General features: G+C 36.2%; 3 protein-coding genes and 1 pseudogene across 3 annotated transcripts; 1 reads left to right on the forward strand and 3 right to left on the reverse strand.

Moving 5' to 3' along the window:
* Window positions 1-60,292: 60,292 nt before the first annotated feature.
* On the reverse strand, window positions 60,293-97,720 carry LOC121441090 (rab proteins geranylgeranyltransferase component A 1-like). Its single transcript, XM_041642220.1, has 5 exons — window positions 97,715-97,720; window positions 96,340-96,436; window positions 75,223-75,321; window positions 67,401-67,561; window positions 60,293-63,505 (listed from the first exon to the last, which is right to left on the reverse strand). The coding sequence occupies exons 1-5, from the start codon at window positions 97,718-97,720 to the stop codon at window positions 63,314-63,316; spliced, it is 555 nt and encodes a 184-aa protein (XP_041498154.1). The 3' UTR covers window positions 60,293-63,313.
* A 24,393-nt stretch (window positions 97,721-122,113) lies between these two features.
* Window positions 122,114-294,255, reverse strand: LOC121441087 (rab proteins geranylgeranyltransferase component A 1). The gene is made up of 15 exons (XM_041642219.1): window positions 294,207-294,255; window positions 267,113-267,179; window positions 244,077-244,149; window positions 242,706-242,830; window positions 226,886-227,267; window positions 223,216-223,332; window positions 222,592-222,712; window positions 220,840-221,065; window positions 173,593-173,670; window positions 163,578-163,682; window positions 163,125-163,188; window positions 158,173-158,269; window positions 137,046-137,144; window positions 129,226-129,386; window positions 122,114-125,326 (listed from the first exon to the last, which is right to left on the reverse strand). The coding sequence occupies exons 1-15, from the start codon at window positions 294,253-294,255 to the stop codon at window positions 125,135-125,137; spliced, it is 1,956 nt and encodes a 651-aa protein (XP_041498153.1). The 3' UTR covers window positions 122,114-125,134.
* Window positions 294,256-379,921: 85,666 nt separating this feature from the next.
* LOC121441091 (dachshund homolog 2) lies at window positions 379,922-883,953 on the forward strand. Its single transcript, XM_041642221.1, has 13 exons — window positions 379,922-380,430; window positions 524,862-524,900; window positions 631,477-631,589; window positions 724,471-724,602; window positions 771,541-771,699; window positions 788,428-788,600; window positions 813,387-813,522; window positions 815,965-816,048; window positions 876,981-877,129; window positions 877,254-877,401; window positions 880,790-880,936; window positions 882,138-882,203; window positions 883,808-883,953. The coding sequence occupies exons 1-13, from the start codon at window positions 379,922-379,924 to the stop codon at window positions 883,951-883,953; spliced, it is 2,001 nt and encodes a 666-aa protein (XP_041498155.1).
* Window positions 883,954-1,001,397: 117,444 nt separating this feature from the next.
* On the reverse strand, window positions 1,001,398-1,010,183 carry LOC121441092 (annotated as a pseudogene).
* Window positions 1,010,184-1,153,433: the final 143,250 nt, after the last annotated feature.

Raw genomic sequence — 1,153,433 nt, forward strand, 5'->3', positions numbered from 1 at the left:
CCTGGAGAAAGCAGCCAAGTATGATGACATCAAGAAGGTGGTGAAGCAGGCATCCGAGGGCCCACTAAAGGGCATCCTGGGCTACACTGAGGACCAGGTCGTCTCCTGTGACTTTAACAGTGACTCCCACTCTTCCACCTTCGATGCTGGGGCTGGCATTGCTCTCAATGACAACTTTGTAAAGCTCATTTCCTGGTACAACAATGAATTTGGCTACAGCAACAGAGTGGTGGACCTCATGGCCTACATGGCCTACATGGCCTCCAAGGAGTAAGAAGTCCGCCCTGGACCACCCATCCCAGCAAGGAAACAGCAAGAGAGAGGTCCATGGCTGCTGAGGAGTCCCTGGCCTAACTAACCCTTAACACTGAGCATCTCCCTCACAGTTTCCATCCCAGACCCCCAGAATAGCAGGAGGGGGCTTAGGGAGCCCTACTCTCTTGAATACCATCAATAAAGTTCATTGCACCCCTCTTTAAAAAAAAAGACTGGAAATAATCAAACTGAGGGCGGAAATCAACAAAATAGAAACACAGAAAACAGTCCAAAGAATCAATGAAACAAAAAGTTGGTTCCTGGAGAAAATAAACAAGATCAACAAACCCCTATACAAACTAATTAAACGACAGAGAGAGAACACACAAATAAATAAGATCAGAAATGAAAAGGGGGACATAACCACAGACACAGAGGAAATTCAGAGACTCATTAGATCTTACTACAAAAGCCTGTATGCCACAAAACTAGAAACTGCAAAAGAAATGGACATTTTTTAAGATAAGTACCATAAAACAAAGCTAAACCTAGACCAGGTGAACGATGTAAATAGACCTGTTTGTCGCGAAAAACTAGAAACTGTTATCAAAAATCTCCCCTCCAAAAAGAGCCCAGGACCAGATGGTTTCAATGCAGAATTCTACCAGAACTTCCAAGAAGAGCTAATACCTATACTCCTTAATGAATTTCACAATATAGAAACAGAAGAGCCATTGCCTAATTCCTTTTAGGAAGCTACAGTTACCCTGATACCAAAACCACACAAAGACGCAACCAAGAAAGAGAATTACAGGCCTATCTCACTCATGAATATCGACGCAAAAATTCTCAATAAAATACTGGCAAACCGAATCCAAGAACACATTAGAAAAATTATCCATCATGATCAAGTAGGCTTCATCCCAGAGATGCAGGACTGGTTCAACATACGCAAATCTATTAATATAAGCCATCATATAAATAAACTGAAAGAAAAAAACCATATGATCATTTCATTAGATGCTGAAAAAGTATTTGACAGAATTCAACACACCTTTATGATAAAAGTCTTGGAGAGATTAGGGATACAAGGGTCATACCTAAACATAATAAAAGCTATATACAGCAAGCCGACAACTAACATTAAGTTAAATGGAGAAAAACTCAAAGCCATCCCACTAAAATCAGGAACACGAGAAGGATGTCCACTCTCTCCATACCTCTTCAATATAGTGGTTGAAGTTCTGGCAATAGCAATAAGACAACATAAGGGGATCAAGGGTATTCGTATCGGAAAAGAAGAAGTTAAGCTCTCGTTATTTGCAGATGATATGATAGTATACATAAGCGACCCCAAAAACTCTACCAAAGAACTCTTACAGCTGATAAACACCTTTAGTATTGTGGCAGGATACAAGATCAACTCCAAAAAATCAGTGGCCTGCCTATACACTAAGGATAAGGAAACAGAGAGGGAAGTTAGAGAACCATCACCTTTCACGATAGCCACAAATAGCATAAAATATCTTGGGGTAACTCTGACCAAGGATGTGAAAGATCTATTTGACAAGAACTTTAAGTCTTTGAAGAAAGAAATTGAAGAGGACACCAGAAAATGGAAGGATCTCCCTTGCTCCTGGATTGGGAGGATCAAGATAGTAAAAATGGCAATTTTACCAAAAGCAATCTATAGATTCAATGCAATCCCCCTCAAAATCCCATCAAAATTCTTCTCAGATCTGGAGAAGACAATAATCAACTTTATATGGAAAAACAAAAAACCCAGGATAGCCAAAACAATCTTATACAACAAAGGATCGTCTGGAGACATTACCATCCCTGACTTCAAACTCTACTACAGAGCTACAGTAAAGAAAACAGCTTGGTACTGGCATAAAAACAGAGAAGTCAACCAATGGAATCGAATAGAAGACCCTGACATTAACCCACAAACCTATGAACACCTGATTTTCGATAAAGGAGCTAAAAGTATACAATGGAAAAAAGAGAGCATCTTCAACAAATTGTGCTGGCAAAACTGGATGTCAACTTGTAGAAGAGGGAAAATAGATCCATATCTATTTTCCTGCACAAAACTCAAGTCCAAATGGATTAAAGACCTCAATATTAGTCCGAACACACTAAACCTGATAGAAGAGAAAGTGGGAAGTACCCTACAACAGATGGGCACAGGAGACCACTTCCTACGTATAACCCCAGTAGCACAGACATTAAGGACCTCATTGAATAAATGGGACCTCCTGAGACTGAGAAGCTTCTGTAGAGCAAAGGACACCTTCACTAAGACACAAAGGCAACCCACTGACTGGGATCACCAAGGTCTGATCTCCAAAATATATATAGATCTCAAGAAACTAGACCGTAAAAGGCTAATCAACACAATTATAAAATGGGGCACGCAGCTGAACAGAGAATTCTCAACAAAAGAAGTCCAAATGGCCAAAAGACACTTAAGGTCATGCTCAACTTCCTTAGGGATCAGGGAAATGCAAATCAAAACAACTTTGAGATACCATCTTACACCTGTCAGAATGGCTAAAATAAAAAACACCAAGGATAGCCTTTGCTGGAGAGGTTGTGGAGAAAGGGTACACTCATCCATTGCTGGTGGGAATGCAAACTAGTGCAACCAATTTAGAAAGCAGTGTGGCGGTTTCTCAGGAAATTCGGGATCAACCTACCCCTGGACCCAGCAATACCACTCTTGGGAATATACCAAAGAGAGGCCTTATCATACAGCAAAAATATATGCTCTACTATGTTCATAGCAGCATTGTTTGTAATAGCCAGAAACTGTAAACAACCTAGATGCCCTTCAATAGAAGAATGGATGAAGAAAGTATGGAATATATACATATTAGAGTACTACTCAGCAGAAAAAAACAAGGACTTCTTGAATTTTGCATGCAAATGGATGGAAATAGAAAACACTATCCTGAGTGAGGTAAGCCAGACCCAAAAAGAGGAGCGTGGGATGTACTCACTCATATTTGGTTTCTAGCCATAAACAAAGGACATTGAGCCTATAGTTAGTGATCCTAGAGAAGCTAAATAAGGAGAACCCAAAGAAAAACATACAGGCATCCTCCTGAATATTAACCTTCATCAGGCAATGAAAGGAGACAGAGACAGAGACCCACATTGGAGCACCAGACAGAAATCTCAAGGTCCAAATCAGGAGCAGAAGGAGAAAGAGCACGAGCAAGGAACTCAGGACCGCAATGGGTGCACCCACACACTGAAACACTGGGGATGTTCTATTGGGAACTCACCAAGGCCAGCTGGCCTGGGTCTGAAAAAGTCTGGGATAAAACCGGACTCGCTGAACATAGTGGACAATGAGGACTACTGAGAACTCAAGAACAATGGCAATGGGTTTCTGATCCTACTGCACGTACTGGCTTTATAGGAGCCTAGGCAGTTTGGATGCTCATCTTACTAGAACTGGATGGAGGTGGGGGTTCCTTGGACTTCCCACAGGGCACGGAACCCTGATTGCTCTTCGGGCTGAGGAGGGAGGGGGACTTGATTGGGGGAGGGGAGGGAAATGGGAGGCGGTGGCGGGGAAGAGACAGAAATCTTTAATAAATAAATAAATTAAAAAAAAATATGAGTGCCCTTGTTTTTGGGGCATAGATGTTTAAAATTGAAACTTGTTCTTGATGGATTTTTTCCTTTTATCAGTATGAAATGTCTTTCTCCATCTCTTTTGATTAATTTTAGCTTGAAGTATAGTTTTTTTTGCTAATTTTTTTATTTATTTATTTTTAATTATTTATTTATTAAGGATTTCTGCCTCCTCCCCGCAACCACAATCCAAAGACAAACACATAGGCATCCTCATGAATATTAACCTTCATCAGGCGATGAAAGGAGACAGAGACAGAGACCCACACTGGAGCACCGGACAGAAATCTCAAGGTCCAAATCAGGAGCAGAAGGAGACGGAGCACGAGCAAGGAACTCAAGACCACGAGGGGTGCACCCACACAATGAGACAATGGGGATGTTCTATTGGGAACTCACCAAGGCCATCTGGCCTAGGTCTGAAAAAGTATAGTATATTTTTATATATTAGTATAGCTACACTGACTTGCTTCTTAGGTCCATTTTTATTGGAAAATCTTTTCCCTACCCTTTACTCTGAGGTAATGTCTGTCTTTGAAGTTGATGTGTGTTTCTTGTATGCAGCAGAAGGATAGATACTGTTTTCCTACCCATTCTATTAGCCTACGTCTCTTTTATTGGTGAATTGTGTACATTGATAATAAGATATTAGTGACTAGTGATTTTCTTTTCCCTTTTTTATTTTTTCCTCTTTTTAAATTTTTATATACAATCTATTTTACATACCAATCTCAGTCTCTTTCTTTTTTTTTTAATTAAGAAAAGAAGAAAAAAAACATAAACAAAAAACAAGTTTCCACCTCCTCCCAGCCTCCCATTTCCCTCCCCCTCCTCCCACCCTTCTCCCCCTCCCCCCACTCCTCTCCCCCTCCTTCTCCAGTCCACAGAGCAGTCCGGGTTCCCTGCCCTGTGGTAAGTCCTAGGTCCTCCCCCCTCTGTCCATATCTAGGAAGGTGAACATCCAAACTGGCTAGGCTTCCACAAAGCCAGCACATTAAGTAGGATCAAAACCCCGTGCCATTGTCCTTGGCGTCTCATCAGCCCTCATTGTTCGCCATGTTCAGAGAGTCCGGTTTTATCCCATGCTTTTTCGGTCACAGTCCAGCTGGCCTTGGTGAGCTCCCAGTAGATCAGCTCCACTGTCTCAGGGGAGAGAAAAGGTAGAAGGGAAGGAGGGGGGACTTGGGGAATCAGGAGAATTGGGATAAAGGAAAGGTGGATAGGGGAGCACGGAACCACAATTCTTAGTTAAGGGAGCCACTTTAGGGTGGGCAAGAGATTTGACCCTAGAGGGGCTCCCAAGTGCCCAAGATGAGGTTCCCAGTTAGTTCCTTGGGCAGCTGAGGATTGGGAACCTGAAATGACCCTATCCTAGAGCAATACTGACGAATATCTTGCATATCATCATAGAACCTTCATCTGGTGATGGATAGAGATAGAGACAGAGACCCACACATGAGCACTGGACTGAACTCCCAAGGTCCCAATGAGGAGCAGAAGGAGGGAGAACATGAGCAAAGAAGTCGGGACCACGAGGAGTGCACCCAATCTCAGTTTCTTGTCCCTCCTTTCTTCCTGCTCCCCGACCTTCCCCCACCCTATCCCCATCCACTTCTCAAAAAGGGTAAGGCCTCACATGGGGACTCAACAAAGTCTGTCACATCAGTTGAGGCAAAACCAATGCCTTCCCCACTGTATCTAGGCTGAGAAATATATCCCTCTACAGGGAATGGGATCCAAAAAACCAGTTCATGCACTAGGGATAAATGCTGGTTCCAATGCTAGTGGCCCCACAAACTGCCCAAACCACACAACTGTCACCCACATTCAGAGGGCCTAGTTTGGTCATATGTAGGTTCCTACTTGCATGGGTCAGCTGTTTCTGTGGGTATCCCCATCATGATATTGGACACTTTGTTCATATTATTGCTCTTTCTTCTCTACACCTGGACTCCAGAAGCTTCGCCCAGTGCTTAACTATGGCTTTCTACATCTGTTTCCATCTGTTACCGGGTGTAGGTTCTATAATGACAATTAAGGTAGTTATCAATCTGATTACAGGGGAAGGGAAGATAAGGCACTCTCTCTACTCTTATTTAGATTCTCAGCTGGGGTCGTCCTTGTGGGTTCCTGGGAATTTCCCTAGTGCCAAGTTTCTTGCTAATCCCATAATGGCTCCCTCTATCAAAGTATCTCTTTTCTTCCTCTTCCTCTCTGTCCTTTCCTCAACTCACCTTTCCCTAACCCTCATGTTCTCCTCCCCCTTCTCTTCTACCCCCATATCTCTTCCCCCATCTCTCCTCCCTCCACACTCCCAATTCACTCAGTAGATTGACAAGTGATTTCAATAACTGTAATTTTTTGGCTTTGGTGGTGGTGGTGGTGGTGGTGTGTGTGTGTGTGTGTGTGTGTCCCTTCTTTGGGTTTTTCTAGTGTGTGATTATCGATTCCCTATGTTTTCATAGGTGTAGCTAACATCTTTGTGTTGCGGGAAGTCCTCCCCCTCCTCCAGCCTATAGCCGCTGAGATACCAGCCCATTGGGGCGTGGTCTCTTTCCCTTTAAAAAAGCGGCCACTTCCCTCTCCGCTCTCTCTTCACTTCCTGCTCCACTGGCAACTAGACTCCCTTCCTGGTTGCGCAGAGGGCTGTTGTCTGGGATGGTGATCTGTAAGTTTTTTCCCTTTTAAATAAATACCACCCTATTAATCATAATTTCAAACTGGTGTGGCATTGTTTGTGACTTACGCCTTCAGTTGGCGCCCAATGTGTGTGATTATCGATTCCCTATGTTTTCATAGGTGTATCTAATATCTTTGGGTTGGAGTATTGCTTCTAGTACATTCTGTAAGGTTGGATTTGTTGAAAGGTATTGTTTAAATCTCATTTTGTCATGGAATATCATGTTTTCTCTACCTACGGTCATTGAAAGCTTTGTTGGATATAGCAGTCTGGGCTGAAAACTATGGTTTCTTTGTATCTGCAAACCATCTGTCCAGGGCCTTCTCTGACTTTTAAAATCTCCAATGTGAAGTCAGGTGTAATACTGGTAGGTCTGCTTTTATATGTTTATTGGATTTTTTCCTTTGTGCTCTTAATATTCTTTCTTCATCCTGTATGTTTAAGTACTTTATTGTGTGGTAAGGGGCCTTTCTTTTCTGGTCCAATCTATTTGTTGTTCTGTAAGCTTCTTGTACCTTTATAGGCATTTTCTTCTTTAGGTTTTGATGTAAGGAGACTGCTCATTTGTTTCCCAACTGTTCAGACCCGAATAATCACACAGAAACTATTTCAATTACAACACTGCTCAGACTATTAGCTCAGGATTCTTATTAAGTAACTCTTATGCCTTAAATTAATCCATTTCTATTAATCTATGTATCAGCACCAGGCTGTGGCTTACTGGTAAGGATGCAGCATCTGTCTCCTTCAGCAGCTATGTGGCATCTCCCTGACTCTGATTACTCTCTGTATATATCTCTTCCAGTCTGAATTTACTCGCTAAGCCATTGGTCCAAACAGCTTTATTCATCAACCAATAAAAGCAACACATATACAGAAGGACATCCCACATCAAAGTTGGGAATGTTTTCTTCTATGATTTTGTTGAGTATATTTTCTGTGCCTTTGAGCTTGTGTTCTCTTCCTTCTTATATCCCTATTATTCTTTGGTTTGGTCTTTTCTTGGTGTCCCAAATTTTGTGGCTGCTTTGTGTTAGGGTTTTTTGAACTTAATATTTTCTTAAACACTCGATATTCTTTCTTCTATGTCCTGTATTCTCTTGGTGATGATTGCATCTGTAGTTTCCCCGATTTCAGAATTCACTTGGTTTGTGTTTTCCTTATTGCTTCTATTTGAATTATCAAGTCTTGAACTGTTTCCTTCACCTGTTCCATTGTTTTCTCTTTGTTTCATTAAGAGATTTATTTTTTTCTAATTTTTTAAAACTTTATTCTTAATTTCTTTATGGATTTTTTTTTATTTTCTCTTTAAGGGCCTCTATCATCTTCATAAAGCTGTTTTGGGGTATTTTCTTGTGCTTCAGCTGTATTAGAATGGTCATGTCTTGATGTTGTAGGATCAGTGGATTCTGGTGGTACCATATTACACTTTTAGTTGTTGAATATATCCTTACACTGGAATTTGTGCATCTGGGTTTGGTATGGTTTTATGTATTGGTGTTGATTCCTGTTTTATCTTTATTGGATGGGTGTTTTTTCCCCTTTATTATCTGTTTCCATTATTATCTTCTGACCTGAAGTGCTGAGGGAAGGTTGTCTCAGCTGAGGTTTATGGGGGTTTGAGTGCTGAGATCCAGTGTATCCTCTTGTTTTCAGATTGGTGTGGGCTATACCTGTGCTTATGAAGTCTGTTAGTCTGTTTTTCTAACTAGTGTGGGTTGTGCCTGTGCCTATGGAGCCTGCTGAAATTGTAGGGGAGGGCTGACCACAGGGAAGATGATGAAGTAGGTGAGGCTGGGCAACGAATTGGTTCTTGGGAGAACAGAATCCAGTGGGTGACAGAGATGGCAGTTCAGCCTGCAGTCAGATCTCTCACCTGCTGGCCGCCTGCTGGGGACTGCAACTTAGCAGTGGAGTTTCACCAGAGTTGGGGACAGGGCCCAGCTGCCTTGCTGATGGTAAGATGGGAATGGGAGAATTAAGGAATGTGAACTGGGGCATAGGGTCTGAAGGTTGGGGCAGTTTGGCTGAGATGCCAGTCACTCACCTGTTCTTCAATCTAGTAGGAAATTTGCCTGTGCCTACGGAGTTTGCTGGAGTTTCAGAGGAAGACAGGCCATAGGGATCAGGATTGGGGAACAGAATTCAGTGGGTGGTAGTGGTAATGCAGCCTGTAGGCAGGTCTCTCACCTGCTGCCTGGCTGTTGGGGACTGATCCCATACACTTTCAAATAATATAACCTACTATTTATTGGAATGAGAAATTCTTAAAATTTGTGCCAAATAAAAATAATTCAAGTTTATTTCAGTTTATTAGTTACATTTTTGTTACTGTGATAAAATATCCTGACCAAAAGCAAATTAGAAAAGAGAGGGTTTATTTTAGCTCACAGTTCCAATAGGATAGGGACCATCATGGCAGGGAAGGTCTGGTGACATTCAGGAAAAAAATAGTGTCAGGAACAGGAAACTGGCTTGTCACATATCCATCAAAACCGAATCCAAAGTAAATCACTGTGACATACATCCTCTAGCAGAGTTCCACCTCCCGAAGGTTTAATTACCTTTCCAACTGGAGTCAAGTGTGCAAATACATACACATATAAGGGACATTTCTTTTTGAAATCACCACAAGCAGTATAGGGAATTGGGCCTAATTTTTATTTAAATGTTTTCATGTAGGTTTTTAAAAAGCTAAAACTCACCAAAAGAATAGCTATTGTTATTACTAGTATTTAAGATCATGTGTCAATTATAATGTGTTTATTTAAAATTCATACTTTTCACACATGAAATCTCGGTCCTTAATAAAGAAATATTTAATGCCTACTCAGATGTAATGTAGTTAATATCAATAAACACTATTTCCCATAATAGAATCTTCAATTAAATTAAATCACAGGCCTTTAACTTTACATTACTTAGTATCTTCTAAACTTTCTCTAGAGGATTCTTTATCCATTAATTATGTGAAAAAATCAAAATGGGACAAATCAAAATTTTGAGAAAATTATTTCCAATGCCCTGTGCTTTTTATTTCATAATCTCCAGTTCTTTCACACTATTGAAATTCTTGTGTAAAAGAGAAGGCCTGACACAAGAATACTTGCAGCAGTTGAGGCCATAGCATTTCACTATGTAATCACTGATTCACACAGTGTCTTCAGATAGATCTTACTGCTGCAATATTGCAATTCAGAAGCTATGTTTTAGCAGATTAGAAGGGGTGAGGGGGTTAGATCGTAGGTGTATGCCTATGATTTGTGTACAATGTAGGCATGTATGTAAATGTCTGAATGTATTCAGTAGTGTGTGAATTAATATTTGTTAATATTTTTTAAAGTCAAGAAAGGAAAAAAGTATACCCATGGCACTACACAGATGTTAAGTAGAAGAGATATTATTAAAATTTATTTTTGTGAAGATAAAATCCCCATAAAGAACATAATTTTTCCTACTGTCCTTATTTGACAATCATGATCTAGTAAAAGCAAATATCACAAGAACTTCTAGTGTTTCCTCCAGAAAGTCATGCTGCCCTAGAACACCTAACCACTTAGAGTTGCCTTCATCTTCGTATACTTCATTAAAGAAACATGAAATGTAGATTCACAGGTGCCATCTCTTAACCAGTTATCTCATGGCTGAATCTTGCTAACCTCATTATCTCTGGCAACTTATCATCTATGATCATTATATATTTATTTTTAATTGAAATAAATTTTCCTTTGAAATTATTGTGGCAAAATTTACATAACACAAAATTTACCTTTTCAACAATTTATATTTCTGTTTATCTGAGAATTTTTCCTGATATCATGAAAGTAAGAATCGATTTACTTTCATTTTTTGTTTGTTTATTTTTTGTTCACATTCATTTCTAACAAAATGTGTTTCAGTAGATTCTTTTCACCCCTCTCATCTCTCTCACTTACATGCCTCCTGTCCCCACCCTTGTGACCTCTCTTGTGTCTCTTCTCCTCTGTCATGGCTCGTATTTTTTAGTTCCCCATCTACCTTTTCTTAGCATCTAATTTTTACCCTCTCCTGGTTTCCTTTATGGTTTACCCACTGATGTGGGAATGTCATATATCAATCTGTTGATTTCACTGTTTAAGCAATAAAGAAACTGCTTGGCCTCATAGCTTAGAACATAGGTAGGTGGAGTAAACAGAACAGAATGCTGGGAGGAAGAGGAAGTGACGTAAGACGCCTCAGACAGAGACACCATGCTTCCCTCTCGCAGGCACACGTGATGAAGCTCCGACCCAGGTTGGAGGTAGGCTAGAATCTCCCTGGTAAGCCACCCCAGGGGCTACACAGATTATTAGAAATGAGCTAGTCCAGGTGTGAGAGTTAGCCTGTGGTCTACACAGATGATTAGAAATGGGCTAAATTAATATGTGAGAATTGGCCTAGAAGAGGCTAGATAGAAATGGGCCAAGCAGTGTTTAAATGAATACAGTTTGTGTGTTGTTATTTTGGGCATAAGCTAGCAGGCGGCCGGGGTGCTGGGGACGCAGCCCCGTCGCTCCAGATACTACAGAATGGCGCCCAGATGTGTGGACAACTGAATCCACTGAGAGCCTGAGAAAGCTTGGGAAAGAGTAAAGCATGTTTTCTTGGTAGCAGCGATTTCTTGGGTCCGCTCTGCTTGCTAGAAGCAAGCAAGCACTCTCATCTAAGAGAGGCTTCCTGACTCAGCTTCAGGTGCAAAACCCTGCAGTTCTTAAGAGGTCCTGCCATGAAACATTTAAATGGTGTTGATAAAAGCCGACTGAATGCTTGTTTGTTTTCAGCAGTAGCAGGAAAAAACTTGTGTTGTTTTAAAATGCCAGCTTTCTGGGCCATCCTGCCAGGGCAAACTCTGACTGTTTGAGGCAGGAGGGCCAGCTACAGAGAGAGGACTTGAGTGTTGTCTGTTGCAGCTTGTTTGATGGCAAGGACCTTGAAACACTGTAGACTTGTGGCACTGAATGCAGCTCTGGCTGGTACCTCAGCCACAAGGTTGGAATGGCAGAAAGCTAAGGAATGGGCTACATCTAGCCAACAAAGCCATGGCTTTAGTCCTACTGAGATTGCTTGGTAAATTAAAGACTCATGTGGTCAGAAAAACTGAGAGAGATACAGTAAAGAGAGCATCAAAGACAAAGAAAATTTTTAAATGATTTACAGTGTTAAAAATATGCAGACTAAAAGTTAAAGTTCTTAAAGTAAAAAACAAAAATAAGGAAGAAAGAGAGTAGTTGGGTGTGGTAGTACACACCTTTAATCCCAACACTTGGGAGGCAGAGGGAGATTGACCTCTGTGACTTCAAGGTGTGGTAGCACACGCCTTTAATCCCGAATGCCTGGGAGGCAGAGATAGGTGGATCTCTGAGAGTTCAAGGACAGCCTGGTCTACAGAGTTATTCCAGGTCAAAGATATACAGAGAACCTGACTCAAAGCAAAAAGTTAAAAGTAAAAATAAACAAAATAGGTTAAAATAAAGCCGTACAAAGATGGAAAATAAACAGAGAATTTTGATACTGTATGCTATTATGCTCTCTTTGAATTGTTTGAATGCTGATGAAAGAGCAACAGCTGCTAAAAGATATTTGTTTATAAATGCTGCTGAACTAATCCAACATAGATATTTTGAAAATGCCTTGACTTTGAAATTTGGATCTAAGGACATGATGCTTTGGAAAGGAGTTTCTTATTTTGTTTTCACAGAGGGTGAGAGTCTGTGGATTGCTTCTATCCCAGTATGGTATGATAGACCACGTCCTCCTGAACGGTTGCTGTGAACACCCTCAGAAAATTGCTTCGCTCAACTGCTAACTGAGATGAAACTAGCACAAAAGTTATACCATGAAAGACCAAATTAACGACGCCCTCATTCAGCAGGAAGCAGTTTGGAGAGAAAAAACTGCGCCCATGTTCCAAAATATGGTTTATAAACATTCTTTTACATTTAAAGGGGGATATGATATAGGTATGAATAATTTGCATTGATATGGATTTTGCTTTAGTGATTTAAATTTAAGGTCAATTTTGTTATATGTATATGTATTTCTGATCTTGATTAATGTATTATGATTGTGTAGTTCATTAAAAATGTAATGTATATAGGTTGTTAATAGATAATCATCTATAATAGTCAAGTTTGTAGTCATGTTAGTTAGATTTTCTAGATGTGCATAGATATATTTCAGTTAGATAGACATTCTTCATATCTTTCAAAGGCTACACTTATGTCTTTGAATATGGCATTTTAAATGTTTTAATAACTTAGGGTTTTTCATGACAATGAGACACTCCGCTCCTGGCAGCACCAATCTACTTCAGGAAGAAGATGGGCATCGAAGAGGATCCTTATGGAGTTTGATAGCCATTTGGGCAAGAAACTGCTCTTGCCTGGACTATTGCATAAACTGGACACAGAGAACCCGCAGAGAGAGGACTACTGAACTTGCCTAAAGGTGAGATGATCTTTCGGGTTCCTGATTCATGAAGGAGTCTGCAAGACATTCTGCAGGACACAACAGATAGTGGCTGAACTGACTTTGAATTTTCCTGCTTCATGGAAATGTCTGCTGGATACCATGGGCCTGAAGGCTGAAGATGGATGCCCCAACGGTACAGAGGAACTTTGGGTGACTGTCCAGGCAGCGAGATGTCTCTGTCATTTCTAGAGTTTTGAAAGTTGCTTATTTCTTGTTTGCTTAGGTAATATTGTATCTTTCTGGAGTCTTTGGAGTTGAAGAATAGTTAGTTATAGTTATGGTTTTCCTTAGTTATGATAAAGATAAAATAGATATAAATATTTTAATTTTTACTTGATAACTGTTTTGTTATATGTAATTTTGCTATGTTAAAGTTAAAGCCTTTTTTGTTTAAACAGAAAAAGGGGAAGTGATGTGGGAGTGTCATATATTAATCTATTGATTTCATTGGTTAAGTAATAAACAAACTGCTTGGCCTCATAGCTTAGAACATAGGTGGGTGGAGTAAACAGAACAGAATGCTGTGAGGAAGAGGAAGTGAGGTAAGACACCTCAGACAGAGATGCCATGCTTCCCTCTCCCGGGCACACGCGATGAAGCTCCGACCCAGGATGGACATAGGCTAGAATCTCCCTAGTAAGCCACCTCGTGGGCTACACAGATTATTAGAAATGGGTTAGTCCAGGTGCGAGAGTTAGCCGAGAAGAGGCTAGATATAATGGGCCAAGCAGTATTTAAAAGAATACAGTTTGTGTGTTGTTATTTCGGGGCATAAGCTAGCCAGGTGGCCGGGATGCCGGGGATGCAGCCCCGCCGCTCCTATTACTACAATCCACATTCATGCTCATTCATGTGTGTGCACATACATACATACACACACACACACACACACACACAGAGTTTTCCCACATCTATACCCATTTACACACACAGTTTACCCCCATCTATGCCCATTTACACACACACGCATGCATACACACACACACGCGCGCTTTCTCTCTACAGTCTAGGATTTACATATGAAATAGAAAATGGCTTTTTGTCTTTCTAAATTTCGGTCATCTATTATTATATTTTCCAGTTCTATCCATTTTTTTTCTAAAAAAAATCATTTTATTTATAGCTAACTACAATTCCATTGTATGTAGGTATAACATTTTCTTTAGCTACTTTTCAGTTAGGCATTTGAGTTAATTACATTTTCTATTAACAACAATAAACATGAATTAACAACAATAAACAATAAATATGAATGTCCAAGTGTCTCTATGTGGGCTATGAAGCTCTGTGGTCATATGCCTAAGAAAATATTTGCCAGCCATATCTCTGACCACTAATGTGCAAAATTTATTAAGAACTTAAAAATAATCACCAATAAATTCTCTACCAATCAACAAGTGGGAGTAATAAATGAACAGACATCTTCCTAAAGAAACACAAATGGATTGTATTTTTTAAATGCTCAACTTCCGTTGTCATCAGAGACATGCAAATTCAAACTGACTTTACATACTACCTCACCCTTGTCAGAATGGCTATTATCGATAAATCTGGCAATAAATCTGGAGTGGGTGTTGAGATAAAGGGAACTTTATTCATTGCTGGTGGGAGTAAAAATGAATACATTCAGAAGGTTTTCATTAGTAACTAAAACTATGATTGTACTTGCATCTCTCTCAATAGGGAGAATTCATGCATGGTGCCATAAACCTATGAAACCACCCAAAGCTGAATATTTCAAAGACCCTGGAGGAGGATCTACTATTACCACTTTCCTAATCTAATATAATAAATATAATATCCAACTGTACTCTAAATACTGAGCCTATCCCCACAGGTAAGTACTTATCTCATCCCTCATCAAAGCAGCTTGTTTTGTAACAAATAGACTCCACCTCACTAAGGCCTGGAAAGTCGTAATTGTACTTTTGCCTCTGAGAATTTAATTTTCATAGACCTGTCATAAAACTGGAATCATATAATAGTATCTTTTTCAGGCATGGTTATTAAAATCTTTCCACGCCCTCTACCACTGTATTGCATGAGTCTTTGGGTGAAGTTATTGGATTGTACAAGTATCAGTTGGGTTTGGGCAGCCCATGGTCACCTCTTTCCTGCATTTTGGCAATTTGTGAATTTCTATAATAGTCTGTAATTGTTGCAAAAGATGTTTCTTTGAAGATAGGTGATATATATACTTACCTGTGGGGATAAGGCTATTTAGAGTACAGTTAGAGACTGTATTAGGAAAATGGTAGTATTAGATTCTCCTCCAGAGTCTGTGGCCTTTTCAACTATGGATGGGTGGCTAGGTTTATGGTACCAGACATGAATTCCCTCCTCATGAGTGAGGTGTATGTGCAATTAGATCTGTGATTATTCCCAACATAAAAGTGTGTTGTACCATTTGGGATATGTTTCCAGGTTGACTGTTGTTCTCAGGTTTTACAGTTGGGAAGGACTATCACTTATTTTTACCCATTGGAAGCTTATATAGCACCTTCATATATTGCAAGATCTGTCCTCAGGGAGGAGGCTTCCAAGTTAGTTTCAGCTGAATTATTCCAATTCTTGTGACTAGAGTGTATGCTGTTTTCAGCAACAGGGGCTTATGGCTCCCTTAAAGATGTCTTTCTCTCTTTTACCTTCTCCACTCACACATTAACATTCAGTAAATTACCTCCCAGAGCTTGAATTAAATCATACTACTTTAGTTTACTTTAATTTCATTTCCATTATTTAAGTGTTATATCATCAGTTTACTGGCCCCTAGTCAGTTTGTACATTTCCTACAAGGTAAATACCCCCTCTTTTACCGAATTGCATAATAAAAACAATCAGCCAAGTGTTTCTTTTCCACCACTCTCCTTGTATATTTCCCCAACTCAGATCCATTGAGACCTGTATAGTTTCTCCCTTGTAAATATTCTTAGGCTTCATGAAGCTCTGGAATAAAATTTAAAAAGTCTAATTTAGACTACCCATAAACTATATACCATGGTTGGTCATACTGTCAGTATCAAAGCAATCGGTTTTATATGAGATGAGTGATACTGACAGTCCTACATGAACTCATCTAAGATGCAGGATAACCAAGAATAAATGAAGAATGCACATAAATCATGAATTATTTTGGGGGTGAGGTGTAAACAGCCAGGCAATATAGCAAATTATTTCTAAAAATCTGTTCCAAAACAAAATCAACTGACATGAGAGTAGGAGAAGTATTTATTTGTTTGTCTTGTTTTTGTTTTTTTTAAACCCTGATCAGTTTTGATGTTACATTCTATAATCTGCAAATTCTGATGAATTTTAGCCTCTGTTTCTTTCTCTTGATTCTTTTGGTTATTATTGCCTCATTATACAGTCATTTGTACAATGTTTTGGCAGACATTTGTTGTTGCATAAATTAAAGTCATGAAATCTCGTTTTGCCTACAGGTCTTTATGAAAATACCAGCAACATTTTTATTGGAATGTCAAAGTTTGTCAACCATTAAACTGATTGATTTTTCATTATACAATTCAAGAGAAGAGGCAATCTTCGGTTTGTATGCAACATTACTCTGAGAAAAAGACTCATCATTGAAAAATCCTTACTGGTTATGCTTTAAAAATGATATTCCTTTCACAAGAGAGCTTCATGTTTTAAAGGTATCTTTACACATGAATTGCTCCTTTCATATTCCCGGTAAAGGTATTGCATGGTAATTCACCTCACGGCAGTTAAATAGCTTTTCTGGTTTGTAGTAGTAACACAAGCTCATTTTATATTACACTATATTCTATTAATTTTATTATTATTTTATTCTTTCTAAAAGGAGCTGCTGTTCATTCAGTATAGATTATGACTCTTAAAAAATGATCAAATTGACTGTTTTGAATAGAGAAGAGCCTTTTCCCAGGACTAGCAAGTCTCAGCAGCTGTGTTGTGTTTCCTATACAAATCCTCTCAAATGATCCGGAACTTCTTTTGTAGGCACACCTGTGATGGAAATAGTCTATGCTAAATTGTAGGTTCATTTACCCTTTGGCTATGCCTCTAAAAATGTCAGCAAGGATACCAGTTCGTGCCAACTACTGCTGGAACAGCTGTTGGTTGGTTAAGAATGAGAAAACAACCTTTATATTGGCTTATTTATTTGGAACAAACAAAGAAAGATGTAAATTTCCACAGTCACATCTCGATTCATTTAGGCAGATGTGTATCTGTTGACTGTATGCCATATAATCCCACAGCAGTACTAGGAATGAAAATTGTCCTTTGTTTTAAAACCCCATTACAAATGTCAAAAAGAAAAGAGAATTGTTCAGCAGTAGGAAACTTCATGATGTAGGAAATTCTTTCCTGAATATTCAAGAAATATAACGTCTAAAAACATAAAGCATGGTTGATGAAAAACATAAAATGTTTTTATTGAAATGACAACCCTGAAAGAAAAGGTAAAAGAGTTCAGTTTGCAAAGTCAATGTTATCAGGTGAGAAATCACAAGAGAAAAAAGTGAGAAATTGATGCTGATCCCTGGCTAGGTGTGTAGCCTTGAGCTTCTAAATCTGGTAGTGAAGAGAGTGCAAAGAAACCTTAAATTACTTATAAATCCTAAAAAAATCCATCAACCTAATAGACATGAAGCAATTTCAGATATTGCAGGTTGAAGTTCAATGACAAACTCTATGAGATTTTGACACATGCGCTGGAATGACTTTTCTGAAACGGCTGTCTTAAAAAGTGAAGTGAGTTGAAGATACTCTTGCATGCTTTCATAAAGCACCAAACCTGCTTACAACGAACAAAGACACACAGCTTGTCCCATAAAATAGAATCGACAATTATATAACTGAGACTATATACAGATTAATTAAAAAAATATTACAAATATCTCAGTGATCTTTCTGCACCATAAGCCTTACATCAAGTCACAAAATTGTTAGTAGCCTTTACTTAGACTTATGACCATCTCCCTGCTTCCCTGAATTTTCTGTACTGTGGGCTGCTCCCACAATCGGTGATTAGATGCTTATATGCTTTATCATATGCAAAGAAGAAATTATCAACTGTAAATTATATTAAGACTATGAAGTGCATATCTTTTCAGTTCAATATAATGAATGTCTGGTTACTTTGAAGAATTAGTGGGACAAATTACCCATTTAGTCATGATTTTATTTATATTTTTAGATTTAAAGCAGTAACAATTTCATTAACTTATGGCGATATGTAAGTTTTCATTATATGAAGAATTAGTGAATAATTTGTTGCTCATTAAGAGGCCAGATGTTGCCAGGTGGTGGTGGCACATACTTTTAACCCCAGTACTCAGGAGGCAGAGGCAGGTGGATCTCTGTGAGTTTGAGGCCAGTCTGGTCTATAGACTGAGTTCCAGGACTGCCAAGGCTACACAAAGAAACCCTGTCTAAACAACAACAACAACAACAATAATAATAATAATAATAAAAACTAAATGTCAAAAAAAAGAAAGAAAACTTGGGTTGGGCTAGAGAGATGGCTCAGCAGTTGAGAGCATTGACTGCTCTTCCAGAGGACCAGGGTTCAATTCCCATTACACACAGGGCAGCTCACAACTGTCTGTAACTCCAGTTCCAGGGTATCTGATACCTTCACACCAACGCACACAAAATAAAGTTAAATAAATTATTAAAAAAGAAAACTCATATTAAGACAGCATAGTAAATTATACAACAGGAGTTAAGACATCTATATAGTAGCATATAAAACATAAAAATAAATTGCAAAGACGTGTTTAATGAATTTCCATGTTCCTGGGTTTGATAATATTCTGACATGGCATTCTAAGTCACTTTATAGAAAGAAAAGATTTTTTTTTCTTTTTTTAAGAAATTTTAATTAAATATATATCTAAACAATATAAAATATTTTCAAAGCAATGTTTCTAATTATTTGAAAATGTGTACTGGGGGCTGTTAAGAGCACTAGCTCTTTTTTCAGAGGACTTGGATTCAATTCTCAACACCCACATGGTGGTTTACAACTGTCCGTAACTCCAGTTATAAAGACTGTCAGCACCCTCTTCTGGCAGCAGTAGGCACCAAGCACACAAGTGGAACACAGAGATACTTGTAGACAAAATACATATACACATAAGGTACAATAAAATTATATTTTAAAAATCTATGCTAAAACTATTATATTTACCATTTGCTAACCTGAAATTTGTGAAAATGACAGGTTAGACATTCCACAGTTCTAGTAAAATAAAACTGTTTATTGGGATTTCCAATACATTGTAGGATTATATAATATTGCATTATAAAATTACCACTACAATTGACAAATGATGAAAAATTGCAAGTATAATACAAAACTTATTCTTTAAAATATAGCTGGTAAAATCCAAACAAGATGGTTTGGAAAACCAAACTAGGTAAAAATATATAGTCACCCTCCTGGATATTAGTCTTCATCAGGCAATGAAAGGAGACAGAGACAGAGTTCCACATTGGAGCACCGAACTGAAACCCCATGGTCCAAATCAGGAGCAGAAGGAGAGAGAGCACGAGCAAGGAACTCAGGACCACGAGGGGTGCACCCACACACTGAGACAATGGGGATGTTCTATCGGGAACTCACCAAGGCCAGCTGGACTGGGTCAGAAAAAGCATGGGATAAAACTGGACTCGCTGAACGTAGCGGACAATGAGGACTGCTGAGAACTCAAGAATAATGGCACTGGGTTTTGATCCTACTGCACGTACTAGCTGTGTGGGAGCCTAGGCTTTTTGGATGTTCACCTTACTAGACCTGGAAGGAGGTGGGAGGTCCTTGGACTCCCCACAGGGCCGGGAACCCTGACTGCTCTTTGGGCTGATGAGGGAGGGGGAGTTGATTGGGGGAGGGAGAGGGAAATGGGAGGCGGTGAAGGGGAGGAGACAGAAATCCTTAATAAATAAATAAATAAATAAATAAATAAATAAATAAATAAATAATAAAAACTTAAGTAATAAGCAAACTATATTTAAGGTGGAAAACCAAATGTGTTATACATTTTTAGCTGAAATATGAAGCTGATTTCTTCTGTTATAGTCAATTGGTTGAAGATTTATGTTTTCAAAAAGTCTATGAAACCAAAGTTAATTGCATTCTGAATATTTAGAGATTTGTTCGTTTCTAAATGTGGCAAAATGGAATCTCATAAACTGTCCCCATCCCACAGGTGTATTTTGTCTCTCACACAGTGTTTTGCATTTTAAAATATTGAATTATATAATGATTATTTAAACTCAGGTGATTTCATAATGGAATGTGGGTAATTATCAATGCTTGCAAAGCTAGGGATCCTATCAACTACAGAACTTCATTCCTAAATGAGGAAGACCAAAAACCCCACCTTCCTTCAAGCGTTAACTGATGAAAAGGAATTGTTTAGCTAGAAAGAACCTGTGCTTTTCATTATTAGTATATACAAGATATTATTTATTGCCATCTATTTAGTATCCCCAAGATATATGACCTCTGATTAAGAAAGTCACATATTGTTCATATTCTTTCTTTCTTCTCTGACTATTATATTTGGCTTTAAAAATACTTTATTACATTTATTCGTGTGTGTGTGTGTGTGTGTGTGTGTGTGTGTGTGTGTGTTACAAAAGACACAACACACATGCAGAGGAAAGATGACAACTTGTGGGAACTGGTTGTCTCCTTTCACCATGTGGGTCCTGGTAAATGAACTCAGGTTGCCTGGCTAGGCAGAGAATGCCCTTACCCATCTTGTTGGCCTTAATTAGCATTTTGAATCACCTATATTTTGATGATTGAGTAACTAATCTTTTTCCACCCAAATAAGTGGAAGAGCATTATCACTATCCAAATGGCAGTATTGTGGTAAATATAAATTACACACTATCATTTTCATATTACTATGCAATCACATATCTGTTTTGGCAGTTTATCATTAGGAAAGTACACATGAAAACTGTGGTCTCTTCTAAAATAAAAGTAATCTGTAGTAATAAGGGCAGCGGGGCTGCGTCCCCAGCACCCCGGCCGCCTGCTTGGCTAGCTTATGCCCGAAATAACAACACACAAACTGTATTCATTTAATGACTGCTTGGCCCATTCTCTTCTAGGCTAATTCTCACATATTAATTTAGCCCATTTCTAATCATCTGTGTGTAGCACCCCAAGGTGCGCTTACCGAGAAGATTCTAGCCTATGTCCATCCTGGGTCGGAGCTTCATCCCGGGAGTGGGGCATGGCGTCTCTCTCAGGCGTCTGCTCCCGAGAGGAGAGCTGTCAAGTCTGACCTCACTTCCTCTTCCTCCCAGCGTTCTGTTCTGTTTCCACCTCCCACCTATCTTCTAACCAATAAAATGGGCCAAGGCAGTTCCTTTATTAGCCAATGACCTTCCTCCATCAGTAATCCAGTAAAGATGTGTCATAGACATATATACATATAATTAGATATATAGAGATAATTGGTAAAGAGATAATAGCAACAGTGTTTCCTGGTTATAGGAACTTTTTCTGGAAAGTCTAGTTTTCATTATAGCATCTCTCATACTATTATTTTGTTATTTAACTATGGTTTTAAACTATTTAAATTTTTATTTATATATTTATTTCTTTATTATTATATACATATTTTATTTGTATTCATTTGTATATTATTGTGTGTATTGTATTTGTTAATGCATGAGATATGTCTGGGGGCAGAGGCAAAGTTTTCAGGAGTTGAGTCTCTCCTTCAACCATGGTTTATAGGAATCAAACTCAGATCATAAGGTTTTTGAGACAAGTTATTTTGTTCAGAGATATCTCTCCAGTCATTATTAATTTTAATAAATTCATCTTTATATATTTTTAGTTAAAATAGAATTATTTTACTTTCTGCAGTTCCTCTCCTCTTTCCAGTCCTTCACAGGTACCCTCCCTCAATCCTTCCTCTACCCTCCCCACTCTCAAACTGATAATTTCTTTTTCTTTGAATATATGTATATATATTCATTACATATTTTACATATTATATTATACTATATTGTATTGTATTATATATATTGACAAATAACCATAGATACAAACTGCTGAGTTCATTTCTGCTGTTTGTGTGTAGATGATGTCAAGGCTATTCATTCTGCATTGGCCTACTCATAAAGGGGTTCATCCCTGGGAGAGGCTAATTATCCTTTATCCAGCAGTCAATAGTTACTTATAGTTCTTTGTCTATGGGAAAGACCCTGTAAAATTTCCCCACATGTCACCTAAACATGTCCATTAATATTGCTATTTCTCTGGTCGTATTTATGTACCCATTTCTTGGACAAAATTTCACAGGATACATTCTGATATTCTGGCTCTTTCTACCTTCTCTTCCATGATATTCCCTAAGCCATAGATGCAAGAGCTGTAATGCAGATGTATCCACTGGGGCTGGACATGACCTCTGTATTATGTCCAGTTATGGCTTTCTGCAATGGTCTCCATTAGCTGTAAAGAGAAGTTTCTTTGATGAGGGTTGGCAGTTACACTAATCTGTGGTTATCAGCAAAAGATTTAGAATGTAGTTAGGGATTATGCTGGTCTAGCAAAGTGGCAGTAGTACATTCTTTTCTAAGTAGTAAATGCATAAACTCACTTGCTCTTGAAAGTTGGCTAGGCTTCCAATACTAGGTGTCATTTTCCTACTGTTGAGTGGTGTTTGCATCCAATTAGGCAGCTGTTTGTTACTACCAACATGAGAAGCACTTATTGTGATACAAAAGTGCTGCAGCTGAGTAGGACAATTAATTGTTCCCCAACCCTGAGAGCTTGCATAGCACTTTCTGGCATCATGGAAGCTATGCTGCAGGATGGAGATTTCAGTTTAGGTCTAGCTTCACTCCCCTGAATCCTTTATATTAAGTGCATGGTGGCCAACGATAGGGGTAACCAGGGGCTACACTGATCGATCATCTACAGTGTTTTGGGAGTTCTGATCAACCATTTGAAAGGTTTTTCATGACTGTACTGGGTTATTATCAGTCTATGGTTCATGTGGGGAATGTGGCAAGTAAAACATCAGCTTTAATATTTATTTTACTGAAAATGATTATTATAAATATATTCATAATCATAAATTTTACTTGTGGAAATGATCAATATCTTATATATTTGGATAATTAGTAATAATAATATCTGGGATAAATAGAATACACCAAGAAGGCAATATTCTATAAATATAATTCCCTGTTAACTAAACGAAATAATCTTTTATGGAACCACTTGAATAGTATTTGGTAACTAATAGATAAGAAAAATATTGTAGAAATAAGCAAGATATTGCATAAATAAATGCAAAATTCGGTAAATTTGGTAAAAATCAGAAGTGTATATATAAGTAAATATGGCACTGTTAAGTAATTACTAAAGATTATGTTTAAGCAATATGCTGTTTATGTAATCACACGACATTTTCTTTTACTTATAAAATATGAAGTGACTTAAATAAGCTATAAAAGTCATTAAAACAACACAGGGGAAGATCTTCATTAAGTAGAATTTTTTTTTTTTTTGGTTTTTCTAGATAGGGTTTCTCTGTAGCTTTGGTGCCCGTCCAGGAACTAGCTCTTGTAGACCAGGCTGGCCTCGAACTCCCAGAGATCCACCTGCCTCTGCCTTCCAAGTGCTGGGATTAAAGGCATGTACCACCACAGCCCAGCATTCTTTTCTTTTTTTTTTTTTTTGACTAATCAAGTTGTGTTGCCCAAATATTCTCAGATGTGTGATTTTCCACTGGAGAATAATGAAATTACCTGGGCTACATTCTCAGAGAATACTGTCTACCCCTCTCCTAGCAGCTAGCAATTGCTTATGGCTACAAGGTTCGGAGTGGAGAAAAGTCCAGGGCATGGTTTTTGATGATATTTTCACAATATCATCATAAATACAATTTAATGCCACTGACTTAAGTACCTAAAATGATTTAAAAGGTAAATTTTATACTGTGCATATTTAAAATAATTTAAATAATATACAGAAAATATACAAAAGGTAAAATATTTAAAACAATTGTGTGTCTTCTTTTTTCTTAGGTGTCTTTTTTTTTTCTTTTAAACACCGCTTGACCCATTTCTATCTAGCCTCTTCTAGGCTAGCTCTCGCACCTGGACTAGCCCATTTCTAATAATCTGCTGTAGCCCACGAGCTGGCTTACCAGGAATGATCTTAACCTGCCTCTGTCTGGAGTGTGAGAATCATGGCGACTCACTGACTCAGCTTCTTTCTCCCAGCCTCTGTTCTGTTTACTCCACCCACCTAAGGGTGGGCCTATCAAATGGGCCTAGCAGTTTCTTTATTGCTTAACCAATGAAATCAACAGATTGATATATGACACTCCCACATCACTTCCCCTTTTTCTGTTTAAACAAAAAAGACAGGCTTTAACTTTAACATAGTAAAATTACATATAACAAAAAGTTATCAAGTCTCTTAGGTGTCTTAACAGTATGTTAAGGACATAAGAACATAGTGTTAATGCTTATTACCAAGAGAATTTATGTCATGGTACCTAGGAATTTGTTGATGTTGTCCCATTGCTGAACTGAAAATTAAAAGTGGAAGTAAATGGTAAAAATAAAAATAGGTAACAATTCTAAAAGTGCCGTACATGCCTACATGGATTGAACTAAATAAATAAATGGTTGTTGAAGTGGGAATCAAGTCAGATTTAACACCATTTAAGAAGTTACAATTAAGCAATGATAAAAGAATTGCATGCATCATATGGTACTGAATTTGACTCATTACCAACCCATACTAGGCTTAGTAAATACATACACAAATGAATACATACATAAGCATTTAGAGATGTATAGGTATACAGGGATTATTATTTGATAATCTATTTCTATTCTCTGCCATCTAAAAAGAGCCATGAACAATGAGATCTCTATATCAATGAGCATATCTAGTACCCAGAAGTAGGTTTCTTATAAAAATAATCAAATAATCAACTCTTCTTGAAGGGATAGCTGATTCCTGAACTGGAATAGAGAATATGCAAGATAATTAATTCAGAAAGTAAAGACATTAATCTCTCCCACCCCTCTCTCTCTCACATATACAATAAGTAAATAACCCAATGAGGCACATTAGAGGGATACAGAATCCAAATTTGCATTAGTAATGACTAAAGCAAGAACAATTGAAACATTAAAGTAATATAGGATTTTAACCAAAGTTTAAAATAATTATATATAAATCCTATTGATGTAGTAAATCCCTGAATAAAAGTAAACGGGAATTAGACAAATAATTCTTGAATAAGAATTTGAAATAATTTACATACTAATTATGAAAGAGATGAAATATACATCTTCATTCCATAACTCTGTTAGATTATGCTAAATAACTTCCTTCCAAGGTATAGAGTATGAAAGGGGAAAGGAAAAAATGACTTCACAGTAAGGAAGTATGACAAATGAATTGCAGGTGGACAATGGAATTTGACTGACATACTGATGGTAAGTCAAACTGATCGCATATATTTTTGATTTTTAAAAATGGCACTGAATGTCTTTAGTTACCCTCTCAAAAATCTAATTTCAATATCAATATGAAAAAGCTTTATAATTTTGGTTATTAGTTTAGGTAACACAGTACATTAATTTTAAATATGATACATATAAGTCAAGATTATATGTGTTTATTTTGAATATAATCAGTGATAGCTGATAAAAACCATCTTTTCCTTGTTTTAAGGGTTTATGTCTATACTGAATTGTGTCCAGCTGATCTAGATCGCCATCACTAGGCCTTCTATACACTGTCCTCACTACTACAAGTCTATGTACATTTTGAAGTTGAGTGTACAAATGAAACAAATCTGGTATTTTGGGCCTTGACCCTTTGCATTTCCACATAAATTTTAGGGTCAAATCATCAGTTTTGTTTAATATTTGTTCAATATTTAATTAATTTTTAAAAGTTTGTATATGTGCACTCTATTTATACCATCCCCTCTAATCTCCTCCAGAGCCCTACCAAGCCCCTCTCAAATCCATGCCCTCTTTAACACACACACACACACACACACACACACACACACACTTTAATGTATTAATACAATCTGCCGAGACCATTTCTTGTTGCTCTTATGTACATATTTTACAGCTTGCCACTTTAGTATTAGATAGTCAATTGTGGGAATTCCACTGGGGAAAACTAATCCTCTGTTTATCAGCAGTCATTGCCTGGTGCTCTTCATCTACAGGTGGGGCCCCATGAGATTTCTTGGCATGTAAATGGGCATTGTCACTGTTGTCTTGTTCAAGTAGTTATATTGTTGAGATTTTCTGGGTGCGGCTTCCACACCATATATAGAAGACACAATCTTTGTTGTAGACTTCCTGGTCCTCTGGGTCTTAGAATCTTTCTACCCCTTTTTATGCAATATTTCTTGACTCTGAGAAGTAGGGATTGTCTATTAGAAGTATCAGTTGAAGCTGGGCACCCTACAGTCAATTCTTTGCATTTTGATAAGTTGAAGATTTTTGAAATGGTCTCCATCTGCTACAAAAGAAGCTTTTTTGGTGAGGGGTGAAAGCTACATTTATCTGTTGGTATAAGGATAAAGATTTATAATGTAATTATGAATTATGCTGGTTTAATAAAATGGTGATAGTATTTTTTTCTCTAAATCCATGCTCTCATTGACTCTAGGGAGTTGGTTAGATGTCCAGTACCAGGAATGATTTCCCTCTTGTTGAATGGGCTATAAGTCAAAATAGACAACTATTGGTTACTGCTCAGATATGAGTGCCAGTGTTGCTTCTTTAGGGTATCTTTTTATCCTGGCCATTGTAGTACATAGGCTCAGAAAGATAGCTGCAATGGTGAAGTAGTTCTACTGTTATTTTGGAGGTAACCAACAGCTATTTAATTGGACTTACATAGTCATCTATCAGTAGCTAATGGGATCATGGGTCTTAGAGCAGAATCTTTCCTAAGTCAGTATAATTTCTTTTTAAAAGCCTACTGAGATCTTTATGGGAATTGTGCTTAATAATAGTGTAAGATCTTTACAATATTCATGTAATGATATTTTGTTTGTGTTTTAACAAATAAAGTTTTCCTGAAGATCAGAGTGCAAAACTAAGCACTAGAAGCAAGCCGGTGGTGGCTCACACCTTTTAATCCCAGTACTTGGAAGTCCCAGGCCTTTAATCCCAGTAGTAGGGAGCTGGAGCCAGGAAGTGATATGGCTTGAAAGAGAGAGGAATGTAAGGCAAGAGGAGACAGGAGCTCAGATGAAGCCTGAGGTGCAGTCTGAGCATGCAGTCTGAAGATTGGTAGAGACAGGATTGCCCTTTTAGTCTGAGGATTCGGTATAGGTAAAAGATCTTTCTAGTGGCTGACTGCTCTGCTTCTCTGATCTCTCAGTTTTCACACCCTAATATCTGACACTGGCTTTTTACTAAGGCCAATAAGAATTTGTGTTACATATTGAGTTTTCTAAGTCATGAACATTGATTGTTTGCTTATTTAAATCTTCAGTTTCCCTGCACCTACAATCTGTCCTCCCTACAAGATGCGCAGGGGCAATGGTGGCACAGAACTTGTGGGAGTGGCCAACAAATGTTTGGAGGCCCAAACTTGAGACCCATGCCATAAAAGAGTGACCATGATCTACACTGCCTGGATCGCTAGGAACCAGAGACTGAGTAGGTCAGAGACCTAGGGTAGAACCAAACATGTCTGTAAAAAAAAAAATTAATAAAATGTTTCCTAACAATATTCTGCTATACTCATAAATGGTTCTGTGTCTATTTGTCATCAGAAAGGCTTCCTCAGTAGTAAATTGGAGCAGGTGCAGAAACCCACAACTAAACACTATATGGTGAGAGATTACAAATTGGAAATCTCCACCTGGTCCTTCCTCTCGAAGATTGGGGAACTCTGAGGAAGAGGTGGGGAAAGATTGTAGGAGTCAGAGGGGATGGAGGACACTGGAACAACATGTAGAGGGAGGGGAAACTATGGTTGGGATATACTGTATGAGAGAAGAATCTGTTTTCAATAAAAAAAATTTAAAAAGATAAAAAATAATAAATAAATAAATCTTAAACTTTTTCGTAAAAGTGTTTTTGTTTTCCAAGAATAAATTTAATACTTTACATAATAGTACTAAGTACTTTATGTTTTGGATGTAGAATGAATCAAATAATAATATTAATTTCATTTTCTGATGATTAACATTAGTTGGTCATATATGGAAGTATAACTGGATCTTAATCTTGTATTCCAAGACTTTTCTGTATTTGCTTTAGTTTAATAAGCTTTTCTTGTAGACTACTTACAGAACATATCTACAGTTAAAATTGCTTAGTGCCAAATTTGGATGCTCCTTGCTTCTTTTGCCAGCCTTACTGTGCACTGTCAGGAGATAATAAATAGAAGGGGCAATACCTTCTATCAGTGTCTTTTGTCTTGATATTAAAGAGTGAAGATAAATTATTTCACAAGTAAGTATGATCAATAAGAGAATCATATTGGAGTTTTGCTATACTCAAAGTATATTTATATCTTGCTAATTTCAAGAATTTCCGGTTTTTCCTGTCTAAAGTTTGAGTGTGATGTGGCTAGATTTGGATCCTTTTGTATATATTGATCTATAGGTTGTTTTCCCCAATATTAGAAATATTTTATCCATTACTTTACAAATTATTTGTTCAGTCCTGTATTTTCTTTCTTCTACTTCTTGAGTATTTGTTAGAGAAATCTTGGTATGTTTGATCCTGTCCTATAGGTCACTGATGCTCTGATAATTGATATACAATCTTTTCTTCTTTAGATTAGATGATTTCAAACAATCTTCAAGTACACTGACCATTACACATTTTCAAATATAGTACTGGATAAATATAATGAAGTCTTCATTGTAGTTATTGTATCTTCAATTGTAAAGTATCATTTAAAGTACATTTAATAGTCATTCTTTGAGAAATTCATACATGGGCACAAAGTATTTTGATAATATTTACTCCCTATCTCTACCATCTAAATTTTTCTAGATCAGCTCCATGTTCACCTCCCAACTTCATGTCCTCTTTTAAAAAAATAACCCATTTTTATTTAATTATTAAAAAATAATTAAATTCAACTAGTGCTATCTACATATACAAAGGTGTGGGGACATATATTGGACCATAGTAAATTATTTTCTTCATTAAAATTCAATACTTACAGATCAATGTTTTCTTATTTTTCTTTAATTTCTTAAACAATACTATTTTCTATTTTAATATCTACTTCCACATTCTTAGTTTGGTAAAATCAAGAGCTAGGATCACTCAGAGGCAGTTTGCCTTGCTTTATTTTTTTCTTTTTTTCTTAACCGAGTTTGTATCACTCGTTCTTTTCATATCTTGAAGCTTTTAAAAATTGCATATTTTATGAAATATATTGTGGATTTTTAAAGTTTTTCTCCTGAAGGTGGCTGATGGTGGTATTTTTGCTTGTTTCATCTCTTAGTGACTTTCCTGGAATTAATCTGTAGATTGTATTCCCCATACTGGGTGGCCTCTGCTGGCTTGGCTCATTTCATTCAATTCTTAGTTTTGCTTTCTAGACTAGCATCGTAGGAGTCACTCTGTGTTTATACAGTTTAAAGATCAGTGAATGATCAAAGGTTGTGCTCAAACAACTTTAGTCAGTGAGGCATTTGTGCATAGTTTTGTGTATTTATACAAATTTAGGCTGTTCTTTCCCTCCAGACACTAGTCCCTTTAAGGAATCTAACTACATTTACATAGCCTTCAGGTCAGCCGTGAATATTTTTGTTATAGTTCTCTGTTATACCGGGTGTTCCTGTGAAATGTCAACTGCTGTTTTGCTTTTCTGTTGACTGTAGTCCTGTTCATATCCTACCATATTTTTTATTTTATCCATCTTCTACATCACATCTAGTAATCTTTCTCTGCCAGACATGGTATAATTTTCCTGCCTGTGGTAGTAGTCATTGTATGATTTTCTTCCCATGCTGGCATAACCAGCTAACTACTAATACAGTGTGAATCTTTGAGAAGCCAGAACATTATGCTATTTATTGCTCTTCCCTGAGAATCACCTTCTCATGCATAAATACTTTTATAGTTTTGCTTTACCTTTCCTCGCTGTCAGATCTCTGAAATGATGATTGGACTTATGAAAAACAATTGGATAGTTGTACAAGTTTTATGCCAGCCAGTTTGACATAGTGAGACCCTGTCTTAAAAACAAAAACAGAAGAATCCCCTAAATTCTCAATACTGTGCCATTTTAATAGTTGTAGAGTAAGGCAGAGAATGTCTGCTATCCTTTTGATTACAGTTTAAATTGGTTACTACATTTTAAAAATAAAAATAACTTGAATTTGGGATTTTTCCATTTTCTTTTTAGGGTTCTCACTTTACTACTCTGAACTAACAGAGTAGTAAACAGCACATATTATTTTAGCACCAACAGCAGATTTGACTGGATGTAAATACCTAATTACAAATTCAATCACAGTAAGTTCTCCAGCATTATCATTGAGGGTATCTAAATAACAAATGGCCAGGGATCAGTTCCATTAGTGTATTAAAGAATCAATTAGAGTCCTTAACAAAGCACAGACTCCTGACCAGCACCTCAGATTCTGATTCAATAAATTTGGAGTACAGGAAACTACATTTTAAACAAGCATCATCAAATAATTCTGATGCAAGTAATCCAAGAGAGAATTGGAAAAAAAAAAAAACAGAAGAATCAGAAGAGTCATTGCCAAACTCTTTTTGCGAAGCTACAGTCACCCTGATTCTAAAACCACACAAAAACCCAAAAAAGAGACTTACAGACCAATCTCCTTCATGAAGATCAATGCAAAAATTCTCAATAAAATTCTGGCAAACAGAATCCAAGAACACATTAAAAAATTTTCCATTATAATCAAGTAGGTTTCATCCCAGAGATACAGGGCTGGTTCAACATAGGAAAATCTATCAATGTAATCCATCATATAAATAAACTGAAAGAAAAAACCATATGATCGTTTCATTAAATACAGAAAAAGCATTTGACAAAATTCAACACCCCTTTATGATAAAGGTTTTGGAGAGGTTAGGGATACAAGGATCATACCTAAATACAATAAAAGCAATATATAGCAAGCCAACAGCTAGTATCAAATTAAATGAGAGAAACTCAAAGCCATTCCACTAAAATCAGGAACAAGAGAAGGCTGACCATTCTCACCATATCTTTTCAACATAGTTCTTGAAGTTCTAGCAATAGCAATAAAACAACATAAGGAAATCAAAGGGATTTGAATCGGAAAGGAAGAAGTCAAACTTTCATTATATGCAGATGATATGTTAGTGTACATTAGTGACCCCCATACCTCTACTAAAGAACTTCTACAGCTGATAAATAACTTCAGTGAAGTGGCAGGATATAAGATCAACTCAAAAAAGTCAGTAGCCCTCCTATACACAAAGGATAGAGAAGCAGAGAGGGAATCCAGAGAAACTTCACCTTGTACGATTGCCACAAATAGCATAAAGTATCTTGGGGTAACTCTAACCAAGGAAGTGAAAGATCTAATTGATTAGAAATTTAAGGCATTGAAGAAAGAAATTGAAGAGGACACCAGAAAATAGAAAGACCTCTCATGCTCTTGGATTGGTAGGATCAACATAGTAAAAATGGCAATTCTACCAAAGGCAATCTATAAATTCAGCGCAATCCCCATTAAAATCCCAGCAAAATTCTCCACAGACATTGAGAGAACAATAATTAAATTTATATGGAAAAACAAAAAACACAGGATAGCCAAAACAATCTTATACAATAAAGGAACTTCTGGAGGCATTACCATCCCTGACTTCAAACTTTATTACAGAGCTACAGTAATGAAAACAGCTTGGAATTGGCATAAAAACAGAGAAGTTGACCAATGGAATCAAATAGAAGACCTAGATATTAACCCACAAACCTATGAACACCTGATTTTCGACAAAGGAGCTAAAAGTATACATGGAAGAAAGAAAGCATCTTCAACAAATGGTGCTGGCAGAACTGGATGTCAACCTGTAGAAGAATGAAAATAGATCCATATCTATCACCATGCACAAAAACTCAAGTCCAAATGGATTAAAGACCTCAATATCAATCTGGACACACTGAGCCTGATAGAAGAGAAAGTGGGAAGTACCCTACAACAGATGGGCACAGGAGACCACTTTCTACGTATAACCCCAGCAGCACAGACATAAAGGGCAGCATTGAATAAATGGGACCTACTAAAACTGAGAAGCTTCTGTAAAGCAAAGGACACTGTCACTAAGACAAAAAGGCAACCTATTGACTGGGAGAAGATCTTCACCAATCCCGCAACAGACAAAGGTCTGATCTCCAAAATATGTAAAGAACTCAAGAAACTAGACTTTAAAATGCTAATTAACCCAATTAAAAAATGGGGCACTGAACTGAACAGAGAATTCTCAACAGAAGAAATTCAAATGGCCAAAAGACACTTAAGGTCATGCTCAACTTCCTTAGCAATCAGGGAAATGCAAATCAAAACAACTCTGAGATACCATCTTACACCTGTCAGAATGGCTAAAATCCAAAACACCAATGATAGCCTTTGCTGGAGAGGATATGGTGTAAGGGGAACACTCATCCATTGCTGGTGGGAATGCAAACTTGTGCAACCCCTTTGGAAATCAGTGTGGCAGTTTCTCAGGAAATTTGGGATCAACCTACCCCAGGATCCATCAATACCACTCCTGGGAATATACCCAAGAGATACCCAATCATACTACAAAAGCACTTGTTCAACTATGTTCATAGCAGCATTATTTGTAATAGCCAGAACCTGGAAACAACCTAGATGCCCCTCAGTGGAAAAATGGATAAAGAAAGTGTGGAATATATACGCATTAGAGTACTACTCAGCGGTAAAAAACAATGACATCTTGAATTTTGCATGCAGATGGATGGAAATAGAAAACACTATCCTGAGTGAGGTAACCCAGACCCAAAAAGATGAGCATGGTATTTACTCACTCATTAGTGGATTCGAGCCATAAATAAAGAACATTGAGCCTATAATTCATGATCCTAAAGAAGCTAAATAGGAAGGTGAACCCAAGGAAAAACATGTAGTTATCCTCCTTGATATTGGAAGTAGACACGATTGCCAGGCAAAAATTGAGAGCTTTTGGGTAGGGGTGGGGTGGGGGTAAGGGGAGATGGGGAAAGAATAGTGAGAAGGGGAGGATGGGGAGAGATCTTGGGGGAATGGGACGGTTGGAATGGAGGAAGAGTGGATATGGGAGCAGGAAGTATATATCTTAATTAAGGGAGCCATTTTAGGGTTGGCAAGAGACTTGACTCTAGCGGGGTTCCCAGGTGTCCAAGGAGATGTCCCCAGCTTGTTCCTTGAACAGCTGAGGAGAGGGCACCTGAACTGGCCCTATCCTATAGCCACACCGATGAATATCTTGCATATCACCATAGAACCTTCATCCGCCGATGGATGGAGATAGAGACAGAGACCCACACTGGAGCACTGGACTGAGTTCCCAAGGCCCAAATGAGGAGCAGAGGAGAGAGAACATGAGCAAGGAAGTAAGGGCCACGAGGGGTGCGCCCACCCACTGTGTCGGTGGTGCTGATCTAATGAAAACTCACCAAGGCCAGCTGGACTGGGACTGATGGAGCTTGTGATCAAACTGGACTCTCTGAATATGGCTGACAAGGAGGGCTGACTAAGAAGCCAAGGACAATGGCAATGGGTTTTGATCCTACTGCATGTACTGGCTTGGTGGGAACCTAGTCTGTTTGGATCCTCACCTTCCTAGTCCTGGATGGAGGGGGAAGGACCTTGGACTTTCTACAGGGCAGGGAACCCTGACTGCTCTTTGGATTGGAGAGGGAGGAGGAGGGGGAATGGGGGGAAGGGGGAGGGAAATGGGAGGAGGGGAGGAGGTGAAAATTTGTAATAATAATATAAAAATAAAAAAAACTTAAAAAAAGAATTAAACACACTATTTGGGGTTAAGGAGCTGGGTCAGCTGATAAATCCCTTGTGAATCAAGCCTGATGACTTAAGTTTGGAACCCTAGAATCCACCCATGTATGTTCCTGACAGCGTGATACATGTCTGTAATCTCAAAATTCCTTCAGTGAAATAAGAGATGGAAACAGCAGAATGGCCTTGAAGCTTATAAGTCAGGGAGTTTGGAGTATGCACCATAGAAACAAATCAGAAGGAAGATTCCCCTACTCCAATATGGTATAAGGCAAGCGTAACACCAGAGGTAGTACTTTGACTTCCACGTGCATGATATAGCAGGCACATGCTCTTACACATTGAGTGCATACACATGTATATTTTATACACACACATGCACACATACTATATATGTATATAATGAAAATGACTAAAAACCCTAGCCATGTTGTATCAAGGATATTTACATAATTGAGTGAAGTCATTTTTGGAGGGTTTTGTCATACATTTCTTTATGATGTTACAAATTTGGAAATGTTGTTACTCTATTGTTTCTGCCATAGTCCTGTCTGTCAAACATAGTTGTGTCTCTGGTATTTGAACCTCATACCGACAAAGTTCTATGTTTGACCACTGGCATGGTAAGATGATTTAGATTTTTACCCCTTTGCCAAAATGTGCAGTTTGGGAATAAACAAATGGCTCAAAAAGTAATTAAAGAAACGTCTAGGAATTTTACTGGAACTTGAGTAAAAAGTTCTTCTATTGATAAATATAAAAATAATATAAGCTTAGATTTAGAGTCAACAAGAGAAAAAATAGAAGTTTGAAGGTACTTAAGACTTTCTTACACATACATACACACACACACAAACACACACACAGAAAATGGTCTACCTATGAAGCCAGGGTAGCACTGAATTCACCACCCTCAGCCTGCTGAGTTCTAGAATAAGAGGCAGGCACCATCACATTCACTTTGCATTTCTCTGATTTCACTGAAGTCATGATTATTATTCCTCATCTAGAACCAACATAATAGTAACACATTGTGCCACTGAGGAAGCACTCTCTGCTGTATCAACACCAACACCTTGCTCCTGAATCACATGAGCCTATATGCAGTTCTCAGAATATCTTCCGTGTCAACAACCATACTGTATCTCATTTTCCTAGACCGCAATACAAATTTATGAAAAAGATAATAAAATTTAAACTATAACAAGTAATGTTTATAGATGATGATATATCAAAGTTAAAATTCTCCATTTTAATCGAAACCGTACTCTTTTTAAAATCGTACTTTATGTTAAGGAGCACGTTTGCTTTAGCTTCCCCATCATTGTGAACCACTGCTAGAGCTCCATTTCTCTCATGGTTCTTAAAGCTTTGCTGGTTTATGTAATCTCCTCTGGCTATTGCAGAGCTTCAGGATATCTTCCTGTGTCTTATTACAACTTCATCTATATTCTATAATATAATCTAGTTCCTCAGATTATTCCAAATACCCTGCTTAGAATATCCCAGGAGCAGAAACTGTCTATTTTTCTCATTGTATTGTTTCCTTTTCTAAAAGGCAAGACTTCGTTTCCCTACTCCAATAACCTGGAAAGGTCTTCTTCAGCTAGTGATCCAGAAAGGACCTTTTTTTTGGTGGTAAGTTAATGGTGATTGCATCAGTTTACTTAGTTCTCAACACTTACTCATTTATGTTTGCATGCTTCTCTTTACTTCCCTTCACTCCCCACCTTATAGTCACAACTGTCTAGAAAGACATTTAATTATGTCTGGGATAGGATCTGAAGGCGTAAATCACAAACAATGCCACACCAGTTTGGAATTACGATGAATAGGGTGGTATTTATTTAAAGGGGAAAAAACTTACAGATAACCATCTCAGACAACAGCCCTCTGCGCAATCAGGAAGGAGTCTAGTCGCCAGAAATGGAGCAGGAAGCGAAGAGAGCAAGAAAGGAAGTAGACGCTTTTTTAAAGGGAGAGAGACCACGCCCCAATAGGCTGGTATCTCAGCCGCTATAGGCTGGAGGAGCAGAAGAACCTCTCGCAACACCTCCCCCTTTTGTTTAAGTAAGAGAGTTCTAAATCTACTACGAAATTATATACAATAAGTACAAATATCCTATTCTAACTAGCTTAGGTCTTGTATAATAAATAACTTGGCCAAGTCATGAGAGAAAAGTAACTACATTTATATAGTCTTCAACACCATCAAAGATCTGAGAAGGGAATTACCTGGGTAATTAGGAAGTTCAGTAAAACATGTTCCAAAACATGCAACAAATCACAGAGACAACTAGCTACCTGGGCAATCACCCAAGGTCACGTTTGCAGCGTTGAAGCAACCAACTTTGGCTAAGGCCTAACATAACTGACATACCATTTTCAAAGGCAAGAAACTTGTCAAAACTATCTTACCCTGTCTTGGCAGGATATGACAGTCCAGTTTTTTCAATTCATGGATATTCTGTATCTATGTCAGTGGTTGAGGTATGGGCATTTCTTTCTTTCTTTTTTTCTTTCTTTTTTTTTGTTTTTAATTGAGAAAAGGAGAAAAAAAACAAGTTTCCACCTCCTCCCAGCCTCCCATTTCCCTCCCCCTCATCCCCCCTACGCCCCCTCCTCCCACCCTTCTCCCCCTCCCCCCACTCCTTTCCCCCTCCCTCTCCAGTCCAAAGAGCAGTCAGGGTTTTCTGCCCTGTGGTAAGACCTAGGACCTCCCACCTCCCTCCATATCTAGGAAGGTGAACATCCAAACTGGCTGGGCTCCCACAAAGCCATCACATTACGTAGGATCAAACCCCCTTGCCATTGTCCTTTGCGTCTCATCAGCCCTCATAGTTCGCCATGTTCAGAGAGTCCAGTTTTATCCCATGCTTTTTCAGTCACAGTCCAGCTGGTCTTGGTGAGCTCTCAATAGATCAGCTCCACTGTCTCAGTGGGTGGGTGCATCCCTCGTGGTCCCGACTTCTTTGTTCATGTTCTCCCTCCTTCTGCTCCTCATTGGGACTTTGGGAGCTCAGTCCAGTGCTCCAGTGTGGGTCTCTGTCTCTATCTCCATCCATCACCAGATGAAGGTTCTATGATGATATGCAAGATATTCGTCAGTATTGCTCAAGGATAGGGTCATTTCAGGTTCCCTATTCTCAACTGCCCAAGGAACTAACTGGGGACCTCAGCTTGGGCACCTGGGAGCCCCTCTAGGGTCAGGTCTCTTGCCAACCCTAAAGTGGTTCCCTTAACTAAGAATTGTGGTTCCGTGCTCCCCTGTCCAACCTTCCTTTATCCCAATCCTCCTGCTTTCCCAAGGCCCGACCTCCTTCCCTTCTAACATTTCTCTCCCAATCTCCCCTTACCCCCAACCCACCCCACCCCAAGATCCCAATTTTCTCCCCGGCAATTTTGTCTACTTCCCTTAGCCAAGAGGATAACTGTATGTTTTTCCTTGGGTTCCCCTTCTTACTTAGCTTCTTTAGATTCACCTATTGTAGACTCCGTGACCCTTATTTGTGGCTAGAAACCAATTATGAGTGAGTACATCCCATGTTCATCTTTTTGGGTCTGGGATACCTCACTCAGGATAGTGTTTTCTATTTCCATCCATTTGCATGCAAAATTCGAGAAGTCATTGTTTTTTACCGCTGAGTAGTACTCTAATGTGTAGATATTCCATACTTTCTTCATCCATTCTTCCATTGAAGGGCATCTAGGTTGTTTCCAGGTTCTGGCTATTACAAATAATACTGCTATGAACATAGTTGAACATATGCTTTTGTCATATGATAGGGCATTTCTTGGGTATATTCCCAAGAGTGGTATTGCTGGGTCCAGGGGTAGGTTGATCCCGAATTTCCTAAGAAACCGAAACACTGACTTCCATAGTGGTTGCACAAGATTGCATTCCCACCAGCAATGGATGAGGGTACCCCTTCCTCCACAACCTCTCCAGCAAAGGTTATCGTTGGTGTTTTTGAGTTTAGCCATTCTGACAGGTGTAAGATGATATCTCAAAGTTGTTTTGATTTGCATTTCCCTGATTGCTAAGGAAGTTGAGCATGACCTTAAGTGTCTTTTGGCCATTTGAACTTCTTCTGTTGAGAATTCTCTGTTCAGATCAGTGCCCCATTTTTTAATTGGGTTAATTAGCATTTTAAAGTCTAGTTTCTTGAGTTCTCTATATATTTTGGAGATCAGACCTTTGTCTGTTACGGGGTTGGTGAAGATCTTCTCCCAGTCAGTAGGTTGCCTTTGTGTCTTAGTGACAGTGTCCTTTGCTTTGCAGAAGCTTCTCAGTTTTAGTAGGTCCCATTTATTCAATGTTGCTCTTAATGTCTGTGCTTCTGGGGTTAGGTATGGGCATTTCTTTGCCCAAAGACCAGTTCAGCCAAAAAGGAAGGCTCCAGGTAGAGTGTCTTTGGTGTTCAACATTCTGTCGGGAAAAGATTGGTGCTGCCAGGAGCAATTGTGTCTCACTATCACAAAACTCTGAGTTAGATTAAAGGCCATTTTCTACAGCTCTTTGAAGAGGTTGAAGATTATCTATCTATACTGAGTATAATCTCTATATATCTAAAGAACCTGATTAGTCTAATTATAAATGACAAACTTAAATGACTATTGATCTATATAATTCTCAATATCTATCTAACTTAAAGACTAAGACAATAAACAACTGTGTAACAAATGAGGATAATGACCTCCAAATATAAACAATGTACAAATATACATTGCAATATGGTAACTATATATCAATACACAAACATTATATAAGTATCTTAATCAGAGGTAGAAATGTACACTGCAATATGGTAAATATATACAATATATATCAATACAATATATGTCAATACATAAAAAATGTTTTAAACAGAGGTAGAAACATGCATGCATACAATAGTCAATATAATTTCACATTGTATCAATATATAAGAATTGATACCAATATATTTGTCTCAAAACAATAACTCACGAGTACCAACAAGTACCAATCTATTATCCCATCATCCCATTATCCCTCTTTTTTTTTCAAATGATACCTGAGCTTATAAAATTCCTCCCCCAACCCTCAATTGTATATTAATTATAATCAACCCCTAAATGATGTCCCTAAACCCAAGGGCAAACTTTACTGGGAGAGGGGATGTCGTCCTCTAGAATTACTTCCAGCTGTCATGGGGGCAACGTTATTTCTGGGGGATCCTGTGAAAGTAAAAATGATGGATAAATTTCAAGATCAATGTCTTTTAAAGTTGCAAATAGTCTCTGAGTATTTTGTGCAGGTCTGGCCAAAATGTTGTATGTGCACCATTTCAGCTAACCAAGTTGGAACTGTCTTGTACAGCTGGTACCCAAAGCAGGTCTTGTAGTAGGGCTATCAGTATCATGATGTCATATCAACCAGGTGGAGTTGTTGTTATGGGGCCCCATCTTCTTCCTGGAAACTTCAAATGTCACTTCAGGAAAAATTCATTGTTCATTGTGAAAAACTTAAACATTAATCATATAGACATATATATATATATTCAATGAAAGGCATGATAGATATATTCAATGAAAAGTATGATAGATATGAAAAAAAGCAAAGTTGTTTTCTAAACTCATTTTTCTTTCTGTCCCATATCATGGCTCTTGACATGAGACAGAAACTCCAGAAACTCTGGGTTTTTCTCTTACTAACAGGCTTGGAATTGGAGAGGGACTGAGCCAGAGTCCAACTTCAAAACCAGCTCTATAAATTTAGAAATATGGTTTAATATATTTTACTTACACAAATATTCAGTTTTCTTGATATTTCCTATTGGGCAGGTATTTTTCCATCTGTCAGAATCCAAACATCCAGGGTCCCTTGAATTTTTCAAAGATGAGTGTTTTCCTGTGGAGATAAAAACAGAACCCTGCCCACATTCTATATGGTTTTCTTACTACCTGTATGAATATCATCATTGTGGATGAGTTGTCATTTCTCCTTTCCAGGAGGTTTCTCCTCTTCAAATCGAAACTTTATTAATTTTGATGGTATCCACAATTTTTCTTCTCCTGTGGAAACAAGAGCAAAACCCCTTCCCCAATGTAGCACATCTCATGGCTTCCATTGAGAGGTCTGCACATCTTTGAAATAAATCGGTTGATTTAGTTCAGTAGACTTTTCCATTATCCAATGTCTTTCTGCTGCTGTAGTTCCTTTCTCATTAGCGTTAAGAAAATTCAAGGTTAATAAAGCATTATGTAATCTATTTCTGGGGGTATTTTTTGTCCCTTTCTGTTTGTTCAGCATATCCTTTATAATACGATTTGATCTTTCTATAACTGCCTTACCTGTAGGATTATTAGGCACACCTGTAATGTGTTTTATATTATAATAAGCAAAAAAGCGTTTCATTTTCTTAGATACATATGCTGGACCATTATCTGTCTTTATTTGTGCAGGTATACCCATGATGGCCATAACTTCCAATAAATGTGTGATTACTGAATCAGCCTTTTCTGAGCTCAGGGCTGTAGCCATTGAAAACCTGAATACGTGTCTATGGTGTGGTGTACATATTTTAATTTACCAAATTCCATAAAGTGGAACACATCCATCTGCCAGATTTCATTTCTCTTAGTACCCTTTGGGTTACTCTTTGCAGGCAACGGTGTTTGATTATAGAAAGAACAAGTAGGACATCTCTTTATAATGTCCTTAGCTTGTTGCCAAGTAATGGAAAATTCTTTCTTTAGGCCTTTACTATTGACATGATGCTTCTTATGAAATTCTGAGGCCTGCAACACACTTCCAATCAATAATTGATCAATCTCAGCATTGCCTTGGGCTAGAGGACCAGGCAGACCTGTATGGGACCGGATGTGTGTTATGTACATCAGACAAAGCCTGTTCCTGATTATGTCTTGTACCTGGATAAACAATGAAGTCAACTCTGTGTCATCTTGTATAAATTCAGCGGTTTCAATATGCAAGATAACTCTTTCTGCATATTGTGAATCTGTAACTATATTAAGAAGTTCTTTGAAATCCCTTAGCACCATAAGAATGGCATATAATTCTGCCTTCTGGACAGAATTATAAGGGCTTTGTTCCACCTTACTCAATTCATCTGACTTATAACATGCTGTCCCTGATTTATTTGCATCAGTATAGAATGTACGGGCTCCAGTTATTGGAGCATCACGTATAATTCTAGGACGAATCCAGGAAGTTCTTTTTATGAGGTTAAGTCTACCACTTTTGGGATAGTTGCTATTAATTTCTCCCAAAAAATTAACACAAGCTCTTTGCCACAGTTCATTGTCTTCCCATAACTTTTTTTATTTCTTCAGTAGTAAAAGGCACTATAATTTCTCCTGGGTCTACAACCGCTAGTTGACGAAGTCTTGGCTTACCTTTTATAATTAATTCAGAGACTTTTTCCACATAGTTTTTAATTTTTTACTAGGTTTATTAGGTATAAATATCCACTCTAAAATAATATCTTCCCTCTGCATTAGAATCCTTGTAGGAGAAATTCTGGAAGGCAATATGACTAGGATGCAGCTAAGATTTAGGTTCACCCTATCCACATGTGCCTCATGTAATTTTTCCTCAATCATTGTCAGTTCCTTTTCTGCTTCAGCTGTCAGTTTTCTTGGACTATTCAAATCTTTATCACCATCTAAGGTTTGGTTTAAATGAACTATTAGATCAGGTGTTATCCCAACTGCTGGTCGTAGATTGGAAATGTCTCCTAACAATTTTTGGAAGTCATTAAGAGTCTATAACTGGTCTCTCCTAATCTGTGCGCTTTGCGTTTTAATTTTCTCTAACCCTATTCTATAACTTAGGTAATTAATAGAACTTCCTCTTTGAATCTTTTCAGGGGCAATTTGTAATCCTCACCTAGGCAAGACTTTCTTTACTTCTTCAAACATCCTTTCTAAAGTATCTTTATTTGAATCAGATAACAAGATGTCATCCATGTAATGATAAATTATGGACTTGGGGAATTGTTTATGAATTATTTCCAATGGTTTACTCACAAAATATTGGCACAATGTGGGACTATTGAGCATATCCTGTGGGAGGACAGTCCATTGATATCTCTTATTAGGCTGAGAATTATTATAAGTAGGCACTGTGAAGGCAAATTTTTCTCTATCCTTTTCTTGTAACGGTATAATGAAAAAACAATCTTTCAAATCAATAACTATAAGAGGCCATCCTTTTGGTAACAGAGAAAGCAAAGGAGTTCCAGATTGTAGTGGGCCCATAGGTTGAATTACCTTATTGACAGCTCTTAAATCTGTCACATTTCTCCATTTACCAGATTTCTTTTTTACAACAAACAGGAGAATTCCAAGGGCTGGTTGATTCTTCAATATGGTGAGCATCTAGTTGCTCTTGCACCAGCTGTTCCAATGCCTGTAATTTATCTTCAGCTAGAGGCCACTGTTTGATCCATATTGGCTTCTCAGTTAGCCATTTTAAAGGTAGGGCTGTTGGTACCTCTAAAGGTTTGGTATTTGCTGTACGTTCTTGTACAGCCAGAATGGCTTGTGACCTTTTTCCCTAATACCTCATCATATCCTTCCCAGAATTATGAGTTCCTGGAACTACAGGAATGTTAATCTGGGTATTCCATTGCAGTAGCAGGTATCAGCCCCATACATTTATTGCAATATTGGCTATATATGGCCTTAGTCTTCCTATTTGCCCTTCGGGCCCTGTGCATTCAACCCATCTTGTGCTTTGTTTTACACGAGATAGGGTTCCAATTCCCAGGAACTGAACATCTACCTCTTGAAGAGGCCAATTTGGATGCCAAGATTCTGGAGTCTGTGTCTAATTAGCCTTCAATAAAAGTGTCATTTATACAGACTCTTAGCTTTGGTCTTTGATCATTAATAGAAGTCTGCCAAAATATACGTTTACTCTGTCCTACTGGGTTTTTTTGACTCATCCTCCACACGTAAATCATCATTTAGACCATTATTACTTTTTACAGCAGACATTGGAGCTTTTAATTTTCTTGGTGAGGCATATTCTCCACTGTGACTGGGAATGACTGGGCCACTGTTGGCTTGGGGGCCTGCGAGAGGCCCCCCAAGGAGTTTCCTGATGATATTGGTTTGCACCATCTGTCTGTTGTTGACCTACATTCGTTGGACCAATGCCGGCCTTTACCACATCTCCTACATATACCTGAAGGCTGAGGTCTCCTATTTTTGTCATTCCCAGAGGAGATATTATTCCTAGAAATTCTGTGCCTGCAATCCCTTTTCAGATGTCCTAATTTACCACAATTAAAACACCTGGCAGTTTGATGTCTCCTCATTGCTGTGGAAATCGCTTCTCCTACCCATGATTCATCATTATAGCTAAATGTCTCAACATTCATCGTATGCTGAATCCATTCATCAATAGGTGCTGATCTAGACTTTAAAGGCCCAATTATCTTTTTGCATTCTATGTTTGCATTCTCAAAAGCTAGAGATTCAAGAAGTATTTGTCTAGCTTCTGGGTCTGTTACCCCTATGTCCAGAGCCTTAATTAATCTTTGCAAAAAGTCAATAAAGGGTTCTCTCTGTCCCTGCCTAATTCTGGTATATGATTCAACCCTTTTTTCTGGATCTTGTATCCTATTCCAAGCATTTAAAGCTGCTTGGTGACATAGACACAGTACTTCATCATCATAAAGAGCTTGGACCTGTGGATCAGCATATTCTCCTGCACCAAGAATTTGATCTTGGGAAACCTCAACACCTTTTGCTCTTCCTTGCTGTTCCATATGTTTGGATTCTTCTCTGAAATAAATTCCAAACATCAAGGAATGTCAATTATCTAAAACTGCAGACACTAACTGATGGAAATCATGGGGGGTAGCTCTAGCATTAGAAGCCTAAGTCATTATCATTTCCTTTACATATGCAGAGTGGAAGACAAAATTAACAACAGTTTGCTTAATTTCTTTTAGATCATTCATTGCTATTGGCGTCCATCTAGCTTCTCTGACTCCCTTTGAGCCTTTAGAAGTTGACGCTTTGTCAGAATTAAGTATAGGGTATGCCACTAAAACCTTGGGTAAGCCAGTTCTAATAGCTCATGTTGGCATTGTATCCTGTCCTTGTGCCTTCTTACTCTGTTCACCAGCTCCAATAATTTCTTCAATCATTTCATGTCTTTTTATTATTGTCTCTTTTGAATCCTGAATCTCCTGACCTGCATGAGTTTCTAGTAAAGATTGTATGGTTCTTAGGAGTGCCATATGCTTCCTAAAAGATAGAATATGCAAAAGAATACTGAAACCTAGTTACCAGTAAATTAACTTATCCCCATAGTCATATAATCTTTGCATGATATAACCCATTTTATTGGTAACCAAAACAGTAAAATTAGTGTTGGAAACGAAAACTGCCATATTACCTATTATCCAGCAGGTGGCACTTTTGCCAAGTCGCGACAAAAACGGGGTCCTGTTTCAGTGTCCGCATAGTATTTGTTAAAAATTGGGAAATGCAAGTTGCTCAACAAAGTAAATGTAATTAAATCAATTCCGTACATGGAATCATAAACCCAGAATCCAGGGGTAGAGAAGAGTAACCCAGAAGCCGTGTATGCCTCCAAGTGACAGAGTCACCCTGAGGGGTTGCAGCTTTCAGCAACCGGCAACCGTGTGCTCTGGTTCGCGCCACTTAAGAGCTGTGCTTGCAAGGGAGATTTAAAAACGACTCAGAAAAGAGAAAACCACGCAGGCAGAGACTATGCGGGCCTTTGGAGTTTAAATCCACGTGGGGAGGCAGACGATAGGGTGCGTGGGGACATGAAGTCAATCTGAGGTGTCTAAAGGGAAAATATAAAGAACGGAAGCAAGAAAATCCACTGTGTAATAATTTATATTAAACTGCTGGCTCCACGCACAAGGCACAGGCCATAAGGCACAGGCCGCGGCTGAGGAAGGGAGGGCTTGCGCCAAGCCAAACTCACGGCCGGCAGCCGAGGGGGGGAAGGAGAGGTCCTAAAACCAAACGTTGGGTGCCAGCTGAAGGCGTAAGTCACAAACAATGCCACACCAGTTTGGAATTATGATTAATAGGGTGGAATTTATTTAAAGGGGAAAAAACTTACAGATAACCGTCCCAGACAACAGCCCTCTGCACAATCAGGAAGGAGTCTAGTCGCCAGAAATGGAGCAGGAATCGAAGAGAGCGAGAAAGGAAGTAGCCGCTTTTTTAAAGGGAGAGAGACTACGCCCCAATGGGCTGGTATCTCAGCGGCTATAGGCTGGAGGAGCAGAAGGACCTCCCGCAACAAAGATTATTTTTGCATGTTTCCATTCATAAAAAAATGTAAGATTAACTAGAATTTATTGTAAGCATTTCTGTCCCATTCATAAGTTCACAAAATAATTTTTGACAAAGTTAAACCTGAATTTCATAGAATAATTTCATTGCTAAATCAAGATGGTATTTTTCATCACTTAGTAATTTAAAAAAAAATCTTACAGTGCCAAGTAAGAATACAATGGCATTATCATTTGGACCTAATTAAATAAGGTAGTAGTTTCCATTCTACTGCAAATCTTACACAGAAGTAAAACATATTTCAATAAAATGTCATTTTCTGTTATACTTTAATTACCTCTGCTTTTATTAAAAGTCAAACAAAGCAATGCTTCTGTGGGTCAATGAAAGTGGCATTTACAAAATCAGAAAAACGGTTGTGATGGAAGTGGTACTTAGTCTGGAAAACATTTGCTGTTCCATTACATATCATTAGAGTTATATTTGATTTCCATACATAACATTGTTTACATCTGTCCTCATCATTTTTCCAGCACATATTTATAGCATATTAACACTCACTCTTTCCTCTTTTATACAACATTTTTTTTTTGCAGTGCTGAATCAGTGCTGTTATATATGTCAGAAAAAGGCGAACATTTATCACTGTTCTGGCATTTAGGTACCTGATCTGAGGTATTCTCAGAAGATGTCAGAAGGGACTGTTTGTACTGAGTGTTATCAAACAGCTTAAATAATTAAATCAAGCAGGATAAATAATTTGGATTGCATATAGAGATTATATACTTTCAAGGATACAATGCTGCCATTGATTTTATCCTATTGTCACGCCGTATAGGATTACAGTTTATAGAGCCATTTGGAAAATATGATCTTCATGCGCTTGTTTTGATACCAGCAATTAGATTGAAGTAAAGCCACTTAGCTCAGATTTCATTATTTTGCTTACTTTCTTGTATCTTTCAAGACATGAATATGGCTATAACTCTTGCATTAAGCGAAGAAGAATGTGAGGCCTCTCCCTTCCTGGATATAATGCAGCCTCCTTAGCTAACAACTTGGGCCTGATAAATCCAGTTTTCCTGTTAAGGCTCGGTTTTCTTGGGTAAGACTATGTGCTAGGATGGGACTCGTTTGTGTTTGTTGAAATATTAGAGAAAGCATTCATTTATCTGATGGTGTCGCCTATTCATTTTTCTGTACTAGTGAAATTTTGGCCCATCAACTGCTCTTCCAAAAGCCTACATTATTAAATGGAAGTTTCTAAATCTGAAATATGTTACTTTCATTTAATGGAAGTCAAATAAGAAAACTCTGCCATGGAAAAATTATAGATGGTTTATCATGGCATTTCTACTTTAGAGTTGTTGAGCAAAACATTCTATGGAAATTGAGCTCATGAAAATTGTCCGGTATGCGGGGCTTCAAAGAAGTGAGGCAGATTTACATCAAAACTAAGCATTTCTATGCTGTTCTCCCTTTTAGTTTAAACCACTTAACTACTGAAAAATGGTGGAGACAATTCAAGGTGACAGGAGAAAGAATGAAAAGGTTCTCATCAATATGCCTTTAGATTTTTTTTAGATTGTTTCTAATTTTCCTGAATTTGAAGCAAGATTACCTCAGTTTAAAGTTTGTTTTAACATGTAAAGTAGAAAATTGTGCCTCAGTTTCCTTATCGCTGAAAACAGGATTATAATTGTCTGCATCCTTGACTATATAAAAATAGAAGGTGCCTCTACTGTGTGCAGTGTGTTAGCTTGTTAGCTATTAAATATTAGCCTTAATATGTCATAAAACTGCTTGTAAAAAGTTAAACCCAGATTTTTAAAACAATGCACAAACTTTCTACTCCGAAGACATTGCTTTGCTTGTGGGGCATTTCTTATTGGCCTCGTTTATTTTTGTTAGCTATTTCCTCTGACCTCTCCCCTGTTCTCAGATTGAGAATGTCCAGAAATCAAAACTCCCATTTCAGCAGGCATATCATATCTACTTCTCAGCATGTTAAAGCAGAACGAGGCCCATTTGTAATGTACTGCTCTTGACCCCTTAACCCAATTTAACTTACGTTCATGCTGAAAACCTTGGTTGGAATTCGGAAGCACTTTTGCCAAAGATCAATTTTAAGAGGCTGGCATCTGCTAAAAGCCTACCAGTCCAAAGTCCATGATAGATACAGGAAAGAGAACAAGTAGAAGTTTCCTAGCTGGAAATATATAGTATCCTGGATTTATTCTTTGCACATCTATTAAGTTTTCAAGTTATAGCATAGATTGAATGAACTGTGTTTACTAGTTTATTTATACTATCATTTTATTTAACAAAACATTCTTTATTATAATTACTTAATAAACAAACTGACTTCAAAATGCACAATATTTTGAAACACTACCAAATGTGCCTTGTAACTTAGAGAAAACAAGTTTTTTTTTCTACTTAGGCAATGAAAGGGTACTGAGCATATGAGAATACTCAAGGACTTTTCCAGCAGTACTTTATTTTCTTCAAGCAGAATCCTATTTCATTTTTTTAAAATTTATTGAAATTTTAATTGGACTTGATTTCATAGCTTGTACATATTTGTCTTTCTTATTCCAAGAAAGTAAACAAAGTTTTATATTCTTTTTTCATAGTAGTATTTTTCAGTGGATAAAAGTTTACTGATTTTCTGTTAATATAGAGGAACAAACTACAAGATACAGAGTGAATATGAAATTGAAGCTATTCTGACAAGAAGAGATATTTTATTCTAAACAACACCCAAACTCAATGTTTAAGAAAACACATGTCAAAAAGTATAGGGTAACCAATATGCCTGTAAAATGCCAGGTCACAGCATTATTGTCTTTATATATAGACCACAAAGTTAGTGGTATCATTGCTTACTTTTACAGGTCTGTGTCCAACAGATTGCCTAGCTCTTTGAAGACAAAGATTGTTTCTTATTTATCCTACCATTTCTGATTTTTAAAAGTGTTTGGTGTTGTCATTTGGGAACATTTTCAATTAAAACTTCTCTTACCTTCAGTAACAGCCTCATTTCAGTGATGATTTTAGTTCATTGCTTTATTTTGATAATTATTTGGGGATACCAAGTGGCATCAAATTTCCCAATGACAAGTTTGCTATGTGGAATTTAAAAGTTTAATAAGTCTATCTTAGTCAATTAAAGTCAATATATACTGGATTCCTACCAACTGACAGACAGTATGTTAGGAAATTTACTCTTTATGTCTGTCTTAGTTACTTTCCTGTTCCTGTGAAGAGACACCATGATCAAAGTAAATTATAAAGAAAAAGTTTTGGGGTTTTATAGCTTCAGACAGAAAGTTCATGGCTATCATGGCAGGGATCACAGCAGCAGTCAAGCAGGCATGGTGCCAGAGCAGTAGCTGAGAGTCCTGATCCACAACCACAAAGCAAAGAGAGTACTGGTTGGGAATGGCCTGGGCTTTTAAAACCCCAAAGCTCACTCCCAATGACACATTTTATTCAACAAGGCCACACCTTCTAAACAGTTCTTTCCTAAACAGTTCTACTAACTGGGGAATAAGTATTAAAACAAATGAGCTATGGGGCCATTCTCATTCAAACTACCACAAGTCACTCCTTGAGCTCCACAGGGTTGTAGCCATGTCACAATGCAAAATGCATTCAGTCCGCCTTCAAATATCCCTATAGTCTTTCACAGTCTCAAGACTATTTAAAAGTCTAAGGTCTCTTCTCTTCTGAGACTCAAGACAATCACTTAAGTGTAACTCCCCATTAAAAAAAAAATTCCAACATGGCACAGAATATATATTACCATTCCAAAAGAGAAGAATGGGGACATAGTGAAGAAATATTGGACCAAATCAAAATGGAAATCCAAAGGGCAAACTCCAAATCCTATAGTTTTGTGCTGGCTTTTACCTTCTAGCTTCGTGGACTAGAACACACTTATCTATCTTGACTCCTTCCACTCTCTTCGTGCCGCTCTCTCTCCATGGGAGATATCCCACAGCTCTGGCATCTCCAACATCTTTTGGTCTCCAACACAATCCAGGCTTCACTTGCACAGTTTCACACAATGACCACCAATCTTGGCCTTCGCAGATTTCTTTCACCTCAGAGAAAGATCCAAAAGCCCTTCACTCCTGTGATCTTCAGGAGTCTAAGGCCAGACTGCTCTTGGCATGCTACTGAGGCTGCCAAGGTCAGCTTCCTTCTTATTAGGGAGCCTGGTCCCCCTCCTTGAATTACATTTGCATCTGACTTGTTTGTTTTTGTTTTTCTGAACAGATAATCCCTTAGGCCTTTGTTTGTTTGTTTGGTTTTGACAAGTTGGAAGCTTTGTTTCTAGCACATTGCCCTGAGGGAACCATTCCCTCCTTATCATTTCCCCTATATCTTAGAGTTCAAACCAGGACTCCAACATTAAATTTCCTGGAGTTATTTTTTCCCTCAAACTGTATACATTGTATTTCCTTTTGTCCTGTTTGTTTCTTTTCACTGTTATCTACAGAAGAGTGAGCACTCCCAGGGGTGGTGATGGCATATGCCTGTAATTCTAGAATTTTGGAGGCAGAGGCTGGCAGATCTCTGAATCTGAGGCCAGACTGTTTTACAGTGAGAGTTCCAAAACAGATAGGTCTGTATAGAGAAACCCTGCCTCAAAACACTAAACTATTCCCAGTTCCACCCACTTTGCCCTTACTCTCTCCTAACTTTATGTCCTACTTTTTTCTCAATAATCTACCAGTTCTGATGTGTGTTGTCCATATACTCATGGGAATGGAGCCATCTACTTGCATCTGGTTGGCCTACCAAGACCCATACCATTAAAACAATGTCTTTCCCTCCTCAGAAGCCATCAGCTTTCAACAGCTCCTCAGTTAGTCCTCCTATACTAATTAGCTCATTCCCTGTGCATACTAGACTGGCTTGATCATGTGCAGGAATCCACAGTTGCTATGAGTTAATGAGTGCATGTTTTAGAATAGAAATTCAGACTTTATTATCTTTGGCCTTCTAATACAGGGTATTTGAGATAGAGTTTTGAACAATGGTTTTGCCATTTTTTTCTTTCAACATTTTATTTGTATATGTATCACCTTGCTCTTACTACTAGGGCTTAATACTACTACTGAAGACAACAAAGGCAACTCCTCACTCATTGCTTTATTTATCGCCCTCAATTATAACTGTAACTACATATTTAACATTCATATAGTATACATTTCCAGAGGATATTCCTTTCTTCATTTCTGATACAGGCTTACTCAGGCAGCTTTTCTAGACATTACTATATATATATATATATATATATATATATATATATATATATATATATATATATATAATGTTCCAGAATCTCTAAGACCCATACTACATCTTCAATTCTGTGGCTTTACAACATACACATATAGAACTTTCTGTAAGCTAGGGAAACCATCTATGAGAATTGGAAATGCTGGACTGATATGTTCTGACAGGTACCGATGAACTATTCCTCATATTAAAAGGTATAACCATTTTATATACTGATGTGTGAGTGGCTTTCCTCTACATACTCACCACTTTTGTCTTAAAACATCTGTTAAGTCTCCAACCCCCCCCCTCATCCTTCCAGCTAGTATAGCTTGCCTTGATATGAGTTTAAATTGTTCAACATTGGGGACAGGGAACTCAGATTTTCCTCATCCTCCCTATACTTCCTAGGCTTCTTGCTGGGCCTATACTCCCAGCATACTACCTCTCTCTTCCTATCCCACCCAGCTTGCATCCAGAACCCTCCCCCCTTCTGCCTTCCTTCCCTATTTGGGGCACTGGGGCCGAATCCCGAGGGCAACCTAGCAGGTGGGAGCTCCTTTGTTTCCTTTTTTTTTGTATTTTAATATTTTATTCAAAATTTGTTTTAAGTTTCTGTAAAACATTCTTCAATTCATCATTTTAACATTATAAATTCAACTTGAAGTAGTTGAAAAAACAAACAAACAAAACAGGCAAAAGGACGGACTATAAGCAAGCAGGAGAACAAAGCCCACCGTCACCAGGACAAACAAGCCTAACTTATCGGGCTTGTATGCACTATATTTTCCGTCCAGTAGTAATATTTGTTTCAATAGCCTGCCTGCAGCAAGCAAGGTAGGCGCTTTATTTACGAGCTACCCAACCAGCACGGAGATCTGATCTTGGCACCAGGAGAGACATCACTCTAGCACCAGGAGAGCCACCACTGGGGAGTGCCATCACTGGGAAGATACATCAGTAGGTAAGGAGACCTGATCCTGTAAAAGAAGATCCATAGGGAAGCATTCGGAGGAAGAGATGGGCAGGCACCAATGCAAGAATTCACTCAACAATCTGAAAAACAACATGAAACCCCCAGAACCCAGCGACCACACAACAGGAGGACAGGAACACCTTAATCAAGAAGAAGTAGAAGAAACTGACTTTATGAAAGTGATTGACACCCTTAAACAGCATGTAAAAAATGCACTTATAGAAATGGATAGGAAGTATAACAGAAAGTTTGAAGAATTGAATGAATCAGTGAATGATACCCTAGGAAAGCAAGGAAAAACAATCAAACAGATAATGGAAACAGCTCAAGACTTGAAAACTGAAATGGAGGCAAAAAAGAAAACACAAATGGAGGGCCGGCTGGACATGGAAAATCTAGGTAAACGAGTAGAGACTACAGAAACAAGCATAACCGGCAGAATACAAGAGATAGAAGAATCTCAGATTCTGAAGATAACATAGAGAAAATAAACACACTGATCAAAGAAAACAGCAAGTCCAACAAATTCTCATCATAAAACATTGAGGAAATATGGGACACAATAAAAAGACCAAACCTAAGAATAATTGGAGTAGAAGAAGGAGAAGAAGTGCAGCTCAACGGTCCAGAAAATATATTTAATAAAATTATAGAAGAAAACTTTCCCAACCTAAAGAAAGATGTACCTATGAAGGTTCAAGAAGCATACAGAACACCGAATAGGCTGGATCAAAAAAAAAAATCCCCTCGCCATATAATAATCAAAACACAAAACATGCAGAATAAAGAAAGAATATTAAAGCTTCTAAGGAAAAAGGCCAAGTTACTTATAAAGGTAAACCTATCAGACTTACACCTGACTTCTCTATGGAAACCATGAAAGCCAGAAGGTCCTGGATAGATGTACTGCAGAAATTAAGAGACCATGGATGCAAGCCCAGACTACTATACCCAGCCAAGCTTTCATTCACCATAAAAGGAGAAAACAAAATTTTCCAGGATAAAAACAAATTTAAACAATATGTAGCCACAAATCCAGCCTTACAAAAGTAATAGAATGAAAATCACTAACCAAGGAGTCCAACACTGACCACAATAACTAAGACATCTAGAGACTCTTCAACAGTGCAACTCAAAGAAGGGAAAACACAAAAACTCTACTACTAAAAAAGTGACCGGAGTTAACAACCACTGGGCTCAACTCACCTATAAACAGGCACAGGCTAAGAGATTGGATACGAAAACAGGATCCAACATTCTGCTGTTTATAAGAAACACACCTCAACCACAAAGACAGGCACCTACTCAGAGTAAGGGGCTGGGAAAAGGCTTATCAAGCAAATGGACCTAAGAAACAAGCAGGTGTAACCATACTAATTTCTAACAAAGTTGACTTCAAACTAAAATCAATCAGAAGAGATGGAGAGGGACATTTTATACTCATAACAGGAACAATTCATCAGGACAAAGTCTCAATCCTGAATATCTATGCCCTAATATAAACGCACCGACGGACGTAAAAGAAACATTACTAAAACCCAAGGCAGCCATCAAACCGCACACACTAATAGTAGGAGACTTCAACACTCCTCTCTCACCAATGGACAGGTCAATCAGACAGAATCCTAACAGAGAAATAAGAGAATTAATGGAGGTAATGAATCAAATGGACTTAAGAGACATCTATAGAACATTCCACCCAAATAGGAAAGAATATACCTTCTTCTCTGCAGCTCATGGAACCTTCTCAAAAATTGACCACATACTCGGTAACAAAGCAAACATCCACAGTTACAAAAAAATATTAGTAACCACCTGTGTCTTATCAGATCACCATGGATTGAAGTTAGAATTCAACAACAATGCTACCCCCTGAAAGCCTACAAACTCATGGAAACTGAACAGTCAACTACTGAACCATACCTGGATTAAGGAAGAAATTAAGAAAGAAATTAAAGTCTTCCTGGAATTTAATGAAAATAAAGAAACAACAAACTCAAACTTATGGGACACTATGAAAGCAGGCCTAAGAGGAAGTTCATAGCACTAAGTGCCCACTTAAAGATAACAGAGAAAGCACACATTGGAGACTTAACAGCCCACCTGAAAGCTCTAGAAAAAAAAGAAGCAGACTCACCTAGGAGGAGTAGAAGATTGGAAACAATCAAACTGAGGGCTGAAATCAACAAAATAGAAACACAGAAAACAATCCATAGAATCAATGAAACAAAAAGCTGGTTCCTGGAGAAAATCAACAAGATTAATAAACCCATATCCAAACTAATCAAACATCAGAGAGAGAATATGCAAATTAATAAGATCAGAAATGAAAAGGAGGACATAACCACGGACACAGAGGAAATTGAGAGAATCATTAGATCTCAATACAAAAGCCTGTATGCCACAAAATTGGAAAATGTAAAAGAAATGGACACTTTTTTAGATAAATACCATATACCAAAGTTAAACCAGGACCAGGTGAACAATCTAAATAGACCTGTTAGTCGCAAAGAATTAGAAGCGGTTATCAAAAACCTCCCTACCAAAAAAGCCCATGACCAGATGGTTTCAATGCGGAATTCTACCAGAACTTCCAAGAAGACCTGATACCTATACTCCTTAATGTATTTCACAATATAGAAACAGAAGAGTCATTATCAAATTCCTTTTATGAAGCTACAGTTACTCTGATACCAAAACCACACAAAGAGCCAACCAAGAAAGAGAATTACAGGCCAATCTCACTCATGAATATCGATGCAAAAATCCTCAATAAAATACTGGCAAACCAAATACAAGAACACATTAGAAAAATTATCCATCATGATCAAGTAGGCTTCATCCCAGAGATGCAGGGCTGGTTAAACATATGAAAATCTATCAATGTAATCCATCATATAAATAAACTGAAAGAAAAAAAACATATGATCATTTCATTAGATGCTGAAAAAGCATTTGACAAAATTCAACATCCCTTTATGATAAAGGTCTTGGAGAGATTAGGGATACAAGGGTCGTACCTAAATATAAAAAAAAAGCTATTTACAGCAAGCCAACAGCTAACATCAAATTAAACGGAGAGAAACTCAAAGCCATCCCGCTTAACTCAGGAACACGACATGGCTGTCCACTCTCGCCATACCTCCTCAATATAGTGCTTGAAGTTCTAGGAATAGCAATAAGACAACATAATGGGATCAAGGGTATTCGAATTGGAAAGGAAGAAGTGAAACTTTCGTTATTTGCAGATGATATGATAGTGTACATAAGCAACCCCCAAAACTCCACCAAAGAAATTTTACAGCTGATAAACACCTTTAAAATGTCGCAGGATACAAGATCAACTCCAAAAAAATCAGTCGCCCTCTTATACACAAAGGATATGGAAGCAGAGAGAGAAATCAGAGAAGCTTCACCTTTCACGATAGCCACAAACAGCATAAAATATCTTGGGGTAACTCTGACCAAGAAAGTGAAAGATCTATTTGACAAGAACTTTAAGGCATTGAAGAAAGAAATTGAAGAGGATACCAAAAAATGGATGGGCCTCCCTTGCTCTTGGATTGGGAGGATCAACATAGTAAAAATGGCAATTCTACCAAAGGCAATTTATAGATTCAATGCAATCCCCATCAAGATCCCATCAAAATTCTTCACAGATCTGGAGATGACAATAATCAACTTTATATGAAAAAAAAAAAACCCAGGATAGCCAAAGCAATCTTATACAATAAAGGATTGTCTGGAGGTATTACCATCTCTGACTTCAAACTCTATTATAGAGCTACAGTAATGAAAACAGTGTGTGGTACTGGCATAAAAAGAGAGAAGTCGACCAATGGAATCATATAGAAGACCCGGATTTTAACCCACAAACCTATGAACAGCTGATTTTCAACAAAGGAGCTAAAAGTATACAATGGAAGAAAGAAAGCATCTTCAACAAATGGTGCTGGCACAACTGGATGTCAACCTGTAGAAGAATGAAAATAGACCCATATCTATCACCATGCACAAAACTCAAGTCCAAAAATATCAAAGACCTCAATATCAGTCCGAACACACTGAACCTGATAGAAGAGAAAGTGGGAAGTACCCTACAACAGATGGGCACAGGCGATCGCTTCCTATATATAACCCCAGCAGCACAGACATTAAGGGCAACATTGAATAAATGGGACCTACTAAAACTGAGAAGCTTCTGTAAAGCAAAGGACACTGTCACTAAGACAAAAAGGCAACCTACTGACTGGGAGGAGATCTTCACCAACCCCGCAACAGACAAAGGTCTGATCTCCAAAATACATAGAGAACTCAAGAAACTCGACTTTAAAATGCTAATTAACCCAATTGAAAAAATGGGGCACTGAACTGAACAGAGAATTCTCAACAGAAGAAATTCAAATGGCCAAAAGATACTTAAGGTCATGCTCAACCTCCTTAGCGATCAGGGAAATGCAAATCAAAACAACTTTGAGATATCATCTTACACCTGTCAGAATGGCTAAAATTAAAAACACCAATGATAGCCTTTGCTGGAACGGTTGTGGAGGAAGGGGTACCCTCATCCATTGCTGGTGGGAATGCAAACTTGTGCAACCACTTTGGAAAGCAGTGTGGCGGTTTCTCAGGAAATTCGGGATCAACCTACCCCTGGACCCAGCAATACCACTCTTGGGAATATACCCAAGAGATGCCCTATCATATGACAAAAGCATTTGTTCAACTATGTTCATAGCAGCATTATTTGTAATAGCCAGAACCTGGAAACAACCTAGATGCCCTTCAATGGAAGAATGGATTAAGAACGTGTGGAATATATACACATTGGAGTACTATGCTGCGGTAAAAAACAATGACTTCTCGAAATTTGCATGCAAATGGATGGAAATAGAAAACACTATCCTGAGTGAGGTAACCCAGACCCAAAAAGATGAACATGGGATGTAGTCACTCATAATTGGTTTCTAGCCATAAATAAAGGTCAAGGAGTCTATAATTGGTGATCATAAAGAAGCTAAATAAGAAGGTGAACCCAAAGAAAAACAGTTATCCTCCTGGCTATGGGAAGTAGACAAAATTGCCTGGGAAAAAAATGGGATCTTGGGGGTGGTTGGGATGGGAGTAAGCGGAGATGGGGAGAGAAAAGTGAGAAGGGGAGAATGGGGGGAACTTGGGGAAACAGGATGATTGGGATAAAGGAAGGCTGGATAGAGGAGCAGGGAAGCACAATTCTTAGTTAAGGGAGCCACCTTAGGGTTGGCAAGAGACTTGAACATAGAGTGGCTCTCAGGAGCACTAGGCGATGTCCCCAGTTAGTTCCTTGGGCAGCTGAGGATAGGGAATCTGAAATGACCCTATCCTACAGCAATACTGACGAATATCTTGCACATCACCATAGAACCTTCATCTGGTGATGGATGGAGATAGAGACAGAGACCCACACTGGAGCACTGGACTGAATTCCCAAGGTCCCAATGAGGAGCAGGAGGGAGAACATGAGCAAGGAAGTCAGGACCATGAGGGGTGCACCCACCCACTGAGACAGTGCGGCTGATCTATTGGGAGCTCACCAAGGCCAGCTAGTGACTGAAAATGCATGGGATAAAACCGGTCTCTCTGAACATGGCAAACAATGAGGGCTGATGAGAAGCCAAGGACAATGGCAAGGGGTTTTGGTCCTACTTCATGTTCTGGCTTTGTGGGAGCCAACCAGTTTGGATGTTCACCTTCCTAGGAATGGACGGAGAGGGGAGGACCTAGGACTTACCACAGGGCTGGGAACCCTGACTGCTCTTTGGACTGGAGAGGGAGGGGGAGAGGAGTTGGGGGAGGGGGAGAAGGGTGGGAGGAGGGGGAGGGAAATGGGAGGCTGGGAAAAGGCGGAGACTTTTTTTTCCCCTCTTTTTCTCAATAAAAAATTAAAAAAAAATTGTTCAACGTTTCCAGAACAATTTTTAATTCTTTGAAAATTCCATAGATTTAAACAGTACATTTTGACCATATCTGTCTACCACTTGGTCCCTGTTGGAACATGGTTCAGGAATAGGGTCTTGTGAGAACACTATAAGGTCTTCAAAACATGGAATTGTTCTTAGACTGTTTTTTTGCTCCTTCCAGGTTAAGCGACCAGGAGTTTGTTATACTTCAGATTACTCATTATTACTTGCTGTTCTATTTAATGTTTAAACTACCCTTTATATGCGTCTCTAGGAAAACATGTTTTTGCCATGTGTTGCTTGCCCTTGCAACTGTACACAACTTGAACCCACGAGAACATTATTCATGAGTTTTCTCTTTATGCTCAGTGTATAAATTGTCTGATGCTCTGAATAAAATTGGTGCAGAAGACTGGCCCACCCCATTTATCAACTCCATTCTCTCCAGGTCCCACTTCTAGAGAGCAGTGACCCCTCCCTCCAACTTCCCCATGTGTCCGCACTCACTTTTGTGCCAATATTTATGTTGACATGCCAACACTGAATGTGTAAATTTCACAAGGTTCCACTCCTACATAGAGAGCTACAGGCTATCAATGAGTGATGAGAAGGCATTTATTGGTTTTCTGTGGGCATGAGCTTTCTGATAGGTTAGGCAGTCCCAAGTGGTCCAAGCTAGCACATATAAGCAACACTAAATGGGCTCTGTAGGTTGTGCAGTGTGTATATGTAACAATAATTAAAGATGTCCTGATTTTGAGAGTGGACAGAGACATAGCATTAGGAGGAATCAGAAGTGACATATAGTACTCATGTATGAACTTCTCAAAATATTAATTTGAGCGTTTACTCTTGCCAGATGTGGTAGTGCACACCTTTAATCCCAGCACTGAAGAGGCAGAGGCAGGTGATCTGTGAGTTTGAGGCCAATCTTGTGTAAATAGTAAGTTCTAGACCATCTAGAGATATGTTGTGAGATACTGCTTAAAACAACAAAAACAAACAAGCAATAACCAACCAACAAACAAAATCGAAAAAAGTTTTCTCTTGTATGAGAAAAACTTATATTGGTAGTTCTTAGAAGAGGAAGTTTCTATTATGTATTAAAACGGAAATAGAAAATCAAGAGCCTTTCAGGTTCTATCAACAATCTGCTGACACTGACGCTTTCCCACCACACAGGAAAATCTAGAGTAGAGCTACTCGGTGCTACTTCTTGATCCGTGACAGTGTATATCACTAGCTAATTTTCTTTTAGGGTTCGATTGTCCACTTTATAGAAAGAAGATCTACAGGAGCAAGTCCTATTAGCACTGATAGGAATTACCAGAATAAATCTTAGAGAGATCGGCAAAAAGACTCTACAGTCTCCTAGGATTCAAGTTCTAATGACTGATGGCCTATCAAATGAATCCTGAATCCTCATCACCAGATAGAGGAGACACAGTAACTCACAGAGGAGGAATTTCTCACTGGAGTCCATAGCAAAACTGCATTAATGGGAAGAACATGGCCTTCAAAATGTGACTCGGAAAGCCCACTGTTAAACTGTTTGGTGTCCTAAACAGCTATAATTAAAGAGAATTCGAACATATCACAGGATTTCTTAAAAGAGTCTTAATACTCTATGAGCAACAAGGTGATTGAAGGATACACAGCCACTTGTTTAAAAATTCAATCAACCTTAGCTTTCAAAGACTTGATTTATTAATAATCTCACAGATAAAATTGCTTGTTTTGCAAGAGTTCTGGTTAGATTAGCTTTTCTATATGTTCTGAGGAACTTCATGAACTACTTGGAATTGACAGAAAATATCAGTAATCTTTGATTATTTCGTTCAAGAAAAACCATAGCTTAATGAATTATTTCTGCATACAAAGAACAGAAGCAATAATTTTTCCTACTGCAAATAAGCTGTAAGAGAATCAAGTATTTCCAGTTTTCATCACCAAACATGAAAAACCATTTTGGATCTCCTAAGATGTGAAAGCAGGCTGTAGGTGATCAACGTACTGTAAAGCCATAGCTTATGTATGCCTCACAGCCTCCGTAACAGTGATCTCAGGATAAACTACTATCGACTTTTGCTTGATAGTGACATTAATATTGGTATCTAGAATATTTTGCTAAGTAAACCAAAGCCACTCAGTTTGGTAGTCTGTCATACTAATTTACCACTGTGGGTAGGTAGAAGCCTGCAAATTAAACAAAACACATAGCTGACAATTATTTAATAGCAGTAAAAGAGCAGAAAAGTAACCCAGATCCAAGACAACCTTTCAGTTATTGGCATACACACGCACACATGTTTTTTGAGACAGTGTTTCTCTGTGTAGCCCCAGCTGTCCTGGAACTCACTCTGTGGACCAGGCTGTCCTCAAACTCAGAGATCCACCTGCCTCTGCCTCCTGAGTGCTGGAATTAAAGTGGTGTGCAACCACCATCCAACACTTATATATTTTTAAAAGTTGTTTTTGGGATTAGTATTTTATACCAATCAATATACATTAAGTCAGTCTCCTATTAAAGAATCCTTATTAAGTTATAATCAAACACATGCAGAGTTGACTATAAGCTAAGGGAACCTTGGATGAGGAGTGGAAGTGCGATAGAACAGGCTATCTACTCCTAAAAGTTCTAGTAGGTAGACTTTGCTAAACAAAGTCTCTACCACTGAGGTGCATCTCTAACCCTATATACAAAATTCAAGCATGAAGAAATAGGCCATTACAGTGGAAAGGCATTGAAAGTCTTTATTTCCTCTGAAAACTCCCTGTTACAGTATGCAATTATATATTCATGCTTTTTCAAATACATATAAGAAAGTTTACTGAGCAAAAGACAAATTATTTAATACCAATAACAGTGTATAAGTAATTTGCAAGAAAATGGTTTAAATTTCTTTAAATGATTGCTACTATTTAGGAACTAGAAAACAAAATTGAAGACAGAAACAATCTAGAAACAATCTTGTCAGAAATTAATAATTGTCAACAATCAACTTTATAATTGATATTATTTTAGAAATTTTCACTATTCTATAAGTTACCCATGACGTGGTGGCCATTTTACTATAGAAAAATAGAAAGTGACATCTATTATTTATGTTTTCTTGGGCAGGCACACCAATTAGAAAAAATATACAAAAGCAACATAGGATTAGTTATTGGATCTGATATCAATCACTTAAATTAATGATAGGATTTTTGGTTACTAAGAAACAGGCATGCATATTTAAATATTTTGAACATACAAGTATAAATTCTTTGATTACAGCAACTTTCAAATTTGAAATTACTGAAACATCTGCATTATGTAAAACAACAATTTTCTTCATATGACTTTAGATTTACGGTTTTACAACACTATCTTAATGTTTGTTGTTGGTATTGTTTGGAACTTCAAACCGTAAAATCAAGTATTTCCTTGCAGTAATTAAGAAAACAAGAAAAAGCTCTTAAAATGTTTCGTATTGCATTCTGAGGTGACAGGAAATAGGCAGAATTGTCCACAATTTTAAAAAAGTTTCATGGTATTTAAGGAGCTTTAAGCATTTCAACAATATATTTAGTAAATGGCCAGGAAGAGCAATTGGTTTTGATGTCATCAAAGGAATGGAAAAAGATACAGTATGAGCTAGGCCATGAAAGCATAACACAGTTGCTCAACAATTTACATAGCTGCAGTGTCCAGAGGTTTCTATTTACTCTTAGCCTATCTAAGAGCCTGTCTCCTTAGATAAATGTGCATGCTGTATTTAGGAATCCTTAACTCTAGATATTATAACAAAGTAGAACATTTTTATTGGTGCAACTTTACTGTGATTGTATTCCAACTTAATACTCTCATCTAAGAGAAACTTTTCTATTGCTGGCATGGAGAGGCAGGACCAATACCTGGTGCAGTACAGGTATGTACTTGGCATTTAGTGCATGCCCTGGTTGGGCTTCAGGAAACAACAGCTGACTGAAGAGCTGAAGCTTTGTGACAAAGTAGGTCATAATGTGAATCTGTCCCTGATTTGTGTGGCATTACAAAAGGGAAGGGGTACTACAGAGGAGAGGGCTGTACAGCGGGAGTGCAGGCAGCCTGAGAAGAGCAGTCTGGGAGTCTGGGACGCTTTCCCTGTTGTTCTCAATCCAATTCAATCTGAAGGGGTCAGCAAGAGCAACAGTCCTTGGATTTTTCTGTTTATCAAGACTCTCTGCTGGGAGTTTCCTTTGAGATCTTCTCTGAAACCTGGCCAGGCCAGGAACCAGCTGCACATGAAGAACTCTGTGCTGTTCACTGGAGCCATGGCTCCCTGACAGGAAACTGGGTTTATTTATTGTTTATTTATTTACAGGCAGTTCTAGGTCCAAACTATTGCTCAAAGAAAGTAGACCATCAGAGCTCAGAGAAATTTAAATACAGGCATTGCAAATAAGTTTGCTGCCATTGTATAGCCCTCATGTTTTCATGTAAAGAGTGTATTACAGTATATTAACTGCCAGATTCTGTTTAGTTTTCCATGATCTTATATTTAGTTGCCAGAAGAGGAATATGAATTTATAAAATATTTCTAAGACTTTAAAAACTTTAAAGTCTTTAAAAACTACCAATCCACTTGCTACTAATGAGTTTAGGAAACAGACTTGCATTTAATTTTTTTTCTTTTCTTTTTTGGTTTTTTGAGACAGGGTTTCTCTGTGTAACAGTTCTAGCTGTCCTGGAACTAGCTTTTGTAGACCAGGCTGGGCTTGAACTCACAGAGATCCTCACAATCACTCTGCCTCACGAGTCCTGGGATTAAAGGTGTGTGCCACCACCACCAGGCTGCATTTTAAAAATTTAGCGCAATACATGTAACACTGTGATCGTGAGGTTGGTTTGATATTTACCCACAGGTCAACCAATGGGAAAGTTCCAAACAGTGTGTTTCCAGAGGAGCCACTCTAAGGATGGTGCTTCATAACTATTCTGACACACTAGGCACAGTAGTCCTCTTTAAATCTGCAGAAACTGAAGAAGTTAAACAAGCTGCCCAATATTTTAAGTTGCATAGCCATGACCAAATTAGTTCTGTGAACAAGGTTAGTGCTTCCGTTACTCTGACTTAGTAGAATCATGAAGGATCACTGATCTTATCCAAATGTATGCTTCTATTCTTACGTTTCATCTTTAAACTTTAGCCAGTGTGTATAATATTACACCAAAGTCACTACTTACTAACAAATCATGATTAGCAAATCATCTAAACACCTTAGTATTAACATTTTCAGTTTTTAACATATAAAATAAAACCAACTTTTACTCCAAATATAGGCTTCTGGCCAGATTATGATAGTTTAGCTTTACTCTATTGTATTTACATATGCTCTTATCTGTTATATCATACCCAGAATGAAAATATAATTCAAATAAACAAAATAAGTATGAGAGCTGATTCTCCAGATGTGGCAAATTTATGTGAATACCACATAATTACTTACAATGCATAGGATCCCTTTAACATCATAGCTACATTCCCAGGAATGCTAATCTCACAGGTTTGTTATCTTCAAATAGGCAAGTCAATGTGCTTTATAAGTGTTTTATTTTCCCAGAAATGCTTTCTTTGAAGAAAATTGCCCTTTAGATTTCTAGGACTCATTTCGTTTTGTAATTTTGCCTACTAGTTGTTGCTTTCTAAGTTTTCATATACTCCATCCATCAGGACTATGAAGCCAAGAATTCTCAAATTAGGATAGTAAGTCTAATGCATATCCACTACTTAGAGGGCTCCTCTGGGTATCCCAGGTCTGTATTTCCCTTGGGAGTCTCCGAGTTGGTCTCTGATATAACAGTGGATTCTGATGCTTCTTGTTGTGAACTGTCTCCATCAAAGACAATATCTTCAGGATTTGGTGGGGCTGGACAGAAGTCCTCATTTGGGCAGATTTGCTGGAAGAGTGTTTCTGCCTAGACAAGGATGAAAGGACAAATTAATTTTTGAACATCAGCTTCAAATGTATGTACATTTGTGACATTATATAAAAAAAAATCACATCTTTAAAAATTTATGTAATTACGTTTTAACCAGTACATGTGGTTGAGTTTAGTAGGACAAGGTAAGAGAATAAAATAGCAAACATGATACTAATAATAAATATAATAGATGTGGCAAGTTGCAATAATCCACCTTACTGTTAGTTAAAGCTTTGTATCATGATAGGGGGCTTTTATTTTTGGCAACTGGTGAGGAAGAGTCATTTTAAGGTGTTAAAGAACATACTGATTTCCTATACTGCTTCTCTCTTTTCTGTAATACATATGCAAGGTCATCTATTTGGCCAAAAGTTAATCACCTATGGCCGTAAGGTCCAACCCAGAATATCTCTTGCTTTATCTGTTTGGTCAAAACTTGACCATCTATGGCCCAAGGGACCAACCCAGACTACCTCTTGATTTTTTTTAAATAAAGATTTATTGGAACACAATTCTCATTAGTTTACCTATTATCTATATCTGCGTTTTCTCTTTAATGGCAGAGCTGAGAAGTTGCAATGAGGAGGACACAGGCTGAACAACCTAAATATTGACCTTCACTATTCTGGGAGTTTGGTGGAAGGGTAATGACAGAATCATAGAAACATTTAAAGTTGATTTGAACTATTTATTTTTAGTGTGTGTGTATGTGTGTGTGTGCGCGCGCGTGTGTGTATACATGTGCCACTGTACATATGTAGAGGCCAGAAGACAACTTCCCAGAATTGGTTTTCTCCATCTACCTTGGGTTATGGGATTTGAGCTCTGGTTGTCAGGCTTTTATGGCAAGCACCTTTACCCCACATAGCCATTTGTTTTAATTTAATATGGATTTGAAAGTAATTTGATTTTTAGGTAGGCTTCAAGTGTACACATATTTTGTAACAGAACATTTCCTATGTATATACTTAAAAAATTTAACCATTTAGTTGGATATGTGTGTGTGTGTGTGTGTGTGTGTGTGTGTGTGTGTGTGTATGTATATATAGTGACATCTTGGCATACATAGTACAATGGTTACCAAAATCAAATGAAATAAAACATGCTTTCACTTGAATTTGGAAAGTATATTAAGGAAAAAGGCTCAAACTCAGAGTGACAACAATTAAGTTTTGTTTGAAAATGCCATAATGATTCGAAATACTTTTTATGTTACTTAAAAATAAAACCAACCACAGATATCATTTTGGATATTTGTAGTTAGAACACTTAAGATCTACGCATACTGAACTGGAGGCTTCTAAAGTCAGATCCAGAAGTATTATTAGTAAGTCATCAGTGCATCTTAGAATCATAAGCTGTCACATATGCATACAAGAGAGTCAGATTCACATATTCAATCTCTTTGCAATATGAAGTAAAGAAAGGAACAAAATTTCCAAAAGCTAAAATGTAGAATTTTAGTTGAAAAAGAAATATATTACAACACTGCAGGAGCCTGTGTAATTTATATAGGCAAAGCCAAGATAATATTCTGAGAGCTTTCATGAATACTTTCCTTAATTAGAAAACAGAAGTTGGCAATAGGTAACTCATATAATCACATGATGATATACTGGAATTAGAGCTTAATTTATCCAAATAAATTGGCAATGTATAAATATTACTGATGCTCTTTAAAGAAAGCATACTTTTCCTCAAGTGGATATAAGATATAACATGTTAGTGAGTATTTAAACATTAATGCTGTTTTCTTCATTATATTTCATATAACCCATGAAAGTTACCTTTCTGTGAAGCAAACTACTGTGTTGAAAAATTGCCTTTTAACTGTAATCTTCTAGTATACAGTATATATATAAAAGCACTTGTATTATAAATCTTTACTTTAAAATTCTCCTATTTTGGTTTAAACAATGTTTTGTTTACTCAGAAAAAATACCAGCCTAACCAAAGTTAATTAGATAAAGGGTTTTTGAAAATTTTCTTCTTTCAAGAAAAATGGGTCACTAAGTAAAAACAACATTATTAGCTTAAGACATAAATGCAAATCTTAAGCTATGGGTACGAGATGTAATTCCCTGTTTGTGTGACATTGCTCAGGGTCTAGCATAATTTTCAAAGACCAATATTAGGCTCTAATGATGACTTATAAAATTATAGCAAAAGGCTGCATCACTATTCATACATTATTGCTGTGACGAAAGGGTATTTTAAGGATTCAATAAAACTACTTGGTACTAAAAGATCGCTGCTACTGGTGAGAATATAATTGAATTCATGTCTTCTGTGGTCTTAGAGTCACCCCCACCCACATACACACATTCCATAAAACTCAGGAAACTGCTGACAAGGGGGTGGAAAGAAGACATGAAATACCATCTTTTAAGTAAGAAAGATATAGCCATGGCAACCATGAATTCATAACAGCTGTGTTCACAGAAGCTAGACCCTCATAACTGCCAGGTACAGAGAAGGAGATGGGACTGAAGGTGATCTACACTTACTGCATATATTTTGGTAACCAATAGATTCTAGGACTGGGGAGGCAGAGTAACCCATTGCATACTAATTAGTTCAGGTCCTCAAGGTTAGTTTTGAAATTACGGTTACATACTTGGCCTTAATTAAACTGTATGGAGGCATTAAACAAAACCAAAGCTGGTAAACAGGGAAAGAGATTTGTAGGGTGTCTGTCAGTCTGTCTGTCAGTCAGTCTCTCTCTCTCTCTCTCTCTCTCTCTCTCTCTCTCTCTCTCTCTCTCTCTCTCTGTGTGTGTGTGTGTGTGTGTGTGTGTAGGGGGAGATTACTGATATGGTTGGCAAGGAAATAGGAATGGGTAAAAGAGTATTTAGAACACACAAAGTACATACATGGAATTGCGAAGAACAAAATTTACTAAAAATCATTAAATTATTGACTTGTTGATTAAATGATGAAAGTACCAAAAGGACCTGACAAAAGTTTCCACATTTGCCTAAAAGCATGCCTTCTCTTCTTTTCTTCCTATCAAGGTAAAAAGGGGGTTTTTAAAATATGTCCTAAGAATCTTCTGCTTACTGGAATCAGAGTGTACCTTTGGCATCTAAAATAAGTGTGCCCTTCTTCACCGTTCTACCTAGAATTGTCCACATGGATTTAACATACTTTTTGGCAACTATAACAGCAGCTTTGGAGGCACTGGCTTGAGTCAAAACATTAATGGTGTTATGTTCATTACGTAAAATTACATTACTCATTCTCTCCAAGATTAAGAAATGCATGAGACCATTGTAAAATTATCTTACATATGTCGGGCGTTGGTGGCGAACACCTTTAATCCCAAAACTCAGGAGGCAGAGGCAGGTGGATTTCTGTGAGTTTGAGGCCACCCTGTTCTACAGAGTGAGTTCCAGGACAGGTTGCAAAGCTACATAAAGAAACCCTGTCATGAAAAAGAAAAAAAAAAAAAAACAAAAAGAAAAAGAAAAAAAATCTTACATACTTTGCTTGTTCTAACCTTCCTGGAAATGGCTTAGGCTCCTGGAGAACAACATTTTTTTTTTAAATATGCACCAATAATCCAATAATTATTAGAAGCAATATTTAAGAATATTGGCATTTCAAATTCATTTTAGCAATATATATTTCTAAAATTTTCATTATTTATTCTCAAAGTAGTTCTCATAAATAAGCCTTTATAATTCCTTATACAATTTAAGGAGGTAAAACAGTTGATAGAGTATTTAAGGTAGCAATGTAGTTCACAGACAAAAAGCCAATGATTATTAAATGAAAAAGAAAGATGTTTTACTACTTTCTTTCCCCTCTACCCAGGAGGATAAAAACCACTCACTTATCCCAGTATATCAATTTTTTTAATACAAAACTAAGAAATGCCATGCCGTACCTGTTTGACTGCATTATCATTTCCTAGATCACAGTCTGGGCCAGAGCACACATAAACGTTGGATGGTAAATCATTATAACAATCTCTGCTGATATCTGATGAATCTCTCATATTGAAATACAGTGCCCATAGAATCCTTGGCTTTTCAATATGTTCATTTTCTGGAAGTAAAAATAAATTTTATCAAATTGAAAATCATAATTTATTATACTATATGGCCAAATACGAACAAAGTCATGATTAGACTTTATAGAAAATATTTTTATAAATAAGCAATTACTGCAAATAACGAAAGTTTCACATCTTCCTTTCCAATTCGAATCCCCTTGATCCCCTTATGTTGTCTTATTGCTATTGCTAGAACTTCAAGCACTATATTGAAGAGGTATGGTGAGAGTGGACAGCCTTGTCGTGTTCCTGAGTTTAGTGGGATGGCTTTGAGTTTCTCTCCATTTAATTTGATGTTAGCTGTCAGCTTGCTGTATATAGCTTTTATTATATTTCGGTATGACCCTTGTATCTCTAATCTTTCCAAGACTTTTATCATAAAGGGATGTTGAATTTTGTCAAATGCTTTTTCAGCATCTAATGAAATGATCATATGATTTTTTTCTTTCAGTTTATTTATATGATGGATTACATTGATAGATTTTCATATGTTTAACCAGCCCTGCATCCCTGGGATGAAGCCTACTTGATCATAATGGATAATTTTTCTGATGTGTTCTTGGATTCAGTTTGCCAGTATTTTGATGAGGCTTTTTGCATCGATGTTCATGAGTGAGATTGGTCTATAATTCTCTTTCTTGGTTGAGTCTTTGTGCGGTTTTGGTATCAGAGTAACTGTAGCTTCATAAAAGGAATTTGATAATGACTCTTCTGTTTCTATACTGTAAAATACATTAAGGAGTATAGGTATTAGCTCTTCTTGGAAGTTCTGATAGAATTCCACATTGAAACCATCTGATCCTGGGCTTTTTTTGGTAGGGAGGTTTTTGATAACCGCTTCTAATTCTTCGTGACTAACAGGTCTATTTAGATTGTTCACCTGGTCCTGGTTTAACTTTGGTATATGGTATTTATCTAAAAAAGTGTCCATTTCCTTTACATTTTCCAGTTTTGTGGCATATAGGCTTTTGTAGTAAGATCTAATGATTCTCTGAATTTCCTCTGTGTCTGTGGTTATGTCCCCCTTTTCATTTCTGATCTTATTAATTTGCAAATTCGCTCTCTGCCGTTTGATTAGTTTGGATAGGGGTTTGTCAATCTTGTTGATTTTCTCCAGGAACCAGCTTTTTGTTTCATTGATTCTATGGATTGTTTTCTGTGTTTCTATTTTGTTGATTTCAGCCCTCAGTTTGATTATTTCCAGTCTTCTACTCCTCCTAGGTGAGTCTGCTTCTTTTTTTTCTAGAGCTTTCAGGTGGGCTGTTAAGTCTCCAATGTGAGCTTTCTCTGTTTTCTTTAAGTGGGCACTTAGTGCTATGAACTTTCCTCTTAGGCCTGCTTTCATAGTGTCCCATAAGTTTGAGTATGTTGTTTCTTTATTTTCATTGAATTCCAGGAAGACTTTAATTTCTTTCTTTATTTCTTCCTTAATCCAGGTATGGTTCAGTAGTTGACTGTTCAGTTTCCCTGAGTTTGTAGGCTTTCTGCGGGTAGCATTGTTGTTGAATTCTAACTTTAATCCATGGTGATCTGATAAGACACAGGTGGTTACAAATATTTTTTTGTAACTGTGGATGTTTGCTTTGTTACCGACTATGTGGTCGATTTTTGAGAAAGTTCCATGAGCTGCAGAGAAGAAGGTATATTCTTTCCTATTTGGGTGGAATGTTCTATAGATGTCTGTTAAGTCCATTTGATTCATTACCTCCATTAATTCTCTTATTTCTCTGTTAGGTTTCTGTCTGATTGACCTGTCCATTGGTGAGAGAGGAGTGTTAAAGTCTCCTACTATTAGTGTGTGCGGTTTGATGGCTGCCTTGAGTTTTAGCAATGTTTCTTTTTTGTATGTGGGTGCTTTTATATTAGGGGCATAGATATTCAGGATTGAGACTTCATCCTGATGAACTGTTCCTGTTATGAGTATAAAATGCCCCTCTCTGAAAATGGTGAACAATGAGGGCTGATGAGAAGCCAAGAACAATGGCACGGGGTTTTGATTGTACGCAATGTGCTGGCTTTGTGGGAGCCTAGCCAGTTTGGATGTTCACCTTCCTAGATATGGACGGAGGGGGGAGGACCTAGGACTTACCACAGGGCAGGGAACCCTGACTGCTCTTTGGACTGGAGAGGGAGGGGGAGAGGAGTGGGAGGAGGGGGAGAAGGGTGGGAGGAGGGGGAGGGAAATGGGAGGCTGGGAGGAGGTGGAAACTTGTTTTTTTTTTCTTGCTTTTCTCAATACAAAAATAAATAAATAAGCAATTACTGAATGTGAAAACACAAACTCTAAGGTGAAATATGGCATTTCACACAATGAAATCTTTTCAGTCCAGAAGAAGGTAGATTTTAGAAATTATTCTCAAAGGTTAGCAAGATGGCTCAGCAGGTTAAGACCCTGGTTACTATGCCTGAAGACTGGTGTGCCATCATGTGTGGGACTCACATGATGGAAGGAGAGAAACAATTCCTGAATTGTTCTCTGACCAATGCCTACAGATGCACACAAAAATGAATGAATGGATGGATGCAACAAAATATTAAAGTTCTTACAATCCTAGCCACCCTTAATTTATCTCCCCTAAGTGAAAAGATAACATAAATCATGTTTCAGATAGAAAAACAACTTAATGCTATATAGTAACTTAATAGTATATACATATAAGATGACAATCATATAAACTGATATTATTCAGAATAAACAAAAGCATAGCAAATAGAGATAGGAATTAATGGGTACTTTAGAGGTCAGGGAAGGGGGTTGGGGACAAAGGTCAGGTGGCTATTTATGGATATGAAAATTTTTTGGCAGAGGGCAGAATCAGAAGTGTTTTACAGTTGTTTCTACAGCTGTTTAGACAGTTCTATGACTATAGCTTTTAAAACTTGGAGCTTCACCTGAAATGTGAAAATTTTATGGCATATGAATAATAGCTTTAAAAATACTACTTAAAATAACACATACAGAATTTAAAATGATATATACTAACTCTCACTCTAATGCTTTATGTTACTGGATCACAAAATTAATGGCAAACAACAAAAGGAATTTGCAAAAAAATGAGGCCACTAGGTCAAATGTCATTGTGAGTACAAGTTCTCTCTGAGCAGCAGGCATCCATTATGCATGTCAGGCAATGACATAAGATCTGGGGACATACAGATGGAGTAGACTTAGTTCTGATTCCCCTGTATTTAACATTTTCTTCTAATACCGGGCCTGGCACACAAAATACATTCACTAAATAATTTATGAATGCATTTTGGTAATATTCTCCATAATGAAAATATAAAGTGTTTATAGAAAGGTTCAATCTTGTTAATCTCAATTCCTACAGCTCATTTCTTATTATAGTAATGATCATTCCTCTGCCTCTTTTCTTTTAAAATGTTATAATTAAAATTTCTTTGGTTGAAGACAGAAAAAACTGCTGTTATCACATGTATCGATTATAGTTTTCTCTAGCCCAACTCTGCCAAAAAGTCAAAAGTCTGCATAATGGTAATAAGGAATGTTTATGACAGTAGTGAAACTCTGTGAGACACTGTGTGAATCATCAAGAAAATGTTAAAGTTGTAATTATTCAATTACTGTTCTTATTGAATTAGTAAACAATGTAGAACAATTTTAGCTAAATATATCATTCAATTAATAAGAATGCCCTAGGCCCCAGAATAAATAAATTTTATATAATTTTAAATACGTCTTCTGTAGGAAGAGCTATATGCCATATTTTCTTATTTGCCCTGAATAATTCATAATTATTAGGGTGAAAAGATAAGGAACTGAATGAAAGAAGTGCTCTTATAAGGAGTCTTCAATTTATCATAATTGTCTATTTTATGTGGGTAGGTAGTGGTTTGAATGGAGTTTGGCTGTGCACCACTTGCATGCAGAAGCTAGAATAGGGCATAAAAATCCCTCAGGAACTGGAGACAGTTGTGAGCTGCCATGTGGGTACTAGAAATTGAAGCCAGGTTCTTAGGAAGAGCAGAAATTCTTAACCACTGATTCTTTTCTCCAGCCCCAAGGAAATGAATCTCATACTGATGCTAAGATCTGAGTCTGAGGGACCACTAATTCATGCAGAGACACATTACACAGCAAAAACTACTTATTAACAAAAGCTGTAAAAAAACGGTATTTCATAGTTAATTTCATTTGAGTTTTATTAAACTGACTAGTGAGTTTAGCTTCACTAAACTGTGAGAATTTATTTAAAAACACAACCTCTGCATCATGTATCAAACACTGCGGGGAAATGCCATCTATGTGTAATGGCATCAAACACCACAGCAGGAAAATGAGCTAAGGTGTGGAAGGTCTTTAGTAGGACCCAGGTCATATCTAGGTAAATATTAGGTGAACCTATCTTCTAGTTCATAAGTGTTCTCTGCCTTTGAGGACAGCTTTCATTCAATACAAGACAGCTGAAATGAATAGTTCAACAGATTTTAGGAAAGAGATTTCACAAAGGTTAAGGCTTTAACAAGCAACTCTGTTGAAAGTGAAAATTGACATAGTCTGAAGATCAATGGTCTGGATACAAGGGAGCCATCAAGCTTTGACCTTAGAACCTTCAAAGAGACATGTAATTGCTTCATCTTTCTTGGAGGTCAGCTGGAGGTAGAGAGAGAGAGAGAGAGACAGACAGAGAGATAGAGATAGAAATAGAGAGAGAGAGAGAGAGAGAGAGAGAGAGAGAGAGAGAGAGAGAGAGAGAGAGAGAGCGAGCGCTGGAAAAACAATATACACTCTGAAGCAAATAATAGTTAAAACTACTAAAGCTACTAAATAATAGCTCATTTCAATCAGATCAATTAGATGACATGCTAGACTAAGGAGGTAAGAGGTGACAGAGAATAAGATTTTGTGGTAATTAAACAAGTGTATGTACTGAATAAAGAGGGAAAAGAAAATCAGTGAAGGCAAACCAAATAAAAGCAAGATATGTTTCTAGGTACATGCCATGGGCAGGAAACAAGTAAAATCATTTAGCTAAGCTGCATAAGCCCTGGAATATAAAAGTGAAATAAAAACCAGAAATTAAGATATGGCATTTGCTTTCCTGGTACAGTTAATATCCTTACAAGCCACCAAATTCACACTCATCTGTGAAGGGAATTTGTTTTTAGGAAGCATTGCTCTTAGAGATAGAAATGATTACAATAAATGAGGCAACTCGACAAACCAGGCAGATTGGAGGGTTAAAAAAATAAAAAGAAGATGATGCTATGATAATACTAGATTCTAGACATTTATACATACTGTACTAACAAAATTCCGGCTTTACCTTGTATTGAAAAATCTTCTATTTCTGGGTAAAATAAGAAATCAGTACAGTTCTGTCAGTGAGACCCGCATAGCACTCAGTTTATCACCTCTCAATGTTTACAAGGATAACCTAGACCCTACACAAGAAAATGAATTGTAAGAAATGACCTGATTTTTTAACCTATAGAATGAGGCTCATTAAGCATAAATCATCTGATATTTCTTTAGACTAAAACATAGACAAAGATTTAGAGATATTTGATGTGCTTAAAGGAGCCTGGTGGGTGGGTATGAGTACAATGATTTCTTTGGAGAGGACAGTCTGAATACTTCTGGCTGCTATTCATGAACCTGAAAGGTAAGAAAGATAAGGTACTGTCTTCAGAACCTTACCACAATCTGCCCGCCACCCCCAAACACACACTGTCAATCAGTCTTATAGTGGTAAAGAGAACACCATCCTTTGTAGGAAACGAACTTTCCTGTAAGGTGATGAGGCTAATTTTCATAAAGGTTCAGAATGCACAACACCATGGAGAATGTTGAACTCCATGGAGAAACAAACAAGGCCACACAGCATTCTTCTGCTGCTACATGTTTCAGCAAAATTATTGACAATGCTCTAAACCACAAAGTTTCAGATGATTGCCGAATAACCAAAAGACAATAAAAGCCTGTAGACATACAAGCTTCTGCAAGAGAAGAATGTGTTTTAATGTATGAAAAGTTCATATTGCTCGCAAAGTTGCTTCTCCCTCATTTAGGCAGGAAAATGAATTGAGTTCTCTTCTGCAGGTGACTTTGCCTCTTTGACCTGCCATGGCCCAGTGCTCACTTTATCTGGTGATTCATTTTCAATAACTCCAACAGTATTTGTTCTGACATTTTAATTAAAATATGACCACTACCTCATCCTGATGATCAAAAGGCCTATGTGTCAGTGCAAACTAGCTCTGCAGTGCCTCGGTGCACCTGAGGACCCCTCTGGCATAGTTCTTGCTAAAGAATTTCCCTGGGGTTCCAAACAATACATCATTTCAAACCGGGATCACTTGAACCATTAAGGTTAATCTTAAAAATCTAAAATGGCTAGTGGATGCTAGTTAGCCAACATGCAATTTCCGCCAGCTTGATTTTGTAAACCAGAAAATTAAATGTAGTTAAAAAGTGAGGAATAATGATATGTTAAGTGTATTGTGTGGCACAGTGATAAACTGCAATTATAACGGAGACACTATGAAAATGATAATCTTGGTTATGAGCAAGATACAGATGCAATTAAAGCCTGAAGACTCTACATTAGTTTGAGGAATATGGTTGTATATATTATAAGTTAGAAATCAAAATTTTAACAGTAACTCAAACATTCATACAATACATTCAAATGAAAAATATACATAAATAGACTAAATTTAAACTCAAATGAAGTTTTTCAGATTGAAAGAATTTATACAACTGGGGGTTTCAAAAAGAAATGACATTAGCAGGTATAAATAGAACACTGTGTCTTATATGTAAATGTTTATATCTCACTCTGTATCATCTCTGCATTAAGAAAGTAGTCAACACACAGGAGACCGAAATACATAAACACTAGGAATAAAAACAAATGGCTGGCTGAATAAATGTATCATTTAAAGAACACTGCAATGTAAGAAGGGAAGACAGTGAAAGGGATCTAGAGAACACAAAAATGCTTTAATGAAAATGACCTTTACTTCACACACATGAAGAAGAGTTATCACATTATATTTTTGATCACTCACATATTATATATGCAATATTTTTTTCCACTCAGAGCTACTAGGTGTACCGTACTATGGGTGAGGTGATTTTAAAAGTTCAAAGTGGAAATGTATTCTTTAACTATGAGTCAGAAACAGATACAATTTGTAAAGCTAAGTATTTGGCATATAGCACTTTAAAGATAATTATAGTCAGGACTTATATACTTGCCAATTAATATTTTAATCTTTTGAAAGTTAAATAAACATTTTATAAAGAACTATATATTTTTCATAAAAATCCTGCAAAAGAAATATAGCTATGAAAAAGTGCCTGTAATACTACCAAAATTAATTAATAAATTTCCCAACAGTACTTCCCCTTTCTCAGGCATGTGAGTATGTATGCATATAAATGTGCATTTGATAATTATGGGGTTTTTGTCTATACGTGTGAGTACTTTCCCTTAACAATAAAGACTGCACATCTTTTCTTTGTGCAATGACTATGTTCAAAATCCTTAGTAAATATGTGGGAGTAATTGCTGAATAAAAAAATTAAAATACTGAACTTTAATTCAGGCTCAGTTCAGTTCCTGAGATATCTAAGGGGAATATCATGTTACATTAACTGTCCACCACAACTGCCCTATTTTCTTACCTGCTTCCATTTCTGTATATGGAGTAAACAATTTCTGTACTACTGGTTCTAAATCTTCTCTTGCTGTTTTAGAAGACACACAAGTCAAATGCACCAAATCTGGAAAAAAAACCACAAAACCATCTTGACTACCTGCTTATCGTAACTGTTTTATTCATATTCAAAGTACTAAGTATCATGGGCAGTAGTGATTGAACAAATCAGGGATCCTCTGTTCAATGAATTTACAATCTAATAATGCGGGTACAGGTAAAACCAATATATCATGCCATACAAAAAATTAAATGTATATGAATGATAGTTAAAAGAAAAAAATCACACTAACACCCAAAGGTAAGTAACAGCTAAAGTTAATTTTGCAAAACATAAAGTAGTGAAGCTTACGAAATCATTTGTATATGCACGCACATGTCTCTCTCTCTTTCACACACACACACACACACACACACACACACACACACACGGGTGGTGAGAGCAAGCAAAGTATATTTATTAGCAAAAAGAAGAATCCATTATTCACACTTGGTTGATAAGTTAACAACAAATCATCTATCATTTCAGAAATTTCATAAAACCTTTTTGAGGAAACACTGCTGACTTAGTTTGAATCATAGAATACTTCAAAGTCCATAAAATGGGAGTCAAAAGTCTATATAATATTTTGAGGAATTCTAAATTACTCACACCACCTAGACCTGGATAATGTTTAGGTTTGAGAATATACTATCATGTGCAAGGACTGACAGAACTTCTTAAGGTATATGTCCAAAGAGAAAGTGTAGTTGGCATTTTCTTTGGGCCTCCTATCAGCTTCTCATGGGGACTTATTATTAATTATGAATGCTTGGCTTTAGCTTAGGCTTTGCCCCACTAGCTTTTTAATGTTAAGTTGTTTTTGTTCATCTACGGTTTGTCTCAGGGCTTTTTAACTTTCTTTATTCTGTAAGTCTGACTTTGCTGCATCTTCCATGTTTGTCTATCTGGCCAATCTACCCACTGTCTCCTTTTCTTTTCTCTTCTCCCTTGACACCACCTCATCCTAAATTCCTCCTCCTACTTATTCTCCCTGCCTAGAAGTTCCACCTATAGCTCTTCCCTTGCTATAGCTCTTCCCTTGCTATTGGCTGTTTAGCTTTTATTAGAACAATAAGGCGCCTTTTACAAATCAGGTAAAAAACAGCAACACATCTTTGCACAGTTAAACAAATTTTCCACAACGAGAAAGTCTTATGTACTGAAAGATAGACTGTGTGTATAGTGGGATAAAATATCAGCAAAAAACAATATAACAATATAACAGAGAAGAGAAAGTACCAAGACATTCTTTTCCAAATATACCACTAAAAAGGCATATACATCTCTCTTCTAAGAGTTTTACAATAGTAGAATTTTGAACAACCCTGTAAAGATATTTCAAATTTTATGAAAGCCCAAATCAAAATAGGACTCTTACATTTAAATTCATTCCATAGATATAGAAAGTGTAGCATATATCCACACCAGAGTTTTAACTAGCCATAAAGAAGAACCAAATCATGTGGTCTATATGAAACTAGATGGAATTTAATATTATTGTGCCAAACAAAATAAGTCAGACCCAAAAGACAAGTATCCCCCCCTTTTTATAAGTGTATAATTTTGGGAGAAGGTGTGTGGACACAGAAGTGGGAGTACTTAGGGTGTAAAAAGGGAAGGAGAGAGGAAACCTAGAAAGGTTACCAGGTGTATGTGACTATCATCAGAGCACATTTCATGAGTGTATGCAAACGTTATAATAAAATCTGTTCCTTTGTATAATTAATACATAATAAAATCAATCTCCTATTCAAATGATGGAAAATATTGGTGAATGAAATGGGGAACTGTGGGTATATGTGTGTGTGTGTGACAGAGATGTGTGATGTATATGTGTGTCAGGAGCAGGTGAGCTTTCCTGTGAGGGTGATGTGTTGAGGTCAGAGGCTGACATTGTGATGTACTCCTCAGTAGGATCTTATTTTCTGAGACAGTGTCTTTCACTGGTCCTGGGGGCTCTGGGTTTCAGCTAGAATGGCTTGCCAGTAGACCCCAGGGGTCCATCTGTCTCTGCTTCTTAGCACTGAGACTGCAGGAGTGAGGGGTTTTCAAATGGGTGCTGGGGATCATAATTCAAGTTCTCATCTTACACAAGCACTTTATGCAAAGAACCCTATCCTAAGCCCTGGGGAACTTTTATACATGTGATCAAAATATCAAACTTTGTAGCCCTCCTGGTCTACCAAAGAAAGTCATATTACAGTTTACTTTAATAATTTTAAATTTCTCTGATTCCACTTTGGAGTTCTTTGTATTAGAGATTATTAAGCGTTATTTTAAATTAGGATTATTTTTGAAATTGAACTATCAATCTTTATACCTCATGGATCCTTTGCGGGACCAAACTTTAAAAATCACTTTTCTCTATTTCTCAAACAAAACTTTTACTTAGTCAGTGTTTAATAAACACACTTGTTGCTAATGAAATGTCCTTGTCATGAGCTCGTATTAATTACTGCCATCGTTGAAGAGTCATGTACACACCAATCCCCCTCATACACACATATGAGTATGAGTACAATCTGACTGACTTCTTATGTGAAATGCAGGAAATTCATATACCATGACAAAAGCACAGAAAGTTCTAAGAGATCTCACCACCCTCAAATTAAATCTGGCCAAGAATTGCTCATAAAATTATAAGATGCATTAAAAAAATTCTTAAATAAATTTAAAAAATCCTAGAATTGTCTGTGCATGCATGTTATAAACACTATTTTATTTCGCACATACAACATTATCATTCTAATGGAGAAAAGAGGTGGAAGGTTAAGAGTGGAGCAGATATCTCAAAGCCGGTAAAAGGAAAAACTGGGACTCTGCTTGATGAGTACCACGTATGTGCCTGGGGAACATCTGTCCTCTCTACTGTCATGAGAAGATAGAGTGTGACTGTCGACCTCTGTAGAAAACACAGATAGTCATTACAGTCAGTAGTGCACATTATAATACAAAACATTTTCTAAGTAATGCTAAGTATATAGAAGTCACTACATAGAAGTTCGATCCTACTTTCCTCCACTTCACCATGTGATGCTTTTCAATCACTTTTACTTTTCTGTTTATCTCACAAAATCATCATGCATTGATGGTACCCCAATGTTCAAAGTTTACAGTTCTGTGAGATTTTCAAAAGTTCTATTCTAGGTTTTGTCTGCTAGCTCTCTGGCCAGCAAGGGGTCCTGATCCTGTACCAGAATATCCAACGGAGGGGTGAGTGTGTTCCGGACTGGTGGCAGAAGCCCCATTCTGCCCCAGAAATGGAGAGCCGACATTCCTCAACCCCCTAATCTTTCTGGTCATTCTGCAGGGGCTTCTCTCCCCAGCTACTGACTCTCTCTTCCTATCCCATCCCAGCTTCTGCACAGGCGCCCCGTACCTTCTCCGGGGACATAAGACCCCCCCACCCCCAGCTCAGCCTGTATTTGGGCCAGGACCTGGTGATGAGTACAACCGGGCAGGAGTTCCTTTGTTTCACTAAGCTTGCAGGCACCAAACTAGACCTTTTGTCTGCAAGGTCCCTGGACAGCAAGGGGCCCTGATCCTGTACCAGAAGATCCACCTGAGAGCATTTGAAGGAAGAGATGGGCACGCGTCAATGCAAGAATTCCTCCAACAATCTGAAAAACAACATGGTAACACCAGAACTTAGCGAACATACAACAGGAAGACCTGAACACCCTAATCCAGAAGATGTAGAAAAAATTGACATTATGAAAGTGATAGACTCCCTTAAACAGGATATGAAAAACTCCCTTAACAAAATGGATGAGAAGAATAACAAAAAGTTTGAAGATATGAGTAAATCCGGAAAAGATACCCTAGGAAACCAAGAAAAAACAATCAAAGAGATAATGGAAACAGTTCAAGACTTGAAAACTGAAATGGAGGTAATGAAGAAAACACAAACCGAGGGCCAGCTGGATATGAAAAATCTAGGTAAATGAACAGAGACTACAGAAACAAGCATAACCAGCAGAATACAAGAGATAGAAGAAAGCATCTCAGCTGCTGAAGACACCATAGAGAAAATAAATGCACTGATCAAAGAAAATAGCAAATCCAACAAATTCTCATCACAAAACATTCAGGAAATATGGGACACAATAAAAAGACCAAACCTAAGAATTATAGGGTTAGAAGAAGGAGAAGAATTACAGCTCAAAGGTCCAGAAAATATATTCAACAAAATAATAGAAGAAAACTTTCCCAACCTAAAGAAAGATATTCCTATGAAGGTTCAAGAAGCATACAGAACACCTAATAGACTAAATCAAAAAAAAAAATCCCCTCACCATATAATAATCAAAACACAAAACATACAGAATAAAGAAAGAATATTAAGAGCTGCAAAGGAAAAAGGTCAAGTAACTTATAATGGTAAACCAATCAGACTTACACCTGACTTCTCTATGGAAACCATGAAAGCCAGAAGATCTTGGATAGATGTGCTGCAGAAACTAAGAGACCATGGATGCAAGCCCAGACCACTATACTCAGCCAAGCTTTCATTCAACATCAATGGAGAAAACAAAATTTTCCAGGATAAAAACAAATTTAAACAATACGTAGCCACAAATCCAGCCTTACAGAAAGTAATAGAAGGAAAATCACAAACCAAGGAATCCAACAATGACCACAATAACTCAGAAACCTAGCAACCCTTCACCAGCACAACTCAAAGAAGGGAAACACATAAACTACCACCAAAAAAGGAAAAAAAAATAATAACCAGAGTGAACAACCACTGGTCATTAATATCACTTAATATCAATGGACTCAATTCACCTATACAAAGGCACAGGCTAAGAGATTGGATACGAAAACAGGATCCAACATTCTGCTGTTTATGAGAAACACACCTCAACCACAAAGACAGACATCTACTCAGAGTAAAGGGTTGGGAAAAGGTTTTTCAAGCAAACAGACCTAAGAAACAAGCGGGTGTAGCCATTCTAATTTCTAACAAAACTGCCTTCAAACTAAAACCAATCAGAAGAGATGGAGATGGACACTTTATACCCATAACAGGAACAATCCATCAGGATGAAGTCTCAATCCTGAATATCTATGCCCCTAATATAAAAGCACCCACTTATGTGAAAGACACATTACTAGAACTCAAGGCAGATATCAAACCCCACACACTAATAGTAGGAGACTTCAACACTCCTCTCTCACCAATGGACAGGTCAATCAGACAGAAACCTAATAGAGAAATAAGAGAATTAATGGAGGTAATGAATCAAATGGACTTAACAGACATCTAGAGAACAGAACATTCCACCCAAATAGGAAAGATATACCTTTTTCTCAGCATCTCATGGAACCTTCTTGAAAATTGACCATATACTTGGTAACTAAGCAAATTTCCACAGATAAAAAAAATATTAGTAACCACCTGTGTCTTATCGGATTACCATTGAACAAAGTTAGAATTTAACAATAATTCAACCCACAGAAAGCCTACAAATTCTTGGAAGTTGAATAGTCAACTACTGAACCACCCCTGGGTCAGGGAAGAAATAAAGAAAGAAATTAAAGTCTTCCTTGAATTCAACAAAAATAAAGACACAACATACCCAAACCTATGGGACACTATGAAAGCAGTCCTAAGAGGAAAGTTCATAGCTCTATGTATCCACATTAAAAAAACGGAGAAAGCCCACATTGGAGACTTAACAGCACAGCTGAAAGCTCTAAAAAAAAAAGAAGCACACTCACCCAGAAGGAGTGGAAGACTGGAAATAATCAAATTGAGGGCAGAAATCAACAAAATGGAAACACAGAAAACAAGCCAAAGAATCAATAGAACAAAGAGCTGGTTCTTTGAGAACGTCAACAAGATTGACAAACCTTTATCCAAACTAATCAAAAGGCAGAGAGAGAACATGCAAATTAACAAGATCAGAAATGAAAAAGGGGGACATAACAACAGACACTGAGGAAATTCAGAGAATCATTAGATCTTACTACAAAAGCTTATATGCCACAAAGTTGGAAAATGTAAGAAATGGACTTGTTTTTAGATAAGTACCATTTACCAAAATTAAATCAAGACCAGGTGAACAATTTGAATACTTGTGAGGAAATAGAAGTTGTTATAAAAAAAAAAAAAAAAAAAAAAAAAACCTCCCACTCAAAAGAAGCCCAGGACCTGATGAGAAGAGCTGATACCTATACTCCTAATGTGTTTCACATAACAGAATCAGAAGAGTCACTATCAAACTTTTTATGAAGCTAGTTACCCTGATTCCAAAACTACACAAAGACCCAATCAAGAAAGAGACTTACAGACCAATCTCATTCATGAACATTGATGCAAAAATTCTCAATAAAATTCTCGCAAACAGGATCCAAGAACACATTAAAAAAATTATCCATTATAATCAAGTAGGCTTCACCCCTGAGATGCAGAGTTAGTTCAATATACGAAAATCTTTCAATGTAATCTACCATATAAATAAACTGAAAGAAAAAAAACCTAATGATTGTTTCATTAGATGCTGAAAAAGCCACTAAAATCAGGAACAAGACAAGGTTGTCCACTTTCACCATATATCTTCAAGATAGTGCTTGAAGTTCTAACTATAGGAGATCAAGGGGATTTGAATTGGAAAGGAAGAAGTCAAACTTTCATTTTTGAAGATGATATGATAGTGTACATTAGTGACCCCCAAACATTTACCAAAAAACTTCTACAGCTGAAAAAAAACTTCAGTGATGTGGCAGGACACAAGATCAACTCAAAAAAAAATCAGTAGCCTTCCTATACACAAAGGATAGAGAAGCAAAGAGGAAATCCAAAGAAACTTCACCTTTTACAATAGCCACAAACAGCACAAAGTATCTTGGGGTAACTCTAACCAAGGAAGTGAAAGATCTATTTGACAAGAACTTTAAGGCATTGAAGAATGAAATTGAAGAGGACACCAGAAATTGGAAGGATTTCCCATGCTTTTGTATGGGTAGGATCAACATAGAGAAAATAGCAATTCTACCAAAGGCAATCTATAAATTCAACACAATTTCCATTAAAATCCCAACAAAATTTTTCACAGACCTTGAGAGAACAATAATCAACTTTTATGGAAAAACAAAAAACCAAGGATAGCCAAAACAATCGTATACAATAAAGGAACGTCTGGAGGCATTACCATCCCTGACTTCAAACTTTATTGCAGAGCTACAATATTGAAAACAGCTTGGTATTGGCATAAAAACAGAGAAGTCGACCAATGGAATCGAATAGAAGACCCAGATTTTAACCCACAAACCTATGAACATCTCATTTTCGATAAAGGAATTAAAAATATACAATGGAAGAAAGAAAGAATCTTCAACAAATGGCGCTGGCAGAACTGGTTGTCAACCTGTAGAAGAGTGAAAATTGATCCATATCTATCACCATGCACAAAACTCAAGTCCAAATGGATTAAAGACTTCAATATCAATCTGAACACACTGAACCTGATAGAAGAGAAAGTGGGAACTAGTCTACAACATATGGGCACAGGAGACCACTTCCTACGTATAACCCCAGTAGCACAGAAAAGAAGGGCAACATTGAATAAATGTGGTCTCCTAAAACTGAGAAGATTATGTAAAGCAAAGGACACTGTCATTAGGACCAAGACCAAAAGGCAACCTACTGACTGGGAGAAGATCTTCACCAACCCCGCAACAGACAAAGGTCTGATCTCCAAAATATATAAAGAACTCAAGAAATTAGACATTAAAATGCTAATTAACCCAATTAAAAATGGGGTACTGAACTGAACATTGAATTCTCAACAGAAGAAGTTCAAATGGCCAAAAGACACTTAAGGTCATGCTCAAATTCCTTAGCGATCAGGGAAATGCAAATCAAAACAACTTTGAGATATCATCTTACACCTGTCAGAATGGCTAAAATTAAAAACACCAATGATAGCCTTTGCTGGAGAGGATGTGGAGTAAGGGGAACACTCATCCATTGCTGGTGGGAATGCAAACTTGTACAACCACTTTGGAAATCAGTGTGGCGGTTTCTCAGGAAATTCGGGATCAACCTACCCCAGGATCCAGCAATACCACTCTTGGAAATATACCAAAGAGATACCCAATCATACTACAAAAGCATCTGTTCAACCATGTCATAGCAGCATTGTTTGTAATAGCCAGAACCTGGAAACAACCTAGATGTCCCTCAATGGAAGAATGGATAAAGAAATTGTGGCATATATACACACTAGAGTACTACTAAGGGGTAAAAACAATGACATCTTGAATTTTGCATGAAAATGGATAGAAATAGAAAACACTATCCTGAATGAGGTAACCCAGAACCAAAAAGATGAATATGGTATGTACTCACTTATAACTGGATTCTAGCCATAAATAAAGGACACTGAGCCTATAATTCGTAATCCTAGAGAAGCTAAATAAGAAGGTGAACCTGAAGAAATACATATAGTTATCGTCCTGGATAATGGAAGTAGATAAGATTGCCAGGCAAATATTGGGAGCTCGGGGGTGAGGTGAGGGTAAGGGGAGATGGGGAGAGAAAAGTGAGAAGGGGAGAGCTTGGGGGAATGGGATGATTGGGATGGAGGAATGGTGGATATGTTTGCCGCGAAGTATATATCTTAATTAAGGGAGCCATTTTAGGGTTGGCAAAAGACTTGACTCTAGAGGGGTTCCCAGGGGTCCAAGGAGATGTCCCCAGCCAGTTTCTTGGACAGCTGAGGAGAGGGAGCATGAACTGGCCCTTTCCTATAGCAATATTTTTTTTTTCGAGACAGGGTTTCTCTGTGGCTTTGGAGCCTGTCCTGGAACTAGCTCTGTAGACCAGGCTGGGCTCGAACTCACAGAGATCCGCCTGCCTCTGCCTCCCGAGTGCTGGGATTAAAGGCGTGCGCCACCATCGCCCGGCTTCCTATAGCAATATTGATGAATATCTTGCATATCACCATAAAACCTTCATCTGGCGGTGGATGGAGATAGAGACAGAGACCCACACTGCAGCACTGGACTGAGCATCCATGGTCCAAATGAGGAGCAGAAGGAGGGAGAACATGAGCAGGGAAATTAGGACCGCGAGGGGTGTGCCCACCCACTGAGACAGTGGGGCTGATCTATTGGGAGCTCATCAAGGACAGCTGGACTGGGACTGATGGAACATGTGATCAAACTGGACTCTCTGAACATGGCGGTCAATGAGGGATGACTGAGAAGCCAAGGACAATGGCACTGGGTTTTGATCCTACTGCATGTACTGGCTTTGTGGGAGCCTAGTCTTTTTGGATGCTCATCTTCCTAGACCTGGATGGAGGGGGGAGTACCTTGGATTCCCACAGGGCAGGGAACCCTGACTGCTCTTTGGACTGGAGAGGGATGGGGGGGGAAGGGGAGGGAAATGGGAGGAGGTGGAACTTTTAAACTTTTTAATAAATAAAAAAAGAAAAAGTAATTCAAAAAAAAAGAGAAAAGAAAAAAAGAAAAATATGTTTACAACATCATGCAATTATCAATTTTGTTCTTTGCGTGACAAGTGGAATGTTGGGTTTGAATCCCCATATTTTGTACATACATAGTACATTTATATGCATATAAATACACACACACATACACACACACACGTACACACACACATACATATATATATATATATATATATATATATATATATATATATATATATACACCTGAGAGTTTATGTCAAAACAAAGTTCTATTCTACAGGATTTCCTATTATAATATATGATTACTAGATTCCATTGAATATATTTACAAGGGATATTATAGTTTTGCTACTACAAATACTTGTTTGTAATGTTAGAAATAATAGTATATGCATTTATTTGAGCTTTCTTAGGAAAAACTGTGGTTGTCAACACAGCTGTGTTCAAAAGATACATGATCAAAAATATGTGATTGCCTTAAAAGTATAATACAAATTCAAAGCCAACCTGTACAGCATATTGTCATATTTCTCTTATTCGCTATAAGACATGTACTTTCATTCCAAAAGTTTATTTTTTCTTTATGGAATTATCTCACTCAATAAATGTGAACAAGTCTATAAATTAGATCAGGCAGAGAAAATAATTTCCTAAAAGTATTATATTTAATTAGCATCTACCGACAACTTTTATTTTGAAATATGCAACACTAGTTGCAACATTTCCCACAGGCATTATGAGAATTTCTTTTTCTTTTTAAAATTCATTTTACATACTAACCACATTTCCCCCTCCCTTGCCTCCCCTCTACCTCCCATGCACTCCTCAGAAAAGGTAAGTCCTCCCATGGCCAATCAACAAAGCCTGCACTATCAAGTTAAGGCAGGACCAAGCCTCTCACCCTACTCCCCATGTCAAGGTTGAGCACGGTAACTCACCATAGGAAATGGTTTTCAAACACCCAGCTAATGCACCAGGGATAAATCCCGGTTCCAATGCCAGGGTCCCCCAAAAGACCAAGCCACACACACAATTGTCCACCACATTCAGAGGGCCTAGTTCAGTCCCATGCAGGCTCCCCAGTCCAGAGTCCATGAGCTCCTACTAGCTCAGATCAGCTGTCTCTATGGGTTTCCCTATCATGATCTTGACCCCTGCTTGCTAGTATAATCCTTCCTCCCTCTCTTCAACTGGACTCTAAGAGATGGGCCCATGCTTGGCTGTGAATCTCTGCATCTGCTTCCATCAGTTACTGGATATAGGTTCTATAATGATAACTAGGAGTTAGTCACCAATCTGATTACAGGGAAGGCCCATTCAAGCACCTTCTCCGCTCTGCTATTGTTAGGAATCTTAGCTGGAGTCATCCTTGTGGATTCCTCCATGTTTCCCTAGCCCCTGGTTTCTCCCTACCCCATAATGGCTCCCTCTATTAAATTACCTCTTTAATTGCTCTCCCTCTCTGTCCATCCTCCAACTCTACCATCCTGTTCTCTCGTGTTCTTATCCCTCTTCCCCTCTCCTCTCCTCCCGCTAACCTTCAGTTTACCCAGGGGAATTCATATATTTCCCCTCCCTAGGGTAATCTGTGCTTGTCCACTCTTAGGGTCTTCTTTGTTACCTAGCTTCTCTGTGGCTGTGGATTGTAGCCTGGTTATCCTTTGCTTTACATCTAACATTCACTTATGAGTGAGTACATACTGTGCTGGATAACTGATTAAAATAAAATGCAAATCCTAACTGTAAAATTTACAAACTACATTCTCTTCACTTTATTGAGCAACTGCTTAAAGGCTTACTGGGCTAAAAAGATAACTCAATATATTGTTGATTACCATTCCTATGATATCAAAAGACTTATATTGGCATTAAGAAATCATATATAAAAGTAATATTTAATTACCAGTCTGTAATGATAACCCTTGCAAAACCAGTTACTAATCACAGTCATTATCATTGAAAATAGAAAGGAAAAAAAGAAACCTAGCATTTAGAAGTCTAAATTCTCTCAGCACAAAGTCAGAAATAACTGTTTAGAAAACTTGCTTTGGAACACTAATATCTCTCACAAGATACTGATTAGAAAGACAGAAGATTTCCACTCAGAAATACATTGAAATACATACAGGAGGACATACAAAAATGACAAGTTTAATATCTGGTAGCTGGGTGAGACAGTACAGCACGATAATACAGTCCTGTTTTTTCATGTTTCTTCTGCTTTCTCTATCTGTAATGCTAATGCAGTTTTTCTCTCAGGCCTTGGTGTCCTCATGATTAAGCAGAAAGTGTGGTATTAGGTCATCTGTACTATCACTGCTAAAGTCTTATAAAGCCAATTCTCTAAACTATAAAATTTTAGTGATAATAAAAGTGCAAACCAAAAATTTACAGCATTAAAATCTGAATATAAAATAAGAATAAGCAAATGGCTGTTAAAAAAGGTAAGAAGTCTGTTCCTCAATGTTCTGAAGTCAGACACACTAAAATTATTCACTGAATACAAAAACACAAATCTGTTCCAAAGGTTTTAAAGGAATTTTGAAATACAAGCTAGTCAACAAAGTATGTTTTGTTGTATCACCAAAAAAAAAATGTAATGTATATGTATAGGGGTTGATGTGGCTCATAACTTATCCTTCATATAGATTTATAAAAGTCAACTGTAATTTATGCAAAATAGCACAAATAAGAATGCCTGGATGTGCCCATAAAAGTGAAAGGGTCAGAAAAAACGTTTTCTTTATACTGCCAAATGGGGAAATGAGTTTGGCACATGTCACACAATTTGGTTTCATAAACCAACTTTGAAAAACTTGACTCAGTGTCATTGTTCTTGAGTTCTCAGTAGTCCTCATTGTCTGCTATGTTCAGCGAGTCCGGTTTTATCCCATGCTTTTTCAGACCCAGGCCAGCTGGCCGTGGTGAGTTCCCGATAGAAAATCCCCATTGTCTCAGTGTGTGGGTGCACCCCTCGCGGTCCTGAGTTCCTTGCTCGTGCTCTCTCTCCTTCTGCTCCTGATTTGGTTTTGATCCTATTGCACGTACTGGCTTTGTGGGGGCCTAGGCAGTTTGGATGCTCACCTTACTAGACCTGGATGGAGGTGGGTGGTCCTTGGACTTCCCACAGGGCAAGGAACCCTGATTGCTCTTCGGGCTGATGAGGGAAGGGGACTTGTTTGTGGGAGGGGGAGGGAAATGGGAGGCAGTGGCAGGGAGGAGGCAGAAATCTTTAATAAATAAATAAATAAATAAAACTTGACTCAACTTCCACTTTCACGGAAAAATTTAAGCTTAAAAAACACCGCTCCAGATTGTTAACCTGAGATCAAGAGGAAAAAATTTCAGCATACTTAGAAAATAAAATCTGTGCTTTGTAACAATACTAATAAGGACAATTGGAAATATCACATTTTCAAGCAACAAAACGGAAGAAGATACTGAAAATTGTTTAAAATTATCTAAACTTGTTTCATTAATGGTATGTAACCTTTTTCCTAGTAGGGCTGAAAACCAGAAAGAAATATATAAACAAGAACATTCATGAAACTTTATATTATTCATTATTATATATGATATTCACAAATCTATAGTCATCTCACAGATAAATAACTTCCTGTAACATAAAATCCCAGAATAAAACAGCTGTTACTGCCTGATTATTATGTATAGGAAAAGATTTCTAACTGCACAGCATATGAATAACTATAAAAAAACATGAACTTGAATGTCAAATGGAAAGGTTGCAGAGATGATGATTGCTCATTCATAAATAATTTTAGAAAAAAACCTTCATTTAGGAAATAATACGATTTGTTTGGCTTTACAAAACACAATAATGCCAAATTCTAAATAGTCCCAGTGGCACAAAACCAAATTAACCAAGAGAACACGACTTTGAGTTGATGTAAAGACTTTTAAATCTGTAACAAATTCTATAATAATTTACCTAATCCAGGGTTGCCAAGAAAAGGACTGTATTACTAGAAGAAATGAGCACCTTAAGAAGTACTGGTCTCCATCTTAATTGCAAGTACAGTAATGTTGCTTTTATCCAAAGGGGTGTTTCTCAACAGTCAAAAAACTGGGAGTGTACCTGTTTTATTTTCCTAATATTTTAAACAAAAAACTTACTACCCAATCCGTCACTAAGGACTTATTTATGCTAATATTACAGGTATTATAGGCAAGCTTACTTATCTTGGTTTCTGACCGTCGGTAGATTAAGTCTGGCTAATAAGGTATCGTGGGAGATAAATCAGTGATACAGAACAATTTTGGTGAACAGTTATTTCTGACTGTGTTGAGAGAATTTTGACTTCTAAATGTTAGGTTTTGGTTTTGTTTTCTTTTTCTTTCAGTACCTTGTGCTGCCAGAGAGCACATTCTGCCAGGCGCAGGAAAGCAGCCTGACAAGGAGAACAAAGGAAGACATATAAAATGTAGACACAAGAAGTGACAAAAGCATGACACAGGGTCATTTAGCATAGGAGCAAATAGGCCTCAACACCTCAGTAGCCTTCAAGGGCACTGCTGAATTACAATGGATAATAATAATGAATGATTCTGATATCTGTAAATTATAACAGCATAGCAAGTAAATGTGAGATATATGTTAAAAAGGTGAAGATCGGTAAAACAGTTTTGGCTCTACCCGAGGAGATCACTGCATAGTAGGGTGTGTTGAATAAATAATGAAGGATTGGAATAGTGTGTATCCACAAATGACATTTCTAAGCAGTAGTCAACCTTATCCTATGGGAGTTGCTTCTAATGTACTGAAAATTAATTTAAGAAGATATTGAAAACACTTTTATTTTGAAGGACCAGATCTCTAGTTTCCTTAGGCGACAAGTCTCTATAGGCTTGTTCTATAAAAGTTAAATTTTATGTATTATATGGAATAGTGTAATAACACAATAAAACATGTGTATAATGTGCAATGATCATAAGAAGATAGTTGGCATTTCCATCTCCTTCAGCATGGCTTGCATATGAGCATCTTGAGAAGCACTGGTCTCCATCTTCATTGCAAGTACATAATAATATTATTTAATTAATTAATTAAATAATTAATACATAATAATATTATACACTTAAGGGATACAATGCTATTCCAATACATGTAAAACAAGAATAAATTATGGTCAGTAACATATATGTCTGTGTATATATATATGTATATATATATGTATATATATGTATATATATGTATATATATGTATATATATATGTATATATATATATACATATATTCTCTCCCCAATTACACACACACACACACACACACACACTTTTAAAAGTCAATACTATAAAAACTAGAAAACTCATCACCAAGGGTAGGAAGAGAGGAAAAAAAGACAATGATCAAAGTGTGTGAAGTTTTGGTTGTACAAAAATGGTAAGTTTAGTAGTGATCAGGTTACATTAGGGTCACCACAGTTAACTGCCTGAACAACAGATTTTTCAATATTCTTACCACAGGGGGAACATATCAGGGGAGTGATAGACATGACAATCATTTCAGCTGTAATATTTGACAATGTATATAGATCATAATGTCACATTTTATTAACATATATAATTATTAGTTGACAAAATTTTAAAACAGTAAAGACTACCATGAAAGTACAAAAAGATACCTTTAGTAAATAATTCTCAGCTTCTTTCTGAAAAGTGTAAGTTTTTATCAAGCATATGCTACAAGGGGGCTGGAGAGATGGCTCAGTGGTTAAGAGCGTTGCCTGCTCTTCCAAGGGTCCTGAGTTCAATTCCCAGCAACCACATGGTGGCTCACAACCATCTGGAATGAGGTCTGGTGCCCTCTTCTGGCCTGCAGACATACACACAGACAGAACATTGTATACATAATAAATAAATAAATATTTAAAAAAAAAAGCATATGCTACAAGAACAAGCTAACGTGAAACACTTTTAACATCTCAGTATCTTTCAACCCTTAATTCTTTGCCTCTATTTATGATAAAATCATAATTATTTATAAAGTACATCTCAGAAAAAAAGTTAATTTGCTCTTGGGTAATATCTGAAATATTTAAAATGTATTTCTTTAACAACCTCACCTTAAACCACCAAAGTTCACATAATTTACTTTCTATAAATTTCATTTCATTTCCTCTGAGGAATGGATACAGTCAGCCCCACTGGAATATATTTGGACTACATTTGATTTACTCAGGTATAACTGCATTAGTTACAGTGCTTGCCAACATTTGTCAAGTGATTCCTCCAATAGAAAGAATGATGAATTTCACTTAGGATTGAAGCATTTCAGTCTGATTTTAGGACAAGTACATGTGTTCAGCTCCATATATTTGGCAAGGTGATTATAAAATATATAAAATGTGATCAGCTAGGATTTTTCTATTACTCTTAAGTAATTGTGCACAGGGAAAACAAGTCACTTCAAAATCCATTTATAGTTAAGTGCTTAAATACACATAAATCTGCAGATGGAGAATTATTCTTGAATGTTATTTTACTTGTTGATATCTATACAACACAAGCAACCTGAATTATCATTTGCAGTTCATCATAATTAGAACAAATACGAGAAATCCAGAGGAGAATCCAAAATGTGGGATCTTACCATACCACATAGTAGTTTACCATTTCTCTCTGCTTGACGAGAGAAAGGATTAAATTGTTTCTGAATAAGACTGTGAGGAGACAATTAAGCAGATTTTAAGAACATGTTCTATTGTGTCCACAATGTGCTTTATTCAAAGCTTCAGGAAAAAAAAATAAAGTCCTCAAAAGAGACAGAGCAGTAGTTTAAAAGCTAGTGTAACATTCTGAATAAAGTATTATGTTTATCATCAGGGAACATCAAATGAGAAAAATAAATGAAGTAGGAGCAGGTTTGGACACACAAAATAAAAACACGGCATATTTGCCTGTTTTTTTTTTCCTGACTTGAAATAGAAAAAGACAAAATGAAAATGAAGGCAACAGGAATAGGACATGGAAGTCTTCTGTGATATTATCAGACAATTCTATTTTAGAAGACAGATGAAGAACAGAACAATTTGAAACTAAATATGACATCAATGACTCTTAAATTAGGGAGCAACAGGAAAATGTGCTATTAAAAACTTTCAATGTCTGAGTTAAAATGGCTCCTGAAAGTCTGTGAAGAGGCTTAAAGCATAAGGAAAGGCAGAAGCAAAATTCTAATTAAGTCACAAAGTAAGGAAATAACAAATATGGTATCTTTCTTAAATTTTGCTACGTATTATAACAAACTTTAAGTCTCACTATTAACTTATAAAATAACACATACTGCATAATGAATGAAAAACAGATTGAAAAATAATCAAGAGCTTCCTTTTCTCTGTGATAAGGCAAAGTATCATTAATGAACTCAAGAGTACCTCTTTCAGGCTAGAAACAAGGGAAAACCAGCTAGTGTATTTGTACACATTGCTGCTATTATATTGATATGAAATGATTAAGTTACAGCGAAGACCAGAGAATTTTATCAAGGTAGAAACAAGTAAGAAAGGAAGGGCTTCTGAATCAAAAAGATCTTGGCCAGTTTGTTTAAAATGTTTTCATACATTATTGAAAATGTCTATGTGACTAGTTGCTTCTTCCCTACACGCAAATCCTGGAGGCTCCTGCCACTTGATTTCTTTCAAAATCATTTAAGATAATTTCTAAGGAAGACTTAGAATTTCCCAAGGTCTACAAGGTTAGATCAACTGTTTAGCATATGCATTCCTAGCACTACACACACACACACACACACACACACACACACACACATCTACAGATAAACTAAACACTTTAAATAAATAAAACTTTAGATAGCAGAAACTTCTAGTGAAGAGACAAGACATAACAGATTAAAAATCTAAACCATTGTCTACTCTATACCCCTTTGCACTGAGATTAATATGTCCCCTCTTGAGCCATTCATGTTTATGGCTTCTTTGGGTCTGTGGACTACATGGTTATCGTTTATGGCCAATACCTATCCACCTATGAGTGGATGTTTGTCTTTCTGGATCTGGGTTACCTCATACAGGATGACCTTTTCTAGTTCCACCCATTTGCCTGCAAACTCCATCATGTTATTGTTTTTAATAGCTGAGTAATACTCCACTGTGTAAATGTACCACATTTTCTTTATCCATTCTTCAGTTGATGGACATCTAGTTTATTTCTAGCTTCTGTTTATTATGAATAAAGCTGCTATGAACATAGCTGAGCATGTGTCCATGTGGTATGGTAGAACATTCTTTGGGTATATGCTCAGGAATAGTATAGCTGGGTCTTGAGGTAGACAGACTCAATTTTCTGAGAAGCCACCATACTGATTTCCAAAATGGCTGTACACGTTTGCACTCCCAACAGCAATTGTATTCCTCTTGCTCCATATCCTCTCCAGCATGAGCCGTCAATTTTGTTTTTGATCTTAGTCATTCCGACATATGTAAGATGGAATCTTAGAGTTGTTTTGATTTGCATTTCCCTGATAGCTAAGGATGTTGACAATTTCTTTAGGTGTTTCTTGACCATTTATGATTCTTCCATTGAAAATTCCCTGTTTAGATCTGTACCTAATTTTTGAATTGAATTTTGTTGATGTCTAGTTTCTTCATGCTAGAAGGTACTCCGTAGAATACCAGAAGAGAAAAATAATCACCCATCTACAAACCCTGTGCTCTACAAAAGAGAGCTGACTACAAGATGTACTAATGCTATAGTGGCACAAATGTTAGGAGAAAGAGCAACAACTTTTTGATTGGATTTGAGATCCACTTCATGAAATGGAAACCATACCAGACACTGTTAAAAAGAGACCAAGAATCTGAAACTAAATTGGTTATGGTGCTGGGGGAAAATCTATTACCATTATTCTCTGAAAGAAACATAACAATAAAATAACTCATAGTAGCATCCTGATATACCCATATATCGGCATATACTTCAACCCTTATCTGAGAATCTTCTTATTGAAGTAGATGGTTAGTAAGAGACCCACAACTAAAGCCGGGTGGTGGTGGCGCACGCCTTTAATCCCAGCACTTGGGAGGCAGAGGCAGGCGGATCTTTGTGAGTTCGAGACCAGCCTGGTCTACAAGAGCTAGTTCCAGGACAGGCTCCAAAACCACAGAGAAACCCTGTCTCGAAAAACCAAGAAAAAAAAAAAAAGAGACCCACAACTAGAAAATGGACAGAAAGTGAGGGACTTTGGAACACTCAGTCCTAAATGGGAGGTCTTCATCAAATCCTTCTCTGTAAGGCTAAGGGATCTATGTAGAAGAGAAGACAGGGTAGACATCAGAAGTGATGGATGACTCGTAGGAAACAGTGTCTTTCAGATATAATAGGAATGATGTACATATGAACTCACATAGACTTTGGGAGCACACAGAGACCTGCATATATTCAAGCTAGACAAAAATTCCAGCACTAAGAAGGGGAAGTGGATTCTAAGTTCCACCCCTAACTAAGAAGCTAATACCTTATAGGAAAGGGGAATAAGTTTTCTCCAATAGAGTCTAACTGGGTTTAGCAACCTCACTCAAGGGCAGGCACTATGCCCAAGAGTAGCTGGTCAATACAAAACGGACTTTTTCTTTTTATATTATTTGAGATTTTTTTGTCTTATTAGTCATTTTTATTATTATTATTTTTTTTTTGATTTACTGTGGGTTTTTTTGTGTTGTTGTTAAAAGGAGAGAAAGAGGCCAGGCGATGGTGGCGCACGCCTTTAATCCCAGCACTCGGGAGGCAGAGGCTGGAGGATCTCTGTGAGTTCGAGACCAGCCTGGTCTACAGAGCTAGTTCCAGGACAGGCTCCAAAGCCACAGAGAAACCCTGTCTCAAAAAACAAAAACAAAAACAAAAAAAAAACCAAAAAAAAAAAAATAAAAGGAGAGAAAGAATATGAAGTTGGATGGACAGGGATGTGGGATTTATTTGTAAGGAGCCAGGGAAGGGAAAAAACATATGATTTTTTAAAATTAAAATGTATAATGTTTCGTTACACATAGACTCCATAATCCAATGTATTTGTAACGTATCAACAGCATTTGACATTTACTATATACAACAATACTTTGTTATTCATAGACATACTATTACATGCTTTATAAACATTCTGGAGCTCACAAACTGGGAGAGAATCTTTGCCAACTCTTTATCTGGCAGACAATTAATATCCAGAATATAAAGAACTCAAATCCCAGAGTTGGGCTTTGCACCTAGACAGTGTTTTCAAAAGAAGAAAAAAATGACTAAGAAATATCTCAGAAAATGTTCACTGTCCATAGCAATTAGAAAGATGCAAATCAAAACAGCTTTGAGATTTTTGTCTCACCATGGTATGAATAGCAAAGATCAAGAGAGCAACTGAAAACATATGAAGAAGGGATGCAGGAAAAAGAAACTCTTGTTCACTGCTGGTGGGATGGGAAAGCAGTGCAGCCGCTGTGCAAATCAATATGTAGATGCCCCAAAAGGCTATAAATAAAATCACGTGATCCACCAATAACACTTCTTTACATATGTCTACAGGATGCTACATACTACGCTGGAGATACTTGCTTAACCAAGTTCATTGCTGTTTCTATTCTAGAAAATGCAAAAAAACCTAAATGTCCTTCAACTGAGAATAAAAGTGTGGTACATAAACACTATGAAATACTATTCAAATAAAAGAAAAATGAAAGCATGAACTTGCATATAAATGGATGGAACTAGGAAAGATTATATTGAGTGAGGTAACACAGAAAGACAAATGTCACATTTTCCCTCTTTGTATTTCTTGAAATACACAGGAAAAAAATACAAAGGAAAAAAGAGTCAAATGTGATGATTATGTAAAATGTTTCTACATCTCAGTGATCTAGAAATAAATATCCCAGAGGGTTAACTGAATTATGTATTGTTTTAGTTTGGACGTGAAGTGTTTGCCAAAGTTCTGTGTATTGAACACTTGCTTCCTAGGCGGTGGTGCTGCTTTTCTATGTTTCTAGAAACTTGAACTTGCACCTACCTAAAGGAAGTGAAACAGAGAAGGGAAACCCACTTCAACCTAGGGCACTGGGTAAACGTTAGCACCGAAAAAATATCACTATTAGGATTAATGGCAGGTCCTATTATTTCATGCTGTTATCACTCTTGATGTTCATTTTCTGCAAACAGGCAAAGAAATTGTCTGTGTTAAATTCAACAATGAACAATTAAAGGCTGAAGTTGTGCCTTAGTTCTAGATCACCTGAAATACATGAGGCTGTATGTTCATTTCCTAGTATGATAAAAGGGGGAGAGGCAAATTTTTAAAGAGATAGGTATATCCATATTCATTGCTTCTATTCATTCTATTGTAAGAAGTACCAACTAGAACAATCTAGACAAGGTAATAAAAGGTGTCCACATTGGAAAAATAGTGACTTCTTACAGATGACAGAACTTTCTGTAAAGACCTTTACCAACATTAAATAATACATTGTACAATGTATAAATTACCAAAACAGTATATTATCTAATATGCATTTCAGTCTTACAGATCAGTAAAAAGTATTAACAGGAGAATTTAGAGAGAGAGAAATAGTCCTGGGCTTACATGTGCCTTTCATGCATGTCATCGTTGAAGAGCATAACTCAATGACCCGAACAGCAAAACTTCCTGGTTCTTCTGCTGGCACTGTCATAATGGAGACCTGAAGACCAGAACAAGTAACAGAAAAAACTGTTAGGTCTTTTTATTTTTCTATCTTTAGAGTGCTAACTTCACAATTCCCAAATATTCTTTGAGATTTGAAAACATTTTGCTTATAATGATTTCATTTAGGAATAAAATGTAAATCATGCAACACAGGTCTCACTATCCAATTTCCTCATTATTATTCATGTTTATATTGTTCTCATCAACTGAATATTTCAAATCTTTAATACCAATTCCATTCATCACACATCACATACTAGTCAAAGGAATGCAATTATAATATTACTGTTAAAATATAAGCACTCTCTTCCTTGAAATCAGATTATAATAATAAGTGGTCTAGTATTGATATGTTATATGGGTCATATTTTAAAAGCTTTACATGACTATCGGATCAACGTTTCTCTACAGAGCTGAAGTTTCAGTGTTATTCTTCAGCCAAATCTAAAATGTGAAGAAACTATATCCTCTTAAAGGAAATGCTAGTGAAAGAGAAAGCTCCATTTTCCCTTTTCCCTGCATGTGCTGTGCTTGCATTCTGACAAGAAATGCAAAGAGGAAGCAACTAGAACACATTTTTTTTTTAAAAAAATAGGAATTTGATGGAGGAAGGTCATTGGTTAATAAAGAAACTGCCTTGGCCCATTTAATAGGCCAGCCCTTAGGTGGGTGGAGTAAACAGAACAGAATGCTTGAAGGAAGAGGAGGTGAGGTAAGACGCCTTAGACAGATGCTATTTCCTCTCCTCTCTGGGGCAGACGTGATGAAGCTCGGACCCAGGATGGACATAGGCTAGAATCTTCCTGGTAAGCGCACCTCGTGGTGATACACACATTAATAGAAATGGGCCAAGCAGTGTTTATATGAATACAGTTTGTATTTCATTATTTTGGGGCATAAGCTAGCCAGGCGGCCAGGAGCTGGGTGGCAGGAAGCGGGCCTGCCTGCAGCTCCTTCAACAGGAATTGGGCTTGATAGCAATGACTACCCTATTTGTCATCTATTTGGCGGCTTATGATGTTTCAAAAACAGTTCTCCATGTTCCTCTTAACTCCCTTTGCTGCTATTAAGGATAGAAAATATATTTTAGCATCAAAGAGAGCAAGAAACCAAAATACTGAACACCGTGAAATAATGAAATGATGACTAAAGATATGACCATAATTGAAAATGTTCCTTTAATGACTCTACTAACATGGAAAAATTTCTTTTGGTACTTGCAATTCTCATAATTTATTACTGAGATACAATCAGTATTGTCCTACTGGCGCACCTCCATCACCTGAACTCTGAGACGTTGACTCTTTAAGTATTTCATAGATTTTAAATTCCTTCTTTAACAAAAAGTTCCTAACTCTCTAACATCACCAGGGAATATGCGTGAACTGTCCACCTGTTTCTTTCCCTACCCTCTAATCTTCTTAGTTCTACTTGCAATTCAAAATGAAGATCTAAAGAGAGGTGGGAAGAGAGGCAGGGAAAGAACAAGGGAAGAAGTGGCTGAAGGAAAAATAAAGGACTGTAACTCTGTCTGCCATGTGAAGGAGGGATCTGAGAAGACAGATGTGAAACAGGGTGACAAGTTAGAAGGCAGAGACTGCAAAAAAGGAAGGAACGGAGACAACTTTTATGAAGAACAGGACAAGACCCAAAGGTTGAGAAATGTCAGAGAGAAGAACATCTGTGTAGCTAGAGAAATGTCAGTTCTGTTCTCGGAGGCAGTGAGCCCTTGAAGAAAACCAGAATGAGGGCAGAAGCTAGTGACTTCTGCTTTAAGTGCCTATCTCTTGATAGTCACAGTCGAACTTCAGCACAGGGACCTGGAACCCCATGCCTTCAAGAGGTGGCCTCTAGCATATACATGGAGTTGAGACTATGGACTTGCATACATGCCATGGTGGTTTGAGTATGCAGGGCGGATAATACAGTTGGATGAAGGGGAAAAGTTTGATATTTAAGAACAGGAGAAAAAGAAAAATGAGCTTCAAGGAGGCAGAGAACAACAGTCAGGATTTGGAAGTCAAAGGTCAAGAGATAGAGAGGAAAAAACTTGTCAAAAGCTACCAGGAAAGGCCTAGTGGAAAATAATAAAAAAAAAATGTCCTCTGACCCTAAATATCATGGTTTTTACTGCATTCAGTAACAGAAATTGTGGTAGACGTGTATGGACAGGAGCAAGGTTGCGCTTTAGAAATGACTAGGAGTTCAGGAACTGGAAGCAGTAAGTATAGTGTATAGAACACACTATTAAAAAGAAGGGAGAGGCTGGGTACTCAGGAGAGATAGAGACAGAGTCAGGAGACTGGGCTGTTTTATTTGTTTTTAATGTTAAACTTTCAGTTACTGTGTCTGTATGTGTGCATGCAAGATTGATTTTAGGTAATTATTCATGCATAGATCAAAGGCACCTGTGAGGGAGGTTGCCCATGAACAAGGAAGACATAGACCCCTTAATCATCCTTGAGATGGTGTACATATATTGTGAATGGTCGGGTAGAAATTCGAATTCTTTTGTGCAAAGCAGGTATTTTATTTTACCCAGAGAAACAAGAAGATGAACAGAGTGAGTTAGAAAGTGAAGACTGTTACTAGTCATTGGGGTGAATGAAGAAGCGATCAAAAGCAAGTGGAGGGATTTGTACATTAACAGCATCCAGCTGCATGAGGCTGATACCACAACTATGTGGTAAGGTCAATCTGCTTGGTTGTGTAGCTTTCTCAAGTGGCCCTTGGTGAGGAGAACCCTAAGAGAGACATACATAGATCCCCTGTGGAAGGGAAAACAGACAATATATCCTGAGAAGATTGGGAGTGGGTGGGAGAAGTAAAGTGGAGGGGGAGGGGATCAGAGGAGTGGGGCAGAACATGAGGGAACAGGATGTTCAAGAACGAGGAAGGACAGAGAGGGAGAAAAAGGAAAGAGCTATCTTGATTGAGGGAGCCATTAACGGGCTAGAGAGAAACATGGCACTAGGGAAATTCCTAGGATTCCATAAGGATGACCTGAGCTAAGACAGGAAGTAACATTGGAGAGGATGCCTAAACTGGTTTTTCCCTGTTATCAGACTGATCACTACCTTAATTGTTATCATAGAATCTTCATCCAGCAACTGATGGATACATTGCAATATGGTAACTATATATCAATACACAAACATTATATAAGTATCTTAATCAGAGGTAGAAATGTACACTGCAATATGGTAAATATATACAATATATATCAATACAATATATGTCAATACATAAAAAATGTTTTAAACAGAGGTAGAAACATGCATGCATACAATAGTCAATATAATTTCACATTGTATCAATATATAAGAATTGATACCAATATATTTGTCTCAAAACAATAACTCACGAGTACCAACAAGTACCAATCTATTATCCCATCATCCCATTATCCCTCTTTTTTTTTCAAATGATACCTGAGCTTATAAAATTCCTCCCCCAACCCTCAATTGTATATTAATTATAATCAACCCCTAAATGATGTCCCTAAACCCAAGGGCAAACTTTACTGGGAGAGGGGATGTCGTCCTCTAGAATTACTTCCATTTGAACTTATTCTGTTGAGAATTCTCTGTTCAGATCAGTGCCCCATTTTTTAATTGGGTTAATTAGCATTTTAAAGTCTAGTTTCTTGAGTTCTCTATATATTTTGGAGATCAGACCTTTGTCTGTTGCGGGGTTGGTGAAGATCTTCTCCCAGTCAGTAGGTTGCCTTTGTGTCTTAGTGACAGTGTCCTTTGCTTTGCAGAAGCTTCTCAGTTTTAGTAGGTCCCATTTATTCAATGTTGCTCTTAATGTCTGTGCTTCTGGGGTTAGGTATGGGCATTTCTTTGCCCAAAGACCAGTTCAGCCAAAAAGGAAGGCTCCAGGTAGAGTGTCTTTGGTGTTCAACATTCTGTCGGGAAAAGATTGGTGCTGCCAGGAGCAATTGTGTCTCACTATCACAAAACTCTGAGTTAGATTAAAGGCCATTTTCTACAGCTCTTTGAAGAGGTTGAAGATTATCTATCTATACTGAGTATAATCTCTATATATCTAAAGAACCTGATTAGTCTAATTATAAATGACAAACTTAAATGACTATTGATCTATATAATTCTCAATATCTATCTAACTTAAAGACTAAGACAATAAACAACTGTGTAACAAATGAGGATAATGACCTCCAAATATAAACAATGTACAAATATACATTGCAATATGGTAACTATATATCAATACACAAACATTATATAAGTATCTTAATCAGAGGTAGAAATGTACACTGCAATATGGTAAATATATACAATATATATCAATACAATATATGTCAATACATAAAAAATGTTTTAAACAGAGGTAGAAACATGCATGCATACAATAGTCAATATAATTTCACATTGTATCAATATATAAGAATTGATACCAATATATTTGTCTCAAAACAATAACTCACGAGTACCAACAAGTACCAATCTATTATCCCATCATCCCATTATCCCTCTTTTTTTTTCAAATGATACCTGAGCTTATAAAATTCCTCCCCCAACCCTCAATTGTATATTAATTATAATCAACCCCTAAATGATGTCCCTAAACCCAAGGGCAAACTTTACTGGGAGAGGGGATGTCGTCCTCTAGAATTACTTCCAGCTGTCATGGGGGCAACGTTATTTCTGGGGGATCCTGTGAAAGTAAAAATGATGGATAAATTTCAAGATCAATGTCTTTTAAAGTTGCAAATAGTCTCTGAGTATTTTGTGCAGGTCTGGCCAAAATGTTGTATGTGCACCATTTCAGCTAACCAAGTTGGAACTGTCTTGTACAGCTGGTACCCAAAGCAGGTCTTGTAGTAGGGCTATCAGTATCATGATGTCATATCAACCAGGTGGAGTTGTTGTTATGGGGCCCCATCTTCTTCCTGGAAACTTCAAATGTCACTTCAGGAAAAATTCATTGTTCATTGTGAAAAACTTAAACATTAATCATATAGACATATATATATATTCAATGAAAGGCATGATAGATATATTCAATGAAAAGTATGATAGATATGAAAAAAAGCAAAGTTGTTTTCTAAACTCATTTTTCTTTCTGTCCCATATCATGGCTCTTGACATGAGACAGAAACTCCAGAAACTCTGGGTTTTTCTCTTACTAACAGGCTTGGAATTGGAGAGGGACTGAGCCAGAGTCCAACTTCAAAACCAGCTCTATAAATTTAGAAATATGGTTTAATATATTTTACTTACACAAATATTCAGTTTTCTTGATATTTCCTATTGGGCAGGTATTTTTCCATCTGTCAGAATCCAAACATCCAGGGTCCCTTGAATTTTTCAAAGATGAGTGTTTTCCTGTGGAGATAAAAACAGAACCCTGCCCACATTCTATATGGTTTTCTTACTACCTGTATGAATATCATCATTGTGGATGAGTTGTCATTTCTCCTTTCCAGGAGGTTTCTCCTCTTCAAATCGAAACTTTATTAATTTTGATGGTATCCACAATTTTTCTTCTCCTGTGGAAACAAGAGCAAAACCCCTTCCCCAATGTAGCACATCTCATGGCTTCCATTGAGAGGTCTGCACATCTTTGAAATAAATCGGTTGATTTAGTTCAGTAGACTTTTCCATTATCCAATGTCTTTCTGCTGCTGTAGTTCCTTTCTCATTAGCGTTAAGAAAATTCAAGGTTAATAAAGCATTATGTAATCTATTTCTGGGGGTATTTTTTGTCCCTTTCTGTTTGTTCAGCATATCCTTTATAATACGATTTGATCTTTCTATAACTGCCTTACCTGTAGGATTATTAGGCACACCTGTAATGTGTTTTATATTATAATAAGCAAAAAAGCGTTTCATTTTCTTAGATACATATGCTGGACCATTATCTGTCTTTATTTGTGCAGGTATACCCATGATGGCCATAACTTCCAATAAATGTGTGATTACTGAATCAGCCTTTTCTGAGCTCAGGGCTGTAGCCATTGAAAACCTGAATACGTGTCTATGGTGTGGTGTACATATTTTAATTTACCAAATTCCATAAAGTGGAACACATCCATCTGCCAGATTTCATTTCTCTTAGTACCCTTTGGGTTACTCTTTGCAGGCAACGGTGTTTGATTATAGAAAGAACAAGTAGGACATCTCTTTATAATGTCCTTAGCTTGTTGCCAAGTAATGGAAAATTCTTTCTTTAGGCCTTTACTATTGACATGATGCTTCTTATGAAATTCTGAGGCCTGCAACACACTTCCAATCAATAATTGATCAATCTCAGCATTGCCTTGGGCTAGAGGACCAGGCAGACCTGTATGGGACCGGATGTGTGTTATGTACATCAGACAAAGCCTGTTCCTGATTATGTCTTGTACCTGGATAAACAATGAAGTCAACTCTGTGTCATCTTGTATAAATTCAGCGGTTTCAATATGCAAGATAACTCTTTCTGCATATTGTGAATCTGTAACTATATTAAGAAGTTCTTTGAAATCCCTTAGCACCATAAGAATGGCATATAATTCTGCCTTCTGGACAGAATTATAAGGGCTTTGTTCCACCTTACTCAATTCATCTGACTTATAACATGCTGTCCCTGATTTATTTGCATCAGTATAGAATGTACGGGCTCCAGTTATTGGAGCATCACGTATAATTCTAGGACGAATCCAGGAAGTTCTTTTTATGAGGTTAAGTCTACCACTTTTGGGATAGTTGCTATTAATTTCTCCCAAAAAATTAACACAAGCTCTTTGCCACAGTTCATTGTCTTCCCATAACTTTTTTTATTTCTTCAGTAGTAAAAGGCACTATAATTTCTCCTGGGTCTACAACCGCTAGTTGACGAAGTCTTGGCTTACCTTTTATAATTAATTCAGAGACTTTTTCCACATAGTTTTTAATTTTTTACTAGGTTTATTAGGTATAAATATCCACTCTAAAATAATATCTTCCCTCTGCATTAGAATCCTTGTAGGAGAAATTCTGGAAGGCAATATGACTAGGATGCAGCTAAGATTTAGGTTCACCCTATCCACATGTGCCTCATGTAATTTTTCCTCAATCATTGTCAGTTCCTTTTCTGCTTCAGCTGTCAGTTTTCTTGGACTATTCAAATCTTTATCACCATCTAAGGTTTGGTTTAAATGAACTATTAGATCAGGTGTTATCCCAACTGCTGGTCGTAGATTGGAAATGTCTCCTAACAATTTTTGGAAGTCATTAAGAGTCTATAACTGGTCTCTCCTAATCTGTGCGCTTTGCGTTTTAATTTTCTCTAACCCTATTCTATAACTTAGGTAATTAATAGAACTTCCTCTTTGAATCTTTTCAGGGGCAATTTGTAATCCTCACCTAGGCAAGACTTTCTTTACTTCTTCAAACATCCTTTCTAAAGTATCTTTATTTGAATCAGATAACAAGATGTCATCCATGTAATGATAAATTATGGACTTGGGGAATTGTTTATGAATTATTTCCAATGGTTTACTCACAAAATATTGGCACAATGTGGGACTATTGAGCATATCCTGTGGGAGGACAGTCCATTGATATCTCTTATTAGGCTGAGAATTATTATAAGTAGGCACTGTGAAGGCAAATTTTTCTCTATCCTTTTCTTGTAACGGTATAATGAAAAAACAATCTTTCAAATCAATAACTATAAGAGGCCATCCTTTTGGTAACAGAGAAAGCAAAGGAGTTCCAGATTGTAGTGGGCCCATAGGTTGAATTACCTTATTGACAGCTCTTAAATCTGTCACATTTCTCCATTTACCAGATTTCTTTTTTACAACAAACAGGAGAATTCCAAGGGCTGGTTGATTCTTCAATATGGTGAGCATCTAGTTGCTCTTGCACCAGCTGTTCCAATGCCTGTAATTTATCTTCAGCTAGAGGCCACTGTTTGATCCATATTGGCTTCTCAGTTAGCCATTTTAAAGGTAGGGCTGTTGGTACCTCTAAAGGTTTGGTATTTGCTGTACGTTCTTGTACAGCCAGAATGGCTTGTGACCTTTTTCCCTAATACCTCATCATATCCTTCCCAGAATTATGAGTTCCTGGAACTACAGGAATGTTAATCTGGGTATTCCATTGCAGTAGCAGGTATCAGCCCCATACATTTATTGCAATATTGGCTATATATGGCCTTAGTCTTCCTATTTGCCCTTCGGGCCCTGTGCATTCAACCCATCTTGTGCTTTGTTTTACACGAGATAGGGTTCCAATTCCCAGGAACTGAACATCTACCTCTTGAAGAGGCCAATTTGGATGCCAAGATTCTGGAGTCTGTGTCTAATTAGCCTTCAATAAAAGTGTCATTTATACAGACTCTTAGCTTTGGTCTTTGATCATTAATAGAAGTCTGCCAAAATATACGTTTACTCTGTCCTACTGGGTTTTTTTGACTCATCCTCCACACGTAAATCATCATTTAGACCATTATTACTTTTTACAGCAGACATTGGAGCTTTTAATTTTCTTGGTGAGGCATATTCTCCACTGTGACTGGGAATGACTGGGCCACTGTTGGCTTGGGGGCCTGCGAGAGGCCCCCCAAGGAGTTTCCTGATGATATTGGTTTGCACCATCTGTCTGTTGTTGACCTACATTCGTTGGACCAATGCCGGCCTTTACCACATCTCCTACATATACCTGAAGGCTGAGGTCTCCTATTTTTGTCATTCCCAGAGGAGATATTATTCCTAGAAATTCTGTGCCTGCAATCCCTTTTCAGATGTCCTAATTTACCACAATTAAAACACCTGGCAGTTTGATGTCTCCTCATTGCTGTGGAAATCGCTTCTCCTACCCATGATTCATCATTATAGCTAAATGTCTCAACATTCATCGTATGCTGAATCCATTCATCAATAGGTGCTGATCTAGACTTTAAAGGCCCAATTATCTTTTTGCATTCTATGTTTGCATTCTCAAAAGCTAGAGATTCAAGAAGTATTTGTCTAGCTTCTGGGTCTGTTACCCCTATGTCCAGAGCCTTAATTAATCTTTGCAAAAAGTCAATAAAGGGTTCTCTCTGTCCCTGCCTAATTCTGGTATATGATTCAACCCTTTTTTCTGGATCTTGTATCCTATTCCAAGCATTTAAAGCTGCTTGGTGACATAGACACAGTACTTCATCATCATAAAGAGCTTGGACCTGTGGATCAGCATATTCTCCTGCACCAAGAATTTGATCTTGGGAAACCTCAACACCTTTTGCTCTTCCTTGCTGTTCCATATGTTTGGATTCTTCTCTGAAATAAATTCCAAACATCAAGGAATGTCAATTATCTAAAACTGCAGACACTAACTGATGGAAATCATGGGGGGTAGCTCTAGCATTAGAAGCCTAAGTCATTATCATTTCCTTTACATATGCAGAGTGGAAGACAAAATTAACAACAGTTTGCTTAATTTCTTTTAGATCATTCATTGCTATTGGCGTCCATCTAGCTTCTCTGACTCCCTTTGAGCCTTTAGAAGTTGACGCTTTGTCAGAATTAAGTATAGGGTATGCCACTAAAACCTTGGGTAAGCCAGTTCTAATAGCTCATGTTGGCATTGTATCCTGTCCTTGTGCCTTCTTACTCTGTTCACCAGCTCCAATAATTTCTTCAATCATTTCATGTCTTTTTATTATTGTCTCTTTTGAATCCTGAATCTCCTGACCTGCATGAGTTTCTAGTAAAGATTGTATGGTTCTTAGGAGTGCCATATGCTTCCTAAAAGATAGAATATGCAAAAGAATACTGAAACCTAGTTACCAGTAAATTAACTTATCCCCATAGTCATATAATCTTTGCATGATATAACCCATTTTATTGGTAACCAAAACAGTAAAATTAGTGTTGGAAACGAAAACTGCCATATTACCTATTATCCAGCAGGTGGCACTTTTGCCAAGTCGCGACAAAAACGGGGTCCTGTTTCAGTGTCCGCATAGTATTTGTTAAAAATTGGGAAATGCAAGTTGCCCAACAAAGTAAATGTAATTAAATCAATTCCGTACATGGAATCATAAACCCAGAATCCAGGGGTAGAGAAGAGTAACCCAGAAGCCGTGTATGCCTCCAAGTGACAGAGTCACCCTGAGGGGTTGCAGCTTTCAGCAACCGGCAACCGTGTGCTCTGGTTCGCGCCACTTAAGAGCTGTGCTTGCAAGGGAGATTTAAAAACGACTCAGAAAAGAGAAAACCACGCAGGCAGAGACTATGCGGGCCTTTGGAGTTTAAATCCACGTGGGGAGGCAGACGATAGGGTGCGTGGGGACATGAAGTCAATCTGAGGTGTCTAAAGGGAAAATATAAAGAACGGAAGCAAGAAAATCCACTGTGTAATAATTTATATTAAACTGCTGGCTCCACGCACAAGGCACAGGCCATAAGGCACAGGCCGCGGCTGAGGAAGGGAGGGCTTGCGCCAAGCCAAACTCACGGCCGGCAGCCGAGGGGGGGAAGGAGAGGTCCTAAAACCAAACGTTGGGTGCCAGCTGAAGGCGTAAGTCACAAACAATGCCACACCAGTTTGGAATTATGATTAATAGGGTGGAATTTATTTAAAGGGGAAAAAACTTACAGATAACCGTCCCAGACAACAGCCCTCTGCACAATCAGGAAGGAGTCTAGTCGCCAGAAATGGAGCAGGAATCGAAGAGAGCGAGAAAGGAAGTAGCCGCTTTTTTAAAGGGAGAGAGACTACGCCCCAATGGGCTGGTATCTCAGCGGCTATAGGCTGGAGGAGCAGAAGGACCTCCCGCAACAAAGATTATTTTTGCATGTTTCCATTCATAAAAAAATGTAAGATTAACTAGAATTTATTGTAAGCATTTCTGTCCCATTCATAAGTTCACAAAATAATTTTTGACAAAGTTAAACCTGAATTTCATAGAATAATTTCATTGCTAAATCAAGATGGTATTTTTCATCACTTAGTAATTTAAAAAAAAATCTTACAGTGCCAAGTAAGAATACAATGGCATTATCATTTGGACCTAATTAAATAAGGTAGTAGTTTCCATTCTACTGCAAATCTTACACAGAAGTAAAACATATTTCAATAAAATGTCATTTTCTGTTATACTTTAATTACCTCTGCTTTTATTAAAAGTCAAACAAAGCAATGCTTCTGTGGGTCAATGAAAGTGGCATTTACAAAATCAGAAAAACGGTTGTGATGGAAGTGGTACTTAGTCTGGAAAACATTTGCTGTTCCATTACATATCATTAGAGTTATATTTGATTTCCATACATAACATTGTTTACATCTGTCCTCATCATTTTTCCAGCACATATTTATAGCATATTAACACTCACTCTTTCCTCTTTTATACAACATTTTTTTTTTGCAGTGCTGAATCAGTGCTGTTATATATGTCAGAAAAAGGCGAACATTTATCACTGTTCTGGCATTTAGGTACCTGATCTGAGGTATTCTCAGAAGATGTCAGAAGGGACTGTTTGTACTGAGTGTTATCAAACAGCTTAAATAATTAAATCAAGCAGGATAAATAATTTGGATTGCATATAGAGATTATATACTTTCAAGGATACAATGCTGCCATTGATTTTATCCTATTGTCACGCCGTATAGGATTACAGTTTATAGAGCCATTTGGAAAATATGATCTTCATGCGCTTGTTTTGATACCAGCAATTAGATTGAAGTAAAGCCACTTAGCTCAGATTTCATTATTTTGCTTACTTTCTTGTATCTTTCAAGACATGAATATGGCTATAACTCTTGCATTAAGCGAAGAAGAATGTGAGGCCTCTCCCTTCCTGGATATAATGCAGCCTCCTTAGCTAACAACTTGGGCCTGATAAATCCAGTTTTCCTGTTAAGGCTCGGTTTTCTTGGGTAAGACTATGTGCTAGGATGGGACTCGTTTGTGTTTGTTGAAATATTAGAGAAAGCATTCATTTATCTGATGGTGTCGCCTATTCATTTTTCTGTACTAGTGAAATTTTGGCCCATCAACTGCTCTTCCAAAAGCCTACATTATTAAATGGAAGTTTCTAAATCTGAAATATGTTACTTTCATTTAATGGAAGTCAAATAAGAAAACTCTGCCATGGAAAAATTATAGATGGTTTATCATGGCATTTCTACTTTAGAGTTGTTGAGCAAAACATTCTATGGAAATTGAGCTCATGAAAATTGTCCGGTATGCGGGGCTTCAAAGAAGTGAGGCAGATTTACATCAAAACTAAGCATTTCTATGCTGTTCTCCCTTTTAGTTTAAACCACTTAACTACTGAAAAATGGTGGAGACAATTCAAGGTGACAGGAGAAAGAATGAAAAGGTTCTCATCAATATGCCTTTAGATTTTTTTTAGATTGTTTCTAATTTTCCTGAATTTGAAGCAAGATTACCTCAGTTTAAAGTTTGTTTTAACATGTAAAGTAGAAAATTGTGCCTCAGTTTCCTTATCGCTGAAAACAGGATTATAATTGTCTGCATCCTTGACTATATAAAAATAGAAGGTGCCTCTACTGTGTGCAGTGTGTTAGCTTGTTAGCTATTAAATATTAGCCTTAATATGTCATAAAACTGCTTGTAAAAAGTTAAACCCAGATTTTTAAAACAATGCACAAACTTTCTACTCCGAAGACATTGCTTTGCTTGTGGGGCATTTCTTATTGGCCTCGTTTATTTTTGTTAGCTATTTCCTCTGACCTCTCCCCTGTTCTCAGATTGAGAATGTCCAGAAATCAAAACTCCCATTTCAGCAGGCATATCATATCTACTTCTCAGCATGTTAAAGCAGAACGAGGCCCATTTGTAATGTACTGCTCTTGACCCCTTAACCCAATTTAACTTACGTTCATGCTGAAAACCTTGGTTGGAATTCGGAAGCACTTTTGCCAAAGATCAATTTTAAGAGGCTGGCATCTGCTAAAAGCCTACCAGTCCAAAGTCCATGATAGATACAGGAAAGAGAACAAGTAGAAGTTTCCTAGCTGGAAATATATAGTATCCTGGATTTATTCTTTGCACATCTATTAAGTTTTCAAGTTATAGCATAGATTGAATGAACTGTGTTTACTAGTTTATTTATACTATCATTTTATTTAACAAAACATTCTTTATTATAATTACTTAATAAACAAACTGACTTCAAAATGCACAATATTTTGAAACACTACCAAATGTGCCTTGTAACTTAGAGAAAACAAGTTTTTTTTTCTACTTAGGCAATGAAAGGGTACTGAGCATATGAGAATACTCAAGGACTTTTCCAGCAGTACTTTATTTTCTTCAAGCAGAATCCTATTTCATTTTTTTAAAATTTATTGAAATTTTAATTGGACTTGATTTCATAGCTTGTACATATTTGTCTTTCTTATTCCAAGAAAGTAAACAAAGTTTTATATTCTTTTTTCATAGTAGTATTTTTCAGTGGATAAAAGTTTACTGATTTTCTGTTAATATAGAGGAACAAACTACAAGATACAGAGTGAATATGAAATTGAAGCTATTCTGACAAGAAGAGATATTTTATTCTAAACAACACCCAAACTCAATGTTTAAGAAAACACATGTCAAAAAGTATAGGGTAACCAATATGCCTGTAAAATGCCAGGTCACAGCATTATTGTCTTTATATATAGACCACAAAGTTAGTGGTATCATTGCTTACTTTTACAGGTCTGTGTCCAACAGATTGCCTAGCTCTTTGAAGACAAAGATTGTTTCTTATTTATCCTACCATTTCTGATTTTTAAAAGTGTTTGGTGTTGTCATTTGGGAACATTTTCAATTAAAACTTCTCTTACCTTCAGTAACAGCCTCATTTCAGTGATGATTTTAGTTCATTGCTTTATTTTGATAATTATTTGGGGATACCAAGTGGCATCAAATTTCCCAATGACAAGTTTGCTATGTGGAATTTAAAAGTTTAATAAGTCTATCTTAGTCAATTAAAGTCAATATATACTGGATTCCTACCAACTGACAGACAGTATGTTAGGAAATTTACTCTTTATGTCTGTCTTAGTTACTTTCCTGTTCCTGTGAAGAGACACCATGATCAAAGTAAATTATAAAGAAAAAGTTTTGGGGTTTTATAGCTTCAGACAGAAAGTTCATGGCTATCATGGCAGGGATCACAGCAGCAGTCAAGCAGGCATGGTGCCAGAGCAGTAGCTGAGAGTCCTGATCCACAACCACAAAGCAAAGAGAGTACTGGTTGGGAATGGCCTGGGCTTTTAAAACCCCAAAGCTCACTCCCAATGACACATTTTATTCAACAAGGCCACACCTTCTAAACAGTTCTTTCCTAAACAGTTCTACTAACTGGGGAATAAGTATTAAAACAAATGAGCTATGGGGCCATTCTCATTCAAACTACCACAAGTCACTCCTTGAGCTCCACAGGGTTGTAGCCATGTCACAATGCAAAATGCATTCAGTCCGCCTTCAAATATCCCTATAGTCTTTCACAGTCTCAAGACTATTTAAAAGTCTAAGGTCTCTTCTCTTCTGAGACTCAAGACAATCACTTAAGTGTAACTCCCCATTAAAAAAAAAATTCCAACATGGCACAGAATATATATTACCATTCCAAAAGAGAAGAATGGGGACATAGTGAAGAAATATTGGACCAAATCAAAATGGAAATCCAAAGGGCAAACTCCAAATCCTATAGTTTTGTGCTGGCTTTTACCTTCTAGCTTCGTGGACTAGAACACACTTATCTATCTTGACTCCTTCCACTCTCTTCGTGCCGCTCTCTCTCCATGGGAGATATCCCACAGCTCTGGCATCTCCAACATCTTTTGGTCTCCAACACAATCCAGGCTTCACTTGCACAGTTTCACACAATGACCACCAATCTTGGCCTTCGCAGATTTCTTTCACCTCAGAGAAAGATCCAAAAGCCCTTCACTCCTGTGATCTTCAGGAGTCTAAGGCCAGACTGCTCTTGGCATGCTACTGAGGCTGCCAAGGTCAGCTTCCTTCTTATTAGGGAGCCTGGTCCCCCTCCTTGAATTACATTTGCATCTGACTTGTTTGTTTTTGTTTTTCTGAACAGATAATCCCTTAGGCCTTTGTTTGTTTGTTTGGTTTTGACAAGTTGGAAGCTTTGTTTCTAGCACATTGCCCTGAGGGAACCATTCCCTCCTTATCATTTCCCCTATATCTTAGAGTTCAAACCAGGACTCCAACATTAAATTTCCTGGAGTTATTTTTTCCCTCAAACTGTATACATTGTATTTCCTTTTGTCCTGTTTGTTTCTTTTCACTGTTATCTACAGAAGAGTGAGCACTCCCAGGGGTGGTGATGGCATATGCCTGTAATTCTAGAATTTTGGAGGCAGAGGCTGGCAGATCTCTGAATCTGAGGCCAGACTGTTTTACAGTGAGAGTTCCAAAACAGATAGGTCTGTATAGAGAAACCCTGCCTCAAAACACTAAACTATTCCCAGTTCCACCCACTTTGCCCTTACTCTCTCCTAACTTTATGTCCTACTTTTTTCTCAATAATCTACCAGTTCTGATGTGTGTTGTCCATATACTCATGGGAATGGAGCCATCTACTTGCATCTGGTTGGCCTACCAAGACCCATACCATTAAAACAATGTCTTTCCCTCCTCAGAAGCCATCAGCTTTCAACAGCTCCTCAGTTAGTCCTCCTATACTAATTAGCTCATTCCCTGTGCATACTAGACTGGCTTGATCATGTGCAGGAATCCACAGTTGCTATGAGTTAATGAGTGCATGTTTTAGAATAGAAATTCAGACTTTATTATCTTTGGCCTTCTAATACAGGGTATTTGAGATAGAGTTTTGAACAATGGTTTTGCCATTTTTTTCTTTCAACATTTTATTTGTATATGTATCACCTTGCTCTTACTACTAGGGCTTAATACTACTACTGAAGACAACAAAGGCAACTCCTCACTCATTGCTTTATTTATCGCCCTCAATTATAACTGTAACTACATATTTAACATTCATATAGTATACATTTCCAGAGGATATTCCTTTCTTCATTTCTGATACAGGCTTACTCAGGCAGCTTTTCTAGACATTACTATATATATATATATATATATATATATATATATATATATATATAATGTTCCAGAATCTCTAAGACCCATACTACATCTTCAATTCTGTGGCTTTACAACATACACATATAGAACTTTCTGTAAGCTAGGGAAACCATCTATGAGAATTGGAAATGCTGGACTGATATGTTCTGACAGGTACCGATGAACTATTCCTCATATTAAAAGGTATAACCATTTTATATACTGATGTGTGAGTGGCTTTCCTCTACATACTCAACACTTTTGTCTTAAAACATCTGTTAAGTCTCCAACCCCCCCTCCATCCTTCCAGCTAGTATAGCTTGCCTTGATATGAGTTTAAATTGTTCAACATTGGGGACAGGGAACTCAGATTTTCCTCATCCTCCCTATACTTCCTAGGCTTCTTGCTGGGCCTATACTCCCAGCATACTACCTCTCTCTTCCTATCCCACCCAGCTTGCATCCAGAACCCTCCCCCCTTCTGCCTTCCTTCCCTATTTGGGGCACTGGGGCCGAATCCCGAGGGCAACCTAGCAGGTGGGAGCTCCTTTGTTTCCTTTTTTTTGTATTTTAATATTTTATTCAAAATTTGTTTTAAGTTTCTGTAAAACATTCTTCAATTCATCATTTTAACATTATAAATTCAACTTGAAGTAGTTGAAAAAACAAACAAACAAAACAGGCAAAAGGACGGACTATAAGCAAGCAGGAGAACAAAGCCCACCGTCACCAGGACAAACAAGCCTAACTTATCGGGCTTGTATGCACTATATTTTCCGTCCAGTAGTAATATTTGTTTCAATAGCCTGCCTGCAGCAAGCAAGGTAGGCGCTTTATTTACGAGCTACCCAACCAGCACGGAGATCTGATCTTGGCACCAGGAGAGACATCACTCTAGCACCAGGAGAGCCACCACTGGGGAGTGCCATCACTGGGAAGATACATCAGTAGGTAAGGAGACCTGATCCTGTAAAAGAAGATCCATAGGGAAGCATTCGGAGGAAGAGATGGGCAGGCACCAATGCAAGAATTCACTCAACAATCTGAAAAACAACATGAAACCCCCAGAACCCAGCGACCACACAACAGGAGGACAGGAACACCTTAATCAAGAAGAAGTAGAAGAAACTGACTTTATGAAAGTGATTGACACCCTTAAACAGCATGTAAAAAATGCACTTATAGAAATGGATAGGAAGTATAACAGAAAGTTTGAAGAATTGAATGAATCAGTGAATGATACCCTAGGAAAGCAAGGAAAAACAATCAAACAGATAATGGAAACAGCTCAAGACTTGAAAACTGAAATGGAGGCAAAAAAGAAAACACAAATGGAGGGCCGGCTGGACATGGAAAATCTAGGTAAACGAGTAGAGACTACAGAAACAAGCATAACCGGCAGAATACAAGAGATAGAAGAATCTCAGATTCTGAAGATAACATAGAGAAAATAAACACACTGATCAAAGAAAACAGCAAGTCCAACAAATTCTCATCATAAAACATTGAGGAAATATGGGACACAATAAAAAGACCAAACCTAAGAATAATTGGAGTAGAAGAAGGAGAAGAAGTGCAGCTCAACGGTCCAGAAAATATATTTAATAAAATTATAGAAGAAAACTTTCCCAACCTAAAGAAAGATGTACCTATGAAGGTTCAAGAAGCATACAGAACACCGAATAGGCTGGATCAAAAAAAAAAATCCCCTCGCCATATAATAATCAAAACACAAAACATGCAGAATAAAGAAAGAATATTAAAGCTTCTAAGGAAAAAGGCCAAGTTACTTATAAAGGTAAACCTATCAGACTTACACCTGACTTCTCTATGGAAACCATGAAAGCCAGAAGGTCCTGGATAGATGTACTGCAGAAATTAAGAGACCATGGATGCAAGCCCAGACTACTATACCCAGCCAAGCTTTCATTCACCATAAAAGGAGAAAACAAAATTTTCCAGGATAAAAACAAATTTAAACAATATGTAGCCACAAATCCAGCCTTACAAAAGTAATAGAATGAAAATCACTAACCAAGGAGTCCAACACTGACCACAATAACTAAGACATCTAGAGACTCTTCAACAGTGCAACTCAAAGAAGGGAAAACACAAAAACTCTACTACTAAAAAAGTGACCGGAGTTAACAACCACTGGGCTCAACTCACCTATAAACAGGCACAGGCTAAGAGATTGGATACGAAAACAGGATCCAACATTCTGCTGTTTATAAGAAACACACCTCAACCACAAAGACAGGCACCTACTCAGAGTAAGGGGCTGGGAAAAGGCTTATCAAGCAAATGGACCTAAGAAACAAGCAGGTGTAACCATACTAATTTCTAACAAAGTTGACTTCAAACTAAAATCAATCAGAAGAGATGGAGAGGGACATTTTATACTCATAACAGGAACAATTCATCAGGACAAAGTCTCAATCCTGAATATCTATGCCCTAATATAAACGCACCGACGGACGTAAAAGAAACATTACTAAAACCCAAGGCAGCCATCAAACCGCACACACTAATAGTAGGAGACTTCAACACTCCTCTCTCACCAATGGACAGGTCAATCAGACAGAATCCTAACAGAGAAATAAGAGAATTAATGGAGGTAATGAATCAAATGGACTTAAGAGACATCTATAGAACATTCCACCCAAATAGGAAAGAATATACCTTCTTCTCTGCAGCTCATGGAACCTTCTCAAAAATTGACCACATACTCGGTAACAAAGCAAACATCCACAGTTACAAAAAAATATTAGTAACCACCTGTGTCTTATCAGATCACCATGGATTGAAGCTAGAATTCAACAACAATGCTACCCCCTGAAAGCCTACAAACTCATGGAAACTGAACAGTCAACTACTGAACCATACCTGGATTAAGGAAGAAATTAAGAAAGAAATTAAAGTCTTCCTGGAATTTAATGAAAATAAAGAAACAACAAACTCAAACTTATGGGACACTATGAAAGCAGGCCTAAGAGGAAGTTCATAGCACTAAGTGCCCACTTAAAGATAACAGAGAAAGCACACATTGGAGACTTAACAGCCCACCTGAAAGCTCTAGAAAAAAAAGAAGCAGACTCACCTAGGAGGAGTAGAAGATTGGAAACAATCAAACTGAGGGCTGAAATCAACAAAATAGAAACACAGAAAACAATCCATAGAATCAATGAAACAAAAAGCTGGTTCCTGGAGAAAATCAACAAGATTAATAAACCCATATCCAAACTAATCAAACATCAGAGAGAGAATATGCAAATTAATAAGATCAGAAATGAAAAGGAGGACATAACCACGGACACAGAGGAAATTGAGAGAATCATTAGATCTCAATACAAAAGCCTGTATGCCACAAAATTGGAAAATGTAAAAGAAATGGACACTTTTTTAGATAAATACCATATACCAAAGTTAAACCAGGACCAGGTGAACAATCTAAATAGACCTGTTAGTCGCAAAGAATTAGAAGCGGTTATCAAAAACCTCCCTACCAAAAAAGCCCATGACCAGATGGTTTCAATGCGGAATTCTACCAGAACTTCCAAGAAGACCTGATACCTATACTCCTTAATGTATTTCACAATATAGAAACAGAAGAGTCATTATCAAATTCCTTTTATGAAGCTACAGTTACTCTGATACCAAAACCACACAAAGAGCCAACCAAGAAAGAGAATTACAGGCCAATCTCACTCATGAATATCGACGCAAAAATCCTCAATAAAATACTGGCAAACCAAATACAAGAACACATTAGAAAAATTATCCATCATGATCAAGTAGGCTTCATCCCAGAGATGCAGGGCTGGTTAAACATATGAAAATCTATCAATGTAATCCATCATATAAATAAACTGAAAGAAAAAAAACATATGATCATTTCATTAGATGCTGAAAAAGCATTTGACAAAATTCAACATCCCTTTATGATAAAGGTCTTGGAGAGATTAGGGATACAAGGGTCGTACCTAAATATAAAAAAAAGCTATTTACAGCAAGCCAACAGCTAACATCAAATTAAACGGAGAGAAACTCAAAGCCATCCCGCTTAACTCAGGAACACGACATGGCTGTCCACTCTCGCCATACCTCCTCAATATAGTGCTTGAAGTTCTAGGAATAGCAATAAGACAACATAATGGGATCAAGGGTATTCGAATTGGAAAGGAAGAAGTGAAACTTTCGTTATTTGCAGATGATATGATAGTGTACATAAGCAACCCCCAAAACTCCACCAAAGAAATTTTACAGCTGATAAACACCTTTAAAATGTCGCAGGATACAAGATCAACTCCAAAAAAATCAGTCGCCCTCTTATACACAAAGGATATGGAAGCAGAGAGAGAAATCAGAGAAGCTTCACCTTTCACGATAGCCACAAACAGCATAAAATATCTTGGGGTAACTCTGACCAAGAAAGTGAAAGATCTATTTGACAAGAACTTTAAGGCATTGAAGAAAGAAATTGAAGAGGATACCAAAAAATGGATGGGCCTCCCTTGCTCTTGGATTGGGAGGATCAACATAGTAAAAATGGCAATTCTACCAAAGGCAATTTATAGATTCAATGCAATCCCCATCAAGATCCCATCAAAATTCTTCACAGATCTGGAGATGACAATAATCAACTTTATATGGAAAAAAAAAACCCAGGATAGCCAAAGCAATCTTATACAATAAAGGATTGTCTGGAGGTATTACCATCTCTGACTTCAAACTCTATTATAGAGCTACAGTAATGAAAACAGTGTGTGGTACTGGCATAAAAAGAGAGAAGTCGACCAATGGAATCATATAGAAGACCCGGATTTTAACCCACAAACCTATGAACAGCTGATTTTCAACAAAGGAGCTAAAAGTATACAATGGAAGAAAGAAAGCATCTTCAACAAATGGTGCTGGCACAACTGGATGTCAACCTGTAGAAGAATGAAAATAGACCCATATCTATCACCATGCACAAAACTCAAGTCCAAAAATATCAAAGACCTCAATATCAGTCCGAACACACTTAACCTGATAGAAGAGAAAGTGGGAAGTACCCTACAACAGATGGGCACAGGCGATCGCTTCCTATATATAACCCCAGCAGCACAGACATTAAGGGCAACATTGAATAAATGGGACCTACTAAAACTGAGAAGCTTCTGTAAAGCAAAGGACACTGTCACTAAGACAAAAAGGCAACCTACTGACTGGGAGGAGATCTTCACCAACCCCGCAACAGACAAAGGTCTGATCTCCAAAATACATAGAGAACTCAAGAAACTCGACTTTAAAATGCTAATTAACCCAATTGAAAAAATGGGGCACTGAACTGAACAGAGAATTCTCAACAGAAGAAATTCAAATGGCCAAAAGATACTTAAGGTCATGCTCAACCTCCTTAGCGATCAGGGAAATGCAAATCAAAACAACTTTGAGATATCATCTTACACCTGTCAGAATGGCTAAAATTAAAAACACCAATGATAGCCTTTGCTGGAACGGTTGTGGAGGAAGGGGTACCCTCATCCATTGCTGGTGGGAATGCAAACTTGTGCAACCACTTTGGAAAGCAGTGTGGCGGTTTCTCAGGAAATTCGGGATCAACCTACCCCTGGACCCAGCAATACCACTCTTGGGAATATACCCAAGAGATGCCCTATCATATGACAAAAGCATTTGTTCAACTATGTTCATAGCAGCATTATTTGTAATAGCCAGAACCTGGAAACAACCTAGATGCCCTTCAATGGAAGAATGGATTAAGAACGTGTGGAATATATACACATTGGAGTACTATGCTGCGGTAAAAAACAATGACTTCTCGAAATTTGCATGCAAATGGATGGAAATAGAAAACACTATCCTGAGTGAGGTAACCCAGACCCAAAAAGATGAACATGGGATGTAGTCACTCATAATTGGTTTCTAGCCATAAATAAAGGTCAAGGAGTCTATAATTGGTGATCATAAAGAAGCTAAATAAGAAGGTGAACCCAAAGAAAAACAGTTATCCTCCTGGCTATGGGAAGTAGACAAAATTGCCTGGGAAAAAAATGGGATCTTGGGGGTGGTTGGGATGGGAGTAAGCGGAGATGGGGAGAGAAAAGTGAGAAGGGGAGAATGGGGGGAACTTGGGGAAACAGGATGATTGGGATAAAGGAAGGCTGGATAGAGGAGCAGGGAAGCACAATTCTTAGTTAAGGGAGCCACCTTAGGGTTGGCAAGAGACTTGAACATAGAGTGGCTCTCAGGAGCACTAGGCGATGTCCCCAGTTAGTTCCTTGGGCAGCTGAGGATAGGGAATCTGAAATGACCCTATCCTACAGCAATACTGACGAATATCTTGCACATCACCATAGAACCTTCATCTGGTGATGGATGGAGATAGAGACAGAGACCCACACTGGAGCACTGGACTGAATTCCCAAGGTCCCAATGAGGAGCAGGAGGGAGAACATGAGCAAGGAAGTCAGGACCATGAGGGGTGCACCCACCCACTGAGACAGTGCGGCTGATCTATTGGGAGCTCACCAAGGCCAGCTAGTGACTGAAAATGCATGGGATAAAACCGGTCTCTCTGAACATGGCAAACAATGAGGGCTGATGAGAAGCCAAGGACAATGGCAAGGGGTTTTGGTCCTACTTCATGTTCTGGCTTTGTGGGAGCCAACCAGTTTGGATGTTCACCTTCCTAGGAATGGACGGAGAGGGGAGGACCTAGGACTTACCACAGGGCTGGGAACCCTGACTGCTCTTTGGACTGGAGAGGGAGGGGGAGAGGAGTTGGGGGAGGGGGAGAAGGGTGGGAGGAGGGGGAGGGAAATGGGAGGCTGGGAAAAGGCGGAGACTTTTTTTTCCCCTCTTTTTCTCAATAAAAAATTAAAAAAAAATTGTTCAACGTTTCCAGAACAATTTTTAATTCTTTGAAAATTCCATAGATTTAAACAGTACATTTTGACCATATCTGTCTACCACTTGGTCCCTGTTGGAACATGGTTCAGGAATAGGGTCTTGTGAGAACACTATAAGGTCTTCAAAACATGGAATTGTTCTTAGACTGTTTTTTTGCTCCTTCCAGGTTAAGCGACCAGGAGTTTGTTATACTTCAGATTACTCATTATTACTTGCTGTTCTATTTAATGTTTAAACTACCCTTTATATGCGTCTCTAGGAAAACATGTTTTTGCCATGTGTTGCTTGCCCTTGCAACTGTACACAACTTGAACCCACGAGAACATTATTCATGAGTTTTCTCTTTATGCTCAGTGTATAAATTGTCTGATGCTCTGAATAAAATTGGTGCAGAAGACTGGCCCACCCCATTTATCAACTCCATTCTCTCCAGGTCCCACTTCTAGAGAGCAGTGACCCCTCCCTCCAACTTCCCCATGTGTCCGCACTCACTTTTGTGCCAATATTTATGTTGACATGCCAACACTGAATGTGTAAATTTCACAAGGTTCCACTCCTACATAGAGAGCTACAGGCTATCAATGAGTGATGAGAAGGCATTTATTGGTTTTCTGTGGGCATGAGCTTTCTGATAGGTTAGGCAGTCCCAAGTGGTCCAAGCTAGCACATATAAGCAACACTAAATGGGCTCTGTAGGTTGTGCAGTGTGTATATGTAACAATAATTAAAGATGTCCTGATTTTGAGAGTGGACAGAGACATAGCATTAGGAGGAATCAGAAGTGACATATAGTACTCATGTATGAACTTCTCAAAATATTAATTTGAGCGTTTACTCTTGCCAGATGTGGTAGTGCACACCTTTAATCCCAGCACTGAAGAGGCAGAGGCAGGTGATCTGTGAGTTTGAGGCCAATCTTGTGTAAATAGTAAGTTCTAGACCATCTAGAGATATGTTGTGAGATACTGCTTAAAACAACAAAAACAAACAAGCAATAACCAACCAACAAACAAAATCGAAAAAAGTTTTCTCTTGTATGAGAAAAACTTATATTGGTAGTTCTTAGAAGAGGAAGTTTCTATTATGTATTAAAACGGAAATAGAAAATCAAGAGCCTTTCAGGTTCTATCAACAATCTGCTGACACTGACGCTTTCCCACCACACAGGAAAATCTAGAGTAGAGCTACTCGGTGCTACTTCTTGATCCGTGACAGTGTATATCACTAGCTAATTTTCTTTTAGGGTTCGATTGTCCACTTTATAGAAAGAAGATCTACAGGAGCAAGTCCTATTAGCACTGATAGGAATTACCAGAATAAATCTTAGAGAGATCGGCAAAAAGACTCTACAGTCTCCTAGGATTCAAGTTCTAATGACTGATGGCCTATCAAATGAATCCTGAATCCTCATCACCAGATAGAGGAGACACAGTAACTCACAGAGGAGGAATTTCTCACTGGAGTCCATAGCAAAACTGCATTAATGGGAAGAACATGGCCTTCAAAATGTGACTCGGAAAGCCCACTGTTAAACTGTTTGGTGTCCTAAACAGCTATAATTAAAGAGAATTCGAACATATCACAGGATTTCTTAAAAGAGTCTTAATACTCTATGAGCAACAAGGTGATTGAAGGATACACAGCCACTTGTTTAAAAATTCAATCAACCTTAGCTTTCAAAGACTTGATTTATTAATAATCTCACAGATAAAATTGCTTGTTTTGCAAGAGTTCTGGTTAGATTAGCTTTTCTATATGTTCTGAGGAACTTCATGAACTACTTGGAATTGACAGAAAATATCAGTAATCTTTGATTATTTCGTTCAAGAAAAACCATAGCTTAATGAATTATTTCTGCATACAAAGAACAGAAGCAATAATTTTTCCTACTGCAAATAAGCTGTAAGAGAATCAAGTATTTCCAGTTTTCATCACCAAACATGAAAAACCATTTTGGATCTCCTAAGATGTGAAAGCAGGCTGTAGGTGATCAACGTACTGTAAAGCCATAGCTTATGTATGCCTCACAGCCTCCGTAACAGTGATCTCAGGATAAACTACTATCGACTTTTGCTTGATAGTGACATTAATATTGGTATCTAGAATATTTTGCTAAGTAAACCAAAGCCACTCAGTTTGGTAGTCTGTCATACTAATTTACCACTGTGGGTAGGTAGAAGCCTGCAAATTAAACAAAACACATAGCTGACAATTATTTAATAGCAGTAAAAGAGCAGAAAAGTAACCCAGATCCAAGACAACCTTTCAGTTATTGGCATACACACGCACACATGTTTTTTGAGACAGTGTTTCTCTGTGTAGCCCCAGCTGTCCTGGAACTCACTCTGTGGACCAGGCTGTCCTCAAACTCAGAGATCCACCTGCCTCTGCCTCCTGAGTGCTGGAATTAAAGTGGTGTGCAACCACCATCCAACACTTATATATTTTTAAAAGTTGTTTTTGGGATTAGTATTTTATACCAATCAATATACATTAAGTCAGTCTCCTATTAAAGAATCCTTATTAAGTTATAATCAAACACATGCAGAGTTGACTATAAGCTAAGGGAACCTTGGATGAGGAGTGGAAGTGCGATAGAACAGGCTATCTACTCCTAAAAGTTCTAGTAGGTAGACTTTGCTAAACAAAGTCTCTACCACTGAGGTGCATCTCTAACCCTATATACAAAATTCAAGCATGAAGAAATAGGCCATTACAGTGGAAAGGCATTGAAAGTCTTTATTTCCTCTGAAAACTCCCTGTTACAGTATGCAATTATATATTCATGCTTTTTCAAATACATATAAGAAAGTTTACTGAGCAAAAGACAAATTATTTAATACCAATAACAGTGTATAAGTAATTTGCAAGAAAATGGTTTAAATTTCTTTAAATGATTGCTACTATTTAGGAACTAGAAAACAAAATTGAAGACAGAAACAATCTAGAAACAATCTTGTCAGAAATTAATAATTGTCAACAATCAACTTTATAATTGATATTATTTTAGAAATTTTCACTATTCTATAAGTTACCCATGACGTGGTGGCCATTTTACTATAGAAAAATAGAAAGTGACATCTATTATTTATGTTTTCTTGGGCAGGCACACCAATTAGAAAAAATATACAAAAGCAACATAGGATTAGTTATTGGATCTGATATCAATCACTTAAATTAATGATAGGATTTTTGGTTACTAAGAAACAGGCATGCATATTTAAATATTTTGAACATACAAGTATAAATTCTTTGATTACAGCAACTTTCAAATTTGAAATTACTGAAACATCTGCATTATGTAAAACAACAATTTTCTTCATATGACTTTAGATTTACGGTTTTACAACACTATCTTAATGTTTGTTGTTGGTATTGTTTGGAACTTCAAACCGTAAAATCAAGTATTTCCTTGCAGTAATTAAGAAAACAAGAAAAAGCTCTTAAAATGTTTCGTATTGCATTCTGAGGTGACAGGAAATAGGCAGAATTGTCCACAATTTTAAAAAAGTTTCATGGTATTTAAGGAGCTTTAAGCATTTCAACAATATATTTAGTAAATGGCCAGGAAGAGCAATTGGTTTTGATGTCATCAAAGGAATGGAAAAAGATACAGTATGAGCTAGGCCATGAAAGCATAACACAGTTGCTCAACAATTTACATAGCTGCAGTGTCCAGAGGTTTCTATTTACTCTTAGCCTATCTAAGAGCCTGTCTCCTTAGATAAATGTGCATGCTGTATTTAGGAATCCTTAACTCTAGATATTATAACAAAGTAGAACATTTTTATTGGTGCAACTTTACTGTGATTGTATTCCAACTTAATACTCTCATCTAAGAGAAACTTTTCTATTGCTGGCATGGAGAGGCAGGACCAATACCTGGTGCAGTACAGGTATGTACTTGGCATTTAGTGCATGCCCTGGTTGGGCTTCAGGAAACAACAGCTGACTGAAGAGCTGAAGCTTTGTGACAAAGTAGGTCATAATGTGAATCTGTCCCTGATTTGTGTGGCATTACAAAAGGGAAGGGGTACTACAGAGGAGAGGGCTGTACAGCGGGAGTGCAGGCAGCCTGAGAAGAGCAGTCTGGGAGTCTGGGACGCTTTCCCTGTTGTTCTCAATCCAATTCAATCTGAAGGGGTCAGCAAGAGCAACAGTCCTTGGATTTTTCTGTTTATCAAGACTCTCTGCTGGGAGTTTCCTTTGAGATCTTCTCTGAAACCTGGCCAGGCCAGGAACCAGCTGCACATGAAGAACTCTGTGCTGTTCACTGGAGCCATGGCTCCCTGACAGGAAACTGGGTTTATTTATTGTTTATTTATTTACAGGCAGTTCTAGGTCCAAACTATTGCTCAAAGAAAGTAGACCATCAGAGCTCAGAGAAATTTAAATACAGGCATTGCAAATAAGTTTGCTGCCATTGTATAGCCCTCATGTTTTCATGTAAAGAGTGTATTACAGTATATTAACTGCCAGATTCTGTTTAGTTTTCCATGATCTTATATTTAGTTGCCAGAAGAGGAATATGAATTTATAAAATATTTCTAAGACTTTAAAAACTTTAAAGTCTTTAAAAACTACCAATCCACTTGCTACTAATGAGTTTAGGAAACAGACTTGCATTTAATTTTTTTTCTTTTCTTTTTTGGTTTTTTGAGACAGGGTTTCTCTGTGTAACAGTTCTAGCTGTCCTGGAACTAGCTTTTGTAGACCAGGCTGGGCTTGAACTCACAGAGATCCTCACAATCACTCTGCCTCACGAGTCCTGGGATTAAAGGTGTGTGCCACCACCACCAGGCTGCATTTTAAAAATTTAGCGCAATACATGTAACACTGTGATCGTGAGGTTGGTTTGATATTTACCCACAGGTCAACCAATGGGAAAGTTCCAAACAGTGTGTTTCCAGAGGAGCCACTCTAAGGATGGTGCTTCATAACTATTCTGACACACTAGGCACAGTAGTCCTCTTTAAATCTGCAGAAACTGAAGAAGTTAAACAAGCTGCCCAATATTTTAAGTTGCATAGCCATGACCAAATTAGTTCTGTGAACAAGGTTAGTGCTTCCGTTACTCTGACTTAGTAGAATCATGAAGGATCACTGATCTTATCCAAATGTATGCTTCTATTCTTACGTTTCATCTTTAAACTTTAGCCAGTGTGTATAATATTACACCAAAGTCACTACTTACTAACAAATCATGATTAGCAAATCATCTAAACACCTTAGTATTAACATTTTCAGTTTTTAACATATAAAATAAAACCAACTTTTACTCCAAATATAGGCTTCTGGCCAGATTATGATAGTTTAGCTTTACTCTATTGTATTTACATATGCTCTTATCTGTTATATCATACCCAGAATGAAAATATAATTCAAATAAACAAAATAAGTATGAGAGCTGATTCTCCAGATGTGGCAAATTTATGTGAATACCACATAATTACTTACAATGCATAGGATCCCTTTAACATCATAGCTACATTCCCAGGAATGCTAATCTCACAGGTTTGTTATCTTCAAATAGGCAAGTCAATGTGCTTTATAAGTGTTTTATTTTCCCAGAAATGCTTTCTTTGAAGAAAATTGCCCTTTAGATTTCTAGGACTCATTTCGTTTTGTAATTTTGCCTACTAGTTGTTGCTTTCTAAGTTTTCATATACTCCATCCATCAGGACTATGAAGCCAAGAATTCTCAAATTAGGATAGTAAGTCTAATGCATATCCACTACTTAGAGGGCTCCTCTGGGTATCCCAGGTCTGTATTTCCCTTGGGAGTCTCCGAGTTGGTCTCTGATATAACAGTGGATTCTGATGCTTCTTGTTGTGAACTGTCTCCATCAAAGACAATATCTTCAGGATTTGGTGGGGCTGGACAGAAGTCCTCATTTGGGCAGATTTGCTGGAAGAGTGTTTCTGCCTAGACAAGGATGAAAGGACAAATTAATTTTTGAACATCAGCTTCAAATGTATGTACATTTGTGACATTATATAAAAAAAAATCACATCTTTAAAAATTTATGTAATTACGTTTTAACCAGTACATGTGGTTGAGTTTAGTAGGACAAGGTAAGAGAATAAAATAGCAAACATGATACTAATAATAAATATAATAGATGTGGCAAGTTGCAATAATCCACCTTACTGTTAGTTAAAGCTTTGTATCATGATAGGGGGCTTTTATTTTTGGCAACTGGTGAGGAAGAGTCATTTTAAGGTGTTAAAGAACATACTGATTTCCTATACTGCTTCTCTCTTTTCTGTAATACATATGCAAGGTCATCTATTTGGCCAAAAGTTAATCACCTATGGCCGTAAGGTCCAACCCAGAATATCTCTTGCTTTATCTGTTTGGTCAAAACTTGACCATCTATGGCCCAAGGGACCAACCCAGACTACCTCTTGATTTTTTTTAAATAAAGATTTATTGGAACACAATTCTCATTAGTTTACCTATTATCTATATCTGCGTTTTCTCTTTAATGGCAGAGCTGAGAAGTTGCAATGAGGAGGACACAGGCTGAACAACCTAAATATTGACCTTCACTATTCTGGGAGTTTGGTGGAAGGGTAATGACAGAATCATAGAAACATTTAAAGTTGATTTGAACTATTTATTTTTAGTGTGTGTGTATGTGTGTGTGTGCGCGCGCGTGTGTGTATACATGTGCCACTGTACATATGTAGAGGCCAGAAGACAACTTCCCAGAATTGGTTTTCTCCATCTACCTTGGGTTATGGGATTTGAGCTCTGGTTGTCAGGCTTTTATGGCAAGCACCTTTACCCCACATAGCCATTTGTTTTAATTTAATATGGATTTGAAAGTAATTTGATTTTTAGGTAGGCTTCAAGTGTACACATATTTTGTAACAGAACATTTCCTATGTATATACTTAAAAAATTTAACCATTTAGTTGGATATGTGTGTGTGTGTGTGTGTGTGTGTGTGTGTGTGTGTGTGTGTGTGTATGTATATATAGTGACATCTTGGCATACATAGTACAATGGTTACCAAAATCAAATGAAATAAAACATGCTTTCACTTGAATTTGGAAAGTATATTAAGGAAAAAGGCTCAAACTCAGAGTGACAACAATTAAGTTTTGTTTGAAAATGCCATAATGATTCGAAATACTTTTTATGTTACTTAAAAATAAAACCAACCACAGATATCATTTTGGATATTTGTAGTTAGAACACTTAAGATCTACGCATACTGAACTGGAGGCTTCTAAAGTCAGATCCAGAAGTATTATTAGTAAGTCATCAGTGCATCTTAGAATCATAAGCTGTCACATATGCATACAAGAGAGTCAGATTCACATATTCAATCTCTTTGCAATATGAAGTAAAGAAAGGAACAAAATTTCCAAAAGCTAAAATGTAGAATTTTAGTTGAAAAAGAAATATATTACAACACTGCAGGAGCCTGTGTAATTTATATAGGCAAAGCCAAGATAATATTCTGAGAGCTTTCATGAATACTTTCCTTAATTAGAAAACAGAAGTTGGCAATAGGTAACTCATATAATCACATGATGATATACTGGAATTAGAGCTTAATTTATCCAAATAAATTGGCAATGTATAAATATTACTGATGCTCTTTAAAGAAAGCATACTTTTCCTCAAGTGGATATAAGATATAACATGTTAGTGAGTATTTAAACATTAATGCTGTTTTCTTCATTATATTTCATATAACCCATGAAAGTTACCTTTCTGTGAAGCAAACTACTGTGTTGAAAAATTGCCTTTTAACTGTAATCTTCTAGTATACAGTATATATATAAAAGCACTTGTATTATAAATCTTTACTTTAAAATTCTCCTATTTTGGTTTAAACAATGTTTTGTTTACTCAGAAAAAATACCAGCCTAACCAAAGTTAATTAGATAAAGGGTTTTTGAAAATTTTCTTCTTTCAAGAAAAATGGGTCACTAAGTAAAAACAACATTATTAGCTTAAGACATAAATGCAAATCTTAAGCTATGGGTACGAGATGTAATTCCCTGTTTGTGTGACATTGCTCAGGGTCTAGCATAATTTTCAAAGACCAATATTAGGCTCTAATGATGACTTATAAAATTATAGCAAAAGGCTGCATCACTATTCATACATTATTGCTGTGACGAAAGGGTATTTTAAGGATTCAATAAAACTACTTGGTACTAAAAGATCGCTGCTACTGGTGAGAATATAATTGAATTCATGTCTTCTGTGGTCTTAGAGTCACCCCCACCCACATACACACATTCCATAAAACTCAGGAAACTGCTGACAAGGGGGTGGAAAGAAGACATGAAATACCATCTTTTAAGTAAGAAAGATATAGCCATGGCAACCATGAATTCATAACAGCTGTGTTCACAGAAGCTAGACCCTCATAACTGCCAGGTACAGAGAAGGAGATGGGACTGAAGGTGATCTACACTTACTGCATATATTTTGGTAACCAATAGATTCTAGGACTGGGGAGGCAGAGTAACCCATTGCATACTAATTAGTTCAGGTCCTCAAGGTTAGTTTTGAAATTACGGTTACATACTTGGCCTTAATTAAACTGTATGGAGGCATTAAACAAAACCAAAGCTGGTAAACAGGGAAAGAGATTTGTAGGGTGTCTGTCAGTCTGTCTGTCAGTCAGTCTCTCTCTCTCTCTCTCTCTCTCTCTCTCTCTCTCTCTCTCTCTCTCTCTCTGTGTGTGTGTGTGTGTGTGTGTGTAGGGGGAGATTACTGATATGGTTGGCAAGGAAATAGGAATGGGTAAAAGAGTATTTAGAACACACAAAGTACATACATGGAATTGCGAAGAACAAAATTTACTAAAAATCATTAAATTATTGACTTGTTGATTAAATGATGAAAGTACCAAAAGGACCTGACAAAAGTTTCCACATTTGCCTAAAAGCATGCCTTCTCTTCTTTTCTTCCTATCAAGGTAAAAAGGGGGTTTTTAAAATATGTCCTAAGAATCTTCTGCTTACTGGAATCAGAGTGTACCTTTGGCATCTAAAATAAGTGTGCCCTTCTTCACCGTTCTACCTAGAATTGTCCACATGGATTTAACATACTTTTTGGCAACTATAACAGCAGCTTTGGAGGCACTGGCTTGAGTCAAAACATTAATGGTGTTATGTTCATTACGTAAAATTACATTACTCATTCTCTCCAAGATTAAGAAATGCATGAGACCATTGTAAAATTATCTTACATATGTCGGGCGTTGGTGGCGAACACCTTTAATCCCAAAACTCAGGAGGCAGAGGCAGGTGGATTTCTGTGAGTTTGAGGCCACCCTGTTCTACAGAGTGAGTTCCAGGACAGGTTGCAAAGCTACATAAAGAAACCCTGTCATGAAAAAGAAAAAAAAAAAAAAAAACAAAAAGAAAAAGAAAAAAAATCTTACATACTTTGCTTGTTCTAACCTTCCTGGAAATGGCTTAGGCTCCTGGAGAACAACATTTTTTTTTTAAATATGCACCAATAATCCAATAATTATTAGAAGCAATATTTAAGAATATTGGCATTTCAAATTCATTTTAGCAATATATATTTCTAAAATTTTCATTATTTATTCTCAAAGTAGTTCTCATAAATAAGCCTTTATAATTCCTTATACAATTTAAGGAGGTAAAACAGTTGATAGAGTATTTAAGGTAGCAATGTAGTTCACAGACAAAAAGCCAATGATTATTAAATGAAAAAGAAAGATGTTTTACTACTTTCTTTCCCCTCTACCCAGGAGGATAAAAACCACTCACTTATCCCAGTATATCAATTTTTTTAATACAAAACTAAGAAATGCCATGCCGTACCTGTTTGACTGCATTATCATTTCCTAGATCACAGTCTGGGCCAGAGCACACATAAACGTTGGATGGTAAATCATTATAACAATCTCTGCTGATATCTGATGAATCTCTCATATTGAAATACAGTGCCCATAGAATCCTTGGCTTTTCAATATGTTCATTTTCTGGAAGTAAAAATAAATTTTATCAAATTGAAAATCATAATTTATTATACTATATGGCCAAATACGAACAAAGTCATGATTAGACTTTATAGAAAATATTTTTATAAATAAGCAATTACTGCAAATAACGAAAGTTTCACATCTTCCTTTCCAATTCGAATCCCCTTGATCCCCTTATGTTGTCTTATTGCTATTGCTAGAACTTCAAGCACTATATTGAAGAGGTATGGTGAGAGTGGACAGCCTTGTCGTGTTCCTGAGTTTAGTGGGATGGCTTTGAGTTTCTCTCCATTTAATTTGATGTTAGCTGTCGGCTTGCTGTATATAGCTTTTATTATATTTCGGTATGACCCTTGTATCTCTAATCTTTCCAAGACTTTTATCATAAAGGGATGTTGAATTTTGTCAAATGCTTTTTCAGCATCTAATGAAATGATCATATGATTTTTTTCTTTCAGTTTATTTATATGATGGATTACATTGATAGATTTTCATATGTTTAACCAGCCCTGCATCCCTGGGATGAAGCCTACTTGATCATAATGGATAATTTTTCTGATGTGTTCTTGGATTCAGTTTGCCAGTATTTTGATGAGGCTTTTTGCATCGATGTTCATGAGTGAGATTGGTCTATAATTCTCTTTCTTGGTTGAGTCTTTGTGCGGTTTTGGTATCAGAGTAACTGTAGCTTCATAAAAGGAATTTGATAATGACTCTTCTGTTTCTATACTGTAAAATACATTAAGGAGTATAGGTATTAGCTCTTCTTGGAAGTTCTGATAGAATTCCACATTGAAACCATCTGATCCTGGGCTTTTTTTGGTAGGGAGGTTTTTGATAACCGCTTCTAATTCTTCGTGACTAACAGGTCTATTTAGATTGTTCACCTGGTCCTGGTTTAACTTTGGTATATGGTATTTATCTAAAAAAGTGTCCATTTCCTTTACATTTTCCAGTTTTGTGGCATATAGGCTTTTGTAGTAAGATCTAATGATTCTCTGAATTTCCTCTGTGTCTGTGGTTATGTCCCCCTTTTCATTTCTGATCTTATTAATTTGCAAATTCGCTCTCTGCCGTTTGATTAGTTTGGATAGGGGTTTGTCAATCTTGTTGATTTTCTCCAGGAACCAGCTTTTTGTTTCATTGATTCTATGGATTGTTTTCTGTGTTTCTATTTTGTTGATTTCAGCCCTCAGTTTGATTATTTCCAGTCTTCTACTCCTCCTAGGTGAGTCTGCTTCTTTTTTTTCTAGAGCTTTCAGGTGGGCTGTTAAGTCTCCAATGTGAGCTTTCTCTGTTTTCTTTAAGTGGGCACTTAGTGCTATGAACTTTCCTCTTAGGCCTGCTTTCATAGTGTCCCATAAGTTTGAGTATGTTGTTTCTTTATTTTCATTGAATTCCAGGAAGACTTTAATTTCTTTCTTTATTTCTTCCTTAATCCAGGTATGGTTCAGTAGTTGACTGTTCAGTTTCCCTGAGTTTGTAGGCTTTCTGCGGGTAGCATTGTTGTTGAATTCTAACTTTAATCCATGGTGATCTGATAAGACACAGGTGGTTACAAATATTTTTTTGTAACTGTGGATGTTTGCTTTGTTACCGACTATGTGGTCGATTTTTGAGAAAGTTCCATGAGCTGCAGAGAAGAAGGTATATTCTTTCCTATTTGGGTGGAATGTTCTATAGATGTCTGTTAAGTCCATTTGATTCATTACCTCCATTAATTCTCTTATTTCTCTGTTAGGTTTCTGTCTGATTGACCTGTCCATTGGTGAGAGAGGAGTGTTAAAGTCTCCTACTATTAGTGTGTGCGGTTTGATGGCTGCCTTGAGTTTTAGCAATGTTTCTTTTTTGTATGTGGGTGCTTTTATATTAGGGGCATAGATATTCAGGATTGAGACTTCATCCTGATGAACTGTTCCTGTTATGAGTATAAAATGCCCCTCTCTGAAAATGGTGAACAATGAGGGCTGATGAGAAGCCAAGAACAATGGCACGGGGTTTTGATTGTACGCAATGTGCTGGCTTTGTGGGAGCCTAGCCAGTTTGGATGTTCACCTTCCTAGATATGGACGGAGGGGGGAGGACCTAGGACTTACCACAGGGCAGGGAACCCTGACTGCTCTTTGGACTGGAGAGGGAGGGGGAGAGGAGTGGGAGGAGGGGGAGAAGGGTGGGAGGAGGGGGAGGGAAATGGGAGGCTGGGAGGAGGTGGAAACTTGTTTTTTTTTTCTTGCTTTTCTCAATACAAAAATAAATAAATAAGCAATTACTGAATGTGAAAACACAAACTCTAAGGTGAAATATGGCATTTCACACAATGAAATCTTTTCAGTCCAGAAGAAGGTAGATTTTAGAAATTATTCTCAAAGGTTAGCAAGATGGCTCAGCAGGTTAAGACCCTGGTTACTATGCCTGAAGACTGGTGTGCCATCATGTGTGGGACTCACATGATGGAAGGAGAGAAACAATTCCTGAATTGTTCTCTGACCAATGCCTACAGATGCACACAAAAATGAATGAATGGATGGATGCAACAAAATATTAAAGTTCTTACAATCCTAGCCACCCTTAATTTATCTCCCCTAAGTGAAAAGATAACATAAATCATGTTTCAGATAGAAAAACAACTTAATGCTATATAGTAACTTAATAGTATATACATATAAGATGACAATCATATAAACTGATATTATTCAGAATAAACAAAAGCATAGCAAATAGAGATAGGAATTAATGGGTACTTTAGAGGTCAGGGAAGGGGGTTGGGGACAAAGGTCAGGTGGCTATTTATGGATATGAAAATTTTTTGGCAGAGGGCAGAATCAGAAGTGTTTTACAGTTGTTTCTACAGCTGTTTAGACAGTTCTATGACTATAGCTTTTAAAACTTGGAGCTTCACCTGAAATGTGAAAATTTTATGGCATATGAATAATAGCTTTAAAAATACTACTTAAAATAACACATACAGAATTTAAAATGATATATACTAACTCTCACTCTAATGCTTTATGTTACTGGATCACAAAATTAATGGCAAACAACAAAAGGAATTTGCAAAAAAATGAGGCCACTAGGTCAAATGTCATTGTGAGTACAAGTTCTCTCTGAGCAGCAGGCATCCATTATGCATGTCAGGCAATGACATAAGATCTGGGGACATACAGATGGAGTAGACTTAGTTCTGATTCCCCTGTATTTAACATTTTCTTCTAATACCGGGCCTGGCACACAAAATACATTCACTAAATAATTTATGAATGCATTTTGGTAATATTCTCCATAATGAAAATATAAAGTGTTTATAGAAAGGTTCAATCTTGTTAATCTCAATTCCTACAGCTCATTTCTTATTATAGTAATGATCATTCCTCTGCCTCTTTTCTTTTAAAATGTTATAATTAAAATTTCTTTGGTTGAAGACAGAAAAAACTGCTGTTATCACATGTATCGATTATAGTTTTCTCTAGCCCAACTCTGCCAAAAAGTCAAAAGTCTGCATAATGGTAATAAGGAATGTTTATGACAGTAGTGAAACTCTGTGAGACACTGTGTGAATCATCAAGAAAATGTTAAAGTTGTAATTATTCAATTACTGTTCTTATTGAATTAGTAAACAATGTAGAACAATTTTAGCTAAATATATCATTCAATTAATAAGAATGCCCTAGGCCCCAGAATAAATAAATTTTATATAATTTTAAATACGTCTTCTGTAGGAAGAGCTATATGCCATATTTTCTTATTTGCCCTGAATAATTCATAATTATTAGGGTGAAAAGATAAGGAACTGAATGAAAGAAGTGCTCTTATAAGGAGTCTTCAATTTATCATAATTGTCTATTTTATGTGGGTAGGTAGTGGTTTGAATGGAGTTTGGCTGTGCACCACTTGCATGCAGAAGCTAGAATAGGGCATAAAAATCCCTCAGGAACTGGAGACAGTTGTGAGCTGCCATGTGGGTACTAGAAATTGAAGCCAGGTTCTTAGGAAGAGCAGAAATTCTTAACCACTGATTCTTTTCTCCAGCCCCAAGGAAATGAATCTCATACTGATGCTAAGATCTGAGTCTGAGGGACCACTAATTCATGCAGAGACACATTACACAGCAAAAACTACTTATTAACAAAAGCTGTAAAAAAACGGTATTTCATAGTTAATTTCATTTGAGTTTTATTAAACTGACTAGTGAGTTTAGCTTCACTAAACTGTGAGAATTTATTTAAAAACACAACCTCTGCATCATGTATCAAACACTGCGGGGAAATGCCATCTATGTGTAATGGCATCAAACACCACAGCAGGAAAATGAGCTAAGGTGTGGAAGGTCTTTAGTAGGACCCAGGTCATATCTAGGTAAATATTAGGTGAACCTATCTTCTAGTTCATAAGTGTTCTCTGCCTTTGAGGACAGCTTTCATTCAATACAAGACAGCTGAAATGAATAGTTCAACAGATTTTAGGAAAGAGATTTCACAAAGGTTAAGGCTTTAACAAGCAACTCTGTTGAAAGTGAAAATTGACATAGTCTGAAGATCAATGGTCTGGATACAAGGGAGCCATCAAGCTTTGACCTTAGAACCTTCAAAGAGACATGTAATTGCTTCATCTTTCTTGGAGGTCAGCTGGAGGTAGAGAGAGAGAGAGAGAGACAGACAGAGAGATAGAGATAGAAAGAGAGAGAGAGAGAGAGAGAGAGAGAGAGAGAGAGAGAGAGAGAGAGAGAGAGAGAGAGAGCGCTGGAAAAACAATATACACTCTGAAGCAAATAATAGTTAAAACTACTAAAGCTACTAAATAATAGCTCATTTCAATCAGATCAATTAGATGACATGCTAGACTAAGGAGGTAAGAGGTGACAGAGAATAAGATTTTGTGGTAATTAAACAAGTGTATGTACTGAATAAAGAGGGAAAAGAAAATCAGTGAAGGCAAACCAAATAAAAGCAAGATATGTTTCTAGGTACATGCCATGGGCAGGAAACAAGTAAAATCATTTAGCTAAGCTGCATAAGCCCTGGAATATAAAAGTGAAATAAAAACCAGAAATTAAGATATGGCATTTGCTTTCCTGGTACAGTTAATATCCTTACAAGCCACCAAATTCACACTCATCTGTGAAGGGAATTTGTTTTTAGGAAGCATTGCTCTTAGAGATAGAAATGATTACAATAAATGAGGCAACTCGACAAACCAGGCAGATTGGAGGGTTAAAAAAATAAAAAGAAGATGATGCTATGATAATACTAGATTCTAGACATTTATACATACTGTACTAACAAAATTCCGGCTTTACCTTGTATTGAAAAATCTTCTATTTCTGGGTAAAATAAGAAATCAGTACAGTTCTGTCAGTGAGACCCGCATAGCACTCAGTTTATCACCTCTCAATGTTTACAAGGATAACCTAGACCCTACACAAGAAAATGAATTGTAAGAAATGACCTGATTTTTTAACCTATAGAATGAGGCTCATTAAGCATAAATCATCTGATATTTCTTTAGACTAAAACATAGACAAAGATTTAGAGATATTTGATGTGCTTAAAGGAGCCTGGTGGGTGGGTATGAGTACAATGATTTCTTTGGAGAGGACAGTCTGAATACTTCTGGCTGCTATTCATGAACCTGAAAGGTAAGAAAGATAAGGTACTGTCTTCAGAACCTTACCACAATCTGCCCGCCACCCCCAAACACACACTGTCAATCAGTCTTATAGTGGTAAAGAGAACACCATCCTTTGTAGGAAACGAACTTTCCTGTAAGGTGATGAGGCTAATTTTCATAAAGGTTCAGAATGCACAACACCATGGAGAATGTTGAACTCCATGGAGAAACAAACAAGGCCACACAGCATTCTTCTGCTGCTACATGTTTCAGCAAAATTATTGACAATGCTCTAAACCACAAAGTTTCAGATGATTGCCGAATAACCAAAAGACAATAAAAGCCTGTAGACATACAAGCTTCTGCAAGAGAAGAATGTGTTTTAATGTATGAAAAGTTCATATTGCTCGCAAAGTTGCTTCTCCCTCATTTAGGCAGGAAAATGAATTGAGTTCTCTTCTGCAGGTGACTTTGCCTCTTTGACCTGCCATGGCCCAGTGCTCACTTTATCTGGTGATTCATTTTCAATAACTCCAACAGTATTTGTTCTGACATTTTAATTAAAATATGACCACTACCTCATCCTGATGATCAAAAGGCCTATGTGTCAGTGCAAACTAGCTCTGCAGTGCCTCGGTGCACCTGAGGACCCCTCTGGCATAGTTCTTGCTAAAGAATTTCCCTGGGGTTCCAAACAATACATCATTTCAAACCGGGATCACTTGAACCATTAAGGTTAATCTTAAAAATCTAAAATGGCTAGTGGATGCTAGTTAGCCAACATGCAATTTCCGCCAGCTTGATTTTGTAAACCAGAAAATTAAATGTAGTTAAAAAGTGAGGAATAATGATATGTTAAGTGTATTGTGTGGCACAGTGATAAACTGCAATTATAACGGAGACACTATGAAAATGATAATCTTGGTTATGAGCAAGATACAGATGCAATTAAAGCCTGAAGACTCTACATTAGTTTGAGGAATATGGTTGTATATATTATAAGTTAGAAATCAAAATTTTAACAGTAACTCAAACATTCATACAATACATTCAAATGAAAAATATACATAAATAGACTAAATTTAAACTCAAATGAAGTTTTTCAGATTGAAAGAATTTATACAACTGGGGGTTTCAAAAAGAAATGACATTAGCAGGTATAAATAGAACACTGTGTCTTATATGTAAATGTTTATATCTCACTCTGTATCATCTCTGCATTAAGAAAGTAGTCAACACACAGGAGACCGAAATACATAAACACTAGGAATAAAAACAAATGGCTGGCTGAATAAATGTATCATTTAAAGAACACTGCAATGTAAGAAGGGAAGACAGTGAAAGGGATCTAGAGAACACAAAAATGCTTTAATGAAAATGACCTTTACTTCACACACATGAAGAAGAGTTATCACATTATATTTTTGATCACTCACATATTATATATGCAATATTTTTTTCCACTCAGAGCTACTAGGTGTACCGTACTATGGGTGAGGTGATTTTAAAAGTTCAAAGTGGAAATGTATTCTTTAACTATGAGTCAGAAACAGATACAATTTGTAAAGCTAAGTATTTGGCATATAGCACTTTAAAGATAATTATAGTCAGGACTTATATACTTGCCAATTAATATTTTAATCTTTTGAAAGTTAAATAAACATTTTATAAAGAACTATATATTTTTCATAAAAATCCTGCAAAAGAAATATAGCTATGAAAAAGTGCCTGTAATACTACCAAAATTAATTAATAAATTTCCCAACAGTACTTCCCCTTTCTCAGGCATGTGAGTATGTATGCATATAAATGTGCATTTGATAATTATGGGGTTTTTGTCTATACGTGTGAGTACTTTCCCTTAACAATAAAGACTGCACATCTTTTCTTTGTGCAATGACTATGTTCAAAATCCTTAGTAAATATGTGGGAGTAATTGCTGAATAAAAAAATTAAAATACTGAACTTTAATTCAGGCTCAGTTCAGTTCCTGAGATATCTAAGGGGAATATCATGTTACATTAACTGTCCACCACAACTGCCCTATTTTCTTACCTGCTTCCATTTCTGTATATGGAGTAAACAATTTCTGTACTACTGGTTCTAAATCTTCTCTTGCTGTTTTAGAAGACACACAAGTCAAATGCACCAAATCTGGAAAAAAAACCACAAAACCATCTTGACTACCTGCTTATCGTAACTGTTTTATTTATATTCAAAGTACTAAGTATCATGGGCAGTAGTGATTGAACAAATCAGGGATCCTCTGTTCAATGAATTTACAATCTAATAATGCGGGTACAGGTAAAACCAATATATCATGCCATACAAAAAATTAAATGTATATGAATGATAGTTAAAAGAAAAAAATCACACTAACACCCAAAGGTAAGTAACAGCTAAAGTTAATTTTGCAAAACATAAAGTAGTGAAGCTTACGAAATCATTTGTATATGCACGCACATGTCTCTCTCTCTTTCACACACACACACACACACACACACACACACACACACACACACACACGGGTGGTGAGAGCAAGCAAAGTATATTTATTAGCAAAAAGAAGAATCCATTATTCACACTTGGTTGATAAGTTAACAACAAATCATCTATCATTTCAGAAATTTCATAAAACCTTTTTGAGGAAACACTGCTGACTTAGTTTGAATCATAGAATACTTCAAAGTCCATAAAATGGGAGTCAAAAGTCTATATAATATTTTGAGGAATTCTAAATTACTCACACCACCTAGACCTGGATAATGTTTAGGTTTGAGAATATACTATCATGTGCAAGGACTGACAGAACTTCTTAAGGTATATGTCCAAAGAGAAAGTGTAGTTGGCATTTTCTTTGGGCCTCCTATCAGCTTCTCATGGGGACTTATTATTAATTATGAATGCTTGGCTTTAGCTTAGGCTTTGCCCCACTAGCTTTTTAATGTTAAGTTGTTTTTGTTCATCTACGGTTTGTCTCAGGGCTTTTTAACTTTCTTTATTCTGTAAGTCTGACTTTGCTGCATCTTCCATGTTTGTCTATCTGGCCAATCTACCCACTGTCTCCTTTTCTTTTCTCTTCTCCCTTGACACCACCTCATCCTAAATTCCTCCTCCTACTTATTCTCCCTGCCTAGAAGTTCCACCTATAGCTCTTCCCTTGCTATAGCTCTTCCCTTGCTATTGGCTGTTTAGCTTTTATTAGAACAATAAGGCGCCTTTTACAAATCAGGTAAAAAACAGCAACACATCTTTGCACAGTTAAACAAATTTTCCACAACGAGAAAGTCTTATGTACTGAAAGATAGACTGTGTGTATAGTGGGATAAAATATCAGCAAAAAACAATATAACAATATAACAGAGAAGAGAAAGTACCAAGACATTCTTTTCCAAATATACCACTAAAAAGGCATATACATCTCTCTTCTAAGAGTTTTACAATAGTAGAATTTTGAACAACCCTGTAAAGATATTTCAAATTTTATGAAAGCCCAAATCAAAATAGGACTCTTACATTTAAATTCATTCCATAGATATAGAAAGTGTAGCATATATCCACACCAGAGTTTTAACTAGCCATAAAGAAGAACCAAATCATGTGGTCTATATGAAACTAGATGGAATTTAATATTATTGTGCCAAACAAAATAAGTCAGACCCAAAAGACAAGTATCCCCCCCTTTTTATAAGTGTATAATTTTGGGAGAAGGTGTGTGGACACAGAAGTGGGAGTACTTAGGGTGTAAAAAGGGAAGGAGAGAGGAAACCTAGAAAGGTTACCAGGTGTATGTGACTATCATCAGAGCACATTTCATGAGTGTATGCAAACGTTATAATAAAATCTGTTCCTTTGTATAATTAATACATAATAAAATCAATCTCCTATTCAAATGATGGAAAATATTGGTGAATGAAATGGGGAACTGTGGGTATATGTGTGTGTGTGTGACAGAGATGTGTGATGTATATGTGTGTCAGGAGCAGGTGAGCTTTCCTGTGAGGGTGATGTGTTGAGGTCAGAGGCTGACATTGTGATGTACTCCTCAGTAGGATCTTATTTTCTGAGACAGTGTCTTTCACTGGTCCTGGGGGCTCTGGGTTTCAGCTAGAATGGCTTGCCAGTAGACCCCAGGGGTCCATCTGTCTCTGCTTCTTAGCACTGAGACTGCAGGAGTGAGGGGTTTTCAAATGGGTGCTGGGGATCATAATTCAAGTTCTCATCTTACACAAGCACTTTATGCAAAGAACCCTATCCTAAGCCCTGGGGAACTTTTATACATGTGATCAAAATATCAAACTTTGTAGCCCTCCTGGTCTACCAAAGAAAGTCATATTACAGTTTACTTTAATAATTTTAAATTTCTCTGATTCCACTTTGGAGTTCTTTGTATTAGAGATTATTAAGCGTTATTTTAAATTAGGATTATTTTTGAAATTGAACTATCAATCTTTATACCTCATGGATCCTTTGCGGGACCAAACTTTAAAAATCACTTTTCTCTATTTCTCAAACAAAACTTTTACTTAGTCAGTGTTTAATAAACACACTTGTTGCTAATGAAATGTCCTTGTCATGAGCTCGTATTAATTACTGCCATCGTTGAAGAGTCATGTACACACCAATCCCCCTCATACACACATATGAGTATGAGTACAATCTGACTGACTTCTTATGTGAAATGCAGGAAATTCATATACCATGACAAAAGCACAGAAAGTTCTAAGAGATCTCACCACCCTCAAATTAAATCTGGCCAAGAATTGCTCATAAAATTATAAGATGCATTAAAAAAATTCTTAAATAAATTTAAAAAATCCTAGAATTGTCTGTGCATGCATGTTATAAACACTATTTTATTTCGCACATACAACATTATCATTCTAATGGAGAAAAGAGGTGGAAGGTTAAGAGTGGAGCAGATATCTCAAAGCCGGTAAAAGGAAAAACTGGGACTCTGCTTGATGAGTACCACGTATGTGCCTGGGGAACATCTGTCCTCTCTACTGTCATGAGAAGATAGAGTGTGACTGTCGACCTCTGTAGAAAACACAGATAGTCATTACAGTCAGTAGTGCACATTATAATACAAAACATTTTCTAAGTAATGCTAAGTATATAGAAGTCACTACATAGAAGTTCGATCCTACTTTCCTCCACTTCACCATGTGATGCTTTTCAATCACTTTTACTTTTCTGTTTATCTCACAAAATCATCATGCATTGATGGTACCCCAATGTTCAAAGTTTACAGTTCTGTGAGATTTTCAAAAGTTCTATTCTAGGTTTTGTCTGCTAGCTCTCTGGCCAGCAAGGGGTCCTGATCCTGTACCAGAATATCCAACGGAGGGGTGAGTGTGTTCCGGACTGGTGGCAGAAGCCCCATTCTGCCCCAGAAATGGAGAGCCGACATTCCTCAACCCCCTAATCTTTCTGGTCATTCTGCAGGGGCTTCTCTCCCCAGCTACTGACTCTCTCTTCCTATCCCATCCCAGCTTCTGCACAGGCGCCCCGTACCTTCTCCGGGGACATAAGACCCCCCCACCCCCAGCTCAGCCTGTATTTGGGCCAGGACCTGGTGATGAGTACAACCGGGCAGGAGTTCCTTTGTTTCACTAAGCTTGCAGGCACCAAACTAGACCTTTTGTCTGCAAGGTCCCTGGACAGCAAGGGGCCCTGATCCTGTACCAGAAGATCCACCTGAGAGCATTTGAAGGAAGAGATGGGCACGCGTCAATGCAAGAATTCCTCCAACAATCTGAAAAACAACATGGTAACACCAGAACTTAGCGAACATACAACAGGAAGACCTGAACACCCTAATCCAGAAGATGTAGAAAAAATTGACATTATGAAAGTGATAGACTCCCTTAAACAGGATATGAAAAACTCCCTTAACAAAATGGATGAGAAGAATAACAAAAAGTTTGAAGATATGAGTAAATCCGGAAAAGATACCCTAGGAAACCAAGAAAAAACAATCAAAGAGATAATGGAAACAGTTCAAGACTTGAAAACTGAAATGGAGGTAATGAAGAAAACACAAACCGAGGGCCAGCTGGATATGAAAAATCTAGGTAAATGAACAGAGACTACAGAAACAAGCATAACCAGCAGAATACAAGAAATAGAAGAAAGCATCTCAGCTGCTGAAGACACCATAGAGAAAATAAATGCACTGATCAAAGAAAATAGCAAATCCAACAAATTCTCATCACAAAACATTCAGGAAATATGGGACACAATAAAAAGACCAAACCTAAGAATTATAGGGTTAGAAGAAGGAGAAGAATTACAGCTCAAAGGTCCAGAAAATATATTCAACAAAATAATAGAAGAAAACTTTCCCAACCTAAAGAAAGATATTCCTATGAAGGTTCAAGAAGCATACAGAACACCTAATAGACTAAATCAAAAAAAAAAATCCCCTCACCATATAATAATCAAAACACAAAACATACAGAATAAAGAAAGAATATTAAGAGCTGCAAAGGAAAAAGGTCAAGTAACTTATAATGGTAAACCAATCAGACTTACACCTGACTTCTCTATGGAAACCATGAAAGCCAGAAGATCTTGGATAGATGTGCTGCAGAAACTAAGAGACCATGGATGCAAGCCCAGACCACTATACTCAGCCAAGCTTTCATTCAACATCAATGGAGAAAACAAAATTTTCCAGGATAAAAACAAATTTAAACAATACGTAGCCACAAATCCAGCCTTACAGAAAGTAATAGAAGGAAAATCACAAACCAAGGAATCCAACAATGACCACAATAACTCAGAAACCTAGCAACCCTTCACCAGCACAACTCAAAGAAGGGAAACACATAAACTACCACCAAAAAAGGAAAAAAAAATAATAACCAGAGTGAACAACCACTGGTCATTAATATCACTTAATATCAATGGACTCAATTCACCTATACAAAGGCACAGGCTAAGAGATTGGATACGAAAACAGGATCCAACATTCTGCTGTTTATGAGAAACACACCTCAACCACAAAGACAGACATCTACTCAGAGTAAAGGGTTGGGAAAAGGTTTTTCAAGCAAACAGACCTAAGAAACAAGCGGGTGTAGCCATTCTAATTTCTAACAAAACTGCCTTCAAACTAAAACCAATCAGAAGAGATGGAGATGGACACTTTATACCCATAACAGGAACAATCCATCAGGATGAAGTCTCAATCCTGAATATCTATGCCCCTAATATAAAAGCACCCACTTATGTGAAAGACACATTACTAGAACTCAAGGCAGATATCAAACCCCACACACTAATAGTAGGAGACTTCAACACTCCTCTCTCACCAATGGACAGGTCAATCAGACAGAAACCTAATAGAGAAATAAGAGAATTAATGGAGGTAATGAATCAAATGGACTTAACAGACATCTAGAGAACAGAACATTCCACCCAAATAGGAAAGATATACCTTTTTCTCAGCATCTCATGGAACCTTCTTGAAAATTGACCATATACTTGGTAACTAAGCAAATTTCCACAGATAAAAAAAATATTAGTAACCACCTGTGTCTTATCGGATTACCATTGAACAAAGTTAGAATTTAACAATAATTCAACCCACAGAAAGCCTACAAATTCTTGGAAGTTGAATAGTCAACTACTGAACCACCCCTGGGTCAGGGAAGAAATAAAGAAAGAAATTAAAGTCTTCCTTGAATTCAACAAAAATAAAGACACAACATACCCAAACCTATGGGACACTATGAAAGCAGTCCTAAGAGGAAAGTTCATAGCTCTATGTATCCACATTAAAAAAACGGAGAAAGCCCACATTGGAGACTTAACAGCACAGCTGAAAGCTCTAAAAAAAAAAGAAGCACACTCACCCAGAAGGAGTGGAAGACTGGAAATAATCAAATTGAGGGCAGAAATCAACAAAATGGAAACACAGAAAACAAGCCAAAGAATCAATAGAACAAAGAGCTGGTTCTTTGAGAACGTCAACAAGATTGACAAACCTTTATCCAAACTAATCAAAAGGCAGAGAGAGAACATGCAAATTAACAAGATCAGAAATGAAAAAGGGGGACATAACAACAGACACTGAGGAAATTCAGAGAATCATTAGATCTTACTACAAAAGCTTATATGCCACAAAGTTGGAAAATGTAAGAAATGGACTTGTTTTTAGATAAGTACCATTTACCAAAATTAAATCAAGACCAGGTGAACAATTTGAATACTTGTGAGGAAATAGAAGTTGTTATAAAAAAAAAAAAAAAAAAAAAAAAAACCTCCCACTCAAAAGAAGCCCAGGACCTGATGAGAAGAGCTGATACCTATACTCCTAATGTGTTTCACATAACAGAATCAGAAGAGTCACTATCAAACTTTTTATGAAGCTAGTTACCCTGATTCCAAAACTACACAAAGACCCAATCAAGAAAGAGACTTACAGACCAATCTCATTCATGAACATTGATGCAAAAATTCTCAATAAAATTCTCGCAAACAGGATCCAAGAACACATTAAAAAAATTATCCATTATAATCAAGTAGGCTTCACCCCTGAGATGCAGAGTTAGTTCAATATACGAAAATCTTTCAATGTAATCTACCATATAAATAAACTGAAAGAAAAAAAACCTAATGATTGTTTCATTAGATGCTGAAAAAGCCACTAAAATCAGGAACAAGACAAGGTTGTCCACTTTCACCATATATCTTCAAGATAGTGCTTGAAGTTCTAACTATAGGAGATCAAGGGGATTTGAATTGGAAAGGAAGAAGTCAAACTTTCATTTTTGAAGATGATATGATAGTGTACATTAGTGACCCCCAAACATTTACCAAAAAACTTCTACAGCTGAAAAAAAACTTCAGTGATGTGGCAGGACACAAGATCAACTCAAAAAAAAATCAGTAGCCTTCCTATACACAAAGGATAGAGAAGCAAAGAGGAAATCCAAAGAAACTTCACCTTTTACAATAGCCACAAACAGCACAAAGTATCTTGGGGTAACTCTAACCAAGGAAGTGAAAGATCTATTTGACAAGAACTTTAAGGCATTGAAGAATGAAATTGAAGAGGACACCAGAAATTGGAAGGATTTCCCATGCTTTTGTATGGGTAGGATCAACATAGAGAAAATAGCAATTCTACCAAAGGCAATCTATAAATTCAACACAATTTCCATTAAAATCCCAACAAAATTTTTCACAGACCTTGAGAGAACAATAATCAACTTTTATGGAAAAACAAAAAACCAAGGATAGCCAAAACAATCGTATACAATAAAGGAACGTCTGGAGGCATTACCATCCCTGACTTCAAACTTTATTGCAGAGCTACAATATTGAAAACAGCTTGGTATTGGCATAAAAACAGAGAAGTCGACCAATGGAATCGAATAGAAGACCCAGATTTTAACCCACAAACCTATGAACATCTCATTTTCGATAAAGGAATTAAAAATATACAATGGAAGAAAGAAAGAATCTTCAACAAATGGCGCTGGCAGAACTGGTTGTCAACCTGTAGAAGAGTGAAAATTGATCCATATCTATCACCATGCACAAAACTCAAGTCCAAATGGATTAAAGACTTCAATATCAATCTGAACACACTGAACCTGATAGAAGAGAAAGTGGGAACTAGTCTACAACATATGGGCACAGGAGACCACTTCCTACGTCTAACCCCAGTAGCACAGAAAAGAAGGGCAACATTGAATAAATGTGGTCTCCTAAAACTGAGAAGATTATGTAAAGCAAAGGACACTGTCATTAGGACCAAGACCAAAAGGCAACCTACTGACTGGGAGAAGATCTTCACCAACCCCGCAACAGACAAAGGTCTGATCTCCAAAATATATAAAGAACTCAAGAAATTAGACATTAAAATGCTAATTAACCCAATTAAAAATGGGGTACTGAACTGAACATTGAATTCTCAACAGAAGAAGTTCAAATGGCCAAAAGACACTTAAGGTCATGCTCAAATTCCTTAGCGATCAGGGAAATGCAAATCAAAACAACTTTGAGATATCATCTTACACCTGTCAGAATGGCTAAAATTAAAAACACCAATGATAGCCTTTGCTGGAGAGGATGTGGAGTAAGGGGAACACTCATCCATTGCTGGTGGGAATGCAAACTTGTACAACCACTTTGGAAATCAGTGTGGCGGTTTCTCAGGAAATTCGGGATCAACCTACCCCAGGATCCAGCAATACCACTCTTGGAAATATACCAAAGAGATACCCAATCATACTACAAAAGCATCTGTTCAACCATGTCATAGCAGCATTGTTTGTAATAGCCAGAACCTGGAAACAACCTAGATGTCCCTCAATGGAAGAATGGATAAAGAAATTGTGGCATATATACACACTAGAGTACTACTAAGGGGTAAAAACAATGACATCTTGAATTTTGCATGAAAATGGATAGAAATAGAAAACACTATCCTGAATGAGGTAACCCAGAACCAAAAAGATGAATATGGTATGTACTCACTTATAACTGGATTCTAGCCATAAATAAAGGACATTGAGCCTATAATTCGTAATCCTAGAGAAGCTAAATAAGAAGGTGAACCTGAAGAAAAACATATAGTTATCGTCCTGGATAATGGAAGTAGATAAGATTGCCAGGCAAATATTGGGAGCTCGGGGGTGAGGTGAGGGTAAGGGGAGATGGGGAGAGAAAAGTGAGAAGGGGAGAGCTTGGGGGAATGGGATGATTGGGATGGAGGAATGGTGGATATGTTTGCCGCGAAGTATATATCTTAATTAAGGGAGCCATTTTAGGGTTGGCAAAAGACTTGACTCTAGAGGGGTTCCCAGGGGTCCAAGGAGATGTCCCCAGCCAGTTTCTTGGACAGCTGAGGAGAGGGAGCATGAACTGGCCCTTTCCTATAGCAATATTTTTTTTTTTCGAGACAGGGTTTCTCTGTGGCTTTGGAGCCTGTCCTGGAACTAGCTCTGTAGACCAGGCTGGGCTCGAACTCACAGAGATCCGCCTGCCTCTGCCTCCCGAGTGCTGGGATTAAAGGCGTGCGCCACCATCGCCCGGCTTCCTATAGCAATATTGATGAATATCTTGCATATCACCATAAAACCTTCATCTGGCGGTGGATGGAGATAGAGACAGAGACCCACACTGCAGCACTGGACTGAGCATCCATGGTCCAAATGAGGAGCAGAAGGAGGGAGAACATGAGCAGGGAAATTAGGACCGCGAGGGGTGTGCCCACCCACTGAGACAGTGGGGCTGATCTATTGGGAGCTCATCAAGGACAGCTGGACTGGGACTGATGGAACATGTGATCAAACTGGACTCTCTGAACATGGCGGTCAATGAGGGATGACTGAGAAGCCAAGGACAATGGCACTGGGTTTTGATCCTACTGCATGTACTGGCTTTGTGGGAGCCTAGTCTTTTTGGATGCTCATCTTCCTAGACCTGGATGGAGGGGGGAGTACCTTGGATTCCCACAGGGCAGGGAACCCTGACTGCTCTTTGGACTGGAGAGGGATGGGGGGGGAAGGGGAGGGAAATGGGAGGAGGTGGAACTTTTAAACTTTTTAATAAATAAAAAAAGAAAAAGTAATTCAAAAAAAAAGAGAAAAGAAAAAAAGAAAAATATGTTTACAACATCATGCAATTATCAATTTTGTTCTTTGCGTGACAAGTGAAATGTTGGGTTTGAATCCCCATATTTTGTACATACATAGTACATTTATATGCATATAAATACACACACACATACACGTACACACACACACACACATACATATATATATATATATATATATATATATATATATATATATATATATATATATATATACACCTGAGAGTTTATGTCAAAACAAAGTTCTATTCTACAGGATTTCCTATTATAATATATGATTACTAGATTCCATTGAATATATTTACAAGGGATATTATAGTTTTGCTACTACAAATACTTGTTTGTAATGTTAGAAATAATAGTATATGCATTTATTTGAGCTTTCTTAGGAAAAACTGTGGTTGTCAACACAGCTGTGTTCAAAAGATACATGATCAAAAATATGTGATTGCCTTAAAAGTATAATACAAATTCAAAGCCAACCTGTACAGCATATTGTCATATTTCTCTTATTCGCTATAAGACATGTACTTTCATTCCAAAAGTTTATTTTTTCTTTATGGAATTATCTCACTCAATAAATGTGAACAAGTCTATAAATTAGATCAGGCAGAGAAAATAATTTCCTAAAAGTATTATATTTAATTAGCATCTACCGACAACTTTTATTTTGAAATATGCAACACTAGTTGCAACATTTCCCACAGGCATTATGAGAATTTCTTTTTCTTTTTAAAATTCATTTTACATACTAACCACATTTCCCCCTCCCTTGCCTCCCCTCTACCTCCCATGCACTCCTCAGAAAAGGTAAGTCCTCCCATGGCCAATCAACAAAGCCTGCACTATCAAGTTAAGGCAGGACCAAGCCTCTCACCCTACTCCCCATGTCAAGGTTGAGCACGGTAACTCACCATAGGAAATGGTTTTCAAACACCCAGCTAATGCACCAGGGATAAATCCCGGTTCCAATGCCAGGGTCCCCCAAAAGACCAAGCCACACACACAATTGTCCACCACATTCAGAGGGCCTAGTTCAGTCCCATGCAGGCTCCCCAGTCCAGAGTCCATGAGCTCCTACTAGCTCAGATCAGCTGTCTCTATGGGTTTCCCTATCATGATCTTGACCCCTGCTTGCTAGTATAATCCTTCCTCCCTCTCTTCAACTGGACTCTAAGAGATGGGCCCATGCTTGGCTGTGAATCTCTGCATCTGCTTCCATCAGTTACTGGATATAGGTTCTATAATGATAACTAGGAGTTAGTCACCAATCTGATTACAGGGAAGGCCCATTCAAGCACCTTCTCCGCTCTGCTATTGTTAGGAATCTTAGCTGGAGTCATCCTTGTGGATTCCTCCATGTTTCCCTAGCCCCTGGTTTCTCCCTACCCCATAATGGCTCCCTCTATTAAATTACCTCTTTAATTGCTCTCCCTCTCTGTCCATCCTCCAACTCTACCATCCTGTTCTCTCGTGTTCTTATCCCTCTTCCCCTCTCCTCTCCTCCCGCTAACCTTCAGTTTACCCAGGGGAATTCATATATTTCCCCTCCCTAGGGTAATCTGTGCTTGTCCACTCTTAGGGTCTTCTTTGTTACCTAGCTTCTCTGTGGCTGTGGATTGTAGCCTGGTTATCCTTTGCTTTACATCTAACATTCACTTATGAGTGAGTACATACTGTGCTGGATAACTGATTAAAATAAAATGCAAATCCTAACTGTAAAATTTACAAACTACATTCTCTTCACTTTATTGAGCAACTGCTTAAAGGCTTACTGGGCTAAAAAGATAACTCAATATATTGTTGATTACCATTCCTATGATATCAAAAGACTTATATTGGCATTAAGAAATCATATATAAAAGTAATATTTAATTACCAGTCTGTAATGATAACCCTTGCAAAACCAGTTACTAATCACAGTCATTATCATTGAAAATAGAAAGGAAAAAAAGAAACCTAGCATTTAGAAGTCTAAATTCTCTCAGCACAAAGTCAGAAATAACTGTTTAGAAAACTTGCTTTGGAACACTAATATCTCTCACAAGATACTGATTAGAAAGACAGAAGATTTCCACTCAGAAATACATTGAAATACATACAGGAGGACATACAAAAATGACAAGTTTAATATCTGGTAGCTGGGTGAGACAGTACAGCACGATAATACAGTCCTGTTTTTTCATGTTTCTTCTGCTTTCTCTATCTGTAATGCTAATGCAGTTTTTCTCTCAGGCCTTGGTGTCCTCATGATTAAGCAGAAAGTGTGGTATTAGGTCATCTGTACTATCACTGCTAAAGTCTTATAAAGCCAATTCTCTAAACTATAAAATTTTAGTGATAATAAAAGTGCAAACCAAAAATTTACAGCATTAAAATCTGAATATAAAATAAGAATAAGCAAATGGCTGTTAAAAAAGGTAAGAAGTCTGTTCCTCAATGTTCTGAAGTCAGACACACTAAAATTATTCACTGAATACAAAAACACAAATCTGTTCCAAAGGTTTTAAAGGAATTTTGAAATACAAGCTAGTCAACAAAGTATGTTTTGTTGTATCACCAAAAAAAAAATGTAATGTATATGTATAGGGGTTGATGTGGCTCATAACTTATCCTTCATATAGATTTATAAAAGTCAACTGTAATTTATGCAAAATAGCACAAATAAGAATGCCTGGATGTGCCCATAAAAGTGAAAGGGTCAGAAAAAACGTTTTCTTTATACTGCCAAATGGGGAAATGAGTTTGGCACATGTCACACAATTTGGTTTCATAAACCAACTTTGAAAAACTTGACTCAGTGTCATTGTTCTTGAGTTCTCAGTAGTCCTCATTGTCTGCTATGTTCAGCGAGTCCGGTTTTATCCCATGCTTTTTCAGACCCAGGCCAGCTGGCCGTGGTGAGTTCCCGATAGAAAATCCCCATTGTCTCAGTGTGTGGGTGCACCCCTCGCGGTCCTGAGTTCCTTGCTCGTGCTCTCTCTCCTTCTGCTCCTGATTTGGTTTTGATCCTATTGCACGTACTGGCTTTGTGGGGGCCTAGGCAGTTTGGATGCTCACCTTACTAGACCTGGATGGAGGTGGGTGGTCCTTGGACTTCCCACAGGGCAAGGAACCCTGATTGCTCTTCGGGCTGATGAGGGAAGGGGACTTGTTTGTGGGAGGGGGAGGGAAATGGGAGGCAGTGGCAGGGAGGAGGCAGAAATCTTTAATAAATAAATAAATAAATAAAACTTGACTCAACTTCCACTTTCACGGAAAAATTTAAGCTTAAAAAACACCGCTCCAGATTGTTAACCTGAGATCAAGAGGAAAAAATTTCAGCATACTTAGAAAATAAAATCTGTGCTTTGTAACAATACTAATAAGGACAATTGGAAATATCACATTTTCAAGCAACAAAACGGAAGAAGATACTGAAAATTGTTTAAAATTATCTAAACTTGTTTCATTAATGGTATGTAACCTTTTTCCTAGTAGGGCTGAAAACCAGAAAGAAATATATAAACAAGAACATTCATGAAACTTTATATTATTCATTATTATATATGATATTCACAAATCTATAGTCATCTCACAGATAAATAACTTCCTGTAACATAAAATCCCAGAATAAAACAGCTGTTACTGCCTGATTATTATGTATAGGAAAAGATTTCTAACTGCACAGCATATGAATAACTATAAAAAAACATGAACTTGAATGTCAAATGGAAAGGTTGCAGAGATGATGATTGCTCATTCATAAATAATTTTAGAAAAAAACCTTCATTTAGGAAATAATACGATTTGTTTGGCTTTACAAAACACAATAATGCCAAATTCTAAATAGTCCCAGTGGCACAAAACCAAATTAACCAAGAGAACACGACTTTGAGTTGATGTAAAGACTTTTAAATCTGTAACAAATTCTATAATAATTTACCTAATCCAGGGTTGCCAAGAAAAGGACTGTATTACTAGAAGAAATGAGCACCTTAAGAAGTACTGGTCTCCATCTTAATTGCAAGTACAGTAATGTTGCTTTTATCCAAAGGGGTGTTTCTCAACAGTCAAAAAACTGGGAGTGTACCTGTTTTATTTTCCTAATATTTTAAACAAAAAACTTACTACCCAATCCGTCACTAAGGACTTATTTATGCTAATATTACAGGTATTATAGGCAAGCTTACTTATCTTGGTTTCTGACCGTCGGTAGATTAAGTCTGGCTAATAAGGTATCGTGGGAGATAAATCAGTGATACAGAACAATTTTGGTGAACAGTTATTTCTGACTGTGTTGAGAGAATTTTGACTTCTAAATGTTAGGTTTTGGTTTTGTTTTCTTTTTCTTTCAGTACCTTGTGCTGCCAGAGAGCACATTCTGCCAGGCGCAGGAAAGCAGCCTGACAAGGAGAACAAAGGAAGACATATAAAATGTAGACACAAGAAGTGACAAAAGCATGACACAGGGTCATTTAGCATAGGAGCAAATAGGCCTCAACACCTCAGTAGCCTTCAAGGGCACTGCTGAATTACAATGGATAATAATAATGAATGATTCTGATATCTGTAAATTATAACAGCATAGCAAGTAAATGTGAGATATATGTTAAAAAGGTGAAGATCGGTAAAACAGTTTTGGCTCTACCCGAGGAGATCACTGCATAGTAGGGTGTGTTGAATAAATAATGAAGGATTGGAATAGTGTGTATCCACAAATGACATTTCTAAGCAGTAGTCAACCTTATCCTATGGGAGTTGCTTCTAATGTACTGAAAATTAATTTAAGAAGATATTGAAAACACTTTTATTTTGAAGGACCAGATCTCTAGTTTCCTTAGGCGACAAGTCTCTATAGGCTTGTTCTATAAAAGTTAAATTTTATGTATTATATGGAATAGTGTAATAACACAATAAAACATGTGTATAATGTGCAATGATCATAAGAAGATAGTTGGCATTTCCATCTCCTTCAGCATGGCTTGCATATGAGCATCTTGAGAAGCACTGGTCTCCATCTTCATTGCAAGTACATAATAATATTATTTAATTAATTAATTAAATAATTAATACATAATAATATTATACACTTAAGGGATACAATGCTATTCCAATACATGTAAAACAAGAATAAATTATGGTCAGTAACATATATGTCTGTGTATATATATATGTATATATATATGTATATATATGTATATATATGTATATATATGTATATATATATATGTATATATATATATACATATATTCTCTCCCCAATTACACACACACACACACACACACACACTTTTAAAAGTCAATACTATAAAAACTAGAAAACTCATCACCAAGGGTAGGAAGAGAGGAAAAAAAGACAATGATCAAAGTGTGTGAAGTTTTGGTTGTACAAAAATGGTAAGTTTAGTAGTGATCAGGTTACATTAGGGTCACCACAGTTAACTGCCTGAACAACAGATTTTTCAATATTCTTACCACAGGGGGAACATATCAGGGGAGTGATAGACATGACAATCATTTCAGCTGTAATATTTGACAATGTATATAGATCATAATGTCACATTTTATTAACATATATAATTATTAGTTGACAAAATTTTAAAACAGTAAAGACTACCATGAAAGTACAAAAAGATACCTTTAGTAAATAATTCTCAGCTTCTTTCTGAAAAGTGTAAGTTTTTATCAAGCATATGCTACAAGGGGGCTGGAGAGATGGCTCAGTGGTTAAGAGCGTTGCCTGCTCTTCCAAGGGTCCTGAGTTCAATTCCCAGCAACCACATGGTGGCTCACAACCATCTGGAATGAGGTCTGGTGCCCTCTTCTGGCCTGCAGACATACACACAGACAGAACATTGTATACATAATAAATAAATAAATATTTAAAAAAAAAAGCATATGCTACAAGAACAAGCTAACGTGAAACACTTTTAACATCTCAGTATCTTTCAACCCTTAATTCTTTGCCTCTATTTATGATAAAATCATAATTATTTATAAAGTACATCTCAGAAAAAAAGTTAATTTGCTCTTGGGTAATATCTGAAATATTTAAAATGTATTTCTTTAACAACCTCACCTTAAACCACCAAAGTTCACATAATTTACTTTCTATAAATTTCATTTCATTTCCTCTGAGGAATGGATACAGTCAGCCCCACTGGAATATATTTGGACTACATTTGATTTACTCAGGTATAACTGCATTAGTTACAGTGCTTGCCAACATTTGTCAAGTGATTCCTCCAAAAGAAAGAATGATGAATTTCACTTAGGATTGAAGCATTTCAGTCTGATTTTAGGACAAGTACATGTGTTCAGCTCCATATATTTGGCAAGGTGATTATAAAATATATAAAATGTGATCAGCTAGGATTTTTCTATTACTCTTAAGTAATTGTGCACAGGGAAAACAAGTCACTTCAAAATCCATTTATAGTTAAGTGCCTAAATACACATAAATCTGCAGATGGAGAATTATTCTTGAATGTTATTTTACTTGTTGATATCTATACAACACAAGCAACCTGAATTATCATTTGCAGTTCATCATAATTAGAACAAATACGAGAAATCCAGAGGAGAATCCAAAATGTGGGATCTTACCATACCACATAGTAGTTTACCATTTCTCTCTGCTTGACGAGAGAAAGGATTAAATTGTTTCTGAATAAGACTGTGAGGAGACAATTAAGCAGATTTTAAGAACATGTTCTATTGTGTCCACAATGTGCTTTATTCAAAGCTTCAGGAAAAAAAAATAAAGTCCTCAAAAGAGACAGAGCAGTAGTTTAAAAGCTAGTGTAACATTCTGAATAAAGTATTATGTTTATCATCAGGGAACATCAAATGAGAAAAATAAATGAAGTAGGAGCAGGTTTGGACACACAAAATAAAAACACGGCATATTTGCCTGTTTTTTTTTTCCTGACTTGAAATAGAAAAAGACAAAATGAAAATGAAGGCAACAGGAATAGGACATGGAAGTCTTCTGTGATATTATCAGACAATTCTATTTTAGAAGACAGATGAAGAACAGAACAATTTGAAACTAAATATGACATCAATGACTCTTAAATTAGGGAGCAACAGGAAAATGTGCTATTAAAAACTTTCAATGTCTGAGTTAAAATGGCTCCTGAAAGTCTGTGAAGAGGCTTAAAGCATAAGGAAAGGCAGAAGCAAAATTCTAATTAAGTCACAAAGTAAGGAAATAACAAATATGGTATCTTTCTTAAATTTTGCTACGTATTATAACAAACTTTAAGTCTCACTATTAACTTATAAAATAACACATACTGCATAATGAATGAAAAACAGATTGAAAAATAATCAAGAGCTTCCTTTTCTCTGTGATAAGGCAAAGTATCATTAATGAACTCAAGAGTACCTCTTTCAGGCTAGAAACAAGGGAAAACCAGCTAGTGTATTTGTACACATTGCTGCTATTATATTGATATGAAATGATTAAGTTACAGCGAAGACCAGAGAATTTTATCAAGGTAGAAACAAGTAAGAAAGGAAGGGCTTCTGAATCAAAAAGATCTTGGCCAGTTTGTTTAAAATGTTTTCATACATTATTGAAAATGTCTATGTGACTAGTTGCTTCTTCCCTACACGCAAATCCTGGAGGCTCCTGCCACTTGATTTCTTTCAAAATCATTTAAGATAATTTCTAAGGAAGACTTAGAATTTCCCAAGGTCTACAAGGTTAGATCAACTGTTTAGCATATGCATTCCTAGCACTACACACACACACACACACACACACACACACACACACATCTACAGATAAACTAAACACTTTAAATAAATAAAACTTTAGATAGCAGAAACTTCTAGTGAAGAGACAAGACATAACAGATTAAAAATCTAAACCATTGTCTACTCTATACCCCTTTGCACTGAGATTAATATGTCCCCTCTTGAGCCATTCATGTTTATGGCTTCTTTGGGTCTGTGGACTACATGGTTATCGTTTATGGCCAATACCTATCCACCTATGAGTGGATGTTTGTCTTTCTGGATCTGGGTTACCTCATACAGGATGACCTTTTCTAGTTCCACCCATTTGCCTGCAAACTCCATCATGTTATTGTTTTTAATAGCTGAGTAATACTCCACTGTGTAAATGTACCACATTTTCTTTATCCATTCTTCAGTTGATGGACATCTAGTTTATTTCTAGCTTCTGTTTATTATGAATAAAGCTGCTATGAACATAGCTGAGCATGTGTCCATGTGGTATGGTAGAACATTCTTTGGGTATATGCTCAGGAATAGTATAGCTGGGTCTTGAGGTAGACAGACTCAATTTTCTGAGAAGCCACCATACTGATTTCCAAAATGGCTGTACACGTTTGCACTCCCAACAGCAATTGCTCCATATCCTCTCCAGCATGAGCCGTCAATTTTGTTTTTGATCTTAGTCATTCCGACATATGTAAGATGGAATCTTAGAGTTGTTTTGATTTGCATTTCCCTGATAGCTAAGGATGTTGACAATTTCTTTAGGTGTTTCTTGACCATTTATGATTCTTCCATTGAAAATTCCCTGTTTAGATCTGTACCTAATTTTTGAATTGAATTTTGTTGATGTCTAGTTTCTTCATGCTAGAAGGTACTCCGTAGAATACCAGAAGAGAAAAATAATCACCCATCTACAAACCCTGTGCTCTACAAAAGAGAGCTGACTACAAGATGTACTAATGCTATAGTGGCACAAATGTTAGGAGAAAGAGCAACAACTTTTTGATTGGATTTGAGATCCACTTCATGAAATGGAAACCATACCAGACACTGTTAAAAAGAGACCAAGAATCTGAAACTAAATTGGTTATGGTGCTGGGGGAAAATCTATTACCATTATTCTCTGAAAGAAACATAACAATAAAATAACTCATAGTAGCATCCTGATATACCCATATATCGGCATATACTTCAACCCTTATCTGAGAATCTTCTTATTGAAGTAGATGGTTAGTAAGAGACCCACAACTAAAGCCGGGTGGTGGTGGCGCACGCCTTTAATCCCAGCACTTGGGAGGCAGAGGCAGGCGGATCTTTGTGAGTTCGAGACCAGCCTGGTCTACAAGAGCTAGTTCCAGGACAGGCTCCAAAACCACAGAGAAACCCTGTCTCGAAAAACCAAGAAAAAAAAAAAAAAGAGACCCACAACTAGAAAATGGACAGAAAGTGAGGGACTCTGGAACACTCAGTCCTAAATGGGAGGTCTTCATCAAATCCTTCTCTGTAAGGCTAAGGGATCTATGTAGAAGAGAAGACAGGGTAGACATCAGAAGTGATGGATGACTCGTAGGAAACAGTGTCTTTCAGATATAATAGGAATGATGTACATATGAACTCACATAGACTTTGGGAGCACACAGAGACCTGCATATATTCAAGCTAGACAAAAATTCCAGCACTAAGAAGGGGAAGTGGATTCTAAGTTCCACCCCTAACTAAGAAGCTAATACCTTATAGGAAAGGGGAATAAGTTTTCTCCAATAGAGTCTAACTGGGTTTAGCAACCTCACTCAAGGGCAGGCACTATGCCCAAGAGTAGCTGGTCAATACAAAACGGACTTTTTCTTTTTATATTATTTGAGATTTTTTTGTCTTATTAGTCATTTTTATTATTATTATTTTTTTTGATTTACTGTGGGTTTTTTTGTGTTGTTGTTAAAAGGAGAGAAAGAGGCCAGGCGATGGTGGCGCACGCCTTTAATCCCAGCACTCGGGAGGCAGAGGCTGGAGGATCTCTGTGAGTTCGAGACCAGCCTGGTCTACAGAGCTAGTTCCAGGACAGGCTCCAAAGCCACAGAGAAACCCTGTCTCAAAAAACAAAAACAAAAACAAAAAAAAAAAACCAAAAAAAAAAAAAATAAAAGGAGAGAAAGAATATGAAGTTGGATGGACAGGGATGTGGGATTTATTTGTAAGGAGCCAGGGAAGGGAAAAAACATATGATTTTTTAAAATTAAAATGTATAATGTTTCGTTACACATAGACTCCATAATCCAATGTATTTGTAACGTATCAACAGCATTTGACATTTACTATATACAACAATACTTTGTTATTCATAGACATACTATTACATGCTTTATAAACATTCTGGAGCTCACAAACTGGGAGAGAATCTTTGCCAACTCTTTATCTGGCAGACAATTAATATCCAGAATATAAAGAACTCAAATCCCAGAGTTGGGCTTTGCACCTAGACAGTGTTTTCAAAAGAAGAAAAAAATGACTAAGAAATATCTCAGAAAATGTTCACTGTCCATAGCAATTAGAAAGATGCAAATCAAAACAGCTTTGAGATTTTTGTCTCACCATGGTATGAATAGCAAAGATCAAGAGAGCAACTGAAAACATATGAAGAAGGGATGCAGGAAAAAGAAACTCTTGTTCACTGCTGGTGGGATGGGAAAGCAGTGCAGCCGCTGTGCAAATCAATATGTAGATGCCCCAAAAGGCTATAAATAAAATCACGTGATCCACCAATAACACTTCTTTACATATGTCTACAGGATGCTACATACTACGCTGGAGATACTTGCTTAACCAAGTTCATTGCTGTTTCTATTCTAGAAAATGCAAAAAAACCTAAATGTCCTTCAACTGAGAATAAAAGTGTGGTACATAAACACTATGAAATACTATTCAAATAAAAGAAAAATGAAAGCATGAACTTGCATATAAATGGATGGAACTAGGAAAGATTATATTGAGTGAGGTAACACAGAAAGACAAATGTCACATTTTCCCTCTTTGTATTTCTTGAAATACACAGGAAAAAAATACAAAGGAAAAAAGAGTCAAATGTGATGATTATGTAAAATGTTTCTACATCTCAGTGATCTAGAAATAAATATCCCAGAGGGTTAACTGAATTATGTATTGTTTTAGTTTGGACGTGAAGTGTTTGCCAAAGTTCTGTGTATTGAACACTTGCTTCCTAGGCGGTGGTGCTGCTTTTCTATGTTTCTAGAAACTTGAACTTGCACCTACCTAAAGGAAGTGAAACAGAGAAGGGAAACCCACTTCAACCTAGGGCACTGGGTAAACGTTAGCACCGAAAAAATATCACTATTAGGATTAATGGCAGGTCCTATTATTTCATGCTGTTATCACTCTTGATGTTCATTTTCTGCAAACAGGCAAAGAAATTGTCTGTGTTAAATTCAACAATGAACAATTAAAGGCTGAAGTTGTGCCTTAGTTCTAGATCACCTGAAATACATGAGGCTGTATGTTCATTTCCTAGTATGATAAAAGGGGGAGAGGCAAATTTTTAAAGAGATAGGTATATCCATATTCATTGCTTCTATTCATTCTATTGTAAGAAGTACCAACTAGAACAATCTAGACAAGGTAATAAAAGGTGTCCACATTGGAAAAATAGTGACTTCTTACAGATGACAGAACTTTCTGTAAAGACCTTTACCAACATTAAATAATACATTGTACAATGTATAAATTACCAAAACAGTATATTATCTAATATGCATTTCAGTCTTACAGATCAGTAAAAAGTATTAACAGGAGAATTTAGAGAGAGAGAAATAGTCCTGGGCTTACATGTGCCTTTCATGCATGTCATCGTTGAAGAGCATAACTCAATGACCCGAACAGCAAAACTTCCTGGTTCTTCTGCTGGCACTGTCATAATGGAGACCTGAAGACCAGAACAAGTAACAGAAAAAACTGTTAGGTCTTTTTATTTTTCTATCTTTAGAGTGCTAACTTCACAATTCCCAAATATTCTTTGAGATTTGAAAACATTTTGCTTATAATGATTTCATTTAGGAATAAAATGTAAATCATGCAACACAGGTCTCACTATCCAATTTCCTCATTATTATTCATGTTTATATTGTTCTCATCAACTGAATATTTCAAATCTTTAATACCAATTCCATTCATCACACATCACATACTAGTCAAAGGAATGCAATTATAATATTACTGTTAAAATATAAGCACTCTCTTCCTTGAAATCAGATTATAATAATAAGTGGTCTAGTATTGATATGTTATATGGGTCATATTTTAAAAGCTTTACATGACTATCGGATCAACGTTTCTCTACAGAGCTGAAGTTTCAGTGTTATTCTTCAGCCAAATCTAAAATGTGAAGAAACTATATCCTCTTAAAGGAAATGCTAGTGAAAGAGAAAGCTCCATTTTCCCTTTTCCCTGCATGTGCTGTGCTTGCATTCTGACAAGAAATGCAAAGAGGAAGCAACTAGAACACATTTTTTTTTTTAAAAAAATAGGAATTTGATGGAGGAAGGTCATTGGTTAATAAAGAAACTGCCTTGGCCCATTTAATAGGCCAGCCCTTAGGTGGGTGGAGTAAACAGAACAGAATGCTTGAAGGAAGAGGAAGTGAGGTAAGACGCCTTAGACAGATGCTATTTCCTCTCCTCTCTGGGGCAGACGTGATGAAGCTCGGACCCAGGATGGACATAGGCTAGAATCTTCCTGGTAAGCGCACCTCGTGGTGATACACACATTAATAGAAATGGGCCAAGCAGTGTTTATATGAATACAGTTTGTATTTCATTATTTTGGGGCATAAGCTAGCCAGGCGGCCAGGAGCTGGGTGGCAGGAAGCGGGCCTGCCTGCAGCTCCTTCAACAGGAATTGGGCTTGATAGCAATGACTACCCTATTTGTCATCTATTTGGCGGCTTATGATGTTTCAAAAACAGTTCTCCATGTTCCTCTTAACTCCCTTTGCTGCTATTAAGGATAGAAAATATATTTTAGCATCAAAGAGAGCAAGAAACCAAAATACTGAACACCGTGAAATAATGAAATGATGACTAAAAATATGACCATAATTGAAAATGTTCCTTTAATGACTCTACTAACATGGAAAAATTTCTTTTGGTACTTGCAATTCTCATAATTTATTACTGAGATACAATCAGTATTGTCCTACTGGCGCACCTCCATCACCTGAACTCTGAGACGTTGACTCTTTAAGTATTTCATAGATTTTAAATTCCCTCTTTAACAAAAAGTTCCTAACTCTCTAACATCACCAGGGAATATGCGTGAACTGTCCACCTGTTTCTTTCCCTACCCTCTAATCTTCTTAGTTCTACTTGCAATTCAAAATGAAGATCTAAAGAGAGGTGGGAAGAGAGGCAGGGAAAGAACAAGGGAAGAAGTGGCTGAAGGAAAAATAAAGGACTGTAACTCTGTCTGCCATGTGAAGGAGGGATCTGAGAAGACAGATGTGAAACAGGGTGACAAGTTAGAAGGCAGAGACTGCAAAAAAGGAAGGAACGGAGACAACTTTTATGAAGAACAGGACAAGACCCAAAGGTTGAGAAATGTCAGAGAGAAGAACATCTGTGTAGCTAGAGAAATGTCAGTTCTGTTCTCGGAGGCAGTGAGCCCTTGAAGAAAACCAGAATGAGGGCAGAAGCTAGTGACTTCTGCTTTAAGTGCCTATCTCTTGATAGTCACAGTCGAACTTCAGCACAGGGACCTGGAACCCCATGCCTTCAAGAGGTGGCCTCTAGCATATACATGGAGTTGAGACTATGGACTTGCATACATGCCATGGTGGTTTGAGTATGCAGGGCGGATAATACAGTTGGATGAAGGGGAAAAGTTTGATATTTAAGAACAGGAGAAAAAGAAAAATGAGCTTCAAGGAGGCAGAGAACAACAGTCAGGATTTGGAAGTCAAAGGTCAAGAGATAGAGAGGAAAAAACTTGTCAAAAGCTACCAGGAAAGGCCTAGTGGAAAATAATAAAAAAAAAATGTCCTCTGACCCTAAATATCATGGTTTTTACTGCATTCAGTAACAGAAATTGTGGTAGACGTGTATGGACAGGAGCAAGGTTGCGCTTTAGAAATGACTAGGAGTTCAGGAACTGGAAGCAGTAAGTATAGTGTATAGAACACACTATTAAAAAGAAGGGAGAGGCTGGGTACTCAGGAGAGATAGAGACAGAGTCAGGAGACTGGGCTGTTTTATTTGTTTTTAATGTTAAACTTTCAGTTACTGTGTCTGTATGTGTGCATGCAAGATTGATTTTAGGTAATTATTCATGCATAGATCAAAGGCACCTGTGAGGGAGGTTGCCCATGAACAAGGAAGACATAGACCCCTTAATCACCCTTGAGATGGTGTACATATATTGTGAATGGTCGGGTAGAAATTCGAATTCTTTTGTGCAAAGCAGGTATTTTATTTTACCCAGAGAAACAAGAAGATGAACAGAGTGAGTTAGAAAGTGAAGACTGTTACTAGTCATTGGGGTGAATGAAGAAGCGATCAAAAGCAAGTGGAGGGATTTGTACATTAACAGCATCCAGCTGCATGAGGCTGATACCACAACTATGTGGTAAGGTCAATCTGCTTGGTTGTGTAGCTTTCTCAAGTGGCCCTTGGTGAGGAGAACCCTAAGAGAGACATACATAGATCCCCTGTGGAAGGGAAAACAGACAATATATCCTGAGAAGATTGGGAGTGGGTGGGAGAAGTAAAGTGGAGGGGGAGGGGATCAGAGGAGTGGGGCAGAACATGAGGGAACAGGATGTTCAAGAACGAGGAAGGACAGAGAGGGAGAAAAAGGAAAGAGCTATCTTGATTGAGGGAGCCATTAACGGGCTAGAGAGAAACATGGCACTAGGGAAATTCCTAGGATTCCATAAGGATGACCTGAGCTAAGACAGGAAGTAACATTGGAGAGGATGCCTAAACTGGTTTTTCCCTGTTATCAGACTGATCACTACCTTAATTGTTATCATAGAATCTTCATCCAGCAACTGATGAAAACAGATACAAAGATCCGCAGCGAAGCACTGGGCCAAGCTACCTGAGACCAGTCCAATAGAGGGAGAGGTGACAGTATGAGCAAAAGGGTCAAGACCATAATGGGGATACCCACAGAAATAGCTGACCTGAGTTAGTGGGAGCTCACTGACTCAAGACTGATTGGGGGGAAACCTACATAGGACCAAAATAGGCCCACTGAATGTGGGGGACAGTTGTGAGGCTTGGGCAGTTTGTGGCACCAATGGCAGTGGGACCAGGATTTATCCGTAGTACTTAAACTGGCATCTAGGAAAACATTCTCTTTGGAGGGATGCCTTGCTCAGCCTAGATATAGCGGGGGAGGGCCTTGGTCCTGCCTCAAAGTGATTTGTCAGACTTTGTTGACTCCCTGTGGGAAGCCTTATCTTTTCTGAGGAGTGGATGGGGGGTGGGGGGTGGGGTAGGATGGAAGGAGGGGAGGAAGTGGGAATGGGGACAGCTATGTAGAATGAGAAAAGATTACATTAAAAAAAAGAGAGAGAAATGGATACAATTAATAGCCAGAAGCAGGAAAGAGATTTTCCTTTGTGGTCCTGTAGAAAGCCTTGGAGGAAGAGGGCAGAAGAGAAATGATAAAAGTCTGAAGAAATAGAGGGGCAACTCTATGGACTGACAGAATGAGAAGAAATGATTAAAAGAGATAGGAAGACTGACTGGGGCATATTCATGATCATGTAAGTCTATAATCTTCAGATTTGACTGGGCCATTGAATCTGCACAAGAAAATGCACACAGAACAAGGAATGTCATAAAGTGATTATCATACATCTTTCTTTCAGGTCTAACTTGTTTGTAAGTCTCATACTCGGGAGAAGACTTCGCTTTGTAATTTAAAGAAAGGAACATCAACTCCCAAACTTACAAAAAAAATAGTTCTATTTTCACCTTCTGATTTTAACATGCCTCACATTTCTAAGGGCAATGCTTAGTCTGGTTTCTCTCTGACTTTTGGATGGACTTCAACTTATCAGTTACATTCTTTCTTGCCTGGGTATCTCAACTCCTCTGCTGACTCCATTCAAATAGCTAAAATCCTTAAGAACCCTTGAAAAGAAAGCCCTCCTCTTCCATAACCCTCTTCAGAGGCCAATTCCCATCTTCTATTTTCCAGTTCAGCTTCTTCAAAGAACTGCCTCTATCTGCTCTCTTCATGGTTCTGCCTCTCTGCCACTCTCCAATGTATTCACTAAGCTTACAGTTGGTTTAATGGGAAATCCAGACACATCAGCCAACAATGCCAGACCAATGTGATGAGTGAAACATTAATTGCTATATAGTTTCCTTAAACTATACCATGCCAATCCTTGTTGCACTGAACTGCACTTCCTATTTGTCTGTTTCTGTGCCCCTAGGCTATGTGGTATTTGAAAGCAGACATGCTATCACAGTTATCAATCTCTCCTAGGAGGACACTACTCTCTGGCTGCTGAGGAAAAGGCACTTCTTTGGCAACTATTAAATGAAAGTTCAGTTTTAGAGATTTTAATATACAGTATAGGGGCTACTGTTACTAATACTATATTATAAACTGAAAACCTGGTAAGAATGGATTTTCACTATTCTTCCCATAAAAATTTTCTGTAAAGATAGACGTGTTAATTAGTTTATTGTAGTATCACCATGTACATATATTTCTCTTAAACAAACACATCTTTTATTCTAAAAAAGAAAAAAAAGAGGACTGAATCACCTGTTGATCTGACTCCGTTTTTAGTACAGATCCATCTGTTATCAGGACTGCCCTGGATATCTGCCTGCAATGCACAAAAGAGGAAAGCTGTGATTCGCATTCTATGGGTAAGTTTCATTTATTGTTATGTAACCAGCAGAAGGCATGCTTCAAAGATTTAAGTAAGAATAAAAGTGTCAAAACCCAGTCAAGTTCTGCTTTAATCTTTTCTTGGCTCAAGAAAGAAGGATGCATGACCTACAGACAAACTGCAGCTGACGCAAAGGAGAAGCAACTTTGCTAGGCTCCCCTCAAAACAGAACCCAGTAAGGAAGAAGGGTAAGAAATCAAGTTATACCTTCAGTTCGCTATACCTCTGCATGCTACTTGAAAACAGAATAATGAGAAGAGTCAACATAACTACACAGCCAGAAATGCTTCCGTCTTTCGTGTAGTGGGTGGAGGGCACCTTACCTGTACTGTACACGGGAACATGTGTTTTCAGAAAGGTAACTGTCTTCAATAACGAAATGTTTAGAAATTATTCTTTGACCAAATTGATCTATCATTGCTTTACATCTATAAAGAAGATAAGCATAGAAGAAAAGTTTATATTAATGATTAAGCAACTGACAGAATGAAATCATGAACTGATGATTTTGAATTTGAAACCTTGTGAACCTTTAAAAAATTGCCAACTACTTTGCATTTTCTGACAATGAACTAGAGATATATTCTGGCTGTTATTCTCACATCCTTTAAACTATAAATGCACGTAAACTGTTTCTTAAATATTTATTTTTATTGTCATTAGTCTGTAAGTGTGAGGCCAGCAAAGTATTATTGCAAAATTCCAAGCTTTCCTCACATTTAGAAACATAGAAGTCATTCCTTTGTTTAGAAAAAAAAAAATCAGTTTTCTTTTTTTCCACCTTTAACAGTCCTAAGAGGGAAAGGAAAGCTGATTAAATATCTTGTATCATTCACAGCCTGCAAAGGCCACTGAAGGCTTTTTTATTTTTCTGTTAAGTGTTGCTTTCTCTTTTGTTCAAGAATCGCTATCTGGTCACGCGTTTGATAATGTTTTAAACAGAAAAAAAGGATAGAGCCTCTTTTAATATCTGTTTCCACTTTACTTCAAAGGATAATCATGGAAAGATTTCTTTCAAGTGCTGTTTCCAAATAAGGAAAACACTTATGCACGGACATTATCAGGTCTCTGTCATCTGATATGTGTTGGGACAATGAATCATATAGAACCCTCCATTGACCTTCTTTCAATGTGTCTAGATAAAAGGATGAAAATTAGAATCCATCTCCTTGCAGTGCCACAAGTTATAAATGTACTTTATAGGGCTCATTATCCAAACTAATGGACTAAGAGCGACATCCTTGAAACGGACTTACCAGCACTGACAAAGCCACTATGCAATATTTCAGGAACTATATGCAAATGACTATATGTTTGCTATATCTTTTTATTATGGAAATATCAATTTGCTTTTGTCACAGCTTCTTTTGGTACAAGAATTTTTATTAGAAATACACTTATATGCTGATCCTCACACTTATATCATATTTAAAACATTCTGCTATAAATTAAAGCATCCTCCATTGCTCTAAACAAGTCAAATAAAGGATCGCTTATAGGTATATATTAAAATAAAATGACCAGCATCCAAGACCAATGCAAAAAGGAAATAAGTTTGTATTCTGCTGATATTGTTGAATAAATGCCATACCACTGCTGTCAAATTAGGATATTATATATAGTGATGTTATGTAATACTTATAAATAATTAAGCATATTTTAACATAAATCTGTTGTATGAATATTTAAATGACTTCCAAATCTTGCCTATACTTCAATTCTCTTTCATTTCCTTAAACTAAGAGCTCACATTATGTATATAAAGTATTTCATTAAATTAGTACAAAAGACTTACTTACACCAAATACTGGCCAAGGTAACTTTTAAAAAGTAGAAAGATAAGTTTGTTTTTTAAGCTCCTGCTTTGAAGCATTCATAAAAAATTTAAAGATCAAAGTACTTGAAGGAGTGGAGAAGAGACATCTGCTGAATTGTCATGATATAATGATTATAATTGTCCTACAACCACTGGCAAACATGCTGTACTTTTAACTAAGAAGCTACAGAAATTGAAGAAGGAATAATACAGGCAGGCAAATAAAAGGGAGTATAAAGTGCTATGTAAACTCAACTAAGGAGTGCTTAAGAATGGGGCATAACTGTAATTATATTTAAAAGGACGATGGGGAACATGATGTCCATACTGAAATGGCTAGGATGAATTTTACTGACATCTGCAATTTACTGTGGAATGCAGAAAAGACGAATCAATAGATGGCCCAAGAGGTGACTAACTGAAGATGCGTGAATAAACAATGTTCACTGCAGAAACTGAAAGCAAGACAGAAGAGGTGGTCACTTCAAATGCAATGTTGTTAAAGGGTTTGAAACCCTTTACCATAAAATGTTGGATCAAAACTGAGAAAAAAAGTGCTTTCCATATAAATCTGCAACGTCAGTGCCTTTTTTAAAGGACACTTATTATCAAACAACTGAACAAACAAACAAACAAACAAATGAGCAATCCCAAAAATAAACCTAGCCCTCAAGATTACAAAGTCTTTCCTCTTTTGTTGGCCTCCAAAGACTAATAAGGGATCCTTTGGTGACTGGCAGACACTGTTTTCAGGTGTTACAGTGTTAGAAAGAATTAATGCAGATAACCCAGAGAGGAAATAACGTGATACGGAAAAAAGTAAGCTCAACTCTGCAGGAAGGGTAAGATGCTAATTAATGTGCCTGTTTATGCAGAAGCTTCTGATGAAACAGTGATTTCCAAAGGAGGAGGAGGAGCAGGAGAAGGAAACAAATCAGAATCACACCTGGGGGACTTTTTCAAATAATAAGTACCCCTGGAGATTCTGATAAGCTTCCAAGTCCCAAGAAAGAATCAAAGCGAAGCCTCTGCTACTGCTGCATCTTTATGTTGCACGTAAGTGAGAAATGTCAAGCTCTACAGATAGAGAGAAATTACCCACATCCGCACAGAGTGAGGAGACTAGTAAATACGCCCAGTCTTAGTCTGGTAGATGGTAACAACATGACTCACCTGTTAGTCTCATTCTTACGCTCAAGTATTGAGGCAATAGCCCTAAGCAAAGCTGTGCAAACCAAGACGAGTTAAGCAAGTGCTAAGATTTGTTTTCCCTCAGATATTTGACTTATTGCCATATATGCAGCCTAATTGGGAGAACAATGAAGAGCAGATATTGATTTGGGACCTATTCTTAATCTTTGTATTATAAAGATTAATATAAAAATTAGATGACATTCGCTTAATGGAAAACAGCAAAATGAAACAGTGCTGCCAGACACATTAAAATACCCTCCTGCCTACTCCTCCCACACAAACCTAAGGAAGCCATTAAAGATTAACAGCATTTCGGACTTAGCAGAGGGCCTTGCTGAGCCTCATAAATAGTAAATTGAGAAGGAACATGATAGGAGTTCCTAGTTACAGGGACACAATGACCAAGCCGATCATAAGAATCACTGAAGCTAGACAGAACATTTCTTGGGCAAGGCTTTCTAAATCAACAAACCACAACTCTTATTCAGTTCTTGGTTCAATGATACAAGAGGAAAAGTAGCAAAATGACAATAAGGGAGAAAAAAACACAGCACGTTTAAAATGAAACATCTGGAACTCAATCAAGAAGAGAAAATAATAGTACTAATAGATATGCAACCCCTTTGATCTTCAGAATTAAAAGCCCAGGCAATAACACAGTATAGAAATCAGAAATGAAATAATGAAAAAGGAAAATATTAGTTAAGGAAATGATAAGACTCTTAATCATTGAAGGAAACAAATCTTCCTATGGGACAGATCTTGTGAGTTCTCTTAAAGGCCAATTCCAATTTTACATCCTTCAGAGAACTGCTCCAAAATGTTTCACAATGATATTTCCAGGGTAAACGTCTACTACAGTCATTTCAACTCATTAACAGGATTGGGTTTTCAGTTGGTGCTCTGACCTTTTCATAAGATGTGTATCGATCTTTCTAATTATGTACTAATTTCTTTTCTTGACAGAGGCTACTTATTCTCTTAAGAATATGTAATTGGCAAATAAAAACTAAATATATCTTAGGAATGCAATGTGACAATTTGACATATGCATACACTGTGTAATGAATAAAAGAATCAAATTAACACATCCAATTACCACCCACAATTGCCACTGGGGAGTAAAGATGCTTAAAATCTGCTCTTATCAAATTTCAAGTACACAATGAAGTTATTATTACCAACTTCCCTTTTACATCCAGCATGGCATGCTCCAAATTGGCTTTAACACAGATCCACATCTACTTTCCTTCCTTGTAATCTCTCTATCAAACAAGGCTATGACCTACACTTAGAACTTTCCCACCCAAATCTCTCTTCATATCTAATCTACTACTATATTATCTTCCACCTTAAAATATTTCTTATAATTAGCCTCTCCTTTCCCACATCACGAACACTGCCTTGGGCTCCTGTAGCATTTAACAAGGCAGTGGACTGCTATGAAGCTGATACCTCACTTATTCAACATAAAAATATGGCTGTGCCAGTACTGTTCCCGAAGGTAATAGTGAAGATGCAGACACAGGCAATTTTAAAATAATAGTTCTGCTCAGCCATAAAGGGTAAGGAATGAAGCTAGGAAGTGGTGGTACATGCCTTTAATCCCAGTACTGTGGAAGCAGAGGCAGGAAGATTTCTGTATGTTTGAGCCAGCCTGGTCTACAAAGTGAATTCCAGGACAGCCAGGAGTACACAGAAAAGTGCTGTCTGAAAACAAAACAAAACAACCCCCTCCCAAAAAAAAGGTGAGGAAAGGGCATTACAGAGTACTAAGGGAGGTATCTAACTCAACTTTGAATGGATAGGCAGAGTATCAGGGAATGTAGTTTAGGGAAACTGATTTACAATGTTTATACAGGAACAGAGTTAAGCTAACAAGTACAAGAAGGTCTCAGGCAAGAAACTTATAATCACGTCAGTGTTACCTGTCAAGAAGGTGGGAAACAAAGAAGGAAAAAGTAATGAGCCTTAGGCATTGGTCAGATATCTCCTATAAGGCTTTATGTTTATCCAGAGATGACCAAAACTCATAGAGGCTCTTTACATTTCCTCTTCAGAGAGCAGAGGGCAAGATCTGTACACCAAAAATGCTTAAGATACCTGGCTACATTAATTGTTTTATAACGTCTTCCAGTGGACTTAAAACTATGTAGAAACAAAAATCCTGACTGCATTGTTCTCGTCTGTATTCCCATTGCCCAGTACATCAAAAACAACTAATATTTTCATGAATGGAGGAATGGCTAGATGATGGAAGTATTCTGTGCTTATGAACATTAAAAGTAAGCAACTGTGATTCTGGAGACAAAGTATCTTTTCATTACATCCCTTCTTCCAAATCACTGCCAAAAGTTACTTACACTATTGAAAAGTATAGCTAATAAGCCACAGTTTTTTGGCAAAGGGTAGAATACATTAGGCCTTCTTTTTTAAGGGCATGACAAGGTTTCCAATTATGTATGTTACTAATGTATAATGAACTACTTGAATGTGTAATCAATGGTTTTATGAGGTTTATCTGCTCTGCCAATATTACAAGAACCCTACAAGATATGGTTTGTCGGCCACTCTATTTTTTTTTTTATAATAACACTAGGGCATAGAGGAGTTAAACATCCTGCTTAATTTCACACAGCTTGGAAATAGCAATGTCAGAACTCAAATACAGTTTATGTGACATTGAAGGCTGCACTGTTCCCTTAAGTTCCAATACACAGACACAGGGTCTATATTTTATTTCCTTTTTTATTGCATCACAACAGAGCAACTAGCATGGGGGTTGGTAAAGGGCAAGCATCTAGAATATAATTGTTACTATTTTACAAAAGGGACGCCCAACAATCAGAACTTCAGTAATAGTACAAATGATGGAATCTTATGTTCAGCCTAACAAACTATTATTAACATCCAAATCAGGGAAGTTAAACAGAAAAAATATTTCTAATATCCTAACAGCAATCTTAGTAAGCCGAACAGCTGAAGTATACATAGAAGATGAACACATAGACTATTTTATAGACCACTAGTCCAAAGTTTAATGTTTAATACGGTACCGCTAAGGAGCCAAACACAATTTATCTGAATTGTACCTAGTCAGCACAACTAGAAAGGAAAAGAAAGCTGCTCAAGAAAAACATTCAGTGTTTCAAAAGAAAAACAAACAAACAAAACAGAGGTTAGAGTGCTGTAGGAAGTCTTACAGCTTGTGGTTACCGCCTACTGGGGCTTGGCCTCTTAGACCATATATGTGGATGCAGAGCCTGCTTTTGCCCCTTTCTCCTTTTTGCTGGCTACTCTTTCAGATTGCTGGATTGTTGGATTTGATCTCTGTTCTCCGTTCAAGCAGAAGAATTCTGATTTGTGAGTTTACCCCTAAATAAATAACCATCTATTATTTCTCAATTCTGAGCTAGCGTGGGATTTCTTTTAAAGCGTCCTTGCCACAGTAGAGTGTTAGAATTTGGGGGGAAAAGACTTAATAAGCAGAACTACTGGGTGACATAGTATGCAGAGTCTAGGCAATGCATAACACAGGCACAACAAATGAAGCAAAAATAAAAAAAATCAAGCTCTAGGCAAAAATAGGAATGAAGTTGGTTACATATTTCATATATTATAATATCATGTGCCTCTCAAAGTTTACTTCCTACATTTATGTGTAAACATGATATCAGCCTCAATGCTGTGGTCATTTATATTCATGTTTCTGTCAACTTTTTTAAACAGAAGGTGAGAAACATAGCACACACACAAAGCTAAAGTCAGTTTAAGCCTCATTCATTAACTTATTAGATGGTTACTGAGGATAATGAGTGATAGACATGCCTTATATATAAAGATATTATAGTGAGATCTTGCATTTCCTACAGAGAATCTATCAAGTAACTGTAAAAGGTGACCAGACTCGCAGACTAGCATAGAGGTCTGACTTAGTGTCTGAGATTTCAGGACTCTGAGCCCAGGCAAGTTGTAATTATACTTAGTGGGAGAAGCAATGTCAAGTGTGCCGTCTAGTAAGAGAGGCAAACTATAAGAATACAAATGCAAATAAGTTTCTAAGTCACCATAGAGTCCTTAAAAAGAAATGATGATTGAATATACTCAACTATAAGATTAAGATTTTATCCTAATAAATTATCCTGTACTTTTAGATCTTCACAATGTATCTCCTACTACTGACCTTTCTCTAAAATAGTACAGCTTAAATGAGAACAGTGGTTGGGAAAGATACATTAGCCTAAAACCAACTTGAACTTAAATTAGCTTTTTATAATTACATAAACCTGGTCATTGTTATCAGATGTATAAATTTCCAATTTTAAAATACTACATGCTTTTGTTTTTATATGTTTCTTAAGAAAGAACTTTAAAGATCACTTAAATGACTCATATAGTAAGGTAACAGGAATCACAGCACTTCAAGCCAAGATTAAAAATTATACTATTATTATGGGATAAACTGTTAAAGCTTGGAAGAAATAAACAGTTCAGTAAGAGAATTACAGGTCGTATCTTTAAAAAAGTTAAAAAAACAAAACAAAAGAGGATAGAACAGGGCAGTGATGGCATGTCTTTAATCCCGTCACTTGGGAGGCAGAGACAGGCAGATCTTTGAGTTCAAGGCCAACCTGGTCTACAGAACAAATTCAAGGACAGCCAGGGCTACACAAAGAAACCTTGTCTCAAAAAACTAAAACCAAGGAAGCAACCAACACCCACAATAGATAAGAAAACTATGTTCATTGTTAAACTGGACCTTAAGCAATATTAACACAGCCCAAAACAGACACTGTACCATTGGTTTATAAATTAGATATAAATTGTGCAAATTGTTTATAATGTGACTACTGGCCCACATTAAAGCACATGGAACATTTTAAGATCATTTATTTCTAAATGTTAAGGAAGAGCCAGCTAAATACATTCCAATATCATTTAACATAATCAAAGCACAGGGTCAAATCTGGCAGAAGACTCAATGGTTATTGCTGAATCCTTCTAAACTATCTTACAGATAAAAGAATTGGCCCCAAACAGAACTAGCTGCCATTCACATTATTAACACAATTCAAAAGCAGAATTAACAGACCTTTGCATATCTTAGGTGTTGTTAATCAATATGGAGCTCCAGGATAGTATGATAATACAAAAGATTTTAAACTAGAAGTAAGCTGCCTACTACCTTAAGTTCATAGTGTCAGTATATCTGGCCAAATTCATCTATCACAGCCTTATAATAAATTAAGATCTAGGATCCACAAACTCAGCACAGAACACAGTACTCTTGCCTAAATCTTTAAATTTAGCTTACAGAAATGATCACTGTTTCTCAGTGTCATCTAAGAACAATTTATAATTAATTATATTAGGTGACAAACACCTGTCATCCTGAGGTACACAGGAAGAACCTGTCTCAAAACACCGAACAAACCAACACAACAGAAACTTTATTTTGACTGGACTCTACAAGAATATTTACTCAATTCAATTTTCTTTGTCACTTTATACTTTTAAAATTACCAGTATGGAGGTTCTTATGGTTTCTAAGACCTTTATTCTTCACCTATCTGTTCCAATTAGAAGCTGGATAAGTTCATAAAAATAGATCCTTTATTCAGAATATTTCATAAAAATGTAAATCATATGTAAGGTGAATGTAGCCTTTATTTCAACAAATGCTATTACTGTACTAGCATACCCTTTTCAAGAAAGAAAGAGAGAAACAAGGAAAGGAAGGAAGGAAGGAAGGAAGGAAGGAAGGAAGGAAGGAAGGAAGGAAGGAAGGAAGGAAGGAAGGAAGGAAGGAAGGAAGGAAGGGAAGGAAGGAAGGTCACCAAGAAATATGAAAGAAAGAAAGAAAGAAAGAAAGAAAGAAAGAAAGAAAGAAAGAAAGAAAGAAAGAGAAAGAAAGAAAGAAAAATCACCAAGAAATATGAGCCATGCAAAATTTTTATGTGACTGAGACCAACATGTGGTACTGGAATGGTACCCAAAAAGTATAAAAATGATCGAAGCAAATAAACACCAAACAAGCAATTTATTATCTGCTTTCTGTCACAGGAAAGCATTCTTGTTTCAAAATGACTGTAAAAGGAAAAACAAACTGGGAGACATACAGACAACCCCTCCTTTACGAACTTACAGGACAATCACTCATATGAACTTCATAAGCCAAAATCTGAGTATCCTAATCTTTTATATATTATCACTTCTTTCACTTACATAGTATGATTCTGTTCTGTTGCTAAAGATACTTTATAAGAATCTTAAATCACATGTCAATTTTTACACTACAGAACTGCAAATTTACTAGGTATTATTTATTTCTAGCATCAAATCTTAGCTAAAATAACTACTTATAACACTGTAACTCACCTATGAGAAATTAATGGCCAAAATTTATTCTATTTGGACTATACCCAATTACTGCACAAAGAAACAAACTGTTTGGGAATCTAGTTACAAATATTATGGCACTTGATAATTTCAACAACACTAATCTTAATACACTCCTAAAATAGTCATCTATGAAACACAGTCAATAGACACTTGGGAACATCTAAGAACGAAGAGAAACAGCAGTTTCAATAGCTCTTAAAACTTTATCCAGTTGACCTATTTCTGTTTCAAGGTAAAACTTATAAATTGTATGATTGTGTTTTACTGAACTTAATTCAGACAAAAGTATATACTAGTAATCAATAATAAACCCTAGAGAAAATAATTAAAATACAAAATAGAGGTAAATAGATGATACTCAGCTAGTGTAAAAAAGCAGGGAAATTCGTCCTTTAATCCTTTACCAGCTTGTAGGCCTGATTCTGTTGTAAAAGAATTTATCCTCAGATAACAGGGCAGCATAGTTTATGACAACAATCTACCTAAAAACTCATTAAAGTCTTTTCTCTTGAAGTGACATGCATTATCAGCAGAGATTAATCTGATGAGTCTTTAGGTGAGCTCCATTTTTAAAAATGCAATAACAGAGGGCTTTGTTGTCATCTGATGAAAATCAATTAGAGGAGGTAAGGCCACAAGGAAAACTAACATCACTCATCACCTACCCCAGGCAGCTGAAATGATTTGTCTTCCAAGCTTGAATGATCAGGAGCTACAGTCATATTGCAGGGAAATTAATTTAGTTTCTATATTCTGAACTCACTTTCCTTGTTCTGGAAGACCCAAACACAAATTACTTTTAATCAAGGTTGATATGTTATAAATACCAAGGAGGATCATTCAAGAATCACTTTTTAAAAAGCAACTTCTGTTTTTCACCCGTGTCTAATGTACACATATAGGAAGGTTATGCATGACATTCTTACTTTCTGGATTCTTTGTCCACTACAAGGCACTGTACAGAATGGCGAAGACAATAGATTCCACCAAACACAGCACACATTCTAGAAAGAGAATAGAAAAATGAGAATTAAGATAACTGAGTTGAAAATTAAGGGAACAACATTTAGTTATCTTAGCAACTGGGATTATAGAAAAGAAATCCAATAATATATAGTTTTCATTACTCATTTAAAAATTTCTCAGATGTAATATTAATAATTTCTTTATGCAACAAAGTGATCATGATTAATAATATAATATTGATCTAAAATTATGATCTGGCCAAAAGTGTCACTAAGCAAGAGTTAAATTTCCCCCTAAAGTCAGCTCCTGCAGTTTCTAAGGTACATATAAGCATAAATACCCTCCAGAGGTGATGTTAGATGAACCACAACTACAACAAACAACAACAGCAGAGAAGGATAATGAAAGATGGAACAAAGTGATTTCAGGGAACTTCTGAAGAAATCACTTACCATAGAGGTAAGCAAAATCTCCAGAAGCCAAGACAATAACTAGGCACTGAAAACATAGACCATGGCATGAGTTAACATGCAGCAGAAGCGGGAAGGAGTTTGCTGTGCCATCCAGCTATGCACTAGCGATTCAACACCCGCATAGGGAGAACAAGCCTGAAGACCTAAGCAGAAAAGGAAATCATCTTTCATGATATTTCATTATTTAAGGGATATACTTCAGTAAAATGATGTAGAAAAGAAACACACTCATTACTAGAGCTGCAGGAGTGAGTGGATGGGTGTGTAGGTAAGCAGAATGCTGATTTGTCTTGAAGCTTGAGCAGACGAAACATAGACTTCTCTACTCATAACCAAGGTTTCCTCCTCTCTAACATTGGAAATTTGAAAAGATTACACCATTAAATGATGCAAAACACCCCTTACCAAGGAAATATCAAGAAAAGTGGCTCTAGGTAAATGATAACCCTGGACTTCAACTAGGGCCATATGAGACTTCCATAGGTTAGAATCTCACAATGATGATTTTAAAACTTGAAATTATCCAGTACAAAAAGAAACACATCAAGCCACAAGTGAGAATTAGCAGACACAATTTAACAGCAGGCTTAAACCCATAACACCTTATTCACATAGAAATATTAGGTAGAGGTTATAGGTATGCATAAAAAGGATTAAACAAAACTGTGAAAGAGAACAATGGAATATCAGAAAGGTGACTACAGTAGGCTGATTTGTCTACCAGCAGATGTCCACACCCTAATCTCAGAGATATATAGACATGGTACACTGCCATCATGAAGGACTTTACAAGTACAATGCACTAAGGTTCCTGCTATCAGATTATCCTGGTGAGCACAACACAATTAGAGTGTTCTTCAAAGAAGCAGGAAGGTTAAAGTCAGATATAAAGATGTGCAGATGAGCACGGGGGTCAGAGGGAAGCTGTTTGTATGAGGTGGCCCCATGCCAAAGAATGCAGGTGGCCTTTTTAAACTAGAAAAGGAAAGGAACAGAGCCTTCCTTCGTGCCCTAAGAAGGAATGCAGCCCTGCTGGTCCCTTTCAGACTGCTGACCTTCAGGAATGCAAGATAATAAATTTGTGTTGTTTTATCCTACTGAGTCAGTTAGTGCAGAAATAGGAAATTAAGATACACACACACACACACACACACACACACACACACACACACACACACACACGCACAAATGTTTATAAAAAGAGCAGCAATATGAACCAAGGTAAAGAATGGGTCATGACCAAGAGATTTGAGGATAGCAAGTTACATTTATCAGAAGAATGATCTCTGATTCGTACTGTATTCAAAATCAGTTTCAGGAAGAGAACAGGCATAAGTTGGAAAAGCAAAGCTAAAAGAGAACACAGGAAGATATGGAGTCAGGAAAGAGAGTTCTCAACAAAACACAAAACTCATCATTAAACTGAGAAAATAGAATAAATTTAAACATTTAAACATGTTGACAAAGTTTTTTTTTCTTTTTTTAATTATTTTTATTGAGCTCTACATTTTTCTCTGCTCCCCTCCCTACCTCTCCCCTCCCCTTCAACCCTCCCTTGCAAATTCTTATATCTTAAATTAACCTATTATTATTAATCTGTGTATCGCTACGAGTCTGTGGTTTGCTAGGTAAGGTTCTGGCTTCTTCCTTCTTTGGAAAAAGTTTTTTTTTTTTTTTTTAAAGGCAAGCCACAGATACAAAAAGAGATGTACAAATACATTAGTAGTTACTAAGTCTTGAATAACACTTTGTTACAGTAATCTCAAAATGCATACATTTTTAGAGCAGCAAAACCTATTGCTATGTAGATATTTTAGGTAATCCCTGTTATATGTATGGAAGAAGATGTAGGCAACTTTTTCTTTCTTCCTGTACACATTTTAGGCATTGCGGTTAAGGAAGAATTTTGACTGCCTGAGTTCATATGCCAACTATGCCGCATACTAGCCGTGTGACCATGGAAACAGGATAATCAGCTCCACTATATTTAATTTCCCTCACCAGCTTTATTCACATAGGGTTCTTTTGAAGAAAAAACAATATCGTAAAAAAGTTATAAAATATACAATATACAGAATTACAAATATATCATATGTTCATTTTAAAATGGTCTTTTTATATACCAACATGAAATCAAAAATATCTAGAGCAGAATTAAAAAATAAATGGGCATTTATATACACAATAAAGAAGTTTCATTTAACCAAAGAAGATCTAAGATCTAGCCATTGTCCTGAGCTTCCGGGAGGTGATCTCTATGCCCTCTAATTGTCATGCCTGAAAGGAGTGTTGTTGTTTTCCCAGAGACACTGGTTCAACAGACAGCTTTAAGAAATCAATTTAGGGCAAAGGCGGGGTGAATCAGATAATTTTAGGATGGGGGTGGCCAGATCAACAGTTTGAGTAGGGACAAGTGCTTTGGCCATTTGACAAATAATCAACTAAACTCCAGGACTGAGCACTGACCTCAGCTTCTAGTGAAGTTACACTAAAGCAACAATTAGAAAAAGGCGAATACTGATGCCCAAGTGAGTTTTTGTGCCTGGTTATACAGGCAGGTCATATACTTGCATTGGAGAGGAATAAAGCTCTGATTCTTCAGTGAGGAAACATGCTAGAAACTATACATTTGGAATCCCTCAGTGTTCTGCCCTAAACACCTTGAATTTCTTTACTGCTCCTGCAGAGGGTTAGTTCTCCGAACCTATATCAGGAGGCTCACAAACATCTATAACTTCAGTATCAAGCGATCTGACAACCTCTTCTGGCCTCCCTGGGAACCTATATGCTCATGATGAACATAAATTCATGAAGGCATACATACATATGAATAAATAAAAATAAATGAGTAAATTCTTAAAAAGTAATTAAAATTTTTAAAAAGTAATTAAAGTAAATCTGCCTAAATTTTGAGGTTTGACAAGACCAAGTGAGTACACTGATGTCTTTATTTTAGTCTATATTGAGAATGTATTTCATAATCTATCAGATGTTAAGACATCGCAATCAACAGAGTCTAATGAGACTTAGAAAAAATAATTTCCTGATTGGACTCTGTAGTTGCATTTGCCATGTGGTATTCAGCCTTCTGCTTTTGGCAAGAGAGTAATGACATACAAGAAATCATGACTAAGGTGACTACCGTAATCTTCACTGTCAATTTCCTGCTGATAACGGAAGAGTTCGCATGAAACATCATTGGTCTACTTCACACAAATAAGCTAAATTAAATGTAAAGCCCCCAATAAATGCTCTCTTTTGTTTGGGGGATATATTTACATTGTGAGTGTGGTTGCAACAGTGTTTCTTAGCTACTCAGAAGTAGTGACAGGTGAACTGGCACCACGTGACCTATAGAAGTTTTCATCTCAGACTAGGCCACATTCTCATGTTCACTCCTCTCCTATCCCTGCATGCTCACAGCAATAGAGAAAAGGTAAAGTAGCATCAATTCTTCAAGAGGGTATGCGTCTTAATTTTTTTTTTTTTTTTTTTTTGCTTTTTCGAGACAGGGTTTCTCTGTGGCTTTGGAGCCTGTCCTGGTCTCGAACTCACAGAGATCTGCCTGCCTCTGCCTCCCGAGTGCTGGGATTAAAGGCATGCTCCACCATCGCCCGGCTGTGTCTTAATTTTGAAAAAAAAATTCTGACTAACTTAAAGTTGTATAAAGTAAAAATGTTATGAAACATGTCACAGATTACCACATTATCAAAAGATTCCTAAACGTACTTAATGAAACATGATTTTTACAAAGACCTCTTTTATATTTCTGTATGAAATATGATATTATTTTGCATATATTATCTAGTATCCTTCTGAAAAGAAACCTTTACAAAATCTGAGTTACATGAGACCTCTATAATTCATCAAAAATTACCTGATTTTGAACATGATATGATCTAACAACCATTGTTGTACACACTATAGGAAAAAAAAAACATGTAAAGAAGGTAAAGGCCCAGATGACCAAATTATGTGAGTGGCATGGAGCTTTACAAAGAAGTTTAATGGCTACACATGGTCATGACCATCCAACCAAAATCTCTCCGAATTTTAAATGAGAACGTAAGTATTTACTGGTCTTGCAAAGAATAACATCTACTACAAATATCTGAGACTACAAGGTTATACACTTTTCATGAAAGTTTACAATTTTCATACTGCTGCTCTTTGGGCTTGTCTGCTGGGAAGGGAAAACACATATAGTTTACAAGGGCGGTATGTATTCTCTCTCACCCATCTATTTTGTCTTCTGCATCTTTTGCTCCTATCATGAAACTCAGTAGTTTGTGTCGGACAAAATAAGGACATTCATCAACTACTCTTTGTGACTCATTTCCGTATTTTGCCTTCAGTGGTTTTTTGTTTGTTTGATTGCTGGGTGGTATGACAATTAGCAACAGAGGAAACTTGGTAAAGGTGGGTAGGAAGCTCAACAGTGTGTTCTTGAGAGGTATATTCAAAACTTAAATAGTAACTGTGATCGTTACATTCAGATTACTGGGGCACAAAAATAATGGCCATTACTGAATGCTTTCTACATGCCATATATACTACATGTATGAGCATGATACATGCTATAATCATCCCACGAGACAGAGTTTTACAAATTTGGAACTACACACACGCACACGCGCACACACACACACACACACAGAAAGAGAGAAAGAGAAACAGAGACAGAGAGACAGACATGTACACACAAAGAGATGTCAAGAGATTTGCTCAGGGTCATTTAATAAATGGAAACGCTGAGAAAGAGACTGAAATGAGATGATTCCAGAGATTTCTATGTTAGCCTATTGTTTCTGTCAGTATGGAGAAAAGCTGGAGTTAGACAGCCAAATTTACTCCTAAAGTTGTCCTACCCCTGTGTGCTTGCAAAGATTATTATAAAATGTAGTCCCAAGATGTATTCACTATTATTCCTCCTGAAAAGATGTTTTTATTTCAATACATGCTAAACTTATAGAATAGAACTTCAACTGTATATAGTACAATTATAATTACAGTAGAAATGCTTGACTTTAAACTTTCTAGAAAATAATGAATACTTCATAATTCATATTAAAACATTATAAAGTGCATTGGTCAAGCAGAAATTTAAAAAAAAATACTGTGAGTAAAAAGAGAATACTCCGAATGGGGTATATTTATAGGTAATATGGCTTAATAAGTTAGGCTTTAGTGCATGAAATGGTAACCTAGTGTTACAAGGGTTAATGTGTTAATGCTGAACAATTAAGTTACCCAAAGAAGACAATATCCAAGACTTCAGTTTTACAGCAGTGATATAGAAAGTCCTTCTGTATATGTGCTGCTTTTGTTGCATAAATAATAAAGAAACTGCCCTGGCCTGTTGATAGAGCAAAGTAGAACTAGGCGAGGAAACTATACTGAATGCTGGGAGAAAGGCAGAGTAAAGAGATGCCATGTTGCTGCCAGAGGAGAAAGATGCTAGCTCTCAGCTAGAACCTTGCCAGTAGGCCAAAAGCTTCGTGGTAAAATATAAGGCAATTCTACCAAAAGCAATCTATAGATTTAATGCAATCCCCACCAAAATCCCATCAAAATTCTTCACAGATCTGGAGAAGACAATAATCAACTTTATATGGAAAAACAAAAAACCCAGGATAGCCAAAACAATCTTATACAATAATGGAACTTCTGGAGGCATTACCATCCCTGACTTCAAACTCTATTACAGAGCTACATTATTGAAAACAGCTTGCTATTGGCATAAAAACAGAGAAGTCGACCAATGGAATCGAATAGAAGACCCTGACTTTAACCCACAAACCTAGGAACACCTGATTTTTGATAAAGGAGCTAAAAGTATACAATGGAAAAAAGAGAGCATCTTCAACAAATTGTGCTGGCAAAACTGGATGTCAATCTGTGGAAGAATGAAAATAGATCCATATCTATCACCATGCACAAAACTCAAGTCCAAGTGGATTAAAGACTTCAATATCAGTCCGAACACACTGAACCTGATAGAAGAGAAAGTGGGAAGTACACTACAACACATGGGCACAAGAGACCACTTCCTACGTATAACCCCAGCAGCACAGACATTAAGGGCCTCATTGAATAAATGGGACCTCCTGAGACTGAAAAGCTTCTGTAAAGCAAAAGACACTGTCACTAAGGCAGACAGGCAACCCACTGACTGGGAGAAGATCTTCACCAACCCCGCAACAGACAAAGGTCTGATCTCCAAAATATATAAAGAACTCAAGAAACTAGACCGTAAAAGGCTAATCAACCCAATTATAAAATGGGGCTGAACAGAGAACTCTCAACAGAAGAAGTTCAAATGGCCAAAGACACTTAAGGTCATGCTCAACTTCCTTAGTGATCAGGGAAATGCAAATCAAGACAACTTTAAGATACCATCTTACACCTGTCAGAATGGCTAAAATCAAAAACACCAATGGTAGCCTTTGCTGGAGAGGTTGTAGAGAAAGGGGTACCCTCATCCATTGCTGGTGGGAATGCAAACTTGTGCAACCAATTTAGAAAGCAGTGTGGCGGTTTCTCAGGAAATTCGGGATCAACCTACCCCTGGACCCAGCAATACCACTCTTGGGAATATACCCAAGAGATGCCCTATCATACAACAAAAGTATATGCTCAACTATGTTCATAGCAGCATTGTTTGTAATAGCCAGTACCTGGAAACAACCTAGATGCCCTTCAATGGAAGAATGGATGAAGAAAGTATGGAATATATACATATTAGAATGCTACTCAACAGTAAATAACAAGGACTTCTTGAATTTTGCATGCAAATGGATGGAAATAGAAAACACTATCCTGAGTGAGGTAAGCCAGACCCAAAAAGAGGAACATGGGATGTACTCACTCATATTTGTTTTTTAGCCATAAATAAAGGACATTGAGCCTATAATTCGTGATCCTAGAGAAGCTAAATAAGAAGGAGAACCCAAAGAAAAACATATAGGCATCCTCCTGAATATTAACCTTCATCAGGCGATGAAAGGAGACAGAGACAGAGACCCACATGGGAGCACCGGACAGAAATCTCAAGGTCCAAATCAGGAGCAGAAGGAGAGAGAGCATGAGCAAGGGAACTCAGGACCGCGAGGGGTGCACCCACACACTGAGAAAATGGGGATGGTCTATCGGGAACTCACCAAGGCCAGCTGGCCTGGGTCTGAAAAAGCATGGGATAAAACCGGACTCACTGAACATAGTGGACAATGAGGACTACTGAGAACTCAAGAACAATGGCAATGGGTTTTTGATCCTACTGCACGTACTGGCTTTGGGGGAGCCTAGGCAGTTTGGATGCTTACCTTACTAGACCTGGATGGAGGTGGATGGTCTTTGGACTTCCCCCAGGGCAGGGAACCCTGATTGCTCCTCGAGCTGACGAGGGAGGGGGACTTGATGGGGGAGGGGGAAGGAAATGGGAGGTGGTGGCGGGGAAGAGACAGAAATCTTTAATAAATAAATAAATTAAAAAAATACTACAAATGGGTTAATTTAATATGTAAGAGTTTGCTAGGAAGATTCTATCGTTATTGGCCAAGCAGTGATTTCATTAATACATTTTCTGTGTGCATATTTCGGGAGCCTGGGCGGCCACGAAATGAATAAGCAGCCTTCTGCAACTCAGCAGCATTGTGGGGCCTGAAGGAATGTGTGGCTCTGCTATACCTATTTTCTGTAGTACAGTAAGTATGATAAGAATTATAATAATAAGTAATTTGGTATTGAGGAACTACAGGAAAATCCACAGACATATTATAAATATCAGATATTTTTGCTCCTCTAAAAAGACTGAAATGTAGTTGAACAATTATGTCATTTTCAAAATAGTTAGAAGAGAAAAACCTAAACATTGATCACTTGTACTTTAGCTACACCCCAAATACACAGCAAAGTGATAAAACAACAGTTCCGCTAAATATGTCTGCTAAATATCATGATATATAATTTAGCTATTGCATCTGCAAAACTTGACAATATTTTTAGTAACTACATGCATAGATAAACATGTATCAGAGCACTATATTTAAAGCAGCACACTGAGCTTTCTATCATGTTCACCTCGTTCATGTGCTGTGAGAAATAAGTGTAGAGAGAACCATAAGGATGTGTGTTTATTTTATGTACTTAAGTACACACATGTGCTGGGGGGCAGCAGAAAGTCTCGGTGCTTCTTATATTCACACACCATAATTAAGTCTCACTATATATTATATATCACAAGGCATATTTATGAGTTCTAGACTTACAATAAATATTTATACTACTACAGTGAGTACTATATAGCCCATATACAGTGAGTACTATAACACTATGTTTATCAATAACACTGTGGTTCTTGTATTTCCCCCCTTTCCTAGCCTTTAGTATCCTGGCAGCTGGAAGAAGAGGGAAGGACATTAGGTGTCAAAAGTGAATGCTACATTTTTGGTTGCAGTGGGTCTACCTTCTGGGAAGGTAACACTGGGTATGATGTGAGTCACAGCAGCCTTTCTCCTAAGACTGCATCTAATATTCAAGCTACTTGCATCCAAACCAGCTTTAGACCTCTCACTGCCTCAGAATCAAATGTATCTTCAAGAAAAAAATTGTCTATAACAATACTAAGCCAGGCCCCATCTTTTATTGTCAATTCCTGATTCTATCAGTGGGATCAAAAATGATATAAAAATAAATAATGATGTGACCAATGACAAACATGCAAATGTGTGTTCTATCCACAGTGACCTATTATAGTGAAAATGACAGGCCACTCATAATACCGATTACAGTGACAGTACCTGAAAGCAGCTGGATTGACCAGCAATAATCAACATCAAAACTTTCAGCTCATTAGCAATCAAGTGTCCAACTGTAGTCATAATATGCTAATTGTAGAGATCAGTTTCTGAAGATGGTTATGGAGCCAATGTGTACATCAGCCTTGGGACTACTTCCTTTTTGTTTCCCTCACTAATAGTTCTATAACTATCTTCCAGTTCTTGAGATGATAAAATGGGGATAATACTTATCACAACTTATCACACAGAATTGTTTACTGAGATAAAGGAGTCAAAGCATGTGAGATGAAGTGTTCGCTATATTGCAACTTGTTAGCTACCATTTCCTGAAGAAGAGCCAAAGTTTACAGATTTCATTACTTATAAGTAATTGGTGGCCTAGACTGATGAAAGTGTATAGTAATCTGCCTGGGTGTTCATGATCTGTATTTTCTTCTACTAGAGTTTAAACAACATAGGTACCTGGTGAATGCAATCATCTTCCCCAAAGAAATATGTGCCAGGTCCATGAGAACTGTGTGTGCTAATCACAATGTGCACTGACATTTAGCCCTTCATTCCCAAATATTTATGGAATTAGGCCTACTGTCCAGTAGGTACAGTCCTAGTCTGTTAAGACACAACAATGAAGACAAAGGCTGTTGCTGATAGCATATAACTTTTCTAGTGTAACAATAGACAATGAAACATAAAGACTGTAATTTTCCCAAAAGCAATGGAACAGTTTAACGTTAATGTGATTTTCAAGCCAGAGTATAAGACAAACCGGACTGATATTTGAGCAAAGAACCAAGTAAACAGAAGAATGTGACCATGTAAAGATGTGGAGGAAGAATATTCCAAGCAGAATAAACGGCCAATTCCAGTACTTGACGTATAAAATGGCTCAGTGTATTTGAAGAAAGAAAAATGACTATAGCTCTACAAATATCAAATAAAGTGATATCACAAAGAAAGTAAGGGATCTGATAATGCAAAGTCGAAGCTGGGGAATTTTTTTTCTTCTTTGGTGGAGCCACCCGAAATTTATTCATGTTTCTACAGACTAACCATCATTGACGTTCATAGAAGTAACCCCAATAAAATATAAGGGTTTCATTATGGTGAGTGATGATGGGGACCTAAAGCACAGTAGTAACAATGCAGACAAAGAAGAAAAGATTGGGGCCAGATTTAAGACACAACTGCTGAAGAACTGTATATGGAATATAGATTCCCCAAGAACAATTCAAGAAAATTCATAAAGTTCTAAGTTTAGTGTTTCCCTTTGAAACATATAATAATCAAAGGTACCTTTTCAAGTCCAACTGTCTTCCTTCAAGAGCAATGCTTTGAAGAAGTATCCTGGATACTCTTATTCTCTCTCCCCGGGGGTGTGTGTTACTAGTTAGTTGCACACTATCTCTTAGCCTATCTCTTAGCTTTTCATCAACATCACTACTTAACACTATGCATATTCATTTCCAGATGGGGATACACAGATCAGTTTGTGTTCCTTGAAGAAGCTATAATGGACTAGGAAGGACACAGCACTCTTGGTAACCTAAGAAATTATCAGGCACATGTATCTGAATGCAGTGTTGGGCTTCTCATGCAGACTTTAGCCCCAAGGAAATCAGGCTAGGCACGGCTGTCACTCTTAGAAGGCATAACCATAATGCATAACTTAGGAAAAAGTTGCCCAAAAAGAATGCATAGCCTTCAGAAAGCTCACTCCCAGAAACTGCCTTTATTTTATACATCTTAGCCATATATCTTGCCTCTTCTGTTCTTGGTGCCACACTGTAGATGATATATTCACTTTTTCCCAAGCTTTTCCAGCTGTCCTTAAATTTAACCTTCTCTAGGAAAGTCACAATACAACTATGTACTGGATGACAGAAACAGATCTGTATTAATAACTGCACCAGGGGTTCAGAATAACTTAGCATAAATTATAGAACACTAGTCATCATTCAAGCCTTAAAAAATAAAGCCTTTCAAAACATTGGGGGTCAATTTGTATGCTTCCATCACAAGCTAGACTACAGATCTACAGTTCACATGTTTGCACAAGGGCTCTAACCATCAGGCCCAACCAAGCTCATAAATCCATCTTATCACAGTGATACCAAGAGTACTAGGAATGGAAAGCATCCAGGTTTCTGAACTAGTCTTAAAATCTAATTTCAAGAACGCTCTAAATAGTCAAAACACTATGACTATGGTGACAGATCTAATTAATAAAATTATTTTAATGATCTTTTAAAATCAATTATATAGAAACAATTCCATTGACTATCCAATTTCCTCTGATTCGTCTTCTCTCTCTGCCTCTTGCTCAGCAACGTAGATGACATACCCATTTCTGATTTCTGGTTTGAGTAACCCTTGTGTGAATCTTTTTTTTTCTTCCATTTTTCTACCTCACACTGAAGATCCAAATTTCACAATACATAGACAAAAAGAAACCTAGTCTAAACAATGACAAGAATATGCTTGTCTCTTTAATTGGTAATGTCCAGTATTATATAGGTATTTGTGAGTGCAGAAACAAGAATAATCTGAACTATACGAAAATTCCCTTGTGGATAAGCACCACATTTATTATCTGCTTATCTGTTGTTATCTAAGTCTATCCTATTTATTGCCTATTGTGGGTAGTGCAACAAAAGCATGAATATATAGTTATTTCTGTGATATTTTAGCATCAAGAGTCTTTCAAGTAATGCCCAAGAATGGTAGAGTTGTGTGATAGTTCTATTATCAGGTTGTAGATTGTCTTTTAAATTTTGTTGAGAATTTCATACATGAACACTGCATTAACATCAAATCCCGCCTCTGACTCCTCCCTTATCTTCCACCCTCCAAGCCCCTCCCAAATTTATTATCTCTTCTTTATTACTGTGATGTGTGTATTCTAATTTATGATAGTTTTCTCTATTGTTACATGCATGCATGAACACACACTGCCTACTGAGACTATTTAGTGTTAGTTGTATGCATAGGAGTTCACAGATGACTGCTTTGTATTGGTTAGCCAATGAGGGGGCTCATCCTATGGCAAACTGGTCATCTCTTTCTCAGAAGACATTAATTGCTATATGGTCTCTCTTATTTTCAGTTTCTAAGGAACCTCCATATTGACTTCCACAGTCCTTGAATGTTTACATTCCCACCAGCAATGCATATTGATACTTCTTTCCTACATCCTCCCAGGCATTGTTTGTTATTTGTTTTCTTAATGACAGCAGGAAAATGGGTAGTGCTTGAGATCATTTTGTTAAGTGAAGTTAGCCAGATGCAGAAAGACAAATATCACATATTTTTTTGGGGGGGGCAAAGAACATAAACTTAACATTGTGCATGCATGTGCAGGACATGAAAGTAAAAGGGGGCTCTGGGAGCAGAGGAAGAGCTATCACTGTTGGGAAGGAAAAGACAGGGCCGGGGAATCTATGTTACATGAAAGCAGAAGGGGAACTATGGGGGAGATGAAGTGGAGCAGCAACAGAGGGCAGGAAGGAAGGCAGTGGGAGAGAGAGGTAAATAACTGTACAACATACAATGTTATATTTTTCTTAAAATGCCATAACAAACCATTACTTTGTACGCTAACTTTAAATTCCCCATAAAAACAAATTCAATAAAAAATTAAAGTGAATGACTACAACCACCATCTTCTGACCTATATACACTGACTCCTAGGTCCCTTTCACTATTCTGAATATTGTGCAGCAAGATCGCTGTCTTATAAATTTCTAAATGTCAACTGTAAACTGAAAAGCAGATAGCTACTGAAGGGGGAAGTTACTATGCTGACTCCCCTATCATTTAGAAAAATATTTCATGATTAAAAAACAAAACAAGAAAACTAAACACTGTTTCTTGGTAAGCCTACTATAAAAATCTCACCATGCAAGTAAGAGCTCATTTAAACCACCCTCTTCCTTCCTTCCTGTGTTTAAACCAGATCTGTATGCATGACTAAACATTATCCCCAACCCCATGGTGAGAGAACATTTATTTTTTAAAGCAGTCTTTGATATAAAATGTTATCAAAGGCTTTTTGAAAACTCGAATGTTCACCAGCTCCCCCTTGTTCACACCATATTTACCCTTGTCAAAGAACTTTTAGAATGTTAAGGTATAATTCTCTCACAAAACCCACGTTCTTTCCTCCTGTGGATTCTATATTCAAGAACTTTAACTTTCTGCTATTTATTACAAAATTAACTCTCACGCTCAATTAATAGTTTGCCTTACTGCTTTGTCACTCCTGGGCTATTTCTTGAAACTATATACCCTGTACACCTTTTCCACTCCACATGTCAACTCATTTCCTCTTAACTGCCCCCACTCCAAACAGGAGATCAGGATAGTGTTACCATATTAAACTGTAATGGCTGAAAAAGCACATCAGGACCCAGTCGTCTGTGATCTCAGATACAGGGTTTCCACTTTGTATCCTGTGTTAGCATATATGAAGTTGTGTGGTCAAATAAAAACAAAGGGTGCCCAGCTGTGATAGGCAACTCCTGGCTACAACCTTCAGGCCTTCTTAGTACAGTCTAGAATGGGCCTAGTCAGGGACTGAAAGTACAATTCAGCTGCTGTTCACCTAGAGTTGGACATTTGGCTGAAATCAAGTCAATCAGATACTAACTGGCCACCGGTTTTGAACTGTGTTAGCTTAAGAATAAGAATGAAAGAGAAATTCATAGATTTAACCTTCTGATAAGCATGATAAAAATGCTGTGCATGTAACAATTAGAGGAATATTAAATATGAAACTATCCAGTCCAGACACAACAAGGAAGTAATCATGCATTCATTAGAGAAGTTACAGAGGTTTATTTTTTGTTGTTATTGCTGTTGTTCTTGTTTTGGTTTTTGGTTTTCTGAGATAGGGTTTCTCTTTGTAACAGTCCTGGCTGTCCTTGCTCCTTGCTTTGTAAATCAGACTGGCCTTGAGAAGTTACAGGGTTTAAGTATAAGCAAACCTTTCAAACACAAAAGATTAATTTGCTTACCTAACAAGCTGATGTTTTTTGTTTGCTTGCTTTTATTCATTTTACATACCAACCACAGTTTCCCCTCCCTCTCCTCCTCTGGCTCTCCTCTTCACCTCTCCCCAATTCAACCCCCATCCCAGCATTACCACTCTTGAGCACATACCCAAAGAATGCTCAATCATGCTACAAGGACGCTTGTTCAACTATGTTCATAGCAGCATTATTCATAATAGCCAGAACCTGCAAACAAACTAGATGCCCCTCAACAGAAGAATGGATAAAGAAAATATGATACATTTACACAATGGAGTACTATTCAGTTGGGGGGGGGGCAGTGGCATCATGAAATTTTCAGGCAAATGGATGGAACTAGAAAAATGCAGATGGTTTCTAATAATCAGAGATGGTTGAAGACCCAAGAAGATGGTTCAGTGGCTAAGAGTATTAGCTGCTCTCACCAAGGATCCTTGTTTTATTCTAAGCATCAACACAGTACTTCACAACAGTCTGTAACTCCAGTCCCTCTTCTGACCTACGCAGGCACTGGACACACATGAGGAGTACAAAGATATATTCAGGCACTCATGTACATGTAAAGAAATAAGTATTTAAAACTTACTCTATTGAAAGATACCATCTTCTTAAATACATAAGCAAAAACTGTTGCTTTCCTAGAGTGAGGAGTTGCCAAGTGGCAGACCGGAAGAACTACCCTGCCTGTAGTTCTGCATTACTTGTTATAACAGTTAAAAAAAAATGGATCTGTGGCTCCTTTAGACAAGAGGAACATCAAGCTGATCTGGGAGTGATGAAACTGCAATCAAGACCTATGATCACACATGCAGTAGCTGCTGAGTTATGAACACATGTTCTACAGTCCACCACAAACTTTTCCATTCCTCGAAATCTTCTTCTAGCCCATTTAATTTCTTTCTATGATCTACCAGATTGCATTTTCTTTGTTTCTGCTATCTGCTAAGTTTTCATTTTGATATTTTACTCATGGTGTCATGAATATTCCATACGAGATGATATTCAGGAGGCTGTTCATTAAAATCTAAAATATGAGTGCTAACAGAAGGCTTCAGGCACCAGAAACACACACACACACACACACACACACACACACACACACACGAGCAGAACTGGTAAAATTCTGAGTGTATATCCACTTAACTACCTTTAGAAGACTTAGGGGCTGGGAAGATGGTCCAGTGGGTAACATATTTTCTGTATAAGCACAAGGACCAAAGTCTAGATTCCCAGCAACTGCATAAAAGCCAGGCATAGTGGCATGCAGCTGTAACTTCAGAGCTGTGCAATATACAGGTCCTGATAGTTTTCTGGGTAGGAAACCTACTAGCTTCATGTTTGGGAAGAGATTTGTCTCAGCAAATAAGGTGAACAGTGATTCAGGAAGACATCAGATGTGGACTTCTTCCTCCACACAGCCCCCGACACACATGTGATAGATTAAAAAAAAAAACATAAAAGAAATAGAAAGAGAAAAATGTATTTTATGCTCTGAAATGCCAAAAACAATTAAAAATGCATCAATAGGTTTTTTTCCATTTCCATTCTGTTCTAGCAATAAAAGGCTTTAGGGAATGTCTACGATTCAGGGTTATATCATTCATTGATATATATTTTTTAAAAAATCAATGTATAAGATAGTGATTAATCAAAGTTTAAACTTCAATATGAATCCATCTTATTTAGAATGCTCACATATTTCAAAAACATTTTAAAGTGATTTTTTTTTAGTTATTTACCAGGTAATATGAAAATAATCCTTATATTTCATGGAAGTTTTATAGTTCTCAAATAAGCACAGAGAAATTAAAATACTGGAAGCAAAGCAATGATCACTTCTCTGACAGGAATATATGGATCTGACTAATGACAACAGAGCACAAATTTCCTCATTTGTGGGTATGGTTTTCTTTTGTAAAACTTTGCATTAAAAAGACAAAATGCCATTTTCAAGCATTTACAATAATCACATCACATATTAACTTAGAAATGACAATTTGTCTTCTAATTTCACAAGCCTTGGAATTTTTTTCAAAAGTAAATTCACTTTATTTTAATAGACTCTGATAGAATGTAAGGCCTGACTGCATGAAAATATTGCTAGGGCTAATTTTTCAGTATAATCAGCTGTATGACAAGGGTAGCCAACACCTACTGTTACTATATAGGAAAAATACACAGCTTAGGCTCAAGAGTTTCTCACGTCCTCCATTTTTATGAAAGTTAAGAACATGGAAATTGTCTCTGAAAAAGATGAAAAACTGAAACTATTGACAGAGATTGTTTGTTCCAGTTATTAAATTGCCTTTATAATTACAAGCTCAAAGAAAATCCACAAACCAACATAATATCCATAAAATATATTTTTCAGATAATTGTGTATATTTGTAGTATACCCGAACTCTTTGATGCTATTAACCCCAAAGAGCAGACAGTTAAGAAAATATAACTCTAATTAGTCGAGTACAGTTCCAACAGTGATTCCGATATTACTGAAACTGCATACCAACCATGGACTGAATTTCAACTTTGCCCTGGTGACATCAAATAGTATTATAGATCAATTAAGAGTCATGAAAAAAAAATTTGGCTGGTAGCCCTCATCATACATAGCCTTTAAAAAAGCAATTTTAATTCCTATCAAGGTAAGAATCAGGAGTTGTAATTTTTTAATACAGCCGCAAAACAATAGGACCCATTAATAGCTGAACTTTTGACAGCACTATTCAAGATGATTTATGAGTTTGTATATAATTTGATTATTCTATTAATTCTGCTGATTACTGCTTCAGCTAGTAAAGTGAAGGTCACTTCCAAAATAAATCTTCATTACATTTCACAGAAAGTAACTGCCTCCAACTAGTTGTTTTCTTTAATTAAAAACTAATGTAACAAGAAAGAAGATAGGCTTCAGGGTTACTCATCTGTTGTACTGTGTGGATATAACATACAGAAGGCAAATCCAATGCAATACAAAGTGTTCCTTCATCTAATACTTTAATTTCAAAACTGGAAATATTACATTTATTTATACTAATACTAAAATTACAAAACCCAACTCTACTAATGTTTTAAAAATTAAAAAGAATATTTTAATTTATAAAAGGATATTTAAAAAGTCCCTAAACACACATTATAAAATGTAAAAGAATGTTTTCACTTCTAAAATTATATATGTGGGGTTATGTCCATGAAAAAAGAACAGTAGACGACCATTGCCTTAACCAGATCTTTCCTAGACGCAGAAAGAAACTCTCTATGCTCCATAAGATAAATAATGGGCACAGGGCCCCGAGAGGTTGGAGAGAGATCAGAGGAAAAATGGTCAGAGCTCATATTAATACATTATTCTTATTTAATCTATTTTTACACACAGAACATTCTGTGTCCTAGATTTAATGCTTCATTTTATTATTTTTTAAAGTTCCTCAGCCCTTCAGCTTGAGGTCCTATCATCAAAGCTGATGAATCATATAACCGCATCAAACCAATAAAGCAAATTAAATGATGCATATTTTCCCACAGAAGTAAAAAGCAATCCTCAAACTCAGGAAATAACATTTCGAAAGACTGAAAGTTTGATTATAATAAATTATAGAGGTACAAAAATACCACAAAGAAGTAGGCAGCAATAACTTTCATGCATCCTCAATCAATTGGGCTTCTACCACACACTATATTTGTGTTTAACTGCTTTGCCCCACTATGATCGCCTTCCCTTTTATATATACGAAAAGATTCTGCATTCCAGCTAAATACCTAATGGTACTTGGCATTTAGAGCGCTCTTCCCATAACCTTTAAAACACATGTTGTTCCATCATACTCTGGCACCACACTCAAATGTTACCTACCTTCCTGAGTAGGCTTAGATACCCATTTCCCTCTACCACCTACCATATGTCCTCCCCAACAATCACTGCATGAAAAAAAAATCCCTCATTTTTCTCATAGAACATTCACTCCAATGATTTCACATCTCTCCCAACATTCTTCACCACCTCCAAAATCTATTTTCATCAGTTAGTTTATCATGAACATGAACATCTACCAAAACACTGGAGAATTTATTTGGCAAGTTAAAAATTTTATTCTAAACTTGCATGTGATAAAGCAAGGATCCTGTATTTATAGTCAGTTGCTCCTAATTGATTTGGTGGTGGTGGTGTTGCTGGGAATTCACAGGCCACAGAAATCATCTATGACTATTGCAAATGTAGTGGTGGTGGAAAACAATGAGCTAACTAACCACACTCTTACTAATAAAGTCCATATTTTCAACAGATTTAGAGTCAGTTTGTGGTCAAAGAAATGCCAGAAAGAAAGAGAAAGATGGTGGGAAGCCGAGAGGGAGAGAATACATTCACCATCTCTTTAAGGCAAGTTCTATGCTAGTTATTTTTCTGACAATTTGACACCAACTAGAGTTATCTAGTAAGAAGGAGTCTCAATTGAGAAAATGCCTCCATCAGATTGAATGCAAGCCTGTAGGGAATTTCCTTGATTAAAGACTGATGAGGCAGGGCCTAGCCTACTGTGGGCGATGGCACTGCTGGGCTGGTGGTCCGAGGTTGTATATAACAAAGCAGGCTGAGTAAGCCATGGAAAGCAAGCTACAGTATGAAGTGCTCCACAGTCTCTGCTTCAATTCCTGACTCTGGGTTCCTCCCTTGAATTCCTGCACTGACTCCCTTCAATGATGGACTGTGACATGGAAATGTAAGTCAAATAAACCCCTTCACCCCCAAGTTGCTTTTAGTCAAATGTTTTGTTGCAGCACAAATTAATTACCTATTTTAACGTTTTCCCTAATAGGACACTCAAATCTTTATAAAGTAACTTGAGAGCCTGTTTAGAAGTTGTAGGAAGGAAACAAAGCTACTCCTACACACTTGATTGAAGACTAGTCCTCCTCTGTAATGGAAGAAGGGTGGTCCTGTTCCACTGAATGCGCAGCTCGGGGAAGGATGGGGATGTAGTAGTAAGCCAGAAAGAGAACACACCTAACCAGCCAACCAGATCAGCAAAATCAATCCTGGTGATTGATGTCACAACTAGATTGTCCTCACATCGATTTTATCAAGTTATTTGTAGAACTATCAGCTTCCCCCTTTATTTCCTAACATAAGATCTAAAATTATGTTTTTATTTTTCATTGAAGTAGAAGGAAACATACATTTCAGTTGTTAAACAATACAATTTGTATCTAACAAGATCAATAGTAAATTATCACCTCTACCTGACTAATGGTTTAAAAACTTCAGGCTCGGTACTCCAAGAAGCAGTGAGAACCATGTTTCCTGTAGGCAAAATAAAGTGGAATAACAGTGGGACCTATGCAGAGCCCCCAGGTTTTCTTATCTGTGCTAAAAGCCATAAAAGCTCTCTGGGTACATGTCTGGGAATGAATGCATGAATCATAGAAATGTGTGTTGGGAGAGAGATGGGTTGAGAGCTACTCACTGTACAACACAGTCAAGAAGGAATTGTGCCAGAAAGATAACTTCACAGCTACTCAACCAGCTTTCATTCAGCTTCTGACTATCTTGTTTGCCTGATTTCTGAGAGATAAGTAAGGCGTCTTTTGACACACCAAAATGGCATTATGCAATTAGGTTCACATGCATGCAAACTTAGGCTCATATCCATAGATTAAAATTCTTTCATAAGTTTCACAGAGTGGGTATTCCTTAGAAGCTGAAATTTAACCTGTTGAGGCTGGTGGGTTATTACCTTTTAATCTTATCATCTAAGAGAACTTTTCAAATGCAATGGTCATAACGATTTTCTTAGCACACCTGTTTGTGAGTAAGAGCATTTGCATGAGAGAGCTGCAACTGAAAAGCACAAGCATTTGCTTTACTTCCACTGGCTCTGAATATCAGCCGGTTTCAGTGAATTAATTGATGCCAAAAAAGAAAACAATAGTTCCAAATTTACGTGCCCAAGAAAAATAACTTTCTACTCTAGTAAACATTTCAAAAATAAAACAAGATTTCTGTCTATTTTTGTTGTTATTAGACTTACTATAAAATAAAAACTATATCAGAGATAGTCAACATATTATCATTTGAAGTAAAAAATAAAAAAAGAGGTTACACTTGATTGGTCTGTATTATATAGGCTTTGCCATGGTTTGCTGGTTTCATACACCATGACAGTTATGTCCAAAAATACAGTAAATATGTCTTTACTTCTGCTTTTGGCAAATAAAACTAATATTTATTTTTACATATATTTACTAGGAAAATAAGTACAACATGACACATACACTACCACAGGGCAGGAAAGAATGAAGTCCCAGTTCACAAACGTGGCAAGCCAAGAGTTCCTTTTAGAGAGAGGAGAAGTACTATAAGAATATAGAAGACAACAGCAGCTCTGATCTGAGCATGTTTTAGGGCTACTGAAGTATGACTTGAAATGTCCATTTTGAAATATCATGAAGGACAGAAATACTGTAGTTAGAATGTTGGCCTTGTAGACATTAGGCACTTCCGGCCTTTCTATTACACCTAAACAAAATTCACACATTATCACCATAACATAACTTGGAGAGTATTTGAAGTAACAGTGGCTTGAATGTTGTTAATTTACATGTTAGGCACTAATATCTTTGCAAATATCTGTTTCCTTAATCCTTTTAACAGTTCTGTGAAGTATATAGTTTAAAACATAAAATCAAAGTCAGTCATTCACTAGACAAATGAGGTTATTTTTGAGTTAATTTCCTCTAAATGTACCTTAAGTATATGGGTATACGCATATAAGATTACTATTGCTGTAGGTTAAAGAAAGAATACTTTATAATTCTGTAAACTTAGTTTAAAACAGTCACACTGTTGTTTGAAACAACAGCAAAACTACCCTACAAATGACAGTGCAGAGGCTTGAACGGTATGGGTGTTTACAGCTGAATGTGCATCAGTAGATGAATTCTAATTTCCGTTAAATATTAGTGTAGATGAACATTACAAAATCCTCATGTGTCTTGTGTTACCCCACAGAACATAACTCAAGATACAGCAGTCACTTACAAGTAGTTCAAACTAGTCTGATTCCTTAAGGAAGTAAAATAGCATATGCTTCCCTCTATGTGTCATTCATTATTTTAGCAAACTGTTTACATACAGAGTACAAAGCAAAAATATTTAAACACTTGTGAACAAATGATAAATTGGCAAAATTCAAATCAGACAGATTTTGTGATATAAAAGTATTTTTGGATTTTGTGCATGTGTGGGACCACTTACACTTGCCTGGAAGTGGAGGCCAGAAGTCAACCTTGGGTGTTGTTACTCAGTTCTTGAGGTAGAGCCTCCCACTGACTCCCATTGGCCAGAATGAACTGCCAAGGAACTCTGGTGATCCACCTATTTCTGCCCCTCTATATTAGAGTTACATTCAAAGAGGCACTGAACTGAAAGGAACTGAACTTGGGTACTCATGTCTGCCTGACAGGTAGTTATAAACTAAGCTCTCTCCAACCCTACAAATAGCTTTTTCATGTGGGCTCTGTGAATAAAACACAGAGACTAGTGGCTGCATGGAAATCAGTCTACTACTGAACTATCTTCCTGGACCAGATCAAGTTTTTACTCTATTTCATCATTACCAGACTAGTGTGAACCTTCTGCCTAATTTGTGGTAAGTGAGATGGTTTTAAAAAATAAAGATGGGCCCAAATTTTACATCAACTATCTCAGTCTCAAGCCAGGTGTCATTTATCTATTTAGTCAAAAAAAAAAAATAGTTTCTGTAGTACAGTGCTTATTGTTTTTTACAATTCAAAATTAATTAAAATATTTAATTTACTATGTCCATACTATATACACATTGTGTAACAGTTTCCTCAGAGATGAAAACATTCCATTAGAAGCGGAAGTTCCTTAAGTAGGTAAACAATTCAAAATAGCTTCAGCAAGTCCCTGAAATGAACAAGACTTACTAGGTCCCTCCCTGCTAGAGTAAACAAAAGCTGAGATGTCCAGGCAGTCAGATGTCTCAGTCATTTTTAGAGTTTTTGGAAGATGTTTGAAATGTACATTTTTGTTTACTTAAATAATATTCTATCTTTCTGGGGTCTTGGATGGAGTTGAAGGCTAGATAGTTGTAGTTGCAGTTTTCCTTAGTTATGACAGAGAGAAAATTAGGTATAAAACTTTAGATTCATTAAGACAGGATAGATTACGGAGGATTTTCTTTGAATTTGCCAGACGCAGATGAAATGTAATTCAGTACACTGTGAATGTAATCTTTACTTGATAATGGTTCTTACTGTATACAGTCTTACTATGTTAAAGTTAAAACTTTTCAGTCTTGTTTAGAAAGGAAAATGGGAAAATGTTGGGTAATATTTTAAGGTGTGTTTTGTTGGGCAGAGTATAAATAGGAGAAGAAAGGAGGAACAATGAGAGAACGAGAGAAGGAGGACTCAGGGGCCAGCCACTTAGCTACACAGCAAGACATGGAGAAAGAAGTAAAGATAGGTATATAGTAATAGAGAAAGATAAAAGTCCAGATGCAAAAGATAGATGGGATAATTTAAGTTAGAAAAGCTGGCTAGAAAAAAAGCCTAGTTAAGGATAGGCATTCATAAGTAAGAGTAAAACAACCACAACAGCGAAACTCGGTCTCAGAGAAGTCAAGCTACAAAGAAGACTCAAATGAAAAAAAAATCTACAAAGACAACTCTAAGACCAAAACAACTGCCTAGAATAAATCAGAAACCAGCTGAGACGCCTGCGAGAGGTTTATGCCAGAGTAACTTGGAATGCACTCTCTCCAACCTGTTGAGCTTCATGCAGGCTGTGCAGTGTGCTCCAAGATCCCAGCTGTTACACATGCTGGGGTTTACCTTTGTGATGCAGCTGTTTTGGAGTCATTTCTGCTCCTATAACCCCACATTCATAAGTGACCTCAATAAAACTCATTGGTTCACCAAACTGAACTTATGTGGTGTCTGTACTTTGGTTTACTGTGGGATCGTAATCTGGGGTAAGGAAACGTGTGTTGTGTCCCTCAGGAAAAGTTTTGTCTAACAACAGTATCAAACAAAGTTCTATGTAATGATATATGAGCAAAATTAAAAAAATTAAAAACAATAAAAACTATAGGGCATAAATTTGTGGTAGGAAGTACAGAGAGACAAAGATGACTTAAGTTTTGCATAGTAAGCAACAGATATAAAAATTAGGTTAATTAAATTATTGAACTCTAATGCTAGATCCAATTTATATAACCTGAAAAAAAAAGTCTACAATATACAAACTAATTGTTCAGTACTCACCCAAACATTCACTTTAAGTACCAAGACTATAAAGTCATACAACTTTGGTATAATAATATTCTCTATCACTTTAGATAATAGAGAATATATGTTCTTTTATGTCATTACATTTGAGTCTTAAAGTATCCAAGGATGGGCTGAGGAGATAGTCCATTCATTAAGAACACTGGCTGCCTGCCCTTAAAAAGGACTAGAGTTCAATTCCCAATATTCACATGACAGGTCACAACTGTCTGTAACTCCAGTTCTAGCAGATTCAAGGCCCTCTCCATGGACTCCATGTGCAAACACATAATGCAGACATACATGCAGGTAAAACAACCATATACATTTTTACTTGCCTATAACATTGTAAAAATATCCAAGAGTAGGAGATAAGATAATATTATTACATTTTCCATAATATAAGTAGGACAACTAAGGTACTGGAAATTTAAAAGAAACGTTCAGCAATAACTAATTACAAATAACATGAAAAAAAGAGAACTCAATTTAGAGTCTGCCTTTGTTTGGCTTCTTGTTTTATTTATATTTTGTTTAATTCAGAATGACAACATTAAATTTATATTAAAAATTATCATACTTTGCGTACTATTTCTATCACCTTAGGAAGAGAAACAGTTATTCCAAAGAGATGGTATAAGTTGCCTTTGAATATTTCTTTAAAAATTTCCACATTAACACATTACAGTCTACTTCAATAACACTAAAATTTCAGGCTCAAACACCAACCTTCTTTAAAATATCAGCCTTATCTAATAAGGACCCAGTTATATTTCATCCTAATACACATTACTGAAAGTACTTTAAGATTTGTAATGTATGTATGTAACATAAGGAGAAAATGGTCTTGGGCAAGTTTTCATACCTACCTATTAGGATATCCTATTACCTGAATGAGAACTGAAGTAGGCTATTTCTAAATAGAAACTCAAACTGTGTTACTTAGTCAATAAAGTTCTAATAAACTCTATACAGTTACAATGAATCCTCCACACTATACACTTAAATATTAGCAAGAGGTTATTCACATTAATTCTTTCCCTGTCAAAACCTGAGGAGTAATGTAGGCAAGAATACAAAGCATTCCATTGCTTTATTAACGACAATGCTCACTGATCTGTGAATAACCTGGAAAAAGAATGAAGATTATTGAGTTACTTTACCAATCTATCCATCCATCACTACAGAACAGGTTTCAAAATGATGGATCACCTCACCACCCTGCTGTTTATCCCACACAACATTCTCTCCTCAAGAGGAGAAACACACAAACAATTATACAAACATGACCATGCTTATCCTACACAACTTCTATGGAAATACAAACTAAAAACTAGAAAGCTCCTTCAAATAATACAGAAATGATACTGAAAATTAGGTGTATCCCTGTGTTTATTGTATATACCAGAATTCTAGAGTCTATACTAATTCTTGAAATACAGCTCCTCAACTTTCCATTTTTTTTTATTTATCTATTCCACATCACTCTTGTAATTTAATGAGAATAATTCTCAACTAAGTGTATATCAGCAGTATATATCATTGGCACGTGGTGCACACTGGCTATCATAGAGACTTTTCAGGTACAAGGAGAACTGGTTAACTTCTTTTGGGGAACAAATGCAGTTACATATATTATTTGGATAAAATGAGGTATGCAATTCCAAAGTATCCCAAATTTCTGAAATCTAAGTGAAAGATGAAAGACGGGATTTGAAGTCACTGTTAAGGAATTTGGTAAATCCCTCTTCTATCCAAGTTTTCACTATTTTTATTTTAAACTGAGACTTGCTTTTTAAATGATAGATTTAAGTTGGTAATATAACTGTAAGTCAAATACAAAAGTGTATTAGAATTACAATCATATACATATTTTTTAGATTTATAGACTGAAGAGATACAGGAGAAAATATGCAAAAATATTCAAAGTAATATTGATAAGTAGTTACAAAATTCAGGCATTATAGTGCATGATTACGATCCCAGCCCTTGACAGACTCCAGTAGAAGAAGCACTATGAGTGTGAGGTCAACTTTGTCTACATAGTAAGTTCAAATCAAGTCTGAGCTACATAGCAAAAACTAATGTCATAAAAACCAAAAATGGAATGGATTTGATTCTTTCCTTTCCTGCTTATATATTGTTTTGTAGTGCTGGTAATAGAACCCCAAACCATGTATAAGAACTACCATGTAGCTACAACCAGAACCTTCAAATTCTTAGCAATAGGAAAAAGACAACATAAGGGGATCAAGGGGATTCGAATTGGAAAGGAAGAAGTGAAACTTTCGTTATTTGCAGATGATATGATAGTGTACATAAGTGACCCCAAAAACTCCAGCAAAGAACTCCTACAGCTGATAAACACCTTTAGTAATGTGGCAGGATACAAGATCGACTCCAAAAAATCAGTCGCCCTCTTATACACAAAGGATATGGAAGCAGAGAGGGAAATCAGAGAAGCATCACCTTTCACGATAGCCACAAACAGCATAAAATATCTTGGGGTAATTCTAACCAATGAAGTGAAAGATCTATTTGACAAGAACTTTAAAGCATTGAAGAAAGAAATTGAAGAGGATGCCAGAAAATGGAAGGATCTCCCTTGCTCTTGGATTGGGAGGATCAACATAATAAAAATGGCAATTCTACCAAAGGCAATTTAAAGATTCAATGCAATCCCCATTAAGGTACCATCAAAATTCTTCACAGATCTTGAGAGGACAATAATCAACTTTATATGGAAAAACAAAACCCAGGATAGCCAAAACAATCTTATACAATAAAGGAACTTCTGGAGGCATTACCATCCCTAACTTCAAACTTCCTTACAGAGCTACAGAAATAAAAACAGCTTGGTACTGGCATAAAAACAGAGAAGTCGACCAATGGAATCGAATAGAAGACCCGGTTTTTAACCCACAAACCTATGTACAGTTGATTTTTGACAAAGGAGCTAAAAGTATACAATGGAAGAAAGAAAGCATCTTCAACAAAAGGTGCTGACACAACTGGATGTCAACCTGTAGAAGAATGAAAATAGATCCATATCTATCACCATGCACAAAACTCAAGTCCAAATGGATCAAAGACCTCAATATCAGTCTGAACACACTGAACCTGATAGAAGAGAAAGTGGGAAGTACCCTACAACATATGGGCACAGGAGATCGCTTCCTAGGTATAACCCCAGCAGCACAGACATTAAGGGCAACATTGAATAAATGGGACCACCTGAGACTGAGAAGCTTCTGTAAAGCAAAGGACACTGTCACTAAGATAAAAAGGCAACCTACTGACTGGGAGAAGATCTTCACCAACCCCGCAACAGACAAAGGTCTGATCTCCAAAATATATAAAGAACTCAAGAAACTAGACTTTAAAATACTAATTAACCCAATTAAAAAATGGGGCACTGAACTGAACAGAGAATTCTCAACAGAAGAAGTTCAAATGGCCAAAAGACACTTAAGGTCATGCTCAACCTCCTTAGCGATCAGGGAAATGCAAATCAAAACAACTTTGAGATATCATCTTACACCTGTCAGAATGGCTAAAATCAAAAACACCAATGATAGCCTTTGCTGGAGAGGTTGTGGAGGAAGGGGTACCCTCATCCATTGCTGGTGGGAATGCAAACTTGTGCAACCACTTTGGAAAGCAGTGTGGCGATTTCTCAGGAAATTCGGGATCAACCTACCCCTGGACCCAGCAATACCACTCTTGGGAATATACCCAAGAGATGCCCTATCATATGACTAAAGCATTTCTTCAACTATGTTCATAGCAGCATTATTTGTAATAGCCAGAACCGGGAAAGAACCTAGATGTCCTTCAATGGAAGAATGGATGAAGAAAGTGTGGAATATATACACATTAGAGTACTACTCTGCGGTAAGAAACAATGACATCTTGAATTTTGCATGCAAATGGATGGAAATAGAAAACACTATCCTGAGTGAGGTGTCCCAGACCCAAAAAGATGAACATGGGATGTACTCACTCATAATTGGTTTCTAGCCATAAATAAAGGTCACAGAGTCTATAATTTGTGATCCTAAAGAAGCTAAATAAGAAGATGAACCCAAAGAAAAACATATAGTTATCCTCCTGGATATGGGAAGTAGACAAGATTGCCAGGCAAAAAGTTGGGATCTTGGGGGTGGGGTGGGATGGGGGTAAGGGGAGATGGGGAGAGAAAAGTGAGAAGGGGACAACTTGGGGAAACAGGATGATTGGGGATAAACGAAGGTTGGATAGGGGAGCAGGTAAGCATATATATATATATATATATATATATATATATATATATATATATATATATATATATATATATAGTTAAGGGAGCCACCTTATGGTTGGCAAGAGACTTAAACCTAGAGTGGCTCCCAGGTGCCCAGAGCAATGTCCCCAGTTACTTCCTTGGGTAGCTGAGGATAGGGAACCTAAAATGACCCTATCCTACAGCCATACTTATGAATATCTTGCATATCACCATAGAACCTTCATCTGGCGATAGATGGAGATAGAGACAGAGACCCACACTGGAGCACTGGACTGAGCTCCCAAGGTTCCAATGAAGAGCAGAAGGAGGGAGAACACGAGCAAGGAAGTCAGGACCACGAGGGGTGCACCCACCCACTGAGACAGTGAGGCTGATCTATTGGGAGGTCACCAAGGCCAGCTGGACTGTGACTGAAAAAGCATGGGATAAAACTGGACTCTCTGAACATGGCAGACAATGAGGGCTGCTGAGAAGCCAAGGACAATGGCATGGGGTTTTGATCCTACTTAATGTTCTGGCTTTGTGGGAGCCTAGCCAGTTTGGATGTTCACCTTCCTAGACCTGGATGGAGGGGGGAGGACCTTGGACTTTCCACAGGGCAGGGAACCCTGACTGCTCTTTGGACTGGAGAGGGAGGGGGAGACGAGTGGGGGGAGGAAGAGAGGGGCGGGAGGAGGGGGAGGGAAATGGGAGGTTGGGATGAGGCAGAAATTTCTTTTTCAATAAAAAATTAAAATAAAATAAAAAAATAATGTTTTTGCTCTTGGTTTTTTAAAGGTTTTACAAATGAAATTATGTCTCTTACATAAAGGTTTAGTATCAACATAAAGAGATGATTAAATTGTGATATGTACATCCATATACTAGCTTATTTTGTTATTTAAAAATTTAAAGTATATGTTTATAAAATAATATTTATATGTGTGCACCCATTTATACATGGTTGTCTATAAAATCATAGAATAGGTGAGAAAATATTCATTCAACTTAATAGTTTATAATATAAGTGGAATTCAAGGACAGAGAATGGAGCTTGTATTTCTTTATGAAATTATGGTTGTGTGTTACTTTGGCCCTCCAGGATTTCCCCCTAAATATGAAGATCTGGTATCGCTGAATAATTCTTAGTTTAATAGGTATTTAGAATCCCCTACATGTCAAAAAGAACACTGTCAAATATCCTACTTGAATTGTTCTATTGATTGAAATGCTAAGGTATGCAAGATTGTTCTATTCCTAAAAGAAACTTTACGTTGCTACACATTATAAAATCAAAACAGTACAAAAAGATTTGAAGAATGGATAGAAGCTTTTAGTCTCATGCTTTCATTATGTGACTAGTGTAGCGTTTGTTAAGCAGAGTGCTCACTTTGTTGTACTATTGTGATACTCACAAAATTTATTGCACCCTAAACTGGATGGACTTGCTGAAGTGCAACATCCAACAATGTCAAGAGTTTATTAATGGATTTTGTCTGCTACAAGTTAGTGGGGAAACATAGTGGTATTCAGTGGGTAGAGCTCAAGGATTCTGTTAAATCCTCTGCAATACAAAGGACAGCCCTTCTCCAAACAGAAAAGATCATACTGGCATCAATGTCTTTATCTGTGAAACTGAAAAACTGTTCTACGACACACGTTAAAAATATGTATCTGACTTAAATGCACATCACAAGCAGGTTCAGACCAATGAGAGGTCTCAGAGCAGTCTAATATTTTGGTTTCTTTTCTTTTTTTTTTTTTTAGATCTTTGTATCTGTTTTATTTTTTGTTTTTTTTTATTTTTTTTGGTTTCTTTTCTTAAAAATGGATAATGAGCAACAGTCTGAACGCTTATAACTTCATCAAGTGCAGCCAATCTACATGAAGTGCATGCCAGATCTTAAGTTTCTCCAAATCATTGCCTAGTACCGATGACTTTCACATCTACACTGAGCATTTTAGAACCTGGGTAAGTGTACTTAATCTCTAATTGGCTCATAGGTATGCTTATTCAATTAAATCATATACTTCTTGTATTGATATAAAGGTCTATGCTACATAATTTTTAACTACATATAGAATGCTCTAAAAATCCATTATTGAATCAAATAGACAGATATGAAGCCAAATGTTTCTTAATTTTTGTTCATTTTTATTTACCTTAATCTAATAATTTTTGTTCATTATAATTAATAATTATATAATTATAATCAGACAACAATTCCACTGATGGCAGTGTTTCCTGGGTCAGCAAGAACAGTAACACCCAAGAATTGGATAGAAATGCAAACTGTCATGACCAACACCAGTTCTACAAATCTAAAACTCAGGAGATGAGGTCAGTAATTTGTATGTTAATTTCTGAAAACTTGAGAAATACTACCATTAATATTTCATTTGCATACAGTTTCCAAAGGTTATATATAAAAATCAGCCTAGCTTCCACTTGTTCATAATTAGTGAATGGTTGATAAATACTAGGCATAATCTGGATTGAGAGGCATGCCTGTACTATTTTCTAGTACAGTTTCTGAAGGAGACCATACAGCCTACAAAACCCAAACTACTTACTAATATTTAACCTTTGGCGAAAAAATCTTTACTACTGATTTTTATAGCTAAATCTGACTTTCTAACTCTGCCTCATATTCACTGTGGCATTCTATAAATACAGCGACAGTGACCATTAATAATCACAATAACAACAATAGTAAGAGCAGCTAGTATTTCTATGAAGTATACAGTACTGTAAGAACTTTTTAGAAATTAACCATTGTAATACAAGCTGTAAAACAGATGGCATTATTATTTTCAAAAAGAAGAGAAACAGCAAGATACTAGGTACTTGCTCAAATATACAGAGCAAGAAAATAGCAGTGCCATCTTTTGATCTCATGAGTCTCTGTCAACCTTGTTCCCTATAGTTACTTCTTGAGCACATGACTAGGGCATAAGTAGCCATCTGTATCCAACTGGAAGAAGTACATTAGTGTCCTGACACACAGCATATATCTTATAGATCCCTGAAGCACCCTTACAATTCACTCCTTGGGACTCCTTGCTTTCATAATCTCTTAACAAATATTAAATAATGAAAATTCATAGCAATAGCTAAATTCCTTTAAATCTTAGCTGCCTGTAAAAATCTGAAGAAACTATGGCTCTGTTATATAAAAAAACCCACAGTATAATATTTCATATGTACAAATTTCAATGATTAATATACTGTAGATTAAGAAGCTTTGTCATATCTCCCTTTTTTCAGGAAAAGTTATTTGGCCTATTGCATATTTCAAGAGCCACAAAAAATGAATATTAGGAAATTTGTATTCTAGCCTCAGTATCCTTTTATTTTGATTATCCTCATTTGTAATATTAGACAGCCAGTCAAAACAACTTCTATGAACATTTCCCCAGGTCAGTTTTCCCAGAATTATATTCTGGTCTTTGTATGAAAAGAGATTAAGGGGATTGCTGTTAAAGGGCAAAAATAAAAAGCTTACTTGTGAGGCAGACACCAAAAACCCATATTTCATTCTTTCTGACTTCTTATGCAATTATATGTATTTGTGTATATGTGTATGTATGTGTGTATATATGTGTGTGTGTGTGTGTGTGTGTGTTTCAAAAAATGTCAATATCTGGTCATTTAAGACTTCCCACCATTTTCAGATATATTTATCCAAATTAACAAATGCCTTTTATGATTCTAAAAACTCCCTGTAGAAAAAAAAAGTCCTGATTATTAAAAAATGGAATAAGTGAATTTCTTTAGCCTGAAAGGAACTTTCTACTATGATATTTCCAAAAGCAACTCACAAAACATTAAAGAAAACATCTCCTGATCGCCTAATGCTGAATTCTTAACTAAAGGCTTTCAAAACCAAATGGCACACCAATACCAAATATTTTAGTCTATATTAAAAATCTAAACCACTGACTTTCTTTTGAGTGAGGTATCCCAGACCCAAAAACATGAACATGGGATGTACTCACTCATAATTGGTTTCTAGCCATAAATAAGGGTCACGGAGTCTACAATAGGTGAATCTAAAGAAGCTAAGTAAGAAGGGGAACCCAAGGAAAAACATATAGTTATCCTCTTGGCTAAGGGAAGTAGACCAAATTGCCGGGGAGAAAACTGGGATCTTGGGGGTGGGGTGGGATGGGGGTAAGGGGAGATGAGGAGAGATAAGTTAGAAGGGAAGGAGGTCGGGCCTTGGGAAAACAGGAGGATTGGGATAAAGGAAGGTTGGACAGGGGAGCACGGAACCACAATTCTTAGTTAAGGGAGCCACTTTAGGGTTGGCAAGAGACCTGACCCTAGAGGGGCTCCCAGGTGCCCAAGTTGAGGTCCCCAGTTAGTTCCTTGGGCAGTTGAGGATAGGGAACCTGAAATGACCCTATCCTTGAGCAATACTGACGAATATCTTGCATATCATCAAAGAACCTTCATCTGGTGATGGATGGAGATAGAGACAGAGACCCACACTGGAGCACTGGACTGAGCTCCCAAGGTCCCAATGAGGAGCAGAAGGAGGGAGAACATGAGCAAAGAAGTCGGGACCACGAGGGATGCACCCACCCACTGAGACAGTGGAGCTGATCTATTGAGAGCTCACCAAGACCAGCTGGACTGTGACTGAAAAAGCATGGGATAAAACTGGACTCTCTGAACATGGCGAACAATGAGGGCTGATGAGACGCAAAGGACAATGGCACGGGGGTTTGATCCTACGTAATGTGATGGCTTTGTGGGAGCCTAGCCAGTTTGGATGTTCACCTTCCTAGATATGGACGGAGGTGGGAGGTCCTAGGTCTTACCACAGGGCAGAAAACCCTGACTGCTCTTTGGACTGGAGAGGGAGGGCGAAAGGAATGGGGGGAGGGGGAGAAGGGTGGGAGGAGGGGGCGTAGGGTGGGAGGAGGGGGAGGGAAATGGGAGGCTGGGAGGAGGTGGAAACTTGTTTTTTTTTTTCTCTCCTTTTCTCAATAAAAAAAGAAAAAAAAATCTAAACCAGTGGTTACCATAAAATGAAAGCAGCATCTGCATGCCCCATTTGGGATAGAATTCTGAAATCACTAATTGAATGCATCCAATGGAGGATACTTCCTTTCCTTTCCATTCCTGTTGCTCCAATAATCTTGAATAAATGTTGTTAAAGATGCATACATACCTTTACATATTTTGTACATTTGGGTCTCGCTCATGCTCTGTTTTAAAATTTAATAATTTAGAGATAAGCTTGAGATCTACAATAATAAAGGTCTTTCCTTACATATTATATTGCAATTATCTGATTTTTCACAAATAACATGCAGGGAGACATTGAGTCTGAATACTCAGTTAAAAAAAGTTTGATGGTCATTATTTGAGTGTTCATGGTTATAAAAACACATATACACACATGTGTGTTTATACACGTATGCTAGAACTGAAACATTCTCATTGTTCATCTTAAATAGTTTTCCACACTGGAAGGATAAAATGAGATCAAATACAGGCCATTAAATCACAAAGGACTAAATTACTGAGCAAAGTGTGAAATACTCCCTTATTTCCATTTTTCCCTTACACAAAACTCTCTGGGCAGTCCCTTTCTACTTATAAAATATGCAAAATCTGTTTGCTCATTCTTGTGAGAGGGCTCAACAGGTAAAGCCACCTGCTGCCAAGCACAATGCACATGAATTTGATTGAACCCCGGAACTGCACAATGGAAGGAAAGACATAATACTTGCAAATTGGTCTTTACCATCTACATACACACCGTGCGATTTGTATAGTGTGCACATGCTTGAGCACACATCCACACACGTGCACAGTGGATGAATAAAGAAATTAAATTTGGTTTGCTCACACTGTGCTGCTCCATTTCTCAGATTATAAAAACATGCCACTATATAAAATCAATTCTGAACTAGAAAGTAGTTCTAAAATTTATTATGTCATCAACTACACAGATAGCAGCAATAAATTCCTAAAGTAAGGGGTAGAAAAGAACTTGTTTGAAAAATAAACTGTTTTAAAAACATCTATATACTGGACACATAGTCTGTACAATGTGCCAGAAAATAATATACTAACCAACTGAAACATAGTAAAGAAAATTGTAAGACTTGCTAGACTAGAAAAATACATAGGTTTCAATGACTTTCCTTCCAATATGGTCCCAATTATATGCCCTGACATATTAATGTCTACTAGGTAGCAAAATAAATAAGCTTCACTTTCTTTGCTAAAAAATCTACCTATATAAAATGATAAAAGCCTCAAAAGGCATTATTCATGGAAGTTATCTCTAGTAGTTAAAATGTTATACTGCTTACACAGAATTCATTTAGGATGCAAGGATATGACTTACAAATGTCTTTGAATCCTTCACATAAATATGCATGCACACCATTTATAACAGTAGCCTTGATGAGAACACACTGTAACTGGCTGTGAGAAATGCTTAAGAGACTTATATTAAAACAGAATACAGAATGGTGGTTAGAAATCACAGAACAGGTGACACCTTAGTCTGATAACCTGGTGATAAAAAGTGTAGGCTATGATGTATAGACAGTGGTAGTGTTAGTAGTTTAGGATATAAACAGATCAATATTTACATGAAATTACAGTGAATTATGCAGTAAATTCATTAAAAACTTAAAAAAAATCATATCCCTAAGCAAAGTAAAGCATTTTTTTTTTACTAATTCAGTACCAGTAAATAAAATACACCAAGAACTCAGAGTAGTGTTCATTACTAAAGAACTAGTTAAATGTATAATATAATATTTCAAGTATTACAGGGAATGGTTTGTTTGTTGTTTTTAGTATACATACATTCATTGTACCATTCCTTGAAAATATTCGAAATTGAAGATCAAGCACAATTTTTGTAACATCAAATTTGAACCACAGGCACAATACTGATGCAAGCTCAGTAAAAGAATAAAAAGGAAGTTTGATAGTAGTTTAGCCTTAAAATATCAATGAAATGATTCCTAACAAAAATCATAGATCTGTGCCTAGTCCAACTGTCATCAGAGAGGCTTCCTCCAGCAGCTGATTGGATCAGAAGCAGACACCCACAGATAAACATTAAATGGAGTTTGGGAAACTATAGTAAGTACTGTAGTAGCCTGAGGATCAAGGACACCAGGAGAACACAGCCCACAGAATCAACTAAGCAGGGTTCACAGGGGCTCAAAGAGACTGAAGCAGCAATCAGGGAGCCTGCATGGATCTGCACTAGTTTCTCTGCACATATGCTATGATGGTTTAACTCCAGGTATTTGTGGGACACTAATAGAGGGAGAGGTATTGTCTCTGACTCTTTTGCCTGCACTTGAGACCCTTTTCTTCCTCCTGGGTTGCCTCATTCAGCCTTACTATGAGGAGATGTGCCTAGTATCTTGTTATGCCATATTTGGTTGATATAACTGGAAAGCTTGCTCTTTTCTGAAGGCAAACAAAGGAGGGGTGGATCTGGGGGAGAGGGGGGGTAGAGCGGGACTGGGAGGAGCATAGTGGAGGGAGAGGATGCTGTAGTTACGATGTACTGTATGAGAGAATGATTAAAAAGAAAAAAAACAAGGAACAACAAACAAAAAGTGATTAACCACCAACTTAGGAGAAATTGTTCTTGTTTAAGAAATAATACACAAAAGTCTCATTCTGAAATATTTTCATATTTTGGAATATTTGAATATACAAAAGGTGACAACGTATCATAGTGATGAGACCCAAATTCAAATAGTAATTAATTTGTATTTAATATATACCTAATAAACAAAACATGAAGGTAAGTTAATACAATATGTTTGATGCATGGGTGTTTAGGCTATGAAGTACCAGGTAACGTGCTCTTCTCCACTTGTAGCATCATGTCTACACTCCCAAATTTCAGACTTGGGTATATTAAGAATTTCAATGTTTTTAGAAAAAGACTACTGCTTTTTATATGATTAGTTTTAGATAGGGCCTCACTGTATAGCACATGTTGGCCTCAAACTCATGGTGACAGGATTGCAACGGTGCAACATGATGCTTGGTTGCTGCATTCCGTCTGTATAACGCATTAATAAATGTCAATGTGCTGTAGATAACTTCACAAGGAATTTTTTATTCTTTCCCTGTTCTTTACCTAGTTTGGTAGGTATGAATGTGGCAATAGAGAAAAATACACCATAGTTTCTGAAAAAAAAAAACCCACAAGAAACAGCAATTATACATGAAGGAGTAACTAAGAAAAATAAGATAAAGCACCCTACTTAGGTTCTTTAAAACAATTTTTCTGTGTTTTTGAGATTATAGTTTAATTATATTTCTCCCTTCCCTTTCCTCCCTCCAAACTGTCCTATACACCCCTCCCCGATCTCCATCAAATTCATAGCCTCATTTTTTACTAACTGTTAGATGCACATGAATATGTTTGTATACATACATATTTATGTATTATTTATAGATTATATTTATACTTAGGTATACATGCACATGTATACCTAAATATAATCTGGGTGGTACACAACAGTAGGATATGATGCAGAGGCAGATGCAGGAGGATCAAAAGTCCCTACTTAATTTCAACTAATAGGATGAGCTATGGCTCTAAGGACCCAAAAGTCCTCCATTATCTTTACTTTGTTCCCTATTTAGGAGGAAGAAAGTGATCTATAATATTCAGAAATCGGTCACTTACATTCTTATAATCTTATTCTTATTAGGAAATAAAAAAATGTGAAAATACACATTTCCATTGATACTTTGTAATGTATACTATAATAATAGAACAATCAGTTCACACTGGAAAAAAATCAAATTTTACGCAAAACAATTCTTACTGCACTCCTAAGACTGAAGGAAAGCAAGTGCCCATGATAAATATCTCATCCCCTGAAACACCCACTAGAACACAATAAAAAACTAGGGCTGAAATTACAGCTTTGAGCAATAAACACTTCAAACAATTATGTGTACAAACGCTTTGTGCCAGTATCACTACAGTGGAGCTGTATACTGAGTTCCATAAATAAGTGAAGGTCCTGGAAAGTAACTATAAGACCTCAAGTTTGTAGTGACATGTTGATAAAAGCAAATAACTCCAGAAATATAAACTACATAAAATTCTGAGTGACCAGATCCAAGGAAAGCAATGCAAGAGGAAATAAGACACTGATGTGAATCAGCAGAATTAACACATGACACTAATAGACCATATGGAAGTACATATTAAACAGAACGAGAATGTAAAATTCTAACCTCTGAGAGTCTGCACACAAATTGGAGGATATACCTATACTAAAGCATACACAGACACTCATAACATGAAAAAAACCCAACAAATATTTTATAAGAAGACAGTGTAGTAAAAAATGTAGGACACTGAAAACACTATCTTAAAAAAAACACTTCAAAGAAAAGAGATGCAACTTACAAAGAAACCACAAATTAGACTGACTTCAAACTTTTTAAGAGCAAAAAATGAGATATAAGTAACAGAATAAACATTAAAAATAATGAAAGGAACTGTCAACCTAAATTCATTTGTGAGTTCCATTCAATCAAAAGGTTAAAGCAAGCCAACAGATATAGTTATTTTCTGATACAGAAATTCTAGGGGGAAAGGTTGCAAAGGAGAGGAAAGAAGCATACTGCAGCTAGTAGGACTCAGCTGAGCTCAGCACAAGTACTAATCACAAGCACAACTATGCTGATAGAGCCCAATCACAGACTCCAAAACACTGAACAGAAAAGGACACAAAGATATGGCACGTAAATAAGTACTCAAAACTTATTCAACTATCAGGCGGAACAGACGTTTGAAGAAAAAAATAAGGATAACAAAAATCAGCAGATAATTAAAATATTAAAGTTATTACGGGATGTTGACAAATTTCTATGGTTTTAATAAATGACACAACGAATGTAAAGTAAGCTTTGATGAAATTACAGGGAAAAATATAATATCAAAATGAAGATTTAAAAAATCTCAAATATTGGTAAACCAACAGGAAAAAATTCAATAAAAGAAAATTTTATTTGAAAATTAAATTACAATAAATTTGAAAATTACAACTTAAGTTTGATTTATTGAACTCTGAAAACAATTCTCGGATAATAATGTACCTTTCATTTGTATAAATATTTTTGAGAAAATAGAGAGAAATTATAAAATCTGATGATTATACTAAGTCACAAACCTTAAAACATCAGTATCCCCAAAATATTTGTCTTCATAATACAATTAAATTTAATACTGAGAGAAAAAATGTCTAAGTTAGTTATTCTTAAACACCTTAATAACTGTAAATTCAACGAATAAACCTTAATAGAAATGAAAAATTAGAATTGATAACAAAATACATAAAAACTAGTAACATAAAAAATAACTCCTGCATATGCACATAATTTAGAAGTTTTTATTAGATGAAACGATAAGCTGAGTGTGGTGTGACATACTTATGTAATCTGAGTGTGTCAGAAGCTAAAGCAGGAGAATGGTGAGTTTGAGGTTAGCCTGAGCTACATATTTTTCACACACACAAACAAGAAAACTAATAGAGTTGACTTTTCAAAACATAAAACACACAGATAATATTGTATTTTATCATTTACCATGATAAAATAATAGATGTACATTGTGGAGCTTTAAAAACTACAGTATCATGAAAAGTTAATATTAATCAAAGTTTTACACACTCAGACACAGAAACTATATATGGCACAATTCACTGTGGAGAGAAAAGTAAACAACACAAAAATAAATGTGGTCCATACCGTCTTACTGCAATTGCATTTTGTAGTCAGCAAACTCAGATGTTACACATGTCCACTTAAAATTCTAATGGTATAAAACATCACAAAAGCAGTTTGTCTCTCCAAGAAATTGTGTGTAGCAGTAATATTACAATAACTATCCATAAAATATGTGTTAATCAATAATGGTATTGGAATGGTTTCAAGTTAACCACACACACACAAGTTACCAAGATTTAGACTTTGGGGGTTAGAGATCTGATTTCAAGGAGGGATCAGTTCCACTAACTATTACATCAAACAAGTTTCAAGTTTCAGCCTAATAACTGGGAAATGAAAGGAAGAATACAAAAGAACTAAATTAAGTCGCCTACAAGGAAAGCCATAGAGACAGTAAAGAACAAAAATTAATAAACAAAGATTTAACTGAGACAACTCAAACAGCAAACTTAATTCGCAGAAATCTAATAGAGTTATAAAACTTCTCCAAGGTTACAATGGCAGTATATAGAGACACTTTGACTTAAACAGAAGCAGTATATCTACAAAACTCATATTCTTAACTACTATGTTATATTATGACTGGTAATATAACATAGCTTCCTGAATCTAACTATATTATCTTAACAATTTACTTGTGACACACAAACAGAAAAAACATAAAATTTTAGCTATGATCAATAATCAGAATACACTTAAAATCCTATAAATCATGAGGAAAAGGACAGCAACTAGTGAAATAATATTATGATAGTAAAATATAAAACACATATGCTATGCCTAAAAAATAACCCATTCATGGCTGGAGATGACTCACTGATTAAGAGCACTGGCTACTCTTGCAGAGGACCCATGTTTGATTCTCAGCTACCACATATCAGCACACAAGCATCTGTAACTTTAGTTACAGTGGATCCTACATTCTCTTCTGGCCTCTGTGGACACCAGGCACACATGTGATGCACATATATACTGTAGGCAAAGCATTCATACATAATAAATTATTAAAAAAATCATTCTTAGGTATGTATCCTAATGGCAGTTCTTATACATGCTTACCTGAGTATATGTGTGTGCCTGTGCATGCCTGAGTGTTCTGCTCCATCACATTTCACCTTATTCCAACAGGACATAGTGGTTTGAATGAGAACATCCCCAAATATCTGCTGGAGTTGTTTGGGGAGGTTTAGCTGGTACAGCCTTGCGGGGGGCAGTATAGTACTACAAATGGGATTTGAGTGTTTAGTCTCTTCACACATTAAGTTCACTTTGCTTCCTGCTTGCAAATGAAGGTGTGAGATGAGCTTCCTGTTCCAGCCACCATACTTGCTGCTATGGTTCCCCACCATGATATGACTCCCACCCCTCTGGAAATGTAGGCCCAAATAAATGCTTCTTTCCATAAAGTATCTTATTCATGCTGTTTTAGAAAAATTAAGCCAGGTTTTCTCACTAAACTTGAAGCTAGGATTGTGGCAGTGATCCTCTAGTCTCAGACTTCTTCCACAGAGCCCTAGAGTTACAGGCTTTTCATGTGGGTTCTGAGGATGCGACCTCAGATCCTCATGCTCGCATAGCAAGCATTCTTTATCTACAGCTCCATCTTTCTAACTCCTAAAGAAAGTCTTGACCACATAAAAGACATACTGTGCTGGCTATTCTTTTGTCAATTTGACATAAAAATTACAGAGTTTATCTGAAAGAAAGGAGCCTCAATTAAGAAAAGGCTGCTATAATATTCAGCTGTAACCATTTAATTAGTGAGCAATAGGGGAGGGCCCATCACTTTGTGGGTGGTGCCATTCCTGGGTTGGTGGTCCTGGGTTCTACAGGAAGCAGGCTGAGTAAGCCACTGAGGGCAAGCTTGTAAGCATCACCCCTCCATCAGCTCCTACTTCCAGGTTCCTGCTCGGTTTGAGCTCCTATCCTGACTTCCTTTGATGATGAACAATGATATGGAAGTGTAAGTCAAATATACCCCTTCCCTCCCCAAGTTGTTTTGGTCATGGTGTTTAATCATACCAACAGAAACCCTAACGAAGGCACATACATAGGATGTTAATAGAAAAACATCAAAAAGTAGTTTGAAAAGGTAGTTTATGGTACATTCACAACTGACCTATCTAATAATGAAAATTATATAAAATATAATAGAATAAATATGAATAAAATATAAATATAAAAAATAAAAATGTATATAGTGTAATGATTGTTTTGTTTCTTTAAGAGACAAGCCACACCCACTCCTTTCCCCATCCTGTGAGGCAGGCTGATCTTCAGCTTCCTGCCTTGGTCCTCTTTCTTCCCGTCCCTCTCTCGAAGAGGCAGCTTCTGCCTCTCTACTCACTTCTCCCCTTACCCCCTTCTCTGTCTCTCTTCTCTCTCCTCTCTCTCTTTCCTCTCCTCCCCTTTTCCCCTGCCCTCCATAACCCACCTAATAAATGTCTAACTTCACTCTGCATGGTATGCCCCTTGCCTGCCTGCCGCGTGGTCTCCCGCTCCAGCTCTGCCTGGGACTCGCTGCTCTAGGGACCTGCTGCCCCCTGCCTGCCGGGGATCCAGCAGCAAGTTACTCAGGGATCCGCAGCATGGCTCACATCGTAATATTGTTGAAACATAATGTTGGATGACAACAGCAATTTATAATATTTTATAAGGTTCAAAAACACGCCAAACTGAATATATCATTTAGATGCAACCAATAAACATGAAACTTCCTATAAAAATAGAATGAATTTATTTTGGCATAGGAACTTCTAACTATGCCTGGCCTCAATGTGCTATATAGTCAAGAGTGGCCTTAAGCACAGAAAATATATTCAACAAAATCATAGAAGAAAAGTTTCCCAAACTAAAGAAGGTTATCCCTATGCAGGTACAAGGAGCGTACAGAACACCAAATCGACTGGATCCGCTTGCCATAAAATAATCAAAATGCAAAACATACAGAACTAAGAAAATACTAAGAGGGGCAAAGGAAAAAGGTCAAGTAATATATAAAGGTAGACCTATTAGAATTACACCCAACTTTTCAATGGAAACCATGAAAGCCAGAAGGTCTGGACAGATGTGCTGTAGACAGTAAGAGACCACAGATGCAGGCCCAGATTACTATACCCAGCAAAGCTTTCAATCACTAATGATGGAAAAAGCAAGATATTCTATGACAAAACCAGATTTAAATAATATCTATCCATTAATCCAGCCTTACAGAAAGTATATAAGGAAAACTCCAACCCAAGGAAGCTAACTACACCCACAAAAATACAGGTAAAAGATAAACTCACACCACGAAAACCAAAAGAAGGGAAACACACACAGTATCATCACTCAACCCCTTCTAAAAAAGAACAAGGAATTAACAATCACTGGTCATTAATATCTCTTAATATCATAGGACTCATTTCACCTGTAAAGGACTCATTTCACCTATAAAAAGACACAGGCTAAGAGAATGGATACAAAAGCAGGATTCATCTGTCTGCTGTATACAAGAAACACATCTCAACCTCAAAGACAGACATTACCTCAGAGTAAAGGGTTAGGAAAAAAATTTCCAATCAAATGATCTAAGAAACAAGCGGGTGTAGCTCTCCTAATATCTAACAAAATTGACTCCAAACTAAAATCAATTAAAAGATGCGGAGGGCACTTTATAATCATAACAGGAAAAATACATCAAGATGAAGTCTCAGTCATGAACATCTATGTGCCAAATAAAAGATCACCCACATATGTAAAAGAAAAATTGCATATAAAGCTTAAATAATAATAATAAAAAGCATATAAAACCCCACACACTAATAGTAGGAAACTACAACACCCCACTCTCCACAACGGACAGGTCAACAAGAGAAATTTAACAGATCAATAAGAGAACTAACAGATGTCATGACTCAAATTGACTTAAAAGATATCCACAAAACATTCCACCCAAACACAAAAGAACATAACTTCTTTTCAGCACCTCATGGAACCTTCTCTAAAACTGACCCCATACTTGGTAACAAAGCAAACCTCCACAGATACAAAAAATTGGAGTAACCCCTTGTATCTTATTGGATCACCATGTTTTAAAATTAGGACTCAACAAAAACACTAATTTCACAAAGCCCACAAACACGTGGAAATTAAACCGAGCTCGATTGAACCACTCTGGGTCAAGGAAGAAATAAAGAAAGAAATTAAAGACATCCTAGAATTCAACAAAAATGAATGCACAACGTACCCAAACCTGTGGGACACTATGAAAGCATTGCTGAGAGAGAAGTTCATAGCAAAATGGAGAAAGCTCACATTAGTGACCTAACAGCATGCCTGAGAGCTCTAGAACAAAAAGAAGCAGACTCACCCAGAAGGAGTAGATGACAGGAAATAATCAAATTGAGGGCTGAAATCAATAAAACAGAAACAAAGAAAACAATACAAAGAATCAACGAGACAAAGAGATGGTTCTTGAGAAAATCAACAAGATAGACAAAGCCTTACCCAAACTAATCAAAAGGCAGAATGAAAAAAACCGAATTAATAAAATCGGAAATCAAAGGGAGACATAAAAACAGACACTGAGGATATCCAGAGAATCATTAGCTCATATTACAAAAACCTGTACTCCAAAAAATTGGAAAATGTAAAAAAAAAAAATGAACAATTTTCTGGATAGGTAACACACACCAAAATTAAATCAAGACCTGGTGGACAATATAAACATACCTATAACCTGCAAGGAAACAGAAGCACTCATCAAAAGCTTCCCAAGCAAAAAAGGCCCAGGGTCAGATGGTTTCAGCTCAGAATTCTACCAGAACTTCAAAGAAAAGCTACTACCTAAACTCCTCAAAGTGTTCCACATAATAGAAACGGAAGAAACATTGCCAAATTCTTTTCATGAAGCTTCAGTTACACTGATACTAAAACCACACAAAGACTCAACCAAGAGAGAATTACAGAACAATCTCACTCATGAACATAGAGGCAAAAATACTCAATAAAATACTTGTAAACCGAATCCAAGAACACATCAAAAAAATCATCCACTAGGATCAAGTCAGCTTCATCCCAGAGATGCAAGGATGGTTCAACATATGAAAACCTATCAAGGTAATCTACTATTATAAATAAACTGAAAAAAAACATATGATCATTTCATTAGATGCTGAAAAAGCATTTGACAAAATCCAACACCCCTTTATGATAAAGGTCTTAGAGAGAACAGGGGTACTAGCAACATATCTAAACATAATAAAAGCAATATACAACAATACAGCAAGCCGTCAGCCAACATCCAATTAAACTAAAAGAAACTGAAAGCGATCCCACTAAAAATCAGGACTAGGACAAAGCTGTCCACTCTGTCCATGTCTATTCAACATAGCTCTTGAGTTTTGACTATAAGCAATAAGACAACAAAAGGAGATAAAGGGGATTGAAACTGGAAAGGAATAAGTCAAACTTTCATTATTTGCAGATGATAAGACAATATACATAAGTGACCCCAAAAACTCTTGCTAGAAGACTTCTACAGCTGATAAATACCTTCAGTAATGTGGCAGGATACAAGATCAACTCAAAAAAAAAAAATCAGTAACCCTTCTAATATATAAATGATAAAGAAGTTGAGAAAGAAATCAGAAAAACAACACATTTCACAATAGCCACAAATAACAAAATTATTGGGGTAACACTAAACAAAGAAGTGAAAGTCCTCTTTGACAAGAACTTTAAGTCTTTGAAGAGAGAAATTGAAGAAGATACCAGAAAATGGAAAGATCTCCCATGCTCTTGTATAGGTAGGATCAACATAGGAAAAATGGAAATCCTGCTAAAGCAATCTATAGATTCAATGCAATCCCCATCAAAATCCCAACACAATTCTTCACAGACCTTGAAAAGAACAATATTCAACTTCATATGGGAAAAAAAAACTATCATAGCCAAAACAATACTGTAAAAACTTCCAGAGGCATCACCATTCCTGACATCAAGCTGTGTTATAGAGCTACAGTAATGAAAACAGCTTGGTATTGGCATAAAAATAGAGACATTGATCAATGGAATTGAATCAAAGACCCGAATATTAATCCATACACCTATGAACACCTGATTTTTGACAAAGAAGCTAAAAATATACAATGTAAAAAAAGCATCTTCAACAAATGGTGCTGGTAGAAGAATGAAAATAGATTCATATCTATCCCTATGCATAAAACTCAAGTCCAAATACATTAAGGATTTCAATATAAATCTGACCACACTGAATCTGACAGAAGAGAAAGTGAGAAGTAGCCTTCAATGCATGGGCACAGGGGACCACTTCCTAAATATAATACCAGTAGCACAGACACTGAGAGCAACAATAAATAAATGGGACCTCCTAAAACTGAGAAGCTTCTATAAAGCAAAGGACACAGTCAATAAGACAAAAAGGCAGTCTACTGCAGGAGAAAAGATTTTCACCAACCCCACATCAGACAGAAGTCTGATCTCCAAAATATATAAAGAAATGAAGAAATTAGACATCAAAATTCCAAATAACCCATTAAAAAATGTGGTACAGAACTAAACAGAGAATTCTCAACAGAAGAATCTCAAATGGCCAAAAGACACTTAAGGAAATGTTCAACATCCTTAGTCATCAGGGAAATGCAAATCAAAATGCTTCTGAGATACCATCTTATACCTGTCAGAATGGCTAAGATCAAAAACACCAATGATAGCCTATGCTGGAGGGGATGTAGTAAAGGGAACACTCATCCATTGCTTGTGGGAATACAAACTTGTACAAGCACTTTGGAAATCAGTATGGCAGCTTCTCAGAAAATTGGGAATCAACCTACCTCAGGACCCAGCAATACCACTCTTGGGCATATACGCAAAGATGCTCAATCATACTACAAACGCATTTGTTCAGCTATGTTCATAGCAGCATTATTTGTAATATCCAGAAGCTGAAAACAACATAGATACCCCTCAATGGAAGAATGGATAAAGAAAGTGTGGTACAGTTACACATTAGAGTACTACTCAGCAGTAAGAAAAAATGACATCTTGAAATTTGCATGCAAATGGATGGGATTAGAAAAAAACATCCTGAATGAGGTAACCCAGACCCAGAAAGATGAACATGGTATGTATTCACTCCTAAGTGGATACTAGCTATAAAGCAAAGGATATTGAGCCTATAGTTCATGATCATAGAGAAGTTAAGTAAAACGTGAACCCTAAGAAAAACATACATAGAGCTACCTGGAAAGGGGAAATAGACAAGATCACTTGACAAAATTGGGAACATAGGGGTGGGTAGAATAGGGAGGGCAGAAAGGGAAGACTAGGAGAGAAGGGAGGGGGTAGAACTTGAGGTAATGGGATAGTGGAAATGTAGGAAGGCCAGAGATGAGATCAAGGAAAGAGGTATTTTGAATAAGGGAGCCATTATGGGGCTAGCAAGAAACCTGGCACTAGAGAAATACCCAAGAATCCACAAGGATGACCCCAGCTAAGAACCTAAGCAATAGAAGAGAGGGGGCCCAAACTGGCCTTGCCCTGTAGTCAGACTGATGAATATCTTAAATATCACCATAGAACCTTCATCCAGCAACTGAGCTCCCAAAGTCCAGCTGAAGAGTGGGAGGACTGACAATATGAGCAACAAAGAGGTCAAGACCATGATGGGGACACCCACTGAAACAGTTTACCTGAGCTAATGGGAGCTTACCAACTCCAGCTGGACTGGGAAAGAACAAGCATAGGACCAAACTAGTTACTCTGAATGTAGTTGACAGTTGCATGGCTGGGGCAGATTGAGGGGCCAGTGGCACCAGGATTCATCCCTACTGCTTGTACTGGCTTTCTGGGATCCTATTCTCTTAGGATAGATACCTTGCTCAGCCTAGATATAGTAGGGTGGGCCTTGGACCTTTCTCAAAGCAATGTGCCTTACTGGCTCTGAGAAGGGGATGGGGGATAGAGTGAGGGGGTAGGTAGAAGAGAATGGGAGGAGGGGAGGAAGTGGGAACTGGATTGGTATGGAAAATGAAAAAAGATAGTTTATATTCTTTCTAAAAAAAATAAAAAAAGAGTGGCCTTTAATTCCTAACAGTCTTGCCGTTACACCCCACATGCTAAGAATACAGGGATGCACCACCAAGCTCAGCTTTAGTTAATTTTCATGTTATTCATACAATTCTTTTAAAAGACAGAAATCTTTTTTTTAATATTTATTTATTATGAATACAATATTCTGTTTGTGTGTATGCTAGCAGACCAGAAGAGGGCACCAGGCCCCATTACAGATGGTTGTGAGCCACCATGTGGTTGCTGGGAATTGAACTCAGGACCTTTGGAAGAGCAGGCAATGGCCTTAACCTCTGAGTCATCTCTCCAGCCCCAAAAGACAGAAATCTTAACTTACCTGCAAAAACACTGAGGGAGTTCTCCTTGGCCATATAAAGGAAACAGAAATGGAGTATTGCCGTACCGCCCAAGACAGTGAAGAAAGTTTTTGGTAGCTTTGAATTGAACTCAGGACCTTTGGAAGAGCAGGCAATGGCCTTAACCTCTGAGTCATCTCTCCAGCCCCAAAAGACAGAAATCTTAACTTACCTGCAAAAACACTGAGGGAGTTCTCCTTGGCCATATAAAGGAAACAGAAATGGAGTATTGCCGTACCGCCCAAGACAGTGAAGAAAGTTTTTGGTAGCTTTGAGACCATCTACAGTATGGCTTGTTGTCTCTGATGTCATAGCAATTGAATGCAGGACAAAATACTGCAGGTTGGGGGTTAATTTTTGAGTTTTTAAATATTCAGAAAATGTTGTTTCCTCATATGCTATGAAAAGAAAGATGAAATTTTATAAATTAAAACCAAATTTAATTTCTATTTAAAAACATCACACATTAATATAGCCAAATCTGTTAGAGACTTCAAACAGCATACAAGTGGTCATTATCACTACATTTTGGACTATTGGTCTTAAGAACAAAATATGGAAACAACCTCATATCCTAAATGATTTGATGGCACAGTTTTTAAAATTTAAATGATAAATCTTTATTTAGTATTTTATTGATATAAAAAACTAGGAAGACATTAAATAACTCAATGAATTATGGTGGGTGGCAATATCCTCAATTCATTAGCATTTAAACTATAGAATAATGTCAACACATGTGAAAATATTAAGCAAGATAAAATATAATGAACTGATAAAATGCATTAATAAAAATGTCATTTCTGCTACATTTTGCATTTTACTTTTCTTAAATATATATTTTGCATTCAAACCTAGAATAAAAACTTTTACTAAAAAATAATGAAACTAATTTCTTTCTGGCTCCTGGAACCCAAAATACTGACAATCACACTTCAAATAATACGGAACCCCTATAAACCTAATCCTTTCATTACATAACAGAAAACAAGTAAACGCTTTACTACTGGAAGGAAATAATCATGCAACAAAGGACATTACTTTAGGGAAATAATATAAGTCAATAAAAATAACAGAAATTAACTGACTGAGAGACTCTTAGTTTAAGCACTGGAAAGAACTACCTGGTATTTATTGAGGCTTTACTACCAAGAATTAGGTCTTCACAATTGTGTCAAAACAAATCAATGATGCAAATCTCAGTGTAATTTTATCAGTGAATTATCAACAAAATATTTTAATTTTGCACAATTTTCCAGCTCACATGTACTTGAAAAGCAGCTGACACTAAAACAATGAAATGAATTTTCAACGAACTAAAGTAACTGCCCTTAAGTTTGCAATAATACAATATTAATTGGAAACCATAGCTTCTCTAAATCTAGAGGTTTCCACTATACAATACATATCATTTATGTAAATCAAAATGAATGGCTCAATATGTCAAGTGAACGTAGTCTTAAAATATGACATCTACACAAATTTATTATTGATAATAATAACGATAAAATAACAAAAAAGAATGTGATATATCAACAATCAGTTAATAGGTCTTATCACATAAGCAATGTCCTATGCTCAATTCCTAGTGTCATACACACACAGATTAAATAATCAGCTAACCGGGGTATTTAATTTACAAAGACTAGAAATGGGAGTCTGGCATGACATTCTGGCAATGTTGAAAATATCTGCATTATACTTACTAGACACAAACTGAACTATGGCTAGCATAACTGAAGGAATGAACTTTTCAGCATTTTTTTTATTGAATTTAAATAGTACCATGTTGCTATGGCTAACTTACTGGATATAGTAGAGTTAGAGTACATTTGAGAATAATCAATTGTTTACCAAATTGAGGAAGCATATTAAAATTAAAATCACAAATAATTAGAAAACCCAAGTTAATGAAAAGCAATACCTTTGTATTCATCAGGATGTTCTTCATATTCCATACAAAATGTTAGAAATTTCATTAACATTCGTTTTTCTACCATAGTAAGTTGTTTGCTATTGAAGACATCTGCTCTAGAACAGGGAACCTGAAAAGATTTGAAAGTAAAGATGATTTGAAAATGCCTGCTAATCACACAAATATTCCACATTATACTTTGTATTCCTTTCCACATTACAAGGTTATCATTTCCATTCCATTCTGGCTGCTTCCTGTCACTTTTCATCAGCTCTAATAGCATCTCTGTTAACTACAGAGCTAATTAACTTGAGAGCTCTGTTACTTAATTCTGCCAAGTTGTTCTTCGTGCAATTAAAAGGCCAATGACATGTCACCCATAATAGGGAACATATGACAATTCAAATATAGTACTGCTGCCTGAAACTAGCATTCCTCAACATTCAATCAACCTGGGGAACAAATGTTCAAAAATATCACAGGAAACTTAATGAAGCAAATTTTGTATTTACCTTTATAAACAACCATGCAAAGATGGAAATAACTACCTTACTAGGAAAACAGATACAGTCCTTTGTTCTTTTTCTAAATGAGTAATAGTAACTTGGCTGACACAGTTGAGCGGTACAGTACCTGTTCCACAATTCCGTCTCGAAATGCAAGAATCCTCGTAATATTTTTAAACTCTGCATATCGACTAACATTTGATTTGATTAGAAGATCAATTAGTAATCCCCGAGAATAGAGAAGCTGCAGGTAGAAAGTGTTTGAGAGGATACCATCAAAGGCAAAATAATGGAAAACAGCAACTAACACACACAGACACACACACACACACACACACACACACACACACACACACACACACACCTGCTAGAATTGAAGTTACATGTTTTTTAAATGTAAAAGTATTATACAAATAATTTATTAAATGATCCCAGTTCATTATTGAAATTGAAACCAAAAAATTCTATAATATAAAGCTTTCTCTATAACTTGTTCTGGCAGTAAAGCCTGAACTCTTAAATGGTTCTTCTAGTCTTGTCTGGATATGAACATCCATGAATTTCATTACAGAAATGTTCATGTGTTTAGTTATGAAATCTCGGGTCTGCTAACAAGGTCACACTGCACACAGTACACCAACAGAACACTGTATTTCCTTCTGAAATATCTTTGTCATCTGAATGATATGGTACTTCAGAAAATAGAGCCAGTGGTTATAATAAGATGAGTACAGTGGAGCACCCCACGCTAACAATATAGACAAGTCAATAAAAACAAACAAAATGGCATCACATGGATTTGTGATAAATTTCCATAACAGAGTCAAATTCTAGGCCCCTCAAAATCTAAGTATATAATAGGACCATTTCAAGAAGTGAACAATTTTACTATTGACATGTGTGTGAAGCATTGACCTAATCTTTTGCCTTACCTCATAATTAATACCACGGAGTAAAACAATAAAACTTTATACAGTATTATCAGTCATGTTTGAAATTCAATCATGTATAAATATATATTTGTCTACTTCCTATGATCATTATATTTATATTCTATAACTCAAAAAATTAAAAAGATAAAGGATACTTCCATAATAACTAGAGAAAAATTAAATAAAATGTTTGACTATACAAAGAAATGTGACAGTTCAAAATTTTAATTTCAATAATTTGAGCACCTAGGAAGATAATCTGAAAATCAATATAAATTATGTACAATTTTGTAAACTATAAATATTAGGTAAGCATTATGCCAACCAAAGTTAGTGGCATTTTTAAGCATTAATCCAAATACTCTGACTAAATAAATATGCCATGTTATTTGATTAACTCATTCCTAACACACTACAAAACTGATACACTTTACATTATTTTTAAAATAACAAGTCTTAACTATAAAATAAAGTGGTATTTCAGTTCCTTAAAAAATAATTATTTCTAATGCAACACTATCACGAGATGCAAATTATATAAATTAATATTTATATAGACCAAAAACTCATTCTTATTAAATCAAATAAAACTTGAAACAAGTGAATTTCAGTTTCCACTGAAGAATAAAAACAAATTTCAACTAAAATTATCTTAGACATAAGTTTCTGAAACATGGAAAAAAATATATGTACCATATTTAATCATAAGTCTCTTTTTCTTTTTTTTGTATTTAATCTTTTTATTTTTAAGTATAAAAAGTGACAATAATGACAGCAGAAGAATTCGGAGAAATATAGAAGTCACTTCATCATTTATAAAGTCATTTATAAAGCAGTTTTGTCCCATGAGCTGAAATATTAAGTCACCATAGGAATTACACTTAGCTTCTTTACTTAGGATGTAATTTATATATGTTACAGCATATTTTAAATTCCTCACATCATCAGAGAAGTTGTAATCAACTGTTACCGTGGAGGACTCCCTTTTGAAACTTCTTTCCCCATTGTTTGGTTCAAAACAGTAGAATCTTCTATAGAAAACATTTTACATCCTTTGTTGGCTATTCTTTTCTCTCCTGAAAACTCTTGGAAGAACAAAAATCTTTTCGAAGTTCTACTCTTTTAAAGGGAGTAACTATCAGGCTATTTTCTCCATTAGAAGTTATATTTATTACAACATATTCCTCATGAACTTTGAGGATCAGGGAGGAGTCATTAGACCAGATTAATAGTTTGAGTCTTAAGAGATTGAAAGCTAAGAAAGAAGACACAAAGCCATTCGGAGAGATGAGGAAGGACACATATGTAGTATGACATGAATTATTGTTCACCCCAACAAAAGCTAAGAGTGATGATCACATCTTAATGATGACATAAGGAAGTCTAGGTTTTTAAAGATGTCAAAGGAACTTTGCTAATAGAAACCAGGGTCTACATTTGACTGCTTTGTAGAAGTGCACAGCACACTGTACAGGGGTATAGCCTCATATTTAAATGACCATGGTGATGCTCCAACAAATACCCAGATGCCAGCACCAGGCTTTTCGACAATACTCTCAACAGTCTGTGTAAATCAGCAGTGAACTATACATCAACACACCCTCCTAGCACACCCTATTTTTTTCATCTAAGCAGTGCGAGCAGTCCATGTCTGATGCCTAGAAGTCACTGGGAGACACTGAAGACATTTCTAAGGAAAATAAAACCAAAGCAAAGTCACAATGAGGACAGTTTGGAGTCGGACCTTCCTGAGTCACATCTTACAGCCCACAGTGGCTATTGATGGGCTGCCTTAATCCACGCCAGCATTTTCACATGGACATATACAGCATAAGTCTCTTTTTCAATGCCCCCTAAGTAATCTACCATGGCAATTTCACATTGATGAGATATGAAACAACGTTGTAATTACACTCAAATAATCAGAATTACTATTAAACACTTTTTCTCTATTTGGCACACTGGCTTCATAACTGAGATAAATAAGCTTACTTAGAATAGTTTTTAATTGGAAAAAAATTATGTAATGAAAATTTATTTATCTACTATTCTGAATAGTATAATATTTTATGTAGGGAAATATTCATATTTCCACACACTAAGTTCAAAGCAAACAGGCATACCAGATTTCCTCAGCAAAATGTGAGATGCATGAATTGCTCCTTCCTTTTCTCTTATCACACCCTTTATGGCAAGCTTGACTGGATATTTAATTATTAATTTGAACAAAATCAGCCTTGCTTCTTATGAACTCAATGCAGTATTGAAGTCTCCCATGATCCAGAAACCACATCAGAAATTACAAGAAGCTAACGTTAGAGCTAATTATGGAAACACCAGCAAAGACAAGAGCATTTGTCACATCCTTTGTCACCAGCAGAGAGGTATGCCCCAGTGTCTTCAAACCTGACCATATGGTTTTCAAAAATGCATTTGTTTATTCTGAATATTTATATTGAGGCTAAATTTTATAGGGGCTAGGGACATTTATATGAAATTTATTGCAAAGAACATGAGATTTTAACACAAACTAAATAGAATTTTTCTTCTGATGGAATTCATAGTGCCCATGAATTAGAATATTAGGATGAACTACCTGCCCCTATACAAAGCATTCTTCATGTTCAAAAATATTTAGTATAGTTTAAAAGTACAGTTAAGTATATTAATACTATCATTTTAATGTATTTTAACCTATTTTGTTACTAAATTATAAAATTTTGTTTACTATCTTTATATAAAGCAAACTCTTTATAATTCAGAAACTAAAATGAAGAAAAGTACACTTAAGAGTTCTAGATGTTATTTTCAATCAATTGAAAGTTATTATTGTTCTACGTTAAGATGTACAAAATAGGTACTTACTTTTGATACTAAATCAATATTAAATCTTCTGCCTTCTTTAATAATCTGTGAGTAAGTAATTCTATTTTTCTTTGGTGGCTCTGTGGTGTCTTGTACTTTAGGCACATTTTCACTTGACTCTTCTTCTGTAGCTTTATCATCACTATGATTTTCTTTTTCTCCTGCTGCTTCAGCATCATTTACTGCTAGTGAACTCTCTGGCTCACTGCTTTGAGTTTGTTCTGCTAGTGTTTCACAGCTCCTAGTATTTAATGATGCATCTGCAGTAGGCAGGCAAGCAGCCTCTGCATCCTTTGCAGCCTCTACGGAGTCCGCGGATGTCACAAAAGCGTGATTTTTCTGCAGTGCACCAGCTTCCTCAACATCTTTATGCAAATCCTGACTGATAAGAAATAATAATAATAATAATCAATATCATGCTTCTGACATTTCTAACCTGCTACATTTTTCTTATTGCTTTCAACTTTTCATAGCAAGTTTTACACCTCTATCCTTTTGTCTTAAGTTCTGGTACATACTGTTAAAGTTTCAATATGAAGCTTGAAATTTAAGATATTAGAGATCATGAACATGAGTATTTTTGAGAATTTAAGGCAGACAAAAGAATCATATTTTAAAAGCAAAAAAACACAGTAAAATCATCAACAACAGATAGAGCCATAAACCCAACTGATTAATATTCTGAATGTATGTATTTCTCTTCTCTAGTCCTACACTATACAGGAATAACAGGACCCACTATCAAATTTGGTCTGAAACTAAACTGACATATTGCATGCAATGAATCCAACATTGTACCTGGAGCAGAGCAACTGCTCACTAATGGCATCTATCAGAAGATTAACATTTAAGTTCTCTATGGACTTGGTAGTGTGACAGAGTACCTCAGTCAAGTGGTGGGAAGTATGCCACGTCAGTTTTCCTATTGTTTTGTGGTATCTACAACAAACTTTCAACATTGTTTCCTATTTACTATTAATATTTATTATTCCACTGAAAGCTTCATTTCCAAAATTATTACTAGAATAAGAATTTTTAGTCTACTGATACCTTGATAGTACAGACTTACATTGAGCTAGCCTACATTGTCAATTCCTATTCCAGAAAATTAACTCTTCTCTCTGAGCTGTCTTATTGTTCAATACCTGGTCCCAACTCCTTGTACTTAATGTCTGTTAAGTAAGTAACTGCTAACTGAATGTTTAAGACCTAACAGTAGACCTTCCACTATCAAGCCTAAATCCTACCTCCCTCAAAGTCTTTCTCTTTATAAAATAAATATCTTCCCTCTATACTAATTTAACTGCTTTCAAACATGGCATCTCTACCTCTCAATTAATCAACTTGAGTCTCCATATTTTGCCCCTTATCATGTTTTGTCCTATGGGCTATTTGTCCCATCCTCATAATATCAAAATTGCAGCAGTCCCAAATATAATCACATATTAATAATCTATGTAGTCTACAAAATTTTAAATTCCAAAAAACAACTATATTCATCAGTTTCTCCATGTACTATAATGCATAGATGCAGTTTATCATGCATGTATTTATCAATATCTTTCTAAATGCCCTTTGACTTTTCAGTACATTATCATGCCTAGGCTACATCCTCAAACAGTAAATGCTACTAAATGCAAAACCTTTTGAGAATCATGTTAGTAATCAAAAGATTTTAAACTTTGGAACAATTTGGACAAGGGATGTTCACTTAATAAAGTCTATGTCAATATTCTACTATTAACAAAAGAAAACAATCCTGAAGCACATCTATTTCAAAGTGTAGTGATTTGAATGAGAAATATTCCTCACAGACTCAGGTGTTTAAACACTTGGTCCACAATTGGTGGCAGAGTCTGGGAAGTTTGGGAGGAGCGGCCTTACTGGAAGAAGCATTTCACTGAGGGTGAGTTTCCAGAGTCCACTTCCAGTTTGTTTGCTCTGCTCCATGTGCATAGTTTACAAGATGGAGCTCTCAGCACTCTGCACCAACCACCATGTCACTGTTTGCTACCACTCTTCCTTGCCATAAGAGATTCTTATGTCTCTGGAACCATAAGCTCAGGTAAACTCTTTCTTCTGGAAATTGCCTTGGTCATGATATTTTATCACAATAGTAAAAAAAAAAAAAAAAAAAAAAAAAAAAAAGCAAGGAATCAAGAAGTTGGTACCAGAACCAGAGAGTGGACTATTGCTGTGAACAAGCCTGACCATGTCAATTTTGGAGGAATACGGTAGACTGTGGCACTTTGAACTAGTAAAACAGTTCAATGCTATAAGTAGAACTTAATGGACATCTTTGGAATTTGAATTTTTGACTGTTAATGAGCTAACTGCTGAGAGATATTTGATTGTGGGGGCTACAAATTAAAACAACCTATATATTGTAAAGGTATCTTGACTGCAAAATTTGGGTCTAAGGATATGTGGCTTTGGAAAAGAGGTTCTGTTTTTGTTTCTACAGAAGATGAGAAGCTATGGTTTCCTTCCAGGTTAATATGGCTTGATTAAAGAAGACCCTCCCTCCGATGTTAGATCGCCAAAGGAAATTGATAGTCCAGATGATCCAATGTTTCAGAGTGCCTCTGTGCAGTTTCCTCTGACTTCTACATTCAGAACAATGTCAAGGATGCTGCCACAAAATACTCCAGTCAGGACTTAACCATAATTCTAAATTTTTTCAGCGTTCCTCAAAGATTACTAGAACACACAATCAGCAGAAAGTAGTCTAGAGATCTAAGCCCAAATTCCCAAAACACTGTTTATAAATGTTTGTTTTTATATAAGGGATTGGTTATAAATTGTTATTGGTCATAGTCAATCTCTTTCTAAAGAACAAAGGGGGATATGGAATAAAAATGATGGAGAAAAGGATAAATTATTGAGTCTAATTTAACCACCCAAAACTGTTAATCTCAACATTTTACAATGGCATGGATTTTAGTTTATTTATATAAATTTAAGATTAAGTTTGTTATACTTTATGTATACTTCTTTTTAAGATATTGTATTTATATATCCCAATTAAATATGTAATATATAATTAAGAAATACAGATTTACAAAAATAAAATAAGTCATCTATAATAGTCAAGCTTATAGTCATGTTAGTTTTCGAGATATACAAAGATACATTTCAGATATTCTTCTAAATTTCAAAGACCTACAGAATGTGGCATTTAAAATGTTTTTTCTGATTTTTTAAAATTGTTTTTATTGAGCTATATAATTTTCTTCATTCCCCTCCCTTCCTCCCCGATCTTATACACCCTCCCATGATTTCCATGCTCCCAATGTACTCAAGAGATCTTGTCTTTTTCTACTTCCCATGTAGATTAAATCCATGTATGTCTCTCTTGGAGTCCTCTTTGTTGTCTAGGTTCTCTGGGGTTGTGAATTTTTTTCTTTGCTTTATGTCTGAAAGCCACTTATGAGAGAGTACATATTTGTCTTTCTGGGTCTGGGTTACCTCACTCAATATGATGTTTTCTAGATCTATCCATTTGTCCACAAATTTCAAAATGTCAGGATTTTTTTTAACCACTAAGTAGTACTCCCTTCTGTAAATGTACCACATTTTCTTTTATTCCATTCTTTTTTAAAAAAAAAATAGTACTATATAATTTAATTTTTTACTATGTTTGACTATACAATAAGAAAATTTGATTCCTGATGGATCTAACTTGTTAGCTCTTAATAATCATATTTAATAGTTTTTCACAAAAAGAACAAAATTTACAAAAAGAAGTAAATATATGATTATGCTTCTCTGGGAACAGACACCCATTGTAAGTCAATGTTTAAGTCTAATTCCCCATTAGGGTTTCATTGTTCATTATTTTCTGTTTAGATAAAAATGCTTAGTAGATTTTAATCCATTCTTTTTTATTATTATTATTAAAAATTTCCACCTCCTCCCCTCCTCACATGTCCCTTTCCCTCGCCCCACTCCCCTCCCCCTCCAGCCCAAAGAGTAGTCAGGGTTCCCTGCCCTGTGGGAAGTCCAAGGTCCTCCCCACTCCATCCAGGTCTAAGAAGGTGAACATGCAGACTAGGCTCCCACAAAGCCAGTACATGGAGTAGAATCAAAACCCAGTGCCATTGTCCTTGGCTCCATTGTCAGCCACGTTCAGAGAGTCCAGTTTGATCACATGCTCCATCAGTCCCAGTCCAGCTGGCCTTGGTGAGCTCCCATTAGATCAGCCCCACCATCTCAGTGGGTGGGATTTAGGTTGTTTCCAGGTTCTGGCTATGACAAATAATGCTGTTAATGAACATAGTTGAGCACATGACTTTATGGTATGATTGAGCATTCTTTGAGTATATACCCCAAAGTTTCCTATTTTAACTTCTGTTTTTATGATAAAACATTGGTCAACGATAATCTGGAAAGTCTCTATTTGCCTTAGACGTTACAGTCTATCATGGCTGGAAGCCAATACAAGAAATCAAAACAGGAATCTGGAGATAGGAGCTGAAGCAGAGACCTTGAAGGAACTGAATTTTGTTACTATAAGTTATTACGGGCTTTTTCCCTCTGGCCTCAGCTACCTTTCTTAACTAGTTCTGGACCACCTGAATAAGGACTGTACTGCCAACGGTGAGCTGGGTCCTTCATTCTACATCAATTTACAATTAAGAAAATGTTCCACAGGCATGACCATAAGCCAACCTACAGTCAATTCCCCAATGTTGCTCCCTTTCACTAGGTGACACTGGTTTTTCCATAGCTGGTGAAAACTAACCAGCACACTTCTATTGCAGAAAAACCAGGGCTTCAATGCCATGTTGAGGAACTTTAAACTGCCATAATTTTAGTTCCAGAGGACCCTCTTCCAAAAGAACCTATATGCATGTGGCATATACCCACATGTCCATATACATGAATAAGGCTTAAAATTAAGTCTTTTATAAATTAAAAGCTATGATATGAAATGTGACTCGTTTTTTCCACAGTAATGTTCATATGTATTTTCTTTTATTTTGAAAATTGATAAAACATAAGATGACAACTTTGAGCAGAAGTTCCATGCGTAAAGATTAAACTAAGTAGTGACAGGATAATTAATTACACTACAGAGATAAGATTGAATATGGCAACTTCTTTTATTACAAACTGAGATTCGAATAGCATGAAAATTGAGCATAGCAACTGATTTTTTCGGCAGCTATCTTGTATATTAAGTAAAATGAGGTTTTACGTAGTAATAAAATCCATTAGACAATGCTGGACAGCTGAAAAGCTGGAAGCTGAAAGTCAAAACACTTCATTATAAGTGTAATCAAAGGTTAATAAATCTGAGGTAGTGGGGAATGTGTAAGAGATTATTTTTTTAGAAATTTGTCTTACTTTGACAAATTAATAAATTTCAATGTTTTCAGCAGCACAAGTTGGTGAAGTTCCTAGCTCTCCAAGAAACAGAAGCATATGAACATACTATTATTCCCATTTTTCATTAAAAAAAAAAACCAAAGTATTTTTGGAGTTCTGCCAAGTGTTAGGCTCATATCTAAAAAAGTGATGAAGACGCTAGAAACTCCTAAATCTTCACATAATTATTCTGTAAGCAAATTCTTTTAACCAAAAGGATGATATTTCCATGAATTTAAAACCTTACATTATGGTTTGTATGTAAGCAGCCTTTTCATAAAAGTTATTCCTCTGCCAAAGAAGATTAAGAATAACAGTTCAATTTTAGTAACTCAAATGTATTTGAAAACCATGAAAATGCATCTGCAAGATATAAGATGTTGGTGAATTATAAGCCCTCAAAAGAAGCTCTTAACTGTAAAATTATTTACTATCAAATAGATTTCACAAATTAAGTCAATTATCACTTAAAATATGAATCTCAAAGGCAATTATACATGGATTGTACTTTTAAAATAATTTATCCAAACCAAAAATGTCTACTGCTTTGTATAAATGCACCTTTTTTAAAAAAAACTAATTGTAAATTAAAGAACTTGGATATCACTTATCAATTAGTGGTAACAACCAAAGAGCACTTCCAAATGAATTTGCCATATTAATAATTTGTACTCCTTTATATGGATAAAATAAAACCTGTCAATCAGCTGACTATTTTATTCAGCACAGGTATTCACAGTAGCAGAATATTTGTATGACTATGCAAGGATGTGTTTATTTTTGTTTATGTTGCAGAATATTTAATTGTTTAAAGATGTTTTGCATTTGTTTATGTTATATTTGACTATATAGACATGTTGCAATTGTTTAATTTTATAAAGATGTGTTGTTGTTTTACCTTGTCTGCCTAAGACATGTGATTGATCTAATAAGAGGCAAAATGGTCAATAGCAAGGGAGGAGGTATAAGAAGAACTTCTTGGCAGGAAGAACAAGTAGTAGTAGAAATTTAGGCTCTAGAGAAAAAAACAGAGGAAAGGGAGATGACAAGTCACAGACAGACAGACAGACAAGGAGGAAGCAAGAAAGTAGGACATACAGAATGAAAGGTAAAAAGCCCCCAAAGCAAAACATTGAGAATTAGAAACAGCTTAAATTAAAAGAGCTAGAGAGACAAGCCTAAACTAAGGACAAGCATTCATAATAATAAGTCTTTATGTTTATATTTGGGAAACTGGTTGGTGGCCCAAAGAAAATTCCAACTATAAATACCATCCAACATGGGGAACAAATTTCCTCCTAGGGCCCAAAAAAACTGAAAAAAATGAAATGGCTCATTTAAGAGACATTGCTATGCAGAGCACTTGAGAAGTCAACACATTAAGTGGAAACAGCAAGCTAAGTAAAATGCCTGAAACAGTGTGGGTCTCTGATGTGGAATTCCCCTCTGTATGCTATGAATGTTTCTATTAATATGCTTATATTAATATAAACGAGTTAATTTAAGAGGTAAGAGTTAGTTTATAAGAAGCCTAAGCTAATTGGCCAAGTGGTGCTGTAATTGATATAGTTTCTGTGTGATTATTTGGGTCTGGGTAGCCAGGAACGAAAGAGCAGTCTACACCTACAGGTATCAACTTCCTAGAGCTCAGTTCTCACAGAATCCACTCATTCAGGGAGGGAGTGGAGCCAAATGCCACAGCTGCAGAGGGCTTAGATGCTACTTAGCAGCTTAAGATTTAGCTAAGTCTGAGAGAGCTATAGATGGACAGTAAAACAGATCAAGAAGGGAATACCTTCAAACAGGTGACAGTGTACATAGGTGCTTTAAAAAGGGGGGAATAGACAGTCATAGGGAAAATAGTTGAAAAATACTTTTTTTTACAAAAGAGCAAAGTAATATTTAAAAAGTTAGTCATGTAATGATATACAGGGAAATATACAGGGAGTCTAGATTCTGTATGGTGCTTTGTTGACTTTGAATTTTTGAACGCTGATGAGGGAAAGACAGCTGCCCAAAGATGTGAGTTTGTAAAAGGAATTTCTGAATTAAACCAGCCTAGATACTTTAGTCATGTCTTAAGTTTAAAATAGAATTCAGAAAATGTGTTGGGTTGGGGGAAAAGTTATGCTTTTGTTTTCATAGGAAATGAAAGGCTGTGGATTCCTTCAAAATTAATACAGATCATATTTGATTGGGGGAAACTACCTGAAAATCTTTGCTACAGACATAAAGAAATAAACCTAGAAATACCACAAGACAAGTGGCACATATGCTGATCCCTTGACAAGGGGACACCTCTGAGACTGGTGATAAAAATCTTGTTGGATACAGAGTCCTCATGACTTTCATATGGCATGGACAGAAGTTTGGTTATACAGTCAAACTTATAAAGTTGACAGATATCTTTAACCTGCTCAAATATAAAACAAAAAAATCGTTGACTAGTTTGTGTACAATGCACAGTCCATACTTGTATTAATACAAATAAAAATATTACCTTTGAAAATCTGAGTGTTTTCAGAGCAAGGAGACCATACACCAATGAAAACGGGTGGCCCAGGAGATCACAGCCTTTCTGTGTGCCTCTGCTACAGTTTCTTTACAATTCTGTGTTCAGAACAACTTCAAGGCTACTAGTTGAGATGGTCTACCCTCACAGTCTATTCTATCCAGGACTTCAGATAAGCATTGTACTTTCTCATTACACAGAGACGAAACAACAAATGTTATAGCTAGTGTTTTTAGAACTTGACTATTATCTCAATTTTCTTAGGGTACCCTGGGGATGCAGTCATCCACAAACAACAGGAAGCAGTCTATAGAACAAAACACCCACATTCCCAAGAGGTGGAGTGGGTGGTTTTTGTTCATTTTGTGGGTTATGGATGCATGTCATCATTTAATGGGGATGTAGGAATACATGATTAAAGAAACAGCTTTATAACAATTTTTTACATTGGTCTGGATTTCTGTATTTTGAAATAAATTTAAGGTTATTTTTGTAATATGCTATATATGTTTCTACTCCTATGTAAGGTACTGTACTTAATGCAGCTCATTTAAAAATGTAATATAAAGGTATATTTCTTGAAAGCTATTATTACAACTGTTTAGGATAATTACAAATGCAGGTTAGTAGTTATCTATAACAATCAAACTTGTAGTCATGTTAGTTATGTTTCCAAGGTTAAACAGATACATTTTAGGTAAGTAATATTCCAATGTTTCAGAGACCTACATAATATGGCATTTAAGATGTTTAACCACCAAGGCTATTTATGATAGTGAGACATGTCTGCTCCTGGCAGCACCAATCTACTTCCTAAAAGGATGATGGGCATTAAAGAACCTTCATAAGACATATACTTCTTTGTGGCGATGCTAGAAATTTGAGCAAAAAAAAAAAAACTACCCACGCCTCAACTGCTGACAGTCTGCTGTCCAAACTGGACCAACAAGATACAAAACAAAAGGATTGTCTAACTGCCTGCTGAATTGGCCAAGACAAGGTGGGACAGTCCATCAAAATATCTGTTTCACAGAAAAGACTGTCAGATATTCTAGGCCTGTAGACCAAAGATGGATGCCCCAACCTTGCAGAGGAACCTTGTCCAGGCAGCCAGCTCTTTCTGTCATTTCTATTAGTTTTGAAAGATGCTTACTCTATAATTCCTGTTTACCCAGGTAATGTTAACTCATTATCAGTTCTCTGATGGGAGTTGAAGAAGAAATAGTTTTCCTTGTTATCAAATTCAGAAAAGAAATTTACATTAGAGATGTATAGTTTATGAGGCTGAGAAACATGAAAGTTTTAATTGTTTATATAAGAAAATGCTTTTGAGGTCTAAGACTATTTTGGGTTGGTAATACAAGTTAGAATAGAAAGTAAAATAGGCACACAACTTTGGACTCACAAAAATAGGATGGATAAATGGAGTATTTTCTCTGAATCTGCCAAATACAAATGGACTAGATATTGTAAATGTAATTCTTACTTAATAATTGCTCTTATCTTACTATGCTAAAGCTAAAACTTTTTTTTATTTAGAAAAAGGAGAAAAATTTTGATGTTTATTTTCTTTTGGTTCTTTAGTCTTTTAATTTTTTTGGGGGGAGGGGATGGCTGCAACCCAGGTCCCAAATACATGGAGGCTTATTATTACTTATAAATGCCCAGCCTTAGCTTGACTTCTTTTTAGCCAGCTTTTCTTTTCTTTTTTTTCCATTATTTAATACACTCCTTTCCCATTCCACAGTCATTCTTGTTCCCACTCCCTCCTCTCCTTCCGCCCCAACCTTTCCCCCACCTCATCCCCCCATTCAGTCCCCAGAAAGGGCAAGAACCCCATGGGGAGTAAATAAAGACTGACATATCACTTCAAGTTGGGCCCACAGACCTCCCCCCCCCCCATTATCTAGGCTGAGCAAGGTATCCATCCAAAGAGTACTTGCTCCAAAACATGCCAGGTCAAGCACTAGGGATAAATCCTGGTCCCATTGCCAGTGGCCCCACAGACCATACAAGCCTCACAATTGTTCCCCATATTCAATGGACCTAGCTTGGTCCCTTGCAGTTTCCCTGACTATCAGTCCAGAGTCAGTGAGTTCTCACTAGCTCAAATCAGCCATTTCTGTGGGTATCACTATAATGGTCCTGACCACCCCCTGCTCATATCATGGTTCCTCCCTCTCCTGGACTGGGCCCCCATAAGTTTGGCCCAGTGCTCCACTGCGGATCTTTGCATCTGCTTCCATCAGTTCCTGGATGAAGGTTCTATGATGACAATTACAGTAGTCATCAATCTGATTAGAGGAAGGTCAATTTAGGCATCCTCTCCACTGTTGCTTAGAGTCTTATCTGAGATCATCCTTATGAATTCCTGGTAATTTCCCTAGTGCCATGATTCTTACTAGCCACTTAATGGTTCCCTCAATCAAAATATCTCTTTCCTTTCTCTCCCTCTCTGTCTTTCCCCCTTCTTTAGCATCCTGTTCCCTCATGTTCTCCTCCTCCTGTCCCTTCTCCCTCTCTCTCCCCTCTAACCTTCCCTCCCCCTCCCAATTGTCTCAGGGAATCTTGTTTGTTTCCCCTTCCCAGGAGTATCCATGTATATCTCTCTTAGAGTTCTCTTTTATTAACTAGCTTCTCTGGGATCATGGATTATAGGCTGGTTATACTTTGCTTTATGTCTAATACCTACTTATGAGTGAGTACATATGTTTGTCTATCTGGGTCTGCGTTACCTCACTCAGGATAGTTTTTTTTTTCCAGTACCATTCATTTATATGCAATTTTCAAGATGTCATTGTTTTTTACCGCTGAGTAGTTCTCCATCGTGTAAACGTACTACATTTTCTTTACCCATTCTTCAGTTGAGGGGCACCTAGACTCTTTCCAGGTTCTGGCTATTACAAATAATGTTGCTATGAACACAGCTGAGCAAACGTCCTTGTAGTATGAGTGTGCATGATTTGCTGAAGGAGGGAAAGACAGGAGGATCACGAGTTCAAAGCCAGCCAGCTTTTCTTAACTTAAATTACTCTATCTACCCTTTTCCTTAGGTTTTTTTTTTCCTTTTCTTACTTCAGTATACCTTAATTTCACCCTTATTCTATTTCTGGCTGGGTGGCTGGCCCCTAGAACCATCTCTCCTTTTTCTCTTTCTTGCTTCTTCTTCTCCCAGATTTCTCATTCTATTTATTGATGTGGGAAGGTCATATGTCTATCTGTTGCTTTCATTATTTAATTAATAAAGAAACTGCTTGGCCTGATAGGTCAGAACATAAGCGGGTGGAGTAGACAGAATAGAATGCGGGGAAGAAGGGAAGTGAGGTCAGACATCATGGAGCCTGCCACCAGGTTAGACATGCTGAATCTTTCATGGTAAGACACCACCTTGTGGTGCTACACAGATTATTAGAAATGGGTTAAGCAAGATATGAGAGTTAGCCAAGAAGAGGCTAGATATAATGGGCCAGGCAGTGATTATATGAATACAGTTTGTGTGTTGTTATTTAGGGTGTAAAGCTAACCATGCGGGAGCCAGGCAGGACGAAAAACAGGCCTGACCGCAGCTCTCATCTACAATTTATCCTCTCTACCTGCCAGCCCCACCTATGCTTTCTCCTGCTTTGCTATTGGCTGTTCAGCTCTTTAGCAGACCATCAGATGTTTTAGACAGACAAGGAATCACAGCTTCACAGAGTTAAACAAATATAACATAAATAAAAACAACACATTTTACATCATTAAAACAAGTGTTCCACAGCATAATCTAAAGTAACAAACCTTAAAATATTATTATAAAACAGGGTACTACTGCAGATTATTTAAATATGTAAAAATGATTCACATTTAACTATGTAAAGACGTGGTACACTTGTACATGTTGCAGAATATTTAAGCATGTAAATATGTATTGCATATGTTTAAGGTTGTGAAATATTTAATTCTGAATAGATGTGTTGCATTTGCTTATGATATAAAGATGTGTTGCTGTTTAACTTGCCTAAGGCACTTGATTGGTCTAATAAAAAGCTGAATAGCCAATAGCAAGGTAGAACTTCCAGGCAGGGAGAGTAAACATTAGGAAGAGTTTTTAGCCTTTAGAGAAAGAAAAGGAGATGACAGGGAAGTGCCAGGGGCCAGACAGACAGACAAGGTGGAAGCAGGAAAGTGGGACATACAAAATGAAAGAAAGATAAAATGTCCCAAGGCAAAATAAAGATGAATAGGAACAGGATAAATTAAGTTAAAAGAGCTAGTCAAACAAGCCTAAGCTAAGGCTGAGAATTCATAATAAATAATAAGTCTCTGTATCTTTATTTAGGAAGGTTGTTCACACCCTAAATAAAAACATGACTACAGTTAACTGTATTTCTCCTTTTGCAAATTTTCTTCCTCAATATAGCATGCGGTAGAAATTTTGTTCTTTTATTTGATATGTACTTTGCTCTAAGGCCATTCACTTCTGATTTGCATAGTATATTATGTTTGCATAGTATATTGTGCTGCTTTTCAGATGTTTATTCCTAAAATAAATATTCAATGATTACTCAAAAAAATTACAGAAATCAGACAATTCAAACTCTTCCATAAACTTGTCTGGAATCATGACAACCATCTAGCTGGCAACAATCTAGAAACCCTGGATGTAAAGCTAGAAGTTCACCATTATCATTTCTTAGTACTCCAACATGCATAAGCTAAACAGGCTACAAATCCTCTGACAACTACCTGATACACTCCTATCTGCCTACTTGTTCCAACAACTTTTACCTGGCATGCCTTCACAGCCTAAAACACACTTATTATAAACAATAATAAACAACTTCCTCTAAACTGAAAAATGCAGCATATACTACATTGATTTTTCTATTTCATTCTTTTTTGCAGACTAATGCCATAGTTAATATTGTTCAAGAAGTATACTGTTTATGTTTGTGGCGTTTAAAATGAAGAAATGCAATTTCAGATTCCTGTCACAATAAAATCTTCTTTTTTGATATATCAATCCACTAAAAAGTTGCTTCATTTGAATTTAAGAAGCACATTTTCCTTCTGGTTTAACTTTATATCAAAATTGGGGAACTATTAGTCATTAATATTCAAAAATAGAGAAAAGGAACATAGGTAGTTGACTTACGTTTAGACCAATAAGATTTCTTCTTCCTAGGCTCAGTGAGCAAAGATATTTGTGCTCAATCAATTCTGACAACTTGAGTTTGATCCCAAGGTAATAAACACATGGTATAAAGAAGAGAACTGAATCCAGTAAGTGTTTCTGACTTCCACACACATGCATGTGAGCATACACTTATATAAACATACAAACCCAGAGACAAAATTAATTTAAAACATTATTTTCTTACTAAAGAAAAAAACATGAGTATGAAATTAACATGCAATAAATTTTCATCTAAGAACTATTTGCATTTGTGTGACCCATGTGGAAATAAATAATGCTGTCTGCTTTCTCCTAATCTGTATAAGAATTAAAGCTAGAAAAAATGGTTACTTTAGTTCCCCCATATAAACTAAGAAATATTCCCGAGTATATAGGCTACAATCACAACAAATTAAGGATACTGGAATACCGTATGGCAGCATGAATTCAAAGCTCAAGGCTGGGCAGTATAGCAAGTTCCTCTCTCACAAAAACAAAAACAAAATTGAAAAATAAAGGTATGTTGCACGAGTTCTAATTGGTCTTAATAATAAAAGCCCAGAGTCAGACAATGGGGAAAATGCTGAGAAATCAGAGACAAAGGAGCAAAACCACAGTCACCTTACCTATTCAACTTCTCAGGCCAAAAAGAGACTGAGTTCCTGTCTCCTCCTGCCTTATCACTTCCTCTCTATGCCCAGCGATATCATTTCCTGTCTTAACTGCCTCTCACTGAACTTCAGTTTATCCACTTCTAACAAATGTGCATGGCTTCAGCACAGAATAAAAAATCAAATGTAATACTATATATTAAGGAGAGCTATAGCAATGGCTACTAAAATAATTACCAACAACTGCAGGTACTTTTTTTTTCCCTTTCAATAATCAGTTGTTTAACTGCAGAAGATAACTTAAAGGTAAAACAACCTTTGAACAGCAAAAGCATTAATAGGTTCAAAGAGGCAGAACTCAGGATAAAACTCTGACAAAATAATCTTCATAATCCCTAGAGTCTGATGTTGAAGCAAATGATGTTTTGAGGTTGGGGAGTGGGGAGAGAATATATACCTAATCCTCATACCACATACCAAAAAATATTCAAAGTGGGTCATGAACTAAAATGTACAATATTTATCTATAGGAAACACTTTTCAATGAAATGAAAGCTTCTGGAAGTACATCCAAGTAAAGAGATCTCAGACTCAATGCCAAAAACAGAATATACAGAGAGAAAAATGAATACATGGCAGCTTGTTAAAATTTGCAAAACCTGCTCTACAAAATATCCTGTTTAGAAAGAATGAGAACACAAGTTACAATTCAGGGGAAAGTATTTTTAAACTAAACAGTTAACAAAGAACAAATACTTGAAAAAGAATTCTGCAACCAAAAAGAAAAAAAAGGAATTCTATTTAAAAACTTGTAAAAGACATCAATCACCAGACAGTTCACCCAAAAGACATATGAATGACAAATAAGTACAGGAAATGATATACAAAATCAGCCATCAGTGAAATTCACTCTAAAAATGAAAAAACAGGAATGGGGATGTTGCTCAATTGGTAGAATGCATAGCTTGAACAAAGCAGTGAGTTTGATCGCCAGCATTGCATAAACACAGGGAAGGGTACACAGCTGTAAGCTCATCACTCTGGGAGGATGAGACATGAGCAAAGACAGGAGCTAGAGGCTAGCCTAGCCTAAGCAACATAAAAAGATCCAGTACCAAACATTCAAAACAAATAAAAATAAAAGGGCTATTCCAACTGTTCCACCTCATACGCCAATAGGGTAAGAGACAGCAGACCCTCAGAAGGGTAATGGGAATGTACAAAGCTAAAAAGATTGTGTACATCAGAGGAAACTGTCAATCAAATGAAGAATCGGTCCACAGAAGAGAAGACAGCCTTTGCCAGCTCTATTTCTGACAGAGGGTTAGTGACTAGTACACACAACAAACTCAAACAATTTTGTACATCAAGAAAACAAACCTAAATTTACAATGAAAAATTTATTGCTAGTTTATTTGAAAAGTATCCATACTGACTTCCATAGTGGCTAGATCACACGTATATAGTAGTGTATAAAGAATGCCTTTTGTCTACAATCTTTGCTTTTCCTTAAAAACTTTTTTTTTTATGTGTTTGAGTATTTTGCCTACATGTATGCGTGTACACCACATGTGTGCCTGGTGTCCAAGGAGGTAAGAAGAAGGCATCTGAGCTCCTAGTCCTGGAGTTATGGGTCGTAGCATGCCGCCATGTGGTTGCTAGGAATACAACCTGGGTCTTCTGCAAGAGTAGCAAGTACTCTGAGACATGTCTTGAGCTGTCACCCTGCTTTCATACACTACCCAGGACCAAATGACAAAGAGTGGTATTCTTCACAGTGAGGTGGGTCCTCCTATATCAATCAATTACCAATATGCCCCTACAGACTGGCCTACAAATCTAGTGCCATTTTCTCATTGACATTATCCTTCCCCAGATGACCATTGCTTGTGTGAAGTTGACAAACTTACCAGCACAGTCCTACTGTAACATAGGATTTTTACAAAGATAAAATGAAATGTATGGCATTGTTAGGAGTTATTATTATTATTAGAATTATTATTATTATTATTAAAAATAGAGAACACTGAAAGTCACAGCTAAAAAAGAGGGTAAGCCAGTGTATCGATTTTACTATAGCAATCTCCTTGGTACTCAATTTTCCTGAAGAAGTATAAAAAGGGGGAAAGGCTATAATCTTACAAATTGCTACATAAATAATTTTCATACCTGGCATAACAAAATACTTCTACATGTTGAATTGTTTTGTCCTTGCTGCTAAGAAGGATAGCTTCCTCATTCTCAAGAATCTGTGCTTGCCAGCTGGAATTTTCAGTCACAACATCACTGTTTTCCTAAACAAAACACAGAAAAGGAGTTTTAACTAAGTTGAAAGATCTGAACTTAAAATTTCCAAAAAAAAGTATCTTGCCTTAAAATCATATTTTTATTTTTACCACAACAAAATTCAATGCTTTAGAGTAACTGAATTGACTCAGTGTGCCAACTTCAAAGGAGGCAGAGGAAAACTATTACATAAAATCTATTAAGAGCTAGCTTTGGTATACATGTGTCTATGAGGCCATGTTGTGCTTGGAAAATGCTGTTTCCTTGAAGTCATCTACCTCCTCTGGCTCTTAAAAGTCTTCTGTTCCATCTTCTGCATAGACAGATCCCTGAGTTTTGAGGGATGGGCTATGATATGGTATAAACATTCCTTTTAGGGCTGAGCATTTCAAAATCTCTCACTCTCTGTATGTTGTCCAGTGGGCCACACTCAATTTTGTGCAGTGGTATTTAAACTATAATATCACCGCAGTTTTATCACCCATGTTTTTATAATGAGCAGAGTTAATGCTGCTACAACAGTCCATTAAATAAATGAAAGTAAGTACCATGTGTAATAAAGTAATGGAATGTTTTAAGTATGAAATATTTTTTAGCTAACTGAATAGATTCCTGGAATATTATCGTACTCTATTCCTAACCGTCTCAGCTAATTTGAGAGACAGCAGGGTCTGATTTCATGTAAGATATACTTGGTATAAGTTACATCTCAAGCCACATATACCCATCTATATTAAATGTGTCTTACAAAAAATGTTAACCTACATAGCATGACTAAATCTCCACACCACACTACCAGTTACCTCTGAAATTCTTCTTTATGATGATGGGTACTCAACAGTTGTAGTAACATGAAGCTACCACAGAAAAAACTTTCTGAACCTCAATTTTTTTTCTCTTTCTTTTTCCTTTAAGTGCTTCTGTCATGTGACAGAAGTAAACACACAAGCCAGAAAAGATTCCAAATTAAGTTTTTTTCTTCAAATAAGTGAATGACATTGCTTTAGATTTTATATAGTAATACAAAGACCAACCAATATAGGTGAGAATTTACCATGTCTCGTAAAATGTCTGTGAATGCTTCTCAGAAAAATGTTCCCTTAAATATATAAAACATTAGCTAAATATGTAATTGTGTGTATTTTTGTCAAGCTATCTATCTCATATGACAGAGAAAACCATCTCCTCAATGTATGGACACCATATGACAGGAGACACCACCTAGTGACTTGCAATATCAGCTAAGAACTTTACCTGGTATTCCTTTAGCCAGGACAACAGTCCTGAAAAGCTGAAACTGGCCCAGTTTCCTCCATAGTAGCTTCGTCTGTAACAATGAAATACAAAGAACATAAAAATCAAGTCACTTATAACCTACACTATCCTTGACCTTTAAACTCATATCATTTTCCAATATATGAGTCCCAAGTGTTCCAAAGCACAAAGCATGGTTTGCTGACATAAGAGAAGATAGTAAATATAAGCAAATGGCTATTCTCTGATCTCAAAGGCAACTTTCTCTGATATAAGAGTTTTTCTTCAGTGATAATAGGGAAACTCAGTCTCAAATCACCAGGATGAGTTCTAGTATGGATCCATCAGAATAGTAAAGAGTCACCACACTAAGCACTGATGGAATGGTGTGCAAAAGTTAATAAACTTTCAATAATACATGGTAGCTTCCTAAAAAAACAAACAAAAGAAAAACACTACAATTACGCAATGACCAGCAATTATATTTCTAAGTGATCACAGAAGAAAAAAAAGGTGTTTTCCAAAAAGAAAAATTTTTCATCACATTAAATGGCCCAAAGCGATAATATCATTAACATGAAAATGTGTAAACAAGCTATACTATACCCACAGGATTATATACTTTTTAGTAATGTAAAAGAATAAAATACTGCCACAAACAACAACATAGATCAATCTCAAAATTTTTATTCTGAATGAAAGCCTTAGCCACAAAGAGTATACATTGTATAATTCTATTAATGTGACATTCAAGAACAAACTAATCAATGACTAAAAAATATCATAAGAGTGGTTGCCTCAGAGTGAAAGTGGTAAGTCCTTAATTATATAAGTATATGCAATTTTAACAACATATTTAAATGATATTCTTAAAATCTGTACATTTCACAATATATATTTGTCTTTGAAAAAAGCAAATATTAAGTGCTCACTAATAAAGTTTATGCTAAAAGCCTGAGTGACAGAAATTACTGAGGTGTACAAACCAGTAAGGCGGAAAGATTCATGGATCCACAGAATGAGTACATGATACACAGCAGCTACATCCAAATGACAACAATAGGACCTAGGCAGTTAAATCATGGCTGTTCACTGAATGGTGTCTTTTTTTTTTCAGGTTTTGTGTACACTTGAAAACTATCAACATAAAATGCAGGAAAAACAGAAGTCATCTAAGTTTTTTGAATACTGACCATAATATATCAAGTTCCAAGGTATTTTCACCTAATTTTGAAAAGCTTAAGAAAACCGTAAGAAGGACATTCTGGTGTTTCCATTATTAAGTGCCTTGAGGTCAGTTCCTGGTCAAAACCTACTTTTCTCCCCTGCACTTGGTCATATGGTTTTTGACAGAGCTAATTGGTCCTAGTATTTTTCCATGCAACTCCCATTTTCTACTTTTCCTGTTGATTTGTTCCTAACATCAGCATCTGGTGATCTCATCCAATTATGTATGTAAAAGGTGAAACATGGTTTTCATTACTGTGGTCTTTCTGACAAAAGATGGCAAGACAACTATTAGCAAACTCACTATGAAACTAGAAGATTCTAAATAAACTCATTCTGATAACTTTATGGCTTTCAATATGCTTTATGGCATCCCTTAAATAAAGATACTAGGTATCAATATCAAGAGAAATAGAAAAAAATCAATATGATTTTCCAGAATAATCCGTGGAATAAACTACAATAGATATGACAGAAATTAAAGCCACAGAATATTTTGTTCTACCTTTAAAGGTATTGCTTTAGAACTGTGACATTTAAATCTAATTTATAAAATGTTTTCTATTATGTTTAAAACTGATTCTACAGGGGAAAAGAAAACTAGGTTACTAGCTTTGATTTTTAAACCGTGGAAGCATGATTGAAAGACAGAGTGAGACTGTGAGAAAAGCAAGGGGGAGATGGCATGGCATGCTGCCCGCCAGTTTTGTGTCATCACTGCCTCTCGACAACAAGTTGAGGAGGAAGCATTTTATGATTTTAGCATGGAAAATGAAGTACATTTCTGCTGTCAGGAACAGTTCCCAGTGATGAAAAAGACTTCCTTGAAACTAGAGTCTCTGGGAAATCATAAAATAAATAGCTACAATAGAAAGCAGGAAACATAAAACTAGAATCTAAAGCCTCTAATGTCCCATGATAATTAAGTGTCTTAAAGTCTTTAGCAAAAAATAGACAAAAAAGTTTCTAATGAGGCATTTTTCTTTCATTTTAAGATGATCCCCACTTATTATACTATGTAAAATGTTGATCTTAAAACTTTACAAAATATGGCTTTAAGTTTTCTATAGTTTTATATAAGCTACTCCAAATGCCATCTAAGTTTTTCCAGATACAATAAGGAAATGACGTCAACAATTGTATCAATTAGCACAAATCAATAAATGACATGCTATTGACACATTGATTCTAAATTTCTTAGATTTTCCATAGTGTTTATATTACTTTCCTTAATTTTATCAAACAGAAAATATAGAACAAGTAGAGAGGAAGAGCATTAAATACGTTAGAGTCTATAATAAGCCTGCTTTCTTTTCTATTTGGCATCATAATTATAATTCTTTACTGACTATTCAGCAGCAGGGACAGATACAAGATGCTATATATATTATATACAATATTGTGAAATAGCTTATTTAAGCAAGTCACCAAACACTGACAAAAGACAGAGCTACTGACATGCAAGCACATTCATCTGGGAATCATTTTACTTATGAAACCCACAGTTGAAAATGCATCAAAAAGATAGGCAATAAGGTAAAAAAAAAACAAAAACTACTCAGTGAAAAAGAGAACCGACCCAGCTAAACTTTAATAATACTTCTCTATGTCCCAATATCTTACAATTCCTTTTCCTAGGGCAAGACTAATAGCATTTTCCATTGCCAGCATTTTATCTTTCCAAGTTTGTTCTCAGAAGTATTTTCTCTTTGATTTCCAGCATTTTCATGAGAAAGACACAAAGTGTGTCATGTTATAGGTGAGCCCAATGAGACTTGGTACTAGTCTAGGCAGCCCAGTTCCGAATGACAGAACCAATTCAAACTCGGTTCTCCAAAATGTTAATCCTGTTCATACCAGTACACAAACTTGCAATTTTTAGACTAGAAAGCATTAACTAGTCCTAATGGTAGCTGTGGTTCAATAAAGACACCTGCATACTGTGATGGACTTTGCCTCTGAGCCTAAATTCTCGTTCTCCAAAATGAAAACATGGATTGATGGTTAATAGTTGTCCCAAGGGGAGAAAGCATAATGGTAAAATAAAAAATGGGAAACATTAGGCTTCAGGCTTCAAAGAGTTAAGAAGAAATGGTTTTCTAGTGTCATGACTTCTCAAACCCATTAACTATTACAATGACTGCTGGAGCTTTTCAACAGAGAATACGGTACTATATGGCATTTTCACAACTTCAGCTGACCAATGAGCACATTTCTGAATGGGGATCTTGAAGGAAAGAGGTTTAACAGAACACATTTTGAGAAATATTAGCTGAATTCACATTAAGGGACAGGAAAACAATCTGCACTGAACTTGGCATTTTATAATCAATTTTTCATTTAAGCTTTATGTATCTTGTCTAATTTACTCAGCTAAGAAATAGTAAAGTTGGAACATGAGCCCAGGGCATAACAAACCCAATGCCTAACCCCTGCTTCCTAAATATTACCTACTATAACCTATGGGTTTCTCAAGTTTAAAATTACAAGCATAAGTAAATCCTAGAGTGACTTATAAGTAAAAGCAATGGCATCATTTTAAAATCTCCAGATGGTATAGTCTATTTTTGTTTCACTTTGCTTAATAAAAACAGTATAATAACCTCAACACTTTTGTCTATTCCAATGCCAGAACTGGAGGGACTGTTCATTTCTAGGACTTGAAATCTCACTGGATCTCTCAAATTCTGAAAGAATATGTAGAAAAGGAAAATAATTCTTGTCATATCTACTAGTATTGGTTTTACCATTTAGAAATGAGTACAATATGCCATTTAAATTAAACAATGGATCAAACCTGCTTCCTTAGTGCAGCAGGCAGTTTTCAAGCTCATCAAAATACAGTCAGTTCCACTTCATTCTGTTAGACTACTACAGTCATGACACACCACTATCATCTTGTGAACAAACAATAGGCCATAATTCTAGGACATAGAAAATATATTTGACTAATCCTTACAAAAGTTTTGTTTAGCAAGAAAGCTGTGGTCCTTCCATTATCCCCTACAATCTTAGACAATTCGATTGGGCTTCTATGACAGAATCTGAAGATATAATTCTAATACTAGAAAAGATGACCACACCCTTCCTTCATTGTAGCTTTTTAAGTAACAAAAATTGTAGGCATTTATCATGTATGACATGTTATAATGTTACTAAATGAGTCCTGTTATGTTACAGGGGGGTCCTTTAACTATCGGGTAAATCTTGTAGAAAGCAATAACCAGGTGATTTTTCCAGTCATTAGATTTAGTGAGAGATTTTCCTATGTTTGCAGTCATTAGTTATTCTATGTGAGTCCAAGGTAACAAGGCAGACCTATGAATCCATAACAAACTTATCTTCAACTTTTATTTTCCCATGTGACCTCATCTGTCCCCACAGATTAAGTCATTTATCACTCCTCTACTGATGACTCATCAATTGGTATTACAATGTGGGATCCTCAAAACTCAGATATGAAAATGCGGACCATGTGTCATCAGTTTATTAGACACCTATCAGCTTATTGGACATCTCCCATCATCAAACAGTAAAGATGAACTTCAGTTCTATATAACCAAAGGACAAAAACTATTATTAGTCATTTAGTCCCAACCAAGTCTTCTTTCTTTCCTCATCTCAAAAAGAAACAACCAAACAAAACAAAACAAAACAAACAAAAAAAAAACAGCAAAACCAATGGTACTATTATAGTTATCTTTGCTAAAAAAATCTTGAACTTCCCAAATATTTCAAGTGTCAACTGTAATTAGTTTGTCAGACCTCTTCTGTTCTGTCCAACCTCCCTCTGTTGTCTTACTTCAGGTATTCACTACCCATTAGTCTGTCTTATTGCATGAGTCTCACCGAAGGTTTTCCTATCTCCAGCTTCTTCCATTTTCAATACAACCTCAACATTAATAGCACCGTGATCTGGTTGAGAAACCACAGTATTATCTTTCTCAGGCTTAAAGCTGTCTGATGACTTATTAATACTTCCAGAACTAAGTACAAAATCATAATACCACATCAACTTTATAAACTTTTTGTCAATTAAATTTGTTTTATTTTACATCCTGATCACCTTCTCTCCTCCCATTCTCTTCCCAACCACCCCTCTGTATTCCCCTTCAATCCACTCTTCCTCCTTTTCTATTCAGAAAGGGGCAGGCTTCCCATGAGTATTAACAAAACATGGCACATCAAATTGCAGTAAGATTAAGCACCTCACATTGTATTCAGACTGGGCAGAAAACCCAGTATGAGCAAAAGGGTCCAAAAAGCCAGGCAAACTGTTAGGGACAGCCGCTGGCCCCACTGTTAGGAGTCCTGCAAGTAGACCAAGTTACACAATTATTACATTTATGTAAAGTGCCAAGGTCGACTTCATGCAGGCTCCCTGACTGTTGATTCAGAGTCTGTCAGCCCCTATGAGCCAGGTTAGTTGATTTTGTAGGTTTCCTTGTGATGTCCTAGATTCCTCTGGCTTCTACAATCCTTCCTCCCTCTCTTCAGCAGGATGCTCTGAGCTTGGCCTAGTGTTTGCCTGGATGTAGCCTCTAAGGACAAGTGGGGTAGGTACCAATCTGTGTTAACCCTATAATCTTATCCCTTCTCCATATACACCAGCCACGACCTCATATGCCTGACTGAACCAAATGCCTCCCTGTTTCTTTTACTTGTGATATTGATTGCCTATACAATGCCAAAATTGTAGTCCATCACAAAACTAATAATGGTACTGGCCAAATCATTCAGAATTCTCAAATCCATCACCACCTTTTCTGTGCAGCCTCCAGTTCTCTACCATAAAATCATCCAAAGAACTGTGTGTCACAGTGTCACAATGTCCTATAAATAGATTGCATGAATGCTTACTCCAATAAGACCAAGACAAACTTAAGAATATATACTATCTGCCACATAGTTATCATGATCACTACATTTTCCCATTTACAAAAAAAATGAACACAGAATGATACATAACAATCTCAAGAGCTCTTTTGCTATCAACTAACACAATTCAGTGTCAGTCAAACATTGGTGGATTTACAGATGACATGAAGAATAAAAACCAGAAAACTTAAAATGGCCGCAGCTGAGAACAGAAATTGCACTTCAAAAGATTGTGTGCTGACAAGTGGCAGCGGTGCCTGCCTTTGATCCCAGTACTCAGGGGGCAGAAGCAGGCAAATTTCTGAGTTCAAGGCCAGCCACGGTTACACAGAAAAGCCCTGTCTTCAAAAACCAAAACAAACAACAACAACAACAACAAAAATTATGTGTTTTCTTCCTCTCCTAGTTTTCCTATCCTCTACTTGATGATGCCTTACACTTCTTACCTTGGGCCCCTTCTTGCCCCTCCTTATCATAGTAAGGCAAATCAAATCTTTTTCATTATTGGAAGAAACTGGACTGTATTAAGTACCTTTCTGTTACAGTAATAAAAAACTATGAGCAAAAGCAACTCAAAAAAGAAAGGATTCATTTTGGATTACAGTTCCAGAAGTTGCAGAGGGATAAAATCTGTAACGGCAGGGGAGGCATGGCAACAAGAACAGAAGGAAAAAAGACAATGCTTCATTTGCATAGAGGAAGCAGAGAGCAGAGCAGAAGAGGAGGCAGTAGAGTGAATCTATAAGTCCTCAAAGCCTACTCCTGAGACAAACCACCTCCAACAAGGTTCCACCTCATTAAGGGTCTATAACCTTCCCCAAACAGCGCCACCAACTGGAGACCTGAGCCTATTGGGGGTGACTTCTCTTTAATCACAGCATGCTGCAACAGGAATGAGTTAAAAGATTTGCTGTTTACACTGTAGGTCAGTCACCTTTCGGTTGAGAAGCGAACAGTAGTCACTTCAAAGTAAAAGCAAATCAACAAAAACAAAAATAAAATGAAAACAAACAAACGCACATAGGAGAAAACAAACAAATGAACAGAGAAAAAAGTGAAGGAATGAGCACAGGAAAAACATACACACACACACACACACACACACACACACACATTCATATACACAGAAATCCCACAGACACAAAAATCAGAAAGCATAATGTATATGTATGACTTGTAAGGAGGGGGGAAAACGATTCTAAAAGTACCATTGAGTTCAATTGTGTTGACCATCGACAGCTGGGCATGAGATCTGTCCTTAGTGTGTTTGTATACCCAGTGAGACTCTGTTGAAGAAACTAATTTTTCCTTTGTCTGCAGTTATCAACAGAAGATAGTTTCCACGTTAGAGGTAGGAGCACAAAAACAGTCATCCTAAGCTTAATTTCCACTAAAAAGATACTAAAAAGGAACTTCACAGTAGGAGTAGTGGCTGAATCAATATTGGTTTCCTTTTATGAGTGAATAATCATTGAACACCTAGAGTATTTTTGAGCTTTCATTAGAGAAGGCATCATTTCACTTAACTCTGCTTATGGACAATTCATTTCCAGGGAAGAAAAATATATACAAAAGTGATTTGACAGACAATTATAAATGCAATTTCTGAGGTGATTCAATGAAGTGAAACTTTTTAAGCAACAAAACCTGCCTCTAGGGGGCCGGAGAGATGGCTCAGCGGTTAAGAACATTGCCTGCTCTTCCAAAGGTCCTGAGTTCAATTCCCAGCAACCACATGGTGGCTCACAACCATCTGTAATGAGGTCTGGTGCCCTCTTCTGGCCTATAGGAATACACGCAGACAGAATATTGTATACATAATAAATAAATAAATATTTTTAAAAAAAACCTGCCTCTACTAATAAATCCATAGCTTTCCATAAAAGGATTAAGGCAGAAAATGAAGCTAGCTCTCAAAGTTATCTATGGTGTCTTATATCCAAGATGAAAGTCAATAGGAATTACCACAACAACCTCCATTCAACTCCAATAGCCAAATCTAACTGATACTCCATTTTATTTTGTAGTAAAACTCTGATTTCTCGTTCATGGTGTAATTATAAATTTTAAGATGTTGCAAATCCATATCCCTTATTCAATGTTCAATGACAATAATGAAGGGTTCACCTCATGGTTTTCAAGGGCTAGAAAAATTACATGGATTCAGTTGGTCTTAAAGCTAGTTACATGCATTCATTTCTTGAAAAGTTACAATCCATGACAAAGCAGAGATGCTTTCTCACAGTGGTACAACACATATTAATAACTACATTGAGAAGAAAGGATGCTCATTCACCAGCAGAGGAAGAATGAATGTAAGTAGCTTCGCACTATGACTATTAACAATCTCTACTGGCCTTAGAAAGCTCTGGAAGAAAACATTAACTCTTTCTTAAAGGTGGAAAAGTTGTCAGAAGCCCTTTGTTCGCAAGCTAACCAAGCAGCGCGGAGTTTCGATCTGGGCAACAAGTGAAACATCATTGTGGTGAGTGAGTGCTGCGGCAGCTGGGAACATACCTCAGCCCGCCCACACTTCCTGGCCATCCTACAGGGGCTATACTGCCCATACCTCCTCTCTCTTCCTATCCCATTCAGCTTACATCCAGAACCCCCCCACCCCCTGTCTCCCTCCTTCCCTCCCTTCTCTGGCAGCATAGCGCCTCCATGCTCAGCCTGCTAGGGCAATGGGACCGAACCCGAACCTGGAGGACAAAGGGGTGGCCGGTAGCTCCTTTGTTCCCATAGCCTACCCACAGCGAGCAGGGTGGGCCCTTTGTTTGCAAGCTAACCAAGCAGCGCGGAGTTTCGATCTGGGCAACAAGTGAAACATCGTTGTGGTGAGTGAGTGCTGCGGCAGCTGGGAACATACCTCATCCCGCCCAAACTTCCTGGCCATCCTACAGGGGCTATACTGCCCATACCTAGTCTCTTCCTATCCCATTCAGATACATCCAGATCCCCCTACCCCGTCTCCCTCCCTCCCTCCCTTCCTCAGCGGCATAGCGCCTCCCTGCTCAGCCTGCTAGGGCGCTGGGACCGAACCCAAACCGGGAGGACAAAGGGGTGGCCAGTAGCTCCTTTGTTCCCATAGCCTGCCCTCAGCGAGCAGGGTGGGCCCTTTGTTCGCGAGCTAACCAAGCAGCGCCGAGTTTCGATCTGGGCCCCAAGTGAAACATCATTGTGGAGAAACATCTCTGGGGAGTGACATCACTGGGAAGGTACATCAGTGGGCAAGAAGACCTGATCCTGTAAAAGAAGATCCAAAGGGGAGTATTGGGAGGAAGAGATGGGCAGACGCCAATGCAGGAATTCTCCCAACAATCTGAAAAACAACACGAAACCACCAGAAGCCAGTGACCTCACAACAGGAGGACAGGAACACCTTAATCAAGAAGAAGTAGAAAAAACTGACTTCATGAAAGTGATTGACACCCTTAAACAGCATATAAAAAACGCCCTTATAGAAATGGATGAGAAGTATAACAGAAAGTTCGAGGAATTGAGTAAATCAGTGAATGATAACCTTGGAAACCAAGGAAAAACAATCAAGCAGATAATGGAAACAGTTCATGACTTGAAAACTAAAATGGAGGCAAAGAAGAAAACACAAACAGAGGGCCGGCTGGACATGGAAAATCTAGGTAAACGAATAGAGACTACAGAATCAAGCATAACCAGCAGAATACAAGAGATAGAAGAAAGAATCTCAGATTCTGAGGATAACATAGAGAAAATAAACGCTCTGATCAAAGAAAACAGCAAGTCCAACAAACTCTCATCACAAAACATTCAGGAAATATGGGACACAATAAAAAGACCAAACCTAAGAATAATTGGAGTAGAAGAAGGAGAAGAACTGCAGATCAAAGGTACAGAAAATGTACTTAATAAAATTATAGAAGAAAACTTTCCCAACCTGAAGACAGATGTACCTATGAAGGTTCAAGAAGCATACAGAACACCAAATAGGCTGGATCAAAAGAAAACATCCCCTCGCCATATAATAATCAAAACACAAAATATACAGAATAAAGAAAGAATGTTAAGAGACGCAAAGGAAAAAGGACAAGTTACTTATAAAGGTAAACCTATCAGACTCACACCTGACTTCTCTATGGAAACCATGAAAGCCAGAAGGTCCTGGATAGATGTACTCCAAAAACTAAGAGACCACGGATGCAAGCCCACACTACTATATCCAGCCAAACTTTCGTTCACTATAAATGGAGAAAACAAAATTTTCCAGGATAAAAACAAATTTAAACACTACGTAGCCACAAATCGAGCCTTACAGAAAATAACAGAAGGAAAATCACTAACGAAGGAGTCCAACACTGACCACAATAACTCAGACATCTAGAGACCCTTCACCAGCGCAAATCAAAGAAGGAAAACACACAAACCCTACTACTAAAAAAGTGACCGGAGTTAACAACCACTGGTCATTAATATCACTTAATATCAATGGGCTCAACTCACCTATAAAAAGGAACAGGCTAAGAGATTGGATAAGAAAACAGGATCCAACATTCTGCTGTCTACAAGAAACACACCTCAACCTCAAAGACAGGCACCTACTCAGAGTAAAGGGCTGGGAAAAGGCTTATCAAGCAAATGGACCTAAGAAACAAGCAGGTGTGGCCATAGTAATTTCTAACAAAGTTGACTTCAAACTTAAATCAATCAGAAGAGATGGAGAGGGACATTTTATAGTCATAACAGGAACAATTCATCAGGAAGAAGTCTCAATCATGAATATCTATGCCCCTAATATAAAAGCACCCCACGTACGTAAAAGAAACATTACTAAAACTCAAGGCAGCCATCAAACCGCACACACTAATAGTAGGAGACTTCAACACTCGTCTCTCACCAATGGACAGGTCAAACAGACAGAAACCTAACATAGAAATTAGAGAATTAATGGAGGTAATGAAGCAAATGGACTTAACAGACATCTATAGATTATTCCACCCAAAGAGGAAAGAATATACCTTCTTCTCTGCAGCTCATGGAACCTTCTCGAAAATTGACCACATACTCGGTAACAAAGCTAACTTACACAGTTACAAAAAAATATTAGTAACCACCTGCGTCTTATCAGATCACCATGGATTAAAGTTAGAATTCAACAACAATGCTACCCCCAGAAAGCCGACAAACTCATGGAAACTGAACAGTCAACTACTGAACCATACCTGGATTAAGGAAGAAATAAAGAAAGAAATTAAAGTCTTCCTTGAATTCAATGAAAATAAAGAAACAACATACTCGAACTTATGGGACACTATGAAAGCAGTCCTGAGAGGAAAGTTCATAGCACTAAGTGCCCACCTAAAGAAAACAGAGAAAGCACATATTGGAGACTTAACAGCCCACTTGAAAGCAGTAGAAAAAAAAGAAGCAGACTCACCTAGGAGGAGTAGAAGACTGGAAATAATCAAACTGAGGGCTGAAATCAACAAAATAGAAACACAGAAAACAATCCAAAGAATCAATGAAACAAAAAGCTGGTTCCTGGAGAAAATCAACAAGATTGATAAACCCCTATCCAAACTAATCAAACGACAGAGAGAGAACACGCAAATTAATAAGATCAGAAATGAAAAGGGGAACATAACCACAGACACAGAGGAAATTCAGAGAGTCATTAGATCTTACTACAAAAGCCTGTATGCCACAAAACTGGAAAATGTAAAAGAAATGGACACTATTTTAGATAAATACCATTTACCAAAACTAAACCAGGACCAGGTGAACAATCTAAACAGACCTGTCAGTCGCGAAGAATTAGAAGCTGTTGTCAAAAACCTCCCTACCAAAAAAAGCCCAGGACCAGATGGTTTCAATGCAGAATTCTACCAGAACTTAAAAGAAGACCTAATACCTATACTCCTTAATGTATTCCACAATATAGAAACAGAAGGGTCATTACCAAATTCCTTTTATGAAGCCACAATAACTCTGATACCAAAACCACTCAAAGACTCAACCAGGAAAGAGAACTACAGGCCAATCTCACTCATGAATATCGACGCAAAAATCCTCAACAAAATACTGGCAAATCGAATCCAAGAACACATCTGAAAAATTATCCATTATGATCAAGTAGGCTTCATTCCTGAGATGCAGGGCTGGTTCAACATACGAAAATCAATCAATGTAATCCAGCATATAAATAAACTGAAAGAAAAAACCATATGATCATTTCATTAGATGCTGAAAAAGCATTTGACAAAATTCAACATCCATTTATGTTAAAAGTCTTGGAAAGATTAGGGATACAAGGGTCATACCTAAATATAATAAAAGCTATATACAGCAAGCCGACAGCTAACATCAAATTAAACGGAGAGAAACTCAAAGCCATCCCACTTAACTCAGGAACACGACAAGGCTGTCCACTCTCGCCATACCTCTTCAATATAGTGCTTGAAGTTCTAGCAATAGCAATTAGACAACATAATGGGATCAAGGGGATTCGAATTGGAAAGGAAGAAGTTAAACTTTCGTTATTTGCAGATGATATGATAGTGTACATAAGCGACCCCCAAAACTCCACCAAAGAACTTATACAGCTGATAAACAGCTTTAGTATTGTGGCAGGATACAAGATCAACTCCAAAAAATCAGTCGCCCTCTTATACACAAAGGATATGGAAGCAGAAAGGGAAATCAAAGAAGCTTCACCATTCACGATAGCCACAAACAGCATAAAATATCTTGGGGTAAATCTAAGCAAGGAAGTGAAAGATCTATTTGACAAGAACTTTAAGGCATTGAAGAAAGAAATTGAAGAGGATACCAAGAAATGGATGGACCTCCCTTGCTCTTGGATTGGGAGGATCAACATAGTAAAAATGGCAATTCTACCTAAGGAAATTTATAGATTCAATGCAATCCCCATCAAGATCCCATCAAAATTCTTCACAGATCTGGAGAGGACAATAATCAACTTTATATGGAAAAACAAAAAACCCAGGATAGACAAAACAATCCTATACAATAAAGGATCTTCTGGAGACATTACCATCCCTGACTTCAAACTCTATTACAGAGCTACAGTAATGAAAACAGTGTGATACTGGCATAAAAACAGAGAAGTCGACCAATGGAATCGTATAGAAGACCCGGATTTTATCCCACAAACCTATGAACACCTCATTTTCGATAAAGGAGCTAAAAGTATACAATGGAAGAAAGAAAGCATCTTCAACAAATGGTGCTGGCACAACTGGATGTCAACCTGTAGAAGAATGAAAATAGACCCATATCTATCACCATGCACAAAAACTCAAGTCCAAATGGATTAAAGACCTCAATATCAGCCCGAACACACTGAACCTGATAGAAGAGAAAGTGGGAAATACCCTACAACAGATGGGCACAGGAGATCGCTTCCTAGGTATAACCCCAGAAGCACAGACATTAAGGGCAACATTGAATAAATGGGACCTACTTAAACTGAGAAGCTTCTGTAAAGCAAAGGACATTGTCACTAAGACACAAAGGCAACCAACCTACTGACTGGGAGAAGATCTTCACCAACCCCGCAACAGACAAAGGTCTGATCTCCAAAATATATAGAGAACTCAAGAAACTAGACTTTAAAATGCTAATTAACCCAATTAAAAAATGGGGCACTGAACTGAACAGAGAATTCTCAACAGAAGAAGTTCAAATGGCCAAAAGACACTTAAGGTCATGCTCAACTTCCTTAGCAATCAGGGAAATGCAAATCAAAACAACTTTGAGATATCATCTTACACCTGTCAGAATGGCTAAAGTCAAAAACACCAAGGATAACCTTTGCTGGAGAGGCTGTGGAGGAACAGGTACCCTCATCCATTGCTGGTGGGAATGCAATCTTGTGCAACCACTGTGGAAGTCAGTGTTTCGGTTTCTCAGGAAATTCGGGATCAACTTACCCCTGGGCCCAGCAATACCACTCTTGGGAATATACCCAAGAGATGCTCTATCATATGACAAAAGCATTTGTTCAACTATGTTCATAGCAGTATTATTTGTAATAGCCAGAACCTGGAAACAACCTAGATGCCCTTCAATGGAAGAATGGATGAAGAAAGTATGGAATATATACACGCTAGTGTACTACGCTGCGGTAAAAAAACAATGACTTCTCGAATTTTGCATGCAAATGGATGGAAATAGAAAACACTATCCTGAGTGAGGTGTCCCAGACCCAAAAAGATGAATATGGGATGTACTCACTCATAATTGGTTTCTAGCCATAAATAAGGACCACGGAGTCTACAATAGGTGAACCTAAAGAAGCTAAGTAAGAAGGTGATCCCAAGGAAAAACATATAGTTATCCTCTTGGCTAAGGGAAGTAGACCAAATTGCCGGGGAGAAAATGGGATCTTGGGGGTGGGGTGGGATGGGGGTAAGGGGAGATGGGGAGAGAAAAGGTAGAAGGGAAGGAGGGGGGACCTGGGGAAACAGGAGAATTGGGATAAAGGAAAGGTGGATAGGGGAGCACGGAACCACAATTCTTAGTTAAGGGAGCCACTTTAGGGTGGGCAAGAGACTTGACCCTAGAGGGGCTCCCAAGTGCCCAAGATGAGGTTCCCAGTTAGTTCCTTGGGCAGCTGAGGATTGTGAACCTGAAATGACCCTATCCTAGAGCAATACTGACGAATATCTTGCATATCATCATAGAATCTTCATCTGGTGATGGATAGAGATAGAGACAGAGACCCACACAGGAGCACTGGACTGAGCTCCCAAGGTCCCAATGAGGAGCAGAAGGAGGGAGAACATGAGCAAAGAAGTCGGGACCACGAGGCGTGCACCCACCCACTGAGACAGTGGAGCTGATCTACGGGGAGCTCACCAAGGCCAACTGGACTGTGACTGAAAAAGCATGGGATAAAACCGGACTCTCTGAACATGGGGAACAATGAGGGCTGATGAGAAACCAAGGACAATGGCACGGGGTTTTGATCCTACTTAATGTGCTGGCTTTGTGGGAGCCTAGCCAGTTTGGATGTTCACCTTCCTAGATATGGACGGAGGGGGGAGGACCTAGGACTTACCACAGGGCAGGGAACCGGGACTGCTCTGTGGACTGGAGAGGGAGGGGGAGAGGAGTGGGGGGGGAGGGGAGAAGGGTGGGAGGAGGGGGAGGGAAATGGGAGGCTGGGAGGAGGTGGAAACTTGTTTTTTGTTTATGTTTTTTTTTCTTCTTTCCGCAATTAAAAAAAAAAGAAAAGCAAAAAAAAAAAAGAGAGAGAGAGAAAAGGCAAACAGGCAAAGGAAGAACAAGTTTACTTATTCCATGTCCTTTACATGTGGCCTGGATTAAAGTTGTATCTTCTCAAAAGATTTGGATTAAAGCTGTACCTTTCCACTACAAAAAAAAAAAAGTTGTCAGAAATCCTGATAATCTCTATCATACAATGGAGATTGAAGCTCAACTCTGAAATGGCAAATAGACTTGAATTACTTCCAAGACATCAACCAGAATCAACTTTCCTTATATGTTCCCAAATGATCTCATTCAGTTGTGTAGTTTGGGTCAAATATTTATTTACCTATTTAAAAAGCTGCCTTTTTCATTGTTCTGTCACTATCAGTGTTCCATAGTAACATAATATCACTATATATATTTGGTTTTTGAGACAGGATTTCTCTGTGTAGCCCTGGAATTCTCTGTGTAGACCAAGTTGGCCTCAAACTCACAGAGATCTACCTGTCTCTGTGTCCCAAGTGCTGGGATTAAAGACATGTACCACCAACATCCAGCAGTCATTACATAGAAATGTAAAAAACAACTCACAGTCAATACATCGTAGGGATGGTACAACAGTGTTATGACGTTGACCCCACATCAACTCACTTTACTTGTGTTGTTCACTCATGCATTTGTTCTCCTATCATAAAACATAATGCTGTAAAGTCACTGGATAGAACACACTAAACAATGTATCATATTACAAAAACTAGCATATGGATATGGTGAAATGTATACTGGGCACACATATAATCATGCACAGAAAATATAATAAACACATTAATTCTTTAGCATTACCACAATTATAAACAATTCCTTTGAAGTCAATAAAACTAAATCCTATTAGGGAGACAAAGAAATCTAGAAACCGACAGATATGCAATAGTGGTATTATCAGTTCTTATCCTTAAAATAACATTATTTAGGTAAATACACTTCCTTAGTAAAATTAAAGCCTAGAAATATTTAAAAGCATAGGATTGAAAATAAAGTCGTTACGTAAAGCCAAATTATTTATGATAATATTTAGATATATGCTATAAATCCACTTAATATACAAATATTAATATACAACAAAGATTATAAACACTCAAGTTATCTTTTAAATACTTATTTTACTTTTTTAATTATATGTGCTTGGAGATGGGGTATGTGCACATGAAAACAGGTACTTGCAGAAGACAGAAGAGGGCCTTCTGACCCCCTGAAAATGGAGTTACAGGTGCCTGTGAATTACATGATGAAGGTGCTATGAACTGAACTCTGATCCTCTGCAAGCATAGTCAGGACATGCTCTTAAATACTAAGCCATCTTTATAGTTCCCAAAGCAATTTTTAAAATTGAGAGAAAATAAGGACATCAAGACAAGCTAAAGTATGACAACTAAGTCAGACTCATAAAAAAATACTCAAAGGAATAGTATGCACAAGGACAAAGAAACAGCTTGAGGAATACATTCACAAATGAGAATTAATAAGGAATCTATTATGTTTAACATAATAAACCATAAAAGCCCTAGTACTCAAAGGAGAACAAATAACACAGCCAACAACAAAAACAGGAACAAGCAAATACTGATCAATAATAATTGAAAGCGGGAGTAGTACTGCAGGAGGATAACCATGAGTTCAAGACCAGATTGGTTGATAAAAGTACTTGCTGCCAAGCTTTATGACTTGAATTCAATCCCCTAGACCCCTATGGAGGAAGGAGAAAAACCAACTTCCACAGTAACCATCTAACCTTTATGCGTAAATTATGGCACATACACACAAATAAACAAATGTAAAAGCTGTAAGAACACCCATTTTCCCAATATCTAAAATCATTTCAAACATTTACTTAATTAAAAATTAAAAATAACCTCAAATAGAAATATTCTCAATTCACCAACAGAACAAATTAAAATACAAGATCCAATTATTTGTTTTCTCCAATATGTAACGTATTTATAAAGATACATAAACTTAAAGGCTAAAAAATTCCATGAATAAAGCAAATGGAAGCTAAAAACAAGCTGGTGTAACTATACTGCTATCAGACAAAGTAGTCTTTAAACCCACATTAGTCAGATGAAAGGAAGGCTACTACAGTGTATTTTTAAATGTAGCCTTTCTTTTAAAATTGTATCTTTTAGGAATCATGCAAGAAGAAATCAGAGGGCCATGCTGAGCTGGCCTGGGGAAGCTGGACTTGCCTCTCACTGGACAGAGCTGGCCCCTGTACTCTAAAGAGATGTCCTCCATTCCTCACCACAGGAAGGCTGAACCAACCTTGAGGGCATGGGGGACTGCTCCACCCCCTTGTCAAAGGCCAGCTTAGCTACCACCCAGACCCACAGCCAGGCCTTCTGTCTACCACATCTAGGACCTGCTGGAGCTAGTAAAGGGACTGCTCCTGTGGAACTATAAGATCTCCAAGGTCTCCCAGAGGAGTTCCTGTGAGGATCCAGTACTGATGGTGTAGCAAAAACCAGAAACCTTGATCCAGACCAGTGACTCATTGCAATGAACGTTTGCCAGTAAAGCTGATGGGACAAAGGGGTATAATATATGACAAACTGAAGCCCCCAATATCATCAGAATAAATGAAGAGGTATTGGAGAGGCAGAAAGGAAGAAGCAAAGATATTTTTCTGTCGTTTTGGTTTGGTTTCATGGGGGGGGGGGGGTGTTTTTGCTTTTGTTTGCTTACTTTGTTTTGTTTCTATTATAGGGGGCACTGCAGGACATATGAAAGGGGCATATGGGGAAACCCCACGAGGTGAGCAAATTTGGGTACAGGATGTAACACTTCGAGAGTCACTAAAGAAGTTAAATTTTTTACAAAAAAAATGTAATTTTTAAAAAATTTGTATTTTTAAAATAATTGATAATGTTAAATATTTAAAATTTTTTAAATTTAAAATTGTATTTTAAAAAACACAATTCATTAAGAAGACATAATATTTTTAAATGTATATGCACAGAACATCGGAATTCTTGATTTCATACAACAAACATTAAGGAGAATAAATGGTCAGACAGGTCCTGAAATGTTAGTAATGGGTAACTTTATAAGCCCACTCTCATCTTTACAAAAATATCCAAAATAGACATCAACAAAAAATTTAAAGATAAATAAACAAAATGGTTCAAACATACTTTACAGATGCCTACGGAATATTCCATCCAATAAATATACAAGTCTCATCTTTTTCAGAGTCCGATGGTTCCTTCTCTAAAAGTGAACAAGTTTTAGGATACAAAGACAGCTTAAAGAATTACAACAGCACTGAAAGAATTTCTTCTATCTCATTAGTTAACAGAGTAAGAATAGATGTCTCCACAAAAAGAAACCATAAAAGCTACACAATTTCATATAGACTAAGCCAAAATACTCTGAATTAACAATAGGTTATTAAAAGTAAAAATCAGGGAGGAACTTATATATCTTAAAATTGAATTAAAATATGGCAGAAATTAATGAACAAAAAAATAATTTAATGAAGCATTTCTTTGAGAAGATAAACAACATTGATAAACCTCTAGCCAAACTAAAACAAAAAATATGACAAATGAGGAGATAGATTCCAAAGAAATCCACATCACTGGCAAATACTTTGAAAACGTATATTCTCTCCCCAAAAAACAGTGGAAAATTAAGAAGAAATGAAGTCCAATGCGTAGGACCTGCCAAAAGCACAATGACTTGAAGAAACCTGTAGTAAGCAATAAAAAATGGAAAGAAGCATGAAAACAGCCTCCCCATAAAAAAAGCCAAGACTAAATAGGTTCTTTAAGGAAGAATGTGAACAATAATCTTGATTGTCAGTTTGACTGCATCTGGAATTACCTAAACCACTAGGTGCTGGGTATTCCTGTGGGAGATTATTTGAAGCGGGGAACCCATCCTAAATCTGGGTGAAACCATCTGACGTCGGCCCAAATAACAAGACATAGAAAAAGGAAACTGCTTTTTGCCCATTTGTCATCACTCTAGCTGGCAGCTTGATTCACCCTGTTGATGTGACATTTCTTGACTACTTTTACACCCAATAATATTCTTTGGGATTCCAATGTGGAATATGTGAACTCTCCAAAAATCCTCTAGCGCTCCAGTTCCAGAAGGAAACTGCTGAGACATCCAGACTCATGGACTAAACAACTAGCAGATTCTGGAACTTGAGAGCGAGGCAACCACTGCTAAATTACATGGACTATATCCCATAAGCCAATCTAGTAAATCCCCTTTCAATATACATATATTCATCTTATCCATTCTGCTGGTTTAGGGAACATGGACTAATACAAAGAAGTTATGTTAATGCTCAACAAAGTTGAATGAAATAGAAGAGGGAATAGTATCAAAATTGTATTATAAAGAAAGAAACTATAGCCCAATTCCACTAATAAACTAAGATGTTTAGAAATCTCAATAAAATATATGTAAAGCAAAATTAAAACCAACAAATTAGAATTTATTATGCTATGATCAAGCTGTTTCATCCGAGGGATGCAAAATTGAATCAACATAGACAAATCAATAAATGCATATATAAAGCAGACTTAAGGCCAGAAACCACAGGAGAGCTATCAGTGAACTGAGAATAGAGCTTTGCCAAATGTAAACATCCCTTCATGATGAAAGCCTTTAGAAAACTATAACTACAGGGAACATATCTCAACATAAAAGAAACCTAAAATCAAGAGTATGTTAAGGGGAAACATGGCATTTACTCTAAAACCTGGAAGGAGAAAATGGTGCACCTCCTCTCTACTCTTATCAGTATAGATTTCAACAAGAGAATGAAATAAAATGGATGCAAAATAGGAAAATGCCAAATTACTCCCTACTTCATACAATATGACCCAATATTTAAAAGATCCAAAACCTTCAGCAAAAACTCTCAGAGCCAATGAATGCTTATAGTAAAATAGGATATAAAATCAACATAAGAAAGCCATCACCCATATCACAGTAACAGACTTGTAGCAAAAAACACTTCACTCACAATAGCTTCACAAAAGAATAAAATCCTTAAGAATATGACTTTTAAACAGAGGAAAAGGATTACCAAAATGGTAAACACTGAAACTAAAATTTAAAACTGGGTGCCAGATGGCTTATGTCTGCTAATCCCAGCTCTCAGGAAGTAGAATGAGGAGAACCAGAAGTTCAAGATCATCCTGGGTCAACTTTTGCTATGAGACCTTGTCTCAAAGAATTAAAATAAATACACATTTTTCACTTCTTATTGAGTCTTTGCAGATTTTGCATTATGCATCCTGATCCTACTCATCTCCCTGGTCCCTCACTTCCGCCCTCTGCCCATGCAACCTTCCCACAAAAAAAAAAAAAAAAGATTTAAAAGTAAAACCAAAACTACCAAAGACAACAACAACAAAAAAAAAAAAACTAATTAGAAAAAAATCTCAGCATGGAAGCTGTAGTGTGGCCCAGTGAGTCCCACAGTATAAATACCCTTTAGTCCATACACCTTTCCTTGTTAAGTCTTCACTACAATGTCATTGATCTGGCCTGCAGTCTCTGGCTTCTGCTACAGTATTGACACTGAGCCCTTTCTAGGATTCATCTTTGATGTCCTATTGTTGCCTTGACAAATATACATTTTTAAAAGAAAAAGAAAATTGAGGAAGATGAAAAGACCTCCCACGCACATAGAATGGCAAAATTTCATATTGTAAAATTAGCTATATCACTAAAAATGAAGCAAAAATTCAATACATTTCACATGGAAGTCTCAATTACATTCTGAAGAATGTATTTAAAAAATACAAAATTTCACATGAAAGCAGAAACAACCCAAAACAGACAAAGCAATTTGATTTAGTTTACTTTCTATAATCTTACAGTGTACTGGCCATGATGAAGGAAGTCAGTCAGGGCAGGAACCCAGCAGCAGGAGCTGAAGCAGAGACGATGGAGGAGAGCTGTTTACTGGCTTGTTCAGCATCCTTATTGTACAACTCAGGACCACCTGCTCAGGTGTGTCCCCACCCACCATGAGCTATCCCTTCAACTATTAATCAAGAGAATGCCTAGCAAACTTGCCTACACAAGACAATCTGATAAGGGCATTTTCTCAATTGATGCTCCTTCTTTCTCAATAATTGTCCTCTGTGGGGGTCAAGTTGACACAAACTAACCAGCACACAATTTTAGAAAAAAGATAGTTGTGGAGAAAGAGATACAGAGAAGACAGAACATCACAAAACTAAAAAGGAAATCCTAAGAGGAAAGGAAATGCTCTAGCAAGGAGCCTCAGAGAAGATAAAGAAAATAGCTGTGGTTCACGGGGGTTTGATCCTACGTAATGTGATGGCTTTGTGGGAGCCCAGCCAGTTTGGATGTTCACCTTCCTAGATATGGACGGAGGTGGGAGGTCCTAGGTCTTACCACAGGGCAGAAAACCCTGACTGCTCTTTGGACTGGAGAGGGAGGGGGAAAGGAGTGGGGGGAGGGGGAGAAGGGTGGAAGGAGGGGGCGTAGGGGGGGATGAGGGGGAGGGAAATGGGAGGCTGGGAGGAGGTGAAAACTTGTTTTTTTTTCTCCTTTTCTCAATTAAAAAAAAAAAGTCACAGAATCTAGTTAAAAGGAAATGATTATTGATAGTTATATGTAGAGGAAACAATAGGTTTGAGGATAAAATTATATATTTCTTCAAAATACAAAAAAAAAAAAAGAAAAGAAAATAGCTGTGATATGTGACATGAACACAGAAAGGGGTCACTGATGGGAAGTAAGACGAGCACGGGGGGGGGGGGCAAGGCAAGGAAGCGGTAAATGAATTATGATATAATGACATACATGCGTATATGAAAATGCAAAGATGAACCATAGTACTTCATGTGAGATTACCTAAAAATAACTCAGCTTATGAAGTGTTAAGTATACATTAATGAGCGCTACATTTTACACTATGAACAAAGGGACAAAGGCCGTACACTACAGACCTAGTGATACTTTGTTTAATAGCACTCTGGAACAATTATTATCTACAAGAAGACAGAAAGTCTACTTATTCTTTCTCTTCTGAGTGAAAATGAATAATCATATAGGTGGCAGGCACACTTAAGATCTGCTTTCAAGAAACATGGGAACTGAGATTTAAGGTAGTCACCAAGTAATTTTCCTTGTACTTCTTTTTTATTAATGCATTTAAGAGAAAATTATTCTAGACATTTTTCTTAAGAATTTTAAGTTTGATTTTCGATATCCTTTAATAAAAACATAAATTCAAACCTACTGGCTAAATTTTAGAATAAAACATGAAGACTAAAATACAATCCCAAATAAATGTGGCATATTCTTACAGACAAGAGACACACACAAATATTTATCCAAGAAAAAGCACACAAGGGGTTTTCAAGCCTGTAAAACAATTACTTAAGATCAAGCTCATGCATAAGAAAAATAATTTTTAAAAAGATGCATTTTGTTTACTCTTTAAGAACAACAATACTTATTTCAAAGACTATAATAAGAAATCTTATATAATAAAATATATAAAGGAAATAAAAATATAGTATTTAGTGTTTGACAAATTACTGGTTAAAAATTAAAATTTCAGTGCTTTTCTATGTTATGAAATTTCACATGATACATATATACAAGCATGTACATAAATATATAGACATATATGTGTGTTAAATGCTACCAGGGTTAAAACTTACGAATCAACATGCAGAACCCTCTGGCCACTTCTTGAACATGCAGCCGCAATGATGGATTCAGGCAAACCTATAAAAACACACACCTATATCATTTAGAATGTAGGTATATATGTATTTCATAGAAATTTCAATTCATACTATTGCTGCATAAAATATTTTAACGAAAAATATTTTCACTAAAGAAAATTTATAATTTTCAAAATTGTAAAGCTTATATGATAGATGTTTCTTGAACATACAAAACTAATACTGTGTTGTTTTAGGTAGAAGATATACATTTTAATAAGTCCTCAGCTTTTCATATGTAAATTATCATAAATAGTCAACTGTTTTTAAAAAATGGGTCTTTGTTCCTTAGGAAGCAGGTTAGCACACAAGCTTATCTGATCCTTGCAAAGGCACTGAGAGATAAGAATCTGCACCTGCAGACAACAAAGAAACTGCTGCTCAAGGATGGAAATTTACTGCTAATAAAAAGCTCCAGAGTTGAAATTTCAGCTCAGATCTAATTCCAAAGCCACAAAACCTCTAAGTGAGAATGGAATACATTATTTTATGTTTAAAAATTATGTAAGCTAAATATCCTGCTTACTGGTCACTGTAACAGATTGGAAAGAAAATATTAGTGCTTTGAAATCAAATGTCACAGCAAAGCTTATTATCATAAAAGGAAATATAAATTACTACTAACAATATGAATAAAAATTTTAACTACCAAGCTCAATTATGTTACAATAAAGACCAAATTTTCTACTACATTACTAAAATGTCTTATGTTATAAGTTCAAGACTCTTCCAAAATTTTTATAGTAAGAGCTACCATTTCAATAGAGGCCATTGTGTCCTATATTATCAGCCATACAGACAAACCATATTTTGAAAGTTTAGTACAAACCTATAGAACAAGCACCACCATGACCATGAAAAATCCTGGTTGTTTTGCATTGTTTGATGAAAATTTATTTAAAGTACTCACTAAGAATCAAGGGTTACCAAAAAAAGGGAAAGGTTAACTTTCCTGGATAAAGAATGTAATATGATGCTAGGGAGATGGCTCAGTGGGTAAATGTGCCTGCTGCCATGCCTGGCAACCTGAGTTTGACCTCCAGAGTACACACTGTGGAAAAAGAAAACCAATTCCACAAGGCTATCCTCTGACCACACACACACACACACACACACACACACACACACACACACAAATAAAATAAAATAAAATTAAAAAGTTGTTCTAAAGTAATCCACACAGAAGCAATTGACATAGTCAGTCTTCAGCTAAAAACCACATTAAACACAAAAGCCAGTCTTCATGAAGAATTATTTTCCGGTATTGAGCACTTTGTGGGTATATAATGTCTTTTAAAAAAAAAAAAAAGAAGTTGTATCCAAATATACAAAATGTAACCATCAAATATCAATTATTGGACCCAGGCCATCATAAAGTTTTGGCTATAACTGTAGAAGAAAGATAAGAGAGAAATGGGAGTCTCAAATAGCTTCACTACTATGTTCTTCAGTTCAAACTATTATTCTAATGTGCCTCATGAAGATCTGAACTTTTTGCTATACCTAAGTAACTTTCCTTGCTAAAGAAATCTAATCAATGTACTCTAAAAAGCTGATAAGCAAAGAAACATTAAAAATAGGATTTTGTTTAAAAGTTTTCTATAAAATAATGGCAGTAAAATGGCACATACAGGAGTTTTATGCTTTGTACCATGTTAACACATATAATTATGTTATCATCATGGGCAAAGCCATCTAAGTGAGGAAACAAGCCAAATATAAAGGAATGTTGTAACACCAGTAATTCATTAGCTTGACATAATTTGCAGGATAGGATTTAAGGACAATATAGGTAACTCAATAAAATGAGTACGTCTTAATCATTGAGAACTGGAGTTTAGACAAGTCAGACATTCTGTGCCTCCTTTTCCCTCTATCGATGGCAATATTCATCACCTACTTCATAGAATTTAGTTATTAGAAGACTATGGTGTGAATACTTTCCTAATTATTTATTTTTCAGATATTAAAAATTGAATCATTCCCCCTTCCCTTTCCGTCCTCCAAAGCCTTCTATATATCCCTTCATTGCACTCTTTAGAATTAGTAGCCTTTTTTTAAAGTAGTTGATATTTTATATGTATATGCATCTACATATATGTTCATAAATGTTCCTAAACACAAAGATACAACATAGAAGAGAAATATCTTAGCATTCCTGAAAAACAGAGTTTAGAAGTGCCAAACTTTCATTAAATACCACAACCATATATGTCTTTGTACCAAATGCCAACAGCAATTGCAGACAATATCACTCTCCTCTATTTTACCCAAATTAGCTATTCCTTCGGGTAGAAAGATATGTATGTGGTAATTTCTATGCCTGAAATCAACAGTCAGAAGTCAAGTCTCTGCTGACAACACAAAGCTAAAAATGGTTTTCAATGTGGAATATGATCTGAATCCAAACTACATAAAACCCAAATAACTATTATTTGCAATTTTCTATAATACTTCCATCCAGATATCACCACAAGTTTGTGAAATCAATAGGCAAGTTGTTCCAATGGTAAATGCCAAAGGTCCATTATCTTCATGCTTAGAATTATTAAAATAACAAGCTATGAATATAGTTAGTAATGTATTTGTGGCTAAGGTTAAATATTTTGTCCTACCCAGTCAATAAATAGTTTCTGAGGAAAGGACACAGCAAAGAAAAAAGTTAAGAGGGTAGTTATAATTTTAAATATTTTTACTACAATACAAGAAGTTTTTGAAAAACGAGTAGTTGGAGCCAGTTAAGAAGTCTGAATGTCATTCTTTGAGGGAGCAGGGAATTTGAAAAGGATTTCAGTGTTTCAGTGAGAATTAGTTTTTAAAAAGACTCCAGGGCTGAAGAGATAGCTCAGTGGTTAAGGGCACAGGCTCTTGCAGAGGACTCAGGTTCAGTTCCCGGCAGGCACATGGCAGCTCACCACTGCCGAACTCCAGTTCCAAGTGATCTGATGCTCTCTTCTGACCTTCTCAGGCACAGGGCATACAGGTGGTAGACAGCATGCACAGGCAAAATGTTCATATGAATTAAAGTAAATAAATAAATAAGCAAATAAATAAATAAGATGCCCCTAGTCACAGCAGAGAATAAATTTTCATTAAACGGGGGTTTTACATTAAAAAAAAAAAACTTATACAGGAAAAGTAACAAATTAAACCTTTGTTCTCAATCATTTAATAAAATGCCTACTTGTTTTAAAATAGGGAGTGGGGGGAAATGTGTCATGATGCATATGTGAAGGTCAGAGAACAACTTGCAGGAGGCAGTTCTCTCCTTCCAACTTTGTGGATCCTGAAAATCAAACTCAGTTTGCCAGGCTTAACAGCAAGCATCCTTACCCATGCAGCTACCTCACCAGCCCTTTTGGTATTCTCTCTCTCTTTTGTTTTTTTTAGAATATTGAACAATGTGTATATGTCTGTGTTCAACCCTAATACCACTTAAAAACTTTAATTTTGTAATAAAATCTCTTCTAACACTTAGAAAAATGGTACTGAATCATTACAGAAATTCACACATCCTTATGAGTTTTTATCTAGAACACATATAGGTTTTAATCATTTGTAAGATCTCCCTAGGGAAAAAAGTCAGATGTCTTAGAAGGAGACCTATGCTACAAACCAGATGACTCTCAGAAACATTATGCTAAGTGAAAGAGGTCACCCCAACTACTCAGGACCCACCTTTGTTGCTCTCCTCTCCTTTACTTTTTAAGGAGTAAGTTTAGGTTTGCTGTATCCTCAAAGACCTGGCTAACGTCTAATGTTGGACCAAGGACAAATCACACAATGTTCTACTGGAAGCTACAAGAAACGTGTGAGCACAAATCCACAAGTGCAGTGTGCTCACTGTTAAAATGGCCCAATAATGTACGTTACTGGGTCTGTGGAAGAACGGCAACAAAATGAGATGACACACCTTATACAGCAATCCTGCTATGTGGAAATATTCTCCTCTATTTCTTGAGTTAAGATTAGATCTCTGAGGGTTTAAAATAGCTATCACTAGCTTACCACTATTAATCTTCAAAAGCATTTTTAGGGTTCATTTTGAAGCAGTCTGCAGCCTGAGAATATAGTTCCAGAACACATTGCCTTTGCAGTTGAACAGGACCTAATACCATGGCAAAGGGGATGAACACTTCATCAGCATTGGAAGTATATGGAATAGTTGGGTCTACTTTTTTGTTCATTAGGCTTATTCCAAAATGAAGATTTAGACAGTGACTGTAGCTCTTATAAGAAGCCAGGTACTATAGTTTTGTGCCATAGGAAAACAAAATTCACACAGTTTTTTGAAAAAGTCTATGGTATTGTATTGTAGGTGCAGTATTCAGCACCTACCAGTATCACTTTGTTAGTTTACTATAAGACCTTTGAGTTAAAGCTATACACACCTACATTCTTGGAAAAGTAGTTTAACTATCTGGACAGCAGGCAGTCTGGCACACTGATGTGGTTAAGGTGCTGGTTGAGATTACAGATATGGACTTTTCAGCATTCAGGGCCATAATACTGCTTACAGAGCCCTATACCCAAGACTCAAGAATGAGAAGTGAACCTTCCTCTATGTGAAGGAGTTTCGCCCATTCAAAGAATGCCAGCTATGCCTGGAGCTGCTGGGTGGTTTTATGACCCAGAATGGTTTGTTTTCCAAGAGAGTGTTTATATGTCAGTAAGATAAAAATAAACTTTTGAACAGAGACTATAAATAAATGTAATTAATTCTGTCCTCAGACACATTAAATTATCTCAAAATGTAAACTTTTTGTCACTGTAATACTTAAAAATATTCAAAGATTAGGAGAATCCTTTTTTTCTTTTACTGACTGGATATAAAGAAGGCCCTTTTCCATGCCAGGCAAGTGTTCTATCATTGAGCCATACATTCATCTAAAGAGAATATTCTATTTAATTTTTTTTTAAAAAAAAGAACAAAGATGTGTTCAACATTCTTTTCAGGGTTATTTCAAACTCACAGGAGTTCAAACAGAAAGGACAAAAACATTCTGTTGATCCTTCTTCACGCCATTCTTCCAAATGTGAAGACAATATATATTGGCACTATAGTGTCAGGATGCAGACTTGGTGTGAGAAGTCCTTCTTTATGTGTTGCTTTTATTGGTTAATGAATAAAGAAGCTGTTTTGGCCTGTGATAGGGCAGAGTAGAGCTGGGCGAGGAAACTAAACTAAGTGCTGGGAGAAGGGCGACAGAGTAGGAAGACACCAGGCGAGAAAGACACAAGCCGCTGGAACCTTGCCAGTAGGCCACAAGCCTCATGGTAAAATATAAAATAATGGAAATGGGTTAATTCTAGATGTAAGGGCTAGCTAGCAATACGTTTGAGCTACTGGCCAAACGGTATTGCAAATAATATAGTTCCTGGCAGCTGGGAACGAACAAGTGACCTCCTACAACAAACTGGCACTCCAAATGTGTGCTAGCTAAATCCACATACAACCTGAGAAAGCTTGGAAAGGAATTCTAGACATGAAAAACAGAGTTAAACACGGCTTGATGTAGTGGCTCCTTTAAGAGACATTTTCCTGATTCAGTGTTAGAAAAAAAAAAAGCACGGTTTCAAAATGGCAGCTTCCTGGTTCGTGCTGACAGCACAAACTTTTTTCAGGAGGTCAAGCATTTAAATAGGGCTTGTGAGCAGTGTATTACAAACTGCTTAATGGTACAACATAGACACACTGTATACCTTAACTGGGGCAGTGTTCAAGGCTTGTAGAGGCAGTGAACAGAGCTCTGCCATGTGGATTGGATGGAGTCAAAGGGCAAAGCAGCCTTAGTCCTAGTAACACAATCTAGAATTGCTCCTGGACAGAAAAGGGTTTCAGATACACAATAAAACAGATTCAGACATAAAAGACCTCTAAACGAGACATAGTGTGTTTAAAAGAAGAACATAGGCTTCAGAGAGAGGAGAAAAAGCGTAAAGAGACAGTAAATATAATATAAAAGAGTACAGACACTCATAGATTATAAATATTAAAATTCTAGAAAAAGTAATAGAGTAAGACAAATAAACCACGTAAAGATGGAATATACAGAATGGATTCTGTATATTATTCTGTTTTTGTTAAATTTTTTGACTGTAAAGAAGCTAAGTACAAAGATACATTTCACTGTATGGGCTGCTAAACTAAACCAGTATAGGTATTTTAAAGGTATCATGTCTTCAGAATTTGTGTCTAAGGATTTGTTGCTTTAGAAAAGAGGTTCTTCCATGGAGGGTGAGAACCTGTAGAATTTTTCCAGACTAATGTGGTTTGATGGACACCAAGATACCCTGAAAGGTCTCCGTGAAATCCCCCCAAAAATTACTTTACCCAACAAAAAGCAAGAAGCAGTTTGAAGAGAACTGCACCCAAATTCCCTAAATGATTGTTTATAAATGTTTGTTTACATTTCAAGGGGGATACGCTATAGATATAAATACTTTGCATTGTTATGGATCTTGGTGTATTGATACAAACTGAAAGTCAATTTTGTCATATTTATATTTTTGCTCTTGATTAAAGTATTGTGTTGGTGCAGCTCATTTAAAAATGTAATGTATAATTAAATACATGCTAATAGATAATCATCTATAATAGTCAAATTTGTAGTCACGTTAGTTAGGTTTTCTAGATATAGAAAGATTTATTTCATTTAGATAGGTATTCTTCAAATCTTTCAGAGACCTTCAGAATATGGCATTTAAAATGTTTTAATAACTTAGGACTCATGACAATGAGACACATCTTCTCCTGGCAGCACCAATTACTTCAAGAGGAAGATGGGTATCAAAGAAGCTTCTTATGGAGTTTGCTAGGCATTCAGGCAAGAAACTGTTCTTGTGTGGACTGCGTGATGTTATGCAGGACCCACAGAGAAATGACTGCTGAACTTGCCTAAAGTCTTTTGGGGTTCCTCATTCATGAAAGAGTCTGCCAGACATTCTGCAGGACACAGAACAAAGTAACTAATAAACTGCAAATATAGGTGGAACTATCTTTGAAACTTCCTGCTTCATGGAAAAGTCTGCTGAACACTATGGGCCTGTAGGCTGAAGATGGATGCTCCAATGATACAGAAGAACTTTGGGTGACTGTCCAGGCAGCGAGATATCTCTGCCATTTCTAGAGTTCTGGAAGTTGCCTATGATGTACTTCCTGTTAACTTAGGTAATACTATATTCTTCTGGGGTCTTTGATAGAATTGAAGAATAGATAATTTTGTTATATGTAATTTTATTATGTTAATGTTAAAACTTTCCTTTTTATTTAAACAGAAAAAGGGAAATGGTGTGGGAAGTTCTTCTGTATATGTGTTGCTTTTATTGGTTAATGAATAAAGAAGCTGTATTGCTCTGTGATAGGGCAGAGTAGAGCTAGGCGAGGAAACTAAACTGAATGCTAGAAGAAAGAAGGCAGAGTAGCAAGACATCATGTAGCCCCACCGGAGACAGACATGCCAGAACCTTGCTGGTAAACCATGACCCTCGTGGTAAAGTATAAAATAATAGAAATGGGTTAATTTAAGATGTAATAGCTAGTCAATAAGAAGCTAGAGCTAATAGGCCAAGAAGTGATTTAATTAATACAGTTTCTATGTGATTATTTCCAGGCTGAGCAGCTGGGAACAAACAAGTAGTCTCTTACTACACAGACTGCTTGGAAAATGAATTTTAAAGATTTTTTTGAGTTGTTACCTCTTTAAAGATAAATCAATGGTAAATGGGTGTGGTATTCATTAATTTATTTTTATTTAAAAACTTTCATAAAAATATTATGATGATATTCATACACTTTCCACACCTCTTCCAAGATTTTTTCCCATCTTCCAATCCACCCAACTTCATGTTTTTCTCTCTTGAAACTGAAAAAAGAAAACCCAAACAAACTAAACAAATAAACAATGAATAATCAGTAAAACAAAAATTACTCAAGACATGGGATTCTTAGTTTTGTCTATATAGATTTAGAACTTGCTTTAAGTGGCTTGAAAGTTAACACTTCTGCTTGACATATCTGAACTTAAGGGAACAGAAAGGAAGAGAGGAGGAAAGATGTGGAAAGTTGTATAACATGATCTTTGCCATAAGTGATTGGCAATCTCAATTACCAACTTGACAACATACATATAGAATCAAGTAAAACTGAGCAGCGGGTCATGCCTGTGAGGTATTTTTCCCCCAGCTGGTTCACTTGAGATGGGAAGACCACCCTTAATCTAGAGCACACCGTCTGGTGGCAGCCTATATAAAATGGCACAGAACAAGGAAGCTTTTGCTTTTTGTCTGCTTGCCCTCACTCTGGCTGGCAAGTTCATCCATACTGTACTGAGGCATTCCTTCAGTGGTATTAGACCTACTGTTACAGGATTCTCAGCAGATGGATTGAAGATCGGCTTCTCTCCTGAAGCCCCGCAGGACTCTACCACCATACTGGGACTACTGAGACATCCAGTCTCACGAACTGAACAGCTACTGAATTTTTGGCCTTCCCATCATCAGTTGTGAGACAGCCGTGGTTAGACTACCTACCTGCAAATCATTCTAACAAATCTCATTCCAATAATTCTATTTCTCTAGAGAACACTAACTAGTACACAGTATGAGTAGTTAAAAATATATTTTTATCAGGCTACTTCCTAGAACTTTAGGGACTAATGCTCAAGTGTCTTCTGTGTCTTATTTCTACTTACACTAGTACAACCTTGTCCCTGCAATGATAAAGAAAATTCATAATACCTGAGTTAATGATATACATCTGAAACTACTTCAGGCAAATATTTTCCAAAATGGTAATGATACTCATACTTTTCTGGGCCTTCAGTATATTCATATACACTAAAGAAAGCTTTTTATCTAAAAAGGAATTTATATCATGAATCCTCTATGTAGAACTGTGAGCAACTTAAATGTCTTCAAACTGATGAGTGAATAATGAAAATGTGGTACAAACACACAATGGTGCAAAGAAAAATAAAATCATGAAATTTGCAGATAAATGAATGAATTAAGAAAAGCTATACTGAGTGAAATAACCTGCACTCAGAAAGACATATGATGACATGTTCTCTCATTTGTGGTTCCTAGTTCAGAATCTTAGCTTGGAGTAATACTGAAACCATGAAAATAAAAGGGGACTTAGGGATAAGGAAGAAAAGGAGCTCTTAAAAAAGAGAGGGAAAGAGTAGCACACAAGTACTACAGGGTGGGAAATGGAGAAAGTAGGGTAGACATTAGCTGGGAGGGGGGAAGGGGAAAGGATAACAGTACCAAACACAGTAAACCTCCTTTCAAGCTGTAAGTCAGAGGCATATAAGAGACCCCCCAAAAAACAATATACGTAATTGTCGTTACCACTGGTTGCCTCCTAAAAGTCCCTACTACTGTAGACAGCACACACTTTGGCCACAGGGCTTGGAAGGATCAAGCTAGATTTTACTTTGAAAGCCTTCTCCCTAAGGATCATCTCTCATAGTACTGTAAAGTACTATGCAACCTGCCAAAAATGAAAACCAATCAGTATTCCCTGTCAGCTGTGATACTTATGAACCAGAACAAAGATCAGCATAGCAAGTTATCCCTAAAGATACAATATTGGTACTTTTATTTTGTGCATAACCAATGGCTGTCTAATTAGAATTAAGTCATACTGAACACGAGGGACTTGATACCCAGTACTGTAAACCTAGCCAACTACCTATGACTAGGGAAGGCATGAAACTTAGAGGAGAACCTACTACTGTCACTTCCTAAGCCAGTATACTTTACAACCACATTCTAAATACTTATCTTTATAGCCACGTATAAGTGTAACTCTCACCCACCCATCCCACACAAAGAAGATTCTTTTAGCAGCAGATAGAGACAATTACAGAAAATCACAACTGCCCAAAATGCAGAAAACAAATTACTGGGATTTCCACCCTCAACTGATGCTTCTGCAGCAATCACTTATATCTAAAACTCAGGAAATACTGAAGAGGTGTCAGGACAATTCTTAGAGCCAGAGGACTGGGGCTGGGGTAAGATGTGTGCTGTAAGAAAACTATATAGGATATGAAAATTGTACCCCCAAAATTTCAACAATATGGTCCTTTACAGAATACTTGTACAATGAAACACTAATTGACAAGTTGACATCCTGAAGTAGATTTGGGGAATCTCTCAAGGGCCACTCCTAGATAAGAGCTACAGTTAGTGAATGACCACTGAAAAGGAGAAAATCAGTCTTCCCTAGGGATGAGTCCCTGACAGATTATATGATACCAAAAGGTCAGTCCTAAAAAATATATACATTAGAGCAACACTAAATTGTTTCAGCAAGTTGCATTTTTATCTTAATTTGCTTATACACACACACATAAACACATATCATATGTAGCAAGAATAATTAAAGTAAAAAAGTTCTGAGTTTAGAAAGAATGAAGGAAAACAGAATTATATAAATATGGTACATATATAAAATTTAAAAAATTAAATATGTATAATATATGGCACTTGTAGATTGGTTTTTAGTTATTGTGTAAGTTAGTTTTATTCAGAAAAGTAAATCTTTTTATGTATTCTACAGAAGCTTCTAAAGCATCTGATATAATTTAAATATTTAGCAAAGAATCTGCCATGCCATTCAGTTATAGGAAATATGTATAATTCTCATATAAGAACAATTTGACTGAACAATTACTAAACACAGATAAGTATAAGGTAAGAAAATGACTTTTCTTAAGTTATAATGGAGAATTTGGAGTATTGGCCATCAGACATTCTCAGTTGACATTCCACTACAAAATTGTCAGCTAAAAATATATAGGAGGAGCTTATGGATTGTAATATGATCACACACTATCATGAACAGTCCTATCTTTCTGCAATTTTTAAGACCTGTTAAGATAAAGATGTTTAATAATCAGATGAAGACATAATATTAACGCTAGGGCCACAAAATGATGAAATGAATATTTTAAAGAATATTATCTTAAATATCTTAAAAGAAAGAGAAAATTAATCGTTTGCTGTTAAAAATCATCTGTAATCCATATCATCGATGCTGAACTTCATCATTTATAACTATAATATTTAAGTTAGTTCTTCATGATATATTCTTTAAGGTATATTTTGTGAGTGACTGATTTTTCCTAACACTACACTTATATAAGATAAGCATAAATAAAGGACTTACACCACTCCTAGTGACTCAAACAATAAATAATAGATTCCCCTGACAGGACTTTGATGACTCGGCAAAGCCCGAGTGCTTTCAGCCCAAATCATATGAAACTATAAATCATTCTTTATTTTATGGAACATTTCAAAATGGATTCCTGCTTTCTACCTTGAAAGTCATTTCATGAAAGTCAGACCAGAATGGAAAGAAAATTACATTGAACTAGAAAATTTACTGTGACTGCTTTTATGAAGAACAAGTTCTTTTTTTTATTTTTTAAGAAAAGAAACAGAATGACTGGCAAGAAGAAACTTGTGACTACAACAAGCTTTTAGTGAGCCATGGCTTTTACTTTCCCACTTAAACAACACTATGTAGACACCTGCATGGTCATAAACAAAACAGAAGCAACATTAGGTACAGCAATGATTAGAAGGCAATGCAAAGGTAAGACTACATACTACAGAGGTTATAGACACTCAAAAGAGATGACATGAAATTAAGCAGAAACTCAGTTTCAACCAAGGCTCATGTCATTTTGTTTAGTCCTAATTTAAGTTTCAAATTCAGACTATTTTTAGTGGATACTTTAAATTAAAACAGTAGAGTGCCAGGGAAACAACCTAGAGAATCACAAAAACAGAGAAAATACGACTCACATTAATTACTTACATAATATCAAACAACATTTTTTGAAATGATGTTTAAAATCTAGTGGGTATCTTCTTTGTAAAATTTTGTATTTATATGTATAAATTTTTGGAAAAATCTGCCACCTATTAAAGTAGCAATGCAAGTTTCATATAATGTAAGGTCCTAGGAGAACATCGCCAGGACTCGGAGTGCTGAACCAAGCATCAGAACTATCTTGTTCTTTTCAGGTTTCTATTTAATAGCTTTGACATTGGTTAAGATAGTGCTATTTCCTCTCTGCAATCCAGCTTCCTTACCCATTAAGTATTCTTATTAGATAAAATGAAAGGCTTAGCATATAAATGATGCAAAGATTAATTTCAGTCTTAAAAAAACATGATTGGTAATGGTAAATTGCTCAACATTCTTAAACAAATGATTTGAAATGAAAAATAAAATTAGATTCTTGGAGATGCACAGGAGCAGAAGAGTTGGTGAATCTCCCTGAAGACCCTCAAACTATCAATTCCTAGGGGACAACATCTACAACAAAACCTGGCTGTACACTATCATAAATCTCAAAATAAGGGCTGGAGAGATGGCTCAGTGGTTAAGAGCATTGCATGCTCTTCCAAAGGTCCTGAGTTCAATTCCCAGCAACCACGTGATGGCTCACAACCATCTGTAATGAGGTCTGGTGCCCTCTTCTGGCCTGCAGGCATACACACAGACAGAACATTGTATACATAATAAATAAATAAATATTAAAAAAATCTCAAAATAAGAGTAGGTCAATTCAAACAGCCAACAGACAGACGAAAATGAGGGTAAAGCAAATGTATCATTACCTTGAGAGCTAGAACACCCCTAATTGTCTTATTACTGGCTAGAAGGTTGGCAGAATATTCTGAGAATGTGGGAAAAAAGCAGAAGATACTAGGTCTTAATGTGGATGAGTCAAAAGAAATGGTGTACAGGAGGGGGTTAGAATCCTGAGAAACTGGCAAATCAAATTCTTCTGCATTGTATGCTAGGGGGCAAGGTATAAGTGGAGAGTGAGATGAGAGGGGGTAAGGGAAAGTAAAACAAACACTAAGAAGTTTGAAAAGCCATGTGGAAAATGTTACTCCCAGAAGCCATACATTGTCAAATCAAGAGTCCAATATTAGGCATAGAATACCTCCTTCAAGTTGTTGGTCCTAGAGACCACCCCTCAAAGCCATGCAGGCTATTGTCAACTGCTCTTGATTTGCTAATAGAATTTGGTGTTAAGACCTTATTACTGAAGATACAAGACATTTTCATATAGGACTCAGAGAAATCACACTGACACTGTTCCTTGATGGCTATTTTTCATAGTACCAGAAGGTGCTATGCAGTCTGTTGGGAGAGAAAAGATGTCAACACTCTTACAAAGCTATGAACTCTATGAGCTACAATAATGACAGGTATGAGAAGGTTTGCAACAGGTGCCAACAGTGGTATGAATGTTACTGGAGATAGCCAACCACTACCTGATTTACTTTAAGGCCCACCTCATAGAAGAAAACTTATGCCTGGGCATTGTAAATTTGGCCTAGAATGGGGTGAGGGTGTGTGTGTGTATGTATGGAGTGAGGGTAACTAGAGAGGAATTGTAGAAAGATGTGGGGAATATGATAAAAAAAAATACACCGTGTATGTTTGTATGGGGAGGAGGTAACCAGAGAGGAATTGTAGAGAGACGTGGGGAGTATGATAAAAAATACATCGTGTGTGTGTGTGTGTGTGTGTGTGTGTGTGTGTGTGTGTGTGTGTGTGAATGGGGTGGAGGTAACCAGAGAGGAATTGTAGAGAGACATGGGGAGTATGATAAAAAATACACCGTGTGTGTGTGTGTGTGTGTGTGTGTGTGTGTGTGTGTGTGTGTGTGTATGGGGTGAAGGTAACCAGAGAGGAATTGTAGAGGGACATAGGGAGTATGATAAAATACACCATATGCATGTAGGAATTTCCCAGTGAATAAAAAACACTAGATTAAAAGAAAGAAGTGGCTAGTATGAACATCTTCCAAATTCATCAAAACTGATAAACATATGGGACAACGAACAGGAGAGAAAACCTGGCTGAGGAACAGTCACTAGATGTCAGATCCCAGTAAATGCTTGTTCACTTAATAAAAACAGAAGAGAAAGATCTGGAACAGTAATGTTCGAAAAGCTACACTGGCCTATTCTCCTTATTAAAAACACAAAAAAGGTCATTTCACCTAAATAAAATTAAAAAAAAATAAAAAACTTTGGATGAATTCCACTTAAGGCACATTAAGAAAAATAAATTACAGCAAAATAGCAGTCCAAACAGTCAAAAAACATGTCAAAAGCAACCTCACAAGTTCAATGGAAATTTTAACCTAGATGTGCTAAAATAAGCTAAGAGAATTTAAGAAAATCATCACAAATCTGTCATAAAAATCAAAATAAGAGAAGTTCAAATGCAAGTGAATTGAGAGTAGGAATATTTGAAGGCTTGTTTCCTGGGTGTTTTTTGTTTTTATCAACTTTACACAAACTAGACTCACCTGGGTAGAAGGAACTCAAATGAGAAAATGCTTCCATAGAGTGCCCTATAGGCAAGTCTGTGGGGCATTTTCTTGACAAATGACTGATGTGGAAAGGCCTACCCAGCACAGTATGGGTGATTCTTAGGCAGCTGGCCCAGTGTTGTTTAAGAATTTAGGCTGAACAAGGCAGGATGAGTAAGCCAGTAAGCAGCACTCTTCGAGGGTCTCTACATCAGTTCCTGCCTTGAGTTCTGATCCCGACTTGCCTCAGTGACGGACTGTGATCTGTGAGTTGTTATAAGTAGAAAGCAGTCCTTTCCCCACCAAGTTGCTTTGGTACTGGTGTTTTACCACAACAGAAATCCTAAAACAGACTGAAAGCACTTAAGAAGGAAGTTTTTCACAACTTATTTCAGAAATGAAAACTAAGCTAGAAATAGTACACAAGCAAAGAAAATGAATGAAAAAACCTGATGATGAAAGTGTATAGGATGACAGTACTGTGCTTGTAAGGAGAGCTTTCAAGGTTCAGATACACTTTGAAACTGTACTTATAGAGAAAACCTAATCTGGAGTTGGATGGTGAAATAAGAGAAAGTAGAGAATACAGAAGTGGCTATGAGTAATTAGTAATAGTAAGAGTAGAAATTTGATACCTGGGGATGTATTTTATACTGCATCATTTTCATAATTTTCCATAATAAAACTGAGTCTATGATAGATGATAAATGCATTTGAGTGCCCATTCAAAGATTGTTATAAAATCACATTCCCTTTTATCTGAAATTTTACCATGAAACCCATTTTGTTTTTTTGAAATTATAATTACAAAACTTCTTCCTTCCCTTTCCTCCCTCCAACCCCCCTGTATGTATATTTTCAAGGCTAACTGTTTGAGCACCCCTTATCCAAAGTGCTTAGAGAAAAGCAGTGTTTAAGTTCTGGGATGACTTTTTTTTTCCAGATTTGGGAACATAGCCATATATATATATATATATATATATATATATATATATATATATATATATATATATATATATAATAACTGAATTCAAAGGTCAAATCTAAACAAAAAACCCATGTTTTACATATACCACATATATGTAACCTAAAGGCAATTTCATTTTTTTTTCTAAGAAAAGGTCTCACCTTAGAGCCTATCATGGCACTGAACTCATGGTAATCCTCTTGCCTCAGCTAACCAAGCACTAGGATTAGAAGTTTAAACCACCACACCAACCTAACTACCGCCTATGCTTGTCTAGAAAATGTAAATTCCAGTTTTTATTGCTATCATTGCAAATAACTAATTATTTAAAACATAAAAAACATGAAATGATAAAATTTTGTATAATTAAAATTAGCTTTTCTGCATTAACAATTTTTATACTACATTTTTAAGAATAATAAATCGAAATATTATTTACCTACTGTTTGAAAGTAGGAAAGGTTTTCTTTGCATATTGGAAAAGGCCAGAAACCACATAAGAAGATTTGGTAAACTAGAAATGTAAGATTTATATATCTCCACATAGGACATCATCATAAAAATGAAAGGCAAACTTAGAAATCGAATATGACAATAAAATGCCAATATCCCTAAAGAACACAGATACAAAATTACTATGAAGCCAAATTCAGGGACATAGTAAGACTTAACTCTACAAGCAAAGACAGCTAAACATATGTAAATCACTAAACATGATTAACCACATTAATATGACAAACAACAAAAGGGCAATTATTTAAACAAATACAGAAAGCACATTGGAGAGAATTCAAAAACCCTTCATGAAGAAAACTACCAAGCAAATTAGTACATACAGAAGGAACATAACTTAGCACATTATAAGCTCTCCCAAGACTTAGAACTAGACCAGGATTCTTACTTTCACCAGTTTTGTTCAACAAAGGGCTGTACTGTAAGTGGTAACCAGGCAAAGGAGCAAGAAAAAGACAAAAGGCATCTAAGTTCAAAATGAAAGAAAATCAAACTGTCCTTGATGACAATTTCCTTTACATAGAAAACTATAAAGTCGTCGTCACTCACCAAGGAACAACTCAACAAAACTTGAGACACAGAAATAGCAAACAAGTATCACTTGGTATTTCTAGACACTAATAGTGAATTATCTGAAAAAGAACTTGGAACAATTCTAGTTACAATACCTATAAAAATAACACACCAAGGAATAAAGAAATGTAAAATTTATACATTTCCACATAAAACATCACCATAAAACTAGAAGGCCCACTTAGAAATGAATAGACAATAAGAACACACACAAACAAAATGTCAATCTCCCTAAAGAGCAAATGAAAAAGAGGTGAAAGAGCGCTATGAAAATCACAAAATAAACAGCAAAAGAAACTGCTGATGTTATCAAAAAGAGGGCACGGAAAGATGATGGGCGTTGGCAAACAACTTTAATTCTCACACTTGGGAGGCAGGAACAGAGACAGGCAGACCTCCCTGTGTTGAAGGCCCAGCCTGATCTACAAAGTGAGTTTTAGTCCAGTCAGAGTTACAGAGGGGGGGGAGAGAGAAAGCCAGCAGAAAAGATAGATATCACATGTTTATATTTATAGATTAGAAGAAATATAACCTTATTAAATACTACACAAAGCTCTCTACAGATTCACTGCAATCACTATCAAAATATCAGTATTTTTCACAGGATTTGAAACACAATCATGAAAGACCTCAAATATCCAAAACCTAATAAAGCAATAAATAAATAAATAAATAAATAAATAAATAAATAAAACAAAGTTCTACCTGACTTTAAAATTACAAACCATTCGATAACTAACAATAATTTGCTAAAAACAGCATGATGTTAGCAAAAACAAAACTAGAGAACCAAATGGAACAAAAGTGAAACTGCCTTCTACATTTAGAGCTAACTGATTTGTGTGACAAGTGCACCAAGAGCACACAGCAGGGAAAGGGCAGTCTTCTCAGTACGTTCTGCTGGGCAAACAGGATCAGTGTGCAAAAGAGTAAAATCAAACCCTTCATCTCTCACTACTTACTGCTATCAACCCAAGGCGAGTTAAAGACACCTGAAAGACTCAAATCTGTGAGTCTTGCAAAAGCAAGCATGGAAAACACTCACAAGAGTTGACTGGTTGGGTAAAGAATGTTTCGGAAATGACCCCAACTGTGCTAACAACAAAACCAGAAACTGAAAAACGGGATCCTATCAACTTATACACAACAAAAGACACAATCAAACTTTGAGAGTGTTTGCATAGCATATATGAAGGCATGGGATCAATGGTCATCACTGGGGAAAAAATTACTAAAGGCATACAAACACAACTAATAGGACAGGAGAAAATATTTGCAAACTATACACTTAACAGTTATGTTAATGTACAGCATACACAAGGAATTGAACTTAACAGCAAAAATAAATAAACCAATTTTAAAAGTGGCTAAAAACAGATTAGATATATCTTAAGACAAACAGGCAGCTCATACATGAGAATCTTCTCAATGAGGAAATGCAAATTAAAAAGAATGAGTTATAACTTTATTCCAATCACCAATAAGACAAAAAAACTGACAAGGAGAATATAGATAAAAATACTATACACTGTTAGTAAGAATTTAAATCTGTATAGTCATTGCAAAAAAAAAGTATAAAGGTTTTTCAAGACACTAAAATTAGAACGACTATATTTCTAGACTTCCCATTACTGGGTATATACCAAAAGGAAATCAATCACATGTCAAAGACACAAGTATACTTATTTATGTGTTTGTTTGTTTGTTTTGGTTTATCAGAACAGGGTTTCTCTGTGTAGCCCTGGCTGTCCTGGAATTCACTATAGAGACCTCATCCACCTGCCTCTGCCTCCCAAGTGCTGGGATTAAAGGTTTGCACCACCATCCACCTCAAGTACATCCAATTGCAGTACTATTGCTACCATCCACCTGACAAGAACATTCAACTGCAATACTATTCACAACACCCAAGAGATGGAAACTAGAATGTCTCGCTTGTGAAGAATGAAATCGGGGGCTGGAGAGATGGCTCAATGGTTAAGATCACTTGTTCTTCCACAGAACCCATATTAATTCCCAGCAATTACATGGCAATTCACAGCAGTCCATTACTCCAGTTCTAGAGGATTCAGTGCCCTCCCTGATCTCCTTGAGCATATGGTGCACATACATACAGATAAGCAAAATACTCACACATAAAATAAATTTACAAGAATAAAATATTGTCGTTTGCAATAACATGGTATGTGAATTGAAACAACACTGAAACACAAATATCATCTGATCTTTACGGAATCCACAAAACTTAATATTACAGAAGTTAAGAGAACTATGATATAACAGAAACTGGGGAAAGAAGTTAAAAAGAATAGACAGAGTTTGGTCATTAAAAAGAGTAAGCTCTATGGTACTTCATAATGAATATACCACATTAAGTATTTAGTAATAATTCAAAACGATTTCAAATATATGAATAATAAAGAGATAGTAAAAGTTTAAAGTGATAGGCATGCTAAAAAACATGAGTTATACAAGGATATGCTGATCAAAATAACAATAGTAATTTAATACATATGATAAAAGTTAAAATGTTAATGAATGAATTAGTACATATTTATAAGAAAAGTAATTACCTCATTAATATGTTATGGTAATTCAAAAAAAGGAAATGTAGGTGGCCAAATTACATAAATAATCAACCTTATTTATCATAAAATGCAAATTCTAACAAGTAATATTATTTGTGCATCAAGTTTGTTACTATACAGATGGCCTGCACAGCTTTCATCAAGGGCAAACCTAAATTCAAGGGCAATCACACAATCCTCCTTATGGGTATGCACAAGTCTCTGCAAACAACTATAGGACAATCTGATATCCAGAAGAAAAATGCCTTCAGGTGGGCCTTTTTGGAGAAATCTATTCACTAACTCTCAGCCCTTATGACCTCTAAAGTTCTAGATAAGCCCTGACACTCCTAGTAACCGAGTTCTGCCCTTTAAATATACCAAACTGTAAAATAAATTTGTTCTTTTTTTCTTAGTAAAAGAAACCCAGAGAGCCAGTGTCTCCCTGCATGCATCATTCATTGCTCTTCTCTTCCAAGAACACCAAGTTTTACCTTTTGCTGCAATGGTCGCAAAACCATTTGACAGTAATGAAAAATAAGACATGAATGCCAACGCTGAAAGAAGATGAATACTGAATCATTCTCATACTTACATCATAATTATGCAATTACATATCTTGGAATGAATGAAATTTAACTGAAACAAATTGATACTTAAAACATGACTAAAGTGTCTGATCCCACTGATTTAGTATCTAATTATTTCATTTGTCTTGCTTTGTTTTGATTTCAGGGACAAACCTAACTAGGTCATCCTGTTTGCCTTCATGTAAAGGTTTGCAAACTGACCCAATGTCATAGTGTTGTCAATAATTAAGGACCAGAAATGAAGCTACTGTTGGCATCAGAAAAAAAAAAAAAAAAAAACCTGCCACCCACACACCTAGAGCACAGCGATCTAATCTTCAGAGTATATGATGCTCTTTTTCACTTGGAAAAATTCAACAAGCTCAATTCAAGATCTTAACTTCAGTTGACAAAGACTTGTGTAACTTATCCAATCTGGGTCAAAGTTGGCTAAATCTATGGTTTTACACTTACTTGAAGTGAGATAATATTTACCCCAGAGAGAGTAACAGTAAGAAAGCAAACATTATATTAAATTGGTGTAGATAAGATAGTAATAAAAAACACTTGTGAGATGCAAAAGTAGATACTAGAAAATCAAACCAGCCTAAGCTCTTGGTACCATCCAGTATGAGATGAATCAATTAGGCACTGTGCTAGACAAGTTGCCTGTCTCCTCAACTATCTGTAACCTGTTTGAGGGGTTTGGTTTTTTGTTTGTTTGGGGATTTTTGTTGTCTTTTGTTTGTTTGTTTTCCCTATCTGCCTCAATATAAAAACATGCTAACTCATATAATCATGCTCCAGTAAATCACTATCTATGGCAAATTATTTTCTTTATATACTACCCTTTAAATTATTAGAAAAACAAAAAGCAAATCTTTAGAAAAGTATCCCAATTTTACTAGTCACAACTAAATCCCAAACTCCAAATCATTCTATACTATGGATTATACAGTGGGAACAGACAGCAACTTTTAGGATTTACACACATAACAGGCACGGCCTAACTTTTCAGTTCACACTGAAACTGAATGGCAGATGATTTAGTATGAGTAACAGGTCAATTATATGGAATTATAATTGTTTCTGTGCATTGGGATTTTATGTTAAACATGAGCATGCGAGGTTGAGCAACCACATTTGATTTTAATTGCTGTAGCCTGAGTTATTGCAAACATCATGAGAACACTGGAGAAAATGAGAGAATGACAAGCGGCCTGGGAGATGACAATGGAGCTGCCCAGGGAACTCTGGTAACAGATGCGGCTCTCTCTGAGGGACTGGTTCAACTTTATGATGCACAGAGAAGGAAGGCAGCTCAGAGAGGCCTCAGAATTAAATAACTCCCCCGTACTTTGTTAGGTATTAAGACATGATTTTCCTTAGAAAAGATAAAGCACAGAGAAGTACAAAATAGTTCACAAAACTGCTAGATCTATAGGCTTTCTTTACCTTCTACAGCATTTCTAAGCAGTGGAAAAGCACTTCACATTATGCTCCCAACTAAAATGAATTGATAGACCTCGTCAAAACAATGCAAACTGGTGAACCAAATTCAAGAAAAGAAGGAATATCTGTAAACTACCAGATAAGAAATCTGATTTTTTTAAAAAGCAGCAATATATAAATAATTATCTTTCCAACCAAGTAAATAGCCAATGGGAAGAGGAAGCTAATAAACTTTACAATAGCATCTATCCAGGACACTGTGAAATTCATGAGCTCTTCCTTGAACTCATTCAAGGCCAAACAGTAATGATAATAAAAGCACCACAGTATGGCTTTTTGAACCATAAATTAGTTACATTTTGTAAACATTTTATCAGAACTATTTCTTCAATACTTAACACGGCTTGGTGGAACTCACGCCATTTAGAAATATGGTTAAACTTAAGAAGGATTAAGGAATGTGCCTAAGGTGACACAAGAAGGACATTTGGGATTCCAATTAAATTTAGCTGATTCCACAGCCATTAGAGCCATTACCAATCCCCTCATTATACTGCACAAATGAGACATATGAATGTAAAAGTGAACAAAATATATAGACGGTCTAAAGGGTCTTTCTAAGACTACTTTCAATTTTATTTACTATTAAGCTGCTTAATGTTTTGTTTTGTGTGTATCTTGAACACATTGGCACAGGAGACCACTTCCTATATATAACCCCAGCAACACAGACACTGAGAGAAACAATTAGTAAATGGGACCTCCTGAAACTGAAAAGCTTCTTCTGTAAAGCAAAGGACACAGTCAACAAGACAAAACGATAGCCTGCAAAATGGGAAAAGATCTTCACCAACCTCATGTCAAATAGAGGTCTGATCTCCGAATACACAAAGAACTCAAGAAATTGTTCATCAAAAGAACAAATAATCCAATAAAAAAAATGGCATACAGACCTAAATAGAGAACTCTCAACAGAGGAATCTAAAATGGCTGAAAGACACTTAAGAAAATGTTCAACATCCTTAGTCACCAGAGAAATGCAAATTAAAATAACTCTGAGATTCCATCTTAAACCTATAAGAATGGCCAAGATCAAAAACATTGATGACAACTTACGCTGGAGAGGTTGTGGGGTAAAGGGAACACTCCTGCATTGCTGGGAGTGCAAGTTGGTACAGCCCCTTTGGATATCAGTATGGCAATTTCTCAGAAAATCAAGACACAGCAATACCACTTTTGGGTATATACCCAAAGGATGTTCAATTGTGTCACAAGGGCATGTGCTCAACTATGTTCATAGCAGCATTGTTTATTGTAGCCAGAACCTGGAAACAACCTAGATGCCCCTCGACCAAAGAATGGATAAGAAAAATGTGGTACATTTACACAATGGAGTACTACACAGCAGAAAAGAATGACGGCATCTTGAAATTTGCAGGCAAATGGATGGAGCTAGAAAACATCATATTGAGTGAGGTTATCATATGTACTCACTCATACATGGTTTTTAAACATAAAGCAAAGAAAACCAGGCCACAAATCACAATCCCAGAAAACCTAGAAAACAATGAGGACACTAAGAGAGACATACACGGATTTAGCCTACATGGGAAGTAGAAAAAGACAAGATCTCCTGAGTAAATTGGGAGCATATGGACCATGGGAGAGGGTTGAAGGGGAGGGGAGAAGCAGGGAGGGGAGCAGAGAAAAATGTAGAGCTCAATAAAATCAATAAAAAAAATGTGTGTATAAAGAGAATACATTTATCTTTTATTATATTATATACTCTTCTCATTTAAGGGCTAGCATCATTTCATGAACTACGGGAAAGTAGCAACAACTTGCAATTAAAAAAGCAAAGTCACTTTTGGTGCCTACCTCAATTGTCATCAAAGAGGCAACTGATAGAAACAGATGCAGAGAGACTAACAGCCAAACATCAGCCAGAGTTCAGGGAATCCTAAGGAAAACAGGGGTGGGGATTGTAGGAGTTACAGGGGTCAAGGATACCAAAAGAAAAACCACAGAATCAATTAACCTGGGCTCACAGAGAAAAAAACGACAACCAGTGAGCCTGCATAGGACTCATCTAGACCTCTGCATATATGTTACAGCTATAGCTTGGTCTTCTTGTGGAGCTCCTAACAGCAGAAGCAGAGGCTTTCACTCTTTTGCTGACATTTGGGACTGCATTCCTCACACTGGGTTGCCTTGCCCAACCTTAATACATGGGAAGGTCCTTAGTCTTACTGCAATTTGATATGCTATATTTGGCTGATAACCATGGCCTTTTCCTGAACAGAAACAGAAGAGGGGTGGATTAGGGGGTGTAGGGGGGAGGCAGGGGGAGAGACTGGGAGGAGATGAGGGAGGAAAAACTATAGTTGGGATGTAAAATAAATCACACAGACACATACAAAAACATTCTCAACGACAGGGATAAGGATGTTTGGAGAAATTAGGGAAGGAATATATGCACACTATGATAACAGAAGCACACACAGACATCCTAAGAAGAATATTAAATGGTATGTAAATGTGAGAAATCACTTGTGCTGAGCGTAAGTACTGTTTGACAAATATCATTTTTTACACCACTTCCTGCAGCATTATTATTCACTAAGGTTTAGAAATAGTACACTACTGCTATCAGAAACATTAAAATCCTTGAATGAGCTGCCAGTCAAAGTTAACTACCTCAATGATGCATTCTGAAACATCAAGAATAGGACTGTGCTATCTACATGAACATTCCTAAAAAAGCAGCTAAAATTCCTGAAAAAAAAAGCAACTTACCTTTAAAAAAATGTTTTCATCAGTACAATATATAGAACACAAATTCAACCTCTTTAAGAGGCTACAGAGAACACAGGGCCATGTACATACACACAATGGTAAATCTTCACCTTAGAGAAACTTTAGCTACACAGCTTTTAAAAACGGCCTTAAAAATGACCTGAGTGGGGCTGGGGCTCAGTAGAGTACTTCCAGTGCAAAAGCCCTGGCTAAAAGGGCAGCACAAGACTGCAGGGAAGGAGAGAGGGAAGGAGGGAGGAAAAGAGAAAAGTGCTTCAAAAAAACTAAGAAATTAAATAAGCTACGGAGTCTCTTAGAAGAGGTACTTTTGGCAAAGATAAGGCAGTGTACTTAAGAAGGAATAGCATGAAGACTGAATTCCTACATGGTGTTCTGAAAGCATAAAGAATCCCCGGTATGAAAATTTTCCATGATTATAGGAAAAACTGTAGAACTCTGAGGATGTCCAAAAAGTTTCTAAGAAATGGCAACGCAGTAAATAATACAAGCACCAAGGGAGTAGGTTCTTGATAGGAGTTGAGTCTCGTGAAAATTGAGTGGTTGATTGTGCATTTACAATAAAAAAGTCAAGCCATTATGCCACCCCTTTCTTATAGAGCTACGAATTTTCAGTCAGCTGTATACCTAATAGCACCAGCCAAACATATTTCTTAAGGGCGATAACAGTCTCTGCTTCCAAATGATGTGGTTATACTACATTCTAAGCATGCTAGAATTCCTTCTAAAATAAGGATATTTTCCAAGTGAGGAGCTAAAGTATGCTCCTATGGATGGCATATATCAACATTATCATGTAACCTTTATATCTTAGATTCCTTCCATACTTGTGACTTTTTGGCTTTGCTGGAGATCATACAAGTTACCAGAAAAGTCACTTCCAGTGACAATTTGTTACTGGGATAATGTTTAACCTGCACCCAATGATAACTTTTCCACACCCCACAAACTTACTGCTAAAATTACTATTAAATGCCAAACTATTCTGAAATGACAATAGTGTACCCCAAGCCAAGGATCACATTCTAATCATCTAGTTCTGTCCTTTTTTCCCTCCCCATTGAGATTCCAATTGATTTTCCTTCTTGGGTCTATTTTATCTTTCTCCTCATCTTAATTTTCTGTCTTTGGGTATTCTGGTATTATTTTCGCATATCTTGAAAATATGACCTTAAAGGAAAGCTTTAAACCACATCACGCAAAAAGTAAAAATACAAATTATTTAAGGTGGATGGATTTTGGATGATTCTTTTTGATGAAGCAATTGTCTTCTTGGTGCCATTTTACCTAGAAACTTCTAAAAGGGAGCTACAACTCAGTCTAGTTCTTTACTTGTTTCTGATAATGACATGCTTCATTCTGCTTTTGTTAAGAGAACTGAATTATTAAACACTGCCTTTCCTATAATTTATCTACATATTAATTTAATAAAGCCAACACATTTAAAGCCTACTTCAGCAAAATATTAGAGAGAGAAATCAAAACGCTTTAAAAATCAGTTCAATTAAAAGTAATGATTGAAAACGTCAAAATCTTTTTATTTGAAAAATGACCTTCACCAAATGTTTCCACTTTTAATGTATGTAAAAGAATTAAAACATTTAATAAAAGTTAACACACATCACCCAAATCAAATAGAATTCATTCAAGTATAATTTTAAAACACACCTTCCTCCAAAATGGATGTTTTAGAGGAGACTGCAAAAGTGAATGAATGGTCTACTGGGTCTTTCAAGCTCGCATCCAACATCTGTTCATTGCAGCTACCACCAGGTTAGCTACAGCAGTAGTTCTCTTCAGTTTGGGAATAAACACGGCCCCACTGTTCTGAGAATCTGTGCTCAGATAAGGCCTTTAAAGGCTATTTGATTTACTCTCCTTATATTCAACAGTGTGGAAACTGAAAGGCTGAGTGTCTGCCTCTCCCATTGCATGCTCTAGATTGTTTTCTCCGTTATTTCTGCTAACATAGTACAATTTTGAGAGTAAAAATCAAGTGATTCCATTTCTTGAATAGCACTGGCTTTGTGACTTTGCCAAGTTAGACTTAAAGGCTGCTTCTCCTCTTCTGTGTACTGAAGAGAATAACATTCTCGCAAAGTTACTTTTGGAATTTTTTGAAGTGCTTTGCCCATTGATTAGAAAATGATAAGCATTTGAAAAAGAGTTGCTTTTGTTTTTACTGTAAACCTGGAAATATGGCTATTTTTACTTTTGGGGAACAGAGCAAACTGAATTCATTAACACAATGGACAGAATCCCATTCTCCAAAGCTTCTGCTGCCTACCACAATCTACAGACGGTAGGAAAATCCACTCAACTATCTTTTATCCCATGCAAAGTATATCCCTTACAGTTAAGAAATGTTAATTTCTGCCAGGTGTTGTAGGATTAACTAGTTAACTAGAAGCTGAAGAGGATTTCTGGCTCCACCCAAAACCTGGAAAACTAATGATGGAAAAACAAGGAGAAGCAAAGGTCAGACACGGGATGGAGCACTGGCACTCATTCTGAGCACACCTAGTTGTGACGTGTAGATGGGTGAAGGAAAACAATATGCTTCCTTTCTGCAGCATAAACAAGGATGCTTTAAACCCCATAATACAAAAATAATGGCTACCTGCGGTGGGGAGCCCTTAGGCTACTCAACACAACAAAAAGAGTCCATTTCCTTTCCCTAGGTAAAAATGCACAGGGGTAACAACTGAGCATCCTTCTCACAAAACTGCAAATTAAGCTGCATCTGAGCTACAACGTGTCTTAGACTCATGTAAGTATATGGGTAAAGTCATATGAAATGGCGACAGAAAACGATGGGGAATATAACCTTCAAATGAACACGGAGGGTAGGAAGCAAATATGCTATGCCAATGGCATCTCCATAGATAAAACCTCAACCCTCCATTCTCATGACACTGCAAACCCACCCTCCTCTAAGGAAATTAACAGGAATCACCGCAGCAACCAACCTCAACAATCGCCATCGACCAGATCGACCCCTACTCAAATGGCACAAAACACCGCGGGTCCAAGCCCCTCCCTGGAGCTGCCAAGTCCCGCGCTGACTCCAGACTACCTCACTTCCTTTCCGACCTCTCTCCCAGGCTCGACCCCCGCTGTTTCTCGCCAACCAACACTCGCCGCTGACAGAGAAACTAAAAGGCAAGAATTATTTCCTAAATTTTGTCTAGGAAAAACCAGGGCCACACATACCCGTCCCTATTACGATCACATCAAAATCCGAAGGGAGATTATCCGCCATCTTGACAGGAAACGTCATGTGACTGTAGTTTGTGGCTCAACATCCTTAAGCAGTCTCTCCGTAGAGGCGGAAGGAAAAACAGTGCCTTCTGGGTAGTGTAGTTCTTTGGTGAAGAGTCCAAGTAGGCGACAAAGGCTTAGTATTTGAAATGTTAATGAGAATGATAAAAGCACTAATCATTTTACAGGCTTCAGCGAAATACCTTATTTATCATGGAGGTTTAATATGGAAAAGAAATGTAAATATTTGAGTCTTCAAACAAGAATGAATGAGGAAAGTCTTGTATACCCCTTAACAAGCAAAAATTGTTCAGAGACTCTCAGGGAAGAGTGAAATTCAAAGGGGCTCATTCTAAACATAGGAGATTTTCATTCACGCCAGGAAAGCTCGTTCCTCTGGCGTGTCTATATTTGTATTTTTGAAACCTGAGGCATCAACTTTCACTTCATAACAACAGTGTCCAACTATATTCTGTGCCCTTTTCGTCTCTGTGTCTTTCCAGTGAATAAAGAACCAAACAAACAAAAGTCCCGTTGCCTAGTTTCCGCAGAATGGAATTCCTCCTGTACTCTCTAGTCAGTCCAAACAGCCACCTAGCAACCAACAGTAATTTCAAAATGAGGCAGGAAAAGGTGAGAAAGAATAATAAAGAATAGTCAATACTGAATAAATCTTTTGTTTCAGAATCTGATTCCCAACCAAAATGAAAAGAACCCATATAACTTTCTTCTATGAAGCTGATTGAGAAATGATTAAAGTAAAATAAACTTTATATAGAAGTGGTCATATTTGAGAAACAAGATTAAGGTTGTCTATACTAAGTAGTTATCAGAGCTCTCCTGAGTATTTTCAAGGTCTGTCTCCTCCCACTCTACATAATTTAAAATGCTTGCCTGTCTGAAAATACTAAAAGAGAAGGGAGGGATGCATTGGATTAAGGAAAGTACGTTTTAATCTCAGGAATGCAAGATGCAGTCGTGTGACAATCCTTTATACTGTGTACTGTCTCAGGTGTGTACGGTCCTCTAGAGTTTGTTTTCTTAGTCTCTATGACCTACTCACATTAGCTTTTCCCTCCACAAGAAAAGATCTTTTCAATGTCCAGTTTACACTTACATTTATTATCTAGGAGGCTTAATATACTTAACCTTATTCAAACATTAACTAATGTTTCAAAACACCACCTGATTCCACATGAATATGCATAAGTTTGTGTACTGTTAAAAAATAATAAAATAAAAGGGAAGCTAGAGATATAGGCTTGATAGTTAAGAGTACTGGCTTAGTATTCTGCTGAAGGACCCAGTTCTAGTCCTGTTATCAACATGGCAACTCACATAACACCTGTAACTCCAGGTCCAAGGAATTCTGATGCCCTCTTCCGGCCTACCAGGTACACACAATGCACAGACATGCAGATAGGTAATGTACACAATACATGAACAAACTTTTTAAAGATAATCATAATAAAATAAAAGCAAAAACAACTTTGGAAGCAAAGCAATTAGAACCTTAAGTGATATATTTGAGACAAGGTCCCATTAATGCAGGATAGTTCAGACTAGTATGCTCAGCTATTCAAGTACTGATAATGCAAGTTTACAACCAGCAAGCTATTTTTACAAATACCTTTAAAAAAAACTTTTAGGTCAGCTTCTATTTTATCTTGCTTTTATTTCTTCTCAATTTTGTGCTACTTCCTTACAAGGTATTACCAATTTATCATATCCTGTTACATTGCACTAAAATTTCATGGATGTGGCCTCCTATAAGCTACTCATATCCCCACACATACAAACAAAATGCACACCCAGATATACAGTACATATATATATATATATATATATATATATATATATATATATATATATATATATAGCCTTGTATGACAGGGATTAAGTCATGTTCCTCAGGACACTGAACCAAAACTTGTTTCAACAGTAGGAATTCAACAACTATTTCCTGAATTTAATCCTGACCTGTTTAGCAGATACTGAGCACTCTAAGACAAAGACTGAGTCATTTTCACATTTATATCTCCCTGCAACAGGTAAGTACCTTTACTTTTTAAGACATATCATTCATCTCTTAATTTTAAAAGTTCCATGAGAACTGGTTTAAAGTGGATATTGCTAGATATTTTCTACATTTTGTTACATTTGGTACAACCATTATCAATATTATAGTTTTCTAAGTTTTATGCATGGATTATATCATTGTAGTATAGTGTTCTCTTGTGGTATAATCCACTGAGGAATATGTGTCTCTTGAAAAATAGATTCCTTAAATATAATGTATTATTCAGTGAATCACTACAACATTTGCCTTGCTATGACAAAAAATTTTTATTTACTATCAGAACTAAAATAAATGTTTTATGTGAGGTGCCTGATATGTCAAGGGAAATAAAAATTAAAACAGTCAAAGTAAATACAGGAAACTTCCTAAAACCACTAAAAGATAGAATACAAATAACACCATTGAATTTTCCTTGGGAGATATATGTGTATACGCTCATGTATGCGCATAGTATTTGTACATTATATAGAATTCCTCTAAATATGAGTAATTTTCCATTATTTCAGAAAATTTTCTAACAATCACAGTGTAGTTATAGATGTCATTTACATATTTATTACTTAAAACTGAATCTTCTGAGTTAATGTATTATAGTGTATACATTATAGTGTATGTATTATAAATGCTGAGATAAGAACAAACGATAAGCAAAAAACTCTTGTCTTCAGAAGGTCTGCTGACTTTCCATTCTGTCTTGCCCCATATCTAGTTGTTTTTTACCCTGAAGATAGAAAGTATGGTCTTCATGAAGATAATATTACCAACCAGTTTAGTTGCATTTTCCTAATCATATCATGTTTTCATGTATATATATACAATAAAGATAGCATACATGAAAAAAATCACTGTATTAAAAATATAAACCTTATTAAGAAATAAATGCTTTATTCTTAAAACATTGTTTACATTTTATTTAAATAAATATTACTGAAGTTGACAGGAAATGTCAGGAAATGGCATAGAACAAAACAAATAAATAACTGGCTATTGTTTCAAGGACATGTATTTTTGAGAGCTCAAATATTTTGATAAATCACAGCACAATGAATTACTATCTAAGAAATGAGTGCCTATTAAATCACCATGATTCAAATTTTATATATAAAGTTTTTCTGAGTTGAAAAACAATAATTCCTTACTCTTTTGTGTGTTTAAAAGTATATTCCACTATGAATAGACTATCTACAAATCAGTAATTGAATACCCTTTTCCCTAGGATCTTTCTTCTCAACTCTATTACCACATTTAACTCCTTACTTAGTATCTCTTCTAAGTATATCCAGTACTGAGCTCCAAAATATTCCAACGGCATTTGCAAACTGTCTCGTCATCCTATAATTCCTACTCACTTAAATCAAAACATCAAGAATCATCCTGAGCACATATTTTTCTTCTACTCCTAAACCATATTAAACACTCATGCCAGATTTCTATTTAAAAAATACTGCAAGAGTTAGAGGCATAGTTGACTATACCAGGCATGAGATCCATCTTGTGAACCAGCACGTAAATACAATCAGAAAGAGGTTGGTTACTCCCATAACATTCATGACACCATTGCACCAGTAGCCATATCTTGCCAGAACAGACATTATTGAAGTTAAGAGGTTCACAGCAGGCTTTTTCTGTTTTTTTTTTGTTATTGTTTATTTGTTTTACACAATGTTTTCCTCTGGTAGCAAAAATAGACCCCTTTTACACTGTGAAATTTACTCACTAGAAATAAAGCTATTAAATCAGTATAAGCTTCATTTCTTCATGTCCTATAAAAGAAGTATGTGGCATAGCCCTTAGGGGAGAACCCAATATCATTATTCTTCTAAATGTCGTAGTATTAAACTGCCCCTGAAATTCTAAATTGACACATTTCTCAACCGTCATCAGAGAAACTTCTTTTTGTAGTACATAGTGATTAATTCACAGACAAAATTTTTAAATATGGTTTATAAATGTTTGTTTACATTTAAAGGGGGATATGCTATAGAAATGAAAAACTTTCCATTCTTGGTGTATTGATACAACTGGAAGGTCAATTTTATTATATATATATATTTCTGCTCTTGTTTAAGGTATTGTGTTTGTGCAACTCATTTAAAAATGTAATGTATAATTAAGAAATATAAATTAAAAGATAGTCATCCATAATAGTTTAACTATAGTCATGTTACCTAGGTTTTCTAGATGTATAGAGATATATTTCACATGGATAGATATACTTCAAACATATCAAAGACTTACAGAATGTGGTATTTAAAATGTTTTAAAAACTTAGGACTTTACATGACAATGAGACACATCTGTGTGTTCCTCAAGGACACCCAAAGGGAGCGCCAGCACCTTCAGCTTGCACTGCAGGGTCTCCTGTGTTCTACTAGACCCCGCCCAACCCCGCAAGTTCTCCCTTTTGTCCGCGGGTCATTGGATAATCAGGCGTCCAGGTGCTGAGGAGTTTCATCTGGACTGGAACGGTTCCTGCTTCTACACTGAGGAGATACACCCAGAGAGTCAGTCACAGCAAAGACTGGACCAAGACACCAGGCCTCTCCTGGCCCCATTTGAAGGAAGAGATGTGAAGGCGCCAATGCAAGAATTCCTCCAACAACCTGAAAGGCAACATGACATCACCAGAATCCAGGGATCCCGAAATAAGAAGAATTGTACACCCTACTCCAGAAGAATTAGAAGAAATCTACTCAAAAGTGAATTATATGAAAATAATAGAGAACCTTAAACAAGAGGTGGAAAACTGCCATAAACAATTAGAGATTTCAAACAAAAAGGTAGAGGAAATGAATAAATCGCTCAAAGATACCCAAGAAAACCAAGAGAAACAAGAAAACACAATCAAACAAGTAAGGGAAGTGGTTCAAACTTGAAGAATGAAATGGAAGTATTGAAGAAAACACAAACCAAGGGAAGGATGGAGATGAAAAATCTGGGTAAACGAACAGGAACTACAGAGACAAGTACTACCAAGAGATTACAAGAGATAGAAGAAAGAATGTTAGACACTGATGATACCATAGAGAAAATAAACACACTGATCAAAGAAAACAGCAAATCCAACAAATTCTCGTCACAAAACATTCAGGAAATCTGGGACACAATAAAAAGACCAAACCTAAGGATTATAGGGTTACAAGAAGGAGAAGAAGTAGAGCTCAATGGTCCAGAAAATATATTTAATAAAATTAAGAAGAAAACTTTCCCAACCTGAAGAAAGATATTCCTTTGAAGGTTCAAGAAGCATACAGAACACCGAATAGACTGGACCATAAAAACCATCTCCTAGTCATTTAGTAACCAAAAGACAAAACATACAGAATAAAGAAAGAATATTAAGAGCTGCAAAGGAAAAAACCCAAGTTACATATAAAGGTAAACATATCAGATTTACACATGACTTCTCTATGGAAACCATGAAAGCCAGAAGGTCCTGGATAGATGTACTGCAGAAACTGAGACACCATGGATGCAAGTCCAGACTGTGATACCCAGCCAAGCTTTCGTTCACGATAAATGGAGAAAACAAAATTTTCCAGGATAAAAACAAATTTAAACAATACGTAGCCACAAATCCAACCTTACAGAAAATAATAGAAGGAAAATCGCAACCCAAGGAGTCTAACAATGCCGACAATAACTCAGACATCTAATGACCCTTCACCAGCACAACTCGAAGAAGGGAAACACACAAACACTACTACCAAAAAAAAGAAAAAGAAAAAGAAAAAAATGACCGGAGTTAACAATCCCTGGTCATTAATATCGCTTAATATCAATGGATTCAACTCAACTATAAGGAGGCACAGGCTAAGAGATTGGATACGAAAACAGGATCCAACATTCTGCTGTTTACAAGAAACACACCTCAACCACCAAGACAGGCATCTACTCAGAGTAAAGGGGTGGGAAAAGACTTATCAAGCAAATGGACCTAAGAAACAAGAAGGTGTGGCCATACTAATTTCTAACAAACTGGACTTCAAACTTAAATCAATCAGAAGAGATGGAGAGGGGCATTTTATACTCATAACAGGAGCAATTATTAAGGATGAAGTCTCAGTCCTGAATATCTGTGCCCCTAATATAAAAGCACCCACTTATGTAAAAGAAAGATTACTAAAATTCAAGGCAGTCATCAAACCACACACACTAATAGTAGGAGACTTCAACACTCCTCTATCACCAATGGACAGGTCAATCCGACAGAAACCTAACAGGGAAATAAGAAGATTAAGAAAGGTAATGAATCAAATTCACTTAACAGACATCAATAGATCATTCCACTCAAATAGGAAAGAATATACCATCTTCTCTGCAGCTCATGGAACCTTCTCGAAAATTGACCACATACTCGGTAACAAAGCAAACTTCCACAGTTACAAAAAAATATTCGTAACCTCGTGTGTCTTATCGGATCACCATGGATTAAAGTTAGAATTCAGGAACAATGCTAACCCTAGAAATCCTACGAACTCATGGAAACTGGACAGTCAACTACTGAACCACTCCTGGATCAAGGAAGAAATAAAGAAATAAATTAAAGTCTTTCTTGAATTCAATGAAAATAAAGACTCAACATACGCAAACTTATGGGACACTATGAAAGCAGTGCTAAGAAGAAAGTTCATAGCACAAAGTGCCCACTTAAAGTAAAAGGAGAAAGCACACATTCGAGACTTAACTGCACACCTGAAGGCTCTAGAAAAAAAGGAAGCAGACTCACCTAGGAGGAGTAGAAGGCTGGAAATAATCAAACTGAGGGCTGAAATCAACAAAATAGAAACACAGAAAACAATCCAAAGAATCAATGAAACAAAAAGCTTGTTCCTGGAGAAAATCAACATGATTGATAAACCCATATCCAAACTAATCAAACGGCAGAGAGAAAATATGCAAATTAATAAGATCAGAAATGAAAAGGGGGACATAACCACAGACACAGAGGAAATTCAGAGAATCATTAGATCTTACTACAAAAGCCTGTATGCCACAAAACTGGAAAATGTAAAAGAAATGGACACTTTTTTAGATAAATACCATATACCAAAGGTAAAGCAGGACCAGTTGAACAATCTAAATAGACCTGTGAGTCGCGAAGAATTAGAAGCTGTTATCAAAAACCTCCCTACGAAAATAAGCCCAGGACCAGATGGTTTCAATGCAGAATTCTACCAGAACTTCCAAGAAGACCTAATACCTATACTCCTTATTGTTTTTCACAATATAGAAACAGAAGAGTCATTGCCAAATTCCTTTTATGAAGCTACAGTTACTCTGATAGCAAAACCACACAAAGACTCAACCAAAAAAGAGAATTACAAGCCAATCTCACTCATGAACATCGACACAAATATCCTCAACAAAATACTGGCAAACCGAATCCAAGAACACATTAGAAAAATTATCCATTATGATCAAGTAGGCTTCATCCCAGAGATGCAAGGCTAGTTCAACATACGAAAATCTATCAATGTAATCCATCATATAAATAAACTGAAAGAAAAAAAAAACATATGATCATTTAATTAGATGCTGAAAAAGCATTTGACAAAATTCAACATCCCTTTGTGATAAAAGTCTTGGAGAGATTAGGGATACAAGGGTCATACCTAAATATAATAAAAGCTATTTACAGCAAGCCGACAGTTAACATCAAATTAAATAGAGAGAAACTCGAAGCCATCCCACTAAAATCAGGAACACGACAAGGCTGTCCACTCTCTCCATACCTCTTCAATATAGTACTTGAAGTTTTAGCAATAGCAATAAGACAACATAAGGGGATCAAGGGGATTTGAATTGGAAAGGAAGAAGTTAAACTTTCATTATTTGCAGATGATATGATAGTGTACATAAGGGACCCCAAAAACTCCATCAAAGAACTCCCACAGCTGATAAACACCTTTAGTAATGTGGCATGATACAAGATCTACTCCAAAAAAAAATCAGTTGCCCTCCTATACACAAAGGATATGGAAGCAGAGAGGGAAATCAGAGAAGCATCACCTTTCACAATAACCACAAACAGCATAAAATATCTTGGGGTAACTCTAACCATGGAAGTGAAAGATCTATTTGACAAGAACTTTAAGGCATTGAAGAAAAAAATTGAAGAGGATACCAGAAAACGGAAGGATCTCCCTTGCTCTTGGATTGGGAGGATCAACATAGTAAAAATGGCAATTCTACCAAAGGAAATTTATAGATTCAATGCAATCCCCATCAAGGTCCCATCAAAATTCTTCACAGATCTTGAGAGGACAATAATCAACTTTACATGGAAAAGCAAAAAACCCAGGATGGCCAAAACAATCCTATACAATAAAGGAACTTCTGGAGGCATTACCATTCCTGACTTCAAACTCTATTACAGAGCTTCAGTATTAACAACAGCCTGGTATTGGCATAAAAACAGAGAAGTCGATCAATGGAATAGACCCAGATTTTAACCCACAAACCTATGAACACCTGATTTTTGATAAAGGAGCTAAAAGTATACAATGGAAAAAGAGAGTATCTTCAACAAATTGTGCTGGCAAAACTGGATGTCAATCTGTGGAAGAATGAAAATAGATCCATATCTATCACCATGCACAAAACTCAAGTCCAAGTGGATTAAAGACCTCAATATCAGTCCGAACACACTGAACCTGATAGAAGAGAAAGTGGGAAGTACTCTACAACACGGGGGCACAGGAGACCAATTCCTATGTATAACCTCATCAGCACAGACATTAAGGACAACTTTGAATAAATGGGACCTCCTTAAACTGAGAAGCTTCTGTAATGCACAGGACACTGTCACTAAGACAAAAAGGCAACCTACTGACTGGAAGAAGATCTTCACCAACCCAGCAACAGACAAAGGTCTGATCTCCAAAATATATAAAGAACTCAAGAAACTAGACTTTAAAATGCTAATTAATCCAATTAAAAAATGGGGCACTGAACTGAGCAGATAATTCTCAACAGAAGAAGTTCAAATGGCCAAAAGACACTTAAGGTCATGCTCATCCTCCTTTGTGATCAGGGAAATGCAAATTAAAACAACTTTGAAATACCATCTTACACCTGTCAGAATGGCTAAAATCAAAAACACCAATGATAGCCTTTGCTGGAGAGGATATGGTGTAAGGGGCACACTCATCCATTGCTGGTGGGAATGCAAACTTGTGCAACTACTTTGGAAATCAGTGTGGCGATTTCTCAGGAAATTCGGTATCAACCTACCCCAAGATCCAGTAATACCACTCTTGAGAATATACCCAATAGATGCTCTATCATATGACAAAAGCATTTGTTCAACTATGTTCATAGCAGCATTATTTGTAATAGCCAGAACCTGGAAACAACCTAGATGCCCTTCAATGGAAGAGTGGATGAAGAAAGTGTGGAATATATACATATTAGAGTACTACTCAGCGGTAAAAAACAATGACTTCATGAATTTTGCATGCAAATGGATGGAAATAGAAAACACTATCCTGAGTGAGGTATCCCAGACCCAAAAAGATGAACATGGGATGCACTCACTCATATTTGGTTTCTAGCCATAAATAAAGGACATTGAGCATATAATTTGTGATCCTAAAGAAGCTAAATAAGAAGGTGAACCCAAAGAAAAACATATAGTCATCTACCTTGATATGGGAAGTAGACAAGATTGTCGAGCAAAACCTGGGACATTGGGAGTGAGTTGTCATGGAGCTAAGGGGGAATGGGGTGAGAAACGTGAAAAGGGGAGAATTGGGGGAGCTAGGGGAATGGGATGATTGGGTTAAAGGAAGGGTGGACACGGGAGCAGAGAAATATATATCCTAATTATTGAGCCATCTTTGGGTTGGTAAGAGACTTGACTCTAGAGGGGCTCACAGGTGTCCAGGGAGATGTCCCCAGCTAGTACCTTGAGCAACTGAGAAGAGGAAACCTGAAATGACCCTATCCTATAGCCATACTGATGAATATCTTTCATATCACCTTAGAACCTTCATCTGGCGATGGATCAAGATAGAGACAGATACCCAAATTGGAGCACTGGACTGAGCTCTTAAGATCCAAATGAGGAGCAGAAGGAGGGAGAACATGAGCAAGGAAGTCAGGACCACGAGGTGTACACCCACCTACTGTGACAGTGGAACTAATCTATTGGGAGCTCACCAAGGCCATCTGGACTGGGACTGAATAACCATGGGATGAAATCAGACTTTCTGAACGTGGTGGACAATGATGGCTGATGAGAAGCCAAGAATAATGGCACTAGCTTTCGATCCTAATACATGAACTGGCTTTGTGGGAGCCTAACCTGTTTGGATGCTCACCTTCCTGGTCCTGGATAGAAGAGGGAGGACCTTGGACTTCCCGCAGGGCAGGAAATCTGGACTGCTCTTCATTCTCGAGAGGGAGGAGGAATGGAGTGGGGGGGGGAGTGTGGGGAGGGGGCGATGTGTGCGAGGAGGGCAAGGGAAATGGGAAACGTGGAGGAGGCAGAATTTTTTTCAACAACTCAAAAAAAAACAAAATATAAATAAATATTAAAAAAAGAGGACAATGATCATTGAAGAGGCTCCATATGGAGTTAGTTAGGCATTTGGGCAAGAAATAGCTCTTGCCTGGATTGCTTCATGTTATGCTCTATGAATGGGATATGCGGGACTCACCGAAAAATGACTGCTACAGTTATCAAAAAAAAAAAAAAAAGGTGAGACTGTACTTCAAGGTTCCTGCTTTATGAGAGAACTGCCAGATATTTTCCATGGCACAGAAAAAAGCAACTGATAAACTTTGCCAGTACAAAGCATAAAAGATCTTCAAACTCCCTGCTTTATGGGAAAGTCTGTCAGATACTATGGGCCTGTAAGCTAAAGATGGTTACTGAAACAGTACAGAAGAACTTTGGGTGACTGTCCAGGTAGAGAGATGTCTCTGTCAATTCTAGAGTTTTGAAAGTTGTTTATAATGTACTTCCTGTTAACTCAGGTAATATTATATCCTGTGGTCTTTGGTGGAGTTAAAATCAAATAGCTATAATTATAATTTTTGTTATGAAAAAATAAAATATATATGAATATTGTAACTATTTTTTGTTTGATACTTGTTTTGTTATATGTAACTTTACTGTATTAAAGTTAAAACCTTCTGCCTGGCGGTGGTGGCCCACGCCTTTAATCCCAGCACTCAGGAGGCAGAGGTAGGAGCATCTCTGTGAGTTTGAGGCCAGCCTGATCTACAATAGCTAGTTCCAGGACAGGAATCAAAAAAGCTACGGAGAAACCCTGTCTCGAAAATCAAATAAAAAAAAAAGTTAAAACCTTCCTTTTTATTTAGACAGAAAAGGGAAGGTGATGTGGGGTTCAATTCTGTATGTGTGTTGCTTTTTTGGTTAATGAATAAAGAAGCTGCTTTTGCCTGTGTGGGGGCCGAATAGATCTAGGTGGGAAAACTAAACTGAATGCTCGCAGAAAAGAGGTGGAATCAGAGAGATGCCATGTAGCTGCTGGAGGAGACAGATGCTGGAACCTTGCCATAGGCCTCAATCTCATGGTGATGCACAAAATAATACAAATGGGTTAATTTAAGATAAAAAAGCTAGCATGAATACACTTAAACTATTGGTCAAACTGTATTGCAAATAATACAGTTTGTCTTTTTTCAGGTCTAGGCAGCCTGGAAAGAATGAGCAACCTCTGCCAACAGATCAGTGTACAGAAAATAAATCTATGGAACCTCAAACTCTAAAGAAAAGTTTGTGCAACAGTCCTGCACCCAAAGTTCAATCATTGCAGAAGAAAGGGATGGTTAGGGGCATAAGTAGTAGACATCAACAGTTAAACATTATTTGCTTAATATGATAGGCACTGCATGCTCATATGGCTACATGCACTAGATCAAACAAGCCAAAACACAAGCATGGACAAAGAAGTCCTGGTTGAGAATCTATTGACAACTGATGGCTTCTGAGGAAGGGGAATCAGATTTCTTTAGATATGTGCCCACTAAGAGGTTACCCATGCTCCAGTGGAAAGTACAACTCCCATGCACATAAATGTAGAATGAAGAGCATTCAGTAGGTTTATGAAAGAATCAGAGAGAGGGAGAGAGGAGAGAAAGAAATAGAGAACAGACAGTTGAGAATATGAGGATAGGGGAAAATTCGAAGTAAAGAACTGGGAGTGGATTCGATTGAAACATAGTGTATGCAATATAAAATTCTCAATTAAGAAAAAATGAAAGTCAAGTACAAATACATATATACTGCAAGCATGTTGTAAGAGGCTGCTTGGTTGTTCCTGGCTGCTCAGTCATGAAATAACCACCACCACACAGTATCTGTATTAATTAAATCACTGCTTGTCCCATTATCTCTAGCTTCTTATTGGCTGACTCTTACATCTTAATTTAACCCATTTCCATTAATCTGTGTATCGCCACGAGGCTGTGGCTTGCTAGGTAAAATTCCGACGTCTGCCTCCAGTGGGGCTACAGGGCTTCTTTCTGACTTTGCCTTCTTTGTCTCAGCATTCAGTTTAGTTTTCCCCACCTAGTTCTACTCTGCCCTATCTGGCCAAGCCAGTTTCTTTATTCATTAACCAATAAAAGCAACACATAGACAGAAGGACTTTCTATATCATCTTCCCTTTTCTGTTTAAATAAAAAGGAAGGCTTTAACTTTAACATAGTAACATTACATATACAAAATAGGTATCAAGAAAGAATTATAGTTACAATATTTATATCTACTTTATCTTTTATCATAACTAAGAAAAACTATAATTATAGCTATCTATTCTTCAACTCCATCAAAGACTCCAGAAGGGTATAGTATTACCTAAGTAAGCAGGAAGTGCATTGTAGGCCTGCTAAGGAAGGGCTCCCGCTGAGCCAGGCATACTCCGGGGAGCCAGCAATAGAGCCAGGGTTTCTAAAACCAAATGCTGGGCACCAGATAAAACCGCAAAACAATCCCACACTAGTTAAGGGTTATGGATAATAAAAAAGACTATTTATTTTGATGGGAAAAACTTTCAGATCACCATCCCAAACAACAGTCCTCTCATTGCAAACAGGAAACAGAGAGCCTAGCAGCTGGAATGGGAGCTGGAAGCACAGTTCTGGCTGCTTTTAAAAGTATAAGAGACCACACCCCAGTGGGCTGGTATCTTAAAAGCTATTGGCTAAAGGAGCAGAATGTGCTCCCACAGCAGCATACTTTTCACAGATAACAGCATTAGTAGAGTTTATGATCAAACAATCACATAGTTTTCCTAACATATGCACACATCTATTAAACCCACCACCACAGAAGCCCATTGTCACCATATTAAAACTGTGAAACTAACAAAACTCTTCTTTCCACATAAGCAAAATCATCAGTGTCAGATGAATCACTGTCACTTTGAGGTCTTTAAGTTTAAGAAAACTCGCTAAAAATAGTAGTATGTAGTAATGTGCATCTCATAATACTATAAAGAATAATCACTAGTGTTACAAAAAGAAGCTTACACAACACAGTATCGCAAGTTACATATTTAAAAAGGAAATTATAGTTAATGCAGAACTAATGTCCTGGCTTTCTTGAATTGAAATCTTTCTTCTGTGAAGTTACTGTTTGTGGTGGTGATAAAAATCTTCAAACACAAATGTGCTGAATAACAGAACATAGTTAAAACTAGAGAAAATACAGTCTACCAAAGAAGGATTTCAAAATTTATAAAGTTTGTGTAGTTTGAATCAGCTTCAATCTTTTCATTTCAAATATATAAAAATACTTAACAATTAGCTATTTTCTGTTTATGAACATCATTCTTCAAATGCATGTACCTTCCTGTTTTTATAAGGTAATCAATGTCACAGAAGCAATCATTACACCATACAAGAAATATGTTTTAATTGCCAGTTTTAGTAGCAAAATGGTAACTTGTACTATTGTATTTGTCATCTTGTTCAATACAGGAGTATTTGGAACACATTTGCATTTTCATGGTCCTCGCAAAGCAAACAAAACAGAAAACTATGAATAATTTTGTGGGAATTTCATGAACTTTTGCTAAAAAGCTTGCTGTTCTTATTTTAGCTATTTAATTATAATGTCATATTAACAGAAAGCAGCATACCCGATTCTGCATGGATGAATAAGCACATTTAATAAGGAATGTTTAACAGAGTACATCAAACACTAGATTAAATGTTTTCTGCATAACAGACCACAAAATAGGCATTCATTTTGCCAATAGATCCTTGGCATTAGAAGCAAAGAGAAATGCATACCAACATAATTAATCTGAATATTCAGTGATCCAAATGCAAAGTTCTTAATATTTTATCAAATTAACTTCCAATTAATCAGAATTCCCTAAATATAGTTAATACACATTGCAAAGATTAAATATAAACATTATTAATTTGCATTTCACTGTTCAATAAATTATTTCCTTACGTGTTATCCTCAAAGTATAAAACATGTAAGTTTTCTCTATTTGGTTTCAGGAAGTAAAAAATTTCAAAATTTGGAAGTACTCCATAATTTTGTGATATTCCATTATACTGGAAATCAAACCCGGGACCTCATACTTACTAAACATTTACTTTACAATTAAATTTTCTCCAGTCTCTCTAATTATTAATATTTGGTTTGGATTTTAAAATGATATATTTGCATCATACTAATATCACATTATATAATGGTTCAACTATAACAACTAAATATAATTTAATCTACCGTTCAAAACTCTACAAACAATGGTATCAAAATAATATTAGAGTATAAAGACAAATAAGCAGTTTCCTTGGTTTTTCAGAAAAAGAATAAAAATGCTACTGTAAAAAGTACTATAGAAGTATCCAGTGCATACAACATTATAAAGCCATGGAAATACATTAATGGAAACTTCAGTCACGATCCTTACTGCCCTTTTACAATATCTGAATTACAATTTTTTATCAACTAAACATGTAGATACAATGGCAGCCAGCTTCCAAGATGATTCCCTGGTCTGCATATCATGGGATTGATGCTCTTACATAGTCCACTATAACACATCAACCCGGAATGACTATTCTTCAAACAGGACTTTGTGGAAATGGCAGAATGTGACTGTAGAAAACAGGTCATCCATGGTATTACAGTTTTCACCACCTAATTCCTCTCAGGATCACTTACTCTTAGAAAAGCCAATTCTCAGTTACATGAGAATGCAAAAACAACTTTATGAAGATCTCCATGGGACCAGATTGTCTATCCAGGGGAAGCATAGATTTAAGACCTCTTGCCAATAGAGCTGCCTCTAGTGGAATTGTTAGCAATACAACTAAATTACTATACAGCTCCTCACAGAAATGTTCATATAATAAATGTGCATCATTTTATAGCACTAAGTTTTTAGATGATTTCTATTTAGCAACACATAAATTCCAAAAACCAAGCACTAGAACCCCTTTTAAAATGGTACTTGAATCATGCTACCTCATTGAGAGAATTATTTTATGCAAAAGAAATTAGGCCCTTCAATCCCTCTAAAGTATTTTAGTAAATTTTACTTTCAAATTTCCAGCTTTATCTAGTTTTGCTACTTCCCTACCTTTACAGTATGGTTCAGGAAAGGTGGTCTGTTTACTAGTTGCTGAATGCTTGCATGTCTCCATGTCTCCAGGTCTTTGTTCAAATTGTTTTCTCTGACAAAAAGCATCCTTTGTTTTTCATTTTTTTACCCTAACCTTGCTGTAGAAAATCACATGTGTGAGAACAGAGAAATGGTTCAAAAGGAAAAAAGCAAAAAGCAAAAGCCAAAACATTTGTCACACAAGCCTGAAAATCTTGGTTTGATTTTCAGACCCCAGCTCCAAAAGTTATTCCTGACTTCCACATGCACTCCAGGATGTGAACACACACATGACCACACACACACACACAGTTTAAAATCACATGCTCTCTTTTTTTAATCTCTGCAATTTGTTGGCAAGATTGAAGGAAAACAATGAAGAACTGTACAGTCATAATGAAGGAAAGAGGGGCAACATTATCATCCTGATGAAAGACAGAGTAAAATGTTTAAAAAATTATTTGCTCCCAGACAGGGAAGCCATATGGAGAAAATGGAGATGGCCACCTGACTCCAGAATTATGGAATAGCCAATTCATAGCAATTATGCACGGTAAGAACTATGGGAATAAATAAGCTTGCCTCTTTTTCTTCCTCTCCTTTATTCTTTATCCGTGGTTCCATAATTTAGGAATTTAGCAAAAAGACAAATGCATTATAGAATCAAAAGGATAGATAATGGACCTAATCATACAAATGAAAAAATATTCAGGACATTAACTTAGGCCAAGTATCCAAATATCGACCAATCTCTGTTGCCCAGGCATGATAGGATAGCTTAGGCCATTTCATCACTGAAGTAGTGGAGTTAAAATAGAAGCATTGTCCAACAATAATAGAGCCATCGTGAGTGGAAGTTGACACAGAGGTTGCACAACTGAAGGGGTGACACTATATACATGAATATGTCTAATGCAATTATAATGCTACACTAGATTCTTCTGGGGAGCACTGACTGAATTGGAACTGGAAATAGACTCCAGCTCCAAATACTCTATTTTTTACATTGAAAGCTCAAAGAAAACATACAGAATTACTCATTTAAATAAATAACTCAATGGTTTTTAATATATTAGTGACACCACTGACACCATTTTTAGAAAGTGTATTCTTTATCTATAACCCTTTCTTCTGTCAGTGTCCCTCAGCCTCAGATAATTACTAGTTTACTTTTTATCTGTATAGGCTTTCTCTCCTGGTCATTTTCTATTGGCTTCTTTTATGTTAGCATAATGAATTTAATGTTCAACCATTATGCCATTGTGTCGACACGCCACAGCTTGTTTATTCACCCATCAGTTAGCGGACTTTGAAGTGTTTCATATGTGGCTATTAAGAATAAAACAACTATAAAGTTTGTGAAAAAGTCTTTTCAATGGGCCTATTTTCATTATTGTTGTATAAAGTGAATAGTTATGTGTTGAATGTGTTTAATGGCTTGAAAAACTTTATTTTATTTAATTTATTTTTCCATTCAAAAATTTACAATTCCTCCCCTCCTCCCATTCCCCTCCTGCTCCCCCACTACCCCTCCTCCCTCCCCCTCCCTCATTAGGAGAGGGCAGGGAATCCTGCCCTGTGGGAAGTCCAACGCCCCCCCCACACACACACACACATCCAGGTCTATGAAGCTTTGCATCCAAATAGACTAGGGTCTCAAAAAGCCATTACGTGCAGTAGAAACAAGTCCCAGTGCCTTTATCAACAGCTTCTCAGTCAGCCCCCATTGTCAGCCACATTCAGAGAGTCTGGTTTGAATGCAAGCTCATTCAGTTCTGGTCCAGCTGGATTTGGTTGAGCTCCCATTAGAACAGGCACACTGTCTCAGTGGGTGGACCAACCCCTCGCAGTCCAGACTTCCTTGCTCATCTTCTCCCTCCTTCTGCTCTTCAACTGGACCTTGGGAGCTCAGTCCGTTGCTCTTATGAGGGTCTCCGTCCCGGACGAAGATTCTATGCTGCAGTGTGATAGTGGGGCAAGGCCAGTTCAGGCACCCTCTGCTCTGCTGCCCAAGGACCTAGCTGGGGACATCCCCATGGACACCTGGGATCCCCTCTAGAGCTAAGTCTCTTGCCAACCTCCTTAGCAATCAGAGAAATGCAAATCAAAATAACTTTGAGATACCGTTTTACACCTGTCAGAATGGCTAAAATCAAAAACACAAATGATAGCTTATGCTGGAGAGGTTGTGGAGTAAGGGGAACACTCATCCATTGCTGGTGGGAATGCAAACTTGTGCAACCACTTTGGAAATCAGTGTGGCGGTTTCTCAAGAAACTGGGAGTCAACCTACCTCAGGATCCAGCAATTCCACTCTTGGGAATATACCCAAGAGATGCCCAATTATACTACAAAAGCAATTGTTCAACTATGTTCATAGCAGCACTATTTGTAATAGCCAGAACCTGGAAACAACCTAGATGCCCTTCAATGGAAGAATGGATGAAGAAAGTGTGGAATATATACACATTAGAGTACTACTCAGTGGTAAAAAATAATGACATCTTATAATTTGTATACAAATGGATGGAAATAGAAAACACTATCCTGAGTGAGATAACCCAACCCAAAAAGATAAATATGGTATGTACTTACTCATAAGTGGACTCTAGCCATAAACAAAAGACATTAATCCTATAGTTCACAAGCCTAGAGAAGCCAAATATCAAGGTGAACCCAAAGAAAAACATATATATCCTCCTGGAAATTGGAAGCAAACAAGATTGCTGGGCAAAAGTTGGGAGCATGGGGGTGGGGGTAGGGGTGAGGATAGGGATGGGGGAAGGGGAGAGGGGCAGAGTGAAGGGAGAAAGGAAAAACTGGAGAAAGCTTGGGGGAGTGGGAGGGTGGGGATGGGGGAAGGGCTGATATAGGAGCAGGGAAGAAGATATCTTCATTAAGGGTTGGCAAGAAACTTCCAGAATTTTCTATTAAGTGATTTTTACCATTGATCTGTCTCACAAGAATTGTGTAAGGGTTCCAATTTCTCATACCTGATGTTTTAATTCTGGCGATCGTCGTGGTGTGAAACAACATCTCATTGTAATATAGATTTTCATTCTCTTAAAGACTAGTTTTTGAAACAAGTATTTAAACTAATATGCTAAGGTTTTGGTCAAAGAAAGTTTTGAGTTTTTCTTTGTTGTGGTTATAACCAAAGAAGCAAGATAGACACAACTTTTAAAGGATAACCTCAGGGATAAAACACTGCAGCAGCAACAAAGAAATACCTATAACAAAAGGATAGACAAGATGTCATAAACATACAAAGGATGAGGTTCATTCTTTTGCTTAAAGAACTGGGATAAATCTTCAAAAACAGTAAGTCGTTAAGATAGAGATATATTTGAAGAGTAGAAGAAAAGGCCTATGTGGCTGTGACTTAATGAGGACAAATCTAAACTTATTTCTTTGCATGAATGTTTTTATAATATAAAATATGAATTCTACGTATTCTGGATATCTAGTGCTTTTCTTGATATACTTAAAGCATTGGTTTTCTGTTTAGTTAAATGTTTACACTAAGAATGAGGTGATACCATGGGAAGAAAATATAAAGTAGTTCTCTTCTAACATAGAGGCTATAGGTAGTATTTTCAAACGGTACAATAGTGTCTAGTTTTAAAGGATAATTGTTTATAAAAGTAAGTGAAATAGTTGGTGCAACATTTTCTGTATTGGACTTCAATTTCAACCATATAAAGCATATCATTTTGATTTGTTTTCCTTGTAAGTTTTCCATTTATTAAACATTTATGAAAATATAAGAATAAGAACATTACTTATTTCACAGAATTTAATGACAAAAAAATTCAGTGTATATATGTCTCACTTTCCCTGTTTCCCTAGTTGTACCATCAGCATGTGTGCATATTCAGGAGAGAGGAAAATGACTATAGGAGAATACTCGACTTTTAAAGTATTTCTACCCCATTTCTATTATTCTGTATTTTACTATGAGACTTGTGGCTTGTTACCTCACCTCTTGCTTCTTCAGTGACTTCTGACATCTCTCAGATTCCACCTTCTTTCTCCTTGTATTCGGTTTGGCTTTCCAAACTAGCTATATTCTGTCCTGTTATAGGCCAAAACAGCTTCTTTCTTAATTAATGTGAATAAACCATATTTACATTATACAGAGGGAATCCCACATCACATAGGTGTGTAGAATTACTCCTAGGTCTTTGATTGAATTCCATTAATCAATCTTTGTTTTTATGGCAATACCAAGTGGGTTTTATTGCTACAGCTATCTAGTACAACTTGAAATCAGGGATGGTTCTACTTCCAAAAGTTGGAGAGCTTTTATTTTTGCTTGTTTGTTTGTTTTCTGGGTTGTTTTAGCCATCATGGATTTTTTTGCTGAAGTTTGTTGACATGAAGTTGAGAATTGTCATTTCAAGGTCTTCAAAGAATTTCATTGGAATTTTAATGGCGATTGACTTGACTCTGTATGTTGCTTTTGGTAGGATTGCCATTTTTATTATGTCAATTCTACCAATCCATGAGCATGGAATATCATTCCATCTTCTGATATTTTCTTCAATTTCTTTCTTCAAAGACTTAAAGTTTTATCATACAAGTCTTTCACTTGCTCCATTAGTTACCCCCAAGATATTTTATATTATTTGAGACTATTGTGAATGATGCTTCCCCAATTTCTTTCTAAGTCCATTTATCATTTGTATGTAAGAAGGCTACTAACTTAATATTTTTTATCAATTTTATTGAGCTCTACATTTTTCTCTGCTCCTCTCCCTTCCTAACTAATCTCGTATCCAGCCACTTCACTGCAAGTGTTTATAAGTTATAGAAGTCTTGGTAGAATTTTGGGGGTCACTTTTGTACACTATCACATGATCTATAAATAAAGATATTTGGCCTTCATCTTTTCTAATTTGTATCCCCTCAAAGCACCTGCCTTTCAAACATAAAAACCTGAATACAGATGCCAAGAGCCCAGACAAAGGACAAGCGTGGTAGTAGTAAGCACCTCTAATTACAGCAGTGGTGAGATGGGAAGCTGAATAGGGTGAATGGCCAGAACCTTGCTAACCTTGCTTAACTTTGTGGTTAAGTTCTAGGCTAAGAAGAGATCCTGTTTCAAACGAAAGGTAGAAGACACCTGGAGAATGACAAGTGAAGCTGTAATCTGATCTTCACGTGTACACAGGTACTTACAATCCTCTGCATTCTCATGCCCAAGTTCACACACTCATACAACAACATGCACATATATGCACATGCACACACGCAAATAAAAATAAAACACAAAATACAACTTCTAAGTATAATGATGGATTCCAAAAAGTAAACATAAGTTTCTTAGATAATTTTTTAAGTTCACGAAAATATTCTCCATTATTTACTAAGAGGATTTCTTAGCGAGTTTAAATTGTTTCAGATGATTTGCCTTTCAAAGAGGAGAACATGATGTACATTGTTTCCCACATTCCCCCAACACAGAGAAGTAGTTTTTAGTTGCCTCTAGTGTCGTTTATCTCCTAATTCTGTCAGCTGAGATGTTCGGCTTGTTCTGTGCAAGCATTCTACTTTGTTCTAAATATTTAGATGCCTTTGAAGTTTTCCAGGTTCCTTCTTTCAGAACACTACGGTGACTAGGGTAAGATACAAGTACACAAAGCTTGCAATTTATTAATCTTCACAAACTTAATGATAATTCATCTTCTCAGGGAGAAAATCAAACTCTTGGGCTGGAGAAATGATTCAGCCATGAAAAGCTAGGCTAACAACCAAAAATATAAGAAAATCAAACTCCTTAAAAGAGAATTTATTGCCTTCTGTAAATAAATGTTAAGGACTGTGACTCAAACAATGCTTGTAGAGTTTACATTATATATTTTTATATATTTAGCTCTGCCTTTATTATGTCACTCATTTTTTTTCAGAATGGGGCAGCCCTCAGTAGCTCTAGAATTTTTCTTTCTACTGGGAAGTTAAAAGCAGCGGCATAACTCTCTTGACTCAGGCAAATTACCTTCCAGTAAAGATCACTTGCTGTCGTGTGTGTGTGTGTGTGTGTGTGTGTGTGTGTGTGTGTGTGTGTGTGTTTTGTCAACTTGACACAAACCAGAGTTATTTAGGAAGAGGTACCTCAACTGAGAAAATGCCTTCATGAAATCTGAAGGCAAGTCTGTAGGGTACTTTCTAGACTAATGATTAATGTGTGTAGGCCGAGCTGGCTAAGCTCATGAGGGGCAGTGCTCCTCCTGGGCAGGATGTCCTGACAGTATGAAAAATCAAGGTGATCAAGGCACAAGAAACAAGCCAGTAAGAAGTATTCCTCCATAGCTTCTGCTTCAGTTTTTGCCTCCAGTTTCCTACCTTGCGTTCCTGCCCTGATTTTCCATCATGATGGACTGTGATTCAGATGAGTAAACAAGAGAAATGCCTTCTTCCCCACCTTGTTTTTGGTCATTGTTTTTATCACATCAATAGAAATCTAAACACTAAAACACTTGCCTTTTAAAATTTATCTCAGAAAAGTCTCAGTAGTTCAGTATAATCCAGGTACCCATCTTCTTCTGGTTCCATATTCATTGTGGAAAGGTGAAGTTCTTGATAGTAAGAATCAAGTGATCATGTATGACTCTGGAGCTTGTAAATTAAGAACAGAAGTTATAACAAAAATATTATAGTATATTTGGCCATAAAACTAGTGATGAATGATGCTTCATCAACAAAATAGATGGCCACCTCAGTATTTATTGGGGTATATTTTCTATTTTGTTGACATTTTAAAGTTACATGTAATTTATTTTCTTTAAAGTACTGATAACCTTGCATTTCTGAATTTATATACTGTGAAAATTTAACATTAATTTGGGGATTTTTAAAGCTTTATAATTTAACATTAACTTTTTCAGGACTCAATATTCATAATTTCTGCTTACATATATGCTATATTCTTCTGATATACTTGGCAGGATAAACTGAGTTTTTTTTTACATTGCACACAAAAATGAAATCATGCAGAGTGTTTCATTTTCTGCTGTGCTTACACCAGGTAACATAACACCTTCAATGTTTATCCATAAATGTTAACAGGAAATATTGCTCAAAGGTAGACTAAAAGTAAACTTGCCAACATGTGTTTGGCTATAGGTTCATTCTTAAGACTCAAAAAAGATTCAATGTATTTAATTGGCTAAACGTAATGTTTTGATACATATACACAGTATATATAACTTTGCTTTATATACCTGAATAAAACAAAAATATGATTAAAACATATGAAAACTCTCGGGTGTTTTATTTTTATTTTTCTAGTAATTAGTTTTATGTAGTTTAAAGCCTTTTACTTTGTGTGTATATGATTTCCAGGCTGACTACTTTGTATTGTTCACCCAGTTGAAGGTTCATCTCTGGCAGTTACTATCCCTCTTTGGTAGTCATCAGTTGACTACCATGCTTTCTTCAGGGTTGTGATTCCGCGAGATTCCCCGCTTCGGTGTTTGCATGTCTATAGATATTGCCATGATCCCAGTCTTGTTTACAGCAATTCTCTGAGACTGTTTCACAGCAGGCTTCCTGATGTTATGGCTCTTACAATCTTTATGCCCCCTCTTCTGTTATGTTCTCCAAGCCACAGATGCAGGAAGTGTGGTGGAGATGTATCCATTGGGTCTGCCCACCAAAATCTGTTAATCTCTGCATTTGTCCACTTGTTTTCTGGGATGGCCTCCATTTGTTGTAAAGACAGGCTTTTTTTTGATGAAGAGTGATTGCTACACATACCCAGGGGAAAATGGTTTACACATCATGTTTTCATTTTCATTTGGTTCCAGGACTTTTTATCAATTAATTTTTTAATTTATTTTACATTCAGATTGCAGTTACCCCTCCCTCCTCTCCTCCCCCTCCACAGTCACCTCCTGTCTATCCCCATGTCCATCCTCCTCTGTCTCCATGCAGAAAGGGACATGTTTCCCATGAGAGTCAACAAGCATGGTACATCAAGTTGAGGCAGGACCAAGTTCTTTCTCCTGCATCAAGGATGGAAAGGGTAACCCAGCATGGGGAAAAAAAATTCTCAAAAGCCAGATTAAGCAGCAGGGACAAATCCTAATCCCACTGTTGGGAACTCCACAACAGACCAAGTTAAACAACTGTCTTCCACATCGAGAAGGCCTAGGTCTGTGCAGGCTCACTAGCTGTTAGTCCAGAGTCTGTGAGCTCCAAGGAGCTCAAGTCAGCTGTCTTTGTAGGTTCCTCCTTTGTGACCTTGACACCCTTGGCTCTTACTCTCTTCAACAGGACTTCAAGAGCTCGGCCCAGTACTGGCTGTGGATCTCTGCATTGTCTTCCATCAGTCACAGGATAAATGCTCTCTGATGAAAATTGAGGTAGTCACCAATCTCATTACTAGAGATGGCCGGTTCAGGCAACCTCTCCACGATTACTAGAAGTCTTAATGGGGTCATCCATTGTGGATTTCCAACACATTTTATTTATTTATTTCTATTGCATTTTTTTCTTTTTTTTCTTTTTTTTATTATATTTTTTTTACTGAAAAATAAATTCCTGCCTCCTCCCAGCCTCCCATTTCCCTCCCCCTCCTCCCACTCCTCTCCCCCTCCCCCCACTCCTCTCCCCCTCCCTCTCCAGTCTGAAGAACAGTCAGGGTTCCCTGCCCTGTGGAAAGTCCAAAGTCCTACCCCCTCCATACTGGTCTAGGAAGGTGAACACCCAAACTGGCTAGGCTTCCACAAAGCCAGAACATGAAGTAGGATCAAGACCCAGTGCCATTGTCCATGGATCTCAGCAGCCCTCATTGTCTGCCATGTTCAGAGAGTCCGGTTTGATCCCATGCTTTTTCAGTCACAGACCAGCTGGCCTTAGTGAGCTCCCAATAGATCAGCCCCACTGTTTCCGTGGGTGGGTGCACCCATTGTGGTCCTGACTTCCGTGCTCATGTTCTCCCTCCTTCTGCTTTTCATTGGGACATTGGGAGCTCAGTCCAGTGCTCCAGTGTGGGTCTCTGTCTCTGTCTCCAATCATCGCCAGATGAAGGTTCTATGGTGATATGCAAGATATTCATCAGTATGGCTATAGAATAGGGTCATTTCAGGCTCCCTATATTCAACTGCTCCAGGAACTAACCGGGGACATCGCCCTGGGCACCTGGGAACCCCTCTAGGTCCAAGTCTCTTGCCAACTCTAAGATGGCTCCCTTAATTAAGATATGTGCTTCCCTGCTCCCCTATCCAACCTTCCTTTATCCCAATCATCCCGTTTCCCCAAGTTCCCCCCATCCTCCCCTTATCACTTTTCTCTCCCCATCTCCCCTTACCCTCCTCCCACTCCACCCCCAATATCCCAATTTTTTGCCCGGCAATCTTGCCTACTTCCCATAGCCAGGAGGATAACTATATGTTTTTCTTTGGGTTCACCTTCTTATTTAGCTTCTTTAGGATATCAAATTATAAACTCACTGACCTTTATTTATGGCTAGAACCCAATTATGAGTGAGTACATCCCATATTCATCTTTTTAGGTCTGGGACACCTCACTCAGGATAGTGTTTGATTAGTTTGATTAGTTTGGATAGCGGTTTATCAATCTTGTTGATTTTATCCAGGAACCAGCTTTTGTTTCATTGATTCTTTGGACTGTTTTCTGTGTTTCTATTTTGTTGATTTTAGCCCTCAGTTTGATTATTTCCAGTCTTCTACTCCTCCTAGGTGAGTCTGCTTCTTTTTTTTTTTTTTAGAGTTTTCAGGTGGGCTGTTAAGTCTCCAATGTGTGCTTTCTCTCATTTCTTTAAGTGGGCACTTAGTGCTATGAACTTTCCTCTTAGGACTGCTTTCATAGTGTCCCATAAGTTTGAGTATGTTGTTTCTTTATTTTCATTGAATTCAAGGAAGACTTTAATTTCTTTATTTATTTCTTCCTTCATCCAGGTGTGGTTCAGTAGTTGACTGTTCAGTTTCCATGAGTTTGTAGGCTTTCTGGGGGAACTTTAATCCATGGTGATCTGATAAGACACAGGAGGTTATGAATATTTTTTTGTAACTGTGTAAGTTTGCTTTGTTACCGAGTATGTGGTCAGTTTTAGAGAAGGTTCCATGAGCTGTCGAGAAGAAGGTATATTCTTTCCTATTTGGGTGGAATGTCTGTTAAGTTCTATAGATGTTAAGTTCTATATATATTAATGTTCTATAGATGTCTGTTAAGTCCATTTGATTCATTACTTCCATTAATTCTCTTATTTCTCTGTTAGGTTTCTGTCTGTTTGACCTGTCCATTGGTGAGAGAGGAGTGTTGAAGTCTCCTACTATTAGTGTGTGCGGTTTGATGGCTGCCTTGAGTTTTAGTAATGTTTCTTTTACGTAAGTGGGTGCTTTTATATTAGGGGCATAGATATTCAGGAATGAGACTTCATCCTGATGAATTGTTCCTGTTATGAGTATAAAATGTCCCTCTCCATTTCTTCTGATTGATTTTAGTTTGAAGTCAACTTTGTTAGAAATTAGTATGGCCACACCTGCTTGTTTCTTAGGTCCATTTGCTTGATAAGCTTTTTCCCAACCCTTTACTCTGAGTAGGTGCCTGTCTTTGTGGTTGAGGTGTGTTTCCTGTAAACAGCAGAATGTTGGATGCTGTTTTCGTATCCAATCTCTTAGCCTGTGCCTCCTTATAGGTGAGTTGAGTCCATTGACCTTAAGTGATAATGACCAGTGGTTGTTAACTCCGGTCACTTTTTTAGTAGTAGAGTTTGTATGTTTCCCTTCTTTGAGTTGTGCTGGTGAAGGGTCTCTAGATGTTTGAGTTATTGTGGTTATTGTTGGACTCCTTGGTTTGTGAATTTCCTTCTATTACTTTCCGTAAGGCTGGGTTTGTGTCTATGTATTGTTTAAATTTGTTTTTATCTTGGAAAATTTTGTTTTCTCCATTTATAGTGAATGAAAGCTTGGGTGGGTATAGTAGTCAGGGCTTGCATCCATGGTCTCTTAGTTTCTGCAGTACATCTATCCAGGACCTTCTGGCTTTCATTGTTTCCATAGAGAAGTCGGATGTAAGTCTGATAGGTTTACCTTTATAAGTAACTTGGCTTTTTGCCTTTGCAGCTCTTAATATTCTTTCTTTATTCTGTATGTTTTGTGTTTTGGTTACTATATGACTAGGAGATGTTTTTTATGGTCCAGTCTATTCGGTGTTCTGTATGCTTCTTGAACCTTCAAAGGAATATCTTTCTTCAGGTTGGGAAACTTTTCTTCTATAATTTTATTAAATATATTTTCTGGACCATTGAGCTCTACTTCTTCTCCTTCTTGTACCCCTATAATTCTTAGGTTTGGTCTTTTTATTGTGTCCCAGATTTCCTGAATATTTTGTGATGAGAATTTGTTGGTTTTGCTGTTTTCTTTGATCAGTGTGTTTATTTTCTCTATGGTATCATCAGTGTCTGACATTCTTTCTTCTATCTCTTGTAATCTCTTGGTAGTACTTGTCTCTGTAGTTCCTGTTCGTTTACCCAGATTTTTCATCTCTATCCTTCCCTCGGTTTGTGTTTTCTTCATTACTTCTATTTCATTCTTCAAGTCTTGAACCACTTCCCTTACCTGTTTGATTGTGTTTTCTTGTTTCTCTTGGTTTTCTTGGGTATCTTTGAGCGATTTATTCATTTCCTCTACCTTTTTGTTTGAAATCTCTAATTGTTTATGGCAGTCTTCCACCTCTTGTTTAAGGTTCTCTATTATTTTCATATAATTCACTTTTGAGTCAATTTCTTCTAATTCTTCTGGAGTAGGGTGTACAATTCTTCTTATTTCGGGATCCCTGGATTCTGGTGATGTCATGTTGCCTTTCAGGTTGTTGGAGGAATTCTTACATTGGCGCCTTCGCATCTCTTCCTTCAAATGGAGCCAGGAGAGGCCTGGTGTCTTGGTCCAGTCTTTGTTGTGACTGACTCTCTGGGTATATCGCTTCAGTGTAGAAGCAGGAACCGTCCCGTCAAGATGGATCTCCTCAGCACCAAAACATGGACGCCTGGTAGTACAATAACCTGTGCACAAAAGGGAGAACTTGGGGGTAGGGCGGGGACGAGTAGAACACAGGACACCCTGCTGCAAAAGCTGAAGGTGCGTGTGCTCCCTTTCAGGGGGTCCTTGAGGCCTGCCAGGTAGGCAGGCACTCACCGCTCTGGGTGGGTAGCCTTTGTGTAGGAGCAGAAAACTGTTCCTCAGTAAAGGACCTAGCAGAAAACGCAGGCTTGGAGGGGGGTCATGTGTAAGAAAGACAGCCCTGCAGAAGGAGCTGGGGGAGGGGGGTTTGTGCTCTCTTCCGGGACAATCTGCCCCTGGATAGCACACACTCACTGGTCCAGATGGAACTCCTTAGCACCTAAACAGGGCCGCCTGGTAGCCCAATGATCCGGGGACAAAAGGAAGAACAGAACGGGGTAGGTAGGGCAAGATCCAGGAGAGCACAGGCCACCCTGGAGCATAGGCTGAAGGTGCCCAGGCTCCCTTACAGGGGACCTTGAGGCCTGCCCAGTAGAAAGGCACTCACCGTTCTGGGTGGGTAGCCTTAGTGTAGGAACTTAAAACTGTTCTTGAGCACTGGTTCTAGCATACAGCAGGGCAGGGTTGGGGGAGTGTGCTGGGGGGCTGGGTCGTGCTTAAGAAAGACAGCCCTGCAGAAGGAGCTGGGCGAGGGGGGTTTGTGCTCTCTTCCAGGACAATCCGCCCCTGGATAGCACACACTCACCGGTCCAGATGGAACTCCTCAGCACCTAAACAGGGCCCTCTATTGCATTTTTTATAAAATAAATATTTAAGTATCTTTTTCTCCTCACTAACCTCCTTCCACATCCCACCTCCCTATCCTCTTTTTAAGGAAAAACAATTAAAACCAAACCAAACAAAAAACAAACAGACTAATAAAAAAAACTAGTCAAAATAAATCAAAATGTAACATGAGGTCAAGAGGGAGGGAGGGAGGGAGGGAGGGAGGAGAGAGAGAGAGAGAGAGAGAGAGAGAGAGAGAGAGAGAGAGAGAGAGAGAGAATAAATTGTTTTGTATTGGCCACGTATTCCTGGTCATGGGGGTCTGCCCTGGATTGTGACACTTCATTAGGGAAAATTAATTTTCCCTTTGCCATATAGTATCACTTGCAAATGACCTTCAGTGAAGGGATGCACTACATCCCTCAGTGAAGGGACCCCATCTGGCTTGACCATGCAGGTCTTGGGCATGATGTCACAGCCTCTGTGAATCTGTGTCCACAACTGGCCTGTTGTTTCTGGAAATACTGTTTCTTTGGAGTCATCCATAATCCCTAGGTCTTAAAATCCTTTTGGCTTTCTCTTCCACATAAATCTCTGAGACTTGGGAATAGGAGTTTGATAGAGATGTCCCATTTACAACCAAGTGCTCCAAAGTCTTTCACTCTCTGCACATTGTCCAGTGTGGGTCTCTGTGTTAATTGCAATCTACTGCAAGAAGAAGCTTCTCCAATGGGTGTTGAGTGATGGCCTAATTTATGGCTATAGCAGTATGTCATTAGGAGTTATTTCATAGATATGTTATTTTAACAGAATAGTAGTATTCAAATTTTTTCCTGGGCCCAGAATTATATAGTTTCAAGTTCTTGTTCACCTTACCAGTGTCAGGTACAAATTCCATTTCATGGACTAGGTCTTATTCCAAACCAAAAAGCGGTTAGCTACTCTTATAACATTTGTGCAACTATGATATCTCATTGTCCTAAAGCCCTAAGGACAAGTCATCTGGACAATATGTGTTTTTCATGTCTTTATACTTCTATATTCTTCTCTAAAAATCATATGTATTTATCAACATTATCAAAGTAAAGGTATTATATCTATACAAATGAGGTAGTATCTAATAACTCATAAAAATTCCTTATTCTTAAAAAAGTATATTTTGTGTCCAATTATGAGTGAATTCATACTGTGTTTATCTTTCTGAGTCAGAGTTATCTCACTCAGGATGATTTTTTTCTAGTTCCATCTATTTGCATGCAAATTTCATCTTGTCATGTTTTTTTACAGCTGAGTTTTGTTTATCCATTCTTTGGTTGAGGGGCATCTATGTTTTTTCCAGGTTCTGGCTATTATGAATAATGCTGCTATGAACATTATTGAGTAAGTATCCTTGTGGTATGATTGAGTATCCTTTCATTATATGCCCAGGAGTGGTATAGCTGGGGCTTGAGGTAAATGGATTCCCAATTTTCTGAGAAACTACCATACTGGTTTCCAAGTGGCTGTACAAGTTTGCACTCCCACCAGGATGGGGCAGAACTAGGCCCACCATATGTGGGAGACAGTGGTAAAGACTAGACTCCCTGAGAGATCCTGGCAGTAGGACAAGGATCTATCCCTGATGCATGACCCAGCTTGTGAGCCTATTCCCTGTGGTGGGATGCCATTCTCAACCTTAATGCGAGGAAAGGACTTGGTCCTGCCCAAACTTACTGTACCAGACTTTGTTGACTTCCCATAGTAGCCCACCAGTTAGGAGAGTGGATGGGAGTGGTCTGGGAGGGACCCAAGATAGGGTAGAAGAGGTGTGGATGGGAAAACTATGGTTGAAATGATGGAGGAAGGTCATTGGTTAAATAATAAAGAAACTGCTTGGCCTCATAGGTTAAAACATAGGTGGGAGGAGTAAACAGAACAGAATGCTGGGAGGAAGAGGAAGTGAGCTCAGAGGCCATGCTCCCCTCTCCCGGGCAGACACGATGAACCAAGCCACCAGGTCAGACATGCTGAATCTTTCCCAGAAAGACCGGTGCTACACAGTTTATTAGAGATGGGTTGATCCGGATATCAGAATTAGCCAGTAAGTGCTAGAGCTAGTGGGCCAAGCAGTGTTTAAATGAATACAGTTTGTATATTGTGCGGGAGCCGGGTGGGACGAAAAGCAGTCCTGCAGCTCCTACATCAGATTGAAATGTAAAATGAAATTAAAATACACAATCAAAAGAGAAAGATATTGCATGGATAGCAGAAGAGACTTTGAACTTTGGACTGTAAAACATTGTTAAGTCTGTGAAAAACTATGGAGACTTTTGAAATTAGACTAAAATAAGTTTGCATAATGATATTTTTTACAAGCTTATATGGACCAGGGAGTGGAATGTAGAAGTTTGAGTGTAATTGACCTCCACAATCTCATATGGAGGAACACTACAGGAGATGTGACTTTGATAGAGTAGATATGACCTTATTTGGAGAAAGGGTGTCACTGTGCCAGTGGGATTTGAGATCTCCTCTGATCAGGATACCATCCAGTGTCTCAGTTGTTTTCTGGTGCCTGTAAGATGCAGCACTCCTCAGCTCCAGCACCAGGTCTGCCTGCTAGCCACCAAAATCCCCATCATGATGATAATGGACTGAACATCTGAAACTATAATCAAGCCACCCTAATTAAACATTTTCTTTATAAAAAATACCTGACTTCAAACTCTATCATAGAACTACAGTAATGAAAACAGCTTGGTATTGGCATAAAAACAGAGATGTTGACCAATGGAATCGAATAGAAGACCTGGATATTAACCCACAAACTTATGAACACCTGATTTTCAACAAAGAAGCTAAAATAATACAATGGAAGAAAGAAAGCATCTTTAACAAATGGTGCTGGCATAACTGGATTTCAACGTTTAGAAGAATGAAAATAAATCTATATCTATCACCATGCACAAAACTCAAATCCAAATGGATTAAAGACCTCAATATAAATCTGAACACACTGAACCTGATAGAAGAGAAAATGGGAATTAGTCTGCAACACATGGGCACAGGAGACCACTTCCTACATATAACCCCAATAGCACAGACAATAAGAGCTACAATGAATAAATGGGACCTCCTGAAACTGAGAAGCTTCGGTAATGCAAAGGACACTGTCATTAAGACAAAAAGGCAACCTAGTGAATGAGAGATCTTCACCAACACCACATCAGACAAAGGTCTGATCTCCAAAATACATGAAGAACTCAAGAAACTAGATATTAAAACTTAATTAATCCAATTAAAAAATGGGGTACTAAACTGAGCAGATAATTCTCAACAGAAGTTCAAATGGCCAAAAGACTCTTAAGGTCATGCTCAACCTCCTTAGCGATCAGGGAAATGTAAATCAAAACAACTTTGAGATACCATCTTATCCCTGTCAGAATGGCTAAAATCAAAAACACCAATGATAGTCTATCCTGGAGAGGTTGTGGAGTAAGGGGAACACTCATCCATTGCTGGTGGGAATGCAAACTTGTGCAACCACTTTGGAAATCAGTGTGGCAGTTTCTCAGGAAACTGGGAGTCAACCTACCTCTGGATCCAGCAATACCACTCTTGGGAATATACCCAGAGATGCCCAATTATACTACAAAACATTTGTTCAACTATGTTCATAGCAGCACTATTTGTAATAGCCAGAACCTGGAAACAACCTAGTTGCCCCTCAATAGAAGAATTGATAAAGAAGGTGTGGCACATATATACTTTAGAGTTCTACTCAGCGGTAAAAAACAATAACATCTTGAACATTGCATTCAAATAGATGAAAATAGAAAACACTTTACTAAGTGAGATAACCCAGAACCAAAAATAGGAATATGGTATGTACTCACTCATAAGCAGATTCTAGCCATAAACAAAGGACATTGAGCCTATAGTTCGTGATCCTAGAGAAGCTAAATAAGAAGGTGAACCCAAAGAAAAACATATAGTTATCCTCCTGGATATTGGAAGTTGACAAGAACGCCGGGCAAAAGTTGAGAGCAGGGGAGTGGGGGTGGATTGGGGGAAGGGGAGATGGGGAGAGAAAAGGGAGAAAGGGAAGAATGGGGAGAGCTTGGCGGAATGGGATAATTGAGATGGAGGAAGGATGGATATGGGAGCAGGGAAGAAATTATCCTAACCAAGGGAGCCATTTCAGGGATGGCTAGAGCCTTGTCTCTAGAGGGGTTCCCAGGTGTCTCAGGGGACTTCCCCAACTAGTTCCATGGGCAGCAGAGGAGAGGGTGCCTGAACTGGCCTTATCCTATAACCACACTGATGAATATCTTGCATATCACCATAGAACCTTTGTCTGGCGATGGACGGAGATAGAGACAGAGACCCACACTGGAGCACTGGACTGAGCTCCCAAGGTCCAAATGAGGAGCAGAAGGAGGGAGAACATGAGCAAGGAAGTCAGGACTGCAACACTGAGACTGTGGTACTGATCTAATGGGAGCTCACCAAGGCCAGTTTGACAGTGTCCAAAATTTTGAAACTGGAAAAAATAGTTTAGGAATTTTACTATACGTTTCATCACAATACTAAAAGAGTTTAAGGGTTTGATGCCTCCCATATGCAATATTTTAACCTGGACATTTTAAAGGGAATCCATAAACAAATGACCATAAAGATATCACATGAAATGAGGTCTCAGATTTGTTGAGGAAGGCACTCCACATTCACAAGGGATAAAAAAACAATTATAAAACTTTAATACCTAGAATGATGAGAAACATAAGTTACAGGTTAAATTTCATGTTTTCAGAAACAATGTATTTATGTAGTGTCTAAATTGAGACAGAGGAAGTCATACAGAGAGGGGAATAATCAGAAGAACATGTCATAAGTATTCTCTCTGAGATTGTTTTCAAATGATTTTAAAACTGGGTGTGTAAGTTAAAGCTGCTTTTAGCACTTCCTTGAAAGCTCACCTTAGATTTTCCTAAACTTGGCAGCTTTATAAAGGTCATATTTTCATATGGATGTACTCTTCCTGAACATAATGCAGTTGACAGAAAAAGTTTTTCTTTTGTTCCAGGCATTTGTGTTTCTGCTTTCTATAACAAAAAGCAAGGCAAAGCTCACTATTCTGGATTCTCTCCTAATAATTCCCATTTAGCTAGGAAAACAAGTACTTTTTTCTCTTTTTTATAGTTTGGAGAAGAGCTTTTTAACTCTTTAATAGAATGCAACAATTTTCCCTATTTGAATTTTTGTCTCAATTTTTTTGCATATCAGGTCTATTTCCACATCATCAAGAGTGATGGTGTGGTGATGTTTTGTTTGTGTTTTAGCAAATAAACCTTGCCTCATTCAGAGTGCAGAGCTAGCTGCAGTAGTTAGCCATAGAGGACAGGCAGAGGTAGCACGTACTTTTAAGCCCTAGACTAGGGAGGCAGAGGGAGACAAATTTCAATGAGTTCAAGGCCCCCCTGGTTACACTAGATTGATCCAGTCTCAAAGATAAACTGAGTCAGGGGTGGTGGTGTCTCACACCTTTAATCCCAGCTCTAGGGATGTGAAGACAGGAAGTGATATGGCTGGACAGAGAGAGGACTATAAGGCAAGACGAGACAGGAATTAAAGATTCAGTCTAAGGTTTTGTAGAAATGGCATTAAGTCTGAGGACTTGTAGAGACAGAATACCCCATTCAGTCTGAGAACTTTATAGAGGTAAGAACTTTTCTGATCTTTCAACTATATCCCCCTAATATCTGACTCCTGGTTTTTATTATTAAGATCAGTTAAATTTGTGTGACACCATGGTCTGGTAACTAAATACATTTATATAATTTAATATTTTATTTTTATATTTCATACTTGCACTATTTTGTTTAATAGATTAAATCTGTCTTTCATAATCAGCTTGGTAGAAGACTTTATTTTGTTATTAAGCTGTAGACAAAATCTAGAAGGTAACAAGCATCAGAGTTTGTCTGAGAATCTTTCAAGAGTTAATCTGCTTTTATGCAATGATTAATGTGTCAAAACCCAAAGTCAGCCTATTGTAATATGTTAAAATATTAATAAAGTATGTCTTAGACTACAGTATAAGCTTTCTTCCAGTAGTTCGAAGGATAATACACCACACAGATATTATTCTAAGTATACCACAGATATCAAAGTGTCTACTGAAAATTTTGGCACAGAATGAATGACTATTACATTCTTCATTTTGACAAAGGCATTTAGAAGAAAGCCAGCAAGAATACCTGCTTTATAATGATCATTATTAGGAAGAGAAATGTGCTTTTTTTATTAGTAAAGAAAATAAATAAGTTAAATGGTATTTTAGCTTGATTATTGTCATCACAATAATAATTTTGGAAGTTTTACTGACTCATTTGTAATGTAGTGTAAATTAATTTAGTATTTCTTTAATTCTTTACTGTCATGCTTTTCTTTAAGAAATTGTTTAGCCTTGAACTATTCAAAGACTGTATTATCATCCTTTTCAATTAAAAGAAAAAAAAACCTACGCTAGGCCTGGAGAGATGGCTCAGAGGTTAAGAGCACTCACTGGCTGCTCTTCCAGAGGCCCTGAATTCAATTTCCAGCAAGCACATTATGGCTTACAATCATGTGCAATAAGATCTGGTGCCCTTTTCTGGCCTGGAGGCATAGAGGTAGGCAGAACACTGTATATAATAAATAAATAAATAAATAAATAAATAAATAAATAAATAAATGAATAAATAAACCAACCTACACTAGTTGCTATTTAAATATAATATAAAATCAGGGCAGCTATTTTGTGTCAAAAAAGGTTTCACCAGTAAAAAATATAGTTTTAGATTTATTTATTTTATTTCAAGTCTGTAAGTATTTTGACTACATGTATGTATATACAACATGCATTGCCTGCTACCTGCAAAGGTCAAAAGAGGATAACAGATCCACACTGTTTACTGCTCTAGTTAGCAATAGAACTTGGGAGAGTGTGGCCAATAAATGAGGCCCTTAACAACAGAGATATCTCTCCAGTTACATGTTTCATTATTTTTTCTAGGAAAAGTATCTGCTTACAGACATAAACGTAGTATATTGAGATTTGATTGATCCTAAAGTATATGGAAATGTTACTTCTGTAAACAGAGGCTCTGCTTTCGTTTGCCAGCTGCCCAGATCTAAATAATCACACAGAAACTGTATTAGTTACAGCACTGTTTCACCTATTAGCTTGGGCTCCTCATTAACTAACTCTTACATCTTTTTTTTTCCAGCATGTTAGCGGAAGCTAATATTTGTTTCATCGTTTTTATTTATTTATTTTTACTTAAAAATTTCCACCTCCTCCCTTTCTCCCATTTCCCTCCCTCTCCCCCCATACTCCTTCCCCTTCCTCTCCAGTCCAAAGAGTAGTCAGGGTTACCTGCCCTGTGGGAAGTCCAAGTTCCTCCCCCCTCCATCCAGGTCTAGGAAGCTGAGCATCCCACAAAGACTAGGCTCCCATAAAGCCAGTAAATGCAGTAGAATCAAAACCCAGTGCCACTATCCTTGGCTTCTCAGTCAGCCCTTCTTGTCCAATACATTCAGAGAGTCCGGTTTGATCACATGCTCCATCAGTCCCAGTCCAGCTTGCTTTGGTGAGCTCCCATTAGATCAGCCCCACCGTCTCAGTGGGTGGGCGCACCCTTCGTAGTCCTGACTTCAATTAATCCATTTCTATTAATATGTGTATCAACACAAGGCTGTGGTCCACCAGTAAGATTCCAGAGGCATCTTTCTACATAGCATCTCCTTGACTCTACTTACTCTCTCTATATATCTTTTCTAATCTGGCTGTATTCTGCCCTGCCATAGGCCAAAGTAGCTTCTTTATTAACCAATGATAATAAAACGTATTCACAGCATATGGAGGGTAATCCCACATCATACTTCTTCACAAAGTGACAGACTAGAAAGTATGAGTACATACAATGTATGATTTCAGACTGCTCTTGAAACTTATGAAAGAATATTTGCATAGTGATTCAAACTATAATAAATAAGTAAATCTCAATTGCTGAAACAGAGATGAAGAAAAACAAAATCATACATAGAGTTTTTAAAAACACAACAATATTACTAGAATATGAGTTAAAGCTTACTGTAGCCTTTTTGTAATACTTAAAATGCTTATACAGTAACTCATAAAGTAGGACATTGTAGCTTTAGATGTATGTTAGTGCACTTTAATTTCAGTTTGAATATATAATTGAACCTAACTGTGAATAAAAATCCTAAATTTTGTAGGCCATCCTGAGGAAGAATATCATACAAGCAGAAAAGATAAAAATGAAACATTTCTGACTTCTCCTATTAATACAATAGGATCTTTCTACCCAGTTCAGGGAGCTTGAGAAGGGAATGATAGCTCCTAAAAAGAAATACTCTGTAAACTTTCTTCTTTACACTGCCTGCCTTAGTCACATCCCAGAAATTCTGACAGGATGTGTTTTCATTATCATGTAACTCTGGGCATTTTTATATATTCTTTTTGATTTCTTGGTAATCAAATGTGCATTGAAATGTGTTGTTTAGTCTCCCATTATCTTTTAGTTTCTGTAGTCTCTCTTATTGTTGGTTTCTAGTTTTGTTTCATTGTTGTCTGATAGAGCATAACGAATTACTCCCCCTTTTTGTATTTATTGAAACTTGACTTGTGCTGTGTGATGTGATAAGTTTTGGAGATGGTTCCATGTACTGCTGAGAAAAATGTGTGTTTTCTGTCTGTTGGATGAAATAGTCTCTCTCTCTCTCTCTCTCTCTCTCTCTATATATATATATATATATATGTATGTATATATGTATATATATACATATATATATATGGCCAGTATATCACTAGTATATCTTATCTCTGAAGTTTCTTTATTATTATTTTTTGTTAGGAAGATATACATAAATTTGAGTGTAAAGTATTAAAGCCCCCCACTATTATTACATCAGGGCATATACGTATTCTTTTATGCCTTTTACATGTTGTTTTCATTTAGCCAATATTTTGTAGTGGCATTTGTATTTCCTTAATATAATGTAAAAAACTTTTTCAGGGACTAGAGAGATGGCTCAGAGGTTAAGAGCACTGGTTGCTCTTCCAGAGGTTCTAAGTTCAATTCCCAACACCCACATGATGGCTCACAACTATCTATAATGAGATCTGGTGCCTTCTTCTCATGTGCAGGCAGGCATACAATCAGGTAAAACACTGTACACATAATAAATAAATATTTTTAAAAACTTTTCAAATAAATAAAAACATGCATACTAAAATTAACCAGAACCAATGCCTATATAACTAAAACAACTTTTATACAGTAGAATAGGCATTTGAAACTGAACTTGTTTCACATTAAATTTACACAATACACTGCTAAAACAACAAGCAAAAAATCCACCAAAGAATTAGAACTGTAAAAAATTAGCTTTGTATTTTCTTTCATAACTCATGTCCATTTCTGTTTTCAGTCTTTTCTCATCCCATAGTATTTAGCCTTTCTTGTTGTAGTCTCTTAGTGTTATATAGTACCCATATGTACACTTGTTTACACCTATACAAATATTACTATCTAGATTTCATGTATGAGAGAATGTCCATATTTTTATTTTCTGAGATTGTGTGACCCTGTTTAATATTATGTGTTCTATTTTATTGAAAATTTTATTACTCCAAGAGACATGGCCATAGAAGACATTCTCCAAAGTATATTATGATTTGGATGTCAAAACTACAAAGTAAAAGAATAATCCTAAAAGCAGAATGAGAAAAATCACAATTCATATAAAAAGGCAGAAGTATCAGAATTACCACAAACTTTTCATCAGCAACTATAAAAGCCAGTAAATCATAGGTTGATCTATCTCAAACTGGATTCCCTGGCAACCTGCAGGCCATGATGGCCAGGGAATCAGGAAGGTCAACTTCAAATCTTTGGCTTTTTTTCCTCTTCATGAGTCCAGTTTGAAAGCAGCCTCACAGTCAGTTCTGCAACAGACCACTTGCTGCAGCCTCCCCTTCCTCTCTGCCTCTACTTCCAGTAGATCCTACAGAACTCTTGCTCTAAACTTCCTGGCACTCATTCCATATTCTCAACCCCTTACTCCAGCAGACATTGTGTATATACTCAAAGGATGTTATATCATACCACAGAGACATCTGCTTAGCTCAATCATGTTCATTGCTGCTTTATTCATAGTAGCCATAAACTGGAAAAAACCCCTAGAAGTCCCACAGTAGATGAATGGATAAAGAAAATTAGGTATATTTACACAATAGGCTATTATTCAACCATTAAAAAATAAAATCATGAAATTTGAAGGTAAGTAGATGGAACTAGAAAAAAATCATCATGATTAAGGTAACCCAGACCCAGAAAGACAAATATGGCATGTATTCACTTATATGTAGATACTAGCAGTTAAGTCAGTGATGAGAAAGCTACAATCCATATAACCACAGAGATTATTTACAGCATAAGGGACTAGGGGGAATTGGTTCATCTCCTTAGGAAAGGGAAATACAATACATAGCTATTGATGGATGAGGCAAGGAGCTAGAATGGTTGGATCAAATAGGGAAAGGGAGAAGAGGACATAGGAGGGTACATGGGATGAGGAAGCAAAACCGAATGTCCTTTTAGGGGGATAGTATGGAAACCTAATACAGTAGAAGCTTTCTAAAGCATAAACATGTATGAAGGTGATCTAAGTGAAATTGCCAAATGACTGGGGAATGGGTTATATTTAATTAAGTTGTTGGCCAAAGGGGTCCCATGGCACCTCAAAACAACCTAGGCTGTTGCCAAGCCTAGTTTTTCTCAAGCCTAGGTTGCTCTCTACAAATTGACAGCAAACCCCATTGCTAAAGACTATACCAACACAACTCATGAACATGAAGAAGTTGAGCTGGTGTCTATATAGAGCCTTCACCTTTATGTTTCAACATCTTTGGTATAGGAGGGTACTCTGTACTCTATTAAAAGAGAAACATAAACACCAACCCAGACACAAACCTTCTGACAATGGTGTCCTGCTAGTACAACAGCAGCACAAAGCTTATTGAAATAATCTGTCAATGTCAGATTTGACTTAAAGCCCACTGAACAAAATGGAGCCATAACCAGATGGTTTTTGGGTGACCAAGATCTGAGACTAGATAGCCCAGGGACCTAGGGTAAAACCAAATACTACAGTTATACAAAGGAAATGTAGCAATTAAATGACCCTAATGATATTCAGCTGTACTCGTAGACCAGTGCCTTGCTTCTCCCTGCAGCAGATGGGAACAAATACAGAAACCCACAGTCAGACATTATGCAGAGTGTGAGAGACCTTGGAACACTCAACCTTGGATGTGATGTCCTCATCACATTCCCGCCTCAGAGTTCAGGGAACAACACCATGGAACAGGAGGCCCAGAGAGCCAGAGGATTGGGGGACACCAAGAAAGCAAGTCTTCTATATTGAAGGGGGCAGATGAGCATATGAACTCACGGAGACTGAGGAAGCATACACAGGGCCCTGCATGGTCTGCACCAGATGGGTCCTAAAGCTAAAAGGAGAAGTGAACACATGTCCCCCATCCACTACCCATAAGCTATCTCCAATTGAAAACCTCTTACAAATGACTATTTAGTTTTCTCCAAGGGAGTCTTACTGGGGGACAAAGGCTCTTAAGGGTATGCTGCACGCCCAACTGTAGCTAGTCAATAGAAAACACACTCAATGGCATTCCAAATGGCTTATTTGGAGGTTTCTTTCTCCTAATGTTAAATCAGGGCCTTTAACAAATTTTATTTTTTATTTTTAAATTATTTTAATTCTTCTTCTCTTATCGTGCACATCCTTTGCGTGTTATTATGGGTTCTGGTTTTATGTTTCTATGGGTTCCAGAGTGTAAACACAAATGAGTATTTGTGTCTGTTACTTGTGCTTTCTCTTGGGCTCTATTCTTTCTGTTTGCTTGGATTCTTCTTTTCCTCTTCTGTTATGTTCATTTTTGTTTTTTCTTATTATGTTTTATCTTATTGTTATCCCTTAGATGACTGTTATCTAATTTTTCTTACTTTTATTTCACCCTTTCTTTCTTTTGTTTTTTGTTTTTGTTTTATTGTTTTTTGGTTTTTGGTTTTTCAAGACAGAGTTTCTTTGTAGCTTTGGGCCCTGTCCTGGAACTAGCTCTTTTAGACCAGGCTGGCCTCGAACTCACAGAGATCAGCCTGCCTCAGCCTTCCTAAGTGCTGGAATTAAAGGTATGTGCCATTACTGTCTGGCAACTGATTTCTAATGAGAGACAGAAAGGTGGTAGATCTGGGTGGTAGGTGAGGTGGTGAAGAACTGGGAAGAGCAGAGGGAGGGGAAAACCATAATCCGAATATATTATATGAAAAGTATACGTTTTCAATAGAAAAAAATAAAATACATCAACTTGTAAACAACTGTGAGTTTAAACACAGGTATTTAGAATGTAATTGAGAATCATCCTCATTTAAGAAGCAGGCAGTAATATGTCCTCCTGTAGGGTCCAATACCACACACAAATGTTAGGCTAGCTTTACAGTACCAGGCACAAATTCCCATGTTGGTAGCTTTTAGCCTTAAGATATAAGTGATAATATTGTACAGCTGAACATATCTGACCATTGTTGTTTTATTAACAACTCGCATAACCCTATTTATGTTGCATAGATACTTATGTGTGTGGAGCCACCCACTGAAGCATGATCAATCTACCTACCATGGTCAACATGTTATGTTCTTAACAAACTCTGTTTTTTTTTTAATTGGGGGCATTTTTTGACTCCACCCCCCATGTTGGAATGTTGATTCACTTGTACAGGTACTGTGCAAGCAACCACAGTTGTTGTGAGATCAGAAGTGCAATGATTCTGTCATGTCCTGAAGACACTGTCTTAGTTCATTCCTCCCCAACCTCTATCTCTAGGCCCTTCCATCTAAGTATATTTAGAGAATCCAACTTCGGTAGGAGTTTCAGAAAGGAATTCCAAATATACTATGAATGCTCCTTTCATTTTGAAAACTTGGGATTGGTAGAGAAAAACAAAAACTTGCAAATTATTTTCTTTTCTCAAAGGCTCTTTAACATGATTCAATGAACAGTTAGCAAACTTTTATAATAATTGTGAATTAAATAAACATGCTTTGTTTTCTTTAGCATTGTTGTCAAATTGGGATGCACTAAAGGCACCCAAACTCTTCCAATCAGATTACCAAAATTTCAGTGACTTTTATTGCTGTGATTTGATAGGGAAATTGCTTCTTATCTCAAGTCCTTTCTCTCTCTATGAAGTTTACTTGCTGCTCTTGTTGTGTCAGGAGGAATTTCACATCCCTTTGCAGAATGAAACTTCCTGAGCTTGTATTTCTTTTGCCAGATAGAATAGATAATTCTTTCACACGAGTAGGCTATTGCTTCTCCTCTACTGAGAGTCTGCATTGATAAACAGTTATTACTGATAAGAGTTCATCTGAAAGGAGTGCCAACTAGCAAGTTTGTACTTGGGCTATGTGGTTAATACATATGAGGCTATTCCAATAATTATTAAATTTGAAATAAGATGGCTATGTCTTATTTTACTCACCCCAATATGATTTTCCGTAACTTCGAAACATAGGTATGGGCAAATATTTGTAGGATTGTTTGCTGTGGCAAATGAAGATGTATAGCAATATTTTTGTAGTTAAACAAATCTCTTTGTTATTTATCTTATTCTTACTATTATCTATGCTTTTAAAGAATGTGTTATAACTAATTAAATATGCTAAAATATATTATTAGTCTTCAAATTCCTCCAATAAAAAGAAACTCACCAAATTTCCTTACATCCTTACAAGAAGATATAAAAGGCAAACATTTAAGTGGTGACAATTAATTGTATGCTTCAAAATAACTAGCAAAAAAGAATTTTTGAATATTTCTAATGCAAAGAAATGATGAACAATTGAAGTAAGTGTTACACTAATCACCCCAATATGATAATTACCTATTGTAGATTTACTACAATATCACCTTGTAACTTGTAATCCTGTACAACTACTGTGCAGAAGTTAAAATATAGTAACTGTGAAAGAATTGAGGGACAATATGCATTTAGAACCCAATAAAGGCTAAAAGAAAATTAAGAGGGCATATTCAAGTTGAAGTCAAAAAGAAATCATGTTTTGCAATTATAGAGAAAATTACAATAGCTAGCTTTATTACTTTTTTTTTTTAATTTTCGAGAGAGGGTTTCTCCGTAGCTTTTGGATCCTGTCCTGGAACTAGCTCTTGTAGACCAGGCTCGCCTCGAACTCACAGAGATCCGCTTGCCTCTGCCTCCCGAGTGCTGGGATTAAAGGCGTGCGCCACCACCGCCCGGCAATCTCCAGCTTTATATTGCAAAATATGAAACTAATAAGCACTATAGTGCTATTGTTTGGATGCAGTTTGCTTACCAAGGATTCATTTGTTGAAATTTTATTCTCCAATGTGTTGGGGTTAAGAGATGGTGGGGCCATTAAGAGGTGAAGCCTGGTTAAGTCATTCAATGTTTGCTGACTGTGGTGGTTTGAAAGAGAAATGTACTCTCTAGGCTCAGGCATTTGAATAATTTGTACCTAGTTGTTCGTGGTGTTTCAGGATGGTTAGGTAGTTCTGCCTTGCTAGAGGGCATAAGTCACTGGAGACCGGCTTTGATATGAAAAGCCTCTTGCCATTTCCAGTTTGCTCTTTCTGTTTTGTGCTTTCAGTTTCAAAGGTGAGTTCCCAGCTTCCTGTTGATACTGCCATGGTATCCACACCATTGTGTATTCAACTCCTCTGGAACCGTAAGCCAAGGTAAACCATTTTCTTCTTTAAGACTTCTTTGTCATGGTGTTTTACCACAGCAACAGAAGCTCAGCCGCCAAAAGCTATAAATAGATCAGCCACATAATTCTGTTTCACCTTTCTTCAGCAAATGCTCAAATGACTTTATATCTTACTATGGAGATACTTGCTCATCTGTGTCTATTGCTGCTCAATTCACTACAAGCATGAAATAAAAAACAGTTTGGATATTAATAAATTGATGAATAGATAATAAGATGTGATGAATAGAATATGAAAGGAAATCAATAGATAATGAAAATGTGGTACAACTTTAAAACAAGTAACACATTCTTGACACTAGTCTTTTAATTTCTTAGTGAGTAGTGTCTTCTCTGGTCATTTTCTCCCAATTACAGTGGAACACCTCTAACTATTTTATATGTGTATATATTTTAGGATGTCTCTATAGCACTAAAATTCCATATGACTTTTTGGAAAGGTATTTAGTGTTACCTGTTCCTCCCCATATTCCCTCTTCTACCTTGTGCTCCATCCCCTACTCACTTCAACATTTACTGTACTATTATTGTTCATTATCCCTTTAAAACACTGTGTTCTATTTCCTTTCTCTAGAAACACCCTTTTGTATGGCCCCTTAGTAATTTCCTGATCTCTATTCATATTTCAGTTGGGAATGCATTTACATAAATATTCAAAGAAAACACCAAAAAAATGAAAGAAAACATGCAACATTTGTCTTTCTGGTTCTTAATTACTTCATTCAGAACGAAAGTTTACAGTTTCATACATTTGTCTACAGATATCATATTTTCATTTTCCTTAACAGATGGATATTATTTCATTCAGGAAATGTTCTCCCACACACACATGGCAATAAATTCTGGTATGAATGTGAGAAATTGACACACTTGTGCTGGGAGTGCAAATTAATGCATTCACAATAGAAAATTGTGTGGAGGTGCCTTCAAAAGCTATAAAAAGATCAGCCACATAATTAAGAAACACCTCAGGGATCATTGTAGAAGAGAGGGTAGAATGATTATGAGAGCCAGAGTTAACGGATGACTATAAAAATGGTGTTTTGCATACACAACAGGGCTGTCACACATAGGAACTCATGAGGTCATGACAGCATGTATACAACCTGCATGAGTTCTACCCTGAGAAAATACCAGCATAGAGAGGGGAGGTAATCACAAACTCAAAGTAATAGGTAATGAGTTATTGGTATTTGACAACTATTGGGGTGGGGGATTCAAGTTTTTAAAGGTTTGATCCCTAGTAGGTTAACTGCACTCTAATGGATGGCTACAAATATATGAGTATGTTTGGTCCAAACTGTACTAGGTGTTTTTTTTTTAATTAATTAATTAATTAATTTTTTTATTGAAAAGAAAAAAAAATTTCCGACTCCTCCCAACCTCCCATTTCCCTCCCCCTCCACCCGACCCTCTCCCCATCAACCCACTTTTCTCCTCCTCCTTCTCCAGTCCAAAGAGCAGTCAGGGTTCCCTGCCCCGTGGAAAATCCAAGGTCCTCCCCCCTCCATCCAGGTCTAGGAAGGTGAACATCCAAACTGGTTAGGCTCCCACAAATCCAGAATATGAAGTAGGATCAAAATCCCATGCCATTGTCCGTGACTTCCCATCAGCCCTCATTGTCTGCCATGTTCAGAGAGTCCGTTTTTTTTTTTTTTTTTTTTTTTTTTGGTTTTTCGAGACAGGGTTTCTCTGTGGTTTTGGAGCCTGTCCTGGAACTAGCTCTTGTAGACCAGGCTGGTTCAGCTCCACTGTCTCAGTGGGTGGGTGGACCCCTCGTGGTCCTGATTCCTTGCTCATGTTCTCCCTCCTTCTGCTCCTCACTGGGACCTTGGGAGCTCAGTCCAGTGCTCCAGTGTGGGTCTCTGTCTCTATTTCCATCCATCGCCAGATGAAGGTTCTATGGTGATATGCAAGATATTCATCACCATGGCTATAGGATAAGGTCATTTCAGGTTCCCTATCCTCAGCTGCCCAAGGAACTAACTGGGGACATCGCCCGGGGCACCTGGGAGCCACTCTAGGTTCAAAACTCTTGCCAACACTAATATGGCTCCCTTAAGTAAGATTTGTGCTTCCCTGCTCCCCTATCCAACCCTCCTATATCCCAATCATCTCATTTCCCCAAATTTCCCCCATCCTCCCCTTATCACTTTTCTCTCCCCCTCTCCCCTTACCCCCATCCCGCCCCACCCCCAAGATTCCAGGTTTCTGCCCGGCAATCTTGTCTACTTCCCATAGCCAGGAGGATAACTATATGTTTCTCTTTGGGTTCACCTTCTTATTTAGCTTCTTTAGGATCACAAATGACAGATTCAGTGACCTTTATTTACGGCTAGAAAACAATTATGGGTGAGTACATCCCATGTTCATCTTTTTGGGTCTGGGTTACCTCACTCAGGATAGTGTTTTCTATTTCCATCCATTTGCATGCAAAATTCGAGAAGTCATTGTTTTTTACCGCAGCATAGTACTCTAATGTGTATATATTCCACACTTTGTTAATCCATTCTTCCGTTGAAGGACATCTAGGTTGTTTCCAGTTTCTGCTATTACAAATAATGCTGCTATGAACATAGCTGAACAAATGCTTTTGACATATGATAGGGCATCTCTTGGGTATATTCCCAGGAGTGGTATTGCTGAGTCCAGGGGTAGGTTGATCCCGAATTTCCTGAGAAATCGCCACACTGATTTCCAAAGTGCTTGCACAAGTTTGCATTCCCACCAGCAATGGATGAGGGTACCCCTTCCTCCACAACCTCTCCAACAAAGGCTATCATTGGTGTTTTTGATTTTAGCCATTCTGACAGGTGTAAGATGATATCTCAAAGTTGTTTTGATTTGCATTTTCCTGATCGCTAAGGAGGTTGTACATGACCTTAAGTGTCCATTGGCCATTTGAACTTCTTCTGTTGAGAATTATCTGCTCAGTTCAGTGCCCCATTTTGTAATTGGGTTGATTAGCATTTTAAAGTCTAGTTTCTTGAGTTCTTTATATATTTTGGAGATCAGATCTTTGTCTGTTGCTGGGTTGGTGAAGATCTTCTCCCAGTCAGTAGGTTGCCTTTTTGTCTTAGTGACAGTGTCCTTTGCTTTACAGAAGCTTCTCAGTTTCAGGAGGTCCCATTTATTCAATGTTGCTCTTAATGTCTGTGCCGCTAGGTTTATACATAGGAAGCGATAGCCTGTGCCCATATTTTGTAGGGTACTTCTCACTTTCTCTTCTATCAGGTTCAGTATGTTCAGATTGATATTGAGGTCATTGATCCATTTGGACTTGAGTTTTGTGCATGGTGATAGATATGGATCTATTTTCATTCTTCTACAGGTTGACATCCAGTTGTGCCAGCACCTTTTGTTGAAGATGCTTTCTTTCTTCCATTGCATACTTTTAGCTCCTTTATCGAAAATGAGGTGTTCATAGGTTTGTGGGTTAAAATCCGGGTCTTCTATATGATTCCATTGGTCAACTTCTCTGTTTTTATGCCAGTATCATGCTGTTTTCTTTACTGTAGCTCTGTAAGAGAGTTTGAACTCAGGGATGGTAATGCCTCCAGAAGTTCCATTATTGTATAGGATTGTTTTGGCTATCCTGGGTTTTTTGTTTTTCCATATAAAGTTGATTATTGTCCTCTCAAGATCTGTGAAGAATTTTGATGGGACCTTGATGGGGATTGCATTGAATCTATAAATTTCCTTTGGTAGAAATGCCATTTTTACTATGTTGATCCTCCCAATCCAAGAGCAAGGGAGGTCCTTCCATTTTCTGGTATCCTCTTCAATTTCTTTCTTCAATGCCTTAAAGTTCTTGTCAAATAGATCTTTCAGTTCCTTGGTTAGAGTTGCCCCAAGATATTTTATGCTGTTTGTGGCTATCGTGAAAGGTGATGATTCTCTGATTTCCTTCTCTGCATCCATATCCTTTGTGTATAAGTGGGCGAATGATTTTTTGGAGTTGATCTTGTATCCTGCCACATTTTAAAGGTGTTTATAAGCTGTGGGAGTTCTTTGATGGAGTTTTTGGGGTCGCTTATGTACACTATCGTATCATCTGCAAATAACGAAAGTTTAACTTCTTCCTTTCCAATTTGGATCCCCTTGATTCCCTTATGTTGTCTTATTGCTATTTCTAAAACTTCAAGCACTATATTGAAGAGGTATGGAGAGAGTGGACAGCCTTGTCGTGTTCCTGATTTTAGTGGGATGGCTTTGAGTTTCTCTCCGTTTAATTTGATGTTAGCTGTTGGCTTGCTGTAAATAGCTTTTATTATATTTTGGCATGACCCTTGTATCCCTAATCTCTCCAAGACTTTTATCATAAAGGGATGTTGAATTTTGTCAAATGCTTTTTCAGCACCTAATGAAATGATCATATGTTTTTTTTCTTTCAGTTTATTTATATGATGGATTACATTGATAGATTTTCATATGTTGAACTAGCCTTTTATCTCTGGGATGAAGCCTACTTGATCATAATGGATAATTTTTCTAATGTGTTCTTGAATTTGGTTTGCCAGTATTTTGTTGAGGATTTTTGCATCAATGTTCATGAGTGAGATTGGCCTGTAATTCTCTTTCTTAGTGGAGTCTTTGTGTGGTTTTGCTATCAGAGTGACTGTAGCTTCATAAAAGGAATTTGGTAATGACTCTTCTGTTTCTATATTTTGAAAAACAATAAGGAGTATAGGTATTAGGTCTTCTTGGAAGTTCTAATAGAATTCCGCATTGAAACCATCTGGTCCGGGGCTTTTTTGGTAGGGAGGTTTTTGATAACAACTTCTAATTCTTCGCGACTAACAGGTCTATTTAGATTTTTCACCTGGTCCTGGTTTAACTTTGGTATATGGTTTGTATCTAAAAAAGTGTCCATTTCCTTTACATTTTCCAGTTTTGTGGCATACAGGCTTTTGTAGTAAGATCTAATGATTCTCTGAATTTCCTCTGTGTCTGTGGTTATGTCCCCCTTTTCATTTCTGATCATATTAATTTGCATATTCTCTCTCTGCCGTTTGATTAGTTTGGATAGAGGTTTGTCAATCTTGTTGATTTTCTCCAGGAACCAGCTTTTGTTTCATTGATTCTTTGGATTCTTTTCTGTGTTTCTATTTTGTTGATTTCAGTCCTCAGTTTGATTATTTCCAGTCTTCTACTCGTCCTAAGTGAGTCTGCTTCTTTTTTTTTTCTAGAGCTTTCTGGTGGGCTGTTAAGTCTCCAATATATGCTTTCTCCTTTTTTTTTTTAAGTGGGCACTTAGTGCTATGAACTTTCCTCTTAGGACTGCTTTCATAGTGTTCCCTTAAGTTTGAGTATGTTGTTTGTTTATTTTCATTGAATTCAAGGAAGACTTCAATTTCTTTCTTTATTTCTTCCTTGATCCAGGTATGGTTCAGTAGTTGATTGTTCAATTTCCATGAATTTGTCGGATTTCTGGGGGTAGCAACTTTGTTGAATTCTAACTTTAATCCATGGTGATCTGATAAGACACAGGTGGTTACTAATATTTTTTTGTAATTGTGGAAGTTTGCTTTGTTACCGAGTATGTGTTCAATTTTAGAGAAGGTTCCATGAGCTGTCGAGAAGAAGGTATATTCTTTCCTATTTGGGTGGAATGTTCTATAGATGTCTGTTAAGTCCATTTGATTCATTACCTCCATTAATTCTCTTATTTCTCTGTTAGGTTTCTGTCTGATTGACCTGTTCATTGGTGAGAGAGGAGTGTTGAAATCTCCTACTATTAGTGTGTGCGGTTTGATGGCTGCCTTGAGTTTTAGTAATATCTCTTTTACGTAAGTGGGTGCTTTTATATTAGGGGCATAGATATTCAGGACTGAGACTTCATCCTGATGAATTGTTCCTGTTATGAGTATGAAATGTCCCTCTCCATCTCTTCTGATTGATTTAAGTTTGAAGTCAACTTTGTTAGAGTGTAGTATGTCCACACCTTCTTGTTTCTTAGGTCCATTTGCTTGATAAGCCTTTTCCCAGCCCTTTATTCTGAGTAGGTGCCTGTCTTTGTGGTTGAGTTGTGTTTCTTGTAGACAGCAGAATGTTGGATCCTGTTTTTGTATCCAATCTCTTAGCCTGTGCCTTTTTATAGGTGAGTTGAGACCATTGACATTAAGTGATATTAAGGACCAGTGGTTGTTACCTCCATTCACTTTTTTAGTAGTAGAGTTTGTGTGTTTCCCTATTTGAGTTGTGCTGGTGAAGGGTCTCTAGATGTCTGAGTTATTGTGGTCATTGTTGGACTCCTTGATTAGTGATTTTCCTTCTATTACTTTCTTTAAGGCTGGATTTGTGGCTACATATTGTTTAAATTTGTTTTTATCCTGGAAAATTTTGTTTTCTCCATTTATTGTGAACAAAAGCTTGGCTGGGTATAGTAGTCTGGGCTTGCATCCATGGTCTCTTAGTATCTGCAGTACATCTATCCAGGACCTTCTGGCTTTCATGTTTTCCAAAGAGAAGTCATGTGTAAGTCTGATAGGTTTACCTTTATAAGTAACTTGGCCTTTTTCTTTTGCAGCTCTTAATATTCTTTCTTTATTCTGTACGTTTTGTGTTTTGATTATTATATGGCGAGGGAATTTTTTTTATCCAGCCGATTCGGTGTTCTGTATGCTTCTTGAATCTTCATAGGTATATCTTTCTTTAAGTTGGGAAAGTTTTCTTCTATAATTTTATTAAATATATTTTCTGGACCGTTGAGCTGCACTTCTTCTCCTTCTTGTACCCCTATAATTCTTAGGTTTGGTCTTTTTATTGTGTCCCATATTTCCTGAATGTTTTGTGATGAGAGTTTGTTGGACTTGCTGTTTTCTTTGATCAGTGTGTTTATTTTCTCTATGGTATCTTCAGAATCTGAGATTCTTTCTTCTATCTCTTGTATTCTGTTGGTTATGCTTGTTTCTGTAGTCTCTATTCTTTTACCTAGATTTTCCATGTCCTGCCGGCCCTCTGTTTGTATTTTTTTCCTTGCCTCCATTTCAGTTTTCAAGTCTTGAGCTGTTTCCATTATCTTTTTGATTGTTTTTCCTTGGTTTCCAAGGGTATCATTCACTGATTTATTCAATTCTTCCAACTTTCTGTTATACTTCTCATCCATTTCTTTAAGGGCATTATTTACATGCTGTTTAAGGGTGTCAATCACTTTCATAAAGTCAATTTTTTTTTACTTCATCTTGATTAAGGTGTTCATTTCCACATGTTGTGAGGTCGCTGGGTTCTGTTGGTTTCATGTTGTTTTTGAGATTGTTGGGTGAATTCCTGCATTGGCGCCTGCCCATCTCTTCCTCTGAATGCTCCCCTATGGATCTTCTTTTATAGGATCAGGTCTCCTTGCCTACTGATGTATCTTCCCAGTGATGGCTCTCCTGGTACTCCAGTGATGTCTTTCCTGGTGCCAAGATCAGATCTCCTTGCTGCTTGGGTAGCTCCCAGTGATGGCTTTCCTGGTGCCAAGATCAGATCTCCGTGCTGGTTGGGTAGCTTGTAAACAAAGCACCTACCTTGCTTGTTGCAGGCAGGCTATTGAAACAAAGGATCTCCCGCCCGCCTGGTTGCCCAAAGGATTTGGTCCCAGCGCCCAGACAGGCTGACCTGAGAGAAGTTATGTGCCCAAAGAGGAAAGGGAGGCAGAAGGGGGGAGGGTTCTGGATGCAAGCTGTTGGGATAGGAAGAGAGAGGCAGTCGGGGGGGGGGGGGGGTTATAGGCCCTGCAGGAAGGCCAGGAAATATAGGGGGGATGAGGAGCGTCTGAGTTCTGGGTCCTGACTAGGTGTTTTAAAGTAATCAGAACTCGAATTTGTGTGGGTAGGGAAAGGGGGATGGACATGAATGGAGCTGGGGGATGGAATGCATATAAAATACATTGTATGAAATTCTCAGAAGAGGGGGAGCAGGAAGGGATTGGGAGTAGGGAAAGAAGTATAAATAAATGAATAGAAATATAAAAAATTCTCAGAAGAGTTAATAAAAATGAATAGAAATTACAGAAAGAAGTGTTGGAAGTGAAAACTTATTTTTATGACACACATATATTACTTTGTTTCCTGTTGCTGCAAAAAAACTGTACCTACATCCCTTACAAAGAAAGAGGCTTACTTACAGTTTATAAAGTTGAAAGTCCAATATAATATAGATTGCTATGTTTAGTATCTCAAAATATCTTCCTTCCCATATCAAAAGGTGATGCATGACTGTATGTAAGTGAGAGGTAGCAATCACATAGCATGTCAGAATCAAAAGACACTCAAAGACCAATCTTAGTCTCTTTATAAAGTACTCTCTCAGGAACTGACCCATGAAATAGAAAAATTGATTAATTATTAGCAAGAATGTTTTATTGGTATTCATAATATTGTATTAAGCCCTACCTATTAAAGGTTCTACAATGGGCAGCAAGGTTTTAGCACATGAATCAATAGGTGAGAAACTGTATTCAAACTATAGAAGCGTTTGACGTTGTTATGTGTGGAAACAAACTAATAATGTGTACATGTGTATTAGAAATGATAAATGTATATAGTATTCTTTCTGAATAAAAGCTTGACATATGAAAATTCATCCATATTGTGTTTGATAAAAATATGCGATTTATAAAAATGTCAAACAAGCAAAAGAACCAAAATCTAACAAGAGATATGAAAGACCCTGCACAAAGCCATAAAATATTACTGAGAAAAATTAAGGAATTCTGATTAATCGGTGTGCCATGTTCAGAAACTAAAAGAGACAATCTTTTAAATATATCAGTTATGTGCTATTTGCTACATTTTGGTTTATTTGGCAATAGTTCAATCACATTTTATATATTATGATAAATTAATTTGAAATTATTTTTACAAATAATAAAAGACTTTATTATTTGTAAGAGGATTGTTGTATGTTGGAGGTCACTTGTTTGTTCCCAGCCACTCAGACCCGAAATAATCACACAGAAACTATATTATTTAAAACACTGCTTGGTCAATGACCCTAGCATATTCCTAGCAAGCTCTTACATATTAAATTAGCTCATTTCTATTATTTTATATTTTACCATGAGGCTCATGGCCAACTGGCAAGGTTTCCGCTGGCAGCTTGCATCTTTTCCCTCTGGCAACTCCATGGCGTCTTTCTGATTCTGTCTTCTTTCTCCAAGCATTCAGTTCAGTTTTCCCCGCCTAGCTCTACCCTATCACAGGCCAAGGTAGATTCTTTATTTATTAACCAATAAAAGCAACACATATAGAGAAGAACTTCCCACACCCCAAAAACATCTTTGTAGAGAATAATGAAACTGAAGTATCGTATATCAAGATTTCAAAATAACATATATTGACAAGGTTACAGTAGTATTGACAGAGGAACTGAAAAGTAGATTAATGTAGAGTAATACAAAAATTGGAAGCAGATCCACATATGTAAATTATGTCCACATAATTTACAAAGCAGAACAATGGAAAGGTGGTAAACAGTTTTACCCCAAAATGCAACATTTTATACCTGTACCCAAAGACATTTATTATAATACTACCAAAAAGAAATAGTTCTCCAGGCCTAGAAAAAGTGGTTTAGGCATTAGAGTATTTGCTGTTCTTGCTGAGGACCTGAATTTAGCTTCTAGCATTCACATGCAATCTCACAATTGTCTGTAACTCCAGTCCCAGGAGATCTGACACCCTCTTGTAACTCCTCTGATACCAGTCTTGCACATATTGCATAAAAAGTACATGCAGGGAAAACACTCAGACATCAAAAATGAAAAAAAAAATCAAAAGCCAAAGATCTTTAGTTCTAAGTGCATGAAAATATGTGTTTGAAAAAGTGAAAACAACAAATCTGATAGAATATAATTAGAGGAAATATTTTTGTGATAATTTGCGATAAGTAACATTCATGTACTCATGCAAAACTCAAAAGATTGTAGCTGAAAATAAATGATCAATAAACTAGACTTCACTAAATTTGTGGTTGGTTTTAATGAGGTCTTAGTGCTGACATTTGGGAATCTTTTCAGCTTACCACCCAAAGAATAATGAAATTTATCCTTCTATAAGCCATATTCGTGGGATACAAAGAGCACAGAAGCGATGTCAAGAAGCTTATGCAAAAATGAAATGACTGTGTTTTAGTAAAGCAGTGTGAAGTGAAACTTTTCTGTGCCTTAAAGTAAGTTGGCTGCTTCCTTTCAATCTTCCTTAATAGTAGCAGTCCTTTTTGAAGGTTATTGATTGGACATTGACTTGTCATTGTTTTTCCACTTTTTAATTTTTACTTTTGCTATTTGATACAAGGACGATTTTTCACATTCTTTTCTATAATTTTAGTGGAGTTTCGAGGGGGAAATGAATCATTTGTGTATAATCCATCCTACACATTCTGCAATCTGCAGGTTAATTCGAGGCTACATTAAACCTTGAGAACATGAGTGTATGTCCTCCAGTGTGGTATAGTTAGTAAGAGAATGTAGAACTTATTCTCTATTACATTATGTTTAAATTTCCAGGACACTTGTTTTGTGCTCTTCTAGCTATTTTCAAAGTATTGTCATTGTTTTACACATGTTATTTTCTCAGCATATTATGTATTAATTTTCAAAGTTTTTTTTTCAAGACAGGGTTTCTCTGAAACTTTGGAGCCTGGCCTGTCCTCTAATAGACCAGGCTGGCCTCAAACTCAAGGAGATCTGCCTGCCTCTGCCTCCCGAGTGCTGGGATTAAAGGCACGCACTATCACTGCTCAGCAAATTTTCAAAGTTTAATACTTAGCAGTATTTTTCTTTTTGCTCTGAAATTGTTATGCTTAATCTGGCCTCTAGTTTTCTTTTTTCCCTTGATTTTTATTGAGCTCTACATTTTCTCTGCTCCTTTTCCTGCCCCCCTCCACCTTCAGCCTTCTCCCAAGATCCCCATACTTGCAATTTACTCAGGAGATCTTGTCTTTTTCTATTTCCTATGTAGATTAGATCTATGTATGTCTCTCTTAGGGTCTGCATTGTTGTCACTATAATTAAGTTGGCTTCATCCCAGAGATGCAAGGATGGTTCAGCATATGTAATCCACCATATAAACAAACTGAAAAAATAAAAACCACATGATCATCTTATTAGATGCCAAAAAAGCTTTTGACAAAATACAACATCCCTTCATGATAAAGGTCTTGGAGAGAGCGAGGATACAAAGAACATAACCTAAACATAATAAAGGCAATATACAGAAAGCCAATGGCCTCTGATTTTCTTACATCAGAGACCTTCCTTAAATATTTGTTTTCTCATTCATTTAAAAGTATATTTTATTAATTATTCAGAAAGGGATTGGAGGATATGTTCTCACCAAAGAGTAAATCAGCAAAAATATGAAAAGGACAGGGGAGCCAATTCAGGAAATTACCAGCACAACAGGTACTCAGCAAACCTGGGGAGGCTTGCTCTATGTGTGTAGTTTTCAAAGGCACTTTATGTGGTTTGGTTTTTTTCTTTTAATTTCATAGTTCTCAACACTTCCTTAGCATCCTTCTTTCTTGTGTTGTATAGATATGTATATCTGTGCCACTAAAAACATATCTTTATAATGTTTATTTTTTCATCCTTTGTTAGACTCCTTTTTTAAGTTAAACTCATCCATGCATTCCTTATTTGACCACATTGTGTTTAAATTTATTCTCCATTTTTTTTACTTACAGATTATTTATTTGTTTATTTATTATTCATTCAGTCAGTCATTCAGATGGGGGTTTCATTGACTATCTTAGGTTGGAATTTGCAACCCTCTTGCTTCAGCCTCTAAATGATGGGATTAATTGTATGCACCACCATCCTCTGAATTTACAAATTCTTTTTATTTCTATATTGGGAATTTCATTTTTGAGAACTTCTTTCAATTTTAATATGTATTGATTTATTAGGATCACAGCAAATAGGTTTATTACATTTTCTCTGAATTTAATTGCTTCTGATCACTTAGATTTTAAATTTTTGTCTTTGCCTTAAATCATTTCTAATTTTTATTACTGTCTCTCAATCTTGTGATGACATAGGACACAATAATGTAGAGTCTCACTGCCTCTCTAAGAAGCCACATCATTTCCCTCTCCAGGGTTCCCACGTGAGAGGTTTCCATCTAATGGATTACCGTAGCCTAACTTCTTCCCTACAGAATGATCTTAAATAAGAAATGTTGATCAATACAGAAATGTATGTTAAATAGAAAGTGAAATATCTGTCTCAGCATTGAACATCTTTACTTGAGTTTTTTGAGAAAAGAATCGTTTATTTAATTAATGCTCCTTTAATTTTCTATTATAAAATTCTCATTGATGACTTTTAAATATTCCCAAACAAATGATTTGTTTAAGTTGGTAAACCTAAGAGTGTGTGTGTGTGTGTGTAAATTTAACTCAGAGACTAGTACCTACTAAACAAAGGATTCTATTACTGACTCCATTCCTCAATCTGATAGTACAGATGAAGAAATAGACACAAGAAATCAAGTTAAGGAAGCATACTAGAGTTTGAGGCATATTGGTTACATTAAAAATTAATGTTTTTTAAAAAATATTTCTATCATAAAATTTTTATATTTTAAAAAATATTTATTAAGTTCATAATTTTTCATATTTTAAAATTTAAGTAGTTGTACCCAGTATTACACTGGTGGTATGTCACAGGTACTTAACTATTTTTTAACTTAGATTCTATTTCCAGATAAAAATAATGAATAAGAGAATGAGGAATATGATCAAAAACTAAAAGTATTTTATATGGCATGAACAAATTTGACTTTATACTTCTTGAATAAGGGCATAATTGCATAACTGATCCAGTATTTTATAATTATATATATAATATATATATTAGAAGCTGTTTAAAACATAATCTAACCACAGATCATATAGTCAAATCAATCAATAGATGTCTAATTCCAAGTCATCAGCTGGATTTAAGTATAATATAAATAACAGCACTAAGACACTACTCAGAAATCTACTCTTAGATTTGTTTTCCTCTCTAGCCCAGATGGAGAAACTGTTGTTTGGCCCACATTTTAATGTGACCTCTATAACTTTTTACAAGACACAGATTAGTGAGCTTTGGTTCCAGTGACTCTGGGAGTGAAAAGTGGTTGCTAACCTAGAGACCCAGAACCTACCATTCCTATTTAAAGATTTCACTTACTGGCAGACACAAAAGAACTAGCTTAAGCACTCCAGCCCTTCTTCAACTAGATGGGCGATTAAGCTGCCTGTTTGGCATGCTCACTATTTTCATAGTGTCCCTGTGGGAGAACTGAACTAAATCTAAGCATTATATAGAACTCATTGTATTTCTAAATTACAAAACAGTTGATATTTTTGACAGTACTAGGATTGAATCTAGGACTTCACACGTGCTAGGATAGGCAAACATCTTACTATTGATGTACATCTCTAGCTCTTAGATAATTTCAAATGAGTAGTGTATGTTACCAAATAGTAGGGTTTTTTTTAATAAAACAAAACCAAATTTAAACATTTCTATGGATGTTCCCTTTTGTTGTCAGTGGGGCTGCATTTGATTTTTAAAAAAACTATACTAAAATTTTCTAATTTCTGTCGCTTAGTTTAAACAAAGGTCACTTTTCACACAGAAGTTCATATTTGTGTGACTCTGAAATATAATGGCAGTTGACTGCTAAAAAATAATAAACACCTTAAAGTTCCTACAGAGTTTGGTTAACACACACACACACACACACACACACACCCTCCTCCCCACCCACACACAAGCACAGAAAGAAAATGACAGACAGACAAAGTGAGAGTAGTAACTGGTTGAGTATCTTATTTATGAAAGAATTCTAAAATATTGGAGCAAATGTTAAAATTATTCCATCAGCACAATATTTATGTAGTCACGAATGCAAGGAAATCATTAATGACAGCATCTCAGGAACCTGCATACACAGAAACTTCTCAAGATAAGAGCTGCAGATGGCAGCACATTTAATAAATAGAAAATTATTACTGGAAACAATTTGATAAGTCAGTAGAAAGAAATATTATTTTAGCATAGAGTTTCAGTAGGTTTAAAATACAAAAGAATACACAATCTGCATTGTTTGTATTTTAATCAATAAATAAAATCTTAACATGCAAGAAATTTGGAAAAACTCTAATTTTTTGAAATCAGAAAATTTTAAGTTATACTCAATGATGGCCTGACAGATATTTTAGACTGATTCTTTCTAATATTTTATCTTCTGATTTCTACATTCTTTTACTTTTCAAAATTGTATGCAACTGGTTTTGAAAAGTAGAATGATTAAATACATGTCACTAGATAGTGGTAACTCCAGGATAGGTCACTTGCAAGAAAGTAGTAAAATGAGGGTTCTTGTTGATTTAAAATTAACTGGTCATGCTAAATGAAACACATGTCTATGATGGAACATGTGATCTAGTGTGCATTTTGCGTGTGTTTTTTTTGCTTTCTTTTTATTATTTTAATTGCACTATACATTTTTCTCTGTCCTCCCCCCACTTTGTCCTCCTCCTTTTTCGTGACCCCCACACTCCCAATCTACTCAGGAGAGCTTGTCTTAGTTGGTTATCCAATACCAAGTGATCAAGCCCTGAAATCATACATATAAAAGTAATATTATATGGAATAAACAAGTTCTGTGTGTGTGTGTCACAGTGATTAAAGCGAGAGAGAGGGAGAGGGAGAGGGAGAGAGAGAGAGAGAGAGAGAGAGAGAGAGAGAGAGAGAGAGAGCGCAAAGGGATGTATGGGAGAGGTTGAAAGGTGAAAATGAAAGGGAGAAAATGATGTAATTATATTTTAATTAAAAAATTAAAAACTGGGAAAAGGTGAGACACTTTATGAAACATGAGACATTTTTGTTCATTTTTGTTTTGGTTTATTCCCCAGATTTATAAAGTCAGTATTTGAATTTCAAGCAGAATTATTTAAGAACCATTATTAATAATGATCTTTAGTTAATGGGGAGCAATGACACCTATTTTTAATATAAAATCAGGTCACATCTTCAACTTGACATTTTTTCTGTTCTGATATGTGAAGCTCAAAATAGACTTTATACTGTAAGTGAAGAAATTGGATAAGTTAATTAAAAAATATTTTCTTAACTGAAAATGAGTGAACCTTGAGGCATACTTCATATAAAAAAAATCTTCTAGACAACATAGATAAGTATAATTTTGTCAAATAAAGGACATAAACTGAAAAGTTTTAAAAAGTAGCATAATTTATGTTTAAAACAAATCACTTCAGAAGTCAATAATGAAAGAAGATATAATCACCAGATTATATTAAAATACATTTTAGTCCAAAGATTATCAGTCATTAGTGAAGCATTTGCTGTTACCACATTCAAATTTCCTATTCAATGGTCATAAAATTGCATTAAAACCAAGCAATCTGAATGGTGTAAACAGTTGCATAGAAGGAGAGAGAGAGAGAGAGAGAGAGAGAGAGAGAGAGAGAGAGAGAGAGAGATCGCCTGATTCCTTAAGAAAGCCAAAGGCCTGAGATTGTGATTTGTGGGCTTGTTTAAAAAACCACTTATGAGTGACAACATGTGATACTTGTCTTTCTGTGTCTGGGTTACCTCACTCAAAAATGATGTTTTCTAGTTCCATCCATTTGCCTGCAAAATTCAAAATGTCATTATTTTTTTCTGCTGTGTAGCACTCCATTGTGTAAATATACCACAATTTTCTTATCCCGGAGAACTTAGACAACAATGAAAGCCCTAAGAAAGACATGCATAGATCTAATCTACATGGGAAGTAGAAAAGACAAGATATCCTGAGTATATTGGGAGCATGGGGTCCTTGGGGGAGGGTTGGATGGGAGGGGAGAGGCAGGGAGAGGAGCAGAGAAAAATGTGGAGTTCAATAAAAATCAATTTTAAAAAAAGAAAGCCAACGGCCAATTACCTATTACAGAACAAGAAGACACCTGATGGAGGTTCTGAAAAAGAGAAAGAATTTTGTGCAGAGCAGAGCTTTACATTTTTTTTTTAAAGGGAATTGCTTTGGGCAATTGCTGCTGTTTTATTCTTGTCAGACTTCACTGTGAACTTGGAGACAAAGGTTGAAGACTTAAGTAAAAGCACAGCTCTTTGTTTAACACACTGAGATGTGTTAGAAGGTAAGCTGAAAGGCTCACAGCTATTCCTCAGGACTGTCTTCTGTAAACCAGGGATATTAACTAATATATTTCACATCAGCAGTCAACAATATTCATGGCCTAAATATAGTACCTTGCATTTTTATTTGCTAAGCATATTTTTCTTCTTTAGTCACTACAGTATCTAATGAGTAGCCTATTGATGGAAAGAAGCAATCTAAGATTTCTCTAATGTATTTGTGGAGAAAGAAAGGATTTTTACCTTAATATTGTTACTGAAAATTGACTGTGAGCTAAATGTATTTGTTGTAGAAAATAATGCCCAATCAATACTCTCATTATTAAGCATTAATATAATACTTTTATTGTAAGGATTACTTTGAAGATAGCACTACGCTTTCCAATCACTGAACATATCTCTAGCAACTCCTTTTTTACTGAATAAGGGATATTTTATCTTTAAAACATTAAGAACAGATGTCACAGCATTACTACACTGCTGATGTATGTAATAGAAATGACATACTAATTAATTTAGTGCAGTATAAGTGTACTGATTATTTATCATGGCTGACAATTAAATTACAAAAACATTCAATTACCATGAGTGGTAATTATTATTTATTGATTTTACATTATACACACATTAAAATAAAACATTTAATTATGCAGAGTAGGGGAATGCTTTTTCTGTTGATATGCAGACATTTGAATTTATCAGTTTTCTTTAAAAACAAACAAAACTGTTTAACTGATAAGTATTGATCCAAACTGAAATATAATATGTTTTCAATATTTATATTAAATAGTTTTAGAGTACTATTTATTTATAGTTTGAAGTATATTTTTGCTGTTTATTTATTTTTATTCATTTTAAATAACAAACACAATTCCCCTTCCTGTCCTCCTTCTACACCCCTTCTACCTTCCCCCAACCCACCCTGATCCACTCCTCAGAAAGGGTAAGTCCTCTCATGGGGAGTCAACAAGTCCTGGAATATTCAGTTGTGGCAGGACCAAGTCCCTTACCCTCATCAAGACTGAGAAAGGCACCCCACCATATGGAATGGGTTTCAAAAAGCCTCCTCATGCACCAGAGATAGATCCTGCTTCCACTGCCAGAGGTTCCACAAATAAACCAGGCTACAAAATTGTCACCAACTTGCAGAGACCTAGTTGGGTACCATGTAGGCTCCCCAGGTGTCGTTCAAGTGTCTGTGAGCTCCCAGTGCTGGATCTTGATGTAGATTGATTCCCAATTTTCTGAAAAACAGTCATATTGATTTCCAAAGTGGCTCTACAAGTTCACACTCCCACCAGCAGTTGAGGAGTGTTCCCCTTGCTTCACATCCTTTCCAACATAGGCTGTCATCACTGTTTTTGATATTAGCCTTATTGACAGGTGTAAAACCATATCTCAGAGACTTTTGATTTGCATTTCCCTGATGACTAAGGTAGAAATCTCTTTTAAAAGATTGCCTAAGAAATATGAGCTCCTGAGAAAAACTGTATTACTTAATTTTTTTAAGACAGGATCAAGCCAAGATGACCTTCTCCTTGGAATATCCTGCCATAGCCTCCTGAGTACTGGCCTTCCAGTTGTGCAATGATATACCCCAAGATTTTATTAATTTAAATATTCTTCTGAATTATACATCTTCCGAATGGTCAGTGGTCCTTGTCATCCAGAAATTCACACTGTGCAGCACTCATCAGACACACTAAACAACGTCTCATAAAATGTCTTACACATAGTGGGAATACAACAGATATTTGCTGCTGAAAATCTCAACTCTCTTTCAGATGAAAACAGATAATATTTTAATAATGAAAATGTATTGTCTAGGTTTCTAGGGAAGATAGTTATATGTTTGCTTATAGCAGCCACCAAAAAAATTACATCATACTAAAAATTCTGCAAGAAAGGTTTTATAAACTGAGAAAGAGAAAGGAATACAAGCAAAGTGAAAGGGATAGGACTGTAGAAAGATGATTAGAGGAGGAGAAACAGCATATCCAATGACGTAAGAATGAATGTAGGTTCCTTAGTCATCAGAGAAATGCAAATCAAGACAACTCTGAGATTCCACCTTACACCTGTAACAATGGCCAAGATCAAAAACACTGATGATAACTTATGCTGGAGAGGTTGTGGGGAAAAGGGAACTCTTCCACATTGCTGGTGGGAATACAAGCTGGTACAACCCCTTTGGATGTCAGTATGGCAATTTCTCAGAAAATTAGGAAACAACCTTCTTCAAGACCTAGTAATACCACTTTGGGGTATATATCCAAAGGATGCTCAATCGTGCCACAATGACATGTGCTCAACTATGTTTATAGCAACATTATTTGTCATAGCCAGAACCTGGAAACAACCAACATGCCCATTAGCTGAAGAATAGATAAGGAAATTGTGGTACATTTACACAATGGAGTACTACACAGCAGAAAAAAATAACGACAGCTTGAATTTTGCAGGAAAATGGATGGAGCTAGAAAACACCATTTTGAGTGAGGTAACCCAGACACAGAAAGACATTTAGTACTTGCACTCACTCATAGGTGGTCTTTAAACATAAAGCAAAGAAACCAGTCTACAAACCACAGTCCCAGAGAATTTAGACAGCAATGAGACCATTAAGAGAGAATTACATAGATCTAATCTACATGGGAAGTAGAAAAAAACAAGATCTCCTGAGTAAATTGGGAGCATGGGGACCTTGGGGGAGGGTTGAAGGGGGAGGGGAAATGCAGGGAGGGGAGCAGGAAAAAAATGTAGAGCTAAATAAAAATCAATAAAAAAATATTTCAACACCTCCAAAAAAGAGAATAAATGTAGGCTTGTAGGATATCTGAGTATAACAGTTTGACTGGCATGAATATGATTATAGGAGAACAGTGATTCTATTATGATATGATATCCCATTTAGCCTAATTGAAGTGTATGCTGGAATAAGTCAAATATTCAGAAGAAGGCTGTTTTAAAGGAAACAAATTCTATTCCTTGGCATAACTATTCTAGATAATCTTTCAAACATCCCATAGGCTCTTGTGTAGTGATTGATTTGGGGCATATACATGTATTTTAAAAATCAAAGCACTCTGTTCAATGTAGATCATTATGTATAGCTATGCGTTTATTCCTTTCTAACAATGTAAAAAGTTACTTCTCCTATGTTGAAGGTTTCCATTAAACTGGATAAAACACTATTATCAAATTGGTTTTACCATACAGGAAAATCCATAGTTTTCTTTTTAGTTCTGGACAGAGATTCTTTGCACAATCTCTTTTAATAATGAACAGTGGGTTGGCTCTAAGTATAAACAAGGAAGAAATCTATATTTTCCTTAGTAAAATGGAAGAGGAGAACTATATACTCACTTGAAATACAAGAATCAAGTTTCAATTGTTTTAATAATCTTATGCCACCTTATTTCTATTGGCTTTACCACATATAAATAACCTGTGATAAATCATTATCCACAGAAATATACATACATACAGAACTTCCCCCCAAAATGTAATATAGTCTGTGTATGTCACATTCTCATGGACACTACTGAGTGAAGAACTAGTGAACAGGGACAGTGAAAACTACTGTGTAAGTGTAAATTTATACAATAAATTTACTCTGCTATGTTTGCTAAGTCAGCATTATCCTAGAACTCAGACAGACTTTAAGGCTTCCTACTCAGTAACAAACCTGAACAAATGACTTAAGGCTTTAGCTCAGGGATAGAGTGCTTGGTTATATAAAATGCTAAGCTTGAGTGTTAGCTCTGAAAAACAAAACTAAGTAGTCAAATAATAAATGATATTTTATTTGTATTTCAATAAATAAAGTTTGCCTGAAGATCAGAGTGCAGAGCTAAGCCAATAGAAACCTTGGATTGGTAGCACACACCTTTAATCCTAGCACTCACGGCCATCCTGGGCTATATAAGACTGAATCTATCTAAAGAGAAATGGAACTCACATAAAGGTGCTCCTAGCACCCAGGAGTCACACACCTATAATCCCAGTACTAGGATGGTAGAGACAGGAGAGGATATGGCTGGGTGGAGAGAAGTATGCAGGAGGAGATAGGATTTCTTTGGGATCTGAGAGTTGGTGGAGAGCACTGCAATCTGCAGTCTGAGGATTCCTAGAGAGAGGATCACCGTTTGGTCTGAGCCTTGATAGAGGTAAGAACTCTCTAGTTTCTTAGCTGCTTTGCTTCTGTGATCGTTCTGCTTTCCCCCCTAATATCTGACTCTAGGTTTTAATGTCTTATACCAACTAGAACTCGTGCTCAGATTTAGATTAGGATGAGTTAATAAACAGGTGGTTTATTAACTACACTACACAGGATCTATGTAGTGTTTCTTTTCATGGAATATTTTCCTGGGGAATTATTTTTCCAATTTGTTATGAAGCAAAACTCAAGCAGCATATATATTTTATGCTGTGTGTATTGGTAGTGCTTCCCATTATGTCTTCTGATATTCCTCAAGATCATGAACATGGAATTACAGTAGGCAAGAAATGAAATACATGGATTCTTCTTTGATTGTGAGATCAAAGTTCTTCAGTTTCTATAACGGAAGTCATTTTGGAGAAACTTTCAATCCTAGGTATTCAGAGTTAGAAGGACTGAATTCATGTGTATAGCTACAAAGCTATTAAAGACTTTGTGGATGTAGCTTCTGACATTTCTAGGAGACAGTCTCACAGCAAATTCAACATTCTTCTGGCTCTTACTATCTTTCCAGTCTCCTCTTCTGCACTCATTCCTGAGCCTTTGATGTGGGGGATGTTATGTAGATGTATCAGTTGAGACTGAGCTTCACAATTCTGTGTTTTGATTGGTTGTCGTTTTCTGTAATGGTCTTTGTCTATGACAAATAAGTTTCTGAATGTAATAACAATTAATGAAAAAAGAGGCCATGAAATTAAAAGAGAGCAAGGAGGAGTATATGGGAGGGTTTGGAGGGAGGAAGTGGAGGAAGAAATGAAGTAATCATATTATATCTCAAAACTAAAATAAATTGGTGGCCTAGTTGAGGAAAGGGTGTCACTACGTGTGGTTTTAGGTTTCAAAGTCCCATGACAAGCCCAGTCTCTCTCTGTCTCTGTCTCTCTGTCTCTGTCTCTCCTCCTCCTGCTGCTGCAGATCTGGGTATAGAACGCTCATTCACTTCTCCGCCACCTTGCCTGCTTGAATGCTATCATTCTTCCTATTATAATGCTAATGTATTAACCTCTGAAGCCAAGACAAAAAAAAAAAACTCACTAGGCTTTTCTAGCCAGCCAGCAGGAGACCTTCCTGCAGATAAGCATCCTCCAAACCCAACCCCATCCACCTGACCCTCCAAGCTACTAGCATCACCCTGCCCCCAAACTTGCCTATCCTTCTGCAATCTTGGTGGAACTATGAAAACACAGCTTGCTCCAATACTGAGGCGACTTAAGAGCTTGCTACAATACTGAGGGGATCAAGAGCTTGCTACAACACTGAGGGGAACAAGAGAAAAGACCACGGGAGCCAACCAGGAGAGAAGATCAAGAGAACGGCCTTAGAGAGACCTCAGAGGCTTTCTGAGACACAGACATTGACAGTACAGAGCAGACCAAGAAAAATTTCCAAACACTCAGCCAGCTACTGCAAGGATTGGACAAAGGTGCAATGACACTGCTAGCCTCATTTAAAAGAAGACATGGGTAGGCCCCAATGCAAGAATTCATCCAACAACCTAAAATACAATATGGTAACACCAGAACCCAGTGGTCACACAACAGGAAGACTTGATCATCCTGACACAGAAGAAGCAGAAGAAAATGACTTTAAACATAGCTTTATAAAAATGATGGAGACCTTTAAAGAGGAAATGGAAAAACTCCCTTAAAGAAATGGAGGAAAAAACAAACAAAAAATTGGAAGAAATTAAAGAATTCTTCAAACAAACCCAAGAAAACCAAGAAAAAACAATCAAACATGTAAAGCAAACAGTTGAAGACTTGAAAACTAAAATAGAGGTAATAAAGAAAACACAAACCGAGGGAATTCTGGATATGGAAAATCTGGGTAAACAAACAGGAACTATAGAAACAAGTATAACAGAATACAAGAGATAGAAGAAAGACTCTCAGGTGTTGAAGATACTATAGGGGAAAGAGACTCATTGGTCAAAGAAAACATCCTACATAAAGCAATCTATAGTTCAATGCAATCCCAGGACAATTCTTCACAGACCTTAAAAAAAATAATCAACTTCATATGGAAAAACAAAAAACCCAGGATAGCCCAAACAATCCTGTATAATAAAGGAACTTCCGTTTTTTCAGAAAATTGGGAATCAACCTACCTTAGGATCCAGCAATACCACTCTTGGGCATATATCCGAAAGATGCTCAATCATACTACAATGATATTTGTTCAACTATGTTCATAGCAGCATTATTTTTAACAGCCAGAACCTGGAAACAACCCAGATGCCTCTCAACCAATGAATGGATAAAAAAATGTGGCACATTTACACATTAGAGTGCTACTCCATGGTAAAATACAATGACATCTTGAATTTTACATGCAAATGGTTGGAATTAGAAAACACTATCCTGAGTGATGTAACCCAGACCCAAAAAGATTAATATGGTATGTATTTACTCATAAGTGGATACTAAATATAAACAGAGGATATTGAGCCTATAGTTCATGATCCTAGAGAAGCTAAGTAATAAGGTGAACCCTACAATAAACATAAAATAGACAAGATGGGCAGACAAAATTGGGAGCGTAGGGGTGGGAAAGAAAGGGAGGGTGGATAATGTGGGAGTGTCGTATCAATCTGTTGCTTTCATTGGTTAATTAATAAAGAAACTGCTTGGTCTGATAAATTAGAACATATGTGGGTGGAGTAAACAGAACAGAATGCTGGGAGGAAGAGGCAGTGAGGTAAGACGCCTCAGACAGACGCCATGCCTCTCCTCTCCAGGGCAGATGTGATGAAGCTCCAGCCCAAGATGGACGTACACTAGAATCTTCCTGGTAAAACTGTGGTGCTACACAGATTACTAAATATGGGTTAAGCAAGATATGAGAGTTAGCCAAGAAGAGGCTAGAGCTAATGGGCCAGGCAGTGTTTAAAAGAATACAGTTTCTGTGTTGTTATTTTGGGTGCAAAGCTAACCATGTGGAAGCCGGGTGGGACGAAAAGCAGGCCTGACCGCAGCTCATACTTGTAGTAATAAGGGGCAGCGGGGCTGAGTCCCTGGCACCCCAGCCGCCTGGCTAGCTTATGCCCCGAAATAACAACACACAAACTGTATTCATTTAAACACTGCTTGGCCCTTTAGCTCTAGCCCTTACTGGCTAATTCTGATATCCCGATCAACCCATCTCTAATAATCTGTGAGAACCGGTCTTACCGGGAAGATTCTAGCCTAGTCCATCCTGGGTCGGAGCTTCATGGCGTGTGTCTGCCCGGGAGCGGGGCATGGTGTCTCTGCTCCAGTGAGCAGAGCTGTTGAGTCTGAGCTCACTTCCTCTTCCTCCCAGCATTCTGTCCTGTTTACTCCTCCCACCTATGTTTTAACCTATGAGGGCAAGCAGTTTCTTTATTGCTTAACCAATGAAATCAACAGATTGATATATGACACTCCCACATCACATACTACAGGTGGAAGAGGAAGAGGAGGGGAGATGGGGAGGTTTGAGGAGAACTTGAGGGAATGAGGTGGTCAAGAAGGAGGGAGGACAGTGATGAGAACAAGGAAAGAGATATCTTGATTGAGGTAACCATTATTGGGTTAGCAAGAAACCTTGCTCTAGTGAATTTCTCAGGAAACCACTAGGATGAGCCCAGCTAAGTCCCTAAGCAATAGTGGAGAGGGTGCCAGATCTTGACTTGCCCTGTAGTCACACTGATGAATATCTTAAATATCACTATAGAACTTTCATCCTGCAACTGATGAAAACAGAGGCAGAGACCCACATCAGAGCACTGGGCTGAGCTCCCAAAGTCAGGCTGAAGAGTGGAAAAAATGAGAATATGAGCAAAGAGGTCAAGTTCATGATGGATACACTCACTGAAACAGGATACCTGAGATAATGGGAGCTCACCAACTCCAGCTGAACTGGGAAGAAACAAGCATAGGACCAAACTTGGCCCTCTGAATGTGGTTGACAGCTTCATGGCTACTGGGGAAGTTTGAGGGGTCACTGGCACTGGCACCAGGATTTATCCCTACTACTTGTACTGGCTTTTTTTGAACCTATTCTCTTTGGATGATACTTTGCTCAGCCTAGATATATTAGGCAAGGCCTTGGACCACCCCCAAATCAATGTGTCTTACAATCTCTGAGAAGTGGATGGAGTTGGGGTGGGAGGGTATGTGGTGGGAATGTTAGGAGGGGAGGGAGTGGGAACTTGGATTGGTATATATAAAAAAGGTAGTTTATTTTCTTTTTAAAAAAGAACAAAGAAAAAGAAAACTAAAATAAGCAATTAAATATATACTAAATAAATATTAAAAAAAACTTTATATGCACAAAACTGAAAAAATTACTCTGGCACACTGATTTAAACACACTATGCCTTTTATATCCATGATAAATGGCACACACAGAAGACTGTCCAATGGTCATTCTTTGTTGGAAAGAAAGTGCTAGGATTTATTTCCTTTTCTGCTTCCATCTTGTCCTTTTAAGAAGAGGGAATCTCTTTTCTTCTCTTTAGTGCTGATTGCTTGTACACAAGGAGGTGGTTAACAGTGCTTCTGTTATGGTTTTCATCTCTTTAAGAGACAAGCCACGGTCCACTCCCAGTGACCCCTGCCCTCCTCCCGCCATCTTAGATTCTGACTGTCCCTGTTGGCGTGTGCCCATGTCTCTCTCTTTGGCCCTTCTCTGTCTCTCTCCTTTTTCTTCTCTTTTCCCCCCACCCCTCTCTCTCCTTTCTTTCCTCCCCTTCTTTAAGTAGTAAATATTCAGTTCTACTCTGTATGATGTGTCTGCCCATGTCCCTTCTACTAGCCACATGCTCACACCTGCCCGCCTCGCTGGAGAACTTACAACCTCTCCGGGCTCCTGCAGCTGTCTCTGCCTGGGACTAGCTACTCTGCAGGCCTGCCAGGGATCTTGCAGCATTTTAAAAATTGGTGCCGTGCGATTCAGATAGGTGCTCCTGCCCAAAACTCCTCTGCCAGGGTCAGGATCCTGAACTGGGTTCTTTTTCCACTCCCACCACCAGCTTCCCAGCTTCAATGGGTGAGTGCCCCCCCCCCCCCGTTCTGCTACGGTTGCTCCCCTTTAGCAGAATCGTGTTTGGACTGACATCCGGGTTGATCCTCCCACATATTAGCACTGCACACTCCCTGCACAATGGATTTGACTATGGACCCGGCGTCCCCCAGTTTCTTTTTTTTTTTTTTTTTTGGTTTTTCGAGACAGGGTTTCTCTGTGGTTTTGGAGCCTGTCCTGGAACTAGCTCTTGTAGACCAGGCTGGTCTCGAACTCACAGAGATCCGCCTGCCTCTGCCTCCCGAGTGCTGGGATTAAAGGCGTGCGCCACCGTCCCCCAGTTTCTTTATGCCTTTTTTTTTCATATCTTCTCTTTCTTTTTTTTTTCTTCTCTCGTAGTAACTGCTGTTCAGAGCGGCCCCAGCCTGTATGGTTTCTGGATCAGCCAACCAGATCTAGCTAGGCCATAATACCCTACTCACGGTCCTTGTCCACAAGTCCTGGGTGTTTGCGCTGATTTCCACCCCACCTATTTCCAGAAGACATTCTGTTATAGCCTTGGGTGCCACTGTTTCGCAGGTTTTCACGATTTTGGCTCTGGATAGCAACTGGCTCCCCAGCTTTTTTAAAATTCCAGCCATGGCATGGTGCAGTTTTTTTTTTTTTCAGTTCCAGTCTTTTGCTCCCCTCTGCAGCTTGTGTTGTAGCATGGTGGCTCAGCAACAGGGCAGATCACGCCTTTAGGTCCCTCTCATTAAGCTTAAAATCCTTACAGCTCAAAAATTGTAACTTTTTCAGACAACACGTGGCTGCCGCCATTTTGACTGGGGTCAGGTGACTTTATCACCATCTTGAGTGAGGGCCAAGTCAGGTGACCAAATTCTGCCATCTTTACTAAGGTATTACCTGCCAGATTCCCCAGTGTTAACTTTATTACATAGGTGACTTTGCCACCATCTTGGCTAAGAGCCAGGTCAGGTGACCAAGCTCTCCCATTTTTACTTAAGGATACCCTGCCTTGTCCCCCGGTTTTCACTAAAATCCTCATGTTAACTCTGTTACATGTGTTTTGCACAGAGGCATGCCTTTGATAGGGCCCTTCAAAAGCATCCACGTTGCTCAATTCCTGTTCTCTCTTTCTGTGTATAATAATTGTTCATTACATCTCATTTCAGACTACAAAATCATAAGTCCCATGTTTTAAACTGGTATGTACTTTTAAGTCTCTTACCAAAATGCCGTATATTTAATCCAACCCTCATTTAAAATATATTAAGTTGTTCTCTACTATTGTCAGTTCTGTCATTAACCTTATATTGCAAGCAGTTTTTTTTCTTCTTTCTGTCTTTTTACAAGTATAAATCTTACCTGTTAAGAGCCAGTGCAGTCAAGCTCAGACCCAACCTTCCAGGCAGATTCTATACTGCAACTATACTTAATAAGCAGTCCTCAACTGCTCAGAGATCTGGGAGATGTGATATTTAAATATTTAATTATTAAAAACTTTTCATAACAAATAGAGACAGGTTGGGTCCTAGCAGCAGCTCTCTGCTTCCTCCAAAGAAGACAGAAGACAAATGGGCACACAGAACAACACCCATCTGCAGTTTGCTTCAACTGCCAAGTGCTGACCATTGGGCAAAACTGCCTTTCATCTAAATTAAAGACCTCCAGATGTGGACAGAATCACTGGAACTGACAGCCTAGCTGCTCAGGTCAAGGTAGGCATGTCTTCCTACAGATTTATTAGCCAACAGGGTCTTCTGAAGCCTGACAGGCCCAGTGCTAAACAGCAAACGTCAAGTGCAATGTTCAGCGACCATGGAGGACCCAAAAAAGAGTAGCTCTGGGTGCCTTTGTAATTTTTTAATCAGTCACTCAAATAAAATCTTATCCTTCTCAAAGATCTCTGATACAGTCTGATAGCTGAGAGGTTTTGCCAGGTTACCTCACCAAACAAATTCCAAATCAACTTTCTCTCTTATGTTGCCTTCCATAGTCTCAAAAAATACTTTTCATTGTACAAAAATATGTCACAGTCATTATGTGTTGATAGCTGAGAGGTTCAGATCAACTTTCTCTCTTATGCTGCCTTCCATAGTCTTAAAAAATACTTTTCATTGTACAAAAATGTGCCACAGTCATTATGTGTCTAAAACTTCTGTTTTCACAAACCCAAGGAATTCTTGTGACTTCCAGGGAGCTGAAAGGATCCACCTCAAACAGATCAGATACATCCCCCTCAATTCCTTGGTCCAAAAAAATTTTTTCCCCTTAATTTGACTTTGTTCTTTGTTCTGACAATACCTTAAACAGGATAAGAGACACCAGACATTTCCATGCCACAGACATCAGTCAGGAACAAAGAGTCCAGCTATGCCAGAATGTGACCAGCATCCGGCCTTATCAGGTTCCCCCCGCAAAGACAACACCCACAAATAAACCCAAAGCAGTTTTGAGAATCTGCCGCCCCAATTCCATCAAACTGTGGTGTCTAATCTCCTGCTTTTTATTAGAAAAAAGAGCTGGCAATGTTATGGTTTTTGTTTCTTTAAGAGACAAGCCACGCCCACTCCCAGCGACCCCTGCCCTCCTCCAGCCATCTTAGAGTCTGTCTGTCCCCTCTTGGCACAGGTGTGTACCTTCTCTCTCGGGCTTTTCTCTGTCTCTCTCCTTTCTCTTCTCCTTCCCACCCGTCTCTCTCCCCCCAAGTAATAAATATTCAATTATATTCTATATGATGCGTCTGCCTATGTCCCTTCTACCTGCCACCTGCTCACATCTGCTTGCCTCACTGGGACCAGCCCGCCGCGGAACTAGCCACTGCTCGGGGAACCAGCAGCCGTCTCTGTCTGGGACTGGCTGCCCCCAGAGCCCGCTGCCTGCTGCCAAATGGCCTGCTGGGGATCTTGCAGGGACCCGCAGCTGTCTCTGCCTTGGGACTGCCTGCTCCCAGAGCTCACTGCATGCCTACTGCTGCCGGGGACCTCCCAGCATTTTTTAAAAAATCATAAAAGCTTCTCTGTGTCTAGCTCTGTTCAAATGCTCAAGGCCCTTCAGGTATCACTATAGTGATATTTCATTTGCATTTTAATAACTAAAGATTGCCTGAAGATCAGATAAGTAAAACAGCCACACAGGCTTGCCATAGAGACCAGGCAGTAGTGATACACACCTTTAATCCCAGCACTAGAGAGGAATGTAAAACGGGAGGAGACAGCTCTCACACAGTCTTATTCTGAGATTCCTGGAGGCAGATCACCATTTCAGACTGAGGTAGAGGAAAAAGTCGGTGGCTGGCTGTTTTGCTTTTCTGATCTTCAGGTTGAATCCCAATTTTTGACTCTGGGTTTTTATTAATTGTGCTACATATTACCTCTAAGAGTTATTTCCTTAAGGCAAATATCCCACCGAGATTTTTGTGCTGATCTTTCAGCAATGATCCTATTTGTGTTCTGACCTATGTTGTCAGATTCTTTTGCTTAGATCCTGGTTTCTTACCTCATCCCAGATGTAGGAATGTGATTGTAGGACCCAGGCTGCTTCTTGAATGGCCTACCCCATCCTGCTTCCCAAAATCTGCTTTCTCACTCTGTCTCCTGTCCATTCTCCTTTTCTTTTACAACCTCTCAGTATTCCTCTTCTTGCAGGTTTTTTTCTTCTTCTCATTGTCACTTATATTTCCATCTGGGAAAGACACAATTTATAACAGTAAAAATTTGAAATGTAATTTCTACAAATATATAATATTTAACAAAAATAACAGCAACCCTATGGAAGGCACTACTCTATATCAATCTTACACAATCTGGCAGAACTCTGTGTACAAGACACAATTTTGTAAGATTGCAGATCAGGAAACTGAGGCACAACGTCGTTAAGTATTTTGTTCAAGAGGACTCATGTAGTAAATGGTAGAAGTAGGCTTTGGATCCTTGAAGTCTGGTTGCAGATTTACCTCCTAGAAACACTCTGCTAGACTGCTTTCTAAGACAAAAATAGCTAAATCTGACCTGAAGGAATCCTGTAGTAGTGAAGAGATTTCCGTGACCCATAAATACTGCAATGAACTGTAAAGAAACAAAATGTACTAGTACTGATCATGCAGCAATGAGATAGCTTGGGCTTGTGTTCATTTTCATAAAGTATTCCTCTTCATTGGTAAATGAAAGGCAGGTTTTGAATTTCAAAAGTTTCTCAGTAGTTTTAAATTTGCAGATATGGTTTTGTACTATCTTCTTTTCATAATTTACAGATTAAAATGAGAGTGCTTAAAGTTGTTATGTTAATATTTCAAAAAAAGCTTGAGCCTGTAATTAATGTCTTGTGCCACAATATGTAGAATGAGTTAACAATGGCTTAAAATTAAAGATAAACCCTAGACTGCAGATAGGGAATATCTCTTTAAGGCTTCAACACTTCATTTATTAACACATTTTTTTTGTCTATTTTTAACACATCTGGACTTAAACATATTTTAGAATTTACTACAGAACACTTTTTTTGAAGTGAAGTAAGTATATTGGAATGGTTAACATGGATGTCTTAAGATATGTTTGTAGTATGGCTGTAGTTCATCTAATTTAAAATTGAGCGATTGTGTAAAAGGTAATCACTATAAACTGTCTGAGAAAAAAGCATAATAATGGAATCAGTTCACAACAATGCCATGAAGACAAAATAAGGGCTTAATATAAAAATTTTAACACATGCACAAAGGTACAACCCCTCAATAAAGGCTAGTTAGTAAAGTAAGGTTATTACAAGATTTTTCATTTTAATATAATTCACCTAGCCTGCTAGCAAGATCAGCTAAAAGGCATAGATCCCAGAACTATTTACATTACTTTAGAAAAAAATCGTTTAGTTATTCTTTTTGATTCATTCTCCATTCATGTGTGAACTTGTCTTTGTTGTTTCCTATTGCAGAAGAAAAGAAATGCAATGACTACTTTGATCTATTGGGAGTATCTCCATCTTCATTGATGCATTCTTTCAATTCGATAAAAGTACCTTTGTCTCACCTAATCATAGAACAGTTCTATAATCTTTCTCTCTTCTCTCATATCAGAGCATGGTATTTTACAAAAGGTAAATATAAATTTCCCTTTGGTTTGTGCACCTTAACATATCTCAGCGATGATTTCAAATAATTATCTTACTGACACACTTTCAGTTAAGGTACTTGTCATGGTGTTTTGTTTGTATTTTAATACATATGGGTTTTAATTAATTGTGCCATACATACCCTTATATAAAACATGTAAAATAGAAAATTAAAAACATTCAAACAGATTTAAATATATTTTATTAAAAATTTATCAGTTAACAAATAAAATATTTTTCTTTGACAAAAGTAAAAATCATTATAAGCTTACAGCAGATTTAGTGCAGGGATATAAAAAATAAATTCCATAGGGCTCATGGAAAAAGTCCAGTAAAACCTGGTAAATTTCCTTTATTCATAGTGATACAGTGTAACATCCTGATTGGGTTTTGAAACATGGATGGCACAATATAATACTACATTATGATATTATTTGCACATACACATGTAAATTTATAAGTTATGCTCAGTAACAGATGAATGACCGCAATAATAAAATAGAACAAAGTACCATACCAAAAACCATATGAATGTGGTATTTGTGTTGTTTCTCTAACTTAAAATACTGTACTGTACATATTAACTACATCAGCTGACATCTTTTTTCTTCATTAAGAATTTCCACCTTTTCTCTTAAGGGAAGCACTTTAGGTTTTATCTTTGGTATATCTAATTTGCCAGTATCATTGTGCTTGCACTTTGGGTCTGTTATTAAGGAAAGTAAGGGTTATTTGAACAGAAGAATTGCAATATTTTGGCAGTCAGTATGATAAGCAAGATGACTGTTCAGTGACGGATGGGCTACTAGCATAGCAAGCAGCCTAGATGCACTAAACAAAGAGATGATTCAGATCCTGTGTGGGATCACATAGATTGGAGCAGAGTGGCAGGAGATGTCATCAGCTTACTGAGAATAACAAGCAATTTAATACTCATGAATTGGGTATATCTGAAATTTTCCATTAATATTTTTGGATACCAATTGACTGTGGGTAGCTGAGACTACAGGAAGTGAAACTGGATGGCAGGAAGAGTGCTATATAATCACACCATGCTTAAAATAACCATTTGAGAAAATGCTGTTTGGGTAAAAAATATTGAAATAATTCTTTAATAATCTGAAAGTGGGGAGGGGGAGGAAAATGGAAGGCTGGGAGGAAGCCGAATTTTTTTTCAATAAAAAAAGAAGATGTAACACAATTTGAGTAGGAAAATCTTATGGAAATCATTTATGGCATTTTCACATAGTTGTTTTATTTGTATTGCTCTATGGTATTTTATTTTGTGAATAAAGTAGAATTTGCTTAAAAAAATAATCTGAAAGTGTAGTTACCACTAAAAAATCCCCCAAATACCGATAACAAAAACAATCATCCTCTTACTCATAAAAATTAAATCTGTAATATATGTTAAATTCATAAACTTTGCTTCAGAATTAGCAGTAACAATCATTTATATAGCCTACAAGCACATATATGCAAACTTGGTAGATTTGCAAGCTTGGTTCCAGACCACCACAATAAAATAAATTTTCTAATTAAAAGAGCCATACAGTGTTTTTTATTTCCTAGTATATGTAAAAGTTATATTTATACCAAAGTACATGTATACAGCATCAAGTGTGTTGAAGCATTATATTTAAAAAGTAACATATCAATTAAATTATTCTATTACTGAAAGTATATGATGTTAGCATTTGCTGTTAGGAAAAAAATAACAAAAGATGTAATTTATGTAACATTTCCACAAATTGTAAATTTCTAAAAACCATACTATAAAGCACATTAGTATTCACTGTATAATATTAACCTATTCACTCTTTTAAGAAATGTGTATAAACCAGCAACTATAACCCAAGCCCAATAGTTGGCCCTTGAAATATCATACTGATTAATAAATATGATACCTAATATTGTTTAACCTAATTCTAGGTCATGACCTAAGGCTCTAAGTTCCACGTGTTTTAAGAAAGGCACAATTACCATAAACGTTCAGAAAAAAAGAGATCCCATTTCTGGCTAGGAATAAAAAAATGAGATCCTATTTCATGGCACTGCATCGGAATTTAGTTTTATTGCATGACTATGCTTTGAGTAAACAGAGAAGAAGTGTGCACTCTATATAGAAAGATGGTAGATCTGAAGATTAGCACCAGGTTGAAAACACTGTAAGGAATTTAAGTATCATGAAATGTGATACCCATTTATTTGTGTTCAAGCAACTTGTCACTATCTGAGGAAATGATGAAGAGATAAATCAAAGATGTAGCATAATCCTAAAGAATTAGACATTTAACTGATATTCAAATGGAGTAATAATGAAGATTTTAAAAAAGAGCATAGCAAAATTTCATTAACAAATTGTGTCATCTGGCATAGTCGCGTGGGTCTATAATCCTAATGTCTGGGAGACTGAGGCAGGGGGAAATAGAAACTCAAATCACCTGACCAATATTGGGAGATCTTGTCTAGAAAAAATATAAGAAAAAAATGTGGTGTGGGAAGTCCTTCTGTCTATGTGTTGCTTTCATTGGTTAGTGAATAAAGAAACAACTTTGGCCTCTGATAGGGCAGACTAGAGCTATGTGGGGAAAACTAAACTGAATTCTGGGAGAAAGAAGGCAGAGTCAGTGAGAATGCATGTAGCCCTGCCAGAGGGAGATGCTGGATGGAACCTTGCCAGTAAGCCCCATCTACGTGGCAATACACAGTTTAAAGGAGATGGGTTAATTTAAGATATAAGAGTAAGCCAGAAATATGCCTAAGCTATTGGCCAAACAGTATTGTAAATAATATAATTTCCGAGTGATTATTTTGTGGTTTGGGCAGCTGGGAATGAACAAGCAGCCTCCACCTACAGAAATGTAGAAAAATGGAGAAATAAATTAATCTTATATCTTTTGCAAAAGTAGAAAAGGAAGCACTGGAAGTAACAAGATTAAGAGAGATAATTACTATGATGATACAAAAGCATGACAGATCAGATCGGTGAAGTTTTTAACATTTAAAATGGGAAGGTGTGGAAAACTTTTGAGTGACTGATTGATGAAGTATATAATGGGTAGAGAGAAATCAAAGAATTCTCTCTAGTACCCGTTTGTGGTAGCTAGTTGCATGGAGAAAGCTTTTAAACTATTGGAAAAGAAGTTAATGGGATTGTGGAGATGGCAGAGTGGGTCAAAGCACTTGTATAAGATTGAAGATCAGGGTTTGGATCTCCAGTATCCACTTAAATAGGTGAGTATGGTGGCCCTCTTATAATCCTAGTGCTTGGGAGAAAGAGACCAGGATCGTCCGAGCAAGCTGGTTAGATTGACTGTCTGAAATGTAGATCTCTGGGTTCAACTGAGAGAGCCTCTCTCCATATATAGCGTGGGCAGCAATTAAGGATGGCATGCTATGTTATCCTTGGGCCTCCACATGCACACCCATTCACACTAACCCCTATACACATGTGCACCATTACACAATTGAACACATATGCATGTACACCACACACATATCCATATGACAAAAAGATAAATGAAGTTAAACACAGTGGCATACACCTGCAGTCTTACTGCTAAGGAGGTGAAGGCAAGAGAATCACAAATTTGAGGCAAACTTGATTAGACAGATAGGTAGATATCAGAAATGAAAAACAAAGACCAGATTAACAGGGGCTAGAATAGTTAATTCAATTCTGGGTAGCTTGAATTTGAGATGACCATAGCACACACTATTGGAGACATTGTATTCTTTTCACATATTTTTTTAATTTATTTTATTTTTTTAAATATGTGTGGATATGTGTACTGTCTATGTGTTAGGGTTTCTATTGCTGTCAAGAGGCACCATAACCATGGTAACTCTTATAAAAGAAAATACTGAATTCGGGTGGTGGCTTAGAGTTCAGAGGTTCAGTCCATTATCACCATGGTGGAAGATGGTGGCATGCAGGCCAACATGGTGCTGGAGAGGTAACAGAATTCTACACTAGTAGGCAAAGAAAGTCAATGGAGACATTGTGCAGCATCTTGAGCATAGGAAATATCAAAGTATATAGGCATAGTGACAGACTTCCTCTAACGAGGCCATACCCACTGCAACAATGCCACACCTCCAAATAGTGTCACTCTCTATGATCGTATGGGGGCCAATTACATTCAAACTACCACATTCCACTCCCCGGCTCCCATAAGCTTTTAACAATATCACAATGCAATTAGTCCAACTTCAAAAATCCCCATAGTCTATCAATGTTTAAAAGACCAAAGTTCAAAGTCTCTTCTGAGATTCATGTAATCTCCTAACTGTAATCCCCTGTAAAAATCAAAGTCAAAAAACAGATCACATACTTCCAATATGTAATGGCACAGGATATACATTACCGTTTCAAAACATAAAGAAGGAAGCATAGTGAAGAAATATGGGACCAAAGCAAGACCACAACCAGCTGGGTGAACTCCAAACTCTGCATCTCCAAGTCTGATGTCAAAGCTCTCTTCCTATCTCCAGCTCTGTTCAGCTTTGTTGACTGCAACACACTTTTTTCTCTTGGGCTTGTTCCATTCCCTGTTAGCATCTCTCCTTGGCAGGTATCCCACAACTCTGGCACCTCTAACATCATGGGTATGCCAAGACAATCCAGGCTTCAATTTCACAGCTTCATGCAATGGCCTTTCTAGGCTTTCATTTAGAAACACCCCTGACACATGCCTGGCTTCAGTGGCTTTCCTTAGATGTGGAGGCAAATTCTATAACCCGTTCCTTCTATACTTAACTTTAAATCCAGAACCGTGTGGCCAAAGCTACCAAGATCTGCTGCTTTCTGGGGCTGTAACACGGCCTCCTCATTTAATTACATATTAATGAGCTTTCTTCCCTTCACTGTCTAAGCTTGGCTTTCCTGAAACTTGCTCTGTTGACAAGGCTGTCTTCAAACTCAGAGATTTGCCAGCCTCTGCTTTTCTTTAGTTACTTTTAAGAAGTTGGAAATTTAGCTAGGTGGACTCTTTTCCTGAGGTCACCATTCCCTTTATTCCATTTCTTAATCTGTTTATCTCCTTATACATAGGATTTGCTCTATTTCATTTCCTGGTGCTCCTTTTCTAAGTCTGTACATTTGTATTTTTATTTGCTCAGCTTGCTCCTTTTCATTATAAGTCTTTATTAGAGTAAACACTAATAACCACAGCATAGAGTCTATACTAGGCTGTTTTGAGATTTCCTCTGTCAATGAAATTAATCCCAAACTCTTCACTTTATGCTTAGGCAGACTCTTTGGACAAGGGCAAAAAATAGCCACAGTCTTCACCAAATATCACATGAAAGATCTCTAGGTAACATACCAACACGTTCTTCTCCTCTGAAACCTCTTAATTCCCACAGTTCAAATCACTGTCAAAACCATTGTATTTCATGCTCCTACTAGTATGGTCCATTAAGCAGTGCTTACACAATTCCACTGCTTTCCTAACCCATAGTACTAAAGTCCAAATTCCTCAAAACAAAAGCAGGGTCAGGCCTATCAAAGAGTACCACACTCCTTGATACCAACTTCTGTCTTAGTTAGGATCTCGATTTCTGTGAAGAGACACCATGACCACATTAACTTTAATTGAGGTGGCAGCTTACTGTTAAGAGGTTCAGTCTATTACCACCATGGCTGGGAGCAAGGCGGGCATGGCAGCATGCAGACAGACATGGTGCTGGAGAAGTAGCTGAGAGTTCTATATCTTGCAGGTGACAGGAAATTGTCTGACTGTCACATTGAGTGAAATTTGAGCAAAAGATACGTCAAAGCCTGCCCCCATTGTAACACACTTCATCTAACAATGCTATACCCACTCCAATAAAGCCACACCTCCTAAAAGTGCCACCTCCTATGAGTTTATGGGAACCAATTACATTCAAACTACCACATGCAAATAAGTGGAGGTGCCCACAGCTGTCATAAGAGGGCATCAGATAAGCAGTAAGTGGCGCTGCAGGCTTTTATGAGTGCTGAGAATTAACTTCAGTATCTCTAATAGAGCAGTAAGAGCTCTCCAGTCATGGAGACATTTGATTTTATAGGAGAATTTTGAGAAAGCCAGAGATGAGATTTGGGGAAATCCATTAGGTTGGTAGTGTTGAAGCTACAGACAATTGGTGAAATTATTATCAGTAATTATCCATCAGGAGCTTTACATTTTCAGTGAAAGTGGAAAATGTGTATAAAAGAGAAATATTTGGTAATTGCAAGGTCAGAAAGCCAAGAGATAGGGTTTTAAGAATGATCACTTTTGAAAGACCACAAAATTAGGTATATGGAATGGTATGGAGGGAGAAAAGGGAAGGGAAAAATAATATAATTATGGTATAATTTCAGAAAAATAAAAGAAATAATAATATTAAAATATATAGTATAGAAAAATGCAGAATATTAAAGGATGAAGATTTAGAAAAACAAATTTGGATTAGTGTTTAGCAGGACAGTGATCATGTCTGGTATAGTAATTTCAGCTGTGTGCTATTAAGAATTAAATTGCAAAAGGGTAAGATCAAAAGTGTAGTAAAAAGGGAAACAATTTTAAGGAGCTGAGATTTTCAAAATGCTTGAAGAATCTGCATGAGAACAAATGGATCTCAATGTTTTGCCATCATCAGCGTCATCTCTAGATTTTGTTAAAACTCAAATTTCTAGACCTCATCGTCTAGAGAGTCTATCTTAGCGGGCCTTTATTTTGGGCAAACAGTGTATATTTCTGTCAAGTACCCAGCTGATGCTAATGCCAGGAGCTTGGGGACAACACTGAGAATTATTGCTTAAGGTTTAGAGACTGTTTTTGTTTTCTTTCATTCAAAGTCTTGTGATTTATTTTAATAATAAAAGGAGTAAAAATAAGCAGAGAGGGATACATTGCTGATGCAGAAGAGACTGGACTAGGGAATGAAATTGATTCGTGGCCTGAGGGATACAAAGGGGTCAAATATGTAAAGGAAGGCATTGGAGGAAGTTTTCTATTTTCTGAGGGACACAGTCTAAGTCGATCAGAGACACGAAGAATAAAAAGTATTTCAGAAGAGAGAAGGGAGCCTTCCTTTGTGGTAAAAGCATACAGCAGTGCAAGGCAGAAACTGATGAGAACAGAAGGAACTGTGGTTTATAAAGGTTGGAGCAGATGCTCCTGTGAATTCTACAGGGAGTCAGCAAATGAAACCATATCTAGTATTAGTAGGATTCCAGATGAAGTTCAAATGGTTCCAATCTGAATAGTTCTAAGGGGGAAGTACATCATGAAGTATAAATGAAATTTCAATTTAAAGAATACATTTTAATTAAATTCTTTAACGTATGATACCCTATATTCCACTGTCTATTATGCCTAGACAGGGTAGTACTAAAGGATAGAAAAGATCTTTATTTTTATAAATTTATTTATTTTACAACCTGACTGCAATTTCCCCTCCCTCCTCTCCTACCTGTACCTCCTCCTAACCCCTCTCTGTTCCCACGCCCCAAACTGCTCCTCTGTTTCTGCTTAAGAAAAAGCAGGTCTCCCATAAATATCAACAAAACATAAGACCTGTATTTTGTGAGTAATTTAAAAGATGTTTTTGTGTTTCAGTTAGAAAACAATCATTTTTCCTTTAATCCTCTCATTTTTAGTTGTTAATTCTCTTGATTTTGACAAATTCTTTTATTTTAAAAATTATTTACTTATTTTTTTATGTGCATTTGTGCTTTGCCTGCATGTATGTCTGCATGAGGATGTCGGATCCCTTGGAACTGGAGTTGAAGATAGCTGTGAGTTGCCATGCGGATGCTGGGAATTAGGTCCTCTGGAAGAACAACCACTGCTCTTAACTTTTGAGCGAACTCTCCAGACCTAACAAATTCTTTTCTTGTCCTAATGTCCCATCCCTTCCACTTTAACCTTCCTTAGAATTCATCTTCAACATAACCTTGTAACTGAAAGTGGAAAAGGGGCACAGTATAGATGATCATTTTGCAGCCAGTGTCCTGGGAATAGATTGTGTCTGTGGGGAACACCCACAGGATTTCTCTGTGGGTTTCAAATAGTAGTATCATTTCCTTGGGATGTGCTTAAATGTGCGTTCTTAAACCCAGCCCCTTAAAATAGTCCCGGATATTTTCCAGTTCTATTCAAGCTAGCACGTGTGTGTGTGTGTGTGTATGCGTAAATTTCTTATATGGAATACAGGTCTGGTCTTCATTCTCCAGTGTACAGCCCTGTATCCACACATAAATGGGGGTAGTAGTAAGTGGAGTTAAAAAAGACGACACGAGTTGGCAGGGGGATGTGGTGGTGGTGGTCTGGGAGGAGTTGGATAGCGTAGTGGGGGGTGGATATGATCAAAATATACTGCACATATGTTAAGGTTAAGGCACTTGTTGAACCTGAGGACTTGAGCTGGATCTCAGACTGACAAGGCAGAAAGAAAGAACTGACTCTGAATACACACTAAAGAAATAACATGTAATAAATAAAAACATAGAGCTGGAGAAACAGATCAGCAGTTAGGAGGATTTGCAAAGGACACAAGCTGGATTTCCAGAAGCCACATGGCAGCTTAAAACTGTCTTTAAGTCTTGTTTTAGGGGACTTTAATGCCCTCTTCTGGCCTCTGTGGGTACCAGGTCTGCATATGGTGGTGCACATATAGGCAGACAAACATGTAAAGATAAATACATCTTTTAAAATTTATATTTATTGCGGTATCTTCATTTCATAGGCTATGCCAAAAAAGTGGTACATTTTGCTAATGTTTACAAATAAGTACCCCCTCCTAATTGAATATGAATTATAATAAAATGTGAATTTCAAATTAAGGTAAAGAAGCAGTAGCTGTTCTGTTTTAGAACATTAAATAATTAAATTCATTGTACTAGAACTAGTGCCATCTAGAACTCTCACTTATAAGAAATGCTATCTGCCTGAATTAATTTTATTCATATTTACTTCAGTGGCTAGCTTCTATCTGGTATGAATTCACAAACCTTGAATATTTCCTTATTGTTCATGTAGCTCATATCGTCTCCCAAAGGTACTCTGTTTACTATAGCCCTTATGATTTTATGCTTCTTCATTTAGTTCCCAACTTACAAGGTGTTGATATGTAAGACTTCTTCAGGTCTTGTAGAAACTCAGGCTTATTTAGAAATATGTTATCTACTGAAGGTAGTAACATCAAAAGAGAATAAAATGAAACTCTGTATGTGGAATCTGATTATCTCAGTCTCAAAGCATAGATAGTAGTAACAGAAATAAAGCCATCAAAGCGTCAAGAAACTCAGAGGCACATCATCTGGAGTCTGGATCGAGCTGTTTTTTAAGTTACAATCATGACTTGAAACGACCATGTTTATTTTCTACAGGACTGAAATGGAAAGACACGCAAGTAATGAAACCAAGAGTATTTTGTCCATTTAAGGCTTGCAAGAACTGCCAATCCTTCAATGATCACTGTCTAATTAGCATTAATTTCTGGCTATAAAACATTGCTACAAACCTATTACATGAAAATATATGACTTTTAATTCTTCCAAGCTCTCTTTGAACATCAAAATGTATTTGTTTTCTAATACAAAAGCAATGTTTACAACTTGTTCCAGTTTTTCATTCTATATTTAATAACTACTTAATTATGAAATATTCAAACATCCCTGTAATGTCCTGTTGCTGAACATTCCCAGTGACTATAAAAGTCTTCCTAATGCAGTTGCCGCAGTATAACAGGGAGCTGCTTGTCCTGATCATCAGTATAATTAGAGTTTTTTCAAATCAAACTTTGTATCGCATTTATTCTCCTGGAAATTTTTACTGCAATATAACCAGAGGTAAGTTGTTTCACTACATCGTTAACAGATATTCTGTCAAAACATCTCTTGCACAGATTTTACATTTCTTTTAAAAAGTAACAATTAATAAACACTAACAAATATGTCAGTGGTGTTACACTGTTTCTGTTGTGGAAACCTTTTGTGCTCTGCTCTATCTTCTCATTTTTCTTCCAAGACTGTAGCAAGTGAGCAAAAACAATTTCATGCCTTTAAAAACGATTTGTGATTGACTATATTCCAATCTGTTGTTAGAGTTGCTTTTTCCTGTATTCCAAAAGGCACTATCATCACTACTTCTTCACATTTTGACCTCATTCAATTTGAAATAAGACACTATGAAGAGATTCAAAAGAACATTTGTAATACAAGCTTGTAGATAGAGATGAAATATCTTACTTAGGGCATTTTTGACTTAGGAAGTGAGGAAAAGGAACATTCCTACTCCCCCTCTTAGATACTGGTAAGTACAACTAGCACTAATAAAACTCAGCAAGTTTCTAAAATTATTTATGTTCTGAAAGAGAATCAGAAAAGTTATGTAGCTATGTTGGTGGTAACTTTTCTAAACAAATGAAGCCTGAATTCAACAAAGTATCTACCAGCTTTTCCAGGAAAGGATAGTGAAATGAATACTTGGCAGTTCAATCAAACCTTGACAAGGAATTTAAACAACTAGGATAAGGTGTCTTAACTGTGATATGTTGTGTAGAAATAATATTGCTTTTCTTCAGGCAACCGTACCCTACTCAGGCATTTTATTTCCTGTGTGTTCTTGCTGTTAAGTGCAGAGCATTTGATAGGTAGAGGAAGAACCCTGAGCTACCATTTAAGATACAGAGTCTTTGGAATGCCAGGGCCACTCACTGGCCTTCTGACCCTGTTTGTGAGGGAGAAAAAAAAGCCATGTTCCAGAGTGTTAACAACTGTCTCTATACTGTCTCTATAAACTATGTAAGGTTTTGAGTCATTGGGTAACTTTAGAGCAAGATGCTTTCAATCTCTCTCTCTCTCTCTCTCTCTCTCTCTCTCTCTCTCTCTCTCTCTCTCTCACACACACACACACACACACACACACACACACACACACACACACACACACAGAAGCGCTCCCCCTCCTCCCTGCCCCCTCAAGGACACACAAAACAAAACAAAACAAAACCCTTGTCCGTTTCAGGACAGTGGCGGAAGCTGTAAAACAATTTTCCCTTCTGCCGCTGAGGCCCCCCACCGCGCTTCCTGAATGCCCCGGAGTAGCAGCGAAGTCGCGCCCAGCAACTCTTAAAGGAAAGAAGTTGGAGAAGTCTGGGAAGCGGACCTGTGGGCGGCGGATGAGGACGAAATCACAGCAAGTGAGCGAGGTGCCTAGGAGAAAGGCTGAGTTGTTCACTTGTGAACTCACTGAACTCTTTCTCCTGGATGTTCAGTGGAGGCACCTCTGCGCCCCGCTGATTTCGGGAGAAATGTGCTCAAGGAATTAGAGCTAAGTCACTTTCCTCCACCAAACTCGGTGCGGGATGGCTGGAGGTGTGGGGTGAAGGAAACATTCTAGTCCCGCTTGTGAGCCCCCACTAATCCTCTACTTGGGAGAAGACAGCTTGGAAACCTAGTTTCCTCCGAGACCTGTGCATGACAATCGGACTCTGCTCAGAAGGCCAGGCTGTTGGCGAAGGTCCTACACTGCCCCCTTCTCAAGCTCCACTTCCATTTACTGAAAGCGCAAACGGCCTCAGGTAGGCAGGGGCTGGCTGGGGAGTCTCCACCCCTCGCTGGCGGCAGCCATTCGGCGCACGCGGGCGCTGAGGGGGTGGGGCCCATTGGCTGGGGGGCGCTGCCAGTCTCGGGAGGGGGTGTGGTGGGGGTGGGCTCTAGGGCCGCCGTGGGTCGAGGCAGCTCACTGTGTGTGTAGGGTGGTGGATGAGCTGGAGCCGCAGCCAGCCTGCTTCTGACTTACAAACTGTTCTGAGAGTGGGAACGTGCCTGAGAAAGATATAGAGAGTCAGTGAGTGAGTGCGAGGGGACCTAGAGGAGTCAGGGCGAGTAAGCGAGGGCCCAAAGAGCTAGGCTCCAGACAGAGTGACCATGGCTGTCTCTGCACCTCCGGTGATCTCTGCAACTTCCAGCAGCGCCGGCGTCCCGGGGGGTTTATTCCGCGCTGAACCTCTGTATTCGTCTCCAGGGGAGCCCCCGCGTCTAGCCCCTAATCTGATCAACAGTTTCATGGCCAATAATCACAGTGGCAGTGTCGGGGGTGGCGGGATCGGTGGTGGCAGCGGTGGCAGCAGCAACACCAACAGTAACGAGTGCCGGATGGTCGACATGCACGGAGTGAAGGTGGCTTCATTCCTGATGGACGGCCAGGAACTGATCTGCCTGCCGCAAGTCTTTGATCTTTTCCTCAAGCACCTGGTGGGAGGGTTGCACACGGTGTACACTAAACTGAAGAGACTGGACATATCCCCTGTGGTGTGTACTGTGGAGCAAGTTCGAATCCTTCGTGGGCTGGGGGCCATTCAGCCAGGGGTGAACCGCTGCAAACTCATCACCAGAAAAGACTTCGAAACTTTGTTCACCGATTGCACAAATGCCAGGTGAGACAATCATTTCTTGACTCTCTCGCTTCTTACCCTCTTCTGCATGTCTTATCACTCTCATCTAACTTTGTCTATAGAGTCTAAGTCCTGCTTCTTCGCACTGTTCTCGGCGGGGTAGAGAGGATTAGAAGGGCTCATTAGTTGGCAGTCCTTTCTAGGCTGCGCTCAGTGGTAGGACTCCAGTCTGAAAGAGTCCCGCACAAACTTCAGCTGCAATCCTCCACTGAAACTTTACAGTCTTTCGCTTATGTCTTGCATGGCTTTTTTGGCTGCTTGTGGTAGTTATTTTCTTTATTTGATGTTCTTTCCTGCTCTTTTGTGGCCATACGGGTCGGACAGTTTTTCTGCTGAACACGGACACTAAGGGCTTTCTTGGGGTTGTGGTTGTGGTTGTGATTGGGGGCTAGCTGAGCTGTAACCTGGGCTCCTAAGCTGGCAACTGAGAAAACAGCGTTTAGGGGCTGCAGGGGAACGGAAGTCAAGAATCCATCCCAGAGGGTGATTTGATCCCCATCCTGTATGTTTGTTGTGAAAGTGTATGGGATGCGTGTGCTGTGATGGTGGAGGTGTGTGTGTGTGTGTGTGTGTGTGTGTGTGTGTGTGCCTGTGACACGCGCTGTCTTGAAGAGGTGCCTCTAGTAAGGACATATGCTCATGCCCGCTGTGCAAAGCTCCCTGGTGCACGGAAAAGTAGATCAGTCTTATTTTTTACAAAACGGCTAGGACAGATGCCATTTTCCTGGAATCCTCCCTTTTGGGCCACCTGCAGAGGTTAATGTGGGGCATGAAAAACTGGGGCTAAGACTAGGCAGAAGCTTGGTGCTGAAGTTAGTAGGCTTTTTTTTTTTTTTTTTTTTTTTTTTTTTTTTTTTTTGAGAGAGAGAATCTACCAGCTCCTCCACCGCAGACAAACCAGTTGGAAGAATCCCATTTCTCCTAAGAGAAGATTGTTTAACCAGTAATAGATAGCTTCTCAGGTCATAAGTATATCCCCTCCATATCACAGTTTAGAAGTATATTGGAGACTAAATTTGCACTCCGAAGCCACTTAGGGGAATGAAAAGAAAAAGAAACTACTTGGAGAAATTTGACATTCAAAAATATAATTTAGGCTTCTCAATGTTTATTCCAATTCTTGTCTGGCAATATCTCAAGAAAGCAATCATTTGACATATGAGATTAATATACAAATGGAGAAATCGCAATTCATGGATGGAAAAGGGGGCAAAGAGCTTTGCTGTAAAGCAGTAACATAGTTTATCATTTTATAAAGAACTTCTGCTGAGGTCTATGACTTTAAATGATTACATTTCTGGGTCTGTGGACTGAAACTGCACCTACATTGTCATGTCAGTTGTAAAATCCAAATTGCTATCTTTAGCGGAAATGTACTGGCAATGTATAGGCAAACTGTTGCTTACTAGTACAATAAATAACAGTGCTACAGAACTTATAAGAGAATCCTTTCTTGTTCTTTTGAGCAACGATCTTCTGTGTGCAAGCAACCGAACAGAAACCAGTTCCTATGGAAGCTCCTACCTGATTCGCATGTGAGGCTTACAAACCTGGCTTATAGATGAACTTTTCATAAGGTATAGGGTGAAGCACTCCAAAGATGAACATTTTCTTAATGGCTTTAAAACTCAAAGGGTGAAAACCTCCTTCATGGTTTTAAAATAGAAATATTTTATAAAAAATCGAAAAATTTTATTTTGCCTGCAAAGAATATTACTAATATACAAACTCAGTGAGCTACTAGAAGTTCTGATGGAAGCCATGTGATTCCTTTACGGATATTCAGACACACTCATGACAAATAACTGCAGACAGGAAAAGCCATTTTCATCTTTCTCCTTCACCATCTCTCTGCTTCCTCCTTTCCTTGTCTTAGACTCCCTTCCCCTCCCCCAAATGTTCATTTCTAAAGTGCAAAACTTTATACAGGTATTATTTTCCTTTGTGAATAATTGATTCTTTCATTCATTTTTGAAAAATATTTATGGGTTTCGCTCTAAAAGTAAACAGGTTATCATTTTATTGTGATTTTGATTGTTTTCATGAATAAGAACTTTTCTTAAATTGAGAGATACCAAAGAGAAAAATGATAAATTACTTAGTATTCTGAGATAGGTAATTTTATACTGTTTTGGGACTCTGCTATAATATGTTTTAGGTAACTGTTTTCATCTGATTAAGCTTTATTCCTTATAATTTTCATATCCAACAGTTTTACTTGATTTTATATAAAACAATTATAGGAAAGTATTAAATATGAGGAAATAATTTGTGACAATGCTTCATGCATTCTGTTACATTTTATAATATGTTTTGAATAATTGTCTTGCAAGCATTAGAATCTACAATTGTGAAAATTATGAAAAATATTTTATGTATACAATACACAAAGAAGGTGAGGAAAACAACCAGACAGAAATACATATAACAAATACATTATAATTTTTGATAGAGAAAAAGTACAATTACTGTAATGAATCTAATTAATGATAAAATAACATGAGCAAATTTTACTGATGCAAATACCCTCATAAATGTGTTAATAAATTTGCAAAATTTGATGCTTATGAAAAAGGCTTCATAACTGTAGATGTCATTGTTTATATGATCTATTACTTTAAATACCATCTGAAGTTAGTGTTCAGGTCCATAATATTTCTGTGGCTTTAATTCAGTAAAAAGAAAACTAAGGGGTATAAGTAGGCACTAGGTTCAGAATAATAGCATAAAGACCGTGAGACACAAGGTCATTAAGAGAAAAGAAATGCAGTAAAAGAGCAGAATTCTGTCATAAGGAGGGGAGATCAAATAAACATTCCCAGGAAGATGAGTGATGTTCCCAATGGAGACTTGCCTAAAGAGGATTCTTCCTCAGGATTCATGACTTACCTCTTCTAGCTAAAGCTGAAGGGGAGGAGAGTACAGGGGAAAAAATATACATTCAGTTGAGTGTAAACACATTCTGATGGATATAATTTCATAAGATTCTGTCGAAGGCCTATTATTGTAATGATACTTTTGGCATTTTTTCCTGAATAATAAGCATACTTCTTCTTCTTTGTCAAATACGTGGTGACGAGTATGTGTCCTGACTAGAATGTTTTAATTTGTACTCTTCTCTATGTTATCTCATATAAAATTGATCATTTCAAATTTCTAATTTTCAGAAACTCTAATGTATTGCCTTGAAGTTGCTTTTTGATATGGTTCAGTGCAATCCATACTGAAGAAACATGAGTGATCAATATCTATATGTATATATAACCATTTTTAATAGTACTCATGATAAGAACTCTATTAGTATCATTTATTTTAGTCAGTTGTTGAAACACTCAAAGTTGTCTTCTCAGAAAAGAAGTTGTGAAATTATGTGCACTTCAACTGCTAGAGAATAGTGCAACAAAACTCGTGATCATTTATTTTTCTATTAGGTAAGATGAGCTTTTTATCATTGCACTGATTCCTTTGAAAAGGGCTGTACAACATTTCTCTTTCTGTTCTTTTACTTGAAACTTAGTAATGAAGACATTATTTTGACAATTTTTAAGAAAATGATGATTCAAAGATCCCCAATTATGGAAAAATATCTTCTTTTAAGATTTTGAAGACATTTTTGTTTCATTGCTTTACAAGAAAACTTGGAAATTTTTATGGCAGAGATGGCAAATTCAGATAGCCTATGTGTAAAATCTCTACTCTTTGTGTACTGGATCTTCCTTACTGCATTCTTCCTAGTATACGAGCAGTCATATACTGAATGACAAATTGCTCTTACTAAATATGCAAATAGACCAATATATTCTAGTGATATCTCCTTTTACCCGACTTGCCTACATAAAAGTAACATTGTCAGATTTCAGAATCAGCATTTTGTTTCATTTGGGGGAACAATTAATTAACTGTTATTCAGTCACAAGTATAGCTAAATAAATGATTGTAAAAAACAAGAGTGTATGATTAAGAAAGCCTTACTATAATTATTTGGAGACATTATTTGACATTATTCAAACAAATTTGTCTTTACAATTGAAATTCCCAATGGTTCACTTAGATTTTATTTGACAGTATATACACAGAACACGTGGGTTTTTTGATGTTGGAGTAACTTAGTGTGAATTTAATGACAATTATGATATTTAAACTGTTTTCAAATACTAGAAAGATGGTTATTGTAAGCACTCAACGAATTTGACTTTGCATTAAATCTCGATGCATCCGTTAGCGTTCACAATCCATACAGAGTAACATAGTTGACTGTTGTTTTGCATTGACAATAAAATTCAGCTTCATCAAGTTTTTAAAGAGCTTGTGTAACTTTTCTGGGTTGGTACTTAGTATTACAGCTATTTTCATAGATAATGAAACTGTTATAGAAATGAATCTGGGTAATGAATGCATGTCTCTTATTTCATAGAGTGGAGATGAGGTAGTCATTGTCTCTTAAAATCAGCCACATAACAGCGATCTTTAGTCTTGTATTAAGAGAATGCTGTTAATACTACAATTATAGCATTGCAGTCATATGTCAATGTATAAAACTTTAATGTTTATCTTCATTTTAAATGTACATTTCTTCCTACTTTTTTTTAAAAAAAATAGCTAGGTACTCTAGTTACTGACTGACTGTTCATGTTTACCTCACATATGTACATCTTAGGTGAGGCACGTGATAGAGTAGTACATATTTGGAGCTTTATATGTCATATTATTCTCAATGCACACACAGTACATGAATGTCAATAGGTAATTAGAATGTGATTGTCTTTTATATCTTTTTATGTAAAAAATTCCTGCTATTTGAAGAAGTCATGAAGTTTGAATTATTTAATGCTATTTTAAGTAATCTTATTTTGTTTGGGTGCCTTAAAAATGCTTCTTGTAGATGAGTATAATTGTGATGATTCCTAATCACAACACTTTTCAGCTGGCAATATAGAGAGTGTTTCCAAAGATAAATGCTATTTGGAATTTTCCCTTTCATGTATTTCAAATGTGCTTAAACCAACCTAGTTGATCTAAAATTGACTATATTGTGTTTATGGCTAAAAGTCATCCTGAAAGCAAAACAATTAGGTATTAATGATATTCTTGTTGCATATTCAAAAGGTCTCTAGTAGCATTTTTTTTCATCCTCTTTTTTTCCGTTTCACCAGCTCAACCTGCAAAACTCTTCACTGTCACTTCAGATCACACAGTTCTACAAAGATAAAACAACATTTAAACACATTTGCTTTGGAAGGGAAATTGAACATTTGCACCCAATAAGCCTGATTGTGGGACTGCATGCAAATTGTGTTTTGATTTATCTCTTTTACACTTTTTTCCATTTGAATTGATCTTGCATTAATTTCACCAAGCGGCTCTGTGAGGCTGCAGATGTTGCCCTGTGTTTAATAAATCAATGAGACAGATCTGAATGAATCACTTCAGATGGATTCTCTGCTCGGTTTGATGTCTAGATGTTATTCTTAGCTTGTTATCATGACAGATGCATTAATGTTCCCATACACTGCCAGCAATGTCAAAGAGATTGAAGCTTTTAAAGTGGCGGCATCCCTTTTTTTCATTTTCTGCTAGAACAACTACATTTATATTATTTTATTTAGAAATCAGAGTAAAATATCAAAGCAGTCATAAGATTTTTCTGAAAAGGATTTTTAATTTTCATACTATTTTTTTCACCATTTTTAAAATGGCAAAACAATATATTAGAAACCTAAATAGAGAGTAGATGCTTCATAATGCTGGTCCATTAATATTTAATCATGAAACAAAAAACGAGAATTAGTAATATATTATTGGAACACATTGAAAATTTCATTGTAAGTAGAATAATACTCTATACAAATTGATTATAGAAGGGTGTTAGTTTTTAAAGCCTTACTAATAAGCTTTTTGTTGGCTTAATGCAGCTGCAATATAGTTTTACCAAGGGATTTGGAACCCCTTCAGTCTATTTATTGTGTATTAATCATTTCCTCACTTTGTGAGCCTGAAAAAAACCTTAGAAAATTTTATTACATCTTAGCATATATAATGTATTTATATTATGATTTTTGTGAACCATAAAACATTTTTAACCGTAAGTGTGACCTCTGTAGTTTAATATTTTAGACTAGAGAAGAGCATATGCATACACCTAGAGGACATTCATATAATTATATTGAAGTTACTTCCCTTCACTAAACATCATAACTTCCTACCTTTCACATTTAACCTCTTGTCTCATTATATTGATTTTCAGAGAAAAATAACAGTGTCAACTGACATGAAACACAGATGAGACAATATTGTAGGAGATCAACTTTTAAATTAGTATCAGATATTTGAAAATGAAAAAAATTTCAAAGGAAATTCCATCTTTGATTTGTTTAATTTTGCAAAGAATATATATTTTAAGACAGCAACATTTAAGGCTGGGGGTGTGGCTTGATGGTCTGTCACCTGACTAGCATGTGCAACACCTGGAACTTCATCATCAGCATATATAATGAATAGGTTTTTAGAAGGAGATTCTCTTTATAGAAATTTATAACATTCTTTAAACACCAGTGTATTGTTAATTTGACTAGGACATCAAGAAACAATGTGAAATGATAAGGTTCAGATAACCAATCTTTCCAAAACTTTCTCTTCAGGTAGTGATTTCAGAGGTTCAAATGTGGCTTATGTGCTATAGTCAAGTATGAAAAGAAAGTTATGAACTTACCCGAATAGTTACCTTGGTTCTTAAAACTTTGTTTAAAACCTGTGCATGTCTTTACTGTGATGTCTCATCTCTTTCTTTTTTAATGCTAAACTTATATATTATAATTGGTGAAATTATTATACCAAGACTGAGGATACAAGGTTCAACATAAATTATTTTATATAAAATTGAATATAGCATATTTAAAGAGTAACTGAATTTTTTACATACAATAAAATCTAAGGAATCATTATTTCACTTCAGTAATATTAATCATAAAACATCACTAATCCTAATACTTTGTATATTTTAGACATCACATCCACATTTGTGGAATGAATATAATCATATACGTATTTATTGTTTTTACAAAATTATTTAAATTCATTTCTGCTCTTAACATAACTGCTACTTATAGTTACACGAAGTGTGCAGTTGTAAGACATAACCCTGAAATTTTAAGTCCAGTGTAAAATCATTTGTAATCATGCCGTAAAACTCTCATAAATACACATACAAAGGTATCAGCCTAATACGCTGAATTAGATTCTTTGACATGAATTATGTTCTGATATAAATTATGACTTCTTAATGTTTTCTTTTACTGAAAGCCCAGGGGAAGTGTTCTAATGTTCTAAATAGGCAAGAATTAATAAATGGAAGAAGACTAATGCCATAAAATTATTTAGTTCTTTAGACTGGTACATTAGTGCAGCACATGTGGTACTTGACTTGGGTCCCTCTTTTCAAACAGCAAATGCTTGTCTAAATGATTTGTTAAGACAAGATTCCATCTTTCCTTCTCTAATGGAAACATAAGTATACTAAGAAACATGATTCATTTTCCCCAATTAATTTGAAGTCTCAGTAATATTCTAACTCAAATTTACATGAAGTATCTTCCCCATTACCTAATTAAAGGAATAATGTATTCTATCAATTAAAATTAGTTTTGAAAATTAAAAATTCTTTTTACATAGGAACCTTGAGTTTGAAATTATTTCTATCTATGTACTCTTTTGGCCATTGTGATTATTTAATATATTAGTGAAAACCCTATTGAAAAGTTTTTAATTGCACTACTGGAAAATAAATAGCATTGGAAAGTTTCTAAAATAATGACACACAGAGGTTTTATTTCTGTATGACCTTTTTCATTTCTATACCAATTTATTGCTTACTATATAGTGCAGTGTGTATGTTAAGGTATTGAACATTCAATTGCATCTGTGTCCTATGATCTTATCAGGTTTCTGGCAACTGGTAACAGCATTTAAGTTACATTTGGTTTATGTGCTATTTATGTGATGGGTTAAAAAGAAAAAAAAAGAAGTAATATTGATCTGTCTCTGGATTAAAGTTTGAAATGGGCAACAGCCTGAACACAAAAGGCTTTTTTTATATGATTTCTCAGCTTGCCATTGATCTTCTAGTTTTATTGCATTCATTATTTATTAAAAGAATTTGCAAGCTAAACATAACGTTAAGCTAGTTTGCACACAGGGACCGCACTTAGGAAATTGAATGGAAATTGCATTAGAGATGAACATCTGTGCTATTTTTCCACTCATGTGTTTATGGGTTTGTATAAAAGGTGTATTGGATTAACAGTTATAACCATTATAGCTTACAGCAATATGTTAGATTCAGAGCTTTCAGATATTTTGGTAGAATTCTGTTTCCCACATTTGTCTAAATAACATGGTATTGTCATAACAAACAGTAGTTGGATAAATTTAAATTATTATACCACTAATGCATTATTTATATTCTCTATCAGTTGTGTGATACTCTGTTGTACTAAAATAAAGTCATTAAAACAACTCCACAGTCATTGGGTAAAACTGTATCATCATCTCTTTTTGGCCTTCAGTAGTGCGGTATATAAATGAAGCCAACACAATCCCTATTCTAAGAATTATAAGTCAGTTTTTTTTCCCAGTGTTACTGGAGAGTGACCCTAGAGCCTTATACTTGCTAGGCAAGTACTCTACCCTGAGCTATACTGTGGGCCAAAGATAGTGGAGTTTAATGCCCTATTAGATTATTCATAAAAAAGCTTAACATAGCTACCCATAAGTTGTTATTTTGTATGTATGTTAGATGACTATCCTTATGAAAGTATATACATATAAACACTAAAACTTTCTTCTATATAACAGTATCAATATTAGGGAAACTTGACTTTGATACAATTTCCATTAAGTTCAGTATTAAGAAATTTAGTTCTACCCAGTTGTTGTCACCTAAAAGTTCATTTGAAGATATATGTCAGACTTCAAGGACTCTCTTTTTTGACTTATTGAAGGCATTTGTAAAATTAGTTATTTAAGTTTTGTGTTTTAACTAAATGAGACAGAAATGCTTTATCATTCATTTTGATCCTGCATTATTGATCAGATTTACTTTTCTGTGTGTTTAGTAATTATGAATTATATACCATATGATATCAAGGCATATAAGAGCTACTATTTTTGTGGATGTATTATGTACTCATTTCTATATTTATCACATGTATATAATTACATTATCTCTCATCATAGTTACTAACTTAAACAATATTTGAGATTATAAATGTTTTGTACTAACACTTGTCAAGTAATCCCAAATTTTCATAGCCATATCTGAGTCATGTATATATTAGTAAACACTAGGATGTTTTGCACTCTTTAGAATAATACTAGGAGATCAAGCTAAAATAGTGGGAGATATTAAATATGTAATTATAGATGAACGTTTTGCTTCCATGTGAAGAAGCTTCATTTTATTTCTGTTATGAGTTTTAAATTAGTTGAATATTCTAGCTCAGAGTTTTATTTTTTGGCGTGTTGTACTGTGCAAGAATTTATTTCAAAAATTAATCTGAAATGATAAAAGGTATTTGTGTTTATTAAGAAGACATTCACCCTTAAACATAAGTAACTTTGGATAACACATTTATTCCCAGTGTACACACACACACACACACACACACTACACACATTGATGTTAATGGGAAGCTTGCTATTTTGAAAATAGCCTGTAATCTACTAAACTTCTAAATTTATTTTGAGGAAAAATTTATGAGTACTTGCTAGGTTTTTATTTGAGGAAGACATAAAGGAAGTTCATTCATAGAAAAAGTTTACTGCATAGTACAGTTTATGCATAGTACACTAGTTTTTGGTTTCAGTTTATAAGCCAATTAGAGCACAAAGTTTGAACACATAACATCTATAGCACATGATGTTTTCCTATTAAGTTAATTTGGTTATTCATTTCAGCATATATTTAGTAAGAACCTATTATGTGCAAGGCTGTTTATTTTTTTATTTTTCCATTCAATTATTTACACTTCCTTTCCTCCTCCCAATCCCCTCCCGTTCCCCCACACCCCCTCCTCCCTCTCCCACCCTGCTTGAGAGAGGGCAGGGTACCTTGCCCTGTGAGAAGTCCAAGCCCCGCCCCCCCTACATCCAGGCCTAGGGAGCTGGGCATCCATATAGACTAGGGTCCCAAAAGCCAGAACATGCCGTAAAAACAAGTCCCAGTGCCTTTATCAATGGCTTCTCAGTCAGGTGCAAGGCTATTTATGAAATAGATAGTCTTGTTTTTTTGTTTACAGATAAACTAAGTTGAATTTTCTTATTACATAATTAACTTTCAGCTATATTCATAGCATGTAGAGGGAAACCTCACATCACCTTTTCTTTTCTTTTTTTTTTATTTTACAGTTTATTTATTTATTTATTAAAGATTTCTGTCTCTTCCCCGCCACCGCCTCCCATATCCCTCCTCCTCCCCCATTCAACTCCCCCTCTCTCATCAGCCTGAAGAGCAGACCTGGTTCCCTGCCCTGTGGGAACTCCAAGGACCACCCACCTCCTTCCAGGTCTAGTAAGGTGAGCATCCAAACAGCCTAGGCTCCCACAAAGCCAGTACATGCAGTAGGATCAAAACCCAGTGCCATTGTTCTTGACTTCTCAGCAGTCCTCATTGTCCGCTATGTTCAGCGAGTCTGGTTTTATCCCATGCTTTTTCAAACCCAGTCCAGCTGGCCTTGGTGAGTTACTTTTTTGTCTAAATAAAAAGAAAGACTTTAAATTTAACATAGTAAAATTAAATATGCAAAACAGTTATCAAGCAAGAATTATAGTTACAATATTTATATCTACTTTATCTTTTATCACAACTAAGAAAAACTATAACTATCTATTCTTCAATTCCATTAAAGACTCCCAAAGGATATAATATTATCTAAGTTAACAGGAAGTACATTATGAACAACTTACAAAACTCGAGAATTGACAGAGACATCTCGCTGCCTGGACAGTTACCTGAAGTTCTTCTGTAACATTGTAGGCTCCCATCTTCAGCCTACTGGCCCATAGTATCTGTCAGATATTTCCATGAAGCAGGAAATTTAAAGATCTCTTATGCCTTGTACTGGCAAGGTCATGAGTTGCTTTCTTCTGTGTCCTGCAAAATGTGTGACAGTTCTTTCATGAAGCAGAAACCCTGACGGACTGTCTCACCTGTAGGCAAGTTCAGCAGTCATTTTTCTGTGGGTCCTGCATGTCCCGTTCATACAGCATAACATCAAGCAGTCCAGGCAAGAGCAGTTTTGTGTCCAAATGGATTGTTTAACAAACTCCATAAGCAGCCTCTTCGATGCCCATTTTCCTTTTGAAGTAATTGGTGCTGCCAGGAGCAGATGAGTCTCATTGTTATGAAAAGTCCCAAGTTCTTTAACATTTTAAATGCCATATTCTGTTAGTCTTAATAACTATCCATCTGAAATATATCTCTGTACATCTAGAAAACCAAAGTAACATGACTGCAAGCTTGACCACTATAGATGACTATTTGTTAACTATCTGTAGTTTTAAATTATACATTACATTTTTTAAATGAGCTGCACAAACACAATGCCTTAATCAAGAGCAGAAATATACACATAACAAAATTGACCTTAAATTTGTATCAATAAACCAAGACCCATATCAATGCAAAGTATTAATCTATCTATCTATCTATCTATCTATCTATCTATCTATCTATCTATCTATCTATACACACACACATACAGAATATGTATCACAGCTAAAATAACAAAACCCTACAAGTCCTGTAGTGTAACAATGGTCGACCAGAAACAATTACTTAAACAACTACAGCATATGTGTCGCAGCTAACAAATATGGATTGGGTCACTAACTTAGTATATTTTTCCCGAAATTACTCTTATTTTGGCTGTGGAAAGAGCTATGTTAGTACTCATAATATATTAGTAGCATGTCATAAATTTGGCAGATTTCATGGAGCCAGTTGTTAATTTAACATGATGCCCTGAGCTTACAGACCCTAAATGACAATCTTCTATTTATAAAACAAACACTTGAGGCCACCAGAGGAATTATGACTTACAGATTAAAGGACAATTCATGCTTATAGTTCCAAATCAGAGTATTAGGAAGTATTCCTGCTTTATGGACGGAATAATTCATTCTCAAATTGTAGTTCAGGAAAGAAACAAAACGATCATGATGTTGATCACGTCTCAGCAAGAGCAATTATTTTGACGAGAATATTATTTTGAAGAGAATAATAACTCTTTCAGAGTTTAATTACTGTAAGTTCGTTTGATATAGCTACACTCTCACATTTGTAGTTGTTTTAGATTTGCTCTTGCAACACTAAGGACTTACTTTTTTATTATTATTTTAGGAGCATTCTTCTTTTTGTGAGTTTGTTTCTGTAATACCACTCTGTCACGGTCTGAAGTTCTATTTTTTTTTTTTGCAGTTCTTTTGAACAAATGACTGCTCTGCTGTGCATTCAGTTTGGTGATTTCGTTTTGTTTCATTCTTTGGATTTTTTTTTAAAATTTCTAAGAATACTGCTGGTTTCAAAATGTAAATATAATAAAGAAACTCCTCTGTTTAGGTCTTTTTTATATTAGTGAGAAAAATATATAAGTATTTGATATAAACATATCAAAAAAGAAGCAGTAGAGTGCAACATTCTTATTCCAATTGGTTTCATGATCTTAAATAGAGGCATGCTGTATTTGTTTTGTTTCAGGCTATTATTGTCATAGCTTTATTTGGGCATGGGGCAAGGAATTAAGCTATTAAAACATAAGTGCATAGAAAACTTGATTCAATATCTCTCATGCAAAACTAGGATAAACTAGGATGTAGGCAGTGTAGAATGTATTGGTGGAGACTTTTTCACAGAGTTTTTGAATGAATCTCTCATGCTAGGGATCAATCTCAGGGTCTTACACATACTGAACATGTGCTTTAATACCTAACTATATACTGCCTCTGGATATCTTTTTAAGTGGTAATTTTATTCTAGTGGTGAGCTGAAGCAAGTTAATGTACTAAAAGTGTAGGCAGAGGCAAGCAGATCTCTGTGAGTTCAAAACCAACTTGGGCTACAAAAGAGAATTCCTGGCCAACCAGGTCTACATAATGAGATCCTGTCATAAAGAAACAAACACCATAAACAAACAAACAAACAAAAAACAAAAGACAAAACAAGACAACTTAACATTGTCGAAAATGTTACTTTAAAGAAATTATATAATATTGATGAATGCATCTTTGAGAAGTTATCTTGCTACTATTAGCTTGAGTATAGCTTGCAATAGTACATTTTTAAAAACAATCTTATTTTGCATACCAGTCCCAGTTCCCTTTCCCTCCGGTCCTCTAGCTTGTCCACCTTTTCCTTACCACACACCCCATCCACTCCATAGACATAGTGAAGCCTCCCATGGGGAGTCAACAACGTCTGTCACATCTCTTGAGAAAGGACCAAGGCCCTTCCCCTGTATCAAGGCTGAGCAAGGTATCCCTCCATAGTGAATGGGCTCCAAAGAACCAGTTCATGCACTAGGGATAAATACTAGCTGCACTGGTAGTGGCCCAACAAACTTCCCAAGCCACACAACTGACACCCACATTTAGACGCTTCAGTCTTATGCTGGTTTCCCAGCTGTCAGTTCGAGGTCAGTGAACTCCCACTTGCTCGGGTCAGCTGTTTCTGTGGGTTTCCCCATCATGGTCTTGGCCCCTTTGCTCATAATATTGCTCCTTCTTCTCTATGACTGATAGGGGTTAGTGAGAAACCAGGCAATAGAGAAATTCCCAGGAAGCCCACAAGGATGACTCTAACAAAGAATCTAAGCAATAATGGAGAGGGTACCTTAACTGCCCTTCCCCTAGAAATAAGATTGAGGGCTACCTTAATTGTTATCACAGAACCTTCATTCAGCAACTGATGAAAGTAGATACAAAGTTCCACAGGTAAGCCCTGGGTCGAACTCCTGGAGTCCAGCAATAGTACATTTTTGAAACACATGTTTAGTATGAAGTTTCTACAAAGGGTTAAAATTTGGTTTTGGGTATATGTGTGAAATTTATATTGAATCTAATGGTGAATAGGTTTGTATTTTAGGAAGTAATTTTAATTACTGCATTCAAGATTATATAGCATTGAAACTTGAAGTAAAAATGTCAAGGTTGCTTTTTTAAATCATTTCTTTCCTTAATAGTAAAGTTTTAATATGAAAACACACTTTTAGTCTGGAAATATATCTGACAGTTTAAAATTACTAGAGAGGTATTACTAGCAAAATTTAGCTAACAAGATGCCTGGTCACTTTGCAAATGGTGTCTTTGGTTAACATTTTGAGTCATTTAGACTTCTCCCACTCAATGCTAATCAGCATTATCCATGACAGTAATAAAGCTTTCAATGCTACTATGGAATAATAATATATCCATGCAGAAGTTCATAGGCGGCAAAACTGCTCCATATTTGCACTTAATCATCACTATAATTGTATGAAATAGATCATTTGATCTCAAATTTAGGTTAGAAAATGGAAATGTAAGTAAGTAAAATGAATTGCTTAAGGGCACACAGTCTAGTAAAGAGAGGTAATTTGAGAACCCAAACCTTCTTTTGTGCCTGCTATGGTACAGTGTAGTCTCTATGCTGCCTGCAATGATGGACTTGAGCAAATAAGATTAGGTAGTTGTGAATTATTCTAGGTAGTTAGGCATTTATGAAATCTCTAGTGCTGACAAGTGGAGATAAACTAGGAGAAATACTACTCAAAAACTTCAATAGAATATCTTTAAGGTGCTTGTCCTTATAGAAACAACACCATTTAATTATTTTTATAAATAGAGTAACAAAACTCATTTGGATAGAGAGTCTTCCTTCCTTCCTTCCTTCCTTCCTTCCTTCCTTCCTTCCTTCCTTCCTTCCTTCCTTCCTTCCTTCCTTCCTTCCTTCCTTCCTTCCTTCCTTCTCCTTCCTTCCTTCCTTCCTTCCTTCCTTCCTTCCTTCCTTCCTTCCTTCCTTCCTTCCTTCCTTCCTTCCTTCCTTCCTTCCTTCCTTCCTTCCTTTTCCTTCCTTCCTCCCTCCCTCCCTCCCTCCCTCCCTCCCTCCCTCCCTCCCTTCCTTCCTTCTTCCTTTCTTTCTCCTCTTCCTCCCTCTTCTGTCCTTTTTTCTCCCTCTCTTTCTTGAGACAGAATCTCATTATGTAGCCTGGGTCGACCTGGGATTTTCCATATAAATCGTGGTGGTCTCGAATACATAGAGATCACCCTGTCTCTGTCTCCTAAGTATTGGAATTAAAACCATGCATCACCATGTCTGGCAAGACTTATTTACTTATGCATGCATAGAAAGTTTGGAGAATCAGCAAAAAGTATTCTAAATTTAAAATAGGAAGGAACAATAGCCAAGAAAGTGTGCAGAACTTGCAATAATTAATCAAAACATAATATTGAAAGGATTTATGAATCACAACAATTTTCTCTTCTGTTTAAATGTCATTCTGTGATGTGTAAGTGCCTTCAGAGAGGTTTCAATTCTACTGTAAATACAATACATGCAAATGTGCAGAGATTATTCTCTGTCCTAGTTACCTCTATCTTTCAATTTGACATGATATAGAGTCATATTCGATGGAGCTTAGATTGAGGTATTGCCTAGATAAGTCCCTGTCTTGGGGATCTGTCTTGACTGAAGATTGATGTAGGAGGGCCCATTCTGCTGCAGGTGGTACTATTCCTAGGCGGGTAGACCTGGGCTATATAAGAAAGGTATTAGCTAGATAGTAAGCAAGTCGTCAGAACACTTCCATTGTTTCGAATTCAATTTCCTGCTTCAGTTCTTGCTCTGAATTTCATCAATGATAGACTGTAACCTGGATATATAAGCCTAAGTTGCTTTTGGTTAGTGTTTTGCATAGAAAAAGAGATGAAAGCCGAACCCCCTTCCTCTTTGTCCCCTCCTTCACTCCCTTCCTCTTTTCTTCCCATCCTTCTTTACCAAATAGGTATGAGGTCTCCCTTCTGTTAGGCGTTCTTCCTTTTGTACATGTTTTAAAAATAAACATGTACAAAATGTATAAACATGTACCACATGAAAGCAGATTCCATTGCATGTTAGAAGGTAGTAAGTACTATGGATAAAATCAGAGCCAGAAAAGGGGGTTGGAGTCAGTTGAAATTTTAAGTAACATGGATTTGTAGCTCATGTTGAGAATGTGAGACTTGTTTACGGGCTTGAAGGGGAAGGGTGTTAGCATGAAAGAATTTCAGGGAATGAATGCCAAAGGTTGAGGAAACATTTTGACCCAAAGACCTAAAACAGCAGCATTTCCAGTGTATTTGAAGAACATGAGAATGCTAGTATGGTTATAGGTGGAGTGAGGGAATAGAACTGGGAAAGGGAACATGATGGTAATGATGGAGTTTGCTTACACATGTCCCTTTGAGGCATTTGGAGGTCTTTAACGTTCACCAGGAATTTACATAATGGGGGAAAGATTACGTTGCCAGGTTTTAAGAAAGGATATAAGACTTAAGTTTTTATTTATTTATTTATTTTAAGTTTTTAAATTGTCACTCTGGTGGCTAGGTTGAGAATAGAGTTCAAGTGGGATGTGGTTGTGTGTGTGTGTGTGTGTGTGTGTGTGTGTGTGAGAGAGAGAGAGAGAGAGAGAGAGAGAGAGAGAGAGAGAGAGAGATCGCAGCAAGTGACAATACATTTAAGGCAGGAGTGAAGGAGTGATTTAAAAAAATCAGGTTGAAAGTGCATGATGATAAGTATAGAAGCGAATGGGTCAAGAACTTTTTAAGATTTTTTTATTCCGTTGGAAGACATAACAGCATTTGCTGTTATGAATAATAATAACCCAGTAGAAATAAACCAACGCAAAATGATATGGTAGGCAAGGGGGGAGTATTGCTGGTGACATTCTATAGTCAGAGATTAGGTAGGAAGTGGGAACAAATAGAGACTTTATCACTAGGTGGAACCCAGATCAGTAAGTATATGTTCATACGTGGGGAAGCTAGAAATGTGGATAGAGATTTAAGTTAGTAAGTTATTGTGGCTTCAAGGAAATTATTTTGTTTGTTTTAGTGAAGTGGAAATAGTTCATTATTTGAAAATAAGGATTGAAAAAGAGGTGTGGAAAGAAGGTAATAAAAAGAAGGATTTACAAGGAAAATTTGAAATAGCCTTCGGGGTAAATACAGTACTGAAAAAGGCAGGCATCATTACATGTCCATTGATCTTTGTGGTCATAAATTTAAAAGATCAATGAGGTTTTGTGTTTTTATTTCACCACGTAGAACTGCCTGAATACTGATGCAGTCATTAGCTAATCAGATTTTATAAGAACTGTCATTTTGTCATCAAGGCAGTTTCATAACAAAGCAAAAGAGGCAAGAGAATTGAGTATTTTTGTAATAGATAATTACAACAAATGAAAATGTATTGTAAGTTGTTGGATAGCAAGATGAGAGACAGCGAAAGAATGGGAGTGAAAATCGAAAAGTTCAAAGTGTTTTCAGCCTTGGAACACGGAAAGGAGTGAAATACAGTCAGCAATGACCACAGAGCTAGAGACACCAGGTGCAGTCATGATAGTTCCAGTGTGGAGGGTATGGCCATGGCTTGAGTGGCTGAAGTAAGATGGCAGGATTCCTGGTGGAGAGGATGCCAAGAAGTGCAAATACAGGTGTGATGCTCAGTAGTGTCTACATTTACATTTTTCTAGAATAGCTAAGGATTAAAAAAGAAGTCAATATCTATTGTTATAGATTTCTACTATGTATAGTTGTGCTATCAGGGATTGTTTTGTTAACATTACTCCTATTTGCTAAGTTCTTCAAGTTCTTGGAATCCAAAAGTCTGGTAATTCACCTTTATTGAAAAGTTTTAAAAGCAAGCCATATTCACTACATCATAAAGGTTTGGATATTGAAACAAATAATCTACAATTTGCCACAAATGTGCCATGCTTTAGATAAGCTGTATTTGTAGAATATTCTGAAATGTAACATTTTCTAAGTCACTGATATAGTGTTTGGCTTCCATTATGTAATGTTAATATTATCTGACAATGGAAGCTACAACAAGTTTTATTATAAATTGTTTCTATATCAGGAATATTATTGGTTCCATGGTGTGTATTTATTGAAGCTATTAGTGTGCCATCTCTTCATGAAGAGTAAATTAATACTTTCATTTATTATATCATTATTTTTTAAGCAAAATACTATACAAATCTAGCACAGTGTATACCTATGAAGTAGTCACCATTCCTTACCTATGGATAGTTCATAATGCATTCAAAGTGGCAGAAGCCAAATCAATATATATTTAACACCTGCTGTTTTCTGACTTATGCATTATTAACCTCGCATGGAAGTTACTTAAGAAGCCCTTGCTCTAGTTATTACTTCTCAAAAGCACTCCTAGTGTACTTTCAGGGGCTCAGCGACCTTGGAGGTTTGATGATGAGGAAACAGTTAAGCTTTCAATCAGGTTCTCATGTGAAATCATTGCTGAGAAAAGCTAAGAAGTTTGTGACCTCAATCTTAATTCCTTGCTAATTACCTAGGAAACAAATTTGCTCTGGTGTGGCTTACCCAGCCATCACCTGATATCCTAATAGAGTAGTTGGGAAGAAGGGTTTGGTCAGCATTTGCAAACTCCCATTAGATTCTGTAACTGATTCTGAGTGAGTTTTAATTTCTGCAGCTGGAGAATAACAAGGGAAGCCAGATGTAGTAACATCTGCTATTAAGACTCCTGTTTAAAGGCAAAAATGCAATTCCATTGTTATTATTTTATTTTAGCTCTGTTGGATTGATTAAAAAAAATTTTCCCCTCTTTATTTAGCACTGAAAAAAAGCATATGTACACACTAAAAACTGGGCTATCTCAGTCAGGAAGAGCAGTTCAAAACATCATAGACTATTTTAGATACTTGAACCCTAATATCTGTTGCACAAAAGTAAAGTAGAGAAACACGTACTTACACATCTCTAATATTTCAAATCTGATGGGAAGAATTTCTTCAACATGAATCATTGGTAGAGTGGCACCAATAGACATGCCAAAGTGGATACAGAAAACCCTAGGAGGCTTGATTCTACATAAAGAACTACAGGTAACGAAGGGATGCTGAGAATGTGAGGGACAGTCTTAGAGCACACAAATTGGTTGTCCAGTACAAAAGGTCATCCCTTAAAACATACATATGAGTATAATTACACAGACTGAGCAGGATGTATTTAGGGACATGTGTGTTTGTGTTTTGTATGTGTGTATGCATATAATAGCTATTAATAAAAAAAGAAGCCATGAATTTGACAAAGTGCAAGGGGCATATGAAAAGGTTTGAAAAGAGGAAAGGGAAGGAGGAAATGATGTGATTATATTATAATCTCAAAAATAAAATTAAAGAAACTGAATGGAAGTGCAATGATATAATATAAACTTTTCAAGGAAATTGATATCAGAAAACAATGAGGTTGAGATTCCTTCCCAAGAATAATTACCCCATTCAAGGTCTTGTTGAAAGAGCAATGTTTAAATAGCTATCTAAAGAATTACCTCTGCAGGAGTAATTCTCTCATATTCAGTGATCTTTCTAAACTCTGATTTGCAGGATGTTTGTCATATACTTGTGTGTGTGTGTGTGTGTGTGTGTGTGTGTGTGCGCGCACGCGCACAATGTTTAAGTTTTAAGGTAGGTGTTTATGTTTCTTGCTCCCCAAAGTAGCAGTATTTTGTAAATTCCTCCACTTGAAAACATTCTGATGTGGTGTTTTTATCGCTCACGGTGCCAAACATAGTATGTGATTGTAAGTAATAGAAATGTTTTCTGTTTCTTGTTTTCTCAGTGTAACTGTGAGTTCTTATAATTGCATATATTTACTTTGGGAAATGTTCTATTTTAGAAAGATTTATTGCTTTACTTTAAGAGTATGTTATTCTGATTCTGACTGACAGTTCCTCTTGAATAATGGATGTCCAGGTAATTATTATACAGGTCATGTGGACACTCTCATCTTCTTTTAGTTTTCATTGAAGAATATGGAAAATGTTATTCACAGAACTCTCAGGATTTCTACCATTAATTGAGATAGTGTATATCAAGTTCTTAGCACATAAAAAAGCTTTGCAAATGTGAGTCCTTGCCATTACTTAAGTGGTGTTCATATTAATAAACGTGCACACACACTTTCTGAGCACAAATGAGAGAAAATTTCAGGATAAGACGAAGCAGTTTCTAGCAACTTTTGTAATGAGGTCTCAATTAACTGGGTTACTGTGACTGACATTGTACACACTTCAGTTTCTAAGAAATTCCTCTGTGCTGACTTCTTAGGCTGATATGGCAGTTGGTAGGCCATTTATTACTAGTTCTATTTTGGTGGAAAATTCAGCCTTGTGTGTCATTTAGAGTTTGTGACACATGTACCCTCCCAAGGCTTAATGAGTTGTCTACAGATGGGCTGTTATTTATTACAGTCATGTAGAATAAAATTGATTGTCTTCTAAAATTAATTTTTCATTTGCCTCCAGCCTTGCTTTAATAGAGGACACACAGTTGCCTGTTTGCAGAAATACTGTTTAATCACATTAATATCTCAGCCCCCCAGGCTGAAGAAGATAATTGTACAAACGAACAGCAAAATCTGTATCTTTAACTTCTTTTTATGATTAAATTATGCAAATGACTTCTCTCCTGCCCTTCCAAGCACTAATCATCTAATTAGGAATGATGTGTTAAAGGGATGGTTTTGAATCAAGAGAGGGACAAATGCAGGAAACAGAGAATGGGAACTGACAGTGCAAGCACTGAATGTAGAGTAATAAGCAGTGGAGGAACCTGTGTATTTCCTGTAAAAGAAAAGGGAAAACAATACATGCATTCTGTATACCTGACATGTTGTTGGCTCTGTCGGCAGTAAAGAAAATAATTCTCAAGTTTTGATGACATCTTTTTTGAGATTAACTTTAAATCATCAGTAAGGATTTTTAACAACATATCTAGTAAGATGCTGTCTTGTGATTTCTATCCATGCAGGATAATCTACAAACATCGAAGAATTGAAAAGCACCATTATAATGTAAACAAAGGTTTTCAGATCCTTCTTTACATGAAAGCAACAATTTTTTACCCCCGAAATCTTGACAAAAGTCTGGATACAAGTCTACAATGAGCATACTTCTCCTTTGAAAACTAAATATTTATTTATAAACCTCAGTTTAGAAACATCTAACTATGATTCTGTATGTCCGCCTCTGGAAATAATTGTAAAGCCTTTCTAGCATTAGTTATGATGAAGTATGCTTGCAATCTCAGCGTGGGAAAGCCTGAGACAGAAGGATTGCCATGAATTTGGTGCTTATTTGGGCAATATAATGAGTTCTAGGCCAGCCTGGATAACATAGCAAGACACTGTTGCAAACAAACAAAATGAAACCTAAGAACTTTCTGCATGATAGTCATATGTATTTGTTAACACATCAGTCCATGTAATATAGACATTATTTATTTTAAATAGTAATGATAAGTGGATATAAGTATAAGCAATATTATTTCTTATAACCTATGCCAAAATTTGTGATTGGATATGGTTATTATAACAATATAAAAATAATGGCTATATAATTACATTTTTCATAGGTAATATAGAATATCCTAAAAACCCTTCTTATATTTAGATTTATAAGACAGAGACCATAATGTTTGTCTTTTATTAATTGCAATGCTGAGCTTTAAATGTTTTTCAGTCATCTTCAGAGTATTTGCTCTATATAATGCAGAGAATTTTCTCAACCATTTGAAGACAAATGCTCAAGTAATCTATCCCAAATATAATACCACCCCCCCACCCCCGACTCAAACCCAGGTATGGCATGCGGGCATACGTGGAGGCTGAACACTGTGTACATAATAAATAAATCTTTTAAAAAAAACCAGACTTCCGGTGCTACTTAATGTTTAGGTTATTTCCCTGCTTTCATTGTCCTTGTCACTGATCACTCCTAGCCCCTGCTTTCTATTGTAGTGTACCAGGTCTTACTGGATTTCCACATTCATTAACCATCTTTGCTTGTTAAGAGAAGGCATAAAACTGCAGTTTAGCTGCTTTTGATGGAAAAGTGATTAAGTTGTTTGTTTGGACAATTGAAGCCAGTGATTTTAATTTATTGAAACTTTAAGTTGGACTGCTTTTAAATGTTTTCCTGATGATTTGGCATTCCTGCATATTTATTTATTTTTAAATTGGTAGAACATAGCCTTAATATTGTACATCATTCAGTAGGTCTAAGTTAATTTGTGGATGTAAATTTTGGGTTCTGATATTTTACTGTACTGCTCTCTCCTTTTCTTTTGGAAACTGTTAAATTTTTCCCAACAAAAACATAACATTACTGTATTATATGATCAAAAACATACTGAAAATGACTAAACCCCTGTTAATACATTCAATTTTGGGGAACTGAGTTTATGCTCAGGGAAATTGCTGTATTTTTTTTTAGTCTAAGTTAAACATACATTCCTTTGTTATTGAAGGAGTCAACAAAGAATAATTTCAGTATTTGCAAATAAGAGTATTTGATTTTATAATCCCTGGCTTTTAATGAGTTTTTCACATGACATTTGTACATGGAATGGAACAAATTTCTGTTTATCTTATTATAGTAAAATTAATGCTTTTTACTAGTTGTATAAATAATTTAAGAATATCTGTTTTACTTGGCTGTGGGAGTTCCCAGATCTCCTGGGTTGGAGTCACACTCTCAAGTGCTTTCCACATCTCTCCTGTTCTTAGAGAATTTTTATTGAATGCTATAATTATGAGAACAGATTTTAAACCACCGTATGGAACAAGTAAGTACTTTATGCCTATCATCACAAACATTGAGGAAAAACTTGAACCTAAAGTACCAGTATTTTTCTTCATTCAAAGGATAGAATGAGAGTTGTAGAAACTAAGCTGTTCACCTATCAAATGGGCTTGAGGCATCCTCTACACAGCAAGCATATATTCTCTGAGAATTGAAGACAACCCAGAAATGTTTAGTATTTGTTGTCTCATCATAGCCAGAATTATGATCTTACTTTCTTACAATTCTAAGCTACAATGCTGGGGTTTTTATGACTCATAAGAAAATGAAATATACAAGATCAAGGTTTTAATGTCTTATTTTTTCTTCATATCTACTGACTGGGAATAGTGTGTGATCTTCTGAAAAACTTCAAATTGCTGTACATATATTGAAACTTGATATATGTTCACCAGGATAAATGACTTATGGCTAAAAGGGCTATATGCCTCTATCAAACCCTACCTGTGTTGGCAACTCCAGTTTCTTCAGACTGTATGGAAGCAAAATCAATAGCTTTCTTTAGTGCTCCTATCAGCTCTGTGATTTTTCTTTCCTTTTCTCCATTTATTTATTCAGTGTAATGGTAGAAAATCCTAACGAGAGAGGACAGTGTCTAACCTAGGGCTGTAATTTCTAGATAATTAGTCAAGAGGCAGATGCATAAGAAGAACATGGTTTTTAGTTTGCTAAAGGGTTTGATTATTCTCCTAATACATGCTTTGCCTTTGGACATGCTACGTTCTCTAGAATCGTTCCCTTAGTTGATACCAGTTCACTGAGCAATTAATTTCTGTCTTCTCTATAAGGACCTTAGAAGTTTATTCATTTCTCCAACTCCATTAAAGTATCTAGAGTGACATTTATTAACTCTAGAGCATTATCTAGGCTTCTTTTATAGATGTTCTATGTATGGTCACTAAATAAATGTTCAATAACCTTCTAATCATACCAGCAATTATTGTCAAAACACAATGTATTAAATGCATCCATACGGTGTAACTGTATGCATTCAAGTTACTACTATAATGAAATTAAAATCTTTAAAGTGTATGTTGTTCATCATATGTGATCCAGATAGTATGATTGCAATTTTCTTTATTTATTTTGATCCCTATAACTACATTAAAAGTTAAGTATTGCCAGACAATAGTGGTGCATGCTTTTAATTCCAGCACTCAGGGAGACAGAGGCAAGCAAATATATGTGAGTTCGAGGCCAGCATGGTCTACAGAATGAGTTCCAGGACAGCCAGAGATACACAGAGAAACCCTGTCTTAATCGCCACCCCCGGCCAAAATAAGTTAAGTATTGCCAGTCCCTTATTATAGTGGATAGACTCAAAGCTCAAAGAAATTAATTAAATTACCCATAATAATAGCTTGTCAGTGAAAACAGGAATTCTTATTCTTTGCTAACCAACACAATGTATTAACCAAAAATCTGTAAATTAAAACATCATGGATTCAGGCACCAGGAAATGATATTTGAATTATGAACATAAAATTTCAATCAACTATTATATTTTGTGTTGGTAAGAATAGAAATCACAGTTTGAGCATTGTATATATGAGCATATTTTCAGAGAGGTGGCAAATGCCTGTCAAAACTTTGATTATAAGTCAGGACAACAATTGTCACCTTGGCAATTCATGTATCCACTAAAGTTTATTTTGGCAAGTCATGTATCTACTAAAATTATGTATAAAATCTCCAAAAAAAAGAGAGAATGCACTTCATGGGGAAAACAGAATCATTGAACCTTCCATTGTTCCCTTTCTCTTGCCTATTGACTTTTAAATGATAAAATCATGTTTTGAAGACTGGCAATAACAATCCCTTAAAAAATAATTCAGGCTGTTGAATGTTAACTATGATGTTTATAGTGGGCTATAAACTGGAAAAAGCCTTACATCTCTTCTGCATAGGATTTAATTATGCACTTTGCTCTGACTCTAAGGACAATGAGAGATCAGGTTTCTCATAATATAGCAAGAGAACCATATCAAGGAAAGCAGTAATGAGACTCACCACAAATTCTGGTATACACACCAGGTGAAGCTACAAAGGCATAGAATATCTAAGCCAATTACCATTTCTTCTAATGATACATATAGATTTTTATCACTTTTCTCCTTTATACACACACACACACCACATACACACTACAGACACACACACGCACACACAAACACACACACACACAGATTACATCACCACCACAACCACTACCACTACCAGAACCTCATTTCGGAAGAATAATGACTCATCTAAAATAAACTGCAATAGTGGAAAAGAAAAGGGTTTTATTTACTATAAATTTTACATTGAGCCTGCTATGCATTGGATACTGTGTTTTTTATATCACTTTATTGTCATGTAATCCATCTGGTGGCCCTGAATTAGCTTATTAACAGGCACACTATCCACTACTGCTAGGAGTCTTAGCTGGAGTCATCCTTGTGGATTACTGGGAGTTAATGAAGTGTTACAGTTATACAGGTTAACAATAAAATTGCATAAACAGAGTGAGATGTTTAACTGTATATTGTAAAACATAGTCAGAGATCTCAGCTACCTGCATCTTATAATTGATGAAATAAGAAGAAAATTCTTCCGCAATACTTGGCATGACATGCACCACTATTACAATGCACAGAAAGGGTTCATATGCAATCCCTACTTGCAGATGTTATCATGTAATGTGGATGTTTTAGTTGATTGAGAACCCCTCCCTTCCTTCCTTCCTTCCTTCCTTCCTTCCTTCCTTCCTTCCTTCCTTCCTTCCTTCCTTCCTTCCTTCCTTCCTTCCTTCCTTCCTTCCTTCCTTCCTTCCTTCCTTCCTTCCTTTCTTTCTTTTTTTGAGAGGAGCCTCACTATGTAGCACTGGTTGTCTTGGAACTTGCTCTGTAGATCAGGCTGGCCCAGAATTCATAAAGATCTGCTTGACTCTGCCTCCTGAGTGCTGGGATTAAAGGCATGAGCCACCACTGCCCAGCAGAATCACTTTTTATTAGTAGCTAACAGCACAGCTTGTACCCAGATATCAATCTTGGGAATATACCCAAAGGATTTTCAATCATACCACAAGGACCCTTGCTCAACTATGGTTTATAGCAGCATCATAATAGCCAAAAATGTGGAAACAACCTAGATGCCCCTCAAACAAAGAATAGATAGAGAAAATGTGGTATGTTTAAACAATGGAGTATTACTCAACTGTAAAAAAAAAAAGTGATCTCATGAAATTTGCAGACAAATGGGTGGGACCAGAAAAAAAAATCCTGAGTAAGGTAAACCAGACCCAGAAAGACAAATATGTTATGGATTCACTCATAAGTAGATATTAGGAGTAGAGTACAGGATAACCAACCTACCATCCACAGCCCCAGAGAGGCTAGATAACAAAGAAGTCCCAAAAATGAATGCATGATTTCCCTGTGAAGGGGAAATAGAAGAGCTCTCCTGGGTAAACTGGCAGGCAGGGGTCAAGTGATGTGAGGATGGTAACTTGCATGAGCAGGTTGGGTTGGCTGGGCATGGGAGGCAGGTTGGGAACAGTAAGAAGGGGGAGAATGACAGAGATGTCTTGATGGGATACATTTGGGGTTAGGGAGAAACATGGTGCCAGGAAAATTCCCAGTAATCCACAAGGATGACCCCAGCTAAGACTCCTAGCAGTAGTGGATAGTGTGCCTGAACTGGCCATCTACTGTAATCAGATTGATGACTACAGTCACCAAAGAGCCTTTGTCCAGTAACTTATGGAAGCAGATGCAGAGATCCACAGCCAAGCACTGGGCTGAGCTACAGGTGTCCCGTGAAAATAATGGAGGAGGGATTGTTTGAGCCAGGGGGGTCAAGGTCATGATGGGGGGGAACCCATGGAGACAGCTGACCTGAGATCATGGGAGCTAACAGATAGGGAGCTTGCATGGAGTTGTGTAGCTTTATCTGTTTTTAAGGCTCCTAGCAGTGAGATCAAGACCTGTCCCAGGCTCCTAGCTGGCTTTCAGGAACCTGTTCACCATGCTGCATTACCTCACCCAGCCTTTTTGCAGGGGGAGGATCTCAGTCTTACCTTAATTTGATGTGCCTTGCTTTGCTCAAGCCCACAGGAGGCCTTCCTTTTCTGAATGGAGACTGAGAAGGAGTGGATAGGGAGGGGCGGAGGAGATGGAAGTAGAGGTGAAGGAATGGGAGAAGAGCAGGGAGGGGAAACTGTGGATGATATATAAAATAATTGAAAATTTTTAATTAAATAAAATTAAATTAAAGATATAACTTGTTATCTAATTTGGATGGATTATGAGAGACACATTTATAAAATTTTTCTTCCAATGTAAGACTATGAAAGTATTAGGATGTATCTAAGTTACAAATTCCCCTATGAGAAAGAGAAAGTTTTAAGACATATAATATCAAGCACAGTGATAATTGTGAGGGAAAGATAAAGTAAGAACAGGAGATTAAAAACATAACAGAACCTTATATTTGAGTGATTATCACAGTTTACAGAGAACTAATGGCCTATATTCCAGGGATAACTAATCACGATGTAGTATACAAGAAATGAAGGTAGTTATTCTACTTATTAGGTAGCCTACCTAATAGAAAGAACATGAGTTTGCAAAATTTTGTGTCGCCTCATGTCTTTTAGGTATTTCATCTGTATAGTTGATAAAATGAAAGGGCCTCTTGTGTCCTTTCCCATTCTATTAATGGAATGGTGGCAAGCCCAATTTTGTGAGGGTCTTGTATGCATAGTCACAGCTTTAGTGGGTTCGTGAGTGTAACAGCCATCTCATGTCCAGAAGACATCTTTCTGTAGCCAACTTTCATATCTTCTGACTCTTCCATTTTTCCTCTCCACTCATCTGCAGGGGTCTTGAGCCTTGGAGGGATTATAGAGAACCTCTTTAGGGACAAGCACTCCACTGTCCTTTATTTGCTGCACTTTGACTGTTTATGAACTTTTACATTATCTACTACTGAACTTAGAAAGAAGCATCTCTGATGATGCCAAGAGTAGCACTAACATATATGAGTACCTAGAAGGCACTTTTACTATATATAATTTAGTAAGATTAAAGCAGTAAACTTCCCAACTCTCACTTTCATCTACATTTCCAGGACCAGGCATGAGTTCCCACCTGTTGTAGTAAGCCTCAAATCTCATCCAAGAGTCATTGCTTTATTCCATGAAATTTGTGCCACTATTGTTCCAATGGACATATCTTGCTATGCTCATAATCATTATATTGTTTTTAAATTGAGTGTGTGTATGTGTAAATGCACACACACATGCATATCTGTGAGTGTAGGTGCATGTGTACTATGGCACACTTTTGGAGTCAGGGGACAGTGCTTGGGAATTGTTTTTTTTTTTCTTTCCATCTTGTGAGACCCAGGAATCAAAATTTGGTCTTTAGGTCTGCAAGCAAGTGCCCTACCTGCTGAGCCATCGTTCTGGGCCTTGAATACCCCCATTCTTAACCATGATACTATTTATAAGTTAAAGAGCTCTTCTTTCATGGTGTTTCAATTTCATGGGCATTGAGTATTTAGAGTGATTTTATCACTGGGATGATCAGATACAGTGTTAAAAACCATTTCTAACTTTTCAATATATGTCCTGTTAGCTGAATAGGACTCCCAAGAATTAAATGTCTTCCTGTTTTCTACCTTCAAGAAAACCTAACAATTTAACATGTGAGAAAACAGAGCATGTAATTCTAAAAGGACAAAAATTTAAGATATGCTACAGAAGTTTAAAGAAGGAAGGCATCTCTATATTTTCATTGAACTTGAGACAGTGTGAGGATTCACAGCTTCCTTGCCTTTCATGTCAGTATAAATATATGTGTGTGTATTTGTGTGTGTATATTGTCCATAACAATTTTGATATCTTCCTTCCTTCTTTCCTTCCTTCCTTCCTTCCTTCCTTCCTTCCTTCCTTCCTTCCTTCCTTCCTTCCTTCCTTCCTTCCTTCCTTCCTTCCTTCCTTCTTTCTTTCTTTCTTTTTTTTTCAGTATGGTACCCTCTAGCTTAGGAATTTTGTTCTGATTTTTTAAAAATCTGTAGTGAGGAGCTGTGGGCAGGCCTGCTTTTTATCCCACCAGGCTCCTGCATGGCTAGCTTTACACCTGAAATAACAACACACAAATTGTATTCATTTGAACACTGCCTGGCCCATTAGTTTCAGCCTCTTATTGGCTAATTCCCACATCTTGCTTTAACCCATATTTAGTAACCTCTGTAGCACCACGAGGTGGTGGCTTACCGGGAAGTCTACTTACCAATAATTTCTAAAAATAATGGTATATTAAACAAGAGAAAAAACCAATATTCTTGTTTTTATTAAAAACATTTAAAGTGAGTGTCTGGAGAGATGGCACTTCAGTAAAGAATACTGGCTGATCCTCCAGAGGATCTAGGTTCAATTTATAGCACCCACATGGCAGCTCACAACTATCTGTAACTTTAGTTCCTGGGGTTCTATCATGGTAGGCATGCATGTGGTGCATATATCTGTGCATGTGGGGAAAATACCCATATATATAAGATAAATAAATCTTTTTTTAAATTTATTTTTTATTGAAAAAATTTCCACCTCCTCTCCGCCTCCCATTTCCCTCTCCCTCCTCCCTCTCCTCCCTTTTCCCCCTCCCCCCCACTCCTTTCCCCCTCCCTCTCCAGTCCAAAGAGCAGTCAGGGTTCCCTGCCCTGTGGGAAGTCCAAGGTCCTCCCCCCTCCATCCAGGTCTTGGAAGGTGAGCATGCAAACAGACTAGGCTCCCACAAAGCCAGAACATGAAGTAGGATCAAAACCCAGTGCCATTGTCCTTAGCTTCTCATCAGCCCTCATTGTCTGCCATCTTCAGAGAGTCCGGTTTGATCACATGCTTTTTCAGTCCCAGTCCAGCTGGCCTTGGTGAGCTCCCAATAGATGAGCCCCACTGTCTCCGTGGGTGGGTGCACCCCTCGATGATTGTAATTTAAGTCTATGTAGATTTCTCTTAATCATTATACACAAAAGTTCATCTGCCTTCAATTATTCTCTTAGGTGAGAACTGGATTAAACTCTTTATATTTATATCAAAATTTGTGAGATGCTATTTGCCTTTTTAAAGATTAAAAAGTTGTTTGAATGGTGATACATCTGTGAAATACAACCCTTTAAAGGACAGTATTCTACATGAGAAAACATTTGCTCTATAGGCTCAGACATTATGAGTCTAATTGGGTTGTATTATTCGCCTCCTTTTAAATCATCAATTATGTTAAGCCTTTCTTAAAAACTTGCTTGCTAGAGGACATTTAGTTCATACTTTTTTGAATATTACTGGCAGCTAGTTTGTGCTTAGATTGTTCCAGTAATAGTTTAGCAAGTCAGGATTAAGTATATGTGTTAGTCAAATATATTTTTATCAATTCTGAATATAGACTGTTACAACTTTGGCTTAATTCTTGACCTTTCTCAAGGAGTAAAACCATAATTAGTTCAAACAAAAATATGGATGTCTCAATTGAATAGTAATTATTCTCACTATTTTGAAATGTCAGGTCTCATTATATTGTTCAGACTTGCCTGAGACTCCTGGGCTCAAAAGATCCTACTGCTTCACCCTCTTTAGTACCTTAGATACAGGCACAGAGAATCTCATAGGATTTTGCCATTATTCCCTTCAAGTTCTAGAAACAAGAGTATCTGTCAAACAGTTTATATGTGTAGATAATTGCAGGCTCCATTCACTTTTGGAATGAAACTTTTTAAAAGAGATGTGGTCATATCACTTACAAAGATGTCTGTATCTTTTTCTAAAGTAAAAATGTGTTTAAGAAAATATATTGTAAATTTTGCAAATTTTTGTAAGCCTCTGTGTACATCATTGTGATGACATCTCTATGACCTACTGGTCATGCATATCATTTGAAAATACTTTTTAAATTGTCATGTTGATAAGAAATATTTAAAATTCTGTATGATGTAAAAGACAAAGAAGGCTACTTCAACCGAGCTATTTGGACTGAAGGAAACAAGTTATTACTGAGCTCTCTCTTACAGAGTTATCAAAGCCATATAGAATTTGATCCACACTAATACTCATATGTAGGCATATCATGCATCTTTTAAAAAACATTTGTAAATCCTTTGCGAGGAAATTCACAGGATTAAGTAAGTAGAAAAGTGTAACAAATGCCATTTTATTGATTCAGCTAAAATAAGTTACATAACTTTGGTGTTCATTCCTATATACTTTGAATATTTTAATGTTAAACTATTTTTCAACAAGAAGAATTTATTGACTAGAAATAAGAAACTATATAGTAATAAATGATATATATATACATATATCTAACTTACTAATATTTTACTTTATTAGATCATCTTTTATTTTATTTGTGTATGTTGTGTATTATTTATTTTATTTGTTCGTGGTCTCTTTGAAACCCAGTTAACTTAAAATTATTATTTGGTTATTTTCCATCAAATTTTCTGTGTGATGTAGGATATGTCATTGTTATTTTTCCGCTCTTTTTATCTATAAAATGTTACTACCACTTTGCATGTTTTCCTGATTAGTTGAAAAATCGAATTAAAATGTGACAATGTTTTCAAAACATTAGTATAATATTTTATTTCTCTTGTCACTAGGCTATATGCTATTTGATAGAAAACTGGAGATTGGAGAAAGGGAACAGAGAGGAGAACATGACAGATCAGGAAGATCCAGTTGGGTATAGAACAGAGATGGAGAGCAAGGAAAAAAGGAGGCCATTGAAAGAGAAAGCCATTGCGGGATTAGCCAGAAACCAAGCACTAGGGAAATTCTCCAGGAAACCACAAGGATGATCCCAGCTAAGAATCTAAGCAATAGTGGAGAGGGTACCTAAATTGCCCTTCCCCTGTAATCAGATTGATAACTACCTTAATTGTCATCAAAGAACCTTCATGCAGTAACTAATGGAAGCAGATGGAGAGATTCATAGCTAAACACTGGGCCAAACTCCTGGAGTTCAGTCATAGAGAGGGAGGAGTGATACTATGAGCAAAGGGGGCCAGATGGTGATGGGGATACCCAAATAAACAGTTGACTCGAGCTTTTGGGACCTCACTGACCTGGGACTGACAGCTGGGGAACCAGCATAAGACCAAACTAGGCCCTCTAAATATGGGTGACAGTTTTGTGGCTTGGACAGTTTGTGGGGCCACTAGCAGTGGAACCAGTATTTATCCTTATTGCCTGAACTGATACTTTGGAGCATATTCCCTATGGAGGGATACCTCACTCAGTCTAGATACAGGGGTGAGGGACTTAGTCCCACTACAAGTGATGTGTCAGTCTTTGTTGACTCCCCATGGGAGGCATCACCCTCTCTGAGGTGTGGATTGGGGGTGGGGTGAAGAGAAGCTGGGGGGAGTGGGAGGACAGGAGGGAGAGGGAACTGGGATTGGTGTGTAAAATAAGATTGTTTAAAAAACTGTATCTGGTAATGCCTCCAGACAATCCTTTATTTTATAAGATTGTTTTGGCTATCCTGGGTTTTTTGTTTTTCCATATAAAGTTGATTATTGTCTTCTCCAGATCTGTGAAGAATTTTGATGGGATTTTGATGAGGGAGGGGGACTTGGTCAGGGGAGGGGGAGGGAAATGGGAAGCGGTTGCGGGGAGGAGGCAGAAATCCTTAATAAATAAATAAATAAATAAATAAATAAATAAATAAATAAATAAAAAATAAATAAATAAAAAAAAACTGTATCTTACTGTATTATCCTATTTTTTACTTACTAAGTATAATGAGATGGTAGATCCCGAGACAGCTACATGAAAAGAAAACGATTAGGACCAACTCTTTGGGGACAGAAGTAGGAACATTCCAATAGTTCAAGACCATTTTGTCTAGTGAATTCCTGGTTAGGCAGGGCTATATAGCCAAACCCAGTATCAGAAACCAAATGGTCTCAATACTTTCAAGAGTGTATACTTTCTGATATGGCAGTAGGGAATTGAATGGTACAACGATTAAATTCTATGATGATTAATCCTGACTGTCACCTTGACAGGATCTATAATCACCTAGGAGACAAGCTTCCAGGCATGCCCATGCCTATGAGGGATTATTTAGATTAAGCTAGTTTGGCCATACCTATGAGGATGATTATGACCATTATGTTAATTGAAGTGGGAAGATCCACCCTAATTGTGGGAACCGACATTCACTGAGCCAGGATCTTGTACTGCATTAAAAAAGCTAACTGAGTAGCAGCTTCCTCCACTCTCTGCTTTCTGTCTACTGATACTATGTGACCAGCTGCCTCAGGCTACTGCTTCCACAATGACTGCTCACCATGAAGGATTATACATTTAAGCAAGCACCCTAAATTAACCTTTTCTTTCTTTAGTTGCTTTTCTCAGGATGTTTTGTCACAGCAATATGACAAGTAGTCAGTATAGGAGGCATAGAAACAATACAGAAAGTGTCATGGGAAAGCAGAAAAGGAAGATAATGATCTTGATCGTTTCCCAGATGTGATAACTTTAGAATCTGTTTTTGAACTAAAGTTAGGATGGCAGGGAATTCTGTACAAGAATAAGGAGCCTAGAGAACGCACACATGCATGTATGTATGTTTCATGTTCTAAAGAGACTATTAAGTTGCCATTATTGTGATATAAGTTAGATGTGGGATGGTGACTATTTAGAAAAGCCCCTGGAGAAAATATTCTCAGGAGATATATTGGAAGAAAAAGAAGACTAGAGACTGTGGAAACATCTAGAAGGCTACCATGATGCTCTGAGAAAAATGTTTGGACTCGGCAATGTCAATAAAATGAAGACAAGTTTGTTTTGAAGTGGTATTGACATAATTTAGTGATTGGATGAATAATTTAAGAGGGAGAGGTAAAGAAATGAACTTTTTAGTGTTCCCAGTACCTTGTGCATAGTAGGAAGTCATTAAGATTTGTCTAATTGGATTGATTAAAGCTCTTCACTAGTGAAATATATTCATATTATTATCATTAAAAAGACTTTATTTTGGTTCTCCAGTTTGATACTTCAGGATGTTTTAAGAGTGACAAATTCACTTTAAGATGATTTTACCTTCTCAAGGGGAAGAAAACAATTTCTTTTTCAAGCAAAGGCATAGATTTTTTTTTTTGGTTACAGTTTCTTTTTTTTTTTTTTGGTTAAAATTCGGGTCTTCTATACGATTCCATTGGTCGACTTCTCTGTTTTTATGCCAGTACCACACTGTTTTCATTACTGTAGCTCTGTAATAGAGTTTGAAGTCAGGGATGGTAATGCCTCCAGACAATCCTTTATTGTATAGGATTGTTTTGGCTATCCTGGGTTTTTTGTTTTTCCATATAAAGTTGATTATTGTCCTCTCAAGATCTGTGAAGAATTTTGATGGGATCTTGATGGGGATTGCATTGAATCTATAAATTGCCTTTGGTAGAATTGCCATTTTTACTATGTTGATCCTCCCAATCCAAGAGCAAGGGAGGTCCTTCCATTTTCTGGTATACTCCTCAGTTTCTTTCTTCAATGCCTTAAAGTTCTTGTCAAATAGATCTTTCACTTCCTTGGTTAGAGTTACCCCAAGATATTTTATGCTGTTTGTGGCTATCGTGAATGGTGAAGCTTCTCTGATTTCCCTCTCTGCTTCCATATCCTTTGTGTATAAGAGGGCGACTGATTTTTTGGAGTTGATCTTGTATCCTGCCACATTACTAAAGGTGTTTATCAGCTGTAAAAGTTCTTTGGTGGAGTTTGGGGGGTCGCTTATGTACACTATCATATCATCTGCAAATAACGAAAGTTTAACTTCTTCCTTTCCAATTCGAATCCCCTTGTTATTGAGGACGGTAGAGAATATTTTTGCGCTATTTAAGAAGACTTGTTATCATTTGAATAAATGAAGGTATTCTTTTAACATAGAGACTGGGAAACAGATTTAGAGTCTTAATTCGTAAATTCTATTTGCACAACAGTTTAATTACCTTGGGTAATTATTTTCTAAAGCTCTCTGAAATTGACAGAAAATAGTACACCCATATTGTAGTGGAAGACACTGGTGTTTGAAAAAGTGATATAACTCTTTTAAGAATGACAGATGGTAAGTCTTTTTGTCAGGAATTGCCTTAATCTTCTGATTTTGATTCCTCAGATCTGGAAGTGGGCACTTTTTTTAAACAATCTATTCAAATTATTCTTCAGCAGATAACAACTTAAAGTCATTACATGTTTTTTAATCCAGTTTGGAGTGTCAGAGAGGAAGAAAGTCAGGGAGAGGGCTAATTTAAAATAGACCTAAGTGTCTAAAATGTTGTAATGGGATTGTGGACGAGGATGGTCCAGGTTCTAAAGGCTGACCCCAGTTCCCAGGCTCACAAATATCAAGCAGTGGTTTCATTGTGGTGATTATCATTGCAGATGCCGGGTTTTGTAATTTTATTTAACTATAAGTTTAGTCAAGCATGAAGTTCATGCATAAAGTCAAATGTATACATTTCAGCAAACATAAGATCCAAAAAGGTACGGTTGACACTTGCTCTGTTCACTGTTTCATTTTAAGAACCTAGAAACCTAGAAGCATGTCTGCAACAGATACTGCAAATGTCTCTGTTGAATTCATTTTTTTTCCCGCAACGACACTTTCTAAATATAAACCTTTGTTGTAGCTTTCTGAAATTGGCAATGTATTATTATTTATGTTGATTCTATCATGCAATAGTGTAGCAAAGCTTCTTTCTTTTAGCAGAAACCAAGTACCGGATTGTAGGCAGAATTTTCCTGTCCCGATCTCCTGTTCCCAAATAAGCAACACGGAGATTTAAAATTACGTATAAATGCTCAGCAAACAGCTCAGGCTTGTTACTAACTAGTTCTTATAACTTAACATGTTTCTATTAATCTATGTGCTTTCCCAAGCCTTGTGGGTTTTTACCTCGATCCCATTTTATGTGTCTGACTCATTCTCCATCTGGCTGGTGATTCCTCTGACTCTGCTCTTCTTTCCTCTCAGCATCCTCTTAGTCTGAATTTCCCACTTAACCTTCAGCTATAGGCAAATCAGCTCTTTATTAGCTAATGAGAGTAGAACATATTCATAGTGTACAGAAAGAGTGTACACAGCACTGGGCCACAGTCCGCAAGCATTTCCCTACATTTTCCTCCCTCCTCTGTCCTCAGCATCTGAGAAATACTATTTAACTGTCAACTTGTAGAAGTGAATTTTTTTTTTCAAATTTCATGAGTAAAATCAATGCTCAATCTGTTTTTGTTCTCCTTAATTCCTTTTGAAGGGTGTCTTTTTGAAATCAAATAATTGCTTTAAGTACATTTTATACTAAATATACTTCTCTAGAGGAGCCCAAGAATAATGCCTTTAGAATGAGTTGCTTAAATTGCTTGAAATAATGAAAAATGGCAAAGTGACATCCAGAGGCTTATTATATTGTTTAACTTATAGAAAATTTCATATTTTTGTTACTGTTTGCTAGGGTTGAGGGTTGAATCAGGGGCCTTGAAACTGTATAACTTCTGTCCTATATTTTATCCCTATGTAGTTAAGTTTAAAAGCAAATAAAACCCTCAAACATTTTCAAGTTAAAGCAAGGCACAATACTATTAATGTGGAGTGGTTGTCTGCCTAGCACACCTGAAAACAATAAGAGATTACAGTATGTAAAATTATTAAATAGACTTAGAAAATATCTCCACATGTTTTATTTTATTGGAATCTTAAAATGATACCTATTTTGTAGGTAAGAAAGTTGAGACTGAAGAAAATAAATTGAGTTATCCAGTGCTGCATAGTGGTTAAAATTGTGTCCTATTTCTATAAAGTATATGTCTTCAAGCATTCCCCATAGAAAATGATTTTGAGAGTTTTACAAGATTTCTCCTTTTATTTAAAAATGAGAGAAATTTTATGATCAGTCTAGAATACTGAATTCAGTAGATTTCTTTGTTAATCTAGCCCTTGGGAATCTCCCTTTCAGTTTATTGTTCTTTTTGTGCTGGGTTTCCCCTTGTTGATCAGGTTGTGCTCTTGGAGCCCAGCACTTAGGCCTCTGTGCAGGTGAGAATGAGAGCCAATAGCAGGGACTTGAAGTATGCACCCACATGCTTAACTTCACATTGTTTCTTATCTATACTTCTGTTTCTTTGCCAAGAAGATAGTATTTTCACATAGTTTAAAACACAGATCCATTATAATCTGGTTGCTTGGATTTTATAATGCACTTATCCTTTGTGTAATTCTTTGTGTCATACTACTTTAGTACTCCTGCCAGAATCTTTCTAGTGGATGTATTCCATCTATAAGTTTTATATTAACAAATTTGGTTTTGCTGCAGCATTGGCTAGGCATATTCTATAATATGTGAATACTGAAAAATGGATTCTTAGGGTTTTGTTACCCATGTGATCATGACAGGTGACTGTAATGAATCTTGAAACTTCAAGTCAATATCAAAATTTAGTATTTGCAAGTAAAACTATTGTGTGACTCTGTAAATATAATGAAAAAGGATATTTGTTTTTTGTTAAGTAAAACAAGGAGTATATAGAAGGTAAATATGTGACCTAAAATAACCAAATTGTTCCCTTAATGATTTTCTTACAGACTTTGAAAGGAAAAAAAATTATGTTGCAAGACATGTAGTTTTTAGATAAAAATTTTGACCTACCTATTTTCTCTGACATAATACCTGTTTAAGATTTTTCTCTTTTCATACAAAGTAATTTTTCTCTTCATTGTTTTGTAGAAACCCTATAACTTATTGTTTTTGCTTCAGGCTAAAGAAATACACACACACACACACACACACACACACACACACACACACACGAGGTGAAGCATTTCAGTATGTCTTCTTGTCTTACTTAGGGTTTCTATTGCTGTGACAAAATGCCTCATCCAAAAGCAACTTGAGGAGGAAAGGATTTATTTCTCCTACAATTCTCAGGTCACACTATGAGAAAAGTCAGGGCCAGAAACTGATGCAGGAACCTGAAGGCAGGAAATGATGCAGAAGACATAAGAAGAGTTCTGCTTAGTTGCTTGTTTCTTGTGGTTTTCTTGGTCTACTTTCTGATAGCACCAGCGATGGAATTTCCCACAGTGAGCTGGGGAAATACACCACAATCTAGCACACAGACCAATCTAGTTGGGGCACTTTCTCAATTGATGTTCCCTTTTCCTAATTTATCTTGTATCCAGTTGACATAAAACTAGCCAGCACAATTTACCCCTTGCTGTCTTGACACATAGAGAAATCACTGTTTAATCATAGCTTTTCTTTTTTGCTAACCCTAAGATTTTATTTTAATACTAATAGCACAATATAAAATACCTTTCAAAATTTAAAATTTCCAACATTTAAAAATTCAAACACTTTGCATATTCATTCTCTTTAAAATTTCCATTCTCTAAACTATCTAAAAATCTCTAAGATATCCAGAGTCTCTTGGAAACTTCCACGTCACTTTAAAGTTCAAAAGTCTCTCAACCCATGTTCCTGTAAAATAAAATTTAAATTACACACCTTCTCATTCTTAAGGAAAAAGCAGAATACAGATATAATCAAATCAAAATAAAACAAAAGTTAAAAATTGTAAAATGTCCAGTGCTTGGCATCTGGGATCCACTCATAACCCTCTGGGCTTCAAAGGGCTCCATTTCTCCAGTTAAATCTTCCTCAGCACACACAGCTTGTCTCATAGGCTCAGGATAGATCTATTCCCCACGTACTGCCTGATAATGTTATCTCCAAAATGCTGGCAACTCCTTCTGCTTCTGTGCCATGCTTTCACCCATAGCCTCTCCTCAGCTCTGTTCAGAGACTCTGACTCTATCACCTGTGCCAAGCGTCAACTTTCTGGCCTTCTTCTGTTCCATGTGCAGGTATACATTCACCAGTGGCCTCTATGGACGGAAGCCCTGCCACACAGTGCCAAACCTCAGTTGCTCTCTATAACCAATTCATATCTCCAAAACCAGTACCACCTAGGTGACTCTTATAAATTATCAAGTCTGGCTGCCAGCATGAGATGGAGCTTTGGCCTCCCTAGACTGCAGCTTTTGTGTCCTGCCCCTGAGCAAATGCTCCCAGGTATAAGATCCTCAGTTATCCTCAATAATTCTAGTCTCTTCGTAATCACTTCTAATTTCTCAGCTCTAACTAAGCAGCTTCAATGTCCCAGTAAAGCAAAGGCTTCACCTCAGTGGTGCTAGTCTCCTCTTAATCCCAGTTGATAATTCAGTCCCAGCTGACCAGAATCAGATTCATAAATTACCTCTTAGACTGTCTGCTAGTGTCCTTCCATCCCTCTGAAATCTTACAAGCCAGACCTCCATCGTCTGGACAGTTCTCATTGTTATCCTCTCAAGTTCCCACAACAACTCATTAAGCTCTGAACACATTTTTCTTATTTATTTATTTATTTATTTATTTATTTATTTATTTATTTATTTATTTATTCCTTCTTTCTTTTTTATTATTACTTAAGAAAAACACCAATCCAAATTCCCACTCCCTCCACTCTTCCCATTCCCCTCCCTCTCCCTCCATAGATCCTCCTCCCACCCCTCCAACCCTAAGGGAGTGCCATGCACCCCACCCTGTGGAAAGTCCAAGGCCCTCCCTACTACATCTTGGTTGAGCAAGGTTTACATCCAAAGAGAATAGGATCCCATGAAGCTGGTACATGCAGTAGAGACACATTTCAGTGTCACTATCAGTGGCCCCTCAGTCTGCCCCAGCTGTCAACCCCCTTCATAGGGGCTTGGTTGTTCCCATGCTCGTTCACTCCCAGTCCAGTTGGAGTTGGTGAGCTCCCATTAGCTCAAGCAATCTGTCTCAGTGGGTGACCCCCTCATGGTCTTGAATTCCTTGTTCATACTCTCACTCCTTCCACTCTTCAGCTGGATCTTGGGAGCTCCACAGTGGTTTTTCTATCCCAAATTTCCAGAATCCTTATACAAGCTTTCCCAAAGCATAGTCAGGTCTGTCAGAGAAATATGACTTGGTACAAAAATTTGCCTTAGTTAAGGTTTATTTTATTATTGTGATAAAATACTGGGACTAAAAACAACTAGGAGAGGAGTGGGGTTATTTTACTGTGCAACTCAGGAGTCATATTTCATCACTGAAGGATGCCATGGCAGGAACTGAAGAAAGGCAGGTACCTGAAGATGGGAATAGAAACACAGGCCATGCAGGATTGCTGTTTCCTGGCTTGCCGCTCATGGCTTTCTCAGTCTGTTTTCTTATAGCACCCAGGACTCCCAACCCAGTGGTTACACTATTCACAGTGATCCTGGCCCTCCCTCAACAGTCAACAACTGAGAAAATGCACCACAGGCCTATCTTCAGGATAATCCACTGTGGCCATTTTTTCAATTGAGGTTCCCACTCCCAGAATTCTTCCAGTGTCAAGTTGTCATGAGAAAAGGCAAAGGATTTTCTTAGTCTCTTTTAAATGTGGTAAAGACATTTATGATAAAAAGATAATCCTCCTAGCCAGGACACTTCCCTTTAGGATAAAAAGATCATATTCTTATACTTATACTACATATTTATCTTATACTACATATGAGTATTTCATCATGCTTTTTTGCTTATTAATAGGTACTTTAAAAAGTTTAGAGTACTTTTGTTGGGTTGTGAAAGTATGGTATTTTTTTTTATTTGAATCTACATGTGGGTTGGTATTTATAAAATTCCTGGTCAAGCAGTGTATTTGTATAGATATTTGACCAGCTACCAGGAAATATATTATAAAATGCCTGTTTATTACCATGGCATGATCATTAAAACTGGCAAAATTGCTTGTGTTAAGAATTGAAGATCAGGGTTCATGAATTATATTGTCAATTTCATCATAAACTTTCTATTTGACTGTTAACATCCAACTTCATACCTATTGTTCTTGAATTTACCTTCTGTAAAATGTAATAATATTTAACTACCTCATTCATGTGTTATGAAGCTTAACTTTCCATTTTGAAGAGTCTCAAATATACAGGACCATAATGATTATTAGCATTACTCTATTATGATTGACGTATTTGTGGCCAGTTTCTTCTTTTCTGTAGTGTGCAGTTATATCATTTATATGCCTTGTTCTCCTACTTCCCGGGAGAGAAGCTCAGGGTGCTTACTCATATAAGTAGGTGTGTGACTGCTGTATAAAGATGAGGAGATTAGTTTATTTTGGACTGGGAAATATGTTTTGGATGAAAGATTCTCTGATACACCGATAAAGGACAGCTTTCACAGCATGTACAAATACTTGGTGATCTCACCTAGTCTACCAGGAAGAAAATTTTTTTCAGGTTTTTTTTTTATTGATATTTATTGAGCTCTACATTTTCCTCTGCTCCCCTCTCTGCTTCTCCCCTCCCCCCTTCAAACCTCCCCCAAGGTCCCCATGCTCTCAATTCATTCAGGAGATCTTGTCTTTTTCTACTTTCTACTTCCCATGTAGGTTAGATCTATGTATGTCTCTCTTAATGTCCGCATTGTTGTCTAAGTTTTCTGGGATTGTGGTTTGTAGGCTGGCTTTCTTTGCTTTATATTTAAAAACCACCTATGAGTGAGTACATGTGATAATTGTCTTTCTGTGTTTGTGTTACCTCACTCAATATATCAAGTGTGTTTTCTTCTTGGAGTGCACTCTTTTTAAATGAAAGGGGTCAACAAAAGTGGATTTTACTACGCAATCATCTTGATTGCTAAGTGAAGGCAAAAGTAAAGCTGATTTTTAAACATCAGACTTTCTCTGATCTAGTATATCTCTCATAGGAGCATCTATCTTGTTCAGAATGTTCTTATTGTTTTTACTCCACCATGGAGTTCTCAGAAAACCCATGAATAATTTCCATACCTATAATGACTACACAAGCATCCTAAACTTTCAACACGGAATGTGTGGGGTTTTTTCTCTCTCTTTTCCTGACTGTGTGACAGGAGCCTTGGAGAAAGGAGCAGGAACTCTACTCCTTGGGTATCATGGAGCACCAACTCAGTACTTTAGGCTATTATTTCAAAATCCAATTCATTAAAACTTTGGCCTCTGAGAGAATGACACAAGAATACAAGAATGATACAGTCTACAAGAATGATAGAGTGATAATGAATTTTCATAAAGGAAAAGACTGTTGCCATGTTTAAAGGGATGCTAAGATGATTTCAGCATTCACAATGTATTGTGTGACTTAGCTTTGTGCTTATGAAGAAGAAAAGGAAAACATAGGAAGCTGACAGTGTTTGATCCAAATGTTATTGTGCCATAAGATAATAAACTCAATATATGCCAGAAGTAAGTAAGCTCCACTAAAATTTTGACATGACTTTAACAAATCCCTGTTATTGAATTTTCTTTTACTCTAGCCCCATGTTGGAACACCAAAATGTTGATAGTTGTTTTACCCTTTTGGCTGTTTTGGGGATCTGCCACCAAGCTCCCAAATAAATCAACATGGAGTCTTATTCTGTCTTATAAATGCCCAGCCTTAGCTTGAATTGTTTCTAGCCAGCTCCTGTTGACTTAAATCATCTCATCTATCTTTTGGCTCTGGGATTTTACCTTCTTCTATTTCTGTATAACTTTTCTTTCTTTCTTACGACATTTTTGGTTATGTGGCTAAGTTGTTGGCCCATTATTTTCTTGCTCCAGTTGCTCTTTTTCTCCTCCTATTTATTTTCTCTGCCTGCCAACCCTGCCCATCTTTCTCTTCTGCCCATTTCTTCAGCTCCTTATTAGGTGTTTTAGACAGGCAAAGTAACACAGCTTCACAGAGTTAAACAAATGCAGCATAAAAGGTGCAACACATATTTGCATCATTAAAACAAATGTTCCATATCATAAACAAATAAATGTAACACATCATAAAATAATATTCTACAACAAATTCCCCTTGAACCCACACAATTGTTCCCATGATAGGTAGGTAGTACAGCTTGGTGGAGAACACTGCACAGAGCCATCTAAAATATTACTGACTGAGTTGAGTAATATAGTCTTTAAAGCTGCTAGTTTCATTTTTATTCACAATATCACTTCATCATGAACATGAATGCTCTAGTCATGCCAATTTTGTTAAACTTCATGATTGCTCTTTATATCTTAAAATCATTGTATAATATATATGTGTGGTATCTGAGTTTGTGCATATAGGTGTGTGTATGCACAATCGAGTGTTAAGTACTGGTGTGTGCATGTAGTGATACATGTATGGAGCTTGGAAGATAACCTCTAGGGCCAGTCCTTGATTCTACCTAGTATGAGAGGGTATATCTTTGTTGTTTGCATCTCCGTGCACCAGACAGTTTGGCTCTGAGCTTCCAGGGAATCTTCCATTTCTGTCTCTTCCAGGGAATCTTCTATTTCTGTCTCCTGTTTTGCTATAGGAATGCTGGGATTACAGATGCATGCTACTGTGCCCATGTTTATGTAGGTCCTGAGGGTTTGAAAGCAGGTCCCTGGGCTTGGGTGGCAGATGTTTCTCCAGTGAACCATCTCTCCAGCCCTCCATTAACATTTTTCTTCAATCATATATTCTAAAATAGTAACAACAGGTATTTTGTATTCAAATACACGAACTTTAACCACCTCCCATGTGCCAGAGTGTGTGTTCATGTACCTGTACATGCATGTAAAAGTTGAAGGACAACTGAAGGCATTAACTTTAGGAATGCTGTTTACATTCTTTAATATAGGGTCTGTTATTGGCCTGAGCTCAGCAATTAAGTTAGAGTGATTGACCAGTGAGCCATAGAAATCATCGTCTTTGTCTCTGTCTCTCTTGCTCGCTCACTTTGCCTGGCATTTCTACATGAGTTCTGTGCTTGATTCAGGTTCTTGTGCTTGCAAGGCAGGAACCTTACTGACAAAACCATTCCGAGTTTTGAATGCATAGACTTTTCTATTAACATACACATGTTACCATTAAGTATAATTTGCAATATTTTAACATGAAAGAAAACATCTCAAAAATCAAAAGAATGTATTACCAGTACATTTTTGTTCTTCTAAAGATTTGGGTTCTATAAACATATAACAATTCACTGGTAGTGAAATGAGTTAAAAGTAAATAAAAGAAAGACAAGAAATCTTGACATCAGCTCAAAAGATTTTATTTTCCCTGACTTAATTGGGAAAGCTTTAAGTGGCTACTAGTATTCAACCTGCAATCAAGTGTAATAAACCTTCACTGCAGAAGTCAAATTCTAGGGGAAAAATTTGGAAGCTCACACTTACACCATAAAACCTTGTTTATTGCAACTATCAGTCTTCTAAGATATGCCCCACAATGGGATTTGGTAAAGCCATTACAAGGTGCCGTATGAGTTCCATTTGCCTACAGTAAATAGAATGTCAGAAGTGTCAGGGGGAAATAAATATCGGGCTGGTTAAAAGGGAGCAGAGATGGCTCAAAGCATCATTGAGAGGATTGATTTATCTGGCGTGCTGTAATGACTACAGATGTGGATCTGTTATTCTAGATGAGCAATGAATTTGATGAGCTGATAACCCAGGGCCAGAGAGGCCTGGTTTTAATTACTGATGAGGAATTTATTTGTGAAGCACTGTGATTTACTGAGGGTTTGTTCTGTTATTGACAGGTGACCTTGGAGCTTTCCTCTTCTGATGAATCCTTAAAAAGGAGCTTTTAAAAGAAATACTCAAACAAAAAGTATTTTATCTTTCCTTAGAATACAATGAAGTCATTTGAGAGACATTGTTGAAGTTGAAGCTACATTCTTGCACACAGTAAAAAGTGTGCTGCTCTGGTTGTTTTCTGCTTACAAATTAATGCTGATTTGTACTCCTAAGTATAGGTTATATTTTTCCTCTTAAGCAAGTCTTAATTCTCTGACAAGATGTGTCTTTTATTAGTTTCCTTTCATGAGCAGTATGAAGTGTTGGGACAGAACTGGATGGAAACTTGGGCTGTTTAACATAGCTGCTTCATTAAGTTGTAGCCAATTTGGGTTATATGAATTGGGAGTCATAGGGGACTTTATGGCTCAGACACAGTTCTGATGATGACTAGCCTTTCTCATTTTTATGAATGATATAGAACATTTAAATAAAAGAACACAGTGTCAAAAGAACAGCATTCATTTGCATTCATTTATATTTATTGTGTAACTCCTTTTTCTTAAGTTCAGGAATTTGCCTCAAGTTAACAAAATGGTAATTTTGAATATTTGCAATTCCATTACTATAGCTTTTATCTTGGCTGAGTAGAGTTGGTAAGGCAAGTCCTTGGATTTTTAAAAAATAAAATTAGACTTTAATTGCAACGCATATTCAAAAGAGAATTATGAATTAGCACTTGCCTATTTTATTTCAGTTGGCTGTTGGCACAAGTGATTTAGACTTCTGTGGGAACCACTCTATCGTCTGTGTGTGCGCCCTGTTAAGAGTTGATGGCAGAAAACATTGACCCTGTTCAGTTTATAGATACAGTTTATGTTTACAAGCTATTAAAAAGACACTAAAGTAAAAAAAAAAAAAACATCTGGACTTCAAAAGTTCTGAAAAAAGGTGTGACTGCATTGGATGGCATTAACCTGCACTGACTTGCTGTTTGTTTGATTGGCCAAAATCAGGGGTCCAGTCAGTTTTGAAATGGTTAACGGATTTCCTTTTGCAATTCTTATGCCTTCTTGCAATTCTTTCTTATTTTTGTTTTTGTTTTAAAAGAGCTAATTGGCGGGCTGGAGAGATGGCTCAGCAGTTAAGAGCACTGCTTGCTCTTCCAGAGGTTCTGAGTTCAATTCCCAGCACCCACATGGCAGCTCACAACTGTCTGTTACCCCAGTTCCAGGGCATCTGACCCTCACACCCATGAACATAATAATAATAAAATAAATTTAAAAAGGAGCTAATAGGCAATGACGCTTTGCTTTCTTTGTGAGTTCCGTAATGTTTTCTGCAAAATTATACAATCCAGAAGTCTAAAAAACATAAAAAATGCGATTTTTTGCATTGTATGCGTATAATAGGTGATTATTGTATTTTTAGCTTTATTTTATTACCTGGTATCATGAGTTTAGATGACAAAATAATTTAACAAATGTGTTTTATAGTGAATTGAAAATTTAATTATCTTAAATCATAATATTACAAGATGTACCTGGTATATATTTTATAAACTATGACATTTTCGATGCATTAAACTAGTTGATTTATGTTTTTTAATTGGAGTTTTAATTTGGAGCTTTTACTCAACAGATAACAACAATTATTTGCTTTTTATGGTTTTATACTTTTAGTGGGGAAACATCTTTTCCTTTCTCGCATTTTCCCCTGTTGTTTTACAAATATAAGCTATGTGTAGACTCTTAATATAGTCCTGTTAACTAGAAGTTTTACTTCTCATCTTAATAACCTTGGATAGCTTACGTTCCAATAAAAAAACTGTTAAATATATTTTTAATACAGTAGAAAGCAGCAATCCATCGCAGTTGTAATATTTGTATTTTGCTAATCTCAGTCACATTCCTTGATAGATTACGGTAAAATTAATTTTCATATCAAAACTTTTACATAGCAGACCCCCAAACAGTACCTCTGTTAAGGAATTTGGCCTATTTACTGTACAAATAAACCCACAGTCCAATCTCCTAACAGTGTTTTATTTGCTTCCATCACTTATTTATATAGAAATTAAAAAGGAAAACTTAGTATAAAAAGATATAATCTAATGCTCCCAACTGACTTGATGCCTGACTTTTAAAAAAAAAAAATTGGAATAGTCTTATACCTAGAAATTCTCTTTCCTGTAGTGAGATGAAGGAACCCAAATGAAGTATTTTTTGCACTTGCCACACATGCCTGAAAACCTGTGTTTGAACCATAGTATATAAAATCCAGGAAGAATAATAATGCAGTGTGCTTCAAATAATGGGGTAGGGAGAGATGAGAAGATCCCTGAAATTCACTGACAAAGTGTTCTTGCCAAATTGGTGAGCTCCAGATTCAGAGAGAAACCATGTCTCAAAAACACAGGTGGAAAGTGATAAAGGGAGTTTTCTGATGTAGATGTCCGGCTTTCCTATGCACACACATGCCCATATGCACACACGCGTGTGCATGCACTTGTGCACAGACACACAGACATACACAACACAATTAGTCTTTCTCTGTCCTGTCAGCTAGCTCTCAAATAACATCACTGAGACTTATTCATTATGAAAACTTGGCCTTAGCTTAGGCATGCTCCTAATTAGTTCTTATAACTTAAATTAACCAATATCTTTTAGTCTATGTTCTTTTACATGGCTTGGCTGTCTTTTCTCTGTACTGCCCATCCTGCTTCCTCTGCGGCTGGCTAGTGACTCCACCTTACTTCTTCCCCTAGTTCTCTCTGTTCCTAGAAGTCCCCCAACTACTTCTTGCTTAGCTAATAGACTGTCAGCTTTTTATTACACCAATCACAACAATCATATAGTGTACAATGACCCACAATATACATGTATACACACACAATCACACAAACAACATGCACAAGTGTGAAAAAGTACATATATGTACATCACACATGGAATAAGTAAATACAATTTTTAAAAATGAATAAAGATGATAACACTTGCTTTAAAAATATGTCTACAATATTATGTTTGATTAATAATACGATTTTATTTATAGAAACTACTTATATAGATAAAAGCATTTTACAATAACACATTTGCTCATATGAATTTTAGTGTTTTAAAATACATTTAGGTATTTATTAATACATAAACACATAAACAGTTACATGGTAATGAATAGTTACTGAATTAAAGAATATTTCCATATAATGGGAGAAAATATTTGCAATGTATACATCTAAAATGTGGTTGGTATTCCAAATGCATAAGGAACTACAAAATTCAACAGCAAATAATAACAATAGTTATCAACCAAGTTAAAAAAAACCTGGACAATAAGCCTTAGTCAGTGTTTCTCAGAAGAAGATATACAAATCTCCAACAGGTATGTTGAAACAATCTCAATATGATTACTTCAATTCAAACCAAATATCTCCTCCTACTAAGAATGGCTGGTATAAATAAAGACTAATGATAGGTTTTGGTGTGTGAATAGAAGAGAAACCTTGACCACTATGAGTGAGAATTTAAATTAGCAGAGCCATTATAGAGAATAGTATGGAGGTTTCTCAAAGCATTAGAATTGGATCTAGTGTGTACTCCAGTAATACCAATGATGGATATTTATTGAAATGAAAGGAAATCTGTAGGTTGAAGAGACACTTGAATTGCAGTGTTTGTTACAGCATACATTTAACAATCACATTCTGAATGATTTTCTTTTAAAGTATTTTAATAATTATTTTTACCATCTTATTCCTGGCCCCATGTTCTTTCAGATCCTTTTTCCCTCCTCTTCCCCACTTTAAAAAGCACAATACTACAACAAAATTCTCCAAAACATAAAAATAAAATAACACATAAAAAAGAAAAACAAAACAAAGCAATTAACTATATCCAAATAAAAGCATACAAAAACTCTGTGGAGTCCATTATATGTTGGTCAACTACTGCTGAACATGAGGCCTGCCCTACAGTGATTGATATACTCAGTATCACTCCATTGGAGAGAGTTGAAATTTCCTCTTTGAGCAGGTATAAATGACAGTTCAGTTAATCTTTACCCTAGAGGCTAGGTATTTGTTCATTCATTCACTCAAAAATATAAAAACATAAAATATAATAAAATTAAACAAAACTATCACATCAAAGTTGGACAACACAAATAAACAGAAATGAAAGATTCCAAGAAAAGGCAGAAGAATGAAAGACCCAGTTGTTTACACACTCTGGAATTCCATAAAAAAACATTAAACTGCCCGCCATAATATACACAGAGACTTGGTGCAGAGTCATGCAGGCCCTGTGCATGCTGTTTCAGTCTCTGTGAGTTCATTTGAGCTTTGCTCATGTTGATAGAGTGGAGTTTGTTTTCTTGGTGTCCTCTATCCCTCAGGCTCTTATACTTTTCTTCCTCAAATGCCACTTAGTGTTAGCTTTCCTTCCCCATATTCTCTCCTATGAACCTCACTTCCCTCCTTCAAGCTACTCCTTCAAACTCCCCTGAACAATATCTTGTCTATTCTATTTCCTATTCCTAATGAGTTCTATTTGTTCCCTCTAGTCCCTTACTCGATATATACGTCTGTGGCTCTATCTGCAGATTGTAGCTTGATATCATACATGTAAACAACTTAGATTGATTCCCATCTTCCTGATGAACTGCCACACTGATTTTCATTGTGGTTGTAAGAGTTTCCACTCCTACCAGCACTATGAGTGTTTCTTTTCTTTTTTTTATTAAAAATTCCCACCTCCTCCCCACCTCCCTTCCCCTCCTCCCCCCACTCCCCACCCTCCACTCCCTACCCCCCACTCCCCTCCCCCTCCCTCTCCATCCCCAAGAGCAGTCAGGGTTCCCTGCCCTGTGGGCAGTCCAAGGTCCTCCCCCCTCCATCTAGGTCTAGGAAGGTGAGCATCCAAAGAGGCTAGGCTCCCACCAAGTCAGTACATGCAGTAGGATCAAAACCCAGTGCCATTGTCCTTGGCTTCTCATCAGCCCTCATTGTCCGCCATGTTCAGAGAGTCCGGTTTTATCCCATGCTTTTTCAGTCCCCGTCCAGCTGGCCTTGGTGAGGTCCCAATAGATGAGCCCCACTGTCTCAGTGAGTGGGTGCACCCCTCGTGGTTCTGACTTCCTTGCTCATGTTCTCCCTCCTTCTGCTCCTCATTTGGACCTTGGGAGCTCAGTCCGGTACTCCAATGTGGGTCTCTGTCTCTATCTCCATCCATCGCCAGATGAAGGTTAATATCCAGGAGGATAACTGTATGATTTTCTTTGGGTTCACCTTCTTGTTTAGTTTCTCTAGGATCACAAATTATAGGTCCAATGTCCTTTGTTATGGCTAGAAACCAATTATGAATGAACATCCCATGTTCATCTTTTTGGGTCTGGGTTACCTCACTCAGGATAGTGTTTTCTATTTCCATCCATTTGCATGCAAATTTTTACCACTGAGTAGTACTCTAATATGTATATATTCCACACTTTCTTCATCCATTGGATATTTTTTTTAATAATTTGGTTTTCTTATTTTCTTTCCCGCTTCCTTCCTTCATCTTTCCTTTCCCATTCCACTCTACTTCTCCCTTTCCCTTTTTTTTCTTTCCATTTTCTTAGCCCATCTCTCTGTCCCTCCCTCTTTTGTCTTCTTTCATTGTTTTCCTATGATGTCAACTTTTGAATCCATTTCCTCTATATCCCCACCCATACCACTTGTGTTGTGATTGAAGACAGGTGTCACCATTGCCAGCTTTGTTTGATTCAGTTTTCTAATATATTCAATGGTGGCGGCATTCCATCTCCTCCAACTTAGATTATTTTTCATTATAATATCAAGAAATTAGTGAAGAATAGCTGGTTTTATTTCTGCTCTCCCTGGAATTTCCTATAGCCTTTGAAAAATTGAGACTCTTTACTTTCTGTGCCAATGCAATTTTCTGTTTTTCTTTTACTTTCTTGATCATATGCTGGTGTACATTGTGTTCCATAGATAAGTCAAAACAAAAATCTGTCCTTTTTTTATTTCCCTTTTTCAATTCACTGTCTCGAGGAGTTCATTATTAAACCATTACCTTGTCAAACATGAACCACAAACCCCTAAAACAATGCCTATTTTTTTTAGTATTTTATTTCCTTCACTAGCAGTTACTTCGTATTTTCCACACTGAACTTTGAATTTTCTTCTTTAATTCAGAGTTTATAGTTGCATATTTTAGCTGCACACAGAATAAACATGTATACTTTCAAATTTGTGTATAATATCTCTGTGATTCATATTTTAAAACCTTATGCTTTCATTTGATTCAATTTGAAATATTTACTCAGATTTTTCTTTTTTCTTTTTTTTCTTTTTTTATTGAGAAAAGGAGAGAAAAAAAAAACAAGTTTCCACCTCCTCCCAGTCTCCCATTCCCTCCCCCTCCTCCCACCCTACGCCCCATCCTCCCACCCTTCTCCCCCTCCCCCCACTCCTTTCCCCCTCCCTCTCCAGTCCAAAGAGCAGTCAAGGATTTCTGCCCTGTGGTAAGACCTAGGACCTCCCACCTCCCTCCATATCTAGGAAGGTGAACATCCAAACTGGCTGGGCTCCCACAAAGCCATCACATTACGTAGGATCAAACCCCCGTGCCATTGTCCTTTGCGTCTCATCAGCCCTCATTGTTCGCATGTTCAGAGAGTTCAGTTTTATCCCATGCTTTTTTCAGTCATAGTCCAGCTGGTCTTGGTGAGCTCTCAATAGATCAGCTCCACTGTCTCAGTGGGTGGGTGCATCCCTCGTGGTCCCGACTTCTTTGCTCATGTTCTCCCTCCTTCTGCTCCTCATTGGGACTTTGGGAGCTCAGTCCAGTGCTCCAGTGTGGGTCTCTGTCTCTATCTCCATCCATCACCAGATGAAGGTTCTATGATGATATGCAAGATATTCGTCAGTATTGCTCAAGGATAGGGTCATTTCAGGTTCCCTATTCTCAACTGCCCAAGGAACTAACTGGGGACCTCAGCTTGGGCACCTGGGAGCCCCTCTAGGGTCAGGTCTCTTGCCAACCCTAAAGTGGTTCCCTTAACTAAGAATTGTGGTTCCGTGCTCCCCTGTCCAACCTTCCTTTATCCCAATCCTCCTGCTTTCCCAAGGCCCGACCTCCTTCCCTTCTAACATTTCTCTCCCAATCTCCCCTTACCCCCAACCCACCCCACCCCAAGATCCCAATTTTCTCCCCGGCAATTTTGTCTACTTCCCTTAGCCAAGAGGATAACTATATGTTTTTCCTTGGGTTCCCCTTCTTACTTAGCTTCTTTAGATTCACCTATTGTAGACTCCGTGACCCTTATTTGTGGCTAGAAACCAATTATGAGTGAGTACATCCCATGTTCATCTTTTTGGGTCTGGGATACCTCACTCAGGATAGTGTTTTCTATTTCCATCCATTTGCATGCAAAATTCGAGAAGTCATTGTTTTTTACCGCTGAGTAGTACTCTAATGTGTAGATATTCCATACTTTCTTCATCCATTCTTCCATTGAAGGGTATCTAGGTTTTTTCCAGGTTCTGGCTATTACAAATAATACTGCTATGAACATAGTTGAACAAATGCTTTTGTCATATGATAGGGCATCTCTTGGGTATATTCCCAGGAGTGGTATTGCTGGGTCCAGGGATAGGTTGATCCCGAATTTCCTAAGAAACCGAAACACTGACTTCCATAGTGGTTGCACAAGATTGCATTCCCACCAGCAATGGATGAGGGTACCCCTTCCTCCACAGCCTCTCCAGCAAAGGTTTTCATTGGTGTTTTTGACCTTAGCCATTCTCACAGGTGTAAGATGATATCTCAAAGTTGTTTTGATTTGCATTTCCCTGATTGCTAAGGAATTTGAGCATGACCTTAAGTGTCTTTTGGCTATTTGAACTTCTTCTGTTGAGAATTCTCTGTTCAGATCAGTGCCCCATTTTTTAATTGGGTTAATTAGCATTTTAAAGTCTAGTTTCTTGAGTTCTCTATATATTTTGGAGATCAGACCTTTGTCTGTTGCGGGGTTGGTGAAGATCTTCTCCCAGTCAGTAGGTTGCCTTTGTGTCTTAGTGACAGTGTCCTTTGCGTTGCAGAAGCTTCTCAGTTTTAGTAGGTCCCATTTATTCAATGTTGCTCTTAATGTCTGTGCTTCTGGGGTTATACATAGGAAGCGATCTCCTGTGCCCATCTGTTGTAGGGTATTTCCCACTTTCTCTTCTATCCTTTTCAGTGTGTTCGGGCTGATATTGAGGTCTTTAATCCATTTGGACTTGAGTTTTGTGCACGCTGAAAGATGTGGGTCTATTTTCATTCTTCTACAGGTTGACATCCAGTTGTGCCAGCACCATTTGTTGAAGATGCTTTCTTTCTTCCATTGTATATTGTACGATTCCATTGGTCGACTTCTCTGTTTTTATGCCAGTATCACACTGTTTTCATTACTGTAGCTCTGTAATAGAGTTTGAAGTCAGGGATGGTAATGCCTCCAGAAGATCCTTTATTGTATAGGATTGTTTTGTCTATCCTGGGTTTTTTGTTTTTCCATATAAAGTTGATTATTGTCCTCTCCAGATCTGTGAAGAATTTTGATGGGATCTTGATGGGGATTGCATTGAATCTATAAATTGCCTTAGGTAGAATTGCCATTTTTACTATGTTGATCCTCCCAATCCAAGAGCAAGGGAGGTCCATCTATTTTTTGGTATCCTCTTCAATTTCTTTCTTCAATGCCTTAAAGTTCTTGTCAAATAGATCTTTCACTTCCTTGGTTAGATTTACCCCAAGATATTTAATGCTGTTTGTGGCTATCGTGAATGGTGATGCTTCTCTGATTTCCCTCTCTGCTTCCCTATCCTTTGTGTATAAGAGGGCGACTGATTTTTTGGAGTTGATCTTGTATCCTGCCACATTACTAAAGGTGTTTATCAGCTGTAAAAGTTCTTTGGTGGAGTTTTGGGGGTCGCTTAAGTACACTATCATACCATCTGCGAATAACAAAAGTTTAACTTCTTCCTTTCCAATTCGAATCCCCTTGATCCCATTATGTTGTCTTATTGCTATTGCTAGAACTTCAAGTACTATATTGAAGAGGTATGGAGAGAGTGGACATCCTTGTCGTGTTCCTGAGTTAAGCGGGATGGCTTTGAGTTTCTCTCCATTTAATTTGATGTTAGCTGTCGGCTTGCTGTATATAGCTTTTATTATATTTAGGTATGACCCTTGTATCCCTAATCTCTCCAAGACTTTTAACATAAATGGATGTTGAATTTTGTCGAATGCTTTTTCAGCATCTAATGAGATGATCATATGGTAATTTTCTTTCAGTTTATTTATATGCTGGTTTACATTGATAGATTTTCGTATGTTGAACCAGCCCTGCATCTCAGCAATGAAGCCTACTTGATCATAATGGATAATTTTCCTAATGTGTTCTTGGATTCGGTTTGCCAGTATTTTGTTGAGGATTTTTTTGTCGATGTTCATGAGTGAGATTGGCCTGTAATTCTCTTTCCTGGTTGAGTCTTTGTGTGGTTTTGGTATCAGAGTAACTGTAGCTTCATAAAAGGAATTAGGTAATGACCCTTCTGTTTCTATATTGTGGAATACATTTAGGAGTATGGGTATTAGCTCTTCTTGGAAGTTCTGGTAGAATTCCGCATTTAAACCATCTGGTCCTGGGCTTTTTTTGGTAGGGAGGTTTTTGATAACAGCTTCTAATTCTTCGCGACCAACAGGTCTGTTTAGATTGTTCACCTGGTCCTCGTGTAACTTTGGTATATGGTATTTATCTAAAAAAGTGTCCATTTCTTTTACATTTTCCAATTTCGTGTTATACAGGCTTTTGTAATAAGATCTGATGATTCTCTGAATTTCCTCTGTGTCTGTGGTTATGTCCCCCTTTTCATTTCTGATCTTATTAATTTGCATATTCTCTCTCTGCCGTTTGATTCGTTTGGATAGGGGTTTATCAATCTTGTTGATTTTCTCCAGGAACCAGCTTTTTGTTTCATTGATTCTTTGGATTGTTTTCTGTGTTTCTATTTTGTTGATTTCAGCCCTCAGTTTGATTATTTCCAATCTTCTACTCCTCCTAGGTGATTCTGCTTCTTTTTTTTCTAGAGCTTTCAGGTGGGCTGTTAAGTCTTCAATATGTGCTTTCTCTGTTTTCTTTAAGTGGGCACTTAGTGCGATGAATTTCCTCTTAGCACTGCTTTCATAGTGTCCCATAAGTTCGAGTATGTTGTTTGTTTATTTTCATTGAATTCAAGGAAGACTTTAATTTCTTTCTTTATTTCTTCCTTAATCCAGGTATGGTTCAGTAGTTGACTGTTCAGTTTCCATGAGTTTGTCGGCTTTCTGGGGGTAGCATTGTTGTTGAATTCTAACTTTAATCCATGGTGATCTGATAAGACGCAGGTGGTTACTAATATTTTTTTGTAACTGTGTAAGTTAGCTTTGTTACCGAGTATGTGGTCAATTTTCGAGAAGGTTCCATGAGCTGCAGAGAAGAAGGTATATTCTTTCCTCTTCGGGTGGAATAATCTATAGATGTCTGTTAAGTCCATTTGCTTCATTACCTCCATTAATTCTCTAATTTCTCTGTTAGGTTTCTGTTTGATTGACCTGTCCATTGGTGACAGAGGAGTGTTGAAGTCTCCTACTATTAGTGTGTGTGGTTTGATGGCTGCCTTGAGTTTTAGTAATGTTTCTTTTACATACGTGGGCGCTTTTATATTAGGGGCATAGATATTCAGGATTGAGACTTCATCCTGATGAATTGTTCCTGTTATGAGTATAAAATGTCCCTCTCCATCTCTTCTGATTGATTTAAGTTGAAGTCAACTTTGTTAGAAATTAGTATGGCCACACCTGCTTGTTTCTTAGGTCCATTTGCTTGATAAGCCTTTTCCCAGCCCTTTACTCTGAGTAGGTGCCTGTCTTTGTGGTTGAGGTGTGTTTCTTGTAGACAGCAGAATGTTGGATCCTGTTTTCGTATCCAATCCCTTAGCCTGTGCCTTTTTATAGGTGAGTTGAGCCCATTGACATTAAGTGATATTAATGACCAGTGGTTGTTAACTCCGGTCACTTTTTTAGTAGTAGGGTTTGTGTGTTTCCCTTCTTTGAGTTGTGCTGGTGAAAGGTCTCTAGATGACTGAGTTATTGTGGGCATTGTTGGACTCCTTGGTTAGTGATTTTCCTTCTATAATTTTCTGTAAGGCTGGATTTGTGGCTACGTATTGTTTAAATTTGTTTTTATCCTGGAAAATTTTGTTTTCTCCATTTATAGTGAACGAAAGCTTGGCTGGATATAGTAGTCTGGGCTTGCATCCATGATCTCTTAGTTTTTGCAGTACATCTATCCAGGACCTTCTGGCTTTCATGGTTTCCATAGAGAAGTCAGGTGTAAGTCTGATAGGTTTACCTTTATAAGTAACTTGGCCTTTTTCCTTTGTGGCTCTTAATATTCTTTCTTTATTCTGTATATTTTGTGTTTTGATTATTATATGGCAAGGGGATTTTTTTTTTGCTCCAGCCTATTTGGTGTTCTGTATGCTTCTTGAACCTTCATAGGTACCTCTTTCTTCAGGTTGGGAAAGTTTTCTTCTATAATTTTATTAAGTATATTTTCTGTACCGTTGAGCTGCACTTCTTCTCCTTCTTCTATTCCAAGTATTCTTAGGATTGGTCTTCTTATTGTGTCCCAAATTTCCTGAATGTTATGTGATGAGAATTTGTTGGTTTTGCTGTTTTCTTTGATCAGTGTGTTTATTTTCTCTATGGTATCTTCAGTGTCTGATATTCTCTCTTCTATCTCTTGTAATCTGTTGTTAGTACTTGTCTCTGTCATTCCTGTTCGTTTACCCAGATTTTCCATCTCCATTCTTCCCTCAGTTTGTGCTTTCTTCATTGCTTCCATTACATTCTTCATGTCTTGAACCACTTCCCTAACCTGTTTGATTGCTTTTTCTTGTTTCTCTTGGTTTTCTTGCGTGTCTTTGAGCGATTTATTCATTTCCTCTACCTTTTTGTTTGTAATCTCTAATTGTTTATGGCAGTTTTTCACCTCCTGTTTAAGGTCCTCTATTATTTTCATATAGTTCACTTTTGAGTCGATTTCTTCTATTTCTTCAGGAATAGGGTGTACAATTCTTCTTATTTCGGGATCATTGGTTTCTGGTGGTGTCATGTTGCCTTTCAGGTTGTTGGAGGAATTCTTGTATTGGCGCCTTCCCATCTCTTCCTTCAAATGGAGCCAGGAGAGGCCTGGTCTCTTGGTCCAGTCTTTGCTGTGATTGGCTCTCTGGGTATATCTCTTCAGTGTAGAAGCAGGAACTGTTCCCTTCCCGATGGGATTCTTCAGCAACCGTCCTGATGGGATTTCTCAGCAACTAAACAGGGCCGCTGGTAGCCCAATGATCCAGGGCCAACAGGATGAATGGAGCAAGGGGGGGGGGGGGGGGGGGTATCCAGGATCGCGCAGGAAGCCTGGCGCCAGAGCTGAAGGTGCGGCTCCCTTACAGGGGACTCTGAGGCCTGCCCGGTAGGCAGGCACTCACCGCTCTGGGTGGTCCGCCTTAGTTTAGGAGCTTAAGACTGTAGTTGAGCACTGGTCCTAGCATACAGCAGGGCAGGGTTGGGAAGGGGTGCTGGGGGTGCTGGGTCGTGCGAAAGAAAGACAGCCCTGCAGAAGGAGCTGGGGGAGGGGGTTTGTGCTCTCTTCTGGGACAGTCCGCCACTGGATAGCACACACTCACCTGTCCTGATGGGATTCCTCAGCAACTACACAGGGCCGCCTGTAGCCCAATGATCCAGGGCCAACAGGATGAATGGAACAAGGGGGGGGGGGGTATCCCGGAGCGCGCAGGAAGCCTGGCGCCAGAGCTGAAGGTGCCCGGCTCCCTTACAGGGGACCCTGAGGCCTGCCCGGTAGGCAGGCACTCCCCGCTCTGGGTGGGTCGCCTTAGTTTAGGAGCTTAAGACTGTAGTTGAGCACTGGTCCTAGCATACAGCAGGGCAGGGTTGGGGAGGGGTGCTGGGGGTGCTGGGTCGTGCGAAAGAAAGACAGCCCTGCTGAAGGAGCTGGGGGAGGGGGTTTGTGCTCTCTTCCGGGACAGTCCGCCCCTGGATAGCACACACTCACCCGTCCAGATGGGATTCCTCAGCAACTAAACAGGGCCACGGGTAGCCCAATCTCAGATTTTTCTTTCAACCGTTTTAAAACATACTCCCCCCCCTTTTTTTCTCTTTGCCTAGTTTCTGTTTTCTGCCAGCGCCCAACACACTTTTAACATGTTTCAACGGCGATCTAGCTGTTCTCCATGTGGTATTCTGACTTGTTAATCTCGTTGCTTCTAGTTAAACATTCCGAAAATTTGCATACCATACTTATTATTAGCGATCTCTAGTGAACCCTTTTATTAATCTCAGATTGATCTTTATATCAAGTTTGAATTGTTGAACATTCAGTATTTTTAGTTGATTACTTTTTACCTATGAAACATTATTTGACTTTCAGAATATTGATTCATTAAGTTTTGGTGATAACAGATTGACATGAGGCACACTAATTAATATTTTCATTTTTATATAGTAGAAGGAGAATGAAACAGGTTTGTTGGTCAAATAAAGGTGGATAAATGAGAGCTTTCTATGGTGTATTTAAAAGACAAATACTAGCACAGAAATACTTTCTATAAAACTCTTTATAAAACTATTCAGAAGTAACTTCTTATTTCCATGGAATAAGAAATATAGTGGAGTTCAGACAATTTAATATTTAACCACAAACATTCATTCGTATTGAGTTGATTATGCTGCCATGTTGTCTTTATCTTTTTTATAAACAAAGTTATTAAGACCAAGCATTAGACTTATAAAACTCAAAATATTCATTACTATTCTTAGCTGTTCATTATAGTTGACGGCTTACTTAATTTGAGACATTATCTTCTCTTCTCTAAAATTAAGTTCTGGATTTTTGTTTTCTCTTTCATCTGATTTACAAATTATAATTGCATATATTTATGACTTGCAATGTGTGTATATTGAAGCTTCAATAAGGCTATAACTTTACTAAATTATTTTTGTGGTAAGAATGGGGAATTATATTATTTTATTAAAATTGAAATACACTACACTATTGTAACCTGAGTTACTTTAGTCTTTTTTGAGAGAACTTTGTTAAAATATTGTGATGTAAATGGGGTATATTTGGAAGGACACCATTACTATACTTTTCATTGAGAGTAATTATTCTTACAGTGGATGATACATTTCATTGAATTAAACATTTGTATAAGTTCTTACTGTGTGCATAAGATTAAACATTGCTGAAATATTTTTTTTTACAGCCACATTCACAGGATTCACATCGAAGTACATATTGGTTAAACAGAAAATGATTATACACTTTACTTAATTAGAGGAGAGGAAAGTCTTTTAACATTTTTACATATTTTATCTCATGCCTATTTTATTCAACATGTAGTTTGTTTTTTTTTTAAATCATTAGCACTCTGATAACCAAGACATGCTGGTGATGGAAGTATATAAGCATCTTAGAGAAATTGAAATACTTTCTCTTTTCCCTTCCCTTATTCATACTTTCATAACATCACTTTATAGAGCAGACAGAATCACATTGCTCTTATTTAAGACATTTTCCCTCTCCATGCTTGGGAGAAAATAAGATGAGTCTGATATATATCTCTACGATACCTGGGTCTGATAAAGACTGTAATTAAATCTATCATTCATCAGTTATTTAAAATATTTAATCTAGAATTAACTAATTTCATCAATAGTATCCCTGGGAAAGATTTCTTTAAAATGTAGAAAGAGTAAGATTGAAATGGGTAACATTTTTAAAAGATAGTGCAAGAGATAATTCATTTTCAGGTATTCTAGCCAGAGCTAGGCATATAAAATTAATAAGTGTGCTACATTAGATTGCAAAATATACTAGTATTTTTGTAAGATTGATATTCTTTTTGAATAAATAATGTGTGCAGATACTAAGGAAAAAAACTGTAAACAGGCCATGATGCAAAAATGAAATCTTTCCATTGACTTTTGCCTGTCAGTCACTCATCCTACTTTGATTATAATTACATTGATTATTGATGATATAAACACTTGTACTTTATACTAATTAACTGAATAACATGGTAAGTGGTTGCCAAGGGTGCAGTCATAAGACTTATATTCTTATGTCTGTAAGAACTGGCAAAGAAAGTTCTATTTGTGATAATGACAAAGGGAAATGCAGAATCGTCATTATTTTTATCATTTTCTTACATTTTATATGCCAACCACAGTTCCCTCTCCCTCTCCTCCTCCCGCTTTCCTCTCACCTCCATCCAATCCACCCCATCCACTCTTCCCAAAATGTAATGACTCCTATGGGGAGTCAAAAAACTTTGGCACATCAAATTGAGGCAGGACCAAGCCCCTCTTCCCCACATCAAGGCTGAGCATGGCATCTGACCATAAGGAATGGACTCCAAAAAGCCAGCCCATGCACCAGCCAGCTATATAGATCCTAGTTCCACTGCCAGGGTTCCCCAGAACAGATCTTGCTAAGCAATAGTCGCTCACATTAGGGTGCCTAGTTCCGTCCAATGCAGGCTCCACAGCTTTCAGTTTAGAGTTTGTGAGCTCCCACGAGCTCAAGTCAGCTGTTTCTGTGGGTTTCCCTGTCATGATCTTGACCACCCCTTGCCTATATAATCCCTCTTCCTGCTCTTCAACTGGACTCCTGGAGTTTGGTCTGGTGTTTGGCTGTGGATCTCTGCATCTGCTTCAATAAGTTCCTGGATGAATGTTCTATGATGACAGGGTAGTCACCAATCAGATTACAGAGGAAAACCAGTCAGGCACCCTCTCCACTATTGCTAGGGTTCTTTCTTAGCTGGGATCATTCTTATAGATTCCTGGGAATTTCCCTAGCAACAGCTTTCTCCCTAACCCCATAATGGCTTCCTCTATCAAGAGATCTCTTCAATCCTACTCCATCTCACCCCCCAATTTGATCATACTATTCCTTCATGTTCTCATTCGCTCATTCTCTGTACTCTACTCCCCTCCCCCCATTTATCCAGGATATCTATTTCTACTTCCCAGGGCTATCCATGCTTGTCATTCTGAGGGTCCTCCTTGTTACCTAGTTTCTTTGGAGCTCTGGATTGTAGTCTGGTTATCCTTTGCACTACATCTAGTATCCACATATGAGTGCATAGAGTACACACTGTGTTTGCCTTTCTGGTTCTGCGTTGCCTCACACAGAATGTTTTTCTTCTATTTCCATCCATTTGCCTGCAAATTTCATGTTGTCACTGTGTAAGTGGACTATATTTTCTTTATCCATTCTTCGGTTGAGGGGCATCTAGTTTGTTTCCAGCTTCTGGCTGTTTCAAATAATGCTGCTTTGAACGTGGGTGAGAAAGTGGCCTTGTGGTAGGTTGGTGTGTCTTTTGGATGTATGCCCAGGAGTTGTAATGCTTGGTCTTGAGGTGGATTATCAGTTAACTGAGAAACCACCATACTGATTTCCAAAGTGGCTGTACAAGTTTGTACTCCCACCAACAGTGGAGGAGTGTTCCCCTTACTCCACATCCTCTCCAACATAGGCCATCATCAGTGTTTTCATCTTAACCATTGTAACAGGTGTAAGATGGAATCTCAGAGTCACTTTGATTTGCATTTTCATGATGACTAGGGATGTTGAGCAATTCCTGCATTTCCACGATGACTAGCGATGTTGAACAATTCCTTAAATGTCTTTAGGCCCTTTGAGATTCTTCTGTTGAGAATTCTTGTAGCATGAATTCTAATTGGTCTTAGTAATTAAATCCTGGAGTCAGATATCAGGGTAAATGCTGAAAGATCAGAAAAGGAAAGGAGTCAGCCACTAGAGAGACTTTTTACCTCTATGAAATCCTTAGAACGAAGGGGGCAAGATCCTGTCTCCATGAGTCCTCAGAAGAATCCTCTGAGCTCATGTCTCCTGCCTCTACCTCCCTAGTGCTGGGATTAAAGGTATGTGACTTTCAACTACTGGGATTAAGCCACCACACTTTGGTCAGTTACTCTTTTAGACTAGATTGTACAGCCCAGGGTGGCCTTGAACTCACAGAGATCAGTCTGTCTCTGCCTCCCAGGTGCTGGGATTAAAAGTATGTGCCACTACTACCTGGCCTCTATGGCTAACTAGTGGCTCACTCCACACTCTGATGCTCAGGCAAGCTTCATTTGTTATAACACAAATAAAATATTATCACAAACTCTCTGCTCCTAGTTCTTACAAAAAGGCCATTTCCATATGTTAGATTCCAAAATGCTTATTATAAATGTCCCATTACTAATTAAAAAAATAATACTTCTGTTTGGAAATTTTATTAACAATTTTATGATATCACTATATATGCACATGCATTCTACAATTATTTTCAATAGATAGTTGCTTGAAAAAGGAAGTTCAGTTTTCTCCTATGAACTATCACTTTGTGTATCAATCACACTTCATGGCAGGTCACATGCCCAGGAGTAGTTAGCCAACACAAAATGACTCCAGTTTTAAGAATTTCTTTTTATTTTGCATGCATTGGTGTTTCACCTTCGTATATGTCTATGTGAGGATGCCAGATACCCTGCCAATGGAGTTCCAGACATTTGTGAACTGCTATGTAGGTGCTGGGGTGTTGTAGGAAACTGTTTGTTCCTGACTGCCCAGACTCGAAATAACCACACAGAAACTGTATTAATTAAATCACTTCTTGGTCTGTTAGCTCTAGCTTCTTATTGGCTAGCTCTTACATCTTAATTTAACCCATTTCTATTAATTTTTATTTTTTCACAAGGCTCATGGCCTACCTGCAATTTTCTGGCTGGTGGCTTGCGTCTTTCTCCTCTGGCTGTTCCATTGCTTCTCCCTGACTCTGCCTTCTTTTTCCCCAGCATTCAGTTTAATTTTCTCGCCTAGCTCTATTTTGCTAAGCCACTGGCCAAAATAGATTCTATTTATTTATTTATTTATTTATTTATTTATTTATTTATTATTCCTTAATTATTTGTTCATTAGCCAATAAAAACATTACATAGAGAGAAGGACTTCCCACACCACTAGGGATTGAAACCTGGTTCTCTGAAAGTGCAGCCAGTGCTCTTAACTGCTGAGCCATCTCTCCAGCCCCTGACTCTGTGTTTTTATTGTGTTTGTTTTGTTTTGGGTGTGTTTTTCTTTTTTTTTCAAGAGTGAAATAACATGAAGAAGATGTATAGGGAGGAGGAGAGGAGTTGAGTGAGGGGAAAGAACATGATTAATATGCATTGCATAAAAGGCTAAAAGTCCTTGTAACTAATGCACACATTTTTTTCTGTTTTCTAAATGACTATGAATTATTATATATTTATGAAAACTGTAAATTAAGTATGCTAGTTTAGCAGTAGACAATTTTTGTAAGTAATAGAAAAACCTTTTACTAGATAAAACACATTTAAATGTATTGTTCATCAGAAATTTGATTCCTATCTATAATAGCATAAAGGAAAGATTATGACCACTTAATTTTGTGTGGAGAGAGCATGGTATGATAAACATAGACAATGATTCTAACTTTTGGAGAAAGGTAAATGGTTTTCTGATTATTGGTTGGTGGCTTATTTATAGTATTGATTGATTGGAATTAATGCTGCATTAAACATATACTGCTTCAAGGGCTTTTCAAAAATTATTTTGAAAAATTGAAATGACTGAAAAGCGACAGGCTTAGTAAAATGAGTAGCAATAGATATACAGTGTAAAGTAACAATAGGAAAATAAACATATAGGAAGTATTAAACTCAGCATAGTTTTAAATGTAAAATTTTGGCTTTGAATAATTCAACAGTGCAAGAAACAAAAAAATGAGTAGAATGAACAAAGTGATAATAATTAAATAAAGATAACAACTAAACTGTCATATCATTTATTATAGATATCTTGTTTGAAACAATGATATTTTATAAATTATTACTCTTCTACTTTTAATCAAATATTAGAATCAGAAGATTTAAACTAAATGGCTATTTACTAGAGGAATAATAATTAAGCTTTAAATTCATTACTAATAAGAAGAATATTATATTTTCTATTATATGTGGAGCTCAGTTTTAAAAACTTAAGTGTGTGTGTGTTTCTGTGTGTATGTAGGTTATAAAACAAGAAAGAGAGTCAGAAGAGAGAAGGCAAGTATTTTAAGGTAGATAGGTAGTAGGGAGCACAAGTGAATAGATGGGATAAGGTAGCAGAAGTGGAAGACCAACTGGTGGAAGAAAGGGAATCTGCTGGAGAGGATTTGGAGGCCCAGAGGGCAGTGGGGAGACGAATGACAGAGCAAAGTACAGTGACACATAAGTGTGAAAAGTCCATGATGAAATTCACTCATTTGTGTACTAACCTAAAAAAAAGGAATAAGGGGGAAAAAGTTTTGATAAAGAAAACTACAGAAACTGCCATGTATCAGTATAAATATTTACAGTGGTAACTGTAACCAGTAATATTTAGAGAATGAGAGGTGAAATTATTTGGAGAGTATGCAAATGTTTCATATCAGGACACATGCAAAATGGCTAAATATTTAAGTCAGTAATCAAATATGGCTGTGAATTAGATGAGCCTGAATTCAAGAAGGACAGAGAAAGCATAAGAAAACAGCCCATTATTATATAGAAATGCTTGCGAGATAAAGGGTCTTAAAAATACTAGTCCTTTAGAAAAAGAAGCATGTCAAAAATTAGATAAAACTAGATAAAATGACATAGATGAAGAAAAGGTCATCAAGAAAGCATAATAAACAATTATAAATTGCTAGCAGAGTGACTATAGAGAACAATTATAAGGCCATCAAAGCATTCCTATTACATATGTCTTGTTAGGTGTTGCGGTTATGTTGGCTCATTATGTATGATAGTTCCTTACATTTTACATTCCCAGATATGGCTGTTACATGTTACCCCTCTGTTTCCTGTTTTCATAATCTATTTGGATATCTTTATATTTCCCCTCACTTTATAGATGGGTAAAATTAAAAAACAAAACAAAAACAAAATAAAAGTTAGTGATTGCCTCAGGTGTCATAAGAAAAGTAATGAATGTGATGCTATGTGTTACAGCTATGATAATGTGTAAAATAAAAAAGCCAAGAAATATGTATCAAGTTATGATACTTTAAAATCATTTCTGTATCAACTCAGTTGTGTGTAACTCTTTGATAATTTATTAAAATGGAGCTTATCAACAAATACTTCCCATTTTATATTAATATTTTAAATTGTATTTGACAATTTCTATTCAAATGCTATCCTCAAAATAAGTAAAATTATGTAAGAATTTCCTCACTAATTTTGAAAATATTTATCTTAGATTGATCACCCGAGAGACTTTTCCTGTCATTGGTGACAGGATAATTATATTGTATTAGTTCATTCTTAAGTAACTTATCAGCAGTATCATGTTCATTGCATTGTTAAGACTTTCCAGTTATTGTTTGTGGGTTGATGATTCAAGTGGTGTATACAGCTGCATAGAGCATAAATAGCTAATAAATCACAATTTAGTGGGTTACAAACTACAGGTTGCTTGTGAAATTTTGATGTTCTTAAGGTCTTCTACTGCTCTCTCAGTTTTGGTTTTCCTAATATGCACAGTTTATAAAATAAGTGAATGAGGACAATTAAGGTTTATATTTTATATTATTTTAATTTTATACACTGTGGCTAAAATTCTACTTATTAATTATAACCAATATTTGTATTTAAGGGGAAACAGTTCTGCAGTTCTACTAGTCTGGGACTTTTTCATATATAGTAATGTGATAAAATTGTATTTAACGAAATACAGACAGAATTAAGCTGTTCTCAGCTCTTCTTTAATATTGTGACATATTTTACAAGTTAATTTGAATATCCATCAAATGCATAGTAATAGAATTATAATGCCTGGTTTTTATTTCTTTTGCTTTCAACATGTGATTTTATCAATAACCAGAACTATAACAAAACTACTAAATATCACATTTATTTTTTTTAAAAAAAACAAAGTATACAAAAACTGTAAGTTGATGCATTTAAAATGCTAAGGCTGTATTCATGTTTTGTTTTTAAATGGAACATTTTGTAGGAAAGGGAGAGGAGGGGTAATAATCCCTAAGTCCCTAAGGTATTTCTATGTAAGTAGTGTTTATTTTTCCTTTTCCTTTTTGGATTATGTCACTTTAAGGTCATAGAACTTGATAATAAACTGTTTTTAAAGACAAATATTTATGAAATTGTATCATAAATTATGAAAACACTATATTTTACCACAAAATTAAAACATGTAGAATTTGTGTACCTTAGAATGATGTTATAATAAAATAAAAAATTTAATGAGAGTTCAGTATTGTACTGAATTTTAGTTTTGCTTTTTAAGTTTTTCTTACAAAATATATGTGTGAATGTATCATAAATTTATGTAAAATTACAATTAAAACAGTTAAAGTGATGAAGTGCATATATTTATGCATGTGCATAAGTAACAGTTTTAGTTAAGTATATTTATTCCTAAATAATCTGTACACATATTTGCATAAAACTAGAAATATCTGAAAGTGTGCATCCACACATGAAACCATCATCACAATCATAAAGATGTCAATAACGTCCACATTTTCTTCCTTTTCTTTTGTGTATATTTGAAAAATTAACTAGAAATCACCCTTAAGAAATATTTAAGTCTATCATGCATTTGGTTGGTACTGTAGGCACTGTGTTGTACAGCAAATCTCTTACTCATCTTGTGCAACCAAGCACAGCCCATCGACAAACTTTTTATTTCCCTTTCTCCTCAGATCTTCCCAGCTAACATTTCCTTCACTACTTGTGTGAGTTGCACTAGGCCATCACAGAAATGGAAATGTACCTTGTTCTTCTTCTGTGGTTGACTTATTTTACTTAACATGATGTCTTCAAATTTTCTCTATTTTTTTGATATATGACAGAACTTTTGTCTGAATGTTATTCTATTGTATGTAGTGTGTGTTCCACGTTTTTCTTATTGGTTAATCCATTGATTATTTCTATGGTTAGGTGAATGTAAATAATTCTTCTATATACATATAACTCTTCAAAATGATAATTCAGCACTTCTCACTATAAACAGAGAGGTGAGAGCTACTGTGGTAGTTTGAATGTAGTTGTCCCCCATAACCTCATAGGGACTGGTATTATTAGGAAGTGAGGCTACTGTGTTGGAGTGGATATGGCTTTGTTGGAGAAGTGTGTCAGTGTTGGGGTGGCCTTTGATATTTCATATGCTCAGAATACCACCCAGTGTCTTAGTCAACTTCCTGTTGCCTGAAAGATTGTAGGACACTCAGCTCCAGCAGCATGTTTGCCTGCACAGTGCGCACCCCCACCATGATGATAAACTGAACCTATGAAATTGTAAGCTGCCACCTCAATTAAATATTTTCCTTCGTAAGAGTTGTTGTGATCATGGTGTCTTCATGGCAATGAAAACCCTAACTGAGACAACTGTATCATATGACAGTTTCATTTTTATTTATACTTTTCACTCATTTTTTTTCATTTTTTGAAAATTTCATATATTAGTATTATCCTTACATCATTTCTATCTCCCTTTTTTCTTTTTTATCTCCTCCTGTGTCCACTTCCTGTCCTCCTGAAAGAGTGGAGATCTGTAGTCTCCCTTGCTTATGTAGGCATTGACCACATTCATTAGAGCATTATCCTTATGACCATATTTAATTACCTTTTTAAATGTGATATTTCCAAATATATTCTCACAGGAAAGCTAAAGGGTTGACATTAATTTTGGATGTACACAATTCAGTCCAATAAACTTTTAATGATATCAATTTTTGTATGTTAGTATCCTAGCATTTTTATTGCTGTGAAGAGACCATGACCACAACAACTCTTATAAAGGAAAACATTTAATTGGGGTGGTTTACAGTTTCAGAGGTTTTAGTCCACTATCATCATGGTGGGACATGGTGGCATACAGGCAGACATGGTGCTGGAGAAGGAGCTGAGAGTTCTACATCTTAATCTGCAGCAACAGGAAGTGACCTGTCTCACTGAATGTGGCTTGAACCTATATGAGGCCTCAAAGTTCACCCCCATACTGACATACTTCTTTCAACAAGGCCTCACTTCTTAATAGTGCCATTTACTTTGTGCACCATTTTATTTCAACCCGCCACAGATTGATTTTGATTAAACAATGTCAAAATGTGTTTTCTGAAGTATTTTCAAGATTTGAAACTCTGGAAACTATTGATTTATATTTTGATAGCCCGATGTAATGGAAAAATTCTAAACAAAAGTATGATTCATAAAGTTATGATTTTTCAGAAATATTAACAGAGCATTTTTAAAGTCCAGAATTAGCAAGATCTAGCTAGACACTACCACATGGACTAATTGACCTGAGTGACCAGTATAAGGAGATGGTCAAGATAGGCTGTGAGTAGATCCTTTTAGAAACTGGGTGCAAAATAACCATGCTGAGTATAGATATCGAGCTTTCTAGGTCATGTACTTGTTCCTAGATGGCATTGTTTAGATAATTAGGCATCTAGAAGTATAGTGACAGTAGCATAGGTAGTGTTCTGCTGGCAGAACACTAAAGTTGCTAAAGATCCTTAAAAGGAAGATTCAATTTGAATGGTGTTATAAAGTTAAAGCGAACACATTGCTAGTCAATCAGACAAAATCTGATTGTCTAACCAGTAGAGCTGACTCAAGGGAAACACCATCTACCAACCAGGAGAGTATTGGAGAAGGGGGAAATGTGTGGAAGCTGGCATCAATGAATAAAAGGGAAATTGTAACAATCCTGTCTGAAAGGAGGCCAATTAGAAGGATTAGAGTTGAAAATGACAAACAGGAAGAGAAAATTCTCCCAAATGAATGATGAAAAGTAGAAAAGGTAACATTTGGGGCAATGTACAGAGAAGATGGTACAAATGTTAAGTTATGATGCAATATAAACTTGCCAGAAAAAAATTATAGGCCACATCCCTACAGCTTCTCCTTATGAAGTGGTGGGTGTGCCCTCAAGTGCACATTATTGTTTGAAATGTAGCTCATGGGCAAGATAGTAATAAAACTAAAAATTAAGTAATACTTAAATACCACTCAATCACAAGATACTGCATTGTGAAATTTTCTACCGGAACACATAGGATTGAAGCATGAGCACACCATGAACATCAAATATTTTTTGTTCTTTATTATGTCAAATATCAAAGGAAAAGTTCTTTTAACCTATAAATTTTGATTTCTGTCTATTTCTGTATTTTTAGGAAAACTTTTTCTCCTGTAAGAATTTGATATCCCAGTAATGAATGAATTTCAATCTTTTAGCTCAAGAAAACTTTGAAATCCAGGCTTAACATTAACCTTACATAATTATGTATATTAAATAAATGTGTTACTTTTGTATGTATATATAATAGATAGAATCCTTTTTATTTTCTCTCATCTATTTGATGTTAGATAAAGTAAATTCCTTTTCTTCTTATAATAGAAAATAGAATTGGGAGATGTCTTTATAATGAGTAGTTTGCCATCAGCTCATAGATTTTCCTGACAACTTTGGTTTTCAAGGAAGTTGCAAACCATAAGGGATATCACAGTTTCTCTCTCTGCCAAAGGGACATATAGACCTTGGAGGAATAGCCCTTTCATGTTCATTTGCCTGCTAAAGTTGTAGTTATTTATTGTCTTTTGTGTACATATTCTAAAGTATTGAATGCCAGACTGATGTTCACATTTTCACATTTTGAGAAGTATGGCCTTGAAAGCAGTATGTTGCCATGTAGCTTGTATGTCTTAATGACACCGAATGGTGGATCTTCATTTATCAAAAGAGTTCTCTTAGAAATTCTAGTAGCAGAGTTTTCTCTGCTGGGCTCATTTCAGGGTTTGGAATGCTGTTTCTGTTTTGTGTTTGGGCTATTGATCTGATCTTTGCCCTTTCCTGGAGGAAGGAAAGCTGTCATTCAGAAATGTTTCTAAGTTATTCATTTTTTTTTCACTTAAAGGACATGGCATAGATGTTCACATTTATATAGAAGTGAAGGCAATTTTAAGAATTTGGTGAAGAACATATACATTTGAAAAGCTTTATTTAACTGTTCTAAAAACCAAAATTACTGATCAGTATCCTGGGAATTTATTTATCTATTGTGACTGCATTACTAGATTACTGACTATCTGAGAATTCTGATGCATATATATATGCACATATATAATTTATGATGCATATTTTTCTGTATCTTAATCACCTTCCACACTGAATTTTAACAATGCTAATATATGTTCCAGTTTATATCGAAATTTCAGACTAAAATAACCATTCTAATTCCCCCCCTTTTTTTTTATTAAAAATTTCCTCCTCCTCCCCGCCTCCCTTTTCCTTCCCCCCCCACTCCCTACTCCCTTCCCCCCACTCCCCACTCCCCTCCTCCTCCCTCTCCAGTCCAAAGGCAGTCAGGGTTCCCTGCCCTGAGGGAATTCCAAGGTCCTCCCCCCCCCCCCCATCCAGGTCTAGGAAGGTGAGCATCCAAAGAGGCTAGGCTCCCACAAAGCCAGTACATGCAGTAGGATCAAAACCCAGTGCCATTGTCCTTGGCTTCTCAGCAGCCCTCATTGTCCGCCATGTTCAGAGAGTCCAGTTTTATCCCATGCTTTTTTAGTCTCAGTCCAGCTGGCCTTGGTGAGCTCCCCTTAGATCAGCCCCACCCTCTCAGCGGGTGTGTGCACCCCTTGTGGTTCTGACTTCCTTGCTCGTGTTCTCCCTCTTTTTAATGGAGGTTATATATGGCTTTTAAAAATTAGAACTTTGTAATATTTCACGGAAAGCAATATTAGGAAATAAAATTTATAAAATGTCTACAAAATAGAGACATTCCATGTGGAGAAGGCAAGATTTTTCGACCGGTTCATCTTTCTGTTACTCATACATCTGCAGTGATGAGTTTAATATAAAACCACTCCATATATATTAATAAGAAATGTGTGTTCTTTCAAAGATGCCTACAAATTTCTTTTCGTATTGGCATTGCAAATAATGTTCTTATTCAACAATGATGCTAGGTTATTTCCAAAATATTTTTGGTCCATTACCACCTAACTACTTAGGCACTGTTTCTACCTACAGCAGTAATCTTCAAGAGGGCAGTAATTCTGACAGAGATGGAGTTGTTCTTTTTATTCAGTCAAAATAATTTGTTTCCTATTTCTTTAGTTTGAGCATTCTTGATTCAAAATATTTTTATGCACACTCTTAAAATTCATGAACATCTTTTTATTAAATTTTTATTTAATTTACATACCAACCACAGTTTTAAAATGAGAATTATTTTGCATCCAGATACGCTAATCACATGCCTTGAGAAGTTTAGTGAAATTATATTCTGGGTACCAGTTCCATCACAATTTCATTTATTTATTTATTATTGAGCTCTACATTTTTTCTCTGCTCCCCTCACTGCCTCTACCCTCCCCTTCAACCCTCTCCCAAGGTCCCCATGCTCCAATTTACTCAAGAGATCTTGCCTTTTACTACTTCCCATGTAGATTAGATCTATGTATGTCTCTCTTAGGGTCCTCATTGTTGTCTAGGTTCTCTGTGATTGTGATTTGTGGACTAGTTTTCTTTGCTTTATGTTTAAAAACCACCTATGAGTTAGTATATAGGATAATTATCTTTATGGGTCTGGGTTACCTCACTCAAAATGATGTTTTTTGACTCTATCCATTTGCCTGCAACATTCAAGTTGTTGCTATTTTTTTCAGCTGGGTAGTACTCCATTGTGTAAAAGTACCACATTTTCCTTATCCATTCTTTGGTCGAGAACTAAAGAAATTTTTCATCAAAAGAACAAATAATCCAATAAAAATGGAGTTCAGACCTAAACAGAGACCTCTCAGCAGAGGGATCTAAAATGGCTGAAAGACACTTATGGAAATGTTCAGCATCCTTAGTCATAAGAGAAATGCAAATCAAAACAACTCTGATATTCCATCTTACACCTATAAGAACGGCCAAGATAAAAAACACTGATGACAACTTATTCATTTTTATTTATTACTGTGCTTTTATAAATTCAAAATGGTAAAAGACACAGTGGCATCACTAGAAATTGGGAATTTCGGAAAAATATCGAATTAGTGCTTTTATTTCAACTCCAACCCAGAAATTGCCTAGTTTAGAATTTACCAAAGAGATTTTTTCCCTTACTTTATTTTTACATATACTAATTTCAGTTTACAAATTATGCTGCAAAATTTTTCTAAGTGGATATTACTTTGAAGCCCTTGAATTTTATCTGCTGAATTTATCCTTTAGTTCACAAGGTTTCTCGTTAGATAAAAAATCAGTATCTAAGTATAAGCTAGCCAGTTTTTGCGAAAACTTATGAGAAGGAGATAAAGGGTGGTAGAACTCTGGGTAACAACAACAACAACAAAAACAAACAGTGCAATCTTAGGCTGTCATTCTGGGGTGATAGCTGGTGAAATTGTTCTGGGTAGTTGAAATGAAATAAGAAAATGGATGAATTAAAGAGCATGAAGGAGATCAAGTAAAGTGTTTTATTGCTTTTATTTGAAGGCACAATAGCAATACTGTCTCTTTTTGTGTAGAGGATATTTAAAGCCAGTATGCTGAATACCATGATAGCTAAATGAAGGGTGTAAATCCAAAGTGATGGTACAAAATTATACAGCTCTCAGGTACTAAACATGTATGCCAACCATTCTGATTCTCGTATTATTTTTACCTGATGAATATTCTAATTGATGAAAGAAAATACATTTTTTTTCGCAATCTGGAGAAAATGTCATGTGGAAGTGAAAGAAATAATCTTACTAAAAATAGTTATTAATGATGGATATAAGACAAAGGACTATAGAAGTCATAACTAATTTTTCTTTTAAAACTGTTCAAAAATTTTGATGAGAACGCTACAAAGATGAAGGGAATTCTGAATGCATGAAACATATAAAAGATAGGCCTTGTAATTCAATAAAATATATTCCTATATGTATTTTGCAATGAACAAAAATTTGACTGTTAAATTACTGCAGGCTTGTATCCATCATTGCAAAAATTTCATGGACTGATATGTAGCTTAAACAATCCCCTGGTTTTATGGTCGTGTTACACAGCTGAAAAAATAAAGTGTCATATCAGTATGGGGTCACATTTGTCCAAGAAAAACTAACATGAGGATTTCTTTTGTCAACAGAGGAGATGAGCTGTATGATAAGGACAAATTATACTCTCTGATCTACCCTTCTTTCATGGAAGTGACTGGAGATTAAAGCTTTAGTCTGGACTCACATTACCTTTGTACATTTCTCAGGTATAGCAATTTTTGAAAGAGAAAAATGCCAGCAAAAGGAATCCTAAATTTTCTTACAGAATCACAGGTACTTTCATAACTCTTTATTTTTTTTTATAGAAGAAGACACATAAGAAAGAAAAGCCAAATAGTCAAAAATTGTGCATATGTATAATAAGTGCTTCTCATATGTCTGTATGCATTATATTGTTTGTGGGAAAGTACTTTTAATATTAACTATATAAAAATGCTTTTATGAACTTTTGAGAAATTGTCATTAATTTTTATTGTAGTTATTTATTCCTCTAGTTTGGGATGTCAAGCATCCAACATAATTTTTAAACTTTTTTTTTTTAAACTTGAAAGACTCTTTTATTTAGTTGTGATTGTGTAACATTTTATTTTTATTTTTTTTGTTTTTTTTGTATTTATTTATTTTTTAAAGATTTCTGACTCTTCCCCGCCAAATCCTCCCATATCCCTCCCCCTCCCCCAATCAACTCCCCTTCTCTCATCAGCCTGAAGAGCAGACCTGGTTCCCTGCCCTGTGGGAAGTCCAAGGACCTCTCACCTCCTTCTAGGTCTAGTAAGGTAAACATCCAAATCAGGAACAGAAGGGGAGAGAGCACAAGCAAGGAACTTAGGACCGCGAGGGGTGCACCCATACACTGAGACAATGGGGATGTTCTTTCGGGAACTCACCAAGGCCAGCTGGCCTGGGTCTGAAAAAGCCTGGGATAAAACCGGACTCGATGAACATAGTGGACAATGAGGACTGCTGAGAACTCAAGAACAATGGCACTGGGTTTTGATCCTACTGCATGTACTGGCTTTGTGGGAGCCTAGGCTGTTTGGATGTTCACCTTACTAAACTTTTTTTTTTATTAAAATATTTCCTTTTCATTTTGCATACCCACCCCAGTTTTCTCCCTCCCCTTCTCTCACCCCATTCTTTTCTCATATATTACATTCCAAACACAGTTTGCCCTTCTTCCACTCTTCCCTGTTCCTTTCCCAATCTCCTCTCTCCCCCAGATCAATTCTTCTCATTTCCCTTAAAAAAAAAAAAAAAGGAAAGAAAATTAAAAGAGCGGGCCTTCCAGGGATTTCCACTGGACATGTTACAAGAAACAAGATCAACTAAGACTAGGCACAAACCCTTATATCACAGCTGGATATGGCACCCCAATAGGAGGAAAAGAGCTCCAAATGTAGGCAAAAGAGCCAGAGGAGTAACCTCCTATCCCCATTGTTGTGATTCTTTAGGTTCCTGTAGTTCTTTGTCTAGGAGTGTGACCCTATAGAATTTCCCCTTTCCATGCTACCATGTTTATTGATTTTATCATTGTTTAAATTTTATTTAGCTAGTCATGATATGGTATATGAACAAAACTTCTCTGCCATCTCTAGGAAAAATGATCTCCCAGATGACTTTCTGGACCTCTGCCTCTTAAAATCTTTCCTCTTTAATAATGTTCTCTGAGTCTTAGGGGGAGGAGTTGTGTTGTAGATGTCTCTCTGTTGGGGCTGTGCTACATCTAACCCATTGATTTTTTTTTTTCATTTTGATCTGCTGTGGTTTTCTATAACGCTGTTTGCTGTAAAGAAAAGTTTTTTTTATGTCATCTTACAGTTGTCCTTATCTGTGTGTACAAGGGTAAGCTTTAGATTGTATTAATGAATTATGCTGGTTTAGTAAAGTGATGGATCTCTTTTAAGATCCATGACCTACTATCCTTGGGAAGTATGCTAAGTTTCTAGTACCAGGCATGATTTCCCTTCCATTGAGTGGACACTATGTTCAATTACACATCTGTGGACTACTGCCCAATTATGAGCATGTTACTGTTGCATCATTGTGTTTATATTGCCATATTGGTCATTCTATAGTACGCTAATATCACAGCTACATATAGCTATTGATTACTTTTCTCCCTTGTCAAATTATGTCTTCTGGTACTATGAAATCCAGATGTTATAAAGGATGCTTTAATGTTAAATCTAGCTCAGATCTTCTGATTCCTGCGTCAAAAGTGTGCAATGACTTATCTTTAATCTCTGAAGGGACCCAAGGGCAATAACAATTGTCTATATTATTTTGGAAGTCACTTGGGCTAACCTATCCAACAATTTGAACAAAGTTTTTTCATGTCTGGAACTGGGGAATTTGTTAGATGCTTTAGGAAACATTGGATATTATGGGGAGCATTGTTAGCTTAAGTGACAGTTTCATTTTTAAATACACACACATAATATACTTACATTTATATAATTTTAGGTTAATATAAAATAATAGGATCCCTTGAGGATTAATCAAACATCCTTGGTGCTGTTTGTACATAAAATCGTTTATTTCTTAAAAAAAAACAAATGAGTACATAAATGAACTATGAAGTAGAAAAATAAAGAGCTTTCATGGATCTTTACTAGATCCCTTGCTTATGTTATGACTGATTGCCTTGTGTTTTGTGGGACTCCTAACAAGTGTGTCCCTGACTCTTTGGCCTGCACTTGGGACCCTTTTTCTTTTATAGCATTGCCTTCTGCAGTCTCATTGTATCTCCATATCATTGTGTCTTGTTTTCTTCTGTTTGGCTGTCATCTTTTGGAGGCCTGCTCTTTTCTGAAGAGGAAATAAATTGGGAGTGGATATAGAGGAGAGCAGATTGTGGGAGCTAGGAGGAGAGGAAGGAGGGGGAAACCATGGTTGGGATGTATTGTCTGTGATAAGAATCTATTTTCAATAAAATTATAAAACAATCCTTGAACAAATAAAGTACAATTTAATTTAGTGTTTCCTCTATAATTCACAACTATGAATGAAGCTTGATGAGTAATTCAGTGGTAGAACATTTGTCTAGCCTGTCTGATGTTCTTGGGTCCATTCCTACCACCTCCAAAAAATCATAATGCCTATTAAAGAGATATATGTAGATATTTAGTGAAAACTGGAGAAAGTAACTTTGATGGCATTTCTTTAGGGAGCACATTCTTTCATTTTTCTCCAATTTTGTCACTAATACTCAGAGATGTGACCTTGTGATTCTGTGTGGTCCTGGATTAATTTAAACTAATTTGGATAAAAATGTGAAATTTAACCAGTTTACACCTTAATTCTGAGTTATACATATTTTGCTTAATCATAATAACTCATCTTGTGGTCGTTCTGGTTATAATCATTCTGTTTACAAAATTTTATTCCAAATGTTTTAGTGAGCTCACACAATAAGGATCATTTTTCACTCTTAAATATTTATTCCTAATAAGTTTTTTTAGTCTCTTTGACCTAATTTTTGTATTTTGTTATTGCAATTTGGCAGGATTTCTTTCTTAAATGTCATCAGGTTTCTCTTTGCATGAGAAACATTCACAGTATGTTTCTAGTAATCCAGAGTAAAAGGATGATGTCCTTGATTTAAGACTGTTGTTTCTGGATTGGTTAACTTTTAAATTTAGCTTTGTTTGTCCTTTTGAATTTCTGCAAATATTTTGTAGTATTATATACATGACACACAAAGAAGTAATCAAGTGTTTCATAACAAAGAATCAAATTCTAAATTAGCAGGTTTTATCTGGTTATTAAACATAGACTTTGAAAATGGCATATGATAGTAAGAAATATTTATAATGTTCAAGCAAAAGTCATTGCTTGTTCATTAAACTCCTACTATGGTACCAACTTCATATGATGAAAATTTGATATTTGTATAAAATTTACTGTAATAAAATTGCTACTGCTTCTCTTAGATTATGTCTGTACTTGGATTCAAGAGGAATTCAGACATAATAATAATTTGCCAGACAATGTGTCTCTACTAGTGCAACATAAGAATGTGGAATTACTTTTAAAAATAAGATAATTTTCTTTTGTGTTCCTTTCTTTCCAATATTGGCTGTACAGTTTCTGTTTTGGGTTTAGTTGATGAGTGAGATCACTAAATAATATATCACAATTCAATAACAAGTGTTTTCAGGTAAAAATATCCACATTTTTTGGAAGGACGAAAATGGAAATCATTGTAAGACTGACAGGGTGGCTTTAGTGTGTGTATATTTATGAGGATTAATGGAGTGACTGCTAAAATGAGGCACACTAAAGGTCAAAGTAAAAAAAGAGGGATTTGCATTATTTTGTTTCTGGTGTACCACTTCTCTCCTAACAGAGGAAGCAGTAAGTTCACAGTGCCAAATCTTATTCACTGTGGTTTACACCATCCTTGATGTATGGCTATGGATGATAATGACAAGCTAAAGCAATCATAATCTCAAGTGTTAGCTTTGAGGTAACTCACTCATTTTCTTTATTAGACCATTCATTTTCTTTTCAGTTTGTTTTAGGAAAAATATACACACAGAGGAGTGCATAAATTATAAGTATCTAACCTTATTAATTTTCACAATGGTAGCACATCTGTGCCTGTCTTGTTATTAAGGTCAATAATTAGAGCATTGTGCATATCATCAGAAGTAAAATTGTATTCTGACATTTACCACTATATCTTTGTTTATTTAATACAAGCAGACTGATAGAGTATACCTAATTTGTCTCTGGCTTTTTCATTTAGTTTGCTTTTGAGATTCATCAATGCTTTTACATATAAAAATAGTTCATTCTATTTATTGCTACATAGATTTCTATCGTAAATCACAGTTTATTGCTTCATTTTATTGGTGATGAATTTTGGGACTATTTTAAAAGCTGCATCTATGAGTATTTGTGTGAATGTCTTCACTACTATTGGTGGAAATGCAGTAATTATTGTGTAATATAGCACTGCTGTATGTATTCATATTCCACACTTCAGAACATTCTTCCAAATACCTCAATATATTTTTTTTCCTTAAAATAGAATACCAAAGTTCTACTTCTACATATAATTACTGACACTTGGTTTTATCCATCATTTTACTTTAGTCAAGGTATACAACAAAATTATGAGAGAATAAAACTGCACAGCTACACTGGTGTTTTTAAATAATCTTTTTATTCTTCGAGAATTTTATACTGTGTTTTGGTCATATTCAGCCTCCATTCTACTCCTCCTCCATCCTACTCCTCCTCCCAGTTTCACACAAACCTTGCTATTCACTAATCTTTGTGCTATTGTTCTTTCTTTTTTTAAAAATCAAGAGTTCAATTTGTATTATATTTTTGTAATATGTATTTACTTATGTATTTTATATTTATGGGTACTCTGTTTCTATGTACATCAGAAGAGGCAATCAGATCCAATTACAGTTAGTTGTGAGCCTCCATGTTGTTGCTGGGAATTGAACTCACGACCTCTGGAAGAGCACTCAAAATGCGCTTAACTGCTCAGCCATCTCTCTAGATCTCAATTTGTTTTATCTGAATATTCTTGTGATATTCCTGGATATTCTGTCCAGGAGAGTGGTGGACCTATCAGAAACCACACCTGTAAAGAAAACTGAGTCTCTTTCCTAGTAGCTATGAGTTGCCAATAGCTCCTCAGCTAAGGTTAGGACTTTGCATCCTCCTACTCCAATCCATGTAGGGATATTTTATTGTTTGAGTTAATGAGTGTCTTGTGCATCCTGTCACAAATGCTGTGAGTTCAAGTTTTCAACTGTCCTATTATGTCCAGGAAATATGCATTAATAATTTAATGATGCACCAGAAAGTCTTGCCAAAACAAGAATAAATAATACTCTAAAAAGATTAAATGGGAAAGAATAATCAAAATTAGGGCTGAAATGGATACTTGCTGGGAAAGGGAAAATCTGTTTTCTCCAATTGACTGTCACTTAGTATATCAACCACTTTCCAGGGAAGGTCTCATGCCCAGGAATAGTTGATTAGCACATACACACTCAATTCTTTTGTGTGTGTGAGCATATGTGGATGAGTTTTGGTTTTTATTGTTTTGTATTATTTATGTCTTCAGGTTGCCTGTTTTGATGTTTTGGGGAGGATTTTGTTGTTTTTCCTATTCTGTTTGAAAGAAAGGAGTAATACGTAGTGAGGTGGGTTGGGAAGGGGGAGGATATAGGCAGAGTCGGGGGAGTTAAAGAATATGGTTAAAATATTATTTGAAATTTTCAAAAATATAAATTAAAAGATCAGGGCCAACAATAACGAATTAGACTCAAACAACAAAAAATACAGAGATTACAAGGAATGAGTTGGTTCTTTGAAAAATTTAAGAGACTGATAAACCTTTAGTCTAATTTACCAAAAGAAAGAGAAAGAAAACTCAAATTAATAAAATAGGCAGTGAAAAGAAAAACAGCACATAGGCGCTTTATATAGGAATAAAAGTGCTACATACTTGTGATCCCAACAATTTGGGAAGCTGGGGCAAGATGGTGCCTGTGAATTCGAGACTAGCTTGGTGGGTTTCAAATTTCCCTGTGTGATTATGGTCTTGTCTCTTTAAAATCAATTCACAGTAACCATATTAATTTCTCTGTCAAAAAACAAGCATTAAAATGTTTGGAAATGTATAATAGTTTATAAATGCGATATATGATGAGGATTTTACCTATCCAAGACAGAGGGATTGCCACAACAGCTTATAAGAGGAAGAAAGAAAACAGAGCCCCAAATGAATACATGCCATATATAATTTCTTGCAAAATCATTAAACAAAATAGAAATATTCATTCATCAACTTGTAATATATATGGATAATACAGTTGTATTTAACAATGTTTTGTGCTTTTCCTAATATATACTTTGATATAGATGAGACTTTAAAATAAAATTTGATTCTCATAGAGAATAAAAGAATATAATATGCCTGGTCTACAAGAGCTAGTGCCAGGACAGGCTCCAAAGCTACAGAGAAACCCTGTCTCGAAAAACTAAAAAAAAAAAAAAAAAAAAAAAAAAAAGAATATAATATGATAAATGTAAAACCTTTGTGTGATTGTTTTTGTAATAAATATATTCTATGGATATTTTTGAGGAAGACTCTCACTATGGGTCCAATCATTGCCTCAAACTCATGATCCTCCAACTTCAGCCCCTTGACTTCTGGGGATACAAGTATGTGTCAATACCAGCCAGCTCAAGACACTGTTAACAGCTGTCTTATTCTGAGAGAAAACTGAAAAAAAAATATTAATTCTCTGCCACCAGATCTTCCCATTTATGACAAGAGAATTAAAGTCCTTGTGAAGGTAGAATATTTTCAAAGGAAAACTAATTAAAATTGTCACCTGTGGAGCCATTTTATATATAGTAGCTGTGTATACTTGAGAACTCAGTTGGGCTGGAGAGATAGCTCAGCTGTTAAAGGCTAGGCCCACAACCAAAAATACAGAAACTCAGTCAATTACTGTGGTATAATAAGGCAATTATCAATATGTACCAATCACATGAAGATTTCTTTCTCAATCAGAATAATACTTTACTTTTGCATAATTTGTCCTTATTATTATATGGATGTACATAAAACTAATTTGAGTTATAAAAACAAGCACTTATATTGCATATTTTATGGTATTTAATAGAACTTCACAGTTCTTTTTATGTATCTTATTATTTTCATTAAATGGATTATAAATTCTCGAATGCTGTCTGAGTTCTCTTAATTCTATTACAAATTGTCTTTGTAGGTCGTCATGAAATTCCAAGGGTAGAGATAGTAGAAATAACATTTATTTGGCTTCTAAGTTAATACCATTGATAAAACTCTGCAATACAATAATGCAGTGAATCCATAATAATTTTACAGCAAATGCATAAAGTCTTACAATATTGATCCTTCTGGCTTATTACAGCTGCTCTTAAAGGTAAATAAAGCAGTAACACCTGAGACCACAGAATTGATCATAACATTTATTATAAAAGTTGCACTGCTTTCGGTTTACTTCTAAGATCTAAAAAAAAAAGTTTGGTCTCTACTTTGAAATCAGTTGATTACCTTACTGGAGCTAAAGTGAGGTTTTAGTTTGGACAAAGCACATTTCCCTGTAGGAATAATGAGTGCTAACTTTGTAGATGTCGCAGACCTGACAGACTGATTTGCTTTACTTCTGGGCACCGCAGTATGCCGAGATCTCCCTTGAGTATTTGAATTTTGTGTAAGGCATAGTTGTGTGTAAACTGTGCCAATAATTTAAACAAGACCTTTGTAATGGTCTATCACATGGAAAAGCCAAAGGTCCTTAGTTCATTATATTAGGAAATGTTTCAGCCTCTTCATAGTTTTCTCTGTCGTTCGTTGACAATTTTTTTACCTCTTAAGAGAATGATTTCTCTTTCTTTCCCCCAACCTAATTTTTTTTTGATTTTTTGGGAGAATTCATACAATGTACCTCCATTACATTTGCTTCTTATTTTTTTCCCCAGGTATAATTTTAAATTCTCATCTATCAGTGCTATGGCTTAAGTCATTATCTGCCTGTCTGTCTATCTATCTATCTATCTATCTATCTATCTATCTATCTATCTATCTATCTATCTATCTATCTATCTATCTATCTATCTAGTATTTCTACATGTTAATGTGTGGATCCAATCATTTCTTAAAATTATTATCCAAATTATGTGGGATTTTAATGTAACATCTAACTAACTCTGGCATACAGAATTCTAAACCAATTTTGACAGAAGAGGTAAATAATAGACTTTCAAGGCTCAAGTTTAGAATTTCTTGAGGGAGCTTAGTATAAACATGCTACTCAATGAAGGGTGTGCTACTTGCTGCAATTATTCTGACTTACACTCTTATTTGCATTTGTCTTACTTAAGAACCAGATGGATCTTTGAAAACCTGATAGCTGTGGGATAGAGGGGAAAGATAAAGATAAGCTAAGTCCATAAGCCACCCAGAGATCTGATTGGAGTCTACATGTTTACTTCATGTTAGCTGAGTGATTGTAGAAAGGAATTCACAAATATACCTGCATATCATCCTATTTGTTCTTTGACACTATGCTTACTGTGTTTCCCAGAAACTTTTCATAAGAGTTATTGTATTTTAACTGGGTTTTATGACTATTACAAAGCAGGGGCTACAGCATTAAAAGGTATCAGATCCTAAGACACTCTTGCTATGGGGCTGGAAGTGTCAGTCATTTTTAAGGCAACCAGCTTTCACTAGAATATGTTTTACTTTCACTGCAGTATCTACATTTCAGAACAAGAGGAAATGGCTATATCAATCTTATGTTTCAATGAATTTGGGCATGTATTATAGATCATCCTACAAAGAAATGCAGCAATGTGAATTTAATATTCTTAATATGCTTATTTTTTTCCAAAGAAGGTAAACACAGTCTCCACAATTGTTGTTGGCTCCCTATAGATTATTACTTATCAATCACCCTTTCTTTTATTTATTAATTTTCTAGCAACTTGAAAATTTTCATCTCTTGTTCATTCTCTCTCTCTCTCTCTCTCTCTCTCTCTCTCTCTCTCTCTCTCTCTCTCTCTCTGTCTGTCTCTCTTCCCCCGCTTATCACTAAATAACATTTGAAATCAAAAAGTTCATATCAAAAAAAGTTTATATGTTGTATTTCAAAATTAAACATTACAAGTGAATTCAGATCTGCCAAATAAGGCTTGTGTAACAAACCAGCTTCGCATTTATTTTGGTGACTTTCCAACAGTAATTAAGCCATCTCTGCTTCGGAATTCCTGAAGTATTTGAAAAATGATGCTTTTCTAGTAGCTTCATCAGTACCAAAGAAACAGTTTTAAGAAGGGGAAGGAAGGCAAGAGAATGCAATCTAAGATAGTCTGCCATGTATATAAAATGTCATTGAAAGGTATAGTAATATATGAGCACACATGTATGTGGTATGTATATATGCTTATGTAATAAAGGAGGAAGCCTGTAAAAAAACTGTTAGATGTATGTTTTGCAGTTTGCTTAAAGAATCCACAAAATAAGTTTTTTTGGAGATAAAAATGAAAAATATACATAGGGGCAGGTGTTGCCATTTGCCCTGCTGTTGGGACTGACAGATCAGTGCTGAAGCAACATCAGGGCAAGGAGGCATCAGCTTCAGTAATGGGGAGTTGTCTAGGGGAAAGATTGCTCTATCACAGTGATGGGCTCCTGCATGTTATAAATCGAAGATTGTTCTTTCCTGCCACTGAGACGAGCAGCTCTTTCTCCTTTCCAGAATGAAATGTCTGCTGAGACAAGGAATGGATGAAAACAAAAAAGTAGGAGAAAGTTTTATCTCCTCAACATAAATCTGCGCCAGGAACAGACAGATAGGATAATGCCAATCTCTGGCTTAACCATCAGGTGAAAGAAATGCTTTCTTTTAGCAACTTCTTCCTATCGTAGAATATAGGACGGGCAGATTATGATATTTTTTTGCTTCTTTTGTTTTAACTTGGTTCCTATTTTTTCTAAATTAGTATCATAAAGCTTTTTATTTTTATTTTTTACCAGATTCATATTTTGAATTTCCAATGAAAGACAAATTGCGCTGTCTTAATGTTTGTTTATGGGAACTAGAGTATGTAGCAAGCCATGGAGAGACCAGGCTTCCGTATCTGAAGAACCATATATTCCATATAAGTAAAGCTATGATTTGGGACAGAACTCAGTCTTTGAAGATAGGTATGAAAATGATTCTTATCTCCAAGGTGAGCTGACATGTAAGGAGAACCTAGCACAATGTTTTGTGTATAACAGATATTTTAAAAAATGTTAACCTCCCTCCAAATCATCCTGAGTTAATCTGTGTATTCAATACTTAACTTAAATGCAGTGAAATGAGAATATGAGGAAAAGTTGATTGAACTACATTATTATATTAGCAAACTTCCTTTTGAGGCATGAAGATAACCAACTGAATCGCATACTAAATAACAAAAGAAAGCATACCTAATTTCAAAAGCAAAAATTCCAGCTAAGAACCCATGTTTAATTAATGATATTGGGAGGGTTCCAAGTGTATCATCGTCACTTAAGTCACAGATCAATTAAATGACCTGCATAAAGGCCCAGGGGAGATTATTAGCAGATGTGGAATGAACAGTAAAATCTTTCTTACTATTAAGTATCCCAGCCCTTATTTTATATTATTTGTTGCTGGAAGATAGCATTCACTTAGAAATTTACTTCCTGGAGAAAAGAGTATAGCATATAACAGGATGTGCAATTTGTCATGAAAAGCATACAATATTGACAGAGATACATTTGTAGGGAATCTTTAGAACATCAGTGAAAATACTAATTGATCTAATTTATCAAAATACTTGTCAGCAATTAAATGCCAAATTTTAACTTCCCAAAGAGCAGCATGGTGTTTCTTTGCCAATTCTATTTTGACAGGAAGGCAGAGCAAAGCTTATTTCCTGAAGAGAGAGATGCTACGACTCTCCACCATAATACAATTACAGGGAAAAACCTCACAGAAGAATGCATTGATTTAAGGTAGTATTCTCAAAATATCATTTAAGGTACCCTGAGTGGCCCCTAAAATGCTTCCAGTGGGTATTGAGGACACTTCTTTTTGAGGTACATATATGTATAAGGCTGGCTTTCTTAGTATATATGCAACTAACAGAACAGCATAATGCATCAGATTGAATGCAAAAAGCAAATTCAAAAATTTATTTGTCCTTTGGATCTATACATAATCCAAGGCTGCAGAGGTGTTACAGTCATTATTATATGCTAGATTAAACAACAACAACAAAACCTTCCAAATATGAATATTGCCATTTATCTTGCTAAGTCATTTTGTTCTTTTTGTCAAGTTGTGATATTTTTATAGTGGTTTTAGTTTTGTGGTTTTATGGGATAATAAATAAGGTGTAAAATTATCCCAAGACAAATCTTTGAGAATGGTAATGAAAGGTAAATATTTTATTCTTACAAATTGAGCTGTAGTTTCATTTCATTGTGTGTGTGTGTGCGCACGCATGTGTGTGTTTGTGTGTGTCTGTGAGCGGGAGGAGTTGGGGAAAGAGTACTTGGCTTATAAAAGTAAAACACGTTAAGAAACCATTTAGAAATTATCTAAACTTAAGTCTAAATCCATATTATTCTCACTCAAACAATCCAGAGGTATTCCCTTGTATTCCTTCAGATCTCAAATATGAACATTAATGTATTAATATCAAAAGAAAATATATTTTATTTTTTATAAATAATTTATTTTAGAAGGTTTTATTTCCATTAGTTTTTTCTTTTGTTTAACTATACATTATGAATATTTTGATAATGCTATAAACAATATTCAGATCACGAGTGCTTCTTCATACAAAATGTTTATAGAAAGCTTAACCATAGTAGTGATGTGCGTATATAATTTAAATTTAGCATCATTGTTTTCATTTTAATCATTATCTCTCTTATCACAGTGAAAAGTTTTAAGACTCTGATTATTCCATAGTCACTGTTCTAAATTCCTTATTTTATTCCATTTATCCACATTTGGAGCTTCCAGATATTTCCTGCTTTAGCATCTTCCTCTTTTTTTTCCACATTTCTTCCCCCTGCCTTTGGCTCTCATGGACTTATTACATGTAAAGGGGGACAACTTATATTGGTCCTTCTCTTACTCTTGGTATGTAAGAAATAAAAAGCAAAACAACCATTCTTATTACTATACTATAACACATTGCAATGTACAATAACTCTATAAATTATTAAGGTTCTAATTTTAATTCATGATTTCTGTTCCTCTTCTTTTCCTTTGTCCCCATGATTTCTATTCAGGATTCTTGGAATCTTGGAATTTACTATAGATAGTTTGTTTAGAAATTCTGTTGATATGGATGCAGTTCTGAGAGGGTCCAGATGCTTTTAAATTTATGAAACATTCATAGACATGCAATATGCTAATTTGGCTAGCTTCCTTAAGAATGTGTGACACTTGTTATTAGGGTAATCATGCACTAGATTTTGAATAATTTGATATAAGCTGTCCATGAGAATGGGTGTCTATTACTGACATAAATACTGAGTGCAAAATTTTCTAGGATAAGGAATTATGAGTATTGGTCACACATTTTTTAATTACTAACACAACCAAAATTCCTTTCAGATTTTTTTAAATTAACTATTCAGATTAAAAATTTTGAAAGTTTATATACCCGTTATAAAATGACCAGATACAAAGAAACAGAAAGCACACATTTATTGAAGTGTAAAACTCCAGGAAAGAGTTATCTTTAGATGAATTTAAAATGTCTTATTTTGCACTTTGTATAGTAGTGGTCACCCAGATTGAAGAGGTTAGAAAATTCAAGAGCTATGATTTATTTCTATTCTACATGTGCAGTATCAGTTGAGATGAGCGAAGATTTCTATCAGAATCTTGGTTATCAATTGTAACTATTTTAATATTATTTCCTATTGTTAAGTTATATACTAAACAATTAAAAGCCTAACATTTTAGTAGAAACTCAGGTTTAGGCAAAGCAGTTAATGTAGAGACGGTGCTTTTAGATGCAATTATACATACATATGTATATATGAAAGAATATTATTACTCTGCTTAACACATTTTCCTCTGTATATATTTACATTTTATCTTTATGTTCAAACTTGTGTTCTTTGAATAACATTATATATAGAAAATTTTTAGTAGGCATGAATAGTTTGATGAGATAACCCATTAAACATTTAAATAGTTTTATTCTGCATATCATTGAAATACTCAGAGATTTGCTTTATCTTGTTTATCAGTCTATAATGTGATGAGTGAGTTGAGAAGCTTTTTGAGAACACTTTGAATGGGCTTGTGCATTATGTCATGAACATCTTTAAAAAGGAAATGTTTAATGAAATCATGAATAAATGGAAACAGATTTGTCTGTCAAAATTAAATAGCAGCGTTCTTTGGTTAATATAAGAATCTGATCTAAAGTAGTTTAAGCTGCTTCATACAGGTGACATCTGTGCTTAAATATAATTTTCTGTCCCTGTTCTGGCATGGCTGTTAATTACTTATTCAGTGTAGTTAAACATTTAGTTAATAAATATGTCAAGCTTTTACCATGCTGTTCTTTTTGCAGAGTTGTGAATTTGCAATTAGTTTTAGATTTACAACATGGTGACAGACAGTGCTGTATAAATAGAGGTTAAACACACAATTTACATATTAATTTCATGATTCATTTATTCAATGATTTATGTGGATATAGATTGTATTTAATCTCTGTATTGTAGCTGTTTCAGGCATGACAAAAGGAATCACTATGCTAGCAGAGAAGTAATGATGTCTGTATTGTGCCACAGGATCTTGAGGGTGGAAATGAAAAATAAAGAGTTGGTAACAGAATGATTCATGATGTTTAATATTCTAAAAAGCAAGGGAAAAACAATAGTCAGAGCTTCAAAAAGATCACATTTGGACATGAGATTGGAGGAGAGAAATAATCTAGCTAGCATATTGCCTTGCATGTGGTATCCTGCTACTAAAATATTTGCTCAATTGGACTGACTTGAAGTTGAGGATCATACCAAAATTTTTTTTCATTGAAGAAAATGTTTTATTTAAACACTAGTGGTATGATCGGCCTTAACACTCTGTGGGAGGGAGAGTTTTTTAAAATTTATTTTAAAATAAATCTACCTTTTCTCATTTTACATGCCAAATCCATTTCCCACTCCCTCCCCTCCTCCTACTCCCTCCATCTTCCCCTCCTCCTACTCCCTCCATCTTCCCCACCCCATCCCAACTCCATCCACTCCTTAGAGCAGATAAGGCTTCCCATGGGAAGTCAACAAAGGCTGAAGGAGGTATCTCTCCAGAGAGAATGTGTTCCAAAAAGCCAGAACAAACAATAGGGGTAAATCCTGGTCTTGCTGCCAGTGGCCCCACAGTCTGCCTCAGCCATACAACTGTTACTCACATTCAGAGGGCCTAGTTTGGTCTTATGTTGATTCCACTACTCTCAGGCTGGAGTTGGAAGGCTTCCATTAGTTCAGGTATGCCGTTTTGGTTTATGGTTTTGACCTCTGCTCACTCCTCCCACTCTTCCACTGTACTTTGAGTAGATTCTATGGTGACATTTAAGGTAGTCATCAATCTGACTACAGGGCAAAGCCAGTTTGAGCATCCTCTCCACTATTGCTTAGAGGCTTAGCTGGAGTCATCCTTGTAGATTCCTTTCAATTTCTCTAGTGCCACATTTCTTGCTAACCCTGTAATGACTCCCTCAATCAAGATATCTCTTTCCTTGTTCTCCATGTCTGTCCTTCCCCCATCTCAAATATTCCATTCCCTCAAGTTCTCCTACCTACTCTCCTTTTCCCCTTATCCACTCCTTCTGCCTTCCCTTCTTCCCCTATTCCCATGCTTTCAATATTCTCAGGATATCTTGTCTATTTCCCCTTCCTAGGGATATATGTGTGTGTCTCTTAGGGTTCTCCTTGTTACTTAGCTTCTCTGTGGTCATGGACTATAGTCTCCTTATCCTTTGCTTTACAGATGGTATTCACTTATGAGTGGGTATATACCATGCTCATCTCTCTGGGTCTGGGTTACCACACAAGTTTTTTTTTTTTTTATAGTTCCATTCATTTCCATGCAAATTTCAAGATGTTATTGTTTTTTACTGCTAAGTAGTACTTCATTGTGTGAATGTATTATGTTTTGTTTATCCATTTTTTTTTTGGTTGAGGGGCATCTAGGTTGTTTCCAGGTTCTGGTTATTACAAACAATGAATGCTGCTATAAACATAGTTGAACAAATGTTCTTGTAGTATGGTTGAGCATTTTTTGGATATATGCCCAAGAGTGGTATTGCTGGGTCTTGTGGTAGGTTGATTCCCAATTTTCTTTTTCTTTTTTTTTTTTTTGGTTTTATTTTTTATTCATCTATTTTTTTCGTTTTTATTTATTTATTAAAAATTTCCACCTCCTCTCATCTTCCCTTCCCCCTCCCCCCTCCTCTTCCCTCTCCAGTCCTAAGAGAAGTCAGGGTACCCTGCCCTGTGGGAAGTTCAAGACCCTCCCCCCTCCATTCAGGTCTAGGAAGGTGTTCATCCAAACAGACTAGGCTCCCAAAAAGCCAGTACATACAGTAGAATCAAAACCCGGTGTCATTATTGGCTTCTCAGTTTGCCCTCATTGTCAGTCACATTCAGAGAGTCTGGTTTGATCACATGCTCGTTCAGTCTCAGTCCAGAGGAATGGGGTGGTTGAGATGGAGAAAGGGTGGATACGGGAGCGAGGAAGAAGATATCTTAACTAAGGGAGCCATTTTAGGGTTGGCAAGAGACTTGGCTCTAGAGGGGTTCCCAGGTGTCCAAGGGGATTTCCCCAGCTGGGTCCTTGGGCAGCAGAGGAAAGGGCACCTGAACTTGCCTTCTCCCATAGCCACATTGATGAATATCTTGCATATCACCAAAGAACCTTCTCTGGCGATGGATAGAGATAGAGACAGAGACCCACATTGGTGCACTGGACTGAACTCCCAAGGACCAGATGAAGAGCAGAAGGAGGGAGAACATGAGCAAGGAAGTCAGGACCGTGAGGGGTGTGTCCACCCATGGAGATGGTGGGACTGATCTAATGGGAGCGCACCAAATCTGAGAAACCGCCATACTGATTTCCAGAGTGGTTGTACAAGTTTGCATTCCCACCAGCAATGGAGGAGTGTACCCCTTACTCTGCATCCTCTCCAGCATAAGCTATTATTTGTGGTTTTGATCTTAGCCATTCCTATAAGTGTAAGATGGTATCTCAGATTCATTTTGATTTGCATTTCCCTGATGGCTAAGGATGTTGAACATTTCCTTAAGTGTCTTTCAGCCATTTGAAATTCTTCTGTTGAGAATTCTCTGTTTAGATCTCTACCCCATTTTTAAATTGTATTATTTTATATTTTATGTTTAATTTCTTGAGTTCTTTACATATATTTGGAGATAAGTCCTCTGTCTGATGTGGTGTTTGTAAAGATCTTTTCCCATTCAGTTGGCTGCCATTTGTCTTATTCACTATGTCCTTTGCCTTACAGAAGCTTCTCAATTTTAGAAGGTCCCATTTATTTATTGTTGCTCTCAGTGTCTGTGCTATTGGAGTTGTATTTAGGAAGTGTTCCTCTGTGCCCATGCACTGAGGGTTATTTCCTAATAAATTTCTAAGAGAACATAAAACTTTAGGTAATATTTGAGACATTTAAAGCAAATTCCATCAACTAATTGCTACTACATTTCTATCAGCTCAAAAAACTTTTACACAATCTTTTTGAATTAAGAATTTCATATATGCAGTTGATTAACAAGATAATCTAATTCTCCTGGTCAGTGAGCCCCTGACATTGGTCTTTTCCTGCCAAGTTCTGAGATTGCAAGTGCATTACACCCACCCATTTAAAAAAATATTCATTAATTAAACAATTTCCCCCAGCCCAATCCCAGTTTACCCTCCTTTCCTTTTCTCCTCATCCCCCACAATTTTTCACCTACTCATCCACTTCTCCTCTAGACATAGCATATCACGTTTCAATAACTAGACACCTCCTCTCCTATTAATGCTGGACAAGGAACCCCAGTTGGAGAAATAGGGTCCTAAAAGTGTCAGAGTCAGCCCCTGCTCCCACTATTAGGAGTTCCACAAGAAGACCAAGTTACACAACTGTAACATATGTGCAGAGATCCTAGGTCAGTCTCATGCAAGTTCTGTTTGGCGGTTCTCTTTTTGTGAGTCCCTTTCAGACAAGGTTAGTTGGTTCTGTGGGTTTTTGTTTGATGCTCTTGGTCTCTCTGACTCCCATAATCCTTTTCCCACTCTTTCACAGGATTCTGCTAGGCTCTTCTAATGTTCTGCTGTGGGCCTCTGCATCTGTTTCCATCAGTTGCTGGGTGAAGCCTCTCTGATGACAATTGGGCTAGGTGATAATCTATAAGTATAGCAGAATATCATTAGGAATAATATCATTGTCTTTTTACCAGTCATATTTGGTTCTATCCTTGGCATCTGGGCTTTTCAAACTCTGGATCCTGTCTCTCCAGGTGGTATTGAGGTTGGGCTCACTTTTAGTTATCAAGCTGGACCTGTCATTGGTTACCTACTTGTATAATTTCTGCTCTACCTGGCGTATCTTGTAGGCAGGGAAAAATTGTAGGTCAAAGGTTATGTGACTGGGTTGGGGTCCACGTTTCTCCACTGGAAGTCTTACCAGGTTATGGGAGATGGCCAGTTCAGGCATAAGACAAAGGACAAAATTGTAGCCTACTGAATGGGAAAGCTTTTCACCAACCCCACATCTCACAGTGGGCTGATTTCCAAAATATATAAAGAACTCAAGAAATTAAACATCAACAAATCAAATAATCCAATTTAGAAAATGAAGTACAAATTTAAACAAAGAATTCTCAACTGAGTATTCTCAGATGTCTGAGAAATACTTGAAAGGCCCTTTGAAATGTGGGTTCTAAGGATGGAGCTCATGCCCTCTATTTGCAAAGCAAAAGCTTTGCCTACTGAGCCATCACTTCAGCCCTATCAGATCCTTTAATATTTATTTTTTTAAAACTTATTCTCTCTGTGTGTGTTTGAATGTATATGTGCTTGTCTATGAATATGTGCATGTGTGTGTCTATGTGGTGTTTGTAAACATACTCATGTTCGAGGTCCAATGTCAGCTTTCAGGATTCGTTCCGCTTTCCAGTTTGTAGAGATAGGATCTCTTGGTGTTTCTCTTGTTGTGCTACATAATCCAGGGAGCAGCCGGACTCTGTGTTTGTGTTTCTGTGTGTCTCCCTCTCCTATCTCACAGTAGTATTGGGATTACTGACATGTGACAGTAATTTGCTTTAATTGAAAAATGTTTTCTTAAAATTTTCTTTGTGTTTCCCCCTCCCTGAATTTCTTCCAGCCTCCTCATACCTCAATATCCACCCAACTTTATACACATTTTCTCTCTTTAAAACAAATAAATAGGCAGATACAAACAAAACAGTAAGAGCAACAAAAACAGAACCAAGAAACACACATATTTAAAAATCCCCAAAAAACAAAAGTCAAAATAAAGAAGTAAACTACCGTTATGACAAAAATCAAATAAAGTAAAATAACAACCCTAACAAAGGAAATTGACAAGAGAAGAAAGTCTTAAAGAATACCGTTAGATTCATTTTTTATGTTTGCCAACTCCCAATATCTTTATATGTGATGTAGGGCTAAAGTTCTGGCTATTCTGCTTATGCATCTAGAACTTTTACCAACTGAATCATGTCCCTAGCTAAAAGCCTTTTAGATGTTCCAAAATGCTCATTTAAATTATACTTTCTTCCTCAATAAAGTATTTTTATATACATTTTGGGAATGCAAATTATGAATTAGCCTCAGAGTCAATTTGTAAGTATTTGAACTCAAAGAATTGTGACTTTAAAGTCTTACTCTTAATTTCATGTCCTATCCTGTTTAGGGATTGAGGTAATGCAATAGAAAGGTAAAATGAATTAATGCATATTCCACGAAGAAAAGAATGGAGAAGCTTCTGCTACAGGATAATCAAGTTTTACTGTTGACAACATTAGTTCAACTCTTATTTAATGACAGTCCGTTTGGCATCATCTACAATTCTGTTGTTGTTACTTGCTTTACTTTGCTGACAGGTTAGATTAGATCCCTTGTCTGCATTACCCTTTGTCAAGGGTTCAAATCCAGCTGTCCTTTATATCAGAGCTATCATGCACTTCAATAAAGTTCTTCTAGACCAGGAATTAAGAACTAGTAAGTAAATATTCAGACATCTTTACATTTTTTTTTTCAAATCCCACACTTCCTTAGGATTTCTAAGGATATAAAATCCTTTGTCCAGTTAAGGTAATATGAAAATATATGACATGTATTAAATCCCTGAGACAAGATAATATCACATCCTAAGGGAATTTAGTGGAAAATAAAGCCATAGCATTAAAACATTGTAAATGCAAACAAAATTCTGTGGGTGAATCCTTTAGTTCGTCTTCTGCTAATGGTTCTCAGCTCTTTGTTTCTTCATTCCATTTCCCACTACTTTGCTGCTTTCCAAAAAGGAAATTAGGGATTATATCTTGATCTAACTAGAGACATGATCTTACTTTAAAACGAATGGCAAGAAGGCCTTGGATTTAAAATTGCTGAGAGTGATTGACTAGGGAGTGGGGGATGGAGAGGAATTCCTGGGAGGAAAATGTTTCATGGAGTACTTTGTATTGTGGAGCACATAAAAGAAACGGTAGCTATTTTCTTTTGCTGAGCACTTAATAGGAACTTCCAACTTGAGCAAATGAGGGTAGACCTAATAAGACCATTAGCATTAAGAAAATTTAACTCATTCTAGCTTTCTACAATGTGAAGTATCTTCTCAGTCAATGAAGAATGTTATCCGCAAACAGAGGGAAATTAAAGTACATAAGACAAGTGAAAACTCAACAGTATATTACCTAGAAACGGACATTTTAATGAATTAAGAGGCATGTATTTGTTGGTCAGATATCAGCAGAGGTGTCAAAATGAAATACATGAATGATGGGGGCAAGAGGCGATTCTGAAGTTTATGTATTTTTTCTGCCGTGAAAATCCACAGAATGGAATCACTTATTTAAATAATTTGCATATATCAGCCACATAGTCTCTTCTGGGGTTGTATATGAGTTTCTCTTTTGTTGCTGGACATAGAGTCACATCTCACTTTTAAACCCCTTGAAATTGCAATGTGGTGAGTATGTAACTATAGGGAGCAGGTGTCAAGCAATATTTAAATGGAATTCTCAACAAAATAAATATTGAACCACTCTGTCACATTGGTGATAGAATAATCTGCTCAAAAAATCCCCTTCATTGAATACTGCCTGTGACATTTGTTCTTCAGGAATTATTTGCAGTTTATCTTCTGAGCTGGAGCCTTTTATCAGCACAGCAGTGAACTACAGTGTAAAAAATGGTAATTGAGTATTTTATCAAATGCTTCTAACAAAACGGACTTTGCAAGTCGTAAATGAAGATTAAAACCATTGCTTGTGGGCATGAACAAATTGGGATGATTTATTATCTGAAACATCAATATGTCACTGTTCAGAAATAAAACAAAAAGAAGCAAACAACTCAGCTCCCCTCCACAGCAGCCTCTCCCACATTGCACCCCCATACATGTGCACACAGAGCATTCTTGGTTTCAGCCAAAGCAGTGGAAAGTAAGTACATTTTAATTATTTGAGCTAGCAAAACCACTGAAAAAAAGAGCTGGAGAAAAGCATCATAATAATAGAGCAGCTGCTGCAGGACATTATGTAAGGAAAAGAGACAGGAATAAAAGAACCCTGCCAAAGGAAAGCAGCTATGAATGTGTACTTCAGTCCTCCTGACTACAGAAAGAGAAGTAAGATAATAAATGGGGCAATTTAGAAAGGTGAATTTGCTGTTTATGTTTAACACTTAAGTAGCCAGTGCTTTTCAAGTGGACTTTATCTTACTTGTCTAAAATAGCATAAAAGAAAGATAGTGGAGTAATATGGCTTTGCAGGAGTGTTTTATCCTAATTATCCTAATTTGAAGATGCTTTGGGTTCAATTCAGTACGGGTGTATATTCACATTGTAGTCACCAAATCGGGTTGAAAAGATAACAATAAAAAGACTTTTACAGGCGGTTGGTTGTGTTTTCTTCAATTTTATTGAATTTAATATTAAGTTATTTTAAAAGGAAAAAAGTGAAAATTAATAAGTAAAATGTAAACTTTTTTCGATAATTCAAGCTGCTAAAATGCTATATAAACTCACATGTGGTTGAATAAGAATTTTAGGTTCTTTCAGGTTGCCAGCAGGATGCCATTGTCTTTGCTGTTCATTCTCTGTGTGAATCTGCAAGCCTGCTACTCTCACCCATGACAACTCACTGAGTTCCAATCAAAAGAGTTTGTAACAGGTAGAATTGCAAGCTGGGATCTTTTTAAGACATGGGAAAAACAGAACAATTAAGTATAGCTTTTTTGATTTGAATCAAAGAAGCTTTATTTTCTTCCTTCATTGCTCCCCAGCCTTCCATTTCTTTTAGATCTTTGGGACATAAAATGCAGGAGGCAACTGACTATTCAATTTAGTGTCATTTTATAAAGACATCATAGATGGTTGAGTATTTAAAAATAGAAATAATTTTCTTTCTTGCTTTTTAGTCACCAAGGCAGAATTTGTTTTGTGAATGTGATTTAAGTATATAATATGTGTTTAAAATATTTGCTTAAATATTATAATCTTGAAAACAATACATACATCTAGAAGGATGTATTTATGCTTGAGCAAGGTTATCAAATTTGTTGAAAAAACAAACAATGCAGAAATCAGATTTATAATTTGTAAGACTGATTTAGTGCAAAGGGGAAGTTGGATTTGATTATTACATGCTGTATGGAAATACCACATTGAATTCTATATATGTACAATTAATAAATACAAACAATGTATTTAATGTCAAAAATGTTGAGTTTCAGGGTATTTTTAATGAAAAAATTACCTACATTCATTATCTTAAATTTCACATTTTTGCTGGCATGTTTACATTCATTTATGTTAGGAATGTTCTCTCAGATGAGTTAACAAAGCTAGCTTCCTTATTTAACCAAATGTGGGTTAAACAATCTACCACTGATACGTCACCTGCCCCTGTATTCTCAAGTTTTCAGTAGAAGTGCTTTCTTTGATTAACACATGCACACAGGTGACACTGTTATGGGGCAAGTGAAATGTAAAACAAGATTCTTCCGGTTTTCCTAGGGCCAAGGAGGTCTGTTCTTAAAGAAACAGTTTTACTTACCTTAAACACATATTAACCTTCAAGAAGATTATTGCCACAGTTTGTATTTTAAAAGATTTGTGCCCATTTCTCATCATTTACTGATCAGTTCTCACAGAGTACAGCTGAAAGGTGAATATAATCAAAATCAGAAAATCATTATTTATTATTTATGGTTCATAGACATTTTATTTTCATTAGCCAGGTCCTGCAAGATGGCTTATCTGGTAGATTGACTTGTCCCTAAGCTTTAGTTCTATCTCAGCTACTCACATGGAAAGAGAGAAGGAACTCCCACAGGTGGTTCTCTGACTTCTCTATATATACTGTGCTATGAGATGTGTGTGCATACATGTGGAATGCACATGAACAGAAAACAAGTCAATGTTAAAAATTAAAAATGAAAGAGAGTAATAAGATAGAAATACTATATTGGAGGAAATCTTGAATACTGACTCAGTAGTCTTATACGTACTGTGAAGCAGATAACAAAGACTAAAGTCTGATTAAAATTGTGATTTTGTTTCTTTACTTACCACTCTTAGAGTCCTCGATCTTTTTCTAATTTTTTATCTCATAAACAAAGTTGTGCCTATTAAAGTATATTTTTAAAATGCTGAGATGAAAAAGAAAGGCATTTCACTCTGTGAAAGAGCAGCTGTTGTAGTAGAAAGATTTCTTTTTAAAGTGCAGCAAGGATGTAGGTTAGAATGGATACATCACTGGAGAATGGTAGCTCTATTGCTGATATGTATAAGTGCTATGTAGCTATCATCACTTATTAGTTTTAGTTGCGTTTATAGGTGTGATAATATTTATCATTGTGACATAAGTATGATATTATACATATCTAAATATATGATTTATGTGTTTGGGAATGGACATGAGGGCTATGTTTCCTGTATGTAAAAGACAAGAGATTTGTGCTAAAAAATGGAGTAGTCAAAAATTGTTACTTGAGTTTAGATAAAAAGAGATCTTCGACTACTGGATTTCAAGCTTTACTGTGTTTCAGAATTCCTGTAGAGATTCTTAAGATGCAGATTCCTGAATACTACCCATTAGCTTTCTGATTCAGGATAGGGCTGAGAATTTGTGCTTCTAACCCAAGTTTCCATATGGTACTGATGTTGGTGGTGACTGAATCACACCTGTAATTGGTTTACTACATTTTACTTTCATATTCAATCTTTCTTTACTGTGTAGAAATAAGGGTGCTTTATAATACTATAAATACTTGAAACTGTACTATTAATACATTATTTTACAAGAAGTTATGATGCACATAATTTTAGAGAGAATTCTAATTGGTCTTTATAATAAAAATTCAGAGTCAGATATTAGGGGGTGAAAGCTGAAAGATCACAGAAGCAGAACAGCCAGCCACTAGTTCTTCCCTATATGAAATTCTCAGACTGAACTGGGTATCCTGTCTCTACAAGTCCTCAGACTGAATGCTGAGCTCCTGTTTTACCTGCTTTATATTCTCTCTACACAGCCATATTCCTTCCTGTCTCCACCTCCCAGGTGCTGAGATTAAAGGTGTGAGCCACCACCACCTGGTCCTGTCTCTTTTTTAGACTGATTCATTCTCCTGTAGCTGAGGGTGGCCTTGAACTCACAGATATCCAACTGGACTCTTTCTCCAGAGTGCTAGGATTAAAGGAGTGTGCCACCAGTGTGGGGCCTCTATGGCTAACTAATGTGGCTAGCTCCATACTCTGATCTTCAGGCAAACTTTATTTGTTAGAGCACAAACAAAAGATCACCACACATAATGGAGCTCATTGGGCTATTTCCATTCACGCATATAGCATTTGCTGTTTTCGCCAAACATTTTCTTACTCTCCTTCAGTCTCTATTAAATGCGATTTTACTTTCTTATCAACAACAACGTTATTTTAGATATTAACATATTGAATCTTAGTATCTTTATCCAGAGATGAAGACATTAGATATATGAATTTGAAGGTCATTACAAACTAATATTTGAAAAAAGTAAAAGAAAATGACAGTTGATAGTATTAGAGTGTGTGGTTTTATCTGTAATATATCTTCATAGTGTTTTTCTGCATTATATGGTTTGAAAATTTGAACACAGTCTCCTCTAGTAGTAAATAGTGTAGACTCTTAAAGATTTTCCTGCTTGGGTTGCTGGTTTGTTTCTCATTACCTGCATGTCATTAGCTGTGTTACTTAAATTTACAATATTGCACTATTATCAACTGTTCTTATATTATAAGGTAATGAAAAAGTACATTTTACATTAAAAGCACATAAAGCATTTTGTTGACCCACAATATATAGAATATGATTGCTAGTTACTAAAATTATTGACATTGTATAATTTGTCTCTTTTGAATAAAATACAGAATATTGACTTTATTACTCATTTTTGACTGTAAATATCTTCCATGTATTTAAAGTAACTTAGATTATTTGAAGTATTTGTTTGTTATACTATCTAAATATTTCTATTCCTTTGAAAATTTACATTTAGGTTTTCTTTTCTTTTTAAAACAATCTTATTTTACATAACAATCCCATTCCTTCTCTGTCCTGTCCTTCCACTCCTCTCACTTTCTCTCTAACCCACTCCGACTGCTGCTCAGAGAGGGTGAGATCTTCCATGTGGAGTCAACAAAGTCACATCACTTGAGGGAGGACCATTGTCTTCCTTCCTGTATCTGTGCATCCCTCCACAGGGAATGGGCTCTGAAGAACCAGAAATCATGCGCTAGGGATTAATACTGGTTCCACTGCTAATGACCCCACAAAATGTCACCCAAATTCAGAGGGACTAGTTTGGTCTTATGCTGGTTCCCCAGCTGTCAGTCCACTGTCAGTCAGCTCCTACTAGCTCAAGTTAGCTGTTTCCATGGGTAGCCCCATCATGGTCTTGGCACCTTTTCTCACAATATTGCTCTTCCCTCTCTATGGAGTGGACTCCAGAAATTCAGCCCAGTACTTCGCTGTGGATCTTTGCATCTGCTTCGTTACTGGATAAAGGTTCTATGATAACAATTAAGGTAGTCATCAATCTGATTACAGGGGAAGAACAGCTTAGGTACCCCCTTCACTGTTGCTTAGATTCTTAGCTGGGGTCATCCTTGTGGTTTCCTGGGAGTTTCCCTAGTGCGTGGATTCTCGCTAGTCCCACAATGGCTCCCTCTTTCAAGGTATCTCCCTGCTTTACTCAATGCAATCTTCCTTATCCCTCATGTTCTCCCCACTTCCCTTTTCCCTTCCCATACCCAACCTTCTCCCCTACCCCCATGATGCTAATTTACTAAGTAGATCTTATCTGTTTGCTCATACCCAGGGGATCCATGTATGTCTCTCTTAGGGTTCTCCTTCTTTCCTGCCTTATTTGGGGATGTGGACTGTAGGCTGGTTATCCTTTGTTTTATGTCTAATATCCATTTATGAGTAAGTACATACTGTGTTTGTTTTTCTGTGTCTGGGTTACGTCACACAGGTTTTTTTTTCTAATTCCATCCATTTGCTGTCTTTAGGGCAAAACCTCAACAATTATTTAATGCAGATATTGTTATTAAAAATGAGAAATTAAGAAAATATTCATGGAAGGTGAATAGGGTTCATTCATGTACTAGAGAAATGAGAAGCAAAACCTTGAGGGAAAGTGAAAAAAATAATAATACAGCAATGAAATCTACATTTCATTTGATTTAATCATGTAGTTTCAAATCTCCAGCCCAAGAAGCAACAGATTTTAATTCATTAAGTGAAATGTGTTACCTTCCATTTTTCGTGATCTTGTTAAAATAGATTTTTAAAAAGATTGACATTTTACATTTTTTTCCTCTTAAAATAATGCCCAATATGCTAAATATGCTGTTTATTCAGAAGACAAAAGTTTAAAAAAAAACTAAGAAAAAAGTCAGGGTTCTAATATTTTGATCAGATAAAGTGTATTGGGACTGATGGAAGCACATAAAGTTTCTGTGTACAGGAATCTAAAGTGAACGACAGTCACCGCAATAATAAGACAAAATAACTATGAAAAACCAGATTACTGTGTGTGCTACCAAAAGAATTGTAGATCAGCTAGGTTAGCTAGTAAAAGGAATACAGAAACACCTAGTTTTCTCTCATGCAGGGAAAGGGGCATACAACAGTGTCACTGAGAAACAAAAAAACAACTAACTTTAGACTTCTGTTAAATTGTATAAACCAGCATAGCATCCAAGCTAAAAAGAGTGACATATGTCGAAAGAAGGAGTCTCTGTAAAGGGGTACTTGATTCTACACCACAAATTTGAAAACCTTATTTGAATAAAGTAAATCTTTCTCTAACATTGTAAATACTGCCAGATTTTACAATGGGATAATGGCTTCTTTTGTTTTCAATCACTATATCAGCTAGTTTGAAGCTCTCTTGGTTTCTGTTGTATCTGTTGACTGCATTGTAACCGTTTTTTCCAGGGGGAGGGAAGTCTAAAGATTTTTAATGCTGACAGGCCCACAAAAGAACTTCCCCTCCTTCCCACTTGGTTGTCTCTCTTTGTAACAAAGATGACATTCAAGTGTGAGACATGCAAATGACCCCATGCCACTCAACAAACCAATTATTTGACAATAAGAAGGTTTTGCTTATTTTTTAAAAAAATCCACAAACCAACTATGCATTCATCTTTCTGTTAACATTCATAGAACTTCCTGTAGCACCCTAGTTATCCATATGTATATTTCAGAAAGATAAATTATAGGAAGAAAAGTGTTCCGTTTTACCAGTAATAATGTAGGTCATATCTGCTTCTAGATTTTATTTTTCTTTACCTTTTAATTAACTTGTACTTTGATTTCCTAATTGTTTATACAAAAATAAGATATTCTTGGCTGAAATATCCCACTTTAATTTAGTGGGCTGCTCAGCTAATTCTAGGTTATCCATGCCTTACTGATTTTTACAGTTTTAATACCTCTTTCAAGTGTCTGTTTAGGACACCTGATTTGGTATGTATTTAATGATATCCTTTTCAACACTCTGAAAATGTACATTTTTCCTATTGGTTATTAACAAGTATAGTTCATGGACAGTAAATAGAAATGTGTCCCACTTGAAGCAGTTTTCTTTCTTTCTTTCTTTCTTTCTTTCTTTCTTTCTTTCTTTCTTTCTTTCTTTCTTTCTTTCTTTCTTGGGAAGGGTTTGAGACCAGTTTTCTCTCTGTAGGCCTGGCTATCCTAGAACTCATTGTGTAGATCAGGGTGGCCTCAAACTCAGAGATCCTCTTGTCTCTGCCTCCCAAGTGCTGGGATTAAAGGAATGTACCACCACTTCTGTGCATAAAGGCAGTTTTTAAAAGTTAGGCCACTAATTAGATTTTTATAAGCAAAGTGTGATGTGAGATCATTTCATTCAATATAGGGCAAGATGACTTTTAGATGGTCAATTGTGTCAAGACTGTACAGAATAAAGTGGGTTAGCTCAGAAGAAAGCAAGCCTAGCTTTTTATATCAACAACTTCTAGAAAATGAGGAAAATATAACACTCCTAAATTTTAGGATTCTGATCTATTGAGGTTATATTGAGGCAAATATTTAAAGCAATCTAGATCCCAGAAAGTAATATGCATGTTCCTTTTAAATCAATTTTAATGTTAAGTATGCATTCTTTTGCTCTTTCCAGAGTGTTGAAGGAAGCTGCTTGGTCGCTTGTTTGTTTTTTGGTCACCCAGATCTCTGAAATAATCACATGGAAACTGTATTAACCAAATCACTAGCTTCTTATTGGCTAACTCCTACATATTAATCTAACCCATTTTTTTTTTTATCAATCTGTATAGTGCCACGTGGCTGTGACTTACTGGCTGAAGTTCTGGCATCTGTCTCCAGCAGAGCTACATGGCTTCTCTCTGACTCCACTTTTCTTTTTCCCAGCATTCAATTTAGTTTTCACCACCTACCTAAGTTCTGTCGTATCAGGCCAAGACAGTTCCTTTATTAACCAATGGTATTCACAGCATACAGAGGGGAATCCCACATCACCAGAATGTGTAAGTTATATCTTAGTATCCATATATATATATATATATATATATATATATATATTCATATTTTTCCTTTAGAGAACATCATTTGTATATATCCAGGGAAAGAAGTTTCAGGGTTGGCATTACTTGCAGAGTTGTAATGTTCCCAACAGAAAGATAGATAGGTATTGACTGAAGCTGTTTTTCCAGTTATTTCTGTTGCTGAAGGTCAACAGCTCCTTAGAGGTACTTTCTAACGTTCAGATGTCTATAGGTTAAATTACTGGTAAATCACTGCACTTTTCAAAATGGAATGAACATACACTGTGCTGGGAAACATCCCAGTGTATTTTGCCTTCTGACTGACATAATTTTGTACGAGATGAGAAGCAATTTCAATCCAGGCTCCATTCCAAAACTTTATGGAAATGACAATAAAACTGACTACTTGGGCTGAATGTACCTGCCATAAAGATTTAAGGGCACCATTCTTCCCCACCTCAACCTGAATTGTAACATTGTCTAAGGATCGTTTTAGAATGAGCTAACACGTTACATTATAAATCATGTTAACATTTCAACTATGTAGGTACTGAAGGAATATAGTGTAGATATGGTTGTGACAATTGATGAAATAAATAAAAACAGAAGAACCCATATTCAATGAATACAAAGTGTTTGAAGCCTTAGAGACAAACAGCACTGAAGGCATCATAGACAAATGAAGCAAGATAACTGAATGAGACACTTGACTCTATAGTTTTACTAGCGTATTTTAGAGAATGCGACTAAAGCAAGTCAGCTATTTAGAAAATCTTTGTTTATTGTGGTGTGTGTGTGTGTGGGGGGGTGAAGGTCAGAGGACAGCTTTGGAAGGGGGTCAATTCTTTCATTCAACCATGAGGATTTTGGGAATATTTCAGGTTCCTTTTTTTTTGTTTTTTGTTTTTGTTTTTCGAGACAGGGTTTCTCTGTGGTTTTGGAGCCTGTCCTGGAACTAGCTCTTGTAGACCAGGCTGGTCTCGAACTCACAGAGATCCGCCTGCCTCTGCCTCCCAAGTGTTGGGAATATTTCAGGTTCCTGTGATCAACAGAAAGCTCCTGAACTTGCTGAGTAATCTTAATGACCCCAAAATTCAGTTTTCTTAACAACAACATAATGTGTTTTTTAAGGTATGTAATTTTGTATATTTGTAAATATAATATACCTTAAACTGAAAATTCTTAAAAATTGTGAAACAACGAAAAATAGTTGTTTTGTTTCTGTAAAACAATGTGTCTTTAATTTAGTGTGATAGTTTAAGTTTTAAATTTTCTGATAGAATTTTTCACATTATGTCAGTTTTATTTTGATCCGGAGAAGTCTATAGTTTAAAAAATATCTTTTACAAGATTGATATCTTTGATTTAAAAAAGCTTCTGCCAGCATCAATAATCATAAACAAATTAAAAGAGAGCAGGGTAATTACAATTTAACTTTTTAGTGACTTTATATTTAAACTTGACTGCACAGCTTATAGGAATCTTAAAATATGGCACATAAAAATATATATTTTGCTAGTTGTCTGTTCATTTAGTTTCTTGTGATATATCATTTATTAAAATTGAGCAGATATTAGACTCAGATAGCAATTTTTTTCAAACTGAAACAATGAAAGTATCAATGCCAATATTCATGATGTAGTATGAAGTGGATTCTTTTAGTGTCCCTTTTATTATAGACAGGAATAGGAAATTAGAAATACAATATATGTGTCATATGTGACCTATATTGCCCTTACAATATTGAACTAACATGTTGGGTTCAATGATGGCAAGTGGAATAATGATCATAAAACATGTGTAAGCATCCATTATTTGTAACTTCCTATTATTTCAGGCATGGGAAATTAAACATGGCATAGAGTATAGATGGGATTATTCTATACATTCTAGAAGGTTAATAAAGAACATCATAAAATTTGTTAATATTTTTACTGTAACACAATGGACTGTGAAATAGATGCAATTAATTTAGCAGAATTTTCTTTGTCACAGATGTGTCAAATATAGGTTAATAAATGTCATTGAAAGCATTTTAATTTTTGTAAACCTTGTCTTTATGCTTCAGTGCTAAAAATTATTCTTGAAATATAAAGAAAATTAGACTGGAAATATAAAGAAAGTACCTTGTGGTCAATGATAGTCTTAACTACTTGTCAATCAAAAGCAGAAGTTTGTTGAGACATTTAATTACAAGATAATGTAGTCATCAAAATGTCGTTGTGGAAACTGACAGCTCATTTTGGTCTGAAAGCGTGCTACTACCTCCCTTGAGGTCAGAGATGTTCTGAGGTTAACTTAGTAATGACAAGTCCTTTATTATCACGTTATGACATTGAAAAAAATTGCAATTATACTAATAAATTAATAACAGTAATAAAATGACAGTCATAATTGCATAATATACAAGTTGTCAACTGCAGTTTTGTTACATGGTTGGAATTTTTATCTTATCAGTATATCTGCATTATGTTAATGCACAGACAGAAGGGCTTTTACAATTTTTCCAAAGATTTCTCTATATGTTTGAGAAGCTAGGGTATCCAAATTTTTGATCTTACTTTTCTTCTTTCTAGCTTCCCTTCTGCTGCTTTACAAGGTCTTAAATAAGAATTATTAGTTACTACCTGACCTAGTGTTAATGTGTAGTTAACATCTTTACTTCATGACACATTTTCTATAATTAACAAAATTTGTCTTTTAGTATATACCTTTTCTTAATGTATACAGAAAATAATAAAAGGATATGTCAGAGTTTTATATGTTATTTTGCTTTTCTTTCACCATTACTTTTGAGGGAGATGAGATGCACATTGAACATAGTCAGATATTTTGCACATATAGTTTAATAGAATGGATGCACTTATTTTGAAAGAGATGTTAGTAAATGCTTCTAAATAGCCATAGATATGATTTTAATATCAAGAACAATATAAACAGATGATATGGTCTTTGATTTCTTGACAGTATAAAACGATAAAATAGTTCTCTTATGTATATGCCCTATTCTGATGTGAAATTCTCCAAGTAATCTAAAGAATGAACAAGATCCTTTAGGAATTGTTTAATAACAGATTTGTGTGTGAATTGATCTAGCAATGGGTTTTTACTTGGTGGACTGATGTTATTTAGAGAACCTATGAAGAAAATGCTTAGATTGCTGCTGCTTTTTTACAGGAAATTAATTTACTGCTTTTGCAAATTTCATCCTCAGAAGAAAGCATGCATGGTGAGACGCTCTTCTTTTAATATGTGATTGCAACTCCTTATATCGTCTCTTTAATGAACATAAAAACTCCTGGGTTTCGACAGAATTATTAATGTTTGCTCTTTTATAGCCAAAGATACAAAATTGGCTCAAGCCTCTTTAGAGTTAAAACAGTAATAATAAAGTGTTTAAAAAGAAAAACATGAAAGTAGGATGTAAAAGGCTACAAATCTTGTTTAATATATATTACATATACCAACTACGAGGATTGCATTGTTTTATTTCTTCATTGTGTAGTTGCAAATTTGAAGTCAATAACATTAATAATAGTAACAGTGTTTTCCTTGGTAAAGTTTCCTATGTTTTTCACACTGTTTTTATGTTTTGTTTTGTTATGTTTTTATGTTATGTTTTTATCTTTTTGCGGGGGCATTTTATATGATAGCAATCCAACCTTCATAATTATATGAGAGAGATACTTTGAAATGAAGAAATAGGCAAATAGTTTTCCTTAAATTGTAGAGATGTAATTAAAATTTAGATAATCTGCTCTTAGAGGTTTTCTGTGTGTTTTTTTCCCACGTATATTTTATGCCAAGTGTATTTTATGACAGTTTACTATAAGAAGTTCTGTATTAGAAAATAGAGTATGTGAATTTTAATTTAGGATTTTCCATTTTGGGGTACACAGGGAATGGAGATAACCCATGGCCTAAGCCATGCTGGCACGTACTATATCATTGGGTAAAAACTTGGCCTTAATCCTGTGTTATTGTCACTCAAATTGTCCTGTGACAGTGCACAATGTTAATTTCTGGGTTCATGCTTCTTCATTTGAAGAGCAGACATATTTGTATTCTAGATTTGTGGATGCTTATAAAGCAGACTAATTCCTTTGACTTCTACTTTTTTTTTTTACCATATAGTTTTCTGCATGAGTGTATAGCATTTTTTTTTAAATTGACAAAGTAAAGGAAAATATATATTGCTCAAATACAACTTCTTAGTTTGAGACTTCGTAGTCTCAACAGACTGACTTATGCATAGGGTTACACTGACTGAGGATCAAGTCAAAATATTTCAAGTACAGGTCAAGCGTCTAATGATCTAATGTGTGAAGGACATAATGTCACCTGGGCAATGAGAGGGCTAGACAATCTTTTATATTCCACTATAACCTTGAGATTTTATGCTTCTACAAATCTCACTAGCATCCCTTTATTTAGTAAATATAGTGTACCTTCAAATATATGTAAACACACACACACACACACACACAGACACACACTCTTTAGAATGAATCTTCCACACATTTTATTTATTAAAAAACTTTCTGCTATAAAAGATGCATTGTTTCTTTTTAGGAAGAACACTGATTTATAACTTCTTGTGTTGCTGTACAAGAGGGTTCAAATTACTACTAGACGGATGTTTTGGAATGTAGTCAATTCTGCTAGGTGAAATTACATGAAGAATGGTGGTGGAGATGAGCTGTGTTCCTCAAACATCTGAGTGCAAACAAATATAGACTAGGAGAATGGAAAAATAGTGCTGGCCTTGTTATCAGTATATGTGAAAATTTTCAGGAAATTTAAACATTTCTCTGGAATTGTAAGAAAAGATTGGTTACTTAATGCTTATAGTATCAGTAATGCTATATGACTGTTATGTAAAGCACATGGTTCCTGTGTCCATGGACATTAGCTATCTATATTCTAAGCACATGTCAGCGAGCTCATTCATATCTGAACATTCTGCCATTTCTAGAAAAGTTAAAAATAAGTGAAATGGCAGAAAATGTTAATTATTATCTTTCAATATCATTGTACTATCACATTAAGTAACTCAAAGCTACCATTAATGCAGTATCTGATTGTCTTTGCATATTCTACTGTAGAATTGTGATTGAAGTTTGGGAAGTCAGGTTTATTGAAATGTGGGTTCGTTTTAGTCACATGAACAATAAATTTGAATCCATTTTAATCAATTTTCTTTCTAATTAATTTTATAATTTTAATTTTATTATATTATTATTCCATTTACATCTTTATCATTTTATATTGAGAACATTATAGAAACATTATTGCCTTGTAAGAAAGTTAATTGCTACTTATATTCAGATTTTTATCATTTAAAAATTAAAATTTTAAATTTCAAACTTTGGAAGTAATAATACTACGGTGATCTGATCTGGGGAAAGGTTTAGTTATAAAGACATAGATAGCATTTAGATAAGTTGTATCATTATAAAAAGATGTGCAGTTTGGGTGTTATAGGCTATTAATTTGTAGAACCTTGGATATGGAGATACAGACCTAATCCTTGACTGGATACTCACTACATATAGTTTTAGGTAAATTATTTTGTTTTTCTGAGTTGTATGTTTCTTGTCTTTTTTATTCTTCACCTGGATTGACATTTTCTATCTAAGTTATTTGAATACTTCATATTAAATATCTTCAAAGTGTTTGTGTAAAAATGTCTATTTGTGAAGATTTTCGACGTTTTTGTGTGTCAGGATGTTCCTCTGAAAAGTTTCTTAGACTCATTTACACACTATACAACATGAATGGCACTTCCTACAAATACGAAGTCTCTGCCCTTCTTAGCATTTTAGAAAATTGGTATATTTCAGATTGAATGTGTACAGAACAATTTCAAATGCCATTATTTTCTGTGAGTAGCGCGAAGAAAACAACCACCAATTTGTCTGTCATCCACTCATTCATTCATTTACCAAATATCTTTCAAAAACTGCGTGCCATCATAGGCAATAAACTCTGTGATAAGTGGCTGCAAATAGAACATATGTTTAAATAAATAAGCATAAATAAGTACATGGTGTAGCATGATTAATAAAAACTCACAGAGAGATATTGGGATTCAACGTGAAGACCAGAAAAGCAAAGGAGTTAGCCACTGGCTCTTACCTCATTATCAGTCCGAAATGGTGATCCTGCGTCCAGGAATCTCAGAATGAGACTGAGAGCTGGCTTTTCTCATTTTAAAATCCCCTGAGATTAAAGGTGTGCACCACTCCCACCTGTTTTTTATGGCACGCTAATGTTGCTACTGGGATTAAAGGTGTGTGTCACTGTGGCTACTGGGATTAAAGGTTTTTGCTGCCTGGCCTGTAAGGCTGGCCAGTGTAGCTGTTTTACTTTTCTGATCTTCAGGCAAACTTTATTTATTAAAATACAAATGAAATGCCACTATAATATGGAGAGAAGAAATTGCAAAATTTTCTTTTTATACTTTATTTTTTTTGAGAATTCTACATGTGAGTAGTATGTTGACTTATTTATTTATTTATATTTTTCCATTCAAAAATTTACACTTCCTCCCCTCCTCCCATTCCCCTCCTGCTCCCCCACTATCCCTCCTCCCTTCCCCTCCCTGCTTGAGAGAGGGCAGGGAACCCTGCCCTGGGAGAAGTCCAAGCCCCCCCCCCCCCCCCATCCAGGCCTAGGAAGCTGCACATCCAAATTGACTAGGGTCCCAGAAAGCCAGTACATGCAGTAAAAACGAGTCCCAGTGCCTTTATCAATGGCTTCTCAGTCAGCCCCCATTGTCAGCCACAAGCAGAGTCAGGTTTGATTGCATGCTTGTTCAGTCCAGGTCCTGCTGGATGCTGGATTTGGTGAGCTCCCATTAGAACAGGCATACTGCCTCAGTGAGTGGACCAACCCCTAGAGTCCCTGACTTTCTTGCTAGTCTTCTTCCTCCTTCTGCCCTTCAGCTGGACCTTGGGAGCTCAGTCCATTGCTCTACCTTACCGGTTCCTCTGTCCAACTCCTCTCATGCCTTACCACTCTCTTTCAAATTCATGATGTCTTCTTCTTTAATTATCTTGTTACATACACACAGTATGTGTATATATAAATGTAGTTGCTGATTCATTTAATGTTTGCATGCATATTTGTTTAGGAATGACTACTTAGGCCTGGATAACTTATCTGAGGACTTACCCCAGGGAAAGTTGATTCTCCCTCTCTCCATAGTCTATTATTTCCTGTAGATCTTCATCTAGTGGTGTGACCATGTAAGATTTCTCCCATCCACACCACATCAACTGGTACTATCATTATTTAAGTCTTGTTTAGGCAACTATATCATTAAGATTTCATGGGTGCAGTTGTTGTCATATATAGAATATACTCTCTTGAAACAGATGTCCTGTTTCTATGAACATCTTACAATCCTCCCTTCTACGTTGTCCCATGCTCTTTGCTGTTTTTTTTTTCTGTTTGTTTTTGTTTTGTTTTGTTTGTAATGACAAGGTTTCTCTGTGTAGCTTTGGTTGTCTTGGAACTCACTCTATAGATCAGGCTGGCCTCGAATTTAGAGATCCCCTTCTTCTGCCTCCACTGTGATGTGATTAAAGGTTTGTGCCTCCAATGCCAGGCTATGAATTTTTGCCTCATGTCCTCTGAGCCTTAGGTGTAGGTGTTTTGGTGTGCATTCATTAGTTGAAGTTCCCCTTCCCCCACATCAGTTGTTCTCTTCAGTTAGTCTTGGCTTTATCTAATCTGTCTGCTGCAAAAAGCAGATTCATTAATGAAGGGGAAGAGTTACATTTAACTGTCGGTACAAGTGTTATCATTCAGAATGCAGTTAGGCATTTTACTGGTTTAGGTAAGAGGAAGTAGTAGTAGTTGCTCCTCTAGGTTCCATGGATTCGCCAGACACTGGTAGTTGACCACATTTCTAGGAACAGAAATGAACTCTTGCCCTTCAAGTGGGCCATAAAAAGTGTTACATGGCTGTTGATTAAACCCAAAATATAAGTGCTACTATTGCACCCTTAGAATAATTAATTTTTAAAAGTTATTATTTTTTTTTATTTGCCTGCATATTTAGCCTTCATGTGTGTCTGTGCACCATGTTTATGCCAGTGTCCACGGAGGCCAGAAGGCATTGGATCCCCTGGAACAGAGGGTTATATAAGTGATGAGAATTGAAACCAGGTCCTCTGCAAGAGCAACAAATTCTCTTAACCATGAAGCCATCCCTGGGATGATTTTTTTTGTTGTTGTTTTAAATAAAAGTTTCCCATAGTATTTCCAAATCAGGTAAGAAACCTGGAGATTTTTGTAACTTTCTCTTTACTCGGGGTGTTACACAGTACCCTTTCAATAGTCAGGATGAAAGAATGAGCATTTAAAAATATGTCTCAGCAGGTCAATGTGACTGCTGCCATGCTTGTGGACCCACATATGATTCCCAGGAGCCATGTGGTGGGAGGAGAGAACCGACTGCACTGTGTCCTTACCAACACAGTCATGTGCATTGGTGCTCAGACATATTTTCCATCTCCAATGATATATCAATACAATAAAATTGTCTCTAAATGTTGGTCAAATTGAATAGACAGGGAAATGTAAATAGGAATACGCTCCTAATTAATTATAGATTTTAGTCTGTTCCCATCCCTGGCTTTTGTTTTTGCAAGCAGACACATTATATATCAATGCAGCCTTTCACTGCAGTCTGTGAAACTGACAAAGGAAAAGACATTTTAGATTAAGATTCATGTGTATTTCCTTTTGATGGCAAATTGCAGGTAAATCAATGCTCTCTACCAGGTAATGACATCAAACAGTAGAAAAAAAGTTTTAAACATAAATTCTTTCCATAGAATGACAGTATTCAGAGAAATAAAAATGCAGGAACTTTTCCAATGGTCTCATTTTTCTCAGAATTATCAGTATGTATAATATTCATAAATGATAATTCATTTTTAACTTCTTTCTTGATGAAAAGAGAAAATCTTGAAAACTGATATAACTCATCTTTGAAATCTTCATTTTGTGACTCAGCCCATGACTTATCTCATGTATCTCATTTCTCATTTTTCTGATGTTAAACTTTTCATGATCATAATGAATATTTGGAACACATCTTTTTTTGCTGAAATCACAAATCACTATCATTTAATGTTTTTGTCTTCCATTTTGCACGTGTTTATTTCCCACTCTGATATTTGACTTCCATTTGCCATCCTAATAAAGCTTATCTTGTGGGGTTTTTCCCCTGTGAGTTTAGTTCTCAGCACGTGCTCTTTACTTCTCTCTTCCTCACTGGAAATATCACTTATTATAACGATATATGAGAAAACAAAATAATTCATTCACACTCAGCATGTCAATTTTTGTTTTAATTTTTATGTGTCCATCAAGCTAGGGTATGCCTTTCCTTTCAGTAATGGATGTTGTACAAGGTCTAACAGGGTAAAACCACTGCTCAGGTTGTATGCTGCATATTATACTTAGGATATAAACATGCATGATACTCTCGTGAGCTTATGAGTAACTGGGTAGTAAGCTTATTGTAATTGCATTCCACGGGGGAAGACTTTGATTTGAAGAATTTTATTCATGGAGATAACTATTAGCCAAAAATTCAAAATTGAAGGCAAAATATGTGAAACTGTTCACTTAAAAATCAGTTTTTCAAATAAGAATTATGAGATACATTTAAATACTCTTCTTGCAGCTTTGTGGAGTTTCTTTTGTGTTGTGTTTTGTTGTTGTTTTAATTCCTACAATAACGATTTTAGACTTTCTATTTCCAATGATGAGCAAAATCATCTAAATATGTTTACTTCAGCAGAAATCGAGAAAAGAAAATCAGAGCGAAAAATGCCTTTGATTTTGAAACCAGACCCTTGTGCTTTGTTTTCAGGCACTAAACATTTGGTAGGCTTTGTCCATTGGACTTGGAAAGATTCTGCGTACATTTGCCTGTCAAGTTGCCTTTAATTTCTGAACTGCAATTAGAAATAAATCTTTCTTTCTTGCTCCCGTTTTCTTTCTTGCATCTTAGGACAGCAATTAGGAAGGGTTGGGTGAGTAGGTTACCATTTTATCTGTCTCTATTACTCTGGCTGATAGAGTTATTTAATAAAGGCAAACTATAATTCTTTTTATCTGTATGCCTCATTGGTGCTCTTTGCCCCTGAGAAGAGCTTCATTGAAGATCAGAGTGTTGTTTCAAATTACTGAAAAATGATAATTGGTTTGACTACTCCACAATGATGTAATTCCTTCACAAAACAGGTTTTTGTGTGTATATCTGGATGAGGAGAGGTATTCATCTTGGAACATTAAAGTGCTGTGATGTGGTTAAATAATTATGCAGAAATTTTTGCAGTAGCATAGTTGATAAACATAAAGAGAAGCTGAGCATCTATATTATAAACACGCTTATAATTAGCAAGATCATTAGCATGGACAGAGTATTCTTTAGTAATCACAAAGAAGTGTTTAAGCTAAGCAGTTAGCTTCACTATGGGGGGGGGGGGGGGGTCGAAATAAGCTATATACAGCTGAATAGGCTTTTCAGAATCTCCAAGGAGGTGACTTGTCTGTTGATGGCCAGTGGGGGTGGAAGAGTGAAATAATTACTTAACAGCGTGTAAACAATGTGAGATGTGAAGTATGCTTACCCCTCCCCCACTTTTCATTGAGAGAGTTTCTTGTTGTGATGGCTCCACTGGGACAGGCAGCAGAGAAATTTGATTAAATGGATGCCTGGGGTCATGACCCTGTCTAAACATGGTGCAGCTCTCAGCATTAATCAAAGTTTTTTTTTTTTCTTACTTAAAAAATATTCTGACCTTGTTCTCTGTGAATGTTAGTGAACATTGAATTTGGTTGTGGTTGAACAGGAGGCTGTCTAGGTTTGTGAGCATTTCATTTACAGAAAAGGAAGGGTAGAGGAGACAGTCTTCTAGCACAATAGTGCTTCTAACGTTTTTTTTTTTTTTAGATTATGTTAAGGGACTTTGATTTGGTGATAGCTTTTCAGCATCCAGCGGGATGTGGAGTTCCGTTAGATTTCATGATGACTCATTTCCTACAAACCACAGCTGACACCAGTCTGAGTGTTCAGATGTTTTGTGTATTGCAGACGGTAGGAGAGTCCTATATTTTAGGAATTTTCTTAGAATAGTTTTATTTGGGGCTAGTATTCTAAAACTGTTTGCAAGTTATTTTTCAGGAAAATGGAGAAAGGTACATATAGTCCTGTTAGATGAGAACTTACAGGAATTGAAGAAATACTGATCTGAAAAGCAATTTCCCTTGAGGTGGAAGTGTTGTGAATGGAGGAAGATCATTTAAATTCATCCACCCCAAGTGGGTTTAGGTCTCATACAACATTTTGGTATTTACAGAGAACATGACTTCTGTCCAAAAAGTTTATTTCAATTATATGTAATGTTTACACTTAAAATTTCCAAATATCTTTCATAATCAAAATTTAATGATGCACTGAGAATATCTAACAAAATATATTTTTCCTGAAGAATTATGAATCTACCCAATTATACTATAAAGAATAAAACATTGGCATTGAATGTGAATTTGGAAACTATATTCAAAATCTGCACACTGCACTATCGAGTTTGCATATGTCAAAACAAGCAGGTTTTGGTGTCATGTTTCACTGGATGAGAGGTTTAACAAATGTCTACAATTGAGACAGTTATAGGAAGTGTCGATATCTGTGTCAGTAAACACCAGCAGTCATCAGCAACAATGACCAAAAAAAAGTAATACTGTTTGATGTCAACTTGGCTTTATAAGTGTGCCAGAGCAATAGCTCTGCATGCGAAAGGGATTGCTGTCAAGTCTGACCACCCAACTTAGATCTTTGGTACTTACATGGTAAAAGTAGTGAATGGACTTCAGCGAGTTGTACTCTGACCACTTCAGGTGTGCTGTGACACACATCCAACACATTTGTGCGCACACACACACACACACACACACACACACACACACACGTAAATAAATAAGCAAACTTAAAAGAGTATGCAAGTTACTTCAAGAACATATGACAAGAGGTTCTAGATTCTGAAACTTCTAATATCAAATTCTCTAAATAAATTGCAATGTAAATCCATGAAGACGTAAGCGAAAGTTTGCCTGTCTAATCACAGACAAGTGCCTCTTTCCACTCTGACATTACTATTACAGAACGATTGTTATCTTAATTCTACTTTTATTCATGGATAAGTAGCAGGAAAATGTGCATACATATCATTATTATGGAGCTGTCAATACTTCTCTTTCCTGAACATGGTGTTATGCTGTCAAATATCTAATTTCATTCACAATTTAAAAAAAATCATAGATTATTAAGAATGTACTGTTAGTGAAATGAACTCTTGAATTGCAGTGTGTGTTTGATAGGTGTAACTGTAGAAGAGAGGAGGCGTGTTACAATTCCATAGCCTTACTTTTTATAAGTGGAAGCTACTTTCATTAACAGTGATACATATGCAAACAAACAAAGCCAACACTAAACAAAAGCAAGAATTGAATTGTTTTTATCTGAGATTACAATTCTCAGCCTGAAAAGAATTTTAGCAATATAGAAGTTCTTGTGTAATGGTAACCTAAAAGTCAATGTAAGTTTAGGATCACATTTTCTTGAGTAGTATAAAGAGTGAAACTGAATTCTGAATCTGAGGAGGAGCAGGCAGAAGTAGGTCTCTTGCTTGCAGTTTTGCAAGCTCATAAGGGTGCTGTGTGGTAGATGGAATAAAAGGAATAAGTTTCCATTTTAATTTGTTGAGTTTTGTACTTATGGTATTGCAGTCACTAAATCTGGTATCTGGAAAACAATGTAGATGTTTAGTGATCGTTTATCGCATGTTGTAGAGTACCTTGCTACCCTGACCTATTGAATTTCATTTTACATAGTAGAAATAGAGGATGGGTGGATTGGGAATGGGAACAGAGGGAGGTGAAGGGGCAGACCAGGAGGAGAGGAGGCAGGGGAAAGTGCAATGCTTCATTTTGACAATTCTTCACTTAAAATATATTTACGTTCTCTCTCTCTCTCTCTCTCTCTCTCTCTCTCTCTCTCTCTCTCTCTCTCTGTGTGTGTGTGTGTATGTGTGTGTGTGTGTGTGTGTGTGTGAAGATATACACATATCACAGTATGCCCATGTGGAGGTTAGACCCAACAACCTTGGATGTTGCTCCTCATCTTCCATATTCTTTGAAGCTGAGAATCTCTTGTCATTTACGCTATATTTCTTACTTCGTGCTAGCTGGCTCATAAGTTTCTGGGCATTTCTTCCTTTTGCCATAGGAAAACACAACTAGGTCTGTCTTTACATGGTTTCTGAGGATCTAAATCCATGTCATTGTGCCTGCATACCAAGTACTTTGAATGGCTGAACTGTCTCCCCGTCCCCAAAATACCTTGTCTTCCCAAAATTGTCAGTGTATAGTTGATAAATACTACATACCAGAATACAAAATTGTGAGTAAATATCATTACTGTTCTGACCTCTATTAGCTATTCTTCAAGTTATGTATTATTAGATCAGTTGTTTACATGTGTCTATAAAGATTCACTTTAATCCATTAAGAATAAACAGTATGGATTTAATTGCAGTTCCATCTTTCCCATTGAAGTCATCTTCATAATGTGAGTCAGTCAACCTGCGCAATTACCATAGAATTTCTTAAAGTACTGTTTTTGTATAGATTTACTCCCCAATACCTTGAAACTTTGTTAGAGAAAATTTACCATAAGCTTCCTAGTAACCTCCTTGACTCACTGGGAATAAAAATGGTGTTTTGTAATAAATATGGAACTAAGATAGTACCAATTATACTGAACTGAATATTTTTTCAAGAACGATTTAAATTCAGAGTATTTCTTCATATTTGGTGTTTCTTTAGGAAAGGACAAAAATTCCATATGATGGGTTAGAGACTTCCACCAATGTAATATTATATAATAAATAAGTTTTGTGCTGTCAAATTTATAATACTATATTACAAGAAAATATTTTGTAATAAAAGCATATGTGCTATGCAATATTTTATCTTACTACAACTTTAATCTAGTTTTAAGAAATTTATGTTTATTGTTTTCTATTGATAATTTTGTGTCTAAATTGATAATATAATAAATCGATAACAAAATAATTCCTTTGCAAAGAAAAGTTATTATAATTTTGATTATTAAAAATTTAGACATAAATTAATCTTGGAGTGTGTGAGGGAAGTTTATTGCTCTCTCTTTCCTGATTTTGGAGTATTTCATATATAGGTACATTAATGCTATGGTACTATTTATAGTTCATGTTAGATTATTTTGTACGAAACTTAAATAATAAAGGCTTATTTATTATAAAAATTCAGGCATAAAGTACTACTATTTAATGCTTCTAGATGCAGACTTCTGTTTTAAATTTTATTGTTTTATAAACTTATTTTATCATTTTTGAAGCATTTTTGCTCAGGATGACCTTTTATGTTATTTCCTGAATTCCCAAATATAACAAAGCTTAAAAAGATGTGGTGAGTACATATTTCAAAACTCATGAACTCTTAGAATGGATGGTCCTGCTTGTTAATTTCTAAAGCCTGTGTCATTGACCACCTCCATTATATGGCATGGAAGATGCAATAGAAGCTTATACCCAATCATTGTCTGAATTCTCCAGTGAGTCTTTGGGAAGGAATGACCTTGTTGACCTTTTCACACTCCTGACAGTAACAAGTGTGGTCGTTTAGTGTGAATTGGAAGCAAGAGAGTCATAATGAGAGACTGAAAGCTAACAATGAGCATTAGTAACTACTGGACAAGTCTAAACATAGAGTAAAAGTGCTCTTGATCACTTACATCAAACAAGACTGACAGTTCTTTATATAGCACTCTTTTGCAATACTGATCAAAGAGCAGTAGATAATTGGGAGAAAACATTGACATGTGAGATTCCATAGAATTAATCTTCATCAAAATGTTACCTCTTTGATAATTAGTTCAAGATTAAATTGAAAAGAATAGTATTCAACTTGTATTAGATGACAACATAAAACAAGGAATATCTTTAAATTTGGTCTTTCTCAAATATCAGTTACTATACTTAGCAATCAGAAAATTATTGTATAGAATATTGAGTTTTATAAGAAATCAGAATGAAGAAACTTGCCATTCAAGACTTAACAGTTTTTGAAATTTTACTTAAGAGAGTTTTTATCATATGTCTATGTGACAAATGAAACGAATTCATTTTTATATTATTGTAACGATACTTATCAAATTCTTAATGAAAATACTTATCTCTTATTATTTTATAGGCTCTAGCTTAAACGCTTTTAATATATTTTGAACTTTTAAAAATGTAGTCCTATAGATTCTATAAGATATGCATTATTATTAGTAGTAGTATTTCTATTTTCACTTTAGTAAACTAAGTCATAAGATGATTGCCTTATTCATCTATGTGGTATGTTTAGCAATAGAGTCATTGCAATACTTCATAGTGTTTGGGGTTGAGGGGACATGAGTGACCAAAAACTCGAAAAGAGTAACCCATTCCTTGGCATTGTGCTTTCCGTTTGATAATCTGTACATTCTTGGAGAGGCATTGTCCATCTGTTCTAGGGTGAATTCATTTAATCTCTTTTTTATGTGTGTATATTTTTTAGGAAGCTTCTGTAATAGTAGATTTCTATATGAAATTTTTGCAGCTCTTCAGCTCTTCCCATCCCCCTTCCTCTATCTACTCTCTTATTTCCCACTTAACTTTTCTTTCCCCATTATTCACATTACTCCTTCATATCAATGGTGCCCTACCTCTTCACTCTTGAAAGGCCTTTTCCTATGGATCCTGTCTACTTTCCTGACTTGTAAGGTTATTCAAATTTAATCGTATGATAAAGAATATGTGGCATTTGTTGTTCTGGGTCTAGCTTACTTCATTAAGAATGCAGCTCAATGCATTTTCTTGAAAATTATTTAAATTTTTATTTGAAATATGAAAATAGTTATTTTAAATTAATTATTTCATATTTCTGAAAAGTTGAATAATATTCCATTCTGCAAATGTACTACTTTTTCATGATCTATTCTTCTGTTGATAGATGTCCAGGTGCTTTTTATTTCCTGGCTATTTGTTAATACACCAATGAATATGGATTGGCAATTTTCTCTGTAGTATGATGTAGAGATCTTTGGGAATATGCCCAGGAGTGGTATGGGTAGATAATTTAGTAGACACGTCTAGCTTTTGAGGAAATGTCAATCTGTTCTTCGTAAGTGACTGAATCATCAATTTTTTTCTTCCACTAACAGTGAGTAGTGAGTAAATGTTCCCCTTTGCATTCAGTATTTGCCATCATTTGTTTATTTGCTTTTTAAGCTTACCCATTTTTACTGAAGTAAGGTTAAAGATGGGTAAGGTTACCCATCTTTTTTTTGGGGGGGGGATCTGGGCAAGGACGGGGTTTCTCTGTGAAGCAGTAATGCTGTCCTGGAACTCACTCTGTAGACCTGGCTGGCCTAAACTCAGAGATCCACCAGCATCTGCTTCCTGAGTGCTGGTATTTAAGGCTTGTGCCACCACTGCTCAGCCAAGAATCATCTCTTCATTTCATTAATTCATTGTAGTTTTACATTTTTATTTCATTATTTTTTGCTCAAGTATTGATTATTTCTCTCCTTTGCTTGGACTGGGATACCATTTGTTTTTTTGTAATGCCTTATAGCACTTAATTAAATTATTTAATATATGCATAATGTAATAGCGCATTGTTTAATTCCATTGTTGGTGAAACTTCTTGTAGCTCTGTTGCTGTTGATATCTAATTTTATCCCATTTCAATTAGATAAGATACAAAGAACTATTTCAAATTTCTTATATTTTTTGAGCGATGCAGTTCAAATGGAATATTCTCTAGATATCTATTATATCCTGTGGATTTTTAATTCAGTTTAGCTCTTTATTTCTTTGTTCACTTTTTGTGTGAATGATCTGTTTATTATTGAAAATGAAGTACAGAAGTTGTGAACTATTAATGTGATAGGATCAATCTATTGCTTTATGTCTAGACACGTTTGCTTTAGAAGTTGTATATATTCAAATTTAGTGCATGTATTTAAGATGACAAAATCTTCTTGACAGTTTATGACCTTTATCAATAAGGAATGACCTTCTTTATCTTTTGTAATTACTTTCAGGTTGAAATCCAACCAGATGTAATGACTCTATTGGTTATAACATTAGCAACATCTTGTTTCCTGAATCCATTTAATCGGAAAACCTTAGCCCATTCTTTCACAATAAGGTGTATCTCTCAGAGGCAGCAATCCTGAATTTTTCATTCACTCTGTCTTTTGATTTATGAAACCATTGATGTTCAATTATTTAAAGATGTAATTGATTTCTGCCATATGCTGACTTTATGAAGTTTGTTTTCTTAATATTCCTTTGTTTAATCACTGACCTAACATTCTTTTTAAAACAAGAGAAACATCGTCAATTTTTGGATATACTTATTCTTTTTTTCAGCACAAAGCATGCATAAGGCTGGCTTGGTGGTCATAAATCCCCTAAAACTACCTTTATAGGGGAAATTTCTCTCTCTTTTAAAATTATGACTGATAATTTTGCTAGGATAACATCTATAATAATTCAAGACTTATACAATGTCATTCAAGCCACTCTGTCACTTAATATCTCAGTTGAAAAATCAGCTTTTATTTATGACAGTCTTGCATTTCTATGTTCTTTGATCTTTATCTCTTTAAGTTTTCCATGTTTTTTCTTTGTTCTGTACACCTAGTGTGTTGATTGTTATATTAAATGAGCAGTTTCTCTTCTATTCCTCTCTCCTTGCTATTCAATATGCATTTTGCACTTTAATAGGCATCTCTTCCCTTAGATTGGGGAATTTTCTTCTATGAAACTGTTGAAAATATTTTCTGTGGTTTTGACCTACCTTTTATTATTATTATTATTATTTCTTCTTCTTCTTCTTCTTCTTCTTCTTCTTCTTCTTCTTCTTCTTCTTCTTCTTCTTCTTCTTCTTCTTCTTCTTCTTCTTCTTCTTCTTCTTCTTCTTCTTCTTCTTCTCTTGTTCCTCCTCCTCCTCTTTCTCCTCCTCCTCCTCCCCCTCCTCCTCCTCCTTCTTTTATTATTAGTAGGTTTGGTCTCTTTAAATTGTCTCAGAGTTTCTGCATGTTCCCTTAATGCAGGTTTTTTTGGGGGTCTTATTGTTGTCTATTTTTTTTTAAGATTTCTCATTTTCTTTGCCTGATTGATACAGTTTTTCTGCCTTTCTTCAAGGCTTCCTGATACTGTTTCTTTCAATTAATCCATTAGTTTGTTGAGGCTTTCCTTTGAGTTTGTTTTTTATTTCCTTTAGGTTACTGAATTTTTTATTTTATGTTTTATTTTGGTTTGCTTTAGAAGTTCTATCTATTAAATTATATTTTCATATCTTGAACTATTTGCTTTTCTTATTTCATTCAGTTGTTTTCTTTGTGTTTTTCAGTCTCCAGTTCAGCATTTATTTGTATTCTCTGTGAGTTTTATACATTTATTATTGATATTTTGAAATCGCACAAGAGTAAATCTTTCCTAGAACTAGTTATTGTTACAAATCATCAGAAGACTGGAAGGTACAGAAGATTTCATGTTGGTGGGGTTGGGGAGTCTCTGCAGAAGGTGGTGGTGTTAAGTATGAGCAGTACATGGGAACCTTAAGAGGTTCTCAGATGGTGGGGTACTTGGGAGCCAGGAAGTAGGCAATGCTATTTATTTATGTAAGGCATGAATAACTCAGTTGGCAGGGCTGGGGTTCGTATGTGTGTGGATGGTGCTACCCATGGAAGGCTCATGGGACTCTATGTCATTGTCAGGTTGCAGGGGATGGAATTTTGGTGGGAATGAGAAGAGAGAGTTGCTCCATAGGCTGTGTACACTGGGCAAGGTATTATGGTCAGGGTGGGTGAACTGGTTAAATATATCCACTCAAGTGCTAGAACATTGCATAATAATCTTCCCAAATCATAGAAAGGGTTCAAATTTATGCCATTTCTACTACTGTGTCTGTGTAGGATAAAGGTCATAACTCTATATGTTACAATAAATATTTACTGGCAAAATATATAAATTTGGTTGTGTTTCTCTATTCTTGATACTCACATAAAGAATCACTTCCATTTCTCAGGACAGAAATCAGACTCACTAATTTCACTCTCATAAATTACTAATGAGAATATCATTTGCTTTAAGATATAGGTCCATGTGAATAGGAACAACATGCACGTCTTTCTTTTTAAGATAAAGTCCAGTAAAATGAAGTAGCTGATTTAAGCTGAAAGTGTGTGCTCCTCTAAATCTGTTTTTTTCTATTTTAGTTTATGTAAATGAAAGCTTAATTCATGAAGTTTAAAAAATTATTTCCTCCTCCACTAAAATTACATTTCTTTGCTAAAGATTAATTAATATTTACATAATATAATGTACAACACACATATTTGTTGGTGTTTTTGTGCTCCTGCATCTTGTGGGAAAAATTTGACCACATAAAATCACACAGAACACAAACTATTTCATTTGAGAATCAAGTCTGTCTATTATTCCTTTTCAAATAACTGTTAGTATCATTTTTCAAACATAATGTAAACTAAGCAAAATGAGAATGTTTTCCTATGCTACATTTTGTATTTTGCTTTTAGTACTTAAAAGCTTACTGCTATCCAGTTATAATGTTTTATGAAGGATGTTTTAAAAATTCAAAAATACAGCTTCCTATAAGGAATTATCATTGTGTAAATCACTACAAAAATTGGGGGATTCATTCATTTGGTCAAATCATTACTATTATCTTTCAGAGGGATTCTACAATGCTTGGTTGACCTTGTTTTTTTTTATTTGTAAAGTTTTGAACGCACATGTATTTTATGCTGAGCTCATTCCCTTGCCTTTCTTTTCTTGTTCCCTTGCCTTTTAACAAATTCTCTTGTTCCCTTAGAAAGTTTTACTTCTACTTTAATGTCATATGTGCATTCATTATTTTATGTGTCTACAGAACCTAGACAGCACACATAATAGAACACATGATAATGCATGATGTTCTCTTTTCTGGGACTGTCTTAATTCACTCAAGGCTGTTATCTATAGTCACATCAATTTTAGTGCAAATAACATGACTACATTTTTTTTTTCTGGGAGAAAATACATCCGTTGGTTTTCTATGACACGTTTTCTTTATCAATTCCCCAGTCATTTGAGACTTAATATGGTTACATAATTTAACTTTTTTTAAAAATAGTGTTGCCATGCATTTCTGGCTTAACAGTGTAGCCCCAGCTGTCTTCTGACTCATTTCAATTCTTCTGTGTTTGTATCCTTAGTGGTGGGCTTACAGGCCATTCCTATGTTAATGTTTTTCTTGTTCAAGAAATTCTAGCTTTTAAAATTGCTTAAAAATATAAGAATTGATGGTGAAGGAAACAATCAATATGCACATTATCATTGGTTGATAATATTGTTGAATATTTTGCAAAGGGCCTTTTCTGTTTTAATTCAATTTAAATTTTCTTAGGTTATAAAATAATCATAGAGTCCCCTACAATAGAACAGCAAAGACAATATCACCTCCATATTGTGCCCTCACCCCACATGTGTATACTTTCACGCACACACACACACACACACACACACACACACACACACACACACACACACACACTCTTTGTCTTTAGTCACAGGTTTACTCCAGGAGGTGCTTTTCGTTCTAATTAGCTACCACATAATCTATTCAGCCTGATTCTGAAGTTTGTAAGCTGATTCTCTCTCACCTTTTCTCTTGTGTTCAGTATCTTACACTAGACAATGAAAACAAAGATACAGTAGTACTCATTTTCTCATTATTGATTTCATGCACCAGCTGCCAGCTGTTTTAGCTTGTTCATTTATATAACCCTCTGGGCAACTTTTTAAAAGTACTTTTCTTTCACCATCTGCTAAATACAATTGGTTTAATAATTAAAGACTCACCATCCCCTTTCAAAGAGACATAAATGTTGCTATTGAATTCAGCATTTGAATTCAAAGACAAAGACAGTTTTTATTCTCTATACAGGCATCAAACACTTTGAGACATTCATGTTTGTGTGCTTTCTTTTATTTCTCTGAACACTATACTAATGGAAAAAATCCCGAACCCTACAAGATTTCTATTTAATATGTTTCTACTTCATCTGTTCATATTTTGCCTATAGTTAGTAAGAGTTGATGCATAAGCTTGATGACAACTCTATTTTATTAATACCCAAGTGTTTTTTAAACATATATTGAACAGGGCACTTTAGCTGGATTCATGCACAAGACCACTTATTATAATGAAAGCAGAAACATTTCCAGAGGGAATCCAGCTCATGCATCCACTGCAGTAAAAATGTTTACAAGTCGGTATCCCACCAACTGGCTTTTCTTCGTCAAAGGCTACCTCATATATACCAGAGTCATGGGATAATCCTTTGGCTCAGACACTTCACTTCTTAGAATGCTCCTTAAAAATAAAACAAAGATTATTAATATTATCGGAAACTACACCCATAAACTATTACCAACTTGACTGCCTAACACAAGAGATGAACAAATATGATTCTAATAGACATTCAAAAAATGGATGGGGGAAGCCCACAAGGCCTCAACCCTACACAATGAACCACAGCCAACTAGGAACAGCTGAGAGTGGGAGAAATAATCCTTCCCAGGGAAGATCAAACTAATTGGTTATCCAAAACCAAATGGCCATCACCAATATATATATATATATATATATATATATATATATATATATATATATATGTGTGTGTGTGTGTGTGTGTGTGTGTGTGTGTGTGTGTGTGTGTGTATATATATATGTAACATTATACAGGCTATGCAGACTGTATTAAGGAATATACATATGTATTCATATAATAACAGTTAATAACAAAAGAAGCCACTAATTTGAAAGAGAATGAAGAGGGGTATATGGAGGATTTGTAGGGAGAAAAGGGAATAGAGAAATGATATAATTGTATTATAATCTCAAAATTAAAGCAATAGTATTTTTTATATATTTTTACCTACGTGTTTCTGTGTATGTGTCTACCACATGTGTGTGAGAGCCTGCAAAGACCAGGAAGAAGTTATCAGACACCTTGGAGCTGGTAGATGCAATTGTGAGCCACTCAGTGTAGGCGCTGGTAACCAAACTAGGGTTCAGGAAATAATCTTATCTATCAAGTCAATTCGTCAACACATAAGAATGTTTCTGAAACTTAGAGGTTATGTTTCTGCTTGAACTTAAATAAGTCAGTGTTTTTTCTTTTGCAATACTATAGTGTTCTTTAAAAAATACTTTTAAGAAGAAAACAATTTGCCCTTTGTTTCAAAGGTACAGTGGTGTTAACCTGTAAAATTATAGTTGTATAGAGTGAAAATTGCATTCCAATTTGACAACAATTTTATGACAATTTTATACTGTTATGAATTGAAAGATCAAGGGGTAAGTTAACATTTGAGCTGACTTTATACTTTATAGTGTATTTAATACTTGAATATAAACCTTTCTAAGTGTAAAGAGTCTCTTTAGAAATATTTCCATCTTTTAGGTTACGAAGAAGATGTTGCTCCTTTTTTTTTGTAATATTATTCAAAGAAGATTTAGTTAAGATACAGTGTGTTTTCCGAATTATGCCTTCCCATATGCTTACACATACACCCCACCCTAACCCCCCACTCCCCAGATCTTGGCAGCAGTAATGTTAGGAGGGCATTCATACTTTGGTGACAGCTGATTATCTCCTCTCAGCCCTATTATTATATTATTATGCTACCTGTAACTGCTACTAAGCAGGCACAAGTGAAATCTCATCTACAGTGAATGTTCAGTGGAAAGGGTGAAACAGTAGATGAAAACTTTTCTCCAAGCTCAGCTTTGATAATTCTAGATTGGTAAAAAAAAAAAAAATAAGTCTAGTCTCAGTTTTGCAAGTGAAGGAATGCTATGGATGAGCTTTTAAGATGGTTTTTCTCCCTGTGTGTCGTCTTTTTTCTTCTTTTCAATAAGTCTGGACTGCAGCTTCTTTTCCCTCCACTTCTCCCACCTCGCCCACCTCCCCTCTCCTCAGATTCACTGCTTCTCTGTTTCCCTTCAGAAAGCAGCATGCCTTCCAGGGATATTAGTCAAACTGCTCTTAGACTGAGGGTTTTTTTTTTTTTTTTTGCAATTTCTATAGGAGCCTAGCTTTTCAGTATTATATTTTTCATAATTCTTTGATAATTTTTACACAGTATGTTTTGATCATTTTTACCCCTTCACCTCCTTATAATTCCTCTAAAATATATCCTAGCTTCTCACCTCTTACTAAATGCTTGCTCCCCCATTGACACCAATTTGTATAAGAAAGGTAGTTTCTTATTGCTTATATTTAACATGTTCTAATAATTTTCTAATTAACAGAAATTAACTGATCTTGAAGGGCTCTGATAAGATGATGAACCTGTAAAATTTTACTGAGGTTTTCATTAAAAATTTAAATCAGATTCTACAATGATGATCCAGTGTCACTTAAACATGCATGATCAGTGGAAAGTGAAATCTGTTAATGTCTGTTTTTTGTTGGTCAAATGGACGACTTGAGAACAGATGGAATAGGATAGTTACGTGGTGTGTTTGTATGTGTTTTATTGAAAAAAGATACAATTAGCTTCTTGGGTTATTTCTATATAGTAGAGATCATTTTATGTTTCCCTAAATATGAATGACAGTATCATAATTAAAATATAAGACCTGAAAATTTATTAAAGCAAACTTTATGGCTACATGCAAAGTTCATAAAAAATATTGCAATATTTGTTTCACATGAAATGCTTCCCTGGATAGGAGATACATTTCAGTATTACAAATTCAAAAAATCCACAGTCTGAAATATTTAGTATTTCTATACTAAAGAATTAGTATTTTGTAATGCCATTTCGAGTGTAGACCTGGGAAATATGCTTTCTATATTCTTGTATGGTCACATAGAAGAATAACAGGAAGACTAGGGAATGTTAAATATGGATTGAACTCACCAGAAGGGGTTTTCTGCCAATTTAAGTAAATTCATTTGAGTTGTTTGTTTTTTAGTTTATAGTTGTCACTTACTTAAGATTGTTTTCCTCAAATTAAACCAAAAATAAAAACAGACAATATAAAAAAAAGTCTCAGAAAGGAAGCTGTAGTGTGAAACAGTGAGTCACACAGTATACACTTTAGTCCACGAATCTTTTCTTGCAAGTATTCATTGCAAAGAGTCACTAGTCTGGTTCAAGACCTCTAGTTTCCCTCACTGGGACTCCTCTTGGATTTCCTGTTATTGTCCTGTGTCATGGAGATCCTGCAGCTTTGTATCTGCAGGTCCAGCTTCTTCACATAATGCAGCCGTTCATAGATGGGGTGGATGTTGGGGTGACCTAATTAATACCTCTGTTTCTGGGCCTGGGAGATAGCTGTTTTGGTGAGCCTGCCAGTTTCCTTCATAGACACTACCAGGGACAGGGTAAGCTCTGCAGCATTGTAGCAGGAAACTGCTTGTTTGTCCCAGCTACCCAGAACTGAAACCATATTAATTAAATCACTGCTTGGCCCATTAGCTCTAGCTTCTTATTGGCTAACTCTTACATATTAATTTTACCCACTTCTATTAATATGTGTGTCCTGACCCTCACTGTCAGCAGCACTCAGAAGAGCAGACCCTGCACTTTACCCAGGCAACACTTTAGAGCTGAAGGTGGGCCTGTCCTTAGGGTGTGAAAGAGGAGAGTTGACCACAAGGTAGCTTGTGGTATCATGGTGAGGGAAAGATTCTCCTGCTGGTCAGGACCAGCTTTCCTATTTTCATGACCTCGGGGCCACCTTACCACAGGTGATTGGGGTGGGTGTTGATGGGAGGGCAGCTTTCCCTCATCAACAGTACCATAGGACTTATTAGGGGTTGGGGCTAGATCTTTTCTGAACATTTGTAGGGCCAGATCACTTGTGCTCGCTTCAACATGGTCAACTTTATTGTGCTAATATGCTATCTTTATCTTTTTGATTATTATGATTAAAGTTGACAGAGAGAAATATTGAGACTATTACTTAATATTTTAAGTTTAAAATGTAATTAGTGCTTGATGATTTTGGAATTTCTCTACTTTCATACAGTTTATTTTGCTATTATTCTCAATATTTTTCTGTAGTTTCATAAGTGAAGAGAGTAATCTTGTTATTTTATAAGATATATCTTTCAAAAGAGTTACTGTTATTCTAGTGGCTTTGATTATCTTCAAAATAAGAGTTTCATAATTGAGCGCAGTATTTAGACTTTTGCAGTTTTTTAATTTTTTCATACAGTATATTTTGACCGTGGTCTTTCTCTTTTCTCAACTCTTCCCGGATGCCCCCCACCTCCTTGACCATTCAACTTCATGTTCTTTCCCTCTAAAAACAGTATGGAGAAACCACTCAAAAAAATGAAACAAGCAAAAATCAAGACAAAAATATCAAACAAGTTAAATAGGTGTGTAAAAGACATGGAGTTAATTTTGTGTTAGCCAAATACTCCTGGTGAGTTTTGGTTTCAAATATACTTGCTCTATTTGGAATCAGATGGTCATAAACTAAGTTTTTAAAAAGATAATTTAGAAGCAGAAAGTGAATTTAAGCCGTGTTATTTTTTAAAAGGTGTTTTTTTTTTTTTCGTACTTCAAGTGTATGGCAAAGAAACCTTTCTTCCTAACCGATAATCTTGGTTGTTTTCACAAAATATTTCATGATTAATATTAAGCTGTTTGATTACATAAATTATCATATTGATTTTGTTATATACAACGCAGTGAGTTAGGTCTCATAAGCCTAATATTTTTGGTTAAATTAATGACTGAACTTAGGACATTGTTCATCCTCCACTGAACAATATCCCCATGAATCTAGACTTTGAACAGTTGTATATTTATTATAAAACATTTTCAAAATGTTTTACTTATATGTAAGTATACATGACTTCTTTTATTAGTTTCTTATTTTCCTTTTATCATGTAGTGTGAACAAATTAAAGCTAAAAATGTAATGTTGACAACAAATAATAAAATTATATTTACCTCTGAAAAACAGTTGAGAAAAATAATGGCGTCTGTTTATAGGTTTTTGTTTCTCTAGAGAGAATATATAGATACTTACATGTTGATTTGCATATTGTGTTGGGCACGTGGAAAGTCTACACCACATAGAAATTTCAGGAAACAGAAAAGTTATTTGATTAGCAGTGTTATATAATTTACAGGATGGTTTTCTTATGTATGGTAATTGTTCCTGTGCTACTGCTGTGATTCTATCCTGTTCTATTTTATTTATTAATTGTTTTAGTTTCAGCACCAAACACTATTAGAACAGGATAAAAATTTCTTTTCTATTAAAATTTTGTAAAGGCAAGGATGATTTAAATAATAAAATCAAGGCTTTCAACACCTTTGAATTTCTTCTTTCTATTCACTAAATGCTCTCTAATTTGTATCTAAAGAATTTAAGTTCTATTTTGTGTGTCATGGCTATTGATTTTTTTCGTTTTCATTTCTCTGATTGTGATGGGTAAATGGGGAATGCGAGGTAATAAGGACATGCAATTTGTGAACATAGCCAAAATGTATTGTTTCCTACTACAAATGCACCTTCAGAAATAATTGGGTGGTCTTTCATTGCCACTTGATGCGATTTTTTTTTTTTTTAGGAAGGGTATTCACAGATACAAAGACATTCCTTAAGATGTGATCACTATAAGACCAACAGCCTCACAAGTAAGCAGAGTAAAAGACTAAGACTCTCATATTGGATTGCAACAATAGGCAAGACAAAAAGAAGGCCTAGTTGCCTTGGAGAAATGAGGAGGCCCTCTGAAATCCCTTGATTTTCAGTGTGAAGAGTGCTATAATTTAAACTGTGTGGAAGAGAAATAATGCAATGCTAAGGAGTCGAAGAAAGTAGTAAGGGTACAGAGACACAGGAAAGATGTAATGTGATGGGTAGGACGGATCTATAAGACAAATCTGGAGATTAATACAGTTATCTCTAATAACACTGATTTAAATTCATACCATGAACAGGGAGAGAAGTTATTTTTATTTTTTTATTGTTCTTTAAATTAAAAAGAAATTCTTTCAAAATTTGGTTGAATTAAAAGATTAAATGATGTGAGAAATTTTCACCAAAATATTAAATGGTGACTTTTGGGGAACTTTAGGATAAATTCATGGCTTGTGGTATTTAGAGTGAAAATGATGTACATTGGAGGTAATGTTATGCACAGAGCTATTTTTGAAATAAAAAAATACTTATACATTATTTGAGAAGTCATTTACAGGAGTAAGTGATAAAGTTAAGTAACTGATAAAGAGAAAGAGGTAGCTATGCAAAAAAAAAAATTGTATAAAAAACTTCCACAAAGGAGAAAAACTGTAGTGTTGTAAACAAATAGAAGGACAAGAGGAAATTACTATCAGTCTTCAGACCTACTCATTTAGTACTAAATAATAACTTCAAAAAAGCTGTATCTAAATCTTTGGATAGCTTTCTGGATACTCGTGTAGTACTGGAAATTTTGTTTGGAGCCTTAATGGTGAACGTAATGATGATTTTACTAAGATATGAAAGTTGATACCTAAACTAGAACACAATATTTATTGATGCTAACCAATAGGAAATTACATCTCATTTGATTGGGATCATGTGATAAAAGCAAACATAAAATTTTAAACTAACAAAAGTTATTTAGAACATGTTTGAGATATCATAAAACAAAAAATTGAAAAAATGGAAGGAAAACAATATTCTTTAGCAGAGATAATTTTAGTTTGACTAAATTTTCAAATCCCAAATTTTTAACTCTGTAAAGAAATTTTAGTATTCAGTTAGCATATTGCAAATATAAATCTGATAATAGTCAAATAACATGTATCAATATGTGGGGAATAATACAAACAAAGTAAGACTAAATTTAAAATTTTAGCAAAATATATACGTACAAGTCAAATTATTGAGTCGAAGTTGTATTTATGTATTTGGAACATGTATAAAAATTGAAGGAAATTTTATACATTATAGCTTAAAAATAATGAATTATTATAAAATACTATTTTATTTCATTTAAGCCTCAAGAGAGAACCTGGAACTAATAAGGTTTCATTTTAAAAGTTTTTTTTGAAATCAATATAATTCCTTCAAAGTCTTGCTTTTCAGCACGTAATTTCTAAAGACTTTTATACTGCCCATAATATTTGGACTGATCTTGTTATGTACAGGGTGTTTTAGTATTTAAGTTTTGCTCTTTGTAATGAATGTCAGCCTATTGATTACAATAAGCCTATAAAGGTGCCCTAGAAGCGCACAAAAAGTACCCACCTAACAGAGAGTATGCAGATAGAATTAAGGCTTTGTGCTTAATTTTTTTAAAGTGACCAGTGTTAATATTAATACATTATTTTAAATTTTATTGATTTTAAAACTTATTTTATTATTGTAAAATGGTGCAGCAATTACTCATGTAATTCCCAGAAACTTTCACATCTCATGAAATGTTTGTTTTAGCCAATCTTTCACTACACTATATTTACTTAAATGTGCGTGTTTTTGTACTAGACATTAAGAGGAGATATTAATTAATTATGGCTCATGTTTTTCTGTTGTTTGCGCTTAATTGATAAGAGCCAATAAACGTTCACATGTTAAGGTAATATTGAAAATATTAAAACATGAAACTGCATGAATTATTCTGTCATTTTACTTTTGTCTGAGGAGGTTGAAATGGTTAAAAGACAGCAATTGTCACTAGGCAATTATTCTAATTCTTGGTATTTCTTTATTAGAATTTTTCAAAATTTGAACCAGAAAGTTCAAAATAAAGCTAATTGCCTTGGAGAGAAGTGAAACCAATAGTAGTTTGAAAAAAATTAGCCTTATTTTCGCCTACATGTGTGCTTTTTAAAAAAGACTACAGGGCATATGATGAGATTACAACATATAAATGATTCAACGTAAATTATTATGTCAAGATATTGTATATAAACATATATATGCATATACAAAGTGTTAACTTTATATATGGTACAATATATTGTATTGGAATATATATCACACACATATTCACATAACATATACATATATGCATATATATATTTGGCTTGAATGTAGCATTTGAAAGGGAGGATTACATTGAGCTCAACACTCCATGTTATGAACTATGAAAGCCAAATAGAAATCTGAGTTTTGTAACTTTTAAAGAGTAAAGTCTGATGAACATCTCATTGATAATAGTATGAACCCAATTCAATATACATATGGAGAGAGGATATCAATCTTTTTTCTTACAATATAGGTATTGTGAAAGAGATGCACACATTTCACAAGAGGAGAAAACTGCCAAAACAAAATTTGATTTTCTTAGATTTTCAAGCTCATATTTCTGTTGCATGCAAAGAGAATAAAGCTCTGCAATTTACTTGGTTATGTAAAAACATATGAGTTGTTTTGGTTAGTGTTTTTTGAAAACTAGAAGGAATATGCCTCTTAGCTGAATATTACTAGCAGATATTGCAGTAACTGTTTATATATTAGAAGGAGAAGAGTATGCCTCAGGAGTGTTAACTCCTGTCAAATGTTAATGGCCTCCCAGAGGAATTTTAAGTTGATGTAACAAATTTTAGGTAAGTTGCTGATAATTTATGAATAAGGTAATTGACGTATTATGTGGTTAAAGAGGTCAGTTTATCTAGCTTGGCTTTACAAATAAGTATGCTGGGATCTACAGACAGGAAACAATTTGTATTTTGTCCCTTCTTTACGTATTTGTCCCTTTTGAGATACTAATTCAAGGTACATTTTTTTATTAATTATTTATTAAAGATTTCTGCCTCTTCCCCGCCACCGCCTCCCATTTCCCTTCCCTCTCCCACAGTCAAGTCCCCCTCCCTCGTCAGCCCAAAGAGCAATCAGGGTTCCCTGCCCTGTGGGAAGTCCAAGGACCACCCACCTCTATCCAGATCTAGTAAGGTGAGCTTCCAAACTGCCTAGGCTCCCCCAAAGCCAGTAAGTGCAGTAGGATCAAAGATCCATTGCCATTGTTCTTGAGTTCTCAGTAGTCCTCATTGTCCACTATGTTCAGCAAGTCTGGTTTTATCCCAGGCTTTTTCAGACCCCGGCCAGCTGGCCTTGGTGAGTTCCCAATAGAACATCCCCATTGTCTCAGTGTGTGGGTGCACCCCTCGTGGTTCTGAGTTCCTTGCTCGTGTTCTCTTTCCTTCTGCTCCTGATTTGGACCTTGAGATTTCTGTCTGGTGCTCCAATGTGGGTCTCTTTCTCAGTCTCCTTTCTTCGCCTGATGAAGGTTAATATTCAGGAGGATGCTTATATGTTTTTCTTTGGGTTCACCTTCTTATTTAGCTTCTCTAGGATCACGAATTATAGGCTCTATGTCCTTTATTTATGGCTCTATGCCTTGTTAAACATCCTTCTTCTTAATATTGTTGGACGTTAGTAATGTGGATTTGTAACATGGTTTCATGAACTTAGAATGTGGCATTTCTTGGAAATAAAATCACATGCATAAAATTATTCTTGTTCCATTCTTTACTTTGTTTCCATGGTATGTTTTCAGTTATTTTAATGCTAACTTCAAATTTTGATTGAAGTTGTTCTTTCTTTTTGCTTCTATCTTAAGTTGCCTGAGACAACTTCATTGGCCATCTCCTCACCACCACATAGTCTTTCAAATCATTCTCTGTATCCTGTTAGTTTTTCTACCTAACACATTATTCTCTTCCAGTCTTTGTTTTTCAAAGTTTAAATTTCAATATTCAAATCAAACTTTCACTTTTCCAACAAAGTTTTATTGACCACTCTAGGTAAAGATGATAACCTTCGTCAGTAAATTCTTAAAGAATTTCTTTTATTTCCCTCGTGTATTCAATATTAATGACATATCTTTGAGGGTATACTGTATGCCAAGAAATCATGTAACAGTTACTACCTTTGTTTCTATCTCATTCTAGATTATAATACTCTTGAGAGTAGGCACTGTGTTTGAAGATATTTATATTCTTCATAGTCCATAGCAGTAGACACAGTAACTATTTCTAAAGTAAATACTGACTCAAGAAACAGCTGTGAAAGCATGAAGTCTTTATGGAATCAGTATGGAAACTGTGGGTTACCAATTATAAGTATATTTGAAGAGTTTTTCCTCAATTTTAAGGAAGTTTATTCTCCTCAAAACTTAAAAATTGCGGTTTACTAAAGAGAGAATCAAGATAAATATTATTTCAGTCTCATTCATTTAGAAGTAAAAGACCAACAGATCACTTTAAAAGCTTTTCACACTAAAATTTTATGTTGTCTTTCCATGGGAAACATTAAGCTCTCTGAGGAGTGCATGGGGGTGGGGTGCAGGGAACGTGGGGGGATAGGAGGAAGGGAGTGAGTGGGAAATGGGATTAATAGGTAAAATGAGAAAAGATTGTTTTAAAAAATAAATAGAAAAGAAAGAATGAAAAAAGACTAAAGAGTCCACAAAAATTTCAATGATTATTCAAACTCACACATGTAAAATGTTACAGTTCCATTATCTAATGATCAGAATTTTTTTAATGTAAAATAATAAACCAAGAATATGACACTATTTAGATATGAAAATGGTAAACTATAAACTAGCTATATCTAGTTTCAGAAAAGGTACTGGTGTCTATTCTTTTAATTGGTAAGCAATATACATTTTACTTTACCTTTAAATAGTAGTGTGGTCCTTGTAAAGGATTAAGTCAGGGGATGAGCAAAAAGGATTTAACAGACTTTCAAACCAGTAATCCTCTTTATTCCTACTCTGCCTCCAAGCAATACATTAAGCACATCTTCAGTTCAAGATTCCTTTGCTCTGACCCTGCTTGATTTTCTTCATCTGAAGCTTGACTAACCCACGTAAGATTACCAGAATGATTAATTGGCAAATGAACTTATTCTCGTAGAAATTACTTAGCCAAGTTTTGCTTATACAACTATCAGCTTTTCATGTCTAACTTAAGCCTCATTAGACAAATAAGCCAAATGTGAGAAAATGATTTATAATGAAATATCTCTTTTGTTCATCAATAATCAGTATATATTATTCTTTTAAATGAATTTAGACCTAAAATATTAGATAAAATTTGATTTCAAATAATATTCACTCTTCTTGCAAAGCATCATGACTGATATACAAATTATGAACCACAATAACTGATATGCAAGTACTACGTAGCAAAAATAGATACTTAGCATGTTTTATGAATATAAATTTGAATATTATGCAGTGGTGATCTTAAATAAGTCAAAATCAAGGGATCTCAACCTGTGGGTCATGACCACTTTGTGTCACATATCAGATACCCTGCATATCGGGGTTGTAACAATAGCAAAATTACAGTAATAAAGTAGCATTTAAATAATTTTGTGGTTTGGTGACACCACAACATGAAGAAGTGTATTTTTTTTTTGAGATGGGGTTTCTCTGTGTATCTCTGGCTGTCCTGGAACTCACTCTGTAGATGAGACTGGCCTCGAACTCACAGAGATCTGCCTGCGTCTGCCTCCCTGAGTGTTGGAGTTAAAGGCGTGCGGCACCACTGCCCTGTTGAAGAACTGTATTAAAGCTGTCACAGCATTAGAAAGGTTGAGAACCACTGGTTTAACATGTTCCTCTAAGCCAAAAATATTAGTTTCATTTGACAAATGTTTCTGAGGATTATTACATGGCAACATCTGATGTTAATCATAAAATTCAAAGTTAAGTTTAGCCCTATAGTCTTCCTATAGATACTGTAACATTTACAAAGAAGGCCAGTTATCTATTGTCTCAGTTTGGTATCAAATCATCCACCTTAAGGTTAACTAAATGTCAGTAAAGCAGCACTTGTACCCAATGTTTTACAAATGTTTAAAAAATATCTAAAACAACAGAATAGCTTTAAGTTAGCTCCTACAAAGCAAGAGTTTGATGTGCATGAATGAAGTTATGAATCAAGAATGAAGAAAATCCTCTATAAGCTTCAAAGGATGGAAATACATTAATATGATCTGATCTCCGAAAAAGATTTTTAATATATATTTCTAATAAATGTGTCTTCTATCAATAATGGTGGTTGGTACAGGAAGAAATTGCTTCATCTATACTTTATTTATTTACTATATTGTTTTCGAAATCACTAATTGAGATATTGTGTTATAAATACAAGGTACAGAACTGAAAGATCATAAGACGCTGCCGATTTAAGTAGTTCCTCCAAAATCTGTTTATGGTCAGTTAATAACTGTCTCCTTTTTCAAAACATATGGAATATTTTTTTTTGTGATTTCAATGTATAATTATTATTTCAGTTTAATTTTATGACTTTTGTGAATGTCATAAAATTATTTTTCTATGGTGTTCTGATTTGCTTCTCTGCTGATGTGATTTTAAAAAAGCAACCAAAACAACTCATGGGCAGAAATAGTTGGTTTGGCTTGCAGATTAGATTCTTCTATTGAAGGATATTAAAGCAGGAACTGGGAGCAGGAATGTAGATATAGAACTGAAACAGGGAGCACAGAGAAGCACTTTTTACTGATTTGCTCAGCTGGTTTTCTCAGCTATTGTTTTTGCTGTATATCCCAGCACTAGCTGCCCATGGATGGCACTGTGCAGAGTGGCCTGCTCATTCATAGATCCAACCTCATGTTCTCTTTTTTAAAGTAACTCATAGAGTTTATTTTGTATTTCCCACATATTCATGGACATGGGGCCAGCCACTAGAGCATAGTCATCTTACCAGGGGCTACCGCATTAAAAATAAAAAATACTGGCTTTCCCTTCCTCCAAAACTATCATCTGTTTTTCCACAGATCGTCAGTTATTGATGCGGACTAATGAACCTGTCCTCCTTCGATGCTAGAATGTTGGCTGTCTTGTGTGGATAACCACAGAAGCTGTGAGCTTATGAGGGCCACATTCCTGTTATGTTCAGAAGACACTCATTTGCTCCTGTACTTCCTGCCCTCTGACTTTTACAATTTTTTCACTTCCCCTGCAATGTTGGCCTGCACTTTGGAGGGAGGTGATATAGATGCCCCATTTGTGACTGAGTACTGTAGTAACCCTCTTTGTAGTTTGATCAGACTTGTAAGTTTCGTCATTAACCACTGTTCACAGATCAAAGAAGTTTCTTTGATGAGGCTTGAGAGCTCTGCTAATCATGGATACAGAGCTTTAAATTTTTTAGAAGGAAGTTTGTGATTTATTTTCTATCAGAAAATAGCAGTAGGTTTGTTACTGGGGCTTGTGAATTCCTCAACTAAATACTTACAGAATCAGGTAAGTGCTTTTTCCTGTGGAACAGGCTTTTAGTTAAACCAGTAAGTGATTAATTATCCGCATAATATCGGTGCCACTATTGTGCCTATTAGCATACCTCACCGTAGCAGCCATCATTGTACTTCATAGGGTTTACTGCCTATTAGAATTGTTGATGCATTTTTACACCAATTACCTACATAATACCTCTAAGTACTATGAAAGCTAGTAGGCAGAGGAAGCTTTTGGTTCAGTATCAACTGAGTTTCTGCATGTGCTCTGACCAATATGTGTGGTGTCTTCATCGACAGGATACTAACATCAAGTGGTGGTGGGCAACAAAGAGCAATGGCAATAAATAGCCTTTATTGTTTAAGGAGTGTCTCCAGGACAACTGTGATTAGCAGCACAAAGGGAGGTATTACACACCTAGCTCTAAGCTTTTTATTTGGCATCCTATGACTTCTGGGAAGTCATAATCTTCTGTGTGTGCTACCTCATATCACCTGTCTGTCTGTCTGTCTGTCTGTCTGTCTGTCTGTCTATCAGTCTATCTATTCAATCTTTTGTCATCTATCTATATTTATATACATATCTCTGTCTATATATTAGTATTAGTTATATTTTCCCCATCCTGCTTATACACTACCCTGAATCCCTCTCTCCAATTTCCTACCCCAGGTTCTAGGGAGGGGGAGGTTGCATTTTTAACTAAACTCATATTTTCCATTTTCATCTTATCAATTGCTTTATATGCTATTTTCCTGCATTATTAAATGTAATTCTGTGGTCTAAGTATCAGGCTTCAAGAATGAGAATTTCAGTTCTCTGAGAATTCTGTGAAACTCAGTCCAATTATAATTACCCATTTCACAGCAATGGGTGACTTTAATTTTATTGAGCTTTGAATTCCAAACCCCAAACATGGAAGAATAAACATATGAAAATTTATTTATCAATATGGTACATTGTAAAAATGTTCTCAATTGCCACAAAAAGCGTCCTGTTCATTATTATTACCATTTTTTCTGGCTGGCCTTGTAGAGTTTCATAATTACTATCTTAATGAAGTGTAGCAATGATGATGGTTGGAGATGTACATTTTTATCTCCGCTAAATGGTAGGGAATTTTAATTTTGTAAAGTGTTTGTGTGTGTATATTATGTATATATAAAGTATTTTGTTTGGGAAGGGGTTTTTTGGAGTCAGGATTTCATGTAGGAGAGCACTGAACTCACAGTAACTAAAGCTCTCTTGAAGTCCTGATCCTGTTGCCTGCACCCATGACCACAGGCATGGATCATCATATCCTTCCTGGTATAGCTTTCCAAAGAGTATAAGTAAATGCGTATTTGTACCATAAAAATAAATTTTTGTGGATTTCAGAACTTTATTCATGACTTTAATTTCATTGCTCAATTCAGACATGTAGGAGTACAAAAAATTGAAAGTTTCAGTAAAATATGATGAATTAGGGGGTATTAAATATTTCAGGACATCTTCAAGTAATCTAGGTGATTTTCTTTTTATTACACATTATTCTACACTGAGATGGCAATATTAGTAGCATCGTATGTTTAATCAATTGTTTTAACATTTTGATTATTTTTAATATTAAGAATCTACAAAGATTATAGTACATGGCCAGTTCCAGCACTATCTCCACTATTGATTGGTTGGGGCCTTCAATGGGGTATCCTTGTGGATTCTTGTGAGTTTCCCTGGCATGAGGCTTCTCTCTAGCCCTTTGTCATATCCCCAAACCACCACCTCTACCCATCCTGATCAATCTGCTCCCTCAAGTCCCCAACCTTCCCTACCCCCACCCCACCCCCAATTTATCTAGGAGATCTTTTCTATTTCTCCTACCAAGGGAAATCCATACATCCCTCTTTGGACCTTCTGTTATCTAGCCTCTCTGGAGCTGTGGATTGTAAGGTGGTTATCCTTTAGTTTACTAATAATATCCACTAATGAGTGAGTACATACCATGTTTGTCTTTCTGGGTCTGGGTTACCTCACTCAGAATGATTTTTTTAAATTCCCTCCATTTGCCTAAAAATTTCATGAGGTCATTGTTATTTTTTTTACAGCTGAATAATACTCAATTGTGTAAATGTACATTTTCCTTATGCATTCTTAGTTTGAGGAGCATCTGAGTTGTTTGTAGGTTCTTACTATTATGAATAATGCTGCTATGAACATAACTGAGCATGTGTCCTTGTTGTATGATGGAACATCCCTTGAATATATTCCAGGATTGGTATAGCTGGATCTTGAAGTAGATTGGTTCAGTTTTCTGAGAAACTGCCATATTGATTTCCAAAAGTGTCTGTACAAGTTTGTCTTCCCACCAGCCGTGTAGGAGTGTTCTCCTTACTCTACATCCTCTCCGACATAGGCTCTCATCAGTGATTTTTTTATCTTAGCCATTCTGACAGGTGTAAGGTGGTATCTCCAAGTCATTTTGATTTACATTCCCCTGATGACTACAAAATTCTTTATGCGTATTTTGAACATTTGAGTTTTGTCTGTTGAGAATTCTCTGTTTAGGTCTGTATCCCCACTTTTGAATTGGATTATTTGGTATTTTGATGTCTAGTTTTTGAGTTTTTTTTTTTATTTATTTTGGAGATCATTCCTCTCTCTTATGTGGGGTTTGTGAAGGAAGATCTTTTCCCATTCAGTAGGCTGTCTTTTTGCCTTATTGACAATGTCCTTAGCCTTATACAAGCTTTTCAGTTTTAGGCTGTCCCATTTTTTAATTGTCAGTTCAGTGTCTCTGCTACTGATGTTATATTCAGGAAGTATTCTCCTGTATCAAGGCATTCAAGGCTAGTTCCCACTTTCTTTTCTATCACGTCTAGTGTAACTGGATTTATTGATCAAAACTGGGCTTAAGTTTGGTGCAGGGTGATAGGAGTCTATTTTCATTCTTCTACATCCTGAACTCCAGTTATGCCAGCACCATTTGCTGAAGATGCTTTTTTTCCTATTGTATAATCTTGGCTTTTTTGTCAAAAATCAGGTGTTCATAGGTGTGTGAATTTATGTAGGCGAAGACCGCTTGTTCATTTCCTGACTGCACAGACCCAAAATAATCACACAGAAACTGTATTATTGCAACACTTCTTGGCCTATTAGCTCACATTTCTTATTGGCTAGCTCTTATATATACATTAACCCATTTCTATTAATCTGTGTATTGCCACGTGATTGTGGCCTAGTGGTAAGGTTCCGTTTGGCATAGGGCGTTTTTCTCCTATGGAGGCTTCATGACTTCTCATTGATTCCATCTACTTTCTCCTTCTCTATCTGCTTGGAACTCCTGTGTTGCCCTACTCTGTGCTGCAATAGGCCCAGAGCAGCTTCTTTATTAACCAATGATATTCCCAACATACAGAGGGGAATCCCGCATCAAATTTATATCTGGTTCTTCTATTTGATTCCATTGATTCACCATTACCAAGTTGCTTTCATTACTATAGCTCTATAACAGAACTTGAAGTCAGGGATGGTGATGCCTCCAGAAGTTCCTTTATTGTACTGTCTTATTTCAGCTATCCTGAGTTTCTTTGTTTTTCCATATGAAGTTGAGTATTGTTCTTTCAAGGTCTGTGAACAATTGACCTAGCCATCTACTCTAATCAGATTGATGACTACCCTAATTGCCATCACAGAGCCTTAATCCAGTAACCAGTGGAAGCCGATGCAGAGATCCATAGGCAACCACTATGCCAGGCTCCAGGAATACTCCTGAAGAAAGGAAGGGGAGGATGTATGAGCTGTGTGTGTGTGTCGGTGAATGTGTGTATGTGTGTCAAGGTCATGATGGAGGAACCCACAGAGACAGCTAGCCTGAACTCATGGGAGCACATGGACTCTGGACCAACAGTTAGTCAGCTTGCATGGGACTGACCTAGTCCTTTTGCAGGTGTATAACAGTTGTTTAGCTTGTTCTCTTTGTAAGGCTTCTAAAAGTGAGAGCAGGAACTGTCCGAGGAGCTTCGTTGGATTTTGGGAACCTGTTTTCATGACGGATTACTTTGCCCAGACTTTCTTCAGGGGGACCTGCTCGGTTCTACCTCAACTTGATGTGCCATGCTTTCTATGTTCAAGCCCATGGGAGGCCTGTCCGTTTCTGAATGAAGATAGAGGAAGAATGAGTGAATAGGGAGGGGGGGTAGATGTAAATTGGGGGAGATAATGGGATTAAAGGAGGGAGAGGAAACTCTGGGCAGCATGTAAAATAAAGGAAAAATGTTAATGATAAAAAGGAATCTGCAATGAATTATTTGATATCACAATAGGAGAAAATTAATGTGAAGCATGAAGGCACATGTGTATTTTCATAACGCTTGAGTATAGTCATAGAGATCAAAAGTTATGCTGCATAGCATAATCCTGCTTAAAAATAAAAGGGAACAAATTCAGAAGCATAGAAACTAAGTTTTATATATAGTTAAAAGTAATATTTTGTAAGTCAAAATTCAGATTATATAAATCAAATATTATTTAGAATGATAAAAATAATAAAAAAGAACCTTTTGCACTTGTGAGTTCTATATGTATTCATTCAATTAACAATGGGTTAAAATATTTGGGAAAACTTCTATATCCATATTAATCATGTACAACTTTTCCATTATTGTTTATTAAATAAAAAAACACAGCATCTATTTAGGTGGCATTTTTGTATTATGTATTTTAAGTTACCCAGATATGATTTAATATATACCAGAGGATTCTTATGTATATTATATTCAAGGGTTTCTTGAGACAGGGTTTTCTCCGTAGCTTTGGAGCCTGTTCGGGAACTAGCTCTTGTAGACAAGGCTGGCCTTGAATTACAGAGATCTGTCCTCCTCTGCCTCCCAAGTGCTGGGATTAAAGGCCCACACCACCACTGCCTGGCACAAATGCAATTTTTAAGGGACTGGAGCATTTCCAGATTTTGATTTTTGTATATCCTAAAATGAGTCCTTTGTAACTACTGAAGCATGGTTAGATATATGATTTAACTTGTAGACCTTACATACTTAGCACTGTAAATAGTCTTAGACTTTACTATAAAATATATATTTCATATTGAACAAATGAAGAAATTTCAAATATTGAAAGAAAAATCCCAAGTTTAGTTATTTAATGAAAGAATAATAGAACTATGAATTTATATATATTTAGTAGCTAGAAACACCACAGTTTTTATAGAAGTAAGTATTTTCATAATCTTGCCATAAACCCTCCATGATAGGAAACTTAGTTTTATACACAAAAGAGCAAAGGATCATTGAATATATGGAGAAAAGTTTCATGAGCCACGTTTTTGAGGTGACTTCTGCTGTGATCACAGCCGTAGCAATTTCCAAAGTTCCAGGGCAGGGACATGAGGATTAGAAATATTAGGTAGGAGAAACAGAGATAAGAATGAAACACAGAGACATAGGACAGTATTGGGAGGGCAGCTCAATGTCTCCTGCATAATGAGTTCTGAGTTCACCCGTGTTTAATTTTTTACACATTTTTATACACCAATACAAAAAGGGGGAAGAAAGCGAAAGACTGCTTTAACATGATACAAGAACAACCAGAACAGTTACTTGCTCCAATACTTGAGACATCAAGCCATTAATTCCTGAGAAATGTATTTGGTGGTTGGGGCAGAGAAAACACCCTAGACTAAGTATCCTGAAGGCAGTCACTCCCTAAATCAAACCTTCTATTTCTCTTTCAAAAGGAGAAGTATGCTTGAATTCTCTGTGCTTTGGTTAGGGTGAAGTGGATCTACCTCTATGGGCCATTTTAATGTTCAAAACATCAAGTAACCACATCCTAGGTCAGGATATCTTGTTTTGTAGCAACTCCTGACGTTAACAGCTTTGAAAGAGGAAAACTAACCTCAACCTCTCTGACATTAAGACAAGGTAGGCTCACATTTTTGGCTCTCCACAGAAAAGCCCCCAAATGATGTGGGATTTCCCTTTCTATGCTGTGATTACCATTAATGAATAAAGAAACTGCCTTGGCCTGTTGATAGGACAGAATCGGGTAGGCGGGGAAAGCTAAATGGCATGCTGGGAGAAAGGAGGCAGAACCAGGGAGAATCCATGCCAGAGACAAACACTGGAACTTTAGCCAGTATGCCACAGCCACATGGTGATACACAGGTTAATAGAAATTGGTTAAATTTACCTGTAAGAATTAGCCAATCAGAAGCTAGAGCTAATGGGCCAAGCAGTGATTTAAATAATATGGTTTCTGTGTGATTAGTTTGGTTCTAAACAGCTGAGAACAAACAAGTGGCCCTCCCACAATGTCCAAATCTAAAAGTGCTAGCTTGCATATTTGGTTAAGGAAATGTACAGTACTACTTATTTGGTACTTATTAGTCTATTCTGTTTAAGAGAATATCCCTTCAAAAACTGATGAGTAAACTGTAGAACAAAATCAAATGGTTCCCCTGACAGTGAAGTGATAGAATAGAAAAATAGATTAAAAAGGCTACATAGCCTTTCATTTCTCCTACAGACTCACTCTTGTAACCTCAGATACATGTTTGCATTTGTCATTTTCTTTCTTTCTTTCTTTCTTTCTTTCTTTCTTTCTTTCTTTCTTTCTTTCTTTCTTTCTTTCTTTCTTTCTTTCTTTCTTTCTTTCTTTCTTCTTTCTTTCTTTCTTTCCCTTCTGACAGATTTTTGAAACAAGGAAGTAGTCTTGGAGAAACAAACAAATAAAAAGAAACAAAGCACTGGAAGGTATTAAATAGCGCAGTCATCAGAACAAAATTGTGCCACCACAAACACGGTTTCTTTTTTTTTTTTTTTTGAGATTGTATTTCTCTCTTCTCTTTTCTCTTACCAAACCTCCAATATACCCATTCCCTCCCTCCTTCAAAACCTATTGATTCCATATAATGCTACTTGTATGTTTTCAAGACTTATCATTTGGTACTGGACAACAAATTGATATGGTATTCCCAGGGGAGGGGCACATCTTCCACTCCTAGCTTTCCACAGTTACTTGTGTGCAACCAAAGATCTTTAGTGTACAATATAGATGATACTTGAAAAGGTTAAAAAGTTCTTATATACCTTCTGAAAGATTCATGGCAGCTCTAACTTGACAGGTTCTCTGGCATGTGGGAGACCGACAGATAACCCATGCAGAGAGAACTTGGGGTTAGAGTTTATTTAATGAGTAAGGGGATAATGGAGTGAACAGATAGATAGGGAGAGAAGAAGAGGGAGAGAGGGAGTATGTGTGAGTGTGTATGTGTGTGTGTGTGTGTGTGTGTGTGTGTGTGAGAGAGAGAGAGAGAGAGAGAGAGAGAGAGAGAGAGAGAGAGAGAGGAGAGAAGTGGGGGATGCCAGAGGCAGTAGTTACCTCTTCAGAAGAGGGTTGGAAAGAGAGAGTGGGGGGGGGGAAGAGAAGGTGAGAGATCAGCTTGCCTTTGTGGGAGGGAGAAGGGGGAGGATTGTGGGTGGGCAGAGCTTGTCTGTCAAAGGGACAGAATACCCAGGTGACAGGGAATGTCAACAAAATGATAACGTACCTCATAGACTTATTTAGCTATCAATTTAGTTTTTCTTATATATTAAAGGTTTGGGAAACAGTAGAGATTTATATGCAACTGGAAGCAAGGTTTGCTTTCTTAGAGAAACAGTATATAAGTTTTATTGATTTCTGCATGTTTAGTTTCATCTGTATGAATGTGTATATGAGTATGTATGTACGCATGCACATATGTGTGTTTGTGTGTGCATAAATGCCACCCTTGTGTGTATGAGGTAAAGAGTTCAGTCTTGTTCCAGAAATAAGTATATAGATAGTGATACTATTAATGGCTCCATGTTTAGGAAATAAGTAAAATATTGATTTTGGCTTATTTTCATTTTCTTGTTGGCCATATAAAAATAAGAAAAAGTATAAGTCCACCCCAAAAATGTTGGAATACCCAATGGGATGGGAAGAAAAGCTCTTTAGAGAAAGGGAAAAAAACATATTGCTGAATCTTTTTGGGGGAATTTTTATGACCCGGAGCCATTTTCTTTAGTAGAAATCTGCAACTTTATTCTCTTGCTTTCAAATAGAGGAAAGCCCTAAATCATGTGACATTTCACATTATTTATATTCTATGGGAATTAGAGCAGGAATGCAATAACATTATCTATATATGTAAAGCATTATCTATTAGCAGTTCAGGTTTACTACCTTCTTTGTGCTCTTCCCGTCTAGTGTTTCATTGTGTGTCACCTGTCAACATTTTATGTGCAATTTAAGATTCTTTTTCGTGTAATATAATAGCTTTGAATAATATGAAGCTATCTAACTAAAACTCTCAATTAACCAGTTTTATTTATTTATTTTTTTGCTACACTCTCCTTTTAGAAGGAAGAGGCAAATGACAAGAAAACAAGCTGTTAACAGGTATTTATTTATTTATTTATTTATTTTAAAAAGTCAACTCCCTGGGAATGTTCTGGAGCCTTTACAGATTCAGCCCAATTTCTATAACTTTGTTCTCTATGTTATACTTGCTTATATAGGAAAGGGAAACTATTTAAAAAAATTAACATCAAACCCTCAATTTTGATTAATCTTTAGTGATAAGAGAAAAAAGAAACCTGAATAGCTAATTAGAACTGATCTATTCATATGAAGTGTCATGTTAATTGGGGTTTCTATGGTGATCATTTGTACTTATTAATTGGGACTGGATCATGGGATCACACAGAAGAGTGAGAGCTTGCAGACAAAGTAAACAACTCCCTTCCTGGTACTGAAAATGAGAAATTAGAGAAAAGCTACAAGTTCATGGAGATTGAGTGAGAGTCAGTGACATAAAAACTTGTGTCACTTGTGTAAAATAATTGGAAAATAATTGAAATGTCTATCTAGTTTTTGGCTGTGGAATTCTTAGGAAGGTACATTCACTTTTACAGGGCAGCACAGGTTATTGTGTGTTCTCCAGCAATAGTAGTCAATAACCCGAATTGTTCTGTTAGGCATGGGACTATGTTTGCATGCTTAGTAATCCTTAAGTACTTGAAATACTTTACCTTCTGAGAATAAATTTAATTTCAAAGAAGACATATCTGAAATTTCATAAAACTGTTATGAAAATTTCACCTAAGTTGAAATTATCTCTCACATGCTATCCTGAATCTCATCTGTTCTACATTCTTAATGTAGAAGAGAGTAATAATGACAAAGGAAAGCAGCCCGTGATCCTAAAGTGTGTTTTGATATTGCCTGGCAGTGATGTTCCATCTTTATTTCCATGTGCTCCGCTCAAGTGAAACATCTTTTTCTGATGATATTTTTTCCTCCTTCCATGTTGGCTCCATGTTTTCAATATGTATTCTGTAAGAGAAACATAGAACATTGAGGGAGATGCAGACCACACTGTATGATGTACCCTACATTTTGAATATGGAAAATGGAAATCACTTTGTTTATGTTTCTAGTATTTAGAACTTTTTGACAGTCACATAAATTACAGAGAAACCAAGGGGGGTCATAAACCACAAGGCTTTTGGAGGCAGTTCGAGAAAAGGGAAAAACCATAACCATTGGAGAATAATGAGGTCTAGGGTGAACTAGAAAATATACAGTTCTACCAATGGTGGTGGATACTATTCTCAGCATTCCACCAGGTAGTACTATATACAGGCTTTCATTGTTAAGGCTTTACTTCTTAAGAGATGATAGGTATCTATATTTTTATTTGAAATTTTCCTACTATTCAAAGCTGCTAACAAGTTGAATAAAAAAAGAGAAAACAATATAGGATGTTACCCCATGTGTTTTGCCAACTGTTCTCTAAGCATAAGTCTTTGATTACCCCATTTACCAAAAGAAATCATAGTTATATACATACCTCAAACTCTTGATAATGGAAAATTGATGTAAAATAAATATGTAAGTGAAGAGTTTGTCATATTTTGGTACTCAGAATGGTAGTTATGCAATGAGATTTTCACTCCATGAAAATAGCCAATAAAGTTTTCCTTCAAGTGGTTTGTAAATTAAAATAAAGTTACAACTTTCTTACGTTCATGTTAGTCAATCATTTGTACTATGTAGTAGTTCAATATCACCATTTCTACATGAGAATATTTAAGCTTTTGTTACATCACCTAACAAAATTAATACTTTTATTTGAAACCCATTTGTTTTTCTTTAATGGAAAGACAGGCAAAAGTAGAACATATGATGCTTCATTGAAAATTGGCTTGCCTTTAAATAAATGCCCAATTCCATCTAGTAAAGTAGCCTTATTTTACAAATGGTAAAATTAAGAAATGAAAGAAATTCATGTAATTAACACAACAAAACTCTTCATTTGAACTCTTTCTTGGCACTGAAAAAGAAAAAACAGTCAGTCCTCTGAGATTTTATTTAAAGGGAACTGACTGCTCTGAGGCTTTGCTTGTTTGTCTGTCCTGCCCTAGACCTCAACACATGATCCCACTGTGCGCTGGTGCTTTCAACATCTGTCTACTTCTCTCATTACTTGTCACCCAAACTCATATTTGTTTTAAAAGGAAACAATTAACTTCCAATCGCTCTAGAAAAAACAAAACAAAACAAATCAAAAGACAAAACGAAGGACAAAATCCTCAAATTAGCCCACTGGTATATCTACTTCTCCAGCACTTATTTTCTACATCAAACATCCCCAATCAAGATAGTAAATTAACATTTTCACTTCTCATGAGAATTTTACAAAGCAGAAAGAGGAAGTGTAGAATGGACAATTTAAAGTCAGAAATGCACAGCATAATCTCATTTGTTGATTAAATAAGTGAAGATAAAATACAGTCACATATGAACGAGAAGAAATTATTGGATGTTATGGTCAACATATAGGAGAATATACAACTAATTATTGATTATCTAAATTTGTATCAAGCATCACACCAATGGACTACATATAACATGCTGCATGTTAGGAATTAAATATATTTAAATAGACCGTTAGTTAACTAAATAAAACTGTAAACTAATGTTTTAACACCTTTAATATAAACAAGACGATTCATAACAAATATTTGGAAAGTAATTCATTCTTCTTGTGTGAGTTCATCAGTTCATCCTATCAGTTCTGGAAGTAGCTGATACTATAATTGTTATTTTCCAGTGATAATACTGAAGCACAAAGAATGGTATCTAACATATATAATCACGTTTATGACCTACAGAATATGGTATCTCTATTCAGAAGTCAGTTTTTATGATATTACTTTAATTTTGTAAAATTAAGAAGCATAATTTTAACACAGTTCATTCAAATAGGACAGGAAAATGAGAAATACTAATTGAGAGCTCAGATTTTTGAAAAATTCATATTTGTTAAGCATTAATAATATAACAATAAATCTTTTTTTCTATTCTTCATCGGAGTAACAACTGTTTTAGAGTTTATATGTGTCACTACTTTGAATTTTAAAATAATATTGATATTTATGCATATACAATCTTCTGTGGATGGTGGAGAAAATATGAGCTAAAATATGAGTGTTCTAAGGGCCAAGGCAGTGGTATTGTACCATCTTGAGTCTATCTTCAGGTTTTCCTTCTGTAAAACATTATATTATAAAAGCTGAAATAAAATGACATGCTAACTATCATTTAGTATGACTCTGCTTTCTTGCATGTGTTCAACTGTTGAAAAGATTACTCAAATATGTTTGAATCTGACAATGATTTTAAGAGAACACATGTAGAATGCTCAGTAAATTAATTCACTATTTCTGTATACATAGATAAGCTAGTAATTGCATTTTGCATTCTGGGAAGAGTTGATTAGAACAATCTGTATCCTTACCCTGAGAATTAGTACAGAACTATCAAGGCTTCCTAAATTCAGTGTGCTAGGAAAAACAAAACAAAACAAAAAAAAATCCATTTGAAAATTGTCTTATATGGTAAGACGCTGAACTAGCAAAAAAGAAAGAGTTAAAATTGATTTTATTTAAACCCCCAGAATTGGAAATGTAGGACAAAGTGCATATGATTCTCAATGACCTCATTGTCCAAACGTGACAAGAATCCCAGAGAATCCTCTTGAGTGTTTTTACTCACTTTGGCTTCTTTGTCATCTGACTGAAGGACTCAGATTTAAGAACTTTCACACTGTTTTTACTAATCAGTACCCTGTGTTTTCAGTTAAATTTTTTTTCTGAAAAGCACTATTTTGTTTGTTATATCACTTGAACTAATTTAATAACAAGAACTTTTGCCAGATGAATCCAGCCTATTTTTTCTCAGGTCTTCCCTATACTATTCATGGTGACTTATGCATATTATCCAACTTTTAAAATAAGCAATAGATCAATTAAATCATGACATTTCAAAATTGTGAAGTGAGATTCAAAGCCATACGTCAGACAATATTCAATATTTCATTCATTTAAAAGTTTTTTTTTAATTTATTTATTTATTAAGGATTTCTGCCTCGTCTCCACAACATTTAAAAGTTTTTTAACTAGGTTGTAGAGACTATTTAGAAAAATAAACATTCATTTAAAAATATAATGGTTACTCATATTTGTTATAATAAACAGAAAATCCAGATTTCATTGTGTTGTATTTGAAATATTGATGATTTTATTTACAAAATGAACTGCAATCATCATATGGCATTCACATTTGTAAGACTAAAAAAACTTTGACATTTATTCTCTTCTTTACCACAAAACTTCAAAATCAAAGACACGTCTGTCTCTAACAGTGACTTAAAAAATACCCACTTTGCTACATATAGGATTGAGAGAATGATACTTTAATATTAGCATTCAAAACCTTTTTTACTAGTATTAAAAACCCAGTCTGAACCTTTAGGAAGTCATTTACAAGTTGCTTCCTTGGGATTACCTACATTCTTGTCCACTTTGACCTTGTAATTTTGCTCACAGTTGGAAATGTAATGCAGAGTGACTCAGATAATGTTGTTTACACAGACTTTAAGTGGAGTGACATTATAGTCAAGCAAGTGTCACCTCACCTAAAGTGAAAGAAGACTTAATTACCATAATCCTGTGAATACTAAAATTTCTTTGCCATGTGTAGCATAATAATGTAGTGTTCTGTGTGGTACAGTTAACAATGCAAAGGGAAAAGGCGCACTAGGTCTCAGACTATGTGTCTTTAAAAGTGAAGAGAATTGAAATTGTAGAAAGAGAATAGAATTTTGAAGTAGGATTCTTGTCGGAATGTTCAGGTGAAATTTTTCTTTCGTTCAAACCCCGAAGGGTTGCCTAGTGACGTGAAAATGAAAAGACTGCTAAAATATCCATAAATCTAGACACCAGTGAGTAGGGTGACAGACCATGAATTTCCTGGAGGGTGCAGGGTAGCGTTAACTAAATGACTAAGACAGGATAAAGAGGAAAGGCTGATAACCACCTATTATTGTGCAATGGGAAACATATCATTAATTTACAAAGAGAGTGGTGACATTTTCTAAAATTGTATAGCCCTATTCTTAAAAGTTTGTCAGTGTAACTAATTAGTTGCTAAAGTGGAGTTGATTCTAAGACTAAGTATGAAAGCATTTGGAAAGGCAGGACATTGTCCATAAATTGGTATGGTGTGTAATACATCTTGATGAATGGTGCGAAATAGTGTTAAGAAATGGGACTATTATGCCAAAATAGCCGTTCATTGGTTTGTAGTCCTTGAAGGAATTACGTTCCATGGCAACGTGGCCTAAAGTCCAGTAGATAAACATGAAGTGCCTCAAGGACATGTCTTGTTTTCTGTCTTTGTTAACACTGAGTTTTCAACACAAGGAATTCACCATGAATCTTTTCCAGAGCTTTTCAACTATAATGCTGTTACTATAGATTGTTACTTGGGATTAATTGTTTTTAAGTCATTCAATTGTTTGGAAGAAGGAAAGTATAAAATGAACCAGCAGTAAAATGTAAAAGATTTAAAGATCTTTAGAAAGCTGATAGGTTAAAAATGTGTATTTCAATCAATAGAGTCATGCTACTGATCTGCTATTGATAATTCACAAATCAAAATACTAGATAATCTGATATGTACCATGTTTCAGTTTTTTTAAATGCAGAACTATAGATACAACAATAATATTGAATCATGTTAATATCAACCTTGTTTTACAATTGGGGAAGCTTAAGCCTTTGAAAGTATTAATATAAAAATGGCTGTTATTTTAAATACATAAGTAAAATTATTTTTTATTTTCATTTAGATATCTTCATTACATTTGCAATTTGATTTTCGTTATCTAGCTTTCGCTAACCAGTATTTTACTGTAAAACAATTGGCCAATAGATCTGAATTCTCGTGTTGCTTTAAAAACAATTTAACTTACATTACAATGTTCATTTTAAGTTCACACTCAGTTATATATTGATTTATATAACATGCTAAGTATTAAAAAATTACATTTTTGGAATTTTTGATCATGAGACACTTGTCAATAAAACATCTGGTGTGTGCAAAATATTGTTGTAGCAGCTATGGTGGTGCTCAGTTATAAAGCCAATACTCGAGATGCTGAGATAGGAGGATTGCAACTAGTTCTAGTCCAGCATGCTTTACATAGTGAGTATTAGGCCCTCTTGGGAAATATGGTAAGACACTGTCATAAAAGAAAAGCAGTATATGAAGGAATTTAGGAAATTTTATTAAAATATTCCACTTAGATATTCTTTATAACTTTAAATTTTTATTATTACTAAAAGTAAATAGTTTCTTAATTTGTGCTTGTCCAATTTTTATCTCTTCAAAAATTTTTTTTCATGTGATTTTGGGTACTAAATTAAAGAACAATTAATATGGGTAAAATACTTATTAATAAAGTGAGCTTCTCAGAATAATGTGTGTGTGTGTATGTGTGTGTGTTTGTAGGGGTATGCCTTTGTGTCTGTATAAACATGGCTTCATGCATGCTAACCATAAGCTTTACCATGGAGCTATAATTCCAGCTTGTTTCGTTGAAATCCAATTTTGTCATACATTTATAGAAAACTTTCAAGGATTTTACTGAGTCTTCCCATCCTCATTCCCTTATTGCTAATACGTTAGAAATAATTAATCAATTTATGATGCTATTGTTATTTATTTATTTATTTATTTATTTTTATTAAAAATTTCCACCTCCTCCCCTCCTCCCATGTCCCTTCCCCTCCGCCCTCCCCCTCCCTCTCCAGTCCAAAGAGCAGTCAGGGTTCCCTGTCCTGTGGGAAGTCCAAGGTCCTCCCCCCTCCATCCAGGTCTAGGAAGGTGAACATCCAAACAGACTAGGCTGCAACAAAGCCAGTACATGCAGTAGAATCAAATTTCAGTGCTATTGTCCTTGGCTTCTCAGTCAGCCCTCATTGTCAGCCACATTCAGAGAGTCTGGTTTGATCACATGCTCCTTCAATCCCAGGCCAGCTGGCCTTGGTGAGCTCCCAGTAGATCAGCCCCACTGTCTCCCCAGTAGCACAGACAATAAGAGCAACAATGAAATGAATAAATAGGACCTCCTAAAACTGAGAAGCTTCTGTAAAGCAAAAGACACTGTCATTAAGACAAAAAGGCAACCTACTGGTTGGAAGAAGATCTTCACCAATCCTGCAACGGACAAAGTTCTGATCTCCAAAATATATAAAGAACTCAAGAAACTAGACTTTAAAATGCTAATTAACCCAATTAAAAAATGGGGCACTGAACTGAACAGAGAATTCTCAACAGAAAAAGTTCAAATGGCCAAAAGACACTTAAGGTCATGCTCAACCTCCTTAGCGATCAGGGAAATGCAAATCAAAACAACTTTATGATGCTATTGTTACATTTCTACTTTATTCAAACTCCCTCAGTATTTCCCTAGTACCCATATTCTAAGATGTAAGAGACCATATTACATTTAGTTGACATGTTTCCTTATATGTCTTTTGATTGCAATTAATTTTCTCCTATTTTTGATGACCTTGACAGTTCTGTACACTTCTGGTAAGCTACTCTTGTATATCCCACATCATGGACTTTCTGATGCTTTACTTTCTTTTTTCAGACAGGGTTTCTCCTGTGTAACCCTGACTGCCCTGTAACTTGCTTTTCTACACCAGATAGGCCTTGAACTCGCAGAGATTTACCTGTCTCTGCCTCCTGGAGTGCTGAGATTAAAGGTGTTTGCCACCAAACCCAGCCACTTTTCTTTTAATTGATTTGGGATTATATGCTTTACAAAGGGAAATCAAAGAGATAAAATGCGATTTTTAGTATTGTCATAGAACTTCTGAGATTGACTTTGATGCCCTGCCTCAAGAAATGCTCACGACGAAGTTTCTTGTTTAATTCTTTTTTTTTAATTTATTTATTTATTAAGGATTTCTGTCTCGTCCCCACAACCGCTTCCCATTTCCCTCCCCCTCCCCCGATCAAGTCCCCCCCCCCTCATCTGCTCGAAGAGCAATCAGGGTTCCCTGACCTGTGGGAAGCCCAAGGACTGCCCACCTCTATCCAGGTCTCGTAAGGTGAGCATTCAAACTGCCTAGGCTCCCACAAAGCCAGTACGTGCAGTAGGATCAAAAACCCACTGCAATTGTTCTTGAATTCTCAGTATTCCTCATTGTCCGCTATGTTCAGCTAGTCCGGATTTATCCCATGCTTTTTCAGACCTAGGCCAGCTGGCCTTGGTGAGATCCCAATAGAACATCCCCATTGTCTTAGTGTGTGGGTGCACCCCTCGTGGTCCTGAGTTCCTTGCTCGTGCTCTGTCTCCTTCTGCTCCTGATTTGGACCTTGAGATTTCTGTCCGGTGCTCCCGTGTGGGTCTCTGTCTCTGTCTCCTTTCATCGCCTGATGAAGGTTAATATTCTTGTTTAATTCTTAAACTAGAATGTTTAGAATAGTCTGTTTCTTCAAAATATCGTTTGACAAATTTTGATCTTCTCAATCCCGAGTAAATATAGAAGGTGGTCAAGAAAGAAGGTAATTGAAATGTTGTCAATTCCATATCCCTCATTGTATCCAGAAACCACATAGACTTTTAAAGGCACACACGTGGTCTTCATAGGTTTCAAACTGCACTGTGTAGTAATCTGCCACACGTACTGTTTGCAACTTGCTCCCCTAAACTGACTCCAATAAACTACATTGCTAATTATTCACTACTCATCATAGATTCATTGTTTTTCTCCTCCAGAGAAGATTCTGGGGGTCAGATGCATTTGGAAAATAGGAAATTGGTACAAAAAAATACATGTTTCTACTGAAGTTTTTCTGCGAATAAATAATTTGTTTTATGGATTTAAAAGAGACAATTTTATGTACTCTTTCAGTTACTTTCAAATAAATAACAGGAACTGCAGGAAGCGAATATTCAAAGAATATTTTTATAAATACTTTTTATAGTGGTAATAGTCATGAATTTCTAGTTAGTAAACTTGTGTTCAATCCTTTGCTATGCCATGAACTGGTCCTATAACCACAGACAAGACACTCAACACTTACAAGTCTCCACTCCATAGATCTAATATTAACTATAGGGACCTAATATTAACTCTGTGGGGTTTTTGTGAAGAGCCAAACCAGTGACTGCAAAAGTTTTTGAAAATCCTTTGGAAATGTTCAGTGATAATTTTATAGCCACTGTGAATGGGATGACCATGTCTTTATTTTACTAGTCAGTGCATTTGCAAATTTTGTCCATATTTGAGGTGCTAATATTAATTATTAATAAATGCTTATTGGCAAATTGAACATATTATTCTGTTATTTCATATTTCTCCCCAAGTATTGTACTGTAGTTTATGGTAATTTTTAATTTACTTTTAAAATTGTTTATCCACTTGTCAAAAGGTAGGAGGAAACACAGTGCCAAATCGGCTGTATTATATACAAAAAGTACCCTGACTTTTTCATTCTAGCTTTTGTTTTGCTGGGCTTGTGCGCCTACTCAATGGCTGACTGCCTTCTGATTAGTTTTCAATTGCTTTAAGCTGACCAGATTTTCCTTTGAAATAAGTGCACTGGAGCTGGTGCTGGAAGAAGAGGCGCACCTGTGCATGCAGGCTGTCAGAAGGCCCACAGAGTCCTGGTGTGCTGAGGCTGCAGCTGCTAGGCTGAGAAGCAGTCAGATGCACTTTGTCCCTCCTTCTTCTGCAACCACAAGAGACCCACGAAAGGATCTCTACTTTCTTTTGATGTATAATTTGCATTGATTAACAGTGGTTAAAGAGGGGTCCCTTTTGTAGTACTGAAGACTAACTGAATCTTCCAGAGGAGTGGCATGGCAGACCCTGTTAAGCAAAGTATTTTGATGAGAAGAGTAGTGTGACCTCACATCTTCCGTATTGTCTAGATCGCCATTCAGTGATGTATTTAGTAAGTACTGCCAGAAGCAAATGGTATTAGGTTCAAGCTTCTCTTTTTTAGAAAATCAACTGAAGCACGTTTATTATATTTGAATTTCATGTGTTTCCAGCCTTCCTAGCAATGCTAGGTGAATATCTGAAATCTAGGAGGAACCCATCCAGCTTTGGAAATTGCAAAAACAATTAAGACAACTCTGAGCTTTCGAGTTTGTGGGACAATGGGCAAGATCAGTTTCAGGGTTTTATTCTGAACGTGAAAACCATCATGATGCTTAATTTTGTCCATCTGGTAATTCTTGAACACTAAAAATCAGAGAGAATGTCTGAGTTAAACAAAACTTAGTGTGGAATAAAGATGGCCTGGTATTTCAAAGGAGAGTTAATCAGAAATTCTCTAATGGTAGTTTAATCATTAATAGTGTTCTTATTTACACTAAGAAATAGTAAGAAACTCTCTCGCCCTTTCCATGTTCCACTCAAAAGTGAACTATAATAAACTTTAATAATTGTAAAAAATATGTAGTGGGCAGGGAAGGGAGGAAGGCTTAATAGGTTATGTGTATTATGACAGTCTACAGGGTAGGTTTATTATTTTTTCCTTGAAAAAACTACTTTCTTTCAAAATCTAGATTGCCAATTTATAATTATATATGTGATTTTACTGTATTACTTCTACTTTTGTTCAAATATACAGGATTATTATTTAATTGATATGGATAGATGCTGTAACAAGACTCATGTAGTTTTGGGGGAATGTAGCTATTTTTCTATGGAGAATATGATAAATTTCTTTTAAATGAGCAATACATTGAGCTTCAAACAAACTTTACAACTTTAATCTGCAAATTACATTTAAGACTTTGCGTAAGTCTACTGAGTTTCATGAACTTTAGCAAATAAATTCTAGCACTGCAAAATAATTAGTGAAATTACGTTGAAACTGTTGCAAACAAATAAAGTTATTACTCATTCTGTGCCAAACTGCAAATGTGAGAGGATATTTTAAATGATAAATTAAGCATGAACTGCTTTAATCTGTAAGGTGAACATGTTAGCAAACGCCTTGCGTTTGTAATTAGTATTTATGGCCACAGGAGAGAGCCTCTATTAAAAAGAGTGACAGGAAATTGATCAGTTTAGGTTACCATAGCAACCAAAATAGTTCCATTGCTTGTGTTGGCTTTAGTCTATCACATTATATATCTATGCTTAGAAATATTTTTATTAACTGCAAAAATAAACTAGTCAATAATGCAAAAGGGGTTAGTTTACTGAAATGACTGACAAAGTGCAGATGAACACTTGGCTACTTGATAACAAGCTTAAGTGTTGAGTGGTTGTCATGACATTTTTTTTTACAAAGCAAATGATGTCTCCCAAAAAACTCTTAAAACTAGATGAAAATGCAAATCTCTTTATGACAGTATGTGGCTGTCACATTAATAATGAGAGACAATAATTGATGATTTATGAGATGATACCATGGCAACAAAGTCTTTCATCATTGGCACCCCTTGGTTACTTTTTTTATCAGTTGCTTGTGAGTGCCTCTGAAATGTTTCCACCATGACATACAAGAAGATCTGGTCAGATCTGAATCCGTTAGATCTAATTGAAAACAAGGCAGAGGTGTTGACAATCTCAGAATCAACAAAGTGAAAAACTGTCTTATTAAAAATTCTCTGGTAGCTGAAAATGGATAGGCTTGACTCTGCTTCTTAACCTTTGAAGCAAATCTTATTGCTTTTCATAAATCTGGAGTGTAAGCTGTTAGCCTTTTAAAGGTATATTATCTGGTAATAACCTTTCCTAATAGATGGAAGGAAAAGAGACTTACTTTCAATTCAAATTAAACTATTTTTTTAAATTTGACTTTAATATTTTTTTATTAATCTGGGTTAAATGTATAATTGAATACTTTAGAATGACTTTAGCATATTCGGTAGGCCAAGGAATAACATGTTTCTTTTTCTTAGAGGTGATTATGCATCAGTTTTAATCTGTAATAGTCTGTTGCAGATTGCTTATAATATTGTAAAATTATCAACTTTCTTCATTGTTTGATGACAGTTCATAAAAATGAAATCTTTGATATACTTATATCTAGGAAGAGCCCTGGATTATTTAGCCAATGATGGGACTGAAAGAAAATATTAGCTAAGATTTTAAGGCCCTTTCCAGTGAAATATGGGAATAATTAATAGAGTTGTAGAATTAGCAGCAGTTGGGGATAATGAATATAATACACCAAGGTTGTCAAATGTAAAGCCAAGAATATAATGGAAACATATACATCAAAATTAATCCATGTTTATGCATGTTTTTCATCAAATATGTAAAACATTTTCAGACCTTATTTCTTTTGTATGTCAAGGATTTTATAGGAGAAAATTCTGTAATACATATATCCTTCAATTATAGAAGCCAATGACACAAAACAGGATCTTCTCTTATTATTTTTACTTATATAATTGTTGCAAGGTCAGGCAAGACTTCTCAGCTTTAGGAGAGCTGACTATATGAAGTTTGTAATTTTTGTTCCTAATTAAAATTTAAGAAAATGGAGTTTACCCATGAACATAATAAATTACTTCAGTTAATATAAAAATAATAAGTTAATTCAGATTCTGAATTTTTCCCTAAAGAGGAGAGAAACCACATTAAATTGCAAATTTCTTGAGGGGAGAATACATGATTCTGTTATTTATGTCATTTACTAAATATTATAATCTTTAGTATCTACATATAAGCATACATACATACATAGACATACACATAAATTTCTCATTTTGTTGTAGAAGATATTGTTTCTGAAAATCAGTCTTGTATTCATTTTCCTATCCTTTTCTCTTGTAGATTTGTATTAGAAAAATTGCTTAGTTGAAGGTTACAAGCATTATACATTTTTATTGAATAATGCTCAAGTTTTAATTCAATCAATCTGACAACAGTTCTTGGCCCAATGAATATTTTAAATGGTAATGCAGAACATATATAAGATTATAGAAAAGGTGGTTTTATTTATCAGGAGTTTATGATTAATTGTCAGAGGTACCAAATATAAACATGAATCAACACAAAATAAATTTAGTGTTTTAAATTAAGAATCATATTTTATTATAGACAATATAAGTCTCAGAGTTAATTCAGTTTATTGTAAGGAGATAATTATTAAAATGTGATTTGTAGTGGATAATGAGTCAGAAGATAGAACTTTGGAATCATGAACACAAGTGAATTTGTAAAATTATAATTGATAGAAAAAAATTTGCTCTCTATTTTAATGTGAACCAAGAGAGAGTTGTAAATAATTATGGCATATGATTAAGGAAAAATCCAGTTTACACTGAAATAGTAATTATGGCATATGATTAAGGAAAAATCCAGTTTCCACTGAAGTAATAGCCATGCAGAACATCAGAAACAGCATTTAGAACTGCATTGTAAACTGGTTTGCTTTTCTACTTATGTTCTTAGCTAACTGCATTAGTCTCCCTTCTTGCTGCTTTACATGGTTATCTTTCTTGTTCTTAGAATGAAGTACAAATGTTTTAACAAAGATTTCAGGTACTATGCCCGTGGTTCTCATATGGAGATGATTTTCATTTCCAGTGTATGTTTGGAAATGTTTAGAAACATTTCTCTTTGTCATACTTGGTTGTGGAGGTGCTACTCATATCTAATGAATGGCAGTCCGGAGTCCTGCAGAACATCCTGTATTCTATGAACACTGCACTCCAAACCCCAAACAAAGAATTTTCAACTTAACATGTCAGTAATGCTAATATTGGGAAAGGTGACGTGCTATCCTGTGCCACCCAAATCATCCACGTTGTCAAAGGCACCCCAATGACACCTTCTATTTTACTGTTTATTTTTGTCATTGTCATATCTGTAAAATTCCATTTTTCTTTTATGGTCAGGATTTCATAAATGTATTCTATGTATGGGATATACGTCTCTTCACCTGATCCTCAGAAATGTACTCTTCATCCACAAACTAATGATAACATTTCTACCCTTAAACTTTCCTAAAATGTTGTTTGAGAACCAATAACTCTTACCTAAGGAAATACATAGCTTGGTTTCGGGCAGTATCATATGCTATGGTAGAAAAGATGAAAAGTGTTTAGGAATTTTGCTTAATGGTTATGGTATTGGAGGAAGAAGTAATTCGAGAGGGCCCCAAAGTAGAATTTTCATAGCGTAAGGTTGGCCACTGATTTGATATAGATAATGAAAGAAGAGTTAAAGATTATTTCTGCATACTTGGTAGATTGAAGTAGCAGAAAAAAATGAAATTTGGGAAATAATCTTTATTTTGATTATTTCAATGAGAAACTTTGTTTCATTGACTTACTAATGCTTATATCAGCTAGAAATAGAGTTCGGTCTGGATGAACTTGCTAGCTCTGTGACTGTGGACAAATCTTTTATGCCTAGTCTTAGTGAAACACGGAGAAATTATAATTATTTGCCTGCTGAGGTGTTTAAGAATTAAATTATTTAATGAATGTCAAACACATATCCAGGTGTTGGGCATATCATTAACTTAAGGCTTACTGCTATTATAATAACAGTTATTATTCCTATTGTGGAACAATGGAGTAACTTTCCTTTTTAGGTCCCCAACTTTTGAAATTATACCTTTCAGTATATGCATCATGTCTTCCATGAAACCTTTTTTGATGAGTCATAGTAATGATGATCACGTACTTTTCCTGAACTCCTACAATGTTTAATATTTATATAGTCCCGATTATTTACAATGCTATTAATACAAATGAATTTGCCTTATAATTTCCATTGTATTGCAGCTTCCTTGAAGGTAGAACAGTGATTGGCTATGTTTATCTGTTAAAGTATAGCCTAAGTAATATAAGCTTATAACAAATGATAATCATTGTGATTGTTACTATTGGAGAATAGTGGACAGAGTTGTGATTGTTGACTCAGAGATTTAATGTGCTGTTTCATTTATATTCAGTATCAATGTTCCTTATATTTATGACAATTAGAAATTATACTTTTTGAAATAAAACAGAACGATATTTAAAATTAAGTGTTAAGTAATTTTAATAATTTAAGATATATTTAATTGTAAATAGAAAAGTTTTATTTTTATAAGAAGTCCTTCCTCATGAAAGAAGTATTTTTTTTAAAAAAATAGATATTTTCCAGCTGTTAACTGATAGTGAAAGATCGTTTTTATGAACTATGAAAAATATTTGAATAAACATGTTAACAGATCTCCTAAAATGTAAAAGAAATATAAAAACATTAAGTAAGCAACATTCATGAATTTAAACAAGTGCATATCCTATCTGATTTTATTTAAGGTTTAACTATTTCATCTTGTAGGTGAGGATCCACCAATCATCAGAATAAATAGAGAAGCAGTTTTACATATGAATTTTTAAAATATAAAAATAGATTACTCCATTTTCTTTTTTAATGTGAAGTATTTTGAAGATCTGGAAGGAAAATGGAGAAACAAATTCAATCTAAAAATTAATAAAGCAAAATTTAGAGTTTGTGTTAGGATGAAACATTTTATTTAAATATAATCACTAGCCACCTGCAATATTGTTGATTAAATATAGAAACTTAAAGTAGCAAATTTTAGCCTGCCAGATTGTAAGTCAGGTAATAATGTAACAATGAAACAAGCAATTTGTGCCTACATTGAGATACAGCATGATGAAAATGAATTAACATTATAGACTTGAATTCTTGTTTTTAGATAATCTTAGTGGAACCTTAGTACTTTTGTTTATAGGAGGGGATATTGGTTACTTTGTTTATAAAGCATATAAGGAAGCTAGATGTATAAATACTATGCTGATTCTTTGGTTCAAGTACTATGGGAAGAAGTGACATGTTTTCCTTCCTATTTTAAAGCCAGGGGGGAAAGGCAGATATAAATTTAGTAAATAACATTGATCATTCTCATAGAGTTATTATTATCTTATAAATGTTTACTTTGGCACAAGTAATAACAATGGTATCATCTAGGAATATGGCAGATGGTTCAAGATGAGAGAATTTGTGTATGTAAACTAACTTGATTTTAAATGAAAATTTTAATCAATGTAATAATGTAATGTAGAAATAAAATGGTAAAACTTGAGAATGAGGGCTTGAATAGAAATGGAGGGGATAAAAGATCTGAGAGTTGTTCTTTTTAGGGTTCTTCTTTTCTAGATAAGATTGTTTAGTCCCTGAACCACCACTAGTCTCCTCTAATATATTTTGCTCCTCTAATTGTGGTATAAACTTTTAGATCAAGAGTGTCATTAATTCATTTTTCCCTATATCCAATATTGTTCATATCATTAGTTGTTCAAGTCATAAATGTAAAACAAATATGTGATATAATGAATAAATGCTATAAAGTCAAACAAGTTTCAAAGTACTTCAGGAATTGATATTAAATAGATACATATTCAATATTAATTTAAGGTCCCTCAAAAGTTTAACTTTATGTATCCTTCTAGAATACTCTAGAGATATTGATTAATTTCTGGTACTAAAAAGGTGACTAGAAAATTTAGACAGCTGTCTATTGAATAGAGATATTTTGTCAAGTTAATTGTACAAATATTAATAATACCTACCTTATTTGTATAGCTGTTACACAGTCCATCAACTTTTCCAGGTTACATATATTTAGTGTATAAGACAACTGCTGAAGATTATTTATTAATGATTAAACATTTGGAATACTGCATGGGTATTGTGGCAGTACACAATGATATACATAAGGAACATAGAAAATGTAGGAGCAGAGTAAAACTGGTATTTTTCAAAGTTCTGTTTTCATACTGACAGATTCCACCATCTGTCCAAACAATAAGAGCATCAAACAACAACAGCACCTAATCAAAAGCAACTGATACTACCTCTAAAGCAAACAGGTGAACAGTATGTAGGATAAAGCATTGCTCCAGAGGCATTCTTAAAACATGGTCATTATTTAACCCCTGACTGAAAAACAATGCTGACAGAATGTGTTGAACAGCTATGATGTATGAACAGTGTCAATTCAGTGGCCTGATAACCTATAGCTTGACATTCTTATCTATAATTTTTGACAGAGACGTCTCTTTGTTACTGTTAGTTTATTCACTTGCTCCTTTGATAGTAAAAGATAACCTTTCTACTATGTAATGCAGCAATATGTCACTAAGTGAAAGATTTGGGGATATATTGATGAAGTACTGATTTTACTAAGGAATAATCCTTCACACATGGGTTCATATTCAGTAGCTGTTTCTCAGGATGGGATGATGTAATTTGCATATCAACAGCAGACAATAAACTGTTTTGTCACATCATTAAAGTGCTTATGCCAAATAATCATGACAGCTTCTTTTTTAAAATTAATGCTTTGCTCAATAATGTTGCACAGGTTTTCCAAATTAAACATTGTTGCATAATAAATTAATATTTCAATCTTGTGCATTGTAATTGGAAAATAGCATCTGTTACTGTTTGGAACCCACCACTTGCTTTTCTAATAGTTTCCCTTTCCTTCTGAATGCAGCAGGAATTTCACAGGCCTCCACAAAAACACGGAAAGTAAATCAGTCCTTTTTCAGTGAGTCTGGGAATTTGACAAAAACTAATATTTTAGTGACAACTTTTCAAACAATTGGCTATAACCTGGTAAACTGCCTTCCATCACCATGATCTTGGTGGCCCATGATAGATTAATTCCCAGTGTCAATTTGAAGTTCTTATCTCAGATCGTGAACTAAATGTTTTGGCACTAGTAAGCCAATCCTGATTATACTTGTACCATTCCCTTTTCTTTCCCAAGGGAAAATCTCTGTTTTCCATTTCCCCTAAAGAACACCCCCACTCTCCTAACTTCCACAATATCCTTGTTCTTTTCGGTTTTGGGGATCTTTAGTTAATGGTTCGACCTATCTTTCTGCCACACTTTCTGCATCTGTCCATCCATATTAATCATAGAGTTTGTTGTCAAAGTTGTGAGAATGGTTTCATGAGCTATCTGGCGTTTGAAAACTGTTTCAAGTGTTAGTCAACGGGATCATTTTCTTGTTTAGATTGATTGCCAATATGCCCTGAGCACCTGTGTCTTATAACCTAGAATAACAGTCATGGAAAATAAAAAAACCTGGGACTTAAAAACAGATTAGATCTCATGAATTCCCAGAGCTGGGACATTATTGTTCTTTTAATCAGTGCAGGACTCCCTTTTGGAGCAATGATTAGATATAGTTGGTAAAGGTTGTCTACTTTCCTTATGGTACCCTTTGCTGTGTGTGCATCAGTCATGGGAAAACAGATCTCTAACAGAAGCTAAGCTCTGTAATTTACTTTCTTTTGCTTCATTTAATTTTCCTTGATATTCTTCCTATAAGGAAAAGATAAATAACCTTTCCATTTATATTCTATATCATCTCAATTTTAAGCAGTGCAGGGTCATCATCATGACTTCAATTTTTAATATCTATTATCATCTTCAATAGAGGTCTAGATTTGTGGAAGTTTTTCTGACAGTCTTTCCTTGTTCTCTCTTTTTCCCCTGTTCTAGTATTGATATTTAATTTTGGATCTTTGTAGAATATTTTAAACATATTTCCTTAAATATTCAAATAACAATTGCAACATGTAACCTGAGTACTTGTCACAGAACTCCCTATGAAAAAAAATGTGCTTTGTGGATATTTAATATTTTCTGGCCAGTGGGATATTACAGTATCTTCTCTAATCAAAGAGATGTGTTAGGAATGCTACATTTAGTAATGCATACATACATACATACATACGTGTGTGTGCGTGTGTGTGTGTTTAATAGCAATTAGTGAAGAGAGACCGTGAATTAGAAAGAGAGTAAAGAGTAAAGAGGGGTGTATGGAAGGATTTGGAGATAATTAAGGGAAGGAAGAAAAGTTATAATTAGAATCTCAAAAATAAAATTAAAAAATAACAAAGAATGATAAGAGAGGTAACTGTGTAAGTTTGTGCAAAGGACCTTTTGCATACTAAGTGTGTGTAAAGGACATTTTTGTAGGAATTTAACTAAATTTCATCTGTCTTAGTCACCCAATATGGTTTTTTAAAATAAAACCATGCAAAGGTTCTGATTTTCTGTCTATCTATTGTGTCAGTGTGTCTATCTATCTATCTATCTATCTATCTATCTATCTATCTATCTATCTATCTATCTAATCTAATCTATCTATGTACATGTATGCATACATCTATTATAAATGAATATTTTATTTAAGTTAAGCCTGGATGCCTTCAAATCATATTTATTGACTAAATTTAGAGAGATATGTTTTCATCTGTTAAATAAGAGTGAGCATTATGAAGACTATTTTCTCACTGTCAGCCATTATGTCTCAAAATGGAAATTCCTGGAAGGGTAACTGTAGAGGGAAATTATGAAGGATATTATGTAGGATGACGTAGATTGTTTTTATAGGCAATTTCCTGTTTCTTGAATCGTGGACAGCTTATCATAAACAGCACAAATGGTTACTAGCTTCAGTAGGTAGAATGTCTAGGAGAATGGCCCCAGTTTTTGGCATAAGAGGAATTATTTATTTCTTTGAGCTATTTTTACCTGGGGTCACTGTCTGATACTCTATGAGCGCAGTATTCTCAGCTGCAAAATCAAAATCAAACTATCTTGGAAGGCCATTTTAGAAATTAGAGATTTGAGATATTTCAGTGCTAAGTGAATGGGAGACTCACTTGCAGGGAATATCCCCAGTAAGGGATTTTTCCCTTTGGTTTAAGGTTCCTATGGAGAAGAAAACCTGCTAAGGAATAAAGGAAACTGGCTAGTCAATCACATGTACCTCAATGATGGGAAGGCATGCCAGCAAAGGCACAGTGCCAGTACCATATGCCAATTAAATAAGCAAGTGAATTTTCTCTGTGTCTATATTTTATTATACTCTAGGTCCCTGAATAAGATAGTTTTCATTTGACCAGAAATAAACATTACTGATGACTTTATTGTCTTGTGATGCATAAATGAGTAGGCAGACTGTTAATAAATTTTTGTGACAGACACAGACGTGCACACTTTCTTTTCTTTACACAGTTATAAATTAGCATCTTTACAGAGGCCTCCCTTTAAATATTCCATGGAATTTATGCTTTGTCTGATAAAATCACAAGTATTGTACATGTATTTTTGCCTGAGCATTTTTCTTTTTGTAACAACACATTTACATGAGCAAAAAACAGAACCTGTCACATTTCTCAGCAGCTTATTTTTATGCTATAATTGTGTTACAGAAAATTTACCCTCTGTGTAACCCTTAATCATATTCACAAGCACCTAAAGTATATTGCTTAATGTCAGAAGTTAATAATAATAATAACATGCCTCATTTACATTTATGTAAGATTGAAAGAACACAAGAAATCGTAAACGTTTAAAGTTATTTGCTTCATTAAGACAAGAATTAATAAAGGTTTTGTGCCTATAAGTTCTCTCACATTTTAATAGTTTTGATCATATTCTACTTATTCTTTAGTCACAGAACATGTTGAGAAATTTCAAAGATTAGTGTATTGAATGCTGCTTTTAACTGGTTTTAAATGATTTTATATAATAAATGAAACCCAAAGAAAATGTAAATAATTACATATTATGTAGGAGCTTTAGAAACTGATAGTATAAGGCTAATTTTAATGTACTTATACAATCATATAACATCTTTCTGTTCTAGGCTATTCTTTTATTTCTACTTATTATGCACAAAAGCACACAGTACTTTATAATATGTACTTGTAGTTAAATTTTTAGAATAATGGTAAAATATGAAGGCAAACTTTGTGACACTTCTTATGAAGCTTTCAGATAAAGAAAATATTTCATGGCTATAAGGAAATGCTTTCATTTATGTACCCAACAAGCATTTTTAAGTGCTTACAATAATAGCTCACAGTTGTACACTACTTCATAATTTAGTGCCAGCTTTAACTCATGTTATCTCATTGTATTTTTAATGCAGCCTTAGGAACTAGAGTCCCTTAAGAATGATAGAACAAGACTATCATGGTTATTTGTGTTTGTACTGTAATCTTAACATTTGAGTGGCTTCTTGAAAGTGATGTTTTTGACTATGGTTAGGATTTTACAGATGAGGGAAATGATTTAAATAAAATGATATAAATAAAAAAAGTAAAGTTATAATAAAGCACAAAATGCCTGAACATTTTGTAATGTTGGATTATACTAGAAATAAAGGAAAAGAAATGAAATGCTAGAAAGAAAGGAAGAGAAATGAAATTTATTTTTGTTTGTTTGTTTACTTTTGAGGGTGGAGTATTTAGAAGGATTTTCTTTACTTTGAATTCTTAAATTCCAATTCCCAGTGCTGGGTGTTATCATTCTAAAGCAAGTTTCCGATGGTGAAGTTTTATTTGATTCACATACTTAGTTTATAAATTAACTAAAATTATATTATAACACTATTTGTATCAACTTCCTTTGATAAATCTACTAGTATTATGAAATAATTCTGCTTTGGAAAATTTTCGGGATACTCTTTGAAAGGAGAGGAGTTTTAAACATCTGCAGTAAGTACTCATTCCTTGTTTGCTATAGTTGGTCATGCTAGAAAAAACCAACTTGGTTTGTTAAATAGTATACATTTCAAAATAATTATATTTTTATTATTGATATAGAATCCGTAAAGTAACTTTGCTGTTTTATGGAGAACACAAATGAAGCAGTATCCCCTTGGAGATTAAAGACAATAAGGTATCATATAGCTGCAAGAATTATACTTATGCCAATAATATGCTTGTATGAATGTCAATAGAAATTGAAGGAAAATATTACAATGTAAATATAGCTTACTGTTTGGAGCCACTAAATGATATTTCATTCTTCTAATAAAGTGATGCTTTAGAAATTCCTACAGACCCAAAAAGAATTGTATATAGAATATACTAGGAAATAAGGAAAATACATCTCCAAAAACAAAGGCTTCAGATTCAAGTTCGTGCTTACTTTTTTTGTTGTTGTTGTCTTGAATCAGCTGAAATAATTTTTCAAAAACTATTTCATCCTTTGTTTATTCCCTGTTCAGTTTAAATTATTTACAGCGGTGATATAAACTACCAATCATTTTGGCTATGAAATTTAATGATGCGAATAGCTTTTTATTTTTCATCCCTTATCTGCACTTTATACATTGCAGTTGTTGGAATTATTACTAATTTTATGTGCTGCTGGAGGTGGAGGTGACTTTACATATGAACAAGGCTAGCACTAATGCCTTTCAGAGTTTTTTTTAATTTATTTAATGATTAAAGATTTCTGTCTCTTCCCCACCACCGCCTCCCATTTCCCTCCCCCTCCCCCAATTAAGTCCCCCCCCCCCCCCTCAGACCGAAAAGCAATCAGGGTTCCCTGTCCTGTGGGAAGTCCAAGGAACCCCCACCTCCATCCAGGTCTAGTAAGTTGAGCATCCAAACTGCCTAGGCTCCCACAAAGCCAGTGCGTGCAGTAGGATCAAAAATCCATTGCCATTGTTCTTGAGTTCTCAGTAGACCTCATTGTCCGCTATGTTCAGAGAGTCCGGTTTTATCCCAGGCTTTTCCAGACCCAGGCCAGAGGCATCCGCCTGAATATTAACCTTCAGCAAGCGATGAAAGGAGACAGAGACAGAGACCCACATTGGAGCACAGGACTGAAATCTCAAGGTCCAAATCAGGAGCAGAAGGAGAGAGAGCATGAGCAAGGAACTCAGGACCATGAGGGGTGCACCCACACACTGAGACAATGGGGATGTTCTACTGGGAACTCACCAAGACCAGCCTTTCAGAGTTTTTATGGACTCCATTTGTTCTGACTTTTTTGCTTCACCTCAGATGTACTGATTCTCCTACTTAGTAGTACGCCAGCTTTGAGTGTTGATTTGCCTATGTTGTTTAGTGTTATTCTGTTGAAGGAGCCTACTTGTTGGTTCCTGGCTACTCAGCCCCCAAATAATCACACAGAAACTATATTATTTAAAACACTGCTTGGCCCATTAGCTCTAAATTCTTATTGGCTAACACTTATATCTTAATATATCCCATTTCTAGTAATCTGTGTATTGCCATGAGGATGTGGCTTACCAGGTAAAGTTCTGGTGTCTGTGTCCATTGGGGTTTTACATGGCTTCTCTCTGACTCCACCTCCTTTCTCTCCCTATTCAGTTTAGTTTTCCCAGCTTATTTACCTTATCCTTCCAAACCACTTTCTTTATTAACCATTGGTATTCACAGCATACAGAGGGGAATTCCACATCATCATTCCAAGATTTTTTTTTATCATAAAAAAGCTTGCAAACATGTGCCTGTGTGTTTGCATGCATGTGTGAACTCAAGCGTGAGTGTGTGTGTGTGTGTGTGTATGTGTGTGTGTGTGTGTGTGTGTGTGTGTGTGTGTGCTTTAAATTCATGATCTTATGCAGAGAAGCCGGAGGATAGCCAATGTCCTAATTTGTGACTGTCCACATATTCCTTCAAGACAGTTTTCTTATTGAGTCTGGAACTAGACTGTGAGACAGAAAACCCTGTGATCCTCTTATCTTGAGCCCCTATAGCTCTGAGATTATACGCATATGCTTGGCCATACCCAAACTTTTCCATAGATGCTAGAAATTTGAAGTAAAACATTCACACTTCTACAACGAGCACTCTTACTTACTGATCCATTTCGCTAGCTCATATCAGCAGGTTTTTTTATTGTTGTTTTTATTTTGTTTTTCAAAACCATTTTAAGTTGAGTGGAATTATGTCACTTTCTTCACTCTCTTTCCTGGCTCCAGCCCCTCAGCTTCCCTCCCCCAAACTCTTCATATCCCCCCTATTCTCAAGTTGATTACTTCTTTTTCTTTGTTTTTCTGTGACACAAATATATGAATATTTGTCTATGCTATAAATACAACCCACAGAATCTTTTTTTATTGTTTGTGTGTATATGGTACCCAAGGCTGAAAATTCTGCATTGGATAACCAGTAAAATAGCTCATCCCTGAGAAAAGATGCTTGGATCTAAACTCAGAATCTCATAGTACAAGAGCACTATGTACTCTTATTTGCTGAGCCATTTCCCCAGCCGCTACAGAGAAGTTTTGAAAATGATCTAATAATCAAAGTAAGTTTGAAAAGAACATTTGTTAGAAAAATTTATGTTGTGAATACTATGTACCATGCCTGAATAGTGTTCGTAAATATAAATGGATACATGCACCAGCCACATTTCTAGATAATTTCTTGCAGAATAAGAAAAAATTGTACTTTTGTCAGTCTGCCTTCAATGTTTGTTTCAGAAAAGGAATAATGTTTCCAACATAATGTTTGAATTCTTCACCTGACCCAAGTGAAAGAAAACAAGGGTGCTCCCTAAGACATAATGCATTTTCAGATTTTCCATTTTCCCCCGTACATCATAGATTGTATAAAAGAAAAAAATTTCAAAAGAAAAATTTTCAATGGGTGGGTGCACGCCTCGTGGTCCCGACTTCTTTGCTCATGTTCTCCCTCCTTCTGCTCCTCATTGGGACCTTGGGAGTTCAGTCCAGTGCTCATGTGTGGGTCTCTGTCTCTATCTCTATCCATCACCAGATGAAGGTTCTATGATGATATGCAAGATATTCATCAGTATTGCTCTAGGATAGGGTCATTTCAGGTTCCCAATCCTCAGCTGCCCAAGGAACTAACTGGGAACCTCATCTTGGGCACTTGGGAGCCCCTCTAGGGTCAAATCTCTTGCCCACCCTAAAGTGGCTCCCTCAACTAAGAATTGTGGTTCCGTGCTCCCCTATCCACCTTTTCTTTATCCCAATTCTCCTGATTCCCCAAGTCCCCCCTCCTTCCCTTCTACCTTTTCTCTCCCCATCTCCCCTTACCCCATCCCACCCCACCCCCAAGATCCTAATTTTCTCCCCGGCAATTTGGTCTACTTCCCTTAGCCAAGAGGATAACATATGTTTTTCCTTGGGTTCACCTTCTTACTTAGCTTCTTTAGGTTCACCTATTGTAGACTCCGTGGCCCTTATTTATGGCTAGAAACCAATTATGAGTGAGTACATCCCATGTTCATCTTTTTGGGTCTGGGACACCTCACTCAGGATAGTGTTTTCTATTTCCATCCATTTGCATGCAAAATTCGAGAAGTCATTGTTTTTTACCGCAGCGTAGTACTCTAGCGTGTATATATTCCATACTTTCTTCATCCATTCTTCCATTGAAGGGCATCTAGGTTGTTTCCAGGTTCTGGCTATTACAAATAATACTGCTATGAACATAGTTGAACAAATGCTTTTGTCATATGATAGAGCATCTCTTGGGTATATTCCCAGGAGTGGTATTGCTGGGTCCAGGGGTAAGTTGATCCCGAATTTCCTGAGAAACCGAAACACTGACTTCCACACCACCCACTGAGACAGTGGAGCTGATCTATTGGGAGCTCACCAAGGCCAGCTGGACTGTGACTGAAAAAGCATGGGATAAGACTGGACTCTCTGAACATGGCGAACAATGAGGGCTGATGAGACGCCAAGGACAATGGCACGGGGTTTTGATCCTACTTAATGTGCTGGCTTTGTGGAAGCCTAGCCAGTTTGGATGTTCACCTTCCTAGATATGGACGGAGCGGGGAGGACCTAGGACTTACCACAGGGCAGGGAACCCGGACTGCTCTGTGGACTGGAGAGGGAGGGGGAGAGGAGTGGGGGGAGGGGGAGAAGGGTGGGAGGAGGGGGAGAAGGGTGGGAGGAGGGGGAGGGAAATGGGAGGCTGGGAGGAGGTGGAAACTTGTTTTTTGTTTATGTTTTTTTTCTTCTTTTCTTAATAAAAAAAATTTTCAAAAATTTCAAAACTTATAGAGTGGGCCTTCAGTTAGTTAGAGACAGAATGATTGGTGGGAACATGATACTCATCCCACTACTGCACCAGTGGACAAGTCTTACCAGGTAGCTTGTTGTCGCATGCAAACACAGGCACGTATATGTGCAAATGTGCTGGAGTTTGTGTGTGCACACACTTGTGAGTGTTCTAAATTCATGTTTATATACATGGAGGGAAGTCAGAACATGGCCAGTATCCTGCTCTATAACTTTTTATATATTTCCTCAACACAATTTCCTACCTGAACCTGGATCTAGACAGTCAGCCTGCAAACCCTGTGATCTTCTTATCATTCGCAAGTTAAAGAAAAGCAAATGGGGAAATGAAGAAATTTTCTCCATTTGAAAGTAGTGTTCACATAGATGTAATGACTATACAAAGAATAAAAAATTTATGTTTTGCATAATAAATGGTTACTAATTTAAAATAAATGGATTTAAACTTTTTAGGAGGTTTATTGAATGGAGAACATGAAAGATAAACTATGGATTGTTATTACAATGATTAGTGTAAGCAATGTATTGACAGAAATTTAATTATTTATGAGTTTGTGTGCCATATACAGAGTGCTTTAGCTAGTCCATTATAATACATGAGCAAAGCTTAATAATAATAATAATTTAATACAAAAATGGTATAAAAAGCAAAATATAAGCAGTTTTATATTTAATTATTTAATTATTTTACAGTTCCAGACTACAGTTTTCTCCCCTCTCCTATTCCCAGTTTATACTCCCACCTCCCTTCTGTCCCCCATCCACTCTTCTTCCATTTTGTATTCATAAAAGGTCAGGTCTTCCAAGGATATTAACAAAACATGGTATATCGAGTTGCAGTAAGACTTACACCCTTCTTGTGCCCTTGTATTAAGGCTCGGCAAGGCAATCAAATATGAGGAATAGGGCCCCAAACGACAGCAAAAGACACAAAGATAGACTTCTACTGTTAGAAGTTTCACACGTAGACCAAGCTACACAACTGTAACATATATCAAGAGGGCCTAGGTCAGTCCTACCCAGGGTCCCTGGTTTTCAGTTCAGTCTCTGTGAGCTCCTGTGAGCCTGGGATAGTTGATTCTGTGGATGTTGTATAGGGTGTTGATTCTCTGGCTTCTTTCTCAGCCCTTTTGGCATTTGTGTATAGGAGGGCTACTAATTTTTTTAGTTAATCTTGTATCCAGCCCCTTTGCTAAAGATGTTTATTAGCTGTAAGAGTTCCCTGGTACAGTTTTCATGGTCACTTATGTACACTATCATATTATCTGCCTAACTATGGGCCACTCAGTTTTTTTATTAGAACAATAAGGTACCTTAAGCAGACAAGGTAAAACAGCAATACATCTTTACATAATTAAACAAAAGCAACATAAAAAATGTAATACATCTTTGACTAGTTAAACAAATGCATCATAAAAATGTCACATGTCTTTACATAGTTAAAGTAATATTCTACAATGAGTTCCTTTTCATTTAATTTGATGTTTGCTATTGACTTACTCTGTGTTATTTTTTATGTTTAGGAATGTCCCTTGTGTCCCTGATCTCTCCAAGACTTTTATCATGAAGTGGTGTCGGATTTTGTCAAAGGCTTTTTTAGAATCTATGAGATGATCATGTTTTTTTTCTTTGAGTTTCTTTATATGATGGATTACATTGAGAAATTTTCATATGATGAATGATCCCTGCATCTCTGGGGTGAATCCTACTTGATCTTTTATGGATGATCACTTTGATGTGTTCTTCAATTCATTTTGCAGTAATTTATTGAGTATTTTTGCATTTTGTGTATGAGAGAAATTGGTCTATTTTCTTCTTTTTTGGTTGAGTCTTTGTTTGATTTGGGTATTAAGGTCACTGTAAACTCATAAAATACATTTGGCCATGTTCCTTCTGTTCTGTTTTGTGGGATAGTTTGAGTGTGCGATAGTTTGAGGAGTATTGATTGGTATTAATACTTCTTTGAATTCTGTGTTGAAACCATCCAACCCCCCCTTTTTTGGATGGAAAATGACTGCTTGTATTTCCTTAGGGGTTCTAGGTCTATTTAAATTGTTCATCTGATCTTGATTTAAATTTGTCTATTTCTTTTATATTTTCTAATTTTGTAAAGGATTTTGAAATATGAACTAATGATTTTCTGGATTTCCTCAGTGTCTGCTGATATATCTCTCTATTTTTTTTTGTTTCTGGTTTTGTTAACTTGGATATTATTATCTTTCTGCCTTTTAGTTAGTTTGGTTAAGGGTTTGTGTATCTTGGTGATTTTCTCAAAGAATAAAATTTTTGTTTCATTGATTCTTTGTATACTGCTCTGTTTCTATTTTATTGATTTCAGCTCTCAACTGGATTATTTCCTGCTATCTTGCATGTGTTTGCTTCCTTTTGTTATAGAGCTTTCAAGTGTCCTGTTAACTAGCTAGGAGGAAATTTTTCCAAATTCTTTAGGAAGACACTTAGTGTTGTCAGTTTTCCTCTTAGTACCTCTTTCGTAGTGTCTTATAAATTTTGGTATGTTATTCACTCATTTTCATTGAATTTTAGAAAGTTATTTATTTATTCCTTGACCCATTGGTAATTCAGTTGATAATAGTTCAATTTCCATGAGTTCGATAGGATTTCTGTAACTTGTGTTGCTGTTGAACTCTAACTTTAACCCATGGTGATCCGATAAGATACTGGGAGTCATTCCATTTTTGTGTGTGTGTTTGTTGAGATTTGCTTTGCCATCAAGTTTGTGGTCAATTTTAGAGAAGGTCCTGTAGACAGAAGTTTCTGTCCTGCCAGTCTCACAGCCATTCAGTCCCAAATAAACACACAGAAGCTTATATTAATTATAACAAGCTCAGGCTTGTTATTAACTAGCTCTTAGCACACAAAATATTCAATTTTTTTTCTATGTTTAGTCATGTGGCTTGCTACCTGTTATTAGTGTTATGTTCTCATTTTGCTTCCTCTTTGTCTTGCTGGTGACTGACTCTCTGCCTTTCATCTTCCCCGAATTCTTAGTCTGACAGCCTGTCTATAGCTTCTGCCTGGCTACTGGCCCATCAGCATGTTATTAAACTAGTATGAGTGACTTTAAATCTTTAAAGTTTTCAAGAGCATTATCCCACAGCATTTCCACATTTTTTCTTTTTATAACAAGAACTCTGAATCTAATCCACTTTGTTTAGCTTTTTTCCTTACCATTATCCATAACAACTTGTAACCAACAGTCTAAACAAAGAGAAACATTTATAATCCATAATTTGAGAATGTGGGCAGTTATCTAGGCTACTTCCTGCTGATTGGGGATACTGATAATCTTTATGGGAACTCAAAGAAAATTTAGCATTATTTTCAAGTCCTGACTGGAGTATTCTGTGAGGCTGTATCATCTAGGTCAACAGTCTCGAGGCTGTTCTGGATGTAGAACTCGGAGGAAACTGCAATAGAGTGCTCTAACACATTGGACCATCTGGGCCATCCACTCCAATCAGAATTTCAGGGGGGTCTTCCTTGATCAAACCTTATTTTTATTGACCTATATTGAATCCACAGCCTCTTATTTCCTGTGGAAACAAACACAAAACCTCTTCTCCAAAGTAACATATCTTTTTACTTGACTTCAAGTCAAGGCATTTTTAAAATATATAGGTTAGATTAATTCAATAGCATTTATACTCAAATAGCTTTTAGCAGCTGTTGCTCCTTCCTCAGCAGTTAAACAATTCAAAAACAACACAATAACATATAGTATTCAGACTTTGTGTATTTTTTAAACATTTTGTGACTTTTTTAAATTTTATTTCTTTTGTTTTTATTTTTTAATTTTGCTTTTTTGAGACAGGGTTTCTCTGTGTTGTATCTTTGTCTGTCTCCGAACTCATTCTGTAAACCAGGCTGGCTATGAACTCAAATAGATCTGCCTGCCTCTGCATCCCAAGTGCTGGGATTAAAGTCCTGTGCCACTACATCTGACTACTATTTTTTTAAAGGATTTTCTCTATTCTTTTTCCCCCTACAAAGCCTATGTATATTTTTAAACACATATAAACTATTTAGAGGGTTTTTTTTTGTATAATGTTGTCCTTAATTTTCTGACCACATGCGTCTGATAAGCGATATGGCTAGGATTAAAGTTGCATCTTCGACAACTCACTCTGCCCACTTGAGAGTCTAGCTTCATAGCAGAGGTACTGGTGGGAGCTGCAAACTTTTTCTTCATCTAAAACTGTTATTTTTTTCTGACCACATGAGTCTTTAATTTGCTAAGTGATATTGCTAGGATTAAAGCTGAAGCTTTGGCAACTGGCTATGCGCCATTCTTTAGCTTTCTGGGAGTCTAGCTTCATGGCAGAAGTACTGGCGGGAACCACATTTATTGCCATGACTTTGTGGAGTTTCTAGATCCATGCCATCACCAAGAAACCTGATACTGACTGTTCACAAACACCATTTAAATGTTTGGTGGCAGGGCCTCTTAAACGAGCTGCAAGGATTTTGCCACTAGTGCTGAGTCCGGAAGCCTTTCTTCACTGAGCCTTGCCTCTGCTTGACACCAGCAAACAGAGCCTACCACAGTAAAGATGGTTAGCAAGAACTGCACTTGACCCTGTTATTGTCTGTCTATAATCATTTTTAAAGCTTTCTCAGGCTTTATGTGGAAATTCTGGCCAAATGTTTGGGTGCCTTTTTAGGCAGAAATTTCTGTCCCACCCAGTCCCACAGCCATTCAGTCACAAAAAAACCACACAGAGGCTCATACTAATTATAAACTGTTTGGCCTATTAGGTCAGGTTTATTATTAACTAGCTATTACAACATAAATTAACCCATAATTCTTTTCTAAGTTTAGCCACATGAATTGGTCCCTTTTTTAGTGAGTCATTCTCATCTTCCTTTGCATCTGACTGGTCACTCACTCTGCCTTTCCTTTTCCCAGAATTCTCTTATTCTGGTTGCCCCACTTATTCTTTCTGCCTGGCTACTGGCAAATCAATTTTTATTAAACTAATACTGATGACAAATCTTTACGGTGTTCAAGAGCATTATCCTGTAGTAGGGTTCCATGGGGTGCTGAGAAGATGGAACATTCTCTTGTGTTTGGTGAAATGTTCTGTAGATTTCAGTTTGGTCCATTTGAGTCATGATATCTGCTAGTTCTCATATTTCTCTATTTGGTTTCTCTCTAGGAGATCTATCTATTGGTGATAGTGGGGTGTTAGAGTCTCCCATTATTAATACACGGCGTGTGGCACGTGATTTAAGCTTTAGTAATGTTTCATTTACAAATGTGTGTGCATATAGATTCAGAATTGAGACTTGATCATGATGGGTTTTTTCTTTAATGAATGTGAAATGTTCCAATCCTTGTATTCTGTTTAATTTTAGTTGAAGTCTATTTTGTTAGTATTAGGGTAGCTAAACGAGCTTTATTCATAGGTCCATTTGATTTAAAAATCTTTTTCTAACCTTTTCTTTTGAGATAATTTCTGTCTTTGAAGTTGAGGTGTGTTTCTTATATGCAGTGGAAGAATGGATCTTATTTTAATATCCTTTCTGTTAGCCTGTGTCTTTTTTTTTATTTTTATTTTTATTTTTTTTATTATTTTTTTTTTTTTTTTGGTTTTTCGAGACAGGGTTTCTCTGTGGTTTTAGAGCCTGTTCTGGAACTAGCTCTTGTAGACCAGGCTGGTCTCGAACTCACAGAGATCCACCTGCCTCTGCCTCCCAAGTGCTGAGATTAAAGGCATGCGCCACCACCGCCCGGCCAGCCTGTGTCTTTTTATTGTTGAATTGAATCCATTGTCATTAAGATATAGTAATGACAAGTGATTGTTAATTCCTATTATATTTTTGGTTTGGGTGGTGAGAGTTTGCAGTGTTTGTGCGTACATGCGTGTGTGTGTGTGTAATGTGTATGTATGGTATGTGTATGGTGTGTGTGTGTGCTTCCCTTCTTTGGGTTTTGCTGGTGTGAAATTGCTTAATACCTGTGCCTCTGCGAGTACAGATAAATTCCTTGGGTTCAAGTTTTCCTTCTAGTACTTTCTGTAGGGCTGGCTTTGTGGGTAGGTATTCTATAAATGTTGTTTTGGCAAAAAATATCTTGTTTTCTCCATAGATGGTGATGGTGATTGAAAATTTTCCTGGCTGTAGTAGTCTGATCTGACATCCATGGTCTCTTAGTGTATGCAAAACATTTGTTCCAGCTTTTCTGGCTTTTAGAAGCTCCATTGAGAAGTTAGGATTAATTCTGATAGGTCTGCCTTTACATGATACTTGGCTTTTTTCCTTCTAATATTCTTTATTCTATATATTTAGTGTTTTGATCATAATGTGATGAGGGTACTTTTTCTTTTGGTCCAGATTATTTGGTATTCTGTAAGATTCTTGCACCTTCATCGTCATGTCCTTCTTTAGGTTGAGAAAGTTTTCTTCTATGGTTCTTTGAATATATTTTCTATGCCTTTGAATTGGGTTTTTTCTCATTCTGTTCTTATTATTCTTAGGTTTGGCCTCTTCATGGTGTCCCAAATTTCCTGGATGTTTTGTGTTAAGAATCGTTCAGATTTAACATTTTCTTTGATGAATGAATTTATTTTCCTCTATTGTGCCTTCAATGCATAATATTCTCTCCCATCTTTTGTATTCTGTTAGTGATACTTGCATCTGTAGTTCTTGTTCATTTACCCAGATTTTCCACTTCCATAATTCCCTCGGTTTGTGTGTTTTTTTTTATTGTTTCTATTTCAGTTTTGAAGTCTTGAACTGTTTCCTTCATGTGTTTATTTTGTTCTAGGCTTTTTTAAAAAAGGGATTTATTGATTACTTCCAATTTTTTAATTTTTTGTTTGTCTTTTCCTCAATTTCTTTTTAAGAGAATTTTCCATTTCCTTTTAAGGGCCACTATCAATTTCATAATGTTAATTCTAAAGGTCATTTAGGGTCATTTTCTTGTGCTTCAGTTTTGTTAGAATATTCACATCTTGATGTTGCAGGATTTCTGGGTTCTTGTGGTGCCATATTTGTCTTTCTGTTACTGAATATATTCTTAAATTGGAGTTATGCATCTGAATTTTTGATAATTAGGTCTGGGTGTTGATTCCTGTGCTTGTCTTTGTTGGGTGGGTATTTTGTTCCTTTATTTTCTGTTTCTTTATTGTCTTCTGGCATGAATGGTGAAAGATTCTGGGGTCTGGCAGGTCTTTAGGTCCAGTAGTGTGTCTCAGCTGAGGTTTGTGGGGGTTTGGGTGCCTAGATTTAGCATATCCTCCTGTTCTTCTGACTGCTGTGGGATGTACCTTTGCTTATGGAGTTGACAGGAATTGCAGGGTAAGAATAGCAATAGGGAGGATGAGGAGGTGTGTGGGGTTGGGTGGCAGAGTGAGTCTTGGGAAAACAGAATTCAGAGGGTGGTAGTGTTGGTGCAGCCTACAGACAGGTTTCTCACCTGCTGGCTGGCTCATATAGACTGCTCCAGAGCAGTAGAATTCCACCATACTTGAAGGCAGGGCTCAGTTGCCTTGCTGGTGCTGAGATTGAAGGGGGAAGGGCATGGGGTGTGCCCTAGAACATAGGGTCTGGAGGTTGTGTCAGGTCAGCTGGGAGGTCAGTCACTCACCTGTTTATTCAAATGGTGTGGGTTGTACCTGTGCCTAGAGAGTTTTCTGGGAAGGCCATAGGGAGGATGGTGAGTTGAGATGGGAATGGGAAGTTGTAACATTATGGGCTGGCTTGTTGGGGTTTCTGTCCAGCCCAGTACTCCACAGCCGGCAAGCCCCAGAGAAAATCACACAGAGATCTTCATAAGTTATAAAACTGATTGACCCATTAGCTCAGTCTTCTCATTAGCTCTTGTAGCTTATATTAACCCATTATTCTTATCTATGCTAGCCACAGGGCTCGGTACCTTTCTCAGCCGGGCAGGTCACATGTTGCCTCTTTGGTGTTCTGGGCTGGACTCTGGGAAGAGCTTCCTTCTTCCCCGAATACTCTTGTTCTCAAGCCTTGACTTTACTTCCTGCCTGGTTGACCCACCTATACTTCCTGCCTGGCCAATCATCATTTTATGAAAATACATGATTGACAGAATACAGACAATTCTCAAAATGGACTATGAATATTTTCCTTTGTTTAAAAAAAAGAGGGAAGTGATGCGGGAGAATTGCCTGTATTCTGTCAATCATGTTTTAAATAAATGCTGATTGACCAGGCAGGAAGTATAGGTCGGTCAACCAGACATGAAGTAGAGGCGAGGCGATGAGAACAGGAGAATGCTAGGAAGGAGGGAGCCCATTCCTCTCACTCCTGCCCAGACCACCGAGAAGCAAGATGTAACCTGCCAGCTGAAAAAGGTACTGAGCCACATGACTAACATAGATAAGAATAATGAGTTAACATAAGCTACAAGAGCTAATAAGTAGCCTGAGCTAATGGGTCAATCAGTTTTATAACTTATGGAGATCTCTGTGTGATTTTCTTTGGTGCTTGCCGGCTGTGAGGTACCAGGCAGGACAGAAACCCCAACAAGCCAGCCCTCATCACTACAGGAAGTGGAGTGGGTGTAGGGGGAAATGGAATTCAGTGCTTGGAATTGGTGCTGATACATCCTGCAGTCAGAACTTTTACCTGCTTTCCCTAGATTTCTTTAGGGAATTAATTTGTTTCCTTTTTAAGGACCTTTACCATCATCATAAAATTGGTTTTAAGGTTGTTCTCTTATCCTTTAGCTGTGTTGGACTATTCAGGGCTATTTGTAGTGGAGTGCCTGTGTCCTAGTGGTGGGTTTGCCCTGGCTTTCGTTGTTTTTGTTCTTACATTTACATTCAAGTATCTGAATTTGTAGTGATTGTAGGTCTATGTCAATTTCTGTATTTCTCTTTGTTTGATGGGGATTTATTTCTTTGATTTTTCTTTTTCTCTCCATTTTTCTGGCTGCTATGGCCTTGGTTGATTATAGAATCTCCACTTGTCCTGGATGGACATCTGGATGGCCTCTGGTTCATCAGTGGATTGGTGCTCAGGTTTGGGGCTGGAGTTCTAGCTTTGTATATGGTCTCTGATTTGGCCAGGTTCATGATCCTGGCTTGGCTGCAGTGGGGTAGAAGAATTCTGATTGCATTTCAGGGAGTTGGCCTGGTCTCTGAAGTTTACAATGCTGGTCTGGCTGTTGGTGGAAGCTGCTTGTTCATTTTCTGGCTTCCCAGAACCAAAATAATCACACAAAAACTATATTAATTGCAACATTGCTTGGCCAATTACTCTAGCATATTTCTACCTAGCTCTTACATTTTAAATAACCAATTTTTATTAATCAATACATCACCATAAGGTCATGGCCTACCAGCAAGGTTCTGGTGCATCTGTTTCCTTCAGAGGCTACATGACATCCCACCGATTTCATCTTCTTTTTCCCAGCATTCATTTTAGGTTACTTACCTAGCTCTATTCTGCCCCATCACAGGCCAAAGCAGCTTCTTATTCATTAACAAATAAAAGCAACACATAGACTGAAAGACTTCCCACATCATCTCCCTTTTTATGGTCAAATAAAAAGGAAGGTTTTAACTTTACATAAATTACATATAAGAAAACAAGTATCAAGCAAGAATTACAGTTACAATATTTGTATCTACTTTATCTTTTATCATCACTTGGGAAAATTATAACTATTCATTCTTCGATTCCATCAAAGACTTCAGAAAGATATAATATTACCTAAGTAAACAGGAACTGCATTGTAAGCAACTTCCAAAACTCTAGTGTTGTTCTAGGGAGTGGCTTGTTTGTTCTGGCTACCTGTATAGCTTAGCCCCAAAATGACCACACAAAAACTGTATTAATTAAACACTGCTTGGTCCATTAGATCTAACTTCTTATTGGCTAACTCTCACATCTTAGTTTAACCCATTTCTATTAATCTGTGTTTTGCTACCTAGCAGTGGCTTACCAGATAAAATCCCCAGTGTCTGTCTCTAGTGGATCCATGACATCTCTCTCTGTCTCTGCCTCATTTCTTCCAGCATGCCATTTAGTTTTCCCCACCTACCTAAGTTCTGCCCTATCAACAGGCTCAAAGAAGTTTCTTTATTAACCAGCGAATACAACACAAAGACAGAAGGACCTCTTCCAACACTCTAGAATTGACAGAAACATCTCACTGCCCAGAGAGTCACCCAAAATTCTTCTGTAACATTGGAAACTGGACAGTCACCCAAATTTTTTTGTAACATTTCAGCGTCCATCTTCGGCCTACAGGTCCATAATATCTGGCAGACTTTTCCATGAAGCAGGAAATAAAAAAGACAGTTCCACCTATATTGGCAGTTTGTCAATCACTTTCTTCTGTTTTCTGCAGAATGTCTGGCAGACACTTTCATGAAACACGAATCCTGAAGGACTGTCTCACCTTCTTTAGGCAACTTTAGCAGTCATTTTTCTGTGGGTTCTGCATATCCAGTTCATACAGAATAACATCAAGCAGTCCAGGCAAGAGCAGTTTATTGCTCAAATGTCTAACAAACTCCATAAGGAGACTCTTTGATGCCCATCTTCCTCTTGAAGTAATTGGTGCTGCCAGGAACAGATTGTTTCATTGTCATGAAAAGTCCTAAGTCATTAAAACAGTTTAAATGCATATTCTGTAGGCATTTGAAAGTGTTTTTGATTATCTATCTAGCTGAAATATCTCTCTATATAACTAGAAAACCTAACTAACATGACTACAAGCTTGATCATTATAGGTGACTATGTATTAACATCCATTTCTTAATTATACATTACATTTTTAAATGAGCTGCACAAACACAATAGCTTAAACAAGGGCAGTAATATATATATATATGAATATATATATATATTCATATATATTTATACATACATATATCAAAATTGACCTTAAATTTCTCTCTATAAACCAACATCCATACCAATGCTCTGTTGATCAGCATCCTGACCTAGCCTCTGGTGGAGTAGGAAGCTTCCACCAGAGGTGTGGTTCAGGACAAGGTGACAAGGAGAGGACAGGGACTTGGGATTAGTCTGGGTGGGTGTAGGCAGTGTCAGGGTGGTGTTTGGGGGGTATTTCTTAAAATGTTTTTAGGGAGCTTGCCTGATCTCTGATGTGATAGAAGTCTTCCACCAGAGGTGTGGGCTGGGATATGATGATGAGAAAAAGGAAGGGAATTTGGAATTATACTGGTTTTCAGAAATCTGTCCTGGCCTCTGATGGAGGTGGAACACAAACCATTATTTATTTATTCTCTTTAAATTGATGGTTCTGAATTATTATATTACATTATTTAAGGCAACAGTAGTTGCCTAATTTGCAACATAAATAGGAATGATTATTTTCATTTTATAATTTCTTATTTTCATCTATTTGGTTTTTTTACCCTTCTGTAAATTCATTAATTTAGATTTGTAAATATAGCTCTTATTAGCCTATTTTTGTTAAATTTTTTAATATAAGATTTTGGTGAAGAAGTGCCAATGATGACCTTTTTCTTTTTAGTATGAGTTTTTATGGCCTCAGTGAAAAAAGAAATATTTGTTTTAAGGGTCAGAGAAAATTCATTTTGACAATAATATGTCTGTTTATTAGTATTTTCTTCTGGTTGTCAGATAAACATGTGTTCAGAAAATCTATAAATTCCCCAAACTCAGCTGAAATGTCAAACCAGTGTTTTGTAATCTTGGAACACTCGGCAACCATAAAATGAGCAGGTTTTAATTTTTTTATATGTTTATAGGCATGAAAAATTCTTGTGTATTTACATCTTCAATTTGTGCTGACACTTTTAAAAATAGATTGCAGAGTAAAATACTAAATTAATAGCATCAAATGAGCTTAGAGTTCTCTATTTCCTCTGGCACAGAGTGACAGTAATCTTCTCTGAATAAAGAGGGTTACTACCATTGCTTAATCCTATTATGGAATTCTTTCTACAGGCTTTAATATACATTCATAAATATAGGAAAGTTCAGAAATGCTAAGTGCTGAAGGAATGCTATTCATCTTAATCTTAGATGAACACTCAGATGCCCCTGATGTTCACAACAGATAGTTTTGATCTTAAATATTTTTGTTTTAGGGTATTGGTAAAATGCAATACTATATATTAGAAAATTAAAAGGTCATGTCTAATTTATAGAATGAATTTTGTTACTTTTAAAAAGTAATTGCATTTACTTTTCACATGTTCATGGAGATCAAAGGACAATTTGTATGAATTAGTTCTGTTCTTCCATCGTTTGTGTCCAGGGGACTGAACTCTGTGTCAGGTTTGGTGACAAAGTGCCTTTACTTGTTCAGACATCTTGTGGGCTTCATAATGAAATTTGTATAAGGCAGGTTGGCCTTGTCTCCAGCCTGGAGCTTTATTATTGTAAACAATCTCATTTATGAATTTTATTTAAATTTAAATTTATTTATGAAATTAAAATTTGAAAAACGTAGCTTCTATGTGTATGCTGAGACCTAAATCCCTGGTCATCTGTAAAAGCATGGAGTGCTCGTAATTGCAGAGCCATCTCTCCAACTTATTATATATAAAATTTCTTCCATTTGAAGATGCTTCCTCGTTTAGTTTTGAGAAATTGTTGCTATTTGTCACATTATATAGAAGTATCTAGACCATATAGATTAGATATAAAGAAGGGAGAGAAATAAAGTCACTGTGTTGAACATTAAAAAGCTAAGGTATAAAAGCGTACAAATTTTATCTATCGAGCTGTGGTTACTAACTGCTAGTACACAAATACCTCTCAAAAGTTATTTCAGACTTGTAGTTGTCATATTGACTCCATCGGTATTATTATTTCTATTTCACAGATGAGGTGATTTCACATTCCACAAAGACAAAGAAAGGGTTATAAAGTTTTCTGAAGTATCATGTTGAGCTCCAAACCATTTTCCAAAATTTGCTTTATTGGAATCAACTCATCTATAAGTAATTTGATGCACCTTTTTGCTAGCTTCAAGTATTTTAATGTGATCCATTCTATAAGAACTCCCCAGCAGTGCAGAACAAATATTCATTGAGTTGTGATATGGAAAATTTATTTATTTATTTATTTATTTATTTATTTATTTATTTATGATTTAAAATGGAGTCTCTTCTCATACAATATATTGTGATGATTGTTTTCCCTCCAAGTTTCTCTCTACTGCTCACCGCTCCTCCCATCTGGATCCATACCTTTTATGACTCTCTGTAGAAAAAAACAGGCTTCTAAGAGATAACATCAAAACATAATAAAGTAAAATATAAAAAGAAAAAACAAAAAAAGTATTGAATTTAGACAAGGCAAACCAACAAAAGGAAAAGATCCTGATAAAAAGCAAAGGAATCAGAGACCCATGGTTCAGATATTTTGGAGTCTCATAAAAATATGAAAATAAGCTTAGCCAAGTGTAAATAGAAAGAAAGAAGGAAGTTTGGTGTATATTTTTCTCTGTTCTTGGATCTGGATTTGATGGAGCTGCTTGAGTTCCTGCTTTGACTTCTTAAAAATGATAGTCTATATACTGATTATATTGCTTGTCATCAGAATATTTTTGTCACTGCAACAGAAATGAACCTAGAACAACATTGTCAGATTTTCATAAGTTTTATTGTTACTCTTATTATTATTCTTAAAGTGGCAAGGTCTATAAAGTGAATTTGATGTGGATTATCACTACTGTCACATATGTTTGAATACTTAGTTTCCAGCAGGTTGTGCCACTGGGGACAGTGTGGAGCCCTGTGAGATGAGACCTAGCAGGAAGTCTTGAATGCTTGATAAATGGATTGCAAATACCATGAAACCAACTGCATTACCCTCCTGATATCCATGCCACAATTTCAACTCCCATTAGAATCCTTTATGCTCCTGGAAATCTGAGTTTAAATAAACTTTCATATCCTTAAGGAGACGCCTTTCAGCTATTTGATAACAGCTATGATAAGAACTAGTATAGTTGTTGGGGACAGAATGTGAAAGAACAAAAATAAGCACTGAGGATTTTTTTTTTCCATTGCACATAATATCGTAAGAAGTCAGTTGTGAGGTATGCTACATACCATTCCACAAAACGTGCTGTCTGGGCTGGATTTTGTCCTTATACTGTAGAGAAGTAGTTGGCTGGTGGTGAGCAGTTAGACTCAGTTGTTTCTGATAGACCTGAACTTTACCAAACTGTTAGATCTCAACACAGTAAGTTTGTTTCCCAGGCTTTAGTTTTGTCTTTTGGTGTTTGACATTTATTTACTGATTTTTTGAAACAATATTGGTTTAGCTTAAAAATTTTGCTGTTTTCTTTTTTGTTTATTTAATTTTTTTCTTTTATTGAAAATAGATTATTTTCTCATACACTATATTCTGATTACATTTCTGCTCACCTACTCATCGCAATTCCTCCCAACCATCCCTCAATCCAGATCCACTCCCTTTCTCTTTCTCATTAGAAAATAATGGGATTCTAAGAGATAACAAGAAAACACATAACAAAGTAAAATATAAAAGCATCACATTGAACTTGGACAAGGCACACCAACAGAGGAAAAATAGCCCAAGCGATGGCAGAAGAATGAGACCTACTAATTTGCACATCCAGGAGTCCCATGAAAACACTGAACTGAAAGTCATAATATAAGTGTAGAGGACTTAGTGCAGGCCTGTGAAGGCCCTTGTGTTTACTGCCTCAGTCTCTGTGAGTTCAAATGAGCTATGCTCATGTTGATTTAGAGGTCTTTGTTTTCTTGGTGTTCTTTATCCCTCTGGCTCTTACACTCTTTCTGCTTTCTTTTTCAAGAGGTTCTCTGACCTCTGAGGGGGAAGGATTTGACAGAGATATCAAATTTAGTGCTGAGTGTTATAAGTACCCTTGTTCTCTCCATAATGTCTGACTGTAGGTCTCTGTATTTATTCCCATCTGTTGCAGGAGAAAATTTCTCTGATGATAGCTGATTAAGGCACGGATTTATGAGTGCAGTAGACTATGGTTAGGAATCATTTATTTTATTACTTTTTTTTTCCTTTAAGAAAAGTAGTATTTGGTATTACTATATGTCTTTGGGCTATGATTCTCTGGATTTTGGTCACTCAAGCAGTTTCAGGTATGGGTTCCATATTGTGGAGAGAAGCTTAAATTTAATCGATCACTCCTGCAAACTTTATACCACAGTTACTTTAGCATACTTTGCAGGCAGGACATCTTTCTAGATCGAAGGGTTTCTAGCTGGTTTCGTGTTTATGTTTCTCCTTTGGTAGCCTTCAGAGTACCCTTCTGTACTAAAGACAGTAGAACATAGGGGTGAAAGTTCTATGTAGGCACCAGCTTACCTCTCCATGTTCAATGAGTTGAGTGGATGTTATCTTCAGCAATGGGACCTTGCTGTCAGTTTGTGGAGAACAACCTATTATCTATCTATCAGCAGTCTGGGTTGGTTGGAGAATTCCCTGGTATGTATTCATTTATCTATTTTAAATTTTGTTTTATTCTTGAGAATTCCATACAATATGTGGTGAACATATTTACCCAATCCCCCAAATTTCTCCCACACTACCCCCTTCAGATTTGTGTCTTTTTATTTGAATTATTTTGTAAATGCCCATCGAGTGGAATTTGTGCTGCCTGTATGTACTTAGATGTGTGGCCTTCTACTAGGGCATGGTTGACTTATCAGTAGCTCTGTTATTTACATGGAAATATCATATGTTGTAAATGTCCTTTTAATGCATGACTACCATTAGAGAAGTAACAAATTTTAACTCTAATTCATGAAACTGTAAGTTTCTTTTTCCTAATCATTTTCTAGAAAAGCGTCACCAGAGTTTGTATGTATGTTTAAGTATGATTCCATGTAGTATTATTATTTCTTTGAACACTTCACAGGGAGATTCAGATTATCTAGTTTACATTTCTCAATGTTCTAGTGAAAAATTTTCCATATTTGTAGGATGGCTTTTGTTTTCATTCTTGTCTCATTCACCCTGTGTATATTAGAAAGTATATAAAACAATTAGAACCTTAACTAGAGCAACCATAGGAAATATGAAAGAAAGCTAAACTCCATTTTATAAGACTAACAGATCTACCAATAATTTGAAAAACATTCATAAAGTCAAAAACTAAAGGTAACACTCTGAAAATATGTACACAAATCCAAAAAACTATAGTTATTGTCCTGCAAACCAGCAATTATAGGACTCAGAATGCTGAGGCATCAAGAACATGCATATATACTTTAGTATAAAGAATTCAATCTCTCTGATAAAAAGTACAAATATTTCTTATACAAGTCAGCTCCTTGACAAAATGTCAAATATATTAACAATTACTGAGCAGAGGAAGAGCTGCTGAGAGAGGGATAATTACTCTTCCCCAGAGATGAGCCTCCTAATTCATTTTCTAATACTAAGTTGTCAGCCCTAAAAAATATATACATACAGTCAATGATAAATGGACTCCACAGATTGTAAATCTGTCTATCTATCTGTCTCTCTGTAGATCTATCTATGTCACAAAACATGAAGAATCATGAAATATATTTTGTGGGACTTATATGCCTAATTATGAGTAGTTAAGACTAATAGGCAGTCGGGATGATATTGCAAATATATGTGATATGTTCTCACAAAAAAAACATATTAAACCAAATAAGAATGCCTTTGGGATATTTTTTCAATTGGGATGGTCAATTAAGGCCTCTCTAATAAGGTGGTATTTGAACCTGAATAAGTTCGCAAACAACTTAATAAGCATTTTATCCAGAGGGAACAGCAAGAGTTAAGTTTAGAAGTTCACATCTTAAGGTTTAGTCTTGTGAGGAAATTCAAAAAACATTTTTTCTATTGATATTTCTATACTGATATTTGATTGATTTCACATGGGGCTTGTCAATAGTACTATTTATAAATGCATCTATGAAGTGTGAAACACGAAAATGACATTGTTTAAATATAGTACTTTATTTAGTGATTGTATTTCAGTCTACTCTCAACTGTTCTGAGAAACGGGATTGGCAATGTGCATAAAGACATATGTTACTCATGGACTTTCCTTGCTATTTTTGCCTTTTTGACATCAAAACATATAAGTGAATCTTTAATTTTTGCTATTTTCAGAAAATATTTGTGTTGCTACTTACATAAGAAATTTTCATTTGAAACATCAAATATTCATAAGAGCTCTAAGTAAAAAGTGATTCCTAAATTTGAAATTCATGATAGGAATTTTGGTTTTTAAAGAAGATGGTATTAAGATCCTCTTAGAAATGTAGAAAGGATAGTACACAATCTGGAAATAAAGCTGCAACCTTGGTATCAGGGCCAGATAGAATGTACTAATGGAGACAATGGACTGAAGAAATAGAGCAACCGAAGACACTTGTCTTAAATGAAGCCTCTTTTTGATGCAAGCTAAAAAAAAAAAATACAAACTTGTCCATTAGAAGAAGATAATAATGGGTCATTTTAAGATTTCTGCTAGTGAAGATATGGTTATGAAACAACATAGCATCTTGGTTGTAGTGAATACTCCATTTATATAAATAGGACTCTTAATAGATTGTATAATTTATAATAGAAATGGCCAGGCATAGTATAAATAGAAATATTTATAAAGATTTATTAAAGATGAAGGGTTTAAGTATCTTAAGATATGCTAGGTATAGCTTAAGAGGTTAAAATACTTAAAATCAACATGAAGAATGTTTTTAATAGTAAATAGCCAATTTGAAGTTATATATAATTATTCACAAAAAACATTTTGTTTTCACTCCAGATACGAAAATAATCATCTTTTCTTTTCCCTTTTTATAAAATATACTTTACACATTAAAAACTTCCATTTGAATCTTGAGTTGTGGCTTGCCAGAGATGTTTATAGAAGGTCAAAGACAAATCTCAAGCTACTGAGTATATTTGAAAACAATTTTGTTTCAAATGCTTTATTTTCTTTCAGAATAATTATTTTACAAAAACAATTTGAAACTTATGTACGGGAACCATTTTGATGGCTTTTCCTGCTTGCATAGTTGAGTTCATGGAGTTTCCATTCTATTTCACTAACATCTGAGTTTGTATGATAAATTAGGGCTGATGAATATCCACTTAGCTTATAAACATTAAAGATAAGTAAATGTATTAGCTGCTTCATTGTTATTGTCAATTTCTTAGATAATAACTGAAATATTATTTATCTGAGGAAATCAAAATCCTCCACTAAATCTAATGATTAATGTGGCAAAAATTGAAAATAATAGTGTCAACAACTCTGATATGTTAGTATTTATTCAGTTTTGTGTGTTGTGCTTACTATTTCTATCATTAAATTATTTTTTGTTTAAGTTCTTTTACATTTTTATAAAATCATAATATGAAGTTCCCTTTATTCATTTTACTTATTGTATAATTTATGTAAACTTATCTAGAGATTATCAAAATGTGATTCTCTAACCAAAATGTTCCTTAAGAGTTATTTTCAATATTCAATTTTCTCCTTCCTCATTCCTTAGTAATTTAGTTTCTAGCAACTATTTAGTTTTATAGCAAAAGAAGAGTTTATTACTTAAATTTAAAACCATTTCAAAACTGAAAACTTTAGCCTAACTACCTGACTAAATCATGATAGAAATAATTTTTATTTTCCTAAAGACAGAGGCCTAAATAAAACACATTCATGTCAGGACTGAAAATCTGAGTCGAATCCCCACAAACCACATGGTGCGGGAGAGAACCAACTACTGCAATTTTTCCTCTGACTTCTACATACATAACAATACACACAGACAGACACACACAGACACACTCTCTCACACACACACACCCTCAGAGAGAGAGAGAGGCAACCAGGCAGACAGACAGACAGACAGAACACCACATACACACCCACACTCATGCCTCCATACTCCACACAGAAGGGAGAGAAGGGGGGGGAGAGGAAGTCAAACATACAGACAGATAGACATACATACAGTACAGACAGATACACACATCATGCACACGGGGGGAGGGAGGGAGGGAGAGAGGGAGGGGAGAGAGAGAGAGAGAGAGAGAGAGAGAGAGAGAGAGAGAGAGAGAGAGAGAGAGAGAGATTTAGTAAATGCTATCAAAGGAGAAGAAGATTAAGTGTTACCTTAATTTAGTATTTCTTCTCTCCATCTTTAAACTTCTAAAGATGCTATTTGGTTTGTGGTGTAATCAAATGAGTATTCTTTGAAGAAGAGATCTACTTTGACAGAGTCAAAGTAATGTGTGAGGAAAAATTTCTGCAATGTTTTTTTTTTAATCACACACACCAGAAATACAAGGACTAAATTATGTGTGAAGTGCTTTTAGGCATAAATACATTAAAGAATTATTTAGTATTTCATGATTGAATTCTGAATGCAGTAACATTTTTTGTAATTATTTTTAAAGGGGATCAATATAAAACCATTCAACCCAAAACAAATTGAACTTGGAAGAAATTCTCCTTATGTGCTCCACTCTGATATTTGAAGAAAAATGAGATGTAAATAAAAGCATGAAGAATACAAGATGTTTTTTCTTTCTTTAGTCATTGCGAGAAAAGCTTAATGCTGTTTTAGAAGTGATATTACACTTCAGAAAAAGGGTAATGCATCTTTAAAAGCTAAACTACATCTTCTTTACTTTTATCAAATTCTCTATAAATCTTTCATGACAGTTTATTTAACAAAGTGCCATTGAAACTGTATAGATGATTGATGTGACCCATGTAAGATCAACATGAAATGTTTGTAAATGTCAGCAAAATGTGACCATCTAAAAGCATATGAGGAGTTTCTGTGAAAGTGAAAAACCAACAGAAAAAAAAATGTTTATCTTATTCTTTGCTTTCTGGTATGCAATTACAAATTCATAGAAGAAGTATTGTATTTGATTTTCCTTGGAGCTCATGTCATCAGAGGTCTAATTTACTTTTGACATTTACCATTTCAAAGCTCTGGTTCATACTCATTGGATAAGTTTTCTCTATTATCTATGGGAAAATAAAACAGACTCAGGCTTTCTTTGAAAAAATTGTAATTATTTCTGAAACCGCTAGTAAAACCTTGAAAAGAGCCTTTATCCATATATTCTAGGAGGAATCAACATAGAAATATCATAATAAAGCTGTTATCGTGCACAAATGTATACAAAACTTTATTCTGTATGAATTTATTTGGAAACATTATGTACAATCAATTATAATAGGAAAAGGGCAAGAAATAATATGATAACCTATCCAAAAACTGTATCAGGAAAGTAGAATACTGGTATATTCTAAAGCCTGAAATTTAAAAAATTCTCTTTCATTGACTCTAGCACAAAATGAATACTATGTTTAGTATAGAACACATTCTCCCCTTGATGCTGATATTTTATTATATGTTTGCATTAATTGGCCCTAAAACAGAATGTGTAGAGTGAAATCAATGCAGTTGATGAATGGACAATGAATAATAAAGATACAAAATGAAACTTGAGTATAACTAGGGTTCCCTACCGAGAAGAAAATATTTTCATTGGAGGAGGGTTGCCTATGCACACATTTTCCATCCAAATGGTACTCTTGACTCTTATTAGCAAAGAACTTAAAGCATCTACAAAAAAGTATATAATGCTTAGTATTTAGCAGGTACTACTTCCTATCCCAGTGGTTATATATATATATTTATTAACAAGGAATGTTTTTAAATAATGTCTTGATACCTTATGGGTAGAAAATATTTGTTAGTTGTACGGGAAAATCATAACTACCTAGAAAAGAGTACAAACTGAATACGTTTGTCTGGGGAGTTATTACTAACTTTGAGGAGTACATGACATGAGAAACTTCTAAAGGCATCTTCACAGAGACACACACTTTTATTTGTTTGTTTATTTTTTATTTGTCTACTTATTTATTTTATTTTTCTATTTATTCCTTTATTTATTGCATGTCTAGTGTGTCACAAATTGGCCATATTACAGTTATCAGTCATTTAAGAAAGATTCCATCTAATTTACAAGCTTGTAGTTACATAAGTAGAAAATTACTAAAATGAAATTTGAGAAGATATTAAACTATAGGGACTTAAGTATAAATTTTTATTTTGAAGCAATTCTTATGACAAATATATATGATAGATAATAAATACAATATCTGAGTGAGGTAACCCAGACCCAAAAAGATGAATATGGTAGGTACTCACTCATAAGTGGATTCTAGCCATAAGTAAAGGACATTGAGCCTATAATACGTGATCCTAGAGAAGCTAAATAAGAAGGTGAACCCAAAGAAAAACATAGTTATCCTCCTGGATATTGGAAAGAGACAAGATTGCCAGGCAAATATAGGAACCATGGACCTAATAATCTTATAATTTCAGATGAAGACAAAGGAGTAAATGATATAAATTCAGCCAATATTTTAATTTAGGAAACACTGAATAAAAAAGCAGAATAGAGCTAAGTAAAATACTGTGAAACATAAACGCCACTGGTGTTAGTGTGGTGCCTGAATAGTAGCAGCGCAGTAATGTTCTAAACCCTGTAACCTCTCTCCTGGGCACGTCTAATCTGTCTTTGATTATGCTTACTGTGGAGAAAGCTAGTTTTCATTTATTCATATAATCATTTGTTATTATTTCTTGATGTACTTGCTGCCATTTGCCTGTATTCTATTTTAACTTCTGTATGTCATTCTTTTATTTCATTCTTGTTCCCTTTTTTTAAAGGTGTTAGAAACTCTGTCATTTTCACATAAGTTGAAAAACAGTGGACATACCCCCCAATATTTTTGTAACTTTTTTCTAAAAATATAAACACATTTAATTTTCATGAAGACATCTATAGAGTACTATTCTATTTGATGATCCCAAATGCTCTGTTGGTAAAAGTGAATAGATCTGAGCATTTTTAAATCCTTGTGTTCAAATGGTGAGAATGTTTATTTTTACAAACATTATAGAAAACACTATGAAGATTTCTCAAATAGAAACTACCATACAATTCAACTATTTTATATTTATGAATTGGTAGAACATATATAATATATATGAACAATAAAATAGTATTCAGCCTTACAAAGAAGGAATGACTATTATTAACTGTGAGGGTAGTATGTTACAAGAAATAAGCCAAGAATGAAAGACAAATACCACATAATTTCACTTTCATATCATGTGCACAGTTACACTTTTAGAAACAGAGGATAAAAGGTGGTTCCTAGTGGCAAGTAAGTAGTAGGAACACAGATAATTTTTGTTCAAAGGACACCAGAATTATACTTAGAAAGAATTATACATAGAAGACTTGCAAACACAATTGATATTAAGTATTCTTAACACAAAAGTGTATGTGAGATAAACACACATGTTAACTAACATTATTTAAAAATTCTATAGTGTAAAAATATATCAATAGATCATATGGTATATCGTATCTTTACACAATTTTGCCTGTCACTATAAAAAAAAGTTCGACAACTAGAAGTTTTATTCTAACTAATGCATTAGAAACTTAAGAGTTGCTCTTTAATTTATTCCGTGTGATTTGGAGAGGAAAAGGGAAATATATAAGGTGATAAGGATTAGTAGTTACAGGAAGACACATTTTAATGGTCTCCAATGAATATCACAAAAGCAGAGGGGGAAATTTATATTTACAGATAGAAAATGAAATGACTCATCAGTACGTCATTAAACAGTGATTCGAGATTTGCTGTGTGTTTGCATTCTAAATGATTATTTTGATGAGGAAATGTGTATGTACATATATTATATATAGTGTGTCTCTAGTGTTCATGAATTCTATATCTACAATACTTGGCTATAAACAGTAAACATTAGTAATTCGGTAATATTAGCCCTATGAAATTGAATGGAGAGCATTAGTTGTTGCATTTTCCTTTAACCTTGAGAATGAAATGTAACACCTAAAATAGTGCCTCTTTCTTTCTTGACAGATGCCCCCAGTCAGTTAGAGATATCATTGATATTCTTGTGTGGTACTGTTGATCTTATTTTGATTGAAACAGGGTCCTAGACAGCAAAATTGATGAGTGTTTATGTTGAGAATGTTGCAAAGAGAAGTGATAAAGGGCTTAGGTGTGCCTGGGGCAAGAATTATGACCTTCTTCAAAGTTGTAATTTAGAAAATATTAAACAGATCATGCTTCTTTTAGCACAATGTAGATATTAATCTAGTTATTTAAACTCTTTAAAAATCTTTATTTTGATTGACATATCTCTTGTCATTTTCAATGTCTTTTCCTGTGTAAGTAATATATGATAGAGTTTCACAAAAGACAGGACATTTATCTTCTTGTTAGGCGAGGTCTTTTCCATCGTAGAAACAGCAAGTCAGTTGTGACATATAATGATGTCATCATATTTATAAAGACAATTTACATAGGTACTATTTATTATATGTTAATTTTAGGGCAGGTTAGGTAGATATGAATTATAAATCTGAAATAAATTAAAAATTAATATGCTATGGAAGAATTCTACACTTTAGGAAAATATACAACAAATGTCAAAGATAAATTAGATTTTTGTAATGCTGTTATCTAGTCACTTGTAAAGCCCTTGGCTATATCTAAGCCCTTCAAATAAATAAAATAATAGACTAAAACATCAGCAAGCCCTAATACTTTAAATTAATGTAATCTTTTCTCCTAATTTAAAATTATAAATTTTTTTAAAAAGTAATTATGAAATTAATACTAAAAATATAAAATAAAAATAAAAAATGCTTATATTTTCACTTACGTGACTAGAAAAAGTACCATGTCAAAATATCTTATATCCTGACAAATTTTTTCTTTAGTTCATACATTTCTTTCTTTTTTTTTTATTATTGAGAAAAGGAAAAAAAAAGTTTCCAGCCTCCAGTTTCCCTCCCCATCCTCCAACCCTTCTCCCCCTCCCCCCACTGCTCTCCCCCTCCCTCTCCAGTCCAAAGAGCAGTCAGGGTTCCCTGCCCTGTGGTAAGTCCTAGGTCCTCCCCCTTCGTCCATATCTAGGAAGGTGAACATCCAAACTGGCTAGGTTCCCACAAAGCCAGAACATGAAGTAGGATCAAAACCCCATGCCATTGTCCTTGGATTCTCATCAGCCCTCATTGTTGGCCATGTTCAGAGAGTCCGGTTTTATCCCATGCTTTTTCAGTCCCAGTCCAGCTGGCCTTGGTGAGCTCACAATAGATCAGCCGCAATGTCTCAGTTGGTGGGTGCATCCCTCGTGGTCCTGAAGTCCTTGCTCATATTCTCCCTCCTTCTGCTCCTCATTGGGACCTTGGGAGCTCAGTCCAGTGCTCCAGTGTAGGTCTCTGTCTCTATCTCCATCCATCACCAGATGAAGGTCCTATGGTGATATGCAAGATATTCGTCAGTATTGCTATAGGATAGGGTCATTTCAGGTTCCCTATCCTCAGCTGCCCAAGGAACTAACTGGGGATATTGCCTTGGGCTCCTGGGAGCCACTCTAGGTTCAAGTCTCTTGCCAACCCTAAGGTTGCTCCCTTAACTAAGAATTGTGCTTCCGTGCTACCCTAACCAACCTTCCTTTATCACAATCATCCTTTTTTCCCCAAGTTCCCCCCATCTTCCCCTTCTCCCTTTTCTCTCCCCATCTCCCCTTAACCCCATCCCACTCCACCCCCAAGATCCCAATTTTCTCCCCGGCAATTTGGTCTAATTCCCATAGCCAAGAGGATAACTATATGTTTTTCCTTGGGTTCACCTTCTTACTTAGCTTCTTTAGGTTCACCAATTGTAGACTCGGTGACCATTATTTATGGCTAGAAACCAATTATGAGTGAGTACATCCCATGTTCATCTCTTTGGGTCTGGGTTACCTCACTCAGTATAGTGTTTTCTATTTCTATCCATTTGCATGCAAACTTCGAGAAGTCATTGTTTTTTACCGCAGCTTAGTACTCTAATGTGTATATATTCCACAATTTCTTCATCCATTCTTCCATTGAAGGGCATCTAGGTTGTTTCCAGGTTCCGGCTATTACAAATAATACTGCTATGAACATAGTTGAACAAATGCTCTTGTCATATGATAGGGCATCTCGTGGGTATATTCCCAAGAGTGGTATTGCTGGGTCCAGGGGTAGGTTGATCCCGAATTTCCTGAGAAACCAAAACACTGATTTCCAATGTGGTTGCACAAGATTGCATTCTCACCAGCAATGGATGAGGATATCCCTTCCTCCACAGCCTCTCCAGCAAAGGTTATCGTTGGTGGTTTTGACTTTAGCCATTCTGACAGGTGTGAGATGATATCTCAAAGTTGTTTTGATTTGCATTTTCCTGATTGCTAAGGAGGTTGAGCATGACCTTAAGTGTCTTTTGGCCAATTGTACTTCTTCTGTTGAGAATTCTCTGTTTAGTTCAGTACCCCATTTTTTAATTGGGTTAATTAGCATTTTAAAGTCTAGTTTCTTGAGTTCTCTATATATATTTTGGAGATCAGACCTTTGTCTGTTGCAGGGTTGGTGAAGATCTTCTCCCAGTCAGTAGGTTGCTTTTTTGTCTTAGAGACAGTGTCCTTTGCTTTACAGAAGCTTCTCAGTTTTAGTAGGTCCCATTTATTCAATGTTGCCCTTAATGTCTGTGCTGCTGGGGTTATACATAGGAAGTGATCTCCTGTGCCCATCTGTTGTAGGGTACTTTCCACTTTTTCTTCTATCAGGTTCAGTGTGTTCGGACTGATATTGAGGTCTTTAATACATTTGGACTTGAGTTTTGTGCACGGTGAAAGATGTGGGTCTATTTTCATTCTTCTACAGGTTGACATCCAGTTGTACCAGCACCATTTGTTGAACATGCTTTCTTTCTTCCATTGTATACTTTTAGCTCCTTTATCGAAAATGAGATGATCATAGGTTTGTGGGTTAAAATTTGGGTCTTCTATACGATTCCATTGGTCGACTTCTCTGTTTTTATGCCAGTACCACACTGTTTTCATCACTGTAGCTCTGTAATAGAGTTTGAAGTCAGCGCTTGTAATGCCTCCAGAAGATCCTTTATTGTATAGGATTGTTTTGGCTATCCTGGGTTTTTTGTTTTTCCATATAAAGTTGATTATTGTCCTCTCAAGATCTGTGAAGAGTTTTGATGGGACCTTGATGAGGATTCCATTGAATCTATAAATTGCCTTTGGTAGAATTGCCATTTTTACTATGTTGATCCTCCCAATCCAAGAGCAAGGGTGGTCCTTCCATTTTCTGGTATCCTCCTCAATTTCTTTCTTCAGTGCCTTAAAGTTCTTGTCAAATAGATCTTTCACTTCCTCGGTTAGAGTTACCCCAAGATATTTTATGCTGTTTGTGGCTATCGTGAAAGGTGAATCCTCTCTGATTTCCCCCTCTGCTTCCATATCCTTTGTGTATAAGAGGGCGACTGATTTTTTTGCAGTTGATCTTGTATCCTGCCACATTACTAAAGGTATTTATCTGCTGTAAAAGTTCTTTGGTGGAGTTTTGGGGGTCGCTTATGTACACTATCATATCATCTGCAAATAAGGAAAGTTTCACTTCTTCCTTTCCAATTCGAATCCCCTTGATCCCCTTATGTTGTCTTATTGCTATTGCTCAAACTTCAAGCACTATATTGAAGAGGTATGGCGAGAGTGGACAGCCTTGTCCAGTGCCTGAGTTTAGTGGGATGTGTTTGAGTTTCTCTCCATTTAATTTGATGTTAGCTGTAGGCTTGCTGTATATAGCTTTTATTATATTTAGGTATGACCCTTGTATCCCTAATCGCTCCAATACTTTTATCATAAAGGGTTGTTGAATTTTGTCAAATGCTTTTTCAGCATCTAATGAAATGATCATATGTTTTTTTTCTTTCAGTTTATTTATATGATGGTTTACATTGATAGATATTTGAATGTTGAACCAGCCCTGCATCTCTGGGATGAAGCCTACTTGATCATAATAGATAATTTTTCTAATGTGTTCTTGGATTCGGTTTGCCAGTATTTTGTTGAGGATTTTTGCATCGATGTTAATGAGTGAGATTGGCCTATAATTCTCTTTCTTGGTTGAGTCTTTGTACGGTTTTGGTATCAGAGTAACTGTAGCTTCATAAAAGGAATTTGGCAATGCCTCTTCTCTTTCTATATTGTGACATACATTAAGGAGTATAGGTATTAGGTCTTCTTGGAAGTTCTGGTAGAATTCCACATTGAAATCATCTGGTCCTGGCCTTTTTTTGGTAGGGAGGTTTTTGATAACCGCTTCTCATTCTTTGCGACTAACAGGTCTATTTAGATTTTTCACCTGGTCCTGGTTTAACTTTGGTATATGGTATTTATCTAAAAAAAGTGTCCATTTCCTTTACATTTTCCAGTTTTGTGGCATACAGGCTTTTGTAGTAAGATCTAATGATTCTCTGAATTTCCTCTGTGTCTGTGGTTATGTCCCCCTTTTAATTTCTGATCTTATTAATTTGCAAATTCTCTCTCTTCCTTTTGGTTAGTTTGGATAGGGGTTTATCAATCTTGTTGATTTTCTTCAGGAATCAGCTTTTTGTTTCCTTGATTCTTTGGATTGTTTTCTGTGTTTCTATTTTGTTGATTTCAGCCCTCAGTTTGATTATTACTAGTCTTCTACTCCTCCTAGGTGAGTCTGCTTCTTTTTTTTCTAGAGCTTTCAGGTGGGCTGTTAAGTCTCCAATGTGAGCTTTCTCTGTTTTCTTTAAGTGGGCACTTTGTGCTATGAACTTTCCTCTTAGGAATGCTTTCATAGTGTCCCATAAGTTTAAGTATGTTGTTTCTTTATTTTCATTGAATTTCAGGAAGACTTTAATTTCTTTCTTTATTTCTTCCTTAATCCAGGTATGGTTCAGTAGTTGACTGTTCAGTTTTCATGTATTTGTAGGTTTTCTGGGGGTAGCATTGTTGTTGAATTGTAACCTTAATCCATGGTGATCTGATAAGACACAGGTGGTTTCTAATTTTTTTTTTTTTGTAACTGGGGATGTTTGCTTTGTTACTGAATATGTGGCTGATTTTTGAGAATGTTCCATGAGCTGCAGAGTAGAAGGTATATTCTTTCCTATTTGGGTGGAATGTTCTATAGATGTCTATTAATTCCATTTGATTCATTACCTCCATTAATTCTCTTCTTTCTCTGTTAGGTTTCTGTCTGATTGACCTGTCCATTGGTGAGAGAAGAGTGTTGAAGTCTCCTACTATTAGTGTGTGCGGTTTGATGTCTGCCTTGAGTTTTAGCAATGTTTCTTTTATGTACATGGGTGTTTTTATATTAGGGGCATAGATATTCAGGACTGAGACTTCATCCTGATGAATTGTTCTAGTTATGAGTATAAAATGTCTCTCTCCATCTCTTCTGATTGATTTTATTTTGAAGTCAACTTTGTTAGAAATTAGTATGGGCACACTTGCTTGTTTCTTAGGTCCATTTGCTATATAAGCCTTTTCCCAGCCCTTTACTCTGAGTAGGTGCCTGTCTTTGTGGTTGAGGTGTGTTTCTTGTAAACAGCAGAATGTTGGATCCTGTTTTCTTATCCAATCTCTTAGCCTGTGCCTTTTTATAGGTGAGTTGAGTCCATTGACATTAAGTGATATTAGTGATCTGTGGTTGTTAACTCCGGTCACATTTTTAGTCGTAGAGTTTGTGTGTTTCCGTTCTTTGAGTTGTGTTGGTGAAGGGTCTCTAGATGTCTGAGTTATTGTGGTCATTGTTGGACTCCTTGGTTAGTTAATTTCCTTCAATTACATTCTGTAATGCTGGATTTGTGGCTACGCATTGTTTAAATTTGTTTTTATCCTGGAAAATTTTTTTTCTCCATTTATAGTGAACGAAAGCTTGGCTGGGTATAGTAGTCTGGGTTTGCATCCATGTTCTCTCAGTTTCTGCAGTACATCTATCCAGGACCTTCTGGCTTTCATGGTTTCCATGGAGAAGTCAGGTGTAAGTCTGTTAGGTTTACCTTCATAAGTAACTTGGCATTTTTCCTTTGCAGCTCTTAATATTCTTTCTGTATTCTGTACGTTTTGTGTTTTGATTATTATATGGCGAGGGGATTTTTTTTTTCATCTAGCCTATTCAGTGTTCTGTATGCTTCTTGAACCTTCATAGGTCTATCTTTCTTTAGGTTGGAAAAGTTTTCTTCTATAATTTTATTAAATATGTTTTCTGGACCATTGAGCTGCACTTCTTCTCCTTCTTCTACTCCTATTATTCTTAGGTTTTGTCTTTTTATTGTGTCCCATATTTCCTAAATGTTTTGTGATGAGAGTTTGTTGGACTTGCTGTTTTCTTTGATCAGTGTGTTAGTTTTCTCTATGGTATCTTCAGAATCTGAGATTCTTTCTTCTAACTCTTGTATTCTGTTGGTTATGCTTTTTTCTGTAGTCTCTGTTTGTTTACTTAAATTTTACATGTCCAGCCGGCCCTCTCTTTGTGTTTTCTTCTTTGCCTCCATTTCAGTTTTCAAGTCTTGAACTGTTTCCATTATCTGTTCAATTGTTTTTTTCTTAGTTTTCCAGGGTATCATTCACTGATTTATTCAATTCTTCAAACTTTCTGTTATATTTCTCATCCATTTCTTTACGGGTTTTCTTTACATGCTGTTTAAGGGCGTCAATCACTTTCATGAAGTCAATCTTTTCTACTTCTTCTTGATTAAGGTGTTCATGTCCTCCTGTTGTGAGGTTTGTGGTTTCTGGTGGCTTCATGTTGCTTTTCAGATTGTTGGGTGAATTCTTGCATTGGCACCTGCCCATCTCTTCCTCCGAATGCTCCCCTATGGATCTTCTTTTACAGGATCAGGTCTCCTTGCCTACTGATGTCCCTTCTCAGTGATGGCTCTCTCCAGTGATGGCTCTCCTGGGGCCGAGATCAGGTCTCTGTGCTGGTTGGGTAGCTCGTAAACAAAGTGCCTACCTTGCTTGGTGCAGTCAGACTATTGAAACAAAGGAACTCCTGCCAGCTTGGTTGCCCTGAGGTTTCGGACCCAGCGCTCAGACAGGTTGAGCTGGGTGATGTTATGTGCCCAAAGAGGGCAGGGGGGCCGAAGTGGGGAGGGTTCTGGATGCAATCTGATTGGAATAGGAAGAAAGAGGCAGTATGCAAGGAGTAGAGGCCTGCAGAGAGCCCAAGAAGGATAGGGGTTTGAGGAACTTCTGATTTCCCAGTCCCGGGGTGCCGCCGCGGGGTCAGAAACTCACCCCAATGTTTCTAATATAATACTATATAATATTTTTTTCTAAATAATATTCTTAAAATGTGTTTAACATTTTCCATATTTAATATTTTATCATAGTTAGTAACATGGTTGTATTTTATTTTTTGAGAGTTTAATATATTATTACTATAGTTACATCATTCTCTTCTCCTACTGCTTTTGTCTCCCCCTTACTAATCAAATTCTTTTTATTATTACATACATGAAAACATAACCATTTATGAACCTAAGAGACTGAGTCCATTTAGTTTCACCTATATGTGTTTAGGGATGAATTCTTATCAGGGAACTCATCCCTAGAGAAGACTGATTTTTCCCTCTCTTAGAAGTTTTCAACTGCCTATTCATCTAAGGGTTCCTTGTGAGAATTCCTTTATCCAAGTTGGCATGTCAATTAGTATTGTCTTTTTTGGGGTCCAGCTTCGGCCACCACATTGCTGACATTTCATTGAGTGCAACTTCTCTGTCATATATAGTAAAAATCTTACAGCAGACTCCTGGTCTTCTGTACCTTATTACAATGTTTATACTCCCTCTTTCATGATATTTCCTGAGCCTTAGCTCTAGGGTTTGTATTGTAAATGTATTAACTTTGTTGGAATCCCATTTTAATTGTTTTCTAAATTTTGACCAGTAGTGAATTTCTGTAATGATTCCTCTGCTGCGGTAAAAAGACTCTTCCTGAGGATGGATGGGAATTACATTCATCTGTGAGTAAAGTGGTATGTATTTAGAATACAACTGAGAATTTTACTGTTTTAAGGAAGTAGCATTAGTAGATTCTCTTCTAGAATCCATCATCCATAGTTAGTGGCTTAAGTTTATGGTACCTGGTAGGGATTACCTCCTATTGAGAAGGATATAAGTCCAAGTAAATGAGTATTGGTTAATTTCAGGATTTAAGTGCCACTATTACACTTTTAGGGGCATCTTAGCGTTCTGGTCATTGTTGTTTACAAACGCTTGTAACATGGTACGACTACAGATTGCTTTTCTCCTTCAGTTGCTTACAGCTTACAAAGTTCCTTCTAACACTGTGAGAGAGCTGGGATGCTTCTCGTTCAGAACTAGATCTATTCTTCCAGAGCATCTGTCTGAAGCTTGTGGTGTCTTTATTAAGAAGGATTTCATTTTCTGGGAGGCAACCAAGGGCAACAGAAATACTGTTTGAGTGTCTGTTGGAATCCCTTACCTGACAACTCAACAGGAAGTTTTAAATGCCTGGCACTGGAATTTTTTTTTTAGATATTCTATGGCTTTTGGAGAGAGCATAGTAAGCAAAATGGCATAACTTCAGACACAAGCACAATCTGTATGTAATTTAAAGTAATAGTAAAAATATGATTTCTCTATCAATTTTTAAATATACTTACCCTTCCGGTAAATCCCCCCCTCCATTTTTCCTATTTCTACCTCCATAGCACCTGTGTTCTTCTATTTCTGTATAACAATAGCTCTTTTTTAATTTTTAATAAGTTTAATTATTTTTAATTATGTTTGTGCCTCTATTGCACCATATGTATGAAGTTCCCTGAAGAGCCCAGAAGAGGGCTCTGTATTCTCTGGGATAAGAAGTACAAGTGTTTGTGATCCACCCAGTGTGGGTGATAGGAATTTAAGTCTCTGCAACAGCAGTAACTCTCTTAATTGCTGAGTCATCACTTCAGTCCCTACAATAGATCTTAATTCTCAACTTTATTTAAGGTTTAAAAGAATAATTACTTTGAAGATTCAGTTGTAACTTCAAATATGTTATTTTCATTTCTCTTACTTTCATTTATTAACATAATTTAGATGAGTTTTACTATGAGTTATACTGTGCTGCTTCATCAAGGAAGTATTTCCTTCCTTTTAAAGCTTAGCTAGCTGGGTTCCTCATATAATGGACAACATACTGCTCTTTTTCTTTTGGATATTGTGTGACCTCATTTAGTATTATTTATCCCAAGTCCATCTATGATATATAATCACACACACACACACACACACACACACACACACACACACACACACACACAATTTTATGTATGGGTGCAGTATAACATGTAGAAAAGAAGAATTGAATGCAAGTAGTGTACACAGTTATGAGAGAGGATACAAGTCTAATTAGTTTATCCTCAGTCATGAATGTTTGGGGGTTTGGTGGTGGACAAATGCATAAAATTATATTTGATGTTGAAAATTAAAAATCCAAGGTGAAGCTCCATGTCATCTGAATGGCTATTCTATTAGTATGAAAAGCCATTGAAATGCATAGATGTGGACAGTGGTTAGTTTCAGCACATGATGCTTTTTTATTTTTAAGTATTTGATAATAAAACTTAAAATGTCAAAGCCAGAAACTTGGATTTTTAACATAGTAAACCAAAATTATTATCTGATCTCTAGTCTTCTCTCAAGTTATTTAACATTAGAGATGAATCTTTCTGAAGGGATAAAAGAATTATTAGGGATGTATTTACTTGAATGTTTAGTTAGTTAAGGGAATAAATATAGGAGATCTATTTATAACATTTAATAAAAATGTATGGTATATTTGAAATTCACTTTAAGGTTAGAATTTAAATATCCTCACCACAAAATTACAATTAGGTGATGTGTAGTAACTATAGTTATATAAAAATTAACTATTTGTAATTATATGTTTTTCAATATCACATTGTATACAGTATGTGTGTGTGTGTGGAGGGGGCTAGTTTTTATGTCAACTTCACAAAAAGCAGAGTTATCTGGGAAGACAGTTCCTAAATTGAGAAAATACCTTAGTCAGATTGGCCTAGGGAAGTCTGTGGTACATTTTGTTGATTAATAATTTTAAGGGTAGTGCCAACTCAGTGTGAATGATGCCACCCCTGGCAGGTGGTCCTGGGAGGTATAAAAAAGCAAGCTGAGCAACCCATGCAGTGCAAGCCAGAAAGTAGCATACCGTTATGGTTTGGGCTACAGTTGTTGCTTGCATGATCTTGCCCTGAGGTCCTGCCCTGCCATCCCTCAGTGATAGATGGTTACCTGGAAGCAAAATGTAATAAATCCTTTCCTTTCCAAGTTGCATTTTGTCTTGGTGTTTATTACAGTGATAGAAATCAAGGAACTCAACTGTCACAATTTTTGGCAATTAAAATTAATTTATTAATTAAAAAGAAAGTGAGGCCGGGCGATGGTGGCGCACGCCTTTAATCTCAGCACTCGGGAGGCAGAGGCAGGCGGATCTCTGTGAGTTCGAGACCAGCCTGGTCTACAGAGCTAGTTCCAGGACAGGCTCCAAAGCCACAGAGAAACGCTGTCTCGAAAAAGCAAAAAAAAAAAAAAAAAAAAAAAAAAAAAGAAAGTGAAAGCAGGTATCAGTATGGGCTATTCCATTATTCATTGCCCTCAGTAGGCATACAACACTGGGAATATCTTCTACCTATTTCCACTGCTATATTGGTAGGCCCCATATAATCAGAAGGGTCCTTATGGGAGACAAAAAGAAGTCAAAAGAAGAGATATGGAAATTGAGTTGTGCGAGTTTGATTTCTGGTATTGTATATGAGGAATTGGACTGAATCAAGGAATAAGAAGCTTCCAGAAGATGGAGAAGACAAGAAAATAGTCTCCTCAAATTTCCAGAAAGAATATAATCCTATTGACACATCTTACTATTGTACCCATTTCAGAGCTTTGAACTCAGGCATATAAGATAATATGTTCATGTTGTCATGAACAACTAAATCAAACTAAAAATAACTTTAGAAACTGAAAAAGTGCTATGTCCTCCAATGTCAAAGATTAATAGTAATCAATTACCCATAGCTTCATGTATAGTATTCATTTAATTACTGTCCAGTCTTCTGCATTATATAAAGTCAAATATTTTAGATGTTAGTTGAGTTATTATTGATAATAATTATTTTCTGTTTATATTTTCTAACAGTTTTATAACTATAATATCCTCTTGGTCATAATTAGAACACATGTAAGCTTAAAAAGTGTTTAGGTGGAGGATTTAAAGGCTTGAAAAGCAAATTGAATGCTGGGGCTTTGGATGCAGTGGGACCAGTTTCTCTGCCAGCAATGTTAAATGAACTCTAAATCATAAGAGATACTTTTGTTCACACTCAAACTCCAGTATTAATCTCAATATTTGATCAGAGAACAGAAGATTAAACAGTATCCCCCAACACTGCACACATTTAAATGTTTTCTAGTTCAGATATTGTGGGGTACTTACTGTTTTGGTAGTAACACATTATATCAAGCTTTCTAAGAAAGTTTAGGGCTGTTTTTAGGAAATCATGATCTTATCAATTAAAGAAGGTGATAGACATGAAAAACTAAGATATGCATATTTTCTGAGGAAAGAGAAAATCTCTCTATATTTTTTGCTAATGTTTAGCTCTTAATATCTGGTGGCATTTCAATATGCGTGAGTGTATGTGTCCATTGTATGCATAGTTTATACTACACAAATGTGTTTAATTGGAAAATGGTAATTAATTATTAAATTCAAATTTTACATCAGAGTATGAGATATGCTTGGCATTTTCCTATTTTAAATAATAGCCAATTTTCAAAGCTATTTTGATTACAGATCTATTTAGGAGTACACTAACTAAAGTTACAAGAATACCTTGTCTCTTATTTATTATCAATAAATCTATGTCTAAATAAATACAACCTACTGTATCAATTTAATTTTTCTCATATGTATTTACAAATAAGAATGACTATTTTGGATTAGATAACCCATCTCGAATCTGGTGTCCAGAGAAGATTGTATGGCCTCCTTTTAGGAGCCATTAAATTGCCTTTGTCACTTCATGTAGAGTTGGAACTGCAAGGGAGTCGGGAAATATGAGAGGAATTAGATTAAGGGGAGGATAGCGTAGAAACGATGTAAAAATAGTACTAACATATGAAATTCTAAAAAAATAATAAAAAATATGTTAAAATAATTACAATGATACAGAGAAAATGAACATAACTCCTTTGTGGAAGAATATATGTTCATGAAATTATGCCATTTTATCCTACTTGTTTTTATATATGTGAACAAATACATACACACATACATACATACATACATACATACATACATATACATATATATATATATATCCTACACAAAAGAAATGACTAAATTTTGGGTAATACTATTATAAGGTGTGTTACTTTTGTTTAAGCTGCATTTGTTTAACTCTGTGAAACTGTCGTAAACACCTGATGGTCTAATAAAGAGCTGAATGGCCAATAGTGAGGCAGGAATGAGAATAGGTGGGAATTCACCAAGGCCAGTTGGCCTGGGTCTGAAAAAGCATGGGATAAAACCGGACTTGCTGAACATAGCGGACAAAGAGGACTAATGAGAACTCAAGAACAATGGCACTGGGTTTTTGATCCTACTGCACAGGTACTGGCTTTGGGGGAGCCTAGGCAGTTTGGATGCTCACCTTACTAGACCTGGATGGAGGTGGGCGGTCCTTGGACTTCCCACAGGGCAGGGAATCCTGATTGCTCTTTGAGCTGATGAGGGAGAGAGACTTGATTGGGGGAGGGGGAGGGAAATTGGAGGCGGTGGCGGGGAGGAGGCAGAGATCCTTAATAAATAAATAAATTTAAAAAAAAAAGAGAATAGATGGGGCTGGCAGGTAGCGAATATAAATAGGAGAAACAAGAAAGGAGCAAAGGAGAACGAGGAGAGGAGGATGCCAGGGACTAGACACAACTACCCTGCCAGCCGAGTGAAAGTAAGATACACAGAAGTAAGAAAAGGAAAAACTCAGAGGCAAAAGGTAGTTGGGATAATTTAAGTTTTTTTTTTTTAAAAACTGACAAGAAATAAGCCAAGCTAAGGTTAGGCATTTATAAGAAAGAATAAGACTCCATGGTGGTTTATTTGGGAGCTGGGTGGCAGGTTTCCCCCAAAGTGCAAAAAGAGTATAATATCACAGAACTAAAGTCTAAAGTCTCCATTTTCCTAAATTTTGTATAGTTTCTGGATGTAAAATATTAAAGGAACAATAGAAATTTTTATAAAGAGAGAAAGGTACTGGATATTAAAGGATAAGTGCCCTTGATCTTAGTGGACTGTTTTCCAGTTTCTGATTTGTAATTCTGTGCAAAACACTTTAGTAATTGTTGAGATGTCAGGCAATATCTTAGTTCATTATTTCATTTGAATTGCTGCATTGTTTTTGCTACATGGGGTCTTTTATAAGCATACTTCTTTTCCTTTGTAATAACTGAAGTGACCTCTCTTTACAGTATTGATATCGGGGTAATGTGGGGAAAATGGGCCACTGCTTCTGCTTGCTTGTAGAAATGTTACTTTATATATGTATATGTAGATAGATCTTAATCTTCTTTATAAAGCTGAGTTCCATTTATTTTCCACAGCCTATTTACACATGAAGACTGTCATTTGTATATGTGTTTAAACTTAAGTATACCATGCCCTCTGTCAATTTGGAAAATTGGAGATAACATTTTTAGTTTAATGACTTTGTTAATTTGTAGCTTATCAGTAACTTCTTGTGTTTATTATAACTTCAGAACAGGTCATGAATTAGAAAATAACTGTTAAATCTACATCCCTATGTATTTGTTGCAATATTAAGTAAAATTCTCATCTTTGTCAAACAGAGTGAGCCAAATGGAGTTTATCATAGCACAGTCATAATTTTCTAAGCATTCTTTGAATTTCATAGTTGTACTAAGGAAAGACCATACGGAAATGGTTGTCTCCAAGGTATCATTGACTATCGTTTTATGTACTGCAGTGTGCTTACTGGCACCATTGGAAGTTCAGCACCTTGGGAAAGGCAATGCTTTCAAACACGAGTAATTGATGAATTGTATGTAATATGCAAATGTGAATGCATAAATCTCCTGAATGACAGCTTAATTTATGTGAGCTTTTAAGAATGTGGGATTAAATTTTAATTAAATATCTTCAAAGGCACCCTGACTTATTCGGCTCTTTGGCTTCTATCTTTAGAAAGTAGCATGGGAAGTTTTAAATCATAATTTTAGGCATATTATCCACATTTTTCCCTACAAACTAGCCATTGTTACGTAGAAAAATAAAGGCACTTAAAGAAAAAAGACATTTGTGTTTAATTATGAAAACAATGCTCTTTAATTACAATTGTTGGAGGTTGTCATGTATGATAGATGGCTATAGGAAAAATATGTGGTTTGAAAAGAGTTTACTTACATTTCATGTATCATTTTTCATTTTTTAGCAATTACTCTACCTTTTAGTATGTTAAATTAAATAAAGGCAATTCCCCAACTATTTCATAGGACATATTGTTAGTATGTTAATCCTGCATACATTTAGCAAATTATTACTTTGCTATGAACTCAAATAGTCCCTGGAGATAGAGATTATTCCCCAGGCTTTGCCCTGAGATGTGTGATGTGAATATATGGAGGTTTTCTCATGTGTATAATGGTATCGCAAACATTTTGTAAAGTGTAGGTTAGAATAAAAAGTTCCAACTTAAAATATTTGAAGTTTACAGGCACTTTCTTAATCATCCCATATCATTTGATATATATATTATATAATATATATTATAATTTTATAGTAATTTTAAGGTAAATGAATGTTAATTGATTACATGAAGTATGTTATGAATATGGCTTATTCTTTTAAAATATTTTTTAACCTATCTACAGCGTATGACATATCATACTTCCTATAAGTGAAAATATAAAAAGTACGGTATATGTTATATCTACCATTTGTGTTTTTCCTCCATAATTTTTTCTCTTCTATCAAGATGGTAATATTATTAGCTGCAGCAAAATAACTATATATGCCTCTTCTCTTGAATGTGTTTCTCCTGTAATAAATTATTCTGGTTTTTCACTGCATGAACTCAGAATTCATACTTCATCCACTTTATCCACATCCTAATTCTCTCAGTACTTGCTGTGTGACTTTAAGCTAAACAGTGAAATGTGCCAATTTCTGGGTTATTAGAGCTAAGTTATTCAGTAAAAAGTATCGTGTTAAGTGCCTGTCTCTTGCACCATATTGATGTTATACATCTATGCTGTATCAGTCTGTTATGTGACCTTTCCTCGGAAGAAATTAATAGAGGTCTGTGATACCAATATAGCAGACTTATGGCAGCCCAAAGAAACAGTTCTACTGATGCTTAGTGTATTTAATATTATTTACAGATGCATGGGTGACTTAAAAAACTGTAGAATCACTGAAATATCCACTTGAGCATGGGTGACCTTTCATGAAGCTTCATCCTTGGAGGTTGCTGTACTATTCTCAGCTGTTCAGAGAGGTTCTTGTCTTAGAAATCATTAGCTTATATAATAAGTGTGCATTGATGACTTATCAATCTTGTAAGTTTCAGGAACTTCTTGAACTTTATGAATTTAGAATTTACTTTACCTTCTGAGTATTGTAATAATCTCTCAGCTCCTTACAGAAGGAAAAGTTTAAGTATAGATGAAATAGCTACGCAACACTCTACCCCAATGTCTGGATCTTAACTTCTTTCACTCTTTCCTCCATGATGGTCCTTGATCATTGAAAGGGGTGATGCCAATGTCTGATTATTTTTCCATATATGGATTAGCACGGGACACTATGACACAGCAAAAATCTTTTATTTCCTAATTGATCTGATTGATTTTAAGCTTCAGCTCTCCTAAGCTTGACCTTTCATAAATATTTTTATAAATACCTTTAGAACATTTTGCATTGCAAAATATGAAGTTTCCTTCTATGATCTTTAGGGCTCACATTAGTAGACATATATGGAAATAAACACAATGTTTACAAGGTAGTTTGACATGCATATCACATTTATTGAAAAAACATAACACCGGAGGACTTTTTCCCTGGTTTACAGTACCAGTTGTGAGTTCTCTTCTATAGAGTGGGTATTCGGTCTGACTAGAAATTCGTTGGGTATATTTATAACATTGAAGCTACTATTGTACAAGTATGCAGATATTGCCTAGCATGTTAGTATTATAGCATCCGTGTACCAAAGACAGAGGACTATTGATGACAACTTTCATGACATCTTAGCACACTAGCAAATCCAACATGGATGGAATTTCCAGTTCAAGCTGACTTACAGTCAAACCATGCAGTATTTTCATCCACAGGGACTTACTATCCAGTTCTGCTTTATGGCCACCAGCAGTGGCAATAACTTTTATGATTTGTTGGGCTTGAAGACCTATTTGGATGTGCTAGCTATTTTTTTTGTCAACATGGCATTAGCTTGTGTAATCTAGGAAAAATGAATTCATGATTGAGAAAAAATGTCTTCATAAAATTTCTCTGTAGTTAAGTCTGCGGGGTGATTTCTTGATTAATATTTAATGTGAAGGGGCTCAGCACACTGAATTGTTTCCACCATTAAACAGATGATCCTGAGTTCTATAATGAAGCTGATCAAGCCGGGGGAATCAAGCTGTTGGGAAAACTCCTCCATGGCCTCTGATTCAGTTTCTGCCTCCTGTCTCCAGGTTTCTGTCTTGAGTTCCTTCCCCGAGTTCTCTGGGTGATGTACTACAAGTTGTAAATGGAAGTAAACCTTTCTCTCTGTAAGCTGATTTTGGTAATGGTTTTTTATCACATCAATATTTTGTAGAGGAGTAGCTCAGCCCTGGCAGTGAGATTTTTATTCATTAACATTTCAACTTCTGGGAGTCTCCCTTTCTTCCTGTACATAGCACTTTCTGTTTTTAAGTTTGTTCTTATTTTAACAATAATCCATTCTTTCTTTTAATTAATACAACCCAAGCAGGATTATAAGGTTGGTGGAATTACCTAGGACTTAGTTGCTCTTAAACCTCATTGTAGAATATGTGTATCTGACACAATTGATTTTCTGTGAATGCCCATATATAACAGTGAATTGGATGAGACACTTGATAGTGGTTTAACTCTTGCTTATTTGCATGGAAATACTTGTAAGAGCCAGTGTCAGTGTCCACACAGGTGAGGACATATTTACATCCCTCATGAACAGGCATAGGTTCTATGGAGAATACATGTAAATTCATCTTGGAACAGGTTGTCCCATCAGAAATTCCATCTATGTTATCTGTGATCATTACCAAGCCTCATGTGCTTGGACAACGTTCAAACGATTAGAGTATTTTGTGATTATGTTAGTTATTTTTCAGGCTATGTTGGTTCCTATAAAGGTAGATTCTGTATGATCCCCAAGAAGCAGCTGCCAAAGGTTCCTGAAAAGAGATGGTTTGTATTTTCGCAATCACATCTGCTTCTCAGTTTCCAGGAGGACTTATTGAACTATGGAAAACTTTCATGGGTTCTGATTCCCATGGAATAATGCTATATATTTCTTTTTTTATTATTATTGAGAAAAGGAGAAAAAAAAACAAGTTTCCACCTCCTCCCAGCCTCCCATTTCCCTCCCCCTCCTCCCACCCTACGCCCCCTCCTCCCACCCTTCTCCCCCTCCCCCCACTCCTTTCCCCCTCCCTCTCCAGTCCAAAGAGCAGTCAGGGTTTTCTGCCCTGTGGTAAGACCCAGGACCTGCCCCCTCCGTCCATATTCAGGAAGGTGAACATCCAAACTGGCTAGGCTCCCACAAAGCCATCACATTACATAGGATCAAAACCCCGTGCCATTGTCCTTTGCGTCTCATCAGCCCTCATTGTTCGCCATGTTCAGAGAGTCCAGCCCTATCTCATGCTTTTTCAGTCACAGTCCAGCTGGCCTTGGTGAGCTCCCAATAGATCAGCCCCACTGTCTCAGTGGGTGGGTGCATCCCTCGTGGTCCCGACTTCTTTGCTCATGTTCTCCCTCCTTCTGCTCCTCATTGGGACCTTGGGAGCTCAGTCCAGTGCTCCAGTGTGGGTCTCTGTCTCTATCTCCATCCATCACCAGATGAAGGCTCTATGATGATATGCAAGATATTCATCAGTATTGCTCTAGGATAGGGTCATTTCAGGTTCCCTATCCTCAACTGCCCAAGGAACTAACTGGGGACCTCGGCTTGGGCTGCGGTAAAAAACAATGACTTCTCGAATTTTGCATGCAAATGGATGGAAATAGAAAACACTATCCTGAGTGAGGTATCCCAGACCCAAAAAGATGAACATGGGATGTACTCACTCATAATTGGTTTCTAGCCACAAATAAGGGTCACGGAGTCTACAATAGGTGAATCTAAAGAAGCTAAGTAAGAAGGGGAACCCAAGGAAAAACATATAGTTATCCTCTTGGCTAAGGGAAGTAGACAAAATTGCCGGGGAGAAAATTGGGATCTTGGGGGTGGGGTGGGATGGGGGTAAGGGGAGATGGGGAGAGAAAAGTTAGAAGGGAAGGAGGTCGGGCATTTGGAAAACAGGAGGATTGGGATAAAGGAAGGTTGGACAGGGGAGCACGGAACCACAATTCTTAGTTAAGGGAGCCACTTTAGGGTTGGCAAGAGACCTGACCCTAGAGGGGCTCCCAGGTGCCTAATGCTATATATTTCATTCCACATCTGTTGTCTCCATAGTAGGTAACTCAGAACCTTCTAGTTCCTCTTTACTCACATAGAATTTGTAAAACCAGCCCACTAAACACAGAGCAGTTGTTAGTACATATTGTCACAGACTCATGAGTTATTTCAAACCACACTCCACTATTATTCTTTTTCTCTAACCACATATTGTCTGTGTTCATGCCTATTGCCATAGCTACTCATTACTACTTGGATCCCCCCTTGTTTCACTTATGTATTACCTGTCTATAGGAATGGATGGTATTCATATAGGACTTTATTTGGTTTGAAAATTGTTTTAGTTACTGGCAGTTCAGTTGTTTGAAAGGACACCAGTCAGATTATGGCCAGCATGACATTGGAGATTTCCACACCATACCTCAGTGCTGTACTTATACATTTCTCCTTTGAAAAGCTTGATTCTGCACCACTCCAGAGAGCGTCATCCAAAAGATCTTCCGAGTAACAGTGAAGACAATAGGAAGTTGTCTTCAGTGTTACTAAGGTAGATACAGTGCTGGATATTTCTTGTTTCAATGCTTTATAGACAGTTAGCCATGTACACAGCTTCAGCTACTTTCTGTGACTAGGAACAAACCTCAATTGGAAGGGTTTGTCCTCAGCTCCTTTTAAGTTCTAATAGGAAGGGACACAGAGGGAATGGGGGCACAAAGCTGGGTTAGTGGGTTTTCTAATAATATCACCTCACTCAAAAGCCTCTTAAGAAATTTAACCTAAACCATGCATGGAAATTTGTTTTTATTCATTTATCATTTTTCATTACTTTTATTTATTTACTTTTTGTTGTTTGTATATCCTGACTAAGGTTTTCCCTGGTCTCCTCCCAGTATTGCCCCACACCCCACCCCAGCCCACCTCCCCTCTTTCCCTATACATGCTTTCTTTAATTTCTCTTCAGCAAAGGGCAAGCCTCCTTCCTATAGATATCAACCAGCCATGCTATGCCAAGTTGTGTAGAAACTAGATACTTTCTTGCTATTAAGGCTGGGCAAGGCAATCCAGTAGGAGAAAAGGGTCCCAAAAGCAGACAACAGAGTCAGGGACAGCCCCTGTACCCACTATTAGGAGTCCCAACCAGAACACCAAGCTACCCAACTGTATCATATGTTCAGAGAGGGTCTAGGTCAATTCAATGCAGGCTCCCAGTTGTCAGTTCAGTCTCTGTGAGAGCATATAAGCCCAGGTTAGTTGTTTCTGTGGGTTTTCTCGTAGTGTGCTTGACCCCTCCAATTCCTATAGTCCTTTCTCTGTCTTCTGCCAAATTCCTAGAGCTCAGCCTAATGTTTAGCTGTAGATCTCTGCATCTGTTTCAGTCAGTTGCTGGGTGAAGCCTCTCTGGTGACAACTGGACTAGGCAGCAATCTATGAGTATAGCAGAATATTAATAGGATTTATTTTATTAGCTTCTATTAATTTTTGTCAGTTGTGTTTGCAAGCAGTGTCAGGAGTGTACTCTCTCTTGGCATGAGTCTCAAGCTGGACCAGTCATTGGTAGATCATTCCCACAATTTCTGCAACACATTATTTTTTTTTAAGATTTATTTATTTGTTACATATACAGTATTCTGCCTGCATGTGTTCCTGCACCCCAAAATAGGACACCAGATTTCATTATAGATGGTTGTGAGCCACCATGTGGTTGCTGGGAATTGAACACAGAACCTCTGGAAGAAGAATCAGTGCTTTCAACTGCTGAACCATCTCTCTGCAACACCTTTAGCCCAGCACATCTTGTAGGCAAGACAAATTGTAGGTTGAAGGTTGTATGGCTGGGATGGTGTCCCAGTCCCTCTGCTCGAAGTCTTGCCTGGTTATAGGAGATGGCCATCTACTGATCTTTTTGAGTTAATTTTGTACCTATCCATATCACTTAAGGTATTTAACAGCTTTAGGAGTTCCTGGTAGAATTTCTGGGGTTGTTTAATATACTATTGTATCATCTGCAAATAGCAATACTTTGACTTCTTTCTTTCTAATTTGTATTACTTTGGGTTCCTTTAGTTGTCTTATTGTTCTAATTAAAACTTCAAGTACTATATTGAATAGATATTGAGAATTGACAGCCTTATCTTGTCACTGCTTTTAGTGGAATTGCTTTATATTTCTCTCCATTTAATTTGATGTTGTCTATTAGTTTGCAGTATATTGCCTTTATTATGTTTAGGTATGTCCTTGGTATCCCTGATCTTTGCAAGACTTTTATCATGATAGCATGTTAGATTTTGTCAAAAACCTTTTTAACATATAATGAGGTGACCATGTGTTTTCTCTTTCTTTCAGTTTGTTTGTATGAAGGCTTACATTGTCAGATTTTTCTTATGTTGAACCATCCCTATATCTCTGCAATAAAGGCTATATGATCATGGTGGATGACCTTTTGGGATATTTTGTGGATTCAGTTTGCAAGTACTTTTGAGTATTTTTTGGATGAATATTCATGAGGGAAACTGCTGTAATTCTCTTTTGAACTGAGCCTTTATGTGGTTTGGGTATCAATGTAACTATGGCCTTATAAAATGCATTTAGCAATGTTCCTTATGTTTATACTTTGTGGTATGATCTGACAAGTACTAGTAGTACGTCTTCTTTTAAGGTCTGGTAGAATTTTGTGCTAAAATCATCTTGCCCAGGGTTTTTTTTTTTTTTTTGGTTGGAAAAATTTTAATAACTGCTTTTATTTTCTTAGGGGTAGTTATAGGTCTATTTCAAGAGTTTATTTGATATGATTTAACTTGTATAAGTGGTATCTATTGAGAAAATTGTCTGTTTCTTTGTATTTTTTATTTTGTGGAGTATAGGTTTTTGAATTAAGTCATAATGAGTCTTTGAATTTCTGAGGTGTCAATATCCTATGTTTCATTTTTTGATTTTGTTGATTTTCATATTTTATCTCATATGAAATCACTTTAATTTCTTCATGAAGGCACTTAGTGATATTAACTGTCTTCTTAGCACCACTTTCATTGTGTCCCATATATTTGTTTATGGTGTGCATTTATTTTAAATGAATTATATAAAGCTTTTATTTCTTTCTTGATCCAATGGTAATTAAGTAGTGTTGTTTATTTTTCATAAATTTTTAGGCTTTCTGTCTTTTCTGTTGTTGAAATTCTGTTTTAATTTATTGCAATCTAATAAGATACTGGGGCTTATTTTAATTTTCTTGTATCTGTTTAAAGTTGTTTTTTTTTTTTGAGTGAGTATATGGCCAATTTTTAAGAAGTTCCATGAGGTTCTGAGAGAAAGGTATATTCTTTTATGTTTCAATGAAGTGTTTTGTTGATATATATTAGATCCTTTAGAGTCATAACATTTGTTCCATTATTTCTCTGTTTAGATTCTGTCTGGATGAACTGTCCATTGGTGGAAGGGGAGGCCTCTGGTTCTAGGGAACCCAGAGGCTAGACCAGATATAGGGATCTCAGACTCCACCCCCTTACCTTGGCTCCAAAACTTGGTCTAAAACTTTGGACATGTTTTCAGCTCTACCAGAGGTCAGGGCTGATCTGGGGAACACTAGCCACCCAAACCTCAGAGGGGACACTCTACTGGATGTGAAGATACACTCATCACCAAAACCCTTGGCCATTTAGGCCAGAAGACCAGAGAGGAAAGAGAAACTAAGGGAGAAAACACCTATCCAAGAAAGAAAACACAGAAATCACTACCTAGACCTAGGCATCTCTTCCTTTAGGTTAGGAAAATTTTATTCTATGATTTTGTTGAAAACATTTTCTGAGCCTTTCAGATGGGAATTTTCTTCTTCTATTTGTATTATTCCTTGGTTTTGTCTTTATGATTCAGTGTTCCAGTATTCCTGGGTGTTTTGTGTTTAGATTTAACATTTTCTTTGACTGATGAATCTATTTCTTCTGTTTTGTCTTCAATTACTGAGATTCTCTCTTATATCTCTTGTATGATGTTAGTGATGTTTGTATCTGTAGTTCCTGTTCCTTTCCCCACATTTTTCTTTTCCAGAATTCTGTCAGTTTTTTTTTTTCTTCTAGTTCCATTTTCAGGTCTTGAATAGTTTTTTTTTTTTTCACCTCTTTATTTTTTCTCGGCTTTCCTGCATTTTTCAAGGGATTTATCAATTTTTGTTTTTGTCTTCAATTGCTTTAAGGGAGTTTTTCATTTCTTCTTTAATAACTTCTATGATCTTCAGATTCAGAAAGTTGATTTTAAGGTTGTTTTCTTTTGCTTTGACTGTGTTGGAATATTCATCGTTTTCTGTAGGAATAATCATGTCAGCTGTAAGATAGTTGGACTTTAGTGGTGGCAGTTTGCTCAGGCTGTTCTTGTTTGTATTCTTACATGCATCTGGGATTGGGATGATTAGGTTTAGGTTCTGATTTCTAAGTTTATCTTTGTTGGATTGGTGTTTGTTCATTGGTTTCTGTTTCTTATTTGGTCTTCTAGTTTTTTTCTTTTCTTTTTTCTTTTTTTTTTTTTTTTGTTTTGGTTTTTTCGAGACAGGGTTTCTCTGTAGCTTTGTTTGGTGCCCATCTCGGAACTAGCTCTTATAGACCAGGCTGGCCTCGAACTCCCAGAGATCTACTTGCCTCTGCCTCCCGAGTGCTGGGATTAAAGGCGTGCGCCACCACCACCCGGCTGGTCTTCTAGTTTCTATGGCCTGGATTTCTAGGGGCCAGCATGACCTCTAAATCTAGTAGTATATCTTTGTCCAAGTTGGGAGCTGGCCATCTATAGATTAGCTTGGTCTCTTTTGTAGCAGGGGTCTCTGTTCTTCTGAATGGTATGGCCTGAACCTCTTCTTCTGCCTTGTATGACCTGGACCTTAACAAGTGGCATATTCTTGAGTTGTAGGGGGCACTGGTGAAGGGGAGGCTGATGAGATGGGAAGGCTTGAGAGCTGGAATGCAACTTTTGGAACAGAATCTAGGGTCTAGGGCAGTTCAGTGGGCAGGCAGGTCATTTACCTTTTTTACTGAACAGTGTGGCCTACACTGAGCCATGGAAGGATGTCAGGGTGGGGTCAGGGGTCAACAGCATTTGTGCTGGTAAGGTGGGAAAAGGAAAGGGCTTACAAACCTAATTTACATGTTTGTCAGACTTACCAAATACTCCATTATCTCACATATACTGTGTCTCATCATGGGGCTCAACAAAGTCATTAAAACGCATACTGGTCTTTAGGCTCCTGGTAAATAACTTCTTTCTTTACTCTTCTGTGAACCAAGTTCTCTACATGATCCTCAGAACTGGGCATCCAACATTAACTACCCCTCAATGTCTGTTTTCATCAATGATACCTAGCCTTCCTACATTGTCTTCTAGTCCCTAATATTCATGGATATTATAAATGAAGATAAAGTGTTTCTGATGGTTACCATGAGAAATTCCATCAAGGACTAATTCACCTTATATTATCTCAGGATATGCAGCATTTTATTTTAAGGACAGTTGGGTAGTTACATTGCTTAGTTTGTATACTTCTACTACAGTATTCAGACTCATCTCTTTTGCTCCCATGCCTCAGTGAATCACAAGTCAGACTAAGATTCCTTCTTTGATTGTTTTAATGTCTTTCCCAGTGCAAGGAGTTCTGTGGATGCTCACAGATGTGAGCCTGTTCCACCTTGACTGGAGACCAGAGAGTTTGAGCTTAGTTTTGTTCTTTCAAAGTTGTTGGCAACAGATCTGCCTACAAACAAGAGATTCTGACCTAGGGTGTATCAATTAGTATTTTGGTTATAGAGGTTAATCTGCTTCACTTGGACCAAAGGTCAGAGAATTCAAGTCTATTCCTTATATCGTGTTAATGAAATCTGTTGCTTCCCATTTTCCCTTTTAGAGTGAAGTATATAAGCATGTGGAGAATAAATGAGGATGGGTCCAGATTTCAGTATTCACTGAATGTCCTTCCTGAGTCTATAAGGACTTTCCTCCCTCCACCCTCTAAGAAGGAATATTTCTATTTAGGAAAAAAATAGCTACATGTTATTGTCATAGCCTCAGTTTGTTTAATGGCCTGTCTCCTGACTTATTGTGTTTTAGGACAATTTCATTTCCATCCTTATAGTTTTGTCTCTAATGTATCTACTGTTCTTTTTCTACTTTTGTAGTTCTATAGGACAAACTCCGGGTAGTTTACTTATTCCCTTATTTATGTATCACACTTAAAAATGTGAATTTTGTTATTCACTTACTATGTTTCTTTCATGTTTATTTAAAAATCACTCCTAGTGTTAAGTCCTTAGCTCTTCTCTTGTCTGAATTGGCTTTGTTTTGGTTTGCTAAATTACAGAGATACAGGGCATTTTTCCAAGTGAGATGGCTATACAAAATTCCCTTCCTTAACTCTTTTGTTTATACTGATTTTGTTATGGTTGCAATTGTTTTCTCCATTCTGAGGAGGTTCTATTCTATTAGTTAGAAACGAAATAAGATCATTTATCTCCCATTAAATAAATTAAGATTAAATAGTTGATGGAGTAAAACAAATGAGGGCTACAATCCTGGATCTCATGTCTAATTTTCAGAAAGTTAAGTTCTCTCAAGCTTAGTTTTGCAGTATAAAGCTGTGTAATAATACCCAGTTCAAAGAGTATTTAGAGAATTATAGGAGGATGATGTAAATCTAGCATTGTGTTTGACCCATAGTAGGTGTTAATCTACCACTATATTTCCTTCTCTTTAATCATGCGGCAGCAGTAGTAATAAAACCTATAATAATGGGCTATACAATGAAATCAAAGCCCTTCCTTAACTGAGACCTGAAACGGAAGGAACAATGAAAGGTTTTTCCAGGATCAGTGTGGGACTAAGTTTCCTAATTTCTTCTCTGAAGAAGCCAGGATATATAGACATCTAATTTTAACATATAATATTAGTTTTAAAGGAAATGAAAAGAACTGAAATCAGGATGCATCTGTTTTGGATTTTTTTAAGCACAAACAGAAATTGGTTAAACATAAACTCTCAGGTTGCTCCAGCTTTGATAACAGAATACAAATTCCATTTATCTAGAAACATTGGACTAGGTACTTTAAATGTAATCTTTTGGCTATGAAAATTTTTGTTCAAACAACAGTCTATTAATACAATTTTCTTGTCAATATGGGGAAGCATGGATAATGCTTTTTGTAAATGAAGTTTTCCTTTCCGTATGTATAAAATGCTATTGGAGAAACTCTAATAGGCTCAAAGGTGAAATCAGTAAGTCCTACAAAACTCTGGACATGAGGGCTCAGTGTGGAGAGGAGCTCTTGCAGACTAATTGGTTTACTATTTATCAAAAAATATACTTTAAATGCTACAGAATTGAACTCTTTTGCAGCATAAATTAATATAAATGTGTGTTATTATATTCATTTTAATGATAGCCCTCTTGTAGATGCTATTCATATACTCAAAACTATTTGAAATATTTTAATTTCAACATTTTCTACATATTTTAAAAATCATAAACTTTTGTAACTATTTTAGTAATACTTTCTCAAAATTAATTTAATAACCATAATAAATACTATCATAATTATAAAAACACATGTCAATTGCATATATAAAGGAAAAATACCCCACCAAAAATCTTTTCTCCATGAAATACGTAATGTAAAATATTTTCATAATGGGACCATATTACATATTAAAATAATATATAAATTCAGAATCAAGTTGATATGATTTTGAGTTATTTTACTAACATTGTGATACTAACTTTATTACTTAAACTCTGTGAGTCAAGTTTCCAATTGAGAACTGCAGTGCCTACATTTGGAAGTTTGTTAGTTCTCAAGTGTGTTATCTGCTTTTTAATCTGTGACTGGAGATAATATAAAATAGTGAGGAGGTTGTTACTCCTTGGTTTAGATTCCTAGGGCTTTAACCTTAGTTCCATAGTCTATTTATTCTTTTTTCTGACTTGAGTAAGTGGTTTTATATGTCTCTGAACACAATTTATTTATCTTTAAAGTTAACATGACAATAATTGGATAATGGCAATATTTTATTATTCTCACCAAAAAATAAATGATTATTTAGAGAAAAGAGTTTTGATAATTAACCTGCATTTGGTCATTATTCTACAATATTGTAGGTGGAGGCTTCTTGTTCATTCCTGGCCACCCAGACCCAAAATACTCACAAAAAACTATATTAATTACAATATTGTTTGGCCAATAGCTTAAGCTTCTCATGAACTAACTCTCACATCTTTAATTATCTCGTTTCTATTATTCTCTGTATTACCATGAGGCTCATGGTTTACCGGCAAGGTTCTGGTGCACGTTTTTCTCCTTCATCATCTACATGGCATCTGCCTGAAACTGCCTAATCTCTCTATATCTTTTCCAGCCTGACTTTATTCTATTAAGCCATTGGCCGAAAGCAAATTCTTTATTAACCAATGACAATAAAACATATTCATAACATACAGAGGGAAATCCCACATCACCTCCCCTTTTCTGTCTAATTAAAAAGGAGAGTTTTAACTTTAACGTAGCTAGATTACATACAACAAAATAGTTATCAACCAAGAATTACAGTTTTGATATTTATATTTATATTTTATCACAGTTAAGGAAAATATAGTTATAACTATAGTTATAACTATATTCTTCAATGCCATTAAAGACCCTAGAAGGATATAATATTACCTAAGTAAAAAAGAGGAAATGCATTGTAAGCTACTTCAAAAACTCTAGATTTGACAGACATATCTCACAGTATGGACAGTAACCCAAAGTTCTTCTGTAACATCCGGGCATCTAATCTTCAGCCTACAGGCCCATAGTATCTGGCAGATTTTTCCATGAAGCAGGAAATTTCAAAGACAGTTCAGCCCATATTGTCAATTTGTCAGTCACTTTCTTCTGTGTCCTGCAGAATGTCTGGCAGACTCTTTCATGAAGCAGGAACCCTGAAGGACTGTCTTGCCTTCTTTAGGAAACTTAAGCAGTTATTTTCCTATGGGTCCTGCATGTCCAATTTATACAGCATACTATCATGTAGTCCAGGCAAGAGGAGTTTTTTGCCTAAGTGGCTAGCCTTGTCACATGGAAGGCAAATTCCATAATGAGTTTCTTCAATGTCTATAAACCTCTATGAAGTAATTGGTGCTGCTAGAAGCAGACATGCCTCATTGTCATTAAAAGTCCTTAGTTGCTAAATGTTTTAAATGCCATATTCTGTTAGTCTTTGAAAGGTTTGAAGAATAATTCTCCATCTGAAATATATGTCTGTAAATCTAGAAAGCCTAACTAACATGACTACCAGCTTGACTATTATAGATGATTATCTATTAACCTGTATTTCTTAATTATACATTACATTTTAAAATGAGCTTCACAAGCCCTCAATCAAGAGCATAAATATACATATAACAAAATTGACCTTAAATTTTATCAATAAACCAAGATCGATACCAATGCAAATCCCTATAGCATATATACCCCTTTAAATGTAAACAAATATTTATAAACAATATTTGGGATTTTGGGCGTAGTTCTCTCCAAACTGCTTCCTGCTTTTTGTTGGTTGAAATAATTTTGGGGGTTCACAGAGAGCTTTTGTGTGGTCTTGGTCCATCAAATGACATTAGTCTGGAGGAATCCACAGGTTTTCATCCTCTGTGAAAACAAAAGAAGAACCTATTTTCCAATGCAACAAATCATTAGATCCAATTTTGAATTCAAAATACCTTTAAAATATATATGTTGGTTTAGTTCAGCAGTCCATATGATGAAATAGCTCTCTGTACTTAGCTCATTCACAGTCAAAAAATTCAAAGAAAACACAATAATATACATAATCCAGACTCTCTGTGTATTTTCTATCATTACATGGCTTATTTTTCTTTATTTTTTTAATCTATGACTATCTGAACTCTGTCTCTTTAAAGACTTTGTTTTATTTCTTTTAAATAGTTTACTTTTTAAAATAACAGTCTATATTCTTTTATTTCTCTCTCCCAGACCTACATACATTTATCCAACACTGTGACCCATTTAGAGGTCTTTTTCATCTGAATCTGTCTTAACTGTGTATATGTAATCCATTTTTGACCAGGACTGCTTCTTAAAATGCTAAGTGGTATGGCTAGGACTAAGGCTGTTTTGCCTTTTGGCTCTGCCCAGTCCAACATGATGGAGACCCATTCAGTGTCAGCTCTGCTAGCATGCACATTGCCCTATTTTCAGGCACATAGTGAGTCTATGTTGCCATTAAGTGAGTTTTAGCACTCTTCTCATAACCTGCATTCAAATTCTTGGTCTCAAGGTAAAGCCTGAGCTGTTTGCGCAAATAGCACAAACTAGGAGGTCTTTTTGAAGGAGCCAAACAGTTTTTCCTGCTACAGCTGAGTCAGGAAGCCTTTTCTTATAGGAATTGTGCCTCTGTTTGCTATGAGCAAACATAGCAAATCTGAAAAAAAAAATACAGCTACCAAGAAGTCGTGCCTAACTCTGTTCTTTTGTGCCTAGAATTTCTTTTTAAACTCTCTCTGTTTTCATATGAATGTAGTTTCCTCATGTTGTTGTGTCATTTTGTAGGTGGTGGCTGTTTTTTGTTCTTGACTGACCAGACCTGAAATAATCATACAGAAATTATATTAATTACAATACTGTTTGGCCAATAGCTTAAGCTAATGAACTAACTATTGTATCTTGAATCAACCCATATCTATTATTCTATGTATTACCACATGGCTTGTGGTTTACTGGCAAGGTTCTGGGGCACATCTGTCTCCTTTGGTGGCTACATGGTATGTCCTCGACCCCACCTACTCTCTTTATCATTTCCAGTCCGTCTATATTCTTTTAAGCCATTGGCCGAAAGCAACTTCTTTATTAATCTATGACAATAAGACATATTGATAGAATACAGAATAGAATCCCACATGACAGTATATAGATTATTGAAACATCACTTTGTGCCCCATATAGTTATTTACTTTCTAATTATAAATGAAGTATAACATTAAAAGAAGTTAGTTTTAAAATTTGTTAATGTTACCTATTCATATCTGTTGATATTTTATTCTAAACATGATAAATGTCTTCTTATTGGTAAGGTTATTATATTTTATGATATTCTTTATAAGAATACTGAATAACAAGTGACAGTACTTAATTAAATGGGATAATAAATATTAAATACTTATACATAAAATGGTTTGAACATCAAGGTTATTATAGTTAATAACACTGAATTATACATTTGAAAGTTTCTTCATTTGTGAGATAAGGTATCTGTTAGCTCATTTAAAGTAACAATATATTGTATTCCATAAATATAGACAATTTCTATATATCAGATTCCAGGAAATAAACAAATATATGTAGATTACAGAATATATCACTTTACCAGCTACATTTTATTCTATACTACTTTTCCTCTTAGTTTTCGGCTTTCTTCAAATAGTGTACTTTCTTCTATTATCTTCTAAATGTCAAATGACCCTTGTTTATACTTTGACGTTTGAAAACAAACTACATTCATGTGGACAGAGAAAAGATTTTTCTGTTGATGAAACTTGCAATATTGTCTAAGCCTTTTCTTCACAATTATTTCAAATTTTTACTTATCATGAAGCCTTAAAAAATAGACTAAAAAATTCTATAAAATAGACTCTATGGAAAGCAAGTATATTTATTGTGCCATTAATGTTTATTTAAGAAAAATTTAGGATTTAGGAAGTCACAGTCTACTTGAGAATGAACACCGATCTTGTTTTCTGGGGTCAATGCATATACTTTCTTTTATTTTGAAATATATTTTATGTTTACACGTTTTCACTTGAAAAAAGTTTATACAATGAATGTTCAGAGTAGAGACAGTTTCTAATTATTTCTTCCATTTTAGAAAAAAATCTCAATAATAGTTATCTTTGATTTACCTTTTGGGACAGTTTTGAAGTTATTATAAGGAAAATGTGATATATGTCACTGCATAAAGAAAATCATCCCAAGATAATTTAATAGAATGTCACAATGAAGCCAAGAGATTAACTTTTACTACTGGTCTTTACACTGCAGTCTGGTTTAGATCTTAGAACTGTATAGCCTCTTTGCTCTTATAACCTGGAAACAGTACAGTAGGTAACATTCAAAAATAGAAATGAGATAGTCAGGTAATCTGTATGTGGATAACAGTGTTGAGAAATGCAGTGCTGTGTAGTAGAAACTAACTCTATTCAAGTAGAATCAGACCAAACAGACATTTTCGTCTCATTTGCGTTATCTGGATCTCATCATACTATGTTCTGGTTAGATTACTACCTAATAATATATAGTTCACTGTGGCTTAATGTGAGCCTCTTTTATTCAGAAGATCTAGAGTAAGACCTGGTAAGTTGTAATTTTTTTTTTTTTTAAGAAAAGCTTCACAGGAAATTCTGCTGTGGGGGTAGATAATTTACTAGTTTCTCTTCCTGATAAAAAAAAATTGTCTTAATTTCCCATATTCTTTAGGCTAAAACTAGCTTCCCAGTGTGTGACCACTGAATTGAGTGATAGTATGTTGCAAACATCAGAACTGTTAGCTTCAAAATTTTGAAAAGGAGATTATCGTTCACCTCTTATACAAGTAGGCAGCTTCTTTCAATGGATGCATGTATGGATTCATCAGTATCATTTTCTGTGACAGGACTTTGTGGTCCACTAGCTCAAAGAGGATACACCTACATTAAAATTAATGTAACTGTAAGAAATAAGGTCCTAGTTAAAGCAAAGTGAGTTTTTTATATCATATACTAAATAATGTTTTAGATTAATTAATTGCGTATTAAAATAAACTATAGACTAGGTTATTTATAGACTGAAAACTTTTCAGTCAATATCTTTTCTTGCTATTTCTTGTATATAATGTCTTTTAATATAGATGGTTTAGTTGCACAAAGCTATTGTATACAACATTTCTTAACACAAGAGCTAAATTTCTTAGCTGTGTGTAGATGTAGTACATTTACTATCTCAGGAAATCTAGCTATTTATGGAAGTTTTCAGGTGCAAAGAGTCCTTAATACTTTTTCGTGTCATCACCCATGCACAATGATGTTAGAAATACTGACTATAATCAATATTAAAATAACATAAAGAAATATAAAACATTTGATTCAACAAAATATTTGCTTCTGTATGAAAAAGCTATTAACCTTTATTTTGGCAGCAAGCATTTCCAAAGGAAGCAAATGTTTAATCACTGTGGCCAAAATAAATGTTTTCTTTTAGGCTCTTAAGGCAGTCAAATGTTTTCATAGCATTTTAAAAATGTTTCCACCCTTTATTTTTACACAGAAAGTCTCTCTCCTTTCCACCTATCACCACATGGAAATATTTTGCGAATGTATTTTGGCCATGAATACAGCAAAAAAAAAGTTTTCAAAATGTTGCCTTTGTAAGTGTTGAAAGGATACTCTCAATGTTAAAGAAACAGAAAACAAAAACGACAGTCTCCATGGTGCAATTTGAAGAAAGCTATAAGCAACAGAACTACGTCTTAGTATTTACTACAGATGATAGTTTAAATGGTAATTTTATATCTTTTAGCTTTTATTTTATTGATGAATTTGATGTAGTTGTATTGAATGTCATCTAATATCTATTTTGCATTTTATTCCTCTCTGTACACATATGCATATATGCACACATGTGTGTATAAATGTGCAAATATAGCTTATATATATATCACTGATGTATAGTGTACACACACAGAGTTTTTGATGAAATTTATTTATTTTGAAACATGATCTCAATATGTTGTGCAGAGCATTCTCTAAATCACTGTACTCATTTTACTTCATGTTCCTCTATATGGGGATTATAGACTGAGCTATACCCTGCCCCCAACTACTCTGCATACTTCTTTATTTCATTGTGGTAAGAATACTTATTCTCATGAATCTTTATTTGTGTGTGTGTGTGTGTGTGTGTGTGTGTGTGTTGTATGTGTTTAATGTGTGCTGCATGCCTGTATGTACACCACTGTGCTTGTATTTGAAGAGTCTGTTGGATTTCTTTATAAAACATAGTCCCTTAAGCAATGACATTCCTTGAACCTGAAGCTTACTGTTTTGGTTTTGTGGCTAGGTCCCATTTTCCATCTGCCTTTGTCTCCCAAACCTGGAGTTGCAGGCACAAGATGGGATTTTTATGTGGGTAATGAGAATTCAAATGGAGATGTTCAAGTTTTCAAAGGAATTGATGTCCCCACCCCTTGACATAAATTTTTAAATAGGCATTATGCTAATTATGTACACAGTGTTGTAAGAAGACCCTGAGAGTTTAGTTAGTTTGAATAATTGAAACTTTATTCCTATTAAACAACCCTCTATTTCCTCTTGTCCACAGTCATTAGAAAACACCATTCTACTTTGTGATTATTTCTTTGGTTATTTTCATAACTCATGTAAGTGAAATATTGGATTTAAATTTCATAATGTGCTTAATATTCACCCAAGTTGTTTTTATTATATATCAAAACCAACCCATATAATTTTTGTTTTTTTAAATGACACATTCTATTTCACATTCTTTGTTTTAAAATAAAGAAAAAATAAATGAGATAAATGGCTTTCTAATATTTGGGTCAAGTCTTGCCAGTAATATGTATCTCCTAAAGGTTGTGTATGGATCCAAACTTTTTCTACTATAGGACAATTGCCTCTAAAACTCTTCTGAAGAAGTCTTTCTTACCTAAGTTTTTCATACTGCAGAATGAAGAATGCTTAAATTAATTTGAGTTAAATTTGATGAGGAAGATAAAAAGATAAACACTAAGCCAAACATGAGTAATATTCTTCTATACTTTCATTTATTCTTTCTAATCATTAGTTAGGATTTGGCTATCTAGGGAGATTTACCAAAACTGTGTTGTTAAGATGTTTCAATATAATATGTGGCTCATCATGCACTATGCTACAGTGAAAGAAAAATTGAAACAATGAACACTTTCAGCTTAGTATGGTTCTTATTTAAATTGCTAATAATTATTGCAGTCTTACTGATCACCATTATTAAAGATAGTATACCAGGTAATAATGTTTCCTTTTTTATTTCATACTTTCACTCTCATAATTGTGTATGAGCATTCACACCTGTGTGCATGTGAATTTGCATATTTTCCTTTATAATTTAGCTATCAGTACTTTCAATTTGTTGATTAGAAGTTAAATGACTTCAGTAATATAAAATCTTATATATTTGGCAATGATATTGGGTTCAATCTTTGTCTGCCTTATACTAAAATAAGAATTTATAATTACTATGTATTTTCTTTTTCAAAATCTCTATAAAGTAGCACCTTTTATGTTAGCAACGCAGTAGATAGGTCAAGATTATGAGCTAAACATTTATCTAGTTCTTAGACTTCACTTAGACTGTAGAAGGGGAGTCAGATAGTAGTAGTAATCTTAATTGCTTTGATAAATGATCTGTCTAAAGTTAGGTCCTAAAGCCAATGTCTCATAATAATTCTTAAAGATGTATTTGGTGCCATGTGACTTAGAAATACAAAAGATGCATGCAACCTACTAATGTGACCTAAATGGAGAGTGCAGGATCTGTTTGGTTTGGCTGTGATTGTTAATTCCTGACTACTTAGAATACAATGAAACTTTTGTAGCTGTGTGTGAGCATATAAGAAATCATCAGGAAATAAATGTAAGATATTTTATTTGCATGAAATAGAGCTTAAGCCAAGAAGTCAGTTACCAGATAGAAGCTTTGCAATTTCAATTTGATTATAAGTACCATTCTTGAATTTCTTTTAAATTAGAAGATTTTCTTTCTGAATCAATTGTGTAAAATACAACTAGTTACTCAGTGTTTATAGACCCAGAATTACTTTTTCTTCTATTTTTTTCTTTTTGAGCTATAGTATAATAACAACATTTCTCTCTTCCTTTTCCTCCCTCTAAATGTCCCATATACTTCTTTTTGCTTTCTTTTAAATTTGAAGTCTTTTTATTAACTATTGTTAAATGCATAAATGTATTTGTATATACATATATTCCCAATTATAACCCGCTGTTCTGTGTATTATTATTGTATGTAAATTTTCAGAACTATTTGGTATTAAATAACCAATTAATATTTTCTTCTTTAGGGAAGACTATTTCCCCAACTCTCCTTAATTGTCTAAAATATGCATAATGTATAAAACAAAAAACAGTAAAATATCCAAATAAGACATTTGAGAGAAAGGAAAATTCAAAAACGACCATTGAGTCATGAGCCCTGAGCTTAAGTGTGGTTTGTATAACCAGTGAGAGAAAACTAGCTTTTTCTTTGCAAGTCCTTAATAATTTGTGTTAAATTCTAGGTGAGGAGTGGGGGCTTATGTCCATTACCCTTTCAGCTCAGGACCCCACCTGTCTTGGATCTCTGCAGTCCCTGGGCATATTGTCACAATCTCTGAGAGTTCATAATAGGGTAATGGATTTGTAATTGCAACATCTTCTGAAAAGCATACATGATTTCATATTTTTCCTGTTAAGAACTACTGTGATTCATTCATTTTGAGGTCAGAATACACAATAATAGCTACATTTGTCTTTGCTTCCTTGTGTGTTTTGTGTTAATTATATGAGACTTAAAAGCCATGGTCATCCATTAGAATGGTGCACTAGTATTTAAGATGTATACATGTTGACAGGGTTTTCTGTCCCACTAGGTCCCACAGTCATTTAGTCCCAAATAAACACATAAGAGTAAAGGGTAGGGACAGAAATGTAGTTTTAAATTATGGTTGAGTAATAGCACAACAACTACATTTGCATCCTACATATACAATTTAAAAGACTATTTATATATTTGACATCAATGCATTCATGTTTTAGATATATGCCCTATTTCTTCATATCACATCATTTACTCTTTCTGATGGAGAACATACATGTTATGAACCATCCTCAGAGTCATTCCTAGTTGGGAAAGTGGCAGTGATTTGCAGTTGCCTTTGAATTAAGTTTGGATTTTTGATTAAGTAAATATTTTGTGGAATCACACCTCACTAACTAAAGTGTTTTTTACTCATATACCATAATTTTCTCTGTAGAACTTAATCTTTATCTGCCTGTTGAATACTATTCCTATCAAACAAAAGTGTTATCTTAGATTATGATATATTTAAGGAAATTAAGTTCTGTCTTTGTTATTTCCAGTAAAGTCAATATCATTTTTTATATTATTGTATTTTATATTTTTATTCATATATTTTAGTTTATATATTTATGTCTGGTTATTGAACTGATAGTTTAGTTTCTTTGTTTTATTTTTACTCTGTATACTTAGAAACATTGAAGAATGATAAGCTCTAAGGGCTAGGGAGTTGTCATAGTTGGTGCCCTAGGATTTATATTGCTCTGTCGAAAATGCCATGACCAAAAGGCAAGTTGGGGATAAAAGGGCTTATTTGACTTACACTTCCATATTGCTGTTATCACCAAAGGAAGTCAGGACAAAATTTCAAGCAGGGTAGGTGTCTGGAGGCAGGAAATGATGCAGAGGCCATGGAGAGCAGCTGCTTACTGGCTTGTTTCCCATGGCTTGCTCAAAGTGCTTTCTTATAAAACCCATGACTATCAGCCTAAGGATGAAACCTCCCACAGTTGGCTGATCCCTTCCCCATCAATCACTCTTTCATTGAGAAAATGACTTGCAGCTGGATTTTATAGAAGCATTTTCTCCATTGAAGATCCGTCCTTTCAGATAGTTCTAGCTTGTGTCATACTGACATAAAGTTTATCAGCACAGTTGGTAAACATGTTTACTTTTGACAACCCTAGCACCTGACTTTGAACCTCAGAACCTAAATCCAAAAGCTGGGGATGGTTGTAGTGCTTGTAATCACATTATTGAAATTAATGCAGAAGGATTCTTGGGCCTTACAAGCCAGACAGTGTAACTTACTTAGCAAATTCTATGTCAGTGAGATACCCTTTCTCAAAAAATGGTGGTTGCCACCTGAGGTTAAATTCTGACACACACTCATGTACACAGCCCCACACATGTATATGCAGCCACCCATACACATGTGCAGCCACAAACATATATGCACACAGACATCCATATAAACATATGAACTCAAAAATAATCATAAAAATGAAACATTTTTAAAAGGTTCTGATCATATAAAAATTTTCCAATATGTACACAGGAAGTTATTTTTTTCTGAAAATTTCTACTTAGATGCTGAAAAACAATTTGGATCCAAAATAGCTGATTTTCAGTGGAGGTGGAGAATTAAATTGTGTAGGATGTGAATGGTTTAGCATGGGATTCATTGACATTTGTGGATATTTAACATTCTGAGAATTGAAATTCACCATAATTTGGAAAGTAAATTAGAGAAAGACCATGAAGAGACAAAGTGCAATTGAATGCTTTATAAACCATTTCATTTGGTTACCTCTCCTACTATGCAAAAGACAGGAACAATTGACCCTTATGTAGGACATTAAAAGCACTATGGTATTACTAAAATATCCTGTAATGGGCCTGACAGGTGGATCAGCATGTAAAGACACTTTGGCATCTGCTTGTGTGTGCCCCGCTGCTCAGCCCCAAAATAACAACACAGAAACTGTATTAATTAAATCACTGCTTGGCCCATTAGCTCTAGTTCTTACTCTTACATCTTAATTTAACCCATTTCTATTAATCTGTGTATTGCCACTTGGTTGTGATTTATGAGCAAAGTTTTGGCATGCCTGTCTCTGGCGGTGGCTCCATGGCTTCTCTCTGACTCCACCTTCTTTCTCTCAGCATTCAGTTCAGTTTTTCCTGCCTAGCTCTACTTTGCCTTTTCACGGGCCCAAAATAGCTTCTTTATTAACCAGTAGTATTCACAACATGCAGAGGGGAATCCCACATCAAAGACACTTGGAGCCAAGCTTTATGAAAAGAGTTCAATCTTTGGGACCCATATGATGAAACTAGAATCCACTTCTATAAGTTTTCTCCTGACCTGCACAGTGTGGCACAGGCAACGCCTTCTAATAAATAAATAACTGTAAATTTATAAAATCCCATAAATTTAAACTATAAGAAAAATATATCATTTAGACTAACATCTTCAGGCTAACAAATATGAATGTCCAGAGAGGTTAGATAATTTTGAAATATAGAGATAATAATACAAGTTCTAAATTTGTTATAATACTCTCATATATGCATGCTCATTTTATAACTCCTAATTGTTTAGGGAAACTGTTATTTCCTACATTTTGATATATAAATATTTTCTTTAGTTAGGTTGTACTAAAGTAAGATACTTTATAATATCTCCATAACTTTTAATTGCAAGAATTGTACCAGGCTCTCTCAGACTACCATCCCCCAAGTCATGACACAGAAACTTATTGTTAGTTATGAATGCTTTGCCTTATCTTATGCTTGTCCCATTTAGTCCTTATAACTCAATATTCATTTCTCTTCATCTACATTTTGCTTTAGGGCGTTTGACTTTTCTTTCATTCTGTATGTCCTACTTTGCTGCTTCCTTCATGTCTGTGTGACTGGCCTCTGATGATCTGGCTGGCTGGCTCCCTTTTCTCTCTGTCTGCCAAACTCAATTGCCTCTCCTCTGCCTAGCTATTGGCCATTCATCTTTTTATTAGACCGATCAGGTACCTCAGGCAGGCAATGTGAAACAGCATCACATTTTTACACAGCTAAACAAACATAACATACCTTTACATCATTAAACAAATGCAGCTCATCTTTATAAATAATTATTCTGCAACATGAATTAAAGTAGCACATCTTTGCCTAGTTAAACAAACACTCCACAACAAGAAAAAATTATTTACAATTATTTAAAAATGGAAAGTAGTGAGCTCTAAACATTTGTTTTCGAAAACATGACCCAATGATTTGCAGATGATTGTAAATGTTTAACAGTGGATGGAGATGATGTGTAGCCCTGATATATAAAGCTACTGGTTTTCATAGTTTAAATTTTCCAAGTTTGCCCTTGGCTAATTTCAAGACACCAGTAAGATATTCTTAATATTTACATTGGAAAGTGATACATGCAATTAGTGGTTATAAGCAGATAAAAGCTGATGCAAGCATGTTACTATTTCACAGCATAAATGATGCATAACCAGTTAAAGTAAAGAGAATATGAGACTGAATGCACTGCCTTCAGCAGTACATCCCATACCACCCTTGTCAAATCTCAAGAAACATCATGTAAGGAGTTCAAAAAATCAAAGAACTAGAGGATGGGGAGAAGTTCTGTGAAATGTTGTCTTCTGGCTATGACATGTGTAATGGGCACATGAAGTCACAGCAGCTGTAATTTTCTCCACAAAATGAAGATAGCCTAAATCCAAGTTTAGGTGAAATAGAGAGTCTCTAGGCCCCTCCCCTTACAAAGGAGCTTTTAGCAATGAATAGTTGCTAATGAAGTGAAAAATCATTTTTTTGATAAGATATAGGCACTAGTAGCTTTCCCATGCTCCAATGGATGGTCTCACATTTATTCATTCATTCACTCACTCATTCATGCCTCAGCATTGCTTAAGCATGCATGGACAGCCTATTTATGGAGGTTCTCCAGTTGTTCCTATCCTGGCAGTCTTAGATGCTTGTGTTATTGTCATATCCAAGGTTCCACAGTCTTCCTTATGCTATTTATCCAGCACTTTTTGGGCCTTGCACTTTACTCTGCACTCCTCCAGGCAGTGCTATCTTTGGGTATCTGCCATCAATCATTCTCAGAACATGGTCGAAATATCTCAAGCACTGTTGCTGTATCCTGTAGTTTACTTCCTTCTGTAGATGGAGATGTTTCTTAATGTCATTGTTGCACAGCCTATCTCTTCGTGTGATGCCTAGAATTCTCCTAAGACATGCCATCTCAAACACATTCAGCCGCGATACTGAGGAGCATTTCATTGTCTAGGTTTCAGAGATGTAAAGAAGGCAGCTCAAGACAAGTGTCTCACATACTTGTAATTTTGTTGTCATTATGTCCCTTGCTGATCAAACCTTTCCTAGTGCCTGGATTGAAGCCTTTGCTATCTCTATCTGCCTCTTGACATCTTAAATAGTCCCCTCCTTTGAAATGATGTTTCCTCTCAGATAGACAAAGTTAACTGTTTGCATGTGGTTCTGATTCTTTATTACAATGTTAAAATTCTTCAGCAAGGCATTTGATAGCATTTGGAGGAAAGGACTTTGGGAAACAATGAGGTTCTACAGATACTCAGAGAAAATCATAAGAATACTAAATAAGGCCTATAAAGATACCTTTGTATCAGTCAAAATCTGTAGAGAACTAAGTGATCAGTTTAAGACAATTGTAGGAGTGTTACAGGGATGCATCCTATCACCACTACTCTTTAATACATTCTTGGAATTTATAATAACAACAACCCTGGTGGATGAGGAGAGATAGGTGTGCAGATAGGTGGTGTTTGAATCAATAACTTGTGTTTCACCAATAATACAGCACTACTTGCTGAAAGTCCAAATGAGTTACAGGCCATGGTAAATAGAGTGGTGGAAATAAGTGAAAATCTTGGTATAAAAGTAAACATTGAGAAGACTGAGATACAACACAAGGGAAGGGCACACAAGGATTTTAACATTGTTAAAAATCAGAACCTCAAGCAGTCGACTTTGTTTATCTAGGAGGAAACCTTAGTTCAAAGTACGGAACTATTTTAGGTGCCAAGAGGTAGATATAGATAGTGAGGGCTGCACTATCTCTAGGAAAGGTTTGATCAGCAAGAGACATAACAATAGCAAAACTACAAGTGTTTGAGACACTTATCTTGAGATGCCTTCTTTACAACTTCTCTTCCAGATGGCCTCACACCCATCCACATATGGGCAGCACTAATTGGGCTTAGTGAGTTATCCAAAAAGAAAACAAAACAAACAAAAATAACAAAGCTTTGAAGTTGGAATGGATGCATGTTGGGGGATAGTGAGGTTGTTAAGATAAACAGGGTATAGAAACAAACATATTTCATTGTATGCATGAATATATTTCTCAAATATAAAGAATATATAGTACATATAATATATATATATATATGATTTTTTAAATATTAGAAGTGCTAATTTGAATTATAGGTGTTTACTCAAAGGATCATGTATAATTTCACATTAATCAGTAAGTTTCAGTAGAAAAATAATCAAAACAAAAAAGAAGAAACTTCATAACATACATGTAGCAAGTTTGTGACAAAATCTGTATGCCTTTGATTATGACCTTAGGTACTAAGTAATGTAACATATCTCTTAAATGATCATAGTTTACTCATAACACACAATCTTCCCTCCTTCAAGGAATAAAATGATAAAATACAATGCCATTTAGGTAGGACTTTTTGGAAAATAAATCATAGTCTTCCAGCATAGTGTTTCAGAGGACAGAGGACGGAAACATCTTGTATTCATTTCAATTTATCTGGAACACAACTTAGACTTTCTGTGGTACACTTAGCCAGAGGTAATTAACCACCAATTTTAGAGCATCAACAATTGCACAATGTTAATGTTTAATTAGCAAAAGGGAAGCACCTGTAGTGTGGAGGAAGAGGCTCCAAGATTAGACTATACACATTCAGTTTCCAACAAAAGACGAATTAAATGAGCATACTTATCTTCAGGGAAAATATAGTTACTAAATTGTTAGATAGCTTCAATTATGGAGAGTAAAATCACTAAGTAACCTTTTGCATATTTAATTCATCGTTGGCTCTTTACCAAAAAGCACCAATGATGACTGTTTGTTAGCTTTCCTGTCCATTTAGCACAAAAGGAGGCTGGTTGTGCCTAGGACAATGAAGTAGATCTATGACAGCTTTAGTTGAATATGTCATCTTTCTACTTGACATGTTTCTTCTCACCAAAAAAAAAAATAAAAAATAACACACACAGATATATATGTACATACACACTTCCATTAGTATTTCTGAATTCATTTGGGGAACACTATTTTGAATGCTTTCTCACCACAGTAACTTTCCTGCCACTTTAACATTTATAATTACCTTTTTGTGAAATGATAAAAAAAAAAGATTCAAAGTTATTGTTCTTGGCAGGAGGCCTAAGGTGAAACTCTGTTGTTTTTAATGTGTAAATTATAATATGTGCAGATGTGAAGAGGGGTTTTTGTGAAATACTCATTTAACCACAAGAATTTAAAGGAAGCTGTCAGAGAGTTTGCACTCTTTAATGCAAATAGTCATTGAAAAGCACCTCATAAATGTTATATACAAAGGGTAAATGAGTGGTTTAGATTAAATTTAACCACTAAAATTTTGGAAGACAGTAAGATAAAGGGTATAGTAGCTTGTGAGCAAGAATTTACCAGAAATCAAACTCTTTCCTTTCTGACTTTTACTCTGAAGCATATTTGAAATAAATAATTTTCATATACCTCTATTTAAATTGGAAATTATCTTGCTGATCAACTGACTTTAGTCCCTCACTTTTCAAGCTGAACTTATTTAAGGCTTTTCTAATAAAATGTATGTGTAGTAGAACCCTAGCATCTAACTATGAAACCAAAAGAAATTGTTTTTAATGTTTTGCATCTTGACAATTTAAAATAAATGTTCCATTCCTAAATTTAGATTGTGAAAATATTCAGTGTGCTTCTCTTCTGTTGTATTGATTAGTAACATTGCCACCTGTTCATTCTGGACTTTTAAGCCACAGTTGAAAGTACTTAACAATCATTAAATTGTGCTCTTATTTGTACTTCTAAAACACCGAAACGGGCTGGAGAGATGGCTAAATAGTTAAAAATACTGGCTGCTCTTCCAGAGGATCCAGGTTTTATTCCCAGCACCCACATGGCAGCTCACAAACATTTGTTACTTCAGTCACAGGAGTTCTGATCATTTCTTGTGGCCTCTGTGGTCACTGCATTCATGTGGTACACAGGCATGCATGCAGGCAAAACATCCATACACATAAAATAAAATACTTTTTTAAAGGAACAAAAACCACCTCCAAAAGGGAATTCACAAAACTGCTTGAAATAGAACGGTAGGTACTAAATATTCTTGAAAAAAGCTCAGTGTTTTAAAAATCTTTCTCTTTTATCCCCTCTTCCATTCCTCAGTGTCTCCCTTTTCCTTCTCTTCTTTCCTTTTCTTATTGAGGTTTGCTTTATGCAATAATTTTGGTAAAGCCAAACACTGCTTACACGATAAACAATGCTTCTACAGAAAGATCTCTTCACTATCAACAATAAAAATCTTCTCTCTATAAGTAGCTAGAATCTACTGATATATTGCTGTAATAAGTAGGGTATGGCAAACTACTCACTTCAATGTTATGCTGAGATGAAGTAACTACATTAAAATTATGACTGAAGTGATGAAAGTGTTATAAAAATTCAGAAAGTTCCAGAATGTTTTGAATATGGAAAATGTTACTGTGATGGTCATTGCAAGCCCTTTCCTGATGTCGAGGAATCATTGCACAGTCCATCTTTTTGATGATGTTCAATTTTCAAAACACTTAACAACTTTAAATTTCTCATGGTCTTGAAGTTGGGGAATTTTATTTCCTCTTCTAAAGAAAACCACATTCAACATATGTTAAATTCTTAGAATGGGTTTGCAATTGTGTACTATGTGCATGTGGGTTGAACTTCGTTCATGATGTAAATATGTATTTCTACATTGGCCCACATTACAGAATGTTATTTAAATTTATATTTGTTATTATCTGACCTGCTGTGTCAAAATAGCATTTTTTTCTTGACTGAAAAATCTCAAGAAAATTTTTCAGGGGAAGGAAAGTATATGCTGTGTACCCTATTTCAAAAATTATCATAGTACAATAATTACAATAATATCAATGTAGGAGCAAAGAACTAAGTGAGTTAACACTAAAAAAGTAAATAAGGTATAAATAATCCACATATACAACTATAATTCTCCCATGTCCATTTTTGAAGATGATTTTAATATTTATTTTTAACTTTTTCCCTATAGTGCAAATAATTTTTATTATTTCCGGTTTTAAACAATGTATTTTTGTGTGCTTAGCCCCCCCCCCCATACACACACAAACACATACACACGCGCACACACACACACACGTTCATTTCCTCATAAGATGGTTTTACAACTTGCCTGGGAATTCCTTTTCCCTTAGCCTGAACTGTTGGTTTAGCAGTCAGCGATGTGCCAAGAAAAGTATCCCTGTCCATGTAAGAGCCTGTGCCAGGATTTAATACTGAAGTTAATTTAGGTTTGAATTAGTTAATTTTATTTCAAGCTAATTTTGCATTGAAAGCAAATTTTATGTATTTAGATTAAATGGCCCTTTTAGCAGCATTGTTTTGATGGTAGTTGGACCAATAGGATCAAATTATCACCAATAGCAACCACAGTATTCTCATTTGAAAAGGTGATTCACATCATTAAATATGCTTAAAAAATCTTAAATAAGAAAAATACATATTTAAATTTTATGTCACCCCCACACAAATTATAGATATGAAGATAAAATAGTGTGCTTTTAGAAAAATATTTTAGAATAGTTTATTAATATTAGTTCACTGGAAGCTAGAAAGAGAAAATAGGAAGATAATTGTTAGCTGTTCAATTTGTTTATTTATTTTTGTGTGTATGTGTTTGATTTAGAAAAACAAATAGTGGAAAATGAGATTTAGAATTGCTTATCTGAAAGTGATGCAATCATTGACTTTGCAAAGCTAAAACAAGTAAAAGTGACTCTGACAGAAACACTGTCAAAGAAAATGCATACATAGTACAATAGTACAATAGGAGGTGTCAAGCTCATTAAATTGAGAAAACTTACACAAACATACTCACATGTTGGCCATTTTATTTCATTTTACAAGTTATTTTTACGTAAGATTTTGTTAGCATTGGCTGTTTATCATAATTCTTTGTGTTAATACATTTTGTCCTACTTAACCGTTGATGATACTCAATCATACCACAATCAGTTTCTCATGAAAGCAGGTAAATTCATGTAGATTTTCAAAAGGAACCTGTTGCATTGTACATTCTCTTAGAAATTATGATTTAAGAAGAAAAACCAATTTGCAAGTGTGTTTTTCTACACTTAGTTTCCCAAGCTATTCTGTTTTCAAATTTAGTTGTGATATTTGAGTCTGTTCAAATTTATATGACTTTAAAATGAAAGGGAAAAAGAGGGACTAGAACACACCATTTCATACATTTACTGTGAAATTGTATTAAAATATATACATTGTGAAACCTGCCATATTAGCTATTTTCAGTAGTATTATTTGTATTCCCTGACAGTATAACTGTTATCTGAAAAGGTAACATTTTTTAAAAATATTCCTCCTACATATCTGTGATTATATATCCGGTGACCAATATTTGTCCTTCTCCTCTCATCTAATGATCTCAGTTTACTCTAGTTAAAACTCAGCGTTCTGCTTCGGCCATACCTGACTTTCTTAGATTTCAAATGTGAGGGAGATTAGTCAATGATTTCTTTGTATATTTCTGAATTATTTCACTTGATGTTGCCCTAATTTGTCTATATTGCCACGAATGAGATTTTTAAACTTACTTCTGGCTGGTATATGTGTATTATATATTCTTCATTCATTCATTAGCTGGTGAACACTTAGGCTAGTAGACAATTATTTTGAATAATAATGAAATAAATCTGAGAATACAGATGACTATAACTTATTATTCAACTTGTTTGGATCTATATTTAGTAGTGGGACAGCGGAATCAAAGAAGTACTATATTTTTCTAAAATTCTTAGGACCTCCACACATTTTTTCATTATAATTGTATATACTTATTTTTTCCATACTTGGGCGACCTTTTATGTAACATGGCTTGCCAGCCCTCTTTATCCCTTCCCTTGTGGATAATACTGGTTACAGCAGTAGTGAGCTGATATCTAATTGTACTTTTTTCCTCTGATGATTCAATATATTTAATATATTTATTAAATATTATAAGTATGCTTTAATATACTTATTATGCAATTTTATATTTTCATTAAGGAGTTTCTACATAGAATTGTACCCATTTCAGTTGTCTTCTTGTTATTGTTTGAGTTCCATATAAATAATATTCTTTTTATCAGATGCATATTTTTGAAGTAATTTTTCCAACTCTTATACTCTTATACTCATGTGTGTCATTGGCATATTTGTTGAAAAGCAGTTGGTATAAATATGTGTATTTATTTCTTAGCTTTCTATTGTAGTTCATTGGTAAAAGTGTCTGTATTTATGCAAATACCAATGCTACTTTTAACACTATAGCCTCACAATACATTTTAAAAAAAATTAATGTGACACTCTCAGTTTTATATTTTTGACTCAAGATTGCTTTGCTTTTTTTGTGATTTCACATGAATTTTCGGTTTGTTTTCTTTAATTCCATGAATATTATCATTGATAGTACGATAGAGATTTCATTGATAATGATGGGTACTGTGAACATTTTAAAATTCCTTTCTTTCTTCCATTTTCCCCCTTGCGACAGGGTTTCTCTGTGTCATGGTGCTGGCTGCAGTCCTGTAACTCACTTTGTAGATCAGTCTGGCTTTGAACTCGCAGAGATCTGCCTGCAGATCTCCTTGCTTCTGACTCTGCCTCCTGAGTACTGGTTAAAACTGTTTTTAAAAGATTTTTTATTATTACCATATTTCATAGATTTTATCATGCATGTTTACCATATCTATCCCTAGATTGCTTTATCCAACTGCCCTTAATGCCACCTGTCTCATCTCCCTCACATCTGCATGTCTTCTTTTATTTTTATTGTTATTAATGAGTCCCTGTATCTAACAAAGCTCATGGGCATGTAGCCATCCATGGAACAGAAGGAACATACTATCATGGATGTTCCCAGAGTCAATTCGTGATAGCTATGGTTACCAGCATAAGATCATGTCAGTCAAAATCCTACCAAGGACTGTGGAGTAGCCCTCAAGGTCCTACCTTTAGCAGAGGAGATATTGAGAGTTGATAGGAAATGAAGGAGAATCACTTGAAAAGAACCTATCTTTTTAAAACAATTTAGACCTTAAAAGATACATGTTGTTTCATAGTTTAAGATATTACAGTACAGGGTAGATTGTTTTAGCAATGTAGAACATCATGACAGGGAGGTGTTATCCCCAAGATAGTCAAAATGAGAGAGGAAAAAAAAGTGGGGGAGAGGAGGGATTAAAGCTGAGAAACCTATCCCAGTGTTCCAGTGCATACCAAGAATAGCATATTTTCAAGTATAACCTACCTTCTATGTTTCATAATTTCTGAAAAGTGCTACTGACTGGAAATAAAGAAAGACATTATTATATTCTCTGTAAAGTAATCTAATGTCCAAAATATGATGTCCTCTGTTTCTGCTTTCATCTAGTTGGATTCTTTTGAAGGATTTGTGTTCTAGTGAGGTGCTGTTTCAGAGTTCTCTACAGTAGGCTAGTTACTTCGTATGCTTGTGATTGTGTTTTCCTACACGCCAAAGAGCTCTCACATTGGATCACTGGATAGTTCTCTGGGTTATTTCTATTATTTATATATCATGACCTTGATGAGCAGAAACTGATACACACGACGTGGTTTTGACTACCACTGAGGCTGACAATCTAAGGTGTATCTTTTTGGTTACAAATAAAAAAGCCACAGTGGTTTCCTGGTTCACTAGATCATAGTATCACATGCATTTGAGGGAAGTAGTAGTTTATTTGAGGCATGCTTCAAAATCAACAATATGATTGAGGGCAAGCCTCAATAGGTATTTTATGAAAGTCCATCACTCTAGGTGTCTATTAGGCAGGCGTACTGTCATTTTACAGGAAATAGAGGCAGAACCAGAATAAAGAGATGTTTATAATCTTCTGGGGGCAATGGCTGGTTAGTCTGACACTGGTTCTTAGATGAATGTTTCTCTCATAAAGATTTGAACTTTAGAACTTTTCTCAGGCTATATTTGGAAGAGAGAAACCTTAACTTTAGGTATGTATCAGGATTTTATGTAGGATCAGTATTGGCAAGAGTGTGGACAAGATTCAGAGAAGTTCTGTATACTGTAGCTGAGAAAAACTGACCCTGACATCTAAAGTACTTTCCAGACCTGTTGTTGAGCAGAGTCTAGAATGCAGAGTCTAGAATGCCTCTCCCATGCTTTACAAATTGTTCAAAATAGAAGATTCAACTCCAGAACTACAGCAAATAGTGGTTAGAGATGTCACAGGTTCTAATCAGAATCTTCTATGAAATAGAGTCCAAGCCAGTCCAGATGACTTTGCAAAGTTCATCTCGTGGTAGCTTTCTATACAAGCAGGATGGCACTATTTATATGAGAAAAGATGGAGCTGAGACAAGTTCCCTTGGTGTTGTGTTGTAGGATAGAGGCAAGCAGTCCTTTCCCATTTGTTCAGAATGGATCTATACCTATGGATTTTTATGAGATGCACTATGCTTAGACCACAGCTGAGGGATGCTGTAGCTGAGTTTCTGGGTGACTTGTTGGTACATTTTTAAACCTGTGTCAGCAAATAGAAATGGTACCTACTAAGATCTAAGTGTACAGTATAATTTCTTGATGTTTCATGAGGTCAAGGTTAAATAAGACTGTTGTTAAGCTTTTTCTGGGGAAAGGGGCTATTTATGGTTTGGAAGACTGGGGCATAAATTGTGGGTCTAACAACTTAGTACTTTTTAAATGACCTGCCTAGGTCATATGTTACACTTGGATATTAAAACCTCCTACATGATCTTTATTGTTCTGAGGATACTTTGTGGATGCTGGTAGAATTGCTGTTCTGTGTGATGGCCCGCGGGAGTTACTTTTATTTCTATGTATTGAACATATTCACTGAAATAATAAAATAGAAATAACTTGTTTTAGTTGGTTAAATCACAGTGATGAGCAATGGATTCAGGTAACCTCATGGCATTTCACTTCTATTTCAACACATAACTTTAAGAAACAATACATTCCTCATTGAACTATACTACATAATTGTTTTCACAATTCAAATTAGGCTTTGTTAATTAGCCTTCAAAGATATTTATACATATACACAAAACTCAGAAACAAACTTGCTTCAAATACTTAGAAATCTCATAGTATGGGGGCACAGATCTGTGTCATCTTGTATCTGTTTCTATGAACTATATGATCTATCAATCTATATTGAACATGTTAATTTGTTTCTTTGTATGAATTTCATTGGTCCTATTTGGTAGCTACTAAAGACAATGGCTAATATTTAACTTTTATACATAATATATTTTGACAATAATCTTTACTCTCTCAAAACTCCTCCTTGGTTCTCCTCTCATCCTTACTCACCTAATTTTATGTTCTTTCTCTAAAAGAAAAACAAATCAAAATAAACAGTGATGACAACAATGTAAAAAGATAAAAGGTATCAATAATAAGCAAAAATAAAACAAAACAAAGCATGCAAAATTGGAGTCTATTTTTTGTTAACTGACTACTTCTGATCATGGGGTCTGCTTTGGTGTATGGTTGATGTGCCTAGTATCTCTTCTCTCTTGAAGAAAAGTTATTTTCTGTTTTTCAAGATAGCAATTTTAATTATCTTCATGGTTATGGGAAGGGACCTGGCTGACTTCCCCAACTCAGGGCTGGGACTTTATCTGACTTGAAACTTTGCAAGCACAGTGCATGCTGCCACAGTCTGTGTGGATTCATTTGTGTGTGACACTTTTGTTTCTGAAAGACTTTGGGTTTTTTGACTCATCCATTCTCTCTGGCTCTTAAAATCTTTCTGTCTATTCTTCTGCATAGATCCCTGAGCCCTTCAGTGAGAAGATGTATGAAGACATTCCATTTAGGACAGAGTGCTCCAATGTCTCTCACTGACATTGTTCAGTTGTGAATATCTGTGTCAATTACTATCTACTGCAAGAAGTTTCTCTGATGAATGCTGAGTGATGCACTGATATAAGAGCATAGCAATATGTCATAACATTAATAGAAGGAAGTTAATTGTGATCACCTTCCTAATCATCTAATCTACCTTCCTAAGATCATCTTAGTTTGGACATTAACACTATGCTGCCTGCTTTCTTTGATTAAATTTCAGATTTGAAGTGTTAAATATCTAGATCATCAGGGGATTTTACAGAGATTGACAATTACTGGAAACTTTATTTGATCAATATGAAAAACTATGATGCAATTATTTTTAATAGACTCCTAATTGCTCATTTTATTTTTTTTATTTTTTAATTTAATTTATTTATTTATTAAAGATTTATGCCTCCTCCCCGCCACCGCCTCCCATTTCCCTCCCCCTTCCCCAGCCAAGTCCCCCTCCCTCGTCAACCCAAAGAGCAATCAGGGTTCCCTGCCCTGTGGGAAGTCCAAGGACCACCCACCTCCATCCAGGTCTAGTATGGTGAGCATCCAAACTGCCTAGGCTCCCACAAAGTTAGTATGATCAAAAACCCATTGCCATTGTTCTTAAGTTCTCAGTAGTCCTCATTGTCCGCTATGTTCAGCAAGTCCGGTTTTATCTCATGATGGAGGAAGGTCATTGGTTAAGTAATAAAGAAACTGCTTGGCCTCATAGGTTAAAACATAGGTGGGAGGAGTAAACAGTACAGAATGCTGGGAGGAAGAGGAAGTGAGCTCAGACTAGACAGCTCTGCTCTCTGGAGCAGAGTCACCATGCCCCGCTCCTGGGCAGACACACGCGATGAAGCTCCGACCCAGGATGGTAATAGGCTAGAATCTTCCCGGTAAGACCGGTGCTCACTAAGACCAGTGCTCACAGATTATTAGAGATAGGTTGATCGGGATATCAGAATTAGCCAGTAAGGCCTAGAGCTAAAGGGCCAAGCAGTGTTTAAATGAATACAATTTGTGTGTTGTTATTTCGGGGCATAAGCTAGCAGGCGGCCAGGGTGCTGGGGACGCAGCCCCGCTCATATTACAACAATCTCATGCTTTTTCAGACTCGGGCCAGCTGGCCTTGGTGAGTTCCTGATAGAACATCCCCATTGTCTCAGTGTGTGGGTGCACCCCTCGCGGTCCTGAGGTCCTTGCTAGTGCTCTCTCTCCTTCTGCTCCTGATTTGGACCTTGAGATTTCAGTCCGGTGCTCCAATGTGGGTCTCTGTCTCTGTCACCTTTCTTCGCCTGATGAAGGTTAATATTCAGGAGGATGCCTATATGTTTTTCTTTGGGTTCACCTTCTTACTTAGCTTCTCTAGGATCACGAGTTATAGGCTCAATGTCCTTTATTTATGTCTAGAAACCAAATATGAGTGAGTACATCCCATGTTCCTCTTTTTGGGTCTGGCTTACCTCACTCAGGATAGTGTTTTCTATTTCCGTCCATTTGTATGCAAAATTCAAGAAATCATTTTTTCTTACTGCTGAGGAGACCAGTGCGCAGATGTGGCAGAGACTTATTGCTCATTTTAAAAGCATTCTTTTGAATATCCATTAAATATGGTCTCTATGTTGATATAGGCTAACAGACAGAGATAAAATGAAAATAAACAAAACTTAAAATAGCAATCAGAACAGCAGATTATAGTGAGCCCTTCCCAAGGCAAAGACGTTTATAGACCATGGCCTCAACTGTCCAAATACTATGGCATTTTCATAGTAGAATAGTTCTTATCAAGTACTAGACTTAACATTGAGTGAATCCAGTACTCCAGCTGGCATACCAACACATATTTGTAATGCCAGAGGTGATATTTATATTGTATATGAAGTAAAATAAAAACATTAGATGTTGTAGAGCAGAAGAGAACAAGGTGATAGAAATATTTTATGACAGTTCATGAAACAGTTTGAGACTGTATTCAAAAACAATGAAGCAACTTGGTACAAGTAACTAGAGCATGAAGAGGGGCAGACTTGACCTGGAGTGTCAGATGTAACAATGAAGATGAGTTAGAATGCTGAAAATGCATACAACAGGAGATTCACAGTTAAAGGAAAAGTTTACAGTATTGGTAACTGAGAACATTTTTATTTTACATACATCACAACAGAAGAGTAGAGAATGGTGTGAATGTTCAAACTCTTGCTATATATTTTTTCACAGTGATATACTCAATGATGCCTTTATGCCTTTAGGTTTTTTGAAACTTTTATATACATTAGGGTAATTGTTTCTATATTTTTGAAACATTCTATAGTTTGCACTGATTCTACTTATGTTATTAGGAGCTGCTTAAGCAGAATCAGAATTATCGACAAATAATTCACACCAGAGAACAGCATTTTTATGCTATATAACCTTTGTTAATTATATTAAAACTTTTATTAAAATTGAGTAAATGTATGTCAGACAGTGATGTCCTTGAAAGGTTTTAACACCATGCCTAGAATATATTTCATTTACATAGAGAGCAGTCTGGTAAATGGAGTATAAAATAACTCCACAGTTATACATTATATGAAGTACTTAGCCAATTTTTGAGTTATCAGTGACATCAGCTAGGCTAAAAATAAATATTTAACATTAGCAAGCGGATGAAACCTCCCTATGTTAAATAGTGACTGTAAACAGGTCACTTCATTACACGTATAAGATAAAGGCATAAACGTGGATTTTTCTTCCTGAACCTTGATACATTAGTCATTAAAACTGGATATATCCCTTGATTTTTATCAGTATCTTTATGATAAAGATAATGTTCAGAATTTTCCCAGTACTAAAGAATATCCACCCATTAAAAAATCCACATTTAACTTTAGGGTATAATAGTAAATTCTAATAGTAATAGAATCTGAAATGTCCTTCCTCTAGTGCTGTTTTTCCCCCTTGTATTAATAACTCCCAGAGATACAGTGACCCATATTGTTAAGTTACCATGAACCAAGAACCGCTTGATGCCTAGTTTAGCATAAGCACTATTTTATTAGAGTTACCATAGTGACATCTTTCTGGTTCAGAACATGAACCATTTCATTCATGATAAATAGTAAATGCTCCTTTTGCATGTATGACTTTCTCAGTTGCTGAATTGTTTGGTGCTGCCTTTGATATAGACTGGAATACAATCCAGTACAATAGTAAGAGAACTGATCCGTTTGTCATCACTCAGGAAAGATCCATTCGGGTTGCTGAGCAGTCAGTTTGTTTTTCTTTATGAACACAAAACATCATGTAGAATTTAATAACCATTGGCATCTTTGAAGCATTGTAATAAATGTCAAACCCAAATTATTATTATTAATCCAGTATTCGATTAAAAATTTTTGTGTTGTGATCCAGTAAAAAGATCCTGGTTTAGCTTAATAAACACATAGGAAATCATTTAATAAAAAGGTGGACAACACCTTTGAGGTTATTGTGAGTTTCTGCTTCGAAACATTTAGTATAAGACAAAATATTAGACATCAATTGTGCTGTCTGAAAGGATTTTAGATATCAATGATTCTAAAAAGTGATGTGAGTCTTGCACCACTGTTGATACTTCCCCTTTAAGAAATTCAGTTGCAGTGGGCTTGCATGCTGCTAGTAAAAACCCCCTTAATTATTAGTAAGTTTATCATTGACTGCTTTCTTAGTCGGTCTCAGAATTCTGTCTGTCTTTTTAAGGAATAGTACAAAATCTTTTACTGATAAAGATGATATAACATGATTCTTTATGAAAATAACTATTGCTTATACAATTTATTTTAAAGGCTTATGGCATCATTAATTTATTAAATAGTTTTTAAAATTTAGGACAAAGAATTTACTTTCCCCAGTTTCTTACTCATTGACTTATAAATGGATCGATGAATGAAATAAAAAAATGTGACAAGGAAGTTTCATGATCTTAATGGGGGAAAGTATTTGCTACAATGTACATTGCAACTGGAAACAGATATAACACAGAAAGGCATATTGTTACTAGAAGACTTATTGAACTTTCTTCAAGAGCTGTCAATTTTACAAAGTTTATAAGTTGAATGTAAATTTTGTTCAATTAAAGAAATATGAAATGTGATTACTATTTCTGTGATTTCCCCCCTTTAATCTCAGGTTATTGGGTTGCCAGTTCATTTCTGCTAAACAATTTCATCAAAGGAAGAAGAAAACCATTTGGTTAAATTTCATAAAAAAATGGACTCTGATAAAATTAGGAGACTGCAGTAATTTAAATCTATGTAATCTTTAACTGTTATGTATAGCATTAATCCCCTTGAACATAATCTCTTAATAGTTTAGTTAAATAATTTATAAAAATATGGCTATTTTCTGTGGTTATTTTACATGTTTCCTAGCAGCTTCTGTTTATAGTGCATGCGGGTAACATACCAACCGAGCTATTTGTGTAGGAACTTTAAAAGGGGGTGTTTCATTTTACAGAGTACAAATAACCTTGTAATTAAACTGAAACAAATAATTGCCAAGAAGCAATTATCATTCAATTAAAGAGTAATTACATGGTTATTTGTGCCTTGTAACATAAAGCATTACTGAGATCAGTAATGCAATCAATATTTTAGTGGAAACCGGATGCTTCAGTGATGGACCTTTCAACCTATACTGATTAAATTGTCATCTAAATAACAGTTTACTAGCTAAACCACCACGTGTTTATTTGTCTTGATTAATATGTAAATATCTGCCTGATGATAAGAAAGTTCTTAAAGATAAGTAGCTTCACAGAATCGTCTATCAAAATGTGTGATCTTTTCCAGTTTTTACAGATTTCTACATAGCCTTTCATCACTTTCTCCGAATTATCTTGGAAAGGAAATTTAGGATTTTAGAACCATTAGTGTCTTTTTATATATGAATTTCTAGTCTGAAACTAGCAATAATATTAATTCTATTTTATATTTTTTTAGAAATTTACTAATTATAAATTATTTTCACTAACTTAATTCCAATTAATTTATTCCAGGTACTTAACTCTTTCAAAAAAATTAAAACCAGTGATATCTGTGAGGGATTTTTGTTCAGACACATTTGAACATATTTACAAAGAAATATCATATCACCATCCTCATTTAAGAGTCAATAAAATTTTGAATAATAGTGGAAACATATATTCATGTCACTAGAATGCACATTTTTTTGAAAGACAGAGTCTGTTCCCTGTTCTCACAATATATCAATAGAAAAATCATAACGAGTTATCTTTCCTTTCAAGCTTATATTTTAACCCCAGTGTCACTGATAGCTAGATAGTAGATACCTAGTACATATTTGTTTACTGGTTTACTGAACAAATGTGTGTGTGTGTGTGTGTGTGTGTGTGTGTGTGTGTGTGTGTGTGTGAGTGACTGCAGAAAAATGTAGCCATTAATCAGTTCTTTAAGTGTCTCACATCACTGGGAGCATAATAAAGTGACAGCTAACATATTCTTCTTTAACGTTATAGTCATATTTGTGTAGGTCATGTTCTGAAGCTTAGATAATTGCATTAGAGTACAGGGTCTAAAACAAAATAATGATCTGATGAATAAATGATTGAAATAGTTCTGTGCTCATGTTATTAAGTAGAACAATCTAATGAATATTTGGAAACCATAGAAACCATGAAATAGATTTTTACCACCTGTCTACTAATGGGTCTAATTAACTATTTACTGGGCATCCTGTATGCTACAAACCATGAGAATTGCTTAAGATTCACTGATACATCCTACTAGACATTCATATGCCTTCATGGAGCTCAGGCTCCTGTTTGGAAGACTCACAATTAATTATACTACTATAAATTAGATATTCGAAGTATACAAAGATGGAGAATATAGTCCCATGGAATTTATATGCATGTGTTTTAGATGTGACATAAATTATGGATTCTCCAGTACCAATCCAAATTTTAGATATTAAAGTGGAACCATTAAACAAGAGACTTCTAGTATCTATCTATTTATTTGAAAGGAATTATTTTTAATAAGGAGGATTCACACACACACTCACTCACACAAAACTAGTTAAACTAGATGGCTTTCAAAGTCTTTTGTTAATGGTTGGGTGTTATATGGTTCCTCATATGGAATTTGATGGGGTATCAGGCTTCATCCTTCTGCAGCTGACAGTGTGAGGAGAGATTATGAGGTTTGTTAATGGTTGGGTGTTATATGGTTCCTCATATGGAATTTGATGGGGTATCAGGCTTCATCCTTCTGCAGCTGACAGTGTGAGGAGAGATTATGAGGCTGGAGAAGCGCTGAAACACATGGAGGAAGTGCAGAGTGAGCTGCTGGATTTAAATAGGAGACTTGAGCTCTGCCTAGTACAAGACAAAGCATTTAGAAATTTTAGATTTGGTGACTATTATTTAAAAGTAATTTATCTTCATTATATTATATATATCTTGATAAATGTTTTCTCTGATCCTGGTCCCCTAAAGGAAATTTGAAGTAAAATTTATGTTTCCCTTTTAGCACCTTTTGGAGGCATAAAAGAGGGAAGGGCGAAGAGGGCATCAACACTGAGTTAAATAAAATAAATTGTGACCCAGAATTGAATAGAAAGTAAAGAAGAGAAAGTTTATAAAATTGAAACATTAAATGAGAAAAACAATTTTTCTTGCTAGAATGATATAAAATATTGATGTGTAATAGCAGAAAATAATGCTAGCACAATTTATAAAAAAATGAGCTTGGTAATAGTACCTCTGAGTAAAGTTGCTAGTGGTTTTCCTTATTGAAAAGCAGAGTTTGTATTATATTGATGGAGCACTTTACTACCGCAAAATTGATAGAATGTAGTTTGTCTTATATCTCTTTGTGAATCAGAAATCATTTTGGGAATGTCTTCGTCTGAACCTAATACTTTTCAATGCTCACCCTATTTAACATACAGTATTGTAGTCTTTAGTCAAAAGTCCTTTATTCTTCTTTATGAAATGCATTTATTTTAAAAGGCCGCAACAATGTCTTAGACACAATTAAAATAATATGTAAACTATGGACTTTAGATATGATTCAGTGAATAAAGCCACTTGCTGCAAAACCTAAGGACCTGAGTTCATTCTCCAGGATCCACATGGTAAAAGGAGAGAAGTGACTCCTACAAGTTGTCCTTTGACCTCCTTATTCACACTGTGACATGGAACACTACAACAGAAATTAATACATTTAATAGAATAAGATGTATAGTAACTTCAGAATGACTTTATACAAATATTCTATGGTTGATAGTTTGCGAATTGTGGCACCCTCCAAATGATGATTTTCTTATACTGTATCAGGGAATGAGATGGTAAAACAGATATACAAATTTTAATTTTATTTCAGTAATTGTAATTTATTTTTCTCCCCCGTGCCTTTGTACTCATGATTGAACTTAGGACTATGTGCATGTAAAGCAGGCTTGCTATCACTCAGCTACACCCACAGCTTCTGAAATAATTTGAACTTTTTGCACTAGAATTAAGAATGTGTAAATGCAATAGTTTAGGTTAATGCTTAAGTTTTGATTCAGCTAGAATATATTGGCAGCAAAAATGAGACTTCATGGGTTCAAAACAAAGAGGACACAAAGTTGAGTGGATATGGAAGGGGAAGAGGTGGGAGAGGACCGAATATGATGCATTGCACAAAATTTTCAATTGACCAATAAAATTGCGTGAATAAATATTTGATTTGAGAAAAAGGCAACATACATAGCAATTTTTCTTAGTTATAGTGAATCCAAAGAAAGCAGAAATAAAATGATGTACTTGGAATGAGTTTTCTTTGTTCCTCATGGGTTTCCAGCAGTTGCAGAAATGCTAAAAAACATTATGTTTTAGTCTGCATCTCACAACTTTTCACCCCTCTCCTCTGGTTTCTTGATTAGAGATTTATACTGTACAATCTTGTACAGTCTGAATTCTGCGACTCACTGTCTCAGGCCTTAGTTGTGTATATTGATACCAGGGATCACATAGCTTTAAGGGCAAGAAGTAATTTAGGAAATCTTTACAACAGCTGGTTTGTATTGCAAAGTACTGGCTTACAAATGAAAGCTAAACTGAAAATTAATCCTTGGTGGCTTTAATATTAGCCGTAATTACATGGTAAAATTTATTGTAAAATGTTGGTTTTTCTTATTAATCCACGAGAGCACATAGTCTCTAGTATAAGATTCTATTGATTCTTGACAAATAAGATCTAGAAAGCAAATGTATCAAGTAATGATATTTGTGCTTTGTGTTTGTTTTCCAACAGTTCCAGACCTGGCAGGCCCCCTAAGCGTTCTCTGGGAGTGTTGCAAGAAAATGCCCGCCTTCTGCCCCATGCAGTCCCAGGCCTTTTATCTCCAGGACTTATCACTCCAACAGGTAATTTGATCCAACTGATGATCAGTCTTGTCTCTTCTTACTGCCCAAAGTTTGAAAGAAACTATTATTGGTGTAACTTCCCTGTCTTTTAAAGCTTTTTCACGCTCTACTAGAGGTGGAATTATTGAATATTTTGAGTATTCAGGCAAACACGATTTAAAAAAAATTCAATGACACAAAGTAAGTGGATATGATTTTCTAAATGTCATTTCCTTATAAGAATTCTCTTTCTATATGTATATTGTGTGCTGGGAGAAAAGATGTGGGATGAAAAATGTACATCATCAGGAAATTTCCTGTCAGATGCTTACCTTATATACCTCACCAATATTCATTTTGTCTGTTGTGGGTGTCTATATATATTATTAAAGTTACTATACCAGCTAAAGAATGAGGAAAGAAAATGCATTCCATAAAGAACAACAGTATATTAGTAATAATACTGTGGGTGATCATTGCCCTGAATAATATTTTACAACACTGAAGTAATCTAATAAAACTAATTTTATTAATTATTATAGAACTCTTTTGATATTCTAAAAGTGCATCCAAAACACTTGAAAAATTAGCTTAATCATTCTCTAATCTAATCAAAAATGTTTAAAATTATTATACCAGGAAAACATTTAATAAAGACATTATCTATCTTTCAGTCTGTCTGTCTGCCTGTCTATCTGTCTGTCTCTTATCTATCATCTATCAATAACACAAATTTATAAACCACTTACTTTGGATTTTAATGCCTTCGGAAAAGGGACAAATTTATGAGTAGTGGTCTTGGTCATCTTAGAATTAAAGGAAAAAGATATAATAACATAATAACACACATTAGAGCATGATAGATACTATAATACAACTAGATATAAGGTGGAAAAAATCACAATGATAGAAGCAAATAAACCTTTCTCATAAATTGGGTAATGATCAGAAAGACTGATTTTTTTGATCTGTATTTTGGAGGGTTAGTGTTAGATGTGGAGAATCAGGGGATGGCACTCCAGAAATAAAGAAGCACAGAAGAGATGAGATAGTGATATTTTCACAGGGGGAATAGAAACGAAACGAAGGGGAGTAAAGCAAAGAATTTAGGTGGTAGGCTTATAAATGATGTGCTTTGAATAGAAAATGAAGGAAATAAATGACGGTGAAACTTGCATTTTATTTGCCATATTAAGTTGTTTTCTCTTTTCTTATAGACCGGACATTTCTAAATATATTTCAGAACTCTTTTTCTTTTCTTTTTTATTTTATCCCTTTTCTTTTTGGTGGCTCACATGAAAGTGTGCAAAGAGGTCAGGCGTTACACTTATGTCTCAGTGTCTCATGTGTTTAAATGTATACCATTTTATTTTTCGTTAAAACATTTTATGTATTAGAGGAATCATTTCTAAAAGAAACAAGTAAATATTTTAAAATCAATTGCTGGACTGGCGGTGGTGGCGCACGCCTTTAATCCCAGCACTTGGGAGGCAGAGGCAGGCAGATCTCTGTGAGTTCGAGGCCAGCCTGGTCTACAAGATCTAGCTAGTTCCAGGACAGGAACCAAAAAGCTATGGAGAAACCCTGTCTCGAAAATCCAAAAAAAAAAAAAAAAAGCAATTGCTGTGTAAGGTAGATAAAAATGAAACTAAAGGCAGAAAGGATTAACAGTTCAGTTATCGCCTTTCCAGAAAGATATACTGAGCATCTGAATGAAGTCACATTCAGTTCATTGGAAAAGATGTTCCAAAGTAATTTATTAATAAGAATTTGTTGATTAATAATGATTGGACGTACATGTAGAGCTAGTAGAATAACATGATTAATATTATTTGGGCAATATGTTGGATGATGCTGTCATTGGTTATGAAAGAATTTGGGAATGGAAAATTAATAACTATATATAATATATAAATTCTTATGTATAATACATAATACAATATGTATAATATATACAAGTTCATATATTAATAAACAGTGTCTTATAAATATAGCCACATCAGATGAAAAAGTACTTTCTGAGCTATATCTTGATGCTCAACAAATAATCTGTATCTAGACTAGTAAAATATATTAAGTATGCCTAAAAGCAATACTATGTAAATAATCTAGTCTGAGTTCAGATTTTTAGACAACATGGAAATGAAAGAACAAATGATTAAAAAACACCTTGAAGATAATTCACTGTTTAATAACTATTAGTAACTTACCTATTTGGGGTAAATATCTAATGCATATTAAGTTCCTATGGCACTATTCATATACTAAATGTTTCATATACACTTTATTTATCTTTATAGTATTCTTATGGACATTGCCTTCATTTTTCAAGTTAAATGTGGCTTAGTGAGTTTAAATTCAGGCCATAAAGTGAAAGGCAGAGGTGTGTTTAATCCCAAGCTGTTTAAAATTCTAGAGCCCCAATTTTCTTTGGCATGTATTATTTCCTTCTGTGTGATACCAGAGCCTCCAAGTTATACTGGAAAATTGTCTTTTCTTCCTAAAATTCTGTTTTCTTTGGCTTATGCTTAGAATGGGATGACAGAAGTATCAGCGGTTTGTATCTAGAAAGGCAAAATATAACTTCTGTAGAGCAGACCAATAGGAAAATCTGCTCAGTGGAAGATGAAGGAATCTTCAGACTTCCGGAGGGATACTCTTTCTTATTTTGCATGAATTACTTCATATGTCTAAGGATATTTTTCTTCTATAGTCAAATGTTAGAAGAAATGTTTTACAAGTTCATATGCTAATAATTTTGGGATTATATGTTATTTTTAATTATATAAACCATTTTTGCTTCTACTAGAAAAGGTAACTGTTAGAGAATTAGCTTTCAACTTCACTAAAAAAATTAATGTCTGAACATATCTACCTTGCTTAAATATTATAAATTTGATTTTAAAGTATTTTTGAAAAATTCAGATGATCTTTATTTTTCATTTTATTTTTAATTTTTTATTTTATTTTTAAGATTATGTTATATTTACATCATTTCCCCTTTCTTTTTCCTCCCCTCAAACTCTTCCATAAACTCCTTCTTGCTCGCTTTCAAATTCATGCCCTTGTATAGCTCATGTGCTAGGCAGCCATGTTGGTAAGACTTTATAGGTGTAGCCTTTGACATTGCTAGAAAATACAGTCTCACAGGAAACTCCCAGATACTCTAGCTCTTACATTCTTTCTGTCCCCCCCCCCCCCGCCCTCTACTCCAATGTTCCTTGTACCTTAGGGTACAGTAATGTTTTATAGTTGTTTCCATTAGGATTGTGCTCCACAAATCATCATCTTATTTGCTTGTGGTTTTCTTGATATTTTTAGTGTACCATTAAATTTGTTATATTTACTTATTTACATAATATGATATAATATTGTCTATTATATGTGATTTTTTTGTGATTTGTACTTTTCTTTTATATTCAAAGGTGCTTATTTCCTCTGGGTTGTATTTTTCACAAGCAAGAAAGTTGAGTAATTTAAACTTTAACTTTGCTGAGGTGTCTATTACTAATAAAATGTTCTATTTAACTTACCAAATTGAATATATAAAAATAATTTTTGCATGTGAGAGAAAATGTATATAGACATATTACAGTCTTTGGAGTATAGCTCGGTACTCTTACATGCACCTACAATTTCCTCATTTGAGGGGCTGAGGGAAAACTTTGCCATGAGTTTGAGGGAAATTTGAGGTACAAAGTGACTTACACTATGTAAAGAGGATCTTTTTCAAAATATACTTAAAATTAAGAATACTATGTAGCTAAAATCATTTTAGCAAAATATTTATTAAAAATTATCAACATATAATTACTGAAGATTGGTCTTTGTGCGTGAATATAGAATCTGAGGTCTGTTCTTTTTTATATTATTTTATTGTTTGTTTTATTACTTTTTTAACAGGAAATATTCTTTTTTTATTTTTTAAGTTATTCTTCTCTCATACAATACATCCCAAATACAACTTCCTTTCCCTTCTCTCTTCCCAGTTGCCTCCACCACCTCCCATCCTCCTTCAGATCCACTACACCTCCATTTCACATCAGAAAAGAGCAGGGATGTCAACAGACACATCATAACAAGATACAATAAGACTAGGAACTAATTCTCATATCAATGCTGCTTGAGGCATCACAGTAGGAGGAAAAGATTCTCAAGAGCAGACAAGAGTCAAGAGACACCCCAACTCCAACTGCTAAAGTCCCATAAAATTTCCAAGCTAAACAACCATAACATATATGCGGAGGACCAAGTACAAACTCAAGCAGGCTCCTTTATTTATGCTTCAGTCTCTGTGATCCCCTGTGATACCTGGTTAGTTGATTCTGTGGGCCATGTTTTCCTGATATCCTCGACCCCTCTTATCACCCCTCTTCTGCAGGGTTCCCTGAGCTCCACCTAATGTTTGACAGGGGGTGTTTCCATTTGTTCCCATCAGCTGCTGGAGAAAGCCTCTCTAATGATGATTGGACTAGGCACTGATATAAGAAGGAATATAGCACAATATCATTAGAAATTGTATTTGGTTCTACCCTAGGTATCTGAGCCATCCTGCTTCAGATTCTTGGCCATCCAGGCAGTGTCAGCCATAGGATCCCTCTCCTGGAGTGAGCATCAATCAAGACCAGTCACTGGTGGCCTAATTCCACAAGGTCTGAGCCACTGTTGCCCCAGAAAATTTTATAGGAAGGGTAGATTGTATGTCAAAAGTTTTGTGGCTAGGTTGGTGTCCCAGTCCCCCCACTGGAAGTCTTGGTTGGTTATAGAATATGGCCAGTTCAGACTGAATATCCTCCATTACTAGGAGTTTTTCCTAGGATCGACCTCATAGATTTCTGGGAGTTTCCACTGGACTAGATTTCCACATTACTGTACAATTACCTCCCCCCCCCCCACGGCCCAGTTTCACTAACCCCTTCCCCATACTCTCCCTTAATTACTCCATCCCCTACCTCCTGATTTCTCCTATTCCCATTTCCACAAGTCCGCAGTAAAAATCTGTTCTATTTTCTCTTCCCGGGGAAATTTGTCTACCTCTCAATCCTAGCCCTCCTGGTTACTTAGATTCCCTGGGCCCGTGGATTATAGCATGATTATCCTTTACTTTATATCTAATATCCACTTATAAGTGAGGATATACCATGCTTGTCTTTCTGGATGTGGATTACCTCAATCAGGATGGCTTTTTTCTCTTTGCCTACAAACTTCATTTAGTTATTTTTTAACAGCTGAGTATTACCCCATTGTGTGTCCCATTTTCTTTATCCATTCTTCAGTTGAGGGACATCTAGATTATTTCCACGTTCTGAGTGTAGTGTGGGAGGTCCTTCTGTTTGTGTGTTGCTTTTATTGGTTAATGAAAAAAGAAACTGCCTTGGCCTGCTGTTAGGGCAGAACTTAGGTAGGCTTGGAACACTGGACTGAATGCTGGGAGAAAGAATGTGGATGCCATGGATACGCCTCTGAAGATAGACATGCTGAAACTTTGCTGGTAGGCCATGACCTTGTGGTAATGCACAGATTAATGGAGATGGATAAAATTAAGATGTAGGAGTTAGCCAATAAAATGTTAGAGTTAATGGGCCAAGCAGTGATTTAATTAATAGAGTTTCTGTGTGATTATTTCGGGTCTAAACTAGCTGGGCGGCCAGGAAGAACAAGTGGCCTCCTCCTGCATGAGTGTTACAAATAAAGCTGCTACGAACACAGTTGAATAAGTGTCCTTGTGGTCTGATGGAGTGGGATAGCTGGGTCTTGAGGTAGATTGATCCCCACTTTTCTGAGAAACTTCCATAATATTTCCAACATGTCTGTACAAGTTTGCACTCCCAACAGCTATGGAAGAGTGTGCTTCTTTAGCATGAGCTTGTGTTTTTGAACTTAGTCATTCAAGTGGAAAATGCAATCTCAGGGTCATTTTAATTTTACTTTTCTTGATGCCTAAGGCTGGAGAATATTTGATTGTTTCTCAGCCATTTGGGATTTCTCTGTTGAGAATTCTCTGTTTTGATCTGTACCCCATTTTTAATTGGATTATATGGTTTGTTGATGTCTAATTTCTTATATATATATTTGCATATTAACCCTCTATCAGATGTGGAGTTTGTGAAAATCTTTTCCAGTTCTGTAGGCTACCATTTCATCATATTGAAAATATCTTTTGCCTTATAGAAGCTTTTCAGTTTGATGGGGTCCTATATGTTAATTGTTGATCTTAGTGCTTACACTATCAGTTCTCTGCTTAGGGAGTTGTCTCCTGTGCTGATGAGTTCAACGTGACTTCCTGTTTTCAGTGTATCTGGCTTTATGTTGAGGTTTTTGGTCCACAAGGACTTGAGTTCTATGCAGGATGATGGTGATGAGTATGAAAATATTTGTATTTTTCAACATTCAGCCATCCAGGGCCAATTTTGAACATACTGGTTTTCTTCCACTTTATATATCTTTTGGTTTTTATGTTTGTTTGTTTTTTTTATTATTCTTTATTCCATTGGGGAGTTCATTTTACGCAGCTCCCAAATAAATAGTCTGAGGTTTATTATTACTTATAAATGCCTGGCCTTAGCTTGGCTTATTTCTAGACAGCTTTTCTGAAATTATCCTATCTTTGCCTCTGGGTTTTTATTTTTCTGTTTCTGAATAGCTATCTTACACCTTTTTCTGTGGCTTGCTGTGTGGTTGGGTGACTGGCCCCTATTGTCCTCCTCTCCTTGTTCTCTGCTACTTCTTCTGAGATTCCACCCCCATTTATTATCTCTACCTGTCAGCCCCACCTCTCCTGTCTCTTGCTTAGCTATTGCCTGTTCAGCTCTTTATTAGACCATCAGATGTTTTAGAGAGTTAAAGAATCACAGTTTTGGGATGGAGAAATGATGGCTCAGTGGTTAAGAGTGCTGGCTGCTCTTCCAGAGGTCCTGAGTTCAGTTCCCAGCAATCACATGTTGGCTCACAACCATCTGTAATGAGATCTGGTACCCTCTTCTGGCCTGTAGGCATACATGGAGGCAGAATGTTGTAGTTGTATACATAATAAATCAATCAATCAATCAATCTTTGAAAAAAAATAATCACAGCTTCACAGTTAAACAAATGCAACATAAACAAAAGTAACACATCTTTACATAATTAAACAAATGTTCCACAGAATAAACAAATGAAATCCATCTTAAAATAATATTCTACAACATTCCTCATTTGTCCAAATAAAAAGTAAGACTTTAAATTTGAAATAGTAAAGTTATACATAATAAAAACAGTTAACAGGTAAGAATTATTTCAGTGCATTTGCATTTAACAAATTCAGAGAAAATTACTTATTTTAGGGAATCCAAATCCTAACTTACATTATTTCAGAATTAGAGAAAACCACAACTATAACTATCTAGTTTTCAGCTCCATCCAAGACCCCAGAAGGAATTAATATTACGTAAGTAAGCAGGAAGTGCATTGCAAGCAACTTCCAAGTCTCTAGAAATGACAGAGATATCTGTCTACCTGGACAGTTACCCAAAGTTTCTAAGCAGTGTTGGGGCATCCATCTTCAGTCTACAGGTCTAGTGTATCTGGCAGACTTTTTAGTGAAGCAGGAAATTTGAAGGACTGTGTTGTTTTGGCAGAATTCAGCAGTCATTTTCCTGTGTATCCTACATGTCCAGTCTGCATAGCATCAAGTCAAGCAGTCAAAGCAGAAGCAGTTTCTTTGACCAGTGGCTAACCTTGACACAATGAAAGCAAACTTATGGAGTTTCTTCGATGCCCATCATTTTCTCTGAAGTAAATCAGTACTGCCAGGAGCAGATGTGTCTCATTGTCATGATAATTACTAGGTTAACAAAACATTTTAAATGCCATATTCAGTAGCTCTTTCAAGTGTTTGAAAACCATTTATCTATCTAAAATCTGTCTATTTAACTTAAAAAATATACCTAATGTGACTACAAGTTGATTATGATAGATTAACTACTAACCTAATTTCATATTTATACATTGCATTTTTAAATTATCTGTATAAGCACAATACCCCAAGCAAGAGTAGAAACATACAGTAAAACAAAAGGAACTTTAAATTTGTATGAATTTTTTAAATTTTTTTTTAACTTTAATTTTAACTTTAATTTTGTATAACAAAACCAATGATAATGCAAATATCTGAGATTAATAGTTGTTTTTATTCTATATTTTTATATTTAGCAAACATCCATAAACCACCAAATAAACAAAAGCCTCCCACAATGCAGCTCTTGGTAATGTGGATATTATTTTCTCTAGACTGCTTCCTGGTTTCTGTGGACAGAGTATCTTTAGGGTCCCTGAGAAAATTTGAGATAATAGCCAAGTCCTGGGAATTCTAGCTGTCACTTTTGTTGATAGATATCACCTGTCAAGTTTTGGGAGGTCTCCCTTGATCAAATCAGAGCCATATCAAACTGGAACTAATCCACAGCCTCTTGTTTCCTGTGGTATAAAAAGCAAAACCACTTCTCCAAATATTTTTGATTTCCATTTGACAAATACTCTTTTTGACTTTTTAAAAGTTAAGGAATACCTACAGAAAATAGGCTGCTTAATTTCATCAGTCTCTCATTGAATTTCAAGTGTCTTAGCAGCTGTTCTTTGCTTTTCAACAATAAAAATTCAAAATCAGCACAATAGCATACAGGATTCAGACTCACTGTGTTTTTACCAACTTCACATGTCCTTCTTCTTTTATATTAATTTTAACTGTCTCTTTAAAGACTTTATTTTCTTTTTTTTGTTTTTTTTATTTTTTTATTTTTTTTTATTGAGAAAAGGAGAAAAAAGAAAATAAAAACAAGTTTCCACCTCCTCCCAGCCTCCCATTTCCCTCCCCCTCCTCCCGCCCCATGCCCCCTCCTCCCACCCTTCTCCCCCCCCCCACTCCTTTCCCCCTCCCTCTCCAGTCCAAAGAGCAGTCAGGGTTTTCTGCCCTGTGGTAAGACCTAGGACCTCCCACCTCCGTCCATATCTAGGAAGGTGAACATCCAAACTGGCTAGGCTCCCACAAAGCCATCACATTAAGTAGGATCAAACCCCATTGCCATTGTCCTTTGCGTCTCATCAGCCCTCATTGTTCGCCATGTTCAGAGAGTCCAGTTTTATCCCATGCTTTTTCAGTCACAGTCCAGCTGGTCTTGGTGAGCTCTCAATAGATCAGCTCCACTGTCTCAGTGGGTGGGTGCATCCCTCGTGGTCCCGACTTCTTTGCTCATGTTCTCCCTCCATCTGCTCCTCATTGGGACTTTGGGAGCTCAGTCCAGTGCTCCAGTGTGGGTCTCTGTCTCTATCTCATTCCATCACCAGATGAAGGTTCTATGATGATATGCAAGATATTCGTCAGTATTGCTCAAGGATAGGGTCATTTCAGGTTCCCTATTCTCAACTGCCCAAGGAACTAACTGGGGACCTCAGCTTGGGCACCTGGGAGCCCCTCTAGGGTCAGGTCTCTTGCCCACCCTAAAGGGGCTCCCTTAACTAAGAATTGTGGTTCCGTGCTCCCCTGTCCAACCTTCCTTTATCCCAATCCTCCTGCTTTCCCAAGGCCCGATCTCCTTCCCTTCTAACTTTTCTCTCCCCATCTCCCCTTACCCCCAACCCCCCCCCCCCAAGATCCCATTTTCTCCCCGGAAATTTGTTCTACTTCCCTTAGCGAAGAGGACAACTATATGTTTTTCCTTCGGTTCACCTTCTTCCTTAGCTTCTTTAGGTTCACCTATTGTAGACTCCGTGGTCCTTATTTATGGCTAGAAACCAATTATGAGTGAGTACATCCCATATTCATCTTTTTGGGTCTGGGACACCTCACTCAGGATAGTGTTTTCTATTTCCATCCATTTGCATGCAAAATTCGAGAAGTCATTGTTTTTTTACCGCAGCGTAGTACACTAGCGTGTATATATTCCATACTTTCTTCATCCATTCTTCCATTGAAGGGCATCTAGGTTGTTTCCAGGTTCTGGCTATTACAAATAATACTGCTATGAACATAGTTGAACAAATGCTTTTGTCATATGATAGAGCATCTCTTGGGTATATTCCCAAGAGTGGTATTGCTGGGTCCAGGGGTAAGTTGATCCCGAATTTCCTGAGAAACCGAAACACTGACTTCCACAGTGGTTGCACAAGATTGCATTCCCACCAGCAATGGATGAGGGTACCCGTTCTTCCACAGCCTCTCCAGCAAAGGTTATCCTTGGTGTTTTTGAGTTTAGCCATTCTGACAGGTGTAAGATGATATCTCAAAGTTGTTTTGATTTGCATTTCCCTGATTGCTAAGGAAGTTGAGCACGACCTTAAGTGTCTTTTGGCCATTTGAACTTCTTCTGTTGAGAATTCTCTGTTCAGTTCAGTGCCCCATTTTTTAATTGGGTTAATTAGCATTTTAAAGTCTAGTTTCTTGAGTTCTCTATATATTTTGGAGATCAGACCTTTGTCTGTTGCGGGGTTGGTGAAGATCTTCTCCCAGTCAGTAGGTTGCCTTTGTGTCTTAGTGACAGTGTCCTTTGCTTTACAGAAGCTTCTCAGTTTAAGTAGGTCCCATTTATTCAGTGTTGCCCTTAATGTCTGTGCTTCTGGGGTTATACATAGGAAGCGATCTCCTGTGCCGATCTGTTGTAGGGTATTTCCCACTTTCTCTTCTATCAGGTTCAGTGTGTTCGGACTGATATTGAGGTCTTTAATCCATTTGGATTTGAGTTTTGTGCACGGTGAAAGATATGGGTCTATTTTCATTCTTCTACAGGTTGACATCCAGTTGTGCCAGCACCATTTGTTGAAGATGCTTTCTTTCTTCCATTGCATACTTTTAGCTCCTTTATCGAAAATGAGGTGTTCATAGGTTTGTGGGATAAAATCCGGGTCTTCTATACGATTCCATTGGTCGACTTCTCTGTTTTTATGCCAGTACCACACTGTTTTCATTACTGTAGCTCTGTAATAGAGTTTGAAGTCAGGGATGGTAATGCCTCCAGAAGATCCTTTATTGTATAGGATTGTTTTGGCTATCCTGGGTTTTTTGTTTTTCCATATAAAGTTGATTATTGTCCTCTCAAATCTGTGAAGAATTTTGATGGGATCTTGATGGGGATTGCATTGAATCTATAAATTGCCTTTGGTAGAATTGCCATTTTTACTATATTGATCCTCCCAATACAAGAGCAAGGGAGGTCCATCCATTTTTTGGTATCCTCTTCAATTTCTTTCTTCAATGCCTTAAAGTTCTTGTCAAATAGATCTTTCACTTCCTTGGTTAGATTTACCCCCAGATATTTTATGCTGTTTGTGGCTATCGTGAATGGTGAAGCTTCTCTGATTTCCCTCTCTGCTTCCCTATCCTTTGTGTATAAGAGGGCAACTGATTTTTTGGAGTTGATCTTGTATCCTGCCACATTACTAAAGCTGTTTATCAGCTGTATAAGTTCTTTGGTGGAGTTTTGGGGGTCGCTTATGTACACTATCATATCATCTGCAAATAACGAAAGTTTAACTTCTTCCTTTCCAATTCGAATCCCCTTGATTCCATTATGTTGTCTTATTGCTATTGCTAGAACTTCAAGCACTATATTGAAGAGGTATGGTGAGAGTGGACAGCCTTGCCGTGTTCCTGAGTTAAGCGGGATGGCTTTGAGTTTCTCTCCGTTTAATTTGATGTTAGTTGTCGGCTTGCTGTATATAGCTTTTATTATATTTAGGTATGACCCTTGTATCCCTAATCTCTCCAAGACTTTTAACATAAATGGATGTTGAATTTTGTCAAATGCTTTTTCAGCATCTAATAAAATGATCATATGGTTTTTTTCTTTCAGTTTATTTATATGCTGGATTACATTGATAGATTTTCGTATGTTGAACCAGCCCTGCATCTGAGGAATGAAGCCTACTTGATCATAATGGATAATTTTTCGGATGTGTTCTTGGATTCGATTTGCCAGTATTTTGTTGAGGATTTTTGCGTCGATATTCATGAGTGAGATGGGCCTGTAGTTCTCTTTCCTGGTTGAGTCTTTGAGTGGTTTTGGTATCAGAGTAATTGTGGCTTTATAAAAGGAATTTGGTAATGACCCTTCTGATTCTATATTGTGGAATACATTAAGGAGTATAGGTATTAGGTCTTCTTGGAAGTTCTGGTAGAATTCCGCATTGAAACCATCTGGTCCTGGGCTTTTTTTGGTAGGGAGGTTTTTGATAACAGCTTCTATTTCTTCGCGACCAACAGGTCTGTTTAGATTGTTCACCTGTTCCTGGTGTATCTTTGGTATATGGTATTTATCTAAAAAAGTGTCCATTTCTTTTACATTTTCCAGTTTTGTGTTATACATGCTTTTGTAATAAGATCTGATGATTCTCTGAATTTCCTCTGTGTCTGTGGTTATGTCCCCCTTTTCATTTCTGATCTTATTAATTTGCGTATTCTCTCTCTGCCGTTTGATTAGTTTGGATAGGGGTTTATCAATCTTGTTGATTTTCTCCAGGAACCAGCTTTTTGTTTCATTGATTCTTTGGATTGTTTTCTGTGTTTCTATTTTGTTGATTTCAGCCCTCAGTTTGATTATTTCCAATCTTCTACTCCTCCTAGGTGAGTCTGCTTCTTTTTTTTCTACAGCTTTCAGGTGGGCTGTTAAGTCTCCAATATGTGCTTTCTCTGTTTTCCTTAGGTGGGCACTTAGTGCTATGAACTTTCCTCTCAGGACTGCTTTCATAGTGTCCCATAAGTTCGAGTATGTTGTTTGTTTATTTTCATTGAATTCAAGGAAGACTTTAATTTCTTTCTTTATTTCTTCTTTAATCCAGGTATGGTTCAGTAGTTGACTGTTCAGTTTCCATGAGTTTGTAGGCTTTCTGGGGGTAGCATTGTTGTTGAATTCTAACTTTAATCCATAGTGATTTGATAAGACGCAGGTGGTTACTAATATTTTTTTGTAACTGTGTAAGTTAGCTTTGTTACCGAGTATGTGGTCAATTTTCGAGAATGTTCCATGAGCTGCAGAGAAGAAGGTATATTCTTTCCTCTTCAGGTGGAATAATCTATAGATGTCTGTTAAGTCCATTTGCTTCATTACCTCCATTAATTCTCTAATTTCTCTGTTAGGTTTCTGTTTGATTGACCTGTCCATTGGTGAGAGAGGAGTGTTGAAGTCTCCTACTATTAGTGTGTGGTTTGATGGCTGCCTTGAGTTTTAGTAATGTTTCTTTTACATACATGGGCGCTTTTATATTAGGGGCATAGATATTCAGGATTGAGACTTCATCCTGATGAATTTTTCCTGTTATGAGTATAAAATGTCCCTCTCCATCTCTTCTGATTGATTTAAGTTTGAAGTCAACTTTGTTAGAAATTATTATGGCCACACCTGCTTGTTTCTTAGGTCCATTTGCTTGATAAGCCTTTTCCCAGCCCTTTACTTTGAGTAGGTGCCTGTCTTTGTGGTTGAGGTGTGTTTCTTGTAGACAGCAGAATGTTGGATCCTGTTTTCGTATCCAATCCCTTAGCCTGTACCTTTTTATAGGTGAGTTGAGCCCATTGACATTAAGTGATATTAATGACCAGTGGTTCTTAACTCCGGTCACTTTTTTAGTAGTAGGGCTTGTGTGTTTCCCTTCTTTGAGTTGCGCTGGTGAAAGGTCTCTAGATGACTGAGTTATTGTGGGCATTGTTGGACTCCTTGGTTAGTGATTTTCCTTCTATAATTTTCTGTAAGGCTGTGTGGCTACGTATTGTTTAAATTTGTTTTTATCCTGGATAATTTTGTTTTCTCCATTTATAGTGAACGAAAGTTTGGCTGGATATAGTAGTCTGGGCTTGCATCCATGATCTCTTAGTTTTTGCAGTACATCTATCCAGGACCTTCTGGCTTTCATGGTTTCCATAGAGAAGTCAGGTGTAAGTCTGATAGGTTTACCTTTATAAGTAACTTGGCCTTTTTCCTTTGCGGCTTTAATATTCTTTCTTTATTCTGTATATTTTGTGTTTTGATTATTATATGGCGAGGGGATGTTTTTTTTTTTTTTTTTATCCAGCCTATTTGGTGTTCTGTATGCTTCTTGAACCTTCATAGGTACCTCTTTCTTCAGGTTGGGAAAGTTTTCTTCTATAATTTTATTAAGTATATTTTCTGTACCGTTGAGCTGCACTTCTTCTCCTTCTTCTACTCCAATTATTCTTAGGTTTGGTCTTTTTATTGTGTCCCAAATTTCCTGAATGTTTTGGGATGAGAATTTGTTGGTTTTGCCGTTTTCTTTGATCAGTGTGTTTATTTTTTCTATGGTATCTTCAGTGTCTGATATTCTCTCTTCTATCTCTCGTAATCTGTTGTTAGTACTTGTCTCTGTCATTCCTGTTCGTTTACCCAGATTTTCCATCTCCATTCTTCCCTCAGTTTGTGCTTTCTTCATTGCTTCCATTTCATTCTTCATGTCTTGAACTGCTTCCCTAACCTGTTTGATTGCTTTTTCTTGTTTCTCTTGGTTTTCTTGCGTGTCTTTGAGCGATTTATTCATTTCCTCTACCTTTTTGTTTGTAATCTCTAATTGTTTATGGCAGTTTTTCACCTCCTGTTTAAGGTCCTCTATTATTTTCATATAGTTCACTTTTGAGTCGATTTCTTCTATTTCTTCAGGAGTAGGGTGTACAATTCTTCTTATTTCGGGATCCCTGGTTTCTGGTGGTGTCATGTTGCCTTTCAGGTTGTTGTAGGAATTCTTGTATTGGCGCCTTCCCATCTCTTCCTTCAAATGGAACCAGGAGAGGCCTGGTCTCCTGGTCCAGTCTTTGCTGTGATTGACTCTCTGGGTATATCTCTTCAGTGTAGAAGCAGGAACCGTTCCAGTCCCGATGGGATTCCTCAGCAACCGTCCTGATGGGATTCCTCAGCAACTAAACAGGGCTGCCGGTAGCCCAATGATCCAGGGCCAACTGGATGAATGGAGCAAGGGGGGGGTGGTATCCAGGAGCGCGCAGGAAGCCTGGCGCTGGAGCTGAAGGTGCGGCTCCCTTACAGGGGACCCTGAGGCCTGCCCGGTAGGCAGGCACTCACCGCTCTCTTATTTTCTTTTTTTAATTTATTTTTTTTTTATTAAAAATTTCCGCCTCCTCCCAGCCTCCCATTTCCCTCCCCCTCCTCCCTCCTCTCCCCCTCCCTCTCCAGTCCAAAGAGCAGTCAGGGTTCCCTGCCATGTGGGAAGTCCAAGGTCCTCCCCTCTCCATCCAGGTCTAGGATGGTGAGCATCCAAACAGGCTAGGCTCCCACAAAGCCAGTACATGCATTAGGATCAAAACCCAGTGCCATTGTCCTTGGCTTCTCATCAGCCCTCATTGTCCACCATGTTCAGAGAGTCAGAGAGTCCGGTTTTATGCCATGCTTTTTCAGTCCCAGTCCAGCTGTTTCAGTGCTCTGCTGTACAGCTGAGTTTCTTAAAGGTGCCATATCTTTTTTTTTTTCTAGCTTTCTATTGCCCTACACAGAATTTGGCCCTGCGTTGGTATACCAAAGTGTTTTGGGATTTTCTTTAACTCTCTCCCCATGTTGGAATGCTGAAATGTAGTTGGTTGTTTTTTACTCTTTTGGCTCTTTACTTCTTTTGGGGGCCCACCACTCTGCTCCCATATAAATCAGACAGAGTCTCATTCTTTCTTATAAATGCCAAGTCTTAGTTTGGATTGTTTCTTGCCAGTTTTGTTTATCTTAAATTATCCTAGCTTCTTTTTGCCTATAGGCTTTTTTCTTCTCTTACCTCTTTATATCTTACATTCACTTAGTCCATGGCTGGCTGGGTGGCTTGGTGGTTTGCCCCTGATCACCTCCCCCTTCTTCCATCTTGTCCCTTCCCTCCTTGCTCCTTCATTGCTCATACCTTCCTTCTCGTTTCTCCTTCTATTTATACTCTCTGCCTGCCAGCTCTCCAACCTTTCTCCTCCCTTGCTATTGACCATTCAGCTTTTTATTAGACAATCAGGTGTTTTAGACAGGCAAAGAATCAGAGCTTCACAGAGTAAAACAAGTGAAACAAACAAAAGCAAGACATGTTACATCATTAAGAAAACATTTCACAGCACAAACATATGTAATTCACCTTAAAATAATATTCTGCAACATGTTGATTTATGTCAGGGTCTTCAACTTGATTCCATTCATCAACATGTCTGTTTATGTGCAAATTCCATGCAGATTTTATTACTAAAGTTCTATATTCTTTAAAGTAGTGGCATATATTCTTTTTAGTAATATACTTATGTGAACATAAAAATATAGATATGCTATCAAAATAGATGTAGATAAATAGAAAAATACAGTTCTATATGCTTTTATTTCATTGAACATGTATTTATTAAACAATGTGTTCTCTATTAAAATAGTATAACAAAACATAATAAACACTACAATTTATTTTGTGAGTCATTGTTTTCTCAAATTCCACCTTGACATTTTTCCTAGTCTTCTTTGATTTATGAAGTTAAACTGCATTTTAGTTTCATGTAATTAAACTTCTGATATTATCTCATTATATATATTTTCTCTTATTCTTATATCATCAAAATCTTAGTCCCTTGACAAAGCAGTCATACAAATAGCATATTTTTCTAAATAAGATTTGTGATGTACAAGAGGGAAAAGGAACACCAATTTCTTAAACTTACTTTTGCATTTCTTGATCTATGTATCTTTCAATTTCCTCAAAGAGGAGTACTCCCTTCTCCACAGATTATGAAGCCTTTAAAAAAGACAGATGTGGAAGCAGACCTGAGAGAGCTTTACACTGACAGCTTACAAAGTAGTAATAAAGTGATTCTGATGGAATTTCTGTAGTATTCACTATTGAAATGGTGGTTGAATATTTAGTTTAGTTTTGTTTTCTTTGTTCGTATATTGTGACAAAATATCTTTTGAACATCAGCAGTCATCCCAATCTCCATGGTTTTAATTCTACAATGAACCATGCCTAGAATGGTGAATTCAACACTCAGTTCAAGCCAGAATAATTATGACTCGCTTTGATAGCATGGTGCCATTTTTATTTTCAAGTTAGCCTGATTGCATTATTGGAATGAATATTTTTCAGTTTTAATGATGTGTGAAAATATCACATCCATTAAACTTGAAAGCTAAGAAGCAGTCATAAAGATACATCTCATACTATTCTCAATAGTAGAAAAAAAACGGTAAACACAATCTAAACAGAACAAATCAGTATTTGTGATGTTTTGATATATTTAATACATGTATTTGTTTGGTGCTTTTTAATAAGCAATATTATAAATTATGATAAATGTTATATAAATACTAAATAATTTCCCATATTTCACTGAGTTTTATTTGTATCTTATGTGTTTGCAAAGAACTATGGCCTAGAAAAAGCTGGATTTTCCAATTTTGAATTTTTAGATAGTAATTATATTAATTTTTGGCAACTTCATACAATATATATTTTGTTCATAATTATTCCCTCCACTAGCCCCTTTAGATGCCATCCCATCATCTTACCTACCAAACTTTATGCTCTTGCTACCTTCTTTTTTTCAAACTCATCAAAACTATTTGTGTTGGCGTAGGCATAGGAAATGACCTAGAATGTGGTTAGTATACTAAGTGCCCCACCATTGAAGAAAACAGACTTTCTGTCTCTTATCAGCAATGAACTGTTAGTAACTTTCTAGCTATAAGTTCATGCCTATATCCCTTTCTCTGTGTTGGAATTTTGTCTTGTTTAAGCTTGTGGTCTTATGCATACTGCCTCAATCATTTGAAGTTCTCGTGTCTATCTGCCTTGATTTTCCAGGAATACAACTTTCTTGAAGTCAGATTCCTTGTACCATCTCTGTTTCTATAATATTTAACATTTTACTGTCTTTACTTTCACTTAGATTCTTGAGCTTTGTGGAGAGAGATATGATATAAATTGCTGGTTCAGTGCTGAAATACTGAAATATCCTAATTTGTATCATTACCAGTTGTGGGTCTCTGTTTTAATTGTTGCCTCACAAAAATACTTTTTTAAGGACTGAATTATGCACTGATCTCTGGGAATAGCAATAACTAATTAATACAATGTCCATTTAACAAAATAAAAATAGAAGCTTTCCTGCATTCTTGGCCTCATTTAGAGTATCAGGTTTGGGTTCCAAATTGAGAGGTGAGCCTTAAATACAATCAAATATGAATGGTTGTTCCCATAAAATTTGTGCCACTATTGTATCAGTACATTTTGTAGACCACTATTGCATCAATATATTTTGTAGAGAGGACATTATTGTAGCTTTCAGGGTTTAGACTGACGATTATTTTTCTCTGCTAGTAGTATGTATAGGACCTTTCATCACTATGAATTCTAGACAGTAAGGATGAAGCTTCCAGTTGAGTACAGGTAGATTTCTCAACCTTCTACGATTCAGTTGTATGACATCTTTGTTGTAGAACGCCACTTGTTTATTTCTAGCTGCTCAGCCCCAAAATTACCACACAGAAACTGTATTAATTAAAGCTTGATCCATTAGCTCTAGTTTCTTATTGGCTAACTTTTACATATTAATTTAACCAATTTCTATTTATCTGTGTGTCACCAAGTGGCTGAGGCTTACCTGGTAAAGTTCCAGTGTCTGTCTCCGGCAGGGCTACATGGCTTCTCTCTGACTCCACCTTTTTTCTCCCAACATTAAGTTTAGTTTACCCTACCTACCTAAGTTCTGCCTTGTGCAGGCCTAAGACAGTTTCTTCATTAACCAGTGGTATTCACAGCATACAGAGGATAATCCTACATTACCTCCCCTTTTCTGTTTAAATAAAAAGGAGGGTTTTAACTTTAACATAGTAAAATTACATAAAACTGTTATCAAGCACAGATTACAGTTACAATATTTATATATATTTTATCTTTTATCATAATTAAGGAAAACTGTAACTATCTATTCTTCAACTCCATCAAAGACTCCAGAAGAACATAATATTACCTAAGTAAACAGCAAGTACATTGTAAGTAACTTCCAAAACTAGAATTGACAAAGACATCTTGCTGCTTGCACAGCCAACCAAAGTTCTTTTGTACCATTGGGGCATCCATCTTCAGTCTACAGGCCCATAGTATTTGGCAGACTTTTTCATGAAGCAGGAAATTTCAAAGACAGTTCTACCTATATTGGCAGTTTTTCAGTTACTTTCTTCTGTGTCCTGCAGAATGTCTATCAGATTCTTTCATGAAGTAGAAACCCTGAAGGACTGTTTTACCTTCTTTAGGTAACTTCGGCAGTCTTTTCTTTGTGGGTTCCACATGTCCAGTTCAAACATCAGAACATCAAGCAGTCCAGGAAACAACAGTTTCTTGCCCAAATGGCTAACCATCACCATAAGGTGCCTTTTTGCTGCCCATCATCCTCTTGAAGTAATTGGTGCTGCCAGGAGCATATGTGTCTCACTGTCATGAAAAGTCCTAAATGCCTAAAAGCCATATTCTGAAGGTCTTTGAAAGATTTGAATAATACATATCTAACTGAAATATATCTCTATATATCTAGAAAACCTAACATGACTACAAGCTTGACTATTATAGATGACTATATATTAACCTATATTTCTTAATTATACATTACATTTTTAAAAAATCTGCACAAACAAAATACCTTAATCACGAGCAGAAATGTACATGTAACAAAATTGACCTTAAATTTGTATCAATAAACCAAGATCCATACCAATGCAAAGTATTCATCTCTATATCATATTGCCCTTTAAATGTAAAAAAAAATATAAAAAGTATTTTGGAATATGAACATATTTCTCTCCAAACTGCTTCCTGCTTTTTTTGAGTGAAATATTTTCTTTTGGGGGATTTTGATGGAGACCTTTAAGGTGATCTTGGACCACCAAACCACATTAGTCTGGAAGGATTCCACAGGTTCTTATCCTCTGTGGAAATAAAAGAAGAAACTCTTTTCCAAAGCAACAAATCCTTTGGAGTCAAGATACCTTTATGTTGTAACTTAGCAGCCCATACAATGAAATGTCTCTCTATATTTAGTTCCTTCACTGTCAAAAATTTTAAAAAACCCATAATAATATACATAATCCAGACTTCTGTGTATATTCCATCTTTACGTGGCTTATTTTCCTTACTCTATTACTTTTTCTACAAGTTTAATATTTATTTTATTATCTTTACTTGTTTATTCTATGACTGTATTCTGTCTCTTTAAAGACTTTGTTTTATTTTTTAAACAATTTCCTCCTTTTTATAGCTCTCTATACTCTTCCTTCTCTCTCCCAAGCCTTTGTACATTTATTCAACACTATGACCCATTTAGAGCTCTTTTTTATTTGAATCTGTCTTTATTGTGTATCTGTAATTATTTTCTGATCAGGACTGCTTCTTAAAATGCTAAGTGGGCATAGCTAGGGCCAACATGGACCTACCTGTTGGCTCTCCCCAGTCAACATGGAGGAAGCATGTCTAGAGCCTCTGATACTGCCCGGTGGGAGCCATCCTCACCACCTCAACTGTGGGAAGCACCATGCAGTGCATAAACCCCTTTTATTTGAGTAAAAGCTAAATCTTGCATGCAGCACACTTCATGGCCTGGAAATGTCTCTGTGTACCATAGAAGGAATCTGCCATGTTCTCCTACTTGTGCATTCCTAGTAGACCTGATCCTGCTCCCTGAACAGTTGGGGAGTGATGAGCCATGGGCATGGTTTTCCTATAATAATGCACAGAGTCTTTTGGGATTATTCCCAAAGATGATAAAGCTAATACCTATGATAAGCCTATTTTCAGTCTATGAGGAACAGCCATACCATTTTCCACTGTGTCTGAACCAGTTTGCAAGTCCCCAAACAGTAAGTGTTCCCCTTTCCTCACATCTAAGCCAACAATATTCTTATATTTATATGAGAAGGTTTATTAAGTATTACAGAGATTATAGTTAATATGTTATGGTATAAGCATTATAATCTTCATCATCATCTACAACATCATCAAATCTCCCCTTGCTCTACATCAGAAATAAGCTCTGATTTTTTTTTCTGTCAGTCACTCATGAAGAGGCAAAAATATAGTCAAAAGCATGAAAATTAGTATTTTAGGCTAAAATATTTTGCTACCCATATAAAAATGCATTAAGACATAAACATTCACACACACACACATACACACATTTTCCTTTTGCCCATTTTGACTGAGGTAAAATGAAATCCTCAAAATAATTTTCCTTTGTAATTCCGTGATGACTAAGAATTTTTTTTAAAAAATAAGCCATTTGTATTTCAACTTAAAAAACTCTGTTTTTTTTTTTTTAGTTCCATGCCTCATTTTTAGTTACATTGATTGTTTTGTTGAATTTTTGAATAGTCTAGAGGCTAACAGATGTATGTAGTTAATAGTTTTTTTCCCACATTCTATAGGCTCTTTACTGGAATGATGGTGTCCTTGAGCATACAGAAGCATTTTTTTTCACAAGGTCCCATTTATTAATTTTTGGTATTTGTGACTTAGGTATCAAAGTCCTGTTTCGAAAGTCTTTTACTACATGAAGGAATTCAATAGTATTAGCTACTTTTTCCATCTAGTAGTTTCACAGTATCATGTTCTGCTTTTATTGTGAATTTTTGTTTTAGTGTAGGATGTTGACAGTAGAATGAGTTTCTAATTTCTCTGCTCAGTGATAGGCTTAAATATCCCTGACTCATAGTAAGAAATTTTTTATATTTGTTGTTTTTCTCAGTTTTTAATTTGTCTGTTAATATCTTAGTGCATTTTATACGGGTAGTATAATATTTTAACCTAAAATAACAATTTTAGTCTTTTGAAAATATTTTTACCTCTTCATAAAATAGAAATAGAATAAAAATCTCATCTGATTTCTGATGTAGAGTGAGGGAAGATTTGGAAATTAAACACTTTTTAGAGGATGGTGAAAATTATAATGATTATGTGGTAGCATATTAACAATAATCTCTGCAAAACTTTATAAATATTCTCTCATCATTGTGTTTCATTTTAAAACACACACACACACACACACACACACACACACACACACACACACAAACACAGACACACACATGTTTCTTCCCTTAGGTTTACATTTAAAAAGAAGTGTTTCAAATTCTTATTTAATACTCTTAATCATATTAGGAGATTTGCATTATAAATTATTATGACTGTTTTTGAAGATCTAACCCAGGTCATTGCAGATGATTCAAACAGATTCTACCACTGAAGTGTAACCTCTTTCCAGGATGAACACTGTTAGTATTTGCAAGCAATGAGTGAAAAAATATGACCTTTCAAGAAGTTCAGTAACATTCCCTAAATAACTGAAATCCTAAGACATGAGGTAGCAGTTTCAAAGCCCAGATAGATTTAGATTACAAAGCTCAAATACCTTGAAGGATCTCTTGAAAAAAAAATGGACTTTGAAAATTTCAATTATGAATCCTCAGGGTCATACTGGAATTTTTTTTTTATAATTTTTTTTATTAAGAAAAGAAAGAAAAATAAACATAAACAAAAACAAGTTTCCACCTCCTCCCAGCCTCCCATTTCCCTCCCCCTCCTCCCACCCTTCTCCCCCTCCTCCCACCCTTCTCCCCCTCCCCCCACTCCTCTCCCCCTCCCTCTCCAGTCCACAGAGCAGTCCGGGTTCCCTGCCCTGTGGTAAGTACTAGGTCCTCCCCTCTCCGTCCATATCTAGGAAGGTGAACATCCAAACTGGCTAGGCTTCCACAAAGCCAGCACATTAAGTAGGATCAAAACCCCGTGCCATTGTCCTTGGCGTCTCATCAGCCCTCATTGTTCGCCATGTTCAGAGAGTCCGGTTTTATCCCATGCTTTTTCGGTCACAGTCCAGCTGGCCTTGGTGAGCTCCCAGTAGATCAGCTCCACTGTCTCAGTGGGTGGGTGCACGCCTCGTGGTCCCGACTTCTTTGCTCATGTTCTCCCTCCTTGTGCTCCTCATTGGGACCGTGGGAGTTCAGTCCACTGCTCATGTGTGGGTCTCTGTCTCTATCTCTATCCATCACCAGATGAAGGTTCTATGATGATATGCAAGATATTCGTCAGTATTGCTCTAGGATAGGGTCATTTCAGGTTCCCAATCCTCAGCTGCCCAAGGAACTAACTGGGAACCTCATGTTGGGCACTTGGGAGCCCCTCTAGGGTCAAATCTCTTGCTCACCCTAAAGTGGTTCCCTTAACTAAGAATTGTGGTTCCGTGCTCCCCTATCGACCTTTCCTTTATCCCAATTCTCCTGATTCCCCAAGTCCCCCCTCCTTCCCTTCTACCTTTTCTCTCCCCATCTCCCCTTACCCCCATCCCACCCCACTCCCAAGATCCTAATTTTCTCCCCGGCAATTTGGTCTACTTCCCTTAGCCAAGAGGATAACTATATGTTTTTCCTTGGGTTCACCTTCTTACTTAGCTTCTTTAGGATCACCTATTGTAGACTCCGTGGCCCTTATTTATGGCTAGAAACCAATTATGAGCGAGTACATCCCATGTTCATCTTTTTGGGTCTGGGACACCTCACTCAGGATAGTGTTTTCTATTTCCATCCATTTGCATGCAAAATTCGAGAAGTCATTGTTTTTTACCGCAGCATAGTACTCTAGCGTGTATATATTCCATACTTTCTTCATCCATTCTTCCATTGAAGGGCATCTAGGTTGTTTCCAGGTTCTGGCTATTACAAATAATACTGCTATGAACACAGTTGAACAAATGCTTTTGTCATATGATAGAGCATCTCTTGGGTATATTCCCAGGAGTGGTATTGCTGGGTCCAGGGGTAAGTTGATCCCGAATTTCCTGAGAAACCGAAACACTGACTTCCACAGTGGTTGCACAAGATTGCATTCCCACCAGCAATGGATGAGGGTACCCGTTCCTCCACAGCCTCTCCAGCAAAGGTTATCCTTGGTGTTTTTGACTTTAGCCATTCTGACAGGTGTAAGATGATATCTCAAAGTTGTTTTGATTTGCATTTCCCTGATTGCTAAGGAAGTTGAGCACGACTTTAAGTGTCTTTTGGCCATTTGAACTTCCTCTGCTGAGAATTCTCTGTTCAGTTCAGTGCCCCATTTTTTAATTGGGTTAATTAGCATTTTAAAGTCTAGTTTCTTGAGTTCTTTATATATTTTGGAGATCAGACCTTTGTCTGTTGTGGGGTTGGTGAAGTTCTTCTCCCAGTCAGTAGGTTGCCTTTGTGTCTTAGTGACAGTGTCCTTTGCTTTACAGAAGCTTCTCAGTTTAAGTAGGTCCCATTTATTCAATGTTGCCTTAATGTCTGTGCTTTTGGGGTTATACATAGGAAGCGATCTCCTGTGCCCATCTCCTGTAGGGTACTTCCCACTTTCTCTTCTATCAGGTTCAGTGTGTTCGTACTGATATTGAGGTCTTTAATCCATTTGGACTTGAGTTTTGTGCACGGTGATAGATAAGGGTCTATTTTCATTCTTCTACAGGATGACATCCAGTTGTGCCAGCACCATTTGTTGAAGATGCTTTCTTTCTTCCATTGTATACTTTTAGCTCCTTCATCAAAAATGAGGTGTTCATAGGTTTGTGGGATAAAATCCGGGTCTTCTATACGATTCCATTGGTCGACTTCTCTGTTTTTATGCCAGTACCACACTGTTTTCATTACTGTAGCTCTGTAATAGAGTTTGAAGTCAGGGATGGTAATGCCTCCAGAAGATCCTTTATTGTATAGGATTGTTTTGGCTATCCTGGGTTTTTTGTTTTTCCATATAAAGTTGATTATTGTCCTCTCAAATCTGTGAAGAATTTTGATGGGATCTTGATGGCGATTGCATTGAATCTATAAATTGCCTTTGGTAGAATTGCCATTTTTACTATGTTGATCCTCCCAATCCAAGTGCAAGGGAGGTCCATCCATTTTTTGGTATCCTCTTCAATTTCTTTCTTCAATGCCTTAAAGTTCTTGTCAAATAGATCTTTCACTTCCTTGGTTAGATGTACCCCAAGATATTTTATGCTGTTTTTGGCTATTGTGAATGGTGAAGCTTCTCTGATTTCCCTCTCTGCTTCCATATCCTTTGTGTATAAGAGGGCGACTGATTTTTTGGAGTTGATCTTGTATCCTGCCATATTACTAAAGCTGTTTATCAGCTGTAAAAGTTCTTTGGTGGAGTTTTTGGGGTCCCTTATGTACACTATCATATCATCTGCAAATAACGAAAGTTTAACTTCTTCCTTTCCAATTCGAATCCCCTTGATTCCATTATGTTGTCTTATTGCTATTGCTAGAACTTCAAGCACAATATTGAAGAGGTATGGCGAGAGTGGACAGCCTTGTCGTGTTCCTGAGTTAAGTGGGATGGCTTTGAGTTTCTCTCCGTTTAATTTGATGTTAGCTGTCGGCTTGCTGTATATAGCTTTTATTATATTTAGGTATGACCCTTGTATCCCTAATCTCTCCAAGACTTTTAACATAAATGGATGTTGAATTTTGTCAAATGCTTTTTCAGCATCTAATGAAATGATCATATGGTTTTTTTCTTTCAGTTTATTTATATGCTGGATTACATTGATAGATTTTCGTATGTTGAACCAGCCCTGCATCTGAGGAATGAAGCCTACTTGATCATAATGGATAATTTTTCGGATGTGTTCTTGGATTCGATTTGCCAGTATTTTGTTGAGGATTTTTGCGTCGATATTCATGAGTGAGATTGGCCTGTAGTTCTCTTTCCTGGTTGAGTCTTTGAGTGGTTTTGGTATCAGAGTAATTGAGGCTTCATAAAAGGAGTTTGGTAATGACCCTTCTGTTTCTATCTTGTGGAATACATTAAGGAGTATAGGTATTAGATCTTCTTGGAAGTTCTGGTAGAATTCCGCATTGAAACCATCTGGTCCTGGGCTTTTTTTGGTAGGGAGGTTTTTGATAACCTCTTCTAATTCTTCGCGACTAACAGGTCTATTTAGATTGTTCACCAGGTCCTGATTTAACTTTGGTATATGATATTTATCTAAAAAAGTATCCATTTCCTTTACATTTTCCAATTTTGTGGCATATAGGCTTTTGTACTAAGATCTAATGATTCTCTGAATTTCCTCTGTGTCTGTGGTTATGTCCCCCTTTTCATTTCTGATCTTATTAATTTGCAAATTCTCTCTCTGCCGTTTGATTAGCTTGGATAGTGGTTTGTCAATCTTGTTGATTTTCTCCAGGAACCAGCTTTTTGTTCCATTGATTTTTTGTATTGTTTTCTGTGTTTCTATTTTGTTGATTTCAGTCCTCAGTTTGATTATTTCCAGTCTTCTACTCCTCCTAGGTGAGTCTGCTTCTTTTTTTTCTAGAGCTTTCAGGTGGGCTGTTAAGTCTCCAATGTGAGCTTTCTCTGTTTTCTTTAAGTGGGCACTTAGTGCTATGAACTTTCCTCTTAGGACTGCTTTCATAGTGTCCCATAAGTTTGAGTATGTTGTTTCTTTATTTTCATTGAATTCCAGGAAGACTTTAATTTCTTTCTTTATTTCTTCCTTAATCCAGGTATGGTTCAATAGTTGACTGTTCAGTTTCCATGACTTTGTATGGTTTCTGGGAGTAGCATTATTGTTGAATTCTAACTTTAATCCATGGTGATCTGATAAGACACAGGTGGTTACTAATATTTTTTGTAACTGTGGATGTTTGCTTTGTTACCGACTATGTGGTCGATTTTCGAGAAGTTTCCATGAGCTGCAGAGAAGAAGGTATATTCTTTCCTATTTGGATGGAATGTTCTATAGATGTCTGTTAAGTCCATTTGATTCATTACCTCCATTAATTCTCTTATTTCTCTGTTAGGTTTCTGTCTGATTGACCTGTCCATTGGTGAGAGAGGAGTGTTGAAGTCTCCTACTATTAGTGTGTGCGGTTTGATGGCTGCCTTGAATTTTAGCAATGTTTCTTTTATGTACGTGGGTGCTTTTATATTAGGGGCATAGATGTTCAAGATTGAGACTTCATCCTGATGAACTGTTCCTGTTATGAGTATAAAATGCCCCTCTCCATCTCTTCTGATTGACTTAAGTTTAAAGTCAACTTTGTTAGAGATTAGTATGGCCACACCTGCCTGTTTCTTAGGTCCATTTGCTTGATAAGCCTTTTCCCAGCCCTTTACTCTGAGTAGGTGCCTGTCTTTGTGGTTGAGGTGTGTTTCTTGTAAACAGCAGAATGTTGGATCCTGTTTTCTTATCCAATCTCTTAGCCTGTGCCTTTTTATAGGTGAGTTGAGTCCATTGACATTGAGTGATATTAATGACCAGTGGTTGTTAACTCCGGTCACTTTTTTAGTCGTAGAGTTTGTGTGTTTCCCTTCTTTGTTTTGTGTTGGTGAAGGGTCTCTAGATGTCTGAGTTATTGTGGTCATTGTTGGACTCCTTGGTTAGTGATTTTCCTTCTATTACTTTCTGTAAGGCTGGATTTGTGGCTGCGTATTGTTTAAATTTGTTTTTATCCTGGAAAATTTTTTTTTCTCCATTTATAGTGAATGAAAGCTTGGCTGGGTATAGTAATCTGGGCTAGCACCCATGGTCTCTCAGTTTCTGCAGTACATCTATCCAGGACCTTCTGGCTTTCATGGTTTCCATGGAGAAGTCAGGTGTAAGTCTGATAGGTTTACCTTTATAAGTAATTTGGCCTTTTTCCTTTGCAGCTCTTAATATTCTTTCCTTATTCTGTATGCTTTGTGTTTCGATAATTATATGGCGAGGGGATTTTTTTTTTTTGATCCAGCCTATTCGGTGTTCTGTATGCTTCTTGCACCTTCATAGGAAAATCTTTCTTTAGGTTGGGAAAGTTTTCTTCTATAATTTTATTAAATATATTTTCTGGACCATTGAGCTGCCCTTCTTCTCCTTCTTCTACTCCTATTATTCTTAGGTTTGGTCTTTTTATTGTGTCCCATATTTCCTGAATGTTTTGTGATGAGAGTTTGTTGGACTTGCTGTTTTCTTTGATCAGTGTGTTTATTTTCTCTATGGTATCTTCAGAATCCGAGAGTCTTTCTTCTATCTCTTGTATTCTGCTGGTTATTCTTGTTTCTGTAGTCTCTATTCGTTTACCTAGATTTTCCATGTCCAGCCGGCCCTCTGTTTGTGTTTTCTTCTTTGCCTCCATTTCAGTTTTCAGGTCTTGAACTGTTTCCATTATCTGTTTGATTGTTTTTCCTTGGTTTTCTAGGGTATCATTCACTGATTTATTCAATTCTTCAAACTTTCTGTTATATTTCTCATCCATTTCTATAAGGGCATTTTTTCCATGGTGTTTAAGGGTGTCAATCACTTTCATGAAGTCAATCTTTTCTCCTTCCTCTTGATTAAGGGGTTCTTGTCCTCCCGTTGTGAGGTCGCTTGTTTCTGGTAGCTTCATGTTGCTTTTCAGCTTGTTGGGCGAATTCTTGCCTTGAAGTCGGCCCATCTCTTCTTCCAAATGCTCCCTATGGATCTTCTTTTACCGGATCAGGTCTCCTTGCCTACCAAACGCTGTCTCTCCCCAATGCTGGGTCTCCTGGCGCCGAAAGATCAGGCCTCCGTGCTGGTTGGGCAGCTCGCAGACAAAGCGCCTACCCAGCTTGGTGCAGGCAGGCCACAGAAACAAAGGAACTGCTGCCCGCCCGGGAGCCCGGGTACTCGGACCCAGCGCCCAGATAGGCTGGGCTGGGCGATGCCACGCGCCAAAAGAGGGCAGTGGGGGCGAAGTGGGGAGGGCTCTGGACGGAAGCTGGGTGGGCCAGGAAGAAAGAGTCAGCACCCAGGGAGTAGAGGCCCTGCAGAGAGCCCAAGCAGGACAGGGGGCCAAGAAACCCCCGAGCTCCCCGTCCCAGGCTGGCGCCTTGGGCCAGAAACTCACCCCTGGAATTTTTTTTTTATTACAGTCAGATTACAATTAGTAACAAATATCTGTTGTTTCAGACTAGGCAATCCTGGAAACAATACAGCTAATTACTGCTGATCATGTTCTTTATTCTCAAATAAGGTTGATTTGATTTTTGATGATTATTGTAATAGGTGACAGTGCAGGATAGCTTGTATAAACACTTAAATGGAAGTTAAGCTCTGGTTTATGTCTTTCTCTTTATTATGGATCCTCAACAGTGATTGATTATATTTATTTATTTATTATTTCCAGCCATTTCTCCCACTCCAACTTCTCCCATATCCTCACCCTTATTCCCTATCAATCTCTTGACCTTCTCTTCAGTTTTTATTGTTATGTACATCTGTACATACAATGTACTAAGTCTATCTAGTGTTTCTTGTGTGTGTTAAGGACCAATCAATTTGGATAGAATAATCTATCAGGGGACTTATGGCTGGAGAAAGCCTAATGTCTCTCTTTGTAGCCCTAGAAACTCATAGTTCTTCATATAGAGGTATGATATCCACCAGCTGTATAATAGTCATATGTATGGGACACATGCTGTGAGACAGTATCTGCTAGACAAGACAGGGAAATGTAAACCATGTGATACCTAAACAGCCTTGCATAATGTGAAAAGCAATTGTCATTCCATCATTGATGGTTTGTTGTTATGTTTAGTAGTGTTACTATGAGACCCCCACTCCTAATTCTCAAAGGGACCAAAAGGAATTTCCTAGCAGAATGTTTTAAAATTAGAAACACAGACTAGCCTCACATTCCCAGAAAGACAGCATTTTCCTTCCCCATCCCCCTCCGACCTGGGAGATTCCAAGCACAAGGACACTCAGCTCAGCCCAGCCAGCCACCTGGTGATAAAGCTGACTTAGCAGGATGGGAAAGAGCAAAAGATCTTGGACTCATGGCAAAGCAACTTCAAAAGACCTCTTTGTAGTTACTCCTTTAAAAGCCTACCCCACAGAGGAGCTACAACTGCTCTCTACCTCACTGTAATGGGAGTTGGAGATGAGTTCCGAACTAGTTTGCATTATGCTAAATAGATCTTGCTTATTACAGTCTGGGCCTCTCTGGTGGTCTCACTGTGGGTCATAATCTGGGCACAACATTACCTGCACTGCAATTTAAGGACTAACAGAGAAGAGTTTATATCAAAGAAAACCCAGTGCCTTAGGTGCAGCTCCATATAGTTTCTTAAACAAGTATATTAAATGCAATTGAAATGGACTTATAGAATAGTGCTGAGCATTAAATTTAAGTCAAGGTAAGAAAGGAGAAGAAGGTTTTTATAGATTTTCAATAATATATGAAAAAGCGATTCATAATAACATTTTGAATTAGGTGGAAATTTGAAATTGTGAATGATTGCCTATATATGATTGCTTGAGAAAGACGGAGTGTATTTTTTTTTGTTGCTATGGCAAAAATACCTGAGAGGAAAAAATATTAAAAAAGAGTATATTTTGCCTTATGATTTTAGTACATAATTTTTTGCTTCATTGTTTGTGGGCCATTGTATGCTGAGGAAAAATATCATGGTGGATGGTTGAAAGATTGTAGAAATACAATGGATACATTTCTTGTTCAACATGGAACAGAGATGCAGAAAGGGACCCAAGGCAAGAAACAATATTCAAAGACACATACCTTATGGCCTCTCTTTATTTTTTTCCTTTTCAATTAAAAATTTTATATATAAATTAATTTTTCTTCTCACATTTCACCATATGTATGAAAACACGTTCTACAGAACCTTGAATGGTTTGCCACTTAAAAGTTCTTTGGCCAGTAATCTTAGACCTTCACTATCAAATTCTGCTTTCCATAAGGCCTTGAATATGCAATTATTTTATTAAAGCAGGTTGCCATTTCATAACAAAAGTCATCTTATGTTTACTTTCAAATAGTTTTTCTTTATTTCTTTTGTAGTGCTTAGCAGATCAGAGTGTGTTCAATGTAAGGAAAGTTGATAAAATTGACTCATCATGTTTCATTTGATGTTATCTTTTCTTTATCTGAATTTTAAAAACATCCATAATTAAATTTATTATTTGGCAGTTTCAAACATATACACAACTTATTCTGCTTTCACTTTCCCAGCCTCTCTAATTTTCCCCTACCATCTACTGGTCCCCCCTGCTCACTACAAGTTTCTTTCCAACATTTTATGTTTTTGTTTTGTGAATAAGATTAGCCCTAAAAAAAAAAAAAAAAAAAAAAAAAGATTAGCCAGGGCAATCTGTGTGACAATGGGTTTTACAACTGTACTTTGAGGAAATCAACATTTCATTTTCATTATAAAGCTTGAGACTGTTTGTCTTTCTATTGGTTGTGACACTCATGCCTTTAAATGTGCATATCACTTTAAAGACTTTAGAAACTTTGATGAATATTACCACTTGAAATTTTTATAGATAATTATAAAAGATTATTTAGCTTGACATTTGACTGAAGAAATACCAGAGACCAAGAAAAAAAAGTTAAATGTAAAAGTTTCATCAAGAATCCATGATGAAATGGAAGGTCCAAATAAGGAGGGAGAACATGAGCAAGGAAGTCAGGACCTTGAGAGGTGCATCCACCCATGGAGACAGTGGGACTGATCTAAAGGGAGCTCATCAAGGCCAGCTGGACTGGGACTGATGGAGCATGTGATCAAACTGGACTCTGAATGTGGCAGACAATGAGTGCTGACTGAGAAGCCAAAGACAATGGCACTGGGCTTTGATTCTACTGTATGGACTTGCTTTGTGGGAGCCTAGTCTGTTTGGATGCTCACCTTCCTAGACCTGGATGGAGTGGGGAGGACCTTGGACTTCCCACAGGGCAGGAAACCCTGACTGGTTTTAGGACTGGAGAAGGAGGGAGAGGGGGAGTGGGGGGAGTAAAAGGAAAATGGGAGGAGGTGGAAATTTTTAATAAATAAATAAATTAATTAATTAAAAAAAAGAAATGGAATTAAAATCGACATGGGACTTTTCTGACTGCATGTTAAATGTTTTTTCAATTGTAACGTGTTGAAAGACTTTACATCAACAAGTGAGAGTACTTTTATATATGAGGCAGATATACAGTTTTACAACCCAGTACATGATACTGAACATATTGATTTTTCCTTTTCTTCATAACTTTCCTCATATGTGAAATAACAATGTCAAAAATTTGTTTTCTAGATTTGTTGTAAGTGCTAAATGAAACTATGCCTATAAATATCATGTTGTATTACTTAGAAAAAGACAGCCAATATTATTGCTATTATTACAACCTTATGAAGTTTGACTTAAAGTAATATATCCATGGTACAAATATTTTATGATAGTTAACTGATTTCATATTGAATCTGTCTTTATTTGATTTCAGAAGTTTTAAAAAGTATGAATAATTTATTAAAATTGTTAATACTGATAAAATGACAGTTATAAGGCAGTTTAGTTTTCTCTACTTGAAAATGTTTTCAATGAATTTTATGGTTAGGTAAAATAAATTGAATAGAATAGATCTTTGAATATCGTACTTGAGCACAGTATTATTTCATTAAAAATTACATCTGGAAGTATTGCCCATGCCGAGGTGTATATGCTGAAGGGAATCAGCTCCCTCCTTCCCTCCTGTCTTATCCTGGGATTATTGTCAATAGCCAGGCTTGGCCTCAACATTTCCCTGCTGAGCCATCTCAGTGGTCCATCATTACATATATTTTCCTGAGAATTATTAAGAATTCATCTGAATCACCTTTTTTTCTGCTATGGATTAGTTGTTATCTATCACTTTATTTTTAAAAAAGTAGTTTTTAAATATTTCCTCATTGGCTTTTGTATTATTGAAGGAAATCATGAGGGCCCTGCAAATACTTAGAGTTACCTGTCTATAGTCGGCAAATGACCACTAATAAAATTCCAGGAATATCCCTAAAGAAGACATCAAATATTACGGAACCTGTTGACAGAGAATACAACGATGATGGTAATAAAGTATTTTTCATTTAACCCATATGAGAGGCATTATCATATTCATACCCATTTTTTATCAACTTTTGTATGCATAGAAGGTAGACAAATTGTCAATTATGGAGAATGATGACATGTATCTTCATTTCTTATATGATCACATTTAGAAACTCATAATTTCTCGTAAATTCCAAATTGTGGTGGCTAATCTGAAAAGTAAATTGCTATATTGATAACTGTTTTTCAGTTGGAACACAGCAAGAGTTATTTATTTTTTAGTGTAGAGCTGCTTCACTTTGTCTCAAAATTATAAGCTCCATATTTGATAAATATTTGCTTTATGTTGTAGTTTTCAGTGTTATGATGACTATATTTTGTTGCTTTTTTTGACAGGCTCTAAAAAGATGTGGGTCTTCACTACATAAAAATGCAATAAATTAGCAGAAACTACTGTGCTAGAGAAATAATAGTTCATATGTTTATGAACGCTGATGGGATGCCTTTTTGGCATCCAGGAATGTTAAGACTAAACAAAGTTTCAATCTAATAATGAACATCATTTCTCACTTTTGTCCTTATGAGCTGAGGGACTGAAATATTCATGACCAAATGCTTACCTGTGAAAAAGCTGTGTGTTGCAAAACTCTGGGTGCTAATGCAGTGATTCCAGTGTTTGGTTAAACCTATAAATAAGGAACATTGGTGTGCAAAGCAGATTTCCTCTTGCTTTCAAATTAGTGTTCACTAAAGCCCTAACAAGTTTTGGTTTTCTATTATGATGAAATTTGAAATTAGAGGAAAATGCATGTTATTTGATAGTTTTAGACTGTTTGCTCACAAAGTTTTGATCTCTATGCTGTTTCTTTACAACTATACTGTAGTGAGAGTTGTTTTTATTTTACCATGTGCTCATGGTAGTACAAGCCTGAACTCCTCCTAGGTTTATGTCCCATTTTCTAACACATCATAATTCCTTTTTAAAAGTACTGAACATATTATTAAATGGAAATGTGCATAAAATAGTATGTAATCAACTAAGGTAGCATAAAAAGGAAATAGAACTTAGTTAACTGTGAGCTTTCTCTGTAATAGACAGATATAAAAGGTTCCTGGGCCTAATATTTGTACACCTAATTTGGTAAATGGAAGATTTTAATTTAAAAGTTATTGTGAAAGGAAATATTAAATTATTTGAGGTTTATTTAATAAAAAATAGCATGATAGTTAATTTTCATGATCAGCTCAACTGGACCCAGAAACTCTTGAGACATACGTCTTATTGTGTGTAAGAGTGTTTTTGGAAAGGTGCAAGTAAGGAGAAAAGACAAACCTTGAATGTGGTTAGTATCACCCCCTAAACTAGTACTCTAGACTGAATTAACGTAGGGAGACTGCTAAGCCTTAGCAGTCATCATTTTCATATACCTGACTGCATAAACAATATAACCAGCCGGCTTATGTTCCTACTGGCAAGACGGATTCTACCCTCAAACTTTAAAACTGAATGAAAAAAAATGCAAAGGGAAGAAAAGAACTAGGTATGTTGGAGGAGAAAATTTATTGTAGATATATGGGAGAGCATAGTCAGAGGCAGGGCCATGTGGGAGAGTCCAGAGCAGACATGACCAACCTGAGGTGGGCCATTTGGGGAGAGGGGGAGTGGAAGTGAGAAGCAAGAGAGGAAGAACAGCAAGGAGGCCAAAGGTACAAAGAGAACAGGCAACCTAAATGTCTGGATTATATAGGGAAGAGCCTCTGGGGAAAGGGGTGGCCAATTCCTAGGCTGGAGAGTTTAGGGTAGAGGTCAGGAAATACTAGCCAGATCCTGAAACAGGCAGGAACTGAGGGATTCTGGGAGATCTTACATCCAGGTACAGCTGTTAAATAGGCACTTCAGTTGTTTGTCCTGGGTTTAAAACTTATAAAAACAAAGAAAGCAAATTCATCCTTAAGTCGTTTCTGTCTAGTACTTTGTCACATTGTCATGAAAAGTAACTGTTACAGAATCTTGATACCAAGAAGTGGGATCATTGTTGGGATAACCTTAACCATATAGATTAGGCCTTCTAAATTTCTTTGTAAAAGAATCATTGAGGAATTTATAACATGGACTGGAGACGCCATATAGGCACAGACCACTTTTGTAGCTCATAAGGCCAGAACCACAAGAAAATTGCAAGCTGTGTATGTTAGGCTCATGATTGTATTGAGAATTGTGCTAGAGGCCATTTGTGCTACATTTTATGAAAGAAGCTGGCTGAACTCTGTATTCTTAAATTTTGAATGAGACTGATTCAAAAGTAATAGGCTAATTCGGTTTCAGAGTTTGCTTAGTGCCCTTGCTCATATAATAAGTTCAGTGCCACCCCAAGCTGCATGAATCTTGACTCAAAAGACAAAGAACACATAGTCAGATGGTGGCATGATCATTACTTGTTATCATGTAGTTAGATCTACTGCAAAAGAAAGCAGAAATATGTGAAATATGCAGTTTAATGGGGAAAGGCACATGACTAAGTTTAAAGTGAAGACAGATGAAGAAACCTCGAAGTAAATTTTATAAAGATTAAAACGTTTAAGTAGAACCCTCATTTACCCTATTGGAACAAGGAAAATTGCCTTATGATAAGACTCCACCCACCAGGGGATTCAACTTGTTAAAATGCAAATTCATTTGAAAGGAAGGAGCCAGAATTGAGAATGTCATTGAAAGTGTGCCCAGTAGGATAACAACTGCAAAAGGATGCATTTTTAGATACCATGGCACACTGAAGTTATCAACACTTTTGCCACATTAAGCTGGCAGCAGAACTTGGCAGCATCCTCTGTGTAGTTTTACATGCTCACAAAGTCATGGTTCCAGAAAGCTGTGTGAGGTCAACAATTCATGGGTGATAAGATTCCTTGCAGCTAGGCCAAGAGAGGCCATTGCATGATACTGTGGTGATGAAGCTGGAGTTTCAAAGCAGAACACATGATGGTAAATGCCAGAAATAATGGATATACGTTGAAGAAAAATATGGGCACTAAGAGTGAGCCAAAGAGAGACATTATAGGTGCTGCAGGTAGCAGAAAAAAGGGCAGGGCTCCCCAAGATTTTTGACACCCAAGTGATGCCACCATGACCTATCCGCATGTTTCTAGATATGGAAATTTAGAATTTGTTGTTTTTGGTTTTGCTTTGGTCTATTCCTTCTTTGAAGTCCCCGTCCCTCCCCTTTGAAGTGACAGTACTTATTATTTGCCATTCTATATTGGAAGTGTGCCACTTCTTTTGTGATTTTACAGAAGATGCAAATTTAAAAAAAAAAAAAAAACTTCCCCAATCTTAGAAGAGACTTTGGCTTCTACCCAGTTAGATAGGTTAGAAACTCTTACCAATGTATACATTTTACTCTTACTCTTTGTCTATTTTTTTGCTTATTTGCTTCTTCATCACACACATAAGTTAGAAGAAAGAATAGCATGTCCCTGAAACATGAATAAAGGATTAGATTTACCTTGGCAATTCAATCATCCTTCACTCAATAACACCAATAATCTAGAGTATAATGTCATCATCATTTTATCGTTACAATGTAACTAAATTCAAGTGTTTTAAAGTCATTTTGAGTCTTTTTTTGTAAATAAATTTTCTTTCCACACTCAATCTATTCTCAACAAGCTTATCCATAATTTTTCTTAGTTGCTTATTTACAATTTAAGTTAGAAATGAGACATTTAGTATTAAAAAGAAGTGTACATATTGCATTTTTTTTTTTTTTTTTTTTTGGTTTTCGAGACAGGGTTTCTCTGTGGTTTTGGAGCCTGTCCTGGAACTAGCTCTTGTAGACCAGACTGGTCTCGAACTCACAGAGATCCACCTGCCTCTGCCTCCCAAGTGCTGGGATTAAAGGCGTGTGCCACCACTGCCCGGCCATATTGCATATTTTGAATGAAAAATGAAAGCTGACTAAAATGTAAATTGTGAAAGAAATATAATCAAACAGGTCATATATCAAAAAACTATTCCTACTTCATTTTATTAAATTGGGCAAAATAAATTTTGCATTTTGAGGACTTACTTTTTTATTGTGTATATAACATCACAATTTAAAAATGAGTGAATAATTTTTTAAATGTGAATAAAAGTTGCAAGAAAAATATTGAAACAAACATTGCATAGGTATATGAAATTGTCTGTGAATACATAATTAATTTCAATGGGCTGACATAGTGGTCATTGGTTTGAAATGAATAATATTTGTTAATTTTAGTTATTTGCGTAAGAACACAATTAATATGATAATACTTTATGAGCAGTTTGACTAGCTATACATTTTAATTAAACTATCTGTAAATTACACCAGGGATTTAGCCTAAGTGTGCTAATATTCGATGTTTAGTCTGGTGAGTAGATCCTCTTGTATCTTACTTCTCCTTAATGCCTACTTTACAAATTCTTGATCATCAGGGGAAATGTTTCTGGACTTCTCTTGGCAGTTTATAAATTAATAGATTTCCACATTCCACTTTATTTTATTTTTTTAATTATTTATTAAAAATTTCCAACTCCTCCCATCCTCCCATTTCCTTCTCCCTCCCTCCCTCCTCATCCCCCTTGCTCTCCAGTTCTAAGGGAAGTCAAGGTGCCTTTACCTCTGGGAAGTCCAAGCCCCCCCTCCATCCAGGTCTAAGAAGGTGTGCATCCAAACAGACTAGACTCCCAAAAAGCCAGTACATGTAGTAGAATCAAAATCCGGTGTCATTATCATTGTTTTCTCAGCCTGCCCTCATTATCAGCCACATTCAGAGAGACTGGTTTGATCACATGATCTTTCAATCCCAGTCCAGTTGGCCTTGGTGAGCTCCCTTTAGATCAGTATGACTGTCTCCTTGTGGTCCTGACTTCCTTGCTCATGTTCTCCTTCCTTTTGCTTTTAATCTGGGCCTTGGGAGCTCAGTCCAGTGCTCCAATGTGGGTCTCTGTCTCTTTCTCCATCCATCGCCAGATGAAGGTTCTATGGTGATATGCAAGATATTCATCATTGGCTATGGGAGAATGCCAGTTCAGGCACCCTCTCCTCTACTGGCCAAGGACATAGCAGAGGAAATCCCCTTGGACACCTGGGAACCCCTCTAGAGCCAATATACCCAACAGATGCCAAATCATACTACAAAAGCATTTGTTCAACTATGTTCATAGCAGCACTATTTGTAATAGCCAGAACCTGGAAACAACCTAGGTGCCCCTCAATAGAAGAATGGATAAAGAAGTTGTGGCACATATACACTTTAGAGTTCTACTCTGTGGTAAAAAACAATGATATCTTGAATTTTGCATGCAAATGGATAGAAATAGAAAACACTTTACTGAGTGAGATAACTCAGACTCAAAAAGATGAATATGGTATGTACTCACTCATATGTGGATTATAGCCATAAACAAAGGACATTGAGCCTATGGTTCGTGATCCTAGAGAAACTAAATAAGAAGATGAACCCAAAGAAAAACATATACTTATCCTCCAGGATATTGGAAGTAGACAATATTGCCGGGCAAAAGTTGGGAGCAGGGGAGTGGGGGTAGAGTAGGGGGAAGGGGAGATGGAAAGAGAGAAGGGTGAAAGGGTAGGATTGGGGACAGCTTAGGGGAATGGGATGGTTGAGATGGAGGAAGGGCAGATATAGGAGCAGGGAAGAAGATATCTTAACTAAAGGAACCATTTTAGGGTTGGCAAGACACATTCCACTTTCTTTAATGATTATTCCTTCTGTAATTTATACTTGTGTGATTATCACTTTCTAATATAGTTTGCCTGGAACCACTGGACCTGAAGAGTGTAGAAAAAAATTGTGCGTTGGTGACACAGAGTATATGTACTTGTTTGACTTAAGAAATTAGAACATGTCAAATCCTTACATGTTCTAACACAATTATTTTTTGCCCAATTAATATTTCCTAGATATCCACCTTATGATACATAGATATAACAATATATATATGTGTGTCAGTGTGGCATATATAATGTATATTTATATGACATATACACCGTATATGCTACACATATATGAATTTTTAAATACGTACAATGTTCATTTTCTTGGGTAAAAGTAGTTTTATTAACAAAATCTATCTTGACAATACATAGAAATATATTTTCAAAAGTTCTTTTTTGTATTTAAATACAAATTTGTGAGTAATAATTATTCTTGCCACTTTACTTCAGTCTTGACCTTTGTTACTGTGTTGTTTTGCTCGATATGTGTTTGAATGAAAGTATTTCATCTAAGTTTTAGGAGAAATGATACTTAAATTGCTGCAATGCATTTTACTGCTGCAACCCACTCCTGACACTAAGAATGAAGCTCTCTCTCTTTCTATATATAGCTCTCTGTGCATATATGCACATATATGATACGATTTTGAAAGATACACAATTAGTGTATATTTTACATATAAATTTTGAAATCTGTTAGAAGAAGTAGAGAGCACACTATTAGTAGTAATTGAATTGGGAGGTAACTTGAGGACATAAGAAATGCAAATCTATTGACATTACATCCTAACTGGTAAGGAAAGGACAATCAAACATTAGGAATTGCTAATTCCTGCTGTCACCAATGCTCAGTAGTTCTGCACATTCATTCAGGAGGCTGTTGTTGTTACTCCCTGCACACAGTGCTCAGTAGAGTACAATTAACTTGGCCCTAGCATTTGCTGAGCAGGTGACTTGATTAGACTGAAATCAGGCAGAAAATGTCCTCTTCTGGCCATTCAAGTGAATCAGTAAAATTACGGCATAGGAAAACTAATTCTATGCATTTGGCCATCAGAAATGCCACTTTCTGTAAGTCAAGCCTTCACTTAGTGTGAAATTAGTTTGTTTTATTGTCTTTCACATGATGTTTATTTGAGCTAATTCACTTAAGTATATGAATTATTGATGTGTTTAGTTTCAAGCAGTCAAACTGATTATCTACTTGTGCTTAAATACTTTATCATTAATTTTTGATAGCTTCATCATACCTGAATTCTGAATTTACATAATTTATTCTCCTCTTTCTTCCTCCCATTCTTTCCATAAATTCATGTTTCTCTCAAATTCATGACCTATTCTTTAATAATTATTGTGTGTGTGCTTACAAATAAAAGTTGCGTAGTCTATTCAGTGTTTCTCATATATATATATATTTGAGTGTATATGTATATATATATACATACACACACACACACACACACACACACACACACACACACACACACACATATATATATATATATATATATATATATATATATATATATATATATATATATATATGTTTTTAGGGCTGACTACTTAAGATTGCGAAGCCTATTATGGGATATGTCCTTGGGGAAAACTGGCACTCTCTTTCTCATCAGCCATTAGTTGTCTGTAGCTCTTCATCTATGGGTAGGGCTCTGTGTGGTTTCTCACATCAACATTGGCATGTCAGCTGGTGTTGTAATTTTTCAGGTCATGTTTATGTGACTCTATTTTAGTGTTTTCATGTGTTCAAGGTAACATGATCTATCAACAGATATCATGAATCTCTATCCTTTACAATCTTTTTACTTCCCCCTTAGCCTTATTTTTATGATATATATATATATGTATGTATATATATATATATATATATATAGTTGGACAATGCACAGTCAGTTATTCTCTAAATTTTGATAAGTTGTTTCTTACTATAGTTGTCTCTGCTGCAAAAAAATAAATATTTTGATGTGTAGTAAACATTACATTGATCACTGAATATAGGACCCATTTTGAGAATGCCACTAAACTGATGCTGGTTTAGGAAAGAGGCAATTGTAGGTTCTCTAGAGTTTATGACATATCTAGCTACAGATCTGTTTACAATGCCTGGTATGAATTTCTTCCTATTGTGTGTGCTTTAGTCTAATTAGACTGCTTTTGGTTATCCCTGAGATACTGTACTATTGTACTCTTGCAGATATCTTTCCAGGCTGATCATTGTTCTGATTCATAGGTTTTACAGCAGAGTTGGACTATTGATTTTCTGTTTATGTTTGTAGCATATATTTGTGGATATTTAAGGAGTACAATAGAATCTTTATATACATGGTAGCGTCTTTTAGCTGTCAGTTGAATTAGAAAAAGTTAGGCCAAGAATCATAAAATATTTCACAAAGAATTTGTGTTAGTTTCAATTACATACCTCATTCTGCTTATTGAGTATGCAAATATTCCAGTATAACTGACAATTTGAACTTCAGAAAAAATACAAAAATTTAGAATATGTGTGTGTATCATACCACTACTAGTGGTATGATAAAGTTTGTAAAAATTTGCACTACATAGATTTTCTTTTATATTTTTAAAAAATAGAATGGAAATTAAATTATGTATATTTTTTCATATACTAGTGTAATAAAATTAAATTATAGTTCAAAAAGTGGATGAGCTCTAATGTAGCTTATATATCAGATATAAGTAAGCATTTCTTTAGAACACTTAGAACAAAAATCCATGTTAAATGTTTACATCTATCAACAAATATGAAACTCATTTTTCTGGTTCTTATATGTTTATATTTATCAATTTGATTGTAACCATCTTTGATGGTTGCAGTCTTCAGATGATAATTAATGTTGCCTCTAAATACAAAATTATATGCTCTATGAAGATATTTTTAAGTATTAAAAATTCTTAGCAATATCTATCAAATCATTATCATTTTTAAGTAAACTGATGGTTGAAGGTGATTTATATTATCAGCATAAATCTAGTAATTTATAAATAACAAGTATTACTGGGTTCATAACTAATATGTTTAATGTATTCTTTGACCACAAATATTATTTACAGAAATTAAGTTTAAAAAGAAAACTGTGAAAGTAAATGAACATATTAATGAACAAACCAATTTTATTTCAATTAATTATTCACAAGATATGCCAGTAATGTAAAATATAGATTTACTACACACACACACACACGTGTGTGTGTGTATATATATATATATATATATATATACACACATAATTACACACACATCATACACATATACATTCATTTGGAATGTTGTACAGTGTGTTTTCATCATATTCATCCTTTATCCCCACTTTTCCCATATCCAAGCTACTTCTCTTCCTACCCAATTTTCTGTCTTTTATTGTTGCTTTAAAGGTAGGGTCTCACTATATAGGTATGCCTGTCCTGGAATGCACTATGTTGACTAGGCTGGCCTCAGATTCTCAGAGATCCACTTGCTTCTGCCTCTCAGGTGCTTGTGAGTTATATGTATGTGCATACACACACACACACACACACACACACACACACACACACAACCATTTTAAAATGAAAATAAACATTTATAAATAACTATTTTGGGAATTTTGTTGTAGTTTTCCCAAAACTGCCTCCTGGTATTTGTTGAGCAAAATATTTTCAGGGTTTAAAGATACCTTTTAGAGGGTCTTATTCTATTAAATCATATTAGCTTGGAAGAAATGTACAGGTTCTCATCTTCTGTGAAAACAAAAGCAGAACATCTTTTCCAAGGTAAGATATGCTTTGACTCATATTGTGAAGGCAAGATATGTTTAAAATGTATACGTTAATATAGCTTAGCAGCCTCCGGAATCAAATATCTCTCTGGAGTCAGAAAATTCAGAGAAAACACACTAATATACATAATCCAGACTCTGTGTATTTTCCATCTTTATGTGGCTTTTTAAATATTACTTTGCTGTTTCTTTAAAGGCTTTGTTTTATTTTTTCTTTCTACAAATGCTTATAGCAATTTCTTTTTTTACTTAAGCCTACATAAAATTTTTAAACACACTATGGTTTAAAAACACACAGAGGTTTATTTTTGTCTAAATTTGTCTTTATTGTGTATTTGTAATCACTTTCTGACCAGAAGAGCTTCTTATAATGCTAAACAGTGTGCCTAAGGCTGAGGCTTAGCTTTTTGCCTCCACATAGGCCAACATGGAAGATTGCTTTAGGAAGTCCTTCTGTCTATGTGTTGCTTTCATTAATGAATGAAGAAACTGCCTTGGCCTGTTGATAAGGCAGAACTTAGGTAGGCAGGGAAGATGGAACTGAGTTCTGGGAAGAAGAAAGCAGAGTTAGGGAAATGCCATGGATCCACTGTTGGAGATAGATGTGCTGAAACTTTGCTGGTAGGTCAAGACCTCGTCATGATATACAGATTAAGAGAAATGGATTAAATTAAGATGTAAGAGTTATCCAGTAAGAAGGTAAAGCTAATGGGCCAAGCAGTGATTCATTGATACAGTTTGTGTGTGGTTATTTCAGGGCTAACCTAACTGGGCGGCTGAGACGAACAAGTGGACCCTCCTCCTATAGCAGATGTATGTTTACTGCCAGCTCTGTGAGCCATGCCCACATCCCAGTCCAGGAATGCAGCAAGTCTATGTCACCATTAAGCAACTTGTAGCACTCTGCTCATAAACCACATTTAAGTGCTCTGTAGCAGGACCTCCCAAAAGGACCAGAGCTGTGGAGCTACCAGTATGAAGCAAGACGGCATCTCTTAAAGAAACTGTACCTCTGCTTGCCCCCAGCAAATAAAGTCTACTTGGAAAATATGCTGCTTACAAGAATCCATGCTTGCCTCTGCTCCTATCTGTCTAGAATCGATTTTACTTTTTCTTTTCTTTTTTTTTTTAAAGCTATCTCAGGCTTTATGTAGAAATTCTGGCCAAATATTTGGGCATTATTTGTAAACAGAGATTTCTTTCATTTTCTGGCCACCCAGACCTGAACAATCACACAAAACTATATCAATTACAATGCTGTTTGGCCAATGGCTTAGGCATATTCCTAGTTAGCTTTTACATCTTAAGTCAGTGTATTTCTATCATTTTATATTTTACCACGAGGCTCGTGGTGTGTTACCTCTTGCTTCTTGGCCGGCTTTATGTCATCTGTTTGACTCTACCTTCTTTCCTCTTCTATCTCTACTTGGATTTCTCCCCTTGCTATATTCTGCCCTGTCATAGGTCAAAGAAGCTTCTTTATTAACCAATGGCAATAAAACATATTCACAGTATACAGAGGGGAATCCCATATCAGGTGCAAGAATTGAAGGCAATGTGCTATTATGCCGAGCTTGTGTATTTCTTTTTTAAAACCCATCGAGAAAAATCTGTACTCTGTGTGATCTTCCACTGAAGTTTGGTTAACATACCACTGGGTACACTCTTAGAGAAAATGGTTGTCTCCTTTTCCCAGCAGCTAACAGTTGCTAATAGCTCTGTGGCTTATGGTTGTTTTGTTTTCCCAGCTCCTGTCTCTGTGCTGGAATTTGGTCAGGCTTGGGTTTGTACAATTCTTGTTCAGGCTTTTATAACTGCTGTGTGTTTGTATGTGTAACTGCCCTACTGTGTCTAGAAGACACTGTGCTCTAGTACCCTATCTCTTACTCTCTTTCCACACCCTCTTCCACAATTATCCCTGAGCCTTTGGGAGGAAGAGCACCACTCCCTCCCAAATTGCACTCAGGGAGGTACAATTAACTAATGTGTAGAATAATTGACTATTTTTGTAGGTTAAGTTAACAATAAAAATTCTATTGATTGACAAGTTCAGGAAGAGTCTTTTATTTTTTCATGTTTTCCAATGTTATGATTTATCTATATCAGGTTGTACCAGTGAAATATTGTTGACCTTACAGGAGGTAAAAATCATTCTTCCCAGACATTTCCATGATTAAATGTCAGGCTGTGATTATAGCTGTATACCAGCACTTTATCTGAGTAAAAAAGAGAATAAAGCGTTTGACAAGATAGTCAGTGGTAAATATCATCATCAAATGTTTGGGTTCTGCAGTAAGTGCATTAACACTAAGAACACTATGATAGAAACTACTGAGAACAATACAGAAAATGGTATAGTTATTATGGAGTTGCTAAATTCAATGCCTAAAGGTAAGTTTTACATGGGAAATATGACTTATAACAAGCTCTCAAAATGAATCGGGAGGGGAGGAGGAGGGAAATGTGCTTTGAGTGTCCCCTTAGTAGCAATAAATAAAAGATTTGTTCCTCATTAAACCATTTCTTGATGTTTCTCAATAGATTTTCAGCTAAACACTTGTTAATCCCTAAGCTCTGACAAGCGCGGCCAGCAGAATTAGGCCAACCACTGCTACAAATAGCTAGTGTACATGAAACGGTAATCATTGCTTTCCAGTCTATTATTAGATTAACTTCATCGGGATTGCTTTTTTCTCCTGTGAGTTGAGGCATAAATGACATGCTTTACCCTCCAATAAATCTAATAGCAGAGTGGCTATGACATGATGTTCATAGCCCTTGGTCCCATGACAGATTATTTTTGATTGCTCTAGGAGTTTAGGGCAGCTTGAAACTATTAGAATTTAAGGCATCATTGAAATGTTACAGTGTATGTAACTTATAGAATCTTGCTGATTCTGAGTTATAGGTCACAGGTTTTGCCCTGTGGTATTGACTGTTTCTTTGTGACTAACTTCAGAAAGTGGGTAGAAACAGTCAATTGAATTCACGGAATTTACAGGGGACATAGTAGTCACAATGTCTCTTTAAGGGTTTCTAACATTGCTAATTATTGAGCTGGGGGCGAGTTTTACTCGATATGTTGCATGTAACAACTTTGCTTCCCTCCTTTAATTACATTACAGATGGATGCTATGAGATGCCATGTCTTATATGCAGGTGGCTACAAATACATTTTTCTGTAACAAAACAATTTTACTGTTTTAGCAGATAGGTAAATTGTGTTTCTATTGGCATTTCCTTTTCTATTTCGAAATATTTTGATGACGTGTTAAATGCAGCCTGTTTATTGTTTTTCTTTTTTATCTTGTGAGAATGGCTAAAATAAGTGCTCAATGGAAAATATGATGTGTGTGTTTTATACTAGTTGTGTGAAAACTTGAATCTTACAACTAGCAATACTGGCTCTAATTGTTTCCTGAACCTAATCAATTTAATTTTTAGGAGAAACTTTGTGTGTTAGGATTTTTCTTATAAAATTCTTTATTTATGCTTATAGTATACATTGTAAGTTTAATGTTTTATTACTTCCAGTGTATATTGTTTGAGAGATTAAGGTATACAATCACCTTAGTTGCTAAAGCAACCTAACCTTAATGTGCCCAAAGTGATCTGTGAATTTTTTCTTTTGTTTAACACATGTAAAAATGACTTTTTCCATTATTCCGTATGGCAGACATTTCAACTCAATACTTTTCTGACTCAGAAATGGAGATGTATACTACATAGCAGTCTTTTTCATTTCAGATATACTTATCTTTAGGAAATTGTAATGCTAAGTTGCATCTGAAATTGAAAGCATTGGACCAACCACTGATCTTCACCTTTTCTTTAGCTAAAATAGTTGTAAACTAGCACTTCATGTACCCCTTTCTTTCCCCATATCATTATAATATAAAGCAATATAACATATTTAATGATATATTTCTTTTCACTGTATTAGGCAGTGACATTATTGAAAAACACCCTAGGCAGCACAACTAATGAGGGAGGTAAGGATGTGCCTTTTTGCAAAGGAAATATTAAAATGCAAAACACTTTGAATTGCTTTAAACAGAAATTTTGGCTATTTAAAAATTGTAAATAGGAGTGCAATTTATTTTCAAAAGGCATAATATACTTGACTATAGCTGCATATAGAATAAAATATACTATAATTTGATTGAGAAAGGTTTTGATTGAAATTATATCAAGATTTCCCATATATAGGATCTAAAACTATTGTGAATCTAACCTTATCCAATTTTTATAATAGACACTCACAGCCTCTACATGGTAGTTGTGTGACAATTCAGTCTAAAGAAAAAGAGAAATGTTCCCAAATCAATAATGTTTATTGCTTTTTTATGATGTATACTTCATTGTATGTATATATGCACATATATACACATTATACATATATCACTTATTACACAGTGTAATATATGATCAAGGATCAAGCAGCAGTCACAATTTTGAAACAGAATTCAATTTAAAGATAAAATTCACATAATAATAGATAAACAAGTCAATTTAGATATTTAGTAAATATAAGTAGGTAGGAAATCTTAGTACTAAAAATGTTTAGTGGGTTTAAAGTAAGTAGGAAATTTCAAAATATCGATTTGTAAGTCAAGCCGTGAAATGAATTGGATATCATTGATTTTATACAGAATAATATAAGGACAAATATAGTAAATTACTGATTCCTATTTCTGAATTACTTAAATATTATTACCTAGGCATTACATGCTTAATTGAGTTTATTAGAAAGTTGTTATACAAGAATGTACTGAAATTAGAAACAGTGTGTCAAATCAAGAGTACCACTACAGATTTGTATAGAAATACAAATAGCATGCAATAACATGTATTTTCTAAAATCAGTCACAGGTGATTATAAAGTACAAATTGAGAGATAATTGAATCAGAGAAAGCTATTAAGTTAGTTTATGTTGTAACTATTTGACAGTATTTTTTATCTTCTCACTTTGTTATGCCATCATGATATCATTATAAAAAGGATTAAATTAGATTTTTATGTAATTTAATGTAATTTTGATTTTCTGATAAGCCTTTTAAATTCTCTAAGAAATATATTTTAGTCTCACTTGCCCTGTTTTAACATTATTTTATGTTTTATGTGAAAATGTAGATTATATGTACTTTGAATGATGAAAAATACTGTAGTTGATACTACACTTATAATAATTTGGATTTATTTGTTTTTGTCTCAGTTACTACTTTCTTACTGGTGTAGGTTTCATTATGGAATAGAAACACATATAAAATGATGCAAATATGATTTTGTGGACGTTAGAGTTTTTTCCTAATAAGTGAAATATATTTAATTATCTCAAAATATTGTCCATTCCCTGTTTCTATCTCAAGTGGTTAATAACATGAAATAAATCTATATACCTGAGGCATACATCTTATGTGCACTGAAGCATAGTTCTAAAAACTGCAGTGCTATCCCAAATCACGTGCATGCTGAAAGATTTTATTTATAAGTTTAGAGTTTATATTTATTAAAAGTAAAAAAATAATGAATTTTATACAAAGATATATCTTTCCCTATATATGAAATAAGTTCCAAGGCTCACACCTGTTTTCAGAAATTAATGTTCTTAATATTTACCACAACAAATCACAGTGACATTCTAAATGCTACCAGTTGGGCAAACAACCACAATTGGAAGAAAGTCTTTTTATTTCTACCACCCTATAATTTATTGTAGTAAAACTTAAAGCATAAGTTGTATCACTGAGAAGAAAAATGGTAATTGAATCTATGTAATAAAAGTGTAATTTAGCAAAAACTGTTAATTTTGCTTTTTTACTATTATAAACCTATTATTTTTAAAATTACTTGTGTATTAAAAAAGCTGTAAAATTGTGCTGGGTGTCAGCACATTATGTCTTCAAACACTCTTTAATCCTCATTCCCCTTTGCTTGAATAGTAAAAAACTTTGCAAATTAGAAACTAAAATTAATTGAATAAACTTCAATAGAATGTTCTTATGTTTTTATGTGAATTTTGAAGAGTGCATTGTAAACTTTTCAGAGCTAGTGACAGTGGCTAACATGTCCATCTCTTTCAATTTTAATGCAATGCAAGAGAAAATAATGCTGATGTTGTGTGAAGCACCATTTATTTTCTGTTTTTAAACTCAATATGTTTACTAATTTAATATACACTTTAACGATAGTATCTATGATATCTAAATTAGATTCGACTAGAATTATTTTCCAACCAATACAGAAACTGTGATTTGTATAGTAGCTATTTTGTCTCAGTCTCCTAAAATACCTTACGTGATAATGAATTTTAAAAAAGAGAGGCATTTGTCAATTTAAAGGATTTCTTTCCATAAATTTAGGAAGCCCATATTTGTCTGAATAATAGAATTATCAAAAGTTTAGAAGGTAGGTTGTTCACAAGTACCATGTGGCTTCAGTTTTCAAGAGAAAGCCATAGTCTAGCAGTGGAGAAGAACAAAGTGATAGAAGCCAATAACTATGGCTTTACACACACACACACAAAAAAAAATCTCTCAATACAGAAATATGCTGAAGGGGATACTAACTCTCATTTATGGCCTTGAAAGAAAAATGTTACCTTTCCTGGAGTTAGAGTAGACATTTTAAAATTTAAAATATATTATCCTAGCCATATCATAATAATAGAAACTGAAACATGTACTTGAAATATGGCAAAAATGATGTTAGGTCATTTATGCCTGATGTGTTACTCAATACTATTAGATCTTTGTGATATAGTAAACAAAACTTCAGAGAAGTCATATGTCCAGTGAAAAACCACCAATTCTATTTGCCTTCATGAATTGCTGTAAGTTGCTTAACTTCATTGGACAAACTTTTCCCATCATTTGAAGATGACATTCTCTAGTTAAAATTTTCTGGGAAAATAAGAGTACATAACAGATTTGTATTAGTTAAGCTTTCCTAGGGAGTCAGAGTCATTACAATTGTTAAAGGTAAAAACCATAGGGAATTTATTATGAGAACTGACTCAAAGAAGCGTGATGATCAATAAATTGCACAAAATCTGCCTGCAATCAGGAAACCCAGTTTTACTCCCAGGATCTGAAGAATAGGAACTGATACTGTAACTCAGAATGTGGATGAAGCCTAACCACAATAGAGACAAAAGCCTAAAAATCCAAAATAACTTGGATGTCTGATGGCAAAAAATGGATCTTCTAACTTACACAGAAGCAAATTCACCTGTGTGCTGACTTTCTGCTCTCTTCTCAGTCCTTATCAGCTTACATGACCATCTCCACTGGTAAGGGTGGACCCTCTTTTTTAAAAATTTATTTATTTATTAAAAATTTCCACTTCCTCCCCTCCTCCAATTTCCCTCCCACTCCTCCCACTACCCCTCCCCCTCAAGTCCTAAGAGAAGTCAGGGTGCCCTGCCCTGTGGGAAGTCCAAGGCCTACCCCCTCCATGCAGGTTTAAGAAGGTGTGCATCCAAACAGACTAGCCCCCCCCCCCTAAAAAAAGTACATGCAGAAGAATAAAAACCCAGTGCCATTGTCATTGGCTTCTCTGTTAGCCCTCATTGTCAGCCACATTCAGAGAGTCCTTTCTGATCACATACTCGTTCAGTCCCAGTCCACCTGGCCTTGGTGAGCTCCCATTAGATCAGTAGCACTGTTAAGACAGTGCTCTTAGTGGGTGGACGCACCCCTTGCAGTCCTGACTTACTTTCTCATGTTCTCGCTCCTTCTGCTCTTCATCTGGACCTTGGGGGCTCAGTCCAGTGCTCCAATGTGGGTCTCTGTCTCTATCTCCATCCATCGCCAGATGAAGGTTCTATGGTGATATGAAAGATATTCATCAGTGTGGCTATGGGAGAAGGCCAGTTCAGGCACCCTCTCTTCTGCTGCCCAAGGGCCTAGCTGGGGGCATCTCCTTGGACCCCTGTGAACTGCTCTAGAGCCAAGTCTCTTGTCAACCCTAAAATGGCTCCCTTAATTAAGATATCTTCTTCCCTGCTCCCATATCCACTCTTCCTCCATCTCAACCATCCCATTCCCCTAAGCTTTCCTCAATCCTCCTCTTCGCCCTTCTCTCTCCCCATCTCCCCTTCCCTCCAGCCCACCCCCAACCCCCTGCTCCCAACTTTTGCCTGGCGATCTTGTATACTTCCAATATCTATGAAGGTAAATATGTTTTTCTTTGGGTTCACCTTCTTATTTAGCTTCTCTAGGATCCTGAATTATAGGTTCAATGCCCTTTGTTTATGGCTAGAATCCACTAATGAGTGAGTACATACCATATTCATCTTTTTGGGTCTGGGTTACCTCACTCAGTAAAGTATGTTCTATTTCCATCCATTTGCATGCAAAATTCAAGATGTCATTGTTTTTTACCGCTGAGTAGAACTCTAAAGTGTATATGTGTCACACCTTCTTTATCCACTCTTCTATTGAGGGGCACCTGGGTTGTTTCCAGGTTCTAGCTATTACAAATAGTGCTGCTATGAACATAGTTGAACAAATGCTTTTGTAGTATAATTGGGCATCTCTTGGGTATATTCCCAGGAGTGGACTTGCTGGATCCTGAGGTAGGTTGACTCTCAGTTTCCTGGGAAACCGCCACACTAATTTCCAAAGTGGTTGCACAAGTTTGCTTTCCCACCAGCAATGGATGAGTGTACCCCTTCCTCCACATCTACTAATCATAATGGTAATCACTTCTGTAAATATCTTCGCAGGTATCCCCAGAAAAAATGTTTTCCAAATTTATCAGGCTGGCTCTGAATGTAGTCATACAAACAGCTAATTTTAGCCATTAAAATATATGAGTATAGTTTGAAAATATATTTTCAAGATACTGTGCAAGTACCCTGAAATTTATATTCTGAATGAAAGTCATCCCCTTAATATGTACTTCATTAATTTTCCTTGTGTTTTAGTATTTGGGATGAAGATATTATTTTATTATTTTCCTCACATGATGATGGGCAGATAATCATATTTATTATATTGAATTTTCAAAAATACTTCCCTTAATTTTTAAAATTTATTTTCTGCTCTTTTTTAGTCCACCATTCCACATTTTTCTGTGCCAATGTGTCTGTATATTTCCTTTAAAAAGACAGTTGCTATGTAAGAAGGAATTCCGGATGATTTTTTTAATGAAAGGATTTTTGGAAAATTTTGTAAATGAGAATTGTATTTACATAATTTCTTCCCCTACCATTCCTCTCTCTAACTCTTCCTATACTTTCATCAAATTCATGATGTATTTCATAATTATAATGTGTGTGTAGAACATATTGTGTTTTGAATGTCCTTTAGTGTTCCTTGTATGTATGTGTGTTTTGTGATTATTATGCATAATTCTTGGTACTCAAATGGATTATGAAAATTTGGAAGAGTCAAATCTTTTCATATTACAATGGAACAGTAAAAACAATACCAATATTTTTAAATGTATTAACAAAAATTTATTATATTTCATATACAAAATGTTTATTTAAGGTTATATAATGCACACACATCCACTCTATTCATACTGGTTTAATCAAGTAGGCTTGTCTTAGTGTAGATATATATTTCATGTATATTTGTGAATATATGCATATTTCAGCATTCATATTTGAAATTCATATTCATACAAAACAGTTCCTTGTTTTGTATTATTTTAGTTCTAAGTCCTTGTACTTCAATCCAACTTCAAGATGGATTGCTCGCTGCCATCTCTCTCCTCTCCAGTAGCCTTTGGCTCACCTCCGTAAAAGACTCGTTATGTGTAGTATATGCTTATTATTGATAACATAATATGAATACCATATTATCTTATTATTGATATCTATAATATATTGATATCTTATTATTGATATCATAATATGAGTAGTCCATTGACATTATGACTCTTAGCAAGTAACTAAATCAATTATATAAGTAAAATCTACCTATTTTCATCTTTTTATTACTTTAAATGAATCTGTAGCACTTGAAATTTAATCATGTAAAACAATCTCCATAAGTATTATGCGAAAACTTGCCTGTCATGGCAGACAGTGATATTTAGAATAGTCAAAAAACCTAAGTTGACGGAGGAGCACTTACATGCTTTCCCACTTTCTTTCCTTAAATATGGCACAACATCCAAGCCAGTGCTGTATTGACATAGCTTTTCTGTTTGCTATCAGTTATAAATGCTGAGATTACCTGAGTGATTGTTTTCTCAGAAAGCTGTAATGTAATCTCAAACCTAATACTTCAACAACCATGCACTAATTAAAACTGCAATTATATTTTTGCTCAAAGAAAACGACTTAATAAACATTATCACAAACTGTTTACCCTTCCCCAAAACAATTTATGCTCACTAATACAATTTCCCATTAAAGCTGCTGCCAGGTAAATTAAAAACTCTTGAAATAGTAAGTAAGTGGGAAATTAATTCAACAGTTTAATCTAGACCTAATAACAGTTGCAAGCTCAGAAAAAGATTGCTACAGCGGGGAGTTAATTAACAGCTTATTCCCCATTTGATAAAAGTAATCCACTCTAATTCCAGTGTAATTTACCTCAATGTAATATAAAACCACAAGCTGCTTCTGGTGCTAGTAATTATTAGCTTTGTCATGTGGCCACATTGACAATAAAAGTCAGCAGTATCTTAATAATATGAGGCTGTCTGTTAAATGCCCACACTTAAAGATATAATATGAGATCTTCCAGCAGCAGCAGCCATGTATATTGCTACCCAAGCAGGAGATGCAGTTTAGATTTAAAGTGCATTTAATTGCCCTATCTAGTTCTAGAAAACAGGTGTGACAAGTGACAAGTAAGCATTTCATCGGCCTCATATGGAGAAGCTCAGGGAAGATAGATGTTGCATCCAACAGCTATCATCTCTTCCCTTGTACAAATCTATTCTTTGCTTTTCCTTCCTTGCTATAGTTGACCAAATATGTAGTCGGATACACAAACCTGCATGGATACAAAACTTATTTATTGCATATCTTCTAAAGTATGAAGTTGAGACTCCTTATCATAACAATCATTCAAATTCTTTCATGTTTTAGCTAAAATAGCCTATCCAAATCTTATTTATTAACTTGAAGATAAATTAAGATGACTCATTTTTCTGTTGCAGACAGTTTCTTTACTTATCTATATGCCCTCTGTTGAGGGTCGACATACTTTATGATACTCTTTTTGTTTTTATCATATATGTATTATTGTACACTTTGTCTTCAATTCATAAAATACTTATAAGTTTTAAAATCATTTCACATTGAATTTCCTGTTTCCAATTTCCTCACTAAAATTTAATATTCGTAAGAACCAGCATTATCCTTATTCTACAGATGAAGAAACAATAACCAAAATAATGAAGATGAAATTGTAACCTATCGTAGTTAAATGTTAATGATTTAACTATTTTAACCTCTTTTATTTAATTGGCCAAGTTATAGTTAAATGATCTTTTTTGTTATGTACTCCAAAGTGTGATAGGGAGTATGAAGTATGGATACTATTTGTATAGTTACTAAATAGAAGTGAAGATAACAGTAAAAAAAAATATATGGTTTACTAAGCCACAGTATGTTGAGGAATGTGTACTAAAAAAAATAATACACTTTGAAGAGAATAAGAAAGTAAAATTGTAATATCAGTTTGGCAACTAGAATGTCCTTTCCAAATTTAATTTAGACTTAATTCTGTATTGTATGAAGCCAGTGACACTTTAGATATAAGAGTGGCTGGTGTTGGAATTTTAGGTAGATTTTCTTTCTGGAAGTTCTAAAAGTATTTTTATTAGAGAGGTGAAAGTTAGGAGTGTCTCACACTTAGGAATTGGTGACTTGAGCTGGAGGAGAAGACTGAAGAGTAACAAAAGGAAATGCTGCTATAGCAAATTCCTATATATCACACAGAGAGTTGGTAAGTATCGAGTTTTACTCAGTGTGGCTTTCAACAGATCTTGGAAACTAGGCAGCTCTATGAAATTTTCAAGTGTTTAAAGATGAGTCTGGCTTTGTTCAAGCCCAAGGGTGGCCTGCTTCTTTCTAAATGGAGATGGAGGAAGAGTGGATGGGGAAGGGGTAGATTGGAGTCAGGCAAAAAGGCAGGAAAGGAGGGAGGGGAAATTGTGGTTGATATGTATAAAAAATGAAAAAAGTTAATAAAATTAAATTAAATTAAAAAATATATTTACAGTTAAAAACCAGGACACAATTGATCATATCCTAAACAAGATGGAATGGCGAGTACATTTAAATAGTATAAATATAGTATTAAAGAGAACATAAAATAGGGAGAGCAAGAATTGTTGGTGGTTCTGTGAGGATGTTTCAGGGATGTAGTAAGAGGTAGATGTGATAAAAAACAAACAAAGAAAAAAACACTCTATGATAGAACAGTTAATGCTAAAAGCACATGAGTTTCAAGGAATGAAGGAGAGGTCGGTGGAAGGATTTGGAAGGAGGAAAGAGAGGGAGTTACTGATGTAATTACATTATAATCTCAAAAAAACCAAATGTAATAACTAGAATGTATTTTATACTGTTACTAAATTATGAAAGAATGAATAAAACATTTTTGAAATAGAAATAAAAATGAATACAACATGAGAAAATGAAATTCTTTTCCTTCAGCTAATACACTTTGTATGTTCATGTGACTCATGTATATTAGAAGAATGCATTGTTCCCCTGACATTAGAATTACAGGTGGTTGTGAGGCATCATTTGGGTTCAGGGAACTGAACCCAGATCCTGTGAAGGAACAGTAAGCACCCTTAATCACTGAGCAACTTCTCAGTGATATTTGCTTCTGATGTGCAGCATCTCTTATTTTTTATGTACAAAATATTTCTTTTCCCTTTGTGGGCATTGAAAACTATATTCACATACACTGTACATTTTTAAAATGCAGTCACTATTTTAGATAGGAAAATAAAAATTATGTTTAATTAAATGACTTTTCTTATTAGGTAAAGAAATATGTTTTATTATGCTCTTTTTCTGTAGCAGTATTTTTGCACATTTTAGATTCATTTCTCAAACATGTATTTCTTGTTAGAAAGACATCAAGTAGTGATATAGTAAACTGTACATGTTGGAGCTTTACAGAGCAGAGACAAACTAAAATCCAATGGTTATCTATACTGTTGCTCATTTTCAAAGCTGGAAGAAAAATTATAGTTTATTTTCCTCTATTATAGTTACTTTGTGAGAGTCTATTATTTGGGGGAAACACAACAAGTAAAATTTTATGTGTAAGTGTAAAAATATTGCTCATTCTTCCCAAAGGATGCAAAAATATTTAAAGGACAAATTTTGAGCAAATATTCAAATCACTGTTTCCTTTCTGGTATTTACTTTTAACTCAGTTAGAATATGTCATTTTTACCATTTCTTAATGTAACTATCAACTAAATGCTTAGAATTGTATTAGTTGTCAAATTTTTAAAAGAATAATTTACTTTGAAATATGAAAGAATGTAAGGTATTGATTATTGTAACTTATCAAGGAGGTAATAGAGATGGATGTTGTTTTTTTTTCTCTACCATCATGTCTTTTTTAGTAGATAATAGAAGTACAATCAATCCCATGTTAATAAAACTTTAATAATGTAACAAAATACTACAGATATATTGGTTCACTGATATATTATGATTAATATTTCATATGTATTAGTGTATCAACATGCAAGTCAGGTAAGCAAAATTTTAATGGAAGGGATGGATGCCTTTATGCAAATGTGGGTCATTGGTTTACTGATGTGCCATGTTGAACACTTTAGTGTAAAAAATTGTTTCCATTATAAATACTGTTTTAGAGAGTTTAAAAATATAACCTATAAAGATAGGTGCCAACTTTAAACTCTTTCTATAATAAATTTGGCACTTGAGAGCAATTTTTTTCCTTACAAATTTTAATGACCAAAAAATTGATCTGGCTTGCTTTTGAGCTACCGTGAATTGGAACAAATTGTTAATTATGTTCAGCTGCAATTTAAGGGCTTAAAAAAATCTCTAAACAATGACTATGATTTCAATAACAGTTGGCAAGTGATTAGTTCAGATTTTTAGTTGGATTGTGTGTGCCATTTAATAGAAGAGGCATAAGGTAGAACATTTAACCTTGAAAAATTCTCTACCCAATTTTCAAATGAAATTTGTGTGGTGCTCTTAATCTTTTCAGAAATTTCTGGAAATTTTTTATAACATGATAGTTCATCAGGGCAAACTTCAGTAAAAAAGAAAAATCTACATTATATATAGGAAGTCATGAGTAGAAGTAGGAGTAATAAAATCATATTACAGTACAATAGGAATATAAGAATATTCATAGAAACGTTTAAAGTAAGGCATTATATTGTGAAACAGAATCTGCATGGAATTTCACTGTGGAATAGCTAGTTGTTTCAGCTAGAATTTGCAAAATAAGATAAAATGACATTTTATAACAGGTTATATGAGGTTAAGAGTACTTATTTCTGTGGCTATTGACCACTGTTTTCCCTATACAAGATAGATGAAAAAATAAAAATTAAAAAAATCTTTTATGTTTCCAAAATCTGTTGGATATACATTCACATGAACAACAACACTGTGTACTTTCAATATATTCATATTTTGTTACTTTTTTGAAAGAAATGTTAAACAATGTACTTTATTATGTTTTTCCTCTCATAGATTCTTCACACCTTTCTACTGTACCAATATTATATTTCTCTCCCTTAAAAAAAAGCCAAACCAAAAGAAATAAAACAGAAACACATACAAACTCCCACAAAAAACCAGAAATCAGAATAAAGAAGCAGGATATCAATGAGACCAGATGCCCAAACAAAGCAAAATGAGATTTAAAGTCTAAAAAATTCTGCTGAGTTTGTTTTGTGCTGGACAACTACTAGTTATCATGAGGCCTGCCTTGGAGTGTGGTTAATATACCTATTGAAATTCATTAGAGAAAATTTGTTTTTCCTTTGACAGTGTTTATCAATTTCAGATAGCTTTTTGATTAGAGGTGGGAGCCCATAACCCCTTTCAGTTCTGGGACTCTGACTGTTCTGATCCTGTGAAAGCTTTTTGTGATCTTTCATAGTCTCTGTGAGTTCATAAATGCATCAGTACTATTATATCTGAAAGACAGTGTGTTTCAATGGAGTCAACCATTACCTCTCTTTCTTATGATCTTTCCATCTCCTCTTCCTGAGTCTTCAGGGTATGACTTTGATGAATACAACATGTTTGGAACTGACTGAGTATTCCAAAGTCTCTTACTCTCAGCACATTGTGCAGTTGGAGTTCTCTGACTTTATTCCCATCTACTAAAAGGATAATCTCTCATGAGTGCTGAACAAGGCACCAATCTCTGGGTATAGCAATATGTCATTAAGAGTCTTTTTATTGCTATACTCCAATAGCAGAATAATAGTATTATGTTTTTGTGTAGGTTCATGAACTAGCTAGTCTCAGGTTCTTGACTACTCCTGGAGTGTCAAGCATAGCATAGGTACCATTTCATGAAGTAGGCTCTTAACTCCAATTAGAAAGTAGTTTGTTACTTCCAGAACATTAGTGCCATTATTGCACCAGTATGTCTTGCAGAAAGATCACACTGCAGTAAGTCACAGGTTTGTAGCTGGGTGATACTGATTCACCAGTAGTGTACAGAGTTCTTTCCAGTATCAAGAATGGTAGTCAGTAGGGGTGAAGCTTCTAGTTATACATCAGCTTGAGGACATATATTAGTGCTGTATTCAGAAATAGGGGTTTGTCTTCATGTTGAGGACAGTAACTACTAATTTTGGCAATAGTCTGTGATGTTTGGTGATTTCTATGGGGCTCATTTAGGCAATGACTCAACAAGATGTAACCCATTTCTGTCACTGAAGGTTTTACATGGTGACATAATATGATTATTTGGGGCACTGGCAGCTGCATTACTTGGTGATTTCATTTAGATTCCTTTCATAAATGTATATATTTGAGGAACCTCCTATAATATGTTTACATATGACCTGTCAGATATCTCTGAGTGTTCATTGTCCCTCACCATATCCTCTCTCTCACCATTCTGTTCATAACCTTCTCCATTTAATCCCCCCACTCTAGTCCACTCCCTTCCATCTCTCCAGCATAATATAATCTATTTCTTCTTCCTTGGAATTTTATTCTCTCCTCTCTAATCCCTTCCTAGATACATAAATTCTGTGGTTCAATGGATTGTAGCATGCACATAAAAGGCTTAAGGGCTAGCATCCACTTATTTTTCATTGATTTTGATTGAGCTATACATTTTTTTCTGCTCCCCTCCTTGCCTCTCCTCTCCCCATCAACCCTTTCCCATAGTCCCCATGGTCACAATTTACTCAATATATCTTGTCTTTTACTACTTCCCATGTAGATAGATCCATGTAAGTCTCTCTTAGGGTCCTCATTGTTATGTAGGTTCTCTGGGATTATTATTTGTAGGCTGGTTTTCATTGTTTTATGTTTAAAAACCATGTATGAGTGCATACATATAATTGTCTTTCTGGATCTGGGTTACCTTACTCAGTATGATGTTTTCTAGCTCCATCTATTTGCCTGCAAATTTCAAGATGTCTTTTTTCTTTGCTGTGTACTACTCCATTGTATAAATGTACCACATTTTCCTATCCATTCTTCGGTCGAGGGGCATTTAGGTTGTTTCCAGGTTCTGGCTATGATAAACAATGCTGCTATGAACATAGTTGAGCACATGTCCTTGTGGCACAATTGAGCATCCTTTGGATATATACCCAAAAGTGGTGTTGCTGGATCTTGAGGAAGGATGTTTCTTAATTTTCTGAGAAATTGCCATACCAATATCTGAAGGGGCTGTACCAGCTTGCACTGCCACCAGGAATGCAGGAGTGTTCCTTTTACCCCACAACCTCTCCAGCATAAGTTGTCATCAGTGTTTTTGATCTTGGCCATTCTTACACGTGTAAGATGGAATCTCAGAGTTGTTTTGATTTGCATTTCTTTGATGACTAAGGATGTAGAGCTTTTCCTTAAATGTCTTTCAACCATTTTAGATTCCTCTATTGAGAGTTCTCTGTTTAGTTCTGTACTTCATTTTTATTGGATTATTTGTTCTTTTGATGACCAGTTTCTTGAATTCTTTGTATATTTGGCGGGTCAGCCCTCTGTCTGATGTGGTGTTGGTGAAGATTTTTTTCCCAGTCTGTAGTCTGCCGTTTTGTCTTGTTGACCATGTCCTTTGCTTTACAGAAGCTTTTCTGTTTCAGGAGGTCCCATTTATAAATTGTTTCTCTCAGTGTCTGTACTACTGGGTTTATATTTAGGAAGTAGTCTCCTGTGCCAGCATGTTCCTGTGTACTTCCCACTTTCTCTTCTATGAGGTTCAGTGTGGCTGGCTTTATGTTGAGGCCTTTTATCCATTTGGACTTGAGTTTTGTTCATGGTGATAGATAAGGAACTATTTTTATTCTTCTCCCTGTTGATATCCAGTTATGGCAGCACCATTTGCTTAATATGCTTTCTTTTTTCATTTTATAATTTTTGCTTCTTTGTCAAAAATCATGTGTTTTTAGGTGTGTGGGTTAATATCTGGGTCTTCAATTCAGTTCCTTTGATCTTCCAGTCTGTTTTTATGCCAACACCAGGTCTTTTTCAGCACTATAGCTCTGTAGTAGAGTGTGAAGTCAGGGAATGTGATGCCTCCAGAAGTTTTTTTTTTTTTTTTTTTTTTTTTTTTTTTTTTTTTTTTTTTTATTGTACAGGATTGTTTTGGCTATCCTGGGTTTTTTGCTTTTTTATATGAAGTTGCGTACCATTCTTTTGAGGTCTGTGAAGAATTTTGCTGGGATTTTGATGGGCATTGCATTGAATCTGTATATTGCTTTTGATAAGATTACCATTTTACTGTTTTAATTCTACATACCAAGAGCATGAGAGATCTTTCCACTTTTTGGTGTTTTCTCAATTTCTTTCTTCAAAAATTTAAAGTTCTTGTCATACAAGTCTTCTACTTGTTTGGTTAGAGTTACCTGAGATACTTTATAGCATCCACATGTTTAAGAAAACATATGTTATTTGGGTTACTTCATTTGGAATGATTTATTTCTAACTCCATCAATTTACCTGTGAATTTCATTTTTCTTAACAACTCATTAATTTTCTTTATTAATCAGTTGATGTACATCTAGACTGTTTCTAATTTCTGGCTATCATGAATAAAACAGCAGTGAACATGGATGAGCAACTATTTTTGTAGAATCTTTTGGGTATATGACTGAGTGGTATATCAAATAGGAGAAAGAAAACTATGGCAGAAATGGCTATCAGATTGGGCTATCACTGTGACAGATGTGTATCACTTAATTGGGGGCAGCCTCAAGTCAGCAGCAGGGTAGCAAAAAGAAGGTCTCCAAATAGCAAGTTCTTATCTATCTGAGAGTTATACTTTTTCTATCTGAGGTGAATAATAAGGAAACACACATGCTTTCTGATGATAACTTTTCTCTTTGACTTCATCTTAAATAATCCTCTCGGAAAATCTCTGTGTCCACACAGTAACATTCTTTACATACAGCTACCTATCTCTCTTTACACACATACATCTCTATCCTACATGATAATATACCTCTATACAGAGTTACATCTAATTTCACATGCCTAAACAACTTTCTTTTACAAGCATTTGTCTTCTACATCTCTTTTCAATACAGCTTCATCTTCCTTGCCTCCACACAGTTGCAACTCTGCACAGCTACAGCTGTGCATCTTATTTACCTATCTCCCCATACAACACTTTGCACAGTACTTAGACATGCTTTCTCTGTGTAGCAGCAGTTCTTTCACACTGCTCATTCTTTCTCTGTCATACACATACTTCTTCAATCTCTCTCTCTCTCTCTCTCTCTCTCTCTCTCTCTCTCTCTCTCTCTCTCTCTCATTAAATCACACTTCTTTCATGCTTCTTCTTCCTCTCTCACATTTCTCTCTCCAACAACAGCCTTCTAGTGCGTAGCTCTACATACCATTCCACTCACAGCCAAACTCTGAACAATTGTATGTTACATTTTCAGGGCCCAACCCATTCTTATAACCCAAAAGAAGTCACACAGTTTTTCTCTTAAGGTAGGTAGGTCACATTGACCAGCCAGTGAGTAATGTTTGGCCATGCTCATAAGTCTAAGTTGATTAGGACTCCTAAACAGAAATTAAACAGGTACTTGGCTGAACCCTGAGACTGTAATATAAAGTGAGGCTCGGACTATGTGCAAAAAGTCAATTGCTGAGAAAGTCATGTCTACTAGTTTCAAGCTCTGACCTTGAAACAGCAACAAACAAACCTCTGGGAAAGTGACACTATGCATTCGTCTCTGGGGCCATCAGATATTCATCTCCTAGTGCAACCAGTCTGCTCTGAAGTCTAAAATTAGCTGTCTCTGGGACTGACAAAACTCACTTTCCTATGTCAGTCTCAATAATGAAAGATATCTTAGTACTATTTGTAGTCAGCAAAAAATATACAGATTAATCAGAAATCATCTTCTTGACCATTCACAGCTATATGTGTGCCCAATAGATGAAACATATACATGAGATAAACATACAAGTAGCAGGAAAATCCCCATGGCAGTTCTTGGGGGAAGAAATGCAGTGCTTAGGAAAGAAATGAAGTGGCACATGAGAGAAATTGTAGACAGGAGTCACTGGTTTTCATAGCCAGTGACCCTATGGGTTTTTACTAGTCAGGCTCCCCAACAGAGAATCATTTGTCTAGTGGCCTGACCTTCTGAACACTAGTTGTCACCTACTGAAAACTTCCATGGTTGTTCTCAACAGATATGCCCCTGTTGTGTTTGGAGAATTGTGCAAATGTTTGGAATTTGTAGCTGGAAATGTCATTGATTCCTCACTGATTTTTTTTGTATCTAAGCTTTTTCTTTAATTCCTTTTCACATTGATTTTTACCGCAGCGTAGTACTCTAATGTGTATGTATTTCACACTTTCTTCATCCTTTCTTCCATTGAAGGACATCTAGGTTGTTTCCAGGTTCTGGCTATTACAAATAATGCTGCTATGAACATAGTTGAACAAATGCTTTTGTAATATGATAGGGCATCTCTTGGGTATATCCCAAGAGTGGTATTGCTGGATCCAAGGGTAGGTTGATCCCGAATTTCCTGAGAAACCGCCACACTGATTTGCAAAGTGGTTGCACAAGATTGCATTCCCACCAACAATGGATGAGGGTATCCCCTTCTCCACAACCTCTCCAGCAAAGGCTATCATTGGTGTTTTTGATTTTAGCCATTCTGACAGGTGTAAAATGATATCTCAAAGTTGTTTTGATTTGCATTTCCCTGATTGCTAAGGAGGTTGAGCATGACCTTAAGTGTCTTTTGGCCATTTGAACTTCTTCTGTTGAGAATTCTCTGTTCAGTTCAGTGCCCCATTTTTTAATTGGGTTAATTAGCATTTTAAAGTCTAGTTTCTTGAGTTCTTTATATATTTTGGAGATCATACCTTTGTCTGTTGCGGGGTTGGTTAAGATCTTCTCCCAGTCAGTAGGTTGCCTTTTTGTCTTAGTGACAGTGTCCTTTGCTTTACAGAAGCTTCTCAGTTTTAGTAGGTCCCATTTATTCAATGTTGCCCTTAATGTCTGTGCTGCTGGGGTTATACCTAGGAAGCGATCTCCTGTGCCCATCTGTTGTAGGATACTTCCCACTTTCTCTTCTATCAGGTTCAGTGTGTTCAGACTGATATTGAGGTCTTTGATATTTTTGGACTTGAGTTTTGTGCATGGTGATAGATAAGGGTCTATTTTCATTCTTCTACAGGTTGACATCCAGTTGTGCCAGCACCATTTGTTGAAGATGCTTTCTTTCATCCATTGTATACTTTTAGCTCCTTTATTGAAAATGAGGTGCTCATAGGTTTGTGGGTTAAAATCCGGGTCTTCTATACGATTCCTTGGTTGACTTCTCTGTTTTTATGCCAGTACCACACTGTTTTCATTACTGTAGCTCTGTAATAGAATTTGAAGTCAGGGATGGTAATGCCTCCAGAAGATCCTTTATTGCATAAGATTGTTTTGGCTATCCTGGGTTTGGATATTTAGCTGGGTGGAATCTTGCCCTGAGGTATATTAGTTTTTTTTATTTAATTTTTTTAATTAACACTTTCTGCCTACTCCCCGCCTCCCTTTTCCCTCCCCTTCGCCCCACTCCCCATGCCCCACTGCCCTCCCTCTCCCTCTCCAGTCCAAAGAGCAGTCAGGGTTCCCTGCCCTGTGGAAAGTCCAAGGTCCTCCCCCCTTGGTCTAGGAAGGTAAGCATCCAAACAGGCTAGGCTCCCACAAAGCCAGTACATGCAGTAGCGTCAAAATCCAGTGCCATTGTCCTTGGCTTCTCAGCAGCCCTCATTGTCCACCATATTCAGAGAGTCCGGTTTTATCCCATTCATTTTCAGTCCCAGTCCAGCTGGCCTTGGTGATCTTAATGAAATGAGCTTAGCCAATGTGAAGTTTAATAGAAATGGCATGTGAATTTTAAGAGGAAAACGAAGACTCTATCAGGGCCATTCATGTGACACTTTGAGCTAAGAGTCTGTGTTTTCAGGTGATCCTGGGGTGAAGAATTAGCTGTCATTCTTAGAGACTGGTACCACTGTCATGAAACATTTCTTTTACTTTGACAATTGAGGTAGGTAAGCTGAAGCTAAAAAGTCAGCTGTGAATGAGATGAGATAAGTATCATTGAGCCGAAATCTAAAAAATATTCCCTCTGAGTCAGCATACAGAATTTATGGTCCTGAGGTGCATTACAAGACCACATCTTTATCTAGTAGCTAAACTTGGTTATATATTAGGATCTCCTAGGTGATAATCGTTTTGGCACTATGAAAACTACATATTTAAATGAGTCATGGAGGGCAGCTGAGGTCTGGCATTGTGCGATGCCAGGGGTGTAGGTGCATTCTTAGTTGAAATAGCAATTCAGATTCAAAAAACTCATGGAGAAAAGCTGAATTTTGTCACCATACTATAACACTGGGTTTTCTCATGATAATACAGCCACAGAATATTGGAGAGGCCAGGACCATAGGATAACTGCCAAAGACTGTAGCGGATGTGGAGTAGAGCTTGCCTGTTCAGAGCAGAGAAGGTGTACATACTGTGGCAGGTGGAATTTGAGATGTGGAGCTGTGCCAGTCCTGCAAAGGCAAAGCGATTGTGAGCCCTAGACATCAGACATTCAGTTATTTTCACTTCTGGACTGGAGTTTTGAATTGACATGATTGTGTCTGTGCCCTGGTTTTTCCTTCTTAGATAAAGAAAGTATTTAATTTGGTTTTGTTTCTGCAATAACTTATAGAGAACTTGGACTTCTAAAGTGTTGAAAATTTTAAATATTTTGTGATGTCTATGAGTTAGAATATGTTTTATATTATGATACTGATATTAACATGATGTCTTAGGGATAAACAAGAAAGGAAAGGATGTTTGAATAGTGATGGAATTATAAGTCATGTTGACAAGGTGTTCATTGTGCTAATTAATTTTGTCAACTTGAGACAAATTAGAGCCACATGGAAAGAAAAACAAAGTCCTGTTGAGGAATTGCCTGTATGATATTCTCCTGTGGACATGTCTGGAGGATTTTTTTCCTGATAAATATATAATATCTTACTATGGGCAGTCCCACAACTGGGCGATTGATACTGGGTAGTAAAAGAAAGCAAACTGAGCAAGCCATGGAATACAAGACAATAAGCAGCCATTTTTCTATATTCTCAGTTTCAGTTATTACATCCCGGGTTCTGTCTTGAGTTCTTACCCTGATTTCAGTGTTGGACTGGTACCTGGAAGTGTAAAGAAATGAAATAAATTCTTTCCTCCCCAAATTGATTTTGGTCAGTGATACTGTATCATAACAGGAAAAAAAAAAAAAAACTAGAATGTAGCAGTTTGTTTTGCTTGGTAGTGTTCCCTAATACTCTTTGTTAAAATATACTTTCCAGCACTTTCTTTTTTCCTTTACCAATGACATCGTTATTTTTTTCTTATTTTTATTATTGCGACCCTTTTAGTTTCCCTAAAGGCAAAAATTCTGAAAGTTTGGGAGTTCTACTATTTTCTTCCACCCTAAATAATTTAACTTTCAAACTAATTACATATTGAGCACTCAACAACTTGTCAGTTATAATTTTTTTAAGCAGATAGTAGCTTTTTAGTACTTGGTTCTAGTCTTACTACTAGTCTACTCCACTAAGCAATGATTTGTCATTTTCAAGTTACTTGTATTTTCAATATTGAATGTGGAACCTCGCTTTGTAAGTTTAATTTGCTGATGACCCTAAAATAAAATCTTAATTTTTAAGATTGCTATGTTTTTCCTTGTTATTGAAAACGAAATAATGAACTTCAAATTTCCAGTAATCTTTTATTATGTTTTTGATTTGCATTCTGCTTACATTTAAAAATATAAAACATGTTTTTATTTTTTTCTGACCATTTGTATTGTTCTCTTTGAGTGAGGTTTATTTAGATCCTTTGTTTATTTCTAAAATTGAACTGTTAGTATTTTAATTATTTTGTTTTAATGATTACAGCATCACATTAGGTTTATCTCTTAGTTTGTTGAATGTATTTCTAAGTGTTTGACTTTTGTATGCTAATGTAAGTGGATAGTTTCTCTATGTACATTTTTTATTCTTATATTTGAAGGCTATACAGATAGTAAAATTATTTCTGTGCTGATATCTTTATTGTCTAACATTTTCAGTGTATATCTCTCTGCATCTTATTAATTGGATTCCTTTGGATATTCTTTGTAATTTTTAAATAGTACAAGGAACTGGACCTGGGTATTAAGCTTCATCCTCAGCATCTTAAAGTCATCTATCAAAAATAAAATCATGTCATTTTACCTTTTCTTTTCTGATTTGATTTCATTTTACTTTACTTAGAACAATTTCTGTAGTTATAAACTACTGCATATTTTAATAGAAAATGAGTGAAGACTTTTTTCTTTGCCTCATTTTTAAGGAGAAAGCATTCAAATATTTTTCACTGTAAAACTCTGTGATTTTTTTTTACGTGTTCTCTACCTTTCTCAATTTTGCTTACTATTTATGGAGGTTTTTTCTTTCTTTGAAATATTCTGTTGCTATTGAGATGATAATGTAGATTTTTATATTCATTTCAGTGGTGTGTTGTATTAACTTTTAGTTATTAATTCACTCTTACATTTATGAGATTAATCTTATTTGGTCATGGTTTACTATCTTTTTTATGTTTCTGGAGTTAGTTGGCTTTGTGTTTAGAATTTTTTATCTAGATTTCTAAAATATGTTTTTTTCTGTGCCTACCGTATTTATGGTTTTGATAAAAGGATAACGGCATCATAAAATGAGTTGAAATGTATTCTTCTTTTTGGAAGAATATATAAGTAGGCATGTTTTCATTTATCAGTAAAATGCTGAGTTGAGGGGCCCAGTACCAAAACATACATCTATAAATTGACTTCTATGCCTAATGCTCAGGGATCATTGCAGAAGGGAGGGAGGAAAATTTTGTAAGAGCCGGAGGATCAGGGAGTTAGCTGTGATATTGTTAGTCCCAGTAATATCAGAAGCTATATGCATAGTCTCACCAACATGACTGCTTAAATGTGTGCTGAATAAAGATGACAGTAATAGACTCTCAGTTTTATATGTTTATCCTACTTTCTACTTTAATCAGATAGGTAGTTTGGCTATTATTTTGAAATATTAATTTTTCCTCTATGAATGTATTGTGGTGTATTGTGTATGTGTTTTTGTGTGTATGTATGTGTGTCTTCATGTGTGTGGGAACACAATGCCATGTGCAGGTATGTGTGTGTGTGCGCGCGCACACACGTATATATGTGAAGGCTTAAATTTGGCACCAGATATCCTCTTCAATCACTCTCCACCTTACAAATCGAGGCAGAGTGCATCACGGAAATCCCCTCTCCATTTTGATACTCTAATTAGCCAGTTTGCTCAAGGGATTCACTGGCCCTGCTTCCCATGTGCGAATCTGTAGGTGGGCTGTCATGCTGGTGCACATTCTAAATGGGATCTGTGCATATAAACTCTTGTTCTTACACTTGCACAAGCACTTGACTTGCTGAATCATTGCCCTAGCTGCATCCAGCTATTATTGTCATAAAGTAACACTTAACCAAAAGTGAATATTTTTGTCCAGTTTTAAATGTACAATTCAAGATCAGTAAATTAAAGTAGAATGTTGTTCATTTCAGTGCCTAAATAATATTGTAATATAAAACTGAATGTTCTGTAGTTACATGAAACTTAATTCAAATGTTAACCTAAATTATCTCAAAATCTAGTCTCCCCTTTGTCTATGAGGAAGACTCTTCTATCTTTATTGTAGTGCACTAAATCTGTCCCAGATTTCCCAGCTAAGGAAACTATGAGATAATGAATTAGTGTTCATTTAATCTGCTAAATTTGTTACAACTTGATATATTGACAATATAAAATCAATGCACTTTAATTTTTAGCTATTTCTATTTTATAGTTTTTTGTTATATGCAGTTACATATTTTTATCTCTATTCTAAAACATACATAATATTTACTGTAGTGCTAGTGCTTAGTCCTCACACTTTTAGTTTGTAATAAGAAAATCTCCATGATTCCTTAGTTTTTGAAATACAAACACACACACACACACACACACACACACACAAAACCATTTCATACGATGGTTTGAAAGAGAGTTGCCTCCATAGATTCATGTACTTGAATGTTTGGTACCCAGTAGGTGCACTGGTAAGATTAGGAGGTGTGGCCTTGTTTTAGAAAGTGTGTCACTGGCATGCCTGGTCCAGTTTCCTGCTGCCTGTCTGTCTACAACTTGTGGATCAGATGTGAGCTCTCAGAAACTGATCCAGTGTCATGCTTGATTGCTCACCTGCTCCCTGCCAAGATGTTCATAGACTAAGTCTCTAAATCTGTGAGCAAGCCCTCTATTAAATTCTTCCTCTGGGAGTTGCCTTGACTGTCCTGTTTCTTTATAGCAATAGAAGAGTAACTAAGATAGAAGTTGGTACCAGGGACGGGCATATTGCTGTGATTGTCCTGGCTATTTTAGAAGACTTGAAATGACTTGAAATGTGGTTGAATGAACAAATGCTCACAAATGGATGAAATGTGTTAGAGCTAGACATAAAATTGAGATCACTGGTTTCAACTAGCTTTTATTTTTCTTCAGATCATCAAAGCCATGTTAAAAACTGGGCTTTGTCCAAGTTTAGACAGTTTAGACAGCAGCAAATCAAGGACTAACATTCAGAGATTCTGATTATCAGATAAAAGTTATGTCTCAGAGCACTCTTGTTGGGAAAACATTTATTTCTCTTATTTTCTTTGAAATCTTTATTATTTTTGACAACAGTTTTTCCATATATTTTGATTATGTTTTTCTCTCCCCCAACTCCTCCCAGATCCTTCCTATTTCTCCACCCACGCAAATCCACATTCCCTCATTCTCTTACTCATTAGAATTCAATCAGGCATCTGAAAAATTTAATAACCACAAAATAAAATTGGATAAAAAAATAAAAGAAACGAGAATGGGATTAAATAAACCAAATAACAGAAGGAAAAGTCAAAGAATAAGTTCAGGAAACAGAGATACAGAGGCAAAGACATTTGCACACACAGAAGTCCTACAAAAACACAAAACCAGAAACCATAATATATATGCAAAGGACTTGTAAAGTTAAAATAAAGAAAAAGCAAAAAGTACCTTGTAGGAATAAGAATCTCCTAAAAAATGACACTGAGTTTGTTTTGTGTTTGCCATGTAATACTGGGCATGGGGCCTGGCCTTGAGAGTAGTTTCTATAGTAAGTATGACTGTTGGGGAAAAGTTATTTCTCCTTTGTTAGTGGTTATCAGTTGGAGCTAGCTTTTGGTTTAAGGATGGAGCGTGTGTCTACTTCCCCCTTTGAGCTCTAGGACTCCATCTGGTGCAGTTCTGTGCAGGCCCTTTGTATAATGTCACAGTCTCTTTCAGTTCTTACGTGTGTTGTTCCTGAGTGTTTTTGAAGGTTTCGTTTCTTTGGTGTTCTCCATTCCTTCTGACTCTTACAATCTTTCTTTTTCTTTTTCTTTTTTTTAAATTCAAAATTATTATTCTTGAAATAATTATTAAATGACTTATTTTTAAATTTCTCTCATTTTATTAGTTATTTGATAATTTCATGCAGTGTAGTTGATTATCATCTATGAAATATCATTATATTTCCCCCATTTATTTTCTCTAATACTCCCATTTTGTCCATGTGCCCCAACATTCCCCATCCCAACTTCATTTTTTAGTTAAGTGTTTGAAAATGTCTTATTCTGTCTTTTTGCTCATATTTCCCTTTCCCAGTTCCTCTGAGATCTATCCCTTTTCCCTACTTATGCAACCTTGGACCTTTAAAAAAAATCCATCCAGTCCCATGTGTGCTGCCCATGTTTTCTTGGATGTGTGGCCTCCTACTGGAGCATGACTAGTTTACCAGGAATATGCACTTATTACTCTTTCTCTCAGCAGCTAACAGTTCCCAGTGGCTCCTCAGGGGCAGGCAGGCTTTGTGCCTACCTCTCTCACAATATTGGATTTTGTGTGACCTGAGCTTACGTAGGGGTTGTGCCAGCTGTCACAACCACTGTGAATTCATATACCTTCTTTGTCTACAAAACACTGTTTTCTTCTTTGTAGTCGTCTACCTCTTCTGGCTTTTACTTAGAATCTTTTCTACTCTCCTCCCCAGTGATTTCTGAGCATTGTTGAAGGAGGAAATGTGATACAGATGCCCCACGTAGGGATGCACATTTTTTTAGTCCTTATTCTTTATGTTTTGATAAGTTTTTAATCACTGTCTACTGCAAAAAGAAGCTTCTCTGATGGGGTTTGAGAACGGTATTAATCTATGGGAATAATGTTAAATCATTAGAAGTCACAGTAATACTATATCCATTTAGCAGATTAATAATGGTACATTCTCTCCTAGAGGCTATGACCTGTCTAACCTTAGGAGTGTGAGAGCTCCAAGTTTCATCTTGTGGAGCTGAACTCAAATGGAATCCATAAGTGGTTGATTACTCTCATAACATTCAAGCTACTATTGCCCCAGTAGGCATGACTTGTCAGGCTAGTTGTTATTGTAGTTCACAGTGTTTACAGATGGATAAGATTTATGATAGTTTGTCTTCCTGTAACATGCATAGAATTTTCCAGAACTGTGAAAGTTGTGCTCACAACACTACTGCCCTGCTCTTACATAGAAAGCTCCTTAAGCTCTGTTTACAGTTTTCAATTGTTTTTCTGTTTTGAAGTTCCACAGTATTACAACTATCTCCCTATCCCCTCCCCCAAAAAAACCAAAACCAATGAAACAATAGAAAAAAATCCCCAGTCTTCTCAGTTCTTCACAACCATAATGCAGTATATAACACTAACTTTTTCATTAGGTACTTTTTTTGTTGCTATGATTAAATAAACCATGATGAAGGCAATTTACACAAGATTGAAGTTATTTTTGGCTGAATGTTAGAGAGTGCCTAAGTGCAGGGTTGAGGCAGCAGGAAGGCATTGTGACTAGAGCAGGAAGCAGGGAAAGAGAGAAAAAAATCTAGAATGGTGTGAGTATTTAAACTCTCAGCTTCAGCCTCCAGTGACATATTTACTCCTAGAGGACCACACCTCCTAATCCCCCTCACAAATTGTCACCAATTGGGGCCAAAGTATGCAAATGCATGAGACTTTGAGAGACTTCCTTTCTTATTCTGGCCAACACAAAGGTCTTATTGTCAAGTTACAGAGGGTGAGCTAGAGAATTTCTTTATCACAGGAAATGCCCAAATTTCCCACTACCTGTGTTTTTTAGAATGTCTTGAAGCAATCCAATTCTCTTTGGTCTTTATAGAAATAATTTACAACTAATTGGTGTAGATACACCTAGAAGAGCATTAGTTTATTATTTTAAGTTCACTATTTATATTTTCTATAACGAAGAAAAATAGAAGAAAATCAGGGAGAGAGCCTCCTGTATCAATCTGTGCATTAGCAATGTCAGAACTTTTATAGTTTATATTCAAAGGTACAAGGCATTTTATTCATTGCTTTTACAATTGAATACAATTGTACCCATTGTTCTTGGGGCTAAAATTGCTAAAATTATAAAATTTTAATATTTTCATATTTCTTAACATAAAACACAACTTTTTAATTTTATTTAAAATTAGATTTCTTTGTTTTTGTGTATGTTCATATGTGCATGTGTAAGTCTCATAAATGACTTATGGAAGTTATAAGACAACTTTTAGAAGTTTATTCCTCTCTTCATTATGTACACCACAGGCATTGTACTCAGGTCGCAATGCTTGGCTTTGGTGAGTACCTTTATTAGTTAAGGAAATTTTCTAGCTCTCAATTTATTTGATGTCCTTCTGTAGTACAATCTAGCCATAGATTCGCTATATATACCAACCTGGCCTAGGACTCCTGTTTCTTCTGGCTCAGACTCTGAAATGCTAGAATTACAGACCTTTATCACCAAGTCAAGGAAGGAAATTCGTGTTTCAAAATATTCTAAATTTGTCATCATGTTTTATCTGTAGTTATACATCTATATTTGTTTTTCTGAAGTTAAGTGCATTTTAATATGACTAGGGAGTGGAATGAGTGGCTTGTTATAAAAAGCATTTTACTTTTCGGCCTCTTCAATTATTAGAACATATTTTAAACTAATTTGTCACTTAAAATGATAAGTTTCTTCCTTTCTGTGGTTCTCTATTTTGTTTTAAATAATCTGTAATATATTTGTGGTACAAAGTCATGTTTGCCTTTTAGATGAAAGACTTTCCAGTATTTTTAAACATATTGTTTTCTCTTAATGCTAGACTGTTTTTTTCATGTTTCTTTTTCTTGTCTGTCTGCATATTTCCTCTCACTCTTCTTGGCTGACGACTGCATCTGCCACTTTTCTGTTTCATCGCTTATGCAATATTTACTTTCTTATTATATCATTTCTTCTTAGATGAGTATCTTCTTGTAATAAAAGTTATTGACAATATAGCATCTTGTTAGGGGTCATAAAGGCCAATGACATCTCAAAGAAATATAGCAACAACTGTCCAGTGACTGCCTTATTTGGCCAGAGAGTATTAGAAATATAATATCAAATTTTCTATTTTGACCATCTTGGCAGAACTTCATATTTTTTTTTCATAAAAATGTTTTGATCACTGAGTTATTTGGATTCTGGTTTTTACTAAGAATAAAGTACTATCATTGATGGCTTTTCAACAGATGGTGTGATCTCTTGATACCTCATATAAAATATAATACATATGCATCAGTACCAATAATTCAGGACCTGTGGCATAAATCAGTCACATGGCCTGTAATAGCAGATGGAGAAAATCCTTCCATTTTCATACTTTTGTTCTAATTCCCAAGATATTATTGAGATTATTCTATATAACTCCTCTATAGTTCTTGAAGTAAAAGTTCAGAATACATTTTTGGTATGAATTAATGTTGCTATTATTGTTAAATTACTACGCACATGTACAAATATAAAAGATGAATTAACTATATTACACAGTTTGTCAGTTTGCTCAGAGAAAATCTGAGGGACAGGAATAACAATTATTTCAAGAAATGTCTGAATTTTGCCAAATGTGAAACCAGATCTGTGAGAAAGAAAAAACATTATTTTATTTCACAGTTTATTTTAAACTGACTCAAATAGTTAAGTGAGTATCAATCACTATTAAGATATAATTATGTTAAAGTTAATTGTCATAGTTTGAACTTGATACTGTTCTGCAAATCTTTTTAAAGTATTTATTTTGTTTTCAATTTTATGTTTGTATGATGAACTGTATATGAATATATGAATATTTGTTGAAAAGAAGTCAGATGGGGACAATGGATTTCCTGAACTAGAGTTGCTAGTTACTGGATATAGTTACTGGGAATAGAACTCAGGTCCCCTTCAAGAACAGTGTGGCCAGTGATTGCTAGTTCCTGTTATTTTAGTTTTCTTTCTGGATTTCACATCATACATTCTGAACCTCCTCATTTCCCCATCACCTCACCTCCACCCTCTGTCCTAAAATAAAGCAAATTTAAAAGTATAGCAAAAAGAAATAGCAACAAAGAAAAGAAACAATGACATGGAAGCTGTAGTGGGGCTGGTAAATCACACAGTATACCCATAATCCATACATCTTTAATTGTAAGTGTTTTTTTGTAATGGCTCATTCATTGATCTGGCTCAAGGTCTCTGGCTTCTTCTACCCTATCAATAATGGGTCCTCATGGGATTCTTCCTGGATATTCTGTTGTCCTGTGTCATGGAGATCTTATAACTTTGGATATGCAGGCCCATCCCCTTCACATGATCTAAGAGTTTGTGGATGAAGCAGATTTTTAAAGGTACAAGGCATTTTATCCATTCTTTTTACAGTTTAATACAATTGTACCCATTGTTTTTGGGACTGAAACTACTAAAATTATATTTTAATTTTCATATTTCTTAACATAAAGCACAACTTTTTAATTTTATTTAAAATTATATTGATTTGGATTTTTGTGTATGTGTATATCATATGTGCATGTGTATGTCTCATGTCTGAGTTAGGGAAGTCATAAGACAACTTTTAGAAGCTTATTCCTCTTCTTTAATATGTACACCACAGGCATTGAACCCAGGTCGCAATGCTTGACTTTGGTGAGTACCTTTATCAGTTAGGGAAATTTTTCTAGCTCTTAGTTTATTTATTGGGGTGGTCAAACTCATAGCCCGGCTTCTGGACCTGAACGGTAGTTTGGTCGGTGAGCCCACCAGGTTTCCCTCTTTATCACCACCAGGGTGAACTCTTCAGACCTGCCCCAGCTAGCTCAATCAATGCAGTAGGCAGTAAGGAGCAAGGCCAATTCTCGTTCCCTCATGCCTTTGGGTCTGGCTTTCCTGTACTCACACCACATACACTCTACTGTTTTGCCAGATAAGGTATATGGCCTGCTCTCCCATTACTACAGTTGGTGAGTTGCAGGACCAACCTTTTATTCTCATGCTCCTGAGGTGCTGATTTTTCCATCTGCTGCAGTTGGTAAGGGGGCATGGGCATTTTTCCCCCACACATCCCACCAAATGGTATACAAAGGGAGGAGGCAGGTGCCATTCTCCTGCTTTCGTGTCCACAGGACTGGTTCACCTGTTCCCCTTTCCAATAGGGTCAGCTCTATTGTGTTCTCCAGGTGAGGTGCAGGGCCTCTTCTTCCTTGTGCTGCAGCCAGTGGAGGGGGACAGGTATACTGCTTCCTTGATCCTGGGGCCAGTTCTCCTGACAACCTTAGGTGGTAAGGAGTATTTGGGGAGGGCATCTTTCCCTAACCCATGCGGCTACATGGCTAACAAACATGGGTGGGATCAGGTCTCCTACTCTCATGCCCTCCATGAAGCCTTTCCTGCACCCCTGATAAAAAAGGATCAGTCTACTTAGTTGTCCACCTAAAGTGCAGTGCAGATTCTCCCACTGTCATGACCCCAGGGCCAGCCCTCCCATCTGCCACAGGCAGCCAGGTGCGAGGGAAGGGGGAGACCTTATCTTTCTTGCCCACTGCACAATATGGCAGATGAAGGGTGTGGCCAGATCTCACTTACACATTCTTGGGGGTGGATCATCTGCACCCCTGTCCAACAGGGTCAACTATATTTTGCTGCCTGGGAGCGGCCAGGCCTGCTATTCTGAGTGCTGCAGCCAATGAGGGCAGGGTCAGCTCTTCTACTGTCCTTACCCTGGGACCAGCTTTTCGTGCCTACTGTAGGTGGTTAGGGGCTAATCTCCCTCACACACACCATCACCTGATAGACACTAGGGCACCCTATGAAAATTTCAAGCAGTGTATTTTAATTAAAGCTAGAATATTCTGAAACTGACTCATGCATTGATATTGTAGTTTACAGTGAAAGTCATTGCATTAAATTCTGATTACTTCTCTACTTATTGGTGTAAATGAGACAAGAAAATTAATTATTCTCTGTTCCACTTTTTATTATCTATGAGATAAGATGACTTTCAGTTACTTTCTGCCTATTGGAGAACGGACTGTGATAACTGACATTAAAGAAGCTATCTTATAGAACTTGTTAGTTATATAAATTTTGATGAGTCATTGAAAAATATCCTATGTGAATTAAATTGTAGACTCAGCTCACAATTTTATAAGCAAGATAATTTCATACACAAATATAATGTATTAGTTCATATTTATCTACATACTGTAAAGCTAAAATTGCTTTGAATTACATTTGTTGAAATGTGAAAATATCAATTCATTTTAAACAAGTCAAAATTCAGTTGGTATATTTAAATGAGAGCAAACTATGTCTTCTTTTTTAAGTCTGTAGAGGTAGAAATAAAAAAAATTAAATTGAGTGTGTATATTTAAGTCATTGATTTTTAATCACAAATTTTACTTCTTAATTTTATAATTAAGAAATATATTAAACCAATGAAAATTTACTCTGGCTTTCATATATATAGTTCCTGGACTTTTAAATCACATCTGTTGGAAAACATTACAGCAAACTTGAAGTGTGGTGCCTTTTCCTCTTCCTGCAACCGACTACTTTACTTAAACTACATACAGACATTGGTAGCAAAGGTAAAATAATTCCAGTTCGTTAAATCTTAGTGGAAAGCTGCTATCTTTAAAGTGTAATGCACAAAGACATAAAATAAAAAAAAAATGATGGAGTCTTCTCTTCAACCAGGCAATTACTGAGACTCTTAGCTGCACTTAGTTCTGTTAACTTGCAGCATTGGAATGGACCCTTTCCCCAAAATTTACAATCTTTGTTTGTTTGTTTCTTTTTTTTTAGCTCTAAGCAAGTTCATAAGCAGCCTTTTCTAGCTTTTTTTTTCCACTTGCCACCATGTAAGAGATTCATAAAATCTTTAATCTTTCTATATTTTATGTTTCCCCTTACAGAGCTTTTTATCTTGAAGGACAGAAAAGTACCCTCCTCGATAGTCCCCTGAAATATTGCTTTGTTTTCTCTTGGAAACTGGAATGCAAAATATATTGTAAATTCTTTGAGTTTCAAAAGTGTTCTGTTCTGAGCCTTCTATCCTCAGGACATTTAAATTTTGATTTATTCCATAGAATAGTTAATACGTTTTCTCCTTTGTTTCTCAACGCTGCCTCTTGTTTCCAGCTGGAAAGGCCTTCATTGAGGGTTAGATTTGGGGACTGAGAAGTGGGAACCTTGACAGCCTAGCTAATGATGCTAAATAATCTCTTGACAAGGACAGAGAGTAAGAGAAAAAAGAGAAAGAGGATACCCTAATTTATGGTTTTCAAAGACAACTAGATTTGAAGGGATTGCTAATTCTGGGTAGCTTTCATTTTTCTTTCTTTTTACTTTTGTGTGCACCCTCAATTCATTTATTTACATGTTTGATAAAGAATGAATAATTTAGACCCAGAGTTTGCCCTCAGATAACCTAGATTCACATAAATATGTAAAGATTTCACAAACATACATAAAGATATAAAGACAAGATTGAATCAAGGAAGCTGATAAAAATAAAACCATGTGTTATTTCCTTATGTTTAGTGTTTTATTAGTGAACTCAAGTGTTATGAGAGAGTGTAGTAAAGAGTGTGGTAACTTACTGATTTCTATTATAATTTAGCAAGTTTCTTAGAAATTTTTTTTCTTTTTTAATTTTTATTCTTTTATACATTGCATACCACACACAGATTCCCCTCCCTCTACTTCTCCCATTTCTGCACCCACTTTCCATTTTCCCTTTTCCCAAACCCTCTCCTTCACCCTCCCAAAATAAAGCAAGCCTTCCAGGAATATTAAAAAAAAATGGTATAATGTTACAATAAGGATATGCACAAACTCTCATATCAAGATTGGATGAGGCAACCCAGTAGGAGGAAAAGTATCCCAAATACAGGTAAAAGAGTTAGAGATACCCTCACTTCCACTGTTGGGAGTCTATCAAGAAATCACAGCTAAGTAACCACAGCATGTATGCAGAGAACATAACTCAGAGCTATATTGAGTCCATGTTTGTCACTTCAGTCTCTGCGAGCGCAATGAGCCCTGGTTAGTGGATTTTGTGGGCCATGCTCTCTTGGTGTCCTCAACCCCTCTGGCTCTTATAATACTCCCTCCCTGTCTTCTGTAGGTGCTCCCCTGGCTCTGCCTAATTTTTGGTTGTGCATCTTTGTATCATATCCCATCCGTTGCTGGATGATGACAGTTGCAGTCATTTTTCAATGCAAAGAATTTTTAATGATTTTGATTGACAACCTATTTTTTGGAGGCTAGTCGGACATAATAACCATCGATCTATCTTTTTAATAAAATTGAGATATTTATGATAGTTTTTGACTATTCTATTTCTTTTTAAAAATTTGCTAATTTATTAATTGGAGATTCTACATTCTCATTTAAATTGGGCTTTGTGCTTCAGAGATAAGACATGGTACCCTAATCTTTTATAGTAATTATCTGAACTTTAGGGAAAAAACATAATTTCAGGAGAAATTTGTTTTGGGGACAAGCATTCCATAAATTTAACATTATAATTCTTTTCAAACATCTTAAAAATGCTGCATAATAGATTTAGAAACCTCACTAAATGTTTGCTTCAGTTTTGTGAATTAACCAATTCACAGAACTAACCATTTTTCTTTGTTCTAGAATTCTAATATTTAAAACAGAACTTGGAACAGAATTTTAAAGTTTAAGGGTGATTTGTTCAATCTATACCACTTTAACTTTTCTAATTTTAAAAAGTGTTACAACTGAACTTGCATTTTCACAGAATTTTGTACATTTTTATATAAAAATGCTTGACATACAATTGCAGATTTTTTTCTCTCCTATACATTGGCTCCATTTCATGCAAACTGTAACATAGCAATCAAACCTGCTTGCTCATGGAAAATGTGCATTCAAATAATGGCTGTTAGAGTGGGACCTTTGGCATTATAAATATTAATGACTCCAGTCCTGGTCTTCTGTGGAAAAAACATTTCATAGAATTTAATTTTTACATTAATTTATATTTCACTTTACACTTTTGTAAATATACCAAAGTATCTTATTGGGATGTTGAAATGAAATTTTCAAAAAGTCTGTTTACCACTAACATTGCACTTGCAGATCACAGAGTGAGAACTGTTTTATTAAACTGCTAACTGCCAAAGTAATACATAGCTATTAAGGCTTCAAGAAGAAAGCCAATTCATTTCAGTCATAATATCACCTAAAACTGAAGTATTATATAAAAGCTAAACAATGCCAAATGGATTTGGCTGAGATCAAAAGCCAAACCTATTTCTTTTCTTTCATCTTCAGTGTTCCATTTCCTAGGACTATGACCTTAGTCAAACATCTATTAAAGTAAGCTTTTGATCTCAACCCCCTTTTGGGGTTAAAAAAAAATTCTATCTTTAAATTTTTCTTCTAGAGACAATCATTCTATTGTGTTTTAATGTTCCAGTAGTGTGTGAGTAAATAGGATTCTCTGATATATGTGATAGAGGAGTAGTTAAATGGGACAATCATTTTTGTGTCAGAGACAAGAATCAAAGGAAGCATTCTTCAGATGCTATTAACTGGGGAAAAAAATTCCCCGCAGGTCAGTTGAAACATGTTAACTGGTCAGTCTGCTAGCTCTTTAGGTCTTTGAAGAAAATGCCTTGTAATTTGATAACAGGTAGCTGCTCATTTGTAATGCAATTTTTTTCTCACCAGTTAGAGCCACTCTGTGTTTAGTGGGCCAAATACTTCTTTAAACTTATATATTAAAAATGAAATTTTGTTTAAAACAGTCATAAACTTTGGAAAGGTGATACATTTTATTCCTTATGTAATTGAATAAATAGAGCATAAAGAAATGGTCATGTTTGATTAAAAACAATGGAAATATAACAACAAATGATTATTAAATTAAAAAATAAATTACATTTGTAAATACATTTTATCCATGTGTATGTCTACTGTCTGAATATTGTAGGACTCTATGTCTTCTTTTTAGACATTTTGTTTTATGGAATAGTAATTTATTATTATTTCAACAATGCTTTGTCCCTAAAAAAGCATTCTAGATCACCCTGAAAGCATAAAATTGAGTAGCTTTCAGTAAGTATGCAATAGTAATTATTGCAGACTTTGTTTTCTTTGAGGTGACACATAAATATAATCATAATAAAAATCAGAAGAGTGATAAATATTCATATGTCTTTATAGAGTACTCTAGAAAAATTCAAAATAATGAAACATTATTTCTAGTTGTTAGAATAAAGCAAAATTTCAATTTAATATCTAAAGTAATATTTTAAAGACTGGTTAGGCTAAAAATGCATCTTAGAGATTAAAATATTCTGGGGCAAAATGACAAATCAACAGAAATATGAAGATAAATCCAAGTTCATGTGGGCAAAAGGGTTAAGACTAGCTAGAGTGCTGAATATGTGGAGGAAAAGAGTAGAAATTCTGCATAAAAATGGGCATAGTCAGATTTGAGGCGTTTTTAAATACCAGATTCTAATTTAGAACTTCATTGTGTAGATTACAAGGGCTTGATAGCTTTAAGGAATGTGAAAACATTTCTTTGTGAGAACACTGCTAATAAAAGCACACAACCTATACTGAAGAAGAATTAGACAGAAGATTATTCAGAAAGAAGTTTTCCAATAGCCTTGTTGAGAAGAATGTAGTTCATTGGAATAAAACTGCTCTTGTATATCCTATTTGCACTGGTAGTGGAACAGTGTTGAGTAAAGCTGCTTACAATCAGCTTTGGAAACATAATGTTGGAGTGTAATTATTGGTAGCCACAATGGGAACAAAAAAGCCAAATGTATCTTGTGTATAACTGTTATTTTATGTGGCATTTTTAGCAATCCTATACTTTGCTATGAACCAGACAAAATAAAAACATACTTTTAGAAAATATTAACATTATCTGTGATATACAACATTTTAAAAATATTAAATATAAATTTTTAGTATAATTCAACTGAGCTAAATGCTTTTTATTACTGGGACCTTCAACAGAAGGAGTGATGGGATAGCTCACCTTGAAAATATGCGTTTGACTCTGGACAGCCCATTATTTACGTCCACTGTTTGAACAAGTTGCTATAATCTTTCTTAAAGCATGTCCTTTAAACAACATCAAAGACCCAAGACAAAATGGCAGAGGGCACAAATTAAATGAAAGAAACTAACAAAACATTGTTTGGTTAATTATAACGTTTTCCTGTAATAAATAGGTTCTGAACTTAAATGAATTGATGTGAAATAGTGGAAATCCACAAAAGAATGAACTCCTTAATCAGCATCAAAATGTATAGTGTTTCTTTCGTTTTGTTAGGCCATTTCATCCTCATCTATTTCCCAGTTGTGTATTGTTTGTTCATTTCTTGCTATGGCAGTATTGAGGTCAAATATATTATCACTAAAATGTTTGGAATTCAGACTAAAAAAATAGAGTTAGGAAAAAAAAAGATAAATTTCTTTATGGCCTTTCTTTCATTTGATCTTTTTGAGTTACTGTGCCCCCTTGGCAACCTGAAGCTATTGGTTGCAAGAGAAAAATGGTTTGTATCTCTTTCTGAATTTATTGTTAATAAGACTATGACAGAATTGTGGTGAGCCAAAAGAATGTGTGACATTATAAATCACGTAGTCTTCACTAGTTCTACTGAGTACCCTTACTGCATGTGAATATAAGTGCGTGAGAGGGAATTCTGGTTCTTTTGTTTATTAATGATCTGGCCTAATTATATTTTTATCCCTATTTTTCTGTTATTCTCAAGAGTAAATTAATTTTCATTACTCATTTTTGAGAATCAAGGGGAGAGATCAGTATACTCTTTACACCTATTCATTTTAATATGAAATAATGAAATACTAGATGCCTACAGTTCAAACAGGTTATATTTTTGCCTTAATTGATGTGGATAATTTCCACAGAAATTGCAGTGAAAAGTGATTATGATTTCATATTTTTTGAGACAATAGCTACTAATGTGCCAAACTCCAACTCTTCTAGAAATGTTACCACTCTTAGAATAGTGATAACTCTGCATAAAGCAATACTAGTATGATATATACTACTTAGTCATCAAATTCTATAAGACTTATTTTTCTACTTATAGAAACTTAGTGGACAATTTTAATACCAAAGTAGCAATGTCTAATTTTTTATATATAGCTATTAAAGTAAGAGGAATTTTAAAAGTTACAATATATTATAATTAATTGGCATTATAATTAATTGGCAGGTTAAAATAGGCTTTGAAAAATGCTCTTATGTTCATGAAAGACTCAAGACCAGATTAATATTTTTTATGATGCTTGTTTACTTTTCCAAAGAATTCATGTGTGTTTAATCATGTGGCTATTTCAGATATCTGTCTGTGCATTACCATATTATTTGATGTGAGTATAGAACACATATTCATATTTATACTTCATCTATGTAATATATGTGTGGTGTACACGACATATACTTAAACTTTTCTGTATCTTCTATTTTCTGTTTTAAGTATAATATAAATACTTAAAGAAAAAGTGTTACAGGGTTGAATTAAAATAGCAAAATATTGAAGTAGTAGGGGTTTTTTTTAGGGTAGCCAACATGCTAGAGAGCAAGTATTCTGACAAATGGAGAACTGACTACATGATTGATTCTCTGGCACTTTTTGGATATGGCTAAGGAAAGACTGCTTCCTAAAATGTACAAGAGGTAGTAATCTTCAGGAAGCCAATTGCCTTTCTAGAATGTGGAACATTACTGATTTTAAATATTTTCATAGTGGTGGTCTGATACTTTTTGACAAACACAAAGAACATTTGAATTCTTTTTAGCTGCTGCATAGAAGCTAAAACTGCACTTTAATTTTAGACTAAAGACATATTTTTAATTTGAGGCTAATTTTTCAATTCATTCTATTTCTAGCAGGAAATAAATAGGATTTTTTCTATGCTTGCTTTTTAAAGAAAAATTTATTTCATCTTGTAAAACTGTAGAAGAATGTCTAATGGATTGCCTTGGAAGGTATATAATACCATAAAAAGTATTCATTCTGCTGTTCAAAAGTTAATATGGTTCAATTTTTCTTAAAATAAAATAGCCTTTAATTGCTATCAACAAATTAATTGATAAATTTTTAAGGATTAAGTATAGAAATCTGGAATATTTTTATTTTAACATGGTAATGGAAATAACAAGTGTAAATGATTGTTACTCAGAAAATATTCAAATACAAGGAACAAAAGTACCCAAGAAGTTGAGTTTGACTGACTTTGTATCCATGTAAGAAGTCTAATTAGTGTAATATGTTTCAAATTGTGATTCCCTATAATGCTACCGTATTTAGAGCAATTCTATTCTAAGATGATAAATATTGCATTTAAGGTGCTTTGAAATATTCTACACTAAGAAACATAGAAGCCAGGAATAATGGCTAGCAGTTACCACATCACTTGAAAGGCTGAGGCAGGAAGACTGTTTTGAGTTCATAGGGATTCCAGTTTAGCCTAAACTGTAGGATAAGACCCAGTGTCAAAAGAAAAATCAATAATGATAACCCCCCCAAAAAAAACAAACAAAAACTAAATAAAGCAAAGAAGATAAATGAGATCTAGTGCACCTGGATGCAAACCCAAATTGCAATAATAGTTGCTTTTTAAAATTCCACAACTCAGTGTCTGTGCCTTGACCAATGTCACTTCTGAGGCTATGATGCATATAGAGTGATGAAGTATAAAGAATTTGAGCAAGTATTTGTTTAGGTAATGTCAGATACAGTTTTCTCTTTATGAACCTAGTACAGATTAGATTGGCCTTTGGACACCATTATTTCCAATCTAAACATTGTTTATTTAAAAAGAAACAGTCATTTGCACATTTTGTAGAATGAATATTCAATACAACACAGATTTAAAATGCTTATAAAAATAGGATTGATACATTGTTTCTAATAAGTGTTTAAGAGCAGAAGTAATAGGAGTATTTGAGAAGATTTTAGACTTTCATATTGTTTCATCCTTATTATTTTGCTTGGACAAAGCTGTACAAAGTAAATACATAGTTGCTTAGCAACTGGGAATTTTGTTATGCATTTAAGGCCACAGTAATTTGTTCAAAATTGCAGCCAGCCTTCTCAGCTATGTTTTGGTTGCACTCTACAATGCTTTGCCAACCTTTATTAATTGTCATTTTCCTTTCTGGCTCTATTCTGAAATTAAAATTCACTGTATTATTATACATCGTCTAATCTGTCATCTTTGAAGGGTAAGTTGAATGTGAATACATACTGACTGTATCCTTTCTTAATATCTATCTGCATATCAACTAAGTCTGCAAAATTTGTATGTTTTTATACATATATGTGCTATATATGTATACATTTATGATATCTATTGCCAATGCCATTTCAAGGTTAAATGTAAGTTTTATCTGGTTGTATCTACTATTTAGTCTACCTCTGGTTATAGTTTGTCAAGTTTTTTTCTCAATATTGAAAATCAGTATTTTGTTTATAACTGAATGGTGTCCAGAAGATTTACTGCAATGTTGATCTGTAATCCCTTGCAAGTGCCTTCTCTTCACTTTCATTCTTTTCACTTAGTTTATTTTTAGTGACTATTTTATTTATTTAGTTACTTGCTTATGTATATTTTTACTCTTGATTTTTGACAGTTCCATACATGAGTACTATATTTACATTATTTTCTCTCTTCCCTCCCCCATTCTAATTCCTTTCCTACACCCACACTCTGAATTTCACGGCCACCTTTTCTTTACTGCTGTTACATAGATAAATCTATCTCTATCTTTCCATCCACACACAGAAACTATATCAATCTGTCTGTCTGTCTATGCATCCATATATCTATCCTGCTGACATTCTTTAGTTTTATTTATATGTATATATGTTTAAGATGACCAACAACTTGCTATTTTGTAACATGGCAGAAGACACTTAACTGGAGAAGACTGTTCCTTTCTGTCCATCTTCATCTAAGGATGAGATTTTGTAAGATTTTGTCCATCTACACTTGCATGTCAAGTATTGCTATCGCGATACAGGTTTTTTTTTAGGCAATTATATTGTTAAAATTTCATAGGTGCAGTTTCCCTGGCACACAGAAATATACTATTTTACAACATCACCACCAATCTTCTGACTCTTATAATCTTTCCATCTCCTATTCTTTGATATTTCCTGAACATTAAGTGCAGGGATTATATTGTTCATGTATCAAATTGGTTTGGATAACTCATACATAGTCAAATGCTTTTAGATTAATTGTTTTTGACATTTTTTAAAGTTTGTGTTTCTGTAATGGTTTATGCTTTTTGATACTTACAGGTTTCCATTTTCTGTATTCTGATGTTTTAAGGTCCAAGTGGTGTGGGGTTTCTGTTTTGTTTTCCTACACAGAGTTTGGAGCATCTCATAAAAATAAACCTAAATAAAATATATGCCTAGAAGATTTATATCTTCATCATTTATTAAAAGAATTTCATAAGTGTTTTAGTACACCATAGTTTACTCAAAGCAACTTTGTTTGCAAATAACACACAAGTCATCACACAGAACTTGAAAAGTAGATTGAAATCATGTGATGATCTAAACTGTTTTTCTTTTGGCAAATACATTATTAATTAGAATACCTTAACTGTTGCGGGAGGTCCTCCCTCTCCTCCAGCCTATAGCTGCTGAGATACCAGCCCATTGGGGCGTGGTCTCTCTCCCTTTAAAAAAGCAGCCGCTTCCCTCTCCTCTCTCTCTTCACTTCCTGCTCTGCATAGAGGGCTGTTGCCTGGGAGAGTGATCTGTAAGTTTTTTCCCCTTTAAATAAATACCACCCTATTAATCATAATTCCAAACTGGTGTGGCATTGTTTGTGACTTATGCCTTCACTTGACTGTTAATTATTGTTTTCAAATTAAATATTGTTTTCAAATATAAAACATATTTCTAGGAACTGACTCACCATTTCATTTAATTAAGTGTACATGGATCGACTTCAGATAATTTACTTCTTCATAGATTAGGTGTGAAAGCTTGTAAACTAATCTTGATTGATGGTCAAAGTATAACTGATTAAGAAGTTTACATTTCCTTGGTTCTTTTCAAATCACTATGATTTTTTTTTATTTTTCTCTCATACATTATATGCTGACCATACTTTCCCCCTTTCTTTACTCTCCACCCCTCCCCGAGATCTAGTTCTCCATTTCCCTTTTACAAACAAACAAACAAATAAAAAAATTAAAACAGTAGTCAGTCCTCTCAGGGATATCAACCAAATATGGCATAACAAATTAAAATAAAACTAGCACAAACCCTCATATTAAGGCAGGAAGAGACAACAGTAGGAGTAAAAGCGTTCTAAGCACAGGCAAAAGGATAAAAGTTAGCCCTCCTCCACTCCAACTCTTAGGAGTCCCACATGAAGATCAAGCTACAAAACCATAATGTATATGCAGCAAACCTATCTCAGACCCATACAGGGTCCCGATTGTCCCTTCAGACCCTGTGAGCCCTGCGAGGGGCCCTGCTGAGTTGAATTTGTGAGCCATTTTCTCCTGTTATACTCCTGGTGTTCTCCACCCCTCTGGCTCCTACAATCCTTCATCCCTCTCCTCTTTTGGGTTCCCCTGGCTCAGCCTAGTGTTTCTCTATTGGTATCTGCATCTGATACCATCAGTTGCCTCTCTGATGATGATTATACTAGACACAGATATATGAGTATGATATCACTAAGAATCATTTCAAATGACATCCTATAGGGTAGGAAAACATTTTCATTAACTCCACATCTGACAGAGGGCTCATATCTGAAATATATAAAGAATTCAAGAAACTAGGCATCAAAAAACGAAACAGTTCAATTTAAAATGAGGTTCCGACCCAAAGAAAAAACATATAAAGATCTTCCTGAAAATTGGAAGCAGACAAGAAGGCCAGGGAAAATTTGGAGCATAGGAGTGAGGGTGGGATGGAGGGTAGGAGAAAGGGGAAGAGAGAGGGGAGAAGGGGAGGGTTGGGGAGAGCTTGGGGGAGTGGAATGGTTGAGATGGAGGAAGGACGGATATGGGAGCAGGGATGGAGATTTCTTAATTGAGGGAGCCATTTTGGCAAAAGGCTTGGGTCTGGAGGGGTTCCCAGGAGTCCATGGGGATGACCCCAGCTAGGACCCTGGGCAGTGGAGGACAGGGTATCTGAACTGGCCTTGTCCAGTAGTCAGACTGATGACTATCTTGAATATCACTACAGAACCTTCATCTGACAGATGGAGATAGAGACAGAGACCCACACTGGAGCACTGGACTGAGCTCCCAAGGTCCGGTTGAAAAGCGAAAGGAGGAAGATGGGGAATATGAGCAAGGAAGTCAGGACCTCGAGGGGTTGGTCTTCTCACTGAGACAGTGTGCCTGAGCTAATGGGAGCTCAACAAATCCAGCTGGACTGGGACTGAACGAGCATGGGATCAAACTGGACCCTCTGAATGTGGCTGACAATTGGGGCAGACTGAGCAGCCAATAATAATGGCACTGAGATTTGTCTCTACTGCATGTACTGGCTTTTTGGGATCCTATTCTAATTGTATTCATACCTTCCTAAGCCTGGACGGATTGGGGAGGGCCTTGGACTTCCCACAGGGCAGGGTATCTTGCCCTCTCTCAGGACTGAAGGGGGAGGGTGTATGGAGGAGCAGGAAGGAAATGGGAGGAGGGGAGGAAGTGAAATTTTGATTGGTATTATTTATAAAGTAATATAAAAAGAAATAAAAAATACTATGACAAAACTAAAACCATGTGAAAGGAACATATAGAAATGGTTTACATTACAGTGGTAGTTTGAATGTAATTGGCTCCCTTTGGGAGTGGCACTGTTAGGAGTTGTGGCTTTGTTGGAGTAGGTATATCCTTGTTTTTGGAAGGGTGTCAATAACTTTGCAAAATTAGATATCAACAAGCAGAAATGAGAAAATGAGATGTTTGCTAAATGAATTGAAAACTTAAAACATATAATGTGATACTACACAACTTCTAGAAGAAAGCATAGGAAAAATCTTTTTGACATTTGCCTTGGCAGTGATTTTTTGAAAATGACAACAGAAGCAAAGGAAACAAAAGCAAAATGGACAAGTGTGACTACATCATACTCAAAAGCTTCTGACCAACAAAGAAAACAGTCTAAACAGAAAGAGGACAACTGATGAAGTGGAAGAAAATAATTTCAGATCTATTATCCAAGAAAAAAGTTAATATCCAAATGATTTAAATGTGTGCAGAAGTTTTAAAGCTAAATAACACTGAGAAAAACACAATCAACATTATATACATATATATATTAGTTAATACATGTATGAAATTCAAAATCAGTATCACAAATATCTTATTTTTTTAATTTCACTAGTTGTGATATCCAAAACATACACCTTATGTTTTTATAAAGATATGAACACATAAAGACATTTTTCTGTGTCAATAGTATATACTCTGGAATATTTCTCAACTTAAAATATGATTTTGTTATATTATTACTTGTCATATTATTATGACAGTGGGTAAATATCAAGGTTGTTATTCTAAGGTTAAAAAAGCTAGACACAGGAAAATATTATATGGTATATATTCCATGATGGATATAAAATTTCTTACAGTTCTAGTAGCAGAATAAAATTGCGTATAGGGTCATCAGTGCCAGAAAAAGGGACACAGTCAAAGGAACAAAATTGTTTGGAAAATACATAATTTGGATATTTAAGGTTTTCTTGGGAGAACAGATTTTTTTCATTTTGTATATTGAAGATATTTTTCATACAACATTTTCTGATCATAATTTCCCCTTACTCATTCTCCGCATTTATTTAATTCCAAACCGTCTTGGTATCTCTTTAGAAAGCAACTAGTCAAAAAAAAAATAGTCTTGGAGAGAGCAGGGACACAAGGAACATACCTAAACATAATAATGGCAATATACAGCAAGCCAACAGCCAAAATCAAACTAAATGGATAGAAACTCCCAGCAATCCCACTGAAATCAGGAAAAAGACAAGGTTGTCCACTTTCTCCATATATATTCAATATAGTGATTGAGGTCCTAGCTATTTTAATAACAACATCCCAAGGACTTTCCTGAACTTTTATAAAATAACAATGTATTATTTTCAGAATGAAAAAAATTCAATAAATGTTTGTAATTACAGAAGATAAAGATATTGTACGTTGCACATATTATCATTTTGTCAGTAATTGGAATGACTAGTCTTTCATTTCTGTCTGCTGTTCCTGAAACCTGGGGATAGGGTGTGATATATGCATATATGTATCTATGTATCTATGTATCTCTGTATATATATATATCTGCCATTTGTAACTGAGAACTTAACAAAAATTATTTTTTTCACTTTGACTAATCGTAATTTTCAATATTCTCTGTTATCCACTACATAAATAAGCCTTTTTGATGAGGAATGAGAGCCAAGATAATATATGGTTGTAGTGATATGTATTTAGAAACACTTTGGACATATATGCATTTAGCAAAGTCAGAATAATAGATTTTCCTCTAAGATGTATGACCTTCCTTACCAAGGCTTCCTGGTTAGTTTTACATCACCAGAAAGCAGTTTCCTCTTGTGAGGAGTGCCATAAATTCACTCAGAAATCATCATTTTACCCTCATCGAAGTCATGTCACTTTTGTGTTTGTGGCCATTATCTTGCCAGGCTTGTCGATATTGTAGTCCCCAGGGTTCACAACTGGGCAAGACTGTTGATTACTGTTTGCCCTCAGCAGAATACATTGCAACTCTGGAACTATGTAAGCTTGCCAAAAGTCATAGCTTCTAGATCAGAAAGAGCTTGATTTACCTTCCTAGGTCTCAAATGTATAATGCCTTGGGCAGTAGGATCTTACTATAAATTCTTTTGAGCAACCAAGAACAATGACACCAACCACTACTTTTAGGATGTCTCTAAGACTTCCAGGCTAGCAGTCTTGAGACATAACACATTCCTAGCACTGGGCTTTTTTACTAGAAGATACAGAAAGATTGTATGTACCAGAAGTCTATGTGTCGTCAGGCAAAGCAATATTCTTTTGATATATATGTCACAGAACTGACTTCCTGGCCTCTGGCTTTTATAATCATTCTACGTTCTCTTGCACTGTGTTCGTGAGCATTAGGCACAGATGTTGTATTGTAGATGTATTTATTGAGTCTGGGGAATGGGTATGAGATGAGTTGGTCTATGAATATTGACCAGTTGTGCTTTTCTGTAAGCATATCTTCTTCATATAAAGGTATGCTTGATGAAGGATTAGAGCTATACTTATCTATGGGTATAATGATACATATTTAAAGTGCAGTTACAAATTATGGTTGAGTAAAGTGGTAGAAGGATCTCTTCTAATATCCAAGATCTCACTAGTCCTGGATACTTTGGTATATTCCAGTACCAGTTAAAATTTCCAATGCATTGAGCAGGCTTTAAGCCCAATTAGATAGATTGCTCATGTATGACAACCATTATGCTTTTAGAAATATATTGCCAAGAAGGACACTGTTGTGGTTAATAGGCCCTACAACTGGATAGGACTCCCTTGGTAGCAATATGGTCAGTGTCTTCCTGTAATATTTTTATTATCAAAGCTAAATCTCAAAATCAAAAACAGTAGTCAAAGACAGTTCCTGCTCCCACTGTTAGGATTCTCACAAGAAGACCAAGAAATACATCTGTCACAGGTTTTCATAGGGCCTAGGTAAGTAGGCTTTGAGGTTTTTGGTTCAATCTCTGTGAGCCCAGGCTAGTTGATACTGTGTGTTTTCTTATAATATTATTGACCCCTCAGTCTTCTACCATCCATCCTATCTCTCTTCAGCAGGATTACCTGAACTTGGCCTAATGCTTTGCTGTGGGTCTCTGTATCTGTTTCCATCAGTTGTTGAAGTCTCTCTGATGACAACTGGTTTAGGAACCAATGCAGGTTTACAGAAGAATATCATTAGTTACCATCACCTTGACTTTTTTTTCTCCAGTCAACTTTGGTTCTCTCCTAGGTCTCTGGGTCCAGACTCTGGGCCTTGGTGCTCTAGGCAGTCTAAGAAGTTGGCTTGCACTCTCAGCATAGATCTGATACTGGAATAGTCATTGGTTGGTCACTCTCACATCTATGTACCACCCTTATCCCAGCACATCCCAGAGGCAAGACAGACTATATGTTCAATGTTATATGGTTTGGTTAGTGTCCCAGTCTCTTCACAGGAAGTCTTGCCTGCTCACAGGAGATGTCCCCTTAAGGCTTGCATTCCTATTGCTTGGCATCATCCCTAGGGTCATCCTTGTAAATTCCTGGGAGTTTCCCTTGTACCAGGTTTCTACCTTTCCCCTGAAATCCCCTCCCCACTTTCCAGTAGTCTCTTTTAATATTTGGGAGGCTTAATGATTTCTTAATAATAACGGAGGAGAAAAAGATGGTTGGGGGAAGAAGGGAGTTTGGGGATTAGTGGGAAGAGAGGAGGGGGGGAAATAAAGTAGGAATATAAATGAATAAATTAATTAAAGGAAGGGTGGGAGGAAGAAAGGGTGGAAGGAAGGAAGGAAAGAAGGAAAGAAGGAAAAGCAAAATGGAGCTTTCAGTTAGGAAGTAAGTAGAATTTCAACATTTTATGAAGATTGAGTTTGTAGCTACCACAAACCCAAGAACTTCTGTTTTATAAGGGTAACATGAATTCTCAAAGTTGCTTGAGCTTGCATTTCCCTAATCGCTAAAGATGATGAACATATTCTGAGAAATTTCTTTGTCATTTTTATATTTTCTTTTGTGAACTTTCTCTTCAGATCAATAGTCCACCTACTATATATAATTTTACATATACATATATGAAACCCCATAACAGAGCTGATTGTTGTCTAAAACAACAATGTTTGTCAAAGAAATATGTCTATGTAGTTAACTGTAATTATAGCGCTTTCATCTTTAAAATGATCTTTCTTTCATTACTTTCTTTTCTAGTTATCTGATATATGCTGAAATTCTTATATCTAAGTAAAATTTATTATTCTCAAATTAACTTTGTTACTACTTCATCTGAATTTTGTCTTCAAGGCTGCACTGGGGGAAATCTATGTAAGGGTGTTCTCTTTTATTAAATGTACCCTGTTATAAACAACTTGTTGAAAAAAAACTAAGTTGACACCTGAGGATGCCACCTTTTCTAGAGACTCAACAAGATTTCATGATTTATGAGTATAATGTTATTGTAATGAAGATCATAAGCTAAGCAAGAGCATGGGAGATATAGGTTATATCTCTAAACTTTGAGTCAAATGAAAGAAGCTCTAAAATAGGAACTAGCAATGTATGAGTGACTGTGGCAAAAGGAACTTACCCTTAATGGTTTTCATTCATTTACATTAGAGCTGTTTTAGAACTTTAATATCTGTACATTCCACTAAGAAATGTGGTCCTTTGTCACCTATATTTATGTATGTAACTGAACTATAAAGTTTTATTCTTTTCTTTTTGTTAAATGAAGAAATTGAACATGATATCCCCTCCGTGTACTGTGATTACCATTAATAAAGAAACTGCTTTGGACCTATAGCAAGGCAGAACTTAGGCAGGGAAAGCTAAGCTGAATGCTGGAAGAAAAAGGGGCAGAGTCAGAGAGAAACCAGAGTCAGACTGACAAAACTTTGTCGGTAAGCCACTGCCATGTGGCGATACACAGATTAATGGAGATGGGTTAATATGTAAGAGTTAGCCATTAAAAGTCAAGAGCTAGTAGGCCAAACAGTGATTTAAATAATACAGTTTCTTTGTGATTGTTTCAGGTGTAAGCTAGCTGGGCAGCCGGGAACCAACAAGTGGCCTTCTCAATTTCCTTCTAAGACTATTATGACATGATTCTTCACCAGGTTAATAGTACATTACATTTAGAGTCTGCTCCCTGATATTACTTTGCACAGGATACAGATGGTATTTGATTAGACAGGCACATAAATATTGAAACTTTTCATTGTGTCAACAAATTAAAAATATGTGAAGAATCTTGTTCATAAATATTCTTAATTTCATTTTTGCACACACATATATTAAGTCTTGGATTGCTTTCCCTTCTTGTAGTTAATAATTATTTACTTAAAATCAAGTTAACAATTGCAATATTTGACCTATTTAGTTATTTTTTTAATTACAAATCAGACCTATATTTTAATCTCTTTATATTTTCATGCTCTTTGTTATAAGTCATTATGAGTTGAAAATGCATTTTTGAATATTTATTTTTCATTGCTTACTTGTGATTTACTTTTCTGCTTGCATCATGCAGCATATTCTTGTTAAATAACTATGCACATATTTTTCTGTCATTAAGAAATAATTCCCATTTTTAAATTGATGGTTCTGATTTAGGTATAACAGCTGCAGCAATGGCTGAGGCAATGAAGCTCCAGAAGATGAAGCTTATGGCGATGAATACTCTTCAGGGAAATGGAAGCCAAAATGGGACTGAGTCAGAGCCAGATGACCTTAATTCTAACACAGGTGAAATCTTTCAGCAGTTACCAAAAGACAACACTTACTGTTTTATTACAGAATCTAACAGAGGAGAAACAGTGAACCAAGAATATTATCTGTGCTTTGATTATAAATAGTTTGGAAAGAACCTTTAGCTTACGTGTAATGCGTATACTCAAGCTAGAAAACTATTGCCAATTATAACCTCAGATTCACATTTCATAAACATTTAGAAATTTCTGTTTTTGTTTGTGAGACAAGCTTTCCCTACACAACCCAGGTTGACCTTAAATACACTCCATTCTTCTCCTTTATCTATCCTGCCTGCCATCTTTCTACTGTTTTTCTGTGATGCAATTTAGTTCTAAATCTTATATTAGTTGTTGCTCTCCCTGTCTTAAAATCTGTGCCCTGTTCTTGATGCAAACCACACTTCTTGCTTTTTCATTCTAAAAACTAAAGTCACAGTCCATACTCCAGGTTTCTTGAACCAGTCTTTTTAAGAATTGTAAAACCATTTGCTTAGCTGAATCAAGGTGGTTCTGGTGAACTCAAAGAATTGTTGACCATGCCAAGTTGAAAAGAAGTACAACAGAGAGCTGGAAAAGAAGGAAAGACAGAAGAGAGAGAGAGAGAGAGAGAGAGAGAGAGAGAGAGATATGCTTGTATAGTCACATGTCTTCTCATCTCGTAATGTTTGTTTGTTTGTTTTTATCATTTATCCTATGATAACTGTATCCTAGCCATTATCATATGATATAGTACTCTGACAGCTTCAAAGTATGTGATGGTAACTATCAGCATATGTTGATAAATAGATGAAAAAAATTAATGACTAAGATTTAGTTTAGAGAAAAATAACAATTGAGGCAACCAATGTTGGTTCCAGGAACTATGGCTCCAAAGCTAACTCTACATTTAAACTCAAAACAATGAAGCGCAGGTATAAACAGAATGTTATGATTTAATTTTCAAGGGAAATGGAAAATTGTCTCAAGGTGTTAAAGGATTTAATTATAATAGTATGTAAAATGAGTCTGAGTTTTCTCACATAAACTTTCAATTTCTTTGTGAATTATAGACTTCTTTCAGCAAGTGGTATTTTTCTTCTATTTAACATTGTTGCAGTTTAACAGGAAATAATTTGAAAATTCATATTTTATTCATTCAGATTATCTAGAATGCTGGGTCTTACAATTCTTATCAAAATACAGTGGGAAAGTTGTTCTAATATTTAAAAATAAAGAAGTGGGAGTATAGAAAAGTATATTTTCCCAAATCATAGTACTATTGAATATATGCCTTAAAGTTTGCTCTTATATTTGACTTAGTCCAAAGAGTTGATCTTTTTAGTATTCTGTTTTCTCATCAACACCGTGTTATAAAAAGACTTTGTCTTGATCTTGTCATTATACTAAAATATATTAAAATGAAGACATAAAGAAAGAGCTATGAGCTTCTATGTTCCAGGGCCTAAAAGTTCATGCTGAAATTCAGACATAAACTATCTTAAATGTGATCAGTTTAAGAAAAGAATACTTTTGAAGTTTAATGTTGTTATAAAGGAAGAATTTGAAACAATAAATATCAAGTAATAAGTTTTTGAGTTTTTATAACCTGCATAACTAAAATGCTTGATAAACTACAAATTAATAAATTACAGTTTTAAAAGTTTACATTACAAATATAAATTTATTTTAAGAATTTTATTTGACATATTGTTCTATTCTGAGTGACCAATATGTCTTTTATGTCTTTAGGTTTGCTATCTCAGGATTTGAAATGAGATCAAAGACTAGGCCAGATTTCTCATTTTTCTACTTTAGTTTATTTTAGTGCCTTCCAAGACGAAAAATAAGTACATGGTCTTGACAAGGGAGATCAAACTCAGCAAAATTTATGGCCTAATTACTAGTTATGGTCATGGTCTTCCTGAATGTTCATGGTTTAAATAGAACTGGGAAATGGAATATATAACCCAAAGGAAAATTTGGTCTTAGAGAATAATTAAGCTTTTATTTACATGGTTGGTACTAGATACTATCAGACAAACAAAATATACTTAGTTCAGTAATAATATTCATTATGTGGGTTATGTAAGGAATATACACTAAATTTTCTTTTACATGATAGCATAAAGTCAGAGTTAGTAATAAAAAATTAAGCTAATAGTCATTTGGTATTTTGATACATAGATTTCTAATGACTTGAAGCACCTAGCAAATAACAGGCTTTTCATAAACAAGTATCACTAGTATACTTTTTTATTTAATTAATTATTTGAGATTATAGTTTTGATATTGACTTAACAATGCATGATATTTTAGCAATGAAAGGTCAATGTTTTTGTCTCTAAAAAGAGGAATTAAAAATCCCTGAATTTCATTATGGTTTAAAATAGAAGGTATAGAAAAGACAAATCAGTATACAAGTGACTCTAATCTGAAGTATATGGCAGTAAGGATGCAGGAAAATAAAGTACTATGAAAAATATAGAAAGAAGAAGAAATTTATTTGATTAATACACTCATACAAAGATTCCAGTGAAGATGTAACATTTAAATTGGTGTTTCAAATTTGTTAGGGTGAATGCACTATCTCCATGAGTAGTTGTTTACAAAAAAAATGGTTCCCAGATCTTTCAGGTCATGTTCATATGTTGGGTGAGAGTTGTACTTAAAAGATATACAAAATACCATATTTTAACTATAAAATTATTTTCATTTTTTTAAGGATGCCAAATAACAGGTTTTGATCATATTCACCTCTCTGACCCAACTCTTTCCTGTGCTAGTCCTCTTTTCCTACCCACTTAGGTTTGTGTCTTATTTTTTTTTTTGACTCATTAAGACCAATTTGTGATGCCCACATATTCTTGGATGCATCTTCTTTCATTGAATTGTGGTCCAATTCCCAGAGATTGATTCTCCCTTTCCCATCAGCCACCAATTGCCAGTTAGCTTCATTTTGGGGGGTGGGATTGTATGCTAAATTTCCCCCTCTATGCTGTGATTTCTTGTTTTCAGCTTGTAAAGGTTTTCTGCATGCTATTGCAACCACCGTGAGTTCATTTGTGCAGATGCCCTGCTATGTCTAGATGTTTTCTTATAGTCATCCACTGTCTCTGGCTCTCATTCCCCCTCCCCCCCTGTAATGTGTATTGATCGCTAGCCTTGTGAGGAGTGGTGAGGTATACATGTTACTTTAGGCGTGAGGTTTCTCTAGTATCTTAATCTCTCAACTTGACCAACTATGTGTCTCTGTGTTTATCACTGTCTTGATTGTGTTTCTATTACTGTACAAAAACACCATGGCCAACACAACTAATAAATGAACCATTTAATCATGTTTACACTTTCAGAGGGTTAGAGTTTATGATAGCTGATCAAAGACATGACAGTAGGAACATTTGAGGACTCACATCTTATTTCACAAATAGCAGGCCAAGAGAGCAAACTGAGAATTGGGTGAATTATTTTAATTTCAAAACAAGCCCCCAGTGACACAACTCCTCCAACAATGCCACACCTCCTAATCCTTCTCAAATAGTTCCACCAAGTGTTGATAAAGTATTCGAATATATAAGTCTATGGGGGCTGTACCTGTTCAAACAACCACACTCAGTATCTACTGCAAATTAAAGCTTCTTGATTGGTGTTAAAATGCATTGGTCTATAAGTATTATACTAAATCATTGGAGTCTATATAAAATATTTTGTTCATTTATCAGAATAATAGTAGTTATTTCTTCCAGCCTATTACTTGCCTAGCTTTAAGTTATTAGACTAATAATGGTGCCAGTTACAGGTTTCATCTTTTTGAGTGATAATTAAATCCACTGATTTTGCGATTGGCAACTCTTGTGATGTTAATGCTACTATTGCACCAGTAGGTGTGTCTTGCCTAGTCAGTAATTATTAATGACTCACAGGTTTCAGAACTAGGTATAATTGATGATTATTTTCTCCTTCAGTAGCAATATGATATCTTCCAGCATTATAAAAGAAAATGAAGCATCTAGGTTTGAAACAGCCTGTTTTCATCATGTTTTATGATTGTCTAATAGTCATTGCTACCCTATGATAGAATAAGTCCACTAACTTTTTATGTATATGTGTATATTTTTCTTTATCTTGGTCTATATATTTGGAAGACTTTAATGTCATAGATTTCCATATGTCTGTTTTAAAAGGTTTTTAATGTTATTCATTCCCCCATATTCCCTCTTTTATCCTCCTCTATATTCCCCAGCACAGTTTAACTCTACTTGCTCTATTATTCCCTTATAATCCTAATTGTTATCATAAAGCCTTCATCTAGTAACTGATGAAATCACATACAGAGAGCCATATCCAAGCACTGGGCTGAGCTCTGGGAGTCCAATTGAAGAGAAGGAGAATGGACTATATGAGCAAGGGAGTTCAAAATCATGATGAAGAAACCCACAGAGACAGCTTTCTGAAGCTAGTGGCATCTCAATGACTCTGGACTGACAACTGTGGAGACAATATTGGACAGAACTAGGCCCTCTGCATGTGGGCAACAGTTGTGAAGCTTTGGTCTATTTGAGGGGTCCCTGATAGTAGAGCCAGGATCTATCCCTAGTGCTTTAGCTGGCTTTTTGAAGCCCATTCCGTAGGGTAAGATGCCTTGGTAAACCTTGATGCAGGGGAGAGGAGCTTGGTCCTGCCTAAACTTAGTATGCCAGGCTTTCTTGATTCCCTACAGGAAGCCTTATACTTTTGCAGGAGTAGATGGGGAATAGGAAGTGGGGAAGTAGGTGAGAAAGAGGGAGGAGGGGTGAGAGGGACATGTGGTTGCTATTTAAAATAAATATAAAGAAAATATCCCTTTTCCATACAATAGCCACCAACTTCTCCAAGATCCTCCCACCTCCCTTCCCATCCAAATCCACATTGTAGGGGGAGAGGCCGCTTATTCTTCCTGGCCACCCAGCTAGCTTACACCCAAAATATCACACAAAAACTATACTATTTAAAACACTGCCTTTGCCCATTAGCTCTAGATTCTTATTGACTAATTCTTCATTTAACACATTTCTATTAATATGTGTATCACCATGAGGTCATGGCCTACCAGCAAAGTTCCAGCACGTCTACCTCTGGTGGCAGATACATGGCATCTCTCTCTCCACCTTCCTTCTTCCAGAATTCAGTTCTATCTTCCCTGCCTACCTAAGTTCTGCCATATCAACAGACAAGGCAGTTCCTTTATTCATTAACAAAGAAAAGCAACACAAAGACAGAAGGACCTCCCACACCACCACATACTTTCTGTCTCTTTTTAGAAAACAGGCATTTGAATAATAATACTAAATTAAAATAAAATAAAACCAAACAGAAAAAAATCTAAAGAAAAGGCACAAGAAGCACACATAGAAACAGACACTCACAAGTTTGTACAAATAGGAAGACCATAGAAACACAATACTGGAAGCCATAATATATACTCAAATGTCCTGTAATGATTAAGAAAGCCATGATAAAACATTATGAAACAAACAACCTCTAACTATGCCATTGAGTCTGTTTTGTGTTGGTTATCTAGTGCTGTTCTTGGGGATTGTCCTTATGGATGCTTTGTATACTTGATGAGACTCCTTTGGAGATAACTAATTATTACATTTATGAGTAGTTATCAGTTAGAGATAGCTTTCAGTTTATGAATGAGATTTGTTTCTACTCCTCCTATAATTTCAAGTTCATCCTGGTACTGACTTATGCTGGCCCTGTACATGCTACCATGGCCTCTGTGAGTTCATTCATGTTTCGGTTATGCGGCATTTAGAGAACTTCTTTGTAACACCCGATTCTGTGTTACACCCTTGGTACAGTTCGTGCGCCACTGTACCATAAGCAAGTCTGGCAAGGGCCTGGAGATTGAAAGAACACACAAAGAGACCTGGGTCATTCGAAAGGAGATCAGCCAAATGCCAGTTTATTTAGACTTGGGGAAGTCCTTATCTACCTAACTGCTGGAAAAGGACCTCTGCCCAGGCAGGTGGGAAATTACCATATCAACAATGGAGTCAATGCCCTACAGCTAATCACCAGGTGGAGCAGGGGAAGTATAGGAACAAACAGAATGCTTTGTCAGCTGACCAGAAACTGTCCTGGAGATGCACCCCAGGAACAAGGGCAGACCAGGGCCCTACACTTCTTTTGGGTATACTCCTACCTTTTTGGCTCTTACAATCTCCATGCCTCCTTTTCTACACAGATCTCTGATGGGGGATATTTTATGGAGTCATTTCCTTTAGAGGTTAATTCATTCAGGGTCTCTCACTCTCTCCATATTGGCTATGGGTTTCTGTATTCCAATTGACTGTAGGAGGAAGCTCCTATGATGGTAGCTGAGCAAGATACTGTTCTATGAACATATGAACATGTTAGAATGTTGTTAGAAGTCATTTATTGCTATGTTCTCTTAGAAGAACTGTAGTACTTGGTTTTTCCTATCTAGTCTCGAGTTGTTTGCCAACCAAGAAGTGTCAGAGATAAGTTCTATATCATGAACTGATTCTTAAGTCTAAGCATATATTGGTTGTTTATTCCCACAAGCAATGTACCACTATTGTACTAGCATATCTTGCATGATGATGTGGATTAAACACTTTGTAGATTGGTGGATGTTCACCTTTTTTTGGTTGTTTTTTTTGTTTTGTTTTTTTGGTAGCATGCTTTGTACATTCCAGGACCATGAACACTATTCTTTAGTGCTTAAGGCCCTTGGTAGAACCTGGATTGATATTTATGTGTTCAATGAGTCCTGTAGGTAGTGTCTTCAGAACCAGGACCATGCTATCAGTTTGTTTAGAACATCCAATAGCCTAGGAAACAGCATGCATTATTTGGGTATTCCCATGAGGCCACTTTGGTCAAAAACTGGATTAGATGTACCTCATTCCTGGTACTGGAAGTTTTATTTGGTGATAAGAGGTATCCAGGGGGGTGCTATATCCCTTCTATTTTTCAATGATTTTATTTAGATCACCTTTATATATGTATATATTTTATAAAGCTTCTAGTATATTAGGTTTCCATATGACACTCCAAATAACCCTTAGGTTTTGTTGTCCTTTCCTGTATTCTGTCCCTCAATCTCCTCTTTCCACCCTTCCTTATTTATGTTCCTGTTGCCAGTCCCCTCCCCACCCTGTCCATTTGTAATTATTCATTCTATTTTCCCTTCCTAAGGTGATCCCACCTTCCCCACTTGTCCCTTACCTAAACTGCTTTTATACAGGTTGTTACATACTTATATTTAAGAATTAACTTTCATCATCCACAAATAAGAAAATATAAACGATGCTTGTCCTTTTGGGTTTGGGTTCCCTAACGCAGGGTGAATTTTTTCTTTACCTCCATCCATTTACCTGTGAATAGCATTTTTTAAACAGCTGAGTAATATCCTATATCATAAATTATCATATTTTCATTATAGATTCACCTGTTGACATACATCTAGGTAGATTCCAGGTTTCAACTATTATGAATAAAGGAACAGTGAATATTGTTGAGCAAGTGTCTCTATGGTAGTTTGAAATATCCACTGGGTATATGCCCAAGAGTATTATAGCTGGATCTTGATGATCTATTCCCATTTTTCGGAGGAACTACAACACTAATTTCCATAGTGCTGTACAGCTTTGCACTCCTACTAGCAATAAATGAGTCTTTTCCTTACCCCATGTCTTAGTTAGCATGAGCTGTCATTTGTTTAATTGATATTATCCATTCTGGCAGGATAAAAATGAAATCTCAAAGTTTTTACTTGTACTTCCCTGATGACTAAAGATGTGGAACACTTTTTTGAGTGCTTCTGAAATGTTCATGTTTTTTCTCTTCTGAGATTTCTCTGTTTAGACCTGCATCCCCTAAAAAGGGGATTGGATTCTTTGTTTTCTTGATATTCAATTATTTGGTTTCTTTTTATATTTTAGAAATTAGTCCTCTATCAGATGTATAGTTGGTAAAAAAAAAAAAATCTTTTCCATTCTGTATCCTGTTACTTTGTCCAAATGATGGTGTCCTTTGATTTATAGAAACTGCTTAGTTTATTAATTGTTGATCTTAGTGTCTGTGCTATTGGTGTTCTTTCTGTTCAAGAAGCTGTCTCCCAAACCAATGTATTCTAGGCTATTCTCCACTTTCTCGTCTCCCAGGCTCAGTGTACCTAATTTTATTTTGAGGCCTTTAATCCACCGTTTGGAGTTCATTTTTGTGGAGCTTGATAAGTATGAATCTATTTGCATGCTTTTATATTCAGCGATCTAGACTGAAAAGCATCCATTGCTTATACTTTTGATTTTGTAACCTCCACATTTCATTGGCCCTTGTCATTTAATTGCATAACTTCTGGACTATATTTAATTATAATAATTTTATCAAAATATGATTTGGAATATTATCTTTTCTACATTTAAACACAGAATAGTATATGGAAAATTAGTATATTCCTAGATAGTATGAGGTTACCCATTCTGAATTTGGTCATACACTCTGAATTTTTCTTTTCATACAAATCCCCTTGGCAATATCAGAGTTCATATTCCATGACTTTAAGAAATTTCTAAATCTTTTGACTCATTCAAAAATGTAAAGAACAGAAACATAAAATATAGACAGTCTACAGTTAGTTGAAAGACTTTAATTACTGCGGGAAAAAGAATATTTACATTCTCATTCTAGAAGCTGTAACATGCCTTCTTAGTTTAGTTAACACTTTTGAATAATTCTGTAAAGGTAGAGGCAAGAAGGGGAATTAAAATTGATAAAATTAGTCTTTAAAAGGAACAGCAACTATAATTCTTGAAGGTTCTTAATATATAGTATTTTATCTTGTGGAGACAGGTAGATTCATGGCATTTAATAGATTCTGTAATAGCAGCAACATGACTCTGCATTAAGGTTTCAGCATAAATAACAATCTGTTTGTGTTTCATTGGTTTCAAATGAGAAATCCTATCTTTTACTGTTTTAGGAACTTAGTCTGTGTATTATTGTGCCTGGAGCTTTGCAATTAATCATTAAAGGTTGTGGCTGTGGTGTTTGTGGGAAAGAGATGCCTGAGTGATCATAATTATAGCTATCAAATAAGAAGTCTAGTTATACAGCAGTGGGTCTTTTTAATGACTATAAGAAAACCTTTCATCTATTTCTATTTACTAGTTATTTTTAACTCTCTTGCTTTTGGAGGGAAGGTCTGTACACCATGATTTCCTCTGAAGGATCTAAGATGAAGAGCACAGAAAACTTTATCCTCTAAGTCCCTGCTTGTTCTGATTTTTGTACAGGTTTAAATTTCATGGAGCAGTTGTTGAAGATTCTACATCTTATAAAGTATAGGTTTTTAGGAGAAAAGTTGAATCATGTAAAAATGATTAGCTTGCATTGCTTAACTAGAACATCCCATGAGTGTGTTCTTTCTTTATGTTTTTCTAACATTTTATTAGATATGGAAAAGAGGTTTCTAGAGAGTTGCGTGAATTCTAGTTGTTTTTACTTTACCATGAGTCCAAATGACTATTTATGGAAGGATTTTTTATGGAATTATTATCTTTTCCTCCTCTATAAACATTTCTTATATGTTGACATTACTTTAAAAGCAATGTAAGTTGGCATATATTGCTTCTGGAGAAAGTTACAGTGTTTATTCTTTTTTTTAATTTAATGTTTTTAAGTTTCGAGAATTTCTCTCTCTCCATCTCCAATAACCTTCTCATCTCAACTCTCCTGCATTCCTTCTCAATTTCATGACTGTTTTTCTTTAAGTATTGTTATGCTTATACACCCTACTGGGCACATTTAGTGTTTTGCCCATGTGCCCCCCTGAGTGTGCATGCGTGCATGAGTGCATTTATGCCTGTGTGCAAGTGTGTGTGTGTGTGTGTGTGTGTGTGTGTGTGTGTGTCTGTCTGTCTGTCTGTCTGTCTGTCTCTATATTTAAGGCTGGCCACTTGATTGGCTAACTTACCAGGAATCATGTTCTCAAAAAATTGATTTTACCTGTTTTAGTAGTAATGATTTAACTATAGCTATCTCTATAGGAATGCTTTAGCCTAGTCAAATTTCCTCCACCCGCATTGACATGTAAATTGATCTTATTATGAAGTGCTTTTTGGCAATCGTATTGTTAATATTTTCAAATTATAAACCCTCTATGTTGTTTAGAAGATGTTTTGTACCTGCAGGTGTCCTAGTCTAGCTTTCAATTTTCTGAGCTCAATACCCTCAAGTTCCTTAAACATGAAATGTAGGGGTCGTGTTATAGATGATTCAATTGGTTATGTATCAATTGGTGGTGAATTGTTCTCTTCATTTTGACTAGTGATGGATCTCTTTAATAATTACAATCTTTTATAAAAAGAAGCATTTTTATGAGGGCTAAGAGCTACATTTATCTTCTTTGTAATTGTACTTCTCTAGGATTACTAGGATTACACAATTAGAGGAAATTCTTGCCTGGTACTGCAAACCTAGGCAACTACCCAGGGCTGGTCAAATTATGAATATAAAAAATAACATACTATTTACACATCTCTATGCTAGTATAATATTATGCCTATTCTTAATACCTCAATAGGAAATTGGGGCTTCCTTTCTGTGTAAGTAGTTTTAAGGTTAATTTTTTATAAAAGTTACTTCTTTCTTTTTATTTATTCTCTCATGCAATACATCCTGACTATATGTTCCCCATGCTCTACTTTTCACAGTAGCCCACACAACTCCGCTCTCTCTGAGATCCATTGCCCTTCTGTTTAGCTTGAGAAAAGTCCAGGCCTCCCTCTGCTATCTACTGAACAGGGCAAAATAAGGTGCAATGATACGAGGTACAAACCTGCATATCAAGACTGAATGAAGTAGAAGCAAAAGGGACCCAAGAGAAGGCAAAAGAATAACATTACTTCTACTGTTAGGATTCCAAAAAAAAAAAAAACCCAAAAACAAACAAACAAACAAACAAAAAATCCGGACTCTAAATAATCATAACATATATGTAGAGGACCTACACTCCTTTCTACAGCTCTTCTGTTGGGTACCTGGAGTTCCACCTAATGCTTGACTGTAGGTCACTGAATCTGCCCACAACATTTGCTAAAGGAAGCAGTTCTGATAACAATTGGGCTAGGCATGTATCTATGAGCATAGCAGAGTCATTTCATGACTTTTTTTGTCAGTCATGCTTGGTTTTACCCTAGGTCTCAGGGCATCCAGCTTCCAGATCCTAGCCATCCAGGCAGTGTCTGATGTGGGCTTACTTTTGTGGTATGGGCCTCAATTTAGAACAGTCATTGATGCACTCCACAAGCAGTGAGCCGTCATTCCGCCAAAACATCTTGCAGTCAGGACAGGTTGTAAGTCAAAGTTTTTGTGGCTGGGTTGGCATCCTAATCTAAAACTGAATGCCTTTCATAATTACAGAAGATGGCCAGTTCAGGCTGTATATCGTGCATTACTAGGAATCCTCACTAGGGTCACTCACTCTCACAGGTTCTAGGAAATTTTTATTACACTAATTTTTTTCTTGTCCCCACCTCCAATATCACCTAATTCTAGTTGTCTTTCCCAGAATTCTCTCTCTCTCTCTCTCTCTCTCTCTCTCTCTCTCTCTCTCTCTCTCTCTCTCTCTCTCTCTCTCTCTCCCTCTCTCTCTCTCTCTCTCTCTCTCTTTCCAACCCTCACCAGATTATTCCTGTTCCCATCTCCAGCTTCCCCAATAGACCCGTACAATCTATTCTTTTTCCCTTTCCCAGGGAGATTCATGAGTCCCCACCTAGAACCCTCCTTGTTACCTAACCTCTCTGGGTCTGTGAATTGTAGCATGATTATCTTTTACTTAACAGCTAATATGCACTTATAAGTGAGTACACGTAATATTTGTCTTTCTGAGTCTGGGTGGCCTCAGGAATGATGTTTTTTTCAAGTTACATCCATTCACTTGCAAATTTCATGATGTTAATATTTTTAACAGCTGAGTAATATTTTATTATGTAAAAGTACCACTTTTTTTATCTATTCTTTGGTTGAGGGCACCTATGTTGTTTCCAGTTTTTTAGCTGTTTTGAATAATGCTGCTATGTACATAGTTGAGAATATATCCTTGTTGTAAGATGGAGGGTCATTAGGGTATATGCCCAAGACTGGTATAGCTGTGTTTTTAGGTAGATCAATTCCCAATTTTCTGAACAACCACCATATTGATTTCCATAGGGGCTTGAACTAGTTTGCACTCCCACCAACAATGGAGAAGTACGCTCCTTGCACCACATCTTCTCCAGAATGAGCTGTCACTTGTGTTATTACTCTTAGTCTTTCTGACAGATGTAAAATGGAATCTCAAAGTAGTATTGAATTGCAAATTCTAAGCACCATCTTTTTATCAGTCTGATTAACTGACATTAATGTCATCTTTCTTTACATTTTTTCCAGTCTGGAGACTTTCCACCATTTCTTCCCAACTGTTTACTTTTCTTTTGTCACCTACTGGATATTATTATAAAATACAAAACTCCAGTTTTAAGGGAAGAAAGAATCCTTGTAAGAATCTGCATTCTTACAATTTATGTCTTAAGTTATGTTTAACATGTACGTATGTTGTTTCAATAAAGTTTTATTTTATTATTTTGAACATGTTACCCTCTCTTTGCTTTATTTAAACTGTAACATTTTATAGATAACATTTTAAGTATAAATTTTATTTTTTACTTTTGTTTTTTTAACATCAATGATCCTTTCTCAGTTCTTTTGGTTTTCCTTAATAATTGAACACTATTTTCAATCTGATGTTATGGTAGTCCATATTATTAATTTCTTACAAGATATTATGTATAGTGCTGCCACCCAATTCTGAACTTATTCTCACAAATTTTATATTTAGGTTGTTTTATAAAATTTGCCTCTGTAAATGTTCAGGACACTGACAGAAATATTTATCCTGTTCTGGATAACTCGGAAAGTCTTCATTTTTATCATCACAGCCAAAATAGACATTGATCTATTGTGATCATCTTTGAATGCACCATTTTTTATTTTTGTGAACTCTCTATAAGTATGTGACTTGCCTTGATTTTCAGTTTATTGATGAGTCAATTGTTTAGACTGTTCTAAAAACCTTGATAAAGTCAACATAAATTGCATCTAATGTTGCTCTTCTATTTCTCAAGCTGTCATTCTGTCACAGAAGGGAGATTAGATTGGCCAGACAGGACTTGATCTTTAGTAAGCAAGGCTGAATTTTACCTAGTATACTATTCTCCTCAAGGCATTTGGAAATTGAGTTTTTAGTGCCGTCCAGGATGCCTGTGCTATCCTTTCAAACTAAATTTTCAAAAGATGAAAAATGCCAGATGAGAAAAAAAAAATGTAAGTAATAGTTCTTTTTTTTTTTTTAAATGCATATCCCCTTTACGTGGTACTATGTTTCCTAGGGACATTTTAATTCAAGCATATCATTGTCCTTTAAAGGTATTCTCTGAATCCCCTTCTGCCTTTCTTTCTTCCCATTAGTTCTGTTTATTTCCTTAGACAGTTTCACTATTACTTTCATGATGTGTGTGTGTGAGTGTTTTTGTTTGTGTTGTATGTGTGTGTTAATGTTTTTATATGAAATCTAGATAGGGATCATCAATAAGAGAAAACATGATATTAGTCTTTCTGAAATGGACTTAATTTGATGAGCATAATAAAGTTAAAGCAAAATTTCTTAAAACTGAGACAAATAGTAGACAATTTTAATTTTTTCTCTAAACCCCCTCAGGAGATTATTGCAATCCAGTTATCATATTGATGATAATTGTAGATTGTCTTCATAAATAGAGTTTATAGTAAGTACCAGTGTTGTTGGAAACTGCTCGTTCATTTATGGTCGCTCAGACCTGAAATAATCACACAGAAACTATATTATTTGCAATACTGTTTGGCCAATAGCTTAAGCGTATTTCTTGCTAGCTCTTATATCCTAAACTAACCCATCTCCATTAATCTGTGCATCATCACAAGTTTGTGGCCTAAAGGCAAAGTTTCAGAGCCCCAGGAGGAGGCATCTGTCTCCTGTGGTAGATACATGGCTTCCCACTACTAAGCCTTCTTTTACCCAGCATTCAGTTTAGTTTTCCTGTCTAGCTCTACTCTGCCTTATCATAGGCCAAAGCAACTTCTTTATTCATTAACCAATAAAAGCAACAAATATACAGAAGAACTTCCCACATCAGTACCAGGTTGTTTGATCATTTCAAAACATTCCATGAATTGTCACTTGACAAAATGTTCAAAATGATTTTTTATTAAAAATTTCAAATTGCAGAGCAATTTTTTTATTAGAAATTTAAAATTGCAGAGCAACTTTTCTCATTGGAACCCCCTTTTGTTTTTATATAAAGAAGGTCATAATTTTTTGTAATTTTTTTTGGGAATTCACACATTTGAGATGGAGGAGTGGGCACGGGAGGAGATAAAGCGGGGAAAGAGAGGTATAAATGATGTAAATACAGTATTCGTGACAACTTCTGTTGACTGAGAAATTTTTTGCAACCCTAAGTATAGAAGTATATAAAAAGGTTTGCAAATCAAATGTTTACCATTAATATTTTTTAAAAATGTATTTAAAGAAGATTTGCAATTATATATTTAATTTTATAACTTAATTGCAAAATCAAATTTATATTTTACTGAGATGTATGTGCTCATTTGTTTCCAGATGAATAAACTCATTTTTGGTGGACATTTATTAGAGAAAAGACAGGGCATTATTAGTGTTTTTAGAGTGAGCTACAGTTTTGCTTTTATATTTTGCAATGCTAAGAATTTTGCTTTACATAAAATATTATAGCACAAAATAACAATATGTATAGAGCCATTTCTAAATTTGTTGGAAGTTTTGATGTAGTATCAAACAAAAATACAATTAATGAGGTTTTATTAAGTATATTTTATTTAATTTTTATTTATCTATTATAAACATTATATATATACACAGTGTACCTATATACAGTATGTGTATACATACACACATGTCTATATACATATGTACAATGTGTTTGCATACACATATACTATATATACACATGCATACACGTATACACATATATATGCATACATGTATATGCATATATACGTGTGTCCATATCTATGTGTGTACAGTATATCTTGGTCATATCCACACATACTGCCTCTATCTAGCACCTGCCACACCTGACAATATATCTTCCATTTTCCTTCCTACTTTGTTTTCATTTTTATAATTTACTAAGACTGATTTATTCTGCCCATGTGTGGTGGACGGTTTCTTAGATGTATATTATGCACTCTGATTAGTCTTATACTTATGAACTTCTATCACCTTTCATTCCTGTTAGCTTCCCCTCTTCACTAAAAATATGTTTTCATTTTCATTTTTCTTTTGTGAACTAGTCTTGTAAAAGTTGTACTATTTGTGATTATTGCACACTGACTCTTTTAAGTAACTAAGTAGTCGTGTTTGTATTTGTCTTTATTTTCAGTTAAACACTATAATTAAGCTGTGTATGATATACTGGAATCATATTAGCTAAGATATTTTAGGCATTGTTCTTTGACACTTTTTGGCATGCTAACATACACAGTGGAACATTCATATATTCCACATGACAAAATGGCTGCAGTGAAGATAGGTGATATAGCATAAGTTAGTGCTACCACAAACAACTTACCTGAACTACACATTTTATTTTAATTAATTTCTTGGAAGTTGTACATGCAGAAACCTCTTAAGTGTAAGCAAATAATTTGTGAACACTGCATTCACTTACTTGACCTCATATTGAGTTATGATCCACAATTTAACAACCTAGGATCTGTAGCATAATTTTTGAGTATTTGTTCTCTAAGGGTATGCATATGTCAACAAATTAAAATAATAGCTGTGATATATTAATAATTCATGATTATTGCTATTTACTTTGGAAAGCCTTTTAGGTGGATATGTGAACATCATTCTTCCATATTGAGTGGCTTCTTTATGGCAGACATACATATAAGGGATTTACAAATAGTTATATTTTATAAATTCTTATTCTGTTAGTATCATTCATAGTTGGGTATCATCAGCACTATTGTTAGGAATGTGTTATATATGAATTAACTTGGAATGGCAGTTAATAAATAGGAGTACCTCAAAATATATGTGAAAGGTATCAGACATCTAGAGAATTTTATGAATTTTACTATGGTATGATTCATATAGAATAAATTACAATTCCTTGATAATTAGAGTCAGTGTCTTTAGTATGTTTACAGAATTAGACATCTGTTATGATTTAATTACAGATATATTCTCCCTAAGCATTACATTGCATTGCATTTACTGGTAAATTTGTTTATTCTATATATTTTGTGTACCTGAAATCTTTTAACATGGGACCTCTAGTGCATGTTTTCTTTTACTGGGATAACGTTTTTTAATAGTTCATTCTTATTATAATATGTATCAAATCTTAATTCTCACCTGTTCCTCTCTTAAGCAATAATCTGCCATATAAAAGTACCACATTTAACATGACTATTGTCAGTAATGCTGCTACTAACATCTATGTGCATGTATATGATTTTATGTAGAACACATGTATTTATTTCTTTTAGACAGATACCCAGAATCTCTGGGCCACACAATAAGTTTCTGTCTTACATAGAGAAAATACCAAGTAGCTTCTATGAAGTGATATGCCATTCTAATGTTTGTTGATTGACTTTTGTGGATTATGTATTCATAGACTGATTTCAAGATTTAGATTCATTATGCATTTCTTAGATATTCTAAACTGTGAATTTGGCTTTGAAAATGTTGTGATACTTTAACATTATAATTGGTTTGTATAAGTATAAACTAATATTGATATGCAGCAAAACCAATGTCCCTAGTAATAAGAATCATAAAGGCTGTAACTTTAAAGAAATTTGATTACTGAATTGATGTAGGGAGAAGACATGTGACCTCTCACTTCTATAAAACTTACAGTATATTCGTAAACTTATCAAATAAATCACAAAAGTGTTAAATCCTAAAAATATTGGCAACCAAATCAGTAAAATATAGATAAAACCGTTTTAAAGTAAGTCTGGCTTTCTAACCCCTAACTGATAATGAAAAGGGGTGGAAGGAGTAAGATTGTTTACAGGGAAGAACAGAAGGGTAGAAAGGCTCAAACAAAGTTATGTGTATTTGACCACAAGGGTTGAGATGTAGAACTTATGTTAGTTTTCTTTTCCTGAAGAAATAGTATGAATAGAGACACGTGGAGAAGTGAATTAGAGGAAGGTATTTTTACTGAAGCGTTAATTCAGAAAAAGTCTTCAAAGGAGTTACTGTATCTTTTTAGGGTAATTGTCTCTTGGCCTACCAAGAAGAATGAGGTTTGACTCTTAATTTTTACTAAAATAAGATGCAATTTAAATTCAGTTTTACTAGATATTTTCATATATTTATAATATGTATGAATTTTAACTATATACTTTATGTGAATGGCATGTTATATAACAATAAAAGGATAGCTATTACACATCTATTTGCCATAACTCAATCTGAGTATTAATTCGTTGTACTCTTAGTGAATTCTGCCTTATCTATATTAGTAGACTAATTATGCACTAAGATGTACATTAAAGAAGAAAAATAGGCCTATTATACTAGTAAAAAAAAATCATTAGCTTTCTTAGAAAACAATTGAATAATCTTTGTAGGAGACACTAGTCCACTGTCTCTTGGTGTGAAAATTAATTATAAAGATAAAATATGGCACTTGCTATGGGGAACATGTATTCCATTAGTGTATTGAAGTTTTGGCTCTTAAGATTCTAAGGGAATTTGATTAGATACAGATTCTCAAATATCATGTTTCTTACCAGAGTTGGAAATAGTAATCCAGTACTATAAGGCATTTCCTCAGAGCTGTCTTATCTATAAGATAATTTCATGGACGTTAGGAATTTTCACTTTTTATGTTTTTCCCAACTTTCTTTTAATGAGTTTAGTGAAAATATAAAGATAATTTAGACCATCCTCAGGGTAATATAAATTTCAAACTTATCATATGTTTACATCTTAGTGTGAAAGAATGTATGAGCAATAATTCTGGTGAGAATAGTGTTCCCTGGGGAAAACTCAAGACAAGAGAACAGAGCACTGAAAAAGAGACCCATACAAAAGTTTTGCTTTTTTTAAGATTATTCATTCTTTTCTAAAATTAGCAGAAGCAGGAGGATGCTGCTCTAGTTGAAAAGACATGTGTAGGCACTAATTCCTATTGTCACCTCTCATGCTCTATGCCCACCATGAATAGTTAGGTATTATGTGGTCAGCATTTGTCAGTTTTTCTCTTTTAAATTTCAAGTGTACGGAAAGGCAAACGCAGTAGATCTTTTATTCTAAAAAAAATATCAAAGCTGTTATTTTAGTGTTAGTGTAATGATAATAAGATGAGAAAGAATTGATTTTCATTCTTTCTAGTGCTATACATGTTTTTCAGAAGTGTTTTAGAGTCGATATTATCTATAAACATTTAAATTACCATCAAAGTATTTTCTTAACCATCCTACATTTAACAAACATAATGAATCTTTTGGCACTATTATGTTAGGCATACTATTATTTCTGAATATAGAAAGTTTTTTGATACTAATATGACATAAAATCAAGAGACTAATATGCAAATATTTAAAAACATTCTATTGAATCCATGAGGGAAACATATCTCTATTACATCATGTCAATGTAATGACTGCCTCATACCTTTATGTTGCCACTGTGAGACAGTATCAAACAAGAAACAAAGGGATACAAACATTCAATATCATTCTTAACATATTTTGACAATAAAATTTTAGGCCAAAATGTGGCAAAGTTATTTTTTTTTAGACTATCGAGTCTGAGTCTAGTGTGCTCCATGCTCTTCTTATGTCTCCAAATGTTTCTCCAAATGTTTTGAGTGTTACTACATTTATGAATTTCCAGAGAACTTAGCAAAAAGTCTTTTCCTGAATTTTAATTCATATTATGGACAATGAGCAAAAAGTCATAAAACAAAGCAATCGACAAATCAATAGAAATTAGAATAAGTATGAAAAATTTAGATTTCAGGTGTCATCTCTATTACAGAAATGGGTTACAGAAGTTTAGTTGCTGAAGAACTGGATCCAATTAAGACTAACTTTAAAGGAAAACTTAAAATATTCTTCTGTGATACCCACCGTAAATAATGAAAAAGAGAAAATTATAGAACAAATGTCATTTCACATGTAAAGGTTTGAACTTTCCTTTGTTAAGTTCTTGTGTATGGTATATCACAGATTATACTCATCTGGGAGTTGAAATCTGATTATACATGTTTAATAATGAAATTAATTATTAAAGGTATATTTTTATAGTTATATGAAGTTTTCCAAATATGTATTCTTCTTTTCCTTTCTATCAGCCTCCTTTCATTTCTTCATGGGATATGCCTTTTATTAGACTTATCAATTCAATTAAAAATGATAAATTAATATTCAATTTCATATACTTAAGTAGTATGTATGATATTTATGAAGATAGGAAAAAAGGGGACACATGTACAGAGTGAGAGAGGGCGAAAGAAAGCTCACATATATCTTTGAGTTCAGATGCATTTTACCCTCATAAATATCCTTACAGTCATAATCATGCACATATTTCTTTTTTCCTTTGATAGAGCCTTCCTGATTAGTTCTTCTTTTAGCTGGTATTATGCATTTAACTTTATGTAGTACTTATGTTGATTACAGATAACTGATTATAGATAACGGACTAGGTAGAAGTACTTCCCTCAAAGAAGAAGCAAGAGTTTCTAGGATGAATTGATGAGAAATATCAAGGGTAAACCTTTCAAATTCAATCAGGAAGTTGTTGAAGCAGGATATGGGTGTTAGGAGATCTGGGTTCAAGAACCACCTCAAGCAAATATAGCTATGAGACTTTTTCCAGTGGTAGTACTATATCCTAACTTAAATATTTCCATGTGTAAAATATCACTTTAGTAGAACATGTTTAAGAACAATTAATGGTATAGGAAGTGTTCTTTTGTGTGTAGGGTCAGTGGTCATCCCTATTACTCTAATTCATAAGGGGGTATATGTAAATATGTAGAAAAAGTTCAGCATTTGCTTTGGAGATTGCCTATAAATAAATAAGAAGTAGCAATTCTTATATGATTTTATTGTCAATTATTCATTTTATTCTCAAAGTTTATAGAAATTTGAATACATTTATAATAGAAAACACTTAATTGATACTTTTTTGCTTCTGAAGGGTAAACATTAAAGAAATGGGTCTATTTTCTTACATTAATATAATATATTGAATATGACAAAATATATAAAGTAGTTAAAACTTAATTTAGTAGCCACCTCACTCTTTTGTTTATAGGATGAATTATATTTATTTATATTCACAATTTACCTTTCTTCAGTTGACAAGTGATTTTTTTTTGAGTTACATGGATTAAGGTACTGTGAGTAGAAATTTTAAAACTTTCTTTGGATTACATGAATCTTATATTACATAAGCAAAATATGAATAATAAGTAATGAAGAAACTATAGCATAAAAGAATTTCTGTAGTTCGGTCATTCAGCAACACTTCAGAGTATGCTGTTGACCAAATGCATTAATGTTAAAAAGGAATGCACATGTTCATTGAAGGCTATATATGTTTCTTTATCAGTCATTTAGACATACCACATGAGCCAGTTTACCTGATTTATCTAGTTTGCAACCTTCCTTGTATTCTAAAGCTACCAGTGCATTTGAATGACAAAAATATAGCATTGTCTCACTGAGTCAGAACTACCAATTTGCAAATTATCTATATTTTGTATGTAAGTTTTGTTGTGCCAATTTAATTTGAAGTATAAAAAGCATAATTTTGTATAGCACAACCAAATAATAGAAACTTTGAAGTTTCCAGTTATGTTTATATAAGAACTAAATGCAACATAACAGAAAGGATGACAAAGCACAAGTAACAGAATCTGAACCATGTAGAATGAACACTTTTACATGTCTATCACTTTGCTGATCTTTTGAAAATTATAGTCTCTGAGTACAGAGGTATAAATCTTCAAAGCTTAAAAGATATAGGTGCAGCATGAACTAATCTTCATTTCCCCCCTCTCTTCTTACAGCAGCACTAATGGAAATGTATTTTGTTTAATGACTCTGAAATCCTGTTTGTAATTAGATGTGGGAATTGGTCTTACTTTGTAACAGATGATACTGGAATAATAATATGAGAGATGCTACACTGAGACCACTATCCTCCTAAATCTATATCATTTTTCATTTTATTGACAGGAGATGTGTGGAAAGAACAAAGAAATTGATTTTTAAAAGAAAGAAAATAAGATCTAATAAAAAAGAACTTCCAATCCAAATATTTTAGTATTACTTCAAATATATTGCAGTGGTAAGAGAAAGAGCATGAACCTTGTTTTTAATTTTAGGAAACAAGGATTTTAATTTTGTTGCTTTTTTGATAATGATCTTTGAATATTATTGCAAAGACTAGGTAGAGACATTTAATTATGTGACAGAGATCATATCATTAAAACATCTTAGTATGGTTATACAAAATAATGAATACTGTCTTTTAAATAAATAGTTTCTGTTCAAGCAAAGAGTTTAAGGAGTGGACTAGCCAAATGCAACAACTGCTCAGTACATCGTTTTCTATGTTCTTCATTGTTAATAAATGATACTGTCACAAATAATTCTTCTGAATAAAGATTTGCAGTGGTTGTAGGCCCCAAATATTTTTCCTTTGGCTACTGATAGACTCCAGGGGCCCAACAAAAATTAGAATTTAAAGAATATATGTATCTCATGGATAAGTATTACTCTTCTTTTCAAACATATGTGTTGATACCTTAATCATAGAATTGATGTTTGCACGTTTGGACAGTCCCTGTGAGGATATTATGATAATATGTACTTAACAGTATTCATTTTAGAGTTGTTTTTTAACTTAATGTGTCTAGATGTTTTATCTTCCTATATGTCTATGCATCATGTACCCTGGTACTGATAGAGGCTAGAAGAAAGCACCACGCTCTTGAAAATAGAGTTACACACAGCTGTGAGAGTCAATGTAGGTGCTGGGTGTTGAACCTGGATACTCTGGAAGAACAGCATGTGGAGCAACTTTCCAGCCAAGTATTTAGTATTTAATGCATTCCTTTATTTTCTAAGCAACATACTTGGCTGGTCTTAGTAGACAGAAGACTTGGCCAAATTTGTTGCTTATTATCTTGGGATCTCAGATTTGGTTTTTACTTTGATTTCCAATGTGTTTCAATATGCTTATTTCGTCTGATTAATATCCAATAAAATGAACAGAGAAAGTGCTAATGTGATGTCTTTTGGGAGCTAGGAAAAAAGATAAGACCAGAAAAGTTTTCAGTAATTGGTGTGGTTATAGAAGAAAATGAGTACATAGTCAAATGCAATGCTTTTAACTACAAAGCCTGCATCCTTACATTTAAAAATGACTCATTGAAAAGGAATTAAATTGAGACCACATGGTTTTTTTAATACATAGGTTAGTAGATTTTACTAACATTATAAGGGGTAAGAACACAATATATTTAGATTATAAATGTGTCCAACTGTTGGTTTGTGAGACTGTTTACTTTGAAATGTCCATAGGGTGGATTTCAATTAGATGGTAGTGAATAGGTTATTTATTTGCAGTGATAACCAGCATTCTTTTTAATGAAAAATAAGGCCCTGTAATTTCTCTATTTTTCTTTGTAAAATTAATAAAATCTTATTTCTGATAAAATAATTTTTTTAATATTTTGTTTCATAAAGTTCAAACAAGGCACATATAGTAATTTATCTTCCCTGTTACAGTGTATTTCAAATATCAAAATGTTTATTGTGGAGTATTTCATTACATTTTCCTTTATATTTTTTCTAATAAACACCTTTTATATTTGTATTCCCAGTTTCCTAGCATTAAGGACTAACAAAATGAACTAAGTTAAGTGCTGATTCATTATGAAATGCTAGAAGGACATTAATAGTTTAAAAATCATAAGATAGTTTTTAAAAATTCCTGCAGATAATAATTGGTTTAGAAGAGTGTTTTTCATCAAATCATCATGATAAATATGTAGATGATACAGATGTATGTCATTGTCCACAGATGCATCTGGCACTGGCACAGAATACTTACCATTAGAATTTTGTTGAATGCTATTTGTGTTGTGTGCCATTGCATTTTGTGTACTATGGAGACAGTAATTTCATTTACCGTGTTACACAACATACTGCAATTTTTACCGTATTGATAATGCACAAATATTAAAAGAAAAAATTTTTAAGTTCAAAATGTGTTGTTTTCTAAATATCTCATAGGAGATTATACATAGTGGTAAAGATTTATGATAATCAAATATATAACTAAAGTTTTACGTTAGAAATTAGGAAAAGTATTCTATATGTTACTATGATTGTACTGTAAAGTAAGTCACAACAGTTTTTATAAATCTGATTACTTTGAACTTGAATGGTAAACTCTGTGTCCATGAAGGGACTATAAGTAGAGAAATTAGGTAGTCACAAAAAGTTTAAGGGATCATACATTATTTGGAGATATTCTAAACACTTGACACCATGAAAGAGTACGAAATTTTGATATACCACTGCTAGTTTTGGTAACGAATATCAGGGAATAAAAAAAGAAGGTAATTATAGGTACATGTACAAGAGATACAAAGCCAGAAGAAGCTGGAATAACATAAGCCAAATCAAAAAACTACAAGTTCAAAACTCAAGTTATGGTTGATGCAATGCTATTTGAATTCTGTCTAAAGTCCTGGCATTGTATATGAAAGAGACTTAGTTAAAATTAGGAAACATTCAGTAATAATAGCAAACATATTGGGCAAAGTAAAATAATGAGCAATTGGACACATAATTGTGTTCTCCATCCATTTGTTTAAGCACTCAGAAAATATTATTTCTTAGTAGAATTTAATCACATGAAAATCCTAAATTGCTATAAATTAATGACAATGAAATGTAGGTTAAAAAGGAATTAGACCTAAATTATAGTAACAAAGAAGAATATGGGCTGTTTTCAACCTAGTGATTTAAAATAACATTACAAATAAAGATCTGCATTGACATGCCATTTTTGCTATATTGCTCAAATTACCCAAAGAAATATGTAGCACCTAACTGTTTTATTTAAATGTATATTAAGATGTCTATTTTCATCTTGTTTTTGTTTTTATTGTATGTTAAATCTTTGAGAATTTTGTGCAATGTATTTCATCATAGTTATCTTCTTCCTCACTGTTCCCAGATACATCTCATATTTCCTAACCGCGTGTCCTCCTTTTTGCCACTCATATGGTCATGTGTTTGCTCCTTATATTTTCTAGAGTATGTGGTCTTCCACTGGAGAATGCTCCACTGACCAGAGACCATTCATTAAAATAAATGACAAAATTGACTTTCCATTTCCCAGAAGGACTGAATTTCAGCAGCTATAAATCACCAATAACTTCTTGTTTATGACTGGTGCTTTGTGTGCACTTGCACTGTCCATGCCAGAGTTTGGTCTTGTTTGATCTTTTATGAGTCTTTTGCAGGCAGTACCAATTGTGGAGGGTTCATATTTGCAGCCACCCTGCTGCATCCTGAAAAGAGTTTTCCTATTGTCATCCACCACCTATATCTCTTACACTCTTTCCATCCCCTCTTGTACAATGATCCCCTGAGCCTTGGGAAGAGAGTGGAGATATATACACACACACTCACATACATATATGTGTGTGTGCATATATATGTGTGTGTGTGTGTGTGTGCATGTGTGCATGTGCACGCACCCATGTACATGCATGCACATATGTGTTATATAATATATATTCCTTATATAATATATATTCTCTTTAAGGTTTAGAATTATGAAGTCTTTTATTTTCTATGCCATATTTCTATATTTTGGTCAATTGTGGGCTATATTTAGAAATGTATATGTAAATAAATATATGAAAGCAATAGTAATTAATATAAAAAGAATCCATGAATTTGAAAACTATGCTGTGATGTAGGATTCCCCTCTGTATGCTGTGAATACCATTGGTTAATAAAGAAACTGGCTTTGTCCTGATATGGTAGAGTAGAGCTAAGTGGGGAAAAATAAATTGAATGCTGAGAGAAATGAGGCAGAGTCAGGGAGAAGCCATGGACAAGAGATACAAAGCCAGAAGAAACTGGAATAATATAAGCCACTGCCAGAGACAGGCATGCTGAAACTTTGCCGGTAAGTCACAGCCTCATGGTGATACACTGATCGATGGAAATGGGTTAAATTAAGATGTAAGATTTAGCCTGAAATATGCTTAAGCTATTGGCCAAACAGTATTGCAAATAATATACTTTCTACATGGTTCTTTCAAGGCAGAGCAGCTGGGAACAAATAAGCAACCTTATTACAACAGTGCTGTGACATTTTGACTTTTTTTTGATATTGTAATTACATCCTTTCTTCCTCACTCCAAATTCTCTCATATATCCTTGCTTGCTATTTTTTAAATTCATGACCTCTTTTCTATTAATTGTTATTGCATGCCTTCTCTATACATACACATTCATATATATATATATATATGTGTGTGTGTGTGTGTGTGTGTGTGTGTGTGTGTGTGTGTGTGTATAATCTTCTTAGTCTCTATAATGTTACTTTTATGTATGTTGTCAGGCCTGCCAATTTGGTATTGTGCAACCTTGGGGAAACTATATTTCTCTGTCTCAGTATTCTTTAGTTGTCTGTTGTCTGTGTGGAGTTGAGGTCTTTTTCTCTTATTCCAATCCATTTTAGCATGACTATTGGTGTTGACCATGTTCAGCTCATGTTCACTAAGTCATCTGGTTGAGATGTTATGAGTGTAGCTGCTGACATTGCTAAGAGACATAATCTCACAGCAAACTTGATAATCTGATGCATTTTACGACCATTCTACCTCCTCCTCTGCAATATTCCCTAAGCCTTAAGTGCTGGAATAGATATATCCTTTGAACTGGAATCCACAACTCTACATTTTAATTGAGTGTGAATTTTCTGTAGTGGTCTCCATCTGCTGCAAAGATAAGTTTCCTTGATGAGGGACTAAAAACACTCAGTTTTGGGAGTCGTTTCCCCCTCCCTTTAGTGTTTTATTGTATTTTTTTTTAAGAAAACAAACTATCTTTTTTCATTTTACATACCAATCCCAGTTCCCACTCCCTCCACTCCTCCCATTCCCTCCACCTTCCCCCTAGCATATCCCTATCCACTCGACAGAGAGGGTAAGGTACATTGATTTGGGGAAGAGCCAAGGTCCTTCTCTCTATATCTAGGCTGAGTAAGGTTCCATCCAAAGAGAATGGGTTCCCACAAAGCCAGTACAAGCAGTAGGGATAAAATTTGGTGCCACTGCCAGTGGCCCTGCAGTCTGCCCCAGCCATACAATTGTCACCCACATTCAGATGGTCCAGGTTGGTCCCATGATAGTTCCTTTCTTGTCCAGCTGGGGAGTTGGCGAGCTCCCATTAGCATAGGTCATCTGTTTCAGTGGGTGTCCCCATCATGATCTTGAGTCTTTGCTCATAGTTTCACTCTTCCCACTCTTCTACTGGAATTTGGAAGCTCAGCCCAGTGTTCCGCTGCAGGTCTCTGCCTCTGTTTCCATAGTAGCTGGATGAAGGTTCTATGGCAACATTTAAGATCTTCATCAATTTGACTACAGGGCAAGGCCAGTTTGGGGACCCTCTTCTCTATTGTTTAGGTCTTAGCTGGGGTCACCCTTGTGAATTCCTAGGAAGCCACAAGTTTTGGGAGTCTTTTGGACATCCCTGATCAACAACTTAAAAGAATGCTAGTCATGCCTGGTGTTATAGTTTTGTTAGTTTGTTTTTGACTCTTGAAGAAAGCACCATCAGCTCATATGAAAAATGTTGATTAATACTATATGTGTATTTGTACCCAAAAGTATTTGTATTATAATTTTAAAGTTGAATATTTGATATTATAATTTATATTTTATTTCATATTCATATTGATATTTAGAGTATAAAATTGGGTTTTTTTCATAGAGGAAAACTTCATAATCCCTGAGGAATTTGATCCAGATTCATTGTTTATATTTTCCTCCAAGCCTCTTGTCCATCCCAGGGAAGGCCTAAAACTTCCCTATCATTTTGAGTGATGACCAGGAAAATTTTTCGTCAGAAATTACTTATCTACTAGTGCATAGTATGATTTTGACTTTCAACCGTGTGGCGTTCAATTCGGTTTTCTTTATATTTAGAACGGCAGTGATAAATTCTTTCCAGCTGAAATATATTTTGGTACTCTAAGTGTGTAACTTATGAACACTTGTTTATGTGTAACATGAAGAAATAAGATATAGATGATATTATAGTTAACAAACTGACTAATAATTTAATGCCTCTTGTATTCTGATTTATCACTATCTTTGTTTTTTATTTTATTAATTTATTAGAATTAGTGCAGTGTACCAATTTGGGACACTTAGAAAAGTTGTTGGCATTCATTATGGGATAAGATATTTTAATAAGATATTTCACTATCCAAATTCTTTTTGGAGGGGTTGCTTTTTTATTGTATTTTATTGGCCTTTTGAGACAGGCTTTCTCTGTGTAACAGCCCTGGCTGTCCTGGAATGCTTTATATTTTTTTAAACAATCTTTTTTTCATACCTATCCCAGTTCCTCCTCTCTCCTGTCCTCCAGCTCCCCAATTTTCTACCTACCCCACCCCCATCCACTCCTTAGAAAGGGTAAGGCCTTCCCTGGGGAGTTCAACAAAGTCTGTCTCATCACTTGAGGCAGGACCAAGGCTCTACCCCCATATCTAGATTGAGCAAGACATTCCTCCATAGGGAATGGGCTCCAAAAAACCTGTTCATGCACTAGGGATAAATTATGATCCCACTGCCAGTGGTTGCACACACTGCCCAAGACACACAACTGTCACCCACATTCAGTCCTATGCCAGTTCCCCAGCTGTCATTCCAGAGTCAGTGAGCTCCCACTGTCTGAGGTCAGCTGTTTCTGTGGGTTTCCCCATCCTTGTCTTGACCTCTTTGTTCATATTATCGCTCCTCCCTCTCTTCAACTGGATTCCTGAAGCTTGGCCTGGTACTTAACTGTGAATTTCTGCATATGCTTCAATCAGTTACTGGATAAAGGATCTATGATATCAATTAATATAGTCACTAATCTGATTACATGGAAGGCCAGTTTAGGCACCTTCTCCACTATTGCTTAGAGTCTTAGCTGGGGTCATCCTTGTGGATTCCTAGGCGTTCAGATGTCTCAGCCATTAAAGACTAGGCTAACAACCAAATTCTTTATGTATATTAGTTTTAATTTGAATTCTTTATCTTGGTGGTTTAACAGATGAATCATATTTGGAATAGTTACAAAATTATGCATTTCATAACTTCTGTATGAGTATAAAATGAGTATATAATAAACCAGAATATAGTCAGTTGCTACCAATGTAAGTAATCCTAGTTCATCAACCTTCACACTAAAGTAGTATAGAAACAGAACCTATGAATGATTTTTCCCTACATAGCTCACCAGAGGTCTAAAGACTTTTAAAAACTATCAGTTTTTCTTTCTATTTCATAACTTTTTTCTAATTCCAAAATGTATTTTTGGTGAATTTTTGCCTATATACAAAAAGGACATCATTTATTAATTTCTACCAGGAGTTACTTTTAAATTAAATTTTATTAGTTTAAGTTAGTTTAGTTTTCTCCTAAAGGAAATGTCTAGCCCCCTACATTACCATAGTCTTTCTTTTTTTTTCTTTTTTTTGTTTATTTTTTTTTAGTTGTTGAAAAAAAAATTTCCGCCTCCTCCCCATTTCCCTCCGCCCCCTCCCCCACTTCGCTCCCCCTCTCCCCCTCCCCCCAACTCCATTCTCCCTCCCTCTCAAGAATGAAGAGCAGTCCAGATTCCCTGCCCTGCAGGAAGTCCAAGGTCCTCCCACTTCTATCCAGGTCCAGGAGGGTGAGCATCCAAACAGGCTAGGCTCCCACAAAGCCAGTCCATGTATTAGGATCGAAACCTAGTGCCATTGTCCTTGGCTTCTCATCAACCTTCATTGTCCACCATATTCAGAGAGTCCGGTTTTATGCCATGCTTTTTCAGTCCCAGTCCTGCTGGCCTTGGTGAGCTTCCAATAGATCAGCCCCACTGTCTCAGTGGGTGGGTGCACCCCTCGTGGTCTTGATTTCCTTGCTCATGTTCTCCCTCCTTCTGCTCCTCATTTGGACCTTGGGAGCTCAGTCCATTGCTCCAATGTGGGTCTCTGTCTCTATCTCCATCCATCGCCAGATGAAGGTTCTATGGTGATATGCAAGATATTCATCAGTATGGCTATAGGATAGGGTCATTTCAGGTTCCCTATCCTCAGCTGCCCAAGGAACTAACTGGGGACATTGCCTTGGGCTCCTGGGAGCCACTCTAGGTTCAAGTCTCTTGCCAACCCTAAGGTGGCTCCCTTAATTAGGATGGGATAAAGAAAGGGTGGACACGGGAGCAGAGAAATCACCATAGTCTTTCATTTAAAAGTTTTGAAAGTTACAGTTAGTTGGACTTGAATTGCCACTGTGTCTAGGTAGCATACAGTGATTAGAAGTTGAGATAAAGTTAATGTTCAAATGTTCTACCAGCGAAGAAGTCTCTTAAGGCTCCACTGCCAAGTTTGATCTAGCTTGAGCTTATTTTTGACACTGTGTACATACAGCTGATTTTGATTCTCTAATTGGCTATGTTCAATAGCCAGAAGAGAAGAATAGAACTGTAAACTGTGGCTTGCTAAGCTGTTGAATTTTTTTGTAGATAAGTAACATCATTGTGAATACAAATTTCTTAGATATCTGTCTTTATATGTTCTGGCTTACAAAATGATTTATTGCACTAATTAAAAATCAGTTGCAACTCTGCACTTTTGTTTGTTATATTTGAGAACTCATAAAATCAGAATTTATACTTTAAAAGGAAATACCAGATATTTCAAGGTAGTTTTCTACTCTCAGGAAAACATATTTGGATACATTAATTATTTTCTTAGACCAGTCTTTGCTTACAATAATTCTTGTCTTACATTTTGCTATAATACTTACAAACATGGAATGATCTAATTTGTAGATCTAAAGGAGGCAGCCAGAGGCTATTGTGTATAAATTCTCTTATCTGACATTCAACATATTTAAAAGAAAACAATATGCAACATATACAAACTGTAGAGCATAGTATAAACATTAATAATTCAGCACAAAATTAAAAACAAAAAAAATTGTTCAAAGCTCATAATTTCTTACATTTGTATTTAATTTCCTATCTGCCTCTGTCAGAGGTAAATAGACTACACAATTTTGCATTTACCATCTTATTAGGAGTTTATACTGCTTGTTTTAAGAAACAATGTGTAGATTTGACTTGCAGAACCCTGGAATGCCAGAAGTAGAAGACATTACTTAGTTAACCAGTCCAACTCCATCAAGACACATGAAAAGAAACAGAAGACAAAATGAAGAAGTTAATCATCATTTGAGGATTGGCAAGTTACCAGTATCTCATGATTTTACTACTCATTGTCTGATACTACTACATACTTATGATATTGACATCTTTAAAATAAAACTTGGTTATAAGTTTTGATTTATAAATATTTATAATTTAAAAATTTAAATATATATAAATTTGTATAAGAATCTATTTACAAAATATCCAGTTACTAAATTTGTGTGTGATATATATTAAGCCTTGTACTGTTATAGGAATCCTGAGACATGATATCACTGAAAAATATAAAACTTAAAAACATACATTAATGTTTTTAAAGTACCATCTCATTGAAAAATTGTTTTCTGTAGAGATTTTGCTTCATATAATAAAATAGTATTTTAAGCTACAGAATTAATTTGTTAAGTTCAATTGTGTGTATTGGTATCTGTGTATATGCAATATTTTCACTATATAATTTCTAAAATCATACCTTAAAATGTAGTATATTATTCCTTTGAATTGACAGTTATGTCATGTCCTTATACAAACAATAACCTAGGACATACTACTTATAGCTTGATATTACTATGCCCCATACATTGGCTGCTGATTTATTTAAGTGTAATCATAGGTAAAATAACAGGAATTTTGCTGAATAATATATTTGTCCTTCTTAAACATATGCATGTTTATTTTTAGTTATTTACTACGTGAAGTCTTTAAAACTGAAACTTGTTACCTTCCTACTGAGAAAATAAAAATAATTTTAAATTATTTGCTAAAGAAAAATTTAGTTTTTCATTATCTACTCTTAATTTCATAGTTTACTCATAGTTCAAGTTTACTAATTTGTATTAATAGAGAAATAAGGTTTAAAATACAGATTTATTATGCTAACAGAAAATTCTAAGATGACAGGAATGTTTCTCTTTGCCATCCAAAAAAGTAGTCACTGGCCACATATGTCTATACACCAATTGCAATGTGGCTAGTATAATTGGAAAAGTGAATTCATAATTTGATTTAATTGAAATTTAAATACCCACACATGTCTCATGGCTACCGTATTGCAGAGTTCAGATAAAATACTATTAAAATGTTAATTTACTAATTTTCAAGAAATAAAAGTTTAACCATAAAGTCATCCTAGTGGGCATGTCTGACTAAGTTGATATGCATTTGTAATTAGCTTACTGTTTGTTTCAAACTTTAATTTCATATTGGGAAAAATAATTTGTCTTTTGGCATGTCAATGTTCATAGAGTGACCAAAGACCTTCTTCAGTCAACAGAACAGTTAAATATTCTAAATTAATCAATATATTGTTACCTTTACTCACAAGCATTAAGTGAGGCACACAATGAAATTGTTGTTGTTATACACAACAATAGTCTAAACAGTTTGCAGATGGCTAAGTAGAGGAAAAGCTGCCCATAGAGTTACTAAACCTAAAAATATCTTAAGTGCTAACATGATATCCATATGGTTAGAAAAGTAATCTTAGACTAAGTTTGCCTCTAGGAAAAAATAGTAATGAGTGAACAGTCACTGATTTGTCATTTTCTTTAAGGAAGTATAATAATAATAATCATAACTTTAATATTAATTTGTACATTTTCCTTGAAAATTCTGATTTTACCAATCTTAAAGAAAAGTGAGAGTTTGTTTATAAAACTGACGCTATCAGTTTTGCAAACTCTATAAAAGACTGCACTTTGCAAAGTTAAATGAAATGGTTCTTTGCTTTTAATCATGTAAGAATGAAAACATTGCCCATCTTTCTTGGACATTGAGCCACAATTAAGGGTAAAAAGAGTTTTTGGCTCATCAGAATACTAATATTGCAAACAGTATCCTGCCATTAACTGAAAGTACGCCAGTGGACTGTGGAGTGAGGGGGGAGCATAGAATTATTCCTGAATTAGAGCAGGTGCTTCAGCCCTGTGCCATAAGGACTCTTAGGAAAGTATGGGGAAGGAATCACTTTACCAAACAAGAAAGTCAGTTATCAGAAATGAAAAGTAAATTCTCAAGTTTTACAAAGTACTAGAGCTTTGGGAAGTGTGTATTTGTCATTATGGTTAATTTGCACATACCTCACTGAAGAAAAGGCCAGGGGAGCTAGGCCGAGAACACAGCTGTACAGGCAGCTCAACTAATTGCTTCTCCATCCTCAACCTCATTTATCTTCATTTCTTCCCAATTATACCAAATTATCAATAGTCTCTGTTGCATCAGAGTCTTAATCCCTTTTATTCAGGCAGCATTAGATAGTGGCAGATGAATTCTTGGAGGGAGTCAGGATAAACAGCCATGAAATGCCACCTCTGGCAGATGGCGTTGCTCAAAAGAAATGTGACAAAACATTTGGAATTTGTAACTGGGCATTGGTATGAGGAGGCAAGCTGTTAATAACTTTTTTTAAAGATAAGGTGGTACATGGTAAAAGGGTAGCTCATACTTTAAAGAAAATATGCAAAGTTGCAGCTGTTCTTATCAGTGCAAAGATTAATACATTTTTAGATAATATATTCTCAATGAGTACCATAGCATAGAATCTTTCAGATCATGGTGTTTTATGATAATCAGTAGGCTCTTTGATTTGGAGCAAGGTACACGTTTTATGTGCTTAAAGAAAATATATCAATTTTTTTCTCTTCAATAAAATGCCAAGTTGTGCAATATTTGTTCTTTCTATGGCCAAATTGGAAATATGTCAAAATTAGAAAACAAAGCAAATAGAAAAAGATAACATATTTTGAGAAAACATAACTTGAAAACATTTAAAAATAGTAGGTCTTTTCTTTGTGAGAACAAGACAGAACAATTATTTGTTTAAAATCATTTCATAAGATATCAGTGATAAAATGTTAGGTGATTAAAACATTTGATAATTTTGCAGAAATAACTTAAGTTTAATATTAATTTGAATTTCAGAAGAATATGGTCAACAGCTGGGTTTACTTAAGAACAATATGTGAAATAAACAACAACAACCTTTAAAAAGACTCAAAAATAAAAAAGAAAGCACATTAGTATATTTTATTATCAAATTAAGGATGATTTTGGTATGAACATAGTTGAACAAATGTCCTTGAAGTATGATTGAGCATCCTTTGGGTATATGTTCAATAGTGGTATTGCTGGGTCTTGATTCCCAGTTTTCTGAAAAAGCCACCATACTGTTTTCCAAAGTGGTTTTACAAGTTTTCATTCCCTCCAGCAATTGAGAAGTGATTCTCTTACTCTGCATCCTCTCCAGCATAAGCTGACACTGGTGATCTTAGCCATTCTGATTGGTGTATCTCTGACATGGTGTATCTCAGAGTCATTTTGATTTGCATTTCCCTGAAGGCTAAGGATGTTGAACATTTCCTTAATTGTCTTTCAGCCCTTTGAGATTCTTCTGTTGAGAATTTGCTGTTTAGATCTGTACCCCGTTTCTTAATTAGATTATTTGGCATTTTTTATGTCTAATTTCTTGAGTTCTTTATATATTTTGGAGATCAGTCCTCTGTCTGATGTGGGGTTTGTGAAGATCTTTTCCCATTCAGTAGACTGCCATTTTGTCTTACTGACTGTGTTTTTTGCTTTACAGAAGCTTCTCAGTACCCATTTATTTATTGATGTTCTCAGTGTCTGTGATATTGAAATTATATTTAGGAAGTGGTCTCCTGTGCCCATCGTTGAAGACTACTTCCCACTTTCTCTTCTATCAGGATCAGTGTGGTAGGATTTATAGTGATATCTTTAATCCATGTGGACTTGAGTTTTGTGCATGGGGATATGTAAGGATCTATTTTCTTTCTCCTACATGTTGACATCCAGTTATGCCAGCACCATTTGTTGAAGATGCTTCACATTTACCATTGTATAATTTTAGTTTCTTTGTCAAAAATCAGGTGTTCATAAATGTGTGGATGAATATCTGTGTCTTTGATTCAATTCCATTGGTCACCCTGTCTGGTTTTCTGTCAGTACCAAGCTGTTTTCATTACTGTAACTCTATAATAGAGCTTGATGTCAGGGATGGTGATGCCTCTGCAAGTTCATTTATTATTCAGGATTGTTTTGGCTATCCTGAGTTTTTGTTTTTCTATATGATATTGAGTATTGTTCTTTCAAGGTCAGTGAAGAGTTGTGTTGGGATTTTGATGGGGATTGCATTGAATCACTAGATTGTTTTTGGTAGGATTGCCTTTATTTGTAATAGCCAGAACCTGGAAACAACCTAGATATCCCTCAACCGAAGAATGAATAATGAAAATGTAGTACATTTACACAATGGAGTACTACTCAGCTGTAAAAAAAAATGACATCTTGAAATTTGCATGCAAATGGATGGAAGTAAAAAATATTATCCTGTGAGAGGTAATCCGGACCCAGAAAGATGAGCATGGTATGTACTCACACATATTTGGACACTAGCTGTAAAGCAAAGGATAAAGGACCTATAGTTCATGACTTTAGAGAAGCTAAGTAACAAGGAGAACCCCAAGAGAAACACATATAGATCATCCTGGGAAGGGGAAATAGAAAAGATCTCATGAGAAGATTGGGAGCAGGGGGGGAGGGAGAAGGAAGGAGGTGGGAATAAGGGTAGGGAGGAGGAGAACTTGAAGGAATGGAATAGATTAGGATGTGGGAAGGACAGAGATGCAGAGCAAGGAAAAAACTATCTTGACTGAGGGAGCTATTGTGGGGATAGCAAGAAACCTGGCACTAGTGAAATTCCCAGGAATCCACAAGAATGACCCCACCTAAGACCCTAAGCAATAGTGGATAGGCTGCCTGAACTGGCCTTGCCCTGTCATCAGATTGATGACTATCTTAAATGTCACCATAGAACCTTCATCCAGCAAATGATAGATGCAGGAGCAGAGATCCACAGTAGAGCAACTGGGCTGAGCTCCAAAAATCCAGTTGAAGAGTGGGATGAGTGAGAACATGAGAAAAGAGGTCAAGACCATGATAATGAGGCTACCCACTGAAACAACTTACTTGAGCTAATGAGAGTCCATCAGCTCCAGCCTGACAGCAGGGGAACATTCCAACATAGGACCAACCTAGGTTCTCTGAATGTGGGTGACAGTTGTATGGCTGGGTCAGACTGGGGCAGTGAGACCAGGATTTATCCCTAGTGCTTCTACCTGCATTTTGGAATCCATTCTCTTTGAAGGGATACCTTGCTCAGCCTAGATACAGTGGGAGGGTCTTGATCCTGCCTCAAAGCAGTGTGCTAGACTTTTTGACTTCACATGGGAAGTCTTACTCTCTCTGGGGAGTGGATGGGGGTAGGGTGGGGTGGGGGAAAAGTCGGAGGAAAAGGGAGGAGGAGAGGGTGTGGGAACTGGGATTGGTATGTAAAGTGAGAAAAGTTAGTTTTTAAAAAGAAAAAAAGAAAAAATAATGATTTTGGGCAAGCTAGTGGGTTTCTATTTTGCCATTTGTCTAGTAGAGAGAATTCTGCTTTGTGGGTTGTGTGTATGTTCTAAGTGCTGAATTCAGTTGCATTATTAGATGCTTTTGCTCAATGATACAACATGGATTTGTCTGTTCCCTTGGCATCCGAGGGTCCAGTCTCTTCTTCTTCTTGGGCTTCTGGGCAACTCTATCTCATATCATTATTCATCTTCTACAATCATACCTAAGTTACACTTAGAATGTTCTTTCCTAGCTAACATTTTAGAATAATTTTAAAAAAATTGATTCTTTTTATGAAACAATCATAAACTTATCTTGATTTAATGAAGAGAATATGTATGAATTAAATCCATAGTCAGTACAGGAAAATACTTTTTATCTTTTGTTCCAAACTTACTTTTAAGACTTCTTAATTGAAATGTGTAAACTGTTCACGCCTAGGTTAGCAGAATGTAGGTAATTTGGGTCATTGTGTAAGTATGAACTGTTCTCAAACCTAACTATCAAGAGTCTATCCTTTATTTTAATTTAATGACTTTTTAAACATTTGTTTCTGAGACATTTTAGTATAGTTTATAGAATTTTTGAAAAAAAAATGTTTACTGTACATATTTTCATCATCTCAAACATTTTATTGTATAACTATCAGTAGACTCTTTCACCTCCATTGTGACAGGTCTACTTTTTAAAGTATGACAACTGATGGACAGATTGGGAACTGCTGATTTAATGACCATATATTGAGTCTTTGGCAAGGCTTAGCTGTAATTACATCTGTTGAATCAATTGAAAAATTGTTGGGAGTAGCCCAGTAAAGTCATATCTGAAGTTCTTAACTTTCAGTGCTTTAACACACTTGATCACATAATTTTCTTTAAGTGCACTATGTTAACATGCATATGGCCATGTACATAAAAGTACCAAATAAAAAAATGTCTTATGTGAATTTATTTAATTCCTGGCATCTCTAGTAACCTCAATCAAATTATATTCTTAGTACTTTTTAAAAATATTAATCCTGTCCATATACCATTAGAATTAATTGGAGAATATTGGTTTGTATTTCATATTTGAAGGTATTTGGCTCTTATCTCTCTAGTTGTGGGTATATATATTTTATATGCTCTCTTATTTCATTATTCCAATAATAGCAGAATAGTCAAACATTTTTGCCCTCATATGTGTATGATAAGCTTCAGAGAGATTTCATACTCTTTCCAAGACCCATATATATATATATATATATATATATATATATATATATATATATATATATATATATATATACCACCATCTAGCGTTGGACCTGTTACTGTACTTCTATTTACTTTTGATTTTACTGTTTTAATTGGTGAAATATATGTGCTCTATTTTTTAATCAAACTTTATGTGCTACTTTGTTTTGTAGACTATAGCCTTTTATCAACTACCAGTCAAATGATACTGCTCTAACACCACTACTCAAAGACAAGTATATAGATGGGGAACTCAAGAAAAGTTAGAGTAATTAATTCTGGACAATAATTAATTCTTGATAGTGAATATAAAAATTCAAATGGCTTTATTTGGTTTTATTGAATAAAATTCATTTTGCTGTTGGGAAAACACTTTGTTTTTCCATGAAATAATTTCTCCAAATTTAAAAGGTTAGTAACACAAAAATATTATGGTTTTAGGCGTGACATTGATATACATGCATTGGTCTCCTTAGGAAACAGAAAAACGAAAAGGTGAATTATGTGGACATTCTTGGTTTTTGCTACTTAGTCTAACTCATTAGCTTAATATCATATCCTAGTTAATTAAATTAACAAGGTAATAAATTATTAAATTATGTTATTTATCTATTTCTCTATAATAAATCTAGTAAAATAAAAATTTGGAGATATAAATATCTAATTTTACATTTTAAAATTCAAGGTAACTTTGTGAAACCTCAAATATATCATGTTAATATTCTTTTCCTCAACTTCTGTGCATGGATTAATATCTTCTATTTGAGGCTGTGCTATATTATTCTCAAGAGAAAATTTAATAGAAAAATAATGAAGTACTGTACTAGTCAATTATGCACTAAAAAGCATTACAGTTACAAAGTCTAAATGAAAGGTGATGCTACTGATGGCCAGCGAGAACTCTGTGACTGCTGGGTATTACTATCAGTAGAACTGAATGGCAACCAGTCACTCTATTACTTAAAATGAAAAAAAAAATAGGTGCTATAATACTTTGTTTTGTCTTTATGGGTCAACTTTTATATTTTAAATATACATACCAAATTTCATATATCTGAGTTTTAACATATACATCACAAACACATATGGCCCCACTCATAAATTTTAGGAAATCCCAGCACTCGGGAGGCAGAGGCAGGCAGATCTCTGTGAGTTCGATTCCAGCCTGGTCTACAAGAGCTAGTTCCAGGATAGGAACCAAAAACTACAGAGAAACACTGTCTCGAAAAATCCAAAATAAATAAATAAATAAATAAATAAATAAATAAATAAATAAATAAATAGATAAATTCTAGGAAATATCTCTTTAGAATAAATCTTAAGTTTGTATTCTGTGCAGTTGATGTTCAGTATTTCAGAACTATAACAAATGGAAAAAAGACAGATGTGGTATTATATGATTATTTACTGCAAAATGGCTATAATATGCTTGTTATTTAGACAGATCACATGCTTTTAAAGATGACGGAAGGAACTTGAATTTAAATAAGAAAATACTGCCACTGTTTTGAACTTTTATTACTTCTCAAGCATCTTTCAGCCTGCAATGTTTAGAATATCAAGAAAAGGATTCAATTTTTTAAAGTATGTTCTATTATAGAAATGTTCATTATTAGTCTCATAGCATAGTTTATATAGAATTAAATGGCATTTGAAAAGTAATTCTGCTCCAGGAAACCCTTTAGAGGACATATGTAAATAAGTAAAGTCTGTGAGGGTCAAATGAGAATATTAAAATAAGTTTGTCATTTGCATTTTCAAAATAGCAAAAAAAACATATTTTTCTTCAGTTGCTAGTACGGAAATCATTTTAAATATAATCATCACATTATTCAAGTTGCTAGGAAGAGTCTTTCCAACCCAGTCTCAACATTCAGTTGGTCATTTTGGAGGTCACTGTATTACTGTGTGTCTATTATATGTGATTTCATACCCTCTATATGTTATATCTTTGAAACTCAATAATTGAATGTTAAAGTTTTAGTCATTGTTCCTCAAATGGTGCACAGGATATATTTAAATTTTACATCATTTTAATTTAGAAACAAATGCACTGGGACTTTATATTCTGTAATTATTTAGTAATGTATATCAGCATAAGTCTTAGATGTCTGAGACAATTACATATTTTGTAGGAAGCCTGAGCTGAATACATATTTTTAATCATAAGTATACTTGTAGGCAAGGAGGTCTTATTGGTTCCTTGATCAAACTTATTCATCCAATAGAATTTTTAATTTTTTTGACTCGATTCTAAAAAACTTCTTTTGGGCAGTATTTTTGCTTAATTAATTCATAAATAATATTTTATTACCTCATTGATAATTTCTTACAACATATTTTTGATCATATCAAGTCCCTTAACTCCTCACAGATCCTACCTTTACACCTTACCAACATTTTTAACACATCAAGTCCAGTTTATACTACCAAAATACTACTGGGTACAGTGCTAAACCCTGGAGCATGGCAGAACTGCCAGACATCACACCCTTAAGGAAAAGTGACTCTTCCTCTCCATGAAGCTGTGACTTCCCATCGAGTCCTCTTATATTTGCAGAATCCAGTGCCTACATCAACTCTCCATGCTTTCATTTTATCATGGTTCAATTTGCACAGGTATTGTACTTGCTGCTGTGAGTTCATCTGGGAAAATATCCATTTGTATTTGAAAAACTATTTTATTATAGTCATCTGTCACATCTGACTCCTAAAATGTTTCCTTTCCTTCTGCAATCATCACCTAGAATTGAGAAAAGGGGGGATTATTTTAGGTATTCCTTTTAGTGCTGAGCACTCTAAAATATCTTATTTTTTTTTGATTGTCCAGTAATGTGTCTGTGTTAATCATAACCTATTAGAAAAAAAAAGCTTCTCTAGTTTTTCTTAAGAAATAAACTATTCTGTGTATATAAAGATAAGTCCTTTGAAGTTGGTTTAATCTGTTGTCCATTTAGCAAAATAACAATAGTAGATTCTCCCCTATGGATTCTAACATACCTAGTCAAATGTTCTATCCCATATAGATTACAACATGTGTGGACCATGAATCCCATAAATTATATGTTCCCTACCATAATATTCATTTTTATTGCACTGGTGGGCATAATTTGCAAAATCAGTACTTAGTTTTACTTCTTAGGTATTTATTGTACATAGCACTTTCCAGCACTATGGTAGCTATTCAGTTTGTATGAAGCTTTCAGATTAGTACCAACTTGATTTTTCCATGTTTTGTGGCTCAAATATATGGGTGGTATCCTTTGCAAAAATTCTAGTTCTGGAGTACAACTGAGAGAAATTGCAACAGCTTGTAATGTTTTGGGCTTCTATAAGATTCTCCTAGCCAACAACTCCCAAAGAGGTAATTCACTCCTGGCATTTGTCTTTTTACTTGATAGCCTGTGGTATCTAATAGTGGCGCATGCACCCTCTCCTGCCCAATTACAAAGTAAGTGCCTTATAACCCTTCTTATGTATGTATCCCTCTACATTTTAGGAAGGTTTTACACTAGTAGGTTTCCACATGGATTTCTCTCTCTCTCTCTTTTTTTTTTTTTTTTGGTTTTTCGAGACAGGGTTTCTCTGTGGCTTCCACATGGATTTTTAATCGGTCTTTAGTGTTAATTACCTTCTTTATTATGATTTCTTCTACCTTGCCTTCTCATCCCATACCCCCTTTGGCTTGATTTTGCTTCCCCCATTTATCTCTATATTTCACTTATCCTTTGAAGTTTCAACCTAGTGAACACTTACTAGTTTTAATGTCTTTATGGTTATTCTAAATGAAACACTCGTGTCTAAAGAGTAAAAGCAATTGTCTACAGATGAGTGAAAACATGTGGTATTTGTCCTTATAGGGCTGGCTTACATTTACTCAGGATTAATTTTTCTAGGTCCATCTATTTGCCTTTCAAACTAACTTTCAAACGTTAGTTGTTGTTTTTTTAATCCTGTTCTATTGTATATATGTACCATATTTTTAATTGTCCATTCATCAGCTCTTGGAAATCTAGGATATTCCTATTGACTGGATGTTGTAAGCATGTGAATAGAGCAGCGATCTACTTGGTGAATATAAAATCCTCAGGATATTTGCCCTAGACTTGTATAGTTGGATCATAAGGGAGATCTATTTCTAGCTTTTTGATGAATTGTCCACACTGATTTAATAATTGAACCTGTGTATGCTCCCACCAACAGTGAATAAGCATTTTTGTCCACACCCATGATAATATTATTAAAAAAACTTACCAATTTTGATTAAGGTAAGATAAAACTTCAAAACAGTTCTGACTTGCATTTCCCCAATTGCTAAGGATGTTTAACATTTTAAAATGTATTCCTCAGCAATTTGCATTTTATATTTTTGTGAACTCTCTATTATTTCCTTCCCCATTTTTACAATTTGGGTTGTACATTTTTGACATTTAGGATTCTTATTTTTATCTTCTTTGTATAATTAAGTTGCTACTCTGTCAGAGAAGGAACTGAGAAACATTTTTATCATTCAGGAGGGGGCGTAGGGGGGGAGGAGGGGGAGGGAAATGGGAGGCTGGGAGGGGGTGGATACTTGTTTTTTTTTTTTCTCCTTTTCTCAATAAAAAAAGAAAAAAAAAGAAGCTACTTCTTCACTTGAATGATGGTGTACCTGTAACACTGTGGCAGAAGGGTTTTCTTTTTTTTTTTTTTTTTGTTATCCAAGTTTACTACTTTTTGTTTAAGTTTCTGTTGTACTAAATCAGTATGATTCGAATAAAATTTTCCTTTGGACATTTTGCTGTTTTTTAAATTTATTTTTTAAGATTATAATGCAAGTAACCCCAGCAGCACAGACATTAAGGGCCTCATTGAATAAATGGGACCTCCTGAGACTGAGAAGCTTCTGTAAAGCAAAGGACACTGTCACTAAGACAAAAAGGCAACCCACTTACTGGGAGAAGATCTTCACCAACCCCGCAACTGACAAAGGTCTGATCTCCAAAATATATAAAGAACTCAAGAAATTAAACCATAAAAGGCTCATCAACCCAATTATAAATTGGGGCACTGAGCTGAACAGAGAATTCTCAACAGAAGAAGTCCAAATGGTCAAAGGACACTTAAGGTCATGCTCAACTTCCTTAGCAATCAGGGAAATGCAAATCAAGACAACTTTAAGATACCATCTTACACCTGTCAGAATGGCTAAAATCAAAAACACCAATGATAGCCTTCGCTGGAGAGGTTGTGGAGTAAGGGGTACACTCATCCATTGCTGCTGGGAATGGAAACTTGTGCAACCACTTTGGAAATCAGTGTGGTGGTTTCTCTGGAAATTCGGGATCAACCGACTCCAGGACCCAGCAATACCACTCTTGGGAATATACCCAAGAGATGCCCTATCATATTGCAAAAGCATTTGTTCAACTATGTTCATAGCAGCATTGTTTGTAATAGCCAGAACCTGGAAACAACCTAGATGCCCTTCAATTGAAGAATGGATGATACTGTTGATTTTTAAGTATTTTATATTCTATTGTTCCTTTAATTATGTTTTTTTGTGTAAATAACATCCATGCTTTTAAATAAGCAAATGATATGCCAAGATTGAAATCTAAGTCTGTAGCATTTATTTTAAAGCTTTTAATATATAAGTACTTTCAAAATCTATTGATTATTATGTAAGGTATGTTTGAGATCGTCACTGTGGTTAGCAAATCTCCAGTATTAGGGAGAATTGTTTAGTCTTCCCTTAAGTGTTTATATACCCCAAACCACGGAACATATTGAAAACTCACAAACAACCTTTCCTTTGACAGACTCTTTCATAGGAGACTTCCTGGCCCTTAAAATATTTTAGACTTCCTCTTTTTTGAGGTTTTCTGACCTCAAGATGTGGGACTTGTGATGCAAATGTATCTTGTTACCCATGATCTTTTGATCTCTGCATTGTGTCCCACTGTGACTTTCTGTGATGGTCTTCATTTGTAATAAAGAGAGGTTTTGGTGAAGTGTTTTAGAAAAACTGGTTAATTGCATCTCTCTTTTGTAAGTTCACATAGAATTTTCTAAAACCTTGGAAGATAGACCACAGGAAAGAATATTTCTCTTCAGATCCAGCTTGAATCAACTGAGTGTTGTGTGGTATATGCCATACTCAGACCTAGGTGCTCACCCTTAAACAATGAGATACAAACAAAAGCTAATTCAATAGGCTATGTTGGTCTGGTAATCACGTGGATTAAACTGACATGCTATTTTTTTTTCATGACACTGTGGTTTTTGTTTGTCTATTCTCCATTTTAAGGATGATGAGTGCTTTTTGAGGTAGTTTACATCGGTTTTTATTTCTTCTAATGAGAAAACTTTTTTTTAAAAAAGATTACTAGCCCATTTTTTTTTAATTGGGTGGTTTGATTCTTTGACTCTTTATATTGTGAATTCTTTATATATTTCAGATATTATTCCTCTGTCAGATATACCTGGAAAAGATTGTACCCGACAGTTTTTCTCCCATTCTATAGAGTTCTTTTTGACTGGATTATTTCCTTAGCTATACAGATTTTTAATTTTTAGTTGTCGGCCTTAATTCCTTGGCAAAAGAATCCCTTTTAGTAAGTACTTTCCTACACCTACTGTACTGCCCATGTTTTTCTTCTAGCAATTTTATTTTTTAGGATTCAAATTGTGGTCTTTAATCTACTTGGATCTACTATTTGTGCATTGTTTCATTGTGATAGATATGGGTCTATTTTCATTCTTTTTTTTTTTTTTTTGGTTTTTCGAGACAGGGTTTCTCTGTGGTTTTGGAGCCTGTCCTGGAACTAGCTCTTGTAGACCAGGCTGGTCTCGAACTCACAGAGATCTGCCTGCGTCTGCCTCCCAAGTGCTGGGATTAAAGGCGTGCGCCACCATCGCCCGGCTTATTTTCATTCTTCTAAATAAATTGTGATAATGCTTTTCCCCTCCTCCATCGCCTCCCAGAAACTCTCCACCCATTTACCCTCCCATGACTTACCTTTATCTCTCTTAAACAAATATACAAACAAAAAAATCATACACAATATTATCCCCACAAAAATAATAAAAACAGAAATCAGATTATTCAAGCATAAGGAAAAATGCTCAAACAAAGCAATATGAAACAAAAACTCTGCAAAAATACCATTGTGCTCCTTTTGTGTTGGTCAGCTACCCCTAGAATTAGGACCTATAACAAGTATGGTTAAAATACCTAGTGAGACTCTCTCTCTCTTTTTTTTTTAATTGTGTAACCATTATTGTTTTATTTTTTTTCCTTTTTTTTTTGAGAAAAGAAAAAAAACATAAACAAAAAACAAGTTTCCACCTCCTCCCAGCCTCCCATTTCCCTCCCCCTCCTCCCACCCTTCTCCCCCTCCTCCCACCCTTCTCCCTCTCCCTCCACTCCTCTCCCCCTCCCTCTCCAGTCCACAGAGCAGTCCTGGTTCCCTGCCTTGTGTTAAGTCCTAGGTCCTCCCCCCTCCGTCCATATCTAGGAAGGTGAACATCCATACTGGCTAGGCGCCCACAAAGCCAGCACATTAAGTAGGATCAAAACCCCGTGCCATTGTCCTTGGCATCTCATCAGCCCTCATTGTTCGCCATGTTCAGAGAGTCCGGTTTTATCCCATGCTTTTTCGGTCACAGTCCAGCTGGCCTTGGTGAGTTCCCAATAGATCAGCTCCACTGTCTCAGTGGGTGGGTGCACGCCTCGTGGTCCCGACTTCTTTGCTCATGTTCTCCCTCCTTCTGCTCCTCATTGGGACCTTGGGATCTCAGTCCAGTGCTCCTGTGTGGGTCTCTGTCTCTATCTCTATCCATCACCAGATGAAGGTTCTATGATGATATGCAAGATATTCGTCAGTATTGCTCTAGGATAGGGTCATTTCATGTTACCAATCCTCAGCTGCCCAAGGAACTAACTGGGAACCTCATCTTGGGCACTTGGGAGCCCCTCTAGGGTCAAGTCTCTTGCCCACCCTAAAGTGGCTCCCTTAACTAAGAATTGTGGTTCTGTGCTCCCCTATCCACCCTTCCTTTATCCCAATTCTCCTGTTTCCCCATGTCCCCCCTCCTTCCCTTCTACCTTTTCTCTCCCCATCTCCCCTTACCCCCATCCCACCCCACCCCCAAGATCCCAATTTTCTCCCCGGCAATTTGGTCTACTTCCTTTAGCCAAGAGGATAACTATATGTTTTTCCTTGGGTTCCCCTTCTTACTTAGCTTCTTTAGGTTCACCTATTGTAGACTCCGTGGCCCTTATTTATGGCTAGAAACCAATTATGAGCGAGTACATCCCATGTTCATCTTTTTGGGTCTGGGACACCTCCCTCAGGATAGAGTTTTCTATTTCCATCCATTTACATGCAAAATTCGAGAAGTCATTTTTTTTTTACCGCAGCGTAGTACTCTAGCGTGTATGTATTCCATACTTTCTTCATCCATTCTTCCATTGAAGGGCATCTAGGTTGTTTCCAGGTTCTGGCTATTACAAATAATACTGCTATGAACATAGTTGAACAAATGCTTTTGTCATATGATAGAGCATCTCTTGGGTATATTCCCAGGAGTGGTATTGACTCTCTTTGAAGAAACTTTTTTTTTTTTTTGCATGTGACTGTCAACTCAGAAAGCTTCTTGATTTGTGGTGGAAGATCCTGTCTGCCTCTCACTCTGAAACCTTACTCCCTTCATTCCATTTGTAAATTTCTCCTGAATTTTCTAATAGGGTATAAAGCTTTCAATTCAATCTCCTATTCAGCGTTGTGTTCCCTTAGATGTTTTGGTCTCTTTATTGAATTCAGATTTAAATTATGATTTATCTTCATTATCTCATTCAGGTGTGAAATTGTGTTTTCTTCAGCACCACTATAGCATTTACTATTATGCTACAGAAGTTCAGTGAAGTGTTTCTTCATGTCTTCATTAAATGTCTTGAATTCATTTATAAAGTTTATGATTATTCTTTAAATATTGTGTGTTCCTGCATTTGTTGAAGTAGCTTCCATTAGAGAACACTTACATAATACTGGTGGGTTTTGTGAGAGACATGCTGTTTTGGTCATTTGTGCTTTTTATTGTTGTTGTTGCTATTGCTTTTTGTTGCTGACGCTATGGTTTTTGTTCTTGTTGTTGTTTTCTTCTGATTTGGACAGTCATGTGGACTTCTTTTTTTTGTGTGTGTCTGATATGGTAATCTACTCTTCCTTAGACTGGGACAGTGCAAGAAATGTGAAAAAAAACTGAGCTGAGTTAGGCTAAGCTGATGCATGAGCTGAGCCATTCAAAGAGGGTGCACAAATGAATAGATTTAAGGGCTATATGTCTGGATCTAAGCTGGTATGTTTGCACATTTCAGTGGGTTAGATAAAGCAAAGGCAACACAAAGAAGCTACTTGCCCAGAAAAGGTGGCCACACACCAAGGGAGGTTTGTAGGCCATAGGTTTGGAATTAGGCTTGTGTGTTTGCAAATGGCAAAGGGGGAAGGAGAGAAACGTGGAATGCAACTTATCCAAAATAGGTAGCCCCTTACAAAAATTGTTTGTGGGCCTTCATGGGTCTGGAACTAGGATTGTGAGTTTGCCAATCAATAAAGAATTGCTAAGAAGTACAATTGATTGCAGGTCTACAGTGAAAAATTTTAAAGATTTTCAAGGAAAAATCTTTCAACTGAAATTTTTTATTTCAATATCGTTTTTAGGTGGAAGCGAATCCTCCTGGGATAAAGATAAGATACAGTCTCCACTTGCTGCTCCTGGACCTCAACATGGAATTGCTCATGCAGCACTTACTGGCCAGCCCAGCCTTGGGAGTGCGCCTACCCTCAATCCACTTCAGCAGAATCACCTGTTAAGCAATCGTAAGTGTACTATCCTGACCAAATTGCTTGTCAGAAAAATAGATAAATGAACAAAGAAAATGTGTTATACTACACAGTGGAAATATACTTACCCATTTTTAACAGTGAAATCATTAAACTGAAAAATAAATACAACTAGAAAAATCTTTGCTTGTGAGGTAACTCAAACCCAGAAAGACAGTCATGATATATATTTGATTATATGTGGACATTAGCTGTTAAGTTAATGATAATTGATCTATAGTACATATAGTAATAAAGGTTAAATATAGAGTAATGGACTTGGGCAGAGGTGGGATAGAAGAAGGCACAGATAGATCTCCTTAGGAAAGGGAAATAAAATAAATAGTTACAAGTGGAATGTGGGGAGGGGGATGGAATGGGAGGATGAACTGGGGATAAAAAGGGAAGAAGATATGAGGGAGGGAATTGTGGAAAGACAGCTCAAGTTAAGGGCCATTTAAAAGGAGCTGTGAAAACCTAATATAGTAGGTGCTCCCTAAAATACATACATATATGAAAGTGATCTAAATCAAATTGCCAAATCACAGGGAAGACAGCTGTGAATAGATCTTGTCATCAAATAATACTTCCAGGACCGGGTGTGAGTTGCATCTAATTGAGTTGTAGGCCAAATGTTTTCATGAGAAACCCAAAACAATCCAGTTTGTTACCAAGACTATAAATTGCTCACCAAAAACTGATGGCAGTTCCTTACTACTGAAGACAGCATTCATACTACTCATTGAACATCATGAAATTGAGCTGGTACCTACAGAAAGCCTTCATCCTATGTGCTAGCATCTTTGGTATAAGAAAGTATTCTGAACTCTACCAAAGGAGAAATATAAATACCAACCTGTCCACAAATTTTTTTTTAATTTAAAATGGTGAGTGGCCCGAAACATATGCTAGGACAGGGTGGCCCAAAACTTGAGGAAGTAACTAACCATCACCCCATATCTGATTTTACTTATGATCTAGTCCATGAGATGGAAGCAATACCTGACACTACTTGAATAACCAAAAATCTGAAATTAGCTAGCCTGGGGACCTAGGGTAAAACAAATACTACTGGTCTAAACAAACAAGCAAAATACATAACAATAAAGTGACTCCTAATGACAATCTGTTGTACTCAAAAATCAGTGCTTTGTTTAGCCATTATCAGAGAAGCTTCCTTCTATAGCAGGTAGCAGCAAACACAGATCCACCTGCGACATTATACAGAAAATGAGAAACCTTGGAATACCTATCTGGTATCTCCATCAAATTTCTTCCCTTCAGGGCTCAGGGAACCATGTGCAGGCAGAAAGAGTGTCCTTTGCACATTTATTCGGGTTTCCAGTTTAGTGCTTTTATGAGTTTCCAGAGAGTATTAAAGAGTGGACCTCTGCGTCTGTAACTATTTCTAGTGCATTTTCTAGGAATCCTTTCCTTCTGATTGTTTGTGTCATCCTTTTGTGATGCATTAGTTTTGATCTATCTTATATTTTTAATTTTATTTTATTATTTTAAAAAATTCCCAAATGAAAAAAACAAAAGTCATGGGCTAGTTACAAAATATGTGGTATTCTAGATTTGGGAATATACAGAAAGAAGCAAGCAGAAACAAAAATGGAAAACTATTTGAATTGTCTGTAATTATTATTACTCTAATTGGAAGCATGAACCTGGGAGAATGCAGCCCAAAAATAAGGTGGAACAAGGTCCATGAAATAGCCACCTTTATTCAGGGCACCAGAAAATTTATACTCTGACAGTGTTTAGAGAGTTAGGAAAATTCATGTGAGCAAAGTTCACTTGAGTTCCAGCTGTCTACAGTCACTGTCAAGGGCAAGGCAGTTTGAGTCAAGACTGTATACAGTCACTAGTACAAATTATGCTTAGACACATCATTTTTTTATGTATTACTCTTTTTTAAATTTGTTCTAAAAACTATCTTTTCTCATTTTACATGCCAAATTCATTTCCCACTCCCTCTCCTCCTGCTGCTTCCTCCACTTTTCCCCCCTAAACCCCACATTGCACTCCTCAGAGAGAATATGACTTTCATTGGGGAGTCAACCAAGTCTACCACATATAGCTAGGCTGAGCAAGGTATCCCTCCAGTGATAATGGATTCAAAAAAGCCAGAACAAGCAGTAGGGATAAATCTTGGTCTCACTGCCAGTGGCCCCACAGTCTGCCCCAGCATTACTACTTTTACCTGCATTCACAAGGCCAAGTTTGTTCCTATGCTGGTATCCTCACTGTCAGGCTGGAGCTGGAAGTTTTCCTTTAGATCAAGTAGGCTGTTTCAGTGAGTATCCCCATCATGGACTTGACCTCTGCTCATATTCTCATTCCTCCGTCTCTTCGACTAGACATGGGGAGCTCAGCCCAATGTTCGACTGTAGTTCTCTGCATCTGCTTCCATCAGTTGCTAGATGAAGGTTCTATGATGACATTTAAGACAGCCATCCATCAGACTACAGGGCAAGGCCCGTTCAGGCACCCTCTCTACTATTGCTTAGGGTCATAGCTGGTTTCATCCTTGTAGATTCCTGGGAATTTCTCTAGTGCTAGGTTTTTTGTTAGCCCCATAATGGCTCCCTCAATCAACATATCTCTTTCCTTGTTCTCCATCTCTGTTCTTTCTCCATCTTGACCATCCCAGTCCCTCTAATTCTCCTCTCCCTCCTCTTCTCCCCTCCTACTCTCCTTCTGCCTTCCATTCTCCCCCTACACGCCCAATTTTCTCAAGAGATCTTGTCTATTTTCCCTTTCTAAGGAGATCTATGGATGCTTCTCTTAGGGTTCTCCTTGTTACTTATCTTCTCTGGGGTCATGGACTATAGGCTCCTTATTCTTTGCTTTACAGCTAGTATTCACCTATGAGTAGGTATTTACCATGCTTATCTTTTGGGGTCTGAATTACATCACTCAGGATGGTTTCTTCTAGTTCCATCCATTTGCATGCAAATTTCATGGTGTCATTGGTTTTTTACCACTGTATAGTACTCCATTGTGTAAATGTGTCACATTTTCTTTATCCATTCTTCAGTTGAGGGTCATCTAGGTTTTTTTCCAGGTTCTTGCTATTACAAATAATGTTGCTGTGAATAGAGATGAACAAATGCTGTTGTAGTATTGTTGAGCACCTTTTGGGTAAATGCCCAAGAGGAGTATTGCTAGGTATTGCAGTAGGTTGATTCCCAATTTTCTGAGAACCCACCATACTGATTTCCAGAGTAGTTGTACAAGTTTGGATTCCCACCAGCAATGGAGGAGTCACCATCTTACCCCACATCCTCTACAGCATAAACTATTCTTGGAATTTTTGATCTTAGCCATTCTGACAGGTATAATATAATAATATTATATAATAATAATAATAATAATATCTCAGAGTCGTTTTGACTTGATCATTTTGGATGATTTTTTGATGTGTTCTTGAATTCTATGTGTCAGTATTTTATCAAGTATTTTCCATCAATATTCATGAGGAAGATTGGTCTGCAATTCTCTTTCTTGGTTGAATCTTTATGTGGTTTCAGAATCAGGGTAACTGTAGCCTCATAGAAAGATTTTGTCAGTGTTTCTTCTTGTTTCTATTATGTGGAATGTTGACCGATATTTCTGTCCCAACAGGTCCTGCCTCGTCCTGCCTGATCCCACAACCATTCAACCCCAAAGAAACATACAGGGGTCTATATTAATCATAAACTGGCTTGCCTATTAGCTCAGGCTTCTTATTAACTCATAACTGATATTAGCTCATAATTCTTGTCTGTGTTAGCCACGTGGCTTGGTACCTTTTCCAGCGAGGCAGTTCATCATGTTTCCTCTGCATCTGGGTGAGAACCACAGACTGAATCTTTCCTCTTCCCAGAATTCTCCTGTTCTTGTCAACCCACCTCTACTTCCTGCCTGGTTCTCCCACCTATACTTCCTTTCTGGAGTTTTATTACAATACCAGTGACAGGGTACAGACCATTGTCCCACAGCAGTGGAACAATTCGAGGAGTATACGTATTAGCTCTTCTTTGCTGTTTTGGTAGAATTCTGCACTAACACCATCAGGCCTTGGGCTTTTTTTGGTTGGGAGGCTTTTGATGACAGCTTCTATTTCCTTGCAGTTATAAGTCTAGTTAAATTGTTCACCTGGTCTTGATTTAATTTTGGTATGTGGTACCTATCCAGAAAATTTTCAATTTCTTTTACATTTTCTAATTTTGTGGAGTAGAAGTTTTTGTAGTATAACCTGATGATTCTCTGGATCTCCTCTTTGTCTATTGTTATGTCCTCCTTTTCATTTCTTTAATTTATTTATTTATTTATTTATTTATTTATTTATTTATTAAAGATTTCTGTCTCCTCCCCTCCACCGCCTCCTACTTCCCTCCCCCTCCCCCAATCAAGTCCCCCTCCCTTGTCAGCCCAAAGAGCAATCAGGGTTCCCTGCCCTGTGGGAAGTCTAAGGACCACCCACCTCCATCCAGGTCTAGTAAGGTGAGCATCCAAACTGCCTAGGCTCCCACAAAGCCAGTATGTGCAGTAGGATCAAAATCCCATTGCCATTGTTCTTGAGTTCTCAGTAGTCCTCACTGTCCACTATGTTCAGTGAGTCCGGTTTTATCCCATGCTTTTTCAGACCCAGGACAGCTGGCCTTGGTGAGTTCCCAATAGAACATCCCCATTGTCTCAGTGTGTGGGTGCACCCCTCGTGGTCCTGAGTTCCTTGCTAGTGCTCTCTCTCCTTCTGCTCCTGATTTGGACCTTGAGATTTCAGTCAGGTGCTCCAATGTCGGTCTCTGTCTCTGTCTCCTTTCATAGCCTGATGAAGGTTAACATTCAGGAGGATGCCTATATGTTTTTCTTTGGGTTCTCCTTCTTATTTAGCTTCTCTAGGATCTCTAATTATAGGCTCAATGTACTTTATTTATGGCTAGAAACCAAATATGAGTGAGTACATCCCATGTTTCTCTTTTTGGGTCTGGCTTACCTCACTCAGGATAGTGATTTCTATTTCCATCCATTTGTATGCAAAATTCAAGAAGTCTTTGTTTTTGACTGCTGAGTAGTACTCATTTGCATGTTCTTTGTCTGCCTTTTGATTAGTTTGGATAAGGGTTTGTCTATCTTGTTGATTTTTTTCTTTAAAAATCGCCTCTTTGTTTCGTTGATTCTTTGTATTCTTTGTTTCTATTTTCCTGATTTCAGCCCTAAATTTAATTATTCCCTATCATCAATTCATCCTGCTTCTTTTCGTTCTAGAGCTTCCAGTATGCTGTTAAATTGCTAGTGTGAGTTTTTTTTTTTTTTTTTAATGTGGTCCCTCAGTGCTATGAACTTTCCTCTTAGCACTGTTTTCATAGTATCCCATAGGTTTAGGCATGTTGTGTCTTCATTTTCTTTGTATTCTAGGAAGTCTTTTATTTCATTTTTTATTTCTTGCTTGACCCAGGGGTGATTTAACTTAGCACTGTTCAATTTCCATGAGTTTGCAGGTTTTCTGCACTTAGTGTTATTGTTGAATTCTATCTTTAAACCATGGTGATCTAATAATCAACAGGATGTCATTACAATTTTATCATATCTGTTGAGGTTTTTTTTTGTTACTGAGTTTATGGTCAATTTTAGAGAATGTTTCATAAGGTACTGAGAAGAAGGTATATTCTTTTATGTTTGGGTGAAATTTTCTAACGATGTCTGCTAAGTCAATTTGAGTTATGACCCTTTTTAGTTCTCTTATTTCTATGCTAAATTTCTGTCTGGTTGACCTGTCCATTGTGGATAGTGGGGTGTTGAAGTCTATTAGTGTGTGTGTGTGGGGGGGGTGTTGATGTGTGATTTAAGCTTTAATAATGTGTCTTTTACTTATGAGTGTGCTCTTGTATTTGGGGCATAAATGTTCAGGATTGAGACTTCTTCTTGATGGATTTTTCCTGTGATGAGTATCAAGTGTTCTTCTTGATCTCTTCTGTTTGATTTTAGTTTGAAGACTATTTTGTTAGAAATTAGGATAGCTGTGCAGGCTTTTTTTTTTTAAAAAAAAATGGGTCCATTTGATTGGAAAATCTTTTCCCATCCCTTTACTCTGAGATAATATCTGTTTTCAAAGTTGAGTTGCATTTCTTGTATAAAGCAGAAGGATGTATCTACTTTCATATCAATTCTGTTAGCCTGTGTCTCTTTATAGGTGAATTGAGTCCATTGATATTAAGAAATATTAATGACCAGTGATTGTTAATTCTTGCTATTTTTTGGTGGTAGTGTTTATCTGTTTTCTTTCTTTGGGTTTCTGGTGTGAGGTTATCTGTTACTTGTGTTTCTATGGGTGCAATTAGCCTACTTCGGTTGGAGATTTTCTTTCTAGCACTTTCTGTGAATAGGTATTGTTTGAATTTGTTTTTGTCATGGAATAGCTTGTTTTCTCTATAGATGGTGATTGAAAGCTTTGCTGGGTACAATAGTGTGGGCTTGCATCCATGGCCTTTTAATATCTGCAGCACATCTGTCCAGGACCTTTTGGCTTTCATCGTTTCCATTGAGAAGTCAGGTGTAATTCTGATAGGTCTACCGTTATATGTTACTTGAACTTTTTCCTTTGCAATTCTTAATAGTCATTTTTTATTCTGTATGTTTTATGTTTTGATTATTATATGGGAGGAAACTTTTTTGGTTCAATCTATTTGGTGTTCTCTAATCTGCTTTTGCCTTCATAGGCATATCCTTCTTTAGGTTTGGAAAGTTTTCTTCTGTGATTTTGTTGAATGTATTTTCTGTGCCTTTGAGTTGGAGTTCTCTTTCTTCTACCTTATTATTCTTAGATTTGTCTTTTCATGATATCCCAGAGTTCCTGGATACTTTGTGTTAAGAATTTGTTGGATTTATCATTTTCTTTGACCAACGAATCAGTTTCATCTATAGTATCTTCAACATTTGAGTTTCTCTCTTTTATCTCTTATATTCTGTTCATTAGGTTTGCATTGGTAGTTCCTGTTTCTTTACTCAGATTTTCCACTTCCAGAATTCCCTTGGTTTCTGTTTTCTTTATTGCCTTTATTTCAGTTTTCATGATTTGAACTGTTTCCTTCACCTATTTGATTGTTTTTTCTTGGTTTTCTTGATTTTCTTTAAGAGTTTTATTGATTTCTTCTAATTTTTTGTTTATCTTTTCCTCCATTTCTTTAAGGGAATTTCTCATTTTCTCTTTAAGAGTCTCTATGATCTTCATAAAGCTATATTTAAGATAGTTTTCCTCTGCTTTTTCTTGTTTAGGATGATCAAGTCTTCCTGTTGTATGACCACTGGGTTCTGGTGTTGCCATGTTGCTTTTTAGGTTGTTGGAGGAATTCTTACATTGGCACCTACCTATCTCTTCCTTCATATGAGGCTGGCAGTGTCTTTGACTCTTCGCCCAATCTTTGCAGTTGCTATCCATGTCTTAGAGAGCTACTCTTAGTCTGCTATGTGCAGTTGCTCTCTGAGTCTCAGGGAGCCACTGAGGTCTCTCTGTGCAGTTGTAGCCTGTGGTTCAGAGTTCCTCTCTTGGTCAGCAGTATGCAGTTGAAGCCTGTGCTTCAGAGTTTCTCCAAGGTCTCAGGGGGTGAGTAGGTTTGGGTGTGGATTGGGCCTTGTAGTTTACAGGGTCCAATCGATTGTGGGGTAGGTGTTGGGGTAGCCTACCTGCAAGAAGCTATTGAAGCTGAGGCAGATGGTAGAGGGACCCCCGGGGTTTTGCCCAGGTACTGAGTCTCTAGAGACTGGGATGCCCAGCTGGCTTGCTGATCATCACCTCTTAGTCTGCTGTGTGCAGTTGCAGCCTGTGATTCAGAGTTCCTCTGAGGTCGCTGGGGATGGGTGGATTTGGGGACAGACTGGGCCTTGTAGTTTACATGGTCTGATTGATGGGGTGGGGGGTGTTGGAGCAGCCTACCAGGAAGAAGCTTGCCTGCTGGCTGGCTACTCAAGCTGAGGCAGGTGGGGGAGGGGCAAGAAATACTGCCCTGGTACTGAGGGCCTAGAGAGTGGGATATCCAGCAGGCTAGCTGATCACTCACCTCTTGGTTTGCTAATGCATTTGCAGCATGTGGTTCAGACTTCCCATATCTTAATAATAATGGATAAGATAATGGGTAATCTAGAGTAAACCCACTCCTATTTATTACTATTGGGATGGGCACAAAGGCACATTTAAAGAATAATCCATGTTTTAGAGGAACAGAGTTTATAAGACCTCTTGTTTCCTTGTTTAATTGGAGTTATCACACAAGCTCTCAAAATTCTCCTCACACAGCTTCTTCATAAACCATGCTCTGACAAATGATTTTTTTCCTAAAATCAATGAACAATAAGGAAAAATGTCAAAGCATATAAAAGTGTTCTAATATGTAAAATATCAAAGAAGTCTCCAAGTCTGCTTAAAATTTAAACTGCAGAAAATCAAGACATAGGAAACGCCAGAAGGTAATAGTGGAAGAAATGGAAATATTTCCTTTCATAGAAAAGAATCTAAGAAATACAATGTAGTACTGTATAGAAACTATGTAAACATGAAATTCCATGATCTAGTCAAGTATTTCAAGAAGAAAGCTATAATGTAAAATTCAGGAAAGGACAAATCATTAGAGAACCACTAATGAAACTGAAAGAATGTAAAGCTATATTCTTTTTATATGGCACTTGTACTATCCATATATTTATGTAGTAAAGTTTTTTCAACGACATTTAAATGAGTTCTAAATCTACATGGAAACCTCTCCATAAATGGGCCCCCTGACAGTTTATTCAAACCCAAGCCGTTAGCCATAAACACATCCACATGTGAGTAACAGTAAATGTACTCAGCAGACTATATTTATAGATGTGTGCTTGTGTGTATATTGTGTAATTAAAGAGGTATAGATAATGGATTTGAGAGCACAAATGGGGGGATATGGGAGAGTTTAAAAGGAAGAAACAGGAGTAGAAATGTTGTAAATATGGAACTTATATATCAAAATGTCCCAAAATTCATTCAATTTAAAGTAGCTTAAGCCAAATACTAAAATTAACTATAATTGACATGAGAGAGAGAGGAGAGACTAAATTGTTCCATTAAAACAAGAGAATGGAACAAAAATGGAGGATGGGTTAAAGGAAATTAAGAATACATTAAAATAACAAATTAAAATAGATGTAGAAGGTACTTAAATTGGGTTAATAACCACTTTTCATGGAAATGTTTTAAAATGGCCAATTAAATGATAGGAACTACTTCATCTATTTTAATGGTATCAGACACGAGTGCTTTTTGCTTTCATTTATTGAGAATTTGCTTCCTTTGAAATCATCTACTGAGTGAACAAAATACAACAAAACTAATGGCAGTCACAAGAGAAGGTTATAAAAAGCAAAGAAAATAATAAAGAGTCATAAAAGAAATAATTAATATTAACTTTCAGGCCCCATACTATGCCAACCAATCTATTACTAGGGAAATCATCATCTAGCTGAGTGGTGTTGACGCACACCTTTAACCCATCACTTACAAGTCAGAGGCAGGTGGATCTATTTGAGTTCCAGGCCAGCCTGTTCTGTAGAGAGAGTTCCAGAACAACCAAGGCTACACAGAGAGACCATGTCTTGAAAAAAAAAAAAAGAAATAATAAATGTTTCCTTAAAGAACCTCATTAAAAATACTAATATAGATATATTTAGTAATAACACGGGAAGGAATAATGACTATAGTTCGGTGGTAATACAAAGGAGGTGGAGTAATTATATTAATTTCCAAAAGCCAACTTCGAATGAACAAAATATAAAATCATCAGTTTCCTTCACAATGACATAACTTATCAAGTACTTGCCTAAATAACAGCATAAAATTATATTAGGGAAAAAACTATTATAAATGTAAAGAAAATTGATGAATATACTCTTGGAGACTTTATCACCTACCTAGCTGTAATTGACACACCTAGAAGAAGGGCATAATTGAACTAAGCAGAGCAATTAAAGAAGTGAATGTAATAGACATTTTAAATTACTTTACCCAATAACAGAATAATACATACTCTTCAATTCACTTGGTACATTATCAAAATTAACACATTATGGGCCAGAAAACCACATTAACAAATTTAAATAAATAAAATGTTACAATATTCATCATTCATAATGGAATTAAAGTACAAACAATAGCAGAAAATGACTTCTGATAGAATATCTATCAAATGACTAAGACAAAATGAAAATATAAAAACAAAAGTAAAAATACCAGTTAGCAAAACATTGCATTTTAATGTCAATTCTTCCTAAATTAAAGTGCAGATTCAATAAAATCATGAAATATAAGTAAATTATTTTGTGCATATTCACAAACTGATTTTAATTATTTACATGAAAATCAGTTGTCAAAATTAGCCAATGAAATAAAAAGACTAAAATAGTCAGTGAACTGAGATTGTCATTCCTTGTGGTTTATTTGGCAAATAGATCAGAAATATAGAAGAGTACTCAGAAATGTACCTAAGTTTCATCAGTTATTATTTATTGAAGGAAGAAACAAAGTAATGCAAAGAGTAGTTCTTTTAGCAAATGACACTGAACAAGTGGAAATCCCCATACAAAAATAAATCATTCTCTCTAAGGCCATTCAATCTTTACGAAAGCTAACCCAGGATGGATCACAGTTATAAACATAAATGTCAAAACCATGAAAATAAAAAAATATAAAATCACAAACTTTTAGGAGTCGCCAGGCAGCAGTGGCACACACCTTTAATACCAGCACTCAGGAGGCAGAGACAGACGGATCTCTGTGAGTTCGAGACCAGCCTGTTCTACAAAAGCTATTTTCAGGACAGGCTCTAAAGCTACAAAGAAACCCTGTCTCGAAAGAACAAAAAAAAAATTAGGAGTCTTTGGATCGAGCAATATATTTTAGATACAATAACAAAGATATGATCACTAAAATAAAAATACTTGATAAATCGGGGTTTATAAAACACATAACTGCCCTTGAACACAATTAAGAGAATCATGAGGAAAGGCTTAGAGTTGAGATATTCTCTTCCCATATATATATATATATATATATATATATATACTAAAAACTGATAGAATATATACAAAACTCCATAACTCTACATTTAAAAAACAATTAAAACATAGACAGAGACCTGAAAAGAAACTTTATCTAAGAAACTATACAGGTGCAAAATTAACTTATGAAAGTAATTTTTTGTTATATGTCATTAGAGACTTCTAAGTAAAAATGTGATGTCCTTATGCTACCATTAGAATATGCAAAATCCAAAACATAACCTGCTTACAGAATTATGAAACAACAAAAAGACTTCATTACTGGAGTATGGAAATCAGCACAATAACTTTAGATGTCATTTTGGAACATCTTACAAACCAAATAAAATTATTCATATTTGTACCAGTCAATATGAAACATCTACCAACACAAAAAACAACATATTTAAAGCTTATGATAAATTTATTTATAATTACTAAATATTGAAACCAACCAAGATATACTGAAATAAGTAAATGTGTGAAATAACAATGATGATGAATGTTCTGGAATACTATAAGTAAAATTACTTGACCTAGCTTTCCTTAAATAGACTTGATTGAGCTTTATGTGCACAACTGTAAGTGAAAAATGAAGCATCTAAAAAGACTAAATAATGCATGAACATGACTATATGACATTGGGAAAAAAAGCAAAACTAGAGAGACAGAACAAAGATCAGTAGTTACCAGAGGTTGTGTACAATAGAAAGCTTAAGAAAAAGACAGTACAGTTCTTGATGTATTGGAATTATTTTGTATGTTCTTAAAACCATAGATCAAGATATTATGCAGTTTGAATATCTGGTGAGATATAGTTCAAACAGTGAATTCTAGTATAAACTGTGGAATTTGATGAATAATAATTTATAAGTAATGACAAGCTGATAGTAACAATATAATATAGTAATGTAAGATACTGATAAGGTTAGCCATTTGTGTAAGCATAAAAAGGAGTACTGTATAGCAAATTTTTGCTTATCTTTTCTATAAACCTAAAACTGTTCTAAAGTAGCCTTTTAATGTTATGAATTGAGATAGAATTCATCACTTTTTCCCTCCTCTATATATGTGTATAAAAACATAAATACATAAAAACATAAATATAATATGTTTAGTCTGATTTTGGTTGGTGGTGTGTATGACTACTCTACATTGGAAAACCAAACATGTGTTCACCAATAAGAGAAGCAAATTATCTTTTAATGAATTAATTTCATTTTAAAAAATTGTTATGTGTTCCTCGTATAAAATCGGGATAATAAAACCTACCACAAAGCTTGTTGTAAAAAGCCATTAATTTCTGTTGTGTTGTGTTGTGTTAGAGATACAATTCCAGAGAAATTCATTTATGTGGGGCAATATTATCGTTAGTCATTTCTTCAGAGAAATACAAATTGTACAGTGAGGCTATAGTGAAGAATACATGCAAAAACATAATGAAATCACAAAACAAGAAATGCAATAATCAAGTTTATGGAAGGTGTCCTTTATTTTAGTGGTAGTAAGGAGTCATTGGAAGTCTAGAAATTGGAGTGGAGGGATAACTGAAATGACGTAGGAATAATAACCAGAAACATTGTAATTGTTATTGAAGGGACTGCTGTCTGATATCATTATAGAAATAGATTCTACAGAAATCAACAAACATGACTTGGGACAAATTGATGTCATATTTAGAAGGACATTGAAGTTTTACTGAAATGTACACCCTTCATGGCTAGGAGCAGGTAATACATGTCTTTTAATAAAAATGGTGGTAGTTGCTAGCATATTAAGGTATAATAGAAATGATGCTTATTATAGCTTGTATTATGTCCTTGGTAACAGGAATGAGAAAATTCATTTTCATGATTTTTAAATCAGATTTATTTTTATTACCATATATGCATATCTTGCCCATGAATTTAATGAACCACATTGCTATAGTGTTGTATACTATTGGATTTTAATTTAATGTTTCTAACTTTAGCAAAGGATTACCTTAAATCATTCAATATTTAAATATGCTTTGCATTTGTAACTGGCCTGTAATGTAAATATTAGCTTAGAGTTCAAGGAACTGCAGTCAATTGATAATTAATTATTGCAGATCAGGATCTAAAAGTGTGTCTTGTAAATCCTTCGTGGTTATTTGAAATATTTGTTGAATGGTATTTTAAAACTGCCAATTGACTGTTAAATTCTGTTTGCAGTTTGTATTTAGTTTACATGTCGATTGAACTTTAAGTAAGCATATTTCTTAATGTGTCCAGATGGTGTCTGGGTGATGCTGGAATAGCATTTGAAAATGAGAAAAGATTATTATACTCTTAAGGGAAGTATAAATTTAAGCATATTAAAGCTTTTCAATAATAAAGGAAGACATTGAGAGCAGCTTTTAATCTACAGTTTAATTTGTGACTAAAGCACTGTGCACATAAACAGGAATCAAATTCTAAAGTGATTTTGGATTTGTGGAGAATGTCTTTGAAGGTTATTGATGCTTGTTATATGGAATATTAGGTAAAGGTTTTTAGGATAAAGCTGAATCATAATTAATTATCATGTTATTAAATACTTTGTCATGATAGCTTGAAATATATGATTAGTAGAGTATATAAACACATGTATATGCAAATATTTCTTGTTAATGAAAAGTCATTTGTCCCCTCACTTTATAATTCTTTAGATAAGATTTAAAATGAGACAATCATGTTAACTTCCCTTCAGATATTTTTTGGAGTAAAATGGTTTTCTTTTTTCCTGTGTGTTCTTTTCCTAAACTATCTTTTTTCATGTTGCATACCAATCCCAGTTCCCACTTTCTTCCCTCCTCCCATTCCCTCGAATTTACCCCCTACCCTACCCCTCATCCACTCCTCAGAGAGGGTAAGGCACATTGCTTTGAGGAAGGACCAAAGCTCTCCCTACAATATCTATACTGAGCAATGTATCCTTCCAGGGAGAATGGGTTCCAAAAAGCCAGTACAAGCAGTAGGAATAAATCCTGGTTCCATTGCCAGTGGCCCAGAAGTCTGTACCAGACAACTGTCACCCACATTCAGAGGGTCTAATTTAGTCATATGCTGGTTCCTTCCCTGTCTGGCCAGAGTTAATGATCTCCCATCAGCTCAGGTAAGCTGTTTCAGTAGATGTCCCCATCATGGTCTTGACCTCTTTGCTCATATTCTCATTCATCCCTCTCTTCGACTAGACTTTGGGAGCTCAGTCCAGTGTTCCACTGTGGGTCTCTTCCTCTGTTTCCCCAGTTGCTGGATGAAGGCTCTACAATGACATTTAAGATAGTTATCAATCTGATGACAGGGCAAGGCCAGTTCAGGCACCCTATCCACTATTGCTTAGGATCTTATCTGTGATCATCCTTGTGGATTCCTGGGCATTTCTCTAGTGCCAGGTTTCTTACTAGCCCCATAATGGCTCCCTCAATCAACATATCTTTTTCCTTATTCTCCATCTCTGTTCTTTTCCCATCTTGACAATCTCATTCCCTCAAGTTCTCCACCGTCACCTTATCTGCTCCTTCTCTCATTCTGCCTTCATTTTCCCCCCAGCCCTGTGACCCCAATTTTGTCAGAAGAGCTTGTCCCAGACCCAGAAAGGTAAACACGGTATATACTCACTCATAAGTGGATACTAGCTGTACAGGAAAGGATAAGGACCCTATATCCACAACCCTAGATAAGCTAAGTAACAAGGTGAACCCTAAGAGAAACTTATATAGATCCCCCTGGGATGGGGAAATAGGCATGTAATTTTGTGTGACTGATTGTAAAATTCTACCTTAAAAATTTCCACATATAAGAGAGATCATGTGATCTTTATATATTTAGTTTATTTCACTGAACATAATACTCTCCAGAATTATAAGTATTCGAGGAAATGAATATATTGTGTGTTGTCCACATTAAATACATCATTGTAATTTGACTTTGTATCTATCCATAATTATATAAATGTTTATATATAAATCTATATTAAAATGATTACAAAGGAATTGTAGAAGCAATAACTTCCAAATATTCTTGTAGATTACTAGAAATGTATTAGAAAGAAATTATGAATTGAAATAAAGACTTAATCTTACCATTCATTTGACAAAAAATATAACTACTTATACTAGGAAAAGCCCTTTTGAAGTAAATGTTGTTAGTTTAATGCTGAGACTTGTCTGATAATATAATAACCCTAAGAAAAATCTTCTATACCTGATATATTCATCTACTAAATTCTTTCTAACATATATTTAAATGTTGAATGTTGTAATTCAATACTGCTAGGAACTGTTAATGTCTCTTATCTTATAGTCACAATGATCTGTTTTTTTTCTTTTCTTTTGACTTTTAAGTATAATTTAGATTTCTAGGCTTCTTTTAGCCCTTGAGCAGCTCTAGTAACTGCATTTTATGTCTGTCTTCAACAGAAATACTGGGTGTCAGGTGTATTTATTATTTATGAAGTCTTTAAAATTACAATATTCACTTAAGTATTGCATGAGCCTAAATTTGGTTGTTTTGCTGCTGTATGCTTTCAGTGTACTTTCTAATAGGTTGAAATCAACCATTAGATTCAGATTCAGAAGAGAGACCTCAAATAACTCACCACTTCTTGCTCATAGCCTCTAATTAAGTTGCATTTCATTTTAAAATTTTAGGTTAAATGTATGTATACACAGAGTGGGATGAAATGGCTTCCTAAATCACATGTTTGAATGATAGTATTATCACTAGTAGTATTTTTGATAAATTAGATATCAGGGTCTTCTGAAAACACTTTTTCTTGCTCCCTTTTTGTTATGAAATGAGAAGAAAAAAAATAAAAGGGTGTCAGAGAAGAAAAACTAGATGTTAGTATTTTGTTATAGTAAGTAGGATCAGTATGAGTCCTGTCCATAATAATCTTTCCATAGCTTATAAAAAGTTGTTTTAAAAGGTTAACATATATTAGAACATATGTTAACAATATTGTTTTCTGAGCTTTATCCAAAATAGGAAGAGTACTGTAGCAAAACAATTTGTAAATACATTTTTTGTAAGTAAAATGCTAACATCCACATAGCTAGTCTAACTATATCTTGCATCTGTTTAATGATGGCTTTAAACTCTGCCAACATGAGAAGCAGTCCATAAACAACTATTTTAGTTTGTAATATTTTACCTAATGACATGTATGACTATCAAAAGTAGAATTCATAATATTGAGTTATTATTTAAGATATCTAAAACATATGAACATTATTTCAATTTACAGTAGAAAGCATTGAAATCCTGCTAATATTAAAAAGCATTGACATTTACTATTAAAATGGAAAGGAGTTTTTTATTTTAGCATGATATTTATTCTTTATTAACAAAGATTTCAAATTGCAATTATAAGCATTCCTTTTTTTAAAGCATTATTTTCTTTAATAATATGAACCTTGGGTAATATGTATCTTGCCTTATTAACTCACCTAATAAATCTGTTAAAGGAAGTGAAATAATAGGAAATATGTGAACATAGAGAGATTTTTGATATATTTTAAGCATTGTAAAATCCTACTGATACAATTGATGGCACAAAATGTTACTACTGTATACTAAAACAACTATAAAATGCTAATAGTGGATAAAGATGCTTTAGAAAACCTTCTTAGTCTCATAATGTAACAACTTTAATGAACACTGTCTCTTTTAGGTCTGGATCTGCCATTTATGATGATGCCTCATCCCCTACTTCCAGTCAGCTTACCTCCTGCATCAGTTGCCATGGCAATGAATCAGATGAATCATCTCAATACTATTGCCAACATGGCTGCTGCAGCTCAGATTCACAGTCCACTCTCCAGAGCTGGTGCCTCTGTTATAAAGGTAGGAATCATTATTCTGAAGAAAACAAAGGTATTGATTATATACAAGCTTTGATAAGTATCAGCAGTACCACTAAATTGTCAGCTATAACACATAGATTATTAACTCCACTACTGTGCAGTGATTTTTAATTTGGTTTTTTAATAGGCCTGTCATGTTTTGCTATTGTTTGGGTTTGTTTTCTTTCTACTGCCACAGATCTCTCTTTTATTCAAGTCTTGTGTTTTGAAATCAAATGCACAGCGTATCGGATGTGCAGCCAAAGCAAACACAGGGTGGAGGATTATGTAATACACATTCTCATTTGTGGGATGAGGCTATGCAAAACCACTGTACATTTTTTTAAGTCTGAGAAAAATTGTAAGGTATTTTTCACTGTACTTTAGTTATATTCAGGCAGGCTTTGGTCCCAATTCTAGTTTGCTACTGATTGATTGAATGACCTGAATTACAATACTTCACACTCCTAAATGTATTACTTCAATTGTAACTGAAAATCACAGTAATTTTGTATCTATCCATTGGATAGCTAGAGATAATATGGAAAAAAAATATTTGTTAAAATCAATACAGTATGGCTGGGTAAATGGCTCAGTTGATAATGTGCTACCCCGCCCCCCCCCCCCCCCCAAGCATGAAGACCTTAGTTCAGATAACCAACATCACATAAAATAGCCAGCCATTGTCATGTAGCTTTGTCAACCAAGCTCTGACAGGGTAATGATAGCCATATCTAAGGAGCATGGTGTCTAATCATTCTAGACTATAAGTGAGCACCTTATTCTGTGAGACACTGTTATAGAGTGTAAGAGGAAAGAAACGGTGAAAGACAATTGATCACATGCCCTGAGCTACACAGGCAAATGCACACCTGTGCATGCACATGTACAAATGCATACACAATTGTGCAAGCATACATAAAATGCAAAGCCCAACAAACATTAGGAAGTTATAATACTTTGTTAAACAGTCAAAATCACATGTCATAATTTTTCAAAATTTTGTGGTAACTACATAATGAGAAACAAATCATACGTTATAATTACTACTGTTTCTTATTATTTTGACTCATCTTTTGATCTTCTATTTCAAATAGCAAATAAACTATACCTTCCAATATGTATTTTCTTTTGATGAGGAGATGATATAAGAGTTTACAGGATGTTCAGAGATGAGTCAATCAGTCAATCCCATTAGTTAGTTCCTTCTCTTCATTTATTTAACAAATATTGTACCCCAAATATATTGATCAGTAAAGGAAAGGGATAAGATATACTTTCAGACATACAAGAATTCACAGCCTAAATATGAGGTAAATGAGTTCTCAAGTTAACTTTTATTAAGACAAACTAATGGATAATATATGAAAATAGCCAAATAAAATAGAGGAATTCAGAGGAAACATATATGAGATCAAACTTGGAGAAGAAGTGATATAATGTTAGGAAATCATTACAGTTGATGGACTTCAACTTGGAAAGTGATCATTTTTATAAAGTCTTACATATTTCAGTCAAATGGAAGTCTGTTTACTGTATATAGCTCTGAATGTGTTGATTGTCTTATTTGTTTGAATTTTTCACATAGTTTTATCTGAGAATTACAGTTGTTTTTGTAAACAAAATGCCCAAATACATTACTTAAAAACAATTGAATAAACTTCTATTATTTTGAAACTGTATAGCTACTAATAACAAACAACATCACAAAAAGTTAGGAAATGCTATTAAAATATAGAAAGTTAGTAAAATGATACCAAAGTACAAGAAGGTACATTTTGAACGTTCATCTTTATTTTAAAAGAAATTGTTTTAAAAGAACTTGTTTTTTGAAACACACACTTAAAGTTCAATCTGTTATATTGTGGGGGCATTGGGCAAGCATACATATTGAAAAGTTTTATTATAATAATACTTGAGGATGTAGAAACGATTAGAATAAAGCCACATTTCTTTGCTTATATTCATAGAATAATTTCTGCTAGAAGTTTAACAAAATATCCTTAAATAAATGTTCCTCATTGTTTTACAAAATGTCTAAATTAAATTCATCATTTGTCCAAATTATACATAATCATATATATTAATATTTAATATATGGAAATAAATGTCTTAAGCATGAGATTTGGCGTCTTTATAACAAATTTACTTTATTTTCAGTAATGTATCAGTGGCTTCCTTCATAAAAACCTTTGGGTTTATTAATTAATAGAATCAATTTAAAGTACAAATAAATATCAACATTTGATATGTAAAATGAGGGAATAAGTTTCAAAAAGCCAGTGAACTTAATTTTACTCAATTCATGAAAATTCACAAAATATTTGCCAAACTGTATATATTAATTTTCAGTTTATTCTTATCTCTATGTATACAAACTGATAATAAGTTAATATGCTGTAATTGTCTCCAATTTTCAAGTTTTCTTAAAATGAATACACATATGAATGTAGTGACAATTTATAAAAAGAAAACCATGAATTTGATAGCAATGAGTGTGTATGAGAGGTCTGGGAAGGATGAAGGCAAAGGAGAAATATTGTAATATTTTATAATCTCAAAAATAGAGCATTGAATGTTATAGGGTAGAGACAAGTGTGATTTCCAGAATATATATACATATATATACACACACACATATACATTATTTTCATCTTGTTACAATGCATGTTTGGCTTTTTGAATGCTCAAAAATTGAATTGACCATGACATTTAGTGTACTTAATTATGAATGTTCTATGTGCTTAGTCAAATTACATTGAATATTTTATACAAATAAGAGAGCCTTGATTCCTATCATTGATTTACAAGTTCAGGTTTCTAGCTCTAATGGATAGCGCACCTGGAAACCATCTCTTAAAAGCAAAACCTGTTCTACTGACCACACACACACACACACACACACACACACACACACACACACACACACAAACACACACCTTGACTTAAGTCAATTTTCATGACACAAATATTCTCACCATGATTATTTCCATGCTCTCTAAAAGTAAAGCAATTGAATCACAAAATGACAAAATATTTAACATTGACTTTGGAAAAATAGGCTTCTACAGAACACATTTGTCTTAAAGCTTTAAAAATATGAAATCTTTTGCAAACTAGTCCTTCTAGGTTAATTCCTGAATGTTCTTTAAGCTAAACAGAAACAAACATTTCCAATCTGCTTGCCTATACATTTGTAGGAAAACATAATATTAAAATTTTGCAAAATCTTCAAAAAGGAATAAGCAATTTGATTCTGAATTTAATTTATACCTAGTCCTCTAACAAAGAATGACCTCAGATAGTTGGATACAATAGGATTTGAACCATTTGCTTCAATTTATATAAATATGGCCACCACAGTGTGAAAAAGTTTCCTTCCTCCCAATAGGGAAAAGAAGTTATAGATGTGTTTTGAAGTCTTGGGCTTGTGAAAAGAATTTTTTTATTGTTCTGGATCGATTTCTTCAGTTCTATGGGCTTATTATTTTTAATAAATTTTAGCTTCACAGAATATTCCAACTATATCTCAGATAACTGACATAGTGGACACTTGCTCCATGTTGCTATTTCAATTAATCATGATGAATTCCAAAATTCCTCAGTTGCAATTAGTCTCAGTTTAATTAGTCAACAACTACATTTTATTTGTGGCAAATATATTAGGAAGTAAAAACAAACAAGATTTCAATCATTACAGAAATGTTTATTAGCTTGAACTGCATTAACCAGTGTAGATAAAAAGTTCAAAATCATCAGTTATCTTTCAAAAATGGACAATAAGTCTATTTAAGAACAAAACTGGTAGCCTAATAAGATGGCTAATTGAGTTGGATTTTTTTATGCCAAACCAGATTACCTAAATTCAGTGACTAAAACCTGCATGTTGGAAGGAGAGAACCATCTCTCTTTAGTTCTCTTCTGACCTCTATACATGTTCTGTGACACACACGTGCATGCGTGCGCGCGTGCGCACACACACACACACAGACAGACACACAAGCACCATTCAACATATTAATGAACAAATAAATGGTTAAAAAAGAAGCACATATCAACCTGTGTACTTCAGTTAGCCTTGTGATTGTTCAGAAAGGAGAGTTTGCTGATTATTATTGCCTTTGTTATTGTCAATTTGAACAGAGAGTAAACATAATTTAGTAAATAAAGACACAGTAACTTATTATTAATTATGTTGGCCGACCTTAGCTTCAGCTTGTCCCGCTAGCTCTTGTAAATGAACCTGTTTCTAGTCAGCTACATTTTGCTATGAGGATTTTTACCTTTCTTTCATTTTGTATCCCCTACTTTCCTTCTTCTTCTGTGTCTGGCTGACTGGGCCCTGGTGTCTCCCTGATATCTCTTTTACTTCCTGGCCCCAAATTCCTCCACCTTCCTGCTCTCTGCATGGGCATCCTACCTATACCTTCTTCCTCACTATTAACCACCATGTCACAGCAAGTCATATGTTCTTAGGGTGTCTGCAGTATACCACTCACTGTAAAAGTACTTGGTCCCCAAAACTGATTGAAGCTGACAGAATAGTAATTTTGGGGCACAAATTCAAATGCCTAGAAGGAAATTTGACAGATATGTAATTTAATAGCATCTCTTTCTTCTTCGGGACCTATGACTGACTACCCTACTCACAAGCTTTTGTTCTAACTTATAGTGAAAGACTAGAGTTATGTACTGTGAAATGGACTGTGAATCTATTTAGAAAGATTTTCTTAAAGTTTCTTACAATTCATGAAGTTCCAGCCATTGTTATACCAACAGGCACATCTTATTTGACATTATAACAGTGTATCACACAGAGTTTGCATTAGAACTATTGACAATAATTCTAGAAGAACAACATTGAAGAAATCTCTCAGTACTTTGAAAGTTAGCCAGTAGGGAGGAAGCTTGATGTCCCCATGTTCTATATCCAAAGGATAGTTTATCATGAGCAAGAGTCACTTACATACTAACTGTTATGAATTCAAAACGTAGCAGTGATAATAACCTTAATTTACTTTCCTTGACCAGTAGTGTTTTATAAATATTTATTTTAAGTGTTTTAGAATTTCATGCATATATAGTGTGTATTGATCATATCTACCTTCTATTTCTCCAATTCCTCTAAGACAACCATATTCTCTTCCAACGTCATGTCCTCTTTTTTTTTTTTTTTTTTTTTTACATACTGAGTCTCATTAGTTCTTTGTATTTGCACGGGAGTAGGACTAGCTATTAAAGCATGGATAACCTACCACAAATGACATTCATAAAGAAAACTGGCTCTCCTTCCCCCAGTAGCCATTAGTTCCCAATATCTTTGTACCTAGGCTTTGGGCCTTCAAAAGACTCTCCTCTCCTTGATGAAATTTTGATATTCTCCATCTTATGAAGGCACCTATCACTGCTGTGAGTTCATGAGGCAACAATCTTGCAAAATCCAGAAGACAACTGTTATTCAGCAACTTTTCCAACTTCTGGCACTTTCAGTCTTTCTGCCTCATATTCAATGATGTTTCATGAGTCTTTGGCGGTGATGTTTGTAAAATATGTCAAATTTTGGCCAAGCATCCCAAATACACATATTTTCTGTTCATTAACCAGTTGTGTTGAGTCTCAGTATTAACCACTATCTGCTTCAAGAAGACATGTCTCTGGTAAGGACTGGGAGCTCTACTGATTTATGGATGCAAAGGTATATGTTGAGAACACAGTCTAGTATTATATCCATCAAGCAAAATAAGAGTTATTATTAATGATGTGATTCATCCTTAGTTTAATTTCAAAGCACGGTGGTTTCTCCATGTTACTTTTCTCACCCTCATGGAATATATTATCTCAAACTCTTCAAGTTTCTGTTTCTGCTTCTACTATTAGGCCAGATGCTTTTTCAAATCTGTAACACCTTTAAGGTAAAATTTTACTTTCCATGAAATAAAAATTTTCACAGGAGGTATGGGCCAGCCTTAAGAAGGGTGACCACCATCCAATCCAATTAGATTTCAGTTGATACAAGGGGTCAGCAACTAAGGAGATATTAAACAAACACATCAACATAGTTTAATACAGCATGAAACAGCATGAGAAAGAGTCCATGACTTGTATGAATTGTTCATTAAAAGAACAATATTAGGTATAGCAGTATGAATGACAGCTCTTATCATATTAAGCTTTCTATAATCTCAAATCATTTTTTGTGAGCCATCCAGCTTCCTTATCCTGGGGTGCTGCTTTGGGCCTCTTTTAGATGCCTATGTCCAATCCTGATGGGCTTAGTGGGCCCTGTTCAAGCTGCTTGACTTGGCACAGAGCCTAGACACAATGAGCTAATTCTCTTGCCTGCTGTGACTGTCACTCTGGTGGAATCTTGGGTCTGACAGAGTGTGGAATTCTGCAGTGACTTTCACTGGAACCTCTTCCTTAGACAAAATTTCTGAGAGATTCATCTACTAAATGAACAATTTCAATATATCTTTCTAAAGTAGGAAGATGAACAAAGATTAATGGGACAAGGTTAATCCTTTAAATTTGCACTGTTTTATCATTTATACCATTTATGAACTGTTATTTACATATAAAGTCTTAAGTTAAAAAGAACAGATTTTTCTTTCGGTAATATTTCCTTTAAATCCAGCTCAGTGCAGGTCATGCCATATTTGCTTTCAAGAGCTCCAGACAAACCTTGTTGCTTGGCTTTCTATTTTCTTATCTTTTTCCTGATCGTGCCAAATTTCACAAAAGACTAAATTACTCATATTTACCAAAGCCTCACCAATAACAATAATAATAATAATGATATTCTATCATTGGGATCAAGAAAACCACTAAAACTCATAGTTCCAAGTATCCTTTTGAATTAACTTATTTCTTAACTCTTGTTTACACATACCCATGAGGCTCAGGGACCTCACGTCCAGGTCTTTTTATAATTTTAATCTATCTCCTTTGTCTTCTAGTCTCTAATTTTCAGAAAATAAAAATCAAATGTTCCTAATGACTCATATTAGCCAGTCATTCAGAGACCTTTTCCCCCTTGCATTGCCTTAGATTATGAAGCCTTTGTCTTCAGTGAGGAATGAGTATTTTCATTATTTATTTTCTTTTCTCAGATCGATTTTGTCTGCCTTTATATCCAAGTTCATGAGAGACTCTTTCATTTTCTATTTAAAAGTTCTTCTCAATTTAAACACTTCAGATGTGGAACACTCCTGGTATTACTGTGCCATTATTAAGGCACCCCTCTGTATGTTCAAACATAGGTTGCCCTTCCTTCTATTACATAGGCTATATGTGAGAAGAATTGTCCAACATTTTTACCTTTTTCTCTCTCCTTATTTACTATCCAACTCTTCCTATAAGTTTCAAGTTTTAGGACCTGAGGATTAACACGTTAGTATGCTACTCATATTACTTTTCCCCTTTATAATCTCTTCCAAATACAGTGAGTAAGTGCCAACAGGCTGTAATATTAACCCCAATTACACACATTATTATGCAGTACAGTGGCCATACAGTCAAAACTGCTGCAGTGTTTACCTGAAATTTTGTCTTACTTGTACTACTCTTAAGGACTGCAGAATATTCTCTAATTATCAGTCTGTTCATTTTCAAGGCTTCCTAATACTAATGTGTTAAACTATACTACAAAGAGGTGTATAACTCCAATCATAAAGAAGAAGGTGTTATCTAGGGGTTCCGTTGAAGACCACATGGCCCTCTAATGTGGTTAATCAAGTCAGAGAATACAGCAACCATTGCAACAAGGAAGCACATCATCCTATACCATGTGGGGAAAGGTAGACATGTTGAGATGGTCCAGGGAGACACTACCCCCTTAGAATGATCACCACCAGTTGGATACACCAACACCTATTTTTTTGGGGGGTGGCATGTAGCCATTCTTAGCAAATTTAATCTTTGGTTCTGTTAGTTTGTCTTTGGGCACTATCTGTGTTCCTCCTCAGGTGATGCAAAAAAAATGTTTATTTATCTCAGATAGGGTGGTCACCCACAAAGAACCAAATAAATTATCAAATTATCTGCAAAATCTTGCTTAAGGAACCATTACATTTATTGGGTTGATTTATAGAAGTGCACTTGATGAGTTACTTATTAGGAGCATAGGTTATTTAAAGTCAGTGTTGTTACTGACATATATACCACAGCATTAGTGACAATTCAAGAAAGCTCTAACTATGAAGCCCCCTTCACAATTTATCAAACAGACAAGTTCATCAAAGAATCTGTTCTCAACAGTGTCATTACTACTTATGTATCCTTTGGAAGGAGCTTTTCTAATCTTACATTAGGAACTTCATGAGTTTTCTTTCTTTCATGAGTCTTTAAAGCCTTAATACTCCAGGATGGACTGTTTCACCTTAGGGATAATAGCTACATAAAACTTGAAAAAAATATGAAAATAAAATAGATATAGGACCAAAACCTGACTTGAATATTTTAATACCATTTAGGAGTTTAATCATTGTACTTTGCTTGTTAAATAAGACTTAATCATAAATAGGTTTCTTACAAGACTGTATAACATAATAGCTATTTGTGTGAATATGAACATTGCTATTGTCAATCTTTATCATGTGACTCTTGTCAAATTAGTCAATCTCCTTGTATCTTAGTTTGCAATAAAATGAAGATGGTAACTATACCTACTTTGGAGCATTAACATAATGTTAAATGATACAAAATTTGTAAACATGCTTGAAACAATATTTGGTATATGGTGTTTAGTGTGTATTAGGTAATGTTAATTTATTATGTTTTATAAGCCATATGGTAATAGCTGTTGTAAGGTGTTTGCTTGTTGATCCTGGCTACACAGCTAGCTTTGCCCCAAAATAACCACACAGAAATTGTATTAATTAAATCACTGCTTAGCCCATTAGCTATAGTTTTTATTGGCTAACTCTTATTTTAATTTATCCCATTTCTATTAATCTGTGTATTGCCACATGGCAGTGGCTTACTGGGTAAAATTCCCAGCATCTGTCTCTGGTGGCTCCACAGTGTTTCTCTCTGCCTCTGCCTCCTTTCTCCCAGCATGCCAATTAGTTTTCCCTGCCTACCTATGCTCTGCTCTACCAATAGGACAAGGCAGTTTCTTTATTCATTAAGCAATAAAAGCAACACATAGACAGAAGGACCTCCCACAACAAATAGTTATGACTAATATGATCTATAACTGGACTAGAAGAGAATAACTTCTCTTTGAAGAGGTTCTTATGAGAGATCCCTTATTAGTAAGTATGTGGTTACAAACTGCTCATCCATTAGGCTTATTTTCTTTGATGGGTCCTTGTCTCGTACCTTGGTGGTTGCTTGTGCTTTGATTAAAAAATAAGTGGGTTCTATGTAGTTGGGAACTAGAAAAGGATACACACAATACTTTTTAAGATTTCATTATAGTTGTGTGTGTGTGTGTGTCTGTCTGTCTGTGTAGGTATATGCAGGCAGCTGCCTAAAAAGAGCAGAAACTGGAGTTACAGGCAGTTGTATTCTATCTGATCTAGGAACTTCAACCAAAACTTGGATCTTCTAAAAAAGAAGTATATGCTGTTGATCCATTTCCCCAGTCCAAAGGCACACATACCAATATGAAAGTAGATCTGCACCTTTCCCAGAGAACATGGGTTAAAAACTACTAAAATTCATTATATAGATGTTTGAAAAGGTCAATCAAAAAATAAAAAAAAAATTGACATCAGTGCTAATTTACCTTAAATAATCATTAAATGTTTTCATTTGTGCTATTTAGTCTTTTGTTTTGAGGTTAGGTATCTGTGTGCCATATAACAACGACTGACCTTCCATCTTTCAGAAATACGAGTTGTGAGCAACTCAAAAAGTATTTGTATTAAGGTTAAGAATTTAATATTTATTAAGTTTGGGCAATTGTTTTCAGTGTAAATAATCGGCAATACATGCTTCAATTCCACAAGTGGAAAAGATAATAGTTTCAACCAAATGATTGCCATAGCTGTTCTTGTTATTTTGTCAGAAACTAGTTTGGAAATGTTGCTATGCCAAACACATAGTACATTTTATTTCTGGCTCAGATCCTTTTAGTGTCAGCTCAGCTATTAGCATTTGTAGCTAATAAGTAATGTAACCATAACATGAATTGGAAATTGTATTATGATCATTAGCTTGGCAGGTGTTATATATTACTATATGTGGCAAAATTCTGAAGGCAAAAATCATGACCCATGTGTAGGTACATACCAGTTTGAGACCCTGGTGTCTTCTATATTATTTTCTGCAGTTGTCAGAAGCTTTGCAATGCCTTTGTGCCATAGTTTTCTCTGATAAATCTAAGGAATTTAAGTAGGAAGCAGTTATCTGGCTGTTTACCAATATCATCTGCTTAGCTGTGTTTCTAGTTTGGCTGAGCAGCTGGCAATTAATGAATTGATAGGAAATGGTCATAAGGCAGTGGCATTAGCATGTGAACATCTGGCATTAAAATTAGTCAACACAGGGTTTTTTGTGATTTTTTTTTTTACTGAAAATCACTATTTAAATCTTATTCCAAATGTTCTATAGAAAAACAAAGCTATTACTATCTTTTAGGACATGAGATGAAGATACACTGTATCCAAGAGGAGAGTTGTTTGTCTTTGTTTATTTGTTTGGGTAGGTGGCAGAGTTCCAAGTCCACAACATAATTTAGAAGGCATGCATTTTCCACTGAATATGCATTCTGCAACTTGAGCCCATTTATATGCCGTGAACAGATATTGCAGTTGATTCCCTTAATCTGTCATCCTCTTCCGGGATAAGTTGATCACACAGGAGAGGTGAGAGGGCCCTTTATCCAAGCCTCACATAAGTTACACATTTAGAGATGCAGAACATTTTAGATTTTTCATGATGGTATGTTCCAGCTACACTCCAATTCTGGCATTATTTCTGATGCACAATATTATGTTGTCTTTTCCAATTTAGAATTGATATTATCACTCCAAAACTAAGAAATGAAATCCTCTAATATCTAAAGTATGCTTCTTAGTTGTAGATTACTAAGCCACCTGCAGAGGTAAAAGATAAGAGTTATTGTTTCATAAATTATTAAATACATATACATACATACATATTCATAAGTCCAATCCTAGAATAGGGATATTCACAATTACCAATTGGCACTTTTTTTTCCATTTTTACCCAATAGACTCCTATGTTATTTTCTTCTAAGTTTGTGAAAAATGATATGCTCCTTTATTAAACTTAAATAAAGGAGATAATTTATGATTGTGAGACGTATTCTGAATGTTAACATGGATTTATGAAGATCAATACAATATACTGATTTTATTACTTTAACTATCAATTGTCTAGATATCAAATTATACCCTAGAATTAGTAGTAATCTAAGTGAGCAGAAACAATGAACATTCCTTTTATCTCCCCTTCTTTATTTTATTTAACGTGTCAAGTTTCAAGCTGTTCTGTTTCTGTAGAACGTTGATGAAAAAGAGAAATATCATAACAACCACATATAAAATATCAGGACAAATACATGAATAGAATGACTAGCATTCAGATAAACTTCCAAACACTACTCATAAATAGTGAAATGCCATTTAATCCTTTAGAAAATCATTCGTAGATTAACATTAACTCAAACAAAATCAAAGTAAAAAGGCAAGTTATACATTACGTTATTCCATTGTATGCTTTAAACAATCAATATAATAAAGTATCAGAATAAAAATGTCAAAATGCAGTAGTCATAATTAAAAGGCAATGAATCACATGTGCACTTGCATATAATCAAATGACAGAAATATTCTGGGTATACTACCACACTCAAAGAAGTAAAAGTATGTGGAGATGAAGTACATGATCTTCATAAAATTATTGATACTTTAATGTTAACCAAGTAAATTTTACAAATTCTTCCTTTGTTAAACCCTGTAAAAACTAAATCTCCTAAGAATTTCTACTATCTGTCTGAATAATCAATATAATTGAAAATTATTTAAGATGATGTATGTCTTCTTTAACCATTTGTGGTCATCTCTAAATAAGGAAATGGTAAGTTATTTCTCATAGTGGTGCTTTCGTTGTTTATTTCTAACCATTGGACTATATAAATACTTGTTAGAATTGGAGTTATGTTTAAAGATAATTTTACTAATTATTGGAAAAATAAGGATTTAATTATGTGTTCGTATGCTGATTTCAGAAATTCTCCTTTGCTATTTTGAATCTGGACAGTTCTGCAGTGCTTTTCAGCAGCTACAGCTGGTTTTGATGGGATGTGAATGAAACACAAAAAGAGGAATAGGGTTGTAAAAGTCATAAATGACACATAAAATGAAGTCATCAATGAGTAAAAATGATTGGGTTTTAGAATTACAATTTCTTTTTAAATATCCTTATTGATTTGTTGCAAGTAATGTTAACCTTGTATTTGGCAAATGGTAAGGGCATTATCACTTGCATTCTCATTTGTAATAAAACAGATTAACTTGCTGTGAAATTTTAACTAGACTGAGACACAACAGTAGCCACCTAATGAACCAGAGCACATTGCAGTTAAGAATCTAAATAGATGCATACTGATTATAGGGCTGAAAAATGGTTGTGTTTACTTGCAAAGAAGAAATTGTTCATAGAGCTATCATTATTTGGGGGGGAAATTAACCTTCTAGTTCCATAAAGATTTTTTGAAACACTCCTAACTGTAAAATGATATATGAACTGGACTTCTCTAAAGTGATTTGCAATAAAAAAAAAATCTGACTTTCAGAATGCTTTAGAAAATTTCTTACTATTCCTTTGTAACTTTTATTAAATTTTTTAAACAAATTCATATATTTGGATATTGCATTTTGATTAATCTCAGACTATCCCTTTTTATTTACCTCTCATGTTGACTAGTTCCTTCTTCCCTTATCATCCCTTTCACATATTTGTATATTTTTGCTGTTTGTGAGTCTTTGAACTTACCCAATATCAATATGGGTATTACTATAGAGTAAAGCCTGGTAGGACATGTTGAACTAGTGAGTACATTGGCCAGTCAGGCATGGACACTAATTAGCAAGGCAATACTTTTGTAGCAGAGTCTATCATGATGATAATGGAGATAGTGACATTCTTTAGTAAAAGAAAATACAACTACACGTCACAAACCTTTGCCTGTTAAAACTTTCTACTTAGCACAGATACAAATGATCATGAGAGATATTAGAGTACATACAAGGCAAAAGGTTAAATGAAAGTTTCATAGTATGATACAGCTTCTGTGATGTCAGTATCCATTATGGGTTGGTACATTGCAATGATGCAACTGTTTGAGGGTCACCCATACTTCTGTAAATAACCCCATTCCAACTATCTGTAAGAAAACCCAGTAATCTCATTGGTTCACTACACTGGACTTTGGAGGAATTTCCCTTTGTTTTGTCACCTGTTCCCTATCTGCAGAGAATAGATGTTTGTATAATACTGGGAAAAGTTAAAATAACAAATTGGCACCCAATGTAGATTATTACGTAAGGAAATATGAACTTGGAAGGTGTGGTTTGTGCCCCTTGCCTGGAGGCTGTATTGTGTGGGGGTGATGTAATTCATGTGGGCAATCATCCTCTTACGATATATGGTAATGCACCTTCTTGCTACAGTGGGAGTTTTGCTCTGGGCACAGAGACAGCTGAGCTTGTACCATCATGAGATGGAGTATCCCCACGAAACCATCTTCTTCCATGTGGTATGGGGTGGTATGTCTATTTGATGAATGGCCTCTACAATATCAATGTGAGGATATCCTGAAAATACTTGAAGAATTAGAAAATGAATCATCGAAATCCTTGAGTATAGCTCAAATGAGAAGAGATTGTTTGCAAGTCTTTACAGAAGTTGCAAAGTTACTGTTATACATATCATGTCTTCCAATATTGAGTCATTTATTGCAGAAGTATTACAAAGTAGCAGGCGGGTGCAGGATGAAACTAGCATCCTCCACTTATTCTCTGATTTGGACGGTAAATTGGATAACAGAATAAGATGGAGGTTCTGGCTTGCCATTTCTTACACCTGGTGATTCTAAAGAGAAAGGGAGTTCAAATTAGCTCTGTGATAATGAGGCCCTGCTGAGCTAGCTCCCTAAATATGGAAACTATTTGAAGAGTCAGAGAGTGAAAAGAAAGTAGAAGAGAAGAAAGACTCCAAGTGAGACCTTTGATACAAAGGAAAGAGTTGGCTCAGTGTACGGGAAGATGCCTTGATAATGCACAGATAGGAGATACAATTGATACAAGTGATGGCTGAAATACTTTTGTGCTGTATCATTTTTTCCTAGCATTTTCATTTAGAATTCCCTTAGTTGTTTACACCTGACATGAACTGATACTTGGAATACATGATGATGAGCCATTAGAGATTCTGCCCACTCTCCGTTAAAATTTTCCTTCTGTGAGAAATATATTCTTTTTTTAATTTTTAATTAAGAAAAAGAAAAAAAAGTTTCCGCCTCCTCCCAGCCTCCCATTTCCCTCCCCCTCCTCCCACCCTTCTCCCCCTCCCCCCACTCCCCCCCCCTCCTTCTCCAGCCCAAAGAGCAGTCAGGGTTTCCTGCCCTTAAGCTTTGAATATCTTACAGATTTTGGAAATCACCTAAAAATTATAAAAACAAACAATTTTAAAAAATATATCCTGTGGGATGAACGGCACTCCACAAAACCATATTTATATACATATCATAATGAAAAGTTAACATAGCAAACATATGTAACACGAGGGTCTGCTTGTTTGGGTTTATGTCCTGCCCAGTTCTCACAGCTGTTTGCCCCAAAGAAATCACACAGAGAGTCTACATAAGTTATAAACTGATTGGCCCATTAGCTCAGGCTTCTTATGAACTCTTATAACTTATATTCACCCATTATTCTTATCTATGTTAGCCACATGGCTCAGTACCTTTTACAATGGGGCAGGTCACATCCTGCTTCTTTGGTGTCTGGACAGGACTGGGGAGGAATGGACTTCCTCCTTCCCAGAATTCTCCTGTTCCCATTACCCCACCTCTACTTCCTGTCTGGTTGTCCCATCTATACTTCCTGCCTGGCTACTTGGCCAATCAGCATTTATTTAAAACTTAATTGACAGAAAACAGAATTGTCTCGCACCACTTTTCCTCACACACGCACACCTTTGGTTTAAACAAAGGAAAATATCCATAGTCCATTTATTGGGAATGTGGGCATAGTATTCCAGGCTACTTTCTGCTGGTTGGAAGTGCTGATAATCTTATGGGGTCCTAAAGAAAATTTAGAATTATGATCAAGTCCTGACTGGAATATACTGTGAGTCTCGATCATCTCAGGCAGCAGTCTTGAATCTGTTCTGGATGTAGAATTCAGACATCCAGGCTCTATTCTTTTCTGTCTAGAATTACTTCCAAAGCTCTCTCAGGTTTTATGTGGATGCAGTTATCCACTCGTTGGTGACATTTGTAACATGAGGGCCTGCTTGTTGGGGTTTCTGTCGTGCCCAGTTCCCACAGCTGTTTGTCTCAAAGAAATCACACAGAGAGTCTACATAAGTTATAAATTGATTGGCCCATTAACTCTGGCTTTTTATGAACTCGTATAATTTATATTAACCCATTATTCTTATCTATGTTAGCCACATGACTCAGTACCTTTTTCAACAGGGCAGGTCACATCCTGCTTCTTTGGTATCTGGACCAGACTTGAGAGGAATGGGTTTCCTCCTTCCCAGAATTCTCCTGTTCCCATTGCCCCACCTCTACTCCCTGTCTTGTTGTCCTGCCTATACTTCCTGCCTGGCTACTGACCAATCAGCATTTATTTAAAACATAATAGACAGAATACAGAATTGTTCCACAACAAACATAAATAGTGAAAGTCTAAAATTTGTTTTCCTTATATGTTAACAAATATTTATAATTATAACCATGCAAGGATATTTGTAGTTGTTCATGAGATATTTTCTATAAGTAAGACCTATCAATAAAAGTTCATAATGCCAAAACAAAAAACCTTGACAAAATTATATCCTTCCAATAAACATTAGGGGAAAAAAACATAAACTATTTTTGGCGAGTTTTATTTCTCTTGTTATTGTTATATCCTAACATTTCAGATATTATTATCAATATTCAAATCTAGTTAGTGGGATGGCTTATACTTCCCTCTGTATTTTACTAATTGAATTTTTTGTTTGACATCTTCATACATATGTAAAAAAAACACCCTAATCACTCACATCCACTATCCTTCTCCTCACTCCTTACCAATCACTTTACCAAATTCATTTCTCTTTTGTTTGTTTTGTGGCTTCACTAAATTTATACAAAGTACTCTGTATGACTTTGGGTTTGGAACTTTCTATTAGAGCTGGGCACAGTGGTTCACCGAAGCGTATACAGTTAAAGATAATGACTCCTCTTTCAGGATTGCCCAGTAAACAATAGTTACCACAGCAGGATATTGTACCATGATCATTCTGCCAGATTCATGACTGATTGTTTACAGCACCAGTCTTCTGCTGCACCAGTGAAGGCAGCTGCAAGCTTCTGTGAGTTTGTGTTGGCAATGGCTGTAACATACACAAAGATGACATTTCACAGATCTTCTTGTGTTCTGATTCTTATGTTCTCTCTACCCCCTGTTCATTGTTGATCTCTGAGCCTGTGAGGTTTGTATACATACAGATCAATGAAACTAGATCCTTGTCTTTTATCCTGCACAACACTCAATTTCAAATATATCAAGAACTTTAACATAATAATTGATACTGTGAACCTCCTAGAGAATAATTAGGGAGAATACTTCAAAATAGAGGCCTAGAAAAAGAACTTTGTGAATTGGACTCCGGCAGGACACAAGATAAACAATCAATATATGGCATTTCACAGATCTAAAAATCTGTACAGAAAAGAAAACTTTCAAACAATTAAAGAGAAAGCACCTAAAATGGAAAAGAAACTTTGACAACTGTTTATAAATCAAGTGGAAGACTTATTATCAAATGCTAATTTTAAATATATTGTATAAGCGGAGCCTGGTCTTTCATTCCCAGCCACCCAGACCTGAATAATCGCACAGAACATATATTAATTACAACACTGTTAGGCATTTAGCTCAGGCTTCTTACTGGCTTGCTTTTATATCCTAAAATAACCCATTTCTATTATTCTGTGTATCACCATGAGACTGTGGTTTACCAGGTAAAGTTCTGATGACTGTCTCCTTTGACAGCTGCGTGGCATAGCTCTGACTCTGCCTACATTTTCTCTATATCTTTGTTTTGGTTTTCTGCCTGACTCTACTAAGCCATTGGGCAAAACAGCTTCTTTAATAACCAATGTTAATAAAACATATTCGTAGCATACAGAGGGGAATCCCACATCATTTCCCCTTTTCTGTCTAAATAAAAAGGAAGGTTTTAATTTTAACATAGTAAAATTAAATATAACAAGACAGGTATCATGTAAGAATTAGTTATAATATTTCTATCTACTTTACCTTTTATCATAACTATGAAAAATATAATTATAAATAACTATTCTTCAACTCCATCAAAGACACCAGAAGGATATGTTACCTATGTTAACAGGAAGTACATTGTATGCAACTTCCAAATCTATAGAATTGATAGAGACATCTTGCTGTCTGGACAGTCACCCAAATTTCTTCTATAACATTGGGGCAGCCTAAAGGCCCATAATATCCAGCAGACTTTTCCATGGAATAGGAACTTTAAGACAAGTCCGTTTATATTGGCAGTTTGTCAGTCACTATTATCTGTATCCTGCAGAATGTCTGGCAGACTTTTTCCTGAAACAGGAACCCTGAAAGACTGTCTCACCTTTAGGCAAGTTCTGCGGTCATTTTTTTCTGTGAATTCTGGATGTCCAGGTCATATGGCATACCATTAAGCACTCCAGGCAATAACAGTTTCTTGCTCAAATAACTAGCCTTATAACATTGAAGGGAAATTCCATAATGAGTTTCTTCAGTGCCCATCAACCTCTCTGAAGTAATTTCTGTGCCCAGAAGCAGACAAGTCTCATTGTTGAGAAGTCTAACTTCTTAAAACATTTTATATGCCATATTCTGTAGGTCTTTGGAGTGCTGAAGTCTGTCTAACTGAAATATATCTCTATATCTAGCGAACCTAACTAATATGACTACATTATAGATGACTATTAATCTGTAATTTTAATTATTCATTACATTTTTAAATGAGTTGCACAATCATAATACCTTAAACAAGAGCAGAAATACATATACATAGTGTAACAAAATCAACCATAAATTTGTATTAGTAGACCAAGATCTATACCAATGCAAAGTATTCATCTCTATAGCATATTACCCTTCAAGTGAAAACAAATGTTTATAAACAATATTTGGGAATTTGGGTATAATTTTCTCCAAGATGCTTCCTAATTTTTATTGGGTGAAATATTTTGGGGGCTTGTGGAATCCTTTCAGGGTGTCTTGGTCCATCAAGCCACATTAGCCTCAAAGGAATCTCCAGATTCTCATCTTCTATGGAAACAAAAGCAGATTCTTATTTACAAAGCACTATATCCTTAGACCTAAATTTTGAAGTCAAGATACCTTTAAAATATATGTTGGTTTAACTTAGCAGTCCCCACAATCAAATGTCTCTCTGCAGTCAAAAACTTTAAAGAACACACAATAGTGTATACAATCCAGACTCTATGTGTATTTTTCATCTTTATGTGGCTTTTATATTATTACTGCTTCTCCTTTAATCTATGTCTATTTGTATACTTTATATTACTTTTACTGTCTCGTTAAAGACTTCATTTTATTTTTTAACTGTCTATAATTTTTTTTCTTCTTTCTCTCAAGCCTATGTACATTTATCAAACACTGTGACCCATTCAGAGATCTTTTTTTTTATCTGAATCTGTCTTTATTGTATATCTGTAATCATTTTCTGACAAGGAACACTAATTTTTTTTAAAGTGTCAAGTGGGCATGGTTAGGACCAATGTTTGTTCTGCCCTGACCAACATGGTAGAGGCATGTTTACCACCTCTGTGAGCTGTGTACATTGTCCCAGCTCCAGGGACTCAGCAGGCCTATGTCATGCATTAAGCAGTTTGCAACATATTGCTCACAGACCCCATTTAAATGCAGGACCTCCTGAAAGAGACAGTTTGTTTTTCCAGCATGAACCAGAATGTCAGATCTTAAAAGAAGTCATGCAATTTTTTGCCATTACCGCTGAGTCATAAAGACTTCTCTTAAAGGAGCCATGCTTCTACTTGCTGCCAGCAGAGTCTATCTGAAAAATTGTGACTACCAAGAAGCTGTACTTAACTCTGTTCTTTTATGTCTAGAATTCCTTCCCAAACTCTCTCAGTTTTTATGTGGATGTAGTTTCCCTTCATTGGCATGCCATTTTATAGGTGGAGACTGATTGTTTATTTCCCCGGCCACTTGGGCACAAATAATCAAACAGAAGCTATATAAATTGTAACACTGCTTGGCATATAAACTCAGGATTCTTATTGTCTCTTATATCTTAAAATAACCCATTTCTATTATTCTGTGTATCACCACAAGGCTGTGGATTACTGGGTAAAGTTCCTGTGACTGTCTTCTTGGGCAGCTCCATGGCGTAGCTCTAATTCTGCCTACTTTCTATATCTCTGTTCAGATTTTCTGCCTCGCTTTACTCTACTAAGTGATTAGATGAAACAGCTTCTTTAATAACTCATGGTAATAAAATGTATTCATAGCATACAGAGGGGACTCTCACATCCATATTGAGCCTTATTATCCCTCATATAGCATTATGTATTTTCTCACTACAGTATTTGTGTGGATGCTTCTCCAGTGTTCTTTTATTCGTGATGTTGTAATTTTTTACAAAGCATTGAAGAAGTTTAATATCATTCATTGTCAGTTGGATTATCCTGTTTTTCCAAAAATCGACAATATTAACCATTAAAATCATTCCACTAGTATTATAGTAGGATAATAATGGTGTGTTTGTGTGTATGTTTCCTTACATAGCAACACACTGATGTTGCTTCTTCAGTTATAATTTTCACAGCAGCTGCTTTTGTCTATTCACTTCGAAGTCCATTGAAAATAGATATAATTAAATTATATACGCTTATGCAAATTTTCAATATTAGAGATAAAAGACAATAAATTATTTGTATTTTCAGTGCATATTCTGTCCTAAGACTATTAATATTATAATACAATAAAGTCAAAATTTTGGTCTCACATATTGAGTTACTATTATTTTAATATTTTATTTATTTTTATTTTTGTGTATTTATGTTTTTTCCTGTATGAATGTCTGTATTTAATGTCTATGCCTGGTGTCAATGGAGGCCCAAAGAGATTGTTGGACTCCCTGTGACTGGAGTTATAAACAGTTGTGACCCATAATGTGGGTGCTGGATTCATTCCACATCCTCTGGAGGAACAGCCTGTACTCTTAATTACTAAGACATCTTTCAGTCCTCACCTACAAAATTGTCTTCATTAATGGATGTGTGCACAAGTGTGTGTTCATACATAACTACTATGTGGAAAACATGTATTACCAAATATGACAAGCAAGATTGAATTTTTGTCTTATGAACTTCCAGTCTCTCCTATGCTGTAAGAATTTGTGGTCTAAAAGCTCTATAGCTCTTCTAAGTTTCCCCATATATCCCTCTAAACTATGGAAATGTTTTTCTTTGGTAAATGTTTCTATCTGTTTTGCTCTATACATTTCTTTGGATTGTGCCTAAGTTTTCCTGGTAAAGCCATAGATTTGGCTGTATATTATACATTTTAGAATCTTGTTTTAAGACTTACAAACTAGAGAAATGTATTGAAAATGTACTATTTACAATATTTTTAGTGCAAATAATTTAGGTGGTAAACTAAGTATATACAACTCATTTCAGTAAAATTAATTAATTTTACCTAAATGCTAAGTAATAATTAAAATGCAATTTTATTTCTTTTTAATTTTTATTTATTATAAATTTCCACCTCCTCCCATCCTCCCATTTCCCTCCCCCTCTCCCTACTTCCCCTCCCCCTCGCTCTCCAGTCCTCAGAGAAGTCAGGGTGCCCTGCCCTGTGGAAAATCCAAGCCCCCCCCCCTCCATCCAGGTCTAGCAAGGTATGCATCCAAACAGACTAGGCTCCTAAAAAGCTAGTACATGCAGTAGAATCAAAATCCAGTGTCATTATCATTGGCTTCTCCGTCAGCCCTCATTGTTGACCACATTCAGAGAGTCCGATTTGATCACATGCTCATTCAGTCCCATTCCAGCTGGCCTTGATGAGCTCCCATTAGATCAGCCCCACTGTCTCCATGGGTGGGTGCACCCCTTGCAGTCCTGACTTCCTTGCTCATGTTCTCCCATTTTCTGCTCTTCATCTGGGCCTTGGGAGCTCAGTCCAATGCTCTAATGTTTGTCTCTGTCTCTATCTCCATCCACTGCCAGATGAAGGTTCTTTATCAATGGCTTCTCTATCAGCCCTCCCATTTCAGCCATGATAAGCCTAACATAATAGTCTCAGTCATATCTGCAATTTCCCTTTGACTATGTAATATAATATATAATATTTAATCAGGTTCCTGGCAATTGAGAAATAACATAGACATCTTTGAAAGGAAAGTGGCATTATTCTGCCTGCTGAAATGACAGATATTGTAAAATATTAACTACTACTAATATAGTAATAACTTATAATGGCCATTTCATTATCTTAATTTAAAAAAGTTTTTCTTCAGGGGTTTATAAATTTTGGGGATGTCATGCAAAATCAATATGAAAATAAACAAGCACAAACTTGATAATCTATTTCTTAACATTATGAAGATTTGAATCTTGGTGATGTAATTATATAAAATTATAGTATGTAGTGTAAGGAATTTATTATGGATGAAGTAAGTACTTTATATGACATTTAATGTATCTACATGTATATTGGTGAATCATATTTATTCTATATGTGCATAAAGAGTGCAATTTAGTTTTTGTATTATTCATATTAACTTAGTGTTCAGATTGAACTGAAAATATAAAATTCATAAACATTAAATAGCCTCAGTGTTTTATAAAATTTTATAATAATGAATCCTACACGTCATACCAGATACCATTAGAGCTTATAAAAGATTTGGTTTTTATTAAGATTTTTTTATTTAAAACATGAAAAGCTAAGCAATACTAAAGAATTGACATTAGTGGACAGTTTTGTCAGTTTATAAAACACAGTATTGCAGTTTGTGATTGTTAAAATATTTTGTTGATAGAAATCAACATACGTCAGCTCTAAATTCTGATACCATGAAGCCTATAGTTTCCAAATATTCCCACATTCAGACCAGCTACGCATGTTGTATCAGGTGCAGCATGTAGCACTTTTTCCAGAGTTCTTAGGGATATGTACTTGTAATTGATACTTAATTGGAAATAATGTTACTCTTCAGACCTTGGCATGAATCTTTATCAGTATAGACATTTTTGATAAAAATAACTATCACACCACACCTATATTTACAATTATTTATGACTTCTCTCTCTCTCCCCACCTGTACATGTACTCCTTTTGATACCAAATGTTTACATTTCATTGAATGTGTTTCTCAACTGCTTTTTTCTTTTCTAATTTTTCTTAGTCAGAATCTCTCATTGAAATTAGAATTCACTGATCAGTAACCTCCGGTCTCTGTCCTTGGTATTCTTGGCATGATTCATGTTGACATGCCAGATTCTTTTATATGGAGTTTTATATTTGATCTCAGGTCTTTAATCACAATTTGACCCACTGAGGTATTTCTCTATGTTCCTATTTATACAATTTTAAGGATGAAAACTGGACCTAAATTCCTTAGATCCACTCACCACCTTCTTTTTTTTCTTTTTCTTTTTTTTAAATTTATTTTTTTAATTAGAAATCTCTGCCTCCTCCCCGCCTCAGCCTCCCATTTCCCTCCCCCTCCCCTGCTATTCTGCCCTCCCTCTCCAGTCCCAAGAGCAGTCGGGGTTCCCTGCCCTGTGGGAAGTCCAAGGTCCTCCCCCTCCATCCAGGTCTAGGAGGGTGAGCACCCAAACAGCCAGTACACGCAGTAGGATCAAAACCCAGTGCCATTGTTCTTGGCTTCTCAGCAGCCCTCATTGTCCACCATGTTCAGAGAGTCTGGTTTTATCCCATGCTTTTTTAGACCCAGTCCAGCTGACCTTGGTGAGTTCCCAATAGATCAGCCCCACTGTCTCAGTGTGTGGGTGCACCCCTTGCGGTCCTGACTTCATTGCTCATGTTCTCCCTCCTTCTGCTCCTCGTTTGGACCATGGAAGCACAGTCTAGTTCTCCAGTGTATGTCTCTATCTCCTTCCATCGCCAGATGAAGGCTCTATGATGATATGTAAGATATTCATCAGTATGACTACAGCGTAAGGCCATTTCAGGCTCCCTCTCCTCAACTGCCCAAGGAACTAGCTGGGGACATCTCCCTGGACACCTAGGAACCCCTCTAGGGTCAAGTCTCTTGCCAACTCTAAAATTGGCTCCCTTAATTAAGATATATACTTCCCTGCTCCCATATCTACCCTTCCTTTATCCCAACCATCCCATTCCCCCAAGTTCTTCCCACGTTCCCCTTTTCACTTTTCTCTCCCCATATCCCCTTTCCCCCATCCCACCCCACCCCCAATTCCCAGTTTTTGCCCTGCAATCTTGTCTACTTACAATATCCAGGAGGATAACTATATGTTCTTCTTTGGGTTCACCTTCTTTTTTAGCTTCTCTAGGATCACGAATTATAGGTTCAATGTCCTTTATGGCTAGAAACCAATTATGAGTGAGTACATCCCATGTTCATCTTTTTGGGTCTGGCTTACCTCACTGAGAAGTTTCTGTAAAGCAAAGGACACTGTCACTAACACAAAAAGGCAACCCACTGACTGGGAGAAGATCTTCACCAACCCCGCAACTGACAAAGGTCTGATCTCCAAAATATATAAAGAACTCAAGAAACTAGACTTTAAAATGCTAATCAACCAATTACAAAATGGGGCAGAGAATTCTCAACAAAAGAAGTTCAAATGGCCAAAGACACTTAAGGTCATGCTCAACTTCCTTAGCAATCAGGGAAATGCAAATCAAAACAACTTTGAGATACCATCTTACACCTGTCAGAATGGCTAAAATAAAAAACACCAATGATAGCCTTTGCTGGAGAGGTTGTGGAGGAAGGGGTACACTCATCCATTGCTGGTGGGAATGCAATCTTGTGCAACCACTTTGGAAATCAGTGTGGCGATGTCTCGGGAAATTCGGGATCAACCTACCCCAGGATCCAGCAATACCACTCTTGGGAATATACCCAAGAGAGGCCCTATCATACAACAAAAGCATTTGTTCAACTACGTTCATAGCAACATTGTTTGTAATAGCCAGAACCTGGAAACAGCCTAGATGCCCTTCAATGGAAGAGTGGATGAAGAAAGTGTGGAATATATACATATTAGAGTACTACTAAGCGGTAAAAAACAATGACATCTTGAATTTTGCATACAAATGGATGGAAATAGAAAACACCACCTTCTATTATTTAATTCTAATTACATGACATTAATATCTCAAAAATATGTTTTAACTATTTAAGTCCGTTCCTTGTTCTGTGTACACTTCCAGGATAAGTGAGAGATGAATATTTCCAATGATATTGCCAAAACCATCTGGATAATATCAGTGAATATGTGAACTGAATTATTTTGTGTTTCATTTTGTATCAGGAGCGGATCCCAGAAAGTCCTTCTCCTGCTCCCTCTCTGCAAGAGAATCATTGCCCCGGGAGTCAGACTTCCTCCCACCCAAGCAGCAGTGTGTCCAGCTCTCCATCCCAGATGGATCATCATTCAGAGAGAATGGGTGAGTGTTTGGCCTGAAACAAGCAATTGGGAGACAGTGTTTCAGGCAATTTCATACACCACAACTCTGACAAGAGGAAGATCCTGGAGGAACTGGCACTTCTTTCATATAAATGGCTTTTGAAGTAATACAGGAAATAGTGGAACATATCAGAATATGTTTTCCCTGAAAGCCCTTCCTTTATTGTGACCCTCAATTTCATGGGACTGATAAATACCATGAGATTTTTTGATACAATATAAATCTCAGATGAATATGTTGATATGTACCATCTTCTACAGTTATAACATGCACAGCATCTCTGTGATATTTGAGATAAGATATGCTTCAGACAGTCATTTAAAAATAACTAAAAAGAAAATCAATATACACTATGCCATAATGTTGAAAAATAGTTTTCCTCTACATTTTTGATTCTTAAGTTTTAGATTTTATAGATTAATTGGGATAGGGACTATGTGACACTTGAATTTGTCCACAGGACTTTTATAGTAGCTATCTTTAAATTTGTTTTGGTAGACCATTTAAACATTATTTGTTCTTTTGCCTATAATATGGAAATATTTAATTCCTTGCCTGTTGCACCGAATTATTGTGAGATCATATAACATTGACTCTGTGGGAAAAAAACATCACTTTATAAAGTAAAAGGACTGAGAAATATATAAGGTGATACATATGTTTTTGCTTTTTTACTTTGCTTAATATTTTATTCTCTGTGATTTTACTTATCTATACAAATTTTTATTGTTAGGAGCAATCAGCTATAATAAATTCTCAGTTTAAATAATTATGGATTGTTTTTGTTTGATAAAATGGACATAACTCTTTAATGTCTACACAATTCAGTATCCAATGTATATATTTCCTTGAAGGAAAATGATTTCTGCTTTTTTGTCAACAGCCTGTCTTTGGTAATGTTTTATGTCCTCTAGATTACTACAACTCATAGTAGTACTTATTTTAGGATCTCCCAAAACACTAAAATTTGAAGGAGGAAAGGAATTTCAGAGATTAGGATATGTGTTCCATTCTAGATTTGTGCTATGAAAGGATAATGATCATTTCTCCTTGATGAAACTTCATCCAAATCTATGTGTTTCAGTGTTATATATTGTCTTTCTTTCTAGTTCAATAGTTAGCTCAGTGAGTCTTAAAGAAAGATCTATATTATAAGCACTTGTGGACTTTTTTCAGTACACTATGAATTTAATTCACTTGATCTTGAACATAGCTTGAGAAGAAACATGTTTTTATTTTCAGTATCTCCTTGGGAGATTCTAATGACCAGTATGCTTGAAGTTCCTGGTCTTTAGTTAACTAATTTTTATTACAAAAAGAGGTATTTAATCTTTCCTCTAGTTTATGGACACAGACTACCTAGTTGTTACTAACTTGAGGAATATTGTTACAGGAAATCTAAGCAAGAGAAGAAGCTATAACTGAATAATTTTAATAAATTAAGAAACTAAAGCATATATTATGCTATTAAGATAATTTGGTACTAGGATACTGAAAGAAAAGGGAAAGGTATCTATATAATTTATATCTCTGAAGGAGAAAGAAAATCAATTATTGAGTGCAGGATAAAAGTTGAACACATAGGTAAATATATTTACTAAATCATATGGCCTAAGAGAAAGTATAACATACACTCCAAAGTAAAATAAATATTTTGTATGCAATTTAATATCTTAGAAAAATTATTGGAAAATAGTGTATATGTAATTCAAATGACAGTGATTGGTCACTGTAAGCACATTTCACAGCTGCCCAAGCATGATAGAAATGTTATCTACAATTGAATGGAAACATTTAATAGATTTTAGCTGTAAAGTGACTGTATCTTATTTATAGAGCTGTAATGTTTCAATGACATATGACTACATAGAAAGAAATGATAAATTGCAAATTAGTATGTTCTGCTTCCTTGAGTATATTTTTTTTGCAAAGACTCACAATAAGTGCCAGAAAATTATAGTTTGCTGTCAATTTAAAATATATTTGGAAAATTTTCAAAGTAAGTTAAAGGCAAAATTATTTTAATCTCATAGTATATTAATTCTTTTATAAATTCATAAATCAACATAAATACATAAATATAAAAAATATAGATATCCTGAAATATTTTGAGAAAAGCATTAGTTATGGAGCTAAATACTAATTTGTACATTCATTTTAAAAGAAAAAATACATACATGATTTAAATAGTATGTATTATCAACAGTGATAATACTAAATGTAAATGATACTTTAAAAACTACTTGATTAATCATCTTACTTATTTGCAAGATACCTGACTATCACCCAAATATTCCTTTTGTTACAGGACTATTTAAAATATATATAAATTGTTGGATTATGTTAGCTATTTATGTGCTTCTGAGAATTTCTATGCCTATTTTGCATGAAAGTATACCCAGTTCCCTTTTTCATTTTTAGTTATGATACCCAACAATAGAGAAGAACTTATTGTTGACCAAGATAATGGACAAACCATAAAAATATTCCAAAGGGATAATAAAGGTAAAATGATTTTGGCTTAATTGATATATGTATGAGTATCATACAGTAAATGCCACATTGTTGTCAAGTCAGAGTAGATTAATACTGTCATTTTCTAAAAAATATGAATTTTTGACATTTCAAATTAAACTTTACCAAGATACTCTATTGAGTACTTATTTTGGGGTATAGATGGTTATGCCCTCAACCTGGTTTATGATCTGCTGAAGCATATAACTTAAAGTATGTCTTTGTAAAGAATGGGGAGTAGGACACTTTCAAGCGATTCTCCCTTGAACTGAAAGCTAAAGACATGAAAATACAGGAGGATATATAATCATTTGTTATAAGCTATGCATTATTGCTGCTACACTGAGTTGGATAGTAACTTATACTTTTGCATCAGTTCACTAAATGATCTACTTTTACTTTATAGAAGGATATATTTTCTTTCTCTAATAAAATTTCCATATTATTCAGGACACAAGATTCACTTTGATGCATAATTAATGAAAAATTGCGTCTTTCTTCTGGAGGCTTAACTTGCTTCATTATTACCTAGATGAGCATTTTAGCTGTAATTTAGTAAAGTGTATGATTGTAATTTCACTGATGCATGGTTGGTTTCCTTGCCACATGTTTAGTATTTTCTTAGCCAGACACGGAAAGACTATACCCTTTGGGACTGCACTGTGCATATGATTGATTGCGGAATAGTTGTCAGAAAGGAGCAAGTCAGGTTTGGTATATTAGAGTTTAAACTCTTAGGCAGGTAATGAAATTCTAGTTAAGAATAAAACTTCACTCATAATCCAACAATTTGTTCCTGAGACCAATTTTTTTTGGAAGGCAGAACACTTTAAACACTGCTGGAACATGAGGATATACACACATTACATTTTTTTCCATAAAACACATAGTTGAATGTATTTCCTTTTCAATTGCTTTCAAATGGCACAAATAGTTTGGTCATATACTGATGAGGACATTAGTAGACAGTAGCTAGCATGTTCAACTACATTCAAGTTATAATGGAATGTTTTCCTTCAAAAATGATTTTTCCTATCCACTTCTACCCATTGTACTTGAGATAGTAAGGCAAAATGTATTTTACTCAAATAGGCTTCAGTTATTGAAAGGGAACAAGTTACTGTGTAACTTTTATCATTTATTAAGTATGACAAGTAAGCAATTTATACAACTGTAGCAAACATATGCTTTCACATCTGCTTTGAATAATATCATAATGATTTTAAAGATGATTTATAGCTCTGGAAATTATAAAATGCAAATACTACCATTATTACCAAAATTCCAAAAATGAAGAAATGCTATTTTTTTCATATAACCTACTGTTTTTTTTTGCACTTGGCAAAACTATTGTTACTATTATAATACATGTCTCAAATGATAAATTTTTGCATGGGATTCTAATAAGTGAGCCTGTAAAAGTTTATGCATTCTAGGATTTCCTGACAGTAAAGTCCATTCAGACTGCATCTAAAATGATTTACCAAACTGACAATTTTATTTGAATTAAATGGTCTAAACTGACTAGTCATTGAAATTGAGTGTTTGATTTTATTTTTCTGTAGATTTTGCCAAGTAAAGTAACCAAGTTAACTATTTATTATGACTTTGTGTCACACAGTCCCTTTGCTGGTGACTTCATCATCTTTTTACCTCTAAGACCCCTCAGTAAAGAAAATTAGGACCACAATATTCAATTGAGGAAACTTAGTATGCTTTGTTTCACAGGTCTTTCTCAGAATCTTGCAGCTTTACTTTTATTCTTTTATTATTTTATGGAATTATTACATGTAAGTTTGTGGAGCACTGTCATGATTAAATACAATGTTTTTTAATAACTTCATGGGTATTTCTACTGTTATTTCTTATGTCATATATCATTTTCCTTTCATGATCTATAATCTTTATACACCACTACTCTGATATACTTTTTTATAATTTTATCATTTTGAATTTCACTGGCAAGTTCAACCATAAAATATGTGATTTAAGAGTTTAATAATTATTCTCTCCATCTGATTCCCCTTATATGTCCCCAATGTGTTCTATGCGTTCCTTTTACCTTTATATTTTTTTGATGCTGCAAATGCAATAGTGTGTTGCCACTTATCCACATATCCATTGTAGGACAACAAATTCTTTCTAGATTTTGGACAATTATAAATACAGATTCTGTAATCATTGATAGACAGTTTTGTGGGTTATATATTCATTTATCTGGAACCAATACTTAAGATTGTGATTGCTGAGTCAACCTTAAGAACTACTTTCTGTAGTGTCTGGATCATATTATATTCTCACCACCAAGATATATACAGACAGATATATACAAGATATATGGAGTGTGTAGGGCCTTGGACTTCCCACAGGGCAGGGTAACCTGCCCTCTCTTAGGACTGGAGGGGGAAAGTGAGCTGGGGAGCGGAAGGGAAGTGGGAGGAGGAGAGGAAGTGAAAATTTTGATTGGTTTTATTTGTAAAGTAATAAAAATAATCTGCTGAAAAAATGTACAAAAATTTTGTGAAAAAGTAGGAAAATTATGTCTCATCTTGGTCTTTAGTTTTCATTATATATTTTTGTTGATATTCTGATCACGATTTCTCCTCTCCCAACTTGCTGTTCTTTATTAACTAATGTTTTTTACAAAGTTTTTTACAAAGTTAAATTTTCCTTGACTCAATACATAAGCTTCTCTTACTTAGAACATAGTTATAATCTTAAAATGGTAAAACAGAATAATTTGACATAACCTAGGTTTTGTGCGTTAGTTTGTTTTTGCTTGTATTAATGACTTGTAACACCATTGTCCCGGGTAGCCATGCAGGCCACTCGGAATGACACGGCCCAAGTGGGAGGATGGCCCTCAGACACTAACATTGTCCCAGATCTTGGGCATCCACACAACCTTCAGTGGTAAGAGGAACCTTGGATATCAACACAGATCCCACCTGCAGTAGGGTCATGGCTTTCTGCTGCAATTCTGGCCTGGATGTTACCATGGCATCGGGTAGCAGTGCAAGCCACTGAGATCTGTCTGTATATCTCTTGTCTGAAAATTTTAAGATGTCATTATTTTTTTTACCACTGTGTAATACTCCATTGTGTAAATGTACCACATTTTCCCTATCTAGTCTTTGGTTGAGGGACATCTAGGTTGTTTCCAGGTTCTGGCTATAACAAATAATGGTGCTATAAACATAGTTTAGCACATGTTCTTGTGGTATAATTGAGCTTCCTTTGGGTATATACCCAAAAGTGGTATTTCTGGGTCTTGAGGCAGATTCTTTTCTAAGAAATTGCAATACTGATTTCCAAAGAACAAGTTTGCACTCCCAGCAGCAATGGAAGAGTATTTTCCTTACCCCACATAAACTGTCATCAGTGTTTTGATCTTTGCCTTCTGACAGGTGTAAGATGGAATCTCAGAATTGTTTTCACTTTCATTTCTCTGATGGCTAAGGATCTTGAGCATTTCCTTAGGTGTCTTTCAACCATTTGAGATTCATCTATTGAGAGTTCTCTGTTTAGGTCTGTACCCCATTTTTATTGGATTATTTGTTCTTTTTATGTCAAGTTTCTTGAGTTCTTAGTAAATTTTAAAGATAAAGGGACACATTTCAAAAATAAATTTTATGTGTACCATTTTCTACTTCAGTATGGAAACATAACTGTAGTTTTTTCTTAACATATTGATAGAATTATTTACTGAAACCCTTTATGCTTATAGGTTTTTAATTTAATCTATTTGTTTTTGGAAGTTTCCATTTGGAATCTTTGGGTCATGGCTTTCTTATATTTAATTTTAGTGGTATTTTTGAATTGAAATAGATTTACATTGCTTTCTCCCTTCCTTTCATTCCTGAAGATCCTTCTAGTGACCTTCTCTTGAACTTAACATGTTTCCCAACTCTTAAGTTCATAGATTTTTTTATTATATATATATTACTTTTATTATTATATATGTATATATACATATATATATACATATATATTTATATATATATATATATGGCTTGTATGCACAAATATATAAATATGACCTGTTGGGACCATTTTTATTGTTTATGTGTATATGTCTTCAGAAAAACTTAGAAGTAGTATCATCCCTGGATGAGGCCAGCAGTCAATGTTTGCCTATAATTCTTTGCCTAGTGTTGGGACCAAAGAAGTGGGTCTTGGGTTGGGAATCGCAGGATACAAGTGATATGAAGTAGGAAGCAGAGAAAATATGACAGGCAACAAATAACACCACGGTTGTTTATTAAAGTTTTAAGGAGTTATTTTATATTTGCCTAACTTTTACACAATACATATTTGTGTGTGTGTGTGTGTGTGTGTGTGTGTGTGTGTGTGTGTGTGTGTGTTAAAATAACTGAAGCTACTTGGGCTGACAATACTCCCCCACAGAAACCATAGACCAGCCAAATCCCTGGAATAAGAAACCTTCATTCAAAGTGTTGGCTAGGGCAATCAAAATGACTCCCAAAACAATATAGACTATCAATGTAGCCATTATTTCCCTTTTACGGGTTGAAGTTGGGCCCCTATTGCTGAAGACACCAGATGTTTAGGACAAAGGACCCAAATAACTCCAGCTCTGTCTGACTTGCAAGACTCTTTACTGTGTTCTAGCTTCTATGGTTCTATGCAAGCTGTTTATCCAGTCCATAGCCAGCAGCAACACCTATGATCCATGGCAATTCCCAGCATGGCAAGATATGCATAAAAGTAGAGTAAATGACACTCACATGTCAGTGTAAGTATAAATATTTTATTGTAGGGAACTTTTCAAAGTTGAGACTCATTTTTTACTGATTACAGAAATATTCAGATTAATTTTCATATTTTACATGCTTTAATAGTATTCCAAATATTCTCACTATGCTCTTAGTATATGAAGGACCTTTAATAATGTTCCTGTTTGGATGTTGGAGGTTTTTTTTTCTTGTTTTCTCAATATAGAAAAGCTTTTAAATTTTATTGATTGTTTTCAAAGAAGTACATTTGATTTGTATTTATTAAAAAAAATCATTGATTTCTATCCTTATCCTTATTTTTTCATTCTGTTTGATTTGATATTCCAATTTATTTTAGTTTCATATGGTAGGAATTTAGATGTCTGGTCTTATAATTTTGTATTAGCCTGTATGCATATTTAATAAATTAAATTCTTTCTTATCAGAATTGTGTCACTGAATTTTAGTGTGTTAGAGTCAGTTTGCAATGACATGACAATGATAGTTGAAATAAACACCATGACATAATTAATTACTTAATTTGTATTATGGTAAAAAGAGGTTTAAGTTCATGGTCACTTACTTACATTGCTCCTGGATCCATATATAGGTCAAATATTTGTATGAAGAACACGTAGTAAAGTGCTCCCCTCATCGAGTCCAGGAAGCATAGACAGAGGGAAATCTAATGAAGATTCTTGGTTGTCTTCAAAAGTATGCTTCTCATATCTTGATTTTCTTTTACCTTTTAAAATTTCCGTTAATTTCCACTGATACTATCAGTTAGGTAGCAAGCATTTAACACATGAGTTTTAAGAGGGCACATATGCTCTAAACCAATACATTTTACTTATTGCCCTCAGAGGCTAATGTCCGTCTCTAAGCCAAAAATGCATTTAGTTCATCCCCCAAAACTCCAAAAGTCTTAAAGTATCAGCTTTATTTTGTAGTCCATTATCAAAGCCTTATTTAATATTCAATAAAAAGCATTGTCTGAGTAAAGAATAGAAGAAAGTTCTACAATTCTAAGATACAATGAAAAGGGGCAAAAGTCTCCACACTCGGGAGGCAGAGGCAGGCGGATCTCTGTGAGTTCGAGACCAGCCTGGTCTACAATAGCTAGTTCCAGGACAGGCTCCAAAACCACAGAGAAACCCTGTCTCGAAAAACCAAAAAAAAAAAAAAAAAAAAAAAAAAGAAAACTGAATAATTGGAAAACAGCACTGGTGAATTGGACCAAACTCAGCAATATAGTGATTAAATCCTGTAGCTCCATGTCTGTATCCTAGACACATGATAAAATGATGTGAGCTCCAAAGACCTTGGAATAGTCATCCCTAGAGCTTGCTAACTGCAGCCTTCTTGGCTTCTCTCTTATGTGGCTTTTACATACTCTTTGCAGTTTTTTGGTAGATTATTCTTTTCCTAGAACCTTAAGTCCACCTTGAATCTTAGGCTTCAGACTCAAAGCTTAGTGCACTGCAAACACATTGGCTGGCATCTTAATTTTTCTTTCAGTTTACAAAGAGACACTTCTCATAGTTACAATTCTTATATTCTGCATGTCCGCAAACCAAGTTTCATGTTAATAATGTAGAGTTCTGCCATTGGATATAGAAATGGTTGGGTCACCATGGGATATGATTACAGTAGCTTATTTCCTATCCTGCTAAGCAAGGCAAAAATATTTCTGGGGCTGTTGTTACAAATTGGCCTGTACAAGCTATATTCGTGATTAAAATGTTCACAGTTTTAAACATTTGACCTTTTGATAGATGAGGCCTTCTTATTTTATGAGATGCCATCAAGGAATATTTAATATTTCTCTGTTATAATGAAACTTATTTTTAATAGTGTTAATTTTTTAGTCAACTGCACCCAACTTAGCCTAAGATTCTCTCTTCTCTCTTTTTTCTCTCTCTCCATATATATATATGTGTGTATATATATATATATGTATATATACACACATATATATATATATATGATTTGTATATATGTTTCTTGTTTCTTTCTGGCCAAGCCTAAAGGATTTATTAATCATTATAGTGTACCTTTTGTTCAATTTCTTTTTGGTGTTTTATTTATTTTTAATTAGTTAATCAATTTTATATATTCTTCTGCCATATATTCTATCCTGATCACAGCTCCCAAATTCTCAGCATAAATTTGGTTAAAAGCAATCAACATTGTACCATGCTACTGTATAAATGCTGTGCTTCTTTGAAACTAGCACTGTCTGAATGTTAACCTATTGCATGGATATACCATATTTGCTTCTCTATACATCATATTTTAGCTATTATATTTAGTGTTGAATTTTTTGACTTATGCTTTATTTTATCTTGTACATTCAACTGGGAATTGAATTTATGGATCTTATAACTCAATGTGATAATTGCTTAGAACAATGTCACATTGTTTTCAAAAGTATCTGCAAAATTTCGCCTTATTTGAAGTCTATACATGTTCTTAATTCTTGCTGTTCTCCGGAACTCTTACTATTGTCTACTGTCTGTCATTTTAATAATAACAGATGGTTGATATGAGCTTATCTCATTGGGATGTTTGACTTGAATTTCCTGATAAAGATTTTTTAGTATCTTTTCTTGTACTTATGGTTCACCCACATATCTTTGAAGAAATATCTGCCTAAATTTTTTATTTATTTGTGAGTTTGGAAGTTTGTATTTTGTTTTTGCAGCTGTAGATTTTACTTGTGTGTTCTAAATCATAAGAGTCTTTTAAGATGTAATTTTAAAATATCTCACATCACTTTATTGACTATTAATTTTTCACCTTTCACAATATTATTTGATAAAAACTTTTAAGCTGGGAGAGATCAATATTTCTGTCTTTTGTGTTACCACTTGTGGTGAAGTATCAAAGAATCTTTTGCAAGATACAATGCTAGAATATATATTACTCCCTTTTTTCTAAGTCTTTTAACTTTAGATCTTACACTTGGATTTACGGTCCTCTTCGAATTATTGTATTTGCTGATGGCTAGTCGACTGGTTTCATTCTTTTGCATTCAGATATCCAATTATCCCAGCACCATTTGTTAACACTTTTCTCTACTGGAGGGAGTTGGCACTATTATCAAAAAAAAATCACTTCACCATCAAAGTAAGGGTTGATTTCTTGACTGAATTCTATTCTAAGCTCTATATCTATTCTTATGCTAGTGTTAGCATGTTTTGAACATTGTATCTTTATAAGAAAGATTGTAATATGGAAATGCAAGTCCATTTTGAAACCAGGATTGCTTTGGATATTTTGTGTTCTATATATTTCTATGAGAATTCGAGAATCACTTTCAGTACCAACTTCTGCTGAAAGGCCTGTTAGAATTTTGATGAGGATAATGCTGTTACTGGAAACAAATTTGGTAGAATTTTCCATCTTAACATTACATATTGTGATACATGAACATAAAATGTCTCTTTAGGATCTCCTTATCTCCTTTTAGTAGTGTTTTCTAGATTCAGAACACACATTTTATACATAAATGGAGTTGATTTGTAATTATTAAATGAGTTTTAAACCAACTCTAAATGGAATGACTTGTTAATTTAAATTTCAGATTGTTCACTGTTACTATATAGAAATATATTAATTTTCTATATTGATCTTGTCTTCTTCATCTTTTTAAACATCAAATCCCCAGTGGTCATCTATAGATTACTTGAAGTTACTTTGCTGTATTGTCCTCATGATTTTTATGTATATCTCCCTGTATGTAACAATATAGACAAGTTTATCTATTGCCATCTTTTTAAATTGCTCTCTGTGACTGAGGTTTCTAGTTCACTGATAAAGTGAAGCAGTGAAATTACCATCTTTATTTTATTCCTAACATTCTGAGGGAAAACTTTCATTCTTTCACACCTTAAATATGCAATTATAAAGTGATTTTTAAAAGATTCTATTTAAAATGTTGGCAGTTTCCTTTTGTATTTACTTTGTTTTATATTCATTTAATTCAAGTGTGTTGGATTTGGTCAATTACTTTTTGATTCAATTGAGATGATTCTCTGGTTGGATCTATTAAAATCCTGAACTAACTGAAAACATTTCAAGCAAATTTCATTATTATATTTTATGGTAAGAAAATAATGAGACCTATTTTTCCAATAAGTCTCTGAGACTAGCACATCTATTCATATTGTACGATTGTATATGGCAGCTTTATAGAACTTTTAATTTTTATATAACTAAAGTTTTACACTCAATAAACTATAATTCCCCATTTATCATATCACCATTTCATGAAATCAGCTACTTTCTCTAATGCTATAATTTTTAATGCTTTAAATTCCACATGTAGGTAAATGCATGAAATACTTGTATTCTCTGTCTAGCTTATTTTACTAAATGTCTTTTCTTCCAGGCTCATATATGTTGTAGAATGTGACTGGGTGTCTTTACTTATTTAAACTGAATTATATTTGTATTTATGTGCTCTATATTTTATTCATGCATTCTTCCCTTGGTAGATATTTTTCAAAGGTTTCCTTGTCTTGTCCATTTTGATTAATATAGCTATGACCAAAGGTACACAAATACCAATCTATTTCCCTGCTTTTATTCTTTTGAGCTTGCATTAAATGTAGAAATACTTGATTCCATGTTTAATATTTTGTGAAACACCAATTCCTCAGAGTGGCTTAACAACTTTACATTCCCACCAGCAGTGTACAAAGTTTTTGATTATTCTATGTCATTTCTGCATCAGAAGCTTTTCTCATCACTATTACCAAAATACCTAATAGAAACAGCTTAAGGGAGGAAGGCTTATTTTAGCTCAGAGTTCCAGTAGATTTTAGTCCATTATGGAAGTCCGTTATTCAAGAGAGGAAGAAGGTTTCAGGCTGTCTGTCATATTATGTCAGCAACTGACCTAGTGGCAACCAACTAGGAGGCACAGGATGGGACCAGAACCATAAGTGAATAGCCTTTATTAGGGTTTTACTCAGCCTTGTATGCTTGTGGTTTCCAGTTAGGCCCTGTGTCCTCAATTCTATAATCTCCCAGAACTGTGCCACTAACTGAGCTCAAAATACTCTGAACATGGGCTTCTGTGATATATTCCTGAATCAAATAGTAAGACCTGTTAACATTTGCTACTTTTTGATTGCAAATATTCTTGTAGGTATGATATGCTCACTTTTGATTTTTACTTTTGTTTAGTGATGTAGAATATAATTTTATTCATTAGTTATTTATATATTCTCTGCAGAAATTCTATTCGATTTCTTGACTTTTAATTTACTTTTGCTTTGTTTTATTTTTCTATTGAGTTGCCTTACCTAATATATTTTGAAAATTGGAATTTTGTAAGCTTTTAACATAAATTCTCCTATTCCATAGTTCTGTTTCTTGGCTATTTATTTGTTAAAAAAAAACTTTTCAGTTTTTAGTAATTTCCTCTATCTTTGGTTTGTTGATTACATGTTTGATGTCATACTGGGAAATTCTGCCAAGACTGATATCATGGATATTTTCTCCATATTTCTTCAAGAACACTCATAGACCTTATATTTGACTCCTGAGTCTAATTTTTTTATACATAAATGAGTCCTTTTCTTGTGTGTAGGTATTCAGTTTTGTCATGCCTCCCATTGACAGAATATTTAATTCCCATTGTATAAAGAAATCCTTTTGAAGATCACTTGCTTAAGTATCTACCTATCAATGACTGTCTTGGTGCTCTACTCAGTTTCATTTACCTATATGTTATTTACTATGGTAGTAGTACCTTTATTAGATTTAAATTATATAGGATAATATATTCCAATATTTTTCACAGTATTACTCTTAGCTGTTTATATCCTAGTGGTTGTATGTGAATATGGTGGGTTTTTTTACTTCTTTTCTTTTTTTTTTTTAATGAAAGTTGCCATGAGAATTTGCAGGCAGGTTTCATTGACTCTCTAGACCTTTGCAGGTTATATGGGCATTATCAAAGCATTAAGCCTTCCAGTCACTTAACACAGGGTATCTTTTAACTTATTTAAGAGTTTAGGTTTGCATCAATTTTGTAGCTTTCAATGTCCAAGTGCTTTATTGCATTGGATTGATTTCTCAGTTTTTAATTCTTTTTGATGCTATTGTAAATGATATTACTTTTTTGCTACTCTGTTCAGAGAGTTCATACTGATTTTAGAGCCGTGTTAAATTTATTTGGTTTTTGTGTAGGCAGAGATTGTTCTTTCATTTCCTGACTGCCCAGACCCAAATAATCACACAGAAACTATATTAATTACAACACTGTATGACCTATTAGCTCAGGCTTCTTATTATCTAACTCTTACATTTTTAATTAACTCATTTCTATTAATCTATACATCAGCATGAGGCTGTAGCTTAATGGGTAAGGTTCTGTTCTGGCATCATTCTCCTTCAGCAGCTACTTGGCATCTCCTTGACTCTGCCTACTCCCTCTATATATGTCTTCCAACCTGGCTATCCTTTACCCTGCCATAGGCCAAAGTAATTTTTTTATTAATCAAGGATAATTAAACATATTCGCAACATAAAAAGGGGAATCCCACATCATCTTTTCTTTTCTGTCTAAATAAAAAGGAAGGTTTTAACTTTTGAATTGTAAAATTACATATAACAAAACAGGTATCAGCCAAAAATTATAGTTACAATTAATTCTGTCAATATTATTGTGGGATTTTTGAGAGTTTGCTCTATAAAAATTAAGTTATATACACCCCATTTATTTTTACTACTTTATACCTTGAACTGACTTTACATTACTTAGATAAAATACCTTTTAGTCATGATATATAATCATTTCACATATTTATTAATTTTGATATTTTGACTGTGTTTAATTATTCTTATTTACTGGGCACTTTTCTTACATATTTATAATGAGTCTAGTTTCATATGTTTCTTGTAATATCATTTTTTTTCTATCTGGAAATATAGACATCATAGAATTATCCATAGTTAAGGTTTAGCAAATTTATTCAAGGTCATTTTTCCTCCAATGAATAATTAATATAGTTATATGTATTAGACAAGTTCTATAATTTCATTCTATTCTCATGTTTTTGTTAAGGTCATCACATAATAGCTATTAGAATCACAAATGATCAATCATGTATATGTTAAACTTAAAATTCTATTTTATGTTTGTTTTTGTAAGAAAAAGTTTCTGAGTTTTAATTTTTAGCTTAATATAAATTCATTTCTTATGAGAACTATATAAGTTCCAGAAGAAAATTAATGGAACCTATTTAAAGTTATTTTTATGCATGAAAATACAGATGTATTTATTGTTTAGATTACCATCAGTAGAGAATCTATGTGATAGTAGATCAGAGATGCTATAACTAATATAATATAGTAATGCTTAATCTACAAATCAATAATTCATATGGGAATCATAAAATAAGAATTAAAATAAATGTATAGTTCTCACATGATTTTTTAAAAAATAATAACTTGGATGATTATTATGAATTATAATAAATATTTTAATAAGCTTTGTTTATTTGACTTGTATATTCAGGTTCTGGGAGCATACTGATGTAAGATATTGTGCCTTTCCTCAGGATGCTCACAGACAATTTTAGAATATTCCAAAGTAAATCATTATATTTTTCAAATAGGGATTTGTTTTTTGTCAGTCAACAAAGTTGTCAAATGTTTGGTAATATAGGAGGAAAGGTATGATGGAATGGAAATAATGGAAATACAGCCCTGGTGGCATGAAGATTAAGAGATAAAGCCTTGACCCACAAGCAAGAATACTAAATCCATGTACTTTGCATAAATTAGTACATGTGGCTCCCAGACTAAACCAACACATTTTCTGAAAACTAAAATATAATTACATCCTCTTTTCCCTTCCCATTTTTTCTTCCAACCTACACCATGTCTCCTCCCTTTAACCTCTTATATTTTCCCCTTTACTCACTCTCGTATTTATAGGAATATTTACTCACTCTCATATGTATTTTAGTTGATTATTATTGTATGTATATATGCATAAAAACTCATGTATTTTTGTTGATTATTATTGTATGTACATATGCATAAAAAGACCTTATGCTTGGTTCACTTAGTGGTTTATTTATGTATGATTTGCAGAGCTGAGCATTTAGCATAGAATAACCAGTTAGAGGTATTTATTCTCCTTTCAGCAGTCACTATTTGCCTAGAGTTTTTTGTTTGGGGGTTGGCCTGATGTGATTTTCCCTTACCACTCTACCATACTTAATGCTGTTATCATAATTCAGGTCTTGTTTAAGCAACTATATTGTTGGTAAATGTGTGTGTACTTTTTCTGTCTTCTAGGCAATACGGCCTCACATCAAACTTCGTGGTTCTGTGACTTTTATAATTTTTCAAGTCTCTCTTCCTTGACTCTTTCTGAGCCTTAAGAACAGGAGTCGTGTTATAAATGTTTCCACTAGGGCTGGACACCTAATGATCATTTATTCTCAACAGTTTTGCCAGCTTTGTTTTCTGTAATGGTCTCTCTTGTAAAGAAAATGTACTCTTTAGAGTACATTAGATCTGACAGTGACACTTGCCTGTGGATATGAGGATTATTATTTAGAATGAATGCAGTAAGGGATTATGCAGATCTAGTAAAGTAGCAGTGATATGTTACCTTCTAAGATATATGTTCTCACTTGTCCCAAGTATGTGACTAGGTTTCTGGTACAGGTAATGATTTTCTGTTTGTTGATTGGGCCTCAAATCCAATTAGATAGTTTCTGGTTACTGCTAAGCTTTGAGTGCCACTATTGCACCTTTACTATATCTTGCGAGAACGGCCATTATTGTCTTTTGTAAGTGATACCCTCCCTTGGCACATTGCATAGCAATATCAGGTACTATGAAAACTAGATCTCAAAAGAGGAAACTTTCAGGTTAGATCCAGCTCAAATCTTCTAAGTTCTATGTCCAAAGTGCATAGTGTTCTCTGCATTACTTACCTTCAGCTTCTGGATTGCTATGAAAAGAAATACTAATATACTATATTGTTTTGGGAGTCTCTTGGACTTCCCTGATGAACAAATTGAAAAAAAAATTCTCATGCCTAGTAATTGAGGTTTTGCTAGAAGATACATGTTTCTAAAAGGAGCATTGTCAAACCAAGTAGCATAAAAGTGGCATAATTTCTTATAAGATTAAAATATATATATATATGTGTACATATGCATATAGTTATTTATAGGATGCATAATTATATATCTTTATTATATGTATGTACATATAATTTTAGGTAAATGTAAAATAATAGACTTACTTAAGGCTTTATCAAAGATCCTTAGTGTTCTGTATCCTTTCTTTTCCTTCTGTATTTACCTACTTCCTCCCTACTCAGTAAAAGACCCCCTTTAATTTTTTCCACTTATCCCCTCATATTTTTTTGAATGTGGTTACTCCACTCTCTGGAACACCCCCTCATCATCCTTTTTTACTTTCCACTTTCTGTTTAGGCTCTAATTTGTATATCTACATCTGAAGATTTCTAACTATAAACCATAGATGAGAGAGACCATGTGGTGTTTGTCTGGTTTTATGGAAAGAGTAGAATTAAAAATACTTAGCAAGTTTCTGTGGAATAGGTTGATGAATTAGTACATATATCAAGGAGTAGTATGACAGGATCATATGGTAGATTTCTTTTTTCTTTTTGGAAGATTCTCCATACTGACTTCCACAATGGTTGCCCCAGTATCCTATCCTTCCGACAATGAATGGAAATTCCTGTTTCCACACATTCTCACCAGCATTTGATGGTGGTTGTTTTGTTGATTTTAGAAACTCCTCCTCGATGCAAGATAAAATCTCAAGTTTTTTTTTTTTAATTTGTGTTTCTTAGCTCTTTTTATGTCTCTTGAGAACACTCTGTTCATATCCATAGGCCATTTTAATTTGAGATCATTTGTTCCTACAACTGGTTTTTAGCTAAACTTTTTGTATTTTGAATACGAATCCTCAGTCAGATATATATAGCTGGCCAAGATCACCTCCTACTCTGACCTTCCTCTTTATTCAAGTCAGTTTTGTTGGCCTTAATTTCTGGGCAAATGGAATCTCACTTTGAAAGTCATTTCTGACACCTTTATTTTGAAGGATACTGGCTTTTTATTGTTGTTTTTGATTTTTTTTATTATTTTTACCAATTTCATCAATTCAAGTTTCAGCTTTAGGTCTTCATTCCACTTGGAGTTAAGTTTTGTGTATGGTGATAGAGATGTTCTAATTTTCTTCTTCTGCATGAGGCAATCCAGTTTTCCTTTCACCATTTGTTGGAGATGCTGTCCTTTGTCCAATGTATGTTTTTGACATATTTGCCAAATATCATATGGCTATAGTTATTTGTACTCATCTTAGGTCTTAAACTTTGTTCCAGTGATCAGCAGGTTCATTTCTGTAATAGTATGATACTTTTTTATTAATATTGCTGTATAGTATATCTTGAATGGTAGGATGGTAATCCTTCCAGAATTGTTCTTTCTGGTCATGATGGCCTTGGTAATCCAGGGCCATTTCTGGCTCCATATGCAATTTATGGGTTTTTTTTTTTTACTTCTTTGAAGAATGTTCTGGGTATTTTGATTGGTAATGCATTGAATCTTTAAATAGCTTTCTGTAGCATGGTCTTCTTCACAACATTAATTCTACCAACACAGGAATGTGTGCAGTCTTTCCATTTTTCAAAAGAAAAGTATGCCCATGTTAAAATCTTGGACTGGCCATGATCACAGTTAAATTAAATATTACCTATATTGATTTCATTTCACAAGAAAAAAAGAATCTTTGAACAAGAATGGACTCCAACAACCACAAGATATTCAAGACACCAACAAACTGCATATTTAGGCTTTTATGTAACTTACATACAGAACTATTTTATACAGTATATGGGTTGCTTAGAGAATTCAAACTTCTGAACACCTAACAAGGATTAGATTCACATGGTGGCAAATTCCAGAAATTCTATAACAGAAAACATAGAATTAAGAAGGTAGGAACACGTAGATCAAGAGTTTGATATGAATTTCATATGGTACATATGGATTTCAAAGCAAGTGTAGTATATGTGTGGATTTGTCTCAAACAGTCAGTAAAACAATCAAATAGATAGAAGGATGAATGAAAAAACAAATAAAAGGAAGAAAAAGGAAGAATAATGGAGGGAGTTATCAAAATTTTCAGACTGGTCTCTTAAGTACCAAATATAATTCCAAGAATCAAACTAAGCTTTGTAACTTAACACTTCAGGGGCACATAAAATACTCAATTGAACAGAAATAAAAAGGTATAGTGAATTAGGATTTAGAATACAAAATAAATTATCTAAGCTCAAAGTATATTTAGAATTGATAGTGCAAGATCAATAAGAATTACAACCAAAAAAACATAAATGAGAATGGGTCAAGAAGTTTCAACATATATGTAAGTGGGATATAAAAAGAAAATAAAGAATAATGAAGAAAAGTACTATTTACAAAGAAAAAGGCTGATGTTTTCAGATTTTTGTTTCTCTCATTTCTGAACTAAGGTATTGCTTGCAAGTGCAAGCAGAATGTTTGATGTTTATGGGAAGAGATGAGAAATGACATGAGGCACTATTACATCTCAAAAATGCTTTTTATTTATTTTTGATTGGGAAAAGATAACTTTTTATGTTGTGAGTTACAAATGATTTTACAGAAATACTTCAGCACTTAGTGGATGCACTTGTTCCCAATAAGTGCATGCTGTACTCAGATAGTACATAGAAAAAAAAAGTTCCACAATTTTCTTTAATGTAACTTGATTGGTTTTTATAAAGTATAAATACTATACTTTCTTATAAGTTGTTTGACTGTAGTATAAATTTAGAACTCTTACCATGGATGGATTTTTTTAACTTAACAAATGGTATACCTCTGTAAAAACATATTATTAGACTTCTATTAAGTTGAATATGTTTCTTGAAATCACCAGAAGAGAGAGGATCAATACAGAGAGAAAGGCCAAAATAAAATACCTTTCTGAGAAAGATGTAGAAATAGAAACCTCCTGAAGAGGGAAGCTAAAGTGCCAGTTGCAAGTCCTACTTCTCTAGCATGCTCTTTGATTCAATTTGTACACAGCAGGCAGGCTCTTTTGGAAACACTATCAATTTGTTTTCTTCCTTTGCTATTTTAGTCTGGACAGGATTTAAGCATCAATATTCTGTTTGACAGAGTGCACTTCTTTTCATGAAAAACACTTAGCAGCCTAATAAATGAATGCTTCCTGAAGACGTCAACTAGTTTAAAACACAACTTTCAAAAAATTCTACATTTGAAAATATAGGATGTTTATAGGAAAACATTATATGAATGCATTTTAGATACATAGTATAAATAAATCTTCATTAAATCTGATATCCTTCTGTCTTTATCAATGTATCTAATAGTGTGTCTTCCGTTCAAAAGAAAGGAATAAAAATATACGGAAAAAACAAATGAAACATAGTAAGACACACCTATAATCCATGTACTGAGAAAGCACAGACTGAAAGATAGTGATTTTGAATCCAGTCTGGGTTACATGTCGATATGCTATCTCAAAATAGAATATATTAAACTGAGATTCATGTTTTGAGATGCATGCTGTTTTGATTCAAACATTACATGTGCAATTTAAGGGAAAAAATAGCAACATTTTAATATATACAAATTAGAAGGACAGATTCAAGTGGTCATGGGCACAAATGATATTGAATATGTGGCATAAGCACTGTCAGGTGCATCATTTTCTTTAAGTTTCCTAACAATTTATGATGACATCCATATCTATTGCATGGAATATAGCATTATGATAACATTTTTTCACTATTTTATATTTTATAAGTAATTTGTTTCTTAAAATAAAATTAATCACAGTTTGGAATAATCCATTTTATAAACTTCACTTGATTCATATTAGTTTTTTCCAGTATATAAACAATTACATGTTATATACTAGCTGAATATAAAGGAATATAAAAGAATGTGAGCTTGCTGGGCCCAGTGACACAGACCTAAAATCTCAGCTACTAGGGATGCTAGAATAGATGGACAATAAGAACAAGATCTGCCTATGCTACATAATAAATTAGATGTCAGCTGGGGGAGTAATGTAGTGTGATCATGTGTCAAAATAAAATGTCTAAAGAAGGCTTGGGATATGGCTCAGTGGCAAAGCACTTACTTACCTAGCATATGAGAGACCCTAGATTCAAACTCCAGTACTAAAAATATAAAAAGCAAAACCGGCAAATAAACCAAGCAGGCTTTGTGATCATAGCATAGCATTTGTTTATAACCTCCCCAATTAGTGCTTCCTGAAAAGGAATGTTTTGTCACTAGCACTTTATTGTTTAAACTTTTTCATTGATCTATAGCTTTGTCTTCCTTAGTTCTTATTGTCAGCTTGACACAACTCAGAATCACCTTGGAAGAAGCAACCTCAATTGAAGAATTACTTTGATCAGTCTAGTCGCTGAAGCATTGTTTTGATTGAGGTAGGATGCCTAAACCCACTGTGGGTGGTACCCTCACTAGGGAGGTGGCCTGGGCTTGTATAAGAAAACAAATGAAGAATAGACCAGAGAGTGAGCCAGTAAGCAGCTTTTCTCTGTGATTTCTGCTTCAGTTCCTGCTTGAGTTCATGCCCTGACTGCTCTCAGTGATGGATTGTGAGGTAGGAGTGTCAGCCAAATAACCATTTTCTCCTCAAACTGCTTTGTTCATGTTTCATCAAAACAGAAAGAAACTAGAATAGACATGCATCCCTTTTACTTCTATCTTACTTCATGATTATTTTAATTTTAATTTAATTGATTGGTTTCTTCACTTCTCTCTCCAAATCTGCTCATTCTGAAATTTGTTTCCTAAAAACTCTTCTGTCTCTAAGTAACTTTTCTCTTGGAAATCCTATTTAGACTCTATCCTTTTAACTTTTTGCTCTAGCTGGATGTCTCCTCAATCATATAATTTCCTAGTATAGTTTCTCAACATCTGAGTTTTTTTTTTACCTTACACTTTATTTTTTAAGAACAGTAGTGTCCTTATAATATTTATCAACTGATTTTTCTCCCCCCAAACAATCATAAATCTCTTTGAAGTACTTGCTTAATTTTTTATTTTAATTTCTCTTTCCATTGCCAATTTCAAACTGTCACTTAATATACATATGGGAATATACTAAGAGTAAGCCCTTGTAAGCTGGTTCAAGACAATTCGGATACCTTTACTACTGTACTTCCAAAGTCATATTTTCTTTCTACATCATTCTACATAGAAAATTGTGCACTAATCATGTTTTATACAATACTATTTTGTTCTTGACAGTCTTTAATTTGAAAAACATCCATGTTTATTTTTGATATCATGTCAGTTTTTGAAATTCACATACTCGATTATGTTTTCCCGGTATTCATACTAAAATACTGGGTAAAATAATATTTTATGAGTTTATTTTAGTAATTCCAAACCTCTCTATTTTTACCTGCAATAAACTTATATATGTATGTATGTTTTATATATAGAGAGAGATATATGTTTATTTTCAAGTCTATTATTTCTCTTTTTAAATTGGGATATGAGGTGATAGATTTCATTAGGAAATTTTTATACACATGTGGCTTTGTTGATCCTTCTATCCTATGCCTTTAATTTTTATATATCTTGGTGTGAGTGTGAAAAGGACTCAGAAAAGTAGGATACAATGAGAAGGAAAGGGGAATTTTAAGAAAGGGGGAGAAGATAACAGCAATGGGTACTTGGTAGAAATATGGGTGTGAAGGTACTGTTAGAATCTATTTGTTGTGATTGGAAAGATGGCTCCAGTGCTGGCTACTTTTCAAGACGACCTGGGTTTGATCCCCAGCACCCAAAAACTTGCTCACAACCACTTCTAACTCCGGTTCCAGAGTATCTGCTGCTCTCTACTACCCTCCATTGTCACCAAGCACACATTTGGTGCACAGACATACATGCATGCAAAACACCTCTACACATAAAATTACAAAACTTTAAAAATAGTCTACTTGTTTAAATAGTGTGAAAGTGTTTTAAGGGATGTTTCTTCAAGGTACTGAGAACTGAATTATATTGTAATGCACTTATTTTAACTATGTTTTAATTTTTAATTAAAATGTAACCACATTACTTTGCCCCTTGCCCATTTTTCCCCACAACCTCTCCCATAACCCCTCCCTCAAACCCTTCCCATGTGACTCCTTCATTTCCTCTTAGATTGATGACCTCCTTACTTTATTACTGATGCACACAAACACAGTTAAGAAATAGTATGTTTTTCTTTATTATTGATGCTTTACCTCCTGTTGAGTCCATTTAGTTTGGCTTGTGTGCTATATGACTTAGGTGTTAATTATCTTATATTGAATAGTCTATTACTGGACCCATCCCCGTAAAGGGCTAATTCTTTCTCTCTCAGCATTCATTAATTGCCTATAATTTTTGTCTAAAGGTGGGACCCCAGAAGATTTCCTCATTCCAGGATAGGAGGTCTATTTGTATTATTGTTTGTGTCCTGTTTAGATAGCATTACTGTTGAGGCATCAAAGGTGAAGCTTCCCTGTCACTTCGAAGAGGTACAGTCTCATAATAGCTATCCTCATATTCTAACTTTTACAGTCTTTCCACCCATTTCCTTTGATGTTCCTTGAGTTGTAGGTACAGGAGTAGAGCTGTAGATATATCTGTTGGAACTTGACATTCCATTATCAGTTGATATCTGAATGATGACTAGCTGTGGTTTTCTGTGATGATTTCTGTTTGCTGTAAAGTGACTCTTTCATGAGGGATGCTGATCTAGCAAAGAGAAAGTACCAGGTTCTCTTTTAAGATACATGCTTTCACTGCCTCCAAGAACTTGACTAGATTTACAGTATCAGGCTTGTTTTTCCTCTCATATTGAGTGGACCTTATTTCAAATGAGACAGCTTTTCATTACTGCCACATATGAAAACTACCATTGCCTAATATTGCATCTTTATAAAAATCTTGCCATGCTCATCATTGTTGTAGCTCATAGGCATCAAAGATGGATAGTGTTATTGTTTCCTTCTCCTGTAGCATTCATAGTAGACACAGAGTACTTTATTTGCTAGACATTGAGCACCTTGTTGAGATTTATATATGCAGACTGAATTTGATCACCAACTCTGATCATAAAAGACTGTTATTATCTTTTTTCTTGTGGATAAGAATTAGTCTTGGGAAGATTGAATGGTTGCCCAAAGTCAGGTGGTAGATAGAACATCCAGACCTATATGATTCTAAAGTAAAGAATTATGGTGGGGCTGGAGAGATAGCTCAGAGGTTAAGAGCACTGACTGCTTTTCCAGAGGTCCCGAGTTCAATTCCCAGCAACCACATGGTGGCTCACAACCATCTGTAATGAGATCTGATGCCCTCTTCTGGTGTGCAGGAAAACATGCTGTATATAACAAATAAATAAATCTTAAAAAAAAAAAAGTTAAAATCATGTTTAAAAAAAAAAAGAATTGTGGTGTTATGGCTCCCATGACTGATACATAAAGAAATCATGTGAAAAGAGAAAAAGAGGGCAAGTTCTAAGGATGAGGAGAATTGGTTACAACTTCTTTTTTTCCTGTTCTCATACAGATCATTCTTTCAAGAGTTGGTCTTCTGTTGATAGGATTTAAGCCAATTTTTTACACCTCCTCATCTATGAATGCCTTTCTAATTCCACTTTATTCTGATGCAGCTCATCTGTATATTTTATATCCTCACTCACCCCTAAACAGAGTACTATAACCCGGAAGTATTATGATTTTTAGGAAAGAGGATCCAGGTTAGATGTTAGAATTAGACACAGCCAATATCTTTCAAATTATGTGTCCTAAGAATTCAGTATCTTAAATAGGGAGTTACCCTCATTCTCTGTGAGACAATCAAGGACAGCAGTAGTAGTCTATACTGTTTTGAGAGTCATTTGAATTACCTTGATCATCAACTTGAACAAGGCTTCTCACACTTGGTATCTGAGTTTTGTTAGATAGTCTATGGCTTTTGTGGGGAACAATGTAAACTCAAGTGTCATAACTTTATTTAAGATGCATATGTGTATATATACATACATATATTTATTATATGTAATTTTAGTAAAATATATAATACTATGATTCCTTGAAGTTTTATTAAACATTCTTGGTATTATTTGTCCACATTCCCTCTCTCTTCTTCTATATTGATGTCTTTCCTCTATCCCCAATTACAGTCCTCAATCCTAATTCTTAATTTGACCTTTTTTGCTATTTTTCTCTCCATGAATGCTATTTTTAAATTTTAATTATTAGGCAATTTTGGTGGTCCAAGTTATCTTTCTCTTCATCGAATGAATTTAGCAATCAAAATGCCTATAAAATATTAAATAATGGGTCCTCTTTAAAGAGAGGACACCATAAGAACACAGACCACAGAATTAACTAAGCAGATTCATAGAGGCTCGCAAACACTGAAGCGGCAATCACAGACCGTGTATGAATCTAAGCTAGGTCCTTTGCATGTGTTACAAGGTTGTGGAGGTTGGTGTTCTTGTGGGACTCCTAACAGTGGGGGCAGGGCTGTCTCTGACTCTTTTGCCTCTGATTGGGACCCTTTACATCATATTGAGTTGCCACGTCCAGCCGTTTCTATGATATGAGGTTTTGTCCATAGTCTTATTATAACTTGATATGCCATGTTTGGTGACATCCTTGGGAGGCCTGTTCTTTTTTTCCCTTAAGACAGGGTCTCTCTGTATAGTCCTGGATGTCCCAAAACTCACTCTGTAGAACAGGCTGGCCTTGAACTCAGAGATTCACCTGCCTCTGCTTCCTGAGAGCTGAGATTAAACACATACTCCAGCATCACCCAGCAAAATGTGGTATTTTTTTGTTTTTATTATTTGAAAGAATCCATCCTTTATTGTCTTATGAATAAAATGACAGAAATGTTCAAGTTTCAACTATAAAGTTAATATTCAAGGTTACTATTTTACATTGTAAATCTTAATAGAAATATATGCCAAGCAGGCTTTTTGTGGAATGAATCCATTGGATGGTTATGGGACAGAAAAAGAAAGGGTAAAGATAAGTCTGTGTTTGCACAAAACGTCAAGTTTTGGAAGCATGTTCCATTTTTAAAAAATGAAAAGGTGAACAATCTAAATAATAGACCTGTTAGTCGCGAAGAATTAGAAGTTGTTATAAAAAACCTCCCTACCAAAAAAAAAAGCCCAGGTCCAGATGGTTTCACTGCAGAATTCTACCAGAACTTCCAAGAAGACCTAATACCTATACTCCTTAATGTATTTCACAATATAGAAACAGAAAAGTCATTGCCAAATTCCTTTTAGGAAGCTACAGTTACCCTGATACCAAAACCACACAAAGACTCAACCAAGAAAGAGAATTACAGGCCAATCTCACTCATGAACATCGATGCGAAAATCCTCAATAAAATACTGGCAAACCGAATCCAAGAACACATGAGAAAAATTATCCATTATGATCAAGTAGGCTTCATCCCAGGGATGCAGGTCTGGTTCAACATACGAAAATCTATCAATGTAATCCACCATATAAATACACTGAAAGAAAAAAAAACATATGATCATTTTATTAGATGCTGAAAAAGCATTTGACAAAATTCAACATCCCTTTATGATAAAGGTCTTAGAGAGACTAGGAATACAAGGGTCATACCTAACTATAATAAAAGCCATTTATAGCAAGCCGACAGCTAACATCAAATTAAATGGAGAGAAACTCAAAGCCATCCCACTAAAATCAGGAACACGACAAGGCTGTCTACTCTCTCCATACCTTTTCAATATAGTGCTTGAAGTTCTAGCAATAGCAATAAGACAACATAAGGTGTTCAAAGGGATTGAATTGGAAAGGAAGAAGTTAAACTTTCATTATTTGCAGATGATATGATAGTGTACATGAGCGACCCCAAAAACTCCAGCAAAGAACTCCTACAGCTGATAAACACCTTTAGTAGCGTGGCAGGATACAAGATCAATTCCAAAAAATCAGTTGCCCTCCTATACACAAAGGATAAGGAAGCAGAGAGGGAAATCAGAGAAGCATCACCTTTCACGATAGCCACAAATAGCATAAAATATCTTGGGGTAACTCTAACTAAGGATGTGAAGGATCTATTTGACAAGAACTTTAAGTCCTTGTAGAAAGAAATTGAGGAGGATACCAGAAAATGAAAGGATCTCCCTTGCTCTTGGATTGGGAGGATCAAAATATTAAAAATGGCAATTCTACCAAGGGCAATTTATAGATTCAATGCAATCCCCATTAAAATCCCATTGAAATTCTTCACAGATCTTGAGAAGACATTAATCAACTTTATATGGAAAAAATGAAATGCCAAAAAGGATTCTCTTAAAATCATATAGTACCACAAACAAAAGAATTTACAGCTTTACTTTCTACTTATGTTGACTTTTTTTGCAAATTTTCTTTATACATATAATTAAGAATTGGCTTTGTATCATAAAAAATAGCTTCTTTATAAATTAGCATATGGCATAACATTCCTAAGTAAGAGATAATTCATGGTTTCCAGAGAAAAGTAAAGATGAATTCTTTCAACACATTGAATGGTTCAAAAGGAAATAATGACTATTTTAAAGAACCTCAACATTATCAACACAATATCTTGTATGCAGCAGAATTTCATGACTACTAATGTCAACTTTACAAAAAATTGTAGCTCTATTTCCTTTGTGAAATTGCAAACATTGGATACAGAACCCTTTCACTGTAACTTAAGGAATTGTTGCAGTTGAAGACTGAGTAGCTTTATGATTAAATGGAATTGGGAGATAAGGTACAAATCTGAAAATCATATTATTTTGGATATTTCCAACTGTTTTTAAAAAGAGGGAGCTTTGTTATTAGCTTCTTGAAATAAATTAGTATATTATACTGTTGCCCTATCATATTTTGCATTTTAGGAGCATGGGTTTAGTCTAATAATTATTTGGGAATCAAAGACATAAGCATTCTCATATTGTTAGGGTATCAGAATGTGTGAGGTGAAATCATTTCACCTGAAAGGTCATATTTATTACTTTAATGACAGGATGCTTTTATTGACTTTGACATGCAAAATGATACCAGAAGCTCCTGGAGATTCCTCTGCTATTCTGATGTCTGAAAATTATAATTGCAATGACCCTGTAGTCTGCCCTCATTTATATGGAGAAAGCCTGGTTAAGTCATCAGGAATTTTAAAGCCCTGAAACACATATGTTCAGTGACTAAATTTGAGCCACTTTTCTTTCTTGTATTTTCATTCATGCACAGATGTTCCTATATGTTCCTAGAAGCAGCTATATGTTTCACAACAAAAATATTGTATTTAGCTCTTCTTTGCTAAGGAACTGTGGTACTCAGAGAAGAGTTGTAAAATCAAGCTGCTAAACCATATTCAATTTGAGCCCCTGAGCTCCTGAACATCTTCTGAAGAACCACGGAGAACTCTTGGGTGATTAGGACTAAAGTATTTTAATACGATTTACTTGTATTTCCTTTGTTTCCCTCATGTAAATTGAAAATATAAAACTTATTTCTGGCTTTTCTCCATGTTGAATTCACACTTTTCAATAGTATATAGAAATAAAATTCTCAAAATATAAATAATACACTATAAATTTATCAATAATTTCACTTTAAGATATCCAGCTTTTACTAACACTTGATCAGGCAAAAAGTATAAATTCGGGAACATACCTTTATTTCCATAGGAACGTAACATTCTGTGAATGTGTTCACTGTACTAGGAAAAATCCAATCCAACATTGTCTTTTCAGTTCTTAAATGTTTTTATATCCTTTTAAGAAACTATTAAAATGCAACAAGTTTCTTGGCAGATGTGTCCTTTTTAGTCAGTGCAGTTACTCTTAGGATAATATCACATTCAGTTATAGTATTCATGTAAATCTAGCTAGTATGCAGAGAAACTTTTTCAAAAACACTCAGTGTATGATTTCCTACAAAACCTATTAGATTGCATCACTGCCTCCTCATTTACCATTTACATATTTTTCTCATAAATGTGGTGTTTTCATGACATTTGGGAGATCACACTTGGGAAATCAGAACAAAAATTTCATAGTGTTTTGAGGTGAATATCGAAGAAATGTCACATGAAGTTTGTGATGACATTGAACCAATGAATTGCACATCATTTTGGTTACAAGTTAGCTTGATAAGAAAGCCATGAATGTTGTATTTACGCTGATTTTATTTGCTTAATGTCTTGACTAAAATATATCATTTATTTATTTTATTTGCCATGGTTCTAACAGTAATAATGACACTAATAATATCCCACATTAACTACAATACCCCTTCTTGTTAAACAAATGTATAAAATATTTAATGATAGACTCTCAAAATGTTTTACCCTATTATTACTTGAAAATATAAATTTAAACTAGTGTTTTAAAAATGCTTGAAATAGATCTAGATATTACAGTTTATGTGAGCACAGAGATACTAAATTTTCTACTATTTTGTTGGCTTTGTAAAAAAAATAGCTTGAAGTTAATATTGATGTTAAAGTATGAAAGTGTCTAAGTGGGACAATAATGTTAACTCAGCAGTATCATCACTTTGATCTTTGTTTAAAGTCTAACAAAACTAGATTGCTATTTGATTGACAACCTTGTCAAAGAGTGAATGAAGACTGACACCCTGATATTGAAAATGCAGCGTCTACAAAAACCAAAAGCTTAAGTTTTCTCATGACACTGCTTCTTTTGTGGAAGACTGCATTTCATATTGTTTTGAAATAAACGTATACACTGATAAATTCAACTAAACATGAAGTTTGTTTTTTTTTTTCTTTTATTCCTGACTTATTTCTTTCCTGGCTTATTGAAATCTATTCATGTCCTTATGCACATAATTTAGATATATTCTCATTAGAAAACCACTTTAAAAATTCTTGTATCAAATCATAAAATTAGAAGCTTTATTATCTACCAGAATATGACTGAAAATGATTTATTAGTCTGATGTCACACAAACTAGGAGACTGTTGTTAAGAACTCAGGATCTGAAGTCAAACAAAACTGGGTTTGTTTCTGAGTTTTATTGTGTGGTTTGGGCAAGGTATTTAACTTCTTTAAAGCATATTTTATAGCTAGAAGCAGAAGAATCAAGAGATCAAAGATGTTTTGGCCATTTCCCCCTTCTAAAGTGAGTGCAGAGAGCGGGGTATATTCATAATACCTACCTTATATTTATTTTGTGATTGCTATGAAAACTAAATAAGATAATGAATGAAATGTGCTTACAGAAGACTGATTTAGTAACTGGATAACTATTGCTATTATGACACTGACCATTGAAGTATCAGTCATAACAGCAAAACAAACACAGTCACTTCAAGACTTAATTAACATAACAAATAACTGTCTTAAGCCATTTCAATTCCCCTTCTAACAAAAAGTTAGAAATCAGTACCTTTGGCTGAGCTTATTTTAATTTAGCCCTATAGACATATTCATGTAATGAATACATACTGCAAAATATTTATTAATCATCATTACACATAACTAATAATTTCATAAAACATGGCAATTGTTAACTCCTTAAAATATGTCATGGCTGATTTCCTATCAATCTGGGAGTAACACCAATACAATATTATACTTAAGAATGGGAGTAATGGAAGAAAAAGACATTGTCAGTGTTATTATTGTACCATTTTAATTGACAGATACATGACAGTTTGACAGTGTATATGTCTTCTACTATTGCGTATAATTTGGTTTTGAAATAGCTCCACTAAACATACAGTATGAAATGAAATCCTAAGCTGATTGCCTTCATGGAATCACAACATTATTAGCAAAAGACATTCGTAGTATTTCTAAACCATTTAAGACAGATTATCTTCCTTATTCAGGATGGTGGTCATATTTGTGCTATTGTTTTAGATAACATACATAGTAAGTCCTTAGACATTTAGCATTTTGTCATATGCCTGTGTGAAAATACATGGTCTACTCAAATTCATATCATTCTGTCCACTAAATTAAAATCTGAGAAAAGTTAAACTTCTTCCAGAAATTTATCTTTTAATTATTTTTTAACTATTATAATGATTCTTTCAAATACAGATACCTACTGCTGCTGGGGTTAGTTCAATTCATTTTTATTTTAATACTACTGGAGACAATATAGTACTTTAACAATAAGGTTCTTTCCTTTAGTGTTAACTTAGCAGGACCCAAAAGAATTTCTCATTCTGTTTAAAAAGGAATTCAAAATTTATTTAGTGATATAAATGTCCTAAAGATGGAAACTTCCCATTTGTTTGCCAATTTTCCATTGCTTTTTATACTTTATCGAATTTTAAAAGTAAAATTGAGAGACTGGAGAAAAAAAGTTTTAATAAGACAAAATGCTGACTTGTTTAATTTATGTATAGAACATCTCCTATAGGCTTGGGTAACTTCCAATCTAATTTGGGACATTTTATTACACTGAAACTATTTTCTCAAAGTATTTTCAATGTCATGATTTTATTATGGGTTCGGGGGTGCGAAGAAAGATCTCACTGCCAGAGCTGACTAGGAATGTGTCATCCTCCTGCTTTAGACTCTCATTATTGATTATTTGGCACCTTTATCACTTGAATTTGTAACTTGATTCTGTAATATCAAAATAACAATAATAATTCTAAAACTGTAAGTTTCAGTATATATATATATATATTTCAGTACTTGGTTCATATTGGAAATCAACAATGAATGTAATTGGGCCTACAATTCACAAATAGCAACTTTATGAGCAGGTCATCACAAGTCAACACACTTTAGATGTGTAAGATTTGTAATTGGTTTTTCCTTTTGTGGTCATACACATTTATATCTATTATTTATCGTTATTTCTCATCATAATCGACAGTGGTTAACTACACTAGGCACTTTGAAATTAAATAAAATCCATTTTGAAATCAAGTAGTCCCGTGAAGATTTACTTAAACCTTAAGTTTATAAAGATGTTAATTTTCTTCCTAAAAGTATGTGTTTGAGAATGAATATAATTCCTATACAAACAACAGCTTAAATGTCTTTGTGGTGTTGTAAGCTCAGAACATTCCCTTCAAAAGAGATACTTTACAGTGCCCTTTTAAAATGTGAGCCTCATTTATTGCTTCCTTTCATCTGTTGAAATAATTACTTTTCTTTTTGCCTTCAATAGTTTGTTCTGTTCATTAACATTTCTGTAAAATTAAGTTTGAAAGGTGCTTTTAATGTTCAGATAGACTGCAGTGCACATTTGGCTGTTAAAATCAGCCTGCTTAAGGCTGAACTAATGTTTAACATTCACAGCTATTTGAAGTAGCTCAGTGCCCAGTTTAATGGTGCTGCCAAAGGCAATGATCATATTACTTGTTATTATATTTGGGGGGATTGTTATTCCAGCAATAAAGGCAATCAATGGAATTTCTGCATAGTGGCTTGAATCTTTTAAATGGTGCTTTCCCACTAATGAGTTGCAAAATACATTTCCAGCAAAAATGTTAGGTGGGAGGCTTTCAATCTCATACAAAGAAGCAGGTATACTGAAGTGTGTGCATTTTTATGTTTATAGGCACACACATAATCATGAGCGTTTTTTGTCTATGATAAATAAAGGCTCATGAGACAGTTGTCTTTTTTCTTTATGCATATGAGTCTCCTAAAATCCATCTTATTATTTATTATTAAGTCAGTGAAATAAAATAAAATGAACAAATGATCATAGTGAGTCTACCATCTCGCAAAGCATTTTTTAGGTAGTATTAAGATGTAAATAGGCTCTTCTTTTGGGAAACACAAAATTCACTTATAAACAATAAAGTCTTAAAAGAGAATCAGAAAATGGTAAAATATATGATAAATTATGTAGGCAGTGAGTGTGTTGGTGTATCTGGAATGGGTTGTACAGTCTTCAAATGCTATACAGACTTGCATTGATCATTAAAAATAAGTATCATTTGATTAATGACTGATGTATGCCATATAATATTAATAAATATAAAAACTAATTTATGTACTGTTTATATAGCTATAAAACACAAGGAAAAGATGAAATGTAATTGCATATGAAATTGTTCCTCTACTAAAGAAATACTCATTTTGTGTTTAGATTTTATCATTTATATATTATTATATCCAAAATATTTTTAAAATTATTCATAGCAATCATAATTTAGTAAGATCTTACCTCATGACAAGTATGTCTCTAATTGTAATGTCTCTAATATGTAAATATTAACTATTTTATATTTCAAAGCAACCTTGATAAGCTAGTTATATTTTATGTTCACTTTACATATTATATAATTGAGGCACACAAATAAATTCTTTCTTAAGATAGTGCTGAAGAGATGTTTCAGCAGTTAGGAGCACTGGATGCACTTCCCACACACCAGGTCACAATCACCTGTAATGTCATTCCTAGAATATCCGGTGCCCTCTTCTGGCCACCATGGGCAATAACCATGCAAGGGGTTCAGAGACATGTGTTCAGACCAACCTCCTATACATGTAAAATAAAATAAAACTTCCTAAATTCACTTCACATTTTGGAACCTAGACATCTGACTTTCTCTGTTTCACTAATATAAGGGGCTTGGAGGGAAACAGAGAGACAGACAGAGAGAAAAGTAAAGTGCAATTATGGGGATTCTACCTCTTATCCTATTTACTTTCTAGAAAATCCATTTTAAATTATCAATTGATGATTAATACTTCAACCTATGAGTTTGGTAGAGAGAAACTACTCAGTCTGTAATGCAATATATAATTTAGGATAACTGAGAATGTTGCATGGCTGCTTTACTAGGAACAAGCATGCTAAAGGAGAAAATCTGTGGTAAAAGATCTTTAAAATGAGTTTATAGCAGTTATTTCACCTTATAAACATTATAGAAATGCATGTTGATACTTGTCTTAGGTGATAATCATTTCGACAAATATGGGAAAATCATTTTTTGATATTAAGAAACTGGTTTGTTTCATAGTATATCTTAATTATTGTTTTAATGACATACAAAAATTATAAATATAGATACTTTGTACATTTATATTCTTAATAGTAATGTTTGTATATTATGTGTAACTTAAAAAATCCTTTATAATATTTTGGGGGCCCTGTTTCTAAAACAGAAATGTCATATTTAAATGGGTTACTTAGGAAATTTCCAGTTTTCATTTATGTAATAAATAGCTTGTCAAAACTACTTCCTGCTGTCAGTGCTTGCCACATTCCATTGAGTAGCCAGATTATGCTCAGTAGCCTTAATGACAATAATGCCTATTTTACCATGAATATAGATGGACAGTATCTATAAGGATGCCACAGAAGAATATAGAAATGCCACTCAAAATTCAAGCTTGGTATGAGAGGAATAAGAACAAAACACATGGATTCAAGTCACTGTGATGCAAATGAACTAAATGTATTATGTAGAAAAGTATGTGTTTTCCCATCTAATATATATCTTATTCAAATAAATAAAATGCAATATTACTTAGTAATAACAAAAATTTAACTACTGTTTATGATTATAGAAAAAAATTATGCAAGCATTTGAGTTATTAAATGAATGTTGTAAATGTGTATGTACTGAAAGTTCAGGTAAAAGGGATGACCATGTAAATACTGAGGCATGTTCTAGATCCTACTGAAAATACTGAGGAAGCTATTAGGTAAACTTTCTGGAAATTAGTAGAAATGTGTTGATTGAACATACAGATTTCAGAAAAATATTACGACTTGTCGGTACTTGAAGATTTGAAAGAACAAAAGCATCAATGATATGTGTTAACTGAGTTTTCTGTCCCACCCGGTCACTATAGCCATTCAGTCCCAAAGAAATACACAAAGGCCTACATTAATCATAAGCTAATTGGCCTAGTAGCTCAGGCTTCTTATTAACTCTTATAACTTATATTAGCCCATAAATTTTGTCTGTGTTAGCCACGTGGCTTAGTATCTTTTTCGCCAAGGCAGTCACATCTTGCTTGCTCTGTGTCTGGCTTCCTCTCTTGTCTGAGTAAGAAATGCAGACTGACTCTCTCTTCCTAGAATTCTCCTGTTATCATTGCCCTGCCTCTACTTGTGAATGGTCACCCCACCTATACTTCCTGCCAGGTTACCGGCCAATTAGCATTTTATTAAACAAGTACAAGATACAAATGTTTACAGGGTAAAACCATTGTCCCACAGCAAAGATCATTAAAGAGAAAGGGGAATCCCAATTACTAAACCTATATGCATTCTAAAAGCTGAAAGGACAGTTGTAAAAAAGTTCAAAAGGGACAATAAATAAAGAAGAAAGAAAATTAAGAAAATGGGATGTCCTAGAATTCAAACAAAGCAAGTATCTTAAGAAGGAAGTCATAATCTACTTGAGGATGTTGAGAGGTAAGTAATATTGGGACTAAAATATGACTATATCATTTATCTTTAGCCACTTTTATAAGAGTAATTTGGAAAGAAAGGGCCAAAAGGTTTGCTGAGCAGTGTTCACTAGAGATTTAAGCAGCTATAGACAGCTCTTTCAAGATGTTATGCTACAAAAGGAGCAAAGAGAATGACATAGTAGATGGAAAGTTTTGGTCAAGAAGAATGTATTTTTAATATGCAAACATTTCACAAATTTTAATCATAAAGGAACAATTGGAGAACAACAGAATGGTGATGATAGAAATGCAAATACTAATAATGGCAAAAGCATTGTTCATACAAACCATTTATATACTATATTTACTTTATAGATACTTCTCTAACTTATTATTTAGAGAATGAACTAAAACTATGTAAATAACTAAGATAATGAATTTTTAAGCATTACACTAGGTAGTCAAAATTTAGTAATCACATCAGAGATACAAATATTAATAGGAATATGGAGGGTCTCTCAGAATATACAGAAGAATCTATAGAGAAAAGAAATTTAAATATTGCTCTTTTCATCCATAATACCAAATCAAGACCATTTCTGCTCCATAACATTCCCCTTACCAAATGTTCCTGAGGAATGGTTGGAGAAATAAAGCAAACTTGAACAAAATGGCACATAAGCTTTTTAAAGTATGATGACAGTATTGAAATACCACAATGTGCACATTGGACCTAAAACAGTACTAGAAGTTCCTAAAATTGCTAAGTAAGAGAATGGAGATGCACATGCACAGATGACCTAAAGAGTAAACTGCTTCCCATTAAGCCTTGAGTGCTTGATCATGATTATATCACAGCTAATGCATCTGGAACCTGCAAGGACCAAGCCATGAGCAGTCAGAGCTAGTGTCATGGTTATCATCATAATAAGGAGGCAGCCAAACTAATTACTCTAAGTGATGGATGAGGATCTAAATAGAAACACCATGTCCAAATTGATCTGATAAAAACTGTTACCGATTCTCTAATGAAAGGAAAAGGAAATCATGAGATTTCAAATATTCACAGTACTGCCTACCAAAGGTTTATAAATCACTTTAAAGAAACACTTTCATGTTACTATTTCATATGCCCTGTCCTAATATGACATTGTGATTATTGGAGTGGGTGTCTTAAATTTAATGAACAGGAGCTGTGAACAAATTTAAGACTAATGAAGTAAACAATATTTTCTTCCAAAACCAATTTTCTTTCATCATTGCATTTAATGAGGAGTAGAAAACTAAATATAACAATGCCACTAAAATCTAGTGCTGGGAGACAACAGTCTTCAGGGCTTAAACAGAAAATATAAGTTTGTATTATAAAACCTTTGAGTAAAATCTAAAAGATTCAGTTCACTCTATCAAGGCTAGAAAATATGTAATGTTTATATAGTAAAATAAAAATACATGAAATGTCCATATGATACAATGTGATAACATAACAAGGGTGGGGGTTTTTTTGTTGTTGCTGCCGTTGATCCAAGCTGTATCTCTGTCATAGACTAAAACATTTGAAAACACAGCATTATTTGTAATAGCCAGAACCTGGAAACAACCTAGATGCCCTTCAATGGAAGAATGGATAAAGAAAGTGTGGAATATATACATATTAGAGTAATACTCAGCGGTAAATAAAAACAATGACATCTTGAACTTTGCATGCAAATGGATGGAAATAGAAAACACTGTCCTGAGTGAGGTAACCCAGACTGAAAAAGATGAATTTGGTATGTACTCACTCATAAGTGGATTCTAGACATAAATAAAGGCCGGTGAGCCTATAATGTGTGATCCTAGAGAAACTCAATAAGAAGGTGAACCCAAAGAATATCATATAGTCATACTCCTGGATATTGGAAGTAAACTAGATTTCCAGGCAAAAATTGGGATCTTGGGGGTGGGGTGGAAGTAAGGAGAAATGGGGAGATGGGGAGAGAAAAGTGAGGAGGGGAGGATGGGGAGACCCTGGGGGAATGGGATGGTTGGGATGGGAGCAGGGAAGAAGATATCTTAATTGAGGGAACCATTTTAGAGTTGGCAAGAGACTTGACTCTAGAATTTAACGTGCTGTTACATTGTGGTATGTCTTAAATATTCAGCTACAATGACATGTAAACTATTAGTTGTAATCATGACATTTATCCATGGCAAATTACATTCTCTTGTTGATGATGGACACATTTCAAATGGTAGAAAACTTCCCTTTGCTCTGTAATTGCTGGAAAGCCCCCTTGGTTGAATTATAGAACTGAGAAAAAACCAATAGGTCTAGAATGTAAACATCTAACTACTTAGTAAGAAAAGCATGTGTGTTCATATTCCAGAAAAGGCATCTATAAGTACATGAGGAACATACTTTGTTATCTTGTTTTTTGCTTAAATTTTAATGTGGCTCTAAGAATACAGAACTTACTTGATTTAGAACACAGGTCAGCTCTAGGATGAATTCATAATTTCACTTTTCCCTTTTGATTTGCCTTTCCATTTGTAGCTTGTATTTCAAGATTTGTTGATCTTTTGGGAAATAATCAGACATATCTGTTTTTTAACTTTGTTTTTCCAAAAATAATAAATCTTCATTCTTGTTATGTTAGTTTAGATCATTTTACCATATAAATCTAAATATGTTATCACTGTGATTAATAATTCATAAAACAAGAACAAATTTGTTACTGCTATTTCAAGTGGTAAAATTTTAGTGCTTCCCTGTAGCTTTAATTATGTAAAAGCATGATAACTACTGTGAGATTTTTGGCTGTTATTCATCTCTCTTATGAAAGCGGAGAACCGCCTTTGTCTCTGGCATGAAGGTTTAACAACTTTGGGCATTTCATGACAGGTTGTTTTTAAAAGATGATTGACTCTTCAGATGGTATTCTATTTTCATGGCTAATCAAGGTATATAATTCTAATTTTAAGCTATAACAACCTCTTGAAAGCTGTGGAAGCTCAGAAGACTACATTTGTTATCAATAATTTTTAAAAGTGTTTTATATTCTTTGAGAATTTTATAATTCACTGTATACCCAAATCAGAGCGATAGAACTGATTTAAAATTGTGTGTGTGTGTGTGTATGTGTGTGTATGTGTGTATGCATGTGTGTGGTATATGTATGTACTTATGTGGGTGGTGTGTGCATGTCAGTACTTGTGTTTATTTATGAATGTGAGCATGGAAACTAATGTTTGGCATTAGATAACTTTTTCAATCCTTCTGTTTTTTTTTTTTTTTGAGATGGGGTATTTCACCAAACCTTGAAATCAACAGTTTGGCTTGACTGTTAAGCCAGTCAAGGAATCTCTTCTCACTACCTCCCCAGAACTATGGTTACAGAGAGGTATTGCTGTGCCTGACATTTATATGTCTGCTAGGGACTTGAACTTGTCTCTTCACATTTAGGAAGTAGACATTTTACTGACTGTGCAGTCTTTTCAACCATGCTATATACAATTTTAAAAAACATATTTTTGGATTTAATTATTTTTAATTAAATGCTTAAATTACTGTATTTTCCAAAGGTGAAAATTCTGTATCATGTCTATTTAATCTTACTTAACCACATTCAGATTCATCCTTTTTCTTCTATGTGAATTTTCTATAAGATAAAGATGTTTCTACATGAACTACACTGAACGAATATAAAATTCTGAAAACTACTATCCATTCATGTGCAAATGCATTGTTTTATGTAGTGACCAGAAGATCTTTTTAATCCATGTAATATACAATGTCGAAGAAGTCAAATTATGTTTTTCATAAGGTAGAGGAAATAAATATCATAAATTTTCTAAATTATAAAAAATTGACAATAATAAAAGGGTGTGAGTAATGAAAAGCAAAAACTGAATGCTTGAATCTGCTAATCTTATCTAACACTTCTGTCTTATATAAATTCTTTAATGTATTTCAAATAAAAAATCCATATTTACTCTAATGCTTGGTAAAAAAAATTAAGTGTTTTTAGATTTTATATATGCTTGAGCTTAACACATGAAGTCAAAATCACAACATTTTGACATTAAAACTGAATTGCACAATTAATTCAATCATAAACTGTAAGCTTTGTAAGACTGATGATTTGTTTTCTTTGTAACTAAATTCATACATAGATGCATTTGTATGTACAATCCACAGTGTGATACTACTGTGATTCATCCTTATTTTGTGTTATTGAAACAGGCTTTCAGAGGCCAGCCTTCAAACTCATGTCATGCATGCTTGCTTAAAACTGATGATCCTCCATCATTCAATTACCCAGTACTGTGAAAACAAGTAAATGAAACCATGCTCAAAAAAAGAGTTGTCTTTTCTTTAAGTGGATTATTCAAGATTATATTGTATGCATTGTTCCTAACAGGAAAACATACATAAATTGAATCTATAAGTTTATACTTCAGTTTGACATATCTAGTATGTAGTTGCTAAGGGTAGATACATAGGAAATGAAGTTTTTTCAATTATTTATTTCACATCCTGACCAGAGTTTGCCCCCTCTATTCTCCTCCCATTTTTTCTCTCCACCTCCTCTCTGTCCCCCTACCAATTCACTATCCTCTGTTTCTGATCAGAAAGGGGCAGACCTCCCATAGGTATCAACAAAGCATGGCATATCAAGTTGCAGTAAGACTAAACACCTCCCCTTGTATTAAAGCTGGGCAAGGCAATTCAGTATGAGGAAGAGGATCTCAAGAGCTAGCCAGAATCTTAGGAATAGTTCTTGCTCCCACTGTTAGGAGTCCTACAAGTAGACTAAGCTGCACAAAGGTCCCATACATGTAGAGGGCCTAGGCCAGTCGCAGGCAGGCTCCCTGGTTGTTGGTTCAGACTCTGTGAGTTCCTATAAGCCAAGTTGATGTAGGTGGCCTTTTGTTTGTTCCTGTCTGCTCAGCCCCAAAATAACCACACAGAAACTGTATTAATTAAGTCACTGCTTGGCCCATTAGCACTAGCTTCTAAGTTGCTAACTCTTACATCTTAATTTAACCCATTTCTATTAATCTGTGTATGGCCACATGGCTGTGGCTTCCCAGTAAGTTTCTGGCTCATCTATTCCTGGCAGTGGCTACATCTCTTGACTCCGCCCTCTTTCTCCCAGCATTCAGCATAGCTTTCCCCACCCAGTTCTGCTATATCTTTCCATAGGCCCAAAGCAGTTCTTTATTAATGAATGGTAATCACAGTAAACAGAGGGGAATCCCACATCACTTCCCCTTTTCTGTTTAAATAAAAAGGAAAGTTTTAACTTTAACATAGTAACTACATATAATAAAACAGTTATCAAGCAAGAATTACAGTTGCAATATTTATATCTACTTTATCTTTTATCATAACTAAGGAAAACTATAACTATAATTATCTATTCTTCAACTCCGTCAACGACTTCAGAAAGATTTAATATTACCTAAGTAAACAGGAAGTACATTGTAAGCAACTTCCAAAACTTTAAAATTGACAGAGACATCTTACTGCCTGGACAGTCACCCAAAGTTCTTCTGCATCTTTGGACATCCATCTTCAGTCTACAGGCCCATAGTATCCAGAAGACTTTTCCATGGAGCACGAAATTTCAAAGACAGTTCCGCCTATATTGACAGTTTGTCAGTCACTTTCTTCTATGTCCTGCAGAATGTCTGGCAGACTCATTCATGCAGCAGGAACCCCAAAAGACCATCTCACCTTTAGACAAGTATACAGTCATTTCTTCATGGGTCTGTCATGTTCAGTTCATCAAGCAGTCCAGGCAAGAGCAGTTGCTTGCCCAAATGGCTAACAAACTCCATAAAAAGCCTCTTTGATGCCCATCTTTCTCTTGAAGTAATTAGTGCTTCCAGGAGCAAATGTGTCTCACAGGAATGAAAAGTCCTAAGTTCTTAAAATATTTTAAAGGCCATATTCTGAAGGTCTCTGAAAGAGTTGAAAAATACCGATCTAAACGAAATATATTTCTATGTATCTAGAAAAACCTAACTAACATGACTATACATTCTATACATTTCACTATTATAGAAGATTATCTTTTAACCTACATTTATTAATTATACATTACATTTTTGAATGAGCTGCACAAACACAATACCTTAATCAAAAGCAGAGATATATATGTGTATGTATATAGAACAAATTTGACCTTAAATTTGTATCAATAGACCATGATCCATACCAATGCAAAGTGTCCATCTCTATAGCATATCCCCCCTTAAATATAAACAAACATTTATAGAAAATATTTAGGAATATGAGTATAGTTCTTTCCAAACTGCTTCCTGCTTTTTGTTGGGCACAGTAATTTTGGGGGGTGTTCACGGCAACCTTTTGGGGGCTCTTGGTCCATCAAATCACATTAGTCTGGAAGGATTCCACAGGTTCTCATCCTTTACGGAAACAAAAGCAGAACCTCTATTCCAAAGCAACATATCCTTAGACCCAGATTTTGAAGTCAATAAAACCTTTAAGATATATATGTTGGTTTAGCTTAGCAGCCCGTACAATGAAGTGTCTCTCTGTAATTAGCTCCTTCACAGTCAAAAAATTTAAAGAAAACATAATGATATACATAATACAAACTCTGTGTGTATTTTCCATCTTTATGTGGCTTATTATTCTTTATTTCTTTAGTCTATGACTGCTAGTGCTCTGTCTCTTTAAAAACTTTTTAAATTTTTTTTAAATCTACATTATTTCTTTTTATTACTTTCTATACTTTTTTCTTCTCTCCCAAGCCTACATACATTTATACAAAACTGTGACCCATTTAGAAATCTTTTTTTGTCTGAATCTGTCTTTATTGTGTATCTGTAATTATTTTCTGACCAGAAGTGCCTTTTTTTTTTTATCTGAGTGGCTGTGGCTAGGGACAATAGGGCCCTGCATGCTAGCTATGCCAAGTCCAGAATGATGGGGGCATGTTCACTGCCTCTGAGAGCCATGTACATTCCCCATTTTTATGCACAAAACAGGTCTATGTTGCCATTAAGCAAGTTGTACCACTGCTCACAGAACCCATTTAAATGCTCCATACCCAGATCTCCCAAAAGAATCAGAGTTCATGCTGGCAGCAGTGCCCAGAAAACCATTTTAAAACCACACATTTTTTTTTCTGCTACCGCTGAATCAGGAAGACCTTTCTTAAAGGATCTGCAGCCTGCCACCAGTAAACAGAGCCCATCCAAAAAAAAAAAAATCCATCTAAACTTTGGTTTTCAGTGTCTAGAATGCCTTTCCATGCCTTCTCAGGTTTCATGTGGATTTACCTAGCACATGTGGAAGTTCCAATTTGTAGTAACAAACAAAAGACCTCCTACAACACCAGGTTAATTGTTTTATGGTTTTTCTTGTGATGTCCTTGACCCCTTTGGCTTCTACGATTCTTCCTCTCTTCAGCAGGATTGCCTGAGCTCAGCCTAATGTTTGACTGTGGGTCTTTGCATATGTTTTTATCACTTATTGGATGAAGGCTCTCTGATGACAATTGGGTTATTCAACAATGTGATCACTGAGGATAGCCAGTTGAGGCTATGTATTCACTATTCCTTGGAGTCTTAGCTGGAGTCATCCTTGTAGATTTGTGGGAGTTTCCCTTTCATCAGAAAATGGACTCTTAAAGAATAATACTTTAGCTCACTCCAAAATAAAGGATTGCTTAAGGACATGTTTTCAAGTGAGTCACACACACACACACACACACACACACACACACACACACACACACACACACTTTTCTCAAGGAGAGATTAGGTACACATGACTTGGCAAATAGTGCCAGCTGCAAGGTCATTGGCCATGGATTTGGCCATAGCCTCATTTGGAGATTTTGAAGTCTAAGACCTACTTACCATTGTTTTGCATTCTAAGCATATATATATATATATATATATATATATATATATATATATATATATATATGTAGGCAAATGTAGCCTTTTAAAATGTTAGTATGGCTTCCCACTCTATGTAATCTAGAAAGCAAACTATAAATATTTGCTTAATATCTTCTATGGAGGGCAGAATAGTATTCATAAAAAAGCAAAAATTGTGGTCTCTATCTTCATACAGTGTAATGTTTAGAGAGACATGTAATTAACATCTGAAAAGTAATTATGGACAAAAGAGTTAAGTAATAATGTATAAAACATATGTTAGTAGATAATACAAAATGCTGTATATATTATATTCTGTACAGGATTTTAGGGGGGAATGGTATGTTGCTGTGTGTAGAAGTAGTGAAAATGTTTAATCTAGAACATAATTTGATATAGAAGGATTAAGAATTAATTTAGAACCCTGAAACATTAATTTAAGATCTTCAAAACAATTGAGTTATGTTTTAGACATTTATTTCAAAGACTGCAGAAACGAAGAAGTTTTGTGAATGAGAGTCAAACTTAATAGTTGAAAATTTTGTAGTAGGTAAAGTTCCAAAATGGGTAAAACTAGAGGCTCTTTGGAATTTATTGATTTGTTTAAATGTGATGACATTGAGATCAGGTACTTTGTTTAATGCCAGTGCTCAAAATAACAATGTGGTGTACTTATACTTTACAAAGTAATGTGTCTTACATATCCAAATGAAAAGAATGTGCTATACATTGGATTACTTCTTAAGTAGAGATATATTTAAGAATTACTGTTTATCAGATGGTAAAGAGACTTAAATATTTTGAGAGATTTGTAACCTAATTTTTAAGTCTTTTCATAGGCAGCTGCTAGAAGTTTTACTTAGTTATTGTAACTGTTATTTTAAACAGTAATTGGAAAATGTTATGAAGTTTTTGAACACTGTCTACTGAGTAAAATTGTTTGCTAATATAAATATAAAATGACTTTTTAGAATAAATAAATGATCATTTTATACTACCTTAAATGGTAAGGGAGTGAACACAAATACTTAACAATTTTTTATTACTAATTTATACAAGACACCATCACAATACCTCTTATACATATATTTATGATTCAGTAGTAGCAAGATTATTTGTTGTTAAGGCCTAAGGCCATAACATAATTGGAAGAGATCTTGCCTAGCATACAAGGTGCCCTGAGTTCTATCTTTATCACTGTCTAAGCTGAGCATTGTGGTACATTCCTTGTTATTCCAGTTTTTAGGAGGTGGAAGAAGGAAGATCAGGTTCAAGGTGATTGTGTACTTCACAGTGAATTTGTGGCCAGCCTGGGCTACATGAAACCCTGCCTCAAAAATTTTATTATTATAGTCATTGCACAGAAAAATTTAAGAGCCTGCAAAAGTTCAAGATTTTTTTAATGAATAATGGTATATAAAAACTGTTCTCATTCTAAAAATTGCTTAAACTGTTACTGTGGAAAGTTATTGCTTTTAGAAAGATTTTAAGGTGTTTATGGTGAAACATTTTGTTCTGCAGCTGAATGTTCTAGAGTACTAAACTACTATAAAGAAATATGTTTCCTACCAGTTTTATGGCTCCTTAGATGCACCTTGGAGAGACTTGGATACAAACATTATTGACAAAAGATACTACTCATCTGAACAGGGTATACAATTTTCAATGCATATGCACAAACCAGCAAAAGGATGTCATTACTATAAATGTAATTGAGTTTAAATATCCCTTTTTTTTATTAGAATAGATACAAAGAATTATTCCTATTTTATATCTCTTATTAATGGGTATTTTCATCCAGAGGATATCAAAAATAAATTGTGTGTCTTTTAATGGAAATTATGATAGTCTTTAAAATAATATTAATAACATAGAATGATTCACTTACATCACCATTAACAGATGACATAAAATGTAGGTATAGTATGATCCTCAAAATGACATATCTTTAAACATTACGCAATTAGCTGATTTTCTAAATGACTATAAACTAGTTCAGGAAATGGAATATATTTCTGCAGAGAGTTTGATTATACTCAGTTTCACTTTTTAATATAAAATTTATTCTCTTGGTTAATTTTATAATTAAGTGAATCAACTAGGAACTATTTCACATATCCTTAGTATTTATAATTAGTTTACCTGCCACTTTAAATAAATGTTATTCCTCAAAAAAAGAACTACCCATCAAAGTGTGGGAAGAAATAACATTAATATTTTTCTTTATGTCATATTTTTTATAAAAAGCAAAAAATAAATAAATAATCTACTGTGTCCCAAACTCACGGTCTGTATATACTCCAAATTTTGGAAGGTTTTCAGCAGCTGTGAAATATCAATAATAAAATTATTTCATTGGCTATAACTTCTAGAAAAATGGAACAAGGTTATAAACATGCATGTGTTCAGATAAGGAGGTATCTTCTTCAGAATTTGGAACTAATTCTGTAGAACAGCAAACATCAGTATCCAGACAAAAATAGCATCTTGTGAGGCCTTCGATTTGCCAACAGTTTGTCTTAAAACACGCTGTCACAAAACAATAATAAGTAATGTTTTACAATATGAGTTGTTTCTAAATTCTTCTTAAACCTGTGAAACCGCCACACTGATTTCCAAAGTGGTTGCACAAGTTTGCATTCCCACCAGCAATGGATGAGGGTACCCCTTCCTCCACAACCTCTCCAGCAGAGGCAATCATTGGAGTTTTTGATTTTAGCCATTCTGACAGGTGTAAGATGCTATCTCAAAGTTGTTTTGATTTGCATTTCCCTGATGGCTAAGGAGGTTGAGCATGACCTTAAGTGTCTTTTGGCCATTTGAACTTCTTCTGTTGAGAATTCTCTGTTCACTTCACTACCCCATTTTTTAATTGGATTGATTAGAGTTTTAATGTCTAGTTTCTTGAGTTCTTCATATATTTTGGAGATCAGACCTTTGTCTGATGCAGGGTTGGTGAAGATATTCTCCCATTCAGTAGGTTGCCTTTTTATCTTAGTGACAGCGTCCTTTGCATTACAGCAGCTTTTCAGTTTCAGGAGGTCCCATTTATTCATTGTTGCCCTCAATGTCTGTGCTATTGGGGTTCTACGTAGGAAGTGGTCTCCTGTGCCCATGTGTTGCAGACTACTTCCCACTTTCTCTTCTGTCAGGTTCAGTGTGATCAGATTAATATTGAGGTCCTTAATCCATTTGGACTTGAGTTTTGTGCATGGTGATAGATATGGATCTATTTTCATTCTTCTACAGGTTGACATCCAGTGATGCCAGCACCGTTTGTTAAAGATGCTTTCTTTCTTCCATTGTATAATTTTGGCTCCTTTGTCGAAAATCAGGTGTTCATAGGTTTGTGGATTAATACCTGGGTCTTCGATTCGATTCCATTGGTCAACATCTCTGTTTTTGTGCCAATACCAAGCTGTTTTCATTACTGTAGCTCTGTAATAGAGTTTGAAGACAGGATAGTAATGCCTTTGGAAGTACTTTTATTGTATAGGATTGTTTTGGCTATCCTGTTGTGGGAGCTCCTCCCGCTCATTCAGCCAATAGCCGCTGAGATACCAGCCCATTGGGGCGTGGTCTCCCTCCCTTTAAAAAAGCGGCCACTTCCCTCTCCTCTCTCTCCATTACTTCCTGCTCTGCTTCCTGCGACTAGACTCCCTTCCTGATTGCACAGAGGGCTGTTGTCTGGGACAGTGATCTGTAAGTTTTTTCCCCTTTAAATAAATAACCATTCTATTAATCATAATTCCAAACTGGTGTGGGATTGTTGTGACTTACACCTTCGCCTTCACTATCCTGGGTTTTTCGTTTTTCCATATAAAGTTGATTATTGTTCTGTCAAGGCCTGTGAAGAATTTTGTTGGTATTTTGATGGTGATTGCATTGAATCTATAGATTGCTTTTGGTAGAATTGCCATTTTTACTATGTTGATCCTCCCAATCCAAGAGCATGGGAGATCCTTCCATTTTCTATGCACCCCATTTTTTAATTGGATGATTTGTTCCCTTGATGGCCATTTTCTTGGGTTCTTTGTATATTCTGGAGATCAGCCCTCTGTCTAATGTGGGGTTGGTGAAGATCTTTTCCCATTCTATAGACTGTCATTTTTTCTTGTTTACCATGTTCTTTGCTTTACAGAAATTTTTCAGTTTCGGGAAGTCCCATTTGTTAATTTTTTTTCTCAGTGTCTGTCTACTGGAGTTATATTTAGGAAGTGGTCTCCTGTGTCAATGCATTCAAGTGTACTTCCCACTTTCTGTTCTGAGGTTCGGTGTGATTGGCTTTACATTGAGGTGTTTGATTCATTTGGACTTGAGTTTTGTGCATGACGATAGATATGACGCTATTTTCATTCTATATATTGATATCCAGGTATGCCAGCACCATTTGTTGAATATGCTTTCTTTTCTCCACTTTGTATTTTTTTGCTTATTTGTCAAAAATCAGGTGTTTGTAGGTGTGTGTATTGATATTTGTGTCTTCAATTATGTTTCATTGATCCTCCTGTCTGTTTTATGCATATACCAGGCTGTTTTCAGTACTGTAGCTCTGTAGTATAGTTATATCCAAGAAAATATGTCTATTTTACAGCTCAGTATTTTGTAAAACTGTGATTTTCATACCAGCCACGTTAATATCAAGTTGATGTTTATAAGAAATGTAACTTTCCAGGAATAACCCCAGACTTATTAAATCAGATACACATAGACTAAAGAATAAACTTTTGAAAAACTTCAATGGTATTTTTATGCACTATAAAGATCGAGAACCACTACTGTAAGATGTTTGATTATAACTTACTACTCCTTTGTGTCTTCCACTGAGCCACTCTACACATATAGTCACTGAAAGGAAAAAAAAATCCAAAGATTTTAAACTCAACATCTGTTTGCTGAGTTGGAGAAACAAGGTCCTCTTAATTTGTGACAGATTAAAATGGAAATTTTCCCTAGTTAAAGAAATGATTAAACAGCTCCTGGTAGAGATGCAATATTGGAAACGTGCTTTACATCCTCTATAGGCAGACAGATTTTAGCTTTACCTCAGTAAAGCTAAAAGCAAGTCTATGTTGCAGCCCTCAGTTCATTTTACAGATATGCCAAAATGACAAAATAATATAATAATACAATATAATATACCTATATTATATAATATATAATAAAAATACTTATCATCCACATAACCTAGGCTAAATATATTTCTTAAAATGACATTTTACATCTTACCTTTAATCTAATTCTTTCTCAATTTTTCCAGTTTATGATGTAGGTGTTTGAATTATTTTTCCTTGCTCATGAAATAGTCTCCTCTTTGCAATCTTTTACACATGATAGTCTGTTTTTTTTTTTCTGGAAAAGGACCTTATGTATGTTTAACATTCTGCTTGCTTGGTTATATAAAAAATGTGTGCCTTTTCTGAAAGTGCAGACCAAATAGTAGTCTTTATTTGAGACTACTTTACATGTTTTAAATTACCTATTTGAAAACAAGTTAGTCAGGTTTTTTTGTTTTGTCTATACTAGGTAATATAAGAGACAATACGAAAATACATTTGTGGGTCAGAAAAACATGTTTTACTTCTTTTTCTGTTTGGTTGTTGTTCAAAGAATGCCATATGTAGCACAAGTTCAATAACTATGCTAAACATTCTGATACCCGTGAAAGCTTTTGGTAAAACTCCAATTATCACTTTAGTTATAAAATAATTGTTGTTTTAAAAAAGATGAGGCTTGACCAGAATTATTCCATGTCCATTCATTCTTCCTTCCTCTTACCGCATACCTGTGTAACATTTATAAAATTATATATTCATGTACAAATTTGTCTTTTAAAGTGGACTTGAACTGTTGATGGTTTTAAGATAACCATTCAACATAGTTAGTCACTGTAAGGATACAGAATCGTTTTTAATCTACAAACTAGGGGAGGCAATGGTCGTCAAAGTATAATAACAGTAATAATAATAACATTGGCAGTAAACTGGCAAGAGGTCTGATCTCATAGAGATTATTTTGGTGAGATGAATTTTATTGTATAGTAAGTGACAATAAACTGTACAGGAAGAGAAGTATATTAAATGGACAGTGATAGAGTGTTTTGAATGTTAAGTAGAGTGGACATAATACCTTTAACTTGCAAGGTGATGTTGATCAAAGAATAAAGGCTATCACCACAATTTAAATGCATACTCAGAAACATACTTTGTACAGGACATTGTTAGTGTTAAGTCATCAATTTGAAATTTTTTTATTAAGCTTATTAAATGCTAGTAGATATTTGAGGAAGAAAAGAAGATGAAGTTAATTCCCATTCATTGAGTTTTCCCTGTATAAATCTAGAACATATTCTCAACCAGTATTGATGGTTGGTGTTGTTATTCTTATTTATTATTTTTTGATTTTCATGTAAAGAAATGGATTCCATTACAGTCTCTTTATCACTTTGAGTTCTATTCAACTTCTCCACTCTGTAACACCATGTTTGCGGTAGTGTGTGTGAAGAGGGAAAAGGGTGATCCACTGTGCTTTATGGGTCATTTTGCAGTATTCTTGGTCTCTACCACTAGATGACAGTAGCAAGCTCCTTAATGTTCACTCCCTTGTCTCCAAGTTAATGTGTCTTCACACTTGTTGCCAAATGTCATCTAAGATGCAAAATGGCCCTGGATCAGAACAACTCAACTCTGTACCCTCAACCTTTCATGAAAGATGAAGAAAAGCCAATCTCACACAATTACAGTCTAGAAAATTTATTTCTAGATAGGCTATGTGAGAAATTGTAAATCTGTAGGTGATCAAATACATTACTATCGTCTCCTGTAATACTTTTGGAAATATTTAATCATTCTATTATCTATTTTTAAAAGCATTCAGATTTTATTTACTTAGAATCTAGCATTGGCCAAAAACTTTACAAGAATGAATTCATTTACCCATAGAACAATTATAATAGGCAGTCTGCACTATTTACCTAACATTACCGTTGAGGAAACAGAGGCATACACATAAGTTTCCCAGAATCTTTCAAATGATACAGGCAAGGTTCAAGCCATACAGTTTTCAACACTGAAGTATCTTCCCCCAGTCTTTGCCTCTTCAGTATGTCCTCTCTTTCCTATGTCAACATACAATATATGTTAATATTTAGGACTACATTTAAAAAATTAACTAACACATAATTACTGTATATATCCATAAAGTACAATTTGAAATGTTAATGTTTGTGCAATTGTAACAATTAAATTAGAATGATTATTATTATTTTAAAGACTCTGAATGGTTCTGTTTTAAACCATTTAATAAATGAAGAAGGAATTCATAAAAGGCTAATCATGGTTTTAGTAAAAGGTTGTTTCATGGAACATTTTTAGACATATACATATTAAAATTTGTTATCTGAAAATCTTATTTCAAAAGAAACCTTGCAGTGCATCTCACAGCCCTTATGTTAAGGAAATCTGTTTTCCATCCTTTAGTCCAGTGTTTTACCGATATGCATCGGGAATTTTTTTCACACACCTAATCTCCAGTAGAATGTAATTCTGAGGAGAGACAGTGTGAACACTTTTCAATTAGAATAAACATAGGTATTTCTCTTATTTGTTCAATGCTACTGATCTCCTTTTTAAACATTCCTATTGGCAGTTAACAATATATCCTACACTGTTCCTGCTCAGTTGTTCATTCTGTAACATAGTTTCTATTTGTTCCAAAATATATGTTAGCTCCTTAATGAAAAGGACTAAATATAATTTTTCCAAGACTTTTATTAGGCATAGTATCTGTTCTTGACAAGATGCTTTATTTGCAAGAGGATTTAATTATAATTCTTTGTTTGGAAAGCCAATTTTCTAAACTAAGGATCCAAACCATACAGGGATTATACTTAGTTTGTATTTTGTTACATCTCTGTTGCACAGATTGTTGGCCCTTCCTTCCTTTGCCTCTGGATTTCTGTTTCCATTTCTCTGTAACATTTTATTTACTGTACATAAATAAATGTAGCAATATGAAGATCATTTTTTTTCTTTTTCACATTACATAATGGCAGCACTTGAAGTTATTGTTTAGCTGACACTATGAATGCTTCTTTATGTTCATGCAGGTCACATCATTACAAAGCAGTTCAGCATTTTGCTGCTGTTATTGTTCTTCAGTTTGGAAAAGGGAAGCAGGTGTCTTGCTTGTGCTGATTGTAGCACTAATGATATCAAAAAAGAGAGTCCCACGGGCCAGCTGTATTTAGGGGAAAGCTCTCAAATCAACTAATGGAGTATAATTTATTTGTTAAAGAATAAAACTGCATTTCTTGGTGCCTGCATTTTTCTAGTGTTCAGTGAGTCTGCTGTGTTCAGTTTTTTCTTCCTGTGTCACAATTGTCAATTTCCAGAGGAAACACTTAAGTCCATGAAAGTCAGAAAATAAACATAGCAGTCATATAAAACAGCTGTAGCAGCCTTGACTTAAATTTCAAAGGGACATTTCTATTAGGAGAATTTGCCATATATATCTTTTTAATTCTATACATAACTTCCTTTTCAACTTTTACTTCTATTCATCTTGGCTCGAAAGAAAAAATAAAATAAACAGCTTGTTCTCTAAGTTGATTCCAAAGTGCTATTATAAAGTATTGCAGGTTCAACAAACAGGCTCAATAAAAGCTGCCCCCACTTTGCTTCAATAAATGGTGAGTTTGCCCATGTCCTTGGGTAGAAGCTGTTGTTCTGTCTTTACACTTTCACTTTATACCACTTTTTATAAGCGATGATAAAGTTTTTTTTAATCTAAACATTTTGCATGCAATCCTTTTAAATGAAAATATTCGACAAAACCCCTTCTAGGACTTACAGAGAGATGATCTTAAGTTCCAATCTATGTTTGTAGCACTTATCTGTTTTTAATTTCATTGTCAATTAGGTTTACACAAGCTTATCTAGTACATTTGTACACAGCAGTGTATTTATTCAGACAGAGAAAAATAGATGACATTCAGTTATCAAGGCCTATTACATGACTGAAATCAACTTCCAATGCATCTCTTAGTCATTTTTCATAGCACACGATTGAAGTCAGGGAAAAAAATCCTAAAGAATAGTTTGACAGTTTCCACTCATGTACACTAAAACATAATATACTTCTACTAGACTTGGACTATTACAGACCTTAACATGCAATGTGACCTTGATCTGAAAAGCATGTTTGGTTAGCCCAGAAACTTAATCATAAGAAGTCATAAGTAGAATCCTTCTTCTTTACTGCCCTTTTTCTTGGACCAGAAAATTTATTGCTTGTGGGACAGGTAGAATATGAACAATGGTCCAAATAGAGTCCAGGGTTATCTCATCTGTGGAGAAACTGCTGCTGAAAATCGATGTGACCTCTGCTACACTGTCAACCCAGTTCCCACCCTCTGTGTCCTATTTGGCTTTTGGTAGAAGCTTAGAGCTGTGTGCTGTCTCTATGTGTCTCTCTTGGGCCAGATTATCAAAATGAATCATTGCCTGCATACCTCTTATATTTCTATTTATTTTCCTGGAGTTGACTAGGTCTGATGAAATATGATTCTTTTTGCATTTGATCTTCACTGCAGCAAGCAGAACCTAATTCAGCTGTGTCTATATCTTTAAAGAAGAGTAATACTATTTTGAAACTTCAATCTACTGCACAGTAACATTAAAAACTATAGACCATGCAACCTGTCTTCATAATCAATAGCAATTTTCCTTTCACCCAATTTAATGGTATTTCTTTCATCTTCAAATAGAAGATGTCTAGTGAGTTTTTAACATGCTTATGATTTTGTTTAATGCATGTTGAATATATAGCTTTCCTTTTCAAAAAGAATGCCTCTCAGATTCTCACTACTGAAGTTATCAGTTTGCATTGAGTGATATATGACAAGAAATCCATTAATTGTTAACTCTGTCACTAACAAAATATTTATTCAGGGAATATTATATTGTCTCTGGATCAGCTCTGGGTGCAGCAGTTGCTTCTTAAAGAATAACTGGTGTATATAAATTTGACTTTGATTTATAATCTTCAATGTAGAGATGTAGAAATTCTCTAGTTATTGTAAATACTGAGAAAATTTATGAAGTCTTCCTTTCACTCATTTCCTGTACCCATTTGAAGAAGACAAATATATGGATAAACAGACAAATGAAGAATATTTCTTACCTAGTTTTGCAGTTTATTTAAATGCATTAATGATGCTTGCTGAGATGGGTTTTAAGATTTAGGCATTTTATTTTTGTCAGAAATTATTTCAAATGTAACATGTTTGTGAGTGGAGATTTCATAATTCATAATAATTTGCTCATCACTGCCTGAATAAGAATAATTGTTTACAAGTTCCATAACTCCCATCAAAGGATTCGGGAGACAAGAAGGGGGTATAAGAGAGAAAAGGAGAAAAGTAATACAGAGAGAGAGGAGGGAGGGATTGAGATTCAATGTGATGTTTAGATTATTTGGACATGGTAGTGTATGCCTGCAGTCACAGATCTTCAGGACTCATGAATCTGAATCAGGAAGATGGGACTCTGGAGAACCTCTGGAACTACATACGCAAGCTCTATCTTAAAAATCTACAAAGACCTTAGGGTTAATTTTATCCATTTATTTCTTTGTTTTTATTTTTATTTATTTATTTATTTATTTTTTGAGAGAGGATTTCTCTGTGTAACAGTTCTGGCTGTCCTGAAACTCACTTTGTAGACCAAAATAGCATCACAGAGATCTGCTTGCATCTGCCTCCAAACTGTTGGGATGAAAGGCATATGCTACCACCTCCCAGAAATTTTAATGATTCATATGGAAATACAAACAAAAAGTGCTGTAGAAAACATGCATCATGTAACTGTAATTAAAATGATCCTTTTAAAGTTTTTTTCAAATAAAAAACACTCTCTGGAAAGATAAATGTTATAACTTTTGGTAAAAATATTAATAGGATACTTTGGATTTTATCAAAATCTTTGATATTATATTATATTTCAAATAAGTGAAAACTTTATAATTTATTAATGTTATTCTTTCATTACTTTATTTTGAGAAACATTTTTGTAACTTTGTTTAATAGATTATTTTCTCATGCGATACATCCAAACTGCAGTTTCCCCTGCCTCCACTCTTCCCAGCTCCTCCCCACCTCCCCTCTCCCCAGATCTATTTAACTTCCCGTTTGTTTGAGAAAAGAGTAGGACTCCAAGAGACAACTAAATACCATAAAAGAAAATATAGCAAAACAAAGCAAAATCCCTCACACCAAGACGGGACAAGGTAACCAGACAGGAGAAAGAGTCTGAAGAACAGACAAAAGAGTTAGACACACTTGCTTCCACTCTTATGAGTTGTAACGGCTTAAACGAATGCAGACAGATTGTAAAAATATATATACAGCTTTAATGGCGAAATAGACTTACCGAACCACTGTTCCCGCAGAGACCAGGAAAGCAGAAGCAATGCCTGGGAGCACACTTGCCAAATTTATAGGCAAACATTAGCCCAAAGCGAACACGCCCCCCAAGGGGGGGAACTTATCCCTACATCTCTACTTTTTGAATAAATAAAACAGAACCAAACCAAATACAACTATATACAATAACAACAAAGAATAAATATAACAAACAATATTGAGAACAAAAGCTTTGCTAAACATTCTATCTCAAGGAGTCCAAATAATGTAAAAAGTAACTCCAATTATATAATCTTCAACTCTGTCAAAGATCTGAGAAGGGAATAAACACTACTCAACAAACGAGATATATCCAAAATGTGCAACAATTGACAGAGACAACTGACTACCTGGGCAATCACCCAAAGTCTCGTTTGCAATGTTGAGTCAACCAATTTTGGCTCAGGCCTAACATAACTGACATACCATTATTAAAGGCAAGGAACTTTTCAAAACTATCTTACCCTGTCTTGGCAGGATATGACAGTCCTGTTTTATCCATTGATGCACGCTCTGTATCTCTGTCAGTGGTTGAGGTATGGGCATTTCTTTGCCCAAAGGCCAGTTCTGCCAAATAGAAAGGCTCCAGGTGGAGTGTCTTTGGTGCTCAACATTCTCTCGGGAATAGAGCGGTGTTGCCAGGAGCAATTGTGTCTCACTATCACGAAACTGTGAGTTAGATTAAAGGCCATTTTCTACAGCTCTTTGAAGAGGTCGAAGATTATCTATCTATACTGAATATAATCTCTATATATCTAGAGAACCTGATTAGTCTAATTATAAATGATAAACTTAGATGACTATTTATCTATATAATTCTCAATATCTATCTAACTTAAAACTAAGACAATAAACAACTGTGTAACAAAAGAGGATAATGACCTCCAAATATAAACACTGTACAAATATACATTGCAATATGGTAAATATATATCAATATACAAACATTATATAAGTATCTTAATAAGTGGTAGAAATGTACACTGCAATATGGTAAATATATACAATATATTTATCAATACAATATATGTCAATACATAAAAAATGTTTTAAACAGAGATAGAAACATGCATGCATACAATAGTCAATATAATTTAACTTTGTATCAATATATAAGAATCGATACCAATATATTTGTCTAAAAGCAGTAACTCACAATTATAAATCTATTATCCCATCATTCCCTCTTTTTTTTTTCAAAATGATCCCTGAGCTTATAAAATTCCTCCCCCAACCTCCCAACCCCTAAATGATGTCCCTAAACCCAGGGGTAAACTTTACTGGGAGAGGGGACGTCGTCCTCTAGAATTACTTCCAGCTGTCATGGGGGACTAACAGGCTTGGAATTGGAGAGGGACTGAGCCAGAGTCCAACTTCAAAACCAGCTCTATATATTTATAAAGAAATGTTTAATAAGACCTATATATATATATATAAATTAATACTTACAAAATGTGTCCATCCATCAATAATTAAATATTCAGGGTCCCTTAATTTCTTTGAAGATGAGTATTTTCCTGTGGAGATAAGAAAAGAACCCTGCCTCCAATCTATCTGTATTTCTTACCATCAGTATGCTCGCCATCCTTATGAAAGAATTGTTATTTATCTTTTCCAAGTGGCTTCTCTTCTTCAAACCGAACCTTTATTAATTTTGACGGTATCCACAATTTTTCCTCACCTGTGGACATAAGAGCAAAACCCCTTCCCCAACATAGCACATCTCCTAGCTTCCATTGTGAGGTCAGCACATCCTTGAAATAAACTGGTTGATTTAGTTCAGTAGACTTTTCCATTATCCAATGTCTTTCTGCAGCTGTTGTTCCCTTCTCATTAGCATTGAGAAAATTTAAGGTTAACAAAGCATTATGTAACCTATTTCTGGGGGTGTTTTCCACCCCTTTCTGTTTGTTCAACATATCCTTTATAGTTCGATTTGATCTTTATATGACTGCTTGACCTGTAGGATTTTGTGGTATACCTGTAACATGCTTGATATTGTAATAATCAAAAAACCATTTCATTTTCCTAGAAACATAAGCAGGACCATTATCCGTCTTTATTTGTGTAGGTATACCCATGATAGCCATGACTTCTAATAAATGAGTGATTACTGAATCAGCTTTTTCTGAACTTAAAGCAGTTGCCCACTGAAAGCCTGAATAAGTGTCAATGGTGTGATGAACATATTTTAATTTGCCAAATTCTGCAAAGTGGAACACATCCATCTGCCAGATTTCATTCCTTTGGGTGCCCTTTGGATTAGCCCCTGCAGGCAGTGGCGTTTGGTTATAGAAAGAGCAAGTAGGGCATTTCTTTACAATCTCCTTAGCTTGTTGTCATGTAATTGAAAACTCTTTCTTCAAACCTTTGCTCTTAACATGATGTTTTTTATGAAATTCAGAGGCTTGTAGCACGCTACCAATCAATAATTCATCAATTTCGCATTACCTTGTGCTAGAGGACCTGGCAGACCCGTATGGGATCGGATGTGTGTTATATACATAGGGCAAAGCCTATTCCTGATCAATGAGGTTAGTTCTGTATCATCAGGTATAAATTCAGCAGTTTCAATATGTAAAATAACTCTTTCTGCGTATTGTGAATCAGTGACTATATTAATAGGTTCTTTAAAATCCCTTAGCACCATAAGAATGGCATATAATTCCGCCTTCTGGACAGAATTATAAGGACTTTGTTCCACCTCACCCAAGTCTTCTGATTTGTAACCTGCCTTCCCTGATTTATTGGCATCAGTATAGAATGTACGGGCTCCAGTTAATGGAGCATCACGGACGATTCGAGGAAGAATCCAAGAAGTTCCCTTTATGAAGTTAATCCTCGTGCTTTTTGGATAGTTGTTATTAATGTCTTCCAAAAATTAGCACAAGCTCTTTGCCATGGTTCATTATCTTCCCATAATTTCTTTAGTTCATCAGCAGTGAAAGGCACTATAATTTCTGCTGGGTCTATGCCTGCTAGTTGACGAAGTCTCAGCTTGCCTTTTATAATTAACTCAGAGACTTTTTCCACATAAGTTTTCAGTTTCTTACTTGGTTTATGTGGTAAAAAGATCCATTCCAAAATAATATCATCTCTCTGCATTAAAATTCCTGTAGGAGAAATTTTTGATGGTAGTATGATGAGAATACAATCGAGCTCTGGATTCACCCTGTCCACATGTGCCTGTTGTAATTTTTCCTCAGTCATTGTCAGTTCCTTTTCTGCTTCAGCTGTTAATTCTCTGGGACAGTTTAAATCTTTATCACCATCCAAGGTTTTGTTCAAATGAATTATTAGATCAGGTGTTATTCCAATAGCTGGTCGTAGACTGGAAATGTCTCCTAACAGTCTTTGAAAGTCATTAAGAGTCTGTAAGCGATCTCTCCTAATTTGTGCTTTTTGTGTCTTAATTTTTTGCAAACCTATTTTATAACCTAAATAATTAACAGAATCTCCCTTCTGAATCTTTTCAGGAGCGATTTGCAATCCCCATTTAGGTAAAAGTATCTTTATTTCTTCAAACAGTCTGTTCAAGGTATCCATGTTTGAATTGGATAACAAAATGTCGTCCATGTAATGGTATACTATAGATTTGGGAAATTTATTGCGTATTATTTGCAATGGTTGGTTCACAAAATATTGGCACAGGGAGGGGCTATTTAACATACCCCTGGGGGTGGACGGTCCAGTGGTACCTCCTCGAAGGTTGAGAATTGTTATAAGTAGTCACTGTGAAGGCAAATTTTTCTCTATCTCCTTTTTGCAAAGGTATAGTGAAAAAACACTCCTTTAAATCAATAACTATGAGAGGCCATCCTTTTGGTAATAAAGAGGGCAAAGGAATTCCAGATTGCAGAGGGCCCATAGGTTGAATAACCTTGTTGATGGCCCTGAGATCTGTCACCATTCTCCATTTACCTGATTTTTTCTTAACCACAAATACAGGAGAATTCCAAGGGCTGGTAGATTCTTCTATATGTCCAGCATCTACTTGTTCTTGTACCAGCTGTTCTAAAGCCTGTAACTTTTCCTCAGCTAAAGGTCATTGCTTTGTCCATAACGGTTTCTCAGTCAACCATTTTAGAGGCAAGGCTGTTGGTATCTCTGAAGGGACATCAATTGCTTGTTCTTGTACAGCCCGAATGGCCGGTTTTCTCCGTTTGTAATATTTTTTAATATTATTCTCAGAAATATGGGCTCTAGAAGTAGCAGGAATGTTAATTTCTGTATTCCATTGTTGTAATAATTCACGACCCCATAAATTCATTGCGATATTGGCTACATGTGGCCTTAATTTTCCTATTTGTCCCTCTGGCCCTATACATTCAACCCATCTCGTGCTCTGCCTTACTTGAGATAGGGTTCCAATTCCCAGGAGCTGAACATTTACATTCTGAGGAGGCCAATACAGATGCCAAGATTCTGGGGTAATGATACTTACATCAGCACCTGTGTCCAGCAGACCAGTAATAAAAATGCCATTTACACACACTCTCAGTTTAGGTCTTTGAACATTTATAGAAGTTTGCCAAAAACACACGTAACTTATCTTTCTGATCATTATTGCTTGTAACAGTAGGCATGGGGCTTCCTAATTGTCCTGATGAGGCACGTTCTCTGCAGAAACTGGAAATGACTGAACCATGTTTGCCATGGGGGCCTGTGAGGCCCCCCCCTCTCACGTTTCCTGTCTGTATCAGGTTGCCTTGTCTATCTCTTGTAGGTCTGCATTCATTTGTCCAATGTCTGCCCTTTCCACATCTTCTACATAAAACTGAAGGCTGAGTCCTTCTATTTCTGTTATTTCTAGAAGATGCATTATTATTATTATTATTATTATTATTATTATTATTATTATTTCTGAATGATGCATTATTATTATTATTATTATTATTTCTGAAAATCCGTTGTCTACAATTCCTTTTCATATGACCCATTTTGCCACAATTAAAACATTTGGTGTTCTGGTGTCTCCTTTTACCATTGGAAATTGCTTCTTCTACCAATGCTTCAGTGCCATAATCAAATGTATCAACATTGAGTGTATGCAAGGCCCATTCTTTCAAGGGCGCTGATCTGAGCTTTAAAGGGCCCCAAATCCTTTTGCATTCCACATTTGCATTTTCATAAGCCAAAGAATCAATCATTATACATCTTGCTTCTGGGTCAGATATCCCTATTTGTACAGCCTTAGTTAATCTTTGTAAAAAATCACTAAAGGGTTCTCTCTGACCCTGTTTAAGTCTGACAAATGATTCCATTCTCTGTCCTGGGTCTTGTACCCTGTCCCAAGACCTTAAGGCTGCTGTAGTACACATGGAGAGTGTGTTTTCATCCAAATTAGCTTGTTCCTGAGGGTTGGAAAAGAGCCCTTCACCTAGAATTTTATCTAGGGAAATGTCAATTCCCTTCGCTTTCTCCTGCTGTTCTAAGAGTCTAGCCTCTTGCCTGAATAAGCATTTCCATTTCAATTGCGGTCCACTCTCATGTACCGCAGAGCTCAGCTGGAGCCAGTCCGAGGGGTTGCTCTGCTTGTCATTGCCCAAGTTCTTAGCATCTCTTTAACAAAAGAGGCTTGCATCCCAAAAGTCATGACAGCCTGTTTTATTTCCTTGAGATCATTCATACGGACAGGCTCCCATGTATCCTCCTTGATGACCCTAGGGATTTTGGAACCAGTCACCTTCTCTGTTGTTATTACTGGAAAGGCAGGTAGAGCTGTAGGTAGAGCTTTGTGGAAATTGTCCTGGAGAGATTTACCCATAGATGTAGTTAAAATTTGCCCTTCTACCCTTTGCTCTTCTTCATCAGAATTTAGAAATTCCTCAATCTTTTCAATTCTATTCACCATTGCGTTCTGCAATGTCTGAATCTCCTGTACAGAATTATGTTCCAAAGCCTTCATTGAGGATTCTAAAGTATGGAGTTTGTCTGTTAGAGATAACATCTCATCTTTGGACATAATTTTTATGGCATAAACCGTGCCTTCTTGTATTGACAATCTTTCCGTCAATCTGTCATAAGCTTTAGACAAAATCCGATTGTCACATTCAGCAGTTTTGATTCTCTCAGTTAATGTTTCATTTCCTACAGAAAGGGACTGAAGCTTAGGATCCAAATCAGCTGTTCCCTCTTCCATAGTAATGAATTTCTCCTTAACATCAGCCTGGAGAACTTCAAACTGATTCTTGGTAAGATTGTTGTCATTCTCAATTGTTTTTAAGCGTTCAATCTCTGCCTTAAGAATCCTGGATTCATCTCGTAAAGACTTTATCATATTTCTATTATCAAACCATTTAGTGCCAATGAAAACTACGAATCCCAGAAGGATCCATAGATGTGGGGTGATAGACACCTCTTGTAAAATCTCCCACATGGTACAATTAAAAAAACTGTTAAATTCTTGAATACTAATGTGTTCAGACATTTTATTTATAAAAGAAAAATTTTTTTACCTGCAATGATCGGTTCCTGCCAATGGTGGTCTCTGTGTTTTTTGAGCCTGTCCTAGAACTAGCTCTTGTAGACCAGGCTGGCCTCAAACTCACAGAGATCTGCCTGTCTCTGCCTCCCACGTACTGGGATTAAAGGCGTGCGCTACCACCGCCTGGATGGCCTCAAACTCACAGAGATCTGCCTGCCTCTGCTTCCCAAGTGCTGAGATTAAAGGCGTGCGCTACCACTGCCTGGCCAGCCTCAAACTCACAGAGATCCGCCTGCCTTTGCCTCCCAAGTGCTGGTATCAAAGGCATGCGCCACCACTGCCTGGCCAAGTCACTTTGTATCAGACCAAATCTGCCACTATGGCGGCTTTTGTTGCAAAACTACAGGTACTTGAGCTTCTGCTAATTCAGGCAGTGGGGTTCCGCTGCAATCTTATCCAAGGCAGGTAGAATGGGCCTGTGTGGCTGAGTATGTCTCGGACTCGGCACTGGGGCCCGAGTCACGAACTAAAAAACAGCACCCGGGGGGGGGGGGGGGGTGCTGTGTTAGCTAGCGGGCTACCCGCTTGAGTCAGGGGCAAAATAGCCCACGTTGGATGCCAAAATGTAACAGCGTAAACGAATGCAGACAGATTGTAAAAATATATATACAGCTTTAATGGCGAAATAGACTTACAGAACCACCATTCCCGCGGAGACCAGGAAAGCAGAAGGGACGGCTGGGAGCATGCTCGCCAAATTTATAGGCAAACATTAGCCCGAGGAGAACACGCCCCCCAAGGGGCGGGACTTATCCCTACAATGAGTTCCACAAAACACAAAGCTAACTGTCATAACATATATGCAGAGGACCTGTTGAAGACCTATGCACACCTGTGCTTGCCTCTTCAAACTCGGTGAGCCCATGTGAGCCCTGCTTAGTGATTTTGTGGATTATGGTCTCCTAGTGTCTTCCATCACCTTTGACTGTGTGTCTCTGCACCTGATCCCTTCTGCTGCTGGAGAAAGCCTCTCTGATGACAACTGGAAAAGGCACAGATCTACAGATGTATGAGTATAGCAGAATATCATTAGGAATTATTGACTTTTAATTTATTATTTATTTATTTTTGCCAGTTCTGTTTGGTTATACCCTAAGTCTATGGTCTATGCAATCTTCAGTTCTTAACAATCCAGGCAGCATAGGGCATGGATTCCCTCTCATGAAATGAGCCTCTAGTTAAAGCAAAAAATGGTTTAGCTTCCACACATTCTGCACCGCTATTGCCCCAGCTCATCCTGTAGGCAAGACAGATTGCAGATCCATAATTTGTGGCTGGGCTAGTATCCAGGATTCTCCTTCTGTATCCTGCAAAGTATCTTCCCATGCCAAAGAGACTAGAACATAGGGCTGAAGGCTTCATGCAGGCTCGACTGATGGAGATTTTTCAGGTGGACTGGGGGTATATGGGGATAGGATGGGAGGTATCAGGTGTGGTGGGCATAGATAGACAGAGAGAGTGCAAGGAAAGACAGGTGGAATTGGGGACAGTGTAGAAACACCACGAAGTGGAAATTTCCTGGAATCTATTAGGGTGACCCTAGTAATGATGCTTCGAAATGGAGGATATGGAGTCTTAAGTGGAAATATTTTATAGCTAGGCAAGACTTCCCATGGTTGGCCAAGTTGCGTGGTGGAGTTGTTGATTGATTCAATTCATAACTAGTTTGTTTTATTGTTTAGTGAATCTATTTCAAATATATTTACTAGCAGACTTTTTTACAATCAAACATATTCATATTTTTCAAAGTTTCTTCATTTTATTACTGAAATACAGAAATTTCAATGCATAGATTAACTGAGCTCTTATGATTCTTCTTCTAAACTTTAATGCCAAAATACTAGTAACTGAGTTTTGTTGAATCCCAAGGTTATATCCCTGGGAACATTTACTTGAAATAAAAAAGTTGCCATTCCCAAGTATAGAGGAAACCACTACATAGTTCATGCAAGTCATATAAGAAATTGTTAAGCATAATTAATATTGATAGCCAAATTGTTAGGCTCTCATGAAAAAAGAAATTCCTATTATTGCTAGATATCTGTCTTAAACAATTCTAAAATACCTTATTTAAGATTCTATTAATGTCTTAGTATCTGAAACTAAGAGATAATGTCAGTTAAGTGCCCAGGACATGTAAAAGAAGATTCTTTAAAAATAAAACGTGAGAATAGATAGGATTTGCAGTTTTCTTACAGGAAATAATATTCAAAAATAAAATTAACACTGAAAAATGCCCAATTTCAAGCAAGTAGATAATATCTTCTTAAAAGTTGATATATTTACATAAACAAATTTTTACCTAGCATTGAAAAGTAAAAATCATTACACATGTATAAATATAAAAATGTGATGCTAAAGTAAAATTCCCTTAATAAAAATACTAAATATTGTATAATTCTATTTGTGTGAAATGTCAAGAAAAGAGAAATCTTTAATGGCAGAGTAGAACAATCATTACCAAGGAACAGACTGCAAATAGAGACTGTCTGCAAATATTTGTGGAGAATATTGTGGAAAAATTGAGATGTTTTAAAATGGATTTGTTGTCATGCTTAAAAAAATTGTACAAAATTACTAAAAATTAAAATTATATTTAAAATATAGTAATTTTATTGCTTGCAAATTACACATCAATTAAGGCTTTAAAATAATGATAATGTATCCATAGATAGAGTCATAGTGTTGAAAGAAACAGATACCAACTTATACATCTGTTGGTAGCAATCTGGTTCTCTAGTTGATGGATATGACATAATTTGAGCACTCATAATTTAGTTTTAAAAAGAAAATCATTATATATGTCTATTAGAAATAAGTTGGTGAAATATTTGGATTGCCAGTTTGTGAACCATCTGACACTAATTTTTCCTTACAGAAGAAGTACCACCTCAAATTCCACTGATGAAATCACCCATGGACAAGATCCATTTGGCTCCTGGACAGGCATTGTCCCCTGGATTCCCTGGACCATTCATTTTTGCTGATAATCTGTCCTCCGTGGAGACACTGTTGACCAACATTCAGGTCAACAATATTTCTATAAACAAAATAAATGTAATAGAAGACATTAGCACCTACATAAATTGTATCCTATTTGAGATTTTAAAACAGATAAGATGAACTGCATGCCATTTTCTGTATATGACAGGGTCTACTGAAAGTGGCTTTGGATAACGCTCGCATCCAGGAGAAGCAGATTCAGCAAGAAAAGAAGGAACTTCGAATAGAACTCTACAGAGAAAGAGAAATTAGAGAAAACCTGGAGAGACAACTTGCAGTTGAGCTTCAAAGCAGAAGTAAGTCGAACAAGTTAAATTAAATGGTGAATATTATATTGAAAATTATTTCCTTACTTATAAAAACATATCCTAGGATAGCTTATAATTGCTAAAAATGAATAACATACTTAACAAACAGCGGTAACTAAGTCACATACTATTAAGATTTTCTCTAAGAGATAATAAGCAACATTTGTATTTAAGACTAGTTACAGATTTGAAAACATACATTGCTATGATATTCTCATAATCTGATAAATTATATCTAGGCACAGATATTGTCACCTGGTCTTATGTATAAAATATTTACTTTTCCATAGTCAGGGTGCTATATTCTGTAATTATAAAGTAAATGAAACCCAGTCTCTCCCTTGGAAGAATTTACATTGTATAAGCCTAACACAGCCAGACAATTCTAAAACAAAGTGACAAGAGTGATCATGCAAAATCTGTTTGGTATCAAAGAGATTAATTTAGCTTGTTGAAATTGTATACTGTTAAAAGAATATCTTTTGAAGTTGATGCCTTAATCTGAGCCTTAAAGAATCAGTACTCAAAAATAAAAAGGGCATGCAAGCATTCAGTTTGAAGCATTGTGTATTCGTTAGTATAGGCATGGAAACAAAGAAAAAACTTTATACACAAGCGAAAGTATACACTTTGATTTTTGAGTGCCGTTGATTCTAATGAATTGCATGGTGAGAAATGATGCAGAGAGATAGGAGTACAAGTGAAATTATGAAGAGTTTTAACTGTGTAAATGATGAACTTTAATTTTACCTTGAAAACAATGGAATGTATCAAAAGTTAAGCAAAGGAAAAATCTGGTTTAATTTCTGTTGTATAGTTCACTCTAAAGATGGGGTAATTCTTTTTCAATTTTATTATTGAGAATTTAATATAATTACAACATTTCTCTAAAGCCTCCCCTATAACCAACCCTCCACAGTTTCATTCTAATTCATTACTTTATTTTTCCCTAATTGTTATTGTGTACATATAAGTATAGGTGTATACATATATATTCCTAAATATACCCTGTTCTATCTGCATGTTACTCGTTGGCACTGAACAACCAATTTATGTGCTCTTCCGTGGGTAAGACTTCCTCTCACACTTCAAACTTTTTTTAGTTACATACTTATTTGAAGCTTCCTGAGTTTTTCCTCATTGACTTTGGGCATGCTCAATGTCCTTGTTCAGCTCACTTTTGGGCAGTCAGTTGATGAGATGTTAAGGGTGTAGCTTTTGATATTACTAGGAGACACAATCTCACAGAAAACTCTCTGATCCTCTGATTAGGATGTATGTGAGACTGAAAGCAAGGAAAATATTCGAAATAGCTTTATCTCGTGCAAGCAGTATTAATTAGGATTAAACTAACATAACAGAAGTATATGGAGACAAAAAGAGGATATTAGAGGAATACTTAATTAGTCAACATAGAATTAATTTTATAAGTTGTATACAGCAAAGTGCATAAACTAGGATAGTTTATTTGAATGCCACACAAACTTTCAAATTAACTTTTATAAATAATTCCCAAATCTTTACATTTACCATAAAACACAAAAGAGCAGCAAAATATATAACACCAATTTCCGTTTCTGACCATTCCCTGAGAACACTAAAGTGAGTGGTAGAGGTGAACTGTGGAAATGGAGACACAAGTGGGAGAAAGACATTTCATGTAGATATTTCACATCCCAATTATTTACCAAGAAAGTCTATAATACTCATAATTCCATGTATTAAAATAGAAATGAATTTTCCTTATCTAGGTTTATGTGTTCTCTGAAGAGCCAAAGACCATTTAACAACAAAAAAATATATATACTACCAGGCATGAGAAGTCATCTTTTGAAATGGTGGTCCTACTTTGTAAAACAGCTAGTAGGTTTAAATTCCAGTACAAATTCCTTCATATCTCAAAAATAGTTTCCTTCTATACAGTGGAGATTGTAGTATTTTCCCAGCAGAGGTGTTATCTTTTCACAGATATTGGTAGATTGATCATTATAAAATATTGCTAACATAATAGGCTTAAATAAATCATTTTCATTTATGTAGTTTAAAATGTAGCCTCTTGAAAATACAAGAAACTATATATTATTACTCACCACATAAGAAATAATAATTTTACACTGAAACAAAACATAGGATCTTCTTAAAAATTATTTTAACTATGGAATATAGGTTCAGCACTGATTTTAATAGACTACTTTTTCTGATTGAAATTATTGGTTAATGCTACATTTTAATAATCATGTGAATGCAATTAGAGTAGCAAAATAAATTCATATTCAAACATGCTTAGATATCTTTAATAAGATCCAAAAGACACAATATTTTCTGTCATTGTTTCAAAAATTTTACTTTTCATGTTAGATTGCTGAATTTTCAATTCAAGTGTACAAAAATTATTTGAGTAATTGACCCTCTTCAAATTATTGAAAACACATTAATGTGTAAAATGAGTAAAACTAAATACTAACTTATTCTAACATTTGGTTCAGTTGAAAATATAATATACATATAAACTCTTTTAGCATTTTAAATGTTGTAAGATTCATTACTTTTATAATGTACTTTTAAAATGGCATAGGAAGATGGTTGATTTGCTTAGAATCTCATTATGAACCAACACTTTCTTGGAAACCAATGATCCAGTTTGAGGATCTATCATAGTAAGTTTTCAGAGTTTAGAATTAATGTTTACACTATGGCTATAAAGTTTCTCTTTGAGATAGAAAGCCTGAGAACTAAGCTGGAACTTAGTTCGCTCTTCTTTATCCTTCTTGCTTACCAGAGGCTTCATATGCAGTTTTATAGCTTGCTCATATAGTCACTCCTGAAAGTTATTTTCACTAATATGTATTTGAGTTTGTGAGTCTGAGTGTAGGAAGGGAAGGAACAAGGGAGAGAAACATAATTATTTAAATGAATAGCCATTTGTCTCTTTAATTGGTAACATTTCAGTTTTAAAGAATAAAACAATACTTCATAAATATTTACTTTTTTGAATTTTGAAATATGACTAACAATAGTATTTTATTTCTTCAGAGAATTATAAAATGTGTTATAGTATTAAATGATGTAGTATGGCATTAAACAATAATTCTCCAGGGAAATTGCCAACACTGTATAGATGGATGTGTATGAGATAGCACACATATTAGAAATGTGAAAGTAACAATAAGTAAGTGGTGTTATTCAACTACAGTCTACAAAACACCAAATGCACCAGTGAAGACTGGGACCAAAAGAAGCTAATCGTATGTTAGCTGCTATATTATGGCTCTCTGATTTTGTACTTGTAACTATATACAATGTATACTTGTATTATGAAACTCAGAAATAATACTGCATTAAGCACACATTTGTAAACTACTTTTCCACATTTTAGATACAATGCAAAAACGTCTGAAAAAGGAGAAAAAAGCTAAGAGGAAACTTCAGGAAGCCTTGGAGTTCGAATCAAAGCGCCGAGAGCAAGTGGAGCAAGCACTGAAACAAGCTACAGCTAGCGACAGTGGTCTGAGGATGTTGAAAGGTAATTTCTGATTTTCACTTGAAAGGCACACAAATGAAAACCTGAACTAAGAGAGAGACGAAGAACATGGCTTTGTCAAGAAATATAATTTTAGGTCACGCGTTATAAGTCATGAAACAAACCAAAATAACCCTTTCTCTGGGAGGTAGAAGAAAAAAATGTAGGTGGAGATTTAATGCCAAATGTATCAATAATGAGGTCCTCAAGTGGAATCAGTTTGAAATGAAATTCTAAATGCATCCTTGAAGATTCTACTTAAAGGGATGTAAAGCGGTGCATGAATCAAGGGATGGTAATTCAAAATTTTCCAGTTTTAAGTCAAGATTCTTGTTAATCACATAAGATTTCTTTAGTTGATTCAGACACAATGTGAATTAAATTTTCAAGTAACCTCCTCCACATAAATGTTTTACAATATAATAACTAGAATCTGTAAATTATTTGAGCACAATCATAACACATTTATTCATCCACTCATATCAAACTACAAATCACTATGTGAATATTGGTTTCACTTGCACTTAACATAAGCCAATATCATTCATTATCATAACTTCCATAGGGGAAATACACTATAATGATGGATTGCTTTGATTTAGTCAAATGTATCTATCATAATTTTTGTTGTCCTGTCATTAGAATGTGCTATCTGAATAGTTTTAGAGGCTTTGCTTCTCCTTTTATATAGACATTTATTTTCCTAGAATACATCTTTAGATTATCAAGTGATAAAAAAATATTTTTCCATGTACTTGGAAATACATTATTAACTACATAATTCAATTATAGTATGTAAACTTCCTTCCTAGCATTAGCAATAGAAATGCCAAAAGAAAGAAAGGAAATGGAAGGGGAAAACTAAACAAAGCAAAAACTATGTATATACTCACATACAACAACAACATCATAATTAATGAAAAAGGAGACTGAATTTGAAAGAAACAAAGAAAGGGTATATGTGGAGGACAGAATGTGAAGGCAGCAAATATATATATATATATATATATATATATATTATATATTATATATATATATTATATAACAAAAATAAGAGAGACAATGTTTGCAGAAATAAATAATACTGCTCAGAATCTTGTGTTATGTATAGTTATGTATAGTATCAAAATATTGTCTTCCTGCAATTTCTTTTTAGACAGAAAACAAAGAATTGTACCTTAATCCTGAATGCCAATTCTTTCAGATACGGGAATTCCAGATATTGAAATAGAAAACAATGGGACTCCTCATGACAGTGCTGCCATGCAAGGTACAATAAATAACATTGTCCTTACTATAAGTGTGCGATGTGTGCTCCATGGAAGCAGGGTGGCAAAAATTTCTATGTTAATAGATTTCATTCAGATAAAGTAAAGATAATCCCTTATACTCTGACCTAATTAACAATCTACAATGATCTTCATTTGAGAAAAACATATGATATGACTTTAAAACTCCTAACAGTGCAATTACTTAGGAATTTCATAGATACAATGTGAGCAAAGTTCTCCCAGGTTTACTACTGACAGGATACATATTTAGATGTTATTTACATCTAAAAGAAACATTTCATAAGCATAATGAAAATGTGACATATATTTCACTGATTTTCTGTTTGTAAACACTACAAGTGGATCTGTTTATTATAGTTTCTTTATTTTTATGATGCCTTTAGATGACAGAAATAACATTTTTCCTACTCTCAGATAAGTAGATTTTGAATTTTCATCAATTTATTTTATTTTCACATAACAAACAACAGTTATGTTTTTCAAGTGTGATCAACGTAGTCACATAAGTAAAAATGAATTCATTCCATATTCATTAAATAGCTTTTTCATATTAATTTATGTCTAAAGAAACATACATTTTATATTGACTTTTTTCCAAACATATTTTCCTAAGTTCATTAAAAATAGCAGAATCAGATACAATATTGTAAGTATTGTGGTAGTTTATTTTAAAACAAGAAAACTGATCATTTCAAAAATAAAAAAATAAAATTTCTTAGTATCTGTGATCAACATTGTACATATATAAGAAAATATAGTAATTTAATAATTACTCATTAGATATAATATAGACGTTTAAACTACATCAAATGTCATTCACAATAAATATGTGAAAATGTTGAAAAGTATCCATTCTCTTATCTTTTAGTCCCACATTTAAGCACTGTACATGATAAAATTCCCATTATTACTTTAGGAAAAACTAAAGTGAATATCTTATGTTAAAATTATAGTAGAATCTCAACATATCAAACAGAGAATTTTAGACCATGCATGGTGGAACACACCTTTAATTCTAGCATGCATGAATTAGTGGCAGGTGAATATCTATGACTTTCAGGCCAGGCTGCTCTCCATTGTGAGTCCCAGGGCAGCCAGCCCTACATAGGTAGATCCTATCTTCAAAAACAAAAGACTTTGTTAGAAAAAAAATTTTCTTAGAGGAATATATATTTGAAATTATGAACAGAATCAAAAATATAGTTAGCAAAGTAAACTCTAATAATTGCATAAGATCCTTAATCATTTAGCCTATCATTTTAAATATTCACAATTGAAAGATTAATTTTATCTTCATTAATAATCTTTAGAAACTCTTTAATGCCTGTTTACAGTTTTTACAACATATTAGGTACTTGTATATTATATTATATCTAAATATATGTTCAATATGAACTTTTTGTAAATGTGTATTTTTTTCTAAATATACATCATATATTTTACATAAAAAACATGAATGGTAAATCTAGCCATTATGTTCTAGTCTTGCTAATAGCTTTGATTTTTGTATGCTATAGTTTCTTTTTTATTTGCCTTGAACTGCTTATATATTTTCACATTCCTGCCCTACTCACTTTTGTAGGTTGGAAGATCACTTTCTCTCTTTGTGCGAATCAATTCATTAATGCCAATGCAATGCCATTGCCAAAATACATCTCCATCACAGGAAACAGCTCAGGCTTCATTGATGTTCTTTCTCTTCCTATTGTTGATAGCTCTGCTGGTTAGAAATCTATCGTTAACCTAGTGCTCTCTCTTTGAAATTCAATTAGTTGCACCATGACATCTTCTTAAGAAGATATAAAGGGAACTTGATAAAAAGATTGTATAACCATTGTTAGAAGCAAAGAAATCATATCTAGTTATACCGTAGTGTCCACATAAATTTGAATGAAGACAAACTACTCAGGATAATTATACCTTTTATAAGTCTCATCACCTTATTTTATTTCTAAAATACTTTGAATGTTGTTTGACAAAAACGATAGCACATGTAGACAATCTCAGATAACAGAATTTAGAATTTTGTATTTCTGCAGTCTATAATCATACCTCCACCTAAAGGTTTCAAGGTGTTCAACAATGTGTAAAGTACTCACTCTGATGATTATGTCCGCAGTCTCAGGAGCTGAATTTTTGAGAGGAGCATATGACCAAATGTGGTCCAATTCAAGATCTTCTAACTCAGCTGGGGACCTGTAAGACAGCATATCAACCATCTTATCAGTCAATCTCTACTTCACATAAAATAAACATACCAGGTGTCATTAAGTGTACCTTCAGATCAATGATTTTTGCAAATGACCTTTAAGTGGCATTTGTGTGGTGCATTTTTGCTGATAAAGGCAAACTAAATTAGCACAAGTACAAGTGAGCTGATAAAAACTAAAACTGAACAGCGGTACCATTAGCTAACAAAGTAATATTTTTTCTTTACTGCATTCTGCCATTTAGTTATTATCCTATTGGAAATCTAATTATAATCCTTTTACTCCCCAGTCAAACTTCACAGTTTTTGCAAGCTTAGCACTGACAAGTGATTTCATTATATTTGATTGCCCGTGCCCAGATTGACTTCACTTCACTTGGAGACCTAAAAGCCCTCTCAGTTTCTCAGATTCCCTGTTTGCACATTACTGCAACCGTTCCTGTAATTAATTAGCATGAACAGCAGTAACATGAACTGCTGAACAGGAAACAACATCATTTTATGATCGCAGGGAGACTTCTCCTTTTGCATGTTTATACTTTAGTTAACTTTTGTATGACCGTATTTCATTGTTAAGAGTGACTGGTAGAGTTGATGGTGCAAATTTCTTAAATTTTAAAACAATGATATCATTATCATCTTAATAATAATAAGAAAAACACACACATAATATGAAACTACTAAATTTTAGTTAAAAGCAGGTAGTATATATGAACTTTTGAGTAATAAAATAAAGCAATAAAAATTAATTCAGAAAAGAGATCATAAGAATGTGCAAGGGCATAGTGAGCCACTGTGTCTGTGCTGGACACTTCATTAGTTTGCATAAAAAGAAAACAGCAGAATATGCTAAGGACCGATGTTTGTTAAGTGAGATCCCCCTATGAATAATTTTCACATTTGCTCACTTCATATTGGATTGTATAAGATGTTTGAACAGCAAAATGTTTTTATTCTGATATTTGTCTCTAATGCAAAGGAATTCTCAATAATTTCCTATCAGTTGTGACCAACACCACTAGCAGATATTAAATTCAGAATATTTACCAAAATTAAAAATGTTATGATAAAAATAAGCTTATTATATTTTTTTCAAAGTAGTTTTAGCTCAAAAACATGAAACCTAGAAGTTTCTTCAGAACAGGCACTCACCACTGAATGATACAAAGTTTATGATTTCTTCTAAATAGTGTACTCTACGATGACAATGACAACTGAAAAAGCAAAGTACATTTGACAGAAAAAGTGGAATGTACAATTTTAACTTTTTCATCTTGAAAGAACATTGCTTACAACATATTTAGACCTTGTTCATTATATATCAAAATATATCTTCAATATGAACTTTTTAGAAATGTGTATTTTTTTCTAAATATGCATCATATATATTCTTACCCAATCACAAATTCAACTTAAACAGTATTTATCTTTCCTGAAACTTATTATATTTTCTCTTTGTTATTTATATACTTAGAGTATAAGCAAATATAACCATTCTTACAAATGGTTAAAGGTACATGCTGATAATTACCAGAAAAATTTCCCTCATTGTAGAACTGTGGTTGCACAATTTAGTGCAGTGGTAAGAAAATTGATGGAATGACTATAAAACATGATAAGACAAGAAAGATTTCTTATGAATTTTTATCATGCATGTATGATTTTTAAAATAGCAAAGAATTTATCTAATAAATGTCTTTAATAAGTCCCAAACACAGTGTCTTCTCAGTATCTCTTTAGAAATTTTACTAACTGCTTCTTGCTTTAATCCCATCAATTAATCCCCTTCATGTGATGTCTTCTACTGCGTTGGTGTGCACAATCTCTCTAATGCTGTCTATAAACAGTGGACATATACTCTCTTATAGAGGGGTTTAACGCTCCAGCTACTAAAGAGATTATAGAAATGTGAGTCACCTTAAAGAACTCCTATCAAATATTTTCTTTGAAATTAGGAGTGCTGTATTACTATCTCAGTCAGTGTTCCAATCCTCTGAACAGATACCATGACCAAAGCAACCCTTTAAAAATAAAGCATTTAATTGAGGATTTGATTAGTTTCAGAAGCCTAGTCCATTATCATAATTCAGGAAATATAGGGCAGCAGACAAGAAGATGATGAAAAAGTAGTAGCTTAGAGCTACAGAGAGAGAGAGAGAGAGAGAGAGAGAGAGAGAAAGAGAGAGAGAGAGAGAGAGAGAGAGAGAGAGAGAGAGAGAGAGTGGAGAGAGAGAGAGAGAGAGAGAGAGAGGGAGAGAGGGAGGGAGGGAGGGAGGGAGGGAGGGAGAGAGAGAGAGAGAGAGAGAGAGAGAGAGAGAGAGAGAGAGAGAGAGAGAGAGAAACACCTGGGCTTGGTTTGGTGTTTTTGAAACTTCAAAGCCCAGCCCAAGTGAACATACTTCCTCCAAAAAGACAACACATACCCCAACAAGGCCACACCTCCTAATCGTCCTAATTCTTTCAAATAGTTCCAGTGCCTGGTGACTAAATACTCAAATATAAGATACTATGATGGCAATTCTTCTTCAAATCACCACAACTACCTGCAGAAATACCACTGCAACTGCCATCATAGATCAAGAAAGGTTATACCAAAAGTCCTGTAAAGTCCGAGTATCTTTCTCTAAAGTAGCAAATAAGAATGTTATTTTAGTTTCATAAGTGCCTTGAATCTTTTGTTACTGTTGCTGCTTTTAGCATCAGGAGGACATTTTAATTATTTTAAGCATTCAGGATTTTCACCTTGGTCAGCCATGCCTCCCATATTATATCATGCCACTCTGCTGTGAAAAACTCTTCTACTATGACACAGGTCATGTTTCTTTAGAAGGATGCTGAACTACTTCATTTATGGCCTTGTTGTCATAGGTAGCTTACACTGTGTCATTGCAGAGTTAATCACTTGTTCTGATCCAACAACTTCAGTGATTATCATGTTGATATCATGAAATCTTTTGTACAGATATACGACTTTCACACTTTTAATTCCAGCTACATTTCTCTTATACAACAGAGGAAATTACAGTGATAGCAAGATAATGAGAGTTTTAAACCAAGACATATTGTTCTGGTCCTTGGCATTTGGAGTCTACACAAGTTACATAGTAGTTTGTTAATAAACAGATCTTTTTTTCTCTACCAGAGAGGAAAAATTGTTCAGCTTCTCTCTTTAGTAACTACTATTTTAGGCCTCATCTTTACAAACACATAATGTTTTTAAAGATTTATTTTAATTCTTTTGTAATTGTGTGTATATGTGTATATCTGTGTGTGTATATACACATGAGTGTAGGTGACAGCAGAGTCCAGAAGGTTTAGATATTCCAGAGACTGAGTTACCTACAGTTGTGAACTACTAAAATTCAATTCTATGGACTGTACTTGGGTTCACTGGAAGAACATGCAGTGCTCTTAATCACTTACTAATGTCTCCAGCCCCTATTTTTTTAAAAAAACTGGAATTTACCCTGCCTTGTGTTTAATCTATACACATCTGAAGAGCTGTTAAAAAGAGTCTTGGAACAAAAGTTTCACTTGTGTTTTCATTTTTGTAACTTAATAAGCAAAATATATAAGGTTTTCATAGACAATTCTAGTCATACCACCATCCTCTTATTAATTTCAAATTTTAGAATTGATATATAACTGCCACGTGGTTATACAGTGCTTCTGTGCCAACATTTTTTTTCATTTCTGAATAAGGAATTTATACCTTAAAATTTGAGTAGTGGAACAAATAAAATTATAGTATATGTGTACCAATATGATCTTTTGTATCAGATTCTGACATTAATTTGCCCTAGTAATATTATGCTTATGTGGTTGCTTAAAAATCTGTGATTAGATAATTTTAAAAGTATGGAACTAACCCAAAAGAACTTAGTTAGATTGCTATAGACAATGAGAATGAACACTGGTCCTGTGACTAATTAATTGCTCTCATTTTACATCACTATTAATCAATGTCTGTAGTCTTCTAGTTAGCTAGGAAATTTAGTAGTACCCCAGTACTAAGTTATTCATAGAAACACATTGTTGGCTTTATTCAGTCTATAGTTAAGATTACCTAAAACCAAATTTAATAATAAACACTTGCAAATTCAATGCTTAAATGCTAGGATACTAGTTGCAGAAAAATAAAAATGTTATACATTTTTTATTTGAATCTGTGAAGAGTAGCAGAAATAGTAATAGGATTGTTTATTATCAAAGTCAGTCTACACTGTCAAGAGAAATTATGTACAGAGATTTCCTTACTGTAGGGTTTTAGTATAAAATTTGTATCTGTTTGATCTAGCAAGCTTGTTTCTCATTTATAATAGTCACATGACATTATATTTTGGAAATGAAACTGATATAAAATATGTTTTAGAATTTATACACATCTCATTGTTTCATTAAGCTTATATTTTATATTTTCAATATCTGAAAATTAACATTCACATTCAACCTTATAATAATGCTGTAATCTTTTTGTCATCAATGTAAATAACTATCAAGACAATATTTTTCCAATGCCTCAAATAACTTTCCAGAACATAAATTCCCTGACAAGTATTTCTTCCTTACTTAATTTTCAGTAAATATTTGACTACTTTCATTTTTCTTAAATTATCAAAATAATTAGATTTGATTTGAATTTTAGACACTATAAACAGTTGTTTAGTGAGTGAAGCAAAACCTAAAACAGTGATAAAATCAGCTACCCCATTATTAATTGCATTTTACTTTTCCAATGAGGGATATCTGATGTTGACATTTGAAAATTTGTACAAGTTATAGTTTAATCTTTTTACATTACTTTAATTTTTCATTCTTGCCCATATTCTGATCTATTTCAAATAAAACTCCTTAATGTTTTTCTATTAGTTTGGCAAATAAAGTAGTAGCGAAATTAATTATTGCTTTAAATATATTAAAATGCTTCCTTATGTCTTCTATTTAAAATTAAACTTAATCATTATACCTTTTATGATTTACATAGTCATAGAAAGTGAAATAATAGATTATTTAGATTAATATCCTAGAAAAAAATGAGCATCAGATTTCAAAATTACTCTCTACGGGAGAACTGTAAAAGAGTATGACATTCAGCAAATGACATGCATGTTTCAAGTGGCTCCTGACCTAGTTCAGTAGCCTCCCCTTTCTCTGCTGGAAATCAGAATTAAAGTGTTTTTAAACTTCTTGATAAGATTCAAGAATTACCAGTCTTTCCTAATCATATATGTTTTTATTGCCATTTTATGACAGGCATGTAGGAAGCAAAATAAAGTTGCTTAAAGAGCACTGGTAAAGTAGCCAGGTTTTCTCAGTTAAGATCTACCCAACCCAATACTAATACAAATATTAAGTCTTTCTACCTCTCTGCATTTTACTTTCAAGATGTCTGATTCAAACTCTGACACCAAATGACAAGTAGACATTGTCATTACTGCTATGTTCTGTTAAATATACATGAAGTAAGCCTTTGGGCTTATATATGTAGCTTTGAGTAGAGAAGAAATATTTGACATATAAGTAGCATTTAAAATATTCTGTCAAATTGGGCTTTTTATTATGTAGCTATAGCACACAGATCCCTGTACATTGCCCTTGGTGAGGACAGAAAAATTTTCATATCCTGTTTGTAAGATAAATCATGCAAGGACTATAGTTTTAAAATGGAGAAAGTACATAGTATATTATTACTTCACAAAGTCAGAGGAACACTTGAAAACATACATATAAAACACACAATCAGGACTGAACAATTAGTATTTATATATTTAAAAATATATATGTATATAAATAGATGATTAATGCAAACACTGAAAAAGGAGACTATGAATTTGAATGAGCACAAGAAGGTATACCTGTGAGGGATTGTTTAGAAGAAAGAAATAAAATAGGGAAATGACATAATTATATTAAAAGCTTAAAATTTAAGAGAAATTATTTTAAAAATGAAAAAAATATTTAAATTCTGTATCATATCATTTCCAGAGAAAGAGGTGAACTGTATCTTATCTCAAGTTTGAGTAAAACATTTTTTCACAAATGAGAATGTGAAGTGGTTAATATTTTTAAGAAATTTGGTTTTAAAAGTTTAGTTCCTAAAACACAATCATATATATGTATATATATGGAAATACGGTGTCAAGTGCTTTTACTCCAAACACATGGAATGAATCAGATCCTATAGCATTTTTTTTTATTTGAATTGACTTGCTGTGGTCTACTTTCATACTCTCAAATAAGTTGAGCTATATCTATACAAACTAACTACAAATCAAGATAACTTGGTTACTGTTGTTTAGTGACAATAACACATATTAAGATTTTTTTCTACAAATGAAATGAGGTTCATACAAATTAATTTTATAATTCATTTGGATTAAATGACCTTAAAACAGAATTATGTTGATAGTAACCCCACATTTTTTCTTTCTTTTTATTTAGGTTAGGGAGCCATGACCCATCGGTGGTAATTCTGATACCAAATAATTTAGTTCTCATCTGAAACTTAGAAATATACCAATAATACATCAACTTAAAGAAACACTAGGTTTAGGACTTGAACTCATTTAAAAAATAATCTGAATAGTTTCAAAATAAGGTAGCCACTACAAAAGAAAATCTGGTAACCTAGTTTTCCTCTGGTGAAGCTTTTTAGTACTTAGAGAGTCTTTTCATTATATAAGTCAGAAAGTGCCAAGCAAATACTTTAAAGCAAACATCAGAGCTGTGTAGGACAAATCAGAAATGCATTTTGCTCAAAACATAAACTTCTAAAAACATTGCAGACACTCACTTTTGTAACGTTCAACATGAGCAGTTACATTTAAGAAAGCATCCTGCCAGAGAAGGAAATGTCATCTAAAAGGAATACTGCAACCTTTCTCAGAGACTTTTTGCCACAGTAGAAAATGGTACGGATATTTACAGGTGTTTTAAATAGTGAAGGAAAGCAGAAAACCTCCTAAATGCTTATTTAGTAAGCTAACCATGCCTTTCACTACAGGTTATTAAGTAGTAGGGCATGTTTTAGTTGTGGACTATCATTTAGAATAGAACATTTTTATCTTATTAATATCACCCACAGAGAACAAAATTAAGTTTTAAAAATTATTGTAAATTACAGTTTTGATTATTTTTATAAATTTTATTTTTAAATTAAGCTTCTACTAAAAGATAAAGATAAAATAGAATATGGATTGTACACATAATTATTCAAATGCTGAATAATTTATATGTATATCTATCACATAAAATACTATAAATTGATTTTGTAGTAAATTTTGCATTCTTTGTTGGAATGACATATTTACCAGGTCTTATTGTTTTTCTTTGCAGCCTGAACACTGATGCCGGAACTCCAAGTGATCAAAGACATGGATAGGTGCTGTAGCAGTTACCTGCTTATCTAGTGTTGTGATTCTTTAGAATTCGTACTCAGATTCTTTTAAAATATGGAACATTCAATTACTATTTGTTCATAATTGATGAATAGAACCTTGAAGACATAGGAAGAATTCACTAAAGATTGAACCAACTTTTTAGGGGGCAATCAAATTACTAAACATATTACTTCATTGTTTCTTTGCCCAGTTTCTTTAAATGAGCTCATAGTGCTTCACAAACATTATCACATTTATCCACACTGCAGGTTTATAGTAGGCTAAGTAGGTGGAACAATTTTGAAGATGGATAAAATGTTATTTCTAGATGTATTGAGAAAATAAAATGTAGAAATACTTACTTTGAGCTGTGCTTATTATGAAATAGATTTCTATTTCTCCAATATGGTATTTAATAGAACCTATATTTGCAGACGATTTATTGGTACAAATGATTAATATTTGTTGTTATGCCCTGTGAGCTCACTTCGTAGTAGAAATTGTGCCTGATTTGTTCTCTAAGAAAACAGAGAGCTTTAATTTCTAGATCATGACATGCCTACATTTTCCTTTGAACTGATGATAGTGGAGCAAGTTATTTACTCCCTTGCTACTAGCACATCCCTTGTCTTTAAGGAAGACAATGATAAAAGATGATTCCCAGCATACCAAATAAGCCTCCTTTATTCTTTTCTTTTCCCTTTTCATTCAAAACACTGATTATTCCTTATTATACTAGCAACAGAAAACAGAAATAATTTTGAGAATAAAAATGGCAGACAAAACCAAGGAGTAGGGCAAATATGATGAGCTCATTAACATAATGAATATTTACACTCTTTATACTCTGTTCTAAGCATAATCTGGTAATTAACTAGCATTTTCAAGAGATTTAGAAATAGTTCATTTGACCTGCATTGCTCAGGAAATATCCTGAAATATTTTTAAAAATTTACTTATTAAAGACCAGGCCACAAATTAGTGATTTGTAATTATTACCATTTTTACACCTCCTAAGAATCTAATAATCAGTACTTCAGTGATCAAAAACATTTAATGACACTTCTCAAGTACCAAATATTCTTACTAGACAGGTAAAAATCTTATTCATTGTGTAGTATCTGCCCTAGAACTAAATTCTGTCATGATGAAAATTTTACTCATGTAAATTGCCAGCTGAGATTTTATTCATTTATGTTACTCAGTTCTTGTGGTAATACATGTAGTTTCCTTTGGAATGACCAACAAACTGAAATAACTTTTAAAATAATATATTAATACATATCAATACGATGTAGTTGTTATTTCACATCCTGAAGAATATTTTCTAAGCTATAAAGATTTTTATTTTGGTGATGTACCCAGGATCTAATTATATACAATCTGTAATGTTTCAGCCAACTGCATCAAAAGTAATGCCAACTTAGAAATTATTTATGCAGGATGAAGTAAAATATTTTGGCAATATCAAATATATAATCTGAATAGCCATGATTAATGACTAAAAGTATAATATTCAGAATCATCTCTTCATCATATAGAGAAAGAACATGTACCAAATGGTACTAAAAATTGAATACTATTGTCAAATTAGATCAGTTAAACATATAGTAGTGTGTCTTCTTAACCATTTTCGGTGAATGGTATGAATCTTTTTCTTTTTTTATTTGCATTTCCCACTTGTTTTCCCTCTTTATGAAGCCTTATGTTAGTTATTCCTTTCTATAAACTTTAAATGTATAACACAGGAGGGAAGGAAGTGTCACACATACTGTATTTAGGACAGCTAAATGTGGATTTTGAAGTATTCAACCTATCATTAGAGAGGGTCCTATATGGAGAAGACCATACCATCCTCCTGTGCCATCCAAGTGACACATTTCTACAATAAGGGGAGGATTTCACAAACTTCTATTTTTACTTAAAGCACTGCTATGTGTATATACATGTAATTCCTCATTTTACCCATTGAATATATATTAAAGCAGTAAACTAACTGCCAATTATCCCCAAGTACCAATGTATGTGTCCTTCTTACAAGTTTCAAAGCAGCCAACATTCCTCTGGGGAGGGATTTTGATTGCTTTTCTTAGTCTATAATTATTTTTACACATAGAATGAATCTAAGATCATCTCTGTTTGAGGTTCAAGTGTAAACTCTCTTAAAAACATGAAGCAGTCAACTACTAATTAGCTGTTGCCTATTTCTAATGAAGTGAGCATGGCAAATTTGGATTAAAATTCAGCAGCAGGTCTCTTCTGTTTATGCTTCCAGATGTTTTTGTTTTATCTAGGAGTTTACTTTGACAGCTATTACTAAATGATAAATCACTCATATTATAGCTGACATGCATTTTGAATTGAAACATGGCAAACTTTGAGACTGTTCCAAGGAGCAGTGCTGATTACCAGGTCAATACTTGTTCTTTTCTTATCGTCAGTCTGTATTGGAATATTCAAAAAAGTAGTAGATGATGTCTCAATATTATAGAATATGTCACACTGTTTAAACCCTACTATCCTTAAATTTGGAGAAGTTTTACTATTGGACTCTCAAAATTATTTCATTCTGGCTAAACCAATCGATTTACATAATAATATTGTCTTCTTTGTAGCCTAGTGTTTCTGATTTGCAAGCTGATGTGAAAACTATTCCATATAGGCTTTTCTTTGTAAGTGGGCACATTTAATGAAAGATACTGACAGATATGTTTGTCACTTGTAATGAAGATAAGAATTAAACATAATAAGGTGAAAGATTTTTCAAAAACTGCATTTTTCCAAAAGACCAATGGTGATTGTTTTTTCCATTCATTTCTGTGTTTATATAACTCTTTAGATGACATGGTTTGTTTTAATCTTGCTTTAAAATTTGTAATGTTCACAATTTGCACTGCATGATTCAAGTCTTATTATTGTATAAATTTCAATCCTGGTAAAAATGACCGGATGTTTATGAGCTTTCCATTAATATTGAGACTGTGTGTACAGAGGATGAGGTGGATTGTAGAACTGAGAAACTAATTTTATCACAGCTTGAACAGTCTAGAGACAAGAATTTCACTACTGTGCTCAGAATCTATCTCCAAAAGACTAGCCTAAACACTTTTCTAAGATTAAAAATTAAAGAACAATTTTTATGAATAGGTGTTTTATTTTCTAGTCCCTGCAAGTTAGTTCCGTTTCTTTCTTGGGCAAATTTCTATTTACCTTCTAATGAAGTCTAACACTCTAGATTTTCTGATTAACATAAGATGCAATTATTTTATTTTGCTATCTTATATCTTCTTGATTTTTGGTTGTAAAATGTTTCCCACTGAATAACATGAAAACTTATACACAGAAAAATATTTTAGAGATTTCCATATTTTACCCCTTACAATTAAAATCTTTTCCAATCTGACATGATTTTAAAACAGCAGTATCAGCCAAGTGTGGTGATGCTTGCTTCCTTCTACAGAGGGTACATGTGATTTTAAAAAGATGCAATTTTAAGTGTTTCTTGAGCACAGGATTTGTGCTAATTTATAGATGCATTCTTTTGTAACCAAAGGCTATTTATTTAGGTTGCTAAACATGCAGGTCATAAGCCATTACAATGCAAAAGAGCAATTTTAAGCCCAAAGAGGCAGAATAGAATTTCTTTTTCATTTTCAATAATAAACTTTACATATATCAATCAAATGATATCTAACTACCAGATGATATGGACTCTATATTACAAATATTTAAATGAATATTGATTTTACCACTTAAGGTTCAAATGATATCAAGAACTTGTCTCTATAAGGTACACAAAGTCTTACAGTTAAGATGGGGAATGAAAATTCGAAATGTACAAAGCTATAATTATTTTAGGGCCAAACCAGGAAATGTCTTTCCTTCTGTTTTGGTAAAGCACAGGAGCTTCAAGTGTAACTTTATGTGCAAAAGGAAAAGCTAATATAGATCCCTATAGACATTATAAATTAGTTTATGAAAAGAGTCTTTATCAGTTTTCCATGTCTTCAATGCTATGTAAAGAAAAGAAGCTGAAGCATGAAGTTTACTTGATGGATCTTTGAATTCTGATGTATTAACATAAAGAGATGTTAAGTTAAACTTTACCAATATTAAATCAATCCTGTTACATCAAAGCATTTTACATTCCTGAAGATAGATGTTTTAGAACTTTCATACCTATGTTTCAGTAATGTTCCACAGAAGAACTAACACTTTTTCTTTTCTTTAAAGGAGGTAACTATGACTGTTTAGCAATGGCACAGCAGTTGTGTTCAGCCTGAACTTCCTGGCTTTACATTAATGAAGATGCTTGTGATTCCAGTATATATCTGAAAATATTCATCATCGAGTTATTTCACTTATGTTTATCATGAAAGTTTTGTTTACTGAATTATCATTTCTGTGTTACATTAAGGAAGAAGGAACATGTGCATATTTTAAAAGCAGTGATGTAAACTTTGTCTGTGCATTAGATTGACCAATTTAAGAACATGAACTAAACCCTGACTAATGTTAACTTGACTATATTTGATGCATTTTTATGCTAATTTCTGCTTGGCGTTTTGTCCTTCAAAGAAAAAATACAGTAGTGTCCTAGAGAATAGAAACTTACATGTATTGTTTCTCTGTTCTACCGTATGTTAAGTTAAAGTACAATTTTGTTTAAAATGTACTTGCTAAACTTAAGTATAAATAAAAGAATTTTGACTTTGTCAGTTATCACTGAGTTTTTATTTTCATATTGCCAACTACAATCATTGAAGAATATAGCAGAAACATTAAAATCAACATCTCGAAAGGATGAAGATGCTAGTATGCCTTTCTTTAGTGTTACGTTCAAAAATATAACACTGTGGCACTTTCCCACTTCACTGGTTTAAAATTGTCATGGGAGGCGGTGGCGGGGAGGAGGCAGAAATCCTTAATAAAGAAATAAATTAAAAAAATAAAATAAAATTGCCAATATACTTGTTTTATATTGTGTTAGTGACTTACACTAGGTTTACTCTTCCTGCATGTGTATGTTTAATGATTCTACTTCTAGGATAGAGGATTGTAATCAGAAGTAGAGAAATGCCATAAATGAAGAACTAGGAACCAGGAAATCTCTGTATATCTATTTCCAAAAGTTTCTTTTAGACTCACTTTCAGGTGAAAACTATCTGAAATAAAGCAATATATATATATATATATATATATATATATATATATATATATGTGTGTGTGTGTGTGTGTGTGTGTGTGTGTGTGTTATACATTAAAATACACACACACACACATATATATATGATTTATTAGTTCTTTATCTGAAAAAATGGAAATACTCCAAACTATTGTGATATCTTGCTGTGCCTTTGATTTTCACTGTGAATTTCACTAGCCAACACCAATAAAACCATACTACAAGTTGAATGGCATACTACCTTAAACTTTTCTCCTCCAAATAAACTTTCCTATGATCTGTAAGTTTCTCCTCAGAGTCTCAGAGCACTTGAACCAATCTTTACAGCCTCACTCCTGTTCTCTGCACCTACTAACATGAAAATCTGTGTTCCTGAAATAGTCATCACAACAACACATTAGTTATTCCCACAACTTAGAAGACTGAAATCAAGAAGAAATTATTACACCCCATATTCACAAAGATTGATTGGTTATCGTATTTTTGGGTCAGATAGAGAACTCAAAATGATGTTATTTTTCTAATTGACAAGATTTCTGTGTTTGATAGTTGGAATTTGAAACCACATATATTTGTATAGGCACACATTTTTATGAGTATAATGGTAGTTCTGCTTGTTTATATAAGTAAACACTTTAATTAAAAAATTTTACATTATAAAAATATACTTTATTCTAATCAATGAAACTTACATTGAAATTGTTTAACACATTCCAATTTGAATTAATCTTTGACAGGGAATAAGGTGAGACATAAAACTAAATTTTTCAAATGGTTAAAACTATACCTTGGAGTGCTAAAATATTGGGAGAAGTACTCTTTGAATTTAAGAAATCAACTATATATATATATATATATATATATATATATATACCATATTTTCTCTACCTCCATAGTGTTTTGTCTAATTTATATTTGTTTTAAAATTGAAGATGATAATTGTAATATTATCCTTACAGATTACCATGGTTAAAGTTCTGATTTTCTGAACATTTTTAGAACTCTGAATCTATTCTCCTTTGTTTAACTTTTTGCCTGACCATTATCAATAACAAATTGTAACTGATCCCTCTAAACAATGGCAAATATCCATAACCCAATTAAAGATAAAAACTAGCGACCCCATCTCTTGGGAATGTGGGCATCATATTTTTAAATTTACTTGCTGCTGTTTGAGGTGATGGCAGCTTCAGGGAATCATGAAAAGAAAAATTTGGGTTGTCAAGTCCTGAGAGAGGTATCTGTATCATTTGTTGTCTAGTCTTTATGTAATGTTCAGGGCTTGCCTCAAGTCCTGGCTAGAATAATCTGTGATGCTGGGTCATCTCAGCTAGCCACCTCAAAATTATTGTGAGAAGTTTGTAGTCCAAAGCAGATCTTTAGGTGATGTTTGTCAGCTTAGTGGTCTTAGCAAAGTCTTAGTGGAATCAATGTTGTGGGTCCCCATCCTTTTTTTGAAGACTTCAAAAGCCACTGTTAAGCATAGTCTTGGTTCACTGCAGAAAACTGTAACACTTAAAATGTCATATACAGCAGATCTCAAAGAGGTTAAAGGACTATACTCTGTTATGTACATCAAGTACAAAAAAAGTAATTTCTAATTCCTGATAGAGACTCAAACCTGAAATCATGTATAGGAAGCTAAATGAAGCATTTTTCTAGAATTAGTTAGCACTCTATATGACCACTAATATCATGACAAAAAGTTTAAATACATTATATCTATCTATCTATCTATCTATATATATATATACATATATATTATATCTGATAAATTTTGAGATAATATTTATACCTTAAAATGCTGTTAAAGAGTCAAAATAATCAGTATTAGTGGAAATAAAATAGTCTCTTAAATTTGGTTTTTCTTCTGTCCCAGATCGGAAGGCTCTTCTGAGATGACACAGAGATTTAGATTTTGCTTTAACAAGCAAGTTTGGGTTTAGAGAAGGGGAGAGTCCAAATCTAGCTTTAATCTTTAATTACACTGGACTACAAAAAGACCATTTGAATTATATGTTTGTAGACAGTAGCAGAAATGACCATTTTGGAAGATTTTGAAATGTGATATACCAATAGGAGGTGGGAGGTCCTTGGACTTCCCACAGGGCAGGGAACCTGGTCTGCCCTTCAGGCTGGTGAGAGAGGGGGAGTTGATTGGGGGAGGGGGAGGGATATGGGAGGCAGTGGCGGGGAAGAGACAGAAATCTTTAATAAATAAATAAATTAAATTAAATTTAAAAAAAGATCCTTTATCGGGACTACCTCTCTAGATAAGATAAAAAATGACTGTTTCTTTCTTTGCAGCTGCAAGTTACAGCCCACCAATTATGGAGTTGACAAAGGAAAAACTGTTCCTTGCTTGCTCTGTGACAAGTTATTTAGATTTATTTCATGCGCGTTGTCAAGATGACTCTGTTTTTATCATTTACTTAAGAAATGGAATGTGACTTTCAAATGTAACGCCTGATAGATTTTGTGGGTAATTAAAAGCTGCGAAGAAAAAGGAGAACTGGAATTCAACACAAGTAAATAAAGAGAAACCATCAGAAAAAAATAATAAATAAAAAAATAAAATATACAGGCTGATATAATTCCATAGATTTTTCTATTATCCAATATCTCTTTACAGCTGTTGTTCTGTTTTTATTAGCATTTACAAAATTGAAAGTTAACAAAGCATTGTGAATGCCCAGTTCATACAGCATAGCATCAAACAGTCTAGACAAGAGCAGTTGCTTGTGAAAATGGCTAACAAACTGCAAATGGAGCCTCTTCGTTGCCCATCTTCCTCTTGAAGTAATTGGTGCTGGTAGGAACAGATGTGTCTCACTGCCATAAAAAGTCCTAAGTTCTTAAACATTTTAAAGGCCATATTCTGTATTCATTGAAAGGCTTGAAGAATGCCTATCCATCTGAAATACATTTCTGTATATCTAGAAAATCTAACATGACTACAAGCCTGACTATTTTGTTGAGAAAGGTTTCTGTCCCATCCAGTACCACAGACATCTATATAAATAAGAAATTGATTGGCTCAGGCTTTTTATTAACAATTATAACTCATATTAGCCCATAATTCTTGTCTGTTTTAGCCACAAAGCTTGGTACCTTTTATCAGCGAGGCAGTCTCATCTTGCTTCCTCTGTGTGTGGATGATGTCTGTAGCCTGAACCTTTTCACTTTGCAGAATACTTATATTCTTGTTGCCCCATATACTTCCTGCCTTGTTGTCTCACCTATATTTTATGCCTGGCTACTGGCCAATCAGAGTTTTATTAAAATACAACTGATAAATCTTTAAAGGGTACAAGATCATTGTCCCACAGCAGCACCCCCCAATTTTTTTCAAAACAAGAACTCTGAATCTAATCTCTTTGTTTAGCTTTTTTCCCCCTGACTATTATCTATAACAACTTGTAACCAACACTCTAAACAAAGAAAAACATCCATAATCCCTTTTTTGGTAATATGGGCATAGTCCTCTAGGCTACTTCCTGCTGATTGGGATTGCTGATAATCTTATGGGGAACTAAAGAAAATTTTGAATTATGCTCAAGTTCTGACTGGAATATCCTGTGAGGGCTGGATCAGCTCAGACAGAAGTCTTGAGGCTGTTCTGAATGTAGAACTCAGACATCTGGGCCATCTGCTCTTATCAGAGATATCTCAGGGGGTAGTCTTTGATTAAACCTGATTTTTCTTAACTCAGAATGAATCGACAACTTCTCATTTCCTCTGGGAAAAAAAAAACATTTTCTCTAAAATAACATATCTTTTGACTTAAATATTGAAATCAAGGTATTTTCAAAATACATATGTCGGATTAATCCAGCAGCATTTATAATAAAATATGTTTTAGCATCTGTTGCTCCTTCCTCAGCATTCAAACAATTCAAAGACTACACAGTAACATACAGTATCCAGACTCTCGTGTATTTCCATCTTTATGCAGCTTTATTTTAAACTCTACTTTTTTTCTTTTTTTTAAATTTTTGGTTTTTTGGAGACTAGGTTTCTCTGTGTGTCTTTGGCTGTCCTTGTACTCACTCTGTAGACCAGGTTGTCTTTGAACTCACAGAGATCTGTCTGCCTCTGCCTCCCAAGTGTTGGGGTTAAAGGTGTGTGCCACCACACCCAACTACTCTCTTTGTTTCTTTTTTATTTTAAAGATTTTATTCTTTTTTCTCTCCCAATCCTACATATATTTTTTAAACACACTGTAAACCATGTAGAGAGTTTCTTCATCTGAATCTATCTTTACTGTATATCTCTCTTTTTCTCATCACATGAGTCTTTAATTTGCTAAGTGATATGGCTAGGATTAAAGCGGTGACTTTGATGGCTGGATCCACCCCATTTCTTAGCTTTCTGTGGCGGACCTCTCGACCGGCGAGAAAGAATGACCACCACATCAGGATTCCACTCAGATCACGCTTTTACTGGAGTGCCCTTGATTGATGGGGAGCAGGGAACAAGAGGGCGGAAGACGAGGGACAGGGAGCGAAGGGGAGAGGCAGCAGGAAGCGAAGGGACCAGGGACCAGGGTGCACTTAGGCAGCCGCTTAAATAGGGAATTGGCACACGGGTCGCCCTGTGATTGGCTGCCACCAACAGCTGACACCAGACCGCATCGGGATAGGCTCAAGGATCCTCATCCACCGCGCATGCGGGAAGCGGGGACACGCAGCTCTCAAGGCCATAGCCAAACATGGAGTTGTTTATAACCAACAAGACAGGATGTCGGCGCCATCTTGTAATGGCGATCCTGTCCGGCTCACTACAATTCCCCTTTATTGTTTGTAAGCAATGAGCACAGGACTAACGTCATCCAATCTGACCCCTACCTCATGATGTGTTGGTCGATCGAGGATGGAAGATATTTTCCATGGACACACCTTCCCCTGTGCAATGGGTACTCGAGGAACCCCGGGGGTGCAAAGGCTGTGTCGCAGGAACCTACAACTGAAAGACCCCCACAGTATAGACAAACAGCTAAGCAGCAGCAATGCCAGGCTTAAACTTTGGAGCAACACAAGTAACATTAGAGCAGGGAAGTTCGACTTGAGAGCAAGGGCGGAGAAGCCAGGCAAGATATCTGCGGTCAGCCGGTCAGCCATCTGGCCCCAAGCGATAAGGAACCCGCAGCTGGCCTGCTCTAATGAGAACATCCCGTTTGCTTAGGGAAACAGGATGCCTATAGTCAGCACATGTGCCCAACTTAGAATATCAGTAATTTACAGAAGAGACAACTCCCCCTATGAAAGATCCCAGCTTGGCTGCTGTAACGTCATTTCACAAAGCTTTTGATGAACGACTGTAAGTGCAGAGTAAGGTCAGGGTCCCTGGCTGCAAAACAGGATATTTATATCCATAGATTCGGACAGGACATCAATTAACAGGATATCTGTTCCCATACATCTGTGCTGGGAAAGGAAAAACCACCTGTGCCCCTTGCCCCATTCCAACTGACCACTAACAATGCATTTGCTTCTGTAATCTGCTTCTGCTGCCCTCTTTCCTATAAAAAGACCTTCCCCCAGTCTGCAGGCGCGCTTGTCTTCCGAGAGACTAAGTCGCCCCAGGTACCTGTGTACTGAATAAAGCCTCTTGCTGTTTGCATCCGAAGAGTGATCTCGCTGTTCCTTGGGAGGGTCTCCTTAGCCTGAAAGACTGCCCACCACTGGGGTCTTTCACAACCACACACCTTCCCAAGTGCAATGGATCGACAGATCCCATGGGGTGCAAAGGCTGTGCAGGAGGAACCTACATCCGCACACCTACCCAAGTGCAATGGATCAATCAACAGATCCCATGGGGTGCAAAGGCTGTGCAGGATGGAAGCCCTAAGCGTCTCTTAGTGCTGACAACCATATCTGGGGGAAGGAGCCACACTCCAGGGTAGCTAAAGCCTGAGAGATTATAACCTTGTCCCAATATAGCCTTATCCCTATTGGTCTGGGCTCGAAGGCAGCAAACCAACCACAGGTACAACACACAGCCATCCAGGCAGCTTGCCAAAAACATGCCCACGGAACTGAAAGCACAGGGACCCTTTCACTATCCTAAAAGGGTCACTTTAGACTTATAATTCAAGGTTTCTATCGGTGGTAAAAATCTGGGGAAATCATGGCGAACGGGCATCGCCTTTGGGAAGGCTGACAGGATTCTCCTTCTGTGCTCCACCTTCCCCTGGATCCACATCATCAGGGATGTCAGCTGGAACTTCCTCCAGAGACTCAGCCTCATCCTTAGGAACTTCCTTGATCATGCGTGTCAGCCGGCTCGGAACCCAAAGCGGAGCCTCTTGGCCCTGTGGAAAAACACATACAGCTCCCCTGGATCTTGCCACCGCAAGATCCGGTCCATACCATTTGTTATCCAATATATCTTTCCACATCACATATTCCTTTTGTTCCATAGGGCCTGCTGCATGCTTTTCAGCTGCTGCAGTACCCGACTCATTCAGGTTTAAAAAGTTAAGTGTGAAGAGAGCAAGGGAGATTCTTTCCCTGGGGGAAGCGGATTCAGCTATTCCCCCTTTTTGTTTTTGTAGAATTTAATATTTTTGTTGGATCTCTCCACAATACCTTGTCCTTGTGGATTGTATGGAAGACCCGTAATATGGGTCACTTGGAGCTGTGTGCAAAAGGCACGAAATCCATGGGAGGTATATGCCGGGCCATTGTCTGTCTTCAGGCTTAGGGGTTTTCCCCAGGCAGCCCAGGCCTCAAGGCAATGTGTTTTTACATGAGTCACCTTTTCTCCCGCTAGGGGCGTGGCATGAATAATGCCAGAAAAGGTATCCACTGATACATGTAAATATTTTAATTCGTCAAAATCAGGCAGATGGGTAACATCCATTTGCCACAACGCATTAGGTTGCAGCCCTCTAGGGTTGACCCCAACATTAGGGGGGTATAAAAAGGTCACATATGAAGAACAGGCTTTAACTATATCTCTGGCTATCAGTCTGGAAATATGAAATTTTTTTCTAAGGGTATTGGCAGACACATGTCAAAGCTTATGAAAATCTCGTGCTAATTCTACAGGGTCCGAGACGACCAAAGCCATGGACCGGGTAAGGCAGTCAGCCAAATCATTGGCCTCAGACATGGGTCCTGGAAGCAAAGTATGAGCCCGAATATGTCCAATGAAAAAGGGATTATCCCTTTGTAAAATGCATGCTTGAATTTGACATAAAATATTGGAAACTGTACTTGAATTTCTAACAAAGGTAGCCACCTCCAATGAGGCAACAGCATTTACCATATATTTAGAATCTGAAAATAAATTGAAGGGTTCTGAAAATCTTTTAAAAACTTCCAGCATGGTCATACATTCCGTGACTTGTGGGGAATCAGGTCGAAAATCAAGCAAAATGGGTTCCCTACCTTGAATTACTATGGCACCTTTGCCAGTTTTGAAGCCATCAGTAAAAACAGTCAGGGCCATATTAATGGGCTTTTTAAAGGTAACCTTAGGAAAATACACGAAGTTCCTTTCCACAAAATTTAATAGGGGATGTCTTGGATAGTGATTATCAATAAGGTTAGGAAAAGCGCAAACCAAAACAGCCCATTCATTTACTGTAGCTGCCAATGTCTCTACCTGTCCTTTGGTATAGGGAATAATCAATTTATCTGGCATGGTTGCAAAAGATGATAAGCAATGTTTTATCCCCAATACCGCTTGAGAAGCAACCAACTCAGGATAATATTGAATAGCTTTGGTACCTGAAGAATTACCATGGATCCACCATAAAGGGCCATCTTGCCATAGCACCCCAGTAGGGTAATGTACAGTTTTTAAGATGTATAAGAATATGGGCAAAGCAGGATCGACTCGGCACAATTGTGCCTTAGTCATTGCTTTCTCCACCTGTTTTAAAGCCTTTTCAGCCAAGGGGGTCAAAGTTCTGTTCGAATTAACATTTGGATCACCTTCCAAAATAGAAAACAAGGGCAACAACTTTGCCCGGGGGATGTTTAAATACCCCCTAATCCAATTTATATCCCTCAATAATTGTTGAAAATCATTAAGTGTCCTCAAATGATGAGTGTGAATGGAAATCTTTTGAGGGGTCACCGTCAAAGGGGATATAATTGCCCCCAGAAATTTTATAGCAGTAGTCTGTTGGATCTTATCAGGTGCCAAGACCAGGCCCCAACGGCGTGGAAAAATGAAAATAGATCTACATCCATCTCCATGTACAAAATTTAAGTTTAAATGAGCCAAAGGCCTCAGCATATAAAAATTATGTTGAACCTCACAGAGAAAAATTTTTGAAGCACATTTTGCCATGTCTCAAACACAGCCTCAGTGGCACAAACATTTGGAGAAACCATAAATCTCCTGAATTGAGAAACTTTTGTATAGCAAGGCTATATAGTGGGAAAAGATCTTTATTTATTACAGACCTAAACTGAAAATTTTTAACAGACGAACTTAAAAATGACTGAGACATTTAAAAAATGTTTAAATATAATATCCTTTAGCCATCAGAGAAATGCAAACCAAAACTCTGAGATTTTATCTTATCCTTGTAGAAATGACCAAGATTAAAAATTATCGCTAACAATTTGTGCTTAAGAAAATGTGGGTAAAGAAAAAACCTTATTGTTGGAAGTGTAAACCTACAGTCACCTTTTGATCACACACAGTATTGAAAAACCTGGATAAACCAGACTCCTCCAGCAGGAAGAGAAGAATCAAAAATCCAGGGCCAGCCAGTTCAGCGACCCTGCATCAGGAACTAGCAGAAGACAAAGCCAGACTGCAATCCTGATAACAATCCCGAGAAACAGTGAGTCTCCCCAGTGAGATTATCATTGTACTGTTTTAGGAACTAGCCCAAGAGAAAGCCAGACCAGATCTTAAGAATAATCTTGAGAAACAGGGAGTTTCCCCCTGCAGGTACTATCGTTTTAGGAACTAGCTGATTACGACCTTGGGAGTGGTCCCCAGAGGCAGGAAGTTGTCCCCCTGTGACCACCACGGGATTTTTGGAATTTATGACCCTCCTGGACCACTGGGCTGTGGTCCCTTTTTTCTTAAAAATTCTTTCTCCAGGTCACTAGGGGTCGAACTCCTCCCCGGCCAATCAAAGCCATGTGACCTCAGCAAGGATGGTCTCCGGCGAGCCATGTGGGGGCCCGCACAATCCCTAGACCTTAGTGAGAGTCTCCCCAGCATTGGGAGTCTCCCATTATGTCTATTGTTTAAAATTAGGCGAATATCTACCTCAAAACTTAGCAATACCCCTTTTGGGCCTAAATACAAAGTTGTTTAACCACAAGCCTTGCTTGGAGGTGTGGCTGAGCAGAGCAGCTGGGCCGACCTGATCCAGGCCGGTTGCTCCAGGCTAGGACAGAGGTTCAAGCTGGTGAGCCTCACCAGGGTCGTGTTGTGCTTCTATGCCCTGAGGCCCATGCTGGGAGTGGCCTAGCGTTCTAGCCTGTTGGTCCTCAAGGCAGGTCCTATGTTTGCAGCTTTGCATCTTGGAGCCGCAGCTGTTCACATTCTACAAAATCTGGAGGCCTCGGTAACTCGAACCAGAAGAATATAATTCCCTTTCTTAGCATATCTTGTTTAGCGGCCAGATCTCTACCAATCCTATCATAGGATGACACATTAAGATTGCCAGAGGCGGCTTTCTCCAGTTTTTCCTCCTCCTCAGACCGATCCAGGCCCGCAAATTCCTCAAGCGCTGGATAGAGGGGACCTTCCCTCTTTTCATTAGCCTCTCTTTTAGAGAGGTTTGTACCAGGATCCTTTTTTTTACTTTTTTTCTTTCAGGCCTTTCCAAGTTTCCTCCCTTTGAATCTGAATCTGAAAAACTGTTCTGGTGTTTAATGCGGGCCTTTTGCCCCTCTCTCGGAACGTCAACGTTGTTCCCCGCCCTGAGGTTGCTGCCGGACTTACGGCAGTGCAACCAGAGAAAGCAGGCCAGTACCAACACCACAAACGCCACGGACACGAGACCAAACATCCAAGAACCCACTCCCGCAAACAGCATACTTGGGGAGACTGAAATTAGCATACTGGGAGAAACTCACCAACATCGCCACTCCGCGTGTTGAGTTTAGAATCCTCTTCGGCCCTTCGCCTGGCGACCGAAGTTCCCGGGGTTTCGACACCAGCTGTGGCGGACCTCTCGACCGGCGAGAAAGAATGACCACCACATCAGGATTCCACTCAGATCACGCTTTTACTGGAGTGCCCTTGATTGATGGGGAGCAGGGAACAAGAGGGCGGAAGACGAGGGACAGGGAGCGAAGGGGAGAGGCAGCAGGAAGCGAAGGGACCAGGGACCAGGGTGCACTTAGGCAGCCGCTTAAATAGGGAATTGGCACACGGGTCGCCCTGTGATTGGCTGCCACCAACAGCTGACACCAGACCGCATCGGGATAGGCTCAAGGATCCTCATCCACCGCGCATGCGGGAAGCGGGGACACGCAGCTCTCAAAGCCATAGCCAAATATGGAGTTGTTTATAACCAACAAGACAGGATGTCGGCGCCATCTTGTAATGGCGATCCTGTCCGGCTCACTACATTTCTGAGAGTCTAGACTCATGGTGGAGGTACTGGCTGGAGCCATGTTTATCACCACAATGCTATGGGGTTTCAAGGTCTCTGCCAACACCAAGAAGCATACTATTGGCTATTCATCAACACCACTTAAATGTTTGGTGGTGGGGTCTCTTAAAAGAGCTGCAAGATTTTTGCAGCTAAATCTGAGTCAGGAAGTCTCTCTTAAATGAGACACATTTGCCTCTAGCAAACAGAACCCACCACTGATAAAAAAAAAAAAAAGAAGCCATGCTTAATCATATTCGTTTTTTGGTCTAGAACTACTTTCCAAGCTCTCTCAGATTTTAACTGGACTTAGTCACCCACATTGAGTGCCAATTTGTTGTAGTAGGTTGCTAGTTCATTTCCAGACTGCCTGGTATCTCAGACCCAAAATAATCACATAGAAACTATATTATTTGAAATACTGTTTGGCCAATAGTGTAAGCATATTTCTGGCAAACTCTTACATCTTAATTTAACCTATTTCTATTAATCTGTGTATCACCATGAGGTCGCAGCCTACCAGCAAAGTTTCAGTGTGTCTGTCTCCTATTCCTGATTATTTCTTTTAATTGAATAAATAATAAATAAATAATAAAGTCAATTCTATATCATCTAATATAACTTCAATGGTTTCAATATGTAAAACAATTTTTTCCCACATATTGTGAATTAGTAACTATGTTAAGAGGTTCCATAAAATCCATTAGTCTTATAGGAATAACATGTAATTTGGACTTTGGGACAAAATAATAAGGACTTTAAGCACTCTGCTTAAAATTTCTTATTTTTAACCTGCCTTTCTTAATTTATTTACATCAGTATAGTATGTGGGGGTCTACAGATATTGGTTTTCCTCATACAATAAAAGGGAGAATCCAACTAGTTCTCGTTATAAATTGAATTCCCTTGCTTTTGTGATATTTGTTATTAATCTGTCATGAAAAATTACTGGAAGTTTTCTGCCAGGGTGTGCTTTATTCTCATAATTTGTCAATTTCATCACTAATAAATGATACTACAATTTCTGCTTGGTTTATTCCTGCTAAATGATGATGTCTCAATTTTCCTTTTAGAATCAACTCAGAGACCTTTCCCACATATTTTTTGATGTTACAATGAATTTACCTTTTTAAAAAAATTATCTTCTCATTTTAATACAATCCCAGTTCCCACTCCCTCTCCTCCTCCCATTTCCCCTATCTAGCACCTACCACCCATTCACTCTCACATTGCCTTAGGGAAAGTCCAAGGCCCTACATACTCCATCCAAAGAGAATACGTTTCCAAAAAGCTAATACAAGCAGTAGGGATGAATCCTGGTATCACTGCCATTGGTCCTGCGGTCTGCTCCAGTCATAAAATTGTCACATTCAGAAGATCTAGTTTGGACCTATGCTGGTTTCTTTCCTGCATGGCTAGAGCTGGTAAGCTCCCATTAGCTCAGTAAATTGTTTCAATGAGTGTCCCCATCATGGTCTTGACCTCTTTGCTCATATTCTCATTCCTTCTACTTTTCAACTGGACTTTGGAAGTTCAGCCCAGTGCTCTACTGCTGGTCTCTGCCTCTACTTCTGTCAGCCAGTGGATGAAGTTTCTATGGTGGCCTTTAAGATATACATCAATCTGACTACAGGGCAAGACCAGTTAAAGCACCCTCTCCTCTATTGCTTAGGGATATATCTGGAGTCATCCTTGTGTATTCTTGGAAATTTCTTTAGGATCAGGTTTCTTGCTAGCCCTGTAATGGCTCCCTCAATCAGTATATCTCATTCCTTGCTCTCACCTCTCTCTTTCCTCCATTTTGACTATCCTATTTCCTCAAACTCTTCTTGCCTATCCTCATCCCCATCTCCCTACCTCTTCCCCTTCCACCCTCCCTTCTCCCCTGTAATGGCATAAACGAATATAGACAGATTGTAAATATATATATATATATATATATATATATATATATATTAGCCCGAGGTGAACACGCCCCCTTAGGTGCGGGACTTATCCATACATCTCCCCTTTTTGTCTAAATAAGACAGAACTAAACCAAATACAACTATATACAATAATAACAAATGATAAATATAACAAACAATATTGAGAACAAAAGTTTTGCTAAACATTCTATCTCAAGGAGTCTAAATAATGTAGAGAGTAACTACAATTATATAATCTTCAACTCTGTCAAGGATCTGAGAAGGGAATAAATATTACTTAACAAACGAGATATATCCAAAATGTGCAACAATTGACAGAGACAACTGACTACCTGGGCAATCACCCAAAGTCTCGTTTGCAATGTTGAGTCAACCAACTTTGGCTAAGGCCTAACATAACTGACATACCATTATTAAAGGCAAGGAACTTTTCAAAACTATCTTACCCTGTCTTGGCAGGATATGACAGTCCTGTTTTATCCATTGATGCACGCTCTGTATCTCTGTCAGTGGTTGAAGTATGGGCATTTCTTTGCCCAAAGGCCAGTTCTGCCAAATAGAAAGGCTTCAGGTGGAGTATCTTTGGTGCTCAACATTCTCTCGGGAATAGAGCGGTGTTGCCAGGAGCAATTGTGTCTCACTATCACGAAACTGTGAGTTAGATTAAAGGCCATTTTCTACAGCTCTTTGAAGAGGTCGAAGATTATCTATCTATACTAAGTATAATCTCTATATATCTAGAGAACCTGATTAGTCTAATAATAAATGACAAACTAGATGACTATTTATCTATATAATTCTTAATATCTATCTAACTTAAAGACTAAGACAATGAACAACTGTGTAACAAATGAGGAAAATGACCTCCAAATATAAACACTGTACAAATATACATTGCAATATGGTAAATATATATCAATACACAAACATTATATAAGTATCTTAATCTGAGGTAGAAATGTACACTGCAATATGGTAAATATATACAATATATATTTATCAATACAATATATGTCAATACATAAAAATTGTTTTAAACAGAGATAGAAACATGCATGCATACAATAGTCAATATAATTTAACTTTGTATCAATATACAAGAATCGATACCAATATATTTGTCTAAAAGCAGTAACTCACAATTATAAATCTATTATCCCATCATTCCCTCTTTTTTATTTCAAAATGATCCCTGAGCTTATAAAATTCCTCCCCCAACATCCCAACCCCTAAATGATGTCCCTAAACCCAGGGGTAAATTTTACTGGAGGAGGGGACGTCGTCCTCTAGAATTACTTCCAGCTGTCATGGAGGCGACGTTCTTTTTGGGGGATCCTGTGAAAGTAAAATGATGGTTAAATTTTAAGATCAATGTCTTTTAAAATTGCAAATAGTCTCTGAGTATTTTGTGGAGGTCTGGCCGCAATGTTGTACAAGATGTGCACCATTTCAGCTAACCAAGTTGGGATCGTCTTGTGCAGCTGGTATCCAAAACAGGTCTTGTAGTAGCGCTATCAGTATCATGACTTCATATCAACCAGGTAGAGTTGTTGTTGTGGGGCCCCATCTTCTTCCTGGAAACTTCAAATGTCATTTCAGGAAAAACTCATTGTTCATTGTGAAAAACTTAAATATTAGTTTAATATTAGTCATATATATATATATATTCAATGAAAGGCATGATAGATATATTCAATAAAAAGTATGATAGATATGAAGAAAAGCTAAGATGTTTTCTAAACTCATATTTCTTTCTGTCCCATATCATGTGTATTGACATGAGACAGAAGCTCCAGAAACTCTGGGTTTTTCTCTAACTAACAGGCTTGGAATTGGAGAGGGACTGCGCCAGAGTCCAACTTCAAAACCAGCTCTATGGGGCTGGAGAGATGGCTCAGCGGTTAAGAGCATTGCCTGCTCTTCCAAAGGTCCTGAGTTCAATTCCCAGCAACCACATGGTGGCTCACAACCATCTGTAATGAGGTGTGGTGCCCTCTTCTGGCCTTTAGGCATACACACAGAAAGAATATTGTATACATAATAAATAAATAAATAAATAAATATAAAAAAAAACCAGCTCTATATATTTATAAAGAAATGTTTAATAAGACACACACACACACACACACACACATATATATATATAAATAAATTAATACTTACAAAATGTGTCCATCCATCAGTAATTAAATATTGAGGGTCCCTCAATTTTTTGAAGATGAGTATTTTCCTGTGGAGATAAGAAAAGAACCCTGCCTCCAACCTATCTGTATTTCTTACCATCATTATGCTCGCTATCCTTATGAAAGAATTGTTATTTATCTTTTCCACGTGGCTTTTCTTCTTCAAACCGAACCTTTATTAATTTTGACGGTATCCACAATTTTTCCTCACCTGTGGACATAAGAGCAAAACCCCTTCCCCAACATAGCACATCTCCTGGCTTCCATTGTGAGGTCAGCACATCCTTGAAATAAACTGGTTGATTTAGTTCAGTAGACTTTTCCATTATCCAATGTCTTTCTGCAGCTGTTGTTCCCTTCTCATTAGAATTGAGAAAATTCAAGGTTAACAAAGCATTATGTAACCTATTTCTGAGGGTGTTTTCCACCCCTTTCTGCTTGTTCAACATATCCTTTATAGTTCGATTTGATCTTTCTATGACTACTTGACCTGTAGGATTGTATGGTATGCCTGTAAAAGAGCCCTTCACCTAGAATTTTAACTAGGGAAATGTCAATTCCCTTCGCTTTCTCCTGCTGTTCTAAAAGTCTAGCCTCTTGCCTGAATAAGCATTTCCATTTCAATTGTAGTCCACTCTCAAGTACCACAGAGCTCAGCTGGAGCCAGTCCGAGGGGGTTGCTCTGCTTGTCGTGGCCCAAGATCTTAGCATCTCTTTAACAAAAGAGGCTTGCATCCCAAAAGTCAAGACAGCCTGTTTTATTTCCTTGAGATCATTCATAAGGACAGGCTCCCATGTATCCTCCTTGATGACCCTAGGGTTTCTGGAACCAATCACCTTCTCTGTTTTTATTACTGGAAAGGCAGGTAGAGCTGTAGGTAGAGCTTTGTGGAAATTGTCCTGGAGAGATTTACCCACAGATGTAGTTAAAATTTGCCTTTCTACCCTTTGCTCTTCTTCATCAGAATTTAGAAACTCCTTAGTCTTTTCAATTCTATTCACCATTGCCTTCTGCAATGTCTGAATCTCCTGTCCAGAATTATGTTCCAAAGCCTTCATTGAGGATTCTAAAATATGAAGTTTGGCCATTAGAGATAATATCTCATCTTTGGACATAATTTTTATGGCATAAATTGTGCCTTCTTGTATTGACAATCTTTCGGTCAATCTGTCATAAGCTTTAGACAAAATCCGATTGTCACATTCAGCAGTTTTGATTTTCTCAGTTAATGTTTCCTTTCCTAGGGAAAGGGACTGAAGCTTAGGATCCAAATCAGCTGTTCCCTCTTCCATAGTAATGAATTTCTCCTTAATATCAGCCACTAATGTTTCAGTTCCTACAGAAAGGGACTGAAGCTTACGATCCAAATCAGCTGTTCCCTCTTCCATAGTAATGAATTTCTCCTTAACATCAGCCTGTACCTTTTTTAAGTTTTGCTCTGTTGATCGAGTCATGTTAAACAAAGATCTGTTCTCTTCCTGGAGAACTTCAAACTTATTCTTGATAAGGTTGTTGTCATTCTCAATTGTTTTTAATTGTTCAATCTCTGCCTTAAGAATCCTGGATTCGTCTCGTAAAGACTTTATCATATTTCTATCATCAAACCATTTAGTGCCAATGAAAACTACGAATCCCAGAAGGATAAGCATCATGATGTCATATCAACCAGGTGGAGTTGTGGGGCCTCATCTTCTTCCTGGAAACTTCAAAGATTACTGCAGGAAAATTCACTGTTCATTGTGGAGAACTTAAACATTATTTATTCAGACATATATATCCAATAAAAGGTATGATAGAGACAAAAATAGGTATGAAGAAAAGTAATTATTTTATGAATTGTTTTTTCTTTCTGTCCCATGCCATGGCTCCTGACATGAGACAGAATTTCCGAATTTTTGTTTTAACAACATGATTGGATTTAGAGAAGGACAGAGCGATTGTCCAAATCCAAAGCCAGCTTTGATTTTTAAGTGAGTCATGATAATTATTTTATTTAGTATTCAGAGACTCTTACGCTCAGACTACATGTCCTCACAATTAATAATTCTCTTTGCTTGGTCATCCTATCTGGATAATTATCTTTTCCTCTTTAGGTATCTAGATGTCCAGGATCTCATGAATTTTTGAAGATGAGTATTTTCCTGAACTTGCCGTAACCTTTATGAGGTTTCCTTATGACCTGATTGGTTGTCACCTCTGTGGATGAGCTGTCTTTTCCTCAGTTTCTCAAACTGAATCTTTATTAATTTTGATTGTATCAATACCTTTTCTTATCCTGTGCAAACAAGAGCAATACCCATTCCCCAACATAGCATATCTCCAGGCTACCATTGTGAGACCAACACAATCTTGAAATACACTGGCTGATTTAATTCAAAATATTTTTCTATTATTCAATGTCTCTCTTCTACTATTGTTCCTATCTCATTAGCATTACAAAAATTCAAGGTCAATAAAGTATTATGTAATCTATTTCTTGGGGTATATTCCATTTATTTCTGTTTATTTAACATATCCTTTATAGTTCAATTTGCTCTTTTTTTTGGTTTTTCGAGACAGGGTTTCTCTGTAGCTTTGGAGCCTGTCCTGGAACTCCCTTTGTAGACCAGGCTGGCCTCGAACTCACAGAGATCCGCCTGCCTCTGCCTCCTGAGTGCTGGGATTAAAGGCGTGCACCACCACTGCCCGGCTCAATTTGCTCTTTCTGTAACTGCCTGACCTGTAGCATTCTGTGGTATACCTGTAATATGCTTTATATTATAATAAGCAAAAATTGTTTAATTTTCTTAGAGACATATTCTGGACCATTATCTGTCTTTATTTGTGCAGGTATACCCATGATGCCATAACTTCTAACAAATGCATGATTACTGAATCATCCTTTCAGAGCTCAAAGTAGTTGCCCATTAAAAATGTGAATAAGTGTCATTTGTGTGGTTACATATTTTAATTTTCCAAATTCTGCAAAGTAGAACACATCCATATGCCAGATTTCATTCTTTTGAGTATCCTTTGGATTACTCCATCCAGGTAGTAGTGTTTGGTTATAGAAAGAGCAAGTAGGGTATTTCTTTATAATCTCCTTAGCTTGTTGCCATGTAACTAAAAACTTTTTTTTAAACCTTTGCTATTGACATGATGTTTGTTATGAAATTCTGAGGCCTGCAGCACAATTCCAATCAGTAATCAGTCAATTTCTGCATTACTTTGTGCTAGAAGACCTGGCAGACCCATATGGGATCAAATGTCTGTTATGTATATTGGACAAAGCCTATTCCTGGTTATATCTTGAACCTATATGAATAATGAAGTCAATTCTGTATCATCTGGTATAAATTCAGTAGTTTCAATATGCAAGACAAATCTTTCTGCATATTGTGAATCGGTAACTATATCTTAGGTTCTTTGAAGTCCCTTAGTACCATGAGAATAGCATATAATTCTGCCTTTTGGACAAAATTATAAGGGCTTTGTTCCACCTTACTTAAATCTTCTCATTTGTAGCCTGCCTTTCCTGATTTATTTGTATCAGTATAGAATGTACAGGCTCCAGTTATTGCTGTGACCCATACAATGTGGTGAAGGATCCAAAAAGTTCTCTTTATAAGGTTAATTCTACCACTTTTGGGATAATTGCTATTAATCTCTCTTTAAAAATTAGCACAAGCTCTTTGCCATGTTCATTGTTTTCCCATAATTTTTTTTTTAAATTTCATCAGTAGTAAAAGACACTATAATCTGTGCTGGGTCTATACCTGCAAGTTAATGAAGTCTCTACTTTTCTTTTATAATTAATTCAGAGACTTTTTCCACATAAGGTTTTAATTTTTTACTTGGTTTACATGGTCAAAAATTCAAAGATAATATCTTCCCTTTGCATTAAAATTTCTGTAGGGGCAAATTCTGGAAGGCAATATGACTAAAATACAATTAAAATTTGGATTCACTCTATCCTCATGTGCCTCTTGTAATTTTTATTCAACAACTATCAATTCCTTTTCTGCTTCAGGTGTTAATTTTCAGGGACTATTTAAGTCTTTGTTACCATCTATCATTTTGTTTAAATGAACTGTTAGATAAGGGTTATCCCAACAGTCGGTTATAGACTGGAAATGTCTCCTAACAATCTTAGAAAGTCATTTAGAATCCGCAATCAGTCTCTCATAATTTGTGCCTTTTCTGTTCTAATTTTCTGTAAACTTATTTTATAACCTAGGTATTTGACAGACTCTCATCTCTGTATTTTTTCAGGAGCAATTTGTGATCTCCATTTTGGGAAAACTTTCTTTACTTCTTCAAATATTATTTCTAAAATTTCTGTGTTTGAATCAGATAGCAAAATGTCACCCATGTAATGGTAACTTATAGATTTAGAAAAATTTTTTATGTGTTATTTCCAATGGCTGGCTTACCAAGTATTGGCATAGGGTAGGTCTATTGAGCATTTCCTGTGGAAGAATGGTCCACTGGTATCTTCTAGTAGGTTAAGAATAAGTATGCTCTGTGAAGACAAATTTTTCTCTGTCCTTTTCTTATGAAGGTATAGTAAAGAAACCATCTTTCAAATTAATAACTATGAGGCCATCCTTTTAGTAATAGAGAAGGCAGAGGAATTCCAGATTTTAGAGGGCCCATAGGTTGAATTACCTTGTTGACAGCTCTTAGATCTGTCACCACTCTTCATTTACCAGATTTCTACTTCTTTTTTTATTATTAAAAATTTCCACCTCCTCCCCTCCTCCTGTAGTGATGAGACGAGAAGGCCTGCTTTTCGTCCCGCCCGGCTCCCTCATGGTTAGCTTTACACTCAAAATAACAACACACAAACTGTATTCTTTTAAACACTGCCTGGCCTGTTAGTTCTAGCCTCTTATTGGCTAACTCTCACATCTTGATTAACCCATTTCTAATAATCTGTGTAGCACCATGAGGTAGTGGCTTACCAGGAAAGATTCCGCATGTCTGACGTGGCGGCTAGCTCCATAGCATCTGCCTCACCTCCCTTCTTCCCAGCATTCTGTTCTGTCTACTCCACCCACCTATGTTCTGATATATCAGGGCAAACAGTCTCTTTATTAATTAACCAATGAAAGCAACAGATAGAAGGTGACCCTCCTCCATCATCTTCCCATGTCCCTACCCCTCTCCCCACTCCCCCTCCCTCTCCCTCTCCAGTCCAAAGAGCAGTCAGGTTTTTTAAACAACAAATACAGGAGAATACCAAGGGCTGGTTGATTCTTCAATATGGTGAACATCTAGTTGCTTCTGTACCAGCTGCTCTAAAGCCTGCAGTTTGTCTTCTATTAACAGCCACTGTTTAACCCATATTGGTTTCTCAGTTAACCATTTTAAAGGTAGGGATGTTGGTACCTCTAAAGGTTTTCTAGTTGCTTTATGTTCTTTAACAATGTGAATGGCTGCTGACCTTTGTGTATAGTACCTTACAATATCCTTCCCAGAATTATGAGTTTCTGGGACTGCAGAAATGTTAATCTGGGTATTCCATTGCTACAATTGGTCATAATCCCATAAATTCACTGCAGTTTTAGCCACCTACAGCCTCAGTATTCCTCTCTGCCCTTCTGGCCTTATGCATTCAACACATCTCATGCTTTGTTTCACTTGAGATAGGGTTCTAACTCCTAGTAATTGAACATCTCCCTCTTGAAGAAACTAATTTGGATGCCAAGATTCAGGAGTAATGATACTCAACTCTGCATCTGTGTCTATCAAACCATAATTAAAATGTCATTTATATGCACTCTTAGCTTCAGTCTTTGATAATTTATTGCAGTCTGCCAGAATATATGTTTCCTATTGGAATTTTTTATTTATCTTCCATGTTTATTCCATCATCCAGAAATGTATTGTCTTTTACAGAAAGTTCTGGATTTGTCAATTTTCCTGGTGAGACATGTCCTTCACAGTGACTGGGAGTGACTGGACCACTTTTGCCTTGGGGACCTGCGAGAGCCCTTCAAGTATTTTCTCAATGGTATTGGGTTGCCTTGTCTGTCTTTTGTTGATGTGCATTCATTGGTCTAATGTCGGCCATAGCCACACATTCTACATAAATCTGGAGGCTGAGTCCTCCTATTCTTGCCATTCCCAGAAGAGGTATTATTCCTAGGAATTCCTTGTCTGCATTTCCTTCTCAGATGTCCCATTATACCACAATTATGACATTTGACATTTTGATGTCTTCTTATTCCTTTATAAATTGTTTCCTCCTACCCAAGATACAGTATTATAGTCAAATGTCTCAATGTTCATTGTATTTAGGATAAATTCATCCATTGATGTTGATCTAATGTTTAAAGGCCCAAGTATCTTTTTCCATTCTAAGTTGGTTGTAGTAAATGGAGCTGCAGGGCTGTGTCCCCAGCACCCCGGCTGCCTGCTAGCTTAGGCCTCGAAATAATTACACGGACACTGTATTCTCTTAAACACTGCTTGGCCCATTTCTATCTAGCCTCTTCTAGGCTAATTCTCACATATTAATTTAGCCCATTTCTAATAATGTGTAGCACCGGTCTTACCAGGAAGATTCTAGCTTACGTCCATCCTGGGTCGGAGCTTCATCATGTGTGCCTCAGAGAGCAGAGCTATCGCCTCTGTCTGGGAGAGGGGAGCATGGCGTCTCTGCTCCAGAGAGCAGAGCTGTCAAGTCAGAGCTGACTTCCTCTTCCTCCCAGCATTCTGTTCTGTTTACTCCCCCCACCTATGTTTTGACCTATCAGGGCCAAGCAGTTTCTTTATTGCTTAACCAATGAAATCAACAGATTGATATATGACACTCCCACATCACTTCTCCTTTTTCTGTTTAAACAAAAAAGGAAGGCTTTAACTTTAACATAGCAAAATTACATATAAAAAAACAGTTATCAAGCAAGAATTACAGTTACAATATTTATATCTATTTTATCTTTTATCATTACAATGGAAAACTATAACTATCTATCTATTCTTCAACTCCATCAAAGACTCCAGAAGAATACAATATTGCCTAAGCAAACAAAAAGTAAGCAACTTTTAAAACTCTAGAAATGACAGAGACATCTTGCTGCCTGTACAGTCACCCAAAGTTCCTCTGTACCGTTGGGGCATCCATCTTCAGCCTACAGGCCCATAGTTTCCAGCAGACATTTCCACAAAGCAGGAAATTTCAAAGGCATCACTATCTGCTCGTCCTGAAGAATCTTGCAGACTCTTTCATGAACCAGGAACCCCGAAAGACCATCTCACCTTTAGGCAAGTTTAGCAGTCCTCTCTCTGAGGGTTCTCTCTGTTCAATTTATGCAATAGTCCAGGCAAGAAAAGTTTCTTGCCCAAATGTCTATCAAACTCTATAAGGATCCTCTTTGATGCCCATCTTCTTCTTGAAGTAGATTGGTGTTGCCAGGAGCAGAGTGTCTCATTGTCATGAAAAGCCCTAAGTTATTAAAACATTAAATGCCATATTCTGCAGTCTTTGAAAGATATGAAGAATGTCTATCTAACTGAAATGTATCTCTATATATCTAGAAAATCTAACTAACATGACTACAAGCTTGACTATTACTGATGATTATCCATTAACCTAAACTTCTTAATTATATATTACATTTTTTAATGAACTACACAATCACAATACCTTAATCAATATCAGAAATACATATACATATAATAAAATTGACCTTAAATTAATATCAGTAAACCAAGATTCATACCAATGCAAATTATTCATATCTATATCATATCCCCCTTTAAATGTTAAAGAACGTTTATAAACCATATTTGCGAATATGGGCACAGTTTTTTCTCTCCAAACTGCTTCCTGCTGAATGGGGGCGTCATCAATTAGGTCTTTCATGGTATAACCTGTGTGCTAATTTCATCTCAGTTAGCAGTTGAGCGAAGCAATTTTCTAAAGATGTCCACAGCAACCCTTCAGGAGGGTGTGGTCCATCATACCATATCGGAATAGAAGAAATGAACAGGGTCTCATCCTCTGTGAAAACAAAATAAGAAACTCCTTTCCAAAGCATCATGTCCTTAGATCCAAATTTCAAAGTCAAGGCATTTTCAAAATTTCTATGTTGGATTAGTTCAGCAGCATTTATAAATAAATATCTTTTAGCAGCTGTTGCTCTTTCCTCAGCATTCAAATAATTCAAAGAGAGCATAATAGCATACAGTATCAAAATTCTCTATGTATTTTCCATCTTTGTGTGCTTTATTTTAGCCTCTATTTTGTTTATTTTTACTTATATTTTTTGCTTTTTGAGACAGGTTCTCTGTATCTTTGACCTGGAATAACTCTGTAGACCAGGCTGTCCTTGAACTCTCAGAGATCCGCCTCCCAGGTATTCGGGATTAAAGGCGTGTGCTACCACACCTTGAAGTCACAGAAGTCAATCTTTTTCTGCCTCCCAAGTGTTAGGATTAAAGGTGTGTACTAACACACCCAACTACTCTCTTTCTTCCTTTTTTTTGTTTTTTACTTGTAGAACTTTAATGTTTAGCATGCATATATTTTTAACACATTGTAAACCATTTAAACATTTTCTTTAACTTTGAATCTTTTGTTTACTGTATATGTCTTTTTTTTTGACCACATGAGTCCTTAATTTAGCAAGCAATATCAGTAGGATTAAAGCCATGGCTTTGCCAGCTAGATCCAGTCCATTCCTTAGCTTTCCAGCCTCATGGCTGAGGTACTGGCTGTAGCCATGTTTACTGCCACAACTCTATGGCATTTCAAGGTCCCTGCCAGCCAGCGAGCTACAACAGACAACATTCAAGTCCTCTCTCTGTAGCCGGCCCTCCTGCCTCAAAAAGTCAGAGTTTGCCATGGCAGGATGGCCCAGAAAGCCAGCATTTTAAAATAGCGCTGCTTTCTTCCTGCTACAGCTGAAAACGGAAAAGCATGTGTTCAGCTTTTCATCAACACCATTTAAGTGTTTCGTGGCAGGACCTCTTAAAAGAGCTGCAAGCTTTGCAGCTAAAGCTGAGTCAGGAAGCCTCTCTTAGATGAGATCACTTGCTTGCCTCTGGCAAGCAGAGTAGACCTGAGAAATTGTTGCTACCATGTCGGGCACCATTCTGTTGTAATACGGGCGGCAGGGCTGCGTCCCCAGCACCCCGGCCGCCTGCTAGCTTAGGCCTCGAAATAATTACACGGACACTGTATTCTTTTAAACACTGCTTGGCCCATTTCTATCTAGCCTCTTCTAGGCTAATTCTCACATATTAATTTAGCCCATTTCTAATAATGTGTAGCACCGGTCTTACCGGGAAGATTCTAGCCTACGTTCATCCTGGGTCATAGCCTCATTGCGTGTGCCTTAACCAATGAAATCAACAGATTGATATATGACACTCCCACATCAGTTGGTAAATTCGAAAGCCAGAGATTCAATAAGTACTCATCTAGCATATGACAGGCCTTTGTTAAGGCCCATCAAGAGCATCCACTTTCCCCAATTCCTTTTCATTCTCTGGGTGTTCATACATGTAACTTAAATGTACCTATGCTTAATGTTATAATTGTTCATTGCATCTCATTTCAGACTACAAAAACAATAAGTCTCATGTTTTAAACTGGTATGTACTTTTAACTCTTTTACAAAAACCTTATATTCAATTCAACCCTCATTTAAAATATATTAAGCTGTTCTCTACTATTGTCAGTTCTGCCGTTAACCTTCTATTGCAAACAGTTTCTTCTTTCTGTCTTTTTATGAGTGTAAATCTTACCTGTTAAGTGCCAGTACAGCCAAGCTTAGATCTAGCTCTCCAAGCAGATTCTATATGGTATTTATACCTAATAAACAGCCCTCAACTGCTCAGATATCTGAAGAATATGGCATTTAAATATTTAATTATTAAAAAATTCATAACAAAAGAGACAGGTTGGCTCCTAGCAGCAGCACTCTATTTCCTCCAAAGAAGACAGAAGACAAATAGGCACACAATGACATCCATCTGCAATTTGCTTCAATTGCCAAGTGTTTAGCACTGGGCAAAACTGCCTCTCATTTAAACCAAAGATCTCCAGACATGGACAGAATCGCTGGAATCAACATCTTAGCATCTCAGGTCAATGTAGGCTTGTTTTCCTACAGATTTCTTAGCCCACAGGATCTTCTGGAGTCTGGAAGGCCCTGTGCTAAACAGCAAAAGGCAAATGCAACCTTCAAAGACCATGGAGGACCCTGAAGAGCAGCTCCAGGTGCCAACCAAGTAAGTTCTCTGTCATTGTTTAATCAGTAACTCAAGTAAAATTTTGTACTTCTCAAAGATCTCTGATGCAGTTTGACAGCTGAGAGGTTTTGTCAGTTTAAAAAGACAACTTCTCCAAACAAATTTCAGTAAAATACAAATACAAGACCTGCAAGTTATAAAGGTGTGAGGACAAATACAAGTTATCGAATTTCTCTCTCATGCAGCTTTCCATAGTCTTAAAAATACTTTTCATTGTGCAAAAATATTTATCTGGCATAAATATGCTACTGTTTATACAATGTATATATCTAAAACTTCTGTTTTCACAAACCCAAAGTATTCTTGCTAGTTCCAGGGAGCCAAATGAAAGGATCCAACTTAAACAGGTCAGATACATCCCCCTCAATTCCCTGCTCCTAAGTTTTTTAAAATTTAAATTTGTTCTTTGTTCTGCCAATACCTTAAACAGGTGTAATAGACACAAGACAGTTCCATACCACAAACACCGGACAGGAGCAAAGAGACCAGCTATGCCAGGATGTGGCCAGCACCCAGCCTTCTCACATTCCCCCCAAAGACAACGCCCACAAATAAGCAGGAAGAAGTCTTGAGAAATCGCCGCCCCAATTCCTTTAACCTGTGGTGCCTAACCTCCCACCTTTTTATTATAAAAAAGAGAAGAGAATGTAATGATTGTCCTGTCTCTTTAAGAGACAAGCCATACCCACTCCCTCCCCCATTTGCTGAGGCAGGCTGATGTTCAGCTTCCATCCTAATTCTCTTTCTTTCCAGCTCTCTCCTAAAAAGGCAGCTTCGGTCTCTCTTCCCCTACTCCTTTCCAGCTCTCTCTCAGAGAGGCAGCTTCAGTCTCTTCTCTCCCTCCCCAAGTCTCTCTTTTCCATCTTCATGCCTTTCCCCACTTCTCCCCTTCCCCCTCTGTCTCTTTCCTCTCTCTTCTCTCTCTCTCTTTCTCTCTCTGCTCTTCCTCCATTCTCCCTTCCCCCTCCATAACTTCCTGAATAAATATCCAACCTCACTCTGCATGGTGTGCCTATCCATGTCTCTGTTTCTTGTCTGCCCATCCCTTGTTTCCCTGCCTGGGACCAGCCACTGCTGGGGGACAGACAATTGTCTCTGCCTGGGACTGGCCGCTCTCAGGGCCTGTTGCCTGCTGCCACATAGCCTTCTACCACCACTTGGGGACCCAGCATTTCTGCTGCCTTCTGCCGCCAGGAATCCTGCAGCATTTTTAATAATGTATTACAATACCTCTAGCCCTACTTCATTGTTCAATGGTCTTAGCGTCATCTTTCCACCAGGTCCTCCATTATAATTAAGGACCAGCCTCCAAGATGGATGTAACCAAGTCTCTCCAATATTGAGGGATAATTCCATTACATATTGAAAATAAGTTTAACATCTCCTTCACATAAGGTGAATTCATGCCATCTCAGACTATTGATACCTTGAATCTCCTTAAACTTAACATTTCCACAGGAGTCTACTGAGCTCTTATGATATTTGATTCCCTTCTGTATGCTGTGAATATGTTTTATTGCCATTAGTTAATAAAGAATCTGCTTTTGGCCAACGGATTAACAGAATAAAGTCAGGCAGAAAATATTATCAGATATGTAGAGAAAGAGTATGCAGAGTCAGAGAGATGCCATGTAGCTGCTGAACAAGACATGATGGACCTTGCTCGTAAACCTTGAGCATCCTGGTAAAATATAAAATAACAAAAATAGGTTAATTTAAAATATAAGAGCTAGTTAAAAATATTTGGCTTAAGCTATTAGCAAAACAATATTGCTTTAATATAGTTTTTGTGTGATTATTTAATGTCTGGGCAGCCTGGAAATAAACAAGTAGCCACCACTTACACTCTTACACAGCCTTGGCCTATCTATTATTTGGCAATTCCTATAAGGTTATTGGATAAATTAAAATTGGTTGTTTGAAAATATTAGGCTGTTCTCTAACATTTCAACGTAATTCTGGAATTGGTTCTCCTTTAAATTCCTCTGTCTGTATCTTAATTTCCCTAAGATCTGTTTTAATAAGTTTTTCTGAGGCTTATATCTTGGTATTCATATCAACCAATTTTTTAAAAGATGAACCAAAAATTATCAAACCAATAATAAGAGTTATCAAAATGATAATTAATATTATGTCATAATTATTATTTCTTCATTTAATTGCTCCACATTTAAACCATGCATCATGTAATTATACAGCCATAACTCTCTGCTTTGTAGTAGTGTTTCCAATTTTTTAACATAGGAAAATTCTCTTTTTACTAATCCCTTCCTTTATGAATTTCCAATTGTCTCACCTAATCTGCTGGCAATGACAATTCAGGTGACAGTGAAATGTGAAATTGACTGCTACTGCATAGAAAAATAAAAGCCTGTGTGGATTTCAAGGCAGGTACCTTGCTTAGTAAGAGCCCAAGAAAGAGATCCAGGTAAAGTCCACAACACAGCAGGAGAAAAGAAGCCACCTGTCTGCATGGAGGACTGTGTGAAAGTGTCTTATTCCTGTGGCACATGGAGCCCGAATACCTGTGGAATTAGCTACAGAGGGGCTCAATAGAAAACTGCAGACCCATTCAGAGTGCTTGGGGAAAACAGGAAAGGAAAACATGGTGGGGTGATGACTCTGTGTGTGCAGCGCTTGCCTGTGCCAGTGGTTGAAGCTTTATTGAACAATTAAATGAAGGAATAATGATTATGACATAATGTTAATTATCATTTTGATAACTCTTATTGGTTTGATAATTTTTGGTTCATCTTTTACAAAAAATGGTTGAAGCTTTATGCCTCATAGTTGAATGCCAGATATACCAAGAGCTATAATTCATTTTGTGGAGGTCCCAAGAGGCCAGAGGTCAGAGAGTTTGGGACTTGTTTTTAGTTCATTCAAGATTATCTGCTTCTAACTCTGCTTTCTCAAGGCCATTATCAACAGGTGTGGCTAGTTGCCAGACCTTGTGCTCCTGAAATAGGAAAGAGGTTGGTTCCTACCTAAAACAAAAGTCTAAGGATCCAACTAAGTTCTAGTTCCCTTTATGGAAATAACTTGGGATTCCATCCAGGGAGTGGTTTGCCTACTGAATGTTTGGTCTAGGGCTTGAGTCAAGGGCCTGTGCGATGAATGTGCCCCATAACTTTCCATTTGTATGTTAATGCAGTCCTTTTGTATTACTCCTACCTTTTGAAATCAGGGGTATATTAACCAGTTGGGAATAAAACACGGACGAATTTTCAGTACTCACTGAAACTCCCTCCTGATACTACCCTATGAGTTTTTATGTTTTATTATTTTCATTCACATCTTTGTATTCTTTACTATATTTCTAAATTCCCAAGCCTCCACTCTGGAAGAAAGGTATTTTGGTCAGGACTGGCTTCTGACAAATGGCGCAGCAACATGGGGCTGACTGGTGAACCATGATAAACATGAAAGAGTGACCAGATGTACGGAGGAGAACATGAGGAACCCATGAGAAAAAAATTCCACCTCAGGTGGATAGGTAAGTAATGATTGCTCAGAAATAAGTAGTAGAATTTAAAAAAAAGAGATTAGTGGAAAAGAAAAAATCAGGAGTAAAACTTGTAAATAATAGATACAGTAATGGGACAAGGAAGAAGCAATCAATTGGCTATACAGTTGTTTGGAGATATATTAAATGATAGAGGAACAAGAGTACAGCAACATCAGATAAAAGAATTTTTAGAATTTATAGAGGAGCTATGCCTTCAGTTTTCTGAGCACAGGACTTTAGATGCTGCATCATGGAAAGAAGTGGGGATAAGGATTCAACAACAGTATTGTAATTATGGACCAGAAAGCATCCCTGTAGATACACTTCATTTCTGGATGCTATTACAGGAATGGTTGGATTTAAATCCTGAACAGCAGTAGGTACTTCCCTCTGCACCACTGGAGGAGCTGCTAGATGCTTTTACAGAACAGAGTAGTTATATTTGGTCACAGCCTAATGACTCAGAGGACTATGAAAAAGAGTCTTCATCTCTCTCATTAATGACCAGCAATGCTGAGAGAAAGGGGATGAGATGATAAGATTTGGAAGGAGCTAAAAGGCCTGAAAGAGTTGATAACTACACTATCACAGAGACTGGAGTCTCTGCAGGTCCAAGACTCTTGTCAGAACAGTAATTTTCTTCCTATCATAATACCTGGTTTAGATCAGCCTATGGCACAGAGAGCTCTAAAGGCAAAACAGACACCTAACGTCAGCTATGAGTCTCCTTTACAAACTTCTATCAGAGAAGCCACTAGCAGATGGGAAGAGATACAGGATTTCACTTGTTTCCTGTAATAGAGCAAAGAAATGTGCAAGGAAATTTACTCAGGGTACATACTCCCATATCATTGAAGTTACTCAAAGAATTAAATCTTCATGTATTCAATATGGCCCCATGGCTCTGCCCCTAGGAGATTGGATGCAGATAGCCAAAGTTTGCTTGTCAGGAGGTGACAATGTATTATGGAAAACCAAGTTCGCGGAACAATGTCAGCCCACAGTTGAGAGAAACAAAGCTCAGCAAGTTCATAATTTATATGAAATGCTTACATGTAAGAGACCTTATACAGGGATAGATTGACAGTTAGAATATGATGTGGCAGCATATGTAAAAATATCACATTAAAAAGAAAAAAGAGGAAAGAATGGATTTGGTTCATCTGACGTCTATTGGCTATAAGCAATAGGTACTCAGAGACCAGTACTCACCTTGGTTATAAATGCAAAAAGATTTTCTGGTCTTCTAGATACTAGCACAAATATGTCAGTTATAACTGCTAGTCAGTGGCCTTCTAAATGGTCCAAGATGGAGACTATTACATAGCTACAGGGCAGTGGTCAGACCTGAAATCTTGAACAAAGTAGTAATGAGTTGTACTGGAAGGATGATGAAGGTCATGAAGGAACTTTCTGGCCATATATTACTCCTCATTTACCCATAAATTTATGGGACCAAGATATTATTTCCAGAATGGGGGTATATTTGTATTCCCCCAGCACAGCTGTTACTAATCAAATGTTCCAACAAGGATTATTACCTAATCAAGGTCTAAGCAAGGAAAATAAGGGAAGGATCGATCCTATCACACCAGGAGATAAACTTCACAGGGCAAGGGATTATGGAGCATGCTCATAGCTCCTTGAAAACACAACATCAAAAGATAAAAACAGGAGAATTATATTCTCAAATTCTACATAATGCCTTAAATCATGCACTGTTTACACTAAACTTCTTGAATATGGATGCCAATGCCAATGCCAATCAGACAGATTATGGAATAATAGCATGAAAGTGACCTTTGCTAAACAAGTTGGAGAGACCCTTGCACTGGAAGATGGAAAGGACTGGGCCCTGTATTAATTTGGGGGTTGAGGATATGTCTGTGTTTTTTTACAGAATGAGGATCAAGCAAGACGGCTTCCAAAACATCTGGTTCAATGTGTCCATCAGAACACCAGAACCAATGACAACGTAGCTGCTAACATCAGAATGGACTAGTTGGAATGAAAGTTCATGGTCCTACTTTCCTGACCCGAGGGAGAGGAATGTGTGATTCATGGGACCTGCTGCCACCTTTCTACACAGTGGATGCCATTCTGCACTGCAGAACACTGGACTGCTTCCAGACACTCAGGATCCACATAGTTACTGAGCCCCTGCTGCAATGGCCATGATAATTACAACTTCTTACAGTCTGAATCCTGCTAACTTCGGAGCCGAACTAATAACACAGAACTCAGATTGCCAATGAGGTATTCAATCTGCTGTTGAAATGTTAACAGAGCCTGAGAACTGAGATATCAAGTTTCCCTTCAGGGAAAAAAAGACTGAAATCCCTCTTTAGATAAAAGGAGGGTATCCTAAGGGTTTTTTTTTTTCTGCTGCTCAGAGACTGGGACAGTTGCTTAAAAGCAGCCTTGTATTTGGACTCTTACCAATTACAAAAATCTTCTTGTCTTTTGGTTAAAATGGATTTAAGAGAATTAAGATTTCTTAAATCATGTTATGGTATTGACCTGTTAAATCATGTTATGTTATTGAGCTGTTAATCCTTTAGTTCACTATAAAATGTTAATGGTTAGAAAATGATCAGGACTTGTTTAAGAAAAGTTTGACACTAGTAATTTTCACTATAAGATATTAAGAACTAACATCAATATTCCTCAAATTATTCCATGCAATAGAAACAGAAAGAACATTGCCAAACACTTTTATGAAGCTACAATTGCCCTGATACCAAAATCATAGAAAGACATTTCTAAGAAAGAGAATTACAGACCAATCTCTCTCATGAATATTGATGCAAAAATAATAAAATACTGACATATCAAATCCAAGAACAAATTAGAACCATCATCCACTATGATCAAGTCGGCTTCATCCCAGAGATGCAGGAATGGTTCAACATATGAAAATATGTCAATGCAATACACCATATAAACAAACTGAAAAATAAAAACCACATGATCATCTCATTTGATGCCTAAAAAGCTTTTTGACAAAATACAGCATCCCTTCATGATAAAGGTCTTGGAGAGAACAGGGATACAAGGAACATACCTAAATATAGTAAAGGTAATATACAGCAAGCCAACAGCCAAGAGTAAACTAAATGAAGAGGAACTTCCAGTCATTCCACTGAAATCAGGAACAAGAAATGGTTGTCCACTCTCTCCATATCTATTCAATATAGTTCTTGAGGTCCTAGCTAGAACAATAAGAAGGCAAAAGGAGATCAAGGGGATACAATTCAGAAAGTCTAACTCCTACTGTTTGCTAATGATATGATAATTTACATACGAGATCCCAAAAATTCTACCAAGGACCTTCTAGGACTCACAAACACTTTAAGTAATGTAGCAGGATACAAGATTGACTAAAAAAAATCAGTATCCCTCCTGTACACAGATGATAAAAAGGCTGGGGAAGAAATCAGAGAAACATATAGCCACAGTAGCCACAAATAGCATAAAATATCTCAGAGTTACTCTAACCAAACAAGTGGAAGACTTGTATGACAAGAACTTTAAATCTTTTTTTTTTTTTGGTTTTTTTTTCGAGACAGGGTTTCTCTGTGGTTTTGGAGCCTGTCCTGGAACTAGCTCTTGTAGACCAGGCTGGTCTCGAACTCACAGAGATCCGCCTGCCTCTGCCTCCCAAGTGTTGGGATTAAAGGCGTGCGCCACCACCGCCCGGCTAAGAACTTTAAATCTTTAAAGAAAGAAATTGAAGAAGACACCAGCAAATGAAAAGATCTCCCATATTCATAGGTAGGTAGAATTAACATAGTAAAAATGTCAATATTACCAAAAGCAATCTACAGAGTCAATGCAATGCCCATCAAAATCTCAGCAAAAATTTTTCATAGACCTTGAAAGGACAGTACTCAACTTTATACGGAAAAAAAAAAAAACTTTATACGGAAATGCAAAAAAACCCAGGATAGCCAAAACAATCCTGTACAATAAAAGAACTTCTGGAGGCATTAAAATCTCTGACATCAAACTCTACTACAGAGCTACAGTATTGAAAAGAGCCTGGTATTGCCATAAGAACAGACTGGAAGACCAATGGAATCAATTCAAGGCCCAGATATTAAGCCACACACCTTTGAACTCCTGATTTTTAACAAAGAAGCAAAAAAAAATATGAAATGGAAAAAAGAAAGCATATTTAAAAATGGTGCTGTCATAACTGGATATCAACATGTAGAAGAATGAAAATAGACCGATATCTACCACCATGCACAAAACTCATGTCCAAATGGATCAAAGACGTCAACATTTAGCCAGCCACACTGATCCTTATAGAAGAGAAAGTGGGAAGTACACTTGAACACATTGGCACATGAGACCATTTCCTAAACATAAGCCCAGCATCACAGACACTGAGAAAAACAAACAATAATTGGGACCTCCTGAAACTGAAAATCTTCTGTGAAGCAAAGGACATGGTCAACAAAACAAAACAACAGCCTACAGAATGGGTAAATATCTTCACTAACCCCACATCAGACAGAGGTCTGATCTCCAACATATACAAAGATCTCAAGAAATTGATCATCAAAAGAACAAATAATCCAATAAAAAAAAAGGAGTACAGACCTGAACAGAGAACACGAACTCTCAACAGAGGAATTTAAAATGGGTGAAAGACACTTAAGGAAATGTTCAACATACTTAGTCATCAGAGAAATGCAAATCAAAACAACTCTGAGATTCCATATTATACCTGTAAGTGTTGGACCCTAAAGTCCAATTACTGAGGAGGAGTTGCCCCAAGAGACCATTCTCACACCATAGTTGATGCAAAAGCAAGAGGATTTAATTCTGTCGTGACAGGGTCCTTCAGCATTCCAGAAGCCAAAAGACCCTGAATGAGTATAACAGCTACTTTTAAAGTAAAAAGCCATAGAAATAAGGGAGGAGAAACTCAGGGGTAGTTTTTCAACTATTAGGATTGGCTTATTCAAAGGGCTACTAACAATAATTGGTCTGAGCCAGGGCTGGAAAGCAGTTGACAGATCAGGTGAGGTAAAAGGGAACATCTGAGGGTTACATTGACCCCTTTCCCTGGACTGAGTCAAAACGTCTGTGGACAACTGTGGGTTATCTTGTTCCAATTCTAGGAATGGAGCTCTATTTGGAGAACATCCACAAGGACACAGGGAGATGGAGAGTCTACAACATTCTAGTACATGCATGTGTAGTTGTTAGCTTCCCAGGGGAGGGGAGGAAAGCACTAAGGCTAAGAGGCCTCAGAAATGGCCTCAGAGTTGTCAGAAGTGGCTTCAGAGTTGTCTTAGAGTTCTACATAAGAATGGCCAAGATAAACCACTTTGGAAAGTAGTGTGGCAGTTTCTCAGGAAATTTGGCATCAACCCACCCTGGACCCAGCAATACCACTCTTGGGAATATACCCAAGAGATGCCCTATCATACAACAAAAGTATATGCTCAACTATGTTCATAGCAGCAATGTTTGTAATAGCCAGAACCTGGAAACAACCTAGATGCCCTTCAATGGAAGAATGGATAAAGAAGGTATGGAATATATGCATATTAGAGTACTACTCAGCAGTAAAAAACAAGGACTTCTTGAATTTTGCAAGCAAATGGATGGAAATAGAAAACACTATCCTGAGTGAGGTAAGCCAGACCCAAAAAGAGGAACATGGGATGTACTCACTCTTATTTGGTTTCTAGCCATAAATAAAGGCCAGTGAGCCTATAATTCGTGATCCTAGAGAAGCTAAATAAGAAGGAGAACCCAAAGAAAAACATATAGGCATCCTCCTGAATATTATTAACCTTCATCAGGCAATGAAAGGAGACAGAGACAGAGATCCACATTGGAGCACCAGACTGAAATCTCAAGGTCCAAATCAGGAGCAGAAGGAGAGAGAGCATGAGCAAGGAACTCAGGACCGCAAGGGGTGCACCCACACACTGAGACAATGGGGATGTTCTATCGGGAACTCACCAAGGCCAGCTGGCCTGGGCCTGAAAAAGCCTGGGATAAAACCGGACTCGCTGAACATAGCAGACAATGAGGACTACTGAGAACCCAAGAACAATGGCAATGGGTTTTTGATCCTACTGCACGTACTGGCTTTGTGGGAGCCTAGGCAGTTTGGATGCTCACCTTACTAGACCTGGATGGAGGTGGGTGGTCCTTGGACGTTCCACAGGGCAGGGAACCCTGATTGCTGTTTGAGCTGATGAGGTAGGGGGACTTGATTGGGGGAGGGGGAGGGAATGGGAGGCGGTGGCGTGGGAGACAGAAATCTTTAATAAATTAAGAAATAAATAAAAAGAATGGCCAAGATAAAAAAAAAACACTGATGACAACTTATTCTGGAGAGGTTGTGGGGTAAATAGAACACTTCTGCATTGCTGGTGGTGATTTCTCAGAAAATTAGGAAGCAACCTTCCTCAAGACCCAGTAATACCACATTTGGGTATATATCCAAAGGATGCTCAATCATGCCACAAGGACATGTGCTCAACTATGTTTATAGCAGTTTTGTTTGTCATAGCCAGAAACTGGAAACAACCTAAATCCCCCTCGACTGAAGAATGGATAAGGAAAATGTGGAATATTCACACAATGAAGTAATACACAGCAGAAAAAAATAGTGACATCTTGAATTTTGCAGGAAAATGGATGGAGCTAGAAAACATCATTTTGAGTGAGGTAACCAAGACCCAGAAAGACAATTATCACATATACTCGTTCATATGTGGTTTCTAAACATAAAACAAAACAAAAAAATAAACCCAGCCTACAAATCACATTCCCAGAGAATCTAGACAACAATGAGGAACCCTAAGAGAGATTTACATAGATCTAATCTATATGGAAAGTAGAAAAAGACAAGATCTCCTGAGTGAATTGGGAGCATGGGGACTTTAGGGAAGGGTTCAAGGGGAGGGCAGATGCAGGGAGGAGAACAGAGAAAAATGTAGAGCTCAATAAAAATCAATTAAAAATATGTTAATGATTAGATAATGTATAGAAATTGTCTGACAAAAGGTTGACACTAGCAATGAATTCTTGAATTTTATATGTTTGATAAGACAAATTTAGAGTTTGATAGAGGTGAATCCTCTAGAACAATTCACAAGTATGCATTTCCAACCCTGGTGATCCTCTATTACTTTAATAAGGAGCTATATTAGCCATTGAAGTATGCATAGCACAAAGTATTAATTGCTTGTTTACCATTAGCTCATTGCTAATGAATTCTTTTGACAGAAACATGGCTCAAAGATACAGTCCAGTATTTTCTCCCCTAACCCTTGGTTTACAGAGGTCATAGTCAAGGATGGGATTTGATCCTTTCCCTCCCCCCAGGCACCTATGATGTGGACTTGCAACAGTTAGAATTCACATTCCAAAGATGGGTAAGACTGGGAAATGGAGAAGTGTTCATCCCAAGGCAGCTGCAATCATCTGTTATGTTGCAGAAGCACAGGCTTTATTAAAATTAATAAAAAAGGGAGGAATTGTGGAGGCCCAAAGAGGCCACAGGTCAGAGAGTTTGGGACTTGCTTTTAGTTCATTCAAGATTATTGCACTCCTAACTCAAACAAAGGTCCCACTTAGTTATAAAGCAGAGTTCTGCTCTCTCAAGGCCATTATCGACAGACAAAGTTGCCAGACCTCTTGCTCCTGAAATGGGGGAAGGGGTTGGTTCCTACCTAAAACAAAAATCTAAGGATCCAACTAAGTTCTAGTTCCCTTTATGGAAATAACTTGGGATTCCACCCAGGGAGTGGTTTGCCTACGGAATGTTTGGTCTAGGGCATAAGTACAAGGCATGAACAATGAACATACCCTATGACTTTCAATTTGTATGTTAATGTCGTCCTTTTGTTCTACTCTACCTTTTGAAATTGGGGGTACATTAAGCTGTTGGAAAATAAAAAACGGACGAATTTTCTGTACTCACTGAAACTACATCCTGATACTATCCTATGTGTTTCTACGTTTTATTATTTTCATTGGAGTCTTTGTATTCTTTACTATATTTCTAAATTCCCAAGCCTCCACTCTGGAAGAAAGGTATTTTTGTCAAATCTGGTCCCCAACAAGTTTTAATAATAAAAAACTGAGTCCGATATTGGGGTAAATGCTGAAAGTTCAGAGGTACAAAGGAACAAGCCACATCACTTCTTACCTTGCCAACTTTTCAGCTGTCTCCTGTCTCCACCCTGCCTTATAACTTCCTCTTTCTACTCAACCTTATCATTTCATTTCCTTCACCCACGCGCTGGGATTAAATGTGTGTGCCACGACTGGCTGGCCTCTATGGTTAACTAGTGGCTAGCTCTACACTCTGATCTCTGTATAATCTTTATTTGTTAGAGTACAAACAAAATATCACCAAAACTACTATTCTAATGCTCCCCCCCCCACTTGAGGGAAAAAAACTGTAAATCATTTAAGAATAATATCAGGAATGAGAACTTTCAAGTACCTCTGATTTCTCTGACCTTTGTCAAAGATGTTGCCAAAAGGATCCTTGTGGCCTTTAGCCAAGATAGAAACTGTTCACTTTTCTTTGGGGCGATTAAACTACCTAGTTAATTTCTACCTTTTCTTTTTCATCATTCTTTCCAGTAAAGAAGTGAACCTTGTGGCCATTACAGAATTCAGTCATTGTCTGATCTGGAGTCTTAAGATGAGTGGGTACATCAAATGTGGCAGTTGCAGTACCCCTCAAGAGGGCTATAAAAAATAAGTCAAAGTATACCAGTATATCAGTGATTTTACTTTCATGACTGTTAGATTTAGGGAGGAAATGATGTGAAGGAGAAATAAAGGTAAGTGTTATTGGAATTACTTGATCTAGGCAGGAAACCAGGAGGAATCAGAACAGAGAATATTTTTAAATGTCCAAATCAAAGCCCATTAGAATCTCTTGATGTGTGAACTCTCCTTATTTGATCCTTTGCAGACCTTGTCCTATGAAAATACTAAAGGCTAGCCACTTGTGATAACAAACATTCACAAAGAACATTGAGTCAAGTATTTTAAATTTTGTTTGCATTTAATAACTGCTATCATCCTATTTTTTCCTCAAATCTGCTTCACATTTCAAAAATTGGAGTAAGTATGATATGTATGTCATTTATTTCTAATCGGCCTTTCAAAGATGAATTTTAGATGTCAACCTACTGGAAAATAAAGATAAGATTTGCAGAACAAATATGCTTATAAATTTGCATTAACTTCCCTCTGAGAAGTATTGACAATCCAAGAAATTCAATTATCTTTGTTTTACCAAATGAAATGTGTAACTAATGCTTTGATTGCTAAATTGCTACATACTGCCAATTTTAGTAAGTTAAGAGTATATGAGAACAGACACTAATTCCAAATTGTGACATTAAAATTAATAATAAGCACCAAAACATTGTCTCTGTATAGCTCCCATGTAAAACATGTTGCTAAAATATTTCTGAACAATAAATAACAATTCAATTTCAAGGATTCCAAGGAGTATTGAAGTAGAAATGCTTTTTGGTGGAATTTTCAAACAGGGTAAATACTTCCCTATTTGAAGTAGCCCACAGTGATGAATGTAGAAAACAAAGTGATTGCAGTCTAAAACTATCATTTGTAGAGGCCTACGGCACTATAGCAATTTTCATGTCATAGAATGTCATAGAAGATATGATTCTACCTACTGCCTTCCTCAGTTATTATGCATCATGAAATTTAATGTTCAATATATTACTTTGTAATGTGACCTGTCTTTTCATGGCTAATGACACACTGTAACAATGGAGTGCTACTGACTGAATTTAAATTTAGTTTTCTAGAAGAAAAAAATTCCTTCTTAGGGTAACAATTTAAAGTGAAAATACTAGGAATTACCCTTATTCTATCTGCACAACTCTACTAGTACTAGGCACATGAAAATTCATTTGGAATGGTTGATCATGGAAGTTTAAGTGTCTTAGTTAGGGTTTTTATTGTTTCAGTGAAACACCATGGCCAAAAGAAAGTTCAGGAGGAAAGTGTTTATATAGCATGCTTTCTTAGACTGCCAGCTAACAAATCATGACACAGACACTTATTATTAAATATGATTGCTTGGCCTTAGCTTAGGCTTGATTCTAACTAGCCTTTTTAAACTTAACCCATTTCTGTTTATATATATATATATATATATATATATATATATGTATATATATATATATATATATATATATATATATATATATATACTGTGCCAAGACTCATTTACCTCATCTAAATACTGCCCATCTTGCTATTCTCCTTTTTTGTCTGTCTGTATGACCCTAAGTTGACTGGATCTCAAACTTCTGGTCCTTTCTCTCTTCCCAACAGGCTCTCATATCCTTCCTCTGCCTAGCTATTGATTATTCAGCTTTTTAAAAAATTAATCAGATGTCTTAAGCAGACAAAAGAGCAACACCCCTTTACATAGCTAAACAAATGCAGCATAAACAAAAACATCACACCTTTACATATCTAAATAATTATTCTGCAACACAAAATTGTAACAAATCTTAGTTAAACAAATATCATATTCCACAACATCTCTCCCTTTATGTCTAAATAAAAATGTTGTAGGAGCTGCGGGCTGCTTTCTGCCACCCAGCTCCTGGCTGTCTGGCTAGCTTATGCCCCCAAATAACAACACACAAACTGTATTCTTTTAAACACTGCCTGGCCCATTATATCTAGCCTCTTCTAGGCTAATTCTTACTTATTAATTTAGCCCATTTCTAATAATCTGTGTAGCACCGCTGGGTGCACTTACCGGGAAAGATTCAGCATGTCTGACCTGGTGGCTTGCTTCATCTCCTCTGACTGGGAGAGGGGAGCATGGCATCTGAGCTCACTTCCTCTTCCTCCCAGCATTCTGTTCTGTTTACTCCACCCACCTATGTTTTAACCTATCAGGGCCAAGCAGTTTCTTTATTAATTAACCAATGACCTTCCCCCATCATAAAAAGGAAAAGTTTTAACTTCAACATAGTAAAACTATATACAATACAAACAATTATCAAGTAAGAATTACATTTACAATATTCAATACATTTGTATTTGGTAAACTCAGAGAAAATCCTTCATATTTACCCTATCTTGGTGAGTCTAAAGTTTTGTACTTAATTTATTTCCTATCATATCTAAGGAAAACTGTAACTATAACTATCCAGTCTTCAACCCCATCAAACATCCCAAAGAATATAATATTACCTGATTAAATAGGAAATGTAGTGAAAGACAGTTCCAAAACTATAGAAATGACAGACATATCTGACTGCTTAGACAGTCACCCAAGTTTCCTCTGCAACATTGGGGCATCCATCTTTGGCTTACAGGCCAAGCATATCTGGTAGACCTTTTTAGGATGCAGGAATATTGAAGGACCCTCCCACCTTCTCCTGGCAACATTCAGCAGTCTTTTTAGATTGTGTCTTGCTTGTCTAGATTGGATGCTATACTGTCAACAGTTGATGCAATGACAGTTACTTTCCAAAATGGCTAGCTTTGTCAAAATGAAAACAAACTCCATATGAAGGATCTTTAATGCCCAATGTCCTTTTATAAAGTAGATTGGGGCTGCTAGTAGCATATGAGTCTTACTTTCATGAAAAGTCTTAGGTTATTAAACATCTTAAATATGTTCCATAGGTCTCTGAAATGTGTGAAGACCACTTATCTATCTTAATATATCTGTGCTTAACCTTGAAAACATACTTAATATGACTATAAGTTTGATCATTATAGATGACTAACTACTAAGCTGTATTACTTAATTATACATTACTTAATTAATGAACTGCATAGGTAAAATACCTTAAACAAGAATGGAAATATATACACAGTATAACAAAAATAACCTTAAACATGTATTAATATGCAAAAATCCATACCATTGTGAATTATTTGAGACTAGTAGTTGCCTTTTTAGATTGAAAGTAGGCTCAATAATCTATCAAAAATATTATTGAATTTGTATCAATATACAAAAATTCATACCAATGTAAAATATTTGAGATTAATAGTTGCTTTTAGTTTAAAGTAGATTCAATCATCTACTCTTTTATCCTACCATTTCCATATTATCCTTCTTTCTCATTAAGATATTCTTGAGTCCTACTTCCTTGCTTAGTTTCCAACATTACCATGAACTGTGGGAATTTGGAACAAACAATCCTAAACATCAACAAGTGTTCATAATTGACAAAATGTCCAAAATCCACCCATCCTACCTTTTGTGTATATGGGCAGGAAAACTAGTAACATTTGTTGTTATATATCACCTGTCTTGTTTTTTTTTCATTATTTATTTCCTTATGCTTGTAGTCAAAATGTTGAGCAGGTCTCCCTGATTAAATCAAATGTCTATTAATCAATTCCTTGCAGGAATTTACAACCCTTCATTTCTTGTGAAAACAAAATCAAAATGTCTTTCCCAATGCAATGCATTTTCTGAATTCCATTTTAAAGTTAAGACATCCCTAAAGATCTAATCTGGTTTAATTCAATGTCTCTCAACATTTGTCATTCACTCATCAGAATTCAAAAAGTTCAAGATCACCACAACACCCTGCGTTATCCAGACTCCCTGTATATTTTTTTTTATCATCACACTACTTTTTCATTTATATTTCTTTACTGTCTGATGTGGGATACCCCCTGTATGCAGTAAATGTACTTTATTACCATTGGTTAATAATGAAGCTAATTTGGCCAATAGCCAGGCAAAATAGAACCAGACAGGAAATTCAAGCAAAAAGTCTGAGAGACCTCCGAAGCTACTGGAGAGACACGATGAAAAGTAATAAGCCACGAGCCTCATGACAAAATACAAAATAAAATAAATGGGTTAATTTAAGTTGTAAGAGCAAGTTAATAATAAGCTTGAGCAAATAGATCAAACAGTGTATAATCAATGTTAAGCTTCAGAGTGGTTTTTTGGGAACTGTCAAAAGGGATGGAAACCACCAGTTACAACTTTCTCTTTAAAGAGTTAATCATGTTTTGAACTATTTTTTATGTTGATCTATACCCATTTTCTTTTCTTTCTTAAGCACCTACATACATTTTAAAACACACTATAATCTGTTTAGAGATTATTTTGGTCTGGTCAAGCTTTATTGTTCACCTTGTGAGCCAAACCTTAAACTCTTTGTGTGACTTTGTGCTGGTGGCTGGCTTCAAGCCAAGATTTACATACCTTTGGACAGGCCAAGAACTGTAATTAACTGGGAGTTGCATTCACCCATAATCTGCATTTAATGACCCTACCTCTAGGACATTGGTACCTATACCATGGCAGACAGTTTTACTTAGCATATTGTTTCTCCTAAAACTGCTGTCTGTTCATATGTTTTGCTACATGGCAGTATTTCCTAAAGGAGTCATAATCATATTTTTTTTAGCTTTCTATGTCACTATATGAAAATTTGGGCCCCATTTTGGCCACCAAATATTTCAGGCTTTCTTGGAATACAAGTCCCCAAATTATGACACAGAAACTTTTTATTAATTATAAATGCCTGACCTTAGCTTAGGCTTTCTGCTAACTAGCTTTTTGTATCCTAAATTAACCTATTTCTATTAAAACACATGCTGCCATGAGGCTCATTTACCTCATATATGTACTGTCCATCCTGCTTTCCTTCTTCCTCTGTATGTCTGTCTGTCTGGCCCAAGACTGGCTGCTCCTTTTCTCTTTGCCTGCCAACCATACTTATACATCCTCCACCTAGCTATTAGCTGTTCAGATATTATTAAACCAATCGGGTTTCTTAGGTAGGCAAGGTGAAAAAGCAACACATCTTTGTATAGTTAAACAAATGTAGCACTAACAAAAGCAACACAACTTTACATAGTTAAACAAATGAGTATAAATAAAAATAACATACCTTTACATAGTTAAATAATTATTCTACAACATAAACAAATATAATATAACTTTACTTTGTTAAACAAGTATTGTATTCTGCAACATGTTTATTTGGCTTACACTTCATATAACAGCTCATCAGCAAAGGACGTCAGGACAGGAAGTCAAACCTGGTAGAAACCTGGAGGCAGGAGCAGATGCAGAGGGCATGGAGGAGTGGTGTTTACTGGCTTACTTACCCTGGTTTCCCCATCCTGTTTTCTTTTAGAACCTGAGACCCCCCAGCCCAGGGATGGAACCTCCCACAAGGGTTGGGTCCTCTCCCTGCCTGCAGCCTGGTCTTATGGAGGCAATTTATTTTTTCTTTTTAAAATTAATTATTTTCCTTTCATATATTACATCCCAACAACAGTTTTCCCTCTTCCCTCTCTTCCCATGCTCCCACATCTCCTCTTTCCTCAAATTCACTCTTCCTTCTTTCTCTTCATAGAAGACAGGCTTCCATTTTTGAGAAATGGCCAGTATGTTTTCTGATTACACAATGTTGTCACATTACAAGAGGGAATATGGTGACCATATTTCCTTTATGTGTAGATATTTTCAAGGGGTACATGACTTATAGTTTTTAAAGGGGTCAGGGTGTTACAGTTACTTTTTATGTTTTGTTAGTTTTCTTTATGATTAGTTAATGGAAAATTTAGATATCTATTTACTCATTTTTGATGTGAGAATCCCCTCTGTATGCTGTGAATTCAATTGGTTAATAAAGAAGCTGCTTTGACCCATTGAAACTCATAATATACAGGGATTTCAAGCAGATAGAGGAGGTGAGAGTAGGTGGAGTCAAAGAGAAGCCATGTAGCCACCACAGGAGACAGACACCAGAGGCTGGACCACAACCACGTGACAATACACAAATTAAAGGAAATGAGTTAATTTAAGATACGAGAGATAATCAATAAGAAGTGTGAGCTAATAAGGCTAAGCAGTGTTGCAATTAATATAGTTTCTTTGTGATTATTTCAGGTTTGGGTGTGCAGGAAATGAATGAGCAGTCTCCATCAACACATTTTCTCTGTATGTCATGAGTGACGGTCTCATAGCAAAACATACATCTTTGGACATTCATCTGCTCCCTCTTGTAAAAGATCATTCTAGTTTGGCTTGTTAACTGTTTATATTTCCTTGTGGAGGGATAGGGATAGGTTAATCAGAAGACCCTAGCCTGAGTATCCTGCTGTTTCTGATCACCTATTGTACACAATTCTGCATTAACTGAGAAAGTAACTACATTAACTGCATTAATCAGGAAAGAAATAGAGTATTGAGTTACGTGAATACTAGGGGAGCAATATTCTATCTAGGTGGCTATAGGGAAGCCATCATCCCTTCTGGGTATTTTAGGTCTAGTCCATTGGAGGAGGAACACCTACACCCCTGTAATTCATCCCTCCCTTGTGCTCTACAAACAGCCCATGGTTTTCTAGGGTGAACTTTATTAGAATCTTGCCTCAGTTTGTCATCAATACCTTAGAGGAAGAGGTAAACATTGGATATCTCTCTTCTTACAAGGGAGTATTTTAGCAGTATTTGGCATAATTGGCAGAATATGATAAAAATCTGAGGATGAGTTGAGGAAGAGAAATGGTATGTGTGATATAGAGAATGAGATACATAGACACAGACAAATTGGTTGAGGTGGAGTGGTGTTTACAGAAGAAATGTTGTGCTGGTAGTTTGTGCTCATATGGTTTGTGGGGTAATAGCCAGGGCATGGAAAGAGCAGAGAGTAGTGAGACATGTAATTCAGCTGTGGTCACTGAGGCAGAAGCTACAAGTTGGGGAAATTCCAGGGGCTATGGAGTACCATTCTTGTTCTGCCTCCAGAGTACATAAATGCTTTGAGAACTGCAAAAGGCCTACAACAGATATTATACACCATGTGAGTAACACATCAGAGACAGAAGTGTCAGCAAGCAGCTGCAGAGGCAACTTGGTTGCTTCCATATGTAATAACAAATCTCTCTGAGACCGAAAGAAGAACCCAGAGGGATATTGTAGGTACAAGGGAAAAACTGCAGTGAGAAAGGGATATGGAGGTAAGAGCTTCAACACTGGCCTTTGATTTTCTAGGTAAACGGCATAAAAGAGGTGGAGAATGGAGATGTTGGTCTGTCATGTTTTCATTAAATCTAGGGGTTAAAAGGAAAAGAAGTCCCAGATTTGACAAGTAAAACAGAGACCCTCCTGCGATCCAAAAACCTGACACCTGCTGGTGGGAGTTGGGGAGGATGAGAAAGGTGTAACCTAGAATTGACAGTAAATGTCCCTTATAACTGAGCTTTAATAAAGAGAAAGTATGGTAGCATGCTGATGGAGGACTTAATAATAGTCTGGTGCAGAAACTATGGTAATTAGAGAATTTAAAATTTTAACTATGAGCTGGTGCAGAATACCTTGGTAATTAGAGAGTGTTCAGAATCAGAACTGTTAGAGCTAGGGAAGACTTTCAAACAAACAATAAAGGAGATCCTTGCAACCTGACTTTTGAGTTTGTGGGACAGATGGAATCAGCTGAAGCAATATAACCATCCCTCCTTGAGACAAAGGCTTTAACATCTAAGCCAGTACATGGAGACTTAGTCACTGATGGGTTGGCTCATGTGAATCATTAGGGGGAATACGTGGTTATCTTCAGGGGAGGTACCTATGACTATTGAGGACTGGAAAACAGTAGAAGGGCAGACACTCCTAGGGCACCTGGGGATATGGCAAGCAATATCTGATGCTCAGTTCTCAGGCCCAGAGTAGACTGTGCTTATGGGAGAACTAAGAAAGAAGTTGATTCAGTAAGGACCACAAGACTATTATGGAGCATTGGAGGCAATGCTAGGACCCATGGTATGACAAAACCTGTATAAGTTAGGAGAGGCTTTTACTCATCTAGACCAGCATGTAAACTGGGTGTGTAATATGTGAAACCAAGATTGAATGAGGCAGAAGGAAAGTGACCAAGCAAAAAGTCCTTTCCATGTCAACCAAACACATGCATGTGGCTTGATTTTTTATTACTCATAAGTCTCTAGGGACAAAATTGATGGGCAATCCAATACTGTTTTGGTTAGTCTTTTGGAAGCCATAAGGCCAGGCCTGCAACTCACCACCAACGTAAGAGGAACAGGAGGTATAGGTGATTCCTACTACCCAGACTTGCTGTAGAGGAAGGCCTCTCCAGTTCCTTTTTTGATGGAGTGGGAAAGGTTGCCAACAGATGGGGTCCATTTAAGGGGAATAGGGCCTTGCATACTGGTTTCTCACAACTATGAAGAATACTTGGTCCACAGTCAAGGTAACCATTGTGGCCAATGGGTGGTAGCAGATGGGTATGGAGAAAAACATCTGGGTTACTCAAACTGAATTAATTATATGGGTTGGCAATTATAATCCCCAGAAATATACAGTGTGTACCTTGTTTGTATAAGAAAATGTTTTGGTGTTACATGCCTTACTAAAACACACCCTGATTACTTTTGGAGAAAAGTCAACTTAGGGTGTGAAAGGTAAAAGAAACTGTAGAGGGAGGGTAAGTTGGCAGGCCATAAAGATTCCTACCCCCAAAGAACAGTAAATATCAAATAGTGTAGGCTTCCTGGAATCAAGATGAAATTACAGAAACTACCTAAAAGCTAGAAATGATCACTGTCATCTACTCAACCTGAAACCCTTTCACAAAAACATGGTGGGGCAAATAAGGAACCCAGATGGCACCTGGAGAATAAGGGTTCATATAGGTAGCTGAAAAAGTTGTTTTCTTCTATTCATGCAGCTGTGTCCAACATTCCTCTTTTATCTGAGCAGCTGGTGCAGGTAATGGAGTTGTTCCATGTGGCTATGGATTTTTATAGACAATGGTTTTCAATATCCCTTAACTACCCAAGACTAATTTGTATTCACATGACACAAAATGACAACAAATTTTCAGAGTACTTCAAGAAGGTTAATCTCCCTGGATCCACCATTTATCATGGAATGGTGCCCTAGGATTTGACCTTATTACCCTATGTATGCTCTGTAATGAGATTTCAATATATAGATGATGTAATGCTAATGTCAGAGTGTTCTGCAGATTTTGAAAGCCATTTGGGAGTCTAACAAATGAACCTGATGGAACATTGATAAGAAATCAATCCCCATTATATAGAAGGCCCCAGTACTAAAGCAAATTTTGGGGAGTCCTGTGGTTGGGAAGGATATACATGACGAGGCTATTGAAAAGATTTTGAAGCATCCTGTACCATCAGTGCAAAACAATTTCAGGTGTTTTTGAGTCTTTTAGGATATTGGTTAGTTGTCATAGCCCACCTCACCTAGGTCATTAAGCTTCAGTATAATTTGATTAAAAGAGGTGCTATATATGGTATTGGGGTGGGAAGGTTCAAGAAGCCTTCCAGAAATATGAGATACTTATAGAACAAGCTAATTACCCATGTCTCCAAATCTACTAGTTTCCCATCCTACTAGAAGTCACTAGTAACCCGGTGGGTTGTGTTTGTGACTCTGGGATTTTGGCAAATATCCCAAAAGGGTTTTTGTCCTGGTAATGGGAAGGTGCAGTCACTCATACAGCATTAGAATGGCAATTGTACTACATATGACAACAAAACAAGAGAAGTCCATTACATACTCCAATTTACATTAAAACTGCATATTCCATAAAGGGTGAATTAGAGGCCTTAGGAGGTTGCTGAAAAGCCATATACTACAAAGGTGGCATGTATACTTACAACAGCTAAAGGCAATGTCAAAAACCTCAATCACCAATGACATTCAAGCAGTTCTGAGACAGTATTGTTTCAAGTCATCAAGTAGCCCCACGTTCCTCCTGTAACTGGCCATCCTATCAAGTTCTAGAAGGAACAAACCCATTTCTTACTGATGTCAGGTATATGGATGGTACCAGCAAGGGCTTAAAACAGGGAGGAGTGGTAGTGAAGACATAAATGAACACAAACATTATGTGTCTAGAAAGGGAAGGAGGAAGTTGAAAGTAGGTTCAACTAAAAGCTGAATGGCTAGTATTAGCATAAGACCATGATGATCTGTTCTGATATTTGTGTGGTATGTAAATGTCTGACTATGTTGATGACCCAATGGAAGAGTAAAAATTGGGAAGAAGGGGGAAGACCTCATCAGGGTAACAGTTGTAGAAAGAAACGTACCATAAGTTTCAACAGGAGCCCGAGCCACAGGTGAATTTTCAGGTGTCAGCTTACAACCGTATGAGTCCTGTGGGAAATCATGAAACTGACAACCTTACAAAGGAGAAAGCCAGATTCCCCCAGGTGACACTTCTAGCAGATCACTGGATTCACATAATGTCTGGGGACTAGCATGGGTAGAAAATAGAAAAAGTTGCTAGTATTCCAGTAAAATACTCTATTCATGCACAATTCTGTCTAGTCCTTTGAGGCCTGGCCCATTAACAGAATGGTTAGATGGATACTAAAATGTGACATGTACAAAAGACGCATACACTACAAGGAATTCACTTATGGATTATATATAGTTCCTGCTATCTAGAAAGATTTTAAGTATGTTTGCTCCTGTATAGATTTTGTCAAAGGACTTAAACAGGCCTTTCCCTGCAAGAGAGAAATAAGGCTACCATCAAGGACCTTACCCAACTCAGTGTTATGTATGGATACCTATGTACAATTGATAGTGACAGAGGCACACATTTCAGGAACATTAATATGCAAACCTAGACTGGAGACACTAATGTATAATGGTACTTACACCTCCCCTAAAATCATAAAATGGCAGGGCTAATTGGGAAAAAAAATGGGTTGTTAAAGCAAGAATACATAGGTGGAAGAAATTCCTCCACCCTGTCTCGAAAAACAAAAAAAAAAAAAATGATATGATTTCAAACTGAAAACCCTAGTGCCAGGGCTGAGATGGTCTCTCATGAGAAGCTGGCCATGGAGATCCCAGAAGATCCCAAAGCTAATTTTGTTTGCATGTCAGAACTAGGTGGTAAAACCCTATTACTTAAGACATTGCATGCTATGAACATGAATCAGGAAAAATTTGAGCTGGAATATTTTGGAAATCCCCATCCATCCCACATTGACTGACATTCATAGTACCTGAAGATGATTTGCAGATTGCTGGAGAAGAATTATTGCTAACAACCCAGTTCAATTTTGCACCCAGACAAAAAAAAAATCTAGACACGTTAAACAAGATATTCCTGTATATGCGATAGAGGAAGTATTCAACACTTTCTAAAGAAAATATGATGTTATAATTTTTTAAGATATCTGAATTAAAATATATAAAATCTAAGACAAAAATTACACCCATAATTATTCACACCAGATTTAACCTGAGTTAAATACATGGTATAGGTGAAGTATGTTTTCAGTGTTTCCATATGCTGACAAATAAGCAATTTACTAATTGAAATGAGAAGAAAGCTGACAAGATAATGTATCCTTTAGTTTCTAATTGTATGCATTTTAAGCATTCACAGTATCTTTTATAGGTGATTTCAGGTTATGGGATTATTATTTAGAATTCAATGTTTGCACATGGGCAAGCTAGGAGCAAAATACAGCCCAAGAAAAAGAATCTTTTGTTACTATAGGGTTTTATTATCTAAGTGCAGCTTAAACTTTGAGTAATGGTAATTTGTCACTTACAGAGGTAGAAATGGGAAAATTTTGAGTATCTTACTGTGTTGAAAGGAGGAAGGAGGACCTAGAATAAGGAAAAAAAGGTAAAAAAGATGTATACATGGTAAATAAAATATTTATATATGTCACAGTTTTGTTTTTTGCCTTAGAAGGCCTCTTCTACTAACTCTCATAAATGCTATGCCCTCAAGGCTCCATTTCCTTAGGCTACAGTCAGGTGTTCAAGATACTAATGCTCCACTCATACCTACAATCATGAAACTGTATTTTGAAATGTTCCAGTTACTAATCAGACTTCATCAAAAGAACTGCACTATCTTGTTTATTTGTTCATTATGATAATGTAGAATGCCAGTCCAGATGATGAAATATATAGACTCCAATAAATAAATAATGTATACATATAAACATACATATATAACTATATATTAATATATCTAACTTCTGATTAGTAGATATGTCAATAGATTTTTCTTGTCTAGACTGTCCAAAACTTACCTTTTATTAGAATATAACTAATTCATTATAATCATGTACTTTTATTTGGTCCTGTATGTTGAATTAGTAACTTTCATGTAAATTTATTAAAGGTGAGTATTTTTCTGTCTCTTCTTTTGGTTTACCAGAAAATAATTTATATTGAAGTAGATTTGTAATAAGTATCAATTTTTATTTAAAATAATTTGAGTAATCACAATGTATCATAATTTACTCTATACCATGATAATAAGGAGCATAATTTTGTCTCAGAGTTTTAGTAAACAGAGTTTAAAAGGGAAAATGCAAATAAATAGTTAATGCTAAGTGGTGGTGGTATACATCTTTAACCCCAGCAGGGAATTGGAAGGCAAAGCCAGGTGCATTTCTATAAGGAGCATAATTTTGTCTCAGAGTTTTAGTAAACAGAGTTTAAAAGGGAAAATGCAAATAAATAGTTAATGTTACGTGGTGGTGGTATACATTTTTTTTTAATTTATTTTTTTTTATTTTTCGAGACAGGGTTTCTCCGTAGCTTTTGGTTCCTGTCCTGGAACTAGCTCTTGTAGACCAGGCTGGCCTCGAACTCACAGAGATCCGCCTGCCTCTGCCTCCCGAGTGCTGGGATTAAAGGCATGCGCCACCACCGCCCGGCTGGTGGTATACATTTTTAACCCCAGCAGGGGATTGGAAGGCAAAGCCAGGTGCATCTCTATAAGTTTGAGGCCAGCCTGTTCTACATGGTGAGTTCCAGGACAGCTAGGGCTACATAGAGAAACTGTCTCAAAACACCAACATATGAACAAACAAACAAGGAACTGGACATCAAACTTGACAGAATAGTGTAAGAGAATGCTTTATAAAGGTGCTGATATGTATTATGTATATTGAACTTTAAATTATTACTAACAGTTAATAATGTAAATAAAATGTTATTAGAGATTTCAGGAACAGTTTCTAAGAAGATATCTTAAGCCAAAACACAATGAAAAGCAGGAAAGATTTTTTTGGTTATTTTTAGTTCAGGTGAGACACGAATATGAAAAATTCCAGAAAAAAAAACATCAAAATGAAGTATAAACCTTAATTGAACTAAAGTATTATTAAAATGTAATGGCAAAGTTACTAAATAATGACATTGTGCAGGAAATTCCTCTTAATTGAGATAGTCCATTCTTGAGGGATATTCCTAAGACACAGGAAGTAAGTAAAAACAAGTTTCAGGTTTCTGAAACTTATTAGCCTCAAAAAGTGTTTCTCCAGGCTTATACAAGCAGTAAGGTCTTCTATAGAGGTGTCAATCCAACTTTCAGGCAGTTTTATAGATGAAGTTTGGTGATTCAACATTCTTGCTGGGATGGACCTTTTGATGTATGGCCATGTTTAAGTTACTCATGCTCCTATATGTAACCTCTTCCTCAAACTCATGTAATGAAATTCCAATAAACTCTTGGCTTCACCAAGTTTATTTGATTGGAATCAATACTTTGTTCCATTATTGGTACCCTATTAGTCGTGAGTAGACATTTGTTCATATTTATCCAGGAAAGTAAAAATGGCTAGTCTTATTTGGTACCCTCTTTCCTAACTAACTATGCCTATTTTAACTTAGGATCATGTATTTTAAAAGGACATATTTTCATCATTGGTAAATTTTGTAGGGCTAGTGATATGGTTGAGTAAATCATGATAATCAGATTCTGAGTCCCTAGCAAGTGAGTGAAAAGATTGCCATGGTAACCTTAACTCTGGGTATGTGGAATGCAGAGACAAGCAGATTCTTGGACCATCCTGCCTAGCCAATTTAGTTAAATTAGTGAACTCCAGATCTATTAAGAGACCCTGTCTCAAAAGTTAAGGTAAATCTACTAATTGTTCCATTTCTTAAGTTTCTTCTTGATTAGAAGATATAACAATATAAACAGACACTAGAAATAAGATGATTGGAACAGCAATAAAAGCCTTCTGGTTGAAAAAAATCCCAAATCCCAGATCCATATGAATTCATGGAAGAAGTCTACCAGACTTTCAAAGAAGAACTGCAAGAAATACTTCTTAAGTTACCAAACACATAACTCTTCAGATATCGTGGATTTTCGAGACAGGGTTTCTCTGTAGCTTTTGGTTCCTGTCCTGGAACTAGCTCTTGTAGACCAGGCTGGCCTCGAACTCACAGGGATCTGCCTGCCTCTGCCTCCCGAGTGCTGGGATTAAAGGAGTGCGCCACCACCGCCCTCTTCATCTATCTTGAAGATAACATGGCTACAACTTGCTACAGCCTAGTTCTACTTTGACATGGGTCACTTTGATGGTATTATATGCTTAGAGTAGGGATCTTACTCTTTGGCAGTATATCTTTCTAACAGAAGTTTAGCTAGGCAAAAAACACAGCCATCCTTTGTAGGACAAAAAAAATGCTATTTTAAGACTTTCAGTTAAACTAATATGAATTTCAAGTATTGTCGCTCAAAATGATGTCTTTCATCATCATCATCATCAATATCATCATCATATTCTTAGAGTTCACATCTCCTAAACAAAGAAAACCTGATTGCTAACAAGGCAACCTTAATCCTATGCTCATTCTAATATAAAAGAATACTATTGGCCTTAGAGTTCAGTAAAGTTCATGCCTGGGTGGGGCACAGTAAAGCTAATGGGAGAATTACACTCAACAGTATAAAAACTATCAATGACACACAATTATTTACATTTGAAGAATCTGTCTATTCCCATTCTTTTCTTCCTACCTTCAACTCCTACTTCTTTTCTAACTTATTAATAAATATATTTCTGCTAAAAAAAAGTTAAGGTAAATAGCACTTGATAAAGACATCAATGTCAACTTCTGGTCTATACAAATTCTCTCTCTCTCTTTCTCTCTCTCTCTCTCTCTCTCTCTCTCTCTCTCTCTCTCTCTCTCTCTCTCTGTGTGTGTGTGTGTGTGTGTGTGTGTGTGTGTGCGTGTGTGTGTGCGCACGCGTATGTGTGTGAATATTGATGTCTTGTTTCACTTATAAATACTGGGAACTTCTCTAGAAGAAGGAGTTCTGTTTCAGTATGAATTTTGGAACTAAGACTACAAAGGAAATTCTTGCTGGTATTGTTAGCTTGACAGCATGATCAGAAGCTCTGGGCCTTGATTAATTCCACATATGTGCTCACAATGCATTAGTTTCCTGTTTTGATTCTTTGGAAGCTCATGACTAATACAAATATAAATTTTGGTACTGAGAATGATTGTAGAGGAAGTGAAGCCAGAAGCTCTTCTCCTTTCTTAGCTTCCTGAGTAACTGAGACTGTAAGCAAGTGCTACTGCAGTAGCAAGGGAGTTAATTTTAAACATAACTTCTTAGATTTTAGATTGGATTTTCAGAAATTGAATCACTATGGTTGCTGTGTAAGTTTGAAGTGAAAATGAGAATTGCTACTGCTAAATTAGAAAGCATAAATATAATGAGTAATTGGATAGTAAGGAGGTAGGAGTCTGCCTGAGTTTGCCTATCTGTTTTTCTGGTTTGCTTGACCTGCACAAGTTTTCCAAACTCTGAACCTCTTCTTCTGACTGGCATGATGTAATCCTGGGCAGCAGAAGTCTACCCGCATTGGGGAAAGAGACACAGTAGCCAGGAGGTGGTGGGGCATGGTGGGAGGGTAGTGAAATGGGTCTTTGAGAGCTGAATGTCGGGAGTAGGGAAGTATTGCAGGTAGGTGGTTCACTCAACTGTTTTCTGACTGGTGTGGCCTGCACATAGGCAGCAGAAGTCTGTCAAATAATATTTTTAAATATAAGCCAGATTATATCATGTATCTGTCTCAAATCAAGAAACCTTTTCCATCTTACTCTGAATGAAATTTAAATTTGTTCGGCAACTTACAACACTCAGACCTCAACCAGACCAGTCTTTGTAATATTACCACCTAGCACAAATCACTTCACAGTAAGACTAACAGCATCCCATTAATTCTTTTGTTACCTTTGTGAAAACACACACACACACACACATACACATTTCACTGTTAACTTTTTTGTGTCAGTACTCAAATATAGCAAAGAACTTTATGTTCCTGAACTATGCAGATGTCACACTTTACATCTCAATTTCATTACTTTGTTTCTTAGCTTAGGTTAATGAATTTCATATGTATTTAATATTGTATTTCTTAGTTACTGTTCTATTGCTTTGAAAAAATGATGACTAATACAAATTATAAAACAAAGCATTTAATCAGAAACTTGCTTTCAGTTTCAGAGAATGAGTCCCTGGTCATCATGGTGAGAAGCATGGTGGCAGATAGGGAGTCATAGTGCTGGAGCAGTTGCTGAGCACATCTGATTTGCAAGTTGTAGGCTGAGAGAGAGACTAGGCTTTTGTAACCACAGAGTCAACGTCCAATGACACACCCTCACCACACTTCCTCCAACAAGATCATACATCCTGATTCCTCTTAAATAGTTCTGCCAACTGGGCACAAAAGATTCTAACATAGAAAGGACAGGGACCATTCTCATTCAAACCGCATGTATCATTTTCTTGCATTTTCTATATACTATATAAACAGTTAGATTTTCTTAAGATACAAATCTTGCCTGATGGTTTCAGCACATGCTTTTAATCCCATTATCACAGCAGAGGCAGGCAGATTTCTGAGTTCGAGGCCAGCCTGGTCTACAGAGGGAATTGGGCATTTCAGGACAGAGGGTTATACAGATAAGCCTTTTGTTTTTTCTTTATTTTACATTTCAACCACAATTCTTCCTCCCACCACTCCTTCTACGCACCTCGTTTCCACCCCAGAACACCCCCAATTTCCTCCTCCCAATGGGTAAGGGCTCCCACTGGGAGGACCAAACCACTTCCCCCTCCCCTGTATTAAGGCTGGACATGGCATCCCACTGAAGGGAATGGGCTCCAACAAACTAGCTCGTGCACCAGGGATAGATCCTTGTCCTTCAGATAGTCCAAGCTTCAACACTGTCTCCAAAATATAGAGTGCATAGTTAAGTACCATGAAGGATCTACAGCTGTTGACATATTGTTCATGAGTTTCCATGAGCTTAGTTGAGCTGTCACTTTCAATGTCTCCATCTTGAACTTGACCTCCCTTGCTCATATATTCCTTCTTCCCTCTCTTTGGATTCCTGGGGTTTGGCTTGGTGCTTGGTTATGGATCTCTGTGCCTGGTTCCATCAGTTACTGAATGAAGGTTCTATGATGATAGTTGGAATAATCACCAATTTGATTACAACGGAAGAACAGTTCAGGCACCCTCACCACTAGTGCGAGGGGCTTTATCTGGGGTCATCCTTCTGGTTTCTTGGGAATTTCCCTAGCACCAGATTTCTCCCTACGCTTATAGTGACACTGTCTATCAAGATCTCTCTTTCATTGCTCTCCCTCTCTGTCTCTTTGCCCCCCTTTTAGCATCTCATTTCCTCATATTGTCATTCCACATCTCCTTTACTGCCCCCTTGATCCCAGCTTACCCAGGAGATCTCATCTAATACCCCTTCACAGTGTGATCCATGTGTCCCTCTTAGGGTAATTCTATTCCCTAGCTTTCCTGGATCTGTGGATTGTATTCTTCTTATCCTTTGCTTTACATCTAAAATCCAGTTATGAGTGAGTACATACCATATTTGTCTTTCTGAGTCTGGGTAACTTACTCAGGATGGTTTTTTCTAGTTCCATCCATTTGTTGTAAATTTCATGTTGTAATTGTTTTGTTTTGTTTTTACAGCTCAGTACTATTCCATTGTGTAAAATGTATCACATTTTCTTTATCAATTCTTCAGTTGAGAGGCATCTAGGTTGATTCCAGGTTCTGGATATTGTGAAAAATGCTGCTATGAACATGGTTGAGCAAATGTCCTTGTGGTATGGAATATCATTTGGGTATAAACCCAAAAGTAGTATTGCTGGGTCTTTAGGGAGATTTATTCCCACTTGTCTGAGAAGCTGCCATACTGATTTCCAAAGTGGCTGGCCACGTTTGTACTCCCATTAGTAGTGGAGGTGGGTTCCCCTGACTCCACATCCTCCCTAACATAAGCTGTCTTCAGTATTTTTGATCTTAGAGACTCTTATAGGTATAAGATGGTATCTCAGAGTCATTTTGATTTAATTTTTTCTGATTATTATGGGTGTTGACAAATTCCTTAAATGTCTTTCAACCATTTGAGATTCTTCTGCTAGGAATTCTCTGTTGAGCTCTGTACCCTATTTTTTTTTTTTATTGAGAAAAGGAAAAAAAAAGTTTCTGCCTCCTCCCAGCCTCCCATTTCCCTCCCCCTCCTCCCACCCTTCTCTCCCTGCCCCCACTCCTCTCCCCCTCCCTCTCCAGTCCAAAAATAAGTCAGGGTTCCCTGCCCTGTGGAAAGTCCAAGGTACTCCCCCCTCCGTCCATGTCTAGGAAGGTGAACATCCAAACTGGCTAGGCTCCCACAAAGCCAGAAGATGAAGTAGGATCAAAACCCAGTACCATTGTCCTTGGCTTCTCATCAGCCCTCATTGTTCGCCATGTTCAGAGAGTCCGGTTTTATCCCATGCTTTTTCAGTCATAGTCTAGCTGGCCTTGGTGAGCTCCCAATAGATCAGCCCCACTGTCTCAGTGGGTGGGTGCATCCCTCGTGCTCCTGACTTCTTTGCTCATCTTCTCCCTCCTTCCGCTCCTCATTGGGACTTTGGGAGCTCAGTCCAGTGCTCCAGTGTGGGTCTCTATCTGCATCCATCACCAGATGAAGGTTCTATGGTGATATGCAAGATATTCATCAGTATTGCTATAGGATAGGGTCATTTCAGGTTCCCTATCCTCAGCTGCCCAAGGAACTAACTGGGGACATAGCCTTGGGCTCCTGGGAGCCACTCTAGGTTCAAGTCTCTTGCCAACCCTAAGGTGGCTCCCTTAACTAAGAATTGTGCTTCCGTGCTCCCCTATCCAGCCTTCCTTTATCCCAATCATCCTGTTTCCCGAAGTTCCTCCCATCCTCCCCTTCTCACTTTTCTCTCCCCATCTTCCCTTACCCCCATCCCACCCCACCCCCAAGATCCCACTTTTCTCCCCTGCAATTTTGTCTACTTTCCACAGCCAAGAGGATAACTATATGTTTTTCCTTGGGTTCACCTTCTTATTTAGCTTCTTTAGGTTCACCAATTGTAGACTCTGTGACCCTTATTTATGGCTAGAAACCAATTCCTCCAACAACCTGAAAGGCAACATGACATCAACAGAATCCAGGGATCCCGAAATAAGAAGAATTGTGCACTTTTTTTTTTTTACTATAGTTGCTTTTTACTTACAGGATTCACAGATTTTTTATGTCACTTATTAAATATCATCAAGAATAAAAAAGATTTTGTGGCATATGAAGTCAAGGGTAAGATAAAAAGTGATAAAGAGTTTTGCAAATATATCTGCATTTTGCAGGTTTTGCAGTTTGAAGCAATACTAGAGAATTTCACAAACTAAATTGTGTGGCCTAATTTGTATGTATATTACAAATAGAAGAACACCTGCTATAGCCTACCAATGTCCATTTGATATGTAAGAAGATAATAAAGAATTGCATGCATTACATGCCTCACTAATATATTAAAACCTCTTTGCTTTACTGTCCTTTCCAGCAAAAATGGGTACATATAAACTAAAAAATTAAGGTTAACATAGTTATGGTTCAGAGACACAAAACTTAATAAGAGGAAAAGCATCTAATATAAGTAAATGGTACAGAAAATGTTGACTATAGCTTTAAATCAAATTTCTCTAAATATGCTTTTACTCATGAAAGAAACAAGAGCTTAAGCATCTCCTGCTGTCTTGTTGTTTGACATCCACTATTGCCCATCTGCCTATTGATTAGAAGGAAACTCCAAATGGGAATTTTATCTCATTAATCATGTCATATCGCAGGGATTAGGACAAAAAAAAAACCCTTTATGTTTCACAGCAGACGTCTACTGCCCAGTACAACAAGTGAACAAATGAAATATGGATAGAATATCTTCACACTAATTAAAGGTCATCTGCTATAAAATTGTGAACAAAATTGTTTAAATTAGGCTACAATCATTATGTATATAATGAATCATATGAGAAACTCTAGATTTTAAAGTTCCTGTTATCTTACTATTACTATGACAATTTAAAAATTCAAGTTGAAATATCTAGTCCATATATACTTTTACTTGCCACATCATTGCCTTCAACATAAATAATAAAATGCTGCACATACAACATAATGAGTAAAGTAAAAGTTGAACTGATATTGTACTTTCTTTTTGTATTTTCAAATGCCTTAATTTCCACTTAAACACACATCATTTATTAAAGTAGAGGATGAAAACCAAACCAAAATTATGATGATATATCTGTTTATTGATCAATGGCAATTAACAAGTTTTGTATGAATTTTCAATGATCTATATTATTCTGTCCAAACTCAAATCTTTGGAAGAGAACTTTACAATAGGCTATTAATCATCATAACCACCAAAGGCATCAAGAGGGTGACATGTGTTCATATGTCGATCATTTTACAACTGCTTTTCATATTTCTTTATCCAATACATTCAATGTCCTAGTCATGCAGAGTTTTGCCAGTAACAACTGAGCTTTCTTCCCTTAATATACAGATAGCTTTTTCTAATAGGAATATAAGGGAATCATTATGTAAAAAATATTATAACTGTATGTAAAGCTTTCCAGATTAATACTTTCAGAGCATTAATGTATCAAACATGCTGTACAAATTTTATAGTATGCAATATTAACATGTGCCAATATGAAAACACTGTGTGGGGAAAATTGTTGACTGGATTGAAAAATTAATTGGTGCTAATAAAGCTCAAACAAGCTGGCAAAAACCTATAATATATGCAAAGAATAATGTAAACATAATCTATTCTTTGACTATTCCCAAAACATCAGTTCCTGAAAACACACACATGTGCACATGCACAGACACCCACACCCCCTCACACAAACAAATAACAAATACTTTCTTTGATGCAAAATTTTAAGAATTTTAAGATAAACCTCCGGATGCCTGCCTCTAACCTTGTGGTAAAATATGAATAAGGAATGTTATTTTAATAATTTAGCTACTTTATACCAAATACAATGTGTTATAATGATCTCTAATGAGTAGATTTTGAATAAATAAAATGAAAAATCATTGTGAATAGGCCTGGCCTAGCCAGGTGAGCCCATAAAAGACAGAAGGAACAGCAGATGTTTTCTGTATGCTTTGAAGACCAATGTCAAATTTGAGAAAGTCATATGGGAGAGCACAATAGGTGTCCCTAAGTGCTAATATTCTCAGTAACTATAAAACTTTAATACTACCATTAACCAGGAAGCTTGGAAGTGGGCTCCAATAACTTGGTAAAACAACAATTTTTTTCCAAAAATTAAAAGATTACTAATCAGATCAAATAAAATGGCCCCAAATAGTTCATGCATAGACATCTGATTCACATAAGATAATAATGTGCTTTACTAAGCAGTTAAAATTGTAGTAATTAGTGTTGCAGAAATGCAAAATCAATTTATATGTACACTCATGTGTATGTGTTTTTAATCATGAAGGAACTATCATATACTTATATGTGGATATAATCTCAATATTTGGAAGGCTGAATCAGGAAATTCATTATAACTTTATGGGCAATCTGTAAAACAGTAAATTCAAAGAAATTTGAAACATACATAATCACAATCTATAAAAATGAATTAGAGTTTCTAGTCATCATAAGATGGGGTAGTAACAAAAGTTGTGTGAATATGAGAAGACAAATGTTTCATGAGTTAAGGATGTCTTGTCATTCTACTAGAATAGATATTCAGTGGTTTATCTTGACCAGAATAATGGTAGTAGCCTCTCTGGATGATAGATCAGCCTCTAATTTCTCATCTATGATTTCAGTTAATCTTCCCAACTTGATGAGATTTTCTGGGAAGAGATCTATAATAAATGTGTTCCTCTTTGCTTGTTATACTTGGGCATATGAGAACTAAGGAAAAGATTCTTCCTTGTACTACCATTTCCAAAACAATTTCAACTCATAGCAATCAATGTTTAGAAATTTGTTTCTTAAAATTTGGCTTCCAAGTTTCAATGATTCTTCTAATAGATGCAGGACTCAGAGAATGTTTGCTTACATAGGTCAGCTTACTATATTATAAAATATATGATATAGATATAATAAACTATTAGCTTTTCTTTTTATGGATTTTGTCTTCAGTATAATTTTCCAACCAGATATAGGAAAAAAATGATGTAATCCTTTTCAAACTATCCACACAAATCGTAGAGATAACAGTTCTGAAAATCCAAACAGAAAATTAGGGACCAATATTATTGATAAGCATAGCTGAAAAATTCTCAATAAATTACAGTCAAATCAACTTTAACAAATCAATTGTAATATCAACAATTTTCAACTGAGACTTAAGAATTCTAAGATAACTCAATATAGATAATGCAAATTCTAAAATACAAATGTATAGTACATCACATAAGCAGAATCAGGAACAAAAAAGACCAAATTAGGTCTATGCAAAATGTATTTCAAAATAATAAACTCCATAAATAGAAAACACTATTGATAATATCCTAAAATGTAATCAAAACCTTAAAATAGTTCCTCTAAATTCTGGAAGAAGAAAATGGTCCTCTCACATGACAATAGTTCATCTCACTGTACTAACAGGTTTAGACAGGACATTTGTTAAAGTGAAAGACATTAAAGGAATAAATATATGAAAAAATTGGAAAGCATCATGGTTTATTAATAAGATAACCTATATAAAAAGAAAATGTCTATAATGAGAACTACTTTAAATAAAAAATCATTTAGTTAATGAATGAACATACAATATGTGCTTAAAATATGATGGTGATTACTAGAACCAGTAAGGCTTGAGGAGGTATAGAGGCAATTTATAAAGGGTACTAGACACTATCATTTAAGAAAAAAAATATTTGTTATGTCCTATAATATGGTAGGAAGAGTGAGGGTTCACAAATACTTTCACTTTTATTACAAACTCGAAGGGTTTGAAGGCTCCAAAGGTAAAGAACTTAAAAAGTGACATACTTCTTCAAAAAAGAAAAATGGCCGGACTTAGCAAATTGCTCTGACTTAGTCTATATATGCTTTATATATTTATTAATATATCACCATGTACACAACCATACATGATTATTACATTTCAATATTAAACAAAAGTTGGGTTTTAAATTTACAACTATCTCTAGGCCAGAAAAAATTATCTAAGTAGGTGAGGGTCTTTGCTGCATATTTCAAACATCGCTTAGATAGAAAGAGAAGACTAACTTCAGGAAGTATTTCTTAGACCTTCAAATGCTTACTACATCCCTCCACATATACACACAGAAAATAGAAAAAAATATAAAAAGAAAAACAAGTTCATTAGCCAGAATTGGACCACACCTACTGGTCCACTTGTAACTTGAAACACAAATGGGATAGTTACTGATGAATTGGTAATAAATATGGAGTATACATATACACAATGAAATTTTATTCCAAGGTAATGAAAAATGAAATCCTGAAATTTGAAGTAAATAGATGTGCCTGGAAAAGTGCGAAAACTGAAACTCAGACAAACACGGAATATTCTCTCTCATAAGTGGATTTATGTGTTTAATTTTAGAGTAAGAAAACTAGAAAGAGGCAATTAGAGGGGTTAAATGTATCGGGAGAGCAGAATAGAGATTATACGTAGGCAAAGAGAAATAATGTTGAGACTTTTAAGTGGAACATGATGGGAGGCTAAGATAGAAAGGGATGGTAGGAGGGTTGATAATATTGAGTGTTGAAAAAGGCATAAAATTGTGTGGAAACTGACTACTTTATAAACCTCCTAAAATATGTATTCATTTCAAAGGGAAGTTTCACTGATGAGGTTGAAAACTGCACCCATCTATAGTTGTAAAGATGTATTTAGGGAGCTTAGGCAGTTTGGATGCTCACCTTACTAGACCTGGATAGAGGAGGGTGGTCCTTGGACTTCCCACAGGGCAGGGAATCCTGATTGCTCTTTGGGCTGACAAGGGAAGGAAGGAGGGGGACTTGATTGGGGGAGGGGGAAGGAAATGGAAGGCGGTGGCGGGGAAGAGACAGAAATCTTTAATAAATAAATAAAAAGAAAAAAAAGATGTATTTAGGGGCTCTTTGGTCCTATGTTTATTGAGCAGAATAATAAATTAAATCATAGGTTCTTGTTCCAGTTAACAGTAGCAGAATGGGTTTCCTTCTTGAATAGCAGGCCTAAAATTCAGTCAGAAAGTGTTTGGTTAAATCTATTAGCATTTGTGCTATTGAGCCAATGGTCATATATCACTAGGCTGCTTATCATCATAGCTGGAGAGGCATCATCCTTTGTTCCATATAGGGGAATCATAATGAAACTTTTTATGTATATCTTTTAGAAAGCTTATAAAAAAGGTTTTTATATGGCTTTTTTCAAATGTTGTGGAAGAAGATTGGAAAGATGATAAACATGAGAGGTAGTTTATGGCTATGGTTTTCCCACCATCTAACAAAAAACAACAGAATAGCACATGGCTTTCTTGGCATTATACTGTTTTTGAATACATAAACTCACAGAGGCTATGACTGCATGCAGAAAACCTTCACTAGACTAAGCCAACCAAACTTTCAATGTGGATGGGGGAAGAGCTTAGGATATTCTACCTGTATCTGAAGAACAATTGGCAAGTGGTAACTGTAGGATATAAAAAAAAAGAGTTTCAGTTTGCTTCAGGAATGGCACCCCATAAAATCTGTACATGATCTAGAGGATGACCCTACATACATACTAGCATCACTAAGTAGACTCACTAGCTTTAAAACTATGCATGGTGTTGAGAGAGAAAAGTGATAGTGGTAACATGCAAGGAGTTTGAGGAGAGGGAAAAGAAGGAGGATTTGACCAAAACACATTATATGCATGTGTAAAAAAGTTAATTGAATATGCATTACCTAGCAAAGGGGTAAATGTTCTTCCTAAAATATAGGTTATAAAACAAAAAGTCCACTTCTAGGTGTGAAATAACACCCCCTTCAAGTTGTCATTCAAGGGAACATTAAAGGTTGTACAAACAATAAAGGCTATTTTCATTCCTATTGCTTACAAACCAGACTTGATAATGACTCTTTTGCTAAAGACACCACACACACTGGTCAAAGGACACGAAGAAATCAAACTGGTACTGATCTAGAATTCTCTCCCATGATAGCTAGCTCCTGAAAGTGCTATGTAGATTATTGTGGGAAAAAGTCATTAAATGTCTTAGCAGATGTGAATCCTCCAAGTTATATTGACTCACCTGGCATGATAAATCCAATGAGGCAAGAGTATCATGATAGAAGGTCACTAACCAGTAGTTGGTTTTAAGTCCTCTTATACAAGAAGGAATTCATAGCTGTTACTGCAAATCCTGTAGATAACCCAAAGCCAAGGAAACTGGGAGGTAAGTTGCCCCAGAAATGAAACTACTATCATTTTACTAAATGTTCATTGCAAAATAATCAATAAATTTATACTTTCATACCCATATATTATTGCAGCTCCCAAATAAGCTAGTCTCCTGAGAATCAATCAGACACCTAGATTTTAGGAAAACTAAAACAGAAATTATGCGGGTCAGGCATATTACAAATTATCATGATTAATATTCAGGAGCCTAATGGAACTAGGGTTTCAGCTTATCAACATTTTCTTAATAGAGACCACTAAGTTTGGAGGATAACATAGAAAAAGGCACTCACTAATAGAATTTTTGCTAGTACAAAATAAGTATAGGATAAAGGATTGATTTTATTTAAATTTTATATACATTGTGTAAAAAATTTTGGTAAGTTACTCAAAATAAAGTACACTGACTACTTAGGAGTCATGTATTACATAGAAATAATATAAATGACACCAAATTAATTATTGTTTATTAATTTGTGTAAAGAATGTAGAATATGTGTTTCCTTCTTTATCAGTCATATTTGTGATTAATATTTTTCTGTATAAAATATTTTTATCTTAAATATTTTCATAATAAAATGAAAACAATTAAAATGTTCTGCTATGCTTGAACAGGTGAGGTGAGGCTTTCTTACAGTGATGATACTGTGGCAGATGAGAGGGATAAATATATTCTTGGAAGTAGGCCAAGTTCTTAATGGAATTTGACTATGCAAAACTTGTTAAAATCCCACTAGAACATCAAAGGCCACATTATAATATCCTTACAGAAGTGTCTAGCATCCTACTATCCAGATAGTATTTTTTTCTATCCTTCCATGTCTTATTCACATTAAAAGTTTTAATACTTTTGTTGAATCATTCCACATAGCATTCTAGTGTGGGGTGTTACATGTACAGCTCTAAGACTGTCTTTGCTGTCAGTGAAGGAACCCATCAACTCATGTAAATAACAAGATGATTTTTCAAAGAGTTGGTTAAAACATAGTTTCACAATTAAACAATGAACATCAAAATTGAAAGCAATACGTGCATGGTAGGAGTAAGTTCTAGGAGCATCAAAGAAGAATAAGCCTAAGCAATGGAGAGGGTGAACTAATAAATATGGAAAGAACAAGAATATAAACAGTGCGTGCCAAAGGTGCTAGAGAAGATTTGGTGAAAAAAAATGTGAGCATGAATAAACATTTAGATAACTAATGGGCTATGATTTATATAACACATTATGTTTGAGTCATATTCTCTATCATCTTCTCCTGCAGCTTTTTTAGTCATCCATCTCTCCCATATTTATTTTCATCTTTGCCAAGTAGCTTCCCATTACTTAACCATCTTCTGCACCTGATGATGTAAGTCACAAAACAATCCCACACCAGTTTAGAATTATGAATAATAAAAGGGTTATTTATTTAAAGGGAAAACTTACAGATCACTGTTCTAGACAACAGTCCTCTGAGTGACAGGAATAGAGTCTAGCAACTGGAAATAGGAGCCGAAAGCAAGAGAGTGGGAACACTGTTACCGCTGCTTTTTACAGTATATGAGACCATGCCCAAGTGGGCTGGTATCTTAAAGGCTATTGGCTGAGGGAGCAAAATGTGCTCCCACATCACCTCCCAATTGTATTTAAGTAAGAGAGTTCCAAACCCAATATAAAACTATATACACTACGAACAGATATCAATTATAATTAGAATTCCAACCAGCATAAACAGTATTATTAAGCAAGGAACATATGCTAAATGTTTTAATAATAAATGTTTCTTGTACAAGAAATGGCTTGGCTAGATCATAAGAGTACAGTAACTATGTTTAGCTAATCTTCAACCCCATCAACCAATCAAAGGCCTGAGAAGGGAGATAATATTACTTGAGCAGACAGCAAGTACAATCAAGTAGCTTCAAAAGTGAGAAATATGTGACAGAGACAATTAGCTACCTGATCAATCAACCTAAGTCTCATTTTTCAACATCAAAGCAACCAACTTTGGATAAGTCCTAGCATAATTTACAGATCATTTTCAGACTGAGGAAAAATTTCAAAACTGTCTTACCTTGTCTTGGCAAGATTTGACAGTCCTTCTTATCCATTTCCAGATATCACGTAACTTGTCAGAGGTTGAGGCATTGTCATTTCCTTGCCCAAAGACCAGTTTTGCCAAGAAGAAAGCAAGCTCCAAGTGGAGTGTCTTCGGTGCTCAACATTCTCTTGGGAATAGATTGGTGCTTTCAGAAGCAATCATGTCCCATGTCAACACAACTCTAAGTTATTTTAAATACCATGTTCCACAGATCTTTGAAGTGGGTGAAGATTACCTATCTAGACAGAATGCAATCTCTATGTATCTAAACAACCTAATTGATCTGACTGTATGTACAACAAATATGAACAACTATTGACCTATAATAATTAATACCTGTATAACTTAAAGACTAAAACTTCATGTAAGAATATTAAATAATCTGTAAACAAATGTGCAACAAAAGAGGACAATGACCTCAAAATGTAAACAATCTGTAAGTATCTTGATCTGAGGTAGGAATAATATATAATGCAATATGAAAATATATATTAAAAGTTGTATCAATATACAAAATGTCCTAAAACAAGGTAAAGACGTGCATATATACAATGTGACAAAATAACGTGTAAGTGTAGAAGTGTAAACAAAACTAACAAATATAATTTGAACTTATATTAATATACAAAAATATAGCAATGTAAATTATCCATAAAAAATAGCTCACTAGTATTCACTCTATTACCCACTATTACTATCCCCCCTTTTTTTGAACAAACATAGTTTTCACCCTAACCCTCTATCTAGTACAAATAATAATCAGCAAGCCCTAAATAGTGTTCCCAACCCTATGGACAAACTTTTTTGGGGATGGGGGCATCGTCTTCTAGAATTGCTTCCTGCTGTCATGGGGTGATGTTCTCTTAATGGGATCCTGCAAAAGTAAATTGATGGTTATGTTTCAAAATTACTGTCTAGTATAGTTGCAAAAATTTTCTGAGCAGTCGATAGGTGGGGGGTTGTTGTTGTTTTTATTTGGAGTTCTGGCCAGAAAATCATGAGAAGGTGGACCATTTCAGCAGCTGTGGTCCCCGAAACAGTGATCTTATAGTAGTACTGTCTATATCATGATGTAATCTCAACTAGGTGGAGTTGATGCTGTGGAGCCCCATCTTCTTCCTGGAAACATCAAAGACTACTGCAGGAACAGGATCTGTAGGAAAATCTACTGTTCATTGTGGAAAACTTAAACATCATTCATATAAACATACATTCAATGAAGAATATGATATAGACAAAATAAGCATGGAGAAAGTAAAATTTTTCCCAAATTCTTCCTTCTGTCCCATACCATATGGCTCCTGATATGAGACAGCAACTCTGAATGTTCCTTTTAACAATATGCTTGGATTTAGAGAAGTACATAGCAGTTGTCCAACTCCAAAACCAGCTGAATATATGTGTGTTTGTGTGTGTAATTGTAAGTATAGCTAGTACCTTTATACATAATCCATATTCAGTTTTCTAGATGATCTTTAGTGGATAGTTATTTTCCCTTCTGTCAGCATTCAAACATCCAGGGTCTCTTAAATTTTTGATGACGTGTAATCTTCCTGCAAAGATAAGAGCAGAACCCTGCCCCAATCCCATATGTCTTTCCTTACTACCTGTATGGTTGTCACCATTGTGCATGAGCTGTCATTTCTTTGTTTCAATAGGTTTCTCCTTTTCAAAGCAAATCTTTATTAATTTTGATGGTATCCATAATTTTTCTTCTGTGGAAACAAGAGCGAAACCCCTTCCCCAACATAGCACATCTCCTGGTTTCCATTATGGGGTCAACACATCCTTGAAATATATTGGTTGACTCAATTCAGAAGCTTTTTTTCCATTATCCAATGCTTCTCTGCTGCTGTTGTTCCTTTCTCATTAGCATTAAGAAAATTCAAAGTTAATAAAGCATTATGCAATCTATTCTGGGTGTATTTTCCATCTCTTTCTGTTTGTTTAGCATATCCTTTAAAGTACAATTTGACCTTTCTATAACTGCCTGACCTGTAGGATTATTTGATATACCTGTAATTTGCTTTATATTATAAGCAAAAAACCATTTCATTTTCTTAGATAAGTATGCTGGACCTTGGTCTGTCGTTATTAAGTGCAGGTATACCCATGATGGCCATAACTTCCAATAAATGTGTGATTACTGAATCAGTTTTTTCTGAGCGCAAGGCAGTTGCCCATTGAAAACCTGAATACATATCTATGGTGTGGTGTACATATTTTAATTTACCAAATTCCATAAAGTGGAACACACCCATCTGCCAGATTTCATTCCTTTGAGTACCCTTAAGGTTACTCCCTGCAGGCAATGGTGTTTGATTATAGAGAGAGCAAGTACAGCACCTCTTTATAATCTCCTTAGCTTGTTGCCATGTAATAGAAAACTCTTTCTTTAAACCTTCTCTATTCACATGATTTTTTTAATGAAGTTCAGATGCCTGCAACACAATACCAATCAATATTTAATCAATTTCTGTATTACCTTGTGCTAGAGGACCTGGCAGACCCGTATGGGATTGGATGTGTGTTATGTATATAGGACAAAGCCTATTTCTGATTATGTCTTACACCTGGATGAACAATGAAGTCAATTTCATATAATCTGGTATAAATTCAGCAGTTTCAATCTATAAGAAAACTCTTTCTGTATATTGTGAATTGGTTACTGTATGAGAGGTTCTTTAAAATCCCTTAGTGCCATAAGAATAGCATATAATTCTGCCTTCTGGACAGAATTATAAGGTCTTTGTTCCAACTTACTTAATTCTTCTGATTTGTAATCTGCCTTACCTGATTTATTTGCTTCAGTATAAAATGTATGGGATCCAGTTATTGATGCATCACATACAATCCAGGAAGATGCGCCATTTAGGTTTAATTCACATATGAATATGTTATGTTGTGATATGTTATTCATGTAGTAGTGAGAAGACAACCTGCAGGAGTTATTTCACTCTTTCCAACTTGTGAATTCCAGGAAGTAAATTCTGGCTATTAAGATTGGCCATAAACAGTATTATCTTCCAAGCCATATCACTGAACCCAAATCAGCTCTTGATTTCTCATTTTAAATTAAACTTTAAATAAATGTAAATACTAAAATTAATTTAAAATGTGAAAATAAGTGATAATTTTTCTCAGTAAAGAGAAAATAATTATATTTGAACTGATACTATAAGTACAGGTGTTTTCCCCCAAATTCTCCTAATAGTAAAATTATTTAAATGTAGATTTCTGGTATTAATATGAATATCTACAATGGAATGCTTGCCAAAGGGATAACTTTTATCTAAGAACGAATGATTAGGGACATGCTTTCCCCTTATTTTTTGTGTTGTAACACTTTATATATTTTTGGTAACACATTAACTATTTAAAATAAAAGAATTTGTTGTGATATTTGTATATATAACATAAAATGTACTCACCTCATCAGTTATGCTCTCCTTTAAATTCCACTGATACTTCTTCCCAATCATTGCAGTATCCTTTCTATATTCATGCCTGTTTTACTTTTCATTCTCTTCCCGCCCCCCTTGTTCTTTTTTTCCTTTTGGTAACCCAACGAATTTCACTAGGGTTACTTACAGGCCCAAGGGCGAGAAGCAATTATGAAAAGCAAAGACACCTTACCAGTTAAAAATGTCTCTCTCTCCCCTAGCAACTGTTACCTACCTACAGTGATTCAGGGAGGGATGGAACCTATGGAACCTATCTATGATGTAATAATTATGGATCCTGTCTGGCCTTGTAAAAAATCACAGATGCTTTGCACACTAGATGTTCAGGAACAAGGCCATATCAAAGCCAGAAGGCAATGATCCCCAGTAATCTATCCTATCTCCTACCTCTTACATTTTTTATTCACTCTCTTCTGATATTTTCTCTGAACCTTAGAATGAGTATTGCATTGTTCCCAATCTTTGTGTAGTATTGATAACTAATTAATAAAAAATTTAAAGTTTGGATTCTAATTGTTTTTCAATAACCAAAAAAGTCTTTTTGAAGCATGATTAATAAAATCTCAGGGTCAAAAATCGAGGTTCAAACTGAAGATCCAAAAAGCAAAACAGCCAGCCACTGACTCTTACCTTGACCTCAGTCTGAAATGGCATTCCTGCCTCCTGGAATCTCAGAAGGAGACTGCATGCTGAAAGCTGTTTCCTCCCATTTTATAATCCTCTCTGGGGCTGGGATTAAAGATGTACATCATAGTCATTAAAGGCATGCACCACCCAGTTTTTATGGCAATTAATGTGACTACTGAGATTGAAAGTGTGTGACCTGGCTACTGAGAGTAAAGGTGCATGTAATTGTGAATACTGGGATTAAAGGTGAGTGTTACTATAACCTGGTCTATAAGGCTGACCAGTGGGACTGTTTTACTCTCAGATCTTCAGGGAAACTTTATTTATTATAATACTATTGAAATGCCACTACAGTCTTTCAACACACCTTTTATTTAACATTCTTTAGAGTATTTCAGAGAGTTAGAAGAATGTGAAAACTTTAACATTCAGGTCATTCTGTTCAGCATGCCTTTTAAACCCTAACATTTGAGTTTCACCTCTCCAGCTTGTTCTAAGCATTTAACCAAAGTTACTATCTTTGATGTGTAGTTCACATACGAGTAGATTAACAAATTTAATTTCAATAATAACTATTAATATATCACTAAGCCTCATCTTTACTTTCTTGTTTATTAAATCTGATCTGAGTGGGTTTTAACCACACGCATGTTGCCACACTTAAATATGTAATATTTTTGTATGATCAAAATTATACCTAATGTAAAGGCTGAGTGTTGTATTATGTGCCTGTAATTCCAGCAGTTGGGAAGCAGAGAAAGAAGTTCAAGAGGCCAGTCTGTACTCCAGGAGATGCTCTCAATAAATAAATAAGCAAAGTAAATAACCCTTCATTTCCTAAACCAAAAAGCCATAATTTTATTTTATATTCAGGTAAAACTCAAGGAAAAGTATACATTCATAACTTTTAGAAGTCAGTAATTGTGAGTTTTAAGATATGGTTTTTGTGTTTTCTCCTAACCTATTCCTCAATATTTCTTTTGAAAACACTGGTATTTTTTATGTTGTCATCTTTTCAGGATATTTAATATAAATGTTCCATATTGTACTGCATAGTTGTTGCTTTATATTAAAAAAGCCATTAGATAAGGTTATATGAAAATGCCTTCAGTTACTGTGGAAGCAGTGTTAAAGCGTTGTTTTAATTTCCAAACAGGTCTTAAATTAGGATATTTATTTATTTATTTTATTTATTTTTTATTGCGAAAAGAAGAAAAAAAAACATAAACAAAAAACAAGTTTCCACCTCCTCCCAGCCTCCCATTTCCCTTCCCCTCCCCCCACTCCTCTCCCCCTCCCTCTCCAGTCCACAGAGCAGTCCGGGTTCCCTGCCCTGTGTTAAGTCCTAGGTCCTCCCCGCTCCGTCCATATCTAGGAAGGTGAACATCCAAACTGGCTAGGCTCCCACAAAGCCAGCACATTAAGTAGGATCAAAACCCCCTGCCATTGTCCTTGGTGTCTCATCAGCCCTCATTGTTCGCCATGTTCAGAGAGTCCGGGTTTATCCCATGCTTTTTCGGTCACAGTCCAGCTGGCCTTGGTGAGCTCCCCGTAGATCAGCTCCACTGTCTCAGTGGGTGGATGCACGCCTCGTGGTCCCGAATTCTTTGCTCATGTTCTCCCTCCTTCTGCTCCTCCTTGGGACCTTGGGACCTCAGTCCAGTGCTCCTGTGTGGGTCTCTGTCTCTATCTCTATCCATCACCAGATGAAGATTCTATGATGATATGCAAGATATTCGCCAGTATTGCTCTAGGATAGGGTCATTTCAGGTTCCCAATCCTCAGCTGCCCAAGGAACTAACTGGGAACCTCATCTTGGGCACTAGGGAGCCCCTCTAGGGTCAAGTCTCTTGCCAACCCTAAGGTGGCTCCCTTAACTAAGAACCGTGCTTCCGTGCTCCCCCATCCAACCTTCCTTCATCCCAATCCTCCCCCTTCCCCAAGCTCCCCCCATTCTCCCCCTCTCCCCCTCTCTCCCCATCTCCCCTTACCCCCATCCCACACCACCCCCAAGATCTCAATTTTCTCCCCGGCAATTTTGTCTACTTCCCATAGCCAAGAGGACAACTATATGCTTTTCCTTTGGTTCACCTTCTTACTTAGCTTCTTTGGGATCACCAAGTGTAGACTCCGTGACCCTTGTTTATGGCTAGAAACCAATTATGAGTGAGTACATCCCATGTTCATCTTTTTGGGTCTGGGATACCTCACTCAGGATAGTGTTTTCTATTTCCATCCATTTGCATGCAAAATTTGAGAAGTCATTGTTTTTTAACGCAGCATAGTACTCTAATGTGTAGATATTCCACACTTTCTTCATCCATTCTTCCATTGAAGGGCATCTAGGTTGTTTCCAGGTTCTGTCTATTACAAATAATACTGCTATGAACATAGTTGAACAAATGCTCTTGTCATGTGATAGGGCATCTCTTGGGTATATTCCCAGGAGTGGTATTGCTGGGTCCAGGGGTAAGTTGATCCTGAATTTCCTGAGAAACCGAAACACCTATTTCCAAAGTGGTTGCACAAGATTGCATTCCCACCAGCAATGGATGAGTGTCCCCCTTCCTCCACAGCCTCTCCAGCAAAGGCTATCATTGGAGTTTTTTATTTTAGCCATTCTGACAGGTGTAAGATGATATCTCAAAGTTGTTTTGATTTGCATTTCCCTGATTGCTAAGGAGGTTGAGCATGACCTTAAGTGTCTTTTGGCCATTTGAACTTCCACTGCTGAGAATTCTCTGTTCAGTTCAGTGCCCCATTTTTTAATTGGGTTAATTAGCATTTTAAAGTCTAGTTTCCTGAGTTCTCTATATATTTTGGAGATCAGACCTTTGTCTGTTGCGGGGTTGGTGAAGATCTTCTCCCAGTCAGTAGGTTGCCTATTTGTCTTGGTGACAGTGTCCTTTGCTTTACAGAAGCTTCTCAGTTTTAGTAGGTCCCATTTATTCAATGTTGCCCTTAAAGTCTGTGCTGTTGGGGTTACATATAGGAAGCGATCTCCTGTGCCCATCTCCTGTAGGGTACTTCTCACTTTCTCTTCTATCAGGTTCACTGTGTTTTGACTGATAGTGAGGTCTTTAATCCATTTGGACTTGAGTTTTGTGCATGGTGATAGATATGGGTCTATTTTCATTCTTCTACAGGTTGACATCCAGTTATGCCAGCACCATTTGTTAAAAATGCTTTCACAAACAGCATAAAATATCTTGGGGTAACTCTAACCAAGGAAGTGAAAGATCTATTTGACAAGAACTTTAAGGCATTGAAGAAAGAAATTGAGGAGTATACCAGAAAATGGAAGGACCTTCCTTGCTCTTGGATTGGGAGGATCAACATAGTAAAAATGGCAATTCTACCAAAGGCAATTTATAGATTCAATGCAATCCCCATCAGGGTCCCATCAAAATTCTTCACAGATCTTGAGAGGACAATAATCAACTTTATATGGAAAAACAAAAAACCCAGGATAGCCAAAACAATCCTATACAATAAAGGATTGTCTGGAGGCATTACCATCCCTGACTTCAAACTCTATTACAGAGCTACAGTGATGAAAACAGTGTGGTACTGGCATAAAAACAGAGAAGTTGACCAATGGAATCGTATAGAAGACCCGAATTTTAACCCACAAACCTATGAACACCTCATTTTTGATAAAGGAGCCAAAAGTATACAATGGAAGAAATTAGGATATTTAAATAAATATGCATCTTGTTTACTTGCAATAAGATTTTCTCTTTAATTCTTGTTGCTACAGACTGCTGTCTTTATTAGTCTGTCATCTTCCTATCTTTGAAAGGAAGATTTTTATACAAGAGAACTCACAGCATTTTGTGCTCTTAATATTATATCATGGGGTCATCAAGGTAATTTAATAGGTAAAGGTGCTGTGTGGCCAAACCTGATAAAATGAATTTTGTTCTTCCACATCAAAAGGTGGAAAGGGAAAACTGACTCTGACCGTCACACACATTCCTTTGGCACATGTACACATGAAGATACACACAACTAATTAATTAATAAGTCAAAATGTATCCCGTGGTGTTTTTAATTCTTCATGAAGATAAATTGCAGAAGCTGAATGATGGAAAGAACCTGGCACAACACCACGCTATAAGTCCCTGACCTAGCAACTGGACACTGAATATACAGCTTCAGCTTACCCAGGTAATATTAGAAATGTAAATTTTAATTTGAAATCTTATATTGTTTAATAACCATTGATAAATCAAATATTTAAATACATTCTGCTTGCTAGAATGAATTAAATAGAGCTTATAATACTCTAGTTTGTCGAAACCAGTCATATTTTTCTTTTCTTGTGGTTTATCTGGAGAAATTGCTACATTGCCATTAAAGCTAAGACAATCTATTTTCTTCCCTCTGATTGTTCCTTCTTCATAGCATTCTAGCAACATCTTCGTTTTTCTTTCTTTTATATAAGTACCATTGTTAAGAATCTAGGTGAGATATTTTGAGACTGTTGATTTTGAAACTTCAGAATCAACGTAGTCTGCTTTCTTCATCTAGCAACATCTTCGTTTTTTTTTTCTTTTATATAAGTATCATTGTCAAGAATCTAGGTGAAATATTTTGAGACTGTTGATTTTGAAACTTCAGAATCAATGTAGTCTTCTTTCTTCATTTTAAAAATGAGGAAAATGACACATAGAATATCATGTGCCTATTTGTGTTCCTTTACTTTACAAAATGGTCAACTTTATAATAAATTTATTCCAGAGGAGTTCATTTATAAATTTTACTTCATTTTTTTCATTTTTTACTACAATATTCTCAGAACATGGTTTCTTAACACATTTTCTTCTTTATTTAATGAGGACTGCTGATGCTGTCAGGGGTCATTGCAAAGAATGTTGGTGGAAGACTACAGAGAAACTGTTTTGCTTTGCTTTTGGTGTATTTGAGGGGCAGATATAACATGGCAACTACACATATTCACAATGGTTGAGTCAAAATGCACAAAACATGTGAAACCTGAATCCAGAATGAATCAAAGCATGAAGAAGAATATTGAGTATAGAATCTTGCCCCTAGAATAATGGGAATTGACCATTGTTTGCTTCTGGAAGAAGAAGAAAGAGTATTGTCTAACATTGTAGTCCCAATTAAGTTGGCCATTCTTCAGTGGAAGATCACACATCCAGCAATATTTGGGAACAAAAATAGTCTTAAATGATGAATATATGTAGGGAAGGGTGTAGACTTAGAGGAGTTGGGAATGTTGATTTAGTTAAAATATGTTGTAAAAAACAGCTCTCAAAACTGATAAAATATAAGAAAAACAAAAGGTCAAATTTCTTTTTTCTGGTGTGTTCATAATATTACATTTTATCTTGACACTCTTTATGTGTGTATTATATGCATGTATTCAAATCTATAAAATATTACATATTTTATATTCATTTAGGAAGGGTAACATTGGACAGGACCCTTTATATATATTTTTTGCTCAAAATATGTTGTTGTCTCATAGAATTTTTCTTCCCTCCACTTATCCCAGCTTCACCCATAACCTCTCTTTTCCAGTTCCACATCCTTTCCCTTCATATTACCTCACCCTGAAGTCTAATTTAAACATTTCTTCGTATGCAATTATACTCATTCTATATTATTTCAGTGATTCATACCTATGAGAAAAATTATCTTGCCTCATTCTTTGAATTAATTTTTCTTGATAGTGAATTCCAAATTAAACGTCATTTTCTTTTTAAGCTATATACTTCTGAGGTCCACATATTATAATATCTGTCCCATTTGAATACACACACACACACACACACACACACACACACACATATATATATATATATATATTCATAGTCTACATATTTTCTGAGTTTGGATTCATTGAATTTTTTGTAAATTTTAAGCACATATAGACAAGAAATAAAATATGTCATAGTTTTGAAGGCAAATTTCTGACATTAGTTTCATTCTCAATTTTTCTCCTATTTACTTATTTGTGTATGTTTATATATGTCTTTGTGTGTATATGCACTTTCATGTACATTCCACTGTACACGTGTAGAAGTCACATCACTTGTACGAATTGACTTTATCTTTCCAAAATGTTGATCTTAGAGATTAAACTCACATTATTAGACTTATCAGCAAGAATCTCTACCCAATGAAACATCAGGTCCTTTTAAAGTTTGAATATTATGATTGTATATGTTTTTATAGACCATTTTATAGCCAAGTTCCTGTTTATGTCACATTTTTGCTCTCAAGTCCTTTTCTCTATTTCTTTGGGCTTGTTCTTGCTTTAGTTTGCTTTCTGTTGCTGGGATAAATGCAATGAACAAGAATAGCTTGAGAGAGAAGAAACTAAAGAGAATAGCAGAGACTATTATTTCACTGGTTTGCTGGCTTTCTTGGCTACCTGGCTTATACAGCCCAGTCTCACCTAACCAGGGACAATACTACCCACTATGTGCAGGGATCTCCTATATCAATTAGCAATTTAAAAAATTCCTCAGTATTGTTGGTTTTTAAAATCTTCTTACTCTTTTACTCTTTCAGGGGCCCTCCACACAACTCCCCCCTCCCCCAAAAAATCACACACTAAGAATTGTCATTACTTATAAATGCACAGTCTTAGCTTTGATTATTTCTTGTCAGCTTTTCTTAACCAAATTATTTCATGTGTCTTTTGTCTCTAGGCTTTTATCTTTCTCTATTCTCTATACCTTTCTTTAATTCTTACACTGTGCCTTACTGTGTAGTTGAGAGTCTGGCCCCTCGAGTCCTCCTTTTTTTCTCACTTCTAGATCTTTTTTCCTCTCAGATTTCCCTTTCTATTTATTCTCTCTACCTGCCTGACCCACATACCTTTTCTCCTGCCTTGCTATTGGCCATTCAGTTCGTTATTAGACCAATCAGATGTTTTAGATAGCAAAGTAGCACAGATTCAGAGTTCAGCTAATGCAATATTTAAAAAATGCAGCACATCTTTTCATCAGTAAAATAAATATTCCACAGCATAAATAAATGTAATACATTTAAAAATAATACTTCACAACACACCACCGACATCACAGACTATCTCAATTTCCTCAGTTGAGATTGTTCTTCTCAAGAATGCCAACTTAACAACTGTAACTATGAAATTCCATCACTTTTCAAATTAGATACACAAATTAATTTAAATTATAACCTTCTCTTTCCTGTTTACCTCAGATATTTTATGCTAAATATTACACTGTCTAAACAATTTCAACATTTTTAAAATTTGATGTCTCATTTAAACTCCAAAGTTTCTTAGCCATGACATCCTCTAAAATTTAAAATAAATTATGTACATTCTTGTTCCAAGAGGGAATAACTAGAGTACAACTACCATCAAATAAGCAAAAACCAAAATCAAACAGTAAGTAAGTAAGTAGTTCATTGCCCAGTGTATGGTGCTCTCTACCAATCTTTTGTGCTCCAAATGACTACAACAATTACATGGCATACCCAGCTTGTCTCCTAGCGTCAGACAGCTTCCTTTGATACACGAAACTCCCCTTCGTAATCATTAGATGATGTACTAGTTAGGGTTACTATGGCTATAATGAAACACCACCAAAAGAAAGTTGGAGAGAAAAGGATTTATTTGGCTTACAGTTCAACAACACAGACTATCAATGAAAGAAATCATAACATCAACTTAAGCAGGGCTAGAATCTGGAGGCAGGAGCTAGTGCAGAGACCATAGAGGGGTGGTGTTTACTGGATTGTTGCCAAGGCTTTCTCAGTCTGCTTTCTTATAGAACCCAGGACTACTGACCCAAAGGTGGCACCATCCACAAAGGTCTTGGCCCTATTCCATCAATTACTAATCAGGAAAATGCCTGACAGGCTTACCTACAGCCATATCTTATAGATACATTTTCTCAAGTGAGGTGTTCTCCTCTTTGATAACTCTAGCTTGTGTCAAGTTGACATAAAACTTGCCGGTGTGCATGGAATTCTTATTTCCAGGATCTTGGATTCACCACTGCAAACTGAATATGAATATGATCCTTCAGCAATGTCATTCTTGCCTATCTTCACAGACTGCAATCCTGACACATTGTGCCAAATGTCAGCTATTCTCCATGACCCCTTTATTCCTGGGATCTTTACTGCAACTGGGGCTACACTTCATTAATATTCTCCCCAATCCTCTCAGAGTATCAAGAAACTTGAAAAAAAGAAAGGTTTATTTAGCTTACATGTTTTAGACTATAAGTTATAGAAACCAAGGTAGGAGCATAAATCATAAACTGAAGAAGTGGTCATGGAAAAATGCTGCTTACTGGCTTGCACTGCATGATTGTTCAGCTATCTTTCATATATAGCTCAAACCCATGTGACCAGTAATGGTACTTCCCATGTTGGAGGCTACTCACAAATCAATTACCAATTAAGGAAATGCCTCACTAACCAATGTTATGGAAGTAATTCCTCATTTGCCATCCTCTTTATCCACTTACATTAATTTCACAACTGATGTGAACTATCACAGTTCCTTTCAAAGATACTTTATAAGTAAGCCTTAAATTAACACAATTTGTATATACCACGGGCAACTTAAAGATTCATCAGTTCTATTCAGAACTTAAAAGTGGACATAACCAATTATTGAGTGCCTAAATTGTTGTGAAATATTAGATTAAGATGTATTACATTCATTTATATTGTGGAATATTTGTTTAATGATGCAAAGATGTGTTGCATTATTTTATTTTGCATTTGTTTAACTCTGTAAAGCTATGTTTTTTGCCTGTCAAAAATACCGATTAGTCTAATAAACAGCTAAATCGTCAATAGAGAGGTAGGAGACAGAAATATGTGTGACTGGACTGGCTTCAAAGAGAATAAACAGGAGGATAAATCTAAAGAAGAAGGGTAGGAAGTGAGAAAAGGAAAAGGAGAGGAGGGTTCTAGGTGCCAGCCACCCAGTCACACAACCAGCCATGAAGTAAGAAGGAAAGAATAATATATAGAATAGAAAAGGTAAAACACTAGAGGCAAATGTAGGCAGAATAATCTAAATTAAGAAAAGCTGGCTAGAAATAAGCCAAGCCTAGGCTAAACATTTATAAATAATAACTCTCCATATATTTATTTGGGAGCTGGAAGGCAGGTCCACAAAGAGAAAAAAAAAACTATTACAATTTGGCATTTCAACAAGAGGCTCAAATTTTCTTAGGGCTTGAGAATGCTCGAAAAAATGAATGTAGCTCCTTTTTAAGAAGTCCTGCTGTATAGCAGAGCACTTAAACATCATTTTTCACACTAAGCAGAAACAAACAAAAAAACAAAAGTAAAAATGCCTGCCACAGTGCAGGTCAAAACTGGTATTCCAGAACTTTAAGCTTAGTTTTCAAGGACTCAAGAAATGGCTAGAGCCAGCTCCTAAAGCCACAACAGAGGTCTTAGCCATGATGCATAGCAGTTTAAAGGCTCATGTCACTGAGGATTATAGCCCAGTTATTCTTTGCTTTACATCTAATATCTATTTCTGAGCTAGTACATGCCTTAGGTAACAATGAGGATACTAAGAGGGATGCATGGATCTTCATGGGAAGAGGAAATAGATTGGATATCTGGGTAAACTAGAGGAAGCAGGTACGGAGCAAGGAGTGGGGGGATAGTAACATTAGGGATCAGGATGGTCGAGTTGGAGTGGGACAAAGGGGAAGAATAATGAAAGAGATATCATGATAGAGAGAGCCATTATGGGGTTAGATAGAAACGTGGTACCAAGTAAACTCCCAGGAACAAGTCATTCCATAAGGACTCCAGCTAAGACTCCTAAAATAGTGGAGAGGCTGCAGGAACTTCCCTTCCCTTGTAATCACATTGGTGACTATCCTAATGTCATCAGAGAGTTTACATCCAGGAACTGATGGAAAAAGATGCAGAGATCCACACCCAAGCACTGGGCCAACCTCCAGAAGTCCAGTTGAATAGAGGGAGGAGGGATTATAAGAGTAAGCGGGGTCAAGGTCTTGATGGGGAAACCCACAGAGACAGCTGATCAGAGCTTGTGGGAGCTTGTAGATTCTGGACCTAAAGCACCAGAGTCAGCATGGGATCAAAGTAGGTCCTCCGCAGGTGGGAGACAGTTGTGTACTTGGTCTTTTGTGGGGTCCCTATCAGTGGGACCAGAACTTTGATGTGTGAACTAACTCTCTGGAACCTATTCCCTATAGTGGGATTCCTTATCCAGCCTTGAGGCATGGGGGGCAGTTTGGTCCTGCCTCAAGATGATACACCATACTTGTTGACTCATATGGGAGACTTTACTGCTTCTGAATGGAGAAAGAGGAGGAGTAGATGGGAGATAGAGGAGGGGGAGAGGGAGGGAACAGGACGGAAGAAGGGAGGGGAAACTGTGGTTGGTATATACTGTAAGTAGAGCTTAATGGGTCATTCAAGGGGAGATTGTATAATAAGACTGTTAACAGTAATGTAAATGGTGGAAACCCAATTAAAGAGGTTTCAGAGAGGAACAAGACTATGTCAGGAATTAGGCTAGAGCCTATTTATGTGATATTTTGGTGAAGAATGTGGTTTCATTTTTCTCAAGCCTTGAGTATACGGAAAAAGTTGAATTTAGAAAAGGGCTAGTTTGCTTGACAGAGCAAATTTAAGGATAGGAGTTCATACAAGCTGGTTCTGAGAAAGCAAAAGTTATTGTTAATTGGATCGGCACGTTGGAAGTGAATCCTATGCTGTACTGGAACAAAATGGAGACTGTTGGGATGGGAGAACTTCAACTCCTGTTTTTTCACTCATGTGCAGATTTGAATTCATTTAAAGGCAGAAATCCCCAAGTTGATGGAAATCTCTGTTACTCAAAAGTAATGGACTAAGAAAATGTTTTTCCAGGATCAGCACACAGAAGCTGATAGTCTCTGGAGGCTAGCTATACCTCATGTTGACACCATAATTTGACAGTACTATGTTTTCTATGTGTTAGTTTTTTTTTGTTGTTGTTGTTTGTTTCTCCAAGGTGAAATGATTGAAATTGTATTGAGAACTCTGTAAGTATCATCTGATTAGTAATATCTTTTTTCTTTCTTTTATTTTCTTTGGTGATCCCCCTCCTTGGTAAATTGTGCTTAGATGTGATTATTTTAAGCCTCGGTTCTTCTTTTGGAATAAGAATGTTTATATTGCACAATTATATCTTGAATGTATATAACTTGTTTGGATTTTGTAGGTACTCACAATTAAGTGTATTGGAATTTTTAAAGGCTTTGGAGACTTTTTCAGTTGCATTGTACTTTGCATTATGGAACACATGAATCTTGGGTAGATTGTCATTTTAAAATGTTTTTGCATGCCAAGTTGACAAGGGGTAGAGTTTTAATAATTTTAATTATCAACCTGACCTAATAAAAAATTACCTGGCAAGAAAGCATTATGTAGAACAGATTACTATTAGAAGGATTATGTAGAACAGGCCAGTTTGTGGGCATAACTTTGTGGGATTATATTGATTATATTTGTTGATGTGCAAATATTCATCCATTAAGGGTAGTACTAATTACTAGTCAGGGCATCCTTAACTGAATAAGCATAGAGAAAGTGAACTGAACACAAACATTTATGCATTTGTTCCTCTTTCTTCCTGACTATGGAGCTCCCTCAAGGACAACTCCCTCAAGGCTCTGATGCTTTGACTTCTCAACCATGACTTGTTACAACGTGAAATTATTGCCTAAAATAGTTTCTCCCTTAAGTTGCTTTATCACAACAGAAAACAGAAATTAATATAGATGCATAACAACTTTTAGAGCCAGCTTGAAGCCTGGAGGGGTTGATCTTGACCTAACACTTAAGCAGATCTTAAGCCTGGTGCCTTTAAAACTTACCTCATGCTGGAATGGTCATGAATCTGATGGCTAACTTAGTAGTGTGAGAGTTCCAATGCCCAGTTACTGGAAGAAGCTCACTGATGAGGCATTTTATTAGCTAGAGGCCACTGAATTCACCCCAGTAGTGATAAAGAATAGAAGTTTCATGTACTAAACACAATTGAAGTTTGGAGCTATGGAGTCTATCTCGCACCAGAATACTACTGGAAGCATAGTCTGCAGGCCCTGATCTGAAGACTGGAATCCTGAAGGCCTGCCTGGTTATATATATATATATATATATATATATATATATATATATATATATATATATATTCAAAGTTGATGATGCATAGTTGTATGACTACTTTCCTTTCTTTTCTCAAGCAAAAGACAACTTTCCTGACTGTGATAATGAATTGAGGAACAGTGATATGGATAGGATGTCATCCTTTATGTTGCCAATAATGTGCCATTTTATTACTACTATGCAAGAACTCGGTGACCCAATACCTGATTTTCTTAACTCTTATAAAGATCCTCTTGCATGGATTGTTACATAAAATGATGTTTCTATGGGAAGAGAATTGCTACATAGTCCTAATACAACATATAGTCTACTCATTCACCTGATAATTATTTTTTCTTTCCCCTTTATTTTCTTCTTTCCCAAGCAACATTTATTTATTCACTCATTCATTGGCTCATGATTTGTTTTCCATTTTTCAGCAGATTATTTTTTATTACTTTATAAATAATACTAATCAAAATTTCCACTTCCTCCCCTCTTCCACTTTCCTCCTGCACTCCCCCACGCAGTCTCCCTCATCCCCCTCCAGTCCTAAAAGAGGGAAGGGTACATTGCCCTGTGGGAAGTCCAAGGCCCTCCCCCCTCCATCCAGGCTTAGGAAGCTATGCATCCAAATAGAATAGGATTCCCAAAAGCAAGTACATGTAGTAGAGACAAATCCCAGTGCCATTATTATTGGCTTCTCTGTCTGACCTGATGGTCAGCCACATTCAGAGGGTCCAGTTTGATCCCATACTCCTTCAGTCCCAATCCAACTGGATTTGGTGATCTTCCATTAGCTCAGGTACACTGTCTCAGTTGGTGGACCAACCCCTTGTGGTCCTGACTTCCTTCCTCACATTCTCCCTCCTTCTGCACTTCAACTGGACCTTGTGAGCTCAGTCCAGTGCTCCCATGTGGGTCTCTGTCTTTATCTCCATTTATCGTGAGCCAAAAGTTCATGGTGATATTTAAGTTAGTCATCGCTCTGACTATGGGACAAGAGCAGTCCAGGCACCCTCTTCTCCACTGCCCATTGTCCTAGCAAGGGACATTCCCCATGGCCTCCTGGGAACCCCTTTAGAGACAAATCTCTTGCCAACTCCAAAATGACACCCTTAAGTAAGATATCTCCTTCCCTGCTCTCATATCCTTCCACCCTCCATCCCAACAATCCCACTTCCTCAAGCTCTCCCCAACCCTCCCCTTCTCCCTTCTCTCTCATCCTCCCCCCTTTCCCTACCCCACCCCCACCATCACGCTCCCAACTTTTGCCTGGCAATCTTGTCTGCTTCCAGTTTCCAGGAGTATCTATATATGTTTTTCTTATGTTCACCTTATTACTTAGCTTCTCTAGGCTCACAAACTATAAACTCAATGACACTTGATTATGGCTAGAATCCACTAATGAGTAAGTGCATACCATATTCATCATTTTGGGTTATCTCACTCAGGATAGTGTTTTCTATTTCTATCCTTTTGCATGCAAAATTCAAGAGGTCATTGTTTTTTTTACCGCTGAGTAGTACTCTAATTTGTAGATGTGCCACACTTTCTTCATCTGTTCTTCCTGAGGGGCATCTAGGCTGTTTCCAGGTTCTGGCTATTACAAATAATGCTGTTATGAACATAGTTGAACAAATGCTTTTGTAATATGATTGTACATCTTTTGGGTATATTCCCAAGAGTGCTATTGCTGGATCTTGAGTTAGGTTGACTCCTAGTATTCTAAATAACTGCCACACTGATTTCCAATGTGGTTGGACAAGTTTGCATTTCCAACAGCAATGGATGAGTGTTTTCATTACTCCACATCCTCTCAAGCATATACTATCATTGATGTTTTTGATTTTAGCCATTCTGACAGGTATAAGATGATATCTCAAAGTAGTTTGATTTGCAATTCCCCTGATAGCTAAGGAAGTTGAAAATGTCCTTAAGTATCTTATGGCCATTTGAAATTCTTTTGTTGAGAATTCTTTGTTCAGTTTAGTACTCCATTTTTTAATTAAGTTATTTAGAATTTTAATGTCTAGTTTCTCAAGTTTTTTATACATTTTGGAGATCAGACCTTTGTCTGATGCTGGGTTGGTGAAGATCTTCTCCCATTCAGGAGGTTGCCTATTTGTCTTAATGACTCTGTCCTTTGCTTTACAGAAGCTTCTCAGTTTCAGGAGGTCAAATTTATTCATTGTTGCTCTTATTGTCTGTGCTACTGGGGTTATATGTAGGAAGAGGTCTCCTGTGCCCATGTATTGCATGCTACTTCCCACTTTCTCATCTAGCAGGTTCACTGTGGTCAGATTTATATTGAGGTCTTTAATCCACTTGGACTTGAGTTTTGTGCATGATAATAGATATGGACCTATTTTCATTCGTCTACAGGTTGACATCGAGTCACCATTTGTTAAAGATGCTTTCTTTATTCCACTGTGTAATTTTAGCTTCTTTCCCAAAATTAAGGTGTTCATAGGTTTATGGATTAAATCCAGGTCTTCAATTTGATTCTCTTGGTCAACATGTCTGTTTTTATGCCAATACCAAACTATTTTCATTACTATAGCTCTGTAATAGTGTTTGATGTCTGTGATGGTAATTCCTCTGGTAGTTCCTTTATTGTATAGGATTGTTTTGGATATCCTGGGTTTTTTTTTTTGTTTTTCCATATAAAGTTGATTATTGTTTTCTCAAGGTCTGTGAAGAATTTTGTTGGGATTTTGATGGGGATTGCATTGAATCTATAGATTGCCTTTGGTAGAATTGCCGTTTTTACTATGTTGACCCTACCCATCCAAGAGCATGGGAGATCCTTCCATTTTCTGGTGTCCTCTTCAATTTCTTTCTTCAAAGCCTTAAAGTTCTTGTCAAACAGATTTTTCACTTCTTTGATTAGTTTTACCCAAAGATACTTTATGCTAATTGTGGCTATAGTGAATGATGATGCTTCTCTGATTTCCCTCTCTGCTTCTTTGTCCTTTGTGTATAGGAAGGCTACTGATTTTTTTGAGTTGATCTTGTATCCTGCCACATCACTGAACGTATTTATCAGCTGTAGGAGTTCTCTGGTAGAGTTTTTGGGGTCACTGATGCACACTATCATATCATCTGCAAATAACAAAAGTTTGACTTCTTCCTTACCAATTCGAATCCCCTTGATCTCCTTATGTTGTCATATTGCTATTGCTAGAATGTCAAGCTCTATGTTGAAGATATATGGAGAGCGTAGACAGCCTTGTCTTATCCCTGATTTTAGGGGAATGATTTTGAGTTTCTCTCCATTTAATTTGATATTAGCTGTTGGCTTGCTGTATATTGCTCTTATTATATTTAGATATGATCCTTGTATCCCTAATCTCTCCAAGACCTTTATCATAAGGGATGTTTAATTTTGTCAAATGCTTTTTCAGCATCTAACGAAGTGATCATAAGTTTTTTCTTTCAGTTCATTAATGTGATGGATTACATTGATAAATTTTCATATGTTGAACCAGCCCTGCAACCCTGGGATGAAGCCTACTTGATTATAATGGATGATTTTTTTTGATGTTTTCTTGGATTCGGGTTGCGAGTATTTTATTGAGAATTTTTTGCATCGATGTTCATGAGCGAGATTGGTCTGTAATTCTCTTTCTTGCTTGTGTCTTTGTGTGGTTTTGGTAACAGGGTAACTGTAGCTTCATATAAAGATTTTGGCGATGACTTCTGTTTCTATCATGTGAAACACTTTAAGGAGTATAGGTATTAGCTCTTCTTGGTAGAATTCTGCATAAAACCATCTGGCCCTAGGCCTTTTTTTTTTTTTTTTGGTTGGAAGGTTTTTTAATGTTTGCTTCTATTTCCTCGTGACTTATAGGTCTATTTAAATTGCTCAGCTGGTCTTGATTTAATTTTGGTATATGGTATTTATCTAAAAACAATTCCATTTCTTTTATATTTTGAAATTTTGTGACATACAGGCTTTTGTTGTAAGACCTAATGATTCTCTGAATTTCCTCAGTGTCTGTTGTTATGCCCCCCTTTTCATTTCTGGTCTTGTTAATTTGAGTGTTCTCTCTCTGCCTTTTGATTAGTTTGGATATGGGTTTATCAATAAAGTTGATTTTCTCAAAGAACCAGCTCTTTGTTTGGTTGATTCTTTGGACTGTTTTCTGAGTTTCTATTTTGTTGATTTCAGCCCACAGTTTAATTATTTCCAGTCTTCTACTCCTCCTGGGGGAGTCTGCTTCTTCTTTTTCTAGAGCTTTCAGGTGTGCTGTTAAGTCTCTAATGTGAGATTTCTCTATTTTCTTTATGTGGGCACTTAGTGCTATGAACTTTCCTCTTAGCACTACTTTCATAGTGTCCCATAAGTTTGGGTATGTTGTGTCTTTATTTTCATTAAATTCAAGGAAGACTTTAATTTCTTTATTTCTTCCTTGACCCAATGGTGGTTCAGTAGTTGACTGTTCAGTTTCCATGAGTTTGTAGGCTCTCTGGAGGTGGAATTTTTGTTAAATTCTAACTGTACTCCTTGGGGATCCGATAAGAAACAGGTGGTTACTCCAATATTTTTTGTATCTGTGGATGTTTGCTTTGTTACCAAGTATGTGATCAATTTTCAAGAAGGTTCCATGAGGTGCTGAGAAGAAGGAATATTCTTGCTGTTTGGGTGGAATGTTCTATAGATGTCTGTTAAGTCCATTTGATTCATTACATATGTTAGTTCAATTACACCGTTTTGCTCCTGTTTTCTTCCTTCAAAATCTCCCATTCCTCCCTTTATTATCTCCCAAATTCCTGGCCTCTTCTTTCTAATTATTATAGTAACACACATACACATATAAACACAAATATATTTGCACAAATATATAAAACAACATGATGGGGCTGCTCAGTGTTGCTTGCATATACATGATTTCATTTGGGACTACTTGATATTGGATAAGCAAATAGGATGCTCCTCCTACGGGGAGGACTTTTTTCCCATTCTCAGCATCTCTTAGTTTCTTTTCCTATATTTCTTTCTACAGCTGTGGGGCCATGTGAGATTTCCTCTTTCACCATGACCATGTCTATTGGTACTATATCGTTTGGATCTTGTTAGGCAATCATACTGTCGAGATATTGTGGCTTGAATAAGAATGAACCTCATAGACTCATGCATTTGAATTCTTGGTTGTAAGGAGTGACACTATCAGGAGGTATGATCTTACTGGAATAGGTGTGACTTTGTTGGAGGAATTGAGTTCCAGGCCCTGGTTTGATTTCTCATTAGCTCAAATCAGGCCTAGTGACTCACAGATTCTCTTCCTACTGCCTGTGGATCCAGGTGTAGAATCTCCTTTACCAGTTCCATGTCTTCATGTATGTTGCTGTGCTTCTTGCCATGATGATAATGAATTAAGGAGTGTCCACTGCTAACTGTACCTTAAGTTCAGTTTGACAGGTATTGGTGACCAACATGAAAAGAGTATCACTATTGTAGTGACAGGGATACCTTGCTGGTAAGTCATTGTTGTGGCTCACAATTATGGGTAAGGGTAATGAGACTTTTTCATCCCCAGCAGCTTGCATAATATCTGTGAACGTGAGGGTTAATCATTATGGATAAGGATCACAGTTCAATTCCATTTTTATTTCTGTATGTCCTGCAAATGAAGTATGAGATGTCTTCAGCAATAAGGTGTTATTACCTGGTTCTTGTTGGCAGCCAATAACTGCAATAGACTGTATTGTTTGGGTTTCTTTAGAGGCTATCCCAACCAATAATTCCTATGGAGTCACCACTGCTAGCACTGGTATTTTCATTTAATAATCTATGGCTTCTGATATCAACATTATTCACCAAAGCACAATATATATGACTATCTGATATGGTCAAATTTATATTCTAGCAGGAGGCAGCAATCCGACACATGTTAGAGCAAAGTGGAGATAATTGTATAGGAGAAAAATCGAATAAACAAGAAAGGTAGTTCTATCAGCAGTGATGCATAATAAAGCTTAAAGTGGGGTGGTAAGAAGAGAACTACTTAAGAATATGAAATTTGTCAGTTGGCCAGATAGTTCAGTCAATAAAAGTACTGTATTCCATGTTTGAAAACCTGAGTACCAACCCCAGGACTCACAATAAAGAAGGAAAGAAAATAACCCCTGTAAATTTTCTGCTGACTTCTATGTATACACTATGACAGGCATGTACATGCACATACATGCAGACAATAAATAATTAAATAAAGAAACAAACAAATAAAAATGTAATGATTACCATTTTTAAAAAGAATGTGGCATTTGTATAAAAATATAACAGAAACAACAGAACGAGTCAAGCATATAAACAAGAAATAGTAAATTAAAAATGAGGTGCTAGCAAACGAATGTTTCTAATGTTTCTGAGAAACAAGAAGAAAATTTGTATACTATTGAGAGGGTGGCAAAAAACATAAAGTTGGAGACAGAATGTGATAGAGTAGACCATTTGAAGTCTCGAAGAATTGTTTAGGCTTTGCGCATTACTATAGAGTTCTGCAGTAAAAAAGGCCTGAAACGAGTTTTACATCACCAGCATCAGTAACTATTGTTATATTAAACATTTGAACCAAGACAAGATTGGAAAGCAAAATCAGTTAATTTATTATTATTATGTAGGAAAACACATGACAATGATTAAAAAATTATTGCATTAATTTTTGACTTAATTTATGTAAAGATAAATTTGCAAACTGACTTTTTAAGAATGAGGTATAATATTTAATCTTAAGATATAGAATATACAGCATATAATATTTTCACATTAAAACTTTTATATTCTTTAGTAAAATTATTCAATATCTTTATATGTGTTCTGAGTACTTATTATTGCTTTTTTTGTTTGTTTTGTTTTGTTTATTTAATTATTTATTTATTTTTGGATTTTCGAGACAGGGTTTCTCCGTAGCTTTTGGTTCCTGTCCTGGAACTAGCTCTTGTAGATCAGGCTGGCCTCGAACTCACAGAGATCCGACTGCCTCTGCCTCCCGAGTGCTGGGATTAAAGGTGTGAGCCACCACCGCCCGGCTTTATCATTGCTTTTTGATATAGATATTTTATAATTAGAAGCTTGGATTAATCAAATATGTTATACTAAAATTTTTGGTTTGGTAATTTTAAGGATATAGGAAAACACTACTGACATATTCTTGATGTGCTGTAAGTTTATAAGGGCTTCTAACGACTTTATGTAATCTTTTATTTTGAAGAATTCAATTATAATATCTATAAAACATGCCTTGCTCTTTGGCACTATTCCTAGTTTTTCTCTTCAAAGGCACATTGGAATTGTTGGTAGTAAAGGCTTCAAGAACAGAGACTTGCTCTAATCAGTATCCCTCACAGTTTCTTGGACTTTTGCCTTGAGACGCACCATTAGCTACGTTGCTTCATGGGGCATTAAACTCAGAAAATATTAGTGGATTAAGGCATTATCTTTCTCATTTAATTATTTGAGAACTTTATATGATATATTTAAATCATATTTGCTTCCTTCCCTAACTCCTCCCAGATCCACCCACACCTCACTGTACACATAAATTTATTTTCCCTCCTTTTCTTGATAGTATATCATGAGTCTCCTCAGAATCTATCATTGTGTGAACAAGTCTACTAATATGTCATATCCCATAACTACCTCTACTCTTACCACTCTCTCTTCTCTGTTAGCCCAAATATTTGTGTATATGCTCTACTCACAATTCTGGGACCACAAACCAAGAAAATTTCCTCTTTTTTTTTTTTTCATTTCTTCATTTTGGTTTTACTCCCATTGTGTCTCATCTGAATGAGGTAATCTTTTTTTTTATTGAGAAAAGGAAGAAAAAAAACAAATTTCCACCTCCTCCCAGCCTCCCATTTCCCTCCCCCTCCTCCCACCCTTCTCCCCCTCCTCCCATCCTTCTCCCCCTCCTCCCCCTCCTCTCCCCCTCCCTCTCCAGTCCAAAGAGCAGTCAGGGTTCCCTGCCCTGTGGTAAGTCCTAGGTCCTCCCCCCTCTGTCCATATCTAGGAAGGTGAACATCCAAACTGGCTAGGCTCCCACAAAGCCAGCACATTGCATAGGATCAAAACCCCGTGCCATTGTCCTTGGCTTCTCATCAGCCCTCATGGTTCGCCATGTTTAGAGAGTCCAGTTTTAACCCATGCTTATCCTCTTGGCTATGGGAAGTAGACAAAATTGCCGGGGAGAAAATTGGGATCTTGGGGGTGGGGTGGGATGGGGGTAAGGGGAGATGGGGAGAGAAAAGGGAGAAGGGGAGGATGGGGGGAACTTGGGGAAAAAGGAAGATTGGGATAAAGGAAGGTAGGATAGGGGAGCACGGAAGCACAATTCTTAGTTAAGGCAGCCACCTTAGGGTTGGCAAGAGACTTGAACCTAGAGTGGCTCCCAGGAGCCCAAGGCTATGTCCCCAGTTAGTTCTTTGGGCAGCTGAGGATAGGGAACCGGAAATGACCCTAGCCTATAGCAATACTGACGAATATCTTGCATATCATCATAGAACCTTCATCTGGTGATGGATGGAGACAGAGACAGAGACCCACACTGGAACACTGGACTGAGCTCCCAAGGTCCCAATGTGGAGCAGAAGGAGGGAGAACATGAGCAAAGAAGTTGAGACCACGAGGGGTGCACCCACCCATTGAGACAGTGGAGCTGATCTACTGGGAGTTCACCAAGGCCAGCTGGACTGTGACTGAAAAGAATGAGGTAATCTTGTAATCTCAATCTAAGATTTCCTCAATGCTTACCCTCCTGGAAAGAATATATATGTGTGTGTGTCCGTCCATATATATATATGTGTGTGTGTGTGTGTGTGTGTGTGTGTGTGTGTGTGTATATGAATGATCATATATATATATATATATATATATATATATATATATGACCATTCATAAAAAGAAGACATCAAGAAAATTGATAACAAGCCATATCAATAAAATACCTATTATGTAAACACTTAAAAATAGGAGCACCTCTAAATTAATTCAATAGGTTGTGGATTTGTGTACATATATGAATAGCTCCATGTTCCACTAACAATCAAAAAAGAAGAGATCATGTACTTGAGATTAGTGAGCACAGAAGGAGTTGGAGGTGGGAGAAGTAGTTGTGGAAATAATGTAAATATAATACTCACATATGAAATTCTCAATGTATAGTAATGTCGGGGACTAAATGTCTCTTCCAAAATTTGCATTGAAGTTTATTTGATACTAAGGAATAAGACATAGGGTACATAGGAATAGAAAGTGATTAGCACAAATATCATAAATAATGTGATTATTTTAGCAGTGGGTTATAGATAAAAAGGAGAGAGTGTGATCTCAATTTTTCTCCTTTGTGTGTCATAGCCAAATTATAGTTTCCATTATGCTACAATGCAAAAGTCCTTCTCCAAATGTGACCTCTGAAAATTGATCTTCCTAACCCTTGACATTCTGTTAGGATAGCAGGGAATGAAGGAAAGAAAAAGAACATTCACCATGGTTAAGTTTACCTCAGCACATTTCCATAGTCTTCAAATATTTGATTTTTTAAAAATAATTTTACCAATATAAACACAAGTTAACATTCTAGAAAACATCCACTTACTGAATCTTTATTATTCTGTCATTGGCTACAACTTCCAGATGAATAGTAAATATTAGTTATAAAAATATTTATTTTTCTTAAATAATATATTAGTTAAATTTATATTGCTGTGATAACACACCATGACCAAGGCCTTATAGAAATAAGATTTGATTTGGGCTTACACTTCCAGAGATTAAAGTCCATGATGGTGAAGAGAAGGTGGCAGCAAGAGCAGGAAGCTGAGTGCTCGCTCACTTCTTGAACCACAAGCAGGAAGCTAACAGATTGACACTGGTTCATGGCTTTTGAAACTTGCCTGTCCCAGTGACATGCTTCATCCTGCAAGGCCTAACCCTAACCAAACTGAAACTTCAACTAGGGACCAAGGCATCAAGCATGTGAGTCAATGGAGGACATTTTCATTCAAATCTCCACAAATATGATAGAGATCATGATGTTTTGTCTTCAAGTATAACAATTACTAAAGAAACAATGTATTAGAAAATAATTGTGCTCCTGTTTATAATTTAACAAAACCTCACTTAAAACAATAAAACCAGGGCTGGAGAGAGTGTTTAGGTTTTAAGATTATTTGATTCTGTGTTTGTTTTTCACCACCCACATGGTGGCTCACAATAATCCATAACTTCAATTACAGAGACTCCAATACAATCAATCTTCTGACCTCTGTAGATACCAAACACACATGTGTTACACTTATACATGTTCACACAAAACTCTCATACAAATGAAGTAAAATAAATGAATCATAAAAAATAAAACCAATTAAAAGAAAATCTTTATAGAATAATATATCCTTCTGCATAATCATACAATGAAGTAAAAATAAATGAATCATAAAAATAAAGCCAATTAAGAGAAAACCTTTATAGAATAATATATCCTTCTGCATAATCATAATTCTTCATTTAAGACACTGGCTTGGTGAATGATTTTATTATATTTTATATTGTATTTCTCCAAAACTATTTCAACTTTTCTGAATTACATTTGCTTATTATGCAGCTATAATATTTCTTAATGTGTGGGTGAGAAAGTTGCACCTATATCTTCAGAAGATATTATACAATTTATGTGTATTTGGGAAATTTTTTAATATTTCTGGAATTTTATCAGGCAAGCAAATTTGGTGTTTATATTTATTCTCCTTAATACTCTTTTTAATTCATCAGTTACTATTCCTTTCTTTGATGTCTATGCATGGAAATGATAGCTAAAATATTTAATTTGTTAATATTATTTTCTTTCTTCCATTCACTTTTTGGAAGCTTTTGTTTTTTATTATCATGAAGCCTTCAGAATGAGATATATAGCTCTATTAACAAAACATATTTCATGTTTTATTAATTTTTCTCTATGTTTTAAATTATTCTTTTTATACTTTATAATAGATGATTTCTATCTAAATTTTATTATTGATTCAATTACTTAAATATGCATTTTTCTTTTATCTACGGAAATAGAAATGCTTATTTCAAAATTGCATCATACTTATGGAACCCCCTTACATATATACTTAATTATTTTTAATATATACATTTATTAACCATTTAATTTCAGATTATCAGGAATGCTATTCGTAATTAATTTTAAAAATTTATAAACAAAAGTGCTTTGACTTATTACAACTTGATATACCTTGTTTTGTTCAGATCAATGGGAGACCTGCTCTTTTTTATTTAAGAAAATGAGGAGGAGTAGATGGGGGTGCAGGGAGGAGGCAGAGGGGAATTGGATGAGAAGAAGGAAAACAGTCATGATTAAAATAATTAAATATTTTAAAAATTTCAGATTTTTTTCTTTTTAGTTCATATAATTAGTCAATACTGCAGGGAATGCACTGATTATGATTAGATAGTTTTCCTCACTGTAATATGCTATTTTTCATGTATTGAGTGAAATAACTATTTAAGACTCTAATAGCCTAACTAAGAATGAGAAAAAAAAACTATTTTTGAAGTTTGTCACTCAAAGTATTGTTAAAAGTGGGCTGTTTATGGTAAGACTCTATCCCCAGAGAGGTCATGACCTAGGACAAGTAAGAATCCTAACATTTTGTGAGGAAAAAATATAAATTTTCATGACCTTTCTTCAGTTTTATAATGCAACTATATATAGCTGTTGCTAGTGGCTTGTGTTTATGAAAGCACAGAATTGTTTATATTATCAATATAAATATAAATAGTTTGACATCCTCAATCTATTCTTACAAAATTCACTTGGTTAACTTTAATAAAATCTAGAGAACACCTGATAATGTCAGCTAAGTCTATTGCTCACTTATGGCTGAATATTCTATAAACAGATTGGATGTATTTTAAATTCATGATCATATGCTTCAAGTAACCTTTTAATGAAGCACACAAATTCATCTCATGACTCTATTAAGCACTTTTTTCTTAGTGTACTAGTTATTTTAAAAACATGTTATTTTAAAATAATTAGCATTTTCATTAGTTCCCTGCCTCTCAGATGAGAGATTTTATTGATGTTACATTCATTTTTGTCAAATCAAATTCAGAACCTTATACTCAAACAAATATTCTACTACTTCATAGCACCTATGTCATTTTCTTCAACAATAGACTGAAATTATAGATATTTCATGAATAGAATTATGTAGATTGAAGAAACTAAATGTTTATTAAGCTCAGGTTGTTTTTACACAAAATATGTTCATATTGCTTTTATATATTAGCCACCATTGCCATTACCATAATAATTTCATGTATTTTAGAAAAGTATCTAATTGAAAACAAAACTTTTTTATTTATTTTATTGCATAATAATCTATCCTTTCTTTACAATGTCTTTACCATTTTTCTAAAACTAGGAAATATATACTATAAGTTTGCATTAAAAATACTTTTCTGTAAATACATTTTCTCCATCAGCTCTGACTTTGTTTCTTTGTTCATCTTTACAACCATTTCAAAAAATTTATCTGAAATTACAATTCCAATACCTTTTTTAGAAATTAATTTAATGGCTAAGTTTTATTTTATGTTATCACTTGCCAAATGTCCAGTCTTTTCCTCTCTTGCATGATTACAATATACTTTTTCTTTAATATTAGACTGTCATACTGTATGTATGTTCCTTAATAGTGGAAATTTCTGTGTGACTTTATTATCTCAGTAAGTTATCATCAGATATGACACAATAGCCAACTTAAAATATTTTCATAGTTGGACTTGTTTTCTTAAATTTATGCCAAAACTATAAAAAAGAACATATCATGAATTTCATAGGACTGATTCTTGAACAAGAGATGAGAGGTAGGTAGCAGATCTGAAACCAATATTAGCCATGGAGTGAAGACTAGTAAAACATTACATGTTGATTGGTAGTCCAGGCACCTACAGTTGAGTGATTCTATATAATTAATTTCAGTGACTGATTTGTCTGGTGAAGACATTTGTGCAGCATTATCATAGGAAATATTAATAAACACAAATTATATATAGGGTTGAGATATTCTGTAACAATATTGTTTATTGGGTCTTAGAATAATGTGATGAATTAGTATAGAATGGTGCAAATAACAACACAATACATTTTCCAAAGTGCTGGAAATGCTTAACTTTTTGTGAAATAGTGACGGATTTGATAAAATTGTAATATTCATATACATATTATATATACACATATATATATATATTTGTGTGTATATACATATATATATATATATATATATATAGAGAGAGAGAGAGAGAGAGAGAAAGAGAGAGAGAGAGAGAGCAGAGAGAGCAGAGAGAGTGAGAATGAGTCAGAGATGAAGTATAAATAATAAAGTGAGAAACTGGGTTTCCAAAAAACAAAATTAGAAAATAGCATAATTGGAAAGAATGATAATAAAATAAAAGCGTGACTTAATCAGGTAATCCAATGAAAACTTTGGTTTAGGGCAAATACCAATTTTTGGATTTTATAAAATTATCTCATATCCTCTGATTATTATATAACCAGATCTTGAGACTGTATATGAGCTTATTTCAGCATATTACTGGTAAGAGCAGATAGATTAAAAGAAGATTATGTATGCAAAACATATTCAGTGATATTAACAAAAGGAATATTTAAAGAACTGACATGAGTGCAAAAAGTCACCATTTAAAATATTTAAGCTCATTGACAGTAGGCATATGCATATTTTTGTATAATCATTAGCACCACTATTCACTCCAGAATATTTTAATTTTTCATGTTCAATGGTGAAGCAGGAAATTTCAAAGGTAGTTCAGTCACTATCTGTTGTGTCCTGCAGAATGTCTCACAGATTCTTTCATGAATCAGGAACCCTGAAAGATCATCTCACCTTTAAGAAAGTTCAGTAGTCCTCTCTCTGCGGGTTTTCTGTGTCCAGTTTATACAATAGTCCAGACAAGAGCAATTTCTTGCCCAAATGACTATCAAACTCCATAAGGATCCTCTTCGATGCCCATCTTTTTCTTGAAGTAGATTGGTGCTGCCAGGAGCAGAGTGTCTCATTGTCATGAAAAGTCCTAAGTTATTAAAACATTAAATAGCATATTCAATAGTCTTTGAAAGATATGAAGAATGCTGATCTAACTGAAATATATCTCTATATATCTAGAAAATCTAACTAATATGACTACAAACTTGACTATTATTAATGATTATCCATTAACAACCTATATACATTACATTTTTAAATGAACTACACAATCACAATACCTTAATCAAGATCAGAAACACATATACATATAACAAAATTGACCTTAAATTTAAATCACTAACACAAAATCCATATCAATGTAAATTATTCATACCTATATCATATCCCCCTTTAAATGTAAAAGAACATTTATAAACAATATTTGGGAATATCGGCGTAGTTATTTCTCTCCAAACTGCTTCCTGCTGAATGGGGACATCGTTAATTAGGTCTTTCATGTTATAACCTGTGTGCCAGGGTCATCTCAGTCATCAATTGAGTGAAGTAATTTTTTGAAGGCGTTCACAGCAACCTTTCAGGAGGGCGTGGTCTATCAGACCATATTGGAAATAGAAGCAATCAACAGACTCTCACCCTCTGTGAAAACAAAATAAGAAACTCCTTTCCAAAGCATCATGTCCTTAGATCCAAATTTCAAAGTCAAGGCATTTTCAAAATATCTATGTTGGATTAGTTCAGCAGCATTTATAAACAAATATGTTTTGGCAGCTGTTGCTCCTTCCTCAGCATTCAAACAATTCAAAGAGAGCATAATTGCATACAGTATCAAAATTCTCTGTGTATTTTCCATCTTTGTGCGCTTTATTTTAGCCTCTATTTTGTTTATTTTTACTTTTATTTTTTGCTTTTTGAGACAGGTTCTCTGTATCTTTGACCTGGAATAACTCTGTAAACCAGGCTGTCCTTGAACTCTCAGAGATCCTCCTGTCTCTGCCTCCCAGGCATTGGGATTAAAGGCGTGTGCTACCACACCTTGAAGTCACAGAGGTCAATCTCCCTCTGCCTCCCAAGTGTTGCGATTAAAGGTGTGTACTACCACACCCAAAAACTCTCTTCCTTTTTTTTTTACTTTAAGAACTTCAACTTTTAGCCTGCATATATTTTTAACACTCAGTAAACCATTAAAAAATTTTCTTTGTCTTTGAATCTCTCTTTACTGTATATCTCTCTTTTTCTGACCACACAAGCCTTTAAATTACTGAGCAATATGGGTGGGATTAAAGCTGTGGCTTTGCCGGCTAGATCCAGCCCATTCCTTAGCTTTCCAGTCTCATGGCTGAGGTACAGGCTGTAGCCATTTTTACTGCCACAACTCTCTGGCGTTTCAAGTTCCTTGCCAGCAAACAAGCTTCAACAGTATTAAGCAACAATCAAAAGCTCCATAGTCAGGACCGCCTGCTTGAAAGAGTCAGAGTTTGCCCTGGCAGGACAGCCCAGAAAACCGGCATTTTAAAATAGCACAACTTTTTTCCTTCTACGGCTGAAAACAAACAAGCGTTCAGTCAGCTTTTATCAACACCATTTAAGTGTTTCGTGGCAGGACCTCTTAAGAGCTGCAGGGTTTTGCAGCTAAAGCTGAGTTAGGAAGCCTCTCTTAGATGAGAGCGCTTGCTTGCCTACAGGCCCATAGTTTCCAGCAGACAACATAATTCTTCATCATTTTCTGCACCCTATGGATACCACTATTCTACTTTCGTTCTCAATGGATTTTAGTATTTTAAGTCTTCATATGTGAGGAGAATTATATTACATTTATAAATTTGTAATTAGCTATTTCATTTAGCATTCTGTCTTAAATGTTCATTGACATTAAATTTCAAAGGATCTTCCTTTTAAATGTTTATATTTAGTAATAAGTATCAGATTTTTTGTTAATTACTTTTATTTTACAGGTTTGAAGATTTGGAAGATGAAGATAGAAATCATTATTATTTGGCCATTTGGGGAAATCTTGCTGCATAAACACTCACTTGCAAGATGGATAAGTTAGCTGTGTACCATGAAAACACCCTTTCTTCTTGCTGACATGCAAAAATGTCATACATTCATTAATTTTTAATTAAAATAGTCAGTTTCTTTATGACATATCCACCAGTGAATTTTGGTAGTTTGATGTTTTAGGAATAAAAAAGACAAAAAAAAATAGTGTTTACCAAATGCTGGATAGATTGAGGAAAATGGGAGATACTCAGTGAATGTAAAAACATGTTTGCAATATGTACATGAGGATAACATTTGAAAGTTCTTTACCATACTTTTTCTCTATTATTTATTTATTTAGTTAGTTAGTTAGGCAGTTCTGTGTTTACTTGCATGTATATTTGTGTGCCTGGTATTGCCAGATGTCAGAATTGGGTGCTGAATCTTCAGGAATTGGAATTACAAACAGTTGTGGGATGTCATTTGAAGGTCTGGAGTTGAATCCTGACCATTGGAAGAACACTCACACAAGTGCTCTGAAGTGCAGAAACAGTCCCTCATCCCTCTCTTTCTAATATCTATTCCTTGATATTTCAGGAACCTTAAAGGAGACGGTATAAATGTTCCCCTTAATCCTATTCTCAATTTATTCTCATACTTAGAGCAAGCAAGTATCTCTAAATTTACTAATGTACACTGTGGAAAGAAGTTTGTCTGAGTAAGGTTGAGATTATCACTTTCTGATGGGTATAAATTTAAGCATTTAGAATGCATTTTGGTTACATATAATTTAGTAAAACAATAATAGTGTGCTCCAACCTAAAAGAAATGACCTCCACAGCCACAGGTATTTGATTAGGATTAAAGTACTAGTCATGTATTTCCTCCTATAGAAATGTCCTCAAATTGAAACTCAGACTTATTTGTTACTCCCTTACCTGCCATGCCACTATTCACAGATCAGTATATCTTACATAAGAGATTGGCCTTGAAGTTGTAGATTTCATAACTAGATAAAACCACATATTCTTTCATCATCCCTGCAGATTGCATACATTTTATGTCATGATGAAAGCTATTTATCTGTGAAGAAGGTTCCAACCTAAAGTTTGATTTCTCTGTATTTTGCAACCACAATATGTAATATTGCAGGAGGAGAGAGCCGCTTGTTGGTTCCCGGCCATTTAGACCAGAAATAAACACACAAAAACTGTATTAATTAAATAACTGCTTGGCCCATTAGCTCTATCTTCTTTTTTTAATTTTTTTTATTCAAATATTTACACTTCCTCCCCTCCTCCCAATCCACTCCAGCTCCCCACTCACCCTCCTTCCTCCTCCTCCCTGCTTGAGAGAGGGCAGGTAACCCTGCCCTGTGGGAAGTCCAAGGCCCTCCCCACTACATACAGGCCTAAGAAGCTATGTATCCATATAGAATAGTGTCCCAAAAAGCTGGAACATGCCTTAAAAACAAGTCCCAGTGCCTTTATCAATGGCTTCTCTGTCAGTCCCCATTCTCAGCCACAATCAGAGAGTCCAGTTTAATCACATGGTCTTAAAGACCCAGTACAGCTGGATTTGGTGAGCCCCCATTAGAACAGGCTCTTTGCCTCAGTTGGTGAACCAACACCTTGTGGTCCAGACTTCTTTGCTCATCTTCTCCCTCCGTCTGCGGACCTTGGGAGCTCAGTCCCTTGCTCTGACAAGGGTCTCTGTCTCTATCTACATTAGTCGCCTGACAAAGATTCTATGGTGATATTTGAGATAATCATCAGTGTGATAGTGGGGCAAAGACAGTTTAGGCATATCTCCTCTTCTGCTCAAGGACCTAGCTGGGGACATCCCCGTGGACACCTGGGATCCCCTCTAGAGCCAAGTCTCTTGTGAACCCAAAAATGGCTCCCTTAATGTAGATATCTTCTTCCCTGCTCCTATATCCGCCCTTCCTCCATCTCCACCCTCCCACTCCCTCAAGCTCCCACCATTATTTCCCTTCTCCCTTCCCTCTCCCCCTCTCTCCTTCCCCAAACCTCATGCCCACCCTTATCCCCATCCCCATGTTCCCAACTTTTGCCCAGCAATCTTGTTTGCTTCCAATTTACAAGAGGATCTATATATGTTTTTCTTTGGGTACACCTTGTTATTTAGCTTCTCTAGGCTTGTGAACTATAGGCTTAATGTCCTTGGTTTATGGCTAGAGTCCACAAATGAGTGAGTATGTACCATATTCATCTTTTCGTGTCTGGGTTATCTCACTCAGAATAGTGTTTTCTATTTCCATTCATTTGCAAAATTCAAGATGTCATTGTTTATTACCGCTGAGTAGTACTCTAATGCGTATATATTCCACATTTTCTTTATCCATTCTTCATTTGAGGGGCATCTAGGTTGTTTCCAGGTTCTGGCTATCACAAATAATGCTGCTATGAACATAGTTGAACAAATGTTTGGTAGTATGATTGGACATCTCTTAGGTATAATCCCAAGAGTGGTATTGCTGATCCTGAGGTAGGTTGATTCCCAATTTCCTAAGAAACCACCACACTGCTTTCCAAAGTGGTTGCACAAGTTTGCATTCCCACCGACAATGGATGAGTGTACCCCTTTCTCCACAACCTGGCCAGCAAAGGCTATCATTGGTATTTTTGATTTTAGTCATTCTGACCCTGCAGGAAGCAGGTGGTGTGGGAACTGTGGCATGCTGGGTAGTGTTGTAAGGAGCTATGGGCCATGTTCCTGCTGCCAGGCTCCTGGCCACCAGCTAGCTTATGCCTGGAAATAATTACACAGAAACTGTATTCTTTTAAACACTGCCTGGCCCTTTAGTTCCAGCCTCTTAATGGCTAGCTCTTACATATTGATAATATTTCTAATATTCTGTGTAGCACTACGAGCTGGCTTACCAGGAAAGACCTTAACCTGTGTCTGTCTGGAGTGAGAGAATCATGGCGACTGACTGACTTGGCTTCTTTCTCCCAGCATTCTGTTTTGTCTACTCTGCCTACCTAATTTTCTGTCCTATCAGGGCCAAGCAGTTTCTTTATTAATTAACCAATGAAATCAACAGATAGATAAAGACCCACCTCCATCAGGGTAGGGTTGCTTTGTTAATTTGAAATACAGTAGGATTATCTGCGAGAGGGAACCTCAACCGAAAAAAGATTGCCTCCATTAGACCAACCTGTAGGCAAGTCTGTGGGGGTATTTTAAAAAATTTGATTGGTGTGGGGGGGGTTTCAGTCCGGGAAGGGTGGTGCCACCCATAGGTGGGTGATCCTGGGCTTTATAAGAAAGGAGCAAAGCCAATGGGGAAGAAGCCAATAAGCCACATCCCTCCATGGCCTCCGCTTCAGTTCCTGCTTCCAGGTTCTAGCCTGGAGTCCTGCTGTGGCTTCCCTTCATAATGGACTGTGGTTGGGAATGCATAAGCCAAAGAAACCCTGTCCTCCCCGAGTTCTAACCAGTCATGGTGTTTGATCAGAGCAGTAGACTCCAAAGTGAGACCTCTGGTCTGGGGAGGTTAGTCTGGGAGGGACAACACAAGCTGCCTGGGCATCTGTGTGTTCGCTGTCAGGAGCAGATGCTTCATGATCAGAGGCCGGTAGGTAGGTCTCACACATGAAGAGCAGCCTGGAGGAGTGCATGTACTCAAGTGTCATTGGATTTAATACTTCATTACAAATGGCATGTCGCTGTGCGTGGCTGTGCAAGCTGCTCCCCAGCAAGCCCAGGAAGCAAGTCAATCTTGAAGTATTTATTGTTGAATACATTTTATTTTTAGCCGAAGATTTGGCCCAGAAGGAGGCCACATGGAGGAGATTAAGGTTTAACGGGAGCCATCTCGGCAGACAACTGCAGAAAATAATTATGAATTCTGACGGAAACCCCAGGGGAGCTAGGGATGGGGCTTTCCCTGGAAAGCCTTGACTGAGGGCATAGCTCTTTGGTGGCAATGATCTGAAAGGGACAAATGTGTGCTTCTGCTTTCCGATCTCCAGCCGGCCCAGCTGCCATCTCCAGAGACTCGCCCGTCTCTGGCCCTCAGAAATCTTTTTTCAGATTTCAGTTTGGACAACTTTTTTCCTGCTATGACCAGACACCCATCACATGGGCCTTCCCGAAGGGGACCCAGCAGGAGGGCCTGGGCTATCTGCAGGGCAGAATTTGTCTTCAGTGGCCTCTTTCTGCCACTGTCACCTTAGGCTCTTGGGGTGAGATATTTTTCCAGTAGCTATTGTGGAGAGGGAGCCCACAAACCCTTAAAGTCAGAGGATAGCTAGTGGGAATTGGTGCTCTCTTCTCACCATGTGGTTCAAGGAGTTAGTTACTCAGCCTGGCAGCTGGCAGCTGGCAGCTGGCAGCTGGCTCCTTTATCCTGGCTCCATCCTGTTGATTGGCAACCACAGGTTCTATTCCAGGCTTTATACTAGTAGTAGCCCTCAGTTCACACTTTAGAGTTCATAGGGGCACACACACACACACACACACACACACACACACACACACACACACACATCTGTATATGTACATATATGTGGGTTGCAGCATGACCTTATAGACTTCAGGAGAGTTCTTATAGACTTCATGACCTTATAGACTCAGAGAGTTTATGAGACCTCAATTAGATTAAGAGGCAGAGAGTTAATAATGATTAGGTATCAGTTTGGATTGGCAGGAAGGATGTTCAGGGCTTGGTCCCAGAGGCTCCAAGAGCCAGCCCCAGATAGCAGAGGCATGGACATTCATTAGAAGTGAAGGGATAGGTCGAAAGATGGATAGATGGGTGGATGAACAGGAATCAGTTGGAGTGGGCCAGGTCAAGGGATTCCACTGGCTGAAGCCCTGGGGACAGCTGGGAGTCCACTGACTGCTGGTTCCTTGTCACATGCCAGCTTATCAGATGGCACACCATTGAGACCACCACCACCACAGGGTTAGCGTCCTTTTTACAGGGTTCAGGAAAGGTGTTACATGCTCTGCTGGGCTTGTGTATTTGATAAAACACTTTTTCCACATTTATTGTATGTGTGTCTCTCTGTGCATGTGTTGGTTCGCGTGTGCCATGGCATGCATGTCTGTGGAGGCCAGAGGATAGCTTGCAGGAATCGCTTCTCTCCTTCCACCATGAGGGGTACAGGGACTGAGCTTGGGTTCTCAGGTTGGGCAGCAAACACCCTTACCCTCTGAGCAACCTGGCAGGCTGTGTCTTTGTATTCTTGACACAGTTTTAATATACCTATGGGCCCACCTGTTCCGAGTCTACTTCAATAAGTTTTTGGGTTACCTTTTTCTTTTGTGAATTTACTGGTTCATGTATCATGGTTGGAGCTGGGCAGGTGGTGATACCTACATGCACAAACAACATGTAAAGTCACCACTCAAAGTAGTGCCAGCTGCTGCTTTATCAAAGCATTCACCCTAGAAAAAGGCATGACCCGAAAGCCTCTGTTGGGACAACACAAAGTAACCTAAAACAGATATGGTCTAATCTCCCTGTGGCCCAGGTTGGACCACAGCATAGCTGACTGTGGTCCTCCAGACTGGCTCTCCAGTATGACAGACATCACTATCATTACTTTTCCTCTTGGACCCCAGGTGAGCTCCGGAACTGCCTAGGAAACCTGTGGCCTGCTGAGCTTACCTTCTTCCTTCAGCCTTGGCAAAACTGCCCCCTCAACCACGTGGGTCCCCCCATCCCATGGCCACTGCACCCCAACAGCCATCATCCAGGAAGTCCCTGCCATGGCTTCCCTGGGAACTTCCCTTCCTTTCACTTCACCCCTGTACTTTCTCATCAGCTGCCTGGTTCCTGCATCACAGCTCACCCCCAGCCAGGTACTGGATGTGAATTTAAAACTCAGGAGACCCTGGCCACTCCCTTTTTGGGTGTACTTGGAGAGCTGGGCTTGGGGGAAAAAAACCCCATGGCACTCAGCAGGAAGGGACCAATGCCCACTTCCCAGAACTCCTGTTCATTTGTAATTCCATGCTGGTCCTCAAGAGGCTGCTCTGTGGGTGCTCCAAGATTCAAAGCCAGCCTGGGTTACCACAAAGGAAGACCCTGACTCGAAATAAACAATTAACAAAACGAAAGCAAAGCCACACCCAGCACTGACAATAAAGGATTCTGGCCAGGGTCACACACAAGCATAGGTTTAATGTCTTCATTAACCAGCCTCAAAATCTTCCCAGTACTTCACAGTACCCAGAAAGTACTCTCCCTCCAAAGAAAATCTAATTTACATTTGCCCTGCCTGAAGCTCACTGGGTCCCTTTCCATAAGATTCTGACACTCCACTCCACACTGAAATCTGAAGCAGATGTGGCGATATTCTAGAATTCACGGAAAAACAGATAAAACTACAAATGTCCTTAGCACCACGACTCTAGCTACATGGTACAGGCCGTGGGTGCACACGAATCTGCTGTGACTAAGATAACAACCAACTTGGTCCAAGTTTTTAGAAGAAAACTATATTCTTTTAAAGAGAATGCAAACATCCTTGGGGGGGGGGGCGAACTTAATTTAAGTCGTATCACATGGTTTTGTGGTAGAGCCTGATACAGTGTGCACAGATGCTCCCCGGGGTCGCAGGGAGCCCTGGTGGGCTCACTCTCTGTGCCTGGGATTCGCTCAGGGTCTTCTGAGGCTGAGGATGCTAGAAAGGCACCACCCCTGTCGTTATCCAGAGAGGCAGAGACACCTGTGGCTGAAAACACTCATCAAGGCCAAACCCGGTGTTTTCCAGGTGTCACTGCCCTGGCTGTGATCACACACAAATAAGGCACCCTTCCCCCATGGCACCAAGGCCCTCCAAGCCCTGCCTCTGGGAGCTGAAGCCAGGCAGAGAAAGGTGGCCTATCCCAAGGCTGTAGGGTGTGGGTGTCCTGGAACCCAGCAGGGGAATTGGCTTGAGGCAAGGAAGGTGAAGAAATAGAAGTCGCTTATTTGACGCGGGGGGTCTGGCCCCTGTGGAAGAGACAGCTGCTAGGTGGAGGGGAGAAGACAGGAGCGTGGGTGGGTCACCCTTCTCTCTGCATGGCTGCTTCTCAGAGTTCAGTCACCTGCACAGCCGGCGAGGGGAGCAGGCCCTGTCCAGGCAGCAGAGCAGATGCCCATCCAGGGGGTAGCAGGGGAGTCCTTCCTCCCCGCTCAGCTGAAGCCCAAAATCCTGCTGAAGATAAAACACAACCTGAACCCCAGTAAGCAGGAGATGACATCATCACCAAAGAAACATCGGGGTTGGGGTAGATATGCTGGCGGGCAGAGAACCTTTAAAGAAACACCCAAGGATTTGGAATTAAGGCCAGCCTCAGGAAAAGGACAGGGATAGGTAGTAAATGTGGGCTCGGCCTAACAGACTATACTGACTTTTTGGTGTTGTTTGGTTGTTTGTTGTTGTTGTTGTTGTTGTTTTTGGAGATGGGGTTTCTCTGATCTGCCTGGCTCTGCCTCCAAAGTGCTGGGATAAAAGGCATGTGCCACCACTGCCCAGCTGTTTCTAGTTTTAGTTGCTTGAGACAGGGTCTCTCTATACCCCTAGCTGTCCTGGAACTTGCTCTGTAGACCTGGCTGGCCTCAAACTCACAGAGATCCACCTGCCTCTACCACCTGCCTTCTCAGGGCTGGAGAAGGCTCAGTGCTAAGAGCTTGCTGCTTGACCATGGAGACCACAGTTCAGACCCTTGCACCCACAGAACAAGCCAGACTCCCACAGACTCCCCTTAACTCCATTTCCAAATCTGCACTCCACACAGAGATATGAATACCCCCCCCCCAAATATAACTTTAAACTCAACAACAACAACAAAGTACCAGCCAACAGCCAAGTGCGGGAGCCATATTTATAATTCACAGGATTCCAGAGGCAGAGGCAGAGGCAGAAAGTCAAGGTCCTGGCCAGCCTGATCTACATAGCAAGATCGTGTCTCAAAGAAACAAGAGAACAAAATTCTGAACACATTTAGCAGACTAAACCTAGTAGGAGACTGGGCTTGAGTACAGCCTGGGCTATGAGAATAATTCCAAAGACAGGAGATCTAGCTCAGAAAGAGTTCTAACCGTCTGTCCCAGTATAGACACAAAGCGAATTCTAGGACAGCCAGAGCTGCTGTGGATAATCTTTTTGTACACTGTGAAGATGTGCCTTGGCCAAGGAGTCTTCTGATTGGTTTAATAAAGAAATGAATGACCAATAGCTAGGCAAGAAAAGATAGGCAGGATTTCTGAGGAGAGAAGAGGTATACTGGCCATGCATAGACACCAGAGAGAGGCCTCTGGCTTAGCATGTTGGGCATACAGATGTAACAAAGGAAAAAGCCACATGGCAGAACATAGATTAATAGAGGCAGGTTCATCTAAGTTATAAGAGCTATTTGGGGAAAAGGCTAAGCTAAGGTAAGCTCTCATAATTAGTAAGAAGTCTCTGTGTCATTATTTGGGGGCTAGAGGTCCAAGAAAGTCCGATGAGAAAGCTTACTACACTTTGCACTGGTGGAGGGGTCAGCTGACACTTTCCCTGTCACTCTGTGGATCTATCAGCTTTACACCCTAATATCTGACTCCTGGGCTTTATTTATTAATAAAATAATAAAAGAAGCAGTTATATTTGGCATGCAACATGTGTCATGACCATATGAACAGAAGTCATGTCAGCCAACCGTCACCTCAACCTTGGCCACCTGGCACTCCCCGGGAGCACATACAGCAATTGGCTGACACTTGCATGGATGCTGGAGAGTGGGCTCAGCAACTTCCCAGAGCTGCTGCAGTAAACGTGGCTCCCACCGCTACCTGCCAGCATGAGGCTGGGCTCTCAATAAACAGATGGGGCTTTTGTTCTCTTGGTCAGAGAACACTGTGGATGCTTAGGAAAGCCAGGTTTAGTCCAAAAAAAAAAAAAACTCTAAATAGGTACAAAATACTTTAAGATGTGTTTAAATGCTAAAGAAAAAGAAAAAATGGGCATAGACAGTCATAGAAAATAGTTTAGGGCTGGAGAGATCGCTCACAGGTAAAGAGGTCCCGAGTTCAATTCCCAGCAGCCACATGATGGCTCACACCATAATCTATAATGAGATCTGGTGCCCAGAACACTATATACATAATAAGTAAATAAATAAATAAATAAATATAAATAAAATAGTTTAAAAATAATAGTTTTTAAAGAGAGTAAAAATATATAGATGCGCACACATGTACGTGTGTGTGTGTGTGTGTGTGTGTGTGTGTGTGTGTGTTTGCATACACAGCCACATAAGGAGGAAAAAAGACAGGGCACGTGGAACCTGTATGTTGCTTTGTTGACTTTGAACACTGATAAGCTAAAAATAACACTGCTGATAAACACTGGTTTATAGCAAAAAAAAAAAACGCTAAATGAAACCAACCTATATATATATTTTATGAATGTCTTAACTTAAAAATGAAAATCAGGAAATATGTTGCATTGGGGGAGAGATTATATCTTTTTCATAGTCAGGGAAAAACTAAACAAAGCAGGTTAGATTCAAGGATCTCTTTCTGAAAATAAAAGAGCAGGATATAGGAATGATAAAATAGAATGGTAAATTAATTGAATCTACTTTTAAACTAAAAAAACCACAACTACTAGTCTTAAATATTTTACATTGGTATACATCTTTGTATACTGATACAAATTTAAAGTTATTTTTGTTAGAACATACTGTATATATTTTCTGTTGTTTTAGGTATTGTACTGCAGATCATTTTAAAATGTAAAGTTCTAGCCCTTAAAAACTATTATTACAAACTGTTTAGGATAATTTTAAAAATGTAGATTACTAGTTAATCATCTATAACAATCAAACCCATAGTGATGTAGATATGTTTTCAAGAGATAATTTTTTTTGTTTGTTGTTGTTTTTCTTTTTTTTTTCTTCAAGAGAGGGTTTCTCTGTGTCACTTTGTTGCCTGCCCTGGAACTAGCTCTTATAGAGCAGGCTGGCCTCGAACTCACAGAGATCCTCCCGCCTCTGCCTCCAGAGAGCTGAAATTAAAGGTGTAAGCCACCACCGCCCAGCTGTTATTGTTTTTCAAGACAGGGTTTCTCTGTGCAGCTTTGGAACCTATCCTAAAACTTGCTTTTTAGACCAGGCAGGTCTCAAACTCACAGAGATCCACCTGCCTCTGTTTCCCAAGTGCTGGGATTAAAAGCATGCACCACCACCACACAGCCCAAGAGATATTTCAGATACATAGATGGTTGTCAAACACTTCAGAGGCCAGAATATGACATTCCAGATGTTTTAATAACATAAGCCTTTTTATGACAGTGAGACACATCTGCTTCTGGCAGCATTATTTACTTCATAGAAGGCAATGGGCGTTGAGGAAACTCCATAATTTTTTTTTATTTGTGTGTGTGTGGGAGGCAAAGTTAGCCACTGGAGAAGAAACTGCCCTTGCCTTGACTGCTGACAGTATGCTGACCAAATTGGACAGACAGGACACAAAAGAAGATGACTGCCGAACTTTGCCAAGACAAGGTATGACAGTCCTTCAAAATTCCTGCTCCACAGAAAATTCTGTCAGATATGCTGGGCCTTTAGACCAATGATGGATGTTCCAACATTGCAGAGGAGCCCTGGGTGACTGTCCACGCAGTCAGCTGTTTCTGTCATTTCTATAGTTTTGAAAGTTGTTTGCTCTGCACTTCCTGCTTACTCAGGTACTATTTTATCCTTCTTGGGTCTCTGATGGGAGTTGAAGAAAAGTTATACTGCCTTTTATACCACATTTAAAAAAACTTGCAAAAGAGATGTAAAGTTTATGAAGGATGAGAGACATAAAAGCTTAAGTTGCTCATCTAAGAAAATCTTTTAAGGTCTAAAAAAAATTTTAGGTTGGTAATATGTTATGATAAAAAGTGGTTTAGGTATAAAACTTTGAACTCATCAAGATAGATAATATTTTCTCTGAATACGCCAAATACAAATGGATTGAATGTTGAAATTTTAATTCTTATCTGATACTTGTTCTTGTTTGTTTGTTTCGAGACAAGGTTTCTCTGTAGCTTTGGTGCCTGTCCTGGAACTAGCTCTTGTAGACCAGGCTGGCCTCAAACTCACAGAGATCCACTTGCCTCTGCCTCTCGAGTGCTGGGATTATAGGTGTGCATAACCACTGCCTGGCCTGATAATTGTTCTTAATATATATAGTTTTACTGTGTTAGAGTAAAACTTTATTTTAGAAAAAAATGGGAAAATGTTGTGGATAATCTTTTTGTACACTGTGAAGATGTATCTTTTCCAAGGCACTTTCTTTTTCATTATTTTTGATTTATTTTATGTGCTTTGGTGTTTTGCCTACATGTATGTCTGTTTGAAGGTGTGATAGTTGTGAGCTGTCATATGGGTACTGGGAATTGAACCCAGGTCCTCTGGAGCAGTGCTCTTAAACACTGAGCCATCTCTCCAGCCCACCTAGGTGTCTTCTTATTGGTTTAATAGAGAACCGAATGACCAACAGCTAGGCAGGAGGACAGGCAGGATTTCTGGGGAGTCAGTGGAAGATGATTCTAGGTGCAGAGAGACGCTAATGAGAGACAGAGCAAGCCAGATACACAGAATGGAAGAGAGGTAAAAGCTACATGGCAGAATGTAGATGAATAAAAGCAGGTTAATCTGAATTATTAGAGCTAATTGGGAAAAGCCTAAGCCAAAGGCCAAGCTTTCATTATTAAGAAGTCTGTGTCTCTATTTGCAGGCTGGTGGTCCAAGACAGTCCAACGAGAAAGCTTACTACACAGGGCTACACAGTAAGACCATATTTCAAAAAAACACACAAACAAAGAAAGTGTGGGGGGAGGTGAAGCTTGGTCCCTTGTCCGTGGAGGGGATGGCTGAAGTGCCAAAGAGGCTTTGGTTTTTTGGTCAAGGGGACGCCAGAACCTTGACCTCTTTTTTTTTATACATGTATTATTATTATTGCTGATGATGTTGCTGTTGTTGTTGTTTTGGTTTTAAGACAGGGTTTCTCTGTGTAGCCCTGGATGGCCTAGCCCTCACTCTGTAGACCAGGCTGGCTGCATGTATTATTTTCATGTGAAGTGGGTGCCGTGGCATGCCTGTGGAGGTGAGGACAACTTGCAGAATCAGCTGTCTCCTTCACCACGTGGGTCCTAAGACTCAGCAGCAGGTATCCTTACACAGTGGGCCATCTCAAAGTTCTCTCCAAACCTTCTTTCTTGTTCTTTTATCAGTTATGAGGTGAGCAGCTCTGCCACACCACAGGCCCAAAGCAATGGAGTCAACTAACCATCATGGGATTAAACCTCTACAACCAAACTGAAATAAACTTTTCTATGTAATTTGGTGACTTCCGATATTTGCTAAATGAAGCGAGAGCATACACATCCTCCGCTAGAATTCTGACAGACACATCCTATCTCCTATCACCCTCCAAAGTTTAGGCTGGGTGTCGCCTCCCCCAGGAAACCTTCCATAGTTTTGCAAGGTCCTGACAACTCCCTTCAACAGCAACACACTACTTCATGTGGACACTTCCAATTCTAAATTCCTGTCTATTCTACTAAAACCAACACCCACTTAGTGAAAATGAGACTATCTGAAAGAAAAATGGGCATGGGTGGGAAGAAAGGAAAAGGCCTACTGGGGGAGTATGGAGCAGAAGCTACAGAGAGAGGATCCTGGGTGGAGGGTGACAGTATCTGCAGGGGAGGGTGGGTGAGGCAGGAGCTCACCTCACAGTGGTAACTCTCCACGTGGTAATCTCTGTCCATGGACACCACACAAATGGTTGTCTCACAGCCCTAGAAAAAGAGGCAGATTCACACGTGTGCTCCCTGGACCTGAAGCACTATGTCCTGTCCATTAAAGCACCTCTCTCTACAATGTGCCACCCTGAGTAGACATGTCCCTCGGACAAGGACAGGGTACTTCAGGAATGTGTATGTGCCCTAGGCATCTTCCTCAACTGGAGTCAAACATAGGCATGCGACAGTAAGAAAGTCACATGGGTGTTGACTCATGCAGGAACTCCCACTACCAGCCATGTTCCTCAGGAAGCTGACTTCAATAGATATTGTTCATGCAGAAAGACCCAGAGAGCTACACAGGCCAAAGCCTCCATATCTGCTCTTCTAGCCCTAGGCTACCAAACATCCACTGCAGAACTGAATGAGGGGGTGAGCAGCCCCTCCCATTACAAGTAACGGAGCAGAGTGCCACAGTGGGTCACGAGAATCAGGGCCACCTCTTCTCTGTAATGCATCCAGGGTACACCTTCCCTACCCCCTGCATGAACGTCCTCTATACTCCTCAGCCCTGCAGAATGCAGAGCATGGCCATCTTTGACCACTCCTAATATGGCCCAGGACCTGAGTCAAAGCAGGCAGGATCGGGCAAAGCCTCAGGGTCACGCACCCTCTGCTTCTGGGTTAAGTGTTCCTACCTGGGCAGGGAGGATAGGGTGGGCACAGGAAGCACATTTTGGCGCAAACTCCCTGGAAGGATAAAAGAAGTGGGCATGAGAAGGTGAGAAGCTAGAGGCAAGGGGACATGGGTGGAGCTACCACAACAGCTCTAAGATAGCCTGCCTCCTGTGTAGAAATGCGGGTGTGCAGCTTCTGCCTTCTTGGCAGTAATGGTTGACACAGTTCCTATCTGTGCCCTCCTTCCCTCCCTCCTCCTGCAGGACAGCCTCAGGCTCCCTCCAGCCATCTCTTATGCATTCTCTAGTCCCTGATATCCAGACTGAAGCCATCCCTAAGGGAGACCTCTGCTCCACCCTGAGTACCAAGGACAAATGCTGGCACCAATCTCAAAAATCAGCAGCAGCAGAGACCCAAGGCTCTGAGGCCTAAGCCCGGAGCTACCATAACAGACTGGCTGCCCAAGTGGCACCAGGGCTTTCTCCCTGGGAGGAAAAGGCCCAATGGCAGGGGACAGTCAGGTAAGGGCCCAGAAGAGAGACCAGGAATCACAAATGTCCCTGCCCTGCCCTTATGGCATCACTTGGAACCATCCCCAGGCCCATGAATTGGAACACATATGGAAACATTCTGGAAACATAATAGTTATTGATACCACCTCCAGGTTCTTTCCTGATGTATCTCACCAAAATACAAGGAGTCCTATCTTTCTGCTCCTGTCACCAAAATCAGAGCTGTCCCTACCCCAACTGCAGAGAAAACATGAGGGCAGAAAGAGAAAAGAAAGGCCAGGACCAAAGAGGCAGAGATAGGCAGGAAAGAGAGCTGGGGAGGCCATGCTGTGGCCCACACTGCTTCTTCAGCAAGGGAGACTCACGTGTAGTGGTCTCTAACACAGTAGATGTTGTTCTCCACGTCCACGGTGAAGGGAACGCCATCCAGACACTCGTTACATACTGAGCAGATGAAGCAACCAGGGTGGTAGTAGTAGGACTTACCAAGGGCCTGCAGGATCTGGGGGAAGCACCAAAAGGTTAGCAAGGGCAGGAGGCACAGCACCTCCCCCCAGAGGCCATGGCTTAGGGCCCCACCAATGGTCGGGAGCAGCAGAGGATGGGGGACTCCAGGTCACGGGGAGGTTCTCACAATCTCCATGATAAGGTGTGCACACACGCTGCACTTGTCAGCAGTTTGCTGGAACCCGGAGTACTGAGAGGGAACACAGGATCCAGGATGTCACGTGACAAGTGGGCACTCACTGTTGCTGGCCTCAGGTCTGCATGTGAGTCCGAAGGAGGGTCCCGCCCCTGCTCCCACCCAGCTGGGCCAGCAACACAGTGCAGACTCACCAGGAATTCCTCCTGGCAGTACACTTTCTCACCCACATTCTAGAAGGCCTTCCCGCGGAGTCGTCTCCCTGGAGGGGAAGGGGTGGAGGGGGTAATGGAAGCTGACACCAGGAACGAGCCTGGCTTGAGTGTCAATACTCACCGCCCACCAATGAGAAAATGAACATGGGACATCTCCCTCCAAACACTCCTTCATTTGTTTGCATGTACACCTTTATGTCAGAAGAGGGCGCCAGATCTTATCACAGATAATTGTGAGCCTCCAAGTGTGCAGGGGCCAGATGCTGACCAAGAGCATGGGAGTGTCCCCTGCATATGTCCCAGTTCAGCACCTGGCAGGAGGTCTGTCTCCCACTCGCCCCTACTCCCAGTCCACTATCAGCAGCCACATCTACTAAACCACGACACCCACCATGCCTTCTCACATTGAACCAAGCACCTTATCGCAAAGATAGACCAACCCTTTAGCCCACACACACCCGTGAAATTGACCCACACTGGGTTACAACCTTCCCATAACCTCACAATCTTCCTCCATCCCGGAATGCACCCACCCGACCTGCTAAGAGACAGCCTCTACTCCCCCAAGATCTACTTTAAAGCTGCCTAGAACAGCTAGTTTTGCTGGCCTGAGGCTAGAAATTTGCCAGGCCTGTCTCAAGCTTACTAACCTTGCACACTCTCACTTCCTCTACCCTGATTCACCTAAGTATTGAGGCAAGGAAAGCCCTCAGAGGTTTTTGGGCTGATGCATGTTATTCCTTTGCCTGGGTTGTTGTGAATCTTACTTCCTTTCTTTGGTATTTGGTGGTATAAAATCCATTTTCTGTTGTCCTTTCTGAAACAAGGTCTTGTTATGTAGTCTTGAATGGTCTGGAACTGTACGCAGACCAGGCTGGCTCTGAACTTCAAACTCTCTACTATTCCTGCTTCTCAAGTGCTGGGATTACAGGCCCGTACCAAGCCGGCTAAAGTCTGGACTTTTCCTTTGTGTATCCAGCAGTGAGGCTGGATTGTGGTTCTGTTTTGCCTTGCTGAGGAACAAACCCAAGACCCTGAGTACTCTAGACATGCGCTCTACCACGGAGCTAAACTCCTAGCTCAGCATTCTTTTAGGAAATATCCAGAATGTACAACAAAGCCCAGAGCAGCCTGGCATACCTGGCTTAGTCCTGTGGCCCCACACGGTCCTACCTGCAGCCACCACGAGCACTGTGACCCTAGGGCATCCCATCTCTCTCTCCCTAACCATGGCTCACACAATTGAAGGGCAGGGAGACTTCCGTTCTGCTCCTCATCAAGCATTAGTAAGGTGAGCAGGAGCGATGCTATGGATGAAGAAGAATGATCAGCAAAAGGAGCTGAAGGATGGAGTTAGCAATTAAGAGTGCTTACTGCTCTCGCAGAAGCCTCAAATTCCATTCCCAGCATCCGTATCTTCTCACAATCAACTGTGACTCCAGTTTCTAAGGATCTGATACTTTTTTCTGGCCTCCCAGGGTACCCTCACATACACATAACTAAATCTTTGCCAATCCATGTCTCCAATCCAAAGGCAGTGGCTGAAAGAGCTCTGTTAATTCCAAGCCAGCCAGAGCTGTACACAGTGAGACCTTGTCTCTTAAGTAAATTTTTTAAAATGTGTCCAGAAAATAGTTTAGTTTGCCAATCAACCTGATTCTTGAAGATTTACCTAGTCTGTATAGAATAAATACCATGGAATCACACTGTAACCAGTGAACCCTTATTAATCATGACAGAAATATTCTTGGCCACCATTCCTACAAATGAAATCATAATGTTTTTGCTTCTGATGACAAGCTCCATTAATGTTGCTTCTATTCATCCTGAAAAGATAGTTTTCGATGAAACTCTCTGAAAATAGCCACCCTTTGCCTTAATTCTGTCATGATTTTATGTGGGAATGTTCAAGAAACAGAAGTTGGGAAAAAGACACCGTGAAGGGATTTAGAGGGATGGGTGAGCTCTGAGTGCAATTGCACACCCCTGGAATCATATTTCAGAATTCCTGTCTCAGATCCCTGTTGACTATGAGAAGGACTTTCATAGTCGCAGCTATGTTGGGAACACTGGAATCCCCCTGGTGTACAGCACACCTGTTCCTAGGAGAAGAAGGCATTAAGTTCATGTGTCATTCCCACTGTTACAGTGGTCCTCACCACACTGTTTTTCAGACTATAAAAGTGATGAGTTGTCAACATTCTTCCATGCTACTGTACCTTCTCTGGAATCAGCTCTCTCACTTCTAAGGGTAATGTAATGCATTCCTGTTAGTGGTCTGGATCCTTGGGATGAGGGCCAGATTTTCCACAAACAATTGTATTGGGAACAAGGGAGCACAAACAGACATGATTAATCATGGGCGATATGTAAGTAGTTTGGATGGGAGGCGGTGACAAGTTTTTCTTCTGTGTAAGAGAAGCAATGTCAATGTGGTATCCTAACACAGACTGCATTCATTGTGTCAGAACATCTATAGCTCAGGGGATTTGACATATCTGAGTTTATAGCATGCTGCAGAGATGTTCTGAAGTCATTGTATACCATATCTTCTTCTCTGTGCCTTAGAGGGTTGTCTACCCATGCTTTTGGTAGAATGCAATCCTTTAGGTGCTATACTGATGTCAAAATTTTTTGTGTTGACCTTATGCCACCTACCCTCAACTTCCATATTAACACTCAGTGGCTGTCCATGTAAACTAGGTCAAATATTGGTGTCATTTATAGTGGCCTACTTCTACCCACTAGTCTGCATCTCCTAAAGTCTCTACGTCCCTCAGAAAAGGGCAAAGCCTGGCAATAAGCTCTCAAATCTTAAGTCTCTGTTGAATGTTCTGCATGTAAACTGTAGCATTCTGTTTCTGAATCCCAGCATCTCATGGGAATCACACCATGCAAAATATGTATTCATGTAGCTTAAGGAGTCCCCAAAGTCTTAACGGTTCCCAAAGTATTTTAAAGTTTCCAAATTCAAAGTTTCTTCTAAGATTCCAGCAACACAGTCTCCATGTTTCTGCAATAATTAATGATAATTAGCATCTTCACATCAGCACTCTTCTTTTCATTTCCCAATAATGGGAAAAGGTAACAGACATTTTTCTTTTACTCTTTTAGTACATGTTAGAGGCGAGAGAGAGTTGGGCCCAATCTTGTTACCTTACTGTTAGTCTCTCACTCAAAATGAACAGTTACAGCACTTCTCTATGTGCCCAGGAGAATGCCCTGCATAAATTCTTCCCCCAGCAAGGCTGGGTAGGAAAGGAAGCACAACTGTCAGCAGCTACTTGAAACTCAACTGTTTCTTTTGAACCTGACAACCCTGTTCTGAGATTCTGAGCTGCCAGATCTCTCCAGGTGCAATTTACAGATTCATCTAGAATCATCCAGAATTTTTTTGCTCTTTGTTTCCTTTTGTTTATTTCAGTGTGCAAAGAAGGAGACAGGAGCCCAATAAAGTGTAAAGTGATAGCAGGTAATGACAGTAGACATTGTCTTTCAGTGCTGGTCTCCTCACTTACCCAGGCCTGTTTGTTTTCTCACTTCCAGGAATGTCCAAGGATTAAACTTTAGATTTTTTCTCTCCTACACTTCCTGTGACCTGTGGGAAGGCCAAAGGAATTTTGTTCAAGCAGAACATGAAGCAAGGCAAGTGCCCACTATTCTGATCTTCTGGTCCCTGAAGGGGGCTACACAGGAAGAGAGTGCCATGTACATAGCTCATCAGGAAGCAAAAACAAAAAGCCTCCCTGGAAGGTGTTTCCAGACTTTTCCACGGGTGTATCTAGAAACCACACGACTCATCTCAGGGCCCTGTGATTATGCACTGCCCCTTCAATATATTATAGGGTTAATGGATTCCTGAATCTGAAAGAGGAACCCAGATTTTCCTACCTCTGCTTCTACCCCTGATAAATCCCCTCTTGAACTGGGAAGGATGAGAGCCATAATGGGGAGGCTCAGATGCTTGTGGTAAATTCACAGAGGAGCCAGGTTGGTCCTATTTTTTTTTTTACAGGATCCTCAGGAAAATGCATTCAGAACTAAGCAGGGGATTGGCTCACTCCAAAGGAATTTTTAATGGAAGGGAAAAGGTCCAAGTCAAAAGACTGGAAGAGGGATATACAGTGTAAGCAGAAGACACTGAGATTCCTAGAGCAAGTATGCTAATGGCCAAGGGTGGTGGATTTGAGTCCTGGAAGGAGTGGAAATCCAGTAGCAAAAATGTGGACTAGGCAGCATGGCTTCCAAAGATCTGGGTGTTCAAACAGAAAACGTTTTCAAGGGACAAAGTCAGAGATGCAGGTGCCCATGAAGACCTTACACGTAAGCAAATGAACTGAGAATTTTAAGGCAGACCAAGATTTTTGGTGATCAGACGTTTAAGAATCTTAGCCTAGGCAAATGGATAGATCTAGAAAGCATTATATTGAGTGAGGTAACCCAGACCCAGAAAGACAAATAAAATATTCACTCATTCATAAGTGGTTTTTAGACATAAAAAAAAGAAAAACCAGACTGCAGTTCACAACACCAGAGAACCTAAATAACAATGAAGACCTAATCTATATGGAAAGTCAAAAAAGACAAGATCTCCTGAGTAAATTGGGACCATGGGAGGGGGAGGAAGGGAGAGGAGCAGATAAAAATATATAGCTCAATGAAAACAATTTTAAAAGATGAAAAAAATCTGAGGTGGCAAAAGTTAAAAAACTTGGCCTAGTGGGTTTTTGTAGGAAGGTAGGTTGAAACCAGAGCCAGCCAAAGAAACCAACCCTGCCCTGAACCCAGATCCCGTCAAAGGCACTTTTACCTTACATAAACTGCAGGCAAAGAATTCCCTGTGCCCCCAGTCTAGTAAGCCTTTACAGAAGGCACAGTTTGTGCACCCCTTTGAGACATTTTCAGCCACCTCAGCTGTGGCAGTGCCCCCACCACACGCACCTCTGGGCACTCTCTTTCTAACCTGTAACACCTGCAGAAGGCATGAGTTGCTGTGATTCCTGGACAGAGCCTCCCAATAATACTTAAACTGTTATCACCGATAGGATGCTAGTGAGAACAATGGGTAAAGGCACAGTCTGTGCAAGTCTTGCAACCTGAGTTCAATCCCCAGCATCCACGTAAGTGTGGAAGGATAGAACGGGATGCACAGAGTTGTCCTCTCATCTCCAGATGTGCACTGTGGCACAAGTTCACACCACAATAAAGCTTTTTGTTCTAAATAAACTTGAGACATTACAGGGATGGATGTGTAAGGATTGTACCTGAAGGAGAAGAATGGAAATAGAGATTGGGGAGAGGAATGAGACAGGAGAGCTTGGGTTTTAGGTTTAAGTAAATGGGAAAATTATTTTATCACTAAGGGGAATTTAAAAGAGGAAGCAGTTAGGCCCTAACCCTTAGGAGAAGAAGCTCATTTTTCTCCCCACCCTGTGGGTTTCATACCTAGTCTTATAGCTAGGTGCGGGTACTTTCTAAAACAGGGGAACATCAGTACCCACAAAAGAGCAGCTTTCCTGATAGACTCTCAGGTCAACCTCTTCTCTTTCAGAACGGACTTCTCTGAAGCTTCAACAGGAACCTTAAGAATAGCGTGAGTAGAAGATGAACTCCCGATACATGCTCAGCTGCTGTGTCACAGACCGAGGCCTCTTAACTTTGCCTCCAAGCTCCCTTGTGTTCCTGCTCTGACGTCCTTCCTGTTTGGGCAAGGCATCCCACGATAGCTGGAACAGCACTGGGGTAAAGGCTCACAATGCTCTTGTTCACAGGTGATTTGCAATGGAAAAGTACATGCATTTTGGAAATTATAGACAAAGATGCTGGTGTCTGTGTGCCTTAGAAAATGATGTTGATATTAGGACGAGTATAAACTAAAGGTGCCAGACATAGAAGGCTTTAATGCAAGGAGCAAATATGCTCAATGCTACACGCTTATTGCTTTTAGCACCCATGTCAAGTGCGGTGCTCCAAACGAGCTTTGTCTTCAGTGTCTCCCTCCCACTCCAGGGCAAATGGTAATCACCTGTCAGCTGCACCAACTGTCTCCAGGTTAGAGTTCTCCACTTTGGTGTCAACTGCAAGCTCCTTTCAGATGAGAACTTCCAGAGGTGATGCTGTGTCTCCTTCCTGGCGAGGAGAAAGGCCTGACCCTTGGCTAATTTCATTCGAAGTTTAAAGCAATGGTCCTCCAATGCCACTTATAATAGAAATCATCCTTTTCCGTGCTGATTGAAAGACACTGGGATTAAGGATGCTTAGTGTGGTGGCAGGAGAGGTGGCTCAGAGGTAAAGAACACTGGCTACTCTTCCAGAGGTCCTGAGTTCAATTCCCAGCAACCACATGGTGGCTCACAACCATCTGTAATAAGATCTGGTGCCCTCTTCTGTACTGTAGAACCATGTATACATAAAAATAAAAATCTTTTTCTTTTTTTAAAAAAAGGATGCTTAGTGTGATGTTACTACCAAATTCCACTGATACTATAAAATATGTTGTTACAGGTCCTGGGTAAACTTTTAAAACACATACATATAATTCCATAGGCATTGCTGTGGTCTTATTGTTCCCTACCAAGACCCATGCTGAGATTGAATCTCTATCATGAGTTAGTAAGAGAAATGTTTAATCTATTTATGGTTATGTTGAGAACAACTTGTGGGTTGCGACCCCTTTAAAGGTCAATGATGCTTTCTTGGGGTTTATCTATAACCCTCGGAAACATCAGATATTTACATTCATAACAGTGTCAAAATTACAGTTATGAAGTAGCATTGAAATTAATTTTATGGTGGGAGTCATCAAAACATGGGAGACTGTATTGCAGGGTCACAGCATTAGGAAGGCTGAGAACTGTTGTAATAGGAGAGGCGGAGCTGTGTCCCCAGCACCCCGGCCGCCTGCTAGCTTATGCCCCAAAATAATTACACAGACACTGTATTCTTATAACACTGCTTGGCCCATTATATATAGCCTCTTCTCGGCTAACTCTCGCACCTGGACTAGCCCATTTCTAATAATGTGTGTAGCACCCCAAGGTGCGCTTACTGGGAAGATTCTAGCCTACATCCATCCAGGGTCGGAGCTTCATCACGTGTACCTCAGAGAGCAGAGCTATCGAGTCTGTCTGAGGCGTCTTACCTCACTTCCTCTTCCTCCCAGCATTCTGTTCTGTTTACTCCTCCCACCTATGTTTTAACCTATGAGGCCAAGCAGTTTCTTTATTACTTAACCAATGACCTTCCTCCATCAGAGAACTACTGACTTACTGTAATTGGAGGTAACTAAGCATGAGGTCATGAAGGTGGGGGTCCTTCCTCATCTGTTAGGACTGTGCCTGTATAAGAAGAGAGAAGGCCAGGTTGGCACCCCATCCATCAGTCCTCCACTTAGGGAGCTGAGGGAGCTGATTTAGACCCTCATTAGTAAGTATAAACAAACAACTAGACACCTACAAAGAATCAATTAAAAGAACAAAGTGAACTCCTGATGTGATGAGCATCCGTGGAGGAAATCAAGAGAATCTGATAAGGAAGAGGGAATGGGGAAAATCTAATTAGTGATGCAAAGACCATCTCCTGGATACTTCAGAACACATGATTACATCTGAGAAGCTGACATGCCCAGGAAGATGTGGGCACTGAGTAACCTGTGGACCAAGGGTCTGGGTGGGAATGAAAAGTGGAGGTGGTGTGGCCGAAGAAGTCATGGGCATATCTAGAACAACAGGAACTGTGTCACACCCAAGTAAAGCCTACCCCAGGGTGAAGACTGGCACAACCCTTTAAAGACCCCTAATGAACCTGAACTAGAATCTTTGAGAAGAGTTCACTGGAAGTTCTGTGTCACCCTGTCTAATATTTTCCAAATATATTTGATCTCCAAGAGCCCCCATCCAGGGCACCAGTGAGAACTCTAAGGTTTTAGATTTGGACCAAAGCTAGACCACACAAGAGAGAGCCCCTCTTTTCTTCCTGTGGGGGCACCGATAGTCACTTTCCAGCCAAATATAATCAGAGCAGCAGGCTTGACCCAGACTTTCCCAGGGATTGGGGACAGAGCGAGGGAGGAGGGGAACAAGGAGGCAAGTTAATGCAGGGTGTGTGTGTGTGTGTGTGTGTGTGTGTGTGTGTGTGCGCGCGCCACACACTCATATGCATCAGGTTGAAAAATGCTACCCTGATGCCTCACTACACACTAACACCATGCTAATGGGGAGGGGACATTAATGAAAATGTCATACTGTATTTTCTGAAACCCCTCCAAAATATCTAGCGCACAATTCCTGGACACCCTAGGAATGTGACAGTAAGAACTTCCTTTAGCCCTTTTCAAAACTGTACCAGGAAATACCATTCCCCCAAAGCCAAAATAAATAAAGATTAAAGCAGAAAAAATTATTACACCAGACAGATGTAAGTAAACTTGAAATGTTTATTCTAACCACACATACGCAAGCTTACAGGAAAAATGATTAAAATTTGTTATTTATATCCAAGTGATCTATATAAAAGCCTATTAAAATTATGTATTTTTGCACAGTTTTATAGATATGTAAAATGCATTCTTCTAAAGTGATCACTTGAAGAATTTTACTAAATATAATCATCACTGCCACAGTGAAGTTACAGGCCAATTTCCTATGCCCCTGAAAATTTCCCTATTCTTCACAGAAAGTCCTCTGGCTTACCCTAGATCACAGCTGTACTGAGCACAGAACAGAGGAATACAGGCGCCAAAATCCCCAGCTGTGGGTCTCTGCATCAGAACATGGTGTGACAAAGCAGGGCTTGCCTGAAAGGGGACTGGAACATCTCTGGAGTCCCACTCTCACTGTGGTTCCACTGAGGAGCATCAGAGGCCTGTGCTTATGAGATGAAGAAGCTGGCAGCTCAGGAATGCCAGGCTCCTCAGAGGATCTGGCCTGGCTGCCGCTTCCCAGAGGCAAAGAGCAAGGACACTGGGACAGGCTGAATAGTCTCTATGTCAGGTTTGTGTGTGGCATGGCCCACAAAGGCCATGAGCAGAGGACAGTGGTGCCAAGGGGGGAAGTCCTCCTTCTAGCAAAATCTTCAGGAAAGAAGGGAACGGGGTTGGGGGAAGAAAAAGGAGAAGGAAGAGGAGAGAAATGGTGGAGATGTCTTAAATGTATGTGCACCATGCAGTCACAGTGTCGGTCACTGGAGATGTCACAAATTTCTTGGAGTAACTCTAACCAAACAAGTGGAAGACTTGTATGACAAGAACTTTAAATCTTTGAAGAAAGAAATTGAAGAAGACACCAGAAAGTCGTAAGCTCTCCCATGCTCTTGGGTAGGTAGAATTAGTATAGTAATAGTGGTAATCTTAACAAAAGTAATCTATGGATTCAATGCAATTCCCATCAAAATCCCAGCAAAAATCTTCACAGACCTCGAAAGAATGATACTCAACTTCATATGGAAAAGCAAAAACCCCAGGAAGATATGAAGATACAAGAAGCTTACAGAAATCCAAGTAGACTCAATCCAAAAAATGTCCTCACCACACAATAATCAAAACACTAAACATACAGAGAAAAGAAAGAATATTAAGAGCTGCAAAGAAACAAGGCCAAGTAACATATAATGGGAGACCTATCAGAAGTCCACTGGACTTCTCATTGGAGACAATGAAAGCCAGAAGGTCATGGTCAAGCATTATGCAGACATTAAGAGACCACGGATGCCAGCCCAGACTACTATACCCAGCAAAACTTTCAATCACAAGATATTCCATGACAAAACTAGATTTAACCAATATCTTTAACCACAAAACCAGCCATACACAGAATGCTAGAAGGAAAACTCTAACCCAAGGAAGTTGACTACACCAACAAAAACACAGACAATTGATGGTCTCATAGCAAATCCCAAAGAAGGGAAACATGTACAAACATCATGTAACATCACCAACAATTAAAACTAAATTAACAAGAGATAGCAATCACTAGTCATTAATATCCTTTAATGTAAATGGACTCAACTCAACTATAAAAAGGCACAGGCTAAAAGACTGGATATAAAAACAGAATCAATCCTTTTTCTGCACACAAGAAACACATCTCAACATCAAAGACAGTCTGATGATTCTCAGAGTAAAGGGTTGGAAAAAATATACCAATCAAATGGACCTACGAAACAAGCAGGTGTAGCTATTCAAATATCTAACAAAATAGACTTCAAGCTAAAATTAGTCAAAAGAGACAAAGAAGGTCATTTCATATTAGTCACAGAAAAAAAATCCACCAAGAGGAAATTTCAATACTGAACATCTATGCCCCAAATACAAAGGCACCCTCATATTGTAAAAGAAACACTTCTAAAGCTTAAATCATACATTAAACACCACATACTAATAGTGGGAGACTTCAACACTCCCAGCTCATGAATAGACAAGTCAGTCAGACAAAAAATGAACAGAGAAATAAGAGAAATAACAGATGTTATGATGCAAATGGACTTAACAGACATCTATAGAATATTCCATCCAAACAGAAAAGAATATGCCTTCTTCTGAGCACCTCATGGTACCTTCTTAAAAATTGACCACATTCTCGGTAACAAAAGAGTCCTCAACAAATACAAAAAAAAAATGAAATAACCCTATGAACCATAGTTTAAAAGGGGAAATCAACAGCAATACTAATTCCAGAAAACCCACAAACACACGGAAATTAAACAATACTCACCTGAACCAGCAGTGATTCAAGGAAGAAATAAAGGGAGAAACTAAAGACTTCCTAAAATTCAATGAAAATGACCACACAAAATACCCAAATTTATGGGACACAATAAAAGCAGTGTTAAGAGGAAAGTTCATCACACTAAATGCTTACATAAAAATGCTGGGAAAATCCCACACCAGTGAATTAACAGAACATTTGAAAACTTTAGAACAAAAAGAAGCAAACTCACCTAAGAGAACTAGACAGCAGGAAATAATAAAATGGAGAGCTGAAATCAACTAAATAGAAAGAAACAAAGAAATCAATACAAAAAATGAGAAAAAGAATTGGTTCTTCAAGAAAATTAACAAAATATACAAACCTTTATCCAAACTAAACAGAAGACAGAGAGAGAATATCCAAATTAACAAAATAAGAAATGAAAAGAGGGATATAACAAGAGACATGGAGGAACCACAAAGAATCATCAGGTCATATTTAGAAAACTTGTACTCCAAAATTAGAAAGTTTAAAGGAAATAGATACCTTCCTCAATAAATATAACTTAGCAAAATTAAATCAAGACCAGATAAGAAAAGTAAAAAGAACTAAATCTTCTGAAGAAATAGAAACAGTCATCAAAAGTCTCCCAAACAACAACAACAAAAAAAGCCCAGGACCAGATGGTTTATCAGCAGAATTCAACAAAACTTTCAAAGAAGAACTAATACCAATACTTTTCAAATTATTCCATGCAGTAGAAACAAAAGGAACAATGCCAAACTCTTTTTATGAGGCCGTAATCACCCTGATACCCAAACCACAAAAAGACATTACTAAGAAAGAGAATTACTGACCAATCTCACTCATGAACATTGATGCAAAAGTACTAAATAAAATTTTGGCAAATTGAATCCAAGAAAACATTTAAAGCCAGAGAAACTATCTAGACCTCCTCTATGAGGTACATTAACAGCCAATAGGCCCATGGAGACCCCTGTGCTCCACATGTTAGGGGAATGCAGATGTGACCCACGCACCACATCGAGAAAACCTGGTTTAGTTAAAAAGGAGGAAAAAGTAACTGGGGGCATGGGAGGGGCATGGGAGGGGCATGAGTGGGGCATGGGCGGAGCATGACATGGCAGGGAGGGGGGGAGGGGGGCATAGGCGGAGCATGGACAGGGCATAGGAGGGGCATAGGCGGAGCATAGGGGGAACATGGGAGGGGCATGGGCGGAGCATAGGAGGAGCATGGGCGGAGCGCAGGCAGAGCATAGAGGGGCGTAGGAGGGGCATGGGTGGAGCATGGCAGAGCTTGGACGGAGCATAAGAGAATTGTAGGCGGGGCATAGGGAGCGTAGGTGGGGCATGGGGGCGTAGGCGGAGCATAGGTGGAGCGTGGGAGGAGGATAGCAGGGACATAGGAGGAGCATAGGCGGAGCATAGGAGCTGTTCCAAGGAAAAGTTGCACCAACAAAAGTACCTAATGCCCTATGTCTACTGGCCAGATGAAAGCAGCTTACCTCATTACAGATGGTTACATGGTTGCTAGGAATTGAACTCAGGACCTTTGGAAGAGCAGGCAGTGCTCTTAACCACTGAGCTATGTCTCCAGCTTCTTCTTTCTCTTTCCAGAAGAGGGCCTCTGACCTCATTAGACCTGATTGTGAGCCAATTTGCAGTTGCTGGTAATTGAACTCAGGTGGTTTGCAAGAGCAGGTTTCCTCGATGTGGTGCGTGGGTCACATCTGCATTCCCCTAACATGTGGAGCAGAGGGGTCTCCATGGGCCTCGTTAGTGTACCTCATAGAGGAAGTCTAGATAGTTTCCCTGGCTTTAAATTGGATTAACCTTTTTCTGGTGTTTGTAGTTCCTTGTATGTCTTGGATGTGAGTTTTTCATCAGGCACGTGAATGGACCAGTATTTTATTCTTCTAGCCATCTTGCCTTGCTCTCCTTGGTGGTGTCTCTGAAGCACTCTGGGGCATGGTGATGGAGCTGTTAGGCTTTAATGTCCTAACACAGTTTTGCCTGATGCAGCTCATTACTATCTCTTAATATCAAGGGACTTAATTTCACCTATAAAAAGGCATAGCCTGACATAATAGATATAAAAACAGGATCCATTATTCTGCTACCTACAAGAAACATACCTCAACTTCAAAGACAGATATTACCTCAGAATCAAGGGCTGGGAAAAGACCTAAGAAGCAAGCAAATACCTAATAAAATAGACTTCTTACATCTAATAAAACAGACTACAAACTGAAATTAATCACAAGAGATGGAGAAAGACATTTTGTATTCATCACAAGAAATACCCATCAATTTGAAGTCTCAATTGTGAATATTTATGATTCAAATAAAAGAGCACCCACATTTGTAAAAGCAACATTACTAAAGCTTAAAGCACACATGAAAACATGCACAATAATATTGGGAGAACTATACATCCCACTCTTACCAATGCATGGGTCTACTAGACAGAAAATTAAAAGGGAATTAAGGGAACTAAAAGATATTATGACTCAAATGAACTAAGTAGACATCGTTAGAACATTTCACCAAAATACAAAAGAATATACATTCTTCTCAACACCTCATGGGACCTTCTCTAAAAATGACCACATACACGCTCACAAAGCAAATCCCAATAAATACAAAAAATGGGATAAACCTCTGTACATTATGGAATCATTGTGTGTTAAAGATAAAATTCAACAACAACACAAACTACAGCAAACTCATGGAAACTGAACAATTCTCAACTGAATTACCACTAAATCAAGGAAGAATTAAAGAAAGAAACTAAAGACTTCTTAGATTTCAAAGAAAATCAACCACAACATACACAAACTTATGCAATACTATAAAAACAGTGTTAAGAGGAAAAATTCATATCACTAAGTGTCCACAGAAAATATTTGGAGGACTCTCACTTTAGCGACCTAACAGCATACCTGAAAGCTCTAGAACAAAAAGAAGCAGACTCACCTAGGAGGTGAAGATGGCAAGAAATAATCAAACTCAAGACTTAAATCAATAAAATAGACTGGGCAGTAGTGGTGAACATGTTTAAGCCCAGCACTAGAAAGGAATATAAGATAGGAGGAGACAAGAACTCAGGGTATCAGTCTCATTCTAAAGATTTGTGGAGGCAGAATCACCCATTTTGGTCTGAGGTAAAGGTAAGAGCTAGTGACTGGGAACATTGTTTTCTGATATTCAGCTTGAACCCAAATATGTCTCTGGATTTTAATAATTCATGCTATACAATAGAAAAAGAAGGAAAATTACCACACTCTCTTTGTGAGGCTGAAGTTACTCTGATACCACACTAAGAAGCAACATAACAAGAGAATTATAAACAAATCTGCATCATAAACATTGTTCCAAAAATACTCAATAAAATACTCACAAACTGAATCCAAGAACACACACACACATACAAAATCACCCCCTACAACTATGGAAGCTTTGTTTTAGAGATGCAGGGTTGATTCAATGTATGGAAACTTATCAAGGTAATCCACCATATAAGCAAACTGAAAGAAAAATCAATATGATCATCTCCTTATATGTTGAAAAAGCCTTTGACAAAATACAACACTCCTTTATGATAAAGGTCATGGTGAGATCATGGATACAAGGAACATATCTAAACATAATAAAAATCAATATAGAGCAAACCAACAGCCAATATCAAAGTCAAAGTGATGCCATTAAAATCAGGGACAAGACTGTGCTACTCTCTCTATAGCTTTTCAATATAGTCCTGTAAGTTCTAGCTAGAGCAATAAAAAAAGTAAATGGATATCAAGGGGATACAAATTGGAAAGGAAGAATTCAAATTTTTGTTATTTGCAGATGATATGATAGAATACTTAAGTGACCCCAAAATCTCTACCAAGTGTAGAGAGCTGCGTGGAGCCGCACCTGACGGTGCTGGCTTCCGCCCTTCACGATCCCAAAAGAGAGTGCTCTCTGTGATAATCAGCTCCTATTATGGCTAAGGCCTGATTCATGCTATTATCACGCAATGATTGTCAGCTGCTTGCATATGCGTGGACCTATGGGCAGTGCCCACCTGGCAATCCGGGGTTGGCAGCCTGTGCCTTCTTAAGGGCTGGGAGACGTTTGCCCAGGGAAAAAGAGAGAGAGAGAGATATCTTCGGTTGTCAAAAGATCCTGAATAAAACCGCTTGCAAGAAGAGCTCCGGTGTTGCGTCGTCCTTGCTGGTCGAGGCGGGCGCGACAACCAAGGAACTCAAACAACTGATAAACACCTTCAGGATTGTGGCAGGATACAAGATTAATTTTAAAGTAATATAAAAATTATTGAATAAAAACATAGAGCTAATGGGCCAAGCCGTGTTTTAAACAATACAGTTTCTGTGTAGTTATTTCCGGGCTAAGCTAGATGAACAGCCAGGAGAAACAAGCAGCTCCTTCCTATAAAAATATCAGAAAATGGAAAGATCTCCCATGCTCATGGATAGGTAGGATTAACAAGTAAAAATGTCAATCCTACCAAAAGCAATCTAGATTCAATGTCATCTGCATCGAAATCCCAACAAATTCTTCATACACCTCTAAAGAACAATACTCAATTTCATATAGAAGAGCAAAAAGCCCAGGATTGCTAAAACACTCCTGTACAATTCTGGAACTTCTAGAGGAATCACCATCCCTGACTTCATACTCTACTACAGAGTTATAGTAATAAAAACAGCTTGGTATTGACATAAAAACAGACACATGGATAGATGAAATAACATAGAAGACCCTGACACAAAACCACACCTATGAACACATAATTTTTGACAAAGAAGCCAAAATTATACAATAGATAAAAGAAACCATCTTCAACAAATGATGTTGGCATAACTAGATATTGGCATGTAGAATCCATCCATATCCATCACCATGCAGAAAACTCAAGTCCAAGCAGATCAAAGTATAAGTCCAGTTACACTGATATTGATAGAAGAGAAAGTGGGAACTAGACTTAAATGCATTCGCACAGGAGGCTAATTTGTAAATATTCTAGTAGCACAGACACTGAGATCAACAATTAATAATAAGGAACATGAAAGATAAGATTGTGGGGAGGGATGGAGAAAGAAAGTATCTAAAGAGAAAATTGGAAAAGGGTGGTATTCCTGAGTCAGGCAGAAAGCTGGGCCAAGGGCAAGGTTGACCCTAGCTAAGACTCTTAGCAACAGCTGATATTTAGCCTGAACTGGTCATCTCCTTTGACCAGGCAAGTCTTTTCAGTGGAGGGATTAGAACAGTAATCCAGCCACTTGACTTTTGATCTAGAGTTTCTTTTTCATTTGGGATGTGCTATGATAAGGTTGGCACAAAGATTTTGTGGGAGTGGCCAAACAATGGTCCAGCCTGAGGTCCAGTCCAAAAGAGTGAGCCCACCCGTGATACTATCTGAAGTTCCAGGATCCAGAGGCAGGATGGCCCAGAGAACTAAGATTGAACCAAACACTTCTGGAGAAAAAAGTCAATGCAATGATGTCTAATGATATTCTACTATACTCATAGATTAGAGCATACCCCAATTTTCATCAGAGAGCCTTCATTCAGTTACTGATGGTGGCAGATGCAGAAACCCTACTGAGGAGAAGAAGGATTATAGGACTCAGAGGGGTCAAGAGCATCACAAAATAATCCCACAGAATCATCTAACCTGGGGTGATAGGAGCTCACATAGTCTGAACTGATAACTAGGGTGTAGCACAATTAATAAAAACACAGAGACAGATATTGAGGTTCATGATGAACATCAGAAAAGCAAAGTAATCAAGGCACTAGAGAGTTCTTACTTCTCCCAAGGCTCAGATAAACAAAGGGTCAATCCTGTCCTCAGTGTGACTGTAGATTGCAATGCTGTTCACCAAACCTCAGAAAGCAAACGGAGACTACATTGAGCTCCTGCCTTATATTCCTTTCTAGTTCAGTGATGAAAAAGGCATGTCATGCCAAGTGAAGGGATCAAAGCTGTGAGCTCTGTTTCTTTTTTCACTGATTCACTCTCATGTAGCCTAGGGTGGACTTGACTCCTGGAATTAAAAATGTGTGCCACCACTCCCAGGACTCTAGTTGCTTAGATCTACACTCTGATCTTCAAGTAAATTTTATTTATTAAAATATAAATAAGTTATCACTATATCAGGAAGTCTACATGGGTTCAATACAGGCCCTCTACATATTTGTGACATTTATGTGGCTTGCCTTCTAGGGGTAATCCTAATTATGGGAGTTGTCAGAGACCAGCTCCAACAAGCATACCACTTACCAGGGTAGGGGTTTGAGTATTAGAAAATTATGTAGCAAATGAAGATGAGCGTGAAAATAATAAAACAGAAACATAGGATAGTACCAGAAGGGAGATTCAATGAGTAACGAAATCCACCTGCATTTAATTTTCCATACACTTTTATACTCCAATACAACAGGGGGAGAAAGCAAAAGACTGCTTTACCATGATACCAAAGGACAACTAGAACAGTAACTTGCTTCAATACTTTGAGACATCAAGCCATTAAATCATGAGAAAAGCATTCTGTTGTTTAGGCAGTGAATCCATCCTAGACCAAGTATCCTGAAGGCAGCCACTCCCTAGGTCAAAACTCTTAATTCAAAAGAAGGAGCAGAAGTACGCTTGAATTATCTGACCTTTGGTCAGAGTAGAGAGGATGTACCTGCATGGGTCATCTTAGTGTCCAAAACATCAAGTAACCAACCACACTGTAGGTCAGGGTGTGTAGCCACACTTGTCAACAACTTTGAACAAGCTGAAATTCTGACCTTCAGACAAGGTGAAAAAGACTAGCATTTTGGGGCCTCCACATATTTTTCCATTTTTATTAATTTTAATAAAGTCTGTGCTTTTGCAACAGGACAGATGATTGCATCTGTCTTAAGTGAATATTTTTCCACATTCCAGACATAACCATCTTTGGTCATGCATTCCAATCATGCCAGGGACCTCCACAGGAGTGGACCCAGGTCAGGAACATCTACAGAAACAGGCCTGAATCAGTGACCTCCACTGGAGCAGGCCCGAGGAAGAGAACTCCACAGGAAGCAGGTATAAGGGGACAACTGACAAGGGAGCAGGCCTGAGTCAGGGACTTCTGCAGGACCAGGTAAAAGTGAGCCACTGATAAGAGAGCAGGCCCAAACCAGAGAACTCTGTGGGACTGAGTGTGCATCAGGGACCTCTGAGGTAGCAGGCCTGAGCTAGAGACCCTCACTGGAGCAGGCCTGAACCAGCCAGTGACCTCCACTGGAACAGGCTTAAGCCAGAGACCTCTGCCAGAGCAAACCCAAGGCAGCAACCACAGCAGAAAATACCCCAAGCAAGCAATCTTCATGGGAGCAGGCCCGAATGACCCCTGTATTGCAAAGCAACTCACAAGAGCACAGAACAACCTCCAGGAACATGGAGTGACCAACAGTGTGACTGGAACCATGGCCCTGACTGCACCAAGAGGAGCAACCATTCGAGCCTTAAATACACTGGCACATGAAGATTGATAACCAAAGACACAGCCCCACCTATGGCAATCAGTGGGAAAGATGGGTAGACAAGCTAAGAACACACACAATACCACAAAGAACAACACAACACCAATTAAAAACTAGTGACACTACAATAGTTAGACTTGAACACTCAAATATAGATGAAGCAGAAGCAAATGACCTAAAAATAACTTTAGTAGAATGTTTGAGGCCCTGAAAGAGGACATGAAAAATTCCCTCAAATAAATGAAAGAAAAGACAAATAAAAAATTGGAAGGAATCAACAAATCCCTTAAAGAAAAGCAAGAAACGGCAATCAAACATATGAAAGAAACTCCACAAGACTTGAAAACTGAAATAGAGACAATTAAGAAAACACAAACCAAGGGAATTATAGAAATAGAATTTATGAGAAATGATCTGGAACTACAAATGCCAGCATAAACAGCAGAATACAAGAGATAAAAAAGATAATCTCATTGCTAAAGATACAGGAGAGGAAATAGACTCATCAGTCAAAGAAAATATTAAATCTAACAAAAGCTTAACACAAATTTCCAGGAAATATACAATACCCATGAAAAGACCAAACCTAAGAAAAATAGGTATAGAAGAAGTCAAACTCAAAAGCACAGAAAATATATTTAACAAAATTATAGAAGAAAAAATTTTCAACATAAGGAAAGATATGCCTATGAAAATACAAAAAGCTTACAGAGCACCAATAGACTGGGTCCGAAAAAAAAAAAGAGTTCCCTTGCCACATAATAAAACACTAAACATACAGAATATATATAAAAAAAATTAAGAGCTGCGAAGGAAAAAGGCCAAGTAACATACAAAGGCAGACGTATCAGAATTACACCTGATATCTCAATGGAAACAATGAAAGCCAAAAGGTCCTGGTCAAGTGTTATGTAGACATAAGGAGACCATGGATGCCAACCCAGACTACTACATGCAGAAAAATTTTCAATCACCATAGATGGGAAAAACAAGATATTCCATGACGGAACCAAATTCAACCAATACCTAGCCACAAACCCAGTCCTACACAACGTACTAGAAGGAAAACTCCAACCTAAGGATGTGGGTTACATCAACAAAAACACAGACAATAGATTATCTCAATGCAGCAAATCTCAAAGAAAGAAAAAGAAAAAACACCCAATAATATCACCACCAACAAAATCTAAAATAATAGGAGCTGCCATCACTGGTCATTAATATCCCTTAATATAATTGCACTCAGCTCACCTATAAAAAGACACAGGCTAACAAATCAGATATGAAAACAGAATCCATTCTTTTGCTCCATAAAAGAAAATCACTTCAACCTCAAAGACAGGCATTGCCTCAAAGTAAAGTATTGGAAAAAATTTTCTAATCAATGGACTTAAGAAACAAGCTGGTGTAGCTATCCTAATATCTAGCAAAATAGGCTTCAAATTAAAATCAATCAAAAGAGACAAATAAGGGCATTTCATATTAGTCACAGGAAAAATCCTTCAATAGGAACTCTTAATAATGAACATCTTTGCCCCCAAAACAAGATACCCTCATATGTAAAAGAAACATTTCTAAAGCTTAAATCACACATTAAATCTTACACACTATTAGTGGGAGACTTCAACACCCTGCTCTCACCCCTGGACAGGCCTATCATACAGAAAATTAACAGAGAAATAAGGGAACTAACAGATGTTATGACTCAAATGGACATAACAGACATCTATAGAAATTCAATCCAAACAAAAGAACATACCTTCTTCTCAGCACCGTGTGGAACCTCCTCAAAAATTGACCATATACAGGTAACAAAGAAAACCTCAACAGATACAAAAATAATTGGAATAACCCCTTGTATCTTATCAGATCACTATGACTTAAAATTAGAATTCAACAGCAACAAGAATTCCAGAAAGCCTACAAACACATGGAAATTAGTCAATGCTCAACTTAAGCATCAATAGATCAAAGGAGAAATATAGGAAAAAATAAAGATTTCTTCTAATTCAATGAAAATGACCATACAACATACACAAATTAATGGAACACATTGAAAGCAGTGTTAAGAGCAAAGTTCATAGCACTAAATGCCTACATAAAGAAGCTGGAAAAATCCCACATTAGTGAGTTACCAGAACATTTGAAAACTCTAGAATAAAAAGAAGCAAACTCATCCAAGGAGAACTAGATAGCAGGAAATAATCAAATTGAGAGCTGAAATCAGCAAAATAGAAACAAAGAAAACAATACAAAGAGTCAATGAAACAAAGAGTTGGTTCTTCAAAAAATCAACAAAATCAACAATCTTTATCCAAACTAACCAAAAGGCAGGGAGAGAATATCCAAATTAACAAAATCAGAAAAGAAAAAGGAGACATAACAACAGACATGGAGGAAATACAGAGAATCATTAGGTCATATTTTGAAAAGCTGTACTACACAAAATTGTAAAAATTAAAGGAAATGGATAATTTTCTGGATAAATATCACTTCACAAAATTAAATCAAGACCAGATAAGCAAATTAAGAGATGTATAACTGCTAAAGAAATAGAAACAGTAATCAAAAGTCTTTCAAACAAAAATTTTCCTGGACCAGACAGTTTCAGTTAAGAATTCTATAAGATTTTCAAAGAACTAATACCAATACTCCTCAAATTTTTCACACAATAGAAACAGAAGAAACATTGCCAAACTCTTTTTTTTTAAGATTTATTTATTTATTATGTATACAGTATTGTTAGTATCCTGCATCTGTGCCTGTAGGCCAGAAGAGGGCACCAAATCCCTTTATAGATGGTAGTGAGCCACCATGTGGTTGCTGGGAATTGAACTCAGGACCTTTGGAAGAGCAAGCAGTGCTCTTAACCACTGAGCCATCTCTCTAGCCCCTTGCCACATAAAGACATTACTAAGAAAGAGAATTACTTTTTTTCTTTATTTTGAATTTTCATTTGCTTTTTCTTATTTTTTTTTATTTTTCCATTCAAAAATTTACACTTCCTCCCCTCCTCACATTCCCCTCCAGCTCCCCTACACACCCTCTCCCCCCTCCCTCCTTAAGAGAGGGCAGGGAACTCTGCCCTGTGGGAAGTCCAAGGCCCCTCCCCCCTTCATCCAGGCCTAGGAAGCTGTGCAGCCAAATAAACTAGGGTCCCAAAAAGCCAGTACATTCAGTAGAAACAAGTTCCAGTGCCTCTATCAATGGCTTCTCGGTCAGCCCCCATTGTCAGCCACATTCAGAGAGTCCGGTTTGATCACATGCTTGTTCAGTCCCAGTCCAGCTGGATTTGGTGAGCTCCCATTAGAACAGGCACACTGCCTCAGTGGGTGGACCAACCCCTCCTAGTCCTGACTTCCTCCCTCCTTCTGCTCTTCAACTGAACCCTGGGAGCTCTGTCCATTGCTCTGATGAGAGTCTCTGTCTCTATCTCCATCCATCACCGGACCAAGATTCATATTCATCTTTTGGGGTATGGGTTATCTCACTCAGGATAGTGTTTTCTATTTCCATTCATTTGCATGCAAAATTCAAGATGCCATTGTTTTTTTTACCTCTGAGTAGTACTCTAATGTGTATATATTCCACACTTTCTCTATCCATTCTTCCATTGAGGGGCATCTAGGTTGTTTCCAGGTTCTGGCTATTACAAAAAATGCTGCTATGAACATAGTTGAACAAATAATGCTTTTGTGGTATGATTGGGCATCTCTTGGGTATATTCCCAAGAGTAGTATTGCTGGATCCTGAGGTAGGTTCAAAAAAAAAAAAAGAACGAATTACAGACCAATCTCACTCATAAACATAGATGCAAAAATATACAATAAAATACTGACAAATCAAATCCAAGAACACATCAGAAAAATGATCCACCATGATCAAGTCAGCTTCATCTCAGTGATGCAGGCATGATTCAACATAAGAAAATCTGTCAATGTAATCCACCATATAAACAAACTGAAAAATAAAGACCACATGATCATCTCATTAGATGCCAAAAAAGCTTTCGACAAAATACAACATCCCTTCATGATAAAGGTCTTGGAGAGAGCAGGGATACAAGGAACCTACTTAAACACAATGAAGTCAATTTACAGAAAGGCAATAGCAAACATCAAGCTAAATGGAGATAAACTCACAGCAATCCCACTAAAATCAGGCACAAGATAAGGTTGTTCACTCTCTCCATTTATAATGAATATAGTTCTTGAGGTTCTAGCTAGAGCAAGAAGACAACAAAAGGAGATCAAGGGGATACGAATCAGAAAAGAAGAAAGCAAACTCTCAGTATTTGCTGATAATATGATAGTTTACCTAAGGGACCCCAAAAATTCTACCAAGGAACTTCTACAACTCATAAATACCTTCAGTAATTTAGGCAGGATATAAGATTAACTCAAAAACATCTGCAGCCCTCCTTTACACAGACAATAAATGTGATGAGAAAGAAATAAAAGTAATATCACCCTTCACAATAGCCACAAATAACATAAAATATCTTGGAGTAACTCTAACCAAACAAGTGGAAGACCTGTATGACAAGAACTTTAAATGTTTGAAGAAAGAAATTGAAGAAGACACCAGAAAATGAATAGATTTCCCATGCTGTTGTGTGGGTAGAATTAACATAGTAAAAATGGCACTTACAAAAAAACAATCTTGCAAAAAGCAATCTATAGATTCAATGCAATGCCCATCAAAATTCCAGCAAAATTATTCACAGACCTTGAAAGAATCGTCCTCAGTTTCTTACAGAAGGGCAAAAAACTAGGATAACCAACACAATTCTGAAGAGTAAACGAATATATGGAGGCATCACAATCCCTGACTGCAGACTCTATTACAGAGCTACAGTACTAAAAACAGCCTGCTATTGGCATAAAAATAGAAAGGAGGACCAATGGAACTGAATTGAAGACCTAGATATTAATGCATACATCTACAAACACCTGATTTTTGACAAAAAAAGCAAAAAAATACAAAATGAAAAAGGAAACCATCTTCAACATTTGGTGTTAGCATAACTGGATATCAACATGTAGAAGAATAAAAGTAGATCCATATCTATCACCATGCACAAAACTCAAGTCCAAATGGATCAAAGAACTCAATATAAAACCAACCACACTGAACTTCACAGAAGAGAAAGTGGGAAGGACACTTTGAATGTATTGGCACAGGAGACCACTTCTTAAGTATAATCTCTGTAGCACAGACATTGAGAGAAACAATTAATCAATGGGACCTCCTGAAACTGAGAAGCTTCTGTAAAGCAAAGGACATGGTCAACAAGAGGAAACAGCAGCCTACAGAATGGGAAAAGATATTCACCAACCCCACATGGGACAGAAGGCTGATCTCCAAAATATGCAAAGAGCTCAAGAAATTGGTCATCAAAAGAACAAATAATCCAATAATAATAGGGTACGGACCAAAACAGAGACCTCTCAACAGAGGAATCTAAAATGACTGAAAGACACTTAAGGAAATGCTCAACATTCTTGGCCATCAGAGAAATGCAAATCATAACAACTCGGAGATTCCATCTTACACTGTAAGTATGGCCAAGAACAAAAATACTAATGACAACTTATGCTGGAGAAAATGTGGGGTAAAAGGAACACTCATCCATTGCTGGTGGGAATGCAAACTGGTACAGCCAATTTGGACTTCAGTACGGTGAGTTCTAAAAAAAAATTAGGAAACAACTTACCTCAAGACCCAGCATGGGTATATACCCAAAGGATGCTCAATCATGCCACAAGGACATGTGCTCAACTATGTTCATAGCAACATTGTTTGTCATAGCCAGAACATGGAAAAAACCTAAATGCCCCTTGACCAAAGAATGGATAAAGAAAATGTGGAATATTTACACAACAGAAAAAAAATAATGACATCTTGAAATTTGGTGGCAAATGGAAGGATCTAGAAACATCACATTGAGTAAGGTAACCCAGACCCAGAAAGACAAATAATATCATATGTATTTACTCATAAGTGGCTTTTAGATGTAAAGCAAAATAAAATAAAAACTGCCTACAATTCACAATCCCAGGGAACCTAGACAACAAAGAAGACCCTATGAGAGACATACATGGATCTTATGTACATGAAGTAATAAAAGACAAGAGTAAATTGGGTTCATGGGGCCCATAAAAGAAGGTAGAAGGGAGGGGAGAGGAAGGGTGCGCAGCAGAGAAAAATACATAGCTCAATAAAAATGATTTTTTAAAAGGAAAAATAAAATAAAAAGCAGTATAACATAAAGTCTTCATCATTTGGCCTCGTTTCAGGTTGGCTGGGCCTCCATCTTCTTCCACCCATAACAGTGAGTGGTAGAAAGATCCTGATGACCCTGTATCAAAAGATGTGGCCAAAGAGATTGCTATGAATGTTTTTTTTTGTTTGTTTTTGTTTTTGTTTTTTCGAGACAGGGTTTCTCTGTGGTTTTGGAGCCTGTCCTGGAACTAGCTCTTGTAGACCAGGCTGGTTGTTTTGTTTTATATAGAAGACCAAATATCACTCAGGAAAATACTAGTGAATCTAGGAAGCCATCCTCAATATCATAAGTGCTTGTTGCAAAATCATGCTGTCACGAAAGATTGCCATCAAAATAAAACCGGAGTAAAAAACTAGCAGTATGATTTAAGCCTCTAAAAACTATGTTTTCTGCAGAAATAAAGACTGTAGGCTATATAAATGAACATGTGAATTATTCTTAATTCTAAGAGCCATGGGTGGTTGTCGTCAAGATTTTATGTGCATTTAGCTATTTTCTGTGCAATTATCTGTGTGCTTCATATTTTCACAATTGTAAGCATTTCCATACTGTCAAAATAACATCAGAAGTAGTATTTTCCTACCTCCATTATTATTCTTCATTTTTGTATGGTAATCTGTATGGACTTTCCTCTTTAGTAATAAATATTACTAGATTACTAAAAAAGACATGTGATGATTGTCGTTTTGCATTTTGGTTGCTCCACTCAGAATAACTATTTCAAGATCCATGCATTTATATGAGAATATCATAATTTCATTATTCTTAATAGCTTAAAAACTTTCTATTTTATAAATACACCACATTTTCCACATCCATTTAGTTCAAGATGGACATTTTGGCTGTTTCCATTTCCCGGTTAATGTGAGTAGAGCATCAGTGATTGTGAATGAGCATGTGACTCTGAAGTAGCATATGGAGTACTTTGCATATACACATAAGAATGATATGGCTGGATCCCTATTTTTTTTAGTTCTTTTGATATATTTATTGTATTTGTGAGATGACAATATAATTATAGAACCTCCTTCCAAATTCTCCCATATATCCCTTGTAGTTTATGTTAAGAGTCATGTATTCCTTATTCTGTCATTGTTTCTTCATGCATTCATGTATATACCTATAGATTCCTAAATATAATCTGCTCAGTCTGTATAATGTTGATTGTGTGTATGTTTTCATAGCTGAAGATTTGGTATTGGAAAAGCAATTGGCATCTTTTTCCCTGGAGAAGACTATTTCTCACTCTGAGCATCCCTTACTTTCCTGTAGTTTTTGTGAAAGGTTGAAGACCTGTAGTCTTTCCCCCATTCACTTTGGCATGTCTGTTGTTGCTGCTATTGTTGAGAACCTGTTAAGGCAGTAATGTGGGTAATATTTGAGGAACTGCCACACTACTTTTCATAGTGGCTAAACAAGTTTGTATTTTTACTAGCGTTGAGTAAGTTTTCCCTTTTGCTCATATTTACATCAACATTTGCAGACATTTTTTTAAATTTATCCTTATTGGGTTAATATGAAATAGTAAAAAGAAATTAATTTGAATTTGCCTGATTGTTGACCATGTTTAAAGCTTTTTAGCAATTTATATTTCATCTTTTGATGACTTTGGAGAAAGTATGTTGTTTCTGCTCTCAAGAAGGCAACTTATTTCTACCTCCTCACATGGTAAAAACTGAAGGGAAAAATAGGGCACTTCAGTCTTTTTGTAAATTCAATAATCTAATTCTTGGAATCTCTAATCTCATAAATTAGTTACTCTTCAAATATCCCACCTCTTAACAATGTCACAATCAAGCAAGTGAAGAAGAAGCTCACAGATTATGACAGAAATTTTGTTACCTATATATCTGATGGAGGATTAATACTCAGAAATGTAAATAAGAAAAAATAAAAGAGTCAAGAACAAAAATAATACAATTAGAAATTAGCCTACACATCTAGACAGAGTAAGAAGAAATAAAATAGCGAAGGTATATGTTAAAACTATGACATATCTTTAGCTATTAGGGATATACAAATAAAAACTATTTTTTTCTCTTTTTATTTTGAGGCAGGATTATTCTATGTAAAAGTCTTGGCTGTCCTGGAACTCACTTTGTGGACTAGGCTGCCCTGGAACTCACTAAGATAAGTCTGCTTTTGCCTCCTGGGTGCTAGAATTAAAGTGTGCACTACCAGTACCTGGCTGTGAACTACAATTAGGTTTAATCTTATTATAGTTATAGTGACTAGCATCAAGAAAACATTTGAGGGGCTAGATAGATTGTTCAGTGGTTAAGAACACTGTTTGATCTTGCAGTGGACTTTGATCCAGCTCCAATACCCATATGGTAGCTTCCAACGGTCTATAATTCCAGTTTTATGGGAGACAATACTTTCTTCTGTCATTTCTCATCACCAGGTACATAAATACATGTATAATCAACAAAAATAAATTTAAAAAATCAATTAAAAAATGAAAAAAAGAAATACATGTGTAAACCATTTACATGAACAAATGAAATAAAATGAATTGAGAATACCTGAAAACAAATGCTATTAGTAATATAAGGAAATAAAAAGCCTCATTTACTCTTGGTGGGATTGCAAACTGGTGCATCCAATCTGGAAATTAATGATGAGACTTTTCAAAACACTAACTATAGGTCTCCCACATAACATAAATGTACCACTCCTTGGCATGTGCCCAAAGGACTTGTCAAATTATTTTAGATACTTAATCATGACTTTTGCTGCTCTATTCATAATAACTTGAAAATGGAGGAAACCTAAATCCTCTTCAATTTATGGATGAACAATGAAAATGTGGTACATACAGACAAACTAATTTTTGTGAGCTGTAAAGCAAAGCAAATCATAAAATTTGCAGGCAAATTAAGATAGCTAGAAAATATTATATTGAGTGAGGTAAGACAATGCCAAAAAGGGAAATGCTTTGTTTCTTCTTTTCTTTGAGCATCCTTGCTCTGAGTCTTTAAATGTGAATATATAAACTGAATTAGCCACAGAAACCAGAAGAGCAAGAGAGGTTGTAAAACAGAGGTCTAGAAATCAGGATAGTGGGAAACAGATGTCATCAATGATGAAATGGGAAAATGGAGGTATTTTGTCTTGGGCGGATCAGACAATAATATAGAGGAAAAGGGAAAATGGTAAGACTTACCAAAAATGATCGAAAAGCCATAAAAAGACATGTATGTTCTTTACTTAATATATGTATATAATTAGTATATATACTCTTGGAGTGAGAATATTCTTCAACAGTTCCATCAACTGAAACTGATTATTCAAATATCTGAGTGGGGGAGGCTGCTTCTTGTTAGTTCCTGGCTGCCTGGCTAGCTTAGACCTGAAATAATCACACAGAAAGTGTATTAACTAAATCATTGTTTGGTTCATTTGCTCTAGCTTCTTATTTACTAACTCTTACATCTTAATTTAACCCATTTCTAGTAATGTGCATATAGCCATGTGGCAGTGGCTTACCAGCAAAATTTCGGCATGTCTGACTCTGGTAGCTCCATGGTGCCTCTCTCTCTGACTCCACCCTTCCTTCTCTCAGCATACAGCCTAGCTTTTCCCGGGTAGTTCTGTTTTGCCCTTGCCATAGGCTCAAAACAGTTTTTTATTCATTAACCAATAAAAGCAACACATAGACAGACGGACCTCCCACACCATCTGAGCCAATGAGGGGCATTCTCACTCAAATTACCACAGAAGGGAAATTAAATTCATAAAATTTCAACAATATGATAATTTAAACAAGACCTGCAAAGCAACAGCATATCATTTAAATGACAATATTGATGGGGGGATCTCACAGGATGTTTCTCCTAGATAAAGAACTGTGGTTAATTAATGGCTGCTGCTAAGAGTAATAGAATCAATCATCTTTAGGGATAAATCTACTGATGTACTATTCAAACCCACCTGAATAAACACATATACACCTTAAACAACTGTACAAAGGAGCAACACTAAATGGAATAAGTGGTATGTAAGTATGTGAAATAATAATTATTTAAGAAGAAGTGATGAATGAAAGGAATTTAGGAAAACAGAACTTGTAGGGAGAGGGAGGAAAATAATGTAAATATATTACACAAATAGGGATTTCTTAAAATATGTTTTTGAATAAATATGTACAATTAAACAGTAATACAGAGATAAGACATTCTAGTCCTCATTCATAAACTGTTTGAAACATTAGTTTGAGAGTAATCAATCTATGTTCTAAGAAGAAAGAGTCAAGTATAGAAAAAAATATCACATTGATGTTTAAGATTCATCATAAATATTGCAAGGTACAAAAATATTCATAGCAATTTTAGATACACAAAGTACATATTGTTATCACATAAAAAGATATTTTTTACAGATCTCTTGCCCCAAATGTTCAACTCATCCTACTATCAACTTTAAGTTATAAATCAAAAATGTTACTTAATCATTACCTAAAACACATAAAGGTATATTCAAGGTACGATTCATTTTGAAATATATTTCTCTTGTATCACGACTCTGTAAAATCAAACAAGGTAAATTTCTTTAAAATATAATAGTTAGTTAGGTATAAGCTAGATAGTGTTTTTTTTTAAAAAAAAAAAAGAAAATAGCTTCCATGTGAGACTTAAACACAACAAGACCGAAAGTACTGAGTCTCAAGGATTAAAAATAAACTTATTCAATATTAAGTCCCACCTCTGAATACACAGAACTGTAGCTGGATCCAAAGTTCCTCATTGAAGCTTACTCTAATATCTTTGATTTGTTTAAGCCTTATGCATTGTAGTCATATATCTACAACTCTTTCAGCCTAACATTGCATGCTTATGGCTTTGTAGTGCTAGAGTGTCAAGATTAGTACTGTTCTCATGCCTCCTTCAAACAGATCTCAACTAGATTTTCTCTACAGTGATTCTGACACCAAAGCTCAAAGCACTATTGGTGGCACTCTGCGGTAGCCTTGATTCCCATAACTCTACTAGGAGTTGTCATTGAAAGACTTTGTGATAATCTCAGCCTGTGGGCCTTTTCGTTTTAGGCCCTGGGGATTGTTCATTCATCTTATGAAATCTAAATAAATATATATTTACTTCCACAGCTCTTAACATTCTATTCATCTGTCGAGTTCATACTATATATACATTACAAAGGTGTTTGTTTTAACCTTTTATAGGAGTACTTATTCACACATAGGTACATTTTAAGCATAGTTGAGGTGTTACCATAACTCTCAATATGTTGTTATTTTCACAACTTTTAGACATACAGCATTGGTGTCCTACTCTATTAGTAGATTTTCCTCAAGCTTATAATGGCATTAATTTTCCAGTTTCATCACCAAGCAGTTTGGAAATGTTCAAAATATATTTTGTATATATTCTATTTTTAAGACAATTATTTCCTTCATGATTCTATATTTTTGTTAATTAATTCTTGTGTCACACACACACACACACACACACACACACACACACATATATATATATACACACACATACATATAAAATTTGGGATTATTCACTTGGGATATATCTTAATTCAATATAACTTTCCCCCAAATCTTTATCATTTCATAGTGGAACATTGATATAGTGTATTAGTGTATTGTATATAAAAATGTTTTACCACATGTATGGAGACATGAGTTATTCAGATGGAAGATAATCTTTTCTTTCTGTAGTGATTTTTTAAATTAATTGGCCTTTTATATATTAATTCTCTGTAATTATCCCTATTTTTTGTTTCAAATTTTCACATTACTAACATTATATTTTTATCTGTGTTCTGATTCTTGTTCTTCTAGTTTAATTGTTAATTTCATGACATTGTACAGGCGCTTAATTGTTAACACAAGTAAATCTCATTTCTGTCTCTCATCAACTAGGTTTGTAAAAAAAAATATTTACCCTTTGCCATTTTAGCCTACATAGCAATTATGTACATTGTCCTTCTTGGATTATGCTTTAATTCTAGTATTTTTTTTCTTTCTTGGCCCTTTATATTGGTAGTTATGTGTGCTTTGATTGCCACAGAACATAGTTTTCTATAGCAAATCTATTTTAGCTTGGTTACACTTTTGAGGCCATAAACCTCAACCCAGGCCAGATCTGTCTTCTTTTCTACGTGTCCCCCATAGGTAACGTTAACTCCCTTACCAATCATTCATAAATTGAAACACACTGCTTCTTTACTATTCTGTCCTGGGGCTATGAAGATGTCTGCGTGGTTAAGAGCACTTGCTGCTCTTGCAGAGGACACTGGCTTGATTCCTAACAACCACATGGCAGTTTACAACCATCTATAAATTTCCATGGGGCCCAGTGCTTTCTTCTGACATTTTCTGGCACTGCACACATAGTGCATATGCATACATGTAGGCAAACAGTCATACTCAAAAAATAAAATAATTTTGCTAAGTTTTATCTTTTTACTGTTCTTGATACCACTTGCTAAATATCCCTGCTGTATTTTCTTATCAATTTTGCCTTTTAAAATTTAATTTTCCTTTTTATTAGGAATGACAAGGTAAAAAAATAGAGTTTAGCTGTTTTTCCCTTCCACTAAAAACTGAAAATGCTGTATTATTAGACAAATAATAATTTGTTTCTGAGAAAAGTGATGTTAAGAAAGCATCAATGTAAATAGTATCTTCTGAACTGTTTTAAAGATGTATAAACTATCATTATTGGAGAATTTCACTATCATAGAAATGATGCAAATCTTGATCAAACAAAATTATATAAAAAGGATTTTTCTCAGAGTATATTTCATATGTATAAATAATGTTAGAAATCTTATTTAAAGCTACAAATTAAAGGAAATATAGTATCTTCTTTGGAAACATTTATATTTATTTTTCATTATTATTTAATTTTGTCCCTTGTTCTGTATTGCTATCATAGTATTAAAATTTCATATTATATAATGCTTCATTTTTGTATAACAGAATATGACAATGTGAACAGATGAAAAAGATCTAGGATGTGGTAATATAAATTAGACTTGAAAAAGAAATATTGATCATCTCACTCAGCTTCTGTTATTTCTAAATATATATCTTATTTTAATGAGAGACATGGTTTTGCTGTGAAACTGAACACACATTGATTTGGTTTTATGTTGAAGGTTTAATAAAATTCACCCCTACTGAAACAATACAAAATCCCATTTTAAGCTACGATCTTTACCTGATTTCATGAATTATTACATTTTTTCCTAAAAGTCATGTATGTATCTTACATTTTTCAATGAGAAAGTGCTATGGATAAATTATAAGTGACCCTAATGCCAAGTAAATCTGAACAAAGTAAAAGTGATAACAGGAAGAGAATGGGCCTTGCATTAATTTGTTGCAACTCTTATGTCTAGTTACCATTTTTCATTTAATTGCTTTCTGAGATATACATTTTAAAACAGTATATTAAATGAAAAGACAGTACAATTATTTTTATTTAACTTCAATTCCCTTTCATTTATTTTAGTTATTTAACCGCTTGTTTCCCTATATACAGAAAACTAAATATTAGCAAACACTGAATTTTCATTGAGAAAATTATTAAACTATGAAATTGTAAGTATAATTTATAAATATAAAGCCAAAAATAAGAATCTAATTTTTCAAATGTACATTAATATAAGAGGTACAAGTCATCCAAGTAAAACTGATGATGCATAATATCAGTTAGTGTTGGACAGCTATCCCTGACAGCTGCAATGCCTGGGAGAGTAGGCCCTGTACCTCTCCAGGGCAACAGAATAGAGCCACCTCTGTTAGTCCAGGTTTTGGTTAGAAGGTCCCACAATTGTTAGCATGGAAGAACTGTTCTGATTACTCATCTGTCTTGTTGTGGCATGGGCAGGGGAGAATTGCCCTCCTTCCCTGGTTCCCTGTCTATCAATGACTGAGGCAGCTGTAAAAACTGACCCTGAGTTACAAGAGCTTGAGAGCTGTCCCTGCCCCTCACCAGATGCAACATTTGGAAAAACAGGCCCTGCACCTCACCTGAGCAACAAATTAGTACCAATCTTGTTGCAAAGATGTGGGTGAACCAGCCCTAAAGTTGTAAGTATGGAAAAGCTGTCCCCAATATGTGTCTATCATTTGGCAATGTGTAGTATGGGAGGTGAGGGAGTCCCACATTTACCCCTAATACGTTACTGCCTGCAACAGACAAGATAGTTGACCCCCCGCCCTTATCAGCTACAGCACCAAGAAAATAGGCCCTGTCCCTCACATAGGCAGCACAGAAGAGCTACTTGGTGTTTGAAAGTGAGGAAGACCCAGCTCTGATCTAATGAGCAAAAGAGAGCTGATCCCATTGTTTGACACGTGGTAGCATGGAGAGATGCCCTCCCCTTTCCTATCAACCATCAATGTCTGAGACTGGTGGAGAAGCAGATCTTGTGCTTACAAATGTGGGAGGGTTGTCACTACCTCTGACTCACTTTAGTAATCAGGAGAGCGGCCACTGTACCTCACCTGGGCAACAGCTGGCAATAATGGTACCGGTATGGCCTGACCTTGAAGTCATGAAAACAGGAGAACTGGGTCCACCCCTTGCTCATTGCTGTAAGAAGTGAAATAGCCACGGCAATGCTGAAGGGCTCAACTTTTGGTGAGGACAGAAGAGAAGTGGCTGGTGGAACAACTCTACAGATGCCCAGGCCCAAATCCAGAGGTATGTCTTGGCTGCCCCAATATCCACCCCATCTATAATCTGCTAGAGCATGTGAAGTAACCTGATCCACAGGTCCAAAGCTATGAGATCTTCACAACATAGAGAAACAACTGGATATCCAAGAAGAGTCCTAGTGAGGGCCCCAAATTGGTAGTATCATAGAAATCAGAGACCTGGAACCAGACAAATAACTCTTTGTAATGAACATTTGCAACTAAAGATATGTGGATGAAGGGGTTTATAGTGCGACTTCTTAAGTCACACTGGAGCTTCCATTATGAGATTTACTTTTTTCCTTTTACTTAACTTTTTTTTCCTTTTTTCTCTATTTTTTTGGGGGGGGTGGAGTACAGTTGCTTAGGGAAGATTCAAATGGATGGTGACATGAATGGGATTAAGACACATGATACAAAAGACACATAGGATTAATAAAAAGATAACATGTCAATTAAATACTTAAAGTCAACAAAAAAGTTAAAGAAAAGTGGATGGGGAATTAGAAGACATGATATCAAAGGAGAATTGGAAGTTATTTCTGGAGGGAAATGGTGAGGTTGTGATAGTAGTTTACAGAACTAAACACAAACTTGTAACAAACTGGTATTATTCTCTAAATTTTATATTAGAATTGTTCATATTCTAGTATTGTAGAAATAATACTATATGCCAGGCGGTGGTGGTGCACGCCTTTAATCTCAGCACTCGGAAGGCAGAGGCAGGCAGATCTCTGTGAGTTAGAGGCCAGCCTGGTCTACATGAGCTAGTTCCAGGACAGGCTCCAAAGCTACAGAGAAACCCTGTCTTGAAAAACCAAAAAAAAGGAAAGAAAGAAATAATACTATACATTTGCTTATGTTAATTTACTGTGAAAATATTTGTTTTCAACAATGAAAGACATATCAAAAAGATAAAATTTATGAATTGAGATCTTAAATGATAAAGAAATTGTTTCTTTACTTTTTGGATGAGTCTTGATGCTTCCAAATGTTGTTCATTAGATATGAATGCAAATACATGATGGAAAAATACAAAATTTTCTTTGAAAAATTGACAACATTATTAGCTCAAAATATGTGTCTATTTCTAAATGTTTTGCATTTTAATATGGCTAAAGTTAAGGCAATAAGTAATTTCAGACATTTTCCCTTGAGCTACATAGTTCTTCTCATATGCAATTATTTCCTGAGTGCATTAGATAATGTTATTTCCCACAGCTGTATACACATCTATAAATCATTAATGAGGCAGTTAACTGAAACAAAACTATAAAAGATTAGCATGATTGGCAGAATTCAGCTTTAATTGACTTCTAGTTATTTACAATTAACTTTTTTCCTTTTGGAATAATAATTGTAAGTGATATAAGCTTTTTTGTGTGTGTATGTGTCTGTCTCGAAGAAACTAAATGTTTTCTATTCTTCAAGTTTGGTTTTGTTTGTTTGTTTGTTTTTTATAGCAAATCCTCTGTTAGTGACCATTATAAAGCCTAGGGTAGCATTTATATTTTCTTTTATTTAAAAAAGATTCTTTTCTCACATAATATATCCTGAGTACAGTTTCCCTTATATCTGCTCCTCCCAGGGACTGCCCATACCAACTTAATCCCTTTTCTGTCTTTCATTGAAAAGAACAGGCTTCTATGAGGTAATAATATAATAGAACAAAATAAATAAAATAAGATAAAACAAAAACTATTACATCACATTTAAAGAAGACAAACTGACACAAAGAATAGAGCCCAAGAGAGGGCACAAGAAACAGAGAAGCACTCATTTGCACACTCAGGAATTACATATAAGCACTAAATTGAAAGTCATAATATAGGCAGAGAAGGTCTGGAGCAGATCCCAGGAGGCCCTGTGCTTTCTGCTTAAATCTCTGTTAATTTCGAAGAGCTTTGCATACATGTTGGTTTAGAGAGTCTTGGGATTTTTGCGGGGGTGGGGGTTGTTGGTTTTCTTTTTTTTTTTTTTTTTTTTGGTATTAGGCATACCCTCCAGCTTTTGAACTCTTTCTGCCTCATCTTCCAAGGTGTTCTCTGATCTCTGATAGGAATCCTTTATTGGAGATATTTCATTCAGGACTGAGTGTTCCAAGGTCAATCACTCTCGGTGCAATGTCTGTCTGTGGGTCTCTATATTTGTGAGGCTTATGCAGGAGGAAGCTTCTCTGCTGGTAGATAGCAAGGAACTGATCTATCTATATATATATAACATTAGGAGTCAATTTATCACTACATTTTTAGACCCTAAATACCTAGGCTGTTAAGTCTCAGGTTCCAGGCTGTCCCAGGCAAGGGTTACATCTCATGAAGTCAAATCAGTTGTTGGTTGGTTACTCCCACAAGCTTTGTACCACCATTGCTTTAGCGTACTTACAGGAAACATTGTAGACCAAAGTGTTTCTATCTGGCTTGGAGATAGCATTTCTCTTATGGTAATTTGTAGAGTAGCAAAGACACTAGAACCTACGGATAACGACTCTATGTAGGCACCAGCTATCCTAATTGAATGAGTTGTAGATGTATTGCTTCAGTTTGTAGAGAACATCTTACAGTCTTATCAATAGCATGTGCTATTTGTGGATTAGTGTGGGACTCCTTAAGCCAATAGCTGAATTAGATGCAATCGAATCCTTGCATTGGATGCTTTGTTTGGTTACAAGAGATGGCCAGATAGGATTTTGCCATTACTTGGTGATTTCATTTAGATCATTTTCATATATGAATATATTTTAAAAGTTTCTATTGTATTAGGTTTCCATAATACCCTTTAAGTGCCCCCCTTTTTTAGTGGTCCCTCTCTGTATTTCCACTTCCTCCCCCTTCCCACTTGATTCTTCCATTTCAGTCCCCAGTCTGCCCATAAATATACATTCTATTTCCTTTTCCTGGCAAGATCTATCTGTGCCCTCCAGACTCTTACTCTATACCTACCCTCTGCAGTTCTATGGATAGCAGCTGGTTTATTACTGATTTAACAGCTAATATCCACACATAAACTAATACATACTATATTTGTCATTTAGGGTCTAGGACACTTCACTCAGGATGATTTTTTTTCTAGCTTCATCATTTTTAAATAACTGAAATGTTCTTCCATCAGTATGTCTATTTGCCTCCCTCCACCTAAATGGACAAGAAGGAGAAGAATTCAGAAAGGAAAGGAAAATAAAACTGTACCTAAATGGTATTAGGAAAACAGATGAGCAAAGTACATTTCTTGTTTCATTTATAATTTTAAAGTAATGTACATTTCATTGTTTGTCAATTTATGAAAATAATTCTATGTGAAACACAAAGTTGTTTGAATATATATCAGTTTGAAGGAATCATTATACTATGCAATGAATGTTTTCTAATAAGAATTTGTTTTCAAATACAGTGAGCCTTCTTTACTGTGTATCAACTCATTTACCCCATTTTCTATTAATGTGTGTATATAATACTGGAAGGTTATTATAAGTTTTATATATTTTTATATTGTAATTTTTATATTGTAATTGATCTGCAAGACCACTGATATGAAACAGTGGTATTTTGATGCCAAAGGGATGGTTCTTCCTCGTTGTAACAACAATAATAAAGGAAATACAATGAACAATAAAGGAAACAGGTAGAAAAACAAATAACTTTTGCTTAGGGATTCATTTAAATTTTGCTGCCTGGGTAATCAGCCTCCAAAAGTGCAAGGCTCAAAGGGAAGTAACAGAGAGGGAATATACTAACACATTTCTGAGGGGGTTAAGGGAAAAACTCATATACTCTCTTGACAGCTTTCTTCAGACCTTTTCTTTATTCTTCTTTTGTAGTCTCTATTCTTTATATTTTCTTATGATTCCCTTCTCTCACTCTTGATGTTTTCATTAACTCTATCTTTATTCTTGATGTTTCTCTTTGAGTTCTTTCTATTTCATTCTTGGTGTTTTTCTTTTTTTCTTTTTCTTTTTTTATGATTTATTTTTTCACCACTATAATAACGAGGATATTTTATTTTTTAAAAAAGAAAACAAACTATTGATGTGGGAGTGTCAGCTCCTACTACAAACTATCTTTTTTATTTTACATACCAATCCCAGTTCCTACTCCCATTCCCTCCACCTAGTCCCTCACCCCACCTTGCATCAACTCCTCAGATAGGGTAAGACACATTGCTTTGGGGAAGGTCCAAGGCCCTCCATACTATATTTAGGCTGAGCAAGGTATCTATCCAAAGGAAATGGATTTGCAAAAAGCCAGTATAAGCAATAGGGATAAATCCTGGTGCCACTGCTTGTGGCCCCGCAGTTTGCCCCAGTCATACAGTTGACACCCACATTCGCCTAACTAACGTCCAGAGGGTCTAGTTTGGTCCTATGCTGCTTCCTTTCTTGTCTGGCTGGAGTTGATGAGCTCCCATTAGCTCAGATAAGCTGTTTCAGTAGGTGTCCCAATCATAGTTCTGACCTCTTTGCTCATATTCTCACTCCTTCCACTGTTCAACTAGACTTTGAGGGCTCAGCTCGGTGCTCTGCTGCACGTCTCTGCCTGTTTCCATCAGTTGCTGTATGAAGATTTTATGGTGACATTTAAGATATTCATCGGTCTGACTATAGGGCAAGGCCAGTTCTGGCACTCTCTCCTCTATTGCTTAGGGTCTTAGTTGGAGTCATCCTTGTGAATTCCTGGGATATTCTCTAGTACCAGGTTTCTTGCTAGCCCCATAATGGCTCCTTCAATCAAAATATCTCTTTCCTTGCTCTCATCTTTGTCCTTCCCCCATTTTGAGTATCCCATTCCCTCAAGTTTTCCTCCCTGCTCCCAAACTTCCCTCTTCTTCCCCTTCTTCCCTTCCTTCTCCTCACACTCTCATACTCCAAATTTTGACAGTCATTCTTGTCTATTTCTTTTTTCCAGGTGGATCTATATATGTTTTCTTGGGGTTCACCTCGTTACTTAGCTTCTCTAGCGTCATGGACTATACATGCAATATTCTTTGCTTTACAGCTAGTATACACTTATGAGTGAGCACATACCATGTTCATCTTTCTGGGTCTGCGTTACCTCACTCAATATTCAGCTTCTTTTGTCAAATACTTAAAGTTCTTTTCTAATAGGTCTTTACTTCTTTGGTTGGTGTTACCCCAAGATATTTTATATTGTTTGTGTCTATTATGAAGTGTGATGTTTCTCTGATTTCTTACTCAGCTTGTAATTTGAATATAGGAGGGCTGCTAAGTTTTTGAGTTGATCTTATATCCTGCCACATTACTAAAGGTATTTATCAGCTGTAGGATTTCCATGGAAGAGTTTTTGGGGTCATTTAAGTATACGGTCATATCATCTGCAAATAGTGAAATTTTGACTTCTTCCTTTCCAATTTGAATCCCCTTGGTCTCCTTTTGTTGTCTTATTGTTTAGTGACAATTTCAAGAACTATGTTGAATAGATATGGAAAGAGTGGCCAACCTGATTTGTTCCTGATTTCAGTGGAATCTCTGGGAGTTTCTCTTCATTTAATTTGATGTTGGCTGTTGGCTTGCTGTATATTGCTTTCATTATGTTTAAATATGTTCCTTGTATCCCTGAAACCTTCAAGACCTTTTGCATGAAGGGATGTTGGTTTTCTCATATTTTTTTAGCATCTAATGAGATGATTATATGTTGTTATTGTTGTTGTTTACTTCAGCTTACTTATATGGTAGATTACATTGATAGATTTTTGTTTGTTGAACCATCCCTGCATCTCTGGGATAAACTCAACTTGATCATGGTGGATGATATTTTTGATATTCTTGGATTCGGTTTGCCAGTATTTTATTGAGTATTTTTGCATCTATGTTCATGAGGAGGATTGATCTGTAATTCTCTTTCTTGGTTGAGTCTTTTTGTGGTTTCGGTATCAAGATAACTCTAGCCTCATGAAAAGAATTTGGAAATGTTCATTATGTTTCTATTATGTGGAACACTTTAAAGAGTATAGGTATTAGCTTTTCTTTGAAGTTCTGGTAGAATTCTACACTGAAACCATCTAGTCCTAGGCGCTTTTTTTTTTTTTCTGGTTGGGAGGCCTTTAATGACTGCTTCTATTTCCTTGCATGTTATAGGTCTATTTAATTTGCTACTTGGTCTTGATTTAATTTTGGTATGTGGCACCTATCCATAAAATTGTCCGTTTCTTTCAAATTTTCCAATTTTGTGGACTACAGGTATTTATAGTATGTCTGTTGTAATGTCCCCCCTTTTCATTTCTTAATTTAGATGTTATCTCTTTGCCTTTTGCTTAGTTTGGATAACGGATTGTCTATCTTGTTGATTTTCTCAAAAAAAGCTCTTGTTTCATTGATTCTTTTTGCTTTTTTCTTTGTTTCTGTTTTATTGGTTTCAGCACTCAATTTAATTATTTTCTGTCATCTACTCCTCCTGAGTGAGGCTGCTTCTTTGTGTTCTAGAGCTTTCAGGATTTCTCTTAAGTCACTAGTGTGAGATTTCTCCACTTTCTTTATTTCTTTTTTATTGCTTTATTTTTATTTCTTATTGATTTTTATTGAGCTCTACATTTTTCTCAGCTTCCCTCTTTGCCTCTTCCCTCCCCTTCAAACCTCTCCCAATGTCTTCATGCTCCCAATTTCCTCAGGAGATCTTGTCCTTTTCTACTTCCCATGTAGATTAGATCTATATAAGTCTCTATTAGGATCCTCATTGTTGTCTAGGTTCCTTAGGATCATGATTTGTGGGCTGGCTTTTCTTGCTTTATGTTTAAAAAACACTTATGAGTGAGTACATGTGATAATTGTCTCTCTGGGTCTGGGTTACCTCACTGAAAATGGGATGTTTTCTAGCTCCATCCATTTTCCTGAAAAATTCAAGATGTCATTTTTTCTGCTGTATAGTACTCCATTGTGTAAATGTACCACATTTTCCTTAGTCATTCTTTGGTTGAGGGGCATTTAGGTTTTTTTCAGGTTCTGACCATGACAAAGAATGCTGCTATAAACATAGTTGAGCACATGTCCTTGTGGTATGATTGAGCATCCTTTGGATATATACCCAAAAGTGGTATTACTGGGTCTTCAAGAAGGTTGTTTCCTAATTTTTTGAGGAATCACCACACTGACATCCAAAGGGGCTTTTCTATCTTGCATTCCCACTAGCAATGCAGAAGTGTTCCCTTTACCCCATAACCTCTCCTGCAAAAGTTGTCATTAGTGATTTTGATCTTGGCCATTATTACAGGTATAATATGGAATCTCATAGTTGTTTTGATTTACATTTCTCTGATGACTAAGGATGTTGAGCATTTTCTTAAGTGTCTTTTAGCCATTTTAGATTCCTCTGTTGAGAGTTCTCTGTTCACTTTATTCATGTAGGCACTTTAGTGCTATGAAATTTTCTCTTAGCACTGCTTTCATAATGTTCCATAGGTTTGGGCACATTGTGTCTTCATTTTCATTAAATTTTAGAATATCTTCAATTTTCTTCTTTATTTCTTCTTTGACCCAGAGGTGGTTCAAGTGAATACTGCTCAATTTCCATAAGTTTGTAGGCTTTCTGAAATTAGTGTTGTTGTTAAAGTCTAACTTTAAATCACTGAGATCTGATAAGATACAGGAGGTTATACCAATTTTTTATATCTGTTGAGGTTTTCTTTGTTACCAAGTATGTGGTTAATTTTAGAGAAGGTTCCATGAGGTGCTGAGAAGAAGGTATATTCTTTTGGGTTTGGGTGGAATGTTCTGTAGACATCTCTTAAGTCTATTTGAATCATGACATCTATTAGTTCTCTTATTTCTCTGTTAAGTTTCTGTCTAGTTAATCTGTCCTTTGGGGAGAATGTTGTGTTGAATCTCCTATTATTACTGTGTTGGGTTTGATGTGTGATTTAAGCTTTAGTAATGTTTTATTTGCATATGTATGTGCTCTTGCATCTGGGGCATAGATGTTAAGAATTGAGACTTCATCTTGATGGGTTATTCCTGTTATGAGTACAAAGCGATGTTTTCCATCTCTTCTGTTTGATTTTAGTTTGAAATCTACTTTGTTAGATATTAGGATAAATAAACCTGCTTGGTTCGTAGGTCCATTCGATTGGAAATTTTTTTTGCAACCCTTTCCTCTGAGGCAATGTCTGTTTTTTTTAAGTTGAGGTGTGTTTCTTGTATACAACAGCAGAATGGATCCTTCTTTTGTAGCCATTCACTTAGCCTATGTTTTTTATAGGTAAAAATGGGTCCATTGATATTAAGAGATATTAATGACCAGTAGTTGTTAATTCCTGTTATGTTTTTGTGGTAGTATTTGTGTATTTCCCTGATTTGGGGGTTTGCTGGTGTAAAGTTATCTGTTGTCTGTGGTTTTGTGGGTGTAGCAAGCTTCCTTGGGTTGGAATATTCCTTCTAGTACTTTCTGTAAGGCTGTATTTGTGGATATGTATTCTTTAAATCTGATTTTGTCATGGAATATCTTGTTTTCTCCATAAATGGTGAGTGAAAACTTTGCTGTGTATTATAGTCTGGGCTTGCATCCATGATCTCTTTATGTCTGTAACACATCTGTCCAGGACCTTTTGGCTTTCATGGTTTCCATTGAGAAGTCAGGTGTAATTCTGATAGGTCTGCCTTCATATGTTACTTGACCTTTTTCTTTTGCAGCTCTTAATGGTCTTTCTTTATTCTATATGTTTTGCATTTTGATTATTACATGATGAGGAATATGTTTTATTGGTTTAGTCTATTCCATCCTCTATAAGATTATTATACCTTCATAGGGATATCGTTCTTTAGGTTGGGAAAGTTTTCTGCTATGATTTTTTGAATATATTTCCTGTGCCTTTGATCTGACGTTCTTCTTTTTCTTCTATTGCTATTATTCTTAGGTTTGTCTTTTCATGGTGTCCCAGATGTTCTGATATTTTGTGTTTAGAATTTATTGAATTTAATATTTTCCTTGACAAATGAATCCATTTCCTCTGTAGTATCTTCAACACCTGAGATACTCTATTTCATCTCTTGTATTTTGTTGGTTATGCTTGCTTCTGTAGTTCCCATTCATTTAACCCAGATTTTCCATTTCCAGAGTTCTCTAGGTTTTTGTTTTCTTTATTGCCTCTATTTTAGTTTTTAGGTCTTGAACGGCTTAAAATATTTGCTTCACTTCTTTGATTGTTTTTTTCCCCCCTTGGGTTTCTTTGGAGATATATTCATTTATTCCAATTTTTTTGTTTAGTCTTTTTCTCCATAGTAAAGGGAATTTTTCATTTGAAAAAAATGATCCCAATCATCCTCATAAAGTTATGTTTAAAATGATTTTCTTCTGCTTCTTCTGGGTTAGGATGATCAAGTCTTCCTGTTGTATGACCAGTTAGTTCTTGAGTTACCATTTTGCTTTTTAGATTATTGAATGAATTCTTGCATTGGCACCTACCAGTCTCTTCTTCCAACTGGTGCCAGTAGATTCATTGCTCTTGGTTCAATCCTTGCAGTGGTTGTCTGTGTCTTTGGGAACTATTCTTGGTCTGCACTGAACTGTTACTGTCTGTTTCTCAGGGAGCCACTGTGGTCTCTCTTGTCCTACTCTGTTGGCCCTTTTCCTTCGTCTGATCTCTTGGTTCACTCTCTTGGTTCTCTCTGTGCCATCACAACTTGTGCTTCAGAGTTCCTCTCTTGGTCCTCTCCGTGTAGTTGCAGCTTGTGTTTCAGGGTTACTCAGAGGTTGCAGTGGCTAGGAGGGTTTGGGTTTAGAATGAGACTTGTAGTTGCAGGATCCAGTTGATGGTGAATTAGTGTTGGAGCTGCCTACCTAGAGAAAGTTTGCTTGTTAGCTGGATAGAGAAGTTGAGGCAGGTAGAAGAGGGGCCTGGGGTTTTGCCCCAGTATGGAGGGACTAAAGAGTAGGGTGCACCGTAGGTTGGGTGGTTACTCACCCCTTGGTCTTCTCTGTGTATTTGCAGCCTGTGTTTCAGAATTCTTCTGAGGTTGCAGAGGATAAGAGTTTGGGTGTGAAGTGGGACTTGTAACTTACAGGGCATGGTTGATGGAATGAGGTATTGCAGCAGCCTACCTGCAGGAAAATTTCCTGCTGGCTAGCTAGAGAAGCTGAGACAGTTGGGGGAGGGGCCAAGGATTTTGCCCTAGTATGGAGAGACTAGAAAGTGGGGTGTCCCACCGAGTAGGTGGTCACTCACTTCTTGCTCCTTTCTGTGTATTCATAGCCTGAGTTTCAGAATTACTCCGAGGTCATGGGCGATAGGAGGGTTTGAATATGGAGTGGGACTTGTAACTTACAGGGTCCAATCTATGGAATGGGGGTGTTAGAGTAGCCTACCTGCAGGGAACTTACGTGCTGGCTGGTTAGAAAAGCTGAAGCAGGTGGGGAGGTACTTGGGATTTTGCCCCAGAATGGATGGTCTAGAAAGTGAGTGGGGTATCCTGCCAGGTGGGTTGTCACTCACCTCTTAGTCTTCTCTGTGTAGCAGCTGGCTGTGTTTCAGAGTTCCACTGAGGTTGGTCTTGGTGTTTTTCTAAATCTCTCATTCTTAATGTTCTGCTTCTTATTCATTTTAACACTCTTGTTCTTCATACTTTCCCTCTAGCCTATTTTAAACCTTTGTTCTTACCCTAACAGCTTATATACCCTAGCAAAATCTTTCAGGCAATATCAAAATTAAAATGCAGTTACATTTGGCTTTTCTGGTGAAGGATTACAATGAATACAAAACAATAAAGCAGCATGTTTTCCATATTCCTTACATGATTATACATTTTATGTATTACAGGTTAAAAAACAAATTATTCCAAGAACCCACATACATTCATACCCAAGTAACTTGTTATATATTAATGGTGTGGGTAAGCAAGGTGTTCCTCTCAGTCAGGTCTTTTACTGTTAGGCTGCATTTTGCAGTTACAAAGAAAGGGCCATTTACATTATTACTTACCTTGAAAGGTAATCTTATAAGGAACCTTAAAGCAATCACAAACCTAAACTATTATGTATGAAAAAGAATCAGTCAGGTCTATTTTAAATCTTTAGGATAAATACCCACTCAACAATAGTTTCTTATAGCAGGAGATTGAAGGCAGAAATAGGTATAAAGAATTAATCATCACCTTTGGCCATCAACAAATCCTAGCAAGAAAGGCATGTCAGCTAATGATAATTAAACTGCTTTGTTCTTGCTCTCACTTTAAATTTTTTCTCATTCAACTATGTGCCTTTTTAAAACTTTAGATTGTTATTTTGTTTTTTTTATTTTAAACTCAGGTATTTGACAAAATCATCTAAGTTTAAGTTATTTTCACAGCATTGTTTCAATGATTGTATACTCTGAAACCTGTGAACACACCTCCCAACATTAAGAATTTAAACTAGCTGGGCTACTGTGACTCATTTGCTTTTCTTAATCATTAAAGTAAGCCACAATCTATATGGCTTCTCAACAGAAACTCATACTCTATCTGTGTAACACTTCCTTGTTTATATTTTGTCATTAAAACTCTATTTAAACTAACATTGCCATTATGAATTAGACAGGATAGCAAAAGAAGAAATCATCTTCATAGCAATCCACAGGTAAAAATGCCCAGTAGAACAAGATGTTTCCATGATATAAACACACTATATTAGAGTAATCTGTTGTTTGCATTTAAGTACCTATTACTCTTACTAACTTTATACATTTTTATTTTTAAAACATTTTAATATTCAAAGCAAAATTGAACAAAAAGACAAATACCTACTGTGTTATTGTTTTTCTCTTCATCATAACCTCTTTCTATATGTACCTCTCACAGTACGAACTGAGAAAATATAAAATTATTTTAATCAAATGACTTTAATATCATATAGGATAGTTTTATTTCCTTAAAGTTCTTTGAGGTTCTATTTATTCACCCTTATTTACTTTTCAATTCCTCTTGAACACCTTTTTATTATTTTCCAATTTGACTTTTCCCAGAAAGTTATAGGGTTAAACTCATATATTACTTGCTGTGAAATAATTCTTTCATACAGTGTGAAGGTTTGTCACTCAAATTGGTTTAGTAGAATGCTGATTTAAAGTAGCCAGGCAGGAAGTATAGGCAGGGTGACCAAACTAAGGGTGAAGGGAATAAGAAGAGCAGATTTTAGGAGACATCAGCCAACTGCCAGGCAAGGAGGATATGTAAAAATTGGAGTAAAAAACTATGAACCACATGGCAAAGCATAAATAGAAATATGGGCTTATTTAAATGTAAAACTTAGTTTGTTACAAGCCTGAGCTATAGGCCAAGCATTTGGTAATATGAAAAATGGCTGCTGGGTATTTGGGAACTGGCAGGTGGAAAAACGTGTCCATTTACACATGGTGTTCCAACATGTGACCAAAATTTTCACATAAAACCTGAGAAAGTTTAAAAATGGGACTATAAACACACAAAAATAGAGTGAAATGCAGTTTCTTGGTAATCGTTTTTTCTTGGGTAGTCTCTGTTTGCTAGCAGAGGCATGGATTCTTATGAAATGGCTTCCTGTCTCAATAGTAGTGGCAAAAAATGCATGGTTCTTTTAAGAGACCCTGCTGTGAAACACCTAAATTGGGTTTATGAGCAGCAGGTGGGGCACTGCACAGTGGTAGTGTGGAACCAGAGACTTCCCAGAATTGGAGAGCTGACTGCAAGCTTTCCTCCACAATAAGACTGGCCTCACAAGGACCCAAGGAATGGGGTAAAGACAGCTTCTAAAACTGCCACTTTGGTTCTAGCCACACCACTTAGCAGTTTAAAGGTTCACATGGTGAGCAAAAGATAGAGATATGCAGTAAGAACAGATTCAGACAAAATGAGACCTCTACATGGGTTACAGTGTATTTAAAAATATATGTAGGCTTGGGAGATAAAATAAAAAGGGTAAAGATTGTCCTTTAAAAATAGAGAAATAAAAATTATAATAAGCCACATAAAGATGGAAAATGTACAGAGTCTGGAATATGTATATTATTGTGGTGTCTTTAATTTTTTTGGCTGCTAAAACACCTTGGATTATGGAAGCTGCTAGATTAAACCAGCATACATATTTTAAAAATATCTTGAATTCAAAATTTAAGTCAATAAGTATGCTACTTTGGGAAAGAGGTTTTACTTTTATTCCCATGTTGACTGAGGTTTCTGCCCCACCTGGTCCTACAGCCATCCAGCCCCAAAGAAATACACAGAGGTCTACATTATTTTTTAACTGATTGGCCCATTAGCTCAGGCTTCTTATTAACTAATTTTTACATCTTAAATTGGCCCATTATTCTTATCTGTGTTAGCTATGTGGCTTGGTACCTTTGTCAGTGAGGTATTCACATCTTGCTTGCTCTGCGTCTGTATCATGACTGCAGACTGCAGAATCCTTTTCTCAGAATTCTCCTGTTCTCATTACCCTGCCTCTACTTCCTGCCTGGTCATCTCGCCTATACTTCCTGCTTGGCTACTGGCCAATCAGCATTTTATTAAAAATAATACAAGGAAGTGACAGGATTAAAGATCATTGTCCCACAGGAAATGAGAGGCTGTGGATTCATTCTGAGCTAAGAAAAATCAGATTCATTGAAAATATCTCAGATGAAAACAGATGCCCCAGATAAACCAACATTCCAGAGTAACCATGTTACACTTTCTTCTGAGTTCTATATCCAAAACAGCTTCTAGGTGATGGGATGAAATGATCCAGTCTCACAGAATACTGAACTCAGGGACATAATCCTCAGATTTCTCAGGGCCTCCCAAAGATTACCAGCACCCCAATCAACCTGAAGTTGTCTAGAGACCTATTCCCATGTTTTCAAAAATAAATTATGAATGTTTGTCACCATTTACAGGGATTGGTAACAAGGGTTATTGGAAATGGTCAGGATAAAAGCTGAACAAGAGATTAAATCTGGGAATTAAATTCTAAAAAGAAAAAGGAGGAATATAGAAACAGAATAAAATAGATGATTGAATCAAATTTAATTAAAAAACTATCAGTCTCTTAACATATCACTATGGATTTTGATTTATTGACACAAATTTAAAGTTAGCTTTTTATATTGTATGCATATTTCTACTTTGTTTAGGGTATTAAGTTTATGTGGCTCATTTAAAATGCAATAAATAATTAAGAAATACAGATTAATAATCATCTATAATAGAAAACTTATATTCAGTAGTTAGGTTTTCAAGACCATACAGAGATACATTTCAGATAGATAGGCAATTATCAAACACTTCAAAGACATGCAAAATGTGGCATTTAACATGTTTCAAGAACTTAGACTTTTCTTGACAGTGAAACAAATCTGCCTGCTCCTTGAAGTACCAATTATTTCAAAGAGGATGATGGGCATCAAAAAATCTCCATATGGAGTTTTTTTTTCCTCTATGTCAAATTCTATTCATGTGGGCAAAGAAACTGCCCTTATCTGAATTGTTGACAGTTACTATCAAAACTGGACTAGCAGGATGCAAGAAAGGCGACTGTTGAACTTTTTCAAGACAGGATAGGACAATCCTTCTCAATTCCCTGCTTCGTATGAAACTTTGTCAGATATGTTAGACCTGTAGACCAGAGTTGGATGTCCCAGTGTTCCAAAAGAACTTTGGATACCTGTCTAGGAAGCTTCAGGTTCTTGTCATTAGGTAACAGTTCACCCTTCTGAGGTCTTTGATGGATTGAAAAGTAGGCAGTTATAGTTTTCTTTAATTAAGATAAAAGACAAATTAGGTGCAAAACAGGAATCAAAAGATAAGATATATAATAAAATATTTTCTCTAATTTTGCCAAATACAAATACATTGGATATTGGAACTTAAATTTATACTTAATTACTGTTTTGGTTAAATGAAATCTTACTATGTTAAAGTTAACAACCTTCTTTTTTAATTAGACAAAACAGGGTAAATGCTGTGGAAAAATTCTCTTGTAAACAATAAAATTTTGTCACTTGAACTGATTTTATAAAATGCTGATTGGCCAGTATCCAGGCAGGAAGTATAGGTGGGATGGCCAAACAAAGAAAGTTAGGAAGGAAAAATGCCAGAATCAGAGAGACTTTAGCCAGCTGATGTACAAGTAGGACATGTAAAAATTAACTTAGCAAGTCATGGGTCATGTGCCAAATAATAAATAGGAATATGGGTTAATTTTAGTATAACAGTTAGCTAGTAACAAACCCTAGCTATTGATTGAGCATTTGTATTAATATAAGTCTCTGTGTGGCAATTTGGGAAGCAGCTCCAGGGATTTGGGAAATGGCAGGCAGAAGAGAATCATTCCCTTAGAATTATTCAAATATGTTCTTTCTCTTAGAAATATGGGTGTAAATTTATTTTACATGTTTTCATGGCTTGAAAGTTAAGTTCCATTTTAGCCTTAACTGAAATTCCAGTATCTGCATGTACTACTTATAAGCTACTACATTTTATGTCCTACATTAAAAAAATGCCTCAGATTATACTTCATATAGGATACAAGCTAATTAAACATTCCAATTATATTAAGAACTGAGCAAAATACAAAATCTTTTAGTTTAATTTTCTTCTATGAAATCCAAAGTAAAAGAGAGTGACTGCCTCTTAAAGTTAACATATATAAAAATTAAATTATAGTACCAAAGTGTACAGTACACACCAAATAACATTAAACCCCTGCAGAAATAATTATCAATCTTTTGTATTTGGAAATTGTCATGTTTTTGGACAGTGATTCAGCTCTGTGTCTTAACAAAACTTGACTAACATGCTTTTTTAACAAAATCAACAATAACAAAGCCTGTCAGGCACTTCTTCAAATTGTAAGGATTTACTGTACCACAAAGTTTTTCTTTAAAAAAAAAAATCTTTTTTTTTTTTTTGGTTTTTCAAGAAAAATTTGAGTGACCACATAGAACAGATGAATAGTTGAGTGGTTGAGTGATCAGCTGCCTAGCTGGCAACTCAGACTCTAGTCCCTAGATCAGGGCAAAACCTTTCCTTGATAGATCTTAGCCATACTAGGTGATCATCAGACAAAAATTCTGTAGGCAAGCTACTCCATCACCTCCACATCAGACACTATAATCTACAAGTTGCACTCTTCCCCCAAATTCACCCATTCCCCCATGACCTCAATAGCTCCTCGAGACAGAGATAGCTACTACACAGAACAGACCAAGAGGTAAGTGCCATGTCTTCCTGCTGGACAGCCCAGTTGCTTGGTCCATGGCTCAGGGCCAAAATCCCATTCACTTCCCTACCCATCTAAGTCATAGTAGTCAGACAGTAAGCAAGACTCCTGCAGGCAGGCTGCTCCACCACCCAACATCAGATGCTGCAATCTATAAGTCCCACTCCACGACCAAACCCATCCACCAAGATCTCTGTGACACACAGAGATACAGACAGTAACTGCACTAATAGCTCAAAAAATAACATCCCTAAGACACAGACACTAACTGCAACTATAAGGCTAAGAGACAAAGACTGCCCACAACAATTGGTGAAAAAAAAAATGGGAAGACACCACTGCAAGAATACATTCAAAAACCTAAAGAGCATTATGGTACCAACAGAAACTAGTGGACTACAAATTAAGACCTGAACATCCCAACCCAGAAGAAGCAGAGGAAAAGTGACCTAAAAATAATGCTACAATTACCCTGATACCCAAACCATAAAAAGGCATTACTAAGACGGAGAATTACAGACCAATTTCACTCATGAACATTGATGCAAAAATATTAAATAAAATACTAGCAACTCAAATACAACAACATGTCAGAACCATCATCCACCATGATCAAGTAATCTTCATCCCAGAGATGCAGGGATGGTTCAACATATGTAATCCACCATATAAACAAGCTGAAAAATAAAAACTACATGATCATCTCATTAGATGCCAAGAAAACTTTTGACAAAATACAACATCCCTTCATGATAATGGCCTTAGAGAGAGCAGGGATACAAGGAACATACCTAAATATAGTAAAGGCAATATACAGCAAGCCAACAGCCAACATCAAAATAAATGAAGAGAAACTCACAGCGATCCCACTGAAATCAGGAACAAGACAAGGTTGTCCACATTCTCCATATCTATTCAATATAGTTCTTGAGCTTGTAGCTAGAGCAATAAGACACCAAAAGGAGATCAAGGGGATAGAAATCAGAAAAAGAAATCAAACTCTCACTATTTGCTGATGATATGATAGTTTACATAAGTGATCCCAAAATTCTACCAAGGAACTTCTACAACTCATAAATACTTTCAGTAATGTAGCAGGATACAAGATTAACTCAAAAAAATCAGTAGCCCTCCTGTACAAAGATGATAAAAGGGCTGAGAAAAAATCAGAGAATCATCACCTTTCACAATAGTGACAAACAGCATAAAATATCTCAGAGTAATTCTAACCAAACAAGTGAAAGACTTGTATGACAAGAACTGTAAATATTTGAAGAAAGAAATTGAAGAAGACACCAGAAAGTGGAAAGATATCCCATGCTCTTGGGTAGGTAGAATTAACATAGTAAAAATGGCAATCTTACAAAAAGAAATAAACAGATTCAATGCAATGCCCATCAAAATCCCAGCAAAATTCTTCACAGACCTCAAAAGAATGGTACTCAACATCATATGGAAAAAGAAAAAAAGCAACAACAACAACAACAACAAAAAAACAGAATAGCCAAAACAATCCTCTACAATAAAAGAAATTCTGAAAGCACCACAATCCCTGACTTCAAACTCTACTACAGAGCTACAGTACTGAAAACAGCCTGGTATTAGCATAAAAACCGACAGGAGGACCAATGGAACTGAATTGAAGACTGGATATTAATCCACATAGCTTCAAACCCCTGATTTTTGACAAAGAAGCAAAAAAAAATATCAAGTGGAAAAAAGAAACCATATTTAACAAATGGTGATGGCATAACTGGATATCAACATATAGGAGAATGAAAATAGATCCATCTCTATCACCATGCACACAACTCAAGTCCAAATGGATCAATGACTTCAACATGAAGCCAGCCACACTGAACCTCACAGAAGGGAAAGTGGAAAGTACATTTGAATGCATTGGCACAGGAGACCACTTTCTAAATATAACCACGGTAGCACAGACACTAAGAGAAACAATTAATAAATGGGATCTCCTGAAATTGAAAAGCTTCTATAAAGCAGAGGTCATGGTCAACAAAACAAAATGACAGCCTACAGAATGGGAAAATTTTGCACTAATCCCACATCAGACAAAGGTCTGATGTCCAAAATATACAAAAAACTCAAGAAAGTGGTCATCAAAAAAACCAATAATCCAATAAAAAAATGGAGTACAGATATAAGCAGAAAACTCTCAACAGAGGAATCTAAAATGGCTGAAAGAAGGAAATGTTCAACATCTGTAATCGTCAGAAAAATGCAAATCAAAACAACTAAGAGATTCCATATTACACCTGTAAAAATGGCCAAGATCAAAAACACTGATGACAACTTCTGCTGGAGATGTTGTGAGGTAAAGGGAACACTTCTGCATTGCTGGTGGGAATGTAAGCTGGTACAGCTCCTTTGGAAGTCAGTGTGGTGATTTCTCAGAAAATTAAGAAACAACCTCCTCAAGACCCAGTAATACCACTTTTGGGTATATATCCAAAGGATGCTCAATCATGTCACAAGGACATGTGCTCAACTATGTTCATAGCAGCATTGTTTGTCATAGCCAGAACCTGGAAAAAACCTAAATGCCCTTCAATCAAAGAATGGATAAAAAAATATGGTATATTTAAACAATGGAGTACTACTACACAGCAGAGAAAATAATGACATCTTGAATTTTGCAGGAAAAATGGATAGGGCTAAAAAACGTTATTTTGAGTGAGGTAACCCAGACCCAGTAAGACAATTATCAAATGTACTCATTCATGAGTGTTTTTAAACATAAAGCAAAGAAAACCAGCCCACAAATCACAATCCCAGGGAATCTAGACAACAATGAGGATGCTAAGAGAGACATACATAGATCTAATCTACATGGGTAGTAGAAAAAGACAAGATCTTCTGAGTAAATTGGGAGCATGGGGACCATGGAAGAGGATTAAGGGGAGGGGAAAGCCATGGAGGGGAGCAGAGAAAAATATAGAGCTCAATAAAAATCAATTTTAAAAAAGTTACGAAAAATGTTATATAATGTTATAAAGATGATAGAGACACTTAAGGAGGAAATTATCACCCAAAAAAAGAAAACAAAACAAAAACCAGGAATTAACATTCCCTGGTCATTAATATCCTTTAATATCAATAGACTCAACTCACCTATAAAAAGACATAGGCTAACAGAATGGATTAAAAAAAAGAATCCATCCTTATGCTTTATAAAGAGATCGAGACAGTGACCCACACAGGAGCACTGGACTGAGCTCCCAAGGTCCCAAGGAGGAGCAGAAGGAGGGAGAACATGAGCAAAGAATTGGGGACCACGAGACGTGCATCCACCCACTGAGACAGAGGAGCTGATCTACGGGGAGCTCACCAAGGCCAGCTGGACTGTGACCGAAAAAAGCATGGGATAAAACCGGACTCTCTGAACATGGCGAACAATGAGGGCTGATGAGACACCAAGGACAATGGCAGGGGGTTTTGATCCTACTTAATGTGCTGGCTTTGTGGGAGCCTAGCCAGTTTGGATGTTCACCTTCCTAGATATGGACGGAGAGGACCTAGGACTTAACACAGGGCAGGGAACCCGGACTGCTCTGTGGACTGGAGAGGGAGGGGGAGAGGAGTGGGGGGAGGGGGAGAAGGGTGGGAGGAGGGGGAGAAGGGTGGGAGGAGGGGGAGAAGGGTGGGAGGAGGGGAAGGGAAATGGGAGGCTGGGAGGAGGTGGAAACTTGTTTTTTGTTTATGTTTTTTTTTCTTCTTTTCGCAATAAAAAAAAAAAGAAAAAAAAACACACCTCAACTTAGAAAACAGACATTTCTTCAGGGTAAAGGGTTGGGAAAAGTGCTTCCAATCAATTGGGCATAAGAAGCAAGCTTGTGTAGCTTTCCAAATATCTAACAAAATAACTCCAAACTAAAGGTAATTTAAAGAGATGAAAAATGATATTTCACACTTATCACAGGAGAAATCTATCAAGATGAAGTCTCAAATCTGAACATGTATGCCCCAACAAAAGGCATACATTTGTAAAAGAAACATTACTAAAGCTTAAATCACACATCAAACCCACATACCAATAGTGGGAGACTTCACTATCCCACTCTCACCAATGGACATGTCTGCCAGACAGAAAATTAACAGAGATACATGGAAACTAACTAACAGATGTTATGACTCAAATGGGCTTCAGGAAATTGCACCCAAAAACAAAAGAATATACCTTCTACTCAGCACTTCATGAAACATTCTGTATAAATAATCACATATTCTCTCACAAAGCAAATCTTAACAAATACAAAATATTTGGTAAAAAAAAAAAAACAAAAAAAAAACCTGTATCTTATCGGATCACCATGACTTAAAGTTAGAATTCAACTACAACACAGATTACAGAAAGGTTACCAACCCATGGAAACTGAATAATGCTCAACTGCATCATCCCTGGTTCAAGAAAAAAAATAAAGAAATTAAAGACCTCCTATAATTCAAGGAAAATGAAGGTACAACATAGCCAAGCTTATGGGACACTATGGAAAGCAGTACTAAGAGAACAGCTCATAGCACTAAATACCTACATAAAAAAAAAAAAAACGTTGGAGAAATACCCCAATAGTGAATTAACAGAACACCTGAAAGCTCTAGCACGAAAAGAATCAAACTCACCCAGGAGGAGTAGATGCCAGGAAATAATCAAATTGAGCGCTGAAGTCAATAAAATAGAGACAAAGTAAATAATACAAAGAATCAAGGAAACAAAGAGTTGGATCTTTAAGAAAATCAACAAGATAGTCAAACCCCTATCCAAATTAGCTAAAAGACAGACAGAATTTTCAAATTAACCAAATCAGAAGTGAAAAGGAGGACATAATAAAAGACATTTAGGAAATTCAGGGAATCATCAGAACATATATAAAAAATCCATACTTACAATATTGGAAAATTATTTAAAAAATCAATTTTATGGATAGGTTCCACATACAAAAACTAAATCAAAACCAGATAAAAATTTAAATAAACTATAACCCTTAAGGAAATAGAAGCAGTCATTAAAAGTCTTCAAACCAAAAAAATGCCCAGGACCAAATTATTTTACCACAGAAGTCTACCAGAATTTCAAGAAAAAGCTACTTCAAATACTCCTCAAATTGTTCCACACAATAGAAACAGAAGGAGCATTTCCAAAGTCCTTTTACCAGACTATAGTTAACATGATACCCCAAACATACAAAGATACAACAAAAAAGAGAACTACAGAGCAATCTCCCTCATAAATATTGATACAAAAATACTCAATAAAATATTATCAAAGCAAATCCAAGAACACAACACTAAAGTCATTCACCGTATTCAAGTAGACTTCATCTAAGAGATTAATGGTTTGTTCAACATACCAAAATCTGACAATGTAATCGAACATATGAAGAAACTGAAAAAAAATGCATGAACATCTCATTAGATTCTGAAAATTCCTTTGAAAAAATCCAACACCCCTTTATGATAAAGGTCTTGGAGAGACCAGGAATGCAAGGAACATAACTAAACATAAAACAAGCAATTTAAATTAAGTCAACAGTCAATATCAAATTAAATGGTGAGAAACTCAAAGTGATTTCATAAATCAGGAAAAAGACAAGGCTGTCCACTCCCTCCTTGTCTACTCAATATAGTACTGGAACTTCTACTTGGAGCATTAAGACAACAAAAGGAGATCATGGGGATACAAATTAGAAAGGAAAACGACAAACTTTTGTTATCCAGAGATGATATGATAGCATACATGTGTGACACCAAAAACTCTACCCGGGAAAGCCTACAGCTGAAAAACACCTTCAGTAATGTGGTGGGATACAAGATTAACTCAAAGGAAAAAAAATCGGTAGCCCTCCTATACACAAGTGATAAATGGACTGTGAAAGAAATCACCCTTTATAATACCACAAATACAAAATATCTTGGGGTAACTCTAACCAAACAAATGAACCACCTGTCTGACAAGAAATTTTAGTCTCTAAAGAAAGAAATTGAGGAAGATAGCAGAAAATGAAAAGATCTTCTATGCTCTTCGATCCATAAAATTAGCATAATAAAAATGGTGATCTTACCAAAAGCAGTCTACTGATTCAATGCATTTCCCATCAAAATCCCAACACAATTCTTCACAGACCTTGAAGGAACAATACTCAACATCATATGGAAAAACAAAAATCATGAATAGCTAAAACAATCCTGGACAATGAAGGAACTGCCAGAGGCATCACTATCCCTGACTTCAAACTCTACTACAGAGCTATAGTAATAAAAACAGTTTAGTGTCAGCATGAAACGGACATGTAAAACAACGTAATTGAATCAAGGCCCTGACATTAATCCACACACCTATGAACACCTAATTTTGGACAAAGAAGCCAAAATTATACAGTGGAAAAAAGAAGACATCTTTAACAAATGGTGCTGGCATAACTGGATGTCAACATATAGAAGACTGCAAATAAATACATATTTATCGCCTTGCACAAAACCCAAGTCCAAGTGGATAAAGAACCTAGACATAAATTGAGTTACATTGAACATAATAGAAGAGAAAGTAGGAAGTAACCTGAACACATTGGTAGAGGAGACCTCTTCCTAAATATAACACCAGTAGCACAGACAGTGAGAGCAACAATCAATAAATGGGATCACCTGAAACTGAGAAGCTTCTGTAAGGCAAAGGACAGACAAAATGACTGCCTACAGAATGGGAAAAGATCTTTATCAACTCACCTCTGACAGAGTGCTGATCTTCAAAGTAATAAAGAACTCGAGAAAGTAGACATCAAAATACAAAATAATCCAATTAAAAAATTGGGATAAAGGAAGGTTGGATAGGGGAGCACAGAAGCACAATTCTTAGTTAAGGGAGCCACCTTAGGGTTGGCAAGAGACTTGAAACTAGAGTGGCTCCCAGGAGCCCAAGACGATGTCCCCAGTTAGTTCCTTGGGCAGCTGAGCATAGGGAACCTGAAATGACCCTATCCTATAGCAGTACTGACGAATATCTTGCATATCACCATAGAACCTTCATCTGGTGATGGATGGAGATAGAGACAGAGACCCACACTGTAGCACTGGACTGAGCTCCCAAGGTCCCAATGAGGAGCAGAAGGAAGGAGAACATGAGCAAGGAAGCCAGGACCACGAGGGGTGCACCCACCCACTGAGACAGTGGGGCTGATCTATTGGGAGCTCACCAAGGCCAGCTGGACTGGGACTGAAAAAGCATGACATAAAACCGGACTCTCTGAACATGGCGAACAATGAGGGCTGATGAGAAGCCAAGGACAATGGCACTGGGTTTTGATTCTACTTCATGTTCTGGCTTTGTGGGAGCCTAGCCTGTTTGGATGTTCACCTTCCTAGACATGGACGGAGGGGAGAGGACCTTGGACTTTCCACAGGGCAGGGAACCCTGACTGCTCTTTGGACTGGAAAGGGAGGGGGAGGGAAGTGGGGGGAGAGGGAGAAGGGTGGGAGGAGGTGGAGGGAAATGGGAGGCTGGGTGGAGGGGGAAACTTTTTCTTTCCTTTTCTCAAGAAAAAAAAGGCATGTACATCTTACAAGACAATTAAAAGAAATTGGAAACTCTGAAAAAAAAGAAATAAAAAAACTTTTCCATCTTAAAAAAAAAGTGCAGAATAGGATCTTATTCCTTGACAAAATCAGAGCCACTTGTAAAATATCTCTTAAAAGTCGCTAGGGAAAGTGCTAAATTGAATTATAGTATTTCATTTTGGAGAAATACTTATGGACATTACAGAATATTTTTAAGGTAAAATAAGCAATTCTAGTCTTGTATAGATGAAAAAGACTGGGATAGTGATAGAAATTCACATTAGGAATATTTAAAATGATTATAATTTACACAGAAGTTCTACCATGAAGTGTGAATATATGTGTAAATCACTCTAAAAACTGACTTATAAGTAGAAGAAGTCAATGTTTTCTTTTGACAAAAAAAGATTTAAAGTGCAAATTGGCTCCTTGCATCTTTTATACTATTAACATTACCCAAGTGTTTTGAAGGAGGGCCATTCCAAATCTTTCAGAATACTAGATGATTAAGAACCTTTTGCTTCCATCATGGGAACCTCTTTATTCAGCACAGGTTTTCACTAGTAAAAAAAATTGAAAACTGATTTTACCTGTTTATGTGTTTGAAACATGTTTCTTTTGATAATGAATAAGAACTAATTATTCTGACAACCTTCAATAAAGTTTGATTTATTTCACTGGGGCAGGGCCTTGTTATGTAGTTCTGGCTGGCTTAAAAATCCTAATCTTTTTACCTCAACTTCATAAATTCTGGTTTGTTATTTATGTGCTAATATGCCTGACTGTATAATAAACTTTCAAAATACACTATTAAACTTAGATCTAATAAAACTACATCATATTTGGATTATCATCTCTAGTTCCCTGCTTGCATATGAATATTCTTTTCTTCCTTCCTTTCTCCCTTTCCTTCCTTCATCCCTCCCTTCTTCCTTTCTTCCTTTCAATTCATCACCACATTTACCCTTCCTCCCCTCCTCCGAATCCCTCCCCTATTCTTTTCTGCCGACCCTATCCAGTGCTTCGCCATTTTTTTCAGAAAAGGGCTGGTCTTTCATGTATATAAAAAAACATGGCATATCAAGTTGCAATAAGATTAGGCACCTCCCCTTGTACTAAGCCTGGACAAGTCAACTCAATATAAAGAATAGGTTCCCAAAAGCCAGCCAAAGTGTTAGGGATAATTCCTGTTTCCACCTGATGGAGGTGGGGGTTCCTTGGACTTCCCACAGGACAGGGAACCCTGATTGCTTTTGCGGGCTGAGGAGTGGGGGGAACTTAATTGGGGGAGGGGGAGGGAAATGGGAGGCGGTGGCGGGGAAGAGACAGAAATCTTTAATAAATAAATAAATTTAAAAAAAATAAAAAATAAAAAATAAAAAAAAACATGCTTAAATGTGGTGAGAAAAAAAAAGGAGTCCCACAAGCAGATCAAGCTATACATCTGTGGTGTCTGCACCACCAGGAACTGCAATCGAGCAAGGGTCTGGGAATTAAAGAGCACACAAGAGATGTGGGTCACTCTTGAAGCAAGAATTTCAATTTTATTTGTTCACAGTCAGGTTATATAGCACTCTCCTTGACTAGTAGCCATGGTCTGAGAAATTTCCACTGCATGCCCACAAGCTATCAGATTACTAAACCACTTCTTTGTTTTCAGAAACTCATGAGGGTCAAAACATTCGGTGCTCAGAACAACTACAAGCACAGACAAACAAGTTTTTTACTCCAGCAGGCAAAAGATCATAGAAAGTTCAGTGTCTGAGGGTCTGCAGATCCCAATAGCTCTCACTTTTCTATATAATTAGAACAAGCTTGTCTTAGGTTTTAGAAGGGTAAATTTATATCTTACTCATCAACCAGAACACTTGCCTTTACACACAAGTTCTCTGTCTTAGGTTGATTGTAACAGGATCCTATCTTGCATGTCTTTGAATCACTGTACTTTCCATAGCATGTTGACCCATACTGCTCTCAGAGGAAGCCCACTTAATTAGGCAAGCATTAGTATTTAGTAGTGATATTAAATTGCTGTTGTTGCTGTCACTGACACCTGTTGTAAAGGCAGAGAAATAGAGACCCTCCAGGTACAAGAGTTTCTAAGGCAACAGTCCCAGACCAGATCTTTAGCAAGCCTAGGCCATAAAGAATGCCCTTAGTGAGAGAATCAATGGTAGTGGGAGGAACACAATTCATATTAATCTTGAGAATATCTCTAGCTAGGGATGTAGTAAAGTTAAGAAACTGCATGTTTTACGGTCCCTTAAGATAGGAATTTAACTGGAGGAGAGTAGTACTAAGATTCTTGACTGGCCCAGTTGTGACACAAATGTGATGGAAAAAAGGAAAACAACTAACTATTTGTAAATCCCATAAAAAGTCTAACTGTTACTGTAAAAGGGCAGTCTGTAAGTTAAGTTGTAGAATGTCCTGGTAAACATTAAGGGAATTTTGGGTCTCTATAGCAATGGCAACCTGTCTGACTAGGGAATCGACAGTGTTAGCCACAGCAGCACTATGACTGATGGCAATTTTGGCTGCTGCAGCAGAGGCCACAGAGGTGACAATAGTGATCACTACAACTGCAGTGATTTCAAAGTCTTGGTGAAGGCGACTCAGCACCAGCTGATCATTGCGGGTGATGTTTACTGGCATGGACACCAGGCCTGGCACATAAACTATAACAGCGGCTGTGTCATTGGCCCAACAGCTGTTTAAATAACATGAAACTTGAGAGCAGTTACGGGTAGAATAATTTAAGGTATGGTTAGTTAAAAGAAATCAAAATGGCCCTGACATACAGACAGCTGTATGAAAAGTCTTACTTTGGTTTTATTTTATCTGTAAGATACTTTTAAAGATACTTGTGGTATTTTATTTTGCTGTGTCATTAAACAAGGTAGAATCTTGCACAGCCAAGGGCCCAAAATTTAGACTTCCACCCTGTGAAGGTAGGCACTATCCCATATTGGGCTGGATTTTGGAAATGAAACTCTTGAGAAATTGTTGCATTGCCAATACTCCCCACCACCATAATGAATTGTATAAAGTATAGGGAGTATTGGTAATGCATTCTGGCCATAATGCTAGTACTACAAACTTATAAACTATAGGACTGGGTCAACATTTAGTGGCTGGAGCCTCATGAGAGGTGGCATTGTGCATATCATATAATGGCATCCATATATTATGAAAGCCAATAGCAGAAGCATTGGTAGGACAAGGGGCAAAATTGTTTATAGAGGCATTGCTAATAACAACACAAAGAGAAGGAAAATTTACCAGAGATAAATTACTTATTTTCTGAAAACACAGACTGTCAGATAGGCTCGACATACCAGTAACATTACTGCATTCCCAATTAATGGGAATGACTGGCTGTCCAGTAACCCAATCAGTGGAAAGAAAATATGGCTACATAGAACTATCCAGACCCACTGGCATAAGCACCAATGAATTCTTGACCAGGGCCCATTGTACCTTATAACATTGTTCCTTGTCCTTTTATTACTTTGTTTTTTCTCATACTCTTGGATATTTTGTGAAGTAAACTCTGGAGACTTGTGATAGTGGGAGGTAGGGTCAGCTGCTAGTCTCAGTGATTCACATGTTAGTTAGGTATTTTCTTCCTTTTTGAAGGAAATATGGTGTGCAGTGCCAGTTTCTGCATAAATTCTCAGGTCTCAGCTCTTCTGCCGGCCAGTTCCAACTGTGTCTCTGAATGGTAATAAGGATATCTTCTACTTGGAGATATCTGTCTCTAAATCCCTGAGCTCTTGGAGAAGCCTTGCACAGGATCTTGATTTCTTCAATTGCTAGGCTTTTTTCCTGACTAGACCTCAGATTTATATTTTCTATCCATTAAGGTAGAGCATTTATTAAGTATTCACATTAGGATTCTTCTGTTTACCTAAGTTTATGCTCCTGCAATGGGCTGTTTTGCAGTTTTCACATCCAGCTCTCCACTCTGGGTGTCTTTCCACCTACTATGCATATAGCACTATGAGATGGCATTACAACTTGATCAGATTTTTATTTATTCTTATGGTCACATTTCTCAGAAGATGGCAAACCTATCCCAGCTGCTGCTGCTGACACAAGCACAACTTAAATAGTGGGTTAACTTTATTAATTTGGGTAGTTATCAGATTATAGCCATTTTTGTGGATTTCCTTTGATAGCTTTCATAGGTCTCACCTTGGCTTATTTATTTTATTGTTTCCTTGAATTTTTCTCTTATAAGAATAATGTCTATGTTTTAGTCCTGATTATTCTTCTTCATTGAGTTATGTAGATTCAGCTCCTAAGCAATCTTCTTACTTGGAAGTCCAACTGGCTAGTTTTATTTGCGTGTTGGTACATTTAGAACAAGGTTCTATGTAGCCCAAGGTGGCCTCAAATACACTATGCACTCAAAGCTATACTCAAAGCTGGCATTGATCTTCTTATCTTATTGTTTCTACCTCCTATGTGAGATTATATGTGTTCATAACCACACTTGTCACAACTTGTTTATTTAAAAAATCAAAACAAAAATAAAAGCAAAGAAAACACAGTAAAATTGATGAAAACCTAGTTCCAGCAACCAAAATAAGGACAGTTGAGACATATTTAGTAATTTAGAGGTAAAAAAATAAATATTACTACAAATATCAAAACATACTTCTAAAAAGCAACTTCCGTACCTAAGAATCTAGGACTATTGTAGAAGAGTTAAGAATCTAGGACTATTGTAGCAGAGTGGATGAAGAAACTTAAGTTCCAGGGTATCAGAGTCATTTGTGAGACTTTCTCTCTAGTAATTGTATAAGCTACACCCACAAAGTTTCACCAACATAACTGCCTGCACATGAGCTGAACAAATATAACAATAGACATGTTAAAGTAGGCAGAGAGTACCGTGATGTCACAATCCTACACAAAGAAACACAGGCAACTAAGGAATGCTGAGAGTAGGAGAAATAGTCTTCTCCCCAGGAAGAGCATACTAGTTGATTATTCAATAGCAAACTGTCAACCCAGGAAATAAACATACAGATTGAACAGTTTTGTGTATGAATATGTATATATGACAATTAATGAAAAAAAAGATTCCATGAATTTGAAGGAAAGCAAAGAGCAAGGAGGAGTGTTGTCAAATTTTCTTTTACTCTAGCCCCACATTTGTATGCCAAAATGTTGTGAATTCTTGGACTCTTTGCTCTTACTTTTTGCTTCCTTGGGGGGGGCGGCTACCACCCAGCTCCCAAATCAATCACACACTGAGGCTTATTCTTACTTAGAAATGCCCAGGCTTATCTTGGATTATTTCTAGCCAGCTTTCCTTATCTTAAACTACCCCATCTTCATTTTGCCTCCAGCTTTTTTTCCTTTTCTTACTTCAGTATATCTTACTTTCTCTTTTTCTTCATAGCTAGCTGCATGTCTGGTGCCTGGCCCCTGGCATCCTCCTCTCCTTATACTCTTACCCTCCCTTCTCCTTTTTCTCTTATTCCTCCTTTCCTTGTTCTCACTCCTCTCTTTTCTCCTCATTTCTCCCTCAATTTATACTTTCTGCCTGCCTGACACACATATCCTTCCCATCGCTTCACTATTAGCCTTTCATCCCTTTATTAGACCAGCAGATGTTTTAGACAGGCAAGACATCACAGCTTCACAGAGTTAAAGAAATACACCATAAACAGAAACAGCACATCTTTACATCGTCGTACAAATGTTGCACAACATAAACAAAAGTAACACACGTAAAATAATATTCTACAGAGGATTACATAGGAGCTGTGGATAGAGGAAAGGGAAGGAAGATATGATCTAATCATATTATGATTTCAAAAATAAAATAAAAATAAAACACAAAAAATAAAATAAAACACAAACAGATATGCACGTAACCACATTAACAAAAAGAAAGAAATAAGATACCCATGTAAAAAATTAAAGGTGGAAAGCACAATATTACTACAAATATTAATATACCCCAAGGGTCCCTTATGGAATATTATAAAAATATATTGATAGAAGGTGGATAAAGCAATATCTAAAACCATGACATACTTAAATTGAACCAGTGTAACTGTACTGAATAGTCTTATGTCAATCTGACAAAAGCTAAAGTTATTTGAAAAGAGGCATAAGAGAAAATGTCTCCACATAATATAGTTGTAAGTCATTTTCTTAACTAGAGATTGATGTGAGTGCCCTGTCCATTGTGGGTGATTCCATCCCTGGACTGGTAGCCCTGGGCTCTATAAGAAAGCAGGCAGAGCAAGTTATGAGGATCAAGTCAGTAATTAGCACCTTTGCATGCCCTTGGCATCAGATCCTTCTTCTAGGTTCCTGCCCTGTTTGAGTTTCTGTCCTGACTTCCTTCAATATTAAACAGCAATATGGAGTCTAAACCAAATAAGCCCCCCTTTTCCTCAACTTGCCTTTTGATCATGGTCTTCATTGCAGCAATAGAAATTGTGACACTAATAAAATCAGTATAACTTGATCTGAAATGCAAGAAGAGATTGAAAAGGAGAGCCAAATAACAGATATAGTTACTGCTGAGTTCCACAAGAAATTTATAGAAGTACTAATATCAATATACTAAAATTTTTCTATAAGATAGAAAGGAAGGAATGCTACCAAATTCTATTATATGATAATATTATTATCTTAATAACAATACTATGTAAGGTTCCAACAGCAACTGAAAGAAAGTTATATACTAGGCTTCATAAATCAAGACACAGAAAGCAAAACAAATGGAAACGAGATTCAACAGCATATTTATAATACCATAATTGATATTGAAGATGATTCCACTAATGGAATAAAAAGATAACTCAATATATGATAATCAGTGATGGTGGAGTATCATCTGTCTGTCTATTTGTTACTTTCATTCGCTAATAAAGAAACTGCCTTGGCTTTTTGGTAGGGCAGGATTTAGATAGGTGGAGTAGACAGAACAGAATGCTTGGAAGAAGGGAAGTGAGGCAGACGCCATGAAGCTCTGACCCAAGATGGACATAGGCTAGAATCTTCCTGGTAAGCCACCACCTCATGGTGCTACACACATTAATAGAAATGAGTTAATCAAGATATGAGAGTTAGCCAATAAGAGACTGGAGATAATGGGTCAGGCAGTGTTTAAAAGAATAGTTTCTTTTAATTATTTCAGGTATAAAGCTAGCTGTGCAGGAGCTGGGCAGGATGAAAAGCAGGCCTGCCCACAATTCTACACTACAAATCAGTGCATGTAATTCCATCACATAAACAGATTCAAGAACAGAAATTCACATAAACATCTTAATAGATGTAGAAAACATTTTGTCAGAATTAGATATCAATTAATGATAATATCACTGAATAAAATAGAATGATAGGGTAAAAATCATTATAGAAATACACATATGACAATATTGGAAATACATTACACTAAATGAGAAAAAATTATTCTTTTTCTTTTTTTTTTCTTTTTTTTTTTGATTTTTCGAGACAGGGTTTCTCCGTAGCTTTTGGTTCCTGTCCTGGAACTAGCTCTTGTAGACCAGGCTGGCCTCGAACTCACAGAGATCCGCCTGCCTCTGCCTCCCAAGTGCTGGGATTAAAGGCGTGCGCCACCACCGCCCGGCTTATTCTTTTTCTTTAAAATCAAGAATAATATAGAAGTGTCAACTCTCAGTATTATTATTTAATATAATTGTTGCAGTCTTTTTTATTGATTTTTATTGAGCTCTACATTTTTCTCTGCTCCCCTCCCTGCCTCTCCCCTCCCCTTCAACCTTGTCTGAAGGTCCCCATGTTCCCAGTTTACTCAGGAGATCCTGTCTTTTTCTACTTCCCATGTAGTTTAGATCTATGCACATCTCTCTTAGTATTCTCATTATTGTCAACGTTGTCTGGGATTGTTAATTGTTACAGTCTTAACCAGATTACTAAGACAAGAAAATGGAATACAATAGGAAAGGAAAAAAATGAAATTATCCCCATTTTCTGATGGCATGATCCAATATTGGAAGAAATATTAAGGAGTACATTAGAAATATTACAAATCTGATTAGTATTTTCAACAAAATATAAACATACGTAATTAAGAATAAATATGAATAGCTTTTATGAATTCCAATAAAAAACATGCTGAGAAGTAAATGAGGAAAGCAATCATATTTATCATACCCTTAGCAAATAAAATACCTAGGAATAAACATAACCAAGTAGGTGAAACATCTTAGAATTGAAACTATAAAACACTGATGAAAGAAATTGAACAATGTACCAAAAGATTAAATAACCTCACAAATTAATAGATAAGCAAACAAGTGTGTACTATAAAATAAGCAAACTATGTCAACCATCAATATGAGAATGAAATATTTAAGCATACTAAAATGCTATAAAATTTATAAACATAAATTTGAATTCATAAAATAACATATGACAATGTTTTTTCCTATTTGTTTATAATTGAAAATTTTCCTGCCCTGGGACCATTTTCCACCTACTGAGTTGTCTTGTTTAGTCTTGATAAGATGGTTTGTGTTCCATCATGTAAATGTACCACATTTTTCTTAACCATTCTTTGGTTGTTTTCAGGTTCTGGACAGGACAAACAAGGTTGCTGTGAACATAGTTGAGCCCATGTCCTTGTGGTATAATGAACATCCTTTGGATATATACCCAAAAATGGTACTGATGGGTTTTGAGGTAGATTGATTCACAATTTTCTAAAAAACACCATATGGATTTCCAAAGTGAATAGACACATTTACACTGCCTCCAGCTGTTGTAATAGGAGAGGCAGGGCTGCGTCTCCAGCACCCCAGCCGCCTGCTAGCTTATGCCCTGAAATAATTACACAGACACTGTATTCTTTTAAACACTGCTTGGTCCATTAGCTCTAGCCCTTACTGGATAATTCTGATATCCCGATCAACCCATCTCTAAAAAACTGTGTAGCATCAGTCTTACCGGGAAAGATTCTAGCCTACGTCCATCCTGGGTCTGAGCTTCATGCGTCTGTCTGAGGTGTCTTACCTCACTTCCTCTTCCTCCCAGCATTCTGTTCTGTTTACTCCTCCCACCTATGTTTTAACCTATGAGGCCAAGCAGTTTTCTTTATTACTTAACCAATGAAATCAACAGATTGATATATGACATTCCCACATCATCTAGCAATGGAGGAGTGTTCTCCTTGTTCTATATCCTCTCCAGTATAAACTGTCACTTGTGTTTCTTATCTTTGCCATTCTGAAAGTTATAAGATGGAATCTCTATTTTTTTTTCAATTTTGCTGATGGTTAAGGATGTTGAGCGTTTTCTTAAGTGTCTTTCAGCCATTTTAGATTCCTCCATTGAGAGTTCTCTGTTTAGATCTGTACTCCATTTTTTAAATTGTATTATTTGTTATTTTGATGACCAGTTTCTTGAGTTCTTTTTATGTTTTGGAAAATAGACCTCTATCTGATGTGGGGTTGGTCAAAATCTTTTCCCATTCTGTAGGACACAGCAGAGAAAAATAATGACATCCTAAAATTTGTGGGGAAATGGATGGAACTAGAAAACTTCATATTAAGTGAGGTCACCCAGATCCAGAAAGACAATTATCATATGTTATCACTCATAAGTGGTTTTTAAAAATAAATCAAACAAACCCAGCCTACAAATTACAATCTCAGAGAATCTGGACTACAATGAAGACCCTAAGAGAGACATATATGGAGCTAATCTACATGGGCAGTAGAAAAAGACAAGATCTCCTGAGTAAATTGGGAGCATGAGGACCATGGGAGTGAGTTTAATGGGAGAGGAGAAGCAGGGAGGGGAACAGAGTAAAATATATAGCTCAATAGATTGATTAAAAAATATGGTTTGTGCCTAGTCATATTGTAACATGATATGCTGTGTTTGGTTGGTATCTTTGGGATGCCTGCCCCTTTCTAAAGGGAGATGGAGAAATGGACCTGGGGAAGAAAGAGATAGGCAGGGGAATTGGGAGGAGTGGAATGAAGGGAAAATGTGTCAGGTTAAAATGAATGAGAGAAGAATAAATCTAGAATAATATTTTGGAGCTTTTGTTTGTGAGTTACCTGGCCAGCAAGGAGATCTGATCTTGCTACCAGAAAATACATCAGTGGGGTGAGTGAGTTCCCGACCCGTGGCAGCAGCTGGAGACAAAGCACAGACATTCCTCATCCCCTTATACTTCCCAGTCTTCCTGCAGGGGCTATTATTCCCAGATACTGCCTCTCTCTTCCTTCCCCACACAGCTTGCATCCAGAAATCCCCTACCAACTGCCTCCCTTCTTTGGGCCCATACCATCCCCCAGCTCAGTCTGTTTGGGCACTGGACCGAGTCTTGAGTGCAACCAGGCAGGAGGGAGTACCAGTGTTTCAATGGCCTGCCCACAGCAAGGTAGGACTTTTGTTTGCAAGCTCCCTGGCCAGCAGGGAGACCTGATCCTATAAAAGAAGACCCATAAGGGAGCATTAGGAGGAAGAGATGGGCAAGAGCCAATGCAATAATTCCTCCAACAATCTGAAAAACAACATGAAATCACCAGAACCCAGGAAACTTAAAACGGGGGGATTTGAACACCTTAATCCAGAAGAAGTAGAAAAAATTGACTTTATAAAAGTTATAGAGGCCCTTAAACAGGAAGTGAAAATCTCCGTTAAAGAAATGGATGAGAAGAATAAGAAAAAGTTTGAAGAATTGAGTAAATCCGTAAATGATATCCTAGAAAACAAAGGAAAAAAATCGAACAGATAATTGAAACAGTTCAAGACTTGAAAACTGAAATGGAGGCAAGGAAGAAAACACAAACTAAAGGACAGCTGGATATGGAAAATCTAGGCAAATGAATAGAGACTACAGAAACGAGCATAACTAACAAAATACAAGAGATATAAGAAAGAATCTCAGATTCTGAAGATACCATAGAGAAAATAAACGCACTGATCAAAGAAAACAGCAAATCCCACAAATTCTCATCTCAAAACATCCAAGAAATCTGGGACACAAAAAGACCAAACCTAAGAATAATAGGAGTAGAAGAAGGAGAAGAAGTACAGCTCAAAGTCCCAGAAAATATATTCAACAAAATTATTGAAGAAAACTTTCCCAATCTAAAGAAGGATATTCCTATGAAGGTTCAAGAAGCATACAGAACACGGAATAGACTGGATAAAAAAAAATCCCCTCACCATATAATAATCAAAACACAAAACATACAGAATAAAGAAAGAATATTAAGAGCTGTGAAGGAAAAAGGTCAAGTAACTTATAATGGTAAACCGATCAGACTTACACCTGACTTCTCTTTGGAAACAATAAAAGCCAGAAGATCTTGGATAGATGTGCTGCAGAAACTAAGAGACCATGGATGCAAGCCCAGACTGCTATACCCAGCCAAACTTTCATTCACCATCAATGGAGAAAATAAAATATTCCAAGATAAAAACAAATATACACAATACGTAGCCACAAACCCAGCCTTATAGAAAGTAATAGAAGGGAAATCACAAACCAAGGAATCCAACAATGCCCACAATAACTCAGACATCTAGCAACCCTTTACCAGCACAACTCAAATAAGGGAAACACATAACTCTACCACCAAAAAAGGAAAAAAAAATAACCGGAGTTAACAACCACTGGTCATTAACATCACTTAATATCAATGGACTCAATTAACCTAGAAAAAGGCACAGGCTAAGAGATTGGATATGAAAACAGGATCAACACTCTGCTATTTACAAGAAACACACATCAACCACAAAGACAGACATCTACTCAGAGTAAAGTGTTGCGAAAAGGTTTTTCAATCAAACGGACCTAAGAAACAAGCATTCTAATTTCTACCAAAATTGACTTCAAACTAAAATCAATCAGAAGAGATAGAGATGGACACTTTATACTCATAATAGGAACAATCCTTCAGGATGAAGTCTCATCCCTGAATATCTATGCCCCTAATATAAAAGCACCCACTTATGTGAAAGAGACATTACTAGAACTCAAGGCAGTCATCAAACCCCACACACTAATAGTAGAAGACTTCAACATGCCTCCCTCACCAATGAACAGGTCAATCAGACAGAAACCTGATGGAGGAGGATCATCTTTCTATCTGTTGCTTTCATTGGTTAATTAATAAAGAAACTGCTTGGCCTTTGATAGGACAGAAAATTAGGTAGGTGGAGTAAACAGAACAGAATGCTGGGAGAAAGAAGCCGAGTCAGTCAGTCGCCATGATTCTCCCACCCTACACAGATGCAGGTTAGGATCTTACCGGTAAGCTACCACCTTGTGGTATTACACTGATTATTAGAAATGTGTTAGATCAATATGTAAGAGCCAGCCAATAAGAGGCTGGAACTAATAGGCCAGGCAGTGTTTAAAAGAATACAGTTTCCGTGTAATTATTTCTGGGCATAAGCTAGCCAGGCAGCCGGGAGCTGGGGTGGCAGGGAAGTGGCCTGCAGCTACATACTACAGGGTGGTGACCAACATGATGGACTAAATCCACTTAAAAACCTGAGAGGGCCTTAAGAAAAAAGAAGGGAGAGAGAGTTTAACACACCTTTATGCTGCTTGTGGGTGGCTTGCCACAAAGAAATTGTCCTGACTCAGCAGCAGGGAAAAACTGACTGTTTGAAAATGCCAGCATCCTGGGCTGTGCTGCCATTGTGATCTCTGTCTGGCTCCTGCAGGAGATAGAGCTTTTGAATGGAACATTTGGAGTAAAGTGCTATTATTTGTTTGATGGCAACTAGACTGGCTGTGTGCCTTAAAGGGGGACATTGCGAGCCGCAGCTCAGAGGCACAAGCAGCTCCGCCATGCTAGTGGTGCAATGTGCAAGGATCAGAGGCACGAGGAGCTCCGCCATGTTGGACTGGGCGGGAAAGCAGGCAGTACCTGTTTTGGACCTAGGAATGTCACAGCTTAGATTCTTAAGTGCTTAGTGATTTAAAGGCGCAAATCAAATTGCTCCGGGATAGTAAAAAAATTACAGATTCACAATAGGACAGATTCAGACCACTAAATGGATCACAGTGTTGGATGAGTGTATGTAGGCTTGGAAAAAAATAGAGAATAAAGTTAATGCCCTTAAAAAAAGGGGGGTAAAGTCTTTAAAGAGACAGAATAAAGTAAAGTGATAGAGTAAAAATAAGCCACCTAAAAATGGAAAATTCACAGAGAGTCTGGATTATGTACATTGTGTTTTCTTTAAAATTTTTGACTGTAAAGGAGCTAAATACAGAGAGACATTTTATTGTGTGGGCTGCCAAGCTGAACCAGAATGGATTTCATAAGGGTATTATGACTTCAGAATTTGGGTCTAAAGATATGATGCTTTGGAAAGGAGTTTCTTCTTTTGTTTTTACAGAGGATGAGACCGTGTAGATTGTTTCTATCCCAACTTGGTATGATAGACCACGCCCTCCTGAAAGGTTGCTGTGAGCACCCTCAAAAAATTACTTTGCTCAACTGCAGACTGAGATGAACCTAGCAAGAGGTTATACCAGGAAAGACCTAAATAACAGCGCCTCAATTCAGCATGAAGCAGTTTGGAGAGAAGTAAGTATGCCAATATTCCCAAATATAGTTTATAAATGTTCTTTTACATTTAAAGGGGGATATGATATCGGTATGAATAATTTGCATTGGTATGGAGTTTAAGGTCAATTTTGTTATACGTATATGCATATTTCTAATCTTGATTAAGGTATTGTGATTGTGTAGTTAATTTTTAAAATGTAATGTATAATTATGAAATATAGGTTGTTAATGGATAATCATTGATAATAGTCAAGCTTGTAGTCATGTTAGTTAGATTTTCTAGATGTACAGAGATATATTTCAGACAGGCATTCTTCATGTCTTTCAAAGACTACAGAATACGGCATTTTAAATTTTTTAATAATGTAGGGCTTTTCATGACAATGAGACACATCTGCTCCTGGCAGCACCAATCTACTTCAAGAAGAAGATGGGCATTGAAGAGGCTCCTTATGGAGTTGGTTAGCCATTTGGGCAAGAAAGTGCTCTTGCCTGTACTGATGCATAAACTGGACACAAAGAACCTGCAGAGAGAGGACTGCTGAACTTCCCTAAGGGTGAGATGATCCTTTGGGGTTCCTGACTCATGAAAGAGTCTGCGAGACATTTTGCAGGACACAGCAGAAAGTGACTGAATTGTCTTTGAAATTTCCTGCTTCATGGAAATGTCTCTGGATACAATGGGCCTGTAGGCCGAAGATGGATGCCCCAACAGTACAGAGAAACTTTGGGTGACTGACAGGCAGCGAGATGTCTCTGTCATTTCTAGAGTTTTGGACTTCTTGTTTGCTTAGGTAATATTATATCTTTCTGGAGTCTTTGATGGAGTAGAAGAAGTTAGTTATAGTTATAGTTTTCCTTAGTTATGATAAAAGATAAAATAGATACAAATATTGTAACTGTAATTCTTGCTTGATAACTGTTTTGTTATGTGTAATTTTACTATGTTAAAATTAAAGCTTTCTTTTTTGTTTAAACAGAAAAAGGGGAAGTGAAACATCATTGTGGTGAGTGAGTGCTGCGGCAGCTGGGAACACACCTCAGCCCGCCCACACTTCCAGGCCATCCTACAGGGGCTATACTGCCCAAACTGCCTCTCTATTTCTATCCCATTCAGCTTACATCCAGATCCCCACACCCCCTGTCTCCCTCCCTCTCTCCCTCCTTTGGGGCATAGCGCCTCCCTGCCCAGCCTGCTAGGACGCTGGGACCGAACCAGGAGGACAAAGGGGTGGCCGGTAGCTCCTTTGTTCCCATAGCCTGCCCGCAGCGAGCGGGGTGGGTCCTTTGTTCGCGAGCTAACCAGGCAGCGCGGAGTTTCGATCTGGGCACCAAGTGAAACATCATTGTGGTGAGTGAGTGCTGCGGCAGCTGGGAACACACCTCAGCCCGCCCACACTTCCAGGCCATCCTACAGGGGCTATACTGCCCAAACCGCCTCTCTATTTCTATCCCATTCAGCTTACATCCAGATCCCCACACCCCCTGTCTCCCTCCCTCTCTCCCTCCTTTGGGGCATAGCGCCTCCCTGCCCAGCCTGCTAGGACGCTGGGACCGAACCAGGAGGACAAAGGGGTGGCCGGTAGCTCCTTTGTTCCCATAGCCTGCCCTCAGCGAGCAGGGTGGGCCCTTTGTTCGCGAGCTAACCAGGCAGCGCGGAGTTTCGATCTGGGCACCGAGTGAAACATCATTGTGGAGAAACATCTCTGGGGAGTGACATCACTGGGAAGTTACATCAGTGGGCAAGAAGACCTGATCCTGTAAAAGAAGATCCAAACGGGAGTATTGGGAGGAAGAGATGGGCAGACGCCAATGCAGGAATTCTCCCAACAATCTGAAAAACAACACGAAACCACCAGAAGCCAGTGACCCCACAACAGGAGGACATGAACACCTTAATCAAGAAGAAGTAGAAAAAACTGACTTCATGAAAGTGATTGACACCCTTAAACAGCATATAAAAAACGCCCTTATGGAAATGGATGAGAAGTATAATAGAAAGTTCGAGGAATTGAGTAAATCAGTGAATGATACCCCAGGAAACCAAGGAAAAACAATCAAGCAGATAAAGGAAACAGTTCATGACTTGAAAACTGAAATGGAGGCAAAGAAGAAAACACAAACAGAGGGCCGGCTGGACATGGAAAATCTAGGTAAACGAATAGAGACTACAGAATCAAGTATAACCAGCAGAATACAAGAGATAGAAGAAAGAATCTCAGATTCTGAGGATAACATAGAGAAAAAAAACACTCTGATCAAAGAAAACAGCAAGTCCAACAAACTCTCATCACAAAACATTCAGGAAATATGGGACACAATAAAAAGACCAAACCTAAGAATAATTGGAGTAGAAGAAGGAGAAGAAGTGCAGCTCAACGGTACAGAAAATATACTTAATAAAATTATAGAAGAAAACTTTCCCAAACTGAAGACAGATGTACCTATGAAGGTTCAAGAAGCATACAGAACACCAAATAGACTGGATCAAAAGAAAACATCCCCTCGCCATATAATAATCAAAACACAAAATATACAGAATAAAGAAAGAATATTAAGAGCCGCAAAGGAAAAAGGCCAAGTTACTTATAAAGGTAAACCTATCAGACTTACACCTGACTTCTCTATGGAAACCATGAAAGCCAGAAGGTCCTGGATAGATGTTCTCCAAAAACTAAGAGACCACGGATGCAAGCCCAGACTACTATATCCAGCCAAACTTTCATTCACTATAAATGGAGAAAACAAAATTTTCCAGGATAAAAACAAATTTAAACAATACGTAGCCACAAATCCAGCCTTACAGAAAATAATAGAAGGAAAATCACTAACCAAGGAGTCCAACAATGACCACAATAACTCAGACATCTAGAGACTCTTCACCAGCGCAAATCAAAGAAGGAAAACACACAAACCCTACTACTAAAAAAGTGACCGGAGTTAACAACCACTGGTCATTAATATCACTTAATATCAATGGGCTCAACTCACCTATAAAAAGGCACAGGCTAAGAGATTGGATAAGAAAACAGGATCCAACATTCTGCTGTCTACAAGAAACACACCTCAACCACAAAGACAGGCACCTACTCAGAGTAAAGGGCTGGGAAAAGGCTTATCAAGCAAATGGACCTAAGAAACAAGAAGGTGTGGACATACTAATTTCTAACAAAGTTGACTTCAAACTTAAATCAATCAGAAGAGATGGAGAGGGACATTTTATACTCATAACAGGAACAATTCATCAGGAAGAAGTCTCAATCCTGAATATCTATGCCCCTAATATAAAAGCACCCAAGTACGTAAAATAAACATTACTAAAACTCAAGGCAGCCATCAAACCGCACACACTAATAGTAGGAGACTTCAACACTCCTCTCTCACCAATGGACAGGTCAATCAGACAGAAACCTAACAGAGAAATTAGAGAATTAATGGAGGTAATGAAGCAAATGGACTTAACAGACATCTATAGATTATTCCACCCAAAGAGGAAAGAATATACCTTCTTCTCTGCAGCTCATGGAACCTTCTCGAAAATTGACCATATACTTGGTAACAAAGCTAACTTACACAGTTACAAAAAATATTAGTAACCACCTGTGTCTTATCAGATCACCATGGATTAAAGTTAGAATTCAACAACAATGCTACCCCCAGAAAGCCTACAAACTCATGGAAACTGAACAGTCAACTACTGAACCATACCTGGATTAAGGAAGAAATAAAGAAAGAAATTAAAGTCTTCCTTGAATTCAATGAAAATAAAGAAACAACATACTCGAACTTATGGGACACTATGAAAGCAGTCCTGAGAGGAAAGTTCATAGCACTAAGTGCCCACCTAAAGAAAACAGAGAAAGCACATACTGGAGACTTAACAGCCCACTTGAAAGCTCTAGAAAAAAAAGAAGCAGACTCACCTAGGAGGAGTAGAAGACTGGAAATAATCAAATTGAGGGCTGAAATCAACAAAATAGAAACACAGAAAACAATCCAACGAATCAATGAAACAAAAAGCTGGTTCCTGGAGAAAATCAACAAGATTGATAAACCCCTATCCAAACTAATCAAACGACAGAGAGAGAATTTGCAAATTAATAAGATCAGAAATGAAAAGGGGGACATAACCACAGACACAGAGGAAATTCAGAGAGTCATTAGATCTTACTACAAAAGCCTGTATGCCACAAAACTGGAAAATGTAAAAGAAATGGACGCTTTTTTAGACAAATACCATCTACCAAAACTAAACCAGGACCAGGTGAACAATCTAAACAGACCTGTAAGCTGCGAAGAATTAGAAGCTGTTATCAAAAACCTCCCTACCAAAAAAAGCCCAGGACCAGATGGTTTCAATGCAGAATTCTACCAGAACTTCCAAGAAGACCTAATACCTATACTCCTTAATGTATTCCACAATATAGAAACAGAAGGGTCATTACCAAATTCCTTTTATGAAGCCACAATTACTCTGATACCAAAACCACTCAAAGACTCAACCAGGAAAGAGAACTACAGGCCAATCTCACTCATGAATATCGACGCAAAAATCCTCAACAAAATACTGGCAAATCGAATCCAAGAACACATCCGAAAAATTATCCATTATGATCAAGTAGTCTTCATTCCTCAGATGCAGGGCTGGTTCAACATACGAAAATCTATCAATGTAATCCAGCATATAAATAAACTGAAAGAAAAAAACCATATGATCATTTCATTAGATGCTGAAAAAGCATTTGACAAAATTCAACATCCATTTATGTTAAAAGTCTTGGAGAGATTAGGGATACAAGGGTCATACCTAAATATAATAAAAGCTATATACAGCAAGCCGACAGCTAACATCAAATTAAATGGAGAGAAACTCAAAGCCATCCCACTTAACTCAGGAACACGGCAAGGATGTCCACTCTCGCCATACCTCTTCAATATAGTGCTTGAAGTTCTAGCAATAGCAATAAGACAACATAATGGGATCAAGGGGATTCGAATTGGAAAGGAAGAAGTTAAACTTTCGTTATTTGCAGATGATATGATAGTGTACATAAGCGACCCCCAAAACTCCACCAAAGAACTTATACAGCTGATAAACAGCTTTAGTAATGTGGCAGGATACAAGATCAACTCCAAAAAATCAGTCGCCCTCTTATACACAAAGGATATGGAAGCAGAGAGGGAAATCAGAGAAGCTTCACCATTCACGATAGCCACAAACAGCATAAAATATCTTGGGGTAAATGTAACCAAGGAAGTGAAAGATTTATTTGACAAGAACTTTAAGGCATTGAAGAAAGAAATTGAAGAGGATACCAAAAAATGGATGGACCTCCCTTGCTCTTGGATTGGGAGGATCAACATAGTAAAAATGGCAATTCTACCTAAGGCAATTTATAGATTCAATGCAATCCCTATCAAGATCCCATCAAAATTCTTCACAGATCTGGAGAAGACAATAATCAACTTTATATGGAAAAACAAAAAAACCCAGGATAGCCAAAACAATCCTATACAATAAAGGATCTTCTGGAGGCATTACCATCCCTGACTTCAAACTCTATTACAGAGTTACAGTAATGAAAACAGTGTGGTACTGGCATAAAAACAGAGAAGTCGACCAATGGAATCGTATAGAAGACCTGGATTTTATCCCACAAACCTATGAACACCTCATTTTCGATAAAGGAGCAAAAAGTATACACTGGAAGAAAGAAAGCATCTTCAACAAATGGTGCTGGCACAACTGGATGTCAACCTGTAGAAGAATGAAAATAGACCCATATCTCTCACAGTGCACAAAACTCAAGTCCAAATGGATTAAAGACCTCAATATCAGCCCGAACACACTGAACCTGATAGAAGAGAAAGTGGGAAATACCCTACAACAGATGGGCACAGTAGATCGCTTCCTATGTATAACCCCAGAAGCACAGACATTAAGGGCAACATTGAATAAATGGGACCTACTAAAACTGAGAAGCTTCTGTAAAGCAAAGGACATGGTCACTAAGACACAAAGGCAACCTACTGACTGGGAGAAGATTTTCACCAACCCCACAACAGACAAAGGTCTGATCTCCATAATATATAGAGAACTCAAGAAACTAGTCTTTAAAATGCTAATTAACCCAATTAAAAAATGGGGCACTGAACTGAACAGAGAATTCTCAACAGAAGAAGTTCAAATGGCCAAAAGACACTTAAGGTCGTGTTCAACTTCCTTAGCAATCAGGGAAATGCAAATCAAAACAACTTTGAGATATCATCTTACACGTGTCAGAATGGCTAAAGTCAAAAACACCAAGGATAACCTTTGCTGGAGAGGCTGTGGAGGAAGGGGTACCCTCATCCATTGCTGGTGCGAATGCAATCTTGTGCAACCACTGTGGAAGTCAGTGTTTCAGTTTCTCAGGAAATTCGGGATCAACTTACCCCTGGACCCAGCAATACCACTCTTGGGAATATACCCAAGAGATGCTTTATCAAATGACAAAAGCATTTGTTCAACTATGTTCATAGCAGTATTATTTGTAATAGCCAGAACCTGGAAACAACCTAGATGCCCTTCAATGGAAGAATGGATGAAGAAAGTATGGAATATATACACGCTAGAGTACTACGCTGCGGTAAAAAACAATAACTTCTCGAATTTTGCATGCAAATGGATGGAAATAGAAAACACTATCCTGAGTGAGGTGTCCCAGACCCAAAAAGATGAATATGGGATGTACTCACTCATAATTGGTTTCTAGCCATAAATAAGGACCACGGAGTCTACAAGAGGTGAACCTAAAGAAGCTAAGTAAGAAGGTGAACCCAAGGAAAAACATATAGTTGTCCTCTTGGCTAAGGGAAGTAGACCAAATTTCCGGGGAGAAAATGGGATCTTGGGGATGGGGTGGGATGGGGGTAAAGGGAGATGGGGAGAGAAAAGGTAGAAGGGAAGGAGGGGGGACCTGGGAAACAGGAGAATTAGATTAAGGAAAGGTGGATAGGGGAGCACGGAACCAAAATTCTTAGTTAAGAGAGCCAGTTTAGGGTGGGCAAGAGACTTGACCCTAGAGGGGCTCCCTAGTGCCCAAGATGAGGTTCCCAGTTAGTTCCTTGGGCAGCTGAGGATTGGGAACCTGAAATGACCCTATCCTAGAGCAATACTGACGAATATCTTGCATATCATCATAGAATCTTCATCTGGTGATGAATAGAGATAGAGACAGAGACCCACACAGGAGCACTGGACTGAGCTCCCAAGGTCCCAAGGAGGAGCAGAAGGAGGGAGAACATGAGCAAAGAATTCGGGACCACGAGGCGTGCATCCACCCACTGAGACAGTGGAGCTGATCTACGGGGATCTCACCAAGGCCAGCTGGACTGTGACCGAAAAAGCATGGGATAAACCCGGACTCTCTGAACATGGCGAACAATGAGGGCTGATGAGACACCAAGGACAATGGCAGGGGGTTTTGATCCTACTTAATGTGCTGGCTTTGTGGGAGCCTAGCCAGTTTGGATGTTCACCTTCCTAGATATGGACGGAGGGGGGAGGACCTAGGACTTACCACAGGGCAGGGAACCCGGACTGCTCTGTGGACTGGAGAGGGAGGGGGGGGGAGAGGAGTGGGGGAGGGGGAGAAGGGTGGGAGGAGGGGGAGAAGGGTGGGAGGAGGGGGAGAAGGGTGGGAGGAGGGGAAGGGAAATGGGAGGCTGGGAGGAGGTGGAAACTTGTTTTTTGTTTATGTTTTTTTTCTTCTTTTCGCAATAAAAAAAAATTAAAAAAAAAACAGAAAAAGGGGAAATGATGGAGAAGGGTCATCTTTCTATCTATTGCTTTCATTGGTTAATTAATAAAGAAACTGCTTGGCCTTTGATAGGACAGAAAATTAGGTAGGCGGAGTAAACAGAGCAGAATGCTGGGAGAAAGAAGCCGAGTCAGTCAGTTGCCATGATTCTCTCACCTGACACAGGCGCAGGTTAGGATCTTACCAGTAAGCTACCACCTTGTGGTGTTACACCGATTATTAGAAATGTGTTAGTTCAATATGTAAGAGCTAGCCAATAAGAGGCCAGAACTAATGGGCCAGGCCTTGTTTAAAAGAATACAGTTTCCATGTAATTATCTCAGGTATAAAGCTAGCCAGGAAAGTAGCCCACCACTCCTATTTCAACAGAAACCTAACAGAGAAATAAGAGAATTAATGGAAGTAATGAATCAAATGAACTTATCAGACATCTATAGGACATTCCACCCAAATAGAAAAGACTATACCTTCTTCTCTGCAACTCATGGAACCTTCTTGAAAATTGACCATATACTTGGTAACAAAGCAAACTTCCACAGATACAAAAAAGTGTTAGTAACCACCTGGGTCTTATCGGATCACCATGGAATAAAGTTAGAATTTAACAATAATTCTACCCCCAGAAAGCCTACAAATTCTTGGAAGCTGAACAGTCAACTACTGAACTACCCCTGGGTCAGGGAAGAAATAAAGAAAAAAATTAACATCTTCCTCGAATTAAATGAAAATAAAGCCACAACATACCCAAACCTATGGGACACTATGAAAGCAGTGCTAAGAGAAATGTTCATAGCACTAGGTGCCCACATTAAAAAAACGGAGAAAGCTCACATTGGAGACTTAACAGCACAGTTGAAATCTATAGAAAAAATGAAGCAGACTCACCCAGGAGGAGTAGAAGACTGGAAATAATAAAACTGAAGGCTGAAATAAACAAAATAGAAACACAGAAAACAATCCAAAGAATCAATGAAACAAAGAGCTGGTTCTTTGAGAAAGCCAGCAAGATTGACAAACCTTTATCTAAACTAATCAAAAGGTAGAGAGAAAACATGCAAATTAACAAGATCATAAATGCAACAGGGGACATAACAACAGACACTGAGGAAATTCAGAGAATCATTAGATCTTACTCCAAAAGCTTATATGCAACAAACTTGGAAAATGTAAAAGAAACGGACTTGTTTTTAGATAAGTACCATTTACCAAAATTAAATCAAGACCAGTTGAACAATTTAAATAGACCTATCAGTCTTGAAGAAATAGAAGCTGTCATAGAAAACCTCCCAAAACCTCAAAAAAAAAAAAAAAAAGCCCAGGACCCGATGGTTTTAATGCAGAATTTTATCACAACTTCCAAGAAGAACTGATACCTATACTCCTTAATATGTTTCACGTAATAGAATCAGAAGAGTCATTGCCAAACTCTTTTTATGAAGCTACAAGAACCCTGATTCCAAACCCACACAAAGACGCAACCAAGAAAGAGAATTACAGACCAATCTCACTCATGGACATCGATGAAAAAATTCTCAATAAAATTCAGGCAAACAGAATCCAAGAACACATCAGAAAAAATTATCCATTACTATCAAGTAGGCTTCATCCCAGAGATGCAGTTCTGGTTCAACATACCAAAATCTATCAATGTAATCCATCATATAAATAATCTGAAAGAAAAAAAAAACCTATGATCATTTCATTAGATGCTGAATAAGCATTCGACAAAATTCAACACCCCTTTATGATAAAGGTTTTGGAGAGGTTAGGGATATATGGATCATACCTAAATAAAATAAAAGCAATATATAGCAAGCCAACAGCTAATATCAAATTAAATGGAGAGAAACTCAAAGCCATTCCAATAAAATCAGCAACAAGACAAGCCTGTCCACTCTAACCATATCTCTTCAACATAGTTCTTGAAATTCTAGCAATAGCAATAATACAAAGTAAGGAGATCAAGAGGATTCAAATCGGAATAAAAGAAATCAAACTTTCATTATTTGCAGATGATATGATAGTGTACATTAGTGACACAGAAAACTCTACCAAAGAACTCCTATAACTGGTAAATAACTTCAGTGATGTGGCAGGTTACAAGATCAACTCAAAAAAAATCAGTAGCCCTCCTATACACAAAGGATAGAGACGCAGAGAGGAAATTCAGAGAAACTTCACCTTTTACGATAGTCACAATTAGCTATCTTGGGTAACTCTGACCAAGGAAGTGAAATATCTATTTGCCATGAACTTTAAGGCATTGAAGAAAGAAATCGAAGAGGACTCCAGAAAATGGAAGCATCTCCCATGCTCTTGGATTGGTAGGATCAACATAGTAAAAATGGCAATTCTACCAAAGGCAATCTATAAATTCAACACAATCCCCATTAAAATCCCAACAAAATTCTTCTCAGACCTTGAGAGAACAATAATCAACTTTATATGGAAAAACAAAAAACCCAGGATAACGAAAATAATCTTATACAATAAAGGAACTTCTGGAGGCATTACCATCCCTGACTTCAAACTTTCTTACAGAGCTACAGTATTGAAAACAGCTTGGTATTGGCATAAAAACAGAGAAGTCGACCAATGGAATCGAATAGAAGACCCGGATATTAACCCACAAACCCAGGAACACCCGATTTTTGACAAAGGAGCTAAAAGTATACAATGGAAGAAAGAAAGCGTCTTCAACAAATTGTGCTGGCATAAGTGAATATCAACCTGTAGAAGAATGAAAATAGACACATACCTATCACCATGCACAAAACTCAAGTCCAAATGGATTAAAGACCTCAATTTTAACTAAAACACACTGAACCTGATAGAAGGGGAAGGAAGTGGGATGTAGTCTACAACAAATGGGCACAGCAGACCACTTCCTACATATAACCAAAGTAGCACAGACAATAAGGGCAACATTGAATAAATGGGACCTCCTAAAACTGAGAAACTTCTCTAAAGCAAAGGACACTGTCACTAAGACAAAAAGGCAACCTACTGACTGGGAGAAGATCTTCACCAACCCTGCAAAATGCAAAGGTCTGATCTCCAAAATATATGAAGAACTCAGGAAACTAGACTTTAAAATCCTAATTTACCCAATTAAAAATGGGGGCACTGAACTGAACAGAGAGTTCTCAACAGAAGAAATTCAAATGGCCAAAAGACACTTAAGGTCATGCTCAACCTCCTTAGCCATCAGGGAAATGCAAATCAAAACAACTTTGAGATACCATCTTACACCTGTCAGAATGGCTAAAATCAAAAACTCCAATGATAGCCTTTGCTGGAAAGGGTGTGGTTTAAGGGGAACACTCATCCGTTGCTGGTGGGAATGCAAACTTGTGCAACCACTTTGGAAATCAGTGTGGCTGTTTCTCAGGAAATTCAGGATCAACCTACCCCAGGATCCAGCAATTCTACTCTTGGATATATACCCAAGAGATGCCCTTTCATTCTACAAAATTATTTGTTCAACTATGTTCATAGCAGCATTATTTGTAATAGCCAGAATCTGGAAACAACCTAGTTAACCCTCAATCAAAGAATGGATAAAGAAAGTGTGGAATATATATGCACTAGAGTACTACTCTGCGGTAAAGAACAATGACATCTTGAATTTTGCATGCAAATGGATGGAAATAGAAAATACTATCCTTAGTGAGGTAACCCAGACCCAAAAAGATGAAATATGGTATGTCCTCACTCAAAAGTGAATTCTAGCCATAAATAAAGGACATTGAGCCTATAATTCGTGATTCTAGAGAATCTAAATAAGAAGGTGAACCTGAAGAAAAACAAATAATTATCCTCCTGCATAATGGCAGTAGACACGATTGCCAGACACATATTGGGAGCTCGGGGGTGGGGTTGGGGTAGGGGTAAGCGGAGATGGGGAGAGAAAAGTAAGAAGGGGAGGATGGGGAGAGCTTGGAGGAATGGGATGGTTGGGATTGAGGAAGGGTGGATATGGGAGCAGGGAAGTATATATCATAATTACTGGAGCCATTTTAGAGTTGGCAAGAGACTTGACACGAGAGGGGTTCTCAGGTGTCCAAGGAGATGTCTTCAGTTTGTTCCTTGGACAGCAGAGGAGAGGGCGTATGAAATGGCCTTATCCTATAGCCAAACTGATGAATATCTTGCATATCACCATAGAACCTTCATCTGGTGATGGATGGAGATAGAGACAGAGACCCACATTGGAGCACTGAACTGAGCTCCCAAGGTCCAATGAGGAGCAGAAGGAGGGAGAACATGAGCAGGGAAATCAGGACCACGACCATGAGGGGTGCGCCCTCCCATTGAGAGGGTGGGACTGATCTAATGGGAGCTCACTAAGGCCAGCTGGACTGGGACTGATGGAACATGTGATGAAACTGGACTCTCTGAATGTGGTGGTCAATGAGGTCTGACTAAGAAGGCAAGGACAATGGCAATGGCAATGGATTTTGTTTTATTTTATTTTATTTATTTTATTTATTTATTTATTTACTTACTTATTTATTTATTTATTTTGGTTTTTCGAGACAGGGTTTCTCTGTGGCTTTGGAGCCTGTACTGGAATGAGCTCTGTAGACCAGCTGGTCTCAAACTCACAGAGATCCGCCTGCCTCTGCCTCCCGAGTGCTGGGATTAAAGGCGTGCACCACCACCGCCCAGCTAATGGCACTGGATTTTGATCCTATACCATGTACTGGCTTTGTGGGAGCCTAGTATGTTTGGATGCTCACCTTCCCTGACCTGGATGTAGGGGGGTACCTTGGACTTCGCACAGGGCAGGGAACCCTGAATGCTCTTTGGACTGGAGAGGGAGGAAGAAGGCAGTATGGGGAAGGGGAGGGAAATGGAAGGAGGGGAGGAGGTGGAAATTTTTAATAATTTTTTTTAAAAACGTACAAATACATTCACTTGTCAGCCAGCACAAAAACATCAAGCTGATTAATGACCTCAATTTCAGAGCAGATATACTGAGTGTGATAGAAAAAGAAAGTGGTGAATAGTCTTGAAATCATTGTCACAGGGAAAGTCTTTCTGAAAAGAACACCAGTACCACAAATACCAAGAACAACATTTGATAAATGGGACCTTCTGAAACTGAAAAGCTTCTATATGGCAAAGAATGTCATAATCCAGGTGAAACAGCAGGCTAGAGAATGGAAAAATACTTTTACTAACTGAATATCTGTTAGTGGACTAGTATCTAAAATATATACCGAACCCAAATAGTTGGGCATCAGGAAAACAAACAACCCAGTTAATATAATATATTGAGGACAGATGCAAACATAAATTCTAAAGAGAAACACACACACACACAGAGAGAGAGAGAGAGAGAGAGAGAGAGAGAGAGAGAGAGAGAGAGAGAGAAGAAGGAGGAGGAGGAGGAGGAGGAGGAGGAGGAGGAGGAGGAGGAGGGATTGAAATGGCCAAGAAGCACCTAAAGAAATGCTCAACATCTTAGTCATCTGGGAAATGCAAATAAAAATTACTCTGAGATTTCATCTTACACTGAGAAGATAAACAAGTGACAAATGATGAAGGTCAGGGTGTGGAGTAAGGAGTATGCTCATCTATTGGTGGTGGGAGTGCAAACTTGTTCAGATACTATGAAAATCAGTGTGACATTTCCTCAGAAATATGAGGATAGATCTACCTCAAAATCCATCTGTACTGCTCTTGAGCATTTCCCAAAAGGGCACTATCCTACTGCAAAGATATTTACTCAAACATATTTATTACTGTTCTATTCATAGCAATGAGAAATTGGACACAGCCGTCAGTGGATGAGTGGGTAAAAGAAGATGTGATACGGGATACCCTGGAGAATGGGAAATACACAAGATATCCTTAAAAAACTGATTGAGAGTGTAGTGAGGAAGAAGGGAGGGTGGAAAGGGAGAGGGAAGAGAGAAGGAGATGGAGGAGAAGAACATGAGGGAACAGGATGGTCGAGTTGGGGTAATGACAATGAGGGAGAACAAGGAAATAGATATCTTGATTGAGGGAGTAATTACGGAGCTAGTGTGAAAACTGGCAACAGGGAAATTCCCAGGAATATACAAGATGACCCCAGCTAAGACTCAAAACATGAGTGGAGAAGGTGCCTGAACTGGCCTTCCCCTGTTATCAGATTAATGATTATCTTAACGGTCATCATAGAACCTTCATCCAACAACTGATGGAAGCAGATGCAGAGATCAGAACTAAGCACTGGGCTGACCTTCCGGAGACCAGTCCAAGAGAGGGAGGAGTGAGAATATGAACAGAGAGTTCAAGACCATGATGGGGATACTTGTAGAAACAACTGACCTGAGCTAGTGGGAACTCATTCACTCTGGACTGATAGTCGGGAAACATGGATAGGATCAAACTAGGCCCTCTGAATGTGGGTGACACTTGTGTGGCTGGGACAGTTTCAGTGGCCACTGACAGAGGGACCAGGATTTATCCCTAGTGTTTGAACTGGCTTTTTGGAGTCCATTCTTTTGGGAGGGATACTTTGCTCACTCTAAATATAACAGGGAAGGCCTTGATCCTGCCTCAAAGTGATGTGTCAGACTTTTGACTCCCTGTGGCAAGCCTTACCCTTTCTGAGATTGAATGGAGGGTAGGGTGGGAGGAAAGTGGTAGAGCAGAAGGATGAGAGGGAGTAGGACTGGGATAGGTATATGACATGAGAAAAGATCATGTTAAAAAATAAATTTAAAAAAAAGGAATAGGAAAAAAGGAAACGTGTTTGAGTTGACAATGAAATACTCTAGATGACTTCTATACTCTCTGGGTGTATTAGTAATCGGTAAAATACACATCCAAGAGATAGTAATCAATGTCATTCCTAAGATCTTTAAAGTTATATCAAATTGTACAAAGTTATCAGTTCACTGAAAGCACAAGACCCTCCAAATATCCAAACTAGCATATGGAATTTACATGATTTTACTTGCTTTTCCACTAGAAAGCACCCTTATGCTTTTCTAAATGCTCTGTTATTTCTAAAATATTGGCGTATTATTATTCAATCTAAAAAAATACCTTTAAAATATGTGATGCATTTCAAAATGAAATATTACTCAACCATTAAACATATGAAATTCATAAGTAAATCAATAGAGGCAGAAATAAAAATATCATTCTGAGTGAGATAACCTATACCAAAAAAGACAAACAGAGCATATATTTGCTTATATGTGGGTGTTAGCTGTTAAGTCCTCAATTAGCAACCTAAAATGTGTATAACAGAAGAGTTCAAGTACAGAAAAAATTAATGTTAGGGGAAGTATTGTTCTCCTAATGAAGGGTAGATAGAATAGACAGCTGCAGATGGACAAGGAAAAAAAAACAGGAACAGGAGAAGCAAAGAGGGAAGGAAAGTAAAGAGGGGGAAAGTGAGGAAATCTAGGGAGGCACAGCTAATATTAAGAGCCATTTGAGGGTTTGTATGGAATCCCAATACAGTAGATGCTCCTTAAATGTAAACATCTATAAAGGTAATACAAATGAAATTGCCAAATAATGGGAGGATGGAGCTACAGCAGGACATCTCTCATCACCAAATGAAGCTTCCAGTGACAAAGGGACTCCCACTGAAACTCCCAAACAGCACAGAATATTTCCAAGGATGTTGCCTATTCTCAACATACTGATAGAAAGGTCCTACTACTGAAGATAACACCTACACAACTCATTGAACGTGTAGGATAAAAGTTTGGTGTTTATCTAGAGCCTTCAGCACTTTCAATTAGTGTTTATTGTATTGGAAGGTATTTTGTATGGTACCAAAGTAGAAATGAACATCAAACTCTTTGATCTACAATGAAGAGATGCCCACAAGATACCCTAGTGCATTGGTGGCTAAAAGCTTGTGTAAGTAACCAACATATATAATGGTAGTTAAATCTCACTCCATGAGATGAAACTTATACCCTGCACTGCTTGGGTCACCAAGAACTTGAGACCTAATATGTCAGAGACCTAAGAGAAAACCACATACTATTATTTTACTAAAGAAATAGCCATACAATTACTCCTAACAGCATTCTGCTATACTCATAAATCATCAGAAAATCTTCCTTCTGTGGCAGATGGAAACAAATACAGAGACCCACAGCTGAACAATGCACAAAGAATGAGAGTCCTTCCAACACGCAGTCCTAAATGAGATATCCAGAACAAATTCCTCCCATTGGGGATCACTTAACTGCAGAAGAGGAAGAGAAAAGATTTTAAAAATAAGTAGGATAGAAGAAATCCAAGAAAAAAATGGCTCTTTAAATAGAACAGAACTGATAGACATATGAACTCATAAACTATGGCAGAATGCAAAATGTGTGCATGGGTCTAAAAGAGATAGGAGGGGAGTGCTGAGTAGAGAAGTAGACATACTTCCCCATCCCTAACCCGGAAGCAATCTCTGTATGCCACTTGTGCTTCTTCTTTGGTGTAAAGAAAATATTTTTCTTCTATTTGTTTGTTTGTTTTGACCTATTAGGGTTTATTTATTTGTGTTTTTATTTTCTTGTTTTATTCATTTTTTATTTGTTGGGTACTTGATATTTTTCTAAGGAAAAACAAAAGGGTGTGGATTTATTTGGGAGGGAAATTGGGAAGATCTTGAAGAAATTGATGAAGGCAAAACCACAATGATATGGGATTCCCCTCTGTATGCTGTGAATACCATTGATTAATAAAGAAACTGCTTTGAGTCTATAGCAGAGCAGGGCAGAAAGATCTAGGCAGGGAAAACTAAATGGAATGCTGGGAAACAGAAGGCAGAGTCAGGGAGAAGCTATGTAGTGCCACCAGAGACAGATGCAGGATGGAATCTTGCTGGTAAGCCACAGCCATGTGGCAATACACAGATTTATAGAAATGGGTTAAATTAAGACATAAAAGTTAGCCATTAAGAATCTAGAGCTAATGGGCCAAGCAGTGATTTAATAATACAGTTTCTGAGTGGTTATTTTGGGAACAAGCAGCTGGGAACAAACAAGCAGCCTCTTACAACACCATAATAAAAATATATTTTATGGATAAAAACTATTTCCAATAGAAAAGGAAAGTAAAGCGTATGGATATATGTCGCATCCAAAATTCTCATAGAATATTTTTAAAACACCATTGTTCATAATTAACTTGTTTGTGATATAAATCCTCACCAATAGTAAACAATTGTATATAGATACAATAATAATAATTGGAGAGTATGAATTTGGGGGCAGAGGACTTGGGAGTGATGCTCATGCATGCAGCTGTAAAAAATTTATAAGTAAATTAGTAAATATACTGAGGTATTTCATTTAATCTATTTTGAGAAATGATATTTGATATTTAATTAAGAAGGTCTTACAAAAATCAATAGGAATTATATTCTAGATATTATACTGAACACAATAAGCCAGTTCTTGAAGGCTTTGTTAATATACAGTGTCATTTGAATGAAATATGGAAAATTATGGCTAATCAGTAAATATTTGTTGACTTCAGATGTTGGGTGGCAAATAAATGATAAATAACACAAGGATAAAATTTAAAATGAGAAAATATATTTTCTTGCATAAATGACACAAGGATAAAATTTAAAATGAGAAAATGTATTCTCTTGCATACTTAATTAAAGCAAAATGGTGTAGTCTGTTTCTGAATGGAAAGAAAATTATGGTGAGAGAGGTTGTTTCCTCTTCCTTTGAGACAACTTGGATTTATTACAGTGTTTTTTGGATGTTGATTTTGGCCTATTACTTCCAATCTAGAAAGTGACAGCAGTAGTGTTTTGAAGGATTTATCAGTCAAAGCTGTTTTCTTCTCCACTAAAAAGTGAAAGTTAGAAAGAAGGGAGGAAGTTACCCTAATTAGTAGAACACTTGACACTAGACATTTGCTTTTCATCACCTCCCAAAAGCACCTAGCATGGTGCTGTGTTCTATTATCCCCTGCATCAGTAATCCTTTCCTAGTTTTCTGGATTCTATGGGTACGCAAAATTAAGTATGAAAACCTCAAATTTCAATGCTAAGATTCATATATGAGTAAGAACATGTCATATTTGTCTTTCTCAGTCTGTTTTCTCACTCAGTATGCTTTCCAGCTCTGTCCACTGACCTAATATTCAGTAAAAACATTCACGAAGAAAAGAACCATAATAACTCCTGAAATAAATCCTATTTTGAGTGAGTATCATTTTTAATCTTCACATAGCAACTAAGTTTTAGAATCAGTATTATTTTACTTACAATAAGAGCTGCTATTCACTCATAGACTTTGCCTATAACAAAGATTTTTACCAGGTTACAAAAATGTGAACTTGGAGAAAAATATAGTGATTTCATCCCATCAGAGTTAATTACCAAGAGAATTTCTACCACATCCTGGATGACTTTTTTCTATAATTTACATTTTTTTTTTTTTGGAAAAGAGTTTCTGAAACCTAATTAGAACAGTTAACCTATGAACAGAAATAGTTCAGTTGACTGGTTTCTTTAGTGTACTTAAATAATTTTCGTATCTGGGAGATTTCCTAATTATTATTCTGTAACCTTATGGACAATCAATGGAAGAAAAATAAAAATTTTAATGCATGTCATTTTTCTTTAGGCATTCTCAGTCCCTGAATATCTAGAAAAGGAAATATAAATAGGAGACATTTCAAATCAATATTCTTATGTATAAATTGAGATGTATGCTTTTACAAATCATTTCAAATGGATATTATGTCATATCTATAGACAGATTTTGGTAGCATGGACATTTTAACAATATTGATCTTACCAATCCATAAACATGTGAGGTCTTTTCTTCTTATATTTTCTTCAGTTTACTTTTCCATAGATTTAACATTTTTAATGCTCAAGTCTTTTACTTCCTGGGCTACGTTTATTCCAAGACATAGGCACAGTTGAAACTGTTGAGAATGGTATGGTTCACTGATTTATTTTTCAATATTATTGTCATTTTATATTGGAAGGCTACCAAATTCTGTGTATTAATTTTTTTATCTTGCTATTGTATTAAGTGTATTTATTAGCTGTAGGGGTTTTCTGATGGAGTCATTAGACTATTTTATGTATAGATTTATATCTCTTGTAAGTAAGGATACTTGGACTCCTTCCTTTTCTATTTGTCTGTTTCTCATTTGTCTTACTACTGTAAGGCTTCAAGTACGTTATTGAACAGAAAAGGAGAGGAACCAAGAATGGACATTTTGCTTTGTTTCTGACTTTAGTGAAAATATGTTTAACAAGGTGTTAGCTATGGACTTTTTAGATATTATCTATATTAAATGGAAGTATGTTTCCTGTTGCTATTGATTTTCTGGGTCTTTTTATGATGAGGTGATATTGGCTTTCTTTTTCAGAGATCTTTCCTGCATCTAATGAGAAAATTATGTGTTTTCTGTCCTTGAGTCTTTTTGTGTGGTAGATTATCATAATTGATTTGTCTTTGTTTAACCACCCCTTTATTTCTGGGTACATTTATAAGTAGTATATTATGCAGGAAAAGAAAACTACAAGATTTTGTACACAAATGGATGGAAGTTGAAACATTCACTCTGAGTGAGGAAACAAAAGCCAGGAAGGCAAATATACATTTTTTTATCATTTGTGGATGTTTCAGATTTAAGTGTTCACATATATGTGTTTCATTTGGAATGCCACTGGAAGTTTGAAAATTTGTAAAGTTCCATGGGAGACAGTGAGCTTTCTCTGGAGGAGAGATAGAAAGTGGTGATTTTAAAAAGGGGAAGTTAACTGGGCATAATGGAATAGGGATGGTTAAATTGTCATGGGAGGAGGGGTTGCAAATAGTGATATGGAAAGGTATAAAGAACACTAAATATTTTTCAAAAATCTCATGTGGAAATTTATTATTGTAGAATCACTAAATACTTTTCAAAAATGTCATTGTAATAAACAATAGTAGATCTCCACATGAAATAATATATATATATATTAATGACTATATATATATTATTGAATATATATATATATATATATATATATATATATAGTCAAATTGAAGTTATTTTATTTGTGGAGAGACTGTCTCTACTAGATACTGCAGTATCTAGTAAGCTTAATTCCAGAAATGGGTTACTTCTTTTACTGTTATTGTTGGTGAGATCCCATAGATACCTAGAATATATGCTATTGCCCTTGATCTTGGTTACCTTCCAAAAATTGATAGTAATATCTTATTGCTGAAGATACTAACAAATTGAGTCCTGAAATGTGAAGAAATCAAGCTACTCACCTGAAAGCTTCATCTGTGTAGACCAGCATTCATAGTGCTATGCATACTACCAGAGAAGAAATGTAATCATTAGTCTTAACCAGCTGTGAACTCTAGAAGACCAGATTTGCAAGGCATGACCACTGGTATAATAGTGGAATAAACATCATAGGAGAAACCAACCACAACCAGGCTAGGTCTAAGCCAGCTGCACAAGATGAAACTCCAGTCTCTCACAACTTTTGGGCAAAGAACCTATGTCTAGACAGGCCCTAGGATAGAAGATACCTCTGTTATTTTGCCAAATTGACATGGAATAAAACCAGCTCAACCTCATTATACTTGTATATTAATCTGCTTTTCAATCTCTTCATAGAAATTTGTGATTTTAGTAGATCACAATTAACATAGAAACCTACAACTGGTCAATTTCAGAGAATAAGATGCTATAAAATGCTTAGCTTTAACTGGTATATCTTCATCAAACCATCTCCTCCATAAGTTCAATGATCATCGCAGAAGAGAGGACAACAGGATTGCAAGAGCAAGGAGGAGATGGTAGACAATTCCAATGAAAAATTATATTTCTAACATAGCAGGCTAGCTGAATATATGAACTCAAAGTGATTGTAGCATCATAAAACATTACCTGTTGAAGTTTAAGCCAGATAAAAAGTCCCATCAAGGAGATGGAATGTGGGCATGAAGTTCCACTCCCTAACTGAGGAACTATTGACAATTTTCTAGGACAGGGATAATCAAGGTTAAGAGAAAAGCCCCTGGTATGTCAACCATGCTCCAACAGAAGGCCACACATCCAGGAGTATATGAGAAGCACAAGTTTGGGTGTCTGGGGGAAGGCAGAATGGATCATTGAGTAGTTGAAAAGGGAGAATATAGATACAGCATACATTCTTTGAAGATTTCAATAAAAGTTACAAAAAATGAGAACAATTAATTTGGAAAACAAAGATGGAACCATTTTTAATGAGATATATTCATGCATCCTTAGGACATAAAGAGGTATGCTAACTTGACATATTTATACAATGTATAGTTATAAAATCATTTCAATTTCTGTAAAAAGCAAACAATTGCAGTGATAAATCAAAGAGCAATCAATAAATTTTATGTGCTCACATCATAAGCACCTAAAGTAAGTAAAAGAAAAAGAAATTATCCTTCAGGGTAATTCAGAAATATACATTTTATAAGCTATTTCATCTTGAGAAATTTCAGTTAACATTAATACGTAAAGGCTTTGTGAATTGGTATAATAAAAAATTCTATTTTTTTATTTTTTTATTATCCTATTATTTCCAAATATATCTGACCTAGAAGCTATTTCTTTGTAGAATACTGATTAACATCCAAAGAAACATTTGTTATGTTATTGATTTAGAGAATTTGTGCACAAGATCACCATTTAGTGGATCTGTATTTCTGTAAAATTACCACATTTCTTTGAAAAAGTAAGATTTATATTCTAGCATTTTTAAAAACATTTCTGTGATTTAAAAAGATGACTAAAATGAACTTAGGGGAGGAAAAGGTTCATTGTCAGGTTATACTCTGCCATTGAGGGAATCCAGAGCAGGAACTCAAAGGGGAGCTTGAAGAAGAAATCATAGAATACTGCTTTGTAGATTTCTCTCTAGTTCATGAATAACTAGAATATGCTCAGCATAAAGGCTGAGTAGGAATAGAATGGATTCTCTTTCATTGAAGAAATGCAATTCACATGCTCACAGGCCAATCTAATCTAGAAAATCATCAGTTGAGCTTTCCTATTCAGATGAATCTAGGCTGTGAGATGTTGACAATTAATACTAGCTTGGACACGCCACTCCTTCACCACTTCATATCACAAATATGCCACTATTGAATAATACAATTTCAATTCTGCATTTCCATAATTTCATATTAGTTTTATAGTATAAAGACACTCAAAACTTTAAAAGTATTACAGTCTTTAAATACTTTTGACATTTTTTTCAAGACAGGGTTTCTTTGTAGCTTTGGGGGCTTGTCCTGGAACTAGCTTTTGTATACGAAACTGGCCTCAAACTCACAGAGATTGCCTGCCTCTGCCTCCCAAGTGCTGGAATTAAAGGTGTGCACCACCACTGCCCAGGCTAATTTTGGTATTTTAGAAGCCAAATGTCTTCAAACGTTTAGTCTCTTAATTGCAGGCCAATTTAAGAAAAAAAGATGATATAATTTCTTATTCAGAAAGAGAAAAAACACAAATATCAAAAACAATCAAAGCAAAGCGAAACAATCCAGTAGTGAAATTCAAATCCTGAAGCTCAGTGTCTGGTACACAGAAATATATAAATTAACCCTGATATGGCAGTTAATTGTTGCTTGCATATAGCACTTGGTATTGGATAACTAACTAGAGAGTTCTTGGAGAAAACACTGTCTTCCACTTTCAAAATTCTTTAGTCGCTTATAGTTCTTTGTCTAGATGTTGGACTCAGCAATATTTCCAGTTTCCATATTAGCTTAAATATTGAGATTGTCATTTTTAGGACTTGTTAGACATCAATATGGGTGGGGAATCATGGTTATTGCTTCACTGTAATTTCTAGGAAACATAATGTCATAGCAACTTTTCTGGTTCTCTGGATCTTACCAATTTTTTTCTCCTCTTTTGTGATATTCCCTAAACCTTGGATTCAGGATTTGTGCTGTAAATATACCATTTAGGTGTGGACACCCATGATTATTTGTTCTCTGCATTTTGACCAGTTGAGGTTTTCTGTAACATCTCTGTCGCAAAGAGAAGCTTCTTTGATGAGGAGTGAGTACTACAGTTATCTGTGGGAATAAAAATAAACTTTAGGATACAATCAGGAATTATGCTGTCCTGATAAATTTGTGGTAGTTAAGTTCTCCTCTAAGACCCATGACCTCATGAGCATGGTTAGTTGGTTAGTTTTTCAGTACTAGATATGCTTATTTCTGGCTGTTGTCCAATTAGAGATGAGGTCATGTCACTTAGGCTGAAAATACTATAAGAGCCATAAACTAACAAAAAAACACCCCACTGTACCATGTATTTGAAAGCACTTTTTGAGTTTTGGGTCAGGGCTGTCTAAGAGATTATCCAAGTAATATTCAGCTATTACTGTTTGTTATCTTTTGTTCCCTTTCAGAGGTAAAAAGAACGTCTCCATTGCTGAAGACACCACCAGCAGCAGACCACAGGACTTGAAGGAACTGAGATGGATATGGACTAAAAGCCTCCTTCCTGAGGTATAGCTTTTATAATACCAGAATGTGCTAGGGGAGCTGCCAACAGAAGGAAACAATTCATAGTCCTAATACCAATTTGCGAAACCCATGAACTACAAGAATAATCATCATTTCAAGACCTCTTAAAGGTATAGTGGTCATATATATATATGAGTAGCACTCCTACCTTGGTGCTGAAGACATTTTTCTTTATTAAAACAAATTGATGGCCTAATCTGTTGTGCTTTTACAGTAGTTATGTGTATTACTAACTATAATCCTCCCAATGATGTAGGTAGTTTTATCATTCTTCATTAATATGTGTTAAAATTCATGTACAGAGGTAGCTATTTGAGAGTTTCGATCCATATTAGGATGGTAATGAGGTAGATAAAAATTTTTAAGCTAAGTGGATCAATTAATATCATTATCTATTTGCAATTTCTGTGATAAAGATTTTTTATATCTTAGAATATTTCATATACAAAAGCTGTTAATTAAATATTGCTGTAAACAAATTGAAATATAAGCATTATAAATCAAAGGATTGTATATGTAATATAACTTTTTTTAATTAATGAAAACTAATTTTAAGTGGATATTTTGGTTAGTAGCTGTTATTAAAGGCAGTACAGAAAAGAATGAGTACCCAGGTTGAATTTAAAGGATAAATAGGAATAAGAATAGAGTTTCAACCTAAAAAACTATGGCAAACTTTTCTGCCATGAAAATTTTATCTTATAATAGCTTCATTAATTCTTGGATATAGCTAACCACATATTATTTTCATGTGTACATGAAACTCTATTTTTTAATTGATTTTTATTGAGCTCTATATTTTTTCTGCTCCCCTTCCTGCCTCTCCCCTCTCATTCAACCTTCCCCCAAGGTCCCTATGCTCCCAATTTACTCAGGAGATCTTGTCTTTTTCTACTTCCCATGTAGATTAAATCTATATATCTCTCTCTTAGGGCCCTCATTGTTGTCTAGGCTCTCTGGGATTGTGATTTGTGGGATGGTTTTCTTTGCTTTATGTTTAAAATTCACTTATGAGTGAATACATGTGATAATTGTCTTTCTATTTAATCACATTATTGTTAGTAAATCTAATGTATGATATTGGTTTTAAAAAGAAACTCTATTTAGTATATAATACATTCTCCATAATGTAAAAAGCATTAATACAAGATTAATTGTTTTCATAATGATATGTTGGCAATCTCTTTTTTGCAAGCTATATAGCTTTTTATCTATTCACAGTTTACTACTCAAGTAAAGAAAGGTGATCTTAATGTAGTACATAAATCAGATTTCAGGTAAATAAACACTGGTGGGATAAAGAAGGTTATTTACACTTTAAAAATTTTGAACTTTCAAATCTTTGAGTAATGGTGTAGGAGGTCCCTCCTTTTTTTTTTTTGCTTTCATTGGTTAATAAAGAAACTGCTTTGCTCCTGGTGATAGGGCAAAACTTAGGTAGGTGGGGAGACAGAACTGAATACTGGGAAAAAGAAAGCAGAGTGAGAGAGCTGCTATGGAGACGCCATGGAGTTAGAATCTTGCCAGTAAGCCACAGTCATGTGGCAATACACAGGTTTAATAGAAATAGGTTAAATCAAGGCATAAGAGTTAGCCAATAAGAAGTTAGAGCTAATGGGCCAGGCAGTGTTTAAATGAATACAGTTCCTATGTGATTATTTTGGGTGTAAGCAAGTGGGGCGGCTGTGATGATAAGCAGCCCTCTTGCTCCTATTACAGAGTAATATATAGCACACTACCACCATTAAAATAATTATACATTACATTTTTACAGATTAAGTTATCTATGTAATTATTACATTGGAAACCAAAACTATGATTTTTAAGTGATTTTTTTTCCTCTTGATACATGGTTATTTCAACTGTATACTATAAAAGCAATCACATGCTTCACTTCACTGAAATTTCTCTTTCAACTAATAAACAACAAGTTCTTCTCTAGTATTTTTCCTTAGCAATCTTGTAAAGCCATACCTATCTCTAATATTTACATAAGGAGGTTTGAAAACAACTAGATTACAATATGATTTACTATTTAAAACATCTATTGCGATTACTCTGGTTTTAAGAAAGTAAAATTGAAAACTCACCCTACACATTTTTTCCTGAGACAAAATTGGAACAAGTTGACAGCAGCCATAATGTGACTAAATGTAAATACTATTATCCAACTGTATAGGAGTGTGCATATACATCCAGTGTGCTTTGAGAAGGAGGAATCATTCCTATTTTAATAGAAACATGGCCAGCAACATTAAGTTTACAGTAATTATAGTTTCATTAATACTAATTGGAATATTTAAGCACATTTCAAATATTCCTTTTTGAAACTTGGTGACGACCTCTTCCATTATGAACTACTTAAGAGTAAATTAAACTTAATTTGGCAGGTAAATTGCATCTTTCTTCCTATTATTACATAACATTGATTATTCTAATGGAGAAACAAATTAAGGCTTACCATGTCTGCCAAATATGTGGCTATCTGTACAAACTCAGATAGTTGATTATATTTTCTTAATATGAAGTTATTTTCCCTAGTAGCTTAAGTTTGAAATATTAAAATAATAAAAACATATGAATTGAGAATGAAAGCAGCTAAGTTCTAGTCTTAGCTTTGTGAAAAACAAGCTATGGAAACAGTAAATCTCATAAATATTTTGAGAATCTGTATTTTGAGAAGATATACCCTTCTATGTAAAATGAAGAGTCAGGCTATTATGCAATCTTTGAAGTTAGTTCTGATACTAAGAGAAGATTGTCTAGCAGATTTGTCATTCATTAGCAAAGAAACTCCATTTGGTAACATAGGCCCCCAAGCTCTGCCATGTGATAAAATACAGAACATGCCATCCTTTTGACTGTGGTATATATGGGCTTTAAAAGCTGAAATAATATGTTTACCTGATTTTAAATAAAAGAAAAAGCCAGTTTTAAATTAAATATTTCATTTTCTTGCTCATGTTGATAAGGTTGGCAAACTATATATATTAGTTCTTTTTCTGCATGCAGTTGGCGTAGAACTTTAATTGCATGGTTTCCATGCTGTTCAATGCAGTTAAAACCAAAAGTTAACATGAGTTAAGAATAAAAATATCATTTGCTTCCTATTAGCACTAATAGTTAAAGAAAACGTTGAGACTTCTAAAGGAAAGATGATATCTGAACTGCAAAGATAGGTGCCAATACCATGCATTAGAATGTTGTTGCACTGACACTTAGTGGCAGCCTTATAAAACTTAATTAGGTTAGGATGTTCAGTAAGTAGATCCTTTGGTAAATCACAGATATTTTTTATGTTATAGAATACAGGAATGTAGTACTCTGCTATCAAACATAACTATGTCAAAGTGAAAAGTATTTATACAAGTGTTCAATTTATACAACCAAAGGTATGTCCTCATGGAAAGGACCAGACAAATGAACATCATAGCACAGTTACTAAAAGTAGTTTTATATAATGTATAATATATACATTTTGAAGGAAAATAATAAATATAAAGCCAAGCAATAGTCCTCTACTCAAAAGTCAGAGTAGTAAAATGATAAAAGAAACACGTAAATTTTTTATTTGACCTGCAAAATAATTTTTATATCAGTGGGATAATTATCTATAAAACAAAAACATGTAAAATGTATTTGTTGGCACCTCATTTCCCCGACTGATCCTGGAAAACCGGGAAAAGCACTTGTAGAAAATTTGAACTGTATCTGTATCTCTTACATTGCTTAATATTCAGTCAAAATGGACACAGATCTTACTGTAAGAAAAAGATTAAACTTCCAAGAGGGAACATAAGGCAAGCACCTCACGATATTGGCATAGGCAATGATTGCCTGAGTATGAATACAACAGTTCACATAGATAAAATTTTAAATAGTGAAATTCATCAAAATAAATATTTCTACATACCAAAGGACATAAATTACAGAATGGATAGACAGCCTATTCATTAGGAGAAAATCTTTGACATCTATTCAACTTAAAAAGGATTAATAACTACAAAATATGAAGAATTCAAATAAATTTAAATATATTCTAACTGGCATATGGTATGATAAGCTAAACAGCCTCCTTTTGATAGAGTAAACTCAGGTGGTCAATAAATATGTAGACAAATGTTCAACATCCTTTGTCACTGATGAAAAAAATCAATCCTTTGCCAAGATACCATCTCATACTTGTCAGTACAGCTATAAACAAAATAAAGCAAATGAAAAGTCATAAATGTTGGTGTGGTTGTGTGGGAAAAGGTTGATTGTTATCAAGACTGTAATTAGTCTTTCTAATATTTTAAAAATATGGAGATTCCTTAATAGTAAAAATGGTTCTACCATCACATCCAGGTATAACACTTCAGAAGATGTTCTTTAAAATGAAGTCAATGTACAATTGTCCTACCATACTACTCACGATTATTTCTTCAGTACCCATAGTACTCCAGATGATGGTGAAAAGATTAATGAATAAAATGTATGTGTGTGTGTGTGTGTGTGTGTGTGTGTGTGTGTGTAATTCAACAATGAAAGAATGAAATATTATCTGTCACTGGGAGAAAAAATGGGAACACCTCAAAGTTACCATTTAAAATGTTTGCAGGACATGGTAGTGCATGTCTTTATACCCAACACTTGGGAAGCAGAGATAGAAAAACCTCTCGGAGTTCGAGGCCAGCCTGGTCTACAAAGTGGGTTCTAGGACAACTAGGATTACACAGAGAACCCCTCTCTTGAAAAACAAAAACAAAATTTTACCATACATAAACAAATTAGTATCAGATGTTTTCTCTCACATGTAGAATAAAATAAACAAATTATAAAATTGTTCTCTAGAAAATAGTAGACCAACTATTTGGGAAAGGGAATAGGACTTGGACCAGAGAAAGAAGTAAAAAAGACAAAACAGCTGTGTTTGTATAATGGAATTGTGACACATGCCTACTGAGTTTGTTCACATATAACCATTTTTTATGCCCAATTTTAAGGGTACTTTTGATACTGAATATAATGCTTCTATAGAAGCTTTTCAGACACTCAAAGCCTAAGATATTCATTACTTTACAGGTAATCAAATTTAACCTCTGGCCATGCATGTATCACATTTTACCTTTCAATTAAGTAAAATAAGACAATGACAGTCAATTCAGAGCTTAATATGTAAGGTGGAAAATGACGGTTTATAAGTAAATTTCTAAACTTGTATTATGTTAAACTATTTTATGCAAATAATGGATGGATTTGGTATGATAATTTTAGTTACAAAAGTTTGGTAAAGAAGTATGGAAAAAATATGATAACATTCTATCTTCGGTTTTTCATGTCAAAGGCAACAATGGCTGATATTTAAGGGCATGCTATTTCACTTAATTATGTAAACATTTCTATCATAATGATTGTACATACTTTCATATACGTGAAATAAAATTTGCTTCACCTGACCTGTGCTTTCTCTCTGGCAGGATTTAATTTAGTGTGTTAAGTTGAGAGCATTACATCTTGAAACACAAGCAGTAAACAGAGAAAGGATTTTGAGTGGCATCTATCTTTAAAATCTCAGAACTTAGTCCTTCAGAGTTCTCAAGACACAAGAAAACTGCTACACATACGAATTCACAGAAACTTTGATAACACTCACAGAAAATGTACAGGTGGAAACCAGACAGGGTTCCAGTGTTTAAAGGGGAATTTGACGTGGGCTCCTATCCCTAACCAAGAATGTATACACAATTGATGCACACTGACAAAGGAAATGTTAGTTTTCTCCACTGAAGTCTTACTGAGTATATTAACCACATTTCAGGGGAGGCCCCATGCTCAGGAGTAGCTGGCTAACAAAAAAATAAACTCAAGGGTATTTTGTAAACTCTTTATCTTATATGGCTTTATTTTGTCTTTTTTTTCTTTTATTGGTCTTTTGTTTGTATATTTCAGTTTCCATGTTTGTGTTGAATTTGTGTGAGTGTATGTTCCTTGCTTTGTTGCTGAATCTCTTTTCTTCTAAATTAGTGCACTCTTCAATACTCATTTCTTTTTATATGTGTATTCATTTGACCACAGTTTTGTGCTAATGTCTGAGGTGTGTTCTGTGTATTAGAGGAGGAAAAACAGAGGATTCACTTAGTATTGAACACTCATTTGTTACATTTCTGTAGAATGATTAATAAAAACCCGAAGACAGATACTGGGCTTCAACCTAAAGATCAGAAAAACCAAACAGCTAACCTCCAGCCCTTACCTCTACCTCAGTTTGAAACGGCAATCCTGCTTCCAGGAATCTCAGAATGAGACTATGTGTGAGAGCTGTCTCCTTCCATTTTATATTCCTCTCTAGTGCAAGGATTAAAGGCATGCACTACTACCATCCTGTTTCTATGGCAAATTAGTGTGGCTACAGGCAATAAAGGTGTCTGTTACCACTCCCTGGTCTGTAAGGCTAACAAGAGCGGTTGTTTTACTCTCCGATCTTCAAGCAAGCTTTGTTTATTGAAATATAAATGAAGTATCACTACATATATAACTGCTTCTTAGTTTAATATTTTTGACTAGGTTTACGGTATCAGAAATGCAGTCCAACACCTTCTGGAATATATCAAATAAAAAAAAAGTGTTTTTGAGACAAGGTTTTTCTGTAGTTTTGGAGTCTGTCCTGGAACTAGCTCTTGTAGACCAGAATGGCCTTGAACTCACAGAGATCTGCCTGCCTCTGCTTCCCCCAAGTGCTAGGATTAAAGGCGTGCGCCACAACCAGCCAGCTCAAATAAAAATTTTAAGTCGTTGGTTTTCACTAAAACAACCATGCCACCATTGTAGCAGTGGACCTATCTTTCCTGGAATGTCAGTATTGTATTATACATAGTCTATACCCCAGTAAGAATGCTGATGACTTTTATCCTTCAGCAACTTTCATAGCACCTTCTCAGATTACCATAAGTAATATACAGTAAGGAGAAACTTTAATCCTAGCACTTGGGGGAAGCAGAGGCAGGTGGATCTCTATGAATTCAAGGCCATTCTGGTCTACAAGAGCTAGTTCCAGGACAGACTCCAAAACCACAGTAAAACTTTGTCTCAAAAACCCTTTTTTTTTTTCATTTGATATATTCCAGAATGTGTTGCAGTGCATTTCTGATACCGTAAACCTAGTCAAAAATATTTAAGCTCAGTTCCAGGTTGATTTTTCTGTGTTCTGTCTCTAAAATGGTTGTGCTTTTTTCCAGCACACACTCTATAGGTCTGGTGAACAATCAAGGACAGACAGAATATACTCTATGTTTTGGGAGTTTATGGGACCTCCATGGCCAGCAACTTATGAGGGAAAGACATCTCATATCTGGCACTGGGATTTTGGTTTGAAAACTTACAACTCTAGCACTGGGTTTTTGATTTGAAAACTTAGAACTTCTCTGGTCAACATTATTCACCCGTACAGAGTAAATCTGTTCAAATTTCATTTTTTTTAGATCATATTTTATATTGGTTTGTAAAGACTTTCCTATATGGCCTCTTCATACATCCTTCTTTGGATGACACTCTTATCAATGCCCATCTTTTTCTAGAACTCTATCTCTATACTCTTTTAACATTAGCATTTTTTCTTTACTCTGATATTACACATATTTTCTTATGCAACCCCTATCATTCTTACTACTACTACCTTTACCACATGAATCATTTCTTAATTGTTGTTTTATAAATATTCCTTCTGACTTGAATAAAGAAATCTAAAAATTTTAATATAGTAATTATATATGTGAGGAAAGATATGGTATTTGTCATCATGATTCAAAGTTGTTTCATTCAGTATTATATTTTCAAGTTACATCAATTTTCCTGGAAATTTTAAAATTTTATTTCTCTTTGTTGTTGAATAGAATTCTAATGTGTAAATATTTAGATTTTTGTTTATATTTATAAGCTGATGGAGATCTAACTGACCCATCTTTTAGCTATTGTAAGTAGAATAGCAATGAACTTTGTGTAGTTATATCTGTCATGAGGAATAACGTCCTCTAGGTATATAACCAGAATCATTAAAGCTGGATCTCATGGTACCTCAATTTCTGTTGTGAAGCCTCTACATTGATTTCTAATGTACCTATACCAGATATACCAAATGTAATATACCAGATGTCACTCCCTCTGATGGTATATAAGTATTCTTTTTCCCCATATTTTTGTCAGCACGCATTGTCATTTGTTTTCTTGATGATGGCCTGGAGAAAAAATAGAATCATCCACAAATTGTGATGGTAGAAATTCATAACTACATGTAAAATAATGAAAGTATACATCTCAGATTATACACACCAACAACTCCAAATTGTATCAAGGGCATTAAATTAAAATCTAAGGCTCTTAAACTATTAGAGAAAAATGTAAAGACTAAATCATAAAATATATCCATAGGTATAGGTAAGTCTTTATGAATAGGCCATGGGAGAGCCAGATTTAACCAGTACCTAGCCACAAACCCAGCCCTACACAAAGTACTAGAAGGAAAGCTCCAAGCCAAGGAAGTTGACTACATCAACAAAAACACAAGCAATAGATGATCTCACAGCAGCAAATCCCCAAAAAGGGAAAAACACACACAATAACATCAGAATAATGAAAACTAAAATAACAGGAGATAGCAATCACTGGTCATTAATATCCCTTAATATAAATGGACTCAATTCATCTATAAAAAAACACAAGCTAACCAATTGGATGTGAAAACAAAATCCATCCTTCTGCAGCATACAAGAAACACACTTCAACCTCAAAGACAGACACCACTTCAGAGTAAATGGTTGAGGGAATTTTTTTTCAAACAAATGGACCTAAGAAACAAGCTGAGGTAGCTATCCTCATATCTAACAAAACTGGCTTCAAACTAAAGTCAATCAAAAGAGAAAAAGAAGGACATTTCATATTAGTCACAGGAAAAAATCCATCAAGAGGAAATCTCAATACTGAACATCTATGCCCCAAATACAAGGGCACCCTCATATGTAAAAGAGACACTTCTAAAGCTTAAATAACACATTAAACCCCAGACACTAATAGTGGGAGACTTCAATACCCTATTATCACTGGCTACCTGGCTATCTTACACCCAAAATAATTACACAGAAACTGTATTAATTAAATCACTGTTTGGCCCATTAGCTCTAGCTTCTTATTGTCTAACTCTTAATTTAATTTAACCCATTTCCATTAATCTGTGCATCATCATGAGGTCGTGGCCTACCAGCAAAATTTCAGCACATATGTCTCCTGTGGTCGCTCGATGGCTTCTCTCTGACCCCTCCCTTATTTCTCTCAGCATTTTGCTTAGCTTTCCCTGCATACCTAAGATTTGCCTTGCTATAGGTCTGAAGCAGTTTCTTTATTTATTAATGGTAATCACAGCACACAGAGGGAGACATCAACGGGACAAGGAAGTCAAACACAATTAACAGAGAAATAAGGGATATCATAGATGTTATGACTCAAATGGACTTAACAGACATCTATAGAACATTCTGTCCAAACATAAAAAATATACGTTCCTCTCAGAACCTCATGGAACCTTCTCAAAAATTGACCACACAATAGGTTGTTGGGCCAAAATTGTCTCAGGGCCTGTAACTCAAGGCCTTCAGGACATAGAAAAGCCTAGCTTGAGTACTTCGAGGCCTGTAGGACAGAAAAAAGCCTAGTTCAAGTTTGAGTGAGGATGAGACAGCAGAAATTAGGTAGAAGCCAGTCCAGTCAGATGGAGAGTTTGGATGCCTCTCATTGGATGGAGGTACCACCACATCATACCAGGTCACTTAAGCTATATAAGCTGATGCTCACAGTAATAAACTGAGTTCCTGCTTGACTCGACTCCCTATCATGTTTGATAGTCTTGCATTGCAAGGCTGTAGAAGGGCATCTTAAGTCATGGGGCTTTGGAATGGGTAGATAGTGCACTCACCTTTCCCAGGGGAATAAGGAAACCTAGCAATGACTAGGGGAATAAGGAGGCCCAAGAAGCCTGGCAACTGGAGGCTCAAAGAAGCTAGCACCAGGTAACAAAGCAAACCTCAACAGGTACAAAAAACTGGAATAACCCCATGTATCTTATCAGATAACCATGGCTCAAAACTAGAATTCAACAGCAACACTAATTTCAGAAAGCCCACAAATACATGGAGGTTAAACAATGCTTACCTGAAGCATCAATGCATCAAGGAATAAATAAAGGGAGAAATTAAAGGCTTCCTAAAATTCAATAAAAATGACCACACAACATATACAAATTTATGGGACATAATGAAAGCAGTGTTAAGAGGAAAGTTCATAGCAATAAATGTCTACAAAAAGAAGCTGGAAAAACCCCACTCTAGCGAATTACCAGAACAGTTGAAAACTCTAGAACAAAACCAAGCAAACTCACCCAGGAGAACTAGAAAGCAGGAATTAATCAAATTGACAGCTGGAATTAACAAAATAAAAACAAAGAAAACAATACAAAGAATCAATGAGTCAAAGGGTTGGTTCTTTGAGAAAATCAACACAATCGACAAAACTTTATCCAAACTAACCAAAAGGCAGAGAGAGAATATCTAAATTAACAAAATCAGAAATGAAAAGGGAGGCATAACAACAGACACAAAGGAAATCCAGAGAATCATTAGGTCGTATTTCAAAAACCTGTACTCCACAAAATTAGAAAACTGAAAGGAAATGGAAATCTTTCTGTATAAATATTACCTACCAAAGTTAACTCAAGACCAGATAAGTAAATTACATAGACCTATCAATGCTAAAAAAAATAGAAATAGTCATCAAAAGTTTCCCAACCACAAAAAGCCCAGAATCAGATGGTTTCAGCTCAGAGTTATGCAAGACTTTCAAAGAAGAACTAATAACAATATTCTTCAAATTGTTACACATAATAGAAGCAGAAGGAACACTACCAAATTCTTTTTATAAGGCTACAATTTCCCTGATATGTAAACCATATAAAGACATTACTAAGAAAGAGAATTACATACCAATCTCTCTCATGAACATTGATGCAAACATATTCTGTAAGATACTGGCAAATCAAAACCAAGAGCACATCAGAAAAATCATCAAACATGAACATGTCGGCTTCATGTCAAAGGTACAGGCATGGTTCAACATAGGGAAATCTGTCAAGGTAATGCAGCATACCATACAAACCAACTGAAAAATAAAATAAAATAAAATAAAAAAACAGAACAGACGATCATCTCATTAGATGCTGAAAAAGTCTTTGACAAAATATAACATCTCTTTATAATAAAGGTTGTGGAGAAAGCAGAGATACAAAGAACTTAACTAAACATAATAAATGCAATATATAGCAAGCCAACAGCTAGCATCAAACTAAATGGAGAGAAACTCAAAACAATCCCATAGAAATAAAAAAGAAAGATAATGATGTCCATTTGCTCCATATTTATTCAATACAGTTCTTGAGGTTCTAGCTAGAGCAATAAGACAATAATAGGAGATCAAGGGGATACAAATTGGAAAAGAAGTCAAATACTCACTATTTGTGGATGATATGATAATTTACATAAGTGACCCAAAAATTCTACCAATGAACTTCTACAACTCATAAACACTTTCAGTAATGTATCAGGATACAATATTAGCTCAAAAACATCTGTGGCCCTCCTTTTCACAGATGATAAAAAGGGTTAAGAAAAAAATCAGAGAAATATCACCCTTCACCATAGCTACAAATAGCATAAAATAACTCAGGGTAACTCTAACCAAACTAGTGGAAGACCTCTATGATGTGGGATTCTCCTTTGTATGCTGTGATTACCATTAATGAATAAAGAAACTGCTTTGAACCTATCACAGGGCAGAACTTAGCTAGGCAGGGAAAACTAAGCTGAATGCTGGGAGGTAAGAAGGCAGAGTCAGTGAGAAGCCATGAAATTGCTGCCAGAGACAGATATGTGGAAACCTTGCTGGTAGGCCATGAGCCTCATGGTAAAATATAAAATAATGGAGCTGGGTTAAATGAAGATGTAACAGCCAATAAGAAGCTAGGGCTAATGGGCCAAGCATTGATTTAATTAATACAGTTTCCATGTAGTTATTTTGGGGCAGAGCAGCTGGAAACCAACAAGCAGGCTTCTACAACACCTGTATGACAAGAATTTTCAATCTTTGAATAAAGACATTGAAGACATCAGAAAATAAAAAAAAGGTCTTTCATGATATTGGGTAGGTATAATTAACATAGTAAGAAAGGCAATCTTACCAAAAACAATCTACAGATTCAATGCAATGCCCAGCAAAATTCTTTACAGACCTTGAATGAAAAGTACTCAAACTTCATATGGAAAAGCAGAAAATCCAGGATAGAAAAAACAATCCGGCAAAGTTCAAGATGTCATTGTTTTTTACCGCTTAGTAGTACTCTAATGTGTATATATTCCACACTTTCTTTATCCATTCTTCCATTGAAGGGAATCTAGGTTGTTTCCAGGTTCTGGCTATTACAAATAATGCTGCTATGAACATAGTTGAACAAATGCTTTTGTAGTATGATAGGGCATCTCTTGGGTATATTCCCAAAAGTGGTATTCCTGGATCCTGGGGTAGGTTGATCCCGAATTTCCTGAAAAACCGCCACACTGATTTCCAAAGTGGTTGCACAAGTTTGCATTCCCACCAGCAGTGGATGAGTGTACCCCTTACTCCACATCCTCTCTAGCAAAGGCTATCATTGGTGTTTTTGATTTTAGCCATTCTGACAGGTGTAAGATGGTATCTCAAAGTTGTTTTGAACTTTGCATGCAAATGGTTGGAAATAGAAAATACTATTCTGAGTGAGCTAACCCAGACCCAAAAAGATGAATTTGGTATGTACTCACTCATAAGTGGATTCTAGACATAAATAAAGGTCAGTGAGCCTATAATTCATGATCCTAGAGAAGCTAAATAAGAAGGTGAACCCAAAGAAAAACATATAGTTATCCTCCTGGATATTGGAAGTAGACTAAATTGCCAGGCAAAAATTGGGATCTTGGGGGTGGGTGTGGGGTGTGGGTAAGGGGAGATGGGGAGAGAAAAGTGAGGAGGGGAGGATGGGAAGACCCTGGGGGAATGGGATTGTTGGGATGGAGGGAGGGTGGATATGGGAGCAGGGAAGAAGACATCTTAATTAAGGGAGCCATTTTACGGTTGGCAAGAGACTTGACTCTAGAGGGGTTCCCGGGTGTCCATGGAGATGTCTTTAGCTAGTTTCTTGGGCAGCTGAGGAGAGGGTGCCTAAAATGGCCCTTTCCTATAGCCATACTGATGAATATCTTGCATATCACCGTAGAGGGTTTATCTGGCGATGGATGGAGATAGATACAGAGACCCACATTGGAGCACTGGACTGAGCTCCCAAGGCCCAAATGAGGAGCTGAAGGAGGGAGAACATGTGCAAGGAAGTCAGGACTGTGAGGGGTGTGCCCACCCACTGAGACACTGGGGCTGATCTAATGGGAGCATACCAAGGCCAACTGGACTGGGACTGATGGAACATGTGATCAAACTGGACTGTCTAAACATGGAGGTCAATGAGGGCTGACTGTGAAGTCAAAGACAAGGGTACTGGGTTTTGATCCTATTGCATGTACTGGCTTTGAGGGAGCCTAGTCTGTTTAGATGCACACTTTTATAGACCTGGATGGAGTGGGGAGGACCTTGGACTGCCCACAGGGCAGGGAACCCTGACTGCTCTTTGGACTGGAGAGTGAGGGGAAGGGGAGAGGGGAAGGGGGGAGGGAAAGGGAGGTGGGGAGGAGGCAGAAAATTTTAATAATAAAAAAAAGAAAAGAAAAGAAAAAAACAATCCTTTACAATAAAGGCACTTCTAAAAGCATCAAAATCCCTGACTTCAAACTCTATTACAGAACTACAATACTGAAAGCAGCCTAGTATTTGCATAAAAACAGACAGTAGGACCAATGGAACCGAATCGAAGACCCAGATATATTACTCCACACAACTACAAACACCCGATTTTTTACAAAGAAGCCAAAAAAATTCCCATAAAATGGAAAAAAAGAAAGCATATTCAACAAATGGTTCTCTCATGGATATCAACATGTAGAAGAATAAAAATAGGTCCATATCTATCACCATGAACAAAACTCAAGTTCAAATGGATCAGTGACCTCAACATAAAGCAAATCACACTGAACCTCATAGAGGAGAAAGTGGGAAGTAAACTTGAACACATTGGCACAGGAGACCACTTCCTAAATAGAACTCCAGTAGCACAGAAAGAAACAATAATTAAATGGGACCTCCTGAAACTGAGAAGCTTCTGTAAAGCAAAGGACACAGTCATCAAGACAAGATAGCAGTCTACAAAATCGGAAAAGATCTTCACCAACCCCACATGGGATAGAGGGATGATCTCAAAAATACATAAAAAACCCCAAGAAATTGGTCATCAAAGAACAAATAATCAATAAATGGAGTACAGACCTAGACAGAGGAATGTAAAATGGCTAAAAGACACTTAACGAAATGCTTAACATTCTTAGCCATCAGAGAAATTCAAATCAAAGCAGCTCTGAGCTTCCATCTTATACCTATAAGAATGGCAAATATCAAAACACTGATGCCAACCTATGCTACAGAGGATATGGTGTAAAGGGAACACTCCTGTATTGCTGGTATAAGCACAAACTGGTAGAGTCCCTTTGGATATCAATATGACAATTTTTCAGAAAATTAGGGAAAACCTTCTACAAGACCCAGTAATACCACATTTGGGTATATATCTTAAAGGATACGCAGTCATACCACAAGGGTATGTGCTCAACTATGTTCATAGAAGCATTGTTTGCTAGAACCTGGAAACAACCTAAATGACCCTTGACCAAAGAATAGATAAGGAAAATGTGTTACATTTACACAATAGAGTACTGCACAGCAGAAAAAAAAATGACACCTTAAAATTTGCAGGCAAATTGATAGATGTAGAAAATATCATATTGAGTGAGGTAACTCAGATGCAGAAAGACAAATATCATATGTTCTCACACATAAATTTCTTTTATACATAAATTAAAGAAAACCAACCTGCAATTCACAATCCCAGAGAACCTAGACTACAATGAGGACCCTAAGAGAGACATATGTGGATCTAATCTACATGGGAAACAGAAAAAGACAAGATCTCATGAGTAAATTGGGAGCATAGGGACCATGAAAGAGGATTAAAGGGTAGGGGAGAAGCAGGAAAAAGAGCATAGAAAAATTTGTAGCTCAATTATGTCAATAAAGAAAAAACAAGACTTTGTGAATAGAATCCAGACTACTCAGGAAATAAGACAAATTACAAATGGGACCTTACACAGTAAAAAAGCTTTTGTACAATAAAATAGTCAATTAAGTAGAAAGGCAGTCTAAATAATTGAAGAAATTATTTTCCAGGTCTAACAGAATGTTAATATGTATAATACACAAAAACTAAATACAAAAACAGAATCCGAACAACTCAATTAAAATTGACCATGGTTCTGAACAGAGATTTTCAAATAACAGATAAAAGGGCAATAAACATTCTCAAATATATTCAATATCTTTAGCCATCACTGAATTGTTTTAGTACAAATTTTGTGCTTGCTTATTATTGTCTGAAAGTGTACTGATGCTTCTTTTTACCATGCATTTTAAAACTGTAATCCACCAACTGTATTTATCATGAATGAGAATATGTTTTTAGGTGCAATATATTTGGAAATATATATATATATATATTTGTAAATATGTATTCAGAAATAATGAAACAAAAGCATAAATTGACTATTGTCATGTATGTCTGCTATGTACAATGATACCTATTCCTTTAGTAATATAAACATTCTAAAATCATACAATATTTTTGCAGTTCCCACTACAATAAAAAATAACATTAATTGCTACAGAATATATATTTGTGTTTTTCAACATTCTGAAGGCTAGAGGTCTGAGATAAGGCTCAAATTACCAAATTTGGGGGAGGGCATTTTTATTGGTTATCCAATGACTGCATCTTCATTATCCTCCTTTCATGGCATTTCCTCAGTTCATGCAGATAGAAATCCATATCAAGACACCCATCACATCTGATTAATACTTGTATTGTTATGCATCAATTTAAAGTTAATTATTATTACAAACTTATGCTTATGAATATAGTTATAATGATATTAGAACTTGAACATATTAACTATGGCAGCAAAAAATTTAATTGACACCACACACCAGAAAGCAAACATATGTGTGCATATGCACAATCATATTTTCTTCTCATAACAACCATAGCAGATTGTAGGGAATTACAGTTTTGGCAGTTTCAAATCAAGATCTCTATTTTAATTTTCTCACAATTATCCCAGGACTTTGTTTTTAATTTTATATATTTATTTCTAAGAAATAGCTTTCTTTTAAAAAGCAAAAAAATTATCACAATGTAGCTTTCATAAATTCTCATGATAATCTCGGTACTCTATTTTCTTAATCTTATATAATTATTAAGAAAGAGCTTTCTTATACAGAATAAAATCCAGATGATAGTTTCCAGTACAACTACTTTTCCATAAATTTCATCTACTTTTTTCTGTTTGGCCATTTTTGAAAGTGCCAAATCCATGGTTACTTATGCCTGTTTCAGTACACTGTTGCTCTTTATAAGTGTACACTAATTTTACTGTCATGATCCAGTCAGATAAGTAAATTGATGGCTACTATAAAGTAATCTGACAGTGAATTATCATTTTCAATATTAACTAGTTGCTAGATTTAAATGATTGGAACATTCCTTTGATGAAAACAAAATGGGGGAGTTCTTATGAAATTTTGAAATTTCAAAGATTTAAAAATATAAAAAAAGGGTTGTATCAATTGAGTACCTGTGTTTCTGATATTTAAGTATGTAGACTTAATAGTATAACCAGTGTGCTAGGTTCATCTCAGTTGACAGTTGAGTGAAGTAATTTTCTGAAGTTGTTCACAGCATCCTTTCAGGAGGGCGTGGTCTGTTATATCATATTTGTCTAGAAGCAATCCACAGAGTCTCATTCTCTGTGAAATCAAAAGACGAACCTCTTTTCAAAGCATCATATCCTTATACCCAAATTTTGAAGTCAAGATACCTTTATGATATACATGGATTAGCTTAGCAGACCACACAAAGAAACGTCTTTCTGTACTTAGCTCCTTTACAGTCAAAAAATATTTAAAGAAAACACAATAATACACAGAATCCAGTCTCTCTGTGAATTTTCCATTTTACGTGACTTATTTTTCTTTATGTCTTTTAATCTATAACTATCTGTACTCTGTCTGTTGTGCTTTCCTGTTGCTTTAAGGGACAAGCCATGCCCACTCCCATTACCTCTGACCTTCTCGCTGCCATCTTGCCCCTTTCTTTCTGCTTCCTTGGCATGCACACGTGTTCTCTCTGTCTCTCTCTCTCTTTTTATCTCCTCTCTCTCTCTCTCTCTCTCTCTCTCTCTCTCTCTCTCTCTCTCTCTCTCTCTCTCTCTCTCTCCCTCCCTCTCTCCCTCAATAAATGCTTTTATGGCTACTTTCCGTGTCCATGGGTCTGCTCACAACCTCCGCACATTGGGAATTCGGCCCCTGGCTTCCCGCTGATGGGAACTCTGCCACCGCTCGGTGCTGGACTCTGGAGCCGGGGCCGGCACCACTGGGGAACCGCCAGAGCTTGCTGCTGCTCCTTGAGCCTGCCGGGCAGGGGGGAACCCCCTCATTTTAAGAACAACAAATGGTGCCAGGACTCGGATGATTCGTGCGCCCCGGACTTCCACCTGGGGCTGGAGTTCCAGCTTTAGGCGCCATCCGAGACTCTGAGCTCCCTCCCCGGGCCTTCTCTTTTAACCCAAGGGATTGGCCGTTGAGCTCCAGGCACATTTTAAGAACAACACTGTCTCTTTAAAGACTTTACCCTTTTTTGAGCATTAACTTTATTTTATGACTTCTTAAACTCCCTTTCTTCTCTTTCTCGAGTCTACATATGTCTATCTAACACTATGACCCATTTAGAGGTCTTTTATGTCTGAATCTGTTTTATTGCATTGTCCTTAATTCTCTACTGTCTTGAAGAGCTTTTAAAATGCTAACCAGCTAGGTTGCAGCTGCTCTGGATGTTGGCTCCACCTATCTCCAATTTCAAAATGGTGGATGCACCAATTCTGCTAGCTCTGGGGTCACTAGGTAGGAGCTGCACTCAGCATTTTAACTCTAAGACTGAGCGTGCAGCACATACAGCCAAATCTGCCAGGCAGAACACTCCACAGCCTGGAAACATCTCTCTGTATGGCAGCAGAAATCCACCATGCTCTCTTGCTTGTGCATGCCTACTAAACCTGATCCCACCACCTGCCTAGGCAGGGAGCACTGAATTACAGGCATGGTCTCAGCCAGTTTTCTCCTGACCCCAAGTGGGCACAGAAACATCCGGGCCCGCAAATGTCACTGAAATGCTTTATAACTTTAGTTTGCTCTGGCAGCACAGCCCAGGAAGCCTTGTTTTAAAATGGCATGGCTTTTTTCCTCCTGTCTGCTGAGTCAGGAAAATTTCTCTGTGGCACCCTGCCAACAAACAGCAAAAGCTGTGTTAAACTCTATATTTGTGTCTAGAATTCCTTTTAAAGCCCTCTCAGGTTTTACGTGGAGTTAGTCTCGACCATGTTGGGTGCCACTCTGTAGTATGTGGAGCAGGCTGCATCTTGCTGCCTGGCTCCTGGCTGCCCAGCTAGCTTAACCCCAAAATAACCACACAGAAATTGTATTAATTAAATTACTGCCTATCCCATTAGCTCTCATTTCCCATTGGCCAACTCTTACATCTTAATTCAACCCATTTCTAATGATCTGTCTGTCACCACAAGGTCATGGCTTACTGGGAAAGATTCAGCATGTATGACTCTGGTGATTCCATGGTGGCTTTCTCTGCCTGCCTTCTTCTTCCCAGGATCCGGTTCTGTCTTTCCCTCCTACCTAAGGTTCTGACCTATCAAAAAGTCCAGGGCAGTTTTCTTTATTCAACCAATGAAAGCAAAACAAATATAGAAGGACCTCCTACACCAGGGTGGTGATGGTTACATTGAGGAGTCCAGAGTTCAGTAATTGGGGTGCAAGTGACAGGGTGGTGAAGGTTACATTGTGGAGTATGTGGTGCTTTATCTATGATGCAGAAGACAGGCTGGGGATCAATATATTGAGGAGACAGGATGCTATAAGTGGGAAGCAGAAGACTGGGTGCAGATGTTTATATTGAGGGGTCCAAAGTCCTTTATTTGTGGTGCAGAAGACAGGGTGGGGGTTGTTACATTTAGGAGTCTGGATTGCTTTAACTGGGGTGCAGAAGACAATGTGGAGATGGTTACCTTGAAGAGTCAGGAGTGCTTTAACTATGGTGCATAAGACAGGGTGGAGATGGTTACATTGAGTTTACTGCAGTGCTTTAACTGAAGTGTAGAAGACATGGTGGAAATGGTCACATTGAGGAGTTCAGAATACTCTAAGTGGGGTGTAGAAGTCAGGGGGAGATGGTTACATTGAGGCATCTGGAGTGCTTTAATTGGGGTGCAGAAGACAAGGTGGAGATGGTTACACTTATGAGTCTGGAATGTTTTAACTGGGGTACAGAAGAGAGAGTTGGGATGGTAACATTGAGAAGTATGGGGTGCTTTAACTAAAAAGCAGAAAACAAGGTAGGGATGGTTACATTAAGAGTCTGGAGTGCTTTAAACTGGCTGCAGAAGACAGGGTGTGGATCTTTACATTGAGGAATCCAGAGTGCCTCAACTGGGGTGGAACTGACAGGAGGGTAATGGTTACATTAAGGATTTCTGAGTACTTTAATTGGGTTCCCAAAAACAGGGTGGATATGGTTACATATGGGAGTTCAGAATGCTTTAACTTGGGTGATAAAGACAATTTGGAAAAGGTTACAATGAGGAGTCTGGTGTGCTTTAACTGGTGAGCAGAAGTCAATTTGGAGATGGTTACATTTACGATTCCAGAGTGCTTTAATTGGGATGCAGAAGACAGTGAGAGATGGTTACATTGAGGTGTCTGGAGTGCTTTAAGTGGAGTGCAAAAGAGAGCCTGGAGATTGTTTTATTATTGAACATGGAGTGCTTTAACTGGGGTGCAGAAGACTGGTTGGAGTTGGTCCCTTTGAAGTGTTTGGAGTGTTCTAGCTGGTGTGCAGGAGACAGTTTGAAGATGTTTACATTGAGGATTCTGGAGGCATTAAACTGGTATCAGAAGACAGGGTGGAAATGGTTACATTGAGGAGTCTAGAGTGATTTAACTGGTGTGCAGAATATAGGGTTGAGATGGTTACATGGCAGACTCCATGGTCCTTTAACTGGGGTGCAGAAGATATGGTGGGCCTTATTACATTGAGGAGTATGGAGTGCTTTAATTGGGTTCAGAACACTTGATGGTAATGGGGTGCAGAAAAGAGTGTGGAGATGGTTACATTGAAGAGTCTGGAGTCTTTTAACAGGGATGAAGAAGACAGGTTTGAGATGGTTACATTGAGGTGTCTGGAGTGCGTTAACTTGGGTGCAGAAGACTGTGTGGAGGGGATTACATTGATTAGTCTGGAGTGCTTTACCTGGGGTGCAGAAGACACAGTGGGGACGGTTTCATTGATGAGTCTAGAATTCTGAGTCACAATCTGGACTGGAGATTTTAATGGAAAATATCATTTAGTTAATATAAAGCTACACAGACTATCAGCAAGATTTTTTTATGTGGATAAACAAAAGCACCTTCAGATTTAAGCCATGAGCAATCCTGTATTTAAAGGCAATAGAAGACGGGGAACAAATGCAACATACAGAAAGGAAGGATGTATTGGCAAGAGTTAAACCCACCAAAATATGTAGGAAACTAACCAACAGCATCATAAAGACTGACATGGGGAGCACCTGGAATCCACGCACTCCCTTGGGAGATTAATACAAAAGACTGAGTTTAAGGATATCCTTGACTTAATAGGAGTGCCAGCCCAGGCGAAAATTCAACAGGGAGGGCTGATTTGAAGGTAGAAAAACTTGAATAGTCTCCTGGGAAATGGAAGGATGTGTGTTCTCTGGAACTGTGGAGTGATTGTTAGAGTGCATCAAGGACCCACTTGAGGATTAATGGCCCTTTTTAAAAGTGAAAGTATTCAGCATGTCTGTGCCAATTTCTGCAGCCACAGTCAATTGCACAGGTGCAAACTCAGGGATGGGGTTTTGCCAGGTGAGTACAAGCAAAGGACAGAAGACTTCCAAAAATTGTGTGGATTCAAGGAAGAAATTCACACAACTAATTATGGACTCCGGCTGTATAAGGAAGGAGGTAAGGACAGAGCCAGGATTTGGTGAGAGTCAAGATTTGGTTACCCAGACAGGATCTCTGTTTACTCAGAACAATGAGCTGCCTGTTGAAGAGCTGGATGCACAATAGGAAGATTCTAGAAGGATGCTGCTTATAGAAGTAAGCAGCTATGGTAGTGAGGAGGGCAATAATTCCAGAAGTAGAAATGTGGGGTCCAAAAGTATCTGTGTCAACACAAAATTACCACATGTGCATATTTGACAAAGACTAATGGCAGCCCTTTGAAGCCTTCTGTTTGACAACTACTTATCCTGTGCCTTGGGTTCATTGTGAACCTGAGGGATGCAACATCCCCAGCTGTCACCTCACCCCAAAGCCTCACTGGTCCCTTAAGCTCCCTTGTCTTTCTCGTCATCCCACCACTGAGTGTTTCCACCACATGAGCTACTCCCTGAGCTGAAGCCTCTCAACCCTTCTTCAGCCTTGCCGCCTCCTCCTCTTCCTCCTCCTCTTCCTCTTTTTCCTCTTCTTCCTCTTCTCCCTTTCCCTCTCCCTCTCTCCCCCTTGCCCCCTCTCCCCCTCTCCCCCTCTACCTTTCTCCCCCTCTCCCCCTCTGTAGTGATGAGCTGCAGGCCGCTTGCTTCCTGCCTCCCAGCTCCCGGCCACCAGCTAGCTTTATACCCAAAATAACAACACACAAACTGTATTCATTTAAACACTGCCTGGACCCATTATATCTAGCCTCTTCTTGGCTAACTCTCATATCTTGCCTAACCCATATTTAGTAATCTGTGTAGCACCAGTCTTGCTGGGAAAGATTCAGCATGTCTGATCTGGTGGCTTGCTTCATCGCATCTGCCCTGCAGAGGAGCGGCATGGCGTCTCTCTTACTTCCTCCCAGCATTCTGTTCTGTTTACTACCTAATTTTCTGTCCTATCAAGGGCCAAGGCAGGTTCTTTATTAACCAATGACTTCCTCCATCACCTCTCCCTCTCTCTCTAGCTCCCCCTCCCCCTCTTCTTCTTCTTCTTCTTCTTCTTCTTCTTCTTCTTCTTCTTCTTCTTCTCCTTCTCCTTCTCCTTCTCCTTCTCCTTCTCCTTCTCCTTCTCCTTCTCCTTCTCCTTCTCCTTCTCCTTCTCCTTCTCCTTCTCCTTCTCCTTCTCCTTCTCCTTCTCCTTCTCCTTCTCCTTCTCCTTCTCCTTCTCCTTCTCCTTCTCCTTCTCCTTCTCCTTCTCCTTCTCCTTCTCCTTCTCCTTCTCCTTCTCCTTCTCCTTCTCCTTCTTCTTCTTCTTCTTCTTCTTCTTCTTCTTCTTCTTCTTCTTCTTCTTCTTCTTCTTCTTCTCGATTAATAAAATCTCAGAGCAAGAAATTGGAGTTCAATAAAATATTATGTTGTGGGGAGATCTTATGTCCCTTGATAGAATCTTCTTATTCTCATCACCTCTGCCACATTAACCCCTAGTGTCGACATTTTATACTCAAGGGGTTTCTGTAAGTTTAATTTCTTTAGTTTCCACATACAAGTGAAAGCCTGTGATACTTTTCTTTTTGTGCCCGAATGATTTTACACTTAATGTGACTTCCCTTATGTAATATCTTATATTGCAAATGACAGGATTTTCTTATTTTGTGACAAATTACTGTTTCATTGTGTGTATACATCATAGTCCTGATAAGTTTTGACAATGACAGGCAGAAAATGGACCCCTTGTATGCTGTGGAGGAAATATAAATTAAAACAGTCATTATTGAATAAATGTGGAAGTTGCTCCAAAGATTGAAAATAGAATTGTCATATCCTCTACAGCATATAATGATAAATGATACTGAGTATACACTGAAAGAAGATACCTGTGCTTACATATTTACTGCAACACTATTTCCAACAGCCAAGAAGTAGAAACCCCCACATCTAATTCAGTACCCACTATGAGTAAATCAGAATGTCTGCCTTTTTCCATTCTTAGTGGAAGATACAAAAGCATCTTTAATTCTTCTGGATATCTCAGTTTTCAACTAATCCTGGAAGTCTTCATGTCAGTGCAGGGGTGGGAGTTTCTACTTTCATCCACTGCCTGATTTGGTACTGATGATCTCTGAAGTTCTCTTGACAAACACTAGGAGGATAAATGGGCTCAAGAAGCAAGGATGTAGAGGTTGTGAGGCTTGTGTTGTTAGTTCAGCTTCTGCCTCGCTCAACCCCTAACAATTTTTTCTATGCAAATACGCTATAGTATTCCTTGGAAGCCTTCATCCTATGGTGGAGGGCCCTGAGACTTCAGGGATATCAGTGAATGACCAAAAGATAGAGGTTGGCCCTTACAAAGAAGGAAGAAGTGATGGAAGAGGGTCATCTTTCTATCTGTTGTTTCATTGGTGAAGTAATAAAGAAACTGCTTAGCCTCTGATAGGATGAAAAATTAGGTAGGTGGAGTAGACAGAACAGAATGCTGGGAGAAAGAAGCTGAGTCAGGCGGTCACCATGATTCTCCCACTCCAGAATATTAGAAATGGGTTAGATCAGTATGTAAGAGCTAGCCAATAAGAGGCTGGAACTAATGGGCCAAGCAGTGTTTAAATGAATACAGTTTCTGTGTAATTATTTCGGGTAAAGCTAGCCGGGTGGCGGGACACAGCCCGCTGCCACTCCTTATCACTACAAAGAAGTTGCTAGGTAGTGGTGACACATGCCTTTAATCCCAGCACCTGGGAGGCAGAGACAGGTGGATCTCTATGAGTTCGAGGACAGCATAATCTACAGAGACAGGCTCCAAAGCTACAGAGAGAAACCCTGTCTCGAAAAAAAAAATGTTTCTTCAGTGATACTGCTTTCACTGGATGATCATTATCCTTTTAGAAAACTTTTCTGTTTGAAGATTTAAAAAAAGCCACTAACTAGCACTTGCCAAACACTATAATGCCCCGAAGTCATTTGGGTTCCTTTCAATCACACTATTCTCTTGTCTTCATTTGTATGTTGTATAGGACCAGCAATTCTAGGGGGATTAGAACTCTGCAAGCAGCACCAAGTGTGTCCAGTGAATTGGATGTAGGATTCTGGGAGAACCAAACTTCCACAACTATTGCTCCAACACAAAGTTTTTCCCTATAGGCCTTTTTATCAGCCTCAGTACCCCTTTGACAGTCTCCCTGTATTTCTCTCTCTTTCTCTTCTCTCTCTCTCTCTCTCTCTCTCTCTCTCTCTCTCTCTGTCTTGTCTCTCTCTCTCTTGCAAACATATTCCTTTCCTATCTGAGGCCCCAGAATTCTCTGCCCTATGGTATACACCTGTGATCTCAGCATATTAGAACTTGAGATAGAAATATGACTGCCTTGGATATCAAACAAATAAAATACAAAGAAAACTAAATGAACTTTCCATGGTTAAAAATGACAACTTTAAGAGTGAGGAGACTTGACAGGTCCTATAACAAGGTGAAGTCATAGTAGCCTCCGGAAAGTCCTTGAGTCTGCCCCTTCAGTCTGGAATTAGTCTGATTAAGGTACCTCACACATGTCTCTTGAACCTCCACAAAGTACAGGTGTGGTCATGATGCTGAGAACATAGTAATAGGCCAAGAAAACTGAAAACTGCCTTCAGGGTCATCACAACAAAGAAGACAGGTGACACACTAGTAAATGAGCACAGGATAGGTCAGATCCCATAAAATCTAAGGTGGCAACAATTTCACAACCCACCAAATAAGCTGAGATGCCAGCTGTGCTGTGATATAGTGCTTGCTTTTCTACTCAAAATACAACAGTCATTAATTTTTATCATCACAGTTCTGTCCATTTCTTTTGTTAAAAGTAAACTATGGGCAGAATAAAGTGGCAAAAGTTCACTTGCTTACATTTCACCTCTCCTAAATCCCTTTTGGACTCACATCTGTCTAAGTCCTGCATATGTTTAGAGGTCTTTTCTCCAATGCAGGTGCAGTATTGCCATGTAAAATTCACCATCACTTCAGAGCCAGACACACACAATGAGAGTGGAAAAGTGGGAAGTCTATGTCGAATACATATTTCTTAGGATCTCTGACCTGTGCCAATGTGTGTAATGGTGCCAGGCCTGTGGGGGAAGATCAAGCAGAAAGGTGGTGTGCACAGCGGTAGAAATGACAGCTGGGCATTCACTGCCCTAAGGACTCCTGGAAAGTAACGGTTGAGCTCCTTTTAAAGGAAGTAAGAAGAACAGTTGTGTGTATTATTTGGAGAATATTCTAGAAAAGTAAAATACAATTGTCAAGGCCATCAGGAAAGTGTTAGTGACATGTCTGAGATTCAAAAGTTGTCTATTGTGACACACAGGCAACCTTGTGAACACTAGTCAAAAAGACAAGGCTTGTGTGACTAAACTATTACAATGTCCCATGGTCCTCTCAGGGATATCAGAAGATTGGAAGCTTCTTGAGAAGCCGACAAAGAGACTTTTCCCTCTTCCTCACTTAGGCAAGGCTACCATGAGGCAATTTCTGACATGAATTTCTCATTCCACCAAGGGATGCCACTTTCCACCTTGTCCCGTCATTCTCAAAATGTATGTGCACTTCCAAAGTCTATATGCGGCAACCTAATTCTCAATGTGATACTCTTGAAGATGTAGCCTTAAGACAATGTAGCCCTCATGAACAACAGCATCATTGAAGCTTGAGGAAATCTGTTTGTTCTTTAGAACATGTGAAGGCATATTGAGGTTTCTTCTGTGAGGATCTGAACCTTCTGGTATTTCAAATTCATGCTTCTTATTATCCAGAACTGAGAACAATATGCTTTCATTATTCACAAGTTACTTACTCTTGGGTTCCTTTATATAGCAGCCTACACAAGCTTAGATGTCTGCCTCTTTCTCTGAGGACGTAGCTTCAGACTTAAAATTGTTTTGCTGCGGGATGGAAATGCCTCCTTCGCAACACAACACATTTCTTCTTGTCTGCCTATTTTTTGATCACTTGATCCCAGTTCTGGTAGAAATAGGGTCCTGAGATATAAACATGAATTCAGTGTGTCTAGAACTGTGATTACCAGAAGAAAGAGGTAGGAGATGAGCTCAACAAATCCACTGCATCAGCTGCCTCTGCTGTAGACTTTTGTTCTAATGTCCCAACTACATAATAGCATTACCTTCTCCATTCTATGTCTTAACACCTGCTTGCTTTTCTCTAGAATGTTTGCCACTTTGACATTTTCATCTAATCTGCTCATATCAGATTTGTTAATTCCATGGGCACAGGGACAGACATGATATCTCAGCTACTGTCTGGCTTTTTCTTTTCATTTCCTATCACATAGCCTAATAACTGTATATGTTGGGAAATAAATATTCACAATCATTATACTCAGAGAAAACTATTTAATGCTTATTATTATGTTTAATTTCTAATATCCAAAGCCAATTTAATATCATTTAATTAGTATGTTGCATTTTTAATTATTTTGCTCTCATTTAAAAAGACACAGATATGGAGAGATAATTCACTTGGTACAATATTTCTTAGTATGCAGGAAAACCTGAGCTCTGATTATCTCTAGCACCCAGTACCCAGCAAAGCAAACAGTAGCACAGGCCTTTAATACCAGCCCTCAGGAGGTGGAGACAGGGAGAATAGAATTTGAAGGTTATCCTTAGCTACGTAAACAATTCAAGTGGAGCCTGTGATACAAAACAAAGAAACACATAAATTAATAGTCAAGAAGTACACATTAGAAAAATCTTGAGGCGAGTGAAGGCTACACATAGCATTTTCCAGTTGCCTGTAGCTCTCTTTCTAGGGCTGGGACCCCACAATATTTCCTCATTACATATTAGCATGTCCATTGATGTTATCACTGTTCAGATCTTGTTTAGGTAGCCATGTTAGTGAGACTCCATGGGTATCTGCATTTCCCAGGAAAGAACAACCCAATTGGTTTTCTAATATAAGTGGTTAACCCTGAGAATGTGTGTGTGTTTGTACAATATTACGTGATTGAGAAAGTTGTGTTGATGTATTTAGGAAGAAACACACATACATATAGTATACACATATGTGTGTATGAAAAAGAGGCTATGAATTTGAGAGAGAGCAAGGAAGGTTCATTGGAAGTGTTGGAGGGAGAAGAGAAAGATGTATTTATATTATAATTTTAAAAAGTATTAAAATATTCAGGTGACATATTTGTTTCACCTAGTATTAACTATCATCCAGGCCAGCATGATGAGTAAGAGGGTAAAGGTACTTGCTGAAGAGTTCAATCACTGAAGCCTGGAGTCCATATAAAGATAAAAGGAGAGAATTACAGTCAAAAAGTTGTCTTGTGACATCCACATATGCACCATGGCATGTATACTTTCAGTCATACATGCACACACACACACACACACACACACACACACACACACACACACCACATCCATGGGCAAGAATAAAATAAATTTTAAAAGCCCTCCATGACCTATAATCTGATAAAAATATATCCTGTAATAGGTTGGTTTCTATTACTTTGTATGTTTTTTTTAACACATATACATTTTTTCACACAAACACACAAAAGGGAATTACAAAAATTTATTCTCTTAATATTATCTTGGTGATTTCATGGGTGGCATTTTTGCTGATTAAGTACAGATTATATATCATAGCTAACTCTTACTTGCTTTTGGGAAGAATTATTCTGGTCATTTTATAATAGCCCTGAAAGACAGAATGTTTCCCTAATATGGAAATTCTGGAATGTTTGCACACTAATTCAACATTGTCATAATGCACATTTGGCATGTCAAGTTTGAAAAAAAGCACAAAAGAAAATAGGGGTCTCTAAAGTTCTTCTACAGTTTATATTTTCAATAGTGGGAATAATGAACAGATGAAATACACAATAAAGCAAATTTTGTAACCTAATATCTACTACTGAAAATAGCATAAAAAAGAAAGCATGCTAGAGGGCATTAGAGAGACTAAGAATCACATGCAAGGAAGCAGGCTGTAGGGGCAGATGACTTTCACAGTCCTCCCCTGCACTGTGAAGATCTATTCAACTTTTCTTCTGCTTGCTAAATTCCTGTCCTCTTCTGTTTTTATTCTATAACTCACTGTATCCAATTAGTTATGTTGGGATGTGCATGGATTTAGCACCATTCGCTGGAGCATGAGCAGCTACCACGGAGTGCAGCCCAGAAGAACCCCCTCTGGCCATCAACTGCAGACTGTCTCTCAGGTATGCTGGGCCTCCTTAATCCCTCCACCATCCATGTAGGGACATTGACTGTTGTGTGGTAACCAACAGTTTTCTAATTAGATTTAAGGTCCACTCTACAGAAAAACAAAAAGTAAAAAAAAAAAAAATACTCGTGCCTCAAATTTTTAATCTGGCCAATATCCCTTGTTAGAGGGGGTTGTAAGACCCAAGGAAGAAAATTCACCACTATTATTTTGAAAAACAAACATAGTGTCAAACTGTCTTAACTGTAATCATAAGCACAAATGAGTGCAGCTCCCAGCCCTCATCACAGAGGCTTCTTTTTGCAGTGAACTATGACTGTCAGTACAGAAAGTTCTCTGATGTGAACCAAGAGGCACATTAATCTAAGGGAGCATCTGTGAAGAGAAGGTGGAAGGATTGTAGGAACTAGAGGTCAGAAAAGACTGCTGGGAAAGAGTCTCCTGGACATGACAGGGTCTTTGCACTATGTGAATATAAGTAGCTGTGGTTGCCACACACTGTTCTTGGAAAAATTTCTGTGACTCAGTGTACATGCATTCTATACTAAAAACGTTTCCAATCTTGTGAGCAGTGCTGATCTGTCATTTTGACACAGATTTAGCAGAAGATTTACTTGTAATGAGGGAAGGCACAAAGAGAGGGAGGGAGTGTGGAAAGTATAATGAAGGAAAAAAAAGGAAGAAGGGATCCATCTTACTCTTCTGACATCCTTGGGCACCAGGTGTATGTGTGGTACACCGACAGGCACACAGGCCAAACACATAAATACATTAATTAATAGAATAATTAAATCTGAGAAATGAACAGTGGGTACAAAGACTGAAGCTCTTGCTAAGTGATACAATGTTTGATTAGCATACAGGAGGCCTGTGTTCGATCAACAACACACCAAGAAGAATAAGTGGATCTAGTCGTGAATGTAGAACTGCTTCTTATGGGAGCTGCTCACCATTTTCTGGACTTTGAAACATTGGTTTTGGTTTTCAATTTGGTTTTGTTGCTTTGTTTTGCTTTTTTTTGGGAGACAAGTATAATACTTTCTGTGGAAGGAGAGAAGTAGTTTTCTATTGAATAATTGAGCAACTATTCTGTATAAAATGGAAAACACAGTACTTATCTCTATGAAATTCACCTGTCAACACTTCCAATATAGTTGGTGTTATTTAAAATTTATGAGTATTGCAGTTTTTGGGGTTTTAGGCTTTCAGGAAATAAACATCCAGGGTTGTTAATCTTCCTGGAATATGACGTTTGGTATTTTGATCTTTAGAAACTTTGATATTTCCAGATTTCAACATGTATGATGATGGCATTTGCCAGGTTCTTCCAAGGCTGGCAGCAGCCTGCTGAGGCCATGGGTTTTGAGCAGAGATGTTAGAGAGCTATAGGCACTCTCAGCTCTTGCTCCCAGTGATTTCTACAGTGAAGAGAGGATAACCGAAGTTCAAGGTTATTCTGATCTTCTTAACAAACTTCTGCTTGGCTGGGACTACAGAGCGATTTGCCTCCCTCCAAGCTTTTAATGTATTTTGTGTTTTCCCATCTTATTTAAAGTCCTTCAATAAATTTTCTAGTTTTAAAGTATTTTCTATATAATTGATATATATATATATATGTATGTATGTATGTGTATATATATATATATATATATATATATATATATATATATATATATTTGTTGCAATTGTGAATAAGATTCCTTACCATTTTAGTTATCTCTGGTTTGTGAGAAACATGCTAATTATTGTAAAAAAAACTACAACCATATACTTTGTTAAAATGTGTATTATTCATTTTTGGTTATTGAAACTATAATCACAGAATCTGTAAATAATGACAAATGTATGCACATAATTTAATAATATTAATAAAATTAAAAATATTTTGAGGACAGTAAGAAAAGTGGTATAGAGAAGAAAACTGAAGGAAGTTGGTCTGATTTGATTGCCTCATTCATCCTTCATTTTACTAACTCTCTGGGACCTGAATTCCATCATCTGCCATGAAAATACAGACATCTAAGATGTAAGATTCACCCCCAAGCACTACTTCCTCTTCTGAGAAAGAGAAAAAAATCTTTTTTGGCTCACCCATATCCCACTAGTCTCCATATCACAACACCAGGATGTCTTTTTGTGATTTCCTCAAGTTTTTCTCTCTGGGCCTCTATATTGGGGGGATATTTTGGAAAACATATCTTGAGATATCAGAGGGATAGTTGTCAGAAAAATCTTTACAGTATGATAATATAAAATAGTGAGCATTGAACTTGAGTCAAAGTGAAATTCTTCTCCTAGATCTACTACTGTTAGCCTGAACCATCGTATCTATATACTTTGTTTTCATATATATAAACCCAGTGTTTTCCTCACACTTATATATGGATCAGTTTTAACTTGAATATGTAAGATATGCCATAAATTTCAGGTCATTTTTGGTATACAATGCATTTAAGTGCCAACTGGGGGCTGGGAGAGGGTATAACTCTACTCTGTACAAGGCTGTAAGTTTGTCTCTTAGAGATGCTAAAATGATGACAGCAACAATGGAAACCAATATGCTTAATTTTCTTCAGGAACAACCTGCTGCAATTCAACCTCCTGTTATAGTCATTGATTCAGATGATGACAATAATACACAGTGCCAAAGGTAAGAGGTATCATGGCTGTAAGTAATACAGAGCTGAAACCTACTATTTTTACTAAATAAAACCAAAACAGTAGAAAGATTATATAAGGATTTTAATGAATCTAAAATGACCAATTTTTTGGTTTGAAACTACCTTATCATTTAATATAATTTTTATGAAATGTTTTCAAACAGAATACAGATGATTGCATTTTTATTTGGATTTTTTAAAAATATTTTAATACTCTTGAAAAGTGCAGTTTTATTGCCTATCTCCATCTATCTATTTATCTATCTATCTATCATCTATCTATCTATCTATCTATCTATCTATCTATCTATCTATCTTCTATTTGTATGTGCATTTGTATCCACCACTACTTCAAGCTTACAGATCTGTGTGTGTGTAAGTAATCATGTAATCAGTGTCTCTCACATTATTTTCTAGATTGATCCAATAATGGTCCTAAAATATGACAGAAAAAAACATGCAATATACATCTGCAGATGTGAGCCCAATTTCTGGGACCCATTTGGTAGAAAGAGAGGTCCACTTCTTGAAAGTTTTCCTCAGTCCTTCACACAAGTGATATACATGAAAGAACCCTTGCATACACACACAAAATAAATATTTTTTTTTAAAAAATAGGAATATTGAAAGTAGACATGGTAGCATTTGGGATATAGTGTAAGGAGAAGCAGTAGCTCAAAGTTATCCTGGCTGTCCATGCTGGGATGTTGATTGGCCTGATCTTGGGTAGGTCTCATGCAGGCCATACCACTACCATGCGTTCATGTGTGCAATGATCCTGTCATGGTAAAGTTAACAGTGTTTTCTCCTTGATTTCGGGTTCGTAGTCTTCTTGTCATACCTTCTGCAATAGTCCTTAAGCTTTGTGTGGCAGGGGGTCATATAATTGTACCATGTAGACCTAAACAATCCAGTAACACTTATTCTCTGTACTTTGATGAGCTGTGAGTTTCTATGTTAAAGTTCTTTGATAAGTTCTGAGAGCTATACTAAGCCATGGGCATAAAGATAAGAGCTTAGAGGGTAGATTTATACGATATACCTTTCACAAAATAATGGCAAGTTGTTTTACCCTTGGGCTTGGTGAGCTCCCTAGCCTTGGTCACATTTATAGACACGTATTTTTCTCCTGTAGTGTGTGAAGATGGATGATAAAACGAAATCTAATACTAGCTCAAAATTCAGCATAATAAAGGGTTTTTTATATGGGAGGAGACTCACAGATCACAGTCTTCTGCATGAAAGGAAAACAGCAATTGAATCTAGCAGCCAGAAGAGAGAGAGTGTGGGGGCCTGCATTATGGCAGCATTTAAAGTATAAGAGCCCACCACCAAGTGTGCTGGTAACTTAAAGGTTACTGGCTGAAAGATTTCCTACAGTAAGCGTGGCCTTCAATCCATTTAGAAATTGATTTGTTGTCCCCATAATATTTATGCCACTATTGTAAAAATGGGTATATCTTGCCATGCCAGTCATTACTGTTGATCACAGTGTTCACAGTGGTTAAGACTGTTGATTACTCCCCCACACATTTTCCCTCCATCAGCCTATACCCACTATAAAAGCTAGCAAGAGAGGAAGCTTCCAGGCCAGTACACAAAACAAATTTTAATAGTGATTTCTTTATGACTTTATTAAGGCTTCAAAAACGATGCAAGAGGAAAAAAATTCAAGGATAGCACCAGGCTGAAAATGTGAATATGGAAAGTCCTGAATCAAACTCTGATGTATGTACATTCACAGCCATTGAGTAGACCCCTAGGCCGTTGTCTTTATGATGTTATTATTTAGTTAATATGTGTTGCCAACATAGAAAGACTTTCATTTCTGTAACTGTATTGTGACCATGGCAGTGGCCTACAGTTTGATTTTTAGTTTTTTTTTTCAGTTGTTGTGGTAACACATTCTATTATTATTATTATTATTATTATTATTATTCCAATTTTCACCTCCTTCCCTCCTCCAATTCCCCCCCTCCCCCAATTCCCCCTCCCCGCTTCTTCAGTTCAAAGAGCAGTCAGGCTGTCCTATGGGAAGTCCAAGGTCCTCCCCCATCCATCCAGGTCTAGGAAGGTGAGGATCCAAAGAGACTAGGTTCCCACAAAGCCAGGACATGCAGTAGAATCAAAACCAAGTGCCATTGTCCTTGGCTTCTTGGTCAGCCCTCCTTGTCAGCCACATTCAGAGAGTCCGGTTTGATGACATGCTCCATCAGTCCCAGTCCAGCTGGCCTTGGTGAGTTCCCATTTGATCAGCTCCACAGTCACAGTGGGTGGGCGCACCCCTCGAGGCTCTGACTCCCTTGCTCATGTTCTCTCTTTTTCTGATCCTCATTTGAACCTTGGGAGCTCAGTCCAGTGCTCCAATGTGGGTCTCTCTCTCTATCTCCATCCATCACCAGATGAAGGTTCTATGGTGATATGCAAGATATTAGTCAGAGTGGCTATGGTATAGGGCCAGTTCAGCTGCCCTCTCCTCAGCTGTTCAAGGAACAAGCTGGGGACATCTCCTTGGACTCCTGGAAACCCCTCTAGAGTCCAGTCTCTTGTCAACCCTAAATGGCTCCCTTAATTAAGATATATACTTCCCTGCTCCCATATCCACTCCTCCATCCCAACTGTCCCATTCTCCCAAGCTCTCTTCATCCTCCTCTTCTCACATCTCTCTCTCCCCATATTCTCTTACCCCCATCACACCCCAACCCCCAAGCTCTCAATTTTTGCCTGGAAATCTTGTCTACTTCCAATATACAGGAGGATAACTACATGTTTTTTTTTTTTTTTTGGTGGGGAGTTCACCTTCCTATTTAGATTCTCTAGGATCATGAATTATTGGCTCAATGTCCTTTATTTATGGCTAGAATCCACTTATGAGTGAGTATATACCATATTCATCTTTTTGGGTCTGGGTTACCTCACTCAGGATAGTGTTCTCTATTTCCATCCATTTGCATGCAAAATTAAGATGTCATTGTTTTTTACCGCTGAGTAGTACTCTAATGCATATATATTTCACACTTTCTTCATCCATTCTTCCATTGAGGGGCATTTAGGTTGTTTACGGGTTCTGGCTATTACAAATAATGCTGCTATGAACATGGTTGAACAAATGCTTTTGTAGTGTGATAGGGCATCTCTTGGGTATATTCCCAGGAGTGGTATTACTGGATCCTGGGGAAGGTTGATCCTGAATTTCCTGAGAAACCGCCACACTGATTTCCAAAGTGGTTGGACAAGTTTGCATGCCCACCAGCAATGGATGAGTACTCCCCTTAATCCACATCCTCTCCAGCAAAGGTGTTTTTGATTTCAGCCATTCTGACAGGTGTAAGATGGTATCTCAAAGTTGTTTTGATTTGCATTTCCCTGATTGCTAAGGATGTTGAGCATGACCTTAAGTGTCCTTTGGCCATTTGAAATTCTTCAGTTGGGTATTCTCTGTCCAGATCAGTACCCCATTTTTTAATTGAGTTAATTAGCATTTTAAAGTCTAGTTTCTTGAGTTCTTTATATATTTTGGCGATCAGACCTTTGTCTATTGCGGGTTGGTGAAGATCTTCTCCCATTCAGTAGGTTGCCTGTTTTTTAATGACAGTGTCCTTTGCTTTACAGAAGCTTCTCAGTTTTAGGAGGTCCCATTTTTTTTCAATGTTGCCCTTATTGTCTGTAGGAAGTGCTCTTCTGTGTCCATATGTTGTAGACTATTTCCCACTTTCTCTTCTATCAGGTTCGGTGTGTTCAGATTGATATTGAGATCTTTAATCCAATTGGACTTGAGTTTTGTGCATGGTGATAGATATGGATCTATTTTCTTCCTTCTACAGGTTGACATCCAGTTATGCCAGCAACATTTGTTGAAGATTCTTTCTTTCTTCCATTGTATACTTTTAGCTCCTTTATCGATAATCAGGTGTTCATAGGTTTGTGGGTTTCCGGGTCTTCTATTTGATTCCATTGGTTTAATTCTCTGATTTTATGCTAGTACTAAGCTGTTTTCATTACTATAGATCTGTAATAGAGTTTGAAGTCAGGGATGGTAATGCCTCCAGAAGTACTTTTATTGTATAGGATTGTTTTGGCTATCCTGGGTTTTTGGTTTTTCCATATAAAGTTGATTATTGTTCTCTCAAGGTCTGTGAAGAATTTTCTTGGGACTTAGATGGGGATTGCATTGAATTTATAGATTGCCTTTGGTAGAATTGCCATTTTTACTATGTTGATCCTACCCATCCAAGAGCAGGGGAGGTCTTTCCTTTTTCTTGTGTCCTCTTCAATTTCATTCTTCAATGCCTTAAAGTTCTTGTCAAATAGATCTTTCACTTCCTTGGTTAGAGTTACCCCAAGATACTTTATGCTATTTGTGGCTATTGTAAAAGTTAAGTTTCTCTGATTTCCCTCTCTGCTTCTCTATCCTTTGTGTATAGGAGTGCTAGTGATTTTTTTTTTTTGAGTTGATCTTGTAGCCAGCCACTTTACTGAAGTTATTTATCAGCTGTAGGAGTTCTTTGGTAGAGGTTTGGGGGTCACTAATGTATACTATCATATCATCTGCAAATAATGAAAGTTTGACTTCTTCCTTTCTGATTTGAATCCCCTCGATCTTCTGATGTTGTCTTATTGCTATTACTCGAACTTCAAAAACTATGTTGAAGAGATATGGTAAGAGTGGGCAGCCTTGTCTTGTTCCTGATTTTAGTGGAATGGCTTTGAGTTTCTCTCCATTTAATTTGATATTAGCTGTCAGCTTGCTGTATATAGCTTTTATTATATTTAGGTATGAACCTTGTATCCTTAATCTCTCCAAGACCTTCATCATAAAGGGGTGTTGAATTTTGTCAAGTGTTTTTTCCTCATATAATGAAATGACCATATGTTTTATTTTTCTTTCAGATTATTTATATGATGGAATACATTGATATATTTGTGTATGTTGAACCAGCCCTGCATCTCTGGGATGAAGACTACTTGATCGTAATGGATAATTATTTTAATGTGTTCTTGGATTCTGTTTCTGATAATTTTATTGAGAATTTTTGCATCAATGTTCATGAGTGAGATTGGTCTGTAATTCTCTTTCTTGGTTGTGTCTTTCTGTGATTTTGGAATCAGGGTACCTTCATAAAAAGAGCTTGGCAATGACTCTTCTGTTTCTATTATGTGAAATACATTAAAGAGTATATGTATCAGCTCTTCTTGGAAATTCTGATAAAATTCTGCATTAAAACCATCAGGTCCTTGGCATTTTTTGGTTGGGAGGTTTTGTATAACAGATTTTATTTCCTCACGACTTATAGGTCTATTTAAATTGTTCACCTGGTCTTGATTTAATTTTGGTAAATGGTAATTATCTAAAAACAAGTCCATTTCTTTTACATTTTCCAAATTTGTGACACAATAGCTTTTGTAGTAAGACTTAATGATTCTCTGAATATCCTCAGTGTGTGTTGTTATATCCCCCTTTTCATTTCTGATCTTGTTAATTTGCATGTTCTCTCTCTGCCTCTTGATTAGTTTGAATAAAGGGCTGTCTATCTTGTTGATTTTCTCAAAGAACCAGCTCTTTGTTTCATTGATTCTTTGAGTTGTTTTCTGTGTTTCTATTTTGTTGATTTCAGCCCTCAGTTTGATTATTTCCAATCTTTTACTCCTCCTGGGTGAGTCTGCTTCTTTTTTTCTAGAGCTTTCAGCTGTGCTGTTAAGTCTCTAATGTGTGATTTCTCCATTTTTTTAATGTGGGCACTTAGAGCTATGAACTTTCCTCTTAGCACTGCTTTCATAGTGTCCCATAGATTTGGGTATGTTGTGTCTTTATTTTCGTTGAATGCAAGGAAAACTTTAGTTTCTTTCTTTATTTCTTCCCTGACCCAGGGGTGGTTCAGTAGTTGACTGTTCAGCTTCCAAGAGTTTGTAGGCTTTCTGGGGGTAGAATTATTGTTGAATTCTAACTTTATTCGATGGTGATCTGATAAGATACAGGTGGTTACTAATTTTTTTTTGTATCTGTGGAAATTTGCTTTGTTACCTAGTATGTGGTGATTTTTCAAGAAGATTACATGAGCTGCAGAGAAAAAGATATATTCTTTCATATTTGGGTTGAATGTTATATAGATGTCTGTTAAGTCTATTTGATTCATTACCTCCATTAATTCTCTTATTTCTCTGTTAGATTTCTGTCTTATTGACCTGTCCATTGGTGAGAAAGAAGTGTTGAAGTCTCTTACTATTAGTGTGTGTGGTTTGATGTCTGCCTTGAGTTCTAGTAATGTTTCTTTTACATAAGTGGGTGCTTTTACATTAGTGGCATAGATATTCATGATTGAGACTTCATTCTGATGAATTGTTCCCTTTATGAGTATAAAATGCCCCTCTCCATCTCTTCTGATTGATTTAAGTTTGAAATCAACTTTGTTAGAAATTAGTATGGCCACACCTGCTTGTTTCTTAGCTCCATTTGCTTGATAAACCATTTCCCAACCCTTTACTCTGAGTAGATGTCTGTCTTTGTGGTTGAGGTGTGTTTCTTGTAAACAGCAGAATGTTGAATCCTGTTTTTGTATTCAATGAATTGAGTCTATTGATATTAAGTTATATTAATGATCAGTGGTTGTTAACTTTGGTTATTATTTTTTTTTAGTAGTAGAGTTTGTGTGTTTTCCTTCTTTGAGTTGTGCTGGTGAAAGGTCGCTAGATTTCTGAGTTATTGTAGGCATTGTTGGATTTCTTGGTTTGTGATTTTCCTTTTATTCCTTTCTGTAAAGCTAGATATGTGGCTATGTATTGTTTAAATTTGTATTTATCCTGGAATATTTTGTTTTCTTCATTGATAGTGAACAGAAGCATGGCTGGCTATGTATAGTAGTCTGGGCTTGCATCAATGGTCTCTTAGTTTCTGCAGTACATCTATCCAGAACCTTCTGGCTTTCATGGTTTCCGTAGAGAAGTCAGGTGTAAGTCTGATAGGTTTACCTTTATAAGTTACTTGAACTTTTTCCTTTGCAGCTCTTAATATTCTTTTTTTTTTTTTTTGGTTTTTCGAGACAGGGTCTCTCTATGGTTTTGGAACCTGTCCTGGAACTAGCTCTTTTAGACCAGGCTGGTCTCGAACTCACAAAGATCCTCCTGCCTTTGCTTTGTATGTTTTGTGTTTTGATTATAATATGATGAGTGGATTTTTTTTTTATCCAGTCTATTCAGTGTTCTATATGCTTCTTGAACCTTCATAGGAATATCTTTCTTTAGGTTGGGAAAGTTTTCTTCTATAATTTTATTGAGTATATTTTCTGGGCCTTTGAGCCATAATTCTTCTCCTTCTTCTACCTCTATTATTCTTAGATTTGGTCCTTTTATTTTGTCCCAGATTTCCTGAATATTTTCTGATGAGAATTTGTTGGATTTGTTGTTTTCTTTTATCAGTCCATTTATTTTCTCTATAGTGTCTTCAGAATCTGAGATTTTTTTCTTCTATCTCTTGTATTCTGTTGGTTATGCTTGTTCTGTAGTCTCTGTTCGTTTACCTAGATTTTCCATATCCAGCCAGCCCTTGGTTTATGTTTTCTTCATTGCCTCCATTTCACTTTTCAAGTCTTGAACTGTTTCTATTATCTATCTGTTTGATTGCTTTTTTTGGTTTCCTAGGATATCATTTACAGATTTTCTTATTTCTTCAAACTTTTTTATTATTCTTTTCATCCATTTCTTTAAGGGCGTTTTTCACCTTTTGCTTAAGGGACTCTATTACTTTCATAAAGTCAGTTTTTTCTCCTTCTTCTGGATTAGGGTCGTTCAAGTCCTCCTGTTGTATGTTCACTGGATTCTGGTGTTTTCATGTTGTTCTTCGGATTGTTGGAGGATTTCTTGCATTGGCGCCTGCCCATCTCTTCCTCCAAATGCTCCCCAAAGGATCTTCTGGTACAGGATCAGGTCCCCTTGCCAGCCAGGGACCTCAAAGACAAAAGGCCTACCTTGCTGCAGGCAGGCTATTGAAAAAAAGAACTCGCGCCAGGTTGTGCTCACCACCACATCCCAGTGCCCAAATGGGCTGAGCAGGGGGATCTTATGGCCCTGAAGAAGGGAAGAAGAAGGGAGAGTTTGCCTAGGTGCCGGCTGGAATGGGATAGGAAGAAAGAGGCAGTAGCCGGGGAGAGTAGCCCTTGCAGAATGACCAGGAAGTATAGGGGGTTGAGGAATGTCTGTGCTCTGTCTCCTGGGCTTCTGCCGTGGGTCAGGAACTCACTCACCCCTCTGATGGATCTTCTGGTACACGATCAAAGCCCCTAGCTGGCCAGGGACTGTGCAGAAAAAGGCCTACCTTGCAGTAGGCAGGCTATTGAAATAAAGGAACTCCTCCTGCCCGGCAATGCTCACCACCCTGTCCCAGCACCAAAACGGGCTGAGCTGGGGGATCTTATGGCCTCAAAAAAGGTAGGAAGCTTGATTTTTTTCTTACTGTCATGCTTAGAATAGTCCCTGTGATAACCTAAAACAACAACAACAACAACAACAACAAAAAACCCTCAAGCTAAACTCCTTTACAGACTTCATTGAAAGTGTTTCTTTTTGGATTTCCTAAAGAAAGCTTGAAAGTTGGGCATATTGCTTATTCCTGTAATGCTAGATCTTGTGGCACTGAGGTAGTAGTATGGCTGCTATAGAATGAATTTCAGAAGGGCCTGGCCTAAAAAGTGAGATCTTGTTTTAGGAAAGTTTATTAACACATTGGGAGATGCTCAGGGGGGAATAGAGAATCCTGTGTGGGCATGAAGACTCAAATTCAAATACCCAGCACCTAAATAAATTTCAGGTGGTAACTGCTCACACTTATAACCCTCACACTATAGAGCAGTGATTCTTGACCTTTCTAATGTTGTGACCTTTAAATATAGTTCCTCATGTTGTAGTGACCTGCAATGATAAAATTTTAATCGCTACTTCAAAATTGTAATTTTGCTACAGTTATAAATCATAATGTAATGTTTTTGGTGGTAAAGTTTTGCCAAAGGGGTTTTGTCCCACAGTTTGAGAACCACTGTTATAGAGCTTGGAGAAAAGAGAACTTGTTGAGTGCCAGCCCTAGACCTAGGTTCAGCAGGAAGTTTTTGCTCAAAGGAATGAGGGTAGTAATAGAGCATAACACCAAGTGTCAATTACACACACACACACACACACACACACACACACACACACACACGGTAGGGGAATCTATGCAACTGTTTCCTACACTGGATTCTATGAGGAAACTTCAGACAGTATTGCATATCCCATTGTAGGCAGTGGAGGACCCCTAATTAGTTTTGTTCCTATCCTATCCTTAAGGCAACTCATATTTATCATTCATTTTTCATTCTTCACTGTTTACTGGAGTGAATTCATTGGGGATAAACATTAAATCAAATCTAAAACCTGGCCTTCCTTTTGGTGATCTGAAACTCAACTCTAATACAATATTACAATAAAATTTAGGAGCGATATAAAAGAACAGCCATTTCTTAATGGTACTCAGTGAAGTTTTTCTTCCTTCCCTGCCATTCCATTTGCATGTAGCCTAGGTGATATTATGCACTCACCACAGAAGTGTGCCTTATTTTGATCTCTGTATTTACTAGATACATACATGTTGTACATACCACAAAACAACACATTCATACACGTGAAATGAAAAATAAATGCCTTTTCAAAAGAAGTGACTCATATGTAAATAGAATGCTCCCAGACTGAGGTTGTAGCCAAGTGTAAGCAATAAGCTAGTATACTCTACACAAGCAAAGTCAAAACTTTGACCTCGAAAGAAGTACTTGTATTGAACCTAACATTTTGTTCAAAAAATGTGAGAGAGATGAAATTAGAAGACTACACAACAAAATGGAAGACAGAGTGGGGAAAAAATTCAACTTGAACTTTAAACAAAATATATTTCTAATATTGTATTAAGTAGTACACATTACAGAACACTTGAATATTCAGGTTGTGCCTGTTTCCTGAAGTTGAAATGCTTCGTATGATCCAAGTACCAAGCTTCTAAAAGTAAAATTGCCATACATCTATGTCTTAAGCAAACCCTGCACAACCAAACCAACCACCCCCAAGAAACAAAACTAAATGCTTAGGTATTTGACTAAATGCCTAAATGCACAGGATTTGACAGGTGAACATATTTCATATGAAGAGTGGTTCACGTGCTATTCAAATCAGATCAGATTGTTAAAGAAATAGAACTATAACACTCATTAGAATAAAATACGGAAATTCCTAAATTAACAGGCAAAATATGGGATTATTATTTTTCTTTCTTACTTTTTGAATATCATCAAAATGGTGATCACCAGAGTCTGAGGAGATAACTTAGTCCATAAAGTGCTTGCCTTGCAAAGACAAAGGGTTGATATTATCTCCAGAATTCACCTCATTATGGTATACCTAAAATGGCATGGTGCTGTGTACTTATAATCCCAGTGCTGAGGAGGCAAGAACAGGCATATCCCTGGAGTATGTTGCCCAGCCAGATTAGCTTGTATACTGTCAGAGACTCAACACTATTGTTGTTGTGTAGCTTCCAAATGCTTGTTCACATGTGCACAAGCACCCACACATATGTATGTGTATACACATATACACACAAAATACAACAATTATTTGTAGAAACAATTCTTTTAATTTTCAATTTTAGTTGATGGTAGGCTGTTTTATATACCCCTGCAATGCTGAACCATAGGATAGTCTGCTCACTCTTGCAATGCTGGAATGCCACAGAGAGCAAAAAATCATTTTGCCAAATGGTCATGAACTGCCATGTGGTTGGTGGGAATCAAACTGAGGTCCTCTGGAAGAGCAGTCAGTGTGCTCAAGAACTGAGCATCTCTCCTGTCTCCATTAAATGGTATTTTAATCTTAGAGAACTTTGTCTTTAAGGCTAGTTTCTTAGTAATTAGCTTGATCCCCAGATAAGTATCCATAAATTGTTTTAAGTAGCATTTGACTAAAACTCAAGAAGTCTTAGGGGAAATGACAGCAATGGATTCCTTTCTACAGCCAAAACACTCTTGCTGACACTATCCCATTTGGTCAGCCTAAAACATTAATCATATCACACTTGGCTTTCACTTGCTTGAAGCATCCTCCTCATTGCAGGAACTCTGGCAACATCCACCAGTGGCTATTGCCCCACGGTCTTTAAAACTTAGTCCCTTACAGCAATATTTTTAAGAATATACATGATGATTTTTTGTTGGGTTTTCAATAGATTGCAGTATGTTTAAAATTATTTCTAAGTAAGAAGGGGAACCCAAGGAAAAGCATATAGTTATCCTCTGGGCTAAGGGAAGTAGACAAAATTGCCGGGGAGAAAATTGGGATCTTGGGGTGGGGTGGGTTGGGGGTAAGGGGAGATGGGGAGAGAAAAGTTAGAAGGGAAGGAGGTCGGGCCTTGGGAAAGCAGGAGGATTGGGATAAAGGAAGGTTGGACAGGGGAGCACAGAACCACAATTCTTAGTTAAGGGAACCACTTTAGGGTTGGCAAGAGACCTGACCCTAGAGGGGCTCCCAGGTGCCCAAGCTGAGGTCCCCAGTTAGTTCCTTGGGCAGTTGAGAATAGGGAACCTGAAATGACCCTATCCTTGAGCAATACTGACGAATATCTTGCATATCATCATAGAACCTTCATCTGGTGATGGATGGAGATAGAGACAGAGACCCACACTGGAGCACTGGACTGAGCTCCCAAAGTCCCAATGAGGAGCAGAAGGAGGGAGAACATGAGCAAAGAAGTCGGGACCACGAGGGATGCACCCACCCACTGAGACAGTGGAGCTGATCTATTGAGAGCTCACCAAGACCAGCTGGACTGTGACTGAAAAAGCATGGGATAAAACTGGACTCTCTGAACATGGCGAACTATGAGGGCTGATGAGACGCAAAGGACAATGGCACAGGGGTTTGATCCTACGTAATGTGATGGCTTTGTGGGAGCCCAGCCAGTTTGGATGTTCACCTTCCTAGATATGGACGGAGGTGGGAGGTCCTAGGTCTTACCACAGGGCAGAAAACCCTGACTGCTCTTTGGACTGGAGAGGGAGGGGGAAAGGAGTGGGGGGAGGGGGAGAAGGGTGGGAGGAGGGGGCGTAGGGGGGAGGAGGGGGAGGGAAATGGGAGGCTGGGAGGAGGTGGAAACTTGTTTTTTTTTCTCCTTTTCTCAATAAAAAATAAATAAATAAATAAATTATTTCTAAAGTTAGAATTCTCCCTATGTTTCTATTCATTTGTGTCTTATTCTTTCTGGTTAGTGGAATGTGTTATCTTCTTTCAGAAATTCAGGTCGAGATTGTAGATGTTACACTAGTCCCTTGGCAAATACCATTTGAATTAGGTCAGGTCAGGAAACTGTCTTGATCAAGTATATGCACAACTATCAGTATAGCCATTCATAAGTTCATCTGGAGATTTTGCAGCAATACCATCATCATTGTCAAGCAGGTACAACCAGCTCTGTGGATGTGAACAAAATAAATGGAGTGAATTTTGAGGCGGTTTATGTAACATGAAGGGCCAGGCCTGCTTGTTTGGGTTTTTTGTCCTGCCCGGTACCCCCAGCTGTTTAGTCCCAGAGAAAAACCACACATAGGTCTCCATAAATTATATGATGATTGGCCCATTAGCTCTAGCCTCTCACTGGCTAACTCTCACATCTTGATTAACCCATTTTTTTTTTTTTGCTTTATGTTAGCCATGTGGCTCAGTGCCTTTTTCCAGTGTGGCAGATCACATGTTGCTGCTTCCATGGGCTGGGCAGGAGTGGGAGGAATCAAATTCTTCCTTCCCAGAATTCTCCTGTTCTCATTACATCCTTTCTTCTTCTTGTCTGATTTTTCCACCTGATGTGGGAGTGTCATATATCAATCTGTTGATTTCATTGGTTAAGTAATAAGCAAACTGCTTGGGCTCATAGCTTAGAACATAGGTGGGTGGAGTAAACAGAATAGAATGTTGGGAGGAAGAGGAAGTGAGGTAAGACGCCTCAGACAGAGACGCCATGCTCCGCTCTCCCAGGCAGACGCAATTCATCTCCGACCCAGGATGGATATAGGCTAGAATCTTCCCAGTAAGCGCACCTTGGGGTGCAACACATATGATTAGAAATGGGCTAGTTCAGGTGCAAGAGTTAGCCAAGAAGAGGCTAGATAGAAATGGGCCAAGCAGTGTTTAAAAGAATACAGTTTCCGTGTAATTATTTCGGGGCATAAGCTAGCCATGTAGGTGGCAGGGTTGCTGGGGATGCAGCCCCGCTGCTCTTATTACTACACCTACCTATATTTCCTACCTGGCCAATCAGCATTTATTTATAACATGATTGACAGAATACAGACAATTCTCCCACACCATTTCACCCTCTTTAACAACAACAACAACAATAACAAAAAAGGAAAATATCCATAGTCCATTTTGTTGGAATGTTGGCATAGTATTCCAGGATACTTTCAGCTGGTTGAGGGTGCTGATAAGCTTATGGGGACCTAAAAACATTTAGTTATGATCAAGTCCTGAATGAAGTATCCTGTGAGTCTTGATCATCTCAGGCAGCTGTCTTGAACCTGTTCTGGATGAAGAACTCAGACATCTGGGCCATCTACTCTTGCCAGAGACTTTTCAGATGGTCTTCCTTGATCAAACTGGATTATTTTTAACTCTGAATAAATCCACAGCCTCTCATTTTCTGTGGAAACAAAAGCAAAATCTCTTCTCCAAAGTAACATACCTTTAGACTTTAACTGTGAAGTCAAGGTATTTTCAAAATACCTATCTTGGATTAATTCTGTAGCATTTATAAGCAAATATCTTTTAGCAGCTGTTGCTCCTTCCTCAGCATTCAAACAATGCAAAGAGAGCCTAATAACCCAGTATCAAGATTCTCTGTGTATTTTCCATGTTTACGTGTCTTTATTTTAACCTCTATTTCTTTTATTTTTACTTTTACTTTTGGCTTTTTGAGGCAGGTTATCTGTATATCTTTGTCCTGGAATTCCCTCTGTAAACTAGGCTATCTTTGAACTCACAGAGATCTATCTGTCTCTGCCTCCCAGGCTACTTCCTTTTTTTTTTTTGAGAACTTTTATCTTTAACCTGTATATATTTTTTTAACACACTTTAAACCACTTAGAGGGTTTTTTTTTTACTCTTTGAATCTCTCTTTACTGTATATCTCTCTTTTTATGACCACATGGGTCTTTAATTTGCTAAGGAATATGGAGAAGTTGTGTGTCACAAGTTTATGGCGTTTTAAGGTCCTTGCCAGGAAGCAAGCTGCAATAGTGTGTAAACAACAATGAAAAGCTTTTATGGCATTTCAAGGTCCTTGCCAGGAAGCAAGCTGCAACATTGTGTCCATAGCTCCATAGTCTGGACTGCCTGCTTGAAAGAGTCAGAGTTTTCCCTGGCAGGAATACCCAGAAAGTCCCCATTTTAAAACAGCAGCTTTTTATCCTGCTACGGCTGAAAACCAAAATCTTTCACTCTAGTCTTTACCAAACTTTGTAAGGTTTTCTGTGGATGCAGTTATCCACGCTTTGTGCCATTCTGTAACATGAAGGGTCCGGCCTGCGTTTTGGGGTTTTTTTGTCCTGCCCGGTACCCCCAGCTGTTTAGTCCCAGAGAAAAATCACACATAGGTCTCCATAAATTATAAGATGATTAGCCCGTTAGCTCTAGCCTCTCACTGGTTAACTATCACATCTTGATTAACCCATTTTTTGATCTATGTTAGCCATGTGGCTCAGTACCTTTTTCCAGTGTGGCAGATCACATCCTGCTGCTTTGTTGGTCTGGACAGGAGTGGAAGGAATCAACCTCTTCCTTGCCAAAATTCTCCTGTTCTCATTATATCATTTCTACTTCCTGTCTGGTTTTCCTGCCTATATTTCCTACCTGGCCAATCAGTGTTTATGTATAACATGATTGGCAGAATACAGACAATTGTCCTGCACCAGGTTTAAAGGTTTAAAATATAGTGTCTGGTTTATAATGGTATGAAATCACAGATCTCAAATCCAGCTTTTCTCATTTTTTTAAAAAAAAATTTTGAGATGATGATTTCAGAGCCATAAAGTATCTTCTCATATATTTAAGCAATCGGGGTTCTTACAAGCTTAAGATATCCCAGTTAGAAGTCTGAAGCCCCTCCTCAATCCTGCTGAATTAGTAATATGCACTTGGTTTTCATTTTAATATTGTAAACATTGTGATGGACATCATTTTGAAGAAATAACATTATTTGTGTCCATCTGTATGTTCTACTGTAACATGTTTTTGTTGGTGTTTTGAGACAGAGCCTAGATGTTTATTTCACCCTGTCCTAGAAGTCCCAGCAATCTTGTTCCCTGCAATCCTGAGTGCTGAGATGACAGATTTACAGACAGAAAATTTGAATGGGAGTAGAGGTGAAATGGGTTAATCCCTCCTCACCAAAGTCCTAATTACAGTATTATAGAAAAACTGCAAAATTGGAGAAAAGGGAAGGTATCCTTTTACCATGTGGATCTTATTGTAGAGATTTGTATTGTGGAATTTTCATGTATTGTGGGTTAATCTTGTATTTTGTTCTTTTTTCTCAATTCCAGATGTAGTTTTGATGCTTAAACAGTTTTTAGTAACAAAACTTCTATTATTTCTGTAAGTTTCAGAGCTCCATTCCAAACTATCAAATGAAAACAACACAAATGTGTTGTGGTTGTGTGTGTGTGTGTGTGTGTGTGTGTGTGTGTGTGCATCTCTGCGTGTGATTGTTTCTTATGTTTACTTGAGCAGTGATTGCTCTTAACCCACTCATCTGGATTTATGTTGTAGGTTTGTTCTATTGAATTATATTCTTTAATGTTAAACCTGCTGTGTAACAATCCTGATAAGTTCTCAGAGCTAGTCAAAAAAAAAATCCAGCTATCTAGCGAACAAATACTGAAATTGGGCAGCATCTGGGTCCCTTGTTATGGCTTACTGATATTTATTTGATTTTCATTTGGAACCAAAAATTGCAAATAGACTATTAAGGTTCAAATATAATTTGGAAATGTTTGATAGTAGAAAAGGTTAGTAAAAATTCTGAAAACTGAAACTACCAAGGAACTGGAGTTTTCCACTCTGACTAAACTTTAGACTCTAAAACTAACAAAATGGTCCACAGAATTGTGGTGAGGTGTTGGGTGACTCACCCTGCCTGATACTCATGTTTATATTTTGTATTTTTTTCATTTAGAAATAATTTTGGACTTAGAGAAAAGTTTCAATGCAGTACTCAGGAAGTACTGACATAAGGACTAGAAATTTAAGGCCATTCTTGGATACACAATGAGTTCAAGGTTATCCTGGGATCCATGAGACCCTGTCACAAAATCTAAAATAATTTGAGTTGGAAGAACAGTACAGAGATGAATGGACAAAAGAGAGAAGTTCTCGCCTTTTTATTATGATCCCCCAAATCCACATGTTACACAATCAAAACACTGTTAGATTTTATGCCGGTTTGTAATGTGATGCCTTTTCCATCTGGTTTCTTACACTTAGAAATGTACAGTTAACAACTTTGCATGTCACAAAAGGAAACAATGATCCATTCTGCTTATTGCCCTTTATGAATGTACTACAGAATTTTAATCTATCCATCAGAAGCATATCTGGGTTGCTTCCAAGGTTTTTTCTATTATGAATTACGTTTCTACAAATATTTTCCCAGAAGTTTTGTGTGCAATTTTCAGTTCTCTTTGGTAAATTACTGACTGTGAGACTGCCAGGTCATATAGGAAGTATGTCAAGTAGATTTTTTAAATGATATCATAATTTTTCATTATTGTCTTCCATATTGCTTTACTTTGCCTTGGCCTTTTGATAGAACAGCAGCTTGGATAGGTGGAGTAGACCTAACAGAATGCTGGGAGAAAGAAGCAGAGTCAGGCAGAAGCCATGAAGCTCCAGCCCAAGATGGACATAGGTTAGAATATTCCCGGTAAGCCACCACCTTGTGGTGCTACACAGATTATTAGAAGTGGGTTATCAAGATGTGCGAGTTATCCAATAAGAGGCTAGAGCTAATGGGCCAGGAATTGTTTAAATTAATACAGTTTCCATGTAATTGTTTCAATTAAAGGTAGTTGTAAGCTGGGCTGCGGGAAGCGGCCCGCTGCTCCTTTTGCAACATTACAAAATGAATATATTAATCATAAAGTAAGAATATATGCTTAAAATAAGATGGACAGGGTTCTTTAATGAATATGTTTAGGGACAAGTGGGAACATTTTCTAAAAATCACAAGAAAGCTTTATATAGGTATACAGTATTTTAACTGAGACTAAAAAAAATTACAAATGTGGTCATAAAGATCTAAATGTATCTTCCATCTAGAAAAAAAACAGAACTTACTCATTTTTTGTTTAATTTGGAAGAATAATGCCTATTATAAATAAAATCATATTTTGACTATTTAATATTATTTTCTATCATTTATTTTACATTCTAATGATACTTCTCTCAATTATATATAAATATATCTTCAAATCTACAACTCATACATATAAAATTGCTGTAAATGATACTGAAGATGTGTTTAGTAATTTAAATAGGCCCATACCACCCACCTATAATGAAAACAATAGTTAAAAATCTCCCAACTAAAATGAAAATCCAGGAACAAGATGTATTCAGAGCTTAATTCTACCAGTCTTTAAAGAATTAACACCAACACTCCTCAAATTATTCCATAAAATAGAAACTGATGGAACATTTCCAAATTGTTTTTATGAAGTCAGAATAACACTCATTTCAAAATTGAATGAAGATTCAACAACAGAAAAAAATAATTTTAGTCCAAAATTATTAAAGTTCTTTCAAACTGAATTTGATAATAATCTGAAGGATTATTCCTCATTACCAAGTCTTCTCAGTGTTTCTTTAAAATAGAACTTCAATACATTTAGTAAAGTTGATTTGCATTCTTTAACGTTTTTAACATTTTTCTGTTCTCAGCATTCTTAGTATTAATTTTATTTCTCATTCTCTATTACAGGTTTTGGTAGCCCATTTAGACTTGTATATTTGACATTAATAGTGATTTTATTATTTATATGTGCAATTGCTTTATTACTACATAAATTGTAGTTCAGGGATCCCCAACTTCACTGAAATTCATTTTCTCTGATTGCAGAATAGTACTTGTCTCTGCATCTCATGCTGGGGCTCTATGTTATTATTTCTATTGTTAGCTGCATCATTTCCTTCCCACCCATTCTAGGCTACTTGATGTATATATCATTTCTATATACTATAACTATATAACTACACTCCTATCAGCACTTTAGATCCTAACCCCTTTGTGTACCTTTTAAGTGTCTAGCAAATATCACCTTTGGTCAACATAGCTATTTAAATCTTCTATTCCTGCATTCACATTGATAAACCACATGCAAATTATCAATAATCATATTCTCCAATCAAAGCTTGTCTTACAATATTGAACTAAAAATAGAATGACTGCTTCTGTAACTGAGATACAGTATCTGCCTTTATAGGTTTCCAGAATAGTTTGAAATTAATTTGTCTATTAATCACTTTTTATAATATTTGACTTCTTACAGGAGGTGTTATTACTGTGACTGATCACATTTGAAATAATTTACAGGGCTATTTGTTTTAATGAGTTATGGCACTGAAAATTGATCCCAAGTGTTGCTGTCCATGGGGCCTTCTTTTCTTCTTTCTTTTGATTATACTGTAAAATAATAATACTCCAGTTACTGAGGCCCTTTAAGGGAAGATCAGTTTGCTCTTTTCTTTTCAAAGGATCCTAACTGTTTCTTTAGAAATATCAGAAGTTTCCTCAAGCTATTAATTCTGCCTCTATATTCATCAGTCTTATCATTGTATTATTTTTTCCCACCTTAAAACTAGCTACATAATGCATAGAACTCAAAAAAATAAAACTGCAGGACCACATCAGGAGCCATAATGGCCATCTCCTGACTTAAAACCAGAAATCCGAGCACAAGATGAATATTAAATCTATAAATAATTATTAATTCCACACTAAATAGAACTGGTAAATATATAACTAAGAAGCTTAACACTTATTGATCTTTTCATAGAACCAGCTTATTACCATATTCTAGATGCCTACCAATTGTGACCATATCTCTTCTAACAGGAATGAAGGACAAATAGAACTTGTTCATTATTCAAGGCAGAACACTGCAGTTCCCTTAGGTTTTCCCCAAGAACAAAAGGAGGCATAGGAATTGATAGTAGGTAAATGGTAGCTTCAAAACAATTCTGAGAAA

This window comes from Microtus oregoni, unplaced genomic scaffold, assembly GCF_018167655.1.
Source record: "Microtus oregoni isolate MIOR12 unplaced genomic scaffold, Mior012 000073F_002, whole genome shotgun sequence".
Taxonomy (NCBI): Eukaryota; Metazoa; Chordata; class Mammalia; order Rodentia; family Cricetidae; genus Microtus; species Microtus oregoni.

What these genes read in the sequence shown, in the direction of transcription:
- LOC121441091 (XM_041642221.1), top strand. Translation starts at nt 379,922, where the DNA reads ATGGCTGTCTCTGCACCTCCGGTGATCTCTGCAACTTCCAGCAGCGCC. An exon ending in TCATCATTCAGAGAGAATGG is followed by an intron (nt 813,523 to 815,964) that starts GTGAGTGTTTGG and finishes TTTCATTTTTAG; the next exon opens with TTATGATACCCAACAATAGA. An exon ending in TGACAGTGCTGCCATGCAAG is followed by an intron (nt 882,204 to 883,807) that starts GTACAATAAATA and finishes TCACTTTTGTAG; the next exon opens with GTTGGAAGATCACTTTCTCT.
- LOC121441087 (XM_041642219.1), bottom strand. Translation starts at nt 294,255, where the DNA reads ATGGCGGATAATCTCCCTTCGGATTTTGATGTGATCGTAATAGGGACG. An exon ending in AGGGTTCTGCATGTTGATTC is followed by an intron (nt 244,150 to 267,112) that starts GTAAGTTTTAAC and finishes TCATTGTTACAG; the next exon opens with ACGAAGCTACTATGGAGGAA. An exon ending in ATGATAATGCAGTCAAACAG is followed by an intron (nt 125,327 to 129,225) that starts GTACGGCATGGC and finishes ATCCTTGTCTAG; the next exon opens with GCAGAAACACTCTTCCAGCA.
- LOC121441090 (XM_041642220.1), bottom strand. An exon ending in ATATACAGAAATGGAAGCAG is followed by an intron (nt 67,562 to 75,222) that starts GTAAGAAAATAG and finishes TTTTACTTCCAG; the next exon opens with AAAATGAACATATTGAAAAG. An exon ending in ATGATAATGCAGTCAAACAG is followed by an intron (nt 63,506 to 67,400) that starts GTACGGCATGGC and finishes ATCCTTGTCTAG; the next exon opens with GCAGAAACACTCTTCCAGCA.